Source organism: Macaca mulatta, chromosome 5 (genome assembly GCF_049350105.2).
Source record: "Macaca mulatta isolate MMU2019108-1 chromosome 5, T2T-MMU8v2.0, whole genome shotgun sequence".
Taxonomy (NCBI): Eukaryota; Metazoa; Chordata; class Mammalia; order Primates; family Cercopithecidae; genus Macaca; species Macaca mulatta.
The window spans coordinates 61,972,424-63,040,680 of NC_133410.1; the positions used below are offsets into that span (position 1 = coordinate 61,972,424).

Below are 1,068,257 nucleotides of genomic sequence, written 5' to 3' on the forward strand. Positions count from 1 at the left end.
CTTTCCTTCCTCCTCATCATTAGTGTGAAAAGGTTCCAAGGTGGAATGAACCAGAGTCCATAGTTGTCTTATTGTTACCCTGATGCTTCTGAGCTCCCCTTCTTACTCACCACAGGGATTGCTTAAGAGTATTCAGGTGTCCTCCAGTTTAGTTCCATGTTCTCCAACCATTGCTCTGGTGACCCTTCAACCTGGGTTCGAGCCCCACATATGGGCACCACTTGCCAAGACCAGCTTGGTCATGGAGATCCTAACTCAGCAGTGCTAGAAGAATTAAATGCACACACACAGAAATATAGGGTGTGGAGTGGGAAATCAGGGGTCTCACAGCCTTCAGAGCTGACAGCCTCAAACAGAGATTTACCCACACATTTATTGACAGCAAGAGAGTGATAAGCATTGTTTCTATAGATTATAGATTTACTAAAAGTATTCCTTATGGAAAACAAATGGATGGGCTCTGGATAGTTATCTGCAGCAGGAACATGTCCTTAAGGCACAGATTGCTCATGCTATTGTTTGTGGTTCAGGAACGCCTTTAAGCAGTTTTCTGCCCTGGGTGAGTCAGGTGTTCCTTGCATTCATTCTGGTAAACCCACAACTTTCAGCATGGGTGTCATGGCCATCACGAACAGGTCACAGTGCTGCAGAGATTTTGTTTATAGCCAGTTTTGGGGCCAGTTTATGGCCAGACTTGGGGACCTGTTCCCAACATGTATATATGTATATATATGTTTAAAAGGCCTTTATGTTTTTTGTTTTCTCTCCTATGACCTTGTTCTTCAGAAAGTTTTTCTTAAACAAAACAGTTTCTAACAGCCTGAGATTCCTTAAATAAAACAGAGAAGGCACCAGACACTGTTTTGGGGAGAAACCTCTTTTTCTTTGTGGAATCCCAAGAGAAAACACACAAGTTTCCTCTCCGATTTTAACCTGCTTGCATTTGTATTACGTTGTCTGATTTTTTACACTTGGATGTTTAAAATAAGAAAGAGTGTAGCTTAGACACTTAGAGAAATGTCTTCATTAAAAAAGGGGAAGGAAAACTGTAGAAGGATGGTCTAGCCTTATAGTAATTCTCTATTTGGAGACCCAATACACAATGTGGGTTCTCTGCAGAGCTCAGAAGTCCAGTTAAAAGATGGAGAGTAAAATTAGAACCACCTGTAAAAAAAAATTGGTCTCCTTATATAATCCTATTATAGATTTCTAAATTTTATGTTTAACTTGGCAATTACATCCATTTTAAATTTTCCTCTAGCTAACTTTCTTTCTGTACTTTGAGATGTAAATTTTGCTATATGATTTTTCACCTAAGAGTTTTGTCCTTTAATATGCAAATTTAGAGGTACATAGCTGACAACTGCGTAGGATAATGAAACAGGTTATGAAGAATCTGGAGGACTAAAATAGGAAATAAAAAGAGGTTTAACGAATCTGTAAGATGTATTTCTTTTTTTTTTTTTCTTTTTTTTTTTTTTTTTTTGAGATGGAGTCTCGCTCTGTCGCCAGGGCTGGAGTGCAGTGGCCGGATCTCAGCTCACTGCAAGCTCCACCTCCTGGGTTTACACCATTCTCCTGCCTCAGCCTTCCCGAGTAGCTGGGACTACAGGCACCTGCCACCTCGCCCAGCTAGCTTTTTGTATTTTTTTTAGTAGAGACGGGGTTTCACCATGTTAGCCAGGATGGTCTCGATCTCCTGACCTCGTGATCCACCTGTCTTGGCCTCCCAAAGTGCTGAGATTACAGGCTTGAGCCACCGCACCTGGCCTTTATAAGATGTATTTCTATCAGCATGCCTAATATGTCTATGTATGTATGTATTGTATACATGTTTCTCTACTAAATATATATAAAAGAGTTCTAATTCATTGGCTTAAAGAAAAATAAAAATGCTTAAATCAAATACTTCATTAGAGAAAAAGACTAACTTAAATGGTTTTTGAAGTTCATATAACTTAAGTAAAATCTTTAATAAATAAGCTGGCTTTAAAATTATTGGTAAAATAATATTAGAAATGCCTTAAGAATTGTTAGCATTTTTCTTTGCATTTATTGATCAATCAATGGTTTCATACTTATCCCTGCAGAATACTACAAGGTGTCAAAATTTGCCATAAGGATTATAAAACTACAAACCTAGCCCAAAACAGAATGATCTTTGCTGGCATAATTTTTAATAAATAAAGCATTTAATACTGTTAAATGAGAAAAGCTAAATTCTGAGTTATTGGTAAAAAAAAAAAAAAATACCCTTCTACTAAACCATAAGTCTGTTTATTTAGATAAATACCTGAAATTTATATGTTATAAAAATGGTTAACAGCCAGACACAGTGGCTCATACCTATAATCCCAGCACTTTGAGAGGTCAAGGTGGGTGGATTGCCTGAGGTTGGGAGTTTGAGACCAGCCTGGCCAAGATAGTAAAATCCTATCTATCTTCTAAAAATATAAAAAATTAGCCAGGCCTGGTGGTGAGCACCTGTAATCCCAGCTACTCAGGAGGCTGAGGCAGGAGAATTGCTTGAACCTTGGAGGCAGAGGTTGCAGTGAGCCAAGATTATGCCATTGCACTCCAACCTGGGCAACAAGAGTGAAACTCTGTCTCAAAAAAACAAAATGGTTAACAGGGAATTAACTTTCATAAATAATCTAGGTAAACTATTACATGAAGAAATAAAGTAAATGTAATAAAATAAATTATTGTGAACAAATTTGCCGTATAATTTAGACACTAAGGTTAAATTAATAGATACTATTTAAATGTCTGGGTAATTCCCAATTTAAAAATTATAAAAAATAACATTTTTTAAAAACATGTGTTCTTATTGAAAGGTGAATATTTTTGTCTAACTTAAAAGTTATTTAGAGATTATATATAAAACAAGGTAAAAAGAACCAGGAAATAAGAGAGAGGTAAACAAAGTTATAGATATAAAGAGGCATTTTTAAGGAAGGTTAAAAGGAAAGTGATTTTATGTGAGAATCTTGTACAATGATTTTTGGTCCTAAAATAAGACGACTGGTTCTTCAAGAAAGAGGGATATTTAGGACAAAACAGAGAGTCCAAGCATGTTGTGGGTGGTCTATGTAAGTCATTAAAAGGTTAGTAAAAAAGGAATTAAAAAAATGTAATATAATTCAGTTGGCTATAATTAAAAGAAATTATCATAGACTTTCTAGAGATGGATCTTTGATATTAAAAATACACTAATACAAAGTTAAAGAATTAGTTAAAACAAGATCTTATTAAAAATATTGAGTTACTCTTAATGCAAGGAGATTTAATTTTTAAATTCTATAATCTGTTTATTTTTGACATTATTCAGATTTATATCTCAGCTCCACCCTGCTGCTTCAGCTCCTTTTTTTTTTAAATGGAGTTTCATTCTTGCAGCCTGGAGTACAATGGTACAATCTCAGCTCACTGCAAGCTCCACCTTCCAGGTTCAAGTGATTCTCCTGTCTCAGCATCTCGAGAAGCTGAGATTACAGGTGGCCACCACCCCGCCCAGCTAATTTTTGTATTTTTAGTAGAGACGGGATTTCACAATGTTGCCCAGCCTGATGTCGAACCCCTGACCTCAGATGACCTGCCCACCTTGGTCTTCCACAGTGCTGCGATTACAGGTGTGAGCCACCACACCTGGCCCCTCAGCTCCTCTCTTTTAAAAAGTCCTTGTATGATAACTCCCCTTCTATAGTAACCTTTTAAAATTAATAATCTAAAGTAAGGTAGATAATATTTTTTTAAAAGAGGCATATTAAATATCTTTTAAACTTGCCTTTTTTATTCTGCATAACTGTTATATCTCTATAATATGCCATGTGGAAGTGGCATTTCACTACTGAACTCTATGAAAGAGCTAATCAATTGACTTAAAAATAAGTCAGTGCCTATTAGACTGGTAGGCTAATAGGGCTAACTCAGATGCCTTATAATTCACATGATCTTGGCAATCTTTGACAAAATTAATTTGGTAAATTTCATCTCAGAATTCTCTCCAATAATTTAAAATCATAAAAGCCATGTTGTGGTACATTAAGTAATCTCGTTTTTGTATTTTTTCCACCAAAAATTTGGGTTACCAGTTAAAATAGTAGGAGAATAAAATGTGGTTTTTGGTGAGGTTTATAAAACACGATGATGTCAGTTTTGCTAAAAAAAAAAAAAAAAAAAAAAAATTTGTTTTCTAGTTAAGAAACTAAGAGTCACTTTAAAATAAAGGAAAAATGACACAGCTAAAACTAAATGGATGAAAAGAAAAATTAAGCCAGGGCAACAATAGTTAACTCTGAGACCTGTGGTTACCAAGAAGGGGGAAGGGCAAAACCAAGTAACTATCAAAAACAGAAGGTATAATGTAAAATAATTTTTCCGTTTTTAAATTGATATCATCAGCTTCTTGAAAAATCTTTACCATAGTGGATTGCAAAAGTAACCACTTTAAGGACAAAATTATTAGTTTTAAATGCTACAGAATTTAAGAGATTTTTTGGGTTGATGCAGGACCCGCAGCTCAGTATTTAACAATGACTGATGAGTGTGTGTGATTCAAATGCACAGGAGGTTATTCTTGGTTATTCCAACAAGCCTAGTGGACCAGATAAATGCCACTGTAAAATCTGCTTGCCTTGAGAAGGAGACTGCCCTGTAAATTTCTAGTGGAACACCCCAGATGAAGCTGTTAATATGCCTCATTTGTGAGCCATGTGGGACTGTCTTTATGATGAGTGGGATATCCTCCCACTGAATATGCTTATTACCTAGGCCATGGTAAATTTGGGAGTTAAGAGGGCCCCTTGCACGTGGGTGCCCCTCCCATGGAATCATACAACTGTTTGAGAAGCCTTATCAAATTTGCTGTCCCTCATGGATCCTACAGATACAACTCCCTCCTGGGAACACAAATCCTTTTTCACCAGAAAAGGCAAAATGTTCTGGGGGAAGGAAAAATAAAAGTTCCTGAGACCCAGTCATAAAAATATACAGGTTAATAAAATTATGAAATTTAAGATGTTTGAACAGGGTTTATGTAAGGTGGTTGTAACCCCTTTGCCTAAATGTCTTATGAAAATGAGTTTTGTATCTGACGGGGATGTTTTCTCTAACTAGTACTATAAAGGCATGGAAATCTGCTCTTTGAGAAATGTTAACTGGACACACTAAATGGGAACTAGTAAGATTGCCTGAGCTCACAGAATATAGGGTAGAAGCTGAAGTACAGTACTAGTCAGGGCAAATTCTCTACCTCATAGCCCTTTGTGGAGCATGCATTAGGGCTTATGGCAAAAGACTGCAAGTATTTCCCAATGACAACTACTAGACTAGAGAATTTCCACTTGAGGAGCATTTATTATCTTGCTACAGAACGTTAACTGAAGCTATCCCTGTACTAACGAAAATAATGGTGCCCAAAACAGTTCCATGATAAAATAAAAATTGTTTACATAGGATCTTGCTACCTGGGAACACAAGGAAAAGATACTCATGAGCAGGAAACCTCTTTTTCTACCTAGGACGGTAAGGTAAGCCGAGAGAAAGAAAAAATAGACCCAAAGTCAGGTAAGCAAGTTTTTATTAGCCTGCCAGCTGCCCCCTTAACAGTCAGCGGAAGTAGCCCCAAGCTTACAGAACGAGGGGTTTATATTGAGCAGGGGAGTTTAAGGGAGTTCTTTGGTATGGCCACATCCCGGGATTGTTTGCTGGTTAATTTTGCCTCATATCACCTTGAGACATTTATAGTAGGAGCTAGATGAGCAGGAACTTACAGGAGGGTGTAGGTGAAGTTTGTTTATGCTTCCCACGACCTCCTCCTGTGCGGTTGAGTTGGTTTGTAACTGGGGTTTGATTATCGCAGCAAGGTCTGATAAGTGAAGTCTGCTGGCTTCACTGCGGTGCCTAGATAAGGACTTAGAAATGTAGTCTTGTGGGAAGGGTGGGCAGCATGGAGAAGAGTTGCAGAGTATTAGAGAGAAGTTGGGCAGCACCAAGAAGCTTTCCTGGGGCAGTTTGTCTCTAACAAGGACTGTCTCTAACTATGCAAAGAGCTGCTAAATTCTACAGTGCCTGATAGACAGCTCTCCTCTATCAAGAGTTGCTTAGCATGTAAATGGCAGTTCCAAGGTGAACAAACTCTTGTTTGGAAGGCTGCTCTTTTGATTAAAGAGGGGTCAAAACACTCTTTTTTTCTTTTGAGTTATTTGGGTGAAGTATATTTTTTATAAGCAAACTTACCTCTCTCTCTGAGTTCTGCAAAATTTGGAGTGTGACTTTATGACAATATAATTATTTGCATAAGTTTAGTAAGAGATTTTAAAACAGAAGAATTGGAGACACTGATTGTTTTACCAGGACTTTGACCAAAACATCATTTTAGGTAGTTCCAGCAAAACCAACTTAAAAGAAGCCTATATGGCCAATCAATTCTTGCTGCATTTTATGCAAATAATCAGGCTAAATATAATAAGCATAAAACTTATTTTGCACACAAATTGGTCTTATAATCATTTCTCTTTAATAGAAAAGGAGGGCTAGAGAAAGAAAAATTGTTTCAAAGATAAAGTGTAACACTTGATACTAGATTTCAGCCCTAACTTTTGTTTTTCTGAGTGTAGATTGAATCATAAATTATTTCTTAGTTACAATAATCCTCTAGAAAGTACCAGATTATAATTTTTGTTCATATCTTTAATTGGTGCCCTAATGGAATAGGCACCTTTTTCTGTTTCTAACACACAAATATTCTTTTGATTGTCAAAAGAATTTCTCCTCAAGCAAACAAAAAAATCATTGTATTCTGAAGATCAGAGATTCAAATCTCCCTCATTTGGCATCTCACTGGACCTGATCTGTTTTTCACTGCGAATTCCCTGCTGCTAAAACTGTACAAGCGTCCTCCCTCTGGGCTTAGGGACTGTCACAGAAGAGGTGGGTGCATGAGATTGTAAAGGCTAGTTTTGGGGAATAGAATGAGTTCAAGGTCCAAATCAAGGAGGAGTACAAAGATGCCTAAGCAGCTCGCAAAAGAAGAGACTTTTCCATCTAAGCTATTCTGTGGCACTTTTGCATCCAACCCAACCATAAAGAATTTTCTGCTTCCTGTAGAATTAAAAGAAAATACTTACTGGCAGGATAAAGATATCTTGTGACAAAGTCTCCTGGGTATAATACTCCCATATATGAGTTGTAGAGATGATAGACATATTGTTTTAAAGGTCTTTTTCAGAGCAACGCTTATGTTTTTGTACAGCTCATTGCTATAAATCTGTACTAAAACCAAGATTACTATAGCTGAACACAGAGAAGTTAAGGATAAGTCAGTTTTTGCCTTTAGTTTTTGTTTGTTGGCTTTTTACTTAAAATAATAATTTTAAGAGGTATTAAATGCCTGCCTACATCTATTCCTATCTGGCCTAGAACATTTAATTGGCTATAAGTCTTTAGACTCTAAGAACCTTAGCCGTGGGAAGTCCCACCATGTAACAAGATGGACCCGGAACAGCAGGCATGCCACACTAGCAATGTTATGAGACAAAATAAAGATTCGCTGGCCATTGATGTTGTCTCTGGCAAATCTTGCCTGAAGCAGGAGAATGTAACCAAAAATAAAATTCTAAGGCCCTCCAACTATCTGAATGAACTTTGTCCTAGGTCTGGCCAGTCTAAAATTTAACCCAAAAGACTGGTTTAGACCATAACAGGAAGTTGGGGTCAGATATGCCTCATTATATCCTCCAGTATTAACATCAACACTGACCTTAGGTCTGATAAGAAACATTTACAATCCATTCTCTCTGAAGCCTGTTACCTGAAGTCTTCAGCTGCATAGTAAGAACTTTGATCTCCACAAACCCTTATCTTAACCCAGATAATTCCTTTCTGTTCATCCCAAGTCTGTAGATTAACTCAACCAATTGTCAACCAGAAAATGTTTAAATCTACCTATAACCTGGAATCCCCCGACCACGCCTTCCTACTTCAAGTTGTCCTGCTTTTCTGAACATAATCAAACCAATATACATCCTAAATGTATTTGATTGATGTTTCATTTCTCCCAAAAATGTATAAAACCAAGCTGTGCCCCAACCACCTTGGGTACATTTTCTCAGGATCTCCTGAGGACTGTGTCACAGGCCATGGTCACTCATATTTGGCTCAGAATAAAACTCTTCAAATATCTTACAGAGTTTGACTCTTTTCATCGGCAATTTGAAAATTAAGAAATTTGCTTTAGCAGTTTAAAAGGTCAAATGGACTGGATGCCCTATAAAATACTTTGGGAAACCTTCATTAAAATTAATCCAGATTGTTTGAATCCAGTTGTCAGAATTGTTCAAAAGAATTGCCATATTTACATGTTTGTCTTTTTATGCACTTTCCTTTTTCTTTTTTCCGTGTTGGTGGGGCAGGGAAAGGCAGAGAAAAGGCATTTTTTTTTTTTTTCCTGAAACTCAAATCTTCCTGGGATCATTTTCCTTTTTCTAAAGTATATTCCTAAAATGTTCTCTTAGTGAAGGGGGCTGTTAGTAGTAAGTAACATCAGTTTCTGGAGCGGTGATACTCTTGAAATATGTAAGTATTCACCTTCTATCAACCTTTCACTTAATAGTTTTAATATTGATTTTTAGCCATTGCTGAATCAATTCATTCATAAGAATTTTCAAAAAACATACTTTTCTAATTTCTTATTTTTTCATAAATTTTAGCTGGCATGATTCTTACATATATACATATAAACAAGCATATACATATATGTATGTATGTATTTACACACATATACATTTGTATATCTTTTTATATATTTATATTATATATATATATATAATTTTCTGCATCTTCTGGTGTTATCTACCTCCCAGAAATGCCAATTTTCAGAATAAAGAATTGAATATAACCTTAATTGAAGACAAAGGAGATAGTAACTTCAAATGAAGACAAAGAATTTTTTGTTTATTGGTGTTTTCTCTCTCTCAATGTCATATCATTAATTAATTTATTGATTTTTATATATTAAGATTTCCTTATTCACTAATAAAATGAGTTCATAATTAGCCTAGAATTTTCACTCCTTTGTGTCTAAAAGAAAAAGACTTTTAAAAGACAGATGATAGTAAATTTATTCTGACTGAACAAATTATGGAATTTGTAGAAAAGGCTGTCTTCCTCAGCTATATAAACAAATAAGGAATTTATATTCTGTGCTATTCAGGCTTTTAGTGAAAACTATTCTTCCTTACTCTTTCATTACATTTCCAAGAGCACTTGGAAATGTTCCATAGTATTAGACTAAAATCTATATCTATATCTACTTTATAGATAGATTTTGAAAAATTTATTCTTCTGGGACTAAATACTATACATAGAATAACACAGAAACAGAACATTTACCAATCATTTGTATACATTCATTAAAAATGATATATTAGAGAAATTATTTATGTTAATGTCTTATAAGTAATATGATTAGAATGGTTAATAGAGTTACAGAGTTTTCCATAATTTTAAACTAGGATTATACTCAGCCAGTCTCATACTGTTACTATTAAAAGAATCTCTAAGAAACCATCTATATTCTGAAGACTATAGTATTACATAAAGTCCATATTACTTCAGGTCACATATATCCAACCTGTTTCATAACTGGGAAGGAATTGGCCAATTAAGATCAAATCCAGGTGGGGAATGTAATTGGTAATTAGAGAAAGATTTCTTACCCTCCCCAGTCAAATGGAAGCAAGAAACCCACCACCGACAGTAAGAAAATATTATTTAAGCAGCTCTGAAATAACACCAACTTACCAGAGAATGTGCTACAGAGAATTTCTTATTTATGAGTTGCAAATGTAAAATCTTTAAAGTAAAACTTTCTGTGCTGGGGTGAACAACATATTTACAGAAGGAAGTTGGCACGTATGCAAAAAAACAATTCCATTGTATATTTATTACTTAAATGGTTATAGCCTGTTTCCTCAAGAGAATAATACTGTTCCTACTGGAAACTATAGTTTGGTGAGAGAGTTCCTCTCCTTAAAGATTCTCCTCATTCTTTTTAACTGTAGAACATTCTGTTTTTAATTGTATTTATCTTTTCTTTGATTTACAATTATTTCCTAATATAATATAGATTTGCCTGACATACTAATAAAGTCCATGTTTTAATCAAAAGACATCGAGTGGCTTTTGGATTTTTAAAAATCCAACCATATGCTGCCTATAAGATACTCATTTTAAATTAAAGACACACATAGGCAGAAAGTAAAGGGATATAAAAAGATGTTTCATGCAAATAATAGTCAAAAGAGATTAAAAGTGGCTATACTTATACCAGAAAAAGAACCGTAAGTCAAATATTGTCACAAAAGATAAAGGTTACTACATGATGGTAAAAGTGTCAATTAATCAGGAGAATATAGCAATTAAAAATATATCTGTACTCAATGTTAAAGCATCAAAATATATACAGCCAATTTTAACATATATAAATAAACAGACAACAATACAATAATAGTAGGGACTTTAATATCCCACATTCAAAACACATAGATCATCCAGACAGAAGATCCATAAGAATATAACAGACCCCAATAATGCTATAGACAAATGAACCTAACAGACATATATAAAACATTCTATCCAACAGCAGCAAAATACACATTTAACTCAAGTGCACAGAGAAAATACTCCAGATCAAATAATAAGTTATGCCACAGAACAGGTTTTACACAATTTAAGAAGACTGAAATTATATCAAGTATTTTTTCTGACCGCAATGGTATGAAACTAGAAACTAATAACAGGAGGATAACTAGGAAATTCACATGTGAAAACTAAGCAACACATTCTTGAGCAACCAAAGACATAAAGAAGAAATAAAAAGGGAAATTAAAGATATATTGAGACAAATGAAAATGAAAACACAACTACCAAAACTTATGAGGTGCAGCCAAAATAGTTCTAACAGGGAAGTTCCTATGAATAAATGTCCACATGAAAGGGAAAAAAAATCTCAAACAACCTAACATTACACCTCAAATAACTAGAAAAAGAAAAGCAAACCAAGCCCAAAATTAGTAAAAGGAAGGAAATAACAAAATCAGAGAATAAATAAATTAGAGGCCGGAAAAATAAGGGAAAAAATCAATGAAACTAAAAGGTTTTTTTTTTAATTAAACAAAATAGACAAATTTTAGGCTAGACTTTAAAAAAGAAGGAAACACATAAAACCAGTAATGAAAGAGGAGACATTACAATGGATTCAAAAGAAATCCAAAGGATTATAAAAGACTACTGTGAAAATTATGTGTCGATAAATTGGATAATCAAATCATACTTATTACATAATTATAAGTAAGACCAATAATAAGTAAGAAGGTTGAATCAGTAGTTAAAAGTCTTCCATCAAAGGAAAGCACAGAATCACATAGATTTACCATGTAATTCTACTAAAATTATAAAGAATTAATGTGTCTCAAACCCTTCCCAAAAAATGAAGAAGAGGAAACACTTCCAAACTCATTTTATGAGGCCAGCATTTCCTTAATATCAAAGCCAGACAAGGATACTACAAGCAAGAAAATTTCAAGCCAATATCTCTGATTAGCATAGATGAGAAAAATTTCAAGGAAATACTAGCCAACCAAATTTACCATCACACTCAAAGGATCATACACCGTAATCTAGTGGGATTTATCCCTGGGATGTAAGGATAGTTCACTACATATATAAATCAATAATGTTGTACAACATTAACAGAATTAAGGACAAAAATTATATGATTAAATGCAGAAAAGTAATTTGACAAAATTCAATATACTTTAGTGATTAAAAAAACTCTCAACAAATTAAGTATAGAAGCAATGTAACTCAACACTGTAAAGCATATATGACAAGCCCCCAGCTAACATTATACTAGATGAAAAGCTGATGCTTTTCCTCTAATATCAAGAACAAGTCATGCTGCAATGTCTGAACGTTCCCCCAAATTTGTGTGATGAAATTTAATCGCCACTGTGGTGGCATTAGGAAGTGTGGCCTTTGGGGAAGTGATTAAGTCAGGAAGGCTCCACCCACATGAATGGATTAGTGCCTTAGAAAAGGACTGGAGTGGACTAATTATGCCTTTTCCATCCCTTCATCTGTATGAGGATACAGTATTTATCCCCTCTGGAGGAGTTAGCAAAAAGGTACCATCTTGGAAGGAGACTGGGTCTTCACCAGATACCAAACCTACCAGTGCTTTGATTTTGGACTTCCCATCCTCCAGAAGAGTCAGAAATAAATTTCTGTTATTTGTAACTGCCTAGTTTCACTCAGGTACCTTGCTATAGCAGCACAAACAGGCTAATACAGATACAAACCCTTGCCACTTCTATTCAACATAATATTGGAAGCCCTTGTCAGAAAAATTAGGCAAGAAAAAGAAATAAAAGCCATCCAAATCAGAGAGAAAGTTGTAAAGTTGTTTCTATTGGCAAACGAAATTATTTATAGAAAAACCTAAGAGCACCACCAAAAAACAGTTAGAATTAGTAAATGAATTCAGTAAAGTTGAGGAATATAAAATCAACATATGAAAATAAGTAGTATTTCTAGACAACAACAAACTATCCAAAAAGGAAATCAATAATGCCATTTACAATAGCATCAAAAAATAATAAATACATGGAAGTAAGTTTAACCAAGGAGGTGAAAAATCTCTACACTGAAAACTATAAAGCATTGATGAAAGAAATTGAAGAAGATACAAATCAATGGTGTTGCGGGAAGTCAGGGATCCGGAACGGAGGGACTGGCTGAAACCTCGGCAGAAGAACATAAATTGTGAAGATTTCGTGGACATTTATTAGTTCCCCAAATTAATACTTTTATAATTTCTTACACCTGTCCTTACTGTAATCTCTGAACATAAATTGTGAAGATTTGTTGGACACTTATCACTTCCCCAGTCAATACCCTTGTGTTTTCCTATGCCTGTCTTTACTTTAATCTCTTAATCCCATCATCTTCTTCGTAAACTGAGGAGGATGTCATATTTCAAACCTGACTTGAAGTAAAAAATAATTGTCAGTGGTTAATGGAACCTTATTTGGTAGTTATCATTGTTCAAGAGAATAAAAGTCAATAATACCTAAAATACTATGATATTCTTGTTTATTTAAATCTTGCTTCAAGTTTGCAAAATATTAGCATCTTATAAAGAGATCACAAAAGGAGTTCAATTTAGTTTAAAAAAATAAAGAGATATGAAAATATTATACCAAAAGTTGTACAAGCCTCAAGCTAAAAGGAGAGTGTTTTGGAGGAAAAAAAATTATTCCATTATATTTATAGTAAATGCTGAAGAGAAAATGACTTGTCTACCTGTTCTAGGGATTTAAGATCATTTATCAGCCATGAGATAATAGCATACGGAAGCTCCTAGAACTTTTTAGAAAACATACAAGTACATATATCTAAGAAAGACGATTCATGTAAATGTCTACAGTTACAGTTGCCCCTTGGTAGTCCTGGGGGATTGGCTCCAGGATACCCCACATATATCGAAATCTGCACATACTCAAGTCCTGCAGTTGACCCTGCAGAGCCTGCAAATATGCAAAAGTTGGTCATTCATATACACAGGCTTCTCATCCCAAGAATACTGTATTTTCTATCCAACTTTGACTGAGGAGACAGAATGGGGTGGGGTGGGGTGGCCAATGTGGACTCTGAGGGCCAATTGTATTTATTGGAAAATGTCTGCTTAGAAGTAGACCTGCACAGTTCACACTCGTGTTATTCAAGGGTCAATTGTAGACTTTAAAGGAGTACTGCCACAAAAATGGGAGCTGGAGCAGCTCAGATAAATAATCTGAAGTTCAACAGATAAGTCTCATTGAACAACCAGAAAAATCAAGATGAAGACTTTTAAAAACTATAGGAAAGCCTCATTTAAACATAAAAAATAATTATTTTATGGATAGGAGAAAATATTTCTGTTGTTTTTCTCTTTTCACTCTTTAAAAACTCATAAAGCAATAAATTACATTTTTTTCCAATAGCTTATGTATGGAAGAAAAGGACAGGTTTTGCTATTATGAAACACTGATACATTTTTGTGTGTGTGTCCATGGCTTACATAGCCTATGAATAACTTTGCTGAAATCTTACATTGCAGTAAGTAAGTAAAGCACCCCAACCAGAAATGGTTCAGAATACTCTCTTAGATTTTCTCTCGTGACAATGTTAATTTGGTTCCTGCTAGGAACTAAAAATGAAGGCTAAATGATGTCTTCCCACAGTACGCAATAATTTTTAAGCAAGTCCAGAAATAAAGCAGTCATTTTCACTTTGCATTTATTTTGATTTGGCAAAAGACAAATTCTACATTTTCATAACAGCCAGGAAGTTCATTCTCTACATCTTTCATCTTCACTGGTCTTCAGTAACCACTCGATACTTGAAATTTAGAACTTAATGACTTTTCAGTAAGAATATATTCAGGGGAAATCACCTAAACAAACATCATATTTACTGTTAATCACTTTATAATTTTCATTATACAAAAAAACTTTCCACATCAAATTTACAATGACATGATTGATTTTAAGTATAGTAATTTGGAAAGAAAACTTTCTTCATGTAAGTTTAACTTAGCCCATTATATCTCATCAGCTATGGATGATTTTAGCATTTTCAATAATGCCTGTGATTGGCTTGTTTGAGTGAGAACGTGCTGTATCCATATAAAGATGAAGTAAATAAGTGATATATTTGAACCAAAATCTGACATTGGTAAGAAAGATATATTCAAGAACCAGCCAGAATACTCCTGTATGAACAAAAATATGCTTTTCTTATGCAGTTTCTGATAACATATCTAATTTCTTTAAAAATTAACCAAGAAAACTCAGAATGGGTCTCATACCCTAGGCAAAAATATATTTGATTACTTAAATACGTATAGATTGTTCTCACTAAGAAGAGGATGAATGGACCCACACACACACACATCACACATACCCCAAAAGGGTATGAACATTTTATTACTCACATAATGAGGCTTTTTGGGGAGGATGAGACAGGTTCCCAAGCCTGCCCAAAAATGACATGAGAAGTCAAGGAGAGAAGACTAATTTGAAGTGTTATGGTTAAAAGATGGGGCTGGGATATGGGTTACTGCAAATGTGCTTTGCTGGATTTGAACCTCCTGCCAACATACAAGGAAGGTGCACCTGGGGTTTCTTATCAGATTGTTCAAATGTGGAACAAAAGGAGAAGAGAGAATGGTGAGGTTTGAAAACTGTTAGCAGACAAACATCAAAAATGAAGTTTGACTCTTTATTACAATTCACCCTTGATGTCTAACTGATTGCTAAAATGTGTCATTTCATTTAAATCGGTTGAACTTATTTAAGTAAATCATTGTGACACTCTATAATGCCTGTAGTGTGAGGCCAGTAAGAGTGGTGAAAGTTTTGTTGAATAACTGATTAAATAATCCAGCACTGTATATTTGCAGAAGTAAAATGAATGTCTTCATCACTATCAATAATGTCTAAAACTCTTAAGGAGCGTCTTGGTGAGCACTTGTATTATAATTTTAGCATCTTTATAGACCCATTGAATATTCAATGGGTAGATAAAAGGAAATATAACATTGTTGTACCCCAACATCAGAGCATGTAAGTGCATAAAACAAATATTAAATCATGTAAAGGGAGAGATGGACTGCATACAATAATAGTAGAGGACATCAATACCCATTTTCAACAATTGTGAGACCATCCAAAGAGAAAATTAATAAGGAAACATAGAACTTGAACAACACTTTAGAACAAACGGACCTAACAGACATTTAGAGGGCCAGGTGTAGTGTTCACTCCTGTAATCCCAACACTTTGGGAGGCCAAGGCGGACCGATCGTTTAAGATCATGAGTTTGAGACCAGTCTGGGTAACATGGCCAAACGCTGTCTCTAAAAAAACACAAAAATGTGCCAGGTGTGGTGGTGCATGCCTGTAGTGTCAGCTACTCAGGAGTGTGAGGTGAAAGGATGGCTTGAGCCTGGGAGGTGGAGGTTTCAGTGAGCCAAGATCGCATGACCGCATTTCAGCCTGGGTGACAGCATGAGACCCCAACTCCAAAAAAGAAAGAAAAATTTAGAAAACATTCATCCAACAACAACAAAATAAATATTCTTCTCACATGCACATGGAACATACTCCATGATAGACCACATATTAGGGCACTAAACAAGCTTCAAAAAATGAAAGAAGAAATAGTATCAAGTGTCCTTACTTATCACAATGGTAGAACAACAGGACGGCCTTCACATGTAAATTAAGCAGCATACTCTTGAACATTCAATGGGTAAATGAAGAAATTTAAATGGAAATTTAAAAATACCTTGAGACAAACAAGAATGAAAAAAAAAAATACCAAAATATATGGGATACAGCAAACACAGTTATAACAGGAACGTTTATAGCAATAAATTTCTACAACAAAAAACAGTTATCTCACATTAATAGCCCAATGTTACAGCTCAATGAACTAGAAAAACAATAACAAACTAAGTCCAAAGTTAGTAAAAGGAAGGAAATAATAATGATTACAAGACAAATACATGAAATAGAAACTAGAGGCTGGGCATGGTGGCTCACACCGGTAATCCTAGAGCTTTGAGAGGCCAAGGCGAGTGGATCACCTGAGGTCAGAAGTCTGAGACTAGCCTGGCCAACATGGTGAAACCCTATCTCTACTAAAAATACAAAACTTAGCCAGGCACAGCAACACATACCTGTAATCCCAGCTACTCGGGAGGCAGAGGCAGGAGAATCCCTTGAACCCAGAGACGGAGGTTGCAGTGAGTGGAGATGACACAACTGCACTCCAGCTTGGGTGACAGAGTGGGACTCCATCTCAAAAAAAAAAAAAAGAGACTAGAAAAACAAAGGTCAAAGGATTAATGAAAGTAATAAGAGGTTTTTTTTTTTAAGATAAACAAAATTGACAAAACTTAAGGTAGACTACTAAGGGAAAAAGAGAGAAAACTCGAATAAATAAAATTAGAAATGAAAGATTAGTCGTTACAACCAATACCTCAGAAATACGACGGATCACAAGAAACTGCTATGAACAATTATATTCCAATGTATTAGAAAACCAAGAAGAAATGAATTCCTAGACAAATACAACCTACCAAGGCTGAATCATGAAGAAGTAGAAAATTTGAACATAACAATAATGAGTAAGGAGATTGAATCAGTTATAAAAAGTCTCTCAACACAGAAAAGCCTAGGACCTCAAGGCTTCTTAAGTAAATCTTACCAAACATTTAAAGAAGAATTAATACCAGTCCTTCTCAAGATTTTTCCAAAAATTGCAGAGGAGGAAATATTTCCAAACTTTTTATGAGGCTAATATTACCTTGATATCAAAACCAGACAAGGACATTATAAGAAAATAAATTAATACTAGACAAGGACATTATAAGACAAAACCAGACAAGGACATTATAATACCAGACAAGGACATTATAAGACAAAACCAGACAAGGACATTATAAGAAAATAAATTAATAGGTCAATACCCTTGATGAACACAAGTGCAAAAATTCTCAACAAAACACTACCAAACTGAGTTTAACAACATATTAAAAGGATCATCCACCATGATGAAGTAGGATTTATATCTTGGATGCAAGGATGCTTCAACATACAAATAAAAAATTGTGATACATCACATTAACAGAGTGAAATACAAAAACCATGTGTCCATTTTATCAACTACAGAAAAATTATTTAACAAAATTCAACATTTTTTCATGATAAAAGCTCTCACCAAATTAGGTATAGAATAAATGTACCTCAGTACAATAAAGGCCATATATGAGAGGCCCACAGCTAAAATTATACTCAAGAATAAAAAATTAAAAACCTATCCCCTAAGATTTGGGACAAAACAAGGATGCACGTTCTGGCCACTTCTACTCAACATTGTATTGGAAATCCTTCTAAAAGCAATTAGGTAACAAAAAGAAATAAAAGACATCCAAATAGGAAAAGAAGGACTGACAGTTTTACTGTTTTCTGACTACATGAGACTCCACCAGAAAACTGTTAAAACAAATAAATGAAGACAGTAAAGCTGCAGGATACAAAATCAACATACAAAAATTATAGTACCTCTATATACTGTCAATGAACTATCTGACAAAGAAATCAAGAAAACAATCTCATTCACAATAGCTACGAAAAACAATAAAATATTTGTGTAAATTTAACCAAGAAGATGAAAGATGTGTACACTGAAAACTATAAAACACTGATGAAAGAAATTGAAGAATTCCAAATACATGGAACAATAGCCCATGTTCACGAATTGGAAGAATTAATATTGCTAAAATGTTTGTACTACCCAAAATGATCTAGAGATTCAATGCAATCTCTATCAAAATTGTAAAATGTCCGCTTTCATAGAAATGGAAAAAAAAATCTTCATTGATATAAAATCACAATAAAACACCCAAACAACTGAGACACTCATAAGAAAAAAGAACAAAGCTGGAGTTAACACACTATCTGATTTTAAAAGCTGTGATAACTAAAATAGCATGATATTGGCACACAAAAAATAGATACAGCTATCAGTGAAAAAAGAATAGAGAGCCCAGAAATGAACCCACGCATGTATAGTCAACTGATTTTTAACAAATGTACCAAGATTATGCAATAGAAAAGTACAGTATCTTCAATAAATGATGTTGGCAAACTGGATTTCCACAAACAGAGGGAAAAAAACAGACCCTTATTTCATGCCATATATGAAAAATCACCTCAATGAGTGTTAAAAAGGTAAGACCAGAAACTCTGTTACCACTAGAAGAAAACAGGAAAACCATACAATACTGGTCTGGGCAACAATTTTTTGGATTTGAACCCAAAACAGAAGGAAACAAAAGCAAAAAATAGACAAATAAGATGGCATTAAACTAAAAAGATTCTGCACAGCAATGAAAACAATTAACAGTGTGCAGAGATAACCTACAGATTGGGAGAAAATATTTGCAAGTCATAAATCCAATAAAGGATTAATATGCAAAATATATAAAGAATTCAAACAACGTAATAGGAAAAAAACCCCAATTTTAAAAAATGGGCAATGGAACTGAATAGACATTTCTCAAAAGAAGATATACAAATGACCAACAGATACATGAAAAAATGCTCAACATTGCTAATCAGTAGGGAAATACAAATTAAAATCACAATGAGATGTCATCACATACGTTTCAGAATGGCTTTCTTCAAAAATACAAAAGATAACACATGTTGGTAAGGATGTGAAGAAAAAGACAAAAGATAACAAGTGTTGGTAAGGATGTTGTACATTATTTGTGGGAATATAAATTAGTACAGCCATTATGAAAAAACTGTATGAAGGTACTTCAAACAACTAAAAATAGAATTACAATATGATCAAGCAGTCCCAATTCTGGGTATGTATGCAAAAGATTCAAAATCAATTTATTTAAGAGATATCTGCACCCTCATGTTCATTGTAGCACTTTTCAAAATAGCCAACTTACAGAATCAACCCAAGTATCCATCAGTAAAAGAATGGATAAAGAAAATGTGGTATAGTCACACAATGGAATATAATTTGGTCTTTAAAAAGAAGGAAATTCTATCATTTGTAACAAAATGGACAAAATTGAAAAACATTGTGCTAAGTGAAATAAGCTAAGCACAGAAAAGAAATACTGCATGTTCCTACTTATATATGGATTCTATAACAATTGAACTCAGAAGCAGAAATTAGAATGGTAGTTATAGAGATTGGAAGGTAGGATGAACAGAGAGATTATGATCAAAGGTTACAAAATCTCAGTTAAACAGAAAGAATATGTTTGTTTTTTAGTTCTATTTCACAGCCGGATGAATATCATTAATAAGAGAATATTGTACAATTTAAAATTGCTGAGAGCAAATTTTAAATGTTCTCACCAAAAAAATGTTAAGTGTTGGAGGTGGAAGATATGTTAATTAGCTTAATTCAATTATTTCACATTGTATTTATGGATTATAACATCATTTTGAACTTGTCTTAGTCCATTTTCTGTTGCTATAACAGAATACTACAGACTGGGTAATTTATAAAGACAAGAAGTTTATTTGGCTCATGGTTCTGGAGGCTGGAAAATCCAAGAGCATGGCACTGACATCTGTCAAAAACCTTCCTACTTTGTCATAACATGGTGGAAGGGCAAACGACCACTTGAAACAGACAGAAAAAGAGAGCTGAACTCCATACTAGGCCACTCCCATGGCAGTGCCATTAATACATTCCTTAGGGTACAGTCCTCATGATCTAATGACCTCTTAAAGGCCCCATCTCTTAATATTATCACAATCGCAATTAAATTTCAACATGAATTTTGAAGGGGTCATTTAAACCATAGCTTTACCCTTTAAATTTATACAATTACACATTTTTAATTTACAATGTAAAGAATTTAAGGTAAGAGAGAGGCCTAGTAAACAGTGAGGGGCTTGTAACACAGAAAAAAATAACAAAATTATGCAACTACTTTGAATTTTGTCACTGTATTATCCAACAATTGATATAATGCATTTAAAATGGTAGTAGAGATGGATTTAAGTGCAATAGTATATTTTGATGTCTACTAATTATTATAAGAAATTAGTGTTTATTTATTATGAATTGGAAAGTATTGCCAGTAAGCAGTTCACATGTTTGAATTATTAATATATCTTTGTAAAAACATGTATTCCTTTTAGAAATGTCAATAATTTCAAATAATTATAAAATAATTGTTTATAGATATTTATCTTAGATAGAGAGAACTATATACATTCTTGAATCTGAAGTTTTCATTTAGAATCAAATCATCATGTTATTTTTATGTTTTTGCTAGAAGGTATAATTATTAAGTAATTGAATAAAAAAAATTTTTATATTATACCACTATATATTTTTAGGAAACAGCAAATATTTGCTTACTTTTTTATTGAAACTTGAATACGTTGTTTTCTTTAACTTGATAATTCTCCTTCCAAAGATTTATTCAGAGGGAAAAGCAAATATTCAACTGCTTTTGATATGAGTTAGCTCTTAAGAGGTTCTTAAATCTTTTAGTTAACATCTATGCATTGACTATGTATTGCCTAATAGAGTCCTCAATGTTGTTTTTCTGATGACTAGACTTGACCTTCAGTGTAATTTGCTTATCATTAATATTCTTTGAATGAGGTGATGTTTCGTTGGAAGAAACAGATTGAAACTGAAAACTTGCATGTCCCATTTTGTCACATATGGGCGAAGCTGCCAATGAGATTCTTTCTACTGTCTTTTAATCCTATAAAGAAATGTTAAAATCGAAGGACAGGCCCTATGTTCAATGATATTGTCAAAAACAGTGAAATCATAGGCTTTTGTTTTTAATAATATCTCACAAAACACGGAGCATCATTAAGCATAAATGACTGCAGATTTCGTAGATTCTAGCATTGCTATGGGGCTTGAGAATTTTTACGGGTCCTATAAATTTAAGCAGACAACAGCATCATAATGTTATATGAAAATTTATCTGTGATGGAAAAATGAAACAACAGTTGAAAGCATTACAATACTTAAAGCCTGAATATAGTTTTATTGCATCTCAACAAAATATAATTTTTAACTTTTAGTTTTTATGTTTCACTGACATTTCAATCAATTAACAACTATTTATTGAGTGATTACAATGTGTTCAGCACCATTTAGCACTGTAAGGAATACAGAAACATGAGAAATTCATTCATTTAAGAAACATTATATGAAGCATCTGAATGCAAGGCTGTGTCCTATTAATAAATGCTTTGGAAGTACTCCATGCTTTGTAAAATGAAGAGACATAATTCTTTATTCAAGAAACCTACCTCCAGCTAGGAAGATGTTATAAACAAAATGTTTGTGTACTAAAAATAACCTTATACCTTGAAATACTAACCCCCAATGTAATCGTATTAGGAGATGGGGCCTTTGAGGGATAATTAGATCATAAAAGTGGAGACTTCATGAATGGGATTAGTGCCTTTATAAGGACCTCAGAGAACATGCTAACCCTCTTTCCACCATGTGAGGATACAAGAAGAAGATATCAATCTGTAACCTAGATGAGGACCCTCATAAGAAACTGATCATGCTGGCATCCTCATCTTGGACTTCTAGAACTGTGAGAAATAAACTTCTGTTGTTTGTAAGCCATAAAAATTGATTGCTGTTCTCAAAAAAGGTTAAAGCAATCTTAACTCTCTGGAAATAAAGGAATTCTGAGAATATGAATGAAAGAGATTCCAGGACCTCTCTTTGATTTTATTATTCCCGTTCAATAAATCATTTTTTTCTATCTTCTATATGTAGAAGATGGACAGAGAAGAAGCATACAGAGTGCTGAGCATACTTCTGCATAGTCTGTTTTCTGCACTAGTCTATAATCATGCTGTGAGTTCATACACTTAAAGTAGGACTCTCACTACTGCTGGTCACTTTTTTTTCTTTTCTTTGGATTTTCTTTCTTACCTTCTTCACCTGAGAGTCTTCTTTATATGGGAAGAAATGCTATTTGAGAGGTAAAAAATTCAAACTATTTGGTTGTAGGAATAATTGTATCATTCATGATGGCTTTGATTTTATCAAATTGGGTAAATCTCAGTAAACCTGACTCCTCTTCTGTATTGTTATTCGGCCTAGCCTACTGAAGACTCATTATGAAAGATATTTAATATTCTACTTTAAGGTTTCACAAGCATGTATTGCTTAGTATGTAACATCCATTCATCTTAGATCTCCCTACCTGGAGATACATTTCTTTAGACTTTTTGGTTATATAATTTGCATAAATTACTGCTGCTTGCCACTGACAAAGACTTTCTTTCACCCAAAACATTAGTCAGGCTTCTGAATCCTTTTTGACTGGATCTGACCTTGGGCTTCCCTTTCTATCTTTGCAGAATCTAGTTTGAGAAGAATCTTACTAAATCAGTTTAGCAAAAATCCCCCAGTTTAGCAAAAATCCCCCACCCTTGGTATTTGACTACCCTCAGTATCCTATTATCTTGGCCTCCCTTTAGCAATAATACTTTCAAATTTGTTTAGCCAGAAATCCCTTATCTTGACATTTCTTTTTAGTAATTTTCCATCCACTGACCTCCACCCTGCTACTTGGTTACCAATCTCCACTTGTTGGAGTTGATTTCAATCTCTCTCCCCACCAACCACTGCAAGAGCCTCTTGCATTAACCCCTACACCTATGGCCCTTTCAAATAGTATACCTTTAACAAGTGTCATAAATAATATTTTCACTTAACACCACCAAATATTGCTTTAAAAAAAAGAGCCATATGAACAAAGATGGTTTAGTGAAGTTTACCCATTTTGCTTTAGCTCTCTTACTTGCATAAAAAAATCAAAGGAATACATTTCTTTAACGAACTTACCTTTTCCTATTAGGAACACTGTAATAATTTATTGTGAAAGTAACAAGCTTTAAGTTCTTGTCTTTTTACATATAAAAAAGCATATATTCTAACACATTAACAAGCAATATCTTTTTACAGTCCAGAAGATAATAACATCAAGGAAATATGACTAACAACTAATAATCAATCATGAAATGAATATTCGCCATTAAGTACCACGGGCTTGTTCATTTTTAGTTTAATGATCATTATTACTTCTACAAAGCATTTTCTAATAGAGCATCTTTTTTTTGCATTCTGTTTATCTAGATTTATATTTTAAAAGTTGAAACTATGACATAATAGCTTAACTAATTCTGCAATTAAAAAATTAGGACAACTAATAAGAAATAATAACCTTAATTGCCTCTGGAGAAAGAAACTTGCTAGCTGGGGGATGGGCTTAGGAGGCAATCTTGCTTTTGGCCTATACTCTTTTATGTATTTTGAATTTTTTTTACCGTAGACATATATTCCAAAAAAATTATAATTTTATTTTAAAAGATAAATGTAAAAGATTAAATTTGAAGACAATATATTTTCTCTCTCTGGCATAAGCAATTCTTTTTGTCTTTTTTTTTTTTTTTTGAGACGGAGTCTTGCTCTGTCGCCCAGGCTGGAGTGCAGTGGCCGGGTCTCAGCTCACTGCAAGCTCCGCCTCCCGGGTTCACGCCATTCTCCTGCCTCAGCCTCCGGAGTAGCTGGGACTACAGGCGCCCGCCACCTCGCCCGGCTAGTTTTTTGTATTTTTAGTAGAGACGGGGTTTCACCATGTTAGCTAGGATGGTCTCGATCTCCTGACCTTGTGATCCGCCCGTCTCGGCCTCCCAAAGTGCTGGGATTACAGGCTTGAGCCACCGCGCCCGGCCAGCAATTCTTTTAATATTTACAATATTATAAGGAACTAAAAATAGTCTCTCATTCTCCTAAAATATTAAACAGTGTGAGGGTTATTGGATTAAGGTAATTAATTCATTCATATACTTGATTACCCAACACATATATAAAACAAAGAGGAAAGGAAATATTTATTTTATGCCTGAGTCTTTCTGCTTATTAAAGCTTGTTGCTTAAAACTAACACACACACATTACAATAAGAAAAGGCCTTTATAATACTTTAATAATGATCTGACTATTCTTATTATCCAAGTGAGAAAACTCTAGCACAAAAACAAGATTAAAGAGAACTATAGTTGGAAAAAATAAGAAGTTAAAAGATCAACAAAGGAGATATGTTTGCCTAATAGTTCAAAAAAGAATAGAGAAAGCAGAGTGGAGGAAATTACCAAACCATTATGAGAAAAAATTTTCAACATCTCCCCTTTCTATAAAGTGCTCATTTCCTAATGCTGAGCCTCTACTTTGGCACTGCATTCTATTTTCTCTCATAGATTAAAAAACTAGCATTCTTCCCCATAGCTCTATATCCCAAATTACCTCCAACATGGTTTGTTCCCTCTTACCCTTTGCATTAGCATATCAACATATTATTTCTCTCAGACCTCTCCAACTACTGTCCCATTTCTAAGCTCACTTACAACAAAACCATTCAAAAGAGTTACTCTATTAACTGTCTCCAATTCCTCTCTTGCTAATCTTTCCTGAACTCATCCAATCAGGTTTCTGTCTCCAATTCTCCACCAAAACAGCTCTTACAAGGCTCACCAACGGCCTCCATGTTGATCAATTTTACTATAACTTTTAAGTTCTTATAGTATTAATACACAGTCCCAAAACTGCACTCCTGGGCATTTATCTAAGAAAAAGAATGTTCACACAAAGACTTGTACACAAATATTTACAACAGCTTACTCACAACAGCCCCAAACTAGAAACAACCCAAGTGTCTTTTAATGGATAAAGAAACTGTGGTATATCCATACCACGGGATAGTACTCAGCATCAAAGAACTATGGGTACATAGTTCTGGATGAATCTTCAGAGAATTATGCTGAGTCAAAAAACCAATACCAAAAACATACAGGCTGTGCCATTCCACTTACTGAAACTTATGATTCTGCTGTTGAAAAACGAGGGGTCGGGGTGAGAGTGGAGATGGGTGTGATTATAAAAAGGCACATTAAGGAATCCTCTGGTGAAAAAAATGCTCTGTATTTTGATTGTATCAATGTCAATATCCTGATTGTGTTATTGTACTATAGTTTTGGAAGATGCTAACATTGGGGAAAACTGGGTAAAGAATCTCTCCATGTTATTTCTTATAACCACATGTGAATCAACAATTATCTCGAAATTTTAAAAAGGAAAAGGGGGTGTGTGTATGTGTGTGTGTGAGAGAGAGAGACCCAAAAAATTAACTTGTATTTTATTTTCTCCTCTTTTAGGGAGAAAATTTGAAGTCACACAAATGATACTGGGGGAGTGACTCACCCAGGTGATACAGTAACTGATTAGTGTTCCTCTCACAGTGAGTAAACAAACTTTTCATGAATGCTTGAACTCATTCAAACTCTATTTTCCAAAGAAGGATATAATAAAAAGCCTTCTACTTAAAAAACTTAAAACGGAGAATCTGCCCAGCAGATATGAAGGAGCCTGCCCCAACAACTGCCCAGATAGCCATTTTATAATATTCTCATTGTCTGGGAGGGAAGCAAAAGACATAGTTTGCTTTCAAGGGCTGAAAATGAAAACTACTTAACCCCAAAAGATCCCATGAGCACAACTGGAGATCAGCTCACACAACCGTAAACCAAATGCAGGTACAGTGTGTCTGGATGGGCTGGCCCTTCATGGGGCAATGATTGAGGTTTGAACAAAAAGGGCTGGGCTCTGAGGTGGTACCCTGGAAATCTGTACAGAGCAACTGAGCTTATTTATGTGTTAATTATGGATTTTATGTTTTGCATTTTCTGATATTTTGACATCTGGGGTCTTGTTGATTCTGTAGACACTGTCCCTCCCAGAGCTAGCCGATTCCTAGAGATAGTAAAGGAGTCACCTCAAGTACATCTTTCCTGCCTAACCTGAAGCCAAAACCCCAAGAAATTCCTTTAACTGCCTCTTACACTTCAAGCCACTGTCCCCCTCCTGCAATCACCCAAAGGTCAGGCACCGGGCAACTAGGGGCAGCCTTTGTACTTGACAGCCTGATTAAATTATTTGAATTACCCAATATTAAGTCTGCTTACCCTGTCGTGCTTATGCTGTGGAAACCACAATAAAGACTCTCACCCACATTTTCCCTTCACTCCCTCTGATACTTGATTGGCCCTTGTGCTTCCCCATGTGGTCCTGCATGGCGTGCCCTGCCTTCAGTTTCTAGCAATCTGCAAGAATAAACTTCTTTCATCACAGTTATTTACATGTGTGTACGTGTCTTCCATACTCCATTACAACAAATGCCTAAAACATTTTAAGGAAATATCTGATATTGAAAGAATACACTTGTCCTTAAAGTTGTATGTCTCAAAACACTATGCTGGTCTATACTGGGTCAATGAGATATTATTAGCAAGATTTTATATACCACAAATGACCATTTAGTCAAAGGAAATACTATATAACAGGAAGAGGTCACAGCATCACAGGTAGTAGCAAACAGAAATTTGTTCATTGTCTAAATCTATATACATTTGCTTCTGTCTTAACCAGGGTGCATAGAGCATTGATGCTCTCTGGTATTAAAAAAGTCTCTAAACCTTAAGCCATTCACACAGCAGATATTACAAAATAGGGTAAAGAAAGCAAACCCCACTTTAAGATCAGTAAAACTAGCATCCACTGATGTTTTAGCTTTAAAGCCATGTACAGAAACCTTTGAGCTCATTTGAGATGATAGCATCTTTTTACCTCAGCTGTCATTCTTAACATTACTTTGTATAACAAATTATCCTATACAAATCTAACTTTCTGTATTTGATCTATTAAGTAACTGATCTGTAAAAATAGCTGGGTTTTCCTTCGCTCACTTTTTCTGCATTCAGCTACATTGTCAGCTACATCCAGATTTCCTTGATGACCTGAAGTTATTTGCACCAATTTGCATGTCCTCATACTACACCATAACACAATGGTTCTCAATTCTGGCTGCACATTAGAATTTCTCAAAAGGCCTACAAATACAGACATCCCGGCTCCAATCCAAATCAATTAAATCAAATCTCTATGGGTAGAGGATAGGCATCAGTATTTTTTTAAAGTCCCAAGTGATTTGAGTGCACAATGAAAGTTCAGAACCACTGGCAGAATGAAGCACAAGTTCTCCAACTTGAGAGTACCTAAGAATCAGTGGAAGATGATGATAAAAAATGAAAACTCATAGATCTTCCAAATCTAGGATAGATTCTAGTATTCAGCATGCTTACCAAGCAATTGCAAGTAATTCTGATGCAGGTGAATGTGATCCTCAGATTACTTCCTTAGGAATAGCTATAATGCAAAACAGAAATAAAAGAATAAACAAAACTAGATCTAAAGATGATATGCCTTTAATTTACTGTTTATTATAGAGACATTCTCTGCCTCTTTCTCAGTCTAAAATTGTTAATTAATATGAAAGAAGACTTATACTGCTGCCCATATGACAAACTATACATGTAAATATCTGATTCAATAGACTACCTAAAATTTCCGAATATTCAGAATAAAGTATTTTTATAAATAATTATTTAGGATAAAGTATTTTCTTATAAATGTAACTTAAGGGTAAAGTATGAAAATATTAAGAAGTCAAAATAATTGTATTTCTGTCTTCTGTGCTGGTTCCACCTCTTGTCTCAGACTCAATGTTGGAGTCCCACAGGGTTCAATGTTTTAGTCCTCTCTGTCAGCACTAACTCCCCTGCTAACGTCATGCCATCCCGTAGCTTTAAATATACTATCTTTGTTTATAATGCCTAACTTTATATTTTAAAGTCTATTTATCTGACTTGAACTCTAGCCTCCATCTAATAATTATCCAAATTCGGCATGGAGAGATAAAGCAGCTACACGTCACATTAAAGAGGACAAAAAAAAATATTCCCACACAGAGAGAGTCCTTGAAATCTGCAGAAGGTGTACCTTGATTCTTTAACTGAGTATTGATCAGCATATGCATTGGAAGAAACCACCTGAAGGCAGGAAAAATGCCTGGGGTTCAGGTGGGGCTGAAAAAAGTCTTGTTCACAGCAGATATTGAGACAGCCAGATGGGAAGGGCTCCCTGGCAAAACTCTAGCCAGCCTATGCACTGGGAGGAATGCACCCTGGGATGGAGCCACAGAAGTTTGCACTGTTTGCAGCCGGGTTGATCCTGGCCCCTCCTCTTCCTGGGTGGAACCTGGAATCCAGTCTGTGAGGCAGGAAGCCCACTGGCAGGAAGCACACTCTCTCACTTCACTAAGAGTCTCTGTTTCCCCTTTTTCTTTCTTTTCACCCAATAAACCCTGCCCTACTCACCCTTCAAATTGTCTCTGAGCCTAAATTTTCATGGCCGTGTGACAAGGACCCCATCTCTAGCGGAACTAATGAAAAATCCTGCCACAATAGCACACAAAACCTCATCACTCATGAAGGGTCTAGTAGAATACTCAAAACAATTTTGCCTCAATAGTAGAGTAAAATTAGCCCAAATGAAATACTGTCCTATTCCACTTAAACTTAAAAGCAAGACCCAGAAGGATCAAAATGTTTCCTGGCAACATAGTTGTGTCTGACACAAAGCTCAAGACTATTTGAACAGGAATGTATCCAGCAACCAACAAGATCAAATCACTATGTCTAACCCCCAATAAAACATTATAATGTATACAAAGAAGTAGAAAAATATGATCCATAATGAGAAAAGAAGTAGATCTACGAAACCCAACTCAAAAATGATACCAATGATGTAATTAATAGACAAGGACATTAAAACAGTTATTATAAGTATACGTCACATATTCATGAAGGTAGAGAAAGATGAATCAGATTAAGATAATACAATTTTTTGAAGACTTAAGTCCAACTTACAGATGAAAACTCAACTGGCTGAAATGTAAAAGATATACATAGGATGAACAGCAGATTAAATATTACAGAAGAAATGATTGCTGAAGTTGAAGACATAGCAATGGAATCACCTATAATGAAACACAGAAAGAAAAAGAGTGAAAAAAAATGAACAAAGCATCAATTATCTATGGGATAAATTAAAGCAACATATTATGTAGAAACTGAAGACCCCTAAATTGGAGAGGGGGCAGAAACATTTGAAGATTAAAAATCTTCCAAATTTGATGAAAGCTATAAATATATCAAGAATCTTAGTGAACTCTAAGCCCAAGGAGAATGAGGAAAACCACACCAAAGCACACTGTAATCAACTTTCTTAGAAAGAGTGACAAAAATGATTACAAATCTTAAACATAATAAGAGAAAAATGTATATAATACATACAGAGGGTCAAAAACAAGATGACTTTGTGTCAGAAACAATGCAAACCGAAAGGGGATAGAGCAATATATTTAAAGTACTGAAAGAAAAAATATCAACCTAAATTTCGATGCTTAGTGATGAATTCTTATAGAAGAAAATAAGGGAACTCTTGAATAAATCACCTCAGCTTTGATCTTAAAAAGAATGACACATTAAGCCAAATTAAGAAACAGAAAGGAAATATAAAGATAAAGCAGAAATCAATGCTTTAGAAAATAAGAAATTATGAAAGAAACCAAAAGATGTCTCTTGAAGAAGATAAATAAAATTAATAAACCTCTAGCCAGAATAATCAGTGAAAAGCAAAAGAAGATACAAATTGGCAATATCAGGAATGAGAGTTGACACTGTTACTGATGCCACAGATATTAAAAAGAAAAATAAGGTAATATTATGACAACCTTTATAGAATAAACCTAATAATTTGGATTAAATGAAGAAATTGGTATAAGACACTGACTGCTAATACTGACTCAAGAAGAATAGATGTGTACCTATTAAAGACATTTAACTTGAATTTATAAACTTTCCAAAAACACAAAATCAGTTCTTAACCCAAGTCACTTCACTATAAATTCTACCAAACATTAAAGGAAGAAATATTGTCAATATTACACACACTTTTCTAGAAAGTGGAAAAGGAGGGAGGACTTACCCAACTCATTTTGGAAGCCAGCACTATGCTGATACTAAAACCAGAGAAAAAAGACATTACAGAAAAATATCCCTCATGAATATGGATACAAAAACACTTAACAAAATATTACCAAATTGAATCCAAAATTTACAAGAAGGATAAAATATCTGACCAAGTGGGGTTTATCTCAGTAATGCAAAGTTTACCATTATAATTTCAAGATGTAGTGCCCCATATTAACAGAATAGAAAAGGAAACATATAGACAAAGATTTCTTAGCCTTTTCATTAAAGAAAAGATGGATAAAGTGGAACTTATCGAAATTTAAAACATCTATTTTTAGAAAGATGCTGTTAAGGGAGTGAAAAGACAGGCCACAAACTAGGAGAAAAGATTAAAAATAATATATATTATAAATATCTTGTATTCAGAATATATTTTTTTTAAAAAAGAAAAACCTCTCAAGTCTCAGTAATAAATAACTAAACAATCCTCTACAACAATGGGCAAAAGATTTGAATAGACATTTCACCAAAGAAGAGAGAGAAGTGGCAAATAAGCATGTGAAAAAATGTTCAACCTCATTCATCATTAGGGAAATGCAATTTAACCCCACAATGAGATACCATAACATACCTATTAAAATGTCTAAAATTAAGAAATCTGGCCACACAAATCCTTGTGCTAATGTAGAGCCCTCATCTACTGCTGGTGGAAATGGAGAGTGGTACAACCACCTTGAAAAACAATTTGGCAGTTTCTTAGAAAGTTAAACACCTATCATATGATCCAACTGTTCCACTTTGAGGTATTTTACCCAAGAAAAATGTAAGCATATGTCCACACCAAGACTTGTAGACCAATATGCATAGGAACCTTATTTGTTACAGCCAAAAAACTTGAAGCAAACCAAAATATCTATCAAGAGGTAAATGGATGAACAAATTAGAGTATAGCCACACAATGGAATAATGACTAAAATTAAAGTAGAAAAAATATTGCAACATGAAAAACAAAACAAAGAAAAGATGTACTGTAAAAATGTTGTGTATATAAAATATAAAAAATGCCTATTTATCTTTAGTTACAAAATGAGACTAGTGGGTAGCCTGTGGAGAAGGTGTGGAGAAGTAGGAGAAAAGGATTGTTAAAGGGCTAATGAGAACTTTTGAGAGAGAGATGTTTACAGTTTTTATTTTTGTGATTGCTTCATGAGTATACACATAGGTCAATCCTTATCTAATTATATGTTTTAAATACATTTAGTTTATTGTAGGTCAGTTATATCCCAATAAGGCAATTATAAAAAGTATGGAGTAGAAAATATAGGACAAATAGAAATAAAAAATAAGTTTATAATAAAATACATGATTCATATCCACAGTAAATTGTATATGGATTAAACTCAACAATTAAAGGAATATTGATCGAAGAGAAATTAAAGGAATAGTGACCAAAGAGAAATTCCACAATATGCTATTTATTGCGGACATACTGATAAAACAAGAACATAGAAAATTTGAAAGTAGATTAATGAGAAAGCGTATAACAGGAAAACACTAAAGCTATATTAATATCTGGTAAAAGAGCAAGCAAAAGTTTTCTTAGTAAAAAGTTCAATGCATTTAATAAAATGTTTACTACATCATTAAGATATAACAATTATAAAACTATGTACTGTAATAATGATTAAAGTCACATAAAAAGCAAAAGTTAAGAGTACTTCAAAAAGAAATTTTCAAATCAACTAGAAAAATGGGGAGAATATTCACCCATTTGGCACATTAATAGACAAAACAAAGATTAAAATGACAGTAAAGATATAAAAATTTGAACAGCCCAATTAAAATCTTGATCAAATGGTCATACATAGAACACAGTAATCAGTATATTCGTTTCAAACCCACACAAAACATTTATGAAAACTGAACACTTTTTTGGCATTAAAGACTTCAGTGGATTTTACTTATTTAAAATAATGACCATATCTCAACAACAAATACAAATCAAAACAGAAATATGACTGAAAAAACAATGACATATATTTAGATTGACATTAGGACCCCACTGCCCAAATACACTGAATCTGAGAAATTACTCTTAGCTCCATGACTTAAGGATTGTGTGCTATTAAAAAGTAGATGATCCATGACTCAAAAGCATAGTCAGAGGGAAGAGGCTAGAGGTACTACCCAGCAGTGTTACAAAGGACTCTAAATCATCCTATAAACTAACTAAGAGTTGACAAAATTTCCTCTCTAATTACACATATACACAGAGCATGCATATGCATTTGAATAAACAAGTGCTCATTTAACTTCATTTTGTCTGTACAAAAATGCTAGGAAGGAGCATGCATACTGTTCCCACCTCCTAAAAATTGTTCTGGGCATGGTATCTTCTTGGAGATGGCCCTTTTAAATATTAAGTTCCTATTTTTTTTTAAAAAGTGCTTCCTAAAACAACTCTGTCCTAGTGTTACAGTTCAGCAGACAAGAGCAGGGCAGGAGAGGACTTCCCCAGAAATGTCAGGCAACTATCAGGTAATGGTAGTTGTTAAACTGTCTTTCTAAAATGATAATTGGTCACCGCTGGCACCACGGAAAGACAGTTTCTCAATAGACAGAAAACATCTGAAGCTGTTGATCGGCAGCTTCATGATAAGATCTTAGGAGTTGGGCAAGTGGGGTCAAGCATGTACACTAAGGGGCAAAATGGCAGAAGGCTCAACTGGTAAGGGAAAAACACCTCACGTAAGCACGTGCACAACATCAGTAAACACACTACACATGTGGCCCCTCCCATGTGCTGATAGGCCACTGAGCATGTGGACAGCCTGCTGCAAGGGAAGAATCAAGGGAGAAGACACACAAACCCTGGAACCATGCCAATGTATAAACACCAGGTCAAAGGCCGAACAGGGCACCTGACTCTCTCAAGTCGCTCACTTGGCTCTCTTCCAAGTGTCCTTTACTCCCTTTGCGCCTGCTCTAGACTTTTTAATAAACTTTCACACCTGCTCTAAAACTTGCCTCATCTCTCCCTCTGCCTTACAACTACTTCTGCCCCTCAGCTGAATTATTTCCTCCGAGGAAGCAAAGATGAAGTTTGCTTCAGACCCTTACAGATTCACTGCCAATAACATTAGAGATTCGCAATGCATTTTAAAATATTAAAAGTTTAGAAGTAGAGTGGTAGTTATGAGACAGTAGAAAGAGCAGCGGGAAAGGGGGTTGGTTAATAGGTACAAAAATACAGTTAGCTCGAAGGAATAAGATCTAGTGTTTCAACTGGGTGTGGTGACTCACGCCTGTAATCCCAGCACCTTGGGAGGCCGAGACAGGAGGATCATTTGAGGTCAGGAGTTCAAGACCCACCTGGCCAACATAGTGAAACTCTGTCTCTACTAAAAATACAAAAATTATCCAAGCGTGGTGTCATGCATAAAGATCGCAGCTACTCGGGAGGCTGAGTCAGGAGAATCGCTTGAACCCAGTAGGCGGAGGTTGCAGTAAGCTGAGCTCATGTTAGCAACGGGTGCCCACTCCAGCCTGTGTGACAGAGAGAGACTCTGTCTCAAAAAATCTAGTGTTTGGTGGCCCAATAGGCTGATACAGTTAACAATAATTTATTGTATATTTTTCCCAGTAACTAGAAGAATGAAATTGAAATGTTCCTAACACAAAGAAATGACCAATTCTAATTATTCTAATTATCCTGATTTGATCTTTACACATTGTATACTTGTATCAAAGTATTGTTGCAGGATTTTTCCTTAGTTCAGCTAAAAACAGGGTCCATGTTCATCCCACAGCCATGAAAATTTAGGCTCGCAGATGGTTTGAAGGGTGAGTAAAGCAGAGTTTTACTGGGTAAAAAAGGAAAAAAAAAAAAAAGAGGAAACAGGAGTCCTCCTCAAGGCCAGAGTTCATCTGGAGTGCTTCCTGCTTTGCAGCTTGAATCCCTGGTTCCACCCGGGAAGAGGAAGGGCCAGGCTCCTCCCGGCTGCAAACAGTGCAAATTTCCCAAGGCTCCACCCTAGCGTGCAGACCGGTTGGAGTTTTTCTGGGTACCCCCTTCAACCTGGCTGCCTCAATATCACACATACCCCATTAATATGGAGAACTATTATGTATCCATTAAAAATTAATTTTTTTAAAAAAAAGTACAGAAAAAGGCCGGGCGCAGTGGCTCACGCTTGTAATCCCGGCACTTTGGGAGGCCGAGGTGAGCGGATCACGAGGTCAGGAGATGGAGACCATCCTGGCTAACAGGGTGAAACCCCGTCTCTACTAAAAATACAAAAAATTAGCCAGGTGTGGTGGCGGGCGCCTGTAGTCTCAGCTACTCGGGAGACTGAGGCAGGAGAATGGCGTGAACCCGGGAGGCGGAGCCTGCAGTGAGCTGAGATCGCGCCACAGCACTCAAGGCTGGGCGACAGAGCGAGACTCCGCCTCAAAAAAAAAAAAAAAAAAAAAAGTACAGAAAAAGTTTTAGGGAGACTTACATTTAACTTTGTTTAAACGAGAATTCCCCAATATCAGACCACAGAGCATATTGTTCATGTAATACCTATTCTATTTGGCTAAGTTAGTATTTATAGGGCCACATTGTGAAAAAATATGTTTTAGAATTCCTATCTGTATTTGGATTGGTTGCAATTAAAATCATATTTTTTGCCCCTAAAAACAAGCTAGCCTTGATCAACTCATATTTCTGGTAGGTTTCTCAGTAGTCTCCTGGCTTTCGGGGAAACAGTCTGAAATAAAAGAGAAAGGGAGGAAATTAGGAGAAGTACTCTACTAATGGAATGTTTACTAACATTTCATTCTTCTAAGACTAGTTCACTTGCATTATTTCAGTTTCATGCTGTAATTACCAAACATGATTATTCATCTCTGCAAATGTATTCATCAGAAAGAGGTTTCAGCAATAATACCATTTTAAATCCTGACTTGGGTAGATGGGAGTTAGAATTTATTCAACACTAGACTACACAGTTTAGCTCCATTTGACCGCTATTTGCATTCTGGATGTAACCGGCTGTTTTTTCACATTTTATTTAAAAGATTGCTGAAAAATTGAGTTAGCTTTTTTTTAATATAATGTGCCATTTTGTACTGTGTTATAATAAGATTATCTTAAATATCTCAAAATTTCCACGTCAGGTCTCCACTATAAATCTAGAGGAGAATCCTCACCTAGTATGAAACAAAAAGCACAACAAGTAGGTTGACACAAATAAATTTTTCCTCTCTAAGAAACCTGGCTGTCTCTAGTGGGTAGAAGCCTAGGGGAATAGCAGTTGAATTAAAAAGGCCCTGTCTCTGTTTTCTGATAACCATTTGGATTTTTTAAAACAAACACACACACACAAAAATGTTTATTTTAGAACACTAAGAACAGAGTGATGAAGACAGGGAGTGGAAGCAATGAGCTGCACAAGTTACATCCGAGAAAGGCCCAGGAGGATTGGGGAAGAGATGATTGTAAATTGTTGTCATGTGAAAAAATGGCAGCCTGGTAGGAGCCCATTGAACATTAAAATGACTTGAATTGAAAGTGTCAGGCTTACCACTGACAACTGTGTGGTCTTGGACAAATCACCTCTGAGACTTAGGTTCCTCATTCAGAACACAAATGTAAAGAAGAGAATATTACTCTAAGAAATTACTAGTGCTGGAAACTTTGTATTTTATTTCATTTATTCCCATCTAATTTCATTCTCACAACAGAGCTGTAATATAGAGATTATCTCCACTATGAAATCTGAAAATGGCAACTCAAAATAAAATAATTTACCCAAAATGTCAGTGTTACTAAGTAGCAGAGGTAATATTCAAAGTTTCAACTATCATTACTGTCTAGACCAAGGCTCAGTAAGTTGTATCCCATAAGCTAAACCTGGCCCTTGTTTTCCTATGACTCATGAGTTAAGGAAAGTTGAAAAAAATCCTAAGAATAATATTTCATGAATCAGGAAAAATTATATGAAATTCAAAAGTCAGTGTCCATAACTAACATTTTATTGAAATATTTATATTACCATTCATTCATTTATGTATTGACTATGGCTGCTTTCATGCTACGACAGCAGAATTGAGTAATTTATAGAGACATTATGGCAGCCTCAAATAATTAGGCTGACTCTAGGCACACTGCATATAGGTTAGCCCTGCTCTACAAGGAGAAAAAAAAATTACTATTTAGTCCTTTACAGAAGAAGTTAGCCAACCCTTCCTCTTGACTACATTACAGGGTATTGATATAAGTATCAGATGAGATGACATAAGCATAAATTTTCCAATCTATAAGGTGCAATACAAATTGGAAGAATATTGGGAGAATAAGCAGGAAATGAGTAATAAGCAGGGAATAGTAACATACAAAAACCAGACAACTGTAATAACAAAAAAGAAATTATAAAAGAAAAATACCATATACAAAAAATTATTTGTGCCTTGCAGTAAAACTTACAATTTGATTAATAGAATGCTTAGGCAACAGAATATTTTCCAAAGATTGGATTGACTCTGTTATATGCTAGTCAATGAGGTTACCACTATGAGGAAATCCTGCTAAACAACTCCTGCCTAGAAAGCATAATATACTAAAGGTAATCAATCAATCGTCCTTTAAACAAATAAAATTTTGCATTGGTTTAATGATGCTGAACTTCACCTTGTGTTCTCTCAATGAGATGGTTTAGAAAGGTTAAAAACTACCACCATCCTTTTGTGATCTGAGAAATGGCCCTTACATATCTGTGAGAAGTATCTATCACTCCTACTGTTTCTCAATGAATTAGATGAGATCCACCTACCCACTCCCTCAATGACTCTCTCGTTTTATAAAACTCCTTTCTCCCTCTTGAGAGATGCTCCTGACCAAAACCACCTTAACATTCCCCTCAGTTTGATTTAATTTTAGGCAAGTTTCTACCTTATTATAGGCCCCTGACTTCCCTTAGCTTGGAGCATTTGTTTTAAAATACTTGCAATTATAAAAATATTTCTGTGTCCCTTTGAGATATAAATCTTCTCTTAGCCTCTTGCCTATTATACAATGCAAGTCTTTTTCAAAGAGCTGTGAACCACTCCTTTGAAATGTAATGATCAATAAAGATGCACTCATATCTCCCTGTTTCTGTGAAAAGGTAGGAACCTATCTTAGATAAGTGTCAATTAGCAAACACAAATGCCTGATCACATTGATCAACCTCCCTCTAAGGTTCTCCAGCACTTTTCCACTAGCTCTCAGTCCACTACCTAAAAACTCAGCCTTTCTCCCCTATTGCAGTAGTCTTGAACAAGGTCTTTCTTGTCTATTTAATTCCAACCAGTACAATTTCTCTTTAATATTTCTTATCAATGAATATTATTCTTACTGCAATAGCGTCAATAAAGCCATCTTGTTGTCCAATCAAAGTGTTTGGTCTTTCACAACTTCAAGGTCATCACTATGAAAAGAAATTTTTATTGTACAAAATTGTAGATACAGATTTGAAGAGGCATAAAAAATGGAAGCATATCTGCACTTATCCAAAAATAAACCTTAAAAGTTGCTATTTTTAAAAATGAAAACCTAGAATATTACTTTTTTCTCTTGCTATCTGCTCCTTCTACCTGTAGCTGAATACTTTAATTCTGTTGTATTTTCAGCATCCCTTCTATAATGAAGTTTTGCTGGATTTCAATAAGCCTCTCTCTGGGATTCGTATAAAAGTAGAAACTTTTCCCTACAGCAGTTTGGATGACAAAATTTGGGACAAATGCAAAAAATTCTAACAGCTCCGTTTGCTTGAATCACATTTCCTATGTTAGAGACCCCCTTCAATTATTTAAATTCCTTTTTACAAACAGAGGATAATGAAGTCCTCCATGAAATGTCAGAAATATATGCAATTAGGCTATTGTTAGACACACTTTTTTCTCTTAAAAAGGACAAAAGAGTGCTTTCTGTTAACATCTGAGTGGATTGAATTGGCTTCCTCTTTGGCAAACTTAATTAACACTGTCCTCTCTATAGTCAGTTGAAAGGTTAACAGTTTTCTCCTTAGCATTTTAATAAATGAGAAGTTAATGAAGTAACTGTTGGCCACCTTCCTTCTACCATTTTATCATTATATCCAGTTGAAAGATACGTGAGAAAAAAAAAAAGCTAAAATTTATTTCTAGGCATTTTTTGCACTTGCCATTAGACTGGAAACCATTCACCACATACTGCAGCAATTAGTAGAATAGAAAGTGAATCAGTTTTATGCTAGTTTAATCAGATAACAATTGTAAGCCAAAAATAAAAATCTAAGTCCCCCCAAACATCTGAATGGGCCTCTCCCCTCCATCAAGGTCATTCTGAAGTTAACCTGAAAAACTAGTTGAGGCCATGATGGGAAGAGGGAGTCACACACGCCTCATTACAGCCTCCTTTCTTTTGGAATTCAGGCACTGCGGATGAGCATTAACATAAACACAGACTTTGATTAATACCACAGGCTCTTTAAGTCTTGCAAGAAACATTTAAAATCTATTCTCTCTGAAGCCTGCTACCTAGAGGCTTCATCTGCATGATAAATGTAACCCAGACATTCTTTTCTACTGATTCCAGGTTTCTAGATAATAAGTCTTTTAACCAATTGCCAATCAGAAAACCTTTGAATCCGCCTATGACCTGGAAGTCCCCACTTTCAGTTGTCCCACCTTTCTGGACCAAACCAATGTACATCTTACATCTATTGATTAATGTCTTATTTCTCCCTAAAATGTATGAAATCACGTTGTAGCCTGACTACCTTGGACACATATTCTCAGGAATTCCTGGGATCTGTGTCATGGGCCACTGGTCACTCATATTTGGCTCAGAATAAGTCTTTTCAAATATTTTACAGTTTGACTTCTCATTGATACGGTTCATAATATTGACAACTCAACATTACCTTTCTATTTAGCTGTGCTTGCCTTCGGTTTAAAATTTCTTTTTTGTAAATTTCCCTTCTGCTATTCTGACATTTTATATCTGTGCAAACAGTCCTCAGAAGAAACGGAGCTATCTCAAAACCCAACCCTCTGAACTAAAAGACTATTGTTCCCTAAATGACCCTTGTCAGGCCACTGAGCCCAAGCCAAGCCATCGCATCCCCTGTGACTTGCACATATACGCCCAGATGGCCTGAAGTAACTGAAGAATCACATAAGAAGTGCAAATGCCCTGCCCTGCCTTAACCGATGACATTCCACCACAAAAGAAGTGAAAATGGCCGGTCCTTGACTTAAGCGATGATATTATCTTGTGAAATTCCTTTTCCTAGCTCATCCTGGCTCAAAAAACTCCCCCACTGAGCACCTTGTAACCCCCACTCCTGCCGACAGAAAACAACCCCTCTTTGACTGTAATTTTCCTTTACCTACCCAAATCCTATAAAACGGCCCCACCTTTATCTCCCTTCGCTGACTCTCTTTTCAGACTCAGCCCGCCTGCACCCAGGTGATTAAAAAGCTTTATTGCTCACACAAAGCCTGTTTGGTGGTCTCTTCACACGGACGCGCATGACAACCCTATTTTTATTTTTCCAAAGATTTTAACTTATGCACCTTATTTGCCTGGCTTGTTTCCCTTTACGTTATATAAGGTTATTCAGAGGGTAAAAAAAAAAGTTTTAAATTATCTGGCTATGATAAAAAAACTCTGCACCTCCTACCTCCGCTACAAAAATATATTCTCAGAATCTAATGACTCATTTCTGAGATATGAATATTTCTGCCAACAGTTTTCCCATACTTTAATTTTATTAAAATCTCTGTAGGTATAAACTTTTAATTGGTCACCTTGAAAGTCTGTTGTTGAACTTTGCTTTTGAGGACAAATGACTTGTTGGTTGAAACCAAATGACAACACACACATACACACTTAATTTCTTGTTATTTCTATGTCAGCATAAATAAAGATAAGTTCGGTGGCAGGCGCCTGTAGTCCCAGCTACTCGGGAGGCTGAGGCAGGAGAATGGCGTGAACCCGGGAGGCGGAGCTTGCAGTGAGCTGAGATCCGGCCACTGCACTCCAGCCTGGGTGACAGAGCGAGACTCCGTCTCAAAAAAAAAAAAAAAAAAAGATAAGTTCATCATAAAGGATAGATACGTTGCTTGGGTGTTGGTGGTGAATTAACTTATGGTCCACATACAATTAGAAGTAATATTTACAGCTATTTTATCTGCAAATGGTTTCTTTTATATAACATATAATGCATAATAACAACTATGATGATCCTCTGTTCAGCAGTCCCCAAGGGAAACCCATTAGCTTAACTTCATCCTAATTACAAGGACTAGAGAGATGTATCTCTAGGATATATAAATTAGAGCACTTATTCTTAGCAAGTTCATTAATGCCAATGTTTTAAAATTTATACTTTATGGCTGGGCGTGGTGGCTCACGCATGTAATCCCAGCACTTTGGGAGGCCGAGGCGGGCAGATCACAAGGTCAGGAGATCGAGACCATCCTGGCTAACACTGTGAAACCCTGTCTCTACTAAAAATACAAAAAATTAGCCAGGCATGGTGGCGGGCGCCTGTAGTCCCAGCTACTTGGGAGGCTGAGGCAGGAGAATGGTGTGAACCCAGGAGGCCGAGCTTGCAGTGAGCCGAGATTGCACCACTGCACTCCAGTCTGGGTGACAGAGCGAGACTCCGTCTCAAAAATAAATAAATAAATAAATAAATAAAATAAAATAAAATTTATACTTTATTAGATTATCATGCTCGGTTCCACTGTGAAAAACAGAGTGGTCATTCTACATTGACACTTTCCTGTTTTTTCACTGTAAATTAGTGAAGTCAAACTAGAAATGGATTTGAGTCTTTACTTTGCACTTTCAGACTTTAACCTATCTAAATCTTAATTTCCTTAACTGTAAAAGGAAGAAAATAATAATGCCCATTCCATAGAGTTGTAAAGATTTACTTTGCACAACAAATATGTATTGAGCACTTCCATGTTCCAGATAAGGTGCAAGGAGCTGTGTGTACAACAGTTAACACACCTAAAGAGAATCCCTGACTTCTTGAAGCCTGAAATCTAGAAGGAGGGTCAGACATTAGGGAAATGGTTATACAAGAAAATATAAAACTATAAAGTTGGTGAGTGTTATGACACCCTGTATTAGATAGCTTTTACCTAATGAGACTCCCCTAAAGAAGTGATGTTTGATCTGAGATAATTTGTATGGGTAGGCCTTAACAATACAAAGGCTAGGAGGAAACAGGATGTGTAAAAGCCCTATGGCTGGAAGGAACTTAGAAGGATGTTAGACATAGACGAAAGACAAGGTACTTGAAGTAAAGGAAGTAAGAGAGAGTATAGTGTGAAATGAGGCTGATAGTTAAAGCCGTACCAAAAAGGGCCTTTTATGCCTTACCAAGAAGTGTTATGCTAAACGCAATGGAAAGCCATTAACGAGGAAAGATTATCCTGTTAGTAATATGGAAAATAGGTTGAAGAGCATCCAGACTGGACTTGAATAGATGTGTTGGGAGGCCATAACAGAAATCTACTCAAGAAATAATGGGCCGGGCGCGGTGGCTCAAGCCTGTAATCCCAGCACTTTGGGAGGCCGAGACGGGCGGATCACTAGGTCAGGAGATCGAGACCATCCTGGCGAACACGGTGAAACCCCGTCTCTACTAAAAAATACAAAAAACTAGCCGGGCGAGGCGGCGGGCGCCTGTAGTCCCAGCTACTCGGGAGGCTGAGGCAGGAGAATGGCGTAAACCCGGGGGGCGGAGCTTGCAGTGAGCTGAGATCCGGCCACTGCACTCCAGCCCGGGCGACAGACCCAGACTCCGTCTCAAAAAAAAAAAAAAAAAGAAATAATGGAAACTTGTACTAGCACAGTTTTGGTAAAGATAGAGAATGCAGATGAACTGGAGAGGTATTTAGGAGGTAAGATGGAAAGAACTTTACGATAGCCTTGACAGAGAGTATAAGACAGTGAACTCCAACATTTTGGCTAGCTACTTAGATTCTGACTATATCTGTGACACAGAAATACTACAAAAGGCCAAGTTAGGAGGCAAGAAGATTATAAATTGAGCTTTGATAGTTAAGTTTGAGATTCCTTTGCTAAATTCAAACATGTTGATTAGACAATTGTTTATATCAAGCGGGAGTTGGTAGGTTTTATTTGAATTTAATTTTTATGGACTCCAATAAAGGAAAATTACCTCCCTCACAGCTTAGCAGGGCTACTAAGCCATTAGCTCCATCAGCTGATAGGTTGCAAACTGAAATATCCTTTGGCAATATCTAGAACCTTCCTTAAGTGACTTTCCTCTGTCCCTTCATTCATCTTACTACCAGAAAGAGAAGTGATGCCAACTTGGATTATGAAGGAGGCTACAAACAGCAGAATAACCCAGACCCTGACATCATAGAGCCATTGACTATCTACTGGAAATTTCATGTGAGAAAAATAAACTTCTATCGAGTTTAAGCTACTGTTAGTTGGAGTTTTTTGCCAATTGCCACCGAATCTAATTCTAACCAGAATGGAAGGATAAAATGAGGCAATAGCATATACAAAGGTCCTAAAGCAATGTTTCTAGAATCAAAAGACCAGTGCAGCTTAAAATTTGAAAACAAGGGAAGAATGCCATGACACTGGAGATTATAACTAGAATCCTGACCACCAAGGTAACAAGAAGGGAATGAGAAATCCCAGAAGGATTGGGAAGGGGATAGAGTCCAATGTACTTAATATAAATTCACTCTGGATATCCTGTTGGAAACAGGCAGAGAAGGAGGCAAGATAGGAGGCTACTGCAGTAATCAAAGTAAGAAATGACTGGGCCCATATTAAGGTGGGGACAAAGTATATGGAGGAGAGTGAATGGATTTGAAATGGGCAAGTTTCTTAACCTCTTAGGGTCTCAATTTTCTCTGCTATAAGATTGAGCTATGAATACATTCTTCCTTACAACACATGTTAACCAAAAAGAAAATTGTAAGTACCCCAACTGACTGGCCAAGAGGAGCCAACAAAACCTGAAAATCTAGTTCATACCATGACAGGAAGGTGGAGACTATATCCACCTCATTATACTCACCTCTCTTTGGAGTTCAGGCATACAATTGACCACCATTAACATTAAAATGGAGATCCTAAGACTGACAGAACAGACTCTGTAACCATAAGATACCAAATTCCAACCTGACTTTGGTATAGCATAACATGACAGATAGCAGGGTCCTTAAAGAAACATATATTTTGAAATGGTCCTGCAAGCCTATCTCTTGGCGTGAAATTTTGCATTCTGTAAAGAATCGCCTTCCTTTACTGGGTCTCTCTAGCAGTCTGACACCTTCAATAAGAAACAGTCATATCTATTCTCTCTGAAGACAACTACACGGAGGATTCATCTATGTGACAAGAACCTTGGCTTCCACAACAACACCCTTACCTTATCTCAAGCTGATTTCAACTCTTCAGGCAGAGCTTAACCCTTTCAACCAATTGCCCATCAGGAAATCTTTGAATCCACCCATGCATGACTTGTAAATTCCCCCACTTGCAGTTGCCCCACCTTTCTAGACTGAACCAATGCATATCTCACATATTGATATGTCTTAAATCTCCCTAAAACATATAAAACCAAGCTGTAACCCAACTGCCTTGGGCATGTGTGCTCAAGGCTGTGGTCACGGATCATGATCCTTAACCTTTGCAAAGTAAACTTTTAAATTCATTGAGACCTGTCTCAGACACCTTTTGCTTTGTGCATATCTGTGAGGATTAAATTAGGTAATAACACATGTAAGATGATTATAAGCATCCTTAGCACAGAGAAAGAGACCAATAAATGCTAGCTACTGCCATTGTTATTACAATGACCACCTTGGAAGCAAAAATTACAGGACTTGCTGATGGCTTTTATTAAACATATAATCTGTGTGCTGGGCACTATTCTCTTCACCAGAGGTTGTGCCAAGCTTGATCAACTAGCCGTAGTCTAGTTAAGCCCATTCATTTTACTTGTGTCATAGCTTCTGAGTGTATATTCAGCTTTTATTGACGTTTGCTACATTCACTTTTTTCAAATATAGCAAGTATTAAATTAATTTCTCAACTCTCAGAACCAAGAGCTGATATATTTATTTCTCTAAAACTATTTAAATCTGTTCTGAATTTCTACACTGTTAACCAGCACAAAATTCAATTTATTTTCCTTTGGAGGGACCTTCTCTAATGTTATGTAAGAGCTTCAGAGACTTATTTATTCCAAAACATTTACAAGGATTTCCCATCAATTCACACTTGACCACCTCTGTGGTCACTGTAAAGCAGAGAGTGCTTCTGTTTTGTTGGGCATGTTAGGCACCATGATCTTTTCCACGTAGAAAAGTCAGGTTCCTGGTAAGCAGCTTTCAATGCCCTCTGAGGTTCTCCTACCTCCCTGTGATGCTGAATAAAAGCAGAGAACTGAACCCCAAAAGTCAGGTATCCCATATAATTTGATAATATCACAGATTCTGAGGGGGAATTACCTATCGGCATCCTTTTTTATCTCCTCTATTATAAGGGTGACAATCTCTTTCCTCCTCTCTTTATTGTACAAAATACGTTATTATTCAATATCGCTTACATTCAGCACACATGTAAAGAGAAGAGCCAATTTCTAAGCTTCCTGGGGACTTAGGACAATACTGTCAGAATAAGAAGTGGCATCTTCTCAGCCATTTGCCATATGACAAATGGCTTCATCTATGAACTAATGAACTTGGTGAACTGATGGTGCTGGTTTCAGCAAGTCTTGGGTCCTTTTATTCCCGGGAGACTATTTGTGTAGGATAAACCAAAGAGAAAAGAACAAATCCTGAGGTAGACTTCAGTCTTTATAACTCATACTATATCATAGAAATATCTCCCTGCTTGCTCCCTTGTCAGACATATCATCAAACAAATGAAGCTTACCCATCAGTATCCCAGGTAAGAAGAAGAAAAAATATAGTAGAAGTCATTCTTATCAATGTGGGTATAAAAGAAGAAGACTGGTCACTTCTTATGGAGAAGCACTGACCAAACCATGTCCACAAAGTTCAATGAAATAATAACCTTTTAAAGTATTTCTATTTTTTCTTCCTAAGACAGAAAGAAGGGGATAAGAATTTCCATTTATGGCTCAAATTATTGAAATAATACAAACAAAGAGTTTACAACAGAACTCTGAGAACCCAATGGGAGTAATATTGGATAATTATTTAACACTATGTTGAATAGAAAATAAAAGCACTATTATAAACACATCTGGCAGATATTTGGCTCTTAGAGTTTTGAATCTCCTAAAAATATAGATTGTGCCTTATGAAAACAACAAATAGAAAAGAGCTTCCCCTGACACTTGGCCAAAGATTCTCCTAAAATATGCATCCATTTTTTTCCATAAGCTATTGGGGTACAGGTGGTATTGGGTTATATGAGTAAGTTCTTTAGTGGTGATTTGTGAGATCCTGTTGCACTCATCACCCGAGCAGTATACACTGCACTGTATTTTTTGTCTTTTATCCCTTGCCCCCTCCCACTAACCCCCCCAAGTCCCCAAAGTCCACTGTATTATCCTTATGCCTTTGCATCCTCATAGCTTAGCTCCCACATGTCAGTGAGAACATACAATATTTGGTTTTTCATTCTTGAGTTATTTCACTTAGAATAATAGTCTCCAGTCCCATCCAAGTCATTGCAAATGCTGTTAATTCATTCCTTTTTATGGCTGAGTAGTATTTCATTGTGTGTGTGTGTGTGTGTGTGTGTGTGTGTATACACATACACATATATACACATACACCACAGTTTCTTTATCCATTCTTTCACTGATGGACATTTGGGTTGGTTCCACGATTTTGCAGTTGTGAATTGTGCTGCCATAAATATGCATGTGCAAGTATCTTTTTCGAATAATGACTTCTTTTCCTCTGGGTAGATACCCAACAGTGGGATTGCTGGATCAAGCAGTAGTTCTACTTTTAGTTCTTTGAGGAATCTCCACACTGTTTTCCATAGCGGCTGTACTAGTTTACATTTCCACCAGGGTGTAGAAGTGTTCCCTGATTGTCACATCCATGCCAACATCTACTGTTTTTTGATTTTTTGATAATGGCCATTCTTACAGGAGTAAGGTGGTATCACATTGTGGTTTCGATTTGCATTTCCTTGATCAGTAATGATGTTGAGCATTTTTTCATATGTTTCTAGCCCCCAAACCAGTTAATCCAGAGGGACTTTTAATGGTTCTATTAGGCACTCCTCTCTTCCTCGCCTCCTGCTCACTCAGACCTAAATAGCATTTTGGCCTCTGCCCCGGTAGTTCACTGAAGCAGCTCTCACAAAGGTAAACAACAATTTAATCCTCCGTAATGGGAATAAACCACAAAGCTGTTTACTTTTTCTGGGGAGCAAGAGAGGAAGGTAGAAGAACAGCTCAGACCTTGGCTTAATTCTGTAAGCAATCTAAATGTGAATAAAGTGTCATATCCATGCGATTAAATGTTACAAAGCTGTGAAAATTAATGAAGTGGAGTTACTAGTGTCACCTAAGTAAATATCAGAAATAGTATTTCCAAAAAAGAAGAGTCAGGTTGCAAAAAATAGCATACAGTGTTCATAGCATTTGTGTAAACTATAGAAGCATGCAAAACAATATTAAATGTTATTTAGCAAATTACTCATTTAGGATAAAAATATTAAGACATTTCTTTGCAGTGTAAAGAAAAGCACATACACACACACACACACACACACAAATCAGGATACCAGTTACCTCAAAGAAGGAGGTAGAAGACTGCAATCAGAAGTGCTTCATTTTTATGTAATGTATACATGGATTTTAATTATATTGTCCTCTTTACCTTTTCAACATGTTTCCAATAATTCATAATAAAGGGAAAAAATAAAGAAACTAAATGTATACCTGTGCTTTTTTAGAAGTCTGCACCCTCGGAGTCCCAGGAAAGACCCCTGTTTTCCCCCACAAGCTCAGGGGTGTCTGCTCCCACTGCCTGGCCTCTCCCCACTTCTGGTGCCCACTCTGATCTTGGAGCAGATTCGGGGCCAAGCCCAGGTTGTCACAGCCCAGCTGGGTGTATGCACACTCAGCGCAGCACTGACATGCTAGCCCCCTGCTGTCTCAGCCCCCTGCAGACTTTGAGTGCCAATGAGCATGGTGGGGGGAAGCTGGGCTGGTGCTGAGGGCAGCTCAGTACCAGCCTGAGGGTGCTTCTTGGTGTGAGCAACCTGAGCACCATGGACAGCGGCAGGAAGCAGACAGGCTCCTGGGCAGAAGGGGGCAGGTCTCTGGTGAGGCCCCACCTTCAGGCCAGGGAGGGCCTGAAGGCTGGGGGTTGGGCTGCCAGTCCCATGGACCAGAGTGGGGACTTGTGGTGACTTTTCTGAGCCCACTCATGTTTGCCCAGGGACTAATTGGTGCACACTTCCTCCCCTCTGAGACCCATAAAAGCCCCAGGCTCAGGCAAAACTAGACAGATGATGGGACAACTTGAATGCGGACAGGAGTCACGCACTCTAGGGCCTTCTCTCTGCTGAGAGCTTCACAATGTGATGACCAGCTGCAGAGAGGAGCTACCTTCTTTGCTGAGAGCTGAACACTGGACTGGACACCCTGGCTGCAGAAAGGAGTTGCCCCCTGAAGTTCTCCTCTGAGCTGTTTTATCACTCAATAGAGCTCCTCTTCATCTTGTTCAATCTTCTTCTGTGTACCTCACTCTTTCTGGTTGCAGGACAAGAACTCAGGACCCACGGAATGGTGAGGATAAAAGAGCTGTAACACAAACAGGGCTGAAACATGCCCCTTGCTCACCACACTGCAGGCAAAGAGAAAGAGAGAAGAGCTGCAGTCCTTCAGGGAGCCCAGATCCAAGAAATCCCCAAGCCAGGGCTTGACTTCCTCTTTGGGACCCTGTGGTTCCTGGCATCTCCAAGCTTCCAAGTGACACTGTGTTCCCCAGTGCCAGCCATGGAAGCTGCTTGCGGTACACCTGGTCCGGCTGCAGCCTCACAGAGAAACAGCCGTGTGCTGGCACCTGGAGCTGCCCGCCCCATGGGAGCAGCTGGCACATCTGACTGTGCACTGGCTGGACCCCACACTTGCTCACACATCCCTCACCACTCCACACCTGGCTCGCAGTCTCTCTTGGAGGCATGGGATCTAGGCTGGTAGTGTGAACCAAGCACAGCCTGCCAGGTCGAGTGGGTGGAATGAGCCCAGTGGGGCTGAGGAAAACTTGGGCAAAGGTGGCACTGACCGCAGAAGTCTCCAGCCAGAAAAGCAACACCCTAAAGATCCCATAACCTCTGTAGGTTTAATCGACCTACATTTAAAGAACATACATGGGAGACTTGAATAATGAATTAACAATTGTTCTTCAGACAAAGCTAACATAAAAGATATATTTGAAATGAAGCCCAGTATAAGGCAGCTCAGAAACTTATGCATATATAGTCAGTTTTTATTTTTTAATTTGGGTTTTAAGAAATATTATATTCTGCCCTACCCAATTCAAAAGGAAAGAGAAGATATGTAAGTCTAGCATAATCACACAGCTGTGTAGTTTCTGCAGAAACCTCCAGACCTGTATCTAATATGTATATTTTTAGGTATTTTGTGGATGTATTTAAGAGAGAGAATGACAGAAAGAGGGAGACAATAAAATAAGAAAATAAGGTTTCAGCTTAATCTGAATGGATTGTAAAGAGTTGCCTCTACCACATGGAAATACTTCAGAATTTAGTCATTTTTATTTTACAAATGATTTGAATTGCTATTTCTGTTACAGTGCCTTAATTCTTCTGTTATTTTTAAGACAAAAAACTTGCATATCTAAGGAGACCAGGTGTGGGGAAACTATAGTCAGTAAGAGTATTTTTATGAGAATAGGGCTAATAGGTTCATAAAAAGTCAATCTTGCCAACTTCTACTTTTGTGACTTCCAGCTTTTTCAAGCCTACATATCCTTTTTTGCTATCAAAAAATTTATCCTTTTCCTCCATAACTACTTTTAATGAAAGTCTTTTAAAAGAATTTTCATTTTATTAATCAGAAGATAACTAAATATAATTTTCAAACAGTGGCTTGGAAAACATTCCATTTACAGTCATTATTTACCTGTAGTTGGTAGACTTGTTGATAGTAGAGTGATATCTATCCTATTAGCAATGAGCTATGCATCGAAATGCTCAATTTGCAATTCAGACTCTACTTACTAGAAAACTTTCTAAAACTCAGTTTTCTTATCTGTAAGAAAAGATGATATACTTTATTGCTTGATGTAAAGATTAAATGAAAAATTCATGTAAAGTTTTCAGCATAATGTTGAGCTCTCACTACATATTAATTAATGTTTTTTATTAATATGCATATGGATCTACTGACTATTTGCAATAAATTTGATCCATTTCCCCAAAAAAAAGTTTGGGAAAAAATCTCTTTAATGAATCTAGCCAGTCCAGGTTACTGAGCAAAGAATATTTAGACCACAATAGCTATAGCATCAAAATAGTTAATATTACTATTAAATTTCTATACAGTCTTGGAGGTTATCTGGCTAGTCCATTGAGAATTTTATTTAAATGCTAGTCAACTTTATTAAAATTTGACAACCTTATAGTAAATTTAAGAATAACCCAAAAGATGAGTTGACAATTAAAAGTCTGGGCCAGGCACGGTGGCTCATGCCTGTAATTCCAGCACTTTGGGAGGCCTAGGCGGGTGGATCACCTGGCATCATGAGTTATAGACCAGCTTGGCCAACATGGTGAAACCGTGTCTCTACTAAAAAAATACAAAAATTAACTGGGTATGGTGGTGGGTGCCTGTAATTCCAGCTACTTGAAAGTCTGAGGCAGGAGAATGGCTTGAACCTGGGAGGCAGAGTTTGCAGTGAGCTGAGATGGTGCCATTGCCCTCCAGCCTGGGTGGCAGAGCAAGACTACATCTCCAAAACAAAACAAACCAAAACAAACAAACAAGGAAAGTCTGTTTGAAAAATAATCCTCACCATTTCTCACACTAGATTATAAATAATTAATCCTTAGTAAGAATTACGCGTATATATGATAATAAAAACCCTTCTTCTTTAGATAAACATTATAGCTTGGAAAAAAATTAAATCTTAAGCATTGTACACATATTAGGTAAAACATCATGAAGGCAACATAAAAGATGAAGTAGAGAAAAAAGTAATAAAGAAAAATGGTTGTTGTTATTTTTTCTCTCTTAGTACACCACTCCCCTCAAAAAGTTGCTTCATGTAATATTTATATACTTTCCATAGTCATTTCCTGTTTTTCTTTATGTGTTAAATGTAGGATTGGTTTGTTTTCTGTTGTTGCTGTTGTTTGGCTTTTTTTGTCCATAGCTGTTCCATTTTTTATTTTTGTGATTAAGTTAGAAATATTATTTATTGACTAGAAGGGCAAAAATGAATACAGCATAATCACAGATCTAATTATCTGTGGTATTCAGTGACTTTCAATAAGAATGGCATAAAACTTTAAAAAACAAATTGTTTTCGTATGGGCAGCTCACTATAAAACAATTTCCCTCCAGCAACAGTGACTTCTTTATCCTCAGAATTAAAAAATAGTGTATATTTATCTTATAACATTATGTTATATCCCTCAAACATACACAATAAAATTTATTTTTTTAAAATGTATATGATTGTACCTACTAGATGACTGTGAATACCAGGAAAGTTGTGGTACACACAATTGAAAAGGAAATGGGTGCCTCCGGGTTCTATAGGTATAATAAAGAGGTTCCACTGGAACTTTTGTATCAGAAACCAATAATAAATTATTATTTATTAAAATACAATTAATTATTACATAAATAATTATAACATAATTATTTATTAAGATACAATTACAACCCATTCTATACCACTAAAATTGTGCTCCATGAAGGCAAATGTTTTCCTCTATGTTTTTGTTACTTTAATCTAAACACTTAGAACAGTGCCTGGATCAATACAAATTTGCTTGAATGAATAAATGAGTGAATTTATTATTAATGTTAGTCAAATTACTGGAATTAACCAAAAAATAAAGAATATGATACAAACAATATTACTATACTTACACCACATGACTGCAACTAGGAAGAGTTACATTTGAGAAATGGTAAGCTTTCTTATTTTACTTCTTCCTTTGACTTATGACATCAGTCAACATTTGTAGAATCCAAAGATTTAACTCACTTTTCATAAATAAGTCGTGATTGAGAAAAATGGTGTATTTAAAAAATCCATGTTATATTACATGTAAGTGTTTTGAAATGATTTTTTGTACTTAGCTAGGTGCTTTGAATAAATTATTTCATTAACCTGTTATCATTAAACCTATTCTCTATATAATTGTAGGAGATGGGTCAGAGTGGTGGGAGAAACTATAGGGAAAGGAGCAGGCCTTCTGAAAGGTCAGAAGGCTCTGCATAGCTTTGGGGGAGAGTAAGCTGAAGGCAGTTGTTCTCCAACCCTGAGGCAGAGGGCAAGGAGTAGGTACAAGGAAGGGTAGGGGAATTTTTCTTAAACAGGTTTGTTTACTTATGTTGACCAGGAGCTGACCTTTGATCATCCACACTGTGTGACTGCTCCCTGAAAGGGTGAATGATGCTAATTACCCACAGATTTTGTTTAATCCAGGCTTTCAGCATTATGTCTGTATTGAATAAAAGCGAGCAGCTCCAGCTGTTCGGAACTGATCATTCTTCGGCCACTAGTGCCGTGCTGTCCCCTAGCTTCTCTTACACTGCATACTTGTGTCTGAGTACTCCTCTCATCCATCACTCAGTCAGGGTCTGCAGCATGAACCCAGCAGCTGGTGCCCCGTGTGAGGAACTCAGCAACAGATTGTGACAGAACCCTTGAGAGCAAAAGTGAAGCCCCTGTGCAGTCAATAAGTAATGGGCACCTGCTCTGGATTTCCAAGTTTGAGGGAATTTTCAAGCTAGGGTTTCAACATGGGACAATAGTTATCAGCTCAACAGCAAACATAAAAGTATTGAAACAGCTGCTTAAAGCTAGCAAAGCCTGGGTTTACCAGGTTCAATTAAGGGACCTAATGCAAACTGTTGTTTCCCATAACCCATGATTCCTGGAAGAAGACACGCTAAACCTGGAGTTCTGGGAACAAGTGGGGAGAAATCTTAAACAATATCACACACATGGGCAATGGGTCCTAGTAACATCTTTAACATTATGGGCCTTAGGGCTGCTTTGGCCCCGCCCTACACAGAAGAGCCTAAACAGGGAAGGGAGGAGGAATCATCACCTACCTTACTGCCTCCTCCTCCTCCCTCAGCCCCGCTATTACAGGTAAAGACACAAAAGAGAAAACAGAGGTTTTTCCTGAGCACCCTCCCCCTATAAATTGGAAAAAAAAAAAAAAAAAAACAAGGGATACACTACAGTTATGGGGCCCTGTCTTAGGCAAGCAGCATTAGAAGGGTAACTCTTGGCCTGCCCAGTGATGCAAGATCAACAAGGCAGTTGGGTATATGAACCCATTACTTTCAACACTTTTAAAGAGAAAAGGAAAAGCATTAGAGAAAATGGAGCTGCTAGCCCATTTATGAAAGGATTAATTGAGGCCATAGCAGATAACTTCCATATAACCCCATGGGACCAGTCAGTCCTAGCTAAAACAACTTTAGAGGTCAGTCAATACCTCATCTAGAGGGCAGAATATGATAGGTTGTGCAAACAACAAGCCAACCAGAATCAACTGACTGGCAAAACATAAAGGCTGCAATACTCCAGGGGAGGGGTCCCTCGTTAATATACAATCTCTAATCATGCCCATCCCTGTTAATCTTTGGGAACAGGACCTATTAGCCCAACTGGGGGGTGACTCTGCAGACCCCTTTCTAGTAATGGTCACTGTTGTAATTCTTCCCCTACCCCTACATAGCTCTCTTAAGATCCAGTTTGGGTAGAACAGTGGCTGTTAAAGGGAGAGAAATTACAAGCCCATGAATTAGTTGAGGAACAATTAAAAGCCGGCCATATAGAGCCATCAAACAGCCCTTAGAATTCACCTAGTTTTGTCATTCCCTAAAAATCTGGTAAACGGAGACTTCTGCATGACTTACATGCTATCAATGCTAATTTGCAACCTTTGGGGCCCCTTCAACAGGGCCCCCTTTCCCCTGTGGAGATTCCTCGAGATTAGCCTTATAGTCATTATTGACTTAAAAAACTGTTTTTCTACTATTCCCCTTGAAAACAGGACAGAGAAAAATTTGTGTTTCCAATACCAGCTATCAATACTGAAAGGCCAGCTAGCTGATTTCATTGGAAAGTACTTTCTCAAGGAATGCTGAACAGTCCTACCATGTGTCAGTATCATGTAAATCAGACTTTTGCTTCCCAGTAGAAAAGAATTTCCTAATATTGTCCATTATATGGATGATATCTTACTTGCAGTCCCAATGGAGCCAATACTTTTAAATTTATATGCCTCTGTCAAAAGGAATACACAGTTAAGAGGTTGAATGATAGCACCTGATAAGGAACAGATGTCCTCTCCTTAGAAATATCTTGGATACGTACTAACATCCCAGTCAGTAAGACCTCAAAATGTTAAACTGAACACTGACAACTTACACACCTTAAATAATTATCAAAAATTACTGGGTGATATTAACTGGCTTCACCCCACCTTGAGCATAACTACTAATAAATTACAGAACCTGTCTTCTAACCTAAAGGGCAATGCAGCCCTGGACTCCCCCCAGTGTTTAACCCCTGCTGCAAAAACGAAAATTGAGGAAATAGAGCAAGCTATTTCTCAGATGAAACTAGATCGCATAGACCCGCAATCTTCAGTCCAATCGTTGATTTTTCCTACTAAATATTGCCCAAGAAAATTAATAGGACAAATGGCCCCACAGCTGCACTTCCTAGAATGGGCTCTTTGCACACATATGGGGACTAAAACACTATCTCCCTATGTCCAGCTAGTTAGTAAAGTCATCTATATAGGCTGAAAATGATGCAATCAATTGCAAGGTTATGACCCTGATGTCATAAGAATACCCTTAAGTAAAAAACAATTCGAAGCAGTCCTGCCCCTATCTCTAGACCTTCAGATTTATGCGGGCCATATAAAACATGCCCTTCCTGCTGACAAACTACTTTAGTTCTTATCTCATACAGCTGTAGTTACCCCTGCAAAGGTAGTTTACTCCCCCATACCTAATGCTTTAATGCTTTTCACTGACGGCTCTGGTAAAAATGGAAAAGCAGCTATCTGGTGAAAACCACACAACTCCTTCACTCTATCTGGATTTACTAGCACTCAGAAAGCTGAGGTTGGAGCCCTGATATTGGCCCTGGAAACCTTTCCCGCTCAGCCCATCAATATCGTTAATGACTCTGATTACTCCATTTACTACTCATTGCAGAACCTTGGAACAGCCCTCATTAAGTCCACTCTTGAGCCCACCCTGTGTGCACTTTTTCTTTGACTTCAGCCATTGCTGGATCAATGAACACATCCTGTTTTTATCACACACATTAGGGCCCACAGCTTGCTGCCTGGCCCACTGGCTTATGGCAATGATCAAGCAGACCTGCAAGTTATAATGTCACTGCTTGACCAAGCCACCCAATCACATCAATTTTTCCACCAAAATTGGAGAAATTTATCTAAACAATTTCAGTTAACCCAAAGACTAGTTAAACAAATTATTTTACAATGCCCAGATTGCCAGCTCACAGGCACATCCCCTTCCTCAACAGGTGTTAACCCTAGGGGACTAGAACCTAATCAGTTATGGCAAACAGATGTTACACACGTCCCTGAATTTGGAAAACTAAGATATGTACATGTATCCATTGATACCAATTCCCACCTAATTAGAACTCATGCTCTTCCTGGAGAGTCCACCCAATATGTCATTAAAGATCTTCTCTTAACTTTTGTGTTTACAGGGTGGCCCACAAAAATTAAAACTGATAGCAGTCTGGGTTATACCAGATCACCATTTCCACAATTTTGTCACACATGGGACATCTGACATTCCATTTTAGCACTTTGCTAAAATCACTCAAGATATAAAACCTTCAGTGTTACGAAAAGATGTAAATACTAATCTATGGTGTGGTTCAAATGATTTGCTAACATGGGGAAGAGGATGTGCTTGTGTTCACACCCCCTCAGATCCTCTTCAGATTCCAGCACAATGCATCAAACCACACCACGGTGTGGCTGGGACCCAACCCGATATCAAAAATAAAGGAAATAACCCTGCAGGACCCGCAGCCCTGTATGATGTGGCTTCCTTGGACAACAAAGGCCCTGGACATGATTCTGAAGAAGACAATTCAGGAGGCTGAGTGAATCCTACTCCAGACACAAACACCATTCACTCCACATAATTTGTTCCTTTCTATGCTTTCTGTTGTACACTGCAACTCTCATAGAGTATTAACCTTTCTTATTCTCTCACTTTGCCTACAACCTGCACCTGCTACTCTCCATTGGGCCCATCTTCTAGATCCTCCTTTCTTCCACCCTGCTACTTGGGCAGGCACCTGCTTCCCAGCCTCTAACAATGTGACTGATTGGCTAGGAGGGATTGACATATCCCCATTGGGGTCCCTCAGTAATGGCACATATTGGACTGAGGTGCCAAGTAACACTACATATTACTCCTTGATTGGAAAATAATATTACTGATTATACTCATGTTTGTCTTATGTTATTTACTAATTCTAAGATGCAAAGCTGGAACACAAGCTGTAACCACTGCACCTGTCAAACCTGTCTCTGCACACATCTTTACTCTTCAATCAAAAAAACCTGATGCAAAAAAACAGAAAAGGGGGTGATGTAGGAGATCGGTTAGAGTGGTGGGAGAAACTCTAGGGAAAAAGCAGGACTTCTGAAAGGTCAGAAGGCTCTGCATAGCTTTGGGGGAGAATAAGTTGAAGGCAGCTGTTTTCCAACCCTGAGGCAGAGGGCAAAGAGTAAGTACAAGAAAGTTTAGGGGAATTTATCTTAAATAGGCTTGTTTACTTATGTTGACCAGGAGCTGACCTTTGATCATCCACGCTGCATGACTGCTCCCTGAAAGGGGGAACAATAATGCTAATTACCCACAGATTGTGATTGCTCCAGGTTTTTGTCATTATGTCTGTATTGAATAAGAGCAAGCAGCTCCAGCTGTTCACATATTTGAATACAGATGGTCCAGCTGTTCAGGACTGTTCATTCTTCAGCCACTAATGCCAGGCAGTCCCCCAGCTGCTCTTACACTGCATACCTGTGTCTGACTACTTCTTTCATCCATTGCTCAGCCAGGATCTGCAGGACAGACCCGGCATATAATTAAGGTTATTGGTGGAGCTTGCATACAAATCTTTGTCTAAGACCAAAGTTGATGGTCTTTTCACTGTTTTTTCACAGAGATTGCTTACTCCACCAGGAGAAAGATATCTACCTATTCTATCACTGGAGATGATCTAGACTAGTCCAACTGGTAGGAAATGCTGTGGTCTGGGAGTGAGGTACTACATTCTAATTCCAAATAATTTCAAGTTACCATTGGTAATCTCTAAGCTTCAGTTTCCTTATAAAATGAATTTACAAAGTTCTGACAACCAATACAGAGGATTGCTGTGCAAAGCAAATAAAATTAAAAGTATAGGAAAGTGATTTGTCGATTGTCAAGGAATATTGATGTGTATGAGAACTGTTAGTGGTATTAGCTCTCATCTATATTCATTCATATTGTCAAAAGACAGAGTATGTTGAGAGCAACGAGTTTATACCAAATTTTCTGAGGAAATGAAATAGAACCCCAAATCTCTGAAGTAAGATCACCAAAAGTAAATAATACATAGAATACCAGAAATAGCCAGTATTTTTACTGCACTATTGCCTTTTATATTTAATTGGATTCATTTCTCTGAGTGCATCATCATATAGAACTCACATGGCAATACCTTGAATAAAAAAGAAGTTTGTAAAGTTAGTTACCATCATTGATTATGCATTAACTTCTTGTTTAAAATTTTCACATTTGAAGTGAAACTCGTGTGTACTTACTACCAGGGAATCAACAGAAGTTCGACTTTTTAAATGAAGTAACTGGATTAGAAATAGAATGAGAATAAAAACAATTTTTCTGTTACTAGAAAAAAACTTTCCTTTACTAGCTCTTTTTGTGTTCAGCCAAATCAGAGTACAGGTATGGCATCACACAAAGAGTTTGTTAAATCTTTGGATTCTACAAATGTTGACTGATATAAGTCAGAGGAAGAAGTAAAATAACAAGCCTCACTCTTTTCAAACACAACTCTCCCTAATCCTAGTCATGTGGTAAAAGCATAGCAACACATTATTCATAATATACTCTTTATTATCAGACTGTAAGTTCACCAGATCCCTTTCTTTCTATCTCATTCACACATTTGAATACAGACGGTCCCTGACTTATTATATAATGGTTTGACTTACAATTTTTTGACTGTGATGGTGCAAAAGCTATACATACTCAGCATGCTCCTCAGTGTAAGACAGGGTTATGGCTGGATTAAACTCATCATAAATTGATTATATCATTTAGGCAAAAGCACACTTTTGACTTACAATGTTTTCAATTTTTGATGGGGTTATTGGGGTGTAGCCCCACTGTAAGTTGAAAAGTGTCTGTATTTCAGATGATTGTTTGACTGAACGGGGTAGCAATTTGATAGCTATCCAATCAATTTAATAAAAAGAATGACTTAATGGCACAAATTAAACTCTGGGATATCAAGAATGAGAAAAGAACTTGATAGTACAAGTGGTTCCTAACTGCAAGGGTTCAACTTAATGACTTTTCAACTTTAGGATGGGCTTATCGCAGTATTAAATGCATTTTCAACTTATGATATTTTCAACTTATAATGGGTTTATGGGCATGCAGCACCATTGTAAGTCTAACAGCATCTGTATTGTATGCGTTAATTTTTAAAAATTCCCTATTAACATTGCAAGTGCTAATTAGGTTATCTTAAAGATATTGTTTTTCTCTAAAAGACTGTATAGGCCAAACCTAATCAGTGCAGACATATCTCTGTGCAGACTACCAAATCTCATTTTGCATGTGCATAATCCTAGAAGGTAAATGTCAATACAGAAAAAGAAAAGAATACACAAAAATAATATGAAGTTTAAACCCCAAATAAGCACTGATTGCATTGATTAGAAGCACTAGAAAACCTAATACTATTAAAATAGTGACATTTTAACTGGAATAGATAAAAACAAAGTAATTTAAATGATAAATTATGATGTTATTCACATAATGGTTTATATCTGATGTTCAGAGGCCAGATAAATAAAATCTACTGTCCAAACAAAGCAAGAAACAATGGGGTTTTAAAGGCTACAGTAAAGTCAATTACTTCAAATAATTCAATATTTTGTTCACTTCCACAAAATTAGAGAACAATTAATCTGGCATTTTCAAACACTTAGTCTTTCCAGTACTAATACTAATTTTTAATCTAAGCATTGTAATTGACTTCCAGGGCAGTCAATAAAAAAAAAAAAAAAAAAAAAAAGAAGAAGAAGAAAGAAATGGGAAAAATAAGAAGGAAGGAAAGAAAGAAAAAAATTACCATGAAGTTTAGAGAAGTTAAGTAGAAATATTTAAAAAGTGAAATCCAGTTATTTTTCAATATTAGAATAAAATATGCTAGTTAAATTTACTCTTAGATAATTGCCTCATTATTATTATTCATTTTTATAGACAAAGTTTAGATATATTTTAGGTATTTTAAAATTGTGTGCATGTGGAGTATTTCCTCTTTTAAGTATGTGCCATACTAGAGTTTCTTCCATAAGAAACTATTAAGGAGGTACCTGTTTTCATGTATTGGACAGCAGGTGATGTAAGTTTGAGATTTCTGTGAGCAAGGAACTTCATAAAATGAGCCCTGAAGTTGCAGTGTACCAAGCTGGAATCCAACTCAGTGTACCAAGCTGGAATCCAAGCATAGCACAATGGTCCCACTGAGCTGAGGAGGCAGAGAAGTTTACGGCAGCAAAACCAATGGAATTTTCAGGGCAGAGTATTAGAGAAGTCGGCATGGGAGCAGGAAATGTGCTCAGAAGACTATGGAAGACTTAATTTATGACTTTGAGATTGTAGTCATTCTAGTAGGTATAAAGCGATATCTCATTTTGGTTTTGCTTTGCATTTCTTTACCTCTAATGAGGTCAGATTCTTCCATGTGCCTATTGGATTTGTATATCTTCCCTAGAGAAATATCTATTCGGATCCTTTGCCCATTTAAAAATTTGGATTATTTGTCTTTTTTACTGTTGGGTTATAAGAGTTCTCTTCTCTGGATATGAGGTGCTTATCACATATATGATTTGCAAATATTTTCTCTCAATCCGTGGGTTGTCATTTCACTTTCTTGATAGTATCCTATGAAGCATAAAGTTTTAATTTTGATGAAGGCCATTTTTCTATTTTATTTGCTGTTCATTCTTTTGGTATCATATTTAAAAATCCATTGCTAAATTTGAGGTCATGAGGAGTACCCCTAATCTTCCAGAATTTAGTTTTCTTAATTTGTTCTAAAAATTTAATAGTGAAATAGAAAGTGTAAAGTGTCTGATCATTAGAGAAATGCAAATCAAAATCACAATGAGATACTGTCTCATGCTAGTCAGATGGCAATTATTAAAAAGTTAAGAAACAACAGATGCTGGCAAGGCTATGGAGAAATAGGAACACTTTTACACTGTTGGTGGAAATGTAAATTAGTTCAATCACTATTGAAGACAGTGTGATGATTCCTCAATGATCTAGAACCAGAAATACCATTTGACCCTGCAATCCCATTACTGGGTATATACCCAAAGTAATATAAATCGTTCTATTATAAAGATATATGCACACATATATTTACTGCAGCACTATTTACGATAGCAAAGACATGGAACCAACCCAAATACCCATCAGTGACAGACTGCATGAAGAAAAGGTGGTACGTTTACACCATGGGATACTATGCAGCCATAGAAAGGAATGAGATCATATCCTTTGCAGGGACATGTATGATGCTGGAAGCCATCATCCTCAGAAAACTAACATAGGAACAGAAAACCAAACACAGCATGTTCTTATTGGTAAGTGGGAGCTGAAAAATGAGGACGTATGGACGCATGGAGGGGAATAACACAAACCGGGGCCTGCAAGGGAGGGTGAGGGGAGAGAGAGCATCAGGACAAATGGCTAAAGCATGCAGGGCTTAATACCTAGATGGCGGGTTGATAGGTGCAGCAAACCACCATGACACACATTTACCTATATAACAAACCTGCATGTTCTGCACGTGTATCCCAGACATTAAAGTAAAATTAAAAAAAAAAAAAAGTGTGGTGTGTCAGCTACAAATCTCCACTAATTGTGTGTTGATTGTTCTATTGTTTTCATCAGTGTCCTGTGACATAAATTGCTTCACACACTGACATAATCAAATTTGGCCTCCTTGGTAGTGATAGCTCCTGAGGCCAACGTCTGAGATTTGTTCTGACCCCAGGAGGGCTCCTCACAGCTGTATCTATCCCTATTCGTTTCCAGCAATCTAGCTACACTACACACTATGGCTTAGACTATATCTCCTATGAATCTATCAGCGCTCCTCCCCAACTGGCTTTCACCACAAGTTTCACTGCTTTTTTGTTGTAAATGAAGTCCGTTTCTTTGGGGAGAGATTCAGAGCTCTCTATGCTAGCGTATGCTTCTCCTCCCAGATAAAATCTTCGAGACGTTGGTCTAGTGCTGTCTGCTGGTGGGCATAATGTCATGAGACTCCCTCACTTTAGAGCTGAGTACTCAGTGGAGGAAGGAAGCCATCAGCCCCAGGTCCCCTTGGCTTACCTCTCTTGACCTAGGACTCCTGCCCACAAACCAAAGCAAGAGCAATCAGGATTTAAATATTCTCAGCAATGTCATGCCCAAGGTTGAACCTACATCCTGTGAGCTAGGGCTGGACAAAAAAAAAGAGCACTGACTTCTTGGCCACACTCACCAGGAACTTAGCCTCACCAAAAGTAGGTGAGGGCAGGAGAAGAAAGGCTGTCATCCTGCCCATCTTGGGAAGACAGCCCTCCATTGAAGGATGGGGATAAACAGAGTCCTGTTCTCTCAGTTGTATCTGTCTTGCTGAGTTGGGAAGCAAGAAGGGAATGAGTGGATCTTGGTTCAAATATTACAGATTTACTTTTCTTACCAAGCATGGTAGATTTTCTTAAGTAAATGCTTCTTCATTTGCTGTATGCCCCTAGAACCATTGCCAGAGACTTGAAATGATTCTTTTTAAGATAATTTTCACCCATTTCACTATAGAACAAGTCCACAAAGCTCCTCACTCTGTCATGCTGAAAGGGGGAACTATGGGGCTTCTTTCTGGGCGTAAGGAAAATGTTCTAAAATTAAACATAGTAATGGTTCCCAAATCTGCAAATACACCAAAACCCATTGAATTTTGTACTTTAAACAAGTGAATGTTTTTGTATTTAAATTATATCTCAGTAATTCTGACTCTTAAAAAAAAAAAAAAAGATAAATGAGACTTGCCTAAAAGTGGCTATTAAGGTATTGAGAATAAAAAAAGAGAGACTAGAAGATAAGTGGTGCTAAAAGACATTGACCCTCCCATCCATCTATAGTGGAAAGACCTCATTATGAGCTTTTTTACACCCAAGTATCCAGCTAAGATGCCAGAAAGACTCGACCTCAGAAGACTATACCTTAATACACTAATAGAGAAAGATTTTGTGTAGACTCACTCTTATAAAATCTAAAATCCAAGTCCTTACAAGAGCTATAGGAGATTGGGTTTGGAGGATGAGTCCCCCCACTTAGAGCTGCTTGGGAAACATTTTGTGCCCTCCACACATCCACTCTAAGAAAAGACAAATCTAGCTCACACAGGTTCAGGATGATTAACCAGTAACTGAAGTGCCAATAGAAACAAAAGTCAAAGTTTTACAGTAAAATAACAGAACATAGGAATCTTTGTAATATATCTTTAACAATGTCTATTATATAGTAAACGAAATTACTGCACTTGTAAAGAAACAAACAAAAAAATGTCACTCATAGTTCAGATAGAAATCAGTCAACAGAAACCAACTCTGAGATGGTGCAAACACAGTAATAGTAGACAAAGATTTAAAGCAGCTTTTATTAATAAAATGAAAAGTTTAAAAGACAATATGTTGGAAGAATTAAAAGCAAATATAGTGTTAAGTGAATACATAGGGAATATCAGCAGCAAAATAGGAAGTATAAATTAAAATCAAAAGGGAATTCTGAAACAAAAAATGCTAAAATAGTCTAGTGAAATTGGATATATCAGAAGAGCAATGAACTTGACACTAATGAATAAGAACTATCCCAACTGAAGAACAGAGACAACAAATGTTGAAGAACCTAAGCAGGCACACATGGGATAATATCAAGCAGTCTAACAAAACACTGGGAATATGTGTAACTGAAGTCTTAAAGAGAAGAAAGTGAGAACAGGGCAGGAAAATCATCTAGAAATAATGGTTGGACATTACACGAATTTGATTTTTAAAAAAACATTGACTTAGGAGAAGCTCAATGAACCCTTATCAAGACAGATACAAAGAGAATCATACGATCTTCGTTCAAGATGGCCAAATAGGAACAGCTCTGGTCTGCAGCTCCCAGCATGATAGATGCAGAAGACAGGTTATTTCTGCATTTCCAGCTGAGGTACCTGGTTCATCTCATTGGGACTGGTTGGACAGTGGGTGAAGCCCACGGAGGGTGAGCCAAAGCAGGGAGGGGCATTGTCTCAGCTGAGAAGTGCAAAGGGTCAGGGGATTTCCCTTTCCTAGCCAAAGAAAGCCGTGAAAGAATGTACCTGGAAAAAAGGCATATTTCCGCCCAAATACTGCACTTTTCCCACAGTCTTAGCAACCGGCAGACCAGAAGATTCTCTCCCCTGCTTGGCTTGGCAGGTCCCATGCCCACAGAGCCTTGCTCACTGCTAGCGCAGCAGTCTGAGATCAAACTGCGAGGCTGCAGCCGAGCGGGAGGAGGAGCATCCGCCATTGCTGGGGCTTGAGTAGGTAAACAAAGTGGCCAGGAAGATACTAAACTGGGTGGAGCCCACCGCAGTTCAGCAAGGCCTACTGCCTCTACAGATGCCACCTCTGTGGGCAGGGCATAACTGAACAAAAGGCAGCAGAAACTTCTGCAGACTTAATGTCCCTGTCTGACAGCCCTGAAGACAGTAGTGGTTCTGCCAGCATGGCATTTGAGCTCTAAGAATGGACAAACTGCCTCCTCAAGTGGGTCCCTGACCCTCATGTAGCCTAACTGGGAGACATCTCACAGTAGGGGCTGACAGACACCTCATACAGGCAGGTACCCCTCTGCAACAAAGCTTCCAGAGGAAGGATTAGGCAGCAATATTTGCTGTTCTGCAGCCTTCACTGGTGACACCCAGGCAAACAGGGTCTGGAGTGGACCTCCAGCAAACTCCAACAGACCTGCAGCTGAGGGACCTGACTGTTAGAAGGAAAACTAACAAAAAAGAAAGGAATAGCATCAACATCAACAAAAAGGACATTCACACCAAAACATCAAAGAACAAAGGAAGATAAAACCACAAAGATGGGGAGAAACCAGAGCAGAAAAGCTGAAAATTCTAAAAACCAGAGTACTTCTTCTCCTTCAAAGGAGTGCAGCTCCTCTCCAGCAATGGAAAAAAGTTGGACACAAAATGACTTTGAAAAACTGACAGAAGTAGGCTTCAGAAGATCGGTAATAACAAACTTCTCCAAACTAAAGGAGCATGATCGAACCCATCGCAAGGAAGTTAAAACCTTGAAAAAAGTTAGACAAATGACTAACTAGAAAAAACAGTGTAAAGAAGACCATAAATGACCTGATGGAGCTGAAAACCATGACAAGAGAACTTTGTGATGCATACACAAGTTTCAATGGCTGATTTGATCAAGAGGAAGAAAGGATATCAGTGAACGAGGATCAAATTCATGAAATAGAGTGAAAAGACAAGTTAAGAGAAAAAAGAGTAAAAAGAAACAAACAAAGCCTCCAAGAAATATGGGACTATGTGAAAAGACCAAATCTACATTTGATTGCTGTACTTGAAAGTGATGGGGAGAATGGAATCAAGTGGGAAAACATTCTTAAAGATATTACCTGGGAGGACATACCCAAACCAGCAAAGCAGGCCAACATTCAAATTCAGGAAATACAGAGAATACCACAAAGATACTCCTCGAGAAGAGCAACCCCATGACACATAATTGTCAGATCCACCAAGGTTGAAATAAAGGAAAAAGTGTTAAGGGCAGCCAAAGAGAAAGGTTGAGTTACCCACAAATGGAAGACCATCACACTAACAGCGGATCTCTCAGAAGAAACCCTCAGAAAAACAAGCCAGAAGACAGTGGGGGCCAATATTCGACATGCTTAAAGTAAAGAATTTTCAACACAGAATTTCATATCCAGCCAAACTAAGCTCCATAAGTGAAGGAGAAATAAAATCCTTTACAGAGAAGCAAATGCTGAGAGATTTAGGCCTGTCTTAAAAGAGCTCCTGAAGGAAGCACTAAAGATGGAAAGGAACAACCATTACCAGCCACTGCAAAAACATGCCATATTGTAGAGACCATCGATGCTATAAAGAAACTGTATCAATTAACGGGCACAATAACTAGCGAAAATCATAATGACAGGATCAAATTCACACATAACAATATTAACCTAAAATGTAAATGGGCTAAATGCCCTAATTAAGAGACACAGACTGACAAAATGGATAAATAGTCAAGAGCCATCAGTGTGCTGTATTCAGGAGACCCATCTCATGTGCAGAGACACACATAGGCTCAAAATAAAGGGATGGAGGAAGATCTACCAAGCTAATGGAAAGCAAAAATTTCAGGGGTTGCAATCCTAGTCTCTAATAAAACAGACTTTAAACCAACAAAGATCAAAGAGACAAAGGACACTACATAATGGTAAAGGGATCAACTCAACAAGAAGAGCTAACTATTTTATGTATGTATAAACCCAATACAGGAGCACCAAAATTCATAAAGCAAGTCCTTAGAGACCTACAAGAGTCTTAGAATCCCACACAGTAATAATGGGAGAATTTAACATACCACTGTCAATATTTGATAGATCGATGAGACAGAACATTAACAAAGATATCCAGGACTTGAACTCAGCTCTGCACCAAGCAGACCTAATAGACATCTACAGAACTCTCCACCACAAATCAACAGAATATACATTCTTCTCAGCACCACATTACACTGATTCCAAAATTGACCACATAATTGGAAGAAAAGCACTCCTCAGCAAATGTAAAAGAACAGAAATCACAACAAACCGTCTTTCAGACCACAGTACAATCAAATTAGAACTAAGGATGAATAAACTCACTCAACATTGCACAACTACATGGAAACTGAACAACCTTCTCCTGAATGACTACTGGGTAAATAACGAAATGAAGGCAGAAATAAAGATGTTCTTTGAAACCAATGAGAACAAAGATACAACATACCAGAATCTCTGGGACATATTTAAAGCAGAGTGTAGAGGGAAATTTATAGCACTAAATGCCCACAAGAGAAAGCAGGAAAGATAAAAAATTGACACCCTAACATGACAATTGAAAGAACTAGAGAAGTAAGAGCAAACAAATTTAAAAGCTAGCAGAAGGCAAGAAATAACTAAGATCAGAGCAGAACTCAAAGAGATAGAGACACAAAAAAAATCCTTCAAAAAAATCAATGGATCCTGAAGCTAGCGTTTTGAAAAAATCAACAAAATTGATAGACCACTAGCAAGACTAATAAAGAAGAGAAGAGAGAAGAATCAAATAGATGCAATAAAATATGATAAAGGGGATATCACCACCAATCCCACAGAAATACAGACTACCATCAGAGAATACTATAAACCCCTCTACACAAATAAACTAGAAAACCTAGTAGAAATGGACGAATTCATGGACACATACACCCTCCCAAGAATAAACCAGGAAGAAATTGAATCCTTGAATAGACCAAAAACAGGCTCTGAAATTGAGGCAATAATTAATAGCCTACCACCCAAAAAAAGTCCAGGAATAGACAGATTCACAGCCGAATTCTACCAGATGTACAAAGAGGAGTTGATACCATTCCTTCTGAAACTATTCCAATGAATAGAAAAAGAGGGAATCCTCCCTAACTCATTCTATAAGGCCAGCATCATCCTGATACCAAAGCCTGGCAGAGACACAACAAAAAAAAGAGAATTTTAGCCCAATATTCGTGATGAACAATGATGCAAAAATCCTCAATAAAATACTAGCAAACCAAATCCAGAAGCACATCAAAAAGCTTATCAACCATGATCAAGCCAGCTTCATCCCTGGGATGCAAGGCTAGTTCACCATAGGCAAATCAATAAATGTAATCCATCACATAAATAGATCCAATGACAAAGACCACATGATTATCTCAATAGATGCAGAAAAGGCCTTTGACAAAATTCAGCAGCCCTTCATGCTAAAAACTCTCAATAAACTAGATATTGATGGAACCTATCTCATAACAATAAGATCTATTTATGACAAACCCACAGCCAATATCATACAGAATGGGCAAAAACTGGAAGAATTCCCTTTGAAAACCAGCATAAGAAAAGGATACCCTCTCTCACCACTCCTATTCAACATAGTTTTGGAAGTTCTGGCTGGGGCAATCAGGCAAGAGAAAGACATAAAAGGTATTCAATTAGGAAAAAAGGAAGTCAAATTGCTCCTGTTTGCAGATGACATGATTGTATATTTAGAAAACTCCATCGTCACAGCCCAAAACCTTCTCAAGCTGATAAGCAATTTCAGCAAAGTCTCAGGATACAAAATCAATGGGCAAAAATCACAAGCATTCCTATATAGCAGTAATAAACAGAGAGCCAAATCATGAGTAAACTCCCATTCACAATTGCTACAAAGAGAATAAAATACCTAGGAATACAACTGACAAGGGATGTGAAGGACCTCTTCAAGGAGAGATACAAACCACTGTTGAACAAAATAAGAGGACATAAACAAATGGAATAATATTCTATGCTCATGGATAGGAAGAATCAATATTGTGAAAATGGCCATACTGCCCAAGGTAATTTATAGATAGATTCAATGCCATCCCCATCAAGTTACCAATGACTTTCTTCACAGAATTGAAAAAAAAAAAAAAAAAAAAACAACACACACACACACTTTAAAGTTTATTTGGAACCAAAAAAGAGCCCGCATTGCCAAGACAGTCCTAAGCCAAAAGAACAAAGCTAGAAGCATCATCCTACCTGACTTCAAACTATACTACAAGGCTACAGTAATCAAAACAACATAGTACTGGTACCACAACAGAGATATAAACCAATGGAAGAGAACAGAGCCCTCAGAAATAACACCACACATCTACAACCATCAGATCTTTGACAAACCCGACAAAAACAAGAAATGGGGAAAGGATTCCCTAGTTAATAAACGGTACTGGGAAAACTGGCTAGACATATGCAAAAACCTGAAGCTGCCTCCCTTCCTTACACCTTATACAAAAATTAATTCAAGATGGATTAAAGACTTAAATATTAGACATAAAACCATAAAAACCCTTGAAGAAAACCTAGACAGTATCATTCAGAACATAGGCATGGGCAAGGACTTCATGACTAAAACACCAAAAGCTATGGCAACAAAAGTCAAAATAGATAAATGGGATCTAATTAAACTAAAGAACTTCTGCACAGCAAAAGAAACTACCATCAGAGTGAACAACCTACAGAATGGGAGAAAATTTTTGTAATCTACCCATCTGACAAAGGGCTAATATCCAGAATCTACAAAGAACTTAAACAAATTTACAAGAAATAAAACAAACAACCCCATCAAAAAGTGGGCAAAGGATATGAACAGACACTTCTCAAAAGAAGACATTTATGCAGCCAACACAAAAAAAAAAATGCTCATCATCACTGGTCATCAGAGAAATGCAAATCAAAACCACAATGAGATACCATCTTACACCAGCTTGAATGGCAATCATTAAAAAGTCAGACAACAACAGATGCTGGAGAGGATATGCAGAAATAGGAATGCTTTTACACTGTTGGTGGGAGTGTAAATTAGTTCAACCATTGTGGAAGACAGTGTGACAATTCCTCTAGGATCTAGACCTAGAAAGACCATTTGACCCAGCAATCCCATTACTGGGTATGTACTGAAAAGATTATAAATCATGCTACTATAGAGACACATGCACACATGTTTATTGTGGCACTATTCACAATAGCAAAGACTTGGAACCATCCCAAATGTCCATGAATGACAGACTAGATTAAGAAAATGTGGCACATATACATCATGGAATACTGTGTAGCCATAAAAAAGGATGAGTTGATGTCCTTTGCAGGGACATGGATGAAGCTGGAAACCATCATTCTGAGCAAACTATCGCAAGCACAGAAAACTAAACACCGCATGTTCTCACTCATAGGTGGAAAATGAACAATGAGAACACTTGGACACAGGGCAGGGAACATCAGACACCAGGGCCTGTCAGGGAGTAGGGATTGGGGAAGGGATAGCATTAGAAGAAACACCTAATGACGAGTTGATGGGTGCAGCAAACCAACATGGCACACACATACCTATGTAACAAATCTTCACGTTGTGCACGTGTACCCTAGGACTTAAGGTATTAAAAGAAAAAAGAAATATTTAGGCATAAATCCAATGAAATACATACAAGATCTATGTGAGGAAACTACAACCTCTGATGAAACAAATCAAAGAAGAACTAAATAAATGGAGAGATATTTTAAGTTCATGAATAGGAAGATTCAGTACTGTCAAGGTTTGCATTCTTTCCAACTTGATCTATAGATTTAATGCAATCCCTATAAAAATCCCAGCAATTAAAAAAAGAGAATCATATGATGCATATCCTAGGATAATCACTGAAAAAAAAAGGTAAAGTAATCATCTTAAAAGCAACCAGAGGAAAAAATAATACTACATACATGACAGCAATGAAAAGAATGACTGCCAACCCCTTATCAAAAGATAATGAAAAATCATGTTTATAGTGCTAAAAAACTTTTAAGCAAAAAGAATAGCTTTGAAAGAAAAGTTTATGAAGCCTGAACAAACAAAAAGTATTTTTAAAATAGTACAAGCAATGGGATTGGTAAATGATACACTGTTGTAAGCTTTTTAAATGTAGGAAATGTGATATAAAAATATGACATATGAGGTGTGAAAATGTGAAGAAAAACCTGTCAGGTATAAAATAGAAAGTGAAAAGTGTAGGATGAAAAACCAATAAACTTGGACATATTAAAGACAAATATTATTAGCCCTAGGGAAACCATTACAATTTAACAAAATTAATAGCTTAAAATCACAAATATTAAAATAAACAATAAAATGTTCAACTGAGACAAAAGAGTCAGAAAATGAACAAAAAGGGAACAAAATACAGAAGAAAAAAGTGGAAAGCAAACATGAAAAAATAATAAGAATGTACATTCAAACCCAATCATAGCAATAAGAGCATTAAACATAAATGAACTAAACACTCCAAGATTATGTCTTGATAAAACAAGCAAGATGTTTGAATGGTTCTTTTCAAGGGATTCACTTTAAACACAAAGACACAACTAGATTGAAAGTAAAAATATATAAAAAGATGTACCATTTAATTACTAAGCATAAGGAAGTTGTCATGGCTATATTATTACGTTGGTGCAAAAGTTTTTGGTTGGTGAAAAATGGTTTTTACCATTGAAAGTAAAAGTAGAGACAACTACTAAATAAGAGCATGAATTTTAATTGCAAAAACCACAATTACTTTTGCAACCACCTAATAATATTAGACAAAATAGATTTCAAGACAAAGTATTATCATAGATAAAGAAGGACATACTGTTAAAAGGAATAACTTGTCAGAAAGATAATCATTATAATTCTGTATGTGTGTAATAACAGAGCTTCAAATTTCAAGAAGCAAAAACACAATAGACTAAAAACTATAAGGGGAAATGCTAAAACTCTCAATGGGAATTGGAGACTTTAACACTCCTTTCCATTTTCTTGCCCTTTCCAGCTTCTAGGGGCTGCCTGCATTTCTTGGCTCGCAGATCCCTTCCATCTTCAAAGTCAGCAATCCCATCCCTCCAACCTCTGCTTTCCTTCTCACATCTCTTTCATTCTGACATTCTGCCTCATTCTTCTACACTTAAAGGACCTTTGCAATAACATTGAGCCTATCCTAATAAGCCAAGAAAATATTTTAAATTAAATTGATTAATTTTATATGCAACCTCAATTCCCCCTTGCCAGGTAACATAACAGAATTACAGGTTGCAGGGATTAGGGTGTGGGCACCTTTGGTCTGCCATTATTCTGCCTTTTCCTGACTTTCTAGATGGCTCTAAAAAGAAATTCCTGAAAACTGAGAACATTCGTTTATCCTTCAGTAAAAAAGAATCTATTAGATCATCTAATATTTTAACTTATTTTGCAATATGATCCTGAAAACTTTTTTAAACTCACTCATATAACCCAATTTAATGGTCAGCTTTAATTATTCAAATTGCCAGTCCTTTTCCTCTTTAGAGTCCTGTTCATTACAGAATGTATAGAAAACTGTATTATTAGAAGCTCTTAACAAAGATTAGCCAGGCTATGAAAATTAACATTTGTTCTATTTTTAAGGACTCCATTCTATTCCTGGAAATATATATATTTAAAATCTAAATGTATATATGTACATTTGGGGACATCTATCAGGGTGGTTCACATACGGATGTTTTAGTATATATTGGCTTATTTTCTCATTCTATCACATTTTGTATTTTATCTTTTCTTCTCTTTTCTCCATTCTTTCATTTTCTCTTTATCACCTTTCTCTATATACATAATGTAAAAATATACTACAATTGTCAATACTTGTAAAAGTAATTACATAGTTCTAATATTCAGACCTGTTTCTATGAATTACCTGGCTTCAGTGTTGGAAAATAGTTCAGTAAAAACTTATTATAAAGCCATTTCTTTTTAATTAACTGAACCTAAATATTTTTACTTAAAAATACTAAGAACCTAAATATTTTACTTAAGGATACTTAGCTGACAGTTAACTAGTTATGACTATATATTTAACAGTGATTATTATTTCATTCCTCATTCCATTGAACAATAGAGGTGGAAAGAGGTGTAGCTGCCTGTCTGTTATTATCAGCTAAGTCTCATATAAACTTTGCTCCTAGACTATTTTTTAAATTCTATTTTCAACTTCTTTTCTTTCTTTCTTTCTCTTTCTTTCTTTCTTTCTTTCTTTCTTTCTTTCTTTCTTTCTTTCTTTCTTTTTCTTTCTTTCTTTCTTTTTCTTTCTTTCTTTCTTTCTTTCTTTCTTTCTTTCTTTCTTTTTCTTTCTTTCTTTCCTTTCTTTCTTCTTTCTTTTTTGCCCTCTGTTTTTTTTTCTAGCAAAAGATAAAATCATTTGCATCTAGTCTGAACCATCATTTCTCTTAAATATCTATGTTTCTCCTCAGAGATGTATATTTCTTAATGAAAGTGTTTTGGGGAAAGTTATGGCTATTTGGCAGTTTGGGTTTTTTTGTTTTGTTTTGTTTTGTTGTTTTTTGTTTTCTGTTTTTTGTTTTCTGGTTTTTTTTTCTTTTTTTTTTTTTTTTTGAGATGAAGTCTCACTCTTGTCCCCCTGCTGGAGTGCAATGGTGTAATCTTGGCTCACTGCAACCTCCACCTCATGGGTTCAAGCGATTCTCCTGCCTCTGCCTCCCAAGTAGCTGGGATTACAGGTGCCTGCTTACCACGCCCAGTTAATTTTCGTATTTTTAGTAGAGACAGGGTTTCACCATGTTGGCCAGGCTGGTCTCAAACTCCTGAACTCAGGTGATCTACCTGTCTTGGCCTCCCACAGTGCTGGGATTACAGGTGCGAGCCACCATGCCCAACCTATTTGGCAGTTTGTTATACAAGATCTCATAAACTACTACAGCCTTAGTAAAGAGAGTCATGGCAGACGTCAATTTATCTCTAATTTTACCTCAAATTGTTATTTTAAAAATGAAACCATTTGGTTAACAAACTCGTTTATATTTGTCAGAATTTTCTGAACTCCTGCACTCTGTGGAATATATTTCTATAACGGCCCCTATTGTTTTAAAATACGAATAAATCATTTGCAGATTTGTGTGAAAATACAAGTAAAATTAAAAATGAATTGCCTTGTTCATGAAAACCATGATTACTCAAATTACACCTGGATTTCAAAGAGCGTAAACGAATTACAGAATTCTAGCATAGTCTTTCATTTTTAAATCCAGGGTTGATAAATTTCTCTAGGCATTTAAATTCCTTCATTAAACTGATTATGACTGAGGGTTTACCACATTCAGTTTCTATCTGTGCTAGCTGTTGGGAATACCAAAATGAAGGTGTCTTAGCTATAGTAGGAGCACTGTGGAAGAGCAAAGCACAGAGGAGGTAGACTCAGCACAACCTGGAAATTTTGGGTGTCTTCGAAGCTCCAGAATCATGGACCCAGCTGCCTACTCAAATTCCACGTGAACACATCTTCCTTGTGCGTCTTCTTCAGTGTCTTCTGTTTCAGAGATTGGCATTAATATCCAACCACTTGCATAAGCTAGAAACCTAGGCATAACTTCTGACTCTTCCCCCATCAGCCAAAGTCTAGTCAATTACCACTCCCTGATGATTCTGTCTCTTAAATCATCTCACGCCTCTGCCAGCACCACGGGCCACACTTCTGTCATCCCTTGCTTGGACTTCTAAAGCAGTCTTCACACTGCTCTCACTGTATCTACTCTTACCCCTTCTATTCTCTGCACCCTCACAACTCAGCACACTTGTCATTTAGTCTTCAACATCTGTCTTCCTAGTTAGACTAAGAAGGTCCATGAGGGGAAGAGCCATGTAGATCTTTTGACATGGTAGTACCAACAGCTTGCATGTTACTTAGTACAAAGTGGTATGAATTAAATATATGTTAAATGAATAAATGAAAGGCCGACAGACAAGGGACAACAAACACACAAAATAGAGTACGAGAAAAAAGAAGAATGTGAACGAAGACTGTGGAAAGCTCAATAGCACAATGTGTTCAGTGAACCACAAGCAGTTCAGCTGTACTTAATTTTAATATACATACACTGCAAAGAATCCTTTTTAGAGGTAAGTAGGATTAATTCATGAACTTTAAGCACAGGCATTGGTCTAAATCATTTTAAATAGGGAGGCAGTAACAGTCTTATTTGCATTTTTGAACAATAATGACAGCAACAGAGGGGAGAATGATTTAAAGGTAGGATAGTTAGAATGCTTTTAATTGCAAATTCAGCTAGAATAAGCTTAAGTAAAAAGAGATTTATTACAAAGATACTGGAATTTTTTATGGAAGTCAATCATAGCTAAATATCTGGGCTATAAGAATTTCCTGAAACCTGGATTGTGTTCTGTTCCTCTCTGTACATCAACTTTAAGGGTGTTGCTTCGAACCACTGATATCAATTTCACCAGTTCATTTATCACGAAAAGATACTGATAATGCATTTTAATAGTATAAAGAGAATCTGAATGAAGAGAACACTTGGACAAAATCATTCTGAAGAAGATCATTTCTACAGGAGTACAGTAAGAGTTTTTAAGAAGCCTGTGGCAGCATTAAAATGTTAAAGATACTGTTCTGATAAAGAGAAGTAGCAGTGTTATCTTTTAGTAACTAAGCCTTACTAAAAGAAGGGACACGGGATAGAGAAAAGAACTAAAGATAGGCTTTATCTGCCTCACAATTTTGCCTGGAACTAGCCCTAGTTAGGGAGAGATCTGCGTTTCCTCTGAAGCCAATGGCGAGATGGAAACAGAGGAAAGAGGGAAAGAGGCTACTTCAAATCAGTTTTATACAGGAAAAACAGCTCCTGCAAAATTCTACTGCTTACATATTCAATAAATCTTGTTAAATATATATTTCAGTAATACATTTCTGAGTTGCTATAACTGCTGCTGTCATAGACAATGTGAGGAGGTTTGATTTGGTCTTTTTCACCCATTTTTTCCCCATCTGACTTACTAGAGTAATCATTGTCGCTTGAGGCCTCTCATTTAGGCCAATTATGATTATTTCTTCCCAGTTTTAGAATCACAGTAAGCAATCAACGTTTGAAAGATTAAGGAAAGTTACATAAATAAGACTGATAAAAAAAAAGGCTCATATATTTAGCTACTAGCCTGTTTTGCCTAATTTCGTTTAGAAAAAATCAGTCAAGAGAATACGTTTGGCAGCTTGTATAGAGATTTCTCAAGAGGGCATCTAAATGAGATGTTGCAATTCTTGCTACATGTAGTTTATCATTAAACAAACGTGATAAATGTTATTGCAAAAGCAGAGATAAAGTTTAATTTTTTAAAAAATGAAAGAATGAGCAGATCTTAAACTCTGTATCAAAATTCGTGGAAAATAATCTGAGTGTGTCTTTTTAATGGAACTAATCAGATGACTGAAATACAGTTGAATAAAAGGGATACAGAAGTATAAATACAGTATAATATCTTAAAGAAAAAAGAAAACTGTAGCAATATGGTAATGTGTTACTACCTCTCTGAGTTTTGGGGTTCTGAGTACTTTTTAAACTTTTTCACACTCATTTGGAGTTTCATTTCCAAATAATTTGCCACGGGAGTAAAATACACTTTTAAATTAACTTGCACAGTAAACTAAGAATTCAGCCAAAGGGAACGGAAAATTTAGATTTACAGTAATCAGGAAGTTGATCCTCGAAGGGATAGAGTTGGCTCTTGGACAAGAAAGCTATCTCCTTAACCATATGGATTTCCACCGGCCTTACAGAGATCCTTGTGCTTTGATCTGGCATAGGTATCTTTTTCCAACTAGCTGGACTCTATTTTCTGAACATAACACCCAAGGATTTTCAATATAGATAGAAACTGTGACTAAACCTGTAACCACCTAAATTGGTTTACTGAAATTTTGACAGGCTCTGCCCATGTAGATAATTCTTGGTTACTGAGTTGATAATGAAGTTTTAAATCACTTGTCTGTGAGACCCTGGACACAGAACTGGCTTTAAACTCTTCCACTGAGTTCCAATGGCCTCATTAGTTCCATTGACCTTCTCAGATATTATAAATTTGGAATGCCAGTGGGAGAAAGTGGCAAGAACTAGAATAAGAGTAATAGGTGACATTAATCCATGTCACTATGTGATGGATGTTAGCATGAACCCTGCACCCAGATTATCTTAATTAACCTCATAGCAATGTTGTGTCAAATGTACTGACTTATCACCACGTTGCATATGAGGAAAATGAAACATAGAGGAGCAAAATAAATTTCCGAAGGTTACACAGCTATGAAAGCTGAGTAGGGATTTGATTTTAGAGCCTGTGTAACAACCTGAACCTGACCATTTCCTGAAAAGAGGGCTACTGCAAAATCCAGGAGTGGAACTCATCTAATTCCAGTGAATGGTCTACCTGTGACTCTCTAGACAAGTCAGAGAATTTACTCAGTGCTCAATTCACTCTTCTGGAAAATGAAGATGTTGGATTTCATGTCTTACAGGGCCTCTCTGAGCTCTCAAATTCCATGCCCATAAAATATACTAGTTGTGAACTATTAGTAGAAGGAGCTTTAAAATCACTGTAGGGAGTCCAATATTTGCCACTAACTTTTTATGATTGGAGTGGTGAGCCATTTAACCTCTCCAGTTATTTGCCTCACTTCAAAGGTTATTTTTAATATATATGCCTGTGCTTCAGAAAGTGTAACATAGCATAGAAATACAAAGTACTATGCCATCATCTCAAATAAAATTACTTCATAGCATCAGAATTATGTATTTAAAATATTATGCTGAATTGGCTTTAACTCTTTTTTCCCCTTATTACTTAGAACATCTGATCTGCAATATTTTAAGGTAATGCTTATTTGTAGTAGACTTAAACAAAGAGAGGAAGAGAGGTAAAGAGACAGTTTCCAATTTTCCACTTACATATGAGAAAGGTGGGGTGTCCAAAGAAGACACATAGCCCTATACGGGGGGAGAAGGTGTCCATTACTAACATATTAAGTAAACTTTAGTGAGGAACAGCAGTGGAAAATAATCTATATACCTTGCCTCTTTTGCAGTTTGACAAAGTTAATGATTAAAATCTCCTAGATTTTCCACTACAGTATCCCCAAGGTGTCTATTTACCTTGATTGATATTATTTTATCTCTTTTGGGCCAAAGATAACAGCCCCTTACTTCTGTGTAGAGATTAATAATTGATTAATTCATAGTCAGGAATCTTCGTAAAAAGGAAACCAATTATTTTTGGCTGCCACCATTTACATGGTCACCTACAGGAGACAGGAGGTGCTGCAAGACTCTGGTAGAAAAATGAAGAGGGTCCTGGTATTACTGCTTGCTGTGGCATTTGGACATGCTTTAGAGAGAGGTAAGATTTCTTTTGTTGTGACCATTTACAGGAACTCTTACTAGTTTAACTTTATAGTATCACTTAAAAAATGAAATAAAATGTAAGAAACAGAAGAACTGGTGAATATGTTGGGGAGAGGCATAAGGACCATAGGGGCATTAATCAGAGCTCCACAATGCCATGTAATGTTGAATTGGAATCTACAAAAAAATCAACACAAGAATTTTGTCAAAGAAAGTAAATGTAGTTATATAATTTGTCAATTATCCATCCCTCCTTTGTTGATAAGCAAGACCTAAAGAGAATGATTTAAAATTAGACATTTGCTAATTGTTACAAGATAATGCAAATAAAGACTGTGATCCACCATTAAGCATTTACTAAGACTTCAAATATTTATTACCATTGAGAGTGTAATATGCCATGCCAATGATGCATGATGTCAACTTAGAGATTCCTTTGATCCCCTTAAACGAATCCCATACATGCAATATTTGAAAATGCACGGTATTTTTTAAAATACCCCTCACATAAAATTTTTCTATAGCTATGAAACACAACCACAAATAATATAATTGAGATATATTTTTCATTAAAATTATTCTTCAGATGGTGTCTTCATCTTTGGGCAATGTTTAAAAACATGACACAAACTAAGATTATGTGAAGTATACAACTTTATGAATTCTACAGCTGGGAAACTTTTCATAATTAGTTCAATTTACTTTTCTGGCTGATTCTTTAATGTTCACAAGGGAAATCTGCATTTATCCTGCTTTGTAAAATTAAGTTTTTCATTTAGTGCTGTTGGTTAACAGCCTCACCTAATTGATACACTATTATTCATATTAGTAATGTATTTTACCAGTGGAATAAAGTGTGTGTTCTCAGGAATTATCAGTTATTAACTGTGACATGCATAACCTTGCTCTTGACTTTTTATTATTCTTCTTACATTTACTTTTCCTTGATCTTACTATGATCATTCAAATTATTTTAACTCTTGTCTTACCCATCAATTCTTAAGTAAGCTATGCGTCCTTAGGTAAGACTACAAAGTCTTTCCCAGACAGTGCAGGGTATAAAAAAGCAACATAAATTGTGTCCCTTATAAGACCTCTGAATAGGCCATGTTCCAAGAAATCCCTTTAAGTCTTATTCTTTTGGCCAAGGATTTGCTGGGGCAGATCTGATCCTGAAAAATCCTACTGAAGCAGGTTCAGATCAGGATCTTCAAACACAGAAGGTCCAATAATGGCTAGGAATTGGAATTATAGATGGAGGCCATAACCAGGAGCATGAATCACCATCTTAGACTACTGACTCAATAGGTGTGCACTGGCTTCACCTCAAAGAATGACACTGTCCTTTGGAGAATAACAGAGCATTCTGCAGTCTCTACTTCAACATTCTCAGCAGTGCTCAGATTCTGACGAAATGGATGCTAAAAACCTCCAGTCAGTCCCCTTGAAGATCTAAGCTTCATTCTTATAACCAATGTGCCATATTCCAGATGATATCTTGAGACATACATAATACACTTGTAAGCATTAACATTCAATATTTGGGGGGAGTAGTCCTGATCTATCAATTCTCTATTCTCTAATACCTGAGCATGACCCAAAGACCAAGTCAGCAGTTTACTTAGAAGCTAGCTGTGTTCTCTCCTGGCAGGAAGTTACAAAGTGTACAGGTTAAGGGAGTTCTGAGGACTCTTAGGTTCTGAATATCCTTGTTTTGTGGGGGATTGGTTTGGATTGCAGTTTTCTCCAGCTGTTATAGTTCTAGAGAGCTGACCACTCACAGCATTTATTTAAGCACCTGTTTAAAAATATATAACGTTCAAGACTTATCTTGAAAAGAAGTTTCTGTGAGCAAACATATTTAAGAAATGAGCCATACTTTATTCCTCCTTGGTGGTTTCACGATCAATGCCTTTGTTGTCCTAAAGGTTCTGAGAAACACTACAGGCAAGAAATCTTATCTAACTCTGAGTGTCTCAACATATTGACTCTTTTCTACAATGTCTATACCTATGGAACTATTCTTTGGAAACCTTGGGTCTAAAATAGATACTGTTACGGATGAACATTTACTGGACAGGCTCCAGTTAAGCCAGCCCTCTCCTATCAAACAACATTGGAAATCTTGTTCCCAAGCCACTGGGTACATCTTGGAGAAAAGAGCTTACTCATCCTGCTAAATCTGGATAGTGTCATAAGAAAATGTCCACTTTTGCCACCTTATGAGAAGCAACAAGGCAGTCTTCGCCAGTTACCTACAAGAGGCTTCTTCCCCTAGGACTGAAATGGATGGAATATTAATATACAATGTATCTTTCCCTCTTCCCTTCCAAAGAAACCAAGTAACAAAGACTAGTGATACAGCTACAAAATTGTTTTTTTTTTAACTTGCAGATAGAGAAGTTACCTTTAATGATAAGGAAACATTTATAAAAATTGATTTTTAAAATTAAACTACACCAAAAAAATCTGTTTTAAGTTACACTGTTAACAGAGCACTAAAAATAATTTTTTTTTGCATTTTCTTCTTTTCTTTTTTTTTCCATTCAAGTTTTCTTTTGTTTTTTATTATACTTTAAGTTCTAGGGTACGTGTGCACAACGTGCAGGTTGGATACATAGGTATACATGTGCCATGTTGGTTTGCCGCACCCATTAAGTCCACATTTACATTAGTTATTTCTCCTAATGCTATCCCTCCCCCTGCCTCCCACCCCACGACAGGCCCAGGCCGTGATGTTCCCCACCCTGTGTCCAAGGGTTCTCATTGTTCAACTCCCACCTATGAGTGAGAACTTGTGGTGTTTGGTTTTCTGTCCTTGTGATAGTTTGCTCAGAATTATGGTTTCCAGCTTCATCCATGTCCCTGCAAAGGACATGAATTCATCCTTTTTTATGACTGCATAGTATTCCATGGTGTATATATGCCACATTTTCTTAATCCAGTCTATCATTGATGGACATTTGGGTTGGTTCCAAGTCCTTGCTATTGTGAATAGTACCACAATAAACATATGTGTGCATGTGTCTTTATAATAGCATGATTTATAATCCTTTGGGTATATCCCCAGTAATGGGATGGCTGGGTCAAATGGTATTTCTAGTTCTAGATCCTCGAGGAATCGCCACACTGTCTTCCACAATGGTTGAACTAGTTTATACTCCCACCAACAGTGTAAAAGTGTTCCTATTTCTGCATATCCTCTCCAGCATCTGTTGTTTCCTGACTTTTTAATAATTGCCATCCCAACTGGTATGAGATGGTATCTCATTGTGGTTTTGACTTGCATTTCTCTGATGGCCAGTGATGATGAGCATTTTTTCATGTGTCTGTTGGCTGCATAAATGTGTTCTTTTGAGAAGTATCTGTTCATATTCTTTGCCCACTTTTTGATGGGGTTGTTTTTCTTTCTTGTAATATTGTTTAAGTTCGTTGTAGGTTCTGGATATTAGCCCTTTGTCAGATGGGTAGGTTACAAAAATTTTCTCCCATTCTGTAGGTTGCCCGTTCACTCTGATGGTAGTTTCTTTTGCTGTGCAGAAGTTCTTTAGTTTAATTAGATCCCATTTGTCTGTTTTGTCTTTTGTTGCCATTGCTTTTGGTGTTTTGGTCATGAAGTCTTTGACCATGCCTATGTCCTGAATGATATTGCCTGGCTTTTCTTCTGGGGTTTTTATGGTTTTAGGTCTAACATTTAAGTCTTTAATCCACCTTGAATTAATTTTTTGTATAAAGTGTAAGGAAGGGGTCCAGTTTTGGATTTCTACATACGACTAGCCAGTTTTCCCAGCACCATTTATTAAATAGGGAATCCTTTCCCCATTTCTTGTTTTGGTCAGGTTTGTCAAAGATCAGATGCTTGTGACATAGCTAGAAAATTATTAAGGTAATCATGCCAACAGGAAATAAACCACTGCAGTTGATAAGAGCTGTTGGCAAAAACAGGTTTCTATTATGAACATTTTCCTTTTTGCTTTAAGCATTTCATTCACAGCATTTTTTTATATTAAACATGATATAAAACTGCAAGAAGAAAGTTCCCTTTGGGTTAGTGGGTGAGCTATGCTTTTCCTTCTCTTCCTTCCCTGTCAAAACAGCCCTACACAAGGGCTGAAGACATACAGCTCTCATTGAGAGCAATGTTAACCTCCCTGAAAATCAATAGCAATGTTTCATCTTATTGATATCAGGTGCAATGCCACATATGCAGTCACCATTATGTATTATAAGGATAAGTGTGTGCACTCTCTAAAATGTCATCAGCTTAATCTATTTAGGAGAAGACAAGATGAAGAAACCTCTAAAAGGAATTGATGATGCCCTTCCCCAATATTTTTGGTCACCTAACTTCTTCATTCTACCCATTGCTTCCTCTCCCTCTCTCTCTCTCTCTCTCTCTCTCTCTCTCTCTCTCTCCTATTTTTCTCATTCATTCTGATCTGACCGCACTGGCCTCCACATTATCTCACACTCTAAGTCCTTTGTACGCCAGGGCTTTGCACTACCTCTTCTCTATTCCTGGAATATTAATTGTCCAGATATTCTCATAGCTCCCTTCCTCACCTTCTTCAGGCATCTACTCCAAGTCTATTTACAGAGGGGGCTTCCCTAGCCAAACTACCACAAATAACACCTACCACTCCATTATCTTCTATCCCTTTACTTGGATTTATTTTTTCTTCTTAGCACCTAGTACCTTACCTTATCAGTGGTTGTTCATTTGCTTATCATAACAAATGTAGAATGTAAGTTTTGTGAAATTAAGAACTTTTGTTATTTCCTGTAATTCCCAGTTATAGAACACTACTTGGCATTTAGTAGGTGTTCAATAAATTTTTGTGTAATATTACAAAATTGGGATTTTGTGTACTTATGTCTACCATCAGACTCAAGTTCCTTAAAGATTGGTGACTTTAGAGTTTTCTTTCATATGATGCCATGTTCCCAGTAGGTAACTGATGTGTCAGTGTACGTTTGTGTGTGTGTGTGTGTGTGTAGATAGCTATGTACATATATATATATATAACACTCATGTGTATAACAATGACCACAAACTAACTGGATTTAGCTAATAATAATAATAATAACTGACAGCAATATTCTGTTTCCTGAGGATACGATCATCTTCATTTTACAAATGAAAAAACTGAGGAAGAACAGAGAAGATAAGCAACTTGCCAGTGGTATCACTATTATCCAGGGAAGAAGGAATTCAAATCCAGGTGGTCTGTATCCAAAGTCTCTATCTTAAATCATGATAAAATACAGACTTCTATGGATGTTTTCTTTCGCCCTCATGGTTTGGGCCAACAAAGTTTATCTAAGTCTGTCTTAAAGTCTCATTTAACGTGTCAACATTTTAAAACCTGGAGATTCCACATAAAAATCTAGATTTCTAGCTTCTCTGGAAACACAGGAATATGTGGTAATAAGGGTCGAATTTTCACATGGCAATGATGAACTGGAGCTGAATTGCTACTCCTCCTTTTGGACTAAACACTCAGTTCTCACCATTGGGCATTTAATGCTTTCTTCCCTTGGATCAAATGTAACTTGTGTGGTTCCTAGATCCTACAAGCATTTGGACTTGCTAACCTGGGTGTCGTGTTAAAATAGTACCTTGAGGTTTAACACTACCTAAAGAAAATAATATTAACAAATGATTGTATCTTTACATTTAAAATAGGCAAAATAATTAGTTACTAGCCATTTTTATTCTCTGTAAATGAAATCACATATGAATTGTTTAAATGTGTTTACATTTAACCAATTGTGTTTCTCATCCTAGAGAAGTGAAACTTACATAACTTTTTTCTGAAAGCTGATTTAGAAAGATTTATTGGAATATACAAGGAGTGTTACATAGTTACACATGTCCTTCACATTCATATCTGCTGATGCAGCTGAATTCCTGTGTGGGTTACATAAATATGTGTGTGTGTGTATATATAAAGTATGCATATACATATATATACTTTAAGTTCTGGGATACATGTGCAGAACCTGCAGGTTTGTTACATAGGTATACACGTGTCATGGTGGTTTGCTGCACCCATCAGCCTGTCATCTACAGTAGGTATTTTTCCTAATGTTATCCCTCCCCTAACCCCCAACCCCCTGATAGGCTCCACTGTGTGATGTTCCCCTCTCTGTGTCCATGTGTTCTCGTTGTTCAACTCCCACTTATGAGTGAGAATATTTTTATATGGAAATAACTGTGATTTTGTTATATATTAAAAAATACAATAGCAAGAGCACAATCTTAGAATAACACATTTCAGTCTTCAAATTTGACTACACATGAAAGTAAATTTGTTATTTTGATATTTTTCAGTTCTGCTGCAAATGTTAGGTAATAATTGGTTTTAAAATGAGCATACTTTTATTTGACAAATACATACTAGATTTTAAAAAATATAAATAACAAAATACATAGTTGGATTGTTGACTAGGCTAACATTGAAGTGAGTGCTCCTTTTAAGTTTTCTTAGCAACTATGTCTAAGGAATTATATCCTGTTGACAATTGGAATGTAATATCTAGAATTAATATTCTGTAGAAAACATTGGCATTCCATTTTCCATCTACATGATACTGCAAAGCTCATTATTAATTCCTTTGTTTAAAAGGTTCTCTTTAGCCTTACTAAGACAAATGAAGTGCTATAAAAGCACTTAAAGCAATGTATATCACAATAGGTAACACAAAATAGTATTGAGTACTTGACAGTAAAATTTCCCATTTAAATTATAGCTCTTACAACTGTCCAATAATAAGCCTTCAGTTTCTCACTGAGATTTAATAAGAAAATTAGAAAATTATATTCCATTCATAAAAAAAATCTTGCTAACACAACACTGTAGCAGACAAGCACTATAAAACTGTTTTGGCCATACTAAAAATTAATATACAAATATCTACTTCTTATAATTTTAAAAAGATAAATTATTAATCTTTAAAATAGAAATTTTCCTATACAAGATAATGCTATTTGTTGGATTTAATATGCATTTAAATGGCTCGGGGGATCTGTTTGACAAAAACATGTGTGATGACAGAGACATAAATAATGATACATGTACAATATATCCTCTCCGTTAGATTGCATAATTTGATTTCAGTTTATAGTTATAACTTCAGTAGTCATTGAGATGTGTATGTTGATAGAAACGGTGAAAGGAAATCACCCATGCACAGTGTTTTCTGGTTTAAAATGTATTGTTTTTTAATTGGCAAATTATAATTACATACGTTTCTGGGGCACAATGGAATAGTTTGATATCTGTATGTAATAGGAAATGATAAAATCATCAATGAACTCCTCTATCATCTCACTGCTTATCATTTTTTGTGAGGCATTTGAAATTTACTCAGGTTATTTTGAAATATAAAATGCGTGATTAACTATAGTCACCCTGACGCACAATCGATCTCAAAACTAACTGAAATTTTGTCTAACTAACTGAAATCTCCTGTCTAACTGAAATTTTGCACTATTTTCCCCGCAGCTCCTCATTCCCTCCCTCCTCTTCTCCCTGCAGTCGCTAGTAACCATCAATTCAGTCTTCTGTGAGTTCAACTTTTCAGATTCCATGTATAATATAGTGCAGTGTTTTTCTTTCTGTACCTGGCTTATTTTACTTAACATAATGTTCTCCAGGATCATCCATGTTATAACAAATGACAGAATTCCCTTCCTTCTCTTTTTAAGGCTGAATAGTATTCAATTGTGTAAATACATCACATTTTCTTTATCCATTAATCTGCTGATGGACACTTAGGTTGTTTCAGTATCTTTGTAGCTGTGAATAATGCTACAGTATACATGGGAGACCAGACATTCCTTCAACTCATTAATACCCAGACGCGGTATTGCTAAATCCTATGGTAATTCTATTTTTAGTTTCTTGAGAAACATCCATACTGTTTTCCATAATGGCTAATGTATATTTCCACCAACAGTGGAGAAGAGTTCCCTTTTCTCCACATACTTGCCAATGCTTATCTTTCAATCTTTCTGGCAATAGCCATTCTAACAGGTGTGAGGTGATATCTCATTGTGGTTTTAATTTGCATCTCTTTAATGATTCCTGATGTTGAACATTTTTTATGAACCTGTTGGCCATTTGTATGTTTTCTTCTGAGAAATGTATGTTTGGGTTCTTTGCCAATGTTTTAAATGGGTTATTCATTTTCTTGTTATTGAGTTGTTTGAGTTCTTTACATATTTTGTATATTAACCTGTTATCAGACATGTGGTTTGCAAATATTATCTCCTACTCTGTGGGTTGTCTCTTCACTTTGTTAATTTTTCCTTTGCTGTGCAGTAGCCTTTTAGGATGATGCAACCCGATTTGCCTATTTTTGCTTTTGTTGACTGTGATTTCAGGGTCATGTCCAAAAAACTCATTGCCTAGACCAACATCATGAAGTTTTTCCCCTATGTTTTCTTGTATTCATTTAATAGTGTCAGGTCTTATATTTAAGCCTTAAATCCATTTTGAGTTGATGTTTTCTCAAGTTTTAATTGAGATAGATCATATGCAGCTAGCCAGGGAGGCAGAATCACCACCACTTACTGTTTATATCACCTTATCAAAGGAGTGCCATGTGGAACTATGACTGTGCCATCCCTTGATGAATGATACTTTCTTCAGATTTTATAATACTTGCTTAATGAAGTGACTTTTATGGGAATGTCCAGAATTGTGCCAAGCATCCAGGACCTAAAAATTTAGACATGAGCTTTTCCCTCAAAGTACTTTCATGGAAAATAAGGACAATTTTGCTTAAAGGAAATATTAGTATATGCCTCCTTTATAAGATCTATCAGCAAACGTCTAGTGAGTATTACTTCAAGTTTCTGTCGCTACTAAGACCAAAGCGTCTGAGTCTTTCAACCAACCTGCTTACCTTTCTGTTTTCCTGTGCCAAACCCTGCAAACTTTTTTTTTTTTTAAGAGAGCAAATGAAGAATAAGAATGACTTCCAGGACTGATAGTCTGAGATTAAGATTTTAGACAGGCATGAATAATAATGAATCTTTCGATACCATAAAATGAAGAGCACTAAATTTCAATAGAGTAATTATCTAACTCACGGACAAAATGTACTCAAAAAGTTATATGTTATTTAGAATTTAAAATACAATTTTCATAGAAATAATTTAAATACAGAAATGAAGTTCTTAAAATGATGCATAAAAATAGGTAGTAAACATGGGATGTAAACTGTGATAACCACAAACCTCATAGAATTTTTGTGAGGATTAAAGCACGTAATATATGTCAAATATTTAAAACCGTACCACCAAATTGTTGGCACTCAAATTTTAATTGTTATCATGATGTTATTATTATGTATTCCTATATTGCTTTAGAACTTAAGTGCTTCAATGTATTCTGAGCTTCCAAGTTAAATTCAGGGGATATCATCTTTATCCATCCCAAAAGTGGAAGAGGGAAACCTCCTCCTCTATGTTTACTCTTACAAAACCAATTATAGATGAGGAGGTAACCAACCCACAAAAGGGAAGAGAGGTGGGATAAGATGCATGGAGAAAAAAAAAATACTCACTCTGGGACTTTGGTGAGTGTCACAAAGGACAGGCAACCACCCGAGGTGAACCCAAGGACATTAGTTTGAGTGAGTCTGTGATGCTGCCTCCTATTGCAGTTGCAGTTTCTGAGTAATTAACCCAATGATTATATATCTTTTGCTGTTTTCATTTGTGTTTGAATTTTCAAAGTCTGAACGGATGATCAGTTTGTTCCACTGATATCATACTACGAGGTGCCATTAACTTCTAGATTAGTTTATCTATCAATGTCATGTGGGTCTCTGGGTATAGTATTAAAAGGTTTGAATTTCTTTCCATTGACTCAAGCTCACACTTTTTCATTGGCAATATTTGTAGTGATATAGAAATCTCTTATAACCAGATCAGCTTCCTAAACCAACTCAATAATGTTTACTATTTAAGTAAATTCACTACTGTGAAATCAACAATATCATGCCTGACTAGTTTGAATAAACACTGCAAACCATATTCTTAAAAGGTAAATTTATTTTAAAAAATACTAACAAATATACTGAGCTTTTGTGTCAGTACAGAATAGAAATAAAAATGTCAAAGAAATGAAATTGTGAAAATATAAAATGCCCAACAGAGCTGTTAAAGCCCATGATTCTCCAGAACACAATAGGAAAACAGCAACTTGAGACAGTTCCTAGCATCCTATATGAGCACTTATTTATGTCATTGTTATTTAGGATCCATTTATGTTCCTGGTATACAAATAACTGTTCTAGGGAACCAAATTAGGTTTTAGTGAAAGACTAGTAATAGTGAAGGCATGCAAATACCTACTATAATAAACTTTGTAACAAGACAGTATCTTATTAGCTATCCCCATTGGAACGAAAGTTACATGAGGGCAAGAGTGTGTCTATTTTGGGCTCCACTGTATGTTCAGATTCAATATTGAACCCAATGCCTGGCACAAAGTAAGCCTCACAAAATATCTGTTGCATGTATGAATGAATATTGTCAACTCTGTTGGCAGAGGTAAGGTGCCTGAAGCAGCAAAGATTTCCTGAAAATAAACCACGCTGACTTTCAAAAGTTCAGAATTAAACAAGACTTACCAGAATGTTTCACAATATAGATAAAAAGTGGTACATGCTATCACAAAAGGCAAAAATTCTGTTGGTGAAATTAGTAAACACTTAGTACTGTGGGGGGTCACTTGATGTGAAAGTGATTTCATCAGAGTCACTAAGATTACGGCAATATTTACTAGGGCGGTATCAAAGTCCAAATCACCTTCTTTATAACCAAATGGTACATTTGAAAACAGAGCATATAATTTACAGTTCATTTGCGACAGGATTTAACTGTATGAATTGGAGTGGGCTCAACTGGTTTTACACTAAAAACATTTATTAAACAGTATTCCATGGAATGGGGAATCAATTCGTAGTAATCACATTGCAAATTAACTTTAGTATTTATTTGCTGTATTTGCAAATTGAGACAATGATTAACATACATTGGCTTTCTCTTGTAAGCTAGATATCTTCTCTTTGGACAAATACATTTATAAAATTATTTTATCAGAAGTACATTTTGGGTAGTTCACCTGAAAGATCATGGTGCAACGGCTTCCTCTACAGGTTATTTTTATATTCTAATTCTGAGCTTTCTCAATATCCCTCTTGAGCTTCCTCTGTTGCTTCCTGTTATGCCCAAGGCTGAATGTTCCAGCAAAAATAGTTTCAAAACCACTTTAAGCCTTAAGCAGTCCACCCAGTTTCCAACTTTTCTCTCATCAGTTTGCATTCTAACTAAAGCAGTATATAATGCCCATGAATTCTAAAGTGCTATGTGCAAACACAAATAGTTAATTCAATTCAAATGATTTAATGAGATAACATGCAATGCCCATTTACACTACCTTCACATGCACACTCACATTCCCATAATATACTAAATGAAACGTTACATTTTTAGTGAAATGAGAAATCGGAATCTGGAAGGTTAGAAACAAAATATTTCTCAACATGTTCATTGGGGGTACCCCATTTGAATACAGGATTTCACTTTGCATGTTATTGAATGGTCACAAGAGAAGTACTAATAAAAATAACCTCTTCCATTTTGTAGGGTGAATTTAAACAAACTTAGCTCCTACTTATTATAAGGAAAAGAAGTTCTTATTAGAGCTATTTTGTGTGTGTCTTAAAACACAGTAAGCCACGGGAAAAAATATTCCTTATAATCTCTCACTATTTTTAAAAGAGACGAGTTTATAATCCCCAGCAAGTGATCTTATAGATGATGAGGATACATTGTACTAAATTCAGGGATCTTTACAATATATGGTTGTTTAAATCTATTTTGATATTTACAATGATAAAACAAACTCACCTCTTCAAAAGGCTGCTTTCATTTCAGTTATAAAATAGCCACAGTTGGAATAAAGATTGCTTATACTGAACTAAAATCTACTGCCATATAACTGCCAGCCATTTTTCCTAGCTCTGCTTTAGGAGGAAACTAAAACAACTATTGACATCATAAGTACAGTCATCACCACGTGAGGACAGTTCCAGCCCCAATTCTTTTTCTCTATGTTCTAGTCTTCAATTCCATAGAATACCATTAATGAATAATGGAAGTTTTCTGCCTTGCTTAACCTTTGGAACGTGTCACAATATCCAACCTTGTAAACTAATCAATACATTTCAGAAAATGTACTTGATGTGAAGGTCCTCAGACAAAACAGAGGTTTGTTGCAAGTGGCTGTTTTCGTTCCACTGACAATTAGCTTTATCAACCCTACGGCCTTGTCCTGGTTGCCAGAATAACATCAGACTCAGGATTCAGGTATGCGTGTTCTTTTCCACCTTCCAGGTGTTTTTGAGGGTGATTGAGTAAGTCTCTTGTTAAAAAGTGCTACTGAAGAATATCTTTTTCTCACAATTATCAAATCTGACTTTTCTCACCTCAAAAATATTTTGAGGGACATCCATCCAAAAAAATACATGCTGCAACTGCTTCCTTTACAGGCAATGTGACATTAAACAGGTGACATTAATTTGATGAGTCCTAAAGAGAATCTCAAAAAAAAAAATTCAACCCTTTCAAGTCTGTATACAATCACCACCACCTCTGCTGCAAGCCATCAGATAGAAATTTCCACCCAGGCATATGTTTACACAGTCTTCCATAGAATTGTGACTGTTAGAGAGGAGAGGACATCTTTGGGATTAATGCCTGACAGCAGTTACCATCATGTCACCTGAGATAACTTTCCCAACATTTAAAGTGAGAAGGACAAACCACTAAAAGTTACAGCCACTTAAAACAGAGAGTAGGCCATTTATATACTTCCTACATTTTTCCGGAAGATATAACATCACAGGAGGGAAATTTCCTGGGCTTATTTGCATAAATGATGAGTCAGGTTAGGAGAACACTGACTGATGTGTTCTCACATACGTGATGGACATGCTGAATGAGAAGGTCTCATGATTAGTAAAGAACTCATCTCCCTCTGCAGTAACTAGCTCTTTCCTGCAGCGTGAATGAACTCAAGAGCAGGTCCTGTGATTTTTCTGTTCCCTCTCAAATACCAATGTCATTTCATCGTGAGAGTGCCTAGTTGTATTTAATAGTCAAAAATGTTTTAATTCATTGAAAGTTGAAGCTACTCCCCCATTCAGGACTGTTTCTGTCCTGTTGCCTGTGGTGGGAAAGGGGGACACAGATACCTGCCTCTCGTCTTCTTTGCCTATTCTCTTTTCCTGCTTCCTCCTACTCTCTAGGTTGCTTCTAGCTCCTCCAGGGATAACACAGGAAAGGAGAAGCTAGTAAGAGAGATAGCAGCAGGAAAAACTCAATTCAATGGACAAAAATTTCAGTGGGCAGCATGGTGAGCCAAGGTTGTCTCCTCTGGTTATGAAGGTGTGCAAAGCTACCGTTTTCTCTTACTGTGTTCTTTGGTGATCTCTCTCCCTCGTTATTCCTGGAGATCTCGAATATGCAGCTGGCACCTTAAGCCTCTCCTCTGGGCCCCTGGTTTTCAAATTGTCTACCTCCACACAGAGACCCAACTGTTGGCAGTCCACTGCTCTGTAGATAGCACTTTTTTGGGGATGGAGCTGGGACTGGGGGAAATACATTTAAGAAAACTCCTGGCCAGATCACTCTCCTGCTTGAGCTACATCAGGTCTGCAGGTCACATGACAGCTTCCCACCCAGTCCTCTGCCTTGTTCTCAGGCCACTTGGAGGAGCAAGCCCATCGCCCTCTAGATTTCTCCAACCTGAATCAGACACCTGTCCATTACACCCCAAACTCCAAGAGTCCCCTGTCAAGCGCTGAGTGGTGTCTTGAAGCCCTTGTCACTACGTGAAAGTGAAAGGAAACACTCCCCACCATCCCCCCGACTCACCACACTAACTTTGTCCAAAATATTCTTTACCTGATTTCCACCTTGTCCCCAGCTGAATTCCTAGCTTTCCCTTAGACAGCCAGGAGCCGAGTAGCAGAGCACAGGTGGCAGCACTAACTCTCTTGTACCTCTTTTAAAGTCCTGCATTAGTGGCGCCAGCCCCTCACCTTGGAGTGGAGACACTCTCCACTTATTTGTTGTTCTTTTTTTCTTTTCAGGACTTAGGTAAAACTGAGACAATAAAAGAAAGAAGGGAGGAAGCAGGGTGGGAAAGAGGGAGGCAAGGAAAACAATTCTCATTTAGGTATCATTATAAAGATAGGTCCTAACAGTTGCCATATCAATAGCTTCCGACTCACTAGTCGACATGTATCATTTGACTCATCTATGGTCAGTATTAGTTTACTCTCTCCTTTGGTTCTGCTGGTGACTAAAATATAACAGAATGCCATAAAATTGTGGCCCGATGTGACAGAAGAGCTAGAAAGGCCCCCAAAATATGAAATTGCATATTAACATTGAGAAAATGCAACTTTCACCATAGGCCACGTGGAAGATCACTTTATACAAGTACATGTAACATAATAGTCATCAAAAGGGGAAACATACAAATTTTTCTATTTCTGCCTCCTAGGCCGGGATTATGAAAAGAATAAAGTCTGCAAGGAATTCACCCATCTGGGAAAGGAGGACTTCACATCCTTGTAAGTGTGCAGTAGCCACTCCCTCTCTTGGTGATTTGATCTTGGACAAAACTGAGTGTGAGGTAACTTTGACTCAGCATGGAGGTTAATCCTTAATCCTTGCCAAGAGTAAGAGGACAGAGCCCCAGGCCCAATGTAGGCACAGGAGTCAAGCAAATTAAGGACAGCCAGAGATTCCAGTTGACCTTTTGTTACCACGGTCTAAGAATTTGTCACCAGTAAGTTTATGAATGAGTTCAAAGATAATACGTAAGGCATAGCTTTCTAATTTCAAAAAAATGCAACAGTACATTCCAGGAATCTGGGAAACCAAGGCAATGAGGTGCAGAGCAACTACATTTGGGGAGGCTTAAGAAGGACAACACCAGACTGGTTTGATGGAAGCCCTAAGTTCAATTTCTGCTGCTTTCCAAGATAAATTTGCCTAGAACAAAATCTGCTTTTTAAATTAAACCTCATTTTTTTTCAGTAGTCAAATAAAGAAGTAAATGTGTACAATATTTCATTTAAACATTGAACAGGTTTCGTATTTATGTGCCAAAATGCAAAAAAAAAGTTTCAGTTCTGGCTGGGCACAGTGACTCACGCCTGTAATCCCAGCACTTTGGGAGGCCGAGGAGGGCAGATCAAGAGGTCAAGAGATCTAGACCATCCTGGCCAACATGGTGAAACCCTATCTCTACTAAAAATACAAAAATTAGCCAGGTGTGGTGGTGCGCACCTGTAGTCTCAGCTACTCGGGAGGCTGAGGCAGGTGAATCGCTTGAACCCAGGAGGCGGAGATTGCAGTGAGCTGAGATCACACCACTGTACTCCACCCTGGGCAACAGAGCAAGACTCTGTCTCAAAAAAAAAAAAAAGTTTCAGTTCTAATTGATATATTTTCTTATTTCCCCTCAGGTCACTAGTTCTGTACAGTAGAAAATTTCCCAGTGGCACGTTTGAACAGGTCAGCCAGCTTGTGAAGGAAGTTGTCTCCTTGACCGAAGCCTGCTGTGCGGAAGGGGCTGACCCTGACTGCTATGACACCAGGGTAGGTTTCTGTGGTTGCCCGTCTCTGTGGCAGCCCAGAGAAGTAAGCCAAAATAGGACTTTATACCATGTGTTAAAAAAATTTTAGACAGCAACTCCACTTATTCCTAGTTTTGGGGAAATATGAAGCCTGTTGTCTTTAGAGCCCGGTTTATTCTAACATAAAGAGTCAATATTAGCCATTATTCCTACAAGGTTCAAATGAGAAAACTGGGTCATAGAGTAATTTAGTGATTTATTAAATATACATTGCTAGCAAGAAGCAGTTACAAAATATAAATTCAGATATGACTCTAAAACCTAAGTTTTTATCACCATACATTTGATGTTCTCAAATATCAGCCCATGGATCATTATTCTAAGTGAAGTAACTCAGAAATGAAAACCCAAATAGCGTATGTTGTCACTTATAAGTGGGAGCTAAGCTACGAGTATGCAAAGGCATAAGAAGGACACAATGGACTTTGGGAACTTACAGGGAAGGGTGAAGGGGGCAAGGGATAAAAAACTATACATTGGGTACAGTGTACACTGCTCTGACTATAGGTACACCAAAATCTCAGAAATCACCCGAAAGAGCTTAGCCATATAACCAAAAACAAAAGAGTTTTGTTCCCTCAAAACTATTGAAATTAAATATATATGTGTATACATATTTTTAAATATATTGTTAGATAATTAAATATATGCATATATATATCAGCTCATGAACCTCTTGAAATAATCCTAAAATATTGTGTATAGCTTAAAAACCTGGCCGGGCGCGGTGGCTCAAGCCTGTAATCCCAGCACTTTGGGAGGCCGAGACGGGCGGATCACGAGGCCAGGAGATCGAGAGACGATCCCGGCTAACACGGTGAAACCCCGTCTCTACTAAAAAATACAAAAAAACTAGCCGGGCGAGGTGGCGGGCGCCTGTAGTCCCAGCCACTCGGGAGGCTGAGGCAGGAGAATGGCGTAAACCCGGGAGGCGGAGCTTGCAGTGAGCTGAGATCTGGCCACTGCACTCCAGCCTGGATGACAGAGCAAGACTCCGTCTCAAAAAAAAAAAAAAAAAAAAAAAAAAAAAAAAAAAAAAAAAAAAAAAACCTGATCATAGCTTTATCCTCTTTTATTATCATGCCAGGACTAGTACCAAGTGCTCCAGAATAATTTAGTGTTGGTTTCACATTTGGGAGGAGGATTCAAAAGTTGCCCTGTATGCACAAAACTAAATTCTAAGTTTCTCCCCTATAGCACTTATGCAAAAGTTAAAAAGCTGAAATGAAAAGGGTTAAATCTAAGGAGTTTCAGCAATTTATTAATGTAGTCATCAGGCCTGATGCAAATGACATTTAGATGCATTTTGATAAAAGTTTTTACAAACGGATTTGTCTCACTGTTCAAGCCTTCAGCAGATATCATACAGAAACAATGCTCCAAAGATCTGATTAGAATAGATTCTACACAATGAATATTCTTACCCGTTAATTGCTTTACCTGTCCGTTATTATTTTTTCAGAATTTTATCATCCTTTTCTTCCACCAACAAGTTCATACATATTTTTATTTTAACCTGAGCTTCTGTACCACCTTAAACTACAAAAGCATCAAATCATCAACCATGGTCAACATAACAGAGCACATTTTTATCTTATGTATTTGCTAATGCATATTTGCTAATGTATTTGCTAATACATCCCTTGATCAGAGATATGATCTGTCTCTACAATCCTAGAGTGTAAGAGAACAGATATGACATTGATATTTTTTGCGTGATATATTTCTCGTTCTCCTGCTTGTTCAAAACATTTCTGAAAAGTGTTTTGAAATTTTGTCAACCTTTTTTACTTGAAAGAAGATAACTTTAAAAAGGCAAAAAGAAGGGTTGCCAGGGAAGTGAATGGAAAGGAAAAAGATGGAATGAAAAGAGAGGATGAAAAGGAGAGAAAGAGTCTAATTTTTAACTTCTCCAAATCTGATGAAAGGATGGTATTGAAGATGGTGAGAAGTTAGTTTACATAAGTAATTTATCACGTTGCCATCCTTCACTGGTAGAAAAGATTTTTCGAAATTTTACCTTAAAAAGATGACTAACTTATAAATTAAGTATAAGAATGTCAAAGTACTGTTTCCGATATAAATCCCAAAGTAATTTTCTCTGTGATGACTACTTCTATTCTTTTTTCCTCTATGGTGATTCTATTTTAGATTTTAATTTCAAATATGAAATTCTTTCCAAAAAGAGCATTTTGATGCTACGATTGCTTTGATGGTGTTTAGTCTGCTCACAGGGATCAGTGTAGCATTGCTGAAGCAGTAAATGCAGGTGCATCAGTGGTTTTCAACCTACACTGCACCTGCACATGAATCTTGGAGCTTTGGGAAAAACAGATTTTCTGGCCCTATTTTTGACCTACTGAAACAGAATTTTTGTGTTGTGCAACCAAAGCATTTTTTATTTTATGCACTCTATGTGTAATTCTGATGCAAAAGCACGTTCAAGAATCGTTAGGTAAGAGAATGCAAATAATGTAGAAAGTTATGGGAGCCAGCAATGAAGAGTCTGCTCATTTCATAAAGGGAGGGGAGGACAGCTCATTTAATAAACAGAGGGAAGTCCTCCTCACTCTTAATGGGGCATTTGCAGCAGAAAGCAGGTGGGAGATGATGACAGAATCACCAGTGGCGCTTTTTCAAATGACCCTCTCACCCTCAGAGATGTTAATATCCCCATGGAGGAACACTGGGCTAGAGAATACAATTCTAATGCCTCTAATCAGATAAACACTGTCCATTTATTATTCAAAGTTCTATTTTTGTTCTACTCTGAGGAGACATTTATTAACATAAATAAGATCCTATATTTGCCAATAATCGTACAACTTGTCATGTTAAAAAAATCACCTCATGGAGCCCTTGGCATGAATACATAGTTACAAAGAAGGAGGATTTTCTAATTATAGGCTAAGATATTATATTAAATGGAGGTCTAGGAGCCGGGAAATTTACATATATATATGAGTTTCCTTTTTTCTTCTCTTCCAGACCTCAGCACTGTCTGCCAAGTCCTGTGAAAGTAACTCTCCATTCCCTGTTCACCCAGGCACTGCTGAGTGCTGCACCACAGAGGGCCTGGAACGAAAGCTCTGTATGGCTGCTCTGAAGCACCAGCCACAAGAATTCCCTACCTACGTGGAACCCACAAATGATGAAATCTGTGAGGCGTTCAGGAAAGATCCAAAGGAATTTGCTGATAAGTGAGCGCTTTCATCATAAATAGAACTTTAGGGCCTAAAATATCAGACATGACTCTAATCTAACCCCCAACTCTGTGGAAACACCTCTTCTACAGCAATCTGAACAAATTATGGTAACTTGACTGTCATCTAAGGCAGCCCATCTTCCCTTTGGTGTTGAGTTTAGAGAATGCCCTTCTCAGAGATAAAATCAATTTTCCCAAACTCTTATTAACCCTAATCCTATTATCTTAATCAGAATCACTTGAGTCTCCTGTCCACGGGATATATTTTCAAATATTTGACAGCCCCTGTGGTGATTTCCCTGATGCTAAGGATCATTGCGTATGTCACATGATAGAAGCAACTCTATTGCTGTACACATTTTAAATACTTAATGTCCAGTAAAGCATAAAAAATAAACAGCTTCTCTCTTCACTCCTATACATCCCAGAAACAAGTGACGTGGACATGTGAATATGACACATCTACTATATCAAGTAAACATGTAACCTGGAAATTTTTATTGTTTAACATGCATAAGGGGCCAGATTATACACTGATTCTTTCTGTTAGTCTTGGAAGATCACAAAAATGAACAAAACTGGGGGAAAATACATTTATTAAAATAAGAAATATATACATATTCAAAAACCAGAAGCAATGTCATTCAAAGTGGTCACAAATTGTAAAAATTAGTAGGATTGCTCATTCCTGTCAATTTTCAAAGAGGATGTTGCCCAGAATTTCCGAGTCCCTTATAAATCTGAAAGGACATCTATTCTCAGAAATAGAAATTATTTATTCCAACAAATAAGTAATCTATGCATAAAAATTATCTAAAATAATAAACTGAGATCAATAAGGAAAAATAAATCTAGTAATTACACTCATTTTAATTAATTCAATTAGCAGCTTAATTAACAAGCAGCTACCATGGGTGATTCACCTGACTAGACATGAGGTGAATAAAGGGACGAATGGCCCCTCCTTTCACACAAACCACATAGAAATTTGTAAACCTATTTTTATTGAATATACTGATTAATAGTGGCCAGTATTACAACATTTTCTCTAAATTCTTAGTGTTTTTTAGATATTAAAACTATAAATTAATGTAACATATATCTTTTCTCCATCAAAATACTTCCTAAAAAGCAGGTTTTTGGGGCCAAGCATGGTGGCTCACATCTGTAATCCTAGCACTTTGAGAGGCTGAAGTGGGAGGATCACTTGAGCCCAGGAGTTCGAGACCAACCTGGGCCAATTAGTGAGACCTAATTTCTACAAGAAATTTAAAAATTAGATGAGCATGGTGGCATACACCTGTAGTCCCAGCTACTCAGGAAGCTGAAGCAGGAGGATCACTTTGCCCAGGAAGTTGAGTGAGCTATGATTATATCAGTGTACTCCAGTCTGGATGACAGGGCAAGACACTGTCTCAAATAACAAAGTAGATTTTGTTTATTCACAAATTTTTTGACCAATTCTATTTTTTCCTCCACAGATTTATGTGGGAATATTCCACTAATTATGGACAAGCTCCTCTGTCACTTTTAGTCAGTTACACCAAGAATTATCTTTCTATGGTAGGGTCCTGCTGTACCTCTGAAAGCCCAACCGTATGCTTTTTGAAGGAGGTATGTCCCATTTTACTTATTCCATGTTTACGTTTTTTTCTTCTAATAGCATTCCTTTTAGATAATGGTAGGAATTGAGATTTTACAATCAGTAAAAGTTTATAAAATGCCTCCCTTGCATCTTCTTAATTGGAAAATAAAAGTAATACCTCTGGAAAAGTAATATCAATAAGTTCCTTTCATTAGTGTTCAGTTTCCTAGTCATTAAAAAATCATGAAATTAATAGTCCCTATTTTTGCCATTTATACGATATTCAATGAATCTTGACCATCTAATGAGATTCTTTCACTTGTTTTCTAGAGACTCCAGCTTAAATATTTATCACTTCTCACCACTCTGTCAAATAGAGTCTGTTCACAATATGCTGCTTATGGGGAGAAGAAATCAAGGCTCAGGTAAAGATTAAGTGCTATTGTCATACTTAGATGTTTGGTTCTGCACTATCTATCCATAATTTTAGGGTTTTTTAAGATGTCTATATTGAAAGATATAACACAGACTTTTCAGCTCCAATAATCTTCAAAAGTCTGGGCAAATTCTTCTTTTCTTTTCTCTATACAGGTTATGAACAATAAGGAAAAAGTTTATGTCATAAAACATGAGATTTGCTTTTAATCAATCTTTTCCATATAGTTAACCACTAGAAAATATTTTTTCAGTGTTTATATCAGCATATGTTGCAAACAAAAAAGCAAAAAACAAAAACAAACAAACAAAACCACAACCTTTTTGTTTATTACCTATTATTTGCCTTGCACAATTTATCTTGGAATGAGACATCTGAATTCTTACTTGTTGTATGAAGACTTGTGCTACACAGTATATATCTCTTGCCCTTCATTAATTTATTCTCATTAGTTATCTACCGTTGTATTAGTCTATTTTCACTCTGCTGATAAAGACATACCTGAAACTGGAGAATTTACAAAAGAAAGAGGTTGAATTGGACTAATAGTTCCACATGGCTGAGGAGGCCTCACAATCATGGTGGAAAGCAAGGAGGAGCAAGTCACATCTTGCGTGGATGGTAGCAGGCAACGAGAGAGCTTGAGCAGAGAAACTCCTGTTTTTAAAACCATCAGATCTCATGAGACTCATTCACTATCATGAGAACAGCGCAGGAAAGGCCTGCCCCAATAAATCAGTCACCTCCCACTGGATTCCTCCCATGACATGTGGAAATTGTGCGAGTTATAATTCAAGATGAGGTTTGTGTGGGGACACAGCCAAACCATATCATCCCACCCCTGTCACCTTCCAAATCTCATGTCCTCACATTTCAAAACTAATCATGCCTTCCCAACAGTCTCCCAAAGTCTTAACTCACTTCGGCATTAACTCAAAAGTCCACAGTACAATGTCTCATCCAAGACATGGCAAGTCCCTTCTGCCTATGAGCCTGTAAAATCAAAAGCAAGCTAGCTGCTTTCTAGATACAATGGGGGTATAGGCACTGGGTAAATGCAGTCATTACAAATGGGAGAAACTGGCCAAAACAAAGGGGCTACAGGCCCCATGGAAGTTCAAAATCCAATGAGGCAGTCAAATCTTAAAGGTCCAGAATGATCTCCTTTGACTCCATGTCTCATATCCAGGTCATGCTGATGCAACAGGTGGATTCCCATGGTCTTGGGAAGCTCCACCTCTGTGACTTTGCAGGAGACAGCCTCCCTCCCAACTGCTTTCAAAGGCTGGCGTTGAGCAGCTGTGGCTTTTCCAGGTGCACAGTGCAAGCTGTCAGTAGATCTACCATTCTGGGGTCTGGAGAATGGTGGCCCTCTTCTCACAGATCCACAAGGCAGTGCCCCGGTAGGGACTCTATTTGAAGGCTCCACACCCACATTTCCCTTCTGCACTGCCATAGCAGAAGTTCTCCATGAGAACCCTGCCCCTGCAGCAAACCTCTGCCTGGATATCCAAGTGTTTTCATACATCCTCTGAAATCTAGGCGGAAGTTCCCAAACCCCAGCTGTTGACTTCTGTGCACCCACAGGTCCAACACCACTTGGAAGCTGCCAAGGCTTGAGGCTTGCACCCTCCGAAGCCATGGCCCAAGCTCTACATTGGCCCCTTTCAGTCATGGCTGGAGCAGCTGGGACACAGGGCACCAAATCCCTAGATTGCACACAACATGGGAACCCTGAGCCTGGTCCACAAAAGCACTTTTTCCTCCTAGGTCTCCAGGCCTGTGATAGGATCAGCTGCTGTGAAGACTTCTGACATGCCTTGAATAGATTTTCCGTATTGTCCTGGGGATTAACATTCAGCTCCTTGTTACTTATGCAAATTTCTGCAGCCAGCTTCAATTTCTCCTCATAAAATGGGCTTTTCTTTTCTATCGCGTCGTCTGTCTGCAAGTTTTCCAAACTTGTATGCTCTGCTTACCTTGTGAAACTGAATGCCTTTAACAGCACTCAAATCACCTCTTGAATGCTTTGCTGCTTGGAAATTTCTTCTGCCAGATACCCTAAATCATTTTCCTCTAGTTCAAAGTTCCACAGATCTCTAGGGCAGGGGCAAAATGTCACCAATCTCTTTGCTAATACATAACAAGAGTCACCTTTGCTCCAGTTCCCAAAAAGTTCCTCATTTCCATCTGAGACCACCTTAGCCTGGACCTTATTGTCCATGTTGCTATTAGCATTTTGGGCAAAGCCATTCAACAAGTCTCTAGGAAGTTTCAAACTTTCCCACATCTTCCTGTCTTCTTTTGAACCCTCCAAACTGTTCCAACCTCCTCCTGTTACCCAGTTCCAAAGTCACTTCCATATTTTCCGCTATCTTTTCAGCAGCACCCCACTCCTGGTACCAATTTACTGTATTAGTCTGTTTTCATGCTGCTGATAAAGATATACCTGAGACTGGGCAATTTACAAAAGAAAGAGATTTAATTACTCACAGTTTCACGTGGCTGGGGAGGCCTCACAATCATGGTGGAAGTCAAGGAGGAGCAAATCATATCTTACATGGATGGTGGCAGCCAAAGAGAGAGTTTGTGCAGAGAAACTCCTGTTTTCAAAACCATCAGATCTTGTGAGACTCATTCACTATCATGAGAACAGCTCAGGAAAGACTGCCCCCATAATTCAATCACCTCCCACAGAGTTTCTCCCACCACATGTGGGAATTGTGGAAGTTACAATTAAAGATGAAATTTGTGTGGGGACACAGTCAAACCATTTCAACCTTATATTTGCAACCTTCACTTTGATTTTTGTATGACTACTGTTAACTCATATTTTAATTTTCATAGTTTCTGTGTTGCACTTCTCTCATACCTTCTCAAACATCTAGATTTACCAACTTTTTTCCCTCAGTACTTACAGTCTCTTTAACTCCTTCTACTATGCCCTACAAGCTTTTTTCCTCTAATGGTAATCAAAGAACTTCTTGCCAGCAATGCATAATAAGCTTCTGTAATGGGAATAGAAACTACTTTCTTGAGTTCTTTAAATATAAAATTATCTCAGAACTACTTGAATACTCAATGACACTTTCTCTAGTCCTTTCTTTAATTTTCCTTTTACATAGAGATAGTGTGTTTGGCAGGTAGAACAGAGGGAATTTATAATATAAAGCCACCATATATATTCCTTAGTCATTAAATGATACTTGTCTTTATGTCTAGAAATGTACTTAAAGGAAATAGCATTTGCTATGAACAGATTTAGCTACGAAATGTTACTACCACATTTTTACATTAGAAAATTAGAGATTTTCTAAATGTTCCAAGTTAATTATGATATATACATATTCTTTTTAAAGGCTACATAATAATCCACTGTATGTGTATACCATATTTTCTTTATTCATCTGTCAATGGACAATTGGATGGCTTTTGCCTCTTGGTTATTACATAATATATTGCTAAAATTATATAATAAAGAAATGTTTAATGAAAACTATAAAACATTGCTAAAAGAAATCTATAAAGAGCCGGGCGTGGTGGCTCATGCCTGTAATCCCAGCACTTTGGGAGGCTGAGGTGGGTGGATCGCAAGGGCAGGAGTTCGAGATCAGCCTGGCCAATGTGGTGAAACCCTGTCTCTACTAAAAATACAAAACTAAGCCAGGCGGGTGGTGGTGCCTGTAGTCCCAGCTACTCAGGAGGCTGAGGCAGGAGAATCACTGGAACCCAAGAGGCAGAGGTTGCAGTGAGCCGAGATCATGCCATTGCACTCTAGCCTGGGCGACAGAGTGAGATTTTGTCTCAAAAAAAAAAAAAAAAAGAAAGAAAGAAAGAAATCTAAAAAGATGGAAATAAATGGAAGGATATCACATGCTTATGGTTTGGAAGACCTAACACTGTTTAAATGAGAGCAATCCAGAGACTCGATGCAATCCCTATCAAAATCTTAATGCCATTTTCTGCAGAAATAGAAGAAAACATCCTAAAATACTCAAGAGTTCCCAAGTAGCCAAAATAATCTTGAAAACAGAACAAACTTGAAGGTCTAACACTTTTGATTTTAAAACATTCTACAAAGCAACAGTAATTAAGACAGTGTGATGCTGGCATGAAGACAGATATATAGGCCAATAGAACAGACTAGAGAGTCCAGAAATAAACTTTTGCATATATGGCCAAATGATTTTCAGCAAGGGTGCCAAGATTACATAATGGGGTTAAAAGATAGTCTCTTCAAAAAATGGTGCTGGGGAAATCACATACCTCCATGCAAAAGAATGAGGTTGGAACTTTATATAATGTACAAAAATTAATTCAAAAATGGATTGAAGACCCAAATGTTAAGACCTAAAACTATAAAACTCCTAGAAGAAAACATAGGAGAAAAGCTTTCAGGATTTTGGATTTGGCAATGATTTCTTGAATATGACACCCAAGTACAGGCAACAAAAGCATAAACAAACAAATAGAACTACAACAAACTTTAAAACTTCTACATATCAAATGACACAATTAACAGGGCAAAAAGGCAACCTACAGAATGGAGAAAATATTTACAATTAACAGGGCAAAAAGGCAACCTACAGAATGGAGAAAATATTTACATGATATCAGGCAGATATCATGTATCTGATAAGGGTTTAACATTCGGAATATACAAGAAACTTCTATAACTCAACAACAGAAACCAAGTAACTTAATTAAAATAGGGATAAAAGGCTTGAATAAACAATTATTGAAAGAAAATATACTAATGTCCAATAAACATATGAAAAGATGCTCAACATCACTAACCTTAAGATACATGCAAATCAAGTCTACTACCATACCACTCTGAACACACCCAATCTCATCTGATCTCAGAAGCTAAATAGGGTCAGGCCTGGTTTGTATAATAATTGGATAGGAGAAATGCAAACCATAACCACAGTGAGGTATCACTTTACACCCATGAGGATAATCACTATCAAAAGAACAGAAATTGGCAAATGTTAGCAAAGATGCATAGAAATTGGAATGCTTGTACACTGTTGGTAGGAATGTAAAATGGTGCAATCATTATGGAAAACAGTATGGAAGTCCCTCAAAACATTAAAAATAGAATTAACATGTAAACCATCAATTCCACTTCTGGGTATATATCTTAAAAATTCAAAGCAGGATCTCAAAGAGATTTGCACTTCCATGTTCACTGCAAAATTATTCACTATAGCCAAGAGGTGGAAGCAACCCATATGTCCATCAACAGATGAATGGATAAAGACAATGTGGCATATACATACAATGGAATATTATGTAGCCTAAAAAAAGAAGAAAATCCTGTCACATGCTACAAGGATGAACCTTGAGGACTTTCATTATGCTAAGTGAAATATGCCAGTCTCAAAAGGATAAATACTCTATAATTCTACTCATATGAAGTATTTAAAGTAATCAAAATCACAAAGACAGAAAATGAAAAGGTGGTTGCCAAGGGACTGGAGGATATTGGAGGGGAAGTGGGAGCAAAGCAAATCAGTGTTTAATGAGTATAGTTTGAGTTTTGCATGAGCAAAATTTCTAGAGATCTGTTGCAAAGCAATGTAAATATACTTAAACACTGAATGTATACCTTAAAAATGGTTAAGATAGTAAATTTAATGTCATTTTCACCTCAATTTTTAAAAATAATATTTAATCATATTCATGATATATTAGGAATATTAATATAGAAAAAAATACTTAATGATATTCCTTGTATATTAAGTGAAAAAGACAAATATGAGAATAGTATAGCATATCATTCACAAAGAAAATATTTAAAGGTTGCACATCCAAAATATGAACATTTATTAACTCTGTGATATAAAGCTATAGGTCTCTATAGTTTCTAAAAGAATTTATAACACACACTTTTTACAATTCTGTGAGAGGCCAGAACAATACAACCTTGGCCTTATGAATAGAGAGAAAGAGATATTTGTGATTTCTTCATTGATGCTTTGGATCTAACATTTTAAAGACTTTTGCCTCTTGGTTATTACATAATATATTGCTAAAATTATATAATAAAGAAATGTTTAATGAAAACTATAAAACATTGCTAAAAGAAATCTATAAAGAGCCGGGCGTGGTGGCTCATGCCTGTAATCCCAGCACTTTGGGAGGCTGAGGTGGGTGGATCGCAAGGGCAGGAGTGCTTTCACTATGTAGATCTGGCAAGAAGAGAAGCTGCATTTGAGAACTGAAAATTTGAAAATATTCATTAGGGATCTCTTGATCTTGAGTCTGTGGCTTGGGTACATAAGATCTATTGCATGGCAGATGTGCTCCCATGCATCTCTTGAGGTCAAGGAGTTGAAACTGTGATATTATTTCTCCAAAGAGTGTGTTCATCATGAAACCAAGGAAACTGAGAATGTTGATAAGCTAACAAATTTACTTTTAACTGTTTAGCAATCTCATAAAGTTAGCCCAAAAAGTGCCTACTGCTGATCTGGAGCATGTTTTGCCACTAGCTGAAGATGTTACTAACATCCTCTCCAAATGCTGTGAGTCTGCCTCTGAAGATTGTATGGCCAAAGAGGTAAGACAATCTTTATTATCATTATCACCATGTGCCAGGTATTGAGTGCCAAGTACTGAGTGCCAGGTACTCTTCTAAGCTCTATTTCATATGCATTATCCTAACAGATGCTCACATGTATCCTGTGAAATATAAATAATTCTTAACATCACTGTACAGGTGAAAAAACAGAAGATTAGCAAGGGTCAATAATTTGAGATCACACTACTAGTAAGTGGCAAAGACCATATGCAAAGATAAGATTATCTGATTCTCAAGACCTTATGCTACTTGCACTGTATGGTATTCATTACCACATATGGTCATTTAAATTTAATTATAATTAAAGTTAAACATATATATTTAAGTTGAATATGATTTAAAATTCAATTCTTCAGTTATACTAACTGCATTTCAAATGGACAATGGTAGGAGCTACTACTGTTTTTATTATACTTTTTATAATTTGATGCCCATCTCAAATTTTTTTTGCCATTTTTCATTTTCATAATCCTTTAAAATGATTTAAATTTGAATAATTGCTTTAGCTGAAGGTCAGTCTCCAAGGTCTTGTCAATCTCTGTAGTAATAGATACATTGTGTCACCTTGTCTTTTTCCATTAAAAATGCATGTCTGTGTTAATAGATGTTTTTCTATAAGGATTTATAATGGCTAAATAGGATTCTGTTGCCTATGTCCATGTCGTGTATTACATCTATCTACCCAGACACACCATATTTTTATTTTACTAATCCTCTATTGTATTTAGGTTGTGTTGATTTTTTTAAACATTTTAATAAAATGCAATGTTGCACTTAATAGCCTTATAGTTGTCCTTTTATCCATAATTATTTTCTAAGTATAAATTCTTAAAAATAGAATTGTACATTTTTAAGACTTTTAGTACATATTGACAAATTGCCTTTCCAAATATTGTACCAATTTTCTTTCTGAGAGTATTCATACCGACTTTCATAAATGTGATGCCAAAGCTTGTAAGCCTATGTAATTCTTATTTTTAATTAGACTATCAGGAGACTAACAATGCACAAATTAACCGTTCGTTCTGTAGCTGCCTGAACACACAGTAAAACTCTGTGACAATTTATCCAAAAAGAATTCTAAGTTTGAAGAGTGTTGTCAAGAAAAAACAGCCATGGACATTTTTGTGTGCACTTACTTCATGCCAGCTGCACAACCCCCCGAGCTTCCAGAGGTGGAGCTGCCCACAAACAAAGATGTGTGTGATCAAGGAAACACCAAAGTCATGGATAAGTAAGTAGAGGTGATGTGAAAACGTGTTCCCATTTTAAGTTCATCTGGACAAAAAGTGGAGGCCAGCCAGACAGAGGGAAGGTATGCTATCACTCATTTCAAACACAAGCAAAGTACTACTTTTATGCTTTTCATGGACTTTAAGTATTTGTTAATTGATTGTAAATGACTAAAATTTGTAAAACACCATAATCAATTGAGTGTGATAGAAAGATTTTGGGTAGGGAGAAAGGAGCTTAGAGTTCCTAATTCTGCCTTCTCTGATTCTTGTGCACTGCCAAAAGAAGTGACTTGACAATTCTGAACTTCAGTCTATTGTTAATTAATTTGAAAATGTTAATACTTGCCTTATTTAGCATACAGATTGCTAATAAGAAATGCATGTAGAAATGTCAGTGAAAGTAAATGTGAAAACACATATTTGTATACAATGCTGAACACATGTAAAATATATCACGTAACCAGAAATATTTTTAATATTATTAACTAGTTTTATCATATTAATTCTGGCTCAAAATCACAAATCAAAAGCCTAAAGTATACTAAACTTTTGGACAATAAGCATTTGATACAAATAAAAGAGATAGCAAGCATAGAATATTTTTTTCTTAGCATTATCGATATTCATTTTCATTAAATTTAAAAAGAGATTTAATGCAAAGAAATGGTAAACTTTTGTCTTGTTTCATCCAGCTAAAAAAAGAAGTAAGATAAATATACCATGGTTTGAATAGATGTGTATGCATCATCATGGCATAAAAATATTTCACAAATAGTTTGAAGCCACAGGTTGAAATATCAATTAGCAATATCAGATGGCAGAAGTTATATAGGACTGAAACTTTAATTTACATTTTTCTAAACGTTTATTGTTTATATAAGTGCATAGACAGCAGTGGGATAAGACATAATGAAATAATTTACACAAACCTATTTTCACAGAAAAGCCTTTTGAAGTACCCACTTGATGTTTTATATGGGGTCAATTGTATTATGCTTGCACAAAGACAGTTCCATATGCATTTGAAGTAAATATGTTTACATATAATATATTTAAATGTATATTATAAGCAAAGCTTTAGTTCAATATTGACTAGTCACGATAGCAAGTATTAGTAGCTTGTATCTCAATGAAAGTATTTTATAATCCAAAGCCTGTTGATTTAGAGTCAGTCTGAGCTAAATCTCTTCTTTTTAATTAAGATGCAGAAACCAAGTGCTCTGCCTTTATGACAGATATTTCACATTTCAAAATGTAGGCCGGGCACGGTGGCTCATCCCCACAATCCCAGCACTTTGGGAGGCTGACTCAGGCAGATCACTTGAGGTCAAAATTTCCAGACCACCCTGGCCAAACCTGGTGAAACCCTATCTCCACTGAAAATACAAAAATTAGTCGAGCATGGTGGCAGGCACCTATAATCCCAGCTACTTGGGAGGCTGAGGCATGAGAATCGCTTGAACCCGGGAGGCAGAGGTTGCAGTGAGCCAAGATGGTGCCACTTCACTCCAAACTGGGTGACAGAGGGAGACTCTGTCACAAAAAAAAAAAAAAGTAAATATATAACACATATCTCCTTTTCTCTCGCATGCTAGGTATACATTTGAACTAAGCAGAAGAACTCATCTTCCAGAAGTATTCCTCGTTAAAGTACTTGAGCCAACCCTAAAAAGCCTTGGTGAATGCTGTGATGTTGAAGACTCAACTACCTGTTTTAATACTAAGGTATATTTGCTAGATTTTCTTTATCAAGCACATAGATCAAGGGTTGGAAAATTATAGTTCATGAGCCAAAACTTGCTCACTGCCTACTTTTATATGGCCTACAAACTAAGAATAGAAGAATGGTTTTACATTTTTACATTGTTGGGAAAAAAGCAAGAGAACATCAGTATCTCACGACCCATGAAAATTATACAAAGTTCAAATTTCAGTGTTCATACATTAACTTCCACTGGGACACAGTCATCCTCGTTGTTTCTGCAAAGCTTACAACTGCTTCTGTACAGAGTTGAGCAGTTGCAACAAAGACCATATATGGCCTGCAAACCCTAAAATATTTATTATCCTGCCTTTCGTAGAAAACATTTGCCAATGCTTAATGTATATAATACTCATACTGATACAATATTTGGAATTTTGGTTTAATGGCCAGATGGGACAACATTTCAAGACAAATAATTTTGTTATGCAATTATTGTTTTCTTACAGGGCCCTCTACTAAAGCAGGAACTATCTTCTTTCATTGACAAGGGACAAAAACTATGTGCAGGTTATTCAGAAAACACATTTACCGAGTACAAGAAAAAGTAAGAAACTTGTTCTGGCTGTATCCTCCAAGTTTATCAGTAATATTTTCTTAGTACTACGAATTGAAAGCATAGCTGAACACTTAAGCTTGTCTTCAGTGAACAACAAAAAAAAGGAGGTTCAATTAGGAGTTTTTTAAAGTAGTCAGAATCTCATAGAGTGGAATAATAGACATTGGAGACCCCAAAAGGTGGGAGGGTAGGAGAGGGGTGAAGGATAAGGAACTCCCTATTGGATACAGTGTACATTATTTGGGTAATGGTTACACTAAAAACCTAGACTTCACTATGCAATACATCCATGTAACAAAAATGCCCTTGTACCCCCTAAATCGTTTTATTTTTTAAAAAGTAGTTCGAATCTAACATCTGTATAGGAATAAGCTAAGTTTTTCTGGGGGAAAAATGTCATGTTTATCAAGTGAGCGGCCAATTAAAACAGCCACAAAAATATAGATTACAAAATCTATCTGCAGGAACTTGATTCAAAATGGCAAAATGAGCACATAACTTAGCAATATTCTTACCCCAGAATTTTCTGTAGATATTGCTGTACAAAATTGAGGACCTATAAAACTGCTAAAAGTATTATCTAACTTCATGGCATATTGCCTGGCAAGAAGACCCGAACTTTCAATCAAGCATACTGTCAGCCATCAACAACATATATACCCTATAAATTAGAAATAGAAATGTTAACTACTAATAATGTTATATAATAGTCATTTTTCTCAATTAAGACAAGGAAAAAGCATTTTCTATAAATAGACATTAACAGTAAAATAATCGGCCACAATAAGGAAAGAAGTGGTACTGGGTTCTTGGGGAAAGTCTCCATTGAGAAGACCATGTCATTTTTCCTAACTTTAGTAAATTTCTCAGATCCTATTCCCTACCCCTCAACTTTTTTTTTTTTTTTTTTTTTTGCATCCTCTGAGTCTCTTCTAGTCTCATTTGCACCCCTCAGCAGCTCAAACCTACTTGTTTCAACAATGCTTTTATGAACTAACTGGTCACCCTTACCCTTTTCTCCCTTCTCAGCATCCATTCTTGCCAAGCCCAACTCTAGATTTGCTTGGGTCTCCTTATCTCCAATTGCCCAACGCTGGGCTGGCAAGCATTTCCTGAAGAAAGTCATAAAACCAAGCTGAGTTGTTCATTATGGTAGTGGAGAGATGCCGAGATCATCAATTGTTCAAATTGAAAGAATCAGGACATATCAAGTCCTATCACCATCCTAAAAGAGAGATGGAGAGTTCATTTTTAGCAGAGCTAAAAATAAGAGCCAAAGTTTCCTTACTCCCATATCAGTGTTTTCCAATATAGTGAGTTGAGAAGTAGGTAAACTGAGGGTGAAATTATATAAATTATGAGAGAAAAAGGGGCATTAAGGTGGTATAAGGTCTTGTAAAGGAAATATTCTTTAAGGAATTTGAAATCTAAAACTGAAGAGAAGGTGAAAGGTTAGGAAAAAATAGAAAAGGGACTCTTCTATGTTGAAATAATGAGGAAATGAAAGAAGACTGGAATTTCAATTCAGCAGCGATTTGTATGTTTACTTTTATGACCTCGAAGAGGCGTATGTTTCACTTTCTGATCTCAAATTGACTATTCTATACCACAGGTACAGAATTTTCTTGAGACAGGCATGTATTTCATCTGAAATGGCTATTATTTTGCATTAGAAAGTTGTATAAAATAAATACATGTAGTAAGACCTTACATTTAAATGGTTTTTCAGACTGGCAGAGCAACTAAGAGCAAAATTGCCCGATGCCACACCCACGGAACTGGCAGAGCTGGTTAACAAGCGCGCAAAATTTGCCTCCAACTGCTGTTTCACAAACTCACCTCCTCTTTACTGTGGTTCAGAGGTAGGAAAATGTAACCCTCTACTTAATACAGCAGAATCTTTTAAGAATGTATGCACTCAGATCTACTCATTTCTTTCCTGTTATTGAGATCTCATTTTGTGACAGGCTTTTCCTGGTGTTATTATAACTTGGCTGTCTTTGCAATGAAAGTAAAAAACATAACTGCTTTCATGTTATGCTCATTTAAAAGCAAGTTGAGGCAGTTGTAAAACTTAGGAAATTTTATACTTTTTTAAGAAACAAAAAAGTCTGTGAATACAGGCAACAAAATATGTGTAGTGTTTTATGAATTGTGAGTTGGAACCTAATAACAGCCTTTTTAAATGAAAAAGAGAAGAATAAGAATACAGTGAAAACATCAGAGTTCATTACCTTCACATAGTGAAGGTAAACTGCATTTCATATATCTGTATGTGTGTTTATATAGATATATACATATGCATATATAGGTAGGTAGATTGATAAAAAGAAATACTTTAGAAAAATGGGGTCATATCATACCTTCTATTAATATGTCAATTATAAAAATATTGCATTTAATTTTGTTTTAATATGACATAAGAAAAAATGCAACTGAAGAATTTCTAAAGGTCACAAATGTTTCATTACTATAAGAGTTATTTTCTAAAAACTAAAAATGATTTTTAAAAATATTAAAATTTTATTCATTTTTTTATTACAAATTTCTTTTTTAGACACTATCCGTTGGCTCCAAACTCTGAAAGCTAAAGATATTAGAACTCCTATATATCTTCCAGTTTCCCTCCCTACTCCCCCCAATTTTGGATAGTTCTTGGATTCATCTTTCCTTAAATGTCCCTTCCCCTCATCCCTGTCTCCCCTTTTTCTTCCTTCCCCTCCCGCTTCCTGGTTCAGGTCCAATATTGTTAACAGTAAAATAACCCCTTCCCCAATCCCCTCCTTCTTTCTCTCTTTCCCCTTCTCTCCCGTAAATGTATTTCCATAGTTGCCAGATCATTTATTTTTTAATTTGTGCAAAACACGGGCAGTTCCGGCCAGAACTTTTTGTTTTCTCTGATAGTATTAATAGATGAATTAGTGTTTATCTAATCACTGCATCTGAGGCCTATTGGTTGTCTCCTACAAACCACAGTGTTATGTTGGTATCTTGTATTCTGCCCATCTTTATATGGACTGAAGGTGTGAGAGAGGGGAGGAGACCTCAGGTAGATTGTGTGGGCCTATTGTTAGCAGACCTGAGCTATGCTTAGACTTCTGAGATTTCAAGTGTCTTGTACTAAGATTTCTTTCACCAAGTCAGTATCTGCCCTATTCTCATGGGGAGGGGTGTGTTTTGCTGGCCTTTTTCAGAAAATGTCAGCCCATATGTTCACATCCTCCATTTTACCTGTTACTCTCCAGCAAGCATTTCATTTTTTTAGAAGAGTCAAAAGACAAAAACAACACTTCATTTCACTTTACTGCTTATTTGGAGACATTAGTAATAACTCCAAGAATTGTGTTTTCTTGCCCACCCTATTTCTCAAATATAGAGGCAGGGTTAGGAATAATTCTATGCCATACCAAATGCTACTTAGGTTAAATGATTTCATGCCAATTAGAAGCCCTTAAGCCCTTGTTTTGCTTGTTTGTTTGTTTGTTTGTTTTGAGATGAAGTTTCGTTCTGTCACCCAGGCTGGAGTGCAGTGGTGAGATCTCAGCTCACTGCAACCTCCACCTCCTGGGCTCAAGTGATTCTCCTGCCTCAGCCTCCTGAGTAGTTGGGATTATAGGTGCGCACCAACATGCCCAGCTAATTTTTGTATTTTTAGTAGAGATGGGGTTTCACCATGTTGGCCAGGCTGGTCTGGAACTCCTGCCCTCAAGGCCCACCTAGGCCTCCCAAAGTGCTGGGATTACAGGAGTGAGCCACCCACCATGCCTGGCCAGAAGCCCCTTTCTATAAATTAAATAATTTAAGAATTTACCTGAAGTTTTGTTCATCTATCAGCCGCGAAAGCAATAAAGCCTAGCTTCTGTTAGACTGAATTTAAAAATATCCAAGAACTTAATTTTTAAAAAAGCAGTTCACAGAAGTATAAATGCTCAAAGAAAACTATAAAGGTCATCTAGTGTAATTTCTCACTCAGTTAATTCCTTCCAGAGGTGCATTCAGCCTCCATTTAAATATAGTCAATTTATCTACTCCTAGGAGTCGAAACAGAAATGGCCGATTTCATTGCCAGATAGCTGCATTATGAGAACATTATTCTGTAAATTAAGCTGTGATATTCCCTTTGTAATTTCTCCTGCAATCACCCCAGCTTTCTCAATCAACTAGAAAATGTCTATTCTCTCTTCTCAATAGCAGCTTTTTTATACTTAAAGTGGCTTTTTAAAAATTAAGCTGTGTAAAGTATTTTTTTAAAGTATTGGGCTATGCATTCCAAATTTCTTAATATTCATATTGTAGTAAAGTTTTATTTGTTTTGTTGTGTTTTGTTTTGTTTTATTTTATTGTGCAGTGCCTAAGAAAAAAGTCTTAGTTTGACAAATGGAGCTACATCTTTTTCTAATGGCCTCCTTATAGCCTTAGGGATTCTGGTTTCTTTTCTAATTTCCATATTTACACTCTGGTCCAAAACCTATTTGCTAATCTTGTTTGTAACAATTTATAAAGTCAGAATTCCAGATGGCGAGAGTACAGTAGAATAAAAGTCTTTTCTTTAAATTCCACTGACAAATATGCCATCTTAATTGTTCATTAAAATTCAAACTAAGATTCTCAACATAAAAACAGAAGAAGCTGGATTGTCAGAATATTTTGGTCATTGTGGGCATTAAAACATTTTTAGCATAAAATAATTAATTAATCTGAACAGTTCCTTCCTTTCATACCAAGTTGCTTTTGGTAACCTAAATATAGTATCAATTTAGGTGGCCTTAACCTAGAAAAATAAAATCACTTTACATAGAAGTTGTTTGCTACCAGAAAAATTTGCTCTGAGAGTCTGTTATTATGACAGAAAAAGAAAACAGTCTAAATGTCTTTTAGATTCTATAAGAAATGTCACTTTTGAAACCTTCCCTGTGCTTTTGTTATTTGTCTATACAAATATGCACTGTCCTGCCTGACATCATACAAAACAAACTGAGCTTTAAGCGCAAATTCATGCTTCCTAAAAGCCCCTGGTTTTTCATTTCTTTGAGTTGGTTTTCAATATATTTTCCATTATAACATATTGCCATTCAAATCACTACAATGATGAGAAGGCAGGTTTATAGCTCTCTCTCTTCTTGCTTTATCGCTAGTAAATTTATAACAGCTGAGTAGCCTATCTTTCAGTAATTGCTAAAGTAGGGTGAGATGAATGCAGTTGTTGAGATACTTGTGCACATTTGATTATTCAGAGCACTCAGAGATTAAATCCTCTAGTATTTCAATTAGCCTTCTGATTGCCTTTGTAAACTGATCTCATAGCTAGGTAGGCAAGTTCACCCCTCCTTTCTGACTTCACGTTAGTGCAACATCCATTTGAACAGCATTCTCTTTAATTTCCAATGCCTAATGTGAATGTCCCATTTGTCCTATAATATTTGGATCCTAATTTGTGAGATCTCTTTGTCATATATTTGCTTGAAAAAATTTTCCTTAAAAGAAATATCCATCTACTCCTTTCACTCTAAGTCACTTATATCCAGGGATCAGTCTCTACTTGTCATTCCAAATACACTTGGCACAACTACTGGAAGACTGGCAAAAGGGGCTTCTGAACCTTACTAATTTAGTGTTTCATTACATGGAAATTTAGCGTTTCCTCACCCCAATCTTGAAATGACCAGGACATAGAACAACCAATGTCATTTTCTTTTGGCTTTACCATGGTACTCGTAGAACTGGTTCATTTGTTTATGCCAAAAAAGGCCCATTTGCCTGCAGAAAAACCTATAGTTACAAAATTAGACTTGCAATCTTTTTTTTCTCTTTCTACCATCATTCAGGCAGAGCATTACTATGCTTCCTTTAAAATGTTTCGACAGACTGCTAGTGAGCATCAGATATGATTTCCCAAAATATTCCAAGAGTCATTGTAATATGCTGGAATTGATCACTAAAATCTTGAAAACAGAGACAAATACAAATAGCCAAGTAGAAGCGGGGCAAAGAGGAGACCGACAAGTAGAGTGATATACTGTCTACCCCCATGCTCCCCTCTGTCTTTCTTATATCAGGAAAAACTAGTATAGTCACTGTAGTTTGTTTTATCTCTTGGTATAACTCGATTTTATAATCCTCAGTGTCGTAACTATCGTTGATTAAGCCACTGCTATATGTTAAGCAGAAATATTAATAGCCTGGCATATATGTATTTATAGAATAACCCAAAACAATTCTAGATATTAATTATTATTTTAATTCCCCCTTTTACAGATGGTTGAATAAAACTTACAGAGGTTATATGATGTTAGGAAAATCTAAGTTTATTCTGTATTAGTCTGTTACTCTTCCTCAATGTCCTTGTCATAGACTTCAGCCCAAACTTAGCTAATCATGACAAAAGCAAACTATTGATAGAAGACTATTAACTGAAAATCCAAAATTATTGTTAAGTAGCAAAAATTATACTGGGTTGATAATATCACCCTGAATTCTATCCATCTCACTTCCTTGGACTCTTCCTCCATTAGATGTACTCTCTTCTTTTGCATCAACATTTTTACCAGCTCTGTCCAATTTGTATTAAAGTTACTCTTCTTCTTATCTCAAAAAATAATAAATAAGGCACTTTAGATGCCTCCCTAGATATATTTCTTTCTCCTCCCTTACAGCTAAGGTTCTTGCAAGAATACCATATACTCCAGCTCCTCATACTTATTAACTCCTCAACCCTTTGCAGTCTGGCTTTTGATGGTACCATATGACTATCAACAAAGGCACGCCAACGGTATCCTTCTTGCTAAGTCTAATAAACATTTTTCAGTTCTTACCAGATTTTCCTTAAAACACTTGATACTGATAAGTATTCCTTTCTTCTTGAACCAATTTACTTAGCATCTGTATTATTATTTTCTACTTTTTGTCTTTCTATGATTCCTGTCTTCTTGTTCTATTTCATGTTGTCCTCTTCCTTTACCTATCTCTTAAATTTGTTTACAGAGTTTTTTCCTTGCTCTTCATTTCCACGGTACTACATTTTCTCAACTGTTTTCATCAATGCTTATGCTTTCAATCTGCAAATCTCTACCTCCAACCAAGATCTCTCCTTCAGCATCAGGCTTTTTATCCAACTGCCTATAGGACTCTCTTCTCCCCCAGTATCTTGTCCCATAAGAAATTTAAAATCAACACAGCCAAAATATTGTTCCTATAACCTTCTCTATGGTTTTTGAGTTTATGAATACTATCATCATTTACCCATTGCCCAACGATGAAAATTTAGTGACTTTTTTTATTTCTCCTTCTCTTTTTCCATATGCACCAAATAAAATTCCAAATCTCATCAATTCTAACTCTGCAGCATCTCTCAATCTCCCACCCACATTCTTCTACATTCTTGGTATTTAGTTTCAGGCAATCTTTCACCTGAATTACAGCCTGTCCATTGGTCTCCCACCTCCAGTCTGCCAACAGTGCCTCACATCCAATCCCATCTCCATACTGAGGTCAAATCAACCTTTTTAAAACGCAAAAATGATTAATACTCTTCTCTAATAGTTCCCATTGCTTCCAAATTAAAGTACTTTTTTTAAAAAAACAAAATACAGATATTTTGGACCTTGATTTCTTCTCCAAGTAGTGACTTGCTGTCATCACTTGTCGTGCCTCCTACTTGGGTTCTCCTGAGCTACTTGCAGTTTTCCAAACACATGAAACTTGCTCTTATCTCAAGGCCTTTGCATGTAATGACTCCACCCGCTTGCCCTATTTCTCATCAGGTTTGCCTTGGCTGAATAGTTCATCAGGCTTTAGGGTTCAAGTTAGAAGACATCTTCTCCTCTGAGAATTCTTCCCTAGCACTCAAACTTCTCTGTTGTCCAATAACATTCTATGTGCACCCAATAATTAGCACTTATTAAACTCTACTGCCATTTTTTCTTGTCTACTTTTCCCAGCAGACTGTAAGCCCTTCAACGGCAGAAATGATGTAAAGTTAAATAAATGTGAAGGGTGGCTAATAAAAACTGCAATGTAACATTGCATCTTGGCAAGAATCCTTTCCTCTAACCAAGGTTTCAGGATTTTATATACCTTCTGCATAATCTAGTAGGCTACAAATGAAATACTTCATAAGTTATATAACATTCTTTTTTCATTACCAGATTGATGCTGAATTGAAGAATATCCTGTAGTCCTGAAACATGTATATTAACTTTGGTAAGTATATTTTTTAAATGCACAACCAAAGAATCTAGCATTGTATGATGTATTTTAAATACCAAAGAATTGGAAGGAGACTTTAATAAATTTATTCTTATCTGCTCAAACTCATTTTACAGATGAGAATATTAAGCACTGAGAAAAGTTAAAGAGCTTACACTTTCACAAGAGCAAACAGTCAACTTCTGATATATTTAAGACTAGAATCCAGGTTTACTGGTCCCCTGCCTTGTGCTTCATCCATCATAATCTCACGTGTAACATAATGACAGCATAAAGAACATTTAAAGGATTCTGCCCATCTCTACTAAAAAATACAAAAAAACTAGCCGGGCGAGGTGGCGGGCACCTGTAGTCCCAGCTACACGGGAGGCTGAGGCAGGAGAATGGCATAAACCCAGGAGGCAGAGCTTGCAGTGAGCTGAGATCCGGCCACTGCACTCCAGCCTGTGCGACAGACTGAGACGCTGTCTTCAATAGGAAGAACTCTGAGTGTAAAGATAGGGTTCATCAAGTCTTAAAATGACACAGCAAGGACCTTAGGAGGGAAGGGACATTCTTATTCAAATTAAAACATTACTGTTGAAATAGGTTACTTGCTTTTTTTCAGTTACTATATTTTCACCTATTAAAAAATGCCAGATGTAGATACTAAGAACATAAAAGAGTTTATTCCTACATAAGTTCACATCTTAAACTGAAGTTGACCTGAACTCTGCACATTTCAACAAAAATATTTTCTCTCCAGATTCAATTGTATTTATGCTAAACATATTATGCCTGAGACTTTTGATGCAAACTTATTTGGATCTCAGTTCTTAGCTGAACTGAGGCTTTTTAATAATGTCAATTTTTATTTTGCTGACTTACTGACAACCCTGCCCAAAATAATGTGGAAACAAAAGCCTTCCAATCCATTGACTAACAACATTAAATCATTTCGCCATATTCAGCTTTTCAACTATTAATTATTTAAGTCTTCTGAAGCAGTAAAAAAGAAAATTAACACTCTGAGAACCAGTGCAAGGGGGATGGTCAAGAAAACTCGTTTTTGAAATCACCCAACCTGGATTAGAATCCCCACTCTATCTGTGAATTTGAGCAAGTTATCTAACCTGTCTAAAGATGAGTTTCCTTTCATGTAAAATGAAATTTTCAATATCTCCCTCGCAGTGTTGTTATAATGATTGAGATGGTGTATATAAAATATCTAAAAAGTAGTAAAAATGAATATTAGCAGTAATACTAGCAAAGTTGTTGCACTGATGCTCCTACTACTACTGATATGAATCTAAACTAAAAAGTTTTCCTGCCCATATATTTTTGTGCTTTGGTATACAAATATCATGTCCTAAAGATAAAGTAAGTTCTCTAAATAATTTTCCAAGGGATAAAAATCAAAATGCAAGTTACTTGAAGTATAAATATTCTAGAGTTAAAATAATTTCTGATCCCTGTTGCTGCTAAATTATTACATCTTCCCACCATTTGAATGAACCTACTTTCTCTTTATCTCAATCTACATGTAATAATCTCCAAAGAGTTAAAATCGCAATATGCAACAGTGACCTCATCTCTCATCCTTCAAGATTTATTAAGCTTTGATTAACAGTCAGGGTTATTTGGAAAGCTATATAACTTTGATTTTGAATATGTTTTTCACTGGACTATGTTATTATTCAGAACTCAGACTGCATTTCCTTAGTGTTGTATGTTTTCAGGCTTTGGGAAAACTAATTAAAATAGAAGATATCCTAAGATAAGTAAGGAGGAAGTAATAATTTGATGGATTTCAAGAGATTTCTTTTCAGAACAAATTTCAGAAGTATGTTTAATGCTAACTAAATCAAGAGATAAACTCAGTTTGTCAGTGACAAATTAATGAAGATTCTAATATACTGATTCTTCTGGTTCATGGTCATTATCTTCATCTGATAAGATGAAGAAATGAAATTTCTTATTCCTCCTGTGTTAGTCTACATTTTTCTCTGGCCTTTACTTAATCCTTTGATTTCTGTGCTACTCAACTGTTTGGCTACCCAAATACATTTTGATCATCAGGATGGATTATTCACATATTCACATATTCCTTCCTAAAATTATTCACATATTCCTTCCATGGATTTTGGTAACATGCATTGACTGTTTTGAGCTCAATTTTATCCACTGCTTGTTTATCACCATTGCATTCTGCAATGATGAAGGCCTACCAAGGTTCAATTATTTCAGGAATAGTTACATGGCTTTGAAAATGCAAATTATAGCTTGTTCACAGGGTTATAGGTCTGAGATACTTGATATCCAGAAATAATGGGACCACAACTTTACTACTTATCTTAGGTTTCCAGAACACAACCAACTCATTGCAGTTCCTGGGTTCCAGGGGGAATTTTGTAGCTGTATTGGACAACTGTGAAGTCATTCAACTGTCAGCAGCATTACCCCCAAAATGACACAATCCTAGTCATGAGCTGCTCTAAATCCATGTCTTAACGTAATGACTTCAGAGTAAGTGCTGAGTACTTTCCCTCAGATAGATCAGTCTTTTCATCATATATTCATCATGATTTCAGAGTAAGTGCTGAGTACTTTCCCTCAGATAGATTAGTCTTTTCATCATATATTAAACTATTCAAGTAGAAAATATCCATTTTCTTCAATGATTTTTCCCTTTTCTATAACAGGTGATCCGCATAAGTGGCACATTGTTTAGAGTGAAGCAGTTCCTAAAACCATTAAGCCAACTTCGGTTGACCATGTGTTTGATTCCCATTTAAGCCTACCCATCTCTAGTTAGGGATTTGAATCACTCATAGAAATTGAAGCCTTTTGTCTCAAGGTATTCCGATCCCTAGTAATACCTCTGATTCATGTCTTCCTGTCAACAGTTTCACACAGTTTCACTCTCAATTAGAGTCTTATTAAAAACTTCAATTCTCATCTTGACAGTTACTGGTCTCCTTGATCAATCTTTTTCTTCAAGCCTTCAAGCTCCAAATTGATTGTGGCCACACTTGCATGCACTTTTGGAGACAGAATCTCTGTCTCTCTTTCCCCCCACTCCCGCCTCCGAGACGGAGTCTCACTCTGTTGCCCAGTCTGGAGTGCAGTGGCATGATCTCAGCTCACTGCAAGCTACCCCTCCTGGGTTCACGTCATTCTCCTGCCTCAGTCTCCTGAGTAGCTGGGACTATAGGCACCCGCCACCACACCCGGCTAATTTTTTCTATTTTTAATAGAGACGGAGTTTCACTGCGTTAGCCAGTATGGTCTTGATCTCCTGACCTCATGATTCGCCCACCTTGGCCTCCCAAAGTGCTGGGATTACATGCGTGAGCCACCATGCCCGGCAAATCTCTGTCTCTTAATAAATCTCACAAAGCCTGGTATTTTTTGTTATTAGCTTTGGAAGCAAGTAGTAGTCCCTCTGGGTTGCCAAAAACATAAATGAGTTGGTACACAATGTAGAATCAGATTGGGTGAAAATATTTTAGATACCAGAATCACACCCAGCACAGAGAGTTGCTCACATGATGAGAAAAACATAGGAACTGAGGCTGTGAGTGAACAGATTTGTGTCTCTCATTGCATCCTCACTCCAAAGCATAAACTCGAAGACAATGAAACATGGAATTTTTTACACTGTGCAGATAGAACTATGACATAACTATATTATATTGTCTTGGAAGAGGGAAAAAATTAAGGGAGACTATTTGGCCCTAATACAAAGTAGAAGACGATTTGATAAAAATTCACGCTCAGTGTTTTGCTAAAATTAAAACTACTGAACTATTGTCTCAATTCCATGATTCGGCGACTCATTATGCCACTGGTTGACAGCTTTGCCCTGGCCATAATTGTTATTACCATACAGCAGAAAGTTGCATTCATCACCAGTTAAAAATGTAACTAAAAAACACTGCACAGGCCAGGCGCGGTGGCTCACGCCTGTAATCCCAGCACTTTGGGAGGCCGAGGAGGGTGGATCACAAGGGCAGGAGTTCGAGACCAGCCTGGCCAATGTGGTGAAACCCTGTCTCTACTAAAAATACAAAACTAAGCCAGGCGGGTGCTGGCGCCTGTGGTCCCAGCTACTCGGGAGGCTGAGGCAGGAGAATAGCGTGAACCCGGGAGGCAGAGCTTGCAGTGAGCTGAGATCGTGCCACTGCACTCCAGCCTGGGCAACAAAGCAAGACTCTGTCTCAAAAAAAAAAAGAAAAAAAAGAAACACTGCACAATATGCAATGTGCCCTGGTGTATAACATATAAAACCATCACTATTGGTATTGGGACTGTCTTACATTTTTTTCTTATTCTGGACCTATGAGATGGGCCATAGTGGATATATGGGTCATCCTAGACAGAGTCATTTTTGGCATAAATATTAAAATAGCATGAGGTTATATGCGTCTGTTGAGCAGTATTATGGTTGTTGCCCATTAGCTCTGTTTTTCTAACATAAAATTCATTTCATTATTCTCATAGACCTAGAGTTGGAGCCACCCAGGGGAATGACCTCTGATGACCTAACCTAAGCAAAACCACTGAGCTTCTGGGAAGACAAGTAGGATACTTTCTACTTTTTCTAGCTACAATGTCTTCATAAAATGATAAGTATGATGATTTGCTATCAAAATAAATTGAAATATAATGCAAACCATAAATACGACTGAGAATTATGTGGCTCTGCACAATGTTGATCTTCAGAACTATTCCTCTGTCTTTCACAAAAATGCTGCAGTAGGCAGTCTCATAAGGCCTGTTTTTGTCTAGATCTCTGCTGTTTCCTTCTAAAAGACTCAACATTAAGCATGCACTTTACAATTCCCAATACACTAAACTCCATTCCCTGATTGATTCTCAGGCTTAGTAGGCACCATTAAGAAAAAGGTAGACTGGGCACAGAGACTCATGCCTGTAATCCCAGCACTTTGGAAGGCCAAGGCGGGCAGATCACAAGATCAGGAGTTCGAGAGCAGCCTGGTCAATATGGTGAAATCCTGTCTCTACTAAAATTACAAAAATTATCTGGATGTGGTGGCATGTGCCTGTAGTCCCAGCTACTCGGGAGGCTGAGGCAGGATAATTGCTTGAACCTGGGAGGTGGAGTTTATAGTGAGGGAGATGACGCTACTGCACTCCAGCCTAGGCAATAGAGCAAGACTCTGTCTGAAAAAAAGAAAAGAAAAAGTTACACAGTCTTCCACCATAAAGCCTAGAATGTCTCACTTTTTAGAAACTAACAGCCAAAAACCAACAATAGTAACAAAAATACTCCTGAAACTACCTTCTTGCTTCCAGCTACAAGTTGCTTGGAATTAATTAAGTAGTACCTGTCTTGCAAAAAGAAAATCTTTATAGTTTGAACAAGTTTACTTTCACAAAAAACTGAGAGAAATTTATAGAGACAAAGTTCTAAAAACATGATATTTCTGCTTAATTCAATATGTCACATATAAAAATATATACAATATTCTATGTGCCCTCTTGGCCAGGGAAAATGAAAGTGTTCTCTCTATTCTGCTTTAAAGGGAAGTTCATATTTTCAGAATAAATACCTCTTGGAAACCACTAAAAACCATGCAGCCTTCTATATGTAGACTTAATTGCATCAGGGAATTTGAATTCACCTCATGTTAGATGTAGAGTTATACAATAGATGAAGCAATGTTATGGCATATATAATTTGAGTCCAATTAACTAACATACCTGTCACTCCTCAAAATTCTAAGTCCCATGAAGGAGGATTTCATTAAGTGAGCCAAGGTCAAGTGACCATGCCTGTAGCTGCCAGGAACTGGGAAATAAAATGCCTGCCCCTTGCAGCTTCTACGTAGAAGGTGCAGCCCTACCTTTCACAAAGATTTCAAAATGAGAAATAAACCTCAAACAGAAGTTCTTTGGATGACAGAAAGTCAAAAAGCAACAAACTATCTGCTAATATTTAGGTAGCATTTTACGTTTTTAAAAAAATTCTCTTTCGAATATGACCTTACTGAAGCTTCAAACAACTCTGAGAAGTAGGTATCATTGCACTGATAAGACACAAGGAGACTGAGACTCCAAAAATGTGAATCAGTGGCTCTAGGTCACAGAGTTAGCAAAGAACAAAACAAGGCCTTAGTTTTCAATTGCAGTATTCCATGGAAGGCAAAGGGACATACCCGATGAATGTGTTCCCTGATCAAATTAGTTTTACCATCAGTATAGCATATCTCTTCTTTGAAGAGTCACAGAGTACTGTATATAATTCAGTGCCTCCAGATTTATTTGCTAACCCCTTTTCCTTTGACTATTTCCCAGAATTATTCTCTATAAAATTAATTTTGGAAAATTCTTTTCTTATTTGAGAAGTTACATTTATAAATCATTCATTAACTGCTGCAAACTGGTCCATTTTGGTAAAGTATTTTCATGCTTGACATGATAGAACTGGGTGTTTTTTTATCACAAAGTAGTCAATAAATATACAATTCACTGAAGTAGGGTTTTCATAGTTCCTATGGATATATTTTCCAGCACACTCTAAACACATTTCACAATTTTTTCTTATATTAAGAATCGCTGACAGAAATATTATAATTTTAGTAAAAGAGTTTTAATGTTAGATCTTATATGCATAATGATGTCATTTGTTCCATTTCCTAGGAAGCAGAGCTCTGTTGATAATATATTGCCAAATTTTATGCCTGCTTCCTAAGTGCTGCTCAGCATTAAACAGATGCTTTTGAATTTCCATCTACTGTCAACCATAGCTGATCTCACTAGCTAATTTCTCTTATATAAGAAGTCCTCAATTTTTTACACCTTACATATCACCTTCATGCAAACACCTGGGTCCTCACCATGATTGAAAACAAACAAACACACACGCTGTAATTTTGTATTAGTCCGTTTTCATACTGCTGAACAAGACATACCCAAGATGGGGCAAATTACAAAGGAAAGAGGTTTAATGGAGAACTCAGTTCCACGTGGCTGGGGAGGCCTCACAATCATGGCAGAAGGCAAACAGGAGCAACTCACATCTTATGTGGATGGCAGCAGGCAAAGAGAGCTTGTGCAGGAAAATTGTCCTGTGTAATAACCATCACATCTCATGAGAAAGAGAGCTTGTGCAGGAAAATTCTCCTGTATAATAACCATCACATCTCGTGAGACGTACCCACTATCATGAGAACAGCACAGGAAAGACTTGCCCCCAAGATTCAGTTACCTCCCACTGGGTCCCTCCCACAACATGTGAGAATTCAAGATGAGATTTGGGTGGGGACACAGAGCTGAACCAGATCATTCCACCCCTGGGCTCTCCCAAAACTCATGTCCTCGCATTTCAAAATGGATCATGCCTTCCCAACAGTCCCCCAAATGTTAACTCATTTTAGCATTAACTCAAAAGTCCACAGTCCACATTCTCATCCAAGACAAGGCAAGTCTCTTCTGCCTGTGAGCCTTTAAAATCAAAAGCAACTTAGTTACTTCCTAGAAACAATGCAGGTACAGGCATTGAATAAATACAGCCATTCCAAATGGGAGACATTGGCTAAAACAAACAGGCTGCAGTAATCCAAAATCCAATGGGGCAGTCAAATCTTAAAGCTCCAAAATGATCTCCTTTGACTCCATGTCTCACATCCAGGTCACGCTGATACAAGAGGTGGTTTCCCATGGTCTTGAGCAGCTTTGGCCCTGTGGCTTGGCAGGGTATGGCCTCCCTCTTGACTGCTTTCATAGGCTGGTGTCCAGTGTCTGTGGCTTTTCCAGGCACATGGTGTAAGCTGTCTATGGATCTAGCATTCTGGGGTCTGGTGAACCATGGCCCTCTTCTCACAGCTCCACCAGGCAGTGCCCCAGTAGGGACTCAGTGTGGGGCCTCCAACCCCACATTACCCTTCCACGCTGCCCTAGCAAAGGTTCTCCATGAGGGTCCTGCCCCTGCATCAAAGTTTTGCCTTGGCATCCAGGTGTTTCCATTCATCTTCTGAAATCTAGGCAGAGGTTTCCAAATCTCAATTTTTGATGTCAGTGTACCTACAGGCTCAACACCATGTGGAAGCTGCCAAGGCTTGGGGCTTCCACCCTCTGAAGCAACATCCTGAGCTGTACCTTGGCCCCTTTCAGTCATGAAAAGAGTGGCTGGGATGAGTGGCTAGAGTGGCTGGGATGCCACTCTAGCATCCCAGAGTGGCTAGAGTGGCTGGGATGCAGGTCACCAAGTCCCTAGACTGAACACATAGCACGTGGAGCCTCGGCCTGGCCCACAAAACCATTTTCTCCTAGGCCCTTGGACCTGTGATGGGAGGGGCTGCCGTGAAGAACTCTAAAGTGCCCTGGAGACATTTTCCCCATTGTCTTGGAGAGATTAACATTTAGCTCCTCATTACTTAGGCAAATTTTATGCAGTCAGCTTCAATTTCTCCTCAGAAAAATGGGCTTTTCTTTTCTATCACATTGTCAGGCTGCAAATTGCCTGAACTTTTATGCTTTCTTCCCTTATAAAACTGAATGCCTTTAGCAGCACCCAAGTCACCTCTTGAATGCTTTGCTGCTTAGAAATTTCTTCCTCCAGATACCCTAAATCATCTCTCTCAAGTTCAAAGTTTCACAAATCTCTAGGGCAGGGGCAAAATGCCACCAGTCTCTTGCTGAAACATAACAAGTCATCTTTGCTCCAGTTCCCAACAAGTTCCTCATCTCCATCTGAGACCTCCTCAGCCTGGACCCTATTGTCCATATGGCTGTCAGGCTTCTGGTCAAAACCATTCAACAAGTCTCTAGGAAGTTTCAAACTTTCCCACATTTTCCTGTCTTCTGAGCCCTCCAAACTGTTTCAACCCCTGCCTGTTACCCAGTTCCAAACTTGCTTCCACATTTTCGAGTACCTTTTCAGCAGTGCCCCACTCTGCTGGTACCAATTTACTGGATTTATCTGTTTCCATGCTGCTGATCAATACATACCCAAGACTGGGCAACTTACAAAGGAAAGAGGTTTAATGGAGAATTCACATTCCATGTGGCTGGGAAAGTCTCACAATAATGACAGAAGTAAACGAGGAGCAAGTCACATCTTACGTGGATGGTGGCAGGCAAAGAGAGCTTGTGTGGGAAAATTCTCCCTTATAATAAACTTCAGATGTCATGAGACTTACTCAGTATCATGAGAACAGCATGGGAAAGACCTGGCCTCATGATTCAATTACCTCCCACTGGGTCCCTCCCACAACACATGGGAAGTCAAGATGAGATGTGGGTGGGGACACAGCCAAACCATATCAAATTTGTTTCTAAGAATGATGTTTACAAGTTCTATCAGTTAGGATTCTCCAAGGAAACAGAAACAACAGGAGATAGATAAAGAGATTTATTTTAAGAAATTGCTTATGCAGTTGTGAAGCTGGCAAGTCTGAAATAGTCTAGAAACACAGGCAGAATTTCTTTCTTTTTTTTTTTTTTAGATGGAATCTTGCTCTGTCACCCGGGCTGGAGTGCAGTGGCATGATCTCAGCTCACTACAACCTCTGCCTCCCAGGTTCAAGATATCCCTCTGCCTCAGCCTCCCAAGTAGCTGAGACTACAGGCGTTCACCACCACACCCAGCTAATTTTTTCGCTTTTTTTTTTTTGAGACGGAGTCTCGCTCTGTCGCCCAGGCTGGAGTGCAGTGGCTGGATCTCAGCTTACTGCAAGCTCCGCCTCCCGGGTTTATGCCATTCTCCTGCCTCAGCCTCCTGAGTAGCTGGGACTACAGGCACCCGCCACCTCGCCCGGCTAGTTTTTCGTATTTTTTAGTAGAGACAGGGTTTCACCATATTGGCCAGACTGGTCTTGAACTCCTGACCTTGTGATCCACCCACCTCGGCCTCCCAAAGTGCTGGGATTATAGGCATGAGCCACCGCATCTGGCCCACCGGCAGGATTTCTATGTTACAATGTTGAGGTTGAATTCTTCTTTTCTGGAAAAACCTGATTTTGCTCTTAAAGCTTTCAACTGGATAACATTCACTCACATTATCACATTATCAATGGTTAGGTCCTTTACTTAAAGTCAACTTATGATAAATGTTAATCACGTGTGCAAAATCTCTTTCCAGCAATGTCTAGGCTAATGTTTCACCAAACAAATGATTACCATAGCCTAGACAAATTGGCACATAAAATTTATCTGTCACACAAACCTTCTCTTGTCATCTATAAGGTCTAAAGTATTTCAAGTTGCAGTGACTTCCTGTGTTTCTCTGGATTCCGAGGTCATCCCACAGGTGATTCTTAAATATCACCTGGGAACCATCACTTTAAATGGTCTTCACGGGATTAGTGTATTAATACCTCACCTGGAAATTCTAAAGAAACAAAGCTTTTTATGATGATTTTAATTTGAAAACATAACAAGTGAAAGGCCTTTCTAATGTGTCATTTCATTCAAAAGCAATAGACCCTAAAGAAGCAAGAATTTGATCAGCTTTAGAGTTTACCCAATTTCCATTTGGAGATAAATAGCTCAAACAGGAAGGCTTAGAAGGTTGTTTTTACATCTCTGGTCTCCCTTTTCTGCACTTCTCCCCAACACAGAGGTCTCACCCTCCCCCAACCTATAAATGTGATTCCCAACCCTAGCTGCATCTTAGAATTATATGGAGAGTTTTGGAAAAAATACCAGTGCCCAGGCACCCCCTCAGAGATTCAGATTTAAGCAATCTTGAGTGAAACCTGCCCTGCAACCATCTTGCCGATCACTGCTTTAGAAGCTTGGTGCCTTCACCCAAATTAGAAAGGGAAAAGCATTTTAGATTAACTGATTAAAGATGTTGGCTACATAACTAATGAAACTGTAGCAAGTAAAAATTTCTATCACTGTATTATCTCAGTCTGGCACTGCATTTTGAGTATTTTTGTCCTTAATTATAAAATAAACTCTTATCTCTCACTAAACAAATCCCAGTCATGGATAATCAGGTCAAAAAGTTGTCTTTCCCAGAGGCTATTTTATCCTTGCCCATTTCTTCTAGGATCTGAAATATTCTTTTCTCTCCATTAGGCCAAGAAAGCATCTAATTGTTTCTTCCATGACAACCACCACCACAAGGTTACTAGTTTCATAACTAATGCATTCTGGCAAGTTCTAGTTTGCAACTAACAATAGTAGTACCTTATTGCCCATCCACAGATAAGGCGTTTGGGATTCATATATTGCTTCTACTCAAGTAAGAAAGTCTCTAACAATGGATTGACTGTCTATGTCTATTCTCTTCAATATCAAAAGTATAAATCTTTGCATGTGAAAAGCCTCAAAAGAAATGCCTATTTCAGATAAAAACCTTTGCTTCCACCTTGTGGATGACATGTCTAAATGCAGATGACTGTGCAAAAATAGATTCTGAAATCAGATCTTAATTAAATTAATACAAAATCATCTGGGATATGCTTACTTTGTGCTACAGCTGTAGAGCAACATGAAAAGCAGTTAACAAGATACGGCATTTTTAATTTTATTCTCAGAGATTTTAACAATTATGTCAATTTGGCAACTTTGTACACAGAACAAATAATCCATCCAAATTTTTCATTTAGTTCCTAAGAATGTTTAAAAAGATGAGAAAAAAATCTCTTAAAATAGCACTAGTTTTGGAGTACGAGTATCTACTCAATATTAAACTCCTGCTAAATTTAAGGAAAGGAAAACACATGCAAAACAAATAGTAATACTCATTTTTTATACACTTTACTACTTTTCAAGGACTTTCCTACCTATTTGCTCATCTAATCTTCATCAAAATTGCATGAGGCTGATAACCCAAGTCCTATTACATGTAATTTACAGATAGAATAGGTTCAGTGAGATGGACACACTAATAAGGGCACACACTAGCAAACAGCAAAGACTGATTTAACAATAGAGAGCATTTATTGAGAACTTCTCTTAAGTCAAGTACAGCTCTTACTGCTTTGTAACTGAGTCACTTATCTGTTGCTTAGCAACATGCCACCCAGAAAAAAAAACAGCTTGAAACAATAGCAATCATTAACTGTGCTCACAAATCTGGGGATTGAGTGGGCTCAGAGTTTCTCATGCAGTTGCAGCCACGCAGTGGCTGGAGCTTGGGCCAGGCCATCTTGAAAGGTTTACTACTCATGTAGTTTGGCAGTTGGGCTAGAAGAAATCAAACATCTGGGGTCTGGAATAGATGGACTCCCTGAGCATCTCTCTCTAAGTGGTCTCTTCAGGTGGTCCCTCCACATGGCAGCCTCAGGGCAGTCAGATTTTTCACGTGGTGGCTGAAGAGCCCTAGAGTGAGTTACCCACAAGACAATGGCAGAAGTTATCCTTTTTTAGTCGACCCTCAGAAGTCAGGCAACTTCTTTTCTACCATATTAAATTAATCAAAGAAGTCCAAAGACATATTTAAGTTCAACAAGAGGGGAAATAGAATGCGATTTTTGATGAATATTGTATCTAATAATTTGCTGATGTTTTAAAATAATCACATATACATTATCTTCATTAGTCTCCATGAGATAGGTATTGCTATTATCTTTATATTATAGATGAGGAAATTGAGGCACAGCATGGTCAGATAATCTCCCATGGTCAATAGCTAGTAAGTTTCAGTGGTAGAATTTAATTCCAGATCATTTGACCCTGCAACATTACACACACACACACACACACACACATATATATATAAAATTTATTTGTTTTTTGAGATAGCAAGATGAGATAATTCCCTTGACTCCATTTGTCGGCAGGAACTGGAGTGGCTCATTTCACTCAGCCTGCCGCTGGCCACTCCTCGGCAAAGGGAGAGTGCAAACCAGTCGGGGAACCGGAGCTAATGAACGCTCAAAACAGGCCAGTCACTCCTCTCTGGCAGGAGCAGGCTCTGTGCAGGCCCCACAGCAGCATCCAAGTGTGTTACAACCAATGCTCTTTCAGCTCTGCCATCCATGGATGGTCAAGTGCCAACCAACTCAGCAGAGGGCCCAGGTGGCAGCCCCTGCCCTCTCGGCACCCAGGGTCTTGTCTGGCATCCAGAAAGAATCAGGTCATACGAATGGACTGAAGGGTAGTGTAGGTATGAAGGGTAGTGTAGGCGGGAGATTTTATTGGGTAATAGAAGTGGCTGTCAGCGGGATGAAGAATTGGAAGGAGATGGTGAGGGAAGAAGGTGATTTTTCCCTGAAGCCCAGCTAGGAGCCAGGCCCCTCTTCGAAGTTGCACATCTGAAGTTAGCCACGTGTATCTGTAGTTTCCAATGCTCAGTTGCTTCTCTGCTCACCACTCAGCTAGCTGCTTGTATTCTCAGCGCTCAGTCACTTGTGTTGCTCTGCCAGCTGAAATATTTTTATGGCCCAGGATAGGGGTGTGGCAGGCCAGAAGGCAACATTTGAGTGGAAAAACAGGGTCAGCTGTTTTCACTTAGGGCCTTGGTTCCAGGTTTAAGGGTGGGATTTAGCCGGGAGCACAGCCCTTCTGTATCAATAGGGTCTCACTCTGTCGCCCAGGGTGGGGTCCAGTGAACTGATCATGGCTCAGTGCAGCCTCAGTCTTCTGGACTTAACCAATCCTCCCAACTTAGCCTCCTTAGTAGCTGGGATTACAGATACATACCACTTCACCCAGCTAATTTTTTATATTTTGTAGAGGCAGGGTCCCACTATGTTGCCCAGGCTATTCTCAAATTCCTGTCCTCAAGCAATCCTCCCACCTAATCTCCCAAAGTGCTGGGATTACAGGCATCAGCCACCGCAACTAGCCCACTACATATTCTTAAACTCTATGCATACTCTCTTGATGTTGAAATTGGTAGCTGGATATATACTAACAATTCTGAAGGGTGTTTTGGTATCAATCACAATGATCAGGTTAAAAAAAAATTTTAAAGCCTTTATTTCTATTTCCCTTTATCCTAGTTTTACAAGAAAATTATATCTAGCCATGGTATGTTTTGCAGAATATACCTTTTAAATAAACATGTATTGGACATCTAGTCAGCATTTACAAAACACAGTCCCTATCATCAAAGGAACTTCTGCTCTAGTACAGAAGACAGACACACGCACTAATAAAGTTAGGAAGTGAATGGCCCACGTAGAGAGAAGGGTATCACTGAGGATGAGCTGAGAGGAAAACTAGTCAGTGGCAGGTCTACAGTTTGAATATTGGCACAGGCTCTTTAACATGAAATGGTGCTCTCTGCTATTAAGTCAGCTCCAGGGCAGATTACCTTGTAAAGCTTCTTGTTCTGTGCGGGGAGCTGCCATCTGTCATTTCTCCTTCTTCATCTCACCAGCCAACACAGCTTTCCTGAAATTCTATCTGGGAGTTGAAGCTTAGAAGCACAATGAGAACAATACATCATTCATTGATTTCTCATTGAAAAGTCACTGTAAGTTGTTTGGGTTCTATTTTTTTTTTTTTTCTCCTTACTTTAGTGATTGGTGGAGAGTTGAGACATCAAATAATAAGTAAAAAACAAAAAAAAAAAAGCAAGCTGCCACCTCTAAACCACAAGGTTCTGGACAAACAGCGAGGAGGCAAGATATGTCTTCCAAGGCCCACAACAACCAGCTCTGGACTTCCTTTTGTACTTTTTGGAATTCTCTCCCTCAAACGCTCCTCAAGGTTTCCAGTGTTCTGATAATGATGATAATAATTCCTTATTTTTATATTCCAATGTATTTTTAATTTTATTACTGCATTTGATATGCTTATTCGATCCTCAAATTGGACTAATACTCAAAAGTGACTTAATTTAATATTATCTTTCCAAGAAATATTTGTTTTAAAAAAAAAACATATTGGCTGAAAGTGGAAGCCAAGGGACTCAATATGTTACAAGTTTTAGAGACACATGAATAGGAAAATAGATTTTAAATAGTTGACTCTCCAGAAAACAGCATGTGGAAGTGTCCTCTCAGACTCGTTGTGAAGTCAGTCAACTCTGTAAGTAAACTTACCCACTACTTACTTAATAGTCCCAACCTTAAACAAAACCACCTCACTATCTTCCAATGCAGTGCTCTTGAAAATGTAAGACATTGACCCAAATTTATAGAAATATGTTAAAAAATGAGATCACTGACCATGTTCCTAAAAGCCAAATTTTTAGGGCAAAAAAATGAAACCAAAGACCATTTACAGGGGTGAGATTCAAAATACAGTACTTAACAATTGGCATGCATAGGGTCTGAGTAGTCAGAACAGGATGCTGGCCAACAGGACATGGCCAAGAACAACTGGCAACTCGTTGAGACATATGGGAGGCGGTTGCATCTGAATATTTCCTGCCCATTGTGGAATGGAGTACCTGAGGAAGTCGGGAAAAGCCTTGGAGATGAAGGGGCACTGAAAAACAGAATAAGAGGGTCAAAGATAAATTTTATTCATTGGGATGTCAGAATTGCATGCAAACTTCCAGCAACTGAACAGACCTCCTCTCTAAGTAGGTGAGACTGCTTCTCAGCAAAACTCTAGGCACAAGGGGTGGTCAAGAGGCAGTTATTTGTGGAGAATGTAGATTGTGTTTAGACATGCAGGCTGAGGTCTGCACATGCATATGTATGTGATCCCACAGAGCTGGGCAAAGTTGGGGCTGCAAAGGAAGAGAGACAGGCATGGACCGAGAGGTGGTTCTCCTCATTCTGCCAAGTTCTATTTTAGAGCTCAGAGGAATACTATTTAAAGCTAAACATTAATTTTCAGGTTGTTTTAAAGGGATATTTGCCAACTTAGGAGGATAGAACATGTTTTATTTATTTAACAGCTTGTCAGCTAGATTTCAAAGGTTTAAATATTTAGACGTATGCTATGTGGTCCTCCATTTGTACTCTGATGCATAGGCCTGCAGTTTCAGTGTCAGGTATTTATTTTACAGGTACTGAAATGGATCAAGTAAGTGACTTCTCTTACTTCTCTTTCTCCTTCTACACAACAGCAATATACAGCCTTCTCAAGCAGGTTTAACAACAAATTGTACCCAGGTGTATTAGTTTGTTCTCATGCTGCTAATAAAAGGCATTCCTGAGACTCGGTAATTTATAAAGGAAAGAGATGGGCTCACAGTTCCACATGACTCTGGAGGCCTCACAATCATGGCAGAAGGTGAAGGAAGAGCAAAGTCACGTCTTATAAGGTGGCAGGCAAGAGAATTTGTACAGAGACAACTCCTATTTATAAAATCATCAGATCTCATGAGACTTATTCACTACCACGAGAACAGTATGGGGGAAACTTCCCCCATGATTCCATTATCTCCACTTGACCACACCCTTGACACATGAGGATTATTACAATTCAAGGTGAGATTTGGGTGAGGAACAGCCAAACCATATGCCCGGGTGTTTCAGGATGGTGACTTAAAACAAATTACTGGCTCTCTCCTCCAAAGTCAAGTCTAGAAAAACTGTAGCTAGGAGAGGAAACTAGCAATAACTTAAGAAACTAATAATCATAACAACAATAATTATGAGAGCCCTTGAGGTGTCTGAAGACTGAAGCATTCCTTAAAGGCCACCTTGAACTTGAGAACATTGTGAGGGAAGGAGATTGAATTATAGTAGATTCATCCTGGGGCAGAGAAAGCTGAAGAAAACCTTCTACAATCTGCTCTTGCTTTTGAAAAAGTTTAAAACTCTAAAGAAGTCATAAAAGATAGTCGGAGTAAGTGAAAAGACAGTCTATGCTCTTGGAGTAAATGATTTGTTATCACAAAAGTATCAATTCTTTCCAAATTTATCAATAAATTAAATACAATTTCCATTAAAATTCCAGGTTAATTTTTTTAGTCACTCAGCATTCTTATTAAAAATGTTATGTGGAAGCATAAAAGTCTACAATGAAATCTGCCTAAAAAATGAGTAACATGTGGTAATGTGTTTAACCAAATACCAAGATGTAATACAAAGCCATACAAACAACAAGTACTATATAATATACCAGTAAATAAACAGAATAAAATAGAAATCCAGGAATGTATGGGAACTTAAAACATTATAGTGATAGTGTCAGAAAAAATGTGAAAATGTTGTATTCTTTTTTTTTTTTTTTTTTTCTTTTCAGATGGAGTTTCGCTCTTGTTGCCCAGGCTGGAGTGCAATGGCGTGATCTTGGCTCACCGTAACCTCCACCTCCCAGGTTCAAGTGATTCTCCTGCCTCAGCCTCCCAAGTAGCTGGGATTATAGGCATGCACCACCAAGCCTGGCTAATTTTGTATTTTTAGTAGAGATGGAGTTTCACCATGTTGGTCAGGCTCATCTCAAACGCCTGACCTCAGGTGATCCGCCCGCCTCACCCTCCCAAAGTGCTGGGATTACAGGCATGAGCCACCACACCTGGCCATATTTTTTTATAGATAGTATTGAGTTTGTCTACCATGTGGAAAAAAATTAAACTGGAACCCTATCAAACAGCACATGCAAAGGCAGTCTACAAATAAAGACTTAAAAATAAAAGCTAAATCTCTGGAGTTAATAGAAAAAAATATAGGTAAATGTATTCGGAATATGAAGGTAGGAACAGCCTACCTAAGAAAAATTCAAAAAGGACATATCACAAGGCAAAATATTGATGAATTTTATTATCAAGTTTAGGAGTTCTGTTTAACAAAAGACATCATTAATAAAGTTCACAGACATGTGCAGGTAGGGATAATATATTTACAATTCTAAAACTGACAAAACATTAAAGTTGAGAAAATACACCAAAATCTACAAACAAAATGAAAAGATAAAAATGCGTGAGGCACAGGAGATTTTGGGGATGGTAAAACTATTCTGTATGATACTATAATGGTGGACAAATGGCATTATGTATTTGTCAAAACCTATAAAACTGTACAACACAAAAAGTAAACCTTAATCTATACAATTTTAAAAACACTATTTAGGAGGTTGAGGATTCCAGGAAAGAATGAAAGCTGTGGCAAGAAAATCTAACTGTATTGCATATGCAACTTGATTGAAAGACTTGGAAGAAAAGGCATTTATCTACATACCTTTAGAAATTAGTGGAGTCTGTAAGACTAAAGGCAAAAGGAACTGCACATAAGTACTATACTCCAGGCAATAGAGTTCTTTCCCATGGGAATATGTGTTAAATTCTGATATTACTATACATGTATACTGGAATTGAACAATTGAGTAACTGAGTGAAGGGTAGATAGTGGGAGCCAGCTTTCGCACTGTAGGAGTAGGAATTTACAAATGAACAAGGGGAGGAGGCTGGAATAGTCCATGTAGTAATGAATACGAGTTAGGAACATCAGTAAGAACTCATGTTTCATTTAAGATAGATACAGGTGGTTACACATAGAAATATTTACAGATATGTGTACTCACACATATACTTCTTTGCTCTGTCAGCTGAGAGTGCCAAAGACAAAATACCCAAAGCGCAATGAGCATGCCTGGCACCCACACCCAGATCTTTGTTTCTAATATCACATGCCAATAGCAAGAACCAGGGATCTGTGAAGAGTTTAGGACTATAGGAGGAAATATACATAATAAGCCTACACCATCTTGTAGTGTTAGAACCAATGCAAATTGCTCACAAAATACACACAAGCACACACAAATACACACACACAAAACTAGGGCATGTCAAAGGGACACAAAAGCCAACTTAAAGAGCTCCAATGACCAAGACTGGAACAACTTGACCGCAAAATAAAGTAGTATTGGATTATAATCCAACATATAAAATAAATCTCCATAAAGTGGTCCATATTAATAGAAATAAATTATTGTATACATTAATAAATGGAAGAGACAAAACTCTCCTGCAAAAGAATTATAAATGAATTATGTAGATACTCTCACTTAAAGAGAGAGGAACATAACTCCCCACTCCTTAAATGTTGACTTTATATAGTGATTTTCTTCTAAAGAGTAAAGTATAGAAAGAGATGAATACAGAGAAACTTTGCAGTAGAAAAACCTAGAAAACACTAGTTCAGTCAGGTGATCAAAGTTGAAATCAAGAGGCATACGTCATGTAGATAGTATGTACCTTTGGTATGATAATGAAAATGGCGCTTTACTACTGTGGTCTTCCTCCCCAAAATCAATACACTCAGTTGAGTGATAAGTGAAACATTAGAAAAATCTCAATAGAGGGACGTTTTACAAGATACCTGACCAGTACTCCTCAAAACTGTCAAGGTCACCCAAAACAGGGAAAGTCTGAGAAACCATCACATTCAAGAGGAGCTTGAGGAGACATAACAACTAAATGTAATGTGGTGTTCTGTGTGGCCTCCTGGTACAGGAAAAGACTTCAGGTACAGGAAAAGAAAACCTGAATATACTGTGGTTCAGTAACTGTAACAAATGTACCCTACTAACATAAGATGTTAATAATAGGGGAGAATATAGGGAGGGGATGGAGAATATGAGAATTCTCTGAACAATCTGCTCAATTTTTCTGTAAATCTACTACTGTTTTAAAAAGCAATGTCTCCTAATAAAATATTGCAATTCATAGATGAGGAAATCTGCTATGGTCTGAATGTTTGTATCCTCTCAAATTTCATGTAAAGCCAATGTGATATTAGGAGGTGGGGCCTTTGGAAAGCGGTTAGGTCATGAGGGCAGAGCTCACTAATCCCATGAATGGGATTAGTGCCCTTATAAAAGAAGCTCCAAAGATCCGCCTTGTCTCTCCTCCCATATGAGGACACATCATGAAGGAGCAATCTATAAACCAGGAAGTGAGCGCTCACCTGACACTGAATCTGCCAGCACCTCGATCCTGGACTTATTAGCCTCTAGAGCTGTGAGAAATAAATTTATTTTTTCCATAAGGTACCTGATTTATGGTATTTTATTATAACAAAACCTAAACGCTTATTAGCATATAAAGAGATAAACTCACTAATGATCAGAGAAATGCTAATTGAAACAATAATAAGTTACCACTTTACCTCTGTGAGACTGAATAAACCTGGAAATATTGGAAATGTCAAGCGTTGGTGAAGATATGGAGATAAAGGAACCCTTGCTCACTACCGGTTAGAGTGCAACCTGAAGTATGTATGTGTTCTAGAGAGGAATCTAGAGGCCCTTAGTCGATTACATGCCTATATAACTCTCACCCCACAATTCTGCACCTGGATATGTATACAACCTAGGAAAGTCTCACAAGGGTTCACAAGAAAACAAGTAGGAAAATGCTATTGCAGTGTTGTTTGTAGAGACAGAGTCAAACATAAACTGGGTTTCCAGCCCAGAATAATATATACCTACAAAGTGATAGATGCAGACAATTAAATATACACAGGTTAAAAAGAGCAGATGTATATAAAGTAAGCTCAATATTAAAATCATAGTGCTGACAAAAAATACAAGAAATACAATGATTTGTTACACAATACCATGTACATATATTAAAAGTACATATATGCAAAACAAATTAATATTTAGCAAGAACACATACAATGAAATTATACATAGGAACACATAGTATGATTACTTACAGGTAGAGGACAGTGGAGAATGAGGAATGGGAATAAATTAAACAAGAGAAGAGCCTTACATGGACCAAAGATGATAACATACATGAACTGAAGAGTATTATAAATATAATTAAACTAACCTCCTGCACTTGATCCAACAAAAATAAAATATTCTAACTCAGATATAGAAATGGGCTCTGAAACCTCAAAATGCTAAGCTGGGACTTTATGACTTCATTCGATATGAGGAATGTTAGTTCTACACATCCCAAGGCTTATTCCAAGAACTCCCATGGTCTGGGATAACAGTTGAGCAAGGTGAAGAGGATCTTATGTGGCTGCAAGGAATCTCCAGTGTATACCCTCCAGGGTTCCAATGCCCATGATTCCTTGGTGCAGGTCCAACCTGTCACAAGGCATCACTCTCAGAGACTAGTTTTGACTATGGTCAACTGCCCATGGACCAGAAAGCCAAGGACAAGGCCGGGACTGAGCATTGTCTTTATGCTGTTGAAAAGCAGCCTATTTCATGATTTACTCTAGGGATGCCAACCAATTCTAGCCATTTTTGAGGAGGAAAAGGGATAATAGCTCCACCTTCATTAGACTAATTTTGGTCCTGCTATTATACCACAGCCCCCCACATAGGACAGAGCAAAGGCACATTTGACACTTTTGGAGGAAATCTTGCTCTTTCCAACACATTACTCTCTAAGGAACACAATTAGTTCCAAATGGTCAAAATGCAGGTTGGTTCAAGAGGGATGTTATCTGATTCATGGTACCATAGAGCTAAGCCTAGACTTAGAGAGCTTCACAATCTCCAACTAACAAAGAAAGTTGCTACAAAATGATAAAGGGGTCAATTTAGCAAGACGATATAACAATTTTACATATATATGCACAAAACACTGTAATGCCCAGATATATGAATCAAATAATTTTAGAGCTAAAGAGTGAAATAGGCCTCAATACAACAATAGTCAGATCTTCCATACAGAAAGAAGAAACATTGAACTTAACCTGCACTGTATACCAAATGAATCTAATAGATATTTACAGAATATTTCATCCAATGGCTGAAGAATACACCTGCTTTTCCCCAGCTCATAGATCATTCTGAAAGACAAATCATATGTTAGGTCAAGAAACAAGTTTCATTTCCAACTGAGCAAATGGCACACCAGGTGATTATATCCCGCACCTGGCTAGGAGGGTCCCATGCCCATGGCGCCTTGCACATTGCTAGCACAGCAGTCTGAGATCGAAATGCAAGGTGGCAGCTAGGCTGGGGGAAAGGTGGCCACCATTGCTGAGACTTGAGTAGGTAAACAAAACAGCTGGGAAGCTCAAACTGGGTGGAGGCCACCGCAGCTCAAGGAGGCCTGCCTGCATCTGTAGACTCCACCTCTAGGGGCAAGGCATACCTGAATAAAAGGCAGCAGAAACTTCTGCAGACTTAAATGTCCCTGTCTGACAGCTTTGAAGAGAGCAGTGGTTCTCCCAGCATGGAGTTTGAGATCTGAGAACAGACAGACTGCCTCCTTAAGTGGGTCCCTGGATCTCCAAGTATCCTAACTGGGAGGCACCCCCCAGTAGGGGCAGACTGACACCTCATATTGCCAGGTGCCCCTCTGAGATGAAGCTTCCAGAGGAACGAGCAGGCAGTAACAGTTGCTGTTCAGCAATATTTACTATTCTGCAGCCTCCACTGCTGACACCCACACAAACAGGGTCTGGAATGGACGGACCTCCAGCAAACTCCAACAGACCTGGAGCTGAGATTCCTGACTGTTAGAAGGAAAACTAACAAACAGAAAGGACATCCACACCAAAACTCCATCTGTACATCACCATCATCAAAGACCAAAGGTAGATAAAACCACAAAGATGGGGAAAAAACAGCAGAAAAACTGAAAATTCTAAAAACCAGAGCACCTCTCCTGCTCCAAAGGAATGCAGCTCCTCCCAAGCAATGGAACAAAGCTGGATGGAGAATGACTTTGACAAGTTGAGAGAAGAAGGCTTCAGATGATCAAACTTCTCCGAACTAAAGGAGGAAGTTCAAACCCATGGCAAAGATGCTAAAAACCTTGAACACAGATTAGACAAATGGCTAACTAGAATAACCAGTGTAGAGAAGTCCTTACATGACCTAATATAGCTGAAAACCATGGCATGAGAACTACATGATGAATGCACAAGCTTCAGTAGCTGATTCGATCAACTGGAAGAAAGGGTATCAGTGATTGAAGATCAAATGAATGAAATGAAATGAGAAGAGAAGTTTAGAGAAAAAGAGTAAAAAGAAATGAACAAAGCCTCCAAGAAATATGGGACTATGGGAAAAGACCAAATCTACATCTGATTGGTGTACCTGAAAGTGATGGGGAGAATGGAAACAAGTTGGAAAACACTTTGTGGGACATTATCCAGGAGAACTTCCCCATCCTAGCAAGGCAGGTCAACATTCAAATTCAGGTAATACAGAGAATGCCACAAAGATACTCCTCGAGAAGAGCAACTCTAAGACACATAATTGTCAGATTCACCAAAGTTGAAATGAAGGAAAAAATGTTAAGGGCAGCCAGAGAGAAAGGTCGGGTTACCCACCAAGGGAAGCAAATCAGACTAACAGCAGATCTCTCGGCAGAAACTCTACAAGCCAGAAGAGAGTGGGGGCCAATATTCAACATTCTTAAAGAAAACAATTTTCAACCCAGAATTTCATATCCAGCCAAACTAAGCTTCATAAGTGAAGGAGAAATAAAATCCTTTACAGACAAGCAAATGCTGAGAGATTTTTGTCACCACCAAGCCTGCCCTACAAGAGCTCCTGAAGGAAGCACTAAACATGGAAAGAAACAACTGGTACCAGCCACTGCAAAAACATGCCAAATTGTAAAGACCATCAATGCTAGGAAGAAAGTGCATCAACTAACGAGCGAAATAACCAGCTAATATCATAATGACAGGATCAAATTCACACATAACAATATTAACCATAAATGTAAATGGACTAAATGCCCCAATTAATAGACACAAACTGGCAAATTGGACAGAGTCAAGACCCATCAGTGTGTCATATTCAGGATACCATATCATCTACAGAGACACACATAGACTCAAAATAAAGGGATGGAGGAACATCTACCAAGCAAATGGAAAACAAAAAAAGGCAGGGGTTGCAATCTTATCTCTGATAAAACAGACTTTAAACCAACAAAGATCAAGAGACAAGGCCATTAAATAATGGCAAAGGGATCAATTCAACAAGAAGAGTTAACCATCCTAAATATATATGCATCCAATACAGGAGCACCCAGATTCATAAAGCAAGCCCTTAGAGACCTACAAAGAGATTTAGACTCTCACACAATAATAATGGGAGACTTTAACACCCCACTGTCAACATTAGACAGATCAATGAGACAGAAAGTTAACAAGGATATCCAGGAATTGAACTCAGCTCTGGACCAAGCGGACCTAACAGACATCTACAAAACTCTCCATCCCAAATCAACAGAATATACATTCTTCTCAGCACCACATAGCACTATTCCAAAATTGACTCCATAGTTGGAAGTAAAGCACTCCTCAGCAAATGTAAAAGAACAGAAATTATAACAAACTGTCTCTCAGACCACAGTGCAATCAAACTAGAACTCAGGACTAAGAAATTCACTCAAAACCACTCAACGACATGGAAACTGAACAACCTGCTCCTGAATGACTACTGGGTACATAACAAAATGAAGTCAGAAAAAAAGATGTTATTTGAAACCAATGAGAACAAAGATACAACACACAAGAATCTCCGGGACACATTTAAAGCAGTGTGTAGAGGGAAATTCAAAGGACTCAATGCCCACAAGAGAAAGCAGGAAAGATTTAAAATTGACACCCGAGCATCACAATTAAAAGAACTAGAGAAGCAAGAGCAAACACATTCAAAAGCTAGCAGAAGGCAAGAAATAACTAAGATCAGAGCAGAACTGAAGGAGATAGAGACACAAAAAAACCTTCAAAAAATCAATGAATCCAGGAGCTGGTTTATTGAAAAGATCAACAAAATTGATAGAGCACTAGCTAGACTAATAAAGAAGAAAAGATAAGAATCAAATAGATGCAATAAAAAATGAAAAAGGGGATATAACCACCAATCCCACAGAAATACAAACTACCATCAGAGAATTACTGTAAACACCACTATGCAAATAAACTAGAAAATATAGAAGAAATGGATAAATTCCTGGACACATACACCCTCCCAAGACTAAACCAGAAAGAAGTTGAATCCCTGAATAGACCAATAACAAGTCATGAAATTGAGGTAATAATTAATAGCCTACCAAACAAAAAAAGGCCAGGACCAGATGGATTCACAGCCGAATTCTACCAGAGGTACAAGGAGGAGTTGGTACCATTCCTTCTGAAACTATTCCAATGAATAGAAAAAGAGGGAATCCTCCCTAACTCATTTTGTGAGGCCAACATCATCCTGATATCAAAGCCTGGCAGAGACACAACAAAAAAAGAGAATTTTAGAACAATATCCCCAATGAACATCTAGGCAAAAATCCTCAATAAAATACAGGCAAACCAAATCCAGCAGCACATCAAAAAGTTTATCCACCATGATCAAGTGGGCTTCATCCCTGGGATGAAAGGCTGGTTCAACATACACAAATCAATAAATGTAATCCAGCATATAAATAAAACCAATGACAAACACCACACGATTATCTCAATAGATGCAGAAAAGGCCTTTGACAAAATTCAACAGCCCTTCATGCTAAAAATTATCAATAAATCAGGTATTGATGGGATGTATCTCAAAATAATAAGAGCTATTTATGACAAACCCATAGTCAATATCATACTGAATGGGCAAAAACTGGAAGCATTCCCTTTGAAACCTGGCACAAGACAGGGATGCCCTCTCTCACCACTCCTATTCAACATAGTGTTGAAAGTTCCGGCTAGGGCAATCAGGCAAGAGAAAGAAATAAAGGGTATTCAATTAGGAAAAGAGGAAGTAAAGTTGTCCCTGTTTGCAGATGACATGATTGTATATTTAGAAAACTCCATCGTCTCAGCCCAAAATCTCCTTAAGCTGATAAGCAACTTCAGCAAAGTCTCAGGATACAAAATCAATGTGCAAAAATCACAAACATTCTTACACACCAATAACAGACAAACACAGAGTCAAATCATGAGTAAACTCCCATTCACAATTGCTTTGAAGAGAATGAAATACCTAGGGATCCAACTTACAAGGGATGTGAAGGGCCTCTTCAAGGAGAACTACAAACCACTGCTCAATGAAATAAAAGAGGACAGAAACAAATGGAAGAACATTCCATGCTCATGGATAGGAACAGTCAATATGGTGAAAATGGCCATACTACCCAAGGTAATTTATAGACTACATCAAGCTACCAATGAGTTTCTTCACAGAAATGGAAAATACAACTTTAAAGTTCATATGGAACCAAAAAAGAGCCCTCATTGCCAAGAAAATCCTAAGCCAAAAGAACAAAGCCGGAGGCATCATGCTACCTGACTTCAAACTATACTACAAGGCTACAGTAACTAAAACAGCATGGTACTGGTACCAAAACAGAGATATATACCAATGGAACACAACAGAGCCCTCAGAAATAATACCACACATCTACAGCCACCTGATCTTTGACAAACCTGAGAAAAACAAGAAATGGGGAAAGGATTCCCTATTTAATAAATGCTGCTGGGAAAACTGGCTAGCCACATGTAGAAAACCAAAGTTGGATCCCTTCCTTACAACTTATACAAAAATTAATTCAAAATTGATTAGAGACTTAAATGTTAGACCTAAAACCATAAAATCCCTAAAAGAAAACCTAGGCAATACCATTCAGGACATAGGCATGGGCAAGGACTTCATGTCTAAAACACCAAAAGCAATGACAGCAAAAGTCAAAATAGACAAATGGGATCTATTGAAACTAAAGAGCTTCTGCACAGCAAAAGAAACTACCATCAGAGTGAACAGTCAACCTACAGAATGGGAGAAAATTTTTGCAATCTACTCATCTGACAAAGGGCTAATATCCAGAATCTACAAAGAACTGAAACAAATTTACAAGAAAAAAACAACCCCATCAAAAATGGGTGAAGGATATGAACAGACACTTCTCAAAAGAAGACGTTTATGCCGGGCGCGGTGGCTCAAGCCTGTAATCCCAGCACTTTGGGAGGCCGAGGCAGGCGGATCATGAGGTCAGGAGATCGAGACCATCCTGGCTAACATGGTGAAACCCCGTCTCTACTAAAAATACAAAAAACTAGCCGGGCGAGGTGGCGGGCGCCTGTAGTCCCAGCTACTCGGGAGCCTGAGGCAGGAGAATGGCGTAAACCTGGGAGGCGGAGCTTGCAGTGAGCCGAGATCGCACCACTGCACTCCAGCCTGGGTGACACAGCGAGACTCCGTCTCAAAAAAAAAAAAAAAAAAAAAAAAAGAAGACGTTTATGCAGCAAACAGACACATGAAAAAATGCTCATCATCACTGGCCATCAGAGAAATGCAAATCAAAACCACAATGAGATACCATCTCACAACAGTTAGAATGGTGATCATTATAAAGGCAAGAAACAACAGGTGCTGGAGAGGATGTGGAGAAATAGGAACACTTTTACACTGTAAACTAGTTCAACCATTGTGGAAGACAGTGTGGCGATTCCTAAAGGATCTAGAACTAGAAATACCATTAGACCCAGCCATCCCATTACTGGGTACATACCCAAAGAATTATAAATCATACTGCTATAAACACACATGCACATGTATGTTTATTGTGGCACTATTCACAATAGCAAAGACTTGGAACCAACCCAAATGTCCATTAATGATAGACTGGATTAAGAAAATGTGGCACATATACACCATGGAATACTATGCAGCCATAAAAAAAAGGATGAGTTCATGTCCTTTGTAGGGACATGGATGCAGCTGGAAACCATTATTCTCAGCGAACTATTGCAAGGACAAAAAAACCAAACACTGCGTGTTCTCACTCATAGGTGGGAAGTGAACAATAAGAATGCTTGGACCCAGGAAGGGAAACGTCACACACCAGGGTCTGTCATGGGGTGGGGGAACAGGGGAGGGATAGTATTAGGAGATATACCTAATATAAACAACGAGTTAATGGGTACAGCACACTGACATGGCACATGTATAAATATGTAACAAACCTACACGTTGTGCACATGTACCCTAGAACTTAAAGTATAATAAACGAAAAAAAGGAAAGAAAAACAATCTAAAAAATAAAACAATAACAAATAGTGAAGTCATCTTGCAGAGCTGCCAGGGCTGTTCGCTTATTCAACCCATGGTAACCATTTATTCTAGAGGCAAGGCAGAATTGCTGGCCACTGGTGGGAAAATGTTAATGTCTGCTGACATTTTATTTCATATATTACACATATACATGATGCATAATTTTATAATACTCTCTGATATAGTGGTATTATGTATTATGCCATCTAGATGTATTTCACCTGTTTCACAACTCTTTTACTAGTGGTAATTGGTTAGTAATGTTAGTATTTCTTCGTATTGGTGTAAGTTTTTGTGTTTTGATTTTAGCTGATTAGAGTCACTATGGGCATTATGTGAAAAATGGGAGAGAGTTATAATGTGGCACCATTTTTAACAACAATCCAGTATTTAATGTGATTTTATTAACCACTGAAATTCTTAACCAGTTCAGTAAAAACGAGAAGCTTAAAACCTTTAAAAATTTTTTAAATGAAATAATATAAAGCATCTTCTGTGACCACAATGGAATGAAACTAGAGCTTAATAATAACAGAAACTTTAGGAACTATACAAATATATATAAATCAAACAATATGCTCCTGCTCCTGAATGACTAGTGGGTCAATGAAGAAATTAAGAAGATAATCGAAGAATTTCTTGAAACAACTGATAATGGAAACATGACATACCAAAACCTACAGGATACAGCAAAAGCAATACTAAGAACGAAGCTTATATCTATTAGTGCCTACATCAAAAAATAAAATAAATTAAATAAACAATCTAAGGATGTGTCTGGAAGAACTACAAAAGTAGGAGCAAAGCAAACCCAAAATTAATAGAAGAAAAAACATAAAGATCAGAACAGCAAGAAATGAAATTGAAATAAAAAAATAGAAAAGATCAATGAAACAAAATGTTGTTTTTTTGAAAAGTTAAACAAAATTGATGAACCTTTAGCCAGACTAAGAAAAAATGAGAGAAGATCCAAACAATAAAATCAGAAATGAAAAAGGAAACATTACAACTAATACCACGGAAATTTAAAGGATTATAAGTGACTACTATGAGCAACTATGTTTCAATAAATTGGAAAACCTAGAAAAAAAATGAGCAAATTCCTAGACACATACAACCTACCAAGATTAAGCCAAGAAGAACCCCAAAACCTGAAAAAACCCATAATAAGTAATAAGATCAAAGCCATATTTAAAAAGTCTCCCAGTAAAGAAAAGCCCCTGACCTGATAGCTTCACTGCTTAATTCTACCACACATATAAACCACTAATACCAATCCTATTCAAACTATCAAATAAATAGAGTAGGAGAGAATACTTCAAAAATCATTCTATGAGGCCAGTGTTTTCCTGATACCAAAACCAAAGACACATCAAAAAAAGAAAACTACTGGTCAATATTTCTGATGAAGATTGATGCAAAAATCCTCAACAAAATATTAGCAAACAGAATTTAACATATATTAGAAAGATCATTCATCAGGACCAAGTGGGATTTATCCCTAGGACATGAGAATGGTTCAACATATGCAAATCAATCAATGTGATACAAATCAACCAATACAAATCAATGTATTTGTATTGATTTGTACTGATTGTATCAATCAATCATATCAACATAATGAAGGGTAAAAAACCTTACGATTATCTCAATTGATTCAAAAAAGCATTTGATAAAAATTTAACATCTCTTCATGATAAAAACCCTCAAATAACTGGGTATAGTAAGAACATACTTCAACATAATAAAAGCCATATATGACAGATCTACAACTAGTATCATACTGAATGGGGAAAAACTGAAAATCTTCCCTCTAAAAACTGGAACATGACAAGGATGCCCACTTTCACCACTGTTATTCAACATAGTACTGGAAGTCCTAGCAAGGCAATCAAACCAGAGAAAAAATTAAAGGGCATTCAAATTGGAATAGAAGAAGTCAAGTTATTCTTATTTGCAAATAATATGCTCTTATATTTGGAAAAACCTAAAAGACTCCACCAAAAGACTATTAGAACTGATAAACAAATTCAGTAAAGTTGCAGGATAGAAAAATCAGCACACAAAAATTAGTAGCATTTCTATATGCCAATAGTGAACTGTCTGAAAAAGAAATTTAAAATTCCATTTACCATAGCCACAAATAAAATTAAAACCTAGGAATTCACTTAATCAAAGAAGTGAAAGATCTCTATAACAAAAATTATAAAGCACTGATGAAAGAAATTGAAGAGGACACCAAAAAACAGAAAAGTAGTCCATGTTTATGAATTGGAAGAATCAATGTTGTTAAAATGTCCATACTACCCAGAGCAATCTACAGATTCAATGCAATCTCTATCAAAATATCAATGACATTCTTTGCAGAAATAGAAAACACAATACCAAAATTTATATGGAACCACAAAAGACTGAGAATAGCCAAAGCTATCCTAAGCAAAAATAACTAAACTGAAGAAATCACATTACATGACTTAAAATTATATGACAGAGCTATTTTAACCAAAACAGCATGGTACTGCCATAAAAAAACAGCCACATAGAGCAATGGAACAGAATAAAGAACCCAGAAACAAATCTACACACCAACAGTGAACTCATTGTCGACAAAGTTCCCCAAAACCTACACTGGGGAAAAGACAGTCTCTTCAGTAAATAGTGTGGGAAAACTGGATATCCATATGCAGAAGAATGAAACTAGACCCCTATCTCTTGCCATATACAAAAATCAATTCAAAATAGAGACTTAAATCTAAGACCTCAAACTATGAAACTGCTATAAGAAAACATTGGGGAAAATCTCCAAGATATTGGTCTGGGCAAAAGTTTCTTGAGCAACACCCCACAAACAGAGGCAACCAAAGAAAAATGGACAAATTGGATCACATCAAGTTGAAAACCTTCTGTACAGCAAAGAAAACAATCAACAAAATGAATAGAAAGCCTACAGAATGAGAGAAAATATTTGCAAACTATTCATCTGACAAGGAATTACTAACCAGAATATATAAGGAACTCAAACAACTCTATAGGAAAAAAAAATCTAGTAATTTGATCAAAAATGGGCAAAAGATTTGAATAGACATTTTTCAAAAGGTGACACAAAAATGGCAAACAGGCATATGCTCAACATCACTGATCATCAGAGAAATGTAAATCAAAATTACAATGAGATATTTCATCCCAGTTAAAATGGCTTATATCCAAATGACAGGTGACAACAAATGCTGGCAAGAATGTGGAGAAAAGGTAACCCTTGTACACTGTTGGTGAGAATGTAGATTAGTACAACCACTATGAAGAACAGCTTGGAGGTTCCTCAAAAACCTAAAAATAGAGCTAATATATGATCCAGCAATCCCACTTCTGGGTATATATTCAAATGAGAGGAAATCAGTATATCAAAAAGGTACCTGTACTACCATGTTTACCACAACCCTCTTCACAATAGCCAAGATTTGGAAGCAACTTAAGTGTCCATCAACAGATGAATGGATAAAGATAATGTGGGAGAAGGGGCCAAGATGTCCAAATAGAAAGAGCTCTGATCTGCTGCTCCCAGAGAGACCAACAGAGAAGGCAGGTGATTTCTGCATTTCCAACTGATGTACCCAGCTCATCTTACTGGAACTGTTTAGGCAGTGGGTGAGATCCATAGAGAGAGACAGCAGAAGCAGGGTGGAGCATCACCTCACCAGGGAAGTTCAGGGAGTCAGGGGACCTCCCTCCCCCAGCCAAAGGAAGTAGTGAGAGACTGTACTACCTGCCCAGGGTACTACGCTTTTCCCACGGATTTTTGCAATCTCTGTGGATCAGGCGATTCTCTCATGAACTAGACCACCAGGGCCCTGGGTTTCAAGAACAAAACTGGGCAGCTGTTTGGGCAGGCACTGAGTTACTGGAGTTTTTTCATACTCCAGCAGCATCTGGAACTCCAGTGAGACAGGAGAATCATCCACTCCCCTGGAAAAAGGGCTGAAGCCAGGGAGCCAAGCAGTCTTGCTCAGCAGGTCCCATTCCCACAGAGCCCAAAAAGCTAAGAACCACTGGCTTAAAATTCTCACTGCCAGCACAGCAGTCTGGAGTCAGCCTGGGGTGATGGAGTTTGGTGGGGGGAGGGATGACCACCATTACTGTTGCTTTAGTAGGTGGTTTTCCCCTGACAGTGCTAAGGAGAGTGGGAGGTTTGTACTGGATGGAATTTACCATGGCACAGCAAAGCAGCTGTGGCCAGATTGCTTCTCTAGATTCCTCCTCACTGGGCAGGGAATCTCTGCAGGAAATCCAGCAGCTCCTAGCTTACAGATAAAACTCTTATCTCCCTGGGAAAGGGCAACTGTGGGGAGGGGCAACTGCAGTTTCAAGTTCAGCAGACTTAATCTTTCCTACCTGCCTGCTTTGAAGAGAGAAGCTGATCCTGACAAGGGGGATGCTCCCAGCACAGCACATGAGCTCTGCTAAGGGACAGACTGCCTCCTCAAGCAGGTCCCTGACTCCAGGGCCTCCTGACTGGGAAAGACCTCCTAACAGGGGTCAAGAGACACCTCCTACAGGAGAGCTCTGACTGGCATCAGGCTGGTGACCCTCTGGGATGAAGCTTCCCGAGGAAGGAGCAGGCAGCAATCTTTGCTGTTCTGCAGTCTCCACTGGTGATAACTAGGCAAACAGGGTCTGGAGTGGACCTCCAGCCAACTGCAACAAACCTGCAGAAGGGAAGGCTGACTGTTAGAAGAAAAACTAACAAACAGAAAGCAACAACAACAACATCAACAAAAAAGACCCCCCCTCCCCAAAAAAAAAACCCTATCCAAAGGTCATCGGCCTCAAAGATCAAAGGTAGGTAAATCCACAAAGGTGAGAGAAAACCAGCACAAAAACTCTGAAAATTCCAAAATCCAGAATGCCTCTTCACTTCCAAATGATTGCAATGCCTCTCCTGCAGGGGCACAGAACTAGACAAAGGGTGAGATGGATGAATTGACAGAAGTAGGCTTCAGAAGGTGGGTAATAACAAACTCCACTGAGCTAAAGGAGCATGTTTAGCCCAATGCAAAGAAGCTAAGAACTTAGATAAAAGGTTACAGGAGCTGCTAACTAGAATAACCAATTTAGAGAGGAATATAAATGACCTGATAGAGCCGAAAAACACAGCACAAGAACTTTGGGAAGCATACACAAGTATCAATAGCCAAATCAATCAAGCAGAAGAAAGGATATCAGAGCTTGAAGACCACCTTGCTGAAATAAAGTATGCAGACAAGATTAGAGAAGAAACAATAAAAAGCAATGAATAAAGCCTCCCAGAAATATGCAACTACATAAAAAGACTGAACCTACGATTAAATGGAGTACCTGAAAGAGACAGGAAGAATGAAACCAAGTTGGAAAACACACTTCAGGATATCATCCAGGAGAAGTTCCCCAATGTAGCAAGACAGGCCAACATTCATATTCAGGAAATACAGAGAATGTCACTAGACACTACACAAGAAGATCAACTCCAAGACACATAATCATCAAATTCTCCAAGGTCGAAATGAAGCAAAAAAGGGAATGTTGAATATTGGCCCCCCTCTCTTCTGGCTTGTAGGGTTTCTGCTGAGAGATCCACTGTTAGTTTGATGGGCTTCCCTTTGTAGGTGTCCTGACCTTTCTCTCTTTCTGCAGGGAAGCCCATCAGACTAACAGTGGATCTCTCAGCAGAAACCCTACAAGCCAGAAAAGAGTGGGGGCCAATATTCAACATTCATAAAGAAAACGATTTTCAACCCAGAATTTCATATCCAGCCAAACTAAGCTTCATAAGTGAAGGAGAAATAAAATCCTTTACAGACAATCAAATACTGAGAGATTTTGTCACCACCGGGCCTGTCTTACAAGAGCTCCTGAAGGAAGCACTAAACATGGAAAGGAACAACCAGTACCAGTCACTGCAAAAACATGCCAAATTGTAAAGACCATCAATGCTAGGAAGAAACTGCATCAAATAATGGGCAAAATAACCAGCTAACATCATAACAGGATCAAACTCACACATAACAATATTAACCTTGAATATAAATGGGCTAAATGCCCCAATTAAAAGACACAGACTGGCAAATTGGATAGGGTCAAGACCCAACAGTGTGCTGTATTCAGGAGACCCATCTCACATGCAAAGACAAAAATAGGCTCAAATAAAGGATGGAGGAAAATTTACCAAACAAATGGAAAGAAAAAAAAAAAAAAAAAAAAAAAGCAGAGGTTGCAATCCTAGTCCCTGATAAAACAGACTTTTTTTTTTTTTTTTTTTTTTTTTTGAGATGGAATCTCACTCTGTTGCCCAGGCTGGAGTGTAATGGCACAATTTAGGCTCACTGCAACCTCCATCTCCTGGGTTCAAGCAATTCTCCTGCCTCAGCCTCTCAAGTAGCTGGGATTACAGGTGCCCACCACCATGCCTGGCTAATTTTTGTATTTTTAGTGGAGACAGAGTTTCATTATTTTGGATAGGCTGCTCTTGAACTCCTGACCTCGAGTGATCCACCTGCCTCAGCCTCCCAAAGTGCTGGGATTACAGGCATGAGCCACCATGCCTGGCCTAAAACAGACTTCAAACCAAAAAAAGATTTAAAAAAAAAAAAAAAAAAAAAAAACGGACAAAGAAGGTCATTACATTGTGGTAAAGGGATCAATGCAACAAGAAGAGATAAATATCCTAAATATATATGCACCCATTACAGGAGCACCCAGATTCATAAAACAAGTTCTTAGAGACCTATAGAGAGACTTATACTACCACATCATAATAGTGTGAGACTTTAACACCCCACTGTCAATATTAGACACATCAATGAGAGAGAAAATTAACAAGGATATTCAGGACTTGAACTCAGCTCTGGATCAAGTGGACCTAATAGACATCTGCAGAACTTTCCCACCCAAATCAAGAGACTATACATTCTTCTCAGTACCATATGGCACTTATTCTAAAATTGACCACATAGTTGAAAGCAAAACACTCCTCAGCAAATGCAAAAAACTGAAATCATAACAGTCTCTCAGACCACAGTGCAATCAAATTAGAACTCAGGATTAAGAAATCACTCAAAACCTTACAACTACATGACAATTGAACAACCTGTTCCTGAATGACTCCTGGTAAAAAATGAAATTAGGGCAGAAATAAATAAGTTCCTTCAAACCAATAAGAACAAAGAGACCACATATGCAAATCTCTGGAACATGGATAAAGCAGCGTTAAGAGGGAAATCTATAGCATTAAATGCCCACATCAGAAAACTAGAAACATGTCAAATCAACACACTAACATAACAATTAAAAGAGCTAGAGAAGCAAGAGCAAATGAATCCAAAAGCTCCTGGTAGACAAGAAAAAACTAACATCAGAGCAAAACTGAAGGAGACAGAGACACAAAAAACCCTGCAAAAAATCAGTGAATCCAGGAGCTAGTTTTTGAAAAAAAATGATGAAATTGATAGACTGGTAGCTAGACTAACTAAGAAGAAAAGATAGAAGAGACAAATAGACGCAATAAAAAATGATAAAGGGGATATCATCACTAACCTCACAGAAATACAAACTACCATCAGAGAATACTATAAGCACCTCTATGCAAATAAACTAGAAAATCTAGAAGAAATAAATAAATTCCTGGACATATGCACCCTCACAAGACTAAACCAGCAAGAAATCGAATCCCTGAATAGACCAATAACAAGTTATGAAATTGAGGCAGCAATTAATAGTCTACCAACCAAAAATAAGCCCAGGACCAGATGGATTTACAACCAAATTCTACCAGAGGTACAAAGAGGAGCTGGTACCATTCCTTCTGAAACTATTTCAAACAATTGAAGAGGAGGGACTCCTCCCTAACTTTTTTTATGAGGCCAGCATCATCCTGATACCAAAACCTGACAGAGACACAACAAAGAAAGAAAACTTCAGGCAAATATCCTGGATAAACATCGAGGCAAAAATCTTCAATAAAATACTGGCAAACCAATTCCAGCAGCACATCAAAAATCTTATCCACCATGATCAAGTCAGCGTCATCCGTGGGATGCAAGCCTGTTTCCATACACACAAATCAACAAAAGTAATCCATCACATAAACAGAACCAATGACAAGCACCACATTATCATCTGAATAATTGCAGAAAGGTCTTGGATAAAATTCAACATCCTCCATGTTAAAAACTCTCAATAAACTAGGTATTGATGAAACGTATCTCAAAATAATAAGAGCTATTTATGACAAACCCATAGCCAATATCATACCGAATGGGCAAAAGCTGGAAGCATTCCCTTTGAAAACCCGCACAAGACAAGAATTCCCTCTCTCACCACTTCTATTCAACTTAGTGTTGCAAGTTCTGACCAGGGCAATCAGGCAAAAGAAAGAAATAAAGGGAATTCAAATAGGAAATGAGGAAGTCAAATTGTCTCTGTTTGCAGATAACATAAATTTATATTTAGAAAACCCCATCATCTCAGCCCAAAATCTCCTTAAGCTGATAAGCAATTTCAGCAAAGTCTCAGGATACAAAGTCAACGTGCAAAAATCACAAGCATTCCTTTACAACAATAGACAAGCAGAGAGCCAAATCATGAATGAACTCCCATTCACAATTGCTATAAATTTAATAAAATACCTAGGAATCCAACTTACAAGGGATGTGAAGGACCTCTTTAAGGAGAACTACACACCACTGCTCTCAAGGAAATAAGAGAGGACACAAACAAGTGGAAAAACATTCCATCCTCATGGATAGGAAGAATCAATATCATGAAAATGGCCTTACTGCCCAAGGTAATTTATAGATTCAATGCTATTCCCATCAAGCTACCATTGACATTCTTCATAGAATTAGAAAAATCTACTTTAAATTTCACATGGAACTAAAAAGAGCCTGTATAGTCAAGACAATCCTAAGCAAAAGAACAAAGCTGGAGGCATCACACTACCTAACTTCAAATTATACTACAAGGCTACAGTAACCAAAACAGCATGGCAGTGATATCAAAACAGACATATAGACCAATGGAATAGAATATAGATCTCAGAAATAACAGCACACATCTAAAACCATCTAATCTTTGACAAACTGAGGGAAAAATAAGTAATGGGGAAAAGATTCCCTATTTAATAAATGGTGTTAGGAAAATTGGCTAGCCATATGCAGAAAACCTAAACTGGACCCCATCCTTACACCTGATACAAAAATTAACTCAAGATAGATTAAAGACTTAAATGTAAAACGCAAAACCACAAAAACCCTAGAAGAAAACCTAGGCCATACCATTCAGAACATAGGCATGGACAAAGACTTCATGACTAAAACACCAAAAGCAAATGCAACATAAACCAAAAATGACAAATGGGATCTAATTAAACTGAAGAGCTTCTGTACAGCAAAATAGTCATCAGAGTGAACAGGCAACCTATAGAATGGGAGAAAAAATTTGCAATCTACCCATCTGACAAAGGGCTAATATACAGAATCTACAGGGAAGTTAAATGAATTTGCAAGAAAAAAACAAACGACCCCATCAAAAAGTGGACAAAGGATATGAACAGACACTTCTCAAAAGAAGATATTTATTTGGCCAACAAACATATGAAAAAAAAACCACACACGATGAGATACTACCTCACACCAGTCAGAATGGCAATCATTAAAAAGTCAAGAAACAATAGATGCTGGAGAGGATGTGGAGAAATAGGAACACTTTTACACACTGTTGGTGGGAATGTAAATTAGTTCAACCATTGGGAAGACAATGTGACAATTCCTCAAGGATCCAGAACCAGAAATACCATTGACCCAACAATCCCATTACTGGGTATATACCCAAGAAAATATAAACTATTCTACTATAAAGACACATTCACATGTATATTTATTGAAGCACTATTTATAATAGCAAAGACATGGAACCACCAAAATGCCCACAATGACCGACTGGATAAAGAAAATGTGGTACATATACACCATGGAATATTATTCAGCCATTAAAAAGAATGAGTTCATGTCCTTTGCAGAGACATGGATGAAGCTGGAAACTATCATTCTCAGCACTCTTACACAGGAACAAAAAACCAAACACTGCATGTTCTCACTCATAAACAGGAGCTGAACAATGAGAACACATGCACACAGGGAGGGGCCTGTCGGAAGGTTAGGAACAAAGGGTGGGAGAGCATTAGGGCAAATACCTAATGCATATGAGGCTTAAACCTAGATGACCGGTTGATAGGCACAGCAAATCATCGTGGCACATGTATACCTATGTAATGAACCTGCACATTCTGCACATGTATCCTGGGACTTAAAGTAAAATAAAATAAAATTTTTTTAAAAAGAAAATATGGTACATATACACAGTGCTATGGTATTCTGCCGTTAAAAAAAGGATAATACCTTGTCATTTGCAACAACATGGAAAAATGGAGACCCTATGTTAAATGAAATAAGTCAGACACAGAAAGACAAACACTGCATGTTTTCACTTATTTGTGGGGTCTAAAACATCAAAACACTTGAACTTATGGACATAGAGAATAGAAGAATGGTTTGCCAGAGGCTGGAAATGGTAGTGAGGGGTTGGCAGCGGGCTGGGAAAGGTTAATGGGTACAAAAAGTAGAAAGAATGAATAAGACCTGCTATTTGATAGCACGGCAGTGTGACTATAATAATAGCCAATAATAACTTAATTGTGCATTTCAAGATACCTAAGTGTGTAATTAGATTGTTTGTAACACAAAGGAGAAATTCTTGAAGGGATGGATACTCCATTCTTCATGATGTGATGATTTCACAATGCATGCCTGTATCAAAACATCTCATATTTACCATAAACATATACACCTACTATGTATGCAAAATTTTTAAAAATTAAAAGAAAAAATATCTAACTACAACCCATTCTTAGCTATTCTAATAGCTTAAAATTATTTACGATGTGCCAAACATTGTTCTAAACACTTTAATTGAAATATGTCATATTCACACACACCGAAATAACTGTAAGATAACTATAATAATTACACGGGTTTTATATTAGGAAACTAACACATACAGAGATTAAGTGATTGGCTACAAGTTAAATGATGGTGGTGGATCCCAACTAGATCCTGCTCTATCTCTGTCTATTAGGCATAGTGGTTAAAGAAAAGTGGCCTCTCTAAATGACGGCCAAAGTTGTATTGGAGGAAATTGTTCTTGCTTCAGTCAGAAAGACATTTTTCAACTTACATATACAAACAGGCAGCCAGATTCCTTTTGTGTATTTTTGTTTGGGTTTAAAAGTTTTAATGCTTGCTTGCCTGCCTTCCTTCCTTCCTTCCTTCCTTCCTTCCTTCCTTCCTTCCTTCCTTCCTTCCTTCCTTCCTTTCCTTCCTTCCTTCCTTTCCTTCCTTCCTTCCTTCCTTCCTTCTTTCCTTCCTTTCTTCCTTCCTTCCTTCCTTCTATCTTTCTTTCTCTCATTGTCATTTTAAAATTACTGAAAGTATATTGAAATTTTTCACTGTGTTTACAATCCTGCAAAATTGAAGATGATGACAAATGAATACAGTGAAGATGGCAAGATGCTTGATGGTGGCTTCCACCTATGAGAGTGTCTTGGAGAAGTATATCTAAAGCATATAAAACAGGTGTGAAAAAAACAAAAAATCCTGTAAAATCTCCATATGGGACATTTTAGAAATCGTCCAAGAAAAAAAAAAAGGACTGCTTTTTCTTGAGAGGAGCCCACGTTTGTCTCTGCCCCAGTTCCCCTGCTGTCTTTCAAAAGAACACAGCCAAACAGTTCTTACTTCCCAATGTACATTGTTTTAAGAAAGAATCTAACAAATGTTACAAAGAAGGACCCACCATTTTAAGTAACAGTCCATTTCATGTATAGATACAACAAACCAGTTCTTAAGAATATTTAAAAGTGTGTTATGGTAAATCTCACATGCTATTTGATATGCAAAATAAATTTATCAAAAATATAAATAAAAATATGTTTTTGAAATCAGCTTCTTTAAAATTTGTTACAAAACTCCTTTACTACTATGACAGTAATGGCATGAAGTATACTTTATACAACATATACTCGATTATTTACAGTCTATTCATCTTTTTTATTAACTATTTTTTTAAAAAAATACTGAACAGTATTCTGTGATAGTAATGGCATGAAGTATACTTTATACAATATATACTCTATTATTTACAGTCTATTCATCTTTTTTATTAACTATTTTTTTAAAAAAATACTGAACAATATTCTGTGATAGTAATGGCATGAAGTATACTTTATACAATATATACTCTATTATTTACAGTCTATTCATCTTTTTTATTAACTATTTTTTTAAATACTGAACAATATTCTACTGCCATCCAGCCTACTTCTAGTATATCACAAGTTACTATGTGCCCAAGAAATGGAAATTTATTCTAGTATTAGCCTAAGATAAATAGATTAAGAATTACTTTTATCTGATCAGCCTTTTTGGAGGTTATGAGGCATCTTTCAGTGAATAAGAATGAGCAATATTAGCAGACATATTTCCTAATGTTGACTCAATAAAGGGATAGCTATACTCTTTTTTTTTTTTATACTTTAAGTTCTAGGGTACATGTGCACAACGTGCAGGTTTGTTACATATGTATACATCTGCCATGTTGGTGTGCTGCGCCCATTAAGTCATCATTTACATTAGGTATATCTCCTAATGCTATCCCTCCCCCTTCCCCCCCACAATAGGACCCAGTGTGTGATGATCCCCTTCCTGTGTCCGGGTGATCTCATGTTCAATTCCCACATATGAGTGAGAACATGCGGTATTTGGTTTTCTGTTCTTGTGATAGTTTGCTCAGAATGATGGTTTCCAGCTGCTTCCATGTCTCTACAAAGGACATGAACTCATCCTTTTTCATGGCTGCATAGTATTCCGTGCCACATATGTGCCACATTTTCTTAATCCAGTCTGTCAGTGATGGACATTTGGGTTGATTCCAAGTCTTTGCTATTGTGAATAGTGCTGCAATAAACATACGCGTGCATGTGTCTTTATAGCAGCATGACTTATAATCCTTTGGGTATATACCCAGTAATGGGATGGCTGGTCAAATGGTATTTCTAGTTCTAGATCCTTGAGGAATTGTCACACTGTTTTCCACAATGGTTGTACTAGTTTACAGTCCCACCAACAGTGTAAAAGTGTTCCCATTTCTCCACATCCTCTCCAGCACCTGTTGTTTCCTGATTTTTTAATGATTGTAATTCTAACTGGTGTGAGATGGTATCTCATTGTGGTTTTGATTTGCATTTCTCTGATGGCCAGTGATGATGAGCATTTTTTCATGTTTCTGTTGGCTGTATGAATGTCTTCTTTTGAGAAGTGTCTGTTCATATCCTTTGCCCACTTTTTGATGGGGTTGTTTGTTTTTTTCTTGTAAATTTGATTGAGTTCTTTGTAGATTCTGGATATTAGCCCTTTGTCAGATGAGTAGATTGCAAAAATTTTCTCCCATTCTATAGGTTCACTGTTCACTCTGATGGTAGTTCCTTTTTCTGTGCAGAAGCTCTTTAGTTTCATTAGATCCCATTTGTCAATTTTGGATTTTGTTGTCATTGCTCTTGGTGTTTTAGACATGAAGTCCTTGCCCATGCCTATGTCCTAAATGGTATTACCTAGGTTTTCTTCTAGGGTTTTTATGGTTTTAGGTCTGACATTTAAGTCTCTAATCCATCTTGAATTAATTTTTGTATAAGGAGTAAGGAAAGGATCCAGTTTCAGCTTTCTACTTATGGATAGCCAATTTTCCCAGCACCATTTATTAAATAGGGAATCCTTTCCCCATTTCTTGTTTTTGTCAGGTTTGCCAAAGATCAGATGGCGGTATATGTATGGTATTAATTCTGAGGGCTCTGATCTCTTCCATTGGTCTATATCTCTGTTTTGGTACCAGTACCATGCTGTTTTGGTTACTATAGTCATGTAGTATGGTTTGAAGTCAGGTAGTGATGCCTCCAGCTTTGTTCTTTTGGCTTAGGATTGTCTTGGCAATGTGGGGTCTTTTTTGGTTCCATATGAACTTTAAAGCAGTTTTTCCCAATTCTGTGAAGAAAGTCGTTGGTAGCTTGATGTAGTCTATAAATTACCTTGGGCAGTATGGCCATTTTCACAATATTGATTCTTCCTATCCATGAGCATGGAATGTTCTTCCATTTGTTTGTGTCCTCTTTTATTTCACTGAGCAGTGGTTTGCAGTTCTCCTTGAAGAGGTCCTTTACATCCCTTGCAAGTTGGATTCCTAGGTATTTTATTCTCTTTGAAGCTATTGTGAATGGGAGTTCATTCATGATTTGGCTCTCTGTTTGTCTGTTACTGGTGTACAAGAATGCTTGTGATTTTTGCACATTTACTTTGTATCCTGAGACTTTGCTGAAGTTGCTATCAGCTTAAGGAGATTTTGGGCTGAGACGATGGGGTTTTCTAAATATACAATCATATCATCTGCAAACAGGGACAATTAGACTTCTTATTTTCCTAACAGAACACCTTTATTTCTTTCTCTTGCCTGATTGCCCTAGCCGGAACTTCCAACACTATGTTGAATAGGAGTGGTGAGAGAGGGCATCCCTGTTTTGTGCCAGGTTTCAAAGGGAATGCTTCCAGTTTTTGCCCATTCAGTATATTGGCTGTGGGTTTGTCATAAATAACTCTTATTATTTTGAGATACATTCCATCAATACTGAATTTATTGAGTGTTTTTAACATGAAGGGCTGTTGAATTTTGTCAAAGGCCTTTTCTGCACCTATTGAGATAATCATGTGGTTTTTGTCTTTGGTTCTGTTTATATGCTGGATTACATTTATTGATAAGCGTATGTTGAACCAGCCTTGCATGCTCATCAGGGATATGGGTCTAAAATTCTCTTCTTTTGTTTTATCTCTGTCAGGCTTTGGTATCAGGATGATGTTGGCCTCGTAAAATGAGTTAGGGAGGATTCCCTCTTTTTCTATTAGTTGGAATAGTTTCAGAAGGAATGGTACCAACTCCTCCTTGTACCTCTGGTAGAATTCGGCTGTGAATCTGTCTGGTCCTGGACTTTTTTGGTAGGTGGGCTATTAATTATTGCCTCAATTTCAGAGGCTGCTATTTCAGGGATTCAACTTCTTCCTGGTTTAGTCTTGGGAGAGTGCAAGTGTCCAGGAAATTATCCATTCTTCTAGGTTTTCTAGTTTATTTGTGCAGAGGTGTTTATCGTATTCTCTGATGGTAGTTTGTATTTCTGTGGCGTCAGTGGTGGTATCCCCTTTATCATTTTTTTATTGCATCTATTTGATTCTTCTCTCTTCTCTTCTTTATTAGTCTTGCTAGTGCTCTATCAGTTTTGTTGGTCTTTCAAAAAACCAGCTCCTGGATCATTGATTTTTTGGAGGGATTTTTGTATCTCTATCTCCTTCAGTTCTGCTCTGATCTTAGTTATTTCTTGCCTTCTGCTAGCTTTTGAATGTGTTTGCTCTTGCTTCTCTAGTTCTTTTAATTGTGATGTTCAGGTGTCAATTTTAGATCTTTCCTGCTTTCTCTTGTGGGCATTTAGTGCTATAAATTTCCCTCTACACACTGCTTTAAACGTGTCCCAGAGATTCTGGTATGTTGTATCTTTGTCCTCAATGGTTTCAAAGAACAGCTTTATTTCTGCCTTCGTTTGGTTATGTACCCGGTAGTCATTCAGGAGCAGGTTGTTCAGTTTCCAAGTAGTTGAGCAGTTTTGATTGAGTTTCTTAGTCCTAAGTTCTAGTTTGATTGCACTGTGGTCTGAGAGACAGTTTGTTATAATTTCTGTTCTTTTACATTTGCTGAGGAGTGCTTTACTTCCAACTATGGTCAATTTTGGAATAACTGCTATGTGGTGCTGAGAAGAATGTATATTCTGTTGATTTAGGGTGGAGAGTTCTGAAGATGTCTGTTAGGTCTGCTTGGTGCAGAGCTGAGTTCAATTCCTGGATATCCTCCTTAACTTTCTGTCTCATTGATCTGTCTAATGTTGACAGTGGGGTGTTAAACTCTCCCATTATTATTGTATGGGAGTCTACGTCTCTTTGTAAGTCTCTAAGGACTTGCTTTATGAATCTGGGTGCTCCTGTATTGGGTGCATATATATTTAGGATAGTTAGCCCTTCCTGATGAATTGATCCTTTTACCATTATATAATGGCCTTCTTTGTCTCTTTTGATCTTTGATGGTTTAAAGTCTGTTTTATCAGAGACTAGGATCACAACCCCTGCTTTTTTTTGCTTTCCATTTGCTTGGTATATCTTCCTCCATCCTTTTATTTTGAACCTATGTGTGTCTCTGCATGTGAGATGGGTCTCCTGAATACAGCAAACTGATGGGTCTTGACTCTTTATCCAATTTGCCAGTCTGTATCTTTTAATTGGACCATTTAGTCCATTTACATTTAAGGTTAATGTTATGTGTGAATTTGATCCTGTCATTATGATGTTAGCTGGTTATTTTGCCCTGTAGTTGATGCAGTTTCTTCCTAGCATCGATGGACTTTACATTTTGACATGTTTTTGCAATGACTGGTGCCTTTCCATGTTTAGTGCTTCCTTCAGGAGCTCTTGCAGGGCAGGCCTGGTGGTGACAAAATCTCTCAGCATTTCCTTGTCTATAAAGGATTTTATTTCTCCTTCACTTATGAAGCTTAGTTTGGCTGGATATGAAATTCTGGGTTGAAAATTGTTTTCTTTAAGAATGTTGAATATTGGCCCCCACTCTCTTCTGGGTTGTAGAGTTCCTGCCGAGAGATCTGCTGTTGGTCTGATGGGCTTCCCTTTGTGGGTAACCCAACCTTTCTCTCTGGCTGTCCTTAACATTTTTCCTTCATTTCCACTTTGTTGAATCTGACAATTATGTATTTTGGAGTTGCTCTTCTCAAGGAGTATCTTTGTGGCATTCTCTGTATTTCCTGAATTTGAATGTTGGCCTGCCTTACTAGGTTTGGGAAGTTCTCCCGGATGTTATCTTGCAGAGTGTTTTCCAACTTGGTTCCATTTTCCCTGTAACTTTCAGGCACACCAATCAGACATAGATTTGGTCTTTTCACATAATCCCATATTTCTTGGAGGCTTTGTTCACTTCTTTTTACTCTTTTTTCTCTACACTCCTCTTCTCGCTTCATTTCATTCATTTGATCTTCAATCGCTGATACTCTTTCTTCCAGTTGATCGAGTCACTTACTGAAGCTTGTGCATTTGTCACGTAGTTCTCAAGTTATGGTTTTCATCTCTATCAGTTCTTTTAATGTCTTCTCTGCATTGATTATTCTAGTTATCCATTCATCCATTCTTTTTTCAAGGTTTTTAGTTTCTTTGCACTGGTTACATAGTTCCTCCTTTAGCTCTCAGAAGTTTGATCGACCGAAGCCTTCTTCTCTCAACTCGTCAAAGTCATTCTCCATCCAGCTTTGTTCCATTGCTGGCGATGAGCTGTGTTCCTTTGGAGGGGGAGATGCGCTCTGATTTTTTGAATTTCCAGCCTTTCTGCCCTGCTTTTTCCCCATCTTTGTGGTTTTATCTGCCTTTGGTCTTTGATGATGGTGATGTACTGATGGGGTTTTGGTGTGGGTGTCCTTCCTGTTTGTTAGTTTTCCATCTAACAGTCAGGACCCTCAGCTATAGGTCTGTTGAAGTTTGCTTGAGGTCCACTCCAGACCCTGTTTGCCTGGGTATCAGCAGCGGAGGCTGCAGAAGATAGAATATTGCTGAACAGCGAGTGTTGCTGTCTGATTCTTGCTCTGGAAGCTTCGTCTCGGGGTGTACCCTGCCATGTGAGGTGTCAGGGGTCAATCTGCTGCTAGTCGGGGATGTCTCCCAGTTAGGCTTCTCAGGGGTCAGGGACCCACTTGAGCTGGCAGTCTGTCCATTCTCAGATCTCAACCTCCATGCTGGGAGATCCACTGCTCTCTTCAAAGCTGTCAGACAGGGACATTTACCTGCTCGTGTCAGGGGCATTTCTGCTGCTTTTTGTTTACCTATGCCCTGTCCCCAGAGGAGGAGTCTACAGAGGCAGGCCGGGCTCCTTGAGCTGTGGTGGGCTCCACCGGATTCAAGCTTCCTGGCGGCTTAAGCCTCAGCAATGGCAGGCACCCCTCCCCCAGCCTTGCTGCTGCCTTGCAGTTAGATCTCAGACTGCTGTGCTAGCAATGAGGGAGGCTCCATGGCCATGGGACCCTCTGGACTAGGTGTGGGATATAATCTCCTAGTGTGCCATTTGCTAAGACCCTTGGTAAAGTGCAGTATTAGGGTGGATGTTACCCGATTTTCCAGGTGTTGTGTGTCTCAATTTCCTTTGGCTAGGAAAAGGAATTCCCTTCCCCCTTGCACTTCCCAGGTGAGGTGATGCCTTGCCCTGCTTCAGCTCTCGCTGGTTGGGCTGCACCCGCAGACCAGCACCAACTGTCCGATACAACCCAGTGAGATGAACCCGGTACCTCAGTTGAAAATGCAGAAATCAGTCATCTTCTGTGTCACTCACGCTGGGAGCTGGAGGCTGGAGCTGATCCTATTTGGCCATCTTGGGCACGACCCCTGGAAACTATTATCAGCTATACTGTTTTCTGGTTTCCTCAACACCCCTGGCAGCCTCAGCTCTCAGAGTGCTCCTAAAGCCGCTAGGTTCTTGTTTTCATCCCTGTTAGTATCTAAGGGTACAGCATCAAGAAACATCCTATATCTTTTATGCTTAGATGCTAACAGGAATGTAAACAAGAACATAGCAACTTTAGGAGCACTCTGAGTGTAGGTATATAAGTATAGGTATAATTATAAGTATAGGTATATAAACATAAGTGTATATAAATATGGACATATAGATATATGTTCCTATTACAAACATTTTCCTTTCCACTAATATAACCAAGACTTGACTGCCAAAATAAAAAGTTGAATGATATTATGTGTGCTGAAACCCTCAAAACACTTCAGGCAAATACTTTGATTATGGATTACATTAATTGAAAGAACTTTTTTTTCCTATTTATGGAGTACCAGAGAAAAAGAACATTGAACTAAAAACAAAGAGACTGGAGTTTTACTCCCAGTTTTGCCACCATTATATTTATTGTATGACCTTGGAGAAGCCACTCAATTCTTCACACTCAAACGCTCCCATCTGCAAAATGTTGGTAATAGACTAGAGAACCTTCACAATCTCTATTCACCCCATATTCTTTGACAACAGTATTCTCTTTCTTTGTGTGTGTGTGTGGGGGGGGGGTGTTTATGTTGATGAATATGCAATATCTGAAACTGCTTTTGAAAATGTAAATTACTCAATTGACCCACTAGGTGGTAGCAAATTTCTGGTTACTGTATGATTGCAGGCTTCCAACCACTTTCATAACCTTCTAAATTCTGACATCAAGAAGTTAGTGAAAAGGACTTTGCCTTGTTTGTCAAAACTCATGAGTTTTACTCTCAGCTCTGCCATTTACTGCTTGCATGATCTTGGACAAATGAGTATTGCAGGGTTTTTTATTTCCCACCATAAAATCAAAGGGAGTCTTGCAGATCTAAAACTTTTTGCATATTGTTACCATAATAAAAAACAAGACATTTAAACAGTAATGTCCTCCTTTTTACTTTGAGCCATTCAAGCAGTCTGAATGTGACAAGAAAAATTCCATTTTCTATCTATCAAGTAATTAATATTTTTTAGTTTCCTCATCTAAAAATTAGAGGAAATAATAGTATCCATCCCTTAAAGGGTATCGTAATGATTGAATAAGAGCACACAAATACAGCAGTTAATAAATGTTAGCAACTATTTTGGGCAGTGGGTATTTTTTTTAAACTATTATGATTTGGTCCCTTGCCATTTGGATGCTCTTAGATCATTCACCACTCCTCTCTCCTAATAATTGTATACATAAGCCAGTGGCTATGGACTGGTTCAGAGACTGCACAGAACAGCCATGGGCCCAGAAATACTTCATGGAATCCTCTCTAGTCTAAGATGCTGTAAAAATTTCCATATCCTTGATCTGTAAGTCCAGAAGGAATCTAGGTCTTTTAATTTAGTCCACCTTTGCTAAAATTTCTCGACAGGGCCATCTAAGAGCCCTCTGATCTGGGTTTGCAGCCAGTGTTCACTTAGATTCCCCTTAAAGTGTGGAGAGTCAGCCTGAAGGCCTCCAGGTAAACATAGTGGGCTTCCAATCTTAGCAAAAATCTACACAGACCAGTAACTCTTAAAGATATCTAACCTAGATTGCAGAAGCCAAAGTATTTGGTTCCAACTTTAATTGACTCTGTTTAATTATAACAGTTATCAATTATATTGCTTCAATTAAAAATATTGCTACATATTATCTGAACACAGTAGTCATGTTCTCTTAAGTATTGTTTTAAATCCCTGAAGACCTGAAATGCCAAGGAGGCCAGAGACAAGAGGCACCAAGTCACTGAGGTAAATAAAATTCCCAGGCTCCACCCTGCTCCTCTGCCCTCATTAGCTATCATCACTTTTGAAAATATTTGATATGATAACTTAGCAGAATTAAGGTAAAAAAAAAAAAAAAAAAGCAGAGCAAAAACTAACTGTAGTTATTACCAGGAACCATTCCCTTACTTGCCCTATGCCTTTCTTCCGAAAACTACACTGCAACATATTTCTCCATTTTCTTTTTCTTAAATAATTTATTGTTTAGCATTTATTTTGAGGCAGTATAGGTGCTTTTTGATACTTTACTCTGTGCAACAGGGTGAGCCCAATCAAAATATTAGTGCTGATAGGGAGCCGTGAGTCAGAAAATATGGCCCAAGCCAGGGCAAATGCAGCAGAGGATGCAGCCCAGACACCCAAGAGCAGAGCAGATCATAAGAAACCAGAACCAGGAATGAGTGGGGTCTAGAAACACCCCCATACCTTTTATTCTTAGATGCTAACAGAGATAAAAACAAGAACCTAGAGACTTTAGGAACACTCCGAAACCTCAGGCTGCCAGAGGTGTTGAGGAAACCAGAAAAGAGTGTGGCTACCCCGTTAACGAGTCAGTGTTAAGAAATCTGTCTGCTTACGCCAATGGCTCTTGTTCACTGAAAGATGCCTCAGGACTTCCAAAAAGGCTAATAAGATTAAAGTAGTTCTCGAATACCCATCCCACATTTAGAAATAGGATTGAATACAAAATTGGAGAAAGGGGGAAAGGGGTATAAAAAAGGCTGACCTCCAATTACGTATTCTTTAGCCCAGGGAACATTCTGCAGACACAAACCAACTATCACTAACTACACTGTGAGCTCACTGAGGGCAGACACCAAACCTGGGCTACCCTGTCTATCACCAGTGACCAGTCTGGTACCTGCCACACATATGCTCTCAAAGAATGTTTGCCTTCGTTACTGCTGTTGTGGATGATGCAACTGAGTATATACCACTGTGAAAGCTTGTGATATTGTCCTGCTTCTAAATGACCAAAGTGCATGATTCTGACCTTTAACCCTCTCCTAACCTTCAAGCTGAACATGCATGTGAGCATGTGAAAGTTTAACCACTCCAAATAGGAAGTAAGACCAGAGTGCAGGCTTTAAAGGGATGTAAGCTCCCTGTGTGCCTATTACACTTGGTGGCTCCTAATACCCTGAACACCCTTCCAGCTAATGATGAGCTTATAGAATTGCTTTGTAAACATGGTCCAATAGGCTGGAAGCCAGAAGATCTATACCCTAAGCCTAGTGTTGTCACCTGTTAGCTGTATAATCTGAAGCAAGTCACTTAACTTTATTTGCTTTTCTTTTTTTAAGTTAGGTCAATTGCCTCTAATGTTTATTTCAGGGACAATATTCTGATTCTAAGCTGGTCATAAAGAAGAGAAAATTGGATTTAACGGGCCAATTGGTGTTCCTGATCTTTATAAATTCCCACACAGTCTTTGCCTCGCCCTAATCCACATACTTTGCAGTGTGTGAACAACTAAACTGCTTACGGGAAGATTAACTGGTAACATAAATGCAAGGAGTATTCCACCAAATTACATGTAATCATCTTTTTGTGTACTTTAGGGCAGGAGTAAACTCTTGCCATTTCAACACACTCTGAATTGGTTAGCTAGCAGCCTAAGAAACAAACTTAAAATAACTTTAAGTGAAGCTATAAAATATAAGAATTTTATGCTTCATCCAATAAACCTTATATGCAATGGTCTTTAAGTTTACTACAGATGTCACATGAAATAATGATGAAATTAGCAAATGTTGACAGATTAAACAATCAAGTAGACAACTGACTGGAAAAATGAGCCAATGGAGGTAGAACTCTGTTTGCAGATACTCAAGTTTGCAGCCCTGTGCCACTGAAGGTTGGGTCCAGAGTATAAGCAGAGGGATTTTCGGTGAGAGAAGGGTGACCACGCCTTTTTCACACTAATGAGAGATGAGGAGGAAAGGATGAGCACAGATATAGGTAGGATTGTTTTATCATGGTGATTGGAAGTTGAGGGAATTTTGTAATGATTAAAGTAACTACGTGTCCTAGCTTGTCTGCAACAATCTCGGTCAATATTCATTGTCTTGGTTTCAAGTTACAAGAGCGTCCCCTTTGACTCTCAAAGCTGTCTCAGTCTGGATGAGAAATTATATGGTCACCCAACTTGGAGTGGCTTTTTGTTTTTCCTCAGTAGCATTGGAGGTGGGATGTGGGCACAGATTTCAGGAATGTGAAAAGGTATGAAATAGTGGCTGTGGAGAACAGGAGAGCAAGCTGACCACAGTAAAAGAGGATATAAGGCTGCATTACAGGCCCAAGGGATTCGGGACTTCGAGTGTTTAGAGGCACCATTGTATATCTGTCACTGTGCAATAACCCTCTAAGACCTGCAATAATGTGCCTATTTACAAGTAAGGAAGTTGACTCAGAGAGGTCATATAGCTTGTTCAAGGACACAGTGATAAGAGGTAGATCTTGGATTCAAAACCAGGTCTTTCCGATTCTGAGATGTGTGTACTTAATCACTACACTTTATTGCCATGGGACCTCTGGGGGTTTTAGGTAGTTTGAAGTGCTACCTGTCTTCTTGACTACCGTGCTATATTGTCTATATTTTCTACATTTGTGATATAGAGTTGTTATTGCTTCAATTACACACATACATCTTTATATTCCAAATCTGTAAATTACACTTTTGGAAAAGACTTCTTTCATACCATGTGCAAATTTGAAAACAAAGCTAAGAGAATGAAGACCCTTGGGTATAAATGATTGCTTTGTGCTTTCAGCTGAATTATTACAACACATTGGTAAGAGGAAAGGTTACCAGTAACATGTTACTAATAATAATTATCACAGGGCAGTTTGCATATGACTTATTTTGAAAAAAAGAATTAGAGGAGATTCAAAATCATCTTTACATGTGTACAATGGGAGGAAGGCATGATCCCTATAAGTCTAAAAACCAAGACAAATTTTCTCCTTGCCTTCTCCTAATGCCAGATTTATCAATGACTGGAAAACGCTTACCACTTTCACCACTTTCAAATTGCTGTATATATGCAAGGAGGGAAAGGGAGAATATTGATCTCGATTCTTTGAAGTGTTTAAGAAAAAAAGCTACCTGGAACATCAAAGCTTTATTGGTATTTTGTGTTGCTAAAAATAAATTTTCTATCACCTTTTGGATAGAAGGAGTAGGGCTTTTAGAGTAAACGTTTTCATGAGCCTTTGCTTATACAAAGGTAATAGAAGATTCTGATCTGAAACGCTGAATTTGTAATAAATCTAACTACTCCAAAAGGCAATGTAAAAGGCTATTTTCTGTGGTCATGGCAGCATTTCTGAAAGACTATCATGGGGTTAACTGGTTTGGTTTCTCTTGGACAGCAAGAATAAAGTTAAAATGAGGTTTTCTCAGTAAGTAAAGTGAATAAATCCTAGAAATTTAGTGGAGGGCTGAGCAATGACTGATAGATTTTAGGAATAGGATTTCCTACTTCTCTGCATTGCAATTACCTTATGTTTCCATAAACTCTCTGTTTATTCAACAGGTTTTTAATGAACTTGTACTATGTGCCAAGCAATATTGCACTGCACGGAGAGTAGTTATGAGACAGCAGGGGTGGGAAAAATGGTGGGGAAGCTGGGCAAAGTCACAACCAGGCGAAGGTAAGTTCTACCTGTGGATTCCCAGGACTTGTGAAGGAGTCTGCACTGTGTAACTTCACATATGATAAGGACCCAGATGATAATTATTTGGGCATTGAAAGGAGGCCGAACCTAAGAAGCTAGTAGGCCCCTGTATCATGTCTATAATAACATGAATTTAATTCTCAAAGTATCAGCTATATTACCTAGAGTGAGAGACAAAAAGATAGCATCAGAAATACTGCTAAGGGAATTGAGCTTAAATTTCACTTATGTGTATTGCATACATGAATGCCGTCATTTATCATGAGTGCTTACTGTGGACGACAGGTTGAGATTCACTGATACCTGTGTTCACTAGGAATACCAGGAAAACTAACATGGAACAACAGTGATATTTCAGTGTAATTTATTGAAAAGCAACATAGATATCCTCTATCTGACACAATCCTAAATTATATTTATCTTTAGCTATAGCCAGATGGAGATGTTTTTATTTTCAACACAAGGGTACCCCTTTGTAAATAGTTCTTCAATCTACCCTATTTGATCATAGTTATACGATTAATCAAGTAACTATTCTTGAAACACTAAAATTATGTAAGAATAATTTTGGTTAATAAGGTACTTTTCCATCCATTATTTTATTTTATTTCTAAAGTTTTCTCCAATAACGAAATTATGTTCATTGTATTCCATATAAATCAATAATTATTGCTTTTCTGTATTTCCTGATTACATTTATCATGTTCAGACACACTTCCAAATTCAGCTTAGGCTTACAGTTAATCATATGTAATGCACTTACTTGGTTTTCTAACCACACAAGCTATCAAATGGACTTTTAATCAAACCTGATACTTATGAAGTTTTTGACCTAAAACATAAGGTTATAGGCATCTGGCTAATATTAATGAGATATGTAGAATTTATGAAAGCAAAATAAAACCATTTCAACTTTAAGTCACATATAAATAAGTTTTCTTTTGCTTATGTGTAAAACTTCTCCTTAGTTTCAGCTTTGCCTTAAACAACTCCAGTACCTTATTCTGTTCTATGTCAGATACCTAAAATTCATCAGTTAGTATGGTCTGCTATGGCAGTCATGCAAACGGCCTCCTAAAGATGTCCACATTCTAATCACAGAAACTTGTAAATATATTGAGCTACATGGCAAAAGGAATTAAAGTTGTGAATCAGCTGACCTTAAAATAGGGGAAATATTTTGATTTATCTGGGTGGGTCCAATATGATTACAATATGATTATCAAACGTAGTTGAGAATTTAAGAAAGATAAGGACTCAGATATATTGGAAATGGGATGGAGGCCACTTGTGATGTTATCAAGACCACTTCAGTTGAATGGTGGGGGTGGAAACCAGATGGTGGTGGTTAGAGGTATAGTCAGAATTGAGAAAACAAGTAGAAAACTTGTAAATATATTGTCCTTACAAGTGGAAGAAGGAAGCAGGGGAGAGGCAATGTTACTGGCTTTGAAGATGGAGGAAAGGGACCATGAGCCAAGGAATGTGAATGTCCTCTAAAAGCTGAAAAAGACAGCTTCAGCTGTTCTTCAACCTCTTCCAGTTAAAAGCAAAAGTCCCTCCTCAACCCCATGTGTCATACCAATTATTACCCTGCTTTTTGCCTCTCTTTTGTAGAAAGATCTACTGGAGTTTTCTACTTGTTTCTTCAATTCTGACGACACCTCTAACCACTACCATCTGGTTTCCACCCCAACCATTCAACTAAAGTGGTCTTGATAACATCACAAGTGGCCTCCACCCCATTTCCAATATATCTGAGTCCTTATCTTTCTTAATTCTCAACTACATTTGATAATATTGGTATTGCTGCCCTTCTCAATACTTTCTCCCATAACCCCCATGACACCTCATTCTAAGTTTCTGGTTATTATTTAGTGTCCTTTGTGAACTTCTCCTCTTTTACCCATCCCTTATCATAAGTGTTCTTCAAGGCTCTGCGGTAAGACCTTTTATGTTCACAATTTACGAACCCTTCCTACATAATCTCATCTACTCACATGGCATCAATTACTATTGTCGTACTAATGACTTTCGACTATATGTCTCCAGCTAGATTTCTTTCATAGTTTTTAGATCAAAATGCCCACATCTTTTTAAATATTATGAAAACCTCAAACTCAACACATCCAAAACTAATCTTTTTCAAAATATTTGTTCCAACTTCAGTGTAGTACTCCACACCAGTAAATGGTGGGAATAATCACTAGTTTCCCTGTCCAAAAAACTGGGAGTAATCTTTGACTTTTTCTTCTCCCTCTTCCTCTATATTGAATCAGTTCTACTTTGTAAACATTGCTCAAATTCATTCACTTCTTATTCCCATTGAACTACCCTAATTCAATTCATTATCATTTCTCATCTATATATGAGAACAACTCTCTAGAAAGAAGCTGCAAATACCAGCTAAAAGTATGCCAGGGATATACCTGCCTTGCTTCTCCTTGAGGGTAGCCTGCCTAAAAATAAAGGTGACACAAAGGAAAGCAGAACAGAGAAGTAAAAAGGAAGCAGATGCCTCCTACAGCACATGAACCCCCTGGGTAAGCCATGCCTGAAGCCACATTTCTCCCTGGAAATTTCCAGTAATCTGAGCCACTGCATTTCATTTTTTGTTTTGATTTTAAAGTTTACTGGATTTCCATAACTTTCAATTTGTAAGTCTTGACTTATAAAATTATTTGACTAGGACATAATCTACCTTTTACCCTCAGTTCCTAGCACAGTGCCTGGACACATACTGAATTTATTGAATGAGTGATGTATATAAAACACTTTCCATTCACACCAACAATGTGCTTTAATTCGCTCAAGAATTAAACATATTTCAAACATATATTATGGATCAGGCACTAGCTAGATGCTTGGAATTCAGTCCTGAAGTAAACATACAAAAGTCTTACTCTAATGAAGTTTAGATTTAGTATGTCGAAAAATAAAAAGTAAAGAATTAAGGTATGCTAGTTGGTACAGGATATCTTACTATTTTTCCATGAATCTTAGGAAAGCCACTTGGATTTTATACAGCGAAGTATTATGCCTGAATCAAAGAAATCCTCCAGTGTTTGTCTCTCAGCATAAGATATTTATATGAAAGAATTGAGGACATGGTATCCTCTAAAAATTAGATCCAAACAAACTCCAGGGCTTAAAATTCCATTAGAAACAAATTATTATTATAGAGTACTAATGATTCAGGTCACAGAAACTCACTCAGTTCACCGACCCTTTAGCTCACTATTTAAGGAACCATGAAAAAGAAAAAAATGTTACTTAGAATAAGCAATCCTGGAGCGGAATACTGGATTCAAATAAAAGCTGTGTCCTCTTGGGAAAGTTTCCTGAACTTCCTAAACACTGTGTCCTCATTTGTAGAAGGAGGACCATTAATACCTGATTCACTAAACTTAATCTGTTCACTTAAAAATTAGCCAGTGATCATTAAATTTTGGTTAAACGAATAAATGCTAATACAAATATTAAATGAGATGATATGTTTGAAATCATTTGTAAACTGTAATGTGCTATCTAAATGTGAGTTGCTTTCGGTATTGTCATCATTATTATTATTATTCCAGTGAGAGCCAGGGGTGTGGGATAGTCGATAAGAGAGTACTGGAAAGAGAAGGAAGTATGAGAACAAACTTGAGATGAGTCAAAGAAGAGTGGGCAAGGCTGCAACAAGCAACATTTCTAAGTAGAGTACTTTCTAAGTAGAGGGAGTTTGTTTTCACTGTTTCCAGTCTCGGAGTTCCCCTTCTTTGGTGCCCTCATGGTTCCCGCCATAAAAAACCCCTAATCCACCAGGCACAGTGGTTTATGCCTGTAATCTCAGCACTTTGGGAGGCCGAGACAGGAGGGTTGCTTGAGCCCAGGAGTTTGAGACCAACCTGGCCAACATAGCAAAACCATTTTAAAAATTAGCCGGGTATGGCGGCACACATCTATAGTCCCAGCTACTGGGGAGACTGAGGTGGGAGGATTGCTTGGAACCAGGGAGGCTGAGGTTACAGTGAGCTGTGAAGGCACCACTGTGCTCCAGGCTGGGTAATAGAGGGAGACTGTCTCAACACAACTAAATAAGAAAACCCTAACCCCACACCCTGTTTAAAAACCAAAATTGCCTCTTCACTCAGCCACACCACACTTTCCTCAACTGATTAAGTGATAATATTATAATGTTGTGGAAATGTTGCTATTTTTGTGCCCTGCCACTTTGGGTGGCATCTTTTTTTCCCTGTGACTGTCACCTCCTCTTTAGTTACTCCTTAAGGCTAAAGTCCCCCATGAGAGTAGTGGTCACAGCTGACATTTTTCTTTTTTGCTTTGCATTTTCCAATTTTTCTATAATAAATTGGAATCTAATAAAAAGATAAATACTGTTTTTAAAAATAGATTTTTTTAAAAGCTATTCTAATAAGCAAGGAGTAGCTTCTTTTATCTCCTTTGCTATCGGCTGCCACCTTAGCCTTCTAATGATCTGAATGAGTTTCCCTATAGTGACCATTCTCTATTTCTTGGAAAACTAAATTGAGCACAGTTGAAATCTAGATGTTCGAAACCTCAAATAACTTGCTTGCCCACCCCAGCTTTTGGAAATTTAGAACATATCCATAATGGTTTTTTGTCTCGTCTTATGGAGTTTTCAAAGTAAAGACTTAAGTTTGGGCAAAAACTCTATCTAAGTCATACTTTGGGATTCAAGGAAGAGGAAATTATCAGGAGAAAAGAAGCCTAAAGATACATACAGACTTTGTTTCTGCCATCTCGGAACCACTTTCCCAATTAACCTACTTAGCTTTACTATATAGAAATTTTATTATTTTCATTTAAATGGGTAGTTTACTATTAAAATATAATTCATAGTCCAATAAATCTTAGCACAATAAATATCATGCATATAATTAGCTATATTGACTGAATTTTTTGTCATTTTAATTGAAACAAACAGCATTATTATACATTATCTGAATTGTATAAATCCCTGATATGGCATAGCTCTTGGTCATAACCTTCAAAAGAGGAAGTAATATTGGTCATGGACATAAGATCTTTAGGATAACTGAGGCCACACTAAGGATGGGGAGTGGACAGAGAAGTGGGTCAGACTTGGGAAGGAGAACCCTGTGAGCCATTGGCAGTGGAAGCACGCATTAATTCTAATAGTCAGAGACCTACAGGAGGTCAAAACTCAGTTCAGAGCATGTGAGGGGTCATAGCAAACAGGAGAGTCTATGAATCAGAGGTTAAAAACATGGGCAGAATTTGATACAGGTGCTGGGTAAACTCAGCTAGCAGAGTCTGTCTATTTGCCAGCTTCCTGACACCCCATGGGTGTCTATGTGATTCTTATTGAAATAGAGAGCAACCGGCGTGATAAGTCTAGGTCTGAAGAAGGGAGTATATAATCACAAGTGTACAGATGAGAAAAGAGAAGGTAGAAAATTAAAGTTTTGGAAGAGGGGCAGATATACAAGACAAAGTTCTCTTAAATCAAAAAGGACCAAGATAAAAAATTAGAATGTCCAGTGTTTGAATTTGTGGATGGAATAGTCTGAGTATTACTGTGAGTCCCATCATCCCCATTTCCCCATTGTACATTATTCTTAGACCTAACAGACTATGAGTATATTTAAGTATTTTTAAGAAACTTAAGAGAAAGGTAAGAAAAACTACCTTTCCTATGTTTAAAGAAAACAAATGCCCTACTAACAAACACATATTTTCCTGAAGGCTTTTTAAAAGACTTAATGTTTAGACACAAACACATCTAGAATAGTTGTATAAGGGGATTGTATTAAACTATCTTCGTCTCAGAAAAATACAACCCCAGGGATTCACCAGTACATAAGTGAGACAGATATACTCTTTGGAACTAAAACGTTGCTATGCTGAAAAGAAGAAACAATCTTGCCCTGAAATGATCAAGAGGAAACAGAACACTGAGATCCTATTACCTGAAAAGGTCCCAGAAAGCTTGAAGTGCCACCGCTTACAGATTTTTTAAGTTTGGTCAAGCACTCCTCAAAGGCAATATGATTCTAAAAATAAAACAATAATCAGTTAGGTCTTCTGAAAACTATTACTTTTAAAACACGTAAAAAAAAAGAAAGAATGAAATCTAATTCTTTGTTTCCACACTTAAACAAAATCTACTTGCCTTTTCAGTTTTTTGATCCATTTTTCTCTCAATAAAATGGTGAGGAAGATACTTATAGAAGTAGAAATTAAGGCTTTTTAAAAAATAGAAATAGAATGGTCACATTGTATGTCGTCTAATGTGCTACTCTGTGTATCTTAGCAAAGTGTGATAATCTCAAAATGGAAGACAACATGTGAAAATGCTAACAAGGGGAAACAGTGACAGGTTTACTCAGGAAGCTGGGCTTGCAATTTGAAAATTTGTAAAAGAAGCAAACATGGGTTGATATGAATTTGGAGTTGAAAGCAGCATATTAAAACGGAGAAAACTATTCTGGAACAAGTAATGGGAAGCCTACCAATAGCTTGTTAATCTGACAAGCAACTTAGATTTTGGGGCGGTTTTGGACAAATGCTTACAATTAATTAACTCCTGAAAATCCCTGGAAACCAACTGACAATCTTGCCATTTCAAAGACAAACTCTTGACCTTTGGCACAGTTCTTTTTAATACCAGTGGTGTGGAAGTAACAGGACAAGGGGCAGTTCCCACAGCTACTTAGTCAAGTTTCTCCTTCTGGGAGTCTGGAGATCAGAGTTTGAACAGTGGTGGGACTTTTGACTAGTCATTTACCCTCTCTGGGTCTTAACTTCTTCCTCAGAGAATGAGAGTGTGATACAAACAGTTAATTGCCCCAGTATTTCTTTTGGTAACAAAACCTTCCAATCTTACTTAGGCACAAGAATGCCCAGCTAGAGACTATCTTTCCAGCCTTCCTCATAGCTAAGAGTGGCCCTGGACTAGCAAGAATGATATTGTAATTTTTATTTCATTTCCTTAAAGACAAAGCCACTTGGCTTGGACTCTTCCCTGTTCCACTGGCTTGGAAATGGCCATAACTGGAGCCCCCACCTATACCCAGGAATGAGACAGCAGACCCCCCCAAAAGCACAGGATCCTGACAGACAACGCTGGACAGAGATGCCCATCAGCCCTTCACTACTTAATTCTGGACTTTTTACATGAAGAGAAGAAAAAATGCTTCTTTCTAATTCAAACTGCTTTAGTTACATTAGCTTAGCATGAACCCTACACAGAAGGTCCTACACAAACCACCTCTGAAGTATGTTCCAGTTCTGACTGTTCGTAAATGTAATGGAAGAAACAGAAGTTTTGCCTTAGGACTAAAAGAAAAAGAATAAACCTTGCTATTCTGCCAATGATGATCACAGAAGCCCATGTTAAGGCTTAAGATCAATTTTTAAATGATAGCCTTTTCTTCTTTTTCTCAGCATCTCAGACTTACAGACCCCATCATTATATCTTTTAATTGCTCTGTTAATCACTTTCAGTATACCTCTTCTTCACTATCATGCAGTATGACAATAGATTACCTTCATTATGAAGGCTATCTTCAAATTCCCACAGGCATTTAGTAAAGTTTCATTATCCTCAGACATAATCCTATGAGAAGATTAGATCACTTAAAGTAGTTTTCTGCCTATCAGCGTAAAGCAGCCAGGGAGGGCTTGCAGTTGATGTGAGGTTTGAAACCTGAAATTCTGCAGCTCACATGGGAGAGCCAGAAGGACCTCTGGGAGAATCAACTTAAGTTGACGCAACATTGCTCTTGCTTATGCAAGTCATTTCTCAATATGAACGTAAATAATGCTGTCATCGGCCAAGCACAGTGGCTTACGCTTGCAACCCCAGCACTTTGGGAGGCTGAGTTGGGCAGATTGCTTGAGCCTAGGAGGCCAGCCTGGGCAACATGGTGAAACCCCATCTTTCAAAAAAAAAAAAGAAATTGGCCAAGTGTAGTGGTATGCATAGTTCCAGTCTCTCCAGAGGCTAAAGCAGGAGGATTGTTTGAGCCAGGGAGGTCCCGGCTGCAGTAAACCAAGATCACACCTCTGCACTCCAGCCTGGGTGACAAAGTGAGACCCTGTCTCAAAAATAAAAACCTAACAACAATAACAAAAGTCGTTCTCATCATTTTGTAGAAGCCCAAACGTAAATACTTGAGTTTACAGAAATTTTACAGTCATGCACAAGTTGTCTTTCTATTAATTATTCAACATTTTATTAGCAATTTTTTCAATTGAAGCTTAATGTAAAGTCTCAATAATCTGAAAAGATTAAGAGTTATTTGACTAAATTGAATTCTTTGTGCAAATTTAAACTTTGATGTCTAAAGGAGAAAAATACATTACGGATGACAGATGGATTCAGAAGCATAGAAAATTTCCCAAGAGAGCATTTTGTACAAGAAAAAGATCTGGACCTCTCAAAAGCCAGCTAAATGACCTCTATGAACATGGGGTAGGGAGAGCTGATATCTACGGGGAGAACTAAAGAGATGCCAAAAAGGAAAGTGGAGGCATCCAATATGTTGTGCCACCACTAATTCATCTCCCACATTGAATCCAGGGCAATCATTTAAAATCACAAATATGATCATTTCCACTCCCCTGTTTAAAATTCATAAATAGTTTGCCATGGCCCTTAGATAAAAAGTACAAAATGCTGAGTTCACCTAAAAGTGTGTTATGTGCTCAAACCCTAATTATCTTTCTGAGATCACATCAAACCATTATCCCCATTCCTCTCTCGAGGCTAGGCATGTCTGCCCAAAATGTCATATGTTGAAGTTCTGACTCCTCAGAATGTGACTTATTTGGAAATAGAGCTGTGGCAGATGTCATTTGTTAAGATGAGGTCCTTCTAGAGTATAGTGGGCCTTCAACAGTGTTGTTATGAAAGGGGGAAACTTGGACCTAGGCTCATACAAGGAGGATGCCATGTGAGAATGCAGGCAGAGATGGGGATGATGTTTCTACAAGCCAAAGGGACCAAGGATTGCCAGCAAATCACCAGAAGCTGGGGGAGAGGCATGAAACATTCTTCCTCATAGCCCTCAGGAGGAATAAACTGAGCTGACACCTTGATCTTGGACCTCTAGCCTTCAAAACTGTGAGACAATAAGTTTCTGTTGTTTTAAACCACCCAGTTTGCTGTACTTTGTTATAACAGCCCTAGGAAAATAATGCAGTGGGATTCTCTCCACTCTTTGTATGGACCTTTGTCCATGATGTTCCCTTTATCTAATAGAGCAACTTCCCTCATCTTTTCCTGGCTAAGACAGCCTTGAGTGTTGCTTTAAACAACATTTTCTCTAGAGTGAGACCTTCTTTAACTTCCCATACTAAGTAAGATCTATCTTCTCTCCACACTACATTTACCCCAACTTTTACAGGACCTCGCACTTCTTCAAAACCCTCATTTCTTCTGAACTATTTCATTATTGACTTAATGTCTATCTCCTGCATTTGACTGTAAACCTAGGCTGGGACTGTGTCTGGCTCATTCATGTCTATGTTCTCTGTGCCTAGACCAGCAGCTGGCACATAATTTGTGCTCAAGAAACATTCATTGACTGGCTTCCTTCATTTTAACTTGGATGCCTCTGTTTCCAAATATTGTTTCAAAGATCTCACATCCTTAGTAATAATTCCCACCAAAATATTTCTACCCTCATGTATATATTCATGTGCCTGAAGGCAGCCTCATATTTCTATAATTCGTTATTGTCATACCTAACATTTTATTCCATTCCACCACACATCTGTATAAGCAATAATATTTGTAAATGTACTAGTCTCCAGGTATGTTTTTGATTTGAGTTCTATATTACTGAAAAGAATCTTAATTATTTGGCAAGCTGACATCCTCGTAAGATTCTATCTGCCCAGCAAGACATATGAGAGAAATGTGAGATAGAACACTAAAGGAATGAAGCACTTTTTATAAAAACAAACACTTGTTTAACCTGTGTTTCCTGACATGAAAACTTCTGATGAGGTACTGAAGTGAGGGGTTTGGTGAAAACTATCTAGAATCTATAGAAGAGCAAAAGTTAATCTCAAGACATCAATATTGTATCTATCCATATGCCTGCCTATGTATGTATATTTGTAAAAAGACAAAAAGAACAAATGGTTTGGGATAGGTTATTTGTACTTGTCTGGTTAATTTTAACTTAGTCTGATTTTTTATTCTTGGGGAATTGGACCAATTTTTGAAAAGAGTCTGTTTAAACAGACAGACTCAGAAACATCTCTGTCAAGAAGCTTTTGGTGAGTGTGTTCACTGAGTAGAAACATTTTGATTTATCCTACAGAAAAAAATCTGAATAAATGTAAATTTGACAAATATTTCCCTAAGAGGATAATAGCTGGAGATACTACGTTACTTATTATGTTTTCAGACAGGTTCTGCTGGTCACAGAAGAACAAAGGGTGGTAAGTTCATTTTGATTTCCATCACACAGTGGCATACAATATGGTAAGGTCTACTACTCTTGGGTACGAGAAGACTACAAGGTGACTAAATTTGCCCTAGTCTTCATTTAGTAAATGTTTCGTAGGCATTTATTCCATGTCAGCTATTGCAGCAAATGCTGTTAATGCAAGTTGAGTAAAAGTAACAGTAACAGCAAGAATCACTGATTCTTATCACTGGTTCATTATGTGCCAGGCACTACACTAAATGCTTTAAATACATCATCTCCTTTCATCCTCACCATAGCCCTGTGACAAATGTACTATTATTGTCCTTATTTTATGGGGAATGTAAATCTCAGAGAGGTCTGAGATTTTTTATGAAATTGACCTTGTCATTTTTACAAGGTTGTAGAGCTAGGATTTAAATACAGCTCTGTTTTACTCCAATGCCTAAGTTCTCATCCAATACTACTTCAATTGTACTGCTTCACAATATAGCATGGCTCAGTTACTAAAATTCTTTCCCCAAATCCATAAAATTCAAGTTGGGATTTTGACCTAAGAAAGATAATGTAAACGTGGGTTTGAGAAAGGGGACTTAATTCCACGGTAATACAGAAATGGCATTAAGTAATCTTTCTTAGAATGAGTTTATGGACCATTTCACATAAGCTCTCCAAGTTCAAAAGTCAGGATTATAGTAATTTTGGCTTGACTCAAGTGACTGAAAAAAACAGAATTGAAAGAAAGGGCCTTCAGAACTTCAAGTTCTCTGTGTGTGTATGAGTGTGTGTGTGCGCATGCAAAATCAAAATAGTATAGAAAAGAGAGCTGGATTTTTAAGTCGATAAATAAATCCGTTCTGGTTTTTAGTCACTAAAGCAAAAAAAAAAAAAAAAAAAAAAAAAAGAATCTGCATATATTTCTTGGTAAGGGAGAATCCAAAGCTTTCCTGAGTTCTCTAAAAGTGAGGAAAAAACATTTTTCAAGAATCCAAAGAGAAGATAGTGTACAAATGTAACTATTAGTTGAACTCAGAATTCTGGAAATGATTGTAGAACGACTGTGGAGAATAACTGGCTGCTGAGCCTGTGCATCCCTGACATGTGTCATTTTGGTATTTTGTCTGTCAGGTCTCTTCCCCACCATTGATCTTTCCTTCTGTGAATTTAATACTCCTGGCCTCTCTCTGCCTCCCTCACTCATTTAGTTCCAGATACATAGAAAGACTTAACCTGATCAGTGAATTTGGGAGAGTAACTGAATGGAAGCTTCCAGGAAACAGGCTCCCCTCTGCAGCTTGGGAAGAATTTACACTTGGAGCGGGAAACTCCTGCCCTATTCTAGTGCAAATGAAGCTGAATAGATGCCCTTCAAATTCTAGATACGGCATCAGGGGGCCAATTTATCCAGAGACATAGTCAAATTATCTAGTTTTATTAGTAATTAAGGTCATTTTTGAGGCCTCTATATACTGACCCTTTTCTTTCTGTTCTTCACTTATTCTGAAACTGAATGTGGAAGCAGTGTATTATTTATCAGACCTTTTCAAAGAATCCAAAACTATACATAAATACATAACAATACCTGGCAAATAGAATGCAAAAGCAAATGTTTCTCCTTGGCATATTCCACAAGTAAACAACTAGAAGTGGATAGAGGGGCTTAAAAAAGCCCAGAGAGGTGACAACAAGAGTTTCTAGCCCTAATTCGCAGCCAATGCAAACATTTGATAGAAGAGAATTCGAATTAACATTGAGGCAATAAGTGGGGACAATTCTGACTAATAGAAGAAAGTCTTCTAGGTGTTGTTCAGATATTTTACTTTCTAGCCATCCCATCTTTTATCTTTCATTTTCTTTTCTACCCATGATAACTGAAGCAGGAATTGTACAGGGCATGTGTTTTGCTCACGTCTTATTTCAGAAAGCATAATGGACCAGGGGCTCCAGCTTGGAAATCTGTACCAGAGTTTGCTTCAAGGCTACTCCTCTTACAGGCTGCTCCAGCCAGTGACTGAGTATAGCAGTGATACTAAGGCAGATGCCATTCCAGAGAGACACTGGGCTTTTCTTTGGCCAACTTTGTATTGAGGATTTCCTGGTGGCTTTACCAAAACTGTGTGGCACTCCATGCAACATTCACTCCACGCAACATTTACTCGCGCTCTCTCTCTCTTTCACCTGGGTTAGATGTGCATAGTGGTCAGGTGGCTCTCCTATTTTCTTCAAACAAGCATGTTCCCCTAACAGAGTTCATATGTCTAATCTCATCCTAGTATCTGCTTCTTGGAGGACCCTAAGGGAAAGTTTTACAGATAGCACAAATAGAATTCATTTGTATTGGAAAAGAGCCAGAGCGACCAGCATTTATAAACTTTATAAAATAATAAAAGAACAGTTAGCAAAAGCTTTAGAAGATAGTTAATACAGCTCTATAGCCAATGCAGGGTGGTCCTATACTTAAGGGAAAGATTTTGTGTAATGTCAGAAAGAAATAATAGCACTTGGATTTGTCAGAACTGTTACTGACTCTGTCTAGCAAGCATGGGTATGGGAGAAGGGTTAGTGTGGGATTTAGTTGAGGATGAATCGTAGGTGCAAACCCAAAACAAAGAAAGAACACAGAGACTTTCCTAGTCACACCGACCATGAGTTTCATCAGCACCACTTAAAGAAGTGATTGGTGATTAGCACTAGAAATGCATGATTTAGCTTTATTCAGTGGGTTTCCAGAGTGTGTAGAACAAGAAATAACACCCCTTACAGATTGGTGCCTCAACAAGATATATTCTTGTTTGCATGTGGTACTCTTCCAAAATATCTGAGCCTTGCCAATCCCCTCCATTACATCATACCTCAGAGACAAGTGGAAGTGCAGAATTTTGCACCTGCTCTGTGGTGCATTGGTAAGCAGACTCTAGAGCCGTGCTGTCCAGTACTATAGCCACTAGCCACATGTAGCTATTTAAATTTCAATTATAGGCCGGGTGAGGTGGCTCAGGTCTGTAATCCCAGCACTTCAGATCACTTGAGGCCAGGAGTTCGAGACCATCCTGGCCAACATGGCGAAACCCCGTCTCTACTAAAAGTACAAAAATTAGCCAGGTGTGGTGGTGGGCGGTTGTAATCCCACCTACTCAGGAGGCTAAGGCAGGAGAATTGCTTGAACCTGGGAGGCAGAGATTGCAGTGAACTGAGATCACGCCACTACACTATGGCCTGGGCAACACAGTGAGACTCTGTCTCAAAAAAAAAGAAAGAGAGAGAGAGAGAGAGAGAGAGAGAGAGAGAGAGAGAAAGAAAGAAAGAAAGAAAGAAAGAAAGAAAGAAAGAAAGAAAGAAAGAAAGAAAGAAAGAAAGAAAGAGAAAGAAAGAAAGGAAATTTAAATTACTTAAATTTGAGCAAAATTTAAACTTCAGTTCCTCACTGCACTGTCCACATTTTAAATGCTAAACAGCCATATGTGACTAGTGGTTTCTGCATTAGACAGCACAAATATAGAATATTTTCATCATCAAAATATATATATACTTTTTGAGACAGTCTCGCTCTGTCACCCAGGCTGGAGTGCAGTGGCGTGATCTCAGCTCACTGCAGCTGCAACTTCTGCCTCCCAGATTCAAGCAATTCTTTGGCCTCAGCCTCCTGAGTAGCTGGAATTACAGGTGCATGCCACCACACCGGGCTAATTTTCGTATTTCTAGTAGAGACGGGGTTTCATCATGTTGGTCAGGCTGGTCTCGAACTTCTGACCTTGTGATCCGCCCTCCTTGACCTCCCAAAGTGCTGGATTACAGGTGTAAGCCACTGCGCCTGGCCCCCCAAAAAATTACTTTAAACAGTACTCTTCTGGAGGAATTCTTTTGGGGTAGAATAGTCATCTGACTTCTTAAAGTGATTCTGTCACCTCTGGTGCGGGGAGAGAGTATAGGGTCACTGTTTCAGCACAGCTCCTTCTCACATCTACTAAAGATGCATAAAGACTGTGCCACTGTTTTTAGAAGCCACTGAGGAAGTCTCAATTTCTTCTGGGATAATGATGAGTAACCAATAAATTTCATTGAAATCTTTAGTTTATTTAATTATTTTCCCATGCATTGCTTAATGAGATTAAGTTTTAGGACAATGGAAACTCCAGGTAAGTAAGCAATGGGCTGGCAAAGGGATGAACCAACCCTATTTGGAAAACCACATGGACATGGGAATCAGCATAATGTTTAGTCTGTCTTAGAAGAACCACGGCTTAGAAGACTCCTGTAGCTAAAGGAAGAAACTGAGCTTCAAGTAAGGAGTGGAAAGGAAGCCAAGCCTACACTTTAGAGACACCCTGGTCTGAAAGAGTTTAGGTGTGCAAATGCTGTTGAGCTTACAACAGAAAATTAGCATCTCAATAGAAGGGAATCTTTCTGCCAGAAATGTTGATTCGGCTGGAAAAAAAAAATGCAGTCACTGGCAAACCCAACTAAGAAACTCCAAGGCTTTCCTGCCAATATCTAGGTGATCGGGGAGAGCAGTGGGTGAGAAGACTGAGAGAGCACACCACATAGAAAAGATGCTGGACAGAACAGAGAGCCACAGAACTGCATTTAGAATATCTAAGACCATGTTTCTATAGGTCTTATATTGGTACTTTCGTCATACTCCCATGACTTCGATGATTAAATGTACCTCAAATCAGTTTGATTCCATGGTTCCTGTTGCATTTCTTGGCCTTTACTAAGACAGTTCATTCCTGATTTGGCTTAGGTTTATTTCCTGCTGCATTTTGTCCCTTTAAAACAGGGCATCTCTGCCCACTAATGCCTTGGCCGTGATTGTCATTCTCCTACTCACCCTCTTCTCCATATTCTCAGCTCCAGGCTGATCTACTCTCTTTTTTCTACCAAGTCAGACTTGCTCACACTGGTGCCAATAAGTTCTGCCTCTCAATCCAGAATTATGCTTGGGACAGGATACATTTTCTAAGAATGATCAATATATACAGTTTACCTTCCAGAGGATTGATTGAGAATTCTTTGGCTTCCTCAGCTTCATTTGTTATTTTAATCTTTCATTAAATTAACCATGCATTGATTCATTCAATCATTCAGTAAACATTTACTGAGGGTACATGGTGCATCCAGACACTGGTTTAGCCCTGGAGATACAGTGGAGAACAAGACAGACAAATGTCCTGAATATAGCTGCTTATGTTGTGGTGGGGAAAGATAGATCATACACAAAGAGAAAAGTAAATTGAATTTTTTCCAAGAGTAGCAATTGTTATTTGAAAATAAGGTGGAGTAATGAGATACATAATACTGGGGGAAGTAATCAATTTAAATACATTGATCAATGATGTTCTCTTAGAGTAGATGAAAATTGAGCAGGAACATGAATGTTGAAAAAAAGTCCATCATGTAAAAGTCTAGAAGACCTGCCTATGCTGAGAAAACAGCAAATGTACAGGCCCAAAGATGTGAGTGAACTTAGCATGTTCAAGAGAAAAGGACCAGTGTGGGTGGAACAGAATGAGGAGAGATTGAAAGGAGAAAAAAAAAATGGAGAGTTAGGATCATGAGTTTCTACCAGAGAGTTTGAATTTGATTCTAATTGTAAAGGAAGATCACTGAAGGGTTTGGAATAGGGTAGCAATGTTCTTTAACTTCGGTGTTATAAAGAGTTCTCTAGGCAATATATAGAATTTATATCAGTCAAGGTCCCAGCAAGAAAAAGAGCCACACTCAAAAAGCGCTTAACTAAAGAGAGATCAATGAAGGGATGACATGTGGAGGCATGAGTAGGATTAAGGAACCCAACAAGGGTTAGTGAAGTACCCAGAGCAACAGAGAAGAGCTTTTACCCCAAAGCCTGAAGGGACAAATGGAAGAAAAAGGAGTATGTAAGCCTTGGGAGAGCTGAAACAAGAGAAGACTACCCCTCAAGAGCTGTTATCTATGGAGATACACAACCACTGCCAGACTCTGGAAGGGAAGATGGGGCAAAAGAAATACCCCTTTCCCTTCTTTTTCCTTCCTACCTTCTACTGGGACTCAACTTTCTGGACCTTCAACCTTCTACTGGTACTCTCAGCCATCAAGGCAAGAGAGTCAGGCAAGTGAACCCAGATAACTCCTTTCATAATGGTCAGCTACCAAATGGTCAAAATAGGGCAAAAAAGGATAGGGAATGAATATGGAAGGTGAGAAAGGAAGCAAAGAGAACAGATTAAATCAGATTAAAACAGAACAGAGTAAATCTGTGAGATTTAGAGGAGCAAGAGTAAATCTGTGAGAAACAATTTAGAACACAGCATGATAATAAGTGCTGTGAAAAATAAACTTACAGTATAATATAAAAAAGACTTTCCAGGCTGGGCTCGCTGTCTCATGCCTATAATCCCACACTGGAAGGCCAAGGCAGGTGGATCACGAGGTCAGGAGATAGAGACCATCCTGGCCAATATGGTGAAACTCCGTCTCTACTAAAATACGAAAAAAAAATTAGCTGGGCCTGGTGGCACCACCTGTAGTCCCAGCTACTCGGGAGGTTGAAGCAGGAGAATCACTTGAACCCAGGAGGCAGAGGTTGCAGTGAGCCAAGAGCATGCCACTGCACTCCAGCCTGACGACAGAGCAAGACTCCATCTCAGAAAAAAAAGAAAAGATTTTTCAATATTAGCTATCATTTTCTTAAAATTCGGGGGTGAAAAGAAGTTTATAAATACTGTGTTTACCTACTATATTAAGGTGACCTCATTCCACTTAAAGAATATAGTGCTTATGAAAAATAACCTCAGTCTCTTTTGAGATGAATAAAGGAAGAACCAGTTATGTAAAAATCATAAAATTAAAAAAAAACAAAAAGCAGGTCATGTGGGAAAAATCTACTTTATCTTCTGAGTTTGTTCCCCCACGGTATTTGTGCTGGCCTCCCTAGCTCTTAAATAAATACTCTCCCAGGTAGAAATATGAAAGATAAATGACTGTGGGCAGACATTTAAAGTATGTTTCCATGAGAAGCAAACATTAACTTCAAGAAGAATGTTCTCATAACCATAGTGCCTGAAACCCAGTTTTTCTCCCACTTTTATAACATCTTATTGTTTTCTCCACTCTTTACCTTCTGGGACAGTGAACCATGGAAAACTAACAATATAACAAGAAGATTTTATTAAAATAGAAGAAAAGTTAGGAATTCCTTTAGCATTGTAATAATCAGACTGTGTGATTGGGACAATCTTAGCAATGTTAGGTAAGGCTGAAAAAGGGGAAAGGGAATCCTTTAGCACAACGATGATTAGGAACCTTGTTAATGAAGGAGCCCATCTTAGAAGTAGAAAGATTTGCTTACCTTTTCTTTGTTTCCTTTTTATTATCCCCCTTCACCTATGCACAAGGTTTGAGCTCTTTCCACCCTATTATCCAAAAGGTAAGACTGAAACAAATGCTGGGGTGCTAGGTAGTGGGGGGTAAAAGCAAGGCAATGGGGACAGACTGAAAATTAAGAGACAAAATAGATATCTGTTTCTGTCCAAGAGAGAGTAAGGCAGTCTGAATTATCCTCCAAACCACTATAAAACTGAACAAAACACAAGAAAGAACTATTTTCAGATATTGGACAACAGGCAGTAAAATCATAATGTTCCTCGATAATTGGGGAAGGGGAGGAAGGAACTAGATGAACCTTACCCATGCCCAAGTGCTGAGGGAAGGAAGAACCTAAAGAGTGTCCAGCAATCTCACTGTGTTGAACAGACACAGTTAAAGTTCAGGAATATCAGAGTTGCTAGAATTTTTAAGGCAATGTATTTGACAGTACAAAACTACATAGAGAAAGAACTTGAGAAATCTGTGTAAGGGTCACCTTGAGTTTTGGCTAAGGAGATATCTGCCCATTTATAAGGTAAAATCTCAGGAGCACAGACAAGAATAATTTCTGCAGAAAAAGCAATTACCATGAAACTGAAAGATCAACAGTTTCTGGAGCTAAGACTGGGCCAAGAACAGTTTGAATTCCTTCCAGCCAGAATGTAGAGATTTCTCTGAATACACAAGGTATTCAGTAGATGGTAGAAGGCTCAGACCTTGAAAGTGGGAAAAATTTATCTTGAGAATAAAATATACTCTATACCCATCTAAGATAAAAGACCTTAAAAGCAAGCTTTGTGATGATCAAACTAACCGACAAGTGACTTAACTGTCTTCAAGCAAAATTCAAAAATTATTAAACTAACACAAAAACATCCACCACTCAACAATATAAAATTCAGAAGCCTAGCAAACAGTTAAAAATTTTTTAGATATACAGAGAAGCAGAAAAATATGACAAATGGCCAGAAGAAGAACCAGTTAATCAAAAACATACCCCAAAATAATAGAGATTTAATTAGGAGATTGAAAGCTTAAGATGATATACATTTCCTCCACATACTCAAGGATGCAAAGGGGAAGAAAATGAACATAATAATAAAAGAAATTAAAGGCATACAATAAAACAAATGCAATGTCTAAAAATGAAAATTATAATCACGAAAATGAAAAAGTGACTAGAAGCAAGTAACATTAGTTTAAACACTGTAGAAAGAAAAATCAGTGAACTTAGAGCCATAGACTTATCCAAATTAACCATAAATATAAAAAAACTTAAAAATTGACAGAAACTCAATGGCCTGTAGAATAACTGTGAATAGTTTAACACAGACATAACAGGAGTCTGCAGGAAGCAGTGAGGGGGCAGAAAAATTATTTGAAGAATAAATGGTGGTCAGATATATTCTAAATTTTCTGAGCTCTTTCAACAAACAGATCCAAGAAATTTAATGGCAAACAAGGTAAATATAAAGAAAGTCACATGAAGATGTAGTATGATCAAATTATAGCACACAAGCATTAAAGGGAATAATTTTAAAGCAATTAGAGGAAAAAAGACATTTTACATATATATATATACACACACACACACACAAAAGAATAAAGCAGAATGTCCACAGACTTCCTGTCAGAAACTATGCAAGCTAGAGGACATATGCTACTGACATAGAGTCTGTATCCAATGAAAATATTCTTGAGGGATAAAAAAGAAAAATAAGAATTTTATCAGGAAAGTAAAAAGCAGAGATAATCCATTAAATAAATTATTCCTGAAAGTAAAATAGAACCATAAAATTATTAAGCATTATTAATATTAAATATGTGTAAATATTAAAGCAGGAAAAATGAAAACAGAGAAAACAAATAGTAAAATGATAGATTTAAACTCAGCCATGTCATATTATATGTCAATAGTCTAAATAGTTTAATTAAAAGTCAGAGATCATCAGACTGGATTATAACAATGAGAGGTGACAGTGTGCTAGCAGCCCTCGCTCTCAGTGCCTCCTCGGCCTCGGTGTCCACTCTGGCAGCGCTTGAGGAGCCCTTCAGTCCACCATTGCAGGGTGGGAGCCCCTCTCTGGGCTGGCCAAGGCCAGAGCCGCCTCCCTCTGCTTGCAGGGAGGTGTAGAGGGAGAGGCGTAGGAGGGAAACACCAGTGAGGGCTCCCCGGGCCCCACACACCTAGCGGCCAGCTGGCACCACCAGCCTAGGGCAGTGAGGGGCTTAGCATCCAGGCTAGCAGCTGCGGAGGGTGCACTGGGTCCCCCAGCAGTGCCAGCCCCCTGGCACTGTGCTCAAGTTCTTGCCAGGCCTCAGCTGCCTCCCCACAGGGCAGGGCTCAGGACCTGCAGCCCGCTGTTTCGGAAATCCCCGCGGTGGGCTCCCCATGAGTACTGCCTCCTGCTCTGAGCGCTCAGTCCCATCAACTGCCCAGGGGCTGAGGAGTGCGGGTGCATGGCGCAGGACTGGCAGGCAGCTCCACCTGCAGCCCCTGTGCAGGATCCAAGCCAGCTGGGCTCCTGAGTCTAGTGGGGACTTGGATAACCTTTATGTCTAGCTAAGGGATTGTAAATACACCAATCAGCATGCTCTGTCTACCTCAGGGTTTGTAAATACACTAATCAGCACTCTGTGTCTAGCTCAGGGTTTCTAAATACACCAATTGGTACTCTGTAGCTAACCTAGTGGGGACTTGGAGAACTTTTCTGTCTAGCACTCTGTGTCTAGCTCAAGGATTGTAAATGCACCAACCGGCACTCTGTCAAAACGGACCAATCAGCTCTCTGTAAAATGGACCAATCAGCTCTCTGTAAAATAGATCAATCGCCATGCTGTAAAATGAACCAATCAGCAGGATGCAGGTGGGGTCAGATAAGGGAATAAAAGCAGGCTGCCCAAAACCAGCAGTGGCAACCCACTAGAGTCCCCTTCCACAGTGTGGAAGGTTTGTTCTTTTGCTCTTTGCAATAAATCTTGCTGCCGCTCACGCTTTGGGTCCACGCCGCCTTTATGAGCTGTAACACTCACCACAGAGGTCTGCAGCTTCACTCCTGAAGCCAGCCAGACCACCGGGAAGAACGAACAACTCCAGAGGCGCGGCCTTTAAGAGCTGTAACACTCACCACAAAGGTCTGCAGCTTCACTCCTGTCAGTGAGAGGACGAACCTACCAGAAGGAAGAAGCTCCAGACACATCTGGACGTCTGAAGGAACAAACTTCGGACACACCATCTTTAAGAACTGTAACACTCACTACAAGGGTCGCAGCTTCATTCTTGAGGTCAGCGAGACCAAGAACCCACCAATTCCGGACACAGCAAGACCCAGCTAAAACTCAACTGTATATTGTTTACAAGAAACCTATTTTCAAGACAAAGACTCAGGTACGTTAAAACTTAACGGATAGAAGAATGATAAAGCAAAAAGATATTTATCATAAGAAAGCTGGAGTGGCTATATTAACATCAAAGTAAACATAAAAAGGAATATTTTCAGATTGAAGTTGGACATTTCATAATGATAAAGAGGTCAATTCACAAAAATGATATAATAAAACTAAAACTTAAAGTTTCAAAATTTTAAAAAAAGCACTTGACACTGAAGCAAGACAAATCCAAAATTGTAGCTGGAGACAATACTCAAATAATTTAACAGAAAATCAATTAGGATATGGAATACTTGAGCAACACAATATCAACCAATCAGAGCTGTGATCTTCACAGATCCCTCCACATAATAACATCAAGAAATGCATTTTTTTCAAGTACATATGGAATTTACATCAAAATAGGCCAAATGCCATGCCATTGAAAACTAACTTCAACAAATTTAAAAGAATCAAAATCATACCACATATATTACCTTATCACAATCAAATTAAATTAGAAATCGACAGTAGAAAAACTTCTACAGGCCAGGCGCAGTGGCTCACGCCTGTAATCCCAGTACTGTGGGAGGCCGAGGTGGGCAGATCACGAGGTCAGGAGATCGAGACCATCCTGGTTAACACGGTGAAACCCCGTCTCTACTAAAAATACAAAAAAAAAAATTAACCAGGCATGGTGGCGGGTGCCTGTAGTCCCAGGTACTCGGGATGCTGAGGCAGGAGAATGGCGTGAACTCACGAGGCGGAGCTTGCAGTGAGCCAAGATCGGGCCACTGCACTCCAGCCTGGGAGACAGTGCTAGGCTCCGTCTCAAAAAAAAAAAAAAAGAAAAAGAAAAACGTCTACAAAATCTCCAAATATTTGAAAGTTAAACTTTTAAGTTTGGTCAAAGAAGAAATCACAAAAAGATTAGAAAATATTTTAAATGAATTGAAGATTAAAAGCATAACATACTGAAACCTGTGGGAAGCAGTTAAAGGAGTGCTTATAGAGGAATATACAGCTTTAAATGGTTATATTAGGAAGATTTTAGATAAAGGACCTAACCATTACCTTTTAACAAGCTGATAAAAATAAGAACAAATTAAAACCAAAGCAAGTAGAAGAAAGAAAATAATAAAGAATGGAAAACAAGAAATTAGGAAATTACAAAACTAATATAGAAAATTTTTAAGAACCCAAAGGTAATTGTTGGAAAACAAAAATTAATGAAACTGATAAACTTCTGGCTAGATTTATCAAGAAAAAAAGAGGCCAGGCACAGTGACTCACAACTGTAATCTTAGCACTTTGGGAGGCTGACGTGGGAGGATTGCTTGAGCCCAGGAGTTCCAGACAGACGGGCAGCATGACAAAACCCTGTCTCTACAAAAAATACAAAAATTAGCTGGGCATGGTGGTGTACGCCTATATTCCCAGCTACTCAGAAGACTGAAGCAGGAGATTCACTTGAGCCTGGGGGTTTGGGGCTTCATTGAGCCATGATTGTATCACTGCACTCCAGCCTGGGCAACAGCACAAGATCTTAAAGAGAAACAAAGAAAGAAAGAAGGAAAGAAAGAGAGGGAAAGAAAGAGTGAGAGCAAGAGAGAGAGAGAGAGACGAAGAGAGAAAGAGAGGAAGAAAGGAAGAGAGAAATAAATGACCAATACCAAGAATTAAATAGAAGACATTACTATAAATTCTCCACATATTAAAAAGATAGAAAATATTGCAAAAAAAAAAAAAAAAAACCGCCAAAAAAAGACAGCTTAGATGAAAGGGGCAAATTTCTTAAAATTCATAACTACCAAAAACTAACTGTGAAGCAATTTTTAAAAACTCAATAGCCCTAAATCTATTAAAGAAATTTAGTTCATCATTCAAAATCTTCCCACAAAGAAAACTCTAGGACCAATGGCATTACTAGTAAATTTTTTTAATCATTTACAGAAAAAAATAATACCACTCTCACACATATTTTTTCAGAAAGGAGAAGGGTAAAGATGAACTCCCAAATCACCATAATAACCCAGAATAACCCTAATACCAAAACCAGACTAACACATTCCCAAAAAAGGAAAATACATGCCAATATCCCTCAGAACTCAGAAACTACAACCAGAAATCTTTAACAACCAAAATCTGGAAATACACAATGACAATAAGACATCAGGACCAAGTAGGGTTTATTCCAAGAAAACAAGGTTGATTTAACATTAAAAATCATTTGATGTAATCCATATTAACAGAATTTTTAAAAACCAATATAATCATTTCAGTAGATACAGAGAAGTCACTGATAAATTTTAATTTTCTTGTTTTTTTAACTTTCAGCAAACTAGAAATAGAAGGGAACATTTTTCAGCATGAAAATATCTGTGAAAAAGCAACAGCTTAAATTATACTTAATGATAAATGACCAAATGCTTTGCCACTAAGATCAGGAGGAAGGTGGGAATGAATGTCCACTGCTACTTCGATTGAAACTTGTAAACTTGTACGAAAGTTTTAACCAGTGCAAAAGGCAAGGAGAAAAAAAGGCTTACAATTCAAAGAAAGGTAAAACTCTTTTTTAGGACAACATAATCATGTCAATTTTCTAGATTCCTTAGAAATCTTTTTTTTTTAAAGCTAACATGGAACTAATATTCTAGTTTAGCAAGGTTAATACACAGAAATCAATTGCATTTCTATATACTAGCAACAGCAATTGGAAATTGTAATTTAAGAACAATTCCACTTATAGTAGAACCAGAAACATGAAAAACTGAGGAATAAATTTAACAAATATGTGCAAGACCTGTTTAATGAAAACAGAAAAACATTACTAAAAGAAATTAAAGAAGACCAAAGGAAACCAAGACATATACCATGCTTGTAAATTAGAAAATTCAACAGTATTTAGATAACACATAATTCTGCCCAAATTAATCTAGAATGTTGTAATTGTTCTGTCCTCTTAAAAGTCACCAGAGTGACCTTTCTAAATTGCAAATTTGATCATGCAATTCATCTACAAAAAACTCGTTTATGGTTCCCCAGAGCTTATAGGATAAAGTCTAAACTCCTGAGAGTAGCATACAAAGCCCTACATGATCTGAGATCTGAGCCAGACTGCTGCTTTTTTTGTTTGTTTGTTTGTTTTGTTTTGTTTTGTTTTTGAGACGGAGTCTGGCTCTGTCACCCAGGCTGGAGTGCAATGGTGCAATCTCGGCTCACTGCAAGCTCCGCCTCCGGGGTTCAAACTTTTCTTCTGCCTCAGCCTCCCGAGTAGCTGAGACTACAGGCACCCACAACCATGCCTGGCTATGGACTGCTGCTTTCTACAATGCTCTCTGTCTGGAATGTCCACCTTTATCCCCCTGGTGAACTCCATTTTATCCAAGATTCAGCTTTGACTCTGCTCCATGAAGACATTTCTAATGTACCAAAGATTTCATCACTGTCTCTTTTAAGCCTACAATGATCCATGTTACCTGTTTTCATCCAATATTGTCATAATTCATTTGATTTTGAATATCTCCCCAAGAAAGACTGTGGGCTTGTTTTTAGGCTCTACGTTAAGGGCAATGACTGTGTTTCATTCATTCATTTTGGTTTCTCCAGGGTTAGCACCACACAGTGGGCACTCAAATATTTTTTGAACGAATCATTGTCTGGTTGACTGACTGGATGAAAGAGAACCGGAGTCCTCCAAAAATGAAACACCCAAACAGAATGAATTTTACAGAAGAATAGGATACTTTCTCTAAAGTTAGTTAAGATAAATATGAAAAAGGACTTTTCATAACAGGAAGAATTATTAAACATTTTTATTCTGGTTCCCTTTTCATTCTGGCATTGCTTCTAATCTAAAGCATCTCTGAGGAAATTATGTTTGACCACAGGCCCCACAAACTATTTCTAGTTTCCCATAATAAGTCCAAAAGAGAATTTGTAAGTCATATGTCATCTATGGCCTCACCCTAACTCCGTCTTCAAATTTCCCTCCCTCTTTTACTCTCTCTTCCCTACTAGACAAATGAAAATATTTATAACAGTTGAATAAAGAACCCAATGCCAGAAACTCTGCCCAGCCAAGGGAAATCTGCCTGCTGCTTCTCCATCATCCACATGAAGTATTAATAGCATACCTACCTCCCCACCCTCAATAATTAGTTCTGCCCTTTCTAGAACTTGATTCTCCTGCATTTTCCTTGACCTACAAGTTTGGGTGAGTGCATATTCCTTTGGTAACATTTCAGAGATTTCTGAGAACACAGAAACTCTTCTACATAGAAAAGTGGGAACCCCACAAAAACTAGTTTCCTTGTGGTATCTGGAGACAAATACATTTGTGCTACATTATTTTAAACATTTAATCATTTTAAAATACCATTTTGAAACCAAGTCTAATCTATAGAGAGCTATGCAAAAGATATGACAAAGCTAAAATGAAGGCAGGAAAACACTTGGGAGAATTCCAAAAGTTCTTGTTTTAATTCAGGCAGAGGAGGCTGGCAAAAGTGAACATCAGGCAGAGCTTGCCTCCTGGAAGAGTTTGTTTTCTCCTTTCCTGTCCCGATGCCCTCTCCTCATGCTGCCATCTCTCTCCCCACCCTCTCAGCCAGCTCCCAGGAAATGATCTACTATTTCTTCACATTAAAACTCTACTTAAATGAGTAATGAGAATAGATGAATTTCCTTTCCTGGGGATTTGCCTTTTATCAGAGCACAAAGGTCTTTCCAACCCCAGTTTGTCAAATTACACCCCCCAAAAAATATTTTTCTGGAATAAGCAAACCAGGTGGGAGAGGGAGTTATTACTTATTACTTCCTTTATGGAAGAATTGGAGAATGCAAAGCTGTTGGGGAAACATTCCCAGCCAACATGAAAGTACTCAGGGCCATTTCAGCAGAGGCTAAGGAGCCATCTTCAATGTTCTACTGGAGATTCAGCACTGGCCTTGTTAACTTAAACTCACACGTTGAGAGAGAAACTAGCCCATTAAGGAACACAGGCAGTATAGGTCCTGACTTCCCTTCCCCTTACTGTCAACTAACGCTCCAAGATCTTTTCTGTCGCACTCTCAAAGAGCTGCTTTCTACCCCTTCTCCTTGAATGTGAGATATGTTACTCCTTCCTTCTTAAGTGTGTTCACATGCCTTTGCTCCCTGCTTTAAAGTTTCCCCTTTGTCTTTTCACCTCAGCTTGACAATAACACAGGTCTTTGTCAAGGATGCTTAAATTCTATTGTTGTCTCCTAAATTATTACCTCTCCATTCAACTTAATGTCAACAACCAACTCCTGAAGGAGGAAAAATTTGAGTGCATTAACTACATTCAATAAATCTTACAGTGCCACAAAGAAAACCACAGCAAGAACAACCTAATTTCCAGGACCTAAGTCTTTACAAATCATTTTGACAGCTTCCACTGCCAAGTTTACTATTTAGTGTTGACCATGTGCGACTTTTTCTTGCATAACCCAGGAGTGAACTGCTGGGAAGAAATGGCCTGGCAGAATATTAGGCCTACTGAAAGCTTGTTAGCTCACCTTTCCTGCAGTACCCCTGACTAACATCACTAAAATCATAAGTAAAGAGAAACAAGGCAGAATGTATTTTTAATCACAACACAATTTTAATCACAATTATTGATTGATTGTTCAATAATTCCTTTCTTTGATGAAAGGAGGAATACTATAGTTAGGAAAAGGGAAAAACTATAAAGAATACTGAAATACTTTAAACTTACAGGAAGTTAATAAGACCTTTTAAAGTCTCAAGGCTGCATTTTAATTTGTGAAGCAAAGACTGAGCTTTGGCAGAGTAATAAGTGTCAGAAAAGTGGCTGACAACATGAACCCACAGTGTCCACTATGCACCTAAGCTGTAACACAGCTGGGACTCCGACACCAGATGGGTAAAGCAGATGTTACAGGAATTCATTTGCTTATCGGACTGAGGACTATCTTGAGAAAGAATGCTCTGTTGCCAGGAAAGTGAGAATCAATGACACAAACTTGATTTAAAGAAAATGATTCTTTCCCAGGGAAGTATCTGGGAAAAAGAAAAGAAAAGAAAAGAAAAGAAAAGAAAAGAAAAGAAAAGAAAGAAAATGTTTCAATGTCAGAAAGAAAAGCAGTATCGAGAAACTCACACAGCCTATCCTCAGATAACCCCTGACCTAGTTCTCAGGGCCTGATGTCTAATTCCCGGAGTTACCTGTACTAAACTAAGTCACCATGAGACCCAGTCATGTTAACAGGGGCTAGGACCTCAAAATAACTAGAAAACATCTGTTCTCAAGGTCTCTTTTTGCTCCATTCTAATCTCCCCACAAAAGGCAGTCTCTCTAAAATGCATTCCCAAAGGCATCTGAAACTTCTTGGCCCATTTTCTCTCCCCTTCCAGATTGCTTCCACCAGCAACTCTCTTCCCTTTCCAGTGTGAATTCAGCCATCCTGTCTAGATTATCCATGTTTCATTATCCACTCATTTCCTCCATTGACTCAACAAAGTACAGGCTATAGTCTAGTCCAGAGCTTTCCAACTGGCACATAGGGTGACCAACTTGTCCTGGTTTACCTAGGACTTCCCTAGTTTTAGCAATGATGATTTCACATCTCAGAGAAGCCTTCAGTTCTGGATAAACCCTACTGCTATACCGTGGATGGGTCAAGATACTGATACCCTCAGCTCTGGGGATGGCTGAAGAACAGAACTTGTGACAGTTGAAGTTCCTGGATCATTTCTAGCCATAGGGGGCCATGGCCATTTACCCAAATTGCCTATACAAATACCACTGTTATCTATCTGTCATGATGTGAAAAAGTTTATGAAGCATTGATCTAGACAATTTTCTTTTCATTTAGTTTAGCTAGTATAGTTAGTTAAAGAGGATGGATAGAAAATGTTGCAAAGTAACGTCTTTTCTTTTTCCTAAGTCCACCTAGTAAGAGACTGTCGATTAAAAAGGAAACTGAGATGCACAGCGCAAAGTTGCTCCTTTTTTCTTGGGCTGGGTTTTCAGTACAGTGCCATGCCATCACTATCTGACTTTGTGAGGGGTCAGGAGAGAGCAGTGCTCATTCAGCACCTAGAACCACCAGAGGCAGCACTGTTCTCCATAGCAAACACTGTAGTATTACAGGCTGCAACGCCTTGAAAAGAAGTGGGAAGCCAGACTAGAGCTTCAGGGTGCATCAAGGACTCTTAGTATAACAGGTCACAAGGGTGACAACAATCATAAGATCATTTAATGAGTGCCGAGTATGTGGCAAGTCTTTATACTAACAACTTGACAAAATTATCTCATTTGACACTTTCCCAAGCTCTGTTTTATAGACAAGGAAACTAAGACTCAGTGAGATTTAAAAACTTGCAAACATCACCCAGTGGATAAAGGAAAGAGCCAAAATTCAAACACAGGTCACCCCCTGGAGTTTCTACCAACACAAATGGCAGTCACATACTTATCTTAATAGTCAGAGGATGAGAAAACTCCTTCATATGTCACAACTGGATTGAGGCATGAAGAGTTCCATTAAAAATAACCACAGGATGCTGGGTGTGGTGGCTCACACCTGTAATCCCAACACTTTTGAGAGGCCAATGTGGGTGGATCACGAGGTCAGGAGATAAAGATCATCCTGGCCAACATGGTGAAACCCCGTCTCTACTAAAAATACAAAAATTAGCCAGGCAAGGTGGCATGCGCCTGTAGTCCCAGCTACTCAGGAGGCTGAGGCAGGAGAATTGCTTGAACCTGGGAGGCGAAGGTTGCAGTGAGCTGAGATCGTGCCATTGCACTCCAGCCTGGGCAACAGAGTGAGACTCAGTCTCAAAAAAAAAAAAAAGTAAAAAAGAAAAAGAAAGAAACACAGGAGACAGTCAAAGGAGTTACAAGTTACAAGTTCCACAATCTCAGGTAAGTGCCAAGAGCTAGAGAAATTTCATGTGACTTTTACTTATTATACCTCTAGTGTTGCCACCAAGCTGGTGTGGTGAGGAAAACATACAATACTGGCAAAAGAGGCAAGTTCAAGTAGTGGATTTTGTAGGCAACTCATAATATCCCTTCCTTCTTTACAAATTCCAAAAATTCCATTGCTGATCCTTAAACCCTTTAGATTAAACTTGGATTGACTTGATTCTCCCTGGCAGAGCTCATACAAGGTGGTCTTTGATTATGTATGCATCTCCATGAGGGATGTAGGATATGTCCTGGAGGGTCAAGAGGAAATAAAATGGAGAGAATGATCACCCTAGAGGGACACACAAGTTGCCAAGATAATCTTGGTGATTAGCTTATTGTTTGTTTTGTGTGTGTGTTTTGGGTTGGTTTGTTTCCCAAGTCTAGCCTTATAATTAAATATGAGTTTGGGCATGAATTTGTGACTATCTGAGCATATTTTCTCCAAATATTAAGAAAATGTTATCCAGTAGAGTGTTCTGTTTTGTGTTGTTTCTTAATTAACTCAGGGTAAAAGTGGCATCAAAGAGATGAAATTTAAATAGTTGATCTAGCTGAAATTTTTTGAATGTATCCAAGTTTGTGGGAAGAAGAGAATTCTATTTTTTGAAGTTGCAAATGCCCTGGAAAATTAAATCCACTGCATTAAGTAGGATATTGTCTTGGCTATTTTATCAAATACCAAAACAACACTGGCCTAAATGAGATAGAAAACTTATTTTTATTTTGTATAAACATTCAAATTGATAAAGTGCAGGAAACTCTGCTCAACCAAGTTGCCTAGGAAACTCCAGTTTCTTTTATCTTATTGCTCCAGCACTTGGTAGGATCCTCTATGGGGGCAAGCTGATCCACCACCAAGTCCAAGATCCAGACAGCCAGGAAGGAGTAACTGGGATGAAGGAAGCAGGTGCTCAATCCTTGGTAGACCTAGTCCTAGGTGTGACACAAGAGTCATATATGCATGCCCCATTGGCCAAAGCTTAATCATATGGCCGTGCCTAGATACAAGGAAAGTTAGGAAGTGTACCCTCCAACAAGATGGTCATTGGTACAGCCAGAACTCTTTAACTATGGAGTAAAGGGACAATGACCATTTGGAAACAATTATAGCTCTAGAGTCAGTCTATCTGTAAGTAGAAGCATAAGACTAGCAGTGATAAATTTATATATTAAAAATAAAAGAGAGCAGCAGTGGCTATAGTAGAAAAAACACCAGCCAAGAAATCAGAAACCCAGGTGTGGGTTGCTGTGGTATTAACAAGAAATGTGGTCCTGGGCCACTTATTTTACTTCTCCTATACCTTGATTTCTTCAACTGTGAAACTTTGACTGAAAGACCTATAAAAAGTAATCTAAAAGGAGTAGTCTATGGCTCTAACCTTTCTAAGTAACATTGACGTGTTAATACTTAAATAATACTCCAAATTTTTACAGACTAAACTATAGAAATTATTTAAGAATAGGCTATACTGTACTTCTGGCCCATTTGCTACATTCTTAGTATTTTATGATGATGTCTCAACAGATCAACCTTAGTCTTGTAAATTTTTTTTCATGTCATCAGGCCCAAACTATAGCAGTGGGTGTTATGATTTCTCTACTGGTTCCTTCAACTTTCATAGCATTTCCTGCACTAAGATTCCCCTGGGACACTATGGTCTAGGGCTGACTTTTAGATGTTCTGCATTAATGTTTTGTGCCATTTTAACCATTTTCATGTATACAATTAGTGACATTAAGTACATTCACATTGTTGTGCAAACATCACTACCATCCATCTCCAGAACTTTTCATTATCCCACACTGAAACTCTAAACTCATTAAATGATAACTCCCACACCCCTTTTCCCCCCACTGCCTGACAAGTACCACTCTACTTTCTGTCTTTATGAATTCGACTACTCTAGTTACTTCATATAACTGGAATCATGGAGTAGAGTCATATGCCACATAATGACATTTCAGTCAATGACTAATAGATGACTAATAGTGTATACTATAGTGGTCCCATAAGATTATAATACCATATTTCTATTGTATCTTTTCTATGTTTAGATATGTGCAAATAGACAAACAATTACCATTGTGTTACAATTCCCTACTGTATTCAGTGGTAACAAACTGTGCAGGTTTGTAGCCTAGAAGCAATAGGCTATACCATATAGCCTAGGTGTATAATAGGCTATACCATCTAGGTTTGTGTAAGTACATGATGAAATTTGCATAACGCTGCATTTTGCAAAATGTATTCCCCGTTGTCAATACATGACTGTATTTGTTCTTTTGTGAATGACTTATTGTACTTAGCATAATAGATTCAAGGTTCATCTATGTTGTAGCATGTGTCAGAATTTTCTTCCCTTTTTAAATTTTTTATTTTAACTTTACTTATTTTAGTTTTCATTGTAACAAAGAACCCACAGTATAAAATTTACATTTTAACCATGTTTAAGTGTACTGTTCAGTAGTGTTAAGTAAAATCACATTGTTGTGAAATGTATCTCCAGAATTATTCATCTTGTAGAACTAAAACTCTTTTCTCATTAAATGATAATTTCCCTTTCCCTCCTCCCCACAGGCCCTGGTAATGACAAATGTATTTTTTGTTTTTATAAATTTGATTACTTTATTTTATATTTATTTATTTATTTTTTGAGACCGAGTCTCACTCTATTGCCCAGGCTGGAGTGCAATGGCGCAATCTCGTCTCACTACAACTTCCTCCTCCTGGGTTCAAGTGATTCTCCTGTCTCAGCCTCCCAAGTATCTGGGACTACAGGTGCTCACCACCACACCTGGTTATTTTTTTGTATTTTTAGTAGAAACAGGGTTTCACCATGTTGGCCAGGCTAAAATTTGATTCCTTTAGATATCTCATATAAATGGATTCATATAATACTGGCCTTTTTGTAACTGACTAATTTCAGTTAGCATAATGTTTTCAAGATTAATCTATATTATAGCATGTGACAGGATTTCCTTCCTTTTTGAGGCTGAATAAGATTCCATTATATGAATATATCACATTTTTCACCATTCTTCCATTGATGAATAATTGCTTTGCTTCCACCTCTTGGCTGTTGAGAATAGTGCTATGGTGAATATGGGTGTGCAAATATATCTTTGAGACTTTATTTTGAATTCTTTTAGATATATATCCAGAAGTGAGATTGCTGGATCATATGGTAGTTCGTGATGTCAATTTTCAGCTCAATAGAATTTTAACTGCTTCACAAAAATCTTCTATACTCAACTAATTGACAAAGTTTTTATCAAGTTTTAATGTCAGAATTCTACAATCTAAGCCAGAATGGCTAAACATTCATACAGATACTCTTAACATTAATAAAATGTGATAATTGATTCTATAATAAAATATAACATTTATAGAAAGTATCATGAATGTCCAAAATGATGAAATATTAAATCAACAGGAAGACCAAGGCCTGTAGTCCAGTTAAGCAGGACCAAGAATCTGGACAAAAAAGAATAACAAATGCAGGAGATCATTGCATCCAGAAAATCATGAATTATATGGAAGAAGCTCTTTATTATAGGGATTAAACATTATGCATTTGTCATCGCAGGTAAAGGTTTTAATGGAAGGCTTTTTGCCTCTGCATCTGTTGATGGACCTGACTGCACTGTTGTAGGTCAGCAGGACTGAAATCTGAAAGAAAGACTGAAAGCAGGGATGATCAAGGACAGCTAGGAAGCACACAGATCAATGGAAACACTCATCTGTCTCTCATTGCATCTAACTTCAATGACACTGGTTACCTGCAGAAAAAGCTGGTAGCCTTTGCCAGAGCTGTACTTACCCATCTGGGCAAGAACTGGAAGAAGTGAAGGAAGAGACTGAGCAGGGGCAGAAGAGCTGTGGGACCAACTGTCACTCAGTGTCAATGGTAAGTGAAAAATTACCTTTGACGTCTTCTACCACACCTTGTGTCCAATTCCTCAGCAAATCCTTTTAGAGATACCTGCAAAGTATATTCAAAATCTGATGCTTCCCAGCACCTCCATGCTACCACCCTAGTCAAAACCACCATTCATTATCTGTCACCTAGATTTTGCAATAGTCTCCTTAATGATCTTTCTACTTCTTCCATGACCCCTATACTCTCTTGTCAAAACATCAAAGTGACTATGCTAAAACATAAAGTAGATTTTGCTTTTCTTCTGCTCAAAACCCATCTCTCTGTTGGGGAAAACTATAGTACTCAAAATGGACTCCAAGTCCTGGCCCTGCTCATTTCTCTGACTTCACTTCCTTGCATTTATGCAGATACCCAACGTATATCTGAATTTCTCTCCCCTTCACTACCTGCACTGTAACAACCTGGGCCTCCATGCTTCTCCTGAGTCTTTGCCCTTGCAGTTTCTTCTGGCTGAACCCTTCTTCCCATGTTCATTCCCATGTGTCCCTCTCTCCTTTTCTTCAGATCTCCACTCAATAACAGCTTCTTACTGAGGCCTTCCAGTCCACTCTACTTAAAATAGCAAACAACTAAGTTTCCCACCACCTGACACTCCTTATCACCTCTCTCTGCTTTATTTATCTTCATATCAATATTTGATATCCTTTGTATTTTAATTATTTATTATATTTCTCCCCTCTATAGAATAAGCCCAACGAGGACTTGAATTTGATGGATGGAGTGAAGGTCTGTTTTATTCACTACTATGTTCTTAACACATGTAGCAATAAATGTATGTTGAATAAATAAATCGGTGAATGAATACTGATATTATTTCATGTATTGCTATCTTCCTACAAATTCCTGGAATACTTATCTTACCCTTAAATGACTCCATATATCAGAATTGGCTACAGAAGGCTCTGGGTGAAAACTTAATGACATTGAACTTTATAAGATGACAAATAACTGCCTAAGGTTTCTATTGATTTTTGTCTTAACTGTGGGATGAGGGATATTACATTTTCTGAGCAAAAGAAGGCCTTGAAAGGAAATTGAGAATTAGAAAAGAAGTTGTTTCTTGGTTAAAACAACCTTTCTAGTTATCTCTGCTTTTAATCTTTTTCATGTGGTACTTTACCTCCCCTTAAAACTATTCTTGGATCAGGCATCCTCTCCCTTGTGAATGTAATCACCTCAAACATCAATGAGAACCAGAAGAAGAAAAATATGCATATTTTACTTAGAAAATTTCCAGAATTATCTTATGACCAAACAGTAATTAGATTGTCCTGGTTTTAATCCTGTTTCTCAGGATAGAAAATACGGAATTGCATCATTAGGCAATTTGCCATGTACAGCATCCAGCATAGTTTGATACCCATTTACAGGTTTCATGGATTTTTTTTCTCTGTAGTGATCACTAAGGCTATTATGTTTTACATTTAATAACATGTTGTAACTATGGCAAATAAAAGAAATAGAGTCCTTTCTTGCTGGGAGATTACAATATTACATGAAACAGAAACTAATAACAAAAAATAATATATTGTTAAGTGTCCAATATGTTTACTTGGTGTGCTTTTTTTTTTTTTTTTTTTTTTTTTTTGAGACAGAGTCTCGCTCTATCACCCAGACTGGAGTTCAGTGGCACGATCTCGGCTCACTGCAAGCTCCGCCTCACAGGTTCATGCCATTCTCCTGCTTCAGCCTCCGAGTAGCTGGGACCACAGGCGCCTGCCACTATGCCCAGCTAATTTTTTTTTTTTTGTATTATTTTTTTAGTAGAGACAGGGTTTCACCGTGTTAGCCAGGATGGTCTCGATCTCCTGACCTCGTGATCTGCCCACCTCAGCCTCCCAAAGTGTTCTGATTACAGGTGTGAGCCACCATGCCCGGCCAACAAAATGAATTTTAAAGCAATTTTAGTTCAAAGGATCAAATTTAGCCCAGTTCTTTTAAGGGAAGAAATTCATTTTGTCTACTAACTAGGATGTAGTGTCAATAAATACAAGTAATGTGTGAAGTGATTTTAAAATGCTAAGAGTAAATGTTTAGTCCTGTGATGGTTACAAACGAAATTCAATGATTTGGCAGGTGCGGTGACTCACACCTGTAATCCCAACACTTTGGGAGGCCGAGGCCGGTGGATCACTTGAGGTCAGGAGTTTAAGACCAGACTGGCCAGCATAGTGAAACCTCGTCTCTATTCTACTAAAAATACAAAAATTAGATGGACATGGTGGCACACACCTGTAGTCCCAGCTACTGGGGAGGCTGAGGCAGGAGAACAATTGAGGCTGGGAGGCAGAGGTTGCAGTGAGCCGAGATCACGCCACTGCATTCCAGTCTGGGCAACAGAGCAAGACTCCATCTCCAACAAACAAAGAACAAAAAGAAATGCAGTGACTCGATGGCCTATATATTACTGGTTGGAGATCAACTGTTCTTTAAATTTAATTTGCATGTGTAGGTACAAGTTCTATTGATAAAGCTGCTTATTTTAAAAGAATTATATGGTAGCACATTCTCATTAATGATCTAATTTGGTCACAGTGTGTCCAGAATTAATTCCTTCCGGTGGGTTCTTGGTCTATCTGACTTCAAGAATGAAGCCACAGACCCTTGCGGTGAGTGTTACAGTTCTTAAAGATGGTGTGTCCGGAGTTTGCTCCTTCAGATGTTCAGGTGTGTCCAGAGTTTCTTCTGGTGGGTTCGTGGTCTCGCTTGACTTCAGGAGTGAAGCCCTAGACCTTTGCAGTAAGTGTTACAGTTCTTAAAGATGGCTCATCCAGAATTGTTTGTTCCTCCAGGTGAGTTCGTGGTCTCCCTTGACTTCAGGAGTGAAGCCGCAGACCTTCACAGTGTTACAGTTCATAAAGGTAGTGTAGACCCAGAGTGAGTAGCATCAATATTTATTGTGAAGAGCGAAAGAACAAACCTTCCATAGTGTGAAAGGGGACCTCATCAGGTTGCTGCTGCTGGCTAGGATGGCCATCTTTTATTCCCTTATTTGGCCCCACCCATGTCCTGCTGATTGGTCCGTTTTTACAGAGTGCTCATTGGTGCATTTACAAACCTTTAGCAGACAGAAAAGTTCTCCAAGTCCCCACCCACCCAGAAGCCCAGCTGGCTTCACCTCTCAACATCAGGGCTCAAAATTAATTTAATCCCAATTAACACTGTGATTTTTTAAGTTTATTCAATGTTTCAGATAAACTATTTCAAACTTAGGAGTCTTAAAAGAATTTGTAAAGATAGCTTCAGATTACTCATTCATCGCTTGTTTAAGCCAGCATTTATTTGAAACAATATTATTGCCAAGTCAAGTTTTTCTCTACCTATGCAACAACATATTTTTATTAACAACTCCTGTCACTTAACAGATACAATAAATATTAAATTTTAATATCATTGGAAGGAAAATAAAGTTAAGAATCTAGGATTACCAAAAACAATGGTTTGTCCCAAAATCAAGTATACGTTTTTGTTTTTGATTAACTATACTATTTCCTTTCCCCATAGATATTCTCATTATTCACTGTAATGAAATGTTACCATTCACAGAGTTAGTTTTCATAGAGCTAGACACCTAACCCTCCAAGGATAGTCAGGAGTGGTGGTGGAGGAGAACAGTACAACTTTGGAATCAAACTCTCTCCCTAATTCCATTGGGAATTTTAAAAGACATTAAAATCTTCTAACCCTTAATTTTCTCATCTCCAAAAGGAGCTTCATAATGACTTACGCCCAAAGGATTTTAGGGCAAAACTCTCCAAAGAATGTGGCATATAGTAGATATTCACTAAATATTGGTTTCTCTTATGTAGTAAGCTTCTTTTAAGATTTATGATTTTAAGATTTGGGGTTTTTCTAAAATTTGACATATATACTTTTCCATCAATTTTATGATTGTATCTTGATTCCAGACAGAGAGGATCTACAGTGAGTAAAGTGAAGCACCTGGGATGCAAGATTTAAGGAGGTGTGCATTCTCAGGGTCACATGATTTGAGAAAGGTCCTAAAATTTGGTTAGAGGAGAGTTTCCTGGAGTGTTTCACAAACTGTCATCTCCTCCTTTTTCCCAGGCAGTTCATGGTTTCCAGCCCCTGTGGTGATGCTCCAATCATTTCTAATATTACCAGGCATATGCCCTGGTTCCTCAAAGTTTGATGTGCAGACCAGTAGCAGAAACATCACCTGGGCACTTGTTAGAAATGCAGAATCATAAGGCTGGGCATGGCGGCTCATACGTGTAATCCCTGCAGTGTGGGCGGCCAGATCACGTGAGCCCCAGAGTTTGAGACCACCCTGGGCATCATGGCAAAACTCCGTCTCCACAAAAAATACAAGTAGCAGCCAGCTGTGGTGGCAGGTGCCTGTAGTCCCAACTGGTCGGGAGGCTGAGGTGGGAAGATCACCTGAGCCTGGGGAGATCACCTGAGCCTGGGGAGATCAAGGCTGCAGTGAGCCGTGATAGTGCTAACAAGCCTCTATCTCAAAAAGAAATATTTTTAGGTGGTATTTCCTGTTTGGGCTTAGGAAATACCACCTCAGAATATTTCTCTTTGGCATATTGATTATTTCGAGCAGGTTATTCTGAGAAACTTCTGATATAGAAATAGCTCTGTAAAGCTGCCCTTTGTAAAATCAATTTACATCTTTGTAATACCTTTTTTTAGTAAAGATATCTGTATCAGAAAGAGAGCTTCTCCTTCTATCACCCGAGAGACTTTTATTTCCATATTTTTTATACCATATATTTCCTCTACTCACCCTCCTATAACTTGTCTTTACCACCTGCCAAAAGCTCCAAGTCCTTATTCCTTTCTATGGCTCAAGATGCTACGGAAGCATCAATCATCTGACCCTTCTTCGAGTCTCATATTTTTGTGGATCTCCTGTATAAATGTATGTAATTATATATGGTTTTTCTCCTGTAAATCTTTTTTATGTCAATTTCATTCATAGACTAGCAAGAACTTGGGAGGGTAAAGAGCAGCCTTTTTTTTTTCTTCTCTACAAAGCCTTTAAAAAAAAATGTTTTAGCCTCATCCCAGCTATGTTACCAAAAGTTAAACAGAAAGACCTTGGGTTTTCTTTGGGCCTAGAATGTCAAAAGGAAAACGGTGCCCTAAGCTCTTAGAGAGGGATGTAAAGAGGCTGTTCCTTGTCACCATAGCCCTCAGGGAGGAGATCACAGATCCAGGAATATTAACAATATTACCCAGAGAAAACGACATTTCAGAGCATCTACTCAAAGTTTCAGAGCCATTTCTGTACATTCCAACTGCTAGCTACTCCTCAGCTATTAATCTGGATAAACAAAATTCTGTAGATTTGAATAACTGATTCTTCAATCTTTATAAAACAGGTTTTTAAAAAGTGAAAAACAGTCAAAACACTAATTCTATACAAATAAAATCTGGTTTCAGAATAAGACGCTTACTCATACAAGGTAAATAGCTCCTTCAAGGTTAAATGGTTCCCTAAATTGAACTAACTTTTCAAAATCTCACATGTCCCTCCTGTCCTTGAAACTGCTTTGCCTCAAGGGAGTATTTGATTCCTTAGGAGTGCTCCGCATTTTGATTCTTGAATCGATATGAACTTAAGTTAAATATTTAAACTTGACATAAATATTTAAGTTCAACCCTCAAATATTGTATGTACGCAAAAGTAAAGTGTTCAAGCTATTAAAAGTAATTAATCTTGGGTAGTTGTAAAGATTACAGAAATTTTGAATTTTCTTTTTTGTATACTTCTATGCATTCCAAATTCTCTGTAAGTAGTATGTGTTATTTTCATATTAACAAGTATATAGTTATTTTATATACAAGTAGTTTCTCTGGCCAAGCCTACAGCCATCATCAGATTTTGTTGCTTCCCATGACCCAGAAAGTTAAGCAATATTAATTGGTTTTTACTGTATTTTAGATATAATCCTAGGAACTAGGATGAAATAAACAAAGAAACAAAAATAACGTAGCTCCTGTTCTTAAAGAACTTACGGTCTAGGAGAGACAGATATTCATTAAAACATTACTGTTCAACCTGTGCTATTAGTGAGGTACCATGGCATGCTATGGAAATTCAGGGACAATGCCTATGTCAGTTTGGGTAACTTAAGGAAGTCCTGAGGAACAAATTTGAGCAGAAAAGCAAGGAGCGAACATTCCAGACAAAGAGAAGGAGGAGCATGAAAGACACCTTCACTGTCTAATTTTTCCCCCAGCCAGCCTGATTTTAAAGCACATTATCCTCATTAACTGGTTAGTCCATGTCAAATCTCTGAGAGTCATTTCTGTTAACAGTAAATTTGGTTGATTAGATTTTGACGTTAATGAGAACCTTGTGCTAATTTGATGGCTTACCAAAAGAATGTGCACAGAGAAGCTAGGGTAAAGAACCCTAGAATACTTTAATCCTAGCCCATAAGGGTATTCCAAGACAGGTAGTTTTAGGAATTTATTCAACAGCTAATTATGGCAATTTATTCTCCACAGATCCTGAGAGCAAGATTTTTGGGGGCATCCTAAGGAAGGTAATTTGTTTTCTGCAGCCTCTCCATTCCCAAACACACACAACACACACAGCCATATCCTCTCCCCATTACCAACACCACCCAACATACACATACAACATTTAACTTCATAGGAAGCAATAGAAGGGAAATTAACTAGTCAACATCAACCAACTTTCCAAACAATTCAAAATTGTGCCCCATTATCTATCGATAGAATAACTTTGGTTATTCTTTTCTTTATTCATTTATTCAGCAAACACCTACCAGGTACTAGGGATGCAAATCTGACTGAGACATGGTGTTTGCTCTCAAGAAGATACAAATCAAAGAGCATGTGGCACAGTATAAGTGCAGTGACAGATGGACAGAGTGGTCAGAGAGTGTTAGGAGCACAGATAAAGTGCATTAAGTCATCCCAGAAGCGGATTATCCTGAAAAGTGGTCTGGTTCTCTTGGAAACTGCAAAGAACTACAAATAGCTCAGTATGGCTGGAGCAAAGGGTGAATGTGAAGGGGTATCAGAAAATAAAGCTGAAATTATAGGAAGAAATGGGGTCATGAAAGGCTGTATATACTAAATGAAAGAGTTTGAACTTTATCCTTGAAAGCTGTGGGGAGCTATTGAAGGACTTTAAACAAGAAAATTGCATGATTTAAAAGATCAATATCACAGCAGTGTGAAGAACAGATTGGAATGGGCCCATACTAGGAGAAGGAGACATAGTTAGGGGGCGATTGCAGGAATATAGCGCCTTTAATGAGTTCAAATTAGGGTGGTTGCTGTGAAAACAAGGAGGAGGGGAAGAATTTAAAAGATAGTGAGGAACAAGATCTTCACAACTGTTACCAAGGATACCTCCTCCAGCTTCCAGCTCTGAGATATTTAGTGTATGGGGAGAAAAATCACCAGGAAAGTACTAATCTCAGAGCAGTTTTCAGTTGGAATAAGGTGGAAGGAATGTTCGTACAAGATAGTGAAGATGTAAGGTTGCTTATTGGTGATAGCCTATGAGTTCTCAAGGGCACAAGGGGAAGTTCTGAAAGATCAGATGAGCTGCTTGATGGATCAGGTTGAGAGAGATGCAGAGCAATTTGGAAATTAGCATTCAAATAAAGACAGGTTATCTGGAAGTCTTGAACAGGGACATGGGCTTGATGTGGTCAACCTCTAATGCTTGCAGTATGTGATATAGTCTTATTAATCTAACGTACGCGACCATGAAATTTTTTTTACTTCATAATATATTCCTAGAACATCAAAAGGAGTTCATAAAATATGATGAGCTCTTTGATTAAAGTAGGTAATATTGAGGCTCAGAACACAATACCCCAAAGTACAACACCTTGGCATGCTGAGTATTTTGAACTGAAGGACCATAGTAGCAACGTCTTTCTTGCCTTCTCCCACCCTCTTGGCTCTTGCCCCTTTTTTTCCTCCTGAAGTGATTCACAGAAACCAGAATTCCTCTCCCCTAATGCAGGTCATAGAAAGTAGAATTCCTCTTCCCCAAGGCAGGCCGTAAAACCTAGAAAGGTCACTGTCTGACCTTCTCCCTTCTCCTCACTAACCCTTATGTGGCAAGTGCCCAGTCCTAAACACAGAGGTAAGGAATGCCCCACACAGAGGCCACGAAGAATCTGATCACAGTCCCTCCTGGGTTCCCCACTCAGTCTCTTGCCGTTAGACCATACCCTTCCATCCAATCACATTTTTACATGGCTGTTCATTCTTGAGCCTAAGCATAAAAACACAACAGTTTTCCCTAGGTCTTTGAGTCTTCACATATGAAGGCTTCCACGTCATGTAAAACTTGGATTAAATTGTGCTTTTCTTTTTTTTACAAAAGCATTCCTTGTGATGCATGAAAAAACATATCCCACTTTTCTGCTCCTACAGTAGGCAAAAAATGGTCTTTAGGATAAATTATTTGCTTCAGGAAATTATCAAAAAATTTGTATTTGTGTCATTTTGTGTCTGGAATTGGTGGGTTCCTGGTCTCACTGACTTCAGGAGTGAAGCTGCAGACCTTCGCGGTGTTACAGCTCTTAAAGATGGTGTGTCCGGAGTTTGTTCCTTCAGATTTTCAGATGTGTCTGGAGCTTCTTCCTTCTGGTGGGTTCGTGGTCTCACTGTCAGGAGTGAAGCTGCAGACCTTCGTGGTGAGTGTTACAGCTCTCAAAGGCAGCAGGTCTGGAGTTGTTCGTTCTTCCTGGTGAGTTCATGGTCTTGTTGGCTTCAGGAGTGAAGCTGCAGACCTTTGCAGTGAGTGTTACAGCTCATAAAAGCAGTGTGGACCTAAAGACTGAGCAGCAGCAAGGTTTATTGCAAAGAGCAAAAGAACAAACCTTCTGCTCTGTGAAAGGGGACCCCAGTGGGTTGCACTGGCTAGCCCAGGTAGCCGCTTTTATTCCCTTATCTGGCCCCACCCACATCCTGCTGATTGGTCCATTTTACAGAGAGCTGATTGGTCCACTTTACAGAGAGCTGATTGGACCTTTTGACAGGCTGCTGGTTGGTGTGTTTACAAACCTTGTGGTAGACACAGAGTACTGATTAGTGTATTTAGGATCCCTTAGCTAGACATAGAGTTCTCCAAGTCACCACCAGATTAGCTTGATACAGAGTGTTTGGTGCACATAGGATCCTCCAGCTAGATATAAAAGTCCTCAAAGTCCCCATGCAGCTCAGGAGCCCAGCTGGCTTCACCTAGTGGATCCTGCAAGGGGCTGCCCTCCAGTCCTGAGCCACGCCTGCACCCCGCAGCCCTTGGGCTGTGGCTGGGACCAGGCACCACGGAGGCTCGGGCCTCCCAGGGAGCCCCCCGCAGGGGCGGAGCTCAGACATGGCGGGCTGCCGGTCCTGAGCCCTGCCCTGCGGGGAGGCAGCTAAGGCCTGGCAACAATTTGAGTGCAGCGCCAGTGGGCCAGCACTGCTGGGGGAACCAGCCCAACCTCTGCAGCTGCTGGCCCCAGTGCTAAGCCCCTTACTGCCCTGGGCCTGCGGAGCCGGTCTGCAGCTCCAAGTGCGGCCGGCAGAGCCCGCGCCCATGCCCACCGAACTCGCACTGGCCTGTGAGCGCAACTCACAGCCTAGGTTCCACAGGCGCATCTTCCTCCACACCTCCCCGAAAGCAGAGGGAGGCGGCTCCACCTAGGCCAGCCCAGAGAGGGGCTTCCACAGTGCCATGGTGGACTGAAGGGCTCCTCAAGAGCTGCCAGAGTGGATGCTGAGGCAGAGGAGGCTCTGAGAGTGAGGGCTGATAGCACATTGTCACCTCTCAATTTTAGTGCTTAATAGAGAACACATTATGGCCAGGTGCGGAGGCTCAAGCCTGTAATCCCAGCACTTTGGGAGGCCGAGACGAGCGGATCACGAGGTCAGGAGATTGAGACCATCCTGGCTAACACAGTGAAACCCCGTCTCTACTAAAAAATACAAAAAAAAAAAAAAAAAAAAAACCTAGCCGGGCCAGGTGGCGGGTGCCTATAGTCCCAGCTACTCGGGAGGCTGAGGTGGGAGAATGGAGTGAACCCAGGAGGCGGAGCTTGCAGTGAGCTGAGATCTGGCCACTGCACTCCAGCCTGGGCGACAGAGCCAGACTCTGTCTCAAAAAAAAAAAAAAAAAAAAAGTGAACACATTAGAGGGATCAAATATGTTTTTGTTTTAGTGAAAAGAGAAAAAGAAAACACAAAGGTGGAGGTCCAGCCCTGCACACAGCCCCTCCTACTCCATGCCCAGAGGCTTCCCCTCATGCCATCCAGTCCAGGCTAAGTAATTTTTGCCCACACAGTGTTCCAGACCCCTCCCTGATTGGCGTCATCCTTTTAGTTTTCTCAAAGGAAACTGAAACAAGAAAGGCAGGTTTAACTTTAGACTGAGTGGATTTCTTGAGGTTTTGCACCTAAAGATGGTGGTGAAATTGAACCTTGAGCTCCAATTCCTGATCTGAATACCGCCTCTCCCTTCCCATCCTTAGCTCCATGCAAATCACCAGGGCGGCAACATGATTCTTTTCTTAAAAAAAAAAAAAAAAAGGCACAATCAGAGCCTGGAAGTGGGCTCGTGGGCTCAGTTGTGTTTGGGTAGAGACTTCCAGGGCCAATATATATCCAAAACACAGGGCCAATATATATCCAAAACACAGTTTAGATGTCAGGTGCTGGAAGGCAAGGGGATGAGAGGTTGGGGTGAAGTGTAATGGATGGAGACAGGGGTTTTACTCAGCACCTCCTGTTGGCCACACAGGATCCTTAATCTCAGGGAGGGACCACAGCTAGAGGAGGGCCAGAGTGGGGTCTGCTAACACACAGGACTCAGAGTAGGAGCCTCTTGCCTAGGTCTAAGTGTGGAGGGGCACTCAGAAGTGAGAAAGAGCAAAGTTACTTCCTAACCATATACAGAATTCACCATCAAACCATAAAGCATCACAGTCATAATTTCCAACACCACATCTTAAAGCTTCAGTTGCCCATCTTTCAATTATATATTTTTCTGTAAATAAAGATAACAGTTCAGTTCTCTGGATCAGTCTGAGCCCCAGTGGAAAGCAAAAGGAAGGCACACTCAGCCCTGAGAAATAAAAGTGAAATTTTAAGCCTCACAGTTGACTGAACAGAGCCCCTCTTGGCCAAGAAGACCCCAGAGTAAGCTTGAAAACTGAGTTCTCGACCATGAAGAGATGGGACATCAGACATGTCTCCTTATAGCCGCCTCCCTCGCTAATTGCCAAGACACTTTCTTCACTAAGGGCTAAATCAAAACCAGCTCTTTGAAAAGACTACACACTGATACCAATAATTGCCTGATGCTGCCCCTCCATTTTCCAGTTTCAACAAAACAACTATCAGCGTCCAGAGGCGGTGGCTCACGCCTGTAATCCCAGCACTTAGGGAGGCCAAGAAGGGTGGATCATCTGAGATCAGGAGTTCCAGAGCAGCCTGACCAACATGGCGAAACCCCGTCTCTCTTAAAAATACTGAAATTTAGCGGGCTTGGTGGTGTGCGTCTGTAGTCCCAGCTACTCAGGAGGCTGAGGTAGGAAACTTGCTTGAACATGGGAGGCGGAGGTTGCAGTGGGCAGAGATAGCACCACCGCACTCCACCTGGGTGACAGAGCGAGACTCCGTCTCAAAAAAAAAAAAAAAAAAAAAAAGGTTGGGCATGGTGGCTCACGCCTGTAATCCCAGCACCTTCAGAGGTCAAGGCAGGGGGATCACCTGAGGTCAGGAGTTCGAGAAGAGCCTGGCCAACATGGCAAAACCCCATCTCTACGAAAAATTTAAAAACTTAGCTGGGCGTGGTGGCACTCTCCTTTAGTCCCAGCTACTTGGGAGGCTGAGGCAGGAGAATTGCTTGAACCTGGAGGCGGAGATTGCAGTGAGCCCTTCACTCCAGACTGGGTGACAGTGTGAGACTCCATCTCAAAAACAACAACAAAAAACTACCAGCGTTTCTTCCTCATAAGAGATTACTGGCCATGGAGTGTTTCTGGCAAGTCCACAGTGGATGCATAGTGAGGGGTTTCATGTCCTCTGCTTCACCTTTTGACGCCAGAGGACCGAAAACTCTACCCTCACATCATGCTAACATGCTGCCTTTTTTTGAACATGGGTCCTAAGGAGAGGCATGAATCTCAATTGCACACGCGCACGTTTCTCCTCTCATAAATATTTACGACTCTTCTTATAGCTTATTAAATGTGTATCTTTGGCCACCTTGTTCAGCGTAAATTCCTGTTCCCTGTGTTCCTATGTTGAAGTGTATGTTTCCAGCTTTGGGGCAGAGGCTATGCTTTCTAGCCTGTGAGATTGGCCACCCAGCAAGCTTGCAGCCCTTTATGAGAAATAAAACTCTCCTATCTAAATTTAAGAACCTCATCATTCTTCAGTTGACAGGCCAAAGGCTTAAGAGAATTTAGTGAAGGGACTGTTTCTGGAGGAGTGAGTACATTAAGGGAACCTATAGAAAATGGGGATGCACTCAGGGTTTAGGAACAGGAGGAAACCATTACCATCTCAGCCTGAAGGGATAAGGAGAGGAACTGATGGTGTTGGAGTCCAGTGACAGTAGCCCAGTAGGATCCATAGTTTTAAGGCACAAAGACAGGAAAGGAGCAGGTGAAGAAAAACGCCAGCCCATTTTTCCTTAGGTCCTCTGACTCTCTAAACCCACTGAGAAGCCAGAAGAGTAGTGGACCCAGGAATTGTAATTAATAGGGTCACCCCACCAAAAGTACTCACAAAAAACAGAGCAGAGAAGGAAAAAGAATAAACCATGAATCTGGGAAGGGGAAAAAGGAAGAACAATCAAGCTCCCTTTTATAATTAGCTTGCTCTCTAACATCTCAAGGAATGTGGACACAGCACAGTCAAATCCAAGTCAAAAGAAGCACCAAACATTCACAAAGTGAAGAAGTACCCTTCAGTCCTGTCATTGACTTTCCTGTTTTTAAAATTAAGTTTAATCGTGATTATCTTTTTTTCTTTTTCTTTTTTTTCTGGAAGCAGGGTTCATATAATATTGACCTGCACAGTGGGAAGGACTGTCAGTAAATTAGTCACATATTTTTGTATTGGGCTTTGTCTGAAAAGGAAATGTATCTAAATATCAAATGAGTCCCCAGGAATTTTCTGAAAACATCAGGTAAGTGTTTGCTGCCATTTCTGGAGGGAAATTTTTCCATAAATACAAACTAACTTTACTCCCAAATTGTATTCTGACTTCTCTTTTAAGTAACTAAAGTATAATTAAATGTCTTTAAGTCAAATTTAGGGAAAATACAAAATACTTTCTTAATTCTGACTTTTTGTTGCTATTGTTGCTGTACGGCGAAGTTGACGAGATGCTGCTTATTCTTTCCAAAGGCATTGAAAGCTGTAGTCAAACTCTGTCCAAACTTTCTTTTAATTATCTCATGAGGTATTATGGTAAACGAGATGAAAATAATGTGTCCTAATGTAACTTTGGTGATTTTCTTTCTAATTTATATTTACAGACATCTTCTAATTACCTGCTCCCTTGCCTCAATTGGCTGAAATTTTAGTAGAGACAGAATCTTCTGTTTTCTGGAACTTTTGCTCCATAGCCAGAAAATTTCCCACCACCCTCTCCATTTTTAATGGACATGCCGTCTATTTCCTTGCCTTAACTCTGTAAACTGAAAATAAAATCCTAAGCCCTGCAACCAGCTGAATGAACCCCCATTTTATGCATTTAGAAAGTGTTAGAAATTAAGATGGTATATTAGTAACAGCCAGTGTAATTCAGTGGAGATAAAGAATGCTGGGACATCAGAAAGGATCTTTATGAAAGTAAAGTAGGCATTAAAGTAGGCTTTGAAAAATGAAAGGAGTGAACATGTAGTGACACAGGTACCTTGATATCTCAAGTGCATGAAAGTGCAAAAGCAAAGGCCTTGAGATAGGAATGCATGTAACATATTTAAATAGTTGCATGGCTTAGAACACACAGCACCTACAATGCAATAGAGAGAAAACTCATAATGATTTTATTTGGCAGTGGCTAGCTGGTAATAGTTTGAATGTAACATGATCAAGGTTGGGCTTCGGATGTACCAATTTGGCAGCAGTGCATGGTACGCATTGGAGGGAAAGAGATCGCATGGAGGGAAAACCATGAGAAAATTCTTAGAAAGTTTGTAAAGACATGACAATTGCTTGAACTTGGCAATTGGTTGGCTTTGGAGAGTTAAATAGAGAAAAGCATCAAAGATATTTGGGATTTTGTTTAGCTTAATAAATTTGGAAAAGAGTAGTACGATCAGCAGCAACCACAACATGGGAAGAAGTAAAAATGCAGAGAACATGATTAGCTAGTTTTAGATTTCTTTTTATCCCTCAGCATGAACATATCCAACGAGTAGGGAGCTTGCAAGTGGGACCAAAGCTGAAGACAGATATTGACTCATCTATTCAAGAACGATTTATTACTAATTTCTTCAGGAATCATGATCATCCTGTCGCCACTGTATGTCTAGCATCTAGCAGATTCCTGATTTACAGCAGCCTCTTGGTACTGACTTATTGAATGAATGCTAGGCAGTGGGCTTACAATGGTGAAGGAGATACAGACCATGCCTAAGTTCAGTCTAAATTTGAGAGTTATCATGGTAGAAGTTATGACTAAGCTATAAGAAAAAACACAAATGCCTAGATTTCTTTGCCAACCATTAACTTTTCCCCCCAAACAAAACAAAATCATAGTAAATAAGAACAAATGGACCAGGTGTGGTGGCTTATGCCTGTAATCTCAGCACTTTGGGAGGCCAAAGCGGGCAGATCACAAGGTCAGGAGATTGAGACCAGTCCAGCCAACACGGTGAAACCCCGCCTCTACAAAAAATATAAATTAACCAGGCGTGGTGGCAGGAGCCTTTAGTACCAGCTACTCAGGAGGCTGAAACAGGAGAATCGCTTGAACCCGGGATGCAGAGGTTGCAGTGAGCTGAGATCACACCACTAAATTCCAGCCCAGACAACAGAGCAAGACTCCACCTCAAAAAAAAAAAAAAAAAAAAAAAAAAAAGAACAAATGGGGTCGGGGGGAGAAGAAAAAGGGGAGCCATAGAATAAATAATTATAGAAAAGAAAGAAAACAAAGCAACCAAATTTCATAGAAACCAAGGTAAGAGAAAATTTCCCTAATGTCATAAAGAGTATCCGAATTTCAAATAGGATGAAAATACAAACAAGTAATTTGATTTGCAACATCAGGTCTATGATGCTTTTTAGGAGTTAAACAGTCAGGGCAGAAACCATATAGCAAGAACTTGAGAAAACTGGAGGTGCTGTAGGAGTGAAAGCAATGAATGCAGTATAAACTTTTTTAAAAGGGTAATAGAAATTGGAAAAGGAAAAATAATACAGTAATTCTGGAGATTCTTAATTACTGAATTAAAGTAACCCATAATTATATACAAATGACTAACATTATTCTTTGGTTAGTCCCTGTTTAGTTATTTCACAATCTATGTCAGCAAAATCTCTGCTCTTAATCATATTACGTTCTCAAAAACTTTCCTTGGTCATTACCTCTTAAACTTGCCTTAGACTTGTTTATTTGCTCCAGCTCGAGTGCCAAACTTATGCTTTAAGGCATTATCTTCCAAGCCCCTTCCTTATATGTATTCTATGCTCCAAGCAAATCAGTAACTTTTTATCTACTGCTTTCAAAAAAAACTTTCTAGTCTCAATACCTTTTTTCATACACTTCTCTACAACTATACTTCATTATTCTTGCAACCTTGCCTTCCACCTAAGTCAACTGATCCTTGGAAGCCTCTGTTAGTCTCCTTGACCTCTGTCTTTTCTCTCTTTTGAGCAGAAAGAAGCAAACACCAAAATAGTGAAATACAGATCAAATAGGTATGGAAACAGCAAGATTTTTTAAAATTTTTAAATAAACATATAATCTGAACAACTATGCTAAAAATAATAATAACCTAGATTAAAGGGATATGTTTACTGACAAAATATAAAATGCTAAAATTGGTACAAGAAAATATAAATATCTTAAATAGACAAGTAATAAAGAATTGGAAACCTTAGACCCAGAGAGTTTCAGGTAAGGTTTACAAAACTCTCAAGGAACAGGTAACTCTATATTATACTAGTTGTTCCATAATTTTTAACATGGCTGGGGAGGAGGTTGCCTAATAGATTTTAGGATGCTAAGATAACCTCGACCCCAAAATTTGTTAAGGCTTGTCCAAGAAAAGAAAATTATAGGGCCATTTCACTTATAAACATAGATGCCAACATTCTAAGTAGAATATTAGCCTACCAAATCCAACAGGGCATTTTAAAATGATTGATTAAGGTTTTTTCCAGTATTGCAAAAATAATTTAATAATAGAAATTCAATGAATGCTAACAGAAGAGTCATGTGATTTCCCCAATGATACAGAAAAATATTTGACAAAGTTTAATGCCTATTTGTTGTTTAAAAGCTAAAACAAAGTGAAACATTTCCTGAGCCTAGGAATAGAAAACTTGAAATTCCATTACATAAGGTTTGTATGCCAAAATTCTATACCAACATAAACAACTATCTGTTGGTGCTATTAAAACAAATCAGACAGTGTTAACAAATCAGTTTGAAAAATCTAAAATATTCCTCTACACTGGCAAAATCAACTACAAAATAAAGATCCATTCACAATATCAATGTGAACTGGAACTAACCTTATATGGAATACCCAAGAACCTTATGAAGCAGGTATTTCAAGTTCATTGTTAGATAACTTAACATCTATAATTTTTTTTTTTTTTTTTTTGAGACGGAGTCTTGCTCTGTCACCCAGGCTGGAGTGCAGTGGCCGGATCTCAGCTCACTGCAAGCTCCGCCTCCCGGGTTTACGCCGTTCTCCTGCCTCAGCCTCCGGAGTAGCTGGGACTACAGGCGCCCGCCACCTCGCCCGGCTAGTTTTTTTGTATTTTTTAGAAGAGACGGGGTTTCACCGTGTTAGCCGGGATCGTCTCTCGATCTCCTGGCCTCGTGATCCGCCCGTCTCGGCCTCCCAAAGTGCTGGGATTACAGGCTTGAGCCACCGCGCCCGGCCAACATCTATAATTTTAATGTCATCTCAACTAAAACACCAATCAAAATTTTTACCACTCTTCTGAGATTTTTCAAATTATTCCTCTTGCCTCACAATTACATGTATATTTATTCCTCCTCCTAAACCTCCCATTCCTATCCTCCTAATGATTACTTATCCATCATTAGGAGTATAGCAATCTCTTTTCCACTTTTTAAATTCCTCAGAACACCTAACACAATGCCTTTTATGATAGATGCTTAAAGAAATACATATTGAAGAAAGAAAGGAAAGAGATTGTGAAGGTATATTTGTCATTTTCCACGAATTTATCCAAGGAAGAGTTCTTATTCTTAAAATAGATGAATAAAGTGATGCATCAATTTTGAAGAGCTTCTCAATTTCTTTTCTTTTTCTATAATTTTTAATGTTATAATCAATTATACCTTAAGCTGGTTAAAACACTAATAAAGATTTGGCATATTTAGAACACATATCACCGAATTTTAAAAGAATTATTTCACTGTTTCATATTAATTTCTAATCCAGTTTACATTTGTATTCTCATGTACCAGCTACTTTCTTGTGATACAAGCTTTTGAGAAATGTATCATTTAAAAAATTGTGTTTGTGTTCCTCTTCCTTTTCACAAACACACAAAAAAATCACACACCTCTATTTTGTTTCTAAATTACTTATCAGTGTCTAAGTAGTGCATGACTCAGGCAATGCGTCTGGCAAATTATTAGTTTGTGTAAAGTCCAAATATCTCCTCAACAGAAATAGAATCAGAATATTCACCAAAATTATTAAATGATATGAAGATGGTATCTATTCCATGAAAATCTGAAATTTTCAGGACTTATATGAGCCCATACACTAATCAGATATTAGAACCCAAAATTGGCTTCAATAATTAGATGAGGACAGATGAAGTTTAAGTGACTTTCTTACTATCACAAGGAAGTTGGTGAAAGAAAAGATGCCAGACTCAACTATCAGTTATTTATTAACTGCACATACCTTTTGTTCTTATCATTTATACAATTTTTTACAGTAGGATAAATTTGAACAGAGTCACATGGAAGAGTCCAGCCTGCACAAAACTATGAGGTCAGTAATGTTTTCCTTTCTTCAGTGAAATATCAGTTCCCCACTTTTTGGATCCGTTACCTTTGGAACCATTACTTAACTTCTGTGAGCTTGTTATCATACTGTATATTGGAAATAATGCTTATTTATAAAGCTGTGGATGTCAGTCCTTGTCTAGTGGCCAAACCATAGCTGATGAAAAACATTTTTTCCTCCTTGCTTTCTTAAGACAATATGGTTTCCTAGTCTGTAACAACCTGTTATATCAAAGCAGCAAAAAATATTTCTCAACTGAGGTATTGCTCCACACAAGAGGGCATTAGCTGCGGGGATCTGCCCATAGACCCTGGCCCAAACGACGGATGAAAAAAACACACACTGACACAGATACTCTGTTTTGCCAGTCTTGCTGAGTGTCCAGCCACCTACACACCAAGAGAGGTTTGTCACTGATGTCGGCCATCAGCGCTGGAGGTTTGTATTTATTCATTAGGATTAGTTAACAAAAGCTTGAGTCAACACCATTAGAGGATAATTGACATTGTGGACTTCCCAAGTGAAAAGCACACATCAAAGGCTCATCTTTTTTTTTTTTTTTTTTTTTTTTTTTTTTTTTTTTTTTTTTTTTTTTGAGACGGAGTCTCGCTCTGTCACCCAGGCTGGAGTGCAGTGGCCGGATCTCAGCTCACTGCAAGCTCCGCCTCCCGGGTTCACGCCATTCTCCTGCCTCAGCCTCCCGAGTAGCTGGGACTACAGGCGCCTGCCACCTCGCCCGGCTAAGTTTTTGTATTTTTAGTAGAGACGGGGTTTCACTGTGTTAGCCAGGATGGTCTCGATCTCCTGACCTCGTGATCCGCCCGTCTCGGCCTCCCAAAGTGCTGGGATTACAGGCTTGAGCCACCGCGCCCCTTAAGACCACATGAGTAAACAAGCTTAACTAGGTAACTTCCCCACCTCCCTTCGTTTACTACTCTAATGTATTTAACTGAAGGTAATGCCACCATCCTGCCTTCAGCCTGGTCCATTATCAAAGTTACGCGAAAACCCTCAGGCCTTCGGAAAGGGCTTTGTGGCTATCATAACTAATATTTTTCCCTAATATTTCCCTTAAATATTTCTGCCACCGTCCTAAGTATATCCCAACACTCGACCTAACTTATTCTTTGCAAAACTAAGTTACACCGTCTTTAAAAAAGCTTTTGAAGTTATTTTGTAATTATAAATATTTTAAATATAGAAAAACATATTATACATAACAAATAGCAAATATACTGTATCCGAAATTGGTGGGTTCTTGGTCTCATTGACTTTAAGAATGAAGCTGCGGACCCTAGCGGTGATTGTTATACAGTTCTTAAAGATGGTGTGTCCCGAGTTTGTTCCTTCTTCCTGGTGGGTTCCTGGTCTCACTGGCTTCAGGGGTGAAGCTGCAGACCTTTGTGGTAAGTGTTACAGCTCATAAATGCTGCATGGACCCAAAGAGTGAGCAGTAGCAAGATTTATTGCAAAGAGCGAAAAAACAAAGCTTCCACAGCGTAGAAGAAGACTCCAGTGGGTTGCCACTGCTGGCTCTGGCAGCCTGCTTTTATTCCCTTATCTGACCCCACCCGCATCCTGCTGATTGGTCCATTTTACAGAGAGCTGATTGGTCTATTTTACAGAGCGCTGATAGGACCATTTTGACAGGGTGCTGATTAGTGCATTTACAATCCTCCAGCTAGACATAAAAGTTCTCCAAGTCCCCACTAGGTTAGCTAGATACAAAGTACCCATTGGTGTATTTACAAACCCCCCGCCCCCCACCCCGAGCTAGACACAGAGTGCTGATTGGTGAGTTTACAATCCTTGAGCTAGACACAGAGTGCTAGATGGAAAAGTTCTCCAAGTCCCCACTAGGCTAGCTACATACAGAGTACCAATTGATATATTTACAAACCCTGAGCTAGACACAGAGTGCTGATTGGTGCTTTTATGATCCCTTAGCTAGACACAAAAGTTCCCCAAGTCCCCACCAGACTCAGGAGCCCAGCTGGCCTCACCCAGTGGATCCTGCACCAGGGCTGCAGGTTGAGCTCCCTGCCAGTCCCCAGCCGCACCTCCACTCCTCAGCCCTTGGGCGGTGGATGGGACTGGGCACCACAGAGCAGGGGATGGCACCCATCGGGGAGGCTCGGGCCATGCGGGAGTCCACTGCAGCGGGGAGGGGGCTCGGACATGGCGGGCTGCAGGACCTGAACCCTGCCCCGCGGGGAGGTGGCTGAGGCCCTGCCAGAATTCGAGTGCAGTGTATGTGGATGGCAGTGCTGGGGGACCCTGCACAACCTCTGCAGTTGCTGGCCTGGGTACTAAGCCCCTCACTGCCCTGGGCCTGCGGTGCCAGCCGGCCATTACATGTGTGGGGCCTGCCGAGCCCCTGCCTGCCAGAACTCGTGCTGGCCCATGAACGCCACTGGGCAGCCCCGGTTCCCGCCCTCACCTCTCCCTCCACACCTCCCCAGAAGCAGAGGGAGGCGGCTCTGGCCTCGGCCAGCCCAAAGAGGGGCTCCCACAGTGCCGTGGTGGGCTGAAGGCCTCCTCAAGCACTGCCAGAGTGGACGACGAGGCCGAGGAGGCACCGAGAATGAGAGCTGCTAGCATGTTGTCACCTCTCAATATTGGGTGGGTCATTTATGTAAATCCTTACTTTGTGACTGTATATCATACTGAAAAATAATTATTTTTATATATCCTAAAATTTAACACATTAATTTTGTTACAAATGTATTATAATCAAAAAGGAAGGTATTATAGAGAGTGTACTAGAGTAGGAGTCAGGAAACCTTGCCTCTAACTCTGGTTCTGCCATTATTCAGTTATATCTTTTAGGGTAAATCACCTAATCCCCCTGACTCTCCTTTTCCTCATCTGTAAACTCAAGGGTCAGAGGCAGGTGATTTCTGATCCTGCAGCCCAGGAAAGTCTTTTTTTGATGCTTTTACAGATGCTCAGCCTTCCTGAGATTTTCTCCTATCTCACATATTTTTAATTTACTCAAAGCCACCAAGGATCTTACCACTTCACCGATATTTGCTCTTGGAAATGGGAGACATAGCCTAAAAATGAATCATAAAAGAGTTTGAAATGATTTGAGTTAGGGTTACACAAATGCTCGGATATAAGAGGGATCTTCAAAAAGTTCATGGAAAATGCGTATTATGAAAAAACTATGCATAAATTTCAAATTTTTGCACCAAAATAAACTTGTACTAACTTGTTGTAACATGTTTGAACAGGATCTAGTTTGAGGCAATAAGAAGGATAAGACATCAGTTTGAAAACAGACCCTATCAGAAGAACATTAATTCTGCTAATATTGAAACCAGAACAAATACCAAATTTATGGTGAAGCTTGGGTGGAAGAATAGTGATATCACTGATGCTTTACAAAAAGTTTATGAGGACAATGCCCCCAAAGAAATCTGCAATTTACAAATGGATATCTTGGTTTAGGAAGAGAGGAGATGATGTTGAAGATGAGGCCTGCAGTGGCACACTATTTGCATCAATTTTGAGGAAAAATTTCATCTTGTTTGCACCCTAATTAAACAGAACCAATGATTAGCAGCAGAAACAATACCCAACATCATAGACATCTCGATTGGTTCAACTCACACAATTCTGACTGAAAATTTAAAGGAGCAAACTTTTCACACTTCATTGGTGACAAAACCATTGCACTCAGATCAGTTGCAGACAAAAGCAGAGTTTTCAATGAAATTTTTAAGTAACTAGGTTCAAGATTCTGAAGCATTTCTTCAAAGAATTGTAGCAGGAAATGGTACATGCTTTTACCAATATGATCCTGAAAACAAAGCGCAATCAAAGCAATGGCTACCAAGTAGTGGAAGTGCTTTAGTCAAAGCAAAAGTGAACTTGTAAAAAGCAAGGTCATGGCAACAGTTTTTTGGGATGCTCAAGGTGTTTTGCTTGTTTACTTTCTGGAGGTCTAAAGAATGATAACATCTGCTTATTATGAGAGTGTTTTCAGAAAGTTAGCTGAAGCTTTAGCAGAAAAATACCCAGGAAAGCCTCACCAGTGAGTCCTTCTCCACCATGGCAATTCTCCTTTTCATTTCTCTCATCAAGGAGGGACAATTTTGCAAGAATTTTGATGGGAAATTGTTAAGCATCCACCTTACAGTCTTGATTTGGCTTCTTCTGAAGTTCTTTTTGTTTTCTGTTCTTAAAATATCTGTAGAGGACTCCCATTTTTATTCAGTAAAAAAATAAAAAAACACTGACATGGTTAAATTCTCATGGTCTCAGTTCTTTAGGAATAGAACAAATGGCTGGTATTGAGAGAAGAGAGACAGACAGACCCTCTCATATTGTTTTATATTGTTTTATACTCAGAAAAGGAAAGAAAAGCAAAACAAAAGGCAGGTAGCCCAGTGCCTAGGAACCAGACCTGAAACCAAAGAACCAGACCTGAAACCAGGCCTGGACCTGCCTGACCTAAGCCTGGCAGTTAAAAATAGACCCCAGACCTAGCAACTGATGTTATCTATAGATTATAGAAAGACATTGTGAAACTTCCCAGTCTGTTCTGCTTCACCCTGACCACTGGTGCATGCAGCCCCTGTCATGTACCCCCTGCTTGCTCAATCAATCACGACCCTGTCATGCAGACCCCCTTAGAGTTGTGAGCCCTTAAAAGGGACAGAAATTGCTTACTTGGAGAGCTTGGCTCTTCAGACAGGAGTCTTGCTGATGTTCCTGGCTGAATAAACCTCTTCCTCCTTTAACTTGGTGTCTGAGGAGTTTTGTCTGCATCTCATCCTGCTACAGTATCATCACTTTTTAAAGTGTCTTGAACTTGATGAAGTTTATGTTAAGAAATAAAGCTTATGTTTTTTATTTGTCTTTTTATTCCATTTTTTTCCACAAACTTTTTGAAGCTTCCTCATATGTGGAGTTATACTACCTCTTAGCTCATCTGAATTGTTAGAATATCATAGCATTTTCCCTCAAAATGTGTCAGAGAGAAGTAAAAGGAATATAAAAGGCGAGAGTAATTACTTTTTGCATGTGGTGAATGGAAAATACTAGGCCAATCATTAGGGTTGAGTATAGACAAAATTACAGCACTACACCTTCAACTTTCAAAAAATGAACATAATAAATGATAAGATATCTGAGATATCCTAAACACTTTTCATCTCCTGAGCATGGTATTCTCTGAAGCCATATTTGCCTGCTACTAACCCAACCACAGTTATCTGAAGGGAACACTCACTACTGATTTCATTTATTTATATACTGCCTCATCTATTTAAATGCAATTTTTTAAAAATTGAGTTCCTCCACTTGCACACTGGGTTCCAACCCTTTTTACCTATTCAAGGAAATTGCTATAGCAATTCCTCCCTAGTCCACATAAATACTTCCTCTTGTTTGAATATGTCCCATTTACTTTTTTAAAATGTTCTACTTTCTTGCATGGAAAAATAAATTCCTCTTGAACTCTAATCCCCTTTAGCTACTGCTTCTCTTTTACTTAGCAGAAACATTTTTTAAAAGAGTTGCTTATATATTCTATATGCAATTATTCTCTTCCATTTTGTCTTGAACACTATCCAGTCAAGCTTTTGCCACCACTATTTTACCTAAATGCTCTTGTTAAGGTCAACAATGCTGCTAAATCCAATAGTCAAGTCTTAGTTCTCATTTTAGTCAACATATCAGCAGCAAGTTACATAGATGATCACTTCCTCTTCATGGAAACAGTTTCTTCCATTGACTTCCAGGATAATTGTAATAATAAAAATAATAATGACCAATACAAACTAGTACAGTTTCATTTTGAAGTTCACCTGCATCTAGCATCATTCACCTGGTTTTTCATAATGGCTATATAGTTCAATTTAACTTTAATATGATGAAGACTACTACCCCTGCATCTTTTTACTCTTTGATAGAGTTCCTGCAATTCCTCCTAGGATAGAGTACTGTATTACTACTTATTTACCATGCTGACCAAAATATAAGGGAGTAGAAGGGGAAGGCAATTTCAGAGGTTTCCATTTGGCTTTTTCTAACATGATGGCTCTTACTCCACAAACGCGGAACTAAAATGATGATTCTGCTAGTTGCCGACGTCTCTCCCATGTTTCTGTACTCAGGAACTGAAGACATGACCAAGAATGGGTTGTGGGTTGGATCTACTCTAGACCTGCTATGAGTTGAACTTGTGCCAGGACTCCATGTGTTTCATGGCCTTTATATTTAGCAATTCTAACAAGGATGCCATGAGAGCATTTTACAGCCTCTGGTATCACTATTGGCTTACCCTCATATAAAGTAATCCTCACAAGATCTGAGCATACCCAGCCCCAGGGTACAGAGTATTGGTAAATGGCTATAGAGCCCTTGAGTGATGACTTGGCAAACGCCTTCTGGAAACGCATGTTGTAGTATTTTATGATCCTTCTTCAAGTGGACCAGCCTCCTCTTCAGTCAATAGGCTTCATATCTGGAAAATGAGTAAGAGTGAATGTTTTCTATTGCAAGAAAAAAGTTGATTTCAACCCTCTACTTGCAAGCTCTTAGTATTATTTAGTTGTATACTTCAAGCAATACCTTCATTGGCTGCCCATCTCTCTCATCCCTAAGAAATCATGGTTCATAAGCCATTGCTACAGATCCTTATAAGTATAGGCACCCTGGTGCCTATCCAACAGTGTTGGCAATTAATTATAATCACCCTGCCTCTGGTGGTTAAGTATCACCATTGGGCCTCTCTATTCTAAAATCCTATTATCATCACTGATATTAGGCAGTTAGTACCATAGTAGCAACTTTTATCATCAACTTGCTTACAACACACAGCAATCGCTGAGCTTCTCAGGGATGCCATTGGCCCTCTCACCAGTGCGCTCTTCACTGCTTTAGTGCAGGCATTGTCCTCTATGCCCTACAAGAGAATATAGTCAGCTGTTTTCTGTAATATGTTTATTCCAGCATGTGATTCCTCTGGGACTTCGGATCTTTTGCTTCATTATCTACTATGGCGGTTCCAGCATCTCTACCTCATTTACTATGTCGTTGTTATTACCATCATTTCAAGGAGTTACACGCGTAGTATATTAAGACCAGATCCCAGCGTTATTGCCAGTATGTTAAACCCTGAGTTATGAGAAAATACCTCCATAGCAATAAACTCTTCCCTGTCTAATCATGTATTTTACCCCGCCCCTATTCTACACTATTCCCATACATGCTCTTTCCATTCCTGTTAGTATTAACCATGAGTTACAACTCTTTAACTAGTAATCCACTCCCACCAATAGCAGAGACTATACATCCCTGTTTTTTGTTTGTTTGTTTGTTTGTTTGTTTCATGCTAAAACTTGACCCTAGTTATTATCCTAGAAATAATGAGAAAATGTGTAGGCAGATCTTAAGGAGGACAAGAATCATCTTGAAGGGCCTCAAATGAAGAAGCTTCCAGGCAATGGAAGCTGCTAGCCAGAGAGAGAAAGTTGTTTCTGCAAACCTTGAGGGTTTCCAGAAACGTGGTAATAGCAATGCTACAACATGTTGATATTATTACCACCCCTGTTAGCATCAGCAATGGGATCTTTATTTTGTCTGGCCAGAGAATGATCAGATTTCAGACTCTCATTCTAAGGACTTGCTTTCTATGACCACCTCTGACACCAACTGCTTTAGACTAGGTTTCCTGAATCAAAGATTTGGATGCAACAAATTTCCTTAGGAAGCAATTCCAGGAAGCATGTTAAGGGATTGGGAAATAGTGAAAGGAAATGGAGGAAAGCCAATAAACTGAATGTTAAGGAGCAAGTTATCACAGCAGGCAACAGATATCCTCTCAGAAACTGTAGAATTCAGCATGGAATTGTCCCATCAAGGGGCAAGAAAGTTGAGATAATTTATTGGCAAACTCCTGACCCTCACTGTTGGTTACTCTGAGAGCAATTAACGCTCTTTCCCCTAGTCAGGTCTAACCCAGGCACAGACCAAGCATCCTCCCTCAGCCAGTTAATCAGAAATAATTGGTTTGTATGGTCCATGGAAACTCTAAGGCAAATCCAGGTGGGCCAAGAAAATGTGGACAGGGTGCTGACAGCATCTGTTACTTTACCATATACCAAGAACCTAACTCTCCTGTCTCAAATACAAGGTATCAGTTATATTTTTAAGTCCACATAAAAATAAACCTATAAGTGATTCTTTTTTATATGATTTTATCCAAGTCCCACCTAAAAATATTTTGTTCTACCAGTTCTATGGATTCTACAGATTGGTAAAAGATGTGATGAGCAAACACTAAAGAACTATTATGTATGAGTAATATATATAATAACTGTGCAAATAAGGTGATGAATTTAAAGGAAGAAAGATTATATGTAGGGAAACCAGGGAACCCAGATGCGAGACTACTATAATATCCATAACACTAACTAAGGCAGTAACTGTGGGTGGAATGGAGAGAGTGACAGTTTTGAAAGACATTAATGAATGAAATTTATAGGACTAATAGAAAATGAGGATTAGAGGAGTGAAGGAATTAAAAATATAATTAATATATTTCCCTTCTTTTAGATATGCAAGTTAAGTACTTAACAGCAATCAAGTGGAGAGAAATTATCGATGTCGTCAGAAACATCTAGTAGAAATCCTTCACACTGAAGTTTAAACGAATGCCACAGGTGATTTAGATACTTTCCAAGGTTTAAGAACCTCTGTTTTATATGATACTGCTGGAATTCCTTCTCAAAAGATTTGAGCGTCATTAATTGGCCCATAGGTAACAATCCCCAGAATATCATCTAATTTAGGTGCTCAAAGTTTTTTGTGGATATTTGTAGTAATGTCATATTAGCAGGAACCAAGAAGTTTAACTATACATCTATCAGACTTCCAGTAACTGTCTTGGCAAAAAGTCAAATGATATGTTAATCATTGTCAGACACCATTCTTAGCAGGAAAAACTTTTGAGGAAAAGAAGATAAACTGAGAGAAGAATTGCAAAATTCTAATCCAAGTACCAAAATATCAATACCTCCTATTCTGTTTCCAGTAAGCACTGAATGAATATCAATTGAGGCAGCTCCAGAATTATGCAAGATGAATTTATAATTGGGCATTCAAACTTATTAATTGCCCCATATTAAGCTCACAATATGTTACTACCTGGTTGCCATGCTACTAAAACAAACCAGCTGTAACACATTCTTTCCACCTGAGGGACTGATTTAATGCCACAGTCGACAGAAGACTGTATCTCTTCCAAGTTCGCATGCAGATTTCTTCTAACAAATAATTTTTAACAAAAAGATGCTCCATTTTTGCCAGCTTCCTAATGACTGAGAAGTTTAAACATATCCTTAGCGAAAGAAAAAGGGGGTAGATTTAGTATGAGAAGACTTACTGAACTTTTAGGGGTCATGGTAAAATATAAATCCTAGATCTTCTAGAAAAGTAAAAACACTCAGTGATTTATTCCAGCCTTTATTCATTCAACAAGTATTTATGAAATGCCTATTTTATATGTAACAGGTACTTTCTCTAAATGTGGGGGATATAGCAATGAATAAGACAGGCAAAGTGAATTCTATGAACACCACAGTAGTAATTATGTAATAACCAGTTTTTCTGGTTTCTAGAGTTCGCTGGTTTCCATAGTTTAAATACTCCCACTGTGGCCAATTTCAAGCCACTGACGTGGCATCCCTGGGAAGCTGGGAAATGATGCAACACAGTTGGCCTTCGTGAGCTGGTAGGAACCAGCTTCAGCACTCCTCTGGAACACTGGTACAGTGAGGCTTTCAGAAAAAGAGGGTGGTTGAATTATGTAGAAATATAAGTTTTGAGAAACACTATATACCTTTATTGTATACTGTATCATTCTCTTAGAGGTTTTTTAAACACTTTAGTTCAACAAAGAGTCATATGGTTAAAAACCTAAAATTATTTACCTAGTGTTTCTCTAGGAGATTTGGCCACAGACCAGCTTGCCAGCCTGCATAATCCTTAAACTCATAATCAGCTCCTGGAGAGTTGGAAAGTTGGTGCATCTGACTGTGAAGAACTTAAATGTAATGATCTCAGAATTTGTATGACTGGAAAACCAGGTATACCTTATCTATTTCTAAGACATTTAGGAAATGGTCAGATTTTATCTTGTTTTGTGAACTACATAAATCCTTTATTTTCTTTTTCTGAATTCTTCCTTGTTTATCCAGGTAAGGCTGACTGATGGGGGGTTGGGGGAAGGAAGTAAAACTGTCAGAAGCATTAGAACCAGAGTAACTCCACATTGAATAGGGGCGGGTAAAATAAGGCTGAGATCTACTGGGCTGTGTTTCCAGGAGGTTAAGGCATTCTTAGTCACAGGATGAGACAGGAGGTTGGCACAAGATACAGATCATAAAGACCTTGCTGATAAAACATGTTACAGTAAAAAAGCCAGCCAATACTCACCAAAACCAAGACGGCCACGAGAGTGGCCTCTGGTCATCCTCACAGTTACATTCCCACCAGCACCATGACAGTTTACAAATGCCATGACAACATCAGGAAGTTACCCTATATGGTCTAAAAATGGGAGGCATGAATAATCCATCCCTTGTTTAGCATATAATTAAGAAATAACCATAAAAATGGGCAACCAGCAGCACTGGGGGCTGCTATATGGAGTAGCCATTCTTTTATTCCTTTACTTTCCTAGTAAACTCTCTTTCACTTTAAAGACTTGCCCTGAATTCTTTCTTGCACGAGATCCAAGAACCCTCTCTTGGGGCCTGGATCGGGATCCTTTTCCAATAACAAAACTAAACCTACTATTTTATATAGTAATAACTTGACCAAAACAACACAACTTAGAAAGGCTTTGGAAATATTGGTTTAAATTATGACTGGATCAATAATCTAGCCTTTTTTTTTTTTTCAGAACAGCACAGATAACTGAGAAATTTTGATAAATGACTTACCCCTTTATAACAGACAAAATTGTGAAGATATTTGAGCATTAATTTTCTTAATTGATAGTTAAAAAACTGAGATTCAAAACAATGAACTAAATTAGAAAATATTTAGTAATGATTTCATATTGCAGGTTTAAAATGTATGTGATTCAGAAACACCATGACACAACAAATCATGAAGTTTTCCCTCGAGGTTTTAGGAAAAGTCTAAAGTGGTGGAAGTATAGTATACATATTATATATAATATATATTACCTTTTTATATATTATAATAATAAATGTTATTTATAAATAATATGTTCCTTAATGTTATATATAAATATTTATATATAAACTATGTAAACTACAAATAAAATCCTAATCCCCCAACTGACTGAACGGACCGCCTTTTGGACAAGGGGACCCCAGAGAAACCTGAAAAACTGAATTCCCAGTCTTCAAGGAACAGGAGGTCAGATAAACCTTTTATATTCCCTCCCTTTCAGAGTTTAGGCACAACTGGCCAGCATTAACAATAAAATACAGATTATAAGACTGACAAAACAGACTCCTTGTGTGATAATATACTGAATTCCAGCCTTACTCTGCTATAGCATCACATGACAGATAGTAAACCCTGGAAGAAATAAAAATATTTTACCCCAAAATATATTTATTGGACTTGTTTTGAAATGGCCCTGCAAAGCCATCTTTGCATGAGGAGATTTGTATCTGTAGAGGATCTCCATTGAAGCAGTCAGGCCTCCCTTTCTAGCCTCTTCCCAGGTCTAAGAAAGATAAAATGAGGGTGTGACACATTTAAGGTTTGAAAAGACATTTATCATCTATTCTCTCTGATGGCTATTACCTATGAGGCTTCATCTACATAAGAACTTTGGCGTGCACAATGCCTCTTAACTCTAGCATTTCTTCCTGATGACTTAGAGTCTTTAGACAAAGTTATACTTTTACAACCAATTGCCAATCAGAAAAATCTTTGAATCTACCTATGACCTGTAACCACCCTCACTTCCCTGCTTCAAGATAATTCACCTCATAAGGTTGAACCAATGTAAACCTTCCATGTATTGATTTATGTCTTCGCCTGTAACTCCTGTCTCCCTAAAATGAGTAAAGCCAAGCTGTAACCTGACCACCTCAGGCATACTTTCTCAGGACCTCTTGAGATTGTTCCTGGGCCATGGTCACTCATACTGGCTCAGAGTAAATCTCTCTAAATATTTTACAGTTTTATTTTTCTGTTAACAAATATGTGTGTTTGTGTTTGTGTCTGTCTGTCTGTGTGTGTCCCTGAGTTTTGTGTTGGGATCACGGCTCTAAAAGGTATATATTGCGAACTCCTCAAATTTGAGATGGGTCTCAGTTAATTTAGAAAGTTTATTTTACCAAGGTTGAGGATGTACACCCATGACACAGCCTCAGGAAGTCCTGATGACATGTGCTCAAAGTGGTCGGGGCACGGCTTAGTTTACACGTGTTAGGAGACATGAGACATGAGTCGATATATATAAGAAGTACATTGGTTTGGTCTGGAAAGGGTGAACAACTTGAAGCAAAGGCAGAAGACCTGAAGTGGGAAGGGGGCTTGCAGGTCACAGATAGGTGAGAGACAAACAGTTGCATTCTTTGGAGTTTCTGATTAGCCTTTCCAAAGGAGGCAATCAGATAGGCATCTATCTCAGCGAGCCTCTGCTCACTGACTTTGAATAGAATGGGAGGCAGATTTGCCCCGAGCAGTTCCCAGCTTAAAGGAGTCCAAGATATTTCCTTTCACATTTCCCCCCTTTTCTTTTTTAAAATGTTTTGGAGAAAGCATTTTCAAAGAAAATGAGTCTCTGGTCCCAGGATTCATCAATCTCTCATGGCTAGGACGACTTATTCCTAGATGGGTGTGCCCAGAAAGCCCATTTGTACCAGGTTCTGGAGTCTCATATCCCATTAAGAGAAAATGGGGAGAGAAAGGGATAAAAACAACAACACACAAAAGAGCAATCCTGGCAAATCAATAGGCCACATTACTCTGAAGTCTATACATCAGTAGGCAGTTATGAAAGTGGCATATGTATGTAAATAGGTTACTGTTATTTTCTTCTGAAGTTTGAGTTACCTAGTTTCAGTTCACAGGGATTTAAGACAGCACAGCTTAGTTTTCAGTGACTCCCAATTCGGAGAAATGGAAAAAAGGAAAAAAATTGAAAACATATTTTGAAGACTTGTACCCAAGAAAAAAATTAGAATTCAGCCCAAACCTTAGGCAAGACAAGAATCTAACAATAGGCGTACTATAATTTTTTAAACATAATTTTTCTCTCCCCAATTTCCTATTTTTGTTAAAGACAAATCATGGTAGAACTGTTTTGCTTTATTACACTTGGCCTAATTATTTGTATACAGTGCAGCAAGAATAATTATTTTTTACATAGGCTTTTAAATTGGCTTTGATGGAACTTTCTTCCATACAAGGAATCTCAGATAAGACTTTTTAAAAGCTTAGCCAAGTCATGGATTTGTGCCATCAAATATCTGTGAGTTGTGTGATCTTCTCAAGGTTCCATGATAAACTTGGCGATCCTAGACCTACCACACTTACCACAGGTCAAGAACCCAGTACAGGGGTGTATGGACAAAGATATAAGGCCAGTTTCCCCAAGGGGCTTTATTGGCTCTGTCATGCGTGTCCCTGTGAAGAGACCACCAAACAGGATTTGTGTGAACAATAAAGCTTTTTAATCACCTGGGTGCAGGCAGGCTGAGTCCGAAAAGAGAGTCAGCAAAGGGAGATAAGGGTGGGGCTGTTTTATAGGATTTGGGTAGGTAAAGGAAAATTACAGTCAAAGGGGGGTTGTTCTCTGGCGGGCAGGAATGGGGGTCACAAGGTGCTCAGTGGGGGAGCTTTTGAGCCAGGATGAACCAGGAAAAGGAATTTCACAAAGTAATGTCATCACTTAAGGCAAGAACCAGCCATTTTCACTTCTTTTGTGGTGGAATGTCATCAGTTAAGGAGGGGCAGGGCTTTTTCACTTCTTTTGTGATTCTTCAGTTACTTCAGGCCATCTGGGCGTATACGTTCAAGTCACAGGGGATGCTATGGCTTGGCTTGGGCTCAGAGGCCTGACAGGCTCCACAAGTCAAGTTTGATTCCTTAAAGGAAAGCACACCATTCCAGTCAAAGCCTTGGTGAAATAACCAGTGTCATGCGCGTCCGTGTGAAGAGACTACCAAGCAGGCTTTGGGAGAGCAACAAGGCTGTTTATTTCACCTGGGTGCATGTGGGTTGAGTCTGAAAAAGGAGTCAGCAAAGGGAGACAGGGTTTGGGCTGCTTTATGGGATTTGGGTGGGTAGTGGAAAATTACAGTCAAAGGGGGTTTTTCTCTTATGTGCAGGGGTGGGGTTCACTAGGTACTCAGTGGGGGAGATTCTGAGCCAGGAGAAGGAATTTCACAAGGTTAAGTGCTCAGTTAAGGTGGGGCAGGAACAAATCACAATGGTGGAATGTCAGCAGTTAAGACAGGAACCGGCCATTTTCTCTTCTTTTGTGATTCTTCACTTGTTTCAGGCCATCTGGATGTATACGTGCAGGCTTGGGCTCAGAGGCCTGACAACCGGGTCCTCCAATTGCATCCTATTACAAATGAAAACAGACTTTTATTGCACTTATGCAAATAATTGTATTACCATAACACAAAAATTAGCCAGGCCTTGTGGCACATGCCGGTAATTCTAGCACTTTGGGAGGCCGAGGCAGGCAGATCACCAGAGGTCAGGGGTTTGAAACCAGCCTGGCCAACATGACGAAACCCCATCTCTACTAAAAACGCAAAAATTAGCCAGGCGTAGTGGCACATGCCTGTAATCCCAGATACTCAAGAGGCTGAGACAGGAGATTCGCTTGAACCAAGGAGGTGGAGGTTGCAGTGAGGCAAGATCTCACCACTGCACTGCAGCCTGGGTTGACAGTAAGACTCCATCTAAAGAAAGAAAGAAAGAAAGACAGAAAGACAGGAAAGAAAGAAAGAAAGAAAGAAAGAAAGAAAGAAAGAAAGAAAGAAAGAAAGAAAGAAAGAAAGAAAGAAAGAAAGAAAGAAGGAAGGAAGGAAGGAAGGAAGGAAGGAAGGAAGGAAGGAAGGAAGGAAGGAAGGAAGGAAGGAAGGAGAAAGAAAGAAAGAAAGAAAGAAAGAAAGAAAGAAAGAAAGAAAGAAAGAAAGAAAGAAAGAAAGAAAGAAAGACTCTGAAAAACAAAACAAAAGGATCCTGGGTTGACAGTAAGACTCCATCTCAAAAAAGAAAGAAAGAAAGAAAGAAAGAAAGAAAGAAAGAAAGAAAGAAAGAAAGAAAGAAAGAAAGAAAGAAAGAAAGAAAGAAAGAAAGAAGGAAGGAAGGAAGGAAGGAAGGAAGGAAGGAAGGAAGGAAGGAAGGAAGGAAGGAAGGAAGGAAAGAAAGAAAGAAAGAAAGACAGACTCTGAAAAACAAAACAAAAGGATCAGCAAACATTTTAAGCAAAAAGTCAAAAAGATTAGTTCAGTCCATGCAGTTAATTCCTGTTCTGCGTGACACGAACACTTTAGCTCTCCATGAGTCCTGAAACCTTTTTCTCAATTCTTATGTCACAGAATATCTATAATTTATCTACATACACATAAAAATATTTCTAAACATTTTATAAAAAGGGTTTTTTTTCATATATATGGTCTCTTTAGAAAATTGCCAGAAATATTATTTATAGAAATTGTAATTATTAAGTCTTGCACTCCAGAAAATGAGGTTTCAAGAACAACCGGCATAAATGCTAAAACTTGATGCTAAACTAAATATTTTAATTTAATTCACTAAGTTTCTACTAAAAACATGCTTCAAGAGAGGCCTTGTGCTTGCCAAGTGAGAAAAGAATCTTATATGTCCAGGGTTCAATTCTGTCAGAGGCTTAAGTATTTGAAAATTTTCTGATGTTAATTTTCCAAAGAAGTGTAGACCATGAAGTAAATATTTGCCATGTAAAATTGAAGATAAAGTTAATAAGCTAAAAATAATTCTGGTTGAATTAGACACAATTCATGCAAACTTGGCTTACTCTACATTGATGAGTTTAAGTGGGAGGATTAAATTATTGACTCCACTCATACAATTTCTATTAACTTATGGAACAAAATCACTGCCTAGAATAGAACTTACCAAATATTGTTGTAAACTGCTGACCTCATGCATCTTGATGATGATAGTTATTCTGCTAAAGTCTTTTGAAGCAATTGATTGTGGCCTTCTTAAGCTCTATTTAAAGGGATTTCTGTTGTGAAACAGATGAATTTGCATGAAATATTGCTGCTATGCTTTCTGACCATTTGTTTGTTCTCATGAAAGTGAAATTTGTTATCTGTATCCTCTCTGGTTGCTAGGATAAAATGTCTCCTTAAGGTTGCCAAGACTAGTAGCAACAACAGCTGGTGAATCTAATTTGCATTTAAATGGACAATTCACAACAATGTCCTTCAAGTCCCAGGATGCTCTGAATGTATGCTCTATGTACATATGCAGTAGTAGCTCCAAGATGGATATACAGACAACAATACAATCTAAAAGCTGCATATTAAGGATCAGTCACACTATGAAGGGCTGCTGATGCACTCATCACCCTCTTGAAAAAATAATTATCCCAAATCTAATGTCTGATCTTCATGTCAGGCCATCTCCTAATATTTCAAGCTGCTCAAGGATTAATTTTAGCAAGCCTAGAATGGGCCTGTGTTATGTTACTGAATAAAAGATCTACCAAAAATCTGTGATCTCTGGTCAAGTCGTGAAATAATTATTGTAATTAATAAGGTTGTTTTGTAATCAAGAGTCCAAGGAGTTTCAGGGAAGTTTGTACCAGCTTGTTAGCATTGTTTATTGATAACAGTGAGACTGATGATTTGTACTTGTTAGATATAAGTTCTAAATTTCTCTTCAAATAATCAATATGTCAGTATGTTCAATTCTTTGCCTTCTACTTTTAAACTTAACTTCCTTGTTAAGTAACCTTTTTCAATTACCTACTCCACCCTGACTCATTCAGATTACCTGCTCCCTGCTCCACCCTGACTCACTGTCCACCCTGCATAACCATTTTTTTTTCTCACCAAAGCACTCACCCTTGTCACTCTTTTTAAATTAGCCAATCGGAATTAGTTTAGCCTGTGCAGTCTAACCCTAGCCAATAGGGGAATGACGCAGCAGCAGGGGCCACATGCGTCAGGGATAAGAACCCCTTCCCCTCCCTTGTCCAAGTGTGTGCTCACCATTGCTCCATCTGTAAGGGCACACCCTTTTATAGAAGTAACTTGCCTTGCTGAGAATTAAAAGAAAATTTTATATTTGAGTTCTATTTCTTTTGTGACATCAAAACTTTATATGTAATATACCCAATCTTGGTAAAATCCTAGAAGGTCTCTGCTATTGGTTTTGGTTTCACAACAAGAATATTGTTTTGGGCTATGATACATATTCTTACTTTAATGCTGTTGCTATATTGTATCCTTTTCTTGTAAAACTAGATTTGAAAATACTTCCACTTTGGGTCCTGAGAATGTTCTTTAGCAAATAAAGCCTGTTTGATTGCCATTGTTCATGTGAAAGCTATACAAACAATACTTTTAATAATCACCTTTAAAAATAATCACCTTTTTATAATTATATATTATTATGTGCTTATCAAAAAGCTTGGAGACTACACAAAATTTCTAAGGAACAAATAAAGTTACTAACAATTTTAAAATCAGGAAATAATCATTCTTAATTTTTCTCATAGATTTCCTCTCTGTTTTCTTGAGATCATGTGTCATAATTGTTTTGTAATTCGATTTTCTTCAGGTGACCTTAATAACATTAGCATTACTCATAGTAAATATCATTTTCCTGATTATATATTGTTCAATCAATGGATATCCTATTATTACAAAAAAGATTGTATTGTTGAAAATTCCATTTATTATTGTTTTTTTCTTTACAAATAAGCAGTTATGAAACTGTATTGTGCATAAAGCTGTTTATCATATTTAATCCATATCCTTAGGACAGATTTCTAAAATGAGATTGACCATGCCATAGAATACAAAGTTTTTTTTTTTTTTTTTAAATATAAGTAGAGAGTTTATTTGGGCCAAGCTTGAGGACTGCAACTCAGGAGTACAGATTCAAGTTGCCCTGAATACACCCTCTGATTAGCAGCTGTTACAAGTGGAATTTTTTTTTTATTATTATACTTTAAGTTCTAGGGTACATGTGCACAACATGCAGGTTTGTTACATATGTATGTATGTGCCATGTTTTTGTGCTGCACCCACTAACTCGTCATTTACATTAGTTATATCTCCTAATGCTATCCCTCCCCCCCCCCCCACAATGGGCCCTGGTGTGTGATGTTCCCCTTCCTGTGTCCAAGCGATCTCATTGTTCAATTCCCACCTATGAGTGAGAACACGCGGTATTTGATTTTCTGTTCTTGCAATAGTTTGCTGAGAATGATGGTTTCCAGCTGCATCCATATCCCTACAAAGGACACGAACTCATCCTTTTTTATGGTGGCATAGTATTCGATGGTGTATATGTGCCACATTTTCTTAATCCAGTCTGTCACTGATGGACATTTGGGTTGGTTCCAAGTCTTTGCTATTGTGAATAGTGCTGCAATAAACATACGCATGCATGTGTCTTTATAGTAGCATGACTTATAATCCTTTGGGTATATACCCAGTAATGGGATGGCTGGGTCAAATGGTATTTCTAGTTCTAGATCCTTGAGGAATCGCCACACTGTTTTTCACAATGGTTGAACTAGTTTACAGTCCCACCAACAGTGTAAAAGTGTTCCTATTCCTCCACATCCTCTCCAGGACCTGTTGTTTCCTGATTTTTTAATGATTGCCATTCTAACTGGTGTGAGATGGTATCTTATTGCAGTTTTGATTTGCATTTCTCTGATGGTGAGTGATGATGAGCATTTTCTCATGTGTCTGTTGGCTGCATGAATGTCTTCTTTTGAGAAGTGTCTATTCATATCCTTTGCCCACTTTTTGATAGGGTTGTTTTTTTTTTTTCTTGTAAATTTGACTGAGTTCTTTGTAGGTTCTTTGTCAGATGAGTAGATTGCAAAAATTTTCTCCCATTCTGTAGGTTGTCTTTTCACTCTGATGGTAGTTTCTTTTGCTGTGCAGAAGCTCTTTAGTTTAATTAGATCCTATTTGTCGATTTTGGCTTTTGTTGCCGTTGCTTTTGGTGTTTTAGACATGAAGTCTTTGCCCATGCCTATGTCCTGAATGGTATTACCTAGGTTTTCTTCTAGGGTTTTTATGGTTTTAGGTCTAACATTTAAGTCTCTAATCCATCTTGAATTAATTTTTCTGTAAGGAGTAAGGAAAGGATCCGGTTTCAGCTTTCTACTTATGGCTAGCCAATTTTCCCAGCACCATTTATTAAATACGGAATCCTTTCCCCATTTCTTGTTTTTCTCAGGTTTGCCAAAGATCAGATGGCTGTAGATGTGTGGTATTATTTCTGATGGCTCTGTTCTGTTCCACTGGTCTTTATCTCTGTTTTGGTACCAGTACCATGCTGTTTTGATTACTGTAGCCTTGTAGTACAGTTTGAAGTCAGGTAGCATGATGCCTCCAGCTTTGTTCTTTTGGCCTAGGATTGTCTTGGCAATGTGGGCTCTTTTTTGGTTCCATATGAACTTTAAAGCAATTTTTTTCCAATTCTATGAAGAAAGTCATTGGTAGCTTAATGGGGATGGCATTGAATCTATAAATTACCTTGGGCAGTATGGCCATTTTCACAATATTGATTCTTCCTATCCATGAGCATGGTATGTTCTTCCATTTGTTTTTGTCCTCTTTTATTTCACCAAGCAGTGGTTTGTAGTTCTCCTTGAAGAGGTCCTTTACATCCCTTGTAAGTTGGATTCCTAGGTATTTCATTCTCTTTGAAGCTATTGTGAATGGGAGTTCATTCATGATTTGGCTCTCTGTTAGAATACAAACATTTTTAAGGCTAAAGACATAATTTTACTAATTAATTTCCAAAAGGTAATATCTATATTTATACTCAAAAAAACTATAGGAATACTTTAATAGAGCAGTCATATCTTTCAGAAACATTTATCCCTTATCTGTCATAGTTTTAGGGATAATTTTTTTTTACTTTTAATTTATGTGTTTGGCTTATAGACAATTTATAACTTAACACAATTAAATCTATTATCTTTTCCTTCTGACCTCTTATGTTACTTTTAAGTCTGGAAAATCCTTACTCATGCAAACATTTGATAGTATATTCATTTTTATTTTCTTGTAGACTTTTTATAAACTGATTTTTTTACATTTAACACTTTAAGCAGTTTCGATGAAGTTCCCCAAATTATAGCTTCATTTTTTCTAGTCCTATTTATTGAAAACCTTTACTATATATTAACATATGGATCATGTATATTATGGAAAAATAAATATTCTCTGGATTTCTAGGTTTTCCTGCAAAATGTCAGCCTCCTGAGCCATACATTGTGAATTAGAAAATATTTGGTTTTACTTTCGTCAGAAAAAAAATTCCTTTTCATATGCCTATTACATCTTCAGCCATTTGCCTCCTTAATTGTGGAACTAATTGCTTCCTTTCAAAAGATAATAAACCTCTTCTCCCCAGGAGCCAAATGGTTGCATTCCAGAATGGGAACTTGAGTTAAAGGAAAAGGTGACTGAATAATGCTTAGACTCCTGGAAGGGTTTAGAGTGTTATCTGTCCTTGTATTTATATTTCAAGAGAGACAATTCTGGGTTGCAAACTCGGAGAACTAGTCTTATTTTGCCCCTGAAGATATTCATTTCCACTACAAACTTAAGAACCCAGGATTCTTCTTCACCCAGGATTCTTCTTCTAACAGAAAGAGGGACAGATTTTCTCCCCTTCTAGATAAAAGGAGAAACGTAAAGCTCTGGGTCCCTAGCCTACAGTACAATCCCACAGCATATTTTAGTATTTATCCATACACCTCTAATCATCTCTAAGGGCTGTTTTAGCTTTGAGTAAAGTAGACCTCTGATCTCTGATTGTCTGTAGGTGTTTCTGTTAAGGATTCTACTATCTATCTTCCTATCTAAATTATCTACCTATCTAAATATATAATTGTGCTAATAGAGAAACAGATCCATCACAGTTTCTAACTTAACATACATTAAATTTTTATTCTCCTGGAGCTCCTTCTGGACTGTTTTCTTTGTCACTATCACTTTAATGATTCTGTAAGCCTTATAATGTTTTTAGATATTTAATAAATTTTACATAACTTGTATTTTGTCTAACTTTTAAAGCAATTCTTACCCATTTACTTTTCCATGTGAATTACAGAATCCCGTCATCAAAATCTAAAAAGAAGTGACATTTTTATTAAACCTATTGACAAATTGGTAAATAATTCACATCTCTATAATATTTGTTTTTCATGCAGAGAAACATATTTCTTCATTTATTTAAATATGTTTATTTCTCACTTTTGTAGTTTTCTGTATAAAATGCAATTTCTATTTGATAATATTATTAAGAATTCATTATTTCTGTTGCTGTGTATATAATCTTGTTTTTCATTATACTTTCTAACATTATTGATGTGACTATAAAACAGTCCTTCAGTTGTTATTCTTTCTGAACTCTTCTTACTATTTTGGAGACAGGGCCTTGCTCTGTCACCCAAGCTGGAATGCAGACTGGAGTGAAGTCATAGCTTACTGAAGCCTAGACCTCCCCAGTTCAAGCAATTCTCCCACCTTAGCCTTCCAGAGTAGCTGGGACTACAGACATACACCACCATGCCTGGCTAATTTTTGTATTTTTTTGTAGAGATGGTTTTGCCATGTTGCCCCGGCTGGTCTTGAACTCCTGGGCTCAAGCAATCCTCCCTCCTCAGCCTCTCAAAATGCTGGGATTACAGGTATGAGCCACTGTGAGTGGCTGAGAATTTCTAAAATACTTTTAATGGTAAAACATATTTGTTGAGCCCTGGAACAAAAGATTTTTCATGCAGACCTATCCAGCATATTCATCATAAGTACTTGCCATTCTTAGGCACTGGAAACACCAAGTTTTGTAAGATAATGTAATCATGGTTTTAAAAGGACCAGAACTTTGTAGATTCTGGATACTAGTCCTTCTCCTTAAAAGGAAACTCTGAAATTCATTCTATATCACTCTGTGAAAAACTGAAACTGACTTTGCAAATTATGACAGTAAGAAAAAACTGCTGTAGTTGACTCCACGTTGCTTCTAATTTCCAAGCTGTATTTGGTCACTCCTGAGCATAGGCCACGTCTCTTTGGGAGGAATTTAGTTTATAGTTTAAGTTTAAAGCAAGGATGATAATAGCCCTTCCCTAAACTAAACCACCTTTGTAAAACTAATGAAAGCCCACAAGGTTAGGATTATGAGAGGGGCCTGAATTCTGCTAAGATGTAGGCATAGTTGAATGATACCCAGCCATTGTCTCAGAGGTCACAAGATTTGTAACTTCTGCAATTACTCCTGTAGATAACATAACTATTGTAGAACTTAAGATTGGCCTTTTGAGATATTTTTCAGACTTCTGCATTTCTGGCAACCGACTGACTCTACCTGGACCTGAGACTTGTGACTCAGCCCGTCCTGAAGCCCACCCCAGGCAGACTCAGTGCACAAGGGATACTTTCCACACCTCTATGATTTCATTCCCAACAAATCAGTATTCCCAATTTCCTACCTGCCTACCGACGAAACTATCCTTGAAAATCCCTAGCCTCTAAGCTTTCAGGGGACTGATTTGAGTGATAACGTTAGTTCTCCCATGTCACCAGTCTCCTGTTAATTAAACTCTTTCTTTACTGCAATAGTGTGGTCTCAGTGAATTTGTCTGTGCAGTGGGCAGAAAGACCTCTTCAGGTAACCACAATACTTTAGTCAGCAGAAAAAGCAGGCAGCAAAATAATCAAGAAATTGGCAGATAAAAGGTTTCTTGATTCTAAACTCTAAAAAAATATTGCTTAACACATTTACTGAATTCAAAACAATTAAGGTTTTTTAAAATTTATAGCCTTAGTAAATATTTAAAATTTAAAACTATATAGTTTTAAAAAGAGAGACAAACATTAACTTTTATTTATTTTTTTAATGTCAACAGGTTTTGGGGGAGCAGATGGTGTTTGGTTACATGAATAAGTTCTAGTGGTGATTTCTGAGATCTTACTACACCTAACACCTGAGCAGTGCACACTGTAGCCAATGTGTAGTCTTTTATCCCTTGCCACACACAACCTTTTCCCCTGAATCCCCAAAGTCCAGTGTATCATTCTTATGCCTTTGCATCCTCATAACTTAGCTCCCACATGTGAGTGTGAACATACGATGTTTGCTTTTCCATTCCTGAGATACTTCACTTAGACTAATAGTCTTCAATTCCATCCAGTTTGCTGCAAATGCCATTACTTTGTTTCTTTTTATAGCTTATCAGTATCCCATGATATATACATAACAGATTTTCTTTATCCACTCATTGATTGATGGGCATTTGGGCTGGTTCCATATTTTTGCAATTGCAAATTGTGCTGCTCTAAACATGCATGTGCAAGTATCTTTTTCATATAATGACTTCTTTTACTCTGGGTAGATACCTAGTAGTGGGATTGCTGGATCAAATGGTAGATAGACTTTTAGTTCTTTAAGGAAACTCCACACTGTTTTCCACAGTGGTTGTACTAGTTTATATTCCCAAAAACAGTTTAAAAATGTTCCCTTTTCACTGCATCCATGACAATATCTTTTTTTAAATTTTTTGATTATGGCTATTCTTGCAGGAGTGAGGTGGTATCATACTGTTGTTCTGAATTGCATTTCCCTGATCATTAGTGATGTTGAGCATTTTTCCATATACTTGTTGGCCATTTGTATATTTTCTTTTGACAATTGTCCGTTCTTGTCCTTAGCCCACTTTTTCATTGTATTGTTTGTGTTTTTCTTGCTGATTTGTTTGAGTTCTTTGTGGATTCTGGATACTAGTCCTTCATTGGATATATAGATTGTGAAGACCTTCTTCCATTCTGTGAGTTGTCTGTTAACTCTGTTGATTATTTCTTTTGCTGTGCAGAAGTTTTTAATTTAATTAAGTCACATCTATTTATCTTCGTTTTTGTTGCATTTGTTTTTGGGTTCTTGGTCATAAACTCTTTGTCTAAGCCAACATCTAGAAGGGCTTTTCCAGTGTTATTTTCTAGAATCTTCATGGTTTCAGGTCTCAGACTAAAGTCTTTGATCTATCTTGAGTTGATTTTTGTATGAAGTGAGAGATGAGTATCCAGTTTTATTCTTGTACATATGGCTTGCCAAATATCCCAGCACCGTTTGTTCAATAGGGTGTCCTTTCCCCACTTCATGTTTTTGTTTGTTTTGTCAAAGATTGGTTGGCTGTAAGTATTTGGCTTCATTTCTGGATTCTCTATTCTGTTGCATTGTTCTATGTCCCTATTTTCAAACCAGTATCATGCTGTTTTGGTGACTATGACCTTATAGTATAAGTTTGATGTCAGGTAATATTATGCTTCCAGATTTGTTCTTTTTGCTTAGTCTTGCTTTGGCTCGGTGCTGTTTATTGGTTCCATATGAATTTTAGGATTGTTTTTTCTAGTTTTGTGAAGAATGATGGTGGTATTTTGATGCTCTGATTGCTCTGGGTAGCAATTCTAGCACCATGTTGAAGAGGAACGGTGAGAGTGGGCATCCTCGTCTTGTTCCAGTTCTTAGGGGGCAATGCTTTCAACTTTTCCCCATTCAGTACAATGCTGGAATTGCATTGAATTTGTAGATTGTTTTTGGCAGTATGGTCATTTTCACAATACAAATTCTACCCATCCATGAGCATTGAATGTGTTTCCATTTGTTTGTGTCATTTATGATTTCTTTCAGCAGTGTTTTGTAGTTTTCCTTGCAGAGGTCTTTCACATCCTTGGTTAGGTATGTTCCTAAGGTTTTTTTTCTTTCTTTTTTTTTTTTTTCCAGCTACTGTGAAAAAGGTTAAGATTTTTATTTGATTCTCAGCTTAGTCACTGTTGGTGTTTAGCAGGGCTACTGATTTATGTACACTAACTTTGTATCCTGAAACTTTGCTGAATCCATTTACCAGTTCTAGGAGATCTCTGGATGAGTCTTTAGGGTTTTCTAGGTAAATGATCATGTCATCAACAAACAGTGACAGTTTGACTTCCTCTTTACTGGCTTGGCTGCCCTTCATTTCTTTCTCTTGTCTGATTGCTCTGGCTAGCACTTCTAGCACCATGTTGGAGAAGAGTGGTGAGAGTGGGCATCCTTGTCTTGTTCCAGTTCCTAGGGACAATGCTTTCAACTTTTCCCCATTCAGTATAATGTTGGCTGTGGGTTTGTCATAGATGGCTTTTATTACCTTAATGTTTTCCCTTCTATACCTATTTTGCTGAGGATTTTAATCATAAAGCAATGCTGGATTTTGTCTAATGCTTTTTCTGTGTCTATTGAGATGATCATGTAGTTATTGTTTTTAATTCTGTTTTTGTGGTGTATCACATTTATTGATTTGTGTATGTTAAACCATTGCTGCATTCCCGGTTTAAAATCCACTTGATCATGGTGGATTATCTTTTTGATATGCGATTGATTACAAATTCAGTTTGCTAGTATTTTATTAAGGATTTTGACATCTATGTTCATCAGGGATATTGGTTTGTAGTTTTCTTTTTTGGTTATATCCTTTCCTGGTTTTGATATTAGGGTGATACTGGCCTCATAGAATGATTTAGGGAAGATGCCCCCCCTCTATCTTTTGGAATAGTGTCAATAGGATTAGTACCAATTCTTATTTGAATGTCTGATATAATTCTGCTGTGAATCCACCTGGTCCTAGGCTTTTTTGTTGTTGTTGGCTTTGTTTGTTTGTTTGTTTATTTATTTATTTATTTATTTATTTATTTATTTATTTTTAGGCAGAGTCTTACTCTGTCACCCAGGCTGGAGTGCAGTGCCACCATCTCAGCTCATTGTAACCTTTGCTTCTTAGGTTCAAGTGATTCTCCTGCCTCAGTCTCCTGAGTAGATGGGACTACAGGTTCATGCCACCACACCTAGCTAATTTTTGTGTTTTTAGTAGAGATGAGGTTTTGCCAAGTTGGCCAGGCAGGACTCAAACTCCTGACCTCAAGTGATTTACCCACCTTAGCCTCCCAAAGTGCTGGGATTACAGGTGTGAACCACCATGCTCAGCCTCTTGGCTGTGTTTTTATCACTGTTTCAATCTTGTGGTTTGTTATTTGACTGTTCAGAGTCTATATCTTCCTGGTTTAATCTAGAAGGGTTTCATATTTCCAGGAATTTATCCATCTGCTCTAGATTTTCTGGTTTATTCATGTAAAGGTGTTCATAGTAGCCTTGAATAATCTTTTGTATTTCTGTGGTATTAGTTGTAGTATCTCTCATTTTGTTTCTAATTGAGCTTATTTGGATCTCCTCTTTTCTTTTTTGGTTAAACTCACTAATGGTCTATTAATTTTATTTATTTTTTCAAATAAACAGGTTTTTGTTTCATTTATGTTTTGTATTGTTTTTGTTCACTTGTTTCAATTTCATTTAGTTCTGCCTTGATCCTAGTTATTTTCTTCTGCTGGGTTTGGATCTTGATTGTTCTATTGTTCTTGTTTCTCCAATTCCATGAGGTGTAATTTTACATTGTGTGTTTGTGCCCTTTCAGATGTTTTGATGTAGGCATTTGATGCTATGAACTTTACTCTTAGCACTGCATCAGCTGTATCCCAGAGGTTTTGATAAGCTGTGCCACTATTGTTGTTCAGTTCAAATAATTTTTTAATTTCCATCTTGATTTTATTGTTAACCCAACAATCATTCAGGAGAAGGTTATTTAATTTTTGTAAATTTGCATGGTTTTGAGGGTTCCTTTTTAGAGTTGATTTCCAATTTTATTCTACTGTGGTCTGAGAAAGTGCTTGATATAATTTCCATTTTCTTAAATTTACTGAGATTTGTTTTGTGACCTATCATATCATCTATCTTGGAGAATGTTCCATGTGCTGATTAATGTATATTCTGCAGCTGTTGGGTAGAATGTTCAGTAAATATCTGTTAAGTCCATTTGTTGTACTGTATAATTTAAGTCTGCTCTTTGTTGAATTTCTCTTTTGATGACCTATCTAATGATGTCACTGGAGTGTTAAAGTGCCCCCCTATTATTGTGTTGCCATCTATCTTGTTTCTTAGGTCTGGTAGTAATTGTTTTATAATTTGAGAGTTCCAGTGTTAGGTGCATATACATTTACAATTGTGATATTTTCCTGTTAGACTAGTCCTTTTATTATTATATAATGTCCCTCTTTGTCTTTTTCAACTGCTATTACTTTATTTATTGTCTGATATAAAAATAACTACTCCTGCTTGCTTTTGGGTTCTGTTTGCATGGAGTATCTTTTTCTACCCCCTGAAGTTTATGTGATTCTTTATGTGTTAGATAAGTCTCCCGAAGACAGCAGAAACTTGGTTAGTAAATTCTTATCCATTCTGCCATGTGTATCTTTTAAGTGGAGCATTTAGGCCATTTACATTCAGTGTTAGTATTGAGATGTGAGATACTATTCTATTCATTGTGCTATTTGTTGCCTGAATACTTTGGGTTTTTTCATTGTGTTATTGTTATATAGGTCTTGTGAGCTGCTTTAAGGAGGTTCTATTTTGGTGTATTTTAGGATTTGCTTTGAGATTTAGAGGTCCTTTTAACAGTTTTTTTAGTGCTGGCTTGGTTGTGGTGAATTCTTTCAGCATTTGTTTATCTGGGAAAGACTATCTCTCCTTCACTTATGAAGCTAAGTTTCACTGGATACAAAATTCTTGGCTGACAATTGTTTTGTTTAAGGAGGCTAAAAATAGAACCCCAATGTTTTCTAGTTTGTACTGTTTCAGCTGAGAAATCTGCTATTAATCTGACAGATTTTCCTTTCTAGGTTACCTGATGCTTTTGCCTCACAGCTCTTAAGATTGTTGCCTTCATCTTGACATTAGATAACCTGATGACTATGTGCCTAGGTGATGATCTTTTTGCAATAATTTTCCCAAGTGTTCCTTGAGCTTCTTGTATTTGGATGTCTAGATCTCTAGCAAGGCCAGGGAAGTTTTCCTTGATTATTGCCTCAAATATGTTTTCTCCACACTTTTAGATTTCTCTTATTCCTTGGGAACACCAATGATTCTTAGGTTTAGATGTTTATCATAGTCCCAAACTTCTTAGAGGCTTTGTTCTTTTTTTTTTTTTTTTCTTTTTTTCTTTGTCTTTGATATAGTTTGGCTGTGTCTCCACCCAAATCTCATCTTGAACTGTAGTTCCATTAATCCCCACATGTTGTGGAAGGAACTGGTGAGAGGTAATTTAATTATGGGGACAGTTTATCCCATACTGTTCTCATGGTAGTGAATAAGGCTCATGAGATCTGGTGATTTTATAAGGGGTTTCCCTTTTCACTTGGCTCTCATTCTTTCTTGTCTGTCAGTATGTAAGATTTGACTTTCACATTCCTCCATGATTGTGAGGCCTCCCCAGCCATGTAGAACTGTGACTCCATTAAAACTCTTCTTCTTTGTAAATTACCCAGTCTTGGGTATGTCTTTATAAGCAGCAGGAAAATGGACTAATATGTTAAATTGATACTGGTAAAGTATGGTGCTGCTGTAAAGATACTCAAAAATGTGGAAGCGGCTTTGGAGCTGGGTAACAGGCAGAAATTGAAACAGTTTGGAGGGCTCAAAAGAAGATAGGAAAATGTGGGAAAGTTTGGAACTTCCTAGAGACTTGTTGAATGACTTTGACCAAAATGCTGATAATGATATCGACAATAAAATCCAGACTAAGCTGGACTCAGATGAAGATGAGGACCTTGTTGGGAACAGAAGTAAAGGTGACTCTTGCTATGTTTAACAAAGACTGGTGGCATTTGGCCCCTGCCCTAGGGATTTGTGAAACTTTGAACTTGAAGGAGATGATTTAGGGTATCTGGTAGAAGAAATTTCTAAGTGACAAAGTGTTCAAAAGGAAGTACAGCATAAAAGTTTGGAAAAATTTGCAGCCTAATGATGCAATAGAAAAGAAAAACCCATTTTCTGGGGAGAAATTCAAGCCTACTGCATATATTTGCATAAGGAACAGCAACCAAATGTTAATCACCAAGACAATGGAAAAAATATCTCCAGGGAATATCAGAGATCTTTGTGGCAGCCCCTCCCATCTCAGGCCCAGGGGCCTTGGAAGGAAAAATGGTTTCATGGGCCAGACCCAGGCCCCCCTACTGTGTGCAGCCCAGGGACTTCATGCCCTTTGTCCTAGCAACTCCAGTTGTGGCTAAAAAGGGCAAGGTACAACTCAGGCTGTGGCAATGGAAGGTGGAAACCCTTAGCCTTGGCAGCTTCCATGTGGTGTTGAACCTGCAGGTGCAAAGAAGTCAAAAATTGAGGTTTGGGAACCTTGGTCTAAAATTTAGAGGACGTATGGAAATGCCTGGATGTCCAGGCAGAAGTTTGCTGAAGGGGCAGGGCCCTCATGGACAACCATTGCTAGAGCAGTGTGGAAGGGAAATGTGGGGTTGATGACTCCACACAGAGTACCCACTGGGACACTGCCTGGTGGAGCTGTGAGAAGAGCACCACTGCCTTCCAGACCCCAGAATAGTACATACACTGACAGCTTGCATCGTGTGGCTGGAAAAGCCACAGACACTCAATGCCAGGAGGGAGGCTGTACCCTGCAAAGCCACAGTATCAGAACTGCCCAAGACCACAGAAACCCATTTCTTGCATCAGCATGAACCAGATGTGAGACATGGGGTCAAAGAAGATCATTTTGGAGATTTAAGATTTGACTGCCCTTGGCTGAGCATGGTGGCTCATGCCTGTAATCCCAGCACTTTGGGAAGTCAAGGAGAGTGGATCAAAACATCAGGAGTTCAAGACCAGCCTGGCCAACGTGGTGAAACCCCGTCTCTACTAAAAATACAAAAATTACCTGGGTGTGGTGATGCACCTGTAATCCCAGCTACTCTGGTGCCTGGGTCAGGAGAATTGCTTGAACTGGGATCCAGGGGCCGTAGGTTGCAGTGACCTGAGATTGCACCACAGCACTCCAGCCTGGGCTACAGACAGAGATTCTATCAAAAAAAAAAAAAAAAAAAAAAATTTGAGTGCCCTGCTGGATTTCAAACTTGCATGGGATCTGTAGCCACTTTGTTTTGGTCAAATTCTCCCATTTGGAGTGGATGTATTTACCCAATACCTGTACACTTATTGTATATAGGAAATAACTAACTTGCTTTTGATTTTACAGGCTCATAGGCAGAAGGGACTTGACTTGTCCCAGATGAAACTTTAGACTGTGGACTTTTGGGTTAATGCTGAAATGAGTTAATACCTTGGGGGAAAGTTGAGAATGCATGATTGGTTTTGAAATGTGAGGACAAGAGATTCGTGAGGGCAAAGGGTGGAATATTACAATTAGGCTGTGTCCCCACCTAAATCTCATTGAATTGTAGTTCCCTTAATCCCTACTTTTTGGAGGGACCCAGTGGAAGATAACTGAATTATGGGGGCAGTTTCCCTCATACTGTTCTGGTAGTGAATAAGTCTCATGAGATCTGATGACTTTATAAGGGGTTTCCCTTTTCACGTGGCTCTCATTGACTCTTGTCTGCCACCATGTAAGATGTGACTTTCACTTTCTGCCATGATTGTGAGGCCTCCCCAACCATGCAGAACTGTGAGTCTATTAAACCTCTTTTTCTTTATATGTTATCCAATCTTGGGTATGTCTTTATCAGCAGCATGAAAATGAACAAATACAATATTAACAGATTGGGTTAATTCAAAATCCTTGTCTTTGAGCTCTGAGGTTCTTTTTTTTTTTTTTTTTTTTCTTCACAGTACAAAATTATCTTTATTCAGAAGTTCACATAGCAGCATGTTCATAATCAAAAACATTTTACATAAGCAATAAACACCAGTCATTTATGCAAGAGCTTCCCAGGGTTGGTAGATATTTTTATGGCTTCATTTTGCTCTGGTCAAAAAAATGGAAAAGATGCTTTTAACTTATTATCAATTCTACATCAGGTGTCAAGAAATGCAAAGCATTAGAAAGAGAGAGAGAAAGAAGGATTTTCAATTATCTCTGTAAAGGAGCAAATTCTGTCACTGTCATCTCAGACATCCTCTTTTAATTCCAAAGTCTAACCTTACAAAAGCAGAGAAAGGTCAGGTTTGGTGGCTCATGCCTGTAATCCCAGCACTTTGGGAGGCAGAGGCAGGTGGATCATGAAGTCAGGAGTTTGAGACCAAGCTGGCAAATATGGTGAAACCCCATCTCTGCTAAAAATACAAAAATTAACTGGGCATGGTGGTGTGTGCCTGTAGTCCCAGCTACTTGGGAGGCTGAGGCAGAAGAACTGCTTGAACCCAAGAGGCGGAGGTTGCAGTGAGCCAAGCTTATGCCACTGCATTCCAGCCTGGGAAACAGAGCAAGACTCCATCTCAACAACAACAACAACAACAACAACAACGAGAACAACAACAAAAAGCAGAAAAAAAATACACATGTCCTAAGTTGCACATGCACAAATAGCAAGTACTTATGCATTCTTTCTTTTTTTAAATTATACTTTAAGTTCTAGAGTACATGTGCACAATGTGCAGGTTTGTTACATGGGTCTAGATGTGCCATGTTGGTCTGCTGCACCTATCAACTAGTCATTTATATTAGGTATTTCTCCTAATGCTATCCCTCCCTCAGCTTCACACCCCCCGACAGGCCATGGTGTGTGATGTTCTCTACCCTGTGTCCAAATGTACTCATTATTTAATTCCCACCTATGAGTGAGAACATGTGGTGTTTGGCTTTCTGTCCTTGTGATACTTTGCTCAGAACGATGGTTTCCAGCTTCATCCATGTCCCCGCAAAAGACATTAACTCATCCTTTTTATGGCTGCATAGTATTTCATGATGTATATGTGCCCCATTTTCTTAATCCAGTCTATCATTGATGGACATTTGGGTTGGTACCAAGCCATTGCTATTGTTAATAGTGTCACAATAAACATATGTGTGCATGTGTCTTTATAGTAGCAGGATTTATAATCCTTTGGTTATATAACCAGTAATGGAATCACTGGGTCAAATGGTATTTCTAGTTCTAGATCCTTGAGGAATCACCACACTGTTTTCCACAATTGTTGAACTAATTTACACTCCCACCAACCATGTAAAAGTGTTCCTATTTCTCCACATCCTCTCTAACATCTTTTGTTTCCTGACTTTTTAATGATTGCCATTCTAACTGGTGTGAGATGGTATCTCACTGTGGTTTTGATTTGTATTTCTCAGATGACTAGTGATGATGGCATTTTTTCATGTGTCTGGTAGTGGCATAGATGTCTTCTTTTGAGAAGCATCTGTTCATAACTTTTGCCCACTTTTTAATGGGAATTTTTTTTTTCCTTGTAAATTTGTTTAAGTTCCTTGTAGATTCTGGATATTAGCCCTTTGTCAGATGGGTAGATTGCAAAAATTTTCTCCCATTCTGTAATTTGCCTGTTCACTCTGATGGTAGTTTCTTTTGCCATGCAAAAGCTCTTTAGTTTAATTCGATCCCATTTGTTATTTTTGCTTTTGTTGCCATTGCTTTTGGTGTTTTAGTCATGAAATCCATGCCCATTCCTATGTCCTGAATGGTATTGCCTACGTTTTCTTCTAGGGTTTTTATGGTTGTAGGTCTAACATTTAAGTCTCTAATCCATCTTGAATTAATTTCCGTATATGTTGTAAGGAAGGAATCCAGTTTCAGCTTTCTACATAAGGCTAGCCAGTTTTTCCAGCATCATTTATTAAATGGGGTATCCTTTCCCATCCTTTCTTGTTTTTGTCAGGTTTATCAAAGATCAGATGGTTGTAGATGCATGGTGTTATTATGAGGGCTCTGTTCTGTTCCATTGGTCTATATCTCTGTTTTGGAACCAGTACAATGCTGTTTTGGTTCCTGTAGCCTTGTAGTATAGTTTGAAGTCAGGTAGCCTGATGTATCCAGGTTTGCTCTTTTTCCTTAGGATTGTCTTAGCAATGTGGGCTCTTTTTTTGTTCCATATGAACTTTAAAGTAGTTTTTTCCAATTCTGTGAAGAAAGTTGTTGGTAGCTTAATGGGGATGGCATTGAATATATAAATTACCTTGGCAGTATGGCCATTTTCAAGATATTGATTCTTCTTATCCATGAGCATTGAATGTACTTCCATTTGTTTGTGTCCTCTTTTACTTTGTTGAGCAGTGGCTTGTAGTTCTCCTTGAAGAGGTCCTTCACATCCTTTGTAAGTTGGATTCCTAGGTATTTTATTGTCTTTGTAGCAATTGTGAATGGGAATTCACTCATGATTTGGCTCTCTGTTTGTCTGCTATTGGTGTATAGGAATGCTTATGATTTTTGCACGTTGATTTTGTATCCTGAGATTTGCTGAAGTTGCTTATCAGCTTAAGGAGATTTTAGGCTGAGACGATGGGGTTTTCTAAATGTACAATCATGTCATCTGCAAACAGAAACAGTGTGGCTTCCTCTTTTCCTAACTGAATACCCTTTATTGCCTTCTCTTGCCTGATTGACCTGGCCAGAACTTCCAACACTATGTTGAATAGGTGGGATGAGAGAGGGCATCCTGTCTTGTGCTGGTTTTCAAAGGGAATGCTTCCAGTTTTGCCATTCAGTATGACATTAGCTGTGGGTTTCTCATAAATAGCTCTCATTACTATGAGATGCATTCCATCAATACCTAGTTTATTGAGTGTTTTTAGCATGAAGGGCTGTTGAATTTTGTTGAAGGCCTTTTCTGCATCTATTGAGGTAATCATTTGGTTTTTGTCGTTGATCTGTTTATGTGATGGATTATGTTTATTGATTTGCATTTGTTGAACAAGCCTTGAATCCCAGGGATGAAGCCCACCTGATCATGATGGATAAGCTTTTTGATGTGCTGTTGGATTTGGTTTGCCAGTATTTTATTGAGGATTTTGCATGGATGTTCATCAGGGATATTGGTCTAAAATTCTCTTTTGTTGTTGTGTCTCTGACAGGCTTTGGTATCAGGATGATGTTGGCCTCATAAAATGAGTTAGGGAGGATTCCCTCTTTTTCTATTGTTTGGAATAGTTTCAGAAGGAATGGTGTCAGTTCCTCTTTGTACCTCTGGTAGAATTCAGCTATGAATCCATCTGGTCCTGGACTTTTCTTGGTTGGTAGGCTATTAATTATTGCCTCAATTTCAGAGTCTGTTACTGGTCAATTCAGAGATTCAGCTTCTTCCTGGTTTAGTCTTGGGAGGGTGTATGTGTCCAGGAATTTATCCATTTCTTGTATATTTCCTAGTTTATTTGCGTAGAGATGTTTATAGTATTCTCTAATGGTAGTTTGTATTTCTGTGGGTTCAGTAGTGATATCACCTTTATCATTTGTTATTGCACCTATTTGATTCTTTTCTCATTTCTTCTTCATTAGTCTTGCTAGTGGTCTATCAAGTGTATTGAGCTTTTGAAAAAACCAGCTCCTGGATTCATTGATTTTTTGGAAGGTTTTTTGTGTCTCTATCTCCTTCAGTACTGTTCTGATTTTAGTTATTTCTTGCCTTCTTCTAGCTTTTGAATTTGTTTTTTCTTGCTTCTCTAGTTCTTTTAATTGTGATGTTAGAGTGTCAATTTTAGATCTTTTGTGCTTTCTCTTGTGGGCATTTAGCACATACTGCTTTAATTGTGTCCCCGAGATTCTGGCACATTGTGTCTTTGTTCTCACTGGTTTCAAAGAACATCTTTATTTCTGCCTTCATTTCGTTATGTACCCAGTAGTCATTCAGGAGCAGGTTGTTCAGTTTCCATGTAGTTGTGTGGTTTTGAGTGAGTTTCTTAATCCTGAGTTCTAATTTGATTGCACTGTGGTCTGAGAGACAGTTTGCTGTGATTTCTGTTCTTTTACATTTGCTGAGGAGTGCTTTACTTCCAATTATGTGGTCAATTTTAGAATTAGTGTGATGTGGTACTCAGAAGAATGTATGTTCTGATGATTTGGGGTGGAGAGTTCTGTAGATGTCTACTAGTTCTGCTTGGTTCAGAACTGAGTTCAAGTCCTGAATATCCTTGTTAACCTTCTCTCTCGATGATTGTCCATTGTTGATAGTGGGGTGTTAAATTCTCCCATTATTATTATGTGAGAGTCTAAGTCTCTTTGTAGGTCTCTAAGGACTTGCTTTATCAATCTGGGTGCTCCTGTAATAGGTGCATATGTATTTAGTATAGTTAGCTCTTCTTGTTTAATTGATCCCTTTACCATTATGTCATGGTGCCCTTTGTCTCTTTTGATCTTTGTTGGTTTAAAGTCTGTTTCATCAGAGACTAGCATTGCAACCACTGTTGTTTTGGTTTTCTTTTTCTTTTCTTTTCTGTTTTTGTTTTTGGTTTTTTTTTTTTTTTTTTTTGAGACGAAGTCTCGCTCTGTTGCCCAGGCTGGAGTGCAATGGCATGGTCTCAGCTCACTGCAAGCTCCGCCTCCCAGAGTCACACCATTCTCCTGGCTCAGCCTCCCGAGTAGCTGGGACTACAGGCACCTTCCACCACACCCGGATAATTTTTTGTATTTTTAATAGAGACAGGGTTTCACTGTGTTAGCCAGGATGGTCTCGATCTTCTGACCTCATGATCCACCTACCTTGGCCTCCCAAAGTGCTGGGATTACAGGCGTGAGCCACCGTGCCTGGCCCTTCTTTGTTTTTGTTTTTGTTTTTTTTTTCTTTCCATTTGCTTGGTAGATCTTCCTCCATCCCTTTCTTTTGATCCTATGTGTGTCTCTGCATGTGAGATGGGTCTCCTGAGTACAGCATACTGAGGGGTCTTGACTCTTTATCTAACTTGCCAGTTTGTGTCTTTTACTTGGGGCATTTAGCCCATTTACATTTAAGGTTAATATTGTTATGTATGAATTTGATCCCTTCATTATGATGTTAGCTGGTTATTTTGCACATTAAGCAATGCAGTTTCTTCATAGCTTCGATGGTCTTTAGAATTTGACATATTTTTGCAATGGCTGGTACCAGTTGTTTCTTTCCATGTTTAGTGCTTCCTTCAGGAGCTCTTGTAAGGCAGGCCTGGTGGTGACAAAATCTCTCAGCATTTGCTTGTCTGTAAGGGATTTTATTTCTCCTTCACTTATGAAGCTTAGTTTGGTTGGATATGAGATTCCGGGTTGAAAATTATTTTCTTTAAGAATATCAAATGTTGGTTCCCACTCTCTTCTGGCTTGTAGGGTTTCTTCCAAGAGATTTGCTGTTAGTCTAATGGATTTTCCTTTGTGGGTAACCCGATCTTTCTCTCTGGATGCCCTTAATATTGTTTCCTGCATTTCAACTTTGGTGCATCTGACAATTCAGTGTCTTGGGGTTGCTCTTCTCAAGGAATATTGTTGTGGTGTTCTCTGTATTTCCTGAATTTGAATGTTGGCCTGCCTTGCTAGGTTGCAGAAGTTCTTCTGGATCATATCCTGAAGAGTGTTTTCCAACTTGGTTCCATCTCCCCATCACTTTCAGGTAGACAAATGAACTGTAGATTTGGTCTTTTCACATAGTCCCATATTTCTTGGAGACTTTGTTAGGTTCTTTTTACTCTCTTTTCTCTACACTTGTCTTCTTGCTTTATTTCATTAATTTGATCTTCAGTCACTGATATCCTTTCTTCCACTTGATTGAATCGGCTGTTGAAGCTTGTGCATGTGTCACGAAGTTCTTGTTCCATGGTTTTGAGCTCCATCAAGTCATTTAAGGTCTTCTCTACACTGTTTATTCTACTTAGCCATTCATCTAACCTTTTTTCAAGGCTTTTAGCTTCCTTCTGATGGGTTAGAACATGCTCCTTTAGCTCGGAGAAGTTTGTTATTACCGACCTTCTGAAGCCTACTTCTGTCAACTCTTCAACATCATTCTTCGTCCAGCTTTGTTTCATTGCTGGCAAGGAGCTGCAATCACTTGGAGCAGAAGAGGTGCTCTTGTTTTTAGAATTTTCAGCTTTTCTGCTCTTGTTTCTCTCTCATCTTTGTGGTTTTATCTACCTTTGGTCTTTGATGTTAGTGACCTACAGATGGGGTTTTATTGTGGGTGTCCTTTTTGTTGATGTTGATGCTATTCTTTTCTGTTTGTTAGTTTTCCTTCTAACAGTCAGGTCCCTCAACTGCAGATCTGTTGGAGTTTGCTGGAGGTCCACTCCAGTCCATTTGCCTGGGTGCCACCAGCAGAGGCTGCAGAACTGCAAATATTGCAGAACAGGAAATATTGCTTCCTGATCCTTCCAGTGGAAGCTTTGTCCCAGAGGGGCACCTGCCTTTATGGGGTGTCTGTTGGTCTCTGCTGGGAGGTGTCTCCCAGTTAGGCTACATGAGAGTCAGAAATCCATTTGAGGAGACAGTCTGTCCATTCTCAGATCTCAAACGCCATGGTGGGAGAATCACTATGCTCTTCAGAGCTGTCAGGCAGGGACATCTAAGTCTGCAGAAGTTTCTACTGGCTTTTCTTCAGCTATGCCCTGCCTAAAGAGGTGGAGTCTATAGAGGCAGTAGGCCTTGCTGAGCTGCAGTACGCTCCACCCAGTTTGAGCTTCCCAGCCACCTTGTTTACCTAGTCAAGCCTCAGCAGTGGTGGACACCCCTCCCGCTGCCAGGCTGCAACCTAACTGGTCTATCTCAGACTACTGTGCTAGCAGTAAGGCTGGGAAATAAAAGAAAATTCTATGGTCAGGACAATTTAGGTGCTGGAAGTCAATAAGAGCAAGGCCTAAAGAAGAATAAAAAAATAGAAAGATTGTAAAGTATATGGACTGAAGACCAAATGGTAAGAAAATTGGAAACAATCTTTTCCATAATCAAAGAGATAGCACTATCTATATTCAATGACCCTAAATAGAAATTACCAAATCTTGCAGAAATGGTTTTTGTTTTGTTTTGTTTTGTTTTGTTTCAGTGATAACAGTGGCTTCAAACATGGCAAAAACTTCCAAAGGCTTCAGCTGTTGGATGGAGCTGTAAGAACAAATTAGATAGCCACAAAAAAAAAAAAAAAAAAAAATCTTAGCAGTGATACAGAAGGCAATTGAAGAAAAAGGCTACACATTAGATCATATTCTCTATTTTGAAGAATGGAGTGTTATTATCATTTTACACTTGAAAAAAACCTACCTCTCAAAGGCAGGAAAACATATCCCAGCATTCAAGGCTGTGAATTGCATGCAACTGATGCTGGCTGACTCAAGCACAAGGATCTACAGTTATCCGTATCTAGTATTACAACTTTCCATTCTTCAGAAAATGGTTCGTCTGCCATTTAACAATAACTCACAAGTCACAATCCTTCAATGCCCACTTCCACAAGCAAACTTTATGTCCTTTTCAAGATAAAGTACTATATTTATTGTAGTACTTATGTATGTCTTGACCATTTAACATGTGTAAGACTGTACTACTATTTTTATTAGGTTTCTGTCTTTTTTAAAAAATATGTCGCAATGACGTTTTGAGGGTTTTGCCTAATTTTTCCCATAAAAGCCTGGTGGTTTTTATTGTGGAATTTTCCATAGCACTTCCATTCTGAGGAACACATATGTCATATTACAGCAAAACTAACAGTGTTACTTTTCAGAGACGGCCACTACCTTTCTGCAAATGCAAGTCATCTATACATATAGTTAGGATGACAATTATGCAGAAAGATTATAGTAAATAAGATGAAAGGTTTTGTCAATAATGGTAGCACAGAGAGAGAGGGAACAGATGCTTTTATCTCTATGTTGACAACTCCTAAATGTACATGTTGAGCTCAGATTCTTCTTCTGGACTCCAGACTCATATAATCAAGCACATACTTGACATTTCCACTTGGCCTTCCTGCAGTCATCTCAAATGGACTCAATGTGTCCAAAACGGAACTCTTTATCTTCTCTTGGAAAACTTCTCCTCCTCCAGTTACTACTGTCTTAGTGAACTGCCCCTCTGCTTTTGCCCTTTTTCCTACTCATGCCTGAGCCTTGCTCATCCTGAACAACTCCCCCACACCTGCCAGCTGCATCCCAATCATCACCAGACCTGTCTATCGGTCTCCCAAAGGCACTTTCAGTCTCTGTGCCCTCTCTCTACTCCAATGCCAACACATGGTTTACATCTCCCTGGGATCATCATAGCCACTCAATTGTGCCCCCGCTATATGTTCTTCCCAGAGTAGCCTGAGTATTTTGTAGGAAAAATTAAAGTCAGGTCACAGCTCTGACTAAAACATCTAATTGCTTTCCACTGCAGGCTTTATAATCCACAAAGTCTTTCAAGGTGGGCAGGACATGGCCCCAGATTGCCACTTAAATCTCATTTCATAACACATCCCTCACATTATCATTAATTGTATCCAAAACCCGACTTAATGGAACCAAGTTCTTTCTTGCCCCATTCATTCACACATACTGTTCCTCTTCCACGCACGTCTCACTTGTTTAATTTCTGCTCGGCCTTTAAGATCTCAGGCAAATATCAATTTTTCAGAAATACTTTTTCTCCTTCCTATCTAAATTAGCAACTCCTTCATTTACTTCCTGATGGAGCTGTTTTCACTCACAACACTTTTTTAAAAATTTTGGCAAACAATTCTTTCTTTACATTTTTTGTTGTCTTTTTTTGTTTTGTTTTGATTTTTAAAAATAAATTTAGGGCACAAGTGCAGTTGTATCACATGGGCATATTGTGTAGTGGTGAAGTCTGGACTTTTAGTGTACCCAATACCCAAATAGTGTACATCTTACCCAATAGGTAGAATTTCATCTCTCACACCCCTCCCACTCTCCCATTTATGGGCACATCCAATGTCTATTATTCCACTTGGTGTGTACATGTGTACCCATTGTTTAGTACCACTTTTAAGTAACAACATGTGGTTTTTGACTTTTTGTTCATGCATGATTTCACTTAATAATGGCCTTTAGTTCCATCCGTGTTGCTGCAAAAGACATTATTTCATTCTTTTTCATGGTTGAGTAGTATCCCATGGAGCATATATATTCCATTTTCTTTATCCATTCATCTGTTGATAGACACTTAGGCTGATTCCAAGACTGTGTTATTGCAAATAATGATGTGATAAACATATGTTTACTCATAACACTTCTGACACCAAAATGAGAGGTTGTTTTTGCTCCTGAAACCATCTGAGTCTCCTACAATTCAATTCAATTGAATTCTGACGCCACCTAGAGTTAGCACCAGATTCCACGGGTTTGAGAGCTCAATCCCACAAGACTGCCTTTATTTCAGAGGCCGAGCCCCAGTATGAAGTCCCCAGGTCACCCGCCTTTCTGTCCAACATAGCCACAAAGTTAGGGATTCCTACAACCCCCCTTTTTAGGACTGATCATTGGCTACAACCCATAGAACTCAGGAAAGCACTTTACTTACTATTTCCGGTTTATTATGAAGGATAAAACTCAGGAACAGACCAATGGGAGAGATGCACAGGGCAAGGTATGGGGGAGAAAACAAAGCTTCCATACCCCATCTGGGCACACCACCCTCCAGGGACCTCAGCATGTTCATCAGCCTGGAAGCTCTCCAAACCCCATTGTTTATGTTTTATTTAAGGAGGTTTTATTACATATACATAATTGATTAAATCATCAACCATTGGTGATTGGGTCAGAGTCCAACCCTTCTGTACTCCCTGAAGGTTGAGGAGTGGGGCTGAAATTTCCAAGCTTCTAGACAAAGCTTGGTCTTTCTGACCCCCTGTATTTTTCCTGAAACTATCTTAGGGGCCCACCAAGAGTTGCCTCATTGGAAAAAAAGGTACTCCTATGATTGTTATCAATCATGAAATTCTAAGAGTTTTGGAAGATCTGTGCCAGGGACAAAATCCAAATTTCTTTCTATGACACCACACTGATCTTACAATTATTATCCTTCTTAAGATTTATCACAGTTTGCATATATTTATTTATTCACTTGAGTAATTATTTGCTAAATTCATTATTTCTCACTAGACTATGAATTCCATGAGATCAAAGAGCATCTCTATTTTGGTCATAATATTGCTCAACATATGCCTGGTACATGGTATGTACTTAAAAATATTTACAGAATGAATAATTTGCTTCAGAAAATGTTCATCACATATTGTGGATGTTGAATTAACTTCTGGAACTATATCTAAGAAAAATTTTTTTTGGAGACAGTCTCACTCTGTCTCTCAGGCTGGAGTGCAGTGGCACGATCTCAGCTCACTGCAACCTCCACCTCCTGGGATCAAATGATTCTCTTGCCTCAGCCTCCTGAGTAACTGGGATCACAGGTGCTCACCACCAGGCCCGACTAATTTTTGTATTTTTAGTAGAGACAGGATTTCACCATGTTGACCAGCCTGGTCTCGAACTCCTGACCTCACGTGACACACCCACCTTGGCCTCCCAAAGTGCTGTGATTGCAGGCATAAGCCACTGTGCCCAGGCTTTTTTTTTTTTTTTTTTTTTAAGAGATGAGGTCTCACTATGTTATGCAGGCTGGTCTCCAACACCTGGTCTTAAGCTATCTGCCAGCCTCAGCCTCCCAAGCGTAAGCCACCACGTCAGCCTAGAACACACAGTTTTAACATAATCAGATAAACATAAAAATAGCAGTTATTAGCATGTTGATTATTTGCAATTCACCTTAAGGACAACTTCATTGATTATTATCTATTATTATCTCCACTTAACAGATAAGGAAACTGTGACTCAGAAAAGGTAAGCAATTTGCCTAATTTTACGCAGTCAATGATAGAAGTTAAATAGCATGTGCTCTAAACACTCTTTTAAGAGGCAGAAAGAACCTACTCACCCTGAGGGAGTTGAAAAAGGTTTCACTGAGAAGTGACACTTGATGTGAATTTTAAATAATGACTCAGAGGTTTCCAAGTAGAAAATCGCATAAGGGCATTCCAGGAAGAAAAAGGTATGCATAAATGTGGGAAAGGGCATGACATATTTGTTTAGGGCAAAGAGTTCACAGGAGCTGAATTGCGAAGTTACCTGGCAGAGGCAACAAAATTAGGTTTGAATCAAATTGGGAAAGCCTTGCATTAAATCTAATCTGGACAAGGGAAAAACAATGGTGGATTTCGTTAAAAAAAAAAAAAAAAAAATCCAGGTAGCTTTCTGTGACTTAAAATGCTAGGTCCATACAATTCTGCCAAAGAGAAACAAAAGTGCCAGACTTATTGAAACACATAGATGATAAAAGACAAAAGTTAGGAGCTCCTCATTTAAAATAAACCAACAACTCTCTTCCTCTTCACTTCCTTTCCTGGACACTTCAGTCCTAGCCAATCAGGTGTAGCTGAGCATGTGTCCACCGCAGCATGGGAGAGCCACAGTGGTCAAGAGTGAGAATTGAGAGCAAGCTCAGGGTAATGAGAGTGTCCACCAAGGGAGGCAGCCCAGGGTGGCCTGCCAGTGCTTCAGTAGGATGAGGAGAGCATCCATGTGGGCAGGCAGCCTGGCAGCAGTTGTTGGAGCCTAAGCACATCCATAGAGGCATAGCCCAGGTGCAGGATCTCAAAACCAAGCCGGATAAGGAAGACACCTCTGAAGGGGCAAGCCCAACGTAGGGTGTCAAAGCCGAAGCAGCATAAAGAGGGTGTCTGTGTAGGAAGGATGGCACGAGAAAAGAAACTGGGTGTCCAGGTCAAGTAAGGAGGATGGCTGGGTATGGGGAATGTAGTGTCAAGCCCAGTTGTGGTGAGGAGGGTTTCTTTCTGGGATAGTGGCCAAATGTGGGGTGTAAGAATCCAATGGGAGTAAAGAGAGTGCCTACATGGGTGCGATGATGTGGCAGTAGCCTGCAATGAGGATGTAAAACCTGAATGGAGTGAGGAGGATATCCCTGTGAGGGAAGAAGTAGGAAGGGTGAGAGGCGAAGCTAGCTGGACTTCCTGGGTCAATGGGGACTTGGAGAACTTTTCTGTCTTTACAAGAGGACTGTAAAATGCACCAATCAGCACTCTGTAGCTAGCAAGAGGATTATAAGATGTACCAATCAGCGCTCTGTAAAATGCACCAATCAGTGCTCTGTAAAATGGACCAATCAGCAGTCTGTAAAATGCACCAATCAGCAGGATGCTAAAAGTAGCCAATCACAGGGAGAACTGAAAAAAGGGCACTCCCATAGGACAAACACAGAACATGGAAGAAGAAAAATAAGGGAATAAAAGCTGGCCACCCCAGCCAGCAGTGGCAACCCGCTGGCGTCCGTTCCACACTGTGGAAGCTTTGTTCTTTCACTCTTCACAATAAACCTTGCTATTGCTCACTCTTTGGGTCCATGCCATCTTTAAGAGCTGTAACACTTACCATAAAGGTCTGGAGCTTCATTCTGGAAGTCAGTGAGACCGTAAACGCACGGGGAAGGAAGCAACTCTGGACACAATGGTAATGAGTTCTTTACTCGATAAGTAAGTACATTAAGGGTAATGTGTGCAGGTTTCTAGTGAATAAACTATAAATCCGGAACTTTATAGTTTTGTTTGGCATTGGAGGCATTAGTGTAAACTCAGGTCTTTCAAAATATATGTTAGATATAGAAATAAATAAAGGTGTGTGCATGTGTGTATATAAGGAGAGGGCATGAGATAAAATCAAAGGCGGGAAGCACAACTAGCACCTTGATCTTGACTTCTAAAGACCTTTATCCATTGAGAGCTAGGGATTTTGTGAAGAAATAGCTGATTCCAGGCTGGGGAAGAAAAACTACAGTGTGAGCCTAGAACAACTTATGGTGTCTAAAAGTGAAGAAGTGCTCAAAGAATCATAGAGACTTGTTAAAAAAAAAAAAAAAAAAAAAGGGTCACGTTTGAAGGGGCTTCCAATGGGCAAATCAGGGATAATTTGGAGGTCAAAATGAATACAAAGTGGCAGACAATAATGTATCAAATAAAATAGGAAATCATGAGTCCATAGTAATATAAGCAAACAAACAGGTTGAAACTATGTTGAGAAAGAGGATTGTACATAGTCTCAAAATACTTGCCCCTGAAACAAAATGCTTGTTAAGTGCAAAGGGAAAAAGAGTCACCTCACAGTGAACAATCTTGGCAGATGCCACCTCATGCGAGTGATTAAACACCAGTGATAAGACAACATGTATTTTATCAGGTGCACCTGATAAAATACAAACAGAACACAGTATCGTTTTTAAAATATTTATAGCAAATATGCATAACCTGAACCTAAAGATAAGAAAATGTTAGACAAATCCAAACAAAGCGGTAGTCTCTAAAACAATTGACTTGTAATCTTCAACTAAAGAAGACCTGTAATCTTCTTTAGTTAAGAAGAGACTGAAGAAGTAACTGTTCCCTATTGAAGGAGACTACACACATGACAACTAAATGCAAGCTGTGATTTTGAACTGCATTCTTTAGATACAAAAGATGTTATTTACACGTGAGCTGAGGATGAGATGGTAGTAAGGTATCAGTGTTAATTTCCTGATTGTAAATGTTGTATTGCGGTTATGTCCTTTTTTGTAGGAAATGCACATTCAAGTATTCAGGGATGATGAAGCATAATATCAGGAACTTACTCAAAAATAGATTCAGAAAAAAAAGGTTCTTTGTACTTTATATCCACAGTTTCTGAAGGTTGAGATTCTTCTTCTAAATAAAGAAACCAACAATAAAATCCCATATATGTGTCAGCTCAATTCTCCAGAACTCAGCTTGAGCTCAAATATAATGCAGGAGAACCTTCATTCTTCAAACCCCAGGCAATGTACTGCTTCTCTTAGCAACTTACTAAAAATCATATTCGTTCTTACTTTAACACACAATTCTTAACAAATCATTCTTGGTTTTCAATCTTTCTGGCCAATGACTGATTACATGACTACTGTTGAAGTAGACCAAAGACTAACAGGGGCACACTTGTAAAATAAATAAATAAATAAATGTAAAAGGTGAAGGTTATTTAGCTTGCTGCAGGAAGGGAGACAGCACTCCATAGAAACATAGGAGCATGTCAGTAAGGGGGAGAGGGTTTAAAAAAAAGGCTTCTTACGGGAGTTGAGCTTATGTTGGATGGTTCTAACGAGTTAAGTAAGGAAACAAGAGCCAGTTCTGAATTGGGAGCTTTCAAGAAGCAGGAAAAAGTCAGTGATTGGGAATCTTAACACTTTTTGCCTAAGAGGTAAGAAGAATAAAGCAAATCTGGAGTTGCCACTGGTAAAGAAGCAGCAATCATTCATATCAGAAGAAGGGGGTATTTAGTCATTTCTCTGGTCAGGTAGCAGTCTTGTCTATGCCTTGTTCTTAGCATTGTTTATGTGAATGCTAAGAGCACATCGTTGTGATGGGAGAGAATATTGTGGTCTGGTTGTCATCAGGGCCATTTCAATTCTTCACCAGAAAAATAGATGGAGATGAGTAGTACTATAAGATACAGACACAATGCAAACACAGGAAGTAATCACCAACAACCTGCTATTAAGAAAGGAACCAAAAAATTAAAACATGGACCCAAAATAATTATATAACAATCTGGCCAGGTGCGGTGACTCACGCCTGTAATCCCAGCACTTTGGGAGGCCGAGGCGGCGAGATCACGAGGTCAGGAGATCGAGACCATCCTGGCTAACACGGTGAAACCCCGTCTCTACTAAAAATACAAAAAATTAGCTGGGCATGGTGGCGGGCGCCTGTAGTCCCAGCTACTCAGGAGGCTGAGGCGGGAGAATGGCATGAACCCAGGAGGCGGAGAGTGCAGTGAGCCGAGATCACGCCACCGCACTCCAACCTGGGCGACAGAGCGAGGCTCCATCTCAAAAATAATAAAATAATAATCTGCTAACTGCTGCCAATTCTAAGGACTGTACATATATCAAACATTTTTAATTCTCAAGGATATACAATAAACTGTCTCATATTATTACCTCTGTTTTACACATAAGAACACTGAAGGACAGAGAGATTAATTTCCCCAATGTCACCCTGCTAGTAAATAGCAGAGCCAGAATCACTATATAACATAATGGTGGATTTCCACATTCAGTGGCTAAACAGTTACTGAAGTCACTCTATATAAAGTATTATCTGGACATTATAGGGAATAAGACAGCGCCTTCTAAAATATCTCTTAATATCTCTTCCAAACATTGGCCACTTTCTACAATCCCCCTTCCTTGCCTCACTCCCAAATTTTAAAGGATGTAATCTAGCCTTCTATTTAATAGTTGAAACAAGGATCAACAATGTACCTCCCTCTAACTTTGACTTACCCTAAATTTACCCATTTCTCTCCTTTCATTCTTTTCTCTATGCTGCATTGTTTTCTTTTTTGTTTGTTGAACTCTATTGCCCCATAAATACTACATGTGTTATCTTGCAATTGCCTGTTTATATACCTATCTTGGAAGACATAATTTGTTTTTGGTTTTGGCTGCTCAGCATCCTAATTTTTTTGAGAGAGAATTACTCATACTCGTGCTGATATATGTTCAACAACTGATTCTCCATGTATGTGTGTGTCTGTGTATTATTTTATTGTACATGTACTCATATCAAGAACATATAACAGATCATTTATAAATAATAACAAAATATCTAATTTTCATTTTAAATTCTGTGCAACCAATTAATTCTCACAGGATATTTTTGTTGATTTTGCAAAATTGCTGCAAACTAGAGTTGTAGGTGGTGAAGGGGTGTAGTTCTGACTCAAAGGCAGGTTGATATTCTCATTTATGTTAATGAGTAAGGCAAAGTGAAACAACAAAGACCTATATCAGAACTTTTTGTTCATCACACAAACAGATTCCTTGCTGAATCTGATAATAGCATTTTAACACTGGAAGAATATTTCCTCACTTTTTATGCTAGTCACAATGTAATGGCTACAAATATAATACACTTTTAAGTTTAACTTGCATGATTTACATTTCTCCATCACTTTCTCAAGTCTAGACCATCAACAAAACAATAAACCAAGCTGTACTTTGCAGTGTTTGTAAATTTCTATAGTGTAAAGCACGCACCTTGGCTGATTTCAAAGTACCAACATGATGTCACTGAGTACTAATACAGAACAGGGAAGAGATGTGCAGTAACACATCAATGTGTCGCATTTCCACTATTCAGCCATAAAACCGCAAATAACCTCAAGAAAATAAATCATAGTAAAATAACTTGGGAAGTGAAAGCTCTGAGTATTTATTACCTTTATTATTAATATAATTTATTTATTTGCAAATTAATGTAAATTTTAAATAATATCTTTACATAACAACCAGCTTATAGGACTTCTAAAATTTTAACATTTGGCTCTCAGGAGCAAATAGAAGACACATCTAACTTACCACTTGTGATGGTTAATATTAAATGTCTACTTGATTGGATTGAAGGATGCAAAGTATTGTTTGTGGTTGTGTCTGTGAGGGTGTTGCCAGAGTAGGTGGACTGGGAGACATTTGAGTCAGTGGACTGGGAGACACAGATTCACCCTCAGTCTGGGTGGGCACCATTCAATCAGCTGCCAGGTAGAAGAAGGTGGAATGAGCTGACTTTCTGAGTCTTCCAGCTTTAATCTTTCTCCCATGCTGGATGCTTTCGGCCCTTGAACATCAGACTCCAGGTTCTTCTGGCTTTGGACTCTTGGACTTACAGCAGTGGTTTGTCAGGGGCTCTCAAAGATTTGGCTACAGATTGAAGGCTGCACTGTCAGCTTCCCTACTTTTGAGGTTTTGCGACTTGGACTGTCCCCTACTGGCATCCTTGCTTCTCAGCTTGCAGACGGCCTACCGCAGGACTTTGTCTTGTGATCGTGTGAATCAGTTCTCCTTATTAAACTCCCTTTCATATATACACATATCCTTTTATAATAGTTTTGTCCCTCTAGAAAACCCTGACTAATACAGATTTTGGTACCAGGAGTGGTTCTAGGGGAACAGAATTTTAAGACTGGATTTCTTTAGTTGGTCTAGAGTTAGCTGCTTAAGCTAATTAGATCCCAAAATGCTAAGGACTCTATTTCTAATAGTATGGAGAACACTGATAGCTCTTGGCATGAACTGTTTAGAGAGTTATGCCTAATAAATGCATCTGATACTCTCGATTCACCACTCTTGAGAGGCAAGGAATTTAGTGACTCTATACATAATACCTTTGACCATATATGTAGAACCAAGGAATATAATGAAGTTGGTTGGTTGCTCCTAAGTTCGCTGGTAAAAGTGATGAAAGAAAAGGTTGAGCTCAGGGATTCTAACTCCTAGCTTCAGAAGCACATACTGAGCCTCAAATCTTCTAAGATTGCTCTGAGTGAGAGTCTGCTCTCCCGCAGACAAAGGACTGAAATTGCAGATAATTAGACACATGCTCTTATCATGCAAGTGGGTGACCTGCAACAGGAAAGGTGCATGCTCAGTCTTGCCAGGTGTCTACTTTTAAAGGGAGGAAATTGATTGGGAAAGTATGGGATCCTGCAACTTGGAACAAGGACATGTCCCCTGATGAAGCTGGGGACATGCGCTTGCAAATTCTGATGAACCATTTTTACCAGAGGAAACAGCCTCCTCACCCTCAAAGGTCTCAACATCCCCTCCCCAACCCATGCTGCCATCAGCCTTTCCACTTTTGTCTGAGGAGATTAACCCTACACTGCCGGAGGCAATAGTGATGGCCTCCTCTGAGGCAGTTGCCAGGCAAGACAATGCTGATTCTCCTCAGGACCCACCCCCAACACCCCTGTTTGCATCGAGACCTGTAACTAGACTCAAGTCCCAGCAGGTCCCTATAAGTGAGGCTCAGAGTGTGACCCACAAGGAAGTGCACTACACTCCAAAATAATTCCTTGAGTTTTCTAATTTATATAAGCACAAATCTGGAGAAATCTGGAGAAATCTGGAGAACAGGTACGGGAATGGGTATGAAGTGTGTGGGATAATGACATAAGGAACATAAAGTTGGATCAGGCTGAATTTATTGATATTGCCCTACTAAGGAGGGATTCTGCCTTTATGTTGCAGCTTGGGGAGTTCAAAATGGTTCTAATAGTTTATTTGCTTGGTTAGCTGAAACATGGATTAAAAGATGGCCCGCGATGAGTGAGCTGGAAATGCCTGTTCTCCCTTGGTTTATCATAGAGGAAGGGATCCAAAGTCTTAGGGAGATTGGAATGCTAGAATGGATTAGTCACTTGAGACCTACTCATATCAGCTGAGAGGGTCCAGAAGACATACCCTTCACCAATACCTTGGGAAATAGATTCGTGGGGGGTGCACCTGCATCCTTAAAGAGCTCTGTGATGGCTCTTTTCTGTATGTCAGATCTTACCGTGGGAACCACAGTCACTCAATTAGAGAATTTAAATGCAATGGGAAAACTTGGATCCTGAGGTGGATGGGGCCAAGTGGTGACACTCAGTTGTCAAAGGCAAGGTAGGCATAGTTATCATAATGGACAGCAGAGGCAAAGCAGCAATCAGACTAGTCTGACTTGTGTAGAGCTCTGGCATTGGCTAATTAATCATAGTGAAATTGATAGGAAGCCTACGGCATTCTCACTTAACTAGTATAAAGCAGAAAACTTCCAGGTCAAGTTGACAAAAGACTAATTTGAATTCTAAAAATAGAGAATGATGACCCCTCAATCAATTTCCAGACTTGAACCAGTTTACAGACCCAGAATCCCTTGAATGAAGGGGAAGCTGGGTCCCCTTGAGGAAGGACCCCACTATACTATCAACAATTTATGCTGTTAGTCATTCTCCCACCCTTCCCCGAGACCTCCAGCCTTTTACCAGAGTAATTGTGCACTGGGTAAAGGGAAATGATCACATTTTAGGGGATTACTGGACACTGGATCTGACATGACATTGATTCCAGAGGACTCAAAACATCAGCGTGGTCCTCCAGTTAGAGTAGGGGCTTATGGAGGTCAGGTAATTAATGGAATTCTAGCTCGTCTGACTTACAGTGGGTCCAGTGGGTCCCTGGACTCATCCTGTGGTCGTTTCCCCAGTGCTAGAATGCATGATTGACATAGACACACTTAGAAGCTGGCAGAATCCCCATATTGGCTCCCTGACTGGTAGGGAGAGGGCTACTATGATGGGAAAGGCCAAATGGAAGCCATTAGAGCTGCTTCTACCTAGGAAAATAGTAATTCCAAAACAATATTGCATCCCTAGATGGATTGCAGAGATTAGTGCCATAATCAAGAACTTGAAAGATGAAGGGTGATGATTCTCACCACATCCCCGTTCAACTCTCCTATTTGGCCTGTGCAGAAGACAGATGGATCTTAGAGAATGACAGTGGACTTAACCAAGTGGAGACTCCAATTGCAGCTGCTGTACCAGATGTGATTGCATTGCTTGAGCACATTAACACATTTCCTGGTACCTGATATGCAGCCATTGATTTAGCAAATACCTTTTTCTTCGTTCCTGTCCGTATGGCCCACCAGAAGCCATTTGTCTTCAGCTGGCAAGGTCAGCAATATACTTTCACTGTCCTACCTCAGGGGTATATCAACTCTCCAGCTTTGTATCATAATCTTGTTTGCAAAGATGATGAGATATTTGTATGCCAGGGCATGGGAAATAATCGGACTAAAATTCAGAAACCTACCTCAGTGAAATTTCTAGGGGTCCAGTGGTGTGGGACCTGTCAAGATATTTCTTCTAAGGTGAAGGATAAGTTGTGCATTTGTCCCCTCCTACAACCAAGAAAGAGGCACAGCGCCTCCTGAGCCTATTTGGATTTTGGAAGGAACACATTCTTAATTTGCGTGTGTTACTCCAGCCCATTTATCAAGTGACCTGAAAGACTGCCAGTTTTGAGTGGAGTCCAGAACAGGAGAAGGCTCTGCAATAGGTCCAGGCTGCTGTGCAAGCTGCTCTGCCACTTGGGCCATATGACCCAGCAGAACCAATGGTGCTTGGGGTGTCAGTGGCAGATAGGTGTGTTGTTTGGAGCCTTTGGCAGGCCCCCATAGGTGAATAACAGCAGAGGCCTCTAGGATCTTGGAGCAAAGCCCTGCCATCTCCTGCAGATAACTACTCGCCTTTTGAGAGACAGCTCTTGGCCTGTTATTGGGTCTTGGTAGAAACTGAACATTTGGCTATGGGTCACCAAGTTACCATGTGACCTCAGTTTCCTATCATGAATTGGGTGCTTTCTGACCCATTCAGCCATAAAGTTGGATGTGTGCAGCAGTATTTCATCATCAAATTGAAGTGGTGTATACATGACTGGGCTCAAGCAGGTCCTGAAGGCACAAGTAAGTTACAGAAGGAAGTTGCTCAAATGCCCATGATCCCCACTTCTGTCCGCTTATCTTCTCTCCCTGAGCATGCACCAATGGCTTCATGGGGAGTTTCCCTGTGATCAGTTGACAGAGAAAGAGAAGACTAAGGCCTGGTTTACACATGGTTCTGCATGCTATGCAGGCAGCACTGGAAAGTGGACAGCTGCAGCACTACAGGCCCTTAGGACATCCCTGAAGGACAGCCATGAAGGGAAATCTTCCGAGTAGGCAGAACTTTGAGCAGTGGACCTGGTTGTGCATTTTGCTTGGAAGGAGAAGTGACCAGATATGCAATTATACACTGATTCATGGGCTGTAGCTAATGGTTTAGCTGGATGGCCAGGGACTTGGAAGAAGCATGATTAGAAAATTGGTGACAAAGAAATTGGGGAAGAAGAATGTGGATGAACCTCTCTGAGTGGTCAAAAGCTGTGAAGATATTTGTATCTCATGTGAGTGCTCACCAAAGGGTGACCTGAAGAGAGGAGGATTTTAATAATCAAATGGATAGGATGACTACTCATTCTGTGGACACCATTCAGCCTCTTTCCCCAGCCATCCCTGTTATTGCCCAGTGGGCCCATCTACAAAGTAGCCATGGTGGCAGGGATGGAGGTTATCCATGGGCTCAACAACATGGACTTCCACTCACCAAGGCTGACCTGGCTACAGCCACTGCTGAGTGCCCAATTTGCCAGCAGCAGAGATAAGCGCTGAGCCCTTAATAAGGCACAATTCCTTGGGGTGATCTGCCAGCTACTTGGTAGCAGATTAATTATACTGGACCTCTTCCATCATGGAAAGGGCAGTGGTTTGTCCTCACTGAAATAGATACTTACTCTGGGTATGGGTTTTCCTATCCTGCACACAGTGTTTCTGCCAAATACTACCATCCGTGGACTCGTGGAATGCTTTATCCACCGTTACGGTATTCCACACATGTTATGGTATTGCCTCTGACCCTTCACAGCTAATGAAGTGCAGCAGTGGGCTTATGCACATGGAATTCACTGGTCTTACCATGTTCCCCATCATCCTGAAGCAACTGGATTGATAAAACGGTGGAATGGTCTTTTAAAGTCACAATTACAACGCCAACTAGGTGACAATACTTTGCAGGGCTGGGGAAAAGTTCCCCAGAGGGCTGTGCATGCTCTGAATCAGCATCCAATATATGGTACTGTTTCTCCCATAGCCAGGATTCATGGGTCCAGGAATCAAGGGTCGGAAGTGGAAGTGGCTCCACTCATCATCACCCCTAGTGATCCACTAGCAAAATTTTTGCTTCCTCTTCCCACAGCATTACGTTCTGCTGGCCTAGAGGTCTTAGTTCCAGAGAGAGGAATGCTGTCACCGGAGAAACAACAATGATTCTGTTAAAGTGGAAGTTAAGATTGCCACCTGGTCACTTTGGGCTCCTCCTACCTCTGAGTCAACAGGCTAAGAAGAAAATTAGTGTTTTCTGGGGTAATTGACCCAGACTATCATGATAAAATCAGTCTACTACTTTACAATGGAGGTAAGGAAGAGTATGTGTAGAACACATCCTAGGAGGTCCCTGATGACATCTCTTAGTATTACCATGTTCTGTGATTAAGGTCAATGGGAAACTACAATGACCCAATTCAGGAAAGACTACAAATGGCCCAGACCCTTCAGGAATGAAGGTTTGGGTCACTACACCAGGTAAAAAACCACAACCAGCCAAGGTGCTTGCTGAAGGCATAGGAAATGCAGAATGGGTAGTAGGAAAAAGTAGTTATCAATACCAGCTACAATCACATGACCAGTTGCAGAAATAAGGACTGTAATTGTCATGATTATTTTCTCCATATTTTGTTAAGAATATGTTTGTGCATGTATACAGTTGTACTAAGCAAATTCTTCATTTTATTTCCTTTCTTTTTCCTTTATCATGTGACGTAAGATTTGTTAACTTCATATCAACATTCAGGTGTTGTTAACTTGGTGTAATAGCATTTAGGTTCAGGATTAGTGTGCTTCTGGTTGTACGGATAGCTGTATTATGTTAGGTGTAATTATGACTTTATTATTGTCTTTATTTGGAGATTAAATTTTCAGAAGATGTGTATGGGTTCAAGATGACAAGGGATGGACTTGCGATGGTTAATATTAAGTGTCAACTTGATTGGATTGAAGTATGCAAGGTATTGTCCCTGGGTGTATCTATGAGGGTGTTGCCAGAGGAGATTAACATTTGAGTCAGAGGACTGGGAGAGGCTAGAAAAAGCAGATGGAAGAAGGTGAAATGAGCTGACTGAGTCTTCCAGCCTTCATCTTTCTCCCAAGCTGGAAGCTTCCTGCCCTTGAACATCAGATTCCAGGTTCTTCAGCCTTTGGACTCTTGGACTTACACCAGTGGTTTTTCAGGGGCTCTTAGGGCTTTGGCCACAGACTGAAGACTGCACTGTCAGCTTCCCTACTTTTGAGGTTTTGAGACTCGCACTGAGCCACTACTGGCTTCCTTGCTCCTCAGCTCGCAGATGGTCTATGGTGGGACTTTGCCTTGTGATTGTGTGAGTCAACTCTCCATATATAAACTCCTTTTCATACATTCCTCTATCCAGTTAGTTCTGTCCTAGAGAACCCTGACTAATACACAACTGCTTCTTCTTTCTTGTGGATAGTCTTGGGTGGGGGTGGGAGAGACCATCTTCTATTAAAAAAAAAAAAATCAAAGGAAGCTAGCCTCCTCTCCCATGTGGCCAGTCAAGAAACAAATCCAAGCTTGGGAAGTTGTGCCCTCTCTTCTGGGACTTTGAATCTTGATTGAGTTATAAAAAGAGAAAAGAAACAGTTGGAGATCCATCATCCATCACACTGGCAGTTGCTGACCTGATAGCTCTTGCTATGAGACTAGGCCATGTTTCCCTTTCTACTCTCTGGAGATTCCTTGATTGCTGCCTCTTTCTATACTAGTTCTCAAGCCTATGATTCTCTTATGTTATTCCCATAAATTACATTTTCCTTAAGTTACAGCAGATTTTCTATTGCTCACAATCAATAAATCTCATAGGTTTTATCTGAGCTCCTCAGAAGTAAAGACCAGATCATTTTCTTGTTTCTAAGACTGTTTTTAAACTCTAAAGAGTTTCTGTGCACTTTACATAGCTCTAGTACTAGGTGAGAACTCAATAAATGTTTGCTAACATGAGTGTATGAGCAGATTTGATAGTTAAAATAACATTTCTGATTATATAGGTCATATACAATCCCCTAACATAACTTAAAATAATAAAATCATGTGCTGAGTTCCATAAGTTAGGAGTAAATGTAATATTACACTCTTTCTGCATAGAACATTATAAACATTTGTGAAAATTTCTCAATAAGCCATTTCTATATATTAAGATATTGGTGATCTTAATAACAATAATACTACTGGTGGGATTGGGTAGGTGGGAGGCAATGTTTGTCATGGGATTGAATATTTCTTATGCCTGCTTTATATCCTCTCTGCCTAATTTTTACTTTAGTCATTGATGCTACAATGGACTTTACAGAGGTATAAACTTGTAACTCCTTACTTCAGCTGTGCCATATTCCCTGCTACATTACTGGCATCTTGGCATGGTTCCCACATGCATATATAACCTGGACCTCAAAAGATTAACAGCCATGGAATGAGTCTTCATTAATAGGGAATAGAAGTCAGTAGGTAATTCTTCAATTCTTCTCCCCCTTGGTCTCTACAAGAGAAAATTCTGAGTGGCAATTCACATGGCTTTTCAGGGGGTTCCAGCAAGACTGAGTCCCAGTAGTCCATAACAGTGATAAGAGAGTCTTTGCTGTGAAAAAATATTTTCATTATTTTCCTGTAACCCACAGTTAAATTTCAGCATAGAGTGATCATTGAAATATACTGAAGAATCAGTCACCATTAATAGCATATGCAGAAATTTTATCCAAAACCACTGGGAGGCTGAGATGGACATACAAACATTCATAAGCATCTGAGTTATTGCTGCTTGACATCAGCATAGCACTCATTGGTCACATTTTTCAGGATGCCAGTCTTAAATTCTCCATAAAGTCACAGTATCTACCTTCTAAGAAAATAAGAAATAATATTTCAAAGGAATACTTCAGGCAAGTTTCAGTGTATTGCCTAAAACTTTTTAATTACAAAAAAAACTGTTTATACCTCCGTAAAGTCCACAGAAACAGAGTATTTTGAAATTCTATGATAATGCACAGAGATAGGGAAGTGACTTCAGCAGAAATGATATGTTGTAACACCAGAGAATACTAGTTATTACCAGTATCCATGCTAGAGGCATCTTGTGGAAATATATAAAAAATACATTTTTGCTTTAACCTTACTCTAGTGAAGGAAAGCATCAAAAAGCCATTATCTGTTATGGTATCCATTCATATTTTTAAAAACAAATAGTGTTAGATGGGCTGAAATGGATCCTGTGGATTAAACACTCTGGCAAACTATGTATGAACTAACTGCCACCAGCAGAAGACTTTTAACTTTTGAGATGTTTAAGACAGAAATTGTAATACATTTCCCCAGGCAATTTTTTGTTCTTAACTTACTGTTTTACATAAAGAGTAAGTCATCTCAATTTTATTTATGATGTTAGAGGACAATGCTTAGAGCATTTCAGTGTATTTACTTATGATTAATGAGCTTAAACTGAATTTTTCATCTAATCCTATATAGCCAACTCTTTGTAATTCAATTCTCCCCACCCCAAATTATGAAACATGTTCTATTATAGTAAGAACTATTTCAGACAGAGCAGATGCTTCCCTCAGTTTCAGGATTTGTAACATGAATGCACACGTATTTCACAGAAAACATATCTTCTAAAGACTTAAAGCAGAAACTGCCCTCAGTATCTCAGTATTTCAGCAAACTGATATTAAGTCAGTTCAGAAGTAAAACAACAAAGACCATTTAAACAGATTTTCATGGAAAGCAACTGAGTTCCTGTTAAATAATCTTTACTCTTTGCACGTTTTTCTTGAGAGCAAGTGTTCTTAACAGAATTCATAGAAGATTTTCAGCATGTTGTGAACTCTCTGAAATGTCATGAAGAATTTGTGTGTATTGATTTATAGTTTCCTCTAGGGAGAGGAGTCCTAGTTTTCAGTAACTTCTTAAAGCATCCACGACAAACAAAAACAGCACAAAACAAACTTTGATTTCTTCAAAGCCAGTTCTTTTTCTTCCATTCCATGATTTAAACTATGGATCTTCTCCATCTGTTTTCAGATAAGGTCAAACATGATTTTTTCCTTACAGTTGTACAATTTATTCTTGAAGACTTTTATTAGGTAACAGCCTGATAATCTTTTTTTCCAAAAGAGAGACAAACAAAGCTTAAGAGGAAAGAATAATAGTTGAGAGGAATTGCTTTAAAGGAAGTGAAAAAGGCCAAGTTTGAAGTCACTCCAGAGATATTTTGTGTCCACACTGGAGAAGCAGAGAAAGCTACAAAACTTATTGATTAGTAATGTGTAACTTTCATAGTACTAAATCACAAAAGAATGTCAAGCCAGGTAAGTCATTAGGAAAGCACCTTTATTAAGTCAACATTTCTCTCCAATAGTAAAAGTTAATATTAACATGCTTTCCCAGAAAAATGCTCATTTCCCTATCATAAATCATACAACAAAGTGGGCATTTTTGAATTACCTTTTAAAATCTCTATATTAAAAAATATAAAGACAGAATGCATAGTAAAAGACAGGTAGCAAATTTTGTAAAATGATGATATTCTGCACCTTTGCCCCAAACACACTAATCTCAAGTACAGCTGCTCTTTCTCCGGTAGCTAATGTAATTTCAGAATGTGATCACCTTGTATGTGGCATTTTATTAAAAACATTTCAAACCTGCAAGAGTAGCTCAGTTTTCAGAATTAATACAAAAGCAAAGAACCCTTTATTCAATAGAAGTTTTATCAAGCATTTTCAAGAAAAAATTAAATTTTTTGACTACTTGTCAGTTTTAACTTCAATATATATGACAATAGTTAGGAGTGATATTTTTGTTTGTTTGTTCTGAAGTCACTGAAATTAAACAATTATTACCGCATTATATCCCAAATGCATTCATTGAACAAATCATCATAATGCCTACTACGTATGAGACACTGCACTAAGTAAGTAATGGTGTCTAAGAGCATGTAATGGTGATAAAGAATAGGCATGATTCCTTAACTGTAAAGTGGACAAAACAGATGGTAAATGAGTAAATAATTTTATCTTGGACAAACATGAATAGTGTAGGAAATCTTAGTAACTACAAGTCAGATATCATAAAGCAAACTGTGATAATAACAGCAACATTCTGTATGCTTATTAAGTGCCAGACATTATACTAAGAGACTGAAAGGTCTTATTGTCCCTAAACTTTACAGAAACCCTGTGAAGTGGGTATATTTGTTGTAGGACACTGTGTCACAAGTGACAGAAATGCAACTCACAAAACCCAGTAATAAGAATGTAGTTAAAATCCAGAAACCACTAGTACCAGGTTCTAGAAGAAATGCTATGAAGTTCCTTACGTGTCTGTCACCTCTCTTCTTCTTTTCAAGTCTCCCTTATTCTTCTTTCTTTGTCTGTAGGTGAATTTCCTCTGGTTCTCTGTGTATATGACAGGAAACAAGACCATTAATAACTCTCAAGTTTTACATCTTAAATTTTTAACACCTATCGAAAGGCTATGCTTTATGAGTTGCAATTCTAATATTCCTAGAAAAGAACCACAGTTGGCCAAAGTTAACTCAGACATCCAACACCAGACCAACAGTGTTCATGGATGGATTCTGTTACATTAAGGAAAGAAGATCTTGAAGTGTCAGTCTTTCTGATTTTACTTTCTTTCACGCACTCTTACCTTTTCTCCAATAAGTAGGAGGAACACGGAAGCATTACCATTTTTCTACAAGAGAAGTGAGAAGAAAAAATACATTTACATTGTTGGTTTGGTTTAGTTGCTGGTTATTTGGCTGGTTGGTTGGTTGGGTTTGTTGTTGTTGTTTCAAATGTTTTCTAACTAGTCTCTTGAGACTTAAAAGAAAATTCCTGAAGGGAGTGGGACAAAGAAATTGCATAACTAAAATTTAAAATTTAAAAAGGGAAGACAATAACCTCAACTCCTATCCCTAGAAGGAAAATTGTTGAAGGTTACCTGGGCTGAGAGAGAAGAAAGGAAATGAAGGGGCCAAAACCTCAGAAGAGGGTAGAATCCTCAGACCTAAAGCATCACAGGGGAGTTAGGGATAAAAGGGAAGAGTTACCATGAAAATATGGCCAATCATCACTAAGTGGCCAGCACCAGGGAGCAGAGTGGAAGCTAGGATAATAGACCGTCCTCACTTTGGCAGAAAAACCATTCAGTGGTTGTTGTCATTGTTGGGCGGATAATAGCTGCCACCATCAGTGGCCTCCACCTCAGCAGTGAATTGTCCAGCATATTAGTATCTGTCTATGCTTCAAGACTTAGCAGAACTTCCATGGGCACTGTCATTATCATTAGGCAGGACACTCATAAGTGCCCCCAAACAGAGCATGGGACATTTGACCCACAACAGACAGCAGTGGTAGGAAAGCGAAAGCCCCAGTACCGGTAATTGGGTAGGCTGGAGAGTGGAAAACTCACTCTTTTTTTTTTTTTAACCACCTTGGCAATTTCCAGGGTAGCCATGTGGATGACAGGTTCGAGGAAGGAAAATTCCAGAAGAATTTGCTATCATGACTTGTAGGGCAGATGCAAAACATAGGAACACGCTAAAATGCAAATATTGCCATTTGACGTGAGACAATTAATTTTTATAAAGTTAAATACTTTCCCAAGATCACATAGTCAGGCAATGCTGAGCCAAAATGCAGATGCAAACCCAGCGAATGCTCTGAACCATGAGGTGACAGCGGCTCAATAACTAGATCCTTGTGGCAGCTTCTTTCATAAACAAAAATGTACACGAGACATTTATGAAAATTTTTAGAATGATAAATCTAACTAATTGTATAACAAATCTAACTGATTCTGGCACTAAGTCTATTTTGGGCTACTATAACAGAATACCTGAGACTGGGTAATTTATAAACACAGAGACTTATTTATTGTTATTCTGGAGGCTGAGGTGTCCAAGATCCAGAGGTCCCCATCTGGAGAGGGCCTTAGTGCTCTCATCCCATGGTGGGAGGTGGAAGAGCAAGAGAGTTTGAGAGAGCAAGAGGAGGTCAAACTCACTTTGGTAACAAACCCACTCCAACGATAATGACATTAATTCATTCATGAAGGCAGAGCCTCTTACAGTAAGGTCCCACCTCTCAATACTATTGTATTGGGAAATTAAGTTTCCATCACATGAACTTTGGGTGACACATTCAAACCATAGCAGGCACCATGCAAAGCAGACCGCTATCTGAGCAGCCCTGGGAACAGATGGGTCTTAAGATACTATGTACAGTATTAGGAAGGGGGGCTGTTTTTGTCTTTGCCTTTTGAAATAAAGTGTAGTTATTATTGCTATCCATTATTGCTCTAAATCAGTATGTCTCAAACTCAGATTGGGGCCTGAGATTATGTTTTGCAAGATTTTATACATGCATGTCTTTATTTTGATGAAAAATCCATTTATATATAGAAAGAGATAAAGACAGAGAGAGCCATTTGGTCCACTAAATCACTAACTTTTAAGGGACAATAGGACAATGGGGCTTCAAAAGCCATAGAAAGCATGTGATCTTAGTCAATCCATACGCATTAGAAAAAAACTTTTGGCCTGCCTCGGTGGCCCAGCACTTTGGGAGACTGAGGCAGGCAGATCACAAAGTCAGGAGATTGAGACCATCCTGGCTAACATGGTGAAACCCCATCTCTACTAAAAATACAAAAAAATTAGCCAGGTGTGGCGGTCCCAGCTACTCAGGAGGCTGAGGCAGGAGAATCACTTGACCCAGGGGGTGGAGATTGCAGTGAGCCAAGATCACACCACTGCACTCCAGCTTGGGTGACAGAGCAAGATTCCATTCCAAAGAAAAACAAACAAAAACAAAAACAAACAAAAAAAATACCTTTTAAAAATCTTAAATAAAATTCATGGTAATTGCTATAAAAATCTTCAAATATAAATCATGATTCTTCTAAGTCATCATTCTAATATTCATCTGTTGTTTGAGTATGGCATATATGTACTAAGTGCAAGTCAGAGAAACTGAATTCAAGTTAACTTAAGCAACTAATGGAAATTTTGGCTCATGTAGCTGTAAAAGATATTTAAAATGTGCTCACTTGCTCTCTCTCTCCCCTCGGCCTTCCCTTTGTCTCTCTCCATCCATCTCTCATGTCTCCCACTCTTTGCAGGGCCTCCTTCTCTTCTACAACATGCATGGATAAAAAGGCCCAAGAAGCTCTGAAGTTGTGATATCACAGCTCATTATTCAAGTGCAAAGAAGGAAATTCTTTCAGCTTTCAAATATTAAATTTTTTATAAAGCTCTTAATCCAAACTGGGTCACATGTCCACCTTTGGACCAATACCTGAGGCAAAGGGATTGGGCACAGCATTGGTCATGTCTCTTTCCTGTGTCTGGCATTCTGTCTCAAGTATTGCAAATGTCACCCCCACAAGAGTCACATGTTTGGTAGGGAATATGAGTAGTGATGGGCCAGTTCCAGCTTGCTGGAGTTGACTGTGTGTATCTTTTGTCCAACTCCAGATGGTGGAAATATTGACACAACAGCAAAAAATCATACACTATAGACCAGGGATGTTTTATTTTCCTGAGAGTAGGTTGTTCAATACTTACCAGAAACTCCTGGATAGGAGCATTTCTCCCTAGGGTTAGAGTCAGGAAGAGAAAAGGTATTGAATAGAGATATCAGTATGCTACTACAAGACACATTTTTTCTCTATAAGTGCAACCAGCAAGTAATATTTATAAAACTAGCAGATGTATCAATCTTTACAGTGATTTTTCATGAACAGAAAGCTGAGATAATGAGGTCTTTTAAAGGTTTTCCCTGTGTTCAGACTACATAAAGCAGAGTTTTGAGATTGTTTTTTACATAGCATCTATTCATCTCACTAGTGTTCAAACATGGAAAAATAATGTTCCCAGAAAATAATATGCTCCCAAAAGGGAAAAAAGTTATCTATATTCAGATAATTTTGTAAAAACATTTTCTGTATACCATGGTATCTCACTTGAAGTACAGTCATTATTAGTCTTTCCATGGGTCATTTACGGAATGATAACATGTTTGAATTTTTTTTTGCCAAGAAAAGAATCATATCCTGATACACACAACCCATGGGGAATAAAGATACATTTTGAAAAATTCCTTTAAAACTCTTTCAAATATCCACATGCTATACAAAAGAATTCCTTTTACAAATATTATTTGAACATCATCTACGTACAAGTCTCTAGTTTCATCTTAATGCAAGACTAAAAGTAAACAAACTCCAATGATTCTCTTTCAGTGCTGATTTTTCTAAGATTTGTTGAAAGTTCTTCATACAATGGCTTATGATCATGGATTAGGCTGTTTAATTGAGCCTATTTTTTTGGATAGTCATATAATGCAGCGTCTACTGTTTTTGTTTGAAAGGATTTTTACTTTTTATTTTACAGAGAGAAGCTTCCCTTTGTCAAATTTATATGTAATTTCACTTCTTGCACAAATATTAGTAATAGTTATGAAATAGCTTATATTAACAGAGCAAACATTTATTGAACATTTACGAACTTGCTAGATATTGTGCTAAGCACTTTACTTTTATCATATTACTTAATCCATAGAACAGCCCTATAAGACAGGAAAACTTAGCCCCATTTACTATAGGAGGGCATTGAGAAATAAAGAAGATAAATAGGTTTCTCAAGGTCACATAACAATTGAATAGCACTTCCAGGAATCAAAGCCTAGGGTGATGCCAATATCCATGCACCCAAATGCCTGTATATACTAGCTGCAATGTCAGGCACTAAGGTGCTCTCACATATATTTCCCATTCAGTTCCAATGCACAAAGTATCTGTTATTCTTCTCCATTACAGAAGATATTACCAAGGCTCAAAAACATTTAAGAAATATGTCTAAATTTCTAAAGCAACAGATAATAACTGCCAGAGGTAAAAGTCAAATACAAGCCTGACTGACTCCTTGAGCAGGGCTTTTTCTACTACACTATGCACCTATTAACAGAGTCAAATTATTTGAATATGTTATAAGTTTAATTATTTAAAAATTTCAAGGGAATAGCCTTAAATTATTACTGTAATTATGTTTGGCCATATTAAAGTATGGCATTTGTTCAGATTGTTAATTCAATTACATTTGGGTGTAACAATATAGAGTATGCACTAGAGTGAATCACAGATGGCCAGCAATTTGTGGGAAGATGTCAGGGGGGACATCTATATGATAGAAATCGTAATTTAACAACAGACTGTATAAATAGAAAGAGTTGAATAAACAAATCCAGGTGGCACTGTGCCAACCAGTCAGAACTTAGGGAAAATAGATAAAACAAGGTAGGCAGGATCTAGAATCATTCATATACTTTAGTAACAATAGTTAAGAACATACCAAGCTGAGTTAAGGATCTGTCAAAGTCACACTAAACAAACTCAACCCTTAGTCACCCCAGCCCTAGTACCAACTCCTTATTGTAATAGCCCCATAATGAGAAAACCACATGCAAATGAAATAAACATTTATTAGAGACAGAGTCAGAAATATCTGTTCCTTCCACTTTGAGGTAAGTGAGATCCAGGCAGGATTTAGGGGGCGGTTTGCCATGGAGAAGAAGAATGATATTATAAAGTTAAAGGGTATGACAAGTATAAGAGTTACCTAGAACCTCTGCATCAAAGGGAGGGAAATAGACCTTATGAGTCCTGCCAAGTTGTTGCTTCCCAAGCTGACTTCAATGTTGGAAAATACGAGTAATAAATCATGTAGATGTCCTTATTATCTTGCCACACATAATCATTGATGCTTGGAAGGAAATCCTACAAGTCAGAAACCATGGTCTGGGATGAATACTTGGAAAGGTATACCATCTTCCTCTTAGCAGAATCAATATCATGAAGATGTCAATTTTCAACTTGCTTGGGAAAGCAAATACAGCACTCTCCTTTAAGTTTGGAGATACAAAGAGAGCCAACAACTTGGTCACTTTTAAGCACCTCTAGTTCTGAAAATAACAGAGGAAACTTAAAGAAAATTATCTAGTAGAACAAAGGTAATTGATTAAGTAGAGTCCCTGAACATATGTTGGGAAGAAGCTTAACTAACAGTAAATCTCATTTCTCACTAGAAATTTTACAATCAAAGAGAGGGTATGGTAGTTTGGCTTTGGTTGGGGGAGGAGGTTGTTGGGAAAGTGTTTGAGGAGGTGGGCAGAGGGAGCCTCTACTAATGGCAACAGGCTTAGAAATAGACCATGAAAATTTCAAGATCTACATTTAGATGTCGTGTATACCAGCAGACTTGTGGGCTAAGAAACCTGGAACTTGTGCTTGCTGTTTGGAATAATAAGCAAAGCTGGGAAGTTTTCCTAGACTCCTAAGCTAGAAGAGAGATAAGGTAATAGCTCTTCCTGCATTTTGCTATCAGGTTTATCTTCTCTCACTAGATTGTGAGCCCCTCGCTAATAAAAGGTCTCCTAACACAGCAGGTGCTAAACAAATATTTATTGGTTAGAACTATTGAAATATATTAGCTTACTTGTCTTGTCCTAGCTAATCTTAAAATTGCCCACTTCAGAAAAGAAATGACATGCCTCTGTGGAGCTCTATGTAGACATTCCCTTCTGCTTTAGACCCAAACTAGTTTAAAATCTGATCATCTTAGTTTTTAAATAACTTTTTTCTTGGGAAACTGTTGCCTGTTTGAGCTACCCAGTTTGTTTCTGTCCTATTTATCTTGCCTCTAACTCTGGATGGACAGTCAGAGTCCCACAGTGAGGACGCCATTCCACACAAGATGTATGGAATCAACATGGTCCAAGCTGCCCTTGGACAGAAACATGAAGTCATTGAAATGTGACTTTGCCTTCTTCCTATGTCATTTATCAATGACCTTGATCAAGAAAACATTTTATACATTTTCTTGTAATCATTACACTCATGTGAGTCTTTTGGGATCATACTTTAAGTTCACTTACTTATTTCCTAATATCCCTACTGAGGTTGCTGTGAGACTAGTCTACAGGTCAGCATGACTACCTCCATGACTGAGGGAGGGAACGACAAACTCAAATCATTAAGAAGACAGAACATGAAAGTAGGTTAAACCACAGGTACCCACGCCTGGAGCTATGTTTTTTTGCCAGAATAGGATCTTGAGGGAGATAGGAGAACCATCTAATTGAAAGATAACAGATAAAATGGAGCCTGATAATAGGTTAATGACCTTATAGTGCATACTGTGTGAAAAGGCAGCAGAGGTCACACTTCATTTGGGTCTCTACTCATTTGCTCCCCAACAAAGAAGCTTTCTCTGACCCTGTTACTAAAACACTACACCTCCCCTTGCCAATCTCAGCTTCCTTATCCTGTTTTTTGTAGATATCCCTCATGGATTATTGAGTAAGGGCCAGACTCTGACTCCACGCTGTTTAGATTGAATCACAGCTTCATGATGATCACTCTGATCTTATGACAAGCTATTCTAAGAAGCAGTAAGATTGGAATTTATAACAATTAATCTTAGCATCCAATCTTAAATATGTGTAATTGGTCCGATTGTATAATTCTGAAACAGAGTCTATTCTTAAAACCTCCCATGAGTAAGAAGAGACATGGGAAGAGTGAACTGGTTATATACACATATAACAATTCACTCGTTTAGCAAATATTTATCAAGTGTCCACCATGTGCAAGGCATCCCTGGGCTCCTTGAAAGTTGTTCAAGAGGGGATAAAGACTTCTCTCAGCCACTCTTGTGGGAAGAAGTAGAAGGGGACAGTGAAGTTCTAACTTCTGAGTTAAGGTTTAAAGCCCCTATCTAATCACAGAAGTTTCCTAACTCTGAAAATAGGAACGGTGCCTTGCTGATCATCTTGCTTTTTCTTTCTCAATAAGGTGTCTACTTTCTGAATGCACATGTGTGTGCACACATGCACAGACACACGCACGCACACACACCCCCACACCCACAATCTTTATTCCTGAATAACCTGGATTCTAGAATCAGAAGGAGAAAAACATTAGCAACCCACAATGTTAATAGTTCCAATTACTAAAATTAATTGATTTGAATACTTCTCTAATTTTACTTTAATTTGTTCTACATATAAGTTATAAAGATGGAAAAATTGCACTCAACTAAGAGATCACAAGCAGATGTGAGACAGGGAGATAAGCAGGACTCTTCTCTCCTGGGATTGTGATAACGTTTCTCCATGTTTTCTACAGATATGAAAAGAAGTGGGTCAACAGTGTGGAAAGGGAATTTTCTCTCAATTTACATATTCTATATGTGAATCATGCCTTTGCAGGCCTTTCTCTGTGGTTTGATGTGGTATCTCAGATCATGTTGGTATAATATTTGTAAAATTAAAGAGTGGTCACATTATTTTCACTGAGCATGCAAGTATTACAGACCCCCAAACAAATACATTATTTCTAAAATATTAAAAGAAACACATTCTGAGGCAGTTTCCATTACAAATAATCGTGAACTTCTGTTAATGTAACACAGACCAAAATTCACTGTAGACTATAAATAACAGAACTTAATTGCTATAATTTAAAAACATGAGGAAATTTCCTGAGCAGTGACATTAGCAAAATGGCAGAATAAAACATCCCAGCCTTTGTCCTCCATACAAATAATAATTTGGCAACTATCCACAGACAAAAGTACCTATGCAGGAGTTTGTGGACACAGGTAGGAGCTTGTAACACCCCAGTGAACCCAAGACTGAGAAGAGGTGCCTTAAGAAAGCAGGCCAGTACTCCAGTAGTGGGTCTATCGTTATAGACCCTACTACAGATCTGAAAACAGATCTAGTTAGAGGAATGAAAAGAAAAAAGAGTGAAGGAAGTCTACAAGTCTTATGGGACACCATCAATCAAACTAATGTATGTATTGTGAAAATCCAAAAATGAGAAGAGAGAAAGACTATGACAGAAAGTGTATTTAAAGAAATAATGGTTTAAAACAGCCGAAATCTAAAGAGAAAAAATGGGCATTCAAATTCATTCCCCTGTGGAAATGCCTTCAGCTCTGCTTGTTTGTGGCCCCAGAGGAAGGCTCTTCTGGGAAAGGTCCTGGCAAGAACCATATTCACCTATGCCCCTAGTAACAGGCCTGCTGACAGTAGACCCAACTGCAGATACAAGAAGCAACAGCATGACCCAACTTTATCCCCACTTGACCACAGTTCAGAGGTAGTCCTGTCCATCTGGGGACACTTCAGTAAAAGATCTGAACAAGTCAATGAATTCTGGAAGAAGTAACTGCTCCTTAAAATGCACAAACACAAACATAAGCCTACAAGGATCACAAAGAATCAGGCTATCATAATATCACCAAAGGAAACTAATGAAGCTCTGGTAACCAACCTTAAATCAATGTAGAGCCATAAACTTCTTGACAGAGAATTCAAAATAATCATTTGAGAGAAGCTCAATGAACTGCAAGATAACATAGGTAGACAATTCAATGAAATCAGGAAAGCAAGACATGAACAAAATGAGTTCATTAAGAAATACAAACAGTAAAAAAGAGAGAAACTGAAATCTTGAGGATAAAGGTTATAATGACTGAACTGAAAACCTCAATAGAGAATCTCAATAGCAGACTCAATAAAGCAGAAGAAAGAATCAGCAAAATCAAAGACAGGTTATTTGAAATTATCCAGTTAGAGAAATCAAAAGAAAAAAGAATGAAGTAAGCCTACAAGTCTTATGGGACACTATCAACCAAACTAATATATACATTATGAAAATCCAAAAAGGAGAAGAGAGAAAGAATGTGACAGAATGTGTATTTAAGGAAATAATGCTTTTAAAATGGCCCAAATCTAAAGACAGAAAATGGACATTCAAATTCAGGAAGCCTAAAGACACCTAGAAAGGTGGAACCCAAAAGAGGTTTACAGTGAGACATACTGTAATTAAATTGTCAAAAGTGAAAAATAAGAGAGAGAGAGAGAGAATTTTGAAAGTAGAAAGAGATCAACTTATCACACACAAGGGAAGCTTCCTAAAGGTATAAGTGAATTCCACAACAGAAACCTTGCAAGCTAGGAGAGGGTAAGCTGATACTCAAAATACTAAAAGAATAAACTGCTAATTAAGAATACTTTACCCAGCAAATATATCCTTTAGAAATGAGGGAGACATAAAGACATTCTCAAACAAAAACTATAGGAATCCATCATGACTAGACATGCCTTACAACAAGTGCTAGAGGAAACACTTCAAGTTAGAATAAAAATATGCTAAAGAGCAACACAGAAACATATGAAAGTAAAAATCTCACTCTTAAAGGTAAATATAAAGGCAAACACAGAATATCGTAATGCTGTAATGGTGGCATGTAAGTCATGTTTAACACTAGTATTTAAATTACAAAACATAAGTAGGTGCTAATAACTATAACCACAGAAAATTTTTAATAGAACACCACATAGAAAGAAGTCAAGTCTAACATGAATTATATAACAGGGAGGAAGAAGTATAGAGCTTCTGTATGAGATTGATATTAAGTTATCAACTTAAAATCGACAGTTACAATTATAAAATGTTTGCTAAAAGTCTCATGTTAACCGCAAAAAAAAAAAAAGTAGATACATCAAAGATAAAGAGAAAAGAACCAAGCACACTGCTATTTTAAAAAATTCATCAAAACACAAAGAAAGGAACTAAGAGAAGAGGGGAACAAGAGAAGTACAAAAAACACACACAAAAAAACAAAATGGCTTACAAATCAGTAATTACTTTGAATGTAAATAAACGAAACTCCCCAGTATTCCAAGCAATTGGTAGCTAAAAGAAAGTGGGAGTGACTACATTTCTATCAGACAAAATGGACTGTTGGTTAAACAATGTCACAAGAGACAAAGTACAGCATTACTTAATAAAAATCAATTCAAAAGGAAGATAGAACAGTTATAAATATGTATGCATGCAACATCAAAACACCTAATATATAAAACCAAAAATGGTATATATGAAGGGAGAAATAGACAGCAATATAATAATAGTAGGAAGCTTCAATGCCCAACTATTTATAATGGATAAACCATTCAGACTGAAAATTAATAAGGAAATAGCAGAACCGAAAGAACTGAACTATACTATAGACCAAGTGGACCCAACAAGCATATGCAGTACATTCCACTAAACAACAGCAGAATACTCACTTTTCTTAAACGCACATTCTCCAGGCTCAGTCACATGCTAGATCACAAAACAAGTCTCAACAACTTTAAGAAGGTCAAAATTATTCCAAGTATATTTGCAATAATAATGGAGTGAAACCAAAATCAGTAATTAAAAAATGGGAAAATTCACAAATATATGGAAATTAATAAACACACTCTTAAACAACTCGGGTCAAAAAAGAACTCAAAAAGAAAATTATAAAATAACTCAACAAATAAAAATGATGACACAACGTACCAAAAATTACAGAATGCAGCCAGAGTAGTACTATGAAGGAAAATTTATAATGATAAATACCTACATTGAAAAAGAAAATAGATGTCAAATAAATGCCCTAACTTTGACCTCAGGGAACTAGAAAAAGAACAAGAAGCTAACCCTAAAATTAACAGAAGGAAAGAAATAAGATCAGATCAGAAATAAATGAAATAGAAAATAGAGGAAAATTCCAAAAATTGAAAAAAATTAAGCATTGGTTTTTTGAAAAGATAGCAAAATCAGCAAATCCTTAGCTAGACTAAGAAGAAAAAGAGAGAAGACTCAAATAAATAAAATCATAAATGACAGAGGAGATATTATAATTGCACGAATGATCTTAAGGGGCTATAATGAATAATTGTACACCACCAGATTAGATAACCTAAAGAAAAGTGGAGAAATTCCTAGAAACATACTATATTAGGATTTTCCAGACACACACACACACACACCACAGCAATTAATATTAATTGCTTACTTGCCATGATATAGGCAAAACATTAGTTATCAAAGAAATGATACAAACAATAAGAGTGATACCAAGAATGATACCAGGGCAAGCTTTACAGAGGAGGTAGTATTGGATATGGACCTTGATTAAAAGGTAGAATGAAAGGGAAGGATGTGGAGACAGAAAAAAAATGACTCCAGAGCACAGACTGTGGAATTATGAGGCTAGCTTGGCTGAGCAGAAGGTGCATGCAGGTGAGGCAAGTGACCAGAGGGAGAACTTATTGAAAGAAGCAGTTTATAAAGCTCTCTGGAGTGTTCGTATTTATAAAGAAGATTACTAACCCTGGGAAATTAGACTATGACAAACCTAGATTGACATGATATTTTAAAGCAGCAGAACACTCAAATCCTACCATCTAGATCAATTTCTACTTTGACCAACTCTACAACGTCTGTTTACCCTTGACTTACATGGTCATGTGTCACTTAACGACAAGTATAGGTTCTGAGAAATACGTTAGGAGATTTCATTGTTATGTAAACATCATAGATTGTACATACACAAAGCTAGACAATAAAGCACACTACAATCTAGCCTGTATGACTAGACTGCTCTGAGGCTAAAAATCTGTACTGCATGTACTGTACTGAATGGTATCGCTAATTCTAACACAATGGTAAGTATTTGTATATTTAAACACACATTGAAACACAAAAAGGTACAGTAAAAATATAATATAAAAGAAAAAAATGGTGCGCTTATACAGAACACTTACCATGAATGGAGCTTGCAAGACTGGAAGTTGCTGCGGGTGAGTCAGTGAGGGAGTGGTGAGTGAATGTGAAGGCCCAGGGCATAACTGGACACTACCTTAGACTTTATAAACACAATACATTTGGGCTACACTAAATTTATTTTTAAATTTTTCTTTCCTTAATAATACATTAACTTTAGATTACTCTAACTTTTTTTACCTTACAAACTTTTACTTTTTTTTAACTTTTTAACTCTTGTATTAATATTTAGCTTAAAACACAAACACATACAGCTGTACAAAAATATTTTTGTTTTTTATTTCCTTATTTTATAAGCTTTTTTCTATTTTTAAATTATTTTACTTTTTAAACTTTTTTGTTAAAAACAAAAACACAAAGGCACACATCAGCTTTGACCTACACAGGGTAGGATCATCACTGTCACTGTCTTCCACCTCCACCTCTTGTCCCACTAGAAGATCTTTAGGAGCAATAACATACATGAAGCTGTCATCTCCTGTGAAAATGCCTTCTTCTGGAATACCTCCTGAAGGACCTGCCTGAGACTGTTTACAGTTAACTTTTTTAAAAAAATGAATACACTCTAAAATCATGATAAAAAGTATAGTATAGTAAATATATAAACCAATAACATAGCCATTTATTACTATATCAAATATTATGTACTGTACATGACTATAGGTGCTCTACTTTTATATGGCTGGCAGCACAGTACACCAGCATCACCACAAACACGTGAGTAATGTGTTGTGCTATGACTTTACTACAGCTACAATATCACTAGGAAATAGGAATTTTTCAGCTCCATTGTAATCCTATGGGAACACCACCATATACGGGTCCACTTGGCAATAGTAAGTGGTCGATAAATAAATGCTGAATTAATTTTGAATAAATTCTCTATGTATAGTTTCTTTGGAGTTACAATTCTATATCACACTGTTTTATCCTTGCAACCTTCTCTTGTGACATATTAAAATATAAACTAATATGTTTATATTTTTTAACTTTGAATTTGAATATTGTAACAACTTTCTGTCATCTCTTGAAATAGTTGGAATAACCCTGAATCACAATGTCAGGGGTGGGAGATCACAGCCACATGTAGTTATGCCAGAGAGGTTTAAATTTTTACTCTCTTAAAACACTTCTTTTTAAGCCTTCAAAATGAAAGTTTTTTTTAACACTGTGAGAGCTGTGCATGTGAACAGATGTCCTCTGAAAAAACAAAATTTAATCAATATTGGCCAGAGAACAAAAGGGTTTAGACCTGAATGATTTCTACATTTGGCTACTGCATATCAATCACTGGAGACAGCAGCCACTGCTCTGCTGTGGCAGAGAAGAGCTGTACTGATTTCCGTTAGACATGCTTCTGCTAAAATAGATTAATTCTTAGTCATCAGAATCTGATTAAGGCTGAAGCTTAGCAGGCTAATTTTCGGCCTATGGGAATAAAGTCACAGTAATTTTCCAATCATTTAATGGGAAAGAAACCAACAAAGATAAAAGAAAAATACGACACCAGGAGGCTACAAATGTTAAATATTTCCTGCCTGTCTGGCCCATTAAACATCATCTGGGTAGGGTTTACTTTTACAAGGCATAATTTCCCTAATAATTAAGAGTGGGAAGGTTCTCACAGTGCTTAGTTTACTATTTAGAAAAACGTCACTAGCACAAGGCTAATTAAACCTTTGCTTTTCATCATAGTATAGTTGTAATACTTCCCCGCGATTTGAAGCAACGGTCTTGGACTGTATTTTACTTCCAAAAAATCCAGGTACTTTGAAGCAAACAGTTATCAGAAAGGAATAATTTCCAATGAAAACTAGATTTATTTAAAGTAGTAATTGGTGGCTTTTATTCACTTTGTTTTTTACATTGAAATGGCTGTGCCGTACTCCATAACCAACTTGGCTCAAACACACACATATTTATTGAATGTGGGGACTCTGTGAGTAGCGCAATTAAAAGGAGATGTATTAGTTTGTCTTCACACCACTGGACTCACAGTTCAACATGGCTGGGAAGGTCTCACAATTATGATGGAAGGTGAAAGGCACATCTTACATGGCAACAGAAAAGAGAGAGAATGAGAACTAAGTGAAAGGAGTTTCCCTTTATAAAACCATCAGATCCCATGAGACTTATTCACTACCACAAGAACAGTATGGGGGGACCTCCCCCATGTTTTAATTGTCTCCCACCAGGTCCCTCTCACAACACTTTGGAATTATGGGAGCTATAATTCAAGATGAGATTTGGGTGGGGACACAGTCAAACCATATCAGGAGGTAAGTACCAGGTTCTGTGGAAACCCTGTATCTGGAGAAGTTACAGGAGGCTTCCCAAGGACCTCACCATCCAACTGAGCCTTGAAGCAGAAGTAGGAATTTTCCAGGATTATGAACTTCTGGTAAAACCTGGAAGAACATAGTTTCTTCTTGGAACTTCACTATAGGGATTTTTTTCAATAAACTTCTTAATTTTAAATTTACAAAAGAGAAGTTACAAACAATACAGAGACATTCTAGTTTCCCTTAAAGTTAACATCTTACATGACCTTGGTACATTTGTCAAAACAGACAATAACATTTATTATTAACAGACACTCTGTATTTCACCAATTTTCTCACTAATGTTGCAGGATTTAATTCAGGACACTACATTGAATTTAGTGGTCAGTTCTCCTTAGTCTCTTCTAATCTTTGACAATGTCTCAGTTTTTTCTTTTTTTCATGACCCTGACAATTTTGAAGAATGCTGGTCAGGCAGTGTCTTAGTCAATTTGAGCTGCTATAACAAAATGCCTTAGACTGTGTAATTTATAAACAATAAAGTTCTTGAGGCTAGGAAGTCCAGGATCAAGGCACCAGCAGATTTGGTGCCTGATGAGTGTCTACTTTCTCACAGATGGCATCTCACTTGGTAGAAGGAGGGAACAAGTTCCCTTGAGCCTCATTTACAAGAACACTAATCTCATTCATGAGGGCTCTGCCCTCAAGACCTGGTCACCTCCCAAAGGCCCTACCTCTTAATATTATTAAGAGGTAGAGATTATGTTTCAATAATATGAATTTTGGGGGGATGCAAACATTCAGACCATAGCAGGCAGTTTGTAAAACATCCTCCAATTTAGATTTGTCTGAGGTTTTCTCATAATTAAATTGAAATTATGAGATTTGGGAAACAACATCACAGAAGTGTCCTTCACATTGCATCAAATCAGAGTGTATTAGTCTGTTTTCAAACTGCTGATAAAGACAAGGTAATTTACAAAATAAAGAGATTTATCGGACTTACAGTTCTACGTGGGTGGGGAGGTATCACAATCATGTGGGAAGGCAAGAAGGAGCAAGTCACATCTTATGTGGATGGCAGCAGGCAAAGAAAGAACTTGTGCAGGGAAACTCCCATTTTTAAAACTATCAGATCTTGTGAGACCCATTCACTATCACAAGAACAGTACAGGAAAGATCCATCCCCATGATTCAGTCATCTTCCACCAGGTCCCTCCCACACATGTGGGAATTGTGGGAGCTACAAGATGAGATTTGGGTAGGGACACAGAGCCAAATCATATTACACGGCTACATGATATCAACATGACATATCCCTGTTGATGTTAACTTTGATCACTTGGTTAAGGTAATGTCTGAGAGGTACAGTAAAGTTATTTTTTCCTTTCCAAATTCTATCCTTTGGAAAGAAGTCAATAAGTCCAGCCCACACTCATTGGGAGAAGAATTAAGCTCGGCTTCCCAGGTCAGGGATTATCTACATATATTCTTTAGAATTATTTTGTAAGGGAGATTTATCCCTTCTCCCCTATTTATTTATCCAGTCATATATTTATATCAATTTGTTCTTATGTAGATTTATCTAACACTTTTTGTATTGGACAACAACTTTATTATTTATTTTGCTGCTCAAATTTTTCCACCTTTGGCCAGCAGGAGCTCTTTAGCTTACTGCCTGTGTTCTTTTAATATCTTCTGTATTTTTATCCTTTTAACACTTTTTTTGCATTTTGACACTACAAGATGCTCCAGGATCATCTTGTATCATCCATAACTACTCCTAGAACCAGCTATTTCCTGGTTCATTTTATTGGAGAAAAGGATTAGAAACCAAGATATGACTACTGAGTATGTGGTTTTGTGTATTTATATGTTGAGATAAAACACAAGGATGAAGAAAAGAGAAGAGATGGCAGCAAATAAAATAATGTAAGCTGGAAAGTAGTGAGCCAACTAGAAATTGGTTCAACAGATTGAGAAAAAGAAAAGGTAAACCAGCAGTGGTGAAAATAGAGAAGCAAGCCAATTGGTGCCACAGAACTCCAGAAAGTCTTGGAATTGAGGGAATGAGCTACCTCTGAGAGTGGGGATATGACTGGGCCGAAAAGAGAGTGGGTAAAAGTCTATGCAAGGAAATATCATATTTCCTTCCCACATGATGTATACCCAATATGGTTTGGCTGTGTTCCCACCCAAATCTCATCTTGAATTGTAACTCCCACAATTCCCACGTGTCATGGGAGGAACCTGGTGGGAGGTGATTGAATCATGGGAGCGGGTCTTTCCTGTGCTGTTCTGATAGTGAATAAGTCTCATGAGATCTGATGGTTTTAAAAACAGGAGTTTCCCCACACAAGCTCTCTCCTCTTGTCTGCCACCATGTGAGACATGTCTTTCACCTTCCACCATGATTGTGAGGCCTTTCCAGCCACATGGAACTGTAAGTCCATTAACCTTCTTTCTTTTGTAAATTGACAGTCTCAGGTATGTTTATTAGCAGTGTGAAAATGGACTAATATAATACCCAGCCTACTCTTCCTCCCCAGACAAGCACAAGACTGAGGCTTTATGTTCCAGAGAAGTTCAACCAGAAGGACTCTGGAATTGGGAAGAGTAGGCTCAGTTGAGGAGAATTAAATGAAACATTCTATATGAAATAGTGAAACATCTTAGCTCACTTCTTTCATTTATTTCTGAGAGCACTGTCAACCAGGTTAAGGATTCCTCTCTGAATAAATTGACTAGACCAAGAGAAAGTCTCACAGGTGATGAGAGTTGGAGTTTCAAAATAAATAACCCAATCAATCTACCTTACAATGGAACCCACAGGTCAAAAACACCAATCCTTGCATACAAATTTGCAGTAATAACTATTCTCATTTTTTTGGTTAAAAGTATCATACATAAATAATGTATATAATGCACATGAACACACATATACATGTATTATATGTATGTGTATATATATATGAGATATATAAAATATATCTTAAAAATAACTGTAAAATATTCTGTAGCTAATTGCCAGTACCATAGAAGGAAAACACTGATTCATATTCCATTCCTCCTAGGGATAGCCATAATCCTGATTTGTAGGCTTTTTTTTTTTTTTTACCATTATACAAAATATATATGCATCCTTAAAATGATAGTTTATTTTGCCTGTTTTTAAATTTTTATACACAGATTTATACTGGATGTATTACTTGTAACTTGCTTTTTTACTTTAACATAATTTGAGAGATTAATTCATGTTAATGCATGTACTTGAAGTTTGTTCATCTCCATTTCTCTATATAATATATCTATCTATTTTAATATTGTTAGAAATTTGCTTTGTTTCCAATTGGGGATTATCATAGATAATACTGGCATGAACATTCCTGCAGATGTGTCCCTGTACACACAAGCACACCTCTTTTTATGGATATATAGCTAGGAGTAGGATTGCTGTCTGATTTATAGATTTGACACAACTACAATTTCAAAATTTCAGCAACTTTTAAAGAAATTGATATGCTTATTCTAAAATATGCATGGAAATTCAAAGGCATGAGTACAGCCTAGTTTTGAAAATAATAAGAGTTGATAAACTTGCAGCATCTGATTTTAAGGCATTCTAAAAGTACAATAATTAAGATGGTGTGCTATTTATGTCAAAATAGACAAATAGATCAATCAAACAGAATAAAGAACACAGTAAAATATCCACACATATATTGTCAACTGATTTCCAGCAAAAGTATAAAGCAATTTCACGGAGGAAGAATAGTCTTTTTTATATATAGTGCTAGAACAATTTATTATCTACATGCAAAATAAGGAACCTTGATTCTTTCCTTATACCATATACCTGCTTCTTGAAATAGAGCATGGAACTAACTATAAGAACTAAAATTGTAAAACTTCTAAAATCTTAGTGGTCTGGTATTTGGTATATATTTCTTTTTGTTGTTGTTATTTTGCTTTTTAAAAAATAAATTTTATTGTGTATATTTACAATATATAACATGATATACGGGACACATATAGGTAGTAAAATGGTTACTATAGTGATGAAAATAACATATACGTCATCTCACTTAGTTACCAATTTCTTTGTTTCTGTGACAAGAGCAGCTACAGTCTACTCAATTAGCATAAATCTCACATACAGTAAAATTTTATTACTTATAATTCCCATATTGTGCATTAGATATCTAAACTTGTTTATACTACATGTTTGCTGCTTTGTATCTTCTGATCTATGTCTCATTTCCTCCTCCTGCTCCCCAGCTCCTGGTAACCACTGTTTTGTTCTCTGTCTCTGTATATTTGACTTTTTTTTAGATTCCACATATAAGTGAAGTTATGCAATATTCTTTTTCTGTGCCTGGCTTATTTCACTTGGCGTAATTTCCTCCAAGCTCATCCATGTTGTAGAAAATGGAAAATTTCATTCTTTATTAAGGCTGAATAATATTTCAGTATGTATTTGCACCACAGTTTCTTTATTTGTTCATCTATCGACAGACAGTTTGGTTGTTTCTATATCTTTGCTATTATGAATAATGCTGAAATGAACATGGGACTGCAGATATCTTCCTTTTGGTATAGCTTGGAAGAGGAATTGATGGATCATATGGCAGTTCTACTTTTTATTTATTTAGAAACTTCCATACTGTTTTCCATAATGCCTGTACCAATATAATGTCTATTCCCATCAACAATGTAGCAAATTTCTCTGCCTCCACATCCTCACCAACATTTAACTTCTAACTTTTTGATAGTAGCCATCCTAATGGATGTGAGATGGTATCTTATGGTGGTTTTGATTTGCATTTCCCTGATTATTAATGATGTTGAACACATTTTCATATACCTGTTGTTCCATTAGTATGTCTCCTTTGGGGAAATATCTATTCAAGTCTTTTGCTCATTTTTAAATAAAGTTATTTGTTTTTCCACTCTTCAGTTGTATGAGCCCTTCATAAATTTTCAATTTTAACCCCATAACAGATATATAGTTTTCAAATAATTTTTGTCAAGCTATAGACTTCCATTTCATTTTGTTGATTGTTTCCTTTGTTGTGCAAAAGCTTTTTGGTTTTATGTAGTCCCATTTATTTATTTGTGCCTTTATGGCCTATGCTTTTGGTGTGACATTTAAAATATTATTGCCAAGGCCGATGTCCAGGAGCTTTTTCCCTATGTTCTCTTTCAGGAATTCTATAGTTTCTGACTTTATATTTGAGGATTTTGTCCATTTTGAATTGATTTTTGTGTATGGTGCAAGATAAAAGTCTAATTTCATTCTTTTGTATGTGGAAATTTAGTTTTCCTAGCACTATTTATCGAAGACTCTCCCTTCTCCATCATGTCCTCTTGCATGCCCTTGATAAAAAGTGGTTGACCATCAGTGCTTGGATTGATTTCTGAGCTCTCTACTCTATTTTACTGGTCTATGTATCTGTTTTTATGCCAGAGCCATACTGTTTTGGTTAATATAGCTTTGTAATATAATTATAAATCAGGAAGTGTGATGCCTCTGACTTTTATTTTTCTTTCTCAAAATTGCTTTGGCTATTCAGGGTTTTTTGTAGTTCCACACAAATTTTGGGATTTTTTTGCCTATTTCCTTGAAAAATATCATTGCAGTTTTGGTAAGAATTACATTGAATTTGTAGATTATTTTGGCTGGCATAAGCATTTTAACAGTATTAATTCTTCTAATCTGTGAACTTAAGATATCTTTTCATTTATTTGTGCCTCTTTCAATTTACTTCATCAATGTTTTATAGGTTTTAGTATACAGATCTTTCACCTCCTTGGATAAATGTATTTCTACGTATTTTTGTGCTATTATAAATGGGAATGTTTTCTTTTTCTTTTCCTTTTTTTTTTTTTTTTTTTTTTTGAGATGAGGTCTTCCATGTAGCCCATGCTGGACTGCTGCAGTGGCATGATCCCAGCTCACTGAAACTTCCACCTCCTGAGTTCAAGGGATTCTCCTGTCTCAGTCTCCTAATTAGCTGGGACTACAGGCACACACCACCACACCCGGATAATTTTTTTGTATTTTAGTATAGACGGGGTTTCACCATGTTGACCAGGCTAGTCTTGAGCTCCTGACCTCAAGTGATCCAATTGCCTTGGCCTTCCAAAGTGCTGGGATTACAGGCTTGAGCCACCACACCCAGCCAGAAATGATTTCTTGATTTATTTATCAGTTAGGTCACTATTTGTATGGAAAAATACTACAGATTTTTCTAGTCTAATCCATAACTACTGATTTTTACATGTTGATTTCATATCCTGAAACTTCAATGAATTCATTTATTAGTTCTAATAGGCATTTGTTGTGTAATCTGTGTGTGTGTGGGGGGGTTAACACATAAAATCATGTCATCTGTAAATAGAAATAATTTTACTTCTTTCTTTTGTGTTTGTACATATTTTGTTTCTCTTTTTAGTCTAATTGCTCTTGCTGGTACTTCCAGCACTATGTTGAATAGAAGTGGCAAGAGTGGACATCCTTGCCTTGTGCCAAATCTTAGTGGAAAACTTTGTTGTCTCCAATTGATTATAATGTTACCTGTAGTTTTTTAAATAAATGGCCTTTATTATGTTGAAAAACTTTTCCTATGTCCACACTGTTGAGAGAGTTTTTAAATCGAGAAAGGATGTTGGACTTTGTCAAATGCTTTTTCTGTGTCAATGAGATAATCATATGGTTTGTTACTATCATTCTATTAATGTGATGTATCATATTAATTAATTTGCATATGTTCAACCAGCCTAGCGTGCTTGGTATAAATCCCACTTGGTCATGATATATAATCTTTTTGATGTGCTGTTGGATATGGTTTGCTAGTATTTTCTTAAGAAATTTTGCGTGAATATTCATCAGAGTCACTGGCCTACAGTTTCCTTTTCTTGTGATGTTTTTGTCTTGCTTAGGTATCAAAGTGAGGCTGGCTTCATAAAATGTGTTAGCTCAATTTTTTGAAAGAGTTTGAGAAGTACCAGTATTAATTCTTTGAATATTTGGTAACATTCAGCTGTGAATTCATCTGGACCTGAGTTATGTTGTTGTTTGGGGGAGTCTTTTTAATTACTTCTTCTATCTCATTACTTATTATTTGTCTCTTCAGGCTTTCTATTTCTTCCTGACTCAGTCTTGGTGGGTTGCCTTTCTCTATGAATTTATCAGTTTTCTCTAGGTTATCTAATTGATTGGCATGTAATTTCTTACAAGAGCCGCATCTGTCCATTTTATTTCTGAGGCATTTCTTGTCTTCACTTTCATTTTTAATTTTGTTTGTCTTCTCTCTTTTCTCTTAACTAGACTAACTAAGGGTCTTTCAATTTGTTTATTTTTTCAAAAAACCAACTTCATGAATGTATAAATCTCTTAGCCAAACCCAGAATACTTCAATATTGTAATGGTGGTGTGTAAATCATACATATGTCTACAATGAAGTTTAAAAGTCTATGAAAAATATGTATATTGTTAAGTAATGCACAATATAAAAATCTCAGGATATGAACAACATAAATTGTTGGAAGGAAGGATAAAACTAGTTTTTGTATGCAACTTAGTTCTGCAAGGTAGGTCTTCTTGGTTGGAATACTTTTTTCTTTCAGCATACTTAATATATCATCCCATTCTTAAATTCCTGGATATATGCACCAACCCAAGACTAAACCAGGAAGAAGTTGAATCTTTGAATAGACCAATAACAGGCTCTGAAATTGAGACAAAATTAATAGCATACCAACCAAAAAAAGGCCAGGACTAGATGGATTAACAGCCAAATCCTACCAGAGGTACAAAGAGGAGCTGGTATCATTCCTTCTGAAACTATTCCAATGAATAGAAAAAGAGGGACTCCTGCCTAACTCATTTTATGAGGCTAGCATCATCCTGATAGCAAAGTCTGGCAGAGACACAACAAAAAAAGAGAATTTTAGACCAATATCTTGATGAACATCTATTCAAAAATCCTCAATGAAATACTGGCAAACCAAATACAGCAACACATCAAAAAGCTTATCCACCATGATCAAGTTGGCTTCATACCTTGGATGCAAGGCTGGTTTAACATATGCAAATCAATAAACATAACCCATCACATAAACAGAACCAAAGACAAAAACCACATGATTATCTCAATAGATGCAGAAAAGGCCTTCAACAAAATTCAGCAGCCCTTCATGCTAAAAACTGTCAATAAACTAGGTAATGATGGGATGTATCTCAAAATAGTAAGAGCTATTTATGACAAACCCACAGCCAATATCATACTGAATGGGCAAAAGCTGGAAGCATTCCCTTTGAAAACTGGCACAAGACAAGGATGCCCTCTCTTACCACTCCTACTCAACATAGTGTTGGAAGGTCTGGTCAGGGCAATCAGGCAGGAGAAAGAAATAAAGGGTATTCAATTAGGAAAAGAAGAAGTCAAATTGTCCCTGTTTGCAGGTGACATGATTATATATTTAGAAAACCCCATCATCTGAGCCCAAAATCTCCTTTAGTTGGTAAGCACTTTCAGCAAAGTCTCAGAATACAAAATCAATGTGCAAAAATCACAGCATTCCTATACACAAATAACAGACAGAGTGTCAAATATGAGTGAACTCTCATTCACAACTGCTACAAAGACAATAAAATACCTAGGAATCCAACTTACAAGGGATGTGAAGGACCTCTTCAAGGAGAACTACAAACCACTGCTCAACAGTATAAAAGAGGACACAAACAAATGGAAGAACATTCCATGCTCATGGATAAGAAGAATAAATATCATGAAAATGGCTGTCTGCCCAAGGTAATTTATAGATTTTCAATGCCATCCCCATCAAACTACCAATGACTTTCTTCACAGAATTGGAAAAAAATACTTTAAAGTTCATATGGAACCAAAAAAGAGTCCACATTGCCAAAATAATCCTAAGCAAAAAGAACAAAGCTGGAGGCATCATGCTACCTGATTTCAAACTATACTACAAGGCTACAGTAACTAAAAAAGTATGGTACTGGTTCCAAAACAGATATATAGACCAATGGAACAAAACAGAGGCCTCATAAATAATGCCACACATCTGCAACCATCTGATCTTTAACAAACCTGACAAAAACAAGAAATGGGGAAAGGATTCCCTATTAAATTCATGGTGCTGGGAAAACTGGCTAGCCATATGTAGAAAGATGAAACTGGATCCCTGCCTTACACCTTATACAAAACTCAATTCCAGATGGATTAACAACTTAAATGTTAGACATAAAACCATAAAAACCCTAGAAGAAAACCTACACAATACCATTCAGGACATAGGCATGGGCAAGGATCTCGTGACTAAAACACCAAAAGCAATTGCAACAAAAGCCAAAATAGACAAATGGGATCTAATTAAACTAAAGAGCATCTGTACAACAAAAGAAACTACTATCAGAGTGAACAGTCAACCTATAGAATGGGAGAAAATTTTTGCAATCTATCCATCCAACAAAGGGTTAATACCCAAAATCTACAAATAACAAAAATATTTACAAGAAAAAATCACAACCCCATCAAAAAGTGTGCAAAGGATATGAACAGACACTTCTCAAAAGAAGACATCCATGCAGCCAACAGACACATGAAAAAATGCTCATCATCACTGGCCATCAGAGAAATGCAATCAAAACCACAATGAGCTAAAATCTCATGCCATGGCAATTATTAAAAAGTCAAGAAACAACAGATGCTGGAGAGGATGTGGAAAAATAGCAATGCTTTTACACTGTTGCTGGGAGTGTAAATTAGTTCAACCATTGTGGAAGACAGTGTGTCAATCCATCAAGGATCTAGAACTACAAATACTATTTGACCCATAAATCCCGTTACTGGGTATATACCCAAAGGATCGTGCTACTATAAAGACATATGCATACGTTTGTTTATTGTAGCACTATTCACAATAGCAAAGACCTGGAACCAACCCAAATGTCAGTCAATGATAGACTGGATCAAGAAAATGTGGCACATATACACCATGGAATACTATGCAGCCATAGAAAGATGAGTTCATGTCCTTTGCAGAGACATAGATGAAGCTGGAAACCATCATTCTGAGCAAACTATCACAAGGACAGAAAACCAAACACCACATGTTCTCACTCATAGGTGGGAATTGAACAATGAGATCACTTGGACACGGGGCAGGGAACATCACACAATGGGGCCTGTTGGGGGGTGGGGGGCTCAGGGAGGTATAGCTTTAGGAGAAATACCTATGTAAATGATGAGTTGATGGGTGCAGCAAACCAACATGGCACAGTTATACCTACGTATCAAACCTGCACGTTGAGCACATGTACCCTAGAACTTAAAGTATATTTAAAAATATAAATTAAAATATAAAAAATATATGTATATCATTCCATTCTTTCTTGGCCTGAAAGGTGCCTGCTGATAAATATGCAAATAGTCTTGATAGTCCAAAGGGAATTCCCTTATATATGATTTGACAATTTTCTGTTGCTGCTTTTAAAATTCTCTTCTTGATCATCATGGCAGACAGGAGGTAGGACTAGATTGCAGCTCTGACTTGGACGGACAGAGCAGCCTGTGGAGGCTTGCGTTGTGATTTTTAGCTTCTGATCAACTGCAAGAACAAACCAGCAATCCCAAGAGGATCCACAGACACTCTGAAGGAAACAGACTGCTCCTGCAGGACCTGGGAGACACCCCAAATACTGTGTGCCCCAACATTGGAAGTGGGAAAGGGAGAGCCTCCTCTCCTGAACACACACCCTTACTGGAGAAACTGAAGGTCTTTATGTGGGAGAAGTTTCTGACCTTACCTGGAGCTGAGTCAATTTAGAGAGTCGAGTGAAGTACAGGGGTAGAGGAAGCAGCAGAAAGGCCTTGAGAGCTCCCTGGATCCCTAAGCAGGCCATTCCTGCCTGGGACCACAGGGATCCATTGGGTGGGAGACCAGAGAAGCAGGGGCAGAAAACACCACAAGGAGAAGGAAATCTCCAGCTGAACTTTGTAACAATTTGAATGGGGTGAGAAGCTTCCTGGCCAGAACTTGGGGGAGGATATGAATCTCGTATGCAGACACCACAGGCAGGGGAAGAAATACGCCTTTTTATTTTGCCACTGGGAGGTGGGTAGCCTGCGGAAAGTTCTCAAGCCTGGCTCATTCACTGCCTAGAAACAGACTTTGGGGGTCAGGCGGGGCCAATGGGAGTGAGACTGGCCCTTTGGTTTGTGTGGGAGCTGGGGAGGCCTGTTACTGCCAGCTTTCCCTCACTTCCCTGACAACCTGCATGACTCAGCAGAGGCAACCATAATCCTCCTAGGCACAGAGCTCCATTGATCTAGGAACCTCATCCCCATCCCCGACAGCAGCCACGGAAAGACCCATCCAGGGATAGTCTTAACTCAAACAGGACTACCCCTGCCCCCACATGATGGTCCTTCCCTACCCATCTTGGTAGCTGAAGACAAGGGGCATATAATCTTGGGAGTTCTAGGGCCCCACACATTGCCAGTTCTTCTCCATACTACCACAGCTGATGCTCTCTAGAAAGCACCACTTCCAAGCAGGAGGTCAACCAGCACAAAACAGAGCATTAAACCACGAAAGCTAAGAACTCTCATGGAGTCCATTGCACTCCCCCGCCACCTTCACCAGAACAGGCACTGGTATCCACAACTGAGAGACCCATAGACAGTTCACATCACAGGATTCTGTGCAGAAAACCCGCAGTACCAGCCCAGAGCCAGGTATACTTGCTGGGTGGCTAGACTCACAAGAGAGACAACAATCACTGCAGTTTGGCTTGCAGTAAGCCACATCAGTAGGAAAATGGGGAGAGTACTACATCAAGGGAACATCCCATGGGACAAAAGAATCTGAACAACAGCCCTCAGCCCTAGACCTTCCCCTGAGAGAGCCTACCCAAATGAGAAGGAACCAGAAAACCAACTCTGGTCATATGACAAAATAAGGCTCTTTAACATCCCCAAAAAATCACACTAGTTCACCAGCAATGGATCCAAGACAAGAAGAAATCCCTGCTTTACCTGAGAAAGAATTCAGGAGGTTAGTTATTAAGCTAATCAGGGAGGCACCAAAGAAAGGTGAAGCCCAATGCAAGGAAATCCAAAAAACGATACAAGAAGTGAAGGGAGAAATATTCAATGAAATAGATAGCTTAAAGAAAAAACAATAAAAAATTCAGGAAACATTGGACACACGTTTTCTTAATCCAGTCTATCATTAACACAGACATGCAAAATGCTTTGGAAAGTCTCATCGAGAAAACTGAACAAGTAGAAGAAAGAAAGTCAGAGCTCGAAGACAAGGTCTTTGAAATAACCCAATCCAACAAAGACAAAGAAAAAAGAATAAAGAAATATGAACAAAGCCTCCAAGAAGTCTGAGACTATGTTAAACGACCAAACCTACGAATATTCGGTGTTCCTGAGGACGAAGAGAATTCTAAAACCTTGGAAAATACATTGGGGAAATAATTGAGGAAAACTTCTCCAGCCTTGCTAGACACCTAGACATCCAAATACAATAGGCACAAAGAACACCCAAGAAATTCATCGCCAAAAGATCATCACCTAGACACATAATCATTAGGTTATCCAGTTAAGATGAAGAAAAGAATCTTAAGTGCTGTGAGACAGAAACACCAGGTAAGCTATAGAGGAAAACCTATCAGATTAACAGCAGATTTCTCACCAGAAATCCTACAAGCTAGAAGGGGTTGGGGCCCTATCTGCAGCCTCCTCAAGCAAAACAGTTATCAGTCAAGAATTTTGTATCCAGTAAAACTAATCATCATACGTGAAGGAAAGATACAGCCTTTTTCAGACAGACAAATTCTGAGAGAATTCACCACTGCCAAGCAACTACTACAAGAACTGCTAAAAGGAGCTCTAAATCTTGAAACAAATCCTGGAAACACATCAAAGCAGAACCTCTTTAAAGCATAAATCACACAGGACCTATAAAACAAAACTACAAGTTGAAAAGCAAAAACAAAAAAATCAAAATACACAGGCAACAAATAGCACAATGAGTGCAATGGTACCTCACATCTCAATACTAACATTAAATGTAAATAGCCTAAATGCTCCACTTAAGAAATACAGAACTGCAGAACATATAAAAACTGACCAATTATCTGCTGCCTTCAGAGACTCATCTGACACATAGGGATTCACATAAACTTAAAGTAAAGGGGTGGAAAAAGCATGTCATGCAAATGGATACCAAAGGTGATCAGGGGTAGCTATTTTTTTTTCCCTATTTTAAAGTTATACTTTAAGTTCTAGGGTACATGTGCACAACGTGCAGGTTTGTTACATATGTATACATGTGCCATGTTGGTGTGCTGCACCCGTTAACTCGACATTTACATTAGGCATATCTCCGAATGCTATCCCTCCTCACTCACCCCTCCCCATGACAGGCCCAGGTGTGTGATGTTCCCCTTCCTGTGTCCAAGTGTTCTCATTGTTCAATTCCCACCTATGAGTGAGAACATGTGGTGTTTGGTTTTCTGTCCTTGCGATAGTTTGCTTAGAATGATGGTTTCCAGCTTCATCCATGTCCCTACAAAGGACGTGAACTCATCCCTTTTTAATGACTGCATAGTATTCCATGGTGTATGTGTGCCACATTTTCTTAATCCAGTCTATCATTAATGGACATTTGGATTGGTTCCATGTCTTTGTTATTGTGAACAGTGCAACAATAAACATACATGTGCATGTGTCTTTATAGTAGCATGATTTATAATCCTTTGGGTATATACCCAGTAATGGGATGGCTGGGTCAAATGGCATTTCTAGTTCTGGATCCTTGAGGAATCGCCACACTGTCTTCCAAATGGTTGAACTAGTTTACAGTCCCACCAATAGTGTAAAAACATTCCTATTTCTCCACATCCTCTCCAGCACCTGTTGTTTCCTGACTTTATAATGATCGCCATTCTAAGTGGTGTGAGATGGTATCTCATTGTGATTTTGATTTGCATTTCTGTAATGACCAGTGATGATGAGCTTTTTTTCACATGTCTGTTGGCTGCATAAATGTCTTCTTTTGAGAAGTGTCTGTTCATATCCTTTGCACACTTTTTGATGGGGTTGTTTGATTTTTTCTTGTAAATTTGTTTAAGTTCTTTGTAGATTCTGGATATTAGCACTTTGTCAGATGGGTAGATTGTAAAACTTTTCTCCCATTCTGTAGGTTGCCTGTTCACTCTGACGGTAGTTTCTTTTGCTGTACAGAAGCTCTTTAGTTTAATTAGATCCCATTTGTCTATTTTGGCTTTTGTTGCCATTGCTTTCGATGTTTTAGTCATGAAGTCCTTGCCCATTCCTATGTCCTGAATGGTATTGCATAGGTTTTCTTCTAGGGTTTTTGATGGTTTTAGGTCTAACATTTAAGTCCTTATTCCATCTTGAATTAATTTTTGTATAAGGTGTAAGGATGGAATCCAGTTTCATCTTTCTACATATGGCTAGCCAGTATTCCCAGCACCATTAATTAAATAGGAAATGATTTCCCCATTTCTTGTTTTTGTCAGGTTTGTTAAAGATCAGATGGTTGCAGATGTGTGGTATTATTTCTGGAGACTCTGTTCTGTTCCATTGGTCTATATATCTGTTTTGGAACCAGTACCATGCTGTTTTGGTTAGTGTACCCTTGTAGTATAGTTTGAAGTCAGGTAGTGTGATGCCTCTAGCTTTGTTCTTTTGGCTTAGGACTGTCTTGGCAAGGGCTCTTTGTGGGTTCCATATGAACTTTAAAGTATTTTTTTCCAATTCTGTGAAGAAAGTCATTGGTAGCTTGATGGGGATGGCATTGAAAATCTATAAATTAACTTGGGCCATACGGTCATTTTCATGATATTGATTCTTCCTATCCATGAGCATGGAATATTCTTCCATTTGTTTGTGTCCTCTTTTATTTTGTTGAGCAGTGGTTTGTAGTTCTCCTTGAAGAGGTCCTTCACAACCCTTGTAAGTTGGATTTCTAGGTATTTTATTGTCTTTGTAGCGGTTGTGAATGGGACTTCACTCATGATTTGGCTCTCTGTTTGTCTGTTATTGGTGTATAGGAATGCTGTGATTTTTGCACATTGATTTTGTATCCTGAGAGTTTGCTGAAGTTGCTTATCAGCTTAAGGAGATTTTGGGCTCAGATGATGGGGTTTTCTAAATATACAATCATGTCATCTGCAAACAGGGACAATTTGACTTCTTCTTTTCCTAATTGAATACCCTTTATTTCTTTCTCCTGCCTGATTGCCCTGGACAGAACTTCCAACACTGTGTTGAATAGGAGTGGTGAGAGAGGGCATCCTTGTCTTGTGCCAGTTTTCAAAGGGAATACTTCCAGCTTTTGCCCATTCAGTATGATATTGGCTGTGGGTTTGTCATAAATAGCTCTTACTATTTTGAGATACATCCCATCATTACCTAGTTTATTGACAGTTTTTAGCATGAAGGGCTGCTGAATTTTGTTGAAGGCCTTTTCTGCATCTATTGAGATAATCATGTGGTTTTTGTCTTTGGTTCTATTTATGTGATGGGTTATGTTTATTGATTTGCATATGTTAAACCAGCCTTGCATCCAAGGTATGAAGCCAACTTGATTGTGGTGGACAAGTTTTTTGATGTGTGCTGTATTTGGTTTGCCAGTATTTCATTGAGGATTTTTGAATCGATGTTCATCAGGATATTGGTCTAAAATTCTCTTTTTTGGTATGTCTCTGCCAGGTTTTGGTATCAGGATGATGTTGGCCTCATGTATTGAGTTAGGGAGGATTCCCTCTTTTTCTATTCATTGAAATAGTTTCAGAAGGAATGGTACCAACTCCTCTTTGTACCTCTGGTAGAATTCAGCTGTGAATCTGTCTAGTCCTGGACTTTTTTTGTCTGGTAGGCTATTAATTATGGCCTCAATTTCAGAGCCTGTTATTAGTCTGTTCAGGGATTCAGCTTCTTCCTGGTTTAGTCTTGGGAGGGTGTATGTGTCCAGGAATTTATCCATTTCTTCTAGATTTTCTAGTTTATTTGCGTAGAGGTGTTTATAGTATTCTCTGATGGTAGTTTGTATTTCTGTGGGATTGGTGGTGATATCCCCTTTATCACTTTTTATCGAGTCTACATGATTCTTCTCTCTTTTCTTCTTTATTAATCTTGCTAGTGGTCTATCAGTTTTGTTGATCTTTTCAAAAACCAGCTCCTGAATTCATTGATTTTTTGAAGGGTTTTTGTGTCTCCATCCCCTTCAGTTCTGTTCTCATCTTAGTTATTTCTTGTCGTCTTCTAGCTTTTGAATTTGTTTGCTCTTGCTTCTTTAGTTCTTTTAATTGTGATGTAAGGGTGTCAATTTTAGATCTTTCCTGGTTTCTCTTTTGGGCATTTAGTGCTATAAATTCCCCTCTACACCCTGCTTTAAATGTGTCCCAGAGATTCTGGTATGTTGTGTGTTTGTTCTCATTGGTTTCAAAGAACATCTTTATTTCTGCTTTCATTTCATTATGTACCTAGTAGTCATTCAGGAGCAGGTTGTTCAGTTTCCATGTAGTTGAGCAGTTTTGAGTGAGTTTCTTAATCCTGAATTTTAGCTTGACTGCACTGTGGTCTGAGAGACAGTTTGTTATAATTTCTGTTCTTTTACATTTGCTGAAGAATGCTTTACTTACAACTATGTGGTCAATTTTGAGATAAGTGCGATGTGGTGAAGTGCGAAGAAGAATGTATATTGTGTTGATTTGGGGTGGAGAGTTCTGTAGATGTCTATTAGGTTCACTTGGTGCAGAGCTGATTTCAACTCCTGGATATCCTCGTTAACTTTCTGTCTCATTGATCTGTCTAATGTTGATAGTGGGGTGTTGAAGTCTCCTGTTGTTACTCTGTGGGAGTCTAAGTCTCTTTGTAGGTCTCCAAGGATTTGCTTTATGAATCTGGGTGCTCCTATATATATTTAGGATAGTTACATATATATTTAGGATAGTTGGCTCTTCTTGTTGAATTGATCCCTTTACCATTATGTAATGGCCTTCTTTCTCTCTTTTGATCTTTGTTGGTTTAAAGTCTGTTTTATCAGACACTAGGATTGCAACCCCTGCTTTTTTTGTTTTCCATTTACTTGGTAGATATTCCTCCACTGCTTTATTTTGAGCCTATGTGTGTCTGCACGTGAGATGGGTCTCCTGAATACAACACACTGATGGGTCTTGACTCTATCCAATTTGTCAGTCTGTGTCTTTTAATTGGAGCATTTAGCCCATTTACACTTAAGGTTAATATTGTTATGTGTGAATTTGATCCTGTCATTATGCTGTTAGCTGGTTATTTTGCTCATTAGTGGATGCAGTTTCTTCCTAGCATTGGTGATCTTTACAATTTGGCATGTTTTTGCAGTGGCTGATACCAGTTGTTCTTTTCCATGTTTACTGCTTCCTTCAGGAGCTCCTGTAAGGCAGGCCTGGTGGTGTCAAACTCTCTCAGCATTTATTTGTCTGTAAAGGATTTTTTTTTTTTTCTCCTTCACTTATGAAGCTTAGTTTGACTGGATACGAAATTCTGGGTTGAAAATTCCTTTCTTTAAGAATGTTGAATATTGGCCCCCACTCTCTTCTGGCTTGTAGAGTTTCTGCAAAGGATCTGCTGTTAGTCTGATTGGCTTCCCTTTGTAGGTAACCCGACCTTTCTCTCTGGCTGCCCTTAACATTTTTTTCTTCATTTCAACCTTGATAAATTTGACAATTATGTGTCTTGGAGTTACTCTTCTGGAGGAGTATCTTTGTGGCATTCCCTGTATTTCCTGAATTTGAATGTTGGCCTGCCTTGCTAGATTGGGGAAATTCTTCTGGATAATATCCCAAAGAGTGTTTTCCAACTTGGTTCCATTCTCCCCATCACTTTCAGGTACACCAATCTGATGTAGATTTGGTCTTTTCACATAGTCCCGTATTTCTTGGAGGCTTTGTTCATTTCTTTTTACTCTTTTTTTCCTCTAAACTTCTCTTCTTTCTTCATTTCATTCATTGGTCTTCAATCACTGATACCCTTTCTTCCACTTGATTGAATTGGCCACTGAAGCTTGTGCATGCATCACATAGTTCTCATGCCATGGTTTTCAGCTCCATCAAGTTATTTAAGGTCTTTTCTATACTGTTTATTCTAGTTAACCATTCATCTAATCTTTTTAAAAGGGTTTAACTTCTTTGTGATGGGTTCGAACATCCTCCTTTAGCTCAGAGAAGTTGGTTGTTGCTGATCGTCTGAAGCCTTCTTCTCTCAACTTATCAAAGTCATTCTCCATCCAGCTTTGTTCCATTGCTGGTGAGGAGCTGCATTCCTTTGGAGGAGAAGAGGCACAATGATTTTTAGAATTTTCAGTTTTTCTTCTTTGGTTTCTCCCCATCTTTGCGGTTTTGTCTACCTTTGGTCTTTGATGATGGTGATGTACAAATGGAGTTTTGGTGTGGATGTCCTTTCTGTTTGTTAATTTTCCTTCTAACAGTCAGCACCCTCAGCTGCAGGCCTGTTGGAGTTTGCTGGAGGTCCACCCCAGACCTTGTTTGCCTAGATATCACCAGCAGAGGCTGCAGGGCAGCAAATATTGCAGAACATCAAATGTTGCTGCCTGATCCTTCCTCTGGAAGCTTTGTCTCAGAGGGGCACCTGGCCGCATGAGGTGTCACTCAGCCCCTACTGGGAAGTGCCTCCCAGTTAGGTTACTTGGGGGTCAGGGACCCACTTGAGGAGGCAGTCTGTCCATTCTCAGATCTCAAACTCCATGCTGGGAGAACCACTACTCTCTTCAAAGCTGTCAGACAGGGATGTTTAAGTCTGCGGAAGTTTCCGCTGGCTTTTGTTCAGCTATGCCCGGTCCCTAGAGGTGTAGTCTATGGAGGCAGGCAGGCCTCCTTGAGCTGTGGTGGGCTCCACCCAGATCGAGCTTCCTGGCTGCTTTGTTTACCTACTCAAGCCTCAGCAATGGCAGAGCCTTGCTGCCATCTTGCAGTTTGATCTCAGACTGCTATGCTGGCAGTGAGTGAGGCACCATGGGCGTGGGACCCTCTGAGCCAGGCAAGGGATATAATATCCTGGTGTGCCATTTGCTAAGACCTTTGGAAAAGCACAGTATTAGGGTGGGAGTGTCCCGATTTTCCAGGTACCATCTCTCATGGTTTCCATTGTCTAGGAAAAGGAATTCCCCAACCCCTTGTGCTTCCCGGGTGAGGCAGTGCCCTGCCCTGCTCCGTGGGCTTCACCCACTGTCTGACAAGCCCCAGTGAGATGAACTCGATACCTCAGTTGGAAATGCATAAATCACCCGTCTTCTGTATCACTCATGCTGGGAGCTGTAGACTGGAGCTGTTCATATTCAGCCATCTTGGAACCAGGCGTAGCTATTCTTATATCAGACAAAACAAACTTTAAAGCAACAGCAGTTAAAAGAGACAAAGAGAAATATCATATAATGGTAAAAGGCCTTGTCCAACAGGGAAATATCACAATCCTAAATATATATGCACTTAACACTGGAGGTCCCAAATTTATAAAACAATTACCAATAAACTTTTATAAGAAATGAGATAGAAATCAACACAATAATAATGGGGGACTTCAATACTCCTCTGATAGCACTAGACAGGTCATCAAGACAGAAAGTCAACAAAGAAACAATGGATTTAAACTATACGTTGGAACAACTGGACTTAACAGATACATACAGAACATTTCATCCAACAACCATAGAATACACATTCTATTCAACAATGCATGGAATTTTCTCCAAGATAGGCCATATGATAGGCCATTAAATGAGCCTCCATAAATTTAATAAAACTGAAATTATAACAAGCACTCTCTCAGATCATAGTAGAATAATACTGGAAGTGAACTCCAAAAAGAATCTTCAAAACCATGTAAATAGACATAAATTAAATAAACTGTTCCTGAATGAGCAATGAGTGAAAAAGAAAATCAAGATGGAAATTTAAAAATTCTTTGAACTGAATGGCAATAATGACACAATCTATCAAAACCTCTGGGATACAGCAAATGTGGTGCTAAGAGGAAAGTTCATAGCCCTAAACACCTACATCAAGAAGACCAAAAGAGCACAAGTGACATTCCAAGGTCACACTTCAAGGAACTAGAGAAACAAGAACAAACCAAACTTAAACCCAGCAGAAGAAAGGAAATAACCAAGATCAGAGCATAACTAAATGAAATTGAAACAAAAAAATACAAAAGACAAAGTAAGCAAAATGTGGTTCTTTGAAAAGATAAATAAAATTGATAGACCATTGGCAAGATTAACCAAGAAAAGAAGAGAGAAAATCCAAATAATCTCATTAAGAAATGAAATAGGAGATATTACAACTGACATCACTGAAATACAAAGGATCAATCAGGACTACTATGAACACCTTTATGCACATAAACTAGAAAACCTAGAATAAATGGATAAATTCCTGGCAAATACAGCCCTCCTATCTTAAATCAGGAAGAACTAGACCCCCTGAATCGGCCAATGACAAGCAGAGGGACTGAAATGATAATTTAAAAATCACCAACCAAAGAAGTCCAGCTCCAGATGGATTCACAGCAGAATTCTACCACACACTCAAAAAAGAATTGATACCAATCCTTTTGACACTATTCTATAAGACAGAGAAAGAAGAAACCCTCCCTAATTCATTCTATGAAGCCAGCATCACCATAATACAAAAGCCAGAAAATAACATAACCAAAAGAGAAAACTACAGACTGATATCCTTGATGAACATAGATGCTCAAATCCTTAGCAAAATACTAGCTAACGGAATCCAACAACATATCAACAAGATAATCCACCATGATCAAGTGGGTTTCATACAAGGGATGCATGGATGCTTTAACATATGCAAGTCAATAAATGTGATACACCACGCAAACAGTATTAAAAACAAAAATCACATGATCATCTCAATAGATGCAGAAAAGGCATTAGACAAAATCCAGCATGGCTTTATGATTGAAACTCTCAGCAAAATCGTTTTTCTAGGGACATACCTCAATGTAATAAAAGCCATCTATGACAAACCCACAGTCACCATAATACTGAACGGGGAAAAGTTGAAAGCATTCCCTCTGAGATCTGGAACAAGACAAGGATGCCCACTCTCACCACTCCTTTTCAACATAGTACTGGAAGTCCTAGTCAGAGCAATCAGACAAGAGAAAGAAATAAAGGGCATTCAAATTGGTAAAGAGAAAGTAAAACGGTCACTGTCTGCTGATGGTATGATCATTTACTTTGAAAACCCTCAAGACTCCTCCAAAAAGCTCCTAGAACTGATAACAGAATTCAGCAAAGTTTCCGGATACAAGATTAATGTACACAAACCAGTAGCTCTTCTATACACCAACAGCAACCAAGGAGAGAATCAAATCAAGAACTCAACCCCTTTTAGAAAAGCTACAAAAATAAAATAAAATACTTAGGAATATACCTAACCAAGGAGGCAAAAGACCTCTACAAGGAAAACCACAGAACACCATTGAAAGGAACCATAGACAGCACAAAGAAATGGAAACACATCTCATGCTCATTGTTAGTTAGAATCAATATTGTGAAAATGACCATACTACCAAAAGCAATCTACAAATTCAATGCAATCGCCATCAAAATCCCCATCATTCTACACAGAATTAGAAAAAACAATTCTAAAATTCATACGGAACCAAAAAAGAGCCCGCATAGTTAAAGCAAGACTAAACAAAAAGAACAAATCTGGAGGCATCACACTACCTGATTTCAAACCATACTATAAGGCCATAGTCACCAAAACAGCATGGTACTGGTATAAAACTAGGCACATAGACCAAAGGAACAGAATAGAGAACCCAGAAATAAACTTATATACTTAAAGCCAACTGATCTCTGACAAAGCAAATAAAAACATAAAGTGGGGAAAGGTCACCCTTTTCAAGAAATGGTGCTGGGATATTTGGCAAGCCACAGGTAGGAGAATGAAACTGGATCCTCCCCTCTCATACAAAAATCAACTCAAGATGGATTAAAGACTTAAATCTAAGACCTGAAACTATACAAATTCTAGAAGATAACATTGGAAAAACCCTTCTAGATGTTGGCTTAGACAAGGATTTCATGGCCAAGAACCTAAAAGCAAATGCAATAAAAACAAAGATAAATAGCAGCACTTGGCTACAAGGCACAAGTGCTCAGAGCAACTATGGAGCTGAGTTCCTGGGCTCAGGGTCCTGTGAAACCACTGTAGCACCTGGGACTTAAGGTGTAGGTTCACTCTTCAAGGCACAAATGAATGTAGTTCTACTAAGCTGGGGTCTGTTGCTTTGAAGCACAACATAGTAGCTGGAGCCAGGGGGCTGGGATATAGCTGTTTTTATGACTATGAGAGGCAGGTCACAGCACTGGCACATGGCACAGCTCTGGGGAAGAACAGTTGCTCTGAAGGATTGAGACCCAGGGAGCAAGGCACAGCTGCAAATTGGGACCTAGAACCAACAGGACACAGTGGCAGCTTGGGTTCTAGGAGATGAAGTGCCATTCATTAATGACTCTAGACCCCTGGATGAGAGCACAGGCTGTAGTTCAGAGTCTGTGAGGCCAAGTGCAGCAACAGCAAGGTCTCAGAAATGTCAAGAGCCACTATGGCAAGATGCCCAAAAGACTATTGTACCTATGACCACCAAAATACTTGTACAAACTGTTAATGGTAGACTGACTTGTAATAGCCTCAAACCAAAAATATCCCAGATGCTTATCCAAAGAAGAAGGGAATGTATACACACACAAACATACACACACACATAGGAAAACTACACAGCACTAAAAAAAACATACTGATATACACAACAACATGGATGACTTTTAAAGACAATATATAGAACCAAAAAATTGAGATGGAATAGAACCAGATAGAAACAGAATCAATACATGATTCTATTTAAATGAAATTTAAGAATAGAAAAAAACTAAGATGACTTAAAGTGATCAACGTCAGATTAGTGGTTACTTATGGGAATGGGATAGAAACTGACAGAGGAGATAGTTTAGATATGTGTCCCTATCCAAATCTCATGTTCAGTTGTAATCCCCAGTGTTGGAGGTGGGGCCTGGTAAGAGATGATTTAATCATGCGAACGGATTTCATAGTGTTGTCATGGTGATAATGAATTCTCCTGAAATCTGGTTTTTTAAAAGTGTGTGGCACTTCCCCTCATCTCTCGGTCCTGTCCCTGCTATTCAAGTCACTTGCTCCCTCTTTGCCTTCCACCATGATTGTAAGTTTCCTCAGGCCTCCCCAGAAGCAAATGCCACCATGCTTTCTGTATAGCATGCAGAACCATTAGCCAGTTAAACCTCTTTTCTTTATAAAGTACGTAGTTCTCAGATATTTCTTTATAGCAGTACAAGAATGAACTAACACAACAGAGAAATAAGGGCACTTTTTGCAGTAGTGGAAATATTCTATACTTTGATCTAAATGGTGGTTACACAGATGTATATAAACATAAAATTTCATTGGGCTGACTATGTAATTTGGTGCACTTTTTGCTTTAAATCTAAAAAGATATAAAAATTAAGAAATAAGTTATATATAGGTTATCTTATATGTGAAATATAAACTATGTTTAGCAAAAATATTCTATGATGAATAAGCAAAATTTCACAAACAAGTTGTGCTTTTGCCAGTAATCTCCAATAAGAACTGCCTTATCAATTCACATTGAATCTCTGACCCCATAGATTGTATTAATATTATTAGCAAACCAAGGCAGGGGAATCCTGCAATAGTTGTTCACAGGATGAAGAAAATGTGCTTTTCCTTAGTTCCTATAGAACTGACGAGGTTACAGTTGTGGCATATTTTATTAGAGCTCTTTCTCTAGCTGTTAGGATTATACTTCACCACCTCCAGGCTAGGCCAAATGATCTGCTTTTGGCCAGTGAAAAATAAGTCGATGGGATATGGACCACTCTGTGCGGAGCTATTATGTGATAGTTATGTTCTCGGTTTCCTCTGCTATGAAACTGGCAATGTCTAGACAGAGGCTGCTCCATGGGCCTAGGTTCTGAAATGAAGATGAACTGGCTTAGAGCCCCATTAGTATAGCTTAAGAAATTAACATTTGTGGTTGAAATCCACTAAGATTTTGAGGTTACCTGTAGGCATAAGTTAGGCCAAGTTGACGTATAGAAACTGGTGACTAGAAGTGTCACCATGACAACAAAAAACTAAAATAAGTGAAATTGTCTCAGGGACCACCCAGTGGATAGCAAGGAAAATGTAAATGGAATTTGGAAAGATGACAATCCATATTATGCATTGGCAAAACATTTTATAAACTGTTGCCTGCCTGTATTAACTTGGAAGATGGTGAAGGTATTGAGTGAGCTTTGGATTTAGGCATACAGACTGGCAAACATAAAGTTAATGACATACTTTGCTTGTTGCATCTGACAAGATATTACATAACAGAAATGCATTTTTTTAAAAAAGCAAAGTTAAACTAAAGTCAGTCAAAATTGAAAGGTACATCTGTTTCTCCTCTCCAAACATAAAAGATAAAACTGAGGGGGCATAAAACTCACCTCATTTCAATGATTAGATCAAGTATACGGCCATAGTATTCTATGTTAAAATTTTTAATTAATTAAGATAGAGCCCATAAAATCCCTTCAGTCAGATGAAATAGCCCATGGATAAGAGGCTAAGTCATGAATCTATCTCCACCTCCAAGAAACCTGATTAGCTCAAGTCATTGGTAATGAAGTTTAGAGAAAGAGGTATTGTAAAAAGAATTGAGAATGAGGCTATAGGCACATGAAGATGACTGAAATCTTACAAATAAAAGAGCATAATGCTGAGAATTTTGTCCTAGTTGGGACTAAATACAATCTGTGACTGTTCTAGACTAAAATGATCCTTGGCATATCTAATAGTCCACGTGCAGGAAGCAGACTGAGAAATCTGCTTAGCTCCAAGGAGGACATATTCTTCAATGTCGTCTTCAATTGTGGCCAACAAGGATGTTGGAGAAAGACTTTTCAGTGGGCACAGCCAAGAGTTAAAGAAAAAAAAAAAACAGACTAGGAAATTATTCTCTGGGGGCAGAATAGGGACCTAATCAAAAAAGTATAACCTGTCTTCCAGGGAGGAGACTTCTTGAAACATCTATCCAATGTTATTTCAGAGTTGCTTTGTCCCTCCCATTATTTCCCTTTCTGAAAAAGAATACTTGTTGTGATTATTTTCTCTCTATTCTATCATTGAATTTGGAACTTGTGGGTGGAAAAAAAGTCATTTTCTGTTTATATGTCTTTGAGAAAGAGAAATTACACTCAGACCTAATTTAGAAAAGACTACCAAAAAATCACTTACTTTCATCCTGACGTCATGCCTTGACTTTTGGATCTTTCTCCTCTGGGGAGAGAAATAAATATATTTTGTGTGCAGAAAGGAGCAAATATTTGTGAATAAAATCGGGGACCATGCTAGATTTTTTGTATTATTCATCATTTGCTGTCTTACCCTGAGAGAGGATTATAAATCCCTCCCTGTTTACCTCAGCTTGGCCATGTAACTTGCTTTGAACAATGCAATATCAGCAAAAGCTTTAATAGGTATCAAAGGTTTTCTCATGCTCTAATTTCCCTCTGCCATGAATTCAGCTATATCCAGAAAGGGGAACTCCATCAACTTGGATCTTGTAGCAAAGATGATGGAGCAGAGTTTCAGTCCATTAACTAACTACAATGGACTTGCTGCATACATCAGGAACAGACCTCTGTTGTTATGAGCTTATGAAGTTTTGAAGTCTTCGTTACTTCAACATAATTTTGCCTGAGTTGATGGACAAGTCTTGCTTCCTTTATTGGTGCTTTGCTGATCCCTTCTGAAAGATGTCCTTGAGCCCTGTTACACTTATATGGAGGGTAAGTTTCTACTATATTCTCACCTTCACCAAACAGATGCTTCAACTGCTAGTTGGGAATATGAGTCACTCACTCTATTGTACTACAAAAATAAGCGCTAAAATATAGTGTTGGGGGAGTAAGGCTTGCCTTCTCATTTTCTCATGACATCACTGTGGTTAGTATCACCGTGTTGGGAATAGACCTGTGGAAGTCTAGTTCAGCAGGTTTCCGCTTTGGCTTGGGATTAGAATGTATTCTTAGAGAACTGCACAAGAAATTTTTTAAAAACCTGCTTTAAGAGATTAAAAGAGATTAGATGTTTCTTCATCAGCATAACCTGTGCTTGTTTTGAACTGGAGAACTAGTTACTCTAATGATATCACAGAAACTCAAAAGGCTTGAATATCTAAGAGGATTTGAGGAAGCCTCTACTGTAAAGCTAATTCTCTCATTTATTGATTTCTAAACTACCACTAAAAGTATGTGTTTATCATCTCAGTCTGATAACTATTTGTTGAGTACTTTGACTTGTGGTTGTAGTACAAAAAACTCAGACCATTTCCCCAGATAAGGAAAAGCAACAATAACCTTGATAGTCTGGGCAAATAGAGAGGGGGTTGGATTCCTGAAAAATCTGTTTTATATAATATTTTCAAGTGAAAAATGTTATGTTCCAAAGCATAGTGTTAAAATAGATGATTATGAATATGTAGGATAGCACAGTGGTCAAGAGATCCTAGGGTCAGACTGCTTGAGTCTGTTCTACTACTTATGAGCTATGTGACTGTTTTAAGTCAGGTTTCCAGGAAACCAACTCGGAGGCAGAGATTTCCACAGAGGAGGCTTATTGAAGAGTGCTCCAAAAATGCACCTTTACAAAAGTAATTTATATTGTCACATTGCCTCCCAAAGAGCACTCTCAACACTGGTGACGGAGTAAGGAGAACAGAATTGAGTTGAAAGGAAAAATTGAACCATGATGTAGTTGCTACAGGGCCTCAGCTGATCCCATGAGGAACTCTAGAGCAGGAATGGTCTTTTAGAGATGTCCTGCATTGAGGCAAGGGGAATTGGTATGGGTTGCTCCTGAAGGAGGGGAATAACTGTGGGTAAAGCTTTGGCCCACTGAAACTCCTGGGGAGGGACTCAACTGTGACTGTCAGCAGCCAATACACCTGGATCTGAAGGTGTTCTGGGAAGTGCCTAGCATTCCTTCAGGAGCACTACGGTTCCCTTGGGAAAGTTATTGAACCTGTCTGTCCTTCAGTCTCTTCATCTATAATATGGGAATAATAATAGTACCTCTCTTTTAAGGCTGTTGTGAAAAAAAATGAATATTTGTAAAGTATCTGGAACACTACCTACCACATAGTGTGGCTATATAAAGTGTTTGTTAAATAAATAATTATCCAGTAGAGGTTTTTAGAGAATATACTTTAACAAACAGAGGAATTTTTAATAGTTTCTTAAATGGTTCATGTGGATAAGTCACTCTGAAAGTACTTTTGAATGTTTGAAAGCAGTGAATTCTCAAGTAATTTAGTTCTCCATGAAAATCTTAAGAAGAGTATTAATTTGCTTGGAAGTTGTTTCTTAATAATCATGTAGATATAAGAACTAGGCTTTATTCAAATTATTACATACTTTGAATTGCTGAAATATGAATTAAAAGAGTATAGTTTTGGAGAGGTGCTATAGTAAATACCTTATGTGCATTTTCTAATTTCTCATTACAACCACTTTAAGGGATAGATCCTATACTGTTATTACCTCTATGTACAGAGGGGAAACTGAGACTCAGAAAGGTTTGCAAGGCCAGAATTCAAAGATGACTCTAAAGCCTTGATGCTTAGCCACTTCAGTATACTTCCTTCCATATAAGCAACCCACACATTCAGCTGTTCCAAATTTTTGAATATTTGTTTGATTTCTTAAGCATTGCACCGAAAGAAAATATGGTCTTCTTTACTGTCCTTCACAAAGATTCATTAATAACCCAACAGCATTATATTGCATTTTTTATTGGAAGAGCCAAGCTGCCCATGTCAGATAATAGATACTTACTCAGCACTTTTCTTTTTATTATTATTATTATACTTTAAGTTCTAGGATACATGTGCAGAACACGCAGATTTTTTACATAGGTATACATGTGCCATGGTGGTTTGATGCATCCATCAACCCATCATTTACATTAGGTATTTCTGTTAATGCGATCCCTACCCTAGCCCCCCAGCCCCTGAAAGGCCCTAGTGTGTGATGTTCCCCTCCCTGTGTCCATGTGTTCTCATTGTTCAGCTTGCATTTATGAATGAGAAGATGTGGTGTTTAGTTTTCCATTCCTGTGTAAGTTTGCTGAGAATGATGGTTTCCAGCTTTATCCATGTCCCTGCAAAGGACATGAACTCATCCTTTTTAATGACTGCATAGTATTCCATGGTGTATATATGCCACATTTTCTCTATCCAGTCTATCACTGATGGGCATTTGGATTGATTCCAAGTCTTTGCTATTGTGAACAGTGCTGCAATAAACACACGTGTGCATGTGTCTTTACAGTAGAATGATTTATAATCCTTTGGGTATATACCCAGTAATGGGATTGCTGGGTCAAATGGTATTGTGGGTTCTAGATCCTTGAGGAATCACCACACTGTCTTCCACAATGGTTGAACTAATTTACACTCCCACCAACAGTGTAAAAGCATTCCTATTTCTCCACATCCTCTCCAACATCTGTTGTTTCCTGACGTTTTAATAATTGCCATTCTAAGTGGCATGAAATGGTATCTTATTGTGGTCTTAATTTGCAATTTCTCTAATGACCAGTGATGATGAGCTTTTTTTTCATATGTTTGTTGGCTGCATAAATGTCTTCTTTTGAGAAGTGTCCATTCATATCCTTTGCCCGCTTTTTGATGGGGTTGTTTGTTTTTTTCTTGTAAATTTCAGTTCCTTGTACATTCTGGATATTAGCACTTTGTCAGATGGATAGATTGCAAAAGTTTTCTCCTGTTCTTATGTTGCCTGTTCACTCTGATGATAGTTTCTTTTGCTGTGCAGAAGCTCTTCTGTTTAATTAGATCCCATTCTTCAATTCTGGTTTTTGTTGCACTGCTTTTGGTGTTTTAGTCGTGAAGTCTTTGCCCATGCCTATGTCCTGAATGGTATTGCCTAGGTTTTCTTCTAGGGTTTTTATAGTTTTAGATCTTACATTTAAGTGTTTAATCCACCTGGAGTTAATTTTTGTATAAGGTGTAAGGAAGGGATTCGGTTTCAGTTTTCTGCATGTGGCTAGCCAGTTTTACTGACACCATTTATTAAATAGGGAATCCTTTCCCCATTGCTTGTTTTGTCAGGTTTATCAAAAATCAGATGGTTGTAAATGTGTGGCATTATTTCCGAGGCTTCTCTTCTGTTCCATTGGCCTATGTATCTGTTTTGGTACCAGTACCATGATGTTTTGGTTACTGCAGCCTTGTAGTATGGTTTGAAGTCAGGTAGCATGATGCCTCCAGCTTTGTTCTTTTTGCTTAGGATTGTCTTGGCTATAAAGTTTGTCCTAATTCTGTGATGAAATTCAGTGGTAACTGGATGGGGATTTTCTAGTTTATTTTTATAGAGGTGTTTATAATATTCTCTGATGGCAGTTTGTATTTCTGTGAGATCAGTGGTGATATCCCCTTTATCATTTTTTATTGTGTCTATTTGATCCTTCTCTCTTTTCTTCTTCATGAGACTGGCTAGCAGTCTATCTATTTTGTTAATCTTTTCAAAAAAACAGTTCCTGGATTCATTGATTTTTTTGGCGGGTTTTTCGTGTCTCTATCTCCTTTAGTTCTGCTCTGATCTTAGTTATTTCTTACCCTCTGCTAGCTTTTGAATTTGTTTGCTCTTGCTTTCTAGTTCTTTTAATTGTGATGTTAGGATGTCAATTTTAGATTTTTCCCTCTTTCTCCTGTGGGAATTTAGTGCTATAAATTTCCCTCTAAACACTGCTTTAGCTGTGTCCCAGAGATTCTTGTATGTTGTGTCTTGTTCTCATAGGTTTCAAATAACTTACTTATTTCTTCCTTCATTTCCTTATTTACTCAATAGTCATTCAGGAGCAGATTGTTCAGTTTCCAGTACTTGTGTGGTTTTCAGTGAGTTTTTTAATCCTGAGTTTTAATTTGAATGCAGTCTGAGAGACTGTTTGTTACTATTTCTGTCTTTTGTGTTTGCTGAGGAGTGTTTTACTTCCAATTATGTGGTCAATTTTAGAATAAGTGTGATGTGGTGCTGAGAAGAATGTATATTCTCTGGATTTGGGGTGGAGCGTGCTGTAGATGTCTATTAGGTCTGCTTGGTCCAGAGCTGAGTTCAAGTCCTGGATATCCTTGTTAATTTTCTGTTTCATTGATCTGTCTAATATTGACAGTGTGGTGTTAAAGTCTCCCACTATTATTTTGTGGAAGTCTAAGTCTCTTTGTAGGTCTCTAAGAATATGCGTTATGAATCTGGGTGCTCCTATATTGGGTGCATATATATTTAGGATAGTTAGCTCTTCTTGTTACATTGATCTCTTTACCATTATGCAATGCCCTTCTTTGTCTTTTTGGATCTTTGTTGGTTTAAAGTCTGTTTTATTGGAGACTGGGATTGCAACCCCTGCTTTTTTTTTTTCTTTCTATTCGCTTGGTAAATATTCCTCCATCCCTTTATTTTGAGCCTATATGTGTCTTTGCACGTGAGATGGGTCTCCTGAATATAGCCGACTAATGGGTCTTTACTCTTTATCCAATTTGCCAGTCTGTGTCTTTTAATTGGGGCATTTAGCTCATTTACATTTAAGGTTAATATTGTTATTTGTTAATTTGATCCTGTCATTATGATGCTAGCTGGTTATTTTGCCCATTATCTGATGCAGTTTCTGCATAGTGTCGATGGTCTTTACAATGTGGTATGTTTTTGCAATGGCTGGTACTGTTTTTTTCTTTCTACATTTAGTGCTTCCTTCAGGAACTCTTTAAGGCAGGCCTGGTGGGGACAAAATCTGTCAGTATTTGCTTGTCTGTAAAGGATTTTATTTCTGCTTTGTGTATGAAGCTTAGTTTGGCTGCATATGAAATTCTGGGTTGAAAATTCCTTTCTTTAAGAATGTTGAATATTGGCCCCCACTGTCTTCTGGCTTGTAGGGTTTCTGCAGAGAGATTTGCTGTTAGTCTGATCGGCTTCCCTTTGTGGGTAATCCAACCTTTTTCTCTGGTTGCCCTTAACATTTTTTTCTTCATTTCAACCTTGGTGAATCTGACAATTATGTGTCTCGGGGTTGCTCTTCTCGAGGAATATCTTTGTGGTGTCCTCTGTATTTCCTGAATTTGAATGTTGGCCTGTCTTGCCACTGTGTGGAAGTTCTCCTAGATAGTATCCTGAAGAGTGTTTTCCAACTTGGTTCCATTCTCCCCATCACTTTCAGGTACACCAATCAAACATGTGTTTGGTCTTTTCACATAGTCACATATTTCTTGGAGGCTTTGTTCATTTCTTTTCATTCTTATTTCCTCTAATCTTGTCTTCACACTATATTTCATTAAGTTAATCTTCAGTCTCTGATATCCTTTCTTCAGTTTGATCAGTTCAGCTATTGATACTGATGTATGCTTCACGAATTTCTTGTGTTGTGTTTTTCAGCTCCATCAGGTCATTTGTGTTCCTCTCTAAACTGGTTATTTTAGTTAGCAATTTCTCTAACTTTTTTTTCAAGGTTCTTAGCTTCCTTGCATTGGGTTAGAACATGCTCCTTTATCGCAGAGGAGTTTGTTATTACCCACCTTCTAAAGCCTACTTCTGTCAATTCATCAAAGTCATTCTCCATCCAGGTTTGTTCCCTTGCTGGCGAGGAGTTGTGATCCTTTGGAGAAGAGGTGCTCTTGTTTTTGGAATTTTCAGCCTTTTTGTGCTGGTTTTTCCTCATCTTCATGGATTTATCTACCTTTGGTCTTTGATGTTGGTGACCTTCAGATGGGGTTTCTGTGTGGTCGTCCTTTTGTTGATGCTATTCCTTTCTGTTTGTTTGTTTTTCCTTCTAACAGGTTCTTCTGCTGTAGGTATGTTGAAGCTTGCTGGAGGTCCACTCCAGACCCTGTTTACCTGGATATCACCAATGGAGTCTGCAGAACAGCAAAGATTGCTGCATGTTCCTTCCTCTGGAAGCTTCATCCCAGAGGGGTACCCTCCAGATGCCAGCTGGAGCTCTCCTGTATGAGATGTCTGTTGACCCATGCTGGGAGGTTTCTCCCAGTCAAGAGGCATGAGAGTAAGGGACCCACTTAAGGAGGCAGTCTGTCCCTTAGCAGAGCTTGAGCACTGTGCTGGGAGATCCACTGCTCTCTTCAGAGCTGGCAGGCGGGAACGTTTAAGTTTGCTGAAGCTGCACCCACAGCCACCCCTCCCCTGAGGTGCTCTGTCCCAGGGAGATGGGAGTTTTACCTATAAGCCCCTGACTGGGGATGTTGCCTTTCTTTCAGAGATGCCCTGCCCAGAGAGGAGGAATCTAGAGAGGCAGTCTGGCTATAGCAGCTTTGCCAAGCTGTGGTGGGCTTTGCCCAGTTTGAACTTCCTGGATGCTTTGTTTACAATGTAAGGAGAAAACCACCTACTCAAGCCTCAGTAATGATGGATACCTCTCCTCCCATCAAGCTTGAGCCTCCTAGTCCACTTCAGACTGCTGTTCTGGCAGCAAGAATTTCAGGTCAATGGATATCAGCTTGCTGAGCTCTATGGGGGTGGGATCTGCTGAGCTAGACCACTTGGCTGCCTGGTTTCAGCCCCCTTTCCTGGGGAGCAAATGGTTCTGTCTCACTGGCATTCCAGGCACCACTGAGGTATGAAAAAAAAACTCCTGCAGCTAGCTTGGTGTCTGCCCAAAAGGTTGCCTAGTTTTGTGTTTGAAACCCAGTGCCCTGGTAGCATAGGCACCCGAGGGAATCTCCTGGTCTGTGGGTTGTGAAGGCCATGGGAAAAGCATAGTATCTGGTGTGGAGTGCACTGTTGCTCATGGCACAGTCCTTCATGTCTTCTCTTGGCTACAGAAGGGAGCTCCCCGACCCCTTGCACTTCCTGGATAAGGCAATGCCCCACCCTACTTCAGCTCACCCTCTGTGGGCTGCACCCATTGTCTAACCAGTTCCAATGAGATGAGCTTGGTACCTCAGCTGGAAATACAGAAATCACCTACCTTCTGCATTGATCTTGCTAGGAGCTACAGACTGGAGCTGTTCCTATTCAGCCATCTTACCGGCCACCGTACTCAGCACTTTTCTAATCATAGTATCTAATAGCAGTCTCACCCTTCAAAAAACTGATCCTTTGAAAACAGCTAATGTATTGTCACTAATCCACTAGTTCATAGTTTCTTGTAGTTCTGCCCAAAGTCAGCAATTGTCGGCCAGTTGAGTAACTTAACCATACTACTAATGTTTAACTGATGTACCCCCTTGACAATTCCATTGCTAAATTCTAACGTTTGGAGTTTCCTGTGTAAGCTAAATTTTAACAAGGATGACCTAAGACACAAGGTCAGGTTAAATAAGGTAAAGAAGACAAAAAGCATTCCTGACACTGGAGAATGCTGGTTTTCAAAACAGAAAATATTATAGTGCTATTTCACCTTTCAACATGCATTTTTCCTATCCCGTCACACCAACTCCAATTTGTTCAGGTAGTGGACTAAGATCCCTAGGCTCAGGAATTAGACTCTAACCCCAGAAGACTAGGTTCAGAAAATGCTAATCAGAATGCCATTAAACAGTGATTGATCCAAGTGTGGGCGGTTAATTCAAATCTGCCCAGTGAAACATAAAGGGAAGTCTTACAGGTAGAACTTCCCTTCCAATATAAAGGCAAAGCCTGGCTAGGAGAAAGCCCCTTACCTGTCTACTAGCTTCTTTGTGTTTTGATGTGATGACTGAAAATGCAACACCCATCTTGTGAACATGAATAAAACAACCAAGAGAATCACAGAGATGCCAGCCCTGACATCAACACATGGAACAAAAGCCAAAAGTGACTTAACCCCAGACTATTTGAGGCAAAGTTCAAAATTGTTATTTTTTCCAAACACATCACTGACTGATTTGGTGTCCTCATACTGCTCTTCATCTCTTCTCTCACTTCCACTTCCCAACATTCTCTCAGCTGCCTGTTACATTGTCAAGGATAATATCATTTGCATTCAATTCTCTAACATCTAAAACATTCTATGCCTTGTTTATAGATTCATTGTGAATGCTAAAACCAATAAATTGTGTTTCCGTTATTATAGCTATGTTAATATTATGGCTATGCTAATGTTCTAGTAGGATCAAGTAGTGGGTTATAATTACATATCCAGTACAATTATACCTGAGCCACTCAAAGGAGAATGTCAAGTTCAAAAAAGGTCTCTTTTCTTATCTGCACCATCAATAGCTCAACATTTAAGTTGACTATATATTTGGAGTATTTACTGCTCAAGTGGTATATATTTTTTATTTTTCCTGGAGTCTTTGATTGCGTTTGTTTTCTTTTTTGGAAAATAAACATATGCCTTCTTTACCATGTCTTCAATATTTTACAGATTCTACCTCATTGTTGGAATCTAGCACATTCTTTTGCTAAAGTCTACTAACTACTATTGGTCTAGTGATTTGGATTGGTTTCAAATATCTAGGCCACAAATTTCTTGTACAACTTTTTGTTTTTCTAGGAATTTTGAATTGCCTTTTTTTATAAAAGGGCCTTTATCATATATTCAAGCTTTCAGCCATTTATCCATTCTATAGAGGTGCTTTTTAAAAATGTTCTTTCCCAAGACTTCTGTTCTCCTAATTTTGTTTGTTTGTTTTTTGAGATGGAGTCTTGTTTTGTCACCCAGGCTGGAGTGCAGTGGCACAATCTTGGCTCACTGCAACCTCCACCTCCTGGATTCAAGCGATTCTCCTGCCTCAGCCTCCCCAGTAGCTGGGATTACAGGCACATGCTGCCACACCCTGCTAATTGTTTTTTTGTAGAGATGGGGGTTTCATCATGTTGGCTAGGCTAGTCTTGAACCCCTGGCCTCAGGTGATCTGCCCACCTCAGCCTCCCAAAGTGTTCAGATTACAAGCGTGAGCCACCACATCTGACCCTAATTTAGTTTTGATTGCTTGTTCACTAGGCCTGATGAACAGTGATTATTCTGGACTTTATCATTCAACAAGGTTGAATCATTATTTTCTGTGACGCTTACTCATGTCTCAGTTAAATCCTTCATTGTGAGGTACATCCTGAAGTAATTTCCTAAGAAGAGTTGAATAGAAGATGAACATTTGGCATTTGAAGATTTCTACACTTTTTATACTTTATTTTACCATATATTTGACTGATAAGTTAGTTGGTTCTAGAATTTTAGGTTTAAATAATCTTCTAAAATTTTGAAGACATTATACTAGTATCTTCTAGTAAACAATTTTGCTGTTGCAAAGACTGTTACCACTTTGGTTCTGATTTCTCTGTAGGTAGCCTTTTTTTCTGGGCAATTTTGAGATACTTTTAATCCCATGTTCTGAAACATTTTTATTTTTGGTCATTAAAATTCAATGTTATGAGTATATATTTTTAATTATTTGTTGTTCTGGGCACTCAGATTTATATCTGAAGATATATATCTCCTTTCATCACTGAGAAATGTTCTTTATTATTTTACAGAAAATGTCTTACCCTTCACTTTCCCTGAACTCTCCCTGTGGGAATCCTATCAGCTGAAAATTGGTCCTCCTGGATTGATACCCTATACTTTTTCTTATATATAGTTTTCTCTTCTTTTTCAAAAAAACTTTGATTTTATATTTTGGGACATTGCGTAAACTTTATCTTCCAACTATTATTTAATTTAAAAAATTTGGAATTGTATTTGTAATTTTCAAGTGTTCTTTTTCATTTTGTTATTGTTCATTTTTAAATCATCCTGTTCTGAGTGTGTATAGGTAAGCTTTTCTCAAATAGAAATTAGAATGATTTTAAAAGTTATCTGCTACTCTCTGAGATATTTGTTTTCATAGAGTTTATATTTTCTATTAATCTCAGTCTTTCTCTGTAATGCCTAAAGGATTTCTTCAAGTGTTTTGTGATTCTTATTGTCCTATCTACACATTTTACATTTTAGAACTTGAGACAAATATTTGACAGGGAGCTTTATGTCTGCAGGAGAGTCTTGTTGATTCTTACACCTTGCCTAGTTATACAGAAAGGTAATGAGTCATTAATGTCAGAATGAGGAGAGCTTTTTAAAAGGGGTTCCTAATTTCTCCCAAGGCAATTGGTTCAATCATCTTAGAGAAGAACCCTCTGATATTTTACGTAAGATAAGAAACTGGCATTAGGTTGATTGGCAAGCAGAGGTGGGAGAGGGAGTTCTATATACAGTAGTTCCCCCATTTGTGGTTTTGCTTTTTGCAGTTTGAGTTGCCCACATTCAACTGCGGTGCAAAAATATTAAAAATTCCATAAATAAATAATTCGTAAGCTTTAAATGGCATGCCATTTTCAGTAGTGTGATGAAACTCTGTGTTATCCTGCTGCATCTTGCCTGGGATGTGAATATTCTCTTTATCCAGTGTTTCCACACTGGCTATGCCACCAACTTTTTACTCATTTAGTAGCCGCCTGGATTATCAGATTGACTGTTGCAGTATTGCAGTGCTTGTGTTCCAGCAACCCTTACTTTACTTAGTAATGGCCCCAAAGTGCAAGTCTAGTGATGGTGAATTCTTATAATTGTTTCATTTTTGTTGTTGTTAATCTCTTACTGTGCCTAACCTATAAACTTTACCATAGGTATGTATCTATAGGAACAGCCATAGCGTATGTAGGATTCGGTACTATCCACTGTTTCAGGCATCCACTGCAGGTCTTGAAATGTATTCCCTAAGGATAGGGGGGGATTACTATACACATCTACTGTTGACATCCATTCTCAGCCAGCCCCACTTCCCATTCCCATCTTCAGTACTGCCTGCAATGTCTGAGTCCAAGGCTTCATGAGATTCTCTTGGCCATCCATCTATGGCCTTTACTGTGGCTTACTTTGCATGTGTTCTAGTCCATAGGTGGCTTCATCACTCAAACTTGCATTTGCCTTTCATCATTCTGAACTTTGTGGGAGTCTCTGGTTCACCTGTGCCCTCTTCCATAATGTTTTTATTAAGAATCGTTGTAATAGAGTCTTCAAAAGGGAGGTCTTGGCTCACCAATTTGTATAGAAATTATTTTTGTATTTAAAAAAAAAATATCTTGGAGGCAGGATAGGAAGTATGTATTTTTCTCTCAACATGAAAACCTGGAGGCATGGGCACCAGTGGAAAGGGTATTTCACAATCCAGGTAGTAGATGATGGACATCTAGACCAATGTAGTGGTCATGAAGATATGTATAACAAGTTGATGATTTTGATCTGCTAAGGAGGTAGAACAGCACTCATGGTTCATTGAAGGAGTGAAATAAGAGGTGGGAATTAAGAATGACATTCAGGTGCCTGAACTAAGCTACTACCTGGCAGATGGAATTCTTTGTGACATAGGGAACTTGAGAGATATGCTTCAGTGGGGTAGATGGGCAAGTTTTGATTTGGATAAGTTAACACATGTCATTTAAATCCAAGTTTTCTGGAATGAGTTGAACATCTAAGTCAAAAGTTCAGGAGATCTGAACTGAAAGTGCAGATTTTGTAGTTATCAGCATATGGATGCTATTTGAAGACACATAGGTGGCTTCAAATGGGTACCATTGCTGTGACAGAACAAGAGGAGTAGGAGTCATGCCTTGGGCAGAAACCTGGAAGAATACAAGTATGAAACAGACAAGAGGAAGGGGAGCTCACAAAAGCACCTAAGAAGAAAGAGAAAGAGACAAAGGATTAAACACCGACAATTTGTTTGAGGAAGAAATAAAAAGGTGTGACAAATTCTAAGAAGATTTAGGCATAAATATATGAGAAAATCCAGGAGACAGAAGTGTCCAGAAGCTCTGCTGCCCATCTGATGCACCCTCCTGGCAAAGCCTAACTCTGGATCAATCCCACTATCATCCCTCATTTGGATTATTGCAATGGTTTCCATTGGTCAGTCTGCCTCAGTCCAGCACCTCTCCAATCTATTCCTTATTCGGGGCAAATCCAATGAGCTGTTTCTCTTCCAAAAACCTTAACAGATTGCCACTGCCCTTTAATGTCAGGCCAAACTCTGAGCTGCAGGAAGGGTACCATGGTGTCAAACATTGCTGAGATGTACACTATCTCCAGGAAACACATCATGGACCTTGTTTTCTCAGAAACTATCATCTCTGAAAAGCCTCGTTCAGACCTTCCCTGGTCAGACCACAAGCTCCTAACTGGCCAATGTGTTCAGTCGGATATGCTGGTACTTAGTCTCCACAAAAATATACTGTTCCTTGAACTTTCCACATTCTCTTTCTCCTTCAGCCCCTTCTGTCTTAACTGCCATGGTGTTTCCTCTGCCTAGGCCAATCTTCTCACCGTCTACCTGCCTTCTTCCACACATGCTTCGGGTCTCCACTCAACTATCCCTCCAAGGTCCACCCAGTATCCATTAGTCAGGTTTATTCTCCCATTTCCCCATCCTTTTACAACACTTATTGTAATTCATAATACTGTATTTACAATTTTTAAGTTTATTTATTATATAGCTCCTCTTCTAAAACACACAATTCATTAGGGCAGGGATTATATCTTTTTTTTTTTTTTTTCCTCATTGCTTTAACTAAACAAAGAGTCTGGCACACAGATGTCCCATTATTATTAAATTAGCAATAGAACAAATGAATGGCAATTCTCTGCCTGCACCATTTTGTCTTACAGCTTCCAGGTTTGAAATGTCTTTAACCACTTTAATTCCACTTCAGACTATTTGTCTGGCAAACACTTGCTCACAAAACAAACAAACAAACAAACAAACAAACAAAAAAACCTGACAGATTGCTTTGAGACTTCCTGACAATTTGGCCTCTTATTCCCACAAAGAATTGTTAACTTCCTCATTTGGACATCCCTGGTACCCAGCACATACTTCTATTATAGTGCTTATAAATTGTTATTGCACTACTTTGACTACACGTCTTTTTCATTTGATGGTTACTTGAAATTAAGAATCATGTCTTATTTTTGGTTCTTCAGCAACTACCTCATTCAATGTTTATCAAGGATGAATGAAAAAAAATCAAATATAGATTAATATCTTCTTGATGTCCCTAAATCATTATTCAGACCACTAATTACAATTTATTTTTACCTTTAAGATATTTAATCAGGTTAATAATTTAATCAGTGGATTTCAGTCAATATAAAAGACCAGTTGTGGTGTCCTGCCTCTGAACTAAATAACCCAATTCTTAAGTATTTGAATATATATATATATATATATATATATATATTTTTTTTTTTTTTTTTTTTTTTTTGAGACGGAGTCTCACGCTGTTGCCCAGGCTGGAGTGCAGTGGCGCGATCTCGGCTCACTGCAAGCTCCGCCTCCCGGGTTCCCGCCATTCTCCTGCCTCAGCCTCCTGAGTAGCTGGGACTACAGGCGCCCGCCACCGCGCCTGGCTAATTTTTTGTATTTTTAGTAGAGACGGGGTTTCACTGTGGTCTCGATCTCCTGACCTTGTGATCCGCCCGCCTCGGCCTCCCAAAGTGCTGGGATTACAGGCTTGAGCCACCGCGCCCGGCCCAGTATTTGAATATATTTTATACAGTTTTTAAATATCTTCTTTCTTCCTGTCAAGACTAAGCTATTCTTGCTACATCAATTCTCTTATCAATAATTTTCTCTGTTGTTTCTACTTTCCTCCATTTAAAGAAATCTATAGATGACTGAGCTTGTTAACATTTTGAATTAAATGAGCATAAATATATTCTGAATGAGGATTTGAGATCTAAGGTGCTCAAGCTGTCATGCTTAGACCTTGAGAAAGAAGATTTGGTATCTCAGAGGGTTTTGTGTCCTACCTCCTAGTTCTCAGAGGGGACAGGTAGGCTATATAGCATAATGAAGGGTTGGTAAAAATGCAAAAACATATGCAAAAGTGTAATTTTTTTCATAATATACTAAATATAATTTGATCTAATTTCTTGACTTTTATCGTTACGCATGATAATATTATTTAATGAATCTTCTGTGTGTATGCTGAAGATACAAATTCTCCCGTATTAGAATCTATTCTGTGTGTGGCTTCTGCTCCTGCTTTCGGCTCAATGATAAAATCCAAATCCCATTCCCTAGCCCCCATTATCACCACCACTATCAGTCCCCTCATACTCAGAGCGATTATCTCCGTTAAGTTTTCAGATTGAAAGACTGAGCCAATGTCACCGCCTCATTATTTTTGTTTTTACGTCACCTTTTACTGCAACCAGAAGTTCTCTTTCATCCTATTATTTGGTACCCACCCCCCAACCCAACACCACCACTCTCTGATTATAATTTTGGACTGAAGCTACCTAGAGAATTTTAAATATTACACAAAACCTTGGACAGACCCAGCAAAAGTGTATATAATGTATCTTCTGTTAAAAGTTATTCTAAGATTTCATTCATTTGAACAATTATTTTTGAATAAGTACTTATTATGCTTAGCAGTTTTTTTGTTTTGTTTTGAGAATTAATTTACTGTATACCACATCCTGAATTCAAGAAAGTGGTATTTTATATTTCACTAACTTTATAAAAGAAGACAATACTATCTTCTCAAAAAAAAATTCCTATCGCTCTTAGTTGGACCTATTTTTTCTTGCTTTGATTCTTTGCATAATAACATTTCATTAATACTTAGATAATTCTTATAAGCTTTTTAAAAAAATATAATTTGGACACTAATTTTATCCTCCTGCCGGGAGTAACTAAAGCAACGTGGGGACAGGGACTCTGACTTGCTCATCTTTGTATTCCCTGCATCACCCAAAGAAGTAAAATAATAGGCATTGAACAATTATTTGAGGCATTGAACAGAAACACTTGACACTCATAAATGCATAAAGTTACTTTATTTTAAGTATACATATAATTTTGAAAAATATAAATGCTAAAATATCTCATCTTCTTCATCTCTTAATTCCATAAAAGTCACAATAGAAAGCTTCATAAAACTGTAAAATACTATGTTATAGGAATTTTAGGATTTATATTGGAAAAAGTTATTAGTAATATATTGAAATGTTTTCTGTTCTTTATCATTTTGTTCCACCATGTTGATCTACTTCATTTAAAATAAAAAGATGCATCATTTCTCTCTCCAAAGTTAATAAAGACTTAAGAGAATAAAAATAAGAATATCTGAAAGTGCGTATTGATTCTGAAAAGTAATGTGTACGAATATGTACCAGCCATGAAAATGGCTAAAAAGAGGCAACTATTCACTCTTTTCACATTGTAGGACTGGGACAAAGTTACTTCTGGCTCTAAAAGTTTCACTGGATGACTTTAGCCCTGAGTTGCTATATTTGCCTAGGAAACAGAATTCTTGCTTTTTATACATACCCATAGAGCACAATGAAATGAGCCAGGAAATTGGACATATCTAAATCTCTCGTCAAAACACAACTTGACTGGTTAGCATATTACAAAACTTTTTTAAAATTTTAGGCTGCAATGAAGCTCAATGAAATCATCTGAAAACTCATGGCCTTTCAGATAGTGAAGTGCTACAAAATATCACTTGATTGTACCCAGCCACTTAGTGCCACTGGGCTTCATGCTCATGCTGTGAAGAGCAGATGTGAAATATCATGAAATATAAATCAGAAAATCTCAGGTTCCTGCACCAAAATCATTAAGTAGTATGAAAAGGATTGAAGAAGGCTTTGTCCCATCCCTGAACAATGTCAACCTCTGTAATACAACTCAAATTATTTCATTTTGTTTTTAAAATATAGTCAGCAGTCAATACATTTCAAGTACTTTAACACAGTTAAAAAAGGAACCAAAAAACTCGGAAGACAATCATTCTCTATTAAACACCAGTATATAGTTGATAAAAGATTTACTCTGTATGGGTTGGTGCATGAGCATAAAATACACGCAAACTGAATTACAGACAGCAGACAACTGTTTTTCCTCCTCTCTTGGAGGTGGAAGGCTGAGGAGAGAGGTTTTTGTTTTCCTACTTCTTAAGTCAGTTAAGTCCTCTCCCCAGCCCCACTCCTCAACCTTGATTGGGAGAAGAGGCAGGGACATTACTGCCCCTGGCACACAAAACAATTAGAATTCCAAGTATTCATTTCACACAGTAGAGAAGATGACTTTTATCAAGGAAAACAGTGTGTCCAAGATATTTTTCTCCCAAACACAAAACCAGACGCATTTTTGCTCTTTTGATAAGGCAGACGCTTGACTTAGTCATCTTTTCTTCCAACAGTGTTTCTGCAACCACAGCCAGGACTTTCTGGTTAACAACTCTAAGCGGACTTTGTCTTTGTCTTTTGCATCCTTTATCTCCGTAAGTCACATTATGGAGAAAAGGGAGAAACACTTATAAAAAAATGTACTGTTGTAATTTGTGTCCAGTTTGCATAGAAACAAAACCACCACCAAATCTGGTTCATTCTTAGGCAATGGGTAAATTTAGCTAAGATACGGATAATTTGGTGTTACTAGGTAAAGCTCAGGTTTTGCTTGTTAGTTTGGTTAACTACTTCTGTTCCTTTGAAAGTAATGACATTTTTAAACACTTCCCTGGGTTCTCAGAATATTGAAAGGATTTGATATTAACTGTTTATTTAGCAAATGTAAGGTACTATTCTGTGTTCATGTCATAAATATCAATATGGATCATAAACAGAGGTACACATAGGTTTCACCTCTACTCACAGGCTGACATGATGAGTTTAGTTGCTTCAGGAATTCTTTGATAGGTATAGAAACGGGCATGAACCACAGATACTTGATTCATGATCAGAAAAATAATGTTTTAGCTAGAGCTTTTATAAAAGTAAACAAAAGTACCTTTAACTTAACAAGATCACAGGTTAAGCTGAAACTATACATGGTTTTTAAACAATTTATTGATGCTTCCGTGAGTAAAGAAAAAGGGAAAGTCTTCTTATACTGGTTTATATTAGGGTAATAGAAAGCTACATAATACAGAATAATCATTTTAAGGATAGCCCTAAATACAAATATGAAGCCAGAATTTGGCAGGTGAGGTTTCAACACAATAACAAATAATTTGCCACTATTATTTTAATGAAAAAATTATGGTCATTATTGTCTAATTTGTATAAATTAAAAGTTTCAGGAGTATCAGGTACTGTAAAAGTAACAACTAACTCAGGATAATAACATTTTTGTAATCAAAATTACAAGGAGACAGAATAATAATTTAAGTAACATAACAATGAGTGGGAATCAATAAGTACATATTATCAAACCAAAAAATGTGGTTTCATTCTGCTTCCAGTATAACCCTCAACAACTGGTTATAGTTAGGACATATCACAGTTGTGGTTATATGAATCCAAAATTATAATTTTAACATTTAAAATGTTTTTTAATATACATTCACAATATGTAATGTATCATATTAAAAACAACCTTTAAATACCATGTTGAATTTGGTTAATAAATGTCTAATTTTCAGTGTGGTACTTTGAAATATACATACATATAATATGTACACTAATATGTTCTAAAAGTCCCACTTACAAAGAATAATTGCCTTTGCATCCTGAAAAAAGTGCATGAGAGTACCGTTACACTGTACTCTGCAGCTCTGTAATCCCATTACATTTTATAGACATGTAAATGGGCTATTAATACTCCTATGAATTTTATATTGCATGTATGAGCTATTATATCAATTATAATGACTGATATCTGGGAAATAAACGATATTTGCTCTCATTTTCATATGGACAGACTTCTTGGACCCTTAATGGATTTTTTCATATGTGGTTTGGGTTTTATGAAAACTGGCACAAGAGACTCAATGACTTTGCCCTCTGCCTACTGTCACTCTTTTGCTTTCTAACATTGCACATATATGCACCAACCATGGCACAGAGCACATACACAAACACACAAATATTTCAAAATGAGAAAATGTCTAACAATACTGCATAGGACATTGACGTGGTCATACAATCAGCATCTGCACCCAGATGCTACTATTATCAGAACGTCGGTTCTTCTCATGACATAGGAGTTTGTCTCTTCTCCCTCAATCTCCTTCATAGAACAGTTAAGTTTCTTTTAAAGAAAGGGAAAAATTGATGCTTAGAAACATGGTGCTTTTAATCTGATCTTGCCTTCTGGCTTACCCTAGAGATTGTGTATTTGTGTGTGTGTGTATGTGTAAAAATCACATTATATACAATACAATTTTTACAGAAAGCCTGGCAGCTACAAATAAGAGGTAGAACTACTCAAAACTATGTTTCCTGCTGCAGGAAAAAATTCATTTTCTTTACAGTAATTAAAAAAAAGTTTTAAAAATTGACAAAAAATAAGTTGCAGGTTAGGCCCCATAATTTAAACAACAAAATCTAGGAAGAAAAATATTCTTCAATGTACTCAACAGATAAGTTCATTAAAGGGTTAAAAAAAGTTGCATAGGAAAAAAGGGACATTCCAGCACTTGCTACAATGATGGCAATGGTTTCTCTATAGGGAGTAAAGTACCTTCAGGTTTCTCTTCTTTTGATAACTCTAAGATTAGGGTTTACAAGCAAGAGCAAGTTAAAATAGCAGCACTTTTTCCAGTCCCGGAGAGCTCTATAAATGAGAAGGGACTCTGTCTGGAGGTCAAGGTTTGTTCTACCAGACAAAGACAAGCCAGTAAGCACAGCCCCAAAGCTAAAGTTTGAATAAAGTTCCTTCAATATTTTCATGTTATAAAATCCTTAATACTTGCATCCTCTGCTTAATAGAGGCAAAGGGCAGGGTCTGTGTGTGTCTGTGTCTTGAGTGACAGAAGAATTTGGTTATCAGAGGACACATCTGAAAGTTTAAGAACAAAAGGGGTATTACTCAGATGCTGTTTTTAAGGAACGGTGCACTATTGTCTTGATTGTATCTATGCAAGAGAGAAGCAGAGAGAGCGCTGTATTATTTGGCCTGTGACCAAAAACTGAGACAAAATAAAAGTTAAAAAATAAACAAACAGCCAAACAAAAACCAACGACATTAACAACAAACGTCAGTTTTAAGAAAGACGAACAGGTTACAATGTAGTTTCTGTTCCCTTGCTCCTCCAGAAATAATCATTGTCTTCAGGCTCAAGTTCTATTCTAATTTGAGGCACAACTTTTACTGGAGTTCTAGGAGGACTAGAGGAAAAGGAAAAAAAAAAAAAAGTAGTAAGTAAATCACATTTCCTTCATCATCTGTCAAATGTTTATGCATTGTACAGAAGTCAAGTATGTCCTTCCTTGTTCTCTTTTAATACTTATATTCTCTTTGTGTATTTAAAACAAACACTTTAAATGGGATGAAGGTTATCAGTAGAGTCAAGAAATTCAAGTAAAAAAATTTCATAAGATCTCATACCTAGAATAAAACAATAAAAACAACAAACACAAAAGGAAAAGAGGTACTACCATGTGGGTAATGCTGTCAGAAATTAAAGGACAAAAAGACTGACATAATAAAAATATTCAGAGATTTCAGAAAATCAAGTAGAACCTGAAATCTCTGGAACTTTGTGAAGAGGGAAAGAAACCACTGGAGAAGAACTGTCAGAAAGTGCCAGTTACACCCCTTCAAATCAGGCATGATACTGAAATTAAAAGAGCTAATGTTGATCCTGGGTTGTAACTTAATGATACTGAAAGATTCCCTTATTTGTAAGAGTAAGTAGGTCTCTTAAAATGCTTTCTACTAGTAAAAGCTGGAGCAAGTTTTGGTCACTGGGTAATTTATTTAAGAGAAATCATAGAGAGGAAGGAGAACAAGAAGTTATGTCAATAACCCACCATTAACTACATTTCTGTGGGGCAATTATTCCACAGAACAACATAAAACACTGGACTGTCCTTTACCTTGGCATACCGAGCGACTGAAGGAAAGGAATTTTATCAGCATGATGTGTGGCGTTCAAGGAATGTTGGTGATCTTTCTCCTATAAAATAAAAGTTTTAAAAAACATAAATAGTAGGTCTATGGTGAAGTATAAAACAAAAATCTTCACAAAATTGATGCATCTTCCATAACTGTTAAGAGTAAAAAGATAAGTTTAGGTATTTCAATAAAAAATGTATTAAGCTAAGACTCTAGTGTGATGAAGACAAAATCACTTGGTTTCCTTTACGTTAGGTTTTCTGGGATGGATCACTGCTGTCTTGTCAGTGAGAAGAATAAAAAGCAAATCATTTTTAGAGGGTGACAACATTCTCAATGTCTAAGGCTTGCTTTTGGATTTCCTTCCATCTTCAGCATTCCTAAGTTTGCCTGCTGTTGTTCATAAGGAAAAAAAAAAGATTTTCTTTGAGGTACTTACTCATCCTGCAACACTACTTCTATCAGTTCTGTTCTTTCATCATGGATTATAAAGATAAACATGACATTAGGAAACATTTCAGGCAAAATGCTCAAGTGTATTTTGTTTAAGTAAACTTGTAATATCATATCAACTTGCAATTTATCCTTTAAAAGGGGTTTTGAGAGGATGAAGGGCAACTGGCACATAAACTTTTTCCATGAGCCTCAAATTCTGGCTAGTGATTTTTTAAAAATAGCTTTTACATTTATTTATAAGGGGCTATACCAGGGTATGATGCCAACAGAAGACATACATGTTAAGCACATGTGTGTCACAGTGTGCTTTTGCTATTAATGCTCCACAGATAAAAAATGAAGTTGGAACATGGCTTCAGGAGCTTAAATTAAAAAAGAAATTCATAACCAAACCCTATTAAGTTAGCAGAAATTAGCCTCGGTTACAAGTTAGAGGTTACAAACTGGACACCAAAGGTAAGACTGCTTTAGTTCTTGGTTCTTTAAATTCAGGCTGGTAGCCAGCCTCCAAGATGGCTCTCAGCGATCCCTGTCTCCTGATATTTATGAATTTGTGTAATTCCTTCCCAGTGTTAACAGTGTGGGGCTGCATAACCATCAGAACATGACAGAAGTAATGGTCTGTTACTTCTGAGATTCAGTTATAAAAGACTGCAGCTTCTGTCTTGGTTTCTTTCTCTTTTATCACTAGCTCTGAGGGAGGCCATGTCATGGGCATCCTACAGAGATACCCACAGGTAAAGAAACAAACGTCATGCCAAGGGCCCCATGAGTGTGCTTTTGGAAGCAGATCCCCAGCTCCAACCAAGTCCTCAGAGACTAAAATATTTAATGGGAACCTCAGTGGGTGGATACCTATGCTGTCAAGAATATCTGTTATAGAGATGTGCAGAAGAAAAAACAAAACCTGGTCTGTTCTAGAATTCATGTGTTTCCTTATAGCCTTAGCACAAATGACTTCATTTTGCTTTGGTTTGGTCTTTTGGGGCCTAGTGCATGAGCTTAGTTCAAAACAATGGCCTCCCAGAATTTTGTTTAAAAAGATTCCCCCTTTTTAACCAAATTCATTTCCTCTTGCCTAGAGACCATCAATCTTCAGATGATCATGCAACAAAGGTTCCAGCCAGTTCCAGGTGAAGACACCGCTCTGGCCATCAAGCAGCTACCGAGAGTTCAGTGATCCCCAATAGGTAGGGAGTATGCCCTAAGCCAGAATGAAGCAGTTACAGAAAAAAGACCATCGGTCCCTCTGCCTCCCATGAAGATTTAGGGAGATCACATCTCTCCTTGAGGAGATGAGGCAGGAAAACAGGGTCTGGAGGCAGGGAACATAAGGCCTATTCACACTTTGGCTATGACAGGAAATATCCTCTTCATGGGGCATAGGCCAAGTAAATGAGTTTGTAACTTTACTTCATCCTCTTCATTTACATAGGGTATACCCCAAGTAGAGGGTATTTAAACTCCCAAAAATTTCGTAATGGGGCCCTTGAGTCCCTATTCTTGGGCCCACTCCCACAACGGGGAGTATACTATAATTTTCAATACATCCTTTCATTTCTTCCCGGAAAAAAAAAAAAAAAAAGTCTTCAGAGACTCAGCCCCAGCTGACAGCTTGACAGGTCTGACTGCAATCTCATGAGAGACTCTGAGCCAGAACCAAAATCAGCTGCCCCTGCATTCCTGAATGTCAGGAATTGTGTAAGAAAACATGTTTGTTGTTTTAAGCTGCTAAGTTTTATGGTAATTTGTTACTCAATGATTGATAACTAATACACCCATTATTTTTTATCAATAGACATTCATTCCAAACATTTCTTGATAACAGTAACCTCTTACTGAAGTCAAGGTGGCTTGGTAAAATAGAAATAAAAGTGTCTTAACTTTGTCTTTTTCTGTAACAGATCAGTGTACTCTGAAGTGCATCTGAATCTAAAAGGATGCATTTTCTTCAATGAGAATGCAAAGTAGAAAGTAGCTTGATGGCAATTGCTACCTGCTATTGGGAAAGTCTGAAATAGTCTCTGACATTACTAAGTGGCCTGTTAATTCAATTACAGAAGAAAAAAATGTCACAAACCATTGCACCATAGCCACCAGGCTGTCACCCTAGAAAGATCAGTGTAGTTATAACAATAATTTTGAAATAGCAAAAGGGAGAATGAAGAGATTAGAAAGCAAATGCATATAAATTCTATCTAGAAAGTTGTACTAATACTTCATGATTGCTAATTTAATCAAAATTAAATTTTTCCAGATTCTTAATATTAACAATTGATTTATTGATCACTGAGAGACCAATGATGCAATTTCTCTTTTGAGCTGATTTGATCACTAGTTGAAACCTAAGGAAGACAAACAGTGACAGTGATGTAGTATTATAAGCTGCAATTCAAAATACCAGCAGGAAAAAAAAAAGAAAAATCAATTAAAAACGTGGTTATTAATTTAGCAGCTGGAAAAACTGGGGATGATCTGGGTGAGGGAAAAGACTACCAAATAAAAATTTAAAAGGTTATGGATAAAAACAAGAGTGAAGCTTAGGGTAGGTAAAAATAAAGTTTTATTATAATTAAGTGTAAATCTTCTCATAGGAAAAAGGAAAAACAAAATCGAGGGCAAGTTAATGCAGATGGCAATTCTAAAGTGTTTTTTCTCTGTAAGTGCAAATCATATTCAAGCAAGCATGCAAGAGGTTAGTTCTACTCACTGTCAGAAGGTTTGCTATCGCTTAGGAAAGGTTGCTGTTCCATGATGTCCATTGGAATTTTAATACTTGGAACTTTTTCTGAGTATGGGCAGTCAGACTGTGAAAAAAATGTACAACAGGTTTTAGAATGTTTTTATTATGCAGCCCTTCCTATCTGCTACTGTCGATCAAACCGTTTTATATAATCATTTACTTAATACTAAGGAGAAAAGCCCTATAATTACTTCCAGTTTGCTATCTTTTAACTATATTCCTTCTTTCCCCCTCACATTTGTTTTCTACTCTTCTGAGTTAATGGTATTGAGTCCATTAAAGCTACAACTACACAAAATAGAGACCACTACAACTGAATTGTAAAGCTTTCTATCACTTAGACTCCCAATCAGCAATGTTTATGAGTTGTATCTGTGAAGCAAATGATCTCAATGCAAAAACAGATTAAACCTAGGAAACTTCCAAAATTATAATACGGTCTTGAAATTCTTGTTTTGTTTATGCTGATTCCGTCTCTAGGAAAATCATGACCCATCTTTCCTTCTAGAACAAGTGACAGACTTTTTATATATCCACTATCAAGAAGCCTTCTATGTACACTAGAAAATAAACTTTCCTCTCTTACGCTAAGTACTATTTTATGGGTAAAGGTTCATTTCAATTAGCTTGTGGCAAAGATATCTGAAAATGTAAGCAAAACATAAGAAAATAAAATGTTCAAAAAGGTGTCTACGATGGTCAGATAAGCAGAGAATCATAATGGAAATGACAAAACCAGGCAGCTAATCATGGGACTGCTTAAAGAACAGGCCACCTAGCCCAAATTATAATAGATTTCCCAGAGATTACCACTTTGTTTCTTTTAAATGCATTATATTGATTCCAAGTCTATGTTGAGACTGAAAGACCCAATATATCTCTTAATTGAAAGTACCAAAAAGATGATTTTTAGTTGAAAATAAAATGAGATTAATGTTAAAAAAATCTTAACATAGAGTCTATTACCTACATGGAAAATTCCTTTATGGTGACTCTAAAGAGGTTAATATACAACAGTATCCTTTTAGAGAACTAAGACAATGCATTCAACAAGCAAAAAAGAAAAAAAAAAAAAACATGCCACACATAAACAATATTAACCTTAAATGTAAATGGGCTAAATGCCCCAATTAAAAGACACAGACTGGCAAACTGAGTAGAGTTAAGACCCATGCGTGTGCTATATTCAGGAGACCCACCGCATGTTCAAAGACACACACAGGCTCAAAATAAAGGGATGAAGGAATATTTACCAAGCAAATGGAAAGCAAAAACAAAACAAACAAACAAACAAAAAAACCAGGGGTTGCAATCCTAGTCTCTGATAAAACAGACTTTATACCAAAAAGCATCAAAAAAGACCAAGAAGGGCATTGCATAATGATAAAGGGATCAATGTAACAAAAAGAGCTAACTATCTCAAACATATATGCACCCAACATAGGAGCACCCAGACTCATAAAGCAAGTTCTTAGAGACCTACAAAGAGACTCCCACAAAATAATAGTGGGAGACTTTAACACCCCACTGTCAATATTAGACAGATCAGTGAGACAGAAAATTAACAAGGATATCCAGGACTTGAACTCAGCTCTGGATCAAGCAGATCTAATAGACATTTACAGAACTCTCCACCCCAAATCAACAGAACATACATTCTTCTCAGCACCACATCGCACTTGTTCTAAAATTGACCACATAATTGGAAGTAAAACACTCCCGAGCAAATGCAAAAGAATGGAAATCATAACAAACAGTCTGGACACAGCTAAAGCAGTGTTTAGAGGGAAATTTATAGCACTAAATTCCCACAGGAGAAAGCAGGAAAGATATAAAAATTGACAGTCTAACATCACAATTAAAAGAACTAGAGAAGCAAGAACAAACACATTCAAAAGCTAGCAGAAGAAAAGAAATAACAGGCTGGGCGCGGTGGCTCAAGCCTGTAATCCCAGCACTTTGGGAGGCCGAGACGGGCGGATCACGAGGTCAGGAGTTCGAGACCATCCTGGCTAACACGGTGAAACCCCGTCTCTACTAAAAAATACAAAAAACTAGCCGGGCGAGGTGGTGGGCGCCTGTAGTCCCGGCTACTCGGGAGGCTGAGGCAGGAGAATGGCGTAAAAACCCGGGAGGCGGAGCTTGCAGTGAGCTGAGATCCGGCCACTGCACTCCACCCTGGGCGACATAGCGAGACTCTGTCTCAAAAATAAATAAATAAATAAATAAAAATAAAAATAAATAACAAAGATCAGAGCAGAATTGAAGGAGATAGAGACACAAAAAACCCTTCAAAAAATCAATGAATCCAGGAGCTGTTTTTTGAAAAGATTAACAAAATAGACCACTAGCCAGAATAATGAAGAAGAAAAGAGAGAAGAATCAAATAGGCACAATAAAAAATGATAAAGGGGATATAACCACTGACCCCACAGAAATACAATCTACCATCAGAGAGTACTATAAACACCTCTACACAAATAAACTAGAAAATCTAGAAGAAATGGATAAATTCCTGGATACATACACCCTCCCAAGACCAACTCTGGAAGAAGTTGAATCCCTGAATAGAACAACAAGTTCTGAAATGGAAGCAGTAATTAATAGTCTACCAACCAAAAAACGTCCAGGACCAGATGGGTTCACAGAAGAATTCTACCAGCAGTATGAAGAGGAGCTGGTACCATTTCTTCTGAAATTATTCCAAACAATAGAAAAAGAGGGACTCCTCCCTAACTCATTTTATGAGGCCAGCATCATCCTGATACCAAAACCTGGCAGAGACACAACAAAAAAACAAAATTACAGGCCAGTATTCCTGATGAACATTGATGTGAAAATCCTCAAGAAAATACTGGTAAACTGGTAAAATACTGGTAAAATACAGAAGCATATTAAAAAACTAATCTACCACGATCATGTTGGCTTCATCCTTGGGACGCAAGGCTGGTTCAGCATAGGCAAATCAATGAACATAGTCCATCACATAAACAGAACCAATGACGAAAAACACATCATTATCTCAATAAATACAGAAAAGGCCTTCAATAAAATTCAACAGCCTTTCATGCTAAACACTCTAAATAAACTAGGTATTCATGGAATGTATCTCAAAATAATAAGAGCTATTTATGACAAACCCACAGCCAATATCATACTGAATGGGCAAAAGCTGGAAGCATTCCCTTTGAAAACTGGCACAAGACAAGGATGCTCTCTCTCACCACTCTTATTCAACATAGTATTGGAATTTCTGGCCAGGGCAATCAGGCAAGAGAAAGAAATAAAGGGTATTCAAATGGGAAGAGGGGAAGTCAAATTGTCTCTGTTTGCCAATGACATGATTGTGTATTTAGAAAACCCCACTGTCTCATCCCAAAATCTCCTTAAGCTGATAAGCAACTTCAGCAAAGTCTCAGAATACAAAATCAATGTGCAGAAATCACAAGCATTCCTATACACCAATAATAGACAGAGAGCCCAATCATGAATGAACTCCCATTCACAATTGCTACAAAGAGAACAAAATACCTAGGAATACAATTGACAAGGGATGTGGAGGACCTCTTCAAGGAGAACAACAAACTACTGCTCAAGGAAATAAAAGAGGACACAAACAAATGGAAAAACATTCCATGTTCATGGATACAAGAGTCAATATCATGAAAATGGCCGTACTGCCCAAAGTAATTTATGGAATCAATGCTATCCTCATCAAGCTGCCATTGACTTTCTTCACAAAATCAGAAAAAACTACTTTAAATTTCACATGAAACCAAAAAAGAGCCCATATAGCCAGGACAATCCTAAGCAAAAAGAACAAAGCTGGAGGCTTCACACTACCTGACTTCAAAGTATGCCACAAGGCTACAATAACCAAAACAGCATGGTACCAGTACCAAAACAGATATATGGACCAATGGAACAGAATGGAGGCCTCAAAAATAATGTCACACATCTACAACCATCTGATTTTTGACAAACCTGACAAATACAGGCAGTGAGGAAAGGAGTCCCTATTTAATAAATGGTGTTGGGAAAACTGGTTAGCCATATGCAGAAAATTGAAACTGGACCCCTTCCTTACATGTTATACAAAAATCAAATCAAGATGGATTAAAGCCTTAAATATAAGATGTAAAACTATAAAACCCTAGAAGAAAACCTAGGCAATACCATTCAGGACATAGGCATGGGCAAGGACTTCATGATTAAAACAGCAAAAGCAATGGCAACAAAAGTCAAAATTGACAAATGGCATCTAATTAAACTACAGAGCATCTGCACAGCAAAATAAATTATCATCAGAATGAATAGGCAACCTACAGAATGGGAGAAAATTTTTGCAATCTATCCATCTGACAAAGGGCTAATATCCAGAATCTACAAGGAACTTAAACAAATTTACAAGAAAAAACAACCCTATCAAAAAGTGGGCAAAGGATATGAACAGATACTTCTCAAAGGAAGACATTTATGCAGCCCACAAACATATGAAAAAAAGGTCATCATTGCTGGTCATCAGACAAATGCAAATCAAAATCACAATGAGATACCATCTCATGCCAGTTAGAATGGCAATCATTAAAAAGTGAGGAAATAAGAGATGCTGGAGAGGATTTGGAGAAATAGGAATGCTTTTACACTGTTGGTGAGAGTCTAAATTATTTCAACCATCGTGAAAGACAGTGTGGTGATTCCTCAAAGACCGCAATAGCATTTGACCCAGCAACCCTATTACTGGGTATATACCCATATACCCAAAGGATTATAAATCATTCTACTATAAAGACACATGCACATGCATGTTTATTACAGCACTGCTCACAATAGCAAAGACTTGGAACCAACCCATATGCCCATCCATGATAGACTGGATAAAGAAAATGTGGCACATATACACCATGGAATACTATGCAGCCATAAAAAAGGATGAGTTCATGTCCTTTGCAGGGACATGGATGAAGCTGGAAACAATCATTCTCAGCAAACTAACACAGGAACAGAAAACCAAACACCACATGTTTTCACTCATAAATGGGAGTTGAACAATTAGAACACATGGACACAGGCAGGGGAACATCACACACTGGGGCCTGCCCGGGGGTAGGGCACTACGGGAGGGATACCAGTAGGAAAAATACCTAATGTAGATGACAGGTTGATACGTACAGCAAACCATCATGACACGTGTATACCTATGTAACAAACCTGCACGATCTGCACATGTTTCCCAGAACTTAAAGTATAATAATAATGATGAAAAAGATGCCACATACACTTACCTTTATGAGAATGTCAAAAACAGTAAGTCATTACAGTATTTCAAACATTTTCCAAAATAATAGCACTTATAGATGGATGAGTTGGCAGCCAACCCTTAATCACAGCCTACCAGGCAGATTAAAAAATGACTGTGAGTGGCTCAAAATGTTGGTAAGCCATAATTTTTACTATTTGTGCTCATAAATATTATATTATAGCTATAACTCCCATGTCCCCACGTGACTCCCTATATCCATGGGCCCCAAACCCTATGACTAAGAAGTAAACTTAGGAGAACCACATTCCTAAGTGGAGCCCCTAAATAATGAGTTCAACACACAAAACGTACTGCACAGATGTACTCCAAATTGCCTAGCTGGATTCACTGCCTAGGAACAAATGTATATGTTTGTTTGTTTGTTTTGGAATGGGTAGGATGAAGAGGAAGAGGAAAAAAACCAAGTATGACACTTTGGCTTCAAGAAATCTGTCGGAAGTGGTAAATATCAATAGAAAAAAAACACTTTAAATGAAATAGGATTTGCTGGAAATCATATCTAAGAATTGGAAGAACTTCTAAGGAGTTCTTTTGATCCAACTTTTGTCACTAGAGAGCAGTACATTTAAAACATTCTCCAAAGTTGATATTTTACTATTTTTTCTTAAAAATCATTAGAGAGGGGGATTCCATAATCCCTCACTTCATACGTTCATAATGTGTAATGAACTTTAAATTTGATGTCCATGTACATAAGTTGACATATTTATTTTGGACAAAATACTGCTTTAATTATTTCAATATTTCAGGCAGTCTTTTTTTTTTTTTTTTTTTTTTTTTGGTCTTCAGTGGTCCAGAAATTCATTTCAAATTTTAATTTCTATTAAATGTGTAAACACATCATTCTTTGGACTATTCCATCTTAATCCCTGCTGTAGTTTAAACACATTCTTTTTCTGTCATCACTGGAAACAAAATCTATACACCTGTTCTCATTGTAGATGGACGATGACAGTCATAAAGCTCTTTTCACCTCTTTTTCTCTTTAGCTAAATGTGCCTCATGCATTAAGTCTTTTTCTTATTGAATCAATTTATGTGAAATCCAATTCTGTCTCTTGCCTTCTTTCACTGTACTATTTCCAAGTTCTACAAAAAGAATACAATCAGACAGCCTGACCAGTTGGAAATAACCAGAGAGGCCTGGATTTGAATTTTGGCTTTGCCATTATGGCTGTGTACAATTAGAAAAATGACTTAAATATACATGTCAAAGCCTCACCTTACATATTTACAATTTTATTTGTCAATCATACCTCAATAAAGCTTTAAAATTTTTACAAAATATTTAACATTTCTCAGTCTAAATTTCCTCATCTGTAAAATGGGAACACAAATAAATACTGTGATAACAAGCTATTGAGACAATTAAGGATAAGGTATGCAATGATCAATCAAAGTTATCAAGTAGTAAGTAGAAACTAACAATTAACAATATTCCTACTTTAGAATGGGTAATGATGCACAAAAAATCGTTTGTGATACTGCACTGTGTAAAATCCAGAGCAAATTTTCAAATGGAAAACACTTTGGCAATCTTTTCAAAAGGCTACTGGAATAAGGTGTGTGCCTGTGTTAAAGTAAACAAATCCCAGTTTTTCTCCTAGCACTGATTACAGACCCCTACTGGAGAATCTGTATTTCTGTGAGCTGGTTTCCTAAAGAAAAAAATTGGGCAAAATTTTACTTCTCAACTTAATCACCTAATTGGAGGAGGACCCTCTAGACTATGACACTAACCACTACAATTATGTAAAAAGACCCCAAACTCCAATTCCCTTTTCTTTTTATTGAAGAGCTACAGAAAAATAATGCTAAATCATATTAGTATAAATATAATGCTATGATTAATATAACAGCATAGAACTTTGGTGGAAAGCCTACTCAAATAGATTCATAGATTATACAAAGTGAGATCATCGACATCTATCCACATTAGGCTTAAAATTACATAAAATTGAGTTATTATCTCAAATATAAGCCCTGAATTATTAATAGAAACCAAATACATTTTATAGCATTACTAAGCAAACTTCCTTTATGAGATCAGAACTTTTTTAATGTGGTGGGTTTTAAAATTTTTTAGAAGTTATTATTAGTCATTATGTCATTATTAGGGTATTAATGGTTACAGAAAGACTTCAGAAAATATAAAAAACCAAAGAGAGAATATAAAGGGCAAAGGGATGTGAAATGAGTAATATACCACATGTCCAGATAAACATTCTTAGAACTCAGCCCTCCATTTCACATCAGGTATAAAAAGGCACAATTTTCACATTTGTTTCTTTAACTAGTTTTCCTTTGGAATTTGGAAAGTTCCTTACATCATCATTGTCACTGTCCAGACTTCCCTTCTTCTTTTTCTTTTTCTTCTCATCCTCTTTCTTTTTCTTGTCCTTTTCTGGAATGACATCATCGAGGAAGCTGAGGTCGTGCTGGGAGAAGAGGTAGTCCATGCCTTTTCTGACAGCTACAAGTGCCAAGATCTGAAAGAGCAAATATTAAAAGTATGGAAGAAACCATGTCAGATGAAGTCACAGCAAGCACAGATACTCTCCTATCAAAGTCCACAGAAACCTACTTTGTGTAAGGCTGGATAGAGTATGACAGACCTGATCTTGACGGTATGGACTTATACCAAGTGAACTCTCATAATTTTCTATATGGGAAAAGTTGTTTTATAAAAGTCTTAGTTGAAACTCACTTTGTTTTGTTCACTGAAATGCATGATCACATTCAATTAGAATTTTAATGTGAAAGGATTGTTTTTCAAAACCATTTCCTTCCATGTGAGATTTTAAATAAAATAATTAAAATTTTAAAGTCACAAAATAGCTGACATACGATTTCTAAGTATTAAAAATTAAAACGTTATAAAGGTTTTTAGCAATCAAGAAAATCTGTACGACACACAGAATACTGAGACATCTTCCAAGTATTCACAATGAGGTAGTATTTGAATATGCATAGACCATTTCATTCACTGGGCTACTTCAATCATCACCATTAACCGAATACTTAACATATCCCAGACACTATATTAAACTCTTAGGCAATATTATCTCATTTATTCTTCAAAACAAACCCCAAAAGTAGGTATTATTATTTCTGTCATACAGCTGAGGAAACTGAAGGTTAGAGACATTAAGTATGTTGTCCAAGATCCTTAATGTCTGTGAGGGAGATGAATCCAGATAATTGAATAATACAAAAGGCCCCAGTTGTCTGCTTCCAAAACAAATATTCTTGACCTGTGTATTTCTGGTTCTATGAATTGCTCTTGAAGAATAACTTCTGAAGGTATATTAAGATACTTCTGAAGGTAGAATTAAGATATCTTTATTCTACATTAAAATTAATATGCAGCAAGTTATAGGCATCCTGACTTGCTTCAAACTAAGCAGTTGTCTTTATCAGCATCATGCTCTCGATATGACAGTTTCCTCATCGCCTAGAGAAATAAATAACGTCTGTCCTAACTTCTATTACAGAATTATTTTGTGACCAAATACAAGTTCTGAAAAGACAAAAACGCTTTAGAAAAGTAAAGCATTTTAAAATTATTATTTAGCACAAGGAAAAAGTGATTTATTGGATATAATTCAAATGTACCCTGCTCTAGCTTCAATTTTCTTGGTTTCAGCAAAATTTGTAGGTAGGCAGATAACACTGATAGGTAAATCTGAGTGTTTCTCATACTCAGTGTGCTTTTCAGTAAGTTAATATAGTTTTTTTTTTTAAAAAAAAAAAGGAAAGAAAGACATAAGGCACCATTAAGAAAAAAAAATCTGACCTAACAAATATGACTAGTATTTAACATCCATTTTTTCTTGCATCGTTGGGAGAAAAAAAATTTCAAACAAATACAAAAAATAAAATAATAATCTTGGCTAAGAGTAAGAGGATTTTTATAAAAATAAAATGTGGTAAGTGTAGGAAAATTCTGTTTTCAAACCTGCGGGGGAGATAAAACAGACTCGAGGCTCCCTTTGTAACTTGTTTTAAGTGTACATAAATGCATTTTCTTGTAAGAAGTAAAGAGTTATGGTAAAGTATAAAATTCAATAATGAAGCCAAATACAAAACTTCTTTTTCTCTTCTTTCACTTGTGACTCAGAGTGAAACATTAGTTGCTTTACCTTGTTTCTCATCATATTATGACAAGGATAGAGAGTCCCACCTTATCTTTAAACTTAGCATTATGCAAACCACAAGAAATGTAAAAAGTGAACTTCTCACTCCATTTCTTCTAATGTACTGGATGAGTTCTCACAAGTTGCCAAGCACTTCGTCATTACTTGAACTGAAATGTCCTACACTCTTACTTAGATTAATTCTATTGTACAACATTTAAAAAGTAATTAACATGCACTGGTGTTTACTATGTGTCAGGCATTGTGCTACATGTTTGATAGTCATTTTTGATGCTCAGAAAAACAACAATGCAACCCCCATTTTACTGATGAAGTAATAGTAGTTCAAAGAAGTTTACTGATGAGCATGAACCAGGGCCAGTATATGAACTCAGGTGAGCCTGATTCTAAGGTCCATCCTAGACAACCATAAACATGGGAAATGTAAATTACAACTGATCAAAGTGATGAGGTCAAAGCTGGAAAAATTTGGAACAATACATAAAAGACATGTGAGTCTTCCATATAACAATAACCACATGATACCCATATAATCTCACAGGTACATTCAATTAAAGGAATCCCTACCATTACTGGAAAAATGATAGCAGCCACCGTTGACTTGAGGATCCAAAGCAGGGCCAGACACAACACCTGCAGGAAAGTGAACAGGTGGACTCTGCGCAGGGGAACATGACGCAGGTAGATAAAGTCAGGCTGATGCTTCAGAGGCATCAGAAGCAGCTTCAGACGATCCATGAACTGGGGAGGAAAGAAGAAGGGAGTCCAAATGTATTACTGCATTACATTTCCACTATGCCTAACTAATCATTACTGATTTATATTCTATAATTTAGGCAAGCAACGTCCTTTTCAGAGGACAAAGGAATGCAGAAATTTAGTCAAGCACACTAAAGCACAAGTCTTCAAATCTTTGTCATTATATTGTGGGAATGTTATGTAGATGTGTAAGAAAAAGTGGCCACTAAATAATAAAGTCACAAAGCAAAACATAAATTCTAGGAGCTCATCTCCTAATTTCTATTTTTACTCTTTGAGTCTCAGGAAAGAGGATCTTTTGCCTATTTTAGTAATAATATGCTGAAGGAAGCCATCTAACTCATGTATCTTACTCTGCCTCAGTTGTCTTATCTCAAAAAAGAGGAGATAATACTATGCATCATATATTAACACATTTCAGGAATGTTTTAAGGATATAAAGGAAGTATTCAACTTAAAAATGGGAATACATTATGTTTTCATAAATTCCATATTATTTATCTGAGCAGCATACCTTGACTAATACACTCAGCAATCTATCACCATTTCTTTTCAGAGAAAAGCTATATGAATACTACAGTGAGTTTCAGGGTCAACATCTGAACCTAAGAGAGGCTATCGTATGGTCATGTATAAACAGCTATTGAAATAACTACTGAGCATCTGTGTGCCAGGTGCTGTGCTTCAAAGAATAACTGCCGAATTGACCTTGCCAGTGACAAACGGGAAGATATTCAAGAACCTATCACAGGATATTTCAATGAAAGATGCTCAGTAAATAGCTATTGAATTGAATAATCATGCAATATGAACTCTGAAATAATATCTCTATTTTCTTTCTGGAGGGAAAGAAGTGCAAAAGTAAATTAGACCATCGCAATCTTCTCTAGTGATTTCTTACTTAAAGGGTTTTCTTTTTCCCTCTAGAATTATTTTTGACTGGTGGGGACCTTCTCATTTATAAAGTTTGGGTTACAAAATTTCTTTACAAATTACAAAATTTGCTAAATCAAATCTCACCAAAAAGGTCTAAACAAGGGAAAATCGAGAAAGAAAAAGAAAAGCCATTAGAGGCAACAGCATTGCAGAATTTAAGAAACCTACTAGCTAGACCCTGGCTGTTTCTCCCCATCATTACTATGTGGTTGATTTTTTCTTCTTTTTAATTAAATAAACATGCACTGAGTTTCAAACAATAAAGCCCCTAAAACACATAGAATTAAACTTCTGATCTAGACCGGGTCATCAAAGACAAACAAAAATAAGAACTATTCGTCTGCGGGCCATTTCTGTTTCATATTTTTCCATTTTGGAAAATAAAGAATATTTACAATGGCAGGTAAAAATACGATATTTTTACAAATTTATACTTCTCAAAAGTCTCATGAGCACAAATAAACTCACATTCATCTAGTCCAGTCTATGAAGAACCACCTTGTATTTGTAACAAATATCCAAAAGATGATGAACTCTACTCAGCAGACCTAAACAGAGAAAAGTAAAGTAGCCTTTTCTCTCTTTGATGGTCTGGCCGCTTGCCCAGTTCTATCTGACTTTAAAACCAAATTAATCTGAACTTGATAAGCAAAAGCAAAGACTATTTTGAAGGGGTTCAAATAAATTCTTAGGATGTTCACAGGACACGCAGTCTCTTCCCATTAAAATGTTACTAAGTGCTAAATAAAGCTACAGTTAACAAGGTGCCAGAAAACAGCATAAGTACTTCCAGTTTCCTGGTGCCAATTAAATTAAAACCCAACTGAAAGACAAAGTCCCTTACAAAGTTTTCCCTAATGATTTTTTTTTTTTTTTAAAGAGACAGGTTCTCACTATGTTGTTGAGGCTGGACTAAAACTCAGGTTCAAGTGAACCTTTCACCCCAGCCTCCCAACTAGCTGAGACTAAAAGTGTGCACCACCGTGCCCAGCTGATAATGATTTTATTAAAAGTGTGTCAGTTTTCCCAAAGTTACGAATAGCTAAAGTTTTCAACAAAAGCAATACATCAACCACACTAACTTTATTCTTTGGTTGGTAAAAACCTTTTGATTATTGATCATAGCCATGTGAAAAGCAAATCAATACCCTGTTCTTAGTATACAGTTAAGGCAAATGGATAAATACTATCTTGAAGACACACAGAAAGGGTTAGGTATCCTTCCTGAGACAGTAAACAGGAGATAAAGATGGGTAAGGGGGAGGAAAAGAAAGATTATAGCCTCTCGCTTTCTTGGTTAAATGACTTTTAACAGCCTATTTCAACAATGGGTATGTATGGTAACATTTGCTAATACTGGCTAACTTGTCGATTAAACCAGAAATGAAAAGCAGGTGAATGGTGAAGTAGAAAATAAATGCATTTTACAAACTCAGCAGTTAATAAGGATTAGCACTTTTCTTCAAAGATCTGTTACTGGACTATTCTTATTACTAGAAAAACACTACTGTACTTACATTGCTGTTCAAAAACTTACCTGCACACCATTAAGGGATGCTACTCCCATATACAGGAACACACCATAGAGTACAGGCATGGGTATAAACTAGAAAGAAAAAAAATTGGATAAAAGTTAAAAACGATAATAAGAAAAAAGAGGAATGAAGAGGAATCATTTAAATGAAGACTAAATCTAAAACTAAAATATAGGATAGAATAACATAGTGACCTCTAACTAGTATGCTTTACTAGTCAATTGATGAACTTCTAAACTCTTTGTAAGAGAAATAAATGAAGAAGGGTAAAAAGGACTTTCAATTTTCATTGGATGCTTGTTTTTTTAGTGAGCATGCATGACCTTACTAGTAACTTTTTTTAATTAATGGAGGAAAAGTTCTGTTTCCCTTTTCCCTGAAAAGGAATGACTATGTAAACCAGGAGCTTATATGGACTGTGAGGTAGACAGAAATAGAGGTATTAAGAGATGGTTGCCTCATTCTTGAGACCAAGTTCCTTTCAATATAGTTTGTTGATTTTTGTCCTTAATAATTTTTGCCATATCATCTATCAGCTTGGTATATATATGCCTCTTTCAATAAAATAAACATCAAAAGACTGTCCCCTCACTTCCTGCGAATATTATGAGAACTAACTAAAAAGAGCACTGCTTGAAAGGACCCTGGAGCACCTGGAAGCAATTAATTACACACATGGATTAATACACATCTTTTAAAACTGAATTAATACCTTTTCATGCATTAACTAGCAAAAATATTTTATATTAATACAAAGTGTTTTAACACGAAGTGATGACTGTAAACTGTACCTATTCCTAGACCTTTGAAATGTCCCTAGTACTGAGGAAACTAAGCAAATCAAGGATGATTCTGTTTCTGGGAAGTCTCCTGTTTGAAAAACAAAAGGTTCTCAACCTTAGAATTTGAAAAGAAGTTCAAGTAATTTCAGGATTTTTCAAAGCTAAAATACTAAAACCGCAAGTCAATTAAGGCCAATCTTACCAAATCCACATAAAGGAGGCTGTTGTAACCAGAAAACATAGTATGGCTTTAGAGTAATTTTAAAAATACTGCACGTACTAAGCACAATTTCTATCAGCCTCTCCTTGTGATTGTCTAAAGTAGTTCCGTATCTGAGACTCTTCGGCCACTATTCGAGAATGAGTAAATTCTAAAACGTGTAACAAATATTTCCAATTTTTGTTGGTTAGCCATAGGGATGCTTAAATTTATGTGAAATAAATATATATATATATATACACACACACACACACACACATAAAATCAAATGCTTCTTCAAAAAAAGACTAACAATTCTAATGTAGCTAATTTTGCTCTTGATGTCAGAAAAAAATCAAAGTGACATAGAACGTTGATGGGGGTAGGAGGGATGATGTTCCTGCTGGGGAAGCTGTAATACCTAACAGTCACCACAAAGAGGTGAACACATCACACTCAAGCCGCTTTTATTTCTGACACATGCCTTCATTTCTTTTGCAATGTGCATGTTTCTATTCCTTGTGATTCTTGTGTATAAATGTACCATAAAGTAAAAAAATAAAACTAAGAGAAGGATCATTTCATAGCTTTGATTCATTTTTTAAACATCTTCCATTTTTCTTGTCCTTTCATTTGTAATTTGGTGGGTAGTGGGGGTGGGGCCGCTGGAAGGAAAGAAAAGTAAGAAGGGAAAAGAGAAGTATAGTTCAACCATAGAAAACTAGTTAGAATTCCTGTAGTAGTTACTTTTTAATCTGGGTAAAGCATGTGTCTAGCTTGAAAGAAAGCTACCACAAAGGGACCATCCCTGGCCTCATCCCCACCCCTCAGCTAGGCTTAGCTAAATGTTTTTTCTAATGTGGTTCTAATGTCAAAGTGAAGGACACTTTTGCCTTGGTGCTTAGGTCCATTCTCTGTGAATTTATGATTACAGATATCACCAAATCTACAACAAAATAAAATCAGAAGGTGTCAGTAACACAGAATGGCATGGGTTGTGGGTAGAAAAATAGCTTTAGATATGAAGATGTTTTTTAAACAGTTATTCTTTGTCGAAAAGGAAATAATACATATAAAGAAGGCTATTAAGTTGATTTTGGGCCAATTTCAAAGTCATAAAAATATATCTTTTGAAATTTGCCATTTTCCTTATGATAATGCAACACCTCATTAAAAATCTTCCAGTATGGGAACTTTGATGAAACTTGACAGAATTATTGGGTTAGAGGATACTTTTTATTGGATTTAGTTCATGAGTCACAGGAGGTCAGTTTTTAAAAATTCATCACAAAATAATCATTTCTTGTAATAGAAATTTCTCAAAGGAGGAAAGAGAAGATGCATTTTAAGAAGATGGAACTCCATCTTAAGTTAAACCAGTATAATTTACATAATAATAATAGGTAGATATTTTTACAAAGCAAGACAGGAATAATTAAAACATAAACAGCACAAAGCATACCAGGCTTACAGGCATATCAAGAATTGCCAAATGATAAAATTATGCAAAGGAAATTTTATAGATAACCAATCATACCCAGAAAGCACAAAAGTAAATTATAAATAAGATTACCATACATGAAATCAAGTATTGCTCCTACAAGCCGATGGAATAATTGAGATAAAATCAAAATAGCAGATAACATATTCAGACCATGTCACCAAATTTTTCAAATTCTGGTGAACACAGTTCTACTCTTTCTCACTTATACCTCCCTTTGATGTGCTGATAGTATTTGAATATTCCCAGAAGAGTCAACGAGAAAGGGTAAATTTTAAAATAAGGGTAGAGAGTAGTTATGCAACCAGAATTAGGTAGGACAGTGAGATTTTCTAGCAGAGTAATGGTCACTGTGTGTGTGTGTGTGCGCGCGTGTGTGTGTGTGTGCGCGCACACATGTGAATGTACAACCCAGAATGAGATCCTGATTAAGAGCATGGGCACACAAGTCAGACAGGCCTACTTTCAAATTCTGGCCCTACCACTTCTGTAACATTAAGAAAATTATTAACTTTTCTTATCCTCAGTATTCTCACTCAAAGAGGGTATGATAAAGACTATATCACATAAAATATGTAGTCCAGGGCCTGGTTCTGAATAGATGATAAATGATAAAGGGGTTATTAATGTCATAATCGTCACGAGGACCTGACTGGCAAGTTGAGAAGCCTGCAATTGCCCAGCAGAACTCTCTTTGGTCCTCAGTGGTCAGGGTGGAAAATGGCAGGAGTACAGACCAAAAAAATGGTTGCAAAGGTCAGACTCAAAGCCCTGGTTTTATTTAAGTTCTATTACATTGCCCTTTCAGCAATGACAATTATATTCAGAAACATGTTATTCAAATAATATCCTAATTCCCTTAAATCTTGACAATCTAAGCTGATAAGGAAGTACTGACTTGCAATCTGGTTTCTAGTCATTGAAGAAACTGGAATGAGGTATGATGAGGAGTTTGTGAAAAAGCTGTATTTATCTGCACATGAGAGGATTAGAAGTTGGATCAAAGAAGCTGGAGAAGATCATCTCATGGAAAATGAAAGTGAATGAGTTCTTTGAGAGCAAGTACTATGTTTTCTTTTAAATGGTTGTAAACCCTGAGGGTTATGAGATTGGCTTTCATGTCAGAACTGCCTGAATTCACATTTTCACTCTATTATTTACGAACTTTGTGACCTGGTAAGTCATTAATAAATTTTCTTATCTGTAAAATAGAGACAATTTTTTTGTAGGTGTCATTCATTGAAGGACTAAATTTTAAAAATCTGTGCTGAGCCCTTAATCAAATGCCAAGCTCAATAAATGGCAGCTACTATTATCATCATCATCATCACCATCACCATCATCTCCACCATTTTGCTTTATTTCCCTGGCACTGAACAAACAGACATATTGTGGCATATTGTAGAAGCTCAACAAACATTTTCCAAATACAAATTAAATGCTCTCCTGATTTTAGAACACTAAACAAATATTAAAGATAAATTTGACTACTCCTAATTAACTTGAAATAAACTATTTCAAGCAAGGGCAACAAAAGTAGCAGTGAACTTCACTTGATTCTTATTTCTTCAGACTTGCCAGAAAAATGGGAAAAGTAAGCGCAAGGAAGTGCCTTTCATCTTTTTGATGCTCTTTAGCCTCCTCTGGTTTCCCCATACAGAATATTCACTTACCAGGCAATATTTCTGTTGCAGAAACACAGAACTAAGCTGTTTAACCAGCTATGGACGCCAGTTATTCTTGCTTCCCAACAGTTCAGTACCAAATCAGCTGTTACATTCAGTGCTTTGAGGCATGTATGACTGTTGCTGGCTAGGGTCAATGGGGTATCCTCGTGAACCTAAAATTGTAATTCCTTACATTCTTCTACATAAAAGAGCTCGGCAAAGAGATCAAAATAAAAAATGAAAAACTTCATGTTCAAAGTAAGCTTGCATAAACAGGCAGGGGAAACAACTTGCTACACTGCTTAATGCATGAAAGAAAATTACTAGGATCATCTGAGACCATCAAACTTGTGAGGGAGGTATGGAGTTTGCAGAAATGGTGTTGAGCCATTTCATTTTAAAAAGTAAAAGTAACACATTTCTCTTTTCCCATTCATTTGATCTGCCTTTTCAAAGACAGACTCTTAAGTAAAATTATTCTCTTAAGTTGTCCTCTAGTTCTCTTAAAAAACACATAGTCACAAAGGGGAGGAAGAAAGGTTCCCTACTCCAGCATAACCCCTGACACCACTTTCTGTGTGAATTCTACGGTTAATTGTTAATCTTGACTCTTACTTAGTCATAACTTAGGTTTTAGTTAAACTGTACCCTCAATATCTGCTTCTTCCTGTATTGACTTTTCAAATGAGCTAACAAGGGATTTGTGATAAACGCACATAACTTACCAAACCTCAATGGTACATGATCTGAAAGTAGCTGACTTTATCAGGAGTTGTGATTCCAGAAGGAATAGCCTAACTTACTGAAGTAAGGAATCACAACTGGGAATCCTTATTTTATTCTTGTTGTTTTTAAGTATAGGTTTTGTACAGTATGCTATAAACTATGTTGCCAAAACAATTTCATTTCCCACCTTTTGGGGAAAACCTTGCTTAACAAAAACGTTTGCTGGACTGCATTTTTCATTTATTCTTACAATGTCTCTTTGGGTTAACGCAAAATTGCCAGGTGGAAATAGTCACAATCATGGACACTAGCAGCTGAATGAGGGTGAGCCCAGGTATGGGTTAATTAAGGAAGGTTAAAGGAAAAGAAAGCTCCTGCTCACTGATCTTTTACAGCTCTCTGCCTTGCCTTCTTTCTCTGCATTCTAATCTGTTTCTGTAAATACTAAGGCACTTTGCCTATCAGGGGTGAAAAGAATCATTGTAAAGAACAAAAGAACTTTCAGCTTTAACTCCTCTGCAGCCATATTTGGGTGCAGGGTGAGAAAATGGTTAGGAAGAGGCGTTGTTGAAAATGTAAGTCTTGCATCTCTCCTAAAAATAGTAATTTTACAGTATCTGTTCTCTGTGTCCTCTTGGAATCATCCATGATTACTCAACTGTCAGATTCTCTAGGAATAAAGCCAATCTGCTATAACGTATACACACAAAAGGAACTTTTAAACACATCTGACTTTTTTGAATTACGATTTTATACTGTATTAATGAAAAGAAATACTATAAAAATAAAAGAAAAATGGGGGACGTGATGAGTAAATTAGAACTGATGAAAAGATTTCTGCCCATTTCTCCCTCACCAGTGACTGAGCACAAAGAGAGCTCATAAAAGAAACTCTGCAGCTGCTCGAAGTGAGCCCACCTTCAATGAACCCACAGGGAAAATTCATTTCTAGGAGAGCCTCTCACAACATGGGTTCATAATTGTCTGCAATGAACTCTCTAAAAATGATCTCACTAGATGAGGTTCCATTGCTTAAAAGGTAACGCTGTCATTAGGCTTTCCACCAGCTGATGTGCTGGTGCCTATAGGATAACGGAGGAACATAAAGCATTTGGCAGCAGATTCGATGCTGTGAAAGTCACCACACCTTCACACCTATCCCATAACTTGCTTTGCACTGGCAAAGGTGACAAAAGGTTTCCCTCTGTCCCTGCAGAACATAAGCTCTGTACTCTTTTAAGGCCCTCTGTACCTAGTCAGAAACAACTTTTCTGAGGTTATTTTTAATCTTAACGTCTTGTGTAAGATGAGATACATATTCCTCATGAATCCAGTCAGAAATTAATTAAACCAGTTAATTGACATTGTGGAAACCAAGGAAAAAAGATGAATAATTACATATTTTAACTGTTTAACAAGTATTTTGTGCACACAGTCAAAACCCCCTGAAGGCCATCTTAGTCTTATTTATAGGTCAAAGATATTACAGTTCCACTTCCCTCAACTTCATCTGATTGGCAACGGACATAAAATTTGCTAATTTTAGAGAAACAGAGGGCTTTTGCTTTTCACTTTTTGTACTTCTATATTGTTTGAATTCTTCAGAAGATTGTACTGCTCCACTACTTATGTAATTAAATGAACATTTTAAAAGTCTTTAAAATTAAAATTGTTTAAAAATAAACATTTTAAGAGAAAATTGGTTAGGATATCATTAGCAGTGGTTATTTATAGCTGTTAGGTCCACGGGTGACTTTCATGCTTTGTACTGTGGTACAAAGCATAAGATACAAATTATCAATAATTCACAAGCATGTTTATATGATTGAAAAAAATAAAATGTTTGCATCACAGAAGAAAACTGGAAGCTTCATGAAGAGGTATACACTAACTTTCATTAGTTTTTTTTCCTACTTCTTAATAGGTTTTCACATACAGTTTCCATTTATCTATCTAGGCAGATATCCAACCCATTAATAAACCTATATATTGACTCCTAATTTTCTAAACAAGCTATATCATAGAATTTTTCTTCTTCAAAAGTTCATTTCTAAAGCTTTCTAATTATGAGTCAGTAATTTTACTCTGATTCACCTTTGTGAATTATGAGGTCATCTGATTCAAATAAAATAGAAACAAAGTAATAATTAACAATAGTCGAAAAATTTCAAAATGGTCATCCTGCATCACTCATGTTATTTAGGAGTCTAATGAGGGAAGAGGGACAAGATTTGGATACAAGCAAATGGAAGGTGATAGAAGAAAGAATGTATAAAAGATAAGGAGAATAAAAAATATCTGTGTGGAGGAGGGGGAGAAGATCAGTCTAATTCAATTGCATGAAACTGTTTTCACAGATCAGAAAGTTTGGATATTGTTAATTTAATACAGTTCAATCAAGTAACTGCAAAACTAAGGATAAGGGAGGGGATGAAAGACTGAGAAGGAAATCAAGACAAAAGGTATTTAAAGCCCTCTTTCTACTTGACCCCTGCTTCAGTGTGTTACAGAACTGATGAGAATCTTGCAAGTATCTCATAAGGAATTTCACTCTTCACATGTCCAATTATATGTCAGTGTTCTGAGAAGAAGGAAGAGATGAATGTTTCACATATTTACCTTCAAGATGGGAGCCATAAAGACTGACAGACCAGTCAGAATAAACACAAGGGTTCCAGTGACTCTTTGTTCCCTGAAACCAAATCAAAAGATTACCAATCTACCTCTTGTCTTCATAAACATGCGCTTGTCTTTTCACCTTCAAAAAAAAACAACTACACATTGACAAAATCAGTGTTTGGCTAAAGCAACAAAGGTGTTGGTATCATGTAATTAGTACCTCAAGGATGGTGTATAAACTCAACATAACTATTAAAAAAAATCTTAAAGTGATTGCAATATGTGATTTGAATTCATGAAGAAAGAAGTAATCCTGTTAAATCTTTTGCTCCTTTTAGAATCAAGAAAGAAAAATCACTTGCTCTTGGTCCATCAGTTACTGGCCTCTTTGAAGACCTTATTTTTTAAAGCAATTTATCCTCTTGTGTAATTACCCTTACACCTTCTTTCATAGGAGACAGATATTACATTGTCCCATATTCTAATTAACAAACAGCTCAAGGAAATTTCATTAGCACAATAAATCACATCAGTCTAATTTCCAAATCTACAACAACAAAAGTACTTTTCAACAAATATAATTCCCATCCTGCACCCCCTCCCCCACCCCCCAGAAAAGAATCACCCACTGTTTTGGCGTGGGAAACGATGGCTCTGTCATGTGAGCTACCCAAGCACTTATGAGCAGAGTTTGCAGTAAAAAGTGCTCAGCAGAGTATACAAACCTTCTACTCCTGCCCTTCACAGCTACCCAAATTGACCAGTTGGAGGTTAAAGTTGTTCAGTGTTTATGGGGACAGAAAATGAATTGGAAAATAACAATACCTTTCCCTTTACAGAATCTTAAAAGTCATAAGCAGACTCAAGAGTTTTAGGGCCTTCACACATGACTGTGATACAGTAAACACTGCAGCACCAAAATCACCTGCATGTTGAGGAAAAAAAGTACTCTGGTTGTGTTTTTATGTTGCAACATTTAGCCTTTTGGAAATCCATGAAAATGATATATCATGAGGAGTAAACTAAAAAAAAATCACTGAAACCTCTGATGAAAATTTAGTCCTTTCTGGAACAAAAAAATATAGGAATAAATTAATCATCACAAGCCCTGTCTCCTCCAAACCTGCCCATTTCCTTAAGATTACCACATGGATGTGTGCACAGCGTGTTCTGGGGAGTCATTTTCCTCTGAGTTAACACACCTCACTCCTAGAAACTTTGGTTGTTCTCCAGGCGCAGAAGTCTCTGTCTCCATCTTCAAACTGTCGATGTGAGCAATGGAGATGACTGTAGCAGCTACATACCACGGAAGAGCCATGAGGGAGCATATCACCATGAGGATGGCCACCCAAAAGAGATCCAAGTGATACCCTGCTCCTTTCTGTAGAAAGAGATAACAAAACCATGTGAAGACAAGACTCATATTCGCTATCTAGTCATATTTCCAGAGGGGAATTAAGATGACCAAAGGAAACCGACTTACTTTGCTTGGTAAGTCAAACTCCTTGAAGCAAGGGACTTTATCTTCTAGCAATTAAACATACAGCTGCCTCTTACAGCTGCTATGTTAGAGACCTTCTCTACTATAGCGTTGAATAATTGTCTAAGACTTAAGTCAAAGATACACTTATTATTTGTTTATTCCTAACCTCTCTGTATACAATTTTCTAATCAGAACAATGGAGATATATATGCCCACTCCACAGAGGAATTAAGACCATTCACTGAAGTAACAGAGGCAAAGCATCTTGTAGCAATTTAAACCGCAGTTGTTAATGTCATAGGTGCTTGATAAACGGTGATAGCGGCAGTAGTGGTACTGGCTGTTGTTGTTAAGATAAACATAATAAGCACCTTGAAAGCAGGCACCCTGCCTTCTCTGCTGGACAGCACTGAGTAGTATGCTGTTCATCAACTTACGTAAGTATCCGAAAGCAAGATTGAGAAGGTATGTAGGCCATTTCTCAGCTTTCATAATATATGAAAGTAAATGTTTAACAATCTATTATATGTCATAATTAAGGTAATAAACACTCCCTTAATCAGAATAGGCCGATTTCAAACATTGCCCAATGGTCACAATAACATTCACTGACTGGAAGAGCAGACAATGTAACAAAAGGTCTAGCTTTTTTATTCATGAAATAAATATTGTTAAATGTGTCCGCAATGTTATTCTATGGTTCTATTTCTTTGCTCTATTTATGAAGAAATCAAATACTTGATACCCCTACGGAGCCTGAGAAAATAGAGCAGTTCATTGTCACAGCATGGAAGCAGCAGTGCCAAGAGCCAGAACATGACCAATCCAAGGAATAAAGAGGCTGGTTTTAAAAAATGAGGATGTGATTTACACTAGGAACCTGGTGACTGTTATCATTCAGATCTTGTTACAGTTCGTCACAACACTGCTCTCCTCTCACTGAAATGCCAAGATTTCACCCCTGGCTCGCACACATGGATCTAATCATGTTCTGAGAACTCATCACAGGCAAGCGGAGCTGGTACAAGAAAGAAAAGCATATATTCACCTAGCCCAGGCTTGGCTAAATACAAAAATCTACTTGGGATTATGAATATAGGTTAATATATATTCATAAAACCAGTTATTTTCAGGAAGGTATAATAGCTTGAATTGAGAGTGGTGTAAGGCAGAGGAAAGGAGGGCAGAGGTGGGATGAGCTGAAATAAATTTGTTCAATAATGACTAATGCGGTGAATACCATGATATATCTGAGATTTCAGTCATTCATTCTTTCAATGAATATTGACTGACAACTTAGTACCATGCTGGTGACACATCTGTGAATAAAACAGACAAAAAATCTTGCCTTCATGGAGTTTCCATTCCACTGAGGGAGACAACAATGAATACCATAAAAAAGTAAAATATGCAGCATCTCACATAGTAATAAGTACTATGGAGAACTATCAGAACCTAGGCTTGTAGGATGAGTGTAATGGGAAACCACTGGAGGGTTTGAAATGGAGGACGGTCACGGTTTGCTTATGTTCTAAACACACTGGCTGCTGTGTTAGGTAAATAGGGAAAGGATAGTACGACTACATAACCATTGGAAGAAATCGTGATGATTAGAACCAGAGTGGTGGCAGTGAAGACGGTAAGAAGTGGTTGGGTTCTGGCTATACCTTAAGGTGGAGCCCACAGCATTTTCTCCCTCCTGTCTGTTTGTGTGTCTGGAACCTCACTATGGAGCATTCATGATCTGGCCCCTGTTCACATCTGCAGCCTCATCTTTCATCTCTCTCCAGATTGGATCCTGTGCCACCACCACTTTCAACCACCTGCAATGCCTCATATGTGTTTCTTTCACTGATACCTTTTGTGTGCTTGCCCACATAGCCTCCTCTACCCAGAATAACCTCTACTCTTTCTTTGTTCTTTCTCTCACTCAGTCCTGTTTATCCTTAAGACTTAAATTAACCCTCACCTTTTCTGGTAGGTTTTCCTGCCTCAACCTAGGTGAGATAAGTAAGTCAAGTTGGGTTAGTTCTCCTCCTTTATGTTTCCCTGTTTTTCATTTTACGCCTTCCTCTATCACAGCCCTCATCACACCAATTCTGAAATTATATATGTATTCATCTGTCTTTGACATCAGAATGTAAGTAACATGAGGACCTGGACTGTATCTTTTTTTCTCTGTATTCTGAATACCTTAGCAGAGTACATGATGCACAGCTGATTCTCAATAAATGTTTATTTTGGACAAATAGCATGCATATACTCCCCTTATTGGCAACTGTAAACTCTTATTTAGCCATGAAAAAAATATAAAACGTTATTGTTAATTCGCAGACATGAGAAACATTTGTGGGGAGGGAAAAAGGAGAAAAACAGTAGAGACATCACAGAATTTTTAAGCCCTCTTTAGACTAAATCACTGAAGTCCATATTAGAAGTACCAGCAGGGTAATAATGAGCAGAATCCACAAATCTTGTTACCAAAAAACCTGTAGTAACCTAAGGATATGCACACTAGCCAAATGAATGGGTCAAAAGAATAGCTTATGTAAAAAAAAGTCACCCATGTTACCCTGAGTCATCTCGATGCTTTCTGGATCTATTTTAACTAAAACAAGTTTGAGTTATATATGTTGAAGACTAGCAAAAAGGGCCCATATGAAAGAGGGTGAAATGAAGATTTTAGATGATGGACTATAAAGGTAACTATATAACCATCAGAATAAACAAAGGTTCTGAGATAAAATAATTACAGAGAGACAAGTACTCTGCTCCCCTTGACACCACTGCTTTGAGATCGAGAACATCCTGGCTAGCACGGTGAAACCCCATCTCTACTAAATAAATACAAAAAAAACTAGCCAGGCGAGGTGGCTGGCACCTGTAGTCCCAGCTACTCAGGAGGCTGAGACAGGAGAATGGCGTAAACCCGGGAGGCGGAACTTGCAGTGAGCCAAGATCCAGCCACTGCACTCCAGCCTGGGTGACAGAGCAAGACTCCGTCTCAAAAAAAAAAAAAAGGTCTTCCTTCTCCTCAACCACAGTGGACTTCTTTATGTTCTTAAGGGGAAGGGAAAATGACCAATGTGACCTGAAGGCCCTACCTGGTCTACCTCTACCTCCCCTCCAGCCTCAACTCTCTCATTGCAGCCACACAGGATTATTTCAATCACCTGTTCTCACCAGGTACCTCCTTTTGTAAGGCCTATGCATACACAGTGATTTCTTTGGGTGTCCGAAATAGTCTTCCCACCCAGCCTCATTTAGCTAATTCTTGCTAACATTTTAGGTCTCAATATAAGTGCCATCACATTAGGGAACTCCCTGCACCCTCTCAACACACCATCTCCTTCTCCTTCATGACATCAGCCACATTTGCATGCCACATTCTGCATAATTATGTGAATTGTGCCTCTCTCTCTCATAGTTCCATGAGGACAGGAACCATGTATATTTTTGTTCACCATCAAACTAGCACTTGGCACAGCGTGTACCACAGAGTGGATACTCTAGATAAATGTTTGATGGATAAATGAATAAATGCTAATTCACTCATTCAATGGCACTCTGCTAGACCCTAGAGGTAAAATTATAAATAATACACAGTCCTTCCCTCCAGTGGTTTACTTTAATGGTAGAGCTGGTCAAAACAACACGTGTTTATAAAACCAGTATTAAAGTACGAGTGAATTCAGGGTACTGAGAAAGCATCCAGGAGGGGTACCCAACTCAGTACAAAGTCAGGGATGGTTTGCATGGGGGGTAGTATTTAGGTTGAGTTCTAAAATATGAGCCATAACCAACTCAGAGATAAGAAGTAGGTGAAAAACTATGCAAAGCAAGTTGCCATTCTAAGAAAATGAAATAAATTTGCTGCACAGAAGAAGATGGCTAGAGAAGTTAAGAACTTTTATGTTTTGCTAAAGGCTTTGGAATTTTTTATCCCAAGAGCAATGGAAAGTCACTGAAGGGTTTTAGGCAGGCAAGTGATATAATCAGATTTATATTTAGAAGGATGGCTCTGTTGGGACTATAAATGGTATATTGATAGTGGTCAAGATTAGAGGCAGAGGACAGACACGACAACACTGTCATAATCCAGGCTTGAGAAGATGCAGTTTAAACCAAAGGAACAACATTGAGGAGAGTTTATGGACAACGAGGTCAAAGAGAAAAAAGTGATAAATTTATTTTGTCAAATTTCAACATGCAAGGCTTACCATGTCTAGTAGAGTGTCCGACACACGCTAAACTCTGGAGACACATTTGTTGAACAGAATGGTAAAAGCTATGCTTCAAATTCATGTTGCCCCAAACTATTGCCATGAGACCCAAGAAGCAAACGGTTATGTCAGAGAAGTTGTTTCTGCAAAACCACCTATATATGTATAAAAACAAGCCACTTCTAAGATGTCCCTTTGAGTTAAAAGTATCTGAATGACTAGATTTGAATGGAATAAAAATAATATTCAAATACTGGTCCTTTTTATATAAAGAATACTGCAAGAAATATGGAAAACAGTATTTTTTAAAAATAACATATGAAACTTTTTATCTGTTCTGTACTCCTCCTCCCCACTGCCATTACCTTTTTCAGATTCTCATCCTTTTCCTCCTGGATTATGCAGCAGCCTCTTCCCACCCACCTTCCCCTTCCACTCAGCTCCCCCCACCCACCTCCACTCTTGCTCCTCCCCCATCCATCCTCACTGCTGCCAGACTGAGTGTTTCAAATGCAATTCTGACCCATCAAGCCCAAGCTGGATGTTGCTGAATAGGGGAGGCCACAGGCAGATGAGAAGGCCGAAGAATACAAAGACTCCCTTTCCATGCTCCTACATCTAAAACTCTGAGGAGGCCCTCAAGGATTCCAGAATCTCTACCAATCCCTAAATGTGCCTTGCACATTCTGTGCTCCTGCACTTTCCTATGTGTCACTCTTTGAATTGGGATTCTGCTTCTACTCCTTGACATTTGTTTAAAGTCATTCTCTCCTTTCAGTGCTCCATGCAAATTCCCCTTCTTCCTTCACACCATCCAGCAACCAACCCTCAGCCCTCAATGCTGCTCTCACCACAAACGTCCCTGTTTTTCTCTTGTCCCTGACAACCCACTCTCCTCACGAACGAATCTTTTTTAAAAATCGAAATCATTATATGCCACTTCCCTGTTTAAAGTGATTCCTGTTTCACTTAGAATGAAAAACTAAACGCTGTAAAATTATCTTTAAGTTTCTACATCAGAGCCTCCTCCCAGAACTATTTTGCGCCCGTCTCCACTCCCAAGGGACATTTGGCAATGCCTGAAGACATTTTTGGTTGTCACAGCTGGAGGGTGTAAACGCCTCTACTGATGAGAGACTAGAGATGCTGATAAACAGCCTACAATGCACAGGAAAGCTACCACCAACAAAAAATAATGTCCAACTGTCAATAATGCTGAAGTTCAGAAACTTCGTTCCATGTGACCTGGCCCCATTAACTTTGACCTCATCTAAATGAATTAATTCCCCAAGTTTCAGTCAGAATGGCCTATTATATGTTTCTCAATACGCCAAGCTCCTTCCCACCCTGGGCCTTTTGCATTTGCTCGTATCTTTGGATGAGAAATGATTCTTTAATAAATATTCATTGAACACCTATCCTGTGCTAGTAGGCTCTGTGTTAGATAAAACAACAAATAAGACAGAAACTTGCCCTCTTAGAGTTTACAGATCATTAATTGAGGGCAGACATGAAAACAAATAATTTAATGTACATGCAAGGTACAAGGCACAAATAAAGGCATGGTCAATTCCAACCTTGGTGTTGTAATAGACAGGTGGTGAATAGGGAAAATCCATTAAACTCCTTCAGGGCATAGACTGCAATGTAGAACCATTTTTATCTTCAACATCTAACACAAGTGTTCCATACCTAGCAAGCACTCAATAAATGCTCAAAAGGTTAAATATGCCCTTTAAAGTTTAAAAGACTTCTTGTTTCCATGAATACAAACCAAACGGTTGTTCTATTTTCTGAAACTGGAGATTATTTTAAGTACAAGGAGAGAAAGTGAAACTTTATTTCCTTTTGAAATTGTATATGCTTTACTAATACAGAGTAGAAATCGTTTAGGAATAAATCCACAGAAATCAAAATCTATGAAAGAAAAAGACTAGCCTAGCAGCCTACAGTTTACGTGTGGTACATAGTTGATAACAAAGGAGAGGTGAGGAGCAGTACACACTAGGACACGCAGGGACACAGAATAGACATTCATGCTAGGGGCCCACAAAGATCCAGACAATATGCTCATTTATGGGGACATTAAGAGCCATGACATGGTACCTCCCACCAAGGAGCTCAGAATTGAAGAAGGGGACACAGACTTGTACACAAATTATAACGCACTCTGAATAGAGATTCAAAGAGGTTTGGAAACGATAATAAAAAGTACAGATAATGAAGTGTTTAACTATGTCTAGAGTAAATTCACAAAAACTCCCTGCAGTGATGACATCTAAACAGGGCTTTGACCAACATAAGCACACACTTTGAGAAGTGGAGAGTTTACATGTTTTGCAGTTATCATCTCTCGCACACAGAGTAACAACTGAGAGCCATGTCGGCCAAAGAGAATACAATTCTCCAACATGTATTTATTGAGTCTACCATATGAAACAGGTGGGCCACATGAGAGCTGAAAAGAGGAATAAAACTGGTCCTGATCTTGAAAACAAAAAGGGATAAGGTAATTATACAAAATAGATACTGTAAAAGACATACGTGACTTGTGCCACAGAGTAATACAAATATACTAAGAGCAAAAACAAGAGAAATATAAATTACATTAAAGGTGAACGCTACACTGAGAAGTTTTTGTATTTGAATTATCTTAAAGGATGGAGAGGATTTTGAAAAACAGCAATCATTAGGAAGTAGGGAGAAGAGCTTTCTGGCTGGAGTACCTAGCAGAAGAAACCGTCAGGCTTAAGGAAACCTCCACTGTTCATTTGACTAGAGCACTGGCTAGCATTTGAAGAAAGCCATTTTAAATTTAGCTTGTGGTCCTCTGGCAAAGAGTCTTAAAACCCAGGCTAGGGCAAATGGAAGTTCTTTGAGAGGTAAAGATTTAAAGGGGCCAAAGTGGGAAAGTTTAAAAACACAGGACTGACATACAAGAACAGCACTTTTTAAAAAATGAATGCTTTTGGAATGAAGCAAGGAAGATTGGTTATTAACCCATGGCTAACCCTTTAGAAGAGTGTAGGTACAAAACAAATGGACTAAGTCTATAGGGTTATAAGAGTAGAAACAGAAAGGAAAAATGAAAATAGGGGCAAAAATAGGAATTTGGGAGTTATCAAAAAAGAACACCCTCAAATTAAGGGTTTTACCATAAAAGATATCAGAGCAAATTTGTTGTCACAACCACCTCATATCTATTTCTAGATAGCTATCCTAAATTATTTCTCCCTCCTACACCCAATCTATAACACTCTTGAAATCACTTTCCTTGTGAGAAGTATCCCTGGCTTTGCAGTATGAAGCTCAGAATCTATTCCTGCTTCTGCCAATGACTCAGGGAATGACCTTAAAGAAGTCGTGACCTTGCTGACCCTGGCTTGCTTTTCAGCACTCTGCAGAGCATAACCAACCAAAATAATGGCCAAAGAAAGCCAAGTGCCTTGGCGTTCCTACATCAATACTGAGCTGTTCAGCAGAGTGGAAAGGTGGATCCCATCCCAAGCAGAACAGACAGCCAGAGCTACTTGACCGGAAGCCAAAGCAAATGCCACCCAAAAACATGCTGTTTTTAATATCACAATGCTTCCATCTCTCTCAGTTTCAGCTTTCTCTTTTGAATCAATTTCATAGCAGTTAAGGCCCTTTACAATTTTAGACAGAATCTCCAGTGTTCACATTCCACAGCTCTCCTTTCCTAACAAAATATGAGCAAAACAGTTTTCAGAGTGAGAAGCCTTTGATTCATGATGAAATGGTCACTGGTATCATTAGATTTGTGACAAAAGACTGACACACCTATTCCATAACTCTCATTATTCAAAAGAATGATTTCAAGTGGCAATTCCGAAGGTGATGAAAACTTATTTTTTATATATTCAACTCTTATTTTAAGAGGCAAACCCTAATAAAGCTTGATTTTCTAATGTTTTCTACTGAGAATAAGGGAAAAAAGTTCTGTATTTTATCATTCCTAAACTTCTGAAATTCTAAATTGTGAATTTTATCAATAAGAAAATTCAGTGAGTAAAAATTTGTAGGCATTTATTTACCTCCAAAGACACAGAGTAAATCTAGCCAACTGTAGATCGTAATTAAGAATTTGTTTGCAAATTTTTTCAGAATAAAAATGTATTAGTCAACATCCATTTCAAGGCTTTGGTAAACTAAACCAACATCAAAAACCCTCTCAATACAGAACATCTGAAAATGCTCAAAAAGACACAGAAAATATATTTTAGAAACTATGGCTTATCCACTAGAAAGAGGAACAATTGGATACAAAAAACAATAGCCACGTGAAGAAGCAAATCCTTGGAGTCAGCAAGCCCTGGAGCCTGGAACTGCCCTGAGAGACACCGTGCCAATCCTTGGAGGCTTAGGGCCTGAATTAGAATGACCATCTGAACTCTTGGGACAGAGACCAATTCTCGGGCTCTGTGGGAGAGGGCAAAGATGGGAGATACCACCCAAAATAAAACTAGTACACTCTAAACATGGCATACTCAGTTGGCCAATCAAAAAAAAAAATACCCCACAGAGAAAGATAGTGAGAACACATGCCTCTCTCAGCCTTGCCATTGGGTATAATGCCAAAAGAAGGGAAAAGAAAGAAAGAATCTCCCAGGAGAGGGATATTCCTAACCACAAATCTACAATTGGGTTTAGAGCTGGAATTCACATTATCTCCGTGACCTCGAAATTCCGAAGCCAAACTTCTTGTAGCTTAAAGTTATCTGGCCTTTTATAAATTAGTCTTGGGCTTCTCTCTCTCTCTCTGTCTCTCTGTCTCTCTCTCTCCTCTCCCTCTCTCTCTCTCTCTCTATATATATACAATATCAAAATTATATCTCCTCAAGCTTCTAGATCCAATGGCCAATTTAAAGGAAGCACAGAGGACAAAAGAATATGTTTAAATGGGCCAGGTGTGGTGGCTCATGCCTGTAATTCCAGCACTTTGGAAGGTCAAGGAGGGCAGATCACGAGGTCGGGAGTACAAGACCAGCCTGACCAACATGGTGAAACCCTGTCTCTACCAAAAATACAAAAATTAGCTAGCATGGTAGCATGCCCCTGTAATCCCAGCTACTCGGGAGGCTGAGGCAGGAGAATCACTTGAACCCGGGAGGCAGAAGTTGGAGTAAGCCGAGATCACACCACTGCACTCTAGCCTGGGCGACAGAGCGAGACTCCATCTAAAAAAAAAAAATACCCAAAGGATTATAAATTATGCTGCTATAAAGACACATGCACACGTATGTTTACTGCAGCACTATTCACAATAGCAAAGACTTGGAATCAACCCAAATGTCCATCAGTGACAGATTGGATTAAGAAAATGTGGCACATATACACCATGGAATACTATGCAGCCATCAAAAAGGATGAGTTTGAGTCCTTTGTAGGGACTTGGATGCAGCTGGAATCCATCATTCTTAGCAAACTATCACAAGAACAGAAAACCAAACACCGCATGTTCTCACTCATAGGTGGGAACTGAACAATGAGATCACTCGGACTCAGGAAGGGGAACATCACACACCCGGGCCTATCATGGGGAGGGGGGAGGGGGGAGGGATTGCATTGGGAGTTATACCTGATGTAAATGACGAGTTGATGGGTGCAGCACAGCAACATGGCACAAGTATACATATGTAACAAACCTGCACGTTATGCACATGTACCCTACAACTTAAAGTATAATAATAATAAATAAATTAAAAAAAAAAAAAAAGAATATGCTTAAATGATACCACGGGGAAGCAATCACGAAGATCTAGACTATGGCAAATTTTTTAGTACAAATGTAGCAGATTTTATTTTCCAAAAATGGCTGGAAAATATCTCCTATCTTATATGATTTTCTACAATACGACCTTGCCATTCCCCCATTAAAAAGAAGATTCCCCCCTCATCTCCTTGAATGGAGGCTGCCCCTGTGACTATTTTGACCCATTGACTATGGCAAAGTAAAGAAGTAAAGCTGTGCCAGTTGCAGATATAACCATTTAATGGCCTAGCATCTTTCACTTCTTAATTAAGTCAGCTGCCATGTAACAAGTGCAAATAACCCAACATCACCAGAATGTGAGAAGCTCAATGATCTTAGAATTAAGAAAAGTATCTCAGAGCAGTACAATATCTACTCATGGCAGGAGTGGGCATGGGGGAAAGTCACTTTAATGTAATTTTGCAATTGAATTCACAACTTTTTCTTTCATCATAAGTGAAAACCACTTGGTTTCCTTTGGGAGCACTGATTTCCTGGAGAGATCTGTTCTTTAGTGACAGTCGAGTTTTTTGTTTGTTTTTTTGGTTTTATGTTTTTGTTTTTGCTCTTTTTTTTTTTTTTTACTCCCCATATTAGAGGGGAGCATACCTCACTTGTTTTCATGCTTCTGTGAACTGCCTTGTACTGAAGCCCAGTTACTCTTCATTCTGCCCTTCCACATCACTAAATATGCTGACCTCCAGGACAGTTACATACTTTCACTTATGGTTTTAGTAACTTTCCCATGATGTTCTTCTCTACCATACTCTGCTACTTTCCAATCATGTCAATATTGAGGCAGGTGATACTTTCAGTACACCAGACTCACGTTACTCTAACTTACAAGTGTTGACGGACGTCATCGTCAACTTGCTTCAGGAGCTAGCCACATGCTTTGGACCAGTTCATCAATCTCAGCTTTCTCTCCTTCCAAACTCTCAAAATCTAAACATCTCTTCTTTGACCAAAGCTTTTAATTTTCTTCTCCTGGTCTTATTATTTTGGGATTTACTCCTTTCTTACCATGATCCACAGCTTTTTAAGTTCTCCCTACTTGGATAGTTTATCAGAATCCTCCTCATCTCTCTCATTCCTCTACTCAATGGGTTTCTATAGTCAGCCAATTCTTTATATTTCCTGAATATTTTTCCTGCTATACCTACTGTGCTGGACTCTATTCTTAGTAATATCCTCTCCTTCTGGGTAACAGACTCTAATGCATTAACATGCTTCCCTCATATGGTGGTTATGAAAAGTTAATGAGTTAACATATAATACAAAGTGCTTAGAAGATGGCCTGGCTTATAGTAGCCATCCACTAAATAACAGCCCTTATCATTGTTACCATTCATATCTCACTTCTTCAAATGGTATTGTGAAAATTCATTGCAACTAAAAAAGTCACTAGAGCTGGAAAAACATTATATAAAGTAAGAGCATTTTAGGCAGCTCTCTTGAAAGATATCCCAGACCACTGAGGCATTTTCTTTAGAGTCATAACAAAGTTAATAACTGATTTTTTAAATGTACAAAATAAAGTATTTTTCTCCATACTTTATGGTTAATAACATACTGACACAAGTAAGTGAAGACAAAAAGCAAGAATGCATATCAGCAGCTTACAACCACGAACTATCTGAATAATCTTTAAGAATAAACCTGAGTTGATTTAAGAGAAGGCAGATGCTCAGTATAAATTAATTAAATCTTTGATTGTCATTCTCTTTATTGAGGATATTTACTCCACTAAAATCAGATATAGGATGACTGTGGCTAAGTAGTAAATTATGTTTATATTCTTTCTGTGCTGGTGAAAGAAATATGATTTGAAACCTTTTTTTTCAGATTTAAATGAGCTCTCCCTAAAGTGCTACATTGAAGACATGTGCCAATACAAAGTGATCTCTGGTTCTGCAGACTTGTAAGGAACATTAGCTATAGTAACTCCCAACAAAGCTTCCTTGGTTTTTAATCAATTAGTGTTTTCAAGTACTAAACAAAAAAAAAAAAGTAGAAGGCAATGATAGACATATAACAGACACTTACCTTGAGTTTATGTTCTTTTCTGTTTACAATCACAGCTGTAATTTGTTGGTCCATGAAAATCAGTATAGTGACCAACAAAGCTGGGATAGCAGCGGCAAGGCACACCCACCAGGGGTTTTCTCCAAACGGTGGAACAAACCAACCTCGGTTTGGACTTGTTGGCTTGAAAAAGACAGAGGACATTTTTCAGAAAATTATCAAGTTAATATATACTATTTGGTGAAAAATCAATGGGAAGACATGCTATTATATTTGGATAACCAACATATTGAGAAATATAAACAGTTTTGAGCTGGAGAATGAAGATTATTCACCAAAACCCTCCCAAAGGATGTTATTTTTGAGAAATTCTTTAAAGAAAGGAGAGAAAGAATATGAGCCATTGGAAAAGAAGTGAATGGCATTTTGTGCATTTGGGATGATTTAAGATAAGGACTCAAAATGGAAGAAACTGATTTAAGTTTAAAGAGTAGCCAGAAGAAAACTCCAAATGTAACATTCAGTAAAAAGGTAGCAAGAAATTACCAAACCACCATGAATTTTGTTCATGGGTTTTAGCAATTATAATGAAGTTGTTTATACTATTGCCAAATTTTAACAGCTTCATAATATATATAAAAAGTCATGGCCGGGCGCGGTGGCTCAAGCCTGTAATCCCAGCACTTTGGGAGGCCGAGACGGGCGGATCACGAGGTCAGGAGATCGAGACCATCCTGGCTAACACAATGAAACCCCGTCTCCACTAAAAATACAAAAAAATTAGCCGGGCGTGGTGGCGGCGCCTGTAGTCCCAGCTACTCGGGAGGCTGAGGCAGGAGAATGGCGGGAACCCGGGAGGCAGAGCTTGCAGTGAGCCGAGATCGCACCACTGCACTCCAGCCTGGGCGACAGAGCAAGACTCCGCCTCAAAAAAAAAAAAAAAAGTCATAACTGTTTTTATATAAGTGAACTAATGTAAAAATTCTGGTCTCTTATTTTACATATGAAATAATGATCTATAATAACTGGGTAAATTTTAGGAAATGTCACCAAAAAACTGGAAAAGATTGTCATTTTTGCAGTTCTTAGACTGTTTTCCATCAATAGATCATGTATGTCTACTCCAGAACTACAGAAAAAAAGTGTTTCGTATGCTTTTCCTTACTTTCAACAATGCAAATAAAAAAGCTAAAATAGAACGCTGTGAATTATTTTCTCCATATTTGCTGTCAAGAAAGTCTCATTTCTCTTCTGAGGATATTCCCATCATCTGTCTCATAATTCTGTCACTGAATCTAACCTCATTTTACTACAATTAGCAGATGTGAGCTTGTTAGGGAAAAAAATTTGTCTTACTCATCAATGCATTTCAAATTTCCAGTTTAGAGCCTGACTCAATATTCAATAAATATTAACTCAAATGAATTAATGATTGAATGGATGAGAACTTATCTTTACTAATGAATATGTGATAGCAGAGATAATTCAAAAAATAATGTGTGTTATAACATATATATCCTTCCTCATTAAGTAGTTATTAATCTAAAACTGCAACTGGCTTAATAATTCTTAGCAAATATATGATCTCAGTAGTGGAGGGAATGAGGATTATTTTAGAAAACAGATGAAAGGCTTGTAATGAAAAATGTAATGAAAATATTAGCTAGGAATATATTTAGGAATGACTGGAATGTAAATTTTATCCATTACCTGCACATATCAATAGGTTCGTAAGTTAAGTAATTGTTATATCTACCTTGTAATAATTACAATTTGCCATATATATATGTCTCATATATATATGCCTGTGGTAGGTACTTTCATAGTATGAAAAGAGTATTAGACTAGGCGTCTAGAGGCTTGGGTTCTAACTTCACACCTTGACATTACTAGTTCCATAATCTTAGGCATTTTACTTAATTCTTTGAGCTTCAATCTTAACGTTATAAAATCAGGATGATGACCAGCCTGGGCAATACAGTGAGACCTTGTCTCTATAAAACATTACAAAATTAGCTGGGGGTGGTGCATGTGCCTATAATCCCTGCTACTTGGGAAGATAATGTGGGGGGATTCTTTGAGCCTGGGAGGCAGAGGTTGCAGTGAGCTGAGATTGCACCACCACACTCCAGCCTAGGCAACACAGCAAGGCCCTGTCTCAAAAAAGAAAAAATCAGGAGGATGATAGCTACATTATGTACTTCCCAGAGTCATTATATAGATCAATGTAATAAGGCATATAAAATATTTTGGATATTTAAAAATTTCTAAAACTATAAGGCAGAGTTTATAATAGTATTATCAGTTGTTTTAAATAAAAACCCTAGTCTTGACATTTAATTGTAGTGAAGAAATTAAACTACATGTCTATATGAGCCTAAAAGGGACTGATTTTGAAAAAAAAAAAAAAAGGATAATTGTACAAAACTAACTCAAAGGGACACACAATAAACTAGAATGGGGGAAAGAAAGAAAAAGAGTTCCAGGAATGACCAAAAGACAGACATTCACCTACCTTGAACTCACTTGGCACAATTAGTTTTGGAGTGTCCACGCCTACCAGGGCATCTATTACACAAAAGATGAGAATGGACAAGATAATGGCAAAATCACTGATCAGTTTTCTTGCCTGGAAAAATAAAAAAGAAACCAGGAACCATTTAGCACCAGATAGATACATTTGTTTGTGTTTGAACTGAATGAAGAATTTTGTATTTGCTAATAGTTTATAGTAACAGCTTCATTAACCAATTGAAGGGGTATCAGAGTGCAGAAAGATTATTTTTTAAATTGTTTTTGTATTAGTATATCACCTGGCTAGACATAATGTAATCCCAAAGAACAGATTGCTCTCTCTCTCTCTCTCTCTCTCTCTCTCTCTGTGTGTGTGTGTGTGTGTGTGTGTGTGTGTGTGTGTGTGTGTATGTAGACAGGGAGAGCAATCAAATAGAACATATCCCTGAAATACTGTATAAACTCATCCTGCTTGCAACATGGTCACCTGCATAAGAATGAAAACTAAGTACATATTATAAAAATCTGTCCAACAACATAGAAATTCTGTGTTATTTGGGAGGCAGCACTGTGAGTACAGAGTAAGATAAATCTCATAAGACAGCCTGAAAACACCAAGAATCTAGCATGGAAGGGCTTAGAAGTTCCTGTCCCTTGGGTGAAGTAAATATCAAGATCTCAAAGTAACGTCAAGTGATGAAAGATGGAAATGTCACAGCTGCACTAGTTTTGTCAAATAAAATATTTCTCAATCCAGGTTAGCACTTAAAGTCTCACATATGTGGAACATCTCTCCTCTACCACTTCTTGCGTGTGACTGCCATTATCTGCTAACCCTCCAAATTCCTAAGTACCTCCCTCTGGTCAGGACAAGGTCTGGGCTTTAAGGCATACAGCATTAAACTAAGACCGTTCCCATGAAGTGGGTGAATAATGGCCATTTGCAAGTTGGTAAGGGGAGCATAGTACCATTTGGTTTCTTGAGATTGTTCTGTAGTCTCTAATGGCACTAATGAGGATTAAGGGCATTACCAGAGCACAGATATCTGAGTTTCCCATATGGTGGATACACATGTTAGCACATAATTTAATCATTCAACAAGAATCTACTTAGTTCCTAATAATTTTCTTGGTGCTAAGGATACCACAGTAAACAAAACCGATACAATTCACGTCCCCGTGAAGCTCATAGCCAAGTTATATACAAGGAAGCCTGCTCCTAAATAAAACCAAGGTTGATTCAGAGGTTATGAAGTTATCTCAGGGTGAGCAGTCAGTTTCTGATGCTGCTGGATGAAGGAAGGGAGATCAGTGATGGGGTGAGTGGATGCACTGTTCTGAAGACAAAGGATTTCTTGAAAGGGAATAGTATTACTGCAGCCAGGTAGTCAACAGAAACTAAAATGAGAAATGAAAATTACGTGGCAGGGTGGGTAAGGTAAAGGCCCTAGTGTTCAATGCTTGACCTGTATCAGGTGTCAGGAGCCTGATACTAGTGGCAGGATCAGAGTTGTTCCTTTCGGCCTGGAGTTCCTTTCTTTCTCAGAGGGCTAGATTTGCTAGGGTTAGCTTTCTTGAAAAGTATATACTGAGGAAGAGAAGGCCAGCCTTTTGGGGGCAACTTAACATCAATTATACACAATAATGTTAAGAACCAATAGATGGCAGGGATCAATTTCGGTAGACAATATAGTACAGCAGTTAGGAGCACAACTACTATTGGAACTCCTGCACCCTTATTTCCTATTTGTAAATACTTATCCTTTCTTAGCTTCAATTACTTTACCTGCAAAACATAGCCAAAATAATCCCTACAACTTCATTGGTTTGTTATCAGAATTAAATAAGAAAAGCCATGAAAGTGCTTAACAGTATTGCCTGGAACATAATAAACTCTCCTATTATAAGTTAATTATTGTTATTTCAAGTTCTAGAAGCTCTCATGACTGCAGAGACCACTGGAATACCTAAATGATCTACCGTCAGGAGGTCTTTGAAATGAAACTTCAAATCCAAGAAATAAAAAATAAAAAGCCCATTAGTAACATAGAACTGCCACTGAGAGCTAATTTTGGTTAGAAGTATCTGGAATCACAGCAAAAAAAGGATGTTTCTCAGGGGCTCCATATTGGAGGAAACTCATTTATTAAGTTTTGTGCAAGTAGTGTTGACACTGGCAGTTCAGTGTGGTCTGGCAAAAGATGGTCCTATGAAGCAGTTCAGGAGTACGTTAGGAAGTTACAAACACCCCTCTAGACTAGTGGGTCATAAATCACTGGAGGACCAGAGGTCATTGCAAAGGTAAAATGGAAGTTAGTTCTCACTTATCACTCTTACAATCCTCACCTAGAAAATGCAACCAGTAGGCAACACAAATATCCTATAAGTTGTTCGAAAGAAGAGAAATAGTTATTTAAAAGGCAGATAGCTTTCCTCCTCTTTTTAATAAACAGGAGAAGGGAAATAGATGGGAGCAAATAAATTCAATCTGCAATTCTTTGCTAGAAATTCCCATAGGACCTATACCTCTGGCCCTGGTGGAGGACAGATCTGCTTGACCAAAATCACTATCAGGCACCTGGGCAATTCTGCTTCTTTAGTTGGTAGAAGAGGCATTCTAGCTTTCCATAAACTGGATGCCCTGCAAAACCTACATGGCAAACTGAACCTCATCACTGAGGGCCCACATATGGGGCTGCTAATTTGGCCACACTACTCCAAGAGATGGTGAGATCAAGCCACATGATTCCAAGTACCAACAAAGAGAAAATGCCCTGAAAGATCTATATTGCTTTAAGAAATTATTCAAGGTATAATAATGTTGAAAGAAAAACAGTTTTTTTCAGACAAATATACTAGCTGTATTTTAATTTGGGTGTTGGTTACACAAATGTATAATCTGTGAATTCTACTATGAAAATTAAAGCTGAATTTAAAATGTACCCCAACACCCCCTCAAAATCCCGTAACTTCCAAATCCAAATCAGGGTTGTCTTTCAAATTTTTCTCTTCGGGAAGCTATTCATTTATTTTAATGGTGTTGTTATTGTTCCAAAAATTGTAAATTCCTTTTATAGTTTTAGTACTGAGCAAAGATTGTTTGATTACCCACATTAACTATCACAGATGTCTGAAAGATCCATAATTCTATCTTCTTTGAAATATATTTTTTGTTTCAATATTAATATATGTTCATTATAGAATGTTTAGAAAAAATAATGAAAAAAGAAAATGTTTTCCAATTCTACTATGTAGAAATAAATTTTAACACTTGCAAATATATCCTTTTATACATATTTATGTGCATATATATGTGTACATAATAGAATTTTTCCCATACTGTTTGACATTTTGATTTTTCCACTTTTATTCCATTTCATTTGATATTTTCCATAATAGTACACATTATTGACTCCATAGTATTATGCTGAATGGTTATCCTAAAATCTACTTTTCTATTACCCTACTGTTTAGATTGTTTTTAACTTTTCACTATAAAGAACCATATCATAAAGAAATCTTTGCACATATATAAGACTGTTTCCTTAGAATAAATTCCTGTCAGAAGAGTTACTATATCAATGTCTATATAAAAATTTAAATCTTTTGCTATATAATGCCAAATTACCTTCTAGAATGTTATATTGAGTTTCCAATTTTCGCTGTACTCAACAATACACAAATTACTGCAGATACTCTGTAAAGTTAAATCCGTACAAAGCAAAAGAAATTTGTCACCGCTGAGGATATTCAAAAGAATATAAAATTGTCATATCTCCCAAAATTATCATTTCTGTAGCTTAATGAAGCAACTGAATTTCTTACTCCATTCTGAACTCTCATATTTAATACAGAGCCTACACAGATATATCACCCTCTAAAGATGGCCCTAACATGTATTCTCAAGAGTATCTCATTAAACTTCATAAACCTCATATTACATGGATAGACAGTAAATTTAGAATTACAAGTGGATACGAAGGCAACTCTGATAGCAGGATATGTGTATGGAAATAGTCCAACCATCCAGTATAATTTTTCAAAAGCAACTGTCTGTAATATACCAGTTACCATGTTCTGATCTAAGAATACTATGGCATTCTGAAGACATTTTGGAAATCAGATCTAGCAGACCTGAATTGCATCCTACTTCACTGGATACTCTAGTTCTTCTTAGCTGGTCCTTTCAACTCCTCCAAACTCTTGAGACTGCAGTGTTCCACAGTTCAGACTTTGGTCTCTTCTTTCCTATCTATATTCTCTCCCTAAGTGATTACATTCAGTCTCATGCTTTAAAATGCCATTTACATGCTAAAGAAATATAAAAAAATTTATATTTCTAGGCTAGACCACTCTTCTAAATTCCAGAATCATCTATCTAACTACCTGACACCTCCACCTGGATTTTTTATATATACTGAAAGAGGAGAAATAGTTATTTAAAAGGCAGATAGCTCTCCTCCTTTTTTTAATAAACAGGAGAAGGGAAATAGATGGTGGCAAATAAATTCAATCAATCTGCAATTCTTTGGTAGAAATTCCCATAGGACTTAAACCTCTGGCCCTGGTGGAGGACTGACCTGCTTGACTAAAATCACTGCCAGGCATTTCAAATTTATGCAAAAACTAAGTGCTTGATCTTCCCCTGGCTCGTCTTCCCTGGCCCAAACTGCCCCACCAATGACACCCTAAACCTGCCCTTTGAGTAGTTTTCTCTATCTTAATTAATGCCAGCTTAATTTTCCCCATTGCTCATACCCAAAACTTTAGAATATACTCAACTCTTCTTCCTTTTATATCCCACATCTAATTGGTCAGCAAATTATGTTGAAAATATACCTAGGATCCTATCAGTTCGCATCACCTCCATTGCTAGTACCACACTGTCTAAGCCACCATTTTATCTCATATGATTTACTACATTAGCTTCCTACATAGTCTTCCTGCTTCTGCACTTGTCCCCCTTCAGTACACTATTAACATAGCACCCAGTATACTCATCTTAAAATTTAAGTCAGATACTGTGGTAAGCAGATTAAAGTATAATATATCCCTAAAGATGTCCACGTCCTAATTCCCAGAACCTGTGAATATGTAATGTTACATGGCTAGGGCGAATTAAGGCTGCAGAGAAAATTAATGTTGCCAATCTACTGGTTTAAGGGAGATGATCCTGAATTAAACAGGTGGGTCCAATGTAATAACAGGGGTTCTTGTAAATGAAAGAGGGAGGGAGGAGAATCAGTGTCAGAATAACAAAGTATGAGAAAGACTTGACTGGCCATTGCTGGCTATAAAGTTGAAGGAAAGAGTCATGAGCCAAATAATGCAGGCAGCCCCTAGACAGCAGAAAAGGCAAAGAAACACATTCTTCCCTAGAGCCTCCAGAAGGAATGCAGTCCTGCCCACACCTTGATTTTAGCCCACTGAGACCCATTTCAGATTTCTGATCTCCAGATCTTAATTTTGACATCCAGATCTGACCTCTCAGATATAAATTCTGTTGTTTTAAGCCACTATGTGTGTGGTGACTTGACAAAACAGCCATAGAAACTAATAACATATAAACAAACAGGTAGAGATATATAAATGATACATATAGTACGATATATATACATACATACACATGTACGTGATGGCACTTGTCAAGTGTGGCATTATCACAGTATAGGTAGCTTAAAACACTAATGTCAATACATGTCAGGATTACAGTTCTTAAAATTTATGGAGAAAAAAGCTACCCTATTAATAGCGTTGCTTAACCTCATTAAAAATCACAGGGTGATACATTTTGCATAATATACAAACTTCTATTTCCACTTCCTTCCCCTTAAATTGTACAATATTAGTTTAGTTACAGCAGAAATCACCCCTGGAGAGTGTTTATTATTAAGATATTCATTTCTGTGATCTTGAATCCAGTTTAAACTTCATAGTCAAGGAAATTGATTTTTCCCAGACCACTGTTGTATTCAACTCTAAATCCCCTAATTAGAGAAGACAGGTAGGGGTGCTATTTTAGCAGACGATTAATGTCTTACTCTATACTAAAATGAAACTTTTAATTTGAGTTAGGCAAAACTGACATAGTAGAAGTAGAAAGTGCCCTAAAAATGTCTAGCAATGAGTACATACAGTCTACTAGATACACACTGGGGTCTGTAAATAAGACTTCTGTGTCTGACTTGAAGGAACTAAGAACTGCTCTCTTTGGGCCCTTCTCACAGTTTTAAGCACATTTAGAAAAAAAAAAGTATGTGATTTTCTTTCGTCATTTGTTTTCCCTTTCATTTCATCAAACTTGATCTCTTTCAAAAACTCCAAAAACATGCTGTTATGTAGGTCAACATATCAATAAAGATATCAAATTAGAAAGTCATAGTTTCCAATTCTCTACTATTAACAGCTATTACTGGTAATGATTAAAAGTAGAAGTGCCAAAGTTTTCATGAGAAAACCTGTTCCCTCAAGATTTCATGCCCAAATCTGTGGCTTCTGAGGCCTCAAATCTAGCTTAAACAAACATCATAAATTGTGGTTGTCCATCCAAATCAAATGTTAAGTCTCTCCAGGCTCAAACTTCAATATCTTAGGATTATAAATTATCACAATCTAACAGAACACAAATTAAGATAATTAATAGCAAGAGCTTGCCATTAAAACAGTTTTTTTAAATGATACATGGATGTGCTACAGCACATAACTCCTACCTCAATTTATTAAAGACGGAAAGAGAAGCATGTCTCAATTCAGACTGTAATGCCTTTTTTATATCAGACTAGTTTTGAACTCTTTCATTTTTGTTTACTACTTTTAATTATAAAAATGAAGAGGAGAATAATATTTCTGTCCTCTGCAGGATTAATTAGACAGTATCTCAATTAATCTAATGAGAAGCCAGCAGCTTAAATATTTAAACTACCAAAGCAAAGAAGGAATTAAGCAGATGGGAAAGGAAATTCAAATAAACATATGCTGTTCTCTCCTTCTTTGGCAAAACAACCTAATAAATCTATGATAAACATAATATTCATGAAAGATGATACTGTATTAATTATTAAGAGAGTCATAATCATAGAGACACCAACAGTGAGAAGCCAGTTAATTTACAGGGGAAAAATGAATTAGGTTTCTTGGAAATCCCAGAGGACATGTGGTTTTCACTTTGCAAGGGCTGCAGCTGCTCCTAAATTAACTGGAGGGAAAGGGCCATGCGTCTACAGAGCAGTTCTCAATGGATAGAGCTGTTATAAAGAGACAAGGACAGCAGGAGGCACCCTGGTGGGCTCTCAGTGCATTTTAACTCATGGTGTCAATTCCTCTAGTGATTGTGGTGCTTGGAAAATGCTAAAAAGCAGTGTAAAAAAGCATTTATTCTCGATGAAACAAAAATTATGCCAGACAATTATGGGTCTTTTGGTAATCACAAAAAGGCAACGAAATACCCTACAAAGTTTGAAATGTGACCCCCCCCCAGTAGCCAATGCTATAAAGCATGATCCAAAAAAAGCATTAATAGCAGTCATAGCAATAACAATAATTCATTGTACTTTGATTCAGTAATACCCACTATAATCAGAATTTAATAAAAGGAAAGTCTGATTTTGACTCTGAGATTTTAATGCCATAAGTTCTAAGTCAAAGAGATTTGGGGAGCAAAGAAGAGAGATGAACTGGATAATTTATCTGGGTTGGGCTTGGAGCTTGACGATGGAAGTCTACTGGAAGGAGAGTCAGCCTAGTGAAGTGGTTCAGCAAAGATGCTGAGGAGACTTTGGCAATCACTAAAAGACCTTTTCTTCCATTCTGTCTCAAAACTACACGGTAGAACAAGAAACCCAATGTGTGTATACCAGAAGCAAATGATCAAACCACATGGAAAATACTACGTCCCAATCTGGTTACTATCTTCTAAATTAAAACTGAAAATTTGGAGCTAATCTAGAAAAGGGCAGCCAGAGGATTTGGGAATACGGAAAACACACCACAAGAAAAACGATGGCAGGCCTAAAGACTACTGTAGGGAGAATTTGTCTTCAAATACGTGAAGTCTATCACAGGAAAGAGAAATTAACTTGTTCTGTGTAGCTCCAGATGGCAAGTGCAGACCCTGTGGACAGAGGCTATGGAAAAGTAGATTTGTGTTTCTATCAGGAATGCCTGCAGGATGCTAGGTTCCTGTTCTAGGAAGCATTCAAGCAGCATGAAGAAAATCACATGTCAGGAGTGTTGTTACACTAGATGGTGTTTAAAGTCCTAACACTAAAATTCATTAAGACCCAATTATCAAAATTCCTCGACCCTCTAATAGAGTCTTCTTAGATATAACTCAAATAAATCATTATCATAAAGGGTTCCGGGGCCTAAAAAGAAGATGGCTTTATAATTTATATTAATATACAAGAGTAAAAGTTTAAAAACAATAATTAGTAAGTCATATGTATAACTTAGACAACCCCAAAATCGGATAGGAGACCATTTTGTGTTAGTGCAGGGATTTCAATGTTGTTGACTTTTCTCTGATGGATAAATAAGCTGAAAGTGCTCAGGACCAAGAGGTTACCATGGTTAAAATTATTACTTCTATCCAGAGACTGCCTCTTTGCAACCACTAAAAGCTTTCTCAAAATGTTTTGGCCAATCACTGCTTCCAACCTGTTTTCCTTAGGGCTCAATTCAGGTTGACTGTGTTTTTATTTTTGGTCACATGTCTATAAGAACTGAAGTATTTGTATAGTCGTTGTTAAATGTTTAACAGTCTAAGTTGCATTTATAACTAAATATCCCTTTGTTATTCTTAACAAAATAAGTATAAAAACAATTTTGGATTAAAAACAAATTCGGCTTTAAAAATTACTTTCCTTGATAGAAAATACCTCAAAAATTTGAAAATCTGATTCTTCTTTAGTGATAGCAAAGTCGTTTGCCTTGTCGTCACTAAACAAGACAAATGCACCCAGGATTGCGAACACTAAAGTGAGACATATAATACCTGCCCATTATTTCTTACTCATGTTTTAATATATTGTTTTAGTTTGACAGTTTTTACCATTCACCAAGATAATTTTTGAGAGAAGAAACCAGAACGGGGATGTCACCTGATTCTTGTAGAATATAGCTAAACATAGAATTCTAGACTTTCCTGTGTTTTACGTCAACAAAAACTAAATGCTATCACCTAACTAAAATGCTCATTAGGTTTTCATTAAAGTTTCTGAAGTTCCACACTTCAAAGAACATTCTGCATTATCTAAATGTAGCATAGAGGGTGTTATAGCTATCGATGTTACCTGGAATTTAGTGATATTGTTTATTTAAATGACAAGAACAACAAGGAAGTACATTAAAAATAATCTTATGATTACACCAATTCATGTGAGGATTAGAATTAATGCATATTCTAAGGAGGAAAATTAGAAAATCAAGCAGTTCCTTAAGAATGGCATTCTTAGGCCTATTACATATACCAGCCACACTGAATGTGACTATATCAAAGTAATAATAATTTTGCCTAATTCATGGGGTTCTGTGGCTTTCTGATTTCTACTAACCCCAATACTGCTGTTTTTAAGCTATGGTTTTCATTTTGCCACCACAAATCTATGGCTTTCTGATTTCTACTAACCTCAATCCTGCTCTATTTTTAAGTATGCTTTTCATTTTGCCACCACATATGCACATAAGGTGCGCGATGGCATCTTTGTTCCGTGTTTATGATCATTCATTGGTGTGGGACTCTGGAACATGTTAATGCCCTGGGCCACCTGCCACAGAAAATCACAGATTATGCTGTGATATTCCTAATGGAAGTTTTGATGCTGAAAGACTTTGACTAAAGACTCGAGGCTGATGGAACAGACGAGTTACAGTGTGGGATAACAGACTGATATACCCCTTTAAAAAGAATGGTGAATACAAAAAAGACTGTCAATGGAATACTGGTATTTGACCCATGTTCCACTGAGCAATAGGGCTCTGTAGAAGTGTCTGATACACAAATTACATACCTGATAGACAGGCTAGCAAAGGTAATCTGTTTCATTTTAAGTATTCGTACTGATGCATTGCTAGTGGTTCCACGAGGGATGGAAAGGGAGCGGGTCACTGACCATGGCCTCAGCAAAGGTAATGGGAGCCAGAACCAGTGGAATCAAAGTGTAAGTGTAAAGGAGAAAGACTGCAGTGGAATAAACTTATCACAAAAGGATTGTGACAAGTTTAATTTGATAAAGAAAAACCTGGAGTACCACATGCAATGGACATCTTTCTTTGTCACACCAGATTCATTCTCTATCCCCCTCTACCACACTCTCTGCCTTAGGAGGTTAACCTGTGTGGTCTACTATGGGCTCCCCAGTCTCACTATCTGGGACACCACATCTTCTTCTGTGGTTTCCATATACCCTAACCTCAACTTCATAAATAATGCCTTTATTAAATCCTCAAATTACCTTAATTTGCTTCCTGCTGGGATCTTGATTCATTCGCCAAATATGACTTAAAATTTTGATCAGACCAGGTGTAGTGGCTAACACCTGCAATTGCACTACTTTGTGAGGCTGAGGCAGGAGGACTGTTTGAACCCAGGAGGTCAAGACCAGCCTGGGCAACACAGTGACACTCCATCTCTACAAAAATTAAAATAAAAAATTTTCCAGGCCTGGTGGAGTGTGACTGTAGTCCCAGCTACTCGGAAGACAAGAGAGAGGATCGCTTAAGCCCAGGTGGTTGAGGCTGCAGTAAGCCATGATTATTCCACTGTACTCCAGCTTAGGTTACTGAATAAGACCTCATCTCATTAAAAAAAAAAAAAAAAAAGAGGAGAATAAAAAAGATTTTGATCTTGGGTGGCCCTAAGGATAGGTGATGTTATTAGCTGAGATAAGAAATATAAGGAGCCAGATGCAGGGGCTCTTGCCTGTCATAAATAATGCCTTTATCAAAACCTCAAATTATCTTAACTTGAACATACCCTTTGCTTCCTGATGGAATCCTGACTCATACACCAAATATGACTAAAATTTTGATCAGACCAGGTGTAGTGGCTCATGCTTATAATCCCAGCACTTTGGAAGGCTGAGTTGGGAAGATCACTCAAGGCCAGGACTTCTGAGGTGGGAGGATCACTTGAGGCCAGGAGTTTGAGATCAAGCTAGGTAACACAGTGAATCTGTGTCCCACCCCTAGCCACCCGCACCCCCCCCCCGCCCAAAAAAATACAGAGAGATGAGTAAGTTCAATTTTGTCAAGAAAGTCAACCATGTTTTGAATTTGCCTTTGCTGCATGACAACTGTGAATCATCCACAAAGAGAGACTGGCAGATGTGATATGATGGAGATAATTATTTTTTTCTAATTTGTAAGGTTCAATCATTGCTATAAGCCTAGAATAGTATAGGAAATGTATTTCATTTAGGAAACGGAGCCAGAAAACTCTTTAAATTTATAAAAGTACTAGAGCTCAAAAGGCTGTTAATTGTTATCTAGCCAAGCTTTCCCTTTATAGGTGAGGTAACTGAAGTTTTAGATAGCTATCAAAGAGCACATTGTTAGTTAATGGTAGTGCTGGCACTAGAATCTACAGCTCCTGGATTCCTACACATTGTGCTCTTCCCACAAAATGTAGCACTAATCTGTACTTGACTGGTTTCCACTAGTCAACAAGTATTGATTACTTAGTCTGTATCCAGCCTTGTGCTGGTTGATCTGACTAATAGAAGTATAACTGTTTTAAAGTAGTTTAAAGTCTTAACAGCTCATACAAAGGTTTAAAAATGAGAGAACAAAAGAGAATGACTGTGTAAGCTAAAGGAGAATGAGATATTTTGCATGTCAAGAACAATGTCATTCTACATGAGCATTTTGAGTTTTTAGAGGTTTCATGTGAATTGTTGGTGTGAGGAAGGAACTAAAAATAGCCTTGATTGTTTCCACAGCTATAAAAGCCTGTCTTATGTATAGTGTTTAAGCATATGTTTTAATTATAAAACATTATTTAAGAATATATATTAGAATCTATACACCTGTCTGCACCTACCTATAGAAACCATATTTCAAAATGTCAGCTTAAATTAAAACATATTTTGGTGAATGAGAAATAAAAATGATGTTCTTGGTTAGGCGCAGTGGCTCACGCCTGTAATCCCAGCACTTTGGGAGGGCAAGGCGGACAGACCACTTGAGGTCAGGAGTTCAAGACCAGCCTGGCCAACATGGTGAAACCCAGTCTCTACTAAAAAAAAAAACAAACACACACACAAAAATTAGCTGGGCATGGTGGTGTACACCTGTAAACACAGCTACTCAGGAGGTTGACACCGGAGAACTGCTTGAACCCAGGAGGTGGAGGTTACAGTGAGCCAAGGTCATGCCACTGCACTCCAGCCTAAGCAACGGAGCGAGACTCTGTCAAAAAAAAGATGTTCTTAATATTCATTTATGTATGCATGTGTATTTATGTATATATTACTTAGCTGTAAATGTGAAATGAGTTGGGGTATAAGGGAGGATGACAGACTGAAAGCCTACACAGTTACACACTCATCTTTAGAAATCACACATACTTTCTCCTCTCTGGGTAGTTTATAATTTGGTATATACAATTCTAAACTATGCTGAGAACCTTCTTTAAAAGAATTGTAACTAGAATGCTATCACTATTCTATTTTTACATTGTCATGACATTCTTAGCCATATTTATCAATGACTGAGAAATTACCTGCTTAGGCTCTTATAAGGGGATCATTTATTTAAGTCTGAAGAGTTATCCTCAATTCGGGTGTTACTGCCAGAAGGAAAGGTTTTGGATACATAGAAAGTTAAAATGATCATTCTATGTAATCTGGGAAGTGATATCAGCAAGATAGCAGACTAAGACTTTCCAATGGTCATTCCCCTGTAGAAACATAAATTTGAACAACTAGCCACTGATTAAAATACTTTCACAAGAGCTAAGGAAGCAGATTTAACATAGAAATAAGAAAAGACACATTGAAGAAGGTAGGAAGGACAGTTTTACACTTTCCACATTACTCCTTCTCCAAACTCAGGCAACACATCCTGGAGAAGGAAACCTTCTTTTTGGGGGGAGAGGGAAATGAGTACCAGTCTTTGCCTTGGACACCAACACTAGGTCTGCCCCAGTAAAACCCACATGAGGGGTAGGCCCCCACAATCCCAGACTCTAGGTTGGTAGAGAACCCCAGATTCTAGGATCAACCACAGACTGACCCGGGTTGCTCCCACACCAGGCTAGCTCAGCAACCCCAGGCTCCTGTCCTGTCCTGGGGACTCGGTCTCGGGGCCCACCCCACTGCTAGGCCAAACCCAGTGCCTTAGGCTCCAGATGAGCCCCAGGTCCAGGGTAGCCCCAGGTGTAACAGGCTCTGAATGCCTCCAGCACCGGGCCAGACTCTATGGTCCTAGTCATCAGGTTACTACCTGCAGACCTAGCCTCCAGACCAGTCCCTGCCAATATAGACTCCAGGTCCGTCCAGCATCACATCAGCCCCTGTGGCCTCAGGCTCCAGGCCCACCCTAAGTTCTAGACTACTGTAGAGCAAACTCAGCCCAGACAGCCCCAGACTTTAGGCCTGCCACAGAACCATGCCAGCACCCCTGGCCTTAGGCACCAGGTAAGTACCATGCATACAGGCTCCAGGCTTGCCCAGTGCCACGTCAGTCCCTATGGCTCCACCCTCCAGGCTAGACCCTTAAGCCCCACACTCCAGCAGATCTAGGATCCAGGCCCACTTTAGCAGACCCTTGTTTCAGGACAGCCTCTGTGGCTGCATGACCCACAACAGCCCTCACAGACCTAGTCTCCAGGCAAGCACCCATACAACCAGCTTCCAGGCTGGTCCCCCCAGCCATAGGCACCAGACCAGCCACTTTGGCTTCAGGCATTAGGCCAGCCTCTGTGATCCGAGATTCTGTATCCCAGCACCAGGCCAACCCCAGGCTCTAGGCTCGTACCCATGGAGCCAGGCTCTAGTAGACACAGGGTCCAGGCCCACCCTAATAGACCCTGGAGCCAGGAAGGCTCCCATGAACCAAGGCTCCTGGACCACTCCTACAGATTCAAGTTCCAGGCCAGCTCCCAAGGACCCAGGCCCCAGGCCTGCCCTCAAGGACTTAGGCTCCAGTCCCAAACCATGGACCCAGGTGCCAGGTGCACTCACCTTTTTCAGTAAGAACCAGGTCAGCCTGCCTGGGAAGTCCTGCAGCAAGCCTGCCTGTGGACCACACCAGAAAATCTGCCAGAATCTCTAGACAGGCTGATTGGTGAAAAAGTTTTCCAGACAAAGACATTCTGCAAGGACTGAAATTAGTCTCTATGTCTTCAAATGCACAGAAACAAATCAATAGCCACGAGACCAAGAACAATCAAGGAAACATGACACCACTAAAGGAAAATATAAAGCCCCAGTAATCATCCCTCAAAAATGGAGATCTATCAAAGAATTCAAAATAATTATTTTAAGGAAGCCCAGCAAACTTTTTAAAAAGACAGGATACTACAAAATCAAGAAAACAATAAATGACCCAAACTAGAAATTTAAGAGATTGAAATTACTTACATTCAAAATTTTAAAAGAAATTATTTAAAAAATAGAAATTCTGGAGCTGAAAAATATAATGAAGAAAATTAAGAAATGCAGTAAAGAGCATCAACAGCAGAATTGATCAAGCAGAAGAATCTGTGAACTTAAAGATAAGTTATTTGAAAACATATAGTCAGTAGAGGAAAAAACAATGAAAAGAATGAAGAAAGTTTATAGGATTCATGTGACAGGAGCAAAAGAACAAATATTCAAGTTATAGGAGATAAAGAAGAAAAAGATAGAGATAAAGGGGTAGGAAGTTTATTTAAAGAAATAATAACAGAAAATATTTCAAATCTAGGGAAACATAAATATCTAGCTACAGAAAGGTCAAAGGTCTTCAATCAGACTCAACACAAAAATAATCAAATAGTCAAAAAATCTAATACAAAGAGAAAATCTTGAAAGCAGCAAGACAAGCAAATCACATATAAGAGAGTTCCAATAATATTAGCAACATATTTTGCACCAAAACTTTGCAATCCAGGAGAGACTGGGATGATATATTCAAAGAGCTGAAGAAGGATTCTGATGCAAGATGGCTGACTACAGACATCTACTCTTTCCAGAAAGAAGAACCAAAATTATGAATAGAGAAACATACCTCGAATAGAACACATAGGACAGAACACAAGAGTCCAAGAAGCAACTCACAGAAAACACCTGAGGCACAGAGAAGAAAAGCAAGTGGCTAGAAAGGCTAGAGGGGTTCCATATTGCAGGGAAAGGGTAATTAAGAGAACTTCAGTGGTCCACATCCCTTACATAGTCTGCTGCAATCTGACATACAGAAGAGCTCCTCCACCCACATGAACACTGACATTAGCAAGGGTGGTGGTTTAGAAACCAAGTGAGGGCATTACACCAGACTGGGAATTTGCACCGGGTCACTCACACCCACCTAAGACCTGAGCAGCTATGGCAGGGCACCATTTTGGGAGCACAGCCATCACTGGTGAAACAATCACACAAAGGAGTAAGAAAAAGGACTCGAATGGTACCACTAACAGAAATCCCCCAAACCATAAATAGTCAGAGAAAAAGAAAGGAAGAAAGAATATACAAAGCAGCCAGAAAACTATTAGTAACATGACAGAAGCAAAGCCTCACATATCAATAATAACTTTAAATATTAACAGATTAAATTCTACACTTAAAAGATATAGAACTGCTGACTGGATTTACAAAAGTAGCATCCAACTATATGCTACTTATAAGAAACTCACCTTACCAGTAAGGACATATACAGACTGAAAGTAAAGGGATGGAAAAAGATATTCCATGCAAATGAAAACCAGAAGTGAGCAAGAGTAGCTATACTTACATAAGATAAAACAGACTTGAGTCAAGAACAGTTTTTAAAAAGTCATTATATATGAAATAAAGCAATCAATCCAGGATGAGGATATAACAATTCTAAAAATATATGCACCCAACAATGGAGCACCCAGATTCATAAAGCAAATATTACTAGACCTGAAGAGACAGAATGCAATAGAGTAACAGTAGAAGACTTTAACATCACCTTGTCAGCATTAAATAGATAATCTAGATTTTAAAAAATCAACAAAGAAACACTGATTTAAACTGAACTTTAGACCAAATGAACCTAACACACATTTACAGAAAATTCTAAACGACTGCAGAATATACATTTCTTTCATCAGCACATGGAACGTTATTCAGGACTGACCATATGTTAGGCCACCAAACAATTTCTAAAAACTTTCACAAAATGAAAATCATATCAACTATCCTCTCAGACCACAATAGAATAAAATTAGAAATAAATACAAATATAAACTTCAGAAACTTATAAAAATATATAGAAATTAAACATACTTCTGAATGACCCTTGAGTCAATAAAGAAATTAAGATGAAAATCAAAAAAATTCTTGAAACAAATGAAAATAAAAACCGGATATACCCAAAACTGTGGAATACAGCAAAAGAGTATGAAGAAGGAAGTTTATAGTAATAAATATCTCCATGGAAAAGTAGAAAGATTACAAGTTAACAATCTAAAAATGTACATTAAGGATACAGAAAACCATGAACAAACCAAATCCACAACTATCAGGAAAAAAAGAAATAATAAAGATCAGAGCAGAACTAACTGAAATACAGACTAAAAAAATACAAAGAATCAATGAAACAAAAAGTTGGTTCTTCAAAAAATATACACAACCAATAAACTGCTAGCTAGACTAAACAAGAAAAAAAGAAAGAAGACATCCAAGTAAAATCAGAAATGAAAAAGGAGACATTACAACTCATACAACAAAAATACAAAGATCATTAGATACTATTATGAACAACTATAGAATAATAAACTAGAAAACCTAGAGGAAATGGATAAATTCCTGGAAACATGCCAATTAAAATTGAATCAGTAAGAAATAGAAAATCTCAAAAGACCAATAATTAGTAGTAAGATTGAATTAGTAATAAAATGTCTCCCAATAAGGAAAATCCCAGGACTAGATAGAGTCACTGTGGAGTTCTACCAAAAACATAAAGAACCAACCAATCCTCCTCAAACTATTCCAAACAAATGAAGAGGAGAGAATTTTTCTTTATTAGTCCATTCTCGCATTACTTTAAAAAATTACCTGAGAATCGCTAATTTATAAAGAAAATAATTTTAATTGGCTCACAGTTCTGCAGGTTGTACAGGAAGCATGGTTGGGGAGGCCTCAGGAAACTTATAATCATGATGGAAGGCAAACAGGAAGCAGACATGTCCTACATGGCTGGAGCAGGAGGAAGAGGGCGAAGGGGGAGGTTCCACACATTTTTAAATAACCAGATCTTGTGAGATCTCACTATCATGAGAGCAGCAAGGGGGAAATCTAGACCCATAATCTAGTCACCTCCCACAAAGCCCCACCTCTGACAGTGGAGATTACAATTTGACATGAGATATGGGTGGGGACACAAATCCAAACCATATCATCTCCCTAATACTTTCTATGAGGCTAATATCACCCTGATATCAAAAACAGACAAGAAAAGAAAAAAAGACAAACACAGGCCAATATTTCTGATAAGCACAGATACAGAAATTCCCAACAAAATACCAGCAACTCCAATCCAACAGTACATCTACAAGATAATACACCACAATTAAGTCAGATTTATCCCCGGGATGCAGCGATAGCTCAGCACAATAAATGCAAATCAATAAATGTGACATCACATCAACAGTATAAAGAACAAAAATCATACAGTCATCTCAATCAATGCAGAAAATATATATGATAAAATTCAACATCCTTTCATGATAAAAACTCTGAATAAACTAGGAATAGAAGGAACATATCTACCTCAAAATAATAAAGGCCCTGTACAACAAACCCACCACTAACGTCATACTGAATGAGGACAAGTTGAAAGCCCTTCCTCTAAGAACTGGAAAAAGACAAGGATATCCACTTTCACAACTCCTATTCAACACAGTCTGGAAGTCCTAACTGAAGCAACCAGGTTAGAGAAAGAAATAAAAGACGTCCAAATTGGAAAAGGGGAAGTTAAATTGTGCCTCTTTGCTGATGATACAGTCTTACATCTAATAAAACCCAAAAAATTCTACCAAAACTCTCTTAGATGTGATTTAAAAAATTAATGCAGTTGCAGGATACAAAAATCAACATACACGACCCAGTAGCATTTCTATACATCATGATCTAACCAAGAAAATAATTTAAAAGGTAACTGCATTTACAAGAGATACAATACAATAAAATAAAATACCTAGGAATAAATGTAACCAAGGGGGTGAAACATCTCTAGAAAGAAACTGCACAACACTGATGCAATGAAGAGAGGCTACAAATAGAAAAACTTCCCACACTCATGGATCAGAAGCATTAATACCATTAAAATGACGATAATGTACAAAGCAGTCTGCAGATTCAATGCGATCTGTTTCAAAATACTGCCAGCTTCACAGAATTAGAAAAAAATCCTATTTAATAAAACTCATACAGAACCAAAAAGAAGCCTGAATAGCCAAAGTAATCCTGAGCAGCAAAAAGAACAAAGCTCGAGGCATCACATCACCTGACTTCAAGATATATTACAATGCTATAGTAACCACATCAGTATAGTATTGCTATAAAAACAGACACATAGACCAACGGAACAGAGTAGATAATCCAGAAATAAAGATACACTTACAGCTAACTGATCCTCAAGATCAACAAACATTAACAAGAACTTACACTGGGTAAAGTATACCCTCTTTGATAAGTGGTGCTGGGAAAATCGGATACCCACATCCAGAAGAATACAACCGGACTCCCACCTCACCATATATAAACATCAACTCAACATTGATTAAAGACTTATACGTAAGACCCAAAACCGTAAAAATACGGGAAGAAAACCAAGGGAAATCTCTCCTGGACATGGTGTAGAACAATTAATTTATGATTAAGATCTGAAATTCACCGTCAACCAAACAAAAATAGACAAATGGGATTTAAACCAAATAGCTGCTGCACAACAAAAGAAATAATCTACAGAATGAAGAGACAACCTATGGAATGGGAGAATATATTTGCAAATTATTCATCCAACAAGGAACTAACTTTAGAATACACAAGGTACTTAAACAACTCAAGAAAAGAAAAACAAATAGCTCCATTTAAAAGTGGGCAAAGGACACAAATAGACATTTCTCAAAAGAAGACAGGGTAACAGCCAACAGGTATATGAAAAAATGCTCAGCATCACTAATCACTCAGAGAAATGTAAATCAAAACTACAATGAGATGTCATCTTACCCCAGTCAGAGTGGCTATTACTAAAAAGACCAAAAATAAGATGTTGACAAGGATGCAGAGAAAGAGGAAATTTTTTATATGGTTGGTAGAAATGTAAACTACCACAGTCACTATGGAAAATAGTACTGAGATTTCTCAAAAACCTCACCATTTGATCCAGCAAACACAGTACTGGAAATCTACCCAAAGGAAAGGAAATCACTATATCAAAGGGATAGGATACTTGCACTCTCTTGTTTACCGCAGCACCATTCACAATAGCAAAGGTATGGGATCAATCTATGTGTCCATCAACAGATAAATGGATAAAGAAAATGTGACATACATATATAATGAAAAACTATGTAGCCATAAAAAGAATCAAATAATGTCATTTGCAGCAACATGAATAAAACTGAAGGTCATTGTGTTAAATGAAATAAGTCAGGCACAGAAAGGCATATAGTGCATGTTATCACTCATATGTGGGAGCTAAAAATTTGATCACATTGAAGTAGGGAGTGGAAAGATAGTTAACAGAATCTGGGAAGGGTGATGGGGGTGGGGCAGAGGATAAATCTGGTTATAGTTATAATGATACAGACAGAAGGAACAAATTCAATGTTTGATAAAAGGTTACAGTGACTATACTTAACAAAAATGTACTGAAAATGGGTGATAGATACCCTTAATACCCTTATAACCTTTGTTATATACATATAACAAAATCTCACACATACCCCATAAATTTGTGCAGATAAATAAAATAAAATAAAGCAAAAGTATCAAAGGCCCAGATCAAAGTTGTAATTTTAAGTTTAGAGAAAATTAGCACTCAGTTTTATTTACATTCTAATAAATACCAAAGACACTTTTAAAAAATGAAAACTAAAAGACGAATCTCCAAAATAAAACAAAAAAAAAGAGAATAATGGGAAAAAATTGCCAAAAAAGAATACCATCTATCCTCCAAAAATGAAGGAGAGACACTTTCCCAGACAAATAAATGCTGAGCAAGTTCACTCCCACCAGACCTGTATTACAAGAAAGGCTAAAGAGAATTCTTCAAGGTAAAAGAAGAGGATTCTAATAAGTAACTGAAAAACATTTGAAAGAATAAAACTCACTGGTAAAAGTAAGTGTATAGTTAAGTTCAGAAAATTAATATTGTAATTGTGGTGTGCAAATTACTTGTATATTTGGTATAAATATATACCATATATGCATTTGGTATAATATATACCATATATGCATTTGGTATAATATATACCATATATGCATTTGGTATAAATATATACCATATATGCATTTGGTATAAATATATACCATATATGCATTTGGTATAAATATATACCATATATGCATTTGGTATAAATATATACCATATATATGTATTTAAAACTGTTTAAAATGATAATTGCTATAATAATTTGTTCAGGGATATATAACATTAAAAGTTATACATTGTGAAATCCAAAACATTAAAAAAGTATATATGGTATATATTTTATATGGTATATATGTATACCATACATATATATACACATATATATAAATAAAGACAAAACTATTTAAAATTATAATTGCTATAATAATTTGTTCAGCGATATATAACATTAAAAGTTATACATTGTGAAATCCAATACATAAAAAAAGTGTTGGGGGGATGTAAAGTAAAAGTGCAAAGTCGTTTTATGCAATGAAAGGTAAGTTGTTATCATCTGAAAATAGCCTGTTATAATTGTAAGATGCTTTATGTAAGTCTCATGGTAACCACAAAGCAAAAATCTCTAGAAGACACATAAAAGATAAAAGGTAACAAATCAAAACACACTGGAGAAAATTATCTAATCACAAAGGAAAACAACAAAAGAGGAAGGGAAGAACAAAGAATCTACAAATTAACCAGAAAATAATTAACAAAATGGTAGTAGAAAGTCTGTACTTATAAAAATTACCTTGAATGTAAATGGGTTAAATTCTCCACTAAAAAGACACAGAATGGTTGAATGGATATTTTTTTAAAGATCCAACTATACACTGCCTAAAAGAGACTCATTCACCTCTGAGGACACACATAGTTTAAAACTGAAAAGATGCAACCAAAAGAAAACAAGGATGTCTGTATTTGCATCAGATAAAATAAATTGTAAGTAAAAACACAAGACAAAGAAGGTCACTATATAATGATAAAGGAATCAATTAACAACAAGACACAAAAATTTTCATTTCAGACATCATTAAGATGGCCGACTAGAGTTGCCTGGCACTCATCCACTCCACGCAAAGGGACCAAAATAGCAAATAAATAATTACGTTTACATTAGAGTGACAGAAATTATGTTGGGAGAGATCCAGAGATCCACACCCCCTGTGGAGTGTGAAAGCCCAGGATAGAGAAAGGAAACGGCATCCTTCTGCTTCTGTCACACTATCTTCTTGCTGGGATTGGCTCAGAATCAGGGAAGACTTATTATTATGACAAAAAGATAAACTGGAGGCCCCCAGAAATCCCCATAGCCACCAGAGATGCCAGAAGTCCTTGCTACAGGAGAGTCCCCAGTCCTTACAGGTCCAAAACCCAGATTAGGGAGTTTCTAGAAGTTTACACTGCTGCATTGCCCCAGAGTAGGTGCTCAGGTTGTATATACTCTACCCTGCAAGCAAGGTGCTATGGCATGACACCATCTTTAAACTGGACTGTTAGACAGCATCCCATCCTGGGAGCCAGAAGCTGCTGCCTCTCTCCATCCTTGAGGCCTCACCCTCATTTCACCAAGTTTACACACGTGCCTCCAGCGCCACAATCCCAGGTGCACAAAGCATAGAACCAACAGTATGACTGAGAACCCACTGTTCAAACCCATGGGGCATCCTCACCCATGAGGAACAGGTGGACCTGCAAAGCAGGAAAGTCACTGAATAGCTAGCCAGTCTGCCATGCACCTTACCCAAGAGGCTACCTGGTGACACCGCTGGTCCCCAAACCCCAGATTGCTTGCCACACAGTCTGCTGGCCCACCATGCACAAATGTTCCCAGCTCCGAAACTGGCCCAGGCATTCTAAAGAGCCTAGCAAAACCACACTACCACCATTACAAATGCCCATGAAGTAGGCCACTGAGGCAATCACAGATTGCTGACAAAAATTAAGCGGAAGAAAATGTATAGCAACCATGCTACTGAGCCTACCCAGAACCAAAGCCAATATACTATACCAAAAGACAACCCTAAGACCCATCTACAGAAAAAAAAAAAAAAAATCCCTCTCTACGAAAGATACTCCATGAGTTTTTAAAAAATTAATATTTCACTAGATGTGTAGATATCAACATAGAGACACAAGAAATACAAAAAGGCTGGTTTGACTTCCACTCTTCCTATTTGAATAGCCTTTATTTCTTTCTCTTGCCTGATTGCCGTGGCCAGAACTTCCAATACTATGTTGAATAAGAATGGTGAGAGATGACATCCTTGTCTTGTACTGGTTTTCAAGGAGGATGCTTACAGACTTTGCCCATTCAGTATAATATTGACTGTGGGTTTGTCATACACGGCTCTCCTTATTTTGAAGTATCTTCCTTTAATAACTAGTTTGAGAATTTTTAACATAAACGAATGCTGAATTTTATCAAAAGTCTTTTCTGCATCTATTGAGATAATCACATGGTTTTTTCCTTAGTTCTGGTTATGTGATGAATCACATTTCTTGATTAGTGTATGTTGAACCAACCTTGCATCCCAGAGATGAAGCCTACTTGATTGTGGTGGATAAGCTTGACGTGCTGCTGGATTTGGTTTGCCAGCATTTTGTTGAGGATTTTTGCATCAATGTTCATCAAGCATACTGGCTAAACTTCTCATTTTTTGTTGTATCTCTGCCAGGTTTTGGTGTCAGAATGATGCTGGATTCATACAGTGAATCAGGGAGAAGTCCGTCCTTTTAATTTATGGAATAGTTTCAGTAGAAATGATACCAGCTCTTCTTTGTACATCTAGTAGAAGTCAGCTGTGAATCCATCTGGTTCTGGTCTTTTTTGGGTTGTTGGACTATTTACTACTGCCTTAATTCCAGAACTCATTATTGGTCTGTTCAGGGATTCAACTTCTTCCTGATTCAGTCCTGGGAAGGTGGATGTGTCCAGGAATTTATCCATTTGTTCTACATTTCCTAGAGTATGTGCATAGAGGTGTTTATATTATAAACACCATTATAATATTCTCTAATGGTTGCTTGTATTTCTGTGGGGTCAGTGGGGATATCCCCCTTTATCATTTCTGCTTGTGTTTATTTGAGTCTTCTCTCTTATCTTCTTTATTAGTCTAGCTAGTGGCCTATCTCTTTTACTAATTTTTTCAAAAAACCAGCTCCTGGATTCATTGATCTTTTGAAGGGTTTTTCATGTCTCTATCTCATTCAGTTCAGCTCTGATCTTGGTTATTTCTTGTCTTCTGCTAGCTTTTGGGTTTATTTGCTCTTGATTTTCCAGTTCTTTTAGCTGTGATGTTAGTTTGTTAACTTGAGATCTGTCTAGCTTTTTGATGTGGGCTTTTAGTGCTATAAAGTTCCCTCTTAACACTGTTTTAGCTACATCCTAGTGATTCTGGTACATTGTCTCTTTGTTCTGATTAGTTTCAAAGAACTTCCTGATTTGTGCCTTAATTTCATTATTTACCCAAAAGTCATTCAGGAGCAGGTTGTTCAATTTCCACGAAGTTTTATGGTTATTGAGTGAATGTCTTAATCCTGAGTTCTAATTTGATTATGCTGTGGTCCCAGAGACTGTTTGTTATGATTTCAGTTCTTTTGCATCTGCTGAGGAGTGTTAACTGCCGATTATGTGATCAATTTTAAACTGCTATGTGGTGATGAGAAGAAAGTATATTCTGTTGTTTTCAGGCAGAGTTCTGTAGATATCTATCAAGTCTACCCGATGCAGAGCTGAGTTCAGGTCTTGAATACCTTTGTTACTTTTCTGTCTTGATGATATGTCTAATATTGTCAGTGGGGTATTAAAATCTTGCACCGTTATTGTGTGGGAGTCTAAGTTGCTTTGAAGGTCTCTAAGAACTTGCTTTATAGATCTTGGTGCTTTCTTATTGGATGCATTTCTATTTAGGACAATTAGCTCTTCTTGTTGAATTGAACCCTTTATCATTATGTAATACCCTTTGTCTTTTTCCATCTTTGCTGGTTTGAAGTCTGTTTTGTCAGAAACTAGGATTGCAACCCATGCTTTTTTTTCTGTTTTCCATTTGTTCGGTAAATTTTCCTCCATCCTTTTATTTTAAGCCTACGTGTGTCTTTGCACGTGAGATTGGTCTCTTGAAGACAGAATACAAATGAGTCTTGGTTCGTTATGCAGCTTTCCACTCTGTGTCTTTTAATTGGGGCATTTAGCCCATTTACATGTAAGGTTAGAATTGTTATGTATGGATTTGATCCTGTCATCCTGATATTAGCTGGTTATTTTGCAGACTTGTTTATGTGGTCACCTTATGGTGTCACTGGTCTGTGTACTTCAGTGTGTTTTTGTAGTGGCTGGTAATGGTTTTTCCTTTCCATATTTAGTGCTTCCTTCAAGAGCTCTTGTAAAGCAGGTATGGTCATAATGAATTTCCTTGTTTTTGCTTGTCTGAAAATAATTTGATTTCTCCTTTGCTTATGAAGCTTAGGTTGCCAAGATATGAAATCCTAGGTTCAATTTTATTTTCATTAAGAATGTTAAATATTGGCCTCCAATCTCTTCTGGCTTATAGGATTTCCACTGAGAGCCCCACTGTTGGTCTCATGGGATTCCCTTTGTAGGTGATCTAGCCTTTCTCTCTAGCTACCCTAAACATTTTTTCTTTCATTTCAATCTTGGAGAATCTGATGATTACGTCTCTTGAGGATGATCTTCTTGTGAAGTATCCTGCCAAGGTTCTCTGTGTTTCCAAAATTTGAATATTGGCCTGTCTAGCTAGGTTGGGAAAGTTCTCCTGGATGATATCCTGAAATGCGTTTTCCAAACTGGGAGTCAAACTACCTAGTTTGCAGATTACATCAAACTATATCTAGAAAACCCCATCAACTCAGCGACAAAGGTTCTTGGGCTGCTAAGCAACTTCAGCAAAGTCTCAGGATACTAAATCAATGTGCAAAACTCACTAGCATTACTTTAAACCAACAACAGGCAAGTCAAAACTCAAATCACAAATGAACTCCCATTCACAACTGGCACAAAAAGAATAAAATACCTAAGAATACAGTTAATGACGGAAGTGAAGGACCTCTTCAACGAGAACTACAAACCACCACTCAAGGTTATCAGAGATGACACAAACAAATGGAAAAGCATTCCATGCTCATGAATAGGAAGAATCAATATGTTAAAATGTTAAAATGGCCATACTGCCCAAAGCAATTTGAAGAGCCAATGCTATTCCAAGTAAAATGCTATTCATATTATTCACAGAATAAGAAAAAACTATTTTAAAATTCATATGAAACCAAAAAAGAGCACAAATAGCCAAGGCAATCCTAAGCAAAAGGAACAATACTGGAGGCATCATGCTACCTGACTTCAAACTACAGGGCTACAGAAACCAAACAGCATGGTACTGGTACAAACACAGACATATAAACCAAAGAAACCGAATAGAAAATCAAGAAATAAGACCACACACCTACAACCATTTGATCTTTGACAAACCTGACAGAAACAAACAATGGGGAAAGAATTCCCTATTTAATAAATAGTGCCAAGAGAACTGGGTAGCTGTTTGTAGAAAATTGAAACTTGACCTCTTCCTTACACCATATACAAAAATTAACTCAAGATGGATTAAATACTTAATTGTAAAACCCAAAACCATAAAAACCCTAGAAGAAAATCTAGGCAATACCATTCAGGACATAGGCATTGGAAAAGATTTCATGATGAAGACGCCAAAAGCAATTGCAACAAAAACAAAAATTAACAAACAGAATCTAATTAAACTAAAAAGTTTCCACACAGCCAAAGAAACGGTCATCATTGTAAACAGCCAACCTACAGAGTGGAAGAAAATTTTTGCAAACTGCGTATCTGACAAAGGTCTAATATCCAGCATCTATAAGGTACTTAAACAAATTTACAAGAAAAAAACAAAAAATCCCATTAAAAAGTGGGCAAAGGACATGAAAAGACACTTACTTCTCAAAACAAGACATACATGTGGCCAGCACACATATGAAGAAAAAAACCCTCAACATCACTAATCATTACAGAAATGCAAATCAAAACTGCAATGAGATACTGTCTCACACCAGTCAGAATGGCTATTATTAAAAAATCAAAAAATAACAGATGCTGGCAAGGCTGTGGAGCAAAAGCCTTTGGGTATATATTCCTTTGGATATATATCCTTTGGGTATATATACCCAAAGGAATATAAATTGCTCAATTATAAAGACACATGCATACATATATTCATTGCAGCACTATTCACAATATCAAAGGCATGGAAACAACCTAAAAGCCCATCAGTGATAGACTGGATAAAGACAACGTGGTACATATACAACATGAAATACTATGCAACTACAAAAAGGGACATGGATGGAGCTAGGGGCAATTTATCCTTAGCAAACTAATGCAGGAACAGAAAACCAAATACCACATGTTCTCACTTATAAGTGTGAGTGAAATGATGAGAACATACAGATACATTCAGAAAAACAACACAGTCTGGGGTCTGTTGGGAGGGGGAGGTGGGAAGAGGGAGAGAATCAGGAAGAAAAGCTAGTGGATGCTGGGCTTAATACTTGGGTGATGGAATGATCTGTGTGGCAAACCACCACGGCACAAATTTACCTATGTAACAAACCTACACATCCTGCACATGTACCCTGAATTAAAATAAAGGTTGGATATTTTAAAAATACCAAAAAAGCAAAGATGAAAAAGAAAAATAATAATAACACCCCCCCCCATGAAACACAGTCTTCAGTGGGAGGTCCAAAAAAAGAATATTTATAAAATAGATCAAAATATATTCAAAATAATAATCTTAAAGAAACTCAGAGAAATACTATAAAATACAAACAATTCAGTGAATCTGGAAAAATAATTCATGATCTGAATGAAAAATTCAAAAAAGTGAAAGATATAATAAGAAAGAATCAAATGGAAATCTTGGAGATGAATTCAGTGAAAGAAATAAAAAAGTACAAATGAGAGCATCAAGAACAGACTAGATCAAGAAGATGAAAGAGTTCCTGAACTTGAAGACATCTTTTGAATTAACCCAGTCAAGTCAGAGGAAAAAATAAAGAATTAAGTAAATAAATCTTTGCATTATATGTGTGAAAGTGAGAGAAGAGACAAATAAAATAACAGAAAACCTATTAAACAAAAATAATGACTGAAAACTTCAAGGTCTTGGGAGAAATATGAACATCCTGATCCAAGAAGCTCAAAAGTTCCCAACTGGACTGAGCCCTAAACGATGTTCTCCAAGGCATGTTAATACTCAAACTGTCAAAAGCTAAAGACACAAAAAAGAATTCTATAAGCTGCAAGAGAAAAGCATCAAGTCACATATAAGAGAATCTTTATTAGATGATTAGCAGATTTCTCAGCAGAAATCTTGCCAGTCAGGAAAGAAGGGATAATATATTCAAAGCATGGAAACAAAAACCAACTGTTAGCCAATACCACATCCAGCAAAGCTAAAATAAAGATCCTTCCAGACAAGCAAAAGCTGAGGGAATTCATTATTGCTAGATCAGCCTTATAAAAAGTGCTTAAGAGCTACAACTGTAAACAAAAGGGTCATATTTATGAATCATGAAAATACAAAACTCACCAGTAGAGGTAAATTCATAATCAAATGCAGAATTTTAATGGTGCTACATAAATCTTTCAATCTCTAGCATGAAAGGTTAAACTTAAAATGGTGAAAAACAAGAAAAGCCATAATTAGCGACTAAGAAACACACAGTAGATAAGAAAGTAAATAAAGGTAACAAACATATACACTGTGGGAGGGAGCAAAAAGTCTAAAGTATTTTAACGTGACCAAAGTTAAGTTGTTATCAGCTTAAAATAGAGTATTATAATTACAAGACTCATTATGTTAGCCCCATGGCAACCACAAAGACAGAAATTACAGCAGATAAACACATGAGAAAGGGAAAAGAAACAAAGCTTAACACCAAACCACAGAGGTAAACAACAAGAGAGGAAGAAAGGAACAAAGGATATTAAAATAATCAAAGTACAATTAACAAAATGATAGGAGTAAGTCCTTACTTATCAATAAAAACCTTGAATGTAAATGACTTAAGTTCTCCATTGAAAAGATACAGAGGGAATGAATGGATGAAAAAAAAAAAAAAAGACCAAACTATAGTTTGCCTACTAGAGATCCCCTCACTATTAAGGACAAACAGACTGAAAATGAAAGGATGGAAAAAAATACTGCATGCAAATGGAAACCAAAAGTGAGTAGAGGTATCCATATAAAATATATTTTAAGTCAAAAACTGTAAAAAGTGGCATAGAAGATCATTATATAATAATAAAAGAATCGATTCAACAAGATAAAACAATTATAAATCTATATGCACCTAATCACAGAGTACCCAAATATATAAAGCAAATATTATTATTAGATCTAAAGGGAGAAACAGAAGACAATACAATAATAGTAAATTTTAATACCCCATTTTCAACAACGGACAGATCATCTATACAGAAAATCAACAAGGAACATTGGACTTCAGTTGCACCAAACATCAAATGGACCTAACAGACCTTTGCAGAATATTCCATCTAACTGCTACAGAATACACATTCTTCTCAATTGCATATGTAACATTCTCCAGGATAGATCATATGCTAGGCTACAAAACTAGTCTTAGAAAATTTAAGAAAACAGAGATCATATCAAGTATCTTTTCTGACCACAATGATATAAAACTATAAATTAACAATAAGGAAAACTTTGAAACCTTTACAAACACATGGAAGTTTATGCTTCTGAATATGTATGCTACTAAATAACCAATGTGTGAGTGAACAAATTAAAAATGAAATTAATAAATTTGAGAAAAATGAGAATGGATATACATCATACCAAAACCCATGGGACACAACAAAAGCAGTTCTAAGAGTTAAATTTATAGCAATAAATGACTACATCAAAAGAAGATTTCTAATAAACAGCCTAAGGAAACATGTCAAGGAGCTAGAAAGACAAAAACAAACTAAACTCAAAACTGTCAGAAAGAAGGAAATAATAAAACTCAAAGAAGAAAGACTAAGACAAATAAAAAAAATCAACAAAACTAAAAATTGGAGTTTCTTTAAAGATAAACAAAATCAGCCAGGGTGCAGTGGCTCACACCAGTAATCCCAGCACTGTGGGAGGCCGAGGCAGGTGGATCACTTGAGGTCAAGAGTTCAAGATAAGTCTGTTCAACATGGCGAAACCCCGTCTCCACAAAAAATATAAAAATTAGTTGGGTGCGGTGGCACACGCCTGTAATACCAGTTACTCAGGAGGCTGAGGCACGAGAATCCCTTGAACCCAGGAGGCTGAGGTTACAGTGAGCTGAGATGGCACCACTGCTCTCTAGCCTGGGCAACAGAGCAAGACTCCATCTGAAAAATAAAATAAAATAGACTGGGCGTGGTGGCTCACGCCTGTAATCCCAGCACTTTGAGAGGCCAAGGCGGGGGCAACACGAGGTCAGGAGATCGAGACCATCTGGCTAATATGGTAAAACCCCATCATTACTAAAAATACAAAAAATTAGCCAGGTGTGGTGGCATGCCCCTGTAGTCCCAGCTACCTGGGAGACTGAGGCAGGAGAATCATTTGAACCTGGGAGGCAGAGGTTGCAGTGAGCTGAGATGGTGCCACTGTGCTCCAGCCTGGGTGACAGAGAGAGACTCCATCTCAAACACACACACAAAATAATTAATTAATTAATTAATTAAATTAAAAATATAAATAAATAAATAATGATAAGCAAAACCAACAACCCAATAGCTAGGCTAAAAAAAAAGAAGACTGAAATAAATAAAGTCAGTGATTAAAAAGAGACATTACACCTGATAACAAGGAAATAAAAAAAAAAACTCTAAGAGATATTTATGAACACAACAACAAACTAAATAACCAAGAAGAAATGGGTAAATTCCTAGACACATACAACCTATGAAAGGAAGGAAAGAAGAAGTTAAATTGTCTCTGTTAGCAGACAATATGATCTTACATAAAGACTCCACCAAAAAATATTTTAGAAGTAATAAAAAAATTCAGTAAAGTTGCAGAATATAAAATCAACATACAATTCAGCAGTGTTTCTATGGACCAACAACAATCTATCTGAAAAAAAAAATCACAATCCCACTTACAATAGCTACAAAAGAATAAAATACTTAAGAATAAATTTAACCAGGGAGGTGAATGTGCTATGCTTTGAAAATTATAAAGAATTGATGAAAGATATTGAAGAAGACAGGAGTAAATGGAAAGATATCCTGTATTCATGAATTTGAAGAATTGGTATTATTAAAAAGTCCATACTACCAAAGCAATCTACTGATTCAAAGCAAACCCTATCCAAATTCCAATGATATGTTTTACAGAAATAGAAAAAGTAATCCTAAAATTTGTATCAAATCACAAAAGACCCCAAATAGCCAAACCAATCTTGAGCAAAAAGAAGAAAGCTGGAAGTATCACAGTACCTTATTTCAAAATCTACTACAAAACTCCAGCAATCAAAACAGCATGGTAGTGGTAGAAAAACAGACATGTAGACCAATGGGATAGAATAGAGTCTAGGAATAAATCCATGCATTTGTGGCCAACTGATTTTCAACAAAGATGCCAAGAACACACAATGGGGTAACAGCTGTCTCTTCAATAAATGTTGCTAGGAGAACTAGATATCCAAATGCAGAAGAATGAAATTAGACCTTCATCTCATACCATATACAACAATCAGTTCAAAATGGATTAAGGCCAGGCAGGATGACTCACACCTGTAATCCCTGCACTTTGGGAGGCCAAGGTGAGTGGATCACAAGGTCAGGAGTTCAAGACCAGCCTGGCCAAGATGGTGAAACCCCATCTCTACTAAAAATACAAAAAAAAGAAAATAGCCAGGGATTAAAGACTTAAATATAAGACCTGAAACTGTAAAACTATTAAAAGAAAACTTAAAGGAAAAGCTCCATGACATTAGTCTGGGCAAAGATTATTGTTAACATCAAATAACCTAACATTACACTCAACATAAGGTTATTTTTTGACAACAAAAGCAAACAGAGACAAACAGGATTGCATCAAACTAAAACTGAACAGCGAAGAAAATAATCAACAGACTGAAGAGAGAATCTGTGGAATGGGAGAATATATTTGCAAACCATACATCCAATAAGGGGTTAATAACCAAAATATATAAGGAACTCAAACAACTCCATAATAAGAAAACAAAAAACTCACCTAATAAATAGACAGAGGACCTGAATAGATGTTTTTACAAAAGACGACACATAAATGGCCAAAAAAATATGAAAAAATGCTCAACATCATGAAGTATCAAGGAACTACAAATTAAATCCACAATGAGATATGACCTCACACCTGTTGGGATGGTTATTATCAAAAAGACAAAAGGTAAGTGTTGGTGATTTTGTGGAGAAAAGGTAACCCTTGTACACTGTTGGTGGACATGAAAATTAGAACAGTCATTGCAGAAAACATTATAGAACTTTCCCCCAAAAATAAAAACCAGAACTACTGTAGGATCCAGCAACACTACTTCTGTGTATATATCCAAAAGAAATGAAATTATGATCTCAAAGAGATATAAATACTCTCATGTACTTTGTAGCATTATTCACAATAGCCAAGATATGGAATCAACCTAAGTGTTCATCAACAGATGAATAAAGAAAATGTGGCACACATAAACAATGGAATACTATCCAGCCTTAAAACAAAGGAAATTCTGTCATTAGCAATAATTTGGATAAACCTGGAGGACCTTATGTGAAGGGAAATTAGCCAAGAACAGGATGACAAACAAATGTGATCTCACTGACATGTGAAACCTAAAATATCAAACTCATATAAGTAGATAGTAGAATGGTGCCTACTGGAGGCAGGGAATGGGAGGATATTGGTCAAAGGGTACAAAGTATCAGACAAGAGGAATAAGTCTTTGAGATCCACTGCACAGCATAATGACTATAGCTAATAATAATGTGTTGTATATTTTAAACTTGCTAAAAGAGTAGGTTTAAAATGTTCTCATCACAAAAGTGATAAGTATGTGAGGTTATGGATATGTTAATTAGCTTGCTTTAATCATTCCACAACATATACATATGTCACATTGTACTCCAGAAATATATAGTTTACATTATTGTTGATCAATTAAGATTTTAAAACTTAGGAAAAGGATCTCCATTCATCTCAAGGTGGAAACCAGTTTATTTTGCCAATTATGACTTATAAGTGCTTCACAAATTTTTCACTTTTCCACTCACTATACTTAAATTATATCAGACTTTGGCAGGTGGTGATGATTTACAAAGTATAAGCCAAAAATATAAACAAACAAAACCCAAGATGCCAATAAATTAGTAATTAAGAAGGAAAAACCTCAAGAGAAAAAAAAATTATTCTCAAAGACTTTTACCCAGGAATCTGTTCTACACAAAACTCATACAATTGAAGAGGTGTATCAAGAAAGCACATTTCCCAGTGTCTTTAAGAACAGGCAGTTAATCTGAATGTGTGAAATAGCCAATTCTTAAACAATAAAGAGTTGGGAAAATAGTAACTATTTGCAAAGCACAGATTCTACCAAAAGCCTTAAGTAAGAGAGAGTGGCAGAGAGAGAGAGAGAGCGCAGGTATGTACACACACTGTGGGCTAAACAAAGAATGGCTGTGCGTTGAATTCTTTCTGCCTGTGGATCACCAGCTTGTAATGCCCATATTAAGCAGACTATGTTGAATGCTTCTTCCTACATTTCACTTTGTGGAAATTTTTCATTCCTTGGGTTATCTACTTCTAGACATTTCATTATCAACCCTTCCATTTACTTTCAATTTTGTAAGAAGAATCAGAGAGTCAAAAATTTTCTAGGTGAAAGTAAATATATTTTCAATAGTGCTGCAATAAACATACGTGTGCATGTGTCTTTATAGCAGCATAATTTATAATCCTTTGGGTATATACCCAGTAATGGGATGGCTGGGTCGTATGATACATCTAGTTCTAGATCCTTGAAGAATCGCCATACTGTTTTCCACAATGGTTGAACTAGTTTACAGTCCCACCAGCAGTATAAAAGTGTTCCTATTTCTCCACATCCTCTCCAGCACCTGTTGTTTCCTGACTTTTTAATGATCGCCATTCTAACTGGTGTGAGATGGTATCTCATTGTGGTTTTGATTTGCATTTCTCTGATGGCCAGTGATGATGAGCATTTTTTCATGTGTCTGTTGGCTGTATGAATGTCTTCTTTATTCACAATAGCAAAGACTTGGAATCAACCCAAATGTCCATCAGTGACAGATTGGATTAAGAAAATGTGGCACATATACACCATGGAATACTATGCAGCCATCAAAAAGGATGAGTTTGTGTCCTTTGTAGGGACATGGATGCAGCTGGAAACCATCATTCTTAGCAAACTATCACAAGAACAGAAAACCAAACACCGCATGTTCTCACTCATAGGTGGGAACTGAACAATGAGATCATTTGGACTCAGGAAGGGGAACATCACACACAGGGGCCTATCATGGGGAGGGGGGAGGGGGGAGGGATTGCATTGGGAGTTATACCTGATGTAAATGACGAGTTGATGGGTGCAGCACACCAACATGGCACAAGTATACATATGTAACAAACCTGCATGTTATGCACATGTACCCTACAACTTAAAGTATAATAATAATAAATAAATTTAAAAAAAAAAAAGTAAATATATTTTCATTTCCTAGGAACTGGAAAAAAGAATTTCATCAAGTGCATCTCATATTTTAAAATGCTTCTATTCCTTTTACACATAATGCAGGAAGAGTTATTTCATGAGATGTCAGCTGTACAGAGCAAGTCACTGATATAAATCAGGTGTAATCAAGATTGCCTAAGAAACACTGACGTCCTAAACACTGAGAACTGAACTGTAAAGCAAAGGATTATCTTAGTTTGATTCTGCAAGCAAAAAACCAAAATGCCATTAACTAAATGTTAGTCTTTTCTTGTAGTATTTCCATGAACCCACAGTTTTGACTAAGCTCACTCAGGCATTTTAATGGGAGACAGGATGTTTGCATAACCCAGTTTAATTATCTGTTTCTCTGTACTATGGCATTCATCATTACAGAAAGGAAAGTTTGGCTCATATGACAGTCATATCTTATACCAATACTTGTGTAACAACACAATTTAAGTTTACTCTCACAACCCATAATTCAAGTACTAAAATACTCAAATGTACAGCTGCTGAAGAAATTCTACAACATGGAAATTCCTGATAAACATGAAGAGTTTTTGATTATGTACTTAAACACTATGAATGTAAAAGGTATTTTCTTCACTCATGCATTTTTAGATATAATTCGTCTCATTTTTTTTCCTTTCATCACATTCAGAATTATGAGAGATATATGACAGAATTATGTGAGCAAGTCCTTGGAAGGTTTTCTAAAGCTTGACTAGACTTATGTTAATAAGTATGCACATGAACAAAAATTGAAGTGTAATTTTTAAAATGCACAAAATTATATTGGACACGTTGAATTATAGGTGCCTTTTTAACCTTGCAAAGTTGTATTATTGTTGATACAGTGTAAATCCAATGAAAATGATTTAAAGCTCAGGTACTTACTGTGGTTGGAAAATAAGGACTAGTTTTGAATTTTTTCAGAGCCATGGAAGAGGTGTAGGTTCCCAAGAAGAGGATAAAAGACATGAGTGTAATATCAGGAACAAAATTACAGTTGTTCCCCACGAGGTTTCCTCCATGTTTCAAACACTCCTTCTTCGACAAAAATGCCCAGTCAAAGGTAGTATTATGGTACTGAAGAAGAAAAACATTAAAATTTTTCTAGAGAACAATGACATATAAAAAGCAGCCTTTGATACCTGATGAGCTATATAGGAATTATACTAAAAGTTTCTAGAAAACAGTCTGAAAATAGGCACTGGAGGGTGAAACTTGATGAGTTGCTCATGGAATAACAGATAAGATGGGCCAAGAGGGTGGCAATTATTGAAAATACAATGAGAATAATGCAATTTGTTACCTAGTTTGGGCAACAGCCTTAAAATCGCCCACTTGTTCAACAGAAACCACAAAGTACTTCTTTCCTGCATGCCTTCCTGAGAGTAAACTGAGACACATTAATATTCTAAGTCTCAAAATGTAAGACTCTCTAAAACACTTTTCTTTTTCAAAAAGTACTTACCTTTGTAAGGCACAGCTTTTTATGTGTCTACCTGATGGCCCTATGGTTAACGCTCTAAAAGTTTTAATACGTTAACTACTCACTGAGCACTTTCCCAACTACTCCGTTTCTTTTCTAAATAACTAGGGACTGGTGATTTAAGCAATTAAACTACAAAAATGTGGATGGTCCCTGCTTTTTCAATTGCATATTCTAATAAAGTATAGATTTTTTTTCTTCTTGACTCTAGGTCAGCATTATGAGCACCTGTTCTTGGTATGTGCTGTGATGCCTTTAAGGCTATGTAGTTGTGTATGGAATATTCATCTCCGTGTTACATGGCCTCAAACATATGGTCAGTTTTCATGAATGGCTGTTGCAGAGTCAGTGCTGTGCTTCCCTCTAGCAACTCACTTCTGTTTCTATTTTTGTTTCTAATACATAGGAGAATCCTTTGGCTAGTATAGTAGATAGGGCCAGCACACCCATCCCCCAGCTGCGCTCAGTACTAGCTGCTCTTAATTCATAGCTGTCTTCTTCTCTAGAGAACTGCCATTAGCCATTTCAGAGCCACCTCACCTGCAGTGTAGTGCCTTCTCATAGCCGATTACTGACCAATACTAACCAGGGTTTAAAACTAGACTCTCTTTGTCTCCAGGTGAGAGCAACCCTATGCACAATTTATGCTCCAGAGCTCCCATGCGATCAGGCTGAAGCGAAACTCAGCTGAAACCACATTCTTGTTTAACTCCTTCCCTGTCTTATATTGTTCCTCTCAATCTGTTTTTATCGAGACCACTGTCTCAACAAAGTCACATGTACCCAAAATCCCTATATCTGAATCTGCTTCTATAACAGCCGACTTACTTGAATTATTAGTCAACCAAAAGTTAATGGCCTCTAAGCCTAAGAAACTTTTTCTAAAATATCAGGGTTTGGAGGAAACTTGAATGATTTCATCAGATTTCTCATCCTTAGTATTCAATAGTCCTGAAAGATGAACATTCATTCTCTGCCTGAACATTTTATGTGATGAGCAGTCTCCTGGTTGCTCATCCCCTTGCTTAATAAAGTTTCTGCACAGATCTCCCTTATACTGATATTTGAATCTTCTTAAATACCCTTTAACTAAGTTTCTTTTGCTATACAAAACACTTTCTTGCATACTGTGACAATCTGGCTCTTTCCTGAGGAGAGATTTTCAAAATCATACCTATCTAAATGAATGTCAATGTGGTTGAGTGGAAGGGACTGGGTGTCTCAGCTTAGAAACATTCTAAATACCCGTAACTTATTCCTCTTAGGTCCAGGGCTAATGGATATATCATATGCTATCAGAAGAGTTATTTGAAAACACCTTGCAAATAAACGTGTAAAGATAAATTTCTCCTGTCCTTTGCAGACAAGAGTTCTACTTCACACCAAACACATCATCAGTGTCTTTTACTATTCAATGAATTCTCATGATATGGGTAATATAGTCATAAAGGAAGAATCTCTGGCCAGAAAGAGTTAAATTTTTTATAGAGCTCAAAAGGTAAAGTGCTTACAGAAGTCAATAAAAAACAAAATATATATCTTTCCCTGAAATATTTTTCCTATAGAAGCTTCAACTTGTAAACAGCTGAACTGCATTCTTGCTTTTATCAAACTTTGCTTCTGAAAGGTGATTAATCATATCTTATTTTGCTTTCGAGATTTCTGCATAGGGGTGTTTATAGCACCATATATTTAAAGTTTAGAAGTCATAATAGGTAACAGGTTTCTTTGTTTTAAAGTCAGCAAAAATTTAACATAATTTTACTTCAGCACTTTAATACCAGCAGAATTCTTCTCTATAACTAGAGTTGCCCACAGATAAGTTGCATTAAAGCAATCCTGCCAGGAAGTTCTATTGATTTTCTTACACAGATTCAGGTTGAGGTGAAGACTACACAGATGTACATGAAATGACAGACATATTTTCTTGCTTACAGCAACTTAAAATGCCAAATGATCAGTATTTTGTAAGCCTCAAATGATTCTTTGTATCATTATCCAGAAACCTGAGTCTCCAAATACCACCTTTCATTAAGGACTTCAGTATAAAAACGGTAGGTGGCATGCATATATCTCAGCATATCTGGCATTTCAGAATACAAAGTTTTCTACTCCCATAAAGCTTAAACTCTAGCTAATAAACAATTCTATTTAGATATCACTGAAAATACATCTATATTATCATATTATTTCAATGTTATTATTCCATACAAGCCGATGTCAGTGAAGGCTAATTCCATAAAACTTCAGGCAGGGTCCATTTCACAAACAAACTTACCTATGTCCACTGCTACCCCCGATGTTCAAGCCACTATTGTCTCCTCTGGTCTTAATGCAAGAGATCCTTAACTCATCTCACTGCTACTGCCTTCTAGCCCTTACAAGTGATTCCCACATCTCTATGGTTTTGATCTTTATTTCCTATGCAAAAGTCTATACATACTGTTTAAATGGTTAAATCAGAACTTTAAGAACAAGACAGTTCTGGCATGGTGGCTCACATCTGTAATCCCAGCATTTAGGGGGCTCAAGGCAGGAGGATCACTTGAAACCAGGAATTTGAGACTAGCCTGGGCAACATAGCAAGACCTCATCTCCATTAATTTTTTTTTTTTTTTTGTAATTAGCCAGGCTCAGTGGTGCATGCCTGTGGTCCTAGCTACTCTGGAGACTGAAGCAGGAGGATCACATGAGCCCAGGAGTTTGATGTTACAGTGAGCTATGATTGTGCTGCTATATGCCAGCCTGGGCAGCAGAGCAAGATCCTGTCTCTGAAGAAAACAAAGAACAAGACAAATGGGAACATAATCTCAGAAGTCCTTTCTGGCTGTTAGGATTCTTTTAGCACATTATCTGTTTTCCTTATGATGCTTGTAATGTTTTGTTACAATTATATTGTAGCTTCCTCACTAATCACTGTTGTAAGTTTGAACATATTCAGAGAAATATCTAATGGGTCTGAGACCTGAATCTAGGAGAGATGTCAAGTTTAGAGACATCTACTTAGGAGTCATCAGGAAAGAGCTGATCATTGTAGTAGTAAGACAATAAAACTACAAGGGAAAAATGTGCAGGAAAAAAAGAGAGTCAAACATCTAGGGTATCCACAATGGAAGTGAAGATACCACAAAACACTATGAAAAAGTCATCAGAGTGATGGGTAAAAGAAGTACAATAAGCTGAGAAATGTGTGGGAGTGAAAAAATTGCAACAGCAATTACAGACTATTTTTTCAAGAATTATACAGTAACAAAAGAATAGGTTAGAATATGCAAATAGCAAGGTTAAGACAAGTTCTTTGGGGTTGGCAAAAACTTTTGAGGTGTTTGTAGTGGATGAGAAATAATCTGGTTATGGGGATGAAAAGGAAAAGAGATTGATGGGAAATGCAAGAGCGGAGAAAGCAGAGAGAGAGAGAGAGACAGAAATGAACCAGGACTTAGTAACTGTTTGGACTGAGGATGGATAAAAGCTAAACATCATAAAGGTATAGTGCCTGAGGACCAAAGGGACTGTGCATCAATAAGAAAAAAAAAGAAAAGAAAAGAAAAGAAAAGAAAAAAAAAGAAAAGAAAAGAAAAGAAAAGAGCAAGACACTAGCAGAATTCCATTTGGTATACATTAGGTACCGAAGAAATCACTGTTGATTGAACAAATGAAATCTCTCATCACATCTGGAATATATGACATGTTCAAGGAAGATATCTACCAATTTATCTACTCTTTTTATCTGGAGGACAAAATTAAATTAAAATAAACTTTCAATTCAGAGTTGCTGGGTAAAATGTAGGATGCCCAGTTACATTTGAATTTCAGGTAAACAACAAATAGTATTTTCAGTATAAGTGCTTCATATGTAACATTTAGGACATATTTATACTAAAAATTATTCAATATTTATTTAAAATTCATCTGTAACTGGGCACGCTTTATTTTTGTTTGCTAAATATGGCAACACTATTTCAATGAGATATAGAATATTTTGAGTAACAGTCACATCTAGAAAATAGAAAAATGTGGCCACAAGAAAACAGAAAATACACTGGGACCTAAGTGCATGAAAGAACTAATGTAACCGATACAGAGAAATAAAACAGCAACTTTTAAAACTTTCCCTAGAGAAATAAAGCATTTAACTTAAATATTAACTAATAATATAAGCCAGTAAAGGAAAGTCTCTAAATGAGCGGTATGAAGATCAGATGATCAGAAGAGGGAATAATCATCTTGAGTACAGAAAAAAACAAAACAAAACTTAAACTAAGCCCTAAAAGGGTTTTTGCAGAACTCTCATATTCAAAAGGCAGCAGGAGTAACAGTAGAAGGACAGCGAAACTGTAACAAAAGGGAATAAAAGTGACAAACTTTAGATGTGTATTTCTTTCTGCATTGGCAGCAAAAAAAGAGATAAAGTATTAGAGAGAGAGAGAGACATCATAAGCAAAGATGCTGATATGGGGACATATAATGCTTCATTCCGTTTTAAAGACTTACTGAATTCTCACCTTTGTGGAGGATCTAACAGTGAATAGACCAGATGTGTTAAGCAGATTGTTTAGGTAAATGAGTACTGGGGGAAAAGGTTTAAAGAAAATGAGATCAAGTTGCTGAGGATCTTAACTGCAGTAAATCTCATGAAAAGGGATTTCAATCTATTTTTTGAAATATCTTTTTCAAGTGAATTATCCTGTTATACTAAGTGGATCTGCTCACAATTCTTAAAGAGTGCATACTAAAGGATTTATTTTAAAATTTAAAAGACCACAGCATCCTCCCTAAAGGAAAAAGTGGGGGATATATGAGACAGGATGAACAAAATGTTCAAAGCCATCGAGACTAGGTGATGTGTATATGAGGCTTTACTGCATTATTCTATTTTAGTGCATATTTAAAATTTTCCATAATACTTTTAAAAGTAGGAACATGTAATCTTCAAGGAGATTTAAGGACAGAATGGTTTTTACACTTGACTTTCTCGGTGGGAGAAAATCACAAGGATGCTTTGCACAGGAAGATTAATATGACATTTCATTTCCATTAAATGAATGTTAATTCCTAGAATCATCATGAAGGTTCTTAGTCCCATGATTAACAGTATCTCTGGGTAGTATAATAAGTAATAATAATAAAAATAATAATTAAAGGTTCTGTATTACAGTAGATCCTCAAAGTCATCAATAGTTTCATGGAAACTGCAACTTGAAGCAAAATGATGTTTAACTGCACCAATTTTACCATAGGCTAATCACTATAAACAAGAGTTAAGTCCCTATGGCATATTCCTGGTCACAAAAACATCACCAAACTTCAAAATAAGGATCAAAACGTTTCTAATATTAAATGTTAAAATAAATGTGAGCTATACATACATTTAAGAAAGATTAATAAAAATAACTAAGGTAATTATTATCATTCGAGGTCAGGGTTGTGAGTGGCCAGAGCCTATCCCGGCAGCTCAGGGTGCAAAGCAGGAACTATCCCTAGACAGGACACTATCCCATCACAGGGTGCCCTCACACACACACCCACACTCAGTCTGACCGGGAAATTAAGACATGCCAGTGAACCTAATATGCATGTGTTTGGGATGTGGAAGGAAACCAGAGTGCCTAGTGGAAACCCATGCAGACATGAGGAGAACATGCAAACTCCACACAGGCAGTAGCATGAGAATCGATTTCTCTTTTTTCATCAACGTTATAATGAAACGGTGTTATCTGAGGACCTGCTGTACCCCTTTTGAGTACCAACTGATAAAATATGTGCTTTTAAAAATATAAATGACAGTGATACCACTAATAAAAGCCTCAAGGTTAACTTGTTGATGTACTTATTTAGACTTTTTCCCCCAAAGTGATGAGCCAGATTTGCAGTAATCTGAAGTCTTACCTCATCCCCTACAGCATGCATTTGAGTTACAGTTGTCTGTACCATTATAAGATATCAAGATGAATTAGTTGTTTTGCTTGTGATTAGGATTATAGAAAATTATAAGAGGCCATCACTCCCATCCTAACAACCAAGGAAGCAAGATACCCTATAAAAATCACAGTTTTAAAAAACTCACCATTAAGATGCGGAAAGAAGTCAAACATTTAATTGTTTTTAAAAAATTATTTTTTATTTTATTATTTATTTATTTTTAAGATATTAATACATAGTCTCACTGTTGCTCAGTCTGGTGTGCAGTGGCATGATATAGCTCACTATAACCCTACAGGTGTGGGCCATCATGCCCAACTAATTTTTCTATTAATGAATTTTTAATGGCTACATGTAGACTTGGGTGACAGAGCAGAATTCAGGAGTCCTAGGCATAGATCAAGTCTGCACCCACTCACCAAACTTTCTCATGGTCTTTGCCAAGTGCACGGGTAATACACGTAAGACTGGAGGTTGCACAGGAAAGCTAAAAGAGTTCCGCCTTAGATACATGGAGCCTCTCTTAAGCTTAAGGAAGCCACTTTCTTAAGATGGGAGACAGAGAAGCAGAGCTGAGAGAAACCTCTCTGAGGCATTCAACCACTTTGGAAAGGGCTCAGGTATCTGCCTTCTGAAGGTGAGGGGCAGAGTATTTGGGCAAAGAAAGAGCCCCCAAAAAGAAAACTGGGGTATCAAGAAAAATACAGCAGTCCATGGGACCTTCTGGTATGATGGAAATGTTCTGTATCTTGTATGGATGGTGGTTATAACCATCAAAACTCATTTCAATGAATACTTCAAAACTGTGTATTTTAAAGTATGCCTCAATTAAAAAAACAAACAAACAAGGAATCTGATGTGAAAAACAAAATACTAACTGATCCTTTCAATCACCTCCTCAGAAGAAACTGACATTCGATTTTGAAATCTGGTGTCTCACTCAGAGAGCTGGAAACTGTAAGCCAACAGGTATTAATGCTCATTATCTAGATACAGTGTGAACAAGCTGTGGCTAGTTTTAAAGGTTTACAGGAATCTTTTAAGGAATCTGGTTTGCAAGTTGAAGGGATATACCCAGTAAGAAATCGATAGAAATTCTGGAGAAAGCAAGAAGAAATAAAGACACCATTCCAACAATAAATGGAAATTTTAAAACCTGCCTTTTTATCTTGAGACATAGTTATCCTAGAGTTCTAATCCTAAACACTCTAATACCCCTCTCTCCTGCTCTTTCCCCTGAAACACATCCCTACCACCATGAAAAAGAAAGCCTGTCTTCATGCTAGTGAAGCTGAAGGGAGAAGACCTTCCTTCCTCTGACAGATGCACTGAGGGCCTGTGAGAGCAAGCCTTGCTGGCTCCAGGGGATGCATGTCACTTTTCCTGTACCTTCTCTCACAATCTAATTATGGCTGAAATGAAAAAAGGAAAATTAAGTCCTGATGACTGTGTGTCCTAGGAAAGGTTCAGGATAAGAGAGCCAGCTAGCATGACCAAGCAGACAGAGGACGCAGTAGCCTCTCAGAAGATGGCATTCCCAATTTTCTCTCTCCATTAGACTTCTGAGTTATGGAGCCGGCAGGACCTAATCAAATGATAATACCTAGAAAGGACAGTAACAATACCTAACACTGACTGAGAGATGACTACATGCCATCCACTATGCTAAGTTCTGCCTATCTATGAAGTTGACACTTACAGTACCTTTGAGATAAGTACTATTACCATCCCAATGTTGCAAATGGGCAACTGAGACAGTTCCACAGCCTGTTAAGTCGTTGAGCCCAGTACCTGAAACCAAGCAGTCTGACACAAGAACTATCTTTAAGTTCCTCTACCTGAAACACTATGCTGCTCCCTGAAAGAATAGAAACAAGGCAGATTCTAGAGCCAGAAAACCCTGAGTTCAAATCCTCCTTTTACCATATACTTGTAATATGGTCTTTGGAAGGTCAGTTAACTTTTCTAAGTCTCTGTTTCATCTATAAAATAGAGGTAACATCTAATAACTCACCAAGTGATTGTGAGAATTATAGACAATTACTGTGAAGAGTCTGGCACCTAGTAGGTACCTCAATAATTGATCATTATGATTGATGGTAATAAATCATATTTGTTTAAAACTCATTTCTGAGTTATTTACCATGTGTGTGCACATGTGTGTGTATACACAACATATAAATATAGGTATTGATATAAATGAAAAAGGATAAACGAAGGATAAAAGTTGGCCTTCATGACCACATACACACACACACACACACACACACTTTTTCCCCTAACTTCTTTCACATTTTAATTAAGGTACGCAATTGATGCACACGAAGGGATTGCTGCCCTGGAATATGGGGCATCTACAGGAACTGGAGGGGTAAACATTGCCATTTGTGTACACTGAAGCATCATGGCATTCTAGAAATGGCACCAGTCTAGGAACCACCCAGACTTCAGTTTAAATCTTTGTTCTACGAATACATGGCTATGTGACCTAAAGCAAGAAAGGTGATTTACCCTCTGAAGCTTCAGTTTCTCTCATGTATAAAATAGAAGTAATTAACCCTGGTAGTGTATGTTGATGGTGATAGCACATATTAAGGTCTATAATGATGAGAATATGTGTAACATATGTGGTCTCTAGTAGGTGCTCTATAAATAGTAGCTAAGTTGAAATGATATTATGCCTCTATGTCTCTATCATAGTCATACTAGAAGTCAATCAGAACTTCCATTTTTTTCATGAACCTTATTGTAACATTTTGTTTTAGTACATATCAATTACTGGAGTCTCTGCCAGGACTTGCCCAAAGACAGGGCTTAAAAGTTCATTAATTTTAATGATTCCCTTGATTAGTTACAAAAAGAATTAAGTTAGATAATTTCTTTTTTTAAGTCAGTGGAAGTCAGTGTTTCATTAATATTTATTACAAATTAACTTATGTTTTTATTAATTATATTTTATTAACTATATCTTAATTAAAATATATATTATTAAATTATAGTTTATTAATTATATTTTTACTAGAAGAATTGTGAATAAAATTCTTTCAAATCTAGAAGGAGGTAGTTTTCCCTGTATTTAGGCAAGACCTTTTAGGCAATAGGCTGACCAGCTGAAAGACTGAAAGCTGAACTCCTTTCTGTATGCATGGGGTAAAACATATACACATACTTTTTCACACACACAGTATCAAACATGGAAGAAATAGAGAGGTAAGGTTTGAGGAAAGCCAGAGAAGACTTTAACAGCAAAAAAAGCAATCAAGAGAGCCACAGAATATAAAAACAAAAAAGAGGGTCACATGAGAGTTGCCCAGGAAAGATACAAAACATCATCTTTGAAAGGGATGTTAGGGCACTCACTACATAATATCTGTAGAAATGTCCGGGTCTCCTGAGAGATGGGCACTCTATCAATACAAGGTATTATGGCTTCTGTCTTTATAACTGAAAGATTGATATTCTTTGGTAAGATTCCATGTTCAGCATAGAAGGCGCACAATTGGAAGTCTGAAACAGCACTTTCCCCTTTTTCTCCAACACAAAAGCCTCCTTCCAGTGTGTGACCTTCCATGCAAAACAGCTCATTTTTAAAGCTTAGTTCCAGTCTCCTAAAGATCCTTGGTTACAAGCCATGGGAAAGGATATCATGTGACAGAGGCACAGTCCTTTCTAAGTGACAGGGGAAAGGTCCTGCTACAATCACTCTTAGTGAAGAGAACACAGCACCATTTGGTTAGTAAGAATTCTTAACCATACGAGAAACAGAGAGAGGATACTGTGCTCTCATTTTCCAACTTCTCACATTTTCCCTTGTGAAAATATTTCGAGGTTACAATTAACGTGATGTGGCAGTTAAATTCCTAAGAAGTTTTAAAAAGCGTGTATAGAAGTAAATATTGGCTTCAGCTTTTTTTAAGGCAAAAAAAAAAAAAAAAAAAAAAAAAGTGCTGACTAGAGCAAAGGAAAGTGTTTTTTTTTTCCTATCCCTCCACTGTCAATAATTATTACATAAGTGTTGATGCCAGAATTGCTGAATGGTAGAAGACATCATATATTATAAGTATTATAAACAAGTATACAATATGCAGTCAGTGTGAAGGTATTTTAAAATAGTAAGTCACTTACCATGTCAGTAGAAGAAATAGTTGGCGAATACTCTGGGGCCAGTGTGGTGTCATTAGATATTGAGATATTAGCTGTAAGCAAAAGACAATTATTTTATACTATAAAACAAAAACAGAAAAAGACCTTAAATACGTAATTAGATATTTTAAAAGCAGGACTAGGCAGTAAAAATGTCTTTAATAACAACATAAGAGCACAATGAATTTTTATTTATTTTAAATGTGTTCACCTTTCACGTAGATAAAACAAAGATTTGGACACATCTGCTGTGGACACATTTTGGACACAGCTGCTGTGCTCTAATCTGATAAGAAATGATGATGAAGAATTCAAAGAGACGGTATTAAAATTTGTTTCAGGTTTCAAGAAAAAAGATAAATGAAACTTCCCTGATACTACAAGGTACTCAATATATTTTGTCTAGTGGAACAAGGGCTGTTCATAATTGATTAAGTTAATCACTGGCTTCAGAATGCACAGGAAAATCTCCCATATTGAAGCTTTACTAATTAAGACTTAAATAATTTATAGTTTTGGGAAATTTCGACAGTGTATGAGAACGGTTATCTTTTTAACATGTGTGAAAACAAAATAAAGTACTAAATAATATAAATATAATGGAGATGAATATTTAATCTAATTTTAAAAATTATTTTCATACAATTTGGCATCATTTATAGGTTTAAGATGGCACTTGAAGAATAACCTAATGTATTAAACCAACCTTCCTCTTGGAAATCTTTTGTTCCATTTTTAAAATTTTATGTGTCTGAAAATTAAAACATAGTATTTAAAAAGTATTCTATAAGTAAAATATTTTTTCTTTATCAGATAAGCCTTTTTCCTATTTTGTGAAGCTTTAGGTATTATAAAATAAACTATTACAGCATATTCCTAATTTATAGAAATATAAAACAACACATCAGGGTTTTTATTTGTTCGTTTGTTTGTTTGGGGTCCCACAGTTTATTAAACATCTGAATTGCTAGCTACTGTTTGGTCCCTACTCCAGTCCCTCTGAGCCACTAGCTTGCCTTTTCAGCTTGCCATGCTTCAAGTCCTGCCTATATAAACCTTTAAGAAGAAACACGCAGGTTTTGATAGCTGATGTTAGAATATGAGATCCATAAGGGAGGAACAGAAGAAGCTTATCTCGTTCACTGTTTTTCCCTAAAACCTACCCAGTGTAGCTCTTAACAGGAACTCAAAAATATTTGTTTACTGTCAATAAAGGAAGTTAGAAAAGAGGGCATTTCATGACTAAAAATGAGAATGACAGCAGATAAATTGGGAACAAAAGAAACAAGAAAAACAAACTAAAAGAGAGAAAATATTTAGCTTGAGCCCTACTTTTGGTCAATTTTGGAATTCACTCTGATCTTTCAAGACTTTAGATTGTAAAACTGTTAACCTAAAGCTAGCTGTTGCCAGAGTTTCTCTATTTCAGCAGTAAAGGAAGTACATGTGCATATTATCTGTGTTCTTATTCTCTCTGTTTCATTACAGATCACAGAGGGAACTAAAATAGGCTGAAGCACATCAAAAAGCTAATCCACCATGATCAGGTAGGCTTTATCCCTGGGATGCAAGGTTGGTTCAACATATGCAAATCAATAAATGTGACTGATCACATAAGCAGAACTAAAGAAAAAAATACAAGATTATCTCAACAGATGCAGAAAAGGCTTTGGATAAAGTTCAACATCCATTCATGTTAAAAAAAAAACTCTCAACAAACTAAGTATTGAAGGAACATACTTCAAAATAATAACAGCCATATATGACAAACCCACAGCCAACATCAGATTGAATGGGCAAAACCTGGAAGCATTGAAAACCCCTTGAAAATCTGTACAAGACAAGGATACCGTCTCTCACCACTCCTATTCAACATAGTATTGGAAGTCCTGGCCAGGGCAATCAAGCAAGAGAAAGAAATAAAGAGCATTCAAATAGGAAGAGAGGAAGTCAAACTATCCCTGTTTGCAGACAACATGATCCTATATCTAGAAAACCCCACAGTCTCAGCCCAAAAGCTTCTTAAGCTGATAAATAACTTCAGCAAAGTCCCAGGATACAAAACCAATGTGCAAAAATCACTAGCATTCCTATATATTAACAACAATCAGGAACAAACTCCCATTCATAACTGCCACAAAAAAGAATAAATGCCTAGGGAATACAGCTAACCAGGGAGATGAACAATCTCTACAAGGAGAACCACAAACCACTGCTAAAGAAAACAGAAATGACACAAACAATGGAAAAACATCCTATGCTCATGGATAAGAAGAATCAATATTGTTAAAATGGCTATACTGCTCCTAGTAATTTATATATTCAATGTTATTCCTATTTAACCACCATTGAGATTCTTCACGTAAGTAGAAAAAACTATTTTAAAATTTATATGAAACCAAAAAAGAGCCCGAATAGCCAAAAAGAACAAGGCTGGAGGCATCATGTTAGCCAACTTCAAACTATACTACCTGGCTCTAGTAACAAAAACAGAATGGTACTGGTACAAAAACTGACACACAGACCTATGGATCAGAATAGAGAATCCAGAAATAAGACTGCACATCTACAACCATCTGATCTTCAACAAACCTGACAAAAAGAAGCAATGGGGGAAAGGATTCCCTATCAATAAATAGTACTGGGATAACTGGCTGATTATAAGCAGAAAATTGAAACTGGACCTCTTCCTTATGCAATATACAAAAATTAACTCAAGATGGATTAAATACTTAAATGTAAAACCCAAGACTATAAAAACCCTAGAAGACAATGTAGATAATACCATTCAGGACACAGGCATGGGAAATGATTTCATGACAAAGATGCCAAAAGCAATTGCAACAAAAGCAAAAACTGACAAATTGAATTTAATTAAACTAAAGAGTTTCTGAACAGCAAAATAAACTATCAACAGAGTAAACAAACAACCTACAGTATGGAAGGATATTTTTGCAAACTATGCATCTGACAAAGGCCTAATATCCAGTATCTAAAATGAACTTAAACAAATTTATAAGAAAAAAAAACAGCCTTATTAAAAAGTGGGCTAAGGACATGAACAGACACTTTTCAAAAGAAGACATACATGCAGCCAATAATCATAGGAAAAAAAAAAAGCTCAACATCAATGATCATTAGAGAAATGCAAATCAAAACCACAATGAGATACTCTTCACACAAGTCAGAATGGCTATTACTAAAATGTCAAAAAAAAAAAAAACAAAACAGATGCTGGTGAGATTGTAGAGAAAAAGGAACACTTATACACTGTTGGTGGGAGTATAAATTAATTCAATCATTGTGGAAGACAGTGTGGCGATTCCTCAAAGACCTAGAGAGAAATAACATTTGACCCAGTCATCCCATCACCGGGTATTTACCCAATGGAATACAAATTGTTCTATTATAAAGACACACGTACACCCATGTTCACTGTAGCACTATTCCCAACAGCAAAAACATAGAATAAACTTAACTGCCCATCAATGATAGACTGGATAAAGAAAAGGTGGTACATAACACCATGGAATACTATGCAGCCATAAAAGGAATGAGATCATGCCCTTTGCAGGGACATGGATGGAACTGGAGGCCATTATCCTTAGCAAACTAATGCAGGAACAGAAAACCAAATACTGCCTGTTCTCACTTATGAACAAGAGCTAAATAATGAGAGCACATGGACACATAGAGGGGAACAACACACTCTGGGGCCTATTAGATGGTGGAGAGTGGGAGGAGGAAGAGGATCAGGAAAAACAACTAATGGGTACTTGGCTTAATACTTGGGTGATGAAATAATCTTTAAAACAATCCCCCATGACACACATATAGCTATGGAACAAACCTGCACATGTACCCCAAACTTAAATGAAAGTTAAAAAAACAAAAACAAAAATAGGCTAAATGATGTTTGGCCTAAACAATAAAGCCAAATGAATCCATTCTCAAAAGAAAGATATTAGTAAATAGTTACTAAGAAAATCTAGGTTTGTATTACTATGTTGTTCTAAAAAGCTGAAAGAACATTTTCTTATATTGTATTTCTTCATTTGAAAACATTCTAGAGCACATAATGGGTATACTTTTATACCCATTTCATATTGGATGAGACTCTGAAGCTTACTATGCCAGGTTACTTCCCCAGGGTTACAGTTTATCAGAAGCAGAGTTGGTAGCAAGACCTCCTTCAGCATTCTTTCTTCTCCTACGCAGCATTTCTAACCATCAATATCAGGTGATTTATGTGGCCACAGAATTCAAGGTGAGATAGTACTTGCCAGTGTTCGATGATGTGACTCTCAACCGTGACCTGAAATGTCTGATCTGTCTGAGCTTTTGAGGAAAAGCAGCATATGTGAAATTACAGATACTATTTGGATGGTGTTGAGAAGGGAAGCTTTCAACTTGTTGAGCTAGATTCTTTAATGCAATTTTATCAGCTTCTTGTCACGAGAGTTTGAGGGTCTTTTTGCAACACACTTTTCTGCATAAAAACAAGGAGTAAAGACTGAGGAGGAAAGATAGTCAAGGCTCTTTCTTCATGAAATGAATGATGGATAATAAAGGCCAGGGGTGTAGTAAAACAGGATTGTAATCTGAACCGTTAGTAGCTGCTCTCAAGTTTCGGATAAGCATCAATTCTGCTCATTTAAATTCCTTTTAGAATTTCATTTTTTTCCCCTAAGACAAGCTATTAAAGCACATTGGCTCTCAAAATCCCAAAAGACCAGCATCAAAAGGACAGTAAAAAGTATATAACATGTTCCCTACTTATTTTAATAAGCATCTGCTTCAGAAGAAAGACTTGAAAATAAATACATTTAAAAAGCACTTTCATAAATGCATATTGGCAGGGTATGTTATACTCCATAAACAAGATTAAAAGCAAATTTCTTTAGGCTCACAGAAAAGAAGATGATCAATCCCAATTGGAAGCTTGGTCTATAAGAACCATTGGTTACCATTTGGATCCAGGTGCAAATATTTTGGCAACCAATTGCAGAATGATCCATATATATGGAATCTGCAATCTCCTTAATTAGGATTCTGGAAAAGTCAAATGGGAAAACTAAAATACTCCACACTGTCTCTCCCATTTGCTGAGCATCCTGGCTCATGAGGCAAAGAAACCCTTTGCCCTGGGAATCTGGCTAATTTAGATTTAGCCAATTATCACTGGGACGATCTCTGTTTCATACTGGCTTTCAGGGAGCTTCCACAGGTTGATCGTTTTCCATACTTGGATTTTCATATCTCATTTCTCCTTCCCATGTATCAGATTTTAGCTGATTTTCCGGAATGAGGGAATGAATATTCTAAGTGAGAGACCTTTTAAAATGTATCTGTGGCTTTTCCTTCTTAGCCTATTTATACCAAAATTATTTTGTGTGTGAAAAATCAGACCTCGGCGATGACCTTGAGCAGTAGGATATAAATAACTCCCACCAGCTTAGCATTCCAATAATGGAACACTAGGCATTTAAGCTGACTTCTTCTTTATGTTTAATGAGAGATTTAGAGAAAGAACAAGGGGATCAAGCATGGCTGCAGTTGTGGGAGCTGTGAGAGAAAAAAGGAGGTGACATCCACATGTCAGTGTTGGCATACCTCTTGCATAGGGGAATATCTATTGCACTGTTAAAGGTTGTCCCTCTTTATCTTCTAGTGACCCGGCCTCAGGAACTACCCCAAGGCTCCTCTGCTGTACACATTAGCAGGAACTGTACCATAAGGAACAGGTACGAACTCACGTGAGACTGTGAGGTCAAGTGTAAGCAACAATTGGTCACTAAGGCCATAGCTGTCTGCTTTTAATGTATAACCTAATACAATGTGGAGAAGGGAGTACTAGGATTGGGCTTGAATTCTAGACCCAGCAACTTCTGAGCACAGTACCCTTAAGCTCCCTCACCGCATAATCTTGAGGAGTTACTTCCCACCTCTTGACCACATGTCCCTCATTTGTAAAACTGGATTTGAAACCAACTACCTCATAAGGTTACCGTGCAGATTAAATAACACAATGTAGGCAAAATTGTAAACACAGTGTCCAGTATCAGGATAGATCTAAATAAATGGCAGCTAAGATTACTCCTAGCTGTGACCTGCAGAAAGCAGACCTTGTCCCTGGAATGAATGCCAGCTATCTCTCAAGATTTATGTGATGGTTAAATATACATACATAATGTTATTAAGATATAGTTGATTAAAATCCCCTAGTAAAATGTCTGGCACTTGGATGGTACTTAATAAATATTAGTCTAATCTGAACCTGTGCCCCCAACATGGCTTCTTAGGGTTATAATAATATGGCACTAATTAACCTGATGTGAACAAGAAAAACTTTAAGACTATTTTCCATGATAATGAAACTCCAAAGTTTTATTCTGTTACATTTAAGAAACATCTTAAGGCAATTAAGTAACTAGAAAATAGATAAAGGATAAAATTAAATAAGCTCTGCCACATGGTCATGTCAGATTTATTTAAGGGTTCTGGATAACTTGAGCACACTGTACCTTTTGACTAAGTCAAACATGTATGCTTTTAATTCCTAGGTCAATAAAGGCAACAAAAGGTAAAAATGGCTTTTGAGGGAAGACAAAATAAATTAGGAAAACTGGGAGAAGTAGCTTATAGGGAAATTATTTGCCACTATCTCAGTCTTAAGTCTTAAAACAGATAAAATCAGCAGTAAGTTTTTCTTTTTTTTTTTCTTATTATCCTTTTAGTTTTCCCAAGTATCTTTAGCAAGCCTTAATGCTTGAGATTTTCACTACAACTAGGCAAGTTCAAGTTGTATATTCTTTAATCTACAGGCACTATTCACAAGTTCACCTACGATGTTGTGCTGGAAGTTAAAGAGCTGAGCTACTGTGGAGATACTAAGATGAATATATTTAAGCTGCATGGTGGCATGCACCTGTAGTCCTAGCTACTCAGGAGGCTGAGGTGGGAGGATCATTTGAGCCCAGCAGTTTGAAGTTGCACTGAGCTATGATCGTGCCACTGCACTCCAGTTTGGGTGACAGAGCAAGACCCCACCAAAAAAAAAAAAAAAGGTATATTTTGTCACCAATTTCACAAAAACTTCTCTCTCATACCCACCCATCATTACATTTTGGAGATGTGTTATAGACATTACTGTGGGGAAACTTTTACAAATCTGCTTTTATATAAACCCAAAACAGAGAATTTTCCAGGTCTGATGACAATCTTATTTTCTGATTCCTGCAAGCATTATGCAGAAACTGCTGAAACATAGGTTAAGACATGAAAAGAAAACAAAATGATGGGTCTCTTCCAAAACACTATTACCATAGATGATAAAATGTCAACTGTGCCAGTAAAGGATTCTCACAAATGCAAGCCTGAGGGATGCTACAGCAGCAGAACTTGTACTTCCTTGTTTTACCATTAGTTTATGATTTAAACCTACTTCATAAAGAGGGAATGGCACACAATAAAAATAAAATCACATATATTATGATATAGTTCATGGAAGTTAGGATGATCTTTTATTTTCTAATTTTCTTTTAATGGGCTTTCTAATTATAAAACACATATTGACTATAATATGGGAACACAGGGGATGCAATCCAGCAATTCTTTTCAATGATTATAACATATTGGTGCACAACGCTTATTAATATATTAGAAAAATTATGTAGAAACAAATGATGTTGAAACTCTAGTGACAACTATTTTAGAGCATCTAGAAGCCTCCTTATGCTGTGAATGACAAAAAGGTATGGAAATGGAAGCCATGGCTACTTCTAGTCACTAGGCTTGGTCTTACAGTTTCATACCAGGAAAAAAGCCAACTTTTACTTGAAGATAATATACACAGGGATGCACTTCGTTCCTGAGAAAGAATTTACTCACCTTACTCATGCATCTATTATTAAGCATGTTCTCCTGGAACAGTCAACAATAAATCAATAAAATATATCCCTTTTGTTAACAATATAGTGTCTGTCCCTTTGAGGCTATTTTTCTTACTTTTATAGTTCATTATTTCTAGCAGTTTCTTTTCCCTCAGGATGTAAAACTGACACCTGGTCAGAAAATTTTCTGTGACCCTTTTCAAAATACTAATGTGCCTTGAGTATATAGTCACTGCAAGATTTACACATTAGGCAAATGAACAGAGGTATTAGAGTAGAAATTTATTTCTAAAGTTTGGATTAAATGAAACTCATTTTTGTTCATTCAAAAAGCAATTAACACTATTTTAAAAAACAATACGTTTTATAATATATGTGTGTATATGTGTGTATCCTACTTCACTGCAAGTAGCACAATTCTTTTTTTTATTATTATACTTTAAATTCTGGGATACATGTGCAGAATGTGCAGGTTTGTTACACAGGTATACATGTGCCATGGTGGTCTGCTGCACCCATCAACACATTATTAGGTATTTCTCCTAATGCCATCCCTCCCCTTGCCCCCAACCCCCTGACAGGCCCCGGTGTGTGATGTTCCCCTCCTGTGCCCATATGTTCTCATTGTTCAACTCCCACTTATGAGAGAGAACATGTGGTGTTTGGTTTTCTATTCCTGTGTTAGTTTGCTGAGAATAATGGTTTCTGGCTTCATCCACGTCCCTGCAAAGGACATGAACTCATTCTTTTTTATGGCTGCATAGTATTCCGTGGTACATATGTGCCACATTTTCTTTATTCAGTCTATCATTGATGGGCATTTGGGTTGGTTCCAAGTCTTTGCTATTGTTAATAGTGCTGCAATAAGCATACGTGTGCATGTGTCTTTATAGAACGATTTATAATCCTTCCGGTATATACCCAGTAATGGGATTGCTGGCTCAAATGGTATTTCTAGTTCTAGATCCTTGAGGAATCGCCACACTGTCTTCCACAATGGTTGAACTAATTTACGCTCCCACCAACACTGCAAAAGCATTCCTACTCCTCCACATCGTCTCCAGCATCTATTTCCTCACTTTTTAATGATCGCCATTCTAACTGGCCTGAAATGGTACTTCATTGTGGTTTTGATTTGCATTTCCCTAATGACCAGCAATAATGAGCTTTTTTTCATGTTTTTTGGCAGCATAAATTTCTTTCGAGAAGTGTCTGTTCACATCCTTTGCCTACTTTTTGATGGGGTTATTTTTTTTTTCTTGTAGATTCTGGGCCGGGCGCGGTGGCTCACGCCTGTAATCCCAGCACTTTGGGAGGCCGAGGCGGGCGGATCACAAGGTCAGGAGATCGAGACCACGGTGAAACCCCGTCTCTACTAAAAATACAAAAAATTAGCCGGGCGCGGTTGTGGGCGCCTGTAGTCCCAGCTACTCGGGAGGCTGAGGCAGGAGAATGGCGTGAACCCGGGAGGCGGAGCTTGCAGTGAGCCAAGATCGCGCCACTGCACTCCAGCCTGGGCGACAGAGCGAGACTCCGTCACACACACAAAAAAAAAAAAAAAAAAAGATTCTGGATATTAGCCCTCGTCAGATGGATAGATTGCAAAAATTTTCTGCACAATTCTTAAAAAGCAGGGAAACAGGCCCTCAGAAAATGTTTGTTGATGAATGAATGAGAATTTTAAAAGCACAGAGAACAGAAGAGAGAACAAGTGAGAGTTGGGGGGATGCCCATGTTCTGTTCCCTATTTCCAAAATTCTAGTATTTACGTTTTTGAATAAATTAAAGAGATTCCTCTTAGAAGAACTGAACACCTTGCCTCTAGGACTTTAAAGTCTTTTTCTTAATGACTATGTATAGTATACAACACTTTTGTAATCTCGAGATTCAATGGAATAGTATTAATTACTCTAACTACAATGCACTGAAGCCTTAACATTTTTTTTGTAAATACAGTTTCAATGTGTCATATTTGTCTGTAACAGCACACTGGTTGTTAATTTTTGGGGAGAAGGCCGACTTGCAGTAGAAGCCTTGTTAGTATCTTTCCCTAGGAAAATGTATGAGAAAATTAAATGTTTGAAATCTTTAAAGAATACAACTATTATAAGATTAAACTCACTGGGGCATCTTTTGTAGGATAGTGAGAAATACGAAAAAGAACAAATTTTTACTCAATGTCCATTAGGTGCCAAACAATTTTACATATACTATCTCATTTAACCTTTATAGTAACCTCTAAGAATAGGCACAGTTACTAACCCAGTTCAGAGATTATCAAACAAAGAGATTAAGTAATCAGCCTAGTTCAGGGTAACAACGAAATTTAAACTCAGTTTTGTTTACTCTAAAGCACACAGTATTTACACTTTATCACATTAACATTTCTAAATTGGGATGTTGGTGATCAAATTAGATATTGTGTATTATTCTTCAACTGGATATTTTTTAGTTCTCGCTTTTGGCTTTTGAACTAAATTATCTTTTTTCTTACACACTCTGCTATGTAATCGTCGAAGTACAGTGGAAAATTTAACATCCATTTCCTCTACTAATTAATAGCTATCCCATTTCTAAGAAAAGCAAATCTTAGCACAAAAACCACCCATGTATGGCATGTATCCACTCACATATGTCAAACTTTCTGACTGATTTTCCTACTAGTACTTGCAACTGAGCTTCCTTAGTTGCTCAGTAAACCTATGTGCATGACTTGGGTTACCAAGCAGTAGTTGGGAGTAAAATGAATGGAGAAAAAAGTGCATTTAGAAAAGAAAAATTAGGAAATGATTAGGCTTTCTGGAAGCAAGTGAGAAGTAAAAAGAAAAAAAGAGAAAAGGAAGTGTTGCCTTGACAAAGCACACACATACAAAAAAGCCACAATATATTGTGGCCATGAAGAGAGGTTTCTTTAGTAATTAGTGGCCCCTATTTCCATTCCTGTAAAATCATTTCTCAGTTTGCAGGATCACGACTCCATCTGTGCAATTGCTGGTTCACTGATACATACTGTCCCAGTGTTGAAAAACAAGTCATACGCCAGTTTAAATATTATTGACTCATTGAATTATTTTACTAAGAGTGCATATTGTGATGAAAGGCCAGTCTTTTGTTATTTTTAGAATACTTACTTGAGCTGTATATGCAACTGTATTATTCTCTCACTATCATCTTTCAGTTTGATATCAAGAAATACTAAATTTATGATGAATCTATTCAGTTTGCTACCAAAAAGCAGTAAGGTTATGGAGAAGTATTAACATTGTCAAAAAGTACTAAGGTTATGGGGGAGATACACAATCATTAATCTGATGGGGTTTTGTTAAATATGAAATTGTCATGAAAATGCAAATAACTATCCATTGCCTTTTTCCAAACCACAAACAGATTTCATCTCCATAGTTTCAAATAATTCTTCACATTCACATATATATCTTTCATGAGTACCAATAAGAGGTACAACCAACACTCTTGTTGCAAAATGGGCCAACTGCCCAACAAGGTATGCCTAGAAGGAAGGATGACAAAGACAGGTCTGTTTATTCTATTACTTACACTTCAAGGCTAAATACTAACCCTAAATTTTAAGGATCGGTAATAGCAATAATAATGGCAGCTAACAGTTGATTACTTATTACATATTAGAAACTGTCATAAGAATTTTATCTGTAATAGCTCTTCTTTTTCCTTCAAAATAAATCTATAAGGTAAGTACTATTATTAACCTTAGTTTACAGATTAGGAAGATGGGGCTAAGCTACCTTGGGAAAAGGTACTTGCTAAAAGTCACACATTTGGCCTTAGCCAAACCAGGACTTGAATATAGGATCTTCTGACTTAAAAGCCCTGTGATACTACTTTATTGGTACCAACTAGAGGTAGCAGGAATTGCCAGAGTCCTTCTGGACAACTTCCTAGTTACTCAGCACTGACTTTTTACACAACCTGGGAAAAACTGGACAAAGGAAAAGCTATCACCACTTATGCCAGCACTTGCCATGCAAGTATAAAATAGGTTCCACCCTTAATGTCACTTTTTCAAAAAAAATAAAGATCCTTCTTAGAAGGAAGATTACATGTAAAACCATAGTACTTTTTATAATTTGAACACATTTAGATATGTCTTCCTTGGTTTCATGTTACCTTCTCTAACATCCAAATAATAAAACAACCAACACAAGTTTCCATTCGCCTCAGGTAGGTATGGGGTTGACATTAGATGGTTTTTTCCGTGTGACAGGTGTGGTGACAAAGCCCTCCTCTGGCTTCATGAATACCTCAAAGTACTTTTTTTCCTTTAGAAAATCTTAGTGTATGATTACTCAAACCTGTCTAAGAAGTCATAAATAAACGTATACATATATTTATATATAAATTAATACATGTAAGGCAAGGCTGAAAATCTCACAATTAAATGTTTATAAAGCCAATATTTTGAATACCTGGACTTCCCTGAAAGTCCAGGTTGTATGGTTATTGGGAGTTTTATCCCCCTTCTCTCCTAGGAAGAGCTCCATATAGTTGAGTGACAGTAACATCTGTGTTTCTCTGGGGAGCACATTTAATTGATTCTAATAATAATATATATCAAGGGTGGAGTGATATATATTGTGCTTGTTTCCAAGTACTATCAAATATTTCAAATCAGTATACAGCTGAACACTAGTTAGCTTTTATAACTATATGGCATTTTTGTTAGTCTGAATCTTTAAATTTCTACTTTGTGTATCTTTCTGCATTGCTTTTAAATATGGGTCTTATTTTAATGTGTGCTGATTTTTCTTAACACAAAAAGAATCCATGAGTGCAAAGTCCAACAAGGCCCTAGCTTGTCGTCAGTGTTACTGACTGCCTCATTGTGAGGGAAGTAGTGTTCTCTTTTCTCTCAATTCAAGACACATACCGGTCTTCTAAGACTTCTCCACCAATGTGGCAGAGAAGAATGAATTGCATACCAAAATATCTAGGAACAATCTGAAACGGCATGCCACAAGCATAAAAATAATTTGTAATATCTTGCTTATTTTTTAAATTCATAAGCATTCTGTATTCTAGTCTATAACCATGTTAGTTTTACGGTAAACATTAAGAGCTTTTTCCTCAGAATCTATAAATCACAGTGGATACTGCATGAATGTGCCCCATATTTGTGTCCCAGCCCTTTGAACACTGCTATACTTCTGGTACTAAAAGACCTCAGTAAAAAGTATGGACTGTATATCAATTTTTATTTTAAGGGACACAGACCTGTAGCTAATTGCATGACCTAGGATCACCAGTGCTACTAACATTTAATTGTCTGACACAAATGCCTATCCCTTTTTCTGTTTCTTTCTTTTTTTTTTTTTTTTTGACAGAGTCTTGCTACCCCTTCAGCCACTTGAGTAGCTACAGGTACGTGCCAGCACACCCGGCTGATTTTTCTATTTTTTTGTAGGGACAGAGTTTCATAATGTTGCCCGGACTGGTCTCAAAATCCTGGGCTCAAGCAATCCACCTGCCTCAGTCTCTCAAAGTGCTGTACAAAGAATAATATAGACATTAATTCCTTGCAAATACTGCAGTTTGAGTTAATTTCAAAATTATAGGCAAGAGACACTGCACCCAGTCCCTATTCCTTTTTATACGAGAGAAGATCTAAAACAACTTCCCTCAAAGTAAATCCTTTTTTGAAATGCCTTTCATATTATAAAATGGAATTTTATCATGGAATTACTCCAACAAAGAATTCCAAAGACCAAGCTGAACTTTTTTTTTTTTTTTTTTTTTTTTGGTGAAAAACTTACGATATCAACTCATGTTTGGTATGATAGATTTTAAAGGGCTAAGATATAGAGAATCACATTCCTTTCCAGGAATTACTTTTGTTTTTATGTCCTTCTGGACTCTAGAATATAAATCTACTCCTAGAACATCACATTCCTTCTTTTGTTTCTTCTTCTCTCTTCCTTTCTTTTCTTATTTGTCTAGCAGAGATAAACTATAAAATTCTACCGCTAGGCAATTCCAATCTGAAGTTCTTTTTTCTTAATTTAATGCTTCAAATTGTCTGAAGTGGGTTAGTATCTTTTTCTTCTATAAGCTTAAAATCATGTATTAAAAGTTTACTTAAAGGAAGAGATTCCTACACCAATAAAGAAGCAGCAGAGGGTAAGTTTGTCACATATTTATATCTGTTAATACATGTATCCAGGTCTCCCCACTTATAAAATCAAGAATAATGTACACATAAATTCCTTGCAAATCCCACAGTTTGAGTTAATTTCAAAATATTGAGTTGGTTATTTTCACATTCCAGAGCTCCTGGTCTCCTTCCTGGTTGAATCATACAGCTAAAATACCTCAGGCAATGAGACGTCAAATTCAGTAGCACAGTTTTTCAGACAAAAAACAAGACTAATTCCTGAGGACCATGACAGCATGCTGAATATTTGCAAGCAAGGAGCCTACACCTTTTTCCAAATACGAAGCAAGCATAAACACAAAGTGTGATGCCCTCACCTGGGTCAGGTGGCACACAGGCACAGGAAAAGAGAGTGTTGTAGCCCACTTTGAAGTTGGAGTTGATGGGGTAGTAATCTGCAAGCTTGATCATCTTCTTGAAAGCATCATAGATAAAGATGAAGCTAATCAGAGAAGAAAAGCCCTCCTCCGTGAAACGTGTGAAGTATTGAACCAAGAAGCTGGCATCAGTGGCTACCAAAATGAGACACAGGAAGGCGGACCACAGGCCAATCCAAAGGCGAAACTCCAAATAGTCAAAATCATTGTCCCTGGAAAAAAGAAAGAAAGGTGTTTAGATCCCTTCTCCTTGGAACACAAGGAATAATATAAAACTACCAAATGTCTACAGAAAGATTGACAAAAATACAAGATCACCTTTAGCCACTAAATGTGAAACTCTATTTCAGCCAGAAAGCACTAAGTTTAAGAATTTAGTCTAATGATACAATTTCAAAACAATAAAAATTTGAGGAAAACACATTCAGAGTAGTTATATCATTTATATGTGAAAACCTTATTATTTTTCTCATTCAAAAAATATGGTCCCTACCTTCCTAGAGTTTATAGAGTAAATAATTTGCAAACCTAATACTGATACTTAGTATGTGTTCAATAAATGTTTGTATGAGCTTTAAGGGTTCATAAAGACACTAAGATCAATATGTTTTCTGTCCCTATGTCATCACAGTCTACTGAGGGAAACAAATCGATAAATGTATCACACTATAAAATAGTAAGTGATAATGTTACAGAAGAAGGAGTAACTAATTCTGGTTGGAAGGAAAGAGGAAGTTGCAGAAAAAATTCAAGGTGTTCAGGGATAAGTAGTAGAAACTTTCTGGACAGACCAGAGAGAGCAAGGCCAGGAAGAGGAAAAAGTAGTTAAAAAGATAACATGGCACAAGATGGCCTGTACTGCTCACTGTGTGTGGACAGACTGCCACCAACATGAGGTGGAATTAGAAATATGAGCTGTCATCAGATCAAGAAAGGCTGTCTTGCCATGCTACTGCCAGACCCTTCCACGTCTTATGGAGCTTATGAAGTCTGCCCACAGATCTGATATTCTTCTGCTGAAGCTGGGTGTGAAGCATCTTGCGACCAACATCCTTCTGTGTTTGTCCCACAGCAGACTTAGAATAGGCTACTTCCATCTAAGGAGATCACTGTCTTTTGAGGCCTTTCCCATTTCTTACAACTGAATTATTAATAGTTCAAGATTCACAACTCTGAAAGGATGGGTCAAGTGTTAATGTCTTGCCATTTTATACTGATTCCTTTAAAAGTATGTGGAGAGTGCTTTATAATGATTTTTTAAACTCAATTTATTTGTGATGAAAAAGCGGGTAGTAGTATGTATTACTTGCATAAGAATAAGAAAAAAGTCAAGGATTGTGCATGCTGGACACTCTAGAACCTTGCTTTTAGACAATGAGTTTCTGATAACTGTTGATGATATATCTTAAAACTTTCCCATAGGCAATCAACTCTCCACCTTTATCAGCACCAACCCAATCTTACCCAACCCACAGGTAAGTTTTTGCCTGATACACACCCCCTCATTGATATCCTTACTGATATCTATACTTGCCTTACTGAAAGCCATTTTCCACACTACAGCCAAAATTATCATTTTTAATGAAAGTCAGACACCCCAGCTTAAAATCTTTCAATAGCTTCCCATTGCCCTTAGAATAAAATTCAAATTCTTTACCTAGCACAGTGTCTCGCACATAGAAAGTGCCCAATAAAGACTTGCAGGATGAATAAATGCATGTCTGTACTTAAGACTTGCCTGAGACAGTTACTGACACTGACCTATGAGCTATATCTCATGCAACCAAGACATGACTGTTCTTGTGATAGCTAAAAATTATAGAATATTAGAATTCAAAGTTCTTTAGGTACTGTGATGATTAGTTTTATGTCCTGACCAGGCTACAAAGTGCCTAGACATTTGGTCAAACATTATTCTGGGTGTTTCTGTTAGGGTGTTTTTGGAGAAATAAACATACAAATTGGTGGGCTTTGAGTAAAGCAGATCACCCTCCATAGTATGTGGGGGGGAACTCATCCAATCAGTTGCAGGCCTGAATAAAACAAAAAAGATTGACCTTCCCCAGGGCAGCAGAGAATTCTCCAGCAGACTGCCTTTGAACTTCTGCAACATCAGCTCTTCCTGGTTCTATAGCAGACAGCCTTCAGACTCAAACTGGAGCCTGCCAGCCTCCTCAGCCTCTATAATTGCATGAGCCAACTCTTTATAATAAATCTACACACACACTCACATTTTATGGGTTCTGTTTCTCTGGAGAACACTGGCTAATACAGACACCAATCTGTCAAATTACGTCTCATTTTATAGGTAAGGACACCAAGACCAATGGAAGTTAAATCATTTATCCAACATCAAGGTTTTAATGACAGAGCTTGACCAGAAGCCAAATCTCTTGATTCTTAGGTGTTCGTTTTAAAAATTACAGCATGGTTCCCCATCTAATTTGTATTTAGCTCTAGATAGGGTGAATATTAAAAGTCATTGTCTTTTGTTTCTCTCTTCTTATCTAATCACGCAATTGAAATACATTACTGAAGAAGGAGATCATTAATACTGGGGTAAGTTATCTTCGATAGACTTTATGGGATCCTTCTGAAGATAACTTTTACTTTCCTTTGCAGTTTGCTTTATGTCCAGAACACCACTGCTTTAATCCTATGCATGCCTCTGTGAGATAAGTAAACTATAGAAAAAATTGAGTTCTAGAAATTTCAGATAATTTACATTATCATACAATGAGTCAGTGTCAGAATAACAACTAAGAAACACAGTTTTGTTACTTCTGAGCCAACATAGTTTTTCCCTAAAATAAAAATTTTAAACAATTACCTAGTTTTGCTACCCTAGCAAGAAGATGAAAGAGCAATCTTGATTTGTTTTAGGAATACTAGTAGTTGTTTATAGATTTAATGTTTACAGGATAGGATGAGAAACAAATCCATTAACTAGCTAATGGTTAGGAACAACATTACTTTGGGTACAAAGGAAAAGATACATGTATAAACTTAAACCTTAGAATCTAAACAATATACTAAACTAGCTGCTTTAAAAGACTTAAGCAATTCTAGAGTAGTTCAACAAGAATGACCCAAATAAAGTCAATAAAGCCAATGGCACTTCATTATGAAAGTGATATGTGTAGAGCATCAAGAAGAAAGAGGAATAAGAAATGAGAAAAATTTAAATAAGTTGATCATCAGTAATGACTGCAGTAAAATGGTATTATTACATCCAATAAATTCCCTTCGTGCCAAATTTAAATAGCAATTAAGTTTTAAAAAGCAACAGGAAATGATATTAGAGACCAAAGAAGAAATTATGGTGAATTAGAAGGAAAAAATAGATTCATATCGTTATGGCACCACTCAGTGTTCCTAGATATTTTGAATCATAGTTTCTCAGTAGCATAAAACCAAGGATACAGATAAACCGAAGAAGTCATATCTGAAATATGCTACAGAAATTAATGTGCAGCCACTGACAAAGAAATATAAACTCCCTAAAAGAATACACCCAGTAATATCATGGAAGAATTAAAAATTTGAAGGCTTAAAAGTAAACTGTTTAAAGAATATAGGAAAAAAAATACTGAATGACCAAATGATAATAATACAAGTTAAAATTCAACCTTAATTGTGAAGTTTTTATATAGCTTAGAACACATTGCTGAAACATCTTTCAGATTCCTCACTCAAGTAAAAAGAAGGAATCTAATTATTATTGTGATAAAATGTGTAAAAACAATGCAAAACGGATTGCAGAATTTGGGAAATAAAACTACAAGTGTCCTTTGAAAAGTTGTGAGCTATTTTCTTCCTTCTATTACTGATTTTAAGAGATGGCAGCATATCATTCATATTCCTTTAAAATAATTCTCCAGTTTACAGGGCAAATATCAAAACCTCAGAAATAAATCCATTATTATACAGAGTTTGAGTCCAGTGAACCTACAAAGCAAGGATCTACCTATTCTTCAACAGTGGTAAAACATGTTGGGGAAAATCTGGGCAAGACAAAGTAAAATAGTTCTTACCTGAAGGACTTTTTCAGATCTCTTGCATGCTAAAGTCTAAGAGGTGGGTATACAGTATACAGCACTTCCCAGACTTACTGGGACCACAGAAGTTTTTTTTCATGGAGCGTGGAATAAGACTAGTAATAGACGAAACACACTTTGGGAAACAGTGATCTATCCAAATATTTTGTATCTAGACAGAATATTATCACTGCAGGTGCTATTACACAAAAAATGATATAGCATTGTGATTAAAATAATGCTTGCCACATATTACTCAGTGATGGATTTAAAGCATGGCTTCTCAAATGTTTCTTGTTGATTTACAACTGTTATCAAATAAATCACTTGGAACTATGTTATGTTACCAATTATGATTTAAAAAAGGAGAATGTGAAAGGAACTTGCTTAGTAAAAGGAAATAATCTGTATCTCACAATTACTTAAAACAAACTGGGATGCAAACATTTTCTGTAGATTAAGGCTCTGGTCACATTTCATCCAATAAATCTTTCTGCAAAGTTTGTGCATGTTTGTTCCTGTTTATAGTACATCCTTGTTTAATCTTTCTACAAAGGCTTTCTTGTCTCACACAATGTTTCCTTAAACATATAAAAACTGTTTGACTCTTTCTATAAACTGACAAGAATAAAATTCTTTCCAATGTTCTGAGAATTATGAGAAAGGATTTATAGTAATAATTACCTACAGAAAACTCACAATATTACTTAATATTTGGAACTTTTTACATTATCAAAAGACTCCTGCTAATGTCCTCAACCCTGTTTTCAAAAAAACTGGTTTTAAATCTTCTTTCCCGCCTCCATCCTATGACTATTTTTGATAACACACACACTTTTAAAGGCTATATATGAGTCCGTTAAGTCCATGATGTACTATGAAGGTAATGACAATTCTAAAATTAAAATCCTAAAACTGTATAACAATGTAAGACTATGGGAATGCTGACAAGGAGTGCCAGCAAGGCATGAGACATTCTTCAATCTACCTAAGGATTGAGATCTGCCAGTAAAGGCGATTCTCTCTTAGAGGTATCAATTACATTAGAAAGAGGGTAGAAGACCCAAGCTGATTTTGAATCTACTTGTGTATTAATGTGGCCACTTGGATAATTCACTTAACTAATTTTTCCCCTTCTTAAAATGATCCATCAATTTCTAAAAGAAAATGCTGATATCATAATTATGATGCCCATTAGAAACGTCTAGTGATTCCTGAAGAGACTTGGACTCTGGAGTCAGAAAGCAAGAATTCATATCCCAGCCCCACTGATGACTTGTGATGTAATGTTAGGCAATTTGCTTATTGTTCCTGTGCTTACTTTTTCATCTATAAATCAGGATGTGGTCCCTACCTCACAGGATTGCTGTAAGAATTAAATGAGTTAGTACATATATTAGGATAATACTTGGTACATGATCAACTCTCAATAAATGTCAGGTATTTATTCAGCTGAGTTTTGGAAGCTATCTTTAGTTAAGAACATGAAACTGGGGGTGAAGAGCAGTGGATTAAGTAAAGAGCATCCTGTCTCTTTCATTATTGAATGATGTGAACTTAATCAATTTAATTTCTCTAGTATGTTGGTCAGGATCATGGCAGGAAATAGAAGGCATTCTGAAGTAACAACAAATGGCAAGGCACTCAGGGACCATCAACAGCAGGAAGCCACTACTAACTTCAGGCTTGAAAAGGCCAAGGAAGGAATAGAGCTACCAGAGCCTGGTGAGGGCTAGAGTCAAGGTGGATAAGCCACTTGACAGGGGCTGAAGTCCTCAGGGATAAGCACTGCCAGAATGCTGTGCTAAAACAAAGATGGTGAGCTGGGGAAAGGCAGACATACTCAGACCTCTCTCTCTCTCTCTTCCCGTTCTGTTGGTGCTCCCCATTAGCCAAACCCAAGAGGAAGCCAGAAGGCAAAGGGGCATGGGTGCTGCTGTCCACAGGCATCAGCCTCTAGAGCATATGGCAGGACAACAGGAAAGAGAAAAAGTGGGAAGGGAGCAAGGACGCACACAACGTAACAGTCTCAGTCGAATCATACCTGAAACAAGTGGTGACTACCTAATTGCTAAGACCCTTTCACCTCTCACATCTGAACATTCCAGTATTCTGAGTGATTTTTAGATCTGCCTAATCACTATTCTATGCTCTATCTAGCCTATAAAGGTTCTACAATTAAGCAATTCTAATTTGCAATTAAATATGTATGTACATACTTGCTGAAATTAAATAGAAGCCTCTCAAAAACTAGGACAGGTCCAGTGCTGCTCAGAATAGTGAGTGGTTGACCAGCAAAAAGGCAAAAGATGGCTCCAGAGACAGCAGTGCCTAGGAAACTCTCCAACACGCCCTAAAATAAAGAAAATATAAATGTTAAATGAAACACGTCTTTTTTCTTTTCATTTGTGATGTCACTAGGCAAACAAAGCCACGTGAATATACTATTAGGAGGGTTTTAACATATAAAGAATGAAGAACAAAGGCTCTTACCAATATGCATATTGCCACCATTTATTTCATCTTACATACAATTTAGTCATTGTTCCCTACTCCAAGGGTCGACCGGCTCTAAAGCACTATAATTACTATGACGGCTGGTGTATAGGAGGCAAAAGGTGGCTCTGATCCTTACTAAAATACTAACTGAAGCTTCTACACAAAAAAATCAAATGGTTAGAAGTGACTTGGTATTTTTGGTGGCATTTTCCTCTTTGTGGTTCCCTTCAGTGTTTTAGCCTGATTTCGCCTTGCACATAGTAGGCACTTATAAGTAGCTATCTTTTATGCACAAAAGCTACTTTTTTTTCCCTAGAGAAACACCTTTGAAGTAGAGAGGGACACAAAGGGGACCAAAAAAGTGATCTGTCCTCCATTCTGCAATTTCTAAAACACCAATTTCAAAAGACATTCTCATTACATTTTCAGTGTCCAATGTAAACTTATATAAAAGCTTCAATTAACTATTTCTAGAGAAAATATATGTGCTGGAACATAAACAGGTAGTCTTTTATGGCCACATTTCCTTTTAGTTACATCTCTGGAAATCAACCCATTATTTTCCTTTAGCATAATAAAAACAAAGGATGTCAACAAGGATCATCAATGATGTCAACAAGGATCACTGACTTACAAAACTGTCCTAACTTTCCTAATCACATCACTCCAGACCAATGCTTTCAAGGATGACAAACTAGCCTGTTTCCTATATTTTTCATTATTTCAAACTTTAGTTATCAGTTTAGTCAGTAGTTAGGTTGGTGCAAAAGTAATCGTGGTTTTTGCCATTAAAGTAATTAAAGTAATGGCAAAAACTACACGATTACTTTTGTACCAACCTATAGACAAGCAAATGTGTATTTGTAGGAAGGTTCTTTTGTAGACATAAAATAATATTTTACGAAGACATGATTTTTAAACATAAAAAGATGACAGAAACCCTTTATTCAATACATGAAGCTATAAATCTGAACACTAAAATTTGCAAAATAAAACATTTTCAAATGACTAAAGAAATTCTATAGCTTTAAAGGACACAATAATATATTCAGTGGTAGACAAAACAGTGGAGCAAAATCATGTGATCTCTTGGTATAGGAAGAGTTCTCTCTTCAATTAAACAATAAATTACCTGTTCTTAGAAGTATGATTTATGTCACAAAAAATAAGCCTTTTAATTGAAACCACCCCCTGACTGGAGCAGAGTGGATTTCTGGGGAACCTGCAGCGCCCCTCAGTCACTTCCAGTGACCCTCAACCCCTGAGTTAACCTATCCATCTGTCAACCTCACTAGGCCACCTCTTACCACTGTCCCAAAAGTTCTCCAGCAACTTCTCATTCACTTATCATTTTTAAAGAAAATACAATATACGTAAAATGATTATGAAGAAATTGTTTTTCAAATCAACTTACAAAACTTAAACACAGTAAGTTCCACTCAAAAGCTTAGGAGACCATTGTTACAATAATTACTCAAAATATTTCTTATGCTACTTCAGAGACAGCAATATTCTCCACAGACTGACACTAGCAGTACCACATGCTCCTCTTTTAAGGGTGGAATTCAATTCAGAAAACAAATGAAAGTCCTTTAGAGCAGCACTAGCCAATAATAGAGTTGGGATGACGGTTGATAAAAAACAAGAGGTGACAATTAAGTAGTAAGACTGGTTTCTCTCATGGCAAATACACACACTCTGAAAAAATCCAGAACAAGTCCAGTTCATGCAGAAGTCTAGGTTTGAAGCCTGGCAGGAAGGTCTCATAAGGACTTCCATTTACATGGATGTAGGTCCAGCACATGGCTGAAGGGTGCCATCTCATTATTTATAGCCATTCCGCAGAGAGACTATCTTGCTCGTTCTTCCTCACAGGGACAGAAACCAGAATAACAAGAAAGGGCAGCAGAACCAAGATGCATTTATGCAGAGAAGACAGAAAAGTTTCTCCTAGACCAACAAATAGCATTTACCTTGATTTCTTAAACATTTAGACATTGAGATTCAGGGGAGTTAAGTGATATGAACAAATTCACATTCAATGTGACATAAGTCTTTGGGTCTTCAGTGTATGTACTTGCCCAAACAGACTTCACCCCTCGTAAGGATAAAAGGTGTACCATAGGCTGGGGTTTCAACCCTTGTGCATAGACGGTGGGCTTTCTATGTCTTTATAATTTATCTTTCTTTTTTTACAACTTACACCAGTGTGTGCATAAGATGAAAGGTAGAAACTTGAATGCTTCCTGTGGCAGGACAAGCTATGCTCTGGGTGCATGTGACAGGCAGATACACTACAACATTCTTTATCAAGCAAGGAGTGATATTTCTTATCACTGCTATGGGATCAAGACAGCACTGACTGAATGTAAGGGAGAATATAAAGGGGAAAGGACCAATTCAAAAGGAGAGATTTTTGCATTCTCTACTTGATTTGACACAGCTACTAATCTTGGGGAGGGTAAGAACAGGGTCTTCTGGCATCATCCATGTTTCTCTTTCTCTCATCATGCTATCCACCATCTCTACATGTGGTCTGTAGGCACTCAGCAAATGCTAAAGGAACCAAGAAGCAAGGCCCAAATCATACTCCAGGTTCCACCTATCAAAGGTCAACAGGCGTTGCTGCTCATTCAGTAAAGATAACAACCAATTTCTTCCAGAAAACCACTTTAATTTATGGAAACCATACAACTGTTAAAGGCAGATTATTTTTATTTCAGTACTTGATCCTTTGGTAAGTACTACAGTTTCCATTCTGTGGCTGACAATCTTGAAACAGAGACAGGTGATTGATTATACACACTGCACTGGAAACTTGCTTAAATTTAGAGATGTTTCCAGTATTTCTGAGAAAAGAACTATTTGACATTTTCCTCTTCACAATACAGAAATTTAAAAAATAATATCAATGAATAACTCTAGTTTAACTGTAACTAAAGTTTAAAGCAATTTATAAGGTGAACTATCAGAAATCTCTTTGCTGATTTATTATATTCAGTGTTCGCTGATACAAAAAGGAAAACCATGTGTGGATATGTGTATTTTTAAAAGCCATAACTCATAAAGGCATTTCTACACCTGATTTCTCAGAGGAACAAATTTCCTAGCAATTTATGAGGCTGCGGACAGTTGAACTCTGAGGTGTGCAGCCACAGGATGCCACAAAGTGCTCCAGTCCATTTTGCTTGGGCTTTCATTCTATTCCACTTCTGATCATGTGACACCACTGTAGAAGAGTAGAAAGAGCAAACAACTGGCAGTCAGAAATCTGGAGTCGAGGCTCCGTTCTGCCAAAGAGAGCTGATGGTCTTAGAAATGTGACTTCACCTCAATCAATTTCAGTATTTTTATGGAGAGGAAAAATTGAGATACTAGGGTAGAGCACTGGACTCTGGAGTCAGACAATCCCAGATTGACATCTATACCATATTATTTCCTAGACCAATGACTTTAAGCAAGTTATTTAACTTACCTATGCTTCCTGGGGTTAGTATGCACGTTAGATAGATAATGTATGTAAGGTGCTTAGCACAGTCTCTGACTGATAAAATGATACATGGCAACAATATGTGTACTGTACGTATTTAAATATTAGATGACGGCCGGGCGTGGTGGCTCACACCTGTAATCCCAGCACTCCGGGAGGCTGAGGTGGACAGATCAATCTACCTGAGGTCAGGAGTTCGAGACCAGCCTGGCCAACATGGAGAAACTCTGCTTCTACTAAAAACACAAAAATTAGCCGGGCATGGTGGTGCACGCCTGTAGTCCCAGCTACTCAGGAGGCTGAGGCAGGAGAATTCCTTGAACCCAGGAGGCAGAGGTTGCAGTGAGCTGAGATCACGCTACTCCACTCCAGACTGGGTGACAGTCTCAAAAAAAAAAAAAATGAGGAGGTTGGACTGGATAGTCTGTAAGGTCTCTTCCAGGTGGCTCAGCACAAAGAGCCTGTCGTGGAGTCAGGGACATCTGAATTTAAATCTCAGTTCTACCAGTGACCAACTGGGTAACCTTTCTAAATCCTACTTCTCTTCTGTAAAATCAATAGCTACTTCACAGGATAATTATTTGGATAAAATGAAAGAATAATATGTAAAGAGCTAAGAACAGAGCCTCGTATAAAGCAGAGATACAATCTAATGTTGATTTCTTTTCCTTGGCTGCTTTTCATCACCTTCTTTTCAGCCTCTCTCTATTATTTCTTTTTCCTTTAAGAGACGAAGCAGATAAAAAGAAATGATATGAAAAGATAAAATTAGTCTTCAGAAGAAACAGGTAAAAAAAAAAGCCTCTTTAGGTCTACAGTATTTCCCAGAGCAAATTTTAAATCAACAGAAATCTTAAGTGGCAACACTATGGCCATTGAGAGCCATTTTACATTCCTTTGCATCACACACAAGTCAATGATAATAAACAAAATAGCTTGTTTTACTTGACAGCAGTGAAGTCAAAATCGATATCCAAAAACATTTGTGAATATTTTTCAGCTTGCATTAGGGTACAAAATTAAACCAAGGATGGCCTGTGTTTTTTAAAAGTCAAGAAATTAGGACAAGTCCCAGAATAGTAAAACATATTTTTTACTAAAAGAAATTAGACCATAGGAGCAAGATTCTAAAAAAAATTAAAAGCCAACCACGATTTGTAATACCAGCATTTTATGTCTTTGAGCAACTTGGGACAAGGGCTGCCAAGGCCACCATTACCTGTCATGGCTAATGCAAAGCAAGCACATTCAAGATGATAAAACATTAAATATTAAAAATCTATGCTGTCAACTTTGACTTTATTGCAATTTGGTTTCTTCATATAACACTAAAAAGTGACTTTTGTTGTTTTATGTCCTTTTTATTAAGGACTTTATTATTTTGATTAATAATTATAACCCTGTTTAGGGAGGCTGAGTGACAAAAACAGAAGGGGAAAAAAGGCTGAGGAGAAAAGTGGCAGAACAGCCTAGGAAAACAAAAAATTTTCTCTTTTTTTTGACAATTTTCCACCCACTAAAGTATGGAAAATAAAGGTGGCATCAAATGATAAAGCTTTTACCAACATTACTGTCGTGTTTCAGGCTTTAGAAATTTTTTGTTTATAACAGTGAAAAGAAATGCCAGTCCTTGTGGTGGTATTCATAAGGAACTCTGCAGCATACTGAAAAATAAATTAGAAAATTAAATTTTTCTAGATAAGCCTTTGAAGCTAAAGTTTAGTCAAGAATTATGAGGTGGCCCAATGTCACTGGAAATAAGTAGTCAGAGAGGAATTACCTATCTGAGTTTTGATGTCAGGTCACCAGCATAAGCCAAACCACATGATCAAAAATAAGTGGAGAAATGATTCAAGTATCTAAAGCAAATTTGGGTCACATGGGAGTCATCTCAGAAGATTTTTTTAATACAAAAAATACTGATTCTTTATTTCCACCCTAAACAATTAAATCAGAACCAATGAAGATAATGCCTAGGGATTTGGTATTTTTTTAAGTTCCCCAAGTGATTCCCATGTGCCCCAAATGTGAGATGTACCTCCCCTTCTCCTTCAGAATAGCAGTAACGATTGGTCACACAGACCATTCATCTACACTAGGGAAGGAGACTGGATATACAACCCTCATTTTTTATTTCCCCTGTGTAGCTACAGCCAATAAATCAGTGATTTCTGTCCTGACAGATCACAGCTGCCAAATCCTTATTGCCATCCACTCTGCCTAAACTACTTTGTCGTCATAAGCAGGATTTCTGTTTACAATGCCAGCAGGAAATGATGAAAAGGCAAGACTTGAAAGACGAATTATCTCCCTGCTTGAAGAAAAGTACAAGCCAAAAATCTTACCAACAGTTCCAAGTCTAATAGACTGGATGAGCAAGACATGGAGGGCTTTCTAATATTTTTTGTTTGTTTGAAGAGCTGTGAATATGTATCTAGATCATCGGAAACATTAGGCCCGTATAACCTTACACAAAAACCAATTCCAGATGGATAAAAAATTTCAATGAAAACAGAAAAGAACTAAAATATGTGGGTAAATATTTCTTTAATCTTGGGGTAGGGAAAGCCTTTCTAAATATATGATGAAAAGAAGAAACTATTAAAAAACTGACAATTTTAGCTACATAAAAATTAAGATCTATACAGGAAAAGAAATCATAAATAAGGTTAAAAGACATGGCAGCTCTAAGAAAAATACAGTTTGTAATATTTCTCACAAGCAAAGAGAAAATATCCTTATTATACAAAGAGTTCTCATAAGGCAATGAAAAAAACCCTAAATGCCCCAAAAGGAAAATATACCAATGATACAAGTATAAAGAGTATAGACAATCAATAAAAATGCGAAAGGAGATTCACCCTCACTAAGTAATCAAAGAAATTAGAATTAAATAAAAATGAACCATTATTTTTCAACCCACAGAATGACAAAAATGAAAATATGGGACAAAATTCTGTTTTCACAAGGGTATAAGAAAGTGGACATCTTTGTCTGTTATTGGTAGACGTATGAACTGGTATAGCCTTCTGTAGTGTATTTGAAACAAATATCAAAAAATAAAATGAGCATATCCTGCAATCATTCTGCTAGAAATTTGCCCTAGGAAGGTAATCTCAATAATAAACATGTAGTTAATCACCTACATTTTTTTTGTTTATAAAAAAACAGGAAAAACTAAAAGTCCACTAAGAGGGGCTCTGTTATAGTAAATTATAGCACATGCATCATGTGTATAAATATATGTAGTCATTAAAAATGATGTTAAATATTCATACTGAAGTGGAAAGACATCCATGAAATACTAAAATTATGTAACAGCATGTATAGGATTTTATTTATATAAAATCCTATATATCAATCTATCTGTATACACATGAACTTTAAGATATATGGGAAAATGCTCATGACAATGTGAATAATGATTAATTTATTTATATAAAGTCCTATATATCAATCTATCTGCATACACATGAATTTTAAGATGTATGGGAAAATGTTCACAACAATGTTAATAATGATTAATTCTGGTTGATGGGTTTCAGGGCAAAATTACCTTCTACATATTTTGGGGGGATTTTTGGAATTTTCTACAATATATAATTATATCTTATTCTCAAAACAGTTGCAAACCAAACACAAAATAAGAATTAGAATTTAGCATCAGTTGAGACTCCCCACATCCCTGCCTAAATCACTATCATTTTCTGATCACCAAGAAAATAGGGTGGCAAAGGTCTTTCAAATAAAAAACCCACCAAATACACATTACTTAACCTCAATCAAACAGGATTTAATTTACAACTTGCCCATGAAGCAAAGCACATTATTTGAAGTTCCTTTAAAGAAGGAATAGCTAATAAATTTTAGAGGCAACCAGGTAATGCAGAATCCTTATTTTGTTGCTAAATAGGTCTATTTATTTTTACCTACCAAAATTGTGTCATTCCAACAGATTATCTCTACCTAACTTTGAAACTGGAATATGTTGATAGTGTAGACTAACGTCACCTTATATTTTCACTTCAAGGAGGAAATGCATTTTGGTGCCAAAGGACAACACTCAGCTAAATTGAAATTCTTGTACAATTCTCAATATAGTAAAGCAATTACCAATTTGCTTTAATCTTGCTGTTACAAATTACACATAATAGGCTTTGTAAAGATTCGTCTATCTTATCAAGGAACATCGCATGTGAATAAGAAATGATATAGTTCCAACTTAAGCAGGTTGATTAAATATTCTCAGCACAGCTTTATGTTAAAATAAAGTCTCAAATTTGGAGATGCCAACTATAAATGTTCCTTATTATGAGACAAGTTCCCTTAAAATGTGCTCTGTTAAGCTCCATAAATATCACAAAATTCACAGAATCTAAAAATCTTACTGTATTCTTTTGCTAAAAGGTTTGTGAAAATAGGATTATATTTACTCCTGGAAAAAAATTAAAATTACTTTCTTCACTCAGTCTTCACTCTAGACTGTGCTTATTCATTCACAATCAACGATGTAGTTTTAAATTAAAAGACTTTCTGTATTTCATAACACTAAAAGGAACAATTTTTTAAGTAAGACTTGTCACAAGGTATCAAAAATTATTCCTTACATAAGTATCTTGCCCATAGACTAAGTAATCCATAAATATTTGTTGATTTAATTTGCATTAAGGTTCCATTCAGACAGTACTTTGAATGAAAAACCAATGGTAGTAATACATTCTACTGAAATATATTTATACACTGACATTTAACAATGTAATTAGAAGTAGCTAAATGAATTGAGCAGTATACTCATTTGGCAACCAAGAGTATAAATGAATTGGCCCATCCGTATGAATGGGTTCCGCATCAGTGGATTCAACCAACTCCAGATCAAAAATAGTCAGGAAAAACTAAAAATAAAACATAACAATATAACAATAAATGCTAATACAAAATTTAAAATATAGTATAACATATTTCATAGTATTTGCATTGTATTAGGCATTATAAGTAACCTAGAGATAAAGTATATGGATGTGCAAAGGTACTACACAAATAGTACCCCATTTTGTAAAAGAGATTTGCACATTGATGAATTTTGGTATCCATGGGAAGAAAAGGGGTCCTGGAACCAATCCTCTGCTGATAGCGAGGAATGACTGCAACAATGCAGTGAGTTGGCACACATGGTTACAGAGAGTTTAGTTGTGAAGGGGACATGTTTTTTAGGATGGTAAGGCTGAAAAGTCTTTGTTTACCTGACAATATGGCAAGGACACCAGAGCATTACTGTGGGACTTACTATAAGAAAAGGAAAATAAGAGTGTTGCACAATTCTCGGACTTCAGAAAGCTTATGTTCGAGTCCTCCATTGCTGAACTATAAAAAAGGGAAACAGTCACAAGTCAGGGTTGCATCTGAGATGAATGTAAGATCAACTCTTGGCTGAGTGGTTCAGTTATTCAAAGAAGCCCCAGCTAAAGTTTACTGCTGACATTTAACAAGAAATTTGTGAACACCCATTCTGTAAGTCCCAGAGTTCTCTCAGAGCAGCATAACGGGCAAAATGTGTACGCCAAACTAGTGAATTCATGCAATCATCTATGTCAGCATTATAATTGTATGATTGTACTTAGAGTCACTGTAGCCTCAACTCTTCTATTTTGAACATAATTTCATGGGAAATAATCTACATAGCTCCCAAAATAATCTGCTTCTAATTATATATGCATATATATATGCTCTAAGATAAATGCTTCAAGCAGGCAAGACCTTCTGAACAGAAGTTGGCAGAAGAGTTTGCTTAGACAACAGCCATGCAGTGACTCATCTGTGTTTTCACAACACGTTTCTACCCAGCACCCATGTCTATTTGTAGCCTGACAATAAAGGCCCTATGTGAACCATCTCTGAGCTGTCTGCCTTTAAAAGCAAGGACACTGTTCTCATTTGACTCATTTGAGCTGCCTGTACTTTTGAGAATAACCCACTGCCACATTTATGAAGGCATGTGACATAACTGCAGACTATTTCAGGCTCTGCCAATGCTTTTCTGCTTAGTCTTGGTCTACTGTTTAGAAAAGCAAGTGAAGCCAGAGGACTTCATCCCCTAAATAAGCCCACTACACCCCACTACTGGTATCTCTTGGGTGTAACTGTAAAAGACTGTTTTCATCAACACCCTACACTATAATTGGGATTCAAAATTGGAATTCCTGTCTATTTTGCTCATCTATCTTTATCTCCAGCACTTAAAACAGTGTCAAACACATAGTAGACACTCCATAAATATTTGCAATGAATGAATCAACTTCTGCCATAGACTTGTAAAATGACCTAGGCCTTAGCACCTAATCCATAAAATATTTTCTTATCCTGGTCCCAGGTCAAGAAGACTTCTCCTGCCAGAAAATCAAAAATTTTGTGTGGTAAAGTACACACCCTTTCAATCAAGAGATTACCTTCCACATATGAAATCACCTTACTCCCTAGTCCTTAAAATAGATAAAATTATTAATATTTGTTAAGTTTCAGTTCAACAAATTTAAATTAATAGTCATTAATTTTCTATCCCTCTTTTTCAGTGTTTTTGCCACTTACTGTGACTTCTAGATGTATCAAATTGTAGTCTAGGAGAAAGACATTACCAATATGTTTCTTAAAGGAAAAAAGCTTCAGAAGAGAGTGAAAAATATGTTCTTCAGTATTTTCAAACAATCCACCCACAGTTTCAGTGAAATTATCAATGGATGTTACAAAATTTATTAATAAAATAATCAAATTACATCTGGAAAATTTCCCCATACATTTGAAAGTCAACTCCTAGGAGTCACATCCAGCAAACGGTTATTTTAGTGGACTACTTAACATCCTGAAGCACTGAAAGTATTTACGTTTCTCCTGAAATCTTTAGAACACAGAAAATAGCTAATTCCACCAGCAAGGCCTTTCCCAGGTCATACATCACAGAGGAGAAAAATACCGATTAACTATGTATGTTACATAATAGAGTCCTCTACTTTCCCAAAACTTACTTATATGGAAGTTCATCCATCTAGGAGGGATCAAAACAGATCTGAACAGATTTCTTCTCTACAGTTAGATGCAACATTATAAAGCCAAGTCTTATGAGGTTGCAAAGAATTACAATTCAATTCAAAAAAGTCAATAAACTAATACACATAGGCAATATTGCAATGTCCCCATCTCAATGAGGATGTCCACCAAAAAATGTTTAAAAATTATCTGCACAACACAAGAAAGTCTCTATACATTCTGACAGACTGACAGACGGAAGACAGTTTTGTTCTTACCACCCTCTCAAAATCACAGCTTTCTTCTATTTTCTTAACATGTGGTTGCCTGTATTAACTTCTTCAAGCTGGCCATAGGGTGTTCCCCCAGTGCCATCTTCTCCATTTTTTTTTTCTTGAACGATCTGTTTTAGTTATCCTTATGCTGTCATTTAGATGAAGAATAGCTGTGCAACTTGGATATAGATCAACTTTTATAAAAATTCTATTACTGACATCACTCCTACAATTTAATGTATTCATTTTTGTCTTACAAATGAGAGGAAAGGAGACAAACATGCTCTGTGTATTTCATCTCTATGTCCCATTAGAGTTGGTTCTTATAACCCATGCTGCAGATCTCTCACTGGTAACACAGAGATATGTATTCTTTGACCAGCACGATGTTATTTTCTAAAATGTTAATCAGTTGCCAATATTTAAAAATCGCTGGTTTCACTAAGAATTAGAATTTTCAGCCTCTCTTTGAAGATCAGAGAATGAAGCAATACTGGGTACACATTCACATGGGAAAAAGCAAAGCTGAGTGGCAACTGCTTCTTTCTGATGGAGCATGAACTCTCAGAAGTCATCACAGTCTCCTCACTGTGAGAAAGTCCAAGTTAGCTATGTGAAGAAGTCGTGAGGAGAGTATCCAGACCCCAAATATTCTGGACATCCTAGCTTAGGCACCAACACATGAGTAAAGAAGCTGCTGCATGACCTCAACCTCTGCTGCCATCTGACTGCAAGTGGATGAGGGACCAAAGAGAGAACTACTCAGCTGAGCCAACTCACCATCCAAACCATGAAAGAGAGTCATCAAATGGTTGTTTCAAGCCTCTAAGTTTTGGGGTAACATGCTGCGAAGTGCTAGATAAGAACTAAAAGATAAAACTGCACTTGACAAACTAAAATACAATTGTATAATTTCTCCCTTTTTACTTAGGTCAACACAGATGTTATAATCTCCATAGTATTTCTGTATTTAGACAAAGATCTAAAATATGCATGTGCCCAGGAAAGAAAGCCAAAGTAGAAAAAAAGCAATCCTATGGAATCAGCTGCATTTTTTAAAAAATAAGCTGGCTGGCATCACTTAGAATACCACATATATTATACAATACTATACAGTAAAGTGGAAGAAAAAGTATGAAAAGGGCTTCAATCTGGTCCTTTTCATAGGAATATAACTTCATTCACTACTTTGTATTCATCACTTAGCACACTACCTTTTTTCAAATGATTGGATCAACTAAAAGTAATTTTGGACAAATTTTTCTGGTTGGTAGAGGGAACCAAAAATATCTTTTCTGTCACCAAAACTTTAGCTATTATTGTTGCAAAGGAAACGTAATGCTATCTGCGAAGTAACCAACTAATTGTGGTTACAATTAATCATAGAAAATAAGTCAAGCCAGAGTTGTTACAGCGTAACGAGAATCAGGTCCACCTACAGGAGATGTAACTGTTAGCTTGTATTCATTAAAACCAAATTTTACTGGTAAACATGCAAACCCAACTTTGAGCAAATCACTCAATGGTTCCATGCTATTTGCTCATGTGTAAAATTAAGCTAATCATACATTCCCGAAGAAAGTGTAATCATCAAGTTTAACAGAATATGTTTCACATAGTCAAAGGAGTAGAAGATCTAAACCTTGTGCACTGTACAAAATTAAAGCAGCTGATATGCTTTTGCCCAAATAGAATTGTATATCCTCATTTCCTTCCCTTCCTTTCCCCACTTGTGACTCAAGCCAGATTTCATCGAGCTATTTTTATAATTACTAAAATGCTGGAAATACAGCAGCAGGCCAGAAGCAAAGTAAAATGCAGCATCCAGCAAAAGAAAGAAAATCACGCTGAGTAACTGAAAGGCCATCTGCTTCTAACGGAGCTGTAGGGGTGAGGAAGGCAATCTGGGCTGTACTATTTGTGTCCTCCTCAAAACCATACCCACCTGCATGTTGTCAGTGGCATCCCCAAGCAGTCCTCCAAAAGTGATAGCATTAGTTACAGTTGCCAGATAAATGAAGAGAATTGCCGAAAGAGCTTGAATATTTAAAGCATCATAAAAATCACTGGCAAAAAATGGCGCTTTCCTCTTTATGTCTTTAATTAGTCCACCACAGAACCTGGGCAGAGAGAAGGCAAACATCCACTAAATGTAAAGTAAATTACCATCAAATTAATCAAGAAGTAACTCATTAAATCAAACATAACATATTTAAAATGCTTGAATCAGTGACAAGATACTACTTAACCACTTATGATGAAACCAGAAAACTATAAAGGAATAAATTTTCTTCTATCTCTTTCTTTTTGGGTCACCAAGTTAGGTGTCACATTTCCTGAAGACCAGCTAGTTGGTCTTTAGAAAAGAGTGAACTGTGTAAATACATTAACATTTTTCATTGCCTAGAGAAAAACATCCAAATATGTGAGCAGATCATATAAAGGCCCTTCATCATCTTGCCATAGTACCCTTTCCACTCTCATTCATTCATTCATTCACTCACTCATTTATTCATCCATTCTTTCATCCTCAATAAATGCCGTTAAGCACTTGAAATATGCCCACACTCTGGCACTCTTCTAAGTGCTGAGGACATAACAGTGAACAACATGTGTCAAAAAGACTCTGCTTTCATGGAGTTTACTCTGGGGACCAAAAGGAGGCAGACAATAAATGAATAAATGCAACACATAGTGATAAAAATCAAGAGAAAAATTAAATGGGGAAGAGCATTATGTAGTACTGGAGAAAAGGTGGTTGAAATTTTAGACAAAGTGACCAGAAAAGGTCTCCAAGAAGGTGACTTTAGGGTAAGGACCTGAAGGAACTAAGGGAGGAAGCCATGCAGGTGTGTGATGGGAGGAAATGCAGCTGAGCCGCATGACATGTGTCAGCAGGTCAGTTGAGTGACTTGCACATCAGTCTACTCACCCTCCCAACCAAACCTCAAACCTCAGTCTTCCCCAGGGTTTCTGCCTAGAATGCCCTATTCCAAAGCTCAACAGCTCTCTGAAGCCTTGACCTTGCACTTATAGTTCGTATTTCCACTCTTGGCTATCGCACTTTATTAGGATTGTCCATCTATCTGTCTGCGTACCCACTGGACCTTAGCCGCACTCAGTGCCCTGCTTCAGTTTTCTTAGTATTCACAGGGCTGTGCATGGTACCAGGCATACTACAGACACTCAGTTTAGCAAAGGTGAAATATAAAAGAATGAAATATATTCTGATTAAATTAAAAATTAAATCCCAAAACTCCTATCTGTAGAAAAAGGAAAGGCTATTCCTAATGGAAATAATTTTCAGAAAACTATTCAAAGAAAGGTTAGGGGAGGAGAGGAGAGAAGATTTTATGTTCTCTATCCTTTGAGAATAAAGGAGAGGGGAATCATGTCCTGTTAATTTGGGAGAGAAATCCAAGTGGGTCATCAGGAGAATGAAATAACTTCATTTCATTCAGATTCAATTGCACATTATAATGACATACCTTTTCATTTTCAAAAACCCTCCAGTGTTTTTAAAAAGTCATATCTTCATAAAATAAGTATCCCACTTAAAATCTTACTTAACACCCAATAAAAGGAAGAATCTAATGGGAGGGAAGGAAGAGTTATCATGGAAAGAAATTAGCTGAAGCAATTTAGGAAACCTGAATTTCCAACTGCAGGCTAAGGAGGCAGAACAGTGAGAACTCATTCCTGTATCATGTTACTCACTTTTAAATGCACATACAGGTGAGAAATGGAATTATGAAAGCCAAGAGGTTAAGGCTGGTACATCTGTCAGTCCTCTGCCAGCTCTCTGACCCTAACATGCCCTCAGTCATTCTCCCCTAGTTTCTCTGGCTTTGGTGCCAGCCCTACCACACACCAGACACTCTATTGCAGCCCACCCCACACACCCACCACACCCACATGGTCTGTCTCCCACCTCCTGTAGCACTTTCTTCAAACGTTGCCATTCTCTGTAAGGCCTTCTCTGACCACTCTTATCTAAAATTGGAATACAATACTCCCATCCTCAAAGTCCCTACTTCTGCCTTAATTTTCCTCATAAAACCATCACCACAGTTACTTATTCACTTATTGTTTATGTCTTCTCACTACAATACAAGATCCTTATGGGAATACAGTATCATTTAATTCACTGCTATATTCCCAGGGCCCGTGACAAATAGGTATACCGCAAATATTTGTTGACTGAACAAATGAACAATCTAGTGAATAATATGCTGATAGAAAGATGAAGGGAAATTTACGTTTAAGGAGAACCTCATCATGAATGGCAAAGGAAACTGTCAGTTACCGTCCAGTTCGCTGCAGTTCTTCACAATCCCCATGTCCTCCTCCTCCGTGTCCTCCATCATGGGGTGTATCCCCATTCATCTGAACATTCTCTCCACCTGAGTACATATTCTTTCTAAGCAAGACAACAGAGCCCAAGAGTATATTAGTTGATTTTATTCATTTGTTTCTTAGCTGTATCATGCTCTGGCTAATGGAGAGATGGAGTGAAAACCCTTAAGGTGAAAGATTGTTATTTCTTTCTGCTATCTAACAGACGATTCTTTAAGTGTTACATTTAGAACCAATACAAATGACTGGATGAATAGGAAAGTTGAATGAACTGTGTGTGTGTGTGTGTGTGTGTGTGTGTGTGTGTGTGTGTGTGTATATATATATATTTTTTTGAGATGGAGTTTTGCTTTGTCGCCCAGGCCAGACTGCAGTGGCGAGATCTCGGCTCACTGCAACCTCCGCCTCCCGGGTTCATGCCATTCTCCTGCCTCAGCCTCCCGAGTAGTTGGGACTAAGGCGCCCGCCACCTCGCCCGGCTAATTTTTTGTATTTTCAGTAGAGACGGGGTTTCACCGTGTTCGCCCAGATGGTCTCAATCTCCTGACCTCGTGATCCGCTCGCCTTGGCCTCCCAAAGTGCTGGGATTATAGGTGTGAGCCACCGTGCCCGGCCATGAACTGTGTATCTTAAAAGAGGGAAACTGTTTCAACTGGGAAAAAATAGATTCCTAGAAAATTGTTTCTCTTCAACTATTTTACCCAATTTCTTAACCGTGTACATCTACAAGGACTCATCTTCAGTAAATTTGTGTTTCCAGAAATACAGGGGGTCCCCAAAACATCCCCTAAGAATGTCTGTGATACATTCCCATGTAGTAATCTGAGATCTCCAATATATAATAACTGATGAACATCATACCACATAACATTTATTTTACAGTGTCAAGGAAATGTGAAACCAAGGCACATAAGTGATCTATCTGAGAAATTACATCCAGTTAAACAGGAACCTGAAAATATTAGAACAATAGGTTGACTTCACTTTTTTTTTTTTTAAAATACAACCTCCTTCTCAAGGTCATCCCAGCAACTGAAAATTATCAACTGCCTATAATTTACCTTTTGTCAGAGGATGGAAGACTCTTAGGAGGCTCTATCCTAATTGCTGGATCCCATTCCCCAGGTGGAAGGACAATGACTTCATCTAGGAACTCATCAATACCAGCAATCAGGTCGTGCCTGTCTTTTGCTTTATAAGCAATGTCATGGAACACCTAAAGAATAATAAAAGATGTGTTCATCCAAAAAGAGAATGCTGTACATGCTTCACACCATGTCCAGCCTGAAGAAGGCAGCCCGTAACAACTGTGCCATTAATATTAATCCAGCCACGCTCTGAGAGTCCCTATTATTCAGCCTGTCACCCAAAACATAGGCATTCAGACTATGATTTCAAAGAATAGAGGCAGAGGCCTGAAGAAACAGCTATGTTTTTATGTGTTTTTTTTTTTCCTACCAATAACACAGAACAACATTGCCTTTCAGCTCCCACTGGTATGTACCACTACTGATACAGTTGCTATGGAAGCCGGATTAAAATGGCTTGGAGAAATACACTGAAGAGTCACTCCCTGAAATAAAAACTACTGGGATAAAAATTGCTGATAACTCAAGAAGGAAAAGATCAAGCTGAGTGTTAAGATCGGGTTAAGACCCAAACACTGAGTTCTCAAACACATAATGTGAGACATTTAAAAAAGAAAAATCTGGGCTATATTGGCAGCACATTAACCAAAGGGCCTTAAATAGTCGATCATCTGTCTATCTTTTAGCAAGGCAACAACTAACCCATCTAATGCAGCAAGTGCTTCGTATCTTTTATACAGATCTCCAAAGAAAGAGGTTCCAAAATGTACACAATCCTTTCTGTCAATCATTCCATGTTTCTAACACAGCTGATGAACTGAAATTTCTTTACACATAACCTAAATCTTTCATACTTCATAAGTCAAATTCTTTAGTCTTCAGAAGAGAAGATGGTCCCACTTCTCTAGGAAAAGAATTTTTAAAAGCTATCAATTAAGTAACATTTAATGGTCTGGGGGTTGTGGGGTTGAGGGGAGGGTGACACAAAATGCCAGCACATAATCTGTGGCTGATACAGCCATCCTCAACCTTATTTTCTCTTGCTGTTTCCCATGATAGAGGCTGGAAAGTCACAGATTCACTTTCCTAGCCAACTGTGCAGATGAAAGATGAACAATTTCAACTAATAAGATATAAGAAAAAGGTTGTCTGGGAAAGCTCTAGAATACCTGTTTAAAAAGGGAGATACAGCTAGCATTACCACACCGTTCTTCCTACTTTGAATAAATACAGATAAGATGACTGGAGCTGATGGTAGGCAATGTCGTTTTACCATACTGACAGGAAAAAAAAAACCATGCTATTTTAAGACCATAAATTTAGCAAGAGCCTTCGCTCTTGATTTATCATTAAGCCATTATGTTAAAATAACCCCAGCAACTACCTGCCTCCAAACTTCCAAATAAATCCCAAATTGTTTAAGCCACTCTAAATCTCACTTGTTAAAGTTTCTTAATTGATACATCTAAGGAGAAAGTATTTTTTAAAACAGAGCTAAATTATAAAAATGCAAAAAATAAAATGAATCCACTGAGATGAGTAAAATAAATGTTCCCTTGAGGGGAAAAAGCAGCATAGCCATAAAGCTCTCAGTCCCAGAATAAAATAGCTACCTGAGTAATAACCACATGGAACATCTATAACTAAGGTACCCCTTTCTCTACTTAACACATAGAAAAACCGACAAATCAAGCAATGAAGCAAAAGCAACACATTTGGGGGAATAGTAAGCCAGAAAGACCCAGGAGCAGAAACGAATGATCCTCTATTCTAACAGTATTTCTCCTCCTCTGGGAATAGTTCAGAGTTTTGTCATATCTCAAATGCAAGTAACAACATCCAGGCTGTTATGAAAATAAATGGGGTCATAATTCCAAAGTACCTGTATAGATACTCTGCCATAATGGTTGCTAATGCATTTTTAGATGTGTATCATTCCTTCCCACAAAATAAGAAAACCATAAAAACATGTACTTTCTGACACCTAAGAAAAAATGCATTATCCATTTTATTAGACATTATTTTATAGAACCCATCATGTCTGAAACAATATAGTATATAGACATTTGAATTCCCAGAATTAGTATATTAAAACTTCAAGAGACAAAGTTTAAATTAATACAATGACCTTGAACTTTTTTTTTTCTTTCTTTTTGAGATGGAATCTCGCTTTGTTGCCCAGGCTGGAGTGCAGTGGCGCGATCTCAGCTCACTGCAACCTCTGCATCCCAGGTTCTAGCGATTCTCTTGACTCAGCCTTCTGGGTAGCTGGCATTACAGGCATACACCACCAGGCCTGGCTAATTTTTGTGTTTTTAGTAGAGACGGGGTTTCACCAGGTTGGCCAGGCTGGTCTCAAACTCCTGACCTCAGGTGATCCGCCCACCTCAGCCTCCCAAAGTGCTGGGATTACAGGCGTAAGCCACCGTGCCCAGCTGACTGTGAACTTTTTAAAGAATATTTAACATATATCAGTTTTAATAAATGAAAATATTTGGCAAAAGAAATACAAATATGTTTTATTCCAACAGAGTTTAGAATCCCATAGAAAACCAAAAGGCATGCCTTGAAACCATATAGGATTCAGCTCACTTGTCTCAAATGACTGTACCTCAGGTTATAAGGAAGTGTAGTAACCACATAATTCTAACTGAATAAATTATCACTGCCAATTCACAGTATGACAACAACACAAGTAGGACATTCACAGAACTCCATCTTCCTGATTTCCTACCTCATCAGACATCAGGGTGGCAATGGCTCTGCCAATCTCATGGTAGGACTTGGCTTTCCCCTTAGGACCTAAGAGAATGAACAAGAACCTAATGGAAAAGGAAAGAAGCAAAGGCTATAACACACATTTCATCAACCTCAACATACATAAAACTCAGAAATGTTTAACTTAGTTCATTACAAGGTTAGGTCTAGAATTCACCTTTACAACAAAGGTAACATATTATTGGTAATACAGAATATACTCTTTTGCACTATTGCAAAACACAGTTCATTGTTCAGTTTATTTGGAAGCAAATGAGAATTTAGCATAGAAACCTGAGAAGCTTCTTCACTGAGCAGGAAAGGTGCACTTCAAGCACTTAATATGAGTCATTCAATCTTTCTATTTTAAACTTTTTTTCTCTCTCCATTTCTACTGATTTTCGGAATCTTTGGAACAAACCCATTAAGCACAATAACTAGAAAGACTTAGTGCATCTTCACATTTCTCTGACTTTTCCTTACCCAATATGGGCAGTGACAGATGATCGTCTCCACACTTTTAAGAAATATTTCTACTCAGAAGTGACTGGGAATCAGCAAAAACCAAGTCCTCTACAAGTAAGCCACATGCTGACAGCCAAAGTAAGGAAAGAGAAATATGAGAGAAATTCAAAATAAAGCATCATTCACAGACAGTCAAAACTCTTTTGTGGGTGTCCTCTTGTCATTTACCAATATTTTTTTCTTCATAATGCACAAAACATTGCTCCATAGCAAACAGGTCCTGAGACATGCAATAACAAATTTAACCCCACTTCGGTTCACCTCTAATCATGTTGGAAAAAAATCCCTCACTGATCACACAGGGCCTTTGCCTTTGTGGCATGTCAGCACTGGGGTTGAGGGAATCTGATAAGTAAATGGGTAAGAAAAAATTTACAAAAAATATACAAAAGGTGGCACTGGATAAATCCCACCTTGATATTGATCATGTATCAGCTAACAGGGAGATAATGAGGACAATAAAAATGATAACATCATATGCCTGCCCAGCTTGTAAGGCCTCCAAAGCACTTCACATTCATCACTTTATTTACATTTCCATATGACCCTCTGCAATAAAGAAGGTATCCTATTCCCATTTAATGGTGAGGAAAGTGAGGCTGATGGAGGTTAATGGAAGAGCTCAAGATCTGTGCCTAGTAAATGACAAAGAGCAGATATATCGGCATTCTTACCTCCTGTTCTTTTCACCACATATTTCTGTCTAATACTACCCACCCAACTGATATACCAAGGTTGTGATTTAACAGAAGTCCAAAAATGACTTCCACAGGTCACTCTGGGGAAAGAACTTCTCGATGCTTAGCCAGGGACAAGAAATCTTAGGTAAGATTTTTACGGTACCAGAAACGGCTTGTCATTTTGCTTAGCAGAATTTTATTTTTAACTTACTTATTTATGTACCTCACTTCAAATGAAAAAGGACTGACAGCAAATACTTTAAAAAATGTTTGGGTCTGTTCTAAAATGCCCTTGAATGTATAATTACTTTTTTTTTAATCATAAAATTCAACCCAAAAGGGATTCTAAAATCCCAGAAATTAAGAATGTGAAAAGGATCTGAAAGTTTGAATACTCAGGTTTTATACCAGAATAACCATAAAACCACTTAGCACTTATTTGCTTAGAAACCAGTTCTGAAGTGAAGTAGTACACTCACTTTCACGTGTTACCATAGTAGATAGCAATCAGCAAGCACCAAAGTCTGTTCAAATATGAAGGAAGTCATTATTTGAATTGAATTTCAGCTCTTCTAACACTGAAGTTCAATTGACACTGAACTTTTGTTCCTTTGAAGCTGGCCCCTAATTATATGCCACTACGTATAGTATTATAAAGTGCTTCTTTGGGACTGTGAAATGCATTTTTCTAAAGGGACTGATCAATGATTTGAGTGCAACAAACACAAAAAATATTTAATGATTAAGGCAAAATAATGCTTTAATCACATTCAGAAACACAAATACTGGTCACATTTCTCAATTTATTTTGCCTGTCTACAAATGGTCATCTTTCAATTCAATAAGGGTGTGGGTTTAGGCAAAAAGGAGCAGATGCTGTGCCACAAGGGAAAATATCTAACACCTGGATCCTTAGTACATTTTTAAATAATGGATTTCTTCTACTTCCATTTATTATTATCTTCAAATATCTAAATACTAACTTTTCAGTAATGCATAATATCCAAAACTTTTCCAAATGCTCTGTATCTCTTCCTACCTCTCCCTAGCGCCTCCATCATGATTATAGCTTACAAATACACATTATGGAAATGTATTTATCAACTGACACATGAGTTAATTATCAGGCTGACTATATAACAACAAAGCCAAAACACTGTCCAGTTAGTAAGAAAACATTATTAATAGTCCTCAAGCATAAACTTTGGCAGGCAATGGGTATTCCAACAGCTGATAGAGTAATGAATGGAGCCTCCAAGTTACATCCTATGAGAGGAGGACAGACATTTTCTGCAAAATATTTACTCTTTATTCTCTGCTAAATAGAACCAGTCAAAGAAGGAAAGGAAGCAGCAGATCAATGGTGTCTACACGACAGCAATAAACCCAGTATATGAGAATTATATTGGTTTAGTAACACAGATATAAAAGTAGTATTCCTTTTTCCTGGGTAATGCAATTTTTATGTTTTAAAGAAGGTATTTCTTCATTAATGGAATAACACCAAGTGCCAAACCAACACGGTGGATATACCAGTTAAAATGTTCACATTACTCCAATCAGGAATAATTCAGTAAATCTGCCTCCTTAAAATGACACGTAGAGAGAATCCAAGCATTCATAAGCAGCAGGAAACATAACCTCCAGCCAAAATGTCATCTGGAGGAGTTGAGACCCTTAAGAAGCTTCTAATCTGGACCTCATTATTGAAATGGGATGAGAAACCTGAGAAAACTGAACACAAAACAATCCAGCAAGTCGAAGTTCCCTCTGCCTGAAATATGTTTTCTCTCCTTTAACCTTCAAAGAAGCGAAAGCTGTTACAACTTTTATGATTGAAGTACATCCTGTCAAACTCGGCTTTTATAATGTACTGAAAACTCCTTTCATGACCCAAGCTGTTTTTTGTCAATGGACAGATGTTATTTTTATCCAGAAGCTTTTTTCTTTATTAACAAATTAGAGTAAACATCACATTTGTGTGACTGCAAGGGCACAGCCTACTTTGACAGCTTGGGAAAAAAAATTATGTTACCAAGTTCCTTTTATTCACTCATAAATAGAAATAAGTCAGAGTTACAATTTTTAACACCGACTAGTTATCTGAAGAATCTTCATGAGGCCCTTTTCTACTTTTCTGAGCTTTTTCATATAGTTAATTATGCCTGCAGAGGATGCCTCCAGCATTCTCCACGACAAAAGGAAATATTAACCAAATAATCTGTGTCCGGAACCAATGGCCTATACTCACATTCACAAAATAATTATAGGCAGAAACAGAGCATCATATGAGAAAAGGAGCTAGCCTTCCTAAACCACTTGATGTTTTCGGAAAAGATATGCATCCCCCTCTTTCCTGATACATCACAGCTATTTCTAGCATAAACTCAGCATGTACCAATCCTTTATATCCTTCTCTGAAAACAACAGTGAATTCAATAACCCATTATTCATCTTTATCAGCTTTGGAAAATGTGGCTAAACTGTGGCTTCCATAATGGATTCATGAGGCCCACAAACCCACCATAACCAACTGCATTACATGCGGTAAATACTAATAGCAGCTAGCAATTAAACTGGTGGATATGACAAAATTGAACTAGCAGGACCTCCATCCCAATCCCTCTAAGTGTTTTTAATGGTTTTGACAATCACAAACTACTTCTTTAACATAAATAATTACTTGTAACATATATATATACACACACACACACACACACACATATATATAAAATCTTACAGTGCTACTAAGAAGGTAAACATTTTAAATTTTTAACAGTCTGGAGCTTACTTAACAACCAATTGCATTACATGTGCAAATCAAGATCAGAAAAGCACAAACTAGGGTTTTTATTCTTCTTTCTAAGAGAACCCTAAAACATTTTGTTCCAATCCTTTCTAGAATCTCCCTAGGCTCTCCCTAAAACTCTTGCCTCAGATTCAGAAATCTATTTAAAGTTCTATTCCCAGCACTGATGCTGAATCTTCCCTTTGCCTTCATCTCTCAACTGTAAAATGGTATAAGAAGAAGAACATACATCCCCTATATAGCTCAAAAATATGAATGAGGCTGGGTGCGGTGGCTCACACCTGTAATCCCAGCACTTTGGGAGGCTGAGGCGGGTGGATAACTTGAGGTCAGGAGTTTGAGAACAGTCTGGCCAACATGGTGAAACCCCGTCTCTACAAAAATACAAAAATTAGCTGGGTGTGGTGGCCCGCACCTGTAAACCCAGCTGCTCAGGAGGTTGAGGCAGGAGAATTGCTTGAACCAGGGAGGCGGGAGTTGCAGTGAGCTGAGATCACGCCACTGCACTCCAGCCTGGGTGACAGAGCAAGACTCCATCCCACACCCCCCCCCAAAAAAAAAAAAATATATATATATATATATATATATAGAGAGAGAGAGAGAGAGAGAGAGAGAGAGAGAGAGAAAGTGGCCTCTGTGGACAGACATAAGATGACGGCAAGCAAAGTGCCTGTAAGATACTAGGAAAATCATAAACATATCCTATCAAGTCACTAAAGATCAAAGAACAGGGTTTGTTTCCTTTCACATGAATGGCAAGAGGGGCCCCTACATATATAGACATCCACCCAGCTGATAGTCATCCAGCTGTAAGTGGAGGCTAAAACAGATCAAGCAAGTAACAGAGTAAATAGTGAAATTGGTGAACTCTACACAAGAAATGAGAGCTGCTAGAGCCATATTTCCTAGAAGGTGCATGGTGATAATGCTGTTTATTAGCAATAGTAATAATCATTAATAATGGCAGCATAACTTTCCTACACCTTTAAAAGGGAAAATGACCACAAAAAGATATGTGCAAACACAGATTTTTCAGGTTTCCTTTCAGTACAATACAGTAGCAAGCACATGAAAACACATCATGAAATGTAGATGCAGTCCTTCATAATGCCTACCACATTTCTTGTGGGATTTCCTTTATTGGATTTCACAGGATGCAGACACTGTAAATGGCCCCACATTACCTACACAAAAAATACTAATGAGACTCCCTACTTAGTGATTATGGCTTGTACCAGTTTAGAGGACAGCAAATGAATGAAACTATTTCCTTGAAAAATGTTAACATACAAGGATATATTGTTCAGATTATTGCCCTGAAATAGTTATATAATATTACTGAATTACATTGACTTGAATTGCCTGGCTCCTTTTGCTAATTTAAGTGACGCTGTATTTTACCTCTACACTAGCCCTACCATCCAGTATAAAAGAAAAAAGTCAGTGAGCAGACAGAAGTAAATGATAAGCAGAACACAAAAATGGTCATGATTTGCCACTCAATGCATGCATATTTTGTTAAATAAAAAGCCTTTTAAAATATTTTTTATTTGTACCTTCTGAAGAAAAATGGTAATAAAAATGAAAAGCCAAGAGCAATTTTCTTTAACACTTCTCGGCATGATTTTTCTTTCAACCCCTAGTAAAGTTAGTCCAGAGAGACATAAATAAAGCCATAGGGCACAGAGCTGGACTTCAGCCATTATCTGAGTCAGCTGTTCACCAGGTGACTGCACAGATAGAACCACAAGGCTCTGTTGGAATGTCTTCAAGCAAAAAGCTATGTTACAGAAAACACAAATCATCATAATCCTATTAAGTGAATAAGCTATGATCATCTCTTTCCTACTACTATTTGTCCAGTCACAGCCCTATGTATCATTCCTATTTTAAGTGTCTAAGAAATATATAAATGGGTTGAAAAAATACCTGTATGATGAGGAAGAATGGCCTGCAATCTATGAATTGAGAGGCCTAGAGAAAATTTTCTTTTAATTTTCCTCCTAACCATGCTCTAAAGAAATCTTGAGCCTCTTTACACTGTTGGTTAATCATGCTCAGACCATCGGAGCTGAGGAGGATCCATGTTTCACTGAGGAGGATTCACAGCCCTTCCTGCTCACATGAGGAAACCTAAAGGAAATTCACCTGTCCTTGCCCTGGAACCCACAGAAAACAACTCCCCTGCCCCAAACCACAAAAAAGTCCTACTCATGACAATTTTCTGTCAATCTAAAGACTACAAGTTTTCTTTAAACTGTCTGCAGCACAAATTTAAGTGAAACATTAACTTCTAGTCAACTGATTGCACTCCCAAGTCAAGCTTCATAACTCTGTGGAGCTCAGTTTCAGAGGTAGATGAAGAGGATGACTTCTCAGGTACTATGCAGTGAAATGAGTACGTGATTATGATAACATTAACATACTTCACTTCAAAATAAAAATTTGCGACAAAACATAATAGTGAAGTACACAAATTTAAGTATACGGCTTGATGATTTTAACATATATATGTGTGTGTATATAAACCCACTACCAATTATCTGATAAAACAGAGTAAATGAAAGCAACTATGACCTCTGAACCATTTACTAACTGTATGACCTCGGACAAGTTACTTAAATTCGTAGACCTTTCTTCATCTGTAAAAACCAGATAACTACAGTTTGTCCCTTAAAAGATTATTATAAGGATTAAGTAGAATAATCCATAAGAAGAACCTAGTACATTGCCCAATAAACTATTATAATTGCTATTTTATTATTATATAAGTGCCAATAAATTTGATAGTATAAAAGTCAGTCATTATTTAAAGTTAAATGTCTCCAATGTGTTTGCACTAAATATTTCCTCATTCTATTGATTCTCCAGCCTGAGTGGGAGGAGATAACCCTATTAGCACATTGTAGAGCCCAGCAGATAGGAGAGCAGCTTACCTTGTGGGCACAGGAACTTCAGTCAGGGCACCCAGCATGACAGCCTGCTGTAGCCTAACAAAGGCAATGAAAGGAGTATCCAAAAAGTCAACCTCCCCAACAAGCACGTTGGAAGCTTCTGCATCACGTGGCAATTTTTTCATGAACTTATTCTTCAGCTGCATGAGAAGAACCAAGGAAACACAATTTACTTCCAGAGAAGGGAACAAAAAGAGCCTTCGCATGTATCACTCATAGGAAATACCTTTTTACAAATTTACATGCAACATGTTCTAGCTAGCCACTTTTATATTATGTTTAAACATTCTATTATAGTATACATTTATCTATACCTTGGATTCAAAAATATTGAGGGAATAATCACACGGTTTACATATAAAACAATGTATCATACAACTCCATTCATTTACATATTCATTCACTCAACGAAAACTTGCTGAAAATCTACTATAAGCCAGGCAATGCTATAAGCCTTAGGGAAACAGGGGTGGATAGACTAATTACATGCCCTCCTAGACTCCTATTACCACAGGGGAAAAATAAAATATAAAGTGCTGATAAATACTAAGAAAAAAAATAAAACAAGTAAAAAAGGTACTATTTTAGACAGAGTGATAGGGGAAGGCCTCTGAAGAAATACATTTGACAATGGAGTAAAGATACAAGCTATGCAACAATCAGAGGAAAGAACATTCTAGGCCAAAAGAATGGGAAATACAAAGACTTTGTGACAAGAAGCTGCCTGGCAGTTATAGGAAAAGTAAGAAGCCCAGTGTGATGGAAACTGAAGGAGCAAAGGAGAGAAAACAGCAGGTAAAGAAGTTGCATACGTAAGGGGTGAACCCGACTGTAGGACCCGATAGGCCACAATAAGGAGCTTTGGAAGTTTTAGGCAGGAATTACCTACCAAAAGCCCAAGGAGAAAGACGGTGCAGGAAGACGTAAATCTGGGAGACATCACCATGTAAACAGTATTTGGTACCATAAGACAGGATGGCACAATCCTGGGTGTGAGTGTAGACAGAGAAGAGGGGTAAGAGGTAAGTCTTGGGTCACCCTAACTTTTATAGGAATAGGAGAATATATAGGCAGAGAACACTGAAAAACGAGAAGAAAACCAGGACTTCAACAGTAGCCAAGTGAAGAAACAGCTCAATAAGGAGAGTGAATCAGTTAAATCACAGGCTGCTGAAGGTTCAGGTAAGATGGCAGCTAAGAATGGACCAATGAATTTGGCAAGATGGAGGTGCTGGAGATTTTTTTTTTCTTTTTTTTTTTAATTGAGATGGAGTCTTGCTCTGTCTCCCAGGTTGGAGTGCAGTGGCGCAGTGGCGCTATCTCGGCTCTCGGCAACCTCTGCCTCCCGCGTTCAAGTGATTCTTCTGCCTCAGCCTCCCGAGTAGCTGGGACTACAGGAACATGCCACCATGCCTGGCTAATTTTTTTGTATTTTTAGTAGAGACAGAGTTTCACCATATTGGCCAGAATGGTCTCGAACTCCTGACCTTGGGATCCACCCGCCTCAGCCTCCCAAAGTGCTGGGATTACAGGCGTGAGCCACCGCGCCTGGCTCGGGATCTTGACAGGAGCAGTTACAGTGGACACTAGAGAGTAAAGATAATTGTTTTGAGAAATGTTGCTACCAAGTAAAGCTGAGAAAATGAGGAAGCTAGGGGAGGAGGGAATAAAATAGATTTCTTTCTTTATTTCTTTCTTTCTTTTTTGAGATAGAACTATTATATTTACAAATAGAACGCATCTTGGTACCAAATATTAAACAACTGGTTGAGAAGTGAAAAGATTCCATCAAATTTCTTATTTGGGATAATATAAATAGGTAAACACATATTAAGACTTGCCAACTTAAAGAAAATGTAGTTTAAAAAGTTGTAAGGCAAAATTTCAGTATATCATTTTATATATATGATAGAGAAATATCATTTTAATTCATGGGTTAAGCCTTTTTGTTTTTCATAGTCCTCACTTTTTAATTATAAAGGAGATGGTGATTGGGGAAAGAGGCAGACATTAGATTTTGAATAAATGTTACTACAGTTCTAGTAGAAGGATTTGAGATTATCTAAACATTACTAGTTATCGATTGATTTCATTTATCCATGACTATCTTATCTTCAAAAAAGCAGATAATTGAGGACTTCTAAGCTTTTATTTCTTTAATTTTAATGCATCATTTTCATGAAGAAGGAAAAATCATAAGACTTGGTTTTGTCACTGACTCAATGACATAGTTTGTCAAATAGTTACAATACTCTTTTTAAAGCTCCATAGACTTTTCACCCTGACTTTCTCACAGGAACCTTATAAAGTAGTTAGGACAAATCTTATTATCATATTGTAATACTGACTTTTTAAAAGAAGCTCACATAGTCAAACTTCTTAAAGTCCAAGTGTGGAGTGGAGATTAGAACTCTCATCTCTTTCTCTTTGCATCTATCCTACTTAGTTTCAGCATGTTTGAGCACCATGACAAAAATAACTGCAAAGGTGCAACGCTTCTCTAAGCAACAAAATATGGCACTTTGAAAGGCAAAGTTAAAATTACTTTTAGCCTTAATGATCACAATCCATTTTTTCGGAACTGTCTTAATGGTGTAAAAAATATCACATATTTGTAAAACCAAAAACAACATATTAAGGGGCCAGGTCTCTGTGAGCCCTGCACGAGCTGGGAGTGGCCTTGCACAGCCGCAGTAGCAGAGGGCGAGGGCGCCTTCAAACCCTCACGGTTTCTTCCGCACCTCAAGATTTCTGCCACTGCTTTCCTCGATCTGCTTCTTGCGTGAGCTACCGACCATGAGCTGGGCTGCAGGAGTACTGCCCACCAGCGAGAGAATAGGTGCTGCAGGAGCTCATTTCCTTTGTCGGGGGGCGGCTGGGCCTTCACTCCCATTTCCAAGATGGTGACTGCCAAGCGTGAACTTGCCAAGAATTTCACTTTGGAGGGGGCCGCTCATCCCAGTAAGATCTCCATTATAGGAACTGGATCAGTTGGCATGGCCTGTGCTCTCAGCATCTTATTAGAAGGTTTGGGTGATAAACTTGCCTTTGTGGATGCTGACGAAGGCAAATTGAAGGGTGAGACAATGGATCTTCAACATGGCAGCCCTTTCATAAAAATGCCAAACATTGTTTCCAGCAAAGATTACAGTGTCACTGCAAAGTCCAACCTAGTCATTATTACAGCAGGTGTACCAGCAACAGGAGAAACACGCCTTGATATACTTCAATGAAATGTGACCATTTTTAAAGTAATTATTTCCAGTATTACCCAATACAATCGCCACCACAAACTGATACTAGTTTCTAATTTAGTGGATATTGTAACTTATGTATCCTGGAAATTGAGTGCATTTCCCCAAAACCGTGTTACTGGAATTGGCTGTAATCTGGACACTCCCCCTTTACGTTTCTTCACTGGGCAAAGGCTTGATATCCACTCTGAAAGCTGTCATAGGTGGATTCTTGGAGAGCATGAGGACTCAAGTGTTCCTGTGTGGAGTGAAGTCAGTATTGCCGGCGTCCCTCTGAAGGATCTGAATTCAGATACAGGAACTGATAAAGATCCTGAACAATGGGGAAAAGTCCACAAAGAAGTGATTACCTGTGGCTATGAGGTGTACTAAAACGAAAGGTGTACTAATTGGGCCATTGGCCTATCTGTAGCTGATTTAACAGAAATTATTTTGAATAATCTTTTTTTTTTAAATAGAAAACAACAACGAACATTTTTTAATAGGCAAACTCATTTCCCATTGAGATGTCTTTCACTGCAGTGGGAAAGAGCAACCACACATAGCCTGGGTTTTAATGACATGACATTGTCAATGGGAAGTTACAAGGAAAAAAAAGGTGCATTTGATTTATTAGTGAATTCTGGAAGGATTATGGATAACTTGTCAGAATTTATTTCAAATGAATATTTTTGAGAATTAATTATCTCTAAGTCATTGAGCAATGAAAATGAATCTAGAAGTCCACCAGAGGAATTATCTTTGCATCTCCTAAGTAGTAGCCAGCACTGACTTTGGTCTCTGTTTCATACTGGTCAATAATTCACATTGCATGAGCTGGTTAATCTAGTCAATAGTCTTCTATTAGGTTAGTGCAAAATATTTTTTATATACTTTAATTTCTGGGGTACATGTGTAGAACGCGTAGGTTTGTTACATAGGTATACACCTGCTATGGTGGTTTGCTGCACCCATCAACCCGTCATCTACATGAGGTATTTCTCCTAATACTACCCCTCCCATAACCCTGACTCCCTATTAGGCCCCCGTGTATGATGTTCCCCTCCCTGTGTCCATGTGTTCTCATTGTTCAACTCCCACTTATGAGTGAGAACATGCAGTAACTGGTTTTCTGTTCTTCTGCTACTTTGCTGAGAATGATGATTTCCAGCTTCATCCATGTCCCTGCAAAGGACATGAACTCATCGTTTTTTATGGCTGCATAGTATTCCATGGTGTATATGTGCCACATTTTCTTTATCCAGTCTATCATTTATGGGCATTTGGATTGGTTCCCAGTTCTTGCTATTGTGAACAGTGCCGCAATAAACATACATGTGCATGTGTCTTTATAGGAGATTGATTTATAATCCTTTGGGTACATACCCAATAATGGGATTGCTGGGTCAAATGGTATTTCTAGTTCAAGATCCTTGAGGGATTGCCACATTGTCTTCCACAATGGTTGAACTAATTTACACTCCCACCAACAGTGTAAAAGCATTCCTATTTCTCCACATCCTCTCCAGCACCTGTTGTTTCCTGACTTTTTAATGATCGCCATTCTAACTGGTGTGAGATGGTATCTTATTGTGGTTTTGATTTGCATTTCTCTAATGAACAGTGATGATGAGCTTTTTTTCATATGTTTGTTGGCTGCATAGATGTCTTCTTTTGAGAAGTGTCTGTTCATATCCTTTGCCCACTTTTTGATGGGGTAGTTTGTTTTTTTCTTGTAAATTTGTTTAAGTTCTTTGTAGATTCTGCATATTAGTCCTTTGACAGATACATTGCAAAAATTTTCTCCCATTCTGTAGGTTGCCTGTTCACTCTGATAATAGTTTATTTTGCTGTGCAGAAGCTCTTTAGTTTAATTAGATCCCATTTGTCAATTTTGGCTTTTGTTGCCATTGCTTTTGGTGTTTTAGTCATGAAGTCTTTGCCTATGCCTATGTACTGAATGGTATTGCCTAGGTTTTCTTCTAGGGTTTTTATGGTTTTAGGTCTTACATCTAAGTCTTTAATCCATCTTGAGTTAATTTTTGTATAAGGTGTAAGGAAGGGATCTAGTTTCAGTTTCCTGCATATGGCTACCCAGTTTTCCCAACACCATTTATTAAATAGGGAATCCTTTCCCCATTGCTTGTTTTTGTCAGGTTTGTCAAAGATCAGATGGTTGTAGATGTGTGGTGTTATTTCTGAGGCCTCTGTTCTGTTTCATTGGTCTATATATCTGTTTTGGTACCAGTACCATGCTGTTTTGGTTCCTGTAGCCTTGTAGTATAGTTTGAAGTCAGGTAGCGTGATGTCTCCAGCTTTGTTCTTTTTGCTTAGGATTGTCTTGACTATGTGGTTCCATATGAAATTTAAAGTAGTTTTTTCCAATTCTGTGAAGAAATTCAATGGTAATTCGATGGGAAGAGCATTGAATCTATAAATTACTTTGGGCAGTGTGGCCAAATTTTCACAATATTGATTATTCCTATCCATGAGCATGGAATATTTTTCCATTTGCTTATGTCCTCTCTTATTTTGTTGAGCAGTGGTTTGTAGTTCTCCTTGAAGAGGCCCTTCAAATCCCTTGTCAGTTGTATTCCTGGGTATTTTATTCTCTTTGTAGCAATTGTGAATGAAATTTCACTCATGATTTGGCTCTCTGTTTGTCTATTATTGTTGTATAGGAATGCTTGTGATTTTTGCACATTGATTTTGTCTCCTGAGATTTTGCTCAAGTTGCTTATCAGCTTAAGGAGATTTGGGGCTGAGACGATGGGGTTTTCTAAATATATAATCATGTCATCTGCAAACAGAGACAATTTGACTTCCTCTTTGAATAATCTTAGGAGGGTGCATCCAGTTTCCACCATAATTAAGGGCTTTTATGGGATAAATGAAGTAATATTCCTTAGCATTCCTTGTATCCTGGGACAGAACAGTATTACAGATCTTATAAAGATCAAGCTAACCTCTGAAGAGGAGGCCCAGTTGAAAAAGAGTGCTGAAAGACTTTGTGAATTTAGAAGGAGCTCAAGCTTTAAAATTGTTTAAAGCTACCAGTCTGAAGGGGTTTTTTTTTTGTTGTTGCTGTGTTTTGGTAGCAATCATTTTATTTTTAAAATTGTTGTATTAGTTTTATACTTTTTACCTGAAAAAAATTTCAAAAGTACCTGCGAAATAGAGTATGTAATAACAAATTCCTGTGTATCAACCACTCAACTTTATCAGATCTTACCCTTATGTCATGTTTGTTTCAATCTTCATTTTTAAAGAAAAAACATCCCACAACTACAATTGAGTACATTCCAACTCCATTTCCTTCACTTTTTCCCTAGGGTTCTAAAACCAGTGTTTATAATTCTTATGTAAAATGTATTATACTTGTGTATGGGCATACATGTGATATAGTATTATTTCTCAGGCATTTAAGCTCTTTATAAATAGTATCATACTCAATGCATCATTCTTTACCTTGCTTTTTGAATTCAACATTATGCTTTTGAGAGAAATCCACACTGATGAAAGTAGCTCTACTATATTCATTTTAAGGGCTGCATACTACTTCACTGTATAAATATATCACAACTTATACATCCTACTATTTGGCAGTTATAAATATTTCTGCAGTGTTGCAATGAACACCTTATAATATTTTCCTTATGACCTCAATATTTGAGCTTGTTTAATATGTATAACTAAAAGTAGAATTCCTGAGTCTTAGAGAAGTTCCTCCCGGCTCTCAGCTAAAGACTTCTTGACTAAAAACACCAAAAGCAATGGCAACAAAAGCCAAAATTGATAAATGGGATCGAATTAAACTAAAGAGCTTCTGCAGAGCAAAAGAAACTATCACCAGAGTGCACAGACAGCCTACAAAATGGGAGAAATTTTTTGCAATCTATCCATCTGACAAGGGGCTAATATCCAGAATCCACAAGAAATTTAAAGAAGTTTACAGATTTCTTTTTTCTAATGGGAGATATTACAGCACTTTTGGAATGTAAGTGAGAATGATCTAGTAGAGACAGATGAATGCTGCAGGAGAGATAGGGGATAAGTGCAGAAGCAGTTTAAGCATCTTTAAACTACTGAAAAGAGACAATATCCACATCACAGGTAGAAAAGTTAGTTACAGATGGGAACACACAGAGTTTATCAGTCCTAACCAGGGAAAGCAGACTAGATGGGACTAATGGGGGAGATTGGGAGATTTGGTGGGACGACGACGCAGATTTCTGAGGACTTATTTTTGCAGTTCAGTACTAGTGAGCTAATGGTGAGAAGGAGGAAGTTGTGTGGGACTTTGAGAAAAGAAGGCACAAAGTGGTTTTCTTGGAGAATGAAGGCTGCTTAACACAGTCACTTTGAAAGCTTATCTTATAGGTGTTATTCTGCAGTACAGCTTAATAAAAATATTTCAACAATTATGGAAGAATGGAGATAAGAATTTTGGAAGACCATCCAAAAGACACAGACCTCTGATATATACTTATCCAATATAAATGTCCCTCCCTTCAAATCAAAAGTACCAGTGAACTTAACATTTTATATAATGCATTGTTGTGGAGATGGAAGTGGCAGGCATGACCCCATTTCCCCATTAATAAAAAGGTTATACCAACATTTTCAACTTCCATTTCAGAGTTCTTAATTAGGGAAAACAAGTGACATGAGAACTAATCCCTAAGCTCCATAACCCTCTGTAGGTTTTTTATAGATTTTTTTTTAATTTGACACTTCATATAAGAAGAAAGCTGTGAGGCAAAAAAGCAAGGAACTTAGGGCTAAGAATTTAGTGGAAACCAAGAAAAGAAAAAGAAAAAAAAGAAGCAAAGAGAAGGTATATATATCTTACATGCTACAAACAAAATCACTTCTAAGCAGTAGGGAATTTTCCAAAGTTTCTCCCATTAATCCTTCAAGAAATACTAATATTTAAAAAAAAACTTTTTTACATCTTACAGATACGAAAAGAATAGCCATGGGAAGGGTCTAAAAAAACATCAAGTTGCCAAGACTGTTATTATTACCTAAGGAAGTTGCAATTATAAATTGTCCCCTATAACACAGAGCAGAGTGTGGAATATGGCCAAGTGACCCAAACCCACATGACATAACATTTCTAGAATAATCTTCCTCAAACTCTCTCCAGAGAGAGTTCCCATTATGAACACAGACACAAAGGTCTCTAATAATCTGATTTCACTTCCCATTTTCTCCAGCAGACTTCTTGCTTGAGTTAGGCAGCTGACCTGATCATAATCCTCTTCTGTTTTATATGCTTACACTCCTACACTTCTTATCAAAAACTGCCTTTTCCTCACGTCTGTCTTTTATAAACAGCCTTTAGAGCTCAGCACAAGACTTTCTACTATCTCAGCCCAATTCCCTGGAAACTTCATAAGTGCTCATTTCTGAATCACATTTTTGCCAAAGTGTCTTTTCCCAAGTTTCACAAGGGTAAGAGCAGTTTATTCTCCACGGTAACAAACAGTTGCTTTGCATATCATTCAGCTGTAATAAATATTATGAAGGAATGGACTCTGTAGCACTAAAATCAGGCCAAAAGACCATAAAATGCCCAAAGAAATAAGGATTTTAAGGTTCAATCTGGAACCTACTGACTGGATTTGTCACAGCAACTACGTTGCTCACAACACATGCAGATTATCTCACAGTTGACTATATTCGTCCATAAATCATTTTACCAGTACTGCAATCACTATACCTGTACTCAAAAATTAGGAGTATATATTTTAAGGCAATAGCTAAGAGAAACCAATAGCTATTCTAAAATAAAAATATGTGGTGCCTGAACAGCTGCTCTCACATAATCCAGCTGTAATAAATATTATGAAGGAATAGACTCTGTAGCACTAGAAATCAGACCAGAAGACCATAAAATGCCCCCAAAAGTTAGGATTTTTAAGGTTAAATCTGGAACCTACTGCCCACACTCTACCCTCCGTGTCCTCCATGGTCTTCTCCATGCCGACACTCTACTCTCTATGTCCTCCTTCAGACACACCAGGCACACTTGCCCCAGGTCCTTCATATCTGCTGTGTCCTCTGAATGGGATGTATGCAGGGCTCCCTCCTTCACTTCCTTCTGATATTAATTGTTACATTCTCATCAGAGAGGCTTTCCCTGGACACACTAAAATTTCAACTCCCTTCTCCCCACAGATACTTCTACTCTTCTGCTTTATTTTATCTGCCTTGTACTTATTGTAGTCAAACATACTGTTTTCCTTATCATTTTTATTCATTTTATTCGAATGTTGCCTTTTTATTACACTGCAATGTAACCTCCCTGAAGGTAGGAATATTCATTTATTTTGTTCAGTGTTATGTCCCTAGTGCCTAGAAAAGTGCCTGAGGAGCTGAGGAAACAGGTTCAATAAATATTTGTTGAATGATGAGTGATGGCTATTATTTCTGCTCTTCCCAACAAGTCTTCCTAACTCTCTTCTTAAAGAAGTGGCTTCTACACATCCCACCCAGGCCACATATGTGGACAAAAGACCTAGATATAGCCAATCTTAGTAAACTCCTCCCCTGACAAGAGTGATTGGTCTACAGGATGGAGGCCAATCACAGGGACCAAATCTTTTGGAAAAATCAGTATCTAGAAGTGTAGAAATCAACATGTTCCCTTTCAGCTGTGGTTGTTCCCCATCATGTTGAAAGAGCACAAGACCATCCACACCAGGAAAGAGTGGGGTCAGCACCCAAAATGAAACCAGCAGAGTCAAAAGAGGAAAATGGATGAAGAGAAAGAATGTTGAGTCTCCAGTCTCAGTCAGTGACATCCTGCAGCTTGTCTGTTCTGTGAACTCACCAAGAATTCTTCCCAGTTACATAAGCCACTAAATCTCCTTTTGGGCTTCAATTAATTTGAGGTGCATTTCTGTCTACTGCAGAGCCCAGATACAAAATATATTTGTCAGATAAATGTGAGGAACAGCAGGTTAAATGAAATTAAACAACTGTCTATACTACAGATTTTTTTTTTTTTTTGAAACTTTAGTATACCTAGGAATGCTTTATCTCCCATGGGGAAATAAATAAAGCACATTATAATATAGAATCAGAATAGAAAATTCTGCTTTGGACAGAAATTTTCTCATCTTCCATCTAATCCCACTCTCAAGTGTACTTAATTGTCCTCAGACTTTATGGGTGCCTACAGTGTTCAAAGCCTGGTAATAGGAAGGCACTGTAGAAAACAGACACCCTGTAATGCTGCAATGAAAAAGGAAACATAAATGCCATATGCAAAGTACACTGTGCAATGGGAGGTCACAAGACACACCAATCACACCTAGTGACAGAGTTCAAAAAAGGTTCTTCTCTAAGTCAAAGTTTAAAAATCTCTCCCGTAATTTTGGTTTATCAAACACTGATTCACACGTTATCTTTTCCAAGTACAATAATATCTGATAAAGGAAAAGTAATGGCTAAAGTATGAAAACCAATTCTAGGCTTATACAATAAACTGTGAACAATAATAAAGTACTAGAAAAAAATTTAAAGATTAAACAAAAAGGTAAATAGGACCAGGAAATATAAAGAACAATAAAAGATAAAACAAAAATAGAATATATGGCTTTCATATCAGGTTGAAATCACAATAAATGCACCTGGACTGAATTGCTAAGGTAAAATTGAACATTCCTTTCTTATAGATAGTAACTTGTTTCTTCAAAAAATAACCAGCCTGGACTTTATGCACGGTCAACTACAAGAACACACAGAGTGAAAAAAAAAAAAAATTCCTTTAGCCAACGTAGGCTTCAGAGGAGTGAATTTTAAATGGCTACCTTGTGGTACTACAATTATTCAAAAATACTTTGACTAGTTCACTGATTTGTGACCTTTTTGTCTTTACCAGGCTATTAACATCAGCTCTGTGAATCCAGATGTTACATTCCAGGTTCCTTTCACACTAGCCTGTACTCTTTCTTCCAGAGTATAGTCATGCTATGGTTACTCAGAAGTAATATTTTGCCTTCTGCTATAAATGTTTTATCTTACAATGTTTTTAACCTTTCTTATTTTCTGAGTGGTTTTCTAACAACCACCCAGCTATCACAGTATTAGCATAAGAGGTCACTTAACTTGAGATGACAGTTCTGTGTGATGATGGAAAAGTTATTCATACACAAGTAATATGCATCACACACAGCTATTTTTAAAGTTCAATCTTTCACACTCCACTCAGGTCTTGGATTCTTCTGCCTTCTATGAAAGCAGTTTACATATTTTAGGTTTTCTATATGGGTGGGATAATCATATGATTAATATTATGTCCTCCTAGCTTCCTTACCATTGCTCTCAGACCTGCAGCATTACCTGTAGGTCCAGGATATTATAGTATTCCCCAGTCACTGGGCAGATATTTAAACTCTACCTCCTTTTCTCTGCCATTTTTCTGCACATGTTAAAATAACTGCATCAATAATAAAGTGTTATTTATAACCAGGAATACTCACGATTTGTCCTTTAAATCTGATTTACTAGAATGTTATCCTGTAGGCTCTTCAATGTCCTTGCTATAAATGATATTATAACATCATCTAAACTTGAGTATACTTTCTCATTCTTTTTACAAAGCTTACACCCATTGCTGTCTCATTCTATACATTATCTTTTCCCCTCTATGAGAATGATTTTAATCTTCAAATCTGTACCTGTTTTCTATTTACCCTGCCTCATGTCCACATGCTAACATTCACCTGTTTTCCTGGGCAAAGAACTGATTTCTGGCATTCTTATTGTTCTTTCCTCTCTTCATTTCTTCTTCTTAGCTTATTTTCTCTTCTTCCTGCTAATTTTCTCCTGTCCCCCACCCTTCCATTGTCTTTGGGTATTTTCAGCTCTTATTTTTCAAACAAACTCATGTGGTAAGCTCAAAATCATTCAATGTCACCCAATTCCACGACCTTCCATTGCAGAAGGTATCTGTATCAGTAGTAAGGTAAGATCATCATACCTACCAGTTGGCCCATAACAGTCCCAGTTTACACTATTGTCCTGGTGTAATGACTAATAGTACCTCTTTTCATTCTCAAAAATGTCTTGGTCTAAAAGAAGCATTTTTATGGCCACTCGACATTTTAATCTCACTGAGACTGGCTTTTAGGTAGTACTGAAAATAATAGTATTAGAAAATAATTACATACTGTAGAACCTTAAGATTCAAGAAACTCAGAAGTGTAAGGGAGAGCCCAGGTCTAACAGCATCTTAGTAGGTATTTATGCTCTCTGAGTATGAATTTATTCATTTACCATATGCAAACAACAATATTAAATCTTAAGGTAGAAAAAAGTGTTCCCTCACCTTACCAGGTTTCTGCCTCTGCCTATTTATTCCTCTTCTCTGTACCTCAGGGAATGTGGCCAATTTCATGAATTAGAGTTTGATAAATTCAATGGGACTTTCTTTCTAATGGGATGATTAAAGTGCCATGAAGACAGGAAGCAAGTTGACTTCTTTCTCTTACAGTAAGACAATTAAATAGAAAAAAACCAGACTTGACATTTTCATCTATGTGGCTGGTTAGATAAGTTTACTCAGAGTCTGTTTCATAGGCCCAATTATATTTCTCTATCATGGCGGGTATCTCTGAGACTGTGAATCCCAAGATTTAGATTCTGTGTGGATGGTTGTAAGCCTATGTACTTGGTAAACTATATTCAGCTTCCAATCAGCTTAATTCCAGGCTGAATATTAAGGTGACCTGCCCCTAACCCAAATGCCAGCCAAAAGCAAAAGATATAATCTCCGAAGGAAGATAATATCATCTAGAGTATAAAAATTATCTCTACTATGGATATTTTATATCTGACATTTAATCAGAAGTTGTTAGACATAATAGAAGACAAAATCAAATGACTGGAATCCCAAGAGGGGGGAAAAACACAAATTAGAAATAACCTTAAAGGAAAATTATATACTGTGGTTATCAGACACAGACTTTGAAATAACTTCATATTTTTAAAATATTTATTTCAGGCCGGGCGCGGTGGCTCAAGCCTGTAATCCTTGCACTTTGGGAGGCCGAGACGGGCGGATCACGAGGTCAGGAGATCGAGACCATCCTGGCTAACCCGGTGAAACCCCGTCTCTACTAAAAAATACAAAAAACTAGCCGGGCGAGGTGGCGGGCGCCTGTAGTCCCAGCTACTCGGGAGGCTGAGGCAGGAGAATGGCGTAAACTCGGGAGGCGGAGCTTTCAGTGAGCTGAGATCCGGCCACTGCACTCCAGCCTGGGCGACAGAGCGAGACTCCGTCTCAAAAAAAAATAAAATAAAATAAAATATTTATTTCAAAATGGGAATTTAAATGAATCTATTTTAAAAACAATATACTTGTCCTAGAGATAATATGTATCATTGGCTTGTTAAAGTCAGTATTACTCATAATATGAACACATGACATATCAAAACTTGTAGAATGAAGCTGCAAACATGCATTCAGTAACATTCATGCCCTTAACTGTCAATGTTAAAAAAAAGAAAAGCTAAAGTCTAACGATCTAAATAAATTATCTCAAAAAATAAGAAAACAGAACATTAAATTCAAAGAAAGCAGAAGGAAGAAAATGAAAACTAGAGAAGAAATTAATTAATTTAAAAACAAATATATAACACTGCTCATGTTCTGTTTCATAATTTGAGTGACAATTATATAGGTGTGTTCCCATTGTGAAAAATCATCAAGTAAACATGATTTGTGCATCTATCTATGCACACCCAATGTGTGTTTTACTCTAATAAAACCTACTATAATGAATTTCTCAATAAATTGCTATTTCGCTGCAAATATGACATATATGTAGCACTCCCTTGGCAGGGAATCCTTAAGGGAAATAAAGGACAGTGAAAAACTAAAAATATATTTTACAGCCGTAACTCATACATTAAAGATTTTTATAAAGATTAGAAGTTATAGAAATGTACACACCACACCCAAGCTATGTCTGAGTTGGTATCTTCCTACCTTTAACATCCAATGGTAACCAAACCCTAATATTCCATTACTTTAGATAAATATAATCTTAGCAATTATATTTTTCTTAGGTTAAAATTAGCCTCCAACAAGGGCTGGGATGTAGAAGGAAGCCATCAAAGACAGCCTTGTGAAAATTTATCACTAGGAGAGTTTTGAAATAGGTTTCACCTACCAAGAACGATATGTATCTATGGGAGCACACAGTCTCCAGCTCTGGAAATCTGAGAGCATGATGGCTAGAGACTAGTACATTGCCTACAATTGGCTTCTTTGGTTAATAGAAAGCTGTTCCTATCTCCACCCTCCCCACACCTTTGAGCAGCCCCCTTATTCCATACATGGGGAAGTAGGGGGCTTATCTGAACTTTTTGAATTCTAAAGACAATTATCCTACACCAGCTCTGTTTCGACTATCAAGTGTAAACTAAAAATTCTAAGCCCCACAGCCATCTAAATGGACCCCTCCTCTCAGCCAAGGGCATTCCAAAGTTAACCTGAAAAACTAGTTCAGGCCATGATGGGAAGGGTGGGGTCAGGGTAGGGTAAGACACGCCTCATTATACCCTCCTCCCCATGGAATTCATACACAAGTGACCAGCATTAACATTGAAACAGAGATCTTAAGACTTTTTGTAGCAATAAAAGAGTTTTATTGTAGGAATAAAAGAATTCCAGCCTTACTCTAGTATAGTATCATATGGCACATAGAAGGCCCTGAAAGAAACTGAAGTATTTTACCCTAAAATATATTCCTTTGACATATTTTGAAACGGCCCTACAAAGCTATCTCTTGTGAGGATAACTGGCATTCTATAGAGAATCCCTTTCCCTTTCCAGGTCTTTTCCTTGATCTTCTGGCACCTTTTTAAGTCTGCTAAGAAACATTTATAATCTATTCTCTCTGAAGCCTGCTACCTGGAGGTTTTATCTGCATAAGAAGAAACTTGGTCTCCACAACCCTTTATCTCAACCCAGATACTCTCTTCTCTGGATTCTAGGTCTTTAGATAAACTCTTTCAACCAATTGCCAATCTGAAAATCTTGGAATCCATCTATGACCTGGATGCCCATCTCCCCGCCCCACCCTCCACTCCTGCTTTGAGTTGTCCTGGCTTTCTGGACTGAACCAATGCACATCTTACATATACTGACTTATGTCTTATGTATAAAATGTATAAAACCAAGCTGTAGCTGACCACTTTGGACACATGTCAGGACCTCCTCACACTGTCACAGGCATGTCCTCAATCTAGGCAAAATAAACTTCTAAATTGATTGAGACTTGTCTCAGATACTTTTTGGTTTATACAAGACAGGAGTTTTTCCCACTGAAAGCTATATTCTGGCCTTTCATTGTAGAAGAGAAGGAAGACCCATGATTCAATTTTGGTTCCAAGTACAAAGAGCAGGCCTAGTACAACCAGCTTGCTTTGCTGCAAGGCTATTCACAGCTAGAAGACAAAGCAGAAGGCTCTGCATAGTTCACCAGTGTCCTGCTTCTGGGTTTGAAGACAAAGCCTCAGTCAACAATAAAGGGTACCTTGGTCTTTGTTTCTCTGTGTACACATTTCTCCGATGATCTTTTGGAGAGAGTGTTGAGCTGAGGACAGGGTTTGGGTGTTCCTGAATAGCCTGGACAAATACCATCTTAAACACACCTCAACATTCCATTTCTAAATCTCGCTTCTTTGCATGGTTGCCCAACTAGGAAATGGTAGAAGAAGAAAAGGGATAAGATTCAGTGTTCTCTAAACTTAATCAGCTATTGCCTTTTATTCTTAGACTACACAGGAAAAAATACCTTTAAATTTTTCTGTTAAATAAGGATATTATTTAAGTGTTTGTTAGGCTAATTTACGGGATAGGACTCTTTTGGTGTGATAAAGGAAAACCACTGGAAAAATTACTAGAAACATATTTTTGTTTTGTTGTTAACAGAAATGCTGATTGCCCTTCAGGCTATCTTAAAGGTATGATTTAGAAGAATATTTCCAATGACTAAATTTACATACCATTGGCCTAATATCTAAGAGGCCTAAAAAGAGCTATTGCTTGATAGCCCATAGAATCCAAAATTTAGACAATCACTTTTAATGTTTTTGGAACTTAATAGTTACGATGCAGAGATTTCCAGTGTGTATGAAATATGAAAGAGTACAGACAAAATCATCAAATAAGACAAGATGCCAAAAGGCTCTGGTGACATGTTTTTACTTTTTGAATACTCTTCTACTTTTGTTTATTCCATTTCTAAAAAAAAACACTACTTCAAAACGAAAACAATCCCAAGGGTAAAAATTTGATTTTCCAATTTTTCCTTCCAAATATAGACATCTCACCACCATTAACGCAAATGATTCTGCAAAGCAGCACATTTACAAATGGCTATTAAACTAAATATAACATTAAGTACAATCCATTAGTTCTGATTTCCTAAACAGGATGAAATTTCAAGTACTGCCCTAGTTTAAAAATCAACTTGTTAATATCTCCAAGTCACATTTTCTTAATGTCTCACATTATTTTTTTTTAAAAATTGTCAGTATGCATATAGCTACTTACAGTTTTTAAAACACTTTCATATGTACTATGCTACTGGAATTCTTACAGCAAGCTTGTAAGAAATGTATTATTACACCATTTTACAGATGAGGGAAATTAAGTCTCAAAAGCGTAAGGGTCTTCACCAAACTCATACGGCTAAGGCCAGGCCATGACTTGAATATTCACTTCACTATATGGTGAAACCTTTACATGTCTGAGGAACTGATTTTACTACCTAAAGTTTAGAACCTATTTTCCTGAAATATCGGAGTCTTTAATACAGCAAAACATTGTTAATTAAGTATCTATGATGGTTTGGGCTCTGTAAAGATAACCTTTAAAATGTTTAATGAGCATGTTTTAAAGTATTTAATAGTATTTAACTGCATAAAATAAAGTGGGACAGAGACAAGGAAAGGAGAAGGCCAAATAAAGACAACAGCACTTTAAAAAAGATTTAAAGAAAAACAAGAACTGCAGGTTCTAGGTGCTAGGTAAGTTAGGTATTTGTTTGCTTTCATAAGAAATTCTTTTCCTCTTTCATTGTTGTGTCATGAACTCCACTGTATATAAATACAGGTCACTTGCTCCATGCCTGAAAGAAGTAGACTTGAAATATTCATTCATCTATCTAAGATGGAAAGTCCCAAAATTCCACCTATGCCTCTGAACTCTAGCTAGGCCTTTGGAAAAGACTAACTTCCCTGACTACCCCCACCTTCCCTGACTACCCCCACCTTCCGGGACTTTCCCTAGCCTTACCTCTGAAATTGTGCTTATCACTAGGCATTCACTGACTGACTTGGCTGTGACTTTTATTAGACTACAAGTACTTTATAGACAGGTCCAAAGTACCCTATGAAAAGAAACCATGTATTATTCAACTTTGTTTCCTCAGTACCTTACAAAGCCAAGGCCATGAAATAAGCATTCCGTAAATGTTTGTTAAACACATGAAATCCATGTGTTCATACCTGTGTTGTGGCATCTTTATACCACGCATAGAAACAAGCAGGGACACTGACAGCTCCACTAAAGGTGCTCCATCTGGTGGTAGTCAACTTCAGAAAGGTTTCTGGTAAGAAGCAAAGGGCCTTTACGAATTCCAAAACTTATGATCAGGGGTCCCTACCATTCATTGTTTAAAAAAATTCCCTGCTGAAGTGGCTAAAAGTCCTACCCTTGTCTGGGATTTCTCAGTGAGATTTTGAAAAAGAGTCTTTCTTTGGGAGAACAGCTGTACACTGAATTCCTTCCAAATTTAAGATTTTGAATCTCACATTGGTAAGACTGAATTCTAAAGACACCACTGTTACCAACAGGCACAAAGAGCTTCAATAATAATTCTAAAATTACTAGTAGTAATAATAATAATAATAATTTAAAATGCTTTAAGTCAATCATCTCTGGCCAGGCACTGGACCAAAAACTTTGTATGCATCATCTTACTAAACTCTCACCACATTTCTATAAGTAAGTTATTATTGTGGTCTCCATTTGCCCAATAAGAAATTGAGATCTAGAAATTCCCCCTTATCTAAGGTTTCGCTTCAGCAGTTTCAGTTACTTATGGTCAACCAGGGCCTGAAAATAGGTGAATACAGTACAATAAGATGTTTTGTGAGAGAGCAAGAGTGAGCGCACATTCACATAACTTTTATTATAGAATATTGTCGTAATTATTTTATTAGTAATTATTGTTGTCAATCTCTTACTGTTCCTGATTCGTAAATTAAACTTTTATCATAGTATATGAAAACTCACAGTATATGTAAGGTTTGGTACGGTCCACAGTTTTAGACATCCACTGGGGGTTTTGGAACATACCTCACTCAGGTAATGGGAAACTGCTATATATAACTAACATCACAAAACTAGAAAAGGCAGAACGAAGATTCAACCCAAAGCCTGGCTGTCTCCAGAGTCCAAGCTTCACCATGCTAAGCTTGCTAATTGTTATCCAGTGTTTTAAATTCAAGTAGAGAAAACCAGAATGAGCTTTGGAATTAGAGCTAGAAGCAAATCTCAGTTCTTCCATTTATTAGCTGAGGAACGTTGGACAAATGACTTCATTTCTTTCAAATGAGTTTGCTCATCTGTATAATGGGAATAATAAATGATTACTTTGTGGAGTTCAGAAGAGTAAATGAGGTGATCTTTGCAAGTATTTATGCACAATGATGAGCAGATAATAGGTCCCTCAATAAATAAGTTACATGGAGGAATATTATGGGGCCCTGAATCAAGAATGCATCATTAGGCCGGGCGCGGTGGCTCAAGCCTATAATCCCAGCACTTTGGGAGGCCAAGACGGGCAGATCACGAGGTTAGGAGATCAAGACCAGCCTGGCTAACATGGTGAAACCCCGTCTCTACTAAAAAAAAAAAATACAAAAAACTAGCCAGGCGAGGTGGCGGGCGCCTGTAGTCCCAGCTACTTGGGAGGCTGAGGTAGGAGAATGGCGTAGATCCGGGAGGCGGAGCTTGCAGTGAGCTGAGATCCGGCCACTGCACTCCAGCCTGGGTGACAGAGCAAGGCTCCGTCTCAAAAAAAAAAAAAAAAAAAAAAAAAGAAATGCATCACTGGGACTGAATGCTGAAGACAGATTTGAGAAAAATTAAAAGGCAGAATGTATAGGACTAGTTAAATGCCTGGATAAACGGGGTGACAGAGCAGGAAGAATCCAGCATGACATACAACATGAGAATATGATTTCTTCAAATGCTTAGTGCTCTCCAACATTAAAAGCAAATATTTCACCAATACTAGTGATTCGCAGATACGTCATTGAAAATTCAGCTGTGCATTAAAAATATCTGTGTCTTAAATTTTTTAAAGTTTAACCTATGCAACAGTTGCTGAGAAGACTACAAAGTTATCATCTACATTTAGCCTACTCATCTGTAAAGTAAGGTTAATGATAATATACAACATGATATAGGTAAAAGCTCCTGGCATAGTACCTGAAATAGTATAGTAGATAGTCAATAAATGGTACCAATAATTATAATCACATTAGAGTTCTAATATAATCCGAGAAAAAAGGGGAAGAGGTGATTGACAAAAATAAAATTTTTCTCTCCCAAGGGAATAAAGTAAAATACAGCTAGATTGCCACCACATTTAATTCAGATATACAATCATCTGAACTTTAAAAAGAAATTTCTTCCACCAGTTTGTATCGTAGACTTAAAAACATATTATCCATACAGAAACCTCCCTAGGTAAGTTCATTCTACCAAGTGTATAGATGCATGCACTTTAGCTTGAGAATGTTGCAGCGAGAGCATCCCATACTAAGGCTGCAAAATGAACCGCAGGCTGAGGTGAGCGTGGGTGGTTCAGTGCAACTACACTGTAAAACAAATATAATATAATTCCTCACGATAACTGCACCCATTTTAATTATCTGCATTCCCTCAGAATGACACCCTTATCCTTGAATGACTATGTTCAGCAGGAACACTTTGTTTTAAAATGAAATGCTTTATTTCTAACTTTTGCCTTACCTATTATTATCTAAAAAGCAGTATCTGTTAATAGTCTTCCCTCACCCACCCCAAAAAGAAAGATGCTAAACACAGGGCTTCTTTTATTCTTTCTGCCCCAGAAAATCCAGCTGCCATTAGGAAAGAAAGATTGTGGAAGGAGCAACCATATGAAATCACAACAAACAGACAAATAAAAAAGCATTGTGGGTCCAGTGACTTCAAGAAAAATAAAAATATATAGTTTAACGGGAATTGTTTTACAGGTGTTCTCTTCTGCACATACCCCGGTTGGGGTAACTAATCAAAAACACAGACTTCTCTCTTAAGAAGTTCAAGGCATGCATGGTAAAAGGGTAGAATAATCAGAGGTAATGTAGGCAACCAAGAGTTAAAAGTTAATAGTTTGAAAATAATAAATAAATAAAAGTTAATGGATTGACAAACACTTATGCAGAACGCCTATCTTGTGCAGAAACTGGAAAAAAAACACTTTCCATTGCTTCTCTCACCCTTTGCTCCACCCCAGTACACTTTATGAACCCAACAAAGCTTTGCCCTTGGCACCATTCAAAGCTCAGGGCTGGTGCTTCGGGCCTTAGGCCCTCTACTTCACTGTTCTCAACCTCACCTGCAGGTCCCTTCACTCAGAACTAAACAGAGATGTCAGGGCTTTCATCGAAGCACAGAGCAATGGTTCTTAAGATTGGCTGATGGGGATCCAGGAAGTGCATGGGCACCTGGAAATTACACACAACTTTTTGTCCTACATATTTATTGTGCATCTTTCTGATGAAAGCATCCACAGTTTCATCATAAGCTCAAATGGATCATTGACATGAGAAAAGCTTAAGAACCACTGCATTAGACAGTCCTTGCACTGAAAAAGTACATAAGAATGGTCACAGCTCTATTACCCTATGAGGCTTTGACCTCTAAACAGAGTTCATATTGAAAGACTTTTATAGCTCAAGAAATGGGAAATTTGGGCTTTCTAAGCACAAGGGGGAAGAGATGCACAGAGCACCAGAGTGGGAAAAGGAACCACCACCCCTCTCCTCCAGATGTGTTTCACTGGCAAGAGCATGTTCCCCAGCTGATTCTGAATCACAGAATTTTGGAACTGGATGGGTCCTAGAAGGGGTCAGTCTTGGCCCTCCTGTGTACCAGAGAAGCTAAATACATGCTCAAGGTTATACTCCTAGAACAGCACCAAGTGCCCTTTGCCAAGTCCTCTTCCATTTCCGCTCCCACCATACCACTGGGACAGAAAACAGTTAAAAGAATCATCCACTAAAATACTTTTTTTTTTTTTTCAAAAAAGCCATTGAGGGAAAGTGCTTAAATGTAGTATTTTTCACTTAGCACATTAAATATGATGACAAAAATCAGACTGTAAAACTAACAAGTCAACATAGCTCTTAAGACCTGTCTGGATGAGAGCTTTAATATCTGATTACTTGGGATCTAATAAGAAATTGTCAATAAAACATCCATTTGCAGGAAGACAGTTGAGGTAAAACACACAATCTATTGACTTCCAAATGACTGCTAGCAGTTCTTTGAGAATTCAATACTATAAGCTGGGAAACAATTAAACCAGGTCCTTCCAGGGCTGAGATATACAAGGGAACATATGGCCCCAGCAGAACACTTCAAACAGGCAGCTGTACAGCTATAATTAAATCTGTAGTAGTCATGCTATTATTTATTTAGCAGATTTTTTTTTAATGTACCCTTCACGGAGGTCTCAGAACATGTACCAAATTAGAACAATAAAGAATACTGAAGAAGCAGAAAAAAGGAATCAAGAGGAAAATAAGGCTCTGACACAAAAGCAGGCAACAACTATATGGAAGTCTGGTTGAGAGGTTCTTCATCTGCATCTGAGGGCTTCTGGCTGAGTCACCAGTAGGTTATGGTTACTTAACTGACATAATGACCTGAGATCCCTTCACTCCTTTGTTCTCAGGTCCAGCCCAAAGTCGGCTTCTTATTTTTTAATTCCTATAAATCACAAAGTCTTTAAATTACTTAAAGACTGACTAGTTTATAATACCCCACGCAGTGAATACATTCCTAACATATAGTCATTTGCTTCTTCTGGTATATTACAGTGAAAGAAGAAGCATCAACTCAAGAGTTAAATTCAGAGTCACCTCTGTCCACTCCCCAGTTCCTGACAAAATTCATACTTCCATCTCTGTGCTAGGACATCTAACATCCTACATTATTTACCAATTCATCTCACAGTCTATAATGAGACCTCCTAGAGAGCAGGGATTGTGTGCTGTTGGTTTTTGTAGTCCTGATACCTACTGTAGCACTTAAGTGCAAAGAAAGACTTTTAAAAGTTCATATATACATTAGTGACAAAGCTCAATTTCCTATATAATTCATCCTTACATTGAAATGAAATCTGCTTCATGAAACACATCCATCTGCTATTGCAATTTTATATCTGGAGTTAAAAACAATAAATCTATTCTCTCTCACTGGAGGGCAACTTTCATGAGCCTTGTATCCTTCAAGACTTCTCATCTCTAAAAGTTTTGGATGAGTTACTTCTATTATTCTTCTTAGGTTAGTGCCCAGGCATCTCACTACACTGTTACCATAACTACATCTCAACTATTTCTGAGTAATGGACACCTTTGAAGAGTCTAAATCTGCTGAAAGTCATAAACTTTCTGTTCAAATAAAGTAGCATTTTTCACGTTCTTATTTGCTCCACATTTAGAACTTACATAGTTTATCTTACTCTTGTGAAATTCCTGTGGTTTCAAGCCTGTCAAGATCATTCTCTATCTTAATTATATTATTTAAATTTTAGATGGCTAACTTTGTTAGTTTTGTGTATTTGAAAATCTGATAATAATGTATTATGTCTTAATCTAAATTGCTAATACAGTTGTTTAGCAGAGCAATACAAGCTAAAAAGTACCATGGCATTAGAAACCTCTTCCACTCTTACACTGGCTATTAATCGACACACTTCAAGGACAGTTGTTTATCCAGGTAAGAACCTTCTGATATTCATGCAACCCTCAGTTTGTCAAAGTGCTTACAGCAACATCACTAGTCCCTATAGATGCTACACTACAATGAAGTACCCTGCTTAGGAAAGAAAACGTAGTACATAAGTACACTTATATTCTTCTTCTTTTCTTCCTTTGTTTTTTTGTTTTTGTTTTTTTTTTTTTTTTTTTTGAGACAGAGTCTCGCTCTGTCACCCAAGCTGGAGTGCGGTGGCCGGATCTCAGCTCACTGCAAGCTCTGCCTCCCAGGTTTACGCCATTCTCCTACTTCAGCCTCCCAAGTAGCTGGGACTACAGGCGCCCGCCACCTCGCCCGGCTAGTTTTTTTTATTTTTTAGTAGAGATGGGGTTTCACCATGTTAGCCAGGATGGTCTCGATCTTCTGACCTCGTGATCTGCCCGTCTTGGCCTCCCAAAGTGCTGGGATTACAGGCTTGGGCCACCGACACTTATATTTTCTACTCAACATGTATAGCAACAACTTAGACCACAGATTGGCAAACTTTTTCTGTGAAAGACCAAACAGCAAATACTTTAGGCTTTAGGAGCAAACATACAGTATCTGTCACTTATTCTTTTAACTGCTTTTTAAAACTGTAACCACGCTGAGCTTGCCAGCCATTCAAAAGCAAGTTACTGGCAGGCTATGGTCCATGAACTATAGATTGCTGGACATCATTTCTCCAATTTTGAAGCAAATGGCCTATTGGTGAAGATAAATATTTATCCAAAAATTAAAATAAGCAACTATTTGATGACAGCTGTGGAAGGTGTCATGGTAGAGAAGCATCATGTGCTGTAACAGCTTATAACTGCAGCCCCTGGCAGAGACTGGAAGCAAGGGGGGCGTGTCACAGAAAACTTCCTTGAAAAGGTGTCATTTACAGAGAAATAATGGGAGAACACCAGTTGCCTGGACAAGGAAGAGCATTTCAATGAACAAAAGCAGCATGTCCAAAGACCCAAAGGTAGGCAGGAGACTGCCATGCTAGTGAAACTGGAAGAATACCATATGGTTGTAGTAAAGTCAGGATGGGAGAAAACCTGGCACATCAGCTTTGGAGACAGACATCAGGCAGGATAATGCAGGTCTTGGAAGGTCATGCCAAGGATTCTGGGCTTTATCATAAAGGCAACAGGTAGTCATGGTAGTCATCCAATGGTTATAAGCCATGAGTGACACTTTGTGTACACTCTTTCAGCACAAAAGCCTGTCTTTCATTTGCTATATATGCCCACAGTGCTTTGTCAGCTTTCTACAGTCTCAGCTTTAAAAATCACAATAGTTTGCATCAATGTAAAAATAATGATTAATGCACTACCACAGGCTGGATAGTGGCTTGTTATTTTCAAGAAAGGAGAGGGGAAATAGAATACCACCAATACAAAATTTGCCTGTATATACTCCTGTGAAACTAATCAATGTGGAATCATTCTAAATTCAGATCCATTCCAAAACAAAAACAAACAAAAAGAACCTCACACTAGTGTTCTATTTTACAGCTGCCTCTCTCTTGAACTTCTCCAAAAATTGAAAATGTATTCCCAACAGTCCCCCAAAGTCTTAACTCATTTCATCATTAACCCAAAAGTCCACAGTCCAAAGTCTCATCTGAGACAAGGCAAGTCCCTTCCGCCTGTGAGCCTGTAAAATCAAAAGCAAGCTAGTTACTTCCTAGATACAATGGGAGTACAGGTATTGGGTAAATACAGCTGTTCCAAATGGGAGAAATTGGCCCAAACAAAGGGGTTGCAGGGCCCATGCAAGTCCAAAATCCTGTGCAGGAGTCAAATTTTAAAGCTCCAAAATGATCTCCTCTGACTCCAGTTTTCACACTGATGCAAAAGGTAGGTTCCCATGGTCTTGGGCAGCTCCACCCCTGTGGCTTTGCAGAGTACAGCCTCCCTCCTGACTGCTTTCATGGGCTGGCATTGCATGTCTGCAGCTTTTCCAGGCACAGTGCAAGCTGTGAGTGGATCTACCATTCTGGGGTCTGGAGGACGAAGACCCTCTTCTCACAGTTACAGTAGGCAATGCTTCAGTAGAGACTCAGTGTGGGGGCTCCAACCCCTCATTTCCCTTCTGTACTGCCCTAACAGAGGTTCTCCATAAGGGTCCCACCCCTGCAGCAAGCTTTTGCCTGGGCATCCAGGCATTTCCATACATCTTCTGAAACCTAGGCAGAGGTTCCCAAACCTCAATTCTTGACTTCTGCGCACTCGCAGGCTCAACACGATGTGGAAGTTGCCAAGGCTTGGGGTTTCCACCTTCTGAAGCCACAGCCTGAGCTCTACGTTGGCCCCTTTCAGCCACAGGTGGAGCATCTGGGACACAGGGCACCAAGTCCCTAGGCTGCACACAGCACGGGGACCCTGGGCCTGGCCTACGAAACCACTTTTTCCTACTGCGCCCTCTGGGCCTGTGAAGGCCAGAGGCCTTTTTCCTACTGCGCCTCTGGGCTTCTATGAAGGTCTCTGACATGACCTGGAGACATTTTCCCATGGTCTTGGGGATTAACATTAGGCTCCTTGCTACTCATGCAAAGTTCTGCAGCTGGTTTGAATTTCTCCTCAAAACATGGGTTTTTCTTTTCTACTGCACTATCAGACTGCAAATTTTCTGAACTTGTATGCTCTGTTTCCCTTCTAAAACAGAATGCTTTTAACAGCACCAAAGTCACCTTGTGAATGCTTTGCTGCTTAGAAATTTCTTCCGCCAGATACCTTGAATGACCTCTCTCAAGTTCAAAGTTTCACAAATCTCTAGGGCAGGGGCAGAATGCCTCCAGTCTCTTTGCTAAAACATAACAAGAGTCACCTTTGTTCCAGTTCCCAATGAGTTACACATCTCCATCTGAGACCACCTCAGCCTGGACCTAATTGTTCATATCACTGCCAGCATTTTTGTCAATGCCATCCAACAAGTCTCTAGGAGGTTCCACACTTTCCCACATTTTCCTGTCTTCTTCTGAGACCTCCAAACTGTTCCAACCTCTGCCTGTTACCCAGTTCCAAAGTTACTTCCACATTTTCGGGTATCTTTTCAGCAACACCCACTTCTGGTACCAGTTTACTATATTAGTTAGTTTTCATGCTGCTGATAAAGACATAACCAAGACTGGGAAGAAAATGAGATTTAATTGGACTTATAGTTCCACATGGCTGGGAGACCCCAGAATCATGGCAGGAAGGGAAAGGCACTTCTTACATGGCGGTGGCAAAAGAAAATGAGCAAGAAGCAAAAGCAGAAACCCCTGATAAGCCCATCAGATCTCATAAGACTTTACTCACTATCATGAGAATAGCAAGGGAAAAGACTGGCCCTCATGATTCAATTACCTGCCCCTGCGTCCCTCCCATAACATGTGGGAATTCTCGGCGATACAATTTAAGGTGAGATTTGGGTGGGAACACAGCCAAACCACATCTGTGATGAAAATAATAAGTACTAGATGGTATTAGATATTCAAAACAGGAGTAGTTAACATGATCTGGAATATTCAAGGGTGGATATAAAGAAAAAGCAACACTTGACAAATTTTGAAGTAAAGGTAAGACTTGGAAAAGCAGAGAGAAAAACAGAAATTTGGGTCCAAGAGTAATGTGCATTCAATAACATTCATGAAATGACAATCGGACATAATTTCTTTGGAGTGTGGATAGAGCAGTAGAGTGTGAAGTTAAGAGCATGAACTCCAAAGAACCAAATTAACAATGCAAATTTAAAAGATAAGGAATGATATGTAAATGAAATGGACTTTTCATCCCACCAAATCTTACTGCAAAACAAAACCAAAAATAAAAAAGCAGTAGCCCATTTAAATAATGAAAATGGAAGTATATTTTCCTTTTCACAAAACAACTAGAAAAAGCAGTTCAGACTGAAGTATAATATCTGTTTTATGAATCAGAAAACTGAAGTTCAGAAGAGTTAAGGTTTACCATGCTTATTTAAGTCTTCAAAGCTATTCCTATGATCCTGGATGGATGCTTCTGCTGCCACAGTGATTAAAATACTCAATGTTATATGCTGATACTCTGAATGTGATTGGTGAAGGTCAGTGAAAAAAGACTGATATAATAAAAAAGTATAATCTATGATCTCAGATTGTGAGTTTATATCTTAGCTTATTAATAAAAAAGTTCAAAAATAATCACTTTTTCCTCTTACCAGAGCAAAATTTTAAGGTTATAATGATGTGTATTTATCAGACTAAATGAACTACAGTTGACTCTATCTATAGTGAGAATGAATACTTAACAGCCTGGAAGTCAAAAAACAATGGGGTTTAGCAAAGCACAAGTGAAGATCTGTAAATTAAAGGTGTTGTAACTCTCTCTTCATTGTGGTCTGTGGACAAGTCAACTAACTAATCTACTTTTACTAATTCTATGTATGACACTAATTACAAAAAAAAAAAAAAACATTGAAATGTTGTATTTCCTCAAATTTGGAAAGTTTTAGGCTATTATTTCGAATAATTCTAAAAGCCACAACATTTTCCATTTATTAGATGAACTAAGTCTTTTACTTGTATTGCTAAACTCTAGATAGTTGCATTCCAGGTTATTGCTCCCATTTCTTACCTAACCTTTTATCCAAGGAAGAATGTTTTATTTGGTTAAAACTCTTTTCTTCTGTTATTTTTGTTCTCTAGAATGGAAAGCTACTTCTAAAGTCTCTGGTTCCTTTCTGATTGATGGCTTTGGCCCACACAGTTGTGTCTTTCACTGAACTCCAGCTGCACTTTACTGTCAGCACCACAGTTTATTTGGTGTGAATAATCAGCTAAGATATAAACTCACAATCTGAGATCATAGATTATACTTTTTTTATTACATCAGTCTTTTTTCACTGACCTTCACCAATCACATCCAGAGTAGCAACACATAACATTGAGTATTTTAATCACTGTGGCATCAGAAACATCCATCCAGTCACCATAACACCCTTAAAATTTTTTTAATTATTCATTTTTTAACAGTAATTCTGATAATTAGCCTATTCAGCATGATGTGTGCCTCAAAGACAAACCAAAGGCCAGAAACACCAATTGAATACCTGTCTATTCCACTGTGGCTTTCAGGGACCTAAAAAGACCCTAATCCAACTAGGAAGAACTCATTGTACTCACTAAGAGCACAGGTCCTAGGACTAGGATGCTGCTCTACCACTTAGATGTTATTTAACTTTAGGGAAATTACTTAATTTCTTCATGCCTCAAGTTTGCCAATATGTAAAATACAGTTGGCAGTACCAACCCCAAAGCATTACTTGTAAGTAGGTGTCCAATCTATGCTAGTTGTTAGTTATTGCTTACATAGCAGTAGACTCAATACCATCAGATAGAGCTACCAAATGAAGAGTACAGCTAATTTTGAAGTTCAAGGTTTACAATCACTCCCTATGCAATGACTCAGTTACTTCCTACCCTCTTATATGTGTATGCATGGAACATTGATTAGTCAGGAATGTCATCTTGGCATGATTAACCCCCCGCTTTCAGATTATAGAAAACATTACTGCTGTCCTTTTAACATGGTGGCTAAAAAGAATCATTGTTTTCGTTTCAGTTCAGTTCTAGGGAGTAAAGTCAGCCCATTGGTGGGTAACATGTGGAGAAACCAGAAAGCTGTGCTGGTGACTGATAAGGTCATGAGATTCTGCTGAGACACATAAATCAACCAGCCACTGGATCAATCAGACAAGTGAGCTGGAAACAGTGGGGAGCTCTTCTCTTTCTAAAGAAGAACAGGAAAAACTTCTTCCCATGGTGTGACCTCCTCATAAATTTATTCTGCAGAGATTCCCTATTGAGAAGGAAATTGGGGAGCAGTAGAATCTGCAAATATGCCCCAACATGTAAAAAAAAAAAAAAAAAGTGTTGGCTGATCTTTTTATTAGCGATTTCAGTTGACAACACTCCTTCAAAGTTTCTAATAAAGCACTCGTATAAGGTATAAAATTTTTATTTAACTAACTGTATAGCCTGGCATATGTTCATTTAAAATTATCTTGGGGGTTGGAGGATGGAAAAGAAGGAGATGTAGATCCAAGCTGCAAATGTGTTGAATAATATTCAAAGGAAACACTTGTCCAACTCTTTTTGCAATTTTTCTTTTTGTTCCAAATGCTGACCACCAAGAAGGGCTCTTGAGATGAAGCCATTTGCTGTTTGCCAAGGAAATTCCCACAGAGCCTGAAAAGCCCTCTCAGAGCTGGGAACAGCAACATCTTCAGTCAAAGCAAGAAGAAACAGACAGGTGGCCAAGTCTACCCACTGCACTTTTCACCTCCCTACTTCAGAATACAAGTGATTAGCCAGCTCGGACATCCAATTACATCAGGAAAATAAACCCAGTTTTAATTTCTATACTTTAAGCTTCTGACAAAAGCCCCCAAAGTGAGCTGGGAGGCAAATGCTAGATATTGAGATTCTTTTCATTTTGAGTCGTTAAGCCTTCAGTGGAGTGAAACATAAAGAATAAACTAAAATCTGACCGGCAAATAGTATCTTAGCAGTGGAGGCGGATTCAATAAAGTGTTTAAAGATCCAGAACATAACTCATATAATCTTTTGGGAAGGTAATTAAATTTGCAATACATGGTAATCCAGCAATTCCACTTATAAAAATTTCTCCTCCAGAAATACTCATGAAACAATGTAGAAAAATTACAATAAGGGTACTTCTTAAAGGCTTATTGGTACAGCAAAGAACTGAAAATATCTAGTCACGGAAGACAGAATCAATAAAATATAATTCATATATACTATATAGCCTTTAAGAAGAATAAGGTGGGTGTCCACTGCATTAAGTTAAAAAAATCAAATTTTAGAACAATACAATCACATTTTTATTATTTATATATAAATATATAAGTATTCATATATCAGAAAAGTTCATTAGACTCAACATCAAGCTGCTAATGGCAGTTATTTTAAAGGATTTGACTTTAAGAATTTTCACTTTTTATTTTATTCATTTTTGCTTTGTTTAAATTTTACAGCATTGTTGTATATTTTGAATCAGAAAATTCTAAAGTTTTTTTAAAAATTGTGGATAATAACATGTTACTACAGTAAATAAAGAATGATTCCATGGGCGGGGCATAGTGGCTCATGCTTATAATCCCAGCATTTTGGGAGGTCAAGACAGGCACATTGCTTGAGCCCAGGAATTCAAGACCAGCCTGGGCAACGTGGCAAAACTGCATGTCTCAAAATATATATATATATATATGCAAAAAAAAAAATTGGCTGGGCATGGTGTACACCTGTAGTCCCTACTATTCAGGAGGCTGAGGTAAGAGGATAGCTTAAGCCCAAAAGGTGGAGGCTGCAGTGAGCCAAGACTGTGCCACTGTACTCCAGCCTGGGTAACAGTGAGACTCTGTCTCGAAAAGAAAAAAAAAAAAAAAAGAATGATTCCCTATATATATTTACAATTACTATAAAGTTTTAAAAACTGTACTCAGATGAACTAAGAGTGTTCATCACAAGGTATTGCTGTTTTCTGGTTTTGTAACAATTTGCCACTTCCAAGAAGAAAAATGTTCGTTTCTTTTATGAAGTCTCTGTCAGATGTAAGTAACTTGTGATGTGAGAGTATACGTCCATCAAAGATTATTGCTGACAGCATGCTACTGTTCTCTGAAATATATTCTAGGTATATTCCTGGTATTGGCATACTGGCAGAATGCTACATATTGAAAAGAGAAAAAAGTGACATCAAATGTAAAACATGCCAGTTTATTAAGATATGTAATAGCTACAATTTCTTCGGTTAAATGTTGAATACAGGGATGCAGTGCTACCAGAGTTCAATTCTTTCATAGGAACAGGTAAGAATGTGGCACAGAATCCCTTTTTGGCTCTTCTGTCCTGTTCCTACACATCCTGATGCTCCTTTCTGAACCATAAAGACTAAGAAGGTTTCCTGTTACCATTCCTCAGAGAGGACTCCAGTGAAGGTTTCATGAATCATGTGTCATTAGCCAGTTGGCATGCCTGATGTTAGCCAACAGTAATATCAAGAGGGCCACAGGAGCAAATATAATTACTCAGAAATTCAATCTCACTATTCTTGGTGGCTTACACCCACTTCTAGTGCATTAAATATTTCAACAATTAATATTTACTAATTAATAATGTAATATAATTAACAGTACATGGATGATCTTTTAACTGGGAAACTCTTTTTCTTTCTTACAATATTTCTACAGCAGAGAAGAATTTCCTTTGCTGATAGTAATAAGGTCTTAATGGCTATAGCTAACACATTAAGAAATGGGCTCTTATGGGTCTGCGAGCTCTCATTTTAATGCACTGGGGTACTCATACAATACTTAATATAGGAATAACACCAGGTGATCCAAAACATTCACAAATTTCTCCATCCTATCACATTGTATCTCTAGTGAGCTTTTTAAAATGTAAATCAGAACATACAACACTCTAGGTAAAAATCCTAAGAGAGTGTCTCACTGCACTTAGAATAACATAAAAAGGGCCTCCGGCATATTTTCCTGACTTCTCTACCACTGCGCACCTGCTACATTTGCTCCAGTCACTTATGACACTTTTTTTTTCCTGTTTCTTGAATACACCATCTTCATTTCTGCCTTAGCTTTCTACTCTTGCTTTTTGCTCAGCCTAGAAACCTCTCTCTCCAGATCCTCTCCTTACTGGCTAACCCTCTTCCCTAAAACAGTTTTCCTGTACCTCTCCACTTTACCCTGCTTTATTTTCAAGATAGCACTTATGATTATGTGAAATTATCCTACGTATTTATTGTTTTTCTTGTTTACTGTCTCTCTCTTCCCCAAAGCATGGAAGTTCCATGAGTCAAAAGATGTATCTGTTTCATTCACTTCTGGAACCCACAACTAAGAACATTTTCTAGCACAGAATATATATTTTGAATGAATGAATGAATGAATGAATGAATTCAAATCACAGCTGCATGCAGTGACGGGGTGTTTTAGGAGTTCAAATTCATTGTAGCTGCAGTTAATTAAAACCATAGCTCTAAATTTCACAAAAGGCTCCTTTTTTCCTAAAATAATACATGAGATAGAGTTCAGTTTACTTCATATAGGATCATCTGCTTCATTTTAAAGCTGATACAAAACCCATTCTAAAATGAGTACTAATTTTCTATTCCAGACAAATAGCTTTTAAGAATGTACAACATTAATAAATGCAGAGATGCAACTGTCGCAATTTTAAAATACATACGTTCTATAAATCGGTACTAATATCAATGCTTCTCAAACCCCACTAATCCCTGTCAACTGTTTAAGCATTAAGAATATGGGAGAAGCAGAGAATGGGAAAAGGAAGCTATCTTAAGCCAAATTTCTCGTAGAGGGGGAAAAGATAATGACAAACATGTTTTGTTAATTAGCTAAGCACAAGCTGTTTCCCTGTGAAAGGGGCCCAAGGATATCATTCCATGGCTATACAAGTGCCCCTCAGGGACACCTGGCTGAAGGAAAGCTGTAGGTGCTGAGCCAGAGAGATGCTCACCAAAGTCACCAAAACTGTAGTGACTAAGGACCTCTAAGGACCCTAACTACCTTCTCACAACACGCCTTTGTTCTTAGGTTTTCACAGATGTGATTCCATCTGGAGCTCCTCTGACACAGTAATGTCTCACTGCTCCCTGAAAACATGCTAAAGACAATTATTATAACCTCAGAAGACATGAAGCTTTCTTAGACACTGTACATCCTCTGAAGGGTGAAGTAAGACCACCCATATTCAGTGTGAACTGTAGGTTTTTTTGACTGAGCCATGGAAAGAAAAAGGAGGTACTTTTGTCCTTTTCCTTCACTGTGAGCATGAAATAACTATAATGCTAAGAGAAGCTTTATGTGAGCCCTGGGATGGAACTCTATGTTCAAAATCATGAAAAGAAGTCATCTCAGTGGACTGGGTTGACTCACTCCTATATCATGTATGTGTAAGAAAAGGATTGGGGGTTATTCCCCCAATAATCACAGGATGTTTCCTTCTAGATCTCATTTTAAGATAGTTATGGCATAGCAACTTTAAACTTATACATGGTTTAATGGTTTCATCCTCATACTTTCTGACAAAATACTTAAATTCAGGTCTATTTCTTTAAAAGACCAAGACTTCAAACATAGGAATCAAGGCAGCAAAATATATTTAAACATAATAGGCAATAGACAGTGCTAAAAATGATCCTAATACGTTTTAGAAATTAACCCTACACAAAACTCCACCACGAGACCTATGGAATAGATTCTCAGATTAGCCAGCTAAATAATGAATATCACAGAAATAATAACCAGATAAGCAGTTACAAGGTTATGTGGACCTCAAGTGTCCCCCTGAGAATCTGCAGGCTATTTCTACATCTACTGCATCCACTGCAATCAACAGACTACAATTTCACTTGAGGCTGGACATGTAATTGTGAGATGTTACTGCATTATTAATCAACCTGGAAAAAGTCAACTTTTTTAAAGCCATTGCACCACTAAGCACAGTATTTCTACAAGAGCTAAAGCTAAGGGGTAAAGTGAAGAAAAAAGCTCTTTCTTATTCTCATAGCTGAAGCCATATTCACATGAAAACTGTAACTAAAGCCACTGCAGTTGATAAGCACCCACCTCACATGTAAATTTTTAAAAGAACAGAAAAAGAATAAGAAGAAATAGAAAAATAAATCAAAGGTAATCAAGAAATATAATCAGATAATGTAAAAAATACTCCATAGCAACAAAATAGAAGAGATTATTTATGTAGATTTACAACTAGATGAACTCCAGATGTATTTTTTAAATCTATTTCTCCACAGGTGTTTTTCTGCTTAATAAATATAACATCCAAGTTGGAATATGGCTGAAGCACTGAATCACCTAAATTCTGGCTATGCTCTTCTTCTGCTGTTAACTATTTTAAGCCATTTTTCAATAAAGCAGCCGCTACTGAAATTGTAAGCACATAGGCTTGGCAAAGCCAGAAAGAAAAAGTGCAGCCTACAGATTTGTTTCTTCTGTTTTCCCAAAACAGAATCTCATAAAAAATATGCCCTCAAATTCTGTCACTATGTAGCTGTCAGAAAGAGCAATTCTGTTCCTCTTCATAACTCTGAACATTAAACCCATTCTTTGTGCTACTAAGAAGTTAGACAGCTCCAAGAAGTTGCAAGGCACCATCACAACTGTTCAGATTGTATCCAGGCAGAATAATCAGTCAATCAGAAATTTCAGTACTGGTCAGATGGAAGATTTTGGGGCCAACTTGGACAAGTACACAAGACAAGTTTGAGTTTACCGCCAAGATCACTTCCAGGACACTGGCTAATTAATTATAAAAGCTTTCTCAAAACAAATATAAGCCTGGAAACCTTTTTTTTTCCTGTCCAAACAGAGAAAAAATAGGTTAAAAAATAAATAAATAAAAGCCAGGGTTTATCACAGCTTCATCTTACTTGCAAATCCACTTTCCATTTTCTTGCCCTAAAATGATCCAGGAGTTTTTGTATTTGAAGTTACCAAAATAGTAGGTATAGACACTGAAAATGTTAGTTTGATTTCTGTATCTGTACCTTTGGTTGTAGAAGAGATTATGAATTAGTTACAAAAGCCTCTCTTCAAACTCTGGTAGGAAGAGAGAATGGAGTTTCTTCCTGAAGAACTCATTGGATTAACTATAAATCCTGTAATAGACACAAATTAGATTAATAGTTGCTCTTATAATTATATGTTCATCAACCTTCCTTTGCTGGCTTTGAAAACAAAAGGAACATTCCTGAATTAAATTTTCCTCGCTTCATCTTAACATGAACCTTGATCACTATGAGATGCTAGTGAAAGGCACTGAAGATTTTGGTTTTAAAGACTCCATTCCCATGGGCTTTACAACAAAATCAATACCCATAAAAAATGTTCCACATATTTCTTCTACTACTGGAATCAAAATTTTATGTAATATGCATCTTAAGCTATCAGATTTCTTCTGCATATGCCCAGATATTAAAAGACCCAATAAGTTAGTAAATGTATCTGTCAGCATTTACCAGCTGCTTCTTGTCAAATTCCTGGCAAGAGGAGAGTTGCCCTTAATAAAAGAAGGCTTCCTCAAGAATTCAACAAGATATTCCTAAGCCTAATTAGTATACTGCCTTATCCAGTACTAAGACTCATGGCAAACCTTACAAATAATCAGCATGGCTTGGTAAACAATGAATGGAGACAAAATGTGTGAAATAGATTTAAGAAAACTTCTAGTGGCCTGAGTTCTCCCTTTTCCACTACAGATATGTACCTACCAATGTACCCATATTTAAATGCTCTTCTTCCTGATCATTTCAAGAGGTAGATAGATGAAAGGAAGGTGACAATCCACAATAGCATCTGAAGGAGCAGCTCAAGGAGTCAAGAATTTATCTCAATGTAAAGCGAGAGGTAAGTAAAGAAATTAGTCCTGACCTAAACAGAGTCCCTCTTCTGGGGAACACAAATGAATAAATGAAGACAAGATGGATAACTTGAGATTTCAGAGCATCATAAAGGTCATCAAGAAGTCCTGAACTTAAAATGATAGGAAGCCATTATCCATTTTTAATGTAGAATAGAAAAATGAGAGCAACTATGTAAAAAGTATACTGAATTGAGAGAAAATGGGGACAGGGGATCAATTCCAACAGCTTTTCTAGCAATTCAGATCTGAGATGATGCAGACACTACTAGGGAGGAAGGGAGGAAGGGAGGGAGGGAGGGAGGGAGGGAGGGAGGGAGGGAGATATGGAGGAGGGGAGGGGAGGGGAGGGAAGGGGAGTGGAGGGGAGAATAGAATGGAATGTACACCCTTCCCGTACTTTCTAAAATTCACCAAGGCCTAAAAACCTCTATGACTACTACAAGTGCTATCAGTTAAAGAGGAACATCATCATGAATATGGCTTTTTGGAAAAAATCAGCAAAGTGTGAAAAGAGGAATCTTCAAACTCACCCACTTAAAAGGCAGAAAGAGAAAGAACAAGTCATCCCTCGGTATCTGTTGGGGATTGATTCCATGACCTCCATCAGATAACAAAATTGGACAATGCTTAAGTCCCTGATATAAAATGGCATACTAATTTGCATATAACCTACACACATCCTCATATACAGTTTAAATTGCTCTAGATTACTTATACCTAGTATAAATGCTATGTAAACAGTTGCTATGATGTATTACTTAGAGAATAATGACAAGAAAAAAAGTGTGCATGTGTTCAGCACAGACACAATTTTCATTCTGTCCATGGTTGCTTAAATCCATGGATATGGAGGGCTAACTGTACAATTAGCATATCAAGCATCAAGCCAACTAGAACCATACTCTTCTACTATATCAAAAGACAAATGGTAAGTTAAAAGAGCAAGAATCAGATATTTGATTTTCTGGGGTGAGTTATATATTATAGTTTCCTCTTAGCAAAGAACAAAACTAGTGTCCATCATCACACAACTAGCCAGTTTTGGAATAAGTAGCAAGACCAGATTTTCTTGCTTCATGTTCCTTCTTCTTTCCAGTATATGCTACTTCCCCTTCAACCCTGGGGAAACAGTCTTGAGATTTCTATGATTTTTTAAATATGCTGCTTTCATTTCTTCAAAACTTTGAAATTTTTTAATTTAGGAGGCATCATTTTTCCGCATGCTATATTCTTAAAATACAATTTTCTTGCACAGATATTTACTCAGATGAAAGAAAAACGGCCCAGTTTACACCACATTCTCTTCAAAAGAAAGCAAACAGATATTCAAAACCTGATTGCTCTTCATTCAACTATATGTTTTAACAGACAAACAAATATATATGGTGCGATCTCAGCGCACTGCAACCTCTGCCTCCCAGATTCAAGCAATTCTCATGCTTCAGCCTCTGGAGTAGCTGGGATTACAGGCCTGTGCCACCATGCCTGGCTAATTTTTGTGGTTTTAGTAGAGACAGGGTTTCGTCATGTTGGCCAGACTGGTCTCCAGCTCCTGGCCTCAAGTGATCTCCCCACCTCAGCCTCCCAAAGTGCTGGGATTACAGGCGTGAGCCACTGTGCCTGGCCAGTATTTCTTTATAATTTTCCAAAATACTTTTTTCATAAGTTATCCCACTTAATCCCTAGAATAAACACAAGTCAGAGGTTATTACTATTTTAAAGCTGAGACAACTATTTCTCTAAGATTTTAATTGTCCAAGTGAATAAATCTGCAACAGCTGAAGTAGACTGAAATTTTTCCCTTGTGATTCCAGCTCCCTTCACACACTGCTTCTCCTTCTCCCAAGGAAGGTGAAAACTGTTGTCTGCACATAAAGGTCCATTTTAAGTGAAGCAACCATCACCTCTAATCCTTTCTCAGCATCTTTTAGATATACGTTCTCTTACATTTCAAAGAAGCAAGAATTTTTTGCTTACCTGGTCCTTCTCTGGTTTATCAGAAATATCATTCAGACTGGAGGAAGTCAGATTCCTATGGGTCATGGCTGGGCTACCTGGAAAAACACAAGTAAACTCTAATTAAAGACTTCTTTTCAAGAACACAAAGATTGTGATGGTATACTTAATAAACACTAGTAGATGATGATGGAAATGGTGATGATACTTTTAACCACTCTAGGATTCTTCTGAAGAGTTTTCCAGAGTCTAGGTTGGAGTACAAACATAGTTAAATGCAAAGTATATAAAATCCCAAATACCGTAGTTAAGACTTATTGCCTGGTTCAATTTCAAGGTAAGCTAAACTTTGAAAGAAACTTCTAAGACAATAAGCATAAAAATAAATTTGTTCCTGGTTTTGTTCACTCTTTATCATTGCCATTTACATACATGCGAATCTATCTGGTTTCCTTTCCTTTTCCTGTTGCCTGCAGAGAGCAGCTGCTTCCTCATCTTCAGCAGGGCTGACCCTGGATGCCAGGCCCAGACCTCCTCTCCCCGAGGCTTTGGCAGCCCTTCCTAGAATGCCACTCACTCCGATCCACCTGAAAAGTCTTGGTCGAAGTGTTCCCTTCTCTGGCTAACACTTGGATCAAGCATATTTCTCCTTAGTGGGCATCTGATTTAGAATCCTCACTCTTTGCCTCAATGTAGTGTTATCACAGGATCCCTTACTTCTCTGCATTTCCATTTGCCAGAATAAAATAAGCATATCCTCTTTTCCCCCTTAACGTGTTAAATCTCTTCTCCAAGTGAAGGGATGGATGTCATCGGAAATACTACATGGGAACCAATCTCCCTGACCATATAGCAGCTGCCAATATGGTTCACTAGTGATCCATCCAATGATTTCAGACACTATCATACATGAATAGAGAGGAAGGACATGTAGAAGAGCCACAGACTGTTTTCAAGTAGACCATGTTAATCAACAGAATATTGAACTTTCATTCTGCAGTTGGACCTGAAATTTCTAGACTTGCTAAGCAAAACAAACTAACTGTTCAAAGCCAAGACGTTTGACCCAACTGCTGCAGGGTGCTGAGTAATGCATTCATCCTTAATCCTCAATGATCTGACTCAGGCTGGTCTTTACAGCAAAAGGACAAGGGTTGAAAAGAAGCAACGAAGTTCTAACATAGCTTCACATTTGCTTCCAAATAATTCTTTAGATTACAGACTTTAATTCCTTCAGATAAAGACTTCAACATATAATTTCACAAAAGACTAAAATCTACCCCTAATAAGTTAATGCCTACATAACAGCAGCTCTTTAAATATAATTCCTTTTAACTACCAGATCAGAAAAATTGTAATTTCCTTGAACTGGCAAGACAGGATATTTTCCACTCTGTTGCATTTCATCGAGTAAGCATGGCCTAGATCTCTTAAATCTTTTACCTGGTTGGGTGTTTTATTCTAGGAAAATTTAAGCACAGGGCATTATTCAAAGGAAAATAACATTTGAAAATGTGCTTTATGTGCAAAATTAAAAGAACCCCTTTGCAGGGCACTTTTTCTTCCTTGAGCCACATATTAGATTTCTAGTGTCCACTCAAAACAAAAGACACTAGGTACAATCTTGAATGCCCCCAACTAATGCTGAGATTGAAACTAATAGAAAATGATGAGTACAGACAATTTTGCACTTTATATTTAAAAACAAAACCAGCTATTTGGACTAACTGGGTAAAAGTTCTGCCTGAATAAGTGAAGAAATATGAATTATACAATCCTAAAGCAATGAAGCCTTAGCAATCCTAATCATAAGTTAAAAATATCTTATGTAAATAAATAGGTAAGACAAATTTCTACTCATCAAATCATTTATATGTAAGTGGCAGTACTGAAATAAATTTAAGTCAGTTTTCCATTAAGTAATTTAAATTTCCTAGCCAATAGCCTAAAGTCATTGATTTGCTATAGGCACTCTTTATAAATACTGTAAAGGCACATTTCAGCCCAAGCGCTGTCCTAACTGCTGCAAAATCTGAATAGGTAGAAGCCAAATTAATGAGGTTTTCATTATAATGGTAATCTTGATTGATGTGACAGCTTTTCCAAGAAACCTTATATACCCATCATTCTTTGCATTTCTGAAAGACAGTGATAGTATGGCTATCTATATTTATACTATATGAGGAGCAAGAGAAAGGTGCAGGTCCAAGAAAAATGCAGGAATCAGATGAGGAAGAGAAGACTAGTATTAAGAAATAATCAAATCTGTTTCCTCTCCTAACTTTCTCTGATTCTCACTGATAAAAGTAATTAATATTAACAGCTTCACTAACGTTTAACACTGCAAGAGTCTGCTAGTCAACATTTCTATTAACTAAGCAAGATGATCAGCATTCTTCAATCTTTTTCCATCCCCCTCCCTACCAAACTCCCCATCCTGACTTCCCAAGACCTTGAAGCAGAGACAAATCCTTCCCAATGCTCTAAATCAGTGGTTTCTATAGTGAGGTCTCCACACCAGCAATATCCACATCACCTGTAGACTTGTTAGAAAGGCAGATTATTGACACCCACGCAAGACCAATTCTTTATTTTATTTTTCTCATAAGTGACTGGGGTACAGGCAGTATTTGGCTATGTAAGTTCTGTACTGGTGATTTGTGAGATTTTGGTGTAATCATCACCCAAGCAATATATACTGCACCATATTTGTTGTCTTTAATCCCTCACCCCCCTCCTACACTTCCCCTCAAGTTCCCAAAGTCCACTGTACCATTCTTATGCCTTTGCGTCCTCACAGCTTAGCTCCCACATACCAGTGAGAACATTAGACATTTGGTTTTCCATTTCTGAGTTACTTCACTTAGAATAACGGTCTCCAATCTCATCCAGGTCGCTGCAAATGCCATTAATTCATTCTTTTTAAGGCTGAGTAGTATTCCATCCTATAAATATACCACAGTTTCTTTATCCACTCATCAATTGATGGTTCCTCGATTCTGCAATTGTGAATTGTGCTGCTATAGTAGTTCTACTTTTAGTTCTTTAGGGAATTTCTACACTGTTTTCCACAGCAGCTGCACTAGTTTACATTCCCCTCAGCAGTGTAGAAGTGTTCCCTGATCACCGCATCCACACCAACATTTACTGTTTTTTGATTTTTTTGATTACGGGCATTCTTGCAGGAGTAAGGTGGTTTTGCATTGTGGCTTTGATTTGCATTTCCCTGATCATTATTGATGTTGGGCATTTTTTTCATGTTTGTTGGGCCATTTGTATATCTTCTTTTGAGAACTGTCTATTCATGTCCTTAGCTCACTTTTTGATGGGATTTTTTTTTTTCTTACTTGTTTGCGTTTGTTGTAGATTCTGGTTATTAGTCCTCTGTCAGATGTACAGAATGTGAAGAGTTTCTCCCACTCTGTGGGTTGTCTGTTTACTTTGCTGTTTCTTTCGCTGTGCAAAAGCTCTTTAATTAAGTCCCAACTATTTATCTTTGTTTCTATTGTATTTGCTTTTGGATTCTTGGTCATGAAATCCTTGTTTAAGCTAATGTTTATAAGGGTTTTTCCAATGTTCTCTTCTAGAATTTTTATAGTTTCAGGTCTGAAGTCCTTAATCCATCTTGAGTTGATTTTTGTATAAGTTGAGAGATGAGAATCCAGTTTCATTCTCCTATATGCGGCTAGCCGATTATCCCAGCACCATTTGTTGAAAAAGGCGTCCTTTCCCCACTTTATGTTTTTGTTTGCTTTGTTGGAGATCAGTTGGCTGTAAGTATTTGGGTTTATTTCTGGGTTCTCCATTCTGTTCCATTGGTCTATGTGCCTCTTTTTATAATAGCACCATGCTGTTTTGGTGACTATGACCTTTTAATATAGTTTGAAACCAGGTAGTGTGATGTCTCCAGATGTGTTCTGTTTGCTTAGCCTTGCTTTGGCTATGCAGACTCTTTTTTGATCCCATGTAAATTTTGAAATTGTTTTTTTCTAATTCTGTGAAGAATGATGGTGGTATTTTGATAGAATTTGTGTTAAATTTGTAGATTTCTTTTGACAGTACTGTCATTTTCACAATATTGATTCTACTCATCTATGAGCATGGGATGTGTTTCCATTTGTTTGTGTCATCAATTATTTCTTTCAGCAGTGTTTTACAGTTTTCCTTGTTGATGTCTTTTGCTTCCTTCATTAAGTATATTACTAAGTTGGTTTTTTTTGTTTTTTTTTTTTTTTGCAGCTACTGTAAAAGAGGATGCATTCTTGATTTGATTCTCCGTTGAGTTGCTGTTGGTGTACAGAAGAGCTAACGATTTGTGTACATTAATCTTGTATCTAGAAAATTTGCTGAAATCTTTTGTTAGTTCTTAGAGCTTTCTGGAAGAGTCTTTAGGGTTTTTAATGTAAACAGTCATATCATCAGCAAACAGTGGCAGTTTGACTTCCTTTTTACCAATTTGGATGCCATTTATTTCTTTCTCTTGTCTGATTACTCTGGCTAGGGACTTTCTGTGTTATGTCGAAAAGGGGTGGTGAAAGTGGGCATCCTTGTCTTGTTCCAGGTTTCAGAGGGAATGCTTCCAACTTTTCCCCATTCAGTATTATGTTGGCTGTGGGTTTGTTATAAATGGCTCTTATTACATTAGGGCATGTCCCTTGTATGCCGATTTTGCTGAGAGTTTTAATCAGAAAGGGATGCTGGATTTTGCTGAATGCGTTTTCTGCATTTATTGATATGATCATGTGACTTTTTTTGTTTTTAATTCTGTTTATATGCTGTATCACATTTATTGACTTGCATATGTTAAGCCATCCCTGCATCCCTGGTATAAAACCCACTTGATCATGGTGGATTATCTTTTTGATATGTTGTTGGATTCGGTTAGTTAGTATTTTGTTAAGGATTTTGGCATCTATGTTCATCAAAGATATCAGTCTGTAGTTTTGTTTTTTGATTATGTCCTTTCCTGGTTTGGGTATTAGGGTAATGCTGGCTTCATAGAATGAAATACCTTCTTTCTCTATCTTATGGAATAGTGTCAAAAGATTTAGTACCAAATCTTCTTTGAATATGCCTGACAAATTCTATCAACACTCTGGGTATGAGCGGGGAGGGTGGACACCAATGTGCATTTTAACAAGCCCTCCAGGGGACTCTGAATCATGCTGAAGATTGAGAACCACTGCTCTAAATAAACCAGTTATCTTAACAGTATCTATATTAGTCGGAATCTAAGTTGAAAGAAGTATAAATGTTGGAGGGATATTGCCAGAGAGGTAAGTCTAATAACCTTGCCCTCCTCCAAGCTACTGCTCTAAACTATCATATCTCAAGCAAATCATTAACTTATCATCCTTGTCACATAAACACACAAAGAGGTTATCTGGCTTTTCCTCTGAATCCTCGCCTATACAACCAAATAAACAATTTTGTTTTGGAAACTCACTGTTTAATCAGCCTTTTCCAGAAACATATCACTCAAATCCAAGAAAAAAAAGATGAGGGCCGAAAGAGATTATCGACCAGATTATACATGGGAATTAGAAATTTGTGTGTGGCTTTTTTGCTAACATGGGAAGGTGTTAAAAAACAGGTCCCTAACAACATTCTTGTGAATATTTTACATCTGACATTTCAGAAGACATATTGTCAGAATAAATCAGTGTTTTCTACTTAGATTTTGGCCTATAATGTAAACACATTATACTGCAATCCTGAGCAAGTAAGGATGCTAGAGAAAAATGTCGCCTTGCACCAAAAAGGTGAAATACAAGTGTACCCTAAAGTATGTTGCTTCTTGGGCAAGTGGTGATTCATTCACTCAAAGCTACAACCAATAGGCCCTTTCCACCTAAAATCCAGGGCGTAAAAACATCTTATGCTTGTTCTTGGTCCAAAGAAACTTTGTGTTTTTTAAGATTCCTTAAAACAAAAAAAAAAAGAAAGAAAGAAAAGCAGAAGAACCAGTCTCAAGTGCATAATCATAATTAATTTCCATATCACTATTTTCTGGCCATAAGAAAAAGAAAGCTTTGCAGAATCGCATTTTCAAGCAGTTTCACACAATCAGAAACAATTTCATTTTCAAAGTACCCACTTGGCAGGTACATACTGTTGCTATAAAAATTAATTACATTCTGTACTGAGTTTGAAAATCATTGTTATTCTTTAGCACACATGTAGCAATTCATAAAGTCCTTTGCAATTATAACTATTAGTTACAATAAAAAGGGGTGAGAAGAATCTATGGCACAGAAAGAAGATATTTGAATGCATACATATTAATGTAATATAATGACACATAAATGTCCTCCTCACCTCATACCTCCATAATGAGCCAATAGAGAACCCAGGGACAAGCTAAAACAAAGATCTCATGGCCTATGAAATAAATTGAATCTTTTTTATTCTTAATATTAAGTAACATTTGTAGCACAAAAAAAAAACTAAGATAACTTACATGTAATAGACATACAAGTGGATCTGCATGTTCTTGTCAGAATATTTGGAGGTATGGGTCTGATTTTCACTGTTTGGGACCATAAAACTAACAATGGCATTTCAGAATAATGCATGTGTTCTACACCCACATTGACTCACTGATGTTCTTTCTTCTCCCTTTGCTGGCATAACAAACCTACTAGAAAATGTCTATATTCAAGAGTAATGGTCAACTAATCTTTTTGAGTACTAGGTACCTGAACTCACATTATCTTACTTAATCCTCATATCAACACTGTGAGGTTAGTTTGATAATAAACAAATGAACTTCAAGGAGGTGAAGTTCATGGTCACATAGCAAGCAGTAAAACCATAATGGAAACATGGCTCTCATAATGCCAATCCCACTGCCTCTGAGAAGGAAACATCTCTCTGTGTTATTTGCATAAACACATAAACTTCATCACGGCTAATAAAGAGAAAATGTAATGTACAACCACAGAGAATATATTCTATTTTCATGCCAATTATGTGCAGAATAACATCACTAGAGAGGTTTAAGGCAGTTATGTTCCTGGTTTCCAACTTAGCAGTTCCAAAAATGGAGATGGTATTACTCTACTTTCTTATTTTCATAAAGAAAAGAAGGGGGGAAATATTGAACTCAGCCACTCTGTTTGCCATTCTAATTAAATACTTGTCACAAACCACAGCTCTGTGACAAAGGATGCTAAAGGCAACAGGAATATAATGGTAAAAGAATTACACCACATGCTTCTGAATGTCTTCATTCATAGCCATAGCCAAGTGTTTGTAAAATTCTACAATATATGTACAGCCTATTCTCCATTATTTCTATGTTAGTTTTCCATATTTCAGGTTACTTGAGTTCTAATTTCTTCCCATTTCACTCACTAAAAACAGGAATAAAATGGGACAAAGAGAACAAATCACTTAGGATATTTACAATGAGTTTGACTGACAAAGTCTAGAAGGAAGGCTAAAAGAGAGTTTGGAATTCTGTGAGACCAGTTTCCTAGTTTTAGATGGCAACAGGTTATTAAGAGCTTTCACCCACAAAAAAAAATAATAATAAAATAAAATAAGCATGTCATTATGGTCCCCAACTCACTTCGATCCCCCATACCCTAAATAAAATACAAAAATATTTTAAATATTAGACTAAGGAAAGTTATTATAAACATATCATTAGTCAGAAGGTGCCCTTTGGAGGAACTTCATAACTAAGAAAAAATCAATTTCGGCATTTTTACTTGTTTCCTTTTTAATTGTTTTGTTCTGTTTAAAATATTTTTAACATTTGTTTTTATTTTATATAACGTAAACTCCAAGAGCCTACAGGCAAGGCCCTTGGTTTGTCTTGTTTGTAGTTATAGCCTCAGACCTTGGCGTTAGTGGCACTTAATACTTTGTGAATGAATAATAGTAATGGGGTATCATTTTACCTCCGTTTGGAGTTACTACTATAAACACTACTGTGCAAAGTCCATTTCCTATGGAGGGAGATGCTGTGTGCACACTCCAAGAGCCTTCAGACTTGGACAGCCTTAGAGTAAATAAGTAAGAAGTTTGTAGCTGGCCCAGAACTAACAGAACTGAAAGACTCTGCCAAACTGGCCCAAAGCCTGTCGTTGAGCAGAGGGAAAAGAAGAAGCAATAAAGAGGAAAAAGAGAAATTATCTGTGAAGAAGGAATGAGGATATGAGGATAGAGGAGAAATAAGGCTGAGTGTCAGGATCTCAGCTAAAGGAAAGGAGAGCCTGGGGTAGAGAAAAGCTGGGAGAAACTAAAATAACTCAAAGCATTCAAAGCATATGATTGTCTTGGAAAGCGGAGCAAATGTGGAGAAAAGAAGACATCAAAAGACCCAGATAACTGTCAAAGTATGTGAGTAAAGTTGAAGCCAAAAACTGATGTCATTCCTAACGTATGGGACAAAGATAATAGAGAGGATGTCCTTATATGGAGAGCTGGAAGTGTGTAGAGGTCAAGTCACAGATACCTGCATCAATGAGGCTTCATAAATACTATCCTCTTATTTTAAAAGCCATTCTCTGCCCTTCGGGACCTTTGTTATCTATAATCCCCTTGATAATCTATTTAACCTCAACTTCGTTGACCCTGTTCATTCCTGTTTTTTAATTTTCTGGCTACTCTGCGGGCCTTTCCCAAGAGTCAGTGTTAGGTCTAATACATCTCAATATCAAATACAAAAGTTCCATCTCTTCTAATTCTTTCAAATTTCAACCAGCAAAAGCAAAATGCTCTAATTCATTGAGAGTCTTATTCTAATAATATTGCACTGGATACATCATTTTTATTGTGATCTAAAATAGGCAGCTTAGGCCAGGCATGGTGGCTCATGCCTGTAATCCCAGCATTTTGGGAGGCCAAAGCAGGAGAATCACTTGAATCTAGGAGTTCAAGATCACCCTGAGCAACACAGTGAGAGCCCATCTCTATAAAAATGTTTTAAGTGTTAGCTGAGTATGGTGGTGCACACCTGTAGTCCCAGCTACTAGAGAGGCAGTGGGGCAGGGAGAGGACTGTTTGAGCCCAGGAGTTAAAGGTTGCAGTTGGCTATGGTCACATCACTGCACTCCAGCCTGAGCAACAAAGCAAGACCCCAACATGAATGAATTAATGAATTAATGAATAAAATATAATAGGTAGCTTAATTTCTTAAAAAATATTTCACTCTCTTTCTCACACACACATACATTAATAGGCATACAAAATTTATACTTAGCTGAGAAAGCATTCAAAAGACATATAAAGACTGCAAAATTTACTAAACAAAAAAGTCCCTATAATGTACTTCAAGGAGTCTGTGGTCCCTGTGATTATGGTACTTGTGATTGCAGTTCTCTTCCTCTGTCTCATATTCACATACACATACATGAACACACATATATACATAGACACACACCCACGCACACACACAACATAAAATTATGAAGAAAATACTATTCCCTCCCCAAAATGTGATGAAAACATATAAAATAATTTGTGACCTTTTTATCTCCCAAAAGCAGTAAGAGAAAAGAATAGTACTTTCAGCAAGCCTATTCTAGCTAGTTAAAGGCTAAGAAGGAAAACCTATCAATGGTGGAATATAACAGAAGTAAATGAGCATCTCGCTGTCTTCATTCCAAACAGCCACTGACCCAGAGTGATTTTCACCAAATGCCCCTAAGCCAAGGTAAAGAGGATCTTCAGTAGGTTCCTGCAGCCACATCATTCCAAGGACACATACACAATGTCTGATTTAGATAAGTTTGATCTACTCTCTCTCTATATATATATATGTGTATATATATATATATATATATACATATGTAGACATCAGCTCCAAGACATAGTAAAATTTCACTGATTCAGATGAGTGGAAGAATTCTCCGATTTGATGAGGCATCCAAATTAAAAACACTTTAGGCTGGGCGCAGTGGCTCACGCCCATAATCCCAGCACTTTGGGAGGCCGAGGCAGGCAGATCACCTGAGTTCAGGAGTTTGAGCCCAGCCTGACCAACATGGAGAAACTCCATCTCTACTAAAAACACAAAATTAGCTGGGCATGGTGGCACATGCCTATAATCCCAGTTACTTGGGAGGCTGAGACAGGAGAATCGCTTGAACCCAGGAGACAGAGGTTGCGGTGAGCCAAGATCACACCATTGCACTCCAGCCTGGGCAACAAGAGCAAAACTCTGTCTCAAAATATATATATATATATACTTTAAGTAGGCTACTAATTCAAAATGGTAAACTTAGTACGTGACACAGTAACTGGGTTTATCTCCTCAACCTTCCTAGATACTTTAAAAATGACAGATTCACAAAAAATACTTTTTTACAAAAGTATAAAGCCACACCAATGAAAAGAACAGATAGAAGACCAACATAGACAAGAGACTCTGAAAACTTTCTGGAAGAAGAGCAGATAGAATAGTAGAACATGACACCATTTATGCTATTTGGAAATGTCAGTGTAAAACTCCATGCAGAAGGACATGGAGTTAAAAAAGAGAATATCTTCCCTGCAAAACTCTGAAGAAACTCACATTGGAATCTGCCAAGTACAGTGGAGGCAGGAGTAAGGGACAGGCTAGAAAGGATTCAAGGAAAGGGATGGATTCAAGAAAGTATAACACCACCCCTACTGGGCAGAATACCCAAAGCCAAAGCATTTACACTGCAGGGCTCTGCTAAAGAAGTATTCAGAAAGACCAGGGCAATCAGCACAGGTGTTTGTATCTCACAGCAAAGTCTTCTGAATTCTTGAGCTTACAGCACCCCTCAGAATTACGCTTCCTGCTTACACTAAAGCAAATACTCTTTTTGAAATGCAAATGTAAAACTGAGCACCATCAGTGGTTTTAGAGAGGAAGCCCAAGACTAAAACCCATACCTTAAATAAAAAAACACGCAAAAGAATTGCAAAAAAGAAATATCATTTAGAAAACTTGAAATGAAAATTCTAATCAGCTTTTAGAGATTTGAGAAGATACTGTATCCACAAAACATGAAGAGATAGCTATGAAAAATAGAACAAGGAAAAGATTTTAGACTAGACCAATAATTACCTTAAAGCCTATATGTATGAGATTATACACATAGCAAAACACAAAACAAAACCAAAAAAAACCCCTCAATACAACTGTTAGAAAATATTATAACAGGAGTCTTCCAAAGAGCAACGGAAGAGGGGGTAAAGAGCCAGAAAACATAAGAGAATAGATAAGAGGTCCAGGAACCCCATTATCTGATTATCATAGTTCTAGTAAGCCAGAACAAGGAAAATTGTGGAGAGAACATTATCAAAGAGAATATAATATCCCAGAACATTATCAAAGAGAATTCAAGAGCCCAGAGATAAAGGACATATTTCTTCAGATCACAAGGACACCTAGGGAAAAATAAAATAAACCAAAAAAATTTTTTTTAAATTCTTGTATGTAGATGAATAATTCTGAAACTTTTTTTTTTTTCTGAGACGGGGTCTGGCTCTGTCGCCCAGGCTGGAGTGCAGTGGCGCGATCTCGGCTCACTGCAAGCTCTACCTCCCGGGTTCACACCATTCTCCTGCCTCAGCCTGCTGAGTAGCTGGGACTATAGGAACCTGCCACAATGCCCAGCTAATTTTTTTTTTTTTTTTGTATTTTTAGTAGAGATGGGGTTTCACTGTGTTAGCCAGAATGGTCTCAATCTCCTGACCTCGTGATCCATCCACCTTGGCCTCCCAAAGTGCTGGGATTACAGGCGTGAGCCACCGCGCCCAGCCGAATCATTGTGAAACGTGTTAACACTAAGGATGAAAAACAAATTCAAAAGTGCTCTATCTAGAAAGGAAAAGCTATAAGAATTGGATTTTGGAATTCTAGAAGATAATGGGAACATGACTTCAAAGGACTAGAAGAAAATTATCTTCAATAAAGAATTCTATATGCTTCCAAATCATCAATTGAGTATGAAAAAAATAATATAGAAAAGCTGGGGCCAAAAAAAAACTCCAAAAAATTATAACCTTAATTTGTCCTTTTATACAAAGTTATTGACAGTGTGATAAGCAAAATGAGGGAATGAACTAAGAAAAAAGAGACACATGGTCTCCAATGCAGGATGACAATGAAAGTCCATGCCAGAATGTCCATTGTGCAGTGGTCTGGAAAGCAATCGGTCTGGTAAAGCAGACCACTGAGGGCAATGTAGGGAAGAGAGGAACTAATAGCAGGGGGAGATCTGCAAGGAGATATCAAGGGATTCTATAGGTGTATTAGTATCCTTGAGATATTGAAAGAGCTTAAGAATGTAGTAACGATAGGCAATATTTTAAATGCAATCTAAAACTCCACATTTAAGAAAAACTACTCAAAAGAAAATGTACTTACAGTTCATTACACAGCTTTAGAGTAAACCATATTCATATAGTCATGATATAAATTCTATTCATGTATTTCTAACATTAGAACAAACTGATAGAGAAAGCACAAACTTTATAGATAAGAGACAAGAACATAAATCTAAAGGCCGGGCGTGATGGCTCACACCTATAATCCCAGCACTTTCGGAGGCTGAGGCGGGTGGATCACTTGAGATCAGGAGTTCAAGACCAGCCTGACCAACATGGAGAAACCCCGTCTCTATCAAAAATACAAAATTAGCTGGGCGGGATGGCGCATGCCTGTAATTCCAGCTACTCAGGAAGCTGAGGCAGGAGAATCACTTGAACCCGGGATGCGGAGGTTGGCAGTGAGCCAAGATCACACCACTGCACGGGCAACAAGAGCGAAACTCTGTCTCGAAAAATATATGTATATATAAATCTAACCTATATTGACAATAAAAAGTACAAGCACCAATGACAGAAGTCTAGAAAGGAAGCAGCAAAAAAAGAAGCAGCAAAGAGTAGGGATGCTAACATCCTTTTTTTATTTTTTCTTTTCTACTTAAGAAATTTTTATTATTATTATACTTTAAGTTCTGGGGTACATGTGCAGAACATGCAGTATTGTTACATCGGTATACACGTGCCATGGTGGTTTGCTGCACCCATCAACCTGTCACCTACATTAGGTATTTCTCTTAATGCTATCCCTCCCCTAACCCCCTACCCCCTGACAGGCCCCAGTGTGTGATGTTCCTACATCCTTTTTTTTCACAAGGTAAGAAGTCAAAAGATGCTGTCAATATTTGCTACAAAAATAGGTTTTTGTATCAAATAATAAAAAAGAATAATAAGTTTACTACTTAAAATTACAAATGCAATTGATAATGTATTAGAAATAATAATACAAGCATATTTGAAGGAAAAAAGGTGTACAAATGAGGTAATTTTTTTCTTTTTTCTTTCTTTCTTTCTTTTTTTTTTTTTTTTTTTTTTTTTTGATGGGGGGACGGAGTCTTGCTCTGCCACCAAGGCTTGAATGCAATGGTGTGATGTGGCCTCACTGCAACCTCCTGGGTTCAAGCCCCCTCCTCACTGCTCTAGATTTATAGCTCACAAAACATGACTTGAGAAAACGTCATTCAGTTGGCTTCCTCATGCAGTAAACTCCTCAGGTCTTGCTGACTGCACATTCATTTAACTGATACACTCTTAGCAATCGATGACTGTAGGACACCCACAACTCTAGGAGTAGCCTCCAGAAAAGAAGAGCACAAACACCTCTGGACCCATAGTGCCTCTTTCACCCAAGCGGCCCTGAAGACACTGTAGACCACAGTGCTGTAAGTCTGAGAGAGAAGAAAGGTAGGGTACAACCTGTCCCATTGTGCACTTGCTCATACACTCATTTTCTCACCCTTGGAGAGACTAATTATGCAATTCAGCCAAAGTGACATCTAGGGTCCAAATGATGTGATAGCTTCAGGACCTCAAGTGATCCTAGAGTTACTCTGGAAAATTCTGTTCAGAGCTATGACAGGCACAACATTTCCTTCTTATTGAAAAGCCCAAGCTGAGCTGAGATGCTTGCAGTTCTTGGCTGATACTATGCTACTCCTAAATTACATCAAGTTATCTAGTTCTAAGAAGTCCCAATGGTGAGAATATTTGGCTCTGCAACACAGACCTGCCTAATACTACCTGCTGCAGGCATTATTTTTCTGACTGGAAGGCGACAGAGTGGGGGCAGTAGAGGAGAAGACAGTGAGCGTGGTGGTTCACACTCTCCTTTCTGGAGGGGGCTAATGGATCCATAAAGACATATATAAAAAGAATTATGCCAATATGTTATTAATATCATAGAAAAAAGACAAAGTAAGAAAAGGTAGTAAAATGGGAATAAAAATATCTTCTCAGGATGGTGTAAGGATTAAGCAAGCAAACACATGTGGAAGTGTCTTGCTCAGCTCTTCAATAGATGTTAGTTTTCCTCTCCCTTTGTCCTGCAATCATGTGCATAAATCCCTCTGAACTCAAGATCCTTAGGAAACAGTAAACTACATTTGCCATGGTGCGATGCCATATACTCACCATTTGTAATTTTCTAGTCCAAGGAAATGAGTTCAGAGAACTGAGAGGTTGCAGTTGTAATTCATATCCTGAGGTGGGGGTTGAAATCTTAAGCTGACTTAAGAAATGAGGACTGAGACCTAAATGTAGTTGTTATTCATCATACAGAGGGTATGTGATGACTTTAGGTAAACCAATACAAGAGAGCTTCTAGGAAAAATGTTAGATGTCTCACAGACTGCACAGGTCATTAGCAATTATTTACTTGAGAAACCAATGCAGTAAGTACCTCGCTTATTTACGTATATACATCACGGATGTAGAACGTTCTTTAATGATAATTTCTAATGTTCTCTTGAGGAAAGTATGGTCTTAGTTCATTCTAGTATCTGTCACTCTGGTTTGAAGGCAATATATACTTTCCTATATTTACTACTAAAGCAGTGTGGAGAATGAATTGGGTAGGAAAAAAAGAGCAAGTGGTAAAATATATGAATCACCATACAAAAAAAGCTGTGGGAATGCTTCACTGGGCCTAGTTATGCTGGTTAAAGATTGTTTAAGTCAGTGGGCAAAGGTGCATTTTAAAAACTTCATTTTCTGCTGAACCAAGGTAAAGAGAAAAGCAGAGAATGAGAAAGAAATTCATATCAGAATCAGTATCAAAACTTTGACTTCAGAAATTCCTCCAGTACAGCACTACTAGAACTTTCTCACAGCTGCACATTATCTCTGGACCAGGAACACAATACAGTGGGAACAATGAGTTTAGATACCCCACAGGGTGGGTTCTCTGGAGGCTGGGTATGCTATCAATGTGGCTCATAGAATCACAGAGTTAAAGGGCAACTGGAGCTCACCTAACCAACTTCTCATCCACGCAGTTTCCCTCCTCTAACATTATACATAGCCAGTCTCCCAATATCCATTTACATACTCTCAGTGACAGGAAGCCTGCCACTTAATGAAGTGATCCATTTCATTGTAATAAAGCTCATTTTTATGTGGTAAACTGCTTCAATATCCCAGGTAAGCAGCAGCATTTGCACAGACCAAGAAAAAGTACAAGGATTGTGTTCAGAGTGCCAACCCAAGTACACAGATGCTCAGGAAAAGCTAGTTTTCACTTAAATATGTATAGCTTCTATTAGTCGCCTTAGAAATAATGTATGTCTTCATATGTTCCCAGGCTTAGCTTGGATTGTTCATAAAGAGGCCCTCACCTTATCTTTTATAATCCTCTAGCACTGGAAAGTTGGTCCCTGCAGTCCTCATCCCTCCAAAAAAAAAAACTAGTGTACAAAGGTCCTTTGAAGAAAAAAACCCTGCTTCCTCATATAAGAGGACTATATCTTCACCAACAAGGCTTTGCCAGCCTGAACCTGGGAAAACTAAAACTTTGATCAGATCATTGATTTTTTTTGGAAAACAAATGGACTACAAAAATTGCATTCACTCCTTATCCAAAAATATTAGGAGTCTCAATAAAATGTCTTCTTCACTAAAATGATCACCCATAGGGCCTAGTGCATTCTCTGAAGCAGCAAAGCAAAGTCTACTTTCCTCTTTATATTTGTGCTGAGTGAGCTCTCATGAACTAACTAAGCTGCCTTTTCTCCAGTTCCTTTAATCAACATTCCTATGGCCATGTCTAGATCTCTCACTACCTAACCACCCCCTCGATGGTCTCTACATTCTCATTCTCCTCCTTCAGATGTGAACCACTTTCTCTACAAGCACTTCTCACTCTGTTCACGATAACCTCAGCTTCATCCAGTTAACTAGTCCAGTTATCATAAACATCACTTGTTCTTTGGTAAAACAAACAAACAAACAAAAACAGTCTAGTGAGCCGAGATCACACCACTGCACTCCAGCCTGGGTGACACAGCAAGATGAGTCTCCAAAACAAAGGCCTAACTGGTAGCTCTCTAAGATAGGGACTGTGTCTGCCTTAATCATTGTAAATTCCCAGCACCTAGCTGAGTAGTGAGCAAACAATAGTACTCAAAAATATTTAAATGAATGAATGAATTGATGATCTGAATGAATTAGTATACTCCCCAAAACTCTACCCCTATAACGATATGATAAAATTATCACCACTAAAGGGAGAAGGAACCTTCCCAATCTGAGGTTATGATAATCACTGTTACTGAAGACAACAGTCACAACTCTGTTGGTCATTATTATAATAATAACAAATACAACCTGAGCCACTAGCTGGGTAAGAGGAAGTACCACTTTCTTACAAGCTCTAGACACTTCCCTAGAAACCCAGACAAAAAATTCAAAGATGCTCTCAGTAAAATGGAGAAATAATTCAACCTTGAAACCTACAGCAATTTCCAAAATCAAAACCCCAGCTTAAATGTGTGCTAGAATAATCGATTTTTAAAGCAAGACGTTTAGGAAATAATTGAATTGATCCTGTTCTTCGTCCTCAAAAAGGATGCTGCATCTCTGTTACATTCACCTAGTAAGACTGCACTTCGATTTGTAACCATGGTTACTGCTTGCATCACAGTGAATGGCTCTTTCTAAGGCAAAAGCTGATCACAGCCCATAATAGTAAGTGTGCTCCAGCTGTTTCCTGGGGTTGATAAGAATGGGTCTCAGAAAACAGAACCATTGCAGAAAATTACACTTCAGAATGCCGGCTTGTTGCCCTTCATTGAGAAACACCAGGCATTTCATTTTCTGACTTGAAACAGTAAAATACTGAGTCATCAGTGTCTACACTTCTTATTAGCAGACAAGAGCAGCATCTGTGGCTGGAAGTAAGGAAACCTGAGAGGAGGGAGAACAAGAAGCAGAGGGAGGAACAGCAAGGAAATGTGCCATCTGGAGTCTACATACCCAAGTTCAAACCCTGTTCCCTCCAACTACCTGAGTGACCTCAAACACTCCTTATCAGATAGGCAAGATTACAGTGGAACAATCTTTGACTCTCATGGCTTAAAACACCAATGATATATTTCTTACTCATGATAATAACCACTGTGGATTGGCTGGGGGTTGGTTCTGCATTTGTGTCCTCAGGCCAGGACCCAGATGCATGGAGCAGCCACTCTCTTAAAGCTTTCCTGGGAAATGACCTCCATCACTCCTGCCCACATTTCCTTGGCCAAAGAAAGTCATGAGCTCACATCTAACTTCAAGTGCGTTGAAGAAGTAGGGTCCTCATACGTGCCCAGAAAGAGACAGACCTGGAATATTGGTGAATAGTTCTAATGACTACCATAAATACTTAAATTCACTGAGCCTCAGCTCCTTCATCTGTAATAAGGAGTGAGTGATGCTTACTTCAGAGAAATTTTTTGTGGGAACGGGTTTAATAAATGATAGCTGGAGTAGTCATAGTTGCCCTGGTTGTGGTATATCAGTCATGGATAGAATGATCTAGTCAGTAAGAAACGAAGGTCCTGACCAAGAATCTAATTATCAAATTCTACTACTATCAGCAGCCACAGAAAAGCAGCAGAGCTTCCCTCATGTCACAAAGTCTGGTCAGTTTTTTTGGGTGATAGGAAGACTACAATCTGATCAATTTAGAGAAATCATTCTAGCTCTAGGTTTACATGTTACCTCATCTTTTCTCTCCCTTTCAGGTTATGTGTCCATTTAATCAACAAATATTTATGAAGTACCTGTGTGTCGGGCCCTATGTTAGACCCTGGATGAGGAATAAATCAGTTTCTTCAAAAAAGCCCCAAACTATGCAAGAGGAATCACAATTTGTGGCCCAGTAACAGCTCCACAAACCACCATCACCACCACCAGAAAAAAGAAAACAAATTCATACAAATAAAGAAATCTAGATTAATTTGAGAAATTCTTCATCATTCCCTCCAAACTGTTTTGTCCAATAGTCAAAAACAAAAATGGAACTACCTTATTGTTCAGAATGTTTGTCTTGGGCTAATGGATATTACACATTCTGATTAAGTAGATACTACATATTCTATTTCCTCTTTTATTTGTTTTCCAATTTACTAAGTTCTTAAAGATGATCAGAACACATCCTCTCCATACCAATTGAGTGGAAACAAAAGAGATACAACTGTGACTGACACTGCATGGTTAGCAAATAATTTAAACATGGTAAGAAACAGGTGGATGAATCTGTCAAGTCCAACATTTACTGAACATCTACTAAGCGTGTGACATTATGTTTGGCACCAGAAATACAAAAATGAATGGGTTGTGCTCAAGCTCTTTAGATACTTTGCCAGTGATGAAGGAAACATATTTGTACTATTGTATAATGATAAGTCAATGGGGAAAGGGAGTTTGGGTTATGATAGCATAAATAAAGGAGAGTTACTGCAGTGGGATGGGAGGAGGAGGAGATAATGAGAGATATGAAAAAAGTCTCCTGGGGGACATAAGAGCTTTAAGGATAGGTTAAATTTAGTCACATCAAGTGTGGGCAATTGGAACAGCATGAATAAGTGATAGAGAGATTGCAAGGCATGGAATCTAAGTATATAAAAATCTAAATTACAAGAGCTTGTAGTACAAGAGTGAGAATAGCAAGAGATGATTAGGGGGTTAGGCAAAGACCAAGTCAAAAAGCATTCCACAGGCTAGAGAACACAGGCTTGACCTTATAAGTATTAGCCAGGCTAGGGAACATGAGCTTGAGTTTAAAAATGATAGAGAGTCATCACTAAAGGTTTCTGAGCACAGGGATGTGTTGCGTTCATAACTTAGGTCCTTCTGGCACTTGTGAAAGATGAATTTTAAGAAGTCAGAGTGAAGGTGTGGAAAACAAGGATATTCAAGTGGTCCTACAAGAGATGATGATAAAAACCTGAATTAGGACAGTTGTAATAGTCAGGGATGGGTGGGAATAAATCAGAAGTAAAATTGCAAAGAGTATGGTTACTTAAGAATATAGAGGGTGAAGGGCAAGAAGGAGTCTAAGATGACAGGGACTTTTTGGCCTGACAAGGGGATGAATGAGGATCTATTGAGGTGGAGGATGCATTAAGAGCAGGAGAACTGAGATCTGAATTACCAGGACAAGTCTAAACACAATAAACATTCAGCTTACCACGGAAAGAAAAGCCTTGTTTCTGAAGATTTTGCCAGCAATTTTCATCAAAGTAAAATTCTACAGTTTGCTGCCAAAAAGAAATTTCATTATTAACTTTGAAATTGATATCTGTAGCTGGAATATTACATTTCCTTTTCCTTCTGTCTCTCTCACTCACATGTGCACAGACAAACGAATTCAAGTATTTAGAGCTTGAGTTGTCTCCAATCATTAAATCCAGACATTGTTTGGTCTAATAAGAGTGCTTTACTGTATATTTGCAAGAAAGACTGTCTATCAGTTTCAAATTAATGTAGTCTACTTCAGAAGTCTCCTGTAAAACCACAGTCTCACCAGTTCTTCAGTAGACCTTGAACTGGCAACTCTCCCTCATTATGAGGAAAACCCTCATCCTCCATTATAAGAGTATGCAGAAAGAGATTTTCTGCACAGTGGCCTTCCACACTTCACATTGCTCTCAGCCTTGCCAAGAAAAGCACACTCCAAAGTCAAGTTATAATTCCCATTGTGACTGGGTGGTAGTCATTAGTGCTGTCCACCAAACATTTCTGAATCTCCAGCTTCTGGGCACATGGTAGCATAATCATTCTTCGAAGTTAGATGTGGACACATGGTATGGTTTGGCTGTGTCCCCACCCAAATCTCAACTTGAATTGTATCTCCCAGAACTCCCATGTGTTGTGGGAGGTACCCAAGGGGAGGTAATTGAATCATGGGGGCCCGTCTCTCCTGTGCTATTCTCCTGATAGTGAAAAAGTCTCACGAGATCTGATGGGTTTATCAGGGGTTTGTGCTTTTGCTTCTTCCTCATTTTCTCTTACTATGTAAGAAGCGCCTTTCACCTCCCGCCAGGATTCTGAGGCCTTCCCAGCCACATGAAACTGTAAGTCTAATTAAACCTCTTCTTCTTCCCAGTTTCAGGTATGTCTTTATCAGCAGCATGAAAACGGACTAATACAACACACAACTTACTATGTCAAATGAAATATACACAAACACGATGTATTATTTCTGGGCAGAACTTTACAAGGCAGCCTGTGAGCCACCATGACCCTTGCTTACTGCTACAATGACTGTGGAAGCACAGAGAAGGCTTCTATCAGACTGATGCTAACTAACAATGATGAGCAGAGACCCCTGAAGATCCACATTACACATATAGCAGCATGAGTAAGAAAGAAACGTCTGTGTTGTTAGGCAACACAGATGTTTGGGGCTAGCTGACACTATAGCAAAATCTAGCCCATTCTTCATGACTACTAGTTGTCATGAAAGCAGCAAAGACAGAAAGTCAGGAAGACCTGATCTTCCTCTCACCCCAACAAAACCATTCCTACTCCTCTATCCCTCCTCAGTGTTTTCTGGGAGAACAAAGGGGAATCACAGTCACAAACACCTAGTAGATATCATTTCTCAATGACTCTTAACCTTCCCTTTCAATACTTTCGATTATTACCACTACACTTTATTTAATTCCTCATTTGAACCATCTAGTTCTATTGTTTGTTCATTGATTTAGCATATACTGATTTACTGCTATGTATAAGGCATTCTACCAGACACAAAAAAGTAGCAGTTATCAAACTTTTTGGTCTCAGAACACCTTTACACAATTAAATATTAAGAGGGTCTGTTTATTTGGGTCATATCTATCAATACGTATTACATTAGGAATTACAACTAAAAATTTTTAAGTATTTATTCATTAATGCACTTTAACAATAAACCATTGTGTGTTAACATAAGTTGTATGTCTTATGAAAAACAACTATACTTTCAGAAACAAAAAATTTCATAAAAAGAAAGGCATTGTTTCACATTTTTACAAATCTCTTTAATATACGACTAAATGAGGCCAGGTGAGGTGCTCATGCCTGTAATCCCAGCACTTTGGGAGGCCAAGGCAGGTGGATAACTTGAGGCCAGGAGTTTGAGACCAGCCTCGGCAACATGGCAAAACCCCGTCTCTACTAAAAACACAAAAATTAGCCGGGCGTGGTGGCGCACATATGTAGTTCCAGCTATCCCAGCTACTTGGGAAACTGAGACAGGAGAATCACTTGAACCCAGGAAGTAGAGGTTGCAATGAGGCAAGATCGCACCACTGCACTCCAGCCTAGGCGACAGAGTGAGACTCCATCTCAATAATAAATAAGTAAAATAAATTTAAATATATATATTTTTAAACATATATATTTTAGACATATATATATATGACTAAATGAAATAAAATTGGATTTTCTTGTCTGCTTCTGTGTTCAACCTGTTAAAATATATTTTAGGAGGCCAGGTGCAATGGCTCACACCTGTAATCCCAGCACTTTGGGAGGCCAAGGTGGGTGGATCATGAGGTCAGGAGATCAAGACCATCCTGGCTAACACAGTGAAACTCCGTCTCTACTAAAAATACAAAAAAATTAGTTAGCCGGGCATGGTGGCGGGTGTCTGAAGTCCCAGCTACTCGGGAAGCTGAGGCAGGAGAATGGTGTCAACCCAGGAGGCAGAGCTTGCAGTGAGCCGAGATCACGCCACTGCACTCCAGCCTGGGCGAAAGAGCGAGACTCCATCTCAGATTTAAAAAAAAAAAGAGAGAGAAAAGAAAAAGAAAAAAAAAATATATATATATATATATATATATAGTTTCGGCTGAATTACATGATGAAAATCCTAGGACCTTTCAATCCCTTTGAAAGGGTTTCAGGGACACTTAGGTCCCTTTAGTTCCCACTTTGAGAACCAGGACTATAGTATAAGGGTCAGAAAATGTTTTAATGGCAGGTAGTAAATATATCAGGTTTTGAAGGCTACATGATCTCTGCCACAACTACCTGACTCCACCATCGTAGCATGAAAGCAGCTATAGACAACAATATAAACTAGTAAGTATGGCTTTATTCCAACAAAACTTTATTTACAAAACCAGGTGGCAAGCTGGATTTTGTACATAGGCCACAGTTTGTCAATCCCTGCAATAAAGGATACCTAAATGAATCAGCATGTTCCTGCCCTTAAGAAATTGATAGTACTCATAAAGTACATGTCTTATTCCCTTTATAGTGCAAAGTAGAATGAGATAAATGTCATGTGAGGAGTCTCAGAAAAGGTTCAGAGTTCAAGGTCAGTAAAGAGCATCTCAAGTTAAGAAGCCTTCAAGGAGAATGTGGGCCTTGAAGGATGGTCAAGATTTTAACAGAAAGTTTCAGGAGGAAGGAAATATTCCAAGTGGAAAAATCATTCAGGATAAAAGCACTAAGTGTCCAGCAAATTCAAGTAATGGGAAGTCACTGCTGAAATGTAGTGTAGATAAAGGGATATACAGATGTGTGAAACACTACTTAATCAACTTTAATTCACTGTGGGTTGGGGGTTGAACGCCAGACTCGAGGGTTTGGAGGTTGTCTGAGATCCTCTCAGGTGCCACTGAACACTTCCACATGAGGAGGTAACTTATCAGCCAGATATGACAAGATCAACTGGAACACAAAGGGTAAGATGCGTTTGCATATGCCCAACTGTAACCACTGACTCCAGCTAACAAGCTACTGGATCAGACTAAGGAAAAGGAAATAAGGACGTGAATAAAAGCAAGTACAGTCAGACGAGAAAGCAGACTGAGGCCAGCAACAATTCAGAGGTAACATTTAACAGGTCTAGTGGTTCACTAGAGGTAGAAGGGAAGAAGAGTGCATAATCAAAGTCGACGCTAAGGTTCCAAGTCTGAAAGAAGGGAGAAAGATGGTAAGGATCAGGAAGGCCTGGAAAAGAGACAGCTCTGGTGATGAGCAGGTGAGTTTGATTATAAATATATCACACATATCACCATCTTGTCAAGCACAAGTCTGAATCCTCCCAAATCCCAAAATCTTATTAGGAAAAAAAAAAACTGTTTTACAATTTTAGCAGACTGCCAACGTTTTTCCAAATCTGTGCCTCTTGAAATCTCCTCCAAGTCCCCAGTACTCTGAAATATAACAGAATTTCTACGTTTCTATTCTCTCATCTTGATTTTCTCTATTTATAGTTGTCTAAAGTCAGTATATATTTTAGTCCATTGTAAATGTAATATTAGATATCAAGGAAATAATTTATGATGTTTTTCACAAACTCAGGATAAACAGTAACTAATTCCTTTATTAAAAAGTGGCTAGAACTGCCTGTATCTTAAGAATGTTGTAACTCATTCTTGCATACCACATACGTTTTCTGAATGTCTTACATTAACTAAAAAGTCTGAAGATAGATATCAGGTTGCTGAAAGATTTTATTTCTTACAATTTTTTGAAAATTATGACTATGAAAAGCTACAGTGAAGGAATTTTTAAAGTTGTACTTGGAATTGCTTTAGATTTTAAAGGCCAAAAATATATGTGGAAACGGCACAGTAAGTGACCCAAATAATATTTCCATTCAAAAACAAGTCTGCATCTGAAAAAAACAGAGGGATGGAAAGTGAGATGCTTGGAATCAAGACGAGAATGCTCAAAATTCACAGGGCAAGAAAGAGAGTCGTGATGTGGTGGTTGCTTTCCACCTCAGAAGAAAGTTTAGGAGAAAAAAACACCAAGCTAAGAGTGTGATGACAAAGTACGAATCTAGAAGAGTCTTGGCCCATGATAGGTAACCAAAAAATCTGCAAGTGAAATATACCTTCAAAGATGGTCACAACACGTATGATGGGAGCAGAAATCTTAACTGTTATGCTTCTGTAAACACAGCACCTGTGTCCATGAACGGTTTCCTATCATCTTCCTGGTTGCTCGCTCCTGAGGCATCCTGTGGACGGACTCCTTTCTCTTCCTCCCCTAACATTCAGTCAGTTATTAGGTCCAGACAATGCCATTCCTATAACATTTATTGCATTATCCCCTCCTTTCCACTTCCACAGTCACAATCCTAGCTTAAATCCTTTTTCCGGCACTGGTCTACTGAAATCATCTCCTAACTATCTCCCACTCAAAGAATGATTGACAGGTTAATTTCCCTAATATAAAGTTCTAACCATGCAATCTCCATACTAAAAACTTTCATAGACCTTCCACAAAATGGCCCAATTATTTTGCCACCCTAGCTCCACATATCTTTTTCGCATGCCCTTTCTGCTAATTTAATGTATCAACTCACTCTACCTCATACAAACTCTTATTTATACTTTCTCAACAGCACGGTTGCTTTTATACTTTTCTCTAGCCTAGCATGATCTTTCAATGTCCCACCCTGCTCTTACTACAATCTCCATTTATGGAAATATAACCCATCCTTTAAGGTCCACTGAAAAGTCTGTCTCTCCCAGGAATTCTTTTCCCAATTCTCTGTTCATACCCCACCATTCATTCTTCTAATTAGTATTTGCGGAGAGTATAATACATGCTACTGTTGTACACACTATAGACAAACCAGTCTGCCCTCGACCCTCCTGGTGACACTTACTATAGCTTCTCTCAAATGATTGTTATCTGTGAGTTTCCCTCATCTCCTTCCCTCTGATTGGACCATATAACTAGAAGAGAAGCAGCTTGGTGAACAGCTGTTGAATTGAACTTGTTAAAGTGAACTTTCTGGGTTCACCATTTTCCTAAGGAAGTAAAACTTTATGAAGACCCGAGAGCCAGAGAAAAATTATGTAAATTTAATTTAGTCAGTAAACTCTCCAAAAGTTAAAAGATTTTGATTTGTTTAATTCCAGAAATGCTCAAAGAAAAATTTTTAAAAGCAAAAAATATCCACTTACAATTCAGTTCTTTAAATTATAATGTTAACTGTGTAGCCTGATTGTAGGATGAAACAAGAATCTATAGTCAGACCACTGTGGTTTCATGAAATAAAAAAAACAAAGAAAACAGTATTACAGCTACTAATACTTGGGATGATTATAGTAACATTAAACACTGGGTAAGTACCTGCAAAGCAAAACACTGAACTGGACCAGGTCCCTGCCCAGTAGATGGACAAACTTGATAGATATAATACAAAGCAAGGTGAAGGCAGATGCCAGGAATGTGCATAAGATGATAGAAAAAACTCTGAACCTCCTTTTCTTCTTTGAAGTTCAGACCTGAGAGTCTGAAGCAGTTGATTTTGACTGCCAGTAAATGCAAAAGGACACAAGTGTTTTCTAAGGGCTCAGATGATGCTGGCTGCTAGATGTCAAACTGAATTCACAGATAAGCACTCAGAGTGAAAAGCCATTCTGGATCTAGCAAGATAGGGTATGTTCTTATGCTCTAATAATGGCAAAGCATTTAGGTGGGTCTTAACTCGTCCAGAAAAGTAGCTTCTCTTTTGTTTTCCCTGGCCCAGGCTGGTTTCAGGCCTGCCAGTGAGATCTGTAAGAGGAAATCATTTTTGATTTTGTTCCAAATTCTAATTCAATACCTTGGCAGCATTTGAAATGGATAAGAGTTCTAGGATCACATCTGCCTCAGGTGACAACGAAGATAAGAAGCACACAAGGTAAAAATGATGAGAGCTTACTCCCTAAAAGCAACTTTAAATGAAGCTTTCTAAAGGTAGTTAGTAAATTCTAGTTACATTAGGCCTGAAAATATCTTGCTAAAATATTTGAAGTTAAACTTTAAAAAACCTTGTCACAAATTTGTTTTTAGCTAATATTCTGGCAGTTTTTTAAGTCAATGTTAACAATTAGAATAAACTGATAATCAAATTCATCAGACCAGGACATGCAGCAATATGGGGAAATAGTTTTTACAAGTAAACAATATTCACTTTTGGTTAATGGTTTCTGGTGACCAAGATGGGCCCTAGTGAAAACTGGGCTGTTGGTTGCTTTTAATGAAATGATGGAATATCAAGGGTCAACAAATGTGTATTGTACAACACCCTTGTTTCAGGTACCTGCACCAGAGGTGACACAAACACATGAGATACAGCCCCTACAGAAGGCTTTTTTTTAATGTAGACAGTTGAAATCAAAAAATAAAGACAATGAAACATCAGAGAACGATATAAAAAATATATGGTAAATCTTCCATTGTAAGGCACAGAAAATAGCAGTTATGGAATTTTAAGACTTGAAAACATCTTCTGTGGTTATAAAAACTGTTTTACAAAGGAGATGGAACTTCATTCAGGTCCTACTGAATAGTTTTGGATAGGTACACTAGAAAAGGCATTCCTGGGCCATGAGTGGTGGTTCACGTCTGTAATCCCAGAGCTTTGGGAGGCCAAGACCAGTGGATCACCTAAGGTCAGGAATCTGAAAACAGCCTGGCCAACATGGCAAAAACCCATCTCTACTAAAACTACAAAAATTAGCTGGGCATGGTGGTGGGTGCCTGTAATCCCAGCCACTCGGGAGGCTGAGGCGGGAGAATCGCTTGAACTCAGGAGGCAGAGGTTGCAGTGAGCTGAGATCACAGATCACGCCACTGCACTTCAGCCTGGGCAATAGAGCAAGACTCTGTATCAAAAAAAAAAAAAAGAAAGAAAGAAAGAAAAAAAAAAGCATTCCTGGAAGGGTAGAGTTTATCAACAAAAACATGGAGGTAGGATTCTCCATGATATAGGACAAAAGAAAAGAGACAAGCTGATTAGAGTTTATATTGAGAAGAGACAAAAGTGAGGTTGAATAGGTAGGTAGAACCAGCAGTATTTAACATGACTTTGCACACCTCAGTTATTCAATAGGTGTCTATTTCATTTATTGAATGGATACAGTAAGTATTAGAAGCCCTGGGGAAGGTGATTATACATCAAAGCAGATCATTTAGGAAGAGAATGTACCACATAAAGAGACAATGAGAAGAATCCTCTCTCATTTCTAAAATGTGTTTCTCAGAAGGATTGGTCCAGGGTTTGGTCTCAAGTTGATTTCCAAATAGTTGCCATACTTCCATATCATCTGCAAACTGAAGACTTTGGTCAATTTCCTTGACACTTTATCCACAAAAATACTTCAATGTCTGGATGTCTGACAAGGAATAAATAAAACTTAAAAAAATGAAGACAGCTAGAAACTCTTGAGCAATTTCTATAAGCACTTTGCTATCAGCGGTAATGCTGGATTAACTGAGTGCAGAGCACTACGTTAGATATTTACATATTTCTAATTTAATTCTCACAACAATCCTATGTTGGTAAGATTAACTCAGTTTTATAGTTGGTTGAAACACCCAGGTTTACAGTAAAAGAGTAATTTGCCCAAAGTCAGGAAGCCAGGAGTGGTAGATCCAGGATTCAGACCCATTCCTGCCTGACTTCATATTCCAAGGCCCAAACTTCTTACCTGAATTTTTTTTCCACAAAAGGCATCATTACATAATAAAAGAATTTATTAGAAGAAATGCTTGATTCTTGCAGAGAGAATCATGTGAGTGTTAGAGTTTCATTGTGGGATTAGCAGACCTTTTGGGTAATCTGACCATGTAAGTTTCCTATACTTTAACTTCAATAAGGCATCACCCATAATATTGTAGTTGAAACTACCATATGATGAAGTCCTGCCCTACACACATGACCTGTGTGATCTGGGCAAGTTACTTAATCTTTCTAAGTATAATTTCTTCATCTGTCAAATGTGGGTAATAAAAATAGCCACTTCACAAGATTCTTCAGAAAATTAAATAGCATAACATAAAGTATTTAGTATTTGCAACTTTTATTATTCAAGGAAAATTATTAAATTTCTACTTTATGGATGTATCAAGCTCATACTTTTCCTTTAGGATTTAGCCCAAAAACACCTGCTCTAAAAGCCTTTTCTATTATTGCCACTCCCAGGCCAAGGGTATGTTCTCACAATCGTGTGTGTGTGTGTGTGTGTGTGTGTGTATTTTCATTCATTTCACTTACCATTTTATACAATTGTTATCTATTTATGTCCTGTCTCCTTCATTAGAATGGAAACCCCCCAAGGACAGGGAATCACCTTATTCATCTCTTAATACACTACTTTAAAAGAATTATATCACATATAATCAATTTAGAAATCTTTGAGAAAGTGCATGTAGCTTCCTGTGCATGTTCTCTTTTGGTTTTAGGTATATAAATCTTGTGTCTTTACCATGCTCTAAATTTTTAAAAAGTAAAGATTCTATCTTATCCTCCTTTTTACTTTAAAAAGTAAAGATTCTCTCTTATCCTCCTTTTTACTTTAAAAAGTAAAGATTCTCTCTTATCCTCCTTGTCCATAGCACATTCTGTCTTTCTGGCATGTAGTAGGTATTTGAGGTATTTAACATCATTAACTTAGTAAGCTCTTCCTCTTACTTGGCACTTGAATGCTTTCAGAGACCTCATCTCTGAAGGTCACCTTCAGAGACCTCATCTCCAGTGACCCTCCTCCCAGTCCTCTGAAGTAAGAAGGTTCAGCATCACCATGAGGAAACTGAGGTTCAGAGAAGTGTCCCACGGAGGAAGGGCTGCCAGTGCCAGCCCCACCCCTTAGTCTCACAGTCTTTCCACTGCCTTACAAGGTCCTCAACTTGGATTCAGGACAGCAAATCACCCAGGAAGTTCTTTATTACTGTACTCCTTGACAGTAGAAGAAATGTCAGCAATTATGACTTTAGGAATATTTACATCTTACACTTTCAGGCATTCTTGAGGTTTCCCTCCACTCAGTAACCATAAGCCCGATCTTCCTGCCCTCCCTCTCCCGACCACCGCCACCTTCCTTGCCCTTTCCCCAGCCATTGACTTACTTAGCCATCCCACGCTGGGAGTGCGCCGCACTCGGGGGTCATCATCCAAGGTGCGGGTTGCTAGGCAGGGCACTGAGTTCTCAAGCGGGCTGCGGGCTTTAGTGTCAGAAGCAGAAGACAGGAGGAGGAGGAGGACACATGAGCAGCCACAGCAAGGATGAGGATGGAAGCATTAATTAAGAAGAGAAAATACTAAAGCAAATCACACAAGCGGGTTAAAGGAGAACAATGACATATTACAAAGACACACACCCCCTCCCATGTCCTGCACCCTTAGATGAAATGAATCCCAGCAAAGAATGAAAAAGTCTAAAAAAATTACATTCAATCATTATAGTTCCCCAAATACCAATGGATGATCCACCCTGCAGTTCTAATACACAAAACATAAATTATATCCAGAAGAAGAAAGATTTACATAATAAACAGTAATCTCAGGATGTAAGATCAAGATTGTTAATAATTATGAACCACATAAGCACACACAGAGGGAAGTTACACACAGCTTTGTAAAGCATAGGGCGCAGGGTGTCATATTAGTAAGCAGCTTTCTTATGATCTACTCAACAGATACATCTATGGATCTTATGCACAAATGCAGAAAGCAACATTTCATACTTTCACTTCCGAAATATTTTCCTTGGTGAATACAGAGTTGAATCTCAATTTTCTCTGTTTTTCAGCCCTTCAGAAACATGGGACTGGGGTACGGATAAATTAATACCTTAATATAAGCCAATTTAAGGATGTATGTTAGTCCTCATTTTCTGGTGCCCTTTAATACTCACTTTAATTTGAACATTTTAACCTTTGGTGCACCTATGCCAAATCTTAGACCACAGCAAAGATTAAATAATACTACAGGCTATATATACAGTACTGTTCCTCCAGATACATTTTATCACCTGGATGAAACAACACCATCAACTCCTTCCTGAAGATAGTTTCATTTGGGATCCATGCCATTTATTTTGCTATTCCTATTAAATGCCATGCTCCAAGGCTAGTAAAATATAGACAGCATAATTATCCTTTAAGGAACCACAATGAGGTTGGAAATATCTAGCCATCAGACTACATGCAATTTGACTTAATAAAGACAATCATTAAATGATCAAGGCAGTAAACAAGGCATATCCAACCAATAGCAAATAGGAGATAATCTATTCACATGAGTGTGCAAACAACAGGGGAGACAAATGGTCTTTGTAAGAATACTGATGACTTGGGAGGTCAAGGTTTAAAGTAAACCATTTACAAACTAATATAAGTTTATAGCCAAATTTGGGCATTTAGCACGTTATAAAATCGAGAAACATTTTTGTCAATTTATCTGTCTGTGTTTAAAAGCTGTAAATAAAGCCAGGACTTGTGAGCAGGCCATCTGTGCCAGCACCTGTTTGAGGCAAATCTGATGTCTTCTCTTTGCAATCTGAATTTTTAATTGTTTCCCATAATTGAAGTTCTTTGCAAGTTTTTATTGCACTAAGAAAAATGAAAAAGAGAAATGAACGGGTTGAGATTGTTCCCAAATTGCTTCTGTTAAGAGGGAGACATTTAGAAATGTATATTATCATACTGACCAAGTTTTGCCTCCTATTTCTTTTGACAACTAAGTGATCTGCTTAAAGAGCCAATATTCCTGCAGACTTAGCTAAATTAAATGAATTAGGCTAAACAACTGGCAAACATTTATCTAGGTCCAGGCAAGGACCCAGTGAAATGCCAGATCAGTGAGAACTGACAGAAACTGATAATACAAAGGAAACTTCTTCAAAAGAAGACATGTCCTTTAGCTTCTAATTTCTTTAGAATAAGAATTCATATTCCTTTAGCTTCTAAATGTGTATGCAGGTACCCAAATTTTATCACTGATACCATGGCTTGCCTCTAACGTGGGTACAGGAAGTCAGCAGCTTCTCCAAAACTCATGCTGATAACTAACGTTCCCCAGCAGCTTCTCTCTCCTCTACTTTCCTCAACCTGTCAGTGTATTGCTGAGAACTAAAGCTGGAAATTTCTTTTTGCATATACAGCCTCCATTGAGACAGAGCCTCACCATCAAGGGGACAGTGGAATGGAGCCTGGCACTCGCCAGCAAAGAACCTGGCTCCAAAGACAGGCATGAAAATGGAACTGCTCAGAGAGACTCGGCACCTGTGTTTTAGCAAAGCCTGACTGGAGCCATCTGGCAGCATACCCTCATGAAAGCTGGGACTTGCACAGCATCCATTACTTATATTGGCAAATGTCTACATTTTGATTTGTTGGACCCTCTGTGTACTTCTGTGCAGGAGGAGATACAAACTCTGTAACCCTTTTCATGTTGCTTTTTTTTTCCCTTCACAAATTAACTCCAAATATCAAATTCTGAGAAGTCGTTCCCAAAGCCAGAGCAGAACATTTTGCAGTTATACCATGATAATAATATATAATGTATGCCTTGTCTACATAATGCTTTCATTGCACCTCTTTTACACTTGAGCTACAAAATAAACAGCTTAGCCTTGCTATTATCTTACATATTCTCTTTTAAATCACTTTTGCCTAACTTCAGGTATAAATAAGGTAGAAAATGGTTTATATTACCACAACCTGATGAGGAAAGATATAGCTCCAAAGGCTTTTGAGTGATAGTATCCAATATCTAGACAATAGAAAAAGATGTTGTGAGGAATTTTTTTTACATGACCCATGTTCCCCTTGAGAATCAACTTGTCCAAAACCATCAATCCTAAATCTGTTCATGTGAGGGTGTCTCTTCTTGAATCAAGCAAATAGATACCCTCACACACATACACACAGAAAAAAAAAAAACCTCCAGAAAAATGCTTTTTTTAAACAATCCTGTTAAGAAGAAAATAAATTTTATTCATAGTGAAGTTTTAGGACTCTTTTGGGATTGCAATGCCATGTGTTCAAATAGTCATCGAACACTTCCTATGCATTCTACACTGCTATTTAGACAAGAAATTTAACCCAAAAGGATACCAGCATTTCACCTAAACACATGAAACATGTTGCCTAGAAATCTCCATTTGGAAAGCCAATAAAGACACTCCACTGTCTGCCATGTTTTGTGTGTTTTGTTGCTTAGATGTAGAATGGCCTCTAGAGCCCTTCACCATCACATTATTATATATAAGACCTCGACTTGGTGATGTGTGGGAAATAAATTATGGTTGAGGAAGCTCATCTCCTTGTGGTTGAATTAGCATATGATTATTAAGCACACTGGGTTCCTACATTTACTATGCTTAGACAAGTTATTTTGGACTTTCAGGTTTTTCATCTGAAATGATATATACATTAGAGCTGCCATAAAGAACAATATCTAATGCATAACAGGTGCTAAAATAATGTGAGGCATTATTATTATTGCTACTACTAATATCGTTAATGGAATGACATTTCCTTTGTTCAACATCTTGAAGAGTGTTGGGAAACACTAAAGACAGAAATCCTGGCCTACTTTAAATTCAAAGTGTGGTTTTTAAGAAATTGGGTTCACAAACCTAGAAAGATCTCCTTTTCGTCCTTTGTATTTCTATGGATACAGGAGTTGAGTAGAATGAGGCATGCTTAGTCATTCTTGGAAGATCTTAATTTATCCCTACTTTAAGTGAGCCCATGGTGCTCACATTTTATGTCTCTATCTTGCTTACCCTTCTCTCCTTACTTTTCCCTGTCCTTCCCTCTCCTATATCTCTTTCACAGGGAGCAGGATGTGGTCCCAGATCTGCACCTACACTTCTATTGCTCCCAGAGCAACATGGGGCTTGGGAATACAAGAAACTTGGTAAGGGTGGCTCTATTAAGGAAACCAAGCCTTGGAAGAAGATTTACTCAGGGTTGACAGCAGCAAATCAGTTCAGTGCCCTCGAAATACATGAGTTCTCCAGGAAAGGGGAATGAAGAAAAAAGTACTCACATGCGGTAGAATAAAGGCAAAGAGAATCATTTCAGTTCTTTTACTCTCTCACAGACCCTAACTGTATAAAACAGACTGACAACTAGTAAAATTTAAAAATATGTTTATTACATGGTAACATCTTGCTGTACACATATTATTTCTTGATAGCTCAAACTGTCATTACTTAGACATAATGATCAATCTTTATACTCTAAATTTAAAAATACTAGAAAGCCCATGAGTGACAACTCATTATGTATTATTTGGCATCTGCAAAGTCGATAATGAAAGTAGCACTATTTTAAAAATAAAACTCCAAGAATATTTTCATATAAATGAAGTAGTAGGCAAAAAATGGAAACAGAAAATAATAAAATGCAAAATAATGGTAGTGAATTGAAGTTCTGCCCTCAATTTTAAAGTTGAAAGTCACTAAATTTTCCCCTTAAAATATTTCTGAATAATAGTTGTTCCTTACAGTGTGCTATGATCTGAATGTTTGTGTCTCCCCAAAATTCTCATGTTGAAGCCTAATCTCCAATGCAATAGTATTAAAAGGTGAAGGCTTTGTAGTGATTAAGTCAAGACAACACCACCCTCAGGAATGGGATTCATGCTCTCCTGAAAGGCTTAAAGGAATCTGTCTGCCCCTTCCACCTTGTGAAGATCCACAGAACGCACCATGTATGAGGAAAGGGCCCTCACCAGGCGCTAAATTTGCTGGCACCTTGATCTTGGACTTGCCAGCCTCCAGAATTGTGAGCAGTAAATTTCTATGGTTTTTAAATTACCCAATCTAAGGTACTTTGTTATAGCAGTACGAGTGCACTAAAGCACAATGGCATCTCACATTTTGCTTATTTAATAATTTTCACAAAGGTATCTCATTTATTTCTGGTTATATGCACAGAATAAGACATTACTATCCTTATTTTACAGGTATAAAAACTGAAGCTCAAAGAGATTATGTAAATTGCTCATAACCACACTGCTACTAAACATTAGCTCAAGAATTGAATGAAACCTCTGGAAATGATGGTCCCATGTCTTTAAGAAGATTACAAAGTAGGCCTTCAATGTCAAACAACTAAATACCCATTTGTGTTATATCTCTTAAGCTCGACTCTTCATTGCTATAAAGAGTGGAATACGTTAGCAAATACTGAGAGGGAATGACCCTTGGAGAAAAATGTGTTGTTTATTTAAAGATCTGAACATTATACATTTGGAAAATCAGTCATCTGCCTGGAGAAAGAAAAGGAAAATAAGAAAATAAGAATGGTGCCTGATGGATGAATTAGAAATGCCATAATAACAATAACCACAATAATTACTGTTATTAAGGAACAGGATTTCATTCAGGCACTTTGCTAGCAACTTTCCATAGATTGGTTCACTTATTCTCAGGTGGGAAAGAGCTTGATCATGATTTGGGTTCTGGTCAGGACATTCATCTGTGCTATGAAAATGAACAGAAAATGAGAGTCCTGAACAAAACAGTTGGATGTATGTTGTTGCTTTTGGGAAAGAGTTAATCGTATGCAGAAAGGCACGCAGGAAGATGATTCTAACCTTAAGGTGATGTGGGCCTGAGAGTTGCAAGATGTCAACTGACCTATCTGAGAACTAGAGAAGCATGATGGCCAGCTTCAGAAGCAGGTTAGGGAAATATCTGCCTTACACACTGATTAAGGGACCTTGTCTGAATTCAAGGGTATGGGGCAGTTGGGGGAATGGCCTGGAAAGCAACCCATCCTGAGACAAATGGGCAAGCTGGGATCCAAAGTGCAGGTAAAAAGCGAAGAATTTCTCAAGGGAACGAGAAAGCTACCAGACCTGGTGGTGGTCCCAGCCAGATCCAACATAAGCCAGTGTCAAGGCAGCTGGATCTAATACCAAACCAAATGGTTTGAATGGGCCTAATCTCAAATCAGATCCAATGCAACAAGAGCCCAACTAATATCACTTATATTTCACTGGAGCCTAAAATTACTATTAACATAAAAATTGATTTCTTTCCATTGTTTGTTCTGCATTGCAAACAACTATCTGCTACTGTAGGTAACAGCAATAGACTATGCTTTCAAAAATGCTTTCAAAGGTGTGTGTGTTTATATCCAGCACATTGCTGATGTTAAACCATGAATGTGGGAGACAGCTAGGAAGTGGCATCCTGCCTGACAGATAACCTTAAACAGAGGAATCCAGATTCAGGAGTAAGTAGTGGCAACCCATAATGAGAGCAAGTGGATTACATTTCTCATATTTAAATTAAAAAAAGAGGAAACTGGTGGTAAATTGAAGATAAGATGCAGAGGTTCTATCAGGAGCAGGCCTGGGGTGCCTACAAATATGGAGGAGACCACAGGCATCAGGAGAAGGCATGGGGAAAGCACCAAGAGGTCTAGGAGCCAGCTGCTCTCCTTGGAGCTGCCACTGTCTCCAGCTCCTTATCTCCCTGGTGGGACAACTTTACCAAGTCTTGGATTTCCAGTGTGATTTAGGACTCCTCTGACACCCACTTAGCAAAAGATAAAACCAATGAAGGGAATAAATTACTCTGTAAGAGGGCTATGATGAGAAAGGTCTTCGGCACCTCCCATTGCTAATGAAACACTATTGGTATCACTTCACAAAGGGCAGAGGGAATAAATCAGCACTGTATCTGCTAGTTTCTTTTCAAATAGTAAGCTACAGAGCAAGTATCATTCCAGAAACCACTCCTACTCAATATAAGATTTTTCTTCCCTAATTGTGCTTAAACATATTGTATATAATTTACTAACATTTGTGGAGTGATTACTATGTGCCAGTTACCACTCTAAACATTTTATATATTTTTTCTTATTCTTCATTATCTCTCTTTTACAGACATCAAAAGCAACTACTAAATTACCTTTCCATGTTTTTATTGAAAAAAGAAAAACTTTTCACTAATACAAAGTGAGGTCATAAAATTAGATTAAGGAAAAATGAAATCTATAGTCTAGATCCAATTAGATTACTAAAGCCAATTCTCAATAAAGGGCATCTATACTCCCAGACCTTGGAAGGCAAGGAACTGATCTTTATGGTAATCTAGGGAGAAAAAATGAAGAAGTCAGGAAAAAATCAGGGACAGGTCGATGATGGCTTTACCCAACTTTCTACAAAGACAGTAAAAGGTGAATATTCAAATTCAGGCTCCTCACTGGTTTGGGTCCTTAAAGTCAGGTATCAATCATCTCTTGCAAACTTTGGGATAAGACAATACATATAAAAAGTATCCATTTAAATGGTACATTTAAAAAATGGCTCATCTTATAAACCATGACTTTTTAAAATGCAGTTGTTAATCTTGTCATAAACATCTTACTAAATATTTATTGAATGAATACCAATTAAGAATAAAATTTACTTTTACTTTCTAATGAAAAACAAGCTAAATACATCTTTATTTTTAAAATGCTGTCAAGCAATATTTCCAGGCTTAAACATTATTTTTTCATAATGCTCTAAAATAATACAGAATTATTAGCTAAGTATCTTAGACCAAATCATTAGGTAGAATCATATCAAACTGCTGACAACTTAATATTACCCACAAAAATTGCAATTTCATATAGTTCAACCTAAAACAATGTGAGAAATAAAAAGTAGGTAAAGAAAACTCCAACACCAGAATGACCTAAAACCTCACTAATTTCTTCTGCAACATTATAGAAAGGCCTCAATTAATATATTGAGAAATGATAGCACTTGCCTAAAATTTAGTACCTGGCAGACATGCCCATAGAATTTACACATGTCTCAGACAAGTAGCAATTTCACAATAATTAGCATTTTGAAAGCTCGTTTCATTGTTCCCTGATTTATTACAGATAGAAAATGTTTTTTGCTGCTTTTTAAAAACATAAAATCATCTTGAACCCCAAGCCATACCAGGATGCTAAAAGATGAGAATTAGTCTTTAGCTAGGAACAAAGACAGTAGTGTGCTGATAGTGGATATGCCAGTAAATGTTTGAAAACCAGTTTCCAGGGGAAAAAAACGTATTTACATATGAATGTGTGAGTGTGTGTGCATGCATATGTGTTGAATTTTACTGATATAAAGGATATTGTGACAACCAAGTATAAAGGGGTTCCTGGAGAAACTCCCACTGGCCTGTGCACTAGGAGGAGTGTGCACTGGGGTGTAACCTTGGGAAGTTGGCTCTGTTTGCAGTGGGGAGAAGCCTGGCCCCTCCTCCTCCCGAGTGGTACATGGGATTCAATCTGCAAGGCAGGAAGCCTGTGCTACCAGGACTCTCGCTCTGCTGAGAGTCTCTGCTTCCCTTTTTTTCCTTTTTGCCCAATAAATTCCATTTTTCTCACTCTTCAAATTGTCTGCAAGCCTAATTTTTCATGGTGGTGACAAGGACCCCATCTTTAACTGAACTAAGGAAAAGTCCTACAACAATATGTAACACACCTTATATAAATAATAATAAAATATACAATACTGTATTGTAAATTGGATATAGTTAGTTGATTCTCATATGATACTTTAGTTGATCTTGGCCAAACTCTTACATCAGTAGCTAACATATGGTCGCAACTGGCAAATGAGTATAGTTCCAACATCCATCAAATATCCAACAAATATTTGTGACATTTGTTGATTAATATTATTACGTATGTTAACCAGTAAGACAAAAGTGAAATAATGAAGATTGAATACGTCAGACTTCATTTATTTGTCAATGATGTGGGTGATTCTTTTCCTAAATCAGATAACAGTTTTTGATTACTGAAAAAAATGTTCAACTTTTTTCTGCTATTCCTTTTAACAGCTATGGACACTTTACACTTTTAAATGTAATCTATGTTATTAGCATTTTCTCCATCACTTTTTTAAGCCTAGAGACAAATGACCAAAAAAAAATTAAAAATCAAGCCCTAATTTGTAGCATTTGCTGGTTTCTATGGGGTAAATACTACCATAACAGCCCATTTCAAGTACCAATATAGTCACTGAATGCAGAGCTGGAAGGAGATGCACAATGGCACACTATTTTACATCATTTCTACCACCATACAGACACAGTAGATACAAATAACCTTAAGAGCACAGACTACAGTAAAATACACTGAAACAGGCAGAAAACAATAAATTTTCAGTATTTATTATCTTTGTTTTAATATAATTATTTAATTGTATGTTTATATAATTTAATTTTTAATAGTAGCTGTATTTAACAACCAGCTTGCAAATCCCTGATAACAACTGGCTCTCCTGAGTAGATTAGAGCTGGCTCCAGTACACCACCGGGAAATGAAAAAATTCACAACTCTGAAGTTATCGCTATAAATTTCAGTTATTTATTACATTGTTGCTAGCTATAACTAAAGTTGGCAATGTCACTGAGTATATTTTATAGCCTATGATAGAAGACAAAGGTATACAAATTTATCTAAGTTTTACATGGAGATATTAGAATCTAGCTCCAACTACAACAGATTGAAAGATCGTGGTCTATTAAAACTATAGCAATAATTCCACCTACAGTAGTTCTATAATTTTTACATAGAAATTTAAACTAAGAACATTCGTTTATTAGAAATTGTATTTGGAAATTTATTCTAAGAACATTTGTTTAGAAATTTATTCTAAGAACATTTCATAGTTTTTAAAGATATTAAGTAATTAAACCCTAACATATAAAGGTAACTCTGCAAACTTTCCAGTTAAGAACAAGCACCTCTAGGAAAGCCAAAAATTTGCCATTTGATAATTTATAAGAATGTACCTTGAAGGCGTACAAAATTCATTGCTAAAAGATCTCTCAAAGCTAAATCTTGCCTCTGGATATTTAAAAGAAGTTAGGTAGCATTAAGGCCAATAACAACATGTTTTAAAAGGTCTAATCATATTCCACGCTTCAGAGTGTAAGCTGATCAGCTGAAGAGCTGGAAAAAAACTGCCTGCCCTTCCTATTTGCTTTCTGCCCAGCATATATGGCATCTCACAAGTGAAAAGGTGGATGAAAGGCAATTTCAACTTTTCTCTGAAGTACACAGATCTACAGATAGAATGAAAGATTGAATGGCAAGCGATATTAACTCATTAATTGTATTACACATCCAAATACTTTCTCCTAAAGCACAAGATTCTGGCTGGCTGCCAAGATCCATCTGTTCCTGATTTCTACTCCGCCTGCAGTTCCATGGAAATAAAGTTCACCATACTGGTAGAAAGCCTCCTGCATGCCATATTCATTCCTCTACTTTTTGAAAATATAGCAATATTTGAAAACAATGCACTTTTTCACTTCTTTATACTTCCCCCAACCCCATGATAAAATAATTAAATCACCAAATACTGGGATTTCATTTTACATGAGAAAGTGGATTATTAAATAAGAAATAAAAGAGTAACTTCAACTTTAATTGCCATAATTTCAAAAATATACATTGTTAAATAAAATATTTGTGACATCAGTTATAATAAACTACTCATTCTATAACTTTCTAGCCATTAAGTAATCCCTCTCTCCAAAAACACAATTAAAACAACAAAGAAAAGCGAGGGGAGACACAAAAACCAAAACATTTCCCATCAGCAGCAATATTCTAGGTAACAGTAGAACCATCAAATTGTAGTAGAAATACTGTAGATTCAATTCTCTTTTATAAATTTTTTATAAAAAGCATTTTATTTTAATTATTTGCACATAACCAGTTTTGTCTAAAAAATGTACCACAGAAAATCTGCTAGCAGCGTTTTTCCAGCCAACAGTTACCTTTAATACTAGGAAGAGAAAACCCATTTCCAGAAATGGAGTGGCTGCGTTGCAATTCAGTTACTCCAACTTTTTCCACATCAACTGGTTTTATGTTATTCTGAAAGTGCAGCTGAAGGCAGTGAATTAGAATCACTCTTATCTACTCATCTCTCTCTCTCTCTCTTTTTTTTTTTTCTCAGATGGAGTCTCGCTCTGTAGTCCAGGCTGGAGTGCAGTGACGTGATCTTGGCTCACTGCAACCTCTGCCTCCTGGCTTCAAGCAATTCTCTGGCCTCACCTTCCCAAGTAGCTGGGACTACAGGTGTGTGCCACCACACCCAGTTAATTTTTTGTAATTTTTTAGTAGAGATGGGGTTTCGCTGTGTTAGCCAGGATGGTCTCCATCTCCTGACCTCGTGATCCGCCCATCTTGGCCTCCCAAAGGGCTGGGATTACAGGCGTGAGCCACCGTGCCCGGCCTCATCTCTCTTAATACTAAGGAAGATTGGGGGTGGGATGGGAGGATAGACCTAACCCTATCAGCCCAATGCTTAGTGCTTCTTTCCACCATACCTTCATTTTCCATACCTCATGAAAACTGACTTCTCCCTTCTCAGATTGCTCCCAATCAAGAAATTTACGTGAAACAAAGGCAATGATACAAAAGATAGACATTCTACAGGAAACTCTGGTAAATCAATAAACTACAGATAAGATACAGTGTCTTGCTTATTGTGAAATAATGGGGTTAATATCCCATCTTGAATAATTATTCTTGGACCTATCATTATCATATATCAAAAAGCAGATTAGTTTCATTAGAGGTAAAAAATAATATTGAGTCTTACTCTGATAAAGTCATCATTTATATAGACTGGACACCATTTCACATACAAGCAAACACTTTGTGATAGGGAATTTCAAGGCATTTATCATATCTTACTATTCTCCTCCTAATTCTGGCAAACCACCATGTTGAAAACATATTGACAGAGGTACTCAATAATCTACAAATTTGCTGACTCATCTATAATATTCTATTGTTTCATCACAGAGTTACTACTGAACTACCTCCATCAATCAGAATAGATGTATATGGAGTAAGCAAGTCACCATAGCATTAGCAGCCTACAACAACTGCGGCAATCTTTCCAGCAAGACTGCAAACTTGCCCAACTGGATTAAAAATATCACCATGAAATGACTATGGCATATGAACGCAAGAAAAGAAGAAATATGGAGAAGGGTTAAAACAAAGATGACAGGAGATGGTGTAAAGGTAAGTGAGACAAGTAAGAGAAAGCAGCAGCCAGCTGGCCTCTGCATTACCATTATCAGGGTTGGTAAACATCCTACTTGCACTGGAGACTGTCTTCCCAATGTCAGCCAGGGACCGAAGGTTGGATTTCTTGGTTTGATGCCGGTGCTTCCGGAGCAAAGTATAGGTCACCTTATCCTTAAGTTCAGGTTTCAATAGGCCTGTCTCAATCTGATGGTCAACGATCATCTCTGATACAAAAACAAAGCAAAACAAAAGCAAAAAACAAAACTCAGTCACAAGACCACAAAGTTATTTTTTTACTCTAACTTTATGGATGTCATCCTCAAATTTCACATCAGGATATTGTTTTCCAAATTTCCAATTTCCCATTTTATATAAAAGACAAAGATACAGGGTACACAGATACTGGCATTGATGACAGAGATACAAATATTAAAGTATTCATTTTATGTTTTTTCAATCCCAGTTATGGTGTATTCACAGAAGTCAGATTATTCTGTAACATAAGTAGTCAGTAATTTATATTTTTCAATTAAAAAAGGGAGAGTCAAAAAGTTCATGTACTCATAGCAAAGGTATATCAGAAATAGAAATGATATTCAAAAACTTGAAAAGAGCATAGAAAATTTAAAGTAATGACATTGCTGATTTTTAAAATATGTTTTCCCAAATTCTTCTGTAATGTTATATGTACTTAATAATAGAATACAGTAAAGGAAAACAACACTCAATATCAGATCATTTGAACACCAGTTAATCCAATAAAAGAAAGATTAAACTACAAAATTATGTTGTAGTCTTTTCTAAGAAAGGAGACTTATTCTTATTGTTCAGATCCAACTAAAGACTTTCCAATATACTTCCATTGGGTATTTTAAAGTATAAATTGACTGAAATTTTTAATGAAATTTTAGTATCTTAGTCTTACTACCAAAAAAATGTAAAGTTTCTATTACTCTGTTTTTCATATGATTTTAACCAGAAAGATGAGTGTGTTTCATAGAAATTGCTCATAGGTCATTCTGCTGGAAGGTAAGTTCCTATTCCAATCGAAAATAAGAAACCCTCTTTCTCACAAGTCAGCATGTCAGCAGTATAACATAAATGATGGTGCATTCTACTCTACATCTTCATGACAGGCCAACATTTATCTCCAGCCAGAATGGTGCTGAGGACAAAACATTACAGAATCTGTGCAAGATATGCATTGGTAGGAGTCTGTCTCGATGTATGCAAGTAGAACTTTTGTCCTCTGCACAGAATGAGAGTAATGGATCCCACGGCTCCCTTTCTGGTGCATGGATGCATCTAGCACACATTCATATTTTCCTCTTGGGCAAACTTTAGTATACAAATGTAGAGAAATGAACAATAACTATTCTTTTCTAAAAGGCTGGCAAGAAAATTGATGGGTACTGGTAGGATAACAGCATCTCCCAAGGATTCCCACTTCTTTGTAAAGAGAAGTTACAGATGTTCAAGGGGTTTTGCTTGGGCATGACTGAACTTCTCAAAAGTCCATCTTCTAAGCACTCACAGAATTGGCCTCACAACCTATAGCTAGAAACTGGCAATTCACACAGTGTACAATCAACTATTTGGAAGCTAAGCAGAGGCTGAATCCAGGATTTTCATCACATGCCTCACAGAGGTGCCATAAATGTTACATAACATGGGACCACTTGGTAAGGAATCTGGGCAAGGCAGGAAGAGTTTCTCCCATAGAAATGGTTTGGTTTGAGAGTAGCTTTTAGCTCTGGGTATTTTAAACTACACAAACCCCACTCAGTAAAACTATCAGAATTGATCCTGTAATTACAATTAAACCTCTCTTCCACGGTAAATAATCAGGTGCCTACAAAACACAACCCCTCTACTTTTCCTTTAAGTCCTTTTAAAGTGGAAAGTCCATTTTACAGAAGAACCAGAAAAACAAACAAACTGCCCCACCATATCTCCTATGAGTGTTATCAAACTCCTACTCTAATTTCAGGGTTGTAGACTAAAGCGTTTCTTATCTACCCTTCCTGGCAGGGCCTCCCTCTATTCTCGCCCTCCCTTGAAATCTCAAACCAATCTTTATGTATGCACAGCCGGTCCTCTGTTACTAATGCCTGGAAATCACCAGTTAGAACAGGTTAAAACATCTGTGTGGCTTTATGCCCTTAATTAAGTTTCCATTAAAACGGCCAACATTATAGGGATCTCTTTAAGCATAAACTACAAAATCATTCAAAGGAAAGTGGGGGCAGTAACATTTCACAGCTACACTGAAATTAAGCCTTCAGTGTTCAAAATCCCACAGACGCTACCAATTGGGAGAGAATGTGCCAACTCTAGATGATAGCAGAGTTGATAAGAACTTCATGGAGCATCAAGTTCAACCTCTTGCTATGCAGATGAGAACACAGGGCCATAGTGACTTGCCCACAGACATGGACTGATTAGAGGCAAAACTCCTATATAAAACCAGGTTTTCTGACTCTAAGTTTAGATCTTTTTCCATGTCATACAACATTTTTCTGTATTTAAAAACTAAGCTCTAGAGAAAAAAAGGAATTGATATATGCAGAGCTTTTGCAAACCAAGAGAATGATGGCCATGTGACAGAAGAATGGACAAAGATCATAAACATTCTTAAAAGAAATACAAAGGGCCAAAAATACATAAATAAATATTCAACTTCAAGATTAAGATAATTTAAATAAACATACAAATATGACCAATTATGAGGTTTTTTGTCAAAGGGATAAAAATTAAAAAGTTGAATCAACCCCCATGACGTGAAAGGTATTCAATGGGCAATTCCATTTCTGATGACAATGTTGCAGTATTGACTATGCAGTACAAAAGCTCTGTACTATGTTTACACCTTTTGAATATTCTGCCATTAGAAATGTATACTAAAGAAATAATTTCACAACAATATAATAAAGATGTTCACTTCTTTTCTTTATAATTAAAACCTGAAGGCAATCTAAACGCCCAAGAATACTTTATTGAATATTTTGCAGCCATTATAGTAATGCTTTTATTTCTATTTAATGACATTAAAGGGTTCATATTATGTTATGTTTAAAAAAAAGACTAAAATGATGTAGTATGATCCCATTTTGTAAAATCAATTATATATGTGCAAACAGAGTTATACAGAAAAAAAATACTGAGAGGACAGCTCTGAGAGATTAGATTAGTGACTATTTTTAATTTTACGTGTAACAGTTTTCCAGGTTATTTTAAAATGAACATGCATTAGTTTTGTGACTAGAAAAAAGTTATGATCATTTTGAAAATGTAAAATGTATAAAAAGTAAGAAACAATAGGACCGATACATCTGCCAACATGCACAGCTCAGGAATGCCTTTAAATATAAAAATGAGACTCCAAAAATAGAGCTACATTTTCCCAATTCACTTCCCATCATGGTAAAATACCTGAAATGGCTTATAATTTTTTTAACTTAAGAGGAGAGGAAAATTCCCATAGACTCGGCTTCATACGTGAATGACACTCTTTAAATGTAGAATTACAATGAGGATACTAACAATAAAGCTATTAAAATAATCTGTGAAAATGATGTTTTATCCTTTATAACACTTTAAAGATAAATTTTTCTATTAACATTCAGAAGGCGTTCTTCACGAAAAAATCAAGTAGAGGTCCTGAGAAGAATCAAAAATAGGCTGGAATTTTTATGTAAGTGTGAGAAGTAACACCTGCTTAAACAGTCATACACCGTGGTGCAGGGCCCTCACATGGTGTGGCATTGTCTTTGAGCCTGCAGGGTGAGATGCCTCTCAGAGGCAGGCTGGTGAGGGGTAGCAGGTGGACTGCAAAGGAAGATGAAAAGCAGCTATAGTTTGTTTGATATACTCATGCTTGCTATTATTTCTTTTTCTTCTCATTTGTTGATATAACATTGGGGTGTGGGGGAAGATGCATCTTAAGAATTAGCTGTGCATAATTCTCAACTCAGAAGTATTGGCATGAGTTGGGACACAACAACTCCACCTCACCCACTGCTATAAAAGGATTTTTTAAATAACCAAATAATGACTATAACTTTAAGTTACTGTGCCATCATCTGTCATTTAGATGAAATAAGGGCTCCGTTTCCTCTATGTTTTACCCTCTGTAGGCTTTTGATTATTTCAAAGGATTAAGATTTTTTTAGCTAGTGACATTCTTTCAAACACGCTCTTCTCCCCATTTCTGGAAATCTGGCCCTTTTCCTCCTCTTTGTTTTACTTGGGATGTGTTATTTGCCCCTGAACTGTTTTTCTGTATTATCAGCTCCAGGATGACAGCACTGGCTCTCTGACTGCTTGCCCCAGGGACTGCAGAGAAAACATATTAGTGAGTGATGATACCTCAACCTAGTAGTGTCAAATTTTAACATGTAATGACAATTTTTAAAGTAAATGCATGGAGGTTAGAGAAAAAGTTCACAGCTGATAATAAAAAGTAATGAAAAATTGAAGGGAAACCACAAAATGCTTGGTTAACCTCTCCTACATGTAGTAAATACCAAAACCTTCTCTCTCTGGCCATTGGCTAAAGACGTTCCAGTATAATGTGGTACTCTCTCTTCTACAACATGAAAAGGGTCAGTTAGTTGCTGAAGACCAGAAGCTCAAGATGGCTCTTCCTGGTGATGAAGATCCCAAAGACAGTTTTACAGAAACATCCAAGTGTGTAATTCAACTTTTAACTTTCATCACGCTTGCTGATCAGTTCCAAGCACAGCAGAGGTGCTGTTCAACTGTTTCCAGCTCTGTCTACCACACCGTTTAGAATTTTGTCTCCTGTTCATGAAGGCACTGAGTGTCTCTCCATCTGACTCACTTCTCTACACTCTGCTAGGTGACATGCAGAAATATCTGGATAAACTATTTATAATGGGATAGACATGTAAGTAGACAGCAAATACATCTGATGATCTTATTTAATGCTCATAACAACCCTGAAAGGTCCACCTTCATCTTCTTTTTATAGATGAGGAAATGAAGACTCCAAAAGAGTTCAGTAACTGGCCTTGCCCATAGTCATATGTGCTAATAGGGCTAGACTTTAATTAAAACCCCTCAACATTAAATCCAGCATTCCTTCTTCAACATCACTCTGTATCTCATGGGAATTAGTATATGATATCTTCCCATAGAGTAGGTATATTTTAGTAGAGGACAAACCCTGAGCACAGTGGCATGAATCCCAAAGTGGGGAAACTTTAGGCAGTAATGATCATCTATGGTAAAAAAATAAAATAAAATAAAATAAAATAAAATAAAATATTTTTTTTTAATAAGGGAATCTTCCTTATTAAATTCTCCTCCTAGACTGCCTATACACTGCCAAGTCATGATTTTCTTCTCCGGTTTGCCCTACATGTATGCATATTTGACTTATTTTCAACTTGTGTAATTTTTGACATCTTTGCTCCAGGTTAGTTCTTAAAGTCTGAGAATGCAGAAATTAGAATTTTCACTCAAAAACTGGATTGATTTTTGTCAATCATTATACTTATCTAGATAACAATCTCTCTTGCAGCTTTTAATAAATGAAAAATGACAACAGAACAGATGGCCCAGAAAATCATTCTTTCTGTTTGCTTCTGTCTTTGTAGATGGGTTCCACTCTCCCTGGGTACCATAATCCAAGATCTCTTCTCATATATCAGATTTCCATTTTCAGCTTCACCTGCCTTGTTAAGTATGAAAATGCTATACAAAACTCTGTTTCCTCCATTATTTTCTAACTACATACGCAGATTTGTACCTATGTTGACATGTATCTTGTCTCATTTACAAAGCGGTAGATTTGCAAACCCTAATTTCAAGGCCTAGAACAGTGTTCGGCACATTGTAGAAACTCATGTATCACTGCTGAATAAATGTATAAAATAATTATTTCTGTCCATCCAGAATCTTCACATAAGTCCTCTCCCTTCTCCACTTGTATTTTTAGTAGAGGTGGGGGTGAGGATTTCACCATGTTGGCCAGTCTGGTCTTGAACTCCTGACCTCAAATGATCCACCCACCTTGGCCTCCCAAAGTGCTGGGATTATAGGCATGACCCACCACGCCCAGTCGTACTTTTCCTTTTTAGTTATTTTTCATTTAATATGCACAGATTTACATTCACTTTCACTTACTGGCATAAGATTAATGTTATAAATGGAGTCTCTTTATTCACCCATCCTTGATTTTACTGGACTGGAAGTCCAGACACTAGATTTCTAGAAGTCTTTGATCTTAGACTTGCACTCTAAGCTTCTCTGGACCTCAGTTTCATCATCTGTAAAGTAGGACTTAAATCATCTGTAAGAAGAGAAATAGTCTAGTTCCTGGGTTAGGGCTGACTGTAGGCAAAAGTCAAGCCCCTTTAGTTGCATGTGGAGAAAGGCTGGGTGGGACAAGGATCCAGCAGGATGTTACAGGTAAGTGACTGAGTTAGGTCACATTGGTGCCAAGTATCATTTGTATCACCACCATCAAAGTCACTGAACCTCATGGTATAGGGCAGCTTTGGCTTCCTTTGTAGTTAGTACTTTGTGCATTGAATGCTAACTCATCATGCTGAACACCTTGGGCACACACCACTGCATTCCAAACTGGAGCCATTGTTTTCAAATTCTATCAGTGGCTTGGCCTAAACTGCCGTATTACCCTTCAGATCTAGGTTTGCCAAAGATCACATTTTTCCTAAAAAGAAGTGCGGGGGCTCCACTTCTTATTCCTAGGAAATTCCACAACCAGGTGAGCACTGGACCTGTAGCGACGACTGCACTTTTCCAAAGGGTCTGCAGTGTGCCTGCCCTGGGATTGTGGGGAAGAAGATGTGGATCAAAGACCTGCAGAAGGTGACCAGTGTAACATTCTTGTCTAATATTAGAGTTACTGCAACGTTTCTTTGCATATCTGTAGACAAAAGGCTTACCTATGACATCCATTTCTTTATATTATAGATAATATGAATGCCGCAGCATTTGTGTTGGAAGAAAAGATTAGCTGTCAAGTGAGGCATATGTCTGGCTGATGTATATACACTTGGTTCTTTTTCAGAGAGCTTGTTAGATTTGCAAAGAAGCCCCACACTTTTCATGCATCTGAAGTACGTAAGGTACAAGTGGCGGGCACCTATAATCCCAGCTACTCGGGAGGCTGAGGCAGGAGAATCGCTTGAACCCAGGAGGAGGAGGTTGCAGTGAGCTGATATTGTGCCACTGCACTCCAGCCTGGGTGACAGAGTGAGACTCTGTCTCAAAAAAAGAGAAAAAAACTGAAAAGCACAAGGAAAGGATTGAGAAGCAAAGCTAGAAGGAAATATTTCAAAATGCCAACAATGACCAGGGGAAGATGTCATGGAAGATAGTTTACTATTTTCTTAATATTTGTATATTTTTCAGATTTTCTTGCAATAAATCATACTAATGTTATAATACAAAAAGAGAGGATAAATGTTATAAAACATTTAACTCTGCTTACACTACTAGTCATCTGCCTGGATGGAGACTTGTGGATAGGTAAAGCTGAAAAAAAAAATACAAACTTCAAACAGCATACTTACCCACCAACTGTGGGAGAGAAGAAGCCTCCCGATCAAGCATGATGGATCCTTTCTCCATACATGTCCTCAGCTCAAATAAACTATGAAGGGACAACGTAGCCACATGGGGCTTGCTCCATCTTTCCCCACCCTGTTCCACTTTTTCTTCAAACTTGATCCACCTAGGAAGATGAGATTAGTGAAGAGCAATTAAAAGTGTTCTAACTTCCTCTAGAAATAGCAGTCTTAACCCCTCCATCTTCACCCCTTCCAGCACTTCCAAAATGTCTCCTTTTGTGGAGTATTAATAGCTTATTATATCATTAATTACATAATCTTCATAAATACACCCAAAGAGAAGCACTAGACCGCTCCTTCCCTTGAAGTTAGAGAGGAAAAAAGCAAAGCAAGAGAAGCCAAAGCATCCTTGGCTTTTTATCTGCCTATATGTAACCATGAGATCCTTAAGACCAATTATTTAACTAAATTTTTTAATAAGGTAGAAAAATTTGCATTTCAAAATTCTTCATGTGGGTACAGCCTACAGTGCGTAAAAATAGCCACCACCATAAGCATTCTGTTGTGACTTCACAAGGCAAGTTTAAATAAGGTGAAATATCAGTGATGAACCAATATTTATCTCAGACATAAGAAACATGATGTGTGAAGCGGTAAGATGAATGTAAAATTTTGTTTTATTGATGCTTAAGGAAGACCGACATGTTTTGTTGTGTCTTCCTTTAATACACATATCTCAGCTGATGCATATTGCCCTCTTATTGTGATTTTAAAAGCTTTACCCTCAAGTCTGGTTCCACGTGTGTTTAAATATACATAAGCTGGGTGAACAACAGATTATTCTGATAATACGAGATCTCCTATTAACCTTAGCGATGGAACAACCCTCTTTTCTAGCTTCTGCTTTCTAAGACTCCTAGACATTTTGATAATTTAGCAATATATAGCAATAAAAACCTTAATGGAAATGAGAGCAAAACACATTTGACAGACTTTATATCCCACATATTACACAAACAGACACTTCCTACACTGTTAAAGGAAAATGGGAAAGTATCATCGTTTTGCTATTCATCATGATACTAACAAAAAGGCTTCTTTCACTTTCAACTTTCTGAGAGATATTGAAAGAGATAAAGATGGAATAAAAATTGTTTTTCTACATTCTTCACCCAAAGGTTTAATGATTGAAAAATGTTTTCCTAGAAAAAGCTAAACACTCACCTAACTCACTAAAGATGAGAACAAAGGGCAGAGATCAGAAGCAGCTCTACATAGGGTATTATTTATAGACCTCGTACCACCCCCAGAGGAGGGGAAAAAAAACACATTAGTAGAACCAGGAGTGAAAATAGATCAAGTGATCAGCCCACAATGTCAAAGAAAATTTAGAATTTTAATCAAGCCCAGCACCCATACGTTTCAGAAGTATTTTAGCCGTATCCAAAAACTTTCTCCCCTCATGCTCCTCTCAGGAAGGCTCTCACAGCCAGGCAACTCCCATGTCAGTGGTAATCCTTGCATCAACCTTACCCACAATTCTAAGACCCTCCTTCTTCTCCCTGTATCCTCCCCAAAAATGCAGGAAGGGAGATTTTTACTGTTTACCTCATGAGTTAAAAGGTCAACAATACCACCAAAGAAGCTCTGAAACTTCAGGAGTGGACCTGGTTTATTTCTACAAAAGTAGCTGTGACACATTCCAAAACAGAATGAAAGCCTTCTAATATTCGTGCGTGTGTGTGTGTGTGTGTGTGTGTGTGTGTGTGTGTGTGTGTGTGTGATTAAATTGGTATTCACTTTGGTTCAAGTTACAGCCAGAGAAATAGAAGGAACTGGGAGGAAAAAAAAAATGACAATTTTATATCACACTCAAATAATTCTATGGGTTTAACCAAAACTGTAAAAGGTAATAAGGTGATTAGAGTTATTTTGAGACTAATCCATTTTTGATGAAGAATGTTACATTGGTTAACTTCAGGTATATCATCTTTTCATGCTTGCTCACAGAATCTCTAAGCATGTTTGCTGGTAATTGGCATATGAATCATATTTATATATGATACTATAATTTATTGCTCAAGATAAGACTCTAGAAAAAGGAAGATACCATCATACATGAAAGCAAGTCAGAGTTATCTAGAATTATGTCATCTATAAAGAGTGTAATGACTCCTTGATTATTCTTGAATTCCTAAGAGTAGGCTTATTTTCTGAGGGATAGAATATGTGGTCATAGAATTTAAGCCCAAGATGAATGACACGGAGCAGCTAGAAGCCCTGTAAAGGGGAGTGTTTTACAAGGCCTTTACTTCCCTCTTATCTTTCCTAAATGAGCCCCCACTTCTATCAGCTGCCAACAGCCTGTACTGCCAAATCTATTCCTTAAAAAAATCTAAGCCTCACTTATATATAGTAGTTCTTTTCTGCCATCATCCTCTCTATGGTCTGAATGTCTATGTCCCCACAAAATTCATATATTGAAATCCTATCCCCAAAGGGAATGGTATAAGGAGATGGGCCCTTTGGGAGGTGATTAGATGGATTAATGTCTTCATAAAAGAGTCCCCAGACAGCTATCTAGCCCCTTCCACCATGTAAAGACACAATGATATAGTGCCATGTGTGAGAAGGCAGGCTCTCACCAGACACTGGATCTGACAGTGTCTTGATCTTGGACCTCCCAGCCTCCAGAACTATAAGAATTAAATTTTTGTTGTCTGTAAGCTACCCAGTCTATGGTATTTTGTTATAGCAGCCTGAATAGGCTAAGACAAACTTCAATTGTCCAAATAACATAAGTTTAATAAGATTTTATTTAAAAAGAAAAAGAAGCAAAACCATTGCTGTTCTTTGTGGTCCATCTTTTATTTATTCCTCTCCATAGTTTATGTTGTAGGCAACTTGGTTAGACTTAAATATGACTTTGAATACATTTAAAAAGTGCATTTGGAAAACATAAATCCAAAATAGGGTGGATTTATGAAATAGTATTACTCACCCTTCTAGATTACACCAGCTCTTTAGGTCAAGATTTAACCATAAAGGAATGGAAATATAAATTCTCAAAACTAGCCAGTTCCTTAAAATCTATATTTATAAGGGATAAATATTATCTCATAGCTCAGTTTAGCATCTATTTTACTTTAAGTTCAGTAAATATTGAACATTGTGATGATGTCATATTACAGCACAGCTTACAGCATAAGGAGAACTCTGGAAAAATGCCTATTAAATTCCTTTAAAATGTATTGCTCTAATTGTTTAAGGAACTGATTATACTTCCAACAAATTCTTTTGGACATAAGATACTAGCTTTCCCATTTAAATAGATCATTTTCAGGCAGTTTCATTCCAGAAACGGCACATGCTTTGTCTAGCCTCCTCGCATATCAAGGACAAATTTGGATTTAGAAAAAAAAAAAACTGAAAACTACTCAATTCAAATCAGAGCCCATTAAAGAAAAGGGTAAGGCAAAAGTACCAAAGTTCACCCTATCCAAGTGCCAATGAATCTGCAAAGGTGCTTTAGAACCATGTAATTACGTTTAAAAAATAAATAAATAAAAACAGACTTTTTGCTGTAGAGTATACTAAAAGCCACTATCTCCCCTTCATAATAACTAAGAATAACTACATATTTGCAATAAGTTTCCCACTTTCTTTTTGTTTCAGTACTTGACAAGTTACAGAAAAATTTGTTTCAGAAGCAGGCTTTTTAAATACTTGCAATTACAGAATGGTTTTAACCTTAGAGGAGGAGTTTATTAGGTGAAGTTTATTTATTCCAATGTCTTAGAATAATAATGATAAAATACTTTGCAGTTTAAGACATTTTCAGTGACTGCCAAGCAAACGGCATTTCACTCATTTGTTGAAGAAAAAAAAGACCCACTGGGAATCACTGAATTTTGTAACTTTCCAATCATATGATTAAATATAATTAAGAAAAAAACAAGACCTCTAACTGAATAACATATCAGTTGTACAGCGGAAAACAGACATGACCTTTACACTACATAAATTCCAACTACGTACAACTATTGAAATGATGATAAATTTCTTGCTAACTAACAAGTGCCTTATCACCCATAAAAGAAGCCAACGCTAGTGTACACCTGGGAAAAATGAGGTTTTTAAGGAGAATTCTTAAAATTCTAGATCAACTATTGAAGTTATCATATACAACTACATAGACATAACTACATATGATTACATAGATGATTAAATTCCTTGAGTCTTTTTCTTACAGAAAAATTAACTTGGTCTGAAATAGAATTTTCCAAAGCAATTCAGTAGAAAAAAGACAGAGAAGTCAGTGTAGACTGGGAGAGAGTAGTCTTTGCCCAAACCCACAGTATAAGTGCACATGTTGGTGCTTAATGGCCACGCCCTTAAATCAGGTACTTCAGAGATGGCTCAGGTAAATCTGCCAAGTAGAAACACAAGTGGATGTAATTTGTGGTGTCCAGTTGGAAATAAAACATCAATATCCCTTTCCTTTATTGGCTTGAGTTTATTGAATCTTGTGATGGCTTTCCTTTATACCCAAGTTTGGCAGCACAGTTTGAATTACGCTGGGGGAGTTATCTTTAACAAACATTCATATAACAGTGGTTAAGTCCAGCACTGCCCATCTGAAAAGTCACTGAAGATAAACTGACAGCTAATAATCATTTTTGCAAAGATATCCCTACTCAAATGAATAAAGAATTTGGGCAAGGGGGAAAAAAGCTCCCTTTCTCCTGATTTTGGGCCATCATCAAACTTGGATCATGAATTATTCTTTTACCAGTTTTCTTTTTTGAACCCATTAGCTGACATCTAGTCACCTAGACATTCTTAATGGAAGCACAGGCTTCTTGACCTATTCCAAACAATTTTTCAGGTCTGGTAAGTCTACCCTTTTTACCGTATTCGACTTGTGCTCTATTTTGGAAGAACCACTGAAAATTCAAAGTTCTAACTTTTAGGAAAGGCAAGAACAGGTGAAGGATATAGAAGGGATGGTGATGGAGTTGAGTGTTACTTTAAACTTCATATAAATAAATACTTAAACTTGTTCATAGTATAACTACTGTGCTTTCCATGACTTAAAAGGGGACATTTCCCCCTATAATTGAAACAATTCTCATTTTTTTCAGGCACAGGGCCAACCTGAAATTCCTGAAGTAGTACTACAGCCATAATAATGCTGATGCTCAATGTCGGATATTCCTACAAGAATACCCTACACTGAACTTCAGATCTACTCTTCCTACAGATTTCCTCATCTCAATAATGTGTAGGAAATCATTAGCCATCTCAATAATATGTAAGAAATCATTAGCCAACTGAAAAGTATAGAGTCTTAAAAGAGAAAGAAGGATGATATTGAGTTCTGAGGGGTGTAGATTTATAATAGAACCTACAGGGAGCTGGAGAAGTCCAGAGAGTTAGCTGTCTATGGAATAAAATAGGCTATCAATTGTGGCTTTCAGAGAAAATCAAAATATTATCAATTTATAAGTTGGCCAGAAAAAGATTCATGTCACATCTTCATATATAAAATGAATTCCTTCTAAGCATTAAACTTTTATTAGTCTGGTAGCTTTGAGCGCTTTTCATGGGAGAAAAAAACTATCGTATCTGGAAGCTAGACATCACGAATGGAAGTCAAAAATTATTGCAAAAACATTCTGAAAGCAGGGTATGTCCCAGGTAGTAAAGGTTACTGAAAAGCTGAATATTTCCAGAAGCATATTCACTCCAAGCCTCTCCAAATAATTTAGGTGGAGTAGCAAACTAAGAATAAAGGTTCTATTTCTCTATTCATTGATTCTATTAACCAGTCTTTATTGAGAACGACCTGTGTGCCAGGTAGTTTCAGGCACTAGGAATATAGTGGCAAAACAACTGAAAAATTCTGCCCTCACAGAGCTTTAATTCTATTGGGAAGAAACAATAACAAGATATACAATATGTTAAATGATGACAGGTGCTAAGGACAAAAATAATGAAAGATGAGGGATAGGAAGTATTGGGGGAAGGTTTCAATTATAGATAGGACAACTACTAAGCAGGTAATATTTGAATGAAGACCTGAAGGAGATGAGGAAATGAGCCATGCAAGTAACTGTGGGGGTTCAGGGAAGAGAGAACATTTCAGACAGAGGGAACAACAAGTCCAAAGTTCCTGACAGATTAGCATGACTGGCCAGTGAGGCTCAAGCAGAGTGAAGCAGAGGAAATGAAAAGGAAGACAAGGTCAAAGAGATCATGGCAGATCGTTCATAAAGGAAGTAAGAGCAGGTGCAAAGACATCAACTAATTAGGAGGCATCTGCAGCAATCTCAGTGAGAAATGATGGGATGAACTAGAGTTGCAGCAGTACTGAATGTGAGATGCAGTGAGATCTCTGAATATGTGAATATCTTTAAGGGTAAAATAGAATTTGCTAATTGGTCAGATATTGGGTGTAGAGAAAGACAGGAATCAAGGAAGACTCCAAAGTTTCTAGCTCAAGAACTAAAAGAATGGAATTGTCTATTGAGATGAGGAAATCTGTAGGAAGAGTAGATCCAAAGTTCAGTTTTAGACATGTCAGTTTTGAGACTCCTATTAGCCCTCCGATTAGTTGATTCCAATTAAATAAGGTATTATATCTGTGCTTTTATAAATGCATATATTATCAATATATTAATAAAATAGTTTGAAACTTTAAACATAGGTCCTCTTCTAAGCTTTATCAATGGCATACTGGGTACCTTGGGTCATTCATTCCATAGCTGTTTATCAGTAAGAAAGAGAAGAATTATACAGAACCCTAATTTGGTCAATTAATACTTCTAAGAAAGTATTATATTCAGAACAGCTTTGTCAAAGGCAATCAGTTCTCAACCAATCACACATTAAACAAATGTTCATTAAGAGCCTATTATGAATCAGACACTGCCATGAATTAGAAATATGATAGTGAACAGACAGACATGGTAGTCTCTGTCTGCAGATAAATTAATGTAATGAGGGAGGCCATATGAAAACAATAGTATCACATACATAATCAATTAATCAACAGCAATTGTGGCAAGTCCTATAAAGAGAAGTTATACAGCATGGCCTTGACACACGGTACACTCCCAACACTCTTCCTCTCCAGCACTAGAGTGTCTTGGGGATGGACTACATCAGCAAAATGGCACATGTGCTCCCAAAGAAGTAACGTCTTTAAGGATGGTAAAGTATTCAAAACCATCTTAATCTTTAAAAATCTTAAGTGAAAATTCTATGCTTCTATCATTCAATGTTTAATTACGTATACAGTGAACTACAATCTCTCTACCTTTCTGGGACCAGGGACTATGTAAAATAAGGTATGACCTGCATTTGACTGAAATGAAAAATAGAAAGCTATACCTGAATTATACTCTATGATAACAACTCACAAAGAACTTCAAGATGAAAATGAGAAAGTCAAAGTAGCTCTTAGAGTCACAGCTGAGTATAGCAGTATACACACAAGAATGAAATTTTAGAGCTATGAAATATGTATAATGTTAGGGAGGATGCAACCCAATACGACTTTCATCTGATAAAAAAGAAATTCAAGGTCAGAAAGATTACATGACTTGCTCAAAGTTAACCAGCTAACGAGCAGCAAAGCCAAGACTAGACCAAAATCTCCCAACACTTCAGGCTGCACCCAGACAATTCTCACACTGTATTTTTCTATCGGAAAGAAGGAAAAGAAAGAATGAAACAGATTCACTAGTAAAAAGTTTTTGCTTTGGAAGTCTTCTTTTGGAGAATGTTCTAGGAACTAAAATTGTACTTCACAGAGGATTTCTTCTACACATGTTATTGGTTCTGAGAGAGGGGAACAAGAAACAGTTGCTGTATCCTGGGAAGAAGCCCTGAAAGAGCAAAGAATGAAGAGCTTCAAGAGAAAGTATTAGAGAGGAGGAGTGGAAATGTGTTATGAAAGCTTCTTTAATTAGAAGAAGAAAATATTAAGTAACTATCAAACAGAAGAGTTAAACAATCACACCCACTGTAGATATCTATTAGAAAGAGAATTACCCAGTAAATTGAAAATAAAGTATTTAAAAATTAGGTCTCTTTCCTTAATACTACTGTTGGGGCCAGGAGTAAAACAGAATTACTTTTTTTCTGAGCATCATTTAAGTTATGAAAGATAAGAAATTCTCCATCAGTTCTAAATGTTTTTAAAGCAGATCTTTCTGCAAGGCTAAGCTACCTAGAAACTCTTGGTGAGGAATAAAAACTTCTCCCCCATTATCAAATAAATTGATTTATGAAGCTTCTTCAGTATTAAAAATCCCAAAGGGCTAAAGGCATTCAATATTACTTAAAATTGTGGAAATAAAAATAAATCCATAAGCCTATAAAGCATAAGCCTAAGTAACTAAACTGCAAAAAATCCAATGAACTTCATAAAGACTTGATTACAAGTGGTATGATGTAAGAAATTTTAAAATATGCCACAGAAAATAAAAATTTTTCATCCATAAAGGGGAAGGCTATTGGCTTATTGCTCCTTTATGGCTCATCTGCTCTAATTGATTAAAGTGATTTTAAGAAATATTTTCTTTCTGACTCTAGAATTTCTTTCTAACTCTATCTAGAAAAAAATAGCGGCCATAAATCCTTTTTCCATCTGTAACCACAGAAGAAGACTTTCATCTACCTTTGCTTTGTTTTTCTTAAACTCAAAGCTGGGATAATGATTTGGTTTTCCTTATTTTCATATTGTAAGATATTATATTAAACTTACTTCAAACCTTTTAATAAGATACAGAGATCTATGTAAGATCCTCATTTGCTCACTGCTCTATTCATGGTACCTAAAACAGTGCCTGACATAAACTATTCATTCAAATAACACTGGTTGAGTTGAATTGATTTGAATTAAATTATAGACTATAAAAGCTTTATCTTAACATTAACTTGTTTGTGAAAGTGAAATACATTGGAATCAGCAAATAATGATGACAATGAGAGAACAACAATTGCATTATAATCAAAGTCTTTGTATTACATAATTGCCTTATGTCACAGAAGAAGACTCGCCTGGAGAATATCTCTGAATCTGTATGTAAAAGAAAAGCTCTGTTATGAAATTAACGAAACCCTAGGTATTTGTGTAATGCTTAACAATTTACAAAGCATTTTCATACATATACATATATACATGTATGTATATAAATACATGATATTATAAATACATTATATACTATATTTACATATAATCTATGTTTTATATACCATACATATATAATATGTAATAGGCTTTATTATCCACTCTTTATTGATAATAAGACCAAAGCTCTAAGAAACCAAGTGTCTTGTCGCTAAGATGCAACAGAGTCAAAGTAAACTCCGGCCTCTAAACTCCAAACTCAGATGAACCTTCTACTTTCAGCTGGATAGTTAAAAGATTGCAGGTTTATACTTGAAATACAGTAGTCCCCTTATTCACAGGGGATACATTCCAAGACCCCCAGTGAATGCCTGAAGGCATGGATAGTACTAAACCCTATGTATACTAGGTTTTTTTCCTATATATGAAACCGAATAAAGTTTAATTTATAAATTAGGCACAGTGAGGGACTAACAACAATAATTAATAATAAAACAGAATGAATATAACAATATACTATAATAATAGTTATATAAGTATGGTGACTCTCTCAAAATATCTTACTGTACTATACAGCGCGTAACTGAAACCATGAAAAGCTAAACTGTGGATAATCTTGGGGGGACTACCATAAGAGCAATTTTCGTCATTGTTTTAATAATCTCTTTTTTATTTCATTTTATTTTTTTGAGGTAGAGTTTCAATCTGTCACCCAGACTGAAGTGCAGTAACGTGATCAGAGATCACTGCAGCCTTGACCTCACAGGCTCAAGTGAGCCTCCTACCTCAGCGTCCTGAGTAGCTGGGACCACAGGCATGCACCACCACACCCGGCTGATATTTGTGTGTGTGTGTGTGTGTGTGTGTGTGTGTGTGTGTGTGTGTAGAGATGGGGTTCCATTATGTTGCCCAGGCTGGTCTTGAGCCCCGAGGCTCAGGCAGTCCACCTGCCTCAGCCTCCTAAAATTCTGTGATTACAGGCACAAGCCACTGTACCTGGCCAAAACCTCTCCCTTGACAGGGAATAAGTCATAAGTCACACAAAATCTCACAAGAGATCTTGGCATGTGGACACTTGGAAACATATCTCTTGGCTGTCATTTTTGAGTACCTGAGTTTATTATCTCTCTAAAATATTTTACTATTAAATAGTATACAAATTGACCTGTTTTTCTAATTCCTTATAAAAGCCAAAATTATAGCAACATGGATCAATGAAACAATGCCCCAGTAGTGAAATAAGAGGTGCCCTGCATTCATGTCAACAAAAAAGAATAGAAGAAATAGAATTATTTATTCCTTATCCCAGCCAACATCATGCCCATTGGCCAATCAAAGTGCTAAGGCTAAAGAACGGCACTCCAGGATCAAGCTCTTGCCCTGCCCTTGTTTCCCTGGGTCAGCACTGCATACAGTCAGCCATGCCTCACCTGGCTGTTTCCTTCCACTCCATCTCCTGCCCATCCACGGCCAGCAGCTCATCCAGTTCCGTGAAGAGCTGAGGGGGAGCTGGGCTGTCATCCTCCTCTCCCAAGATGAATCGGATGCGTTCTGCAGCAGGAGAGACTGCAGAAGTGAAAATACTGTGGTTAAACATTGGCTGGACAACCCTGAGGAAAGTGGAGCTCCGGGTTCTTCCTCTCTCCCCAAGGTTACTGGGCTTCCCTTCCACATTTTCAGCGGACATCTTTCTTGCTGAGCCTCCCAAATCCCCAATCTAAGGCCAAAAAGAAATCAAAGCCCTTCTCTATTCTTTTGGTTCTGAACTGTATCTTGGTTCTCCACCACTCTCCAGAAGGACAGCACTCCAATTCCGTGTGATGTCTCGCAAAGAACCTTTAGCCCTCAGATGAGCTGAGGTCTAACCACTCACTTCCCCGCCTTCTCCACTTATGACTCATCCAAAATTATTAGACAAAAGTCAGCTTGAACCAATCACTTTTTTATACAGCTGTGGGAGGGGCAACAAAGCACCCCAATCCTGAGTTACCCCAAGTCCCCACCTCCCACCCACCCTCCCTCTGTCCAACGCCTAAAGCTCATGTCCTCACAGGCTTCTCCCTACCAATAACTGGCTAATTGCAAAGTTGATGAAGGAATATTTAACAAGATGGGCCCTCTTCTTTACAGAATGGTAGTACCCAAAAATGTTTAGTCACACTTCAATGCACTTGAAAAACAAGCCCAAGTAAAATATTGTACACTTGAGGGGGAGAAAAAAAAAAAAACATTTTCCAACACACTCAAGCACATAATTGAATGCCCTACTAGCTCCTTTTGACCCTATCTCCTGAAAATCATGTAATGAAAAATTAACTAGAATTTCCCCCAGGTCATGGGTTACTCCCTTTCCAAAAAAAAAAAAAAAAAAAAAACAGAAGACGACGACGACGAAGAAGAAAAGAGAGAGAGAGACAGACAGAAAAGCAGTTGGAAATTGATGGTCATGTTACAAATTTAAGGCCCACAAATACTCCTCAAAATCCCTGGATAAAACCAAGAATGTTATATACATGTGAATGCAGTTCAAGCACACACAAATATATTTATTATGGATAGACAGACACACACACGTGCGTGCATATATAAATCTATAGAAATATATGTACACAAACAGCCCAATAAAACCAGAAAATCCCTACCATCTGAAAACTATTATAATACAGGACAGAATAAAATTCCATAGATCAAAATTTATTTAGTACAAATAAACCCATGAAAAATATTCAACCTAATTAAAAATCAAAACTAATCATTAAAATAAAATGTGTTTTACCTATTAAAATGTCAAAAAATGGCAGGGCACAGACGCCTGTAATCCCAGCACTTTGGGAGGCCGAGGTGGGCAGATCACCTGAGGTCAGGAGTTTGAGACCAGCCTGGCCAACATGGTGAAACCCCATTTCTACTAAAAAAAATACAAAAAATTAGCTGTGTGCCTGTAATTCCAGCTACTCAAGAGGCTGAGCCACAAAATTCACTTGAACCTGGGAGACAGAGGTTGCAGTGAGTCAAGATCATGCCACTACACTCCAGCCTGGGTGTCAGAGCAAGTCCCTGCCTATAAATAAATAAATAAATTCAATTACATGTCAAAAATAAAAAAAATGATAATCCCAACGTGGGCAAGGGTTTGGGAGTCATGCACCCAGCACTTCTTCATTTATGTTACTGGTAGGAGCCTAAATGGAAACATCTCTCTAAAGGGAGATGCTTGAAGGACATGAAAATTTCTGGAAGGACATGAAAATTTTTAAATAGTGTATATATCCTGTGAGCCAACAATTCTTCCACTAGAAATACATTCATTCTAAATAAATAAGAGTTATCTCAAAGGTTTAGTGACAGAAGTGATCATTCTAGCATTGTTTATAACTGAGAAAACAGAAAAATCCTAAACATCCAAAAAGGAAGATTGGTTAAATAAAGTATGGTACAACTATAAAATAAAATACCATGCAATCATAAAACATGTAGTCAAAATAGCTGGCCTTTTTTGACATGTATATCATATAAACTTAAATTAAAAATAAAAATAATAGACATTAAATGATCCCATTTTAGTAAAGAAACAATAAATATGTATTTCTATAAAATAAAGCTAGGAATTGAGGCAGCCCTCACTGTGCTCAGTCTGATATGTGTGCATTTCAGTTACCACAATTTAGGTTAAATAACATAGTCCCTAACAATACAGTTCAAATTTCAGTTAACATGGTATATTAATAGTAATTTCATAAAGTACAAATTTGCTGCTAGCTCTTCAGTCCATAAATCACTTCATAACATTATGTGCATAATGATCACTGACCAATCATGGGGTGCTTCTTTAAAATATGTCAGTGATTGATCACTGCATGTTTGTTATTCAGTTCACACACAGACAGCAAAGTGTGTAGATGTGTTGTCTTCTTGTCTCCCAAAGATAAATGCATGTAACATGGATAATCAAAGAGGGAACTGGCCAACAAGAATGAAGGCAACGTACAGAAACAAAAATTAATACTATTGGAAGTAAAATTTGTATCAAACGTAAATGGAGAAGACGTAGCTAACCATGGAATGTAAATGATGCCGCCATTCACCATTGAGAGACTCTGTATATGCAGTCAGAGGAACTTAGTGAAGGTGAATTAATCAACATAAACAAGGAAAGTGATTGTGATGAAAAGGATGATGATGTCCTAGAGAAAGTGATACTGGCTAAAAACTTCACATTCAAGGAATTTTAGGAGACATTTCTTGACATGGAAAGCACACAGGATAAAATGTAAGCTGATTCACATTTAGAAAGCGTAACAGTTTAGGCATTGAAAAAAAATACATGTTCCTTATCATCGGTACAACAGGAAGAAGGCAAGCACTATTCAAATACTCCTGATAAGACTGTACAATGAAACAACTTAATATCAATGTTTCTAATGTTTTAAATTGCTGTGTACTGAATAAATATTAGTTTTACCTTTTTTCATTTCCCTATACCTTTATAGCTAACAAGAGAGATTTTAGTGATTTAAAAATTTTCAAGGTCAAAGAGCAATAGTAACTGTTTTCATTGATTATTAGGATCGCTTTACATAATTTCAGTTTTCTTTTTTTTTTTTTTTTTTTTGAGACAGAGTCTCGCTCTGTCACCCAGAGTGGAGTGCAGTGGCCGGATCTCAGCTCACTGCAAGCTCCACCTCCTGGGTTCACGCCATTCTCCTGCCTCAGCCTCCCAAGGAGCTGGGACTACAGGCGCCCGCCACCACGCCCGGCTAATTTTTTGTATTTTTTTAGGAGAGACGGGGTTTCACCGTGTTAGCCAGCATGGTCTCGATCTCCTGACCTCGTGATCCGCCCGTCTCGGCCTCCCAAAGTGCTGGGATTACAGGCTTGAGCCACCGCGCCCGGCCAATTTCAGTTTTCAAAGTCATTTTTTTCACAGTCATGCACTACGTTACAAACCAAGGACTTCTGTATATACAGGCATATTTAAATACACAGGTACATTTTCAGTGTTATATGGTTTATTTCTAGGGCTTCTGTTATCTTATGTTCACTTTTCTAAAAATTCCAAAGTGTTTACAATTCACTCATGTATTCCATTCAGCAAATATTTACTGAGCACACTGTCTATGCTCTTACTTGGCTTAACAGGCTTTATCTTCAGCCTCTGATAAAAAGATCTGATCTTACAGAGTTTACATGTATGTAGGGAAAATAAATATTAACTAAGTAATTCATTCTTTAAAGAAAAAAGTAAATTAGCACCTAAACCAATACCAGAAAAAATATCTGCTAAATATAAGTATATGCAGAACATTAAAATAAGGTAATTGCGTACAAGTACATACTGATACAGGGTACAATGAATATGTTTTACTTTGTGATTAGAAAAGATGGCTTTGAAATTTCTTTTTTCTTTTTTTTTTTTTTGAGATGGAGTCTCGTACTGTCGCCCAGGCTGGAGTGCAGTGGCGCTATCTCAGCTCACTGTATGCTCCACCTCGCGGGTTCACACCATCCTCCTGCCTCTGCCTCCCGAGTAGCTGGGACTACAGGCACCCACCACAATGCCTGGCTAATTTTTTGTATTTTCAGTAGAGACGGGGTTTCACCATGTTAGCCAGGATGGTCTCGATCTCCTGACCTTGTGATCCCCCTACTCGGCCTCCCAAAGTGCTGGGATTACAGGTGTGAGCTGCTGCACCTGGCCTGAAATTTCTTAATATCCCTGGTAGAAAATAATCTGAAGTTCCCGGACTTTAATGTAAAAATATTTGCAATGCCTTTCCAATCATGAAATGTGAAGTCTAATTATTTACGGGATCAAGAGGGCATGAAAATGAAGAAATGATGGGCAGAATTTGGAGTCTGGACAATACTTCTAAGGAGTAGTGTGTTCACATTACCACAAGTTTAGTCACTTTTTTCATCGTAGTGGTTCTGAAACTAGCAATCACAAATAACATCACTTTTCATCAACATTCAACATCAAAGATCCCTAAATCAGAACTAGCTTTAATTTTTTTAACTTTTATTTTAGATATAGGCATACATGTGCAGGTTTGCTATATAGGTAAATTTTGTGTCACAGGGGTTTGGTGTACAGATTATCTGCCACCTAGGTAATAAGAATAGTATTCAGTAGGTAGTTTTTTGATCCTCACCTTCCTCCCTCCCTCCACCTTCACATAGGCCCGTGTCTGTTCCCTTCTTTGTGTCCATACGTACTCCATAGAATTAGCTTTTAGAAAGGAGAAGTCTAGATTTAGTTAGATAATCAACCTTTTGTCCATTTCTAAAGATGTGATGTAGGTTTGTCCCCAACTCTAACAGAAAAAAAATACATGAGTCTCCTGCCTAAAAAACAGCATAGACAGTATATATTCCTGCTCGGCTCTACTCCACAGAGCATTACTCTGTAGTCTGGAATTCTCAATTTAGCAAAACGTGAATCACTACTCATTAGACAGCAACAGTGGTGACTCTGCAAAATGGAATGGAAGAAAAATGTAACACTACCTCCAGGTCTTCCTCTCTAGGTACCATGCCTAACCCCTTTCACAGGCTGTCTTATTTATTACATATAGGCACCTGAGCAACCAGCACATCAATTTTGGGGGATTAAAATTCCAAAATTGTGTGTCATAAACTAGTTCACAACTCCAGGAAGTTTCTACTAGTGCTGTACTGGGCTCAGAGCCGAGAGACTTGGGGTGCATATGACTTAGCGAGACACCAGCTTGGGCAGCCAAGGAAGTGTTTGCACCACCTCTCCCCCAACCCCAGGCAGTGCAGCTGGGTATAGGGAAGGTATAGGGGGACTTTTGAGGAGGGTATAGGGAAGAGTAAAGAGGACTTTGTCTTCCCACTTGGATACCAGCTTAGCCACAGTAGGTTAGGATACCAGGCAGAGTCTTGAGGCACCAATTCCAGGCCCTATCTCCCAGATGACATTTTTAGACATACTGGGCTAAAGGGAACCTCCTGCTTTGAAAGCAAGAACCCAGACTTGGCAAGATTCATCACCTGCTGACTAAGAGACCTTGGGCCTTAAATAAACATCAAGGGTACCCAGGCAGTACTTGCCATGGACCTTGAGTGAGATCCAGAGCTATGCCGGCTTCAGGTGTGACCCAGTGAATTCCCAGCTGTGGTGGTCATGGGGAGAAGTGCTTGCTGGATGAAAGGAGAGGGAAGAATGAAGGTGACTTTGTCTTGCAGCTTGAGCACCAGCTCAGACACAGTGGAGCAGAGTACCAAGCATGCTCCTAGGGTCCCCAATTCCAGGCCTTCACTCTTAGACAGCATTTCTGGACGTGCTCTGGGCCAAGAAGAGCCCACTTCCCTGAAGGTAGAAACCCAGGCCTGGCAGCATTCACCATAAGCTGACTGAATAGCCAGCCTGAGCCTTGACTGAACATTGGCAGTAGCCAGGCATGGGGCAGTGGCGGCAATGGAGAGACTCCTCCTGCATCAGGAAAGAGGAAGGAAGAGTGTAAAGGACTTTGCTTTGCAGCGTGGGTACCAGCTCAGCAGCAGAACAGAGTACCGAATAGATTCCTAAAGTTCCTGACTCCAGGTCCTGGTTCCTGCATGGCATTTCTGTACCTGCCCTCAGCTCATTGCCCTAAAGGGAAGGACACAAGCCTGGCTGGATTCACCACATGCTGACTGAAGAGCTCTTGGACCTTGTCTGAACATTGGTGGTACCAGGCAATGGTCACTGTGGGCCTTGGATGAGACCCAATGCTGTGTTGACTTCGGGTCTGACCCAGTGTAATCCCAGTAGTAGTGACCACAGGGGTACTTGTGTCACACCTCCCCCACCTCCAGGTAGATCGAATGGAAAGAGAGACTCCTTCTGTTTAGAGGAAAGTAAGAGAAGAGAACAAGAGTATCTGCCTGGTAATCCAGGGAATTCTCTCAGATCTTAACCACAAAAGTGGTACACCTACAAATCTGTAAGAGTCACAGCATTACTGGGCTTATGGTGCTGCCTAACACAGATATGGCTGCAGTGACCAAAGTCACAACCATCAATTCCCTTTGAATGCTTGAAAAGCTTTCCCAAGACAGGTACAAACAAGCCCAGACTGTAAAGACTACAATAAATACCTAACTCTTCAATGCTCAAACATTGACAAGTATCTACAAGCATCAAGACTATCCAGGAAAACATGACCTCACCAAACAAACTAAATTAAGGTACCAATGACCAATCCCAAGTAACAGAGACATATGACCTTTCAGACAGAGAATTCCAAATAGCTGTTCTGCGGAAGATCAATGAAATTCAAGATAACACGGAGAAGGAATTCAGAATCCTATCAGATAACTTTAACAAAGAGATTGAAATAATTTTAAAAAGTCAAATGGAAATTCTGGAGCTGAAAAATTCCACTGACATACCGAAGGATGCATCAGAGTCTCCCAACAGCAGACTTAATCAAGCAGAAGAATTAGTGAGCTTGCAGACAGGCTCCTTGAAAACACATAGTCAGAGGAGAAAAAAGAAAAAAGAATGAAGCACACCTATGAGATCTAGAAAACAGCCTCAAAAGGGCAAATCTAAGGGTTATTGGCATAAAGAGGAAGGAAAGATTGGGGTAGAAAGTTTATTCAAAGTGATAATTTAAAAAGTAGAAAAACTTCAAATAAAAAAACCTTCCAATGCATCTTAAAGAACTATTATAGAAAAGCAAAATAAAACCAAACCCAAAATTAGTAGAGGAAGAAAAATAATAAAGACCAAAGCATGAACAAATGAAATTTTAAAAACACAATAAAAAAGATCAACGAAACAAAAAGCTGGTTGTTTAAAAAGATAAACAAAAATGACAAACCTTTAGCCTAAGAGAAAAAGAGAGAAAACCCAAATAAATGAAATCAGAGATGAATAGGCAGACATTACAACTGATACCACAGAAATCCAAAGGATCATTACAGACTACTATGAGCAACTATATGCCAATAAATTGAGAAACTTAGAAGAAATGGACAAATCTTAGACACATTCAACTTACCAAGATTGAACCAAGAAAAGACTCAAAACCTGAAGAGACTAATAACAAGTAATGAGATTAAAGCCATAATAAACGGTCTCCCAGCAAAGAAAGCCTGGGACAAATGGTTTCCCAGCTGAATTTAAAGAAGAACTAATGCCAATCCTACCCAAACCATTTCTAAAAATAGAGGAGGAAGGACTACTTCCAAACTCATTCTATGAGGCTAATATTACCCTGATACCAAAACCAAAGGCAAATCAAAAAAGGAAAACTATAGGCCCATACCCTTAATGAACTCTGATGCAAAAATTCTCAACAAAATACCAGCAAACCAAATTCAACACACATTAAAAAGATCATTCATCATAACCAAGTGAAATTTATCCCAGGGATGCAAGAATAGTTCAATATATGCAAATCAATTAACATGATACATCATATCAACAGAATGAAGGACAAAAACCATATGATCATTTCAATTGATGCTAAAAAAGCATTTGATAAAAATCAACATTCTTTCATGATCAAAACCCTCTAAAAACTGGTTACAGAAGGAACATACCTCAATATAATATTAATAGAAGAACAGACCTACACCTAGTATCATGCTGAATGGCAAAAAACTGAAAGCCTTTCCTCTAAGATCTAAAACAAGACAAGGATGCCCACTTTCACCAGTTATTCAACATAGTACTAGAAGTCCTAGCATGAGCAATCAAACAAGAGAAGGAAATAAAGGGCATTCAAATTGGAAAGGAGGAAATCAAATTAACCTTGTCTGCAAATAATATAATCTTGTATTTGGAAAAACCTAAAGATTTCACCAAAAAGCTATTAGAACTAATAAATTCAGTTAAATTGCATGATACAATATCAACTATACAAAAATCAGTAGCATTTCTATATGCCAGTAGTGAACAATCTGAAAAAGAAATCAAGAAAGTAATCCATTTATAACCTTTACAAATAAAATAAGATACTTAAGAACAGACTTAGCCAAGAAAGTGAAAGATCTCTACAATGAAAACCATAAAACATTGAGGCATGAAATTGAAGACATAACAAAATGGAAAGATACTCCATGTTCATGAATTAGAAGAATCAATATTGTTAAAATGTCCATACTACCTAAAGCAATCTACAGATTCAATGCAATCCCTATCAAAATACCAATGACATTCTTCACAGAAATAGAAAAAAAAAAAAATCCTACAATCTATATGGAACCACAAAAGACCCAGAATAGCCAAAGTCATCCTTAGCACAAAGAACAAAACTGGAGGCATCACATTATCTGACTTCAAATTTTACTATAGAACTTTAGTAACCAAAACAACAGAGTACAGCCATAAAAATGACACATAGACCAATCGAAGAGAATAAATAGAGAACCCAGAAACAAACTCATACATCTACAGTGAGCTCATTTTTAATAGCGGTGCCAAGAACATACATTGGGGAAAAACAGTTTCTTTAATAAATGCTGCTGGGAAAACTGGATATTAATATGCAGAAAAATAAAACTAGACCCTTATCTCTCACTATATACAAAAATCAAATCAAAATGGATTAAAGACTTAAATTTAAGACCTCAAACTATAAAAACTACTACAAGAAAACACTGGGGAAACTCCAGGACATTGGACTGGGCAAAGGTTTCTTGAGTAAAAGCCCACAAGCACAAACAACCAAAGCAAAAATAGAGAAATGGGATCATATCAAGTAAAAAGCTTCTGCACAGCAAAGGAAACAATCAACAAAGTGAAGAGACAACCAAAAGAATGGGAGAAAGTATTTGTAAACTATCCATCTGACAAGGAATTAATAACCAGAATATATAGGGAGTTAAAAACAACTCAATAGGAAAAATCTAATAATCCAGTTTAAAATGGGCAAAAGACCTAAATAGATATTTCTTAAAATAAGAAATACAACTAAGAACATGAAAAAGTGTTCACCATCACTGATCATCAGAGAAATGCAAATCAAAACCACAATGAGATCATATCACCCGGTTAAAATGGCTTTTATCCAAAAGACAGGCAATAATGAATGCTGGCAAGGATGTGGAGAAAAGGGAACCCTCGTACACTGTTGGTGGGAATGCATAGCCACGATGGAGAACAGCGTGGAGGTTTCTCAAAAAACTGAAAACAAAACTACCATAAGATCCAGCAATCCCCCTGCTAGGTATATGCTCAAAAGAAAGGAAATCAGTATACTGAAGAGATATCTGTACTCCCATGTTTACTGCAGCATTATTCATATTAGCCAAGATTTGGAAACAACCTAAGTGAGCATCAACAGATGAATGGATTTTTTAAATGTGATATATACACACAATGGAGTACTATTCAGCCATGATAAAAGAATGAGATCCAGTCATTTGCAATAAGATGGATGGAAATGGAGGACATTTTGTTAAGTGAAATAAGCCAGGCACAGAAAGACAAATTTTGCACGTCCTCACTTATTCGTGGAAACTAAACATTAAAACAATTGAACTCACGGAGATTCAGAGTAGAAGGATGGTTACCAGAGGCTAAAAAGGGTAGTTGGTAGGAGCAGGTGGGGTAGGGGATGGGTAATGGGTACAAAAATATAGTTAGAATAAATAAGGCCTAGTATTTGATAGCACAACAGGATGACTACAATCAATAATAACTTACTATATATTTTAATATAACTAAGAGTATAATTGGAAGTTATAACACAAAAAAATAATAAATGCTTGAAGTGATGGACACCTCATTTGCCCTGATGTGATTATGCATTGTATGCCTGTATCAAAATATCTCATGTACCCCATAAATATATATACCTATTATGTACCCATAAAAATAAAAAATAAAAAGAAGAAAAGATAATACATAGTAGGGGAAATGCTATGGATAAAACTATAATAAGCAATAACTAATATTTTTGAATGGTTATGCTATGCCAGGCAATGTGTTAAATGTTTTCCATTTGTTATATCATTAATTTTACACAAGTCTATGAAATAGCTACTTTTATTATTCTCTAACATTACTCTTATAGATAGGGAAAGTGCATCTGAAGAGTGTAAGGGACTTCCTCAAGATAACACAACTACTAAGTGATATGACTTCAAACCCATATGTGTTGTTTCTAAGCCCATTTGTTAGCTGCCACACTCCAATGGTTAATCTCGTTTTTTAAAAGAATTAAAGGAAAACACGATCAGATTGCTATATGAACAATATAAGCAGTAAATGTAGTGGATTTCAGAAGACATCAAAATCATAGTGGCATGTGAAATAGTCAGAAAGTAAATTAATTGAAATTTGGTTCATTATTCACCAAAAGGCACTTTGCAAATGCACCCTTTTGGTTTTGGTATAGGAAGCATCCCACTGTGGCCACCCTGCAGGCTACCAAAAAAATCGTTTTAATAGAAATCACAACGAAGAATTCCTACTGAGCATGACAAGTCTACATATAAATTCCCTTAAACAAGTTAAATGAGGACTTCTGGATTTCACATTTTCTTCTTAGCAGAGTCCACAATCTGGTACAATCTCAGCTTTCAAACCAAAGTATAAAAAGAAACAAGTATTTTTAAGTTATTAATGTGCTATTCTCAACTGGTTTACATAATTATCATTTTAAGTATTTATTTCGTTTTTCATTGTGAGACAAAAGTTTGTAGGTAGATACCATGGTTGTTAAAACTTCCACAATTTATGTATTAAATATATCACAGTAGTTTTGTTTCCCCTAGAAAAAGACATCATTTTATAGCTATGTCACGCTCTACAATAGCTCAGGTGCGCAGACCTAACCCAAATGGCTCCAACAGCTACCTGGAGAAGGCAGCTAATCTTCACAGTCTTTCAAAGGGGCAGCTTTTTACTCTTTTTCAGAGGTAATAGATAAGGCACTTTACATATGCTTCGCATGAATGACAATCTCACTGAATCCTCAAAGCAAACCTGTCAGGTAGATTGTATTACTATCTCCATTTTACACATGAGAAAACTGAGGCTTGGAGATGCATGGAAATTGCCTAATGATGCACAGGCACCCTAAGCAGTCCTCCCTGAGAACCCATGTTATCATACTGACCCTTTGTTGACCAGATGGGGGAATGAGGCTCAGAGAGGTTCAGCACATTACTCAATGTCATACAGTAAGTAGCAGAGTTAGGATGAAACTTGGGTCAACTATTTCTAAGTCTAATGTCATGGTGTTACACCTTTTCTCATCCTTATAAACTTGAAGCATACAATGTATCAAAGGACTGTCACGGTCTGGTGGTATATTTGTCATTTGAAACAGCCCCCTAAGTGAGTCTGATAGATACCATTTTTCATTCATATTCCCCAGAAAGTAGAAACTTGGGAAAGCTTATGTGCTAATGCTTTCTTGGGAGGTACAATTCCAGGATATCAAGAATAAGGGAAGAAGGGGCATGAGGCACAGAGGGAGGCTAAGTAGATATAAGGTAGTGCATTCTTATTAATAATAATTACCAGACCACGGTAGCACTCTAAAAACACACTTAAATATATAGATATAAAATCCTCAAACTTCATTTTCACCTTTATAAATAAATGAGAATAACTGAATGAATAAAGTTGTATAAACATATAAATGTTTAAAACACACACACATACACACAAACACACACACACACACTGTAGTGGCCATCTGTTAGTAACCACCTTTAAGCTCTTTTTCTAATGACAGCATCCCATTTTCTTCTGGAGAACCATCTTTATACTTGTATAACCATTTGGTTCAATCCACACCCTATGAGTCAGGTCTGAGCAATGAGAATATCACAACTTCTTGCTACAGTAATTCATTTCTGAGTGGGCAGTTTACCTGATACAGGCGAAACAGAGTAAATAAATGTCAGCCTTTTGCTAGAACTACTAAGAAATAAATCATTATGCTGAGAGGCTAAAATGGCAATAAAAGCTATGAAGTACAGATGGCCATCTTGCAACCCTAAGGGAAGAGTCTACCTGAGCATAAATTAAACATGTAATAACTCAGAAGCAAGGCAGTGTAGGTTTCTAATGCCTAGAACCACCCATGCCTGAAGTCAGTTATGTTTCAATCATACTTGACAATTACAATTTAGATTAAAAGCAAAATTGTTTTAAAACAATCAGAGCTAAATTTTCTGTCATTTGCAACCAAGAGTCCTGATATACCCTCCTATTATTCCATTTCACCAGGTTAAAGTAGAGCTAATTTCCATGTGTTAAGTGTATCACCAAATTAATTGCATTGAACGACCTTTTTTTTAATGGAATCCAAGTTTTGGAGAGATGTGTACAAGTTACCTAGATTTTGTTCATGCCTTAACATACCTTTATCCCAACCAATCCAGAAAATAACCAACAATTTACATGTTAGCAGTCTATAGACAAGTAATTTAGACAGTTACTTTTTCTTTCTCAAATTAGCTAAGAAACTCAAACAGCCAAATAGTATTCATTAAAATAGATAGTTCTAAACATATTTAGGTATCCATGTATTAATCAGCTCCCACTCAAGAAAAGCTGTTAATTATCACAAATTATCCTTAATATGCCATGATATTACTATTCAGCTGTAGTCAATAGCACTAAGCGCCTGAGTTTCATAATACTATCCAACTACCTTAGGAGCAGAGTAAGCTCAATTTCAGCCAGCAAGTAGTGATAAAAACTAGAGTTTACTCAGACATTTTTAAGAAATATCTGTACCATAGCTTTTTATCTTAAAAATGTAGAAAAATAATTTACCTGGGGTTTACATTACAAAAACGTTACATGGATTCAGTTCGTATCTGTAAGATACTTAGAATTCTTTAGAATATAAAGGTAGTACTCCTTGTATTCTATAATTTATTCTGTGGAGTTCTTTCCTAACTTCTGCCAAAGCAGTGGGTTAAAAAATTAAACCTAGGATTTCTGTCAGTGATGTAAATATGTATCCTTCTTTTTAAAATGCTGCTAAGCCATTCTCAAAGGGGTAGTCTCAATGATGGTACAGCAGTAAAATAAGTTTGGTCCATGAAATTCCATGTTTAAAAAATTACTGGCCCACAGCCTTTTTGGTCTGCTCCTTCTTTCATTAATTATCCCAATTATATTAATTGTAATTATATTAAGTATATTATTAATATTGTTTCAATATTCCAAGACTATCAGAGAGAAAAGTAAAATTCAAATCAATCATTTGGTTTTTAGGAGCCTCAATGGTGGCCTAAACTAAGTAACTAAACTAATGATGAAACCAAACATTTTGACTTTTTCCAAATTTTACCTTCCATGATATCATTTTCCTTACTTAATCCAAGTTTGCATGGTATTCATGAGGCTTTGAGAAGAAATGGGTTCACAGAAACAGTAATCACCCAATTGCTCCATCTGCATATCGTAAGACTGCATTCCCCCTAATAAATTAACGTCCCAAGAATTTGCTGGGTCCCCAAGAGATGTTTCACACATATTGATACTTTTGGCTCCAGCCCTCTGTTGATGCCCTCCATCTGCACAAAAAAACACCTGGAAGGGGTACCACATCACAGACACCATCATCAGAGTCAAGCATGAAACTCTCAATACTCTGCCAAGGATGTCAGCTCCCAACGTTCCCAAGGAGGCAATACTTGGGATGCCAAAACAACACAGTAGTGAAAACAAAACCAGGAGACAAAGAAGTCTAGATGGACATAATGGATAACAGAAATTTTGGGGGTAAGTACAGAGTTCAGAACATTGTTCTGTCCTGATTGAGACCTAAATTATGTCTTTTGACACATATCACATGCCAGAGAATTTCCAGAAGAAAAGCTAAGTGAGGACTCAAAAAAGAGGAATTCATACAATCACATCCATTCACCCACATTTAACCACCAGGGCACATCTGCCTTGTTAAAATTACAAGGTACCCAGTGTCTTAAGTATCTAAATAATCATTACTTCTAGTTGCTGTGTTTAGCTTCTTGTAGTCTTTTGTTCAGATCAAATTACTTTCCCCAAAAACCCAGCTATACCCAGATCCTTCCTGTAGTAAATAAAGAAATTCTTTCTTGTTGCTTGTTTGTTTTTTCCAGTTATAAATAAGTTTCTTGCACTTGCAAGAACAGGCTTATTAATTTATATAATATGTATAGAAAAAAATACCAGACTAAATGTTACCAAACTAAAGAACTAAATGTAAACTCAATGTTAACAATTATTATCCTTAAGTGGAAGAATTACTGATGATTCTCATTTTCCTTGTTTTCTTTATGTGCAAGTTCTAAATTTTCTAAAATTAGCATTAATATCATATTTATAAGGAAAACAAGCCAATTAAGGCTTTTTAGTTGCTAAATTGAGAATAGTCATGTCAAATTAGTGCCACACACTTCCTTACAATATTTGAAACTGTAGAATCTCAATTATCTTTCTCAAAAAAATGTTCAACACAAACATAATCTTACAGCACTTGCCTTTACTGCTGTGTAGGGACTGGAATAGCCAGTTCTGAACCAGGACTGGCCATGGTTCTGAACGCTACTTAACTGAGAAGCCACAAAAGCTGAAAAATAATCCCATGGGCATAGAACAATGGGGATGAGGGTGAAGAGAATTTCATGCAAGTTGCATGGGAAGAAAGGACACTTTCTGTAAACAGAACAGAAAACACTGATTAATTGAAATGGTAAAGAATATGGCTACCCAGCAACCTTTCCCTGAAGGACCTAAAAGTTTCTTGTGCATGTTATAACCAACATTTCCAGTTACTTTTAATTTCTCACTCCCTACATCACTTCTCTCTCTTCTGCCAGAGCTGCCATGATAAGGTTTACATGATGAATCACTCTGCTTTAGAGTGAACACATCAGCATTTTCTCCAGGTTCAACTCAGACCAATTATCAGCACAATTTATACCCTGAGGTTTCTAAAGTCAGACTCAATTCTCATCAACATTAGGAAATCTTCAAGATTCCCAAAATAAACTCTACAGATTTGCTCTAGTGCAACTATTTTCTATACAGAGTAGCTAAATATATAGCTCCAATATTAGTGTCACAAGCGCCACACTAATGCTGCCATTAGATGCTTCCACATACAAAAGAAGACATTCTCCTTCCTGTAGACTCTCTGTCAAAATGCATAAGAATATAGAGGCACCGAACCTTAAAGAATCTTTAGGATTTCTGCTTCATCCCCACATTGCCAAAAAAAATTCTACCCATATTACCTGGATAGCAATACTGAGAAATGTGGTTTAAAAATACAATTTCTTTTAAAATCGGGAAAGGAATGGAGGCCTCAAGGAAATGTTACATGAATTCCTGTTCTTTCCTATTTGAAAAAAGGTGACATTCCCCACAGATGTATTAACGCTCTAAAGATTTTGCTGGAACTCTGAATGTAATACAGAAATGTCAACAAGATTCTACAATAAGGTTTTCTTCTTTTCTGTCTTATTTAGATGTGTTCTGAGTTGAGGGTCCAAAATTAGTGGCAGTGATCCTCAACTTTTGTGAAGTTTAATTATATTCTCAGCAAAGAAAAAATAATTATAACAGATCCTCCAACACTTCCTACTTGACATCTATAGTTTCACTGTTCTCAGACAACATAATGCTTCATTTGCCTTGTGCTATGGTTTAGAAGTTTTTTCCATCCAAAGCTCATGTGGAAATTTAATTGCCATTGTGGCAGGATTGGGAGGTCAAACCTTGAAGAGGTGTTTACATCATGAGGGTTCTGCTCCCAGGAATAGACTAACACATTATCTGGGGAAAGGATTCACCCCCTCTTGCTCTCTTTTGCCTTCTTTGCCCCTCTGCTTTGTGATGCCTTCTGCCATGTTATGACACTCCAAGCAGGCCCTTCCCAGATGCCAGAACCTTGATGGCGGACTTCTCACCCTCCAGAATGATGAACCAATAAATGTCTGATCTTTACAAATTACCAAGTCTGTGGTATTCTGTGGTAGGAGCACACAGCAGCACACCAGCAACATATGTCTACTGATCAGCAAAGACCTAAAAACCAGGCCAGAAACTGAAAGACCACTTGTAAAAACTGAGTTCAACTACTTGAGAAATGGCATATAAATGACAAGAGTCTAAATATAAACTCAAGTAAATGTTGATGCTGTTTCATTAAGCACCTTCCCAAATGACCAACAGAGATATACTAAATCCATTCTCAGTAAATAATAAAATGGAATCAGCTAAGGTTTTAGAGCCAACTTTTAGGGCAGAGGTTCATAATTTGTTATAGAAATAAACCTCCTTCTAAATTATTCATATCACTTAACTACACAAAGCTGATAGAAAACCTAAATTAGAGTAGGTACGTGGGTTCGCTAAGGCTATTAATTTTCTATTAAAGTGTGCTACAAACAAAGCTCATGCATTCTACAGAGTAATATTGACAAAAGTAAAGAATTCACTCCCTTTGACACAATCTGTTTTTGCTATATTCTATCTCTACAACATTTCTTAATCCCTTATATTAGAACTCTATATATAACACTTCAAGGCATCTAGAGATAATCTCAGTTCCTAGGGGTGAGGTAAGTAAGTGCCATTTCAAAAGAGATTGATTATTAACAGCATCCCGTTCAGAAAGAACAGTTAGAGAAAGTATTTATTCACTTCTAAGGCTTAGGGTAACATGTAAGGCTTGGCTATTCCTTAACTGGGTGAAGAATTTCCAATTAATTAACTATTGATCATAAAACTTAAGAGTTCCTTTGCCTTCTCAAACAACCCCTTCTTTAGATCCATCAAGTATCAGCTTAAGCTAGTTTGGAAATACATTTGACTATTTATGACACTCTTTAAAACCTGCATAAGCTCAAATCTGGCTTTCTGAGAATCACATTGGTAAAATGCTTTAGCAACCTTGTAAAGTAGAGATTATGCATTCACCCGAAAATTGTCGACATCCCTCTGCCGCTTCTCTTTTGTGAGAAGGGCAGGAAAAAGCTTCAGCAAAGTGGGGTGTCTGAGATTCAGTTATAGAAATGTATAAAGAATGAGTCAGGGAACTCCTACAAATGCAATGGAAGTTGCTCTGGGCCTGATGAGCAAGATAAGCCAAAATCCACAAGAGGAGGCCACAGTGCAAATGCCATAGCAGCAAATTTCAATAGCAAATCCGAAGGGACCAGAAGGAAGACTCGAGGCCAAGTTGTCAATTTAAGACTGAAAAGCTAAGGTAAGCTGAGATAAAAGCAGCCCAGTGTTAATATGTAGGAGTCAAAGAACCTAAAGCTGAAGGCAGATATTAAATACGAATACCTAAGTTGTCTAGTAATATGAAAATAAATTAAAGAAATGCTGTTGCTTAAAAGTGGTATGGAAGGAGAAGGGATTGTTCCCAATAAGTTTGAGGAGACACATAAGATACTAAAGACCCTCCAATCCTTGCCAATACATTTGCAAAATTCCCCTAAGTAATCAGTGAAGTGTTTGCAGTAGTTGATTCCTACATCCTCAGAGAAAATGGATCTTTATCGCTTAGGGAGCATTCATTTCAAAAGATGGGATTCTGCAAATGCACTCCTATCTAGTGACAGCACAGGGAACTCACTTCATGAGATAATACAGTCCTGAGTCAACAGTAATCCCAGGTGGATTGATGGGATCAGAATTATAAGACCAGAATCTGGTGCTCAGCTTCAATTCTGACTGAGCAAGTCCCTTCTTCTCCCTCTGATTCAGCTTCCCCAACTTTTCGACATATAATAACAACAGGAAGAGTGAAGAGAATACTAAAGGTACATCCATGGCTGGAGGAATCAAATTTTGCTCTTCTGGCTTATAAAATTATATTCAGAAAGATCAGAGAATGCTATTATATTAAGCAATCTACTGATGTATTATTGATTCTGGCACTTTTGATCTCATCTTTTCTTTGAGAAGTAATACCAACAAATTTTCAATACAAAGATTGAAAAAACTGAATCTGACATTCTTAGAGGGAAAAAATAATGCTAAGCAATATTCTCACCTTTTATTTACCCTGTTATTTAGTCAAAGATGTATAGTGAGCACTAACTAGCAGTATTTAAATGCCAACTACCTAAAGAAGTTGCATAATGAATGAAGTTTTCAGTGAATTTCCCATCAATTGTGGCCAAGATAAATAAACCTCAGTGAAAGTAACCTAAAGAGGTAAAGGCATATAACCAACTCCAGAGATCTAAGTAAACCTGAAAATCCAATGGAAAAATAAAGCACGTGAATAGAATGAGGATTTCTACAGACAGAATGAAAAGAAAAAGTATGCACGATGGTTCACAGATAAAAAGAATATGTGGTTAAAGGAACTAAGCTATGCACAAGGGTAACTTACTGAAATGAATCTGGATATTTTATGTACAGAACAAGTTTTGATTCACAGGTCCTATTGACAATCATTTAAGTTTTCCTCTTCAAGCAGTAATCTGACTTAAAAACAAAACAGAATCAGCAATCCAAGAGACACCAATGAATATTAAACAACATTGGTTATCTCTGAGCTGCACCCAAAACACACATATTAAGATCGTTACAGCCTAAGATATGTCCAGCCACTCTCTACTCTTGCATAGCAGAGATGGTAGGAAGTGTAATTCTCCACTACAATAGAACAAAACTCATGTTAAAATAACATGTGTAAATCAGTCATTAACCATGTTCCTTTAAAAAAAAACTTAATTTTTCAGAACAAGAACCTAAATATTTTTAAAGATTCCATTACTGGTTTACATAAAAATAAATTATAGTTAAATAAACTCCAAACTTCTGTCTTGTACACTCAAAGAAAAACTGGCCAATGCATAGTTCTTGTAACGTTATACTCACCTAATCCTGCTTGAAAAGACACTAAAGGCGCTGTTTAAGAGTTACCTGTGATGTCAGCTAAATGAATTCCCTAAATAGAACTCTGAAAGTCAGTTTCTAATCGAGTTTTTTTTTTTTTTTTTTGGTCACTAATGTAAAATATGCCTAAATATTAAAATTTATTCTTTAGTTATTAAATCAGCTGACACTAAGTTTTCTCCTACAGAGTGACACATCCACGCCATATAGATGTGTATGTCCAAGAATTCATTTCAAAAATGTCAACTGCAATTAAAATTGCTCTGAAACGTCTGCATGGTATGTCCTGACATGAATGACAATTGGTTAATTTGCCTATGAAATTAGCATGTTCTGAACTAAGTCAAAAAAATGTATCCTTTCACATGCTGAAATCAAGCTCACTTCAGAAGTGAGTTTCTCCTCTATCTTGAATCTATTACTATTTAAAATGAGCAGACTCTGAGAACAATAACTTGGCTTTCCAATCTTATTTAGAGTGTGTACAAACTGGGCTACACATCCACTGCAGTCTTTTCTTCCAAAACTTATACTTCTATTTTCCATTATCACAAGTTTTATTTTTCTTCTTTCAGTTCATCACCACTTGCAAGCCTCTTCAAAGGACAGTTATGAGGTTTATTGAAGAGAATCTTCACAGCTTGCTTTCTATTTTTTCCTGGCCAAGCAGTTTGGTAAGGACACTAGATTAGAAATATTACTTAATAAGAACATCTATTGATAAATAGCACTTATTGTGAACATATCTCTTTTAATCCTCAGAACATTCCCATAACCTAAGTATTATTTCTATATTCATATATGATATGTATTCAACAAGGTTATTGCATACATTACCCAGATCACATATCTGGTAATGGGGAGATCTAGACTTAACAGTTATGTAGCTTTGTCTGACCATAAAGTCCATACTCTTCCTGCTATACTGTGCTTCCCCCATCATTTCTATTTCTACTGTATTTGTGAACATAGGGCACCTTTCTAAATCCCACTGTCCAAACAGGAGATTTCAAAAACATATCTAGCCATTGGTTTGAACTCTTTGAAAATGAGGCATGTTAAAATCTTGATAATAACAATGTTTGTTTTTCTTTTTAAAGTATCCAAGGACTACGTATTACCAAATACTTTGCAATGAGTGTTAAACTTTCCCTATACTAAGCTTGGGATTGAGCCATTATTCCTTTACTTTACGACAAGCCATCCCTTCTATTCCTTTTAATGTATTTTCCTCTGATTTTAAATGGCTTTAAGAACTGTCTAAATTCATTCCAGAGCTCAAACAACTTAGCCTATAAATTTGTCAGTTCTAACTTTGGGAGTTATAGATCTGTTTAAGAGTCAGATGAAATGCATATAAACACACACAGGCAGAATTTTGTATGAAATTGATGTTAATGCTTTGGAAAATGATTTTCTTCACACTTGTCAAGCAACTTTCAAAAGAGATATTCATTTCAGGGAATAAACTCACCTCCTAGAGTTGCATGTGCCTAAGCTTCAAATGATGGGTGTACACTAGAAAAATAGGAATAAAATCATCTGACAGTACACACACACACACACACACACACAACCCTGTTGCAGCCTTGTCTAGAGAACCTTAAAAACACATGTGAGTTGGCCATACTGGTGCATGACTGTAGTCTCAGTTACTTGAGTGGCTGAGGCTGGAGGACTGCTTGAGCCCAGGAGTTCAAGTCCAGCCTGGGCAGTACAGCAAGATTCTATCTCTTTAAAAATAAATCATAGAATGAGATCATGTCCTTTGCAGGGACATGGATGGAGCTCGAAGCCATTATCCTTAGCAAACTAACACAGGAACAGAAACCCAAACACCGCATGTTCTCCCTTATAAGAAGGAGCTGGACAGTGAGAACACATGGAACACAGGGAAGGAAACAACACACACTGGGGACTGTGGGGGCTGGAGGGAGGGAGAGCATCAAGATAAATAGCTAATACATGCAAGGTTTAATACCTACGTGATGGGTTGATAGGTGCAGCAAACTACTGTCACACACATTTACCTATGTGACAAACTTGCACATTTGGCACATGTATCTGGAACTTTAAATTAAATTTTTAAAAATTATAATAAATAAATAAATAATTTTCAAAACCCACAGGTGAATTCTGTTTTTTAAAAAAAGGCCTGTACCACCAAGGGTGCCAGGGGTCCCTAATCTCCACCATGGTGAAATATGTCAAACAGATGTTTACAGACACATCTCTTAGCAACCTATTCCATTCTAAAACATTTGCAGATCCACATTACAAATGCTTGCAGATAGAGTTATTTGTTAAGGTCCAGAATGTTCAGAGGTAGGATTTTCCTCTAAACTTCAAGTGCAGCAAGATTTTTTTCAAAAGTAAGGCTGTTGGCAAATAAATTGAAGCCCAGAGGATGACATTTTGTCAAAACAATCTGCAAACGTTTATTTTGCTGCCACAGTTCAGTTGAAACTAGTTCCTACTGAGATACTGACACTGCTATAATGTTGATTCATGCTTTTGTGGCTTCGAAAATTAATAACCGTAACTTTTGTTTTTTAAATGGTTCGGAATTGCCAGCAGTATGCGACCTCCAACTGGCTCTAAATAAAGCAGTTCATGATTTAAACTTGTTCTTAAAGGCAGAAATGCATCTTTCTTTGCAGCTTTGGATCGTAATTGGTTTCTTATGCAACAAAGTGAAGCTAGAGATTGTACCACTGTCACTATACCCAGGAAGTGGTGAAATGGAACTTCAGTTTCCCTCAGTGATTAACTCAAAAAACAAAGACTTAATGTCTATGCTATCTTCCATGTTACAAACCAATACTAGTATAATGTGTGTGTTCTTCAACACTTTAATCAGACGGAATAACTGAGGCATCCACCCGGCCTCAAAGTATCTCTGCAAAGCTCCATGCTTTGTCTTCAAAGACTTTCACATTTCATATTTAAAATTAATAGTTCTAGGTTTACCTTATTATAAAAATATTCCTTCCAAATATCCAAATAAAAGGGATGTTTCAGGTAAATATATGTATACTGTACTCAACCCCAGGAGTACTTAGAGCCCAGTCCGAGAATAAAGTCTTCTCTGCCTCTATTGAAAAAGGTCCACATCAGTGGCTGTACCATGGCTTGGCAATGGCTTGACCTGAATCCAAGTAAGTATGACCAACTCTTTTGAATCCTTCCAGTTTCTTACCATAATAAAGCTATGATTAAAAAAAGTAATCACTATTCAATGTCTTTTGTCTATTTTTTGTTTTCCTAGAGAACCCAACTCAAGCCAAAGTCCGTATATAGTTCAAAACAACTGTCCTCTAAACCTAGGTGGGCTGGAAACTATCAGGAGAGTAACTCTGGATAGGTCAGCTCTGTTTCTACGGGGTTTGCATCAGTTTCAGGTTTAATACTAATGGGCACAGAATAGAGGGAGAAACAAAGAATTCTGTGGGAAAGGAAGAAACCTAAAAGAAGTCAGCCAAATTTCCAGTCTTTCAAGATTCAGATAGTCATTTTTTGGCTTGATAATTTTATAAACTCCAAGAAAATCAAACATACTATTATTTAGTATTTCTAGCTTACCCAATCTCCCTTCAACAGCATAATAAGAGTTCCCTATGATACGGTATGCACTGCAGTCTGTAATTTTATCATGTTATTGATAAATTCACAACCTCTTTTTAAATTTTATTTTATTTTACTTTAAGTTCTAGGATACATGTGCTAAACGTCAGGTTTGTTACATTGGTGTACATATGCCACGGTGGTTTGCTGCACCTACCAACCCGTCATCTAGGTTTTAAGCCCCACATGCATTAGGAATTTGTCCTAATGCTCTCCCTCCCCTTGCACCCCACCCCCTAAAAGGCCCCAGTGTGTGTTGTTCCCTTCCCTGCATCCATGTGTTCTCATTATTCAACTCCCACTTATGAGTGAAAACATTCAGTGTTTGGTTTTCTGTTCCTCTGTTAGTCTGCTGAGGATGATGGTTTCCAGCTTCATCCATGTCTCTGCAAAGGACATGAACTCATTACTTTTTATGGCTGCACAGTATTCCATGGTGGATATGTGCCACATTTTCTATATCCAGTCAATCATTGATGGTCATTTGGGTTGGTTCCAAGTCGTTGTATTGTAAACAGTGCTGCAATAAACATATGTGTGCATGTGTCTTTATAATAAAATGATTTATAATTCTTTGGGTATACACCCAGTAATGGAATTGCTGGGTCAAATGGTATTTCTGGTTCTAGATCCTTGAAGAATCGCCATACTGTGTTCCACAATGGTTGAACTAATTTACACTCCACCAACAGTGTAAAAGCATTTCTATTTCTCCACATCCTCGTTAGCATCTGTTGTTTCCAAACTTTTTAATGATCACCATTCTAACTGGCGTGAGATGGTGTCTCATTGTGATTTCGATTTGCATTTCTCTAATGACCAGGGATGATGAGCTTTTTTCATATGTTTGTTGGCTGCATAAATGCCTTCTTTTGAGAAGTGTCTGTTCATATCCTTCGCCCACTTTTTGATGGTTTTTTTTTTTTTTTTTTTTTAGTTCTTGAAAATTTGTTTAAGTTCCTTGTAGATTCTGGAAATTAGACCTTTGTCAGATGGATAGATGGCAAAAATTCTCTCCCATTATGTAGGATGCCTGTTCACTCTGGTGATAATTTATTTTGCTGTGCAGAAGCTCTTTAGTTTAGTTAGATCCCATTTATCAATTTTGGCTTCTGTTGCAATTGCTTTTAGTGTTTTAGTCATGAAGTCTTTGCTCATGCCTATGTCCTGAATGGTATTTCCTAGGTTTTCTTCTGGGATTTTTATGGTTTTAGGTTTTACATTTAAGTCTTTAATCCATTTGAGTTAATTTTTGTATAAGGTGTAAGGAAGGGGTGCAGTTTCTGTTTTCTGCATATGGCTAGTCAGTTTTCCCAGCACCATTTATTAAATAGAGAATCCTTTCCCCATTGCTTGTTTTTGTCAGGTCTGTCAAAGATCAGATGGTTGTAGATGTGTGGTGTTATTTCTGAGGTCTCTGTTCTGTTCCATTGGTCTATATATCTGTTTTGGTATCAGTAACATGTTGTTTTGGTTACTATAGATTTGTAGTATAGTTTGAAGTCAGGTAGCATGATGCCTCCAGCTTTGTTCTTTTTGCTTGGGATTTTCTTGGCTATACAGGATTTTTTGGTTCCATATGGAATCTAAAGTAGTTTTTTCTAATTCTGTAAAGATAGTCAATGGTGGTTTGATGGGGATAGCATCGAATCTATAAATTACTTTGGGCCATATGGCCATTTTCACGACATTGACTCTTCCCATCCATCAGCATAGAATGTTTTTCCATTTGTTTGTGTCCTCTCTCATTTCCTTGAGCAGTGGTTTGTAGCTCTCCTTGAAGAGGTCCTTCATGTCCCTTGTAAGTTGTATTCCTAGGTATTTTATTCTCTTTGTAGCAATTGTGAATGAAAGTTCACTTGTGATTTGGCTCTCTGTTTGTCTATTTTTGGTGTATGGGAATGTTTGTGAGTTTTACATATCGATTTTGTATCCTGAGACTTTGCTGAAGTTCCTTATCAGCTTAAAGAGTTTCTGGGCTGAGACAATGGGGTTTTCTAAATATACAATCATGTCATCTGCAAATAGAGACAATTTGACTTCCTCTCTTCCTATTTGAATACGCTTTATTTCCTTCTCTTGCCTGATTGCCCTGGCCAGAAATTCTAATACTCAGTTGAGCAGGAGTGGTGAGAGAGGGCATCCTTGTCTTAAGCCAGTTTTCAAAGGGAATGCTTCCGGCTTTTGTCCATTCAGTATGATACTGGCTATGGGTTTATCATAAATAGCTCTTATGATTTTGATGTCCCATCGATACCTACTTTATTGAAAGTTTTCACTATGAAGGGATGTTGAATTTTATCAAAGGCCTTTTCTCCATCTATTGAGATAATCATGTGGTTTTTGTCATTGGTTCTGTTTATGTGATGGATTACATTCATTGATTTGCATATGTTGAACCAGCCTTGCATCCCAGGGATGAAGCCAGCTTGATCATGGTGGATGAGCTTTTTGATGTGCTGCTTGATTCGGTTTGCCAGTATTTTACTGAGGATTTTCACCTCAATGTTCACCAGGGATATTAGCCTGAAATTTTCTTTCCTTGCTGTGTCTCTGCCAGGTTTTTGAATCAGGATGACGTTGGCCTCATAAAATGAGTTAGGGAGGAGTCCCTCTTTTTCTACTGTTTGGAATAATTTCAGAAGGAATGGTACCAGCTCCTCCTAGTACCTCTGGTAGAATTCAGCTGTGAATCCACCAGATCCTGGGCTTTTTTTGGTTTGCAGGCTATTAATTACTGCCTCAATTTCAGAACCTGTTATTGCTCTATTCAGGGATTCAACTTCTTCCTGATTTAATCTTAGGAGAGTATATGCGTCCAGGAATTTATCCATTTCTTCTAGATTTTCTAGTTTATTTGCTGGAGGTGTTTATACCATTCTCTGATGGTAGTTGGTATTTCTGTGGAATAAGTGGTGATATCCCCTTTACCAATTTTTATTGTGTCTATTTGATTCTTCTCTTTTTTTTTTCATGAAATTATTTATTTATAGTGCATGGACAATGAACCACATTCAACTTTTCTAGTTAGACTCGGAGTTTTTAATGTACCTTCAAAGAGTTCAACTTCTTCATTTTACAGACAAGAAAATTAACCCCAGTTTGGGGATGTGACTTCCCTAAAGTCACATTTGTATTTCTATCCCTCAACAGTCTCATCCCAATCAATCTCCATACTTGCATAGGGCTTGAGTTCTCTCTCTCTCTCTCTTATTTTTTTTTATTTTTTTTATTTTTTTTTTAGACAGAGTCTCACTCTTTCACCCAGGCTGGAGTGCAGTGGTGGGATCCCAGCTCACTGCAACCTCTGCCCTCCAGGCTCCAGCAATTTTCCTGTCTCAGCCTCCCGAGTAGCTGAGACCACAGGCACACACCACTAGGCCTGGCCAATCCTTGTATTTTTAGTAGAGATGGGTCAGGCTGGTCTCAAACTCCTGACCTCAGGTGATCCACCAACCTCAGCTTCCCAAAGTACTGGGACCACAGGCACGAGCCACTGCGCCTGGCCACCAGGCTTGAGTTTTGTTTTTCTTTCCTTTTTTTTTTTGAGATGGAATCTTGCTCTGTCACCCAGTCTGGAGTGCAGTGGTGCAATCTTGGGTCAATGCGACCTCCGCCTCCCGAGTTGAAGCTATTCTCCTGCCTCAGCCTCCCAAGTAGCTGGGATAACAGGTGCCTGCCACCACACCTGGCTAATTCGGGCTTGAGTTTTCAAAGTGCATTGACATACATCTTGGTGTCTCAGGTTCTCCATGTACAAATTGGGGTTAATTATGGAAACTATGTCGTTCAAGACTACTGTGAGAATTAAATGAAATAGCCTCCAGTAAGCATTAACAATTGTTATTATCTTCTTAAATAAAAATTGTGGGAGGCCATTGTTTTCAACTGAGCTCCTGGACTAGGCCCAACAGAGCAAACCAAACCAGAATGGAGTCACTAGTTCTAGGTGCCCTGTAATCAAACTGAACTTTAAAATGAGCCAACTTTCCAAAAAATAAGATATTCACAGTGGCCAATCAGAAGGGACCCAGTTTATCTGAGCCAGTATGATAATGAAGTCCCCTCTATTCTAACCCTATAAGGAAAGTAACTTTGAAATGAATAATTTGCTGGGTGTGGTGGCTCACACCTGTAATCTCAGCACCCTGGGAGGCCAAGGTGGGAAGACTGTTTGAGCCCAGGAGTTCCAGACCAGCCCAGGCAATATAATGAGACCCTGTCTCTACAAAAAACTAAAAAACTAGCCGAGTGCAGTAATGCATGCCAGCAGTTCCAATTACTTACAAGACTGAGGTGGGAGGATCGCTTGAGCCCAGGAGGATGAGGCCGCAGCGAGCTGCCATCACACCACTGCACTCCAGCCTGGGCAACACAGTGAGACCCCATCATTAAAAATAAATAAATAAATAAAAATAAGTAAAAAAAAAAATGAACAATCTACTTTTTGTTCTCTATTTTTTGCTTCTTCGCCACTTTTCTACCTATAAAACCAACCCTCTCTGCTCTGCTCATTGGAATTCCTTCTATTTTATGGATGGGATGGTGCCCAATTCATGAATCATTAATAAAAGCCATTTAGATTTTTTTCAACTCAACTTGTTGAAAGTTTGCTTTTCAACATCTTTATTGTAATAATTACTATCTTGTGGAATTTCCTCCACAGTCTTGGAAGGCAGGCTCTTTTCTTCTTTATTAGTCTGGCTAGCAGTCTATGTATTTTGTTAATCTTTTCAAAAAACCAGTTCCTGCATTCATTGATTTTTTGAATGGTTTTTCGTGTCTCTATCTCCTTCAGTTCTGCTCTGATCTTAGTTATTTCTTTACTTCTGCTAGCTTTTAAATTTGTTTGCTCTTGCTTCTCTAGTTCTTTTAATTGTGATGCTAGGGTATCAATTTTAGATCTTTCCTGCTTTCTCCTTTGGGCATTTAGTGCTATAAATTTCCCTCTAAACACTGTGTTAGTTGTGTCCCAGAGATTCTGGTACATTTTGTCTTTGTTCTTATTGGTTTCAAAGAACTTATTTACTTCTGCCTTAATTTTGTTATTTACTCAAGTATTCATTCGGGAGCAGGTTGTTCAGTTTCCATGTACTTGTGTGGTTTTGAGTGAGTTTCTTAATCCTGAGTTCTAATTTGATTGCACTGTGGTCCTAAGAGACTGTTTGTTTTGATTTCCACTGTTTTGCATTTGCTGAGGAGTATTTTACTTCCAATTACGTGATCAATTTTAGAGTAAGATGTATATTCTGTTGATTGGGGTGGAGAGTTTTGTAGATATCTACTAGGTCTGCTTGGTCCAGAGCTGAGTTCAAATCATGAATATCCTTGTCAATTTTCTGTCTCGTTGATCTAATATTGACAGTGGGGTATTAAAGTCTCCCACTATTATTGTGCAGGAGTCTAAGTCTCTTTTTAGTTCTCTAAGAACTTGTTTTTATAAATCTAGGTGTTCCTATATTGGGTGCATATACATTTAGGATAGTTAGCTCTTCTTGTTGCATTGATACCTTCACCATTATGTAATGCCCATCTTTGTCTTTTTTGATCTTTGTTGTCTTAAAGTCTGTTTTATCAGAGACTAGGATTGCAACTCCTGCGTTTTGTTTGTTTGTTTGCTTTTTGCTTTCCATTTGCTTGGTAAATATTCCTTCATTCCTTTATTTTGAGCCTATGTGTGGCTTTGAATGTGAGATGGGTCTCCTGAATACAGCACACCAATGGGTCTTGACTCTTTATCCAATTTGGCAATCTGTGCCTTTTAATTGGGGTACTTAGCCCATTTATATTTCAGGTTAATATTGTCATGTGTGAATTTGATCTTGTCATCGTGATGATAGCTGGTGATTTTGCACATTAGTTAATGCAGTTTCTTCATAGTGTCCCTGGTCTCTATATTTTGGTGTGTTTTTGCAGTGGCTAGTACCGATTTTTCCTATTCATATTTAGTGCTTTCTTCAGGAGCTCCTGTAAGGCAGGCCTGGTGGTGACAAAATCCCTCAGCATTTCTGAAAAGGATTTTATTTCTCCTTCCCTTATGAAACTTAGTTTGGCTGGATATGAAATTCTGGGTTGAAAATGCTTTTCTTTAAAAATATTGAATATTGGGCCCCACTCTCTTCTGGCTTGTAGGATTTCTGCAGAGAGATCTCCTGTTAGTCTGATAGGTTTCCTTTTGTAGGTAACCTGACCTTTCTCTGGCTGCCCTTAACATTCTTTCTTCCTTCATTTCAAGCTTGGAGAATCTGACGATTATGTGTCTTGGGGTTGCCCTTCTCAAGGAGTATCTTAGTGGTGTTCTTTGTATTTCCTGAATTTGAACGTTGGCGTGTCTTGCTATGTTGGGGAAGTTATCCTGGATAATTTCCTTAAGTATGTTTTCCAACTTGGTTCCATTCTCTCCATCACTTTCAGGGACCCCCTCAATCATAAGTTTGATCTTTTCACAGAGTCCCATATTTTTTGGAGGCTTTGTTCAATCCTTTTCATTCTTTTTTACCTAATCTTGTCTTCATGCTTTATTTCATTAATTTCATCTTCAATCTCTGATATCCTTTCTTCTGCTTGATCCATTTGGCTATTGATACTTGTATATGCTTCACGAAGTTCTCGTGCTGTGTTTTTCAGCTCCATCAGGTCATTTATGTTCTTTTCTAAACCGGATATTCTAGTTAGCAGTTCCTGTAACCCTTTGTCAAGGTTCTTAGCTTCCTTGCATTGGGTTAGAATACGCTCCTTTAGCTCAGAGGGGTTTGTCATCACCCACTTTCTGAAGCCTACTTCTGTCAATTCGTCAAACTCATTCTCTGTCTCGTTTTGTGCCCTTGCTGGAAAGGAGTTGTGATCATTTGGAGGAGAAGAGGCATTCTGGTTTTTGGAATTTGTAGCATTTGTGTGCTGATTTTTCCTCACCTTCATGGATTTATCTACCTTTGATCTTTGAGACTGATGACATTTGGATGGGGTTTCTGTGTGTGGGGGTCCTTTTTGTTGATGTTGATGTTATTGCTTTCTGTTTGTTAGTTTTTATTCCAACAGTCTGGCCCCTCTCCTGTAGGTCTGCTGGAGTTTGCTGGAGGTCCATTCCAGACCTTACTTGCCTGGATATTACCAGTGGAGTCTGCAGAACAGTGAAGATTCCTGCCTGCTCCTTCCTCCTGTATGAGGTGTCTGTCAACCCCTGTTGGGAGGTCTCTCCCAGTCAGGAGGCATGGGGATCAGGGACCCATGTGAGGAGGCAGTCTGTCCCTTAGCAGAGCTCGAGCACTGTGCTGGGAGAACCCTCCTTGTCAGGATCTGCTGCTCTCTTCAGAGCCAGCAGGCAGGAATGTTTAGGTCCACTGAAGCTGCACCCACAGCTGCCCCTTCTCCCAGGTGCTCTGTCCCAGGGAGATGGGAGTTTTATTTATAAGCCCCTGACTGGGGCTTTCTTTCAGAGATGCCCTGCCCAGTGAAAAAGAATCTAGAAAGGCAGTCTGGCCACAGCCACTTTGCCGTGCTGTGTTGAGTTACTTCCAGTCCTTAGCATGGTCAGGCGAAAGCCACCTACTCAAGCCTCAGTAATGGTGGATACCCCTCCCTCCACCAAAGTTGAGTGTCCCAGGTCGACTGCAGACTGCTATGCTGGCAGCAAGAATTTCAAGCCAGTAGTTCGTAGCTTGCTGGGCTCCATGGGAGTAGGATCCACTGCGCAAGATCACTTGGCTCCCTGGCTTCAGCCCCCTTTCCAGGGGGAGAGAACGGTTTTCTCTCACTGGGGTTCCAGGCACCACTGGGGTTCCAGGCACCAGTGGGGTATGAAACAAAAAAACTCCTGCAGTTGGCCTGGCATCTGCTCAAAACCCGCCCAGTTTTGTGCTTGAAACCCAGAGCCCTGGTGGTGTAGGCACATGAGGGAATATCCTGGTCTGCAGATGGCAAAAACCATGGGAGAAGCGTAGTATCTGGGCCAGATAGCACAGCCCCTCATGGCTTTCCTTGGCTAGAGGAGGGAGTCCCCCAGCTTCCTGGGTGAGGCGACACCCTCCTCTGCTTCTGCTCACCCTCCATAGGCTGCATCCACTGTCTAACCAGTCCCAGTGAGATGAACCAGGTACCTCAGTTGGAAGTTCAGCAATCACCCGCCTTCTGCATTGGTCTCGGGGAGCTGCAGACCAAAGCTGTTCCTATTTGGCCATTTTGCCAGATCCCCATAAATGCTTAATGACTATCTATTATGTGCCAGTAACTGTGCACACTATAGTGCTCTGGATGGGCTTACATCCCAAAAGGGAAACATCCACATGTAACGAGATCATTACAGTAATTGTGTTTTGATTTATTCATTTGTCAATAAACATTTATTAAACAACTACTATGTATATTGAGCCCCTACTAGGCACTGTGTTAGGGTCTATCACAGAATAATGTGGTATATGATTTTTTTTTCTCAAAGCACTTTGGAAGACTACATGTATAGACTTCAATTGGCTTGAGCATATAGCATGAAAATGTGGCAAGAGAAGAGAACGAAGACTATAAAAGTACATAGTAGATAAATCGTGAATGGCCCTATATACTTTGATAAGGCATTTAGACTTTATCCCAGCATATGAATAGAAAAGTATTGAGGGTTGCGGGCAGGGAGTGGCACAATCAGGTGTGTGTTTTAGAAGGCTATCTAGGGCAGTGCCATAGTTGGGGCAGTGCGGGAGGGAGGGTATTCAGCAGTTCTTTCCACACCTATCAAGTTATGATTAGTAGTTGTGGGCACCTATACAAGCTGACTGCTCTTTTCATCTTGACACCTTTGGTTTTTATTGATTCCACACACCTTGAGAATACTTATGTTGGCTATAATCCACGGCAGGCAACCTTGTTTCAAAGGTGTACTCAACATTTCTTTTGCAACTCTGCTGATAAATGTACTGCTTCCATTTATCAGACAACATCTGATAAGATTACCTTATTTTCACCCATACTCTCTATCTAAACTAATTTGTAGCAAATCTAACTATAGCATTTCCTGCCATAACCCAATCAATGATGGTGGTGCTGCTGCTGTTGACAATTTAACAAGGCAATCAAAAATCACAGACTTCCATTTCCTCAGCTAGTGTCATTCTATATTCACCATGATTAACCCTTGGTAACCAGTTATACTGAAGAATCTTTAAGAGCTTTTTCCAATTGTTGAATGCAAAATCGAAAGCAAGCTTTTAACCAGACAACACCTGAGCAGTGTTTTCCAACCAGGTCTCATTGGCAGATTCACCTGAAATAATTAAAAACACAGATTACCAGGTTTGAGTCTCAGTGAGGCAGGGGGTGAGGGGTGAAATCAGAAATGTGTATAAAATGCATGTGTATAAAATGCCCTAGGTGAGGTTATGAATTAGGCTAACTTGGTAAACCCTAGATGGAAGCTACTCTAATAAGTTCCTTATAATTAAAGCAGCATTAAGCACATATTTTTCTTTTAAGTACTTTAATGAAACTTAGGCAATCACTTTAAGTAATTGCCACCCATTTAATGTTTACTGAAACAGTTTACAACTAATTCACATGCCATTTTCTAAATGCTTCAGGCTTACTTGGCTTTCCTACCACGCATTAAACAGTTTGTTAACTATTAATAAAGAGTAAAGAAAAATCAGAAACCAGAGGTCATTTTAACAGTTAAAAGGGCCACTGAGAAGCATGACTTATAATTAGCAAAATACATGTGAGCTCCTTGTGGCATTAACTAGGACCTTATGATCTATGCTTTAAAGCAAGAGCAGGCGAAGAAAAAGCAACATCTTTCCTAAAATAAGTCACCTTTTCTTTTTGACCACTGTCAATCAGAAAAATTCTATTTTTGCAGGTAACTGAGTATTTGTGAAGTGGAACTCTAATAAATGAACTCAGTGCAAAATGTATCAAAATGAAAAATAAAAATTGCTAACATTCACTATGCAATTACTATTCTTAGTGCTTAGTCCCCATTCAAAGTTCTTTGCATTTAATTTTTTCCATTTAATAATGCTAGGTATTATTATCTTCTTTTTTTTTTTTTTTTTGAGACGGAGTCTTGCTTTGTTGCCAAACTGAGTTTAGGGGCGCGATCTCAGCTCACTGCAACCCCCGCTTCCTAGGTTCAAGCGATTCTCCTGCTTCAGCCTCCCGAGTAGCTGGGACTACAGGCGCGAGTGCCACTACGCCCGGCTAATTTTTGTATTTTTAGTAGAGATGGGGTTTCACCATGTTGGCCAGGACGGTCTCAATCTCTTGACCTCATGATCCGCCTGCCTCGGCCTCCCAAAGTGCTGGGATTATAGGTGTGAGCCACCGTACCCAGCCTATTATCCCATTTTATAGATAAGGAAACAGAGGCACAGAAAGCTTAGTAACTGCTCAGGGTCAGACAGCTAACAAATAGCAGACAGAAATTGAAACCAGGAAGTCTGACTTCGGAGCCTATGCTCTTAACCACCCTGGTGTACTGTCACTAAGAGAATTAGGGACTTGAACCGAGTCCCTGTGGAGCTCCCTCAAGAGGTAGAGGAGCTGTAACAAGAAACACAGGAAGGAATGGATGTTGGAAACAAGTCCGCCTTGCAAATCAGTATCCAATTCACTACTGAGTGCCTACTATGTGTTGGGCATGGCACTCAATGCTTTAGGAAATATTACTATAAAGATGAATAATGCAGAGTCCCTTCTCATCTTCATTGCTTCTTCAATTGTCACCTCTTCCATAAAGCCTCCCCTGGCTCTGAACACCACAATACCACTTTTCACACTGCATTACAAAGTCTTCATACGTCTGTCTCTCCTCCCATTAGGCTGTTCTTTGGCCCATGACAGGAACAGATGCCACATGTTAGCTCCTTTTCCAGTTCCTAGATTCCTCGTACAGTGTGCCTGGACACACTGCTGTCTCTCTGTAGATGTTTTATGAATGCATGAACGGATGACACACAGAGGACATGGAAGTGAAATAACATGCTCTGAGATTCACAGTGTGCTAGTGGTAAAGACGGGGAAAGGTTTTGCATATCCCAGCTCTACTCCAAAGTTCTGTCTAATATAACACATGCACCACACTAGTATCTTTTGCTAAAACTGCATGATTTAACATTTTAGCATACATTATGAAAAAAATGCTCACATTTCATCTTTATGCTTCATCTCTCATTTAACATGCTAAACCCTTATAAGCAGGTGCCATTGCATACCTCACTTACTGTGTCAGGCCATGCTAAAGGGATACTTGCAATTGAATCTTTAGAATAGAACAGACCTCTTAAGTAGCTCAATCTAAAAATGAAGGTTTAGGTAGATCAAGTCACTTGCCAAAGGCTACACTGCTAGTAAGAGACAGAACTGGAACTTAAATCTAACTCAAAATCCCACACTAGTAATAATTGTGCTATTTTTGTGCATTCAAAGATCCATGTCCCAACTTCACCTACTAGTTATGTGACCTTGGAAAAATTATTTAACTCTTCTGAGCCTCATTTTTATCATCTTTGAGGCAAGTAATTGAGAACTCACAGAAATGATATAAGGGTTAAATGAGCTCATGAATGTAAAGTGTCAGTCACACAGTAGGTATTCAACAAATATGTATTGATAATCCCATCAAATAAGATTCTGCCCAGTAATTGAGCACATCTGTTAACAATTGATTTAGATCATATAACTTCTATCAATTGCGGTGCTATAAAAACAACTATGCTGGAATTTATTTCCCAACTAAAGAGTTCCAAGTTGTCCACAAAATTAAAATTTTATCAAAGTAAGGTTCTGCAGTAAATACAGACAGCTATAGGTTAAGACTCTTCTAAGACAACTTTTCCTATCTCTTTTTAATCAGTAAAGAGTCTAAAATACAAGGTCAAAACCTTGCCCAAGGCTGAATCAGTCATTTAGAATCTGGACCCAGAATCTGGTCACATGTTCTCACTTAATCATAGCTGTCTCGCTTCCACACTAAGGTATAGTTCCTTTTATAATGGCAATTCTGTGATGATTAATTTTATATGTCAACTTGACTGGGCTAAGGAATGCCCAGATAGCTGGTAAAACATTATTCTAGGTTTGCCTCTTCTGAAAGAGATCAGCATTTGAATCAGTAGACTGTGTAAAGAAGGTTGCCCAACCAATGAGCTTGGACATCATCCAATTTGTTGAGGGACAAAATCAAACAAAAAGATGGAGGAAAGGTGAATTCACCTTTGTGTTTAAGCTGGGGCATGCATCTTCTCCTGTTCTGAAACATCGGCGCTCCTGTTTCTTGGGCTTTCAGACTCAGACCAGGACATTGGCCCACCAATTCACAGGCTTTTGGATTCAGAATGAATTACACCACTGGCTTTCCCTGGTCTCAAGCTTGCAGACAGCAGATGGTGGGACTTCTTGGCCTCCATAATTACAACAGCCAATTCCTATGATAAATATATATATACACGTATATCTCCATACATCCTCTTGGTTCTGCTTCTCTGGAGAACCCTAATACAACTTACCATATGAAGCGAGTTTCTACCCAGTAAAGGAAGAATTCAGAAGATCTAATTTCACATTCAGCCTCTGCCACATACTAGCTCTGTGAATCAGGCCCAAGTTTCTTCATTGATGGAATGGGAATGAAATAGCTTTTTCAAATAATTATTATGGGGATTAAATAAGACAACGCATAAGAATAGGCCTAGCACAGAATCAAGAATATAACAGGCATTCAATAGATGTTGATGAAACTGAATCTGGGGTTTTCAAGATGCAGACAAGTGTCCGTGTCTTTATTGGAAGTACTTAAAATACAGAGAAGAAAGGCAGGACAGAAGGAGGCAGGGAGGGGAAAAAGGAAAAAAGGGAGGGAGGAGAAGAAGAAAGGGAAGTAGAAGAAGAAGAGGAAGGGAAGAAAAAGAGATTTGAAAAACACCTATCAGGATGCTATAGCTGCAATTCTGTTTAGAAGGAGCAGGAATACTTCAAAGTCTATGATTTTGATCCTGAATTACAATGTAAAATTACGGCCTCCCATCTTATTCTTTCTGCTAATCCTAACAGAAACTGTGATTCCTGAGGAGCTCATCAAAAACTGAAACAGAGTAGTCATGAAGAGATTCATCTGTGTAGACTGGAAGAGTTGTTTTTCAAGAGGAGGTCCATTAGCAAGACACCAGAAGATTAAAAGTGCCTTTAAGCATGAACAACAAAGAATCTGCAAACATTCTTGACAGAGAGACAGGGATATGTGTGAAATGCTAATAGGCATACTGATTTGCTGTGAAATAAACCTTACAACTGTGCAAATGCCATTTGGGCTACATTTTATTATAGATGACCAATCTGCTTTTCTTTACTCACAAGGAAGCATTACATGAGTTATCAATAAACGTCTCCACCTCCTTTTTTACCATTTATCTCTCCCTCCCTTGCCCAGCTAAATCCTCAGATTTGTATCTGTAATGTGCCTCACCTTACAAGCTGTATGACTTAAGATCACTACCACATTCGCAGAAGAGATTAAAGCAGAGGAAAATGATGTCTGATGGAAATTACTTTACGGAGAGAAAAAGACTAGCACCGCCTGATTTTTATACTTTCCTTAATGGCAGATGGTAAGCTCCATTTATAATAGAACATTGTAAACATCAGAAAAAAAAGTGATTACTACAAAAAGTGAAAAAGTCTAAGGAAACATAAAGGAGCTTGAAAAACAATCTATCTAAAATCCATTTACCAAAATCTATACTTGGGTAGAGTATAGACTTTGATGTTTTCCATCCCCAAAATACCCTATTTTGGCCTAACATGACATTATCCTCTTTTCCTATATGGTTGCCAAATTCCAATTTTAGATGTGTTACCTAAGAGTTACACATTGAAGGCTGGGGCATCATTGCCCTTGAAGGTCACCGCTGAAATGATGTGTGTCTAGATGCGTGTCCCATCTAGAAACAGGCTGTCAAAAACTACACATTCAAGACCGAGTGCCTCTCTTCCAGAATCACAGCACACCAGGAGTCAACACTGCAGGTAGTGCACACCGAAGAGAATGAGCCATAGGCAACCCCATTAGGTTCAAGATTTACAGCCCATTTCCATACATCCCCTTTGCAACACAGTTTGCTGCCTTATACTTTCAAAGGTAATTTTCATTGATAAGGGATATCCGTTACCTTCATACTCTGTGGAAGTAGGCAAAGAATCATTGTGACCATAGAGAAAAATCAGAGTCACAGAATTTTAGGTCTGGAAGGGACCTTTTAGGTTATATAGAAATATGATTTTATAAAAAAGAAGACAGAGGTTCAGAGACATTAAGGGACTTGTCCAGGCTCGCAAGTTACTAGCAGAATCAAGATTTTTAAAAAATCATTATTCTCAGTGCATTACTCTTTCTACCACTTAAGCATACTTTATCAATAGCCTGATTGTTTCTGAAATTTTACAATACTTCCTTTGCTAAGACTGAAAAAAAAAAATCATCTCTATTTCCAAAGCTCAGAAGACTAAATATACAGCCTCAGATTCATATATGTAACTCCTCCCCATTTCTACAATTATCAATGTCCTTCCTACTTTGCAACTGAAATAAAATAACATCCTACTAAGCTATGCCATCTTTTGCAATGCACCAAACATCAAATATACAGAACAAAACTAAGACTGTCTTACTTTTGACTTATAGAAAGTGCTCTTCAGAAGTTTGGCGGGGAAGGTGACAGATGACAAGGATTCTCTGCCTAAGCTTAAGGACCTGGCATTTCTCAAGAACCAGCTGGAGCGCCTGCAGTGGCACATGGAAGACAAAGTCAACAGCAAAGCAGGCTGGGATGGCTCGCTATTGTCCTCCCCATTCCTCAAGGGATTCCTGGCTGGCTGTGGTGGCCAAACTGAAGGCAACAGTAGTATTGGGCTTTGCAAGGGGCACCTGCGCTGACAATCTATGCAGCTCAGACTATGCTGTGCCCAACGTGGAGATGACACTGAAAGACTGACTATTTGCAGTCACTATGCAAGGGCCCGAATAGCTCTAGATGCAATGAGGGAGGCAGAATAAGGAGCTGGGGCCTGAAGGTAGAGACACTATCTGGCTTCCCTGGCTGTCATCCATTTGTTTCTCCAACTTTCATGCTGCCTTTATCCTTGCCTCCCTTCCTGCAGAGTGTGCACAGTGGCTTGTCAGCCTGCACCCTGGATTCCTTCTTCCCTCCCCTAACTCCGTCAGACTGGCCCCAAGACTGTGGCTTCAAGGGCCACCAGTCCCTTACTCTTCAAGCCTTGGCAAATGACTCTGATCTTCAGTATCCTCTCTGGCAATGCTCCATGGCTCCTCCTACTGGGAGCTGGCTCCATAACTTGATTTCCCCTAAATGTGTTGCAATCCCACTCCCCTTGCTAACTACATGGGCCACCCAAGGTCTGGGGTGGGTATGAGTGTACTGGACATTGATGCTACTCCTATCCACTGCCACGTATGGTGCCCATCCCCCATGCTGGCACTGTGCCACGTGGACAGCCAGGTGCCTGGAATTCCAGCCCTCCTCAGCTGTGGAGCTGAGTTGACCAAACTACTGTTAAGCACTTTCTCCCTTATAGTGAGCTGGCAAGCATGGCTGTAAGGGGCCCCCACTCTGGCACTAAGCTGCTCTCTTCACACTATCAGCCCTGATCTGTGACACAAACAACAACCTGGTGATCTATCTTCAGCCTGACATGGACCCCGGCACCTATCAGGTGCTGAGCAATCTCAAGATTGGAAGCGGGCCCTGTTCCACTGTCTCTGCCTCCAGCACTGCTTCTCTGCACCTCAGGGGTTAGCATTACTGCTGCTGATGGCTGCGGGGGCCTGCTATCCACCAGACGGCCCGTAAGACCTTGAGAACACCCTTCCTGGGCCCCCTCCAGAAGCTGCTGCCAGCCCCATGCCCCTACATATCACTCCGCTGGGCCTGCTGCTCCTCATCCTGGACTGCCTCATTTCAGGTCTGTCGTCGCTGCATACAGAGCTGCTCATGAAGAGACGGCAGCTGCCCCTGGCACTTTAGAATGTCTGCCTCTAGACATTCTAAATGTCTTTGGTGTGCTCCTGAATCTAGATCTGCATCCGCTGGTGGCCCCGGCCCAGGCCTCCTGGAAGGCTTGTCAGCATGAGCAGAACTTGTGGTGCTGAGCTAGGGCTAAACGGACTGCTCATGTCCACTGTCATGAAGCACGGCAGCAGCATCACATGCCTCTTGGTTGTGTCCTGCTCGCTGGTGGTCCACGCCATGATCTCAGCAGTCCTGCTGCGGCTGCAGCTCACAGCCACCCTCTTCCTGGCCACGTTGCTCATCATCAGCCTGGCCGCGTGCCCATACTATGGCAGCCGCTAGTCCCTGACCTCCTTCACCCTGACTCCAGACCCTGCAGATTGGGTGCCACCATCAGAGCCCCCTCCCAGGCCTCCTTTCCACTTCCCTCAGCAGTCTAGTAACAACTGCCTTGTGAGAAAAGCTGGAGAAGTGAGAGCACTCAGATCTTTCTCTGGAGATGGGCAGATGAAGGGGTAGCCCTAGGAGACATGAAAAATGGGTTTGATTAAGGAAATTCTTATCATCCGCCTGCCCTCTCATCAAGTTCTTCCAGACTAAAGAATTAAGATAACATCAATACCTGAGTCTGAGAAATGATCCTATCCCTGCCTCATCCTGCATGAAAGCAGTTGATCAAAATGGGGTGTGTGCAACAAGTGGCTTTCCTTGCCTACTTTGGTCACCCCAGCAGAGCCACTGCCCCCACGCCCTCTGGCTGGCTGTTCCAGCCCAACCATGGTGCATGACTTTCCCATAAGGGGCATTCAACCTCCCACTGTCACGCACGAAGGCCCAACTGCATATATTACACAACCATTACCCCAGCCACTCTGACAATCTCCCCCAGTTCCAGCAATGCCTACAGACATGCCCCCTGCCCTCTCCACAGTGCTGGCTCCCTACACCTAGCCTTTGTTCTAGAAACCCAGAGAGGGTTGGAGTTTGACTCATCTCAGGGAATGTTGGCCCTGGGCCCTGGCTTAAACCTACACTCCTGACCTCTCTGATCATCCTAAAAGCCATCTTGAAGACCACAGCCTACTCGAAGTCTTGTAGGAGGTACCATGCTTCTTATTCTGGGTCCTGTCCAGGCCAAGCAGTCTCCTAGCTCCTAACAGCCTGGGGAACCTCTCTACAGAGCAACCTGAGACCAGGTACAGGTCTCTCAATCAATGCCTGACCAGGTACCTGTAGCTCAATCAATGTGTCTTCAATTACATAAGTGTAAGTTCTTAATAAAGAGTTCTAGGGTATACAGTGGTTCCTACAACTACACACACAAAAAAGTGCTATTCATTTCCTTAGCACCTGTCTCCAAAGTCCCTGTTTCCTATGGCGTAAACAATAGAAAGACTGGTCAGTAGCCAACTGGCTGAAGTCATACATCCTTCACACCACTTTTCTACCTCATGGACAGCAAAAATGAGAGTCTCTTAACTCAGCTTATTCAATAATTCATTCAAACTCAAGATAAAACTTTTCTCTGAAAATATAAATGAGGCTCACATTATGAACACCTAGAGGTGTTAGACATTCTCCTTCAGAAAAGATGTTATGAAAATAAACATAATAGCTAGACTAATAAATAAAAGTTGCTAAGATTTCTCTAAAGTTGAACCCTACAGAACATTTTCAGCTGAAGAGTGAAAGGAGTTTTCAATGGAAAGAGTGAGCACATAAACTGAAGATAGAGCCAAGCAATGAAATGAAACTGGCCACTCATCTATGAGGCCAGAAGAATGAAAACCAAGTCCCATCTCATCATCAGAAACCCTTCTCCAAACTAGGAAGCACAGAACCTACCCATATCTGAACCTGAACTACTTCCTGTTGATACTTTCTAACCTAGAGATGGCCCCAGCATCCAACTGATAAACATTTTCCAGGATGTGAAACTTGTCATAGGAAAACTGAATCTCTTTTCCTGTGTTGTTGACTGTGTAAGCAAAGGACTCTCACTGTTGCCAGAAGAGCTAGATAATTTCTCTGAAAAGTGTGGAATACACATTTGACCATATTTATATATTTGGGGACTTATAAAACTATTCTTTTAAAAATTGATAAATGTTAGTCTTTAAGCATCAATATAAATTATAAAACACCACCAACCTTAAAACAGTCTTTCACAAGGCTGTGCAGAAACTAAGCCTTTATTTGTCTCTGTTCTGTGCCTCCTCCTTTCTCCAAGTAAGGCTGCTTGCAGATCCCAGTATGAAATTAGCACACCCGTGATTGACACTGCCTAACAGTAGCCCTTATATAAATATGCCTTTTGATGACCTGTATATTAGTTCACATGTCTTCTCTGGAATTAAGACAACTCATGGGGCATTTATTACTAACGTTTTATTATATCAGCGAGACTAAATTTAAAATAATAACAATAATCAACATTTGTGTGGCAGTTCATGGTTCACAAAATGCTTTTAAATACATTATCTCATTTGAAGCTCACAAGCCTCAACCAAGATGGGGAATGAAAATGGAAACAGAGCCTCAGATAGGTCACAGTACTATTAAGTGGCAGAAGCAGAATTTGAACCAAGGTCTTCTAAATTCAAATCCTATGCTCTTTATACTTTGCCAAAAGAAATGGATGTATTGATAAATTTCAAAATTATACATAAGATTCACCAATGCTAAATTATACATAAGATTCACCAATGCTGGCTGGGCATGGTGGCTCAAGCCTATAATCCCAGCACTCTCGGAGGCTGAGGCAGGCGGATCACTTATGGTCAGGAGTTCAAGATCAGCCCTGCCAACATGGTGAAACCCTATCTCTACTAAAAATACAAAAATTAGCCAGGTGTGGTGGCACTTCCCTGTATTCCCAGCTATTCAGGAGGCTGAGGCAGGAGAATCACTTGAACCTGGGAGGCAGAGGTTGCAATGAGCCGATATCACGCCACTGCACTCCAGCCTGGGCGACAGAGCTAGATTCTATCTCAAAAAAAAAAAAAGATTCACCAATACATTAATTCCTTTTGCCAAAGTGTGTGTGTGTGTGTGTGTGTGTGTGTGTGTGTGTGTGTGTGTGTGTGTGTATGAAGCCAGAAAGGTAGATGTAAGGATAAGTAATTATCTTCTACAGCAACAACCACACACATGAAAACAAAGATCAGACAGTTTCTAACCATCTCTGTGTAATATGACTTCACAGAGAAGATGTATGATGCTACACGGCAGCTCCAGTGCTCAGGGGGAGTAACAGGGCCAGTAAGCAAAAGAAGCTCAGAGTGTCTACCTGGAGAAGCAAACTCATTCCATGATGCTGGTGGTTCCCAGCACAAAGGCTGTAGCAGCATGCCTCTGGGCAGGGCACAGTTAATGCAGATTCTTCTGGGACTCTGTCCCACAGCCAAGTCTCTAGCTGAGTTTTACAAGGACCTCTTTGTCTTAGGCCTCCTCCCAATACATGGGAAACCTCAGAACATCTCTTGCCACTGGGTGCAACTAAGTTTGGCCACTTGGTATTACTGGCTCTCAAGGGTGGCCAACTAGTTGAGCCAAGATATATTTCCAATACTTCTCAGTCCTACAAACAACCTATACATTGTAAAAACTTACCTTATCTTTAATAGAAGATTAAAGGATATTTTTTCCAATAATACTTTAAAATCCAGATGAAAGAACGAACTAATATCCAATGAAAGATAATTTCTTATGTTCTGCCCTTTATTTTCTATCACCTAGCCAACAAGGCAAAATGATATGTCTGTGAAATGACAGATCCGCAAGGACAGAACACTTTTAATGTGTATGTGTAATAGGTGAATAATTATTTGAGATTATCAACTCAAAAATATGCCAAACACACATAAGTTAACCACTTTTTTAAATTAAGAAAATACTAAGGAGACAGCACACATAATCAGCAGAAATCATCAAATCATATTTCCATCTCCCCAAATATCTTTTGATTTTTAAAATATTATAATTTAGTCTACCATGTATAAAAGTACTAATGGTCCCAAAAGAAAAAGTACACCCAACTCTGAATAAAAATAAATTTCAGGAACGTAGAGTTTTGCCATTTTTCCAGATGTTTCTTTTAACATAGAAATGCTGCATGCCATTAAGAGGTACAAAGTGAATTTTCAGGTTAACAGCTTATTGATCATTATACATGAGACAAGTCAACTTATAACTATTGCAAAACACAACTTAGTATATTTCTACATATACATTTAAATGCATGTAAATCCAAAGAGAAGAGAGTAGATGAATAACTCTTCAGTAGGCTCAGGGAAAACGACTGAAGAGAGACTTTTACTTTCTGCTCCATTATTTATGCTCTGTATCACATAGCTTTTTATTTTCCATATTGTTTAAACTATGAAAATAAAAACACAGTCATATTTTATTTGTATCACATATAAAAAGAAAGAAAATGAAAAAAAAAAAAACAGGTTAAAAAGAGTTGGTTCAATTCTTGGACCACTGTATCATTGTATTCTTGGACCACTCTATCATTCAGTGGTTGTTACACCTTAGATTTTGTCTAAGGTTGTTAAACAACCACTGAATGATACAATGCCTTAGAAATGGAGGACGGAGGACAGGCACGGTGGCTCACGATTGTAATCCCAGAAGTTTGGGAGGCCAAGGCTGGTGGATCATGTGAGGACAGGAGTTCAAGACCAGCCTGGCCAACACGGTGAAACCCCTGTCTCTACTAAAAATACAAAAATCAGCTGGGCATGGTGGTATGTGCCTATAATCCCAGGTACTCTGAAGGCTGAGGCAGGAGAATCGCATGCGCCCAGAAGGCGGAGGTTGCAGTGGACTGAGATCACAGCATTGAACTCCAGCCCGGGAAAGAAGAGGAGAGGGGAGGAGAGGGGAGGGGAGGGGAGGACAGAAAGAAAGAAAAGAAAGAAAAGAGAAAGAAAGAAAGAAAGAAAGAAAGAAAGAAAGAAAGAAAGAAAGAAAGAAAGAAAGAAAGAAAGAAAGAAAGAAAGAAAGAAAGAAAGAAAGAAATGGAGGACTGAGCAGATGCTGCAATAAATAAGCATATTTGATTTAAAATAAGTGACATAATTAAGGGTTCCTCAAAATGAAAAGGCAGGAGAGAAAAGGCAGTTTTCTTTTCCAATCAATTTTGAAGAATTATGAAAAGGAATTCGGTTCTATAATTGCTTCCTCTTTTAGGAAAATCAAGGTAAAACCTCTGAAAATTTCTTCTGTTGGTATTTCAAAGGATGTATACATCCCACAACGAAAGTACCAGTACAGGGGTTACTAGATATACACCTAGGGTTTGCAGCTTCAGGGTCTAATCTGTCCCCTCGGCTCAAGAGACAATCCCTCACCAGCTGTAAGTATAGAGAGATACAGCAACAGTTCTGTTCCTGTGTGTTTGAGTATCACGAGAAAAGTCTCGAAATCCAAGCAGATAACTCCTAAATCCACATCTATAACCATGATGTTCCTAAATTCAGTCTATCTCCAATGATCTACATTCCCAATTATCACTCCCTACAGAAATGAGCTGTTTACCACTTCTAACATTGAAATTGATTTCCCCCAATCAACCATATATAAAAATTTAACATCTAAAAAAGTATACCTTATGCCTTCAGCAAATCTAAATGCCTGAAATTATAGCACAGTAAATACTAGTCTCAGAAAAGCAATGAGTTGTAAATCATTTGTTTGACTGAGTAAGATTGGATTTTCGTCATAGGAAAAAACTAAACTGTCTTTTTGACTGGTGACTTATGTTATAAATTAAATATAACTGTATATTATGTTTATAACAATTATGGACACCATTCATTCTTTACATATCACTAGCAGAAGAAAGCCAACTACTTTTGAAGCAGCAAGTCCTAAAGTTTAAATTAAAAGAGGACCTACAATAAAACAGAAATCAGTTTGGTAAAGGGTTATCCCTGTCTTTAGTCCTAAATCCAGTGGCATATGTGTCTTCTGTAATTAATGGCAAAATCTCTCTCACAAGCAATTTCCAGATGCCATCCTTAAAATACAGTTAATCAGTCTTTGATTCATCATGAGCTCGGGAATGCTCTCCTAACAGGCACGCTTGCTAGCTCACAGCAAAAGAAATATTACCACCCACTCCACTGCCATTGAAAAAACATTTCAAACATGTTTAATCTCCTTCAGGGCCAGTTGTAGACATTCTTCCCCTAGCCAGGTTCCAACCCATTTTAAAACATCCAAACACGAACTTATATCAACCCATGATCTAATGTGATGAGTTTACCAAGGTCTCCAACAACCTGAATCACATGCCAAGGGAAATACAATGAACAGGCCATTCTGTAGAGTGAAGACAAGCTCCACACCTGTCAGTGGGAATCTGTTTGACTGTAGCCCAAGGCAGCTTCACAGAAGACACCTTTCTTAACTGGGAGAATGTGCTTCTCCCTTAAATTCAAAGGAATCTTACTGCTTCTTTTATTTAGTTTATTTTTGGAATTTTCCCCTCATTCCAGAAAGAACTGAAGGTAGTTACTAATATGCTTCCATTTTTTAGGGGAACATACAAACTCTTCCTGGACATTTTTGCCACGTTAAGTTCTCCTTTGTATCCATTAGGGAACTGAAGACCTTCACTTTTTTCTCAGAATTTCTTTATCATATACTCCAAAAACCAATTGCATAATAATTACCTCACCCTTCCCTGATGTTATGAAAGCTTGCCCTTCCTGCTGATTCACAGTGAGACAACAGCTCACACAGTGCGTGCTTTCAATATGAGCGCTTAGACTAAGAGTGACAGGGATACGTTATAAGTTGTAATGTATGCCCTGAAAGTTCAAAACACATGAGGTGGAAAGAAAAATAATTATCCCAAACATAAGTTCGAAAAGAATTATCTAACCGGATCTGAAGCCCCACCACTGAACTGACCGTGCAGAAAGACTTTTTATGTGATACCATCAGTCTACCAACTCATGAAACCAGCTCAGTGGAATTTGGGAAACTTGACTAGTCTGTAATCAAGATGTTGTTAAGGGTATCATCAATTGCATTATACAAAGTCTTCTTTATTTCTTTCTGGAATTTTTTTTTTTTTTTTTTTTTTTTTTTTTTTTTTTTTTTGACCAAGTCGCCTAGGCTGGAGTGCAGTGGCGTGATCTTGGCTCATTGCAACCTCCACCTCCCAGGTTCAAGCAATTCTCATGTCTTAGCCTCCCGAGTGGCTGGGACTACAGGTGCATACCACCACACCCGGCTAATTTTTGTATTTTTAGTAGAGACTGGGTTTCACATGTTGGCCAGGCTGGTCTTGAACTCCTAACCTCAGGTGATCCGCCTGGCTTGGCCTCTCAAAGTGCTGGGATTACAGGTGTGAGTCACCATGCCCAGCCTCATTCTGGATTTTATGTTGGTAATACTTTTGTTTCTCCTAAGCAAATGATTTGCTTTTAAGTTGTGGTCTGTATTAATCAAGTAAGTAGTCAAGTTTCATATTTTGCCTTGGCAGGTAGAAATCTTAAAAACAAAAGTGAAGCTGGGCGTGGTGGCTCACCCCTGTAATCCCAGCACTTTGGGAGGCCAAAGTGGGTGGATCACGAGGTCAGGAGTTCAAGACCAGCCTGGCCAAGACAGTGAAACCCCGTCTCTACTAAAAATACAAAAAATTAGCCAGGCGTGGTGGCAGGCGCCTGGAATCCCAGCTACTCAGGAGGCTGAGGCAGGAGAATCGCTTGAACTTGGAGGGCGGAGGTTGCAGTGAGCCGAGATTGCGCCACTGCACTCCAGGCTGGGCAACAGAGTGAGACTCTGTCTCAAAAAAAAAAAAAAAAAAAAAAGAGAGACATACTCATACTATGTGACCGTAACTATTCAATGATTTACATTTGTCCTTTCCTTTTTCGTTTGTACCTATCTTTTTTCCTTTCATTTTTCCCACCTGTTTATTATTATTTCAATTCAATATACATCCTATATTGTACAGCAGCTATTGGGAAAAAGCAAGAAGCAAAGTATTGTGAATATCTTAGTCAGGTATCAATCTGAACAAATAACCAGAAAAATTTCAGAATCCCAGGCAATCCAAGTTTAAGCATAGTTTCATGTTCATCTATCTAAACTACATTTTATAGAGCACTGGAAAACTCTGTATTTTATATCAGAGAAATAGTACAAGCAATTCACTTTTTATTGCAGAGACATGAAAATCTATAGAAACATTAAAGTCACACCCTCAATTATACCAAAACTGTACTTAGTCCCGCCTTACTTCCTAGAACTTAGTTACTAGAACTAAGGAGGGGCTAAATATAGTTTTGCTATAACTGGGAAACCACCATCTGAACATAAAACTGAGCTAAAGGCCAAAATAAAATTTAGTCTCTTCTTTACCTTCATTCTTTCTCAACCAGTTTGTAGTGATAAGTCAAAAATCACATATTTAACTCACCAGAAAAGTACTACATTTTCATCTAACTACATTTAAGTTAGATCATATTATAGACTCAGGTTTTATAATTGAGACTACTGCTAATTAGTTGAATAGAAGATAAATTTAGAATTTTTGTTTCCTTCTATAAATTTATCTTAAGTCATGAGAAAGTGTCTCTTGCCTTTTAAAATTTGAGTTCTTCACCATATCTAACTTATCACCTCCATTTATTCAACTAGACTGTTATTTCTTACAAAATGGCTCTGTTCTTTTGGCATGATGTTAATTGTAGGTCCTTACATTTGGAGCTTTGATTCTGTCTTGACCAAAATTCTTTGGTGCCTCCACTTCCATGTAAATTAATATTAATTATTTTGGTAAATTTTAATCTGATTTTTATTATTTTCTACAGCTCAACATCTCTGACAAATACTCCAAGCTAATTCATTAACATAAACCGAATAACAGGACCAAAGAAGAGGTTTTCTAACATTGCTCAGGTTTTACATTTTCCCAAAGATTTTTCCCAGAGCCACTAGGATCTTGTGAATCTAAATAGGCCCAATAGTTTAGCTTTGACAGTTTCTCAACCACATAATATACAAAATCACCTGATGGGTTTGTATCATATGAGAAATCTAACCTCAATTCCTTTCTGGAGTGACCTCACAATTTCCCTTGAAACACTGAAGACCCAGATACCCAGTCATATGTGCTAAAGCAATTACAGAAGGGATTTATTTATTAAACATTAATCCCCTTGTCATGCAGAGTACCTAGAAAATCCCTGATGCACTTCTGCACTGAAACTTCACTGGAAACAAATTTTTCTAAGTCTCCAAAGACCTTTCCCTTGAGAAGTCGAATAGGTCTTTCTCAAGTCTTCAATCCCCTTGACCTCTATGCTTCAGTTAGCACTGTTGAAATTCTCTCCTCGCATGGTTTCCCTGGGTGTTCTCTGTGTTCTTCTACTACCTCTTTGTCTCATTTGCTGACTATTCTTTTTGCCTGCCTCCACCCCCTTGGCTGGTGGCTGCTCCTAAGGTTCCAAATTCAGCTTTCTGCATTTCTCCCTCAATAGTCACCACGATGATACATATCCACACGCATTACTGAATTATCACCTTGCATAAATGCCTCCAAAGTCAGTGGCCAAGACTTGTGCTCTCAAACTGTAATCCTGTCTAGTAACTGACTGGTCATCTCAGGATATGATCGCTGACATCTGAAAAGCAGTATCTCAAAAACTGAGCTTTTTTTTTCCTAACCCAGCAGACTTTCCCAAAGCCCTCCTCTAAACCCTCATTACTTTAAATCTAGGTTACAAAACAGCTCCCTAATACTTTCTCCACCCTTAGCTCCACGACTCCAACCTATCCTAGATGTTGCTGCCTAAATAATTACCAATATTGGTCATTTTCAGCACATTTCATATACTCAAGAATTGATGGCACTTTCCTACTGTCCCTCGAATCAAATCAATAATCAAATTCATCCCAAATTATCCACGGCCACCTTGTCCTAGCCTGTGTCCTTGCTGTCTTGCTTACTGTTACTAACATGTCAAATGTGACTTGCTTCACTTCCAAACCTACATCCTCACATATACCTTTCTTCCTCGTCTCTGTCTGCCAGTTTGTTTCTCTCTTCCTTCATTATCCAACTCAAAATTCAGATCCTTCCTCAGCCAGCCCCATATCTTTGGCATCACTCTCTTAATCACTCAATACTCTCATTTGCACTGTCTTTTTTCCACTTATTGATATGTTACTTTGCAAGTGTTCTCAACTTGTGTTGGATGTACACGTTCTCTCTCTGCTAGATTATAAAACTCCTTGGAAGCAGGGAATTTCTCTTGCATAATAACATTTTAGTTCTTATATAAGAACATTTAGAATATGTTGGTACTACTTACAGTGCAGTACTAGCAGGTATCCATTAACTAGTTGTAATTAACAAAGTAGTTGTTATGGCTGGACAATGTCATAATTCTATATCCTAATCCGATATAAAAAATGCATATCCAAAACACATTTCAAACAAGACTCTGAGGGAATCCCATTTTCTTCAATAAAAAGTTTTAAGTGATTCTATTACTGGCCTTTTCCCTATTTAAATGAGCTTTATTTCCTTTCTTTTGTTTTCCTTGTTAGCTTGTCCACCTGCTGAAAGGAAGGCACATAATTTCTTATCTAACCTAATTATTTACCCCTTCCTGCCTGTACTGGAATCCTGGCTTCCACACCTGCTTTGCTCAGTGCTACTCCCAGAGGTATAAGAAAGCATATTCCCAAGGTCAGCCCAGGCCTCAGCTTAAGTCCCTAATGTCTGAGAACCTAGAATGTAATTTCACCAGCCCACCTAAAAGTAAAGAATCAGCCTGCAGTTTGCTGAAAGATACAAAGGTTATGCATATTTTGATGCCAATCATACAAAAAAAAAAGAAAAATCAGAATTAGGATTGATTTTTTTTAACTCCTAAGATGGAATGAGAGAAATACCACAGATTTCTACATATCATTTCCACTGAGATTTTTTTAACTGAATAAATAGCTGAACCACACAATATGTCTCAAATGAGGATACTGGCCTGATGGCTCACAACACCCTTCAAAGCCCTTCTAAAGACCCTATTCTAGGCCAGGCACAATGGTTCCTGCCTGTAATCTCAGCACTTTGGGAGTCCAAGGTGGGTGGATTACCTGAGGTCAGGAGTACAAGACCAGCCTGGTCAACATGGTGAAACCCCGTCTCTACTAAAATTACAAAAATTAGCAAGGCGTGGTGGCACACACCTTTAATCTCAGCTACTCGGGAGGCTGAGGCAGGATAACCGTTTGAACCTAGGAGGTGGAGGTTGCAGTGAGCCGAGATCGCGCCACTACACTCCAGGCTGGGCAGCAGTGTGAAACTCTGTCTTGGGAAAAAAAAGAAAAAAAAAAAAAGAAAAATCCCCTACCCTACGTTTGCTCTCTGACTCCTTGATTTCAGGCCAGACCATCAAGTGCTGCACAGACTGTCTCTATCAAAAAGCAGGTGCTCTGACATTTTCAGGGAATCTCTCTGAAAGAAAATCACTTAGAAAACATAGGCCTAAACTTATATATCCCAGATCTGCCACTTACGCTTTCAAGTAAGTCACCAGGCAAGACAGAATCCATTTAGGTGAAAGGCCGTTCTGTACGCTACCCCTTTCTGGCACAGCCTCCCCTAGACTACCAGAAACAAGTGATATTAAAATGCAACTGGTAAGTATTAGAAGTCAAATGAATATGGACAGCTGATAAATGCATACTGGTGGACAGAGATTTAAAAATGACTGAAAGATCATTCTAATCATTTAAGATGTCAATTGAAAGATATCAGGATAAGATAACATATTAACTCCTGGGAATTTTCATCACCATCAGTAGTAGATGATATAAAGTCATGAAAAAAGCTTAACTTGGCATAAAAAAAGAAAGATACTCCCAAGTCAATTATTCATATTGAATTCTTAAGAAATTAGTTAATAGAAAATATTTTGTTTTGACTTATAGTCCAGAGTCAGCTTCAGGGGAAAATGAATTAACATTTTGTTATTTCTTTCGTATTGAGAGTAATCATTGGACTACAACCAGAACCACGAGAATCAAAATTTTTCATTTTGAACTTGCATAAAGAAACCCAGAGTAAATACAGCATCAATGAGACTTTACTATCAATGAAGGAAAAGCACTAGCACAACACTACAAGATGTATTTGATGAACATACATTTCTGATTTAAAACACAAAGGCCATACTGTACATTGAAGATAGAAAAACTATACTGCCAAAGGCATGAGCACAAAAGGTCAAATGCCAGCTGGTATTAGTAATGGAAAAATGAGCCCATAAATGAAACACCAAACAACACTCAAAAGCCTATAAAACACAGGCCAATCCTACTGCTTCTTCAAGAAGAATGGCTAACATTATCAGAATGTATGCAGATCACAACTTACGCCTTTCCCACTCTTTGTACTTCTGAAGTGTGAAATGCTATTTTTATCAAGTTTTCTAAAAATGCACAATTGTATTTCATTTCATTTTAATTTTTATACTTTGAATGTCTGCTTTCCTTCCTATTAGATCTTTCTTCCTGTTGCTTTCTGTTCTTTCTAGAATGAGTTGTATAGCATGGCTTTATATAATGTATACTGGCAGCCTGCTATAATGTATAATGTGTACTGGTAACTTGCCTAGAAATACTACCACTCATCCTTCTTAGGACACAGACATCTAATTAGAAGACTATAATCAGGCCAGGCAATCTGCCTGAACAATACCCAGAGTGAAAGCATGAACTCCAGCGTCAGACAAACCTGGCTTAAGTCTGGGCTCTGCCATTGACTAAAGGCATGACCTCAAGAAGTTACTGTTATCTCATTAAAAGCCAAGTTAAAAAAAAACAAAAACCTCATAATAATTCTAAAAATAATAATATTTACCTCACAGTGTTTTATAAAGATTCAGAGAGAGAATGAATTTCAGAATGTACAACATAGTCCCTGGCACATAATAAAACCTGCCAAATTTTGAAGTAGTAACAATAAAGGTTAGAGTAACACTTCTACCGTTTACTTGTAACCTTAAAGTTTCTCATTCATAAATTGGAAATAACAATATTAATCACACAAGATTGTTATAAAGATCAACAGAGAAAAACTAAGCAAGAATACTGTTTAATGGTATAGCTATACACAAATATGAGGCAGTGTTTTCTGAGTTTCATAATCCATGACAACACGTAGTATTTGGCCTAACTTTGCACAAAGTTATAGAAAACTGCTTTGGATAATTCCATTTGGTTGGTTGTTTCTGTATTTCTACACAGCCCAAGAAGAGACACATGCTAGGGAAAAATCCTAAGTCTCCAAAGCAAATGGTCCTTTGACAATACAAAACTAAGTAGCCACCAGCTGATCAGTATGAAAGCATATGGTCCTTTATATCCAGTGCTTTTAAGCGTTTGGTCTTGTGATGACTTCCAAGTGAATCCACACGGAGTGTTTTTAGAAAACACTCCCAGACTCTAGACAGTGTGGCAATTCCTCAAGGATCTAGAACTAGAAATACCACTTGAATCAGCCATCCCATTACTGGGCATATACCCAAAGGATTATAAATTATGCTGCCATAAAGACATATGCATACATATGTTTATTGTGTCACTATTCACAATAGCAAAGGCTTGGAACCAACCCAAATGTCCATCAATGATAGACTGGATTAAGAAAATGTGGCACATATATACCATGCAGCCATATAAAAGGATGAGTTCATGTCCTTTGTAGGGACATGGATGAAGCTAGAAACCACCATTCTGAGCAAACTGTCGCAAGGACAGAAAACCAAACACTGCATGTTCTCACTCATAGGTGGGAATTGAACAATGAGATCACTTGGACACACAGTGGCAAACATCACATACCAGGGCCTGTCGTGGGGTAGGGGGAGGGGGGAGGGATAGCATTAGGAGATATTCCTAATGTAAATGGCAAATTAACGGGTGCAGCACACCAACATGGCACACGTATACATATGTAACAAACCCGCACATTGTGCACATGTACCCTAGAAATTAAAGTATAATAATAAAAAAAAAAAAACCACTTCCAGGGTCCACCCAAATTTACTTATGCAAAATCTCTGAGAGTGAAGCCCAGAAATCTGAACTTTTTTTTTTTTTTTTTGAGATGGAGTCTCGTTCTGTCGCCCAGGCTGGAGTGCAGTGGCGCAATCTCCGCTCACTGCAAGTTCCACCTCCCAGGTTCATGCCATTCTCCTGCCTCAGCCTCCTGAGTAGCTGGGACTACAGGCGCCCGCCACCACACCCGGCCAATTTTTTGTATTTTTAGTAGAGACAGGGTTTCACCGTGTTAGCCAGGATGGTCTCGATCTCCTGACCTTGTGATCCGCCCACCTCGGCCTAGCAAAGTGGTGGGAATACAGGCATGAGCCACCACGCCTGGCCAGAAATCTGAAATTTTAACAAGACCTCCTAGTGATTCCAATGCTCATTTAAATTTGAGAATTCCTGCTTCAAAGTTTTGTTATGAAAAGCCATAATAAGCATAGCTAACACTTGTTACTATGCAAAAATTGTTCACTAGAAAACAAAAGAGTACCAAACAGACTAGATGAGATTTTAATCTAAATACAAACTTGGAAATAGAGTAGCCAAAGTTCAAAAAAATCAATATTTAATTTTTCCTTTAAATGCATCTTTTCAGTGACATCTCATAGAGTAATATGAAAATTGTTTTATGAGAATTGTTTTACAGCTGGTTATTATTGTACATTCAGGTTTCTCTAGTGCTCCAGATGTTGACTTTACTTCTCTTAACACCTGCCCACTTGCCTGTGCCTGCAAAATAAGCAGGGGTTAAACATCAGCATACTTTCAGGTTCTGATGCTTCATCAAGCCCCCGCCCCCAGTAAACTTGCCTGAAATACTACCACCCATCTTTTTGAGGCTACAGACACAGAATGAGAGGACTGTGATCAATACAGGCCATCTGCCCTCAGCCTCCCCAGGTGAGCCAGTGGCGGTAATCACCACACAGAGCACCACTGACAGTACCCACCTCACTCACAGCAGTTCTTCCAACCTAAGAGGTTACCAGGAGTCAGGATAGGTTCACGAAGAACATGTCATGACAAGAAAGCCTTACTTCCTTTTTTGACTAAATGACAGCATCATTTATCTTGAGTTAAGCAAATATCTAACCCTATGCTCTACTAACTTAGCAGTGCTGTATGTCGATTCCTTGATGCAGCGCTTAAGGTTTTGCTCACTATGGAGCACATTATGGCATCTGAATGTCACACTGAGGCACTTGACACCTGAGACTACTGAGACTCTGCCCAGCTATTCAAGAGCTGCAGAGATCAATTTCTCAGCACATCTGTAATCTACCGCTACAGGACACCAGTTGGAAAGCTCACTCTAAGGAATATTACTGCGTGACTAAATAACGGCCTCATCAGATTCCCCATTGAGGGCACTAGTCTGTTAGAGAAGTAGGTGGGCATGTAGTTACCCCAAGTGTCTAAATCAGGGAACATCAGGAAACCAGAGGTAACCAGGGACAACATAAAGCTCAAAACAATCAGCAAAACTCAAAATGTAAGAATATAGACATATAAAAGAAAAGAATGGGGAGCAAAGAGGTTCCAAGACCAAGGTGCACAGGTGAGTTCATCATCCTTGTTTCATCCTTGTTTAAATGCAAAGAGCCAAATAAATACAAAAACAGAGTTGACTGGTAAGCCAAGATCACCCTGAAGAAGTAATATACTGTTTTATCTAACATTTTTAGCAATGACTTGAAGGAAGATAAATACATAGAATATAGCTTATAAAAAACACGACGTCACCTAAAGCTAAGAGATATTACAACTTATTCTAATTTTCAAGGGATATTATGTGGAAAAATGATTAACTGTATTATCAAGAGCAAAACTAAGACCAAAGGGTCAAAATCTCAGGAAGGCTAACTCTGAGTCAATGTAATGAAAGGCATTTTAGCAAATAAAACCATCCACAAACGGAACGGACCACCATGCAAGGCAACTGGCTCTCTGGCCCTAGGAGCGTGAATCATGATCAGTCAGAAAAATCACAGCAAGGATTCTGTTTTGGTGAGAAAGAGATTAGCTGGCCTTTAAAGTCCTTTTACACTCAAATTCTATGAAAAACATTTTAAGTAGAAACCAAGTCTTTCTATCATTAAAGGAGTAGTAATGAATCTGGCAAAGAGTATAAAATCTAAAATGATTCCAGTCTAAATTACAAGTAGACGCCATTTATTTCCATTCTAGGAAATATAACTGATAGAGGCTAATTTTTACCTATGACATCATACTACTCCCAGCATTACTTTTACTACCCTTATCACTGTGGGTTGTTTCCCATATAAGTTTAGACTTTAGAAGTCAAGACAAAGGGGGAAAAATGACTTTATTCCTGAAAGCTGACTGCTGAGAAAATTGTAAGATGATTGTTCACTCTCCTCATTTAGCATAAGGAAGCAAAAAGAGGAGGCATCTGCAGCAAGAGGACTATAAAAAGCTCATCAAGCACTTGGGTCTGAAAGGATGACACCATGGACCAGCCTGAGATCAGCTTACATTGAACTCTGCAGGGAAGTTCCCTAGGCCCTGGAACACATGCAAAACCAGTGGAAATGTTGTAGAGGAAAAGTAATCAAAGTTTCATACACAATCTGATTTGGTCTCCCATTTCTGTAAATAGCAACACATTCTTAATGGACACAATCTGGTGGTCTAGTTCCATGACTCTTAAGGAAAGAAAGTGGGGATATAGAAATAATGTTGACTCAAAAACCACTCCCCTGACTGCCTAACATTTTCTTCTCTGGAAATTGGGGTAACAAGGCTATGGACTTGGCACATATTAGAGAGGAGTGACCTTCACACCCTCTCCTGTCAAGATTCTGTCGGCTTCCCACCCACAAAAATCAAGATATTCAAAGCAACTGAGGCAAACCTAGTGCGACCTTGTGTGACTCTGACGACAAGAAAGAGAAGCTCCCCATGGGTCAAATGTCAGGAATGCACACATCTCAGCTATTGCAGACCCTCTGCACCTAGATTCTCCTCCTATTCCTAAAAACATCGCCATAAAAGAGCACACAAAGATGGAATTGAGGTTTTCATTCAAATGCTTCAAAAGGCAATGAAAGAGAAATGAGGATCATGGGAGGAGGGAGATAGGGGAATGAAGGTTCTAATCATGCTCCAGAATATAAAACAAATCAGCAGAATTCTGGTCTTTGTTGCTACACTGACCACAGTTTTGGGTCATCATAAAAGACGAAGAGTGGCATACCTTTTTGGAAATGCATGACAGAACACTTGGTAGGTATTTTCATAATAAAATTTCACTCATCAAATTTACTAACCAAGTCCATTCGGCATTTTCAGACCTCAACTTTCAATGTAAGAGTCCCTTTTTCGTTGCATATTTGAAAAATCCAGTCACCAGTCACAGATGTCCCACTCATTAGTACAGATTCCCAGGGTTTCTGGTCTAGTCAAAAATCTATGCAAGCATGGGAGCTCATTCCTGTAATCTCAGCACTTTGGGAGGCTGAGGCAGGAGGATCGCTTGAGCCCAAAAGTTCGAGACCAGCCTGGGCAACATAGTGAGACACTGTCTCAAAAAAAAAAAAAAATCAGTCAGATGTGGTGGCACACACCTGTGGTCCCAGCTACTCAGGAGGCTGAGATGGAAGGATCTCTTGAGCCCAGGAGGTTGAGGCTACAGTGAGCCCTGATCACGCCACTGTACTCCAGCCTTGACAATAGAGTGAGACCTTGTCTTCAAAAAAAGAAAATATATCAGCTAGGCACGGGGGCTCACGCCTGTAATCACAGCACTTTGGGAGGCCAAGGTGGGCGGATCACCTGATGTCTGGTGTTCATGACCAGCCTAACCAACATGGAGAAACCCCGCCTCTACTAAAAATACAAAATTAGCCAGGCATGGTGGCACATGCATGTAATCCCAGCTACTCAGGAGGCTGAAGCAGGAGAATCACTTGAACCCAGGAAGCGGAGGTTGTGGTGAGCCGAGATCACGGCATTGCACTCCAGCCTGGGCAACAAGAGTGAAACTCCGTCTCAAAACAAAACAAAACAAAAAAAACCCCATCTTTAGGGATGCCTAAAGTTTTCACTAACTCAGTTAGTTGCCTGTCCACTTGCCATAAACTATACTGCACTGGTCAAATGAATTATTTTCTGGCTTTCCACAGGGCCTACTTTTAATTTTACCAAAGCCATGGCTACTTTTTCTTTCCTAAGAACTCAGACCATTTTTTAATTTATTTTCTGTTCAAATCTCAAGCCAAACTTCTCAAGGTTTTTTAACAGGGTTCACTAAAAAGAAGTAAGTGTTCTTTTTCAGAACTTGTATCCATGAATAAAAACTGAGGTCACCTAAATTAATGTAAGAAAGAAATAACTTGTATCATGTAGTCATCTCATTCAGAAAATTAAAGGGAAACCAAAAAAAAAAAAAAGAGAGAGAGAGAGAAAAGAGATCAAATGTCCTTTGCCTCAGTCACCAGTGCTATGTATTGTTCAAGACAAATCCATAGCTCACATTTCATTGGCAATACTAATGTATCACTATATTTAGTGTGGCATTATAGTGCCTCAAATTATTTTGAAGGAGGAAGACTCTGCCAATAACCCACTGGAGCATTAGAAACATGTAAACACTTAATATAATACATATTGTATATGTATCCCAAAGGGAGAATTCCCCTAACATGTTACATTTAAATGCAATATTAAACATCAATTATCACTTCTCATATCAAGGTTTTATATTCTAATCAGCAAGAGAAAATGAAGATCACACCAGAGTCCATTTTATTTTAAAAATTTCTTAGAACCTTCTAATTTAAACCTAGAAGAGATTTCAGAGACTATCTAGAGTCAAGGCCCCTTGTTTTTTACACAGGAGAAAACTGGGGCTCACACTAGCTTCCCAAGTTGCAGAAAGATATAAACCCATTTAATGCACATCTGGCATTAGATCCCAGGCCTCCTGACATGCATCCTAGTGTTCTTTTACATTATTATGCTTTCCTTCAAAACCAAACATACTCTTCTTGCTGAATCATTCTTCAGCATTGTATTAAATACAAAGGTGGACTCAGACCCCACTTTGCAGCCCTTAAGCAGAGCGTTGAATGTGACTCCAGACCCACTGCAGGATATTCAGTGCTAAACACAAGGTCTAGTGTCTGCTTTGTGGTGAGCATCCATTGTCTGACTCAAAGTTAAGTACAGAGCGTGCAAACGCAAGTCAGGAAACAAAATTTGGGGTGGGAGAGCTACCTCTTAGATACCTGCTCTGCCTGAAATCTTCTAACTCTCATTTATGTAAAGATTCAGCTGCTCAAAAAAAGTATCAAATTTATATTAATTTTCTCCTTTTTATTTATTTGCAGTGACCACTTCCTGTAGCAGACATTATCTAATATAAAAAGTGGGCAGCATAATAACTTCATGAGAACTTATTCCTTGTGCACTTTCATACAGATATTTCCATATTGAGTGAAAAGTAAATATTAAAAATAAACCTTGACCTAAACCTCACACCTAATCCAAAAATTAACTTGAAAGAGATTATAGAATTAAATGTAAAACTAAAAAATCTTTTAAAAGAAAAAAGAGAAAACAATCTTCAGGACTAGGGCTTAGTAAAGGGTTTTGAGATATGACACAAAAAATATGATCCATAAAGAAAAAAATCAATAAACTGGATTTCACCAAAACTTAAAACTTTTGCTCTGTGAAAGACCCTATTAAAAGAATGTACAGATAAGCTACAGGCTGGGAAAAAGAATGAAATTGGACCCCTATTTTATACCACGCACAAGATTAACTTGAAAGAGTTTAAAGACAAATGTAAGCCCTGAAACCATAAAACTCCTAGATGAAAACAAAAACTCCTTGATATTAATCTTGGCAATAACTTTTTGGCTACAATACCAAAAGCACAAGCAACAAAAGCAAAAATAAATACATGGAACTACAACGAACTAAAAAGTTTTTGCACAGCAAAGGAAACAGTTAGCAAAATAAACAACCTATGAAATGAAAGAAAATATTTATAAACCATATATCTAATACAGGGTTAAGAACTAAAATATATAAGGAATTCATGCAACTCAATAGCCAAAGAAAAAATGGTCAAAGAACTTGAATAGATATTTCTCAAAAGACGACATACAAATAACCAACAGATATCTGAAAATGTTCAACATCACTAATCATCAGGGAAATGCAATATAAGACATTATCTCATACCTGTTAGAATGGTTATTATCAAAAGACAAAAGGTTGGCCAGGCAGGGTGGCTCACACCTGAGATCCCAGCACTCTGGGAGGCTGAGGTGGGCAGATCACCTGAGGTGAGGAGTTTGAGACCAGCCTGCCCAACATGGTGAAATCCCAGCCCCACAAAAATACAAAACTTAGCCAGGCATGACGGCAGGTGCCTGTAATCCCAGCTACTGGGGAGGCTGAAGCAGGCAAATCTCTTGAACCCGGGAGGCAGAGGTTGCAGTGAGCCAAGATCATGCCACTGCACTCCCGTCTGGGCAACAGAGCAAGATTCCATCTCAAAAAAAAAAAAAAAAAGATAAGCACTGGCAAGGATGTGGAGAAAAGAGAATCCTCATACACTGTTGATAGAAATATAAATTAGACAGCCATTATAGAACGCAGAATGGAAGTTACTCAAAAAATGACATGTAGAACTACCATGTGATCCAGCAATCCCATTTCTGGGTATACATCCAAAGGAAACAAAATTACTATCTTAAGGAAATATTAATATCTGCACTCACATATTCATTGCAACCAATAGCCAACATATGGAATAAACACAAGTATAAATGGATAAAATATATAATACATACATACACAGATATATGTATATATACACACATACATATATAATATCCAATGGAATATTATTCAGCCTTTTAATACCAGGAAATCCCGTCATTTGTGACAACACAGATGAACCTGGAGGATATTATGTTTGGTGAAATAAGCGAGGCACAAAGACAAATATTGCTTGATCTCACTTACACGTGGAATCTTAAAGAAAAAAAAATATCATACTCAACAGAGGCAAAGAGCAGAATGGCAGCTGCCAAGGGCTGGTGGGGTGGGTGGGAAGAATGGGAGGTGTTACTCAAAGGGTACAAAATTTCAGTTAGACAGGATGAGTAAGTTCTGGAGATCTATCGTACAGCAAGGTGACTATAGTTAATAATCATTTATTGTATACTTGAAAATTCCTAAAAGAATAGATCTTAAGTGTTCTCATCACACAAAAAAAGATAACTATGTGAGGCAATGAATATGTAAGTTAGCTTGATTATGGTAATTATTTCACAGCATATACATAAATCAAAACATCACACTGTATACCATAAATTTATACAGCTTTTATTTGTCAATTATATCCCAATAAAGCTGGGAAAAAATGAAAAGCAACCTATGGAATGGGAGAAAATATTTTCAAGTCATATATCTGATGGGGTTAATGTCCAAAACATATTAGGAACTCATACAACTCAGTAGTAAAACTAATAATAATAATAATGACAATCTCATTTTTTAAATGGACAAAGGACCTAATTAGACATTTTCCCAAAGAAGACATACAAATAAATGACCAATAGGTACAAGAAAAGACTTCAGCATCACTAATCATCAGGTAAATGCAAATTAAAATCACAATATCTGTCACCTCATACCTGTTAGTATAACTATTATGAAAAAGACAAGAGATGGGTGTTGATATGAAGCAAAGGGAACCCTTAGACATTGGTGGCAGGAATGTAAACTGGTACAGCCACTAAGGAAAGTCCTCAAAAAATTTAAAACAGAACTAACATAGGATCCAGCAATCCCACTTGTAGGCTGCTAGGATACATCCAAAAGAAACTACATCAGTTTTTCAAAGGGATATCGGCACACACATATTCGCCACAGCATCATTCACAATATCTAAGACATGAAATGAACAAAAGTGTCCATCCAGAGATGAATGGATAGACTGTGATATGTACAATGGAATATTATTCAGCCACAAAAAAGAAGAAAATCCTGCTGCTAGTGACAACATGAATAAACTTTGAGGACGTTATGCTAAGTGAAATAAGTAACAAAGAGAAAGACTGTATAACCCACTTATATGTGTAATAAAAAAAAAAAAGTCAAACCCATAGAAACAGAGAGTAGAAGAGCAGTTACCAGGGGCTGGGAGGTTGGGGGAATAGGGAGATGTTGGTCCAAGGATACAAACCTTCAGTTGTAAGATGAATAAATTCTGGAATGTAACATAAAGTATGGTGACTATGGTTACCAATATTATATTGTACACTTGAAATTTGCTAAGAGTAGGTCTTAAATGTTCTTACTGAACAAAACAACAGTAACTAGGTGAGGTGGTAGCTGTGTTAACTAACTTGATTGCAGTGATCCTTTGTCAACATATATGTATATAAAATCATTACACTGTACACCTTAAATTTATATAGCTTCATTTGTCAACTATACCTCAATGAAGCAGAAAAAAAGACAAGTTACAGACTGGCAGAAAATATTTGCAAATCACATCTCTAACAAAGAATTCATATTTAGAATATATACAGAACTCTGAAAACGCAACAGAAAAAGAGAGAGCAAGAGAAAAAGAGAAAGAAAAAGAAGGAAAGAGAGAGAAGTGAAAGAGAGAAAGAACAAGGAAAGAAGGAAGGAAGGAAGGAAGGAAGGAAGGAAGGAAGGAAGGAAGGAAGGAAGGAAGGGAGGGAGGGAGGGAGGGAGGGAGGGAGGGAGGGAGGGGGAGAGAGAGAGAGAAAGAGAGAGAAAGAAAGAAAAGAAAGAAAGAAAGAAAGAAAGGAAGGAAGGAAGGAAGGAAGGAAGGAAGGAAGGAAGGAAGGAAGGAAGGAAAAAGGAAGGAAGGAAGGAAAAAAGAGAAAGGAGAAGGGGTAGGAAAGGAAAAGAAAGGAAGAGAAAAGAGAGAGAGAAAGAAGGAAGGAAGGAAGGAAGGAAGGAAGGAAGGAAGGAAGGAAGGAAGGAAGGAAGGAAGGAAGGAAGGAAAGAAAGAAGGGAGGAAGGAAAGAAGGGAGGGAGGGAGGGAGGGAAAAGAAAACAAAAGAAAAGAATACCCACTAGAAATGGGCAAAAGATATAAAGACACATTTTACCAAAGAGGATACACAGATGGCAAAAAAGATACTCAACACCATTAGCCATTAGGGAAATAAATGTAAGTTAGGACTATAAGATTATCATTATACAACTATCAGAACAGCTAAAATAAAAAATAATGATAATTCTAAATGCTGGTGAGAGTAGAGAGAAATTGGATCACTCATACATTGTCAGTAGAAAGTAAAATGATACAAGCACTCTGAAAAACAGTTTGGTAGTTTCTTTAAAAATAAAACACCCATTCACCACACGACCAAGCAATTGCATTACTGGGCACTTATCCCAGAGAAATGAAAAATAATGTCCATTCAAAAGCGTGTGCACAATTGGTCATAGCAGCTTTATTTGTTTTGGGGTTGTTTTGTTTTTTGTTTTTTGTTGTTTGTTTTTGAGACAGAGTCTCATTCTATCACCCAGGCTGGAGTGCAGTGGCACAATCTTGGCACACTACAGACTCAACCTCCTGGGCTCAAGTGATCCTCCCACCTCAGCCTCCCAAGTGACTGGGACTGCAGGTGTGCACCACCACACCTGGCTAATTCTTGTCTTTTTTGTAGAGACGAGGTTTTGCCATATTGCCCAGGCTGGTCTCGAACTCCTGGGCTCAAGGGATCCACCCACCTCTACCTCTCAAAGTGCTGGGACTACAAGCGTAAGCCACCGCACCTGGCCGACAGCTCTATTTCAAAAGCCTGGAATCAGAAACAACCAAGATGCCTCTTAATATGTAAACGGTTAAACAAACTGTGGTGTATCCATACCATGGAATACTGCTCAGCAATAAAAATAATGAACTATTTGCAACAACTTAGATGGAACTAAGGGCACTATGCTAGTGGGAAAAAAAAAAAAAAAGAAGAAGAAGAAGATCTAAAAAAATAAAAAAGCAGATTCACATACCATATGATTTCATTTATATAGCATTCATGAAATGACAAAATTACAAAGATGGAAAACAGATTGGTAGTTGCCAGGGATAGGGATGGTGTGAAAGGAGGGGGTGTAACTATAAAGAGATAGCCCAAGGAAGATCTCTGTAGTGATGGAGCCCTTCTGTGTCTTGATTGTGGTAGTAGTTACATGAATGTATATATGACAAAATTATATGTATATACACACATCGCACCAATGTCAGCTTCCTGGTTTTGATATTACACTCTAATTATATAAGATATAAGTGGATTGAAGGATACATGAGACCTTTCTGCACTATCTTTCACAACTTCCTACAAATCTATAATCTTTTTAAAATAAAAAGTTTCTCAAAATTAAAAAGGCTCTATTATGCCAGTTTGTAGTGCTGCAGGATTACTCCAGAATGATTGCCATATTGTCTCCCCTTCAATGGGTCTTCAATCTGCACTTGGAGCTGGCTTGCTAATTGTCTTGGAAATTGCAGTTCAGTCATGAATGTTTACACTTCGTTATCCTTGTGTTCATCCGTTACAGGAGAGCCTGGCAGTCACATCTCGTGGATTTAACAGAAGTAAATCACCAGCTTCAACTTCATTTAGAAGCATGCCTTCAGAAAGATGGAAAAATCTTTCTACTCTTCTAAAGTTCTAATGTTGGTGGGAAATGGTTACTGCTGTGGTAAGTTTGAGTTATTATGTAAGAACTAGGAAGCCACAGCCCAATATAGGAAGGAAATGTGGTGTGGTACTGAAAACACTTGCTTGAGGGCTGAAGGCCTAAGTTAACTGTTTGTGCCACCTTGGCCAAATCACTTGTCCTCAGTTGCCTCATCTGTTAAATGTGGAGGTTTAAATAGGTAACTTGTGATGTGCCTGCCTGCTTAAATATACTACTATTCTCAAAGCACTATCAGAGAAAAAAGAGCTCCTTTTCTGAGGAAAACCTTATTACCTTGAAACCTCAAAAAGCAAAGAACCAGTTCTAGAATCTATCCTTCGTTTAGCCATCACTCCCTGTCACCAATATTTTAAGGTAAATTATGATAACCAGTTTGAACAAGTCTCAAATGAAAGGAAAACTTTTCAGGAAGTATTGTAGAAAGAAAGTAACAAATCTTTCCAAGGCACCATGCCAACTGCATCTTCAGTTTAAATGATCCTTTGCTCAAGACAAAGTTGTTCTTTTGGAAGGAAGAAAAAAAAAAATGTGTTCTGCTATTTAGACTTATCTTCCCTATTCATTTGATTCATTCATAGTTTTCACTCTGCTGACAGCTCAGGGCAACTTGGAAAAGGGCTGTACTGGCACTGGCAACAATTAAAGCAAAGACATTTCCTGTGCCTGAATCCTTTGGGTTCACTCCTGCTGTTGCAGTGAAAGAATTTTTTAAAGAAATTTTTTCAATCAGGGAAGGAAGCAAAACATCCTAGGCCTGTGAATGAGCTGAGGACATTTCTCCAAAGGAATCAATGAAAAGACAAGAAAGGGGCATTTGGCCTCAAATGAACATTTTGGAATTAAAAAACAGAATCTTCAGCAACCTACTTTTGAGTTTTTGTTTTATTTTGCATTTATTTCCTCTCTGTTTTGTTTAAGACTATTTGAAGAAAGTCTGGCAACTTTTTTCACTAATTTATCTATTTTGTATGACCTAAACTAATTTAGAATAAAAGAATATGAGAGCTGGTAGGAAATTTAGAGATTATCTACACTGACTCTTCATTCCACTGTTCAGTACATTGAAGCCCCAAAACATTAAACGAAGTGTCCAAAAGTCAAAGAGCTAGTAAAAGGCACAGCTAGGCTAGAACTCCACCTCTTGAGTGCTTTCTCTGCTCTACCATGGAATCACCCTCATCTCTCTCAGGGTTTTCTACAGAGTCTGATCATCAGAACTTCTAACTCCTCTAAAGACACTAACTGCGTTTGGGAACTGAACTTCTGACACCTGAATTACTTAGGAATGTTCTGTTTAGTGACCCCCACTGCTTGTCAAACTATTTGCTTTATTTCTTCATGTCTAATTCTATCCGAATGGACTCAGTACCTAGTTTATACCATTTTTAATGGGCAACCTCATATGGCACATACAGTTGGCCACTGAACAACACAGGTTTGAACTACATGGGTCCACTTACATGCAAATTTTCTTCTTCCTCTGTCACCCTTGAGACAGCAAAACCAACCTCTCTTCTTCTTCCTACTCCTCCTCAGCCTGCTCAATGTGAAGGTGACAACAATGAAAACCTCTGTGATGATCTACTTTCACTTAATAAGCAGTAAATATATTCTTTCTTCATTATGATTCTCTTAATGACATTTCAATAACATTTTATTTTCTCTAAGTTTATTATATGAACACAGTATATAATACATATAACATATGAAATGTGTTCATTAACTGTTTATGCTATTGGTCAACAGTAGGCTATTACTAGTTAAATTTTGAGGAGTCAATAGTTACACATAGATTTGACTGTGTTAGGTCAGTGCCCCTAACTCCCATGTTGTTCAAGTTTCAACTGTATTTACTTTAAGTTTACATGTCAATCATTACGCTAAGCACTTTATATTGGTTATCTCATTTAATCATCACAACAGTTCCATAAGTCAGATAGTATTACCACTATTTTTCAGATAAAGAAACTGAGACTTAAAGAAGTTAGTTAACTGGTTCAAGGCCATGCATCTAAACCAGGTCAATCTGATTCCAGCATGCAACGCTTGACACATATGCTTCTCAGAGCTACTTCTCAACTACTTGTCTATGCTTTCAAAACGTTATGCCAATTTTTTGTTTTGTAAAAAAAAAAAAAGAATTCTAGAATCCTCAGTCTAATATTTGACTTAAGGAGCAAGTGGGCTTTACACAAAACCACCCTACTATCAGTAATACAAACACTATGCATTACCTTGTGAAGAAACGTATCAAGAACAATGTCATGAGATTGAGCCTTTCCAAACTTTAACTAGCTTTCGGCCCTGTGGACTGAAACCAACTACGAACCAAACTATAGGAGCTCAATAGAGACATCTAGTCTTTTTATATTTGTCCCACTGAAAGAATTAGGGGGGTCAGGAATAGTCTCCTCATAACTAAGCAAGCAATGTTATGCTTCTTCTGAATTCCTGCCCCAATTATTTTTAAGTTCTGCTTTTAATGATTTAAAAGTACTTGCATGTGAACTGGTTTCATTTTCCCCTGCAATGAAAAAGAGGGGCATGTATATCTTTATCTGATCCACTTATATGTAGAGACAGACTAGAGCAGTGAGCCAGCCATTTGCTAGCTGAATGCCCTTGGGTGCGTTACTCACTTCTCTACATTTCATCTATAAAATGGAGTTAATAATTATATCTACCTCATAGGGTTGTTATGAGGCTTAACTAAGCTATTCATATCAAGCATTCAGAACAAAACTCAGTGAGCATTACCTATTCTTATTGTAGTGATGGTAGACGTAGCAGTTATTATTATGAGAACAATCACAAAATTGGAGTCACATCTTTCACATAATTGATCCTGGTATTTAATCACTGTCAAAAAGAACCATTCAAAATTAACCATTCTAAACTAAAATTATTACTTTGGCTGCATTTCCCAAAATTAAATTTGTTCAGATCGATTTGTGACATTGCTATATCTAGTACTTAATTCACCTTAGTAGGTTCCTCAGAGACCCCATAAAATAAAATCCACTGAAATATTTTTAAAGTTTTCTTGTAGTTGTGAAAAATCATCAGGAACACCATCTCTGAACATTTTTTATGTCAAAGTCATATCCTTCATGCGTTATGATGTGGAACTGTGCACATAAACCTCGACCACATGCCGAGGCTGGCCCAACTGCCTTTGAGGAAAATTCAAACTTGTCTCTAGGTCCTCCTGCAGTCATCTCAGTGCTAAGGCATGATGGTCTTTCTTCCAAACAAGAGTACAGATCCATTTTTTCAAGAGACTAACAACTTTACCACTTGCTTAACCTGAGGCCCTCTAGTACAATGGTGAAGCACATGCTAATTAGAGCCAGGAAAATCTGTATCTGAATCCTGCCACTGAGCACCTGTAGGTCTTTCAGTCATTTAACCTCCATGAGCCTCACTTTCCTTATCTGCAAAATGGAAATAAGTATCTTCCTTATTGGGCTTCTGGGAAGACTAAAGAAGGTAGTGTCTAAGTGCTTAATATTCAATGACAATAACACATAGCCACAATTACCACTCCGGGGAAACACTCTCAAGCAGCACCGTAACATGAGCTTTTCTACAACTCACCTCCTACTGAAGCCTGGATGAGAGAAACGATGTTTACAGAAGATCAGCCTAAAATCTGGGTCCTGTAAAACATATCCTTGGATAAAGTAGAAACACTAGAAGATGACATACTTGCATTTAGTTAATTTATGTCTCTAACGCATTATAGGCAGCATGAATAGAGCGGTGAGGACATGGGCTGTAGAATCAGACAAGGTCTGGATCTCAACTGCTGGCTTACTCCTTACTAGCTATGTGACATCGAAGAAGTAGTTTAAATTATTTGAGGATGAGTTTCCTTACCATTAAATGGTCATAATGATACCTTTACAAAATAGTTGTGATCATTAAATGTTCATAAGGATTAAATAAAATAAAATACGCAGAATCCCTAGTAGAGTGCCAGACACATAATAGGCACCCAACAAATGTTAGCCCCTTGCAATGCGTTTTTATGTTATTATGTAGCTATAAAATTTTGTTGGGAGCATTATCTTCAATTATTCTTATTGCCCCTTATCTATAGCCTCAAGCAAAAGAATTGTCTTGAATACAATTCTAGTAAAATCTCTACTTCTCTGTAACATGTTTTTCCTTTTCTAATAAGAAATGTGTAGCTGACTGTGTCTCTTTTTATCTTGGCTGCCAAGAAGCTCAAAGACAAATTAAATTCAACTCTAGGAACAATATTAATCCTAGTGGTTCTGGATATTGTGTGTTCTCCCTGGTTTTGGTTTCTATTTCTACCCACATTTTATTATTCCAAGACTCCTCAAATCTTTTGTAGAATGTGAGAAGCTATTAACTAGCCAACAAATTAATTCATTTCCAGGAGAAGATATCACTGTAGGTACTATAAAAAAGAACACCAGACTTGAGATGTTCAAGGCCTAACTATTTCTCACACTTGTACCCTCTCTGGAGGTAACTCATTTCACCTTTCAGATCTATATTTTCTCATGTAAAGCAGAAATAATAATCTCTAAAGATCCCTCACAATCATTTATGTATACAAGTATGCTTTGTAACCTGTCAAGCACTATGTAAAGGTCAGGTATTATTATTTTTATAATCAGAGAAGTGAACGTTTAAATAAGTGAAGATGTCAACATAGACATAATCTATGGTGCAGCACTGAGGACCCCTGCAGGCAAACGTGAAAGATGTGTAGTGGTGGGCGCCCACAGCAGCCACCATGCCTAAGGCTGTCCAGAAAGCTCTAGCAGGGCTGCTGGAAGAGAACAGGCAGGATGGAAATAAATGTAAACGCTTCAAGGGGCAATCCCAATTCAGTAAGTATCTCAAGCTAATTTGTTCTTTTGCTTTTAATCTAACTGATTTGCTTGGAAGACAGTGCAGATGAGACCATGGTTTGTTCCCCAGTGAGCCTATGAGCTTCACCCCTCACTCTCACCAGGTCCATGCCAGGAAAGCTGGAGGGTAGCAAGGGGGCTTATAATGTGGGAACCCAACATCTATCCTTAATCCCCTACTAAGGACAGTGGATACATCACATCAACTGGTACATCCAAAAGTATTCATATACTAATAATGTGAGTCAGAGTGGGTGATGTTTTTAAGTTCAGTTTGGGTTAGAACCAAGTAGCTCTTCATGATAAGGAGTGTGTTTCTACATTTTTAAATAATTTACTGATTTATTCCAGGAGGTCAAACGTTCTCACAAAATCTCCAAGGCTTTTATTCCAAAACCCATCCCCTTCACTAACAACTTAATGTAGCAACTGCTAGCCCATGGAGAAGAGAAAGAAGGAAATTCCTGGTATTTTGGAAAAATAACAAGGTAGAAGCTGGAGTTAAAAGTCACAGGTTTGGCCGGGCACGGTGGCTCATGCCTGTAATCCCAGCACTTTGGGAGGCCGAGGCAGGCGGATCACCTGAGGTCAGGAGTTTGAGACCAGCCTGGCCAAAATGGTGAAACCCCGACTCTACTAAAAATACAAAAGAATTAGCTGGGCGTGGTAGCAGGCGCCCGTAATCCCAGCTACTCGGGAGGCTGAGGCAAGAGAATCTCTTGAACCCGGGAGGCAGAGGTTGCAGTGAGCCGAGATCCCACCATTGCACTCCAGCCTGAGACACAAGAGCGAGATTTCGCTAAAAAAAAAAAAAAAAAAAGGTTCAGTCCCAGCTTTTCTCCTTGCTAATGTATGAATGTGAGTAAGTTACTTAATGATGATAACTAATATACACTAAGCTGTATTATTTGCCAGTGCCCTTTGAAAGTTTTATACTCATGTACCCTTCACAGCCACCTGGTGAGGTACATTTCTTTATCATGTTATTTCACAGATCACAAGAATGGAGACTTAGAGCAATCAAATGACTTGCCCACCATCAAAAAGCTCGTAAGTAAAGTATACTGGGATCTAAACACAAACTATGATTCCAAGCCTATGGTCTTAACCACTGTATAATCGTTTTTTAATAAATTTTGCTTTCTTCATTTGTAAAATATGGGAACAATAACACTGGCATTATATTTCTCACAATGTTCTTACAAGGATTAAACATAATCATGGAGGTGACAGCCTTTGTTAAGTCTATAGTACATGACAAACGTTATGTGTTCCCACTCAAGTCCATGCACATTTCCTAACACCAACTACTTGCTAGGCAAAGACACGTCATGCAATATGCCAAAAAGAAGTTACTTCCACATGTTCTGAACTCAGAAAAGAAAAACAAAAAAAAAATTTTTTTAGGACATCTGTGAAAATGAGTGACTGCTGTAATAAGAGCAGCCATGGCCAAGCTGATGAGCAACGGGAAAAGCCCGTATAGAATCTGCCCACGCCCTTCAGAAAGACACAACTGTCACCTAAACTGCTGGAATTTCAAATACGGTAAAAGCTATTATACTGCTATGCTCATCCATTTCCAAGGCAACACACTTTCAAAGGAGTTTTCTCTAGAATTCAGTTGACTTTAGACCAATCAAGTGGAAAACAACTATTCATAGCTGTAATTTTCTAATTTTGAATATACCCAGCTTTGGAGAAATGAATAATGGAATCCTCCAAGATTTGACTGCACCCTAACAAAGGCTCCTCGTTTTTAGCCCAACAACTCCAGTATGTCAGCTTCATCATATAGTTAGTATAAAGAGGGTCAGACCAGAAGTCCAAAGACCTTGTTCTAATTCTGACTCCCAACACAGCATGTGTGACCCCAGGCAAATTGCTTAGCCTGTGAGAACCTCTGATTTGTATTTCTAAAACAGGAATAATGCTTGTTCTGATTGCATCAAGGGCTATGGAACAGTTAGGGTTCTGTGTATGAAAGCCTCTATGTGTTATATAGCACTACACAAAAATAAAACATTTTGCAACATATAGTCAACTCGGCTTAGTCAATTCCCTGAATGCCCTCTGAACTGTGCACAAAGACCCAGAGAAAACTTTCAACACCATCCAAAATAACTTTGATGGAAAACTGCAACTTGCAGCAAAGGAGAAAAAAGCAAAGTGTGAAAACATAAAAAGTGCTCTGAGAAACATATTTTATTACAGTCATTGAGGCCCTCCTGAGACCTTTTCTGATTTCTTTTTAAAGAAAATACATTTTCTGATCACAGACTTCAAAAGTACAATGAACAAAAATACTCTGGTGTATTTAGCACATAAAAGTTTCAAAATTCCTCTGGCTAAACAAAATCTCCCTTTGCATCAGAAATGTCTCCTCTTGTCCTAACTATGACAAAATAAGCTAACAAACCAAAACCGAAGTATAAATCGCCATAAACGCTTCCATGCTCTGGTGACATATGTAAAGTCATTTTGGACGGAAGTCATTGAGGGAGCAGAAGCAGGGCTGAGGTTTTGTGTCCTCTCGACCCCATCATCTCATCTCTTCCTTACATCATGTGAGTCACAGATAGAAAAGGCCTGGGTATGATTTACAGCCAATGCTACTGAAATATTCACCCAGAAGGAATTGCCCCTCCAACCTTTTATACTTCTAAAACTGGAGAATTGGTATCTTTAAGGAATTATCCCCTGGCTGCCAATGGGATAGTACATGAAAATAGACAAAATCATAGAGCCGTATGAGAAGGTAAGAATGCACCTCTCATGTCAATACCAAAAGCTTTTGCTGAGATTCCTTAGTGGCAAAAAAAAACACAAAAAACAAAAAAAAAACTACTTTATTTGGCACACTGATATCATAGGAATAAATATTTGCAGAAAAGAAGGTTATAAGATGTACGCAGAAGTTGGGAGTGGTTCTGCAGATAAACAATGTTGAGAAAAAATACAAAATCACAACCATAAAGCTCCATTTAAACTTAGGTTAAAAATCAGTGCTTTAATTTACTATATGCCTTATATATAGATATGCTTTTATCACTGCATTTAATATGCATAATTATTCACCTGAAATTGGTATGTTTCATTTTCTTTTTTTTTTTTTTTTTTTGAGGCGGACTCTCACTGTGTCATCCAGGCTGGAATGCAGTGGCATGATCTCAGCTCACTGTAACCTCTGCCTCATGGGTTCAAACAATTCTCGTACCTCAGTCTCCTGAGTAGCTAGGACTACAGGCACACACTGCCACACCCAGCTAATTTTCATATTTTTAGTAGAGATGGGGTTTCACCAAATTGGCCAGGCTGGTCTCGAACTTTGACCTCGGGTGATCCGCCCACCTTGGCCATTTTCTCAAATATTAGTCAAAGATAATGAAATTATTTTTTAGATGGAACTCTCCTCAATGAGGCCTCGCATACTTGGTCAGCATTGATGGTCTGCCTTAGATCACCACATTCGTACTCCTCATGCTTTCTCCTGGCCCAAAGACTTCTTTTGTGCCCTTCTTGTGACCTGCAGTATTTTTTTCACTTACAGCCTTCACCAAAAATTTTTTCTCATCCTTCAGATCTCAACTCAAGCATAACTTTCTCAGAGAAGCCTTTCCTAACCTCCCTAACTTGATCAGAACCCACCTATTATCAAATCTCACAGCACCATGGGCCACACTCCAACAGTACATACTAAAGGTAAAACTTAGCATTTATTTATATGGGAATTCGATTAGTTAGTGTCTCTCCAAACTGACTACAAGCTCCCCAAGGGTAGAAAGTATCTTTAATTTTGTTCACTATCATCACCCCAACATCTATCTAGCACAGTACTTGGTACATGCTGTAGATCTTCAATAAATATTTTTGATGAAGAAATGGATGGATGAATGAGATATCTCATCCTTCCTGATACTGATGTAGTTAGTAATTATCACATTCTCTTAAATTTATCTGATTTGTGTTATTTCCCCTACCAAAATGTCAGTTTTTATGAAATTTTCATTTCTAGAGCCCCAGTGCCCAGGACTATGCCTAAAAAGTACTCCATAAATACTTCTTAGATCGGATTAAAGTGAGCTGAATTGAAATGAACTGACTTGCACTGCACTGAATTGAAGTCTCAGGGATCTCGCTGCATGTCTTTCCTCATCCTGTTACAGTGGCTAGCTGGGTGCCTGTCCCAGCACCATGAAGGATGATGACAAGCTTACCAGCTTACAGTTCATACGAACAGATCATATCTCAGTGAGATCACACATTCATTTGGCTTTCTGGCCAGAAAAAAAAGAGTCAAAAAGCGGTTACATTAGCTTATTTCCTCTCAGGGGAACCATGGAGAAAAGAGTAACAGTCACTATTTACCAAACAAAATGCTGACAAAATATTTTTCCATTTAGGAAGATGACAAATTAGTGAAAGTGACAAAAATAAATAAAAATCTACCACACACTCAAAAAGTTGCACAATTGCCTAAAAGCCAAACTGTAATTTTCAATGTGCTGGCATTTGGCACAGAGTTCAAGATTTCAAGGAAGCAAGCCGCTCTTTTATGAACACTAACAGAAATGTCACAAGCAGCTTTTGATTAAACTATGATTGTCAGAGTATATAGGAATGAACTAACATATGGCATTTTTTAAATAAACTACTAACCATATCCAGTGGTTTCACAATTAAAAAATGGTTCATTGCTTACAAAAGTTCCCCTAGACCCAGCTGTCTTCCAAAACAGTCCCACTGCCTGACTCTGAATTTCCTCTGTCATCAGGCAGATTAACCAAGAGGCCAGCCTTGGATTTGGTGTGGACACTCAGGGTAGCATCTTTGTAAAAGCTGGACCTTAGTCTAGCTTTATCTTGTGGCTGAACAAAGACTCGAGGTAACCTCCTATAAAAAGTGTAAACTGAATTGCAAAGTTATATTAAATAATCTGCTAGAAGACTAGGGTATGTTTTAAAAGAATTTTTAGAAAGCTAAAGATATTTATCATATGGTATGCTGGTAGTGTTTTAAAATCAGGTATTAGGAAAAGGACTAGCATAACTAAAAGACGAGGCCGAAGTTTCTTACAGGAGGAACATCTTGTAGAGATGAGTCTAAAACCAACACAAAGAGGTAATGATAATATAAGAATAAAGGGAAGATAGTTAGATAATCACTGTGATCATTTGAAAATCATGGTGAAAAAACTATCCCTGGGAATCTAAAGATAAGGCAGGTAGAGGCCACTTGAAACCGGTTTGAGGACAGGATGTAGAGAGCTGGTCCTATTAAGTTATAGAGAGCTCTATTTTGAGGGAGTAAGATGTTAGTCCTTGCCATTCACCCAGTGATTTTTCTGTTTTTATTTAATCTCATTGTCTTTTTTGATGGAGTTCCTCTACTTCCTCTGCTTTTTCTCAGAATAAGTCATGTCCTCTCTCTCCTTTTACTTTCAGTGTTATCCCTGCACTTCCCCCTCTATTCCCTATGACTCGCCAAAATACAGAAATCAGAGACATGTTTAAAACTCAATTGTTATTTAAAAATAAATATATTCTCCAGGTTGTTTTTTCTTCTTATACATTGCCCTGATTTCTTTTTCATCTGCACTTGTATGAGTCTTTTACTAAATTAAAGGTTCCCTACTCCCACTCAGTCACTAAAGACAGCACCTTCGCTCCATCTGCCAAAAGAGGAAAGCACCTCGGCCACTTCTTCCTATATGCAAAAATGTACAAAGAACACCCTGAAATTTATCCTATTGTATTCACTGCTTAGATGTTTTACTAATGTCAGAAAGAATCATAAAATAATAGGATAAAAGAGGCTTAAGGAAAATGTAGCATAGACAGATTTCCAAAGTCAGTTTCATGAAGAGCAAAAAATCTGTAAACCTTCCAAGTTTGGCTGGAGCATGCAAACAACAGCACAGAAAACTTTCCTAAAGGCACACATCCATACTTTTCAAAAACTTTGGTTAGCATTTGATCTAACTGAAGTGGCCACTGGAATGCCAGCCACCTATCTTCAGTCTTTCTTAACCGGAGTATCTTCTGCTCAAAATCTATATTTAGGAATTAGAGGAGCAAGGGAGAGTATTAGCTGTGGCTGTGTGTGTACATCAGTAAAAAATAATCTAAAATCTTTCTGAAGCATTTTTGCCCATTTGCTTGGTTGTTTTGTTTGTGGCATTCAGCAGTGTCACAAGAAGTAACAAAGTACAATTAGACAAATAATTGACTTAGGATTTTATAGTTGCTCATGCGTGTGTTCTGGATACTGAGTGAATCCGCAGTAAATTTCTAGTTATAGCAATTGCTATTTCCATACCTTGGTAACAGAAATTGCCCTATTTTCTGAGGAAAACAACTTCAGCTTTGAACGAACACAGCTAGCTAGACAGCCTACATGTTTATTGTACATTTGCATCCAGAAGTCATATTTTCCATTACACTTAAATTATTCCTACCCAAAATCTCATAAATGAAGTAGAATCAGTTAAATATAATCGCTCTATCTCATGGTATTTGTGGCAAAATTTCGGTAACTGACAAAAGATAATTTTGCTACAAATTGTTGAATCACAATACCATCACCATCAGAAGTAGAATCAGTTAAATATAATCGCTCTATCTCATGGTCTTCGTGGCAAAATTTTGGTAACTGACAAAAGATAATTTTGCTACAAATTGTTGAATCACAATACCATCACCAACAGGAGTAGTTTTTAAGTAAGGATATCAGGTGCAACATGTTTTTTTAAATAATAGAATTCTGCTAATTGGCAAATAGCAAAAGAATAAAACATTCCAGTGATGCTCTTGTTTCAGAATCAGTAAATAATAATCCTGACATGGGTGCTAAAGTCATCTTATTTCATCTCTGAAAGCAACATGGACCTTCATCTGTACATCTATTCCAGATACACATATAGTACCAACTCTTAAAGTTCTCTATTTAAAAAAAAACTCCACAAACAGCCTCGGTGACACATTCAGTAATTAACAAATATCACTGTCATAAGTAACCTCTTTTATGCTCTATCCTCATTCAACACAGAGGAATATGAACCCTAAATAAATAATCGTAAGCAAAGGCAGGCTTATTCCAATTCAGAAAGCTATAGAGTTCTTTAGAGAAATGTCGTCTTATAATATTTTGCATTCCAACACTTAACTACATGTTTTCATGCATTTTAATATTTTAACATATTTCTCATGAGAAAAAAAGTACACACAGGTAGCACTTTTATCTCTGTTTTAAAAACATGGACAATTTCTATTTTAATTCTGTACAAATTAGTTATTGCAAATTGTAGAACTGCAGCATTAAAAAAATGACTTTTCCTGGTATTCTCTCTTCTTATTTCACCATGATTCAACTCACTCTATTGGACAGTTCTTTGGTTATTTATATTTTAATCACATTTCAGTAAGGATTTAGGCTGGAGGGACAGCATTTTCTTAACCAAGATAGTTGTAAATTTTCTTGGATAGACCAGATTATTTTAACCCAATGGGTAATTTCTGGGCATTTTATTTACCTATCCATTCAACAAATATGCTATTGCAGAACATGATTCAAAAGAAGTATGTGATACTGCCTCTGCCTTTGAGTCTCTAATGATGATACTGAAGAGATGACATACACCTGAATGACAGAGGTAAGTCACCACTTGAAGCATTACAGATCTAAGTATCAGATTGTGTAATGTAGATAATACTTGCTGCAAGAGTTCAAAACCTGGGGAAGTCCTTATGAATTCATAAAAATGAACTTAAAGTGGCCTTGCTGAGACAGAATATACCTATATTTTTCATTAAACTGCGTAAAATATTGAAAGTAGCAGAGGAAACTTTGTTACATTGTCGCTTTACTCATTACTTTAAGTAATGATGAGCAATAGAAGGATTTTTTGTTTGTTTGTTATTTAATTAAGGAGAGACTATAGAACTAATATTTTAGATGTCTGGCAGCCTTGTCTGAAATAGCTCCCTTCTATTTCAAGGATGAACTTAAGGCTGAAATTCCAAATAAGAAGTATTGCCTCAGGAATTCAAAGGAAGTGGCAGACACGAGAGAAACTCTGAAGGAAAAACCAACAGGGCTCAGTGCATGGCTGGCTATGGAAGAAAAAGAACAGAGAAGGATAAAGGATAACTGGGATCTTGATTCTACATTAACCACTAAAATGGAGACTCCTTGCTCACAACACCTCTATAAAAGTGATGAAAAGTCAAGTAAGACTCCTATCCATGGGAAAGTTATTAGAAGAGCCTAACATTCCTGCCTCCAGATTGTGGTCATGGAAGAATTCCGGAGAATTTATTTATAGAGTAGGCCCATGGTCCCTCACCCCAACTACTTCTGCATTTATGAGTTCACACTCATAAAGCACTGAATTTAAATCCCCGGTATTAAGAACCCTTGTCCTTTAAGAATTATTTCCTTCTATATGAAAAATTTCCTAAATAGAACACTGTTTCAAGAAGACTCTTGCCAATATCTTTCATTTTTTCAGTGCATTCAAATCACACACACACACTCACACAAACTCACAAATACACATTCAGGCTTCCTGCCTTGTAAATGGATGAACCCCAAACCACAGGATGTGACCTGCCTTCCTCTTAGGTGGTAATTCCTGTGGCAGACAGTCATTTATACCCCAATTACTTCACTAAAGTAAATTTCACACCTTAAATTCCACACACTATTCTGGTTTTCCCCCATTTTCCACCCTAAGTCACAATCTCTTTTTAGCCCTGAGTACCCCAGCACCTGGAGTACACTAGAACCCTTTGAGGCCTCCTGAACTCATAAGTCACTATAAATAGCAACAACATCAACTCTCCCATGACACGTGTAAACACACTATTCATAACATCTCATGGCATGATAACATGGAATAACTATTAGAATAGAATAGCCAGTGGCAACAAGAAATGAATAGTGTAAAATCTGCCATTTGAAGGGCACTTCAAGGTGACTTCAAGAAAGCTGCATTTCAGAAACTCAAGGCTCTCTAAGAGACTTATGCAGTTAACTGGCTAAAGAAGCAGAAGCACCATGACACAGTCCTCTTGTATTCATCAGCATCACAGAGGAATAAACAAAATTATTTGTACCACACAAAACACAACATTGTTGAGCCAACCCATTGCCACCAAAAACACAAGTATGCCAAATATTTTTCCTTTCTGCACAACACTGCCTCTAAATTGCTGACTTGTCCCACCCAACAGCCCTTCTTAACCAGATTAATTTCACAAAGAAACACAAAGAAAGAGATCCTTCTTATAAAAGAGAGAACAGCCTATTTGATTCCAGGCGTCCAGAATGGGGTATTACAACTGCCGACTAAATTCAAGGACACCCTTGGTACACCAAGCCACTTGCTGGTGGCAGTCTTCCACACCAAAGAGCAGCACGAGAGACAGCACCTCTGCCCCTTGAAGTCCTTGTTCCCTTGGTCCTGTCACCTGCCAGCCAATATCCAGACTGACACTCGCTGGCAAGATAAGAGACTGAATTTAGATTGCTTCTCCCAAATATGCCATTGGGAGCCAAGAGCTAAGCCAACAGCTAAAGCAAAAGAATAGCTAGTGAGAATTTGTGGCAGAAAAGACCAGACGAGCTTAAAGATTAGTGGTTATTGTTTACAAGGAATTAAGCTCTACAGAGTTTTAGCCTGAAGTTTTTGGCATTACCTGTGTATGATGGATAGGAAAAGATGAGCTTGAAGAAGGCAATCATAGTAACTCAAAATAATAACTGCTAACCATTATTGCTGACTGTATGCAGCGCTCACTTCATGTTCAGAATACTATGATTAAAATCGATCATCCCCTTTTTACATATGAGGAAAGTAGAGCACAAAGAAGTAAAGTAAATAACCAAGGTTACACTGCTGGTATGAACTGGGATTCAAACTCAAATAATCTGGCTCAAATGTGCACTCTTAACTGCTCTGATATGCTCCCTTTCCAGTAAAATCACAACACAAATGTCCCTTCTGAAAAGGCAAACTATATGTTTTAAACTATTTTTTAATATAAAAAAATTTTGTACTCAGACCTAAAGACAAAGTACTTCCTCCTACTTATATAAGGTGAAAAATAGAGAAGAGGATGAAAGAGATGGTATAGTTTTATTGTGTTTGTGTTTTGTTTTGTTTTTTAAACTGGGACAGGTCTACCTCATTTTCACACATTTCCAAAGCCTTCTCTCCTATATATAGATCAATTTTTGAGAATGTCAATGGCATGTAGAAAATTAAAGAAATCTTACTTTATGGTATCTAAATTAAGGATCTTTCCTGAAAACATTTTAAAAATCAAGAAAAAGTACAAATGTACCCAGAAGTATGAGGTCAGGTTGGGAGGGGCGTGCACTGGGAAAAGGGGAAGTCAAATGACACAACACCAAATATTCTTGGCTCTTATGAAAAGCTACTCTGTTCATTTACCCGGAAGCACCAAACAAAAGCAGCTGCCCATTTCTCTGTTTCGGTTTCCTGAATATAACTGGATCACCAACCAGCATCCATTGTCCCAGGCTCACAGAACAATGTTCACTAGCATAAATCCGTCAGTTCTGGTACACATCCAAAAAGCTAAAAAAGAATACCACAAGACTGAATGAGTGTCTATATGGACATACCTAGCACTATGATTCCACAACGGGCAAGACCTGTGTGTGAGAGGCAGTTAGCACCTCCAAGCATGAACGCATGTTCACGCTTGTCAAGAAACATCTCACACATCAGATCAAAATGCTGAACAGGATGTTCTGTTTGTAGCTTTGTTTCCTACCATCTTACACATCTTCAGGATCTCTACAGTCACAAAGTAGCCTGTGATGCCCCCATAAGTATCCCTGGACACTAACAAAATGTGAGGCACAGAGGCCAAAACCATCTAGTCTGGGAAGGTGTGCTGTGTGTCCAAACCTATCTCAGCCAGGACCACCTTCCCACCCACTTTTTGGGCAACCCTCAGAGGATGGCAGCTGCTAACTTAGAAAAAAAAAATGCACAGTGGAGGAGGCAAAAGGATTATTTTTAAGAAAGAGCACAATCTAACTTTTCTCTCAACCACCCACTCCACACCACCTCCTCATTCCCTTGTCTCTCCTGCTTGTTCTTCCATTTCGCTTTCCTTCCCCAGCTTCTCTCTCCCCGTGGCTCAGTGCACCACGCTCTCACACACGTTTCCTTCTCTGTGTCCCCAGCTGGGACACCAGCTCTGACGCCACACTGGGAATAGCAGCTGTGAAAGGACTTGGAGCTGCTGCTGAGCTCAGAGGGGGATATGAAGCTAGCTCGCTTCCTCCTCAGAGCTCCAAATGTGTAAAAATCAAACACTCATTTATTTTTTAGAAACCCGGTCTTGACACCAAAGCTATGAAGAAAATAGAAAGCGTTAGGTTATAAACTAAATGAACCTGTTAATTATGCCATCTTCTTAATGTGCCTAATACTGGAAGATATTTCGTTTACTTCTTAAAAATGCCCTTTCATGTGTTTGTAGAGACAGGGTCTCACTACATTGCCACGGAAAAAGCACAGCAGCTATTCACAGGGCTAATCATGGAGCATTACAGTTTCGAACTCCTGGGCTCTGATGATCCTCCCACCTCAGCCTCTGGAGTAGCTGCGACTATAGGCATGTGCCACGGTGCCAGCTCATGCCACCTTAATATGGCTTCCGAAGGGGGGCTGCCTGAGTTCTCTGTGGAATAGTGAGCATTTTTAAGTGTATATGAAAAATTCATGTGCCTTGCAGTTCAGTTTCATCCATCACCTGTGGTTAACAAGCAGCTCCATACACTCAGGAATTACCTACCCAGACCAAAATCCCACTTTGGCAATAGACAAAATAATGAGGCCCTTTCCAAAGTGGGATAATTAAAAGCGAAGACAAGATTTTATGTGTCAAGGGAGAAAGGCAAGGCAGGGAAATATAAACACGATGTGCCAGGCTTAAAAACAAGAAAATCAGCTGGATCTCTTATCTAGGATGTAAGAAATATTTAGACCAATAAAAGCAATGCTTACATCTTTCTCTGTAGTAATTCATTCACTCAGTTACTCCTCAATAAACATATATCAGGCACATACTATGTGCCAGGCATTGTGCGGCACGAAAGATAACAAAGCGAACTAGACAACCTGATCTTTGTTTTCATGGAGATTACAATCTAGCATCAGCTCAAGACAAACCTGTAGGCTCTCAAAAATCATGTGTTAAAACATGTATTCTGAAGGAAACATAAGGCATTGAGAAAGAATAATGAAGGGGAATCTGCACTAGAGAGAGTAGTAAGGAAAGGACTCTCTGAAGAGGTAAAATGTAAAAGCCAGAACATAAAGGAACAGAAAAGCTAACCAGGACAAGAATGGGCTGACCATTTCAGGTAGACAAGTTTGCATGAGCAAAGGCCCCGAGGCAGAAAAGGTTTTACCACCAAGGAACTACAACATCAATGGATCTGGAGTAAAGTGAGCAAGGAGAGAATGGCACATCACAGGACTAGAAAGACACTGGGCTCTGATGCTTAATTGAGGTTTCATTCTTAGGACAATGGGAAGTTTTCAGCAGAGGAAGGACATGGTCCAATTTATACTTTATGATGATCAATTGTGCCTCTCCATGAAGAAATACTTGAAAAGCAGAGACTGTTGCAGTGTCTATGCAAGACGTGATGATTCCCTGGACAAAAATGTAACAGCAAAACTGAAAAGGAACAGACAAATTCAGATCTATTTTAAATGCTGAACCAACAGAAATCATTGAAGGATTGCATATGGGGGTAAAAGCAAGGAAAGAATCAAAGATGACTCCCATCAAGTTACTATTTATATGTGTGTTATTTAGTTTTTGTTTTTCTCAGAAGTATAAGCATCACATCATGCACTGCCAGACACATGTGGGAATCTTGTCTATGGGACATGATATGTCTATGGACATAAGCAACTCAAACACCACAGGTCACAGAACAACATAAATTGTTATGTGGCTGTTCTTGAGAGACAATAATAGTATACTAGGCAAGTATTTCATTAAGTCAGTTTTCCCACAAGAATTTTGTCATTATGTTGGTGCCAGAGCCCCATGGCTTCCCCCAAAATCGTGGGGTTAAACGTCTTTCTATGTCTAGGTGCAAAAACTCTGACTTTTAAACAGAACTGTACCAAATAATTAACTACCAATCCATCAAAGCAGCTGAGGATATACAGCAATTTCTAAGAGGACCTTCGTGTTAAATTGGATAACTCATATCAAATATGCCAAAGGCATATTAGTGTGTAACTTATTGATCAGCAGGAACAAAACTATAAAATGCATATTTATAAATAATTTTTTACTATCACTGAACAATTTAGTCCTTGACAACTGTCTCTCCATAGGATCCCTTCAGAAAGCCAGTATACAACATAATGCAGTATTCCCCCAGGAAGACACCTCTGAGGGGAAAAAGAATGGATTGCCTTGTTTATTTTACATGCTGTATTCAAACTGGGCCCCAAATGCCACAGAATGCAACAGTATTCTGTGGTTGATACACATGGGGTCTTAGCATCTTCCTGATCTGTTCATTCCTTATGACCTATCTGAGTGCTGCTGGCACTGTTTCCCTTGCCCTTCTCAAAAGCTGATAAATAATTTTAATCTCAAAATTCCTGGGCCCATTTGTCTAGGTAAGCACCTCTTTACTTTTTAACATTTATAGTGATGATGCACTCTTGTTCTTAAACTGAAGAATGAAAGACAAGTTATAAAAGACACAGAGAGAGGGAGAGAAAGAGAGAGAGAGAGAACGAGAAAGAGAGAGCAGACAATCACATGCACAATGGACAGAACACCTGACACTGGCTCAGGCCTTGACAGAGAGATACAGAGTAAATCGAGATAAACGGTAGTCATTTATTTGGAAGAGAATGTTATCTTTTGTTCCTCCAGACTATTAACTGTGCCATGTTTATGTGCATTTGAAGGACTTTTCTCAAAACAGACTCCACTACGTTAATCGATATATAAAGGATCCCTTTCAGACAGACTTTCCCCCAGGACTTCAGTGAAAAGTACATAACTTGAGTCTCCTGCCTTCTGGTCCTTCAAAGTCTTAAATTTATTTCAATGCTTTTAATTTCGATTTCGTGATCCATCTCAAGCTCTCCTCCGAGCTTTTGTCTTTAATTCAATGGTCCACCTGTATTGCTCCTCTCAGCACCGCACTTGTCTAGTTTCCTAAGCCACCTGCTCAGTTCCAACGGTGAGACTATAAAAAATTCACATCACTATGCCTCACACCCAATTTAATTTAACTCTGTAAATTCACTTTTCAACACCTTGAGCTGTTCATTCTAATTTGGCCTGTCATCACCTGCAATGACTGAACCCGATCTTTATCTGTGCCATCCATAATGCATTTTATTGCAGGGTCCATATTTCTGCAACTGTAGCAAAGACATGAAGAATGTACAGAGCTCTGCCAACATGAAAAGCTGTCACTGTGTAACTCCTGTTGGGGAATCTTCCAAAATTGGCATGTGTTTCTACTGCACATATTCATTCTCAGTTCAGCCACAATATTTGGTCCATGTAGCCAAATATTCTCCACATTAAAGAAACAAAAAGCAACATAAATATACACCTAAACACACAGCCTATCCTATCACTCGAATCCAAGGGTGTTCTTTGACCTCCTGCTGTTCTGCTCTTAGCAACACTTTTATCCATTGTATGACATTTAATACATCCAACATCTTAATAACTGTGTCACTCTACAGACCTCTCTTACAGGATGATTTTCCACAATTCCTATTTAAATCACTGACCTGGCTCACAACCTGGTTAAATGTCACCTGTAATGCTGACATTTGGAAAGATATGTAAATATATAGACATACACTCTCATCTTCACCTACTGTCTCAATAGAACCTATTTCTAAGCACAAATAATGCAAAAGATTCTTTCAGTCTTCCAGTTACTGTTTATTGATATAGTTAAATAAATACCATCTGTAACACAACCCTATTAATATTACACATAAAAATGTAGAATACACAGCTATGCCTAAACTTTGTCAGGCCTTTTCTGATCAACTCAGAATCTTACCAGATGACCTTCTAGATCAACCTGCTGGTACAAGCAAAGCATCTCCACAGACATTATCCTTTAGAACAGACCATCTCAGTATTACAGTGGCCCTCCCCGTTAGCCACAGGATTCAAAAAGGTGTCCTTCTCAAAGATGTGGGAGTGAGGCAGAGAGAGGCACCAACGCTCAGAGTACTCACTGAGAGGTTTTAGGATGCTGCTGCTGGATTCATCAGCATTTTCAATATCTGATTTGTCAGAGTAGTTCTCAGAGATTCTCTCCTTTTCCTTCTTTTCTTTGTGGCCTGCCTTTCTCTTGTGACGTCTCCTTCTCCTGTAACTCTTCGGCACATGGACTCCGATGTAAATAGTATGGTGGCCTAAAGGAAGGTACACGAATGACCAGTCAGTTCAAACCACATTCTGTATTGCAGATAAATTGCATAAGATGCACAGATCAGAAGAAAATGTCTATAAATTCAACATTACCATCCTATATTTAACAAACTCTAGAAAAATAAAATTTCCTCCCAATTTTCAATTAGCTTCAGTATAATTCAAGCTAGTGGTTGACACCAGGACTCTGTGACAGCCTACTCTAATTCTGTCCAGATAGACTACTTTTGTTTAGGAAAACCAAGGAATATCAAACTGGAAATCAGGAATCCTTCATGTTGGTCATACCTCTGCCATCAATTAGCTGTGTGACCTTAAGCATGTATCTCTTAACCACTCTGGGCCTCAACTTCATCATTTCTAGAAGGAGAGACTTAAACTGGGTAGTCCCTAGAGGCCCCTCCAGTTTCAACCTTACATGAGTCTATGATTGTACTGGGTAGGGTTAGTGTCTGCTGGAAAAGGAGCTGCTGGCGCTGCAAAAACAAAGATTTAACTCAAAGTTCAAAAAGTCATTTTGCAGGGGGTAAGGCTTTACATTAAAACTTTTTTTTTTTTTTACCAAATCAGCAAAATAGAGACTTAGAACTGGGACAAACTGAGAAAAATAAGACATACTTGGAGAAAAGATTTTAGAAATACTCAAACGTTCACACTAGGAAACAGCTAAAATGAATGTCAGCTACAGTGCCATTCTCATTTTTCTTTTTTCGTTTCCAAAAGTTTCTAAAAACTGGTTGTTGCAATGATAAAAATAAACCGAGCCCAGCAAAAATTGCCTTGAAGAGAAGGGCATGAGGAAAAAAGATTGTGAAATGCTTTCAGCTCTCTAGATGGAAGGAGCTGCAAAACTGACAAGTGGTATTATTTTTACAAAATCTAATAAGACAAAAAAGAAAGAAACTCAAAGTTCCACATCATTTTTTAAAATTGGAAAACTTCTACTTTCACTTTAAATACAGTGTAACTTCTGTATTTTAGGAACTACCATTTCAGAAATAATGTGAACACTTTTTTTCTGAACTGCAAATTAGATAAGATTTTCTCATCTATGGGTTTTATTTCCCATTTCTGGAAGTATTCCTTGATGACAACTTTGCAGTGCCACAGCCAGTATCACGTATCTACATCCAAATACATGTACATACAGTATGTATGATACAAACTGTCACGAACTACTTTCCACAGTAACCTACGGGGTATATCTAAAAACACCATAATTGGCAGAGGTGTTTCCTTAAATTGGCAGCCTTAAAAGAATTATATGCTCCTTCAGGAAAGATATTCCGGCTAAGCAACGCAGAACCTAAGTGAATGGGTTAGTATTCAAAAGAAGACATCAGATGCTTGAATGAAGTTGGAGGCATCTTTACATAAAGCAGGACCTCCTTCCCAACACACACGCAGCAACTCAGCTACTACAAAACACAGTGAGATTCTCCCCACAGAATGTGTGCCAGTGAGAAATGTATCATGTCTAACCATTTGCAAGTAAATGGTTCTCATGGGAAAACTATATTATACTAGGAAGTAGGAAATGTCTCAGAAACAATGTGAATTAAGAAACAGTGTCAATTGTTTCCTGTGCTCCAGTTACTGAGGGAGTCCTGAAGTTTTATCTCAACTCTCAACAATGTAAGTGAGCAAAGCCAACCAATTGCTTCAATAAATCAAACACGAAATGCTTGGTTGTTTTCAAGAAAACACACACAAATTAAGAGGTTGGAAAATTTTTATTAACCTGTCACATTAAATATTTTCTATTCACCTTATTAAATAGGGCAAATAAGCAAAAAATGGTAATGAAGCTACATTGCCATAATGATGTTATATAGAAAGATTTTTAAAATTATATTTAGCCAAATCTGCATAGTACATTTGATCAAATCATTTAATTGACAGTCTATATGGTGGATAAGATGCTAAGGTAAGATTTCTGGCTAGGAAGTGTCATCGTTGTCAATCTAATGAAAGAGTTAGGCCAGTTCAGAAAGTGAGCCGCCAAACCCTGGAGAGAAATGCACTTGACTTTTTGGAGCCTACTTTGAGTTGCAGTAAGTGGTGCCATTTTGTTCGCATCATCATGATAGGCATCCTCTCAGCAACAGATTCTGTCTATCCCCATTTCCTCCAACGCCTCCTTCTTGGTATTCCCTGTGCACTTCCACACAGGTGTGGGAACTTTCAGAATTGACACTGTGCTATGGAGTGCTATGGTGCCCAGATGCCAAGCAGAAATGTGGTTCCTCTCAAGACATGCCAAATTTTAGGCATTTAAAAATCAGCTTTATTGGGGTGTAATTTATAAACAATAAAATCCACTCATTTTAACGATACAGTCAGTGATTTTAGTATATTTATAGAGTTGTGCAACAATCATCATAATCCAATTTTGGAACATTTCCACCAGTCCAAAAAGATCCCTCACACCCATTTGCAGTCACTCTCTGTTCCCACTCCTGTCTAATGCAACCACTCTTGACCATTTTTTACCACTCTTAGTGATGGCCTCTGCGAAGTTACCATTCTCTGGTACGCACATGGCAAGGAACTTTTTTTAGACATCCTAGCACAATAAAATACAATATTCCCTGGATGAGGAAGATATTGCCTTCCAACAACTGGCAGAGGAAATCATGCCACTGAGCTAAGCAATTCAAAACTTAAAGTATCCTCAAAGCATCCTCCTCCCCCTCTCACACATGATTGGCAACTAAATTTTCCTTTTCTGTCTTGTGTTCAGGTAGAGGAGAAGGAACATGGTTTCATGGGCAAGCAAACCTTGACGGGCTCAGCAACAGCACTTGCTGCTTCATCAGTTACTTCTCAACCTCTCTCACTTCAGCTTCCTTGCCTATGAGAAGAGAGCAAGATAGCCTTGCTTTGGTGGATAACGTAATATAGACATGCTGTCTCAAAGGGACAATCAAATACTTCATAAGCGATATGTGCCAAGTAGCCAAAATACCAAAAGTAAAATGAGCCGCAATGGAAGCTTTCTCACTGCCCCCACAGAATACCTGTCATCATGATCAATAGAAGCAGCATTACTGTTGAAAATACGCTATGATTGATGAGAATATCCTATGTGGATCTCAGTATTTATTTTCATTAAAATCTCTTTATCTGTTTCAGGGATATGTCATGAAGACTGATGACTATTTTTAAAATTATAACTCATAAAATGACTGCAAACTCTTAGGGAAGTCACAAAGTTGAGGGTATAGTATTGTTTTACGTGTAATATGAAAAGGAGAAACTTGACAGACCAGCTTTCCAACCCAGCAAGGGACTACAAAACGGTAAGACCATTAAAGAAAGAGGGATAGTTACCTGCTTCTTATATAGAACTTTTTAGGCTAAAAAAAAAATTCTCTGCTAGAAAACTCAGGAAATACTGCTTCCGAAGATAATGTAAAAAGGAAGTGTGGAAAAAATTTTAAGAGCTATAATGTATAAGTAAGAAGTGATTGTTTTAAACTATATCAAAATAAATGCTACATTCTTGCTACTGAAACTTCATGAAGTAAAACTACTGGAATCTATACTTGACAGTGTTCATTTAGGTGTGCAGTCGAAGAGTATTCAGTCCTTGATTTGGCAGTGGCTTCAGTATCATGTGTTCAAATAAATACCCTGCATGCCTTTCTCTGACAGATGGTGCAAGTTCCCAACAAACTCTAAATATCTTGGGAATATCTCCCAATCCATACCACAGCCAGTACTACTGGAAAGAAAACATGGCTTTCCTGGGTATCTCTGAATGTCAGAAATGATCACTACGTGATTCTTGTTTCTTCCCATCCTTACATGCTCCACCCCAGTTGCAAGTAGGAAGTACTATGATGCTAAATTATCCCAATTCCTGAAATATTTCTAACCTAACTTCATACTTCTCATAGTTGCTATAATGTTTTCTGGCAAATAGAAAACTTACACTTAGTAACTCTGGAGCCATTCAAATTAAGGTGGCTTTCACAAATACACATTTTGCTACCAAGGATGATTTAACACTTTGAAGTATGAAAACCTTCAAGCCAGAAAAGGATTTTAAATCAGCCAAACTACAAATTCTATAGCTGCGTGGATGGTTAACAACATATGCCTCTATATGTAAGACAGATCTATTAGCTCCTTCCTGGGAAACACGTTGCTGTGTTTACTGTACATACAGATGATAGCAACTATTTAGTGAATGCTTACAAGCATGCCAGGCACTGCAAGGTGTTTTATATCTACCACCTCATGCAATCCTGCTCCTATCCCCCTTGTACAGGTGCAAAAACTACAGTTTGAGGAAGTCAAGGACATTATAATTAGTTAACTTTTTATGAAGTGTTCTCTTCATAAAACCCCACAGGAGAAATATGTCTCTGTTCTCAGTATCAATACTAGTTGAGTGCTTCATCACTACTTTGATGGTGTGTTCTGTAAAACATACTATGTTTATATCATAAATGTAATAACTTATTATATCTCCTTCCTCATTGGCTGCTAAAAGAAGAATAGACACATTTTAGACAAACAGGTAGTGAGTATATAGAGTTTCATGACATGCATTTTATATACTAACCTCACTCTTCCAACTTTTCAACACTTACTTTCCCTTCACCCTAAACCTTTTTGGAATAAGGTAGTATGTAATTTTTTAACCTGATATGTCAGTACTGTACTCTATCTAAAGGATCACCAAAGGACAGGTAAAATCTTTACCCAGAAGTCTACCTTTCCCTACCTCCCACCACCCATCCCCTATATCCAGCCTCTTACATACAGCTCTAAATAAACACTGAGGGATGTTCCAAATTTGATTTATAGCCACACTCTTACTCTTTCAGCTGAATTTCTGTTCTCTCCAGTTCAAAGCAAAGATTCCACAACATGCAGTATTTTATATACTTCTTTCAGAACTAATCGGCAATATTCCCAAAATATGAGTTAAATATTGCCTTCCCTGGTTTATCTAACATAACCTGGTCTTCTGCCAAGATGCCCAAAACGTGTTGAAGCTATTGCCAAGAAGAATGTAGGGAGAGCAAAATTAAGAGATTATTTTTTTAATTAAGAAAAGAAAAAATGTAGAGAGGCGGAGACCTTGGATGAGTGACAGATTATAAAAAGATTCTGCAAAGACTTTGTTAGACCAAAAAAAAAAAAAAATTATCAATTAAAAGTATATGCATAAGAAAACTTAAACCAAACCATAGTATCAAGTCCAAGCACAGTGGACATTGTGTGGTTGGCACTTTTATTTAATAATAAATATACAAGTATGTATAATCCTAAACACTTTAATAAAATACAAGTAATTTTTTTTTTTTTTGAGACAGAGTCTTGCTCTGTTGCCCAGGCTGGAGTGCAGTAGCACGATCTCGGCTCACCGCAATCTCTGCCTCCCCGGTTCAAGTGATTCTCCTGCCTCAGCCTCCTGAGTAGCTGGGATTACAGGCATGTGCCATCACGCGCAACTAATTTTTTTGTATTTTTAGTAGAGGTAGGGTTTCACCATGTTGTCTAGACTGCTTTCGAACTCCTGACCTCAAGTGATCCACTCACTTTGCCTCCCAAAGTGCTAGGATTACAGGCATAAGCCACCACGCTCAGCCAAAATACAAGTAATTTGTTAGCTTATTATTCTCAAACCCATAAGAGTGTCCATAAGCAGCTCTAATAAGATACAAGCAAAGTAACATTGCTAATTTACTGGTATAAATACCAGCTCATGAAAAGAAAACCCTCTTCAAAAAGCACAGTGTAAGTTTGCAGTTACCAAGGGGTAAACCAGCCCTTTATGAAATGTTTGCATGAGGGTCCTGACTCAGAACAAGGGATGACTTCTATTTTTATATATTGGATAAGGGCAATTTTTTACATAAAAAATAATGTATGTGTTTATTAATAGATAATTACACATTACATATGTAATTTATGTATAGATAATTTTGAATACTGATGAGTAATTTATTTTAATTTTAATGCTACCAATTACATAGGACCAGGCACGCAAGCAAATGGCAAATGTGAGGAAAAACAGGGAAATACTTTTCTTCCCACTGAACTGCATGGGAATTTTACATACTGAAAGCCTCCTAGAAATCCTCAGGGCAACCTGAGGTTCCCCAAGCAAGACTGATAAGAAATCTTAGCTTGTTACTTGATGTTTACTGAGCACAGCACTATTAATATTTAATATTTGATGATGATAATAATAGTGATAATCTCTAGGCAAGAACTAAGAGCTACAGAATAAAAGGTCTCAAAGGAGATGCAAGCTTATGATTGTTAGCTAGACTCCTGTCCTTTAGCTCAGCAAACGTATGCATCTGTCTTCCAAGAGCTCATTTTTAACAAAAGAGTTCTATTAATTACAGTCTTAGATGAAGGTGAGGAGCCTAAGACAACACACTGAAGTTAAGCTTCCTTGGCAGTTTCCATTATTAATGGCCAATAATAAAGGCAAAAACTGACTGGCTCTATAAAGTCTGAATTAGTGAATATGTTTATAGAAATACGACTTTATTATTTTCAGTGATCATCAATTATTTGAAAAGATCTTAGCTAGAAAAACAAGTATTTCCTCGTAAAGTTACTTCAGGAATCTACCTTAAGGAACTAATGGAATTAAAAATCAGGTTACCCTATGTAAACTGCAGTTCTTGACGAGTTTTTCAATCTTCAAAGTTGATTCTCCAAAATAATGTTAACTTTCCTCTAGCAAAATCTTTTATATCCGTATCTATAGATACAAAACGTATCTAAATCTATATAATTATATCTATCTAGATATAAATTTACCCATACAAATATCTATATATCTATCTCTATAGAATCTTTATAGAGAGATGATATATATATATATATTTTTAAGGCACAATCTGAATTAAACATAGTCTCCCACTGTGTCTGGTACACAAAGGTGCTCCATAAATGTTGATCCTATTTCTCCCTTCCCTTTTCAAAGTGAAAAAAACAGAGCACAGTTTTTTCTCATTCCCACCCACCTCCAGCCCTGATAATAACTAACTTGTGAACACTCTTTGTACTCCAGAACATTCACCTAGAGGAGGGCAAAAGAGTCAACCCCAGACCTATTCTTAACTTGTCCCTTAATGGGCAGTTTTAGCCATCCTACAGAGTTGAGCTCTTCAACAAAGGCAGCACCTTCCATAACCTCAGCCTTCCCTAACTCTGTCCAGAAGCAAGGGCTTGGCAATCTCCACCCCAATTTGGGTAAAGTTTCCCCCAGAGCTTTTAACGGCTCACTGTCAATCCACAGAAAACAGGTCTGTAAGTCCTTCACTTGCTCCGACAAGACAGAGTAGCGCCAAAAAGCCTAGGAAGGCCAGCACTAGGCAGAACAGTGCTCAGAGTGAACAGGAGCCACCCAGCGGGAAGACATGAACCCTCCACTTATCCCGACACCCAGAACCACCCCACAGGGGCTGCTGCATTGTAACATGCAGTACACATGCCATCAGACAAAATCCACCTGTGAGCCAAACACAAAGAACTGACAGTTTCCATCATTTCTCTTTGGTCACCATTTGCACAAGTGAATGGGAAGTAGTGTTGGAAGATACAAAACAATAGCTAATTTGATGGTCACCGATAACTGGATTTGCAATTGCAGCCAGAGAGGCAGCTTAGAGAGACACATAAATGCACACACTCATACTCTCATCCCAACCACATTGTCCATCTCTGACTCTATTATGGCTTCTCTTTTTGCAGTGGCCTAAGCCCTGGCTGGGCAACAGGATGAAGAGTCCTTGGTTGCTATGGAAAGGTAATTTGCAATATAGTTAATACACTCATGGTTAATCAGGTATCAACTATTTAATATAATATATAAATATTATATATAATTTTAATATATATTTATTATCATAATTATATATCACATATGCAAAATATTATATATAGTTATATATTTTATTGTATTAATAGATGAACATATTTTTAAATATATATAAAATGTTGATATAAATATTTAATATATTAAATATTAATTTATATTTGTTATAAAATATAAATATTACAGTTCACATTATTCCCTTCCCTCACATACACATATGTAAGTAAATGAGATGTAGATAATATCATAGGGCTATAACAATCACCCAGAAGTAGGAAAAGTGCTATGAGAGACTTCTGTTAGCCTAGAATCCCAGAATCTTCATGACTGTGGTTTTCCACATGCACCCAGGAAAAAGAGGGACGACATTCATTGACACAGAAGCACGTAATCATACTTTTAAAGTGGCCAAAAAATCACTTTAACTGGTTCAGCCTCTTCATTTACCAGTGATCTAACTAAAGCCAAATAGCCAGTTAATGACATATAGAGACTAGGACTAGTGCCCCGGATGTATAAGCCTTCCTTTCTCATTTTTCCACTATCATGGTACCAGTCCTCCACCCATCCCTCCCATCCTCCACTGTCTGGAAAACACAGCCAAAAGAATAATAACGATTAATCCTTTCAAGTTAGTAATTATCGAGAAGGGAAAAATGGGCTCAGGATTCTCTGGAAATGTTTCTGTCTTAGAGTCATAGAATGACAAATTGAAATCCACAACCCTTAGTTCCATAAGCTGCTCCAAAATATGACAATGTTCTGGCTGGGACATCTGTCTTCCCACTTACCACCAGGGGTCATTCAAATGCTGAGGCCAGTCTTGTGTTTTCTTTCCCTCTCACCTCTCTGTACGCTCTTTCAACACCTTTTATTCCTTTCAGTTCTTTCCACTTCCTATTCTTCCAGGTGCTTCTCCTAGTTCTCATCCATCTCCCTACCTAAATTCCTCTTCCTCTGCAGAGGGAATCAACCTCAAGCACACTCTTTTGGGATGAGCACAGCCTTGGGAAAGTCAGAACACCTGGATCCTTGTCCTCGTTATTCCAGCTCCTACCAGTGTTACCTCGAGCAAATCATTTAACTTCTTCATGGTTCCTCTAGCCATCTGTAAGCTGAGAATATTGAACTAAATTTTCTCTAAGATCCTTTCTAGTTCTAAAACATCTATAATAATTCCAAATATTTTAAGTAGTTAAGTGAAGTGGAGCACATAGAGGGAAAAGGCTAAAAGTTTTCCAGCATCACCTCAAAGTCTCTTCCTAACTTCTCATAATGATAGCTGTCTCTTGAGCACTCTTCAGTCTACCCCAATTTGATTCCCAACTAACCATGACATGTCACCACATTGCTAACAAAAGTTACCAATCACCTTCTTTTTGCCAAATCCAGTAGCTACTATTTAGTCCTCATCTTACCGGACTTCAAGGCAGCATTCAGCACTGTCAATCGCTAGCTCCTTATTTAAAAAGCCCTCTTCTCGGCCTCAGAGGCTTCACTCTCTTCCCGGTTTTCCTCCTACTTCTATGACTGCACCTTGTTAATCGCCAAATGTTGGCACTTGCAGAGTCCAATCCACTCCTGTTCTCACTCCATTCTTTGATCCTGGGCAATATCATCCATTCCTATGGCTTTAAATGCTAGCTATATGCCTAGGGCTCCCAGATTTATATCTCCATCCCTGTCCTTTCTTCTTAGCTCCTGCTTGTATAGTCAACTACCGGCTTCAGAGTTCTACCTGGATATCTCACAGGTGCTTCAAATTCAATATATACAAAAGGCTAAACTCCTATCATCCCCCATCACTCTTCTTCCAGTGTTCCCCATCTTACAAAATGGTGCATGATTCCCCAAATTGCTCATAGCAGAAATCCAGAAGCAGCCATCCCCATCCATATATCCACCCATCAATTCAACACATTTGTCTCCATCTTTTTTGTCTCAACTCCTGTCCAACCCAATATCATCTCTCAGTTGAATCCTGACAACAGCCCCCACACTTCTGTCTTTGCCCTCTTGGGACACTGTCTCCACCCAGCAGCCAAAGGAATCTTTTCTAAAATACAAATTTGGTCTTATCACTTCCCTGCTTAAAACCCTTCTGCAATGTTTCCTTAGTGCACACTCAGTAAAACTATAACATTTACCATAACATAAAAGACCTTGAACTATCTGGGTCCTATCCACCTCAGACTACTCTCTCCCTGTTCACATGGTCCAGCTACCGTAGCCTTATTTCTGTTTCTCAAATGGGCCTAAGTCTTTCTCACCTCTGGACCTTCACACATGCCTGCCTGGAATGCTTCCCTGATTCTTCACCTAGCAAATTCCTTTTCCACTTTTAGGTCTCAATTTAATGTTATTCTGTAGGACATATATTCCCTGGCCTTCCATGTAAACTCACCTACATATGTGATACATCTCTAAAATTACCGTATCAACTAACCTTGTGTCCTTAAATAATGGCTGGTTTATTTGACTAAACAATAATCATGGTCCTAGTTACAACGTTACCACATTCAATGATACACATAAACCTGGAAAAGCAACGTATTAGAGGTCACACCTGCAACTGTTCTTACCATTTTGATAGGCTTAAAGAAAAAATAAAAAAAAGCATGGTCCATCAGTTAGTAAAATTTAGTATTTAGAGTTAACATAAGTACTAATCAACTAATCTGTTGATTACCAGATATCAGTATTAGCTTTAGTCTGACAGTGTTCTGCAGTCACAGCAACCGCTGGTGGGAAAGTGTTGTGCATAAAGATAAATTACATGCAACGATTACATGCAAGGGAGATAATACCTTAAATTTATGGGGTTAATCCTGGGGGATTTCAAATTGCTTTACTTATATTCCTAGAAAAACTAGGAGATGAGAGGTGCAAATTCTATCTCCTTGTACAAAAAAACTGAGATTCAGAAATTAAGTAACTTCTTAATGGCCTACTGGAAGCATCAAGGTATTTTTCAGGTATTATCCAAAAATTCTTAGAGCATTTCTAGTAGGTGGCTAAGGAGACAGGTTACTCACTGCACTTTGCATGAAGAAGCCATAACCACAAGACAATGATTTGCTTTGTATTATCCAGAAAGGTAGTGGCAGACCAGAAACAGAAAAAGGTCCTGAGACTACTGGTCCACCACCATGTTCTCTGAACCATAGCACAGATGGAATAAACGTGAGTAAAAACTTGAATAATCAGATACTAATTTAATTTGCCAAACACACGTATCCATTAGATTCAATCATGAGCTTTCATTCTACCTTGAAGACATTTTCTTTATTTTTCAGTAGGAATCAAATTTCCTGTTGAAAATTTAATAATCAATTGGGGGGTTGGTAGTAATTTAACCCATCTATAACAATATAATTCCATTCGTCTAAAGCTGATATACTGGCCAATATTACTAAAATTTAAAACCTCTTTTTATTCCCAGAAGTGTTTGGCCTGGTAAAAGTTACTGAGCATTCCACCATGAAAAATAGTCAATAAAATAATATTTCATGAGGTCTAAGTAGAGTCTGTTCTTCCAAAAATCAACAGAGTATGAAGAAAGGTACACACATTGGATATAGCCCTTTGGATAGCTGCCTTCTAATTCTAACTCTATGGAAAGGTAGAAACAATTTACCAGATTTGAAAACTTTTTAGCTATTCAGAGAAATGAATTATTTAAGTCATCTATACTGCTGATTCAGTGGCTGTCACTCACCACCCTCACTACCTTCACCTTTCATCCCACCTGGCAATCAGCAGCTCCAGGATGAGTGTTGGAACCTCCCGTGAACCTATGCCATTGCAGGCTCTCACCTCAGTCACCTAAATGCAATCAGCCAAAAGAGTAAAATAAAATAAAACAAAACAAAATGAAATCGCACCAGCAAGCTCATGACAGCAACAAGAGAGCCTCAACTGATCTTTATTATATTCTTATTTTACTCACTCTCATCAGGCCCAATTCTCAGTTCTCCCAATGATTTCTAATCTTGTGGTGATGAAAAAAAAAAAGGGGGAAATATTTAGTTCAGGTTAGATAGTATTATTTCTATACTGTTGCATAATCTCATTTAATTGGCACCTAAATTACATAATGGCCAGTAGGAAGCAGAATTATCCTACTCTATGTGGCAGACAGGGGGAAATGCATTTCTATACGCATGTTTAAATACATATACACATACTAGACTCTTGAATCCTTCTCACTGGCAGAAAAACACTACATTCTTGAATCCATTTTCCAAATGAAGCAACGTTGCAGGCTTTATTATACAATGGACCAGCATTTGTATTTTACGCAGTATACAATTATGGTAATATCCCTCTTCTTGGAAAAAAGACAATTTAACAAATTAAGGATAATGTGTATCAGAGCAGTCTAACTGTGAAAATTAGATTTCATACCCAGAGCTTAAAGGATGAGAATGAGTCCAAAGAGAAACAGAGAGTAGGCCTTGGGAAATTTCACTGGATCATTCTGGCTCTAGTTTTCCAATATAAGAAGCAGTAGGTAAGCATGATTAGGAAGGCAAAGGACAGATGTAGGGAGAAATGAATTAAGCAAGTAAACAATATTTATGCCAGTTATAATTTTCAGAAAAGAAGATAATAACCAAAGAAAATTATTGGTGAGGCTGTATCCATCAGAATGAAAAACAACAGAGAGTGGTGGAGTATAAAACACGCCTGTTCCTAACGCCACGTACAGCAGCAATTGCTGTTGGAAGTTCTTAAGAGTTCTAAGGTGAATGACATGCTCCATTGTTTCCATTTTACAAAGAGAAAAACCTATAATCTAAACTACAAGTTGCTTCCTTCACCTATGCAATGATTTGACGATAGAGCAAGTTTTAAATTTTTATTCTCAAACTGATACTTAGCCACTCTGCTTTGACAACACATGAAAAAAATAAACAATAGAGACTCCCCAAAATAAATATCGAACAACAAGTCTCACTAATATGACCAGATTTTAAAAGCTTCTAAAAAGAAGCTCAATCTATAGACAAAACTGCTGTAAATGTACTAGTTCAGAATTTCTGGATCCTTGCCAAAGGCAAAGTACCAAGTGCAATTTGCTATGGCTTAATTGCCATCAAAGAACACCAACACCTAGGATAGGAAATGGCTTCAAGAGGGCTTTAGCCCATACTATACTACCAGGGAATTCTCTACAGTTGGAAAATTCTCAGAAGTTTCAGATTCTAGTTTCAAAAACACGGAACTATCACCAGCCTTCCTTGAAGTGAAAGAAATCTATATATAAATATTTAACTTCCCTGACACAGCAAGAGGTGTCAGGCAGCTACAGAGCTAAGTGCTGCATACTTGAGGACCTCTGGCCAGCGTTCAGCTGAGGCCATGAGGAGAAAGGAGCAGGGAGTTGGGAAAGGTCTGCATGGGCTCAACCTTTTCTGGGAAACCTGTGTTGCTATTCAAGTACCAACTTTTTAAAACCTCACTGCATTTCTTTAAAGCAGTCCAATGTGTGGATACATTGTTTCTTTTAAGAAGGCTTTTCCTTTAGCAGTATTTGCCCAAGAGTTTCCTCTGTACACACTGTTTTCTGAGCAATTAGAGTGAACAGCAGAGAAGAGGTCAGCAAAATGCAACCGGACACTTATATCCAGTGCTCAGAATAGCCCCAGTCCCAACTTGGCCCCTCCCTTCCCATCCGATAGGTTTTCATTCACTCCTTCTCGGCAATTACGTTTTATACCATTGTAATTATTTAAAAATGTCTACCAGGCCCCACTTTTTTTAGAAAAAAATACTACCTTCTCCAACACACGAGTAGATCATCATAATATCCTCTAGCAAGAAATAGGCTTAAGTCATGATTCCATGTCTGTAAAATGTTGAGGTCTTGACTTCCAAAAAGACAAAAGCCTCCATTTCATCATTTTAGTCTATCTCTTCAAAAAATATACTAGAAGAATGAAAAAGTTTGATAAAGCAGAGGTGTTTAGGCCCTTCTTTTTCTTATCAGTATAAATATATAAATGATATGTCAATGATCTTTGCAAAATCAAACAGGAGTGATACCAAGGACAAGATGAGAGGCTATATCATTTCATTTGAATAAGAGAACTAAGATAACCAGGCCGGGCGCGGTGGCTCAAGCCTGTAATCCCAGCACTTTGGGAGGCCGAGACGGGCGGATCACGAGGTCAGGAGATCGAGACCATCCTGGCGAACACGGTGAAACCCCGTCTCTACTAAAAAAATACAAAAAACTAGCCGGGCGAGGTGGCGGGCGCCTGTAGTCCCAGCTACACAGGAGGCTGAGGCAGGAGAATGGCGTAAACCCGGGAGGCGGAGCTTGCAGTGAGCTGAGATCCGGCCACTGCGCTCCAGCCCCGGCGACAGATAACCAAACTTCTTTTTTCTTTTTCTTTTCTCTTTTCTTTTTTTGAGGCAGGGTCTCACTCTGTCACCCGAGCTGGAGCGCAGTGGCACAATCACAGTTCACTGTAGCCTTGATCTCCTGGGCTCAAACGATTCTCCCACTTCAACCTCCTGAGTAGCTGGGACAACAGGCATGCACCACCACACCCAGCTATTTTTTTTATTATTATTTTTCTGTAGAGATGGAGTTTCGCCATGGGGTTTCACCATGTTTTCCGGGATGTTCTTGAACTCCTGCCCTCAAGTGATCCTCCCACCTTGGCCTCCCAAAGTGCAAGGATTATAGGCATGACCACAACGTCAAGTCTTGACAACCAAATTTCTAACAAATTTTTTTGAAAAATATGTAAAAGGATTATACAAAGTGATTCTACATATACTTTATTTAGTTTATGTTATACATTTATTTATTCATTCTTTCTTTTAACAAATAATTAGTGAATATCTACCCTGTCCCAGACCCTGACATATTTTTTTTTACTTTTTCTGAAAACGATCCTCCTGTAAATTCCATGCATTTTCAACTACACTCCCTCTTAATGTCCTTCACTAGACATGTGAATTTGTAGAATTATTCTTCCATTGGGACAGATAGGTGCACACTTCTCACTGCATTAAGTTTTGAATGGAAGAGGAAAACCAGCACAATATAGCATAATAGTTTTAGGAGAGTACTGACCAAGCCTCAAAAATGGAGACACGTTTCAGCCAATGCTGTGTTACTGCATTTTATATTTTCTGAGTTGTTGGTTGAACTTGATGTTAAGAAGAGGCCCCTCCTCATGAGGTCAGAGTTGCCAAGGCCTGCTGGGAGTTACCTAGCCTTGCAGAGCCAAAGCCTTATCTCAAAGGATAAGGTGGAGTTTGCTCTTTTCCCCTATTGCAAAATATGAGACTATTAAGTAATCTGTTTATATCATACAGATCCAAAATCCTGGCTGGCTTTTTTAAGAATAAAATATCCATAGGATTTTCTTCTGCTTGGAAAAAGCTACCTGGGACTGACTCTTCCTATCTCAACCCTCATTCACCCTATGTAATTAGCAATTTCCCCCATCTGTGTTTGAAACGAAAAGCGAGTGGTTGCTCCTCGTGGTCAGCACTTCTGGATCATTCTGGTAACATTAATTTGTCATCCACAGACCAATTCTGTGAAAGCGCGGAAGGGCCTGGGTGGGAGCTGGGGCATGGTGATAAATAAATAAATATGAATATCTGAAATACTGACATTTTAAAATAAGTTTATCCACAGTAACCACTCTCCTCCAAAAAATGTTAACTTTACAAAACCATGCATAGTACAAGGTAACAAGTGGAAGAGCAGATTTAAAGGCTTCTATTTCTTTTAAAGATTAAAATTGGCACTTGGTTTCATTTTGAAAGAGTATCTCTTTAAGCCATTAACACATGAAGAAAATTATGTGACAATGAGGTTTAGGTCTTTAAATATAAGCCACATAGATAAATTCATTATTTAAATAGATGACTCCTCTTCTGACTCACTCCATGCTTAGTGAGTTTTGCAGTTGATGGTTTTCTATTAAGTTTTTAGAATGTGGATTAAGTGTCATGCCACCCACTGAGAGTAAAGTTGAACAAGGTGAACTGAGGGTGTGGTTTGAAGTCTCTCTCCTCAGAACCACAGCATTCAAAGGAACTAAGAGAGAGTATCTGGCTCTTCTTGCCTTCAGGCTGAGCTGAATCCAATCACCCCAAATTAGGGGACCCTAAGCATTTTTAAAGCATGAATATTTTAAAGTAACAAGAACCATCAGACCTTAGTTACTTTAATAATCACTTATTGGGAATACATCTTATTTATGCAGATAACTGTAAAAAACAAAGTTTTATTTTAAGTTGACTTTGCCAAGAATGTCTACAAACATTGTAAACTTCTATGTTTATCCTAGAAGCAAGAGAAATAACTACTTGCATAAAAGGAAATGTAAATAATAATATAAAGGTAAAGTGTCCCAGCTCCTTGTCTTTTGAATTCTGACCCTTAAAACTGGGGCATTCACCTCTGCCATAAATGTGCCAGGAAGCTACTTTAGAATAGAGATATCAGTTTGCTTTTCTTCAAATACTCTCTTCTCTATGCAATTAAAAATATGAGATGGACTAATATTCTTGGGAAAAAAAAAATTTCCCTCAAAACATGAATACTTCTTAGAGGTTTTGACATAGGCCATCTGTTTCTTCATTCTCAACCACTGGAAGCATGGATGTGCCATAAAACCCCTGTCCCTTTCAACTATTTTATACTATCACCTAGAGCTACTATAAAATCTAAGACCTCCCACTCCCACCAATAAAGCAAGGTGAAAAAGAGGGAAGGTCAATTGGGAGAACAACAAATTAAAAATGAACAATTTTGTTCATTTCTAATGAACAGTTACAATAATTTCAAGGCTAGTATTATAAGACAGTAAGCACTGTAGAAAGTTACCCACAAAATAATCCACAAGCAATCTTCCTACGGGGCTCAGGACTCCACAACAGGCAACAGTTTCTGAGCATGTCTTGAAAGAAATGTAGTCAGCTCAGGTGTCAATCAACGTGAAAGACAGTCACTAAAATAGAGGTCTTATAAGAACAGGAAAATACATAAATCCATTCGGGAGGTTTAATCATCACAAAACCAACACATTTCTTGAATTTTACAGATGTGTTTCTACCATCTTCGGTTGTCTTTGTTTCTTCTTAAAGAAACCTGGCTACAGATTTGTGTGCTACTCATTTATGTTGTTGTCTTAACTTTGTGTTTGAAAATCAAGGGAAATACTTCAGGAAATGCACTTCTTAGTCAAAACCTTAAGAAACAGTATACAATATCCTATTGCAGTAGAGTACTGTCAATCCTACAGACCTTACAAACTCAAGAAGTGATTTACATCTCTTGTGAACCTAGCGAGAACATTATTCTCAAAGGAAAACACACGCACACAGTATATGTCACTCCCAAGCTTTTTCTACTTCAATTGTCTTAAAACTACAGGCTATTTGCTCAGGGCTACATTATTTCTTATATCCATATGCTAAAACTTTAATACTTATATCCCCTCTTTGACACTGGGACAGTGACAGAGTCACTAAAATGATGATTTAACATCATGGGTTCCAAGAATCTTAAGACAAAAGTTTTACTATTTTGCTTTCACCAGCTTGACATTTTCCCACAGCATGTTGTAAAAATGCAAGGAACCCATAAAACAATATGAAAGAAAATACTGTAGTTTCCGTTTTCCTAAGAAACTTAGGCATCAAATTCGTATTAGTCAGTCTCAAGAGCATAAATGCGGGAAGTTGAGGTGGGGGTGGAGGCGCCAATCCTCTAACACCACATGGGCAGAAGAAACTTACTAAAGAAACTTGAGAAACAACATAATAGCCACACTATTCAAACTGTTCCAAGTGGCACAGGAGAATCACTTGCCCCGTACCTGGTGTTCAGTCTGCTTGAAGAATCACTCCAGAACATACAATACTGACTCTCTTTTTCCCAAGCCCACCACACTCTAGTTCAAGTTTGGGGCTGGCACTAAATGCTTACCACATGGCACCGGTCAGGCCAGAATCTCCAAAACACAGATGAATTGTCTCTCAGGTGACTTTAAAGGGTGGGATTGATCACATGATTCACCTGCAAGTTTCATTTAACTTTGAGTACTGCCTAGAACCCTGATTTTTAAAAAATCTCATTATAAGTATTAATAATAACATATATCTGTGATGCCTTCATATAATTATTTTAATAAATATTAATTCAGCTTTGCCTTCCATCAAATAAATAGCATTATTCCCACTTACTGATAAGTCAGGAGACAGGAAAAGGGAATGCCTGCTGAAAGTATTATAGCACCAGATAAAACATAACTCTTCTTTAGTTTTTAACAGGCACTAGGAAATATCAACAAAAGAGATCCTTGAAGTTTTTTTAAGTAAAAAATGCTTGTCCATCTTTTCCTAACTGAAACTCATCCATGATTACCACTCTTAACATCTTCAGCTTAAACCCATTTTTCCTGCAACAATGGTATCATTATCCTTCTGTAATATCTATATCTTTACACTACAAGGTACAAGAAAGAATATTAAAGATGCTGCTGAATAGATTTATATAAACCTAGCAGCTTTCTTGAATTAGTCATTGGAAGGTGGTTAGTATTATATGGTAAAATGTTTATTTTTGATAAAGAGGCACAGCTAACATAGGCACTTACTTTAAAATAAGACTTTTTTAAAACCAGGCAAGACCCATATTCAATCAGATTCTGATGGTCCAATGAAGTTCTTAAAATTACTTTCTGTGTTGAAGCAAAATGTAGAGATTGATGAAACTCTATAGAAAAGGTTTGGTGTTTCATTTTAAAAATGTAAGATCTATGAAATTCATGAATGTTATTATCTATAGAGACATATGTATGTCAACAGACACTTTCCCAGACCCGTAAAGCTCACCTTCTACTTCTTCTTCATCACACACGTGCTTGAGGAAGGAAGCCCCTCTGTCCAGGACAGCTTCATCCTCCATCCTATAGTAATAAAAAAGAAAAAAAGAATGCTCAGACTTCTCCTGGAGCGAGCCACTTGGAGCAGCCCAGCTTCTGGGCAGGTTAACCTGCAAGCTGTTGTTCATGTTAGCAGGGCAGAGTCACTCTTCTTCTGGTGTCTGCTACTGCTTCACGCAGCTCCTCTCATCTGGTGCTCGAGAATATGCCGGTCCCACATAGCTTCAGTTCTAACCTTGAGAGGGCACCCACATAGACAGGTAAGAGAAAATAATCCCAATCCTGTAGGCAGGATGTTGGGGGCTCTCTCCTTGAGGGTTTTAAATTTTTTTAAAAAAAGGATGAAAGCAAAAAAAAAAATACCAAGAGAGGAAGTTTGGTGTGTCTGGAGTGCTCGTGATGATCGTTTGTGGAAATCCAGCTTCAGTGCTTAGCTCTTTAAACACCCACTGCATAAAATGTATACCCTCACACACACACACATGCACACCCACCCACACGCAGAGAGCGACAGGGAGTTAGGCTAGTGCACAGTGGGAGCCTAGCTTCCAGCCAGCCTCTTAATACCAGCACAGCCCAGTATTCTCTGTTGAGTGGCAAGCTTTGAGTCACATGTTGGCCTTACGGAAATCTGACATCTGAGGATTATCCAGCAACCCGGCTTCGGCAATACACACAGATACATGCCACCCATTCATTCATTTACCACATTCTTATCACACATCTTTCTCTATGTATATCTGCCCTGTTAACTCTTCCCTGAAGGGCACAAAGTTCTTCATTTTGTAACCACATTATGCTGTCCTCCTGTCTCCTTACATAATAGGATCTACTCTGCAATTTCATATGCTAAATAAGACCTCAGAATCCATCCAAGGAATGACAGCATTTTTAGGGCCTCCCGATGCCAAACATGCTTCTAGTTTATAGAATGAGTTAAGGTTTATTTCTATACTCTGCAGCTCCTTTTCATTGCATTAACTTTGATATACAGAATTCCATGAGCTCTATTTATAGTGAAAGCAGAAAGAAATCCTGAATTGCTCAAATGCTGCTTGTGTAGTACCAGTCTAGAAACAAAGAACTTTCTCTGGGGACAGCTGCTCTATGTCATACCGTACATGAGCCCTGCCAGAGAACCAAATGTTCATTCTGTATTCTATTCGTCCAATTACATGCTCAGGCATTGAATATTGTAGGTCTGTTTTCCATATTGTCTGTATAACTTATTCTTGTGCTTCAGATATTTGTTATAATCTACGCGGATGTGCATTGAATTCATATTTTTGTCCTTACTATTTTAGAAGCATATCCATCTCACGAAGCAACCATCATAACATAAAGAGTCAGGAATTTGGTATCAGGTAGTCCCCGGTTTAAGAAATCTAGCTCATCACTTAATAGGTGTGCTACCTGGAGCAAAGTTTTTAGCTTTTTTGAGCCTCAGTTTCTCCATCTATAAAACTGGGGTAATAATATAAACCTTGCATTGATTCAACACAATAATATCAACCTTGCATTGAAGGCTTTGAGAGTCGAATTAGGTAACACACGTAAAAGCACACAATGCAGAACTTAGCACATACTACATGTTTAAATACTGTAAGTTTCCTTCCTTTCTGTTTCCTTCCTTTTCACCCTGGCAATCTGCACATCATTTTCCTTCTCTATACTCAAACTAAAAATAATAATCTGAATGCAAGCAGGATATGGGTTGGCCATCAAGATTTTAGTGGAAAAGAAAATTCCTTGAAGATTTGAGGCCGGGCATGATCATGGCTCACACCTGTAATCCCGGCACCTGTAATCCCTTGGGAGGCCAAGGGAGGCAGATCACTTGAGGTCAGGAGTTAGAGACCAACCTGGCTAACATGGTGAAACCCCGTCCCCACTAAAAATACAAAAATTAGCCGGGCACAGTGGCACACGCCTGTAATCCCAGCTACTCGGGAGACTGAGGCAGGAGAATAACTTGAACCCAGGAAGCAGAGGTTGCAGTGAGCCGAGATCGCGCTACTGCACTCCAGCCTGGGCAAAAGAGTGAGACTCCATCTCAAAAAAAAAAAAAAAAAAGACTTAAGAAGTCAAGTCATTTACCAACTTCTCTAAGCCTCTGGTTCCCATGAAAATTAAATGATATAGTATATTCACTGATTCAGCAAATATTTATTTAGTGACTGCTATGTTCCTCATACTCTTCAGAGAGAGGGAAACATATCTGTGAATCAGAGAGACAAAGTTCTCAAGCAATTAATAGTGAACAGATGAACAAAGTAATCTCAGATAGCATTAAGTACTTTGTGGAAAATAAAATGAGGCAGGGACTGCTTGGCATAGGGTGGTTCACATGAGGCTTCTGGATGACAACTGAGCAGAGACAAAAATGACAGGAAGGAATCAGTACTGTGAATATTTGCAGGTGATCTGTTCCAAGCAAAGGGAACAGCAAGTGCAAATGCTCTAAGGTGAAGACAAGTTTAGGATGTTCCAGGAACAGAAACAAAGTTAGTACAGCTGGACAGGGCCTGAAGGTCAACTTTAGGAGATGATACTGATTGGGGCCACAAAACCAGGGTAAGGAGTCAGAATTTTAGGTGTTGTGGGAGCCACCGAAGAGTTTTAAAATGGAGAGTGACTTGACTGTTTTTCATTTTTAAAAGATCACCCTGAAGATGGACAGTAAGGGGACAAGAGAAATTAAGAAATCATCGCAGGAGCCAGGGGAAGGCTATGGGAAAAACAAGTTATTGGGGAACAAATCAAGAGTTCTATTTAGCCACTTTAAGAATAAGATGCTTATTACACATGAAAAAGGAGCCATCGGGCATACAAGTAGATGTCTGAGTCTGGAGCTCAGAGGCTCAGGATTAGAGATAAAAATTAGGAAATCAATGAATAAAGCTGGTACCTGAAGCTATTACTAGATGAGATCATCCAGGAAGAAAATGTAAAAATCAAGGAGTGGACCCAAGACCAAGTGCTGAGGCATGCCAACATTTACCAGCAGAGCAGAGGAACAAAAACAGTCAATGAGGTAAGAGGAAATCCAGGCAAGAGTTATGTCAAGGAAGTGACCAAAGGAGGAGAGCACTGCTACCGAGGGGCTGAGAAAGATGGAAAGAGAGGTGTAAAAAGCACTTTAGTCATGATCACCAGTATCTTCTGATTGCCAAATACAATTTTTACATACCACACACAGTAGCAGACACAGAGGAGGCATTCAATAGTTCTCTTTTCTCTTTCCTGCATTCATTCATTCAGTCAATATTTACTGGATACTACTACTATGCTCCAGGCACAAGCCAAGGCACTAGAGTTACAGTGAGCAAGACAAACAAGGTGCCTAATGCAATCACATCCACCTTCTCAAAGACTACCCTTAGCAATCCAGGCAAATAAGTTCAAAAGGCAAGAACCCATCCATTATACCTTTGTAGACACAGATAAGGATGACAGTTTAATGAGGAAATTTTCTTAAAAGACCTCAGAAGCACAACAAAATCCTGAAGCCCTGGGCTACTGCACGTACATTAATAGTGCCAGCTCCCCTTTAGAAAACAGATTGGTTTAGCTCACATTAACCCTTTCCAGTCCTATCAGAACTAACCCTTTCCAGCCTATAGAGTCCAACACAATCTCATGTGGAACATCATTTCTGCACCTCACTATAAATCAAACTGATCCTAAAGTCTTTTGTTGTCTTTTTTCAAATTTCTTAACTAAAATGTTTAGCCTTTGTGCCTAAGCCATTCCCAGAATTGCATGCAACAACCAAAGAAGTAAAAGAAGAAAAGCTGACACAGTTGCTCAGCCTGCTTTGAGTGGGAGGACTGCTTGAGGCCAGGAGTTCCAGAACAGTCTGGGCAACATAGCAAGACCCATCTCTGAAATTTTTTTTTTCAAATTAGCTAGGTGCAGTGTTGTGCACCTGTAGTCCCAGCTACTTGGGAGACTGAGGTGGGAGGACTGCTTGAGCCCAGAAGTTCAAGGCTTCAGTGAGCTATGAGTAGGGCACTGCATTCCATCCTGGGTAACACAGTGAATTCCCATCTCTAAAAGAAAAAAGAGAAACAGAAAGAAAGAAAATGAAAAGCAGCAACAACTGGAGGGGATAATAGAATAGTTCAGAAAAACCCTCTTCCTAGGCTAAGAAAACCATCCAGCCTAACTGAGGCACTGTCACTATGTTCCATCTGAGTTAGAGAGTGAGAATAATGATTGGTGCATTCCTTGGCTCTTTGATGCATATTTCACATTCCCTCCAAGACTATACATAGCAAGTAATTAGAATCTTCGTTCTTTCTGACAGACAATGCAGAGCATCTCAAAGCAGCCTCTTCCCTGCAGGAAGAAAAAAGGCATGAGTGAAGCAAACGGAAAATATAAAACCTGCACACCCACAGTGGCCTTTCCCCACAGCCGCCCTCAGTCCTCCTTAGAAGTAAGTCCAGCCTGGTGCACCTAGGCTTCTGCACAAAATACAGGAATTCAGCACATTTTCTTCATCTTTACACTACAAATGTCAATTATTTGGGCTTGTGTCCCTCCTCACCGCAAATCCTCTCAGCAGTTGCTTGCTATTATTAGTAAGACAGAGATACCTTTTAAAATAACCATCTGACCCAACTAGTTCCTCCTTCTATCAATAGGAAGAAATTAACTTATCCAGTCCTTAATCAGGCCCTCAAACCCATTCTTAAAAGTTCCTTTCACACACCCTGCATTCGCTGAAAACAAAGAAGGGAAGAGCATGCTTCTAAAAAGCTCCCGGGTTGCTCACATCACCAGCATGAGGCAAAGTTCAGAATAGATTTGGAAGCTTCTCACCAGCATCACGGGGATAAGGGTCACACCAGTCAGTATAAAATCCACTCAGGGCCAATAATGCCTTCCCTCAGCCAGGCCTCTGACTGTACAAGTTATACCCTTTCTACGGAAGTCCACACCCAAAGCAAGGTTTTTCTTATTCTCCGTTATTCTGGGACACCAAAATGATTTAACTGTAACACATGTCAAATCTACTGCCAAATGGACCGGCTTTCACCAGCCGGTCCTAATCACTGAGCAGGCTCGTAAGGGTGACTTAAGCCCAGCATGAGAAACATTTGTGCAAAACTGTCAGCCATTGGGTCTTGAGCACCCATCTACATTCCACCCCTCTAAGTTCCCACCCCCAGAGCCCATGCCAACTGCCAACGTGCTCACCAGCTAGTCCACACAGCGCAAGCAGCTGCCACTCAGCCAGTCAGCACGTGGCAGACCGCCAGCACACAAGTTTCAGAATGCAAGCCTGCCCCGTCACAGTGCTGCTAAAGGTTGAAGGTCTTCGAGTGTGCTAGCCTTTAGATTCGCCTCACTTGCCCTCCCACCTCCCTTCTCCCATCCCTCCTCTGTTACGCCTCCCGCTGTAGCATTTTACTTGTCTCTATAGTAACAGCATCTGGTTTCAGGGTTAAAACTTTATACAGCACATTTCTCCTCCTAGCCTAAGCTTTTGCCAAAGGATGCAGCAGCAAAAAGCCTGCTGCTTTACCGTGGAGCCACCTGTTTCCCTGCCACCCCAGGATTGCAGCTACTTTGTAAACTGTAGGATGAAAGCGACTGCAGTACTGAGCCCAGGGAAGGCGAAACAGAGCCTCCAACCTTGGCACACTAGCTGGTGTGTAGAGGATCCACTCCGGGGCTTGTATACCCAATCCCAGAGCTAGCCCGCTCTCTTCCACAGCCCGCTCTGCACTTAACAATGCTGCACATGGATCAAGTTCATAGCAGGGCTTTTTGATTGCATCCCAAAAAGCACCGGGGTTGGCACCCTAGAGAGCAGCAGGGCACCAGTGTTTAACATGCCCATACCAGAGTTTCATATCACTGTCTCTCTCCATGCATACAGCATAAAGTTTATTAGCTAATCTTGTATTTCAACTCATCCCACTTTATCCTCACCAGCTTGGTCTGTTTACAACATCCGGTGAACCCCATAATCTCTCACTTCACACAGCTTTCCCATGCATAGCCAATGTTTAAACAGTTCTTTACACACATGCCCACACACACCCCAAAGTGACGCACACAGGGGAGGGACAAACGCTAGCAAGTGAAGAGTTTTATTATTAGCCATTTTTGCCATGAAAACTAAGTGTATACAAAGGCCTTTACTTGAGGACTGCAGTCTCAGAGTTCAAAAGCAGGCTGTCCCTGTTACTTGGCTAATCTTGGATCAGATGAAAGATAAAAACCAGCATTTCACAGGTCTTTTTCAGGAGCTATACAGATTTTATAACAATCAGTACCGACATCTACAATTATACACTCATACACGCATTTCTGAGTTCTATTCCCTATTCAAATCATGTTTAAGAAGTGGGGGACTATTTCCATTATAAACCATTTGCAAACATGATATTTTTGTCATGATTCTAAACTTCACAGCATTTTATTGGTGCTTTTGTTGCTTTGTAAAATCTGCCATGCACATTTTCAACATACACATGATGAACAAGACACAATTATCTAAGCCACAGGCGACAGGGAGGAGTAATCTCAGTGGCTGCAAAGTGCACTGCCATCTTTTGGCAACATGTGTTCACTACAGGGAACCGAAGGGCAAGAAAAAGCTGCAACCATTCCCTTTAAAACTTCACAGGGGCTCTAAGAAGGGCTTTCATTCCCACAGGAAGTAAGACAGAACACAGTTGCTGACTTAACTGTGCAGACAGCTGGAGCTCTGGACATCCACACTGGGGGAAAGGGACATCGGTGCAGCAAAACTCACAAGCATGACTGATGGCAGTGATGACTCCCAGAGATCAGCCGGCAACAAAGCGAAGTAAATCTCCTTCCCAGAGCTCAGGAACACCCTAATCAGCCTGGAAATTTACACGGGCCCAGGGCCAGAGGGAAATAGGTGAGAGCCCCACACAAAATCAGACTGAGAACTGGATAAAAGGTGAAAATGCAATCCAGAGCAGGATCACGCCAAATCCAATTCTGGATTTATGAACTGTATTAAAAGTTCATTTGTACTCCTGGGCACTTATCCTAGAGAAATAAAAACTTACGTTCGCCCAAAAACCTGTACATGAATGTTTACAGCAGCTTTAAGTATAGTAGAAAACTCCAGAATTAATCCACATCTGTCAACAGGAGAGTGGTTAAACTATGGTACATCCATACCATGGAATACTGCTTAGCAAGAAACATGAACAAACTATTGATATACATGACAAATTGAATGAATCTCCAGGGGGTTATGCTGAGTGAGAAAAGCTCATCCCAAAAGGTTACAAACTATATTATACAATGTATATGGAGTGGCAAAATTTTAGAAATGAAGGACAGATTTAGAAGGACAGATTCATGTTTGCCAGGGGTTGAAGATGGAGGTATTTGTTGTTAACAAGGGCAACACGAGGGACCCTGTGGTTGGCTCTATTCAGTATCTTATCTGTGGATCAACACAGGTGATAAAATTGTATAGAACTTAATACAGACAGAGAAGAGAGAGAGAAATTCGTACACGTAAAACAGGAAATGTGAATAAAGTTTGGAGAATTGTATCACTGCCAATAACCTGGTTATGATATTATACTACGGTTTTGTAAAATGTTAACCTTGGGAAAAACTGGCAAACTGGAGCTTTTCTGCACCAGTAACCTCTCTGTATAATTTCTCAAATATGCATTTGAATCTACAATTATCTCAATAAAATTTTCAATTTAAAAAAGCTCATTTGTAACTCTGTTTTTTAATTTCCCCTAGAAGCACTATTCTACACGGTGGTCAGGTCCACCAACACAGATGCAGAATCAGGCAAAAATGAATACAAAATCCCAGATGCACACTTTGCTAAGTGCGTAAGCTTAGAAAGTTAACTAACCTCTCTCACTTCAGTGTCTTTTAAAATGGGCTTATACCACTTCAGAAGTTAGTTTAGGGAATTAAATAATTTCCTAAATAAATCCAACCAGTTTTAGTTAAATCAAATATAAAGTTCATAGGGCCCAGAGAATAGAGTATTAATACTCCTAATCAGACCCAGAGGTCATGATTCTGTCTCATGAGCAAATGCATGGGATTTTTGACTGGGGAGACTACAGATAAACTGTCCCTCAAACTACTAGGATCAAACTCTCCCTTTCTATCTTCTCCGTGCTAGGGCTAGGTCTCCTAAACTCTGTCGTCAGATTGTTGATTGATTTCTGAAAGGCTGGAGCAGGCTCAGCAACAAAGGACAAGAAAGTAACTGACAGGAGGATGGAGACAGAGACTCTGGGGTGAGAAAAGGCTCGGAGGCCAGGGGAGGTGACCGATGAAGAGAGAAAGTGCTTGTGGGGAGGGTACGAAGTGCTGAAAGGAGGACTTCGTTCATGACTCCCCAGGACATTCCCTGACTTAGCCTGCACTCACACTCACATGCTCCTTAATATTTTTAATGGACTATCTCATGTGCTTCCACAAAGACCCTGTGCTGCTTCTGACCAGAGTTCCGTTGTAGAACAGAGTAGTCTCCTTCCTATGTCAGAAACAAAGTACTTTGCCCTTCCAACATGTTCTCAGAGGTTTTACTGTTACGGACAGGAAAAAGAAGCTCCCTTCTAAACTCTTTTAGCTTTCAATCACCCTTCTTCAAGGCTTCTTGTGTGAAAATCACAAAGGTCCTAAGACAGGAATCAGGCCAGATGAAATGGCTGGGCCCCTCCATATGAGACACCAGCACAGAGGACGGCGACCGGCACGTTCGTCCTCTGTCCCCTCCTCCACACCACCATCAGCTCTTCAACCAAGAGCCAGACCCAAACCAGCAGCAGAGTAAGGAAAGAAGAGCAAAGGGAGGAAGGGATGATACCCCACAGGGCAATCACGGGAAAGGGAATATCTATAGCTGAAAACCCACCCTGCAAGGCAGCTTTTAGTCAAGGGATGCCCCAACATGCTCAGGTTTGACATGAGTGTAGGATGGCTGGATTCTCATCTGCCTTCTCACCAGTGCTTTTTCACTGGCCTTCCTGGATCTGAACTCATTCCCCTCCTATGCATCCATTTATAAAACGCACTTTGGTATCTCTCCTTTTAAAGAGCCTTCAGTGGTTCTTCATTACATGGAAGAGAAATCCAACTTGCTTAACATGAAACGTAAGCTCAGGTCCTAGATCCCCACGCCACACACCCTGAACCATCCGCCACACCTTCGTGTACATGCTATTTCCTCTAATTAAAATATCATCTTAGTTAACCCATTCTTCAAAACCCAACTTAAGATTCAACCTCTCCAGAAGCCTCTCTGCATTCTCAGACATACCCTTCCCTGAGCAGAGCTATGCTCCTTCCTCTGTTCTCCACTGACGTCCTGAATGTGCCTGCTTCCCACATAGCACGTTACAATGCATTGTCATTATAACTTATCATCACTCAACTGTACTTGAGCATGTCATGGCTCTTGTCCCCACCACATTATGAGCTCTTTCAGAGCAAATATTGTCTTTCTAAAGTTTTTCTACCTCTAGTGTCAAGCATAGTCACTATACAGAGTTAGTAGACTACGTGTAGCGTAACTATGTGTGGTGACTATGAATCAATCAATCAATCAATTGATTCACTGACTATGAATCAATCAATCAATCAATTGATTCACTGACTATGAATCAATCGATTAATCAGTCAATCAACCAGTTAGAAATAGGCACAGTGAAGGCACATACTTGTTTGGTATTAAGTGGATCTCTAAGTCTAAAGGCCCTGAATGTGTATTTCAAACAACATAAACCCCATAAACAAGCAAATTTCCAATTATTTAGCCTATTATTCAACTGAAGAAACAGTGATGTGTTCCAAAGAAAGGGGGGAAAATGGCTATGCTATACTCCCTGAAGAGTGTTATGTTTATGGTTGAATTAAGGGATTTGTCAAGGATATTTTTAACTATATAATTTTCTCTTTATAGACCAACATTAGAACTTAACCCTCCACACAGACTATACCAATACTCTCACATGTGGAGGCCAAATTAAATTCAAATGGGAATTTCCCTTGTCTGCTAAAAAAAAAAAAAAAAAAAAAAAAAATTAAGAGGTACCTGGACCTGCCACATATTTGGTTCTAAATAAAAATTTGTTTCATGAACAGAAGAATGAATGAACTTAAAAATAAATCACACCATACACTACTTTAAATACCCAGAAGCAAAGCCTGATACAGTGGCATACGCCTAAAATCCCAGCTCCTAGGAAGGTTGAGGTGGGAAGACTGCTTGAGCCCAGGAGCTTTGAGGCTGCAGTGCATCACAATCATGCCTGTGAATATCCACTGCACTCCAGCTCGGCAATATAGCGAGATCTATTTCTACAAAAACTAATAAATGCCCAGAAGCAGCATGAAAGTTATAAGAAAGTTCAGTTTTGCTCATCAGGCCTGCAACTGAACAAATAAAACTCTGCAATGTGTTTAGGTAAACCTATAAAGAAGCTAGATGGCAGTTACCTGCAAATAAAACTGGGATTCAAAATGTCAATATAAACCTTAAGCTCTAGAAATTTTAGCTTAAGTTTACATTTATACACAGTCAATGATAAATTATTTGTAGTAATTAGTATGGCAATAGCATGAATAACTAAAATCCTCAGTTAATTCATATTCATTGTAGTCTGTGACTTTTGCACATTTACTGTGGATTTCACAGTGATCTCAGATCAGACGCAGATTGGCAGGCAGATGGGGACTCAAGAGCAGGAGTTTTTTCCAGGACACAGGGCTGGGAGTCAGCTCCATGGCACCTGATCAGGTACAGTCCCTGACCTACCCACCTCTGACACACAGAACTGACACTGGAGAAGATGCCTTCTGAAATGGGTTTAGGCAAACCTTCCTACCTCTACCCAACGTGGCAACCACAGTGTTCACATCTCCCATCCTGAACTACCACTTGGCTGGCAGGGATGAGGCTCCTGAAATTTTATTAAGTTCTTGCTACATGTCAGTCAGTGTGCTAAGCAACATACATGCATAATTTCCTTCTGGATGCCATCTTATTTTATCTGACTCAGTAACAGGGCAGAACTGAAAGTTCTAGCTAAAGGATGTCAATACCTATTACAATGTAGGAACTGAGATTAGGGACTTTCATTTTCTATTAATTTTTTTTTTTTTTTAAACAGAGTCTTGCTCTATTGCTCAGGCTGGAGTGCAGTGGTTCAATCTCAGCTCACTGCAACCTCCACCTCCCGGGTTCAAGCGATTCTCCTGCCTCAGCCTCCCAAGTAGCTGGGATTATAGGCACGCACCACCACGCTCAGCTAACTTTTGCATTTTTAGTAGAGATGGGGTTTCACCATGTTGGCCAGGCTGGTCTCCAACTCCTGACCTCAGATGATCCACCCACCTAGGCCTCCCAAAGTGCTGGGGTTACAGGGGTGAGCCATCGCACCCGGCCCATTATCTATTAATTTTTTAAGTCACATTTTAAATACGTACTGCTTGCCAACTACTAAGCTGAATACTTTGTGATGATGATTTGATTCAATCTTCATAACAATGCCATGAGGTAGGGACTCTTCACACACCCACTTTAAAGTTCTAATTTTGAAGATAAATAATTTGCCCAAAATCACACAGTACATATGATGAGAAGACCAGGCATGCAGACTAACTTAGCAGTCCACAATTTTAACGACTCTACTATACTCTTTCATAATTAACTAATCAATGCCCACCAAGGATTATCTTCAAGAACATTTTTCATAATGCTGAACTTACATATATTCCTTCTCATAATTTCAAATTACATCACTTACCACTTTCTCCACTTCAGTGTGCCTACTGGCCAAATATTAGAGCATCCTGTAACAATCCCCCCCAAATTAATATCTTTATTTTTATTTAGCAAACACTTAGGTAGTGCTTACTATGTCCTAGTTACTATTGTAATTGCTTTACAGATATTATTAACTCATTTAATACAACAATCCAATGAGGTTTGCACTGTTTTTATCACCATCATCTCTGAAACACAGACAGATTAAGTCACATGCCCAAAAAAATCACACGGCTATAACTGTTGATGTCAGGATTCAAACCCAGGAGGACTGGCTCCAAAATCTGTTCTCTTACCCACTCAATGTCAAGCTGCCTCTTTTTAGCCAGTTTGACTGATCTGTTAAAACTCTCCAAATATCTCAGGGAGTCTTGAACCCTGGCAGTTGAGGAACAAGAGCAGGAGGAGGAAGTCAGGACCGAGACCTACCGTGGGTCAGTGTTTGCAGGACTAGGTTGTGGATGAGATGGGGCTGTGAGGATTCAGGCTCTTGGGAAGGGACTGAGAGGATCAGGCTCAGAGAAGTGGCTGTGGGGACCCGGGCTCCAGACAGGACTTAGGGAACAGGGATGGACTGGAGTTCTCCAGTATCTGAGGGAAGTCGGTCTGGGAGGAACAGGATTGTGAGGACCCGCACTCCTAAGAGGAGAGGACTGGAAAGGAATGAGGTATGAAGACATGGGCTCCGGAGAGGTAAAAGTCAAGCAGTGAGGACCCAGGCTCCTAAGTGGCAGAAGAGGGACAGTGAAGACCCGGGCTCCTAAGGATTCAGAAATGGGACCACGAAGACTCAGGTTCCTGAGGGGCAGAAGCAGACTGAGAAAACCTGAGTTTTGGAAGGGAACAGAAGCGGGCAGTGAAGACGGACTTCTGTGGGAAAATGGATCTGGGCTTTGAGAATCCAAGTTCCTGAGTCTCGGAACAGGGCTGTGAAGACCCGAGCTCCTAAAAGCGTTGGATCTAAGGGACCATGGATGTGAGATCACCCTACCAAGGAAAGGGAAAGGGCAGCCTACTTGGCTTTGGGCAGGCTTTTCTTGTGTCGGATACTCAATCTAGGAGGCCCACATGCAAGCATCTTCATTTTCTGCTTTATTCTTGGGAATCAGATGTAAAGTTAAAAATAGTTTGACTCAGTTATATACTTGATAAATTCTTTAAATCCCATTCCACTCAACCCTGATTGAGCACAGAGCTCAGCATCTCAAATAAAAGAATGTCAGTGCAAAACAAAAACAAAAATAAAAACTCTAGGAACCTGGGATCACAAATATTAGACAGACCCTTAGTGAAAGAGTAGAAACACTCAATAATTAAAGAGTATACAGACCCTTGACATTCATGAACATCCCCTCCCCAGGCCCATTTTGCAAATTCCCCAATTCATAAGTACCACACAGCATCTATTTTCCATTTGCCAGCTCAGTCTGGGCTCACCACTTGGCCACATGTTTCTCCACCAAAGCACAAACCCACTACATGGTATAACCTTCTAGGGCTGCTAGCAAATAGTTGAAATCACAGTTGTTAAATTCACACATGCCAAGGAACTACTGTATCAAAAGCCAGAAGAGTGCATCACTCACCACGTGGGCTGTACTACTAAGCAGAAAAACAACTTTTATCTCATAAACTTTATGAGCACAGTTCACTATTACAAGAACATTGAAGACATTTCTCTAGTCTGTGTTCCCTTATTAAAATGTCTCTTTCCACAATGCTGTTCAAAGTTTATCCTTCGTTTTCCCCAAGAAATCTCTCTGTGTACACTTGTGATCTAATTTTCCAAAGTTTAACTCATTTACTCATTCATTTATTCAATTTATTGAGTGTCTGCTATGACCAGGCATTATTCTAGGCACTAAGGATAAATCCATGGTGGGAAATAGACAATACACAAACTTTCAAAATCAACTGCACAATGTGTTAAAAGTTGATACTGCAATGGAAAAATGTAAGCAAGGAAGAGATTTAGGGAATGCTGGTTAAACTGGAGAGTAGCGCAGTTTTAAATAGGTAGTTAAGAAAGGCCTCAACGAGTGATAGTTGAGCAAAGATTGAAAAGGATAAGATAGTGAGACTTGCAGTTATGTTGAGAGAACAGCAAATGCAAAGGCCTTGAGGCAGGAAATAGCCTGGAAGATTACTGGAATATCAAGGAGGCCAGTAGCTGGTGCAGAGTAAGCCAGGAGGGCTGGAGATAAAATCAGAGAGATGAAGGTAAAGGAGAGGCAGGTTGCTTTGGGTTTGGGAGGCTACTGTATGAAGGGCTTTGGTGTTTACTCTGAACAACTAGAAAGCCACTGGAGGGTCTAAGCAATAGAGTGATACTTCCTCAAGTTTATAGTCTTTACCTAAGTCTTTTTCATTAGATAAACGTTTCTATTAAGGTACTTCCTGAAACCTACTCAGAAGGTCTTTCTGGGGCCACAGCTAGTGTAGCACAGAGGTTACAGGCGGGGTCTGCTGGGTCAGAATCCTACATCACCATGTCAGAACTTGACCCAATGCTCTGCAGATCCAAAAGTGAATTGACACACCTTAGGAGACTTCATCCCAAGGGTTCAGAGCCTTGACATTGACTTCTGCCTTGTGAAGGTGCTGAGCATTGTTTCAGTGCTCATGGCAAAGGCCAATCTGCATTAACTTGTTAATATAATCTTTATCAACTTCTGCCAAACTAGCTCCAAAGTTCATGACTCAAGTTGTTGCCACTTGAATCCTCGCCTACCTAAATCTGCCCCAGGGATGGCAACACGTAGTGTTAGAATATGCCAAAGCAGATGATTAATATGTGGATATCATGAGAATAGCATACAGCTTATTGTTGGTGTTTTTTTTTAACACCCATAATTCAAATTGACACTTTAAATAATAAAGGAATACATTTAAAGTTGTTTTAAACTATGAGTTTTCTGATTCCACGGTTACACCGACTGCACTTTGGGGGAAAACGCCCTGAGCTTGGCATCCTTTGCCATAGAACGACATCCCATGTTTGGTTCTAGCCGCTTATGTGTACAGAGAGGAGTGGTCCACATTGTGGAAGGATGTTACATCCCAATTTAAAAACAGTCCCCTTCATAGTGGAAAGCAGTAAGGTGATCCTCAAAGAGTTAAAAGCAGAACTATCTACCATTCAACCCAGCAATCCCATTACTGGGTATATACCCAGAGGAATATAAATCATTCTACCATAAAGACACATGCACATGAATGTTCACTGCAGCACTATTCACAATATCAAAGACATGGAATCAACCTAAATGCCCATTAATGACAGACTGGATAAAGAAAATGTGGTACCAATATACCATGGAATGCTATGCAGCCATTAAAAAGAACAAGATCATGTCTTTTGCAGGAACACAGATGCAGCTGGAGGCTATTATCCTCAGCAAATTAACGCAGGAACAGAAAAACAAATACTGCATGTTCTCACTTTTAAGTGGGAGCTAAATGATAAGAACTTACAAACATAAAGAAGGAAACAACAAACACTGGGGTCTACTTTAGCGGGGAGGGTGGAAGGAGGGAGAGGAACAGAAAAGATAACTATTGGGTCAAGGGCTTAATACATGGGTGATGAAATAATACGTGCAACAAACTCCCACGACATGCGTTTACCTATGTAACAAACCTTCACATGTACCCCCCAAACCTAAAATAAAAGTTAAAAACACGAAAAAATAAAATAAAAACATTCTCCTTAACACAGAGAGAAAAAAGGACACCCATAAGACATAACTATCTAATGTGACACGTGAGTTGAGATACTAATTCAAACAAATCAACCGTCTAAAAAACTATTTTGAGACAAGGAAGCTTGCATGTTAATTGGGTATTAGACGGTACAAAGGAATTATTATTAATTGTATTAGGTACGATAATGGTGGTGAGGTTATATATATTTTTAATATCTTTACAGGCATATGTCAGAGATGTTGCAGGTTCGGTTCCACTCCACCACAATAAAACAAATATCAAAATAAAGCGAGTCACATGAAATATCTGTTTCCCAATGCATACAAAAGTTATTATTATTATTTTTATTTTTTATTTATTTTTTTTTTTTTGAGACGGGGTCTCTGTCGCCCAAGCTGGAATGCAGTGGTGCAATCTCGGCTCACTGCAAGCTCCACCTCCTGGGTGCGTGCCATTCTCCTGCCTCAGCCTTCCGAGTAGCTGGGACTACAGGTGCCCACCACCACGCCCGGCTAATTTTTTGTATTTTTAATAGAGACAGGGTTTCACCGTGTTAGCCAGGATGGTCTCGGTCTCCTGACCTCGTGATCCACCCACCTCAGCCTCCCAAAGTGCTGGGATTACAGGCATGAGCCACCGCGCCCGGCCTTTAAGTTATGTTTATACTACACTGTTGTCTATTGTGTGCAATAGCATTATGTCTAAAAAATGCACATACCTTAATTTCAAAATTCTGTATTGCTAAAAAATGCTAACAACCACCAGAGCTTTCACCAAGTTGTAATCTTTTTGCTGGTGGAAGGTCTGGCCTCAATTCTGATGGACAATAAAGTTTGCCTCATCAATTGATTCTTCCTTTCACAAAGTATTTCTCTGTTGTATGTACTGCTGTTGAATAGCATTTTACCCACAGTAGAACATTTCCCAAAATTGGAGTCAAACCTCTCAAACTGTGCTGCTACTTTATTGACTAGGTTTACATAATACTCTAAATCCTAATCCCTTGTTGTCATGTCAACAAAGTTCACAGCATCTTCACCAGGAGCAGACTCTATCTCAGGAAATCACTTTCTTTGCTCATCCATGAGAAGTTCCTCATCCATTCAAGTTTGTCATGAGGTTGTAACAATTCAGTCACTTCTTCAGGCTCCACTTCTAATTCCAGTTCTCTTGCTATGTCCATCACCTCTGCAGTTACTTTCTCCACCGAAGTCTTGAACTCTCAAAATCACCCATGAGGATTAGAATCAACTTCCTTCTGTTTCTGTTGATATTTTGGCATCCTCCCATGAATCATAAATGTTTTTAATGGCATCTAGAATGGTAAATCCTTTCCAGAAGGTTTTCGATTTACTTTGCCCAGATCCATCAGAGAAATCACTATTTATGACAGCTATTGCTTTACAAAATGTATTTTTAAATAATAAGACTTTTAAGTCGAAATTACTCCTTGATCCATGAGCTGCAGAATGAAAGTTATTTTAGCATACATAAAAACTACATTCATCTCCTTGAACCTCTTTATCAGAGCTTTTGGGTAACCAGGCACACTATCAATAAGCAGCAAAATTTTGAAAATAGGTCTCAACAGTGAGCTTAAAATATTCAGTAAATCATGCTATAAACAGATGTGCTGTCATCTAGGCTGTGCTGTTCCATTTCCGAGCATAGGCAGAGTAGATTTAGCATAAATCTTAAGGGTTGTTTTCACTTTCTTATTATTGGTGTATTCACTGGAATAGCACTTCTAATTTTCTTCAAGCACTTTTCCTTTGCATTCACAACTTAACTAATGATTGGGACAAGAGGCCTAACTCTTGACCTGTCTTGGCTTTTGAGATGCCTTCCTCGCTAACCTTAATCATTTCTAGCTTTTGACTTAAAGTGAGAGGCGTGCTACTCTTCCTTTCATTTGAATACTTAGAGGCTCTTGTGATGTCTCTGCAGAAAAGTGAGCTTCCCTGTGATCCTAGAAGAATAAAAACTCACCAAAAACTAATACAGTCCCTTGTATTACTAGACATTGATGGGATACAAGGGAAAAGAAGAAGGATGTTCCCAGTGACAGCATATTCCCTTCTTGCCAAACACAGGATACCTATTTTTCCCAAGGAAGTAATATTACATTTGTTGATTAGGTTCCAAGGCCAACTCACAAAGTTCAATTTGCTGAAAATGTGGCCAAATTATAGAAATAATAATAAAATTTAATATAATAAGGGCTTTATATAAATTTTTTAAACTTGACTACTAGTCAATGCAATAGCTGCTATTATTATCATCTCCCTTTTACAGATGATAAAACTGAGATTTAAAGATGCAAGCAAGTTGTCAAGGTCACACAGCTACTAAGTGATACAACCCATATAGATTATTAGTTCACAACACAAAATTACTAACAATATTAGAGTGCTAATAGTACTGTTTTAGGTATATTATGGGTGAAATAGGCTTGTATGGATTTGAGTGGGTCTGGAACACTAAGTATCATTCTAATATTGCTTTCTAGAGTTAAATACATTTTGAGTTTCAAACAACTAAATAATAAATATAAAGTGATGGCATTCCAAAATTAAGTTGGAAGCAGCACATGTATTTGTTTAGAAAGGTCATCAAACAAATGACTAAAATTAGAGCATAAATACCAGTATTACCTCTAATACGTAATCACAAATAAAATTAACCACAACCAGTTGAGACAAACCAACTCTAAAAAGAAATTACATACACATGTTGTCTAAGGTAACTTTTTGCGTTTGCTTTTCTCATTATCTCAAAACTCAGTTATTTGGATAAACACAGACACCTAAAGACCAAAGTAAAACATCACTCACTTCTTAAAGAGCTGTACAGTATCATGACATCTCCTTTCTGGAGATTTGGGACTTGCTTATGAACTATTACCTACTTGGATCACTTTACAAGCCACTTGTAAAAAAGAAATAATTATTCCTTCTTGTAAATATCAGAAGAAAAGTCCTACTGCCAAGAAAAGTCCCATTTCCCATTTTCTTAGGAAAAGTTAAGATCACTTTCCCTACACTCTCCATTTGTTTTAACTTTCACAGTCCCCCCGGCTCACTAGCTTCAGGCAAAGCCAAAAAGGAAGAAAAGCCAAAAGCAGTTCATGTCAGACTGTCACTACCACATTCCAGCCTTGATGAAGACCTCAGAGACTGTTTTGTAAGTCTTCCTGCCTCTGCTTCCAGTTCTATAAAAACCAACAGTCAATCAGGAAATGCCAGCTAAGTACATATGATGCCACTCTTATACCAAATAGAAGTGATGACCAGCTGAGAGTTTCCTATTTCTGTTACAGTCACAGAATCATTTTTGTTTACAATGGTCTTTGAAAAGCAACCATATAATAAGCATCTACAGATAAAAACTACTTGCTAAGCTACATAAATGCCATTTTGTTGTTGGTTTGCTTTTTTGTTTTTTGAGATGGAGTCTCACTTTGTTGCCCAGGCTGGAGTGCAGTGGCATGATCTCAGCTCATGACAACCTCCACCTCCCAGGTTCAAGCAATTGTCCTGTCTCAGCCTCCCAAGTAGCTGGGACTACAGGCACGCGCCACCACCCCTCGGCTAATTTTTTGTATTTTTAGTAGGCTGGTCTTGAACTCCTGACCTCAGGTGATCCGCCCACCTCAGCCTCCCAAAGTGCTGGGATTACAGGCATGAGCCACCACGCCTGGCCCATAAATGTCATTTTGTTAGTACCCAAATCATTTATTGCTCCATTATACTGCTGATTTGCACTGTTTTATCATTAGAGCTGACAGCTCATTCATTAGTAGAAACATATTATTCAGTCTCAGTAAGGATTAAATTGCTTTAAAAAAAAAAAACTTTAATGTCAAAGCAAATATAAAGTGGTATTTCTTGCTCAATTCTTATTCTCCCAATCTTGTCCCACTCACACAGTTTCTTTAAAACAAAATTAGTAAAGAATTTTTATAAAGTGAATATAATTCAAGTTACCAACTCTCTAAGTCTCAATGTTCTCATCTGAAAAATGGGCTTAGTAATACCCACATTGTTCAGTTGTGGGGAAGCTATGGGATAATGGGATAACGGACACAAAAGCACCCTGCGTGGTAGGTACTTAGCATAAAGAGGGTAGACAAGGCACATAGCTAGTATTGTTATGCACCACGTCCTTAATTTCTCCCAGACAGGCCTAAGTTCATAAAGGTCAAATTGCTACCACCTGGCACAAGTTCATGAAGGTCACATTACTAGCAACTGGCGGAGAGAGAATTCAAACCCAGCTCTGTCTGACTATAATGCTCTATGCCACGCTACCTCCTCAGCATGGAGCAGGAGGGATAACCAGATAGTCTTCCAAAGCCTCTTCTAAGCTTATTAGCCCCAAGGTGGAAGCCAAGAATAAAGGATAAGTGGAGCTTTCCTCTTTTGAACCTTATGTAAAGTGCAGGGAATCAAGGAAAGAAATCATCAAGCATGTGCCTCTTGATATATCAGAGGTCAAATTTCTCAACTTGTTGATAATACTCAGAGGACTAACTGGGCACATGGCTGAGGCATGGAAATGGGCCAGCGGGGCATTTTTTAAAAGGTGGACACCCTGGGAAACACAGACCTGTTTGTGTAATGTTTTTGACAAGAATAAAACTTAAAAATGACCCCAAATGCCAATTTTAAAAAATCAGAATAAAAGAAACATTAAAAATAGAAGTGACAGAGGAATGAAAGCAAGAAAAAAAATGTATTTCGGTTAACACATCTTTGGTAAGAACTAATTTTCTGAAATGAATGGTTTCTTAAAACAGAAATGATGGCTGGGCGTGGTGGCTCACACCTGTAATCCCAGCAAGTTGGGAGGCCAAGGTGGATGGATCACTTGAGGCCAGGAGTTCAAGACCAGCCCGGCCAACATGGTGAAACCCCATCTCTACTAAAAATACAAAAGTTAGCCAGGCATTGTGGTGCACGCCTGTAATCCCAGCTACTTGGGAGGCTGAGGCAGCAGAATTGCTTGAATCAGGGCTGGGGGTGGAGGTTGCAATTAGCCAAGATCGCGCCACTGCACTCCAACCTGGGCGACAGAGTAAGATTCCATCTAAAAAATAAAAATAAAAAAAAAAAAATAGAAATGACAAAGTTGGTAGACAAGCAATAATAATTTCTTTTGTTTGGTAAAACAACTGACTCTGTACAATGCATTACGGAATTATCAATAATGATAATTATGCGTATCATTTGTTGAGCACCCACTGTTCGCTAGCCCCTTTGGGACGGTTCACTTGTGATCTTCACAGCGATGCACACGCCCAGTAGTTACCAGCAGCTCCACTTTACATAGGACGAAACACAGTCCCATAACCATAAAGGTAATGTCCTAAGGTTACAGAGTCTAAGAGGGAAGAGATGGAAATTCACACTTAGATCTGTCTGACTCTAAAACCCATGCTCTCCTTACTGAACGTGAAAGTGCCCGGCACAGGGTTCATTTGCCACTGCCACCCTCCTTATAAACCTGGGAAAGGAATGAGGTGGATGGAGGATCAGACTATTCCTGGAGGATCAGTGGAAGATCATCACCTTCTCCTCAAGAATCAAATGAATAGTGCTTGAAATGGTGAAACCGAGAGCAGAGTATTATTTGAAATGGGTGCTATCATGACAATAAGGTGTTTTGAAAGCATAACCATCTGCACCTTGGACAGGACCAGAACACAAAGTTCTTAGTAAAACAAAACAAGAAAAAAGCAGTCAGGAGCAAATTAATAAATTCAGGGGGAAAAAAAAAAAACCTGTTGTGGTGTTTTAGTCTACCCTGTACTACCAACAAGATTGAGGAGAGGACAGGAGGATGGACTAAATGACATTTGTGATCCAACATACGTGATACCATTGTAATAGCATAGGGTGTTCCTTTGAAGATACTCTTAAGAGTCACACACAATTTGTTTATTCTCTCAGCATGCCTAGTTGTTAATAAGAAGATAAGTAATATATTGACTCTGGGTTAGAGATCAGATAATTCAGACAAAAAGTCCTAAGCACATTAGGAAATCACAGCAAAAGGAAAATCATAACCCAAGCTTCCAGTATAGAATGCATAAAGCTGCATAATTGCATAAAGCTACTACTGCATCAACTGTGAATCCTCATGGTTCCAAACAAGAGTTGGAGTAAGTTTCAAGTGGGTGGAGCTGACCCTTACTCCTGGGAGCTGCCAGGCAGGGCCAGGCAGAGCCCAAGCCCCAGGCCACTTACCGCCAGTCAAAAGATGTCTAGACTGTTTACCTAGTGTACCGTGCAAATATTATTATTTACTGAGTGCTGTGTGACGTGAAAAAGATTCACAAACATTAGTAAATAAATCAATTATTTCACCAACTTTCTTTTTTTTGCTCAGATCACGTGGTTTATTGAATCAATTTAAGTACACAGCAAAAAAATAAACACAGAATTCAACAAAACCAAACCAAAAACCCACAAGAGCAAAGATATGGGATAGGTTTATGCACATAGGATAGGGGACAAGTGGTGGCGGGACCACATCCCTGACTTCTGTGTTATATACAAGGGTCATATGTCCTATCTCTCTGCCCCATCAACCTTCCCCATGATGATGCGTTTATGGAAAACAGAATTGAGATCACCAACTTTCTTGATCAGGAAATGCTAACACGGACCTGGAAATCCTAGAAAATCCACAGTGTAACTGAAGTTGCTTCAATAATCATTCCCTTTCAAACCTCTTCCCTCCCTAGGGGGCCATTAGCCAGCATCATCCTAGGCTAAGGAAGACACACTTCTGAAGTGCTGTATACAGAGCTGTGTAAACCAAGTTAGGAGGCCACAGCTGAGAGCACTTCTACACCCCTCAGTACAGGATCAGTTCATGCCAAAGGTGTGGCCTGTGCACAGTTCAGTTCTCCACACAAAACCCCAGTACATCTGGGTACCTAGGGGTCATATCAAGAAAAATGATTGAGATACTAGTGGCCGGCACAAAATATTGCGAGGGAGCAGCCTGAGTGGGGCGTAGAGAAGAGGGAGTGTCTTGTCAGCTCAGGCTGCTATAACAGAACACCATAGACTAGGTGGCTTAAAGAACACACATTTATTTCTCACAATTCTGAAGACTTGGAAGTCCAAGATCCAGGTGCTAGCTGATTCAATTCCTGGTGAGACCTTACTTCCTGGTTTGCGGAAAGCCACTTTCTTACCATGTCCTCCCATGGCCAAAAGAGAGATCATCTCTCTCATGTCTCTTCTTATAGGGGCACTAATCCCATTGATGAGGGCTCCACCCTCATAACCTAATTACCTCCTGAAGGTCTTACTTCCAAAAATCATCATATTGGAAATTAGGGCTTCAACTTATGACTCTGGGTGGGGGTCGGGGTGGATATAGACATTCAATCCATTTCAGGGAGATTTTCTTCTCACCTTTTCATCTTTTACTCAATACAGTAAGGTGCACAATCATAATGACAGCCACAGAAATGACTCTTAATAAAGAGCAATTACTATGCCATGAAAACTCAGTACTCCAGTTAAGACCAAATTGTGTGGTAACAAAAGAGGCCCCTGCTTTCAAGTCCACCAGCCTGGAAGCACAGCTTTCTTTCTTGTGTTTTAGTCCCAAAAACAAGAACAGAGGCTTCCCTATGTCTGCTTTACCAGCTCCTTGTAACATGTCAAGAGTGGCACTCACAAGCCAATACTTTATGAGGTAAAATCCAGGATTACTTCTAGTAATGACAATAAAGGAAGGGACAAACAGATGCAAATCAGCAACACCCTGTATGCAGGAAAATACAGAATTAGTATTGATGAGTTATCATCAGGTCTTATGCAGTCATGCGTTGGTAATTGACAGGAAATGTTTCAAGAAATGCATCGTTTGTCAATTTTGTCATGGTGTGAACATCGGAGAGGTTCTCACACAAACCTAGATGGTACAGCCTATTACACACCTAGGCTATGTGGTATAACCTATTGCTCCTAAACTGCAAACCCATACAGCACATTACTGTACTGAATACTGTAGGCAATTATAATACAATGGTAAGTACTTATGTATTTAAACATAGAAAATGTACAGTAAAAATACAATAATATAAATTTATGGTACCACTGTCATACATGTAGTCCGTCACTGACCAAAACGTCGTTATGCAAGGCATGACTGTATTTACTTCTCTCACCTTTGGACACTTTCCCCCAGCACCAGAGGAGCTTCAGCCTCATGGTAATCACTCTGCTCAGCTCCCTAGTACCTACCCCATCCCAGTTTATTTAATGTGACCTGGCCTACCCAAAACTACACCTCTTACCCTATTCACACACACACGTGCACAGACACAAATGCGTGCACACAGGAAATGTCATTGCCATTGTGGAATATGGGCCACCTCATCTCATTCATCTAGTCTCAACCTCTGCCTTACACTTTCATGTCCCATGGTTCGCCAACCCCATTGTGCCTCTGTCCTGTAGATTCCAACTCTGGTCTTAGTGACCATCTGGCTTTTCTCATTTCTGGTGAGCCCCTCTGACAGCAGGTCAACACTGGTATTCAACCTCTGCTCCCAGCAAGGGCAACCCCCACCTTCTGCCCAGCTCCGGAGGACTGGGCCTCTTCCTGGCTACTCTCCCAGTCAGACATAATTCTGCCTAGATCCATTCCTGATCCTGAGGATTCAACACAGGATGGTGACTACATTAAAACTAACCCCAAATCTAACCAAGTGAGAAACCTAAGCTCAGTGCACAGCCCATTAGAGAAAAAAGCCAGAGGGTTCCAAACCCCAGAATAGTAACAATAGAGATAAAGAACTCAAAATTTTAGGGGAAAATTAGATAATTTTAAAATTAGACCTAAATTATGCTTTCAGACAGAAGACAGAAAGCTGGAATGACTCTTTGAGGGCAGACACACTTGTACAAGCCAAGGCTGGAAGGTTAGATTTTCTTAGACGGCATCTAAGTTGTCTTCAAACAACCAGTAAGACATCCTGACAGATGGCTGGCTTCCTTGGTGAGGGAGCACTGCAGTCATCGCATCCATGAATTTGGTTGTAAATCTTACAAATTCTTAGGTAACTCTAAAACAAGTTCCTGGTTTTTAGTGTCTAAGTCTCCTTAGCTGCAAGAGCCAAAGCTCATTTCTGCACAACTCCAGGTCTGAGAGTCATCACCGTGTGGCTCTGATAAGGTCCATAAAGCATTATAAGCTCTTCATAAAAAAAAAAAAAACAGATAAATTCAAGTGACACTATTACTAATGTGTGTACTCTCAACGTATGGGGAACATGACTTTAAATTGCCAAATGTTCCATCTTCTTAGCAACAGAGATTTGCGAAAAATCTGTCCACCAAATTAGGGCAGAGCTCCAACTCTTCTGGTTTTTGCTCAGATTTGTTAGGGAGCTGTCAAACGTTTTTAAAACTTCAGGATGCAACAACATTAAGATCACTGCTAAAAACTGGTACATTCTCAATTAAGATGGACAGAAATGTATTGTTAGTAGTTTGTGTTACAGACCCAAAGGATCCTTCTACCTCCCGGTAAAAAACAAACTCATGATGTGAGTTATCATATACCATTTTGATATTTTAATTTTGCAAATTATTTGGAGTTTCACAGGTAATATATAAAAAACTTCTCTGTGTTAAATAAAGCATGGTGATGACAGATCTAAATTTACAGAATACAGACTCATAGGAGAATCACTATGTCTTTATATTGTTAAAAGCAAATAAAAGATAAATCTTTTCTGAATCACTGCCCAAAGCCTAAAATCTGTAGGAGTAAGTAAAGGAAAAGATGGAAGGTAATTATAAAAAGATAAACTGTTTTGTGAAGGTATTTTGTGGTAAAAGTATATTCAGTCACCCTGTCACACAAAGATATTATTTGAAAGCAATCTAACAACCACATGGATGTGTGCAAATGAATAAATGTTGCCAAGACAAACTACAAAGAAAAACATTCAGAATGTGAGTTTTCTTTGTCATATTTTGGCTCAAAGTCTTTTCACATTTTTCAGACAATTCTTTGGAAATTCTGAGTAGCAAACATTTTTTTTCTATTACTTTTCATCCTTCTAACTGCAACTGTATGTCTCCAGTTCAGCTCTCTTGGACAACTCCTTATTGAGTACCTACTCTGCATCAGTCCATACTAGAGACTGATGACATAAAAAATGAATAAGATACAGACATTTCATTCAGGAGATTATAGACTACTGAGGTAGAAAAGTATATAAACATAACTTTACATAGCTTCAAGCTCCAAGAAATACACTTTTTCAATTCTTCTGATCATTTTGTTTACACAGTGTTCCCAGTAACAAGAATAAAGCTTTCTCCTTAGTTGTGTTAATTTCCCTAAGATTTTCCTTGGGGTAAGTGTGGGGAATGGAAGGAGAGATGGAGAAACAGAAATCACAAATAACATGCTCTTTTGTGAGAAACAGTCGATAAGAAAATGTTTCCCGAAAAATTACCAAAGATTATGCATTTTAACACATACAATGCACTGCCCACAAGCTAAAGTTGCTCAGAGAAGACATTTAACTTCTTCAACATTTCTGGCAACTGTTACTTTGGTTCTAGAAATATATTAAGTATGCTTAAGTCATCATGTTTTTGACAAATTGCATAGATGCTGTGATTTCTCCTTAAATTAGATAATGGTTATTAAACAGTCAAGAAGGATAATGGTAAGCACACCCTTGCTCACTGTCTAGAAAATCACATATTTTCAGGTTTGCAGCACCTGCTTGCCCAAACGAAGCAAACAGTGACTTTCCCTACAATACCAGCAGTGCTCAGGCCAACACACAGGTGAGCTCAGGGCGGCACCCAGGGCTACTCAGATGGGTACCCAATTGGCGTCCACACTGGTAGTTACAAAAAGCACCAGAAATATGTGATATCATTGCCAGCATGGCAGGCTTCAAAAGACAGGCAACTAAGGTGAAAAGCAAAAGGAAAAAAGAGATAAACATGGTCACAGGGTTCTCCGCAAAAATGTATAAATGTTCAATTCTCAGAGATTTTCATGGATAGACCACAAAAAGCACTGGAACAGTCCCTCCAAATAACGTACGACCAAATAAAAATAATAATGATGAAATAAAATACAGTGCTGAAATCTCCTGAAAACTGTAAATAGTTAACCCAAGAATACATCAAAATTTATTTTTCCAATTTTCAAGCATAACTCACCGCAATAGCAAAGTCAGCTACCTTTAAAACCTAGGTTTCTCACAATACTCAAGAAGGAAAAAATAAATCGGTCTGAAAATCAGAGATTGAGCAATTTGAGTCCAATTGACATGCAGCTGCAGAGTACTAACAGACTGAAATGCTCATAATTTTCTGAGGAAAGATACAATAAAATGAAAATCTCCAAAATGCATTACAGGTAGCTACTGATACTCATATTTTATGATACCTCTTTATTAGCTGCAACAATGTGATCTAAGTGTTGTATTCAAAAGAAGAAGAAGAAAAGGAAGATTTCAACTGCCTCAGCACCTGTGAACCTCAGACACCCTTCATTGGCCCTGTTCTTGCAACATCCTTGTAGAATTCTGTTTCTAAATGTTTCTGCCCTGTCTCCCCCAGTAGACTGTTACTTATTAGGGAGGAATGTGCCCTGCAGCTTCTTTTTCCCCAAGATCCTAATAGAGTGCTCAAAATAATAGATGAATATTAAATAAAAATGCCACTGTTCATTTCAAAAGTTAGACATAACACACTGTAGCCAACAGCACAGAGAGTATGAGGGTCCTTTTGATTTGCATATTACATTGAGCATTGGGGGAAAAAAAAAATGTGCCCTTGTCATATAAAGTAACTTATGCCATACTTATTCCGATCATGCAGAATAAACTAAAAAGGAAAGAATATTTGACACGGACTTTCTGAAAACTTTCAGCATTGCATAAAGAGCATAAAGCCATTCTAAAGATCAGGTTTCTAGTGTAACCAAATTTGTCTCTCATAACCAAATATTCCAGCTAACTGCTAGCCAGCTTCAAGTCTGGAAACTCAAGGAAAAAAAAAACTGAGAAATATTCATCTCATATCAAACCTTTGGTCCTAGCTCAAGAATTACACTCAAGTGAGGGTCATCTGAATATCATCTAACGTCCTCAAGAGATGGTATAAATGGTGCGGGACACTGATTCAGGCATCTTAGAACCCAACTTAATTAGGTTAACTCACTTTTCATACAATCATAAAAATGAAGGTGATTTAAAATAGAAGAGTCCAGACGACAACAATAAAAGCAAAGGCCATAATGGGAAAGAAAATCGTAATTAATAAATCATTAAATGAAATTATGAGATTTTAATACCAAAAAAACACAGGCTTGTTTCTACACATTCTAATGTAGGCCCCTTTTAATATAATGTGATAAAGTGTGTAATACCACATTCTGTTTCCAATAGTTTTTTCATTTTAGAGATATGATTAGCCAATAATATATCTGGATACCTGTAAGAGTAACATTATTATATTATTATAATTTGTCAAAGGAGGAAAGCAGCCAGGCACAGTGGCTCAGATCTGTAATCCCAGCACTTTGGGAGGCCAAGGCAGAGGAATGGTTTGAGCCCAGAAGTTTGAGACCAGCCTGGACAACAAGCAAGACCCTGTCTCTTATAGAGACTAAAATTAGCTGGGCAAGGTGGCACAAGCCTATAGTCCCAGCTACTCAGGAGGCTGAGGTGGGAGGATCACTTTAGCCTAAGAGGTCGAGACTGCAGTGAGCTATGATTGCACTACTGCACTCCGACCTGGGCAATGGAATGAGCCCCGGTCTCCCCGAAAAAAAAGGAGGGAAGTCTTCCAAAAATTTCCTAAACTCAAATGAAAATAAAGAGAAAAAATAGGATTCAAGTATTAATATTTTTCTACACAAAGAAAATAAGCTTTCGTGCAGTTCTTAGAAATACAAATTAACTTGAAAGACCATGAAGTAATTGATGGAGGAGAATGTGAAGTAGCAAATTTTGCATCACTTCCAATACTTCCTTTACCACTGCAGAAAAATTATCATCTAAGATTATCTGATTTCAATATTTTAAAGTGTATTTCATAGTCAGTGACTTCATTTAGTTGTTTTGTAAACAAAAGAAAGTTAAATACTCACCAAACGTTGAGAAATCATAGTTGTAAGATCAACAGTAATTTGTACCTATAGATATACTTTGCTTTAAGGATACAGAAGCACATGCTATAAATTTATCCTCACACATGCTTACAGCTTTTTAAATTTTTCTAATTCTGAATTAATAAACGCAGAAATATTCTATGCAGGAGGACCATCTGTCTAGACATACTAAATCAGATGAAACATTTCCAGGAGACTTCAGACTAGTGTCAATAAAACAAATCATCAATTCTCATTTATTCAAGGGACCACAGTGTTTGGAATACAGCCAACACCTCATTTCTTCTTATTATCCTTTCAGCTGCTAGTATCTTATCTATCTTATGAGCAGGCATCACTTCAGAAATGATGACAAAATTAAAATTATTCAGTTGAAACAGGTGGTACAGTTCTCAATACACACTATAGCATTTGATTTTCCATTACTACCTTATGAGATTACTAGTACCATTATGCTTATTTTACAGAAGATGGGCACATGGATGTCAAGTGAATTCCCCAAGACCACAGTCATAGTGGCAAAGTAATATGATCATCCAAGCTGATTCCAGAGCCTGAATGCTTAACCACTGCATGATTTGCCTGCAGTACATGATTATGGAGAGGAAATGAAACCCAAACCAATCACTAGGGTCAGAAACCTCTCCTTCTAAAATCATCATCATCATCATCATCATCAAAATGAATGTGAATTTCATGAGTGAAATGGTTCCAACTACAGGTTTTAATGAGATTCATAGTTTATTGACAGATTTCAACCCATATATTCAGTCCCAGGCCCTCAGTTATAATTCAGAGTTAATAGTTTGATCTTTCTTGCTTATCTTCTTACACATTTGCCAAGTCTAATATATATTCATAAAGCATTATACTCAGAACTAAACAGTGTTGAACTCCACTGTATTGTACTATTTTATTATTTATCAATGACCTGTTTTCAAATTACTGAAGTTGAGCAAAATTCTCAAAATCATGGAAGGCTTCTCCCTAGATAAGCACTTACAAAATTCTGACATTATAAGCTAATAATTCTTCACATTTTGGGGGCCATGAGCCTTTTGGAAATCTGATGAAAACTGTGAATTGTAACCTAAAAATAAAATGGATATATGAATATATAATTTAAACGTGGCTATAATTTCATGACATTATTGAACACTCACACCTCAAAGATCAACAACGAAGTTCAATTAAAATACCCTAGTCTTTTGGTCTTGCTTTCCATATTTAATGATTCTCTTATATTCTAACACTCCTTTAAATATCAAGCTTCCCCTAATGAGTTATAATCATGATCTTATTTGCAAACTTTCACAGAAAATGTGGTCTTATTTACAAAGTTTAAATTAGTATACAAACTTACAGGAAAATAACTACTTTGCTTACAGAAAGAACTACAGAGAGGCAAAGAACTATCCTACTTCCCAAGTGAGTTCTATGACATAGTCAATGAGCAATTTCCCACAAAAAGGCTATCGAAATATTCATGTTTGAATGTGAGCTAAATTACAAATGCACAATTAAAGTTGCCTTATCCTTATGGGCATACCCTCTTCAGATCTGATAGTAAGAAAGTCCCATGACTGAAGGTAGATAAAATAATCTTGATCATTACCTTTCCAAATTTAATGTACTGTAGTTAAATAGCCATGTTCACTGGTTTTGACTGCATCATTGCACTTTCTGATCTTTCCGATAACACAAAACAGTAGATTTTTTGGAGGTGATGTCTTGCAGCTGACAGGCTCTCATTTTATTTTCATTCAAATTTTGGAGGAGTGGATAGCTAGAAACTGATATTTTGTTGTGTGGTCCATAAGGGACCCTAGTCAGTATTAAATATTAAATATTTTTGTGTATGCCCCAGTTTCAGTAATGTCATAAATATGTTGGACATACTTCTCCAGAAATATATATATATATATACACACACACACACAAATTCTGTACACAACAATATCGAGGGGTTTCTCTGAAGCCCAGCTGTGGGTCTCAAACTTCATGATGAAGAAGATATACCTGCATTCAATAGACAAGTGTGAGCTGACACTTCTGATTTGGAGAATCGGAGGGCCTTACCGCCTTAAAATGACATGGAAAAAATCTAACTCTGCTCTGCCTTTAAAGATGTTAATTGTATGCAAAGAAACAAATTCATCAGAAATAATCACCACAGCATTCTCTTTGTTATCTGGTGGGTTTCTCAAAGCATAAAAGGATTAACTGCTCTCAAAGTAAGGTCCTGGCTGTTTTCTATTTCAAAGGTTGAGAAGCTGAGGGATGGGGAGCCTTCTGCATCTGCCACAGTGACTCCATCCTGCATCCCTCCAGAGAGCTAATCAGTAGACATCCTGATGCTGGCAACACAAACAAGCCGGGAATTAGTCTGGCTAATGTAGGTATTGTCTGCTAGGACAGTCACCACATATCTTGTAAATTCTAACCCACCTCCTTCCTAAAGGTCCTGTCACACCATCACCCACGACCTCGGTCTCCTCAAGATGTATGCATTAAATCCGGTGTTAAGATGTATGCGTTAACTCCAGTGTTAGCCGTCTTATTCCATATTTATTTTGTCTACATTAGCCTCTCTCATTGTCTTTCTCGTTCTCTAGTTGTTTTATATAAGTTCATCCTCAATATATGTCATACAGTGCAACTGTCTATAATACACCATTAGGTATATATATGGTCTATATTCATTATTCCTCAGACTCCAAGGTTAAGTTAAGCTAGAAAACTATTGTTTAAAATGATTCATTGATTTAATATATTAAAGTTGTTTTTGAAATGTGATTTTTTTTTTTCCACTTAAAGTTATCTTTATCCCTCCTAGTTCCACCAGATTTTCTACATGCTGGATTTACTAGGTACAAAGAGACTATACTAAGGGCAAAGACTAAACTTGCTAATATTTAATATTCCATTTTAAAAAATAGTATTGCAAAATGAACAGGCAAAAGTAAGATGAAAAGTGAAATCTGTATGGAAACAAGAAGAAGAAAAAGTTTTCGAGTACTCAACATCCTTGGTTACTTTTCCCATGACCCTGTGATTGGAAACCAGGACATCATTTAAAATGCTGGTCACCTTGGAAAGCAAAGACACCTCTAAAAATAAAAATCAACATTTCCAGACTCTGTCATAATGGCTTCCTGGTAAACGGAAAGTCATGCTTGCTATTCTACCCCCACATGGGGGTTGTGGCAATTAATTATTTAACATTTGGAAAGTGCTTTGAAGATAAGAAGCTAAGTGCTAAAAATCATCATCAATTTTCAGGAAACCACACTTAAAGTGAACCCACCAGGTTTATTGTTGGAAACTGAACCATTAGTATAAGGCCATGTTTTCTTTTTCCATTTCATTTAGACCATTAGATCAAATAGCCAACACCACATGGAATCTTCCTCTCCTTTTGATAAACCTTCAAGTGGCCTCTGGGTGAAAAACTACTTGATTTTCAGAGAAAATATAAATTCCAATAACATGGTTTTTCTGGAATTTATAGTGTTTTGCTTATTAGGTATTTTTCCTCTTCTGCCTTTTATTTAAATTACATAATATACAGTGAGTTTACTACACATTTCATTTGTAAAACTTTGTGAGTGATTAAAATCAAGTTTAATATACTTCTACTAACTAGTTATCATTTAAGCAAACATTTATTTAGGTGTCCCTGACCGTCATATTACATTTATATATTTAGATGAACAATCCCAAGACTTGATTAACCTTTATACTCTAAATGAAAGTAGTAAGCCATTCTATATAAATAAACAAGTGTTTTGGATCAACAGATTTTCCTTCTTACAATATATTCTGGTTTGCATTTATTCATTTAAAAAACTCAGGTCAATGGCCCAAGATTGAGAAATGCATGTTTTTCACCAAGGTGTAACTAAAATCCACATAAAAACCTACCTACATGCATGCTAACAAAAAAGAGGGCATTAAGTGGTTTTTTAAATTGGGAGTTATGAGCAAGACCCTCTGCAAAGCCATCACACAGTAACTGTGATTGGCTTGGGATTAAATATACAAGAGTAGAAATTTCACCTACACCCATTTTGGACACAATACATAATTTTGTCCAAAATACTATTTTTACTTCACTATCTCTTAAGTAGTGAAAGATCATACACACCAATGTCATAATTTCATGTTTTTGAGAATTAAAAGCTATGCTAGCATTATCGTCTTGGATATAGAGTTGTTTCCCATTAAATCAAGCTCAACAATGTTTCTCTAAAAAGAGGGTTTATGTATTTTAATCCCCAAAATACACAGTTTTAAAAGTCATCTTTCTAAAAGGGGAAAGGACTTGTTATGCAATACATTTTTACCACTCATCATATACAAACATTAAGACATTTTTACACATCTATTAGTCTACCTCAAATCTTTTATCCATATTCACTCTTGCCAAATACCACCCCCCACCAAAATGTGGAAGTAAAATCTAAATGTGTTAGACATTCTTAGTCTCAATAGGAAAAAAAAAGTTAGCTGGTTGCTGAAGTGAGAAGATTTCCATTAGGTTCCTGGCTCACATAACAAAAGTAACCATGGAATTCTGCATAGAACCCACAACAGATTGCTCAACTCAGAAACAAGGTTAATGTCTAAGAAAGTTAAGTTAAAACAAAATTTCTTGTTAACAGCTTTATGCTTACTATGTATTCCATGTAATCCTCATTTTCTACAGATCATCATATAATAAATATGTAGATAAATTATTTTCCATGGTTCATTTCTAACAATCTCATTTCTTTAAAAGAAATAGAGAATAAGTACAAGTAATTTAAATTAAAACTGGGGAGGAAAATGGATTCAAGGAAGCCCTCTTTTTAAAAAAAAAATTTCAAACAAGGTGTTGTATCATTTCCTCCTCCACTCTGCTAACTTTATTAGGGTGTACAAATAATGGATTACTGGTACAAACAGAAGAAATGTTCACACTTGATATTTTAAAAGTGTTTTGTGGCATACATTTTTAACTATCCCTGCTTTAATGTTCACACTGCAATCAGATAGTCCCTTAAAAATAAACAATACAACATAGTTGCCATATTTGGGGAGGTGGGGGAAGGGTGAGTCATTTCAAATAAAATGTTTTCCACCCATACGAATATGAAGGAGATAAAAACTGTCCAAGGGAATTAGCCATGTCCTAAAGTGAGTGAGAAATGAACTGGCAGAGACTGAATCTCCATGAGAACATTACTTTGAATCAAAACCAAATTTCTAAAGCATTCCAGGTGATCTGCTCTATATTTATGGAATTTAAATACTGAAATGAATGATTCTGAAACGTTTAAGAAATAAAGCAATTTAACTGTCAATGCTGTATGTATTGGCTATACGTTTTAATGTTTATAGGCCTACAGTGATGGGATAGGAGAAGACCAACACTTCAAGGAGCTTCTCAGCTGGACATGATCCCCTGGTTATGAACTGCTCTTATCACATCAGTCTCCAATTCCACAGCAGTAAACTCTCTGTTAACTCAGAAATTGCTTATCTAAGTTACTTTGAGGGAGGCCAACAATTAATACACACATACTCCTAAAACTTTTACCCACCATATGTCCAAATCCTTCAAATGTCATCATCAGTAATTACTTCTTTTGCATCTTTCTTCTGGTAAAAATTAAAAACACAAATGGTACTAAAACACATTATACGTAAATCATTTCTTACTAAAATATTGTCAGTTGTTTTCCTCTTACAAAGAAAATTTTAAAAAATTAGTAAGGAGAGTATTAGCAGCTTTCAGACTCAGCATGTTAGAAGAACCACGGTATAAGAGAGAGGTAGGGCTGATAAAGTCAGGTACGATCATTATAACAAACACTTAAACCATACTGACTACGTGCTATGAATTTTTCTAAGCATTTCACATTCATTAATTTACTTAAACCCTAGGAATTAAAGAAGATTGGGATAAAGAACTTGGAAGCACAGAGTTCCCCGTCATAAGGCACAAAGTCTTCGGTGCTGTGCTGTGCGGCCCAGATCTCCCCTTCAGAACAGAGGTGCTTCCCCAGCTGGTGGAGTGTTGGTTGATGACACTCAGTCCAACCTTGTTCTAGAAATTACCTTAGCCAAAAAGAGCCATCTGACCCAAGGTCACACCCCTCTCCAGAGGCAGTCCATATATCATGACCAGTTGATGTGGGAGAAGAAGGCCTGGCTTCCTTATCTGAAGGTGGGGCAACTCTAAAGGTCTCTCTCGCCAGCTCCAGAGCTCCTGATGGGATCAGCGGAGGCCTCTGTTACTGCCTTGCTCTTCAGCTCCTCCCTCTTCGCAATCCAACTTCCTTCACTCCCCCAACAGGTAGCGTCCCTCAGTACAAGTCCCAGTAAACTTCTTGCACAATCTCAGAAACTGTTTCACAGGGAACTCAGCCTAAGACAATGGTAGAGACAGGATTCAAGCCCGGGCTCTCTGGCTGCAGAGCTTAACTCGCATAGGGAAACCCTGACAGTCACAGAGGATTCAGAAAACAACTTTTTGATAAGAGTTTCCAATGACCTCAACAGCCTATTAAGGTCTCAATAAAAATAACTGAAATTTGCTACATGATTGCTGGATCTCAGCAACCTTCTCAAAGCCCCCAAGGTATTCGTGGGCTGTGTCAGCTGTGCTCACCACCCATCCTTTCTTCTTCTTCTTTTTTTTTTTTTTAACTGTACTTTAAGTTCTGGGATACATGCGCAGAACGTGCAGGTTTCTTACATAGGTATACACCTGCCATGGTGGTTTGCTGCACCCATCAATCCGTCATCTACATTACACCCATCCTTTCATATCCTTCCACTCAGGCCCCTTTGCTGATGGCCAGTGGCCAGTCAATAATGCCACTTTCCAGCCCAGGATACATTTATAGAACCTTTTGCTTATCCTTTATGTTGTAAAGAGGGTGTCACAGCTGTGTCTAAACAAGGATTAAGGCATAATGACATGGAAACACTCAGTGTAGGAGCAATAACTCCACATGTCTCCAGACTTGAGACCACATCTGAATTATATAATGAATATCAACAGATGAACAAGAGGGAAAATTATATTCAATATGTTGAGACAGAATATAAATGTGTGCAATTCATTTTAAAATGATGTACATCAGAAAATATTTTCAGACAACTTTAGTTTAGACACTTAACTAAGTAAGTAAGCTTCAATTATCAGAAAATTCAGTTAAAGTGACTACTTCATCTCTGTTGACAGCAAATAAACAGACCACTCTTGTAATTTAAGCAGACAGGTTCACAGTTTCTCACAATCAGCCTCCTCAAAACATGATTTCCTCTTCCTTGATTCCACAGACCCTGCATAGTACCTACTAAGGCTTTCACATCATCCCACCACTGCTCCCCAAGCCACAGGGGTTCTGTCAGATTCCACATCCCCAGACATTCACCTAAAGACTAAATCCTCACTTTCTCTACAGGACTAAGAAGTTAGTCCATCAGCTGTCAACTCAAGTAGCAGCCTGGGCCACATGCTCTAACCTACTTTTTTCTGCTATTCTGGTTTTTACATAAAAGACACTGTGAGCCAGGCACAGTGTTTCACGCCTGTAATTCCAGCACTTTGGGAAGCTGAGGCAGGCGGATCACCTGAAGTCAGGGGTTCGAGACCAGCCTGGCCAACATGGTGAAACTCCACCTCTACTAAAAATTCAAAACTTAGCCAGGCTTGGTGGCGTGCTCCTATAGTCCCAGCTACTCAGGAGGCTGAGGCAGGAGAACTGCCTGAACCTAGGAGGAGGAGGTTGTAGTGAGCCGAGATCGTGCCACTGCACTCCAGTCTGAGCAACAAAGCAAGACTCTGTCTCAAAAAATAAAAATAAAAAAAAGGACACTGTGTTGTTCAAGCCCATGTGGTAGAGTCCATTTATCACAGAAGCTAAAAGCTGTAGGCCGAACAGGAATACATGGCACCAGACTTTCCAAGCTCTTTAATTTGCATACATAGCATTATCTTTTAAAAAGCTATCCAAGAGGATGATTTTTAAACTTGCCCAAAATAAAATATATTGCATTTATTTGGAAAAATAAACTATTTCAGATTAGTGAGATAATACCAAATAAACCCCAAACCAAAAATGTTGGTTTCAATTCAGAAATAACATCCAATTTCACGTTATCAGTAGCAAGATGTGGATTTGATTCATAGAAATTTTATAAGGAAGTCTAAGTGCCTATTTTATAACCTCAAATGTAACAATGCATTTACACTAGTGCTTTCTGGTCAAGGTCAAGAGCTGAGATAAGACATGCTGAGGCCAGTAAACTTTATAGGAACTGTCATATGTGGTCAGACCCACAATCCTCTCCAAGTTTCAGTGACACCCGACGACATCAAAGAACAGGAAATTATTCTACAAAATGATAAGTGACTTGAAGAAAGTTCTGTGAAAAGAGGATAATCCTGGGTAAAGTCCTGGATAAAGACAGAATAACCACCCAAAAGATTAGGTCTATTTACCAAATGTCCATCTTCTCTTTCAAATTGTATAAATACTTAATCCACCCAATGACTTGCTCTGGACCTTCTCCTGTTAGAGTATACAGTTTCTCCTCTTGTGGTAAAAAATCTGCTCACATAAATACCCACTGCATAAACTTAAACTTTTTAAAAACTTAAGCTAAGCCTATTTCTCTCAGTTATGTATTTTTTTTATTATTTTGTATTTTGTGGAGACAGGGTCTCACTATGTTGCCAAGGCTGTCTCAAACTCCTGGCCTCAAGCAATTCTCCAGCCTCAGTCTCCTAAAGCATAAGGACTACAGGCATGAGCCACTCAGCCTATTTCTCTGTTACATGTGGTGCTACTAGTTCTGATATTCTTGGATTTGGGGAAAGTGTTCATGACATTACAGGCTTTGGTGAGGACTCCTTTCAGACTTCACACTTCATTGTTCAGGACCATAAGCATGCAAATAACTTTCTCTGTGTTCTCTTATAAAAAAATCCTCCATTCTCATGATATGCAGTGTGTTTCTCTAGACCCTTCCCAGTTACATCTGCCCTGAGGTGCAAGACCAAACCCTCAAAGGAATATTCTAGATAAGATTACCTAAAGTTCAGACACATGGACAAACGTAGAAACACAGCATTTAAAGATTCCTATTATCCCAGCACTTTAGGAGACCGAGGCGGGCGGATCACGAGGTCAGGAGATCGAGACCATCCTGGCTAACACAGTGAAACCCCGTCTCCACTAAAAATACAAAAAATTAGCCGGGCGTGGTGGTGGGCGCCTGTAGTCCCAGTTACTCAGGAGGCTGAGGCAGAAGAATGGCGTGAATCCGGGAGGCGGAGTTTGCAGTGAGACGAGATCGCGCCACTGCACTCCAGCCCGGGCGACAGAGCGAGACTCCGTCTCAAAAAAAAAAAAAAAGAGAGAGAGAAGATTCCTGTTAAGACATAATTGAATTCAAATGCATGTTCAAGTGTAATATTTATCAATATATTAAGGAGTAGTGAAACACTGAGATTTCACTGGAAATATTATGCATATGTAACAAATGAAACATCTGTTCTAAAACGTCTCAATATATTGTGCATTCACACATACTGTATGGTAACAACATGCACCTAACATATAGAGATATACAGAACAATGATATTCTCTCATCTTTACATAAAATCCAGTGTTATCATGCTGCCCGAATACCTGTACCATAAAGAAGTTCTACTCTCACTTAGACTCCCACGCAACAATAATAGGAGACTTTAATACCCCACTGTCAACATTAGACAGATCAACGAGACAGAAAGTTAACAAGGATATCCAGGAATTGAACTCAGCTCTGCACCAAGCGGATCTAATAGACATGTACAGAACTCTCCATCCCAAATCAACAGAATATACATTCTTCTCAGCACCACAACACACTTATTCCGAAATTGACCACATAGTTGGAAGTAAAGCACTCCGCAGCAAATGTAAAAGAACAGAAATTATAACAAACTCTCTCTCAGACCACAGTGCAATCAAACTAGAACTCAGGATTAAGAAACTCACTCAAAACCGCTCAACTACATGGAAACTAAACAACCTGCTCCTGAATAACGACTGGGTACATAACGAAATGAAGGCAGAAATAAAGATGTTCTTTGAAACCAATGAGAACAAAGATACAACGTATCAGAATCTCTGCAACACATTTAAAGCATTGTGTAGATGGAAATTTATAGCACTAAATGCCCACAAGAGAAAGCAGGAAAGATCTAAAATTGACACCCTAACATCACAATTAAAAGAACTAGAGAAGCCAGAGCAAACACATTCAAAAGCTAGCAGAAGGCAAGAAATAATTAAGATCAGAGCAGAACTGAAGGAGATAGAGACACAAAAAAAACACTTCAAAAAATCAACGAATCCAGGAGCCGGTTTTTTTTAAAAGATCAACAAATTGATAGACTGCTAGCAAGATTAATAAAGAAGAAAAGAGAGAAGAATCAAATAGACACAATAAAAAACGATAAAGGGGATATCACCACCGACCCCACAGAAATACAAACTACCATCAGAGAATACTATAAACACTCTATACAAATAAACTAGAAAACCTAGAAGAAATGGATAAATTCCTGGACACATACACTCTCCCAAGACTAAACCAGGAAGAAGTTGAATCCCTGAATAGACCAATAACAGGCTCTGAAATTGAGGCAATAATTAATAGCTTACCAACCAAAAAAAGTACAAGACCAGATGGATTCACAGCCGAATTCTACCAGAGATACAAGGAGGAGCTGGTACCATTCCTTCTGAAACTATTCCAATCAATAGAAAAAGAGGGAATCCTCCCTAACTCATTTTATGAGGCCAACATCATCCTGATACCAAAGCCTGGCAGAGACACAACAAAAAAAGAGAATTTTAGACCAATATCCCTGATGAACATCGATGCAAAAATCCTCAATAAAATACTGGCAAACCGAATCCAGCAGCACATCAAAAAGCTTAACCACCATGATCAAGTGGGCTTCATCCCTTGGATGCAAGGCTTGTTCAACATAGGCAAATCAATAAACGTAATCCAGCATATAAACAGAACCAAAGACAAAAACTATATGATTATCTCAATAGACGCAGAAAAGGCCTTTGACAAAATTCAACAGCCCTTCATGCTAAAAACTCTCAATAAATTCGGTATTGATGGAACATATCTCAAAATAAGTAAGAGCTATTTATGACAAACCCACAGCCAATATCATACTGAATGGGCAAAAACTGGAAGCATCCCCTTTGAAAACTGGCACAAGACAGGGATGCCCACTCTCACCACTCCTATTCAACATAGTGTTGAAAGTTCTGGCCAGGGCAATCAGGCAGGAGAAAGAAATAAAGGGTATTCAATTAGGAAAAGAGGAAGTCAAATTGTCCCTGTTTACAGTTGACATGATTGTATATTTAGAAAACCCCATCGTCTCGGCCCAAAATCTCCTTAAGCTGATAAGTAACTTCAGCAAAGTCTCAGGATACAAAATTAATGTGCAAAAATCACAAGCATTCTTACACACCAATAACAGACAAACAGAGAGCCAAACCATGAGTGAACTCCCATTCACAATTGCTTCAAGGAGAATAAAATACCTAGGAATCCAACTTACAAGGGATGTGAAGGACCTCTTTAAGGAGAACTACAAGCCACTGCTCAATGAAATAAAAGAGGACACAAACAACTGGAAGAACATTCCATGCTCATGAATAGGAAGAATCAATATAGTGAAAATGGCCATACTGCCCAAGGTAATTTATAGATTCAAAGCCATCCCCATCAAGCTACCAAAGACTTTCTTCACAGAATTGGAAAAAACTACTTTAAAGTTCATATGGAACCAAAGAAGAGTCTGCATTGCCAAGACAATCCGAAGCCAAAAGATCAAAGCTGGAGGCATCACGCTACCTGACTTCAAATTATACCACAAGGCTACAGTAACCAAAACAGCATGGTACTGGTACCAAAACAGAGCTATAGACTAATGGAACCAAACAGAGCCCTCAGAAATAATACCACACATCTACAACCATCTGATCTTTGACAAACCTGACAAAAACAAGAAATGGGGAAAAGATTCCCTATTTAATAAATGGTGCTGGGAAACTGACTAGCCATATAAAGAAAGCTGAAACTGGATCCCTTCCTTACACTGTATACAAAAATTAATTCAAGATGGATTAGAGACTTAACTGTTAGACCTAAAACCATAAAAACCCTAGAAGAAAACCTAGGCAATACCATTCAGGACATAGGCATGGGCAAGGACTTCATGTCTAAAACACCAAAAGCAACAGCAACAAAAGCCAAAACTGACAAATGGGATCTAATTAAACTTAAGAGCTTCTGTACAGAAAAAGAAACTAACATCAGAGTGAAAAGGCAACCTACAGAATGGGAGAAAATATTTGCAATCTACTCATCTGACAAAGGGCTAATATCCAGAACCTACAAAGAACTCAAACAAATTTATAAGAAAAAAAAATAACCTCATCAAAAAGTGGGCAAAGGATATGAATAGACACTTCTCAAAAGAAGGCATTTATACAGCCAACAGACACATGAAAAAATGCTCATCATCACTCACCATCAGAGAAATGCAAATCAAAACCACAATGAGATGCCATCTCACATCAGTTAGAATGGCGATCATTAAAAAGTCAGGAAACAACAGGTGCTAGAGAGGATGTGGAGAAATAGGAACACTTTTACACTGTTGGTGGGAGTGTAAACTAGTCCAACCATTGTGGAAGACAGTGTGGCGATTCCTGAAGGATCTAGAACTAGAAATACCATTTGACTTAGCCATCCCATTACTGGGTATATACCCAAAGGATTATAAATCATGCTGCTATAAAGACATATGCACACGTATATTTATTGCGGCACTGTTCACAATAGCAAAGACTTGGAACCAACCCAAATGTCCATCAATGACAGACTGGATTAAGAAAATGTGGCACATATACACCATGGAACATTATGCAGCCATAAAAAAGGATGAGTTCATGTCCTTTGTAGGGACATGGATGCAGCTGGAAACCATCATTCTCAGCAAACTATCAAAAGAACAGAAAACCAAACACCGCATGTTCTCACTCATAGGTAGGAAATGAACAATGAGATCACTTGGACACAGGAAGGGGAACATCACACACCGGGGCATATTGTGGAGTCGGGGGAGGGGGGAGGGATAGCATTAGGAGATATACCTAATGTTAATAACGAGTTAATGGGTGCAGCACACTAACATGGCACATGTATACACATGTAATGAACCTGAACATTGTGCACGTGTACCCTAGAACTTAAAGTATAATAAAAAATAAATAAATAAATAAATTTTTTTAAAAAAAACGAATTCATGTCCTTTGTAGGGACATGCATGCAGCTAGAAACCATCATTCTCAGGAAACTATCACAAGAACAGAAAACCAAACACCACACGTTCTCACTCATAGGTGGGAACTGAACAATGAGAACACTTGGACACAGGAAGGGAAACATCACACACCAGGGCATATCGAGTGGTGCGGGGAGAGGGGAGGGATAGCATTAGGAGACATACCTAATGTACATGACGAGTTAATGGGTGCAGCACACCAACATGGCACATGTATAGCTATGTGACAAACTTGCACGTTGTGCGCATGTACCCTAGAACTTAAAGTATAACAAAAATTTTAAAAAGTTATACTCTCATGCACTTTTATTTGCATGACATTTTCGAAAGATTTTATAGGAACAACATTTAGACTTCAAACTCTTAGTTCAATGTAATCAATATGATCAATATTTTAAAAATGATTTGAATGAGGCAAACACCAAATTCACAGAGATATGAATAAATAAGTGAACGAATGACTCTTCCTTCTTGCCTGCCACATGAGCACCTTTTCCAACAGAAACCCACAACCCCCAAAAATAGAGAGTTAGAAGGTGTCTCTAACTATTTTTTATAATCTGTGGTTATACATATAATCAGTAAAATACATATTTCTTCAGAGCAAGCATAAAAATTGTAATTCCTTATAAATCTTTTTAGGTAAAGGCCTTTTCAGGCATCTTTAAAGTCGTGTTCATTGAGGGAAGATGAGTAAAGCATACAGAAAAACTCTCTGCACTATATTTTTGCAACTCTAGTGAGCCTGTATTTAAAAACAAAAAGTTATTTATAAAAGTGCTAACAATTTATTTTTAATCTCAAATAATTAATTAGTAAGTAAAATTGTATCCAACTCAAAGAACAGATCAAATACAGTCATATCAAAATAAGTTAATTAATTTTTCCAAGAAACTATAACACATCACAAATCATAATAACAAATATTCATCCCCAAAGCTCCGGGCTCCAAACTTCATTACAACAAATTTCACAAGTAGTATGTAAAAAGCCTAATAGCAATGATCACAGCTACTGCATTGGAGGAATTTCTCCAGAAGAAATACAGTGTTTTTTTGTTCTTGTTTTTGTTTTTGTTTGTTTGAGATGGAATCTCGCTCTGTCGCCCAGGCTGGAGTGCAGTGGTGCGACCACGGCTTACCGCAACCCCCGCCTACCAGGTTCAAACAATTCTTCCGCCTCAGCCTCCCAAGAAGCTGGGATTACAGGCGCCCGCCACCATGCCTGGGTAATTTTTATATTTTTAGTACAGATGGAGTTTTGCCATGTTGGTCATACAGGCCTTGAACTCCTGACCTCAAACAATCCACCCGCCTCGGCCTCCCAAAGTGCTGGGATTACGGGCGTGAGCCACTGTGCCCAGCCAGAAATACAGTTTAAATAAAGTTGGATAAGATGATTTGGGATCTCTGGTCTGTTCACATTTTTTTTTTTTTTGAGACGGAGTCTTGCTCTGTTGCCCAGGCTGGAGTGCAGTGGTGCAATCTTGGCTCACTGCAGCCTCTGCCTCCCAGGTTCCAGCAATTCTCCTGCCTCAGCCTCCCAAGCAGCTGGGATTACAGGCACCAGCCACCACACCCGGCTAATTTTTGTATTTTTAGTAGAGATGGGGTTTCACCATGTTGGCCAGGCTGGTCTCGAACTCCTGATCTCAGGCGATCCGCCCTCCTCGGCCTCCCAAAGTGCTAGGATTACAGGTGTGAGCCACCGCACCTGGCCAGTACATATTTTTAAAATAGTAAGTATCCTTCCATTAAATAAGCATTTTCTGGTCACTATCAGGACCATGGGGAAGTATACCGTGTAGACAACATGAACACATATGAAACAATTAAAGGGCAGTGCAAAGCAGTAAGCAATAAAGTGATCAATTAAAGTGTGGAATTCACTGCCTAAGGTTTTGCCAATAAAAATATTTAAGTGTTTGAACTATATTTTATTCTGATGCTTTTGGAGTGGTGTTTTTATTTCATTTCTTAATATATTTTCCAGGGAAATTATCTGATCTAGTTTATCTAAATCTTTTGAGACATTTCCTATCCACCTTCTCCCATTCCCTGGCAAAGGAGCTCAACTTGTAAAAGTGCAAATGTGTGAGCTGCATGTTTCTGCTTAATCTGTTAATGCTCAGCCATTTTCCAAAGGCGATTGTAATCAGTACTCGAGCAAACTCCCTACCATGAGGCCCTACCTTCTGCTAACATCGTGAGTGCTCATCTCACATTCCTAAGGACAGAGTCTCCAGAGGTCAAAGGAATCGAAGGAATTTGTGAAGCAGTTCAACTGTGATGTCTCACTACAGCTGTGGTCACGCAATACACAAGGAGAGAGTTTCAGGAGTGCAGCCATCAACACTCAAGATCCCATGAAACTTTCAGCCTAACTGATGGTCCCACTGATTCCTCACTCAGAACAAAACATATTTCACCAAGTCTCACTTTCAGGACTTCATTCCTGATCCTTCTGGGGTAGAACGTGCAAAAACCTGGTTTGTATTAGAGACATTAGGAATATTTCAATAAGGCCAACAGATTTCCATGCTGAAGAGCACAAAAAATGGAAGAGCTAATCCCATTCCCTTGGGAGATCAGTCTAGCTACTTTAATTGTCATAATCCTATTTGTTAAACAAGTATCCTTCCCTAAATCCATAGTATACCCTTGTTTTTTAAATCCTGCGTGTCAAGTGAGAACCGAAAGGAGGAGCCTTGCTTCCAGTTTTAAATACAGCAATAACCAGGCACGCCTGGATGCATTTGTTTTTTAAAAAAGCCAGTTTAACTTCTCAAAGGAATGAAATCACTCAGAAGATGAGACTTTTCTGAAATTCACTATTTTTAAAACAGTAGTTTAACAGGGTTCACCATAACTACCCCTTGCATTTATTTCAATTTTCCATAGCATTATGTCTGCAATAGAAAACAAAAGCTGTTTACTATACCAGATGATTCTATTTTCCACTAAATCACCCTAAATTGGCCACATTTGCGTCAAGCACACATGAGGTATACTACCTAATATGTAAAAGTCCTTATAAAATGTACACTGACTTATGTTATTCTGAAGTAAAATGTTACATGCTCAGTATTCTGAGTACCATAGAACAGCTATACTTAAATGATGGCAACAAGCAACCAAGAACACCATAAGCTCTTAAAAAAAAAAAAAAAAAAAAAAAACCTCAAATACAGGAAAAAAGGCAAAGAACATCAGTCTTTGGGTAAGAAAATCTAACTAGATTTCTATGTAGAAATTCAAGTTTCTTCTGCTGCAAGCCTGATTTTTCAAAGGGATACCTACTATTATTTAAAGGAAGATCATGTAATTCCCCAAAATAAAAATCATACAAATTTTAATTCTATTTAATCTAAAAATAAAAATATGCCTCTAAACTACTTTTTGAATAGAGTCACAACATCAAGTCAACAGCTGAAAATCAGACCTATTAAAGGGTTAAGAATTGTTGCTTTACAACAAATGTGTATAAGGTGTATGCTGTTTGCTTTCACATTGTAATCAACATATCTGTGAATCACTTTGTTCATATTAAGCTGAAAAGGGACTATAAAAGCTCCAGTTTTCAGCTATTGTTCATCCTTAAATGTTCAATTTTACACAAAACATGGCTTCCAAAGTATTAGCACTGGAGAACCCACTGTAATAATTTAAATCTAGAAATTTGTGGCCATTCTAATTATAGAAGCTAAAAATATTCAGTGTGTAAGCTTTGGGGATCACTCATGGAGTGAAGAGCAGTGTAATCATTTTCAAGGGTTCTCCAAATCGTGTGCGTTACTTGGGGGCATAAATTTAATACGAACTATACAGTGAAATGGGTGATCTCAAGCTGCTGGCTATTAGACTCAATTTTTCAATATGATGCTTGATGAACCTTGGTTCCAACTCAGTTTTAGCAATAAAAAGTAAAAGTTCTAGAGAAAAAAATATATATAAAGCACAGCTTGAGTCACTCAGAGTAACAGTTTAAGAAAAATGCTTAAATGTATTGTTCATTCATTCAGCCAACAAATATTCATTAATATGCCAGGAACTGTTCTCAGTGCTGGCACAATTCAACTCAAGAATAAGGAATGTTGAAGAATACAATAACAATAATAAAAACTAACATGTTTGGCCATTTACACTGCTGAACAAGATTTCATAAAGATCACTTTATCTGTTCCTCGTAACTCCTCTGTGAATGAGGTTTTATAATTATTTTAATAAGGAAAAAAGACACAGATGATTTTTTAATTCTCAAAATCAAATATAAGTAAGAGAGCTGGATGTTCAACTCATACCTTCCAAATACAAATCTCCATCGGTCATTGGGCAACACAAAATTACAAGATGCTCTGCTTTTACGTAAAGCATTGAGGAGAAGTTCTGCATGTTTCTGAGTGTTGTATTAAAGTTATTTAATATTGTTTTGGTTTGGGTTTTTTGTTTTTTAGGGATAAAGTTTCAAAGATTCAGACTATCATCTTTACAAGTTCAAAATGTTTGTAATCTCTTTATCCCATGAATTTACTTATTAGATGGAAGCATTGGTGAATGAGTTTGCCTGGTTAGCTGAGTCTTCTAAACAAATAAAAGAAGTTAACTCCCCAAGTATTAAAATCATCCTTACTTGGGAAAAGATACTGGATAAAAACTTCATGAGCAAAAAACATGAAAGAGTACTTTACAAAAAAAGTGTAGACAATAATCATATGAAAAGACAGACAAGGTACTCTGAGAAATGCAAATTAAAACTACAATGTGATACAACTATACATCCAATAGAATGGCTTTAAAAAAAGACATACAAAGCCCCTTTTGTAAGGATGTGGCATAGACAATACTCTCACACAATGCTGGTAGAAATGTGAATTAGTACCAATTCTAAAGGAAGGTACTATCTACTAAAACAGTCCCATCAATTAAACTGGCAAAACACACAACTGAAATTCCCACATGTTCACCAAAAGACATACACAAGAATGGTCATAGCAGCACGATTCATAATAGCCAAAAGCTGGAAACAACCCAAATAAAATGAGTAAATCAAGAGCAAAATGGATAAATATACTGTGGCGTTCTTATAAAGTAGAACATTATGTAGCAATGAGAATAAACTGATGCCTCACACAAAACAAGAATGAATCTCACAACATAATGTGGAGCAAAAGAAGCCACGCACAAGAATACATACCACGTAATTCACTCACAGAAAGTTCAACGATAGGTGAAAGTAACCTACTGTCTCAGAAATCAGGAGAGCGGTTACCTTGGGGGGAAGTAATGACTTGAAGAGGGAGTTAGAGGAGGCTTCTGGATGCCAGCAATGGTCTATATTGTGGTCTTGGCACTGGTTACATGGATGTGTTCACTTAGGTAAATTGCTGAGCTGTCTACTGATGGTATGATGACATACAATTTTCTGACCAATGTATTTCAATAAGACTTAACAGAAGGAAGAGGGGAAGAGAAAAGAAGGAAGAAAGGAGAAAGTGAGGGAGGGAGAAGGGGGTGTAATGAATGAGGCTATCAGAGTCCACATCTAAATAGCCCTCAACCACTGTGCTTGCTTTAGTTCTTACCTCTGTCTCCCTCTTCCTTTACTACCACGCTGTTTTCAGGTACTTTTCAATGTTTTCCATGTATTTGCCAATGAAGCCCATTTTAGTCTTCTACTTTGTAGTTTACTGTTTGCTATGGGATTCGAAATTTTATAATCAATCATAGAACAGTATGTGTATTAAAAGTAAACTGACTCTGAGGGATGTCCTAGGAATAAAGTGAATTCTTTATAATGTATTTCTTTTTTTACCCTCTATTTTGCCTGCTCAGAGGCTTTTTTTTTTTTTTTTTTTTTTTTTTTTGCTAGGGAACATGCCAAATGTAGGAGTTTCAAATAGATGAAGTTGTTACTAGATCTTATCAGTGAATATTAGATCTCCAGGCCAAAGCTAGAATTAACTAACATAGAAGTCCATATCCCACAAGCTTATTTACTTGAAAATAGTTTTAAGAATAATATTAACCAGTGAATATACTTAAAAAAAATCACCAAAATCTCCTTAAATAAGAAGGTATCTTCAAAATATTAAAAGTAGATTTTTCTAGTTGTGTCACTCATAGACTATTACAGCAGTGTTAAACATAACATACTCCTTTCTCATTTTGTATTTTTATTCATACTGATTTCTTTAATCCCCCAAAAAAGCATACTAGGAGTATTATTTAAAATTTTCTTAAGGTTTCTAATACAGAAATTCGAGTTAAATTCAAGTCAAGGAGTAAAACTTTTCCACACAATTATGCACAAAGTAAAAATACAAAGCTCCAAAATATCAGTTGGTGGTTATTTATTTCCTTTAATATCCTAATTTCACTTAATTTTTTTCTGTGTTCATTCTACATGAAAAACAAAACTTAGCTCTCAAGATGGTAGCTAAAACTGGCACACCCAAACTGAAAATTCTTCTCTCATGAAACACTCCCTGGATTGCAGAACCTGAAATAAAGTTGCGGCAAGTGGGCACTGCTACTGAGCGGAATTACCAACAGAAAATGGAAACCGTCACTTTAAAACAGCATAAACTTTTATCTGCTTTAGTATCTTCTGCTGTGACTAAAAGGACATTCACCCATTCACTGACAGTGATTCGACAAACATGTATCACCAGTCAAAAGATAAAATATTCACTTCTACCTCCACCAATAATTTGCAGCTAAGTTTAAGAAAAGCATAGGGTTCTCTGACATAGTTTCCTCTTATTCTCAATAAGCATAACAATCCCTTACATTTACTTAGTTTTCAGGAAAGAAGAACAAGATGATGTTTTGGTTTACCCAAACAACTACAGAGTCACATAGTTTCAACATTACTGTTTCTACCACTATCTTTTTCCAATACAGAGGCTCCTAAACTTATGGTGGGTTATGTCCTGATAAGCCATCATAAATTGAAAATATTGCAAGTCAAAAATGTGTCTAATACACCTAACCTACCAAATATCATAGCTTAGCCTAATCTACCTTAAATGTGCTCAGAATATTTACATTCGCCTACTAGGCAAAATCATCTAACACAAAGCCTAACTTATTTTACAAATAAACTATTGGATATCTCATGTAATTTATTGAATACCGTATTGAAAGTGAAAAACAGAAAGTTGTTATCAGTACTCGAAGTATACACCCTACTGAATGTGAATGCTTTCACACCATTGTAATTCTGAAAAATTTTAACTCGAACATAGTAAGTCTGGAACTGTCTATATTCAGCCTATATTCAGCATCAAGTAAGACATTATCATTAAGGAATAAAATTATTGGCATCATTAGGAAGATTGGAAGAAAAAGTTTTCTCTCTCTTTTGCCACAGCAAGTAAATAAAGCCATTAGCATTTATACACTTGTTCATTTTTTAGAGACAGGATCTCCTTATGTTGCCCAGGTTGAGGTGCAGTAGCTATTCACAGGCACAATTTTATAGCAATTTTATAGGCACAATTTTATAGCACATGACAGCCTCGAACTCCCATGCTTAAGTGATCCTCCCAACTCAGCCTCCAGAGTATCTGGGACCACTGCACCTGGCTCTCATTGTATTTTCAATGTCTTGTTAGAAATTTCATTGCACTGCTGAGACTACCAAATGCAATAAAAGCCATTGCCACAGAAGTATTATGAAAGTGGCCGGGTGCAGTGGTTCACGCCTGTAATCCCAGCACTTTGGGAGGCCGAGGCGGGCAGATCACAAGGTCAGGAGATTGAGACCATCCTGGCTAACACGGTGAAACCCCGTCTCTACTAAAAATACAAAAAATTAGCCGGGCGTGGTGGTGCGTGCCTGTAGTCCCAGCTACTCGGAGGCTGAGGCAGGAGAATGGTGTGAACCCAGGAGGCAGAGCTTGCAGTTAGCTGAGATCGCACCACTGCACTCCAGCCTGGGCGACAGAGCAAGACTCCGTTTCAAAAAACTAAATAAATAAAAATAAAAAATAAAAATGAAAGTAGTTAATATGGCTTTTGACAAAATTAAATCAGCCTCTACAAATGTGTGTGTGTGTGTGTGTGTGTGTGTAAACATATATTAGGCAGAACTGAGTAAAGGGGAATCTATCCCTATTGCTGGAAAAATAACCAAAGGTATGCACTACTGAGGATAAAAAGATCATCTTCATGTCAATAGAACAGAAGCATATTTTCCATTTTTGTGACCCAAATGTATCAACAGGTTAAATATTGGGAGAAAGGCAAAATGTATTTGGAATACAACTTAGCTGACCTTAAAACTTTATCCTCCTTTTCTCTAAGATTCCTACATTATGTAAAAGTAGTAAGATCCAGTTTTGTAGTCTTACTAGCTTCCTGGATGTTCTTTATCCATTTTGCTAAATGACTCCCTAAAAATACATAAATTTCATAAATCACAGGTTGTCCTTGGAAACAGCATCAACTGAGATCCACGTTCTGCTTATAGCTTCCTTTGTCCCATCAAATCATGCATTCTGATTCCTTCCATTTAGCAATCAAGAAAAAACTGCTTAGAAATTTTAATCATCATTAGATTTTCCTCTTCTCAGTTTGTTCTTTCCACTCCCAATCTTATCTACCAACTCCAGTCTTAGATTTCATTCATATTATTTTAAATAAACACAAAGAAACTCCAAGAAACAAATATGCATCTCGCCACACTTAGGTCCAGCAGAGTATCTCAGGACTCTTCTCCCCTAACAATAGCAGTCCTCATGGTCTACAGCACTCTCAGAGGCAGGCAAGGAATCCTGTTTATTTACATGATTCACCAGCTAGTGTGCATTTCTTTAAGTGTTGTCTTTTCCTTTAAGATGTAAGCTACGGCCAGATACCACTTTTGTTATCAGAACAAGGGATCAGAACCTCAAAACTGTACCTGCCAGCACTCAGCGAAAAATGAGATTACCATCAGGGCCTACTGGAAGTTGTCCCAAAGGTTACCCGATTTCTATCGCATTATTCCTCTAAATGTGATTGCCTTTATTTCTTTCACACAACATTTTTGTAAATCCAAAATGTCTCTTAATCATTTAAGAGACTGAAATCATAGCACTAACATTCAAACATCTAAAATTATTTAATATTGACTATATGAACTAAAAGAAATACATTAATCTAAACTGAGAGTACATTCTGCCAGTCTCATTGGGTAAGGTGTCTAATGTATGTTTGTAAGTCTCTAGAAATGACCCCAAAAGAGCAAATGTCACCAAAACCCTCATTCTGAAGAACAGTTAAATCCAAAATGTTGGGGGTTTCTTAGTTTTCAGTTCTTTTAAGCATGGCTGGGACTATCAAAATATCCCATCTTGTCCTTGTCACCCCCACTCCTACAAATGCTCTCTGCCTCAACAGCTCATAATGCAGTGGCACTGCTTTCATGTCTCCATCTACATACATGAGAGTTTCTGTGTCATCTTACTTGAGAGTGTGGGATACAGTTAAAACAAATCATTCAATTTCAAGATCTACCACAAAGACCAGAATCCTATCAGTACTTTTAACTTTAAAATGAAAGTAAAAGTTTTTTCTCAGCTATAAAAGCTATAGAAAAATAAACAGGCACACTTCCTTTGAATGAAGTTATACTAATATTTTCAGTCTAAGTACTAAAATGACCATATAAATTATTTACATGCTAATATGATAGATACAAGAAAGACAGTTGTAGTCAGAAACATTTACAAAAGACATTACATTGGCTATAAAAAGGTACTGAATATTGTTCTAAAGCCATTGACGAATCTACTCAAATCACAATGAAAAAAAAATAGGCCCAAATGAGCAATGTACACTTTAATTAATTTAATTCAGGTAATATTACAACTCCAAGTCCCAAGATACAAGAAAAAAGAGAACTACAGTACAATACAGTGTCTCTTAGGAAAGGAACTGTTCCAGGATTTGAGACACTGAGCGTTTAGTACAGCCCAGTGTTCTTGATTTCTCATTAGGAGCAACTTTCCAGGGCACTGAAGCGAACTAGGAAAAGAAATAGGGAGGGTAAGCCAAAGGGGTCGCTGCTCTTCAGTGTCAAGTTGGAAAGAGCTTGCTGTGATCAATTATGCTGAGAAGGTAGGGCCTTGAGAGGGAAGGAAGGGAAGAAAAAACAGTTTTACAGGGCGCTGAAAAAAGTGACAGGACAGAGGTAGAACTGCTTCCTTCTCCATCTTTCACGTCAATTCAAGTTTTTCTTTTTGTTCTGTAAGAACTTTTGTCTTTATGGTGCTTGCTGCGGTTTGCTGATGTAGTTCCCAACTCCTGCCTTCCTTTGGTGACTTATTAACGGACTGGCAACGGCTGAGTAAAATGCACTTAAGAAAAAAGAAATCACCTCTCCTTGCCAAGACGCACATGCTGCCCAGTACCTGAGGAAGAGCTCCGCTGTCGCTGGCCAAAAGAAATTCCAGTTTAACCTCTGCCTCTCCTATCCAAATCCATTGCAAATAAATGTGTGTGTGCCACTTGCAGAGAATCTGCCTGACTCACCCCCCGCCTTTGGCGTGCCAGGGAGAGATGTAAATGCTCCGTCCTGGAGCGGGCAGTGAAGTGGGGGCCGCGGCCTCGGTAGCACTGAGAGTCCCCAAATCTCCCCCTGTGATGGGTTTGGGGATGTGTTCCTCTCAAGCAGGTGCCCGGTCACAGGGCGACCACCCAGGCTCCCAGCAACACACGTGTCACTGAGCCCGAGCCCAGCCCGCCGCAGACACTGGCCCCGCAGTCCTCGTAAAGACGCCCAGTAGCGCGCAGGGGACTTAGCAGTGAGGGAGAAGCAGGACCACCCAAACTTTTCCTCTAAACCCTAAAAAGGAAAAAAAAAAAAGTACTTTTCCGCGGAAGCAGCCTCCACACACCGCCCGCGCCCAGCTCAGGGGATGCCCGGCCCGCAATTGACCTCTCTCTCCCTCCCAGGAGCGCGCTAAGGCCGCCTGCGCGCCCCACTGGATCGGCCCCCGGGCTCGCGCCCGCCCCCGCCGTGTAGCGAGGGACCCCATCGACCCTTCCGGCAGCTGCCGGGGCCAGGCGCTCACCTCCTGGGGTCCGGCTTCCGTCGCTCCTCCAGTTTGGCGGCGGAGTGTGGGGCTGCAGCGGCCACTGCCGCCGCCGCCGCCGCCTTCGCTGCCACCGCGGCCGCCGCCGCCACCGAAGCGCTGCCCGGCGCGCCGCCGGGGTTGGAGGCTGGGGGGCCGCGGAATCCCTGGAGGCGCGAGCCCGGGACGCGGCGGGGCCGAGCCGCGGGAAGTTGTCTGCGCGGGGCGCGGAGCGAGCCGGGCGCCAGTCACCCGCGCCCAAGTAGTCACAACTTTGCCGCCTGGGTGGGTGCGCGCTCCGGAGAGAGGCGAGTGCGGGAGAGCGGGGCAAAGGGGCTGGGGCGGGAGGGTCTTCGGAACAGGCAGGACTGGAACCTGAAGGGCCCGCGAGGGAGAAAGGTGGCGCAGGGGGGATGTCTACACAGCCCGCGTGCTGCTCGGCGAGCGAGTGTGTAAGAGCGCGGGCGTCTACTCTAGTTTGCCTCCTGCAGCTCCTGCATATTTATGGGGATCTCTGATGTTCCTGCCAGTAACTAACGCTGCAGCAGTGGAGCCCAGCCCGGGCGCCCCTCGGGAGCAAGCCAGGGTGCGGGGGCTCAAGGAAGGCGGCCGCGGCGGAGGCTGTGCCGCGAGCGCGAGCCTGCGATCCATATTTAAAGCCGTAAGTGGCCTCGGCCGGCCCCCTGCCCTGCCCTCGCTCGCGCCCGCCCGCCCGGCCCCCACCGCTCCGGGCCGCCGCTCGGCGTCAGCCGCCCGGGCATCCGCGGCGGGGAGGGGCCTCGAGCCGCGCCGCCTCCGCCAGGGGCTTGAGCTCTGCGCTCAGCGCCCGCCCGGAGCTGGCTGAGGACCCGGCTCCTGACCAGCCGCTCTTGCCTCCCGGGTTCCTTCTTTCTCACGCCCTGGGCTGGGTCCTAGGTCCAGCTTTTTGTCCTACTCAGAAGAATTCCCCGTGGGGAGAGCCTGTGCTTCCATGCAGACCTAAAATTGCATGCGTTTCCCAGCTCAGATCACTCTTGACTCTACTTTATAAAACTTGGGGCGTATAGAGTGCTGCCGTAACACAGTATTAAGTCATTGTTCACCTTTAACAAAAGATATCTGAAGATAATGTGGTTGTCAACTGTGTCCTTCACTTATGTCACTGATGCCTTTCTGTCTTCCTTGGGAGTTAAGAAAACAGCCTTAGCAAAGTGATTATTTGTATTTATTCTGTTCCTAAGTCTAATTAATGAGGTTCAAGTACTGTTTGCCAAGCAAGTAATATATCAATGACCCAGCACCATTGCCATCGGTAAACCATTGAATCATAAGTAAACCATTAAGCTATGAACAGACTGTCAGCACAGACACACTATATATTGTTCTGGGTACTGCTAGAGAGTAGTCCCTTAATGGATTTCAACCACATGGTATATCATACAAGTGTATATCATTTTCCAGTAATACATATTATTTGTAATGTATATGTGGACATCACTGACCAAACTGTTTTCAACAGTAGCCACCAAAACGCATAAAGCCCAAGAGAAATAATTTCACATACCAACTGCTCCTGGTTCCCAGTCTTTCTTCAATACAAAGCTATAGCTAATAGGACCTCCAAGGGGAAAAAAAAAATAAGGGTAGGGAGGAAATAATTTGAGGACAGAGGCTTTTCTTTCTAGTATTCAAAACTGGAAGAGATCCAGAGATCCATGGTGCCTCACCAGTGCTTGGAAAGCAGGTATGGAGCTTGCGTCTTTTAAATAGCTTGTACCTTTAAAATCCTTAGTTAATGCTCAGAAGGCACAAGGAACCACCCCAGTCAGTCTGATGTATGAAATGAAAATGTACTGTCATGTGTCTCTTGTCACATCTGGCTCACATACATGTTCACACATTCTACATAACCCACTGCAGTGATATTCATCAGAGTATCACTGGGAATTTTTAATGGGAAACTCAAAACCAAAGGTAAAACAAAAATTTAGCTTTAAAGTTTTCACCTAAATGATTATATTCTGTTTCTAGACGAATGTTAAAATTAACTTTCACTCCCTGAGCAGGCAGTGAGCAAGAATCAGCAACCACAAAGTAAGCTAACAGGCAAAGGGAAGTCACTTTTGTATTAAAAATTTGCCACTGCTGTTCAGCAGTTTTTCACACTGTGGATCATGTATTTCAACATAGCTGGCAATTTCTCATTATAATGGTGAAGCAGCCATGAACAGTCAGTGTTGGTGAATAAGAAGGAAAAAGTCCAAGAAACACGTTTTTCAAGCATTCTGCTGCAAAATATATCAAACTTTCCTTCACGTAAGTTGAATAGGTAACTCCTGAAGGCATTTCAGTACAAAGATTGGCAAGAATTTACCCTGAAAGGAGCATGAAGTTGGTGTGTGGGGTGGGAGGCAGGGAGACAAATTTGGTGTGTGTCTTAAATTAATGAGAAAAAGAGTTGTCTTTGGCAAAGGGTTGACGATCTCTGTTATCATTTTCATTACTTGATGTTTGCTGTCCCACAAATAAAAGAGCGTGTTCTATTTCCTTTCCTATTGATTAGTGTCCAGTAGTTGAGATATATGTGTGTTTTCCTTTGAAAGGTCATTGATTAATTTTTCTTATAAACTCTGCATGTGATCACTTTCGATTGCTTTTCTGGGTGATAACAATGAATCCTGAGATTTTTGTTCACCTCTCCTAAAACATATGCTATGTCTCCTGATTCTCATAAGCCCAAAGAAAGATTTATTAGTTCTTTTTGTCTTGGGGTTCACACGGTTTGGTGACAAGAAGAATGAGCAGAAAAACTGATGGAATTAGAAAAAATGGTGTAAGTAAGCTTTACTGATAATGATTTGTTTACTTTTTAATCAATAACTCTCTGTACTAAATGACTTCTTAGAATACCCGCCCAGTGCTTAGCTTATTAATCGAGTTTCTTTCATATCATCCAAGGTCCTAATAGGCATCTAAAGAAAATAGAAAGAAGGACCTTTGTTTCGATGACAAGCACCATCTAGTGGCAGCAGGTGATGATGACATAATGTCTAACAAAAATGAAGATGAAAGTTTTTGAATAGGTAGTCCAGGCATTCCTGGTGGCATATAGGCATGACATTCTTTGATTCTGAAACAAGAAGTTGTATGTAGTAGAACAATGCAATTGATCGGCCCTGTGTTGACTGTTGAAAGTAAGGTGCAGATGTGACCTGCAGATAGGATTATTAGCATAGAATTTTCTCAGTATTTGTGTGACTGAATAGGTCCGTAAAGACTCTGTATTTAAGTTTCCTCATTACATAAAATAGGAAGAGTGATGGCTTGTCACCAGATGTGATCTGTAAAGCACTGTGTTCAACAAAGGGCAGAATCCTTAAATTAACTATTATAGTTGGATTTTTTCACTATTAGGAAGAAAAAGTGAAAAATATAGTTGGATGTTTCTCCTGGAGTTAAACAAAATTATAACATTCATACGCATTTCATATTGTGGCCTAAACAGAAAGGTGGTAGGAGATAACGTTATAGCTTGTTACTACAAATGTCAAAGACTGATCAGAGATGTTTGTCAATATCAAGTCCTTTTAAAATAGGTGGCTGTTTGGTGAAAGTCTGACCAACATTTTGCTACACAAATAGAGATTTTCTTTGTGCTGATATTTGTTTGGACTTGTAGTTGTTTGCAACAGAATGATCATTTAAAGTTGCCACTCTATATCAATTTAGTTAACCACTTCATGGTGTAAGAGTAAGAAATGAGAAAAAGCACTTTTTTCCTTCTCATTCTAAAACCAATCTAGGATGAAAAGATAGATAGATAGATAGATAGATAGATAGATAGGGATCGATAGATAGGGATCGATAGATAACAGATAGATAACCAAAGGCCTCATTTTTGTTTCACTTACATTCCACGAGTATTCATATTCAGTCTGGCAAATTATTGAATAAATTCACCTAACCTAGATTTATAATTAACATTCTCTCCTCAAATCCCAGGTTTAAAAATACCTGTAGCCCCTTTATATGAGGAGAGAATGAAGGTGAACACAGTTTTTGGAAGCTGTCAGCACAGCATGAGCTGGGGAAAATAATTTTATTTGGTTAAACATGTGTCCCAAGTTGCTTCACAGCTTTAGCAACTGAGCTCTCAACCGTATCCAACTGTCATTTTTAAAACACATGCCATGTAAAGGACCTCTTCAAGGAGAACTACAAACCACTGCTCAGTGAAGTAAAAGAGGACACAAACAAATGGAAGAACATACCATGCTCATGGATAGGAAGAATCAATATCGTGAAAATGGCCATACTGCCCAAGGTAATTTATAGATTCAATGCCATCCCCATCAAGCTACCAATGAGTTTCTTCACAGAATTGGAAAAAACTGCTTTAAAGTTCATATGGAACCAAAAAAGAGCCCGCATCTCCAAGACAATCCTAAGTCAAAAGAACAAAGCTGGAGGCATCACGCTACCTGACTTCAAACTATACTACAAGGCTGCAGTAACCAAAACAGCATGGTACTGGTACCAAAACAGAGATATAGACCAATGGAACAGAACAGAGTCCTCAGAAATAATACCACACATCTACAGCCATTTGATCTTTGACAAACCTGAGAGAAACAAGAAATGGGGAAAGGATTCCCTATTTAATAAATGGTGCTGGGAAAATTGGCTAGCCATAAGTAGAAAGCTGAAACTGGATCCTTTCCTTACTCCTTATACGAAAATTAATTCAAGATGGATTAGAGACTTAAATGTTAGACCTAATACCATAAAAATTCTAGAGGAAAACCTAGGTAGTACCATTCAGGACATAGGCATGGGCAAAGACTTCATGTCTAAAACACCAAAAGCAACGGCAGCAAAAGCCAAAATTGACAAATGGGATCTCATTAAACTAAAGAGCTTCTGCACAGCAAAAGACACTACCATCAGAGTGAACAGGCAACCTACAGAATGGGAGAAAATTTTTGCAATCTACTCATCTGACAAAGGGCTCATATCCAGAACCTACAAAGAACTCAAACAAATTTACAAGAAAAAAACAAACAACCCCATCAAAAAGTGGGCAAAGGATATGAACAGACATTTCTCAAAAGAAGACATTCATACAGCCAACAGACACATGAAAAAATGCTCATCATCACTGGCCATCAGAGAAATGCAAATCAAAACCACAATGAGATACCATCTCACACCAGTTAGAATGGCAATCATTAAAAAGTCAGGAAACAACAGGTGCTGGAGAGGATGTGGAGAAATAGGAACACTTTTACACTGTTGGTGGGATTGTAAACTAGTTCAACCATTATGGAAAACAGTATGGCGATTCCTCAAGGATCTAGAACTAGATGTACCATATGACCCAGCCATTCCATTACTGGGTATATACCCAAAGGATTATAAATTATGCTGCTATAAAGACACATGCACACGTATGTTTATTGCAGCACTATTCACAATAGCAAAGACTTGGAATCAACCCAAATGTCCATCAGTGACAGATTGGATTAAGAAAATGTGGCACATATACACCATGGAATACTGTGCAGCCATAAAAAAGGATGAGTTTGAGTCCTTTGTAGGGACTTGGATGCAGCTGGAATCCATCATTCTTAGCAAACTATCACAAGAACAGAAAACCAAACACCGCATGTTCTCACTCATAGGTGGGAACTGAACAATGAGATCACTCGGACTCAGGAAGGGGAACATCACACACCGGGGCCTATCATGGGGAGGGGGGAGGGGGGAGGGATTGCATTGGGAGTTATACCTGATGTAAATGACGAGTTGATGGGTGCAGCACAGCAACATGGCACAAGTATACATATGTAACAAACCTGCATGTTATGCACATGTACCCTACAACTTAAAGTATAATAATAATAAATAAATTAAAAAAATAAATAAATAAAACACATGCCTAAAGTCAAATATCAGAAGAGGTTCTAACTTCTGAAAACAGGAACTTATCTCAGTTAATGTCAAGGAAAGCAAGCTATTCAATCTGAGTCTCAGTTCCCACAGCATTAAAATCAAGGAGCTTAAGATAATACCCCAAAGTTCAACAATTCCAATAGGATACCAGAATGATTTCCTCTAATAAAATTGAACAATATGTAATAGAGAAATACGCAAATCTTTCAGAAATGGTATCAACATATTTATTATGAAAGCTCTGTTTAATAACCTTAGGCCAATGTTTCAGCCCCTTCCTCCTACAGGAATTCTCCCATAGATCAGCATAACACAGGACACAGGCCTCTCCGTTTGGAAGGAGAAGGAAAACTTAAAATGAGCTACTAAGCCACTAAAACCCAGGCCCCTGATTTAAAAGATTGGTCTGGTTTTAGGTACGATGGTAGAGAATTATGTTAGACTTCCATACCAGAGCAGGCTCTTGGGGCCCTTGGACTCTGATAACGTGAGTGTGAGTGTGTGTTTATGTGCGTGTGTGTGTGTGTGAAATGTACATGTGCGTGATCAGACCAGCCACTTCCCAGACACAGAAACATGCTTTTTCCTTTGTATCCCACTGGCTTCCCGCCTCCTTGGGAAATGAATGGGCCTACATGGCAGGCCACTTAAAAGCTGCTCCTCCTTTTTGGCCTATGGACTAAGTCATGTGGATTCAGCTGTTCCATTGCTTGGAGACAGGTTTCCCCATGGACTAACCGACCACCAGATCCAACTGGGCTATAACCATTCACATCCCACTGGTCTGCTCTTCATACCAGGCCTGTCTTGGAGACCACAGCACCTCAGTCTCTCTGCAAGTAGCAAAACAGTTGATGTTGCTAGTACTCATCTACCAGACTCATGTCTTCACGGAAAACACTGCAAATCAAAATCTGAATATTAAAAGTTGGCTCCCTTTTCCCCTCTGCTTAGGGAAAGAGCACTCTGGGCAAATGTGCCTTCATGGCTTTTCAATTTCCCAGTACCAACCAAAGATGCTCAGTTCTACACAGAATATGGGGAATGCTTGAGTCATCCATTCAGTCAACCAGCATTTATTAAGAACCTACTTATTTTGTGTCAAGAATCTTCTGGGTGATGGATTCCTAGAAAAAGAAAAGTTCCTGCTTCATGGAACTTACAAGTAAACAAATAAGTGGACAAAATAATGTCTATTATCTTGGAATGCTAAATGCAATGAAGCGATAAATGCTATGAAGAGGGTGACCAACTATCCCAGGTTACATTGCCAATTTACCCCAGTTATCCTTCTGTCATTACAGCACTCCCTTTCACCTCAAAAGGAAGACATAGTGAGAAATTGTAGAATCCCCTTAGCCCTAGAAGAAGTAAAGCATAGAGATGTGATGCAGTTGACAAGGTAAGGGAGAGCTGCTTTCAAGTGGGGGGGTTAAGGAAGGCCTTTCTGTGATAGGAATGTTTAAGGAGAGATCTGAATCGACAAGACATAAATATGAAAAATTTTAAAGGCAATTTGACAGTACAAATGGCATTTGGCATGGTGCCTTACACATAGTAGGAACTCAGTAATTACAGAATGATTGATGGCATTCCTTCTTTTTTGGAACATTAAAAATAGAGAAGCTTACTTACCCAGAATATATTTCTATTAAGACAGATTTCAGGCTTCACAAATTACTTATGACATCATTCTTCTTACACAATAACATTGGGACTATATCTGTGTATTTATTTGCATGTGCATAAAGCATCTCTTGAAGGATACATCAGCAATTAAAAGCACTATTTGCTTCCAGGAAGGGGAACTAGAGCAGGCATAGGGAGGAAGACTTTTCACCGAATCATTCATACTTTTTAAAAATTTAGCTGTGCCCATAGATTGCTTATTTTTAAATGAAATTTGGATTTAAAATATATAAATAATTCCATTTATCTGCCTATAATTTTCCATATGAATAAGTATATAATTTAAACAGAATCCTACCTGATAGATTAATACGTTTACAAACTATGACACAGTGGCTACTGAGACACCAGTGACAAGACTAAAATGTCTAACCCCTTTCATAGTTATTGGATGTTGTTCAGTGCCAAAAGTATTTGCTCACTTCCCACCTGGGCTCCATTCAAATCAGTGTCAAAAAAGTACAAAAAGATTTTCGAAAGGAAATTGCTGCTTTTCTTGCACCTTGGCAAGTTAAAAAAAAAAAAAAAGTAAAAAAATTTAAAAAACATTTTATCAGGCATCTTGCTGTAACTTTGATTAGAAGGGTTAGTTTTCAAAAATGAGATTGGGCCACGTGTAGTGGCTCATGCCTGTAATCCCAAAATCTGGGGAGGTTAAAGCAGGAGGATTGCTTGAGCCTGGGCTACATACAGTAAGCCATAATCATCCCACTGCACTCCAGCCTGGGCAAAACAAGACCCTGTCTCAAAAACAAATAAAAGAAAATGTGTTACTTTTTTTCATTATAAAAGCAATGTAGTGTTACTATTAAATCATCATAAATAGAGAAAAATAGGTGGAGTGGCAATAAAAAAAATCTCAGAGAAGACTTTCATATTTTTACATATTTCCTTTGCATAATTTAGATTTGTGGTTTCCAGTTGATTGACCATACTGTATTAAAAAATGGTGTGTGGGCCAGGCGCAGTGGCTCACCCCTGTAATACCGGCACTTTAGGAGGCTGAAGCGGGCGGATTACTTGAGGCCAGGAGTTTGAGACCAGCCTGGCCAACATCCTGAAACCTTGTCTCTACTAAAAATACAGTTAGCTGGGCATGGTGGTGCACACCTAATACCAGCTACTTGGGAGGCTGAGGCATGAGAATTGCTTGAACCCAGGAAGCAGAGACTGCAGTGAGCTGAGATCATATCTCTGTGCTCAGAGGCAACAGAGTAAGACTCTGTCTCAAAAAAAAAAAAAAAAGAAAAAAAGGTGTATGGTCGTCAAACCTAATTTTGAGTAAGGACACTCTCTTTTGTCATAAAACACAAATTTTAAGAGATGTGGCTAGGAAAAAAAAAAAATCTTGTCAAACCCAGTTCATAGCTGTTATACTCTTATCTAAACACAGTTCCAGAATTTCCCTTCTGTTTATGAAAATTCCAATGGAATAAGTTGTCTATTGACAGTTTCTGCTATCTGGCAATTAAAATACTGATAGGCTCACTAACAACAGTAATAGTAATAATATGGCCAGCACCTACATAGCCATTACCAGGTTTTAGGATCTGTTCTAGTAAATTAACTCATTTAATCTTGATTTTAAAACCCCATTGTTAGTAGTGGTATCACTTTCTTTCTTGTTGTTGTTTTATTTATTTATTTTTTGGTGGTATCACTTTCATCTTCACAAGAAGCTGTATGTCTATCAGAACTCCCTACGTTTTTATACATGGTCAACTGTTTCAGATGTACTCAAAATTTGAGAAAGTTTGGAGTTGAGTTGGGTTGGTCTGTCTCTGTCAATTTAAACATCTGGTCCAGAAGGGTTAGATAATTGTTGGGGATAGCCAGGCACAGTGGCTCATGCCTGTAATCACACCACTTTGGGAGGCTGAGGCAGGCAGATCACGAGGTCAGGAGATTGAGACCTGGCTAACGCGGTGAAATCCTGTCTCTACTAAAAATACAAAAATTAGCCTGGCGTGGTGGCACGCACCTGTAAGCCCAGCTACTTAGGAGGTTGAGGCAGGAGAATCACTTAAACCTGGGAGGCAGAGGTTGCAGTGAGCCAAGATCACACCACTGCACACCAGCCTGGGCGACAGAGGGAGACTCCGTTTCAAAATTAATTAATTAATTAATAATAAAAGGTAATTGTTGGGGACATCACATAGTAGAACACCTAAATTACATCTACTTCTCTCATTTCAACTGAACCTGACAGAGCACATATATACTGATATCAATACCCACATATACTTCTGAGATATCAGCTATCCAAAAACAGAATTTTAGAATTTGAAAATACTAGACTTTGATTTTGTTTCTTTTTCATCTTGACTACATTCTGCCACTGCTATCTCACATGAAAGTTTCAGTGGTGTTTTTTTCTACCTTCAGTCACAGGTATGTGCTTTCTATCTGCAGTCCTTCCTATGGGGTGCACAGTAGAAATTCAACATATAGGTTTGAAAGTCATTAAAAATTTCCCAGGCACTGGTAACACCATGGTATTTGTTTATAATGTACTATATAGAAAAACATAGTACAGACAGTACTACATAGTATATATAAGGCTCAGTACTATCCACAGTTTCAAACATTCACTAGGGATCTTGTAAAGTATCCATTGTGGGTAAGGGGAGGACTACTGATACTGTGACCTTAATTTCTTGATTTTTCATTATAAAATAAGCGGAGGAGGGAAATCTTTTTCTTGGTGTTCTGATGGTGGTGCTGGTGTTTGGTATCTAGGCATTGAGCCTGATGCTAGTAATCTTCATTCCTAAATTAAATTTTGAGACTTTTATCTCTGTTTACAAAAAAAAAACTAACATTTTACTCAGAATTACACAGAAATTAGTGGCAAAGGCCAACATATCATTTTTCATTCAGCAATTTTTACTTGCTTAAACTTAAAGAAGATTCATATTCTGCAAACATCTGTCAGAAAATATCTGTGCTAGGCTGGATGTGGTGGCTCACGCCTGTAATCCCAGCACTTTGGGAGGCTGAGGCGGGAGGATCACAAGGTCAAGAGATCGAGACCATCCTGGCCAACATGGTGAAACCCCATCTCTACTAAAAACACAAAAATTAGCCAGGCATGGTGGCATGTGCCTGTAATCCCAGCTACTCAGGAGGCTGAGGCAGGAGAATCGCTTGAACCCAGGAGGCAGAGGTTGCAGTGAGCCAAGATCACGCCACTGCACTCCAACCTGGCGATAAAGTGAGACTCTGTCTCAAAAAAAAAAAAAAAAAAAGAAAGAAAGAAAATATCTGTGCTAGAATATGTAATGGCAAAGCAGGAATTGGAAGAGGGAGACTGTTTTCGAATTATTGATAGGTAAATTCCTTTTGTCTCAAACTTTCATCTAAGTGTTTAAGTAACTTTGATCCAAGGAAAGTAACCCCAAATTACTTTTCAATACTCAAATTTTTTCATAGGTGTGGTGATGTCTTGGAACCAATAGCCTGGCATCCTAGTCCAGGGAAGTTATTTAAAATAAATTCTAATAAGGAAGAAAGAATAAGAGACAAACAGAACAAAGTAGAAGAGTTCTAGACAACTCTCTCTGCCTCCACCAGTAGCCGTCAAATTCCATTACTGCTTCTTTGATTAAATTAAAATACAGAAAGTATTGAGTATTTATTTAACACTTTGCCTATCCTGGCAAGAGTAAAAGACATTCCATTTAGAGAAACAACTATTCAAAAGCTTCTGCTGACATTGCAGTTACTATTTGGAATAAAGACCAGAGTAATCAAGTAGATGGAGGTGATTTTTCAGAGAATACAAAAGAAAATTTACATACTAGGTATAGTGGTGCTGTACTAATAAACTGCTTTCATAATCTTGCTTTAGCATAGACCACCAGTCAAAGCAAATGGAAGTCGCCCCACGTAATAGTAAAAAAGTTTAAGCAAATGAATTCAATACTGCATTCAATCATTAATAATACTACGTAACTAGTGTTGTCAAGTATGTCCTAATCCCCATGGAAACTAGACAACAGAATAAAAAGTACCCCTGTTCTACAATTGAGGGAACAGAGGCTCTGAAACATCAAGTGACTGACCTCAAGTCACACAAGCACCAAATTTACGAAGCCAGGGTTCTGTAACGAGGCCTAAGTCCATGCTCTTTTTACTATACTGTGCCTTCTCAATCTACCCATAGGAGGTACATAAAGAAAGTTGGCACCACTTAGTCCTTGGTGGGTAAAGTATGGCCTCCCAACATCCACACTATCCTCTCCACACTCTCCATTTGCAGTCTAGCCTGCGCACAAAGCCACATTAATTTTCCTAAAGCACTGTTTTTGATGAACCTCCCACTGTTCTTCAAAACAAAACAAAAACAAAAACTTTTCAGTAGTTCTTCATCAACTATTGAATGAAATCCATGTTATTTAGCTTGGAATTAGTAGCATTTCATGACTTAGCTTCAACCAGCTGTATTTGCTACTGATCCCATACACAGTTTGATGCTTCACTTAACCTAGATTTCTCACCATTTTCTAAACAGGTATTTTATTTTCTTGGTCCCAGTCCCTTGCTCATGCCATTTATTTTACCAGGAATGTCTTTGTTTCCTCAATTTTCATCTCTACCTATTAAAAGCCTTATTTTAAAATATCCAATTTTAATGCTGGCTTAATCCATATTCTCTGATTAGTTCAGCCCTAAAACCTCTCTCTTCCATACTGATAGCATTGAGACTGTGCCACTTACATGTCACCAACACCATCATCAGTATTGAGGCTTTTGATATATGTTTCTTATATCCCCCACTAAATTTTAAGCTCTGTGAAAGTAAGAAATGTGACTTATACATTTTTACATTGTCTCCTCTAGTACAGTCCTATGCGTATAGTAGGCTCTCACTAAAAGCTGAGTGAATAAATAAAACAGTTAGTAAATGAACTTAATAATGTTTACAAGTTCAATTATAGTAAAGGCCCCGGTGATAGGTAATATTGAGACCAAAACACTTGTAAGTTTTCATTCTTCTGTGGCTAGTCATGTAAAAGTCATCTTTTATATTCAGTTATTGGCTTGAGTAAAATATGGGTAAGTTTTCATGAGAAATTAGACTTAAACATGTAATTTTCTTCTGTTTTCAACCATCTTTGATTTATTCATTCAAAAAATATTTATGAAATGCCTATTATACACAAGATTCAGCAAAGTACTGAAGAAACAGGGATGAGCAAGATAGACAAGGCCACTGTCTTCAGGAAGCTTAAATTCTAGTTGAAAAGAGAGGCAGTAAACAAGTAAACAAACATATAAAATAATAATTTATACTATAGAAATAAATAAGATGATAAAGGAGAGAGTGATGAGGTAGAATATTTAGATTGGCTGGTCAGGGAAGGCCTGAGGAGGCAACGGCTCACCTTAAAGTATCCAGCCATGCAGAGCATGTTGGGGAATGTGCTCTAGGCAGAGAAAACAGCAGGTTCGAAGGCACTTGAGGGTTGAGGAAAGAAAGGAGATCAGTGACAGTAGAGCACAATGAATAAGCAGAGAGTAGTGATGAACTGAGGTTTCTAGAAGGAGGCAAGAGACAAATCTTGCAGGGTTTTGTAAGTCTAGGAAGGAATTAAGATCTTATTCCAAATGCAATCAGAAACTACTGAAGATTTATAAACAAGGGTGTCACATGATCAAATTTAGAATCCGGAAAGTTCATTCTTAGAACTGAACTGGAAAGAAGGCCCTTGCCACATGCCAACACCTTAATCTTGGATTTCCCAGCCTCCAGATCTATGAGACAATATATTTCGGTTCATTATAAATAACCCAGTCTCATTGACAAAGTGAAGAGACGACCCACAGTATGGAAGAAAATATTTGCAAACTGCCCATCTGACAAGGGATTAATAACCAGAATATATGAGGAGCTCAAACAACTCTATAAGAAGAAAACTCGAGTAATCCAATTTAAAAATGGGCAAAGTAGCTGAATAGACATTTGTCAAAAGAAGGTATATGAAAGGTATATGAAAAGGTGCTCAACATCATTGATCATCAGAGAAATGCAAATCAGAACCACAATGAGATATCAGCTCATGCCAATTAAAATGGCTTTTATGTAATGTAAATTAGTATAACCACTATGGAGAACAGTTTAGAAGTTTCTCAAAAAAATAAAAATAGAGGCTGGCTCAAGGCTTATGCCTATAACCCCAGCAGTTTGAGAGGTCAAGGCAGGTAGATCACCTGAGGTCAGGAGTTCACGAACAGCCTGACCAACATGGTGAAACCCCATCTCTACTAAATTTAAAAAAAAAAAAAAAAAAAGCCAGGTGTGGTGGCGCATGCCTGTAATCTCAGCTACTTGAGAGGCTGAGGCAGGAGAATCTGGGAGGCAGAGGTTGCAGTGAGTTGAGATTGTGCCATTGCACTCCAGCCTGGGCAACAACAGCAAAACTCCATCTCAAAAAATAAATATAAATAAATAAATAAAAACAGAGCTGCCTTATGATTCAGCAATCCCACTCCTAGGTATATACTCAAAAGAAAAAAAAAGGAAATCAATATATCAAAGAGATATCTGCATGCCCATGTGTATTGCAGCAGTGGTCATAATAGCCAAGATTTGGAAGCAACCTAAGCGTCCATCAACAGATGAATGCATAAAGAAAATGTGGTACATACACACAGTGGAGTACTATTCAGCCTTAAAAAAGAATGAGATCCTGTCATTTGCAACAATATGGATGAAACTGGAGGTCATTATGTGAAGTGAAATGAGCCAGGCACACAAAGGCAAATTTCACATGTTCTGACTTATTTGTGTGAGCTAAAAATCAAAACAATTGAACTCACAGAAATAGTAGAAGGATGGTTACCAGATGATGGAAATGGTCGTGGGAGCGGTGTGGGAAAAGTGGGGAGGGCTAATAGGTACAAAAAATTAGAAAGAATGAATAAGACCTGATATTTGCTAGCACAACAGGGTGACTATAGTCAAAAATAATTTAATTGTACATTTAAAACAGGCCTGAAGCGGTGGCTCACGCCTGTAATCCCAGCACTTTGGGAGGCCGGGGTGGGTGGATCACCCGAGGTCAGGAGGTCAAGACCAGCCTGGCCAACATGGTGAAACCCCATCTCTACTAAGAATATAAAAAATTAGCCGGGTGTGGTGGCGTGTGCCTCTAATTCCAGCTACTTGGGAAGCTGAGGCAGGAGAATCGCTTGAACCCAGGACACGGAGGTTACGGTGAACCGAGATTGCACCACTGTACTCCAGCCTGAGTGACAGAATGAGACCCCATTTCAAAAAAAAAAAAGAGAGTATAATTGGATTGTTTGTAACACAAAGGATAAATGTTTGAGGTAATAGATGCCCCATTTACCCTGGTGTGATGATTACACATTGCATGCCTGTATCAAAATATTTTATGTAACCTATAAATATATACACCTACTATGTATTCACAAAAATTATTTAAAAATTTAAAAACAAATAATTTAAAAAAACAAAAAAAGACATTACCCAGCTTTAGGTATTCTATTTTAGCAGCACAAAACAGACTAAGGCAAGGGTGAAGACTGAAGATGGAGAGAAGTGAATAAATTTTAAAGACATTTTGGAGGTAGAACTAAATGAACTTGTTGACACATTAGATATAAGAGTTGAAAGAACAAGAAAAATCAAAAGTGACTCCTACATTTTGTTTTGGAAATGGTGCCATTTTCTAAGATGGAAAAACTTGAAGACCAACTGTGCGGAAGACAGAAATCACTGTTTTGATTTTTGAGGAAAGACAGAAAAAACACTATTTTGAACATAATAAGTTTGAGATGTCTGTTAGATATCCAATTCTAATAAATAATCAACATCACAAAAATGTTAACATTTCACTTTTAACATAACACTTACATTCTCCTGATTGTATACTCACTTTTTATTTGGTCAATGTGGCAGATTATATTTCCCAAAGAGGGTCTCCCTAACATCTCCACTTCCACATCCTCTTCTCTGGTGTGACCTCGCGACTCGCCTTTCAAAAGGCAGAGTCTAATTCTCGTCTCCTTAAATCTGGATGTACTTGGGACCGCTTTGACCAATACAGCACAATGGAATAAGGCTATGTGGCATAGATGGTGCAGCTACTACTTTATTTGCCAGAATAGCCATGCTTGGAGCCTTGAGCTGCTGTATAACAAACCCAATTGTCCTAATGCTGCCTTGCCTGGCTCCAAGCCAAGCTACTTGGAGTGGCCACATGGAGAAGACATCTATCTGTAGGTAGTCTGGTTAGCAGCTCTAGTCTTCAAGTCTTCCCAACACAGGCACCAGGCATATGAGTCAAGGAACCTCTGAATGATTCTGACTCCCTGCCATCAAATCACTCCAGCCCTCAAATCTCTTCAGCTGGAATCCTAACCACTATGAAGAAGAGGCAAGCCATTTTGCTGTGCCCTGTCCTAACCCCCGGAATCTATGAACATAATAAAATGCTTGTTGTTATAAGCTACTAAGTTTTGTAATACTTCATCAAGCAGCAGTGGTATTCAGATCAGCCAGTTACTCAAACATTCAAGGAAAAAATACATCTGAACTATAATCCTATCTGCCTGTACTGTTCAATCCTACATTCTAGAGGAGCTTGCAATCTCCAAACAAAATGTTTAAACTAAATGTCATTTCACTTACCCAAATGAAGTTTAAATAACTGTGTTAGTGGTAACTATGAGACAGACAAGGAATCTGAAGCTCAGACATAAATTGGGCACCTAATTCTTCTTGGAAAAATTAAGTTGGATAGTACTGGGTATTCAAATTTCATAAAAGCTAGAGTCAAAGGAAGACAATTAAAAACCCTGATGCATATTTCAAATCTCATGATTTCATTTACATTCCATAAGCAGTTTTCCTGAAGATAGCTCTAAGTTCACATAAGTGGAGCTAGAAATAAAATAGACTGCTTACGGATAAAATTATTATGTATGCCAAACAGGGCATTGGAACACAAAGTTGCTTTGTTTACAGAAACAATCCTCTGTATTTTTTCTTTTCTTAACACCCAATATTTTCTCTTCACCTTTCTTACGAGACTTGTGAACTAGGAGAATTTGGACTTTGTTATTAGGATATTTCTTGCAAAAGAATACCTTGATTTGAAAACTGTTTTAACGCAATATACTAAATTTTAAAAGTATATTATTTTCCTAGGAATTAGGACCTGCTATCCTTTGAGTGAATAAAGTCAATTTGTTTTGCCTCTACAACAATTAAAAATATTTAGTGACTGATCACTCCTTCATATGGGTGAGTACAGCAAATGTTAACAATAAACAATATTTCCCAAGATAGCAGTTTTTTTAGCCACTGCCTCCTGGCTCTAACAGTGCTGCTATTTAATAACATTTCACTCCTTAGTAAACTAATAAGATTTTATTACCCTTGCAGATCCATTATCAATAGGAAACTTTTATTTTTATGGACAAAACAACTGGACTCAAGGCTCTTGGCTTTACTTCTGCTTTCACTATTATGCTTTGTGGATAATACCAATATTGGTACTTGCTTGAAATGTTAAGATTCTGGAAGCTCCTAAAAAACAGTAACTATGTGTGCTCACATTATTTTTTTTTTTTTCATTTCTTTCCAAAAAGTAAACTAACGCACTTAGTATTTAAAGCCTTAGAATGTTCCAGCTGCCATATAGAAATTTTTATTTTGGGACTCATTGGGTCATGTTTTAATAATGTATTGTAACAAGAAGAACTTCAGAATAATGCTTTTTTATTAGTTAAATTATTATTTTTTCATTATCATTATACTTTAACTTCTGGGATACATGTGCAGAACGTGCAGGTTTGTTACATAGCTATACATGTGCCATGGTGGTTTGCTGCACCCGTCAACCCATCATCTACATTAGTATCCTTCCCCTAGCCCCCCACTCCATGACAGGCCCCAATGTGTGAAGTTCCCCTCCCTGTGTCCATGTGTTCCCTTTGTTCAACTCCCACTTATGAGTGAGAACATGTGGTGTTTGGTTTTCTGTTCCTCTGTTAGTTTGCTGAGAACGATGGTTTCCAGCTTCATCCATGTCCCTGCAAAGGACATGAATTCATTCTTTTTTATGGCTGCATAGTATTCCCATGGTGTATATGTGCACATTTTCTTTATCCAGTCTATCATTGATGGGCATTTGGGTTGGTTCCAAGTCTTTGCTATTGTGAATGGTGCTGCAATAAACATATGTGTGCAAGTTTCTTTGTAGTAGAATGATTTATAATCCTTTGGGTATATACCCAGTAATGGGATTGCTGGATCAAATGGTATTTCTGGTTTTAGATCCTTGAGGAATCTCCACACTGTCTTCCACAATGGTTGAACTAATTTACACTCCCACCACCAGTGAAAAAGTGTTTCTTTTCCTCCACATCCTCTCCAGCATCTGTTGTTTCCTGACTTTTTAATGATCACCATTCTAACTGGCTTGAGATGGTATCTCATTGTGGTTTTGATTTGCATTTCTCTAATGACCAGTGATGATGAGCTTTTTTTTTTGTAGGTTTGTTGGCCACATAAATGTCTTCTTTTAGAAGTGTCTGTTCATATCTTTTGCCCACTTTTTGATGGATTTTTTGTTTTTTTCTTGCAAATTTGTTTAAGTTCTTTGTAGATTCTGGATATTAGCCCTTTGACAGATGGATAGATTGCAAAAACTTTCTCCAATTCTGTGGGTTGCCTGTTCACTCTGATGATAGTTTCTTTTGCTGTGTAGAAGCTCTTTAGTTTAATTAGATCCCATTTGTCAATTTTGGCTTTTGTTGCCATTGCTTTTGGTGTTTTAGTCATGAAGTCTTTGCCCATGCCTATGTCCTGAATGGTATTGCCTAGGTTTTCTTCTGGGTTTTTTATGGTTTTAGGTCTTATGGGTTTTTTTTGTTTGTTTGTTTGTTCGTTTTGTTTTGTTTTTTTCATTTCTTTCCACAAAGTAAACTAACATACTTAGTATTTAAAGCCTTAGAATGTCCTAGCTGCTATATAGAAATTTTTATGTTGGAACTTGCTGTGTCATGTTTTAATGATGTACTATAACAAAAGGAATTTCAAAATATGCTTTTTTTTTTCCTTTTGAGACAGAGTCTCCCTGTGTCCCCCAGGCTGGAGTGCAATGGCAAAATCTTGGCTCACTGCAACCTCCATCTCCTGAGTTCAAGCAATTCTCCTGCCTCAGCCTCTTGAGTAACTGGGATTACAGGCATGCGTCACCATGCCCAGCTTATTTTTGTATTTTTAGTAGAGATGGGGTTTCACCATGTTGGCCAGGCTGATCTCGAACTCCTGACCTCCTGATGGGAGTGATCTGCCCACTTCAGCCTCCCAAAGCGCTGGGATTACAGGCGTGAGCCACCACACTCGGCCTGCTTTTCCTTTTTTCTGAAGAGTGTGAATATAGGGGCTTGTTATAAAATAGGATAAGAAATTAGTTTAAACCAGAGGTTGCCAGACTTTTTCTGTAAAGAGTCAGATAGTAAATGTTTTGGGCTTTGCCAGCCATATATTCTTTGTCTCAACTACTCAGTTCTGCCACTGTTGTGAGAAAGCAGCTATAGGTGATATGCAAATAATGGATGTGGCCAGATTTGGCCACAGAGGGCCACACTTTGCCAACCCCTGGTTTAGACTAAAGGCAGACTACATTAATAAAAATATATTGAAGCAGAATCACATTTATTTATGAAAATATCTCTTTTAGGTCTTCTTAGTAAGTCTATATACCTACTGTTTTGTTTTACTGTAGTCTATACCATGCCTCCTCACTCAGCCCAAACCTCTGTGTTGAAGCCAACTAAGTCACTTATCATATTACATCAATGATTGGAATGCAACAAAACTGCTCTGCGACATCACAGAAGAAGAAGACAGACCAAAGACTATATCTGGTATTTTGGAGTTAAAGGGAAGTATAGAAATACTAGGACTAGAATATCTAGCAAAGCAGTCTATTACTTTGTACAGATACATCTAAATTAAAATGTGGCTGATTTGGGGCACACTCCTTGGAAGCATTAATGCCACACAGCGTGAAGTGCACATTCCCATTTCACTTATAGTAGACAACCTAATAAAACTAGAATGACAAAAATAAAGCCCACACCCTAACTACTCTCACTATGAAGTAAAAGTGAAGATTAACTTCATAAAAAAGTATTAACAGCCTATCTACTCCTGTAGCCAAATAATGCATCTGATGTTACCAACCTGGCCTAAAATTGTTTTCTTGCTAGCTTGTGCAACCAATCACTTTCTAAAAAGTTCTTTCCTTTCTACCTGTATGATGCTGATTTCTAGCTCCCTGCCCCCCAGTGTCTGTCAAAGATTGAATTATTCCTCATGACGAACCATAGTACAATTTTAGGAACATGGTTTTAGTGAAAAAGGATGTTCCCAAACATGGCATATACAACAAAATCAAGAGCAATAGAGCAGGCAAAAAATAAATAGAATTGAAATAGCAAATAAATGTGTTTGATGGGTCCTTAAGTGTCTTGTTTCTCTAACCTTACATGATAAAATTTGACCACACATGGTAGCCATAAAGAATTATCATAATTATATTTTCTTTTTTCTGGGTTTTAATACACCTAGACCCAAAATCAAACACAATGATAAAATGTTCTTTCATAGAGATAATATGTCGTTCTTTCCTGAGCTAATCTCTTTAATCCACTCTCCCCTGTTATCTACATTCATTAGTGATTCACACCCCTCTCTCACGAATTATGAATCCATTTAAAAGATAAGGACAAGGAGCAATAAGAGATTAGGGAAAGGTTAGCAGAGACTGAACTCAGGAGTTCTGCTGCTTAGGCTTGAACTGAGACCACAAAAACCTTGGAATTGTCTGATTAAGAGTACCTGACAGTGGTGCCATCAAACAGGATGTAACTGTCCTACTCCCTGTAGGAGGATTTGCCTGTGAAGATTATACTTTGAAGCAAGAGCACAACAGAAGGGGCATGCGCTTTGGAGTCAGACCACCTTGGATTCAAAGTGTGTCTCTCCTACTTATTATCCAGTAACTGATCTTGTTATGGCAGTGGTGGCAATGTTGGCGCTGCTGGGGGGAGTGAGGCTATTACTAGTAGTTCAGTGACCGTGCAAAGACACGATTTACAGCACCGAAATAATTGTAAATAATGCTCTCAGTCCACCAAACATATTGAATGCCTCAGTCTATATTCTATCTTCAACTGGGGTGAGCAAGAATATGACCTCTTCAAAGTGATGTTGATTGAATTGAGGTCACTGTTTGGCATGAAAATAAGCACACTCATCTTATTATTTCTTATGGAATTGGAAAACTCACTGTAATCCTATACCCAATTAGTAGATTGGGATAGGAGTATGGTCAGAATTAGAGAGGAGAGGAATATGTCCATTTCTACACCATTTTATTCCTTTCATAAACTCAGAGACCAGATTAAATAATCCATGTAGGTATACATTGTTCCCTGTCAGCATCATGTTCTCTTTCGTCTCTTAAAAAGTCTTGACAAAGTTATCCTGGCACACAATGTTAGACCTAGAGCCTTTAGTTGTCTTTTACCACCTGCCAGGCTCCTACACTGTTTTGCAGCATTCATTCATTCATTCAATAGTTAATAGCATATTATGTGTCAAACACTGCTCAGTAGTGGAAATAAACAGCAGTTCACAAAACATGATATAATCTTTGTCTTCATGAAGCTTACTGAAGAGTTCCTATGGAAGATAAATATTAAATGAATACACACACAGGCAATTCATTAGTTACAAATAAGGTTAGCCAACAGTCATCATTAAAAGAGAATAGATGGAGACCTGCCCTATGGAAGTCTGGTGAACCATCAACTCTACACCTAATGGATGGCAACTGGAGACAACTTGTCTCCACATTCCCTGTCACTGACAACATCCCCTCAGTAAAACACAACAATGGGATATCGATGATGATGCTTGGCTAGGGCAATAAATGTTCTTGTAGAGTTAATGAAATAATCATATTGCCACATGACACCTTTTCTGACTCCATAACACTGTACTTCCCTTTAGGGAAATCACACCAATTACTTACTTAGTGCACGGTGAGAGGCCTGTTTGCTTTGTGGAGAAGGGTTCGGGTTAATGTCTCTATCAGAATCCATATCTCGTCTCATATGGGCTCACTCGTAACTCATCTTCTTAAGGGAAAATCAAGTTGGAAACACTGGAAGTCCCTCCACCCTCTGGCCCTCAGCAGACATACCCCAGCCCCCAGGCATAGAGCCCTAATCAGTACTGTGAAAATACGGTTTCTTTGCAATGTTTTTCATCTTGAAGATTTTTATATTTATCTGGAGGATAAATATTTATTATTGAAGGTAACCTACTTCTCCAACACATAGATCTTCCTTCAGAACTTATCGAAGCCTCATTTTTATAATCTAGTCCATATATGAAAGGAATGTGTGCCAGTAAAGAGAAATTAGTGCAAAGCCTTTTGTTTTTAATTATAAGGTGGTGGTTGGTGGTGGTAGTGATGGTGTTTTGACTCTATTCGGCGGAGATATTTTTAGTCAAGTCTTCTTCATTTATTTGCTTTCTTTAGACTAATGTTTGCTTGCTTGCTTTTTTTTTTAATTCCTTTTTTTTCTCAGCTCCTACCTTTCCTCATCCCTTATCTAGTCCATCTCCCATCTCATAATACCCTCCTCAACTCCATGATATTACTGCCCCTTTCCCTCTGTCCACATTTCCCCTTATTTCTGTTTTCTTCTCCTCATTATTTAAGCTGGTTCCTGAATCTGTAAGGTGAGTGTTCCTTTGATTCCTACTAAACTGTTAAAGAAATGAAAGACTTCCACATGAGAATAGCTCAATGTATTATAGAAGAATTACAATTTTATCAAGTACCCAAATGGCATTGAACAAAATTTGGCATTTATAATGGCTGTCCTGTGTTCTTGGGGAAAAAAAAAAAAAAAAGCCTGAAGTTAACACTTACCAAGACATATAAATAAGATAAAACAATAGGGAATGTATTTAGTTCCTCTTAAACAGAGATTGTCAACAAGAAAAGGATAGTATTGAGTCATGAGTAAGATTACTAACTGTAGAATCAGACTACATGGATTTTAATCCTGGCACATTCATTTACCAGCTGCATATCTTTGGCTAATGTTACCTAACTTCTCTAAGGCTGAGTTTTCGCATTAGCAAAAAGTCTCTGCTTCATCAGGGTGATGTAAAAAGTACATGAATTAAATAGATGTAAAGTGCTTGGAAAGTCTGGCCTAGTAAGCATTCAATAAATGTTAGATATCATTATGACAGATTCCAAATTGCAGAAATACACATCTTTCTTTTCTGAACTATACTATAGATAAATACTATGGAAAAATCAAACTATAGAATAGAACTATAGAATACTATAGAACTATAGAATAGAACTTTAGAATACTATAGAAAAATCAAACCAAATGCATTGGAAACTATGCTCAGATTTTTATACAGGCTAGTTGATAATCACTGAGCAATACAGGACTCTACAAAAAGTATTGTATCTTCACATTTAATGAAAACAATAATAATAAAAGCAATACTTTTGGCCCAGCAATTCCATTTTAGGAATGTCTCCTAGAAAGTATTTACCCAAGTCAGCTGGGCGCTGTGGCTCATACCTGTAACCCCAGCACTTTGGGAAGACAAGGAGGGCGGATCACTTGAGGTCAGGCGTTCAAGACCAGCCTGGCCAACATGGTGAAACTCCATCTCTACTAAAAATACAAAAATTAGCCAGGCGTGGTGGCACACGTCTGTAATCCCAGCTACTTGGGAAGCCAAGGTGAGAGAACCAGGAGGCAGAGGTTGCTGTGAGCCAAGATCACGCCAGTATACTCCAGCCTGGGTGACAGAGCAAGATTCTGTCTCAATAAGACAAAAATTTAAAAAATTTGCCCAAGTCAATAAAAACAGAAAGAGAGAGAAGGAAAAAGTTATACAAACATATTATCTGCATCATTATTTGAAGTTGTAAGATTAAAAAATTGAAAACCCCCTGAAAATTGGTTAAAACTCTATGGTCTATCCATTCAGCTATCCAGCAATGTTAGGAAAAAGTGGGTAAGTTGCAGAAGAGCACTATATGCAAGGCATGAAACCATTTTCATTATCTAGATATAGATATGTAGCTATACACATATACACACATATGAACACACACACATTTGTATCACTATTTTTCTTTTATAATTATAATTCTTCCTTTTCATTTCATTTTTTTTAATAAACAACATATATTTTTAATAAAACACAAATGAAGTACTGTGAAATCCACTCAGGTGTTTCATGAACAAAAAGACTGGACTCCTAAAGTGTCCCAGGTGAAAATAACGGGACATGCCACTTCAGCAGTCTCTTCTCCAATTCACATCCCATTCTCCGTGGAGTACTTGCACTCTGAAAAGCACACACAAGCTAAATCATCTCTTACTGGTGGCCCACACATACTTTACGTGTACTCTCCTCTGCCCTGACCCAGAACACGAACACAATGACTGGCAAAGAAAGATGAAGTCCTAGTAGAATATCCAGAAACCAGTCTGATGGGAAATTAAAATCTATATTGATGTAAGAAATGCCTGCCAACACCAAATACCCTGCTCAAAATCAGTCATTCCTTTTTCGGCTCATTGCTACAAGGCTAAAGGGACTTGGGAATTTGATGTTTCAAAAGGAGGCACTTTGCCATTCTAAGTGGCTGAGGGAAAGTCACCATAGAAACCATCACTTGAATTTGGGGGGTATTTACAACCTCATTTCAGCATCTGAAATCCATAGTTTGCCTTTGAGAAACATTCCAACTTTTCAAAAAGCTTTGCGTAAGTGGGAGCAGGGGATCAGTGGTGTTGATTAGTCTGTTTATTTAGCTGATAAAATAAACTGTTTTTTTAGGCACAGTAGTTGGTTTCTTTGCCAGTGTAAGCAGAAAATTGGATTTGTTGTGTTCGGACATGCCCTTTCATTCAGGTCACAGTTGTACATTCGTAAATCTTTTTATGATATTTAATATTTATGCAGATGCTGTGTGGCTGCATGTTTATATTACTCGTTCCTTAAAAAAATAAAAGAGAGAGAGAAACAGAGACACACACACACACATACTGAGTCAAGGATGTGTTTGCCTGACATCCTCATTTTTTAATTGGGTCTTTTCCCATAAACTTCAGTTGTTGTTCCTAGTTTCCTCCTCTTATAAACACCATAGCAAACAGGGAATATCTCATGAAATTCATTTTTCATAATTTGATAGCCTGGAAGTTTTACTGCAAATATGGCTTTAAGGCAGGTGGGTGTTAATTTCCCTGGTCTATAGAGTTTCTTAGTTGGTTTTATTTTCCTCTTCCCACTGTTGTTTTCCTTGTTAGAGATGCCAGCAAGCAAAGAAACTGGTAGCTGTTTCATCATTTCTCCCTTCTCAAGGCCTCCTCTTACAAAGATTCTTACATGTGTAGTGTAATATCCAAAAGGCAGACACCAAAGGCAAACTAAGGTACACATAATCCAAAGATCAGAAGGTCTTTGAATAATCAAAAACTGGTTGAAAATTATGTACTAAGTTAATGTAATTAGAATATTAAACGTCCTTTCAAATTTCCTAATTTCAGAGCTATGAATTTGTACATTATATTGTATAATGTATTCAAAAGTAGTAAGTGCAAAGCCAATGATAAAATATTGCTTATGCTAATTTTTATCATTTGGGTATGCAAAAGATCTACACATAAAAAATCTTAAAATTTGATTCAGAAATATACATTTTAGTGACAATTTTTATTCATATCAGGTGAAAAGATTTTCCAGTTACCAGTTTGATCTTGTTACAAGCACATTAATGTATACTGTATTAATATGTATTACTTTTATATGAATAAAAATGATAACATTATTCTGATAGTTGATTTCTAAGTGGCATGGCTTTATTACACACACTACTAACTTTGGATTGCATTAGTGCCTAATAATTTATATCATTATTCCAATTTCCTTTTTCTTTAATAGTGACGCACACTCAACTTTGCCTCAAGAATTCTTACAGCTATCAGTTGAACTTCACAACTCAGGTTTGCAGACCTTCCGTAATTGCAGGTTGGAGTCGTGTATTTACATTTACAGATTAAGGAAGAAATAATTAAACAATCTATGAGTAATCCAGCCATAATTAGGCTATTTAGACAAATGCTGGGTAGGAATAGTCTCCTTTCGCAAACATGAAACATTTTCTTTATGACATGCCATTCTAAATCTCAATTTAGAATAACTAATAAAAATGATCATAAATCACTTTGTAAAAACAAAACTGCTAAGCATGAGCTGAATAAGTGCTATTAATTAAAGCTGTTAAGAGTTCAGAGCAGAAAAGAATTGTCACCTCAGCATTGCTGAAATGAGGCCAAAAACTACTGCTGATGAAATGCAAGAAATCGAGAGGAAAACAGTAGTGGTAGCAAAGATGGCTTCACTGTAAGTCTCAAATTGTTTCAAGGGCTGTTCTATATCTTTTTTTTTCTTCCTCATCCCCGTTACATCTCTTTTGATACGGTATTTCTATATAAGCCTCCTACAGAATCACAATGTGTGTGTGTGTGTGTGTGTGCGCGCACTTGTTTGGACATAAGCCAACTTCTCTCAAGGTATAATTTTACCGTCTTTATACCAATAAGTTTAATTGTATCAGAGTCCATTGTAGTCAAAGTCCTGCGATTTTTATTTGTAAAATTTGTGAGTGTAGAATAGCTGAACTATAAGAACTTATCAAAAGCATGACATGTGTACCTGAGGTGTGCACATAAGTGTGCACAGAGTGAAGCATCATCAAAATAAATTTTTTGTTAAGGCTGCAAATCAAAAAAAAAAAAAACTCATTTACCTCACCAGACTGTGATAAGGTATCAAAAAACCTTTCTGAGGTTCACCAAAACCTCTAGCCAATGCATGAGCAATACAGGGAATATGGAAACCCAACTCACTTCCCACCACAACAGCCTCCTTGGCGGCTCCCTGTGGAATTCTATGCCACAGAGTTGGTCTGGTGATGCAGTGCATCATCATTCCCACAAGTCCAAAACTGGGCTTTTAGGTATAATAGCAAAACAACATAAGAAAGAAGAACAGACTGAGTTCCTTTTTATTAAATTCATGTATGAAGAGCCAGCAGCAATCATGTGTATTCTTGTAAATTTGGTATGGTCTGCTCTATAAAGAATCATGACTTGCAAAGTGTATGCATACGTATATTACCAAGAAATGCAAAGAAATGTTTACAATAGCTGTCATATCAAATGGATTTTTTTTTAAAAAAATACAGACATTTATTCTCATTTATGCACTTAGAGTGCCCCCAGTTAATTGGGCTATTCTGATAAATTCATACAACAAAAAATAATAAGACAGAAATAGAGGGAAAAACTTTCACTAGGTGTAGTGACTCATGCCTGTAATCCCAACTCTTTAGGAGGCTGAGGCGGAAGGATCACTTGAACCCAGGAGTTCAAGACCAGCCTGGGCGACAGAGTGAAACCCCATCTCTAAAAAAACAAAAATAATAATTAGGTGGGCATGGTGCAGCACCTGTAGTCCCAGCTACTCAGGAAACTGAGCGGGGAGGAGCACTTGAACCCAGGAGTTCAAGGCTGCAGTGAGCTATACTGGTGCCACTGCACTCCAGCCTGGGTAACAGAACAAGAGCCTCTATCTTAAAAAGGAAGAAAGAATAAAATTTTCTTAACATAGAGCTTCCTCTTAATTGTGGCTGCCAGCTCCACACCTTTGGACTGTCTTAAAGATGAGACCACTGATGTTTCTTCTTTATTTGTTTTTTTAATCATTAAGTGCTCTTTTTTGCAGTCCAAAACGGAGACAGCTTAATTCAAATTCCACTCAGCAGAAACTAGTACTATTCACAGACAAAAGAACCATGTGAACTCCTATAAAATTATTTTCATCTCAAATTGTTTAATGTACAGAATTATTATACACCAGAATTAGAAGGGTCCCTGGGAAAATATCTGGATTGGTGGCTTTCAAACTTTTTCAATGTTAGACCCATTATACACAAATTCATACACACACACACACACCGTAATATAAATAAAAGCAAATATCACAAAATGCTCACTGTGACCCACTAAATTGATTTTGTGACCCACTAGGTGGGTTGCAACCCACAGTTTGAAAATTTAGGCGTATTGTTGCTTTGGTAAACTATAAGAATAAAAGGAATTATGAATGAACTTTTTTCCTTTTTTTTTCATTTTTAAATGATACACAAAATGAACTCATAGTACATGTGAATCTTTTCCGTAACACTGATCATCAAATTTTCCTTCACAAATATAAGAAATAATGACGGTAAATTATGTATGATCCTCTTTCCTTAATTGGCATAGATTTGCTTCTTTTCTAGTTTCTTCTTACTCTATTAAATGTAGCATTATGACATTTATTCTCCTGACTTTGTCACTAATTTATTTAGCATTTCTATTTTGCCTGCAGATGTTAATACTTAACAATATTTCTTTCTTTCTATTTTACTTTAAACCAACTCCAACATACATTTTCATAATAATTACCCGATTCTATCAACCCCAATTGTTAACTAACTTACCCAGAATTCTTTGTTGATTGCACACTGGAAGGACAGGTAATTCTTTACTGCATCCTCTCTTGTATCTATCCTATTCAAGCATCTTCTTTCTTCCTTACTCTAAAATTATCATAGATTTTACTAGCATATTCTTATGCTGTGTATCCCACACAGCTCATTTTGTTTGCCCCAACTCTCTACTTTCTTCCAATGAAAGCATCTACACTCTAATCCTGTGACCAGGTTCCTTCATCACAGCATGCCTATGAGGCAGTGCTTCCCAGTGTAGAGCCAGCACCCCTCTATCCAGAGCTACCATATCCTCATAATACCAAGCCTTTGAAGAGCCATAGCCATAAGCTCATTTCCAGGAAGATAGAAAGGTTATCAAGTCTGTAGCGGCAAAGCTCCTTGAACAAATGCAAACCCTTGTCAGTGACCCTCACGTTGGCTGTTTTCAAGCCCTGATGACCAACATAGACCTTTTAGAGGTCATCTCTCCTGAAAGGAACTCCCCAATCATAATCTACTCCAAATACGCATGTATCTTGAATTATGATAGGGCTGAACAAACATCCAAGACTGTATGACATTGTTTTGTTCACCTCACTGCCTCATCACTCATGTATGCTAGACTAGACTGGTGGCTACTGATGCTCCTGCATCACATACTGATGACCCTGATTATGTGCTTCCAGCCCACTGGTGACAAGAGCAAGGGCATGGAGTAGAGGGCCAATGAGAGGCATTGAGAGAGAATGAGTAGAAGTCCTAAAACATTTCCATCTGTCTCTTTACTGGCTACTAATCAGTGAAGTAGACAGGGAGTCTGGCCTTTTGCTTGTAAGGTGTAGTGTGGATAATGAAATATTTTATTTCTAACAAAGATGAAGAAAAAAAGCCAAGACATACTGAGTGCCTACTATGTGCCATGCCAAGTGCTGAAAGCTTTACATGTGTTATTTCATTTAATCCTCACGCTACTCTCTGAAAAAACATTTTAGAACCCTTCATTTTACTGATGAAGGAAGTGAAGCTCAACGAGGTTAACGAATGACTAGCCAATGACCGGAGACATCTAACAGGAGGAGAGCTGGATTTCAAAACCAGGTCCGTCTTTTCATCACTCCCTAGTACTTCCAGGAAGCCAGTTGTGATGGTTAATACTCAGCGTCAACTTGACTGGATTGAAGGATGCAAAGTATTGATCCTGGGTGTGTCTGTAAGGGTGTTGCCAAAGGAGATTAACATTCAAGTCAGTGGGCTGGGAAAGGCAGACCCACCCTTAACCTGAGTGAGCACCATCTAATCAGCTGCCAGGTTGGCTAGAATATAAAGCCTAGCTTCCCAGCCTACATCTTTCTCCTGGGCTGGATGCTTCCTGACCTCAAACATCGGACTCCAAGTTCTTCAGTTTTGGGACTCTCCTTGCTCCTCAGCCTGCAGATGGCCTATTGCGGGACCTTGTGGTCATGTGAGTTAATATTTAATAAACTTCCCTTTATATATAGATATAGATATAGGATATATATATATATAGGATACATATGTAGGAGATATATATACACACATACACACACACACACACATCCTATTAGTTCTGTCCCACTAGAGAACCCTAATATACCAGTCCTTTTCATCCAAAATGACACTTTTCTGAGGATAAATAATTCTTCATTTTATTTAGCGAATGAGCAAATGGAGAGTATTATGCAGTATAGAGATGAGGGGAGAAATGAAGGTGAAATAAGCATAGAAAAAAGATCAAAGAAAGTGTGAAGCAGGTCTACCTTTGGGTAAATATTTTAGGAATCTCTTTCACATGTGCATCAAGAGATGTATAAGAATGTCCTTTAACCTGAGGAAGCTGATTGAAAAAAAGAAAGAGTGTCCCTAGTACCTCAGGTCATAATAGTGAGAGCAATAATGCAGAGAACCCAAATGCCCATTAAGAGTAAAATCAGTAAATAAATTGGTGTATATACTCAAACAATGGATTATTATACAGATACAAAAATGATGAGCTACATGTGCACATATTAACATGAATTATTCTCAAAAACATAATCTTGAGTGAAAGAACTAAGTCTCATAGAATAAAACTGCAAGTGAAAGAATCCCCCAAATATAATGTTGAGCCAAAAAAGCAAGTCATAGAAAAATGTACACAGCATGATTCCACATATATAAAGTTCAAGAATGGGCAAAAATTGTGTTGTATTATTTAGAGATAAACATATACGTAATAAAAGTATTAAAGATCAAAGGAAATATTGACACGAAATTTAGAATAATGGTTACCCCTTGGTAAGAAGGGACTACAGGACAGACATACAGAAAACATGTAATATAGGGGTAGTCTTCTAGGTCTTTAGCTAGCTGATAAGAATACTTTATATTATTTTCTTAAATTACATATAGATACACATTATATATACCCTTTTTATATATTTAAAGTTCTTAAACTTTTCTGAAAGAAAATTGTTTTTTTGAGTGGGTTTTGCTCTGTCATCCACGTTGGAGTGCAGTGGCATGATCATGGCTCACTGTAGTCCCAATACCTGGGATTACAGGTGTGCACCACCACACCTCTACTAAACATTTTTGTATTTTTAGTGGAAATAGGGCTTTACCATGTTGGCCAGGCTGGTCTCAAACTCCTGACCTCAAGTGATCCACCCTCCTTGGCCTCCCAAAATGCTGGGATTACAGGTGTGAGTCACTGTGCCCGCCTTAATGTTTTGTTTTGTTTTGTTTTTTTAGTAGAAATGGGATCTCCCTATGTTGCTCAGGCTAGCCTTGAACTCCTGGAATCAAGTGATCCTGCCACCTCAGCCTTCCAAAATGCTGGGATTACAGGTGTGAGCCACCATAAGCAGACAGAAATATTTCTTACGTGTAAAAATATACACAAGAATATGCAGAAGAGAGAAAAGGCCTAAAAAGCTGATGAAAAAGAATAAACAGAGGAAATAACAGATAGTGTAAAAAAACAGTAAATAAGTAAAGGTTAAAATGACGTTAAATGTCATTAAAGGTAAAACTGACAAAGGCTATGTCAGAGAGAGAAAATGAAGACGTCATGAGAGATCACCTTGGACCATCAGAAGAGGTCAGCAGGTCAGCAGAACCAGAGAAGTGCATTGAATTAGTTCCTTCAGGCCAGTACTCTAAAGAAGTAGGACAAAACCTACCATTGATATAGTTTACATGTCGTTAAAATGAGTAAGATGTTTGTTATTAGGAATACATGTTTAAGTTACACACATAACAATTGTTAGTCATTGGAAGAGGTTGGCAGCAAACCAGTAGGCCCAGTCTACCAGTGCTGTGCCACAGAACATTCTGTGATGTTGGAAATGTTCTAAATATTCACCATCCATGTGGCAATTTAATATTTGAATTGTAGCTAATGTGGCCAAAGCACTGAGATTTTAATTTGATTTGAATTACTTTAAAATTAAATATAAACAGCCACATGGGGCTAGTGGCTACGGTATTGAACAGCACAGGATATTCTCATGTCCTAACAATTAATAATGAAAATAATGCAAGAACAATCTGAGGCAGGGTCTTTCAAAGAGCAAACTATTCCTTCCCCAGCATATCTGGTTGTACCATAACTCTTCTTCTACAAACATCCCCAGATTCCAGACCTTTGAGCGCATAGAAGAAAAGCATAAGAAAAATGTGGAAAGCAGATGGAAAGGGGAAGGGAGGCCATAGAGAGATAGTGGTCCCAGAACACTTGGCAAACTGAAGGACCACAAGCTGCCAAAGGCGAATTCAGGTCACAGATCCCAAGCACTTTCACCTGCACTTCTCCCATTTTCATCCCTGCACACTTAAATGAAGAGTTTGCTAGTTGGATGCCTTGATGGAATAAAGCAAAGGATTTCATTTTTTAAATCATCTTTTCTGCTTGTCATGCTGAATGGCAGCACAATTATAGCATTTTGCACACTGAATTCACCTTTCCATTTAGGTAACACATTCAGTTGAGCCTTCATTTGCCTTCTGCTGACTAAAAAAAGGCTCTGTATTTACTGGCTCAGTTCTCTCTCCGCACATGAGGGAATCAGGCTATTTACATACCACTATTTCTGGCTGAAACCAAACCTTGGTTCCCAGAGGAGGGCAACTTGCAGACCATCTCCATTTATGAGAAGGGCATCTGTTTCCCTAACCACATCTTAACATATGGCTCTTGGTTCTCCCCAGAACCCAGTTGCTACCTCCCCCATTCCACCTTCAGCCAAACCCAAATTTCTGTTTCCAGATACTCTGTTTCCCTAGGCAACATCAATGTGTACAGAAACTCACTGCTTTGACGCTCCAAGCATTGTCAAGGCTCAACATTTATTTTTGTAACAATACCCAAGATTAATAACATATTTTCTTTTTCAGTCATAGAATTCAAGGGGTATTGAAGCATTAAAGATGGTTTTATGAACATATGCTACAGATAAGTAATTATAAGCAGGTATATTCACACGTGTATAAAAAACCTAATCATGTACCCTTGAACCTAAAATGAAAGCTTAAATTTAAAAACAATAAATAAAGAATATTAGTTTAAAAAAAGGAATTCACACTTAAGTTGATGAACAATTAAGTTAAGCCAGATGGATAATTGGATTTAGGGGCTCCATTTGATGAATCAACAAATAATGCCATCGTTGAAAGTAAGCCAGTGAAACTCTGGCTCCAGCTGCATTTTCACAGTGATAAGAGAAAAACCATTAGTAAACAGTGAATCTCATCCAAACCTATCAGCAGAATTGACAAAACTGGTTTCAAGTTAAGCCTCAGAAGGTAAAAGGAGAACATGGCTCCCCTCAAGCCCCCATTCCATATATGGAGCACAGAGCCCAACATGTGATTGGTGCCTAACAAATATTTGTTGAACAAATAATGACGAGAAATAAAGTAGAAAGTTCCTCCTTACCTAAGAGAACTTGCAGAATTTCATGCTCACACCTGAAAGGTGTTTAGAGCTCTCCCCTCCAGTTTGATCCAGTAACTGAAGGAATTTAATCCTCTCACACCCAATGCCTTTAACATGCAAAATGTATGACTTTCTGCTCCTGGCTCAAGTAGAGCTGTGTCTTATTTCCATGACCTTTTTTAATCAATGCCCCAAAATCATATCAGAAAGGAGCCCAGAAAAAGATTATCATTTGGAGAGTCTTCTTATAATTTTTTTTCTCTGTTGAACCTATTTTGGGGCCTTTAGTTTTAAACCAATAATAGTAATAATGAGTGCCTTCATGCCATCTTCTAAAAAATAATGAGAACATTCAAGAAAGAGAATCATGCCATTCTAATTAAACTCACGGAGTACACCTGGCTTCAACTACTTTGTTTAATGTCGGTTTCAAGATCTAAGGCTGTTTCTAGAGAGGACCTTAGAAAATTCATTTCTTTGAATGGCTATTATTAAAAAGTCAAAAAATAATAGATGTTGGCAAGGCTGCAGAGAAAAAGGAATGCTTATGCTTATACACTGTTGGTGGGAATGTAAATTAATTCAACCATTGTGGAAGACAGTGTGGTGATTCCTCAAAGACCAAAAGACAGAAATACCATTCAACCCAGCAATGCCCTGACTGGGTATATATGCAGAGGAAGATAAATCACTCTATTATAAAGACACAGGCATGCATATGTTCACTATTCACAAGAGTAAAGACATTGAATCAACCTAAACACCCATCAATGGGTATTTAGAATAAAGGAAATGTAGTACACATACACTGTGGAATACTATGCAGCCTTAAAAAAGAAACAAGATCGTGTCCTTTGCGGGAACATGGCTGGAGCTGGAGGCCATTATCCTTGGCAAACTAACACCGAAACAGAAAACCAAATACCACATGTTCTCATTTATAAGTGGAAGCTAAATGATAAGAACACATGAATGCAAAGAGGGAAACAATACACATTGGGGCTTATCAGAGGGTGGAGGATGGGAGGAAGGAGAGGATCAGAAAAAATAATTGTTGGGTACTAGGCTTAATACCCGGCTGACAAAATAATCTGTACAACAAACTCCCATGACACAAGTTTACCTGCATAGCAAACTTGCACATGTACCCCAAACTTAAAATAAAAGTTAAATTAAAAAAAGAAAGAAAATTAATTTCTTTGGAAGGTTTGGAGACCCTGTTTCTTTTTAGACAGACCCAGGACTTGTTTCACAGGGTGCCAGAAGAGCTCTGAGAGAGACCAGTGGGAAAAACTTTAGCCCAGAGAAACGTTGACTCAATATGAAGAAGAGCTTTCCAATTGTCAGAGCTGTCTCTAAAATTTTAAATATCAGATGTGCTATCTCAGGAACTTGGAAGGTCCCTGTCACTGTTCAAGTAGAGGCCAGAAGTAGAGAAGAAAGATGGAATATAAGTCAGTAGTGGGTCTGTGATCTTTAAAGTCCCTTCCAGTCCCAAGTTTCTCTGATTCCATGTGTCTCCTCCTGGCATTCTGAAATAAGTTTGTGAATCTAGTCACTTACCTGAACTTTGGAGGGCAAAGAAGGACATGGAAGAAAACACTAAATCTCGCTCAATGGTCAGGCCCAGGACTTTCTTGAAACCAGCCCACAGCTTATGGAGTGTGCTCTGTCCTCCCTTGGGACAACCAGGCCAGACCAGTACATTTACCAGGCATGTGGAATTCAACCAAAACAAATTCAGCCTTAGAAATCTGGTAAACAGCTATTTTCCTGGCAACAATACAGATGGGTGGTGGCAATGGCCCCCTCAGGTCCCCTCCTCAGAAAGACCCTACCTGGACAACCATGAGATCCTACTGATTTTAATTCTGTGTTCTGAAATATGATGTTCTACGTCACGATGCTATAAATTAGCTTGATATTCTGACAGATGAACCCCTGGTGTGATTAAATCAAGCCCCATTTCTTTCCTATTTACTATTGTACTCCATCATAGAGCACTGGCAGAAAAACCCAAGTCCTTGGTTTATCCAGGGGAGAAGAGCGAGGAGAAAAGAAGGAAAAGCATCACTGTGGTGTGTGGGTTGCTTTGCCACTGTTGATTTTGGAATTCATCTCTCTGACTGCCTATTACTCACTGACCATCATGAACCACCACGTCCAAGGAGAGTTGGGAAAAAGGCAGACAGAGGTGAGGAGGACGAAAAGAAGACAGGAAGAGCAGGAGGAAGAGAGAAAAGGCAAACATAAAGGAGAAGGAAGAAAAATAAAGAAATGTAAGAGGAGAAATTTGAAAGGAGAGAAAGGGAAGGGCTTCTTGTTAAACAACAAAATTCATATAATTCCTAATTCCCTGCGTAATTCTCTCAAAAAAAGAGAGGAAAGTTTGTGCCTTTGAAATGGCTGGAGAGAGTTGCATTCACTCTACTATATTTTCAACTGCTAGACAGCATCTCCAAGAACAACAGAAAGATGCTGCAAAAAGCCCGAGACTCAGGTTGGTGAATTTACTCTGACAGGAGGTAGCCTCCGCTATGTCATGAGTAGATACCTGACATTGATAACATCACTCTCCTGCCTGGGTAACAGAGTGAGACCTTCCTCAAAAAAAAAAAAGCAAGAAAGAAAGAAAGAAAGAAATTTAAGATAGCATCACTGAGGCACTATTTTCTCCTAAAACAGGGAGCAGCAAAAGCCATGGTTGAGTTTGAATGGCATAGATGCCTGAAGTAGCTCTATAAGGTCCCAGAAAGATTACCTTAGCCAATGCCCGAGCAGAAGTCTTTCTCCTCTGAAGCTGCATTGCTTCCCACTCTTTTTATATGCAGTGTTCCGTTTTAGTTTTAATATGTTTGTGTAAATTTTAGTAAAAGAAGGCGGCTAGTTATGAGGCAACCTTGCAACTAGCAAACTTATTGAGAAGCTCTGTCCTAAAGCTATACTGCTCACCACAAAATATCTTATAGGTTTTTATGAATTAGATCTAATTATAGAGCAGTGAGTACCTATAGTTTGTATCAGAAGTTTTCTTACTCCTCTTTGATTAAACCTGTCCCTATTGTATACATGCACACATACACACAAAGTTTGAGATCAGGTCTGATGCAATTTCGTATTCCCCACTTCCATGCTTTGGATATAATAAGGTATCAATAAGTGCTATTATATTGTAGGGTCAGCCTTTCAATTAAAAGATGGGAAAGGTTAGAAAGTAGCTACCTGAGCTGATGAAATTGTCTTCTTCCTTATTCATTCTCCTATTCTCCAAACATTGATTCAACCCAAGCTTGAGAGCTTTGCTGATTTAATTCACTTCAGTTTAGTTCTTACTTTAGTATATGTAAATGAATTGATCCATCCATCCATCCAATATTTTTTAAGCATAATATGTTCTGGGCACTGTTCTAGGCGTTGGGGATACTAATGAGCAAGGCAAACAAGGTTCTTGACTTCTTGGGACTTATTTCCATGCGGAAAACAAAATATAAACAAGTTTTTACAACATATTTATTTATGGCAATGTGGTTATGAAGACACTTCTGAAAGAGTGAAGACATTTGAGCTGAGACCCAAGTGAAGTAAGAGGGAGGAAGTCAGGCAAGGGTGTGAGGGAAGGACCACCAAGAAAAGAAGCATGCCCAAGAGAAGAACGTGCCCAAAAGAAGAAACACACAACCTGAGATGGGAAAATATTGAAATGTTTGAGACAGTGTAGCTGGAGCAGCATGAATGAGGGAAAGAACAGTGAAAAATGAGCCTTAAAAGATCATAGGGGCCTTGCAAACATGGCTCTATATGTAACAGAAAGTGATGTAAGGGTTTTGAGCAAGCAGGTGACAGGATCACTTTGGCTATAGGATCATACTGGAAGTGGGGCAAGAATGAAAGCTTAAATTTCTCAATTATATGTGAAAGCTGAAACATGAACTTATAGAACTCATAGAAGAAAAGTGTGATTACAGAGGCTGGGGAATGGGGAGGATGGGGAGATGAGAATCAAAGGGTACAAAATCTCAGACAGAAGGAATATGTTTTGTTTTTCTTTTTTGAGTTCGATTGCTCAGTATGATTAATGTAGTTAATAATAGAATGTCATAATTTCACAGTTGATAAGAAAGTAAATTTCAAATATTCTCTCTATAAAAAATGCTAAGTATTTGAGGTAATGGATATGTTAACTAGCTTAATTTAATTATCCCACATTATATTCATATATTATAACATAACTTTGTATCCCACAAATTTATATAATTATAAGTTGTCAATTTACAATTTTTAAAAACAGTGGAAGCTTAGGAGTCTTTGCAATTATCCTAGTGAGAGATGATTGATGGTATCTTGAATAGACAGGTGTAGCAGCGGAGGTGATGAGAAGTGGTCATATTTGACACATATTTTGAAAGTAAGCCTACAGATCATCATGCGATGAGGAAGGAAAGAAGAGAGGAGTCAAGAATGAGTCCTAAGTTTGAGATCTGAGTAACTTAATGCAGTGTAAATGGTGCAATTTAATGAGATGAGGCAGGCTGGGGTGGTGAGTGGGGCTGGGGCAGAGCAGCTTTGGAAGGAAGAATCAAAGTAATGTGTTTGTGATGCCAGTGATGAATACAACTAGAAATTCAAGGCAATTAAATATATTATTATGGATATTAAAAAGAGTCACAGTTGAAGATATACATTTAGAAGTCATTAGCAGAGGTTTTGTTTGTTTGTTTGTTTGTTTTGTTTCATTTTGTTTTTTGCAACAGGGTCTCATTTTGTCACTCAGGCTAGAGTGCAGTGGCACAATCATGGATCACTGCAACCTCAACTTCCTGGACTCAATCAATCCTCCTGCCTCAGCCTCCTGAGTAGCCAGGACTTCAGATGCTCACCACCACGCCCAGCTAATTTGTTGTATTTTTTGTAGAGACAGGGTTTCACCATGTTGACCAGGCTGGTCTTGAACTCCTGAGCTCAAGCCATCTGCCTACCTTGGTCTCCCAAAGGTCTGGGATTACAAGCGTGAGCCACTATGCCTGGCCAGCAGAGATTTTGTTTATTCCAATTGGATGCTATGTGTCCAAAACAACCCATTTAAAAATAGTTTCACTAGAAAATCCAAGAAAAGGGAGAAGCTGGAAAGAGAAAATTAAACACCTTGACCATCCCAAACAGAAACAGAGAGGATTAAGAGAGAGAGGATAATGGGTACAAAAATACAGTTAGATAGAAGGATTAAGTTCTAATATTCAATAGCAGAATAGGGTGACCATGATTAACAACAATGTATTGCATATTTCAAAATAGCTAGAAGAGAGAATTTGAAATATTCCCAACATATAAAAATGATAAATGCTCGATGGTTGAGATCCTAAATACTCTGACTTGATCATTACACATTCTATGCATGAAACAAAATATTACATGTACCCCATAAATATGTACAAATACTATGTATCAGTTAAATAAATAAATAAAATTGAAATAGGGAAAAAAGAAGCAGATTAGTATGTGAATGGCCAGAGCAAACTATACAAATCTGGAAGAATATGCCCACGGGTACAGAGATGGAGATATTCACAGTTGGATGTGAGCTGGGGCATGCTGAAAATCGCCAGGCACATGGGCAGGGCTTATCACCAACTGCTAGGGATGCCCACAGGGTTGAAAGCACTTCCAACATGAGCATCTTACTTTCTAGGGTCCTAAAAGTTGGATGTTGGCCTGATAGAACCTCACCAGGGCTCTAGTGTGAAAGCTGGGGTGAACAGCCTCACAGTCTCCAGATGTGGGGCAAGGCAGGTGTTGTAAATGGATGAAGAGGATCAGGAGTGGGATAGTAATAAGCAGGAAGATTGTAGAAAAGTGGAGGATTTCAGCCTCATCCACAGGGGGTGGCCAATTCACATCAAAAGTCAGTGGTTGCTAAGTGGGAGTGAGATCCAGTGCTGCCGCAAATACACACACACAGAGAGAGAGCACAAGAGAAAAGGGAGTTTAGTTTGATGACTTTGATTAATCACCACTACCCTTCCAACCGAATGATCCCTTGTGGTTAAATAAAGAAGGATCCATTATTGCATTATTGACTCATTGATTCTTTTTTTTTTTTTTTTTTTTTTTTTTTTGAGACGGAGTCTCTCTCTGTTGCCCAGGCTGGAGTGCAGTGGTGCAATCTCAGGTCACTGCAAGCTCTGCCTCCCGGGTTCACGCCATTCTCCGGCCTCAGCCTCCTAAGTAGCTGCGACTACAGGCGCCCACCGCCACGTCCGGCTAATTTTTTATATTTTTAGTAGAGACGGGGTTTCACCATGTTAGCCAGGATGGTCTCAATCTCCTGACCTTGTGATCAGCCCTCCTCAGCCTCCCAAAGTGCTGGGATTACAGGCATGAGCCACTGTGCCCGGCCGACTTACTGATTCTTTACCTGGTCCCCCCCATACCCAACCAGCCTTCTTCCCTCCTGTAAAATAAAGAATTCAAGTCCACTGTCAGGGACGTGTGAATCACTGTGATAAAGGTAGAAGCATACGGTCAGTCCAGAAAAGAAATGGTGTTTGGATAATCTGTGAACCTTGAGATTAGCTTGTTCAAGAGAACTTTGTTCACTGACTGTACAGATCCTTGAAGATAATATGAACTGAGTGAGATGTAACAATGCACGAATTTCTCTAACCAAAGGACAGAAAGGCTTGGTGTGTCCTTGGCCGCACCTTTCTTTTCCTACTAAGCAAGTTCTTTCCCATAGTCTCTGCTTAATGTGTTGCAAGAGATTTTACGCCAACCATGATCGTCACTTGATTGGAACCTGTGCTTTATCTTGTTTGCCTGGACAAGCTTTGAGAAAAAGCCTGGCCTGAAAACTAACATAAAAAAAAAAAAGGATTGATTAGTGAGGCAAGCAGGGAATGGATAGTATTAATATATTAATAGAGGTGATAACACTGGCCTCCACGAAGAGTTCACTTATTGACCCCTCTGACTGTGTTTTATTCAAAGTAGTGAATAAACATATCCTCCATTAATCAACTTAACTACCTGGTTTGTCATTCCAAGGGCACACTAACATATTGCATGAAGTCTATCTTTTGGAGACCTGCTATGACACTGTTAAACATAGAAATGAATTTGGCAAATATATTCATGGAGCATTCTTACTGAAAATCTAACAAGATCTTTTCATTAGGGCCCAATATCAACAAAAGAGAAGCCCCCAGTGCATTTTCTCTGTGTGTTAGAAACCTCTCTTGTCAACCAAAGTACAGTATTGGGTTTGTTTCTTTGTGAAATTTCTTTGTGACTGAAACTTCCTATTAAAGTAGTTCTTTGTCTTTATACTTGTGAGCAAAACAAACGAGAAACAAAAAATGTTTTCCTTGAGTTAACACAATGGACTTCAACCTCAGCTGCTTTATTCTGCTCCACTTCTTTTTTTCTGATGGAACCAGTGATTAGAGCTGCCTTCAGAGATCAAGTTTCCAAGGTGGACGGGGAGCAACCACTTGAGAATTTTCTATCCTAAGATTGTTGGCTGTCCATGAAATTTGCAGAAAGCAAAGGGAAGAATGAAGTTGTGGCAGAACCAGGAACTTAGAATAAAGGTTTGTTCAAGTTATAAGACAGTTCTAAAAGAGTTATAAAAGACAGTTCTAAAAGACATTTCTAAAAGGACCTTGTGTCTTGAGATCAGGAATGCAGTGGTCATGTTCACTAAATATTATTTAATGAATTAATTAATTAATGGATGGAAAAGTCACTTCAGGCTAAGAATCTAAGCACCATTTTCTATGCCATAGGAGAAATGCTGGGCAGACTAATGTCTAGATACAGAAGTGATCAAGAAGTTTCTTGGATTGGCAATCAATGGAGGATGGCTCTTGAGGAACTTTGGTATAGGGACAAAAGAAAATATGATGGGGATCCAGTTATCAGAACTTGGGTGAAAGATGGGGTCTTCTATCACAACTTCGGTATAGAGTCAGAGTGGAGTCAGTGGGCAGATGTCTCTCAGCTTGGAGCTAATTATTTTCTCCTTGATTATAGTGGAGTCTGGGGCAGAGCTAATCTTATGAGTAATAGAGATCTGCTCCACCTCGGAAAGTTGGTGAACAAACTGGTAAGGGAGCCAGACTGCTCATGATATTATATTCTCAAAACTTCCTGTAACCAGTTTTATGGCATAGAACTACCAGGACATAGAGGTACCTCTTCTTTGGTCAAGAGTAAGAGCATAGACTTTGGATTTAGGCAAAGGTTTCAGCTTCTTCATCTAACATTACCCGGGAGATATTAATACAGTCTCTTTGTATGTAAAGCATGTAATGTGCTTAATACTAGGCCAAACTTACACTAAGTTGCACCCAAAAAATGCTAGTGTTGTTATTATTATTTTGGGGATTATAGAGGGATGCCAGACTCATCATCTCATTTAGCCCACCTAACACTCCTTGAGCTAGTACTACTATTACCACACATATATTAATGAGAAAACTGAGATAGCATTTCCCCCATGCATTAACTATGTGACTTTGAGCAAGTTACATAATCTCTTGAAGAGATAGTTAATGCATGGGGGAAATGCTATCTCAAACCAGTTCGTCTGACAGCAGAACACTTACTCTTACAATATACTGATCCTTGAAAGTATAAAACCATAACTGAGTCTTGAGTCCTTTCAGAATCTCACATGGCCCCTCCAAGATGGCTCCTCAGGCAATGCTGTACATCACCACATGGAGTTAACAGGCAACCCCACACTAACACTGACTCTTCAGTGGTCACTAAAGGGCAAAAATTAGCTCTGCTCTAAATCTGTTCCAAGTGGCAGGAGAACTTCTGGCTCTCTCTCAAGAGAACTCAAAACATACATTCCTATAGAAGATTAGTGAGAAAAGCATTCAGCTATGCATGAGGGCTCTTCTGTAACTACATCAGGCTTGAATCCAGTTCTACTGGTCTCTGGTTTGTCAATGACATGTTGTTTAGTATTGAGTGCCCTAGCCCCAGAGCACCCAGCTAAAGGCCCTGAGATAAAATGAACGCTAGACACAGAATTATTAAAACAAGGTTTGTGGTAAACACCTGAACCTGTGCTCACAAAAGGCTTGGCTCTAAAGCTGCCCATCCAAAGGGACAGGACTATGGGTGGGAAAGGAATATTTAAGCTCTTATGGTTCTTCTCTCTCTGCAGCACTGTGAACCTCTAGGAGAGAAGTTCAGAGGGTTTTAAAACTTAATCAGAACAACATCAAAGGTGCTGAGGGTTTCAGTTAAGTCCAAAATACTGAGTTCTTTCAGGAGACTGGCTAGAGAAGGCTTCAACAACTCAAAGAAGACAAGTATTCATCCCTGAGTTTCAGTGAAGATGGGACAGAAGTTAAATACCATGAGATACCACATGATGTCACTTAATATGGAATCTGAAAAAGGTGAACTCACAAAAGCAAAAAGTAGAATGGTGGTTGTCAGGGCTGGGGCAGTGGGGATTGGATTATGTCAATCGAATGGTACAAAATTTCAGTTAGACAGGAGAAATAAGTTCAAGAAATCTATTGTAAACTGTGACAACTATAGTTAATAACAATGTATTGTATTCTTGAAAATTGCTACAAGAGTAGATTGTGAGCCAGGCGTGGTAGTTCACACCTGTAATCACAGCTCTTTGGGAGGCCAAGGCAGATGGATCACCTGAGGTCAGGAGTTTGAGACCAGCCTGGCCAACATAGTGAAATCCAATCTCTAATAAAAATACAAAAATTAGTGAGGTGTGGTGGCGCAGGCCTGTAGTCCTGGCTACTTGGGAGGCTGAGGCAGGAGAACCTCTTTGGCCTGGGAGGCTGAGGTTGCAGTGAGCCGAGATGGTGCCACTGAATTGCAGCCTGGGCAACAGAGCGAGACTCTGTCTCAAAAAAAAAAGAAAAAAAAAGAGTAGATTATGTTCTTACCACAAAAATTAGTATGTGAGGTAATACATATGTTAATTAGCTCAATTTAGCCATTCCACAATGTATATATAGTTCAAAACATCATATTGTATGTGATATAACATACACAATTTTTATTTGTCAACTAAAAATAGATTAATAGTTAAAAGAAAATTGAATTTAAAATATATATATGCATACATGAAGGTCAACTCTTAACTGCACAGAGGAGACAAACCTTGCTGGCACTCCCAATGCCCTGCCTAAAATTCAGCACTGAGCTCTCCAGACACTACCCTTTCCCAACTGAAAAAGTAGGAGTGGGGTCCACAGTAACAGACTCAGCCTGTGGAGTAGTAGAGCCTTGTGGACTTTGCAAAAGACCAGAGAATCAGAAATGAGCAATTGCCAAAGCTCAGCACTACTGAGGCCCTCAGCCATGCTAAGGACAGCAACAGAGGAGGGAATCCCTGGCCTCTAGGGCTTCTATTCGAAGCAATACACTCTAGTATTCAGTGATATTACAAGGCTAGAAAAGCAAATGGCAAGAGAAGTACACAGAGCAAGTAGGAGGGTCTGGTTTTAGCGGAGCAAAGTTTAGAACAAGATTTGAGTCCCAGGCCGGGCGCGGTGACTCACGCTTGTAATCCCAGCACTTTGGGAGGCCGAGACGGGCGGATCACGAGGTCAGGAGATCGAGACCATCCTGGCTAACATGGTGAAACCCCGCCTCTACTAAAAATACAAAAATTAGCCGAGCGTGGTGGCGGGCGCCTGTAGTCCCAGCTACACAGGAGGCTGAGGCAGGAGAATGGCGTGAACCCGGGAGGCGGAGCTTGCAGTGAGTGGAGATCGCGTCACTGCACTCCAGCCTGGGCAACAGAGAGAGACTCCGTCTCACCAAAAAAAAAAAAAAAAGAGAGAGAGATTTGAGTCCCAGAATGAGGATAGAGAAACAATGTACATTTCCTCCTCCTTCACCAAAGAGATTTCTCCCTTTACAGGAAAGCTGGTCATAGAAAACAAGCCTCATAAGCACTATGGCCAAGGCCAAGGCCACAATGTAGGCTAATCTAGACATGGATGGACGGCATTGTAAGCAAGACCAGTAGGAGAGTTTCTGATACAAAAACTGAACAGGCCACCAGTGACATAGGAGAACATACCCCTGGCCCAGGAACCCGGGATTATCGTTTCAAGCAGCCCTACTAAGCATTACATATTCTTGAAGCCTTGTGTTTTATCTTGAAAATTCAATAGAACCTTGTATTTTATTTCATAATTTATTCACATTAACTCATATAAAAATATAATGATTGAAATGAGAATTTTAAAAATCTATATTTTCAGGTAAAATCTACTTTTAGGGAAGATGAATCATGTATATGTCTCACAGTTCCACACCCTCCTTGGCACACCGTCCTGTATACCTCAATGCATTCAGGACTCTGTTTGCAAGTCAGAAGCTAGTAAAGGCCCAGGACAGAAAACTTCATGGGGAAGTTAATGGTTGTGCCAGCAAGGCAGAGCACGGTATTTGATAGCTACCAAGAGGACAAAGCTTGAAAAGAAGAATTTCAGTCCTTGAAAGTTCTAGAAAGAGTAGGGCAGGTCCCTAAGACTTTGAGCCATGGGGGTGCCAAGTTTGGTGTCAGGGCAGTGACGGCCATAAGAACGAGGGAACCAAACTGGGAGATAATTACATCAATAGCCCCCATTGAATCACACCTCCTAGGACTCATATCTATGGAGTCCCTCTCCTTGAAAGTGAGCCACCCTTGTGACCTGGCAGAAGTGATGCTGTGCTAGTTCCCAAGACTAGCCTAAAAAAGGCCTGGGACTTCCGCTTTCGCACGCTGGAGGAAGGTAGTCATAATGTAAGGAACACGGCTACCCTGGACCACTTTGCTGTTAGGAAGCCCATGCTGGCCACACAGAGAAGAACCTGGGAATCCTGCCAACCAAGGCACCCTTGGCTGACTCCCCCAGCTGAGTTCCAATTTGCCAGCTATGTGAGCAAGCCACCTTGGAAGTTAATACCACATGAAACAGAATCGCACTGTCCTTGCTGAGTCATAGCCAAATTAAATAATCATAAGCAAACAAATGATTGTTGTTTAAACCACTGAGTTTCATGGTGAATAGATAACCAAAACATACGGTAAAGCTTAGCCTCACAGAGCTATTCAGGAAATAGGATCCAAGTGAGACCTTAAGAAGATGTCTTAGTGTTTCCCATGTTACCAACCTAAGGCTCCTAAAATTCTCCTGGAGGGGTTCAGGGACAGGAAACTAAGAAGGGCTCAGTGCTATCACTCATTTCCAAATTACAATAAAAATATTCCAAATTTGCACAAATTTCTACAAATCTCACCCTGGTTAAAAAAAAAATGGCAATTCACCAAATACACTTAAATTAATTGTCATTCAATGCAAGTCTGTAGGCTTGTCAACTCCAACGGTGTTTGAGGCTTACTAGTTCCCACCACATCCTCCACATGTTCACTGCATTGGAGAGGGCTTCAGCTGTCTCTGTCTGGCCTATGCAGTGCCCAACATAGTGATACACACATGCATGTACTTAATATCCCAAAGAGGACAATGATAACAGAGACCTTGATTTCTGGATTGCTTAGGGTCAGTTAACACTAACTGTGGCCAATAGTGGAAAAGGAAGTATTACTTAGAAAATTCCAACTAGGCACAGAGCTGGTAAAGCTATTGGGCAAAACATGATGATTTTTTTCTTCATCTTACTATGCAATACCAGTAAGCAGGCAGTTGCAACAGAAGTAATAGTCATCAAGATCTTCTTATGATATGCAAGGCTTTGGAGGAAATCTACAAGACCTCTCTGTCTGTCCCTCTGCATCCAGGCACAATTTAACTCATTCTCTACCCTTGCTATAAAAAGCACGTAGGAAAAAGCATTAAGTATTGTCCGGGAGGTAGTATCCATCCAGCTAAACCTGCCATAGCTGCTAAAACCAACAGCAGCCTCAGCTGCAGGATGTCACTTCTATTTCCATGGAAATAGAGAGGCTTTGGGCAAATTTGAAGAACATGCTTAAGATAATTTTGCAGCTTTCTTTGAGCTGAGACACACCGTTAGCTGATATACATTTTAGAGTCCCCGTCAACATTGTCTGGAGAAGGGGCGGATTAATAATAGCTTACATTTCTATAGTGCTTTTCATCCAAAAAAAAAATACCAAACAAGAGAAACAAGCTGAATCTTTTCTTGTTGTTTAAAGTAAAAAACACTAGTGATTTTTAAAGCAATCCTTAACACTGGAACTAATTATAAAGAAATTCACTTTTTTAAAGTGTCAGGACATAATTATTATTTTTTAAAACTTAAATAGTATGCACATTGCTCCTTAGAGCTCACAAAGATACGCCACCATCACCATTTCGGAAGGCTATCATTTCTTTCCAACAAAGACAACAGTTGCAGCGCCAGTGGATTCAGAGACATTATGGGTGAACAGATAAAAATAATAATAATAATTAACAATGGTACAGGAAGCTCCATCTGGAGTGTCTGATAACACAGTGGGAGATGGATACAGATGGGAAAAGGTGGGTGGCACAGGGTAGAGCTTGTCCCGATCTCATGGGCTCGGGACTCCAGACACACTCAGATTAGTATAGGCTTTGGTTTTCTGCTCCCTGCTATTCAAATGGAACTAGCCAGGCCAGACCCAGCATGTTTTACCACTGTCCAGAGAATCTGGGATGGCTCTCGATCACAATCTGGCATCATGACAGGGTCAATAATGCATTTACCAGTGTTTAATAATCCTAGATTAATACAGCTTTTCATTCTCTAAAGCGCAGATTCTTTATCTTTAACCCAAGTAATTTGCATATACTTCCACATAGTAATTCCAGGCACAATGCTGCTTATTCTGAGCTTTTTACACTGATTGGCAGCTAATTAGAACCTTGAAATGTTGGCAGGTGTCGTGATGAAAAGGCATCATAAACCCAGCTACAGCACAGACAATGGGTCTTTAATCATCTAAGTCACGCAGTTCCCAATGATCTTGAGCTTTTAGGATGAGTAGTTGCTTGATCCTGGAGGACTGCTGAGCAAGGAGGACCTCTGCTGTTATAAAAGAATCAACATCTTTAGAGGGATGGCGAAAGTGCACTTCAAAAACAGACAAAACAGAAAGGAGCAAACAGAAGGATACTTAAAAAGGAAACAGTTGCTTTTTTTGTCAATTTTTTTCTTTCTACAGAGATGCCAAACTAGTATGAGAGGGACAGATACATCCCCACTCTCCCATCCACCGTTGTTAGTGAACATGATCTCATGATGAATAAGGCAGAAAAGTAAGTGGTTGAGAAGATAAAATTATCTCGTCATTCTTTCCCTTTAGTGTCATAGTTTGAGATTCTAGCGTGTATCACTTACTTGATATTCATCATGGGGATTACATTCTCAGCACGGGATAGACGTGTACAGAGGAGAACTTTCCTCCCACTGTGTCACTGGAAAGAAAAGGCTGTCACCATGACTGCCTTCACACATCCTCCTCTCACAGACAGTTCTCTGAACTACAAAGATATCTCCCCTCAGCTTGAGTTTTCCAAAAAAGGTATTGATTCCACAGATCTTCACAGAGGATCTACTATTTGCATAGACTTATGTTAGGTGCAGTGAGGGATACAAAAGTATATGAGCGAGGTTTGCCTTTGAGAAGCTGCAAAAATAAGATACATATGCATTACAACAAATAATACAATACAAGTGATGCCTTAAGGTATGATATCACTTAATGCTAAGAGCATATTGAAAATAGTAAGTGACACTCATTTAACAAAATAAGTATGATATCATTAAGTGCTAAGAGCATATTGCAAATAGTAAGTGACATTCATTTAACAAAATGAGGCCAGGCACTGTGGCTCATGCTTGTAATCTAAGCACTTTGGGAGGCCGAGGTGGGAGAACTGCTTGAATCCAGGAGTTGAAGACCAGCCTGAGCAACAAAGTGAGACCCCATCTCCAAAAAAAATTTTTTTTTAATTAATTAGCCAGCATGGTGTCACATGCCTGTAGTCCCAGCTACTCAGGAGGCTGAGGTGGTAGAATTGCTCAACTTCAGGAGTTTGAGACTGCAGTGAACTATGATCTTGCTACTGCACTTCCACCCAAGCAATAGAGCAAGATCTTGTCTCTTAAAAAAAAAAAAATTAACATTACAAGAGAACTCTGGCAATTGAAGAGGTCAGAGGAAACTTTGAAGAACAGGTCCCTGAAGATGGATAAGAGTATTTATTTTTAACTTTTCTTTTAGGTTTAGGGATACATGTGCAGGTTTGTTATATAGGTAAATGGCATGTCACAAGGGTTTGGTGTACAGATTACTTCATCACCCAGGTAATAAGCATGGTACCCCATAGGTAGTTTTAATCCTCACCCTCCTTCCTCCCTCTACCCTCAAGTAGGCTCTGTTGTCTGTTTTTCTCTTCTTCGTGTCCATGTGTGTGCAATGTTTAGCTCCTACTTAGAAGTGAGAACAGGCAATATTTGGTTTTCTGTTCCTGTGTTAGTTTACTTAGGATAATGACCTCCAGCTCCATCTGTGTTGCTATAAAGGACATGATCTCATTCTTTTTTTTTTTTTTTTTTTTTTTTTGGTGCATGGTATTCCATGATGTATATATACCACATTTTCTTTATTCAGTCTATCACTGATGGGCATTTGGGTTGATTCCATGTCTTTGCTATTGTGAGTAGTGCTGCAATGAACACACATATGGCATCTGTCTTTATGATAGAACAATTTATATTCTTTTGGGCATACACTCAATAAAGGGATTACTGGGTCAAATGGTAATGCCATTTTGAGTTCTTCAAGAAATTGCCAAACTGCTTTCCACAATGGCTGAACTCATTTACATTCCCACCAGCAGTGTATAAGCATTCCCTTTTCTCTGCAACCTTGCCAGCGTGTTATTTTTTGACTTTTAATAACCGCCATTCTGACTGGTGTGCGATGGTATCTCACTGTGGTTTTCATTTGCATTTCTCTAATAATTAATGATGTTGAGCATTTTTTTTTCCGTATACTTGTTGGTCACATGTATATCTCTTTTTCATAAATGTCTGTTCATGACCTTTGCCCACTTTTTAATGAGGTCACTTGTTTTTTGCTTGTTAGCATGTTTAAGTTCCTAACAGATTCTGGACGTTAGACCTCTGTAGGATGCATAGTTTGCAAATATTTCCTCCCATTCTGCAGGTTGTCTGTTTATTCTGTTTATTGTTCCTGTTGCTGTGCAAAAGCTCTTTAGTTTAATTAAATCCCATTTGTCAATTTTTGTTTTTGCTGCACTTGCTTTTGGCATCTTCTTCATGAAATCTTTGCCAGATCCTATGTCCAGAATGGTATTTCCTAGGTTATCTTCCACGGTTTTTATAGTTTTTAGGCCTTACATTTAAGTCTTTAATTCAGAGGATGGAGAATATTTGAGTAACCCAGAAAAAAAGGAGACACCCTGAGTTGAAAGTTAGGGCAGGATTTACTTAGATACTAAGACACTAGGGTAGAAATATAAAGACTTGTTTTAGGGATTGAGAATAATTCAGGCTAGCTTAAGAATGGAGAACTTTCGGTCAAATTTTGACTGTCTTTGGCTGAGTGTGGTGGCTCATGCCTGTAATCCCAGAACTTTGGGAGGTCAAGTCAGGTAGATCACTTGAGTCCAGGAGTTTGAGACCAGCCTGGTCAACATAGCAAAACCCCATCTCTACAAAAAATATAAAAATTAGCTGGGCATGGTGGTTCATACCCATAATCTCAGCTACTTGGGAGGCTAAGGTGGGAGGATCATTTGAACCTAGGAGGCAGAGGTTGCAGTGAGCCAAGATCATGCCACTGCACTCCAGCCTGGCCAAGAAAGTGAGACTCATCTTAGGGAAAAAAAAAAAAAAGAAAAAAAAGTTGACTGTCTTTGATACTCCAATTTTTTTTATTTTTATTTTTATTTCTTTCTTTTTTTGAGACAGGGTCTTCGATACGGTTTGGCTCTGTGTCCCCACCCAAATCTCATCTTGTAGCTCCCATAATTCCCACATGTGGGACCCAGTGGGAGATGACTGATTCATGGGGGCGGGCCTTTCCTGTGCTATTCTCGTGATAGTGAACGGGTCTCATGAGACCTGATGGTTTTAAAAGCGGGAGTTTCTCTACACGAGCGCTCTCTTTGCCTGCTGCCATCCACGTAAGATGTGATTTGATCCTCCTTGCCTTCCACCATGATTGTGAGGCCTCCCCAGCTAGGTGGAACTGTGAGTGGATTAAACCTCTTTCGTTCGTTAATTGCTCAGTTTCGGGTATGTCTTTATTAGTGGCGTAAAAACGGACTCATACAGTCTTGCTCTGTCACCCAGGCTGGAGTGCAGTGGCACGATCACAGCTTACTGCAACCTCTGCCTTCCAGACTCAAGTGATCTTCCCACACCAGCCCCGAGTAGCTGAGACTATAGTCTTGCACCACTGGATTTCACCATGTTGCCCAGGCTGGCCTCAAACTTCTGGACTCAAATGATCCTCCCGCCTTGGCTCCCAAAGTGCTGGAATTACAGGTGTGAGCCATTGTGCCCAGCCGATACTAAAATATTTTGAATTGTACATCTTATCAGTAAAGACTTTTGAGCATGTACCCTAGTCTGTGTGAATGTATGTATGTACATATGTATGTTCATATGTACATATATAGCATACATATATGTATAACAAACTGATACATTACATACTTTATATAGCATATCTTAAAAAGTGAAATATAAATGATTTTAAATATCTTTATGTATTTGCAGTACAAAGTCCTTTTGGTCATCTCTTTAAAAAATAAATATTTTTAATGAGAGAAATATGATTTAATATACTTTTTGTTAATCTTTATATAACACTTGGTGACAATGTGATTCAAAAGTCTGGCTTATTTATTTTAATTTGATAGTTGATTTTAGTGACTGACATAGGTACCAAAAGATATACGGGTGGGATTTTTGTTCACTTTTAAATAAGGAAGCCCTCTCAAAAGAATATAAGTTCAGCAGCGTTCTACACTTTATAAAGCACCAAATACCTCTAAACATTATTATAATATGTGTAGTTGTTCGACTTCGTTTTCTGAAGATAGAGACACATTTGCCATGAAACTTAAGTTCAGGACCCCTCCCTAGCAAGCGCATATCCCCTGGAATGTATCCATATGACCATATGTTTCTACAAAGGCTGCAAAGGTGAGATTAAGGTAAGATCATTTGACTACAATTCCTTTCTACTTTGATTTCCTTCCTTACACTTCCCTTCATGTTAATATGATGTTAGTATGATGGATATAAGCAGCTGAAAGCATTTTTGGGGTCTGAATAAGAGGAAGTAGAGTTTTGAATATATTTAGTTTGGGTTTAGTGGGATATATTTATGCGGTTTCTAGGCTTTCCATGTGTAGTTAGGTTATCATTAGCCATCCCAGCAGAGGATGCCTTCCAGGAATACTCCTGCCCACTGTCTGAGTCACCTGTGGTGGTGACATAAAGGTGCAGAAGCAAAGGTCATCTCATATATGAATGTGTTGTATGGCAGGCAGAACCAAAAGTATGTGGAAGTGGATAGGAAACAAGGTTTGAAATTATGGAACCAGAAGCTAGTCTGTGGAAAATGTTTTGAGTCATCAGATATGTGAAATTATAAGCAAAAGATTTGTTTCTCACTAGAAATTCTCTCCTCATATTCATATTTTAAGTAAATATGAATTACACATTTTAAGTCATCATATTCAAAGTAAACCATAAATTCTTAGTTTTACTTTTATTGTAATCACATAAAACAGAACTTATTATAATTCCTTTGTTCGTAATTTGTCACAAACCTGTAGCAATACTACAATCAATAAGTATGTCTATCTGCGAAGTCACATGTTTTATGTGTCCTAACTTATCAGAACACATCTTTGGATGTCTCATGTAACTTGTCCTGGTGAAATCTGGCAATTCTACATAACATGGTATACAAAATTGCCACCAAATAGCAGAACAAATAAAAGAAACAAGCATTCCTATGACATAATTCCCGCACATATTTATTCATAAGTCAAAATATAACATGAGAATAATTTGATTATATAATTACGTAGCTCACTACAAAATAACAGCAATTTTTAAATACATTTGAATTTTCTCAGACTAGTATTTATCAGTTCAAAGAGGATTTAAAGTTAGTCTTGCATGATAAAATATGAACATCATTGAAATATTCCAGCTCATATATAAACATGATAGAGGTTTCCAAAAATTTGACAATTTAAAAAATCTATATAACAGTACTAATAGCAAATTATTTTCAATAATAATAAACAGATTTTGATCAGCCATGCTAAAGAAATTACCTATCTTTAGAAAATATTATAAAATAATCATCACATGAAAAGGCAATCAAAGAAGACGCAACTAACAAAATACAGAAAAAAGTATGACAGAGCATGTCCGCAGTTGATTTATAAAAATATTGCTACTTTTTTGGATCCTGTGTTTGTAGTATTTCCTGCTTTCTAAAATGAGTGATCTGTTGTGATTTCTTATTCTAAATAGACGGTCATCTGATTTTGCATTTGCAAGTTTATATTTTTTTCTCTTAGAGTCCTCCAAAATCAGCACAGATTCAAGCTCCTCAGAACCTGAATCTGTCCTTTTCATGTGTTTAGTTTATTAATATCTTGCTAATTTCATGCCTTGATACTATTACTAAAATCTCAAGCACAATACATGCCTAAAGTGAAATTTATTATTAAATATAAGATGATTTCAAATTGTTATTTCAATGATTTCAAATTTCAAATTGTTATTCAAATTGTTATTCAAATTGTTATTCATATTTCAAATTGTTATTTCAATGATTTTGAATCTTTTGGCCAAAGCTTTGTCAGACCTGATTAGGTGCATTCTTTTTTTTTTTTTTAGAGAGTCTGGCTCTGTTGCCCAGGTTGGAGTGCAGTGGCGTGATCTCGGCTCACTGCAATCTCCACCTCCCAGGTTCAAACAATACTTGTGCCTCAGCCTACTGCGTAGCTGGAATTACAGGCCTGTGCCACCCTGCCAAGCTAATTTGTTTGTATTTTTAGTGGAGACGGGTTTTTGCCATGTTGGCCAGGCTGGCCTCCAAGTCCTGGCTCAAGTGATTTAGCCTCATCAGCCTCCCAAAGTGCTGGGATTACAGGCATGAGCCACTGGGCCCGGTCATAGTTGCATTCTTTTTACTATATAATGTGGCTTACAAAGTTTTCACACTATGAATAAAAGTAATATCTTGACCTTTTTGTTGTTCTCTTCAACTTGCAATTACTATTCTCTACAATCTGTGTTTTCTTTCCTGAAATCTTTTTAAGCCACTTGCCTATATATGAAATCAGATAAGTCCATAACCAGATACATGTAAATAGAAAAATATCACAATATGCTAGAAGCTAATCCAAAAAAAAAAAAAATGCAGTACCAGTGCTATCCTCTCAGCACGTGAACTCCAACCATTAATTCAAGATATCTCAGATACCATAAGCAATACATGGTCATCTGACATACAGTCTGAAAGATAGTTCCTGTATCAATCTGTGTAGAAAACATTAGCAAAGTTTAACTTTTCTTCCTTTTTAGTTAGAACATATATAATTATTTACATAGTGTGGAAATAGGAATTAAAAGTTTGGCTACATTCTTGCCTAGGACAATGGATTGTCCTTCACATCTCCTGGGTCCATCCCCTTTACTTTGGAGATGATTTCCCTAGTTAAAGGAAAAAAGAAAAAAAGAAAACACTGAATATCTGAGCGGTGGCTCATGTCTGTAATCCCAGCACTTTGGGAGGCCGAGGCGGGGGATCATGAGGTCAAGAGATCGAGACCATCCTGGCCAACGTGGTGAAACCCCATCTCTACTAAAAATACAAAAATTAGCCGGGCATGGTGGCACACGCGTGTAGTCCCAGCTGCTCAGGAGGCTGAGGCAGGAGAATCGCTTGAACCCAGGAGACAGAGGTTGCAGTGAGCTGAGATCGCACCACTGCACTCCAGCCTGGCAACAGGGCAAGACTCTGTCTCAAAAAAAAAAAAAAAAAAAAAAAACCGTGTGGGCCTAGGGTGTTTGATTAACTGATATGTGTTCTGTGGTCACATCATATACCAAATTATCAGACTGTCTGTGTGTCCCCTGGGAAGGTAGGGTGCTGAAGTGCCACAATCACCCAAATAAGCATGCTAGAGAAATTAAAGCAGTGCACATAAACATATGGGATTCAGCTGCCTGATTAAAATCCTAGTGAGCCAACAGCAGGTTCAACTGTTAAGAGTTCAGTGACTGCCAGAAGTAAGCATCAAATTAGATACTCAAAGTGGAATATCTCAAAATTAGCAAATTTTTAAACACCAGTTAAAACCACCTCAGATAGAATATCCAAAGGTTATATCAAGTTTTAGATGTATAGAATGTTTTGGTGCAAACAAAAAAAAATGTTCTCAAATAGTGACCTAGATCATTCTCCTTGTTCACAGACCACAGCAGTAAATACGACAGGACAGAATGAGGAAGAATACCATTTCACAGTGTTCCAAAAATGTCTGTATTACGAAGCCCTCTTTTTTTACACTTACTTATTTTACTGTTGTTAATTTTTTTCAAATTAGTATATACTTCAGGTAAAATATTAAATAAAAGTCTTCTAATAAAAACTCTCCTGCCCTACAAATACTCAGCTTCCCATTCTTATCCCTATAATCATATTTAGGTAATTTAGCAATTACATGGGTTTTAATTCATTTTTTTTCAAATTTTGGGGTGATTCCTTGATTGTCTCCCAACAATCAATGTTGCTTTGAGAAATCCAATGACAATGCTGAGTTTTTCTTCATTGAAAGTAATCTATATTTTCTCTTTGGAAACTTTCTCTCTTTTCCCCTAGCATATTGCAATGTAATGATTATATGCCTTTTTCATTCATTTTATATGCATTCAAGGTGCCCTTTTGATCTAGAAATCTGCCATAGTTAGCACTTACATTGTTTTATAAAGTCCTCCTCTCCATTTGCTTTATCTCTTCCTAGAACACCTTTTAGTTGTCTGCTTCTTTAAGTCTCTTATCTTCTCTCCTATTTTCCATATCTTAAAACTTTTCATTATACCATCTAAAGATCTTCTGTTGCTTTTTGCAGGCATTGTATTTTTGCTTTTCAAGAGATCTTTCTTGTTCTCTTTTATCTTTTCATTTTATCTTGTTCTTGTTTTATAGGCATAACAGTCTTCTTCTCTCTCTAAGAGATAAGAGAGTTTTGTTTTACCTTTTAAGATTCTCTGTGCTATCCCTGATTCCTCCACATTTATGTGTTTGTTTATTTCTGTCTCTTAAGAAAATTGTCTACACTTCTTTACTGTTTCTTAGCCACCTGTTCATATTGACATAAGGCAGACACACACATAAAATGATTGAAAGTCCTGTGTACATGAACAGTGTTTTAATCAATAGATTTCACTTTGTGGTGGGTATGCAAGGAGATGCCCAGCGGGGATAGTCTGGGAGAAACTCTACGGCCAGCATGTGGAAGCCTGAGACAGTTCGATTTCTTCAGAGTAGAAACCTCCTATCTGCCACCCAAGGGTAGGCACCTACTGTTAGCGTTATACAGTCTGTTTTAGGTCCTACATCTCATCTCTACTCTTTAAAAAAAAACAAAAAAACAAAAAAACAAAAAAAAAAAAAACTGGCATCTCTGAACCTGAAGTCTCATAAAGTTCTGTGGGGTCAAATCAAATTTTTATAATTCTGTAGTCTTCTTCTGAAAATGCTCAGTGGTAGAATTCTACCACATAGCTGTATCAGTCATCTCTATTTCAACTACTTTCTGATTCCAGATTTTGCTAAGATCTTTCTGGCATCCAACAATAGCTAAAAAGGTTGTTAAGATCACCCTCTCACTGAAGGTGACTAAAATTGTCAGATCAATTTTTTTTTTTTTTTTTTTTTTTTTTGAGACAGAGTCTTTCTCTTGTCACCCAGGCTGGAGTGCAGTGGCGTGATCTCAGCTCACTGCAATCTCTGCCTCCCGGGTTCAAGCAATTCTCCTGCCTCAGCCTCCTGAGTAGCTGGGATTACAGGCACCTGCCACCACACCCGGCTAATTTTTGTATTTTTACTAGAGACGGGATTTCACCATGTTGACCAGGCTGGTCTCGAACTCCTGACCTCAGGTGATCCTCCCGCCTCGGCATCCCAAAGTGCTGGGATTACAGACACAAGCCACCGCATCTGGCCATTTTTCAATATTTGTTAAAGCATCCAAAAGATCCCAAGATATGAAGCGATTACCAGGCCAAAACTGAAGGAAAAATAGGGACTTGGAGGGAAAAGCCAGCGCAGAAGCCTGATAGCATCTGGCAGCCCAGGAGAATAAAACCAAAGCCCAAGGCTCACACATTGTGGAGATTCTACTAGGAAAAGCGCTCCTCAGTAAGCTGGAGTTCCGAAGGTCTGTAACTTCAGAAAACAGTGAAGCATTATCACCCAGGTGGAACAAGAAACTTGGAGCCATGAACATGGTTAAGGTGATCCCAGACTGGTACTTGCTGCTGCCTGACAGAAGCAATGTAAAACTTCTCGGGAGCTGGCACCTTAATTTTACACCTCAATTTATATTCGTATAAATAAACTTTTAATATAAACAATCCACAATAAAAGGACACAAGAAAAAAAAAAAGCTCCATGAGAGGGAAACAGTAGAAACCACAAGCATAAGAACTAAGTTCAAAACCTTCCAATATTATCAGACACAGAGATTTAAAAAAATTCAATATGTTTAAAAACATAAAAGACAAGCTTGCAAATATCTTCAGGAAAGAGGAAAACACACAAAGTGGCATAACAAAAATTTGAAAGAAACGACTTCTAAAAATAAAAAATAAAATGGAAAACTCAACAAACCAGTTTAATAGCAGATTAGACATGACTGAAGAGAGAATTCATCAGAAGTAACAATCAAGAAATGCACAATATAAAGACAGACTAAACATAGTACAGCATTTGAGAGACATGGAGAATCAAGTGAGTTTGTCTCACTTTATTGATTTAATTGAAGTTTCATAAGGAGAAAAAAGAGAAAGAGGTAGAAGCAATATCCAAGTAACATCTTCCCAGTACTAATGAAAGATTTCAAGCCATATTCAAGCCAAATGAATCCCAAATAGGATAAATTTTTAAAAATTCAAACCAATACACATCATGATGAAACTGTGCAGCCTGGGTAACATAGCAAGGCTCTATTTCTTAAAAAAAAAAAAGAAAGAACGAAAAAGAAAATTAAACTTAGCCAGGTGAGCATGGTGGCACACACTGTAGTCCCATTGACTTGGGAGGCTGAAGTGGGAGGATCACTTGAGCCTAGGAGTTTGAAGCTTCAGTGAGCCATTACTATGCCATTGCACTCCAGCCTGAACAATAGAGAAAAACCCCAACACTTAAAAAAAACGGGAAAAAGAAACTATAAAACCCCCAACTACAACAATAAAAAAGCATAAGTGCACTCATAGATAAAAAGGAGATTAACTACAAACGAGTAATAGGCTGACGTTAACTTCTCAACAGCAACACTGAAAGCCAGAAAACAGTGGGATACATTTCTTAATAGACTGTGTTTTAGGGCAACTTTATTTTCACAGCAAAGTCGAAAGTACAGGGGGCTCCCATATACCCCCTGCCCCAACACATGATAGCAGCCTTTCCACTATGAGCAACCCATACCAGAGCAGTACATTTTTTACACTCGGTGAACCTACATTGACACATCATTATCGTCCAGATTCCATAGTTTACAGTGGAGTTCACTTTTGGTGTTGTGCTTTCTATGGGTTTAGACAAATGCATAATGACATGTATCCACTATTACAGTAGCAGATAGAATGGTTTTACAGTCCTAACAGTCCTCTGTGCCCCACTCTCATTTTGTACAAATCATTCCATCTCCCTGAAAGTCACCGTCTGCTCTCCCAACTATATCTGGTCTATTTCCCTGTAACAAATAAAATCCAAATTATGCTATAAAGCTTTCCCATATCTCCCTCCTCTGAAGTCCTGTGCAGTTACGGAGTATGAATATAAAGTAACAATGACTTCTTTAAATGAAGAAGAAATCAGAATGTATTAAATGCTGTCCTTAATATGCTAAAATATTTAACAACTAGAATTTTACATCAAGTAATCTTTCAAAGATAAAGGCAAATAGACCTTCAAGTAAAGGAAATTCTAAAGGGTATATTTAAGGCAAAGGGAAAGTACTCCCAGACAGAATGCTAAAGAAGACAGAAAAAAATAAAGAGCAAAATAAAGTGATAAGTACATAAATCTAAATAAACATTATCTGTATAACATAACAATAGTAATACCCTATGGTTAGTCAATTCACGCCAAAATATCATGTAAGACGAAAGTGAGGTATATGAGGTTAAGGTATCCCCAGGACCTTGTATTATCCAAAAAAAGGATAAAGGCATTGATTTATTTTAGGCGTTGATGAGTACTTATGTTGGAATTTCCAGGAAAACCACTAAAAAATAGAAATAGAGTATATGATATCCAAATGCAGTTAAGGTAAAAAGCAATAAGAAAAAGATAACTAGAAAATGTATTGAAAAGGCCGGGCGTGGTGGCTCATGCCTGTAATCCCAGCACTATGGGAGGTCTAGGTGGGCGGATCACCTGAGGTCAGGAGTTCGAGACCAGCCTGACCAACATAGAGAAACCTCATCTCTACGAAAAATACAAAATTAGCCAGGCGTGGTGAAATACACCTGTAACCCCAGCTACTCGGGAGGCGGAGGCAGGAGAATCACTTGAACCTGGGAGGTGAAGGTTGCGGTGAGCTGAGATAGCACCACTGCACTCCAGCCTGGGCAACAAGAGTGAAACTCCATCTCAAAAAAAAAAAAAAAAGAAAATGTATTTAAAAATTAAGACATAAATTTCTGAATTTTGCATAGGACAAAGAAGAAATCACAATGGAAATTATAAAATGTCTTGAACTACAATATAATTGACTATCTACCTATATATATATATATATAGAGAGAGAGAGAGAGAGACAGAACACCTTCCATCTTGGAAGGGTCAACAGTTCACCCTTAGAAGGATAAATCATTATGCCAGATTGATAATGTGGAAATTCTCCCAAAAGATAATGGCTTTTATTTCCTTCTCTTTGACATTGTGACTATAAAGAGTTTTTATTCTTTACTTTCATTTTAGAGAAGTCTCTAGAGGAAAGGGAGATGAACATGTTTCAATCAGCCACATGTTTCAATCAGCCACATGTTTCACTAGGTCATTTTAAACCTCTATAAAAAATAGCACAATCTGATGCATTGTTTCTTTTTTTCTTTCCTTCAGAATTTTAAAATTTACCATTAAAACAAACCTACAATCTCTACCTACATTTACTTTATTTCAAGCACAGGACAGAATCATTCACAAACCATCTATATTTCTGAGAATTTTTCCTGTTTTCAGAGACCTTCTGAGATAAACTTCCACATCTTTTCATTACAGGACTATGTTTATATTTAAAACATTTTTGGTGGGATGTGGTGGCTCACACCTGTCATCCCAGTACTTTAGGAGGCTAAGGCAGGAGGATTGCTTGAGCCCAGGATTTCGAGATCAGCCTGCACAACATAGTAAAACTCTTTCCCTAAATTAAAGATAAAAAAGAAATTAGCCACTCATGGTGGTGCACATCTGTAGGCCCAGCTGCTTGGGAGGCTGAGGTGAAAGGATGACTTGGGCCCAAGAGGTTGAGGCTTTAATGAGCCATGGTCACACCACTGTACTCAAGCCTGGACAATAGAGTGAGACCCTGTCTCAAAAATAAATAAATAAATATATAATTTTTACAAGCATTCTTTTTTTTTTTTTTTGAAATGGAGTTTCACTCTTGTTGCCCAGCCTGGTGTACAATGGCGTGATCTTGGCTCACTGCAACCTCTGCCTCCCAGGTTCAAGCCATTCTCCTGCCTCAGCCTACTGAGTAGTTGGGATTACAGGCATGCGCCACCAAGCCCAGCTAATTTTCTTTTTTTTGTAGAGATGGGGGTTTCTCTATGTTGGTCAGGCTGGTCTTGAACTCCCGACCTCAGGTGATCCGCCCACCTCAGCCTCCCAAAGTGCTGGGATTACAGGTGTGAGCCACCATGCCCAGCCTATAGGCATTCTTAATACACACTCAAACACGTTCCTCACGTTAACCCAGGTAATTAACCAGCTTTCTTACAATGAAAACCAGCTGTTGTCTGCCTTCTGATCTCTATTTTTTCTCCTTAATCTAATTGAAGTAAAGCAATATTTAGTGTGGCTTAGAAAGAAGATGCACAGAAAATGATTACAGAATTCCAAAATTTAAGCATTGTGTGGGTGTAGGTGTGCGGGAGCTATGTGTTGACTCCTTTTGTATTAAAGGTAGGAAATTCTAAGCTAGGTATATTACTTGAAACAGAAAGTTAGTTTAACAATAATAATAAAAGGAAACAAAAACAATCTCCAACTGGACTTATTCTCAAACGTGTTGACAAACCACATAAGCTACGAAGTACATTTTGCTTTCCTAAATATATATGAGTTAATCAGGATACCAAATAATGGGCTCGCTTGGTTTATTAATAGAATGTATGTTAAATAGGCTGGGTGCAGTGGCTCACACCTGTATCCCAGCACTTTGGGAGGCCGAGGCAGTGGATCACATGAAGTCAGGAATTCGAAACCAACCTGACCAATGTGGTGAAACCCCATCTCCACTAAAACTACAAAAATTAGTCAGGCGTGGTGGCACATGCCTGTAATCCCAGCTACTCAGGAGACTGAGGCAGGAGAATCACTTGAACCTGGGAGGCGGAGGTTGCAGTGAGCCGAGATCACGCCACTGCACTCCAGCCTGGGCAACAGGAGCGAAACTCTGTCTCAAAAAAGCAAAAAATAAAATAAAAATAAAATAAAAAGAATGTATGTTAAATATTTTTTAAATGGAAAGTTATCTACGATGAGAAAATAATATTTTATTCATATATTTAAAATATTTTAGAATTCTATTTCAAAGAAACAGACAACCTGCTGAATAATAAAGTTTGTTCATCTTACCTAACAGCACTCTGTTCTCAGTAAATTTGCAGTTTACTAAATTCTCATTTGTTTAAAAAAATCTGTATTAGTAAAGCAATTTGTAAAAATAACAAAATTTAACTGTTAAGAGAAAGCAGATTGCCCTCTAAACTTAACCATTTTGGAAAAACATAGTAGAAGAGTAAAACCAGACTAATTGTTTATTATGAAGACACACATTAGGTCAAATTCTACATCAACAAATTTCAAGTCTTCAAATTGATTCCCAGTATGCCTCACTGTTCTCACCTTTACCTCTATTCTATTGACTTAGCTCAGCTGGGTTTTTTGTTTTGTTTGCTTTTTTCAAAAAAAAATACATTGGTTTTATTCTGCTAATAAGATATAACTACTAATTACTTTGGTTAAAGAAAGACATCTCCCATAAAGAAACAGGAAAAAGCCGGGCGCGGTGGCTCACGCCTGTAATCCCAGCACTTTGGGAGGCCGAGGCGGGCGGATCACAAGGTCAGGAGATCGAGACCACGGTGAAACCCCATCTCTACTAAAAATTACAAAAAATTAGCCGGGCGCGGTTGTGGGCGCCTGTAGTCCCAGCTACTTGGGAGGCTGAGGCAGGAGAATGGCGTGAACCCGGGAGGCGGAGCTTGCAGTGAGCCGAGATCGCGCCACTGCACTCCAGCCTGGGCTGGGCGACAGAGCGAGACTCCGTCTCAAAAAAAAAAAAAAAAAAAGAAACAGGAAAAAATGGCTTCTAAAAGCTAATAGAACATGCATTTTTAATATATACTGAAATGTTTAACAGACTTAATTTTTCAGGAGTGATCCATGTCTCTTTGGATAGCAATCCAGTAATTATCCCTTTGTACGTAATGTGCCACTTTAAAATGTGCCGCTAGACCACTAACAAAGTGAATCTCACTCCATAAGTTAAGGGACATTGTTATTATATTGTAGGCATCTTTAGAAACTAGTGGTTCTCTGTTAAAGTGTATGTCCTCCGCAATTAAGGATGGAAAGGGAACAGAGTCCAGTTGAAAGTGTACAGGGAAGCTGGGCAGAATGTAATTTAATTATCAGTGTTGGAATTTGTCCAGGACTCTACCTGCCATAAGGATAGTCTCCTGGGATCTTCAGTGACCACTAGTGGTCAGGATTCCAGCTTTACAGCCATCCAATTAAATTGCCAAGCACATCTTCTGCTATACCATTAAGAGACAGGGCTGGGGAATCCACTCTGCTAATGAAGTATCTGGGGCCTTGTGTCGGTTTCCCAGAGGATTTTTCAGAGTACGTGGATAGGTGTAAAAGGCCATGTAAACGTACACCTAAGAAGTACATCCATTATGTATAATGAGCAAGAGAGACTTTGACCGTCTCTTCTCCACCTGATTAGTGTTGGACAATCTCTACAGCATAAATTAGAATACAATTGAAAAATGATTAACTCTGGGCAGTCTCCAGGAGCCTCCTGCACTCAGTTGCTTCGTTATGGTCAAGCGTAAAATGTACACATTGCTTTGCATAGTCCCTCATGCCCTCTGGAGGAATTCACCCTTGTACTTTATAGCAAGTCTTATTTCAGGACCTCAATCTACTCTTCAAGATGAAACTGCAGGGTAAAGGTCCACATTTTCCCATATTTTTAGATTCAAATAGGACTCTGCCTTCCTCAATTTCCCCCCTTTGAAGGAAAGACAATGATACCTGTCATCTCAACAAAATCTCAAGAATGACCACTAAATATTTTTTTCCAAAGTGAAAAATAGGAAAATCTCTTCAAATTCCCTAACTCAGTGGTTTCTAGACATTATTCCATTAACCAGGAACACTACAATCACTTTTAAGGTTTATTAAAAATAGAGATTCCCAGGTCCCACTCCAGATCTACTGAATCAGAATGACCAAGTATTGGAGCTGAGTATTTGAATTCTCCACAAGCCCACAAGGTCAGTCTGCTTGTTTGGGAACCAAGACTGACTTCCTTTGGAGGTAAAATAACAAAAGCCCATTGTGTGATTCTGAAAAGAAACCTTTATCTATATATCAAACATAATGCACACAATATCTTTTTCCCTTTTCTGTGTTTATTTTCTTTCTTTTATGCATAGCTTCTATTTTAGATCCCATCATCTCAGTTACCAAGTTTAATTTCTTTCTTCCCAGGAAGCATTGTGTAAAATTACTCTGGGATCTTATTAAAATTGATGCTAATTAACCCGACCATATTTATTTTCACACTCCGATAATATGAGTAATCCATGAGAGACACTGAACTTTAGACACAAGGGAAGTTAAAATGCCTATGACGCAAATAGAGGCATTAGAAAAAGATTATTGGACAATTTAAAACTAACCGAATGCTACTCTTTCCTGTTACTGTGGTTGATGTTCCAACATAATTGTTTGTTTTTAGTTAGTGGAAAGGAGATGTTTGAAGACATTGCAGAAATCTAGTACCATGGCAGCCAGAGTGGAAGGAAGATGGCCAAAACTTGCCTATGCAACTTAAATTTTATTCATCTGTAAACTCAGATGGTCATAGCATAGGATGTCTCTCAACTCCTTACTTGCTCAAAACTGCCAGCAGTCTGTGAATATTAAGAAATTTAAGGCTGAGCACAGTGGCTCACGTCTGTAATCCCAGCACTTTGGAAGGCCGAAGTGGATGGATCACTTGAGAGCAGGAGTTCAAGACCAGCCTTGCCAACATGGTGAAACCCTGTCTCCACTAAAAATACAAAACTTAGCCGAGTGTGGTGGTGCACGCCTGTGATCCCAGCTACTCCGGAGGCTGAGGCAGGTGAATCACTTGAGCCTGGGAGGCAGAGGTTGCAGTGAGCCAAAAAAAGTGCCACTGCACTCCAGCCTGGATGATAGAGTGAGATTCCGTCTCAAAAAATAAATAAAAAGAAATTTAGCAGCCAGGCACAGTGGCTCACACCTGTAGTCCCAGCACTTTGGGAGGCTGAGGCGGGTGGATCACATGAGGTCAGGAGTTCAAGACCAGCCTGGCCAACTTGGTGAAGCCCCATCTCTACTAAAAATACAAAAAAAAAAGAAAAAAATAGCTGAGCGTGGTGGCAGGCACCTGTAATCCAGCTACTCAGGAGAGTGAGGTAGGAGAATTGCTTGAACCCGGGAGACGGAGGTTGCCGTGAGCCAAGATCACGCCATTGCACTCTAGCGTGGGTGACAAGAGCAAGACTCTATCTCAAAATAAGTGAATAAATAAATAAATAAATAAATAAACCAATAAATAAATAGAAAAGAAATTTAGCAAGAACAAGAACATGCAAATTAGCAGTCACCTGCTACCCTTACATCTAGAAGAATTATGTGGCTTTTAAAAAGAAAAGCAGGAAATATTTGTAGGCCAAATAGGGTGACCAGTTGTCTAGGTTTATTCAGTAGTGACAGATTCCCCAGGACACAGGATATTTTCAGCATGAAAACCTGGACAGTCCCAGGCAAGCCACCATGGTTGATTATCATAAAGCCAAACACTGAGTTCATGAGATTAAATCATTGTTTTATCCTGTAAATATAATTAACACACTAAGAGGTGAAGCTGGAGTTCCCCAGATTTTGAAAAAGTGGCTGGAACCTGACAAGCTACTTCTAATATTCTGAAGTATCCCAACCATGATTAGAGTATAAAATAGCATCTGAGAGTAAAAGGACCTGATTTTTTTAGATCAAGTATGACCTGATTAAAGGGCAACAAAGCACTTGAAAAGGAAATGTAAGTAAACATCTTTATTAAAGAGGGGCCTGGGGATTGTATCGTACACAGAACTAAATTATATACGGTACTTCAAACTGAAGAGCCCATTAGGAAGCAAATCATTTAAAAAGAATCTAGAACCTCCCAGACAGATACTATACAATGACCTACAAACAAAACACCAGCTGACTTCTCTCAGAGTAAACATGGATAGGCTTAGCAATCATACCTAATTACCTAAACTCCCCAGCTCATATTTCTGGCCCTGAGATATGCCTGCCCTATGAACTTAGGCAAGAACAAGGACTTATCCATATAACTTCTAAAGATTAATTCATACAATTAAGGAATTATTTCGTTTCGCCTTAAAGTTAACATAAAAGATGAGATTTGGCCAGGTATGGTGGCTCATATGTGTAATCCTAGCACTTTGGGAGGCCACGGTGGGTGGAATACCTGAGGTCAGGAGTTCAAGACCAGCTGAGCAACATGGTGAAACCCCATCTCTACAAAAACTACAAAAATTAGCTGGGCATGGTAACATGTGCCTGTAGTCCCAGCTACTCAGGAGGCTAGGGTGGGAGGATCTCTGAGCCTGGGATGTCGAGGCTGCAGTGAGCCATGATTGCACCACTGCACTCCAACATGGGCAACAGAGTGAAACCCTGTCTCAGAAAATAAACAAATAAATAATAACAATTAAAATATACACTAGGCCACAAAGGATGCTGGGAAGATGACTGAATAGAAAGCACCAGGAATCTGTTTCCCCACCCAGACAATAATTACACTCCAGCAATCTGCCTGATGTAATGATTTTGGAACTCTGTAGTCTATTGAAGATTTGCAACTTCCAGGGGAAAACTTGGATTGTAAATTGCAATTAATTCTCATCAGTTTCAGCTCTTAGCTCAGCAATAGCTACCCATCCTCCTTTCACCCCCATTCCACTGGCAGGCAGCTGTGCATGTGTTCCTGGAGCAACTTTGCAAACAGCTTTGGGAGCAAGGGTAGATTTTTTAAAAGACCCTATTTCCCCTTTGGTAAAAAGGTAGAAAAATTGCCGGGCACAGTGGCTCATGCCTGTAATCCCAGCACTTTGGGAGGCCGAGGAGGGCAGATCACTTGAGGTCAGGGGTTCGAAACCAGCCTGGCCAACATAACGAAATCCCGTTTCTACTAAAAATACAAAAAGTAGCCAGGTGTGGCAGCGCACACCTGTAAACCCAGCTACATGGGAGCCTGAGGCATAAGAATAACTTGAATCCCGGTGGCTCATGCCTGTAATCCCAGCACTTTGGAAGGCCGAGGGAGGTAGATCACGAGGTCAGGAGATCGAGACCATCCTGGCTAACACAATGAAACACCGTCTCTACTAAAAATACAAAAAAATTAGCCAGGCATGGTGGCACGTGCCTGTAATCCCAGCTACTCAGGAGGCTGAGGTAGGAGAATAGCGTGAACCCAGGAGGTGGAGCTTGCAGTGCGCTGAGATCGCACCACTGCACTCCAGCCTGGGTGACACAGTGAGACTCCATCTCAAAAAAAAAAAAAAAAAAAAAGAATCACTTGAATCCAAGAGGCGTAGGTTGCAGTGAGCCGAGATGGTGCTACTGCACGCTAGCCTGGGTGACAGAGCAAGACTCCTCTCCAAAAAAAGGTAGAAAAATAAAAATAAAAATAAAGGACATTGTCCTCCAAATATCAGGGACCTGTGCTCCAATCGCTGATTGCTGCCTCTGATCACAGAGATGCAACAGGGAGGCAGTGACCATTATTGATGTACTTCCCTCCATTATTGCAAGCTTCCCTCCCTTTGGTTGAAGTGACTTCCAGGGGATTTAAAGGATTGGTGCATTTTCCCCACCTTAATTTTTCTCTTTTTCCTCTTTTGGGAGCCAGACTTTAAAGACTAGGACATTCAAAAGCAACTACACATATGGGGGAAATTAGAAAATCACCATGAATGCCCAGGAAAAGATGTAGGCTCTGAAAAGATCTTCAGTTCCTGCTTAAGGCAGATTCTCAGCACAGAGACAGCCTACAGCAATCAAAAACAAAAACCTCAAACCCTGAGGAAGAGGAGAATCTGATTTTCAGAGATATCATATTATTAGAGTCAAATATCCAGATTTCAACAGAAAATCACAAGATATGTAAAGGAATAGGAAAATATAGCCCATTTAAAGGAAAAATATATATAAACCAACAAAAACTATCCCTGAGAAAGACCTAATGGCAAATCAACTAGAAAAAGGCTTAAAATATCTGTCTTAAACACACTTAAAGAACTAAAGGAAGATATGGAGAAATTCAAGAAAACAATATCTGAACATATTGAAATATCAATAAAGAGATACAAAACGTGAAAGGAAACCAAAAGGAAATTCTGAAGTTGAAAAACAAAATAACTGAAATTACAATGTTCAGACTTTCTAGGATCCCAGAACGAGAAGAGAGAGAGAGAAAGGGGTAGGAAGAATAGTTGAAGAAATAATGGCTAAAAATTCCCTAATTTGATGGAAATACATGAATATAAGCATCCAAGAAGCTCAAAAAACTCCAAGTAGGTTAAACTCAGAGACCCATCCTGAGACACATTATAATCAAACTGTTAAAAGACAAAGTCAAAGAGAGAATCTTGAAAGCAATGAGAGAACAGCAACTCATACAAGAAATCTTCAATACAATTATCAGCATATTTCTCATCAGAAACTTTGGAGGCCAGCAGAAATAATACCACACATCTATAACCATCTGATCTTTGACAAACCCGACAAAAACAAGAAATGGGGAAAAGATTCCCTATTTAATAAATGGTGCTGGGAAAACTGGCTGGCCATATGTAGAAAGCTGAAACTGGATCCCTTCCTTACACCGTATACAAAAATTAATTCAAGATGGGTTAGAGACTTAAATGTTAGACCTAAAACCATAAAAACCCTAGAAGGAAACCTAGGCAATACCACTCAGGACATAGGCATGGGCAAGGACTTCATGTCTAAAACACCAAAAGCAACAGCAACAAAAGCCAAAATGGACAAATGGGATCTAATTAAACTAAAGAGCTTCTGCACAGCAAAAGAAACTACCATCAGAGTGAACAGGCAACCTACAGAATGGGAGAAAATATTTGCAATCTATCTACCTGACAAAGGGCTAATATCCAAAATCTACAAAGAACTTAAACAAATTTACAGGAAAAAATCAAACAATGCCATCAAAAAGTGGGCGAAGGATATGAACAGACACTGCTCAAAAGAAGACATTTATGCAGCCAACAGACACATGAAAAATTCTCATCACCACTGGCCATCAGAGAAATGCAAATCAAAACCACAATGAGATACCATCTCACACCAGTTAGAATGGCAATCATTAAAAGGTCAGGAAACAACAGGTGCTGGAGATGTGGAGAAATAGGAACACTTTTATACTGCTGGTGGGACTGTAAACTAGTTCAACCGTTGTGGAAGACGTGTGGCGATTCCTCAAGGATCTAGAACTAGAAATACCTTTTGACCCAGTCATCCCATTACTGGGTATATACCCAAAGGATTGTAAATCATGCTGCTGTAAAGACGCAAGCACACGTAGTTTATTGCAGCACTATTCACAATAGCAAAGACTTGGAACCAACCCAAATGCCCATCAATGATAGACTGGATTAAGAAAATGTGGCACATATACACCATGGAATAAATACTATGCAGCCATAAAAAAGGATGAGTTAATGTCCTTTGTAGGGACATGGATGAAGCTGGAAACCATCATTCTGAGCAAACTATTGTGAGGACAGAAAACCAAACACCGCATGTTCTCACTCATAGGTGGGAATTGAACAATGAGAACAATGAGAACACACCAGGGCCTGTCATGGGGTGGGGGGATGGGGGAGAGAGAGCATTAGGAGTTATACCTAATGTACATGACGAGTTAATGGGTGTAGCACACCAACATAGCACATGTATACATACGTAACAAACCTGTACGTTGTGCACATGTACCCTAGAACTTAAGGTATAATTTTTTTAAAAAAAAGAATATATAATAAAAGCTTATGAGTTCAAAAAAGAAGAAAGAAACTTTGGAGGCCAGAATCAGTGGGCTAATATATTTATTTAAAGTGCTTAAAGAAACAAATGGTCAACAAGAATCCTACATGCAGCAAAACTATCTTTCAAAAGTGAGGGAGAAACTAAGGCATTCTCAGATAAACAAAAATTGAGGTACTAGAATTGTCCTGCAAGAATGGTCAAGGGAGTCCTCTAGGTTGAAATGAAAGAACATTAGACAGTAGTTGGAAGCCACATGCACAAATAAAGATTGCAATAAAAATAAACACATGGGAAATTATAAAAGCTAACACTACAATAATTTTGGTTATAATACATTTTGTTTTCTACATAATTTAGGAGATTAATTCATTTTTAAAAGAAATTATTAGTTTGTGCTTTTGGACACACACTCTATACAGTTGTAATTTTGTGACATCAACTAAAAAGAGTGGAGAGTGAGCTACAAAGGAGGAATTTTGAGTGTTATTGAAGTTAATATGGTATAAATTTAAATTAGAGTGTTATAACTTCAAGATGGTAAATGTAACACTCATGGTAACCACAAAGAAAATAGCTATATAGTATATGCAAAAGGAAATGAAGGAGCTTAGACAACAGAGTGAGACCCTGTCTGCACAAAAGTTAAAAATTAGGCATGGTGGTGTTTGCCTATAATCCCAGCTACTCAGGAGGCTGAGGCAGGAGGATTGAGGCTGCAATGAGCTATGATCACACCACTGTACTCCAGCCTCAGCATTAAGGTGAGACCCTGTTTATAAAAATAATAAAAAAAAAGAAATTAAAAAAAGAAAGAAATGAAAGAAATGAGAAGAGAATTAAAATGTTAACTACAAAAATCAACTAAACAGCCAGGTGCAGTGTCTCATGCCTGTAATCCCAGCACTTTGAGAGGCCGAGGCAGGCAGATCATTTGAGGTCAGGAGTTTGAGACCAGCCTGGCCAACGTGGTGAAATCCCGTCTCTACTAAAAAATGCAAAAAATTAGCCGGGTGTGGTGGCATGCACCTCTAGTCCCAACTATTTGGGAGGCTGAGGCAGAATAATCGCTTGAACCTGGGAGGCAGAGGTTGCAATGAGCTGAGATGGCACCACTGCACTCCAGCCTGGGTGACAGAGCAAGACTCCATCTCAAAAAAAAAAAAAAAAAAAAAAAAATCAACTAAACACAAAAGAAAGTAGTAATACCGTAAATGAAAAACAAAAAAGTTGTAAGACATATAGAAAACAAGCAGCAAAATGGCATAAGTCCCTTCCTATTAATAATTCCTTAAAATATAAATGGATTAAATTCTCCAAAGACAGAGATTGGCAGAATGAATAAAAACATATGATCTAACTATATGCTATCTGCAAGATAGATAGATATCTCACTTTAGACCCAAGGACATTAACCGATTGAAAGTTAGAGGATAAAAAAATATTCCATGCAAGCAATAACCAATAGAGCATGGTGGCAATAATAATACAGAAAAATAGACTTTAAATCAAAGGGTTTCATGAGTGTAGAGTTTCAGTTTTGTAAGATGAAAAGAGTTCTGGAGGTGAATGGTGGTAATTATTACACAACAGTAAGAATATAATTAATATAATTAAACTCCTAAAAACGATTAAGATGTGATGAATGTCATTTGTTTGAATGTCAATGTAGTTTGATAGGTATAGCATTGCATCTGTAAATAGCTTTGGGTAGTATGATCATTTTTATGATTTTAAGATTCTTCTTATTAATGAGCATGGAATGTTTTTCCATTTGATTGTGTCTTTTCTGACTTCTTTGAGCAGTGTTTTATAATTCTCATTGTAGAAATCTTTCACCTCCCTGGTTAGTTACATTCCTAGGTATTTTATTCTTTTTGTGGCAATTGTGAATGGGACTGTCTTCCTCATTTGGCTCTCAGCTTAGCTGCTGGAGTATAGGAATGCTGGTGATTTTTGTACATTGATTTTGTACCCTAAAACTTTGCTGAAGTTGTTTATCAGCAGAAGGAGCTTTTGGGGTGAGACTGTGGCGTTTTCTAGATATAGTATTATGCCATCTGCAAACAGGGACAGTTTGACTTCCTCTCTTTCTATTTGAATATCTTTTCTTTCTTTCTCTTGTCTGACTGCTCTGGCCAGAACTTACTATGTTGAAGAGAAGTGGTGGGAAAGGGCATCCTTGTATTGTGCCAGTTTTCGAGGGGGATGCTTCCAGCTTTTGCCCATCCAGTACGATGTTGACTGTGGTTTGTCATAGATGGTTCTTATTATTTTTAGGTAGGTTCCTTTAATATCTAGTTTGTTGAGAATGAAGGAATGTTGAATTTTATTGAAAGCCTTTTCTGCATCTATTGAGATAATCATATGTGGTTTTTTTGTCTTTAATTCTGTTTATGTGATGAATCACATTTATTTATTTGTGTATGTTGACCCAACCTTGCATCCTGGCTATGAAGTCTACTTGATTGTGATGGATTCGCTTTTTGACTTGCTGCTGGATTCGATTTGCCAGTATTTCATTGAGGATTTTGCATCTATGTTCCTCAAGGATATTGGTCTGAAATTTTCTTTTTTCGTGCATCTATGACAGATTTTGGTATCAGGATAATGCTGGCCTCATAGAATGAGTTGGGGAGGAGTCCATCCTCCTCAATTTTTTAGAATAGTTTCAGTAGGAATGATACCAGTCCTTCCTTGTATACCCAGTAGAATTCAGCTGTGAATCTATCTGGTCCTGGGCTATTTTTGGTTGGTAGCCTACTTATTACTGATTCAATTTTGGAGCTCATTATTGGTCTCTTCAGGGAATCAATTTCTTCCTGGTTCAGTCTTGGGAGGATATATGTAGCCAGGAATTTATCCATCTCTTCTAGGTTTTCTAGTTTGTGTGCATAGAGGTGTTTATAGTAGTTTCTGATGGTTACTTTTATTTTTGTGGGTCGGTGGTAACATGCCCTTTATCGTGCCCTTTGTCATTTCTAATTGTGTTTTTTGGATTGTCTCTCTTTTCTTCTTTATTTGTCTAGCTAGCAGCCTATCAATCTTATTAATTTTCTTACAAAACCAATTCCTGGATTCATTGATCTTTTGAATGGTTTTTTGTGTCTCAATTTCCTTCAGTTCAGCTCTGATTTGGGTTATTTCTTGTCTTCTGCTAGCATTAGGGTTGGTTTACTCTTACTTCTCTAATTCTTTCAGTTGTGATGTTAGGTTGTTAATTTCAACATGTTTGTAACTTTGAGATATGGACATTTAGTGCTATGAATTTCCCGCTTAACACTGCCTTAGCTGTGTCCCCAAGATTCTGGTATCTTTGTTCTCATTAGTTTCAAAGAACTTCTTTATTTCTGCCTCAATTTTGTTATTTACCCAAAAGCCATTCAGGAGCATGTTGTTTAATTTCCATGAAATTGCATGGTTTTGAGCATGTTTTTAGTCTTGACTTCTATTTTTATCACAAAAGTGTGTTTGGAGTGATTTCAGTTCTTTTGCATTTGCTGAAGACTGTTTTATGTCCAATTATGTGTTTGATTTTAGAGTATGTGGCAATGAGAAGAATGTATATTTTGTTGTTTAGGGATGGAGAGTTCTGTAGAGATCTAGCAGATCCATTTGGTCCAATGTTGAGTTCAGATCCTGAATATTTTTGTTAACGTTCTGCCTCAATGATCTATCTAATATTGTCAGTAGAGTGTTGAAGTCTCCCACTATTATTGTGTGGGAGTCTAAGTCTCTTTGTCGGTCTCTAAGAACTTGCTTTATAAATCTGAGCACTCATGTGTTAGGTGCATATGTGTTTAGGATAGTAAGGTTTTCTTGTTGAATTGAACCCTTTACCATTATGTAGTGCCCTTGTTTGTCTTTTTTGATCTTTGTTTAAAGTCTGTTTTGTCTGAAATTAGGATTGCAAGCCCTGCTTTTTTCTGATTTCGATTTGCTTGGTAGATTTTTCTCCATCCCTTTATTTTGAACCTATGCGTGTCATTACATGTGGAATGGGTCTCTTGAAGACAACCCACCATTGGGTCTTGTTTTTATCTAGCTTGTCACTATGCACATTTTAAGTGGGACATTTAATGCATTTACATTCAACATTAGTATTGGTATGTATGATTTGATTCCATCATTGTATTGTTAGCTGGTTATTATGTCCATTTCTTTGTGTGGAAAAAAACTATTTTAAAATTTGCATGAAACCAAAAATGAGTCTGAATAGCCAAGGAAATCCTAAGCAAAAAGAACAAACCTGGAGGCATCATGCTACCTGATTTCAAACTATACTACAAGTCTAAGTAACCAAAACAGCATGTAACCAAAACTGACACAAAAACAGACACGTAGACTGATGGAACAGAATACACAGCCTAGGAATAAGACCACACACCTATGATCATTTGATCTTCAACAAATCCAGCAAAAGCAAGCAATGGGGAAAAGACTACCTATTTAATAAATGGTGTTGGGATAACTGGCTAGCCATATGCAGAAGATTGAAACTGGAGCCTTTCCTTATACCATATACAAAAATCAACTCAGGATGAATTAAAAATTTAAATGTAAAACACAAAACTATAAAAACCTCGGAAGACAACCTAGATAATACCATTCTGGACATAGGAACAGGCAAAGATTTCATGACAAAGATACCAAAAGCCATTACAACAAAAGCAGAAATTGACAAATGGGATCTTTAAACTTATGAGATTCTGCACAGCAAAAGAAACTATAAACTATCAACGGAGTAAACAGACAACCTACAGAGTGGGAGAAAATATTTGCAAACTATGCATCTGACAAAGGTCTAATATCCAGCATCTACAAGAAACAAACAAATTTACAAGAAAAAATTCAATCCCATTAAAAAGTGGGCAAAGGACATGAACAGAGAACTCAAAAGAAGACATACATGTCACCAACAATCCTATGAGAAAAAGCTCTATGTCACTGATTGTTAGAGAAATGCAAACCAAAACCACAATGAGATACCACCTTACACCAGTCAGAATGACTATTATTAAATGTCAAAAAAATAACAGATGCTGACGAGATTGTGGAGAAAAGGGAACACTTTATACACAGTTAGTGGGAGTGTAAATTAGTTCAGCCATTGTGGAAAGCAGTGTGGTGATTCCTTAAAAAGACAAAAAGAGAACTACCATTCAACCCAGCAATCTCATCACTGGGTTTATACCCAGAGGAATATAAATTATTCTACCATAAAGACACACACACGCAAATGTTTATTGCAGCACTATTGACAATAGCAAAGACATAGAATCAACCTAAATGCATATCAGTGACAGATAGATAAAGAAAATGTGGTATATACACACCATGGAATACTATGCAGCAACAGAAAAGAATGAGATCATGTCTTTTACGGGAACATGGATGGATCTGGAGGCCATTATCGTTGGCAAACTAACAGGGGAACAAAAAACCAAATACCATATGTCCTCACTTATAAGTGGGAGCTAAATGAGGAGCACTCACCAACACAAAGAGGGAAACAATAGACACTGGGGCCTACTTAAGGGTGGATGATGGGAGGAGGAAGAGGAACACAAAAAATAACTATTGGGTACTAGGCCTCGTACATGGGTGATGAAATAATCTGTACAATAAATCCTCGTGACCTGAGTTGGCCTATGTAACAAACTTGTAAATGTACCCCTGAACCTAAAACAAACAAGCAAAAAGGTTAAGATGGCAAATTTTATGTTATATGTATTTTGTCACAATAAAAATGTGAACAAAAATATAAGTTTATAGTTATACAATCCACTCATTCATAAAAGAACTCAGCTTTTTTGGAGGTGATGATTATGTTCACAGAGACAGGAAGATAATTTCCATTGCAATTTATTAAGACAAGGTAGACAAAAGATCCAATGACAATGCCTTGTCCCTAAATCCAATGGACTCATTTCAGTCCTTATCTTGACTGACTTCTCAGCCACAATTTAACATTATTCATTATTTCTTCTTTCCAGATGAACAAAATATCAAACTTAGAAAAATAAGACTTCTAAATATAAATTCCACAGTGTCCTGTCAACCATATTGGAACTTGCAGCAAAAATAAAATTCAGTAATTTGGATCCCATTTTTATTTAAAAATGTGATGTTTTGTTCATCTTTGCATTAACTTTGACTTTTTTAAAATATTGCATTAAAATATTATTTATCTCAATTCCTGAGTTTTTTGTCACTTTTTTAAATTTTGTGCCCGAGGCAAGCCCCAGTCCTGAAAAACTCTCTCCTTTCACTTCTGTGATTCCCCAGTTTCCCAGCTCTCCCTGTCTCTTTCCGAACTGTCCTTCTCAACTTCTTTGCAGTGCTTCTCTGCCTGTCAACTAAACGTCAGTGTTTTCCAAAGTTCTGTTTTGGGTCTTCTCTGCTTTCTCTATAGGTACCATCTGGGTTATCCTAGCTACTACTGTATTCTATTGATTCCCAAATTGCTTCCTCCTCACTTTACCCTCCAGCCGCACCATGCAGAGAATTCAACCCTAATCTAACCTTATTTTCTACCTTTGTGAGTCAGTCAATCCTTGTCCCTATGATGCATTTCCAAAGACATACTTCCCACTTCCCAGCGAAGTACTTCCTCCTGCCAAAATTTAAACTCTGTCCCACCAAAACCCTCTCCTGGCCTTCCTCATGCCTGCCTATATCCTAGAGTGTAGGAAGGGAGAAAAGGAGACAAAAATCCTCCAGGCCCTCCATTTTATCCTTCTCTCCACTTTACCCTCCAATTGCTCAAATATATAAAAATCTCTCTTACTTTAACAACTTCATACATGCCATCTTCTCTATCTGGAATCTTTATAAGCAAACTTCTACTCATCCTTCAGGTCTCAGACTACATATCCCTTCCCGAGAGATTTTCTCTGACCTGCAGATTATCTTAGGTTTCCCTCCTATGTACACCTACAGAACTCTGCAATTTCTCTTTTATAGCCCTCATTATGCATTATTACAACTAGTTTCATTTTCATTTTCCATACTAGACCATAAGCTCTATAACAGTAGGAGCCATGCCCTTCTTGTTCACTATTATATATCTAGCCCTAACATAGTACCTAGACCTTATCAGTCACTGAAGAAGTATTAATAATTATATGAGGGAAGTCAGCAAAAATCAAATACCATCTAAACAGAACTTATGCAGTCAATGAGCAGATGAGCAAATGAGCAAAACGCAGCAGATGCAAAGATCACAAAACCCAGCTATTGTCAGGAAGCAGCTAATTAGAAAGTCCTACATTTTCTTAATCCTGGAGCAAAGTCTTTTGCTAAATAACCAGAACTCCCCACCCTGGTGCTGTCCACGTAACAGGGAGAGCACAGTCCATTTGTTGTCTTGGCTGTCCTGGGGCCTCTGAACATCTTGGCAGACCCTGCAGGGCCATCTGTCCTTTCATCCCTCCTGAAACTCATCTCTGCTCTTACGTGACCAAATGTTCTCCCCATTGATCTTTTCCAGGATATAGAGTTTTACTTACAGTTTTCTGGCTACTGCATTTTACCAAAGAGTGGTAGAGAATGGCTTCACACAGAAGTAGGGAAAGAGATCCAAGTTTTCCAAATCCCAAATGCTTACCATGAGAAGTTCAGAACCCTTTTTCAACATAGTGTTCTCTGAAAAGATTATGCTGATTAAACAGGATGCTGCTGTTGTATAGTGTTTAAAACTAACACATATGGTTTTACTTATCATCAGTTTTACTGATCAACAATTTGAAAGAAGTCTAATTCCATAAGTTAAAAAAATACACCTAATTAATGAATGCCTAACTTTTAGCCTGTCCATTGAAACTGATGGGTATATATTTAACAAAAATCAACAGACGCCCCTTGGAAAATGTAGAGCTTGGCTCTGAAGCTTCACTGAAACTGCAGGAGAAGAGAGAGCCCTTTCTTGTCCTGGAAAAATGAGGACTCGTGAACCACACACACAAAACGTCCAGCTTCTGGTAATCCCCCAAAACTGTGAAATGGTATATTTTTTAAAAAACAAGGAGTAGAGACCTTTATCAATCATACTGTGTGTGGCTAATATTTCCTGTTAACGTATTGGGATTTGTCAGAGAAAATCCTAGAGCTTCGCCTAACTACAGATCCTTGCATCTACCAGCTGAGACTCACAAAGCTAATAAACCTCACCAGCAAATTAGCATTATCTATAAAAGTACTGCAGCCTTAAATATTACAACATGGTAGAGCTGAAATGTAAATCACCTTGAAAGTATTTTTCCTGTATCGCAATAAGCAGAAGGCCTATTTATAATGTGATGCCAAAAATAGACACACACTGCTTAATATTTGGAGAAGGATCTGTACATGCCACTCCACTCTGCAGAAGCTCTTACAAGTACTTTTCCAATGCATTTTCCCTGGAATCTCTCTCTCTCTGATCATCAATATGTGAGCCATGGGTGCTTTGAACCAGGCAGGACAAGACACCCTGACAATACAAAACTTGATAGTCAAAGGATAAAACTCCCCTGAAGATGGCCACTACATTTTATGGCTGTATGCCACTCATGGCTTACAATGCCATATCCTCATATTTTCTTCTAATCAGAAATTCATAAGGGAAATCTGTGTACCAAAAGGTATAATAAGGGACATATTTTAGATTTTTTTCCCCACAGAGGACAGGGTTACCAGCCCCTAGCACTTTTTTTTAACAGTCTGGCTAATGATCTGGTGCCAACGCCAACTGCTGATTAAATAATCTAATGAGCCAGGGTGAGGCTTTTTGTTCTACTGCTTTTGTGACTTCATTTTTTGAACATTTAAAATTGCCATCAATCCCAAATGGTGTCTCATTACTTCTCTCCAATGTGTTTCTATTTGAAGATAAAAACTATTTTATTTGGAGCAAATTATAATAGGTTGCAAAATGACCCACCATTGTAAGACCAACAAATAGGTAGGTCCCTATAATGGTTTGTGAAGAAAAATTTTAATATCAAGTCACAAAGGGGGAAAACGCATCTCCACATTCATTTTTCACCTATTTTACCAACAACAACAATAGCAATGATTTATTGAGTACGCAACAATATCACAAGAAGAACTCTGGGAGTTTAAACTGCTAAAGCTAAACTTAGGCAGAACAAGGTGAGGATATTCACTTACAGAACAAAGAGGTTTTACTATCCCTAACCATTTATGATTTAAATCTTTTTTTATTTTTATTTTTTATTTTAAGTAAAGACAGAAAGGAGGTCAAAATAGGCCAGTGCAGTGGCTTACATCTGTAATCCCAGCACTTTGAGAAGCCAAGACAGGTGGCTCAGGAGTTCGAGACCAGCCTGGCCAACATGATGAAACCCTGTCTCTACCAAAAATACAAAAATTAGCTGGGCTTGGTGGTGCGCACCTGTAGTCCCAGCTACTCAGGAAGCTGAGGCAAGAGAATCACTTGAACCCGGGAGGCGGAGGTTGCAGTGAGCCAAGATGATACCACTGCAGTCCAACCTGGGCAACAGAGCAAGACTCTGTCTCAAAAAAGAAGAAAAAAAGAAAAGAAAAAACAAAAGAGGTCAAAATACAAGACTGGATTTTGCCATATATGACTTTATTTTATTTTATTTTATTTTTATTTTTGAGACAGAGTCTTGCTCTGTCACTCAGGCTGGAGTGCAGTGGCGCCATCTAGGTTCACTGTAACCTCTGCCTCCTGGGTTCAAGCAATTCTCCTGCCTCAACCTCCTGAGTAGCTGGGACTACAGGCGCACGCCACCACGCCTGGCTAATTTTTGTATTTTTAGTAGAGATGAGATTTCGCCATGTTGGCCAGGATGGTCGCGATCTCTTGACATCATGATCTGCCAGCCTCGGCCTCCCAAAGTGCTGGAATTACAGGCATGGGGCACTGCATCCGGCCCATATATGACTTTCTTACTTACAATAGGTCAAGCATCGGTGCTCAGGTTTATCACCAGAGGAAATTATAACACAATTGTGGGTATCTGTAAAAAGAAAAATAACAATTATTTGATGTATCTCAAGTAATATAAAAACTCTTAGTGAGAGTATTATACCTCAAATTACCTAAACCCATGTAAGAATCTCTTCTTCTTGCCCTCCTTTCAGGTTCTATTCTCAGCATTCTATTTTTGCACTGTTATTTCTGATGTAACATGATGTGTAAATTCCCAGTAACCTCCAAAATACTTAAAATCAAATATTTCTTCCTAGAAAATGTGTAGGAAACTGTCTCAACAAATATCTCCTTATGAACTTCTATAAATTGATCTACTAATTCTTACTAGGGTTTGAAATATGTAAATATCAATATTCATTTTTAAAATATCTGTCAACATGAAAAAGTTTCTATAAGAAAATGTAGGAAAAATAGAATCCCAGTGAAGTATAGAAAGAGAAATCTATTGAAATCCATCAACCATAAGAATTTTAATTCTCTAAGTTAAGAAAAGCTACTTAAAATGAGCTTTAGAATAGAAATTGCGGTCCCGTGATCCTTACTGAACAGTTTGCCAGTTCCTGTTTACATGTTTACATTATCTTGCATCCCTCAATAAATGTCATCTTTATATCGCCTTATTGAGTTACACACTTACTGAGTAGTAACTATGAGTAGTAATTCTATGTGTTACTGGTCTGTTAACACATAGTCTGGTACTTGATACCACAAAGGATAAAACTCCCTTGAAGATGGCCGCTACATTTTATTACTGCGTGCCACTCTTGGCTTACACAGAATGTTACTACTCAGTAAGGCAATATAGTTCCAACACAGTTCTCAAAGATTTAATATGCAGAAAAAAATGCAGTAAAAAAGAACAAACTCAGTTTTTTTAAAAAATGTTGTTATTACAGATACTGTCATATTTAGGAGACATCTTTGCAGAATACATGCAGTTTTGCAAAATGAGTACAAAACTAATACTAGGAGCCAGGTCCTAATAGGGACATGTAGTATTTCCCAAAGATGGTATCTCTTTATTTTCTGTCCCGGTGAAAGACGTTAATTTTTCAGAATGTCCATAGAAACGCCAACTGTGAGTAGACTATGACCCATTGCTGGCTACCAGAGAATTTGGGTCTTAACCAATACCGCCTCCTCAGTTCATCCACGGCATTCGTTTAAAAATATTTCCTGGCCAGGCCAGGCGCGGTGGCTCACGCCTGTAATCCCAGCACTTTGGGAGGCCGAGGCGAGCAGATCATGAGGTCAGATTGAGACCATCCTGGCTAACACAGTGAAATCCTGTATCTACTAAAAATACAAAAAAATTAGCAGAGCGTGGTGACGGGCGCCTGTAGTCCCAGCTACTTGGGAGGCTGAGGCAAGAGAATGACGTAACCTGGGAGGTGGAGCTTGCAGTGAGCCCAGATTGCGCCACTGCACTCCAGCCTGGGCAACACAGCGAGACTCTGGCTCAGGGAAAAAAAAAAAAAAAAAAAAAAAATTTCCTGACCAGGCAGGGTGGCTCACACCTGTAATCCCAATGCTTTGGAAGGCCAAGGTGGGTGGATCACCTGAGGCCAGGAGTTTGAGACCAGCCTGGCCAACATGGTGAAACCCCATCCCTACTGAAAATACAAAAATTAGCTGAGTAGGGTGGGGCACACCTGTAATCTCAGCTACTTGGGAGGCTTAGGCAGGAGAATCGCTTGAACCCAGGAGGCGGAGGTTACAGGGAGCCAAGATGGAGATCGTACCTCTGCACTCCAGACTGGGCGACAGAGCAAGACTATTTCAAAAAAAAAAAAAAGAAAGAAAGAAAAACAAACAAAAATGTCCTCAACATGAACGCCTTCTGTGTGAATTCTCCTTGTGCTTAGTACCCCTATTTGGCCTGACTTCCTTCTGCGTCCCTGGCTACAATCATCACAGTTTTGCGTTAGTAGAGCCGTTTGAAACAGCCTTTCTCTGAACAACCCTGACTAATTGTTTCAGAATAATTTCGGAAGAAAAAGGCACTCTGAAGAGGTTCCCATTCTACCTTTAGCATTTTTCCCAGCAAAGAACAACCTTTGTTTCTTTCAATAGCGTCTGTGTGTTTTGGCTGCATAATGCCTACAAAGAGCAGTAATACAAAACAGTTTTTCTAAGAATGAAGATGGAGTCACTAAAATCTTGCAGGTCACAAAGTCTCCCCCTTCCCAAACTGATAGCCTCTCACTACCTTTATCTGAATATATACATTTTTATTTCTTAATAAAAACTGTCATTTGGGGTGGGTTTAAATAGGGGGTTGAATAGGTTCGTGGAGGTTGCAGATAAGTTGAAACATACATATGCAAAGACCATTTAAGACTGTGTTTAATGTAGTGAAATAACTCGTTATTTTTATAGACTATATTTCAAGGCAATCTTTACATCCCATTATTAATAATGTTCTTAGATGTTAAGATATTGAACAATTCCCTTGAATTAATATCGAATCCTCGACACATCAAAAAGTCCATCTTGCCTTTGAAGCAGGAGTGAGATGGTCTTCCATATAAGCTCATGGTTATAAGAGCTTTGTAGCTAGTCCCTCCTCATCCCTTTTTGAACACACATAAGTGCGCACACACACACACACACACAGACAGAGAGAGAGAGAGAGAGAGAGAGAGACAGTTCCAGCGAAGAGGCAGAAGTAGATCTTACATAGATCCCCCTACCAAAATAGAAGAGTCTGCATTCAACTAAACGAATAACCACAACAAAGAAGAGCAGAATGCTTACCATATGCCAGGCAATGCATTACAAGCTCTATAGGAATTATTTCATTTAACCCTCAAATCAACTCCATAAACTATCCATTAGGACCTTGAGATGGGGGGTGGGGATTAAAAGGTTTAGAGGAAAATTCAAGCAACTAGAACGGAGTGAAGCTGGAATTCAAGCGTGGGTTGTCTTACCCCAGATCCCCACACTCTCGCTGTGCCAGGCACAGCATCTCCACCAACCTCATTTCAACCCTTAGAGCATCTTCAGGTCATCATTTCAGGACTCATAACTTTGGAATCTGTTCTTGTCCTTTAGCTGCCCTGTCTGTCACTTCAGGTATCAGTTTACTTCATTCAACATTGGAGACAAATAAGGTAAGACAGCTTCTGTCAGAATCAGGAGGGAGTAATGAAACTTTTCAGAGGTAATAAGGCAAGAGTTGGAAGAGTGGGAAAAAAGGGAATTTAAAGTAGCTATTTGCCCCATCAATTGAGAAATGAGTATAGTGTCAAATATAATCTCTACAGTAGTTTAAATGAATGAATTACATCTAATGTATGAACAAGGAAAAAATCTAAAAAAACTTAAGTTTGAATGAAAAAAAAAGTTGGAAAATGTGATGCACTGAATGATATCATACACTTACATTTTAAACCTATAAAATAATATTATATAATTATTTGGGCATACGCACTTATATAAAATGTATTAAAACATGTATGGGGGCTGAGCATGGTGGCTTACGCCTATAATCCCAGCACTTTGGGAGGCCGAGGCAGGTGGATCACCTGAGGTCAGGAGTTCAGGACCAGTCTGGCCAACATGGTGAAGCCCCATCTCTACTAAAATACAAAAATTATCTGGGCATGGTGGCGTGTGCCTGTAATCCCAGCTACTCGGGAGGCTGAGGCACAAGAATTGCTTAAGCCTGGGAGGCGGAGGTTACAGTGAGCCAAGATCCCGCCACTGCACTCCAGTCTGGGCAACAGAGCTAGACTCTGTCTCCAAAAAAAAAAAAAAAAAAAAAATTATGGGAAGGAAAAAACCTATTTCAAGAATGAATGATTATTTCTGGGGGACTTAGGGAGTTATGGGCTAGGGAGAAGTAAATAGATGACTCGGGGAGTCACATACACACAGTGTCACTGTATCTGTAAGGTATTGAATTCAAAAAATCTGAAGCATAATGGGAAAATGTTAACATTTACAAAATGTAAGTGGTGGCTACATGGTATTGTTATATTAATCTCTATTGTTTCCCCAATGTTTGAATTAGTTTCTCTCAACATAATTCTCTGATTGTTTTATGTAGATAAATAGATACTCCTCCTGAGGAAAAAGAAGACTATAGGAAAGACACTGACGGAAGAGTTCCCTGTGCCAACCACTGATAAACACCAAGAACATGCAGCAATTTGGTGGCTGTTCTAGCAGGCAGGCAAGGGAGGAGGAAGATGTCAAAGTAATGGTTGAGAGTAGGAAGACAAAGGAAGATGGTGAGAGGATAGAATGTTCTATAGTGGTGGGGGGAGAGTTACTTGCAAATAACGTGTTTGAAACTTGAACTATAACTGGCTACAAACGCAGAGCACTTCGGTTAGGTTGGAGCTGAGACTCAGATACATCCAAGTTAAGGAGAATAAGAGAACCCATCCCCTTCATCCCTATAGTACAGAATCTATTGGAATAAACTGAATTGCTAGATACTACAGATGCTCCTGGGGAAATAATTAAATCCTGACCCAAATTAGGTTTAACATGTATACAGTTGGAGGAAGCAAAATAAGTAAGATATAAAGAGAGACAACAGAAAATTTACCAAAGAGGGCAAGGTATTTGGATAGTACATTTAGCAAAAGAACCTAAGGGTTGAAAGGCAGTGAATTTAGCAGCTAAAGCACAGACACTGGGGACCCAGGCATTCCAGCCATATGTTTGGGCCCTGTGTGTATTAACAGCTGTCTTACAACTAGAAACTTTGGGGCACAAGCCTTACCACCACTCCAAAATGCAAAGAAAGAAACATTCTATTTTTATTTTCAGAAACAGAATTGACCAGGATATTGGCAGGAATCCCAAATGACAAGGTGCCGGTGGTAGCAAAGTCCTAGATTCCTGGGTTCAAAGACAGATGCAACATCAGAATTCCAACTAGATTAGTTCCAAGTGGTAGCTCTGGCTGCAGCAAGACCAGTGCAGTTCAATTCAGAATAAAGCACTCTGGGATCTAACTCATCGCGGTTTAGGGCTAACCAACCCTGTTCTAGAACCCTTTGTCATCACTGTAACATAGAGCAAGGAAGCATCCTTTTTCTCACTTCGCAAAAGCATCACTGGCTGAGGTGCCTGAGGTGAGAGCTACTCCAAAGCAACCAAGGCGGGGGTGTGGAGTGCCAGCACCAGCACAGCAGCAGTGAGACCAGAGTGACAGCATCACAGCTTTCATTGGGATCTGCAGCTGGACTGCATTCACAACAGCACAGTTCCAGTTTTGGCATCTGTGGCAACCCTGTTTAGGAATCTCAGTGGTGAGCTCTAGCCCAGGATCTGCATGAATAAATGAAAAATAATTTGTGGGGGAATTTCCACAAATATACAGAGGAGAGGAACTCCCACAAAGAATCATAATGGGTAGCTAGGATGCAGAGCCATTCAGATGTGAATGCTTTTGTACTCTCAGGGTGGGAAAGGCAGAGATGTTCATGTCACAGTAACTTGCTGCTGTGAAAGATGCATGTTTCCGAAACACTTTGTGCTTCAGAGGAAAAATATATAATCAAATAAAACACAAGTTTGAATTAGATTTTTCTTCCTGATGTTTTTGCCTCCCTCTAAGATACAGAATCCAAGAGGAGTTTTAGTAAAGGAAGGAAGCAGAGGGATAGGTGGAGGAAGAAACTGCAACTGATTAAATATTTCTGCTTATGAATATTTTGTGATGAGAATATCTTCGTTTACCAACAGTGATGAACACGAATACCTGAGCCTGTTTTAAATGGAACTCTGTGTAATAGCTAGAATTTTAGTCTGCAGAATGAAAGTATAAGGGATGAGGTTACAGCATACCTAAAGCAGGGACTAGTAGGCTTACAAACCCAGGTGACTTGAGGAGCTGGGCAGTCACAGTCACCAGAGTCGGCCTCAAGTCTAAAAGTGCTCACAACTCACCCCAGAACACTTACGAGCCCATTAGCACAAGCAATCCTCAGTTTACAAAGTATTTGAATATATGAAGAAAGACAAAAATAATCAAAGTGAGAAAGGCACTGATGGAGAAAACACCTGAGACCATTCTAATGTGATGCTGAGAATTGTCCAGCAACATTTACGGCCACTTGGAAGGGAAAACACTCATCCTTTTATATGTGTCCTATGTTAAGAATTTCAGCCAATTGGTTTGTTGAAAGTGGACGTATTCTTACTTACCCAGCACTTTGCCCATATCAGGAATCATGCTGTCTTCCCTGAGAGATCTGCCTCTGGCTTAAGAGGTCCCATCAGTGGACATCAGAGGAACAGCAGAGACAGTGCACGCTGACCCCAGTAGACCCAGCCCTGCCTCCAGGAGAGGGTATATGGGACACTCGTGGGTAGTCTACCTTCTGGAGTCTCGCACATGTACAAACACATAGCGTCACAGTGACAGATCACATGGGGACCCGGAGAGATGCTCGCATGCTGCACTCCTGCTGTCAAGGTAACAACTGCCTTTGATTCCTGGCAACGGGATCCTTTCAGACCTGCTGTCAGAGAAACTAAAGGATTAGCCAGACTTCTTCCACTGGAGAGGTCTCCACCCTCCAGAGGGCTGATCAACATATTAATCCCTCCAGAGAGGGGTGTTGCTGGCAGCACACAGGCAGGAGAACTGCTTGCCAGCATTTCTTTGTTGTGGGAGACACAGCCCCAACAGTCCTTACACTTCACACCTTCTTACTGCTTTCAGCAGACACTTAAACCGTACTCACAGGGGAGTCTGTCTCCAGACAGTGACATATGATGACTTGCTGGCAACCTGGCCTCTATGAGCAAATCATAGCACTTTCTTTACATTTTTTTTTTTTTTTTTTTGAGACAGGGTTTCATTCTATCACCTGGGCTAGAATGCAGTGGCACAGCCACCGCTCACTGCAGCCTTGGCGTCCCAGGCTCAAGTGATCCTCCCACCACAGCCTCCCAAGTAGCTGGGACTACAGGCACGTGCCACTACGCTCAGCTAATTTTTTGTGTTTTTAGAGAGATAGGGTCTTGCTATGTTGCCCCGGCTGCTCTCAAACTCCTGAGCTTAAGTAATCCTCCTGCCTCAGCCTCCCAGAGTGCTGGGATTATAGGCATTAGCCACCACACCGGGCCCATAGCACTTCTTTTTGGTGAAATTTGAATTTATCATCATAGTACTTGAAGGTTTGATGATACTTACAGATCATTCTGACTAGGATTTTGAATGAAACAGCAGGTCTAAAATTCAGAACACAAAACGATATGTTCCTTCTACAGCTACTGATGCCCTCACACTGCTGCATATGTGTCCCATATTTCCCCTGCCTCGGGCAGGTAATAGGCTTGCGATAGGAATGCCTGGTGATTACCAGACCCCAAACACCCTCTCTCCTTCCTAGGAGGTGTCTCATGGGTAATGATGATCACAGCCTTGCCAGAGAAGCACCCAGAGGCATGTCACGATTTCACCAAAGCAGGGAATAACTATTCATGACTTCAATGTTAAACTGTTATACAAGGCTGGGTGCAGTGGTTCACGCCTGTAATCCCAGCAGTTTGGGAGGCCAAGGCAGGCAGATCACTGGAGGTCAGGAGTTTGAAAGTAGTCTGACCAACATAGTGAAACCCCATCTCTACTAAAAATACAAAAATTAACCAGGCATGGTGATGCGTGCCTGTAATCCCAGCTACTCGGGAGGCTGAGGCAGGAGAATCGCTTGAACCGGGGAGGCAGAGATTGCCATGAGCTGAGGTCATGCCATTGCACTCCAGCCTGGGCAACAGAGTAAGACTCTATCTAAAAAAAAAAAAAAACAAAAAACAAAAAACAAACCTGTTATACCAATCCCAAAGCAGCAATGGTGTATTCTCCTAATGTGCCAGAGATTTTCATAAAAATATCTCCTTAAGGTTTTACTACCAAGCTCTTCCTAGCACCCAGATGGGGTTCTACGGGAGCTAGAATGAGTATGAGCTGAGTGAAGAAGGCCTCGGTGTGTCCCTAAATTAAAGCATAACATCTTAAAAATTTGATATTCAATGTATTTATTTTTGACTTTTGTTGCACTAATCATTTTTTTGAAATCATTCCAACTCTTACTTAATCTATACAAGATATCTTACTTAAGCCTTTCCAAGATTCTAATGCCCTGTGCTCCTCTCAGACAAACTCCAGCCTGCTTGAATTGATCATTCCCTTCTCAGAACAAACTCTACCACTTCCCCCTACACCTTGCATAGACTTCTAAGCAACTCATTACACTTACTAATTGATGTACATGTGTCTTCCTAAAGAGGCTATGCACTACTTGAGGGTGGGGCTCTGTTATTCAACTTTGTATTCTTACATGGAAAAAAAAAATCTGTCACCTCGTGGGCATTTGGCTAATGTCTGGCAAATAAATAATGAATGAATGAATGAATGAATGAATGAATGAATGAATGAATGCTAATTGTACATTCAAAGATGGCTTGATGCATTTTGAGGGCCCACATGTGTTGGTTAACCTCTAGAACCCCTTTATGAGACAGTAGTACTCCTGCATCCAGTTCTTTCCTCATGCTATCTTTTTTACACCGAATATATTTTTTAATAGTTTCTAGAATCCTATCTTTACTTATCAAGATTTTTTGCAAGTAATGGGACGAAAAGAAGACCTATCCTATCTGTACATATATTTTCCTGAGACTCACACTTGATTAAATAAATATGTTTTCACTGATTTTTCTTAAAAATGTATATTTAGTCATTAGGCCTATTTGCTAGATAGACATTCTTTTGCCTGTTAATGTATGGAAAAATGCTTAAAAGTGTATTTTTGTTGGAAGGAACTAGGGGAGTGCAGTAGGAGGAGAAATAGAAATAGGGTGATCCATAGCAAATCTTGCTTTCAAATTCTTAGGCATCATTAAGCAGAATAGAAAACAAAACCGTCTGCTGCAATGCTCATTATTTCTTATTTACTTTTTTCATCATAGATAGCCGATAGTCAAACTTCCTCAGCCAAAATATCAATCCTGTCTAACTCATGGAAAATATAAAAACAAACACCGGCAAAATGGGTATAGCAAGTAACTCGTCCATTAGCCTGGATAATGATGAATTGAATAAATATCTTCTTTGGGTCTTTATCTTTGTCTACCTAACATAGAGTGTGATAGGTAGAACAAAATAGAAACCAATATTAAAAGTACATACTCTGGGCCGGGCGCGGTGGCTCACGCCTGTAATCCCAGCACTTTGGGAGGCCAAGGCAGGGGGATCACCTGAGGTCAGGAGTTCGAGACCAGCCTGGCCAACATGGTGAAACCCTGTCTCTACTAAAAATACAAAACTTATCCTGGCACGGGGGTGGGCCCCTGTAATCCCAGCTACTCAGGAGGCTGAGGCAGGAGAATTACTTGAACCCAGGAGGCGGAGGTTGCAGTCAGCTGAGATCTCACCACTGCACTCCAGCCTGGGTGACAGAGCGGCACTCCGTCTCAAAAAAAAAAAGAAATAAAAAAAAGTACACACTCTGAAAAATCCAGGACCCTTTTTAATTAATCAACTTCAAACATAAACTCCTTACATATTTTATTATATATAATTTATGTATATGTATTGTATGTTATGTATATGTATTTTTACATATATGTATATGTGTTTTTACACAGGTATATGTATTTTTTTTTGAGACAGGGTCTCCCTCTTGCCTATGCTGGAGTGCAGTGATGCAATCATAGCTCACTGCAACCTCTGCCTCCCAGGTTCAAGCAATCCTCCCATCTCAGCCTTCTGAAAAGCTGGGACTACAGCCCTCTCCATCAAGCCAGGCTAATTTTTGTAGTTTTTGTAAAAATGGGGTTTTGCCATGTTGCCCGAGCTGGTCTCAAACTCCTGCACTCAAACAATCCGCCCACTTCAGCCTCCCAAAGTGCTGGGATTACACGTGTCAGCCACAGTGTCTGGGCTTATTTTTTTTTAAGTTCATATTTATAAAACATTTTGCAAAAATAGATGGCTTGTAATGCTAAATGAGAAATACATTCCCAACTGCCACAGAAGAATTATGGATGCGGCAGAAAACCCAAAGAAGCAAACCTGCACATTAAAGTGCCCAAGATTAAAGTCGATACCTTTTTTTTTTTTTTTTTAAGACAGAGCCTGGCTTCATTGCCCAGGCTGGAGTGCAGTGATGCAATCTTGGCTCACTGCAACCTCCTCCTCCCGGGTTCAAGTGATTCTCTTGCCTCAGCCTCCTGAGTAGCTAGGATTATAGCTACGTGCCACCACACCAGCTAATTTTTTTGGTATTGTTAGCAGAGACAGGGTTTCGCTACGTTGGCCAGACTGGTCTCTTAACTTCTGGCCTTCAGTGATCCACCCGGCTCAGCCTCACAAAGTGCTGAGATTACAGACAAAAGTAGATTCTTTTATTCATTCAACAATATTCATCAAGCATCTGCTTCATTTTCCAGATAACATTGTCGGGACTGAGAACACATTCTAGGCACTGAGAACACGTTCTAGGCACTGAGGAATTCGTTTTGCCCTCAGTGGAGTTTACACTATAGGGGAGAAAGAAAGACGATAAATAAATGAACAAAAATATAATTTGTTAGGTGGTGATCAAAACAATAAGCAGACATGAAGTAGGGTAAGAAGGGTAAGGGGAAACAACGGCAGGTTGATGGGATTGCTATTTATTTATTTATTTATTTATTTATTTTTTTAGAGATAGAGTCTCGCTCTGATGCCAGGCTGGAGTGCAATGGCGGTCTTCGCTCACTGCAACCTCCTCCTCCCAGGTTCAAGCAATTCTCCTGCCTCAGCCTCCCAAGTAGCTGGGACTACAGGCACGCGCCACCATGCCTGGCTAATTTTTGTATTTTTAGTGGAAACAGGGTTTCACCATGTTGGTCAGGTCTTGAACTCCTGACCTCGTGATCTGCCCACCTCAGCCTCCCAACATGCTGGGATTACAGGCGTGAGCCACCATGTCCGGCCAGGATTGCTATTTCAGATTGGGTAGTCAGCCAAGACATTTGAGCAGAGACCTGAAGGAAGAGCTGGAGTGAGCCATGAAGAGAGCTGGGGGAAGCACCCCAGGCAGCGTGAACAAGGGCAAAGTTCCTGGGACAAGAGTGGGCTTGGCATGTTCAAGGAACAGCAGAAGCCAATCTGGCTGGTGTGAAGTGAGCGAGAAGGCAGGGGGTGAGAAGTGAAGCTGGAGATCATGAAGTACCTTACAGAGCATGGGAAGGGCTTTTGTCTTTTCTCTGATTGAAATGAGAGACAAAAGATAGGATTGCATTTCCTTTGCCTCACTGAAAAAGACAGTCCCTTATGTCCATCTGGGATAAAATGGAAGGTAAGAAAGAAATACATTAATAGAAATCACAATACCAAGGAAGGAAGAGACTAGTCCTGATGAACAACACACTGCTCTGAAATCCACTTTAAGATCATAACATAGATTCTTGCGATTTTTATCTAAAACATAGTTAATAGTAGGCTGACACTCGTGATTTCCTTCAGTCTAAATGCAGTAACCTCCTATTTTCCCATCAGGTGCAATAAGAATGCCAGTCTAAATTCAGCCTAATCCTGGTGCTAATAATAGCGCAAATGTGAAGAGCGTCTCTGAGCTAGAGATCCCCAGTTTTGGCTTCTGAATTAAGCCTTGTTCTATGTCCTCCAGGTTCAAGTTAATCCTTTTACTCTAATGAACAAAGTTTAAGGAGAGGCACTGACACTGTACCAGAAGTAGAAGTCAGAACAAACAACGATCAAGCACTAGCCAGGCAAATGTGCCAGCGTGAAGTCATCTCGTCTTCCTGGTCGCTGTATTTTTAGCAGTCCCTGCTGAGCAACTCATTTTCCCACATTGAGGCCACCGGGACAATTTTCCAACAGAATTTGCACACAGTTTCACAAACTACTTTGTTTAAATCTCATAACCTTTATTTTCTTCCTTCTTTTTTCTTTTTGCTTGCTTCCTTCCCTCTTTCCCTCCCTTCTTTCCTCCTCCCTTTCTTCCTTCCTTTCCCTTCTCCTTTTTCTCTTTTCTTCCTTTCCTCTTTCCTTCCTCCTCCCTCCCTTCCTTCCTTTTTCTTAATAATCATGGCTACATTCTAGACCTAACTCCTTTAAAGTTTCTCACTGCTTTTTTGAAAGACCTTGGTGTGTTTAATTTTAATGGTGAGTTAGGTACAAAGAAAGGAACACCCGTTTTGAACAACAATGAAGTTTGTTTTATGGAGCTCAGGTTCTCCTGGTAAATTCTATTTCTAGTAAAATACTTTAGTGGTCATTTCTGCAAAACAGATGAAAAATTTTTTCTTTAAAATAGATGCCAGTCAGGGAGCTATATGGGAACTCTTGCTGGTGCAGCCCCAAGTCTTAGCCCATTCTCCTCTTTACAGCTGTCAACACCTGGATTCTTACCTTCCCAGACCCACTGGGATTTGAAGATTCTCATTTATTATTTATCACTATGGAGAAACAGATAGAGTAACAGAAATAAATGATGTCACTAAACTTTTTAAAGTTCCATCAAGTTTTTCAGGTAATTAATCCCTATTCTATACTGACATCTAACTAGAGGTAAGCAAATCTCTCTTATAGTAGCACCTTTACTGGATGTTCTTTTTTCTTTTTTTTTTTCTTGAGACAGGATCTGGCTCTGTCACCCAGGCTGGAGTGCAGCGGCACAATCTCGGCTCACTTTCACCTCTGCCTCCTGGGCCCAAGTGATCTTTCCACCTCAGCCTCCCAAGTAGCTGGTCCTACAGGCAAGGACCACCACACCAAATTAATTTTTGTATTTTTTGTAGAAACAGGGTTTCGCTATGTTGTCCAGGCTGATCTTGAACTCCTGAGTTCAAGCGGTCATCCCGCCTCAGCCACTCAAAATGCTGGGATTTTAAAGGTGTGAGCCACCGCGCCCGGCCTTTTGTGGATCTTTTTAGGAAATTCCATCCATCAAGTATTTATGCAGCATTTTTTTTTTATGTGCAGGTGCTATTCTAGGTGCTGGAGGGACAGTACCAAAAAGGGGGTAAAATTCCTTACTCTAGTGGAGCTTACATTCCAGTGGAGGGAAACATACATTATAAAAATAAATATATGAAATATAGTTTGTGAAGTGGTGATAAATGCTACAGAGAAAAATGAACCAGAACAGGTGGAGGGTTGGGGGGTGTGCACTTTTAAACAGGTGGTCTGGGAAGGTCTCACTGAAAAGGTACATTTGAACAGAATATTTGAAAGAATCAAACATGAGGCACCCTTGCAGAAAACATTTTGACTTCATTTCCTTTCTAAAAACATATTCTCCACGGTGGCTTTAAGAAAGCATATTTTATAGCCTTTTTGATTACCTTACACAAATTTAAATGTGTTAGCTCAAAGATGACCACTCTCACCATTATCATCTAACATTGTTCTGGAAAAGATAGTAGCCAATGAAACTGGTCAATAAAAGAAATTAGTTATAAAAATAGCAAAGGAGGCTGGGCGCGGTGGCTCACACCTGTAATCCCAGCACTTTGGAAGACCGAGGCGGGCAAATCACAAGGTCAGCAGATCGAGACCATCCTGGCTAACACAGTGAAACCCTGTCTCTACTAAAAATACAAAAATATTAGCCCGGCATGGTGGCAGGCGCCTGTAGTCCCAGCTACTCAGGAGGCTGAGGCAGGAGAATGGTGTGAACCCAGGAGGCAGAGCTTGCAGTGAGCCGAGATCACGCCACTGCACTCCAGCCTGAGCGACAGAGCGAGACTCCCTCTCAAAAAATAAAATAAAATAAAAATTAAAAAATAAAAAATAGCAAAAGAAGAGATAAACTTCATAATGTGTAGGTGATCTATCAATTGCTTAAACTTAAAGGGAAAAAACACAATTGCAATTAAAAGAATTCAGCAATGTCACTGGTTACAAAGTTAATATACAAACACTAATTGCCTTCATATGTATTAATACAATCAACAACCAGTTTAAAAATACAAAGGAAAGCTGGGCACTGTGGCTCACATCTATAATCCCAGCACTTTGGGAGGTCAAGGCAGGCAGATCCCTTGAGCCCAGGAGTTCTAAACCAGCCTGGACAACATGGCGAAACCCCGTCTCTACCAAAATAATAATAATAATAATAATAATAATAATAATAATAATACAAAAATTAACTGGGCGTAGTGGCATGCACCTTTAGCCCCAGCTTCTCAGAAGGTTGAGGTGGGAGGATCGCAAGCTGCGATCACGCCACTACACTCCAGCCTGGGCAACAGAGCAAGACACCTGTCTCAAAAAATAAAAATACAAATACAAAGGAAGATAAAATCCCATTTATAATAGCAACAAAAAAAGGACCAAAATATTAGGCTCATGATTAGAAAGATTCAACATCATGAAGACAGCAATTCTCTCTTTAAAGCTATAACTGTAATGCAATCTCAATAAAAATATCAACATAATTTTTGTTAGAAAAATAGCAAGCTGTATCTAAAGTGCATATGGAAAGAAAAAGAGTCCATAAGGCTGGGAAGCTCTAAAAAATAAAAGACTAATAATAAGAGAAGACTATGCCTATCATTTTTATTTTTCTTTTGAAGCTTCACCAATTAAAATACTGTGGTACTACTGAATGGGTGATAAATTGCTGAATGAAACAGAATAGAAAGTCTAGCAATAGACATAAATATACTAACGAATTTAGTATACGACTAAAGGTTGCTTTGCACATCAGTGGAGGAAAAGATGAATCAGTAAGTATGTGGTTTGGGAACAACAACAACAGCCATCTATACAAAATTTTAATGTCATATCCTTCATATCACAATAAATTTTTAGTACATAAAAGTTTTAAATGGAAAAACAGAAACATAACATAAAGCACCAGAAATAGGAAATAATTTTTTAATAGACTCAGGGTAGGGAAGATCTTATGAAGTATTATACAAAAGATTGAAACTATTAAAAACTGATCAATTCAAATACATATAAATTTTAAAATTTTGCATGGCAAAAGGCAAAATTAAAAGAAATATTTTTGCAACAAGGAGAAAAAGAAACATTCATGCTTTGCTGGTAGAAGTAAAAAATTGGTACCAGCTCTGTTGAGAGTAATTTGGCACTATTAAAATTAAATTTTCAAGTGTACATATCTTTGACTCAGAAATTCCACTTCTAGGAATTTATTTCATACATCCATTGACACATATGAAAAAGATATGTACAAGGATATTTATGTAGCATTATCTGAAATATCAAAATATTAGAACAATTGGGATACATCTATATAATGGAATCATATGCAACCTTCCAAGAATAAGGCAAATCTATATGTATTGATAGGAAATGCTCTTCAAGACAGTAGAGTTAAATAAATGAAGAAATAGTGAACTTAGTATGCTACCATTTGTGAGATTTTTAAAAAGAATCACACAAACACACACGCTCAAACATCTCTGGAAGGATAACTTAAGAAGTTAGTAGCAATGATTGCCTCTGGGAAGGGAACTAGGCACCAGAGAATGAAAAAATAATCTAATTTTCAATTATATTCATTTATAGATTTGAATTTTGTGCTGTAAATATGTTGTGCCTACTCAAAACAATAAAAAATATTTTAATACTTTAAAATTAACAGACATTTGTTAAAATATCTTTATCGATAGCCCCATACTATGGAAACCAAGGAATATATTTCTCAAATTACTAGATAAAAACAAGGAATCTAGATTCTGGTCTTAGATCTTTCTATTGAATCATTTTAGAACCAAAACACAGCTTTTTTTTTTTTTTTTTTTTTTTTTTTTTTTTTTTTTTTTTTAGACAGTCTCACTCTGTCATCCAGGCTGTGCTCTGTCACCTAGACTGGAGTGCAGTGGTGTGATCTCGGCTCACTGTAACCTTCACCTCCTGGGTTCAAGCAATTCTCTGTCTCAGTCTCCTGAATAGCTGGAACTACAGGAGTGCGCCACCATGGTCGGCTAATTTTTGTATTTTTAGTAGAGATGGGGTTTCGCTATGTTGGCCAGGCTGGACTCCAACTCCTTGCCTCAAGTGATCCACCCACCTTGGCGTCCCAAAGTGCTGGGATAACAGGCGTGAGCCACCACACCCAGCCAAGACAGCTTATTTTTAAAGGTTGAACTTTTCCAGGCTTTTCCTGGCTCTTGAATTTCTGAAACTTACTGAGAAACTGATGCAAGAGAATACTGCTATTCACAAACGTCATAGTATTTTTTAATGCAGATTTGTGGGTTCCATACCAGAACTGCTGCCCCAGCCTCCCGCTCCGCTTAGCACCAAGGTTTAAAAGTCAGTTTCCATTGCAGTCACATCTGTAGGCTCATCTTCACTCATTCTCTGATGTAAATGTCCTCATTTTCTTTTTTGCTTGTGGAAGCATTTGAGAATTGTTTTATATTCAAACCAGTATTTTAAGTTGCTTTCTAATAGAATGAACAAACCAGATTTCTAGCCCACAATGTTGCCAGAAACAGAATTTGCAAATCAATTTCTCTAATTTTGTATTGATCATATTTAATCATTACAGCTATTTAAATGTTCTACTTCTCCTTCATTTGGGAGCAGGGTGATATTTCATTTCCCTATTACCTAGAGATTGGCCATTGACTTTGGTCAATAAAATATGAAAGTGTCATACATCGCTTTCATCAAGAAGCCTTTAAAAACCAATGTACAGGCCGGGCGCAGTGTCTCACGCCTGTAATCCCAGCACTTCAGGAGGACGAGGCGGACGGATCACGAGGTCAGGAGATCGAGACCATCCTGGCTAACATGGTGAAACCCATCTCTACTAAAAATACAAAAAAATTAGCCGGGCGTGGTGACAGGCACCTGTAGTCCCAGCTGCTGGGGAGGCTGAGGCAGCAGAATGGTGTGAACCCAGGACGTGGAGCTTGCAGTGAGCTGAGATCGTGCCACTGCATTCCAGCCTGGGCGACAGAGCAAGACTCTGTCTCAAGAAAAAAAAAAAAAAGTACAAAGTCACAATATCCCCTTTCCCACCTTGGCAATTGTAGACACATCTGGCAAGGTAAAGACTCCTTCATTTTGAGTGTCTAAGTAACTGTAATAAACAGAGTCCCCCAAAGTGATCAACATTGGAATTTTTTTTTTTTTTTTTTTTTTTTTTTTTTTTGAGACGGAGTCTTGCTCTGTCTCCCAGGCTGGAGTGCAGTGGCGCAATCTCGGCTCACTGCAAGCTCCGCCTCCTGGGTTCACGCCATTCTCCCGCCTCAGCCTCCCAAGTGGCTGGGACTACAGGCGCCCACCATCTCGCCCGGCTAGTTTTTTTTTTTTGTATTTTCGGTAGAGACAGGGTTTCACCGTGTTAGCCAGAATGGTCTCGATATCCTGACCTCGTGATCCACCTGCCTCAGCCTCCCAAAGTGCTGGGATTACAGGCCTGAGCCACCACACCCGGCCTTTTTATGTAATTGAGAAATCAACTTTTGTTGTTTGAAGCCACTAAGACTTTGTACTTTGTTACTGTAGCATCACCTAACTTATACTGACTGATACAAAGGAGTCCACTGTGTTACTGTTTACACTAGTAAAGTAATTCATTCAGTCAATCAGTCAACAAATAAGTATCTTCCAGGTACCACTCAGTTTTCTAGACTCTGAGAAACAATAGCAAAGGGGAGACAAACATAAACATATAAAACAAATAAATGAGAAAGTCTTCTGATTCTTTGACCTGTAGCCTAATCCAATGACAGACTTATAAGGATTATTTGTGAGAACGGAAATTGTTAAACAGCTGGTTCCCATTTCTATTCTTATAGTATCCAAACTGAGACATTTGGAAAGGGTAATATCAACTCTAAAAAAAAAAACTGATTTTATTCATTAAGAAAATTAAATTAAATGCTGTACTTTTGGAAAAAGAGAAGCGTTCAGAAACAAATCATTGTGTGGGAACTTAGGGAGGTTAACAATTATCATTCTAGCTTAAAGTAGTTGTAAATAACTGTCCAAAGAAAGAATAGAAGCTAAATGTTTTTCAACTAGTGCTTTAGGGGTTGTTAGTATATAAAACAAGGATAAAGTGACTTGGAGATGTTGAGAAAACTGGTTTTAATAACATGATCTTTTCGGCGTCCATGGTCTCTAATGGTCCCAATCAAAATTTGGGAAATATATGAGAGAAATGCAAATAGCTGCAAGTAACAGAAAATCCTATAAACAGCAGCTTAACAAGAAAGTAATTTTCTCATGTAGCAAGAAACTCCGTAATAGGTGGACCAAAGCCGGTGCAGCCTGTCAAGAGTGTTATCAAGGAAATGATTTCCTTCTTTTTACCTGCTCTATCATCTTTCAAGTCTGTTTTGTTTTGTTTCATTTTGTTTTTGTTTTTGTTTTTTGTTTTGTCCTCAGGGATACAAGATTGAGAATGTACCTTTGTCCTCTATGTCCATGTTCCATAGAAAGGCAGAAAAGTAAAGTCTAATTCTTGTAAGATTTTTTTAAGGACTATTCTCCCAGATATTTTTCCTTTCATCTCATTAGCCAGAATCAGTCACATGACTGCTTTTATTTGTAAGGGAATCTGGGGAGGTGAGTATTTTATCTATGTACGTGCCTGCCCTGAAAAACATAATGGTTCTCTTTAGTAAGAAAGAAAAAGAGAATATGTATTGTATAGGCAACTAGCAGGGTCAGTCAAAGGCTGCCCTCTAACAAATGTGTGACTCACTGGAACCAGTTGGGAATGTCTATCTTTGAGATGTAGCAAACACATCACAACTGTCATGTATGTCATAACAAAAGATGGAACTTATTCCTAATCTTCAAACTTTGTATCAGTCACTCCCATTCATGATGTTTTATGTAAAAAGCACTGCTAAAAATGGCTGTCCGAGGCTAAGTAATGGCACACACTTATAATCCCAACACTTTGAGAGGCCAAGGCAGGCGGATCACTTGAGCCCAGGTATTTAAGACCAGCCTGGGCAACATGGAGAGACTCCCTCATCTCTACAAAAAAATGCAAAAAATTAGCTGGGCCTGGTGGCGCACACGTAGTCTCAGCTACTCAGGAGGCTAAGGTTGGAGGATCGCTTGAGACTGAGAGGCGGAGGTTGCAGGTTGCAGTGAGTGGTGATCCTGCCACTATAGCCTGGATGACAGAGCAAGACACTGTCTAAAAAAAAAAAAAAAAGGTTGCCCTGACCAAACTAATGATGGTGATGAAAATCAGACTAGTGGTTATCCTTGGGAGTAGGTAATGCCTAAGAGAAAGAGCACACCTGAGAGTCTGATGGCACCAAAAATGGTCTGTATTTTGATCCGGGTGGTGGTAAGATGGATGTATATATACTTTAAAATGTTTGTTGAACAAACATTGGCCAGGCGCAGTGGCTCACGCCTGTAAACCCAACACTTTGGGAGGCCAAGGCAGGCAGATCACCTGAGGTCAGGAGTTCGAGACCAGCCTGACTAACATGGTGGAACCCCATCTCCACTAAAAATACAAAAATTAGCCAGGCATAGTGGCACATGCCTGTAGTCCCAGCTACTCAGGTGGCTGAGGCAGGAGAATCGCTTGAATCTGGGAGGCAGAGGTTGCCGTGAGCCGAGATCACGCTACTGCACTCCAGCCTGGGTGACAAGAGTGAAACTCCATCTCAAAATAAAAAATGTTTCTTCAAAAAGGCCATATGCAGTGGCTCATACCCCTAATCCCAACACTATGGGAGGCCAAGGCAGGAGGATTGCTTGAGGCCAGGGGTTTGAGACTAACCTAGGCAACATAGCAAGACCCTATCTCTACAAAAATTTTTGAAAATTAGCCAGGTGTATTGTCTCAGACTTGTAGTCCCAGCTGCTCCGGAGGCTGAGGTGGAAGGATCACTTGAGCCCAGAAGTTAAGGCTGCAGTAAGCTATGATCATACCAGTGCACTCTAGCCTGGGCAACAAAGTGAGACCCCCAACGCAAAAAATTTAAAAAATGAAAAAATTTTTTAAAAGTTTGTTTAAGAGGCACAGACTTTATATAAACTATACCTCAGTTTAAAAAGAGTTAGCCTGGTATTTCCTTTTATTCAACCACAACCTACTTAGGCCTGGGTTATCCACATTACTCTCTTTTTCTCCCCTACAAAGAATCAGACTCATAGATTCAACATTCCAATGGCAGATAGCACAAATGCAAAGTCACAAGGAAAACAGAAACACAAATATATTTAGCTGGCAGAGAGATCAAAGAAAAGTAAATAATGAACTACGGCTTCATCAAACATTTACAGAACAGCACAGTGCAGAACAAAATAGCCAATAATCAAGATATACATTTGAATAATATTTGTTTTAGAGCAATTTATTTTCAAATTTGCAATTGATTTTAAGTCTTGCATTTAAATCTAACATTTTTAAAAGATTATAATAGAACTTCAGTTCATTGTGGTTTTAGAAACTATAATCTTTCAAAGCTTTAAAAAAATGTTTTTGAAAATTAAAAAAAGAAAACTCTTTCCTTTTTGAGATTCCACATTTGCATTGCCCTACAGTTCAGTGACGTATGTGTCAAAGCAGCTGCCAAACACTATGGTAGTACTACAAAAATACATTTGAATTGCTTTTCACACTAATTTTTTTTTTTTTCCTCTGCATGTGTGAGAGACTCTCCCATTTTCAGGAAGAAGTTGTAGAGAACTGTTTTCCTTAGTTCTAGCACTCTGCCTCTTTTGGTCAAAAATACAACACTCCCCACTACCTCATCTCTACACCCTTACCTCTCAACAGAAGTAATTTTTGGCAGGAGGATAAAGAGCAAAGTCAAGTCATAGGCCAAGGATGGCCAAAGTCAATGAACTCTAGGGCAAACCCACTAAGCTCCCTCCTAGCACAAGGCAAAATTTGAGGGGTGTGGGATAAGCAAAGTAACTGAAAAACAAACTGAGACAAGGAGGGCCACTGGTAGGAACGAACTGCCTGAAATTGACCCAAGATTCAGGCTGTCCCATCATCAATAGTTTCTTCAGTAGGGATTCTATCAATTCCAAGCTCGTAGTAATATGAGACCATGAAATAATCAGACGTCAAAGAGAAGAAAGAACTTGATAGTATTAACAGCAATTATTCCCAATTTGATTAATTTGTCTTTTCTCAAGGAAAAGTTACAAAGAAAATTTGGAATTTACTCTAGCCCTGCTAAAATACACCTATCTGGAACTGTTTCTGTTTTCTATGAATCAAAAACTTCTTATTTTCTAAATTTTTATCATCTCAGCATATTTGTTAAGGGCTACACCTTTAAATCCTTTAGAATGAGACAACTGTGTTATCACGGAAAGCGAATGCACCTCGAACCAGAATATCGAATTTGAAAGTCATAGCTTTGCCACTTACTAGATATAAAATGGGAAATAGCACCTGGCTTCACAAAGCTGTTATAAGGAATAATGATGTTTTGTGCCCTGCAGGAGCGTATACAAATGTAAGGTATGAAAGAGGCAGTATCACCAGTTAGAAACATTAGAGGCTTTGGATCCAGAGAGATTCTGGTTCAAATCTCAGCATTATCACTTTGACCAAGTTGAGTCCTTTGAACCTCAATTGCCCCATCTGAACTGTTACAAAGATTAAATATTAACATCTATAAAAGCCCAGTCATTTAACAGACATCCAGTAAATGACAGCTATTACTTTGAAGGGTTTTTTCTTCCATTTGTTCATAGTCATTTTTCATTCATTGATTCAAGAAATGTTTATTAAGCTGCGTTAGATATTTACTGTACTGTATTAGAGTATAATGGAAGGCATATACAGCTCCTGCCCTTGTGGAGTGATCATCTAGTAGGGGACACAAACAAACAGGCAATTACAATATAATTTTACATATATTAAAAACCACAGTTACTTTTGTACCAACCTAATATAATAGCAAAAGTATATATGGTCCTATGGGAGCCCAGAGGAGAGACACTTCATCCAGACTTAGGTTGGTACCGCAGAGAAAGCGACATTGAACTGATAACTGAAAGATGAGTAGGAATTATCGAGTGAAGGGAAGAGTGTAAGGGCAATTTTCCAGAAAAAGACATGCGCAAAGGCCCAGAAGCGAGAGATTGTGTTAGTCAAAGATTATCTTAAAATATCCAGCAACCCATACCCTTTGTTCTGGGATTAGAATATATATACTGTCAAATAGCTCTTTCTGTCTTTTTCCTGTCCATTTACATCATGTCTTTCAGTTGACAGACATTTGCTATTTATCTGACAAATAGCAATTGAAGAAAATATATTTTCATCTTCAGCCAAAATCATACCATTAGCAAGTATAAATTGCATTCACCAATCACCATTATCAAGTATAACTTTCTCATTATATGGCCCAATAATTCACAACTTATATTCTTATTTCAGTCTGGTGATACTCTAAGCATAGCATCAGACTGGATGACGATGGACAAAATAACTTAATTATATAACTTAACAAAATAACTTCATTAACTTAACAGTACAATCAGAGAAATAAAATAAAATGGATGACATAAAACACCATATGGTTAAATGTTACTTGAATGGTTGAACAATAAATATAATAGAAATTTAGACAAGGATGGATCACGACAAAAATCTTATGAATGCCACTGTAGCTTGAGAGTATTTTCCTCATGTCATTCAATGAGGCATATGGCCTTACTATATATAGATAACTTTGATGGGTTCATTTGTTCAGTCATTCAAAAAATATTCAAAGGTTTACTATTATATTTTATACAACAGGGACAGAGATATAGACCCTCTCCATACAAATCTTATATTTTTGTTGGCAGAAGAGGAGGCAATAAACAGAAAAATAAGTTAACACCTTACATAGATTCCTTATTTAATCTTCAAAGCAACTCCATGAGGTAGAATTATCACCCTCATTTTATAGAGACAGAGGATGTTAAATAACTTGTCTAAGATTAGATAGTTAGCAAGTGGCACAGCGCAAATTTTTACCTGGGTCTATCAGACGCTAAAGCCATTCCATTCCACTGCTGAACTTTTCCATGTCCATGAACCACAGAGGTTGCTGGAGGCTGCCCTAATACATGACCAGTCCTGAAATTGTGTGCCAAGTGGTTCTCACTCTTTCCTTCCACTTAGCTAGGTCCTGACATACTTCTTACTCCTGTAATGGCCTTCCTTCCATCTGCATTGCTTTTAATTTTTATTTGGTTTTCATTTCAAATTATCATTTCAAATTGGATTCAATTTATCCAATTCCCTCCTCTACTTTTAACATCTTCAACAAATTCTCAGTTCATTTTTCTAATTCGCCAAAACCAGTTATTGATTAGTATTATAATATTCCCCTTCAAAGGCATGACTCTAATGGGCTCTGCAGTCATCCACAGGCGTGACTGTGGAATATTAAAAGGATTGCTGTATTTGGAATTATACATATTAACAATAGCTCTACACTAAGCAGTTAAGAGCATTGCTCTTTTCTACGTTATCTCATTTCATCTTTTCAATAAAACTGCAAGTTACTAAAATTGTCCCTGATGAAGAATTGAGGTTCAGAAAAGCTGAATTACTTGCTCAAGGCCAGGATACAGTAAATCCAGGTCTGGCTTCCTACTCTAACGTACATATTGCCTCTCTAAAATTATAGAAATCACAGAAATGTGGATTTAAAAGAGCCCTGTAGAACCTATTTTTTTAAATTTTTTATCTTTAGTGTTTTGGGTACAGAGTAGGTGTATATATTTATGGGGTACCTGAGATATTTTGATACAGACATACAATGTGTAATAATCAATCTTTTACAAGATGCCGCCCCGCATAGGCATCGTTTCTACAGAATCCTTTCCAGTGATTCAGTCTCTAATTGAAATCGTGGCTTTATTACACACAAACTGTGATCTCTGTGAGCCTCAGTTTTCTCACCTATGAAAGGGAGTGTTATTGTCAGGATTAAATAATAATCCGCACAGTGTTATTGTCAGGATTAAATAATAAAGCATGTAAAGGTCCTTTGTAAACAATAAAGCAGTTTATAAATGCTCCCTGACCTTTCTTTACAAGCAGGTTAGACCCATAAAAAAATTATTTTTAAATTTAAATCATTCTGGGTGGATATTCCTTTATATAATATATCACTGATTTCACAGTCACAAATTTAAATAGAGCACTATATCCATACCTTTTCCTAGTAGCAAAATTGTTTTACATTACTACTACACATAAGACGAAGCTTACAATGCAAATGTCTCTCAAACTCTTTTGGACAAGAAAAATACCAATTTTGGAACAGTTATGAAAAAATAAATTTCATCTTAAATATACAGTTACTTAAAATAATTATATACCTTGAAATAGGGCTGGCTTTAAATAAATTTTCTAATATAATTGTATTAGAATTTTTGCACATATTAAAAATACCAGGTACAAACAATTATTGTAATTATAATAGAAAATAAATATTTTATTTTTTCTCATTGAGCATTTGACTCATTTAATAAAATTTTTTAGTTATAAGAGAATGATAATTTAACAATAGTTAAGAAAAGTTAGTGAAGGAAGCTAGAAGGGTAATAATATAGGCAAAAGAAAAACTACATAACACGTATAACCTGACTTTTAATGGAGATTTTGGCAAATTACTGTACCCAACAACGAAAATGTTTCAGAACACTTTATAGAAACTACCAATAAAACTATTTAAATTGTATTATTTGTAAAATGCCCACATGTTTGCTCATTTAAAATGATCCATGGGTATGATACTAAGTTCTTTTATCCAAGTAAATAGAAAATTCAATTTCTCTATTAACCTTCTACTTCTTTACCATTAAAATTCATCTAACTTAGTGCATTAATCTTAAAATCTGTCATTTCCAGGATTGCTTCTGTGTGTTCTTCTCTTGGCATTCATATTGTTTCTCTTTCTTTTCCAAGGATCTTATTCTAAAATACCATAAAAATATATGAGCATATACATACTTGTGTGTGTGCAACTGTATTTGCACCTTTTTCTAGATTAGTATTTCTTTTAATAATGGATGAAAATCAAATTGGGACAGAAGGTTCATCGCTTCCTCACCCCTTATTAAGTCAGAAAGGTGAAAACACATCATGTCTTTTGTGTGGCATATGCCCACCGCACTAAATGAAAAGATTTATTGTTTTACTTACAGTCAATGTCCTTCAAATTCTCTGTGGTAATACGTTTTTCAGCAATGTCGTCTGAAAAATTTAAGAAATCCACTTTTCTACCTTCTAAGCTTCTTATACCATCTGAATGATGCAGGCTCAAGAGTTGCCAAATGAGATGGGCAAAGGCAGCCAAATAGGACTTCCTAGCCAATCTAAAAATAGCAGGTGGTGGTGGACAGATATACCATTTTTCCCTTGCTCTTTTCTTCCCTCTAAGGGATAGGTACCATAAACATGCCTTGTTGAAAATTAAAACAGTATAAAAATAATTCTATTCCCTCTTGCCCTAAGATCTAGAGAAATGATCAGTTTAAAAACGTGTACCTTTTCAGCAGGAAGATGTGAAAGTCAAAGGAGTTATTTCTGCATTTCTTACAGAAAGATTCTCATACCCAATTTCCATTTGTTCTAAAAAGAAAACTGACCACAACTTGCTGGAATCGAGAGTTGCTTTTGCCTTTTAGTTTTCTTTCCTGGAACTCCTTGAATAATAACTATTAACATTTGTGTGTTTTATAGTTCACAGATTTTATATTATTGGCTCCTTACAACAGCTGGTAAGATAGTGCTTCATCTAACACACACACAAGCATGAACAAATAGAATTTCTGGAGAAAATGTTACAATAAATTTTCTTAGATTAGAGGTCTTTTGCAAATGTAAAAAGCTGGGACTACAGGCGCCCACCACCACGCCCAGCTAATTTTTTCTGTATTTTTAGTAGAGACGAGCTTTCACCATTTTGGCCATGCTGGTCTCGAACTCCTGACCTCAAGCGATTCACCTGCCTCAGCCTCCCAAAGTGCTGGGATTACAGGTGTGAGCCACTACGTCCAGCCAATAGCTGAAACTTTATTTGTACTTTTCAAACATTATAGAATCAATAAATGATGGGCATAATTGAATTCAAAAACAACAGACATAAGAAAATTTTCACAATATACTTTAAGAGAAAAAAGCAGGGCACAAAATTGAATCTACTGCATAATCTTAACTTGGTAAAAAAGAAAAATTAGATGAAAGTACATAAAGCTGGAATACAATAGTCAGCTAGGATACTGTTATCTCTGCATTATGGGATCCACGGGGCTATTTTCTTATTTGAACATTTCTGCAATCTCCAAATTCTTTTAATGGGCATGTTGTTTTGTTTTGTTTTGTTTTGAGAAAGTGTCTGGCTCTGTCACCCAGGCTGGAGTGCAGTGACATAACCATAGCTCACTGCAGCTTCAAACTGGCATATTGTATTTTTATAAAGAAAAAACATGTTTACATTTATTGTCATTGCCAACTGGAGATCAAGTGGAAGTAAAAAAAAAAAAAAAAAAAAAAAAAAAAAAAAAATCACCTCAAATTATAAACCAAATGAAAATATTAATATACCAAATTCTAGTTTATAAAATATTTAGCTTTATGTCCACTAAGTTAGGTACAGATACCTCTCATATAACAATGAAAACGGCTTTAATAAATATTGTTGATAATCAAATCTTAGTATAAGAAATCATGGGCCGGGCGCGGTGGCTCAAGCCTGTAATCCCAGCACTTTGGGAGGCCGAGGCGGGCGGATCACAAGGTCAGGAGATCGAGACCACAGTGAAACCCCGTCTCTACTAAAAATACAAAAAATTAGCCGGGCGCGGTGGCGGGCGCCTGTAGTCCTAGCTACTCAGGAGGCTGAGGCAGGAGAATGGCGTGAACCCGGGAGGCGGAGCTTGCAGTGAGCCGAGATCGCGCCACTGCACTCCAGCCTGGGCAACAGCATGAGACTCCGTCTCAAAAAAAAAAAAAAAAAAAAAAAAGAAATCATGTATTATTACATTTCCAATACCAAATGTAGGATTTCAGTTTCTGAATGTAGACAAAATATCTCTAAAGATGACAAATACACACAAATGTAGAAAATAGGTCTATGCATATGCATATATGCACACACATGAGGATATATGAAATCCAGCATTTCCAGTAAACTATACTTTCCTTTAAACTATACTTTTTTATTTATAATTTTCCAGACTGTTTAATTTTCTATATTAAATACTGCTCTAGTACCCAAGAAATTGGGAATGCCTCCCCTCACCTTGATTAATTTGTTTACAGTAAAATAGAAATTGCAGGATACCAAGAGATGGAGATGAGTCAAAGGATTTCATTCACGTTCCTTTTAGTCCATTTTAAATAAAGTATTACCCAGGAATTACCCAGGTGTTACCTGCACTGCTGCACCGAAGACGGCATTCTTTAACTGTCCGAAGAGTCTGAGGTGCTGATGGGTTTTGCTGGCAGCCTGCAACAATGCGCTTGTGGGAACGTCTGAGTAACTGTTTGGGTGAAGGTGGGGTATAGTGTATTTTGCTTCTCTAATCACTTCTTCAAAGCAGAAATACTGGACTCATGACACTGACTGTATTCTTTTACCCAAATAAAAGAAGAGTAATAGACTTCTAACTTTTAGAAGAACAGAAAGAGCAAGGGCAATTTCTAAACAGACTTTAAAGATAATTTATAGGTATTAATAGTTATCTATTTAATTTATAGTAATACTAATACAAAGTTCTCTTTGTCACAACCTATCTTCTAGAAAGGGGTGCAAAGATCTTTACATACCTTGCTTAAAAGCAATAGATAATAACCATAGCCTATTAATCCCATCTATACCCCAAGAGAAGGTGTTGAGAGTATCAAGCATCAAATTCTCCTGAGAGTTTTCCATAACACATATTTATTATTTTTACAATCTGAAAACAATGAACCCAGGTTTGTATTTAAAAATTACCAGACTATTTACATTCACAAAGGAAAAAATCATACTTTTCTTAAACAATAATGGAGATACTAAAAATATTTATATTGAGCACCATTCAAAAAATAAAAGTACAGAAAATAAAAATAAAGTAGAATGCTGAAAATCTGGATAGCAATCCAATCACCTCTATGTAGTTTCAAACTTACTCAAGGGAAAGAGTAATTCCTAGAAACTTAGCTATTTCTTCACCAGTCCCTGATATGCAGTAGGAGCTCAATGAATATTTGCTGAATGAATAAATTTAATGTTAAATGAATTGCCTAATGTTTAATATTTATATCAAAGACATTCTCCCAAGAATCTCAACCCACCATTCCAATCCCACTCCCCAGAGGTAACCACAATAAACAGTTTGGTGAATCTCTTTCTGCACATATGCCCTACATACTTTTCAAAAAGAAAGAAATGGGGTCATATTATAGCTACCTCCGCTTTAAAAATACAGTGGAGATCTTACAGTAGTTCTAGCTTATTCATTCTTTTTTAGTAACTGCACAAACTTACCAATTATCTAGATATTTTTATCAACAAAGACGTTGAGTGAAATAATGATACTAATAGTAATGGCTAACATTCATCGAGCACTGTTCTACACATCGAAATGGCATAATTTTATAGGTAGGTACTATTATTTATGACTCTCTTATAGATAAAAAAAAATTGGAATACATTACTTGCCCAAGGTTATAATGACTTGCCCAAGGTTAGACATTAAGGAACAGGGTCAGGATTTATAGCCAGCATTCTGGCTTTGGAACCTGTGTTTTTAATTATTACTGCCTCCAAGAAGTTAAAAATATTGAACATAAATTCTAACTTAACAATGACGGCTGCTATATACCACACGTAAACATAATAGGACATAATTTTTTAAACTATACTGGAATCTTCTATGCTTAGTAGTGCCTTCAAAGTAACCACACGAAGAAGTTATTTATACTGTATAAGTACTTAGTTTAGAGTCTGCTATTAGTAAAAAACATTTGATTTAGTAAAAAACCATTAATTTCCTTCAGATATACTTTATAAATGAACAAGAAAATGGGTCTAACTGCCTTATTACTATCTTTTTTTAATAACCTGCTTTTTTCAAGTTTGACTACCCATCTTATTCACTATACTTGTCACTAAATGATGTATGGCCATTTAAAAAATCATATCCAGTCACACACACACGAAAAACCTGAACCACACTTTTAGAATATATGACCCAGACTCCAAATGCAGATCCAAGAGTGTTCTGAATGATGGTAGCCTTTGGAATAAACACACAGTCTCTGAAAGTAACTATTCTGAAGAGGACAATATTCAATTGGCAGTGTAAGGTCGTTTTGTTTAAAGTTATTTGCCATACTCTGCAAGTTTATTTCATTTATGCTATGGTTTTTTAAATGTTTTTGTTCCTTCCAAAACTCATGTTGAAACTTAATCCCCAATGCAACAGTGTTGGGAGGTGGGCCCACCGGGAGGTGTTTAGGTAATAAGGGTGGAGCCTCATGGGTTAGAGCCTTAATAAAAAGGGCTGGAGGGAGTGGGTTTGCTCTCTTCCACTCTTCTGTTGAGGAAGTGTTCCTCCCTTCTAGAGGACATGGAGTTCAAGGCACCATCATGGAAGTCCTTGACACCAAACCTGCAAACGCCTTTATCTTGGCCTTCCCAGTTTCCAAAACAGAGAGGAAATAAATTTTTGTTCTTTATAAATTACTTACTTCTGTGGTATTCTGGTTGAGCAGCACAAAATGGATTAAGTCAGTGTACCAATCTAGCAACCAGTTCATGTCAACCAATATGGCAAATAACATGCCATATTGACAATTCGGTTCCCGAGCCCGTACTCGCTTTGATAGCTAGTATTGTATAACATATCAAAATAGTGTTGGTGAGCCAAGCAGAGTGTAAATTGTTTTATAACATTAGCCAATTTCCAAAGTTACTCTTTTAACACAAAGTGATTCCGCTGTCACTGATAGTCACTGCAATGACAAAATGACAACTTTAAGAGGGATTTACCTTTGGCTAAATCTTAATAAACAGAGGATAACAGTAAAAACAATAAAAAATAGTGTGCATGCATGCACACTCACAAATATATTCAATATTACCAATGAGGCAGCATTACTACCAACATTTGGAAGTGACACCAAAGAACATTAAAAGGTTTCAGAAGATAGGTCTGGCACAGTGGCTCACACATGTAATCCCAAAGCCAGCAGATTACGTGAGCCCAGGAGTTCAAGGTCAGCCTGGTCAACATAGTGAAACCCTATCTCTACAGAAAAAAAAAAAAAAATTGCCAGGTGTGGTGGCATGCACCTATAGTCCCAGTAACTCAAGAGGCTGAGGCGGGAGGATTGATTGAGCCTGAGAGTTGAGGCTGCAGTAAGCCATGATTGCGCCACTGCACTCTAGTTTGGGCAACAGAACAAGATGGTGTCTCAAAAAAAAAAAAAAAAAAAGTCTCAGAATGATAGGTTTCACCTACCTCTGTTACTGTATCATTTTCTATAACATCTGTCCAAGTTCCAGGTAGTTCCATAGAATAGTAAAAATAGCTATAAGCTTCTCTGTGCACATTATTACTAAGTAAATGGTAAACAGTCTTGGAAGACAGCCATTAATATTTGGTCTGAGTGAAAAGTAAAACATTAAATTTCCTGGAAACCTGTTAAGCATAATTACCAAACCTACTACTATCCCTTAAATACCTGACAATTGATATTCTTCAATTTAATAACAAAAGAAGCAGCTGGGAGTCGTATAGCAGATTTTCTTATATTAAAGTAATTCCAAAAGTTCTGTAGTTTTCATTGCCTGTATTTAATCCAACAGCTCATTTTATTTTCCCCCCTGAATCTGTACACATAAAATCTCACTCAATGAAATATTTATTAATCAATAATACTGTTAGTCTGGTAATGCAAGAAACCTCTCATCAGCTACTATTTTTTTCCAGCCACTCACCATCAAAATAATGATGCTTAGATTACAGCCAGAGCACAATAAAGAATCAAGGGTATAATGACCTCATGTGGCAAGTGGATATAATTACTGATTTTTTCCCCTGCTGAATTAAAATTTTATTTATTTTTTATTATTTTATATATTTAGGGGCTACAAAGTGATGTTATATGTATAAAATGTGAAATGATCAAATTAATTAACATTAATCTAATTAACATATCCATCACATTTTTTGTGATGAGAACATTTGAAATTTACTCAGTAATTTTGAAATATACATTATCATTAACTATAGTCACCATTCTATGCAATATATCTCAAAAAACTTATTCCTGTTGTCTCACTGAAACTTTGTACTCTTTGACCAACATCTTCTCATCCCCCACCTCCTCAGCCTCTGGTAATCGCCATTCTACTCTCTGCTTCTATGAGTTTGATTGTTTTAGATGCCACATATAAGTGTGTTTATGTGGTCTTTGTCCTTCTGTGCCTGGGTTATTCCAGATCTAAACATGTTGTCACGAAGGACAGAATTTCCTTCTTTTTATTTTTATTATTTTTTATTTTTATTTATTTTTTGAAATGGAGTCTCGCACTGTTGCCCAGACTGGAATGCTGAGGCGTGATCTCAGCTCACTGCAACCTCTGTCTCCTGGGTTCAAGTGACTCTCCTGCCTCAGCCTCCTGAGTAGTTGGGATCACAGGCATGTACCACCACACCCGGCTAATTCTTATATTTTTAGTAGAGATGGGTTTTCACCATGTTGGCCAGGCTGGTCTCAAACTCCTGACCTCAGGTGATCCACCTGCCTCGGCCTCCTGAAGTGCTGGGATTACAGGCATGAGCCACTGAGCCCGGCCAGAATTTCCTTCTTTTTAAAAGCCATATAGTATTCCATTGTGTATATATGCCACATTTTCTTTACCCAATATTACTTCTTGGCCTTTTGGCTAAAATCAAGTGTGAATACTGCTGCAATGAACATGGGAGTGCAGCTACCTCTTCAATATACTGATTTCAGATCCTTTGGATATATACCCAGAAGTGAGATTGCTGGAACATGTAGTAATTCTTCATTTTTTTATAAAGAAAAAAAATATTTTATTGTATGTTTACATATTTTATTTTATTTAAGTTCTTTTTTTCTTCAACTTTTATTTTAAGTTCTTGGGTACATGTGCAGGATGTGCAGGTTTGTTAATGGGGAAACGTGTGCCATAGTGGTTTGCTGCCCAGATCATCCCATCACCGAGATATTAAGCTCAGTATCCATTAGCTATTCTTCCTTATGCTCTCCCTCCTGCCACACCCCCGACCGGCCCCAGTGTGTGTTGTTGTACCCCATGTGTCCATATATTCTCATCATTCAGCTCCCACCTATAAGCGAGAACATGCAGTGTTTGGTTTTCTGTTCCTGCATTAGTTTGCTAAGGATAATGGCTTCCAATTCCATCCATGTCCCTACAAAGGGCATGATTCCTTTTTATGGCTGCATAGTATTCTACGGTGTACACGTACCACATTTTCTTTATCCAGTCTATCATTGATGGGCATTTAGGTTTATTCCATGCCTTTACTATTGTGAATAGTGCTGCGATTAACATATGTGTGCATGTATCTTTATATCAGAATGATTTATATTCCTTTGGGTACATACCCAGTAATGGGATTGCTGGGTCAAATGATATTTCTGCTTCGAGGTCTATGAAGAATCACCACACTATCTTCCACAATGGCTGAACTAATTTACATTCCCACCAACAGTGTAAAAGTGTTCCTTTTTCTCTGCAACCTCGCCAACATCTGTTGTTTTTTTACTTTTTAATAATAGCCATTCTGATTGACATGAGATAGTATCTCATTGTCATTTTGATTTGCATTTCTCTAATGATCAGTGATGGTGAGCTTTTTTTCATGTTTGGTTTGTTGGCTTCATGTATGCCTTCTGTTCATGTCCTTTGCCCACTTTTTTTTTTTATTATACTTCATGTTCTAGGGTACACGTGCACAATGTGCAGGTTTATTACATATGTATACATGTGCCATGTTGGTGTGCTGCACCCATTAACTCGTCATTAATGTTAGGTATATCTCCTAATGCTATCCCTCCTCCCTCCCCCTACCCCACAACAGGCCCCAGTGTGTGATGTTCCCCTTCCTGTGTCCAAGTGATCTCATTGTTCAATTCCCACCTATGAGTGAGAACATGCGGTGTTTGGTTTTCTTTTACTGTAATAATTTGCTGATAATGATGGTTTCCAGCTGCATCCATGTCCCTACAAAGGACATGAACTTATCCTTTTATATGGCTGCATAGTATTTCATGGTGTATATGTGCCACATTTTCTTAAACCAGTCTGTCATTGATGGTCATTCGGGTTGGTTCCAAGCCTTTGCTATTGTGAATAGTGCCACAATAAACATATGTGTGCATGTGTCTTTATAGCAGCATGATTTATAATCCTTTGGGTATATACCCAGTAATGGGATGGCTGGGTCAAATGCCATTTCTAGTTCTAGATCCTTGAGGAATTGCCACACTGTTTTCCACAACGATTGAACTAGTGTACAGTCCCACCAACAGTGTAAAAGTGTTCCTATTTCTCCACATCCTCTCCAGCACCTGTTTTTTCCTGACTTTTTAATGATCACTATTCTAACTGGTGTGAGATGGTATCTCATTGTGGTTTTGATTTGCATTTCTCTGATGGCCAGTGATGATGAGCATTTTTTCATGTGTCTGTTGGCTGTATAAATGTCTTCTTTTGAGAAATGTCTGTTCATATCCTTTGCCCGCTTTTTGATGGGGTTGTTTGTTTTTTTCTTGTAAATTTGTTTGAGTTCTTTGTAGGTTCTGGATATTAGCCCTTTGTCAGATGAGTAGATTGCAAAAATTTTCTCCCATTCTGTAGGTTGCCTGTTCACTCTGATGGTAGTTTCTTTTGCTGTGAAAAAGCTCTTTAGTTTAATTAGATCCCATTTGTCAATTTTGGCTTTTGTTGCCATTGTTTTTGGAGTTTTAGACATGAAGTCCTTGCCCATGCCTATGTCCTGAATGGTATTGCCTAGGTTTTCTTCTAGCGTTTTTATGGTTTTAGGTCTAACATTTAAGTCTCTAATCCATCTTGAATTAATTTTTGTATAAGGTGTAAATAAGGGATCCACTTTCAGTTTTCTACATATGGCTAGCCAGTTTTCCCAGCACCATTTATTAAATAGGGAATCCTTTCCCCATTTCTTGTTTTTGTCAGGTTTGTCAAAGATCAGATGGTTGTAGATGTGTGGTATTATTTCTGATGGCTCTGTTCTGTCCCATTGGTCTATATCTCTGTTTTGGTACCAGTACCATGCTGTTTTGGTTACTGTAGCCTTGTAGTATAGTTTGAAGTCAGGTAGCGTGATGCCTTCAGCTTTGTTCTTTTGGCTTAGGATTGTCTTGGCAATGCAGGCTCTTTTTTGGTTCCACATAAATTTTAAAGTAGTTTTTTCCAACTCTATGAAGAAAGTCATTGGTAGCTTAGTGGGGATGGCATTGAATCTATAAATTACCTCGCTTTGCCCACTTTTTAATGAGGTTTTTTTCATATAAATTTCTTTATGTTCCTTGTGGACTGGATATTAGGCCTTTGTCAGATGCGTAGATTGCAAAAATTTTCTCCCATTCTGTAGGTTGACTGTTCACTCTGATAATAGTTTCTTTTGCTGTGCAGAAGTTCTTTAGTTTAACTAGACCCCATTTGTCAATTTTTGCTTTTGTTGCAATTGCTTTTGTTGCAATTGCTTTTGTTATTTTCTTCATAAAATTTTTGCCCATGCCTATGTCCTGAATGGTATTGCCTAGATTTTCTACTAGGGTTTTTATAGTTTGAGGTTTTACATTTAAGTCTTTAATCCATCTTGAAGTTTTCTTTTATTGTTGCATCTCTCCCAGGTTTTGGTATTAGGGTGATGCTGGCCTCACAGAATGAGTTAGGGAGGGCTTCCTCTTTTTCAATTTTTTGGAGTAGTTCCAGTAGAAATGGTACCAGCTCTTCTTTGTACCTCTGGTAGAATTCAGCTGTGAATCTGTCCGGTCCTGGTCTTCTTTTGGTTGGTAGGCTATTTATTATTATCTCAATTTCAGAACTCATTATTGGTATATTGAAGGATTCACTTCCTTCCTGGTTCAGTCTTGGGAGGGTGTATGTGTCCAGAGATTTATCCATTTCTTCTAGATTTTCTAGTTTATGTGCACAGAGATGTTTATAGTATTCTCTGATGGTCACCTGTATTTCTGTGGAGTAAGTGGTGATATCCCCCTTACCATTTCTAATTGTGTTTATTTGATTCTTCTCTCTTTTTTTCTTTACTAGTCTAGCTAGCAGGCTATTTTATTAATTTTTTCGAAAAACCACCTCCCAGATTTATTTTTCGATGGGTTTTTCATGTCTCTATCTCCTTCAGTTCAGCTCTGATCTTGGTTATTTCTTGTTCTTCTGCTAGCTTTGGAGTTTGTTTGCTCTTGGTTCTCTAGTTCTTTTAGCTGAGATGTTAAGTTGGTAACTTAAGATCTTTCTAGCTTTTTCATGTGGGCATTTCATGCTATAAATTTCCCTCTTAACACTGCTTTAGCCGCATCCCAGAGATTCTGGTATGCTGTGTCTTTGTTCTCATTAGTTTCAAACAACTTCTTGATTTCTGCCTTAATTTCACTATTTACCCAAGAGTCATTCAGGAGCAGGTTGTTCAATTTCCATGTAGTTGTGTGGTTTTGAGTGAGTTTCTTGAGTTCTAATTTGATTCTGCTGTGGTCTGGAAGACTGTTATGATTTCAGTTCTTTTGCATTTGCTAAGGAGTGTTTTACTTCTGACTGTGTGATCATGTGAGCACTTTAGAGTAAGTGCCATGTGGCGATAAAGATGTATATTCTATTGAATTTGGGTGGAGAGTTCTGTAGATATCTATCAGGTCCACTTGATCCAGGTCTGAGTTCAGGTTTTGAATATCTTTGTTAATTTTCTGTCTCAATGATCTTTCTCATATTGTCGGTGGGGTGATAAAGTGTTGTGTGAGACTATTGTATGACAGTCTAAGTCTCTTTGTAGGTCTCTGAGAACTTGCTTTATGAATTTGGGTGCTCCTGTATTGGGCGCATACATATTTAGGATAGTTAGCTCTTCTTGTTGAATTGAACCTTTTACCTTTATGTACTGCCCTTGTCTTTTTTGATCTTTGTTGGCTTAAAGTCTGTTTTGTCAGAAACTAGGATTGCAACCTCCGCTTTTTTCTGTTTTCCATTTGCTTGGTAAATTTTCCTCTATCCCTTTATTTTGGGCATATATGTGTCTTTGCACATGAGATGGGTATCAAAGACAGCATACTGATAGGTTTTGGTTCTTTACCCTGCTTGCCATTCTGTGTCTTTTAATTGGGGCATTTAGCCCATTTACATTTAAGGTTAGTGTTTTTATGTATGAATTTGATCCTGTTATCATGATGCTAGCTGGTTATTTTGCAGACTTGTGTACGTGGTTGTTTCATAGTGTCACTGGTCTGTGTACTTCAGTGTGTTTTTGTAGTGGCTGGTAATGGTTTTTCCTTCCCATATTTAGTGCTTCCTTCAGGAGCTCTTGCCAGGCAGACCTGGTGGTGACAAATTCCCTCAGCATCTGCTTGTCTGAAAAGGATCTTATTTCTGCTTCACTTATGAAGCTTAGTTTGATCAGATATGAAATTATGGGCCGGGCGCGGTGGCTCAAGCCTGTAATCCCAGCACTTTGGGAGGCCAAGACGGGCGGACCACTAGGTCAGGAGATCGAGACCATCCTGGCGAACACGGTGAAACCCCGTCTCTACTAAAAAATACAAAAAACTAGCCGGGCGAGGCGGCGGGCGCCTGTAGTCCCAGCTACTCGGGAGGCTGAGGCAGGAGAATGGCGTAAACCCGGGGGGCGGAGCTTGCAGTGAGCTGAGATCCGGCCACTGCACTCCAGTCCGGGCGACAGAGCCAGACTCCGTCTCAAAAAAAAAAAAAAAAAAAAAAAGATATGAAATTATGGATTGGAAATCCTTTTCTTCAAGAATGTTGAGTACTGACACCTAATCTCTTCCAGTTTGTAGGGGGTCTGCTGTTAGTCTGATGGGTTTCTCTTTGTAGGTGACCTGGCCGTTCTCTATGGCTGCCCTTAACATTTTTTCTTTCCTTTTGACCTTGGAGAATCTGATGATTATGTGTCTTAGGGCTGATCTTCTCATGGAGTATCTCACTGGTATTTTCTGCATTTCCTGAATTTGAATGTTGGCTTGTCTTGCTAGGTGGGGAAGTTCTCCTATATGATATCCTGAAGTATGTTTTACAATTTGGTTCCATTCTCCCCATCTCTTTCAAGTACCCCAGTTAGTTGTAGGTTTGGTCTCTTTACATAATGCTAGGTTTTTTGGAGGTTTCGTTCATTCCTTTTCATTCTTTTTTCTCTATTCTTCTCTGTCTTATTTCAGAAAGATAGTCTTCAAGCTCTAAGATTCTTTCCTCCACTTGGTCCATTCCACTATTGATACTTGTGATTGCATTGTGAAGGTCTTGTGTTGTGTTTTTCGGCTCCATTGAGTTGGCTATGTTCCTCTCTAAACTGGTTATTCTGGCTGTCAGCTCCTGCATTGTTTTACCATGATTCCTAGCTTCTTTGCATTGGGTTATAGCATGCTCCTTTAGCTTAGTGAAATTCATTATTACCCACCTCTGAAGCCTACTTCTGTCAATTCAACCATTTCAGCCTCAGCCCGGTTCTGTGCCCTTGCTGGAGAGGTGTTGTGGTCATTTGGAGAAGAAAAGGCACTCTGGCTTTTTGAGTTTTCAGCATTTTTGCATCGATTCTTTCTCATCTTTGTGGGCTTATCTACCTTCAATCTTTGAGGTTGCTGACATTTGAATGAGGCTTTTGTGGGGTCTTTGTCATTGTTGTTTTGTGTTTGTTTGTTAACAGTCAGCCCACTCTACCATAGGGCTGCTGTGGTTTGCCGGGGGTCTGCTCCAGACCCGTTGCCTCATTCTTCCACACCTGGAGGTATCACCAGCGAAGGCCACGAAACAGCAAAGATGACAACCAGCTCCTTTCTCTGGAAGCTCTGCCCCAGGGGGTACTAACCTGTTGCCAGCCTGCACGCACCTGTAGATGTCTGGAAACCCCCAGTGGGAGGTCTCACCCAGTCAGAAGGAATGGGATCAGGGATCTGCCCAAAGAAGCAGTCTGGCTGCTTTTTGGTAGAGCAGTTGTGCTGCATTAAGGGGCACACTTCTGCATCCAAACTGCCTGCAGTCTCCAAAGCTGACAGGCTGGAGTGGCTGAGTTCACCCAACTGCAGAGATGACAGCCATTCCTCCTCACAGGAGCTCCATCCCAGGGAGACATCAGAGCTCTGTCTATAGAACCCTACTGGAGTCCCTACTGGAGTGACTGAAGCTCCTGCAGGGAGATCCTGCTCAGTGAGGAGAAATGGATCCGGGTGCTGCTTAAAGCAGTCTGGCCACAATCTGGCAAGGCAGCTGTGCTGTGTTGTGGGGGACCCTTCCTCCCAGACTGTCTGTATTCTCCACAGTCAGCAGGCTAGAGCAGCTAAGTCGATGGAACCGCAGTGATGGCAGTCACCCATTCCCCTGGGAACTTGGACCCATCTCAGGAAGACTTCAACCCACTGCCATTGGCTGGCTAGGATTCCAAGCCAGTGAGTCTTAATTTGTGAGGTGCTGTGGAAGTGTGGCCCACAGAATGACATTGCTTGGCTCCCTGGATTCAGCCTCCCCTTCCTAGGCATATGTATGGATGAATTTCCTGCCTTGCCGGAGATCTCAGGGCCAGGGTATGTAAAACTCCTGGGTCTCTCTATGTGCCTGAGCAGCTGCTCTCCCAAGACTTCACACAGCTCTGTGTATCAGACCCAAGGCCCTGGTGGCATGGGCTCACGAGGGGATCTCCTGATCCACAGGGATACTGTTTGGTTCTGTGTCCCCACCCAAATCTCATCTTGAATTATAATCCCCCCATATCGAGGAAGGGACCTGTAATCCCCACATGTTGAGGGAAAGGTTCTCTTTTCTCCCCATCTTCACCAACACATATAGTCTTTCATCTTTTTGATAACAGCCATTCTGACAGGTGTGAGATGATGTGTCAGTGTGGTTATAATTTCTATTTCCCTAATGATAAGTGATGTTGAACAATTTTTCATGTATATCTGTTGGTCATTTGTGTGCCTTCTTTGGAGAAATGTGTGCTCAGGCCCTTTGACTATGTTTTAATCAGATTGTTTTATTTTTATTGTTTGAGTTTCTCATATATTTTGGATATTAACCCCTCCCTCATTAGATGTATTAGTATAAATTGCAAATATTTTCTCCCAATCTGTAGGTTGTCTCTTCATTCAGTTATTTCCTCTGCTGTGCTGAAGCTTTTTAGTTTGATGTAATCACGTGAATCTATCTTTGCTCTTGCTGTCTGAGCTTTCGGGGTCAAATCCAAAAAATCACTGCTCAGAACAATGTCATGGAGATTTCTCTATGTTTTCTTCTTGGAGTTTTATAGTTTCAGGCCTTACGTTTAAGTCTTTAATCGATTTTGAGTTGATTTTTATATATAGTATGAGTCCAGTTTCATGCTCCTGCATGTGGAAATCCATTTTTCTCAACACCTTTATTTAAAAGACTACTCTTTTCACATTGCGTTTTCTGGCACCTTTTTTTTTTTTTTTTTTTTTTTGAGACTGAGTCTTGCTCTGTTGCCCAGGCTGGAGTGCAGTGGTATAATCCTGGCTCACTGCAGCCTCCACCTCCTGGATTCAAGTGATTCTCCTGCCTCAGCCTCCCAAATAGCTGGGACTACAGGCATGTGCCACCACAATCAGCTAACTTTTGTATTCTTAGTAAAGACAGGGTTTCACCATGTTGCCCAGGCTGATCTTGAACCACTGATCTCAAGTGCTCTGCCTGCCTCAGGCTCCCAATGTGCTGGGATTCCAGGTATGAGCCACGGCATCTGGCTTTGGCACCATTTTTAAAAAACAAATATGGTTACGTATTAATCCAAATATACTTAAAAATCACCTTAAACATCAATGGTATAAACACACCAATTAAAAGACAGGGGTTGTCAGAGTGGATAAAAAACAAGACCTAACTATATGTTGTGTCCAGTATTATCAATGGAGATTTTAATACCCCTCTATCAGTATTAGACAGACAAATCCAGCAAGCAAAAAATTCAGTAAGGACACAGTTGAATTCAACAACCATCAATCAATTAGATATAATTAATACTCATAGATTACTTCATCCAACAGCAGCACAGTACACATTCTTCTCAAGCTCATATGAAACATTCCCCAGGATAGACTACATTCTGCACCATAAAGCACACCTTAACACACTTAAAAGAATAGAAATCATACAATGTTTGCTCTCAGACTCCAAGGAAATTAAACTAGAAATCAACTACAGAAAAAAGGCTGGAAAGTCCGAATTACTTGAAAATTAATACATTTCTAGATAACACATGGGTTAAAAATCTCTCAAGAGGCTGGGCGCAGTAGTTCATGCCTGTAATCCCAGCACTTTGGTAGGTCAAGGTGGGCAGATTGCCTCAAGTCAGGAGTTCAAAACCAGCCTGACCAACATGGTGAAACCCCATTTCTACTAAAAATACAAAAAATTAGTGGGTGTGGTGGTACACACCTGTAATCCCAGCTACTTGGGAGACCGAGGTAGGAGAATCAGTTGAACCTGGGAGGTCGAGGTTGCAGTGAGCCAAGATTATGCCACTGCACTCCAGCCTGGGCGACAGAGTGAGACTGTCTCAAAACAAACAAACAAAACTCTCAAGAGACATTTAAAAATATTTTGAAGTAAATAAACATAAATTTTAAAATAGGATGTAGTGAAAGCAGTACTCAAACTGCAATTTATAGCATTGAACGTGTATATTAGAAAATAAGATCTAAAATCAATAATACTTGTTTTTACCACAGGAAATAAGAACAGAACAAATTAAATCCAAAATAAACATAAGAAAAGCAATAATCAAAATTAGAGCACAAATCAGAAATAGAAAATAGGAAATCAACAGAGAAAAATTAGTCACACAAAAAGGTAGGTCTTCGAAAAGATCAATAACAATTGCTAAGCCTTAGCCAGACTAAGAAAAACAGAAGCCACAAATTACTAACATCAAAAATGAAAGGGGGCCAGGCATGGTGGCTCACATATGTAATCCTAGCACTTTGGGAGGCCAAGGCAGGTGGATCACTTGAGGTAAGGAGTTGAAAACTAGCCTGGCCAACATAGCAAAACCCTACCTCTACTAAAAATACAAAAATTAGCCAGGCATAGTGGCAGGCGCCTGTAATCCTAGCTCCTCAGGAGGCTGAGACAGGAGACTTGTTTGAACCCAGGAGGCAGAGGTTGCAGTGAGCTAAGATCACACCACTGCACTCCAACCTGGGTGACAGAGCAAGACTCCATCTCAAAAAAAAAAAAAAAAAAAACAAGAAGAGGGGACACAACTACAGTTCCCACAGACATTAAAAAGTTAATAAAGGAATATTATAAACAACTCTAGGCCCACAAATTTAATAAACAAAGTAAAAGAATCAACTCCTTAAAAAGCACAATCTGCCAAAACTCACAGAAGAAATAGGCAATCTGAATGTCTGTATCTTTGAAAGAAATTGGATCAATAATTAATAACCTTCCAAAACAGAAGTCATTAGGCCCATATTGTTGTGTTGGTTAATTCTGCTAAACATTTAAGGAAGAAACTATACCAATTCCTAAAGTAGAACATTTCCTGACCCATTCTATGCAGCCAGCATTATCCCAATACCAAAACCAAAGACATTACAAGAAAACTACAGGCCAACAGCTTTTACCAACATAAATGCAAAAATCCTCAGTAATATATTAGCAAATTGAATCCAACAATATATAGAAAGAATTATACAGTATAATCAAGTGGAATTTATCCTAGGTATGTGTATTAGTTCATTCTCTTGCTGCTACAAAGAACTGCCAGAGGCTGGGCACGGTGGCACACATCTGTAATCTCAGCACTTTGGGAGGCCCAGGCCGGTGGATCACCTGAGATCAGAGTTCAAGACCAGCCTTACTAATATGGTGAAAACCCATCTCTACTAAATACAAAAAATTAGCCAGGTGTGGTGACACATCCCTGTAATCCTAGCTACTTGGGAGGCTGAGGCAAGAGAATTGCTTGAACCCGGGAGGCAGAGGTTGCAGTGAGCTGAGATCGCATCATTCCACTCCAGCCTGGGCAACAAGAGTGCAACTCCATCTTTAAAAAAAAAAAAAAAAAAAAAAAAAGAACTGCCAGAAAATGGGTGATTTATAACGGAAAGAGGTTTAATTGACTTATAGTTCAGCATGGCCAGTGAGGCCTCAGGAAACTTATAATCATGCCAGAAGGGGAAGCAAACATGTCCTTCTTCACATGGTGGCAGGGAGAAGAAAAATGAGTGACCAGTGAAGGGGAAGCCTCTTACGAAACCATCAGATCTCACGAGAACTAACTCACTATCACGAGGACAGGATGGGGAAAACCATCCCCATGATTCAGTTGTCTCCACCTGGCCCCTCCCACAACACATGGGGATTATAGAAACTACAATTCAAGACAAGATTTGGGTGGAAACACAGCCAAATCATATCAGTATGCAACCCTGGGTTAACATTCAAAAATCAATTAATGTAATCCATTACAATAGCAGGCTAAAGAAAAAAATCAAAATCACACTGATACTGAAAAAGCATTAACAAAATCAAAAATCATTCATGATAAAAACTCAGCAGACTAGGAATAGAGGGGCAATTTCCTCACCTTGAAAAGAACATCTACTAAAAACCTACAGCTAACATTATATTAATGGTGAGGAACCCAAAGTTTTACCACTAAGATTAGAAAGAAGGCAAGGATGTCTACTCTCACCACTGCTTTTCAGCATCATACTGTAAGTTCTAGCTAATGTAATAAAACAAGAAAAGGAAATAAAAGGTATAAAGATTAGACAGGAAGAAATATATCAAATTCTCTCTCTTCATAGATGACATAATAGTCTATGTAGAAAATCTGAAATAATCACAAAAAAACTCCCGGAACTAAAAAGTGATATAGCAAAGTGGCAGGATACAAAGTTAATTTCCAACATCAATTGCTTTCCTATAAACCAGCAATAAAGAGGTAGATTTTGAAATATAAAACATTACCATTTACATTATCACTCCTAAAAATGAAATACTTAGCTGTGACTCTTACAACACATGTACAAGATCTATATGAAGTAAACTACAAAACTTTGATGAAAGATGACAACTAAATGGAGAGATATTCTGTGTTCATAAATAGGAAGAATCAACATTGTCAAGATGTTCAGTTCTCCACAACTTGATCTACAAATTCAACACAATCTCAACCAATCCCATGAAGTTATTTTGTAGATATTGACAAACTGATTCTGAAGTTTATATGGAAAGGGCCAGGCATGGTGGCTCATGCCTGTAATCCCAACACTTTGAGAGGCCAAGGTGGGAAGATTGCTTGAGCTCAGGAGTTTAAGACCAGCCTGGGTAACATAGTGAGATCCCATCTCTACAAAAAAAAATTAAAATTAGCTGGGCATAGTGGCGTGTGCCTATAGACCCAGCTACTCGAGAGGCTGGGGTGGGAGGATCGCTTGAACCCATGAATTCAAGGCTTCACTGAGCTGTGATGGCACCACTATACTCCAGCCTGGGAGACAGGTTGAGAAACCATCTCAAAAAAATAATAAAAACTAAAAACTAGGTTTATATGGAAAGGCAGAGGTCTCAGAATGGCCAACTCAATGTTAAAGAAGAACGAAGTTGGAGGACTGACTCTACCTGACTTCAAGATTTATTATAAAGCTACATAATCAAGGCAGTGTGGTATTGGCAAAAGAACACTAAATAGGCCAATGGAACGGAATAGAAAGCTCAGAAATAGACCTACATAAATATAGTCAACTGATACTCAACAAAGGAGTAAAAGTAATACAACAGAGAAAAGACAATCTTTTCAACAAAGACTGTAGAATGGTCAACAATCTTTGTAGACATCTACATGCAAAGAAATAAACCTAGACACAGATCTTACACCCTTCATAAAAAATTAACTCAAAATAGATAATAGACCTAAATTTAAAATGCAAAACTATAAAATTCCTAGAAGATAACTACACGACCTTGGGCAGAACAATGACTTTTTAGCTACAACATCAAAGGCACTATCCATGAAGGAAATAACTGATAAAACTGGACTTCATTAAAATAAAACACTTGTGCTCTATGAAAGACAATGCCAATGGAGTAAGACAAGTCACAGACTGGGAAAAAATACTTCCAAGAGACTTGAAAAAGGACTGTCATTCAAAACATACAAAGAACTCATAACTCAACAATAAGAAAATGAGCCCCAAAACACAAACAGAACCTCGCCAAAGAAGATAAACAGATGGCAAGTATGTGAAAAGATGTTCAACATCATATCATTAGGGAATCAAAAGTAAAACAAGATACCACTACAGATCTACAAGAGTGACCAAACTCCAAAACAGTACCACCACCAAATGCTGAAGTGGGTGAGAAACAATGGGTACTTTCATTGCTGGTGGGAATACAAAATGGCACATACCCACTTTCAAATACCATTTGGCCATTTCTTATAAAATTGAATATATTCTTACCATGCAATCCTACAACGCTCTCCTTGATATTTACCCAAAGAAGTTGAAAACATAGTCTACACAAAAACCTGCACATGGATGTTTATAGCTTTATTCATAATTGCCAAAACCTTGGAACAATCAAAACATCCTCCACTAGGTTTGTGGGTAAACTGTTTTACATCAGATGATGGAATATTATTCAGCACTAAAAATATATGAGCAATCAAGCCATGAAAAGATATGGAAGAAACTTAAATATGTATTACTAAGTGAAAAGTGAATGAAGCCAATATGAAAAAGCTACATACTGTATGATTCCAAGCATGTGACATTCTAAAAAATGCAAAACTATGAATATAGTAAAATGATTACTTGGCAGCGATGATGGGGATGAACAGGCAGAACAGGGGATTTTTAGGGCAGTAAAAACAATAGCAGATAAATATCATAAGTTTGTCTAAACCCACAGAATGTATAACACCAAGAATGAACCCTAATGTAAAACATGGACTTTGGGTAATATGTTCATGTAGGTTCATTAATTGCGACAAATGTACCAAGTACAGAGGGAAATGCCGATAGTAGGGATGGCTCCGGAGGGCAAAGGAGGAACGGTGAGTATATGAAGGACCAGTGAGTATATGAGATGTTTTACCTTCTGCTCAATTTTGCTATGAACCTAAAACTGCTCTTCTAAAAAAATAAAGATGTTTTAAAGTTTATGAATTAAAATAAGACATAAAATTGGTAAAATACAAGTTAGGTCTGTAGTTTAGTTAAGAGTAGTACACCAAAGTTAATTGTTTTCATAAAATATTATTGTTTTTTTTTTTTTTTGAGACGGAGTCTGGCTCTGTCGCCCAGGCTGGAGTGCAGTGGCCGGATCTCAGCTCACTGCAAGCTCCGCCTCCGGGTTTACGCCATTCTCCTGCCTCAGCCTCCCGAGTAGCTGGGACTACAGGCGCCCGCCACCTCGCCCGGCTAGTTTTTTTTTTTGTATTTTTTAGTAGAGACGGGGTTTCACCGTGTTAGCCAGGATGATCTCGATCTCCTAACCTAGTGATCCGCCCGTCTCGGCCTCCCAAAGTGCTGGGATTACAGGCTTGAGCCACCACGCCCGGCCTTAAAATATTATTGTTAAATAAAGTGTTATCTTTGGGAAATAACTGAGTGACAGGTAAACAGGAACTCTGTAATAGTCTTACAACTTTTTATGAGTCTAAAGCTATTTCAAAAAAAGCTTTTACTGCAGGGCACAGTGGCTCATGCCTGTAACCCCAGCACTTTGGGAGGCCGAGGCAGGATGATCACTTGAGCCCAGGAGTTTGAGACCAGACTGGACAACAATACCCCATCTATACAAAAACTAATTTTAAAAAATTAGCCATCATGGTGGTGAAAGCCCTGTAGTCCCAGGTACATAAGGAGCTGAGGCAGTACTGCTTGAGCCCAGGAGTCTAAGATTACAGTAAACTATAATCGCACCACTATACTCCGGCCTAGGCAACAGAACAAGACCCTGTCTCTTAAAAAAAAAAAAAAAAAAAAAAAGATGTAAGTCAAATGAAAAATGAAGAAGGCTATTATTTACCAGAATTTATATACACCTTAATGTTGCAATGTATCTAGCATTTTTCTAAGGTAATAACATCTATATCTCTATTTTAGAAACATTTTACAACTCTGTTCTTTAAAATACGACAGACGTAAGTTCTCGGTGGTTCAGTATAAAGTTTTAGGCATAGCAGAAGAGAAAATTCTGGATGAGAAAAATAAGTCTTGTATTATTAATTACCTTTCTAGGAGAGCAAACTATAAGGAACAATATATAAATTCTAATGGAAGACGTGATATAGGTAATAGATCCAAGAGATAATCCAGACCACCATTAGGCTCAATTCTCTTATGACTACCACACTGAGACAATTTTTGAGTCATGACAAATAAATAATAAATTTTTATTAGCATCTTTTCAATTTTACAAATTTTAAGTCATTATACATTTTTAAAGGTTACTAAAAATTACTGAAATATGTCTCCACTTAAAATAGAATCAAAGTAATTTATATAATTTTCACCTTTAATATTCATAATTTTTTATTTAAAAGTAGAATAAATTTTAACTCTAAAAAGATTGTTACATCTTTTTAGAATTGAAATTACATTTCAATGAGTGTAGCTCCGCTGTAGTTCATAAGGTTTATAGTTAAGAAATATTTAATTAAGTAAACGAATTCATTTATACCAAACCAAAACAAACCAAAAAAAATGTGTATGTATAATGAGACAGTTTATGTATGGTAATTACAGATTTGAAATTAAGTCCCCTTTGCAAAGATCAGTGCATCTGGACTGGTTAATCCATTAAATTATCATCTTCGAATAAGAAACCAAAAACAAAAATGACACTTTGGAAAGAAAAATAATAGTTTCAAAATGAAAGTTACTCTTCCCCTTATTTTAAAATACATAAAATTTTCTAAAATGCAAAATGGAAAGGTTTAATACACAGGAAAAACATTGCATACCTTAACTAAACAAACTAGAAAGAAAATATATTTATATACAGAACTAAGATGAATCCATGCATTATTTTTACAAATATTCACATAGATGGTTTAGAGATAAGTAGTTAAGTGTGTCTCATTAACTAATGGATGCTTTCTAGCCTCTGTCTTCATTAATTTTATTTTCTATTCAACAAAAAATAACGCTTTCAGGATATATTACATATAGAGCAATATCATTTTTATCAGTAATTTGTCTGAAAAAGAGAAAAACTTAAAGCAGAAGCCTACAAAGCAAAGCAAAGTACAAAGCAAAGAGTAATCACAATGTTTGCAAAATAGAAATGTGTGACTTTAACTTTATAGCAGGCTGCCTAATTAATCCAGACAGTAGAGAAAGCAGACTGAGGCAGGAAGTAAGAGGTAGGACTAAACTGTTAAGAAGATAATCATTTAAAATAAAACTTTAGAATCCTTATTCTAGGAATTCCTTTAATTCTACTTTGCAACTTTTAATAGGTATACTAATTTACACAGGACACACTACCATTTACTATGTAACATTAAAGCTTTCAGTTAAGAAACTGGTCACCAATGAGGTGAGAGGCACCAGGGGAAAAAGCCAACCTGCTGAGGAAGACAAAAGAGGGGAAAGACGGAAGCTGGATCTTTTCTAATGTAGTTTAGCCACTATACTGATTCTGGAACCATCTACCTCTACACTTCCTGCTATGAGAAATAATGTCTTTGTCTTTAAATGCCTTTTTAAAAAAAAAAAGAAAAGAAGAAAAGAAAAGAAAACTGGTCAAAAAGTTTCACATAAGAGTCGTTTAAAAATCTTTTCTTTTTCCTTAGAACAAAAATGGTTAAAAACTTGGGTTTTCTAAAGAAACTTGTATTAATATGAAGCTACGAAGATACACAAAGCTGAAGTATCTGAAACCATTTGGCTGCCTGTAGTCTCCAGCAAGATCACAAAGTACTCAAAAATTCTTTGACCTGAGGAAAGGAAGAAAAAAAAAATCAGTATAATTCCTTGACTAATTTGAGGTATCTGATATTCCTCTTCATTTAAAAATATATAATAGTTGAAGACCCCAGCTGTATAAGTAACTATCACAATGCCATTGCATTTACTTTCCAAAGAAATATTGTTAAGGCCGGTCCCAGTGGCTCATGCCTGTAATCCCAGTGCTTTGGGAAGCCGAGGTGGGTGGATCACTTAAGGTCAGGAGTTTCAGACCAGACTGGCCAACATGGTGAAACCCCCCATCTCTACTAAAAACACAAAAATTAGCTAGGCATGGAGGCGTGCACTTGATATCCCACCTACTTGGGAGTCTGAGGCAGAATTGGTTGAACCTGGGAGAAGGAGATGGCAGTGAGCCAAGATTGTGCCACTGTACTCCAGCCTAGGTGACACAGCAAGACTGTCTCGAGAAAAAAAAAAAAAAAGAAAGAAAGAAATATTGTTAAATACTTCAGTAGTAAAAGATGAATGACCTAAAAGGTCATTTTAGGAGTTATTTATTGCTCTGTCGCCCAGGCTGAGTACAGTGATGCAATCAAAGCTCACTGCAGCCTTGAACTCCTGGCTAGGTGCACACCATCATGTCTGGCTAGTTTTTGTTTGTTTTTTTATAGAGATGAGGTCTCATTATGTTGCCCAGGCTGGTCAGGAACTCCTGGGCTCAAGCAGTCTTCCCACCTCAGCCTCCCAAAGTGCTGGGATTACAGGTGTGAGCCACTGCATCTATCAATTTTAGATACAGTTCTAAAATAGCTGTAACACCAATTTTATAATCTCTTTATTTAATATCATAGACCATTGACATATGCAGCTTTAACACTGATAACATTAATAAGCACAATAGTTAAAGCAACTCTGAAGATCAAACATGTAGTAGATTTGTCATGTTTCTGAAGCACATATGTGAATAATACCCTGCAATGTCAGTGTGTGGGGAAAATCATATAAGGAGTCAATGAACCTAGCCAATTGACCATAATGTAAGAATATGCTTGTTCTCCACATATTCTAGGCTACTCAGTAATTCTCAAGAGACAAAGATTATTGCCTTGTAAAAATACCTTAAAAAGAAAGTCAACTGCTAACATTATTAATAAAAGTAAATATAATAACGTGAAATGATTCTTAGTCAAAACAAAGAAGTGTTAGATAAAATTAAAAAGTGATTTACAAAGTCAGTTAAATTGATGGTTGGCTGTTAATACTTAATGCTGACTTAATTTCATTTAATAGTATTATAAGTTAATTTATCCTATATTTTTAACATCATTAATAGTATGAAGAGGTCACTGGAATTTTCCAGATAAGCTTTAGTTCATATCATGGGAAAAACAACTACATGTATACGCTACGGTAGTTACATAAAAAGTCAAGATTTTCAAAATCCTTATTATATTCCTTATGAATGTCAAGTCTCTATTAAACAGTAGACATTATGTCACAAAAGAAAGGAAAAATCAAATTTCTCTCAAAACTAAACCAAACAAATTGTGGTTTCTTCTTTATAGCTTAATCACTGAGTTATCAACATGGGTATAGGGATATTTGTTATACAAATTCCCTTACTATTCTCTCTCAAATCTTCATCAATAAATTCTCGCCCAGTCCCTTTATCAAGGGGCACCACTCACTTAACAGAATATGGTCAACTCCCAGTGATTTGAGTGATAAATGCACTGTGATTAAGACAATGACTCAATGATTAAGCAATGTCAATTAATCCTTGACATGATCCCAAATGAAACTGAAAACTAAAACCCTCAATCTCAAGACTTTAGCCAACGTAAAAATGGATGAGATCCATATCCTACAACTTTAAATATCCTCCATATTGAATTTAGTTGAAAAAGATAAATTTAACTTCACAAGCAGTTTATTATTAAAGTATCTAAAGATTGGTGGTGTAAGGAAGAGAGGAAGAAATGGGGACAAAGCAGAGAAAAAGGGGGTGAGAAAGAACTTTTGTTATTATGATTATCCCTATCGTACAGATAGAGGCACTGAAGGATTAAAAAACAATCCTTGTTTTATTTTTATTTATTTAACTTTTTTCTAAAACAGCTGTCAGATTCTGAGATTCCGAAGGATCCTTATTTTAACTCAGGCCACAAAGCTAGAATTTAGTCAGGACTGGAATCTAAACAGTCCAAAATCTTCTAAAGCTCTTAACTGTTTCTTAACATAACTTTATGGAATCTTTTCTGTTAGAAAATTGTTTTCTCACAAGTCAGTACACTTTTTTAGAAAAAACAAATATTTGTTTGTAGTCTGTCTAAATCTACCTTTTCAACCAGACTTTCATGTTTGTCTTTAAAGTCTTCATTAACATCCAGTATTAAGATAGGCACCTCTTGAAGATAATCGAAGTCGGTTCTGTTTAAAAAGAGAGATTAATAAAATAATCAGAAATGTAAAAAAAAGAGAGAGAAACATTAAAAATTCATTCGTATGTCCTTGGAAAATCAAAATGTTGTCAATCATTTACACTAAAGTTACTTTGCAATACTTCATCTGGCAGCCCCTTCTTTCTCATTTAGATTTACCACATGGAGCCAAAAAACTCGGGTACAAATATATAAAGCTGGGTACTGTAACATATGATTCTCTTCAAAATTGAAAAACAGATAATAAAGGAGGAATTTCTGCATTTTAAAGATGAGAAAACTAAAGTTCAGAATTGTCATTCTGAAGCTCAGAGGCTATCCAAGGTCACACCAATAAAGACGGGACTTGAGCCAAGATCTGACTAATAACAAAGTCTATCCTCTCAACAACCATGCTATACAATGTCCCAAGTCAAAATTCTTTCTGAAAGAGTAACTAAATAATGTACGGATATATTTCCTACTTTATCACTTAAAGTGAAATTTCATATATTATACTAACAATACCACCAAGGGATACTAGTTATAAAAACTTTAAGGAAATAGGATCTCATTGCAATCAACAGAATCAAAATCTATACCTAGTTTTGAAAGATACCAATAAGCAAAATGACTGAAAATTTTACATGTTGCTAGTCATATCTTCCAAATTTTAGATTAAAATTTAACAAAGGTATTTAAAATGAATAGCAAATAAAAATAAAGAAGTCTTACTTCAGTGTCCTATGCAGGAGCCAGCTTTCATGTTTATAATGAAGCTTCTCTAAATATTCAAGAGGAATGCCTTGCTCTTCATTTCTTCCCCGTAAATATATTCGATGTAAGCATTTCTAAAAGCAAGTAATAAGAGATGGAAGAAAAAGGCAGTGAACAATTATTCTTGTCTGCTGCCATCAAAATTTTCTTTTCTGTGTCTCTCTACTCATGCTAGCCAAAATCTCTACTTATTACTTCTTAAAAGTTGAAATAATTAATTTTTCCCTCCATGAGCTTTTCAGCCACTTGGTGGCTCTAAGCCAAGTGGTACTTTCAAAAATAAGTTAAAATAAGTCTATAAATTTTTGGTATCCACACATGAAATACACTGAGTTTGATAAAAAAGAGAAAAAAACTAAACATCTACTTAAAATGTTCAGAGACAACAGCTAAAAGGTATGCCAATCTATAAACATAATCTTACTTTGCTGTTAACCAAACTTGACTATAAAATATCTATGTTCAGTTCACATAAAACCACTAAAGGCAATGGTTCTTAATGTGATGAAAACTCTATACCAGCACAACCAAAACAACTTTGGAATGTTTTATGCCTGTCCTATATCTGCATTATCAAATAAGATAGCCACTAGCTACCTGTGGTTTTTAAGCACTTGAAATACGGCTAGTGTGATGACCAAGGAACTAAATTTCTAAATTTTAATAACCCTAAATTTAAATAGCCACATTGGACAGTGCAGCTCTAGATTATGTTCCCCCAAAAGCACACATACATAAAAAATTTTGTATAATTTGTGGGGGCTTATAGACCCTGAGAAACTCTTCATGCATTCCAAGAAATAAAAGCCTCCAACCTAAATGACATGCATAAGACCATCGCAGCATACAAACTGTGTTTCAAACTCTAAATTCTCTTTTCAACAATTAATCCTTTCATCAAAAGATATCAGAAACAATACTGATGAAATTATCAGTATTAAAATGAAATTATTAGTATTCTTTGTTTTTTGGTGTTTGTACTATTTTCATAACTTTAAGAAATCTTTTCAAAAATAAAAGAATTTCAAAATTATTATAATTGCTAAATTCTAGCTTAATAGTGACTATAAATGTTTCAAGCAAAATGAAATTATTAGTATTCCTTACGCTCTTTTTCACATTTTTATTTACTATTTTTGTGATTAAGAACAAAAAAAAATTCAAAAATAAAAGTGAATTTCAAAATTAACTTATGAAATTGCTAAAGAATTGCTAAATCCTCGCTTACTTAATGAAGAACAAAATCTTTACTTGATGGAGAACAAAATCATCCGTTGGAATCAGAAACCTAATTTCTTTGAAAACCCAGCTTTGATAACAACACAGTATTCTAATTTTAGGCCAGAAGTTACGACATTTACATTCATCAGTGCCTACCCTGTGACTTAAGGAAAAAATGAGAATTAAAAAACAGAAACAATAGAAATGCAAGCACCAAAACCAGCAGGCTTCTGATTAAATGTAAGATCTTAATATTTAGGTTAGTTTTATGAAAGGCATATATTTGGTCTTCCTGTATTCATTATATAACATCATATGTAAATAGAATAGCTATGTTATAACCTATCACAAAAAGCACCTTTTCAAGTGAGCTCCCTTAATGGAAAATGGCAAGGGTCCTCTAAGTCTTTTCCCAACTATAGTTGCCATTATCCACTCATTTCCAAGGCACAAACAACCATAATAAAAGATTTCTTGAAATGGACCTCCATCAGCATCGCCATTCATTCAATAAATATTTACTGAGCTCCTACTATATGCTCCAACGGTGCCTACCACTGGGTGTTCTAGGCACTGGAAATTCAACAGTAATCAAAATACCCAAGGTCCCGCCTCAGGAAGCCTATATTCTAGGAGTTGCTTGACCACATTCATTACTTTAACTGTGATGAATGAGAAGAGTCTGCAAATGTTGGGAAGAAATAATGAGGAAAATAAAAAAGGATTGAGGAAGCGCAAAGAGCCTAAAAAAGCAACTTGCCCAGGCTGGGATTCTAATTTGCTGAGAAAAAAGAATGCTCCTATCTACACAGTTACAAGTTTCTAATTTAGAGGTGGGGAGTGGGAGGTTGGGAGACTGGAGTTAAACTAAATTGCCCTGATTACATACCACTAAAAAGAGTTCTAAATATTTCTTTAAATTTTCAATGCAATACATTTTTATTGGGTTTTACCTCTGGAGTGGCTCGAAGATAAATGATTCCATCCAATTCAAGGCTTTGGCCAAATTGGTTATTCATCCAGTCATGCCAGTCTTGATAAATTGTCCACTCAGTTTCATTCATGCATTCAGATTCATACAAATTAGATGCAAAAATATACCTAAAAGAGAGTCTTCATCAACACATGTATCATTTCCAAAAAAAAAAAAAACAAAGAAATAAAAAAGAAAACATGAACACGAAACATTCTCCTAAATCCAGTGGCACATAGTGCCATAGAAAGCAGAAAAAGACAGGAGTCTTTCCATCAAGTTTTTGGCCAATGGTTCTCAAAATATGGAGTGAGGACCCCATGAGTCCCCAAGATATTCTAAGGGGTTCTGTGAGAGGCCAGATTACTTCATATACCAATATACTTCAAACAAACAAACATATCATAACAGATTAAATACAGAAGCATAAATAAAAATCCAGCTCTTTTAATAAGTGAGGCATTAAAGATATCTGCAAAAATGTAAAGCAATGATACTTTTCTAGCTAGTTTTTATTTTAGAAAATATAACTTTTTGTGAAGTGTATTTATATTAATATGTAATGAATTTATTATTGCTAGTTTTAAATCATTTTTGTGCATCTCAATTTCTAGTAACGCAAGTATCAATAGGACAAGTTCTTTGGATGCCTCGATAGTTATTAAGAACTGAAAAGAGGCCGGGCGCGGTGGCTCAAGCCTGTAATCCCAGCACTTTGGGAGGCCGAGACGGGCGGATCACGAGGTCAGGAGATCGAGACCATCCTGGCTAACACGGTGAAACCCCGTCTCTACCAAAAAATACAAAAAACTAGCCGGGCGAGGTGGCGGGCGCCTGTAGTCCCAGCTACTCGGGAGGCTGAGGCAGGAGAATGGCGTAAACCCGGGAGGCGGAGCTTGCAGTGAGCCGAGATCGCGCCACTGCACTCCAGCCTGGGTGACAGAGCCAGACTCCATCCAAAAAAAAAGAACTGAAAAGGGTCCCGAGATCAAAAAGTCTGAGAACCTCTGTTCTGAGCTAACTTTGGAGGTCAAAAGAATCCTAGCATAAGTAGGGCAATTCTAAGGCCCCTTAGAGACTTTTATCTACTTGTTCCAGGTAAGAGTCTAGGATATAGATCCAGATTTAATCAGAGCAGATGAGAATTTTAAAAGGGTTAGAGGGAAAAACAACTTCTCTGCAAATTTAAATGAGATGGGCACCACCATATTCCCAACAGTTTCTATGGAAGCTGGTGATTAATAAATGTAATAAGTTCCCTAATGCCATTAGTACCAGACTGCTGAGGGATTTAAATATCATTTTCCATCTTAAATCCCCAACTCAGCCATTCATATTACTAATTCCCAGGAAACATTAAAAAAAAAAAAAAAGAAAGAAAAGAAAAACAAAAAGTCCAGTTCTAAGATAAAAACTTCAAATGGCCACGTATAAGCCATTTATACATACCTGTCACTATACACAGATCGTTCAAAAAGTAATACAGGTTTCTCTGCATCTTTGAGCTTGCCATTGAGAGAGGCAAGCTGAGCTCTTATTCGACTGAGACAGGCATATGTTTGGAAGGTAAAAGACCATCGTTCAGGTTTCTCATACATCATCTGAAGAACATTCCCACCATTTTTCTGAGACGTTGTAAGTTCCTATTTTGAATGTGCAAAAAGAAAAGCAAAATTAATTATAGGGCTATTTTAATTTTTTAAGGCTAAAAAAGAAAAGTCAGATAAATAAATGCAATCATGATTAGCAAAACCAAGATGATTAAGTTCTCTTTCTCATACTCTTTCCAAATATATTTTTCAGATTGTCTGAGGTCTGGAAAAATCCTTAGATCTTTCTCACAAGAGAAACTAATAACCTATGGAAGAAATCCTTGTTTGGTCCAAAAGGCCTTTTTAAAACTTTGACTTAGTTTGTCAATATTATTGTCAGTATTTAAAAGCTAAATAATTTCATATAAAATATTTGGATTTACATCTTCTTTTTCTTTTTTTTTTTTTTTTTTGAGAGGGAGTCTTGCTCTGTCTCCCAGGCTGGAGTGCAGTGGCACGATCTCAGCTCACTGCAACCTCCACCTACTGGGTTCAAGCAATTCTCCTGCCTCAGTCTCCCGAGCAGCTGGGACTACAGGCGCATGCCACTATGCCCGACTAATTTTCTGTATTTTTAGTAGAGATGGGGTTTCACCGTGTTGGCAAAGATGGTCTTGATCTCCTGACCTCATGATCCGCCCGCCTTGGCCTCCCAAAGTGCTGGGATTACATCTTCTTTTTAAAAATGAAAAAAACCAAGCAGTACTGTGCCCATATTCCCTCTTGGCAAAAATCAGCTAGAGTCAAGTCACAGATGCCTCCTTTAGATGGGATATATGCTCTCCAGCTTATTAACCCCCACCATTCCCAGACGATTTTCATAACAGGCCTGATACATTCATTTGGCTGTCTGGTACCTTTAGGCATTTGTATTTGTAACCCTCCAATCTTCTAATACAACAGAATAGTTCCTCCCCCAGATTTTGTAATTCAATACTCTTATTGTTAGAACCACATTTTCCATGTTGAGGAAAAATACAAATATAAATTTTAAAATGAAGTAAAAACTCTTATCATCTTTTATCTGAGTTAGAACTAGCATCTGGAAACATGAATTATTTTTCTCTTTCTATAAAGTTTTCCTAGTTCTGTCCACCAAAATGCCTATAAACAATGAGAACCTTGTAGGAATATACAAAAATATCACCCAGATTATAATCTCTAAATACCATTTCCCACTGAAAGGAATTAGAATTCTGATTCTAAATCTGGGGAAGAAAATATACAAGATGAGCTTCATCTTCATCTGGGATTGTGCCAAGGACAAAAGAGCCAACATAAATAAAGCTGCCACTGGTCAAACAAAGAATTTGAACATCGAAAATGAATGGGAGGCAAAAATCCATGAGTTTATAATACTAAAAACAACAACAACAAACCTCTAGTCATGTTTTGAGGCTCCTAAGGCACAAATTATTCTGGGAATGTGTAGGTGAAAAGAAAAAAAAATCCCATTTTATTTTGGCCTTTCCTGTATAAATACTTTCAGGGTAATAAAGTGGTATATGAAGAAGAGGTCTTCATTCCTGAAGAATCTCAGCCAATAAATCTAGAAGGCTGGAGAAGGAGTATCACCTTTTACAACACCTACTAATATACTGCAATGAGGCAACAATTAGCAATAGATGCTATTATTAAAGTTAATTGGGAATTTTATAACAGATGAATCAAGCTGACAAAACCTAAACTGTTTGATTTTAACATCACAAAACACATCTTTTTGATTTAAAGAAATACACATCACCAACTAGGAATCTTGCCAAAAAAGAATTGAAAGTAAATCTAATCAAGTCTGTCTCTACTTGTAAATTTACTGGAAATACAGAGAACTGAAAAACATGTTAAATTTTACCAGAGATACACTCAGCCAAAACCAGAATGAGGAAAATTATGTAGAACAAATGACCCTGTTTCTTCAACAAATAAATTATAAAGGAAGAAAGGAAGAGACAACCAATAGATTAAAATTTAAAAGCATATCAAGGCTGGGCCCGGTGGTTCACGCCTGTAATCCCAACACTTTGGGAGGCCGAGGCAGGCAGATCACCTGAGGTCAGGAGTTCAAGACCAGCCTGGCCAACATGGTGAAACCCTGTCTCTACCAAAATTATAAAAAATTAGCCAGGCATGGTGGCACGCACCTGTAATCCTAGCTACTTGGGAGGCTAAGGCAGGAGAATCACTTGAACTGGGGAGGCAGAGGTTGCAGTGAGCTGAAATCGTGCACTGCACTCCCGCCTGGGTAACAGAGCAAGACTCCATCTCAGAAAAATAAATAAACAAAAATAAAAAATAAATAAAGGGCATATCAACCACCAAATGTAACGTGTGTGAACCTTGTTTGGTTCTTAATTTCAAAAAATTATGAAAATATTATTTTCAATGGGGAAATATGAACACAGACCGGATAAGATGATAAAAAGAATTATTAATCTTTTAGATGATATTTTTTAAAAGACTATATTTCCAGAGTTCTCTTTGAGTCTTTGTTTTCTCCAGATGAAGTAATATATTCTCTAAGATAGAGGTTCTTCAAAATATAGTAGGAAAAGCTCCAGGAGTCTCTGGATTTTTTCAGGAGGCTAAAATTCTGGAGATCTGTTCATAATAACCTAAATATGCTTTTAACATTACTGAGCTGTACCCTTAAAAACGGTTCAGATGATAAATTTTATATTTTTGCCACAATAAAAAAATTAATCACTAAAAAAGACCACATACCTCATTTTATTTGAATTTCTCAATAAATATAATCTCTCTTGCCCAAAGCAATTTCAAAGTTTACTATATTAAAATAACTCAGAGAACCAATCTTGATTCATCACCTAACCAAAAAAATAATAAACTAGTTCTAAAAATACAAACATGTAAATTCAAACTGAATCAAAAATCTGAAATAGAATTTTCAGCTATGAAGATGTTATTGTCTCTTAGTTTAATAGTGTAACAGATTAGAAAATTAACAGTAAGCCAGGGTATCATTATCTGGTTCTTCAGGATAATTTATGAGTCATATAAAACATTTTCTTTTGATCCTATGATGAAATTTGAGACAAATTGCTAGGGTTTTTTGTATGCAAGTATAAATGTTAAGAATAAAATACATATTAAAAATTTATCCAGCCAGGTGAGACAGCTCAGGCCTATAATCCCAGCACTTTGGGAGTCCGAAGCAGGCGGATCACTGAAGCTCAGGAGTTCCAGACCAGCGTGGGCAACATGGCAAAACCCTGTCTCTACAAAAAATTAGCCAGGTATGGTGGTGTGCACCTGTAATCCCAGCTACTCCAGAGGTTGAGGTGGGAGAATTGCTTATGCCTGGCAGGTGGAGGTTGCAGTGAGCCAAGACTGTGCCACTGCACTCCAGCCTGGGTAACAGAGCAAGAATCTTGTCTCAAAAAAAAAAAAAAAGAAAGAAAGAAAAAAAAAATCTGAAAACTACTGTGCATCATCTTTACCAAACTGAATGTTTATTTTATCAAGTTTTTCCCTCTGCAAACTATCCAGAAAAAAATATGAATGTGTCAGAGTGAAACTACACTGAATACAAATTGGTAGAACACTGTTAGATAGAAAGCAGCTTAGCTACATTTGTGGGAAAAAAAAATCTGTACCTTTTGGCCCAATTAATTCCACTTTTGAAAATTTACTTTAAAGAAATAATCTAAGCCAGGCACAATGGCTTACGCCTGTAATCCCAGCATTTTGGGAGGCCGAGGAGGGTGGATCACAAGGTCAGGAGATGAAGACCATCCCGGCTAACACAGTGAAACACAGTGAAATTTTAGTCTCTACTAAAAATACGAAAGAAAAATTAGCGGGGCGTGGTGCGGGCGCCTGTAGTCCCAGCTACTCAGGAGGCTGAGGCAGGAGAATGGTGTGAACCTGGGAGGCAGAGCTTGCAGTGAGTCCAGATGGCTGCACTCCAGCCTGGGTGACAGAGCGAGACTCCATCTCAAAAAACAAACAAACAAAAAGATATAATCTAGAATACAGATTTAACCACAAAGGTATTTATCACAGAGCTAAGCGAATAGGTTATCATTTCACTATTATTAGGCATTTATATTAATAATAGTACATGCATACAATAAATTAGGCTGCCGTTAAAAATCATTTACAGTAAATTTTTAATGATAATTTTAATTGCCCTAACATATAAATATTATGGGGGACGGGGAAGAAACAAAATACAAAACTGTATATACTGTTTTATCAAGTAAGATCTATGGTTATCTCTGGATAATAAGGTTATAGGTAAGTTTTATTCCTGTCTTTTGATAATTTCTAATATTTCCTTAACTTCAAACAGTAAACAAGTATTACTTTATAATATTTTTAAAATTATGTATCACCTCCGCCAAAATGTAATATATTACATTATTATTTCAACTATGTAAAAGATACATACAGAGTGGTAGGATTATGGATAATTTTTATTCTGTCTCTATAATACATATCCATTGTCACTTTATGAAAGAATATTTGTTTTATAGGAAGTACAGATTATTGCCAAGGTAAGTGAAAAACAGAAATATCAAGGTCAGCTATAAAATCATTTATCTTTTAATTCTAAGTCTAATCTTTGTAAACATTGCAAAAGAGTTGAATTAAGTTCAATTGTAAAAGATCAGAGTCTACCAAATAAGATAATTATAAAATAGCCAACAGGCCAGGAATGGTGACTCATACACCTAATTCCAGCACTTTGGGAGGCTGAGGCAGGCAGACTGCTTGATCCCAGGAGTTTGAGACAAGCCTGGGCAACATTGGCAAAATCCTATCTCTATAAAAAATACAAAAATTAGCCGGGCATGTCGGTGCGGGCCTATAGTCCCAGCTACTGAGGAGGTTGAGGTGGGAGGATCACTTGAGCCCAGGAGGCGGAGGCTGCAGTGAGCTGAGGTTCACCATTGTACTCTAGCCTGGACAACAAAGCAAGACTCAAAAAAATACAAGCCAACAAAAGTTATCACATCAATTCAAAAGGTACAAGTGGAAGTGCTTTATCAAGCACTCTTAACTAATTTTCAATAACGACTTATTGGGCCAGAGCAGTGGCTCACACCTGTAATCCCAGCACTTTGGGAGGCCAAGATGGGTGGATCACTTGAGGTCAGGAGTTCAAGACCAGCCTGACCAACATGGTGAAACCCCATGTCTACTAAAATTACAAAAATTAGCCAGGCGTGGTGGCACACACCTGTAATCCCAGCTCCAGCTACTTGGGAGGCTGAGGCAAGAAAATCACTTGAACCCAGGAGGCAGAGGTTGCAGTGAGCCAAGATCACACCACTGCACTTCAGCCTGAGCAACAGAACGAGACTCTGTCTCAAAAAAAAAAAAAAGAATGACTTATTAAAAGTAAAAAATATGCTGTTGTGTCATAAATAAGTATGGTTTACACCTTCTTTATCATAGTTTCTAGTTTTTCAGTGGCTTACCAGCGGTAAGAAGTGTTGGATAAAAGTAAAATAGTATTGGTAATGTATATGTTAATTAGCTTGGTTTAACCATTCCACAATGTAGACATATTTTAAAACATCATGTTGTATACCATAAATATAATTTTTATATTATATATAATTTACATATGAATATAAAATTAAATATAATTTTTATCTTATATATAATTTACATATGAATATAAAATTAAATATAATTTTTATCTGTAAATTTAAAAATATCTTTTTTAATTAAAAGTAAAATATGCCGGGCGCGGTGGCTCAAGCCTGTAATCCCAGCACTTTGGGAGGCCGAGGCGGGTGGATCACGAGGTCAGAAGATCGAGACCATCCTGGCTAACATGGTGAAACCCCGTCTCTACCAAAAATACAAAAAAACTAGCCGGGCGAGGTGGCGGGCGCCTGTAGTCCCAGCTACTTGGAGGCTGAGGCGGGAGAATGGCGTAAACCCGGGAGGTGGAGCTTGCAGTGAGCAGAGATCGCGCCACTGCACTCCAGCGTGGGCGACACAGCGAGACTCCGTCTCAAAAAAAAAAAAAAAAAAAAAAAAAAAAAAAAATAAAAGTAAAATAGTACTTCACAATTAGTAACAGTGATCCTCCAAAAGAATTCAGCTCAATGAAAAAAAAAGAGACAGCTTCCTAGCAGTCTGCATATCTCAAAAATAAGCTAAAAGGAAACAATTAAATCAAAGCTTTGGGCCTAAATAATAACATAAATCACCATATAAAGTACATTATTATTATTTTAAAAAACATTCCATACCAAGATTGCTAATAATCTGAGTGGTATGTTTTAAAGATCATTCTTACCAAGAGTGATTTGGAGAAGGGAGAGATTACATAATCTTCTTTGGTGCTTTGCCTCTTACTATTTTGCCAAAATTAGTGGTACCTTATCAATTGTATAGCAACATTTTGGCCACTAGGTGGCAGGTTAAAAAAAAAAAAAAAAGCTGAACCAGCAAAAGCTAAGCATATGGATGCACAATAAGTTGCTAAAGGAAGACATCAGAGGTACCAAAGGCCCAATTCTTCCAAATCTACAAATGCCAAGAAGTGTGATGAAATGAGAACATCCAAAGTAGGACTGACCTTGCCAAGGTCTGAAAACAGTCACTTCTCATCACTAAGAGCATTCTAAGAAAAACTGACATTTGAATAGTGGGTGGTTCATACTATAACCTCAAGGAATAGATCAAGGATGAATCTGGGGAAGGACTACTGGATGAAGAAATAAAATCTCACTTCTTGAGTTTAGTGGAAGAAAATATCCAAAGATACAGGGAAGCCACCCACCCAACCATCCTCATATTCCACCACTCTATCCCAGAAATACTATCCCCACAGTGTGAAACTGTTTACAGAAGCACAGAGAATTAACAATGTAGCAGTCCCCAATACACACAAAACAGCTGAGGCCACCTTCCAAGAATGTGCACCAGACTCCAACAAAGGTAATCAAATTGTAACATCATGAAGATATGACCAGATTACAATAAACTGTCTGATAAAAGAATATGTTAATAATAATAGGATCACCTGCATGCTAGTTATAAAGAATGGCCAGTTTGGCATTCTGACTCTAGTATATGGAAAGAAAACGCCCCATTCCATAAACATGGATATCAGATTCAGAAAGCCATTAAGTCTTAAAATGAAGACAAATGTATTAAAGCATCATAATCTGATGACATAGTCTGATTAACATGATTTAACTAATTCCTCTGGGCTCTGATTCCAAGCTCAACAGACAACCTTATTATAAATTGTCTTGTCTTGTATATGAAAGCAATGTTTTTCAACTTCTCTGCAATCTAACTAAAGGGTTCAATATACTCCCAACAATAACAGTGATTCACTAGGGTGATGACTTTTAACTAGGAGGCATCCCACATATTTGAACCTCCAAGGGATTGTTATTTTAAAAAGCACTCAAATCCCTGAGATTCTTTCTTGTGTGTGCAAATTGTGGAATACATGAGAAATTTTGTACCTGTACATAATGTGCAGTAATCAAATCAAGATATTCAGGGTGTCCATCACCAGAGTACAATATATTTTTGCATTCTACTCTGCTGTAAAACACTGAATTATTTCTTCAAGCTTCCTGTATGTCTGTATACTTTAACTCACTCCTCTTCATCTTCCCCCTCCCCTCCACCTACCCTTCCCAGTTACTGTTATCTATTTTTCCACACTCTATCTCAAGTGTTCAAATTGTTTAGCTCCCAGAGATTCTTATGACTTCCTTCCACTGGTTGAGAATTATGAACCAAATAAAGAATAAACTGATCTAAATTCAATTACCTTAATGATTACATTTCTTTCTGCAAATTAAAATTTTTGGCATTTTGGTTTTATTTATCAGTTTCTGTGCCCTTGGTTAATGTGAGGCATGCTGAGAGTCAAATGACAAATGTGTCAGCAGACCTTAAATGGAGGTCACCTAGTCCAATACCCTGTTTAAGAATACCCTCTATTTTCCAACATTGGTTTAATCTGGTTAGTTTCTAATACCTGAGGATAACTGCACTGACAGCTGACCCCAGAAATAAAAGGAAAAAGAGTTGCTTTTAGAACTTAAGTCTCTCCTTTCAAAAGGTAAGCAAACTTGAGTAGGCACTTCAGCAAAAAGCTATATAAAAAATGCAGTGAGAGAAGACAGATGGCCCAGAGGAAAATGGGCAAAAGGACCCAAGTGGGCACTTCACAAAAATCAAAATGCCTAATAAACATATGAAAAGGAACACAGCCTCATTAGCAAGCGGGGAAATACAAATTAAACAAAAAAATAGTAACCACTCAGCAGAATGACAAAAATGAGAAAGCCAGACACTACTAAATGCTGGCAAAGACATGGATTAATGAGAGCTTGATTACACTGTGGGGAGAGAAAACTGGAAAGCCAGTTGGGAAAACAGGCATCATAACATTCCTAGTAATTTTACTTCTTATTCCTACAGAAACTTTTGCATGTATGCAAGTGAATTTACGTTCAGAGCAATGCTGTTTATATGAGTAACTAAACTGGAAATCATTCAAAAATCAATTAAAGGTATAAAATGAACAAACAGTGATATACGAATAAAATTAAATACTATAGGCCCCACACAGTGGCTCACGCCTGTAATCCCAACACTCTGGGAGGCCAAGATGGGCAAATCACTTGAACCCAGGAGTTTGAAACCAGCCTGGGTAACATGGCAAAACCCCATCTCTATAAAAAATACAAAAATTAGCCAAGTGTGGTGGCACACAGGTGTGGTGGCCTATGGTGCTAGCTACTCTGGAGGCTGAGGAGGGAGGATCACCCGAGCCTGGGGAGGTCGAGGCTGCAGTGAACCATGGCTGTGCCACTGCACTTTACCTGGGCAACTGAGTGAAATCCTGTCTCAAAAAAACAGTATTTTTAAAAAACAAAATTCAATCCTATATAGCTGAAAATAAACAAGCTATAGCTGCATATAACAATACGGACAAATTTCATAAATGTATTAAGTAAAAGAAGCGAGAGAAAAAATACAAACAATGTAATTCCATTTATATAACTTCAAAAACAGACTAAACTAAATTATACTTAGAGGTATGTTCATGTATGTTCAAACAATTTTTAGGGAGCAGGAAAATTATTATCACAAAAGAATGGGATTGATTACCCCTAGCAGAGTAGTAACGCAGGAAAGAAGATATTGTGATTGGAGAAGACAAACAGGGATTTCTGGAACGATAATGTTGTATTTCTTGACCTGGATAATGGTTATAAAGATGTCAACTTTAAAACTGTTCTTCAAACTGTACATTAGCTATCACCTACTTTTCTACAGATACATCATAATGCCAAAAATGTTTTTAAAAAGAAGCAAATAAACAAATTTACCCACTTTAAAATTCTACTGTAGACTAACCTTGCCTTTCCCCAAAAATCAAATGTAAAACATCAATTTCTTAAGATAATGAGGTCTATATGGGAAGAAAGCCCCTTTAAGATTTAGTCCTGGATATCCTAAGGATTGTAACATCATGTACTAAGGATTGTAACATCATGTGTACTGAATTAGGCCCTAGGTCTAAAGTTAGCTATGCCTGGCAAACAGAAGGTGTATGAAAAAATATTTTTGATTATTCAAAACCATATATTGTCAAAGTCCATGGAATATCTTGCTAGTGATTCCTCTTTGCATATGTGATTTACATTTTAAATATTCAATTATTATTCCCAGAATTCCTTATACCAACGGCTAAATTTTTTTTAAACTTTTTTTTCCATTTTCTGTCCTCCTCTGATCAAAGTAACTTGCTAGCATACATTTCCATTTTTAAGGTTTCTGCCTTACTGTTTTCAATTTCTTTTTTCTTTTAGACAGGGTCTTGCTGTCACCCAGGCTGGGGTACAGTGGCATGAGCATGGCTCACTACAGTCTCAATTTCTTGGGCTCAAGCAATCCTACAACCTCAGCCTTCCAAGTAGCTGTAACCCCAAGTGCAGGCTACCACACCTAGCTTATTTTTAAATTTTTTGTAGAGATGGGGTCGCCCTATGCTGCCCAGGCTGGTCTCGAACTCCTGGGCTCAAGCGATCCTCCGGCCTCAGTCTCCCAAAGTGCTGGGATTGGCTGCTCTGCCAATGGAGCAGCCATTCTTTATTGCTTTACCTTCCTAATAAACTTGCTGTCACTTAAAAAAAAAAAAAAAGTTCTGGGATTACATGCATAAGCCACCACACCTGGCCTTGCTTTCAATTTCAATTCTCATTTCTCCAGAAATAAAAATCTTAGCAATGTCTCTCTCACACATACAACCATACATTTTAGTATAAAAAAGTGGAACTGTACTGTCATTCTCTTTCTTCCTCATTTGCAGCGCAGAATAGAAAAAAGCTGGGAAATTAAAACTTGTGCCCAGAGTGAAAGTCTGGCAAGAATGAAAGTAAAAAGAAATGAGAGTAAATGACAAAAGGTTTAAAAGGTAAAACTCAGTTACTGAATAGTACTTTTTCTTTTTCTTTTTCTTTTTTTTTTTTTTTTTTTTTTTTTTGAGATGGAGTCTTACCTCTGTTACCCAGGTTGGAGTGTAATAGCGTGATCTCGGCTCACTGCAACCTCCCAGGTTCAAGCAATTATCTGGCCTCAGCCTCCCAAGTAGCTAGGATTACAGGCGCCCACCACCATGCCCAGCTAATTTTTGTATGTTTAGTAGAGACGGGGTTTCACCATGTTGGCCGGGCTGGTCTCCAACTCCTGACCTCAGGCGATCTGCCTGCCTCAGCCTCCCAAAGTCCTGGGATTACAGACATGAGCCACCACGCCTGGCCTTATTTGCTTGTTTTTAAACAAAACGTGAAAAGACACTGAAAGGCCGGGCGCGGTGGTTCATGCCTGTAATCCCAGCATTTTGGGAGACTGAGGCAGGCAGATCACCTGAGGTCGGGAGTTCAAGACCAGCCTGACCAACATGGAGAAACCCCGTCTCTACTAAAAATACAAAAAAAACTAGCCGGGCACAGTGGCCCATGCTTGCAATCCCAGCTACTCCAGAGGCAGAGGCAGGAGAATTGCTTGAACCTGGGAGGCGGACATTGTGGTGAGCCGAGATCGAGCCATTGCACTCCAGCCTGAGCAACAAAAGTGAAACTCCATCTCAAAAAAAAAAAAAAAAAAATTAGAAAAGACACTGAAGGAATTTAATTTGCTATTAGATTTTTTTAAACTTTATTTAACTTTTTAAAAACTTTTAGATTCCCGGGCAAGATGGCCGAATAGGAACAGCTCTGGTCTGCAGCTCCCAGTGAGACCAATGCAGAACACGGGTGATTTCTGCATTTCCAACTGAAGTACCCAATTCATCTCACTGGGACTGGTTATACAGTGGGTGCAGCCCACGGAGGGCAAGCAGAAGCAGGATGGGGCATCGCCTCACCTGGGAAGTGCAAGGGGTGGGGGAACTCCCTCCCCTAGCCAAGGGAAGCCTTGAGGGATGGTGCTATCCAGCCCAGATACTAGGCTTTTCCCACAGTCTTCAAAACCCGCAGATCAGGAGATTCCCTCGGGTGCCTACACCACAAGGGCCCTGGTTTTCAAGCACAAAACTGGGCGGCCATTTGGGCAGACATGGAGCTAGCTGCAGGAGTTTTTTTTCATACTCCAGTGGCACCTGGAATGCCAATGACACAGAACCATTTACTCTCCTAGAAAGGGGGCTGAAGTCAGGGAGCCTAGTGGTCTTGCTCAACAGATCCCACCCCCACGGAGCCCAGCAAGCTAAGATCCACTGGCTTGAAATTCTCACTGCCAGCACAGCAGTCTGAAGTTGACCTGGGACGCTCCACTTCGTGGGGGGAGGGGCGTCCGCTCTTACTGAGGCTTCAGTAGGCGGTTTTCCCCTCACAGTGTAAATAAAACCACCTGGAAGTTTGAGCTGGGCGGACCCCACCACAACTTGGCAAAGCCCTGTAGCCAGACTGCCTCTCTAGACTCCTCCTTTCTGGGCAGGGCATTTCTGAAAGAAAAGCAGCAGCCCCAGTCAGGGACTTATAGATCAAACTCCCATCTCCCTAGGACAGAGCACCTGGGGAAAGGGGCAGCTGTGAGTGCAGCCTCAGGGGACTTAAACATTCCTGCCTGCTGGCTCTGAAGAGAGCAGTGGAATTCCCAGCGCAGCGCTCGAGCTCTACTAAGGGACAGGCAGCATCCTCAAGAGGGTCCATGACTCCCGTGCCTCCTGACTAGGACACACCTCCCAGCAGGGATCGGCAGACACCTCATACAGGAGAGCTCCGGCTGGCATCTGGCAGGTGCCCCTCTGGGACAAAGCTTCCAAAGGAAGGAGCAGGCAGCAATCTTTGCTGTTCTGCAGCCTCCGCTGGTGATACTCAGGCAAACAGGATCTGGAGTGGACCTCCAGCAAACTCCAGCAGACCTGCAGCAGAGAGGCCTGTTAGAAGGAAACTAACAAACAAAAAGCAATAGCATCAACATTAACAAAAAGGACAATCACGCAAAATCCCCATCTGAGGTTCACCAACATCAAAGACCAAAGGTAGATAAATCCACAAAGATAAGGAAAAGCCAGTGCGAAAAGGCTAAAAATTCCAAAAACCAGAATGTTTTTTCTCCTCCAAAGGACCACAACTCCTCACCAGCAAGAGAACAAAGCTGGACGGAGAATAAGTGTGACGAATTGACAGAAGTAGGCTTCAGAAGGTGGGTTAAAACAAACTCCACTGAGCTAAAGGAGCATGTTCTGACCCAATGCAAGGAACTAAGAACCTTGATAAATGGCTACAGGAACTGCTAACTAGAATAACCAGTTTACAGAAGAACATAAATGACCTGATGGAGCTGAAAAACACAGCACGAGAACTTAGTGAAGCATACACAAGTGTCAATAGCCAAATCGATTAAGTGGAAAAAAGAATATCAGAGACTGAAGATAAACTTAATAAAAATAAAGCGTGACAATAAGATTAGAGAAAACAGAATGAAAAGAAACAAAGTCTCCCAAAAAATATGGGACCATGTGAAAAGACCAAACCTAGTTTGACTGGTGTACCTGAAACTGACGGGGAGAGTGGAACCAAGCTGGAAAACACACTTCAGGATTATTATCCAGGAGAACTTCTCCAACCTAGCAATTCAGGCCAACATTCAAATTCAGGAAATATAGAGAACATCACAAAGATGCTCCCTGAGAACAGCAACCCCAGGACACATAATCGTCAGATTCACCAAGATTAAAATAAAGGAAAAAATGTCAAGGGCAGTCAGAGAGAAAGGTTAGGTTACCCACAAAGGGAAGCCCATCAGACTAACAGTGGATCTCTCTGCAGAAACCCTACATGCCAGAAGAGAGTGTAGACTAACATTCAACATTCTTAAGGAAAAGAATTTTCAACCCAGAATTTCATATCCAGTCAAACTAAGCTTCACAAGTGAAGGAGAAATAAAATCCGTTACAGACAAGCAAATGCTGAGGGATTTTGTCACTACCACGCCTGCCTTACAAGAGCTCCTGAAGGAAGCATTAAATATGGAAAGGAAAAACCGGTACCAGCCACTGCAAAAACATACCAAAATGTAAAGACAACTGACACTATGAAGAAACTGCATCAACTAATGGGCAAAATAACCAGCTAGCATCATAATAACAGGATCAAATTCACACATAACAATATTAACCTTAAATGTAAATGGGCTAAATAGCCCAATTGAAAGACACAGACTGGCAAATTAGATAGAGTCAAGATCCATCAGTGTGCAGTCTTCAGGAGTCACATCTCACATGCAAAGACACAGAAAGGCTATAAAGGGATGGAGGGAGATTTACCAAGCTAATGGAAAGCAAAAAAAAAAGGGGGCTGCAATCGTAATCTCTGATAAAACAGACTTTAAATCAAGAAAGATGAAAAAAGACAAAGAAGGGCATTACATAATGGTAAAGGGATCAATGCAACAAGAAGAGCTAACTATCCTAAATATATATGCACCCAATACAGGAGCACCCAGATTCATAATGCAAGTTCTTAGAAACCTACAAAGAGACTTAGACTTCCACATAATAACAGTGGGAGACTTTAACAACCCACTGTCAATATTAGGTCAACAAGACAGAAAATTAACAAGGATATTCAGGACTTGAACTCAGCTGTGGACCAAGCGGACCTAAAAGACACCCATAGAACTCCCTACCCAAATCAACAGAATATACATTCTTCTCAGTAACACAATGCACTTACCCTAAAATTGACCACATAATTGGAAGTAAAACATTCCTCAGCAAATGCAAAAGAATGGAAATCATAACAGTCTGTCAGACCACACTGCAATCAAAGTAGAACTCAGGATTAAGAAACTCACTCAAAACTGCACAACTACATGGAAACTGAACAACCTGCTCCTCAATGACTACTGGGTAAATAACAAAATTAGGGCAGAAATAAATAAGTTATTTGAAACCAATGAGAACAAAGACGTAACGTACCACAATCTCTGGGACACAGCTAAAGTAGTGTTTAGAGGGAAATTTATAGCACTAAATGCCCACGAGAAAGCAGGAAAGATCTAAAATCGACACCCTAACATCACAATTAAAAGAACTAGAGAAGCAAGAGCAAACAAATTCAAAAGCTAGCAGAAGACAAGAAATAACTAAGATCAGAGCAGAACTGAAGGAGATAGAGACATGAAAAACTCTTAAAAAAAAAAAATCAGTGAATCCAGGAGCTGGTTCTTCGAAAAGATTAACAAAATATATAGACCACTAGACAGACTAATAAAGAAGAAAAGAGGGAAGAATCAAATAGACACAATAAAGGATCACCACTGATCCCACAGAAATACAAACTACCATGAGAGAACACTATAAACACCTCCACGCAAATAAGCTAGAAAATCTAGAAGAAATGGATAAATTCCTGGACATATACGCCCTCCCAAGATTAAACCAAGTAGAACTCGAATCCCTGAATAGGCCAATAACAAGTTCTGAAATTGAGGCAGTAATATCCTACCAACCAAAAAAAGCCCAGGACCAGAGAGATTCACAGCTGAATTCTACCAGAGGTACAAAGAGGAGGTGGTACCATTCCTTCTGAAACTATTCCAAACAACAGAAAAAGAGGGACTCCTCCCTAACTCATTTTTTGAGGCCAGCATCATCCTAACACAAAAACCTGGCAGAGACACAACAAAAAAAGAAAATTTCAGGCCAATATCCCTGATAAACATTGATGTGAAAATCCTCAATAAAATACTGGCAAACCGAATCCAGCAGCACATTAAAAAGCTTATTCATCACGATTAAGTCAGCTTCATCCCTGGGATGCAGGGCTGGTTCAACATATGCAAATCAATTAACGTAATCCATCACATAAACAGAACCAGTGACAAAAACCGCATGATTATCTCAATAGATGCAGAAAAGGCCTTCGACAAAATTCAACATCCCTTCATGCTAAAAACTCTCAATAAACTAGGTATTGATGAAACATATCTCAAAATAATAAGAGCTATTTATGACAAACCCACAACCAATACCATTCCCTTTGAAAACCGGCACAAGACAAGGATGCCGTCTCTCACCACTCCTATTCAATATAGTATTGGAAGGTCTGGCCAGGGCAATCAGGCAAGAGAAAGAAATAAAGGTATTCAAATAGGAAGAGGGGAAGTCAAATTATCTCTGTTTGCAGATGACATGATTGTATATTTAGAAAACCCCATCGTCTCAGCCCAAAAACCCCTTATGGTGATAAGCAACTTCAGTAAAGTCTCAGGATACAAAATCAATGGACAAAAATCACAAGCATTCCCATACACCAATAATAGACAGAGAGCCAAATCATGAGTGAATTCCCATTCACAATTGTTTTACAAAGAGAATAAAATACCTAGGAATACAACTTACAATGGATGTGAAGGACCTCTTCAAGGAGAACTACAAACCACTGCTCAAGGAAATAAGAGAGGCCACAAACAAATGGAAAAACATTCCACGCTCATAGATAGGAAAAATCAATATCATGAAAATGGCCATACTGCCCAAAGTAATTTATAGATTCAATGCTATTCCCATCAAGCTACCATTGACTTTCTTCACAGAATTAGAAAAAACTACCTTAAATTTAATATGGAACCAAAAAAGAGCCCATATAGCCAAGACAATCCTAAGCAAATAGAACAAAGCTTGAGGCATCACACTACCTGACTTCGAACTATACTACAAGGCTACAGTAACCAAAATGGCATGGCACTGGTACCAAAACAGATATATAGACCAAAATATAGAACACAGCCCTCAGAAATACCACCACACATCTACAGCCATCTGATCTTTGACAAATCTGACAAAAACAAGCAATGGGAAAAGGATTCCCTATTTAATAAATGGTGTTGGGAAAACTGGCTAGCCATATGCAGAAAACTGAAACTGGACCCCTTCCTTACACCTTATACAAAAATTAACTCAAGATGGATTAAAGATTTAATCATAAGACCTAAAATCATAAAAACGCTAGAAGAAAACATACGCAATACCATTCAGGACAGAGGCATGGGCAAAGACTTCATGACTAAAATACCAAAAGCAGTGGTAACAAAAGTCAAAACTGACAAATGAGATCTAATTAAACTAAAGAGCTTCTGCACAGCAAAAGAAACTATCATCCAAGTAAACAGGCAACCTACAAAATGGGAGAAAATTTTTGCAATCTACCCATCGGACAAAGGGCTAATATCCAGAATCTACAAAGAACTCAAACAAATTTACAGGAAAAAAAAAACAAGGAAAACCATCAAAAAGTGGGTGAAGGATATGAACAGACACTTTTCAAAAGAAGATATTTATGCAGCCAATAAACATATGAAAAAAAGCTCATCATCACTGGTCATTAGAGAAATGCAAATCAAGACCACAATGAGATACCATCTCACACCAGTTAGAATAGTGATCATTAAAAAGTCAGGAAACAAGAGATGTTGGAGAGGATATGGAGAAATAGGAATGCTTTTACACCGTTAGTGGGAGTGTAAATTAGTCCAACCACTGTGGAAGACAGTGTGGCGATTCCTCAAGGATCTAGAACCAGAAATACCATTTGACCCAGCAATCCCATTACTGGGTATATACCCAAAGGATTATAAATCATTCTGCCATAAAGACACATGCAGATGTATGTTTATTGCAGCACTATTCACAATAGCAAAGACTGGGAACCAACTGAAATGCCCATCAATGATTGACCGGATAAAGAAAATGTGGCACATATACACTAAGGGATACTATGCAGCCCTAAAAAAAGAATGAGTTCATGTCCTTTGCAGGGACATGGATGAAGCTGGAAACCATCATTCTCAGCAAGCTAACACATGAACAGGAAACCAAAGACCGCATGTTCTAACTTGTAAGTGGGAGTTGAACAATGAGAACACATGGGCACAGGGAGGGGAACATCACACACCAGGGGTCGGTGGGGTGGGAGGCAAGGGGAGGGATAGCACTAGGAGAAATACCTAATGTAGATGACGGGCTGATGGGTGCAGCAAACCATCATGGCACGTGTATACCTATGTAACAAACCTGCACATTCTGCACATGTATCCCAGAACTTAAAGTATAACAAAAAAAAAAAAAAAGAAATTTTTATGAAAAAGAAAACTTTAAACTTTACTTGTGCATAAATCTTGAATGCACAGCTTGATAAATTTTACTTTCCTTTTTTTTTTTTTGAGACAGTGTGTCATTCTGTCACCCAGGCTGGAGCACAGTGGTGCCATCTGAGCTCACTGCAACCTCTGCCACCTGGGTTCAAGAAATTCTCCTACCTCAGCTTTACAAGTAGGTGGGATTCAGGTATCCACCACCACGTTTGGCTAAGTTTTGTATTTTTAGTAGAGATGGCATTTCACCATGTTAACCAGGCTAGTCTTGAACTCCTCACCTAAAGTGATCCACCCGCCTCAGCCTCCCAAAATGCTGGGATTACAAGCGTGAGCCACCAACCCCGGCCTCAATGAATGTTTATACATACAGTCACCCCTCAGTATCCTCAAGAATTGATTCCAGGTTCCACACAGATACCAACATCCATAGATGTTCAAGTCCTTTATGTAAAATAGTGTAATATCTGCATATACCCTGTGCACATCCTCCCAAATAGTATAAATCATCTCTAGATTACTTATAATACTTAATACAATGTAAATGCTATATGAACAGTAATCCTGTATTATTTTCATTATTTTTTATTTTTGTATTGTTTATTTTTTTCTGAATATTTTCTATTAATGACTGGTTGAATCCCCAGATCCGAAACCCACTGATATGGAGAGCCAACTGTATATATATCCATGTAACTACCACCTAGATGAAGATACAGACCTAAAGTGAGATTTGAAAAGTTTTATTGAAAAAGAAAAAAGCCAAGAGATTAAGTACTACTGCTCCTCTAAACCAAAAGGCTTTTATCTACTTAAATTTTATTTTCATACCTCAAATTCATCTTGAGTACTTTGAACATTGCACCATCTGGCAACAGGTTCAGGAACCACTTCCCAATCTTCACACACTTGTTTAAGGATATTCACAAATGTTGACTTCCCTGCAGCTGTTGTGAGGAAAGATAAAATTGAGGAAGGAAAGTTGTCAGGAAAAAAAGATGTTAAATAGTCATTAGCTTCTGCAAGATTTACAATAGTGAGCAACACAAAAAACCCAAAACATTCAATTTTCTCAACTTTATATTTCTTTAAAAGAAAATTAAAAGGCCCCCCTGCCCAATTTCATTAAGCACATTTGTTTTTTATTATGTTTAGTTTAACAATACATTATATTTAGTAGTAGGGACAGTCTTGACCTAGAGGTAATACTCCTAATGGCCACCACACCCTTTATATCTGAAGTCAGCAAATGTGGTTGTATCAGACATCTCTGGTTAGCATAATGTTCTCTCTCTTTCCCTGTGTGCATGCACACACACACACAGATGAACATATAAATAACTTCATATACTTATAAGCAAAGCTTCCTCTTCCTTATAAATTAGATCCATGGAGAGTAGAAAGAACTTACCTTTGGCTTGCAGAACTATATTTAAATCTAGGACATTAGACAGGGCAATAGAAAGGAAGAAAAACCTGTAAGAACTCTAAAGAATCATACACAGAGAAAAAAAAGGAGTGAGGCAGTAAATAAGAAGGTGACACAGAGAGACAGTTCAGAAGAAAAACACAAAGTAAATTGGATCCAGAGGAGAGGAGAAAAACGTTTCAAGATAAACTGGATGACAATTAGATTTAATCATGGGAAAAACACTGGCCACCAAAATTTAGTATGGAGGGCATAAGCTTAGGGACTGTATGGCATTTAGAAGAATGTTAAGTGGAAGTGGAAGCATATAGAAAGAACACCTCACATTCACTAAGCTAGATGGAAGAGGGAAAGGAGAACATGATATTCAGAAAGAGCACTCAAGGAACAAATCAAAAAATTAGGCATCCACCAGAGTCGGAAAGCACTTAAGGCTAGAGCATTCAACTTTCTTCTGACACTACTTACAAGCAGAAAAATTCATGTGGTCATACTTAAAAAGTCTAAGAGTAAAAACGGTTACATTTAGTTCAACCAGAGTAATAACAGTTAGCTAGAGCTGCCAATCAGACTAACACGTCTAGTTCCTTAACTTTTTGGGGGGAAGTGGGAGCTAGAAAATAAGCTAATTATTAAATTAATTTTCTATGAAGGCAAAGGAGAAAAAGAACCAAAGACACTGATGTTAATACTTTTAAAAGTCATGGAAACTAACAGAATTCCTAATGCCAAGCAGGCGTTATAATGCTGAAAGTCATTCTGAACATACTACTAAAATGAGAAGCAGGTAAGTCCTCCATCCATCTAACATAAGGGAACATTTGAATAACACAGAACATAAGAAGATGGGTTATATAAATATAAAACTAAAACGACCAAGTTCAAATTCTAGGAAGAATAGAGGAATTGCAAAATAGTTTACGCACAGCTTAACAATTTGTGCATTTATTGCTTATTTGGATCTGACAAATAAGGTGAAGAGGACATGAACAAAAGTGCAAGACCAATAATAAACAGTAACTAACAAAGTCTCAGTGTCAGGGAGACGAAAAATAGCAAGGAACATGCTCCATCTAAACACCAATTGCTGTCATACAGAAATGCAGGCCTGGTGTTAACAGATCTTCAGATTTTTCAAAAGCCAATAATTTAACTGTTTATGGGAAATCTCAAAATGTTTTCAAGTTAGCAACAAATTTAATTTATTTTTCTTTAGACACAGGGTCTCACTCTGTAGCCCAGGCTGTAGGGCAGTGGCACAACCACAGCTCGTGGCAGCCTCAAACTATAGGTCTCAAGAGATCCTCCAACTCAGCCTCCTGAGTAGCTAGGACTAAAGGTGCATGCTACCACAACTGGTCTTTTTTTTTTTTTTTTTTTTTTGAGAGAGTCTCACTCTGTCACCTAGGCTGGAGTGCAGTGGTGCCATCTCAGTTCACTGCAACTTCTGCCTCCCAGACTCAAGCGATCCTCTCACATCAGCATCAGCCTCCTGAGTAGCTGGAGCTATAGGTGTGATTCACCGAGCCTGGCCTAATTTTTTTTTTTTTTTTTTTCTTAGAGACTAGTTCTCTCTATGTTGCCATGCTGGTCTCAGACTCTTGGACTCAAGCAATCCTCCCGCCTCAGCCTCCCAAAGGACGGGGATTACAAGCCTGAGCCACTGGGCACTAAAATTTTTTTTCAACCTGTGCAGGCCAATATTGTGCAATTGCAGCTATCAGTTTGCAACTCCTTTCAGTGTAGGTAAAGGCGAAATCAATGAAGAATTTTAAGCAGGGGATAACACATGAGATTTGCATACAAAAAGACCGCTGCAGAAGTAGTTAAGAGAAACTGGAGATGGGATGAAATATTAGGAAATTATTTCAGCTGCTGAGAAGATTAAAGATGCTTTGAGGAAAGATTTCTAAATATGATACTACCTAACTGGATTAGAGAGAGGGAAAGTGGATGAAGGTATTGTGGTATTAATCTGAGGGGTTATTCATTCAACTTTACTTTTTTGTTTTGTTTTTGTGTTTTTAACAGAGTCTTGCTCTGTCACCCAGGCTGGAGTGCAGTAGTGTGAGCATGGCTCACTGTGGCCTTGATCTTTGGGCTCAAGCAATCCTCCTGCCTTAGCCTCCTGAGTAGCTGGGACCACAGGCACACCAGCACATGCAGCTAATTTTTTAATTTTTTTTTGGAGATGAGTTCTCACTATGTTGCCCAGGCTGGTCTCAAACTCCTGGATTCAAGTGATCCTCTTGCCTAAGTCTCCCAAAATCCTGGGATTACAAGTATAAGCCACCATGCCCTGCCTCAAATTTACTTTTCAGATGGCTTTGTTCAGCCACTTTCTCCTGTCTTTATATATGGTCTTCTTTATTCAGTAAGCAACTGTCAGGGGTTCCATACTAGTAAACATGCACCGTCAAATAACTTACATTGCTAAGTATAGTATATGGTCTTTCTACTGGTGCCTTAATTATGGAGCAATGAAATAAGAAGTCCTCTTTGAGAATGTATTTTTTTTCTATTGATTTGAATACTAAGCATCTGCCTGCCTTGTCTTTTTCAAGAAGGTACAGTGCTTTGAATGTGGTAAGAATTTTTAAAAATTTGCTGTATGCATGAATGACCAGCACCCAACCTGGAGCTAAAAAAATTAAAAAAAAAAAAAATCTATCAAAACAGGAAGTTTCAGGGGTAGGTTTCCTGAGGTTGGAAATACAGAAGAATCGGACGTTGGTGTGTATCTTGCAAAATGACCTAGTCTTAGCACCCCATCTGAGTTAACAGAAACGTTAGTGGTCTTCGAATCATAATCCAATGTTTACTTGGATGTGGAGTAAGGGGTGAGGAATTGCATGCTATTAAGATCATAAAAGACCTCTTTTCTTGTACTCGAATGTTTCGAGTTTCGTTAATAATATAGCTAAAATAATGTTTCGGTAATAACATAGCTAAAAAACTGTAAACAACCCAGAGGTCCACAACTAGAAAATCGATAAACGATGGTACATCCATGCAATGGAATACTACTCAGCAATAAAAAAAAAAAAAAAAAAAAAAAACTACACACACAAGTAACATGAATGAATTTCAAAAGCATTATGCTAAATGAAAGACGCCAGACACAAAAGGCGATATAGCCTATGATTCCATTTATATGGCATTCTGGAAAAGGCAACACTTGCAGGGATAGAAATCAAATCAGTGGGTGTCAGGGAATAGGAAGGGTGGAGGGCGCTGACTACAAAGGAGCAGGTAGGAACTTTCTGAGGTGATGAAAATGTTCTGTATTTCGATCGTGGTGATAGTAAAACGCATAATGTTTGTCAAACCTCATAAAAGAGTACACCTAAAAAGGGTGAATTTAATGTAAGTTACACCTCAAGAAATCTGATACCCTTCCCCCGCTTCCCTTTGCGAGTTCCCAACAAAGAGGGCGCAGAGGCTCAAAGCGCGCCTCACAGAGACCACAGGCCTGGCGCCCAGTCTGACTCCGGGGACCGCAGTCACCCCGTGGCGCGGGAGGGAAGGGAAGGAAGCTCTGGGTGGGAAAGGAAGCCGAGGGCGCGTCCACACGGCCAGGCTGGAGGGAAAGCCCTCACCGAGGAGCTGCACAGAGATGCGGCGAAGGGAAGCTTCAGCCACTGCCGCGACACCCCAGCCTTGCGTCCCACATTTCTGGAGGCTCCTTACCGATGTTCCCTTCGATGGAGATTTTCTTGATGCGGGTCCCCTCAGAGCTGGCTGAGAGAGACGGGCAGCTTCTCTTGGGCGGGGTGGCCATTCCTTAGTCTTGTGGCGGCCCAGAGCGCGTCCAGCAGAGAGGGCTGGGAGGCGGCCACAGGTACGCGCACTGGAGCTCGCGGCGCAGCCGAGGCAGATCCCGACCTGCCCCGTCCGCTAGTGAGCTCACAGGCCCGCCGGCGGGTGTCGGGGTTTGACTTTGGCGCGCGGAGGCAGCTGAGGACAGGGGCGGGCCTGTGGCGTGGCCCCGCCCTCCTCAGCCCACCGATCTCTGGTTGCCCCTCGGCCCTAGCCCGCCTCCAGCGCGACTCCCCGCATGGGCGCTTCGCACGCCACGTCACGTGGAGGCCGGGGCGGGGCCGCGCGTGTGGCGGAAGGCCTCTACCCTCGCAGCCAGGCGCCCGGGCGGGGCGCTGGAAGAGGTTCCGGAGTCGGGTGGGGAGGAAGGGTGGACGCCAGAGGCCTGAGGGCATTGGAGGACAGGGGGCGTCATCTGCAGTGGGCCGTGCCAGGCTTTGGAAAACCCGCCTCTCCAGTGGGCCTGCTGGAGATGAACAGACGCGTCTGGACAGAACTGGATAGACTTAAAGATTTGAACTCATCAGGGGAGAAGGCACTGTGTGGTAGGAAAATCAAATGGATTTACCCTGGCTTCTCAGCCTAGAGGAAGACTATGAAGCGAAGTTCCGCCCTCGGGAATCGCACTGCCCACTTAGAGAGCCAGGCTCTCTTCCTCTATGTGCTTTTCATTAATTCAGTCTAGTGGCGAAGATACTGTCATTAGCCCATTTACCTACTAGTGGGAAAACAGGCACTGGGAGGCTGCTTGTTCCAAGTGTCAAAGTCAATAAGTGAAACTGGGATGGGAATTTAGGTAGTCAGATGCCACCCACGGGAAGCCTTTCCAGATCTCCCATACCGCTTTCCATTTGATTTGGATGCACGACCATGCTGCATAGAAGTTAGCACGTTGGGTAGGTAGGTTTCTGTTCGGCTGTTAGCCTGCCTAACACCTGGCACATAGGTAACAAAATGTACTGTATGTTGAATTTTTGAATGCCTACTTATGTGCCATGTACTCTGCTGGGACAAACGCAGTGTAGGATTTGTCCCAGCTCGATGAGTGCATTTTTAGTCAGGGTAAAGACCTAATGAGGCAAGAGACTAGGGAATTAGGGTAACCAAGGGTTAAGGCATAAGCAAAAGAACAGCAGGTGCAGCCAGTTCTAGGCAAGACTAGGCAGCATACAGGCCACACCTTCACTCCTGTGATTACAAGACAAAAGTTTCCGCCGGGCGTGGTGGCTCACGCCTGTAATCCAGCACTTTGGGAGACCGAGGCGGGCGGATCACGAGGTCAGGAGATCGAGACCATCCTGGCTAACACGGTGAAACCCCGTCTCTACCGAAAATACAAAAAATTAGCCGGGCGTGGTGGTGGGCGCCTGTAGTCCCAGCTACTCTGGAGGCTGAGGCAGGAGAATGGCGTGAACCCGGGAGGCGGAGCTTGCAGTGAGCCAAGATCGCGCCACTGCACTCCAGCCTGGGCGACAGAGCGAGACTCTGCCTCAAAAAAAAAAAAAAAAAAGACAAGTTTCCGCATCAGCCTGCTTTTCTCAGCCATCTCCATTTCAGCCTCTGATTGGTCGCAGGCCAATCTTTCATAGGGTGTAATCAATTGCCTAGGGGTCTATCAAATTCTTTTAGCCTAGTAAACCTTAAGAACACTGCAGTTGGGACTCTTGAAGGACTTCCTTCGCTTCAATAAATTTTGTGCTTTTGTTACTCCGTTTTGTTGCTTTGTCTTTCGTTGCTTCCTTCTTTTGTTGCTTTGTTTCTACGTTTTGTTCAATTCTTCAACACGCCAAGAACCCAGACAATTCAGAGTCAAGACTTCCCATTCAGTAACACTAATAAACCGGATATTACCCAGTCTAGAAGTTATCTGGTCCAAATTGTCTACAGAAACCAAAGGCCTTGCTATTCTTTTTTTACACTGCAACTACCATGAGACCTGAAAAGGATCTAAATGTGTAGCCAAAAGGGGAAAATGGTGACTCCATCCTCAGAAATAAAGAGCAGAAATTAAATCTGAATCCTTGGCGATCACATTTTCCAGGATTAAACAGCAAGTATCATTCTATGTAACTGCCCTATATTACTGTTATGCAATTATTTTGTATGTATTACTTTTACTTATCCCCATAGTGATTAATAGCAAGATCCTAGGAATCGAAAAGGCCTGAATAGTTGTCATCAGGTATAGCAAGGAAGTTGGGAGAAAGGTGCTGGGGAAGCTACTAGCTATCACATTCCACCGCCAAGCTTGGGGGAAAACTCATGAAATGGTAATACTGGCGGCTACCGAGAGAAGGAAGGCAAGTCTCTGAGACATTCAACAGGGAAGCAGAGCTGGTCCTGGATGCATGTCATAAAGAGGCTTGGGGTTCCAAGGAGTAGAAATCTCCAAGTGTGGTTTCCACAAAAAAGACCCACACAGGAAGTATCTTAAAATGATGAAGAGTTTAAGCACTGGAAAATGAAAGATGTCAAACACCAGTTCTACCAGTTTCTGGCTGTGAAAACTTGAATTCATCTAAGCTTAAGAGTATACTTTGAAAAATACAAATGTGGGAGGCCAAGGCGGGTGAATCGCTTGAGCCCAGGAGTTTGAGACTAGCCTGGGCAACATGGCAAAACTCTGTCTCTACAAAAACTACAAAAATTAGCTGGGCGCCTGTAGTCCCAACTATTTGGGAGGCTGAGGTGGGAGAATTACCGAAGCCAGGGAGTCAAGGCTGCAGTAAGCCAAGATCATGCCACTGTACTCCAGTGAGACCCTGTCTCAAGTAACAACAAAGTAAATGGGGGAAGCAAAGAATCTAGCTTTTTTTGGCATTAAGTCCAGCATAATTTCCCATTTTCCTACATGACCTGGGGGTACACAAGGAGAGACAGGGAAAAGCACTTTTCAAAACACCTTGATTTTTGGTCCACAATCTCTTATCTAAAACCCTGGCAGCCAGATGTTTCAGAATTTAAAACTTCTAGAAAAGATTTTTAGAAAAGAAATTCAAAACTTTGGAACTGGCTGGGTGCAGTGGCTCATGCCTGTAATCCCAGCACTTTGGGAGGCTGCGGCAGGTGGATTCCTTGAGCTCAGGAATTCGAGACCAACCAGGGTAACATGGTGAAACTCACAGAAAAAATACAAAAATTAGCTGGTTGTGGTGCCACGCACCTGTAGTCCCAGCTACACGGGAGGCTGAGGTGGGAGGATGGCTTGGGCCTGCAAAGTTTTAGCTTTAGTGAGCTATGATCGCACCACTGCACGCCAGCCTGAGTGACACAGCAGCAAGACCCCATCTCAAAAATAAAATTTGGAATCCAAAGTTAAGAAATACAGTGCATATACTGTATATATTAAGTAAGCACCCCCACTCCCCCTGCAGAGGTGTTAAATGAAATGCACTAATATTTTGCAGTGAAACATAAAGAGTGTTAACATTAAGTGGGATAAAGACTATTAACATCTGGTCAGATTATGTTTGCACTAAATTCAAAAAAAAAAAAAAAAAAACTTTTGGGGCCAAGCACAGTGGCTCATGCCTGTAATCCCAACACTGTGGGAGGCCAAGATAGACAGATTACCTGCGTCAGGAGTTCAAGACCAGCCTGGCCAACATGGCGAAACCCTGTCTCTACTAAAGATACAAAAACTAGCCGGGCATGGGGGCGTGTGCCTGTAATCCCAGCTACTCGGGAGGCTGAGGCTGGAGAATCGCTTGAACCCAGGAGGCGGAAGTTGCAGTAAGCCAAGATCACGCCACTGCACTCCAGCCTGGGTGAGAGAGTGAGACCCCGTCTCAAAAACAAACAACAACAACAACAAAAAAAACTTTGGTTTTCTGAGCTTTTCAGGTTTTGAAACTGCAGATAAGAGACAGGACACAGAGCACCCAGCCAGTCATGAGTGTGCTGCCACCTTAATCCTTTCTTGCCAGAAATTTTACTACTCCTTCAATTTGGGAATTCTTTTTCTCCTATGGGAATTCTAGTCTAACTAAAGAACGAGACAGGGTCCTGACTGACAACATACAGGTTTATTAGGAAAACTTAATCAAATCAGAAAATAATAAAAAGAAAAAATAAGAGACCCTGAACATTGATAGTAAATAGTGGTTACACAGCCCATGAGTTTGTCTACACAAACGCAATGACTTCTGTAAAATGATTTTTATCAACTTAATAAGTTGGTTATAAATTTCCCCTTGTAATCTTCATTAGTGCCTAGAAAACGGGGTACAGAAGCAATCATAAATGCAAGAGTGGGAGTCAGGGTGCTTCCTGCAAATCTGAAATCTGAAAGCAAAATAACATACTAGAAGAGCATAGAAGTCATCAGATGTATATAGCTTAGTAAAGAAAACTGTTTTGCTACATGCTTGTAAAGTGGATTGAGGTCATCAAGAAAATGTGACACTGTATTCATCATGCTGTAATAGGAGCATGTACAATTTCTTTTTTTTTTTTTTTGAGACGGAGTCTCGCGCTGTCACCCAGGCTGGAGTGCAGTGGCCGGATCTCAGATCACTGCAAGCTCCGCCTCCCGGGTTCACGCCATTCTCCTGCCTCAGCCTCCCGAGTAGCTGGGACTACAGGCACACACCTGTGCCCGACTAATTTTTTAATATATTTTTTAGTAGAGACGGGGTTTCCCTACATTGGCCAGGCTGGTCTCAAACTCCTGACCTCGTGATCCACCCGCCTCGGCCTCCCAAAGTGCTGGGATTACAGGTGTGAGCCACCATGCCCGGCCCACAGGGCGTTTTTATAGCATGCAGACACAGTCCACAACAGCACTGGCTAGCATTTCAACTAGTCTTTCTCCCAAGTATCATTAGTGACTTTGAGCAACTGTGGCTACTACCATTAAATATTCTTAACCTAAAGATTCAAACACAAATGCCTCTAACATAAATACTTCTGATACTCTGAGAAGACTTCTAAAATACACATTTTGGCCGGGCATGATGGCTCATGTCTGTAACTCCAGCACTTTGGAAGGCCTAAATAAGACCAGCCTGGCCAACATGGTGAAACTCTGTCTCTACTAAAAATACAAAAAAATAGCCAGACATGGTGGCATATGCCTGTAATCCCAGCAACTTGGGAGGCTCAGGCAGGAGAATCACTTGAACCCAGGAGATGGAGGTTGCAGTGAGCTGAGATCGTGCCACTGCACTCCAGCCTGGGCAACAGAGCAAGACTCCATCCCTAAAATAAAAAATAAAATAAAATACACATTTCCTTTTTGGAACTTTGTAAATGATTCACCAATATTGTTTATTAATATTCCTTAATGATCTATAATGAAGACAAAAAAATAATAGCTTGATGAAAAGGTCAACAAATGATTATTACTGTGCTAACTGTTCTCACTGTAATAATAGTATATATTACAGAAAACATACAACTGCACACGGCAGAATAAAGAAAAAAGTGAAAAAAGGAAAACAAAAACACTGGTTTCAAGTTCAGGCATAGTAGGGTTTTAAAACCCTAATCCAAATCAGTGATTTGTACAATTTCTGAGCTTTAGTTTTCTAAGGTGTTAAGACACTGAGATACTAATTTCCCAGGTTGTTGTGAACATTACAGAGAAAATGCCTAATATTTTAAATGTTCAACATATTCCATATACCCTCAATATTTCCCTTGGAATGTGTTTGGTGTGGGAAAGCCTATAGCAAAAATAAACAGTAATGCAAAGTCAGGATTCATGGCCAAACATAACTATTTATTCATTTTTTTCTTAAAAACATTGAGTTTCTTCTTTTAAAAAAAACAAACACCTAGAATTTAAATATTTCCCATCCCATCACATACAAGTCTGTATACATTATTTACATCTTTTGAATAAAACATATTACAGATTTTCTGACATTCAGTATCCCTTTTTAAACAAAAATGAAGCGATTAAACTTTGATCAGTGACAATCACAATTTGCATAATCTGGCACAGTTTGTAATATAGCGCCTATGTTGAATTTCATAACTTAGACGATTTTTCCCCTTCTACTTCATTATAAGAGAAAAACTGTCTCCATGAGAGTAGTTCCCTGTCTTTATGCACTCTCCTCAATACTTGTACAGTGTAAATGCTGCCCTTATTCTTACATTACTTGGTACTGACAATATTCCTCTGCTTTTGTCTTCAGAAATGATTTCTATTTGAATTTTAAGTGTTCTCATATATACTGTTTTCTCTTTCAACCTAGATTTCATGATATTGTTCCTAGTGGTAATTCTAAGTAGTAACTTAAACTTATAGGAAAAGTTCAAATAAAACATCAAGTAAGTGTTTCCTACAAGATTAGTGCCCTCACCACCCTGGTTATGCATGTACAATAATAACAAATACAAGTTAGTGGCTGCAAAAAAAACTATTTTCTCTAAAAACAGTCATTTCTGCCAAACAATTTAAGGAGCAAAGCATCATTAAAATGAAAATGCACTAATCTTTTTTATAACCTGCACAATTAAGTATTTCAGAAAAATAAAAACTTGTGCAAAATGGTAAGAAACACCACCTATACAAATTTAATATTAAATCAGACGAGAACATGAATCTACAAATAAAAACAATATTAATAATATATGGAGAAATTAAATATTGAAATTTTGACTTTGTATCACTAATAATCTCAGCTTCAGTGAAATAATTTAAAGAAAGCTGTCAAACACTAATTTCCTAAACAAACTGAAACCTATGAATTGACAGTAAATACTTCAGAATCTCTAACAATAAAGACCTGCAAAATCAGCCTAATTTTTTTCCAGTGTGTGTGTTACACTCACAGTGGAAAAACACACTGCTGGAAAAAGCCAGTGATTTTACTATCTACCTTTGAGAACTGTAGCCCAAAATTTTCAATTATTTAGTTCTATATGCAGTAAAAGTTGTATTACATTTGCAAAACTGATTTTTGTATTTTCTCTCTTTTGTCAAAATGTGAATCAGTTCAGCTACAAGTGACAGACATACAGAGCAGTTTTATACCTTCAAACTGAATTATTCTCTGTGATTAGCCTATTAGGAAAGCCTTAAAAATTCAAAATCATCTCTGGTCAGAATTTTTGTTACATCTTCAAATTAAACTTTTCCATTAAATCTTAAGATAGCTTTACTGCTAAACATTTATATCATACACAATTAAGCTGATAGCTGAACAACAGTGATTTCCATGGTAAATTTTAATATTACAACAAAACTCTGATATTTAAATTATTTAAGAGTAGTCCTTCAAGTGTTTCTAAGAATTGGTATATATTCTTTAATTTCAAAATAAGCTTAAAGTATAAATCTGTGTTTTTAAGAATTGGTAGATTCGCCGGGCGCGGTGGCTCAAGCCTGTAATCCCAGCACTTTGGGAGGCCGAGACGGGCAGATCACAAGGTCAGGAGATCGAGACCATCCTGGCGAACACGGTGAAACCCCGTCTCTACTAAAAAATACAAAAAACTAGCCGGGCGAGGCGGCGGGCGCCTGTAGTCCCAGCTACTCGGGAGGCTGAGGCAGGAGAATGGTGTAAACCCGGGAGGCGGAGCTTGCAGTGAGCTGAGATCCGGCCACTGCACTCCAGCCCGGGCGACAGAGCCAGACTCCGTCTCAAAAAAAAAAAAAAAAAAAGAATTGGTAGATTCTTTAATATCCCAGATAAATTTCAAAATAAAGTAAGTTTTCTTATTGGTATGCAGTCAAATTTCCAAATTGTAAATATACTTTTGGTCCCACATCTTTTAAAAAGACATTAAAAATTATAAATGTATGAAAAGGTTACACAATTCTAAATATTTTGTGATATGTAGGCTTAAAACTCAGTATAATTAGTAGATGAAACTTATTCCAATTTCTTTGTACAATAATCACCAGTCTTTCATTAAAGTCAAATTGTTCATCTGAGTAAAAACATTTTTTTAAAAAATGGCAGTAAAGGCTGTTGTTTCCTTAAACTACTTCTATCTTAAATATTGGATCCATTTTCCCATAGTATCCATTCAATCAATACTATCCTACAGTAGTCAAAATTAAATTGAAAAGTTTTCACAAAAAGGAATAAAAATAGAAAACAAGTTCTAGAGAAAGGACTTGTATTTTTCCATTATTAATATATCTAAGGTAATTAAGGTAAGGTAATTAAGCTGAATTTTTTTAAAAAGTAAAACCTCCACATCCAAGTGATATTTTCCACTTCAAAATAGTGACATCAGGAAACTATTATTTTATTCAATGATGCTACCAATGCTTAAAACATTCTCTTGTGCAAATTCGGAAATTATGGCACTTTTCTTTGAACTTCCCTAATGGTTTCCCTCTCAGAAAAGAGCCAAGTTTAAATTACAGTTGAGCTGATGATTAAGATAGGTCATACTGGCTGGCTATGGTGGCTCACACCTGTAATCCCAGCACTTTGGGAGGCTGGGGAGGGCGGATCACTTGAGGTCAGGAGTTTGAGACCAGCCTGGCCAATATGTTGAAACCCCATCTCTACTAAAAATACAAAAATTAGCCAGGTGTGGTGCTGCCTGTAATCCCAGCTACCTGGGAGGCTGAGGCAGGAAAACTGTTTGAACCCAGGAGGTGGAGGTTGCAGTGAGCTGAGATCATGCCATTGCACTCCAGCCTGGGCAACAGAGCAAGACTCCATGTCAAAAAAATAATAGGTCATATAAGCTGCCAAAAGTGTTTGGTGCAACTAAAATGATGAAATTGATTTTCCTGCATAATAAGAAACTGCTTTTCACGTCATGCTCTAGAAGAGTTCCAAAAACATTACACTTTTGCAGTATAGCTGGAACAAACAGTGTTCCCAAAAGAACCACTCTGAAGATCAACTCTCATTTGGATGTTAAGGCATGACTTATTCATCTTACAAAGTAAGTTCTACAACTCAATATTTGTATCTCACATATTCTACCATTTCAGTGGTTATCAAAACCTCTCTCAGAGAGGGGTAAACAAAAGTATAAATGAAATGTTGTTTTGCTATTTTTCCTTAAGCAAAGAAAATGCTAATACATAAAATGGAGTCTGGTGGTTATATATGTAATACATAAATATCCGCATCATCTCTATTTCCTGATAAGAGATTGTAGTGTTTTATCCATACTGATAAGCCAGGCAGTAACTCAGTCTGAGATATATTATACACAAAACATATCATCTCCTACCTAATACATTTTATGGTGACCATTTAGAATTTACAAATGACTAACAGAGGAAAGGTAGAGACTGCAATTAAAAATCTTCCAATTTAAGCTAAATTAACCTCCAAAACCTCTACCAGCAACTAATGTGCTTGTTATTTTAGTGCAGTCTAATGCCATGGTTTTTAAGGGAAAGGGAATAATCAAGTCAGCAAATGAAAGCCAGTAGCACCATCTACTGCTAATTAAAATATTTTCACTCTTTTTGTTATTAATTTCTCTCTAGCACCACTACTCCATCAATTAAAGTAATTCTAAAACATTGCTTCATATCAACATTTAACCAAAAAAAGCATTGTGACAATAATACTATGTTAACTTACTACTTTACATTTTATGGGATGCTTTTATCAAAGGATAAGAAAACCAACTGTTGCTTTATAGCTATGTATTAATATAGAGCACAAGGGGGAAAATAATTATCTTGGTTACTTACAAATTAATTGAAGAAATCCAAAATGAATCCAATAGACATTTATCAGCAAACTCTGCTGCAGAACAAAGTATTGATCCTTATATTTAAAAGGGCATCTTACTAACTTTCATGGGAACCAACCAAATCAAATCAACCTTTTATTACATCAGTTCTTTCACTTTCTGATTTTTTCCTTACTTGTACCCATGTAACACCATGTGCAATGCCAGGCCTCTCCCCTAGAGAACTGCTATGCTTTGTTAACATATATACACATATACACATATCCTTACTTCCCAGTGACTGTGATTAAAGAAATACTCTAAGCAGGCACCTGAGATTCTGGCACAGTGAAAACAAACTATGTACATATAGTGGGAAAGTAGGTCTTACTACTAAAAATAAGTACAGTGTACTACTGTATAAGGCTTGAAAGGGCAAGATTAATTTTTCACTATTCTCTCTACACTTGGCTACTGCAACTCCTTTGTTATTAGATAGATATGAAGTCAAATACAATATGGAAGACTGAGTAATTCTGTGCTTCATTTTCCTATATAGACAAGACTCGAAATCACCTCACAAATTTTATTTCTGAATCAACCCATAATGATTCATATTATCTATCTGAAAATAAAAAGATTTAAGGATATTAACTAGCTCTGACTGCAGTTTATAAATAAGCTTTACCAATAAATGTCCAATATATTTAACTCTGCCAGACTTTCCTGTTACTTCTACTGTTGGTACTCGGTGAATAATTCCTAGAAATGAAGTGGAGAAAAAGGCAGTTTCTAGTCAACATAATTGTAATGGCATTAAATTGTATCACTGCTCTACTTGTTAATGGCAAAACAAATTGATTTAATTTAGTTTCTTTTCTACTGAGTGTTTTTAATCTATACTATTTAAGGGCAAGCATTTCTTCCTAGATGTGAAAAAGGTGTATATTTCAACTGAAGGAAGGGTATATATTTCTAACTGAAGACAGAAGAGCTATTGGAAATGACAAAACTAAAACTGGATTTCTAAAAAGGGTATTTCTCTAGAATAAAACTGAAAGAAAAAATTAATATTCTAAAAACTAAGTTTCTGAACTTGTTATTTATGGTAATAATTCACTAGAAAGTCATGATGAATAAAATTTAAAAGTTAATAACTACTGAATTAGCATTTTTCATTATCTGATATCACTGCAAAGAAAAACATTTCCTTTCACAGTGGAAAAACCAGAAGTCAGAATGCTTCAAACTGGGCCTACAATAACCAAAGAAGGTATGGTATCATCTTAAAATGACAGGCAAACATCAGCTCCATTCACTGAATGGAAATGCTAAGAAGTGATCAATTTCCCCCAACAGTCCTTAAATTCCATGTTTAATGTCTGTACCTAAAATTAATAATTTATTTTTAACTTCTCATGGAAGTTGATTCCTAAAAGGAAGTCTCTAAGACTTTGTTTATAAGTAATTGATTAAAATCTTCACGCCATTCTATTCAAAGGTTTTCAGACAAAACTTTCTAGAACTTGACTCCCCATCCCTAACTCCCCATACAAACATCTCCATGCCCCCAGCCAAATACACATTCCTATCCCCTCCTCTTCAAAGTAGAAGGGAATTCTGCAGACTTATGGCTCATTTGGCAATTGCTAGGAAACCTCACAGTTCAGCATCACCTCTGAAGATGGCAATCCTATAGATAACCTGAATTTTTACATCTACAGTGCAGTCAACGTGTAGAAAGAAGCCAAAATGTAATACATTTCAACATCCTCAAGTTTCAGTATCACAGATATCAAGAGGTGGGAAAAGACCTGCTTGTAGAGCTTTAAGCATTGTTGAACATAATATATTACCATCAATATAAAATATAATTAAGAAATATTTTTTATGTTCTACATGCATACCTTTACAAATTCTGTTTCTTCAAAGCAGTAAAGGCTGGAGATCACCATATTAGGTAAACTATGGCTTTTATCATAGATATTTTACAACATGCACCAGTAAGTGCCCTGGGTAGTAATCCTAATATTGTTTCAAGCCCTGTTCAGTTCTATATCTATGCTTTGCACCTCAGAAGTGAGCCTGCCAAGGCACTTAAAAACATAAGTCGTTTGGGGACTTCAAAAATGGGCAATTTATACCACACAGAAACCAATCCATCAGCAGTTCAATCAATAAGCACTTTCTTGCAGCACACAACATTATTTAAAAACTCCTCAAGCAACCAAAACCAAGTCCACTAAGATAAATTTACCCTTAATCAAATGTATAGAGAATGGTTCTTGGCTTCCCCTAGCAATCGAATATGGTTTCATATAATCAGAATAAAGAAAAAGGAACCCAAACAAGCCCCCGCCCCCAAACCTAGGACAAAAACAATCCAGATAAAAACAAAATATAACAAAAACCCCAATACACTCCACACTGCTTCATTTGAGGAACAATGTGCACAGTTCTGCATCCTTTTATCTGTCCTTTGAGGTGAGTTTTTCAATCAGTTCTTGGAGTGGTGCAAGTTCTCTTCTATCAATAAGGTTGAATTCCTACGCATGATAAAGAAAGGCAGAATAAATAGCAAAAACATTATTTGCATCTTATTCCAAAGTAAATTACCATGAACATTTGTTGGAAATTAGCTTTTGAAGTCAATAAAAGTAGATTATTTTTTTCCTTGTTCACTAGGTCTGTGTCTTGGGTAAATCACTTAACCACTCCTGATGTTATGTTTTTCCATCTGTGACATTAGGATAAATCCCCCTACCTCATAAAATTATTGTGGGGGACTAAATGTGATAGTGGATGTTAACTACTTCATGTAATGCCTGACATAAAGTAACAATAAATGGGAATTGCTGCTTCCTACTGAAAGGAATGATCTGAACACCATTTAAGTACAGTCAACTAAGTAGAGACACACACACAAAAAACACTAGCATCTCAGGCAAACTCAGCATTATATGAAAAGCCAAAATCTGGTTACAAACTAACATATTTGCAAGCTATCATAAGATATGGTAAGAAAATAACATGAATATGGTTGGATCCACAAATGACAAGTACTGTGAAGAACAAATGAGAAAACCTGAATTTAATTTGTGCTCCTTTAGAAATTCCACCCCTGTCATTCTGAAGTTCACTTCTGAATAGATTTCCCCTGAACTATAAACTATAAGGCTAGTAAATAGAGGCTTGTCTACATTTCTGATCTTCTGCTGCCATGGTAAAGCACTCTCAGCTTCCAATTTAATTTATTAGCATCTATCATGTGCCAAGCACTACAGTTAAATACTGGAGAGAAGCATTAGGGGGTATTTAATAGCAGGACCACGCCTAAGATTTGTAGAGTCTGGGCCGAGTCATATATCATATGACTAAATTACTAAAATTTATATTAAGGTAGGATGTTGTTAAGAAAACATGTTCTATCCTCCTACCTTAACAAATATACTTTCACAACAACCAGGAGAACAGATTCAAACTTAGAATTCTCCAGACTCCTCAGGATTCTGCACTGGAAAGTAGTGACATGAGGAAAGCCAGCCCTGGGTGCCTGGCCCTTAGAAAACCTCCCTGCTTTTCCAACCCCATCCACCCTGCACCTCAGGAGGTCTCATATACGATTGTGGACACTTTGGGTAATGTCCACATTCCCTCTGAAACAGCTGCCATCAGCTACCCCTCAGGCCTAGAGGTATACATATCAAGAGACGGGACCTGACCTCAAAAGAATGGAGCCCAGGAAAAGATGCATGGAGACCATGGAAATACATTTTGGACCATGTGGACAGATAATTCTGAGTTTCGGGTACCCAAGCAAGCAACAGAAGGGATTTAGGTAGGTATATTCTTAGCCCTATGGATTCCTCGCTCTGTGGGGAGGGGTGCAGGCTGTGGAAGGACCACAGCACTTATCTCGAAATTGTGGGGTCCAAGGCCAGTGCCCCCCTTACTTAATCAAACGGTGATACTGCATAACTAATGGACCTACCTTTAAGAAGTTCACAGTGTCATGAGATACAAACAGGATCAGATGTGGTAAATGCTGTGTATCGATCCCTTGCTACTTGCTAAGAGTTGGGAAACACAGTGTAAGATCACTGAGTCAAGTAAAATTAACCCTTCTGGAGGGAGAATATACTCTCTTAAACCACCATAACCTCAACTTTAGCAAACATGTTCTGCCTAAACCAAACACAGATGCAAACTTTAGGACAACATTTTCTTTGTTCCTTAGTTCTGGACATGGGATACCACAGTAAAGTAACTGTTAAGAGCAACAGTTTTGGCAAGTTACAATCTCCTAAAGTATGTTTATATAGGTAAAATGTATGCCTTCAGTGTGAGGAGTGTGTACAGGGGGAAGATGGATACATTATTTCTTAAAAGAACTGGGGAAGTGGCAACGACATTTATAAATATATGCCTATAGATATACAAAAACAACACGAATTCAAGATGTTGAATTGTTTATTCTCCTGACGACCATCTCCCCTTCTCAACCTCCAACAACAACAACAAAAAAACTGGTCAGCTCTTCTATTTCCACCTCTTTTTCATTTTTGCCTGTTATTTCTCTTATTATTACAGCAAGGTGAGAATACTGTCACTGCTTAGTCTACATTTGTAAGGCCAGTTCTTTGAAGACTAAAAAAAGAGGAAGTCAACTAGGAAGTCAGACCAAAGACTAATGACCCTCTGGCACAGAAACATTCTTTGTGACATATTTTTCCCTCAGACATGATGGATAGTCGTTAACTTAAAACTTATTTAGAATGTGGTTTTTTAAAAAAAGACAAAAAACGGATGTGATACTCAAAACCCATTCCTGGGCCACAGTCTGCTAATAAAGATCCAGGGCAGACTGGAGTAGGAGAAGTACTAAAATGTCCAGGAGAACCAGTTCATTCACAGATCTGCCAAACTAGTCAGATTCATTATCCGGCCCCTCCATATGGCCTGTTAACTGAAGCAAATCCAAGGCACAACTTTTCAAATCCATTTTAGACTTGCATACCATCAACTTGTAAACTAAAAAAATTTAAAAACCAAAAGCCAGTCCTTATCATCATGGAAAAGTGTAGAAGAGGATGCAGACTAGAGAGATAAGGCAAATTCCATCCTGACAGTGTGGATGCAGTATTCACCTTAGAATTATGAAGATAAATGCTTACCCTGAGCACCAAAAGCCTCCTCATCCAACTTACCTGGACAAAAAAAATAAAGTGCTTGAAAGATGTATTCAGATGTGCTTCCTCCTGAAGTTGGATCACAGGGTCAAAATGCTGATGATAAATGTGAGCATAAACCCTAAAGAGGCGTTTGAGTATAGTTTTTGCCACAGACATGAAATTCTTTGGGAATGGGACACCTAGAAAAGAGATAAACAACTCCCTCTAGTAACAAGAGATGACAACAAGACAATATGAGTTTGTCGGTAAAGAGCAAAATAAATCACCAAGACAAGGCTAAAAAGAAGTAGTATTTACGAATTTATACATATACCCATTATACCTTTTCAGAAGTTCTCAACATGTCATGAATGAAAATAAACTTCAAAGTTTTTATGATATAAGAATTAGTCTTCATTACAGCCTGTTATGTCTCTAACATACTACCACCGCATTTCTAAAATGAAACAAACACACACCCAAGATGGTAGTGGAGCTAAAACACTCAGATCATCAGATTTCTTTTTTTTTTCTTTTTCTTTTTTTGATATGGAGTCTCGCTCTGTCGCCCAGGCTGGAGTACAGTGGCGCGATCTCCGCTCACTGCAAGCTCCGCCGCCTCCCGGGTTCACGCCATTCTCCTGCCTCAGCCTCTAGAGTAGCTGGGACTACAGGCACCCACCATGCCCAGCTAATTTTTTTGTATTTTTAGTAGAGACAAGGTTTCACCATGTTAGCTAGGATGGTCTCGATCTCCTGACCTTGTGATCCGCCCGCCTCGGCCTCCCAAAGTGCTGGGATTACAGGTGTGAGCCACCGCGCTCGGCCAGATCATCAGATTTCTTAAGTCTCAATACAAATATGTGCTGAACAGAAATAATGCATTAACCATGTTCAGTTTTGTTTAAAATGCTTGCAGTTTATATTGTACTTTTTTCTATGGGAATTATTTCATTACTACTCCAAGTCTACATTTGTCCTGAAATTAGCTGCATTCTCTATTCCACTGATTTGTAAATTACAGCACTTTTACAGCACTGAAATAACAAAAGTAGAAAAATACAAAATCCCTGTGGAGAAGAGGGAACTCTTAGATACCATTGATGGGAACACAGATTGGTATGGCCACTATGGAAAACAGCATGGAGGTTCCTAAAGAATTAAAAATAGAATACCATATGACCCAGCAATCCGTCTTCTAGGTATATACCCAAAGGAAATTAAATAACCCAGTCGTAAAGGTATCTCCACTCCTATGTTCACTACAGCATTGTCCACAATAGCCAAGATATGGAAACAACCCAGGTGTCCATCAACAGATGAAAGGATTTTTAAAACTGTGCTATATATATACAATGAAATATTATTCAGCTACAAAAAGAGGAGATCTTGCAATTTACCACAACATGGATAGACCTGGAAGGCATTACGCTAAGTGAAACAAGCCAGACACAAAGAAAAATCTTGTATAACCTCACGTATGTGGAATTTTTTTTAAGTCAAATATACAGAGATAAACAGTGGCTACCAGGGAAAGTGGTGGAGCTAAGTGAAAGGATAGAAAGTAGCAGTTATGTAAAATGAACAAGACTAAAGATCTAATGTATAACATGAGGACCATAGTTACCAGTAGTGTACTTAGTGTACTGAGGCTGGGCGGTGACTCACACCTGTAATCCCAACACTTGGGAGGACAAGGTGGGAGGATCACTTGAGCCAGGAGTTCAAGACCAGCCTGGGCAACATAGTAGCCCCTTGCCTCTATAAAAAATTAGAAATTAGCTGGGTATGGTGGTGTATACCTGTGGCCCCAATTACTTAGGAGGCTGAAGCAGTAGTATTGCTTAAGCCCAGGAGATTGAGGCTGCAGTAAGATGTGATTGTGCCACTGAACTACAGCTTTGGCAACTGAGTGAGATCTTGTCTCAAAAAAAAAATTTTAAAGAAGAATAGTATATTGTATTCAGGATTTTTGCTAAATGAGTAGATTATAGCTGCTCTTACCACAGGGGGGAAAAAGGATAACTATGTAAGATGATGGATATCTTAATCTGTTTCATTATAATAACCATTTTATTATGTACAGTCTCATAACATCGTGTTGTATATCTTAAATATACATGATAAAATCTATTTTTAAAAATGTATAAAATCCCATATGCTTTGTTAAACTTGCTAAATGATGCAGACTGGCATAAGAGCCAAAATTGGTACTACTGGGTTCAATGTCATCATATTGCCATCATATTGCTACTGCTCATTTAAAATTACTACAGTTCACAAAGACACATAAGACAAACCAAAGTGAAAGGACATCTATAAAATATATGTACTCTTCAATAATATCGATGTCATGAAAAACCAAAAATGACTAAAGTGCACATTTCCAGATCAAAGGAGGCTAAAGAGACAACAAATAAATGAAAACAAATATAAAAGATTTCCTTTGCTATGAAGTACATTAAGAAAACCTGGAAAGCTCAAATAAGATCTATATAGTATAGCATCAATATAAATTTCCTAATTTTGATATCTGTACTGTGATTTTTTTAAAGGTTTTAAAGGCATCATATATGCAACTTACTCTCAAACAGTTTAAGAAAAGGAATGAATGAATATATGTGTATGTGTGACAGAGGTTGGGAGAGGGAGAGGGAAGGAGGAAGATGTTAACAACGAAGAATCTGGATGTAGGGTTTGTATGATTCTTTTTACATTTCCTTGCATAAGTCTTGCAAATTTTCTAAAAGTTTGAAATTGGATCAAAATAAAAATTTTAAAACTATATTATGAGGGAGAAGAGAAAACGTGGGGACACTCATCCAACCCTTATGATACATATATACATATAAGTAATTCAGTCTTAAAAAATTGCTCTTTTATTAAAAAAGTTCCAAGTGGTTAATGCATTCAATAAATATGTTTAAAATACTCCATAATAACAACTATTTATATTGTTGTCTTCACCACCACATTTTTTTTTTCAAAAAATAAATCATAAAATGTCAAAAAGTTCTAACATTACAGGAGCAGATTCTTAGCTTTTTGAGACAATCAGTTGTAAGTTGTAAGAAGTTTGAGAAGGCAAAAACATGACTGTCTAAATGTTTATAATTAGACAGTCATGTTTTTAAATATATTTATCTTTTTCACACCAAATTTATCATGAACATTAAGGTAAACCCTCTATTTTATTTTATTTATTTTAATCTAATTTTTTTAGACAGAGTCTCTATCACCCAGACTGGAGTTCAGTGGCCCTTAAAAGTAAATATAAAAAAGCAAAAGTCACTCAGCTGATGATACGGCAACCCCTCAAATCTTGTTTTCTTCTCACACAGCTTAATATTTGAATTTGTAAGATTCATATTGTGGGTCATAAATTCAAACTCCCTTTTGATCACAAATATATTACTAAATAGCACTGGATAGAAGCCATATGAACTTCCCTAAATAAGCAGATAAGACTGTGGCAGATGTTATTAGCTATCTACTCAATATCCATTCTCTTTTTTCTATAACAGGGCCAGATGTTGTTACTATCCTAGATATCCTGATCTCATCATTTAAAATTAGAGAGAGAGTTCCCAGCACTTTGGGAGGTCAAGGTGGGCATATCACTTGAGGTCAGGAGTTCGAGACCAGCCTGGCCAACATGGTGAAACCCTGTCTCTACTAAAAATACAAAAAAATTAGCTGGGCGTGGTGGCAGACGTCTGTAGTCCCAGTTACTTGGGAGGTTGAGGCAGAAGAATCACTTTAACCTAGGAGGTGGAGGTTGCAGTGAGCCGAGATCACGCCCCTGAACTCCAGTCTGGGTGACAGAGACTCTGTCTAAATAAATTAGATTAAAATAAATAAAACAAAATAAAATATAATATAATATAATATAATAGAGGGTTTACCTTAATGTTCATGATAAATTTGGTTTGAAAAAGATAAACACCTTTAAGTGCATAAGATTGGAAATATATGTTACATATGGTACTTTACCATGGTTCCTGGAATAGGAATAACCCTCCAGCTAGAACTTTCTACTGAAAGGGCTTTTTAAGCCTTTCCTTTACTTCAGGAAAGTAAGTTTATTCTCAATGATGATCATAATTGTTTTTTAAAGTATTAAAAAAAAACTATCATTGTCTGAAAATAAACTCAGTGATACTTTAATCTAGAATATCATCAAAAAATAATTACCTTAAGAGAGGGAGATCATTTATTTTCTAATATACCTATCCTTTCAGCTAATTATGCATTTAAAAGCACTAAGTTAAAGGGGGAAAGCTCAATTCACACAGGATCACTTGCTTATTTTACCACTGTGTTAACAAACTTTTGTGCCTCTTCTTGGGAGGTGCATAACATATACACACATCAACACAGCCATAAAGAACTCTCCAACTAGATATAGTGGAAAAAGGGAGGAAAATTCTATAAACATATAATAGATAAATCATGATGGATCCCAATTACAAAAAATAATTATACCAATTTTTGATGGAAATAACGTCTCATCATCCAACTGGTCCTGAACCCAAGTCATCAAGTAATCAATATACTTTGGTGCAGAGCACTTTATAGGTTTCTTTATGTTCGTTCCATCTGCCCAATGATACTCATATCTGCATTGGAGAGATAAAAAGCACACAGAAGATTAGTATATGCCTATACACAGTGTATATATTTTATGTATCTATATTACTAATGTACACACAGACATGTTTTCAATACTCTGCTCCTCCTAATAAAGATATATTTTTAAATATCCAATGGACTACTTTGCATTTATCACAATTCAAACTAAGTAGATCCCAACAAACTCATGTTTTGTGTTTCTATGCTCTCCTCACATGTCTGAATTTTTCTGCACAGCTGTCATAAACAGCATTTATATTTTAGAATCACATATTATTGTAGTAGAAAAACTAGTTTACTTCCTAGTTCTATGATGACTACTATTGTACTTTATGGTTGTTTTTCTTCCTTAAAAACCACTTCTCCTTATGCAGTACAATTCTTTTTAACTTGGGGTTTTAAATTTTCGGTTAAGGATAGAGAATGACACAGAAGCACCAAAATAAGATTAATGAGGATGAGAATGATTTCATATTTGAGTACATTTGGCTGAAGAGCTAAACATGTCTTTAAAGAAGGTCCAAAGAAAATTTGCAACCCAAATAAAGGCTTTTGGTATTAGCAGAACACCACCATCCTTTGATTCAATAAACATCTAATATGCACCTTCCATGTAAAAGATACTAAGAACAAGAAACACTAAAATGAAAGACACTTTCCCTACTCTCAAGGAAAATAGGCTAGTAGAAAGGACAGCCTCAAAAGTGAAGACGTAAAAACGGTATGATAAGTACCCTAAAAGAGGCCAGGCAAGGTGGCTCACACCTGTAATTCTAGCACTTCAGAAGGCTGAGGCGGGCGGATCACTTGAGGTCAGGAGTTCAAGACCAGCCTGGCCAATATGGTGAAACCCTGTCTCTACTAAAAATATAAAAATTAGCCAGAAATCGCTTGACTCAGGGAGGCAGAGGTTGCAGTGAGCCAAGATGGTGCCCATCCCAGCCTGAGCAACAGAGCGAGACTCCGTCTCAAAAAAAAAAAAAAAAACACAAAACCCTAAAAGAGTTACACACATACACACACATCCCCTGAATTTTGAGATAAGGAAGATGCATACAAGTGAAATTCCAAAGTGGAAAAATCTCTAAACTCAACTAGCATTTAGTATTTTAGTTTCCAAAAGGTTACTTCTGCTGCTTAACCTCTCTCCCTTTGATTCAATTCTACCCTTGTCCCCAGATTTGGGCTAAATGATAGGTCAGTTAGCCTGGGAAAGGAGATGACAATATATAAAAGAAAAATACTACAGGATATTTTAAACAATAACAATTATCTCTGGATAGGATAAGTGAGGATGCTTTCTATTTAATCAGAACTACTTATACCTGAACAATAATATTAAACAGGATATACCTGAATTAAACATTCTGTAGACAACCTTACTGCCAAAAGTGGGGCAACAGGGATGACTATCAAGTCCATTTTGAAGGTCTCCAAGGAGATACTTTCCAACACCTCTTGATATTCTGTTTTTACTGTTTAATCACTTTCACAGTCAAAAGATTCTTTCTAATATAATACTAAAGTTCTTTGTGCAATTTAAGCCTATTGTATCTCCTTGTTTGCTCCTCTTAGGAGATAGAGACCATGAATGGTAAGATTTTAGCCATCATTATGCTTTTTTTTTTTTTTTGAGACAGGATCTTGCTCTGTAGCTTAGGCTGAAGTACAGTGGCACAAGCATAGCTCACTGCACCCTTGAACTCCTGGGCTCAAGCAATCCTCCCACCTTGGCCTCCCAAATGCTGAGATTACAGGTGTGAGCCACCATCCCCAGACTGTAATTATTCTTTTTTTTTTTTTTGAGGCGGAGTCTTGCTGTCGCCCAGGCTGGAGTGCAGTGGCACGATCTCGGCTCACTGCAAGCCCCGCCTCCCGGGTTCACACCATTCTCCTGCCTCAGCCTCCCGAGTAGCTGGGACTACAGGCACCTGCCACCTCGCCCGGCTAATTTTTTGTGTTTTTAGTAGAGATGGGGTTTCATCGTGTTAGCTAGGATGGTCTCGATCTCCTAACCTCATGATCCACCCACCTCGGCCTCCCAAAGTGCTGGGATTACAAGCGTGAGCCACCGTGCCTGGCCGACTGTAATTATTCTTAAGAGACAGGGGCACAAGCATGTTTACTACCTTATGTGAAGAAACTTTAACATTTTTAACTTTCCCTCACAATCATGTTTTTCATCTTGTCAATCATTTTCAGATGTTTCACATTTATATTTAAATGTAAAAATCAGAAACAGACAAGGTAAACCAAAGAATCATTTTCAATATTCTGAAGTGTTTTTTAAAAATATTAACTATCTATATCCTAAGGCTTTTTGAAAAATAAAATAATTGTATATTGCTTAGACCTTTAGAGTTTACAACTATGACTCCCTAATCTCTTCTTTTTCTTTCATTGTGTTTATATTTACGATGACTTTCTTCATTCTGTAGCTCTATTTTGCCGCGGTGCCTTTCTCATTCTAGCTTTGACAGACTATTCTCTTTGAAATGTATTTCTGTCATCACAGCATGAACTGGTAAACTGCAAACTCCAATGCACAATTTCTTTTTTAATAATAATAATAAAAATCAGTAACTGAGGGCCAGGCGCAGTGGCTCACCCCTGTAATCCCAGCACTTTGGGAGGCCGAGGAGGGCAGATCATTTGAGGTCAGGAGTTTGAGACCAGCCTGGTCAACATGATGAAATCCTGTTTATATGAAAAATACAAAAACAGCCGGGTATGGTGACATAATCCTGTAATCCCAGCTACTCAAAGAGGCTGAGGCAGGAAGATCTCTTGAACCAAGGATGCAGAGGTTGCAGTAAACCAAGATCGCACCACTGCACTCTAGCCTGGGCAACAGAGCAAGATTCTGTCTCAAAAAAAAATAAAATAAAAATTTAAGCCGGGCGCGGTGGCTCACGCCTATAATCCCAGCACTTTGGGAGGCCGAGGTGGGCGGATCACAAGGTCAGGAGATCGAGACCACGGTGAAACCCCGTCTCTACTAAAAATACAAAAAATTAGCCGGGCGCGGTTGTGGGCACCTGTAGTCCCAGCTACTCGGGAGGCTGAGGCAGGAGAATGGTGTGAACCCGGGAGGCGGAGCTTGCAGTGAGCCGAGATCGCGCCACTGCACTCCAGCCTGGGCGACAGAGCGAGACTCCGTCTCAAAAAAAAAAAAAAAAAAAAAAAAAAAATTTAAAAAACAGTATCTGAGAACAAAGTTCTATGAGCCATGATTCAATACTACTTTGCAAGGGGCTTAGCATTTATTAAGTATTAACAAATGCCTCTCCTAGGCACAATCCTTCATCTGCTGGTAAAAATGAAGAACTATGACAACTACTACATCTTCTTAGTACTAATGACTAGGAAATGTCAAGATTCTCCCCCTTCAAAAAAAAAAAGGAGAAAGGAAGGGAGGGAGGAAGGGAGAAAAGAAGAGAAGGAAGAAGAAAAGGGATGTAGAGAAAGAAGAAACAGGAGGAGGGAGAAAGGAAGGAAAAGGAGGAAGAAAGAAGAGAAAGAGAGGGAAGCAGGCAGGCAGGAGACCACACAGCTTTAACGTTATGTACGCACGCATGCATGCATACAGGAACAGAGACAAACAGCTCTCACGCCAGAAGAACTGGCCTTCTTAGAAGGCAGTACTATTTAATTTCTCAAGGTAAAACTGACCATAGAATAGAAAAACTAAAAACATCTATTTTCACAAGTGAAGCTTAACCAAAGTGAACATCAGTAATATTGACAAGAATTAATACTAATACTAGTTTTCCAAAAGTATTTCATTTCTAAATGCCCCCGTTCCTCTAAGAAATCTTCCCAAAATAACAAGTAACAGAAATTCACACTCTACCTTTGACGATAAAATTAGGAGACACCTATGTCTTTAAATCACTTTTTTTTTGAGACAGAGTCTCACTCTATCAGTCAGGCTGCAGTGCGGTGGCACAATCTCAGCTCACTGCAACCTCACCTCCACCTCCCAGGTTTAAGTGATTCTCGTGCCTCAACCTCCTGAGTAGCTGGGATTACAGATGTGCACCACCACGCCCAGCTAATTTTTCTATTTTTAGTAGAGACGAGATTCACCACGGTGCCCAGGTTGCTCTCAACCTCCTGACCTCAGGTGATGATCTGCCAGTCTCAGCCTCTCAAAGTGCTGGGATTGTAGGCGTGAGCCACCATGTCCAGCCTAAACGACATTATTTTTTAAAGGGGCTATCTTGACTAGACTTTTCAAACAGGCAAGGTGGGGAGTACGACAGTTCATACAAGTTCAAGTAGGGTGAGGAGAGAACAAAAGACGCACCTGCAACTACAAACCCCATACAAACTCCAAAGAAGACGTTGCTCCAAAGTAAACAGTCCCGTGACGGGTAAAAACCACAAGCATACTGCTGCAGGAAGAGGTCTAAATGGAGGAAGGGAATTGACAGACACTAGATTTTGAATAGCTCTGCAGCTATACTCATCTCCACGGGCTAGAAAGAAGTGAAGGTTCAAATACAGCTTTGTGTCTTTGCTAGTATGATCTTCCTTTCTCTTTACTGAGAACTGCCAACTTATTTTACGTCTTCACATGGTATCTCCATATCTTTCCTGAGCTACAATATTATACTTCTGTTACGGGCTCTTTGATCATTTGACTAAATTCTTTGAGTCTATGGCAATGCATAGAGCAATATTTTTATAATGAATGTTGACATATGAGGTAAAAAATATATATGAAAGGCCTTACATTTAGGTACCACTGAAGAAATGGTAACTGCCATTGTTATTATTAGTAGAAGTAATAATAAAAGCCAGTTTCCAAAATGTACTGATTCAACCCACATTTTTTGGATGTTAAGACAAGGTAGCAAGCTCTGTCCTTGCACCAAAAGGGAATTAAAAGAAGAAAAAATCCAACCGGTTAAATAGAACATGTATGAATAGTGTAAGAAATATAACAAAAAAATATCATTACAAAGGTAAAAAAGTTAAACAGTCTGATGAAATCAGAAGGCTGTGACAGAGAAGTATTTGAAAAAAGACATGAAGATCAGTAAGATTTTTTGAAATATTGACAGAAAATGACAGGAGTGAAATGGGAGAGAAGAAAAATGTCCAAGAGAAGAAGAGAATAAGGCAAGCTTCCAGAGAATGTAAGTAACGGAGGGAACAGCAAGGTATTTCCAGTAATCCAGTTAGGATAGACCAGAGAAGACACATAAGCAAACAGAGAAAAGGCAGGATGGAGAGTCACAAAGCCCAAGCTGAGGAATCTAGATTAACAGTCACTGCAAACCTCAGAAAGAGATGTTAAGTAGCAAAAAATTACATGGTCAGAAACCCCATTCTTCTCTAAGAACCGTAAAATAATGTAAAAATAAGAAACCGATCATTAACTATGTCTTACTTTGGGCCAGCTGACATCACTGGACAACTCTCTTCTGTACAGAAGTCTGTGATGGTTCCATAAAGCATGTTGATCTGATTGAAGAAATCCACAGCTGTAAAGCAAATATCAGTTGTAAGTAAAACAAAATGGCTAAATTTAAAATGAAATTTTATTGTACTTGAACAGAATAGGCTTATCAGTGTTCTTTCCCCTACAAAGAACAGGTGAAAACCATACACAGAAGTCTCAATACACTGAAATGAGGAGCTTGTGTTTATCAAACAACTCCCTTGAGAGCAAAACGGCAAGCACAGAGAGGAAGAAATTATTTGCAACATATACAAACAACAGAAATCTTTTATCTAGAATATATAAAGAACTCATATAGATCAATAAGAAAAAGACAACACAGCTGAAAACTGTGAGACAGTTTTAAACTGTCACTTCACAAAAGAAACTTCCAGGTGGTCAAATGTCCTATGAAGAGATGTTGGTAATCACGGAACTACAAATTGAAATGATAGTGGGATGCCATTCCGTAGGCCCCAAAAAGGCTAAAATTTATTTGAAAATGCAACAAGGCAAGAATATCCAACACATTCTTAAAGAAGAACCAGGCTGGGCACGATGCATCACACCTGTAATCCCAACACATTCACAGGTCAAGGCTGGAGAATCGCTCGAGCCCAAGAATTCAAGACCAGCCTGGGAAACACACTGAGACCTCGTCTCTGCCAATAAAAATAAAAATAAAATTAGTTGGGCATGGTGGTGAATGCCTGTGGTTCCAGCTAGACAGGAGGCTGAGGTGGGAGGACTCCCTGAGCCCAGAAGTTAGGCTGCAGTGAGCCATGATCACATTACTGCACTCCAGCCTGCGTGACAGAATATGTCTCAGAACAAAAACTAAGGTAAGTACTAAGATTTATAAAGCACAATGAATAAAACAGTATAATTTTAGTAGACCAATGGAACAGAAGAGAGACCTAGGCAATTACAGAAACAGATGTGAACATAGATGAAACATTTGATTTATGGCATAGCCATCACTGCAGAATGAGCAAAGGACAATGTTTTCATAAATATTTCTGAGTCAACTGGTTATTGCTATCGGGAAAAAACAAAACCTGGCCAGGCACAGGTGGCTCACACCTGTAATCCCAGCACTTTGGGAGACTGGGGCAAGAGAATGGCTTGAGGCCAGGAGTTCAAGACCAGCCTGGGGAACATAGCAAGACCCCACCTCTGCAAAAAATATTTTAAAAATTAGCCAAGTATGGTGGTGTTCTCCTGCAGTCCAAGCCACACCACTCAGAAGGCTAAGACAGGAGAATTGCTTGAGCCCAGGAGTTCCAGGCTATAGTGAGCTATGATCTCGCCACTGCATTCCAGTCTGAGCCAAAGAATGAGACCTTGTCTCAAAAAAATAAAGTAAAATGAGGCCGGGAGCAGTGGCTCACACCTGTAATTCCAGCACTTTGGGAGGCTGAGGCAGACGGATCACCTGAGGTTTGGAGTTCAAGACCAGCCATGATCAACATGGAGAAACCTTGTCTCTACTAAAAATACAAAATTAGCCTGGTATGGTGGCACATGCCTGTAATCCCAGCTACTTGGGAGGCTGGGGCAGGAGAATCGCTTGAACCTGGGAGGCGGAGGTTGCAGTGAGCTGAGATTGTGTCATCGCACTCCAGCCTGGGCAACAAGAGCGAAACTCCATCTCAAAAAAATAAATAAACAAAATGAAATCAAATAAAATTAGACTCTTCACTCATGTCATACCCAAAAAGCAATTCCAAGTAGACTGTACCTCTAAATGTGAAAGGTAAGACAATTAAGTTTAAAAAGAGCATAGGCCAGGCATGATGGCTCACACCTGTAACCCCAGCACTTGGGGAGACCAAGGCCTGGGGAGGATCACTTGAGCCCCAGAGTTTGGGACCACCCTGGGCAACACAGTAAAATCCCGTCACTACAAAAAATTAAATAATAAATAAATTAGCTGGGCATGGTGGTCATGCCTGTAATCCCAGCACTCTGGAACACTCTAGTAGGCTGAAGTGGGAGGGTCACTTGAGCCAGGGAATTTCAAAGCTGCAGTGAGCCATGATCGTGCCACTGCACTCCAACCTGGATGACAGGGCAAAACTCCCTCAAAAACATAAAAATTTAATTTTAAAAAAAGAGAACAAAATACACTAATCATAAAGGAATAGTTTTCAGGTTTCATTAGATTTCTCCCTAGGTTGATATTTTTGATGCTATTTTTTTTTTACTTTTTGTTCATTTTCTTTTGGCCTTTATTTCCTGGTGATGAGATATTCATAACTTTATATTGACCCAAGAGCTGACCACCTCATTAAATTCATCTATTAGTAATAATAATCATGGACTTTTAGATTTTCAACATATTTTCTTCTCCAAAAAGGGATTTTCAGACCAATCAACATACTTACTTTCATTGGCTATAAATGAAAAGAATAATTATTTCTTCCTTTCCAGTCAGTATATTTTTTATTATTTTTCTTGCCTTACTGAATTGGTTAAGACTCCAGTAACTGGCCAGGTGCGGTGGCTCACGCCTGTAATCCCAACACTTTGGGAGGCCAAGGCGGGTGGACCATCTGAGGTCAGGAGTTCGAGACCAGCCTGAACAATATGGTGAAACCACATTGTTCTACTGAAATATCAAAAATTAGCCAGACATGGCAGTGTGCACCTGTAGTCCCAGCTACTCAGGAAGCTGAGACAGGGGAACTGCTTGAACCCAGGAGGCAGAGGCTGCAGTGAGCCGAGATCACGCCACTGTACTCCAGCCTGGGTGACAGAGCAAGACTCCATCTCAAAAAAAAAAAAAAGAAAAGAAAAAAAAGGACTCCAGTAACATATTGGTGGCAGATATCCTCCACTCTTTCCTAAATTAAGAAAAAATTTCAACATTTACTATTATACTGTTATAGCTATTCTGCAAATAGATATGCTTTATCAGAAGAAAGTTCTCATCTATTACTTGATAACCCTTTTATTATGAATTGATTTTGAATTTTAACAAATGGTTTTTCTGCATGTATTGCTGTGATATGATTTTTTTTTCTCCTTGATTTTGGTTAATGCAGTGAATTACAATGACCAATTTACATTTTTTTTTCTAATTTGTTTTTTTTTTTTTGAGGTAGGACCTCACTCTATTGCCCACGCCCGGGGTGCAGTCAGAGCTCACTGGAGCCTCAAACTCCTGGGTTCAAACAATCCTCCCGCCTCAACCTCCTTGAGTAATTAGGACTACAGGCATGCAACACCACAGCTGGTTAACTTTTAAAATTTTTTATAAATAGTGGGATTTAGCCCACGCGGTGGCTCACGCCTGTAATCCCAGCGCTTTGGGAAGCTGATACAGGTGGATCACCTGAGGTCAGGAGTTCAAGACCAGCCTGACCAACACGGAGAAACCCCATCTCTACTAAAAATATAAAAGTAGCCGGGCACAGTGGCACATGCCTGTAATCCCAGCTACCCGGGAGGCTGAGGCAGAAGAATCGTTTGAATCTGGGAGGCAGAGGTTGCAGTGAGCCGAGATGGTGCCAATGCACTCCAGGCTGGGCAACAAGAGCAAAACTCCGCCTCAAAAAAAAAAAAAATTGTGTGACTCACTATATTGCCTAAGCTGATCTGAACCCCCTGGCCTCAAGTAATCCTTCCACCTTGGCCTCCCGAAGTACTGGGATTACAGGCATAAGCCACAACCTGAGGCCCCTCAGATGTTAAACTAATCTTTGTATTTCTGGAATAAACTCAACTTAGTCACAATGAATTATATACACTTTTAAAATGTTACTAGATTCAACTCACTAACATTTTTATTATCTACATTCATTTCAAAAGTTAGATGACCTAGTTCCCTTTCTTCTAATGTTCATGTAGAACTCATAAAACTAATATATTTTCCCATTCTTTATAAGAGTCAAACACTGGTGTTATTTCTTCCTTAAATGTTTCATGGACATACTATTGTGGCAAGGTTTTTAAATAGATTGCAATTTTTTTTAAGTTATAAGATTATTCAGATTTTTTATTCTAGTGTTAACTTTGATCAGTTGAATTTTTATAAGAATTCGATTATTTCAGTTAAACTTTCAAATTTATTGGGATAAATCTGTAACTTGTTCACAATATTCTCTTACAACTTTAAATAAACAATATTCTCTTACAACTTTTAATGTTATGTAAGATCTGGTGTGTATTTCCTTTTTTATTCCTGATATTGGTTATTTGTGCTTTCAGATATTATTAAATAATTAATATTTTAAATATTTTTAAAATATTAAAATATTTTTTTCTTGATCAATCTTACCAGGAGTTATAAATTTTTAGACTTTTCAAAGAATTATTTTTTTTGAGATGAAGTCTCACGTTTCACCATTTTGGCCAGGCTACTCTTGAACTTCTGACCTCAAGAGATCCACCCACCTCCGCCTCCCAAAGTGCTGGGATTATAGGCATGAGCCACCATGCCCAGCCTGATTCCATTTTATGTTTATTTTCTATTTTATTAACTTCTGTTCTTTACTAATAACCTCTTTTAACTTTTTTTTTTTTTTTTTTGAGATGGAGTTTCACTCTTGTTGCCTAAGCTGGAGAGAAATGGCACAATCTCAGCTCACTGCAACCTCCGCCTCCTGGGTTCAAGCAATTCTCCTGCCTCAGCCTCCCAAGCAGCTGGGACTAGAGGCACGCCTCACCACGCCCAGCTAATTTTTGTATTTTTAGTAGAGATGGGGTTTCGCCATGTTGGCCAGGCTTGTCTCGAACTTCTGATCTCAGGTGATCCACCCACCTTGGCCTCCCAAAGTGCTGGAATTACAGGTATGAACCACTGCACCCGGCCTCGCCTCTTTTAACTTTCTTTGCATTTAATTTGCTGTTGGTTTTCCAACCTAGGAGAATGATGCTTAGTTCATTAACTTTTAATATTTTTTCTTTTCTTTGTTTTTTTTTTTTTTTTAAGAGACAGAGTCTTGCTCTGTCGCCCAGGCTGGAGTGCAGTGGGGAGATCTCTGCTCACTGCAAGCTCCGCCTCCCCGGTTCACACCATTCTCCTGCCTCAGCCTCCCAAGTAGCTGGGACTACAGGCGCCCACCACCACACCCGGCTAATTTTTTGTATTTTTAGTGGAGATGGGGTTTCACTGTGTTAGCCAGGATGGTCTCCATCTCCTGACCTTGTGATCTGCCCGCCTGGGCCTCCCAAAGTGCTGAGATTACAGGTGTGAGCCACCGCGCCCGGCCTTTTCTTTTCTAATATATGTGTTTATGTAAGGCTCTAAATTTCCTCTAACACAGCTTTAGCTATAATATATCCCACAAGTTTCCATATATAGTATTTTCATCACCAAATTTCAGTTCAAAATATTTTCTAATTTTCATTGAGATTTGCTTTTTCCAAACATATAGAGATTTCTGTTTACTACTGCTTTCTAGTGAGATTCTACCATGGTCAGAGAATGTATTGGTTTCCATTTTTGAAATTGTACATATATATACTCTTAGATGCTTAGGTCATGTGCTTCTAGGTCAAGTTTGTTAATCATGGTGCTCAAATTTTTCTAACTCCTTACTGATTTTTTCTTCTGCATTTTCGATCTGTTACTGAAAGAGGATTGTTAAAATCTCCCATTATGACCACGGATTTTTTCATGCCTCAGCCTGCCAAGTAGCTGGAACTACAGGGATGCACCACCATGCCTGGCTAATTTTTTTTTGTATTTTTAGTAGAGATGGGGTTTCATCATTTTGGCCAGGATGGTCTTGAACTCCTGAGCTCAAGTGATCCGCCCACGTGGCCTACTCCCAAAATGCTGGGATTAGAGACGTGAGCCACTGTGCCTGGCCTCTTAAATTTTCATGAGGTCTAATTTATTTTTTCTTTTAAAAGCACACTTTTGGTTTTGTATGTAGAAACTCATCACCAAATGCAAGGTCACATAGATTTTTCTCCTGTGTTGTTTTTTTTTTTTCCAAGTTTTATAGTATTGTGTTGTATTTTTAGGTCTATCATTCAATTCATGTTAATTTTTCTGAAAGGTGTAAATCTGTGTCTAGATTTATGTTTCTGCATCTGGATGTCCCAGTGTTCACCGCCATTTGTTGAAAAAATAATCCTTTCTCCGCTGAATTGCCTTTTCTTCTTTGTCAAGATCAGTTGATTCTATTTATATGGACCACTGGTAACTTTCATAACTTCAATTATATTTTTCTGTGTTCCTTTTTGAACATGTTCACTTTGAAATCACATTTAGACATCAAAATAGTGTTATCAGGTAGAGTTCTGACTAATTCGTGAAGCCTGGGGAGAGATCTCAACTACAGTTATGAATGCAAGAGTCCTTGGTGGGTAAATTTTTATTTTATTAGTTTAGAGAAGAGGTCTCCCTATGCTGCCCAGGCTAACCTCGAACTCCTGGGCTCGAGCCATCCTCCCACCTCAGCCTCTGGAATAGCTAGGATTACAGATGTGAACCACCACTCGCAGCTAATTTATTTTATTTTATATTTTTATAGAGACAGGTCTTGCCCAGGCTAGTCTCAAACTCCTGGCCTCAAGTAATCTTCCCACCTCGGCCTCCCAAAATGCTGGGATTATAGCGTGAGCCAATGCACCCAGTCTCTCCTTATATTCTTTAGGATTATTTTTTATTATTCTATTTTTCTCCTGTATTAGCTAAGTAATTATACTCTCACCTATCATTTGGATATAAATCTTTTCAATAATTCCCTTTACTCTTTTATGAACCTGAAATGTTTACTGAATCACTGCCAGTGAGTGGAAGTACCTGTCCTGACTCCAACCCTATTGACCTACTTCATCGAGTGTCATTTGGGAAGATTACTATAAATAAGGAAAATTTTACAGTCCAACACTTCAGTTAAATGCTGTATTTTCAAAGCAGAGTATATCTTAAGCAGATGTTCTAATGCTACAGTCCAGAGCAATCTGTGTCCAGCTGTAGTAAAATCATAGAATTACTGTGAAATTTTAAAAGTTCTCAAAGTTCTAGGTGTTTCAGTAGTACAGTAGTCCCCCTTTATCTGTGGTTTCACTATCCATGGTTTCAGTTACCTGTGATCAACCACGGGCTGAAAATATTAAATGGAAATTTTCGGAAATAAACAATATGTAAGTTTTAAATTGTGTGCCATTCTGAGTAACGTGATGAAATTTCACACCATCTCACTCCATCCACTTGGGATGTGAATCATCCCTCTGTCTAGCTGTATACGTGCCCATTAATCACTTATAGTAGCCACCTTGGTTATCAGAGTGAAGGATTACAAGAAGGGTTAAGTAAAGCACAATAAGATTATTTTGAAAGAGAGAGACCATATTCACATAATTTTTACTACAGTATAATTGTAACTGTTCTATTTTATTAATAGTTGTTAACCTCTTGTTGTGCTTAATTTTAAATTAATCTTTAATAAATTTTAAATTAAGCTTTATGAATTAAGCTTTATCATAGGTATGTGGTGTACAGGAAAAAACACAGTGTATATAAGGTTCAGTCCTATCACCGGTTTCAGGAATCCACTGGTCATCTTGGAATGTATCCCTAGCAGATAAGGGAGGTACAGACACTGAGTTGTGGCAACTGAGAAAGAGACAGAATACAGACAGAAAATGATTATTTGCTTTTATATTTAAAAGTCAGAATCTACTGTACTACAGAAGCTCTATACAGCCATCCTTACATTTTAAACATGAGTAAATGAACTCTCAAATTTTACAAAAAGGCACAAATTCGTACAAAAAGAACATACACATATATTGGAGATTTGTTCTGAATATTGTCTTGGAGATGACACAGAACCATCTTGGAAATACGACAGGCCTCATCAATAAAGCAAATAAATCACTTTATTTCAAATAACTAGACTCTCTTGGTCCAAGAGGATAATCACATAATAATAACATGGCTCTTGTGTAAATGCTGTCACAATAAGTTTTAAGACATCATAATAAAATCTCCTGGTTCCTAAAAGGTTATTAGAGGAGGGGCCACTCAATTTATAAATTCCATGACATAGTTCAAATTATAATAAGAGGCCATCAAATATAAGAAAAATACTGTTTTGCATTTTCTTAAAGCCTAGACATTTTGCGTATGCTTTCAATTAAATTTCATTTTATTTTTACTTTTAAAAATTTTAAATTCAAATCAATTTCCTTCCATTATAAAATTCTAATTTTTTTTTTTTTCACTAATGTTGAAAAACCCTGAACCTTTTATTCCTCAACTTCCTCTGGCTTAATTCTCAAGAATATAATTACTATTCATATGTTATTCTCTGTAGGAGTTAAGAACATCTCATAAAAATATTTTACTAATTTCATAAGATCACTACTTGATGTCTTTTTTTAAAAAATAAGCACAATTGGCTGGGCGTGGTGGCTCACACCTGTAATCCCAGCACTTTGGGAGGTCGAAGCGGGTGGACCACAAGGTCAGGAGTTCGCGACCAGCCTGACCAACATGGTGAAACCCCATCTCTACTAGAAATACAAAAATTAGCCAGACATGGTGGTGCATGCCTATAATCCCAGCTACTCAGGAGGCTGAGGCAGAAGAATCACTTGAACCCAGGAGGCAGAGGTTGCAGTGAGCCGAGATCGTGTCACTGCACTCCAGCCTGGGCGACAGAGCAAGACTCCATCTCAAAATAAAAATTTAAAAAAGCACAATTAGACAAATAACTGAGTGTGCCACTGAAAAAGGCAATTTACCATAGTGGTTGACTCCATAGACTCTGAAATTCTACAGCCGTATATTTGAGCCCATGCTCTGCCATTTAATAGCTATATGACCTAGGCAATTTACTAATTATCTCAACTTAATCTATTAAACCAAAATAATAATCATACCTACATCGTAAGGTTATAAAGATAAAATAAAATCATCCATGTAGAAAGGAGAGTGACGTGTCTATACAGTGTTTGATAAATGAAAAATTATTATTGTAATGAAGATAGTAAATCTATGCTTTATATTAAAATAGGAAACAAGGTTTCATAAAATTCCATATTCAGAAATAAAATAACAAGACTGGATGTGGTGACTAGTGCCTGTAATCCTAGCACCATGAAAGGCTGAGATAGAAGGATCACTTGAGGTCAGGAGTTTAAGACCATCCTGGACAACATAGTGAGAGCCCCATCTCTACTAAAACATGTTTGTAAATGAGCTAGGCATGATGGTATGTGCCTACAGTCCTAGCTATGCTAGAGGCTAAGGGTGGGAGGATTGCTTGAGCCCAGGTGGTCAAGGCTGCAGTGAGCCATAACTGTGCCACTGTACTCCAGCCTTCCAGCCTGGGTGACTGAGTGAGACCCTGTCTCAAAAAATAATAATAAAGTAACATGAAGGTTAAAGTTAGATTATCACTCTTTTATGGTGTTAACTTGCTAACTAAATCCTAGAAGGGATAGCACCAACACTCATCAACAATGAGGCTATTACCCTAATTCATAGTCTACTGAGAAATAGAAAGGCTACTTACTGTTAACTGCAACCCATTCATTTAGATCTTCCCCCTCAGGAAGCATGACAGCCATCCGAAGGTTGCCACTGCCAAGTGTGGCTTCTGCATGTTTTAAGAGCTCATACTGGTGAGAACCCTCTGGAATGTTCTTCTTTGGTTTAAAAGTTTTAGAAGAGCGACTACCACTATGAATAGAAAAGAAAAAAAAAGGAGTTTAATATTTAAGGCATGACATTCAACAGGGTCATTCACCAAGCATTAGACCTAAACTGTATTGGCTTAAATCCCAGCAATATAATTGCTGTAACTACTGTGCTCTCCATTCAAAACTCCTACAAACTTTCTCTGCTGTCCCTAGTTAACTCACAAAAAGAAAAAGTTTTTAAGCTGTAACTAACACCTCTTCTCAATAAATTAATGACTCAGGATTATAAATTGTAATCTAAAAAACAAAAAAAAACTTCCATGATAAGTTTTAGTTATTTTATTCCTTTCACTCCTATTCTAAGTCTCTCATTCTAATAAAATAAATTTGTTTCCTTCTTAAAAGAAATATAAAGATACAATTTGATATCAATAAAACATAAAAATTCTGGAACAAGAAAAAAAAAGCTACATGTTCAGCCAGGCACAGTGGCTCATGCCTGTAATCCCAGCATTTTGGGAGGCAGAGGCAGGCGGATCACCTGAGGTCAGGAGTTGGAGACCAGCCTGGCCAACATGGCGAAACCCCATCTCTATTAAAAATGCAAAAAAATTAGCCAGGCTTGGTGGCGGGTCCCTGTAATCCCAGCTACTCGGGAGGCTGAGGAGGAGAATCGCTTGAACTCGGGAGGCGGAGGGTGCGGTGAGCCAAGATTGTGCCACTGCACTCTAGCCTGGGCGGCAGAGTGAGACTACGTTTCAAAAAAAAAAAAAAGAAAAGAAAAGCTACATGTTTTTCTACCCAATTATAGGAAGTATCAGTAATCAATTTTAGTCCAGAATTCTAGTTAAGCAGTTAAGTAGCTAGACATTAGTATGGCTGGTTTGCTCAAATTTCTGAATGCTTACGCACATACAGAGATACAGACACAAGCACACACAGCGAATGTGTATGTGTATATATACACATAAATTTTTTTAATGGATCAACTGAAACTAGGCTTCAAGGTGGTTTTAATAGTTTTTAAGAGAGCTGGGCACCTCTAGTTCCAGCTACTCAAGAGGATGAGGTGGGAGGATCCCTTGAGGTTGTAGTGCACTATGATCACACCTGTGAATAGACACAGCACTACCAGTTGGGCAACAGAGCAAGACCTCCATCTCTGAGAAAAAAAAAAAAAAAAGAGGCGGAAAGCTGAGTGTGGTGGCTCACACTGGTAATCCCAGCTACTCGGGAGGCCAGAGGCAGGAGGACTGCATCAGGCCAGGAATTCGAGACCAGCCTGGGCAACATAGTGAGACCCGCCCCCCCGCCATCTCTAAAAAAATGTTTAAAAATTAAATCAGGTGTGATGGTGCAGCCTGTAGTCCCAGCTAGGGACTAGGGAGGCTGAAGCCAAAGGATAGCTTAAGACCAAGGAGTTCAAGACTGAGTAAGCAATGATCATGCCACTCTACTCCAGCCTGGGCAACTGAATGAGGCCCCTCTCCTTAAGAAAAAAGAAAAGAAAAAACATAGCAGGGGGATTTTTAAATCTTCTGTTAATGCTAGCAAATTTTTATCAAATTAGGAGTCATCCCCGTCCATTATTCTCCTTCACTTCTTATGAAAAGAAACAGACTGGAAAAAAACAGGCTAGATAAGTGGGAACTTTAACGTTATTAAATTCACATCATCAAAAACATCTAGGCATTTGAACATATGAATATGAAAGAGGAATTCAAAAAAAACTACATAAACGATGGTGACACTTTCCAAACTGCAAAGCTTTTCACTCTACCTCCTCTCAAGTTTTAACCCCTCACCCCAATCCCTCCCTCTTTCCCTAAGATAAACCAGTAGTTCTCAACCCCTGGCTGCATTATTATAATCATCTGAGGAGCTGTCAAAAAGTACTGAGGATCTTGAAATAAAATAAGAATCTACCAGTCAACCCGAATACCCAATTCAAATAACAGGTATTTTTCATTGTAAAGTACATGCATTCTCATTTAAATGTAGGTCTCTCCACAGGTGTTTAATTAGAATTAAACTGATGTTCCTCAACTCTAACACACACCCTCTCCTAAAGGATCACTTTAAAAACACTCATCACAGAGCTGGGCACAGTGGCCCACACCTATAATCCCAGCACTTTGGGAGGCCGAGGCGGGCAGATTGCTTGAGCCCAGGTCAATCTGGGCAACACGGCGAAACTGTCTCTACAAAAAATACAAAAATTAACCAAGTGTGGTGGTGCATGCTTGTAACCCCAGCTACTCAGGAGGCTGAGGTGGGAAGATCACTTGAGCCCAGGAAGTCGAGGATACAGTGAACCGAGATCATGCCACTTCTTCCCAGCCTGGGTGATAGAGCAAAGCCCTGTCTAGAAAAATAAAAGTAAAAAATCGACCCAGCACAGTGGCTCTTGCCTGTAATCCCAGCACTTTGGGAGGCTGAGGTAGGAGGATCGCCTGAACCTAGGAGTTCAAGACCAATCTGGGCAACACAGTAGGACTCCCTCTCTAAAAAATATATTTAATTTTTTTTTTCAACCAGAGAATCAGAAGCTAAAAGAAAAAAAACTAAAAATAAAAACACTCATTAGATTATGATACATCTCTGCTTAGAACCACTCAGTGACTTTCCAGTGCAAAAGTGTAAATCCAAAGGTCAAATATTAGATATAGTCAAGCTCTAGACCCACACTAGAATGCGGAAATTCTTCAGTTTAATGAGACAATGTATTAAACACCAAATTTGCTCCAAGCATCTCTAAAATATAATTATAAAAATATAAATGTTAGGTGTGGCAGTACATGCCTGTAGTCCTAACTACCGGGAAAGCTGAGGCAGGAGCATTGCTAGAGAGCAGGAGTTTGAGACCAGCCTAGGTAACACAGTGAGGCTCTGCCTCCAAAAAATAAAAATAAAATGAAATTTAAAAATTTATTTATATAAATATAAATGGTAATAATATAAATAGATGCATGCCTACCAAGCTTGAAACTTACTTCATTTTCCTCTTTCTAATACTTTAACAAAATTTTGCATAAGACACACACTTCACTGGGCGTGGTGGCTCCCGCCTATAATCCCAGAACTTTGGGAGGCTGAGGCGGATGTATCACCTGAGGTCGGGAGTTCAACAGTCTGGTCAACATGGCAAAACCCCGTCTCTACTAAAAATACAAAAATTAGCCGGGCGTGGAGGTGAGCAACTATAATCCCAGCTACTCCAGAGGTTGAGGCAGGAGAATCACTTGAACCTGGGAGCTGGAGGTTGCAGTGAGCAGAGATCGCACCACTGCACTCCAGCCTGGGTGAGAGAGCGAGACTCTGTCTCCAAAAAAAGAAAATCTGCTGGGCACAATGGCTCACACCTATAACCCTAGCACTTTGGAAGGTTGAGGTGGGTGGATCACGAGGTCAGGAGATCGAGACCAGCCTGGCCAACATGGTGAAACCCTGTCTCTACTAAAAACACAATAATTAGCTGGGCATAGTGGCGCAAATCTGTAATCCCAGCTATTCAGGAGGCTGAGGCAGGAGAATTCCTTGAACCCAGGAGGCGGAGGTTGCAGTTAGCCGAGATCACGTCACTGCACTCCAGACTGGGTGACACAGCAAGACTCCGTCTCAACAAAAAAAAAAAGAAAGGAAAAGAAAAGAAAAAATAAAATCTGAGTTCAATTTTGTGAAGGCCAACTTTGACACACATTAGTTATTATCTCAGGCAAACTATCTAACTTTCCAGAGCCTATTTTTTCTTTAGCAGTGAAAGCCTAATAAAAATAACAAAACATGAACACTACCTGTATTATAGGACAGTTGCAAAATGAGAGGATATATGCAACATTTAGTATTTTCATTATCCTTTCTTTTCTTGAACCACAATGACTCACAGAAAGAAATGGTAGTGCAATGCTAAAACTCCAAATCCTACTCTATCCCTCAAGACTGAATGGGGGAAAATATAATTAGTTCAGAAAAAAATAACTGTCATACATCAAGTTTAAAAGAAAAATTTTTTAATTTCTGGGTTTTCTTTTTTTTTGGCGGGGGGGAGGTGCTATGCCCTATGCTGACCACAAGGTTCAAGTGATCTTGGAATAATCTTAGCGTTAGATTGGAAATCAGGAAAACAAGGTTCTACTCCCCATTTTGCAATTTTCTTTTGTTTTCTTATTTAAGTCAGAGTCTTGCTCTGTCAACCACAGGCTGGAGTGCAGTGGCGTAATCTTGGCTCATTGAAACTTCTGCCTCCCAAGTTCAAGCGATTCTCCTGCCTCAGCCTCCCAAGTAGCTGGGATTATAGACATGTGCCACCATGTCCAGATAATTTTTGTATTTTCAGTAGAGACAGGGTTTCACCACGTTATTCAGGCTAGCCTCGAACTCCTGAACTCAAGTGATCCGCCCGCCTTAGTCTCCCAAAGTGCTGGGATGACAGGCATGAGCCATCATGCCCAGCCTGCAATTTTCTTCTTATGTTACTTAAGAAACCACAAATTATCATCTGGGCTTCCACTTTTTTTTATTTTGTTTTTTCAAGAGTCTGGAAAATGACTTTTTACAAAAGTGTATCATTTAGGGATTAGATGTTTGTAAATGTTTTTAGTTGCCTGCAGCCTCTTGACTCTCTTCTCTGTTCCTCATTTCCACATACATTTATACTTTCAAATGCTTTCAAGTCCTGCATCTAATTTTCCTTCTGTCTAACCCGTCTGCTTTATTACTGCAGAATATGCTAACCACTTAACACTTTTTAAAAATACTCTTTTAAAAGTCTTTGCTAGGTTTTTTCAGCTGCTACCTGAATCTTCTCTTACCCGAATCCACCCAACTGGGAAATGGTGGTGGTCAATAATGCTCCTCATTCCCAGGTCAAAAGACCTCTGACAGGCCAGGCAAGGTAGCTCATGCCTGTAATCCCAGCACTTTGGGAGGCTGAGGCAGGCAGATCACTTAAGGTCGGGAGTTCAAGACCAGCCTGGCCAACATGGTGAAACCCCATTTCTGCTAAAAACACAAAAATTAGCCGGGCATGGTGGCAGATGCCTGTAATCCCAGCTACTCAGGAGGCTGAGGCAGGAGAATCGCTTGATCCCAGGAGGCGGAGGTTGCAGTGAGCCGAAATCGCACCACTTCACTCCAGGCTAGGCGACAAGGCAAGACTCCATCTCCAAACAAAAAACAAAAAAAGACCAACTGACAGAGTTTTCAAATTCAAAAGCACAAATACCCAAGCATGTACACAGAAGTCCTCATCAGTGAGTACAAGCTCTTGTAGCAACACTGTATGCCCAAATGCATATATCTCACATATTTTAAGATATATGAATGCAAATCTTCACAAAAATTTTCAAAAACATAAAGTATATTGCCCTCTCACCCCACCTACCTCAGAAGAAATTACAGTTTCTAGTATCTGGTAAAAGCATCAGGAAGTTTTGTGCCTGTTTTTGTTTGCTTTTACACAATAGCACCATAATGTAGTGTACTTAATAATGTTTTTCACTTAACATATCCAGAAAACTGTTATATTTAAGATACAAGTATATCTACTTTATTCTTTCTAAAGACTGAAAATAGCATTTCCTTATATAGATTATATCATAATATAGTTTGATCAGTCCTTTATTAAAAACATTTAGGTTGTTTCCTCTAGTCATCTGCTACCACAAACAATACTGCAGTAGGCATCCTTGTGTGTGTGCATATATGAAGGATAAATTCCTAGAACTGCTATTCTAAAGAGCAGTTACATTTTTAAATTTTATATAGTGTCTGTTTTTTCACCAAATAAATTGTACCCTTTTACAATCCCACTAACAATGTATGGGAGCAGCTACAACATATGAGTCTTAAAGGACAGGTATTAGACTACTAATTTCTCTTGTACAGCTTCCAACACAGCATCCTAACTATGGAGAATGTTGTGTTTTGTTTTGTTTGTTTATTTGTTTGTGCCCTATTGCCTAGGCAGGAATGCAGGGGCATGATCAATGGCTCAAGTGATCCTTCCACCTCAGCCTCCTGAGTAGCTGTGACTACAGGTATATGCCACCACACCCAGCTAATTTTTTGTATTTTTATTAGAGATGAGGTCTCACTTCGTTGTCCAAGCTGGTCTCGAACTGCTAGGCTCAAGCAATCCTCCCATCTTGGCCTCCCAAAGTGCTGGGAATACAGGCATGAGCCACCATACTCAACCACTATGGAATGCTTTCTAACTAGAATGTGAATGATGTATTACATATTAGAGGTATAATATTAATAATTCATAGCATTACTCCACTGCTTTCCAAATAAATGTCCATGATATTCACATTTGTTTTCCCACTCTTACTCGTATTTGAAGGCAAATCAATTTTTAGAGCAGGACAGGGTGATTTGTCTAGTAAACAACTTAGTCCTAGAGATAGCTCTGAATACGTATCTCTTAGTCTTCCGATTTATCTTTTGCAAATTTCAACATCATTTATTTTCTCTTTGAGACTCTAAAACAGTAGCTCCCAACCTTTTTGGCACCAGGGACCAGTTTCACAGAAGACAATTTTTCCACTTGCTGGCTGCTCACCTCCTGCTGTGAGGCTCAGTTCCTAACAGTTTTTGTTTTTGTTGTATTATCCCTATTTTGTTTTCCGTACCAGATACCTATATATTGACACTGAAGAATATGTAAATTTATTCAAAATTAAAAGCAAATTATTTGTAACACAAATGATTATAAAATAAATGATTTTTTGTCACAAATCATGTATTTGTGTCAACAGCTCCATCTCTTCAAGGTTAAGTGAGTTATTAATCTAACTACAGCTAGCTAAATGGCAGACCCAAGGTCTCGAAGAAGTTACTGTTACTGAGTCTCAGCTTCCTCATCTATAAAATGGAGATAATAATACCTACCTTACTACTGAAACTTATGGTAAGAACTTCACTACTATTAGTTCTCTTTGCTCCGCTTCTAGGTACTAACCTGTCATTCACATCAGTAGCTCCTTCCATAGGTCTAAGTCCAACACTACAGATCAGGTATTCGATAAATACTTGTTAATTGATAGTTCCAGTCAACTTCAGGCTGAGAACTCCTACATCAGGATAATAATGATGATTAATATTAACTAACATTTACTGCAAGCTTTGTACTGAGAATATATACGTGCAATACATCTCATTTAATCCCCGTAACTCTGATACACATGCTATTATTTTTCTTTATTTTATGGATGACAAATCTAAAGCTTTAAAGTACTTACATACCCTGCTCAAGATTATAAAAGTGGTAAATTAAGGAGCCAAAATTTAAATTCAGGATTTAAATCTCTAAAGTCCATTCCTTTTTTTTTTTTTTTTTTTGAGACAGAGTCTTGCTCTGTCACCCAGGCTAGAGGGCTGTAACCCAATCTTGGCTCATCCGCCTCCTGGGTTTAAGCGATTCTCCTGCCTCAGTCTCCTGAGTAGCTGGGACTACAGGCACCCGCCACCATGCCCAGCTAATTTTTGTATTTTTGGTTTCGCCATGTTGGCCAGGCTGGTCTTGAACTCCTGACCTCAGGAGATCTGCCCGCCTCAGCCTCCCAAAGTGCTGGGATTATAGGCATGAGCCACAGCGCCCGGCCTAAAGCCCATTCTTTTACCCACTACCCAGCATTACTCAATGCTTTACCTTTAGCTTCTACTAAATTATTTCTAACAATTTTCTCCCTTTTTCACCATATTTTACTCAAGTCATTCATGAACAACACAAGGCTAATTTATATCAACAGAGTTATTAATAGCCGCCTTTTTTTTCTTATTTTTAAAACGTTCTTTTTTTCTTACCCTTGTCTCCACCCCTTTGTAATTTTATTTGTGTATTTTTTTTAAGACAGGGTCTCACTCTGCCACCTAGGCTGGAGTGCAGTGGCACAAACACAGCTCACTGTAGCCTCGACTTCCTGAGCTCAAACAATCTTTCTACCTTAGCCTTCCACCTCAGCCTCCCAAGTAGTTGGGACCACAGGTTCATGTCACCATATCCAGCTAATTTTCTTGTAGTTGTATTTTTCTATAGGGAGGAAGTCTCACTTTGTTGCCCTGGCTGGTCTCCAACTCCTGGGCTCAAGTGATCCTCCCACATTCACCTCCCTAAGTGCTGGGAATAGATACATCTTAATCTTCAAACCACCTATTTCCCCTCCTCATACCTTCTCTAATTTATATGAATACTCAGCACATACTCTGACAGTAAGGAAAATTAAAATTCTACCCTACACCAATTTCCCCCAAATGTTGCCAAACACATCCACGCTTTCAGAAAGGCAGATATCCATCTGCAAAAAAATGTTAGAAGCTGTCAAAATAGAATGTGTTCTAGAAATAATAAGACTAAAAGCTAAAGGCTAAAAGCTATGAGTATTGAAAAGATAACCTTGTTTCAAGACAGACAGCAGTCTGAACAGACATCTACTTACATTTCTGCCTATAATCCCTTTTAAATCACTATTATTAGTGGCAGGTGGCATTCCTACTATTGTTACTGTTAGGAGAGTAAGAAATCCTTAACACGGCTGGAAAAAAAGAATGCTATCTGCTATCCGCAGTTCAGAAACTGGGGAATTCTTATAAGATTAAAAAGTTGATGAGACACAGTGACTGAGAAGTCAGAAAACCTAGCTTAGATATGCCCAGTAGAAGTCTCTATGAAGGTAACAGTGATTCTACTGTGCTCCAAACTCAGAATCCAGACTACGGGAGAGGACCCTGAGGGGATCTCCAGAAGATTATAGGGAAACTTAACCCAGGGTCTTTGCACAAGTGAATCCCAATACCCTTCTGACTAGTCTTTTTCTGAGAAGTAGGCAAGCACAGCCTAAGCTGAAGCTCAGAGCATGGTGGAGGGGGGGATTTTAACCACCTCCCCAGCAGGCAGGGGAACTTGGCAGTCAAAAGAGAACCTACTGGCATACCTCTATACAGTAGGCAGCGGTTCCTACTCCTTCCTGTCACCAGAGGGAAGCTCCCATAATCAGACTATTCACCAAGAAGCAAACCAATATCCTCACTCAAGTTGAGCAGACAATCCCAAATCACTAAATATTCCAGGAAAACCACCACCATGAAAGAACTACTCAACAATGTATCTAATGCTAATGAAAACCAAGAAGAACATATTAAATATAATCAATATCGTTAGAAATAACAGAGACACTTATATTCAAAAACAGGCAATTATGAAAAGAAACAATCAGGGAAGGATGGAGAAGCTGAAGTTCTCCTTAAGCAAGTGGTGTTAAGTCAAGAGATATTAACTGCAGTGAGGGGAATTGAAAAATTAAAGAATTCTGGTAAGATTAAAAAGTTGACTTTTTAATATAATTCACTGCGGAGATGGTTACTAAAAAACTGTGTTAAACAGTGCACTCTAAATGGGCGATTTGTAAGGTATGTGACTATGTCTAATTAAGCATTTTTTAAGGCACAAAGAAAAATATAATTGACGTTATAAAAGTGAACAGTGGACCATACAAATAGAGTCAACTGATACTGACAAAACAGGAAAGGCAATTCAATGCGGAAAGGATGATCTTTTCAACAAGTGGTAGTTCTCTACTGCTTGGGACACTGGGACATCCAGAGGCAAAAACAAAAATCTAGACACAGATCTTACACCTTTCACAAAAATTAACATGAATTAGATGATAGACCTAAAACTACGACACAATACTATAAAACTTCTAGAAGAAAACATAGAAGAAAATCTATGTGACCTTGAATTTGATGAGTTTCTAGATACAAAAAAGCATCTTTTGAAAGAAAATATTTATAAATTAGACTTTATTAAAGTTTAAAATTCTCCTCTGTGGCTGGGTACAGTGGTGCACGGCAGTAATCCCAGCACTTTGGGAGGCCAAGGTGGGCAGATCACTTCATCTCAGAAGGTCAAGACCAGCCTGGGCAATATGTCAAAATCCTATCTCTACAAAAAATTAGCTGGGTGTGGTGGCACATACCTGTTGCCCCAGCTACTCAGGAGGCTGAGGTAGGAGTCTGGGGGTGTTGAGGCTGCAGTGAGCCAAGACTATGCCACTGCACTCCAGCCTGGGCGACAGAGTGAGACCCTGTCTCAAAATAAATAAATAAACAAACAAACAAAATTCTGCTCTATGAAAGACACTGTAAAGAAGGTCAAATATCAAGCTACCAACTAGCAGAAAATCTTTGCAGATCACATACACAGTTGAGGACTTATATCCAAAATATACAAAGAGCTATTAAAATTCAACAATAAGAGCCTGAGCAACATAGTGAGACTCCATCTCTGCAGGGGGGAGGGAAGCTAGCCAACTAGCCACGGATGTGATGTCTGTAGTCCCAGCTACACAGGAGGCTGAGGTGGGAGAATCACCCAGGAGTTCAAGGCTGTATGTAGTAGGCTGTGATCACGCAACTGCTCTCCAACCTGACTGACAGAGTGAGACCCTCATTCTAAAAAGAAAAACAAAAATCAACAATAAGAAGACCCAGTGTCTTGATCCTGCCTTTTCAGAGTCTATGACTCACTTGTCATAACACTCCTGCAAAACTGGTGATATCATCCCCAATTTTTTAGTTGTAAGCTTAGGGAAATTGTGTAATTTGATATTTCACGGCCAGTTTCAGATCCTGTCTTTCTAACTTACTGGCTAAGAACTTCCTTAAGTTTAAAATGAAAAAACTGAGAATGACATCACCAATTTTGCAGGACTGTTACGATAAATGAGTAAATACATTTGAAGCACCCTAGTTTTGAGGTAGCAGTCACAGAGCAAACGCTCAGTATAATGTGAAAGAAAAATATAATCTTGGAACCCCAAACTAAGTAGGCTTAAGAGAAAGGTGGCTGGCTAATCAGAGCCTCACAAGAATGTAACCACTTGCCTCACTGCCTACCCTCCTTCCTTTTTTTTCCTTCCCCTTCTGTTCGCTCTTCCCCCTTTAAATACTGAAGTTCCCAAAACCCTCTTTGGAAAAAGCACAGGTCACAGATCCTACTGTGACTTGTGTTTCTTTTTCCCAGGCACATCCTCAACCTTGGCAAAATAAACCACTAATTGATTGAGATCTGCTCAGTCAGTTTTTGGTTTACAATAGGAACTAGCATTTTTTAAATGTACAAATGACTATATATATATATATGCACATTTACATGCACTTAAATGTGTATAAATAAAATACCCTTTCTGACTTTATCCTCTTGCCATACTTCCACTAATCCATGAAGGAAGGGTCAGCTTAAAATATGACCTCTTCCTGCTTTTTTGTTTATATTTCTTTTTCCCTCTCCCTCTCTTTCATTAGATTGTGGGTTACTCAGGGATATGAGTCTTGTCTTAGATATCTTTGCATTCCCAATTCCTAACACAGAAGCTGAAATGTAATAGAATACATAATAAATGCTTATTATCTCAAATAATGATGTTGAAGAGGACGAAAAATCTTATTGAGAGGAGCCACTGTTACCAATATTAAAGAAAAGGATCAATCTGTCATCTTTATTTTATTCACTATGACAAATCTAAAGGATTCCAACTGTGCAAGAAAAGTAACAGATTGAGAAATATTTCCTAGTCCTGACACCAAAATTTCATTTTCAGTATTAGGCCCCTTTACAGTACTGCCATACTTAAACTTTGGTCAAAAAAAAAAAAAAAAAAGAACAAAGAAAAACCAGCTTCGCCAAAGCATTTGCCTGCAAAAGGCGTTCAACGCAATCAGTGACACAGAAGTTGTATAGTCTAAATGCTTTGAAATTAAACTCTTACAATACAGAAGCCAGCCTGATAGGAAACAAACACACACACACACACACAAAGTTAAAATCAGGTAGTGCCTACTTCTCCTTATCTCATACAATTTTAACTGCACTTTCTTTTTTCACCAAATAATATCTAGTCATCCCTAGATAATCAGTGCAGGGGTAATTTTCCTCAGGAAGCTTCCCTGATATCCTAAGACAGGTTAAGGATGCCTTCTCTGTGTTCAGACAGGAACTATCATTGTCTATTTTACATAGCACCATGAGATTCTCAAAGGTAAGAAATGTTTCTAAGTCATCACTGCATCTCCAGAACCTATCACAAGGCCTAGGTCAGAACAGAGCTTCAATGTTGAGCTAACTGACAAAGAATTCCAGGACAAAAATTTGAAAGCACAGCAAATACCTTAGACATTTGTCAAAATTTATATCTTCAGCTTATACAAATAGGCCTAATCATGATAGGTTCAAGTAGCATAGTACCTAGTATGCATGCAGAATAACATATGTCTTATATTGTAACTAACATTTCAGTAGCACAATGGAACAAACAGAATCCAAGCACAAAATTACAGTACAAGGCTATAGAATTTACTTTACCATGAGAGTTTAAAATGCAGGGCCTTGGAAAGGGTCCTAACAAAAATCGCGAAAGCAATCCAACTACAATTGGTTAAAGAATTCTGTTCTGACTTCTGACTCCTGTTTCTGACTCCCTCTCCATCATACTTCCTCCTTAGGTAATCTGATATTCTGGCCATTGAACTAAGGGGAAGTTGAGTTGGGTATATATTTCGGTTTCACAGGATATATGTAGTGTGCAATCACATCCATGTATGACTAGATAATTGCTAGTCTGGGTACAGGAATGACATCCAGGAATATTCCTACCACCCAATGCACTGCCTTATCTGGTATCATTAACACTAAGGCAGAGGGCCAGAGACATCTAGATATGAGCTCCACATGGTATTGGCACAGAAGTATCTAAAAACACTGCACTTCATATAAAACTTATCAACGGTGAGATAGTCTGGATATTTGTCCCCACCCAAATCTCATGTTGAATTGTAATCCCCAATGCCGGAGGTGGGGCCTGGTAGGTGTTTGGATCATGGGGGTGGGTCCCTCATGGCTTGGTGCTGTCTGTGTGATAGTGAGTGAGTTCTCGTGAGATCTGGTCATTTAAAAGTTTGTTGCATGTCATCCCCTACTCTCCCCCTTTCTCTCTCTCCTCTCTACTTCCTCTCTCTCACACTGTCTTGCTCCTACTTTTGCCATGTGACGTGCCTGCTCTCCTTTTGCCTTCTGTGATGATTGTAAGCTTCCTGAGACCTCCCCAGAAGTTGATGCCACGATGCTTCCTGTACAGCCTGCAGAACCTGAGCCAATTAAACCTCTTTTTTAATAAATTACCCAGTCTCAGGTATTTCCTTACAGCAATGCCAGAACAGCCTAACCCTAGGAGCTGCCCCAAATTTGAAAACAATCTTAAAATATTACAGACACTACCAATAAAATGAGCTGTGAATCTCAAAATTTTCTAAGCTATCAGTAATAAACACAATTTGATCAGTCATGCTAGAGAAAAAAGTACACTGCTGACATATGAAGAAGTGGTCAAAAAATCTAAATAAAAAAGTATAAGAGGCTGGGCGCAGTGGCTCACGCCTGTAATCCCAGCACTTTGGGAGGCCAAGGCGGGAGGATCACCTGAGGTCAGGAGTTTGAGACCAGCCTGGCCAACATGGTGAAATGAAACCCAGTCTTCACTAAAAATACAAAACTTAGCCAGGCGTGGTGGCATGTGCCTATAATCCCAGCTACTCAGGAGGCTGGGGCAGGAGAATTGCTTGAATCTGGAAGGCGGAGGTTGAAATGCGCCAAGATCGCGCCTAGGTGACAGAGCAAAACTCCATCTCAAAAAAAAAAAAGTATTAGAGATATCTAGCAGTTGACATAAAAATGTTATTTTTCTATATTTTGTGATGTTAACCTTGTGTTATTAAAATTATGATGTGATTTTTTCATTCTAAATATTCATTTTGACACCAAATTTTGTATTTATATATTTTTTCATTTTCTCAAAAAGGGAAATGTTTTGATTTTTTAAATTTTGATTGAAAAAGATTTTCCAAAACTCTAGATCTCTATCCACTTGAAGGCTTATTAATGCTACTCACAGAGGGAAAATCAGAAGTTATAGCTTGATATAACTGATTCTCTCAATTATCAATATATAAACCCATTTAGGTACATGTACAGTCTTCTATTACCATATTTACCAAACTATGACAAGTGTGTGTTAACTCCTGTCTCTTCTATTACCGTGTACAATTTAGAAGCAGGTCCCACATGTCTTATTCATTTGAGTATTTTTTCAGAAGCTACTTTCTAATGCAGATCAATAATTGTTGATTTTTTTTTTAAGTTACTCTACCTTCAACTACTATCTTTAGAAAAGTTTATCAAAGCTCTTTCACTATTTTATGTCAGATGATTATTCATCATTGTGGGGTAAGAGGAAAACATGGTTAACTGTAAGAAATGATGTGAGCTAATCTCTCTAAGGATTCAGGTGCTGAGATACTGGATGTCATCCCAATTCTTTGATCACCTCAAAGATCATCAGAGTTGAAACAGCTGTGCTGTTTAATGGGCAAAACTAGCACCAAGTGCAAAAAGCAGGAACTAGCAAACTACTAGTTCCTCTTCCATAAAATCTGAACCACCCCATTTAGCTAATGGAATCTCTAGAACTATGTGAAATGGGAGTGTATGCTTATATAATATTATGTCAAAAAAACCATCAGAAATGACCCTATGGTTTTATTTTTAAAAGGTAAAGTACTTTCTAGGGTGACGGAAATGTTTCAAGTTTAAAAGTAGTGTGGTTTACAAAGAGCATACGCTTGTTTAACTATACGCTTAAGATCTGAGCACTTCATGTTTTGTAAATCATATCTCGGTAATAAAAATAACTTAGCAATGAACTCCCCGAACCTACTGAGATATTTCTGAGCTACATAAAATGGAAATACCGCCACAATGCTCTTAAACATTTATCTAATAATTTTGTCTTTGCTGACTTCTTTGCCTCCAGTTCTTTATTTTGAGTCTTTCACAATCTGACAATATGAACCTTCTCTCTAGAGACAAAAAACACAATTATTAGGCCAGGCGCGGTGGCTCACGCCTGTAATCCCAGCACTCTGGGAGGCCGAGACGGGCGGATCACAAGGTCAGGAGATGGAGACCAACCTGGCTAACACGGTGAAACCCCATCTCTACTAAAAAATACAAAAAAACTAGCCAGGCGAGGTGGCAGGCGCCTGTAGTCCCAGCTACTCGGGAGGCTGAGGCGGAGAATGGCGTGAACCTGGGAGGCAGAGCTTGCAGTAAGCCAAGATCATGCCACTGCACTCCACCCTAGGCAACAGAATGAGACTCCATCTCAAAGAAAATAAAAAAGAAATTTTTTAAGTTGCAGCAGATAAAAGTGACAAAGAGGTGAGTAGAAATTAAAGTATAGTCCTGAGAACACATTTTATGTCTAAAAGGGCATCTGGAAATTCAAATTAAACTGTTAAGAAACAGCCACTACTGCTGAGTCTGTATGGCATAGAAAAGAAAAAAAATAAAATAAAATAAATAGTCAAAGTAGTCAAGAGAGATATGATAGCCAGATACAAATAAAGAGAAAATCAGACAATGTACATGTGGCAAGAGATGTCTACTTCTGCAGTTATAGTAAGACAAAATACTATAGTTAAAGTTGGTTAATCAAATCCTAAATTCAAAGCTGAGATACATTAAAAGACCAATTAATATGTAATGCCCTAATATTATTTTTATTATTAACCTGAAAACAAAAACGAAAGGAAACTTGTTCACCCATTTAGAATCAGATTTTAGAGACATTTCACTGATAACAATGTTGATACACGGACAGAGATTCATCTTTAATCGTCTAGGATACCTAATACTGGCAAGACATCACCATGTTAAGCACTGTGGGAAGCTAGCAAAACACCTAACAGATATTCCTTGCAGTTCAAATCTGGTGGTTTGTTTTGTTTTCTGACATGGGATCTCACTCTGTCCTCACCCAGGCTAGACTGCAGTGGCATGATCTCAGCTCATTGCAGCCTCCACCTCCCAGTGGTAAGGAAAGGAGGCAGAAAAGTGCTAGCTAGATAGAGGAAGGTGGGTCCCTGGAGAGGGCTCCATCCCTGGGCCTGTGCCCATGGACCTAGGTGACGGCAGACACTCCTGCCTTCATGCCCAAATGCTGCATTTCTCAAGACCACCTTGGCCCACCATGGCCCCATCCTGTGCCTATAAAAACCCCCCGAGACCCTAACAGGCAGAGACACAAGTGGCTAGACGTGGAAAGGAACACATCAGCGGAAGAAGACACAAGCGGCTGGGTGTCAATGGGCCACTGAGTGGACCACGCCGGCAGAAGAGCAAACCAACAGACGCCGGCACTGGGCAGGTCATAAACCAGCGGAAAGATGCCGAGTCTGGCCAGGGCAGTCGGAAGAGAGACTGGGCCACAGAGTGGCCGGACTCCAGGGGAAAACCATCTCCCCCTGGCTCCTCCATCTTCTGAGAGCTACTTCCACTCAATAAAACCTTCCCCTCATTCTCCAAGCCCACCTGTGATCCAATTCTTCTGTACACCAAGGCAAGAACTCCGGGATAAAGAAAACCCTCTGTCCTTGTTAGGCAGGGGGTCTCAATGAGCTGATGGCTAAACTAAAAGAGTACCCTTAACACACACCTACTGGAGCTTCAGCAATGCATGCTCCACGTAGAGGTTTGAGCAGCAGGGCACCAAAGAAGCGAGTCACACCCCCACTGCGCACCCTTCAAGGGGGACAAGGGAACCTTTCCCATTTTACCAGGTTCAAGAGATCCTCCCAATCATCCTGCCTCAGCTGGGATTACAGGTGCGCGCCACCATGCATGGATAATTTTGTATTTTTAGTAGAGATGGGGTTTTGCCATGTTGGTCAGGCTGGTCTCGAACTCCTGATCTCAAGTGATCCACCCACCTCGGCCTCCCAAAGTGCTGGGATAATAGGCATAAGCCACCATGCCTGGCCCCTTGTGGTTCAAATTTGGATTAATCTGTTTTCTTGCAAAAATGAGAGGTGCTGAACAGTCAAAGTTGGAAAAAGGAAATATCAAATTCGTTGAAAAAAGGAATTTAAGAATATCTACTAATACACTGCAGTGATTCAACACAATAACACAATTTCCTTTCACTTAGACACAACACAATTGCGAATGCTTAACAGAACATAACAATAAAATGGATCAGTACTTAGAAGAAAACTATTGAAGATGTTGGGCTGAAAACATACACTAGCCTCCACTTCCTACTCAAAGTCATAATAAAGTGAAGTTTTTTAAAATCATAATCTCATACAAATAAAAAGAATGAAAGAGAAGACAACAAAATTTTGGAAATTATAAAGTAGATGAATAACTGATTTAATGTCCCTAAGAAAACCCAATCCTAGGCTGGGCACGGTGGTTCACACCTGTAATCTCACACCTGTAATCACAGGCCAAGGTAGGCAGATCACCTGAGGAGGAGTTCCAGACTACCCTGGCCAACATGGTGAAACCCCATCTCTACTAAAAATACGAAATTTAGCCAGGCGTGCTGGCAGGCGCCTGTAATCCCAGCTACTTGGGAGGCTGAAGCAGGAGGATTGCTTGCACCTGGGAGGTGGAGGCTGTGGTGAGCCAAGACCGTGCCACTGCACTCCAGCCTGGGCAACAAGAGCAAAACTCCATCTCAAAAAAAAAAAAAAAAGAAAACACCCAATCCTAAAATTAAAACCAATCCAATTTACATCATAGATCCTACAAAAAATTCAGGATGTAAAATTCTAGATGTAGAATACTCTGGAAATGCAAGTAAAAATAGAACAGGATTTTTACCACTCTATTTAAAAAGCAGTTGTAACCTCCAGATCCCCTAAACAATCTACACAGTGGGCTTCTGTACCACCCCAGCCCCAAGGAAAAACTGAAAGCTGAAGGTTTATTCTATGGAGAGGGCAAAACAGAAAGTCTCTGACTTGAGGGACCCCAGTAGAGTTGTAGGCAAGTTTACCATACTTAACACAAGGAGATAAAGTGAATTTGAATAATCAATATTGAGACCCCTAGCCTATTCCGCTAACCAGAAACCTTGCAATCAGGGATAACAGCCTCCAAACAAAGACCAGAAAAGCTTTTTTTTTTTGCGGGGGGGGGGGGGGGGGGGGGGGCAAATCGTACCATACCATGTATAAGACCTGAAAAGATAATCATACCAGGAGTTCTTCAAGGAAATAACCTAGCTATATCATCCTTCAGCAAAGCCCATAGTTGATAAACCCGCCACACTCATGCACACAGAAATCCAATTAGCTTTTTAATTGCCCTACTTATAAATAAAAGCAGAAAGCAAAAGAGTTACCAGGCACTGGAAGGAAGCTTCTAACATGAGACGGGCACGGTGGCTCACGCCTGTAATCTCAGCACTTTGGGAGGCCAAGCCAGGCAGACAGCCTGAGGTTAGGAGTTCAAGACCAGCCTGGTCAATATGGGGAGACCCCTTACTAAAAATTTCCCCTTACCAAATACAAAAAATTAGCCGGGTGTGGTGGCTCGTGCCTGTAGTCCCAGTTACTTGGGAGACTGAGACATGAGAATCACTTGAACTTGGGAGGCAGAGATTGCAGTGAGCCGAGATTACACCACTGCACTCCACCTTGGGTGACAAAGTGAGACTCCATCTCAAAAAAAAAGAGATGGGAAAGGAGAAAAAAAAAATTAAGGACCAGTCAAGAAGCCTAATATCCAAGATACAGAAAATTCGGAAAGAGAAAGTGTTTTATCAATAAATCAGGACATTTTCCTAGAACTGAAAATGCTCTTTCAGACTAAAAGAGAACCCACAACAGTGCATGAAACTAGACCCACATCAGAGGATGCCATTATGAATTTAGAAAAAGTTACAAAGGTAAGACCTTAAAATAATCCAGAAAAAAAAAAAAAAGGAAGTCCCATACAAAAGATCGGAAATAAAAAAATCAATAAAAAAGTATTAGAGGCTGGGCAAGGTGGCTCACGCCTGTAATCCCAGCACTTTGGGAAGCTGAGGCAGGAGGATCACCAGAAGACAGGAGTTTGAGATCAGCCTGGCCAATATGGTAAAACCCTGTCTCTACTAAAAATACAAAAATTAGTGAGGTGTGGTGGTGGGAGCCTGTAATCCCCAGTGACTTGTGAGGCTGAGGCAGGAGAATAGCTTGAACCTGGGAGGCGGAGGTTGCAGTGAGCTGAGATCGCACCACTACCCTCCAGCCTGGGTGACAGAGCAAGACTCCATCTCAAAAAGAATTTTTTTTTAAACTTAAAAAAAAAAAAAAAAAGAAACCCATTTAGACTTCTGAACAGCAAATGGAACTTTGATCCCAGACAAATTAAAACTAAATTCTGTAGGAAAATTATTTCTACCCTAGAACTCTATACTCCTCTGACATAATGCCAATCAAGTATGAAGGTATGTTAAGGTCTTAAAATATTTACATTCCTTATTGTTTCTACAGTTTTAGAAGATCTGCCTCACCAAAATAAAAAAGTAAACCAAGACATGAGATCAAAGAAACAGGAAATCCAACCCAAGAACTATGTAAGGGGAATCCCTTGGATGAAGGCTAAAAGAGATTCCAAATATGACAGCTATGGTACAGGACTATATAATACCAACAATACAGACTGGAGCAGGTCAAAAAGCTCCAACATAGGCTTGTTCAAAAAGATCAAATGAGCCAGGCACGGTGCCTCATGCCTGTGATGCCAGTGCTTTCAGAGACCAAGGAAGGACAGCTTGAGGCCAGGAGATCAAGACCAGCCTAGTGTTTTGCTGAAAGTTTTACTTCCTGTTTGGGTTTGAGGATTTGAAAGCAAAAGAAACCACAATATTACACTTAAATGCAGTTCAAAGAAAAGTTTGATTAGCATAGCAAAAGAGTATATTGGTGACTCACGCCTGTAATTCCAGCAATCCCAGCACTTTGGGAGGCTGAGGCGGGCGGATTGCTTGAGCTCAGAAATTCAAGACCAGCCTCGACAACATGGCGAAATCCTGTCAGTACTAAAAATACAAAAATTAGCCAGGCATGGTGGTGCACATCTATAGTCCCAGCTACTCCAGAGGCTGAGATGGGAGAATCGCCTACGCTCAGGAGGCAGAAGTTGCAGTGAGCAGTCAATGTGCCACTGCACTGCAGCCTAGGCGACAGAGTAAGACCCTGTCTCAAATTAAAAAAAAAAAAAAGTATAATGGTTAACCTAGCAAAGACTAAAGTGAGAGAAAAGGAAAATACACACACACACACACAAACACACACACTCACCAAGTTGGGGAAAATACATTCAGATTAAGCAGTGCTGGGAAGTCCTACAACAGCCATCTGGAGTTCCAATTGAAATGAGTCCGGTCAATGTGTGTTTACTCTACAGGCGAGACTTCAGGGTGCAATTGGAGTGTCCCAGCTTATATTGCCAAGCCGCTAGCTGAAATTATCAGCTACGTGCAAATATGCAGCTCTAAAGGTTTAATTCATAATGCTTAATTTTTTACTTTGTGTGTTTTCGGAGGGTCTGAAACCTAGAGAATTGGCCAGATTCCCTAGGTTTGAGAAGGTCCACAGTACACTCCCTTTCTTTTTTGAAGTTTTTCAGGACTGGTGGGTGTTTAATCTCCATGTAGCCCACATGGGGTCATTTGTTGGTCAGAGGCCTAGCATTGCTTCTGAAGGCTGAACAAGAGAAATACAATTTTAAATTCCTTACACCTGGGCAACATAGCAAGCACTCATCTCTACAAAAAATTTCAAAACATTAGTCGGGCATACTGGCATGCACTACACCTGTACTCCCAGCTAGGCAGGAGGATCACTTGAGCCCAGGAGTTGGAGGCTGCAGTGAGCTATGATCTGCCATACTCTAGCCTGGGCAACAGAGACCCAGTCTCTAAAAAGACACATACAATAATAATAATCTTAAAAATTAAAAATAATTTTTTAATTATAAAAAAAGAATTTAAATATGTTTGACGGTTAACTGGGGGCGTATTTGAGGATAAAAGACTTAATGAATACATATGAAATTAAACAAAACAATTACGGAGACAGCATAAAGCTATGCAGAAGAGGAAAAATAAAATTATATTCCAGGCCAGGTGGGGTGGCTCACACCTGTAATCCCAGCACTTTGGCATGCTAAGACAGGCAAATCACTTGAGGTCAGGAGTTTGAGACAAGTCTGGCCAACATGGTGAAACCCTGTCTCTATTAAAAATACACTAAAATTAGCCAAGCATGGTGGCAGGCACCTGTAATCCCAGCTACTCGGGAGGCTGAGGCAGAAGAATCACTTGAATCTGGAAGGTGGAGGTTGCAGTGAACCAAGATTGCACCACTGCACTCCAGCCTGGGTGACACAGCAAGACTCGGTCTCAAAAGAAAAAAAAAGAAAAATTATATTCCAGTACTTGGCTCAACTGTCCACAGTGTTTACATAATATATATTGAAAAGTTGGCAGAATGGGGCCGGGTGCGGTGGCTCATGCATGTAATTCCAGCACTTTGGGAGGCTGAGGCAGGCGAATCACTTGAGGCCAGGAGTTCGAGACCAACCTGGCCAACATGGTGAAACCCCATCTCTACTAAAAACACAAAAATTAGCCGGGCGTATGTGGTACATGCCTGTGATCCCAGCTACTCGGTAGGCTGAGGCAGGAGAATCACTTGAACCCAGGACGCAGAGGTTGCAGTGAGCCAAGATCGTGCCACAGCACTCCAGCCTGGGCAACAGAGCGAGACTTCACCTTAAAAAAAATACAAATAAATAAATAAATAAAATAAGTTGGCAGAATGAAAAGTATGTATGTGGTATTTGCAAAATAATTTTTTCTTCTTTGTAGACACAAGATCTTTGCCATGTTGGCCAGGCTGGTCTTGAACTCCTGGCCTCAAGTGATCTACCTGCCTCAGCCTCTGAAAGTGTTGGGATTACAGGCGTGAGCCAATGCACCCAGCCATTTGTGGTGACAGAGCAGTGAAACCTTTTTTCCTCCACAATGAGAATTCAATAACTGGCCAGGTGCGGTGGCTCACACCTGTAATCCCAGCACTTTGGGAGGCTGAGATGGGTGGATCACGAGGTCAGGAGTTTGAGACCAGCCTGGCCAACATGGTGAAATCCCATCTCTACTAAAAATACAAAAATTAGCCAGGCATGGTAGCGGGCACCTGTAATCCCAGCTACTTGGGAGGCTGAGGCAGGAGAATCGCTTGAACCCAGGAGATGGAGGTTGCAGTGAGCCGAGATCACGCCACTGCACTCCAGCCTGGGTGACGGAGCGAGACACTGTCTCAAAAAAAAAAAAAAAAAATTCAATAACTAATGACTAAAAATATAGAAATCAAGTAACAATATAAACATGTTAGAGATGTGAAATTAAAAATCAAAACAATCAGGTAAAAGACTTCAAAGTAGTTATATCTCAGAAGCAGAAAAAGAGTTATGGCCGGGCGCAGTGGCTCACGCCTGTAATCCCAGCACTTTGGGAGGCCGAGGCAGGTGGATAATGAGGTCAGGAGATCGAGACCATCCTGGCTAACATGGTGAAACCCTGTCTCTACTAAAAATACAAAAAATTAGCTGGGCATGGTGGCAGGCACCTGTAGTCCCAGCTAATCAGGAGGCTGAGGCAAAGAATGGTGGGAACCTAGCAGGCGGAGCTTGCAGTGAGCCAAGATCGTGCCACTGCACTCCAGCCTAGGCGACAGAGTGAGACGAGTTATTTTTATTACAAGCCCTATAGAACTGTTTGACCCTAAATTAAACTATATACATGAAGAACACTGACAAAAATAAAAAGTTTTTTAAGTTTGAAAGCCTAATTAAAACTAGTTTGAATGCTTAATCAAAACATGGTAAAAAAAATGGTTTATATATAGAAATGTTAGTAAACTGCTCTGTCTTTAAAACCTAAATATACTATATAATTGATATGGTTTGGTTTTGTGTCCCTACCCAAATCTCATGTCTTAGTGTTGGAGCAGGGGCCTGGTGGAAGGTAACTGGATCATAGGGATGGACTTCCTGCTTGCTGTTCTTGTGACAGTGATTGTGTTCTCATGAGATCTGGTGGTTTAAAACCGTATAACACTTGCCCCTTTGTTCTCTCTCTCTCCTGTCACCATGTGAAGACCTGCTTGCTTCCTCTTCCCCCTTCTGCCATGATTATTAAGTTTCCTGAGGCCTCCCCAGCCATACCTCCTGTATAGCCTGTGGAACTGTGAGTCAATTAAATCTCTTTTCTTTATAAATTACCCAGTCTCAGGTATCTCTTCACAGCAGTATGAGAGAACAGGCTAATATAGTAGTATAGATATATGATGCAGCATTCTTACAGTATACCATAGATAATAAGTAAGTCAAAACCATCTATACAAATGGAGACTGCTCATTCTAATGGCATCCTAATTAGCTAGTAGCTGGCAGCTGCTACTGCTATCATCCTTAGCGCTATTATCAAAATTGTTCCGAAAACATCCACATTAGAAATACTGCCACATTCAACCAATGTGATATACCAATGGGGCTAAGGAAAACAAAAGACAAAAACATGTATCAGGTTGTTACTTATAAAAGCAACAAGCAGCATGGGGCAGTGGAAAAACACAGACTGATGACTGGAGTCCTATAGCCCTAGAATCACACTGCAACTCCACAATTTAGTGAGAGACTTGATTTACTTCTCAGCCTCTCTAGAACCTTATTTGCCTCATCTACAAAATGGAGAGACCAACATGCTGCAAGAGTTTTCTCAAGGATTAGAAATCAGAAAATAAAATACTAGTGTGATGCCTGGCACAAAGATCAATAAAACCCATTTATTGTTATTATTTAACTCGGGCATTATCTACTTCATGTGGTTTAAAAAAAAAGAAAGAAAAAAAACCCTTGATTTTTGCCATTGGATCACCTAGACTGGAAATGCTGATCTGTCTAGTACTAGTTATGTGATTCCAGGTAAGCTATTTAATTGATTGATTGCAATCATTCTGATTGCAAATCATACAATCTGCATGGTGGATGATATGATTTCTCTTATCTGAAAATTAAATTACATGTATAGAAATATAGAGCGCCACTTGGCATACAATCGATATTCAATAATCAATACCAGTTAAATAGATCTGTACCATCTCGTTATCCTTGGTAGCTAGAGGCCTGCTCCACAGATACAGGCTGAGTTATATCTACAAATTGTACATTTTTAACAATAAACTACAAAAAGAGCAGAAAACCAGCTAGGTGCGGTGGCTCACGCCTATAATCCCAGCAGTTTGGAAGGCTGGAGTGGGAGGATCGCTTGAGCCCAGGACTTCGAGACCAACCTGGGCAACACAGTGAGACCACATCTCAACAACAACAAAACTTAGCCAGGCATGGTGCACGTGCCTGTAGTCCCAGCTACTTAGGAGACTGAGATGGGAGGATTGCTTGAGTCCACAAGTTCGAGGCTGCAGTGAACTACGATTGCCCCACTGCACTCCAGTCTGAGAGTGATATCCTGTCTCTAAAAGAGTGGAAAATTTTCTTAATGTCATAAAATTCAAATAAAATAAGACACTTGGAATTCTTGGTAATCAAAATTAGTCTCACCAGAATGTATTGTTGACAAAGTGTGGCCTTAGAAAATCATAAAACCCAAAGCAAATATTTCATCTAAAAACAAAGAGGCCAGACTAGAAATGTTTCCAACCCTAGAAAATCACTAAAGGTAAACTATTTATTCAGAGGTCTGATCTCATTCTGACCAGTTCCACAAGTCAATCATAAATCTTCTCTGACATCTTTAGGAAGAAAGCCTGCATGTTGTCAAATAAAACCTGTTATTTTATGAATAAGAAAAAGAGACACAAAAGTATGATGATATTGCCCAAATTATAAAAGTTTTGTAACTACCACTACCTTAAGTCCTGCCTCTTTTGAGCCTGATTTACAGGGGCCTACACAGTTCTAGACATATTCTTTCAGAATGTAACTGCAAATCATAGGAACACTTGAATTCTTCTACACAACTGAGCCAAAACATTTATTTCATTAAAGCTCATTTCATTCTCCTCTTTCTGTCTGGGAGGCTAAGAGATCTTTCAGATCACCAATGCTTTAAGCATGAGCTTATGGTACCCAAGCACAGGACAACCATGATTTCTCTAAACAAAGTCTAACAAGAGCAGTTAGTGGTTATCAGTATGATGTCAGGAAATGCCCACTGTGAAAGTAATATACAGATGCAATCAAACCTGGGACACAAGGCAGAGAAAGGGCTGTGTTAAAAAAAAAAAAAAAAAAAAAAAGGTACAATTAAAAACGTTTAAAGAAGTCCCTTTAGTGCTAATACAGTCAACTGCAAAAGTGACATTTCACATTTTTGAGACTTTGCAATGCTTCCCAATACCTAGAATGGGTTTCAACTCCGACCATTTAAACTAAGAGAGGATAACAGAAATAAGTGAAAACCATCAGAGAGAAAAAAAGAAAAAAATGCATAAAACTAAATGCAAAAATCCTTCCTCTTCCTCTTTTTGAAATAAGTGAAATGCAAGCATAGTTGTCAGACCGCCATTTAAAAAAAGAACAAATTCATTAAGCTACCAGGGTTTCACACATAAAATCATGCAAAGTATTTACTGATTTTACTAACAAAAAAAGGTAAAGAGTGTTCTGAGTTGTCATAACATATAAATTACTCTTAATAATTCAACCTATAAATACTCAAAAACAACAAGCATGCCATAAAAGCATATTCTTCACATGCACTAGCCACTGGACACTACTGTTTACTCATACTTTAGGGAAAGAGTTACTAAAAGAAAAAAACTCTTCATCCTGAAATAACTCAGAAACTAAAAACCCTAGCATGGCTTTCTATCAGACTCCATGAGAAAAGCAATAAATGAATTAAGAGAAGTGAAAAGTAACTTTAAATCTACCCCCAGAATCTAGTCACTTTTATAGCTCCATGTATGCCATCTACCTCCCAAACATGTTTATGTACACTAAATTATCAGTTTGTTGTCTGTAGTAAAATATAAAAAAAAAAAAAAAAACTAAGAAACAAGATACACACTTTGAGTTAAATATCTCACTTTGTGAAATCCACCCTTATAGACTATACTATATGCTAATCTTGGGAAAAAAGCATTATTTTTCTAGTGAATTGTTAAAATTTCATTTTAAAAATTTAAATTTTAAATTTTAAAACTTCATTCTAGCCAGGCACGGTGGCTCACGCCTGTAATTCCAACACTTTGGGAAGCTGAGGCAGGTGAATTGCTTAAGCCCAGGACTTCAAGACCACCCTGGGCAACATGGGGAGACCCCATCTCTACAAAAAATTTTAAAAATTAGCTTGGGGTGGTGACGTGTACCTGTGGTCCCAGCTACTCAGGAGGCTGAGGTAAGAGAATCACCTGAGCCCAGGAGGTAGAGGCCACAATGAGCAGTTGTTGAGCCACTGCACTGTAGACTCAGCCACAGAGCAAGACCTTATCTCCAAAAATAAAATAATAAAATTGGCCAGGTGCGGTGACTCACACCTGTAATCCCTTGGGAGGCCAAGGTGGGCAGATCACTTGAGGTCCTGAGTTCAAGACCAGCCTGGCCAACATGGGAAAATCCCTTCTCTACTAAAAACACAAAAATTAGCCGGGCGTGGTGGTGCACACTTGTAATCCCAGCTACTTGGGAGGCTGAGGCAAGGAGAATCACTTGAACCTGGGAGGTGGAGCTTGCAGTGAGCCAAGATCATGCCATTACACTCCAGCCTGGGTGACAGAGCAAGACTGTCTCAAAAAAAAAAAAAAAAAAGAAAGAAAAAGAAAAAAAGAAATGCAGGGGACAGAAATTATTTGGAAGAACCTTTACTATTATCTTGTTTATCTGGCATTAATTTTAAAAGTCCAAGAAGTTTTCGCAATTCTTTTTCTTAATGATGCAATGACAGTGGGAATGCAGGGAAATGAGCATTCTCATTCCCTGATAGAGGGAACACAATTTACAGGGCACATTGAAAAATAGGAAACTTGTGCCTGGTATATGACAATCCTGTAAAGAAGGCCGCTACAAAACTATGTGACAAAGACACAATAAATAAGGCTGAGTGCAGTGGCTCACGCCTGTAGTATCGGCATTTTGGGAGGCCAAGGTGGGAGGATCACTTGAACCTAGGAGTTCAAGACAAGCCTAGGTGACATAGCGAGACTTCACGTCTATTAAAAAAAAATTGTTTTTAATTTTAAAAATCCAATAAATAGGTATTCTAAACTCTTCTGTGCACAGTAGTCACCTTTTAATACTTTCCCTAAAATCTTTACAAGGGAAAAACATAAGATAGACTGAGGGGAATCACTCATACCCCACCACCCATGATGAAATTCTTGAAAATGTCAGGCCACGTGCAGTGGCTCATGCCTGTAATCCCAGCACTTTGGGAGGCTGAGGCAGGTGGATCACAAGGTCAAGAGTTCAAGACCAGCCTGAACAACATGGTGAAACCCCATCTCTACTAAAAATTAGCCAGGCACCGTGGTACACGCCTGTAATCCCAGCTACTCAGGAGGCTGAAGAAGAATCGCTTGAACCCAGGAGGCAGAGGTTGCAGTGAGCCGAGATAGCACCACTGCACTCCAGCCTGGGCAACGTAGCAAGACTCCATCTCAAAAAAAAAAAAATTCTTGAAAATGTCATTGATTAGTCAGGAAAAAAACTGTTACTAAGAGGCACTATGCTAGGTGGTAGAGATTTAAAACAAACAGTTTTTGAAAATGCCCCATCTTCAAAGAGATCATACACATGACAGTAGGGGTAATGCAACGTCTTTTTGGAAAGGGCTATTATAAGGACTATAAAGGGCACTGAAATGGTATCTAACAAATTGGGAAGTGGGCTCAGGCCAGGGAAAATGTTGGCTTCTGAGCTAAAGAAATGGGGGTGGGGAGAAGAGCAGTCCAGCCAGAATAACAGGAACAGCATTTACAAAGGCAGAAAGACGTGGGAGCAAAGCAGGTTGAGAGAAATGCAAATAAAATCGCTGAACGCTGTGGGGGAGGGAAACTGGAACAGAAGGCACAGATGAGGCTGGAGTGGTAAGCAAACATCTCAGGGAGGCCTTCAATGCCTTAGAGTTTTGCAGACCACTTCCAGCCCATTCCAATATCTACCTGAAATGTCCAAGTGAACTGTAGGAAGAGGGTGCACTGAAGGATTCCTGCCACTTCCTTTTCGTATTAAAAACCAAGATGCTCAAGTAGAACAGCAGTGGCAGCAATGCCAAGAACAAGCAGGGCAGGCTCTCGCATCCACACAATAAAAACAGCCTCTGATTAAAATCCGGAAGCACAATTCGGCAAAATTCTTGCTGTTTTGAACAGGTGAATGTACTACACATATTTATAACTGTGGTATTGACAGCATTTTTTTTTTTTTTTTTTTTTGAGACAGATTCTCACTCTGTTGCCCAGGCTGGGATGCAGTGGCATGATCTCGGCTCACTGCAACATCTGCCTCCTCGGTTCAAGCAATTCTCCTGCCTCAGTCTCCCGAGTAGCTAGGATTACAGGCGAGTGCCACCACGCCTGGCTAATTGTTGTATTTTTAGTAGAGACGGGGGTTTCATCATGTTGGCCAGGCTGGTCTCAAACTCCTGAACTCAGATGATCTGCCCACCTCAGTCTCCCAAAGTGCTGGGATTACAGGCATGAGCCACCGCGCCCGGCTGACGGCAATTTTTTTTTCTTTATATTCGTAATTGTAGATGAATACAGACTGCAATTATATCACACATACACCCAAAAAAGTTTGCATACTCCATGCAGTATCTTGCAATGCAAGGGTCTTTAATCATCATTAGCCAGAGGACTTAGAGCTAAGAGTTAAAAACAAACATTAACGAGTACATCTATGTAACACGCTGGTTTCCAGTGCTAAGATTCTTGAGGACAGAGATCGCATCTTGTTTATTTCTAAACCCCTTCCTTTCTCCTCCTACCACGCCTAACACTTTGCTTTTATACACAGGAGGTGTTCAATAAATGTTTATTTTATTATGTAATAATGCCATACATTTGTAAGATAGCTAAAAAAAATTGGAATGCACAGTTTATACGCTGGGCTTGGGAATTTCATGAGCGGAGATAATGACAGTGTTTATACAGGACTCTGGTTTATGAAAAGCTTTTCTGGTTTATGAAAAGCTTTCATATACATTCTGTCATTCAAGTCTCACATTAACCCAATGGAAGAAGCATTTGTTACCCTCCAGTAGGCAGAGGAAATAGAAACTAAGAAATTAAGTCATCTGCCCAAGGTCACATAGCTAGTGACAGACCAAAGATTGTGAGTCTCAGGTTTCCTCACTCATAGGCCACTGTTCTCTCCCACGACAATTTTCAGTTAATTTAAAAGAAAAAAAAAAAAAAGGCTGTAATCCCAGCACTTGGGAGGCCAAGGTGGACGGACTGCTTGAGCACAGGAGTTCAAGACCAGCCTGGGTAACATGGCAAAAACGTCTCTACAAAAAATACAAAAATTATCCAGGCATGGTGGCACACACCTAAAATCCCGGCTACTCAGGAAGCTGAGGTGGAAGGATCACTTGAGCCCAGGAGGTTGAGACTGCAGTGAGGTGAGATGGTACCACTGCATTGCAGCTTGGGTGACAGAGTAAGACCCTGTCACACACACAAAAAAGAAAATTACTGAAAACATACTTGCTAAGCAATGTCCTAATGTGCTGGGAAATAAAACGGTGAACAAACCCTCAGTCCAGGAGGAGAAAACTTAGAATCCAGAAGGAGAAAAAAAGACCTTAAACAAGAAAATAATTGCAAGTATGAAAGGACAGTAAGGGGATCGACACTGAGGCTCCTTTATTGGGAATCTCTCAAAGACAGAACTGGTGTTATATTGAATCCACGGATTTTTCTTATTTACCTTATTTCAAACCATTTAAATTAATACACAGGCATCCACTTTGGAAGGTGCTTTCAAATCACCTAGGGATCTTATTAAAATGCATTATAATCCAATGATTAGGACCTGAAATCCTGCATTTCGAACATACTCCTAAGTGGTGCCAAAGATCCACACTTTGAGAATCTACAGCAGACTTCTCAAGGATTATGGTTATGTAGAGACACTGATCCCCTCAGTCCTAAGAGTACCTTCTGCCACCAGCGGGCCAAGAACAGTTTTTCTTCTGCTACATAAAATGACAGTGGTATTTTTCTTCCTTAATGTTAAGTGATATTTAAAAAAAGGCAAAGACATCACTAACAAGTATAGTTATCCCCTTACAAATACATCCCCACTTGAAAGAAAGCTAAAATCAATAGAGCTCACCAGGCGTGGTGGCTCATGCCTGTAATCCCAGCACTGTGGGAGCCTGATGAGGGCAGACCACCCAAGGTCAGGCATTCGAGACCAGCCTGGTCAACATGGTGAAACCCTGTCTCTACTAAAAATACAAAAATTAGCCGGGCACACACCTATAAATATCTGCTGCTTGGGAGGCTGAGGCAGGAGAATCACTTGAACCCAGGAGGTGGAGGCTGCAGTGAGCCCAGATTGAGCCATTGCACTCCAGACTGAGTGACAAAGCAAGACTGCGTCTCAAAAAAATAAAAAGAAAAATAAAATAAAATCAATAGAGCTCAACTAAAGCAAATTTTGGTTCCCAAATGTCTAGCTGTTTAAAACTGTAGGTTTTTGGTATAGTTTGTTTCTAACTATAATTAGAAATATAATTTTTTAAAAATGTTGGTTCTTCAACCCAAATGTCCATCAATGATAGACTGGATTAAAAAAATGTGGCACATATACACCATGGAATACTATGCAGCCATAAAAAAGGATGAGTTTGTGTCCTTTGCAGGGACATGGATGAAGCTGGAAACCATCATTCTCAGCAAACTATCACAAGGACAGAAAACCAAACACTGCATGTTCTCACTCATAGCTGGGAACTGAACAATGAGATCACTTGGACACAGGGCTGGGAATATCACACACTGGGGCCTGTTGAGGGCTGGGAGAGGGACAGCATTAGGAGAAATACCTAATGTAAATGATGAGTTATGGGTGCAGCAAACCAACATGGCACATGTATTCCTATGTATCAAATCTGCACATTGTGCACATGTACCCTAGAACTTGTATAATTTTTTTAAAAAAAGTTGGTTCTTGATGGCTTGCTATTTTCCAAATGAAACACTTGAGAGGAGCCGGGCACATTCCTCAGCCCCGGGCTCAAAACAAACAAGCCCAATACAAACACATCCCATCCTCCCATCCCACCACATACCGCCATATATCTCTCAAACTTCCTGAGCCCAGTACAAACACATCCCATCCTCCCATCCCACCACATATCGCCATATATCTCTCAAACTTCCTGAGCCCAGTACAAACACCACCTGGAAAAGTCTCCTATAAGGAGGCAGCCGTTCAAAGTTTTACTGAAAGCGCGGGAACCAAAAGAATTCCTTTGTTCCCCTGTAACTTTCGGGCTATAAAAAGCAAACACTCACATTGTTCGGGGCCCTCTTGTATGCTGTGTAATGGAGGGACCAAGTTCGAACTTGTCGTAAAGATCCTTGCCGCTTGGCTTTGACTCTGGACTCTGGTGGTCTTCTTTGGGGAATAGAGGGTCTGGGCATAACACACTGATGAGGATTAAAGGGCTGAAGAGTCTAAGCCACTGCAGCAGACCTCAAAATATTGCTCTGAATTGGTCTGTTGTCCACTGACTCAAAAGTACAATTCCTAAGAGTTGAAAATAAGACAACTGAGTATTTGGCAGGTATGGAGAAGGGTTAATGACAATGGAATCAGGCATGTGTGAGCAAAAACTATAACCACAGGGAGTTTTTAAACAAAGAGCTATTTCAGTAGTTGAATCTAACACTACAGAGCTCTAGCAAACAAATGGATTCCCTAAACAGCAGGAGGGTTATGCTGTTGCTCATCTGTTTGAAACATGATCCCAAACATCACAAAGTTGCCTTAAAATACCTTTCCCCCTATTGTTTCTATTGAATTACTCTTTATTTACAGAGGTTTACATTTCCACTAAGTTATAGTGTTACCTATTTCTACAAAAGAAGATTTACATAAAAAATATTCCTCCTAATGCCCAATACTATAATACTATAACTACTAAACTATTATCATCAAATTTCAATTTGGGAACAACAAAAAGACAGGCAGACAGATACAAGGGTAGCAATAAAAGAAAATTTGACCAGGCAAGGTAGCTCATGCCTATAATCCCAGCACTTTGGGAGTCTGAGGCAGGCAGATCGCTTAAGCCCAGGAGTTGGAGACCAGCCTGGGAAACATGGCAAAACTTCGTCTCTACCAAAAATACAAAATATTGGCCAGGCGTGGTGGTGCGTGCCTGCAGTCCCAGCTACTCAAGGGGCTGAGGTGGGAAGATGGCTTTAGGCCAGGAAGTCAAGGCTGCAGTGAACTGAGGCTGTGCCACTGCACTCCAGCCCTCCAGCCTGGGAAACAGAACAAGACTCTGTCCCAAAAAGGAAAATTCAACCTTTCCATTACAAATAGTAACAATAATGCTACTTGGCTATCAGACACTTAAGACTATGATAGGGTCTGGAGGCAGGGAACATAAAGCCGACTCACACTTCAGCTATGACAGGAAAATCCTCTCCATGGGACATAGGCCAAGTAAATGACTTTGTAACTGTACTTCATCTCGCCATTTACATAGGGTATACTCAAGTAACTAATGGAATCCTCTAGAGGATATTTAAACGCCCATGAATTCTGTAATGGGGCCCATGAGCCCCTATGCTCAGGCCCGCTCCCACACTGTGGAGTGTACTTTCATTTTCAATAAATCCCGTCATGCCTTCCTTGCTTTGTGCATTTTGCCCAATTCTCTGTTCAAGACGCCAAGAACCTGGATACCCTCCATCCCTGACATATTTTGGCAAGCCAGCCAGGAGGAGAGGTCAGCCCAAAGGGATTTATTTTTCTCCTTTCTCCTTTTCCTTTCTGCTCCATACAGGGGAATCTCTCTCTCTTTTCCTTTCCGACTTGGGACCCTTGGTGGGCAGCACCTAAACACAGAGACAACTACATGCTTCTGGCCACGGCCAGTGGAACTAAGAGGTTTCCATGCGGAGAAGCCTAACTGCCACCTTCCGGTTCGCTTAAGGAACCTGGGTCTTTTTCATTTTTCCTTTCCTTCTTTTTCAGTCTTTCAGCAGCTGTTTATAACTGCCGTGCCCCAAAGGGGGAAGGACCTGTTTTGTCTTTTTTTTTAATCTTTTCCTCACGTGGTCCCTGATTCCTACATTGGCACAGCTCAGAGAAAACTCACATGTTTCAGACGACTTAAAGCTTCTTTTCTTATGCTAACTACTTCCCTTAACAAACTTAACTGGCTAAGGACAAAAAGGTCCACCTGACATCCAGTTCTTCTCATTACACTTCATGGTTATTCTTAGAAAGTTCACATTAGGCTCTGGAGGGGAAAACCTGCATGTGGCACCGGTGCCCACCTAAGGTCAGAGACATCTGACACACTAAGATCGGACCCCACAGGAGGACGCTCTGGGGCATCCTGTGGACCTCAGCCTCCCCATAGAGGATACTCTTGCAGAGGTTCTGAGGTCTAGAGGTTCTGAGCCCTCCTTAGAATTCTCTTGCAGTTGTAACGCTGCTTGGCCCCAAAACTGTTTGGAATCTGGAGCTTACTGTTTAATGGGAAAGGGGGATGGTGTTGCATGTATCCAGACTTTTGTGCTGCATTCTAAGCAGGGGGCCTGACTAACGTGACGTTCTCCTTTGGTACTGTTTGGCCCCAGTGCTCTTCGGAGTCTGGGGAGGTTTTGCCTTTAATAATCAAACTGCCACGGAGACTGCTTTCCCAGAAATTTTGGTTCACAGCCTTCATTGGATTATCTATCGGAGCAAAGTAGAACTGGCAAGCTTGTATTGCTACCTCATGGCTAAGCTTCCAAGCAACTGGATCTTCGTTTGTATGTATACATGTCTAGATGTATTTATTCATATGTACACTTATTGTTATATGTTGTGTCTACCAAAATTGGCTTATAAGAGTGTTCATAAATTAAGTCTAAACAATTTTCAAGTTCACGTGACTTAAAAGTAAAACTCTACTAAACAAACTAGCTTTAAAATTGTTGGTGGAATAAAAATAGAAATGCCTTCAGAATTGTCAGCATACATTTTGTCTGAATTTTACATTTGTCTTTGCTAGATATTTTTAAATGTCAGTGTTAATTTGAGCTTGCCTCTCATTCTATTCAAAGTCTCACTGGGATAAATGCACATCTGATAGCTTCCTTTGGAAGGACTAATCAGAAACTCAAAAGAATGCAGACGTTTGCCTCCCACCTACCTATGATCTGAAAGCCCCCAACCCCCTCCCCACCTCGAGTTGTCCTGACTTTCCAGAACGAACCAATGTTCATTTTATATGTGTTGGTTGATGTCTCGTGTCTCCCTTGTTAAAAGTGAAAATTAAGTACAGCGAATGGGATAAATGTTTTAGGTAAACTTTTTGTGTAAATTAAAATCTTAAAAGTTATTTTTGATGCTCATTTAATATCTGGGTCATCTTCAACTAAGAAATGGTTGTGATATGGGGAAATACGTTTCTAAAATTGTGGAATTGTTCTTATCTATAAATGCCCATATCTGATAGTACAGGATTTCTTGCTTTTTAGGGTTTCACTGAAGTTTAGGTTGCTAAGGATAAGAATTTTAGTTAACACGTAATTCTGTATACAAAATGTGCCAGAAAGGATTATTAGTGGAAGAAATAATAATTTTGTCTAATTCAGAAGTTATCTAAAAGTTAGTTCAAATTATAGATTTAAAAGGTTATTTATGAAATAATATAGTAAGGAGTCATTAAGTAGGGGAGAAAGATGTGGGAAAAGTTTAAATAATAAAATATTTTTAAAAATCTGATATAGAATTGAAGACATTAGGCTAATTAACATTTTCATAGTTAAAGCTCTTAGTCTTGATTAAAGTAAAATAAGAAGTACTGTAAAGAAATGCGGGCCAGGCACAGTGACTCACACCTGTAATCCCAGCACTCTGGAGGCCAAGGTGGGTGACTCACGAGGTCAGGAGTTCGAGATCAACCTGGCCAATACGGTGAAACCCTGTCTCTACTAAAAATACAAAAATTAGCCGGGCACAGTGGCACGTGCCTGTAATCCCAGCTACTTGGGAGGTTGAGGCAGGAGAATTGCTTGAACCCAGGAGGCAGAGGTTGCAGTGAGCCGAGATCGCACCACTGCACTCCAGTCTGGGTGACAGAGCAATACTCCGTCTCAGAAAAAAAAAAAAGGATGCATCAGCAGTTTGCCAATTCTTTTTTTAATATAGTTAAGCCTGAAGCTGGATTTACTGTGGAGCCAAATTTCACACACATGCTTGCATTGCTTCACACTGTTTACTGTTTTGCATGGATAGTGCTGGCACTGGAGTACTTACTGGTCATGTGCCTAACGTGGATTTCTTCATTGCATAGAATGTGAAACAGTATTGGTAAACTAACGGATATTAAATTGTGTATCAGGAATAAAATATTCATTATGTGAGTTTTCTGGGGTCCTAGGTAACACTGTAGGAAAATTTAGGGTTGGTTTCCTGTTTATTTGTTTTTGCTTCTAGTTTTCATTCATTTGCTGTTTATTCTCCTCTGGTTTTGCTTGTGTATGCATATATTTAAAAAAACCACGATTTTTTTAGTTCCTAGTGGAAGGCTTTTATTTGGTTCCGTGAATAGTTATTTTCTTTTTTTTTTTTTTTTTTTTGAGACGGAGTCTGGCTCTATCACCCAGGCTGGAGTGCAGTGGTGCAATTTCGGCTCACTGCAAGCCATTCTCCTGCCTCAGCCTCGGGACTACCGGCACCCGCCACCACACCCAGGTATTTTTTTTGTTTTTAGTAGAAACGGAGTTTCACCGTGTTCGCCAGGATGGTCTCAATCTCCCGACCTTGTGATCCACCCGTCTTGGCCTCCCAAAGTGCTGGGATTACAGGCGTAAGCCACCGCGCCTGGCCAGTTATTTTGTTTCTGATGCATTTCTAGCAAGTCATCATTCGTTCCATTTATCTGGAATTCCTAAACTACCTTTATCAGGCAGTAGGAATTAATGGAGCACACCAGCTTTTTATCGTTAAACTAACTTTTTGGATTTTAGGCTTCCTAATACTTTAACTGTGTTGAGTATTCTTATAAATAGAATTTGAGTCATATTTATCTTTCTCTGCCTAACTTGCCCCCAAATTTGTAAACTATTTGTGAGTATTCTTAATTCATGGCAATGTGTTTGCCTGCACACAGTCAAGCAGGATCGCTAGGACCACTCAGAGAACTCAGAAAACTGGCATGCCGGCAAAAGGGTAAGAATTTCTTACCAGTCAATCTCTGGCTTCTTTCTCTGTGCAAACTAGTTAAATATAAAGTAAAAGTCACTGTTTATCTCCTCTGTAAAGTTTTAAATTAATTGCTTTAATAATAATAAGCTGGGTGCAGTGGCTCATTCCTGTAATCCCAGCTCTTTGGGAGGCTGAGGCAGGCGGATCATCTGAGGTCAGGAATATGAGACCAGCCTGGACAAGATGGTAAAACCCCATCTCTACTAAAAATACAAAAATTAGCCAGGCGTGATGGGGCACGCCTGTAATCCCAGCTACTCAGGAGGCTGAGGCAGGAAATCGCATGAACCCAGGAGGCAGAGGTGCAGTGAGCAGAGAGAGAGACTCTGTCGAAGGAGAAGGAGAGGAGGAGGAAGCGGAAGAGGAAGAGGAGCTTAAATCAAATATTTTGTCAGAAAAGTGAAAAGCTTAATGTCTTTTATTTAGTTCATGTGACTTGAGTAATATTTGGGAAATAAGGATGGTTTTAAAGATTATTGGTAAAATATGTCTTCAAAATGTAAATATGTGGTCTAAATTATGTTCAAATATTAGGTTTGTTAGATGCTTTAGGGTCATAAGCTGCTTCATTGGTTTTTGAAAATTGTTTAACTTGCCTGTTTTCCAGCTAGGTAAGCCTGGGGACATGTGGAGTTGGCCATACCCCTAGCTATGACTATATATCAAACCTTACTGAACATAACTCACTAGGTTCTACATTAAAATTAAAATTGCTAAGAGCTGCCATTATAACATGAAATTAAGACTACTAGAAACAGTTTTATAGCTGGGTGCAGTGGCTCACGTCTGCAATCCCAACACTGTGGGAGGCCGAGGCAGGCAGGTCACCTGAGGTCAGGAGTTCCAGACCAGCCTGGCCAACATGTGGAAACCCCGTCCCCACTAAAACTACAAAAATTAGCCTGGTGTGGTGGTGCGCACCTGTAGTCCAGGCTACTTGGGAGGCTGAGGGAGGAGAATCACTTGAACCCGGAAGGCAGAGGTTGCAGTGAGCCGAGATAGCGCCACTGCACTCCAGCCTGGGCAACAGAGCGAGACTCCATCTCAAAACAACAACAAAAAAAGAAACAGTCTTACATACAATGTGTGTAAGAATAGTAGAATGTGGGGGTTTTTTTGGTAAAAGGTTATAAAAGGTTTTTACTTCTTTAAAATTTCTGAGTCATCATTTTGGCAAAATAAATAATTTACAGGAATCTGGAATTCCAAAAGCAAACTTCAGTTTCAAAATTGTCTTCCCTAATGCCTGGCTTTGTGGATGGATCAGAGGGCCCCCGAAAACATCCCGAAAAAAGGTAAACAGGATTATCTGACATGTTTAGGTACATGGGATTGCCAAAATTACGTTCAATCTTCTTTAGAATATATTTTTGTGAATAATATATGTTCCAAAATTGTATGGGATTTCTAAAATCCCAAAGTCTAAGTTTGGTTATTAAGTTATCATAAACCACAGAAATAACCAAATTTCCTTGTATAAAGCTACTAACCCAAGTAAAACCAAAAAAAATTAAATATCAAGAAGATACTTTGTCCAATTTTCATTTTAAACCAACTGATACTGAAATTGTTTAAGATAGTTTATCAATGCTTGATCCCACATTCCTGGGAAAATAATTAAAGCTTCAGATACATTTGGTCACCTGGTGGGCCACTTAAACATTTTACAAAGGGATTTCATTCAATTGTTATTTTCAATGCGTGTTTTCTGGTTGTATGAAAGTTTTCCCATGCAAGAGGACTGATGTTAAAACAGCAGATTATTATACTATAGTGTATTTTTACCAGGTAAAGAAAGCTTTTTATGGTTTGGATCTCCTGAGAACATCAGAAAAAGACTGTCCTTCCCATCCACACTACAACAAAACTTCGGGACCCTGAACTTTGGGTTCATAATCTCACAACTGAGAGGGCTCCCTCCATACTTTTGGAACTGTGCACCCATTTGAACCCTTGAGGTAAAGCTAACCAAGGAAATTTCTCCCAAGAAAAAGATGACATCCTTGATGTGAACAGTTTTTCCCCAAGTTCAGAGATTAAAACTTCTACTAACATGAAACTCTTATCTTTGAATGTTTTTCTTGCTTATGCATCTATGAACAATAGAAGAGGAAAAGGGGTCTGTTATGTGCACTAATGGGATGTACTTTTATTTTTGAAGGAGTCTGCAGTCAGCCTTATACTTTGATACATAAAAGATGAAGACCCAATGTAGGTAAGAAACTTTAATGGTACATACATTGCCTCATAATCAGTCAAAAACAAAACACTGGTTCACTACTCTTAAACCATATCATGGGTTAAAGAAAACACTGCCAGGAGGCCTTCACTGTTCTAAAAGGGCATCATTTGTTAGGTCCTTTTCCCATGGTTTAAAGTAAAAGAAGTAGTGATTAGAAATGTATCCCTCATAAGACTCTATAGCAAATTCTACTGTAAAGGCTACAGTTACACAACAGACTTTAAATTCTCTTGTGAAAGTTATAATAGAATTGGCTGAACAGAGAAGTATGTGAATAGCTGCTGGCACTTGTGGCCTATGGAGAAATACATCAGTGGCAGGCCAGGCGCAGTGGCTCATGCCTGTAATCCCAGCAGTTTGAGAGATCGAGGCAGGTGGATTACCTGAGGTCAGGAGTTTGAGACCAGGCTGGCCAACATGGTGAAACCCCATCTCTACTAAAAATACAAAAACTTAACTGGGTGTGGTGGCACATGCCTGTAATCCCAGTCACTTGGGAGGCTGAGGCAGGAGAATTGCTTGAAATCTGGAAGGCAGAGGTTGCAGTGAGCCGAGATCATGCCATTGCACTCCAGCCTGGGCAACACAGCAAGACTCTGTCTCAAAAAAAAAAAGAAAAAAGAAATTCAGTGGCAGGGGATTAACAAAGATTGCTTAGTCAAGTGAGTAAACTCTTTAGTTCATTTTTTGATCTATTTGATTTTAGGATGTTTGTTTTATGGGGATCTTGGGTAAGGAACTCTTGGTATTACCCTCCCAGTAGTCATAATAATAGTCTCTCTGGTGCACTGCATTCTCTCAAAGGTTTTAAATGCTAGCATGCAGCCATCTCTAGAATGTCATATGGTCTCTCTTCAACTGAAATAAGAGCTGAAAGAAATGTGTTACCATGAGGACACCATAACCTATGAATGACGTGCTGAGACCAGAAACCCAAAATAATGGTAACTGAGAGTAATGCTAAGGCCCTAAATTTTGGTCACACGCTCACCTAAGTAAGAACCTGACCAAAAAGGGGGAATTTTTTAAACAAAATTCTGGGAGGCCATTGTTTTGGACTAAGCTCATGCACGAGGCCCCAATAGACCAAACAAAACTAAAATGGAGTCGTCTGTGCTGAGACTTTAAGGAAACACACAGATTCTAGAATAGACCAGGTTTTGTTTTCTCTCCTTTAAACTCTGTAACAAACATTCCTGACAGCATTGGTACCCACCCTCTGAAGGCCCCATTAAATCTTTTAACCAAATTCACTTCCTCTTGCCTACCGAACACCAAACTTCAGATGATCATGCAATAAAGGTTCTAGCCAGTTCCAGGTGAAGACACCACCCCCGGCCATCAAGGAGCTACCCTGCCTCCACTAGACAGAGCAGGGAGAGAGTTCCACAATCCCCAATAGGTAGGGACTATGCCTCAAGCCAGCATGAAACAAGCTATAGAAAAAAAAAAAAAGACCAACAGTCCCTCTGCCTCCTATCAAGATTTCTCGGGATCACATGTCTCAGGGGCAGATGAGGTAGGAAAATAGGGTCTGGAGGCATGGAACATAAGGCCAATTCACACTTCAGCTATGACAGGAAATATCCTCTCCATGGGGTGTAGACCAAGTAAATGACTTTGTAACTTTACTTCATTCTCTCCATTTACATAGGGTGTACCTGAACTAATGGAATCCTCTAAAAAGTATTTAACCTCCCTTACATAGGGCATACTCGAAGTAACTAATGGAATCCTCTAGAAGATATTTAAACTCCCCAAAATTCTGTAACAGGGCCCTTGAGCCCCCATGCTCAGGCCCGCTCCCACTGTGGTGTGTACTTTCAAGTTCAATAAATCCCGTCATGCCTTCCTTGTTTTGTCTGTGGGTTTTGTCCAATTCTTTGTTCAAGATGCCAAGAACCTAGACACCCTGCACCAGTGACACTATTACCTAAATAATGCTTGTTTACCTTCAAACTCCTGCTTTTAAGTTGTAACCTCAAAATATCAAAATAGCACTAACACATACCATAACAAATCTATAGCAATTGGCTATGATTTAAATAATCATAAGTGGTTTATAAAAAATAACAGCTGCTAGCAATTATCATTGTTAAGATAATGATAATAACCTAAGTATCACTGTTGCACATAAGTCCAGTTGATTGAGCTAGGCCTTCTACATTCAGTATCCTCCCAACATTTCTGAAGCATTGATCCTAAACATAGGATTCATAGGAAAAAAACACATTACTGTCACACACGTACCACACACAACTGAATCTCAGACTGCTTTCATCTTTTATATTGCTACAGGAGGGGCCCACACAGCCCCAAGGAGAGGAGGTGGGGCAGTAACAGCACTATACAACAGCTTAGGCCCAGGCCAGAGAGGGTGGCCAGACAGGGTCAAGAGAACAGCTATAGTACAGGGACAGAGGAAACAACTATCTGAGAATGATCAGTCAGGTTTCTTACAACAAAGAAAAACATAGGAAAGGAGAAGGCTAGAATGAACCCTGTGCCACTGGCTTGCAACTGAAGTAGTGATGTGAACTCATTTAATATACACAGATAGATATAGATAAAAATAGTTGGATATAAATGAATATATTTTTTAGTACGGTCCAATGAGAGAGCCTGGGATCAGCAACACATCTGTAATCAGCATACCTACACCTAGATTTTGGTTTCTAAATATCGTTCTCCACTGAGCAGAACCAATGTCCTCAGATAAATGTCTATTTCCTGGACTGGGGAAGAAAAAGTATAAGATAAAAAATATTTTGTTGTGCCAGGAAGGAAGGAAGTGCTCAAAAGAGGATGGAAACAAGTCAAAGAAACACAGAAGCCAACTCACTGAAGAACATGGGAATCCTTATATCCACACTGCCTTAGTCACTTTAGGCTGTTATAACAAAGTACCTCAGACTGCGTAACTTACAAGCAACAGAAATTTATTGCTCACAGTTAAAAAGACGGTATAGTTCAAGATCAAGTCACCAGCAGATTTGATGTGTGGTGAAGTCCTCATAAATGGCTCCTTCCATGTGTGCTCACATGGTAGAAGGGCAAAGAGGCTAACATGTTTCCTCAGGCCTCTTTATCAGGGCACTAATACCATTATTGAGGGGTCTAGCCCTCCACCTGATCACCACCCAAAGGCTCTGTCTTCTAATACCATCACCTTGGTGATCACTTTCAACATACGAATTTTAGAGGGATACAAACATTCAGATCACAGCACACATTGGCATTAAAAAAAAAAAGAAGAAGAAGAGCAAATTCCTCCTTACAGTAAAATTACCAACTAATAAATTTAGAAGCAATGACAGAATTAGCACTTTGGCAATCATCATAGTAACAATTTAGACAAGAAACATCAATGAACACTAAAACTAGTGTGTGAAAACAGAATGAGGAATGGGAGAGCTACATACTACCAAAATATCACCCCATAAAATATTAATAACAAAAAATAATAAGAACCTTATAGTGGAGAATCCTGGTAAACACATTAATCAAAGGATCAAAGTTAACACCACCAATAATGGACAAATAGACACTATATGCATCTGATAAGATGCAGTAAGAAAAATGCACATCACCTGGGCACAGTGGCTCACACCTATAATCCCAGCACTTTGGGAGGCCAAGGAGGGAGGATTGCTTGAGCCCAGGAGTTCGAGACCAGCCCTGGCAACATGGGCTGTCTCTATAAAAAATTTAAAAATTGGCCAGGCGCGGTGGCTCAAGCCTGTAATCCCAGCACTTTGGGAGGCTGAGACGGGCGGATCACGAGGTCAGGAGATCGAGACCATTCTGGCTAACACGGTGAAACCCCGTCTCTACTAAAAAATACAAAAAAACTAGCCGGGCGAGGTGGCGGGTGCCTGTAGTCCCAGCTACTCGGGAGGCTGAGGCAGGAGAATGGCGTAAACCCGGGAGGCAGAGCTTGCAGTGAGCCGAGATTGCGCCACTGCACTCCAGCCTAGGCGACAGAGCGAGACTCCATCTCAAAGAAAAAAAAAAATTTAAAAATTAGCAGGGTGTGGCAACACGCACCTGTGGTCCCTGCTACTTGGGAGGCCGAGGTGGGAGGATTGCTTGAGCCTGGGAGATAGAGGCTACAGTGAGCCATGGTCGCACCACAGCATTCCAGCCTGGGCAACAGAGTGAGACTATCCCAAAAAATACATAGATACATACATACATACATATATACACACACACACACACACACACACACAAACATACATAAGAAAAACTTACATGGCTTCTGTGATGTTGCTCAAATGCGTAACTCAAATGCACAAGGAAACATCAGAGAAACTCAAAGGGAGGAATGTTCTACAAAATGGCCTGTAATCCTCAAAAATGTAAAGGTCATGAAAGTCAAGGAAAGACTGACAGTAAACTATTTCAGTTTGAAAAACACAGGCTGGGCCTGGTGGCTCACGCCTGTAATCTCAGCACTTTGGGAGGCCAAGGCCGGGCAAATTGCTGGAGCCCAGAAGTGCAAGACCTGCCTGGGCAATATGGTGAAACCCCATCTCCACCAAAAAAAAAGATTAGCCGGGCGTGGTGGAACGTGCCTATAGTCCCAGCTACTCAGGAGACTGAGATGGGAGGATCCCTTGAGCCCAGAAAGTCGAGGCTGCAGTGAGCTGAGATTGGGCCACTGCACTCCAGCTTGGCAACAGAGCAAGACTCTGTAAGAAGAAAAGAAAAAAGAAAAACACTACAGACATATGTGGATGCAATACATGATTCATGACTGGATCCTTTTGCTGAAGATGACATTGTTAAAGCAACAGATGAAACTCAATGGGGTTTCTGGATAAGGAATACGTGGAGGTTCTTTACACTGTTCTTTGCAACTTTTCGGAAAGTTGAAAAATGCTTCAAAATTAAATTTAAGGCCGGGCATGGTGGCTCACGCCTGTAATCCCAGCACTTAAGGAGGCTGAGGCCGGTGGATCACCTGAGGACAAAGTTGAGACCAGCCTGGTCAACATGGTGAAACCCCATTTCTATTAAGAATACAAAAATTAGCCGGCCATGGTGGCGGGAGCCTGTAATCCCAGCTACTTGGGAGGCTGAAGCAGGTGAATTAACTGAACCCAGGAGGCAGAGAATGCAGTGAGCCGAGATCATACCACTGCACTCCAGCCTGGGAGACAGAGCGAGACTCCATCTCAAAAAAAAACAAAAAACAAAAAATTAAATTTAAAAATCACTTCTGTAAATGAATGTATTTCACAGCTATACTTATACTAAAATGTGTTGTAAAAGACGGCCCTAAGGCTGGGCACGATGACTCACGCCTGTAATCCCAGCACTTTGGGAGGCTGAGGCAGGTAGATCACTTGAGGCCAGGAGTTCAAGACCAGCCTGGCCAACATGGTGAAACTCTGTCTCTGCTAAAAATACAAAAATGAGCTCGGCATGGTGGCAGGCGCCTGCAGTCCCAGCTACTCTGGAGGTTGAGGCGGGAGAATCACTTGAACCCAGGAGGCGGAGGTTGCAGTGAGTCGAGATCGTGGCATTGTGCCTGGGAGAGAGAAAGAGGCCCTGTCTCAAAAAAAAAAAAAAAAAAGATGGCCTTAGGTTGGTTAATATTAAACAAAAATGAAACATAGGAAGAAAAGGAGCGGTACAGTTCTCTACAGGACTCAGTTTGACATTCCTAAGAGGTAGAACGGTTTCATATTTTTCAAGTAACATGTAGCTATTTTGCTTCAATATCTCCTAATCAAATATGCAGTTTAGAGAAGTGCTACATGTATTAGACACGTGCTTTCATATATCAGAAACTCCAAAAGTACAAAAACTGCAACTACACTTAGAGAAAGAAATCAATAACGGTACAAGTAACTAAATGGCAATTAATTTTGCACTCTGATATGTGAAGAAAAAAAAAGCTACCTCGTATCAGATGATAAAAGTAAACTAAAGCCAGTCAGTGCTGCAACTCCCAAAACTAGTTCTTTCTGAAAAGATGACCATGTTCACTTCCACTCCCCATGTTCCCCTCAAAAATACAACATATTAAAAAGGATAACATATATTATATACAAAGATATTATATATACATATGACATATCTTTTTATATGTTGTATTAAATTATATATATTTAATAACAAAAAGAAAAAAGCAAAATAACCTTACAGAGGAGAATATATTAAAGGATATAATATATGATATCCTTTTTTATTGGGTTGTCAGATAAAAAACTGTAAGATAATACTTGGTCATCAGCCATTCAAAATGATGTTGCAGAAGTCTATTCTCTAGCATAAAAAAAATTTACAAGTAAAAAACCTGATCTATGTACAGTGGAAATCCATTTGTATATTTTTAAATACATACAAACAAAAAAGCAATAAAAAGATTCAGAAGAAGTTAGCCAGGCACGGTGGCTCACGCCTGTAATCGAAGCACTTTGGGAGGCCAAGGCAGGCGGATCACAAGGTCAGGAGTTCGAGACCAGCCTGGCCAATATGGTGAAACCCCATGCCTACTAAAAGTACAAAAATTAATTAGCCGGGCGTGGTGGCGGGCGCCTGTAGTCCCAGCTGCTCTAGAGGCCGAGGCAGGAGAACTGCTTAAACCTGGGAGGCGGAGGTTGCAGTGAGCTGAGATCATTCCACTGCACTCCAACCTGGGTGACAGAGCGAGGCTCTGTTTCAAAACAAAAAAGATTCAGAAGTAGTTATATCCCTAATACAAACAACAGTTGTCTCCAAAGGTGTGATTATGAATGATTTTTATTTTCTTCCTTTTCCTACCATTATTTAGTGATTTCTCCAACATGTATATTATTTTTACACTAAAGATAAAGGTTAAAAATACTTGAATATTATATTAATTTAAAAGTTACTATTTTATCTTCTACTAGTGTATTATTGGTGAATCTTAGAAAAGAGTCCCAGCAGCATGAGACAATAACACCTGGTAACTGAAGACTTCTCTTAATAACAAGGCCTACTTGAATATCAGCTTGGAGAAAAAATATATAGATAGATATACACACATATATACATACATGTACGTGTGTATATATGTATATACATGCATGTGTATGTGTGTATATACATCTACATATAGATATACATAGTTTTGTTAATTATAGATAAGATAGTATAAGGCAGGATCAGCTGGACGCAATGGCTCCCACCTATAATCCCAGCGCTTCGGGAGGCCGAGGCAGGCAGATTGCTTGAGGCCAGGAGTTCGAGACCAGCCTGGTCAACATGGCAAAACCCCATCTCTACTAAAAATACAAAAATTAGCTGGGCGTGGTGGTGCACGCCTATAGTCCCAGATACTCAGTAGGCTGAGGCAGGAAAGTCACTTGAACCCAGGAGACAAGAGTTTGCAGTGAGTTGAGATCACGCCACTACACTGCAGACTGGGTGACAGAGCGAAACTCTGTCTCCAAAAAAAAAGGCCGGGCGTGGCGGCTCATACCTGTAATCCCAGCACTTTGGGAGGCCGAGGTGGGTGGATCACCTGAGGTCAGGAGTTTGAGACCAGCCTGGCCAACACGGTGAAAACCCATCTCTACTAATAAAAATTAGCCAGGCGTGGTGGAGGGCACCTGTAATGGTGGAGGGAGCCTGTAATCCCAGCTACTCAGGAGGCCAAGGCAGGGAGGATTGCTTGAACCCGCAAGGCGGAGGTTGCAGTGAGCCAAGACTGCGCCACTGCACTCCAGCCTGGGTGACAGAGCGAGACTCCGTCTCAAAAAAAAAAAAAAAGAAGTATTAAGACAGGATCTCTGGACCCAGACTTCCAGGACTCAAAATTCCAGCTACACTATTTACTGACTATATGATTTTGATAAAATATGTAACCTCTCTGTGCTAGTTTCCTTATCTGTAAAACAGGATTCCTGCTAGTTACTGAACTAACTATTTAAAACACTTTGTCCCTGGCACATAGTAAACATTCAATGAACTATTATTGGTTTTTTTTTTTACATTTTCTTTTTAGAGGCAGGGTCTTGCTCAGTCACCCAGGCTAGAGTATACTGGCGCAAGTATAGCTCACTGTAACTCAAATTGGCTCAAGCCATCCTTCTGCCTCAGCCTCCCAACGTGCTGGGATTACAAGCATGAGCTACAACGCCTGGCCTATTTAATTATTCTTTTAAATTATTAACTTTTTTTTAAAGGTGAGGCTGCTGAAGCATTAAAATCAGTTAAATAATTTGCCTGAAAACAAGATGTTGGCTTTTGGGGTTTGGAGGGAAGTGAGAGACAGAGAGAGAGACAGGGAGGCAGAGATAGACACATATAAACACATATAAACATAGCACTATCATGAGTCTCTTTTCCTAAACTGCTTTTTTTTTTTTTTTTTTTTGACACGGAGTCTCACTCTGTCGCTCAGGCTGCAGTGCAATGGCGCAATCTCGGCTCACTGGAACCTCCGCCTCCCAGGTTCAAACGATTCTCCTGCCTCAGCCTCCCAGGTAGCTGAGATTACAGGTGCCCGCCACTATGTCTAGCTATTTTTCGTATTTTTAGTACAGACAGGGTTTCACCATGTTGGCCAGGCTGGTCTTGAACTCCTGACTTCATGATCCACCCACCTCTGCCTCCCAAAGTGCTGCTAAATTGCTAATCTTTTTTTTTTTTTTAAAGATGAAGTCTCACTCTGCTGCCCAAGCTAGAGTGTGGTGGCATGATCTCGGCTCACTGCAACCTCCACCTCACGGGTTCAAGCGATTCTACTGCCTCAGCCTCCTGAGTAGCTGGGACTACAGGCACGTGCCACCATGTCTGGCTAATTTTTTTGTACTTTTAGTAAAGAAAGGGTTTCACCATGTTGGTCAGGCTGGTCTCAAACTCCTGACCTCATGATCCAGCCGCCTCAGCCTCCGAAACTGCTGGGATTACAGACATGAGCCACCGCGCCCGGCCTAAATTGCTCATCTTAAGAATGACAAATGGAAGGTATGTAGCACAGTGCTCAGTAAGTTATTTCCTTCCTTTCTTCCTTCCTTTCCCAATCCATCTGTTTCTTCCTGTACAGAAATAGACCTAGTTCAGTTTTCATTGTTGACATTAAAAAAAAAAAAGAAAGAAAGAAGAAATTGACCTGGTTCAGTCATTCACATTCCCAAATCACCTTTCCTACAGACTTTCATTTATAAGTTAACTATAGCCAGGTGTGGTAGCACGCACCTATAATCTCAGCTACTCTGGAGGTTGAGGTGGGAGGACTGCTTAAGCCTATGAGTTTGAGGCCAGCGCGGGCAACACAGTAAGACCCAGTCTCTTTTTAAATTATTTTTTAAGACTGAGTCTCACTCTGTCACCCAGGCTGGAGTGCAATGGTGCAATCCTGGCTCACTGCAGCTTCTGCCTCCTGGGTTCAAGCAATCCACCCACTTCAGCCTCACAAGCAGCTGAGCACCACCACCACCTGGCTAACGTTTTTGGTAGAGATGGGGGTTTTGCCATGTTACCCAGGCTGTTCTCAAAGTCTGGGGCTCAAGGTTCCACCCCCTCAGTCTCCCAAAGTGCTGGGGTTATAGGTGTGAGCCACCGCCCTTGGCTGACACTGTCTCTTAACAAGAAAAAGTTAAATGTACTTGTTTTAACTCCATTCCAAATAAGTAGCCTTACATTAGGAAATTACACTTTGGTCTTTTCCAAGTCAAATTTTTTTTTCAGAATTCCATTAGTCAAAAGAGACCCATAACTTAAAAATGCTAGAAACTCAGAGAACATGCAATATACTTTTTGAATGATTACTCAGAACTCACTTTTATCCTCAATTTCCCTGCCTTTCATATGCCTAAAATGTCAGGAAAGAAAAACCCCTACGACAAAAGACCAATTGTCCCCAGGCCAATAATTAGCCACCAACCTGAAGTCGGTGATTTTTGCCTCTTTAGCTAAAAGAAGTAAGCAGGCAATGTTACTAATAGTCCCGTTAGCTCCAAAATTCTATGGCCTCTTGCACAAACATGAAGGTGAACAATTCACAGGCAAATTATTGACTCAAAGATGTTTCCTCTGACTGTAATCTCCCACTTCCCCTTGTCTTCTTAGAGAGCTCCTGTTCACCTTCCATTAATTACCACCCACTTCTTTCATGAAACTTTCCTAAAGCCTAAGTAGAACAAATTGCTACACATACTCTGGGCCCCCATGATTGTACTGCATCTATCACAGATGACTATATACCATCCACCATCTCTGGAATCTCATATCTTCCTCAATGCCTGGCACACAGCAGGTGCTAAGGATGTGTTTAAAAGATTTGAGTCCACAAAATTAAATGAGGTCCCTGTGAAGTTTCCATATCTACCATGAGAGTTTAACTTAATCTGAAGATACACAGAGGCCAACCTGCGGCACAACCAAAGCTCTGTCCCAGCCAGACCCACATATGCAGTGCAAATTTATCCTGAGAGTTTATACAAAAGCTACACAAAGGTATCATTCCTGCAGATGATCTGGGAACCCACTCTGGGGATTATCCTAATCTGTCTCAACTCCCTATTCAAAAATCTCTATACCCTGCTCTCCTTTGTTTCATGGCACTTACGACCTTCTGCCATACTACATGATTTATTGATGTTTAGTATTTACGGACACTTACCAGAACATAAGTCGCACCAATGCAGGGATTTTTTTCTCTTTTGTCACAAATGGTGCCCAACATCTACGTCAGCGCCTGGCACAGCAGTTTTGTTTTTTCTCTTTTTTTGAGATGGTCTCACTCTGTCGTACAGGCTGGAGTGCAGTGGCATAATCTTGGCCCACTGCAACCTCCACCTCCCAGATTCAAGTGATTCTCGTAGTCAGTCTCCCATGTAGTTGGGATTACAGGCATCCACCATCACGCCCAGCTAATTTTTTTATTTTTAGTAGACATGGGGTTTCATTTCTTGGTCAGGCTGGTCTCGAACTCCTGACCTCAAGTGATCCACCCACCTCAGCCTCCCAAAGTGCTGGGATTACAGGCTTGAGCCACGATGTCCCGCGACCGGCCTTTTTTTAAAGACAATGTCTCACTCTCTATGGGCCAGGCTGGAGTGCAGTGGCGTGATTATGTCTCACTACAGCCTTGATGTCTTCAATCTCCTCAGGCTCAGATGACCCTTCCACCTCAGCCCCCAGAGTAGCTGGGACTACAGGCTCACACTGCCACACACCTGGCTAATTTTTGTATTTTTGGGGTAGAAACAGAGTTTTGCCATGTTGTCCAGGCTGGTGTGGAACTCTGGGCTCAAGTGATCCGCCCACCTCAGCCTCCCAAAGTGTTGGAATTACAAGCAGGAGTCACCGTGCCCGGCCCACAGTGCGCCTTTTAAAAATCAGTAGTAATTCTTTCCTTCTATCTTAGAGCCCTCAAGAGTCATGAGTCACCACCTTTGCAGCCCTATCTTGCATTGCCCTTATTTCCTCTGCTCCATCCACTGATAGTAGGCTTCCCAGTAAGCTTTCAAGAATGGGAGGAAAATATTTGTATTTAACTCCTAAGCTGTAACTCTTTCCTTCTCTGCTCATCTGTTGGTAAAGAAATAGTATTCAGACGGCCAAGTGCGATGGCTCACACCTGTAATCTCAGCCCTTTGGAAGGCCAAGATGAGCGGATTGTTTGAGCCCAGGAGACCAGCCTGGGTGACATGGCAAAACCCTGACTCTACCGGAAAAAAAAAAAAAAATCAGCCAGGCATAGTGGCACATACCTGTGGTACCAGCTACTTGTGGTGGGGAGGGGGTTTCAGATGAAAGAATCACCTGAGCCTGGGAAGTCAAAGCTACATTGAGCTGTGACCACGCCACTGCACTCCATCCTGGGCGACAGAGTGAGCTCATCTCAAAAAAAACAAAAAACAAAAAAAAACAGTATTCAGACAGTTATACCAAATAACAGACAGATGAAATAACCAAAGCTTTGTTCATTCACTTCCAATAATAATCATTTCTATGTGGTGTTCACTTTGTATTTTTAATTGATGGTGGGCAAAGACCAAAAGTAAAAATGTTGAATTAACTTTTCTGATTGTCAAGCACATGGGCTAAATATGTTGAGAACATATCAAATGCTAGATAGATGTAACCTAACTGAAAAATTGTGCTCCAAACGGTGCAAATGCTCTAAGGTGCTATATATATTAGTTACAGCAAGATTTATTTTGTAGTTACTAACCTTCAGGAGAAATGAACTAATCTACCACACTTCTGAATCTATATTAAACACTGAGCCATGTAAAAATAGGACACTACTGTATTTGTATTCAAAAAATAGCATCAGAACCTTCTCCATCCCCTAGTTTCAGCCAAATATGGCTCTTCCCTGCTTTAACCACTTTTTTTTTTTTTTTTTTTTTTTGAGATGGAGTCTCGCTCTGTCACCCAGGCTGGAGTGCAGTGGCACGATCTCATCTCACTTCAACCTCTACCACCCGGGTTCAAGTGATCCTCCTGTCTCCACCTCCCGAGTAGCTGGGACTACCTGCACGCCACCTTACCCAGCTAATTTTTGTATTTTTAGTAGAGATGGGGTTTCACCATATTGGCCAGGCTGATCTCGAACTCCTGACCTAATGAACTGCCCGCCTTGGCCTCCCAAAGTGCTGGGATTACAGGCGTCAGCCACCGTGCCCGGCCTTGCTTTAACCAATTTAGCTTACTAGACACAAGCCCATCAGCAGTAGTCATGGACATCATCTACAGCGCTATTTTGAATACAGCTTCTAAATTCTTGAAAAAAAAACATTAGCAATGTAAAATTAAGCTCAAGACGAGAAGCTTCAAGCTGAGATGCTTGAATATGGTGATTAGAACTAAAACAAGAAACTGCCCAGGCGCGGTGGCTCACGTCTGTAATCCCAGCATTTTGGGAGATCGAGGCGGACAGATCACTTGAAGTCAGGAGTTCGAGACCAGCCTGGCCAACATGGTGAAACCCCCATCTCTACTAAAAAATACAAAAATTAGCCAGGCGTGGTGGCGCCGGCCTGTAGTGCCAGCTACTTAGGAGGCTAAGGCAGGAGAACCGCTTGAACCCGGCAGGCGGAGGTTGCAGTGAGCCGAGATCACGCCACCACACACTCCAGTCTGGGTGACAGAGCAGAGACTCCGTTTCAAAAAAAAAAAAAAGAAAAGAAGAATTAAAATAGGAAACAAGGACTTTTTTATAAAGTCACCCAGTCCTGTCATCTAGCCCTATGTCAATCTGACAAACTCAGAATCAACTTCTAGGAGGAGCCTAAGAAATCCCTTTCACAGTGTAAACCTTTTAGGCAAGTTGACACATGCCGGGTCCCCTATGCATATTGGAAATAGCAAGTCTGCCCCTAGGTCAGCCTTCTGTGATTGTTCAGTTTTGCTTAAACACCCTAAAAAAAAATTCTAGATGTGAGCATGTGAAAATAAGGGTGAACTGGCAGGGCGCGGTGGCTCCCGCCTGTAATCCCAACACTTTGGGAGGCCGAGGCAGGTGGATCACGAGGTCAGGAAATCGAGACCATCCTGGCGAACATGGTGAAACCCCGTTTCGGGCGTGGTGGCGGGTGCCTGTAGTCCCAGCTACTCGGGAGGCTGAGACGTGAACCCAGGAGGCGGAGTTTGCAGTGAGCCGAGACCGCGCTACTGCACTCCAGCCTGGGCGACAGAGTGAGACTCCATCTCAAAAAAAAAAAAAAAGAAAAGAAGGGTGAATTAAATTCTCAGTATTCAGACGTCAATGTAATAACTAAAAATTATTAGTCAAGGAAAGAAAGGAAATCATAAGAAAATAATCTTTAAATGCTAATTTCTCCACAACAGTAAAAGAGTATATATGGGATGAGTTTCAACCTCTGAGTTTTTATTAGTTTTCTAAACACAGACTAAACATGGAATGAGTGCATCACAACGAAGCCTTCAAAGGAGTTATTCCTCAGGGTGTAACCCCTGTTTTCAGACGACCTGAGGCTTATCTACTGCCTCCATATCCACATCTGGCCATCCCATCCTTCTGCCCTTCCCTCTCCACGTTCCCCCCACTCGTCTGGAACAAACGATAAGTAAGTGAAATAATGACCAGCACTAAATATGACGCCAAAGTTGGCATTTACAAATGATTTTCCAAACAACTCCCCAGAGAACCTAATCAACCTAGCAGGGTACACTATCCAAAACCTATTTGCTGGTTGTCTAAAAAGGTAAAACTCGCCTTCTTCAGGAAAGTACTCTGGCAAGAAGGGCGCCTCGAGGAAGCAAGGAGGCGGCTCCAGACCCCTTTCCTGGGGACCCCAGTCTGTGTCCAAGGGATCCCGACCCGCAAGCAGCCTTGTTTCAGTGTTACAAGTACAGAACTTGTCATCCCAACTTCCCAGCCCTAAGACGAGAGAGGAAGTTAAAAGGGTCCTGGGATGACGGGGGAAAGTACGACAGTCTATCTTCTGTGCTTGGGACCCAGAAAAGAGCATTGGGCAGCCGCGACGGAGCCCTTCGACCGGGCACTGGTTGGATACGGGTTGTGCAGGACAGTGGGAGATACACACGAGAAGCGCGCAAACAAGCCCGGGAATGCGAGCGAGGGCAGAGACGGGGGTGATGAAGGAATCCAGGCGCTGGCCCCGGGGTGTGCCAGGGGGAAAGAACCTCCTCAGGGCTGGAGGAGCCCACGCGTACTCGAAGCCCGATGGGGAGGCGGTGGTTAGACTAGTTGGAGCGCTCCGCGCAGTCCCGGGGCCCCGCTTGGTGGTGACGCCCGGCCCGGGCAGCGCGGGGCCAGGAGGGTCGGGACGAGGGTGGGCGGCGGACGCCGGGCGGAGGGCAGCGGGCAGCGGGCAGCGGGCGGGGGCCCAGGTCCACCCGAACAAAGCCGGCGCGTGCGGGGCCTGGCTACTCACAACAAGAAGCTCATGTTGGCCGCGGTGCAGGCTGCAGGCTCGGCGGTTGCGAGGCCTCGGAGCGGCGTCGGCCAGGAAAGGAGAGAAAACGCAAATGGAACAGGAGACAGGGAGGCGGAGGAGGAGGTGCGGAGACCTGGTTGCTCGGTGGCCGCAACTAGTTCGGCTCAGCTAGTTCCAATGGCAGGCGGAGGGGGCGGAAGTGGGTAGCGCTCGTCTTGAATCACTCCAGGGGAGGGGAAGGAAAGGGAGGCGGGGCAGGGCTGCAGGCTCTCCGCGTGCCCCTCCCCAGCTCCCGGCCGCCCCCACCTCACGAGCTCTCGCGATAGCGGTGCAAGCCCACCCCTCCCGTCTGGCTGCGGCCTGGGGTCGCTCACCTTCTGGTCCTCTCTGCTGCCAGGGACCACGCCCAGCGTGTGCGCAGGGGCCGCCCGGCCCCCCTGTCTACCCGGTTAGGGGTCGTGGCAGAGCGCTGGGAGACGCTCAGCTGGGCTCCGGAGGTTAGGGGGGAAGTGGGCTTCCGCTCCGAGATGTCAGGGTCCCGCAGTGAGGGATGGAATTACCACCGGAGTTAGGCCCACAGTGAGTGCCCGGCCAAGGGCGGTGAAAGGTGGTGGCATCTTGCTGTGCTACCACTTAAAAACAGGAGGGAGTTTCATCAGGTTGGAATGGCTTGGAGGAAAAGGATCAAATGGGTTTTCAAGGTCTCTGTCTTTTTATGGTAATATTTGTAAACCCTGAACTAGGGGAAGGTCAGGGTCCGTGACTACCTGAACAGGCAAGCCAGGCTGTCATCAGCAGCTGGGAAAAGTAAGCGAGCCAAGGAGGAGAGCTGAGCTCAGTTCACCGCAGAACCCAGCAAGGTAGGGTGGTCATCGGTGTAAAGGGAGCCAAAGCTTGTAAGCATTCTAACGCACAGAATATCCTAGAAGCTATTCAGACCCACTTGCAAAGGGACTTTTATTCTCACAGGGTTATGGGGCCCAGGGCAAGCCTTTATATTCTGTTTAAGAATCCTTCACATACCTTGAATATGTCACCACAGCATTACCAATTTAGGGGGGAAATGTGAGTACCCAAAAGATGTCCATCTTCTTACAACACCCATGAAATCCACACGTTTTCAAAGAATCTGAGCAAAACAAATCATGTGCAGATATTAGCTCACCTTTGGCTTATTCCAAAGGGCAGAATACACTTTGAAGTAGGTACAGATATGAAATGTATTATACTGCATTTATGCACTATTATTTGGCACGTTGGTAAAGTGGTTAAAAAAATTTTTAAAAAAACCTTTTTAGGCCGGGCACAGTGGCTCATGCCTGTAATCCCAGCACTCTGGGAGGCCGAGGTAGGTGGGTCACCTGAGGTAAGGAATTCAAGACCAGCCAAAGTTCAAGACCAGTTCAAGACAATGGCCAAGCCCAGTCTCTACTAAAAATACGAAAATTAGCCTGGTATGGTGGCACACACCTGTAATCCCAGCTACTTGGGAGACTGAGGCAGGAGAATTGCTCCAACCCAGGAAGCAGAGGTTGCAGTGAGCAAAGACCGTACCACTGCACTCCCCACTGGGTGACAGAGTGAGACTCCGTCTCAAAAAAAAAAAAAAAAAAAAAATTAATAGAAGAAAATACTAGAATCTTGCACTATCTCAGGAAGAAAAGAAATTACTGGAATGAGAAAACTTACAGGCTCAAAAGATTACCAGATCAGGATAAATAGCTGATGCATGCAGAGCTTAATACCTAGGTGATAGGTTCATAGGTGCAGCAAACCACCATGGCACACGTTTACCTATGTAACAAACCTGCATGTCCTGCACATGTATCCTGGAACTTTAAATTAAAAAATATTTTAAAGATTCCCTAAAAAGAAGAAAGAGGAGGATTTATCTTAATGAAAAGAATAGATTTATGATATAAAACCCTGTGCTCCAAATATTGATATGGTACTGACTTACTGTATAAATCTTTTTTTTTTTTTCAAGATGGAGTCTCACTCTGTCACCCAGGCTGGAGTCCAGTGGCATGATCTCGGCTCACTGCAACCTCTGCCTCCTGGGTTCAAGCAGTTCTCCTGCCTCAGCCTCCAAAGTAGCAGGGATTACCAGTGTGTGCCACCACACCCAGCTAATTTTTGAATTTTTAGTAGAGACGGGGTTCCACTATGTTGGCCAGGCTGGTCTCGAACTCCTGACCTCGTGATCTGCCCGCCTCGGCCTCCCAGTGTGTTGGGATTACAGGTGTGAGCCACCACGCCCAGCCCTGTATAATTCTTTTAAGGGTCTTCTGAAAGTAAGACTTGCATTACCAGGTTACTGATTATCTTTGGAAAGAGTAAGTGAGTTGACCTGTTATAGCTTCAGTTTTAGCCCAATTAAAGTGAGAGCCTGTATCATTACATGATCTCTAAGGTATCTTTCAGTTCTAAAGTTCTCTCCTGCCAGGGGCATCCTTCAAATTACTGGCACACATTTCCAAACTGCTCCCTGATTTGGCTTAGGTAGCCTTAGTTTTGGTCTGACATAATTTAGATGTATCCTGTGACACTGAATAGAGGAAAACATTGGCAGAGGAAAAAATCTGCAAAAATACCTTCTGAGTATTTCTTTATCATACCACTAGGAGAGTTGCCTGGAATTAACACCTGATAAAACGTAAATATATTGGCCTAAATGTGAGGGAGGTGTCAGGTTAATAATACACAATATGATTCCAGCTTAGACTTTAAATCAAATGATGACTGTCACATAAAAGTATTCAGTATGCCAAAAACATTGGGAATTTCAGAATCAAAAGAGGTTATATTCAAATAGATATTTATAATTATCGTTTCTCCCTCACCAGTCTACATTTCCTACTACATTCTTCCAAAAATTTCAATTTCAAGAAGCTACTCTCCTGACCAAAATCTAATAACCTTTTGTTTATAGAGCAAGATTATTAAAATTTCTGTTCTATCCAACTTTTCAAAGAATTGAAATTATACTATAACATGTACAGAACAGAACAGGAGTGGGCATATGCTCTTTAAATATTCATTTGAATAAAGACACATGCACACATATGTTTATTGCAGCACTATTTACAACAGCAAAGACTTGGAACCAACCCAAATGCCCATCAATGATAGACTGGATAAAAAAAAATATGGCACATATACACCATAGAATACTATGCAACCATAAAAAAGAATTAGTTCATATCCTTTGCAGAAACATGGATGAAGCTGGAAACCATAATTCTCAGCAAAGTAACACAAGAACAGAAAGCAAACACTGCATGTTCTCACTCATAAGTGGGAGTTGAACAATGAGAACACATGGACACAGGGAGGGGAACATCACACACCAGGGCCTGTCACTGGGGTGAGGGGCAAAGGGAAGAAAAGCATTAGGACAAATATCTAATGCATGCAGGGCTTAAAACCTAGATGACAGGTTGATAGGTGCATCTAACCACCATGGGGGTTGATAGGTACAGCAAACCGCCATGGCACATGTATACCTATGTAACAAACCTGCACTTTCTGCACATATATCCCAGAACTTAAAGTAAAATTAAAAAAAAAAAAAGAGAAAAGCAAATATATATATATATGTGTGTGTGTGTGTGTGTATATATTTATATATATTCATTTGAGGCTGGATGCCATGGCTCACACCTGTAATCCCAGCACTTTGGGAGGCCAAGATAGGAGGATTACTTGAAGTCAGGAGTATGAGACCAGCCTAGTAAACATAGCGAGACCCGATCTCTATAAAAAAGAAAAAAAAAAAAGAATAAATATATCCTAAGTGTATTTTGGCATGCTACACAATCTCACTTAACAAAGCTAGCAATTCAACCTGACCCTTATCAGTGCTCCTTAGATTTTAATTCTATATCTTGCTTCATTAAAGACTAACCAATGTACAATTTCAAGTGCTTCTCAAGGACAGATTAATTTGACATAATAGAAAAGAATGGGCCAGGCGTGGTGGCACACACTTGCAATCCCAGCACTTTGGGAGGCAGAGGTGGGCGGATTTCTTGAGGTCAGGAGTTGGAGACAACTGGCCAACGTGGTAAAACCCTGTTTCTACTAAAAGTACAAAAGTAGCCGGGCATGGTGGCACGCCCTGTAATCCCAGCTATTCAGGAGGTTGAGACACAAGAATCACTTGAACTTGGGAGGCAGAGGTTGCAATAAGCTGAGGTCACACCACTGCACTCCAGTCTGGGTGACAGAGTGAGACCCTGTCAAAAAAAAAAAAAAAAAGAAAGAAAAAGAAGTGGCTTTTTCTTTCATCACAGTGGCTCATGCCTGTAATCCCAGCACTTTGGGAGGCTGAGGCGGGCAGATCACCTGAGATCACGAGTTTGAGACCAGCCTAGCCGACATGGCAAAACCCCGTATCTACTGAAAATACAAAAATTAGCCTGGCGTGGTGGTGGGTTCCTGTAATCCCAGCTACTCGGGAGGCTGATTCGGGAGAATCGCTTGATCCTGGGAGGCGGAGGAAGAAGTGAGCCAAGATCACACCACTGCACTCCAGCCTGGGCAATAGGGCAAGACTCCAACTCAAAAAAAGAAAAAATCTTAAAGAAAGGAATGGAGACATGAAAGACTGATGAAGCTTGGTGTCTTTCAGTGTATTCATTTATTGCTAAAACCCACAAAGCATCAAAACACAGAGCCTGCCAGGTGTGGTGGCTCACGCCTGTAATCCCAGCACTTTGGGAGGCCAAGGCAGGTGGATCACCTGAGGTCGGGAGTTCGAGACTAGCCTGACCAACATGGAGAAACCCCGTTTCTACTAAAAATACAAAAAAAATCAGCCGGGTGTGGTGGTGCATGCCTGTAATCCCAGCTCCTTGTGAGGCTGAGGCAGGAAAATCGCTTGAACCCAGGAGGCGGAGGGTGTGGTGAGCGGAGATCGTGTCATTGCACTCCAGCCTGGGCAACAAGAGTGAAACTCCGTCTCAAACAAAAACAAACAAACAAACAAACAAACAAACAAACAGAGCTTATTATTTAATGTTTAAAATGGAAGGAGGAGGCCGGGCGCTGTGGCTCACGCCTGTAATCCCAGCACTTTGGGAGGCCGAGACAAGTGGATCACGAGGTCAGGAGATTGAGACCATCATGGCTAACATGGTGAAACCCCATCTCTGCTAAAAATACAAAAAAATTAGCCGGGCATGGTGGCGGGCGCCTGTAGTCCCAGCTACTGGGGAGGCTGAGGCAGGAGAATGGCGTGAACCCGGGAGGTGGAGCTTGCAGTGAGCTGAGATGGCACCACTGCACTCCAGCCTGGGCGACAGACCAAGACTCCGTCTCAAAAAAAAAAAAAAAAAGGAAGAAGGAATATTCTATTGACCACAAACCTAACCCAGTACCGTCCCCTTCAAGCTCATTATTCTTTTGAATATGAGGTTTATGCAGTAGAATAGCTAGATTTGGGGTAATAATCATTTATCTGCTCAACAAGAATTCATTGTCTACTATGGGCCTCTGAGAATTAAAAAAAAAGGACCTAGTCTTTGCCATCTGAATCCTATAGGTCACTGGGAAATACAAGTAATCAAATAAATAAAAGCAAAATTAGAAACTGTATAAGTGTCATGAAAGAAAGGGCCATGTTGTATATGAAGTCTTTTTTCTTTTTTCAAACAGAGTCTCACTCACTCTGTCGCCCAGGCTGGAGTACAGTGGCACGATCTCAGCTCACTGCAACCTCCACCTCCGGGTTCAAGTGATTCTCCTGCCTCAGCCTCCCGAGTAGCTGGGATTACAGACGTGCATCACCACACCTGGTTAATTTTTGTATTTTTTAGTAGAGACAGAGTTTCACCATGTTGCCCAGGCTGGTCTTGAACTCCTAACCTCAGGTGATCTGCCCACCTCTGCCTCCCAAAATGCTGGGATTACAGGCATGAGCCACTGTGCCTGGCCTGAATATGAGTATATATTAAAGGGATCTTACCTATTTTGGTGGTCAGAGAATTGGATTTTGTGTATTCAGAAATGAATAGCATGTATATACTGCTTGTATTATATTTAAATTCTGGTTACATTCATAAACAGCGTAATTTGATACAATGACTTTCCTAATCATCATGCCAACTCCCTTTTGGTATTTTGAAGCACCACAACATAAAAATTGATTTTTGTTTTCAAAAAGCCAGTCTTTCAGAACTTTTTAGAAAGTACTACTTTCTGTATAATTTTGTCCATAGGACAAAAATTATGAAAGATTCATTGGCCAGGTACAGTGGCTCACGCATCCCAGCATTTTCGGAGGGCAAGGCAGGAGGATCTTATGAGCAGCCTGGGCAACACAGGACAACCCTATCTCCACAAGAAAAAAAAAAAAAAATGCTAGGTATGCACCTGTAGTCCCAACTACTTGAGAAGGCAAGGCAGAAGGAGTGCCTGAGTTCAGGAGTTCCAGGCTGCAGTGAGCTGCGATCCAGTCACTGCACTCCAGTCTGGGTGACAGGGCAAGAACCTGTCTCAAAATAAAGTAAAATAAAAAGTGTATTGCATTGGCCTTGTACTTGCTCAATAAATACTGAATTGAATTTCTTGGTACATCAAGTTTACCATTGCCCACAATTAATTGTTTTTCCCACTAAACTCAAACAACATAGCAGTAAGCTGCCATGGGGAGAAGGAGGGACTGTCCTTTTCGAGCCTATTCGAAACAGCTTTTCCCAAATTGATAGGACATTACCAAGGTTGGAAAGTCTAAAATTAACTCCACCAGCTGTGTTTTGGTTTACTTCAGATAGCACATGGGCTCAGGGGGCTCAATTTGTTAGGCTTGTTTGTTGCTCCAATCTGCTGTGCTCTGAAAAAGTTTATTTGCCTGGAGTGCACGTTGTGCACAAGACATGGTAACTAGGCAGCTTGAAAGTATATTGGAACTAAACAAATAAGTCTCCTTGAATCTCAGAAAAGCCTAGCAACAATGTAGGGGGATGGAGGAGTTACTGCTGAGTAGGTCAGATGAATGGTTTAACATTTAACCTTGCTGAAGTTTCCCAGAGAGCAGGCTGCTGATGTGCTGACAGAGATGAAAAGATAACCATGTAGTTTCAAAGAGTCTGTGTTTTTAGCCCACCCATCTCCATGAGGTCCTTTAGCATGAAGGACCATATATAGACATAGAGAGTATCCCAACTGGGTGCAACTTAAAAATATCCTAAGTATCAGCAGCTGTTACTTTCACCCACACAAATTCACAGTTGGCTTAATTAAATAGTGCCTGTTCTCAAGAGCTGCAGCCCTTTGGGTTATAGCCTAGGTACTTATGCTGCTTCCCTCTACTTCATTTCCTTCCTCAAAATAACAAAAAGCAGAATGGATGAATGAAAGGAATCAATTATTAGCAGTTGAGGGTTTGCTTCTATGTAAATAATAGAATGTGGAAGTCAGATCTTCGAATAGGGTTTTGACTCCCTGCCACTGGAATCCAAGGACAACCACTGGAATCCAAGGACCCTATGCAGTCCCTACTCTTGGACATTTGTTCTCTTGTGCCCATGACCATTACCACGCCCTCTTCTTGGCATCTCTCCCATGTTTTCCAGAGTTGTCATAGTCACAACCATAGCAACCTGAGCAGGCCACAATCCTCTTATAGCTGGAGACATGAGATACTACGTTATACAACATAATTCCCCTGTCCGACACCAACAGGAGTTTGGTTCCCAATAGTCAAACCATTTGTTTTTCCTCAGGATAGGTATTCAAACCCTCCCTAAATGTCACTATTTTTGAGGTTTCTATGGCATCAAAGTAACCAGAAAGCATCCAAAGAGTGGAAAACCAAGTTAGTCAATCCCACCTTGAAATCTGACCAAGTATTTCTAAATCCCTTATTTATGGGCTATACTCTGTGTTTCCACACGAATCATTCCATTTGAATACAGAATAAAGAGATTTAGCAAAAGAAAACATTAGTAGGGAGGAAGATTTCCTATCCAAAATAGTGCTTTTAAAGAAAATGATTTTGTAATGCACTCCTTAACGAGGAGTTGTCTGAGATCTTTCTGGAACCCTGCAGGGTGAAGGACCACTTGCAAGATTCAGTCAGTTGTCAGTGATGTTTATTAAACATCTGCCATAAACCAGTCACTACAGTAAGAGTGAGGATACAAAAGAAATACACATTATCGGCCGGGCGCGGTGGCTCACGCCTGTAATCCCAGCACTTTAGGAGACCGAGGCTGCGGATCACAAGGTCAGGAGATCGAGACCATCCTGGCTAACATGGTGAAACCCCGTCTCTACTAAAATTATAAAAAGTTAGCGGGGCCTGGTGGCGGGTGCCTGTAGTCCCAGCTACTCGGGAAGCTGAGGCAGGAGAATGGCATGAACCCGGGAGGCGGAACTTGCGGAGATCGCACCACTGCACTCCAGCCTGGGTGAACAATATCACAACCTCAAAGAACCCATTTCTTGTTTGTTTTTGTTTTTTTGAGACAGAGTTTCACCCTGTTGCCCAGGCTGGAGTGCAATGGCACAATCTCAGCTCAGTGCAACCTCTACCTCCTGGGTTCAAACAATTCTCCTGCCTCAGTCTCCCAAGTAGCTGGGATTACAGGCATACACCACCACACCTGGCTAATTTTTTGTATTTTTAGTAGAGACGGGGTTCTCCCATGTTGGCCAGGCTGATCTCAAACGCCTGACCTCAGGTAATCCACCTGCCTCAGCCTCCCGAAGTGTCAGGATTACAGGTGTGAGCCACCGCACCTGGCCCAAAGAACTCATTTCTTTTTTTTTTTTTTTTTTTTGTCTTTTTTTTAGATGGAGTCTTGCTCAGTCGCCCAGGCTGGAGTGCAGTGGCGTGATCTCGGCTGACTGCAACCTCCGCCTCCCGGGTTCAAGCAATTCTCTGCCTCAGCCTCCCGAGCAGCTGGGATTACAGGTGTCCGCCACCACACCTGGCTAATTTTTTTTGTATTTTTAGTAGAGACGGGTTTCACCATCTTGGCGAGGCTGGTCTTGTACTCCTGTCCTCATAATCTACCCATCTCGGCCTCCTAAACTACTGGGATTACAGGCATGAGCCACTGTGCCCAGCCAACAAAGAACTCATTTCTAATGGCAGAGGCTGACATGTAAACAAATCATTACAGGACAAAATGATTCCTTTTATAACAGGATTATACACAAAGGGCTACAGGAGGCCGGGCGAGGTGGCTCACACCTGTAATCCCAACACTTTGGGAGACTGAGGCAGGTGGATCACCTGAGGTCAGGAGTTCAAGACCAGCCTGGTCAACATGGTGAAACCCCGTCTCTACTAAAAATACAAAAATTAGCAGGGTGTGGTGGTGCATGCTCGTAATCCCAGCTACTTGGGAGGCTGAGGCAGTAGAGTCACTTGAACCCACGAGGCGGAGGTTGCAGTGAGCTGAGAGCACACCATTGCACACCAGCCTGGGCAACAAAAGCAAAACTCCGTCCAAAAAAAAAAAAAAGGCTACAGGAGCCCAGCTGATTTTTTTTTTATTTAAGGATTGATTTGAGGAGGAAGATAGGAATCAAGGAGCGTTTTACCAAACCAAGGGGAGTTTTAAAGGATTATTATACCTTCTGCAGGTTCAGAAGAGGTGATGGAGGAGTAAAAGGCAGAGAAAAGGCATTGCAGAAACAGGATGCAGCATGTATAAAGCCTAAAATGTGTAAAGGCATAAAAAAAAAAAAAAAGGTAGACAAAGGAAATGCTGACTGCTACAATAATTGACACATTAATATAGACTCTCATTTGCTCATTCATTCAGCAAATATTGATTAAGCACGAACTATATGCCACTTGTGTAAGTATACTCTGGGGATATAGTAGGGTACAAAATAAAGTTCCTGCCCCTAAGAAGTTCACATTCTAGCGGGGAAGAGATACTCCAAATATGTCAGTGTATAAACTCCCTAGCTGTATTTGCATTTTAATTATCCCTAATTATGACATGAAAATCTCAGTTTTCTTAAGGAGTATTTTTTAAAAATCGAGATCAGAAATCAAGTAGGGGAGAAATTCTGGAATCACAGCATAAAGACAAAAGCTCTCTGATTACTAAGCAGACAATAGTTCCAATGCTCATTTGAAATGTGATAACACAGAATCACAAATTCAGTCCTGTAGGAAGTACTATGAATGATTAAAGTACAGCCTTTAGCTGTAAACTCAATGACTGCATAGCCAAATGACCTATCTAAAATTAGAGCAGGTGTATATGTGTAAAGAAATCAAGACCGACCCATAATGGCATTTTTTTTTTTTTTTTTTTTGAGATGGAGTATTACTGTGCTGCCCAGGCTGGAGTCAGTGGCGCTATCTCTGCTCACTGCAACCTCCTCCTCCTGGGTTCAAGCAATTCTCCTGCCTCAGCCTCCCAAGTAGCTGGGACTACAGGCACACACCACCATGCCTGGCTGTTTGTTTTGTTTTGTTGTTTTTTTTTGAGACGGAGTCTCGCTCTGTCGCCCAGGCTTGAGGGCAGTGGCACGATCTCGGCTCACGACTACAAGCTCTGCCTCCCAGGTTCAAGCGATTCTCCTGCCTCAGCCTCCCGAGTAGCTGGGACTACAGGAGCCTGCAACCACGCCCAGCTAATTTTTTGTATTTTTGGTAGAGACGGGGTTTCACCATATTGGCCAGGCTGGTCTCGAACTCCTGACCTTGTGATCCACCCGCCTTGGCCTCCCAAAGTGCTGGGATTACAGGCATAAGCCACTGCGCCCGGCACCCAACGCTGTTTCTAAGAACAAATCCTTCCACTTCTACCCGGTGTCCTTCCGCCTTCCAGAAACCTCCAGAGACTTGCATCATCTATCAGAGTCACTGTCACAGGACCATTATGCTAGTAATTTACAAAAATCATCTCTGGGTAATCAACAACCCTTACCGGCCACATAACATGGCTCAAAAGGCCAGTTCCTCACAGGAGATCCATGTGGTTACTCTGGATAGGACTGAAAGCAGCACTTTGTTCCCTGTGATACCCTAGGGCCAACCTTGGCTGCCTTTCCTGCCAGTGCTCATAAAGAGCTTGCATAATCATGGACGCAGATGAGCATCTAAGCCAATGCCTTAAGGAGGCCACAGAATCTTCAGGAAACGAGAGGAACCAATATTTATTTTCTGTCCTGTATGTAATTTTCTGCCAGTTTTCTTGCAAGACTGTACATCTCATTCATTTCTCACCACGCTATGGGCAGATGTTATTGGCCTAGTTCTATGGATAGGGAAATCAAATTACATCTTGCACAAGACCAGTAGCAAGTAGTGAATCTAGAATGTGAACCCAGTTATATCTAATTCATGTAGGATCAAATCATCCAGCTGGGCACATTTGCTCAAGCCTATAATTCCAGCAGTTTGGGAGCCTGAGGCAGGAGGATCACTTGAGACCAGGAGTTCAAAACCAGCCTGGGAAAGAGAGGAAGACCCCATCTTTATAAATATAAATGTAAAATATTTAAAAAGAAAAAATGCAAGAATAATAGATTACTCAGTAAATGATTCTGGGACAACTGGAGAGCTATCTGAAAAGTCTAGGTTTCCTACCTGAATTTCTTATACCAAATTAAATTCCAAATGGTTCAAAGACAGACCGGGTGTGGTAGCTCACACCTGTAATCCCATCACTTTGGGAGTCCGATGCGGGCAGATCACCTGAGGTCAGGAGTTCAAGACCAGCCTGGCCAATATGGCGAAACCCCATTCTACTAAAATTACAAAAATTAGCCAGGTGTGGCCGCACATGCCTGTAATCCTAGCTACTCCAGAGGCTGAGGCAGGAGAATCGCTTGAACCTGAGGAACAGGTTGCAGTAAGCCGAGATTGCCCCACTGCACTCCAGCCTGGAAGACAGAGTGAGACTAGGTCTCAAACAAAACAACAAGAAAAAAACCCAGTCATTCAAAGATTTATGAATAACCATTTGGAATTTAATTTGGTGTAGAGAAATTCAGGTAGGGAACCAAGACTTTTGCATTTATGAATTGTATTCATAAATATTTGGACCATTTGGATTTTAATTTGGCATAAGAAATTCAGGTGGGGAACCAAATCAATTCTTATGAATAAAAATCAAACTCACGGCCCGGCACGGTGGCTCATGCCTGTAATCCTAGTGAGAGGTAAGAACATGCTAGCAGCCCTCGTTCTCGGTGCCTCCTCCGCCTCGGTGTCCACTCCGGCGGCGCTTGAGGAGCCCTTCAGGCCGCCACCGCACTGTGGGAGCCCCTCTCCGGGCTGGTAGAAGCCGGAGCCAGCTCCCTCTGTTTGTGGGGAGATGTGGAGGGAGAGGTGCGGCAGGGAACTGGGACTGCGCGTGGCGCTTGCGGGCCAACATGAGTTCCTGGTGGGAGTGGGCTCGGCGGGCCCGCACTTGCCACCAGCCCCAGGCAGTGAGGGGCTTAGCATCCGAGCTAGCAGCTGCAGAGGATGCACCGGGTCCCACAGCAGTGCCAGTGCGCCAGCGCTATGCTCGAATTCTCCCCGGGCCTCAGCTGCCTCCCCGCTGGGCAAGGCTCGGGACCTGCAGCCCGCCATGCCCGAACCCCGGTGGTGGGCTCCAGCTGCGACCCGACAACGAGCGCCGACCCCTGCTCAGCGGCGCCCGCTCTCGTCAACTGCCCAAGGCTGAGGAGTGCGGGTACACGGCCCAGGACCAGCGGGCAGCTCCGCCTGGGGCCCTGGCGGGGGATCCACTCGGTGAAACCAACCGGGCTCCTGGGTCTAGTGGGGACTTGGAGAACCTTTATGTCTAGCTAAGGGATTGTAAATGCACCAATCAGCACTCTGTCAAAATGGACCAATCAACTCTCTGTAAAATAGACCAATCAGCTCTCTGTAAGTTGGACCAATCAGCAGAAAGTGGGTGGGGCCAGATAAAGGAATAAAAGCAGGCAGCCTGAGCCGCCTACAGGGCAAACAGGTAGGTTCCCTTCTGCGCTGTGGGAGGTTTGTTGAGCTGTAAAACTTACCACGAAGGTCTGCAGCTTCACTCCTGAGGCCAACGAAGCCACCGGGAGGAATGAACAACTCCAGAAGTGCTGCCTTGAGAACTGTAGCACTCACTGCGAAGGTCTGCAACTTCGATCCTAAAGCCAGCAAAACCACGAACCCAGCAGAAGGAAGAAACTCTGAACACATCTGAACATCAGCAGGAACAAACTCCAGACCCACCATCTTTAAGAACTGTAACACTCACTGTGAGGGTCCGCAGCTTCATTCTTGAAGTCGGTGAGACCAAGAACCCACCAATTCCGGACACACTAGCACTTTGGAAGGCCAAGGTAGGTGGATCACGTGAGTTCAGGAGTTTGAAACCAGCGTGGCCAACATGGTGAAAGGCCGTCTCTACTAAAAAATACCCGAAAAATCAGCCAGGCATGGTGGCGTGCACCTGTAATCCCAGCTACTCTGGAGGCCGAGGTGGGAAAATCGCTTGAACACAAGAGGCAGAGATTGCAGTGAGCCGAGATTGTGCCATTGCACTCCAGCATGGGCAACAGAGTGACGCTCCATCTCAAAAAAAAAAAAAAACAAAAACAAAAAAAACTCATGACAATACTAGGAAAAAGGAGAAGAATTCTTAAATAACCTCAGGGAAGAAAGCCTTTCTAGGCTAGCCATAACTCCAGAATGCACAGAGATGTACACGTAAGATACTGATAAATTTAATAAATGAAAAAAGTCAATAATAAAGTGATAACAATGTTAAGATCTACAAATTGGTTATATTTCCAACAACTATAGTTAGGGTGCTTATTTCTTTGCTGTACAAACAACTCATAATTCAAGAAAAAAGCATAATACAATTTTTTTATTCTTTGCTAGCATTCGAAGTACACAATACTGGCTGGGTGTGGTGGCTCACGCCTGTAATTCCAGCACTTTGGGAGGCCAAGGTGGGCAGATCACCTGAGGTCAAGAGTTCGAGACCAACCTGGCCAGCATGGCGAGACCCCATCTCTACCCAAAATACAAAAATTAGCCAGGTGTGGTGGTGCGTCTTTGTAATGGCACATTGTGGATTACAGTGTGCCATGTGTAATGGCACATTGTGCAAGAACACGATCTCAGGAAGCTGAAGCAGGAGGATTACTTGAACCTGGGAGGCAGAGGTTGCAGTGAGCTGAGATCACACCACTGTACTCCAGTCTGGGCAAAGAGTGAGACTCCATCTAAAAAAAAAAAAAACAACAGGCCGGGCGCGGTGGCTCACGCCTGTAATCCCAGCACTTTGGGAGGCCGAGACCATCCTGGCTAACACGGTGAAACCCCGTCTCTAATAAAAAAATACAAAAAACTAGCCGGGCGTGGTGGCGGGTGCCTGTAGTCCCAGCTACTCGGGAGGCTGAGGCAGGAGAATGGCGTGAACCCGAGAGGAGGAGCTTGCAGTGAGCTGAGATCCAGCCACTGCACTCCAGCCTGTGTGACAGAGCAAGACTCCGTCTCAAAAAAAAAAAAAAACAACAACAAAACGAAGAACACAATACAATTTTTAAACATAGGAAAAAATACATAAACAGAATATTCTGAAGCTGCAAATACAGGAGGCAAATCTTTATGAATTGATTTTATATTATGTTTTTCTATTTTATTTTTCTTTTTTTGAGATGAAGTTTCACTCTGTTACCCAGGATGGATTGCAGTGGCATGATCTCGGCTGGCTGCAACCTCCGCCCCCCGAGTTGAAGCGATTCTTCCGCCTCACCCTCCACCTCACCCTCCAGAGTAGTTGGGATTACAGTCACGCACCACCACACCCAGCTAATTTTTGTATTTTTAGTAGAGACGGGGTTTCACCATGTTGGCCAGACTGGTCTCAAACTCCTGACCTCAGGTGATCTGCCCGCCTTGGCCTGCCAAAGTGCTGGGATTACAAGCGTGAGTCCCCACACCCGGCCATCTGTTTCATATATTAGGAAAAAAAGGCCAGGCATGGTGGTTCACGCCAGTAATCCTAGCACTTTGGGAGGCTAAGTCCAGAGGATCATTTGGCCTTAGGAATTTGATACCAGGCTGGGCAATATAGTAAAGCCCTGCTCTGTGAAAAACGAGACACAGAGAGAGAGAGAGAGAAGAAGTGAAGAGAGAAGAGGGGAGAGGAGGGGAAGGGAGGGGAGGGAAAAGTAATGTAGGAATCTATTGCTAATTGAAAAAAATAAGGTAAAGGAGGTATTTGAAAGACCACATATTAGTTTCCTATGGCTGCTATAACAAATTACCACAAATTCAGTGGATTGCGACAATACTTTGCATTTGTTACCTTATAATTCTCGTGGTCAGAAATCTGAAGTGTTACTGGGCTAGGATCAAGGTGTTGTCAGGGCTGCATTTTGGAGGCTCTAGAGGAGCATCTATTTCCTAGCCTTTTCCAGTTTAGAGAAGCCGCCTAAACTTCTTGGCTGATGGCACCACATCACTCCAATCTTTGCTTCCATCATTGCCTCTTCTCTGGCTCTTCTGCCTCTCTTTTCCATCTCTTAAGAACTCTTGTGATTACATTGGGCTTACCCAAGCAAAACTGCACAATCTCCCTATTTCAAGATTCCTAATTGGCCGGACGCCGTGGCTCACGCCTGTAATCCCAGCACTTTGGGAGGCCGAGGTGGGCGGATCACAAGGTCAGGAGATCGAGACCACGGTGAAACCCCCTCTCTACTAAAAATTACAAAAAATTAGCCGGGCGCGGTTGTGGGCGCCTGTAGTCCCAGCTACTCGGGAGGCTGAGGCAGGAGAATGGCGTGAACCCGGGAGGCGGAGCTTGCAGTGAGCCGAGATCGCGCCACTGCACTCCAGCCTGGGCTGGGCGACAGAGCGAGACTCCGTCTCAAAAAAAAAAAAAAAAAAAAAAAAAAAAAGATTCCTAATTTAGTAACAGCTGAAAAAAATCCTTTTTGCCATATAAAGTAACGATATAATCACGTGTTCCAGAGATAAAGATATGGACACCTATAGGAAACGATTATTCTGCCTACCACACCAAGCAGATTGACAAACTGAAGAGAAGCAACCGAACAACTATTATAAGCAACAATATAATTCATGAGAGTTGCTGGAGATAAAATTAATATAAAATAGTCAATATCCCATTTATCTAACAACCAAAATGGTAAAATACATAGAAATATATATGCTCTCAATTATGCAAGAAAACTTAGGGATTGGCCAGGCGCAGTGGCTCTCGCCTGTAATCCCAGCACTTTGGGAGGCCAAGGCGGTTGGATCACCTGAAGTCAGGAGTTCGAGACCAGTCTGACCAATATGATGAAACCTCATCTGTACTAAAAATACAAAAAATTAGCCAGGCGTGGTGGCACATGCCTGTAATTCGAGCTACTTGGAAAGCTGAGGCAGGAAAATCGCTTGAACCCGGGAGGCAGAGGTTGCAGTGAGTTGAAATTGTGCCATTGCATCCCAGCCTGGGCAAAAAAAGTGAAACTCTGTCTCAAAAAAAAAAAAAAAGAAAACTCAGGGATTAAACATAGGAATATTTTTCAGCCCAGCATGGTGGCTCATGCTTGTAATCCCAGCACTTTATTTTTCTTTCTTTCTTTCTTTCTTTCTTTTTTTTTGAGATGGAGTCTTGCTCTGTCACCCGGGCTGGAGTACAGTGGCATGATCTCTGCTCACTGTAACCTCCGCCTTCCAGGTTGGAGCAATTCTCCTGCCTCAGCTTCCTGAGAAGCTGGGATTACAGGCAGGTGCCACCATACTCAGCTAATTTTTGTATTTTTAGTAGAGATTGGGTTTCACCATGTGGGCCAAGCTGGTCTCCAACTCCTAGCCTCAGGTGATCCGTCAGCCTCGGCCTTCCAAAGTTCTGGGATTACAGATGTGAACCACAGCGCCCAGCCTAGTCCCAGCACTTTGGGAGCGGGCAGATCACTTGAGGTCAGGAGTTTAATACCAGTCTGGCCAACATGGTGAAACCCCATCTCTACCAAAACACAAAAATTATCTGGGTGTGGTGGCACGCAACTGAAACCCAGCTAAGGCAGGAGAACTGCTTAAACATGGGAGGCAGAGGTTGCATTGAGCCAAGATCACACCACTGCACTCCAGCCTGGGTGACAGAGTGAGACCCTGTCTCAAAATATATATATATATATATTTTTCAGTGTATGCTCTTTTGTATCATTTAAGCTATTTCATAGCCATCTTCTGTTGAACATATGTATTAGTTCATTCTCATGCTGCTAATAAAGACATACCTGAGTGGGGAGAACATCAGGAAAAATAGCTAATGCATCGCGGACTTAATACCTAGGTGGTGGGTTGGTAGGTGCAGCAGACTACCATGGCATACGTTTACCTATGTAAAAAACCTGCACATCCTGCACATGTACCCCAGAACTTAAAATAAAATAAAATAAATTTTAAAAGAGCAGGCTTAAAATATTCCCAACACATAGAAGTGATAAATAGTGGAGGTGATGAATACCTAAATATTCTGTCTTGGTCATTACATATCCTATGCATGTAACAAAATAGTACATGATGTGCCCTAAAAATATGTACAAATATTATGTATCAAAAAAAAAATTTTAAAACTCCAAAAAAGAAAAACATACCTGTGACTGGGTAATTTATAAAGGAAAGAACTTTAATTGACTCCCAGTTCGGCATGGCTGGGGAGGGCAGGGGGCAGGGGGCATGCGGTGGGGGAAACCCCTTGTAAAACCATCAGATCTCGTGAGAACGAACTCACTATCACAAGAACAGCATGGAGGTAACCGCCTCCATGATTCAATAACCTCCCACCGGACCCCTCCAACAACACCTGAGGATTATGGGAACTATACAGTTCAAGATGAGATTTCAGTGGGGACATGGCCAAACGATATTAGTTTATAAATCTGATCTTGTCACTGCCTAAAATTCTGTATTTGTTGTCTTGTTTTGTTTTTGTGGCTGTTAACCAACTCCCCTTTCCTATTTTGGGGAAATCTGCCATCGTGTATGGTTTTGGTAGGATTCAGTGACCCACCTTTTACTATGAAACCTGAAGAGCGAAGAAATTGGATCCTCCTGCCCTGGGCACTGACTCTGGAGGCAGCTCCACTGAAGCCAAGGGACACTTAGATCTGTTCATGGGAACCTGCAGAAGCATCCCACAGTGGCCAGTCTGTTCTGACTGAAAAACGGCTGGTGTATTTTGTGTTTTTTGACTTGACAGAGTTCCTTGGCTCTTTCTGCTTTCCAAGTCTTACCCTCAGCCTCCTGCTGATTTTGTGAGTCCCACAAAACCATCCAATAACGTGGATCGTTTTTTCCTATTTCCTGCAATAAAAAAACATGACTCCAGATATCAGTTAGACCCTTTTGCAAGTGCTACAAGGCCCCACCTTATTTTTTCTGGGTCTCCCTCTTGTCCAACCCTTCCCCAATACATACCTGGATTTTTCATAATTTCTGAAACATGCTATGCCTTTTTTACCCCTTCATATGCATCCAGAATGTTTTCTTCCCCATGCAGCAAGTCCCTTCTGAACTTTTAATACCCATTTAATTCAACTATAATTTCTGCATATCATTCATTCATGTTACTTTCTTTCCTACTTTTATCGTCTATTACAATATTTATTGTGTTATGTTTGAAGTATTTGAAGTATTTTGTATCAGACCAAGTGGTCCTTGAGGGGATCAGACCAATAGGGGCTGGTCTAGCACACAGCATATTGAGCCTCCTTAGTAAATATTCACTGACTGAATGAAGTTAATTAAATACATTTTTGATGATTCAGGATTATCATGAACACTCCTCCTTTCTTGGTCCATTTCACTGTAGCTCTTTGGGGCTGCAGAAGAGTATAGGATGATTTGTTTCTTTTTTTTTTTTTTTTTTTTTTTTTGAGATGGAGTCTCGCTCTGTCACCCAGGCTGGAGTGCAGTGGCTGGATCTCAGCTCACTGCAAGCTCCGCCTCCCGGGTTTACGCCATTCTCCTGCCTCAGCCTCCCGAGTAGCTGGGACTACAGGCGCCCACCACCTCGCCCAGCTAGTTTTTGTATTTTTTTATTAGAGACGGGGTTTCACCGTGTTAGCCAGGATGGTCTCGATCTCCTGACCTCGTGATCCACCCGTCTCAGCCTCCTAAAGTGCTGGGATTACAGGCTTGAGCCACTGCGCCCGGCCGATTTGTTTCTTTAAAAATGTATCTGAGGCCAGGGTGGTGGTTCATGCCTGTAATCCCAGCACTTTGGGAGGCCGAGGCAGCTGGGTCACCTGAGGTCAGGAGTTCAAGACCAGCCTGGTCAATATGGTGAAACTCCATCTCTACTAAAAATACAAAAAATTAGCTGGGCATGGTGACTGGCACCTGTAGTCCCAGCTACTCGGGAGACTGAGGCAGGAGAATCGCTTGAGCCAGGAGGCAGAGGTTGCAGTGAGCCGAGATCACGCCATTGTACTCCAGCTGGGCAACAAGAGCAAAACTTCATCTCAATAAATAAATAAATATGTGTCTAATATTTGGCAGCTTAAATAAAGTTTCATGTGCATTTTCTTGTTGATTTTTGTTGCAATCATATGGGGCAAGCTAAGGTAATGAGTTTCAGAGTGACTGAGTAACTCTCTTAAGGTTACATGACTTTAAGTGGTAATAATAGTGATAATAAAATAATAAAATAATAAAAATAAAATTAACAAAAGAAAAACTAACATTCATTTAATAATTACTATGCCTAAGCACTGTTTTCTGGTTTTTGTCTTTTTGTTTACCTTGCTGAATCTAATTTGATCCTTTTCACTATGTGGTAAGTACTATTATTATTTGCATTTTGTACATGGGGAAATTAAGATCTCTGTTGGGGTGGAATCACTGTCCCAAGTCATTATGCTGCGCTGGTATTTACTGTGACCTCCTGATGATTCCTAGTAGTTATATTTTATGGCATTTATTTTATTTATTTATTTATTTATTTTGAAACAGGGTATTGCTATATTGCCCAGGCTGGTCTTGAACTTCTGAGCTCAAGCAGTCCACCCACCTCAGCCTCCCAAAGTGCTGGGATTATAGGCATGAGCCACTGCTCCTGGCCTCTATGACTATAGCTTCTCTTTGGGTGTCATTCTCTTGTTAGCATGCAGTGCCATCTTGCTGCCACTTATTCGCTACTTCTTATCTATGCTGGAAACCAGTTGAGTAAATTTAATGGTATTGTGTCTAAAATTAGGAGGAAATAAATGAACATCCATGGATTCTGAAACATTTTCTTTTCTTTTTTTTTTTTTTTTTTGAGACAGTCTCGCTCAGTCACCCAGGCTGGAGTGCAGTGGCATGATCTTGGCTCACTGCAACCTCAGCCTCCCAGGTTCAAGCAATTCTCCTGTTTCAGTCTTCCAAGTAGCTGGGACTACAGGCACTCGCCACCATGCCCAGCTAATTTTTTTGTGTTATTAGTAGACAGAGGTTTTCACCCTGTTGGCCAGGCTGGTCTCGAACTCCTAACCTCAAGTAATCCACCTGCCTCGGCCTCCCAAAGTGTTTGGATTACAGGCGTGAGCCACCGTGCCTGGCTTAAGTCATAGACCAGCCAGGTAAGGAGTTTGAGACCAGCCTACCCAACATGGTGAAACCCTACTACTGCCTCTACTAAAAATACAAAAAATTAGCTGGGCATGGTGGTGCACGCCTGTAGTCCAGCAACTTGGGAGGCTGAAGCAGTAGAATTGCTTTAACCTGGGAGCTGGAGGTTGCAGTGAGTTGATATCTTGCCACTGTAGTCCAGCCTAGGTGACAGAGCAAGACCTTGTCTCAAACAAAAAAAAAAAGGCCGGTTGCGCGATGGCTCACGCCTGTAATCCCAGCACTTGAGGAGGCCGAGGTCAGGAGATCGAGACCATGATGAAACCACGTCTCTGCTAAAAATACAAAAAATTAGCCAGGCATGGTGGCAGCTGCCTGTAGTCCCAGCTGCTCGGGAGGCTGAGGCAGGAGAATGGCGTGAACCCGGGAGGCGGAGCTTGCAATGAGCTGAGATCACGCCACTGCACTCCAGCCTGGGCGACAGAGTAAGACTCTGTCTCAAAAAAAAAAAAAAAAAAAAGAATTTGACTTGATGTATTCAGTTCATTCCATGCATATTTACTGAGTGTTTACCATGTGCCCAGCACTCTACGGATATTAGATAAATATTAGTGAACAAAACTGACATCTGTCTATGGTATGCATCCTCACTCTATATTCAGCTATTATTCTAAATTTATAACCCAAGGTCATCAAAAAACACTGAAATTTTTATAGCAATGTGAAACTTCCCAGATATAAGCCCTTAAAAAGTAAGGGATCAGCTGGGCGTGGTGGCTCATGCCTGTAGTCCCAGCACTTTGGGAGGCTGAGGCAGGCAGATCACGAGGTCAGGAGATCCAGACCATCCTGAATAATATGGCGAAACCCCATCCCTACTAAAAATACAAAAAACTAGCCAGGTGCAGTGGCATGTGCCTGTAGTCCCAGCTACTTGGGAGGCTGAGGCAGGAGAATTACTTGAACCTGGGAGGGGAGGTTGCAGTGAGCCAAGATCGCGCCACTGCATTCCAGCCTGGGTGAGAGAGCGAGACTCCATCTCAAAAAAATAAAATAAAATAAAAAGTAAGGGACCAGGCCAGGCACTGTGGCTCAGGCCTGTAGTAATCCCAGCACTTTGGGAGGCCGAGGCAGAAGGACTGCTTGAGCACAGGAGTTCAAGACCAGCCTGGGCAACAAAGTGAAACCCTGTCTCTACAAAAAATTCAAAAATTAGCCAAGCATGGTGGTGTGTGCCTGTGGTTGCAGCGACATGGGAGGCTGAGGCAGGAGAATTGCTTAAGCACAGGAGGTCAAGGCTGCAGTAAGCTGTGTTAACACCACTGCACTCCAGCCTGAGCCACAGAGTGAGACACTGTGTTAAAAAAAAAAAAAAAAGAAAAAAGAAAAAGAAAAAGTGAGGGGCCAAAGATAACTATTGGATGTTAGTGATGAAATAAATTTTAAAATAGGCATAATATAATGCTGCTCTACTGTGCCTTAAATTTCATTTTGTTATTTATTATTATATTTGAGATGGAGTTTTGCTCTTGTTGCCCAGACTGGAGTACAATGGTACGATCTCGGCTCACTGCAACCTCCACCTCCCAGGTTCAAGCAATTCTCCTGCTTCAGCCTCCTGGGTAGCTGGGATTATAGGCGCACACCACCACACCTGGCTAATTTTTTGTATTTTCAGTAGAGACGGGGCTTCACCATGTTGGTCAGGCTGGTCTCGAACTCCTGACCTCAGGTGATCCACCCGCCTTGGCCTCCCAAAGTGCTGAGATTACAGGCGTTGAGCCACTGCGCCGGGCTGCTGTGCCTTAAATTTCATAAAGTGTTACATTAGTTTCCAATTGCTGCTGTAACAAATTACTATAAACTTGGTGACTTAAGTTTATTACCTTACAATTCTGGAGGTCAGAAGCCCAAAACAGTTTAACTGAGCTAAAATCAAGGTGTCATCAGGCAATGTTTCTTCTGGTACCTCCAGAAGACGACCTGAAAGTTTCCTTGTAGTTTCTAACTTCTGGAGGCTACTTGCATTCCTTGGCTCATGGCTCCATTCCTCCTTCTTCAAAGTAAAACACCACTTTGTTAACTGTGATGCTATTATAGAATGATTTTCATTTTTTTCTTTTCAGCATTTTCTGATGGGGCACGTACTCCTTTTATAGCATGAAAAAAGAAAATAACGAGAAGCTTATCTTCAGAAAATAGTTTAGAGCTCGGTGCCAGTGCACAAAGTGCACATAGTACAGATCAGCAGGAATCAAGGCTATTGAGATCTCCTTGGAACTAGATCATGACCAATTTTGTAGCCTGGGTAATAATCTTAGCTTGATCTGATAAGCAGTGAAGAACAATGGAGTTTTTTAAAGCATTAAGTTACCAGGTCTGTAATTTTAAAAGAAGCTGTAATGATAGATTGTATTAAAATAAGCTTTACTGCTACTTTATAATCACCCCATTTAGATTTGCAAAGTATAATTTAGTTGTCTCTATTGTTAGTTTAGCCCATTTCTTTTTTTTTTTTTTTTTTTTTTTTGAGACGGAGTCTCGCTCTGTCTCCCAGGCTGGAGTGCAGTGGCGCGATCCCGGCTCACCGCAAGCTCCGCCTCCCGGGTTCACGCCATTCTCCCACCTCAGCCTCCCAAGTAGCTGGCACTACAGGTGCCCGCCACCACGCCTGGCTAATTTTTTATATTTTTAGTAGAGATGGGGTTTCATCATGTTAGCCAGGATGGTCTCAATCTCCTGACCTCGTGATCTGCCTGCCTCGGCCTCCCAAAGTGCTGGGATTACAGGCATGAGCCACTGTGCCCGGCCTAGCCCATTTCTTTATGCCATCAGCACTGATATTCAACTTTTAGTTCATTTTTCTTGGCAGCATTTTTATTTTATTTATTTATTTTTTGAGATGAGGTCTCACCATGTTGCCCCAGCTGGTCTCAAACTGCAGGGCTCAAGCAATCCTCCCGTCTCAGCCTCTTGAGTAGCTGAGACTACAGGCATGCCCAGCTAATTCTCTTTTCTATGCTATGAAGATAAAACATTTATTTTAGACTCACATGATAAATGGCAGCATTGTTCATTTTTCGCTTAAGACATAAACACAGATGACAAAAGGTATCTGGTTGGTAATATAACTGCCTTTTTTTTTTTTTTTTCCCAGAGACAAGGGTCTTGCCATGTTGACTAGGTTGGTCTCAAATTTCTGAGCTCAGGCAAACCACCCGCCTTGGCCTCCCAAAGTGCTGGGATTACAAATATGACACTGTGCCCAGCTCTTACACTAGTCCATTTTTTTTTTTAGGATAGCATTAGAAGCTAAAGCTCTCTACTCAATTTATTATGAAATAATGGGTAGACTACTTGCCTAGCTTAGCTCTTTATTTATCCCCTTTGTTTTGTAATGGATCAAGTTGGCTGGGCAGATAGGAATTTAAAAGTTGGTTTCAAAAGCACATTAGGTATTTCAAATATTTAGGGACTAAAGGAAATTAATGAGTGTTCCTTAATAATTATCACCCTAACTGTCTGAAAAAAATATTGTATTTTAGAAATGGCTTGCTTTGGTTGGGCACGGTGGCTCACGCCTGTAATCCCAACACTTTGGGAGGCTGAGGTGGACAGATCATTTTAGGTCAGGAGTTCGAGACCAGCCTGGCCAACATGGTGAAACACCATCTCTACTAAAAATGCAAAAATTAGTTGGGCATTGTGGCACGCACCCGTAATCCCAGCTACTCAGGAGGCTAAGCCAGGAGGATTGCTTGAACCTGGGAGGTGGAGGTTGCAGTGAGCCGATGTTGCGCCATTGCACTCCAGTGTGGGCGACAGAGTGAGACTCCATCTCAAAAAAATAAATAAATTAAAAATTAAAAAATGGCTTGATTCTGCTACTGAAAGAATTTACCATCATGATGTAACCCAACAAACACAAAGTATTATAATTGCTTTAAACAAAATATATGGTTATAATTTCTGGCTTTTAAAATTACCCAAAACACTTTCTTGTATGTAAATAACAAGGTACAAGCAAAACAACAGCTGGATTTATTTCTCATTCCTGACAAAAGTAATCAAGTCTTCTTATCAAATGGTACACTGAAAGGAGAAAAGCAGATTATTTACTTTTCACTATATTAGCATAATTCTATTCTCTTGCTTGAGAGTATATTTTGTAATATGATCTTTTTAGTATAAGAATTTTATTTTTTGAAAAACCAACCAGTGACTATCAAGCAATAGATGAGTTCTGTCTACTCAGCATTAACCTTCCAAAAAACTGATCTTCATTTTACTTTACTAAAACATTCTAATAAGTCAATGAAAAATCAGACCCACATTTTGTATGAAATATGAGACTGCCTGTAAGTTTCTATTTAACTGCATGAAAGAAACACCACTTTATTTTTCTTAAGTGGAATGGCATAACTAAAGTCAAGGTTGCTTTCACACAAAGCACACATTGTATTGATGGAGCATATTAACATTACTGCAACTCGAACTCTACCTTCTAAGCTAATGAAACTAAATTTCAAATAGAAAAGATGATAGTTCTAAAAATATCTACTCACAGCAACCACTTAACAAAGAAGGATCGGGCAAGGTCATGCATTGGAATTGAGCAAATATGCATCTTTTCAATTTTTTTGAGATGATAGTGATTTTTATTTTCATTTCCAGAAACTACTTATCAGAGCGCCGGGCATGGTGGCTCATGCCTGTAATTCTAGCACTTTGGGAGGCTGAGGAAGGCAGATAACCTGAGATCAAGAGTTCGAGACCAGCCTGGCCAACATAGTGAAACCCCGTCTCCATTAAAAATTAAAGAATTAACCAGGTATGGTGGCATGTGCCTGTAATCCCAGCTACTTGGGAGGCTGAGGTAGTAGAATCACTTGAACCCGGGAGGCGGAGGTTGCAGTGAACCGAGATCATGACACTGCACTCCTGCCTTGGCAACAGAGTAAGACTCCGTCTCAAAAAACAAACAAACAATAACAACAAAAAACTACTTATCAGCTGGGTGTGGTGGCTCATGCCTGTAATCCCAGCACTTTGGGAAACAAAGGCAGGTGAATCGCCTGAGGCCAGGAATTCAAGACTAGCCTGGCCAACGTGGTGAAACCCTGTCTCTAATAAAAATACAAAAATTAGGCTGGACGGGGTGGCTCACGTCTGTAATCCCAGCTCTTTGGAGGCTGAGGTGGGTGGATCACTAGGTCAGGATATCGAGACCATTCCTGGCTAACACTGTGAAACCCTGTCTCTACTAAAAATACAAAAAATTAGCCGGGCACGGTGGCGGGCACCTGTAGTCCCAGCTACTTGGGAGGCTGAGGCAGGAGAATGGCATGAACCCGGGAGGCGGAACTTGCAGTGAGCCGAGATTGCGCCACTGCACTCCAGCCTGGGTGACAGAGAGAGACTCGGTCTCAAAACAAAACAAAACAAAACAAATACAAAAATTAGCCAGGTGTGATGGCAGGTGCCTGTAAATCCCAGCTACTTAGGAGGCTGAGGCAGGAGAATCACTTGAACCCAGGAGGCAGAGGTTGCAGTGAGCCAAGAGCCCGCCACTGCACTCCAGCCTTGGTGACAAGAGCAAAACTCGGTCTCAAACAACAAAAAACTTGCTAGGTGCGGTGGCTGATACCTGTAATCCCAGCACTTTGGGGGGCCAGAGGTGAATCACAATGTCAGGAGTTCGACACCAGCTTGGCCAACATGGTGAAACTGCGTCTCTATTAATGATACAAATATTAGCTGGGCATGGTGTCACACAGCTGTAATACCAGCTACTTGGGAGGCTGAGGCAAGAGAATCGCTTGAACCTGGGAGGCGGAGGTTGCAGTGAGCCGAGATCTTGCCATTGCATTCCAGCCTGGGCGACAGGGTGAGACTCTGTCTAAAAAACAAAACAAAACAAAACGACTTATCAGAAGAATGGTAAAGGAAGAGCAGCAGAGCCTGAGCAGGCAAATGTTTCCTGGTTGAATTCTGACTTTGCCTCATTATTTTAGGGAAGCCAGTCCTCCCATCTCTGTCTACTAAAGTTTCTTAAATTTTTGAAGATGTGTTAATTATTGTAAGGGAGAAGACCACCCCTCATATTGTCTTATGCCCAATTTCTGCCTCCAGAGAAAGAAAAAGTAAAAACTAAAAGGCAAAATTGAAATCCACAAGCAGACAGCCCAACGCCACACCCTGGGCCCGGTAGTTAAAGATCGACTCCTGACCTAATCGGTTATGTTATGTATAGATTACATTGTATAGAAAAGCACTGTGAAAATCCCTATCCTGTTTTGTTCCGATCTAATTACCGGTGCATGCAGCCCCCAGTCACGTACCCCCTGCTTGCTCAATCGATCACGACCCTTTCACGTGCACCCCCTTAGAGTTGTGAGCCCTTAAAAGGGACAGGAATCGCACTCGGGGAGCTCGGCTCTTGAGGTGGGAGTCTTGCCGATGCCCCTGGCCGAATGAATAAACCCCTTCCTTCTTTAACTTGGTGTCTGAGGAGTTTTGTTTGCAGCTTGTCCTGCTACAATTGTACAGTCTAAACTTGTTGCAACAAGGAGATCTAAAAAAATACAGTGGCATAAACAAGAGAGACTTTTTAAAATTTTTATTTTATTTTATTTTTTTGAGATGAAATCTCACTCTGTCTTGAGGCTAGAGTGCAATGGCACAATCTCGGCTCACTGCAACCTCCGCCTCCTGGGATCAAGCAATTCTCCTGCTTCAGCCTCCTGAGTAGCTGGGACTACAGGTGCACACCACCACGCCTGGCTAAATTTTTGTATTTTAGTGGAGATGGGGGTTTCACCATGTTGACCAGGATGGTCTTGATCTCCTGACCTCATGATCTGCTTGCCTCGGCCTGCCAAAGTGCTGGGATTACAAGCGTGAGCCACCGCACCTGGCTGAGACATTTATTATCTTTCAATTTTTATTTTTATTATTTATTTATTTATTTATTCTTTTTGAGACGGAGTCTCGCTCTGTCGCCGAGGCTGGAGTGCAGTGGCGCAATCTCAGCTCACTGCAAGCTCCGCCTTCTGGGATCATGCCATTCTCCTGCCTCAGCCTCTTGAGTAGCTGGGACTACAGGTGCCCGCCACCGTGCCCGGCTAATTTTTTGTATTTTTAGTAGAGACAGGGTTTCACCGTGGTCTCGATCTCCTGACCTTGTGATCCGCCCACCTCGGCCTCCCGAAGTGCTGGGATTACAGGCGTGAGCCACCGCGCCTGGCCTCAATTTTTATTGAGACATGGTCTCACTCTGTAGCCCAGGCTGGAGTGCAGTTCACTGCAGCCTCAACCTTCTGGACTCAGGTGATCCTCCCACTTCAGTCTCCTGAGTAGCTGAGACTGCAGGTGTGTACCATCATGCAAAGCTAATTTTTTTTTTTTTTTTTTTGAGACAGAGTCTCTCTCTGTCACCTGGACTGGAGTACAGTGATGCAATCTCGGGTCACGACAAGCTCTGCCTCCCAGGTTCAAGCGATTCTCCTGCCTCAGGTAGCTGGGACTACAGGCATGCACCACCATGCCCGGCTAATTTTTGTATTTTTAGTAAAGACATGGTTTCACCATATTTGCGAGGCTGGTCTCGAACTCCTGACCTTGTGATCTGCCTCGGCCTCCCAAAGTGCTGGGATTACAGGTGTGAACCACTGCGCCTGGCCATGCCCAGCTAATTTTTGGAATTTTTTTTTTTTCAAGAGACAGGGTCTGACTGTGTTGCCCAGGCTGGTTCTGGCTTCAAGTGATTCTTCTATCTTAGCCTCCCCAACTGCTGGCATTATGTGCACGAGGCACCATGCCCAGCCTCAAGATAGATATTTATATCTCTTTCATCTAACGGTTGAAAGATAGGTCGTCCTGGGCTGGTAAAGAGACTGCCATCTTCAACATGTGGCTTTTGTTTCAGGGTCCAAACTGGCTTACTTTTACGTCCCAGCCAAAAGAATGGAGGAAAGGACAAGTTGAAGGAATGCCAGTTTCTTTAAGGAAAAGACCTGCTAGCAACAGAAATACCTTCTGCTCACATTTGAACTTAGACAAATGGCCACAATTAACTGTAATAGTTTTGCTGGATAGCCTAACAAAAATTCCAGAGTATCATTAAAGAATTGACTATCATCAGTCTCTGCTCTAATAATTTAGGTGTAGTCAAGATACTTGATCAGAGTTGTCTAGTTGTAGTGGCTCCAGGAAAGACATTCCCCTAGAACGAAACCTCCAGACTTTGGAAAAACACACTTCAGGAAAGGAGTATCAACACCTTGAGGCTGAAATGTGTTTGACCCCACTTCATATAATGGGGTCAGAGGCACATCTGATCAATGATGTGCATCGGGACATTCTCGCTAATTTTTTAATTTGGGAAAAATATTCACTCCTAAGACTAATACAGTTATCTAAGGATTTGCTTGAAGATGATCTGGGAGTGGGTGGTGACAGAAGTAGTATGTAAAAATGAAGCAAGATTGGCCATGAGTTGTTCATTGTTGAAGCTGGTGATAAGCACATGCAGATTTATGATACCATTATCTCTTCTTCTGCATATGTTAATTTTAACTTTTCCATATGACAAAGTTTAAAATGGAAATGATAATAGCTAAAATCTATATAAGGAACTACAGATTTGTCAACTTTTTTCATAGGTATTATCTTCATAAGAACTGAATAAATTTCATGGCAATTGTGATCATTCCCCTCAATTTATCTTAAAGAATGGAAAATATGATTAAACAGTATAAATATATTTATGAAATTCAAACAAATGTTAAAAGTGAAAGTTTAAAAGTGCTTAAAAATCATGGTTTTACTGTTTGTCATCTTTTTATTATCTATTTTTATTATCTTCCTAGTTAAATCCCTTTGAAGAATAAAATTCAATCAGGTGCAGTGACTCATGCGTATAATCCCAGCACTTTGGGAGGCTGAGGCAGGAGGATTGTTTGAGCCCAGGAGTTCGAGATCAACCTGGGCAACAGAGTAAGACCCCATATCTAAAAGAAATAAAAAATTAGCTGAATGTGGTGGCATGTGCCTGCATTCTCAGTTACTCGGGAGGCCGAGGCAGGAGGAGTGCTTGAGCTCCAGAGGTTGAGGCTGCAGTGACCTGTGATTACAGCACTGCACTCAGCCTGGTGATAGAGCAAGACCCAATCTCAAAAAAAAAAAAAGAATAAATTTATACCATGTAATATCAGAGCAATTTATCTTCTGAGAAGAGAGGAAGAGAGTAAAGAACATAATCTTTTGTTACAATGTGGTGTAATGTGAAGAGACTGAGGTGTGGAGTTAGAAATCTGACTTAAGTCTTTAATCTACTAGCTTTGGACTTTGGGCATGCCGCTAAATTTCACTGCCTCTTGGTTTTCTGATTTAACAAGTGATGTTAGTATTTAATTTGTAGGATTGTATTGAGGATAGGTGCATAATAAATGGTAATTATCATTATAAACAAATAGATCTATTTCTTTTTCCCTTTTTGGTTGAGGTTCCCAAAGTAGTGTTTCAAGGAAAAATATTCTCCAATTTTCCTAGTCTCCTTCCACCTTTGATAGATTTCTGAAAGCGTTCAAGTCTAAAAAAATGCTTTCGGGCGGGACGCGGTGGCTCAGGCTTGTAATCCAACACTTTGGGAGGCCGAGGCGGGTGGATCACGAGGTCAGGAGATCGAGACCACCCTGGCTAACTCGGTGAAACCCCGTCTCTACTAAAAATACAAAAAAAAAAAAAAAAAAAAAAAATTAGCCAGGCGTGGTGGCGGGCGCCTGTAGTCCCAGCTACTACGGAGGCTGAGGCAGGAGAATGGCGTGAACCCGGGAGGCAGAGCTTGCAGTGAGCCGAGATCGCGCCACTGCACTTCAGCCTGGGCGACAGAGCAAGACTCCATCTCAAAATAAATAAATAAATAAATAAATAAATAAATAAATAAATAAATAAATAAATAAAGCTTTCTTAGTCTGCCTTTTCGATAAAAAGAGGTTTATCACAGTTTCGCAGGCTGTAGAGAAGCCTGGTGTCAGCATCTGCTTCTGCTGAGTGCCTCAGGCTGCTTCCACTTTTGCCTCCACTGAAGGCGAAGAGGAGCCTGCATGTGCAGAGATCACGTGGCAAGAGAGAAAGAAAGAGGTGAGGTGGGGGGTATTTTTCTCACAGGCTCTTTTTAACAACCAGCTATTGGGGAAACTAATGCAGTGAGAACTTACCCCCAAGGTGGGGCATTAATCTATTCTTGAGGGATCTACCCCATGACTCAAACACCTCCCATTAGGCCCTATCTCCAACATGAAGGATCAAATTTCAACAAGAGGTTTGGAGAGGACAAATATCCAAATTATAGCAGATACAAAGCAATTTACCATCATGATATAATGCGCCACCACGCCCAGCTAATTTTTGCATTTTCAGTAGATTTCACCATGTTGGCCGGGCTGGTCTCAAACTCCTGGACTTGGCCATCCACACATCTCAGACTCTCAATGTGCTGGGATTACAGGTGTGAGCCACTGTGCCTGGCCCCTCATTGATTTGTTATAAGTCTGGGCTTTAGTTTTTATATACATATGAATATATGCATTATTTTGCATATATATGCATATATTTTGCATATATATTTTTCTTTTCTTTCTTTTTTTCTTTCTTTCTTTTTTTTTTTTTTTGAGATGGAGTCTCACTCTGTTGCCCAGGCTGGAGTACAGTGGTGCAATCTCAGTTCACTGCAACTTCCAGGTTCAAGCAATTCTCCTGCCTCAGCCTCCTCAGTAGCTGGGATTACAGGTGTCCACCACCACCCCTGGCTAATTTTTGTATTTTTAGTAGAGATGGGGTTTCACCATGTTGGACCAGGCTGGTCTCGAATTCCTGATCTCAGGTGATACACCCACCTCAGCTTCCCAAAGTGCTGGGATTACAGGCATGAGTCACCAAGCCCAGCCTATATTTTTCACATGTATGAAAATAATAAACCCTTCTTCTTTTAAAAATTTCTTTTTTTTTTTTTTTTTGAGACGGAGTCTCGCTCTGTCACCCAGGCTGGAGTGCAGTGGCGCAATCTCGGCTCACTGCAAGCTCTGCCTCCCAGGTTCCCGCCATTCTCCTGCCTCAGCCTCCTGAGTAGCTGGGGACTACAGGAGCCTGCTACCACACCTAGCTAATTTTTTTTTTTTTTTTGAGACAGAGTCTCGCTCTGTTGCCCAGGCTGGAGTGTAGTGGCGTGATCTCTGCTCACTGCAACCTCCATCTCCCACATTCAAGTGACTCTCCTGCCTCAGCTTCCCGAGTAGCTGGGATTACAGGCACCTGCCACCACACCCAGCTAATTTTTGTATTTATAGTAGAGACGGGGTTTCACTGTGTTGGCCAGACTGGTCTCGAACTCCTGACCTCATGATCCATCCTCCTTGGCCTCCCAAAGTGCTAGGATTACAAGTGTAATCCACCACGCCTGGCTAATTTTTTTTGTTTGTTTGTTTTTTGAGACAGAGTCTCACTCCGTCGCCCAGGCTGGAGTGCAATGGCACGATCTCAGCTGACTGCAACCTCCACTTCCCGGGTTCAAGTGATTCTCCTGCCTCAGCCTCTTGACTAGCTGGGATTACAGGCGCATGCCACCACACCCAGCTAATTTTAATATTTTTAGTAGAGATGGGGTTTCATCGTGTTAGGCTGGTCTCAAACTCCTGACCTCATGATCCACCTGCCTTGGCCTCCCAAAGTGCTGAGATTACAGGTGTGAACCACCATGCCTGGCCTAATTTTTATATTTTTTTGTAGAGATGGGGTCTCACTGTGTTGCCCAGGCTGATCTCAATCTCCTGTCCTCAAGTGATGCTCCTGCCTAGGCCTCCCAAAGTGCTGGGATTACCAGCATGAGCAACCATGTCTGTCCTCAATTTTTAAAATTCTAGGCATTATTCTAAGTGCTTTTCAGATAGTAATTCATTTTATCTTCATAACAACCCTATGATGTTGAGATAGGCACTGTTACTTTTCCTTTTTTATGAATGCCGAACTTGGAGCAAAGGTTGTTCTCTGTACTTGGAATGCTCTTCTCCCAGATATCCGCAAGGCTATTTCCTCATTTCCTTGAAAGTTTTGTTCAAAACTGCCTTCTTATTGATGCCCACCGTCCTGTTACAAATTGAAATTCACCCCTTCTCCCAGTTCTTATCTGCCTTTCCTCGCTCTATTATTTTTTTCACCATAGCACTTATCACCTACTATAGTGGCTTTGTAATGTGCCTACTTGGCTAGACTGAACTACATTTCCCAGAATTATCTTCCTTGTACATTCTTAGAGTGGGCCACGGAGACATTTTGCATGAGATTTGGAAAGCAGAAAGGGAGCAGCAACATATTGTTTTCACTCTTAGAAGGTCAGCGCAGGCTGGGCACAGTGGCTCACATCTGTAATCCCAGCACTTTGGGAGGCCAAGGTGGGCAGATCCCTTTAGGTCAGGAGTTCGAGACCAATCTGACTAACATGGTGAAACACTGTCTCTACTAGAATACAAAAATGAGCCAGGCGTGGTGGTGGATGCCTAGTAATCACAGCTACTCCAGAGGCAGAGGCCCTGAATAGCTTAAATCTGAGAGGCAGAGGTTGCAGTGAGCCAAGATGGCGCCACTGCACTCCAGTCTGGGTGACAGAGTGACTGACTCAAAAGAAAAAAAAAAAAAGAGATCAGTGCAGAGGCACCAAGTGTCTTTGCACATTACACATGTGTTATTTATCTGCTGGCTTATCTCCTTGATGTGGGACAGAAGCTGCTGTAGCTCCCCACTGCCCACTTCAGTTTCTCTGCCTCCTGGGCCAGGTGCATGTTTAGCCTCATAATGAGGAGTGCCAGCTTCTGCAGAATACCCACATCGTCAAAGTTGGAGGTTAGGAGACTGAACAACAGGTTCATCTCCTAGTGGATTCCAGCTTATGTTTGTGAATTCCAATTGTTTGTTGTTGGAGCCAATCACAACTAAGTCCCTTATTTATTTAGAATTATTCTCTAGGGGGCAGCTTTATTATGTTGGACCACCTCCATAATGGAAGGGGTAGCACTTTTGTTCTCACTGGAATAGATACTCTATATAGGGATTTTCTCTGCCTGCACATAGAGGTTATGCCAAAATCACCATCCACAAATTTATAGAGTGACTTATCCACAATCATGGTATTCCATGTAGCATCACCTCTGATGTAGGAAGTCTTTTTGTTTGTTTGTTTTGTTTTTTGTTTTGAGACAGAGTCTTACTCTGTCACCCAGGCTGGAGTGCAGTGGCAGCATCTTGGCTCACTGCAACCTCCACCTCTCAGGTTCAAGTGATTCTCCTGCCTCAGCCTCCCAAGTAGCTGGGATTACAAGCACACACCACCATGCCAAGCTAATTTTTTGTATTTTTAGTAGAGACAGGGTTTCACCATGTTGGCCAGGCTAGTCTTGAACTCTTGACGTCAAGTGATCTGCCCACCTTGGCCTCCCAAAATGCTGGGATTACAGGTGTGAGCCACTGCACCCGGCCTAGGAAGTATTTGTATAGAAATGAAATACAGCAATGGAACTATGCTTATATTGATAAAATTCACCAGTCTTGCCCTGTCCCCCTCATCCTAAAGCCACTGGCCCGATGGAATGGTGGAATGGCTTTTTGAAGACTCGTTTCTGGCACCAGCTAAATAGCATATGGCATACCTTGTGAGACCTAGACAATGTCCCCCAGGATGTAGTATATGCTCTAAATCAGAAAATAACATAGGTCAGATGCAGTGGTTCATGCCTGTAACCCCAACACTTTGAGAGGCCAAGGTGGGAGGATCGGTTGCGGCTAGGAGTTTGAGAGCAGCCTGGGCAACATAGCAAGATCCTGTTTCTACAAAAAAAAAAAGGAAAAGAAAGTAACATAGATGGTGCTCTTTCTTCTATAGCCAAGATTCATGGGTCTGGGAATTAAGGTGGTGGTGAGATTGGACATGGCTCCTTTCATTATTATTCTTAGTGATCTGCTAGGAAACTTTTTTTGCTTCCTATCCCTGAGACTTTGAGTTCTGCTAGCTCAGAGGACTTATTTCCCAAAGTAGGATGCTTACAGTAGAGGACATAGCAATGGTTCCATTAAAGTGAACGTTGAGACTGCCACATGGTCACTTTGGGCTCATTATGCCAATGAATCAACAGACAAAATAGAGGGTAACTACCTGGAGTGATTGGTTCTGGCTACCAGGGGAAAATTGGGTTGCTTCTACACAATGGGGATAGGGAAAAGTATATCTGGAATGTGGGTGATCCCTGGAGTGCTGTTAATTCTCCTATGTCCTGTGATTAAAGTCAAGGGAGAAACTCTAACAACCCAGTTCAGAGGGGACTGCTAATGATCCCGACCCTTCAGAAATGAAGATCTGGGATACCCTACCAGTCAAGGAACCATGACCAGATGAGGTGCTTGCTAAGGACAAAGGGTCTATGGAACGGATAGTAGTCATAAATATCTGCTGTGACTAGGTGACCATAAGTAAAAATGAGGACCATAATAGTTATCAGTATTGTTTGTTTGTTTGTTTGTTTTGTTTTGAGACAGGGTCTGGCTCTGTTGCCCAGGCTGGAGTGCAGTGTTGTAATCTCAGCTCACTGAAACTTCTGCCTCCCAGGCTCAAGTCATCCTCCCACCTCAGCCTCCGGAGCAGCTGTGCCACCATGTTCAGCTAGTTTTTTATATTTTTGGTAGAGACAGTGTTTCCCTTTGTTGCCCAGGCTGGTCTCAAACTCCTGACCTCAAGCAGTCCACCCACCTCAGCCTCCCAAAATGCTGGGATTACAAGCGTGAACTACTGTGCCTGGACTAATTATCAGATAAACTGAGAAAATTGCTCTAGCCACATTAGTAATTACACAAACCTCTGAATGCTTTATAGAGTTTACCTATTACTGAAATTATTCTGGAATTTCCATTTCCAAGCAAAATAAAAATATTTTTTATTTTATTGTGATGATTGCCAAACAAAAAAAAATATTTTTTAAAGCTTCCTTTATTAGTTTAAGCACATTACATAATATTAAAATGAACCAACTAAATGTTGCCCACTAGAGATTTTGATTTAATATTTCACACATTCAAAATTAGCCCATCGGTCAGGAATAGTGGCTCATGCCTGTAATCTCAACATTCTGGGAGGCCAAGGCAGGTGGATTGCTTAAGTCCAGGAGTTTGAGACCAGCCTGGGCTACTTGGTGAAATCCCATCTCTGTGAAAAAAAAAGAAAAAAGTTAGCCAGGAGCGGTGTTGCGTGCCTGTAGCTACGTGGGAGACTGAGGCAGGAGAATCTCTTGAACCCGAAAGATAGAGGTTGCAGTGAGATAAGATCGTGCCGTTGCCCTCCAGCCTGGGCAACAAGAGTGAAACTCTGCCACCAAAAAACAAAACAAAAACAAAACAAAACAAAAAACAAAGCCGGGCGCGGTGGCTCATGCCTGTAATCCCAGCACTTTGGGAGACTGAGGCAGGCAGATCACAAGGTCAGGAGTTCAAGACCAGCCTGACCAACATGGAGAAACCCTGTCTCTACTAAAAATACAGAAACTAGCCAGGTGTGTTGGCATGCACCTGTAATCTCAGCTACACAGGAGGCTGAGGCAGGAGAATTGCTTGAACTCTATAGGCGGAGGTTGCAATGAGCCGAGATTGCACCACTGCACTCCAGCCTGGGCAACAGAACAAGACTCCGTCTCAAAAAACAAAACAAAACAAACAAAAAAACCTAGCACATCCAGGCACAGCTGAGGCAGTGATTGTTTCATGTTAGTTTTGATAGCTCTTTGTAAATATCCCCAACACAATACTTACCACCTTATAGTCATTTGTTCACTGATACAGTTCCCAGGCTAGACTACAAAGTCTACAAAGGCATTTTGTTGTTGTTTTTTTGTTTTTTTGTTTTTTTTTTTTTGAGACAGAATCTGGCTCTGCTGCCCAAGGTGGAGTGCAGTGGCACTATCTGGGCTCACTGCAACCTCTGTCTCCCAGGTTCAAGCAATTCTCCCACCTCAGCCTCCCAAGTAGCTGGGATTACAGGCACACACCACCACGCCAGGTTAATTTTTTTTTTTTTTTTTTTGAGACGGAATCTCGCTCTGTCGCCAGGGCTGGAGTGCAGTGGCCGGATCTCAGCTCACTGCAAGCTCTGCCTCCCGGGTTTACGCCATTCTCCTGCCTCAGCCTCCTGAGTAGCTGGGACTACAGGCGCCCGCCACCTCGCCCGACTAGTTTTTTGTATTTTTTTAGTAGAGATGGGGTTTCACCGTGTTAGCCAGGATGGTCTCGATCTCCTGACTTCGTGATCCGCCCATCTCGGCCTCCCAAAGTGCTGGGATTACAGGCTTGAGTCACCGCGCCCGGCCCAGGTTAATTTTTATAATTTTTTTATTTTAATAGAGGTGGGGTTTCACCATGTTACCAGGCTGGTCTCGAATTCCTGACGTCAAGTGATCTGCGTGCCTCAGCCTCCCAAAGTGCTAGGATCACAGGGTGAGCCACTGCACCCGGACCATAAAGACTTTTTTTTTGTTTTTATATCAAGAGTTTAGCTAATGTCCAGATCCTAGAAATACACTATCTGTGGAAAAAATAAGTTTTCATTATGTGTGGTTGAATAAATGAATGAACAGTGCATGTGTATAAATGAGTAATTCTAAAGTTACTAAAAACTGAGGACAGTAAATAAACATTCTTAGAGTCATTTAAGAAAGGTGTAGGGGCTGGGCGCGGTGGCTCACACTTGTAATCCCAGCACTTTGGGAGGCTGAGGAGAATCCACCTCAGCCTGGGTGATGGAGTGAGAATCTATCTAAAAAAAGAAAAAATGACACTCCAGCCTGGGTGATGGAGTGAGAATCTATCTAAAAAAAGAAAAAAAAAAGAAAGGTATAATGAAAAGAATTTTGGAATCAGAGAGATGGGGATTTGAAAGCTGCGTTTGCAACTTTTTTTTTTTTTTTTTTTTTTTTTCCTGAGACAGAGTTTTGCTCTGTCACCCAGGCTGGAGTGCAGTGGCATGATCTCAGCTTACTGCAACCTCCACCTCCCAAGTTCAAGCGATCCTCCTGCCTCAGCCTCCCAAAAATAGCTGGTCTTGAACTCCTGACCTTAAGTGATCTGACAGCCTTGGCCTTGGAACTTATTCTTAAGCATTAGGCACCTCACTTAAGATTCTCAGAGTCCAGGTGTATTGACTCACACCTGTAATCGCAGCACTGTGGGAGGCTAAGGTGGGCAGATCACCTGAGATCAGGAGTTCGAGACCAGCCTGACCAACAGGGTGAAACCCCATCTCTACTAAAAATAGAAAAATTAGTCAGGCATGGTGGTGTATGCCTGTAATCCCAGCTACTCAGGTGACTGAGGCAGGAGAATTGCTTGAACCTGGGAAGCAGAGGTTGCAGTGAGCCAAGATTGCACCACTGCACTCCAGTCTGGGCAACAGAGCGAGAGTCCGTCTCAAAAAACAAACAAGCAGACAAACAAAAGGACTCTCAGATCTCAAGTTCCTCTTTTGCAAAACTGGATAATATCTTGCAGAGTGTGTGTGTGTGTGTGTGTATAGGGTGTATATACTGTGTGTGTGTGTGTGTATATATATACTGTGTGTGTATATATACACACTGCAAGATATCTCATTTTGCTATATATATATATATATATATATTCTTTTTTTTGAGACAGGGTCTTACTTTGTTGCCCAAGCTGGAGTACAGTGGCACAATGATGGCTCACTGCAGCCTTGATCTCCTGGGTTCGCATAATCCTCCCACCTCCGCCCCCTGAGTAGCTGGGAATACAGGCACAAGCCACCATGCCTGACTAATTTTTAATTTTTTGTAGAGACAGGGGAGCGGGGGGTCTCGTTTGTTGCCAAGGCTGGTCTTGAACTCCTGGACCAAAGCAATCCACCTGCCTTAGCCTCCCAAAGTGCTGGGATTACAGGAATGAGCCACCACGACCTGCCTTATCTTGCAGTATTGTTATGAGGATTAGAGATCATTTACACAATCAACACAGTGCTGAGCTCAGAATAGGTGCTCAATGAAAGTTCTATCACTGTTTACTGCATGTATCCAGGAATAATTCAACTAAACAAATCCTTATAATATGAATTATGACAATTTCTGTATGCATTGAGTTTATTATAATTATTTAGAAAACACAAAGCAATGTATGACACTATGGTTCATAGCTGGATTTTTGAAAAACTTAGGCTATTCTTTTTTTTTTTTTTTTTTTTTGAGACGGAGTCTCGCTCTGTCGCCCAGGCTGGAGTGCAGTGGCGCGATCTCGGCTCACTGCAAGCTCCGCCTCCTGGGTTCACGCCATTCTCCTGCCTCAGCCTCCCGAGTAGCTGGGACTACAGGCGCCCACAACCGCGCCCGGCTAATTTTTTGTATTTTTAGTAGAGACAGGGTTTCACCGTGGTCTCGATCTCCTGACCTTGTGATCCGCCCGCCTCGGCCTCCCAAAGTGCTGGGATTACAGGCGTGAGCCACCGCGCCCGGCAAACTTAGGCTATTCTTATAAACCTTGGGCAGGTCCCTCAAACTTTGAGTCTTCAGAAGTCCTCAACTATAAAATTATTAGCTCAATACCTGTCCTGTCTATATCACAGGACTATTAGAAGAATCAAATATGAAAATGGGTTTTGTAAATTGTAAAGTGCTAAACAAATCCTAATTGTTTTTTTATCTTCAATCTGAGTGCTTCAACTATAATTATAAGAATATATATCTATTGTTTTGGGAAGGAGTCTCGCTCTGTCACCCAGGCTGGAGTGCAGTGGCGTGATCTCAGCTCACTGCAACCTCCTCCTCCTGGGTTCAAGCGATTCTCCTGCCTCAGCCTCCAGAGTAGCTGGGACTATAGACGGTCGGCTAATGTTTTTGTATTTTTAGTAGAGACGGGGTTTCACCACGTTAGCCAGGATAGTCTTGATCTCCTGACCTCATGATCTGCCTGCCCCAGCCTCCCAAAGTGCTGGGATTACAGGTGTGAGCTACTGCACCCGGCCAAGAATATTTCTTTAAATCACTGCATTATACCTTAATGCACTTTTGCTCGCTTGTCCATTTTCTATAGTTTAAAGTGAACTAAAACTTGCCACTTAATTCACAAAGCTATCATGAGGCCTGATGACCTAATGTTTATATAGATTTAAACACTTAGGGCATTGGGCATTTGCATCAGAGTGACTTACCATCTGTCATTGTGGAACTCTGAAAGGTCAATTAATCAATTACAATAGTAGGTAAAATAATTTTGTGTAAATAGTCACCATCTAACAAGGCTCCTTAATTTCTTTTATAAACTTTGAGAGGTCTGCTCTGACTGGTATGCCAGGAGTAAAGTCTTATCTAAAGAGACATAGACATTCCAATTGCCAAGAAGTTTTTTTGTTTGTTTGTTTTTGTTTTTGTTTTGAGACAGAGTCTCGCTCTCTCGCCCAGGCTGGAGAGCAGTGGCGCTATCTTGGCTCACTGCAATCTCCACCTCCCGGGTTCAAGCGATTCTCCTGCCTCAGGCTACCGAGTAGCTGGGATTACAAGCATGTGCCACCATGGCCGGCTAATCTTTTTGTATTTTTAGTAGAGATGGGGTTTCACCATTGCCATCAAGTTTTAAAGGCAAACTGTTATGTATCATTCTGTACTCATTATCATAGTTCTGCTCATTGAAAACTCACTGTTGTTTAAGTAGACTTAAAAACTTTCACAACGTCAGTGACACATTTCAACAGGTACCTAATGTGTCACTGGCTTTTCCCATAACCTTTCCCTTAGACACTTTAGGGCAAGAGCCGTTCATATGAACAAACTGTGATGGTCCTAGGCAGGATGGGAACATTGACTCTGTGTTTACGTGAGGTGGGGAAGTCCTATGGGGTTTTTTTGTGGTTGATGCTTGTTTCTTTATATGTGGCTTCATAGTTAACAGTTTCTGAACTTTAGCTGCACATCAAAATCACCAAGGAATACACCTCAGACCTACTGTGACAAATAATACAAGGAGGAATCCCAAAAACAATATTTTGAACAAATTCCAGGTCCTTCTCATATAATCAACCAAGGCTCTTTGTCTGTGGACCGCTGGGAATCTCTGGTTCACCTTGCCTTGGTATTGCCTCCCTCTTCTTTATTTTTAGTGCTTTCTCCTTTGTTAGTGGTTCTGTATTTCCCAGGGTCCCCAATGTCAGGACAAAATCTATCTGATATGTTGTTAACACCCTAGTGTGACTTCATTTAATGTGCTATTTCTTCAGAAATGCTAATGGTGGGATTTGAGACTCTATGACAGCTTCGGGTGGGGGTGGTTGAGGGAGGAAAGGCTTTGCTTCCTGGTCCCACAAATGACATTACTTAGGGAATAGCTTCCTTTCACCTATCCATAAAGTCAGTCCTACATATGCATCGTTTTACGGAAATGAATTTCAGGAAGACAGCGCAAATGAAGCCAATGGAAAATCTGGATGGCACCTGGAATCTTAATTTGCAAGTCCCTATTGAACACAATTTCCTGGTTTTCTTTTCTTCTTCTTCCTTTTTAAATTAGAGCATACGTGAGAAAGATTTTTTCAAGAATAGAGGATTGCTCTCACTGGAATTATTCAACACAGTCTGGATCCTAATTTAGCGGGGACATTTTAAAGAAGATTAAACATTGGATTTGAATCTTTAAATAATCCTTAATATTTTTTTCTGTCCCAAAGACTTTATGGTCCTCTGACATAGTAAAAGTTATTTTTTTGATTAGGCATTTCTCCAGTTGATGACAAGTAGGAATAAGCCTTTATTTTGATGCATGTCTGTTAGCTGCTTCAGTTTGACCTGTACCTGGGAGCCCCTGCCCAAGGCTACCATAAGACTTAGAAAGGACCCTTTTCAGGACACTAGGATTTCCACAGGAGTCCAAACAGCCCTTAAAATCGCTCTCCTGGCCCAGGTTCTGCTCTTTTCTCCTAGGAATTATTGCATTAGTTCCCTAATCAACGGTGGTCTCTTGTCTTCCTACAATCCCTCCTTCAAATTATTGCCAGAGTTGAATTTATTTATTTATTTATTTATTCTGAGATAGGTCTCACTCTGTCACTCAAGCTGGAGTGCAGTGGTGTGATCATAGCTCACTGCACCCCTGACCTCCTGGGCTCAAGCAATCCTCCCACCTCAGCCTCCTTAGTAGCTGGGACTACAGGTATGTGCCACCACACCCAGCTAATTATTTTATTTTTTGTAGAGATGGGTCTTGCTATGTTGCCCAGACTGGTCTCAAACTCCTGGGTTCAAACGATCCTCCTGCCTCGGTCTCTCAAATTGGGACTGTAGGCAAGAGCCACCATGTTCAGCACAGAGTTGAATTTCTAAATTTAAATGTGTTTATGTCACCTTCCTATTTCGTTGGGCACCCTATCTTTTTCCAGATACAGTTCAAGTTCCTTAAGATACATTCACCCAGTGTACCCAAACCTTTTTAATGCTCTCATTTCCATCAGACTTTCCAAAATTCTCATTATGTTAGTATTCCTGCCATAAACCATCTGCAATTCCTTGAATTCTCTAAGTCTTCATGCTTCTGGGGGTTTTGCAAAAACTGTTTCCTCTGCCTGGGACAGGAGTCCCTCCTTCATTTTGTTTCTTTATTGATTTCCTCAAGAACCAATTTTGAAGTCAATTCTCTTTCTTTCTTTCTTTTTCTTTTCTTTTTTTTTTTTTTTTTTTTTTTTTTGAGACGGAGTCTCGCTCTGTCACCCAGGCTGGAGTGCAGTGGGGCGATCTCAGCTCACTACAAGCTCCGCCTCTTGGGCCCGCGCCATTCTTCTGCCTCAGCCTCCCGAGTAGCTGGGACTACACGCATCTGCCACCGCGCCCGGCTAATTTTTTGTATTTTTAGTAGAGACGGGGTTTCACCGTGTTAGCCAGGATGGTCTCCATCCCCTGACCTTGTGATCTGTCTGCCTCGGCCTCCCAAAGTGCTGGGATTACAGGCGTGAGCCACCGCGCCCGGCCTTTTATTTATTTATTTTTTTTGAGGTGGAGTCTCACTCTGTCACCCAGGCTAGCTTACAGTGGTGAAATCTTGGCTCACTGCAACCTCAGCCTCCCTGGTTCAAGCAGTTCTCCTGACTCAGTCTCCCGAGTAGCTGGGATTACAGGCATGTGCCACCACGCCTGGATAATTTTTGTATTTTTAGTAGAGACGGGGTTTCACCGTGTTGGCCAGGCTGGTCTCAAACTCCTGACCTCAGGTGATCCACCCACCTCGGCCTCCCAAAGTGCTGGGATTACAGGCATGAGCCACCGCCCCTGGCCTCAATCAACTGTATTTAAATCAGGTTTGATTCCATAGGAGTGTGAAAAGTGTCTGTCTTTTGAAGTCTGAGGGCATTTGATATACCTTCACTATAGCTGTAGTTGCAATGTGCTGCAATTGATTTTCTTATTCACTTTCCTTACTATGCTGTGAGGACCTTGAAAGCTGGAATTACTTTCACCTACATATTTCTCAGAATCTAGCATAAAAAGGCATATAACAAATAACCCTGGAATTAATGACCCTTGAAATAGATGACTCCTAACTCCAGGACCTTATGAAGCATGAGGGCAGACTCATGGTCAGCTAACATGGTCACCAACAGAAATTGTAATGAATGGAAAAACAACCACCAGATGACGTGGGAATATCCCAAAGGACCAGACCACAATGGGATATGATATACGATTGAAATATGGTTCAGCCTACAAATTCTGGATGGAGAGAGACCTAGAACCTCAAGAAGATGTCCATAAGGTTGTAAGAAGTAGCATGGAATGAGAATGGAGTTGGTGGTGATGGTGCAGAATGCAAGTATTTTCTTGAATTTGTGTAGAGATAGTTTTTATGATAGCTTAAGTCACCAACTATACCATGTTCCTACTCGAAGAAAAAACACCTAGAAGGCAGGTCCCACAGATTACAGTTGACCTTTTCCCCTGCAAAATCTTGAGTATTCACTTTTGATTATAATAGTAGGTAAACTAATTTTGTGTAAATAAAGTACAAGTGACCATAATGAAATTATATACTGGGTGAATCATGATCTCCCATACTATCCGACAAATAATAATGATATTGTACTTGCTTATGACCTTAACAGAAATTAAATGCCATATGTGCACTTCTAGCAACTTCTAGTAAGTGTTTGTTATAAATGGAGCCTACAAATGCGGTGAAATTAAAAAAATACATTTGAAGATTATTTTAAAATATAGATTTCTATAGTCACTGGAAAAAGTCACCTAGCACAGTGGCTCACACCTGTAATCCCAACACTTTGGGAGGTTGAGGTGGCGGGGATTGCTTGAGCCCAGAAGTTTGAGACCAGCTTGGGCAACACAGTGAGACCCCATCTCTACAAAAAATAAAAATTAACCAGGCATGGTGGTGGGTGCTTGTAGTCCCACCTACCTACTTGGGAGGCAGAAGTGGGAGAATTGCTTGAGCCCGGGAGTTGAGGGCTGCAGTGAGCCATGATTGCACCATTGCACACCAGCCTGGGTGATAGAAAAAAAAGAAAAGACAAAAGTACTACCCAACGTGCAATTTGCCATTCACTTTTTTCATCTTGTATTACTTCTTATTCAAATATGGAGGTATTGTTTATAAACCAGCTTTAGGACAACTTCCATGTCCCTTAGCCTGCACATGTAAAAACATATATACATATGTTTTAACTGAACAAACATTTATTTAATACTGATCATGGCTGGGTGTGGTGGCTCACACCTGTAATCCCAACATTTTGGGAGGCTGAGGTGGGCAGATCACTTGAGGTCAAGATTTCGAAACCAGCCTAACCAATATGATGAAACCCCTGTCTCTACTAAAAATACAAAAAAAATTTAGGCAGGCATGGTGGCGGGCACCTGTAATCTCAGCTATTTGGGAGGCTGAGGCAGGAGAATTGCTTGAACCTGGGAGACAGATGTTGCAGTGAGCCAAGAGATTTCACCATTGAACTCCAGCCTGGGTGACAGAAAGAGACTCCATCTCAAACAAACAAACAAAACAATTGATCATGAAAAAAGTTTGTAGGTGTATGGTATATACCTATATGTGTGTACATATAGATACACACACGTATATCTTCATATATGATATAAAGATTTCATTACAATACGGAGCCTGGTTTCAAATGTAGTGGGGAACTAATACCGTACATATTAAATGTGGTACATAAGAAATAAGCACCTCCAAAATCTTTTCACAGTGAAAATTCTCATTCCTCTGATGTCCTTCAGATCAGTAGGGTATATCCTGCTCTAGACCCTAGGATATGTTTCAACAGGCCTCTCAGAGCTTAACTCGCAGCCTAGCATTTTCTTTTTCCACATATTTTTTTTTCTTTTTTTTTTTTTTGAGATGGAGTTTCGCTTTTGTCATCCAGGCTATAATGCAATGGCGCAATCTTGGCTCACTGCAACTTCCATCTCCCGGGTTCAAGCGATTCTCGTGCCTCAGCCTCCCAAGTAGCTGGGATTACAGGCACCCACCACCACACCCAGCTAATTTTTGTATTTTTTAGTAGAGATGGAGTTTCACCATGTTGGTCGGGCTGGTCTCAAACTCCTGACCTCAGGTGAACTGCCCACCTCGGCCTCCCAAAGCACTGGGATTACAGGCGTGAGCCATGCCTAGCCTTTTCATAGAATTTTTTTTCCAAAGAAAATTTATTTTCCCAGGAGTCAGCTGCCTTAAATCCTTTCAGAACCAAGACAGGTTAAAACAAATAAATATTGAGGTAGAATTGGAGTGGGAAAACATACAAATACAACTACCATTTCCTTTAAACAATATCTAAGAAAATAATAGTCACTACTTACTAGATTCTTCTATTTGGTAGAGCTATGTGCTAAATTTACCTATATTTCCTTTACTTCCTTATCCCTTTCTGCATTTACAAAATCACCTTCCTATGTGTCTACCAATAGAGCTATTTGGTTCTTCCTATGTGTCAGGTATCTCACTAGCTCTACCAAATAGAAGCTGGTGAGATACTTAGCACATAGGAAGAACCTAATATTATCTCCATTTTTATAAGTTAGGAAAACAAAGCTCAGAGAGATAAATAACTTGACCAATATCACCATATAGCTAGACAGTGACATAGCTAGGATTTTATCAAAGTATCTGACTCCGAAGTCTTATGTTTTTCCTAAGTCATGGTGTTAAAGAAGGGGAGAAATTAATCCAAATATCATAGCCAATTTACCTTTCCCTTCATGCCTTTTTATTTTTTCATTTTTATTTTTTGAGATGGAGTCTTGCTCTCTCACCCAGGCTGGAGTGCAGTGGTGCGATCTCAGTTCACTGCAACCTCTGCCTCCCAGGTTCAAGTGATTCTCCTGCCTCAGCCTCCCGAATAGCTGGGACCACAGGCGCCCAGCTAATTTTTGTATTTTTAGTAGACACGGGTTTTACCATGTTGGCCAGGATGGTCTCCATTTCTTGACCTCGTGATCTGCCCGTCTTGGCCTCCCAAAGTGTTGGGATTACAGGCGTGAGCCACCGCACCCGGCCGCTTCATGCCTTTTTTCCTAATGTCCTTGTTTCCTGTGACATAGGCTCTCTTTGTCTATTGTGCTTCCTTTTCCTTTGGCTCTCAATTTAGGAACACACTGGCTTCAGAATATCCTTTCACAGTGGAAAACTTGTCAAAATCCCAAATACAGCAGAATTACTAAGTTTAAAAGTGATGAAACATGGCACAGACCATATCTGAAGGAATATGCAAGACACTGGTAACAGCATCTTTGAGAACTGGATAACTAGAGGACTGTTGTTAGAGGCAAGCCATATTCTATGTGCATGTGCGTGTATGCACATGCATGTACATGTGTGCATATATAATTTTGCAGTTTGACTTTTTTCTTTCTTTTTTTTTTTGAGACGGAGTCTCGCTCTATCGCCCAGGCTGGAGTGCAGCGGCTAGATCTGAGCTCACTGCAAGCTCCGCCTTCCGGGTTCATGCCATTCTCCTGCCTCAGCTTCCCAAGTAGCTGAGACTACAGGCGCCCGCCACCTCGCCCGGCTAGATTTTTGGTTTTTTTTGTTTTTTGTTTTTTTTTTTGAGACGGAGTCTCGCTCTGCCGCCCAGGCTGGAGTGCAGTGGCCGGATCTCGGCTCACTGCAAGCTCCGCCTCCCGAGTTCACGCCGTTCTCCTGCCTCAGCCTCCCGAGTAGCTGGGACTACAGGCGCCCGCCACCTCGCCCAGCTAGTTTTTTGTATTTTTTTTAGTAAAGACGGGGTTTCACCGTGTTAGCCAGGATGGTCTCGATCTCCTGACCTCGTGATCCACCCGCCCCGGCCTCGCAAAGTGCTGGGATTACAGGCTTGAGCCACCGCGCCCGGCCTGACTTTTTTGTTTTTATACTATGTTCACGTGTTACCTATTTAAAAGAGGTGATTAGGCCAGATGCAGGGGGTCAGGCCTGTAATCCTAACACTTTCGGAGGCTGAGGAGCGTGGATTGCCTGAGCTCAGGAGTTCAAGACCAGCCTAGGCAACAAGGTGAAACCCCGTCTCTACTAAAATACAAAAAAGTAGGCTGGTATGGTGGTGCGGGCCTGTAATCCCAGCTATTAGGGAGGCTGAGGCACGAGAATTGCTTGAACCCGGTAGACGAAGGTTGCAGTGAGCCAAGATCGTACCACTGCACTCCAGCTTGGGCGACAGAGTGAGACTCTCTCAAAAAAAGAGAAAGAGGTGATTATTCAGAATGATGCCTATTAGGAAAGAGTTCAGGGATATTTTGTATCTTGTGTGTGTCAGTGAATGCTTTGTACCTTGGGCTCTGGTTACACTCTGTCTTTTGCCATCTTAGGAAATACTAGCTGATGCCACTACTTCTCAGTGTCTGGATAGTAAACAACAAAAACAAAACCAAAACCTACCACCTTATCTTTGTAAGTATGCCAGAAGATGCCATAGCCTGTCGTTCCACTTTCTAAATGTCCTCAGTGTGAACATTCAGTCAGAGGAGTACTGACTTAGCATTCATAGAAAATTCTGTTTTGTGACTGCCTCATCTACCTGGAGTAAATCAATTCCTTATCATAATCATGCTGACATTGTATTCTGAGAACTCTCTCAGGAATGTTGTTCATATTTCCAGTCTTGTTCATTTTTAAACATTTGCCATTGAGAAAAATGTGCTATTAATATGAAATAATCCTTTCATTTGTATTGAAGTTACTATGTCTTGACAGAACATTCATTTCAATAACTAATCAGCTTATTCTTTCCCAGAGACCTATTTTAACAAGCTAATTTTAACAAATGAAAAAGTTGTGCCATTTACAGCTATATTCATCTGTCATGTGTACATCATAAATAGGTACATTCTATTCCCTCATAGAAGAGTTTTCCAAATACGGTCTATGGGAGAAAGATAAAAATTGGTTGGCATGGACTTGTTAATCGTGAATATAGCCCAACTGACAAAGCTAACCTAAGAAAAATATCATTGCAGCAAAAGACAAATTTTGAATTTGTGGCTCTAAGTGGATCTGTCTTCTTGTCAAATAAAAGAATGAGACAGTAATAGTGGTGATAAAATGCCCCTCTTTGTCTTTCCTTGGAAATAACTGGTAGCCGCAATTCCTGAACTTCTTTTGTATCTGCTCAACCTAATAAACTTTTTCCTTTAATCTTGGATGATGAATAGCACCTTAGTCACAGGTTACACAAATGAGCACCATTTATTTATGGTACTTGACTTCAATTCCTTTTCCTTTTGCCATCCTAGGCTTATTGACATCTATGGGTTCATGATTTTTTCTTTCAAATGCAAAGAAGGCTGTGGGGTGGGACCCTTTGAGATGAACTCAGCCTCACTGCATATCAGAAGAAAAATATGTTCACCTCTAAGAATTAAGGGGCACGGACAATAAAATGAGTCCCCTACTTATTTATTACTAATCAGAACAATTACCCCTTCCAGCTTGTCTTCTAGCGCATGATAATGTGCTCTTTAGAGCTTCGAGTGCGCCTTCTGAACATGATTGTTTCTTTCCTTCCTTCTCCTTACAGTCTCCTAAATCTAGAGTGTTTCTACCAATTTAGACTAGCTCTACTTCAGAAACTGTCAGAGAAGAAGGCTGACAACCAGTCAAGGGTACTCTGTATATAGTACTATAATAAGGATATGTTTTAGGACTAATTTTTTTTTTTTTTTTTTTTTTTTTTGAGACAGAGTCTTGCTCTGTCGCCCAGGCTGGAGTACAGTGGCGCCATCTCGGCTCCTGGGTTCACACCATTCTCCTGCCTCAGCCTCCCGAGTAGCTGGGACTACAGGCGCCCACCACCACACCTGGCTAACTTTTTGTATTTTTAGTAGAGACGGGGTTTCACCATGTTGGCCAGGATGATCTCGATCTCCTGACCTCATGATCCGCCCACTTTGGCCTCCCAAAGTGCTGAGATTACAGGCTTGAGCCACCGCCTCCGGCCTAGATTAATTTGTTACAGAGAAGGTGGAGGAGTTCTCTCCTACTTAAAGTCAACCTCTGCAACTGAGTTTTGATGCCTGTCCTTTTCCACCTTTCTGGGAAACCACACATCAATTATGCTTATTTCTCCTCGTTACTTAGTCATCATCAACTGAACCCTTCCCAACACCACTTTAACAATGCTCTCATCTCACCAAATTTAATACAAACGAATCCAAACAAAGTAAAACAAAATCCGGCCGGGCGCGGTTGCTCAAGCCTGTAATCCCAGCACTTTGGGAGGCCGAGACGGGTGGATCACGAGGTCAGGAGATCGAGACCATCCTGGCGAAAATGGTGAAACCCCGTCTCTACTAAAAAATACAAAAAAACTAGCCGGGCGAGGTGGCGGCCCCTGTAGTCCCAGCTACTCGGGAGGCTGAGGCAGGAGAATGGCGTGAACCCGGGAGGCGGAGCTTGCAGTGAGCTGAGATCCGGCCACTGCACTCCAGCCCGGGAGACAGAGCGAGACTCCGTCTCAACAAACAAACAAACAAACAAAATCCACATTTGACCTATATTTCCTTTACTGCCTTATCCTTTTCTGCATTTACAAAATCAAACTTTTATTTTTTTCCACTTCCATCTCCATTTCTTCACCTCTGCTGTATTATGGTTTCTGCTATCACTACTCCAAGAATAATGTCCTCCACAGGGCATTATTAATTATTTGTGGGTTTTTTTGTTTGTTTGTTTTTGAGATAGAATTTTGCTTTTGTTGCCCAGGCTGGGGTGCAATGGCGTCATCTTGGCTCACTGCAGCCTCTGCCTCCGGATTCTCATGCCTCAGCCTCTGGGAGAAGCTGGGAATACAGACGCCCGCCATCATGCCCAGCTAATTTTTTGTATTTTTAGTAGAGATGGGGTTTCACTATGTTGGCCAGGCTGGTCTCGAGCTCCTGGCCTCAGGTGATCCGCCTGCCTCGGCATCCCAGCATGCTGGGATTACAGGCATGAGCCACCGTGCCCGGCCTCAATTATTATTATTATTACTATTTTGAGACAGGGTGTCACTGTGTTGCCCAGGCTGGAGTGCAGTGGCATGATCTCAACTCACTGCAACCTCCACCTCCTGGGCTCAGGTGATCCTTCCACCTCAGCCTCCTGAGTAGCTGGGACCACAGGTGTATGCCACCACTTGGCTAATTTTTGTATTTTTTGTAGAGTCAGGGTTTCACCATGTTGTCCCGGCTGTTCTCAAACTCCTGGGCTCAAGCAGTCCACCTGCCTCAGCCTCCTAAAGTGCTAGGATTACAGGATTACAGGCGTGAGCCACCACGCCCAGCCCTCCACAGGGCATTAAATGTTTGAGTACCTCATGTCTGGTTTCTAGGCCTTTTTCTCTTCTTACTCTAAACTTGGTCTTAGGCAATCTCATCTAAACCGACAACTTCATTTATACTGACAACTCTAAAATGAATAGTTCTAGGGCAGACTTCTCTGGTTTAACACAATTGAATTTAACACAAAATGGGGTTGGTTTGCTTCCAGTATATCTGTTTGTTCTAAACTTTCCTGGAAATGAAAAGTCATCCCCATCCACTCCACCCAACTCTAAACAAGAGTAAAATAACAGGAAACACTACCCCCTCAAACAAGCCCCAAGTCCTGTTGATTCTACCTCTGAAAAAAAATTTCACAAATCTTTCTTCTTCTCTTCATCTCCATTGCTACCATACCAGTCAAAAATTGTCTCTCAGTGTAAGTCTTTTGTCCAAGAGAGGCTTTTCACTTCCATAATAAAGAATTAAATAACTAGCACTAAAGAGGGTTAATTATGGCTATCTGGGCTTAAAACAATAATAACACCGCCGGGCACGGTGGCTTAGGCCTGTAATCCCAGCACTTTGGGAGGCCGAGGCAGGCAGATTACTTGAGGTCAAAAGTTAGAGACCAGTCTGGCCAACATGGTGAAACCCTGTCTGTACTAAAAATACAAAAATTAGCCAGACGTGGTGGCATGCACCTGTAATTCCAGCTATTAGGGAGTCTAAGGCACGAGAATCATTTGAACCCAGGAGGCGGAGGTTGCAGTGAGCCAAGATTGTGCCACTGCACTCCAGCCTAGATGAAAGAGTGAGACTCTGTCTCAAAAATAAATAAATAAAACAATAATAACACAATTTTTTTTTTTTTTTTGAGATGGAGTTTCGCTCTTGTCCAGGCTGGAGTACAATGGAGTGATCTCAGCTCACTGCAACCTCTGCCTCCCAGGTTCAAGCAATTCTCCTGCCTCAGTCTTCCAAGTAGCTGGGATTACAGGTGCCCACCACCACGCCCGGCTAATTTTGTATTTTTAGTAGAGATGGGATTTCACCATCTTTGGCAGGCTAGTCTCAAACTCCTGACCTCAGGTGATCCGTCCACCTCGGCCTCCCAAAGTGCTGGGATTACAGGTGTGAGCCACTGCGCCCACCATTAACACAATTTTTAAAACCTGGTGTTTCATAAGTTAAATCTAGACATACGTATATAGGCATACCATGCAGATATTGCAGGTTTGGTTCCAGATCACTGCAATAAAGTGAATATTGCAATAAAGTGAATATCACAATAAAGTGAGTTACACATATTTTTTGGTTTCCAGTGCATATAAAAATTATGTTTTTACTACACTATGGTTTATTAAGTGTATAATAGCATAAGCATTAAAAAAGTACCTTCATTAAAAAATATTTTATTACTAAGGAATCCTAACAATTATCTGACCCTTCAGTGAGTCATAATCTTTTTGCTGGTAGAGGGTCTTATCTTGATGTTGATGGCTGCTGACTGATCAGAATGGTGGTTACTGAAGGTTGGGGTGGCTGTGGCAATTTCTTAAGATAGGACAACAATGAAGTCTGCTACACTGATTCTCTTTCATTCATGAAAGATCTGTCCTTTATGCAATGCTGTTTGATAGCCTTTTACACACAGTGGAATTTCTTTCAAAATTGGAGTCAATCCTCTCAAACTCTACCACTGCTTTATCAACTAAGTTTATGTAATATTCTGTTTTTTCCTATTTATTTATTTTATATGCAATATTCTAAATCCTTTATGGTCATTTCAACAATGTTCACAGCATCTTCACCAGAGGCTGTGGTTTCTTGAGATAGAATCCTCAAAAAAACACTTTATTTGCTCATCTTTAAGAAACTACTCCTTATCCATTCAAGTTGGATCATGAGGTTGTAGCAATTCATTCACACCTTCAGGCTCCACTTCTAATTCTAGCTCTGTTTCCACCAGCTTTCAGTTACTTTCTTCACCACAGACTTAAACCCCTCAAAATTGTCCATAAGTGTTTGGAATCAAGTTCTTCCAAATTCCCGTTAACGTTGATATTTTGACCTCCTCCCATGAATCACAAATGTTCCTAAAGGCATCTCGAATGGTGGATCCCTTCCAGAAGGTTTTCAATGTACTCTGCACAGATCCATCAGAGGAATCACTGTTTATGGCAGCTATAGCCTTACAAAATGTATTTCTTAACTACTAAGACTTGAAAATCTAAATTACTCCTTGATCCATGAGCTGTAGAATGAGTATTGTGTCAGCAGGTATGAAAACAACATTCATCTCCTTGTACATCTCCATTAGAGCTGTTGGGTAACCAGGTGCATTGTCAAGGAGCAGTAATATTTTGAAAGGAAACTTTTTTCCTGAGCAACAGATCTCAACAGCGGGCTTAAAATATTCAGTAAACCATGCTGTAAACAGATGTGCTGTCACTCAAGCTTTGAGGCTTCTTTTATAGAGCACAGGCAGAATACATTTAGCATCATTCTTCAGGGTCCAAGGATTTTCGGAATGGTAAATGAACATTGGCTTCAACTTAAAATCACCAGCTGCATTAGCCCCTAACAAGAGTCAGCATGTCCCTTGAAGCTTTGAAGCCAGGCAATGACTTCTCATTTCTAGCAATGAAAGTCCTGGATGTCTTTCTTTTTTTTTTTTTTTTTTTTTTTTAACCCCTGCGAAATATTGGAGAATCTGCTGATTACCAAGGAGATGAACATTATGAAAGGGAGTTTATTCTTTTTTTTTTATTGTTATACTTTAAGTTCTAGGGTACATGTGCACAACGTGCAGGTTTGTTACATATGTATACATGTGCCATGTTGGTGTGCTGCACCCATTAACTCGTCATTTACATTAGGTATATCTCCTAATGCTAACCCCCCCATCTCCCCACAACAGGCCCCGGTGTGTGATGTTCCCTACCCTGTGTCCAAGTGATCTAATTGTTCAATTCCCACTTATAAGTGAGAACATGCAGTTTTTGGTTTTCTGTTCTTGCGATATTTTGCTGAGAATGATGGTTTCCAGCTGCATCCATGTCCCTACAAAGGACATGAACTCATCTTTTTTTATGGCTGCATAGTATTCCATGGTGTATATGTGCAACATTTCCTTAATCCAGTCTGTCACTGATGAACATTTGGGTTGATTCCAAGTCTTTGCTATTATGAATAGTGCCGCAATGAACATATGTGTGCATGTGTCTTTATAGCAGCATGATTTATACTTCTTTGGGTATATACCCAGTAATGGGATGACTGAGTCAAATGGTATTTCTAGTTCTAGATCCTTGAGGAATCTCCACACTGTTTTCCACAATGGTTGAACTAGTTTACACTCCCACCAACAGTTTAAAACTGTTCCTATTTCTCCACATCCTCTCCAGCACATGTTGTTTCCTGATTTTTTACTGATCAACATTCTAACTGGTGTGAGATGGTATCTCATTGTGGTTTTGATTTGCATTTCTGTGATGGCAAGTGATGATGAGCATTTTTTCATGTGTCTGTTGGCTGCATGAATGTCTTCTTTTGAGAAGTGTCTGTTCATATCCTTTGCCCACTTTTTGATGGGGTTGTTTGTTTTTTTCTTGTAAATTTGTTTGAGTTCTTTGTAGGTTCTGGATATTAGCCCTTTGTCAGATGAGTAGATTGCAAAAATTTTCTCCCATTCTGTAGGGTGCCTGTTCACTCTAATGGTAGTTTCTTTTGCTGTGCAGTAGTTCTTTAGTTTAATTAGATCCCATTTGTCAATTTTGGCTTTTGTTGCCGTTGCTTTTGGTGTTTTAGACATGAAGTCCTTGCCCATGCCTATGTCCTGAATGGTATTACCTAGGTTTTCTTCTGGGATTTTTATGGTTTTAGGTCTGACATTTGAGTCTCTAATCCATCTTGAATTAATTTTCATATAAGGAGTAAGGAAAGGATCCAGTTTCAGCTTTCTACTTATGGCTAGCCAATTTTCCCAGCACCATTTATTAAATAGGGAATCCTTTCCCCATTTCTTGTTTCTCTCAGGTTTGCCAAAGATCAGATGGCTGTAGATGTGTGGTATTATTTCTGGGGGCTCTGTTCTGTTCCACTGGTCTATATCTCTGTTTTGGTACCAGTACCATGCTGTTTTGGTTACTGTAGCCTTGTAGTATAGTTTGAAGTCAGGTAGCATGATGCCTCCAGCTTTGTTCTTTTGGCTTAGGATTGTCTCGGCAATGCGGGCTCTTTTTTGGTTCCATATGAACTTTAAAGCAGTTTTTTCCAATTCTGTGAAGAAAGTCATTGGTAGCTTAATGGGGATGGCATTGAATCTATAAATTACCTTGGGAAGTATGGCCATTTTCACAATATTGATTCTTCCTATCCATGAGAATGGTATGTTCTTCCATATGTTTGTGTCCTCTTTTATTTCACTGAGCAGTGGTTTGTAGTTCTCCTTGAAGAGGTCCTTTACATCCCTTGTAAGTTGGATTCCTAGGTATTTTATTCTCTTTGAAGCTATTATGAATGGTAGTTCATTCATGATTTGGCTCTCTGTTTGTCTGTTACTGGTGTATAAGAATGCTTGTGATTTTTGCACATTGATTTTGTATCCTGAGACTTTGCTGAAGTTGCTTATCAGCTTAAGGAGATTTTGGGCAGAGACAATGGGGTTTTCTAAATATACAATCATGTCATCTGCAAACAGGGACAATTTGACTTCTTCTTTTCCTAACTGAATACCCTTTATTTCTTTCTCTGCCTGACTGCCCTAGCCAGAACTTCCAACACTATGTTGAATAGGAGTGGTGAGAGTGAGCATCCCTGTCTTGTGCCAGGTTTCAAAGGGAATGCTTCCAGTTTTTGCCCATTCAGTATGATATTGGCTGTGGGTTTATCATAAATAGCTCTTATTATTTTGAAATACTTTCCATCAATACCGAATTTATTGAGAGTTTTTAGCATGAAGGGCTGTTGAATTTTGTCAAAGACCTTTTCTGCATCTATTGAGATAATCATGTGGTTTTTGTCTTTGGTTCTGTTTATATGCTGGATTACGTTTGTTGATTTGCATACGTTGAACCAGCCTTGCATCCCAGGGATGAAACCCACTTGATCATGGTGGATAAGCTTTTTGATGTGCTGATGGATTCAGTTTGCCAGTATTTTACTGAGGACTTTTGCATCGATGTTCATCAGGGATATTGGTCTGAAATTCTCTTTTTTTGTTGTGTCTCTGCCAGGCTTTGGTATCAAGATGATGTTGGCCTCATAAAATAAGTTAGGGAGGATTCCCTCTTTTTCTATTGATTGGAGTAGTTTCAGAAGGAATGGTACCAGCTCCTCCTTGTACCTCTGGTAGAATTCAGCTGTGAATCTGTCTGGTCCTGGACTTTTTTTGGTTGGTAGGCCTTTAATTATTGCCTCAATTTCAGAGCCTGCTATTGGTCTCTTCAGGGATTCAATTTCTTCCTGGTTTAGTCTTGGGAGAGTGTAAGGGTCCAGGAAATTATCCATTTCTTCTAGGTTTTCTAGTTTATTTGCATAGAGGTGTTTATAGTATTCTCTAATGGTAGTTTGCATTTCTGTGAGGTCGGTGGTGATATCCCCTTTATCATTTTTTATTTCGTCTATTTGATTCTTCTCTCTTTTCTTCTTTATTAGTCTTGCTATTGGTCTATCTATTTTGTTGATCTTTTCAAAAAACCAGTTCCTGGATTCATTGATATTTTGGAGGGTTTTTTGTGTCTCTATCTCCTTGAGTTCTGCTCTGATCTTAGTTATTTCTTGCCTTCTGCTAGCTTTTGAATGTGTTTGCTCTTGCTTCTCTAGTTCTTTTAATTGGGATGTTAGGGTGTCAATTTTAGATCTTTCCTGTTTTTTCTTGTGAGCATTTAGTGCTATAAATTTCCCTCTACACACTGCTTTAAATGTGTCCCAGAGATTCTGGTATGTTGTATCTTTGTTCTCATTGGTTTTAAAGAACATTTTTATTTCTGCCTTCATTTCGTTATGTACCCACTAGTCATTCAGGAGCAGGTTGTTCAGTTTCCATGTAGTTGAGCGGTTTTGATTGAGTTTCTTAGTCCTGAGTTCTAGTTTGATTGCACTGTGGTCTGAGAGACAGTTTGTTATAATTTCTGTTCTTTTTCATTTGCTGAGGAGTGCTTTACTTCCAACTATGTGGTCAATTTTGGAATAAGTGCGATGTGGTGCTGAGAAGAATGTATATTCTGTTGATTTGGGGTGGAGAGTTCTGTACATGTCTATTAGGTCTGCTTGGTGCAGAGCTGAGTTCAATTCCTGGATATCTTTGATAACTTTCTGTCTCATTGATCTGTCTAATGTTGACAGTGGAGTGTTAAAATCTCCCATTATTTTATGGGAGTATGGGAGTCTAAGTCTCTTTGTAAGTCTCTAAGGACTTGCTTTATGAATCTAGGTGCTCCTGTATTGGGTGTATATATATTTAGGATAGTTAGCTCTTCCTGATGAACTGATCCCTTTACCATTATGTAATGGTCTTCTTTGTCTCTTTTGATCTTTGATGGTTTAAAGTCTGTTTTATCAGAGACTAGGATTGCAACCCCTGCTTTTTTTTGTTTTCCATTTGCTTGGTAGATCTTTCTCCATCCCTTTATTTTGAGCCTATGTGTGTCTCTGCATGTGAGATGGGTCTCCTGAATACAGCAAACTGATGGGTCTTGACTCTTTATCCAATTTGCCAGTCTGTGTCTTTTAATTGGACCATTTAGACCATTTACATTTAAGGTTAACATTGTTATGTGTGAACTTGATCCTGTCATTATGAGATTAGCTGGTTATGTTGCTTGTTAGTTGATGCAGTTTCTTCATAGCATTGATGGACTTTACATTTTGGCATGTTTTTGCAATGGCTTGTACTGGTTGTTCCTTTCCATGTTTAGTGCTCCCTTCAGGATCTCTTATAGGGCAGGCCTGGTGGTGACAAAATCTCTAAGCATTTGCTTGTCTGTATAGGGTTTTATTTCTCCTTCACTTATAAAACTTAGTTTGGGTGTACACAAAATTCTGGGTTGAAAATTCTCTTTTTTTTTTTTTTTTTTTTTTGAGACGGAGTCTCGCTCTGTCGCCCAGGCTGGAGTGTAGTGGCTGGATCTCAACTCACTGCAAGCTCCGCTTCCCGGGTTTACGCCATTCTCCTGCCTCAGCCTCCCGAGTAGCTGGGACTACAGGTGCCCGCCACCTCGCCCGGCTAGTTTTTTTTTTTGTATTTTTAGTAGAGACGGGGTTTCACCATGTTAGCCAGGATGGTCTCGATCTCCTGACCTTGTGATCCGCCCATCTCGGCCTCCCAAAGTGCTGGGATTACAGGCTTGAGCCACCGCGCCCGGCCGAAAATTCTCTTCTTTAAGAATGTTGAATATTGGCCCCCACTCTCTTCTGTCTTGGAGAGTTTCTGCCGAGAGATCTGCTGTTAGTCTGATGGGCTTCCCTTTGTGGGTAACCCAACCTTTCTCTCTGGATGCCCTTAACGTTTTTTCCTTCATTTCAACTTTGGTGAATCTGACAATTATGTATCTTGGAGTTGCTCTTCTTGGGGAGTATCTTTGTGGCGTTCTCTGTATTTCCTGAATTTGAATGTTGGCTGCCTTACTAGGTTGGGGAAGTTCTCCTGGATGATATTCTGCAGAGTGTTTTCCAACTTGGTTCCATTTTCCCCCTCACTTTCAGGCACACCAATCAGACGTAGATTTGGTCTTTTCACATAATACCATATTTCTTGGAGGCTTTGTTCATTTATTTTTACTCTTTTTTCTCTACACTTCTCTTCTCAGTTCATTTCATTCATTTGATCTTCAATCACTGATACTCTTTCTTCTAGTTGATCGAGTTGGTTACTGAAGCTTGTGCATTTGTCACGTAGTTCTCGTGTCATGGTTTTCATCTCTATTAGTTCTTTTAAAGTTTCTGCATTGATTATTCTAGTTATCCACTCATCCATTCTTTCTTCAAGATTTTTAGTTTTTTGCGCTGGTTATGTAGTTTCTTCTTTAGCTCTGAGAAGTCTGATTGACTGAAGCCTTCTCTCAACTCATCAAAGTCATTCTCCATCCAGCTTTCTTCTGTTGCTGGTGATGAGCTGCGTTCCTTTGGAGGGGGAGATGCGCTCTGATTTTTTGAATTTTCAGTTTTTCTGAACTGCTTTTTCCTCATCTTTGTGGTTTTATCTGCCTTTGGTCTTTGATGATGGTGACGTACTGATGGGGTTTTGGTGTGGGTGTCCTTTCTGTTTGTTAGTTTTCCTTCTAAGAGTCACAACCCTCAGCTGCAGGTCTGTTGGAGTTTGCTTGAGGTCCACTCCAGACCCTGTTTGCCTGGGTATCAGCAGTGGAGGCTGCAGAAGATAGAATATTGCTGAATAGCAAGTGTTGCTGTCTGATTCTTGCTCTGGAAGCTTCGTCTCAGGGGTGTAGCCAGCTGTGTGAGGTGTGAAGTGTTGGTCTGCACCTAGTGGGGGATGTCTCCCAGTTAGGCTATTCAGGGGTCAGGGACCCACTTGAGCAGGCAGTCTGTCTGTTCTCAGATCTCAACCTTTGTGCTGGGAGAACCACTGCTCTCTTCAAAGCTGTCAGACAGGGACTTTTACATCTGCAGAGGTTTCTGCTGCTTTTTGTTTAGCTATGCCCTGTCCCCGGAGGTGGAGTCTACAGAGGCAGGCAGGCCTCCTTGAGCTGCGGGGGGCTCCACCCAATTTGAGCTTCCTGGCAGCTTTTTCCTGGATGTCATCTTCTTCCCATGTAAGGCTGTTTCATCTACAGTGAAAATCTGTTTAGTGGGTTCATCTTTATTGATTATTATGCTAGATCTTCTGGATAGCTTGCTACAGCTTCTCCATCAGCACTTGCTGCTTCACCTTGCACTTTTACATGATAGAGACAGCTTATTTCCTTAAGCCTCATGAAACACCTCTGCCTAGCTTCAAACTTTTCTTCTGCAGCTTTCCAACCTCTCTTAGCCTTTATAGAACTGAAGAGAGTTAAGGCCTTCCTCTGGATTAGGCTTTGGCTTAAGGGAATGTTGTGATGGGTTTGATCTTCTATCCAGACCACTCAAACTTTCCCTGTATCAACAATAAAGCTGTTTTGCTTTTTTTTTTTTTTTTTTTAATCGTTCGTGTGTTCACTGGAGTAACACTTCTAATTTCCTTCAAGAACTCTTCCTTTGCATTCACAACTTGGCTAACTGATGCAAGAGGCTTAGCTTTTGGCCTGTCTCAGCTTTTGACATGCCCCCTTCCTCATTAAGCTTAATTGTTTCTAGCTTTTAAAGTAAGAGATGTATGACTCCTCCTTTCATTTGAACACTTAGAGGCCACTGTAGGGTTATTAATTGGCCTAATTTCAATATCATTGTGTTGCAGGAAATAAGGAGGCCTGAGGAAAGGGAGAGAGACAGAGAAACGGCCACTCAATGGAGCAGTCAGAACATACACTACTTTTTACTGTAATAAAGCGAAACACAATAAAATGAGGTATGCCTGTATTTAAACAATACTTTGATATCTAATCTGAAAACATATTATATCCCTGAATTCATAGCGCATAGCACAGTGCCTGGAACACAAAAAGCACTTAATAAATGTTCGTTAGATAAATGAATAATTGTTCAAAGTTCGTTTCTTTTCTCCTTTATACTCTCCCCAACTTCCTCTAAGTAAAAATTAAAACTTTTTGTTTTAATGCTTAGGTATTACTCCTTTCAAAAGTCAAAATTACAACAAATTTAGTTTAAAGATCTTAATTGGCTTTTCATGTGTGTGTGATTCATCCTGTAAAACCAAACTTCTTTGCTCCAGTGAGCTGAGTAAAGGAGTTTGGCTTTATAGAGAGAAATAAGCTGAGGAGCCTGGGCATGATGACTCACACCTGTAATTCCAGCACTTTGGGAGGCCAAAGAGGGTGGTCAGGAGTTTGAGACCAGCCAGGTCAACATGGCAAAACCCTGTCTCTACTAAAGACACAAAAATTAGCTGGGCATGTGCCTGTAATCCCAGCTACTTGGGAGGCTGAAGCAGGAGAATCGCTTGAACCTGAGAAGTGGAGGTTGCAGTGAGTTGAGATCATGCACTCTAGCCTGAGCGACAGAGTGATATTTTGTCTCCAAAAAAAAAAAAAAAAAAAAAAAAAAAGAAAAGAAAAGAAATGGGCTGAGGAAAGCAGAAACAGAACGAAAAAAACAAAAAGCAGATTGGTCATTTCAAAGCTACTTTCCCTGTAAAGGTTAAAGCAGGAGGGACTTTATCAAGCCAGATAAAACTGCACTATTTGGGAATTTGCCTATTAACTCCTGCTATCTTGAAGTGTCACATAAAAAACTTAGTTTCAGTTTGTTGGTATGGAACTTCAGGACAAGTAACTCCATTTTGATTTGGTCTGTTGAGCCCAAAGAGATATAATTGTATTGAACAATTCCCCTCTTTTTGTCAGGGTCTCTCATAGGTAAGAGTGTGACCAAGACTTAGGGCATCAATACAATCCAACAGTCACCATCATTTTGGGGTGCACTCTCCATACATCATTCATGGGTTACATTGTCTTTCTTATCATGTGTTTCTTTTTTTTTTTTTTTTTTTTTTTGAGACAGAGTCTCACTCTGTCGCCCAGGCTGAAGTGCAGTGGCCGGATCTCAGCTCACTGCAAGCTCCGCCTCCCGGGTTTACGCCATTCTCCTGCCTCAGCCTTCCAAGTAGCTGGGACTACAGGTGCCCACCACCTCGCCTGGCTAGTTTTTTGTATTTTTTAGTAGAGATGGGGTTTCACCGGGTTAGCCAGGATGGTCTCGATCTCCTGACCTTGTGATCTGCCCGTCTTGGCCTCCCAAAGTGCTGGGATTACAGGCTTGAGCCACCGCGCCCGGCTATCATGTGTTTCTTTAAGTTTTCTTCATTCCAGCCCAAAAGACCATTTAGCATTCAGCAGATGGCTGCATGTAGATATTTAAGACTTTTTGAGAGGATACTGTGTACCAGGAAGACTAATATTGTGACCATCAGGAGGATAATACCAAAAATTTGGAGTATGCTTCTTACCCAGGGTCTCCATGAACTAAAGCAACTAAAATCAAACATATCTAAGAATGAGCTAGATGATGAGTCTGCCTGTTTTAACCAAGTAGATGTTAATTTTTAATAACTGAGTCTCTACAATACTTGATATATTTACCTATGTGCAACGAGAAGTATCAGCAACTACACAGACTCCTTCCTGTTCAGCTAGTAGGTAATCTAGCATCCCATGACTGGGATAAATTAAGGCAAGAAGTGAGAACAAGTGGATCTAGAAGTCTTTTTTACAAAAATATGGAATGCTTCAAGAATTTGCATGTCATCCTTGTACAGGGGCCATGCTAATCTTCTCTGTATTGTTCTAATTGTTTTAGTATATGTGCTACTGAAGCTGAGCACTAGAAGTCTTACTTTATAAAACAGATCATGAGACTGGGCACAGTGGCTCACACCTGTAATCCCAGCACTTTGGGAGGTTGAGGCGGGTGGATCACCTGAGGTCGCAAGTTCAAGACCAGCCTGGCCAACATGGTGAAACACTGTTTCTACTAAAAATACAAAAAATTAGCCAGGCGTGGTGGCAGGTGCCTGTAGTCCCAGTTACTTGGGAGTCTGAGGCAGGAGAATCACTTGAGCCTGAGAGGCAAAGGTTGTAGTGAGTCGAGATGTTGGCTAGGCTGGTCTTGAACCCCTAACCTCAAGTGATCTGCCTACCTCAGCCTCCCAGAGTGTTGAGATTACAGGTGTAAGCCACCAGGCCCGGTCCAGCTTCTCATCTTGATTTGCAGTTTGATTGTCTCTGGTTATGGCATCATGCATTTTGGTGAAATCTCTTTTTGGCCCACAGATCAGTAATAAGACTTGTCCTTTAAAATTTACATTGAGTTGTCCAGCTTCTGCTTGTAGGGCTTCGGGAACAGAGTAGTTCTCATTTTTAGTTGGAGAGTTGTAGCCACATATTGGAGGAAACTAGAATAATTCAGAATCTAGTTTAGTCTACAGGTAGATGATAAAAACTTGAGAACAAGGAACAGGGATACACTGTAATAACAGATATACTATAGCTTTCCTTGGAAACATAGTTTTTCTCTCAATAGCAGTGGTCTCCAACCTTTTTGTGGAAGACAATTTTTCCATAGAACAGGGTGGGGGTGGAGGGGATAGTTTTGGAATTAAACTTTCACCTCAGATCATCAAGCATTAGATTTTCATGAGAAGCAAGAAACCTAGATCCCTCACATGTGAAGTTCACAATAGCGTTCCCACTTCTATGAGAATTTTTTGTTTTTGTTTTTGAGATGGAGCCTCACTCTGTCACCCAGGCTGGAGTGCAGTGACTTGATCTTGGCTCACTGCAACTTCTGCCTCCAGGGTTCAAGGGAATACTGCCTCAGTCTCCTAAGTATCTGGGATTATAGGTGTGTGCCACCACACCTGGCTTATTTTTGTATTTTTAGTAGAGATGGGGCTTCACCATGTTGGCAAAGTTGGTCTTGAACCCCTGACCTCAATCCCCCCAGCTTGGCCTCCCAAAGTGCTGGGATTATAGGCATGAGCCACCAAGCCTGGCCTCCTATGAGACTTTAATGCTGCTGATGGTCTGATGGAAGCGGAGCTCAGGCGGTAATACTTGCTCGTCTGCTGCTCACCTCCTGCTGTGTGGCCCGGTTCCTAACAGGGGAGCCAGGGATTGAGGACCCCTGCTCTACAGTCACCCCCATTTCTACCAAAGATAATCAGAGTAAAAGTACTTTGTTTGCAAAATAAGCTTAGTCTCATCAAACTTGGGCTGTTTATTTATATAAGTACAGCAAGAATAACAATTGACCACATAGGCTCTATTAAATGTTGCTTTGCTGGAACTTTTAATAGAAAATCAAATCCATTGGCTTGGATTATTAACAACCTCTTGAGGCCATGAAGCCAAACCAAAGCATACTTCAGACTTTGTCTACAGTACCTATAGATTCATTCTATGCACTTGTCAAATATGGTATCCCAGTGAAAAAATATAACTAGGCCGGGCGCGGTGGCTCAAGCCTGTAATCCCAGCACTTTGGGAGGCCGAGGCGGGCGGATCACAAGGTCAGGAGATCGAGACCACAGTGAAACCCCGTCTCTACTAAAAATACAAAAAATTAGCCGGGCGCGGTGGCGGGCGCCTGTAGTCCCAGCTACTCAGGAGGCTGAGGCAGGAGAATGGCGGGAACCTGGGAGGCGGAGCTTGCAGTGAGCCGAGATCGCGCCACTGCACTCCAGCCTGGGCAACAGCGTGAGACTCCGTCTCAAAAAAAAAAAAAAAAAAAAAAAAAAAAAAAAAAAATATATATATATATATATATATATATATATATATATAAAACTAATATTTCCAATTTTATCCTGAGAAAACAGAGCAGATTCTTACTGAAATTAACTAGGAAAATAACTATATTGCCATGAAAATAAAAATTTTCATGAATATTTCTAAATTCTGGAGGGATCAGGTAGGTACTGAAAGTAAATGTTTCAATTTTTGTTCACAAAAGCATACTTTGCCAAATTGCTGTAAGTTACAGGTAGCTTAAAAGAGTTGTCTTAAATCTGAAAAACAAAATATTTAAAAACCTGCAATATGGCCGGGCGCAGTGGCTCACACCTGTAATCCCAGCACTTTGGGAGGCCAAAGCAGGTGGATCATGAGGTCAAGAGATTGAGACCATCCTGCCCAACATGGTGAAACCCAGTCTCTACTAAAAATACAAAAAATTAGTTGGGCATGGTGGCATGCGCCTATAGTCCCAGCTACTCAGGAGGCTGAGGCAGGAGAATCACTTGAACCTGGGAGGCAGAGGTGGCAGTGAGCCGAGATCGTGCCACTCTACTCCATCCAGCCTGGCAGCAGAGCGAGACTCTGTCTCAAAAACAAGCAAACAAACAAACAAAAAACCTGCAATATTTCAAATAAAAATGCTGTAAAAACCCATAATTCTTCTTCATCAGTTTATTTAATCCCATGTAATTAATTTTTGCTCTGCTTGATCTTGGTTAGCAGCTCACGAACCCATCAGTTTCTTCATTAGAGTTCTGGAAATTTCTACCTAGTTCAGTGGTATGATCTTAAAGTTATCAGAAACCTACATTTATTTGTCAGAGTCCTCTCTATCCTTCTGTTAAAAGAAAAAGCCGAATTAAATTTAAAGGAGTTTAATTGAGCAATGAATGATTTGCGAATCAGACAACCCCCAGAATCACAGCAGATTCAAAGAAACTCCAATGGTGTCTCGTGGTCAGAAGAAATTTATAGACAAAAAAAAGGAAGTGACGTACAGAAACTGGAAGTGAGGCTCAAAAAAAGCTGAATTAGTTACAGCTTGGCATTTGCCTTATTTGAATATAGTCTGAACACTCAGCAGTGTATGAATGGTTGAAGTATAGCTGTACTGGCATTGGCTAAGACTCAGCTATTGTTATAGGCACTATTGTTATAACTTCTAAGTTAGGTTTTCAATTTTGTTTACTTATTAAGTTAGGTTGCAGTTCATCCACAAGGACTCAAATATGGAAGTACGGAGTCCTTCTCATTTTGTTTTCCTTAACATTTCCCATGAATCTTCGGAGTTTCCCTCCGTCGCCCAGGCTGGAGTGCAGTGGCATGATCTTGGCTCACTGCAACCTCCATCTCCCGGGCTCAAGCAATTTTCCTGCCTTAACTTCTCAAGTAGCTGGGATTATGGGCACACACCACCATGTCTTGCTAATTTTTGTATTTTTAGTAGAGACAGGGTTTCACCATGTTGGCCAGGCTGGTCTTGAACTTGTCACCTCAAGTGATCCACCTGCCTTGGCCTCCCAAAGTGTTGGGATTACAGGCGTGAGCCACTGCACCGGGCCACACTTCCCATGAATCTTCTTGAAGACACAACACTTTAGGATTACAGTTGTTTGCAAAAAGCTCTCAGAAGGGCTGGGCAGGTGGCTCATGCCTGTAATCCCAGCACTTTGGGAGGCCAAGGTGGGCAGACTGCTTGAGCCTAAGAGTTCGAGACCAGCCTGGGCAACACGGTGAAACCTTATCTCTACAAAAAAAAAAAAAAAAAAAAAATTAGCTGGGCGTAGTGGTGCACACCTGTAGTCCTAGCTACTCAGAGGATCCCTTGAGCCAGGGAGGTGGAGGTTGCAGTGAGCCAAGATCATGATATTGCACTCCAGCCTGGGCAACAGAGTGAGACTCTGCTTCAAAAAAGAAAAAAAAAAAGGTTTGAGAACAGCATGAGAATAAGATAATTAACTGTGGACTTAAAATGGCTATGGTTAAAAGTCTGATTCGAGGTCAGGCATGGTGGTTCAGGCCTATAACTCCAGCATTTTTGGAGGCCGAGGTGGGAGGATCACTTGAGGCCAGAGGTTCAAGACCAGCCTAGGCAATATGACAAGATTTTGTGTCTACAAGAAATTTTTTAAAAATTAGCCAGGTCTGGTGATGTGTGCTTGTAGTCCTAGCTACTTGGGAGGCTGAGGCAAGAGAATTGCTTAAACTTAGGAATTTGAGGTTGCAGTGAGCTACGATTGTACCATTGCGCTCCCACCTGGGTGACAGAAAAAGAACTCGGTTCTAAAAAAAACTGAACATTAAAAAAAATCTGGTGCTTGCAATTAGAATGATACAGAGATGATTAGCATGGTCCCCTCCATAAGGATGACACGCAAATTTGTGAAGCATTCCGTATTTAAAAAAAAAATCGGCCGGGCGCGGTGGCTCAAGCCTGTAATCCCAGCACTTTGGGAGGCCGAGACAGGCGGATCACGAGGTCAGGAGATCGAGACCATCCTGGCTAACGCGGTGAAACCCCGTCTCTATTAAAAAATACAAAAAGCTAGCCGGGCGCAGTGGCGGGCGCCTGTAGTCCCAGCTACTCGGGAGGCTGAGGCAGGAGAATGGTGTAAACCCGGGAGGCAGAGCTTGCAGTGAGCTGAGATCTGGCCACTGCACTCCAGCCTGGGCGACAGAGCCAGACTCCGTCTCAAAAAAAAAAAAAAAAAAAAAAAAAAATCAGGCTGGGCACAGTGGCTCACGCCTATAATTCCAATACTTTGGGAGGCCAAGGCAGGTGGATCACTTGAGGTCAGGAGTTTGAGACCAGCCTGATCAACATGGCGAAATCCTGTCTCTACTAATAACACAAAACTTAGCTGGATGTGGTGGCACGCACGTGTAATCCAAGCTGCTTACTCAGGAGGCTGGGGCAGGAGAATCACTTGAACCCAGGAGGCGGAGATTGCAGTGAGCCGAGATTGTGCCACTGCGCTTTAGCCTGGACAACAGAGGGAGACTCTGTCTTAAAAACAAACAAACAAACAAAAAAACTAGCTGAATGCCAGAATGCCGTATTCTGGATAATAATTTAGTCAGATTGGTGGCTTTTCAATTTTGCTTCTGTTTCTTAACTGGATTACTGAGTTTAGGGTGCAGTCCATTAACAAATAGGTCAGACAAATCATTTTCTATGTCTGGACTCTAACATTGAGAACTCTGAAAAAAAAAAAAGCAAAACTGCTTGACCTGAGGGTCTACGCTTTATAAAAAACACTTTTCCTGCTTTCTCTTTGTCTTTGGGGTGTGATAGTAACTAAGCAAAAAGGTTGGCAGTTTCCATTTTTCTTATCAATTAATTACTTAAGCTTTTCACTTGCCTTTTGTAATAAGTCTTTTAAAAGAAGCAAGAAAAAATTTTGAAATCTTTTTAGAAGGTTCTGCATATCCATAGGCATCCCTGGGTGGGTCTAATTCAGGAACTCTCTCTCTCTCTCGTTTTGGAGACAAGGTCTTGCTCTGTAGCCCAGTCTAGAGTGCAGTGGTGTGCGATCAGAATTCACTGCAGCCTCAAACTCCTGGACTCAAGAGATCCTCCCGTCGCAGCCTCCCAAGTAGCTAGTAACTACAGGGGTATGTCACCATGCCCAGCTAATTTTTCAAAGTTTTTATAGAAATGTGGTCTATGTTGCTCAGGTTGGTCTTGAACTCCTGGGCCCAAGTAATTATCCCTCTTTGGCCTCACAAAGTGCTGAGATTACAGGTTAGAGCTACTATGCCCAGCAGGAAACCTAATTTTTTTTTTTTTTTTTTTTTTGAGACGGAGTCTCACTCTGTTGCCCAGGCTGAAGTGCAGTGGCATCTCGGCCCACTGCAAGCTCTACCTCCCAGGTTCACACCATTCTCCTGCCTCAGCCTCCCGAGTAGCTGGGACCACAGGCACCTGCCACCACACCCAGCTAATGTTTTTGTAGAGATTTTTTTTAGTAGAGATGGGGTTTCACTGTGTTAGCCAGGATGTTCTCGATCTCCTGACCTTGTGATCCACCCGCCTCAGCCTCCCAAAGTGCTGGGATTACAGGCGTGAGCCACCACGCCCAGTCAGGAACCCTCATTTTTAAATGCACTTCCTTTTCTTTTTTTGAGACAGGGTCTCCTTCTGTAGCCCAGGCTGGAGTGCAGTGGCATAATCTTAGCTCACTGCAACCTCCGCCTCCTGAGTTCAAGCAATCCTCCCACCTCAGCCCTCCGACTAGCTGGGACTACAGGTGCCCACCACCACACCTGGCTAATTTTTGAAATTTTTGTAGAAACAGGGTTTCACTGTGTTGCCCAGACTGGTCTCAAACTCCTGAGCTCAAGCAATCCACCCGCCTCAGCCTCCCAAAGTGCTGGGATTACAGGCATGAGCCACCATACCTGGTCTAAACGCACTTCTTAAAGTTGAATATCAGCCTGGCGTGTTGGCTCATGCCTGTAATCTCAGCACTTTGGGAAGCCGAGACGGGCAGATCACTTGAGGTCAGGAGTTTGAGACCAGCTTGGCCAACATGGTGAAACCCCATCTCTACTAAAAATACAAAATTAGCCGAGTGTGGTGGAGAACGCCTATAATCCCAGCTACTCGGGAGGTTGAAGCATGATAATTGCTTGAACCCAGGAGGCGGAGGTTGCAGTGAGTCAAGATCGCGCCACTGCCCTCCAGCCTGGGTGACAGAGTGAGACTCTATCTCAAAAAGAAAAAAAAAAGTCAAGTCTCATCTGGAATGGTCCACATAATGACCATTGTAATTTCAAGTAATCTTTAGTAAGATTTCACTGATTTCACCACCTTTATAAGTATTTTCAGCTACTGGGGCCTTATACTTATACAAGTAAAAGGCAGGTGTAGCTGGAAGGTGGAATATTCATTTCTTCAGAAATTAAGAATCTGGCCGGGTGCGATGGCTCACACCTGTAATCCTAGCACTTTGGGAGGCCAAGGTAGGTGGATCACCTGAGTCAGGAGTTCAAGACCAGCCTGGTCAACATAGTGAAACTTGGTCTCTACTAAAAATACAAAAATCAGCTGGGCATGGTGGTGCACACCTGTAGTCCCAGCTACTCGGGAGGCTGAAGCAGGAGAATGGCTTGAACCCGGGAGGTGGAGGTTGCAGTGAGCCCAGGCAACAGAGCAAGACTCCAATCTCAAAAAAAAAAAAAAAAAAAAATTAAGGATCTCATTTTTACATTGACTCTTGGATCTCTCAAAGTCAAGACAAAAGCCTAAGTGGGGGCCAGGCATGATGGCTCACATCTGCAATCCCAGCACTTTGGGAGGCCAAGGCAGGTTGATTGCCTGAGCTCAGGAGTTCAAGAACACCCAGGGCAACATGGTGAAACCCCATCTCTACTAAAAATACAAAAAAAATTAGCCAGGCATGATGGCGCCACCTGTAGTCCCAGCTACTCAGGAGGCTGAGGCGAGAATCGCTTGAATCCCGGAGGCGGAGGTTGCAGTGAGCCGAGATTGCACCACTGCACTCCAGCTTGGGCTACAGAGTGAGACTCCATCTCAAGGTGGGGGGGGGGGAAAGCCTAAGAGGGAAACATCATGGGGTTGGGTGGTATAATTATTTCACAGTGTACCTCACTGCATAAACATTTTATTGAGGATGGCAAGTGCTACCTTGTTTCACGTCTAGTTTATTCTAACAGGGAGTCTCATTTTTTAGTGGCCAGCACTCTAATAGCTCTTAAGTACCTGAACTGTGCCCACTAGTTAAATGGTGGCTTTGGCTCTGAGATCCCCTTGACCAACTTACCTAGTGATTTTTTCTCCTACCTAAGCAAGCAAGAAAACATAACAAAAAGGATAGAATTAAAATGCCAGCAGATTCCAAAAGGCAGAATTCATGCCTCCTGCAGGAATAACCACTTAGAACAACACTGTCTTAAAATGCAGCTCCTTGTTACCTGAGTCCATGAGTAAGGTAAACAACTAAACAATAAACAAAACCAACAAAACAAAACAAAACAAACCAAAAACCTGCAGCTCTTAAGCCAGACTTAATGGCACACACCTGTAATCCCAGGCACTCAGAGGCAAAGGCAGAAGGATCGCTTGAGCCCAGCAGTTTGAGGCAGTAGTGTCCTGTGATTGTGCTTGTGAATAACCACTGTACTCCAGCCTGGAAAACATTACCAGACCCCTGTCTCTTTTTTTTGTTTTTTATTTTTGTTCTCTGGTTGTTTCTTTTGTTTGTTGGTTTGAGACAGACAAATGATTCTCATGCCTCAGCCTCCCGAGTAGCTGGGATTATAGGGGCGCACCACTACACCGGGCTAATTTTTGTATTTTTAGTAGAGAAGGGGTTTTGCTATGTTGGCCAGCTGATCTCAAGCAATCCACCTGCCTCTCCAAGTGCTGGGGTTACAGGCATGCACCACCGCGCCCAGCCAAGACAAAATTGCAGCTCTTGCCAATGACTCGTCAGCCGCTGCAAACCCCAAAAGGTCATGCACTGCCTCACAGCATAAACTAACCCCAAATTCAAAAGCCAAAAAGAAAAAGGGGAGTCCACCTGAGAGGAACTTAACCTATAATTCTTGAGGCTCCATGAGGAAGACCGAAGATTTCAAAAGGCATCTGTGGCTCTGTGGCACCTCTCTGATATTCATCTGGGAGTCTCAGAAGTCATCAGCAGTGTCCTTCAGGTCCCTTTGTCGGTTGCCAGAACTGTCAAAAGACAAAATTACAATGAATTTAGTTTACAAATCTTTTTTTTTTTTTTTTTTTTTTGAGACAGTCTCTCTCTCTGTCACCCAGGCTAGAGTACAGCGGCGCCATCTCGGCTCACTGCAACCTCTGCCTCCCGGGTTCAAGTAATTCTTTTGCCTCAGCCTCCCAAGTAGCTAGGATTACAGGCGTACACCACCATGCCCAGCTAATTTTTGTATTTTAGTAGAGATGGGGTTTCACCATATTGGCCAGGCTGGTTTTCAACTCCTGACCTCAAGTGATCTGCCCGCCTCGGCCTCCCAAAGTGCTGGGATTACAGGCATGAGCCACCGCACGTGCCTTTTACAATTTTTTTTTTTTTTAGACAGAATTTCCTTCTTGTCGCCTAGGTTGGAATGCATTGGCACGATCTCAGCTCACGGCAACCTCTGCCTCCTGGGTTCAAGCAATTCTCCTGCCTCAGCCTCCCGAGTAGCTGGAATTACAGGCATGCGCCACCATGCCCAGCTAATTTTGTATTTTTAGTAGAGATGGGGTTTCTCCATGTTGGTAAGGCTGAACTCGAACTCCAGACCTCAGGTGATCCACCCACCTTGGCCTCCCAAAGTGCTGGGATTACTGGCGTGAGCCACCGCGCCCAGCCTCGCCTTCTACAAATCCTTTTTTTTTTTTTTTTTTGAGACGGAGTCTCGCTCTGTCCCCCAGGCTGGAGTGCAGTGGCGCGATCTCGGCTCACTGCAAGCTCCGCCTCCTGGGTTCACGCCATTCTCCTGCTCCTGCCTCAGCCTCCTGAGTAGCTGGGACTACAAGGGTCCGCCACCGCGCCTGGCTAAGTTTTTGTATTTTTAGCAGAAACGGGGTTTCACCGTGGTCTGGATCTCCTGACCTTGTGATCCGCCCGCCTCGGCCTCCCAAAGTGCTGGGATTACAGGCGTGAGCCACCGCGCCCGGCCCATACAAATCTTAATTGACTTATTTTCTATTCTAGAATAGAAACATCTCATTCTATAAAGTAGAGTGAGTGTTTTGATGAGCTGAGCAAAGGAGGCTGGGTTTGTAGATAGAAAAGGGCCAAGGAAAGTAAAAACAGAGAACACAAAGCAGATTGGTTGTTTCAGGTGTTTTCCCTATAAAGGTGAAAGCAGAGGGGACTTCCTTATCCTGCCAGCTACCACGGGTCTGTTCGAGGATTTGGCCTTTATCTGTCTCTCCTGATTACTCAGAAGGTCAAATAAACTTAGTTTCAACTTGGACTTGTGGAAAGTGAGTTAACTTCATTTTGATTTGGTCTTTTGGGCCTAGTAGAAGAGCTCAGTCCAAACCAATGACCTCTTATAGTTTAATTTTATTTATTTATTTACTTTTGAGACAGGGTCTCTGTCATGAGGTTGGCAGGTGTTACCTTGGAGTGCTGGAGTGCAGTGGTGCGATATCGGCTCACTGAAGCCTCAACCTTGTGGACTCCGGTTTTAGGGTTAGTTTGTGCTGCGAGAGAGTGTATGACTTTTTGGGACCACAGGCAGGTGCCACCACGCCCAGCTACTTTTTTGTGTTTTTAGTAGATACGGGATGTTGCCAGGTTGCCCAGGCTGCCTCTTATTATTTACCCTCCTGATTATAAAGTACAGAATTTCTATCTAAGTTTCCAATCCACTCAGATTTTTATGTTATAGATGATGACTGCTGCTATTAAGAAAAGGAGGGCAAGAGTAAATATAGGCAGAGTCTCTAATACATCAGCAACCTGTTATTTGTAGTGATGATCTGTTAGGAAGGGCTAACCCATTTTTCTTCTTAAAAGGGAGGCTTACGAAAAGAAAAATAGGCCAGGCGTGGTGGTTCATGCCTGTAATCCCAAGCACTTTGGGAGGCTGAGGCAGGAGGATTACTTGAACCCGGGAGGTCAACGCTACAGTGAGTCATATTCCCACCACTGCACCCCAGCAAGGGCAAAAAAGCAAAACCCTATCTCTAAATAAATAAATAACTCTAGGATTCCCAAATCTTGCAGATGAAGAAACCTCCTTCTCTTTTTTGGCTGGGGCGGGGAAGACTAGCCTGTTCTTTGTTTTCCTTGTGAAGTTACAGGGTTACTGACAAACAAAATTACTGTTCAGGGAAGAGATATCCAGTGGCTTCTATGTCCAAGCCCATTCCTAGGAACCACAGTTCCAGAGGGGCCTCAACCCCTGAGGCCTCAATTGGCCCCTTTCCAGGTATCCAAGAACAAATCACAAAGTAGTAGTGGGGAACAAAAACCAGCCTCACCTCAGCACCTGCTCTTACCCCAAAGGGAGGTGAGGGCTGGTGGCATGAGTGGGGCCCGGGCCTAGTCTCTAGCCAGAGGATGTGGGGACCTCTGTCTTGGGGGCCTGCCCTTCCCACACCCCCTCTCCCAGCGAGGCTGTCTTGGACATTTTTGGGACTCCTCTGAGGGATCATGGTTCCTGCTCTGGGCTTTGCTTTTGTCATTTTAACACTAAGGCATCCCAGCCTCCCTTCCTGGAAGATGGAGTATTTGCACTGTTGCCTTTTCTTTTGTCCCTGTTTTTGTACAAAAATGACAATACTCTCTGTTGGACTGTATTTTTTTTTTTTTTGAGACGGAGTCTCGCTCTGTCACCGGGCTGGAGTGCAGTGGCCGGACCTCAGCTCACTGCAAGCTCCGCCTCCCGGGTTCCCGCCATTCTCCTGCCTCAGCCTCCCGAGTAGCTGGGACCACAGGCGCCCGCCACCTCGCCCGGCTAGTTTTTTGTATTTTTAGTAGAGACGGGGTTTCACCATATTAGCCAGGATGGTCTCGATCTCCTGACCTCGTGATCCGCCCGTCTCGGCCTCCCAAAGTGCTGGGATTACAGGCTTGAGCCACCGCGCCCGGCTCTGTTGGACTGTATTTTAACCCAAAAGAGAAAACTGAGCCCCCTTCTCTTTGATACTGCAGGTTCATAGAGCCAAGTCTATCAATTTTTTTCTTGTTCTTTGTTTTTTGGTTGGGGAAAGGGTTTTCTAAGAAATACTGAACTTTCCTTACCTAAAAGTAGTACAGGTTAAACAAGTCAAACTTTAAATGTAATACCCATTGCTTTAAAATATTCTAGCAAAGAAAATAAGGTTTGGAAGATGGTGGCAGGGGATAGATGAAACAAGATTGAAAAGTGTTCACAATTTATGAAGTTCTGGAAATTCATTCTGTTCTTCTGTTTGATATTCTCCACAGTAAGAAGTTTTTAAAAATACTAGCTTTCTCTTATTTTTTACTCTAACAACTTCCTTTTGCTTGTCTCTGACAGGTCCTGGTCTCAGGAGGAGGAAAGCTACACAACCAGTCTCTGTGTGTGTGTGTGTGTGTGTGTGTGCAAATCTCTGTGTTCCCTTGTGAATACAGTTTCATTAGGGGAGGATTCACCTTTGTTATGCGCTTGATCAGTACATAATAAATATATATGTTTTATTTTTTTAGTGACAGGGTTTCACTCTGTCACCCAGGCTGGAGTTCAGTGTTGGCAATCATAGCTTACTGCAGCCTCCACCTCCTGGGCTGAAGCAATCGGCCTCCCAAGTAGTTGGGACTACAGGCCCAGGCCATCATGCCCGGCTTTTTTTATTTTTTGTAGAGACGGGGTCTCCCTATGTTGCCCAGGCTGGTCTGCAACTCTTGGGATCCAGTGATCCTCTCACTTCAGCCTCCCAAAGTGCTGGGATTATAGGCATGAGCCACCACGCCGTGTCTGTATTTCATTTTAAAACAACAAAGAATGCTCTCCTTCCTCATGTATCTCAAATTTGGGGGGTACCAAATCTCCGATATTATCCCAACGATTTTTTTAATAACCAGAGTATCACAATTCCTTTCAGAAAAGGTTCTTTAGCCGTTCACACCACGGGTTTCGGTGGCACATCTTGGGGTGGCACAGACCTGTGCTATAGGTCTCGGCTCTACCCAGAGCAGGATGGCCCTCCTTTTTTTTTTTTTTGAGATGGCGTCTCAGTATGTCGCCCAGGCTGGAGAGAAGTAGCATGATCTCGGCTCACTGCAACTTCCGCCTCCCGGGTTCAAGTGATTCTCCTGCCTCAGCCTCCTGAGTAGCTGGGATTACAGGAGCCCGCCACCACACCCGGGTAATTTTTGCATTTTTAGTAGCGACACAGTTTCACCATGTTGGCCAGGCTGGTCTTGAACTCCTGACCTCAGGTGATCCGCTCCCCCTCCGTCGGCCTCCTAAAGTGCTGGGATTACTGGCGTGAGCCACCACACCCGGCCTAACTTTTTGTATTTTAGTAGAGACGGGGTTTCACAGTGATGCCTAGGTTGGTCTCAAACTCCTGAGCTCAGGAAATCCGCCCACCTCGGCCTCCCAAAGTGCTAGGATTACAGGAATGAGCCACTGTGCCCGGCCCAAGCCTCACTTTCTTTGGGCCTCAGTTTACCCCGCCTGAAAAAAGAGCAGATCGACTGCACCCCCTTCCCGGGGCCCCTCCCAAGCTATGGGCAGCCCCGCCCTAAGGGCGGAGACTGGGCGGAGCGTCGCGCTCTCCTCCGCCTCTTTCGACTCACCGCTGCCCCCTGTGCCCGCGGCGCATGTTCCCGGCACCCCCACCCCCAACCGGCCCTGGATTCCACTTCCGCTCCACTCGCGCTGCAGCCGCAGCTGCCTACAGGCCCCACGCCGCCTCCGGAGTCCATGGCCGGCACGCGCTGGGTACTCGGGGCGCTGCTCCGGGGCTGCGGCTGTAACTGCAGCAGCTGCCGGCGCACTGGCGCCGCCTGCCTGCCCTTCTACTCTGCCGCTGGCTCTATCCCGTCTGGCGTCTCGGGCCGCCGCCGCCTCCTGCTGCTGCTCGGGGCCGCCGCGGCCGCTGCCTCCCAGACGCGTGGCCTCCAGACCGGGCCTGTGCCTCCCGGGAGGCTGGCGGGGCCTTCCCCTGTGGCCACCTCTGCCGCGGCGGCGGCCGCCGCGGCCTACCCTGCCCTCCGTGCCCCTCTGCTGCCGCAGTCGCTGGCGGCGGCCGCGGGCCCGACGCGTAGCTACAGCCAGGTACGTGGGCGCCGCTAGGGACCTGGCGCTAGACCCCTCCCGGGCTGCGCGCACGCGCCCCCGCGCCCCTCCGTGTGCACTTCGCTGGCGCGCCCGGGGATCCGCGACTCGCGCCGCACACCCTCCCCCGTCCGCCCTGTGCTCCTATTGGGCCCCGGAACAAGGGAAGCTCTCCTAGGCGTCGGGTTTTCTCCTTGATTTGTTCTCCCCTCGATTCTGGGTCTGTTGGGCAGTTTAAGTGTGGCTGGGGTGAATGTTGAGGCCTTGTTCCCCGCCGGGCCCATGGTAGGTTTCGTGAGGCTGCTGACGCGCCCACCTCGGATCCCTTTTGCTTTCCACCAGCAGGTTGTGAAGTTGCGAGGCCGGAGCCCGCCGAGGGTTGGGGGTTTCCGTGCAGCGTGAGCGCTAGGCCTGGGCGGCCCTCGGCGCCTCTCGGTGGGCCGCGGCTGAGAAGGTGCGCGCACACAGTTGCGTGGGCTGGCTTGTAGGGAAGGAACCTGTCCCCATCGCGCCCTTCCCTGTCCTGTCCCCAGGGAAAGACGAGCTGTCCCGGTTTACTGAAGGTCACCTCTGCAACTCCACTCGTACAGAAGGTCTTTTAGGACTGTGTGTCGCCTCGTCTGGGAAAGCAGTTTGGAGGTTTAGCTGTTGGTGGGAGGGGGTGAAGGGGAGGGAGCGTTGAGGGTTGAGGACACAATTTGGGGTCCCAGGAATGAATTTACAATGTTTTCCTTTCCATTTTTTCTTTATTTTTTAGAAAAGTCGGTATGTACTTAACTCAGATTGCAAATATTTTGTGTCTTGTAGATGAACCTTTCTCTTATTGTTATGTGGCATCTGGGAAGTGTCTGCACTTTTTAACTACCCAGCCCCTGATTCTTTGGGTCATATTTATCTGAATTCAATTTGTGCTTCTCCTTTAACTTAGGGAGACTGGGAGGCTCATTAGCATGGCTGCTGTGTGCCAGCGGCTGAGCTAATTGATTAGAATCCTGGCCCAATACTTTCCGCTGCCTTTTTCTGTGAAAGCTTGTGATGCTTATGGAATTCTGGAAAAATAGGGAAAGTTGTCTACAAAAACCACAACAAAACAATCTCTAATGAACCTTTGTGAGCTAGCTTCTCTTTTTTTTTTTTTCTGTGAAATTGAGGCAGTGGTATCTGTAGAGCATCTATGTGTTAGACACTGCTTACATTTATTCCTTAAAACTAAACATTAAGCCTTCATGAAAATTATAGATAGGGCCGGGCGCGGCACTTTGGGAGGCTGCGGCGAGTGGATCACCTGAGGTCAGGAGTTCGATACCAGCCTCACCAACATGGTGAAACTCCATCTCTACTAAAAAACGCAAAAAAGCCGGGCATGGTGGCAGGCGCCTGTAATCCCAGCTACTCGGGAGGCTGATTGCGCCGTTGCACTCTAGTCTGGCCGACAAGAGCGTAACTCCGTCTCAAAAAAAAAAAAAATGATTGATAGTACAAAGATATCTCTGTCCTTAGTCCAGTAGAGTGCAGTCTTTTTTTCTTTTTTTTTTTTGAGACGGAGTCTTGATCTGTAGCCCAGGCTGGAGTGAAATGCCGAGATCTCAGCTCACTGAAACCTCCAGCCCCCCGGGTTCAAGCGATTCTCCTGCCTCAGCCTCCCGAGTAGCTGGGATTACAGGCATACGCCACTACACCCGGCTAATTTTTTGTATTTTTAGTGGAGATGGGGTTTCACCATGTTGGCCAGGCTGGTCTTGAACTCCTGACCTCGTGATTCGCCCACCTTGGCCTCCTAAAGTGCTGGGATTACAGGCGTTAGCCACCGCACCTAGCCCAGTAGAGTGCAAGTCTTAAAGCCTGAGTTGTCTTCTTAGGTTATGGTTGTAGTGCTTGGTGGATTCTTACTAAATTCCAGTTTTACTTAATCCGATAAAAGAGACTTTACAAGTCTTTAGCCTCACAATGCTGCTGTTGCCTTTAAGATCTTTCCCTTAATCACTTGATCTGGCATACCAGCTGACAGAGGAATCTTCCCAAGGCATCCTATCTTGTTGATTTACACAGTCCTCAGTGTCTTTTGTTAAATTCCCTTTGCCTACCAAGTGAAGAACACACATTGAGCTCCACACTCAAGGCCCTCTGCTCTATGGTACCAGCTTCCTTTTGCCAGGTCACCTTCTTTGGCTCCTAATTTAAACGGAATTAATTGAAATTAATTGCTGTTTTTCAAATGGTCCTTTGGTCGTACTGCTTCTTTCTCTCACCTTCAAACTGGAATATCCTATCTTTTATATCCTTCAAACAATTCTGTCCTTCCTTCAAGGCCGATCTCATGTCACGTCCTGATTCTTCTGTTAGTCCTCTGATTTGAATTCCTGTAGTATTTTGTATATTAATTATAGCACTCAGCGTCTCATCTTGTATGCTTGTCGTATTCTAGATAGCTATTTCAGATGAGGGCAAACACTGTGTGTAGGGGCAATCAAATATTTGTCAAATTGTTGGGACCTTTCTTGTGTTGCCTTAACTACACTATTGTTAGCTATAATTTGGGGTCCATGAATTTTAAAACAAACCCTGCATGAAATTTATGTCCTGCCAAACCTTTAGGATATACCTGCTTACGGCTTTTGGATGTACAATTTAAGCCAAAACAGGATGGGTTAGATTGGTGAAGTTTACTTTTTGCCTCTGAAATAATATCTAGAATATTAGTTTGTAGAATAAACATTTTCTAACTTTTTTTTTTTTTACATTTTTTACCTGTAAATGTAACTATTTTTACAATTCTTCATTTCCCTTGGAAGGAGTCCAAAACTACTTACCTGGAAGACCTTCCACCACCGCCTGAGTATGAATTGGCCCCATCCAAGTTAGAAGAGGAAGTGGATGATGTCTATCTCATTCGAGCTCAAGGACTGCCCTGGTCATGCACTATGGAAGATGTGCTTAACTTTTTCTCAGGTATATTTTATGTATGTTTTATTTATTTATTTTTTTCCCTTATATTGTTTCTCACAAGCAGATAGGTATATTATAAGTATGTGATTTTGTCTGAGTAAAAGGTAGTGCTACAAATCCACATCAGACTACACTGTCAACTTCCTTTTTGATGGTTGGGAACTGTCTCATTCTGGTTGGTTGCATATACCAAGTGATACCATGTGTACTGTTTGCAGTATGTAACAAATTGAAAGACTTTGGGCCAGGGGCAGTGGCTCAGGCCTGTAATCCCAGCACTTTGGGAGGCCAAGGTGGGAGGATAGCTTGAGGCCAGTAATTCCATATACTGGGCAACACTGTGAGACTGTCTCAATTTACATATATATAAAGGCTTTGAATGCAACAAAAGTTATTTAATGCTAATATATTAATATATAATTGATATATGTAATTAATATAAACATTAATGAATATATTAACGTTATAATTAGTTAATATATGTAATATAATATATAATTTATTAACTTTTACATATATAACAGGCTCAGGCCTATAATATATATAATTTATATATAGCATACATATAATTTGTATTTTAATATATTAATATATTAATAATTATACATTTATTATATAATTAATTATATAATTATTAGTGATATGTTAATATTTATATGTAACAAGTTTTATATAATATATAATTATATGTAATTATGTTTAGTTAATACTATATAATTAATATATGATTAAATATATATTATATAATATAATTAATGTTATATATTAATGTATAATATGTAATGTTAAGACTACATAGTATAATGGAATTTTATTTATTTATTGAGACAGAGTCTTGCTCTGTTACCCAGGCTGGAGTGCAGTGGCACGATCTTGGCTTACTGCAAGCTCTGCCTCCTGAGTTCATGACATTCTCCTGTCTCAGCCTCCCTAGTAGCGATCACCACCATGCCTGGTTAATTTTTTGTGTTTTTGGTAGAGACGGGGTTTCACCGTGTTAGCCAGGATGATCTCGATCTCCTGACCTCGTGATCTCATGATCTGCCTGTCTCCCTAAGTGCTAGGATTACAGGCCTGAGCCACTGCGCCTGGCTGGTATGATGGAATATTATGCAGCCATAACAAAGAACGAGATTATATCCTTTGCAGCAGTGTGGGTGGTGCTGGAGACCATTATCCTAAGCAGACTAACATGGAACATTAAACTAAATACTGTATATTTTCACTTACAAGTGGGAGCTAAACAATGAGAACACATGGACACAAAGGGGAACAACACACCAGGGCCAACTTGAGGGTGGGGGAGAGGATTAAAAAATACCTATCGGGGCCGGGTGCAGTGGCTCACGCCTGTAATCCCGGCACTTTGGAAGGCTGAGGCAGGTGGATCATGAGGTCAGGAGATCGAGACCATCCTGGCTAACACGGTGAAACCCCATCTTTCCTAAAAATACAAAAAAAATTAGCCAGGTGTGGTGGCACGCTCCCGTAGTCCCAGCTACCCGGGGGGCTGAGGCAGGAGAATCGCTTGAATCCAGGAGGAGGAGGTTGCAGTGAGCTGAGATCACACCACTGCATTCCAGCCTTGGCGACAGAGATAAAGACTCTTCTCAAAAAGAAAAATAAAAGCTATTGGGTACTATGCTTGCTACCTGGGTAACTACATGATCTGTATACCAAGCCTCCTGTAACACATGGTTTACCTGTGTAACAGTCCTGTACATGTACTGAATAAAAGTTAAAAAACAAAATTGCATGGTTTGAAATTATTTTTCTCTGTGGTATTAACATATACATCAAAAAGTCAAGCCTGTCAGTGGAAATATGGAATTAAGAGTGACTATTTATGTAATACAGACATTTAGAATAGAAGGTCACTTAGTATCAAGGAATAAAGTTCTCTTAGTACCATGTTTGGAGAGTTTATGTATCTGGGATTTTTATTTTAGTTTCTGTATCTGACTATGATTTATTTATTATTATTTTTTGAGATGGAGTCTCGCTCTGTCACCTAGGCTGGAGTGCAGTATCGCGCAGTCTCGACTCACTGCAGCCTCCGCCTCCTGGGTTCAAGCGATTCTCCTGCCTCTGCCTCCTGAGTTGCTGGGACTACAGGCACCTGCCACTATGCCTGGCTAATTTTTGTATTTTTAGTAGAGACAGGGTTTCGCCATGTTGGCCAGGTTGGTCTCAAACGCCTGACCTCAGATGATCCACCACTTTGGCCTCCCAAAGTGCTGGGATTACAGGCATGAGCCACCACGCCTGGCTATTTCATTAATTTTGTTAGCTGCTCCTTGTGGAGCAGGAGTAACTCCTAGGCAGTACGCCCAGAGTGAGCCTGGTCAAACATTTTTTAAAGCCTCTTGGCCACTTACATCTTGGACTTTCCCATTATAAAAAGTATGCAGTATGAAAAGGGCAAAAAGCCTAGGCGTGGTGGCTGATGCCTGTAATCCCAGCACTTTGGGAGGCTAAGGTGGGAGGATTACTTAAGCCCAAGAGTTCAAGACCAGCCTGGGCAACAAAATGAGACCCCCTTTCTACAAAAACAAAAAAAAATTAAATTATGGTAATAAAATTATTCTTAGAGGAAATACTTTAGAGTCCTATGGATATGATTTTAAAGGAAGACACTTATGTATGAATTTAACTATATTGTATTTCCTTAAGTGATTGTAGAAACATTGGAATAGAAATAATGAATTTTGTGTTGGGCCTATCCTTATTTGCCATTTAATGATCAGGAAGGAGATCATAAGCTTCTGTGCTAAGATTTGCTTATCTTTTCTACTTGGAAGGTTTTAGAGACTAATTTTTTTTTTTTTTTTTTTTTTTTTTTTGAGACGGAGTCTCGCTGTGTCTCCCCGGCTGGAGTGCAGTGGCGTGATCTCAGCTCACTGCAAGCTCCGCCTCCCGGGTTCACGCCATTCTCCCGCCTCAGCCTCCCAAGTAGCTGAGACTACAGGCGCCCGCCACCACGCCCGGCTAGTTTTTTGTATTTTTAGTAGAGACGGGGTTTTACCATGTTAGCCAGGATAGTCTCCATCTCCTGACCTCGTGATCCACCCGCCTCGGCCTCCCAAAGTGCTGGGATTACAGGCTTGAGCCACCGCGCCCGGCCGAGACTAAATTCTTATTGGTGTTTGGATGGCTTAAGAGATGGGGATTTGTGTAAGGAATATGACACTTGTTTCCTGGTTTGTTGGAAAATTGCGTTCTCGTGACTTACATAATTGAGCTAAAAGTTTGATTTCTGTTTTCAATTGATTTTGCTCATACACTTTTAGACTGCAGAATCCGCAACGGTGAGAATGGAATACATTTCCTCCTAAATAGAGATGGGAAACGAAGGGGTGATGCCTTAATTGAAATGGAGTCAGAGCAGGATGTGCAGAAAGCCTTAGAGAAGCACCGCATGTACATGGGCCAGCGGTATGTGGAAGGTATGTGAAGTCAGATTTTGACATTTTGGGTTCATTGCATTAGGTTTTATACTTTTCAAGGCAGTTTTTATTTGATCCTTAATAATGAAGTATTTAGATTGTATGAATGCATTCTTTTATAGGTTGTGAGAATAAAACATAGATAAACTTTCTTATGAGAATATTGACCAAGCTAATCTTTTTTTTTTTTCGGGATGGGAGTCTCGCTCTGTCACCCAGGCTGGAGTGCAGTGGCGTGATCTCAGCTCACTGCAACCTCTACCTCCTGGGTTCAAGCAATTCTCCTCTCTCAGCCTCCCAAGTAGCTGGGACTACAGGCAAATGATACCCAGCTAATTTTTGTATTTTTATTAGAGATGGGGTTTTACCATATTGGTCAGGCTGGTCTCAAACTCCTGACCTCAGGTGATCCACCCGCCTTGGCCTCCCAAAGTTCTGGGATTACAGGCATGAGCCTCTGTACCCGGCTGACAAGTATCTTACAAGCTGTGAGAATTAAAGAAGTTATGCCTGCATGGTAAATATGCGATAAATGTCATTTGTTATTTTCTCTAGAGAAGTGCATAAAGATTAAAAGAATTAGTTTTTGAATTCTTGGATAACCCACCAAGTTGTAATGATTTTTTTAAATGGGTTTGTTCCTTTGTTATGTAAATTTTCATCCCTTTTGTGTTTTTTCTTCGTAGTGTATGAGATAAACAATGAAGATGTGGATGCCTTAATGAAGAGCTTGCAGGTCAAATCTTCACCTGTGGTAAATGATGGTGTGGTTCGTTTGAGAGGACTTCCTTACAGTTGCAATGAGAAAGACATTGTAGATTTCTTTGCAGGTACTTTGCAGTTATATTATGCTTGGGAGTTCATATCTTTTTCCCCTTGTTATCTTCTATATCTGAGATGAGCCTCTTTCTGGGCAATTATATTAGGTTCTTGCAGTTATATTAGGTTCTTTAGGGGAGAGCTCTTCACTTAAATTTCTAATATTTATAGATTTTATATGTGTTTTCTATCAGGCAGATTTTAGGAGGGAAGTCAGATTTCAAAATAATTTCGTGAGGGTTTTACTATTGAAGGAAGTAACTTCTCATAATTGGCTATATTTGTGTAAGACAATAACAATTTATGTAATTTAAAGGTATTATCTAATTCCTAGAACCATTAACAGTGAAGTCTGTGATTTCTGTTGTTTCCTAGTATATAATTAACAGCAAAAAAAAAAAAAAAAAAAAAAAAAAGATGGGGAGAATTGTATGTTTTGAGTGGGCTTCTTGGACCCTACCTATTCTGGAGATAGGGTATGTAGGTGTTACTGACTTTTGACTGCATAATAAATTTTTTCCTATCAAGCATGTATTCAGTTTTGGGACTGGCAAAACAGAATAAAAATTTTATTAGTATTTGAATGATGGTGTTAATTCTAAGGATAAAAAAACCTGCTAGTAGCACTAAACTCTTTTCGTGTTCTAGGACTGAATATAGTTGACATTACTTTTGTGATGGACTACAGAGGGAGACGAAAAACAGGGGAAGCCTATGTGCAATTTGAAGAACCAGAAATGGCCAACCAAGCCCTGTTGAAACACAGGGAAGAAATTGGTAATCGGTGAGTAAAGCAGATATTAATGATGCACAAGTGTCACACATCAAGTCATTTTGATGAATGTGCTGTAATATGACTGTAAAGTTATCCAAACATAGAAAAGTAGAGAGAGTAGTGTAGTGAGCCATCAAATGCCCATAATTTAGATTAACAATTTTTTTTCGACTGCTCGTTGTGGAGCAGGACTAACCCATAGACAGTGTACGTAGAGCAGCTAGATTAACACATTTATATATAAAATATAACATCTGTTATATTTGCTTCATCTGGTTTTTTTTTAGTATGCATCTGTAAAAAAAAATTTTTTTTACATAATTTCAATGTTATATCTAACACCGTTTTCAATAGTATGTTATCTAATAACAGTTCATAATATTTTTCCATTTATACCAAAAATATCCTTTTTTTTTTTTTTTTTTTTTTTGGCAACGGAGTCTCGCTCTGCTGCCTAGGCTGGAGTGCAGTGGCGTGATCTTGGCTCACCGCAACCTCTCTCTGCCTCCCAGGTTCAAGTGATCCTCCTGCCTCAGCCTCCCGAGTAGCTGGAACTAGTGGCATGCGCCACCACGCCCAGCTAAGTTTTGTATTTTTAGTAGAGACGGGGTTTCACCATGTTGGCCAGGCTAGTCTAGAACTCCCGGACTCAAGTCATCCACCCACCTCCGCCTCCAGAAGTGTTGGGATTACAGGTGTGAGCCACCACACCGGACAAAAATATCTTTTTTGAAACAGAATCCAGATAAGGTCTACACACTGCATTTGATTGTTATGTCCATAGTTCTCTGTGTATTTTTTTCTTTTAAGACACAGGATCTCATTCTGTCACCCAGGCTGGAGTGTAGTAGCATGATGATAGCTCACTACAGCCTTGAGTTCCTGGGCTCAAGCAGTCTTCTCGCCTCACCCTACCATCTAGCTAGAACTATAGGCATGTGCCACCACACCTCACTCTGTGTGTGTGTGTGTGTGTGTATGTGTGTAGGTGGGGTCTTGCTGTGTTGCCCTGACTGGCCTCAAACTCATGGGCTCAAGTGATCTCCCGCTTTGGCCTCCCTAAACGCTGGGATTACAGGTGTGAACCACTGCACCTGACCACTGATTCTCTTGAACTAGAGCAAATCCCCCTTACTTATTCCCTCCCTCTTTTTAAAAGCAATTGACTTTTGAAGAAATTAGATCAGTTGTCTTGTACAGTATCTCATGTTGACATCACATGATGCACATGATGATAAGTGGGTTCGTTTGTGTTTTAACTTTAGTTTTGGAGGTACAGTTTAAAATGTCAAATGTTAAATCCTGTTGGGTTACTTTTTTTGCTGTTTTCTGGCCTTTTAAATCAGCTCCTTTGAAGTAAACAAAATAGCCATTCCAAAGGCAGTGTTTCAGGATCTACTGATAGAAGTGGTTCAAAGGTTTTTTAGTTTCTTGAGACAGGATCTTGCTCTGTCACCCAGCCTGGAGTGCAGTGGCACAAACACCTTGACCTCTTGGGCTCAAGCAGTCTTCCACCTCAGCTTTCCTTGTAGGTGGTACCACAGGCATGCATCACCATGCCTGGCTAATTTTAGACAGAGCCTTACTCTGTTAACCTCACTGGAGTGCAGTTGAGTGATACAGCTCTCTGCAGCTGTGGCCTCCTGGGCTCAAGCAGTCCTCCCACTTCAGCCTCCCAAGTAGCTGGGACTACAGGTGCATGCCACCACACCCAGCTAATTCTTGTATTTTTGTAGAGATGGGGTTTTGCATGTTGCCCAAGCTGGTCTCAAACTCCTGAGCTCAAGTGATCCACCTGCCTCAGCCTCCCAAAGTACTGGGATTACAGGTGTGAGCCACTGCACCTGGTCTCCTGGCTAATTAAAAAAAAAAAACAAAAAACTTTTGTTGAGATAGTGTCTCACTTTGTTGTCCAGGCTCCAAGAGTTTTTTTAAAGAAGTAGTGCACATCTAATCTTTATAGATTTGTAAACACAAGCTATTTTTATAACTCTTAGTTTAGAAAGCCATGTTAAGAAAAAGAAAACTGTGCTGGGTGTGGTGGCCAATACCTGTAATCCCAGCACGTTGGGAGGCTGAAGTGGGTAGAATCACTTGAGCCCAGGAGTTCAAGAGCAACCTGGGCAACATGGCAAGAACCCATGTCTACAAAAATAAAAAATACAAAATGTAGCAGTGTGTGGTGGCAGGCGGCAGTAGTCCCCAGCTGCTTGGGAGGCTGAGGCAGGAAGATCACTTGAGTCTAGGAGGTTGAGGCTGCAGTGAGCCATGTTCACACCACTGCACTCCATCTTGGGTGACAGCAAGAAACCCAAGTTTCAAAAAAAAAAAAAATTGTTCCAGAAGCTTGGGTTTAATAGATAGTCCCCTCCACGGTGATAGCAAGTCATAATTGATACTTAGTTCTTGAATTCTCATTAGCCTTTTAGTGAAGTTCTGGGAAGTTAGCTCTTCTTTTACTGTGACTTTTAATATCTTATACAGATGTGATTAATTTGCACAGAATTGAATTTCAAGGCTTCAAGAGATTGTTAACCAGCTGTTTAAAAAACCCTTATGAGATTAATTTTCTCTGTGTACACAGTTAACGTAAGCATAGTTCTCATGAAGCAAAACAGAGTAGAAAATATTGTTAAAATGTGTATAAAGAAAAAGTGTTACCTTGGTGCAAAAACTTAAATCAGTGACCTACTGTTTTATGTTTTCATGGGCTACTATCTGCATCCATTATTACTTTTCCCTACCTGTTATCTTTGGACACCTGTGTTTCATAAGCTGTTGGAAATATAATGTATACATGTTTATTTTAAGTGAGTTCAGTATAAAGTTACTTTGCACCATTTGTGCCTGTTCACTTTTTCTTTGACATAGATACATCGAGATATTTCCAAGCAGAAGGAATGAAGTTCGAACACATGTTGGTTCTCATAAGGGAAAGAAAATCACATCTTCTCCTACTGCTAAGTATATAACTGAGCCAGAAATGGTCTTTGAAGAACATGAAGTAAATGAGGATATTCGACCCATGACAGCTTTTGAAAGTGAGAAGGAAATAGGTAAGGTCCTGTCTCTTCTTGAGACTCATTGGTTCTATCTTGAATGTTTTGGATTTTGCGAAAAAAAAATTTTTTTTGAGACAGAGTCTCGCTCTGTTGCCAGGCTGGAGCGCAGTGGTGCGATCCTGGCTGACTGCAACCTCTACCTCCCGGGTTCAAGCGATTCTCCTGCCTTAGCCTCCTGAGTAGCTGGGACTACAGGTGCATGCCACCACGCCCAGCTAATTTTTATAATTTTAGTAGAGACAAGGTTTCGCCATGTTGGCCAGGCTGGTCTGGAACTCTTGACCTCGAGTGATCCACCTGCTTCAGCCTCCTAAAGTGCTGGAATTACAGGTGTGAGCCAACACACCAGGCCTAAAGATTTAATAGGTCTTGGAGTATAGTACATGCTTTGAGTATATGCAGAAAGACTTAATTATTTTGCTAGGTTTTTAATTTAATCATTTTTATTAACTATATCAAAAGCTGGGTAGTAAAAATGTGATAAAAGGAAGTAAAATGTCAATATTTAAATTAAGATGGGGGAAGATTTGGGTAATGAGCAGGAATATTTACTGAAGTAAGGATTTTTTTTTTTTTTGAGACAGAGTCTTGCTCTGTCGCCCAGGCTGGAGTGCAGTGGGGAGATCTCTGCTCACTGCGAGCTCCGCCTCCTGGGTTCACGCCATTTTCCTGCCTCGGCCTCCCAAGTAGCTGGGAGTACAGGTGCCTGCCACTGTGGCCGGCTTTTATATTTTTAGTAGAGACAGGGTTTCCCCATGTTGGCCAGGCTGGTGTTGAACTACTGACCTCAGGGGATCCGCCCACCTCTGCCTCCCAAAGTGCTGGGATTACAGGCATGAGCCACTGTGCCCACCAGAAGTAAGGATTTTTGTTTGCTTCTGGATTTAATTATTTCTTTGATTCCTAACTCAGAGCAACATTTGGAATCTTTTAAGTTTGATAAATACTTTTTAAACTGGTACCCTGGGATTATCTTGTCACTATATATATATGTGTGTGTGTGTGTATGTATATATATAGTTTTTTGAGACAAGGTGTTGTTCTGTGGCCCATTCTGGAGTGCAGTGGCACAATCATGGCTCACTGCAACCTTGAACTCCTGGGCTCAGGCAGTTCTTCCACCCCAGCCTCCTGAGTAGCTGGAACTATAGACTTGCATCACCATGTCCAGCTAAGTTATTTTTCTTTTTCTTTTTTTAATTATTTATTTATTTATTTATTTTTGAGATGGAGTCTTGCTCTGTCGCCCAGGCTGGAGTGCAGTGGCCGGATCTCAGCTCACTGCAGGCTCTGCCTCCCGGGTTCATGCCATTCTCCTGCCTCAGCCTCCTAAGTAGGTGGGACTACAGGTGCCCGCCACCACACCTGGCTAATTTTTGGCATTTTTAGTAGAGACGGGGTTTCACTGTGTTAGCCAGGATGGTCTCGATCTCCTGACCTTGTAATCCACCTGCCTCAGCCTCCCAAAGTGCTGGGAATACAGGCGTGAGCCACCGCACCCGGCGTCTTTTTTTTTTGTAGAGACAGTGTCTCACTGTGTTGCCCAGGCTGGTCTCGAACTCCTGGGCTCAAGTGATTCTTCTACTTCAGCCTTTCATGGTGTTGGGATTACAAGTGTGAGCTACCATGCCCAGCCTTTGTTCCTTTTTTTTCTTTTTAGTACCTATAATCTAGAAAGTCTCTTTTAGGGTTTAATTCATAATCATTTTATCTGCTCTCTGTTGTTACAGAAAGGGGTAAGTTCTTAAACTGGTAGTGGTCTGAGGCATTCAGTGCTTATGGGTGTTCAGGTGATATTTGTTAAGTGGCAGAAATTTCAGATCATTTTGGCTTTTAAAGCTCTTAAGAGGAATTGAGGATTTGGACATAGAAGTCATACCTAATTAGAATCTGTTAATAACCCTTGAAGCTGTTATGTTTTAACAGTGCTTTCTGTTCCACCTCTCAGAATTGCCTAAGGAGGTGCCAGAAAAGCTTCCAGAGGCTGCTGATTTTGGAACTACGTCTTCTCTGCATTTTGTCCACATGAGAGGATTACCTTTCCAAGCCAATGCCCAAGACATTATAAACGTGTGTGGCAGTAAGATACCGAGTCTCAATAGATTTGAACAAAAGTTCTAAAATGAAACTTGTATTAATTTGGGGATGGTAGAGAAGAAAATATGTAGTGTTTCTGTGTTATCTTTGGATAGTAAGATGGCATCTTCCTGGTTGCAAGGCTTGCTGCTTTTTCTGTAGCTGAAAAGTGTGGCTTGGTATTACTTTTTTTTCTCTCTCTCTCTTTTTTTTTTTTTTTTTTTTTTTGAGACGGAGTCTCGCTCTGTCGCCCAGCCTGGAGTGCAATGGCCGGCTCTCAGCTCACTGCAAGCTCCACCTCCCGGGTTTACACCATTCTCCTGCCTCAGCCTCCCGAGTAGCTGGGACTACAGGCGCCCGCCACCTCGCCCGGCTAGTTTTTTGTATTTTTTAGTAGAGACGGGGTTTCACCGTGTTAGCCAGGATGGTCTTGATCTCCTGACCTCATGATCCGCCCGTCTCGGCCTCCCAAAGTGCTGGGATTACAGGCTTGAGCCACCGCGCCCGGCCTCTTTTTTTTTTTTTGTGACAGAGTCTTGCCGTGTCGCCCAGGCTGGAGTGCAGTGGCTTGAACTTGGCTCACTGCAACTTCTGCCTCCCGGGTTCAAGCATTTGTCCCGCCTCAGTTTCCCGAGTAGCTGGGATTACAGGCACGTGCCCCCATGCCTGTTTAATTTGTGTATTTTCAGTAGAGATGGGGTTTCACCGTGTTGGCTAGGCTGGTCTTGATCTCCTGACCTCAAGTGATCCACTCGTCTTGGCCTCCCAAAGTGTTGAGGTTACAGGTGCGAGCCACTGTGCTCTCTGAGAGCAGGTACTTTAAATGTCACTTTGAGTTCTGAGAAAAAGTAGAAAAGCCAGAAGACATACTAGATGTATAAATATGTTACTACTTAAAAAAGGAATTTCCTAAAAACAAATGTATCAAGTGTATGAATCAAAGTCTGAAAGAAAGATGAGCCACCAGACTACTAGGCGGGTTTACTTACATCCATCATGTTCCTCTTGACTGCCTTTGTCGTTTAGTTTTTCGCTCCACTCAAGCCTGTTAGAATCACCATGGAATACAGCTCCAGCGGGAAGGCCACTGGAGAAGCTGATGTGCACTTTGAGACCCATGAGGATGCTGTTGCAGCAATGCTCAAGGATCGGTCCCACGTTCGTAAGTCCTGCCTTTGGCTTTTGTTGTCATTTTTGATGCTTGTCTTTGCTTATAAGTATCTCTTTCTGTTTTGGGATTGTAGAATTTTTCCTTGGAAAATTTGTATTCTTTTAGTACTAGTAAATTAAACGTAACAGATAAAAACACTATAATTTAAAAAACATTTATTTGTCTGCTAATTATCCTGCAAATTTCTTTCTTTCTTTTTTTTTTTGTCAACCACGCCGGAATGCAGTGGTGCCATCTCGGCTCACTGCAGTCTCCGCCTCCTGAGTTCAAGCAATTCTCCTGCCTCAGCCATCTGAGTAGCTGGGATTACAGGTGCCCAGCACCATGCCTGACTCATTTTTGTATTTTTAGTAGAGACAGGTTTCGCCATGTTGGCCAGGCTGGTCTCGAACCCCTGGGTTCAAATGATCCCCGTGCCTCAACCTCCCAAAGTGCTGGGATTACAGACATGAGCCACCGCACCCAGCCTGTTTGTCTGTTCTACATTTTATTTGTTGTTGTTTGAGACGGCGTGTTGTCTGTCACCCAGTCTGTAGTGCAGTGGTGTGATCTGGGCTCTCACTGCAACCTCCGCCCCCTGGGTTCAAATGATTCTCCTGCCACAGCCTCCTGAGTAGCTGGGACTATAGGCACCTGCCACCAAACTGGCTAATTTTTGTATTTTTAGTAGAGACGGGGTTTCACTATATTGGCCAGGCTGGCTCGAACGCCTTAGGTGTTCCTCCCTCCTTGGCCTCCCAAAGTGCTGGGATTACAGGCGTGAGCCACCGCGCCCGGCCTAAATTTTGTTTTTAATTAGGGAAAGGAAAGGGCAAAGCGTTTGAATTGTTGTCTGAACTGTGAGAAAAATGGCTGTAAAATTGATCTCCCTTTTCAACTTTTTAAAACTAATCTTTCTCATTATCCTCAGATCATAGGTATATTGAACTGTTCCTGAATTCATGTCCAAAAGGAAAATAAGACTTCAGGGGCTCCAGATAATAAGGTAAATTTAAGAGGTAAAACTGTGGGCTGGGCGCAGTGGCTCAACACCTGTAATCGCAGCACTTTGGGAGGCCAAGGTGGGTGGATCACCTGAGGTCAGGAGTTAGAGCCAGCCTGGCCGACATGGTGAAACCCTGTCTACTAAAAATACAAAAATTAACCGGGCATGAAGACCGGTGCCTATAATCCCAGCTACTCAGGAGGCTGAAGTGGGAGAATGACTTGAACCTAGGAGGCAGAGGTTGCAGTGAGCTGAGATTGTGCCACTGCACTCCAGCCTGGGCAATAGAATGAGACTCAAAGAAAAAAAAAAAAAAAAAAAGAGTTACAACCGTGGAAATTATTTTGTATTGATAAACTAATAATCATCCACTCACTAATTTATAATATGGTGGAAATCATTCTCTTTTTATTTTTCAAATTTTTTTAGGGACCAGGTCTCTCTCTGTTGCCCAGGCTAGCAGTGGTGCGATCATAGCTCACTGCAGCTTCAACCTTCTGGGCTCAGGTGATTCTCTCACTTCAGCCTCTTGAGTAGTGGGGACTACAGGTGTGTACCACCTTGCCTAGCTAATTTTTAAATTTTTTGTAGAGGTGGGGTCTCACTATGTTGCCCAGGATGGCCTTGAACTTCTGGCCTTAAGTGATCCTGCTGCCTTTGCCTCCCGAAGTGTTGGAATTACAAGAGTGACCAGCCCACTTGGCACCATTCCTTTTTAATAAAGATCAAACTAATGATAATTGAAGTGTCAATATAAGGAATGAAAATTCTCACTCTGGCTTCTCAGATGTGGGGGCAAAAAAAAAAAAATTCTCCTGGGAAATATAATTAATTATGATTTTTTTCTTGCTTTTTTTTTTTTTTAAATTTTATTTATTGATTTTTTTGTGAGACGGAGTTTCACTCTCATTGCCCAGGCCCGAGTGCAGTGACACGATCTCCGCTCACCGCAACCTCTACCTCCAGAGTTCAAGAGATTCTCCTGCCTCAGCCTCCCGAGTAGCTGGGATTACAGGCATGCGCCACCACGCCCAGCTAATCTTTGTATTTTTAGTAGAGATGGGGTTTCTCCGTGTTGGTTATGGCTGGTCTTGAACTCCTGACCTCAGGTGATCCACCTGCCTTGGCCTCCCAAAGTGCTGGGATTACAGGCATGAGCCGCTTCGGCCTGTTTTTTAATTCTTTTTGAGACAGAGTCTTGCTTTGTTGAGCAGGCTGGATTGCAGTGGCACAATCTCGGCTCACTGTGAACTCCGCCTCCTAGGTCAAAGTGATTCACCTGCCTTGGCTTCCCAAAGTGCTGGGATTGCAGGGGTGAGCCACTGTGCCCAGCCATAATTCCTTATGATTTGTATAATAGCTTTGAGCATTATCTCCATGTAGAATTTTTATGCATAATTTCCAACATCCATCATGCTATGTGCCAAAAAATAGCTGCCTTTAGTAGCTATAAATTGTAGTAGACTGGATATATGACTTGCATTAGCTTTTTATTTTCCCACTTAAATTTAAACACCGTTTCCATTTTCTCAGGTTTTTTTTTTATTTTTATTTTTTTTGATATGAAGTCTCACTTTTTTTGCCCAGGGTGGAGTGCAGTGGCGCAATCTCAGCTCACTGCAACCCCCACCTCCCGGGTTCAAGTGATTCTGCTGCCTCATCCTCCCAAGTAGCTAGGATTACAGGCAGTCTCCACCACATCCAGCTAATATTCGTATTTTTAGTAGGGATGAGGTTTCACCAGTCTGGTCTCGAACTCCTGACATCAAGTGATCCGATAGCCTCAGCCTCCCAAAGTGCTGGGATTACAGGCGTGAGTCACCACGCCCGGGCATTTTCTGGTTTAAGGTATTTTTAAAAGGATATATGTGAAACCAGAGTGTATCATCCGTAAACACAGTTAACGTGTCACTGTTTCCTTTTCCTAAAATGGCATTTTTTTTTTGTGCCGTAGGAGGTACGTAATTTTATAGTGTTAACTTACCCATGAGATTTGCTTAATATATCTTGATGTTCCTTCCCTCAATTAAATATATGGTGTCTTTTTTTTTCCCATAAAGTATTTTAAGTATTAGTGATGTATTGCAGTCACTTTTCTACATGTAATGACTCACTCTTTTGAGACACTTACCTGTAATGATTTCTTGAAAACACATGGGGCCGAGTGTGGTGGCTTACTCCTGTAATCCCATTACTTCAGGAGGCCGAGACAGGCAGAACACCTGAGGTCAGGAGTTCGAGACCAGCCTGGCCAAAATGGCGAAACACTGTCTCTACTAAAAATACAAAAATTAGCTGGATGTGGTGGTGCACACCTGTAGTTCCAGCTACTGGGAAGGCTGAGGCAGGAGAATCACTTGCATCTGGGAAGGCGGAGGTTGCAGTGACTGAGATTGTGCCACTGCATTCCAGCCAACCTGAATGATAGAATGAAACTCTGTCTCAAAAAAAAAGGAACAAAAAAACACGGGCATTCATTCTATTACTATATCCTATTCTATTAGGTTTTTTTTTTTTTTTTTTTTTTTGGTTTTGTTTTTGTTTTTGAGATGGAGTCTTACTGTGTCGCCCAGGCTGTGATCTTTGCTCACTGTGACTTCTGCCTCCCGGGTTCAGGTGATTCTCCTGCCTCAGCCTACCGAGTAGCTGGAACTATAGGCGTGTACCACCATGCCCAGCTAAGTTTTTGTATTTTATTTTATTTTATTTATTTATTTTTGAGATGGAGTTTCTCTCTTGTTGCCCAGGCTGGAGTGCAATGGCAGGATCTCGGCTCACTGCAACCTCCACCTCCTGGGTTCAAGTGATTCTCTTGTCTCAGCCTCTGGAGTAGCTGGGATTACAGGCATGCGCCACCACACCCGGCTAATTTTTTATTTTTAGTAGAGACAGGGTTTCTTCATGTTGTCCAGGTTGGTCTCGAACTCCTGACCTCAGCTGATCTGCCCGCCTTAACCTCCCAGAGTTCTGGGATTACAGGTTTGAGCCACCGTGCCCCGCCAATTTTTTGTATTTTAGTAGAGATAGGGTTTCCTTGTGTTGGCCTGGATGGTCTCGATCTCCAGACCTCGTGATGTTTCCGCCTCAGTCTCACAAAGTGCTGGGATTACAGGCATGAGCCACTGCGCCCGGCCTCTTCTGTTGCTATTTTTGGATATGAAGTCCCACAATTCTGTGATGTTAAATACTCGTAATAGCTAAAATCTATTTAAAATATATTCTGAAACTGTGTTTTTTATACCAGCCTGTAAACACTAATGCCTAACTAGTTTTCCTCACTTTAACTTGGTTTATCAGATAACTTGCACTAAATTAGAAAGGAGAAAAATTTGAATTTGCAGTTTTAAATGGTATGGGAATGTGTGCTATCCTTTTTTATCTTGACTAAATGTGCAACATTTTTTGTTTTATTTTTAGGGTGAAGCAAGAAGCATTTCATTTGCACATCTTTCTTGGACGTGGGATATACAGTTCCAGTTTATTAGCAGCAACTGCTAGGGAAATGATTTTGGTGTTTTGGGTTAATTGCTTCTAAGAAAAGTTTCATAGTGGACTGCTTAGAAGAAGAAATGAAAGATCCAGTTTGGGATTATGAAATAAACCACAAATTAAAATTTTTGTTTAAACTGTCCAGGATCTGATTTAAAAATATAGTCTTTGTTTTATATGATTAAATGGTTTGTTTTCGTAGATGATATGTTACCCATTGTAAAGACTACATATTCAGCAGTGTTCTTTAAACGCTTTCATTTAAAAAGTAACTTTTTTTTTTTTCCTGTGAATTGAGTGCTCTGATGTAAAACTTCTCATGGGGTAAAACAGTGATTTATTTTAACCAAACATTCACCAAAGCAAAGAAGGGTTTCAGACCTTTGAACTGGTATGGTTTGGCAGAATGGTTTTAAATTTTGCTGTATTTGATTACTTAGAGATAGGAATTTTAAAAAATCAAAACAAAAAATAAATACCACAACTTAGTGAGTGTAAATGACAATTTGGTGGTTTTATGTCTTTAGAAATGTTTTGCCTTTCTAAGCCTTGTGCTAAAGGCGTTTAACGTTGGTGCCTATCTACTTAGGGGGCATTCTAGTCTTCAAAGTTGTCTGAACTGTCCCGCCCTGGCGTTTTTTGATTTGGGGTAAACCTAAGGGTGTTTGTTAGTCTCAAAACTGTGAAGTGACATGTCAGAACAGTCCAGACTGGTAAGAAAATTAATGGCTTCACTTGAATTTAAACCAGCTTTAGATAGGAAAAAAACCAGTCTCCTCATTTGCTTTTTCAATGGAGTAGTACATCCCATATTTTAGAACAAGTAGGGGTGCCTTGCTTAAATAATAGCATTTAATGTATAATTGTGTGAAGGGTTTATGGATAAAGCTGTACTTTTGTCACAATGTGGCGGTACATTCTGCTTTAATATTAAAACAGCTTGTAATTTAAATATTGGACAAAATGGCTGGCTTCAAAATATAGTCGTTAATAAACTATGTGCACCTGTGTAGGAGAATCAAAATCCTGTACAGTTTCTTTGCCTTGTTCCTGTTCTCAGGGTGACGACTGCCACCAGGAGATGCAATTCTAGTTCTTAAAATTAAATTTGCCCAGATTTCTGACAGGTGATATCTGGAAGAGAGACTATGTCTTCTCTTAATACAGAACCGTCTTTTGATTACCAGCTAAGATGCAAAATCACTGTACTGTAAGTAGTCAATAAATGAAGACTTGTTTCAGGCTGAAGATTACCTAAGAGTATTATTGGAGTGTGTGAGTCAACTATGAATATATTATTACCTCAAGTCCTGGTATATTAATATAAGTAGTAAGGGTTAATTTTCGTGTGTGTTCTTTTAAATCCTGTGAACGTGACTTAACCAGCTTAACATCGTCAGTAGTACTACTTAGATGGAAATGCGTTTTCATATATGGTTGAATATGCCAAGCCTTGAGAACTGGCATTCGTAGTTGTACGAACTGTTAGAACGTGATCTTTGTTTCTCTTTCACATTTGGTATCTAATTTGCTGTGGAAAAGATCTGTGGGGTCTACTGTGATTGGGGTAGTGAGGAATTCATTTGCAATTGGTTTAAGCTAATGAGTTTTATTTGCACATCTGTGGGAAAAGAATGCAAGCAAAGCATTAAAATGCTATATGATGGGTAAGGTTGAACGGGTGTATCTTCTTGCCACACTACAGGCTGAGTTTTCTGTACAAAAGGTGGCTATTATTGGGAAGTCATCTTATGTATTTGAATGCTCCGTTTTGTGTTTGTTCATAGTGTAGCCTAGTACGTAAGTGATTGCTAAGGTGAATGTAGTTATGGGAAAGGAAGAGAAGCACATAATAGAGTAAAAGTAATCTTATTTCCGTGCAAGTGGAAGACAGTACTGTCTCCCCACATTTGAGAAGACTGTGTTTTGCATCACTGTTTGCTTTTGAAGGAAGCATTGATGGTGAATTTCCCTCTTCTGTTTGGGTTCCTTGTGTCTATAGCTTCCTTTGTGGTAAAGCTATCAGGAAGAATAGTGGGAGTGGGGTATATGATCAGGGTGCTCATATCCTGCTTTAGCCTAGCTGCTGCTTAAGGAGCTGCAAGGGAGAACTCTCAGAAGCAGTATGAAAATACCAAGGAGCTCATTGCTGAATATTGTGGTCTTATCTAAATATTGACACCAGACAGTGAAGCAGAAATAGAGTGTGTGTCCCTTTATGCGTGGGTAACTGAAGCTTCTGTCACGTGGGAAGGGGGACCGAATCTTCCCTGGGAGGAAGGCTCCAAATTCTCACTACTTCTGTGTTATGTGAAGGGGGAAGCATAAGGAACCCACTTGGAAGGCAACATCGTGTGCCATGAATCTGCTTATTAATCAACATGCCTTGTTAATGTCTTCTGCCCTAAACAGCCCTTATTCAGTTCTCATTTGGAAATTTATTTTTTGGTGTTACATCTTGTTTGTTTTAGAATTTAAAACACTCCATGGTGGGTCACTTGAGGTCAGGAATTCAAGATAGCCTGGCCAACTTGGTGAAACTGCCTCTACTGAAAATACAAAAATTAGCCACGTGTGGCACACGCCTGTAATCCCAGTTACTTGGGAGGCAGAGGTGGTAGCCAGCCAAGATCGTGCCATTGCACTCCATCCTGGATCCTGGGCAACAGAGCGAGACTGTCTCAAAAACAAAACCAAAAAAACCAAAACACAAAAAGACTCCATTGTTCTGAGACTTTCCCTAAATTATGTGAAGGCACTCACATTGAATTGGTAGGACATGTGTATGGAGGAGAATGGTGTATATATATATCAGCAGTAGAGTTCCAGTCCAAGTTGCTCTAACGCGTTAGAAATACATTACCCTCCCATCCCCCAAGTCCAGCAAATTAGAAGAGAATCTCTGAAGTTTGTAGGAAGGGAATAAATCTACTATAAACATTTGTGTGCAGGGTTTTGTGTAGACTTGTTTTCAACTCCTTTGGATAAATACCAAGGAACCAGGTTGCTGGATTGTAAGTTAAGAGTATGTTTCGTTTTGGAAGAAACTGCCAAACTCTCTTCCAACATGACCATTTTGAATTCCCATTGACAATGAAGGAGAGTTCTGTAGCTCCTCATCCTCACTAGTATTTGGTGATGTCACTCTTTCGCATTTTAGCTAATAGGTGAATAGTGGTCTCATTGTTTTAATTCCCAATCCCATAGTGATGTGGAACATCTTTTCATATACTTAACCTGCCATCCGTATATGTCATCTTTGGTGAGGTGTCTGGGTTTTTTGCCCAGTTTTTTAGTTCGAGTGGTTTTCTTATTTTTAGAAAGGAAGTATAGGAAGGAAGGTTTAGTCTGTCTTAAGCCTGATGATATGAAAACCAAGAATAGGCTAGGTGTGGTGGCTCACACCTGTAATTCCGGCACTTTGTGAGGCTGAAGTGGGAGGACTGCTTGAGCCTGGGAGGTCAAGGCTGCAGTGAGCCGTGACTGCGTTGCTGCACTCCCGCCTGAGTGACAGAGTGAGACCCTGTCTCAGAAAAATAGGCTCATTTTAAAGTTGTTTATATTTTATTTTTTGAAGGCAATAAACTTGAAGAGATACAAAGGGTATGTAGTGAAGATTCTCCTTCCCATCCTGTAATTCAGCTGTTTAGTTTCTATTCTCGCACAGTCCTGTCATCAGTTTCTAGTGTAAGCTTCTGTGACTTTTACTTTATTTATAAGCAAGTGTTAATGGATGTTTTCATTTCTTTTTAAAATGTAAATTATACTATATGTGCTATTTTATATTTTGGCTTTTTTCCCACCTAAATACCCTAAAGATTATTTTCTGTCAGTATATAAAATCCTGGTGATGCCAATGCCCATCCCTTAGATTCTACAAGTAGCATTTGCCATGCTTTATCACATAGCCTGCCTCCTGCAGTCTCATCTTTTCTTCTATATGCGTGTCCAAGTAAGTTGTAGACATTTTTCACTTTTAATCCTTTGAGCATACATGTCATGGGAGTTTGTTTTTGTTTTTGTTTTTTGTGTTTGAGACAGAGTCTCTCTGTCACCCAGGCTGAAGTACAGTGACATGATCTCAGCTTATTACAATCTCCACCTCCCAGTTTCAAGCAATTCTCGTGCCGCAGATTCCCGAGTAGCTGGGGTTACAGATGTGCACCACCATGCCCGGCTAATTTTTGTATTTTCAGTAGAGATGGGGTTTCACCATGTTGGCCAGGCTCGTCTGGAACTCCTGGCCTCCAGTGATTTGCCTGCCTCAGCCTCCCAGAGTGCTGGGATCACAGGCATCAGCCACCACACCAGCCGTCATTGGAGTTTTTTTGAGGGAGATTTGCAGTAAGATGAATAAATGCTAAGTGTATCATTTGATGAGGTTTTTTTTTTGGGGGATGGAGTCTTATATCGTCCAGGCTAGAGTACAGTGGCCTAGTCTTGGCTCACTGCAACCTCCGCCTCCTGGGTTCAAAGGATTCTTCCGCCTCAGCCTCCTGAGTAGCTGGGATTACAGGTGCCTGTCACCATGCCTAGCTAATTTTTGTGTTTTTATTAGAGATGGGGTTTTGCCATGTTGGCCAGGCTGATATCAGACTCCTGACATTGAGTGATCTACCCATGTAGGCCTCCCAGAGTGCTGGGATTACAGGTGTGAGCCACCATACCCAGACTCATTTGATGAGTTTTGATGTAAAAGCATGTAACTCAAACCCCTAAATTTGGAACATTTGTATTACATCTGAATTTTTTTTTCACCTAGTCAATTCCTGCACCTCTCCTGCCCTTTCTTCCCTCGCCTGGCAGTCAGCTACTGTTAAGATTTTGTTCACTGTAGATTAATTTTGCCTATTCTAGAACTTCATATAATGGACTCACTTATGCAGTATGTATTCTGTAAGTTCCTTTTACTCAGCATGTTGGTATATTCATCAGTGTGTTTAAGCTTTGTTCCTTTTTATGGCTGAGCAGTATTCTATGTATGAATATGCCACATTTTAATGTTTCACCTGTTAGGTGAACAACTGATGAACAATGAGCTGTTTCTAGTTTGGGGCTATCATGAATAAAGTTGGTATGAACATGTACAACGTTTTTGTGAACCTACATTTTAATTTAATTTAATTTGGATAAGTACTTAGGAGTGGGAATATCCTAAGTTGATGTATTTTAAATTTTACTAGAAGAGGCCGGGCGCGGTGGCTCAAGCCTGTAATCCCAGCACTTTGGGAGGCCGAGACGGGCGGATCACGAGGTCAGGAGATTGAGACCATCCTGGCGAACACAGTGAAACCCCGTCTCTACTAAAAAATACAAAAAACTAGCCGGGCGAGATGGCGGGCGCCTGTAGTCCCAGCTACTCAGGAGGCTGA

The 1,068,257-nt window shown here is 38.6% G+C and overlaps 6 protein-coding genes, 3 long non-coding RNA genes, 2 other non-coding genes and 2 pseudogenes across 19 annotated transcripts; 7 read left to right on the forward strand and 6 right to left on the reverse strand.

The window, feature by feature from the left end:
• Positions 1-77,132: 77,132 nt before the first annotated feature.
• On the forward strand, positions 77,133-121,192 carry GC (GC vitamin D binding protein). The gene is made up of 13 exons (XM_015138556.3): positions 77,133-77,218; positions 91,815-91,884; positions 92,785-92,917; positions 95,944-96,155; positions 97,642-97,774; positions 98,076-98,170; positions 104,620-104,749; positions 105,802-106,004; positions 107,601-107,730; positions 108,217-108,314; positions 110,056-110,188; positions 116,471-116,525; positions 121,014-121,192. The coding sequence occupies exons 1-12, from the start codon at positions 77,161-77,163 to the stop codon at positions 116,498-116,500; spliced, it is 1,425 nt and encodes a 474-aa protein (XP_014994042.3). The 5' UTR covers positions 77,133-77,160; the 3' UTR covers positions 116,501-116,525; positions 121,014-121,192.
• Positions 121,193-276,755: 155,563 nt separating this feature from the next.
• LOC144341164 (uncharacterized) lies at positions 276,756-326,187 on the reverse strand. The gene is made up of 3 exons (XR_013417941.1): positions 325,505-326,187; positions 278,006-278,050; positions 276,756-277,752 (listed from the first exon to the last, which is right to left on the reverse strand). It is a non-coding gene; the product is annotated as an uncharacterized LOC144341164 (long non-coding RNA).
• A 7,135-nt stretch (positions 326,188-333,322) lies between these two features.
• On the reverse strand, positions 333,323-763,366 carry SLC4A4 (solute carrier family 4 member 4). Of its 4 annotated transcripts, XM_078003501.1 has the most exons (26): positions 763,362-763,366; positions 723,542-723,583; positions 670,524-670,597; positions 651,601-651,780; positions 567,576-567,711; positions 557,010-557,170; positions 549,489-549,668; positions 508,384-508,460; positions 470,613-470,770; positions 463,640-463,727; positions 460,879-461,033; positions 459,768-459,881; positions 457,407-457,581; positions 444,400-444,533; positions 438,084-438,355; positions 423,673-423,743; positions 413,028-413,219; positions 377,767-377,880; positions 375,273-375,434; positions 362,950-363,128; positions 361,748-361,820; positions 354,256-354,324; positions 351,591-351,764; positions 349,194-349,355; positions 338,327-338,406; positions 333,323-337,615 (listed from the first exon to the last, which is right to left on the reverse strand). In XM_078003501.1, exons 3-26 carry the CDS (start codon positions 670,594-670,596, stop codon positions 337,510-337,512), a joined length of 3,285 nt encoding a protein of 1,094 aa, XP_077859627.1. In that variant the 5' UTR covers position 670,597; positions 723,542-723,583; positions 763,362-763,366; the 3' UTR covers positions 333,323-337,509. The 4 variants fall into 4 exon arrangements, with proteins under 4 accessions (XP_077859627.1, XP_077859626.1, XP_014994048.2 ...); XM_078003500.1 differs by lacking the exons at positions 723,542-723,583; positions 763,362-763,366 and adding an exon at positions 341,512-341,608 and having other exon boundaries at positions 549,516-549,668; positions 670,524-670,984; XM_015138562.3 differs by lacking the exons at positions 723,542-723,583; positions 763,362-763,366 and adding an exon at positions 341,512-341,608 and having other exon boundaries at positions 670,524-670,984.
• On the forward strand, positions 473,302-505,251 carry LOC114678330 (L-lactate dehydrogenase A-like 6B; annotated as a pseudogene).
• On the forward strand, positions 573,293-606,948 carry LOC106998365 (putative UDP-sugar transporter protein SLC35A4; annotated as a pseudogene).
• LOC144340944 (uncharacterized) lies at positions 722,496-724,396 on the reverse strand. The gene is made up of 3 exons (XM_078002578.1): positions 724,280-724,396; positions 723,746-724,162; positions 722,496-723,516 (listed from the first exon to the last, which is right to left on the reverse strand). Exons 1-3 carry the CDS (start codon positions 724,394-724,396, stop codon positions 723,142-723,144), a joined length of 909 nt encoding a protein of 302 aa, XP_077858704.1. The 3' UTR covers positions 722,496-723,141.
• On the forward strand, positions 753,353-806,956 carry LOC144341165 (uncharacterized). Its single transcript, XR_013417942.1, has 4 exons — positions 753,353-753,469; positions 800,657-800,782; positions 805,822-805,880; positions 806,819-806,956. It is a non-coding gene; the product is annotated as an uncharacterized LOC144341165 (long non-coding RNA).
• A 43,396-nt stretch (positions 806,957-850,352) lies between these two features.
• DCK (deoxycytidine kinase) lies at positions 850,353-880,741 on the reverse strand. The gene is given in 7 exon segments (NM_001257554.1): positions 850,353-850,900; positions 853,214-853,304; positions 854,030-854,145; positions 856,246-856,393; positions 857,715-857,908; positions 876,308-876,423; positions 880,596-880,741. Coding segments are annotated over 7 exon segments (783 nt in total). The 5' UTR covers positions 880,687-880,741; the 3' UTR covers positions 850,353-850,873.
• A 5,684-nt stretch (positions 880,742-886,425) lies between these two features.
• On the reverse strand, positions 886,426-968,831 carry MOB1B (MOB kinase activator 1B). Of its 3 annotated transcripts, none has more exons than XM_015138565.3 (7): positions 968,650-968,831; positions 922,156-922,267; positions 915,068-915,234; positions 905,535-905,628; positions 899,990-900,123; positions 895,541-895,704; positions 886,426-892,879 (listed from the first exon to the last, which is right to left on the reverse strand). In XM_015138565.3, exons 2-7 carry the CDS (start codon positions 922,182-922,184, stop codon positions 892,802-892,804), a joined length of 666 nt encoding a protein of 221 aa, XP_014994051.1. In that variant the 5' UTR covers positions 922,185-922,267; positions 968,650-968,831; the 3' UTR covers positions 886,426-892,801. The 3 variants fall into 3 exon arrangements, with proteins under 3 accessions (XP_014994051.1, XP_077859628.1, XP_014994052.1); XM_078003502.1 differs by lacking the exon at positions 968,650-968,831 and adding an exon at positions 964,401-967,376; XM_015138566.3 differs by lacking the exon at positions 922,156-922,267.
• Positions 945,817-953,819, forward strand: LOC144341166 (uncharacterized). The gene is made up of 3 exons (XR_013417943.1): positions 945,817-949,112; positions 952,749-952,850; positions 953,344-953,819. It is a non-coding gene; the product is annotated as an uncharacterized LOC144341166 (long non-coding RNA).
• A 61,523-nt stretch (positions 968,832-1,030,354) lies between the features above and the next one.
• LOC114678477 (U6 spliceosomal RNA) lies at positions 1,030,355-1,030,465 on the reverse strand. The gene has a single exon (XR_003729924.1). It is a non-coding gene; the product is annotated as a U6 spliceosomal RNA (small nuclear RNA).
• A 4,209-nt stretch (positions 1,030,466-1,034,674) lies between these two features.
• LOC114678527 (U6 spliceosomal RNA) lies at positions 1,034,675-1,034,779 on the forward strand. Its single transcript, XR_003729966.2, has one exon. It is a non-coding gene; the product is annotated as a U6 spliceosomal RNA (small nuclear RNA).
• An 8,925-nt stretch (positions 1,034,780-1,043,704) lies between these two features.
• GRSF1 (G-rich RNA sequence binding factor 1) lies at positions 1,043,705-1,064,450 on the forward strand. Of its 4 annotated transcripts, none has more exon segments than NM_001267002.1 (10): positions 1,043,705-1,044,116; positions 1,046,909-1,047,065; positions 1,050,353-1,050,508; positions 1,051,195-1,051,338; positions 1,051,976-1,052,111; positions 1,054,974-1,055,158; positions 1,057,113-1,057,234; positions 1,058,267-1,058,402; positions 1,059,322-1,059,396; positions 1,062,814-1,064,450. In NM_001267002.1, coding segments are annotated over 9 exon segments (1,440 nt in total). In that variant the 5' UTR covers positions 1,043,705-1,043,762; the 3' UTR covers positions 1,059,372-1,059,396; positions 1,062,814-1,064,450.
• Positions 1,064,451-1,068,257: the final 3,807 nt, after the last annotated feature.

What these genes read in the sequence shown, in the direction of transcription:
- LOC144340944 (XM_078002578.1), bottom strand. Translation starts at nt 724,396, where the DNA reads ATGGATCGCAGGCTCGCGCTCGCGGCACAGCCTCCGCCGCGGCCGCCT. An exon ending in GCTCCACTGCTGCAGCGTTA is followed by an intron (nt 724,163 to 724,279) that starts GTTACTGGCAGG and finishes CGGGCTGTGTAG; the next exon opens with ACATCCCCCCTGCGCCACCT. An exon ending in CGGAAGCCGGACCCCAGGAG is followed by an intron (nt 723,517 to 723,745) that starts GTGAGCGCCTGG and finishes TTTCCTTTTTAG; the next exon opens with GGTTTAGAGGAAAAGTTTGG.
- GRSF1 (XM_015138540.3), top strand. An exon ending in TGTGCTTAACTTTTTCTCAG is followed by an intron (nt 1,047,066 to 1,050,352) that starts GTATATTTTATG and finishes ATACACTTTTAG; the next exon opens with ACTGCAGAATCCGCAACGGT. An exon ending in AGGGAAGAAATTGGTAATCG is followed by an intron (nt 1,052,112 to 1,054,973) that starts GTGAGTAAAGCA and finishes TCTTTGACATAG; the next exon opens with ATACATCGAGATATTTCCAA.
- GC (XM_015138556.3), top strand. Translation starts at nt 77,161, where the DNA reads ATGAAGAGGGTCCTGGTATTACTGCTTGCTGTGGCATTTGGACATGCT. An exon ending in TGGACATGCTTTAGAGAGAG is followed by an intron (nt 77,219 to 91,814) that starts GTAAGATTTCTT and finishes TCTGCCTCCTAG; the next exon opens with GCCGGGATTATGAAAAGAAT. An exon ending in AAGATTGTATGGCCAAAGAG is followed by an intron (nt 104,750 to 105,801) that starts GTAAGACAATCT and finishes TTCGTTCTGTAG; the next exon opens with CTGCCTGAACACACAGTAAA.
- MOB1B (XM_015138565.3), bottom strand. Translation starts at nt 922,184, where the DNA reads ATGGAAGGAGCTACTGATGTGAATGACAG. An exon ending in GCTACTGATGTGAATGACAG is followed by an intron (nt 915,235 to 922,155) that starts GTTAGTACCTAG and finishes TTCTATTCATAG; the next exon opens with TGGTAGTCGCTCTTCTAAAA. An exon ending in TGAATGGGTTGCAGTTAACA is followed by an intron (nt 905,629 to 915,067) that starts GTAAGTAGCCTT and finishes TTTGCTTTACAG; the next exon opens with CTGTGGATTTCTTCAATCAG.
- SLC4A4 (XM_015138561.3), bottom strand. Translation starts at nt 670,701, where the DNA reads ATGAACAACAGCTTGCAGGTTAACCTGCCCAGAAGCTGGGCTGCTCCA. An exon ending in CTATTTCTTCTACTGACATG is followed by an intron (nt 413,220 to 423,672) that starts GTAAGTGACTTA and finishes TTTCTTCTTCAG; the next exon opens with TACCATAATACTACCTTTGA. An exon ending in GAAAAGAACATAAACTCAAG is followed by an intron (nt 363,129 to 375,272) that starts GTAAGTGTCTGT and finishes CTCTTTCTACAG; the next exon opens with AAAGGAGCAGGGTATCACTT.